The 1,153,433-nt window shown below is 45.3% G+C and overlaps 4 protein-coding genes and 2 long non-coding RNA genes across 11 annotated transcripts in view; 3 read left to right on the top strand and 3 right to left on the bottom strand.

The window, feature by feature from the left end:
• ZFYVE27 (zinc finger FYVE-type containing 27) overlaps positions 1-8,791 on the bottom strand; it is an 89,773-nt gene extending 80,982 nt beyond the window's left edge. The window contains exons 1-2 of one of the 3 annotated variants that reach the window (XM_073684984.1): positions 8,655-8,791; positions 692-904 (exon numbers count right to left, since the gene is read on the bottom strand). In XM_073684984.1, the coding sequence (XP_073541085.1) occupies positions 692-903 (212 nt within the window). In that variant the 5' untranslated portion in view covers position 904; positions 8,655-8,791. Of the gene's footprint in view, positions 1-691; positions 905-992; positions 1,151-8,654 lie in introns of those variants that run through there. The other 2 variants (XM_073684983.1, XM_073684985.1) reach the window with 2 other exon arrangements.
• Positions 316-6,102, top strand: LOC141273326 (uncharacterized). The gene is made up of 2 exons (XR_012322087.1): positions 316-1,435; positions 5,696-6,102. It is a non-coding gene; the product is annotated as an uncharacterized lncRNA (long non-coding RNA).
• Positions 8,792-297,612: 288,821 nt separating the features above from the next.
• On the bottom strand, positions 297,613-872,633 carry ZMAT4 (zinc finger matrin-type 4). Of its 4 annotated transcripts, none has more exons than XM_073684978.1 (8): positions 872,190-872,633; positions 799,805-799,909; positions 755,627-755,719; positions 706,332-706,500; positions 612,239-612,472; positions 428,020-428,116; positions 313,887-314,017; positions 297,613-298,931 (listed from the first exon to the last, which is right to left on the bottom strand). In XM_073684978.1, the coding sequence occupies exons 1-8, from the start codon at positions 872,256-872,258 to the stop codon at positions 298,804-298,806; spliced, it is 1,026 nt and encodes a 341-aa protein (XP_073541079.1). In that variant the 5' UTR covers positions 872,259-872,633; the 3' UTR covers positions 297,613-298,803. The 4 variants fall into 4 exon arrangements, with proteins under 4 accessions (XP_073541079.1, XP_073541080.1, XP_073541081.1 ...); XM_073684979.1 differs by having other exon boundaries at positions 706,332-706,491; positions 872,190-872,631; XM_073684980.1 differs by lacking the exons at positions 799,805-799,909; positions 872,190-872,633 and adding an exon at positions 774,118-774,221.
• Positions 872,634-1,091,851: 219,218 nt separating this feature from the next.
• Positions 1,091,852-1,104,475, top strand: LOC141271217 (uncharacterized). Its single transcript, XR_012321864.1, has 4 exons — positions 1,091,852-1,092,082; positions 1,099,754-1,099,911; positions 1,102,951-1,103,051; positions 1,104,269-1,104,475. It is a non-coding gene; the product is annotated as an uncharacterized lncRNA (long non-coding RNA).
• A 3,604-nt stretch (positions 1,104,476-1,108,079) lies between these two features.
• Positions 1,108,080-1,109,109, bottom strand: MARVELD1 (MARVEL domain containing 1). Its single transcript, XM_073681335.1, has one exon. The coding sequence runs from the start codon at positions 1,108,823-1,108,825 to the stop codon at positions 1,108,331-1,108,333; it is 495 nt and encodes a 164-aa protein (XP_073537436.1). The 5' UTR covers positions 1,108,826-1,109,109; the 3' UTR covers positions 1,108,080-1,108,330.
• Positions 1,109,110-1,135,777: 26,668 nt separating this feature from the next.
• On the top strand, positions 1,135,778-1,146,447 carry AVPI1 (arginine vasopressin induced 1). The gene is made up of 3 exons (XM_073684977.1): positions 1,135,778-1,135,928; positions 1,144,004-1,144,344; positions 1,145,721-1,146,447. The coding sequence occupies exons 1-3, from the start codon at positions 1,135,917-1,135,919 to the stop codon at positions 1,145,896-1,145,898; spliced, it is 531 nt and encodes a 176-aa protein (XP_073541078.1). The 5' UTR covers positions 1,135,778-1,135,916; the 3' UTR covers positions 1,145,899-1,146,447.
• The last annotated feature ends 6,986 nt before the right edge of the window (positions 1,146,448-1,153,433 follow it).

Raw genomic sequence — 1,153,433 nt, 5'->3', positions numbered from 1 at the left:
AGGAAAAAAAGATCGGTTTTATGCATTTTTTACAGCGATTTTTGCACTTACTTAGGGTGAAAAAAAGCTGCAAACCGCTAAAAAAAAAAAAAAAGGATTTAAAAAGCTCTGCATTGCTCAAATTCAGTCAGGAAAATAAAAGCAAGCGTGTGCAGGAGATCTCTGACCTCTCAGATTCTGCTGGTGCTGTAAAAGGCAGCTTTTAAAGTGCAAAAAAAAAAAATATATGCAAAAACGCAACGTGTGAACATAGCCTAGGTCTGCTCTAGGTTATTACCACTCAGTGAGATCTTGCAATACCAATTATTTTAGAAAGCTGCAGAAATTCTGCACACAATTATTAGTTTTATTTTACATGACACGTGGAAAATGTGCCGGAATTTATGCCGATTTGGGCACATTTGGTTCAAATTATATATGCACTGGAGAAAAAAATTTAGTGCAGAAAAAAAAAAAAAATAGTATAAGGAAAATGCTGGCTGGATAACCCCATTGGATGGCGCTAATTTTTATGCGAATCCGCAATGCGGTAAAGTGCACATTTGCGCGATTTCTGATGAAGATTTTGCAGTAAAATAAGCGTCAGGTTTGCAAAATGCAAAGTTATCGCATGGAATAAAGAAAAATGCATCTCAAAGAGTTAAATGGCAAACTCAGCTCTGCTACATGCAGTACAAGGAGTGAAGCTCACCTCAGCAGGTATCTGATCGTGTCCCAGCCGTCTCGGACCGGCTCCAGGTAGATCTCGATCCTCTTGTAGGAGATGACCAGGTTGAAGAGATCAAAGGCTTGAGACTTGCTGGCGACTTGAGGAGACCCCGGCTGGGACTCCGCCATGGACGCAATGCCCTCCGACCAACCCATGTCCCCGGGAGAAGCTGCATCTCGCTCTGCCGCCTGCATGCTGCAACAAGGAAGAAAGTTACCGGATGACACAGCGGCCGAGATAAAACTTCCTGGAAATGAAGAACAGAGGAAGAAAGAGTTTAGACCTCTTCTTCCCTGCCCAGCGTCTCAGGAGCCTCGAGCGCATGGCTGTGATCGATGCCAGGAGGACCATAGGGGACTGGCATCAATCTCCAGGAAGTACAGCACTGATATCAGAAAAATATGTTCAAAGGTCAGAAGAAAACTGAAGAGGATATGAACCTCAGGCACCAGATAAACAGGTTACACGCTGATTAGTACTGCAGCCTGTATGTGGGACGGGCCGCAGGGTAATTGCTTTGTGTCACCGGTGCCAGACTGTAACGTCCCAGCTGTCACCTCCCGCACCTGCCTCTTCTACACGGAGGGTTCATATACTTATACGCTCTCGTGTAATGGAGCTTTTCAATTTTAGGTAACTTTTAGCTCAATGTGAATTATCCCTTTAAATGTCAAGATCACCATTTGCTGTCAGCAGGTGAAATATTCTCATCTGGATCTTTATATGGTAAATATAATTGTTTAAATAGGTCTGCTTCTGGTTTTATGTAATCTGTAATATCCCTTTAAATGTTTGCAGTCGGTGGATGAAATATTATCGTCCACATCTTTCTATGTTAGATAGAATTGTCCCACTTTCTTTGGAGGAGCAGTTCATATTTTATCTAATCTGTAATAATCCTTTAATTGTCGAGATCTCTGTTTGCTGTCAGTAGATTAAATGTTCCGATCTGAAAATTAATGTTAGATTTAATCGTGTTTCCATATTTAAAAGGGGAAAATGTCTGGTTTTGTCCAACTTAACCTCAATCTGTATTGGAATATTTCATCCTCAAACAGCAATCTGGAATATTTCATATAATTGTAAACCTGTTTTATGTCATGTAGAATATACCTGTAAATATAAATATCATGGCTTGCCGTCAGTGAATGGAATATTCTTTCCAGGGTTTTATGTCAGATATAATTGTATTTCTTTGTTCTTTAGGGGGATGTTCCTGCAACTTGATCTCATTCTGTAATATATTACACTGTCAACGAACGTAATATTCTTGTCTGCATCTTAACATTTTAAATGTAATTGTATCAACTTGTTTTAAAAGGGTCTTGGGGGGGGGGGGGGGGTCTGGTTTTATTTAACTCAAGCTCAATATTTAAAACACTTTCAAATGTTAAGATCTCTGTTTGCTGTCAGTGGATGACACGTCCTCTGGTGTTCTATAAATCAAGCCGTTTGCTTTGGGATGATGATATCAATATGGAGCTAAATTTGCTTTGTACAAAAATTAAAGGGGTTTTCTGAGTTATTCCCAATGGGCCCAGCATGGGGTAAAAAAATAAAATAAAAAAAAAAATCCCACACTTACTACCGGGCCCGGCACCACTCTTACCCACTCACTACCTGGTCTGGCGCTACTCTTACCTACTCACTACTGTAATCCCACACTCACTACCTGGCCTGGCGTCACCCTTACCCACTCACTACTGTAATCCCACACTCACTACCTGCCCTGGCGTCACCCTTACCCACTCACTACTGTAATCCCACACTCACTACCTGGCCTGGCGTCACCCTTACCCACTCACTACTGTAATCCCACACTCACTACCTGGCCTGGCGTCACCCTTACCTACTCACTACTGTAATCCCACACTCACTACCTGGCCTGGCGCCACTCTTTCCTACTCACTATTGTAATCCCACACTCACTACCTGGCCTGGCGCCACTCTTTCCTACTCACTACTGTAATCCCACACTCACTACCTGGCCTGGCGCCACTCTTTCCTACTCACTACTGTAATCCCACACTCACTACCTGGCCTGGCGTCACCCTTACCCACTCACTACTGTAATCCCACACTCACTACCTGGCCTGGCGTCACCCTTACCCACTCACTACTGTAATCCCACACTCACTACCTGGCCTGGCGTCACCCTTACCCACTCACTACTGTAATCCCACACTCACTACCTGGCCTGGCGTCACCCTTACCCACTCACTACTGTAATCCCACACTCACTACCTGGCCTGGCGTCACCCTTACCTACTCACTACTGTAATCCCACACTCACTACCTGGCCTGGCGCCACTCTTTCCTACTCACTACTGTAATCCCACACTCACTACCTGGCCTGGCGCCACTCTTTCCTACTCACTACTGTAATCCCACACTCGCTACCTAGCCTGGCGCCACTCTTTCCTACTCACTACTGTAATCCCACACTCACTACCTGGCCTGGCGTCACCCTTACCCACTCACTACTGTAATCCCACACTCACTACCTGGCCTGGCGTCACCCTTACCCACTCACTACTGTAATCCCTCACTCGCTACCTAGCCTGGCGTCACTCTTACCCACTCACTACTGTAATCCCACACTCACTACCTGGCCTGGCGTCACTCTTACCTACTCACTACTGTAATCCCTCACTCGCTACCTAGCCTGGCGTCACCCTTACCCACTCACTACTGTAATCCCACACTCACTACCTGGCCTGGTGTCACCCTTACCCACTCACTACTGTAATCCCACAATCACTACCTGCCCTGGCGCCACTCTTACCTACTCACTACTGTAATCCCACACTCACTACATGGCCTGGCGTCACCCTTACCCACTCACTACTGTAATCCCACACTCACTACCTGGTCCGGCACCACTCTTACCTACTCACTACTGTAGTCCCACCCTCACCCACTCACTATTGTAATCCCACACTCACTACCTGGCCTGGCGCCACTCTTTCCTACTCACTACTGTAATCCCACACTCACTACCTGGCCTGGCGCCACTCTTTCCTACTCACTACTGTAATCCCACACTCACTACCTGGCCTGGCGTCACCCTTACCCACTCACTACTGTAATCCCACACTCACTACCTGGCCTGGCGTCACCCTTACCCACTCACTACTGTAATCCCACACTCACTACCTGGCCTGGCGTCACCCTTACCCACTCACTACTGTAATCCCACACTCACTACCTGGCCTGGCGTCACCCTTACCCACTCACTACTGTAATCCCACACTCACTACCTGGCCTGGCGTCACCCTTACCTACTCACTACTGTAATCCCACACTCACTACCTGGCCTGGCGCCACTCTTTCCTACTCACTACTGTAATCCCACACTCACTACCTGGCCTGGCGCCACTCTTTCCTACTCACTACTGTAATCCCACACTCGCTACCTAGCCTGGCGCCACTCTTTCCTACTCACTACTGTAATCCCACACTCACTACCTGGCCTGGCGTCACCCTTACCCACTCACTACTGTAATCCCACACTCACTACCTGGCCTGGCGTCACCCTTACCCACTCACTACTGTAATCCCTCACTCGCTACCTAGCCTGGCGTCACTCTTACCCACTCACTACTGTAATCCCACACTCACTACCTGGCCTGGCGTCACTCTTACCTACTCACTACTGTAATCCCTCACTCGCTACCTAGCCTGGCGTCACCCTTACCCACTCACTACTGTAATCCCACACTCACTACCTGGCCTGGTGTCACCCTTACCCACTCACTACTGTAATCCCACAATCACTACCTGCCCTGGCGCCACTCTTACCTACTCACTACTGTAATCCCACACTCACTACATGGCCTGGCGTCACCCTTACCCACTCACTACTGTAATCCCACACTCACTACCTGGTCCGGCACCACTCTTACCTACTCACTACTGTAGTCCCACCCTCACCCACTCACTATTGTAATCCCACACTCACTACCTGGCCTGGCGCCACTCTTACCCACTCACTACTGTAATCCCACACTCACTACATGGCCTGGCGTCACCCTTACCCACTCACTACTGTAATCCCACACTCACTACCTGGTCCGGCACCACTCTTACCTACTCACTACTGTAGTCCCACCCTCACCCACTCACTATTGTAATCCCACACTCACTACCTGGCCTGGCGCCACTCTTACCCACTCACTACTGTAATCCCACACTCACTACCTGGCCTGGCGTCACCCTTACCCACTCACTACTGTAATCCCACACTCACTACCTGGCCTGGCGCCACTCTTACCCACTCATTACTGTAATCCCAAAGGAAAAAAAAAGGAAAAGACCCTTTAAATCAGCCGATCATTTTGGTGACTTTAAAGATAATCGGCCGGACAATAAACTATCACTTGTAGATGATGCACCATCTTCATCTGATCGCTCTGAACAAGTCTACATTGCGCTTGTACTAGGGAGACATAAACACGGAAATCCAGAATGTCTGATAATCCGACTCCCGCAAGTTTTAATTAAAACCCTGATTATAGGAATATTCACCCCAAAAATAAACTATCACCTATCCACAGGACAGTACGATAGGGGGATAATTTTCTGATCGCTGAACACAGCGATTTTGAGAAAGAATCAATAATAATGCATCCAAACTCCATGATCTGTATGCACGCTCACCACACAAGACTCCATTGCTGAACAAAAAGCATGTTCAAGCGCGTTTACAGTTTGCTCAACAACATTTAGACAAGCCTGTGAAATACTGGGAGAATATAGTCTGGTCAGATAAGATCAAAATTGAACTCTTTGGATGCCATAATACACACCATGTTTGGAGACCAAAAGGCACTGCATATCACCTCAAAAACACCATACCAACAGTGACGTTTGGCAGTGGGAACATCATGGTGTGGGGTTGTTGCTCAGCATAAGGCACTGGCAAACTTCATATGATTGAAGGAAGGATGAATGGACAAATAATAATAATAATTTTTATTTTTATAGCGCCAACATATTCCGCCGCACTTTACAATTTGTACCGAGACATTCTAGATAAAACTCTGCTGCCATCTACCAGGATGATGAAGATGAAAAGAGGGAGGACATTTCAGCAAGACTTATTCCAGACACACAGCCAAGAAAAACTCTCAATTGGTTTCAGAGAAAGAAAATAAAGCTACTAGAATGACAGAGCCGATCACCGAACCTGAATCCAATAGAAAATGTATGGAAGGAACTAAAGTTCATAGAAGGAGCTCATGGTAGCTTCAGGATGTGAAGAGTGTTTGGGCCAAAATCACACCTGAGCAATGCCTGCGACTAGTTTCTCCATGCAGGAGACATATTGAAACTTCATCTCCAACAAAGGCTTTTGTAAGAAATATTAATTAAATTTCAGTAAGAGTGTTCAATACTTTGTCCCTGTGTCATTTCTCATTATTGCACATAACTAAATTTTTGGACATCTATGGCTTGATTCCTCGGCCTGTGTGGATTGGATGGGTTGTTACCGACATCTGGTGAGCATTTCGTGTCAATAGCACCTTTAGAAATATACTTAGAAAATTGGTGACGTGTTCAATACTTATTTCTCTTGATGTATGTATGCATGTGTATATACACACACACACATTAGTGTTACACTTTAAGGGAGCTGAGAAGATACAATCAGCTGAGCTTGTTGTCACACTGTGGTCATTAAAACAGAATAAACAGAATCTGGGACAATGGGTGGTTAATTCCTGGCATTCCTCTCTAGGACAAACATTACCTTCTTGACCTTATTATTTAGGATGACAATGCTCAAATATTTACAGATCTCGTAAATGTGGGAGGGAAGTGACCCACAATCCACAGTCAGCAGTAAAACCTGCACAGCTGTACTGTTTCTCTATCAGCTCTGCTACATATCGCCTACATAGATTGTAGAGCAGCAGATTCCATATGAGGGGTGGCAGGCTATGCGTAAAAGAAAGTTTTTAAGGTGTTCAGAAACTAGTTTTTCAAGTGGAAACAGCTATAAAAAACGCTCCTTTTTGGTGGAGTTTGAAGCCTTTTTTGCAGTCTAGTGATGGCCAGAGCTTAGTATGGAGCAGATTACATCAGGATCCACTTTAAAGAATTGACATGCACTTTATTTTTTTTTTTCCTCTGGGCGTTATTCAAAACGTGAAGTGGAAATGATAATGTCTGTAAAGCGCTGTGGAATTAATGGCGATATATAAGTGAGTGAAAGAAAGAAATAAACGCACGGAATATATGAACAGCAAAGTGGTTTAACAATGAAATTAATAAGATTTTCAGGTGGTTTTTAGCTGATTTTTGTGACTTTTTGGTCGCAAATTAAACGTAAAAGAAACTTCATCTGTACAAAATCATACATGACAAAAGTAGGCAAAATCTGGCCGGAAGATTACACTGGATCAGAACCACATGACTGCGAGCAGAAGAGGGCTTTATGTAGCAGCTGTATATTTCAAAAACAGGAACAGAGGCGTCAGGAGGAGAAGTGGGGGAAATTCTGTAATGTAGATGGTGCAATAGTTTTGGGAATAGTGATGTGACAATATCTGGTTGAAGAAACAAAGTTCTCACATGCAGGCACAAAATATTCAATGTATTGTGGCAGAGATAAACTGACGTCTGCCAGTATACAGCCGAGCAGGCGTGCGATGATACAATGTAGGAGTCAATGTGATAAGAGTGCGATGATACAATGTGACTACTATGCTTATTTATTGATGTGATAATTATGAAAAATTTGTGTAAATTGGCCAAAAAAATTCAATCTGGACTGAATTGATTCTTTAAGAAAAAAAAAGTGTCCCAAAAAGATGATTATTACCCTCTGAGATCTCTCCAGACCCCGTAATAAGCAGAGGGGAGAGAAGGAATTAAAAAAGGGATTATACTTGTGTGTCCTGGCACCGCAGTTCTCTGCTCTCTCGGTCACACAGGGACAAAAATGTGAGTCGCGCCCGGTGATATGAGGCCTGGTCAGCGCTGGAAGATCCGAAGCCGGAGGATCGGTGGCCAGGAAAAGTAGAAATAATATTTTAGCATTTTTTTTGTATCTGGTGTGTTATATACAATGTATGTGTGATCAGTGTATGATGAGTGATCAGTGTATGATGAGTGGTATACAGAGTATAATGTGTAATACACAATGTATGATGAGTGATCAGTGTGAGACATGTGATCTACAGTGGATAGTCAGTGTATGAGATGTGTGATCAATGTGTGATATACAGTGTATGATGGGTGATATACAGTGTATGATGTGCGATATACAGTGTATGATGTGCGATATCCAATGTATGATGTGCGATATCCAATGTATGATATACAGTGTGTAATGTGGGATATAGTGTGTGATATACAGTGTATGATTTGTGATCAGTGTGTGATATACGATGTGTCATATACAGTGTGTGATATACAGTATGATGGGTGATATACAGTGTGTGATGGGTGATATACAGTGTGTGATGGGTGATATACAGTGTATGATGTGTGATATAGTGTATGATGTGTGATATACAGTGTATGATGTGTGATATACAGTGTGTGATGGGTGATATACAGTGTGTGATGGGTGATATACAGTGTGTGATGGGTGATATACAGTGTGTGATGGGTGATATACAGTGTATGATGTGTGATATAGTGTATGATGTGTGATATACAGTGTATGATGTGTGATATACAGTGTGTGATGGGTGATATACAGTGTGTGATGGGTGATATACAGTGTGTGATGGGTGATAAACTGTGTGATGGGTGATATACAGTGTGTGATGGGTGATATACAGTGTGTGATGTGTGATATACAGTGTGTGATGGGTGATATACAGTGTGTGATATACGATGTGTGATGACACTACAGGAGCTGTACACACAGCAGTGCACACAGTGCGGTCACACAGGGTGCAGGCAGCAGATGCATGGAGGAGGCAGCTCTTACCTTCCTCACGAGCACATTTTTCTCCCTCCTCCAGTGTTTCCTCTGTTGTGCAGATTCTTCAGCATTTCCTGTTTGGAGTCATTGTGACGTCACGGAGGGAGGATTCACGGAGGGAGGATTCATGAGTGACTTGCTGTGACGTCACAGGAGGCCGGTCCTGCAGGAAGGCTGCTGCTCCACAGCACACGGGTCTGTGCCCCGCTCCAGTATAGGGAGGAGATATAGCAGAGCTAGGTCCGACCTGTGCAGCAGCATAGTGTGAACGGACACACTCAGCTCTGCGGCATCTGGAGCTGTCACGTGTTCTGCTGCGCGGCCGCTCGTGCACTGCACAGTTTGAACCACAAATGTGAGCGGCTCCTTCCTGATGGAAGTGGCATTGTGAAAATAAAAAAAATTGGGTCTAAAGTAACATTTTTGTGAAAAAAAGTTAAATGTTCATTGTTTTCTTCAACATTCTAAAAATTCCTGTGAAGCACCTGAAGGGTTAATAAACTTCTTGAATGTTGTTTTGAGCACCTTGAGGGGTGACATTTTCAGAATGGTGTCACTTTTGAGTATTTTCTGTCATAAAGGCCCCTCAGTCCCTTAAAAAATGTTGTTGGAAAAATGAGAAATCGCTGGTCAACTTTTAACCCTTATAACTTTCTAAGAAAATAAAATTTTGGTTCCAAAATTGTGCTGATGTGAAGTAGACATGTGGGAAATGTTATTTATTATCTATTTTATATGACATACAGTACAGACCAAAAGTTTGGACACACCTCATTTAAAGATTTTTCTGTATTTTCATGAGCTGGACCGCAGAGTGAAGGCAAAAGGGCCAACAAGTGCTAAGCATCTCTGGGAACTCCTTCAAGATTGTTGGAAGACTATTTCCGGTTACTACCTCTTGAAGCTCATCAAGAGAATGCCAAGAGTGTGCAAAGCAGTCATCAAAGCAAAAGGTGGCTACTTTGAAGAACCTAGAATATAAGACATATTTTCAGATGTTTCACACTTTTTTGCTAAGTATATAATTCCACATGTGGTAATTCATAGTTTTGATGCCTTCAGAGTGAATGTACAATTTTCATAGTCATGAAAATACAGAAAAATCTTTAAATGAGAAGGTGTGTCCAAACTTTTGGTCTGTACTGTATCTCTCTGATTTAAGGGCATGAAAATTAAAATTTAGAAAATTGCAAAATATTCAAAATTTTTCCCAAATTTCCAATTTTTTCACAAATAAACGCAAGTCATATCGAATAAATTGTACCACTATCATGAAGTACAATATGTCACGCAAAAACAGTCTCAGAATCAGGGGGATCCGTTGAAGCGTTCCAGAGTAATTACCTCATAAAGTGACAGTGGTCAGAATTGTAAATATTGGCCCGGTCATTAACATGCAAACCATCTTTCAGTGTAAAGGGGTTTTACCATGAACAAAGTTGATTTTAATCAATAGATCTTGGAATGATCAGAACTTCCACAATTGGATGTGTTTAAATAAAATGTTCCTGTGCTGAGATAATCTTATAAATGTGCCCCTGCTGTGTACTGTGTAATGGCTGTGTCTGACCGTACAGGAACATGGTCTGATCATACCACAGCTCCTGGACAGGGGAGGAAGCAAACGAGTATACAGACATTACAGCATGAGATCGCAAAAAAAATATTTCTTTGAGGTAAATCATTTTTTAAATGCTTTATCTCACAAAAAGAATCAGCTGTGATCCCCTGCTGTAATGTCTGTATACTATTTTGCTTCCTCCCCTGCCCAGGAGATGTGGTATTGTGGCACCCCAGGGGTCTGGTTTCCCACAGTAATGTAATGTTATGTCTGAGAGCAGGTGGGAGGTCCTTTGGTCAGGGATCCTGTGCATGCCACACCTCCTGCCCAGTCTTGGGAGGGGAAGACCTTCCCCAATATAAACCCGGGGCTGAAGCAGGGTTAGCTAGTCAAGGAGAGTAGAGACAAGAAACAGTCACAGGAAGAAACAGCAGAAGCTCAGTGGGAGCAATACTACTACAAGTCAGGGGCTGGCAGCTGCAGAGCTCGCCCTGACTGAGAAGCTTTCTTACCGGACCCGGCGTCCGAGGCTGTGGGGACTAACTCTTACCCAGCAGCAGAAGCCGACCGGCAGGGGATTTCAGGTCCTCAGGCCCAGAAACCCGAAGGCACGGTCACACGCGTGGTACCAGCACCGCCATCGTGGAGCGGAAGCCATTAGAAGGCCCCGAGTCACCGGCCATACGGGTGAGCACCACACGGTACACTCAGGGACGTGGGCTACTTATATCCGCTTCTAGCAAGGTAGCCAGAAGAGTACAGTCAGTTTGGGAGGCCTACAACTCCGCCTGGCCAGGGGAGATCCCATCTGCTCAAGGACTGACCAGGCCCCGTTCACTAGCAAGTACTCCGGGAGGGTCTATCGTTGTTACCAGTAAAGACCCTGAATTACACCGCACCGTCTCTGAGTGGTTCCTGCTACCCCCATCATCCACATCTGCTGCCCTGAGGCCATACCCCTCCCGTTGGGGGTTATACCATCTACGCTGCACCATCCATCCACCGGCCTCAGCGGACTGTCCTGCAGCGGCAGCTCCATAGCTGCATTCAACGGGTGGCGTAGTCGTCCTGCATCTACCGCTGTTACATCGCCGCTCAGTTTGACTCCCTGGGCACGGACCGGGTCACCGCCACGAGACTACAACCCTCAAGAGATCCGGCTCCGGGTAAGCTCCCGCGTGCGCAACGCAGCGCGACACAGGCCCAGGGGCGCGTCAACTTTGGCGTAGTCGGCAGGATTTCGTGCCCGCAACCACCGGGTACTGCGTGCCTGAAAAAGAGACTTTTCAAACTTACCTGTGGTGAAGATTCCCGCCATCCGGCGCCATCTTCAGCCTTCTTCCCGCCATCGGTGAAGTTTCCCGCCATCCGGCGCCATCTTCTGCCTTCTTCCCGCCATCCGTGGAGTTTTCCCGCCATTGGACGCCATCTTGAGGACGCCGCGCGGGAAGAAGAGGGGCGTGGACTCCGAAAGCGCGCGAGAACTGAAGCCCCGCCTCACGTCCAGACGTTGCGTAAGGTCCTGGAAGGAGCCCAGCAGACGCCGACGTCACAGGAGCGCGACGGAAGGTCCTCAACCCTGACGATCCACTGCGGAGCCGCGGCCTACGGAACAGGATCATCGCAAGGTAGGCCACGGTCCACTAGGGGGGAGGAAGATGTCGGATACGGAGGAGAGCTTCACTGCCTCAACCCCCGCCAGCGCTACCGCTGCTGCAGTTATGCCCTTCACCATGCCCTATATCCCGGGAGCAGCTTGGCTACCCCAGTACTCAGGGGAGTCACATACCCTGCATGACTTTAGAGAAAAGCTGGATAGCCTCTTCCAGGTGTACCCCCTCACAGAAGAGCAAAAAGTGAGCATCCTGGTGGCCCAACTAACCCGGGCAGCCAAAAGGGAAGTAAAATCCTGGCCACCTGGGAGGAAGACTGTCGCAGGGATACTAACCCGGCTGAAGGACACCTTTGATACCCGCACCTCAGCCGAGATTAAGCTTAGATTCTACGGGTGCAAGCAGCGAGCGCATGAGAGTATAAGGGACTATGCACTAAACCTACAAGAGGCCCTGAGGGCCATTAAGCAGACCGACCCTGATGGAGTGGGAAACGAGGACAGGCTGTTGACCGAACAGTTTATAGAGGGACTGTATTGTAATACCCACCGAACCCAGTTGCGGGCAATGGCCTTACAGGATCCCCATCTGGGCTTTGCACAGTTCAAGGACAGAGCCATCCGGGTGCTCCGAGAACCGGCACCGGGTGGCGTTGTGACCCACAAGCGCCCTGCTATCACTTACCACCAGGAGGCGGCGCCCTTGTCGGCAGGGCCTGTGGGAGCTGATGCGCAGGCTTTGGACAATGACCCGGCTCCAGACCTACACCATCAGGTCCAAGAGCTAGCTAAGAGCGTTGCTGCGCTAACCCGAACTGTGCAGTCTTTACAGGCTTCCACCCCAGGGAAGATCCAGCTGGCATCCGGACCGGAGGACATCCCGTGGCGTCGACCAAGGAGGACCCCACCGGCCAGAGGAAGACCCAGTGACCGATACAGCGAGGACGGACGACCCATCTGCCGCCGCTGCAATCAACCTGGACATATGGCAAGGTACTGTTCTTTAAACGGGCACAACCTGGGGTAGAGGGCCAACCCCCAGGAAAAAGATCACCAGGCCCATCGAACTGGCGCGACAGATATGTGGGAGGACGTCCAGTCTTGCCTGTGGTACTGGATGGCATTCCCATGAGTGCCCTACTGGACACCGGGTCACAGGTCACCACCATCCCGTACGTGCTCTTTAAGCAGTACTGGAATGACTCGGATATTACCCGCTACCCTGACGACGACTTGAGTATCATCGCCAGCAATGGCCAGCCCGTGCCACAGATCGGATTTAAAGAGGTGACCATCAAAATCGGTAGAGTTGAACTGGCAGCACAGGGACTGATCATTGTAGATATTGACAAACATGAGAGTCACCCAAAAATAACTCTAGGAACTAATGTAATTGAAAATTGTCTTGCAGAGGTGATTTTCCTTTTACAGCAGGTTGCCAAGAACGCCAGCTCCGGCGAGCAGCGGGTGCTCCAGAAAGAGATCCGGGCACTGATGCGACGGCAACAGGTGGAACTCTCCGGCGGTGAGATTGGTAGCGTAAGAATGTGTGACCCTTTTCCTATTGCCATGCCCCCAAAAAGTGAAATGATGATTTGGTGCCGGGCAGCTATTGGTCTGAGAGGTAGAGATTACCAGGCAATGGTAGAACCAGTTTACTCGGACAGTAGGCCCACCATTTTGACAGCACGGGGGGTGGTTGATGTACGCCATGGGAGGGTGCCCGTTCGCATAATAAATATCGGGGAGAGGGAAGTGTACCTGCCCCGGTATGCCACGCTAGCCAAATTATATACCATTAACCAAAATTCTATACAATCTGTGGAACCCTTGCCTCCATCTCACCCGGAGGAAGGTAACGGCTCTAAGAAAAACATGGAGGACTGGTGTCAGCAACTACATCTGGGTACTGACTCCACTCCCGCACACCAGAAACAAGGAGTCTATCGGGTGGTTCAGGAGTACGAGAGAGTGTTCAGTAAACACCCGTTAGACTTCGGGCGAGTCAAGGGGGTAGAACACCACATCCCCACGGGAGACCATCCTCCTATAAAAGAGAGGTATCGACCCGTACCCCCTGCCCACTACCAACACGCCAAGGGGATGCTTAGAGACATGAAGGAGGCTGGGGTGATCAGGGATAGCTGTAGCCCCTGGGCAGCTCCACTAGTCTTAGTCCGAAAGAAAGACAACACCATGAGGATGTGTGTAGATTACCGGAAAATCAATCGTATCACACACAAGGATGCGTACCCCTTACCAAGGATAGAGGAGTCATTGGCTGCTTTAAGATCTGCTAACTTCTTCTCTACCTTGGATCTCACTAGCGGGTACTGGCAGGTTCCTGTAGCAGAGGCGGACCGGGAGAAGACCGCATTCACCACCCCGATGGGACTTAGCGAGTTCACCTGCATGCCGTTCGGACTCTGCAACGCACCGGGAACCTTCCAACGACTAATGGAGTGTTGTCTGGGCCACAGAAACTTCGAGACGGTCCTGTTGTACCTGGACGATGTCATCGTATATTCTAAGACGTATGAGGACCACCTGAAACACCTGGCGGAAGTGTTCGAAGCTCTGGCAAGTTACGGCCTAAAGGTGAAACCCTCCAAGTGTCACCTCCTGAAACCAAAGGTGCAGTACCTGGGACACGTGGTGAGCGCTGACGGAGTGGCTCCCGACCCTGATAAGATCACCGCAATTAAGGAATGGCCAAGCCCCTCCAGCGTAAAAGAAGTGCGGCAGTTCCTCGGGTTGGTAGGCTACTACCGAAGGTTTATTCCCGGTTTCACCAAAAAGGCAGCACCTATGCAGGACCTCCTGATAGGCCAGTCCCGGAAGGCCAAGAACCAGAAGCCGCCCTTCAAATGGGAGGAGCTGGAAGAAGAGTCCTTCCGCCAGCTGAAGATGGCCCTCACGGGGGACGAAATCCTGGCGTACCCGGATTATAGCCAGCCCTTTATCCTCTACACCGACGCCAGTAACATCGGGCTAGAAGCCGTACTGTCCCAGATCCAGCAGGGGAAGGAACGAGTAATCGCCTACGCCAGCCGAAAACTGCGACCCACCGAAAGGAACCCCGAGAATTACAGCTCATTTAAGTTAGAGTTCCTGGCCGTAGTATGGGCAGTCACCGAGCGCTTTAAGCATTACCTCGCTTCTTCCCGGTTCACCGTGTACACGGATAACAACCCGTTGACACACCTGGACACGGCAAGACTCGGTGCCCTGGAGCAGAGGTGGATGGCCCGTCTGTCCAACTACGAGTTCACAATCAAATACCGGGCAGGACGCTCCAATACCAACGCGGACGCCCTGTCCAGGATGCCCAACCTGCCGGACGGAGGAGAAGATCCGGAGGGACTGGAAGAAGTTGAACTCCCTGCGTTCCACCGTCATGGGACTATCCAGTATTCCCACCGGGTAAGGAGTAAGCAGGCTGCTACGTTGAACCCCTTACCCCACTACAACTGGGCGGAAACGCAAGACAGCGACCCTGCCGTCCGACTGGTGAAGGAGATGCTGACTCGGCCGGAGGCTCGCCTTGAACCAGACGCTCCGGAGGAAGCCAAACAACTATGGGCAGAGAAGAGTCGACTGTTCCTTTACAAAGGGAAGTTGTGCCGCAGAATGGTTAACTCCCGGACGCATGAATTACTCTGGCAAGTAGTGGTGCCACGAAGAGACGCAGCCATGGTGATGGAGGCATACCACGACGGAGCTGGACACTTCGGGTGGAAGAAGCTGGAGTTCCTGCTGCGCAAGCGGTTCCACTGGGTAGGCATGAGGGGAACCATCGAGAAGTGGTGCAGAGACTGTGGCCCGTGCAAGCTGAGAAGTAAGGACCGTGCCAGCCAGAAGACTCCCCTGCAGTCCATCGTCACCCGGCAACCGTTGGAACTGGTAGCCTTGGATCATGTAAAACTGACCCCAAGCAGAAGTGGCTACGTCTACGCGTTAACCATCGTGGATCATTACTCCCGGTTTCTGGTTGTCGTCCCCGTCAAGGACTTAACGGCTCAAACAGCAGCTAGAGCCTTCCAGCAGCACTTTTGCCGTCCACACGGGTACCCGGACCAAGTGCTGACGGACCAGGGACCTGCCTTTGAAGCGGAGGTCTTCCAGGAATTCTGCAATCTGTATGGCTGCCGGAAGATAAGGACGACACCCTACCATCCGCAAACTAATGGACTTTGTGAGAAAATGAACCAGGTGGTAATGGATCTTCTAAAAACGTTGCCCCTGGAAGAACGCAGTCTGTGGCCTGAGAAGTTGCCCGATCTGGTGGACCTATACAACCACATCCCGGTAGGTTCCACCAACTGTACCCCGGCTTACCTAATGAGGGCAAGACCTGGTAAGTTACCTGTTGACCTGGAAATGGGAGTCCTGACACCCGAGGACACTTCACCAGAAACAGACTGGGACACAGAGAGGCAGCAGCAGTACCGGAGAGTACAGGAGAGCGTGGAGCGAAGTCTCTGTCAGGCTAGGGAAAGACAAGAGAAAACTTACAACCAGTATGCTCCCGCTGTTCCCCTGGTACCCGGAGAGCAGGTCTTGAAGAGGAAGAGACGGCTCCACAAGTTGGATGACCAGTGGGAGAAGGACCCGTACACCGTACTGCCCTCAAGCCACGAGAACCCGAAGGTTTGTACCATCAGTAAAGACGGAGGGGAAACCACAGCCATTGTATCCCGGGACCACCTGAAGAAGTGTCCCGAACAACTGAGGAACCCTGAAGAGGAACAAGAAGACCATCGACCCGTAGAGGAAAGGGAAGATATGGTTAGTACTGTGCTCGGGGACTTCCCTCGGTCTTGGACTCAAGTCAATGGTGCAGTTGTGGTACCCGTACTCACCTTCCTCCAACCAGCATCCCAAGCACCTACGGAGCAACAGATAGAGCTGGAAGAACAGCCGGTCCAGGAGGCAGAAGACTCCACACAAGCAGAACAGGAGGATCAACCCTCTGCTTATAGTGAGCCTGCCGTACCCCTAGTGAGACAAAGAGCCGGTAGACAGCTGCCCAGTTTACCCTTGACAGCTCCTACACCCTGTAGTTCAGGGCCAGACAGTCAGCTCCGTAGGTCCACTAGGGCCACTAGAGGCCAGTTACCCGCACGCTGGAGGATTTGAAGTGTATAAATTGTTTTATTTATGTTTATCTGTGTATTGTTGCTTGTGTATAATTTTGTGTTTCCAGTTATTTTTAGGAATCCTTGGTGGATTTACCGGGAATCCTTGTACATAGTTGGAGCGTAACCCAGGATGGACTAGAGACTGTTAAGGACTTGGGGTAGGACAGACCCCTACCTGGTTACGTCTCCCTGTTTTGGTGAAATGGACACCTTGCTTTTCTTCAAAGACTACACCCGGTTACGGACATGCCGTGACCACCTTTATGTGTTTCTTCTTATTGTACTATTATTGTTGGTATATCTTGTTATGTTTTTCTACAATATGTTTAGTCCCGGAGTACTAAATTTCACTAGGGGGGAATGTGGCACCCCAGGGGTCTGGTTTCCCACAGTAATGTAATGTTATGTCTGAGAGCAGGTGGGAGGTCCTTTGGTCAGGGATCCTGTGCATGCCACACCTCCTGCCCAGTCTTGGGAGGGGAAGACCTTCCCCTATATAAACCCGGGGCTGAAGCAGGGTTAGTTAGTCAAGGAGAGTAGAGACAAGAAACAGTCACAGGAAGAAACAGCAGAAGCTCAGTGGGAGCAATACTACTACAAGTCAGGGGCTGGCAGCTGCAGAGCTCGCCCTGACTGAGAAGCTTTCTTACCGGACCCGGCGTCCGAGGCTGTGGGGACTAACTCTTACCCAGCAGCAGAAGCCGACCGGCAGGGGATTTCAGGTCCTCAGGCCCAGAAACCCGAAGGCACGGTCACACGCGTGGGACCAGCACCGCCATCGTGGAGCGGAAGCCATTAGAAGGCCCCGAGTCACCGGCCATACGGGTGAGCACCACACGGTACACTCAGGGACGTGGGCTACTTATATCCGCTTCTAGCAAGGTAGCCAGAAGAGTACAGTCAGTTTGGGAGGCCTACAACTCCACCTGGCCAGGGGAGATCCCATCTGCTCAAGGACTGACCAGGCCCCGTTCACTAGCAAGTACTCCGGGAGGGTCTATCGTTGTTACCAGTAAAGACCCTGAATTACACCGCACCGTCTCTGAGTGGTTCCTGCTACCCCCATCATCCACATCTGCTGCCCTGAGGCCATACCCCTCCCGTTGGGGGTTATACCATCTACGCTGCACCATCCATCCACCGGCCTCAGCGGACTGTCCTGCAGCGGCAGCTCCATAGCTGCATTCAACGGGTGGCGTAGTCGTCCTGCATCTACCGCTGTTACATCGCCGCTCAGTTTGACTCCCTGGGCACGGACCGGGTCACCGCCACGAGACTACAACCCTCAAGAGATCCGGCTCCGGGTAAGCTCCCGCGTGCGCAACGCAGCGCGACACAGGCCCAGGGGCGCGTCAGTATGATCAGACCATGTTCTGTACAGGGTCAGACACGGCCATTACACAGTACACAGCAGGGGCACATTTATAAGATTATATCAGCACAGGAACATTTTATTTAAACACATCCAATTGTGGAACTTATTATTATTCCAAGATCTATTGATTAAAATAAACTTTAAAATTAACTATGTTTGTGGGAAAACCCCTTTAAGGCTGGGGTCACATCAGCATATAATCTCTCACCCAAGAGAGTCGGATCAATTATGCAAATCAAACTCTGATCAGAGTGTAATCTGATTCTTTCGGATGAGGAAAAGATGGAGAAAAAAATGTCTCCATCTTCTCCATTGTGTTCAGTGCATGGAAATCGGACTGGACTCAGATGTCTTCAGAGTGCAGCCCATTTTTTCCCACGCATTCATTGACTTGTATGGTTGAGTGCGATCTGAATATCAGATCAAACTCAAATATGCTGTCATTTTTTTTTCCCCCAGATCGGCTTGGTCCAAGAAAAAAATCAGACATGTGCACGGCGGCCCCATAGCATAACATTGGTCGGAGTGTGATCCGATGTTACTCGGATCGATATTACGGTCATGTACACAAGCCCTAAGAGTGACACGAACTGGACACATCATATTGGGTGCTGAAGGGACCTATCTAAAGAAAAAGTGGCAATTTTCAATATACATTTTGCAACAATTTCTGGAATCCACCTGTGCAGTCAAAGTTCCCTAAGGATTAAATTCACACATTGCAGATTTTTTTTTTTTTTTACAGTATAACACGTGCAGATGAGGTTTTCAAAACCCTATTCACATGTAGCAGAAAAAAATTAGCGTGGAATTGAGAAGTTGTGCAGATTTTCTAACCCGTATCATGTCCATTCTGTCGTAGGTCTTCACCCTTTGCGATGAAAAAAAAAAGGAAATCGACACTAAAATCAGGAAAGCTGAAAAATCCCAATATTCTGGATCTGTATCCGGTCTGTAGACATAAAGCGCAGATCCGCCCTGGGATCTGTCAGCGCAGATAACCATCTCTATATGTGCCGCCTGCAAGGACACATTCTCCATGTTATCTGGAAATTCCCAGCGCCTGAGGGGCCGATGGGGCAATGGAAGAGAACAGATGACAGACACAAACGTTTCTCGCAGCTCATGCATTTTTCATCAGTGCGGTGAGGATTTTTTTCCAGATAATTGTATTTGCATATTCTCTGAATAATTAAAGATCCCATAAAAAAAGTGCATCAACAATACTAGATTTTATGGCTGTTTTCTTGGTGGAGGCGGGAGCGCAGTTTTTCCAAATACGTTTGACTGAAGTTGATCAAAGTGGATGATTCTAACCAAAAGAATCGTTTTATTTTAGCCGATTAATGAGAATCTGTGCAGCCATATTTAATATTTTCGGCCGATAGTCACTAGTTTAAGAAAGGTCCAAAGGTGAAAGAACTTCCCTAGAGTAACCGTCCAGTGTCACGGAACAAGTACGACCAATATGGACTTCAGTCTGTTACCTCTCACCTGGTGAGGCGGATCCTTGAAGCCGCTGGTCCAGATGAGCAATTCTTGAGCAACATTGGCATTGACTATTGCGCCCAGTCAGCAGGACCATTCATTCAGGGTGAAATGGTTTTGAAGATATAACAGGCTGTAGAGGAGCTACAAAACTGCTATAGAAGAGCTGGAACAGCGGAGACTGATGTATCGGTGGAGGAACGGCGGAGACTAATGTATCAGTGGAGGAACGGCAGAGACTAATGTATCAGTGGAGGAACGACGGAGACTAATGTATCAGTGGAGCAACGGCGGAGATTGATGTAACAGTGCTGGAAAAGCTGAGACTGATGGATCAGTGCTGGAACAGCGAAGACTGATGGATCAGTACTGGAACAGTGGAGACTGATGTAGCAAAGCTAAAACAGCAATTGCCAGAATAGCAGCAATGAAGCAGCGGTACTGGTGTAGCAGTGCTTAACAATAATGACAGATGTAGCAGAGCTGGCCCAGAAATAATTGATGTAGCAGAGTTGGCTCAGCTATGGCTGAAGTAGCAGACATGGTCCAGCGATGCCTTATGTAGCAGACTGTGCCCAGCAGGGTCTGAGTAACAATGCTGGAAAACCACTGAAGCTGATCTGGAACAGTAATGGCTGATGTAACAAACATGGCCCTGCGATGGCAGATGTAGCAGAGCTGGCCAGGCAGTGGCTGATGTAGCAGAGCTCGCCAGGCAGTGGCTGATGATACAGAGCTGGTCCAGCAGGGTCCGAGTAGCAATGCTGGAACAGCGATTTAGCAGAGTGTAGCAGCCTGCAGGACACAAACTACCTTTACACTCAAATGACTTGGGTTGATGACGTCATAGGAGCTTTATATACAAAAAATTCAGGACGAGTTTCTTGAACCGAGACAATGTATGGCTGAATCAGCGAAACAATCAGACTCCGGACGATCATAAAAAATTATGTTTATCAGAAAAGGGTCAGGAAAACTGAATTGCAAAAACAAAAATTGCCCATGTCCTTAAGGGGTTAAATAGCGTTGATAAAATGAAAGCTGCTCTATTAGTTTTCCTGGTACAGTGTTGATAAATTTGACCATTTTTGTGTCCCCTGTTCACAGTTTTGCTGCAAAGAAGAAATAAAGAAGTACAGTAGAGGCGCCCTGCACCTCTATGGGAGCCCTATAGCAATGTCATGAAACATAACATTAATACAGATATAATTGATCATTGGGGGATGATTTTATTTACATTTAGATTTTAGTTGTTGGTCCAAATATAAGAATACTAGATGGTGGCCCGATTCTAACGCATCGGGTATTCTAGAATAGGTATGCGGCCGACCGGGCGCAATCAGCAGAGCGGTATTTAAATTTGGCGCCAAAATCGCTGATTGGTCGAGGCCGGCAACCGCGACCAATTAGCAAAGCGGTGTTAAAATTTGGCGCCTATATCGCAGATTGGTCACGGCCGGCAGTCGCGACTAATCAGCAGAGCGGGGTTTAAATTTGGCGCCAATAATGCTGATTGGTCGTGGCCAGCGAACGCGACCAATCAGCAGAGCGGGGTTTAAATTTGGCGGCAATAATGCTGATTGTTTGCGGCCGGCGGTCGCGACCAATCAGCAGAGCGTTATTTAAATTTGGCGCCAATAATGGTGATTGGTCACGGCTGCGACTAATCAGCAGAGCGGTGTTTAAATTTGTCACCAATAATGCTGGTTATTCGTGACCGGTAACCGCGACCAATGAGCAGAGCGGTGTTTAAATATGGCGCCAATATCGCTGATTGGTCGCGGCCGGCCACCACGACCAATCAGCGAAGCGGTATTTAAATTTGGCGCCAATATCGCTGATTGGTCACGGCCGGTGGTTGCGACTAATCAGCAGAGCGAGGTTTAAATTTGGCGCCAATAATGCTGATTGGTCGAGGCCGGCGACCGCGAACAATCAGCAGAGCGGTGTTTAAATTTGGCGCCAATACTGCTGATTGGTCGCGGCCGGCGACCGCGAGCAATCAGCAGAGCGGTGTTTAAATTTGTCACCAAAATTGCTGATTTGTCGCGGCCGGCCACCGCGACCAATCAGCAGAGCGTTGTTTAAATTTGGCACCAAAATCACTGATTGGTCGAAGCCGGCGGTCGAACCAATCAGCAGAGCGGGGTTTAAATTTGGCGCCAATACTGCTCATTGGTCGCGGCCGGCGACCGCGACCAATCAGCAGAGCGGTGTTTAAATTTGGCGCCAATGTCGCTGATTGGACGCAGTGGCCGGCCGCGATTAATCAGCAGAGTGGCGTTTAAATTTGCCGCCCATCTCGCTGATTGGTCGCGGCCGGCCACCACGACCAATCAGCAGAGCGGCGTTTAAATTTGCCGCCCATCTCGCTGATTGGTCACGGCCAGCCACCGCGACCAATCAGCACTGCGGCGTTTAAATTTGCCGCCCATCTCGCTGATTGGTCACGGCCGGCCACCGCGACCAATCAGCAGAGCGGCGTTTAAATTTGCCGCCTACCTCGCTGATTGGTCACGGCCGGCCACCGCGACCAATCAGCAGAGCGGCGTTTAAATTTGCCGCCCATCTCGCTGATTGGTCGCGGTCGGCCGGCCACCACGACCAATCAGCAGAGCGGCGTTTAAATTTGCCGCCCATCTCGTTCATTGGTCGCGGTGGCCAGCCGCGATTAATCAGCAGAGCGGCGTTTAAATTTCCCGGCCATCTCGCTGATTGGTCGCGGTGGCCACCGCGACCAATCAGCAGAGCGGCGTTTAAATTTGCCGCCCATCTTGCTGATTGGTCGCGGCCGGCCACTGCGACCAATCAGCAGAGCGGCGTTTAAATTTGCCGCCCATCTCGTTCATTGGTCGCGGTGGCCGGCCGCGATTAATCAGCAGAGCGGCGTTTAAATTTGCCGCCCATCTCGCTGATTGGTCGCGGTCGGCCACCGCGACTAATCAGCATTGTATTAGTGTGGGCCCAGGAGCGGCGCTGCTTGTGCGGCTCCGTATTAGCGAGGACCGGGGAGCGGCGCTGCCTGTGCGGCTCCTTCTGCTGCGAGAAGCCGGGAGATGAGCGGCTGCTCGCAGCAGAAGTATCCCGACCGGCGGCGCCGCTCCCCGGTCCTCCGTTCACACTTGCTGTCGGTAGATCAGCGGGCCAAGCCGCTGATCTTCCGACGTTAGCCGCATGGAGGTCAGCGGAGCCGGTCGGGGTAGTTGTGCTGCTAGCGCCGCTCATCTCCCCGCTGCATCGCCGCTGACTTCCGTCTGGCAGATGAGCCGCTAACGGCAGCCATCTTTTTTCAGAAATCCCGCGGCGCTGATTGGCTGCTGCCGGACCAATGAGCGACGCGGGATTTCCTGGACAGACAGACAGAAAGACAGACAGAAAGACAGACGGGATAAGACAATTATATATGTAGATCAGGTTTTTATTTTTCAGGCTTGTTATGACACTTTTGACCAGCAGAGGGCAGTGCAGCCTCACACTTGCCGCTGTTGTCACATTTTCATTACATCCTGGCTCCGCTCCATAAGGCTGCTTTCACATTGCGCTTTTCTCCACGTTCGTGGGTCCATTTGGGACTTGCATCCAAATTTCCTGCAAAAAAGGGATTTGGACATATGCGACGACAGGGCCTTAAACTATAATGTTGCCTACAGAACGAATGTGCGCTCCTCCGTCAATCATTTTCGGGCATATATGCCTTCTGGAGACGGACACCGAGATAACGGAGACTGCGTGACAGAGCGCCAATCAAATGGCATCTAGAGTGGATCGATCAGCTCGTGTTTTTTCATTTTGATGCAGAAGCATCTTTTCTTAGAACTCATCATTGTGCCGTCTCTCTGTTATTCCTCCTGGAAACGTGTGAGTATCTTAAATACTTGCCAAACAGAAAAAGGGGACACATCCAAGACAACAAGAAGAGATGGCAAATCTTCCCGGCACTGCATAAACCTCCCACAATGCAGCGCTCCCCTAACATTTTCCTTTGCCAGGATGCCACATCACCGAGACATCCAAATTCAGGGGCCGGAATGGGGCATGGCATCATAAATAACTAACTTCCCACCCTACAGTCCATATTCTTACAGGAAGGAAGGGATACAAGTTGGTAAATATGATATATAAGCAAATAAGTTACTGACCCTCTGTTATTCTTCCTGGAAATGTATCAGTATATTGCATTAATATGGATTAATTATGATTAATAGTAACAGCTGTCCATTTATTCATACCTTTCCAGGAGGAATAACATTAACATCACGACACAGATTACTAAGAAAAAAAAATCTCCAAAATTTGTATCTCATGGGAAATGGAAACATTCACTACAACAGACATGGCAGACAGCACGGCTCCTGGTTTTTTATTTAGGTGGGCGTCCTCCCCAAATCTCCAAAATTATACTAAAATGTAATTGACTTTCTATGATACCGACTCCAGTGTGTATCTACAATAGGGAAAGTAGATGGTGAGCCCCCGGGGGATAGAGACTGATGTGAATGATGATAGTCTCTGTACAGCGCTGCGGAATTAGTTGGTGCTATATAAGTAATGAGTGCAAAAAAAATAATCTAGTAATTAGGGCGGCACGGTGGCTCAGTGGTTAGCACGGCGGATCAGTGGTTAGCACGGCGGATCAGTGGTTAGCACGGTGGCTCAGTGGTTAGCACAGTGGTTAGCACGGTGGCTCAGTTGTTAGCACTGCAGCCTTGCAGCGCTGGGGTCCTGGGTTCATATCCAACCGAGGACAACATCTGTAAGGAGTTTGTATGTTCTCCCTGTGTTTGCGTGGGTTTCCTCCGGGTTCTCCAGTTTCCTCCCACACTCCAAAGACATAGTGATAGGGAATGTAGATTGTGAGCCCCAATGGGGACAGCAATGATGATGTCTGTAAAGCGCTGCGGAATATAATAGTGCTATACAAGTGAGTGAGGCATAATCAGGGTTGGACTGGGGTGTCTGGGGCCCACAGTGGGAACTGACTCTAGGGGCCCACCTACAGCAATATGCAAATATCTGTTATCCGCTATCCCTGTTATAGTGGAGCATTGACTGGCGGCTCCTGCACATCTACTGGGCGACACTATAACTGGGATGTACATGTTTGCATTAAAGGGGTTCTTTGGTTAAAGCAAGTTATCACTGATCCATGGGCTACACAGGATAGGTGATAACTTATTGATCGTTTGGGTCCGAACATTGGAAAACGCACCTATCGGAAGAATGGGAAAGTTTTATCCCTGACAGGACACTTATCCCCATTTTAAAATGCAGCGACAGGTGGGACGTCTGACCGCAGCTCAATTCATTCTCTTGGGGGCTTCCAAAAAAGAGCAGCGCTCACAGCCACTGAGGGAATGAATGGATCAGTGGTCGCATCTCACATGAGCTCCAGTCTAATGGGGAGAAAAGCTTCACATTCTGCCGATTATGTCCCAGCAGTCAGACCCCCACCAATCAATATCATCACTGATCCTGTGGGGAGGTGATTACTTGTTTTCACCGGAGAACCCCTGTAAGTGCATCTCTGCCGCTCTGCTCCAAGTATTTAATCTCTAAGGCCACGGCCCCACTATCAGTATTTGGTCAGTATTTTTTCTCAGAAGTTGGAGCCAAAACCAGGTGAGGAACAATCAGAGAAAAGGTATAATAGAAACAAGTCACCAATTCTGCATTTATCACCCACTCCTGAGAAAAAATACAGACCAAATACTGATGGTGGGGCTGTGGCCTAATGGAAAAAAATATTTTTCTAGTTAATATCAGCGAGAACAAATAACCGCCATACACAACACAGTCCACTATATCAATAATACCACATACAAAAGGGACAAATATCGCCACACCATGACCAGACCACATATTACCACCACAAAGTGACCGAATAATACCACATACAAGGAATAAATACGGCCACACCATGACCAGACCACATATTACCACCCCAAAGTGACCAAATACTACAATACTGATCATGAATACAAACCACAATACTAACAACACTGTTATTATACACAGGAGCTCTGTATATAGTGTATAGGTAATACAGTGATCACCAGTGACATTATACACAGGAGCTCTGTATATGCTATTTACACACGTGGTGAAAATTGTTGTTATCCCTCGTTTAATGAAAGAAAAACCCACAATAGTCACAGAAAAAACTTGAATCTGACAAAAGTAATAATAAATTAAAAATCTATGAAAATGAACAAATGAAAGTCAGACATTGCTTTTCTGCTTCCACAGGATTTTTAAAAAAAATTATACTCATGAAATAGGCCTGGACAGAAATGATGGTACCCCTGAAAATAATGTGACAAAAGGGACATGTTAAATCAAGTTGTGTCCACTAATTAGCATCACAGGTGTCTACAATCTTGTAATCAGTCAGTGGGCCAGTATATAGGCCTACAGATACTCACTGTGCTGTTTGGTGACATGGTGTGTACCACACTCAAAATGGACCAGAGCAAGCAAAGGAAAGAGTTGTCTCAGGAGATTAGAAAGAAAATTATAGACAAGCATGTTAAAGGTAAAAGGTTATAAGACCATCTCAAAGCAGCTTGATGTTCCTGTGACTACAGTTGCACATATTATTCAGAAATTTAAGATCCATGGGACTGTAGCCAACCTCCCTGAATGTGGCCGCAGGAGGAAAATTGATAACAAATCAAAGAGACGGATAATACGAATGGTATGAAAAGAGCCCAGGAAAACTTCTAAAGAGATTAAAGGTGAACTTCAAGCTCAAGGAACATCAGTGTCAGATCGCACCATCCGTCGTTGTTTGATCCAAAGTGGACTTCATGGGAGACGACCAAGGAGAACACCATTGTTGAAAAAAAATCATAAAAAAGCCAGACTGGAATTTGCCAAACTACATGTTGACAAGCCACAAAGCTTCTGGGAGAATGTCATATGGACAGATGAGACAAAAATGGAAGTTTTTGGCAAGGCACATCAGCTCTATGTTCACAGACAGAAAAATGAAGCATATCAAGAAAAGAACACTGTCCCTACTGTGAAACATGGTGGAGGCTCTGTTATGTTCTGGGGCTTGTCTGCTGCATCTGGCACAGGGTGTCTTGAATCTGTGCAGGGTTCAATGAAATCTCAAGACTATCAAGGGATTCTAGAGAGAAATGTGCTGCCCAGTGTCAGAAAGCGTGGTCTCAGTCGCAGGTCATGGGTCTTGCAACAGGATAATGACCCAAAACACATAGCTAAAAACACCCAAGAATGGCTAAGAGGAAAACATTGGACTATTCTGAAGTGGCTTCTATGAGCCCTGACCTAAATCCTATTGAGCATCTTTGGAAAGAGCTGAAACACGCCGTCCGGAAAAGGCAACCTTCAAACACGAGACAACTGGAGCAGTTTGCTCATGAGGAGTGGGCCAAAATACCTGTGGAGAGGTGCAGAAGTCTCATTGACAGTTACAGGAATCGTTTGATTGCAGTGATTGCCTCAAAAGGTTGTTCAACACAATATTAAGTTAAGAAGAAGAACCATCATTTCTGTCCAGGCCAATTTCATGAGGTTAATTTTTTTTAAAATTCTGTGGAAGCAGAAAAGCAATATCTGACTTTCATTTGTTCATTTTCATAGATTTTTAATTTATTATTACTTTTGTCAGATTCAAGTTATTTTTGTGACCATTGTGGGTTTTTCTTTCATTAAACGAGGGGTACCAACAATTTTGACCACGTGTGTAGTGTAAGCGTACATGTAATACACTGACTCACCAGTGACGTCTCTAAATGAAGTCCTTCATCTTCGCTTTTCTTCTTCATCACTTCTTCCAGCCAGGAATCATCTCTGCAGAAAATAACACACAGTTATCAATAACTGATCTCTTCTAGACCACATTCCCACTCCCCCCCCAACTTCTACACTACACCAGTTGAAGAAAAAAGCGATATAGTGCCGCCCTGCACCGTAACAGGACTCCTCTTTTGTCCCATCCCATGGAAAACAATTTCCTGAAAAGTAAATTATATTACAGAAGTCATAATGTCCCTAATTGGACTCTAAAATAATAATGTTTCCCACTGGCCACCATAAACTAATCTGGTCCCCAAACAGTAATTAAGTCCCTTGTCCAGCCTGGCACCCCCATATATCCATCCTGGCCCCCCTTCCCTGCATATATCCATCCTGACACCCCCCATATATCCCTTCTGGCCCCCATATGTCCAGTGTGACCCCTCCATACACTTATTCTAGCCCACGTGTATCGAGCCTGCCCCCTCCCATATACCCATCCTAGTCCCCCATGTGGCCAGCCTGCCCCCCCCATATCCATCCTGTCCTCCATGATTTCAGCCTACCCCCCATATATCTGTCCTGGCCTCCATGTGTCCAGCCTGCCCCCCCATATATCCATCCTGGCCTCCATGTGTCCAGCCTGCCCCCCCATATATCCGCCCCCCCCATATATCCGCCCCCCATATATCCATCTTGGCCTCCATGTGTCCAGCCTGCCCCCCCATATATCCGTCCTGGCCTCCATGTGTTCAGCCTGCCCCAATATACCCATCCTGCCCCCCCTTCCCATATGTCCAGCCAGGCCCCACCCTAATGTGTCCAGCCAGGCTCCCCCCCCTAATGTGTCCAGCCAGGCTCCCCCCCTGCCCTTCCCCCCTGCATATATCCATCCTGACACCCCCCATATATCCCTTCTGGCCCCCATATGTCCAGCATGGCCCCTCCATATATTTATCCTAGCCCACGTGTATCGAGCCTGCCCCCCTCATATCAATCCTAGCCCCCCATGTGTCCAGCCTGCCCCCCCACATATCCATCCTGGCCTCCATGTGTCCAGCCTGCCCCCACCCCCCATATATCCGCGCCCCCCATATATCCATCCTGGCCTCCATGTGTCCAGCCTGCCCCCCCACATATCCATCCTGGCCTCCATGTGTCCAGCCTGCCCCCACCCCCCATATATCCGCGCCCCCCCATATATCCATCCTGGCCTCCAGTGTCCAGCCTGCCCCCCCACATATCCATCCTGGAATCCATGTGTCCAGCCTGCCCCCACCCCCCATATATTCGCGCCCCCCCATATATCCATCCTGGCCTCCATGTGTCCAGCCTGCCCCCCCACATATCCATCCTGGCCTCCATGTGTCCAGCTTGCCCCCCATATACCCATCCTGCCCCCCCTTCCCATATGTCCATCCAGGCTCCCCCCCTAATGTGTCCATCCTGGCTCCCCCCTAATGTGTCCAGCCAGGCTCCCCCCCTTTAATGTGTCCAGCCAGCCCCCCCTTAATGTGTCCATCCAGCCCCCCCTTAATGTGTCCAGTCGGGCTCCCCCCTCGTGTGTCCAGCCAGGGCCCCCCCTCGTGTGTCCAGCCAGGGCCCCCCTCGTGTGTCCAGCCAGAGCCCCCCCTCGTGTGTCCAGCCAGGGCCCCCCCTCGGGTGTCCAGCCATGGTTCCCCCTTGTGTGTCCAGCCAGGGCCCCCCCTTGTATGTCCATCCAGGGTTCCCCCTTGTGTGTCCATCTGAGTTCCCCCTTTTGTGTCCAGCCAGGGCCCCCCTTATGTGTTCAGCCAGGGTTCCCCCTTTTGTGTCCAGCCAGGGTTCCCCCTTTTGTGTCTAGCCAGGGCCCCCCCTTGTGTGTTCGGCCAGGGCCCCCCCTTGGGTGTTCGGCCAGGGCCCCCCTTGTGTGTCCGGCCAGGGTTCCCCCTTGTGTGTCCGGCCAGGGTCCCCCCTTGTGTGTCCGGCCAGGGTTCCCCCTTGTGTGTCCAGTCAGGGCCCCCCCTTGTGTGTCCAGCCAGAGCTCCCCTTTGTGCATCCAGCCGGGGGCCCCTCACCTTATGTGTCCAGCCAGCGTCCCCCCTTGTGTGTCCAGCCAGGGACCCCCCTTGTGTGTCCAGCCAGGGCTCCCCTTTGTGTGTCCATCCGGGGGCCCCTCCCCTTATGTGTCCAGCCAGGGTTCCCCTTGTGTGTCTGTGGCGCCCCTGAGGGTTCAGTCGCCACAGAGATACTGCACCTCACCCCGAGGTGTGGTGTCTCCCTTCTCTCAGGTAAGATGGACAGAACCCCAACCACCTACATCCAACACTACACCGCTCCAGGCCAGCAGGAGGGGCAAGACGCAATGTAGTTTTCTGCTGAGCCCTGCCCCTGGCTGGAGTAGGGGGGAACCCAAAGGTAGGGGGAACCAGTAGTGGGTGTGGGTGGAGGAAGTAGAAACAGGAAGCACATATACAGTAAGTATATAATAGGGAGCCATAGTTGAGAGTTGAGTTCTTAAGTGAGGGCTGTGCAGAGGAACAGTCAGAGAGCAGAGGCTCAGTCAGAGCTCTGCTCCACAAGTTAGGGCCCAGGATAGAGGCCCGGAGGGGAGCAGGGAGCAGGCTCCATTCTACAAAAAGGATCCCAGGGGGTACGGCGCGTGCAGGACGGCACCTTTACGCCCCGCTCCTGCCAGGAGACAGGAGGGATCGTGCTCGCCGCATTCGAAACCCCAGGGGGTCAGGTTGGTCCCGGATCCGACGTACAGGAAGGACTTCAGCATACCCGACTGAGAGTGGGCAGCGTAGAGCAATGGTGAGAAGGACCAAGTGTGAAGAAGGTCAAGTTAGGCACATCTGAAAGTGGGGTTCTGCCAAGCACCCCTAACATCAGCCTCAGTGGACTGTCGCAGCGCTGGTAACCTCTTACCAGAATCCACAAGTGGCATCACAAACTTTTATTTTCATGTTATTAAACCCCCTTTTTTTGGCGCACTGTCTGCCCTGGGCCAGCCACCGTGATATACATATATACTGCCCCAGACAGTAAGGCCCCACCGGGGGCGAGACATGTCCAGCCAGGGACCCACCTTGTGTGTCCAGCCAGGGACCCCCCTTGTGTGTCCAGCCAGGGTTCCCCCTTGCGTGTCCAGCCAGGGTTCCCTCTTGTGTGTCCATCCGGCTCCCCCCTTGTGTGTCCAGCCAGGGCCCCCCCTTGTGACTCCAGCCGGCTCCCCCTTGTGTGTCCAGTCAGGGCCCCCCCTTGTGTGTCCAGCCAGGATTCCCCTTTGTGTGTCCATCCGGGGGCCTCTCCCCTTATGTGTCCAGCCAGGGTTCCCCCTTGTGTGTCCAGCCAGGGTTCCCCCTTGTGTGTCCAGCCAGGGGCCCATCCCTTTCTGCATCCACTCATATACATACACACACACACAGAGATACACAAAGATTCCTCTTACCTTCCTGCGCTCCCGTGCGGTGTCCTCCTTCTCCGGCGGCAGAGTTGCGCGCCTCCTTCACAGCTGGCGCATGACGATGACGTCATACGCCGGCCGGCGAAGGGAGACGCGCAGCTTCAGCTGCTTCACTGGGATGTGCGCCGCGGCAGTTCAGGTAATGAACGCCGCGTGGGCGCGTCCCTGCATACACTGTGCCTGCGCACAGGTTTTTTTTTTCTTTCTCTTCTCCCCCTCTCCTCTGCAGCAGGGGGCGGGGCCCACCGGGAAAATTACCGGTACCCCGCCTGCCCAGTCCGACCCTGGGCATAATAATAAATAATTGTGGACAAACATCAGCACTGTGCGGGGAAGCAGGAATATGTGTAGGTGGTTCAATGGCTGCTAGATGGCGCTGTCTTCCTACAGAAATGAATATCCTGTATATTGTATTCGCTTCCTATATACTGTCACATAGTCTTGTGCGGACTCACATTTCGTTTCTTCCTCCTTCGGATGTATCAGCAGAAGGCCGTCATGTATGCCGCTGTATAACTAATATAAGGCTTCCTGTTGGCGCACTCTGGGTGAATGGGGCTCTATAGGTACACTCGGTCAAGGGGCCAGGAACTTCCCCACCACAGTCCTCAAAGTAAAAGAAGAATTAATTGATTATTTTTGTATAGCTAAACCAAACAGATTACTATATAGCTTTGTAGGAAAATACTTAATGATTTCGCTTAGGAGTCCAGTGGGCGGTCCTACAAAGTGGTTGACAGTGTTTCCTGTGTGAATGTGAATAGATGGATAACTGGCAGCACCACCCACTGGACTCCTGATTGGCAGCCTTCTCGGTGTGTCTGCTTACTGAAATAGCTGTCAGTCACTAAGTAGGACCGCCCACTGGACTCCTGATGGAGAGCTTTTCAGTCTGTGAGTGTGCATACACTGATAACTGGAAGCTACTAGGTAGCGCTGCCCTCTGGACTCCTAATTGACAGCCATCCGTGATTGCCGTCAATCACTCAGTAGGCCCACCCACTGGACTCCTGTTTGTCAGCCTACCCAATGTGAGTGTGCATAAACTCATAACTGTCAATCACTCAGTAGGACCGCCCACTGGACTCCTGTTTGTCAGCCTACCCAATGTGAGTGTGCATAAACTCATAACTGTCAATCACTCAGTAGGACCGCCCACTGGACTCCTGTTTGTCAGCCTACCCAATGTGAGTGCATAAACTCATAACTGTCAATCACTCTGTAGGACCGCCCACTGGACTCCTGTTTGTCAACCTACCCAATTTGAGTGTGCATAAACTCATAACTGTCAATCACTCTGTAGGACAGCCCACTGGACTCCTAAGCACTCCTAAGCACAGAAAGAGTCAGGATTTTAATCAATACAGTCATATGAAAAAGTTTGGGCACCCCTATTAATCTTAAGCTTAATGTTTTATAAAAATTGGTGTTTTTGCAACAGCTATTTCAGTTTGATATATGTAATAACTGTTGGACACAGTAATGTTTCTGCCTTGAAATGAGGTTTATTGTACTAACAGAAAATGTGCAATCTGCATTCAAACAAAATTTGAAAGGTGCATAAGTATGGGCACCCTTATCATTTTCTTGTTTTAAATACTCCTACCTACTTTTTACTGACTTACTAAAGCACTTTTTTTGGTTTTGTAACCTCATGGAGCTTTGAACTTTATAGCCAGGTGTATGCAATCATGAGAAAAGCTACTTAAAGTGGCCACTTGCAAGTTGTTCTCCTGTTTGAATCTCCTCTGAAGAGTGGCATCATGTGCTCCTCAAAACAACTGTCAAATGATCTGAAAACAAAGATTATTCAACATAGTTGTTCAGGGGAAGCATACAAAAAGCTGTCTCAGAGATTTAACCTGTCAGTTTCCACTGTGAGGAACATAGTAAGGAAATGGAAGAACACAGGGACAGTTCTTGTTAGGGCCAGAAGTGGCAGGCCAAGAAAAACATCAGAAAGGCAGAGAAGAAGAATGGTGAGATCAGTCAAGGACAATCCTCAGACCACCTCCAGAGAGCTGCAGCATCAACTTGCTGCAGATGGTGTCACTGTGCATCGGTCAACTATACAAGGCACTTTGCACAAGGAGAAGCTGTATGGGAGAGTGATGCGAAAGAAGCCGTTTCTGCAAGCACGCCACAAACAGAGTTGGCTGAGGTATGCAAAAGCACATTTGGAGAAGCCAATTTCTTTTTGGAAGAAGGTCCTGTGGACTGATGAAATCAAGATTGAGTTATTTGGTCATACAAAAAGGCGTTATGCATGGTGGCAAAAAAACACAGCATTCCAAGAAAAACACTTGCTACCCACAGTAAAATTTGGTGGAGGTTCCATCATGCTTTGGGGCTGTGTGGTCAATGCTGGCACTGGGAATCTTGTTAAAGTTGAGGGACGCATGGATTCCACTCAGTATCAGCAGATTCTTGACAATAGTGTTCAAGAATCAGTGATAAATATGAAGTTACAAAGTGGATGGATCTTTCAGCAAGACAATGATCCAAAACACCGCTCCAAATCTACTCAGGCATTCATGCAGAGGAACAACTACAATGTTCTGGAATGGCCATCCCAGTCCCCAGACCTGAATATCATTGAACATCTGTGGGATCATTTGAAGAGGGCTGTCCATGCTCGGCGACCATCAAACTTAACTGAACTGGAATTGTTTTGTAAAGAGGAATGGTCAAAAATACCTTCATCCAGGATCCAGGAACTCATTAAAAGCTACAGGAAGCGACTAGAAGCTGTTATTTTTGCAAAAGGAGGATCTACTAACTATTAATGTCACTTTTCTGGTGAGGTGCCCATACTTATGCACCTGTCAAATTTTGTTTGAATGCAGATTGCACATTTTCTGTTAGTACAATGAACCTCATTTCAAGGCAGAAACATTACTGTATCCAACAGTTATTACATATATCAAACTGAAATAGCTGTTGCAAAAACACCAATTTTTATAGAACATTAAGCTTAAGATTAATAGGGGTGCCCAAACTTTTTCATATGACTGTACTTTTGAAGCTATGCTTAATCTCTTCCCATAAATCTATATATTGCATTGCTCAGCTCCTTCTGCTCTAAACCATCATGTTTGAAGTTTAAGCAGAATTTTCTCAGTGACAAGTTTGCTTTAGGTTACGAAGGTGGGTACACTTGCTTTTTATGACTTTACTGGTCCTTGTTGTTTTCCCAAAATTTGATTTGCTGCAAAGCTTTCAATTGGCTTAAAAACATGCGTGTAATGCTCTGAGCTCTCCTAGGACAGTATCCTTTAACATTCTTTAATGCAAACAGCCTTAATAATGTGTAAATGACCTCAACAAACATAGCTAAAGGTAAATGGATAATAACAGCTCTTCACTGCTGAGATGTCACACACTATCTGTAATATTTATTAAGTGTTTTATGGTTTCCTCCCTCTGTCACTATTGTTAAGCTGTGAGCTCTGACGTCTCTCACTATCAAGATTCTCTACAAAGTGGCCGCTGCATTCCCTGCCTTGGCTTTTATACAGGCTGGGATAGTCACTACTGATTGGCTGTGCTATACCATGTGATCTAATAGCTGCAAGCTAATATAGTGATCGCGCCTGATGTCATGTGGTCCTTCCCTGGGTGATGCAATCTACTGCTTTGTGTAAAATAACAATTTATTTGGTGATTTGCATGAATCAAATCCCAAATTTTGAAGGCGCCTGGTCCAGCGAATTTTACTTTGATATCTAATGTTTATGCTTTCAAAAATTTCAAATTCTCCTGTAGGAGAATTTCTAAAAGTTGGCAAGTACAAATTTATTGTCAAGGGTGTATCAAGTGTGACAGACAGTCGCTGTGGATCCGGCTGTAGAAGGTCACTGCGCTTGGCATTGCAGACGCCTTCTTGATCTTATCATCTCTGTAGTGTAGTGATATCCTTCTCCCTTTAGGACCTAGCAGTGACATCCACCTTCTGCTGCTAATTGACACACCCTTGCTTGGTAGTTAAAAGCTCTCAATGTCTCCAGAGAGTTGCCGGTGATAGTTGTATGTTCCTCTGTACATGCCTCGAGTACTAGTAGTCGGCTAATTTCTTCTTGGACTTCCCTTGGAGGACAGTTGGCGTTATCTCTCTGGTGACTTCTCAAGCTAAGTGTATCCCCTTTGTTTGTTTACCGTGTTGTCTTTAGTTTCAGTGTGGCCTGACTAGTGCTCATCCCGTCCCCTCCCTACCTAGGGCCAAGCTCTAGGGACATTCAGGGCTTAGGTTCCTGTATGGCGATAGGTGTGGAACCAATATAGGGACGACAGGGTAGTCAGGGTGATATTAGATCTGCCTAGGGGTCTCCACTCCCCCTTTCCCTAGTTGTTGGGCTCCTTTCCTCCTATTGCCGTCGTTGTACATTTGTTCCTTCCCTCACCTTGCATGACTTTTATTGTCAGTCGAACCTTAGTCATTTCCCTGAACCAACTGTCCTTAAATCTCTGCATCTAAGTAATAGGGAGCGGTATGACATTTCCAGAATGAAGAGTGCAGTTCTCTCTCCGATCCCCGCAATGCAGACGGTATAGGAAATCTGATTATCTTATGAATTATTAAGTAAACTCTAAATCCAAACAACATCAATTACAATAATTATTCAGCCCCGAGCATACTTAATTTCCAAACTCATACCATAACTTCCTGCAATGCATGCTCCGCGTCCCCGCTCCCTCATACAAATGTGCTCTCTGTGACAATCGGCTTCAATACCGGCTGCTTAAAAATGCAGAAAAGCAAATGAGAACTTCCCATTCCAAACCTGACTCTTCTTCAGTTTGATTGGACTGGATGAAACTATTTTTTTTTTGTTTTATGCTAAATTGACTCCATTAATGGTCTCTTATTGTATAATTAATTTGTTTATTCTGCTGCGAAACTTCCTGACTCTCCAAAAAAATGTTGTAAATGAGGCATAGCATCGGCGCTCCACTAATAGAATAATATGCGCTGCCCTAGGAGACGGCTAATGAAGTGCAATGTGGCTCAGTCGAGTCATTACCAGCTCATGGTAAGGATCCCGATAATAAAAAGATGTAAAAGACCTCAAAAATGTATGCCAAGGAAAGAAATGATTCATACCAGATGCTGCACTTGGCATGGGACTGACATTTTTTGCCAAGATAATGAGGGTCTGTAAGGACGGAGCATATGTTTGATGGCGCATATCACAACTCCCATCAATGGGAGTGCAAGGGTGGTTTGCAGTGGGTCACTGAACAGATAGATTATAAGCGATGGAGTCATGAGACAGAGCCCATATATCTTAGATTTTTTACATTTTTGACCAGAAGTTTGATCAGATCTGACACACACGACACACTGCCCATCTTTTGACCGATTCCTGCTTATTTCCACCAATGAGCTCCTCCTTTAATGTGCAAGCTTGTTGCCTCCCAGTCTCTTGACTAGAAAGGTGTGTCTCTTGACTTGCTATTCTTGCTAGAGACCCAAGTAGTTTCCTTACCATGATCTTTTGTCTGCTGCCTGCCCTGACCTTCTGCCTTTTACCCATTTTGCAAGAACTTCTCTTAAGCCCTAACCTCAATCTTGACGCCCTACTGGAGCATCTCGGATAAGAGACTCCTGGAAAAAGGGAAAACTTCCTAAACCATCTGAAGATTCAGAAAACGAAAATGCCCCACCAAAACCTACTGGGCAAAACCTACGGCCAAAAACTTCTGCCAGTGTGTGAAGTGTGCCAAAAAGCTACCCATCTCCAGGATGCCAATCTCAAAAGCCAAGTACTGTTTGACTAACTATTCCGCTTTCTGTCTACGGATGTTGACAAGGGCATAACAATTGCTGTCGCATCGGTCGCCACCAGGCCCGTGCGGGTGAGGAGCCCATTGACGGCAGAGCAAACTTAAACTGGATATTCGTCCTCTGACGCACACTCAGCTGAGGTGTATTCGGCGCTGAGACCCGCCGGGTCTGTGTGCTTCAATACATGCTGCCAGCCAATCAGAGGCCAGCAACTGACGTCAGCATTCACGACATGTGACTGAGGACGCATGGCAGTGATGTTATGCGCTCTCATCGCTTGCTCGCTGAAGTCAGCTGCCGACTTCAGATGAGGATGCCGCGTGGCGGGGGAGTGGAGGGAAGACAAGTATAATCATTTCTTTTTTTAATTTGCATTAAAGAACAGCGGCAGAATGGTAGACATATACCAGGATGGGGAACATATATACCAGCATAAGGGACATATACCAGGATGGGAGATATATATACTAGGATGGGCCCAGGATAAGGGACATATGTACCAGGATGAGGGACATACTATATATACCAGGATAAGGATCATATATACCAGGATGGGGCCAAGATGAGGGACATATACAGTTGAAACCAGAAGTTTATATACACTATATAGAACACACATCTGCATGTTTTTCTCAATATCTGACATGAAATCAGAATAAACCTTTCCCGTGTTAGAACAATTAGGATTACCATGATGTTTAATATTTGCCAAATGCCAGAATAATGAGAGAGAGAGAATGTTTTAAGGCATTTTTATTACTTACTACAAAATCAAAAGTTTCCATACATTTCATTAGTATTTTGTACCATTGTCCTTAAACTGATTGACTTGGGTCAAACGTTTGGGATCTCCTTCCACAAGCTTCTCACAATAGTTAGTCGAAATTTGGGCCCATTCCTCCTGACAAAACTGGTGTAACTGATCCAGGTTTGTAGGTCGCCTTGCTTGCAGCCTTTTCAGCTTTGCCCATAAATTTTCAATAGGATTGAGATCAGGGTTTTGTGATGGCCACTCCAAAACATTGACTTTGTTACCATTTTGGCAGTATGCTTCGGGTCATTGTCCATTTGGAAGACCCATTTCCGCCCAAGCTTTAACTTCCTGGCTGATGTCTTGAGATGTTGCTTCAGTATTGCCACATAATCTTATTTTCTCATGATGCCATCTATTTTGTGAAGTGCACCAGTTCCTCCTGCAGCAAAACAACCCCACAACATGATGCTGCCACCCCCGTGTTTCACAGTTGGGATGGTGTTCTTAGGCTTCCAAGCTTCTCCCTTTTTCCTCTAAACGTAACGATGGTCATTATGCCCAAAAAGTTAAATTTTAGTTTCATCAGACCACAGGACATGTCTCCAGAAATTAAGGTCTTTGTTCCTGTGTGCATTTGCAAACATTAATCTGGCAGAGTGGCCTTTCAGCCCATGTTGATACAGTACTCGTTTCACTGTAGATATTGACACAATCTTACCAGCTTCTGCCATCATCTTCATAAGGTCTTTTGCTTTTGTCCTTGGGTTGATATGCACATCGGACCAAAGCACGTTCATCTCTGGGACACAGAACCCGTCCCCTTCCCGAGCAGTATGATGGCTGGACATTCCCATTTTGTTTCTACTTGCATATAATTGTTTGTACAGATGAACGAGGCACCTTCAGGTATCTTGAAATTGTACCCAAGGATGAGCCAGACTTGTGCAAGTCCACAATTTTCTTCATGATATCTTGTCTGATTTCTTTAGACTTTCCAGGATGCTACACAAAGAAGCAGTGTGTTTCAGGTGTGCATTAAAATACATCTCTAATTAACTTAGACGTTGCCAAAAAACCTATCATAAGCTTCCAGTAAGTAATAAAAATGCATTAAAATATTCTCTCTCTCTCTCATTATTCTGGCATTTGGCAAATATTAAAAATTATGGTAATCCAAATTGACCTAAAACGGGAAAGGTTTATTCTGATTTCATGTCAGATATTGAGAAAAACATGAAGATGTGTCTTTTCATATAGTGTATGTAAACTTCTGGTTTCAACTGTACACCAGGATGGGGGACATATATACCAGGAAGGAGCCCAAGATAGGGAACATTACTAGATAATGGGGGAGAAGGTACAACTCGTATGTCATTGTAGGATTTAGAACTCTACAAGGGCCCATACATCTGACCAACATGCGGGGAGGAAGGCCAGGTCCAAATTTTGCATCGAGGCCCATCGGACTCCAGTTACGCCACTGGATTTAGAACTCTCCGGTGTTGTAGAAATTGGGATTCACTTTGGTAAAGTCCACACGCCCTAGCAGTGATTGACGGTGAATAAAGCACGATATCCACAGCCAAGGGCATGGGAACACAGCAGATCTACAAATGCAGATGGAAAAAAAGTCTCAATGTTTTCTTTTATTTCTGTGCCCATCTACTACTGTTCTTTCTGCTTCTGCCCTTTATACTCAGCAACTGAAGTTTTGGTTTACTATTAAAGTGGGAATTTTCCGTGGAAGACACAATCATTTGTTAAAATGCTTTTTTTTTTTAAATAAAATATTAAAATTCCCTAAACATCCTCCTACCAATAAATCTATCGCATTCATCCACTCCCTGAAGAATTAGAAGCATTTCAATTACCTGCCACAGTCAAGGTTTGCATCGTAATATATTAGACTTTGGTTGAGAAAATGCAGAAAATTAGAAGTTCCCTTATCTTCTGCTTCCTCGGCCCAGGAGCTACCAGACCTGGGTGAATAAGAATTAAGGAACAGACATTTGATTACCTGCAAAAAACACCATTAATATACATGACACACATTGTGGTTTTAATATGTACCTGTTCTGCACTGATGAGGGGCAAATTCCCCCCAAAACAGCTGTGTGTAGATGGCTATTTGTATTGGCTAATATTCCTAGTCAAGGTGTAAGGGTTATTCCCCCAAAAAGGTGGCTACTATTTAAGTCAATGTCCAAACTTTAAAGGGTTATTCTCAAGAAAAAAAACAGGGGATATAGGATAATTGATCATTGGAGATCCGACCATTGGGAAACCCGGTGATCTAGAGATCAGAGCTCTGGATACCTGAGAACAGGACTCTGCAACCTTGTCATAAATGGAACGGAGGGGCGCATGCCCGCTGTTCTGATCTGTATATTTTTGGGAATAACCCTTTCATGAGCCTTCCAACATGACTAGGAATATTATCCATACACATACCCATCTGCACATAGCTATTTAGAGGGAACTTGCCCCTCATCAGTGCAGATCAAGGTTTCGCTGGATAAAGGCATGTTGAATCCTCTAGACAGGGGATAAATTGCATTTTTGGGACTAACCCTTGGACATTGACTTACAGGGTTCCGTAGTTACCTCCATAGGTAACTTTCTTTCCAGGAGAGATTATTTGCATGTTGCATTGCTAATTAAATGCCTTAACGAGAGCCAGCCCTTCTGCAAAACTAAAATTCATGGAATTAATATAGATAAACGAAAAATACCTATAACTTGCAGCTAAAATGATGTGTGTTGCCCATTGCCAGCTCATTGCTTTTATGCGGCAGATCTCCCACGGTAATTAGATGGTGCTATGGGTCATAATCCCACAGCTGCAGCTCCATTATTACAGTACTTTCAAGGATCCAGATGTCCAAATATTTTTAGAAAAAAAAAATGTAGTTTGAGATTCACGGCTTGAAATGGAGGATATTTGCTGAGCAAGCCCGCAGTCAGCCAAAGGTAGTCATAGGAAACAGTAATGACTTTTTGATCTATAGGCTGCAGGAAAATTGTACAAGAGAGGGGAGTGGGGTTTCTGCCATGGTCTTGTCTACTATCCTAGGTCAGTCGTTCCTCATCTGTTGGAAAATAACTCCATCAAGCACTGACGGACAAGCTCAAGGATTGCTGCCGGATTGCTCAGGGCACCTTCATACTCAATGGTTTCACACTACTGGATCCCATGATGATGGTGATGGGATAATGAAGGAATTTGTAACCAGTATATAAATTATCCCCTATCTATAAAGAGAATAAATTGGGGATCCAACCACTGTGACCCTAACCGATCCTGAGAACGGAGGTCTTCAGAACTTGCCTGAATGGAATGAAGGTCGAGCGTGCTTAGGAAGGTCATAGAAAAGGACGATCGAGACTGGGACTGTCTCCTATCGAATCTGTTGTTTTCTATCCGGGAGGTTCCACAAGCATCTAACGGATTCTCTTCATTTGAACTTCTGTATGGCCGACATCCGCAGGGTCTCCTTGATGTAGAGAAGGAAACCTGAGAAGCTAAAGTCAAGTCACCGAAGTGTCATCGAGCACATCGCCCATATGCAGGAGAGGATCGCAAAGGTGATGCCCATCATAAAAGGGCATCTCCTCCGGGCACAAGAGACTTAAGCTAGGGTCTACAACTGGTCATCCAGGGTGAGGCAATTCAGCCCCGGGGACCGAGTCCTCGTACTAATTCCCACAGTGACGAGTACTTTTTTGGCCACATGGCAAGGCCCCTATGAGGTGGTGGAGAAGCTTGGTGAGTTGAACTACAAGGTTCATCAACCAGGAAGACAAAAACTGTATCAAGTGTACCACATCAATCTTATCAAGCAGTGGCAAGACAGAGAGCCCGTTAAAACTCCATGTTTACTGATCAAGCCAGAAGCAGATGTTGAAGGAGTCACAATAGCAGAGATGGAGTCAAAGGCCCAAAAACAGCAGTATCGGGAGTTGCTGCAGCAGAACAGGGACCTGTTCTCAGATTTACTGGGGTATACAAAGGTCATAGAACACGAGGTTCTGACATGTTCACCCATGTGCGGGTGAACTTGAAGCAATATCGAATTCCCGAGGCCCACCAAGAGCAGATCTCCAAGGAAGTAAAGCGTATGCTGAATCTCGGAGTCATTGAGGAATCCAAGAGCTGGTGGTCTAGCTGCGAATGCAGGTTCTTTAACAATTATAGGGAGCTGAATGAAGTCTCCAAGTTCGCAAATCTGATGCCACATGTCGATGAGCAGATCGAGAGACTTGGGTCAGCAAGGTACATAACCACCTTGGATTTAACAAAGGGATATTGGAAAATCCCCATGTCATAAGAAGCCAAGGAGAAGACCGCTTTCTCAATGCCCAACCGATGCTTTCAAGCGTATGCCGTTTGGACTGCAGGGAGCCCCAGCCACCTTCCAGAGGATCATGGACCGGATCCTCGCACCCCATAAGAACTACACCTCAGCATGCCTGGATGATATTGTAATCTTCAGCCTCGATTGGGGAAGACATCTGCAAAAGGTCCAGGTGGTGTTTGATGCTCTCAGGAAGGTGAGTTTTCTATAAACCCAAAAAAATGTGCCATGGAGAAAGAAGAGGCCAAATACCTAGGATACAGGGAAAGGCGAGATCAAACCCCTCTCATAGAAGTAAGTTAGAGCCTTTCTGGGAATCGTGGAGTACTACAGGAGGTTCCTTCCAAACTTTGCCATGATGGCCGCACCCCTGACCGACCACCTTAAGGGGACAAAATCATCTATGGCCAAATGGACTGAGGAGGCGGTGATGGCCTTTCAAGAACTAAAATAGCTCTGTTTAAGCAACCAGTTCTGGTGGCCCCCGACTTTAAGAAGGAATTTGTACTCCAGACGGATGCCTCAGAAGTTTAGGAGCAGTCCTTTCTCAGGAGATACACGGGGAGGAGCACCCCATTCTCTACCTGAGTAGGAAGCTGTCGGCATATGAGAAAAATTATTCCATCGTAGAAAAGGAATGCTTGGCCATAAAGTGGGCGATGACACATTACAATACTATCTGTTAGTGTGAAAATTTAAATAAGTTTCAGACCATGGCCCACTCAGGTGGATGAGGGAGAAAAATGGGAAAAATGCTTGAGTTACCCGCTGGACTCTAGCCCTTCAGGATTTCAGCTTCCATGTTGAACATAGAGCCGGGCAGCTACATGGTAATGCCGATGAACTCTCGAGAATCCCTTGTCTAGTGGTCGAAGGTGCCAAGTGCCAAGGTTTTAGGCAGATGGGGAAGGTATGTAAGGTGGCTACTGGACACATAGTTGATGGGAGGTATGTATCACAGTGGTGGTTGTCCTCTGTGATGTAAATCTGGAGTATTGCTCTAGTGCACATACTATTAAGAGGCTTGTTTCGTGCATCTGGGCCAGGTTTTATGGGTGGCCTGAGAGATGGGCATGTCTGGCTGCTCACATACGAAGTGAGTAGCATTCCCACACTACCTATATTGATTCAGTTGATGACACCCCGGGTGCCATCACTTATATAGCAGAATAGGACAAGTGATATTTTCGCACACGTCCCCCCAACATGTTTCACCGCATCTGCGGCGTCATCAGGGGATTGGACACTGGGATGCTTCATGCTAGTGTCCCATCTCTGATGACGCCGCACATGCTGTGAAAGATGTTGGGGGGACGTGTGCTTTAATATCACTTGACCTATTCTGCTGTATAAGTGATGGCACCCGGGGTGTCATCAACTAAATCAATGTAGGTAACTACTATAAAATCAATTTATCATTGGCAGATTAGGGACAATATACTAATGGAGATATTCATTGGCTTTTATTGGAGAGTATTGTGGGGATACCCTGTGATCTATGCAGAGAGGAGGAGGAGGTGAGCTGCGACATCACCTATTGTGAAGTATGGATCCTGTGTTATCTACTGTATATAGAGGTATTATCAGTCATTGTACAGGAGGAGGCGGTGAGCTGTGACATCACCTATTGTGAATGCTGGATCCTGCGTTATCTACTGTATATAGAGATGTTATCAATAATAGTACAGGAAGAGGAGGAGGTGAGCTGTGACATCACCTATTGTGAATAGTGGATCCTGTGTTATCTACTGTATATAGAGGTGTTATCAGTCATTGTACAGGAGGGGGAGGAGGTGAGCTGTGACATCACCTATTGTGAATGCTGGATCCTGCGTTATCTACTGTATATAGAGATGTTATCAATAATTGTACAGGAAGAGGAGGAGGTGAGCTGTGACATCACCTATTGTGAATAGTGGATCCTGTGTTATCTACTGTATATAGAGGTGTTATCAGTAATTGTACAGGAGAAGGAAGTGAGCTGTGACATCACCTATTGTGAATGGTGGATCCTGTGTTATCGACTGTATATAGAGGTGTTATCAGTCATAGTACAGGAGGAGGTGAGCTGTGATATCACCTATTGTGAATGGTGGATCCTGTGTTATCTACTATATAGAGGTGTTATCAGTAATTGTACAGGAAGAGGAGGAGATGAACTGTGACATAACCTATTGTGAATGGTCGATCCTGTGTTATCTACTGTATATAGAGGTGTTATCTGTCATTGTACAGTAGGAGGAGGTGAGCTGTGATATCATCTATTGTGAATGGTGGATCTGTGTTATCTACTGTATATAGATATGTTATCAATCATTGTACAGGAGGAGGAGGAGGTGAGCTGGTGGTAATAGAAATTAACTAATCTTTTGAAATTCAGATTCATCAGCTAAGGCAAATTTTCCTAGGAAATTTGATTTCAAGTCAAGCTAAAAATACTCTAAAGCTTCCAATTGCTCTGAAAGACATTTATGACACTATTACGCCCCTATCTTTCTCTCCCTATCATCAACTAAATCTGTGTTATTTTCTTTTCCTTAAACACTAATTGTCTTCAGTATGGTCACACACTATAGGGAGAGAATGCCATAAAATACTGATGACACTATACCGTACTTTCTTCAGTTCTTATGGCATTCTCTCCCGTTTGTCTAAGTTCCTAGCTGTGACGTCATTTCACTATCTAGATTCACCACAAAATGTCTGCTGCAATGATAGTCTCCACTTACTGGCTGAGCCATACCATGTGATGAGATAATTGCAAGGCATTATGGGCAGGCCCACATGGCTGCGTCCAAGGTCATTTTATCCTTCTCTGGCCGGTGCAATCTTCTGCAGTGTGTAAAATGTGGATAAGCTTTTAACACAAAGTGGATTACAAATTGTCTGAATTCACCAGATTTGGAGAATTAGTAAAAATGACAAAAAAAATTTACAGATTTGAATCACATCGAATCGTTTCGCTCATCTCTAGGTGTTACTTTCATTGTAGCCCTGTCTGTGATGATAATGAGATTGCTGAAAAGTGATATCTACAGAAGAGCAAGTGCCAGACTAACACTAGGCTTAGTGGCCAGAATGAAAGTTGCATAATTTTAGCACAGTTTATTAACTTTTTTAATGATATGACATGTCTACACAAGTGTGATGTCATTTAGGACCTTCAGAAATGTTTCCTATGGTGGACACACAAGACGCACGTCTGATGCTAGAAAACCCAAAAGTTTCTTCTTTCTTCAGTTCTCCCACTGGACACAGGATATTTTTAAACTAAAAGCAAAGAATGGAACATTTACTTATTAATTTATCCTCTACTATTATCATAAAATATCAGACTTAAAAGGTTGCAAGACTCAAACACGAGAATCTCATTTTGGGAAACATTGCAGTAGTAATGCAGTAATGCTGTACTCCGTGGAGCGTCGTCTGAAATTGGATGTAACAATGGCTTTTAAGGCACTTACAAAACTGGTGAGTACTTCATAGCGGCATCTTGGGATAGTAATGAGGAACGTACTCCCAGAAAAAGGGAACAGAATAAAATCTTATATTTATAGCAGACCATTTCCATTATGGTAATAAGGTTTTCTGAGTCCTTAAATAAGAGAAAACTTTCCTAAAGATGATTCCCATGCACCAAGCATGCAATAAAGTTCACTTCTTCTTCATGTTGAGAGTCGTTACTGTAGTTTCAGCATGATACAAAGTACCTGACGCGCCCCTAGGGCCGTGGGGTACTCGGCAGCCGGGCCTCTGGTTGCCGGGGGATATCACGGTGGCTGGCCCGGTCCGTGACCCAGGGCGGTCAGTGAAATGGGGAAACTTCTATTATTTGGGGTTTTTGGAATTATTCGTGACGCCACCTGTGGAATGCGGCTAAGGGGTGCCGCCGCTGCGGGGCAGTCCTCTGAGGCAGATGGTAGGGCAGCTTGTGATGGAATGGCTCCCCACAGATGGAGCGAGCCTCAGGGCAGTGTGGGGGATGTACTGGACGGTGGTGCAGGGGAGAGACGGCAGGACGGTCCCGGAGGAAGGATGGACACTCACACAGGGGTAAGCTTCAGTACCTTTACTGGTGATGCTGCAGGCACGGTCCAGGGTACTCCAGGTGAAGTGCGCACTTCTGGACTCTCCCCAGTGAGCGGGTATAGGGCATCCTGATCCGTTGCTTTACTCGCTAAGCTTCTGACCTGCCTGGAGCTAGGCCTAGCTTGGTTACTGTCTCTCTGCACCTGCTGACCTGGTGGTAGGGCCTTCTCTTTGGAGATCACTCTCCCTGGACGCTGGGACCTCTGTGACTCCTAGCCCTGGTACTTTAGTCAGTGCTTGGTGAACCTGGGACCTGTAGTCCTCCAGGGTTTCCGGTAGTTCCTACTGGGTATAAATAGTCCCTGTAGGCGGGGACCCGGTGTCCGGTATATATATCGGGGTGAGCCTGGTATGCTCCTCTGCCCTCTTGTTACTTCTTCCTTCTCCTCTCGCCTTCGGCCCACTCAAGGCCCTCACTAGGCTTCCACACGTGCTGTAGGCCTTGGTTCGCCTAAGCACAGCAGCCAGATTGCTGCTTTCTTCACTGCTCTCTGAGCTTACTCTGAGCTCTGTCCCTCTCTGTGTCTCAGCAGGAACTAATCTCTAACTGCCTAGCTCCACCCTCCCTATATATGTCCCTAACGGGCTCCCTCTGCTGGTCTGAGGTGGTAGGGTGGAGGTGTGTGAATGTGTGAGGGCCTCTTGTGGAGAAGTCCATCCATGCACCCTTCTGGGTTCTGTGGCACCAATGCGTAGCACATACCCGATTCGTCAAAGTAATTTCATCAAAATTCTGGCGTAAATTGATTTGAAAAGTTGCAAAGTTTTTGGTGCTCCTCTACTTTCAGGATCCAGATCTTCGTTCTCATGATTGCCAAGGTTTAGTCCTAGAGACTAGTATAGAGAGATGGCGTGCATGCTGAGCCACGGCTTCATTCCAAAGGGGAATTTAAGACTTAGCGGAGGGACCCCCAGAAATCAGCAAGGTATTCAGGGGCGTAATAATCGGGGCCGACTGTGTAGTGAGCACGGGAGTAACAATGGGCGGCTTCTGCCTTGAGGCAAGATTAGCATCTCCTGTTATCGATTATACTTGCAGAAAAGCTCTGATCACCGGCACTTCTGGGGTCACTGGGACGTTCAGTAGCGTGATGAGGTCACCTGAACAGGTTGCTGATGTCACTGCTGTTCCGCAGAGGAGGAGAAGACAGCGGGAAGGTAAGCACTAAAATGGAGCTGAAGAAACAATGAAGTATTTTGGGTGGGATATTATGAGGAGACAGTATGGGAGGAGTAAGTATGATAAGGGGCCACAGTATAGAGACTGGGCCGTGTGGGGGGGCACACAATGTAAGGGGGCAGTATGGGAGACAGTTTACAGAGAGGATAGCAGGGAGAGACAGTGTGAGGGCACGGTAAGGAGGGGACAGTATGCAGAGATGAGGAAAAATGTGAGGAGAGGGCATGGTATAGCGACTGGGAAGCATGGAGCAACACTATGTGAGGAGAGGGCATGGTATAGCGACTGGGAAGCATGGTGCAACACTATGTGAGGAGAGGGCATGGTATAGCGACTGGGAAGCATGGGGCAACACTATGTGAGGAGAGGGCATGGTATAGCGACTGGGAAGCATGGGGCAACACTATGTGAGGAGAGGGCATGGTATAGCGACTGGGAAGCATGGGGCAACACTATGTGAGGAGTCAGTGTAAAGTGGGGACCCAGTATGGAAAAGGGGCAGCATGTGGTGGGGGCACTGAAGATAGGGACAGTATGGTGGCTATAGCTAATAAGGGAGGACAGTGTGGGGATTATAGCTCATAAGAGCGGATAGTGTGGCAGTTAATAGCAGCAGACAGTGTGGTGGTTATAATAAAGAAGGCCAATTAGTGTGGCAGTTACAGTGGGGCAAAAAAGTATTTAGTCCTGGAGAACTTCCCTAATGGAGAATAACAGGTAGGGGGAGTAATAATAATAATAATAATATTTTTATTTTTATAGCGCCAACATATTCCGCAGCACTTTACAATTTTAGGAGTAGGCAACCCCTGTCTTGGCCATCCTTTTCTACAACCTTCTTTAGCATGGATTTTAGGGTCTTGTTAAACCTCTCCATGAGGCCATCCATCTGCGGATGGTACACGGACATCCTGAGGTGTGTAATATGGAGAGCCTTACACAACTCCCTCATCACTTTGGACATGAAAGGAGTTCCTTGATCTGTCAGGATTTCCTTTGGCAGGCCCGTCCGGAAGAAAATATGCACTAGCTCTCGGGCTATACTCCTGGCAGAGGAGTTTCTCAGGGGTACCGCCTCAGGGGTACTTAACCAGTGGTCCGACAAGGTCCATGGCAATCTGGTCGAATGGGACCTCTATAATGAGCAACAGCACTAGGGGACTGCGGAAGTGGGATACTGGAGCAATTAGCTGACAGGTAGGGCTGGACCGGCAGAAATTAACAATCTCTCTGTGACATTCAGACCAGTAGAACCTCTGCAAGACCCACTCTCCAGTTTTCTCTAATCCCAGATGCTAACCCAAGACATGAGAATGGGCCAAATCTAATACCCTACGCCTATAGGGATACAGCACCAACAACTGCTCAATCACTTCTTCTCTTAGTTTAGTGACCCAATATAGCAGCTCCTCATGTAAAGCAAAATGTGGAAACCTGGTGTCAGCCCCCGGCTCTTTATCTCAGACACATTGTCAGATGCCCCTTTTAAAGTAAGATCTTGCATTTATTTGAGCAGTCCCAAAATTCCCCCCAGAATTCACCAATTCAGGAATCTCGGCCTCCGGGGTCACGGTCTCGTCCTTGTCACCAGCAAGGACACACAGGGGGAACTCATCCGCCTCCGACTTCGATGGGAATTCATCATGGTTAACCCGGCTCCTGTCTGAGTTACTTGGCACCCCCCCCTTTAGCCATAAGTCCCAGAACAAGCTAAAGTCCCGCACTATTATCACGGGGTGTAGCAGGTCTGTAACCACTCCAACCTAATGGGGCTCAGTGCTGCAGTTTGCTTTACTCAGGGAACAGGGTAGTCCTTGGCATCCCCGTGAATACAGTGGATGCCCACGTTTTTCCCAGCGATCAACTGGTGGGGGAGGGTGGCCCTTATCATAGTCACTAAACTCCTTGAGTCCAAGAGTCCCGTCACCAGTATCCCATTTCTTATTACAGGACATGCATGTGGCCCCTCACCGGGCTAACAGTCCACACTGCAGGCTGGATAGGCATAATATGAACAGCGCCTCCCCATCAAGCAGTCCATCTGTTCGGAGGACATAGGACAAGGGGCGGCTATGTGTCCAGGACCATGACATCTCCAACAGGTCAAGTCTTTACCAGCAGCTTTTGACAACCCCTCAGCAACCCCTTGGGATCTTGAACTCCCCCAGTTGTGGCTCTACTACCCCTCTTTTTAGATTCGGGCTCCTTCTGGGTATCCCAGTACGGGAATGCAACCACACCGGCTTTCTTAGGGACCTTTCAACCACCTGGTACCTTTCTACTAGGCCAACTAGGTTGTCTGCATTTCGGGGGTATCACTGGGCAACCCAGGTCTGCACCGGCCTAGGAAGGGAGTGGATAAATCTGTCTATAACAACTCGCTCGACCATCTGGGCTGGTGTTGAGGACTCTGGATGCAACCACTTTTGAACTCTTTGGGCTCTGACCGACATAGTCACTGCTGCGCGTCCCGAAATTTCAGTTTTTAATTTGGTATAATCCTGTGCATCCTGTAATGTCAGGTCATAATAAGCCTTTGGGGCTCGCCAGCTAGATAAGGCGCCAGCACATCCGCCCACTGCTCTTGCGGAAGCTTCTCTCATTCTGCTACCCGTTCAAAAACAGTCAAAAATGCCTCCACATCATCCCCTGGGGTCATCTTTTGCATGGCTTGTCTTACCGCTTTCCAGACGTACAAGTCATCACCTGTACTTGGGGGTGGGGCTGCCGGCCTCACATGAACTGCCTCTGCGAGCAACTCAATCTGCTGCTGCTGCTGCTGTTGCCAGTACTGGTCTTGTACTGCTGCTGCTGTTGTCGGTACTGGTCTTGTAGCTGTTGCTGCTGTTGTTGGATCTGTTGCATCAGCAGCTTACTTGTCTCCTGATGTGCCAGCTGCTGCTACTGTTGGGCTACCTGTTACTGCTGCTGAGCTGTCACAAGGTGCTTAATCAGGTCCTCCATGCTGTCTGACTTTGCTACCTGGCTCACTGCCGACTTCACCAAAGACATACAGGTTATCCGCCACCATCACACGTGCTCCTAGAGGATCTTGCCCGCACTTCTAGCACCACCTGTGGTAGATCGGCCCACTCGACAGCACATGTAGGTAGACATGGGAACACTATCTCTTTAAATTCTTCCCAGGTTTATTATACAGGCAGCATAAACCATGGTAAAGTAAAAATAAACATGGCTCTTTGGGCAAAACAGGAAAACAAAACAAAGTGATAGCACAAAGCACAGTCCTTGTGGTAGCGGGGATCCACCCGCTCAGAGTTGAGCAAACAAACGGTTCAGGTTTTCCTTGTCAGGACACAAAGCACTGAAATTCCTCTCTTCAGCCCTACTGAACACTGACTGATTCAAAAGGCTGGCTATTTATAGCCCAGGCCACACCCTGGGGTGAATATATGGTGAACAGCCTCCCACCCACTCTACAGCTGTTCCCATAAAAATGGCCAATTAACCCCTAGACACACAGTGTGCTTGAACAAACTTCTAGGTTTCACATCACTGAAGCGAATAGCCTCAGTGAAACATATCTCCCGTCCAGTACTTTGCCAACGACTTTGTCACAATATATATACAGATGGTAAAATAACTATTGAACATGTCACCAATTTTCTAAGAAAATAAATATGTAAAGGTGCTATTGACATGAAATTCTCACCAAATTTCGGTAACAGCCCATCCAATCCACACAGGCAAAGAAATCAAACCATAGATGTCCATAAATTAAGTTAAGTGTAATAATGAGAAATGACATAGGGAAAAAGTATTGACCACACTTACTGAAATATATTTAATACTTCATACAAAAGTCTTCGTTGGTGATGACATCTTCAATACGCCTCCTGTATGGAGAAACTAGTCGCAGTCATTGCTCTGGAGTGATTTTGGCCCATTCATCCACACAAACACTCTTCACATCCTGAAGCTTCCGTGGCTCCTTCTATGAACTCTGAGCTTTATTTCCTTCCATAACTTTTCTATTGAATTCAGGCAGGGTCATTCTAGCAGCTTTATTTTATTTTTCTGTAGCCAATTGAGAGTTTTTCTTGGCTGTGTGTTTGGGATCAATGTCTTGCTGAAATGTCCACCCTCGTTTCATCTTTATCATCCTGGTAGATGGCAGCAGATTTTTATGAAGGATGTCTCAGTACATTTTTCCATTCACCCTTCCTTCAATCATACAAAGTTTACCAGTGCCGTACGCTGAAAAACAGCCCCACACCATAATGTTCCCAACTCCAAAAGTCACTGTTGGTATGGTGTTCTTGGGGTAATATGCAGTGCCTTTTGGCCTCCAAACATTGTGTGTATTATGTCACCCAAAGAGTTCAATTTTGCTCTCACCTGACCAGACTATATTCTCCCAGAATTTCACAGGTTTGTCTAAATGTTGTTGAGCAAACTTTAAACGCGCTTGAAAATGCTTTTTGTTCAGCCATGGAGTCTTGCGTGGTGAGTGTGCATACAGGCCATGGAGGCTGAGTACATTACTTATAGTTTTCTTTGAAACAATTGTACCTGCTGATTCCAGGTCTTTCTGTAGCTCTCCACAGATAGTCCTAGGCTCTTGGACAACTTTTATGATAATTCTTTTCACTCCTCTGTTTGAAACATTGCTTGGAGCACCTGGTCGGGATCGGTTTATGGTGAAATGATGTTCTTTCTACTTTCGGATTATGGCCCCTACAGTGCTCACTGGAACCTTCAGTAGTTTAGAAATTCTTCTGTAACCAATGCCATAAGTATGTTTTGCAACAATAAGGCTGTGAAGGTCTTGAGACAGCTCACTGGTTTTACCCATCATGAGATGTTTCTTGTGTGGTAATAAAACACCTTTTTATAGGCCATCAGTTGAACCAGATGATATTATTTTTTCATTAAGTGGCAGGATTACTTTGTAATTAGTGATAAATTTCAGCTGGTGTCATGACTTTCCATGGCTTTTTGCACTTCTCATTCTTCATGTGTTCAATACTTTTTCCCTGTGTCATTCATCATTATTACCCCTAATTTATAGTCATCTATGGTTTGATATATTTGCTTGTGTGGATTGGATGGGTTCTTACTGACATCTGCTGAGAATTTCATGTCAATAGCATCTTTACAAATATATTTACTAAATTGCCTATACGCTCAATACTTATTTTACCAGCTGTATATATAGACACACAATGTAAAAGTTTGGGCACCCCTGGTGGCGTGTTCAATACTTACTGTCTTTCACCCGCTGTATTTTATATAGATAATTACATAGAAAAAAAGAAAGAATATGTATATTTTTTTAATTTGATGATTTTTATTATTGACATTTTTCTTTAATAATACATTTCATCTAAATAACATGGGCTAGTCAGTTTAAAAATTATATTGTAATATTGTAGAGATGCTTATGTTCTTTCCCCCTACGATTTAGTATTGGTTTGCTAATGTCTCGCCCAGGGGGATATAGGGAACTCGGTACCCGGGCCTTTTACCTTGTTTAGGATGTCACGGCAGTCGGCTCCCGGGCCCGTACTCTGGGGTCTCTCTTGAAAAGGGGTTTTAGTGTACAGTTTGTCTCGTGATTCCACCTGTGGTTTCCGGTAATGGTTACCGGCGCTGCTGCAGACCATTGGGGGTGATAGGATGGCACCTGGGATGTTTCTGCTCCCCACAGGCGGAGCAGGCCCCCGGGGCAGTGTAGCTGCAGATGGTGATGCTGGGCGTTCTAGCGCAGAAGAGATGGCGCAGCAGGAGTAACTGACAGAGACAGGGGATTCACTTCAGTACCTTTACTGGTGCGGATGTCAGGTACGGTCCAGGGTACTCGGTAGGAAGGTGCACTTCTGGACTCTCCCCAGTGAGCGTGTATAAGGCCTCCTGGTCTGTTTCTCCCTCTCTCTAAGCTCCTGGCCAGCCTGCAACTGGGCCTAGCTTCTGTGTTGTGTCGTTTTCTCACCTGTCGCTTGGTAGTAGGACCTTTCTCTGGCAACCACTATCCCTGGATGCCGGGGCCTTCGTGGTTCCTAGTCCTGTAAAGGGTTTAGCTTCAGGTCGACCAGCGATCTGTAATCCTCCTGGTATGCCGGTAATCCCTACTGGGTATAGAGGACCCTGTAGGCGCGGACCCGGTGTCCGGATTATGTCTTGGGGTGAGCCTGTGATGCTCCTCTGCCCCCTTAACTCCTTTCTCCTTGCCTCAGCCACACTCGGGGCCCTCAGAACACAGCAGTTCACGTGCTGCTTCTTCACTGGTCTAAGCGCCAGCACACTCTCCTCAGACTAAACTCTCTGACTCTGACTGAGCTGCCTGACTCCACCCTCCATATATCCCTAACAGGCATATATATCCCTAACAGGGCTACCTCTGGTGGTATGAGGTGGAAGGGTGGAGGTGTTTGTCTGTAGTGAGGGCCTCTTGTGGAGTAGTCCATCCATGCACCCTTTTGGGTCCTGTGGTACCTGTGGTAGCAGGGTGCCACACTAACATACTGTAGTAAGAGTAAGTACAAAAGTAGTATTTCTACCTGGTTGGCCGCCATTTTTTTTAGAAGTTTAGTACTTGTTTAACTTTTTTTTGGAGCTTGTTGTTGTAAGTCTAAATTCCAGTAGCAAAAAGTCTTTCATAATTCAATAACATGAAGCATCAGCTGAATATGGATTAGTTTTCTCAGCGGCACACTTTCTTGGTTCTTTTTTTCTGACATTTTCAGGATTTCTGCCCAAGGTAGAACAGGAATCAAGCGATTCAGTTCACACCGAGCATATCACTTAAAGAATAATCACTTTTTGATATTTCATCTTCTGTGTTCCTTACATTGCGGCTTTGTTCTCTCACTTTCTTCTGCATTTCTTGAATGTTCTAAAACTTAGCAACGAAGAAGTTTTAATCATCGGCATCAAGATGCCCTAAAAACCACAGAACATTAAATTTAGTAAAAAATCAGCATTGCTATGGAGATGATGGTGGAATGTTCCCTGCATACAATTTATGTATTAACTGTAGCGCTGTTGGGTGTGTATATAATTGAAATAATTAACGCTTCTGTATATTTCAGACTTTTCCGAAGATGAATTTGTGACAGATTTTGCATATCTTCTCCAAAAGAAACACTTCTTTGTTTTACTCAATCATCACCATCTTGGCTATAGGCTCACATACACGTCTTCCTCTTGTAATTGTTGATTTTTCTGAAAAATATAAAAGTAATTTGTATGATACTGGCGGCAAGCTATCCATCACTACAATGGGGCACATAATTTGGATGGTAATATTTATGCCCATTTGAAGAACATACTTGTCAATCTTTTTCTCCTTTGGCTTCAAATCTATGCTAAAAGTTATTCCAAATTATTTTAAAAAAAATATCTCCTGAACCCAATAATACAACTTCTATAATACTGCTCCTATGTACAAGAATATAACTACTATAATAATGCCCCCTATATACAAGAATATAACTTCTATAATACTGCTCCTATGTACAAGAATATAACTACTATAATACTGCTCCTATGTACAAGAATATAACTACTATAATACTGCCCCCTATGTACAAGAATATAACTACTATAATAATGCCCCCTATGTACAAGAATATAACTTCTATAATACTGCTCCTATGTACAAGAATATAACTACTATAATACTGCTCCTATGTACAAGAATATAACTACTATAATACTGCCCCTATGTACAAGAATATAACTACTATAATACTGCCCCCTATGTACAAGAATAGAACTACTATAATACTGCTCCCTATGTACAAGAATATAACTACTATAATACTGCTCCTATATACAAGAATATAACTACTATAATACTGCCCCTATGTACAAGAATATAACTACTATAATACTGCTCCTGTGTACAAGAATATAACTACTATAATACTGCTCCTGTGTACAAGAATATAGCTACTATAATACTGCTCCTGTGTACAAGAATATAACTACTATAATACTGCCTCTATGTACAAGAATATAACTACTATAATACTGCTCATGTGTACAAGAATATAACTACTATAATACTGCTCCTTTGTACAAGAATATAACTACTATAATGATATTTTTATTTAAAACTTACAAACAAATATTACAGAATAATTACATTAAAATCACAAAATAATAAATATTAAAGAAAATAAATACTGTGTTATTACATCACTTACACAATGACATTAGATAACATTGATAAATGCCGATCCATGAATGTTCCTCCAGTTCAAATTACCTGAGTTAATCTTTATATCCTTCTTATACACTGACTTGAGACTTTCCAGGATCTTATACCTGACACTATCACAGGACAGGACCTCCTTATTGATGAGCAGGCAGCACCGTGCACACCACAGATGATAGATGGTCACCACATTTATTACATACAGGAAGCTTCTGTTATACGCCCTGAGCTCAGGCTGGAAGTCTCCGTACAGCAGCTGACCATACGACTGTCCCACCAGGTGCGGTAACTTTAGGGACAAGGACACACACTCCCATACCTGCATACTGAAGGGACACTCTAGCAGCAGATGTTCCATGGTCTCCTGTGTACGGGGACACACTTCTCTAGGACATGATCTGTCTGATACATTCCTGCACTGTAGGTTGTCTCTGACGTACATCTTACCATGGAGCCCCAGCCACGCCACGTCTCTCATATGAGGGGGGACTCTGGGATCTAGGACGTTTTTTGCAGCCTGTTTTACATCTAGACTTGGGGCGCCCCTCAGTTGTACATGGACACTAAAGTGAGATGATAGAACGTTCTTATACAGCTCCTTCCTACTGAGCTGCTTGACGTCCTCATACAGGATCCTCCATCTAACGACCTTACTTATTATATGGACACCATACCAAGAAACATTATTCTTTAGTCGTCCTGAGATTCTCTTGATGGGGTCCCCTACAGACCACACGGACACAAACTGCTGGATCTGGCCCTTAAACAAACAAGACCATGGCGTCTTCTCTGAATTCTTACAAAATGAAAAGTTCTTCATAAGAAACATAAGATTAAAGAAGAGCTCAGGACAGGGCATGGAGAGACCACCCTCCTTATGGGGGAGGTAGACAATGTTTCTCCTGACCACATTCACTCTGTTACCCCACAAGAAGTGAAAGAAGACATTGGTAAGTCTGGGGAGTAACGCATCGGGCACCGGGAACACCACACTGATATAGAGGAAGAGTGGGAGCAGGAAGGTCTTCAGCAGGCGGACCTTCTCCAGATACATCAGCTTCCAGTGTCTCCAGCTCTGCACCTTCTCCTCACACACCACCAGCTTCTCCTCCCAGTTCACCTTCCCATCATCTACAGCTCCAAACACTACTCCCAAAATCTTTATCTGACCCTGAACTGTTCTGAAGGGCACAGAGAAGACATCACTGTCACCCCCCAACCACAACGCCTCGCTCTTCTCCATATTCACAGAGGAGTTAGACACATTGGAGAAGGCTGTGATCTCCTGCTGTAGAGCCGCACAGTCATCTCTAGACGACACCACCACCGACACGTCATCCGCATAGGTGCAGAACTTTACATCCTCCACTGTACTCTGCAGGCAACAACTCAGCCCTGTGAAACCTGTATGATCCTGCACTTTTCTGAGGAAAGGATCCAGACTGAAAACATACAACAATGGGCTGAGAGGACAGCCCTGCCTCACCCCTGACATGATCCTGAAGGGCTCGGGCCAAGTGACCATTAATCAGCGGCAGGCTTACAGCCTCCTTATACACAACCTGCAGCCACTGCACAAACCGCAGCGGGAGGCCATAGTGTAACAACACCTGGTACAGGTAGTCATGATGGACTCTATCAAAGGCTTTACTCTGGTCTAAGCCCACAATATACGCCCCCACATTGTGCTGCTTAATATACGTCACAGCTTCTCTCACCAGCAGCAATGAGTCCTCTATCGTCTGACACTTCACACCACACGTCTGGTTGGCGATGATCAGCTCACCCGCCACCTCACTCAGCCGATAATACAAGATCTTGCCCAGGATTTTATAGTCAGTGTTTAGCAAAGACAGTGGACGCCAGTTCTTTACATCTTTTAGATTTCCCTTCTTTGCTAAGAGAACCAGAACAGATCTATACTGGGACTGTAGGAGCTTCCCTGCAGAGAGGCAATCATTATAAACCTGCACCAGGTCCGGAGCCAACAAGTCCCTGAACTCTTTGTAAAACTCGCTGGTCAGGTCGTCCAGTCCTGGGCTCTTGTTGGCCTTTAAGGAGTCAATGCCCCTCTTCACCTCATCCTCAGTTATGGGATCGGCCATACTATCTGCCTGCACCAGGTCTAACATTGGTTGGGACACCCCCTTCAGATAGGCTTTAATGTCATCCTTATCAATATGAGCCCCTTTATACAGATCTCTATAATAATCCCCAATGATCCTGTGGACTTTCTCCGGCTCTGAACGCTCCACCCCATTCTCATCTAACAAGCCAGTGATCAGCTTCTTACTAACCCTGTTCTTACAAGCAATAAAGGGATCTGGGTTATGGACGCCCCAACTATCAAACTGTCCCTCCGCCTTGAGAGACTTGAGGCGATCGTACTGCAGCTCCCTCATCCGCTGCTTTATATGGCTGACGCTCCGTCCGTCCACCTCCTCACCACCATTCATCCTGCTGTAAAGCCGGCTGAGGTGCAGTCTCAGGGCTGTGTATCTCATATAATCCATATTACTACGTCTCCTGGCTGCTCGTATAATAAACTGCTTGATGTCACTCTTCATGATCTCCCACCACTCGGCTGTGTCATCACACATACACTGGGTGGTCCTACGTTCATTATAGAATGTGGTGAAGGACTCTGTGAACCGAGGATCTTGGACTACAGAGCTGTTCACCTTCCAGTACCCCTTTCCACAGACCACAGCTTGGGCCAGATCCAGCGTCACACTCACCATACAATGGTCCGAACACTCCAGGGGGCTGATCCTGTACTGAGAGCATCTCACCTCCCTCTTTATATACACCCGGTCTATCCTACTGGCATTACCACCCTTATGGTAAGTGTACGTCTTACTGGTATGATGAGACCCGTAGGGGTCTACTAGGTGGGCCTGCTGGACTATATTATTAAGGAACGTCTCATCATATCTTAGTTGCTTATAACTGCTGGATCTGTCCACATTACAGGACACATTATTAAACTCTCCACACAATATAAATACTTTAGATGTAAAGCAATATGGTTTCATGTGGTCAAATAGTTCCCTCCGCTCTTTCCTGGTCTGCGGAGCATAAATGTTTATCGCTCTATAATGGATGGAGTCCAATGTAAAGTCCAGCATCAGACAGCGACCCGGACAGATCTCCAGGACTCTGTCCACCTGGACATTCATGGTATTAAAGAGGACCCCCACACCGTCATTTCCCTCCAGACCGAAGGACCAGTATGACGGCCCAAGTCTCCAGTCTCTCTTGGCTGCATACACATGAGCATTGATCTTCAGATACGTCTCCTGCAAGAAGAAGACGTCAGATCTCTCGTCAGACAAACGCTGGTAAATCGCCTGCCGCCGGCTCGCAGTCCTCACACTGTTCACATTAATGGAGCTTATTCTCAGCCGCATCCTGATCACTTTGACTTTTTGGTCTTCTTCCTCCTTCCACTGCTGTCACCTGCAGTGCCCCAGATCTTTGTGGACACGGGAAGGTCAGGATCCCCCTCATCAGAGACGTTTTCTAGGACGCATGAAGGACTTTGCTCCATTTGTGCCTCTTCTTCTTGGTCGTCTTCTCCCAGCACATTGTAACGTCCAGGACTTATCGCCAGCACTGCAGGCTCAGAGGTTTTCTGTATTGTTGTGACTTTTCTGGTCGGATCCACAGATGCATTTTTTCTTTTTACGGTCACAAAGCCTTCCTCATCCACACTGGACAGTGCAGGCGGACTAACTGCTTCCGCAGATGTACTGGGCTGATGCTTGGATGATTTGGTGACAGGCTTTCTGGACACCTTAGGCCTCTCTTTAACAACTGCCATTTTAGGCCCTACTTTAGTGGCTGATCGAAACTTAGGTCTTATTATATTGACTGATGGCGGTTTAGGTCTTTCTTTAGTGGCTGGTGGGCCTTTAGGTGGTTCTTCAGTGGCTGGTGGTCCTAGTAGTGCAGAATCTGTTAATACATGAGACTCTGGAGCAGGTTCACTGATACTGTGACTTCTGTCCTCATCCATACCAGCTTCTGGGACATCAGAACCTCTGGTGACATCTTCCTGAATAACTTCTGAGGAAGCCTGGCCATTATATTTATTGTGTTCTGCATGCCGGCAATCCCGGAACGTATGCCCTGGTTCTGAGCACAGATTACCGATGACGGGTCCTGTGCATTTGTCCTTTGTATGACCTGACTGTCCACATAATGAGCATGTGATACGAGAGCAGTTTATGGCGAGATGCCGGCCCCCACATCTATGGCACAGACGTGGCTGACCAGGGTAGTAGCATATCCCCCTCTTTGATCCCAGGTAGAAGGAGTGCGGCAGGTGTCTGGTCACACCGCTCTGTTGTATCAGCTGGATTTTCACAGTTTATCCTCCATTCCATATCTGCTCCTCGTCATAGATCTTGTCGGGATGACTTCTCACTATGCACTGCCGGTTCAGCCAGTGCTGCAGATCTGCCACCGCCACCACCTCAGACTGGAACAGGACAGTGGCTGTTATCTCCTGCGGCTTAGACAGCTGGATACAATGGAGGTCATCCCAGATCTTATCTTCTCTGGTGTCATTATAGATGTTCCAGAACAAATCCAGATCGCACTGGAGCTTAAAGCTGATGTCATAGATCCTGCTGGATGGGATATGGATCAGAGCGTAGACCTCAGACGCATTGAACTTCATGAAGTCTTTCAGGAGAACTTTCCCAATGTAAATTCTGGATGGGATGTTCTCCTCTGGTCCTGTGTATTTTATCCTGACTGCGTTTCTCCTCTGAGGTGGGGGGTTCACTGGTCTGGTGACATTAGAGAATAGTCTCCTGAACTGATGGTCAGCAGATTGGTCAGTGTCGGAGCTTTCACCAGCCGCAGATGGGTCAGTGCCGGAGCTTTCACCAGCTGCAGGTGGATCAGTGCTGGAGATCTCCACCGCTGCTGGAGGATTAGTGCTGGAGCTCTCCCTAGCTCCATGATTACTGACACCTGACTGTGCTGCAACAACACCCAGATCTACTACTGATTGTTGCACAGTATTGTCTCTATTCACTGACAAGGAGGGTTGAGAGTCCATTACCACTGCAGTGTGGTCTCCATCCGCTGACATACATGACATTGAGTCCATTACCACTGATTGCTGCACAGTATTGTCTCCATTCACTGACATGGAGGGTTCAGAGTCCATTATAATATTTGTATTATCTGCTGTAGACAAACATTCACTAGCACCAGTGAGCGGGGTCTCACTCACAGCGCTGAGGGGGGTCTCACTCACAGTATCAGTACAGGGTGCACTTTCTTTCTCACTCTCAGCAGCTGAGCTCACTTCATTGCTGCATACAGAGGTCACTGCAGTTAACCCCTCTTTTGCTGGCACACTTTCCTCTGCAGCACTTTCTGGTGTCTCGGACCCCTCACATTGTGCCCCTGATATCAGCACTGCACTTCTCACTGGGTTTCCTTGCTCCACAATGCTGTACACAGTTTTATATTTAATGTCCATATTCCCAATAAAGCGTTTTCTGCTCACAGTCTGGGCTCTGGATTCTTTTTTTTTCTCTTTAGCCCAAGTCTCCTTTCTGGGCACAGAGATTAAACCTTTCTCCAGTTTTTCTTTCCTGATCAGCAGCTCTCGGCTGCAATCATCCAGACACTCGCACTTCATCAGTTTTACCTTAAGATCAGTCTCTTTCTTAATTTCTTCTTTTAGTTTGCTGATTTGCAATTCCAGCTTAAATAAACTTTGCCTTGTAACTTTACCACTTAATCCAGCAACATTACAAGCAGGTTTAGAAGACTCACCAGCCACCATCTCCAACTTTCCATTACCATCAGATACATGCTGCAGGCCAGACTCCAGACCAGGGGCTTTCCCTGGATCATCAGCCCAGCTCCCCTCCCCTCCACCTGGGTCAGAAGCCATGCCTCCGCCTGCTGAGAGCTCTCAAGCACACGTCTATCCTCTCCTATGGACAAGAATATAACTACTATAATACTGCCCCCTATGTACAAGAATATAACTACTATAATACTGCTCCTATGTACAAGAATATAACTACTATAATACTGCTCCTATGTACAAGAATATAACTACTATAATACTGCTCCTATGTACAAGAATATAACTACTATAATACTGCCCCTATGTACAATAGTATAACTATAATAATACTTCCCCTAAGTACAAGAATATAACTACTATAATACTGCCCCCTATGAACGAGAATATAACTACTTTAATACTGCCCCCTATGTACAAGAATATACCTACTATAATACTGCCCCCTATGTACAAGAATATAACTACTATAATACTGCTCCTATGTACAAGAATATAACTACTATAATACTGCTCCTATGTACAAGAATATACCTACTATAATACTGCCCCTATGTACAAGAATATACCTACTATAATACTGCCCCTATGTACAAGAATATAACTACTATAATACTGCTCCTATGTACAAGAATATAACTACTAGAATACTGCTCCTATGTACAACAATATAACTACTATAATACTGCCCCTATGTACAATAGTATAACTACTATAATACTGCCCCTATGTACAAGAATATAACTACTATAATACTGCCCCGTATGAACGAGAATATAACTACTATAATACTGGCCCCTATGTACAAGAATATACCTACTATAATACTGCCCCCTATGTACAAGAATATAACTACTATAATACTGCTCCTATGTACAAGAATATAACTACTATAATACTGCTCCTATGTACAAGAATATAACTACTATAATACTGCTCCTATGTACAAGAATATAACTACTATAATACTGCTCCTATGTACAAGAATATAACTACTATAATACTGCTCCTATGTACAAGAATATAACTACTATAATACTGCCTCTATGTACAAGAATATAACTACTATAATACTGCTCCTACATACAAGAATATAACTACTAAAATACTGCTCCTGTATACAAGAATATAACTACTATAATACTGCTCCTATGTACAAGAATATAACTACAGTAATACTGCTCCTATGTACAAGAATATAACTACTATAATACTATTCCTATGTACAAGAATATAACTACTATAATACTGCTCCTATGTACAAGAATATAACTACTATAATACTGTTCCTATGTACAAGAATATAACTACTATAATACTGCTCCCATGTACAAGAATATAACTACTATAATACTGCTCCTATGTACAAGAATATAACTACTATAATACTGTTCCTATGTACAAGAATATAACTACTATAATACTGCTCCTATGTACAAGAATATAACTACTATAATACTGCCCCTATGTACAATAGTATAACTACTATAATACTTCCCCTAAGTACAAGAATATAACTACTATAATACTGCCCCCTATGAACGAGAATATAACTACTTTAATACTGCCCCCTATGTACAAGAATATACCTACTATAATACTGCCCCCTATGTACAAGAATATAACTACTATAATACTGCTCCTATGTACAAGAATATAACTACTATAATACTGCTCCTATGTACAAGAATATACCTACTATAATACTGCCCCTATGTACAAGAATATACCTACTATAATACTGCCCCTATGTACAAGAATATAACTACTATAATACTGCTCCTATGTACAAGAATATAACTACTAGAATACTGCTCCTATGTACAACAATATAACTACTATAATACTGCCCCTATGTACAACAATATAACTACTATAATACTGCCCCTATGTACAATAGTATAACTACTATAATACTGCCCCGTATGAACGAGAATATAACTACTATAATACTGCCCCGTATGAACGAGAATATAACTACTATAATACTGGCCCCTATGTACAAGAATATACCTACTATAATACTGCCCCCTATGTACAAGAATATAACTACTATAATACTGCTCCTATGTACAAGAATATAACTACTATAATACTGCTCCTATGTACAAGAATATAACTACTATAATACTGCTCCTATGTACAAGAATATAACTACTATAATACTGCTCCTATGTACAAGAATATAACTACTATAATACTGCTCCTATGTACAAGAATATAACTACTATAATACTGCCTCTATGTACAAGAATATAACTACTATAATACTGCCCCTATGTACAAGAATATAACTACTATAATACTGCCCCTATGTACAAGAATATAACTACTATAATACTGCTCCTACATACAAGAATATAACTACTAAAATACTGACCTCTATGTACAAGAATATAACTACTATAATACTGCCCCCTATGTACAAGAATATAACTACTATAATACTGCTCCTGTATACAAGAATATCACTACTATAATACTGCTCCTATGTACAAGAATATAACTACAGTAATACTGCTCCTATGTACAAGAATATAACTACTATAATACTATTCCTATGTACAAGAATATAACTACTATAATACTGCTCCTATGTACAAGAATATAACTACTATAATACTGTTCCTATGTACAAGAATATAACTACTATAATACTGCTCCTATGTACAAGAATATAACTACTATAATACTGCTCCTATGTACAAGAATGTAACTACTATAATACTACCCCTATGTACAAGAATATAACTACTATAATACTGCCCCTATGTACAAGAATATAACTACTATAATACTACCCCTATGTACAAGAATATAACTACTATAATACTGCTCCTATGTACAAGAATATAACTACTATAATACTACCCCTATGTACAAGAATATAACTACTATAATACTGCCCCTATGTACAAGAATATAACTACTATAATACTACCCCTATGTACAAGAATATACCTACTATAATACTGCCCCTATGTACAAGAATATAACTACTATAATACTACCCCTATGTACAAGAATATAACTACTATAATACTGTTCCTATGTACAAGAATATAACTACTATAATACTACCCCTATGTACAAGAATATAACTACTATAATACTGCCCCCTATGTACAAGAATATAACTACTATAATACTACCCCTATGTACAAGAATATAACTACTATAATACTGCTCCTATGTACAAGAATATAACTACTATAATACTGTTCCTATGTACAAGAATATAACTACTATAATACTGCTCCCATGTACAAGAATATAACTACTATAATACTGCTCCTATGTACAAGAATATAACTACTATAATACTGTTCCTATGTACAAGAATATAACTACTATAATACTGCTCCTATGTACAAGAATATAACTACTATAATACTGCCCCTATGTACAATAGTATAACTACTATAATACTTCCCCTAAGTACAAGAATATAACTACTATAATACTGCCCCCTATGAACGAGAATATAACTACTTTAATACTGCCCCCTATGTACAAGAATATACCTACTATAATACTGCCCCCTATGTACAAGAATATAACTACTATAATACTGCTCCTATGTACAAGAATATAACTACTATAATACTGCTCCTATGTACAAGAATATACCTACTATAATACTGCCCCTATGTACAAGAATATACCTACTATAATACTGCCCCTATGTACAAGAATATAACTACTATAATACTGCTCCTATGTACAAGAATATAACTACTAGAATACTGCTCCTATGTACAACAATATAACTACTATAATACTGCCCCTATGTACAATAGTATAACTACTATAATACTGCCCCTATGTACAAGAATATAACTACTATAATACTGCCCCGTATGAACGAGAATATAACTACTATAATACTGGCCCCTATGTACAAGAATATACCTACTATAATACTGCCCCCTATGTACAAGAATATAACTACTATAATACTGCTCCTATGTACAAGAATATAACTACTATAATACTGCTCCTATGTACAAGAATATAACTACTATAATACTGCTCCTATGTACAAGAATATAACTACTATAATACTGCTCCTATGTACAAGAATATAACTACTATAATACTGCTCCTATGTACAAGAATATAACTACTATAATACTGCCTCTATGTACAAGAATATAACTACTATAATACTGCCCCTATGTACAAGAATATAACTACTATAATACTGCCCCTATGTACAAGAATATAACTACTATAATACTGCTCCTACATACAAGAATATAACTACTAAAATACTGACCTCTATGTACAAGAATATAACTACTATAATACTGCCCCCTATGTACAAGAATATAACTACTATAATACTGCTCCTGTATACAAGAATATCACTACTATAATACTGCTCCTATGTACAAGAATATAACTACAGTAATACTGCTCCTATGTACAAGAATATAACTACTATAATACTATTCCTATGTACAAGAATATAACTACTATAATACTGCTCCTATGTACAAGAATATAACTACTATAATACTGTTCCTATGTACAAGAATATAACTACTATAATACTGCTCCTATGTACAAGAATATAACTACTATAATACTGCTCCTATGTACAAGAATGTAACTACTATAATACTACCCCTATGTACAAGAATATAACTACTATAATACTGCCCCTATGTACAAGAATATAACTACTATAATACTACCCCTATGTACAAGAATATAACTACTATAATACTGCTCCTATGTACAAGAATATAACTACTATAATACTACCCCTATGTACAAGAATATAACTACTATAATACTGCCCCTATGTACAAGAATATAACTACTATAATACTACCCCTATGTACAAGAATATACCTACTATAATACTGCCCCTATGTACAAGAATATAACTACTATAATACTACCCCTATGTACAAGAATATAACTACTATAATACTGTTCCTATGTACAAGAATATAACTACTATAATACTACCCCTATGTACAAGAATATAACTACTATAATACTGCCCCCTATGTACAAGAATATAACTACTATAATACTACCCCTATGTACAAGAATATAACTACTATAATACTGCTCCTATGTACAAGAATATAACTACTATAATACTGCCCCCTATGTACAAGAATATAACTACTATAATACTACCCCTATGTACAAGAATATAACTACTATAATACTGCTCCTATGTACAAGAATATAACTACTATAATACTACCCCTATGTACAAGAATATAACTACTATAATACTGCCCCTATGTACAAGAATATAACTACTATAATACTACCCCTATGTACAAGAATATACCTACTATAATACTGCCCCTATGTACAAGAATATAACTACTATAATACTACCCCTATGTACAAGAATATAACTACTATAATACTGTTCCTATGTACAAGAATATAACTACTATAATACTACCCCTATGTACAAGAATATAACTACTATAATACTGCCCCCTATGTACAAGAATATAACTACTATAATACTACCCCTATGTACAAGAATATAACTACTATAATACTGCTCCTATGTACAAGAATATAACTACTATAATACTGCCTCTATGTACAAGAATATAACTACTAAAATGCTGCTGCTGTGTACAATAATAATGATTATTACATACTAGTCATACTGAATGGGGCATGAATGCACAATATAAATTTAGTCATCCTCCTGCTTTCTTGCTTATTTTTTATTGTGATCCGCAGTCTTTGTAGCTTTCATGCACATGTTGTGATAATTACAGATGACATGTTTGTTTGTATAGTTTTTAGCCCATTAGTGTTAGTAGTTTCCAGCCATCGTGAGGTCATTGTAATCCTCAATCTAAAACTTCCCGTGTTTTCAGCAGCAGCACAGATCCTGCAGCGATGCCCTATTAATCCCCCGTTCCCCATGCTGAGGTCTTCCAACATCTACCCTGGAGAGGACTTGGATTGTGTATTGCCTTCTGCCAGTGAGGATCACTGCGCTATAGGGGATTACAGTAATGCTTGGCAGGAATTGCAACCCTTTTTACAGTACGCTCCTTGCTAAATTAAATGCCAGCCAGGGGCGGCACTTTCTACAGATGATGGAACGTGTCATTAACCGCGGCACGTCTCTATTCTCCCCCTTTAACAACATGACATTAAATTAAATTTAAATTAAATAAATGAAAGCTCGGTTTCCATCCATCATGGAGAACACGATAATATTCTGCAGTGCAAGATCTCTATCATTAGATATCAACTGAAATGCTGCTAGACATTCAAACCATAAATGTACACTTTGTCACCAGTTGTACAACTAGGGGTTTAACTACAGTGGGTGCAGGGGTTGCAATCACCTTTGGGTCCTGGGGGCCGAAAAAGTCCCATTGGCCCATATGAGGAGTTGGATACTATTTAAGACCCATGATTATTGGGTGTTCTCCTGATGTTGGGTGCTCTTCTCATGTTGGGAGCTCTACTGTTCTTGGGGGCTCTCCTGTTCTTGGAGGCTCTCCTGTTCTTGGAGGCTCTCCTGTTGTTAGGAGCTCATCTGTTGCTGTGAGCTCTTCTGTTGTTGGTGGCATTCCTCTTGGGAGATCTCCTGTTGTTGGGAGATCTCCTGTTGTTGGGAGCTCTCCTGTTTTTGGAAGCTCTCCTGTTGTTGGAAGCTCTCCTTTTGGGGGGCTCTCCTGTTGTGGGGGGCTCTACTGTTGTTGGGGTCTCTCCTGTTGTTGGGAATTTTCCTGCTGTTGGGAATTCTCCTGTTGCTGGGAATTCTCCTGTTGCTGGGGGCTCTCCTGTTTTTGGGAGCTCCTCTGTTGTTGGGGGCTCTCCTGTTGTTGAGAGCTCTCCTGTTGTTGGACTTTCTCCTGTTTTGGGGAGCTCTCTTGTTGATGGGTCTTCTCCTACTGTTGTGAGCTCTCCTGTTGTTGGGGCTTCACCTGTTGTTGGGGTCTTTCCAGTTGTTGGGAATTTTCCTGTTGTTGGGAATTCTTTTGTTGTTAAGAATTCTCCTGTTGTTGGGGGCTCTCCTGTTGTTGGGGACTCTCCTGTTGTTGGGAGCTCCTCTTTTTGGAGCTCTTCTGTTTTTGACAGTTCTCCTGTTGTTGGACCCTTTCCTGTTGTTGGGAGCTGTCCTGTTGATGGGGCATCTCATACTGTTGTGAAGTCTCCTGTTGTTGGAGCTTCACCGGTTGTTGAGAGCTCTCCTGTTGTTTGGGACTCTCCTGTTGTTGGTATCCCTCCTGTTGTTGGGGGCTTTCTTGTTTTTGGGAGCTCTCCTATTGTTCCAGGCTCTACTGTTATGCCACTGCATTTAAATTCTTTCATTTGTTTAGAGTATTAAAATGCAGTGTAGCTGTAGAAAGAGGATGCATAATGTCATAGAGAAAAATTGTAAAATCCATAAAGACATCACAAGAGAGGAGACATATCACCTTCACATTGAACATATTTTATTAATTATAACTGGGGAAGTGAGAAAGAGCTGACACTTAAATCTCCATTGAAGTAGGACCTCCTGCTGTGAACAGGTAATCACAGCATAAATCTGCTGAGAGACAGTCACCAAGTCTAGGATTCGTGTACTCAGAGGTGGAAAAGTACAATTCCCGGTTCAAAAGATTCCTCTATTTAAAGGAATTATCTTAGACACTCTAGAGCCAGTGGTCAGTGATGCATATTGGGGTTTGCATCAATCCGATATTTATGGGAAATATATTTTTGGCGTCGTGGTGAAGTGACAAACATAACGCATTCACTCACATCACCGTAAGGCTGTCCTAACACCTCTAACTTAGATGGATAATGCTATTCATGCGATGTTTCATCTCTATAGAAAGATAACATTGTGATAGGAAACACGACAACAATATCTCTTATACAATAGTTATTCTTTTTATTCAATGTGATTGCATATACCGTATTGTTTTGTTTCCATTTTGTAACATCTTTGTATATTTTTTTTATAAACACTGCCTACCTTTCCAGATTAAAAATATAAAATTGATAAGCCCTGTTCCTCTTGCTCTATAAACTGCACCCCTGAAGCCATAAACTACCTGTAACGGGTGTCCAATTGGCCTGTATAAGAGATTGGTGGTGGCAGCTAGTAGTTCCTTTTGTTATTGTGGAGTTGGCAGTGATCATATCACAGTATATATATGTATATATATATTCCATGCATTGGAATTGGAGGTGTATATACCATACGCTCACTGTGAGTTCCCCAATGACTGGCCTAGTAGTAAAACAGCAGCAGCCTTGTCCATCACTTGTCAGTCAATTGCATAATTGTCCTGACGATTGGTGACAGTGGTGGGATTTGCATAATCTCTCAGACTGTTATCTCTGACACATAATATTACAGATTACCTATTAAAGAGGTTCTGTTAGGGGCGGACATACTGCCAGTGCAGCTGCACCGGGGCCCGAAGGTGCAGGGGGACCCTTGCAGGGCAACTAATACTGAGGGCAATCTGGCCTGCTTCTCGGGCCCCCAGGCTCTGTGGGGCCCATAGCCAGATTGCCCTCATCATATGCGGCGGGTAGGGAGCGATCCCTGAGCTCTGCTGCTGGCAGGAGGAAAATGGCAGCGGAGCTGAGGGATACGTCCTCTGCTTCCTGCCCGGCGCTTCCTCCCTCATACAGATGCAAGGCTTGATGATGTCATTAAGCAGTGCGGGCCTGTATCAGGGAGGAAGTTGCCGGTGACGACGATGCTACAGGGGAATGTGCAGAGAGGTAAGTGTTTTGTTTTGTTTTTCATATCTAATACACTGGGGAGAGCAATGATGGGGGTGGTGAGGATGAGCAATGATGAGGGTGGTGAGGATGAGCAAGGATGGGGGTGGTGAGGATGAGCAATGATGGGGGTGATGAGGATGAGCAATGATGGGGGTGGTGAGGATGAGCAATGATGGGGGTGGTGAGGATGAGCAATGATGGGGGTGGTGAGGATGAGCAATGATGAGGGTGGTGAGGATGAGCAATGATGGGGGTGGTGGAGTACAATGATGGGGGTGGTGGGGGAGAGCAATGATGAGGGTGGTGGAGGAGAGCAATGATAGAGAAATGATGGAGGTGGTGGGGGAAAGGACACTGAGGTGTGATGTGGGAGAACTATGATGGGGGTGGTAAGGGAGAGCAATGATGGGGGTAAGGTGCATCGGACACTTTATAATGAATTGATAGGTGGGAGAAGACGCTGGCAGGGACTTGTAATGAATTAGGAGGTGGCATGATGCTCTGTACCTGATAATGTCTTCTCCCACCTCCAAATTCATTATGATGCTATCAAGTACTTATAATGAATGGGGGGACACAGGACAGGGACTATGTTCACACATTCAAGATTTTCAGGAGAAAATTCTGCTGCATGTCCCAATGTGTTGGCAGGAAGAACGTAAAATACATTTTTTGCCACCGTTTTTTTACATGCTTTTGTTGCCTATTTCCCCCCACTCGTTTGTAAGGGCGACACACGCTGCAAGAATTGACATTATGCAGATTTTAATCTGCTGCAAATCTGCAAGGAAAAAATAACAACGAGTTCATGAGACTTCAGGGATCGCATTCACTTTGTTTGTCGCGTGTGCACATACCCTTATAGTTAATTGCAGAGCGTCACAAAGACCAAATAATTTATATTATTGGGCTGCGGAAATTATAGTTAATGGGGGCACAGTGCTGCTAATCAATTTATATTTTGATTGCTACGTGGCTAATAGTATATTAATGGTGGGGTACATATCGGTAGCCAGGGGTGCAGTGAGGAGGAGACACATGTATGTATACAATATATGTGACCTTGTTATTTTTAGGGCTGCGGTGATGATTGTGACAAGATGAGTCGTGGCTGGGAGATGTCGACATGAAGGTCTGACCAGATGGAGAAGAAGCAACAGAAACCGGCTCTGATCAGATGAGATGTCAGCGGTAAATTCCTGGATGTAAATATTATTCAGTATCTGCACTGTGCGACTTGGAGTGATAATGTTACATGTAAAATCCCTTAGGCTGCATTCTCACATTTGTGTGAAATGTCCGTGTGCTGCCAGATCTTTTTATCGGATGGTCCATGGACTCGTAGAGTTTTATAGATCCATTCACACATCCATGAAAATCACAGATCTGAGAATGAGATCTAAGAGGGTCAGAGACTGTCCTATTCTGATCCGATTTTGAGGATTAGAATAGGACATGCTCAATGCGTCAGTAAAACAGGGCAGCACACCGACACTGCACACGGATACACGAATGTAGCCTTATTATGTATACCATAGTCCCTTAGTATATACAGTCATATGAAAAAGTTTGGGCACCCCTATTAATCTTAAGCTTAATGTTCTATAAAAATTGGTGTTTTTGCAACAGCTATTTCAGTTTGATATATGTAATAACTGTTGGATACAGTAATGTTTCTGCCTTGAAATGAGGTTCATTGTACTAACAGAAAATGTGCAATCTGCATTCAAACAAAATTTGACAGGTGCATAAGTATGGGCACCTCACCAGAAAAGTGACATTAATAGTTAGTAGATCCTCCTTTTGCAAAAATAACAGCCTCTAGTCGCTTCCTGTAGCTTTTAATGAGTTCCTGGATCCTGGATGAAGGTATTTTTGACCATTCCTCTTTACAAAACAATTCCAGTTCAGTTAAGTTTGATGGTCGCCGAGCATGGACAGCCCTCTTCAAATGATCCCACAGATGTTCAATGATATTCAGGTCTGGGGACTGGGATGGCCATTCCAGAACATTGTAGTTGTTCCTCTGCATGAATGCCTGAGTAGATTTGGAGCGGTGTTTTGGATCATTGTCTTGCTGAAAGATCCATCCACTTTGTAACTTCATATTTATCACTGATTCTTGAACACTATTGTCAAGAATCTGCTGATACTGAGTGGAATCCATGCGTCCCTCAACTTTAACAAGATTCCCAGTGCCAGCATTGACCACACAGCCCCAAAGCATGATGGAACCTCCACCAAATTTTACTGTGGGTAGCAAGTGTTTTTCTTGGAATGCTGTGTTTTTTTGCCACCATGCATAACGCCTTTTTGTATGACCAAATAACTCAATCTTGATTTCATCAGTCCACAGGACCTTCTTCCAAAAAGAAATTGGCTTCTCCAAATGTGCTTTTGCATACCTCAGCCAACTCTGTTTGTGGCGTGCTTGCAGAAACGGCTTCTTTCGCATCACTCTCCCATACAGCTTCTCCTTGTGCAAAGTGCCTTGTATAGTTGACCGATGCACAGTGACACCATCTGCAGCAAGTTGATGCTGCAGCTCTCTGGAGGTGGTCTGAGGATTGTCCTTGACTGATCTCACCATTCTTCTTCTCTGCCTTTCTGATGTTTTTCTTGGCCTGCCACTTCTGGCCCTAACAAGAACTGTCCCTGTGTTCTTCCATTTCCTTACTATGTTCCTCACAGTGGAAACTGACAGGTTAAATCTCTGAGACAGCTTTTTGTATGCTTCCCCTGAACAACTATGTTGAATAATCTTTGTTTTCAGATCATTTGACAGTTGTTTTGAGGAGCACATGATGCCACTCTTCAGAGGAGATTCAAACAGGAGAACAACTTGCAAGTGGCCACTTTAAGTAGCTTTTCTCATGATTGCATACACCTGGCTATAAAGTTCAAAGCTCCATGAGGTTACAAAACCAAAAAAAGTGCTTTAGTAAGTCAGTAAAAAGTAGGTAGGAGTATTTAAAACAAGAAAATGATAAGGGTGCCCATACTTATGCACCTTTCAAATTTTGTTTGAATGTAGATTGCACATTTTCTGTTAGTACAATAAACCTCATTTCAAGGCAGAAACATTACTGTGTCCAACAGTTATTACATATATCAAACTGAAATAGCTGTTGCAAAAACACCAATTTTTATAAAACATTAAGCTTAAGATTAATAGGGGTGCCCAAACTTTTTCATATGACTGTAGTGTACTCACTTATTATGTATAGCGATGTCCTTAATTACATAGTTTTCTCTTTTATTATGTATAACACCCTCTCTTATTACGTACCATCTTCTCTAGTTATATATGGTGCCGTCTCTTATTATATAGCTTCCTCTGCTGTTATCTACAGTGCTGTCTATTACATAGTGTATTCTTGTTATTTTTGTTATTCACAACCCCCTCTTTTATTATATAGTCGTCTCTTGTTAGATATAAAATGACTGCTAATGGAGCAGCCGGTGACCAGAAGACCAGTCCATCAGCTCCTCCATAAGAAAAGAAGCTTTCCCATGCCCCATCAGCCGTTATTACATTATATATCTAACAAGAGAGGATGGTATGTAATAAAGAACAGGGCGCTATATAATCCGATATATAAGGGACGGAGCTGTACATAACAAGAGAGAGCACTGTCTAATAAGGGACCGCAATATACATAATAAAGGACACTAATATATATATATATATATACACTGCTCAAAAAAATAAAGGGAACACTCAAATAACACATCCTAGATCTGAATGAATGAAATATTCTCATTGAATACTTTGTTCTGTACAAAGTTGAATGTGCTGACAACAAAATCACACAAAAATCATCAATGGAAATCAAATTTATTAACCAATGGAGGCCTGGATTTGGAGTCACCCCCAAAATGAAAGTGGAAAAACACACTACAGGCTGATCCAACTTTGATGTAATGTCCTTAAAGCAAGTCAAAATGGGGCTCAGTATTGTGTGTGGCCTCCACGTGCCTGTATGACCTCCCTACAACGCCTGGGCATGCTCCTGATGAGGTTGCGGATGGTCTCCTGTGGGATCTCCTCCCAGACCCGAACTAAAGCATCCGCCAACTCCTGGACAGTCTGTGGTGCAACGTGACGTTGGTGGATGGAGGGAGACATGATGTCCCAGATGTGCTCAATCGGTCTAGGGAACGGGTGGGCCAGACTATAGCTTCAATGCTTTCATCTTGTAGGAACTGCTGACACACTCCAGTCACATGAGGTCTGGCATTGTCCTGCATTAGGAGGAACCCAGGGCCAACCGCACCAGCATATGGTCTCACAAGGGGTCTGAGGATCGCATCTCGGTACCTAATGGCAGTCAGGCTACCTCTGGCGAGCACATGGAGGGCTGTGTTGCCCTCCAAAGAAATGCCACCCCACACCATTACTGACCCACTGCCAAACCGATCATGCTGAAGGATGTTGCAGGAAGGAGATCGCTCTCCATGGCTTCTCCAGACTCTGTCACATCTGTCACATGTGCTCAGTGTGAACCTGCATATTCATCTGTGAAGAGCACAGGGAGCCAGTGGCGACTTTGCCAATCATTGAAGCTATGGACTGGCCCGCCCGTTCCCCAGACCTGAATCCGATTGAGCACATCTGGGACATCACGTCTCGCTCCATCCACCAACGTCACGTTGCACCACAGACTGTCCAGGAGTTGGCGGATGCTTTAGTCCGGGTCTGGGAGGAGATCCCACAGGAGACCATCCGCAACCTCATCAGGAGCATGCCCAGGCGTTGTAGGGAGGTCATACAGGCACGTGGAGGCCACACACAATACTGAGACTCATTTTGACTTGTTTTAAGGACATTACATCAAAGTTGGATCAGCCTGTAGTGTGTTTTTCCACTTTAATTTTGGGGGTGACTCCAAATCCAGGCCTCCATTGGTTAATAAATGTGATTTCCATTGATGATTTTTGTGTGATTTTGTTGTCAGCACATTCAACTTTGTACAGAACAAAGTATTCAATGAGAATATTTCATTCATTCAGATCTAGGATGGGTTATTTGAGTGTTCCCTTTATTTTTTTGAGCAGTGTATATATATATATATATATATATCTGTAGCTTTGTCGCCATAAAAGGAGGGGGTCCCATACACATTTCTTGCACAGCGGCCCCAAGCTATCAGTGTCCGCCCCTGGGTTCTGTTATCAAGATTGCTAACTCTTTGCTTGACAACTTTTAAAGGTGACTCACCGGGAGATTGATGCTTATGGCATATGAAGCAAACTTCTTTAAAAGTTTACCAATATCCACACCCCTTTGGAGGCCATGCCCCAAACCATTCATGCTTCATCCAAACCCCTTTCTTGAAATGCTTGATTTAAGGGACTAATTTAATGATGCGACACTGTGAAGTAGCACACAGGAAACCTTCAGAAAGTTTCCAGGACGTTCCTGGGAGATTTGCTAACTTTTCCAGAATTCCTTGAGGTCTCCCCTGTTCCAGGATGGGTTATTCATCTGACTGAGCTCCACCGTCAGCCTGTTTATCTTCCTTCCCTGCAGCCGGCTTCCTATGCTTCTGTGAGCATCGCGTTACCGTAGTAAGATTGGCTCACACCTCTGAGGTTCCACATTGATGCCTCTGGTGGAAACCCACAGCCTGAGTATTCAGATAATATGTATACTCGCCATTATTAGCACTCTTTTTCGCTCTACCACATCACAAGTGTGCTTTCTAACATGTCAGCTTTTTTGTGCCACTAGGCTCTGCAGCTTTTGAGTCTCTTGACAAACCAAGTTCTGCTACTTCACTTGGCTCTGCTACATCTCCAGAAGTGTGCAGCCTGACGTACCCAGCTATGCTCAACCACTGGGCTCATGATCACATGACTGTCTCATGGCATGCCCAGTTCTGCTGTGCTTCTGAGCACTGCTACATCACCACTAGTGAGTCTCTTGACATCACTTGCTCTGCTGTTCCAGTGGACCCTACTGCAATGATAATTGTCTCCTTACACACCCAAGCCCAGCTGTGCTACATCGCTCAACTCTGCTTCTTTACTCAGTCTCTGGTTTCTTTGTTGTCCACTACATCCTGTGTTGGTCCAGCTGCCATCCAACATCTACTATTTCTATTCCTCCAGTTGAGACCCAGCCTCTGCAACTTCCATTGCTCCAGTACTATACAACTTCATCTGTCGTGCTGTCTTCCATCTGCTTATCCAAACCAAAGTGGGACATAGCACCCAACCACCTTCTCCCCAGCTCATGAGACAACCCCTTTAAAGTGGTTCTCTCCTTTAAATAATCCCATCTTGTTAAAGGGGTCTCTTGAGAATAAATTGATCACGAGGTTTCATCCTAATCGGACTCCCAGCTCTAAACTGTAATCTGTTGGTCCATGATATCTGTCATTGGGGATTTGGGACAGAGCCATGCAAAAGAGATGGTACTGGTCCATCCAAGAGAGCTTCTGGAAGGTTTCTACCATGTAGGGGTTGGGAAAGAGGAGGGGAGCAGTGCGGAATAAACATGGAGGCAATTTCTGGATGGACTTCACCAAAAGTTGAGCATGGCACAAGAAAAAACTCTACGATACTTCTACGGATGCTGCATCCTTTTACAGATCTATTATGCATTTCTGCACGTGAGGTCTAAGACCAGGGTATAACAAAGGGGCGGCATGCGGGAAATGTGCTCTGGGTTCCAGAGGGGATTCCAAAAAGTCACTCTGCCAAGGTGTTCAGCTGCAAGGTTGGAATGTCAAACTGAATCTGCTCCAAGCAAAGTAAAACCTTATCTACGATTGTGCCTTAGGCAAGTAGACGTGGGTGAGAGGAAGTGTGCCAGGTTGTGATTTGCGTTGTTCTGCTGTAGTACACATTGGCACTCCCTGGTGGGCCGCCGGACTAGTCTTGCAGCACACGGCGATTTAGGTTGCTATGAATAAAGTAGGACTAACACAGAACAAGGTGCCTGTTTTTGTTTGTTCTAATTACCTTTTAATTATTTAGCAATGTCTGATGTTGTACGCGGCGCAGGCCTGCCACTCTTCCCGGGGGCTACAAGGAAGCATTTAGATACAGTGAGAGATTTAATGACAAGGATCTGCAGTCATACGCTGATCTGGGAGGCACCGAACACTCAGAAATCTTTGCAGAAATGAGATGCTCTGCGGTTCTCCGATGCAGGAGGAAAATGAAGATCTGCGTAAAACAAATGGCAATTAGGTCGTTCCAGGATAGATATGAAAGACGCGCTCACCAGTCATGTTGTTAACAATCTGATTAAACATCTTGTTGTGGTTTTCGGAGAATAAAAAGGTGCCGCTCCCAATGTAAAGGTCAGATCTGTAGAATGTGACAAGAACGCACAATGCTACTACCCAACTGGTTGTACACCGCCCTCCCCACATCTACCGGCGGCGCACAGATCCGCTCTTATTACTCAGTGCTTTTATTTTTTCTCCTAAGGCCAAGCTCGCTCGCTCAGGCAGCGGTAAATAAGAAAAAATGAGATGTGCTCTTTTTTTTCTTCTAAGGAAGGACAATGATGGGGGTAAGGACTCCATAGTACAGAAGACAGGGAAAAATGCCAACCATAGTGGAAGCCCAGGGAATGACAGAGGGGTAAAGCAGGCAGCACCAAAGGGTAGATTTACCGGGAGTCAAGACTGGGCAACTAGGAAGGAAGGAAAGGAGCAGTGGCAAGATTGCAGGGTAGGGAGCGACAGATACCCGCTATTCTGGCACTTGCCTCGCCAGCCGTGGCCTACCTTGAAGCTCATGGGCCCCAATGCAAAATCTCCAAAAGGGTCCTCAAACAATCACAGGTCATTAATAGTAATAATTTTTTCACATGGGCCAAAAGGACCTTTTGGGCTCCCATAGGCTCCAGGGCCTGGGTGCGATTGCAACCCCTGCACCTACTATAGTTACGCCCCTGCTCACCAGAGACCAGACCGCTTTTCTGCTATATGCATCTGGTGAGGTTATGCCTCAGAAGGCTTCATCTGTCACAGCAGTCAGTAATAAGCAGATTGGGGAATGTATTTATTATTAGAATTTTGCACTCTTCTGAGCCATGGTGACCCCTCCGGGGGTGATAATTGAGTGCCTAATGGTCGGTGCTGTTTTCGGTTAAGTGGTGTTAAAATGAAAGAGGGAGCGCAGTCCCCCTGACATTGAAATGTAAACCAGCAAGATCTTGGGACCTGCTGAGCCCAGTGGCTTGCACAAAGTCTGCCGCTGACCACCTATAGTCATTTGAGTTTATTATATCCTTAGGCAAATTGCCTCTTCAGAGAAAAAGAGGACTTGTACTCTATAGCGCCACCTATTGGAAGTAGCAATCCTACAACAACTGGTCAGTACTGTGGGCAGAGATAGATCCCAAACAATTCTAGGCGCAGGCATGCAGAATGCTGAAAATGCCGAAAATGTCAAATTCTTAAAGGTTATGTGACATCATAAATGTACCTATTTTTTCAGTTGCAATTACAGTTTATTTCTTTCTTTAAATAACATTTTCCAGATTAAAAAATTCTGAACTTTAACATGGGCCTAATATAAGACTTGTACTATCTTTTTATCAGCCATATGGACATGGTAGCAATAAACTGTTCCTGACTTATTAGGTGGCGCCCCTGCTGCGCAGGAGTGCCACAGATCCTAGAGGGGTGCATAGAAGGATTTCTCCACAAGAGGCCCTCATAGCATACACACACCTCCACCATCCATCTCAGACCACCAGAGGGAGCCCGGATAGGGATATAAATAGGGAAGGTGGAGCTAGGCAGTTGAGTTCCTAGCCTGCTAGAGTACAGAGCAGCTAGGGAGTTCCTGCTCAGACACAGAAGGAGTCAGTGCAGTCGAGCCAGAGCCTAGCAGTTCCTGCAGAAAGAGTTCAGTACAGTCTGTAGAGTGAGTCCAGACTAGAACTCACAGAGCTCAGGATAGAGAGCTAGGAGTGTGCCGACACTCTGAGAGCGGCGAAGAAGAGCAGCGTCCCGGCTGCAGTGTGTGTAGCCTAGTGAGGGCCCGAGTGGGGCCGAAGGCAAGTGGAAGAAAGTAACATAGGGGGCAGAGGAGCTTTACAAGCTCATCCCAGAAGAATATACCGGACACCGGGTCAGAGTCTACGTGGACCTTCATGACCAATAGAAAACAACTGGAACCCCTGGCGAACTACATGTCCCAGGATCACCAAAAGCTGATACGTACCAGGGTCAGGAATCACGGAGACCCCAAAGAATAGGGAGAGTGATCTCCAACAGAAGGCCCTATCACCAAGTCAGCCGGTGCAGGACAGAGACAAAGTTAGGCCTAGCTCCAGGCAGGTCAGAAACTTACTACACAAAGGCAAGAAACAGGAGGCCCTACACCCGCTCACTGGGGAGAATCCGGACGTGCACCCCTCACCCTACAGTGCTCCGGGATGTTCCTGAACTAAACACCAGTAAAGGTACAGAAGTGACTTTCGTGTGTGCTCCTATTCTTGCTCTGACTCGGCTGGGTCCCCTCTGTCCTGCATCCCCCCCCTCCTACGCTGCCCTGAGGCCCTGCTCCACCTGTGGGGAGCGATACCATCTAAGCTGCCACAACACCGGCCTCAGTGGACTGCTGCAGCACTGGTGATCCTCACCAGACACCACAGGTGGCGTCACGAACTTTGACATTTCCATTCCCCTTTTTCCTATTCCCTATCCATCTAACTATCCCCCTTTTAGTTGACCGCCCTGGGCCACGGGCCGGGCCAGCCACCGTAATACCCCCCAAGCTTCTGAAGGCCCAGTGCCGAGTACCCCACGGCCCCGGGGGTGCGACAATTAACTTCTACAGTAGAGCTTTCAAAGGCATGCTGTGATCTGGGCAAAAGCCATTATACTGGGAGGGGGAGGATGTGAGCTGTGACATCACCTATTGTGAATGGTGGATCCTGTGTTATCTACTGTATATAGAGGTGTTATCAGTCAGTGTACAGGAGGAGGAGGTGAGCTGTGACATCCCCTATTGTGAATGGTGGATCCTGTGTTATATACTGTATATAGAGGTGTTATCAGTCATTGTACAGGAGGAGGAGGAGGAGGTGAGCTGTGACATCACCTATTGTGAATGGTGGATCCTGTGTTATCTGCTGTATATAGAGGTGTTATTAGTCATTGTACAGCAGGGGGAGAAGGTGAGCTGTGACATCACCTATTGTGAATGGTGGATCCTGTATTATCTACTGTATATAGAGGTGTTATCAGTCATTGTACAGGAGAGGGAGAAGGTGAGCTGTGACATTACCTATTGTGAATGGTGGATCCTGTATTATCTCCTGTGTATAGAGGTGTTACCTGTCATTGTTGCCCTGTCTGATGTTACCATAGACATCTGCCTACCACTTGTCTTCACACTGTTCCCATGTCCATGCAGAGGCGTATCTAGGTGGGGGCAGCCGGGTCATGTGCCCCGGGAGCAGTAGGGCCGCCTACTGTGGTGGTCCGAAGTGCCTCCGCCGCCAGCTGCATTTTGCCGCCCCTCGGATTGGGAGTCGCCTGTTCTCTGAGCCAGCTCACAGAACGAGCAGTGCGCCGGCTTCCAGCGTTCAATTGGATTTGTGTCCGACAGACGTGAGTAAAAATGAAGCTTTGACCGCCGGGTCAGAGCGATGGCAGCAGCGTGATCAGGACATGTAATCACGCTGCTGACATCACTCGCCAGCGCCCTGAAGATTGGGGAAAGTGCTCAATATTAGTGGAGCTGAAGACACTGAAGATTAAATTTAACAGGGGGCTGGGGGGGTATTTACTGTGTGTGGGGGGTATTTACTGTGTGTGGGGGGTATTTACTGTGTGGGGGGGTATTTACTGTGTGTGGTGGGTATTTACTGTGTGTGGGGGGTATTTACTGTGGGTGGTGGGTATTTACTGTGTGGGGGGGGTATTTACTGTGTGGGGGGGTATTTACTGTGTGGGGGGGGTATTTACTGTGTGTGGGGGGTATTTACTGTGTGTGGTGGGTATTTACTGTGTGGGGGGGGTATTTACTGTGTGGGGGGGTATTTACTGTATGTGGGGGGTATTTACTGTGTGTGGGGGGTATTGACTCTGTGTGTGGGGTATTTACTGTGTGTGGAGGGAATATTTACTGTGTGGGGGGTATTTACTGTGTGGGGGGGTATTTACTGTGTGTGTGGGGTATTTACTGTGTGTGGGGGGTATTTACTGTGGGTGGGGGGTATTTACTGTGTGTGGTGGGTATTTACTGTGTGTGTGGGGTATTTACTGTGTGTGTGGGGTATTTACTGTGTGTGGGGGGTATTTACTGTGGGTGGGGGGTATTTACTGTGTGTGGTGGGTATTTACTGTGTGTGTGGGGTATTTACTGTATGTGGGGGGTATTTACTGTGTGTGGGGGGTATTGACTCTGTGTGGGGGGGTATTTACTGTGTGTGGGGGGGTATTTACTGTGTGGGGGGGTATTTACTGTGTGTGGGGGGTATTTACTGTGTGTGGGGGGTATTTACTGTGTGTGGGGGGGTATTTACTGTGGGTGGGGGGTATTTACTGTGTGTGGTGGGTATTTACTGTGTGGGGGGTATTTACTGTGTGTGGGGGGTATTTACTGTGTGTGGAGGGAATATTTACTGTGTGGGGGGTAGTTACTGTGTGGGGGGGTATTTACTGTGTGTGTGGGGTATTTACTATGTGTGGGGGGTATTTACTGTGGGTGGGGGGTATTTACTGTGTGTGGTGGGTATTTACTGTGTGTGTGGGGTATTTACTGTGTGTGGGGGGTATTTACTGTGCGTGGGGGGTATTTACTGTGTGTGGTGGGTATTTACTGTGTGTGGGGGGTATTTACTGTGTGTGGTGGGTATTTACTGTGTGTGTGGGGTATTTACTGTGTGTGGAGGGAATATTTACTGTGTGGGGGGGTATTTACTGTGTGTGGGGGGGTATTTACTGTGTGTGGGGGGTATTTACTGTGTGTGTGGGGTATTTACTGTGTGTGGGGGGTATTTACTGTGCGTGGGGGGTATTTACTGTGTGTGGGGGGTATTTACTGTGGGTGGTGGGTATTTACTGTGTGTGTGGGGTATTTACTGTGTGTGGAGAGAATATTTACTGTGTGGGGGGGTATTTACTGTGTGTGGGGGGTATTTACTGTGTGTGGGGGGGTATTTACTGTGTGTGGGGGGTATTTACTGTGCGTGGGGGGTATTTACTGTGCGTGGGGGGTATTTACTGTGTGTGGGGGGTATTTACTGTGGGTGGGGGGTATTTACTGTGTGTGGTGGGTATTTACTGTGTGTGGGGGGTATTTACTGTGTGGGGGGGTATTTACTGTGTGTGGGGGGGTATTTACTGTGTGGGGGGTATTTACTGTGTGGGGGGGTATTTACTGTGTGTGTGGGGTATTTACTGTGTGTGGGGGGGTATTTACTGTGGGTGGGGGGTATTTACTGTGTGTGGTGGGTATTTACTGTGTGGGGGGTATTTACTGTGTGTGGGGGGTATTTACTGTGTGTGGAGGGAATATTTACTGTGTGGGGGGTAGTTACTGTGTGGGGGGGTATTTACTTTGTGTGGGGTATTTACTATGTATGGGGGGTATTTACTGTGGGTGGGGGGTATTTACTGTGTGTGGTGGGTATTTATTGTGTGTGTGGGGTATTTACTGTGTGTGGGGGGTATTTACTGTACGTGGGGGGTATTTACTGTGTGTGGTGGGTATTTACTGTGGGTGGGGGGTATTTACTGTGGGTGGGGGGTATTTACTGTGTGTGGTGGGTATTTACTGTGTGTGTGGGGTATTTACTGTGTGTGGAGGGAATATTTACTGTGTGGGGGGGTATTTACTGTGTGTGGGGGGGTATTTACTGTGTGTGGGGGGTATTTACTGTGTGTGGGGGGGTATTTACTGTGTGTGGGGGGTATTTACTGTGTGTGGGGGGGTATTTACTGTGTGTGTGGGGTATTTACTGTGTGTGGGGGGTATTTACTGTGCGTGGGGGGTATTTACTGTGTGTGGTGGGTATTTACTGTGTGTGGGGGGTATTTACTGTGGGTGGTGGGTATTTACTGTGTTTGTGGGGTATTTACTGTGTGTGGAGAGAATATTTACTGTGTGGGGGGGTATTTACTGTGTGTGGGGGGGTATTTACTGTGTGTGGGGGGTATTTACTGTGTGTGGGGGGGTATTTACTGTGTGTGGGGGGTATTTACTGTGTGTGGGGGTATTTACTTTGCGTGGGGGGTATTTACTGTGTGTGGTGGGTATTTACTGTGTGTGGGGGGTATTTTCTGTGTGTGTTGGGTATTTACTGTGTGTGGGGGGTATTTACTGTGGGTGGGGGGTATTTACTGTGTGTGGTGGGTATTTACTGTGTGTGGGGGGTATTTACTGTGTGTGGAGGGAATATTTACTGTGTGTGAGGGGTATTTACTGTGTGTGTGGGGGGGTATTTCCTGTGTGTGGGGGGGTATTTACTGTGTGTGGGGGGGGTATTTACTGTGTGTGGGGGGTATTTACTGTGTGTGGAGGGAATATTTACTGTGTGGGGGGGTATTTACTGTGTGTGTGGGGGGGTATTTACTGTGTGTGGGGGGGGTATTTACTGTGTGTGTGTGGGGGGTATTTACTGTGTGTGGGGGGTATTTACTGTGTGTGTGTGGGGGTATTTACTGTGTGTGGGGGGGTATTTACTGTGTGTGTGGGGGGGTATTTACTGTGTGTGTGGGGGGTATTTACTGTGTGTGTGGAGGGAATATTTACTGTGTGTGGGGGGTATTTACTGTGTGTGTGGGGGGGTATTTACTGTGTGTGGGGGGGTATTTACTGTGTGTTTGGGGGGGTATTTACTGTGTGTGGGGGGTATTTACTGTGTGTGGAGGGAATATTTACTGTGTGGGGGGTATTTACTGTGTGTGTGGGGGGGTATTTACTGTGTGTGTGGGGGGTATTTACTGTGTGTGGGGGGGTATTTACTGTGTGTGGGGGTATTTACTGTGTGTGGGGGGCATTTACTGTGTGTGGGGGGTATTTACTGTGTGTGGAGGGAATATTTACTGTGTGGGGGGGTATTTACTGTGTGTGGGGGGTATTTACTGTGGGTGGGAGGTATTTACTGTGTGTGGTGGGTATTTACTGTGTGTGGGGGGTATTTACTGTGTGTGGTGGGTATTTACTGTGTGTGGAGGGAATATTTACTGTGTGTGGGGGGTATTTACTGTGTGTGTGGGGGGTATTTACTGTGTGTGTGGGGGGGTATTTACTGTGGGTGGGGGGTATTTACTGTGTGTGGAGAGAATATTAACTGTGTGTGGGGGGTATTTACTGTGTGTGGGGGGTATTTACTGTGTGTGGAGGGAATATTTACTGTGTGTGGGGGGTATTTACTGTGTGTGTGGGGGGTATTTACTGTGTGTGTGGGGGGGTATTTACTGTGGGTGGGGGGTATTTACTGTGTGTGGGGGGGTATTTACTGTGTGTGTGGGGGGGTATTTACTGTGTGTGTGGGGTATTTACTGTGTGTGGAGGGAATATTTACTGTGTGGGGGGGTATTTACTGTGTGTGGGTGGTATTTACTGTGTGTGGAGGGAATATTTACTGTGTGGGGGGTATTTACTGTGTGTGGGGGGTATTTACTGTGTGTGGAGGGAATATTTACTGTGTGGGGGGGTATTTACTGTGTGTGTGGGGGGTATTTACTGTGTGTGGGGGGGTATTTACTGTGTGTGTGGGGGTATTTACTGTGTATGGGGGCATTTACTGTGTGTGTGGGGGGGTATTTACTGTGTGTGGGGGGGTATTTACTGTGTGTGGGGGGGTATTTACTGTGTGTGGGGGGTATTTACTGTGTGGGGGGGTATTTACTGTGTGTGTGGGGGGGTATTTACTGTGTGTGGGGGGTATTTACTGTGTGTGTGGGGGGGTATTTACTGTGTGTGGGGGGTATTTACTGTGTGTGGGGGGCATTTACTGTGTGTGGGGGGTATTTACTGTGTGTGGAGGGAATATTTACTGTGTGTGGGGGGTATTTACTGTGTGTGGAGGGAATATTTACTGTGTGGGGGGGTATTTACTGTGTGTGGGGGGTATTTACTGTGGGTGGGGGGTATTTACTGTGTGTGGTGGGTATTTACTGTGTGTGGGGGGTATTTACTGTGTGTGGAGAGAATATTAACTGTGTGTGGGGGGTATTTACTGTGGGTGGGGGGTATTTACTGTGGGTGGGGGGTATTTACTGTGTGTGGAGGGTATTTACTGTGTGTGGAGAGAATATTAACTGTGTGTGGGGGGTATTTACTGTGTGTGGGGGGTATTTACTGTGTGTGTGGGGGGGTATTTACTGTGTGTGGGGGGTTTTTACTGTGTGTGGAGAGAATATTAACTGTGTGGGGGGGTATTTACTGTGTGTGGGGGGTATTTACTGTGTGTGGAGAGAATATTAACTGTGTGTGGGGGGTATTTACTGTGTGTGGGGGGTATTTACTGTGTGTGGGGGGTATTTACTGTGTGTGGAGAGAATATTAACTGTGTGTGGGGGGTATTTACTGTGTGTGGGGGGTATTTACTGTGTGTGTGGGGGGGTATTTACTGTGTGTGGAGAGAATATTAACTGTGTGGGGGGGTATTTACTGTGTGTGGGGGGTATTTACTGTGTGTGGAGGGAATATTTACTGTGTGTGGGGGGTATTTACTGTGTGTGGGGGGTATTTACTGTGTGTGGAGGGAATATTTACTGTGTGTGGGGGGTATTTACTGTGTGTGGAGAGAATATTAACTGTGTGTGGGGGTATTTACTGTGTGTGGGGGGTATTTACTGTGTGTGGAGGGAATATTTACTGTGTGTGGGGGGTATTTACTGTGTGTGTGGGGGGGTATTTACTGTGTGTGGGGGTATTTACTGTGTGTGGTGGGTATTTACTGTGTGTGGAGAGAATATTAACTGTGTGTGGGGGGTATTTACTGTGTGTGTGGGGTATTTACTGTGTGTGGAGGGAATATTTACTGTGTGTGGGGGGTATTTACTGTGTGTGTGGGGGGTATTTACTGTGTGTGGAGGGAATATTTACTGTGTGTGGGGGGTATTTACTGTGTGTGGAGAGAATATTAACTGTGTGTGGGGGGTATTTACTGTGTGTGGAGGGAATATTTACTGTGTGGGGGGGTATTTACTGTGTGGGGGGTATTTACTGTGTGGGGGGGTATTTACTGGGTGTGTGGGGGTATTTACTGTGTATGGGGGCATTTACTGTGTGTGTGGGGGGGTATTTACTGTGTGTGGGGGGGTATTTACTGTGTGTGTGGGGTATTTACTGTGTGGGGGGGTATTTACTGTGTGTGTGGGGGGGTATTTACTGTGTGTGGGGGGTATTTACTGTGTGTGTGGGGGGGTATTTACTGTGTGTGGGGGGTATTTACTGTGTGTGGGGGGCATTTACTGTGTGTGGGGGGTATTTACTGTGTGTGGAGGGAATATTTACTGTGTGTGGGGGGTATTTACTGTGTGTGGAGGGAATATTTACTGTGTGGGGGGGTATTTACTGTGTTTGGGGGGTATTTACTGTGGGTGGGGGGTATTTACTGTGTGTGGTGGGTATTTACTGTGTGTGGTGGGTATTTACTGTGTGTGGGGGGTATTTACTGTGTGTGGAGAGAATATTAACTGTGTGTGGGGGGTATTTACTGTGGGTGGGGGGTATTTACTGTGGGTGGGGGGTATTTACTGTGTGTGGAGGGTATTTACTGTGTGTGGAGAGAATATTAACTGTGTGTGGGGGGTATTTACTGTGTGTGGGGGGTATTTACTGTGTGTGTGGGGGGGTATTTACTGTGTGTGGGGGTTTTTTACTGTGTGTGGAGAGAATATTAACTGTGTGGGGGGGGTATTTACTGTGTGTGGGGGGTATTTACTGTGTGTGGAGAGAATATTAACTGTGTGTGGGGGGTATTTACTGTGTGTGGGGGGTATTTACTGTGTGTGGGGGGTATTTACTGTGTGTGGAGAGAATATTAACTGTGTGTGGGGGGTATTTACTGTGTGTGGGGGGTATTTACTGTGTGTGGGGGGGGTATTTACTGTGTGTGGAGAGAATATTAACTGTGTGGGGGGGGTATTTACTGTGTGTGGGGGGTATTTACTGTGTGTGGAGGGAATATTTACTGTGTGTGGGGGGTATTTACTGTGTGTGGGGGGTATTTACTGTGTGTGGAGGGAATATTTACTGTGTGTGGGGGGTATTTACTGTGTGTGGAGAGAATATTAACTGTGTGTGGGGGTATTTACTGTGTGTGGGGGGTATTTACTGTGTGTGGAGGGAATATTTACTGTGTGTGGGGGGTATTTACTGTGTGTGTGGGGGGGTATTTACTGTGTGTGGGGGTATTTACTGTGTGTGGTGGGTATTTACTGTGTGTGGAGAGAATATTAACTGTGTGTGGGGGGTATTTACTGTGTGTGTGGGGGGTATTTACTGTGTGTGGAGGGAATATTTACTGTGTGTGGGGGGTATTTACTGTGTGTGGAGAGAATATTAACTGTGTGTGGGGGGTATTTACTGTGTGTGGAGGGAATATTTACTGTGTGGGGGGGTATTTACTGTGTGGGGGGTATTTACTGTGTGGGGGGGTATTTACTGGGTGTGTGGGGGGGTATTTACTGTGTGTGTGGGGGGGTATTTACTGTGTGTGGGGGGTATTTACTATATGGGGGAGATTTAGTGTAACGGGAAGCGGTGCAGGCAGAATATGGGGAACGGGAGAAACTTGAAGACAGATAGTTTTATTCTGGAGCATTATAATGACACTGCTATCTTTAAGGGCATCGTGTGGAGATGTGCTGCAGAAGACCGGAGAAGATGGAAGTCTGCAGAGATGAGATGTGGATGAGAAAAGTCATCATGGAGTCTGGACAAGATGAAGAAGAAAAGAAAGAGACCGACTCCAGAGACGACGTCATCTATAAGGTACCTGGATGTAAATGTTTTTCAGAGATACTGACTAATTCTCATATTTTATATTATTCTAGGAGCATTAAAGTGGTTGTCCAAGTTTCTGATGAGTCTGCAGTCATTCTATGTGGCTGCAGACTTCTGAATTCTCTCAGTGCACTCTGCTCGCTGTCAGGATACTCTTGCGTTGGCGATTTGCATACAAAGTATACAAATCACATACTTGTGCAAGGAAGAATCCTAAAAGTGTGCAGTGTATGCACTGTGAGAATTCAGAAGCCAGCAGTCAACTAGAGTGACTACAGACTTTCATCTCAAACCTGGACAAGCCCTATAATTATAAAATGAAGCCCTGTAGCCAATCCTAACAGCGTGTAACATCCTTACTATCAGGATTCAGCTTTGCTTGCTGGTTCTAGCTGTCATCACATGGGCATTTCATTCATACTTACCGTCAGGTGACAATAAGCTTCTCTTCTGCTTCTTTCAGTTTTTTACTGAACATTGAGAGAATTAGGAAGAGCGCTTGTCGGCACATGACTAAGTGTGCAAATCTCATATGTGCTTGAGATAGGGGAGGTGGGTGTGCGCCAAAATGAACTCTTGCCCTGGGTGCCAGAAAACCTAGATGCACCTCTGTGTCCATGCATTGCACTTATCATTTATGGTGAGAATTATGTTTGTATCCATACACTGTGTACAGAATTATTAGGCAAGTTGTATTTTAGAGGATTATTTTTATTATTGATCAACAACTATGTTCTCAATCAACCCAAAAGACTCATAAACATCCAAGCTTAATATTTTTGGAAGTTGGAGTGGTTTTTTTTTTAGATTTGGCTATCTTAGGAGGATATCTGTTTGTGCATGTAACTATTACTGTGCATAATTATTAGGTAACTTAATAAAATCCAAATAGAATCCCATCTCACTTGTTTATTTTCACCAGGTAAACCAATATCAGTGCACAAAATTTAGAAATAAACATTTCTGACATGCAAAAACAAAAACAAAAAAAATTAGTGATCAATATAGCCACCTTTCTTTATGATGACGCTCAACAGCCTTCCATCCATAGACTCTGTCAGTTGCTTGATCTGTTTTCCATCAACATTGCGTGCAGCAGCCACCACAGCCTCCCAGACACTGTTCCCCGAGGTGTACTGTTTTCCCTCCCTGTAGATCTCACATTTTATGATGGACCACAGGTTCTCTATGGGGTTCAGATCAGGTGAACAAGGGGGTCATGTCATTATTTTTTCTTCTTTTAGACCTTTACTGGCCAGCCACGCTGTGGAGTAGTTGGATGCATGCGATGGAGCACTGTCCTGCATGAAAATCATGTTTTTCTTGAACGATACCGACTTCTTCCTGTACCACTGCTTGAAGAAGTTGTCTTCCAGAAACTGGCAGGAGGTCTGGGAGTTGAGCTTCACTCCATCCTCAACCCGAAAAGGTCCCACAAGTTCATCTTTGATGATACCAGCCCATACCAGTACCCCACCTCCACCTTGCTGGCGTCTGAGTCGGAGTGGAGCTCTCTGCCCTTTACTGGTCCAGCCTATGGCCCATCCATCTGGCCCATCAAGAGTCACTCTCATTTCATCAGTCCATAAAACCTTTGAAAAATCAGTCTTAAGATATTTCTTGGCCCATTCTTGACGTTTTATCTTATGTTTCTTGTTCAAAGGTGGTCGTTTTTTAGCCTTCCTTACCTTGGCCATGTCCCTGAGTATCGCACACCTTGTGCTTTTTGATACTCCAGTAACGTTGCGCTCTGAAATATGGCAAAACTGGTGGCGAATGGCATCTTGGCAGCTTCACGCTTGATTTTCCTCAATTCATGGACAGTTATTTTGCGCCTTTTTTGGCCAACACGCTTCTTGCGACCCTGTTGGCTATTTGCCATGAAACGCTTGATTGTTTGGTGATCACGCTTCAAAAGTTTGGAAATTTCAAGACTGCTGCCTCCCTCTGCAAGACATCTCACAATTTTGGACTTTTCAGAGCCCGTCAAATCTCTCCTCTGACCCATTTTGGCAAAGGAAAGGAAGTTGCCTAATAATTAAGCACACCTTATATAGGGTGTTGATGTCATTAGTCAACACCCCTCCTCATTACAGAGATGCACATCACCAGATTTACTTAATTGGTAGTTGGCTCTCAAGCCTATGCAGCTTGGAGTAGGACAACATGTATAAAAAGCATCATGTGATCAAAATACGCATTTGCTTAATAATTCTGCACACAGTGTATATAATATAGCATGGTGTCCTTCCTTTCTCCGTGATTCAATATTCATCTATCAGGGCAGTTTAATTCAATTTAATATTGACTGTAACACACTGGAATATTTTCATAGAAGCAAAGATTATAGAAAAGCAGCTATTATACTGCGCCCTCACAGATGTGAAATATTCAACCAAGAGTTTCAGCCAAACATCGGTTTCATCAGCTAAACATCACCTTATTAGATTTTACACGTGAAACTGATATATTGGCAGCCATGCTTAATCTAATGACGCACCTGGATGTAAATGGCACTTTTGATAATGTAACATGATGGCCTCTTTCATTACAATTAAGAAGGCAGATACTTTGGCGTGCAAAATATTGGTCTACAGCGGCGCTCTTGAACCTGTGGCTTCCCAGCTGTTGCGAATCTACAACTTTCATTATGGTTGACAACAAAAGGTTTTTAGGGCTTTTTGGGAATTGTAGATTTACTACAACTGAGACACCAAAGGATGTAGACCACTTCTTTCTTCAAAGCAGTTTTACATGCAGACACTTTAATCTATTTCTGTACATGCAAAAACAACTATTGCTGCGTATTACAGGGCTGTGCAGCGGAGGTTGGCACAGCAATGCCTATTTTGCTGCATTTCTACATTAGAAATTCTCAGTATAGGGCCACGTTCACATGTTCAGTATTTGGTCAGTATTTTACATCAATATTTGTAAACCAAAATCAGGAATGGGTGGAAATTCTGATTGTTCCACTGCTGCTTTTGGCTTACAAATACTGATTATTAAACCTATAAAAAAAAGACTACGCATACAATAAATAATTCAAAGGCTTAATTTTATTATTAACATATAAAAGCTTTCAAAACAAAAACATGGAGACGGTCTTATGTATATCAATAAAAAAATTTGTGGTTTTGTTTATATTAATCCAATAATTCAAAATACACCTAAAAAGTGGCTCCAAAATACAGAAATTGATATATACTGTATAATCTTACAGGAAAGAATTAAAATAGATACAGTATGTGATAGTAGAATGGGGGGAAAATGACTTCCCTAAATATATATAGCACAGTGTCACCACTAACAGAGATAGATATGTAGGGAAAACAGTGCTTAGTGCATAAAATAGTAATTCATAAAAAATTATTTGAATTGATAATGAAAAAAATATATAACGCTATATGTAAATATACAATAAAGTGCAATAATATGTTCCTGCAAAGTGCAAAAAAAGAGTGCTGCATATGCTGCATACTATGACATTGATGACTATGCCTCCTTCATAAGCATGTAATGGATGAGCCTTTCCTGATGCATCCCCCTAAGAGACCACACAGGGACCAAAGATAAAAAAAAGCAGTAAACATAAAAAGACTGGATCAAAAATATCAAATCACATCAGATGTTTGTGCTCGAAGCATGTTTCGCCATAGCTTCATCTGGTGTCAGATGCAAATAGTGATGTAAAATACTGAACGTGGCCCCAAAGGGAAAGTGTCATCTGAAAATAACCTAATAACATATCGTTTAAATATCCATTTAAAAAAAATCAAGATCTCTAGTAAAATTAAAAATATGAAATCTTGCAATTTTTACTCTGGCCACTGGGGCTTTTTTTTTTTTTAGACTTTCACTTTTTGTTGTTACAGGAAATAACACATGTACATTAACCACAATGAACGGACACAGACACTGTCTTTTGTAGTGAAGCATCTAATGCGCATGTGCAAAGGTCATTGAACAGGAGGGAGAGCTGTGACGTCCCCTATTGTGGATCTTGTGTTATCAGTAGCTGTGTTTAGCGTTGTTACATGTCATTGTAATCCTGCCTCTGATGATAATGAGAACTGTTCCTGAAAAGACAGGAAGTTAGAGTCTAAAATAGCCCCAGTGGCCAGTGTAAGAATTGTATGATTACTAATTTTGTTTTTTAAAGAACATTGTGATATGAAATAAAAACTTACCACTTTAAAATAAAAATACATGTATCACAAAAATATGATTTAAACAATAAGTCAATTTTTGATGCCACATCCATTTAACAGCAAGGGCCTGTTCTCATCATGTTATTTTCTAATTATGTGCATGTGACGCGCCCCCTGGGACATATTCCTTTTTGAGGGGAATACCCGGCACCGGATCAGATGGGGGTTTGTAGTCTCTGAGCGGCTGTGACCCGGTCCCGTGCCCAGGGCGTCAAGCTCAGTGTGATGTGGCAGTTCTACAGATGTTACTAAAGTTCTTTTGTGTCGACTACGCCACCCGTTGTGATGCGGTCACTGTGGCCGCCGCTGCAGCAGGGTCCGCTGAGGCTGATGGTGGGTGCGCAGCTTGGTGAAATAACCCCCAACGGGAGGGGTATAGCCTCAGAGGGGACAGGCGCAGAGGATGGGGGTTGTGGTGGTGTAGTGCAGACGGCAGTGAAGACAGAGTCGGGTTGTGCAGTTAAGGGTGTTTACTTACTGCAGATGTTGTACTGGTCACTCCAGCTGCTAGTGACCACCCGAGCCGTGCTGCGTCCACCAGGTCCTGGATCCAGCCAACCCCCAAACAAGTCCGGAGCGTGGCCCTGAGCTCTCCCTCTGTCCTTTCTTCAGCCGTCCCCACCAGTGATCCACCTAGGTCCAGCTCCCTCGGGCCTTCTGTTGGGACACCCTTGGCCCTGGGTTCCCTGACCCTTCATGTGGTGTGCCTTCGGGGTGAATGTGGTGGGTGACCGTGGCAGACACTGCCCACGGTCTCCGGTCTCTGGCTGGGGATTGTTTTTACCCCCACCAGTTTGGGTTCCGGTACCCTTTTGCTGACTCCTCACCCGGTGCTCTGATTTGGGTTCTTGGGTCCCTACTCTTCTGTGCTCTGGGTCTTTCTCTTTTCTCCTCTCTCACTCTGGGTCTTGGTCTTTCTTCTCTCCTCTCCTGACTTGTTCTCTGCAGCTGATCCTCTCTGCATCTGACTCTCTGCGTCTGACCCTGATTCTAGTTGGTGCCCGCCTTATATATCCCTCTATGTGTGAGCTCAGGTGACCAGCACCCAATGAGCTCCTAACTTTACCCAGGCTGCTCCCCCTATCTGCCCCTACACTACTTGGGATGTACCACCCCCCTCCCACTCCAGCCAGGAACAGACTCGGTCGTACCTGCACATTTCTAAGTGGGAGTACCGTCGGCCTGTTCCTCGGAAATGGGATGTATGTAGTGCATGCAGCCTACCGAGCTCAGATCCACTCTCCATCCTTACCCGGGAGTGGAATATCACACCTCTGGGTTGAGGTGCAATACCCCTGTAGCAGCCGAATCCTCAGGGTGCTACATTCCCCCCTGGTAAATCACAGCACGTCCTCGGGCTGTAAAGACAAAAACACCAAAACATACAAAATTTTTCATATAAACATAATAAAACATATAAAACATTATATATATAAAACTTTTCATATAAACATTCTCGTCGTCTCTTGTTTCAGGTTCCTCCTCCGGACACTGTGCAACGTGTGTCCGGGAAAAGTGCGACAGTCTCTTAGAAAAACAGGTTTTCTATAAAACCGGTAGGGGGCGCTTTAGGACGCGCAACTATTTACAGGGGAAGTTGGCCGCTCTCAGTCCTCGGCCAGGTAGAGGGAAGGGAATGGCTGCTCACAGTCCTCAGCCTGTAGGATGAAGGGGTTAACGGGTAAACAGTTCACTGGTCCCAACGGGGACTATTTTAGCAGCAACGGTTCACTGTGCCCCGACGGGCAACTATATACAGTCTCTACTCCCGTCCTCAACGACGGCTCCCTCCTGCTTTTTCTTGGTATGGTGTTGCTTCAGACCCATCCGGGTCCTCTGGCTCCTCCTCCCCGTACCGCAACTCCTCCTCCGTCAAGCGGTGTACGTGGAGGGCGTAAGGTCCTTTGGCACACTTGTGCCGGGTGAAAGTGACCTCGTCTCCGATGTAGAGGTCACGACCTCTGTGCCCCTCCGGCAGATGGGACTCCACGTCTCTGCGCGTGACAAAGACGTCGCCGAGGGTGTTGTTGTCTCTGATAAAGCCCCACCCGTGCTGTTGGTTAAACTTGATTACAGTCCTGGTGGTACGGGGACTGTGCGCTGCACGGGGGTCCCTCCTGGTCCGGCTCTTTTGCTCGGCGCTCCTTATTTGGGCCTGTTGTTCCCGGACCCGCCTCTCTCTCCGCTCCCTCGCGAACTCTTCGAGCTGCTGTCGGCAACACTCAGCGCGCTCTGCTGCAGCTGCCCTAGTTTCCTGAGTGAACCCCATTAGATCTTCTCCGGTGGGGTCCCACTCAAACTGTGCTTCCGCTAGCGGGGGCGAGATCCGTGCCACGGGCTTCGGAGCCGGAATCAGGGGTTCATCCAGGGGTCTTAGTTTCTGCTGCCGTTCCAGCTCATGGTATCCTTCGGGCCAGATGAAGGGCCGCCCGTCCGGCCATGTGAGCTGGCTGAACAAGTCCTCCCCCAGGTGTGGCACCCTTGGTTTTACGGGCGCGGGCGCGGTGGTGGTGGCGCCCGGGTTGCCCAGGCCTTGCGGCCAGGCCTGGGGCACCTGGAAGGTGAAGGGCACCGTTAGGACGGCGGCGCCCTGGGCTACCTGGCCTTGCGGCCAGGCCGGAGGCTCCGCGGAGGTAGGGGGCGCTGTTGGTGATGCGGCGCCCGGGGGTACTAGGCCTTGCGACCAGGCTGGTGGTATTTCCTGCTTTGTCACGCTCCGGGTCGAGGCGCGTGACGTCACAGGGGTCGCTGCGGCGGCTTCCGGTCGGGGCCTAGTCCATAGCGGTGACATGGCGGCTACGGGCACAGCAGGGGGACTTTCGGGCTCTGCGACGGGGAGCTGGGGCAGGCAAGCGGTGTCACGGCTTGGGGTATAGGCGTCCCCTTCGGCTCCCTTCTCGGCGCCGTCTCCGGCCTTGGGTCCTCCCGCGCCATCCTCAGAGGCGGTCTCCTTCCTCTTCCAGGGTAGCGTGCTCCGTTGACTGGTCTCAGCTTGCTGGGTCATCTCCCGGCTCCACTCCGCCAGTATCTCGCGCTGTACCCGGGCCATCCTCCGTGCGAGGCCCTCCAGGGCAGTCTGTGCACACTCCCGGTCTCGGGGGAGCTGCGCTAAGATCTCCGCTAGACCTAGCGGGGTTGTGGACTCTAGCAGGCTCCTGACCATCGGGTCGGTGCTGCTCTGCTCTTCTTCTGGCAGGCTCCTGGCCAGCGGGCCGGTGCTGCTCTGCCCTCCTTCCTCGGTCTCTAGCAGACTCCTGGCCAGCGGGCCGGTGCTGTTCTGCTTTCTCTCCATCTCCGGGTGAGCTCCTTCGCTACTCCTCGTTAGACCTCTTGCCTCCGGGTGCGCTCGCTCCAGACTGCTCCAGGCGACACCCATCTTTTCTCTTCTCTTTCGTCTCCTCCCACTTCGAGGGCGGTCCCGGGGCAACTCGGTGACTGTCAGCTCCAGGGGTAGTTCTTTCACGCTGACAGACACCTCCAGCATCACAGTCTCTGTTGGTGGGGGCGGTTTCCACTTTTGGCGCCATTTCCTGTCCTGGCCCACGATGGGAGGTGGCCTCCTGCCCCCCTTTGGCACGCCCATAATGGCGTCCGCTGCTCTTCCAAGGCGGGAAATCTGCGGTTTTGGCGGGAATCGCTTCCCAGTGGCGGGAAACTCTGCAGATGGCGGGAAAACGCTGTTAATGGCGGACAACCGGCTGGAATCGACTGGTGATGGGGTCCGATGGCGGGGACCCTCCGGAACCGGCAGGAGACTTCTTTCTGAGGTAAACTTGCACTTTTCTTCAGGCACGCAGTACCCGGTTGTTGCGGGCACGTAATCCTGCCGACTACGCCAAAGCTGACGCGCCCCCTGGGACATATTCCTTTTTGAGGGGAATACCCGGCACCGGATCAGATGGGGGTTTGTAGTCTCCGAGCGGCTGTGACCCGGTCCCGTGCCCAGGGCGTCAAGCTCAGTGTGATGTGGCAGTTCTACAGATGTTACTAAAGTTCTTTTGTGTCGACTACGCCACCCGTTGTGATGCGGTCACTGTGGCCGCCGCTGCAGCAGGGTCCGCTGAGGCTGATGGTGGGTGCGCAGCTTGGTGAAATAACCCCCAACGGGAGGGGTATAGCCTTAGAGGGGACAGGCGCAGAGGATGGGGGTTGTGGTGGTGTAGTGCAGACGGCAGTGAAGACAGAGTCGGGTTGTGCAGTTAAGGGTGTTTACTTACTGCAGATGTTGTACTGGTCACTCCAGCTGCTAGTGACCACCCGAGCCGTGCTGCGTCCACCAGGTCCTGGATCCAGCCAACCCCCAAACAAGTCCGGAGCGTGGCCCTGAGCTCTCCCTCTGTCCTTTCTTCAGCCGTCCCCACCAGTGATCCACCTAGGTCCAGCTCCCTCGGGCCTTCTGTTGGGACACCCTTGGCCCTGGGTTCCCTGACCCTTCATGTGGTGTGCCTTCGGGGTGAATGTGGTGGGTGACCGTGGCAGACACTGCCCACGGTCTCCGGTCTCTGGCTGGGGATTGTTTTTACCCCCACCAGTTTGGGTTCCGGTACCCTTTTGCTGACTCCTCACCCGGTGCTCTGATTTGGGTTCTTGGGTCCCTACTCTTCTGTGCTCTGGGTCTTTCTCTTTTCTCCTCTCTCACTCTGGGTCTTGGTCTTTCTTCTCTCCTCTCCTGACTTGTTCTCTGCAGCTGATCCTCTCTGCATCTGACTCTCTGCGTCTGACCCTGATTCTAGTTGGTGCCCGCCTTATATATCCCTCTATGTGTGAGCTCAGGTGACCAGCACCCAATGAGCTCCTAACTTTACCCAGGCTGCTCCCCCTATCTGCCCCTACACTACTTGGGATGTACCACCCCCCTCCCACTCCAGCCAGGAACAGACTCGGTCGTACCTGCACATTTCTAAGTGGGAGTACCGTCGGCCTGTTCCTCGGAAATGGGATGTATGTAGTGCATGCAGCCTACCGAGCTCAGATCCACTCTCCATCCTTACCCGGGAGTGGAATATCACACCTCTGGGTTGAGGTGCAATACCCCTGTAGCAGCCGAATCCTCAGGGTGCTACACATGCACCACCATTAATGTCTATAAAGTATCATTGCTAGAGTCCAAAAAAATTCTCCTTGTTAGCTGCTTCTTTCTACATTTCTTCATTAGAAAGTAGCTGAAAGTGAGAACAAGACTGTGATAAGGGCTTATTCACATCATGCTTCACCTGTCTTTGTGCATGCACCGGGAAAGCTGCTATCATTGTCATTATACAAGTCTATGACCTACTATTGCCAGACAGAGTCTGAACAGTGACTAAGCAATGCCAAGAATCCAGCATTTTAGGGACCAGATTGAAAGAAATTACGCGACTGGTCTGACAATACTATAGCAAATGCCATATAACCATATATACCCCCCAGTCCAGCCCCCATCTATCCTGTTAAAAAACAAACCTGCTAGATCCACTTTAATGAGATAGTGATGGTATGGGAGAATTGTTCTCTGCATTACAGTCAATAACGGCCATTACTGGAAAATTACGTGATTAGCATTTAGCTCCTCATGCTACCAATGAATATCGATTCCACTTGTCAATGGTCATTAGTGAACAGAACACTGAATATATCAATACATATTTATTTTCTGAATGTGTCAGCTTATGGAATGATTACTGAGCTGACTTCTCACCTTGTCAACAATCACCCTTTATGAAAAGATGCTGTTCTAAAAGTAGAGGTGCAGCAACAGGACTGGGGTTCCTTGGACTTGTGGGAATCGGGTTCCCCTGATTCTTAGGGTCCATCTATGCGGAACATTATCAGATCTAGTTTAATTAAATTGTATTCTCTGTTGTTTTCATTGTAGACACAGTACCCATCACTAGAGATGACTGGATCTTCTCAAATTCAAATTCGTCGACTTTGACAAGTTTTCCCAAAAAATTCAATTTGCAGCTAATAAATCTACACAAATTTCAATACTGGAAAGCTTGTAGAGAGGACCCCGCTGACCATAAGATCTTACACTCTACAGGACTGAAAGGACCCCACTGACCATAAGAGCTTACACTTTACAGGAGACAAAGGACCCTGCTGACTGTAAGAGCTTGTACTCTATAGGAGAGAGAGAGGACAACTCTGACCATAAGAGCTTATACTCTATAGGAGAGAGGATCCCGCTGACCATAAGAGCTTACACTCTACAGGTGAGAGCACCCCGCTGACCATAAACGCTTATACTCTATAGAAAAGAGGGGGCCCCACTGACCACTCTACAGGAGAGAGAGAGAGAGAGGACCCTGATGATCATAAGAGCTTACACTCTACAGGAGAGAGAGAGGACCCTGCTGACCATAAAATCTTACACTCTACAGAAGAGAGAGACAGAGAGAGAAGACCCTGCTGACCAAAAGAGCTTTCACTCTACAGGTGTCACGGGTGTGTCAGATGTAGCAGACAGTCACTCTGGATCTGGCTGCAGAAGGTCACTGCGTTTGGCATTGCAGACGCCTTCTTAATCCTTCTGACTTTTGGACCCAGCAGCAACCTCCCTCCTGCTCTGATTGACACACCCTGGTCTGGGTGTTTATAAACTCTCAGTCTGCTTCAGGGAGTTGTCGGTGATATTCTCATTTTCCATTGTGAAGGATTGGAGCAATAGCAGTCGGCTCACTTCCACTCTGGTGCCCTTGGAGGACATTTGGTGTTATCTCTCTGGTGTCTGCTCAAGCTAAGTTTTTCCCCCTTTGTTTGTCTCCCTTGTTGTCTTTAGTTTATAGTAGGGACTGTCCAGTGCTCAGGCCGGTCCAGCTTGATCCCAAGGTTGCCCTCCCGGACAGGTTTTCAGGAGATAGGGGCAAGTTTTTTGTGTTCAAGGAAGCTTGCAAACTGTATTTTAAACTTCGTCCTTACTCCTCTGGAGATAAGGAGCAATGAGTGGGAATTGTGATCTAACTGCTGCAAGGAGATCCTCAATCCTGGGCTTTCTCTTTGCCGCAGGGTTCGGTGTGTCTCCAGTCTGTGGAGGGTGTTTTTGGGGATCTAGCTATCATTTATGATGACCCTGACCGAATCTCCTTGACTGAGTCTAGGTTGCGTTGCCTTCATAAAGGGTATCAGTCAGTGGAGACGTACAACTCTGAATTCCACAGATGGGCAAGTAATACAAAATAGAATGACCCAGCTCTTAGAAGCCAATTTTGTCAGGGCCTTACTGAAAAGTTGATAGATGCTTTGGCAGTGTATGAAACCCCAATTTCCTTGGAGGCTGCCATGTCATTGGCTATACTTGTTGATAGACGCCTTCGGGATAGGTGGGTGAGACCACCTTCTCCGGAGCCTTCTTTTCGGGGTAATGTTCCTTTGCTGGGGGCGCGGTCTAGCAGTGAACCAGTACGGGGGGAGGTGGAAGAACCCATGCATCGTCCATTTCCCCGGAGATTTGCAAAAAAAAGGCGTATTGTTTTTTGTGGGAAAAAGTTACATTTTATTGGGGCCTGTCCTTCGATTCCTAAGCAAAGAGAAACTCTATTAACCCGTGGTAGTCTGGAGTTGGATAAGCAAGGGGTGCATTTATCGTCAACCTGCAGTTCCCGGTTTGTCCTTAGAGCAGAGGTGGTGCTAGAGAGCAAAACCGAAAAAATTTCTGTATTTGTTGACAGTGAAGCTGGAGTCAGCATGGCTGATGCTGAGTTTGTGAGAACTCATCGTCTTGCTTGCTGTACTTTAGCTAAGCCCATTCCCATCTTCGCCATCTACTCAGCGTCACTTGCACAGAAAGCTCTGACTCTGATTGTACATGGTTTAAAACTGAGGGTGGGGCCAGTTTGTGAGACAATTCCCTGCTATGTCCTGGACAGTCTTCCCACCCCAATTGTTTTGGGTCTTCCCTGATTAGTGAAACATAATCCGTTGGTGGATTGGCAATCCAGGGAGATCATTGAGTGGGGAGATTACTGCCCTGAGAACTGCTTAAATATTTCCCTTTCTACAGTCTCTACAGAGACCTTACCTTCATTTTTGTCTGGTTTTGAGGACGTTTTTTCTGAGAAGGGGTGTCAGGATTTGCCTCCTCATCGTGCTTATTACTGTCCTAATAATCTGAACCCCGGAGCTAAACTACCAAAGTCCAGACTGTATAATCTTTCTGGCCCTGAGAGATAAGCCATGAAGGATTTCATTGCGGAAAGTCTGGAGAAGGGACACATTAGGCCCTCATCTTCGCCCGTGGCAGCAAGGTTCTTCTTCGTGAAGAAAAAAGATGGCGGTCTACGTCCCTGTTTAGAATTCCGGGAATTAAATCAAATTACCATATGAGACCCATACCCTCTTCCTCTGATTCCTAATTTGTTCAGCCAGGTTGTGGGAGTTAAGGTATTCTCCAAGTTGGATTTAAGGGGAGCCTACAATCTGGTTAGAATCAGAGAGGGGGATGAATGGAAAACAACGTTCAATACCCCTGAGGGGCATTTTGAGAGTCTGGTTATGCCTTTCGGTTTGACCAACGCACTTGCGGTGTTTCAGGATTTCATAAATTATATTTTCCATCATTTGGTGGGGAGGTTTGTGGTGGTCTATCTGGACTATATTTTGGTTTACTCACCTGATTTTTAGACACATCGGGGGCATGTTATACAGGTGCTACAGATATTAAGGGATAACAAACACATTTCTCTAGTTTGGCATAGAATTTTTGCTGTTCAGGAGGTGCAGTTTTTGGAGTACTTGTTGTCATCTTCAGATGGATACGGAGAAAATCCATGCAGTCCTTGATTTGGACCACCTCGAGAACCTAAAGGCTCTACAACATTTTCTGGGCTTTACTAATTTTTACAGGAAATTCTTCCAAAATTACTTAGTAATTGTGAAACCCCTTACTGACATGACTAAGAAGGGTTCTGATTTTTCCAAATGATCGGAGTTCTCCCTTCATGCTTTTCTTTCTTAAAGAATTGTTTTGCCACGGCACCTATACTCAGCCAACCCGATGTTTCTCAACCCTTTATTGTGGAAGTTGATGCATCTGAGGTGGGGGTTGGGGCTGTGTTGTCTCTTGATCTGTCCCCTGGTAAAAGGCGTCCATGCACTTTCTTTTCTAAAAAATTGTCTTCAGCTGAGAGGAATTATGACGTGGGTGACGCGCCCCCTGGGCTGTGGGGTACCCGGAGCCGGGCCGGTAGATGCTGGGGGTTGTAGTCACAGTGGCGGTGAGCCGGTCCGTGACCCAGGTGGTCAATCCAAGGGTAGTAGATGTATATAGGTTATATAATGTCCGACTACGCCACCTGTGGAGTGCAGTTAATAGAGAGCGCCGCTGCGGAACAGTCCTCTGAAGCCGGTGGTATAGCAGCAAAGGTGGTATAACTCCCCACAGGAAGAGTTAGCTTCAGGGCAGTGTGTGTGGATGATGGTGGTTGTGCAGGGTGTCGCGGTGCAGAAATAACCACAGAGTCCGTATAGTGCAGTCCCAGGGTCTTTACTGGTAGCAATTAGACAGGCCTGGACTGGAGTACTGGCTACTGGCTAGAGATAAGAGTCTGGTCAGTCTGGGAGCAAGCATAGAGTCCCCCTGGACAGGTGGAGTTGTAGGCCTGCCGTTCTCACTATACTCTTTTGGCTATTCTGCTTGTAGCTGTGTTGTAGCCCACGTCCCTGAGTGTAACGTGCTGTGCTCACCTGTATGGCTGGCAGCTCGGGCCTTGTGGATGCCTCACTCCTCCTTGGCGGTACTGGTCCCTCGGTGCTGCTGAGCCTCCGGGGGTCTAATGGGGGCCAGGAGACCTGCAATCTCCTGCCCTACTTTATCCGCTGCTGGTCCTGAAGGGTCCCACAGCCTTGGACTCCGGTGTCCGGTTCTCTGTGATGATCAGCTAGGACGAGCTATCTCCAGCTCCAGTCCCTAGCTCCTCTCTCTTCAATGTCTTGAACTCAACTCCCCGACACTGACTAAACTAACCCCGCCTCCAGATCCAGTTGCCAAGGGGAGGAGCTCCCCTTGCTGGCCTGCAGCCAGGAAGTGTTGCATGTATTATGTTCCTGACCAGGAAACCCCTGCTTGCCTCCAGACATGGTATTACCTCTTTTAAGGGAGGCAATACCACTGTGGCAACCAGACCCTCTGGGGTGCCACATGGGTAATAGGGAACTTTTGGTGATCAAATTGTCATTCGAAGAATGGCGACATTGGTTGGAGGGGGCTGTCCATCCTATTACTGTTATTACTGACCATAGGAACCTGTCATATCTCCAGTCAGCTAAACGTCTCAACCCTAGGCAAGCCAGATGGTCCCTGTTTTTTGCTAGGTTCAATTTTTTTTCTCACTTTTCGTCCAGGGGTTAAAAATGTCAAGGCTGATGCTTTGTCTCGGAGCTTCCGTGGTGGCGATGACCATGAGACCCCTGCCTCAATATTACAGAAAGGGTTAGTCATTTCGGCATTGTTTCCTGAACTGGAGGGTGAGGTGTTGGAGGCTCAGGGGGATGCTCCTGCCTCCTGCCCTTCAGGAAGGTTATTTGTGCCATCTAATCTGTGCCGCAAAGTGATTAAGGAACAAATCAAACTGTGCTTGCTGGTCATCCAGGTGGTAAGGCAACCGCGGACCTCCTCTCTCGTTGTTTTTGGTGGCCGGGGTTGCATCGGGATATGATTGAGCACGTATATGCTTTTAGTATTTGTGTGGTGCCCCAAAGCTGATGTGTATGTACATTTAAGATGTAACAGATCTAGCAGCTACCTCATTATGTTTGCACAATGTTCATTTTCCCCTTTGCAGATAATGTACAGAATGTTTTATATATGCATAGAGTGATGTACCTATTGTGTTCTGCTATCAGATTACTAAAGAGTTAACAATCCAGCCCTGCTTTCCATATATGGCAATAAGGTCACATGGTTAGACCACATGACCAGGTCCTGGGTTTAGCATCCAGAGAGAAGGAGACATGTTATAGTGTAGTGTCTGGTCTTTGCCTGGAAGCTGAAGGAGCAGGTATGGAAACTCAGATCTCCTGTGTATATCAGAGACTACAACAGCCTCAGGTGCAATCAGCTTTGTAATAGACTGTGCACATAAGCAGAAGATAGTACCTAGGAATCACTGCACCATTTATGTATCTGCATTATCATGCTGGAAAGTAACTGTGCTTGCTGCATTGAAATTGAAACTCTACTGAATCGTCTGTCTGGATTTACCTGTGTTTGTATGCAACAAGAAAAGCTTATGAGTAGCCTATTGGCCTCTCTGTTTTCTGAACAATCGGGTGCACTACATACCATCACACCAGGAAACAGAAGTTAATACAGTGCACCCTGGCATCACGAACTACATTTTCTTTTGCTTTTATTCCTGCCTTAGTGTAGTGGTAATACCCGCACACCACATGTGTGTGACCTATGGCAGAGTAGTGCATCACTGGCATTACATTTGCACGCGTGCTAAAGCATCGCATACCCGTCCGTCTGGTACTCTTCTTCCGCTACCTATACCTAGCAGGCCATGAACACACTTGTCCATGGATTTTATTAGTGACCTACCAGTTTCTGCAGGCAAAACGGTGGCTTTTGTGGTAGTAGATAGGTTCAGTAAAATGGTTCACTTCGTCGCTTTACCTCCACTTCCAAATGCCAAGACACTTGCTCAGGTGTTTATAAATGAGATTGTGAAGCTTCACGGGGTTCCCTCCGATGTGGCGTCAGATCGGGGGACCCAGTTTGTTTCCAAGTTCTAGAGAGCGTTCAGTTCTTGACTGGGGGTGCAGCTGTCCTTTTCTTCTGCCTTCCATCCTCAGTCGAATGGACAGACCGAGCGTGTCAATCTGAATTTAGAGACCTACCTCAGGTGTTTCATCTCCAAGAATCAGGAGGAGTGGGCATCCTACTTACCGCTGGCAGAATTTGCCATTAATAATCACCATCAAGAATCCACTGTCAGGTCCATGTTTTTGGTGCATACGGTTACCATCCACAGTTTGGTACTTTTAGTGAGGGAGGAGCTTCGGGAGTTCCTGAGGAGGAACGTTTTGCTTCATCTCTCGGTGTGGCGGGGGGTTCTGATTAATTGAAAGATCATGGGAGACAGGTATAAACACATGGCTGACAGAAAACACTTGCCAGGTCCAGACCTGAATATGAATGACTTTGTGTGGTTGTCTACCAAGAATATAAGGTTGAAAGTTCCTTCTTGTAAGCTGGGACCTAGGTTTATTGGTCCCTATAAAATAACCACCGTCATTAACCCAGCAGCGTTTCATCTTGAGCTTCCTCAGGCCCTTAAGGTCCACAATGTTTTCCACAGGTCCTTCCTCAAGAAATACGTGGAACCTCTTGAACCCGCACCTCTACTGCCGCCCCCAGTAATGTTTGATGGTAATCTGGAGTTTCAGATTTCAAGGATTGTAGACTCTCGTCTACAACATCGTTCCCTACAATACTTGGTGCACTGGAAGGGTTATGGTCCAGAAGAGAGGATGTGGGTTTTCTGCATCAGAGGTGAACGCCCCCAGGTTGGTTCGTTCATTCCACACCTCTTATCCTGAGAAACCTGGTACTGAGCGTCCGGAGGCCACTCGTAGACGGGGGGGTACTGTTACGGGTGTGTCAGATGTGACAGACAGTCGCCCTGCAGTTGGTTGCAGAAGATCTCTCTGTTTTGCATTACAGACACCTTCCTAATCTGTCTCACACTAGGACCCAGCAGCTATCTCCCTCCTGCTCTAATTGGCACCAGATCTGGGTGTATAAGTAGTTTCACTTTACAGCAGAGTTTGCACCGGTTATACTCACATGTTTCCTTGTGAATGCTTGGAGGATGTTTTGAGTTATCTCTCTGAAGTCGGCTAAAGCTAAGTTACTTTCCCCCGTGTTTGTCTTCCTTGTTGTCTTTAGTTAGTGGGGATCGACTAGTGCTCATCCCCTCTTTCCTATCCAGGGCCAAGCACTAGGGAAATACAGGGTCTAGGTTCCTGTGCGGCGATTGGTGAGGAACCAATATAGGGACCGTTAGGGGAGACAGGGTGATATCAGATCAGCCTAGGAGGTCTCCACTTCCCCCTTTCCCTAGAGTCTGGGCTCCCTTCCCCTCTTCCCTTTGTGTTGCACTTAGTCTTTCCCACACCTTGCATGACATGTACAAGGTGTGATAATCTGGTACATGTCATAGCTGCAGGGAATTATGGGGAAGCCTGTGAGCAATCCAAAATGATGTTTGCTCACTCTCTGATGTTTCAGGAGTGTGGGAGATGGTGGTGGGAATTTTTTTTTTGCAAATGTATGTAGCAGTGCTGTGTGTCTGTGTGTTTGTGTATGCGTGTTATATACTGATATGTGTGTACTTACAAAAAACTGCAACGAATCCCTGGTATATATAAGGTGTCCTAGAGGGCATTATTACCTATAAATACATCCAACGAAGAAAAAAAAATGCCAGGACCAAAATACATCCACATTATTTAAAAAGATGTAAATTTTATTGAATAAAATACACAAACAAATATTGTAGGAATCCAACATCAGGTATAATGATGCACAGAAAGGTGAGTGAGCAACAGAGATAGCCCAATACTGTATATACTCGAATTAATTCTGTAGGTATAAAGTGACATAGTGCTCAATAAATCTCTGATCATATAAATAATACATCAAATACATAAATATAAAGAAAATATATATCCGTATACTCAAAGTGAGTATATAATCAACATAATCATAAATCGTTATATTTGTGGATTAAACCTACATACATAATTGGGTACAATCCCTCAACTTTAAGCATATAAGCAATCCATGAATATAGAGTAACATAGTCACTGCTCACTCACCAACAACCCAATGCGCATTTCACAATAGCTTCATCAGGGGTGACTAAAGGAGGCGAAGCAGAATTTAAAAAATCTAAGAACCCACTTATACAGTATTTACTAGACCACTTTAGTGCCAACATAGTGTCATTGTGAAGGTAAAGCTGAAAATGAACTGCAAACTAACTTGTTGTTTATAGGTACCTTGTTTGCCATCCTTTACCATGATGGACTTAAAAGCTATGGACACCATTGAAATGGAAAGTAATAATTATTACATATATGTATTAGTGGTTCTCTTTAGTTAAGGAAATTGTACTAAGTTTCAGTCTTCAATCTTCTTTCTTTCTTCCTGTCTTTTTTCTCTTTCATCTTTAGACACTCTGATATGCAGTTTTCAGCCTAATTCAAATGTCTCTTCTGAGAGTGTCTCTCTCTGTAATATAGGCTGAATGTGCTGTCTGTGTGTATCTGTGTGTATCTACAGTGCTGCTGACTTCACTTGCTTTTATGTATCAGTACAGCTCCAATACTGCATTTGTTTCCCTTCCCTTGCTCTCTGCCTTGTCTATAGTCTGTTTCCTCTGTTCTCAATAAGACTTTAGATGCTTTCTTCTCTCTCCGCTGCAGATCTGTTTCCTACCACGTCCCTCCTGCTATCTCTAACACTGATACAAAAGAGGGTAGGAGTAGAAAGAGCAATCAGAAACAGCAGCAGGAGTTCTGACAGGTTTGTGACATAGCCTTTAAATGGAGTATAATTTATTGGTGTGACCTCTAGTTTCCTACAGCAAGGTGGGAAGGTTTCTGATACAGTATGGTGCCTCCCAGAATATTTTTTTGCATTCACAAGAGAAGGGACATGGAGTATCTATTAGGGCACATAATGAGAAATTTTTGAACCTTTGGATTTTGGGATGGAGGGGAAAAGGATGAAAGAAATTGAAAAATTGATGCTAGTAATTGTATTAATTTTTCTATTGCTGTTTGTGTTGTAGTAGTATTACATATATTACAGCGCCTGCAGAGCTGAGTCATACTCTGATGGTTCAGTCGACGTAAATGAAAAGGAATCAGCCTTGAATTGCAGAATAAGTCTTCATTGTAAGAACAGGGTATTATACTATAATGAATCATAGAGGTGGAATGCTTTATGCCTGGTAACGATACATAATAGCAGCAGGAAACAAAAATAATAAAAAAAAGATTTAATTTCCTTTTGTAATCATGAAACTGCTGTGATTTACTTTTTTATTTCCCCTACTACCTGTGACCTGTCTCTTTTCCAATTTCCTTTACTGATGGTATCCAGTGGTCTGGTGTATCACGCTCCAGTTGTTAACTCGCTATATAAAAAAAATGGAATCAAATGCTAACAACGTGGACCCAGTTATCTGGTGGATTGGCTTGTCTCTAATCTCCCAGATAAAATGGGATGATATGGCTGAAATAGATGAATGCTTTGTATCATTATTAGGTTAGCTTCAAACAATGGCATTACCCATATGTAGCGAAACAACAGCGTTACCCAATGGAGCCAAACAATGGCGTCACTCAATGAAGCCAAACAACCGCATTATCCATATGGGGCCAAACAATGGCGTTACCCAAATGGAGCTAAACAATGGCATTACCCAATGGAGCCAAAAAATGGTATTACCCAATGGAGCCAAACAACGGCGTTACCCATATGGAGCCAAACAACTGCGTTACCCAGTGGAGCCAAATAAGGGAGTTACCCAATGGAGCTAAACAATAGCATTACGCATGGAGCTAAACAACAGCGTTATCCATATGTAGCAAAACAACGTCATTACCCAATGGAGCGAAACAATGACGTTTCCCTAATGGAGCCAAGCAACGACCTTACCCAATGGAGCCAAATAAGGGCGTTACCCATACAGAGTACTGTGCCACCTTTGTTTTTGGTAGCAGTGTGGTTTTGGTTCTTCCCTGGTGCCTATCTATATATGGAGACATTCTATCTTAGAAGTCATGCTTCATGTTACGGATCTGGGTGGTGGAACCTCTGTGCCGCGGTGCAAGGAGGGACCCAGAGGGGCGTAACTAAGTATCAACTCAGACCGACCCTGGTCGTACGGCGGCTAGCGACTCCGTGACCAGGGAGGGACCGAGCAGAGGGACCAGGTGCTACTCTGGGGACGACCTTGTGAGAGAGCAGGTGGCTCCCACGGATCAGCAGACTGGGACTCACCGGTATAGTGGATGGACACAACAGGCAGGCGGAAGTCTCTGGGTAGTTGACAGGTGGTCACGGCACGTGACGGAAAAGCGGGTTGAAGCCTCTAGGTAACAGGCAGGTGGTCACGGCAAATGACAGCAGGAGCCTCCGGGTAGGCAATGGCAAGTGACGGCCAAGCAGGCTGAAGTCTCTAGGTTAGCAGGCGGGTGGTCGGGTGGTCACGGCAAGTGACAGCAGGAGCCTCCAGGTAGGCTAACAGGTAACAGGCGAGTGCTCCCAGGTGAGCGGGCTAGCAGGCACGGCAGGTAGCAGACAGGTAACTGGTAGGTGCTTCCTGGTAAGCAGGTGGACTTGCCCATAGACAGACTGGCGGGTAGAACGGAAGGCAGACTGTCGGGCTGGAGAGTAGTCAGACTGGTGGACTGGAACAGTAGTCAGGCTGGCAACTGGACCTGAGGGCTGAAGCAGAGGTAAGTATGCTGTGCATCAACTTTGCTGGGAGGACCCTCGGCTATTGGCCGGGGACTCCTTAGGACGGCGCACGCGGCCCCTTTAAGAGAGAGGGAGCGTGCGCGCCCTAAGCACAGTGCCCGGGAAGCTGCGCGCGCCGGCAGCAGCAGGAAGAGGAGCGCACGAGGACCCCGCGCGGGGAGCGGGGAGGTGAGAAGGACGGCGTCTGTGCCTGGTAGGGGGCAGAGACGCCGATGCTACACTTCATAGAGGATCTTTCACTAAATTTTTAAATTTAAACTGAATATCTCTTCCAATTGCTGCTGCTCCACTGATTCTGGAACAGTTATTCTTTCTCTTTTGTGCCCCTCCATTCCAAAGTTATGCCCCCTGGTAATAAAGGTGCAAATTTTCCATTCAACCAACTAAGCTTATGCCACAAAACTTCTCTGTGGGTGTGGCTGTGTTTTGATTGGCCAGCGTCAGATAAGAAAAATGCAAATGCCCAGAGAGAAGTTCTGTGGTATTTGCTCAGTTGTTGGAAGGGAACATTTGCATCCTTATTACTATGGGGCATAACTTTGGAACGGAGGGGCTCAGAAGAAAAAGAAAAACTGTTCCCGAATCAGTGGAATAGTGGCAATTGGAGGAGATGCTCAGTTTACATTAAAAAATACAGTGAAAGATCCCCTTTAAGGAGACAATAAAGTGCCTGTGTGAAATCGGAGCTATACAGGGATGTTGTAAGGCTTGTGGATGGCTCCGGCAACTATTTGCACCTCTAGCTCAGGGTAAACGGTACAAATCTGTTAAAATCACAAGGAACCAGAATTTATTTTCCATGATAGTCTGACAATTATTTATTTGGGATAATGAATTATTGTAATGTGCGCTGGTGACAAACCTCCCGTGACCAGCGATATTACTAGATAAATCGGAGCGGAGCTTTTCCTAATCCAGTTCATTAACACGAGATGATTCATGAAATTAAGTCTCATTTGTAGCATTTGGTCATGTAATAATAAATCATGGCCAGGATTTGATAAGGACGAGATGGGACAGGAAGATCGGATGATTTCACGAAAAGAAGAGACAAGAGAATGGTTGCCAAGGAAACCAGAGCTCAAGACTTCCCGGGGCAGCCTTAAAGAAGCCCGTTTTTTACTTAGTGATATAAATGAGGTTAGACAGCAAAGAATAAAAGGAAAAAAATTGAATAAATGAAACGGAGTTTGTACTGTGCCTCAGATAAGTAACTTCATTTTATCCATTTTTTACAATCTCTTCTTCTCCCAGTTCCTCGCTGGAGATTCTTCTCCAAGAGAAAAAGATCAAGCCAAGAATCGTGATATGTAATATACGGTGTTAATAGGACACTACGTCTGAAATGGATAAGAAAAACAAGAAAATAATAAGATTCCCAAAGCTATTATATAACTGTTGGGACAAATGTTACCCCATTCCTTTGGTTATACCTAGTGGGCGATGACGAACAGATTTGTCATGTAGTGCAAAAAAATACAGAATCATTTTTTGATTGATTGAAGAGTACTTTTAAAAAAATAACTTATCCTGGACTAAATTTTTAAAGGCTTATATGGTTACATATGTAAAAAAGCAAGTAATAATTACCTTGTGTTAACTGTTCAAGCTCCACCGCTGGATCCTCCACATGTCTTCTGCTCCGGCCGGCTTCTTTTGTCCCTCTTCTCATGTCGACTGAGTATTCAGGTAGATTGTGTCCACGCCATGCATTTGTACTTTACTACTAACTCAATTCTGCTCCTACACTGAGTCAGCACTGCTGTACTGACCACCTGGCCTGTCAACTCTGCTTCATTACTGGGCTCTGCTACCTTGCTACAATGAATCTCCTGATCCACTCCACTTTTCCACGTTGCTGTACTCTGCTTCATCATTCCAATGAGTCTCCTGATCTACTTAACTCTACTATATTGCTGGACTTTATTACACCACTGCAGAGAGTCTTCTTACCTCAACTCTGCTACATTGTTGGACTCTGCTACATCACTACAGTAAGTCTCTTGATCTTCTAAACTCTGCTACATTGCTGGGATCTGCTACATTACTCCAGTGAGTCTCTTGATCTACTTAACTCTACTATATTGCTGGACTTTGTTGCACTACTCCAGAGAGTTTTCTGACCTACTTAACTCTGCTAGATGAATGGACTCTGCTATATTACTCCAGTAAGTATCCTGATCTTCTTAACTCAGCTGCATTGCTGGGATCTGCTACATCACTATAGTGAGTAGTGTTGAGCCACCCCCGTAGTGTTCGAGTTCGGTTCGGTTCGTCGAACACCCGTGTGTTCGCCGAACTGTTCGTCGAACTGTTCGTCGAACACCTTCGAACACCGTTAAAACCAATGGCAGGCAAACAAAAACACATAGAAACACATAGAAAACACCTTCAAAGATGTCCAAAAGCTGACAAACTGCTCAGAAGACATAACTAACACATGGAAAAGTGACAAGTACATATAGTCATGCGAAAATAAAAGAGGTGGAGGAGTAAAAGGAGGGGGAGACACAGATATAGGCATGTCATGCCCTTCTAAAATCCAAAAAGTGAGAAGCCGACACGGCCAGTCCGCTCCTGCCCGTGCCACCTCCGTGTCGCCGGGTTTGTGCCAGAGCCGCGGTGAACCCTGACGGCCAGCCCCCCTCTCCCAATACTGGTGCCTGTCCGCTGGTGGGTCGAGCGAGCCCCCCTGTGGTGGAGGCAGCTCTAAGCTTTTTAATTTAAATTGTCTCTCTAATTTGAATGAATACACTTTAAATCCATTTACAAGGATCTATTGGAGGGCAAGTCTAATGCCAGCAGCCGCGGTAATTCCAGCTCCAGTAGCGTCCACTAAAGCTGCTGGAGTTAAAAAGCTTTTATAAGGATCGAGCTCGGCTGTCCACCGCAAGGCATCCTACTGCCAGTCCCAGCCCCTATGCCTTGGGGTGCCTCCTGATGCTCTTCACTAAGTATCCCATGGTCCCGAAGCATTTCCTTTGAAAAAATTAAGTGTCTAAACTACAGGTGGTGTAGCTTGCTTAACAGCCGGGATAATCCGCTGACTAGCAGACACTGCTACTAGGCACAAAGTATTTCCTGGGCTAGATGCAGTTAAAAATTTGTAATTAGATACTCTCGTTGGATGCTGAGAAAGCATTCCATAGAGTCTCCTGGCACGCCATATATGATTCTCTTAAAGAGCTTGGGGTAGGGGTCTAGGGGACCCTTTTATAGCCAAAATCACGGCCCTGTATCGCAATACGTCACCTAGGCTGAAGATAAATGGAACTGTAGCACCCTGAGGGCTCGGTTGCTACAGACGTATTGCACCTCACCCAGAGGTGTGATATCTCACTCTCAGGTAAGGATGGAGTGTGGATCAGGACCCGACACCTGCATGCATTACACCACATTGCCGTGGGGCAGGGCGACCAATATGCCCCTGAGATGGGCACGACAGTCCCTGTCCCTGGCTGGAGTGGGGGGAGGGAACACTGAGGAAGGGGAACCCTGTAGTGCAGGAGCAGGGAGGAAGCAGTTCCTGGGTGCATTGAGAAGGGAGTATAAAAGGTGGGCACCATCTTAGTTCAGTGCAGAGAAGTCTGAGCAGAAGTGGCAGGGAGCAGGGGCTCTGCATGAGCTCTGCTCCGGAGGCGGGCCTAGTAACAGAGGCCCAGGCCTGCAAGAGGGAGAAGGAAGGAAGAGGAGCGGAGAAGGCTCCAGGAACGAGGAATGAAGGGATCCCAGGGGTGCGGACGGGCGAGTCGCCACCGCACGCCCGAATCCACCTGCGTGGAGGGGTCAGGCCAAAGGGGGAGATCGGTCCCCGAACTAGTGGAGGCAGGAAACGACCCTCAGCTAGAAACCGGAGGCTCTGACATTTTATGTGGCGCAGCCCCTTGCTCCACCCGCTAGGAAGGCACCACATAGGGTCAGGGAAACTGGCGCCAAGTTTACCAAGAGGAGGCCCGAGGCAGCCGGACAGAAGTGTTGGTAAGAAAGGCCAGACAAAGGACACACAAAGGGGGTCCTGTGAAGCGCTCCAAAGTTATCTGGGAGTTGTCAGAGCCCCTCACCTGGTGAGCACAGTACGACGTGGGCAGCCGTTACCTGCAGACGTGGTCTGGATAATAAGAACTGTGAGTAAAGGCCCTGAACTGCATCACTGACTCCGTGTCGTTACTGCTGCTGCCCTGCACCATCACCCCCATCCTCCGCATACACTGCCCTGAGGCTATACTCCTCCCGTGGGGAGGTATGCTACGCTCTGCTGCACCCACAACACCAGCCTTAGCGGTCTGCCCTGTAGCGGCGGTTCACTCTGACCGCAATCCACGGGTGGCGTAGTCGGACATTTAAACATCAAAACCACATAAATAGTTCCGCCACTGGTTTGACCGCCCTGAGCCACGGAACCGGATCGCCGCCACGAAGACTACAACCACCAGCATCCACCAAAAAGGGTCCGGCTCCGGGTGTCCCAAGGCCCAGGGGGTGCGTCAGAACATTTTCATCACCTTTCACAATCACCAATGGGACAAGGCAGGGATGTCCTCTGTCCCCTCTCTTATACATCCTAGTGACGGAGCACCTGCTCTCATCAATTCGCCATAACCCCAATATTAGGTGGATTGAGGTGGGAGGCACCGAGTACAAGTGCTCTCTATTTGCTGATGATGTCCTAGTATATATCACTCAATCACATATATCCATCCCTGCTGTTATGGCTGAAATAGATCACTTTGTTACATGGTAAAATTTTAAAATCAATGCAGCGAAGTCTGAGGCCCTCGATGTCTCCCTCCCTAAATCCATATAGGATTCCATCCAGTCCAACTTTCCCTTTGCCTGGCCCTCACAGGGTATCAAATACTTAGGAATTCCTATTCATAGAGACCTCTCCCATCTATGTTATCTTAATTTTGGGCCCTTTATTGAACAATTCCATACAGACCACGGTTGGCAAGTTAGAACTGTAAGATTCACTACGTGAACCACTGGTGTTTTGTGGAAAAGCACATGTACACCGCGTTCCAAATTATTATGCAAAAAGTGTTTAGGAGTGATAAGGGAAGAATTTGTTTGTTTGTCAGTTAAACTCATTGATGGTGATGTGTGTCAGGGCTCTTTATATCACTGTAAGCAATTGCAGACACCTGTGCTAATTAGTTTGGCAGGTGTGTCCAATGAAAGGCAAGACTACTTAAGAAGGCTCTCTCACATTATTAAGCAGCCTACATTTTCTGCCAAAATGGGAAAGAAAAAGGATGTGTCGGCTGCTGAGAAGCAACAAATTGTGGAGTGTTTAGGTCAAGGCATGACTACAATCAACATTGTGCGATGATCAGGATGAAGTGTCTTGGCAATCAAGAAGTATGTAGCTGATTCACAGTACACACGTGTGCGTGCTGATAAGGGCAAATTGAGGACTCTTTCCTACAGGCAATTACGTCAGGTTGAAAGAGCAGCGGCAAAAAAGCCTTTTCATAGCAGCAGACAAGTTTTTGAAGCTGCTTGTGCCTCCAACGTCCCCCGAACAACAAGATGCAGGGTCCTTCAGAGGTTTGCAGCTGTGCATACGCCATCCTGTCGACCTCCTCTATCCACTTCACACAAGCAGAAACGGCTCCAGTGGGCCAAACATTACATGAAGACTGATTTCAAAACTGTTTTGTTCACGGATGAGTGCCGTGCAGCGCTCGATGGTCCAGATGAATGGAGTGGAGGATGGCTGGTTGATGGACACCCCACGCAAACACGGCTACAGCGCCAACAAGGAGGAGGTGGAGTAATGTTTTGGGCTGGAATCATGGGGAGAGAGATTGTCGGCCCCTTTAGGATCCCTGAAGGCGCTAAAGATGAACTCCATAATGTATGTGGATTTTCTCAAACAGCACTTCCTGCCATGGTTCAAGAAGAAGAACCGTGTATTTCACAGCAAGATCATTTTTCTGCATGATAATGCACCATCTCATGCTGCACATAAAACATCTGCATCTCTGGCTGATATGGGCATAAAAGGGGACAAACTTATGGTGTGACCCCCATGCTCCCCTGACCTCTACCCCATTCAGAACCTTTGGAGCATCATTAAAAGGAGTGTCTATGATGGCGGGAGGCAGTTCACATCTAAGCAACAGCTCTGGGAGGGTATTCTGTCCTCATGCAAAACAATTGAAGCAGAAACCATCCAAAACCTGACAAATTCAATGGACGAGAGAGTTCAGAAGCTCCTTTCGAACAAGGGGTCCTATGTGAAAATGTAACATCACCTAGAATAAAGTTTTGAGTTGAAAACTGTTTGATTTCAGTTTCTAACAACCTGCTAATGCTTATAATTTCAAAAATGACCATTTTTTTGGTCTTTATTAAAATGAAAAGGTTGATCGAAAAGTTTGGGGGATCTAAGAGTGTGGCAACCCAGTAGTCATGATTACTTCGAATTCTGACAATATGAGGGTCATGCTGCAGGTAGTGCAGCAAGAAGGCACTTATGTGTCTTGCGCATCTCGGAGCCCAAAATTATTTTCCGGGCTAGATGCAGCTAAAAATTATTTTTAATTTTAAATCTGGTGAAGCTTATTATAGATGGCCTAATAGGATCAGTGCTGCACACTGCTACAAAGCCCAAATTATTTTCCAGTCAAGATACAGATAAACATGATTAGTAATTTGAAAGCTTAAAACGGTTGGTAGGGTGATTTTAACCAATCATCAAGCTTTTACTCTCCCCAGGATGACACAGGGTTAGAAAAGTCGTTTCGGATCCATGATTTGTTCATCTTTATGAACGTGAGTCTGTCTACATTATCAGTGGAGAGCCGCGTGCGCTTATCTGTCAGCACACCACCAGCAGCGCTGAACACACGTTCAGACAGAACGCTGGCTGCGGGGCATGACAAGATCTCCAAGGCGTAAGTGGCTAGCTCCGGCCATTTATCCAGATTGGAAGCCCAAAAAGAGCAAGGGTCCAGTGACACAGTCGTGGCTTCAATGTTTACTTGGAGATACTCCTGTACCATCGTCTCTAGGCGTTGACTATGTGTCAGACTTCTTGTCTCCTGTGGCCTTGCAAAGGATGGGCTAAAAAAGTGGTGAAATGATTCCGCAAAATTGATGTTACCAGCAGATACTGTGGTTCTGTTACGGTTTGAGTGCTGAACACTTGACGGTCCCACGGTTGGCAAGTTGGAACTGTGAGATTCACTACGTGCACCACTGGTATTTTGTGGAAAAGCACATGTAAGATTCTGCAACAGTCTCTGCTGATACTCCTGCATGCGTGCATCCCTTTCTATGGCAGGAATAATTTCTGCAAATTTACTTTTGTACCGGGGATCTAACAGTGTGGCAACCCAGTAGTCAGGATTATTTCTAATTCTCACAATTCGAGGGTCATGTTGCAGGTAGTGCAGCAAGAAGGCACTCATGTGTGTTGCGCATCCAGGAGCACCAAGTCCCTGTTGTGTTGGTGGCGAGGTAACAATCATGCTTCCTTCCTCTGTCCTCTCCCCCCAACCTCGCACAACAGAAATGTGATCAAGGTCTCCCTCATCTGATGAGTCTTCCATCAGTTCGTCCTCCACTTCTTCCTGGGCTCCTGCACCTTCCTCACTAGTTTGGCTGCTACCATGCGCCCTGGTAAAATCATCTCCCCCACCCTCACATGCCTGCCGCCTTGGTGCTGCCGACCGTCTGGACCTTGCAGATGTTAGCCCTTCCGCATACAACTCCTCCTCCTCTACTTCCTCCACCTCCTCTTGTGCCACCACCTGACTCCGAATTCTGTTTAACATGTGCTCCAGCATGTAAATCACCGGAATAGTCATGCTGATAATGGCATCGTCAGCACTAAACATCTTCGTCGCCATTTCAAAACTGTGCAGAAGGGTGCATAGGTCCCTGATCTGAGACCACTCCTCCAGCGTGATTTGCCCCACCTCTGAATCTCGTTGGCCCAGGCTATACGTCAGAACGTATTGCACCAGGGCTTGTCGGTGCTGCCACAGTCGCTGCAACATGTGCAGAGTTGAATTCCACCAGGTAGGCACATCGCATTTTAGCCGGTGAAGTGGCAGGCCCAACGACTTCTGTAGAGATGTAAGTCGCTGAGCTGCGGGATGCGAACGGCGGAAGTGAGCACACAGCGACCGTGCCCTCTGCAGAAGGCCATCTAGTCTGGGATAGTGGGCTAAAAATTGCTGAACAACCAGGTTCAACACGTGAGCCATACAAGGCACGTGTGTGACATTGCCCCTGCGAAGGGCCGCACCCAGGTTTGCAGCATTGTCGCACACGGCCTTCCCTGGTTTCAGGTCCAGTGGAGACAACCATTCATGAAATTGGTTCTCCAGAGCTGACCACAACTCCTCAGCTGTGTGACTCACATTTCCCAGACATTTCAATGTAAAAACCGCCTGATGACGTTGAGCCCTACTGCCAGCATAGTAAGGAGGTGTGCAGGATCCCTTCTGCGCAGTTAGAAAGCTTGTGGCATGACCAGACAGGCTTTGGGTGCAGGTGGAAGACCGAGAGGAGGTTGAGGAGGCAGAAGCAGTGGAGGAACTTTGACATAAAGAGGATTGACGCACAACTCGTGGGGACGGCAAGACTTGGACAGCAGCCCCTTGTCCTGCTGTCACCATAGTTACCCAGTGCCCAGTCAGCGACATGTAACGCCCCTGTCCATGCCTACTCGTCCAAGTGTCTGTGGTGAAATGCACCCTGTCACACACAGAGTTTCTCAAAGAAGCGGTGATGTTGTGTGCGACATGCTGGTGGAGCGCAGGCACACCTTTCTTTGAGAAGTAGTGCCGACTGGGCATCTGGTACTGGGGCACTGCGACGGACATAAGGTCTCGAAAATCCTCTGTGTCCACCAGGCGGAAAGGCAGCATTTCTGTAGCCAAGAGCTTGCAGATGGTGAAATTCAACCTCTTAGCTTTCTCATGGCTAGGAGGAAATGGTCTTTTACTTGTCCACATCTGAGGGACCGAGGGCTGGCTATTGTGCTTAGACGGGGTTGATAAGGGTGTCCCCGGCAAACTGCCGGTCTGTGAGGAAGATGCAGGCGGACATGTTAGGTTGCCTTGATCCAAAGGTGGTGCTATCGATGTCGGACAGCGCTCAAGACCAGCTGGTGTTACCACCTCCAAAGAAAATGATGACCTGCCAATCACGCTGGCTGTTGCGGGTAAAGAGGTGGCAGGTCTGCGCCCCAAAACAGGTGTGACTGCTGTCCCCCCAGTCACAGAGGATGAAGAGGCCGCGGATGCACAAGATATGGCAGACGGTGGTTGGCCCGGCCGGCTAGGCCGCATTGTAGCACACTGAGCTTCCCACTGCAACTTATGCTTCATGTCCATGTGCCAGTTCATGCATGAAGTACTCAAACTATGTATTTTTTGGCCTCTACTTAGCTTTTGCTGACAAATGTTACAGATAACACGAGTTGGGTCATCTTTATCGATCTGAAAAAATGCCCAGGCTATGCAAGGCTTAGCACCCATGCGACCTGAAGAGCCACCACGACTTGTGGTGAGAGGCAGAGTTGTGTTTGAGGATGCAGTTGTTGACGTGCTTCCAGTACTACGTCTCTGTCCAGGAAGGCGCAACCTGACCTCGTCGTCACTAGCATCTTCCTCCACCTCCTCTGCTGACCTCATCTCTTGGCTGACTGTGGGTTGACAGTAAGTGGGATCTCCGACCTCATCATCATCACCCTGTGCGTTATCACACCCGTCGTCCTCAGAGCCAACCTGTTCCTGCCCTGACAAAAAACTAAAGTTGTCGCTCCAATCAGGTATTTGAGTCTTATTATCGTCTTCCTCATTGTCTCCACCAACAGGAGTTACAGTTTGGGAATGAGGGTCTACATTATGGTCAGAACCTTCTGTGTCTGGTCCTGGATCCGACTCATAAAGATTCTGGGCATCAGTGCAGATCATTTCCTTGTCTGGATTCACAGAAGCGCTGGAGTCGACCTCTGATTCCCAGGCTATAGTATGAGTAAACAGCTCTGCAGACTCAACCATCTGTTCTACCTCATACTCAGACGGGCAGCTGGAGATTTGGGAGCTGTGAGGAAGCAAGTGCGATTTGGGTGACACCTTTGAGGACTGGAGTATTTGTGATGTTGAAGTTGATGTGGAGGAGAGCCCACTTAAAGGAGCACTTGATATCCGTTGAAGCACCTGCTGTTTTTGTGCCTCATCTGGAATTTGTAGCGATTGGCGTGGCCGTAAGAAAGGGATCTTATCACATTGTCCGCTAAAAGAAGTAGACATTTTAGTTTGGCTGGAAGATGGTCTTTCTTCTGCACCTACCCCACGGACACAACCTTTTTTCCCCTTCCCAACACGCCTATTCCCCTTTCCACCAGCAGCAGGCCTTTTTCCACTCATTTTGGTGGTTAACTAATTCACAACTCTGGAGTTGTTTGCACAAAAAAACAATGGATGGTAACCGAGCAGAGCTGAGTGGCCAAACTGTGGTATTAGGCCAAAACTATTGGCTGGGTTAGATGCAGAAAAAAATTATTTTTAATTTGCAACCTGATGGAGGTCAGTATAGATGGACTAATAGACCAAGTCCCACACACCGCTAGAAGCCCAAATATTTTTTCAGAGCTAGATGCAGAAATTTTTTTTATTCAATTTGCAACCTGATGGAGGTCAGTATAGATGGACTAATAGACCAAGTCCCACACACTGCTAGAAGCCCAAATATTTTTTCAGAGCTAGATGCAGAAAAAAATTATTTTTAATTTGCAACCTGATAGAGGTCAGTATAGATGGACTAATAGACCAAGTCCCACACACCGCTAGAAGCCCAAATATTTTTTCAGAGCTAGATGCAGAAATTTTTTTTATTCAATTTGCAACCTGATGGAGGTCAGTATAGATGGACTAATAGACCAAGTCCCACACACTGCTAGAAGCCCAAATATTTTTTCAGAGCTAGATGCAGAAAAAAAATATTTTTAATTTGCAACCTGATGGAGGTCAGTATAGATGGACTAATAGACCAAGTCCCACACACTGCTAGAAGCCCAAATATTTTTTCAGAGCTAGATGCAGAAAAAAATTATTTTTAATTTGCAACCTGATGGAGGTCAGTATAGATGGACTAATAGACCAAGTCCCTCACACCGCTAGAAGCCCAAATATTTTTTCAGAGCTAGATGCAGAAAAAAATTATATTCAATTTGCAACCTGCTGGAGGTCAGTATAGAAGGACTAATAGAACAAGTCCCACACACTGCTAGAAGCCCAAATATTTTTTCAGAGCTAAATGAAGAAAAAAATTATTTTTAATTTGCAACCTGATGGAGGTCAGTATAGATGGACTAATAGAACAAGTCCCACACGCTGCTAGAAGCCCAAATATTTTTTCAGAGATAAATGAAGAAAAAAATTATTTTTAATTTGCAACCTGATGGAGGTTAGTATAGATGGACTAATAGACCAAGTCCCACACACTGCTAGAAGCCCAAATATTTTTTCAGAGCTAGATGCAGAAAAAAATTATTTTTAATTTGCAACCTGATGGAGGTCAGTATAGATGGACTAATAGACCAAGTCCCACACACTGCTAGAAGCCCAAATATTTTTTCAGAGCTAAATGAAGAAAAAAAATATTTTTAATTTGCAACCTGATGGAGGTCAGTATAGATGGACTAATAGACCAAGTCCCACACACTGCTAGAAGCCCAAATATTTTTTCAGAGCTAGATGCAGAAAAAAATTATATTCAGTTTGCAACCTGATGGAGGTCAGTATAGATGGACTAATAGAATGATGCTATGCCCAAAAGATTTTACTTCACTAGGTGCAGTAAAAAAATTGGTATTCTATACACAGGTGGTATATCTTGCAACACAGATAGGCTACTCCACTGACTAACACACTCTGCAATAGGCCAAAAAGGATTAGCTTTGCTAGATTCAGCCAAATGCTGTGAAAAAAACTTGCACAGCACTGGCACAGACCTGCCTGGCAAAAACTGATAGGAACTGATGTAACCTAGTCCTGAAAAGGACTCCAATTACAATTAGTCTTTACTCCCACAATCTATCTATTTAAGAGCACAGACCTGCTTGATAAAAGTCGTAGGAAATGCTGTAACCTAGTCCTTAAAAGGACTGCAATCACAACTATTCCCTACTCCCAAGCTATCTGTATATTTGTGCGAAAATTGGCTTGAAATTAACAAGGTATAGCGCACACAGCAACAGCGGTGCCGTCTAACACGCAGCTGCAGCAGTGAGAAAATGGTGGCGACGGGGAAAATGGCTTGGTCTTATAGGGCAAGGACATGTGACATACACTGCCAATCACACATGCCCTTGCTTGTGTGAAAAAAAGCACTTCGCTCCGTGTGTGCGCTGCTGATAGGCTGACAGATTGCACCTCCCCACTGCAAATGCGGGAAAGAGAAAAAAAAATGGAGATCTTCATTGTTCCTGCAGAGATCCATCCCCTGCCCCTCCCCCCGCCCCGCTGTACACTCAAACTGCGTATTAACATTAATTTTCATCATTACTGAGAAAAAATCCAGTTATGATTTTGGTGCACGAACAGTTATCGAACATAACCTCGAACAGCCGAATTTTTCTCAAATTGTTCGTGTTCGCCGACCGGCTCGAACACCGCCCAAAACAGCTCGAATTTGAGATTGGCGAACAGTTCGAGTAGAACAACGCTCATCTCTAATAGTGAGTCTCCTGATCTATTTAACTCTGCTACATTGGTGGACTCTGCTACATCACTTCAATGAGCCACAAGATAGACTCATCTCTGCTACATTGCTGGGCTCTGCTATATCACTACAGTGAGACTCCTGACCTACTCAACTTTGCTAAATCACTGAACTCTGCAAGCAAGGGATTGGTGAGAGTGACCTTTAAAAAATGATTTTTCATCACGGTTAAAAAGGATACCCTGGATAAAAATATTTTTACTGAGAGAGAGAGATATTTTCCAGCTCCAAAGTTCGGGTCCTCATTGATTTCTATGGGGTTCAGGTTCAGATTCTGTTCTGGTAACTGAACCGAACTTTGGACGAACTCGAGTAACCTGAACTTCCACGGGTCCGCTCGTCCCTATGTATAACAAATAGAATGGGATCCTATACTCCCTGATTTTTTTCTGCTTGAAATACTTTTTAGGGGTGATCTTATGATCATTGCTTGCAAAAGCAGCTTAATGGGGTTTTCCAATTTCAGAAAAGTGAACTTCAAGTGTTTTAACATTCCTGAGTCAAGAGCTGACTCCTCGCCACTGCTTAAGCCTCGGTTTTTTGGCTGTAGCTGTGACTTCACGTCAACAGCACACATCACCGCTGTTACCAGTCACTGAGCTCAGCGGCTTGTGGTGTCTACCTCGTCCACCACCTCTGGGCTAAGTGGTTGGCTACAGGAGTGATGCGCACTGACAACAAATTGTCGCCACTGCAGCGAAAACACAGAGACTCAATTGGAAAACTGCTGTGTTTTTGAAAACTGCAGCATGTCACTTCTTTCAGCGTTTTTGCAGTTTTTTTCATCCATAGAAAGCAATGAGCAAGTGCAGAATAACAGCAAAAAACGCAGGTATCAGGTTTTGCTGCCTTTTTAGTAAAAAAAAGCAGATACAGCAGGATGTGAAACACATTTATTTGTGTGATTTTTCCCAGTTTAAATCACAATGTTGTGGTGTCCTCACCTGAGATGGCAGTTAGGATTTTTACAGTTTAATTAAATTAGTGATATGTGTAAAGTATTGGCCGACCAAGGTGTGAAATTGAACAATACCTGACCAACTCAAGGACTGACCAAAGTGTGAAAGTAAACAGTGTCCTACAAACTCAATGCTCTTCCAATGTCATAGGTAAACTATTCCCGACCAATTCAACTCCCCCCGCTGTTACATTTGTAATTGTGTATGATTTCATGAACTCGTGAGCTTTTTTGTTCAGAATAGTCACTATTTTTTCCGACATAAAAATCTTTTCCCACTAAATAATTTGATCAAATTGTGCTTTTTTCCAAAATGTTTTTATGGTGTGACATATGCTTTGCATTGGCGACCTAACACCTTGCATTGTTCATGCTTTTGTGGTGGAAGCAAAGCTGAATCCTGAAAAATGCAGCTTCTTTACTGCCAAGAGAGCAGGTTTTACCTGCAGAAATAAACGCAGCAAAAAATGCAACGTGTGAACATAGTTTAAGAATGCCCCTTTTAATAAACTTATTAGATGCGGAAGATAGAAGGGTAGATGAAAAGGATATATACTGTATTTATAAAGACTTGGTTTTTTATTGTTATGTTTATGTTTTTTTTATTTTTGTTGTTTTTTTTCACTGCATTTTCTCTTTCGCATAAGAAGGAAGAATAAGAAGAAATAAGACTGATTCTCCGTAATTCTATATCCTTCTCATTCCACTGACTGGAGAACGTTGATAAAATTTTCGCACAGTAGAATGGATCGTGTTAGTGAGCTTGGTTGGCCGAGAATGTTACTGAGACAGCACTTTCTAATCGAGAGAAAATATTGCTATTCCCATTAAAACAATTGGAATGCAATGTGCGGCACATAATACTCATATTGTCAGCAGATACGTCCAACTATTTATAGCCGTCTCCTTACAATAAGTCATCGCCGCGCTCATCTAAAATACATTTGGCCCTTTTTATGGATTTTTTTAAAATTTATTGTCATTTTTAAACTTTTTTCACATAAGGCGGAAATTCTAAAAAAATCTGAGTGTAGCTATAGGTGGTGAAGAGGTAGCAATAGTTTATGAATCCTGGAGATTGAGGAAGCCCAAAGGCTGCCTGCCACATCAGAAGTCATCAGTATTATAGATAGCGTATGGGTTAAGGACATCTTTGACAGATTTTGCAGACATAAATGAATGGCCTAATGGCCTGTCTCTGTGCCAGGAGCAAAATAATTTACTAAAATGGTCCATGTTGTTTCAACAAACTTTGCATAAATCAATAGTACGAGCAAATTTAAGAACATTTTTAATATATTTTATTGGAGACATCTGCTTCATCCTCCACATGTAATCTTCTTCTTCTCTTCCCCCTTCCTTCCTGAACTTATCATTCACACTGAAAAACTACTAAAATAAGAGAAAACTACCAGCTCACTGAGGGATCAGATTAAGGCTATGTGCCCACGATGCAGAAATGCTCCGGATTTTTCCTGAGCGTTTCTGCATCTCCCTGGCAGAAAAAACACATGCGGATTGTACATGCGGATTGTACATGCGGATTGTACATGCGGATTGTACATGCGTTTTTCCTGCCAGGGACATGCGGAAGTGAAGCGTTCTTCACATGCATTTCCGCATGCGGGTTGACAAGCGCTTTCCAAGCGATTTTAGCATCACTTGGAAAGTGCTTGACAACTTGGTCACACTATATAAATCCATGCAACCGGCAACCAGCAACCGGCATGGATTTATATAGTGTGACCAAGTTAGTTAAAAAGAAGAATAAAAATGGTAAAAAAAAACAAAACATTATACTCACCTTCTGATGACCCCCGGTCTCCTTCTCCAATGCGTCCGGTCTCCCCGGTGTCTCGCGGTAGTGTAAAAGGACCTTCCGTGACGTTATTTAGTCATGTGACAGGTCACGCGACCCCCGACATCAGCGGTTGCGTGACCTGTCACATGACTGAATGATGTCATGGAAGGTCCTTTTACTCCATCGCGAGCCACTGGGGAGCCAAGACGTACCGGGTAGAAAACCACGGGCCAGGTGAGTATAATGTGTTTGTTTTTTTTTTAATCTTTTTTTTTTTACAGGTACTATGGTACCCGGGTCTGGATGAGAGCCTCCTCTTCTCTAGACCCGGGTACCATCCGCACATTGAATCGCTTAATATCCGCATGTGCACATGTAGTCATGCGGATATTAAGCGATTCAATGCAAGTCAATGGTGGCAAAAACGCAGCGATTACACAAAATAATTGGTAGTGCTGCGGATTTTTCCACAATCATAATCCGCTGCGGAAATTTCCGCAGCGTGTGCACAGCACATGCGGATTATCATTGGGGAACATGGCAGACCTTCTACCAAGCGTTTTTTAAGCGTTTCTGCGGCGGAATTGCTGCTGCGGAAACGCTTAAAAAATGCATAGTGGGCACACAGAGCTGCCTATTGAAGTCTATGAAAAATGAGGGGGTGAGGAAGGAGGAGCAGAGTGAGGGAGAGAATGGTACAAACACAAACTAAGAGAGCTGTTGCTTGCTAGTAAGTGTTTTATCTCACCTCCGAGTTGGATTCACAGCTACACTGCTCAGTACTAAGGTGTAATGTCCTATATGCAGCTGCTACTTCTGAGTATGTACTAAATACAGACAAGAGAGCGTGAATCTTTCATGTCCATGTGTTCTGTGTTTGAGAGATACAGTGCTCAGCAAAAATGAGGACATCCCCTTTGGAAAATAAGATTTTAATCAATAACTCACTAAATAAAAGAACAATTTTCAAAATTTTGAGCAGACTTTTTGCCAAGACTGTAGCGCTGCTGCAGGTGATTGACAGGTCTCTTCTTATGGGAAAGACCTGTCAATCACCTGCAGCAGAGCTAGGAAGAGCCGGCTGGGGAGGTTCTGGACTAGTCTAGTCTCCGACTATGGTCCCCGGCCAGTTCTGCAAAGTATTGTCGCGGGTGTGTCAGAAGTGACAGTTGCCCTGCAGTTGGTTGCAGGAGATCTCTACGTTTGGCATTACTGACACGTTCTTAGAGGCTGTCTCTCTAGGACCCAGCGGCTACCTTCCTCTGGCTAATTTACACCCTGGCATGGGTGTATAAGTACCTGCTGTCTACTAGAGGGAGGTGCCGGCGATGCTCACATTACCCTTTGTGAAGGCTCGGAGCAAGTGCATTACTTCATCCTCTCTGGAGCTATGAGGACGGGTGTTCATCTCTCTGAAGTTGACTAAAAGCTAAGCTATCTTCCCTTGTTTGTTCCCCCTTGTTGTCTTTAGTGGTCAGTGAGGATCGACTAGCGCTCGTCCCCCTCCCTTCCCTAGCCAGGACCAAACACCAGGGAAAGACAGGTTCACGTTCGGTGATTGGTGAAGAGACAATATAGGGATATTAGTGGAGACAGAGTGATACTAGATCACCTAGGAGGTCTCCACTTCCCCCTTTCCCTAGAGTCTGGGCTCCCTTTCCCTCTTGCTGCACTAAGTCTTTCCCACACCTGGCGTGACAATTATATACTCTCTGAAACGCTCTGGCATTTCAGAGATTATTATACCTCGTGCCACTAGCTCCCATTCATGCTGCCCATGATTTGGGGTCTGACAGGTTCCCTTTAACCCCTTCACAACATGTGCTGTATAAGTACAACACATGTCTTGTCTCCCTCTTTGGCGTGGGCTCTGGCGATGAGCCCACATCTTTCCCGGCACATGACAGGTGATGTGATCAGCTGTCATGTGCCTCTAACAGCCGCGGGTGGAATCGCGATCCACCCGTGGCTGTGAACATGTTAAATGCCGCTGTCAAACTTTGACAGCAGCATTTAACAGCACCAGAAGCGCGTCACTAATCCCGCCCATCGGTGCCCCCATCACATGATCGCGGGCCGCCGATGGGTTGGCATGACAACTTGGGTTTTGCAGGGTTGGCGCCCAGTGGTCGAGCCCTGCTATGTGTAACACAAGGGATCAGAGGATCACAGCTTCTAGTCTTCCATGGAGACTATTGAAGCAAATAAAAAGTTAAAAAAAAAAACGTTTTTAAAAATACAAAAAATTAGTAAAAATATATAAAAGTTCAAATCACCCCCCTTTTGGCCCATTCAAAATAAAACAATTACAAAAAAATCAAAAATACACATATTTGGTATCTCCGCTTTCAGAATCTCTCGATCTATCAAAATAAAAAAATAATGAATCCGATCGGTAAAACAGCTAGCGAGAAAAAAAATCAAAACTACAGAATTAAGTTTTTTTGGTCGCCACAACATTGCAATAAAATGCAATAACGGGCGATCAAAGCATCATATCTACCCCAAAATGGTATCAATCTCGGAAGTGTCTTGGAAAATGGCTCCATTTTTTTTTTTTAACAGATTTTTTGGCGGATTTTTTTTTCATCACTTAAATAAAAAAGAACCTATACATGTTTGGTGTCTATGAACTCGTAATGACCTGTTGAATTTAGTGAACATGGTAAAAAAAAAAAGAACAATTGTGGAATTGCGCTTTTTTTTGCAATTTCACCGCACTTTAAATTTGTTTCCCATTTTTCAGTACACTATATGGTAAAACCAATAGTGTTGTTCAAAAGTACAACTTGTCCCGCAAAAAAACAAGCCTTTACACAGCCATATAGACCGAAAAAATAAAAAAGTTATGGCTCTGGGAAAAAGGGGAGCAAAAAACGAAAAGCGCAAAAAATGGAAAATGGCTGCGGCATGAAGGGGTTAAATGGCAACCTTCACTGTTTACTTCTAGTGGATGAAAATCTGTTATTAGAGGTGTAGAAGTTCATTTCTGTTGACACGTGATTACAATAGTTTTTCTACTTGTGGAAGTAAATAAGGTAGCCTAGATAATGTTGTGTATTAGAATGCTGAAAAACCTTGTTTTTTTTTATATTTTCAGATCATATGACATATACCAGCGATATACAATAAAATTTGACATCGGAAATACCCATTAAAATGATAAAATTATAGCTGCCGGCAGCCACCACTAGAGGGAGCTCATTGTACTTATATTTATACAGCACATAGAGATTCATAGGCAGTGTGCTCACCCTAGTGGCAACTGCCAGTATTTTCACACAAAAATGTGCCTACTCTACAGTTTAAGTGTCCCCAATTTGTAAGGATCCTTTGCTCGAGGCTTTTTTTTTAAACTTTTCTTTGTTTACCATCTAAATTCCAGATTTCTGTATCTTTATTCCAATTAAGGATGAAATTTGACAAACCGGCGCTGCGACTCCTGAGGCTCTCTGAAATTACACAGTAATGCTTTTGAAAAATTGTTTTGTAGTTGGTTGGAGGGATATTTCCGCTTTTCATCACTGCTTGGATACAGATTGGTTTTGTAATTGTACATAGCGTTCAACATCCGGAAAGGAAGGTTTTGTCGCTGCTGAAACTTTGATGTAATTATAATGTAACTATCTCATTCACTCATGTGCTGCTAAACCAATGTGAATATCAGCCCATCATGTGCCTGGACACTAAGAACTGATCGCCGGTGATTGAAGTTAATTTTCTTTTTTTTAATGCATCATATAATAATAAAGCTTTTTTTATTATTATTTTTATGCTAAATGCTCATTTTTCCACAAATTCTTCATAAATCAATAGTAGAAGCAAAAAATACAATACATTTTATCATAGACAAAAATGTAAATCCACAAATACATCTCCAGACATATCACCCTCACATTGAACATATGGGATTAATTATAACTGGGGAATTGAGAAACTAATTATGACTGGGGAAGTGAGAAAGAGCTGATACATCAAACTCCATTAAAGTAGGACCTTACATTAAACATATGGGATTAATTATAACTGGGGAAGTGAGAGAGCTGACCCTTCAACCTCCATTGAAGTAGGGACCTCCTGCCATGATCATGTTATTACAACAGTAGATCTGCTCTGAGAACTATCCACCAAGACGGGGATTTGTTTACTTGGAGGCGGAGAAGTAAGGCAAGAGCTTTCTCTGTTCAAAGCTGTAGCGCCGGCGTCCCTGCCCTCTGCTAGGCAGGGACGCTGTTCCCCTCACCTCTCTGCTCCGTGCCCGGCGTCCTCCTCCCGCTCTGCTGGCAGCGCGCGCTCCTTCCCGGCCACTGTGCTTAGGGCGCACGCGCGCGCTCTCCCTCCCTCTTAAAGGGGCCGCGCGCGCCGTCCTAAGGAGTCCCCGGCAAATGGCCGGAGGACTTCACCATATATAAGGCACCTCCTCCAAAATGGAGGTGCCCGAGCAATGTTGTTGCACTGTTCACTACTCTGCTTCAGCCCTCAGGTCCCGTTGCCAGTTACCTGCCAGATACCTGCCAGATTCCTGTCAGCTTGCTGTCTTATTCCTGCCTGATATTCTGCTACCTGCCTGCTAGCCTGAGGTCCGACGGTCTGCCTTACAACTCCTGTCAGTCTGTCTAAGGACCAGCTTGCCCGCTCACCTGGGAGCGCACATCAGCTACCTGCCTGCTTGCCTGAGGTCCGACGGTCTGCCTTCCAACTCCTGTCAGTCTGTCTATGGACCAGCTTGCCCGCTCACCTGGGAGCGCACATCTGCTACCTGCCTGCTAGCCTACCTGGAGGCTCCGCCGTCACGTGCTGTGACCACCTGCCTGTCCAGTGACTCCTGCCCGCTCACCTGGGAGCGCTCATCTGCTGCCTGTCTCCTAGCCTACCTGGAGGCTCTGCCGTCACGTGCTGTGATCACCCGCCTGTCCAGAGACTTCTGCCCGCTCACCTGGGAGCGCTCATCTGCCGCCTGTCTGTTGGTCTTCCTGGAGGCTCCGCCGTCACATGCCGTGACCACCCGTTTATCCAGAGACTCTCGCCTGCTCACCTGGGAGCTCACGTCTACCATCAGCTGCCACAGGTCGTACCAACCCTTTACCCAGAGACTGCCCCGGTCACTTGCCGTGACCATCTGCCCGTTCATCCAGAGACTGCCCCGGTCACTTGCCGTGACCATCTGCCCGTTCATCCAGAGACTGCCCCGGTCACTTGCCGTGACCATCTGCCCGTTCATCCAGAGACTGCCCCGGTCACTTGCCGTGACCTCCTGCCCGTTCTTCCAGAGACAGTCCCGGTCATCTGCTGTGACTGCCTGCCTGGTCGCCACCCGCTCCCTTACAAGGACCGCCCCCTTGTATAGTAGCTCAGAGGTTCCGCCTCCAGACCCGTTACAGTTTGCTCGGGCCATGGAACCCGGTGGCACCCAAGCTCCCTCGCTCTCGGACCTGTGTCATGAACTGTCCCGTCAGAGGTCCCAACAGGAGTCCATCCTGGGTCACCTGCGGAATGTCAATTCTCGCCTGGACACTCTGACTGCTCCGCCAGCAACCTCCGCCAGTGCCATGACTCGCAATCCGGCAGCTCCACTGCCCACTAATACCATGGTATCCTACCCCGGACCCCGGCTTTCTGCACCTCCTCGCTTCGGAGGCGACACCGCCCAGGCTCGGGGCTTCATAAATCAGTGCACCCTGCACTTTGAAGTATTGTCCCACCAGTTTAACTCCGACCGGGCCAAAATTGCCTTCATCATGTCCCATCTCACCGGGGAGGCCCTGGCCTGGCTAAATCCTCTATGGGAGAGAGGAGACCCCCTGGTGTCCGACTTGCCTGCCTTTCTCACGGCTTTCCGGAAAGTCTTCGACGAACCCGGACGGAAGACCTCATCCGCATCATCACTGCTACGCCTCCGTCAGGGAGGTCTCACCGTGGGCCAATATGCCATACGGTTCCGTACCCTTGCCTCGGAGCTGGCCTGGGATAACGACGCTCTGGTATCCGTCTTCTGGGAGGGTCTGTCAGGCCGTATTAAAGATGAACTTGCCGGTCGGGACATTCCTACCACTCTCGATGACCTAATAACTCTTGCCACCCGGATTGACCTACGGTTCCAGGAGTGTGCCAAAGAGGTCACCCGTGAGAGGAGGTTTCCACGTCTAGCTCCTACTTTTCAGAAACCCGTCACTCCCTCCGTCTGTCCCCAGGTACACTCTCATGAGCCTATGCAGGTCGACCAGACCAAGATGGTCAAAACCCGTCAGGACTTACGCCGTGCCGAGGGGAGCTGCTTCTACTGTGGCAGTAAGGAGCACCGGATCCGTGCCTGCCCGGAGAGGTCGGGAAACGCCTGTGTCTAGGTTCGCTCAGAGAGGTCGACCTAGACAAGAATAAATCCTCTCCATCTCTGCTGCTGTCAGTCTCAATCGTCTGCGAGGAGAACCGTTATTTCGAACTAGCCCAACTTGACTCTGGAGCAGCCGGGAATCTTATTTCACAGTCCCTGCTAGAGAAATACCGCATCCCCACCAAACCTCTGGCTGTACCCTTGTCTGTTGCTGCCGTGGATGGGGGTCTCTTACCACGCCCCATCCAACTCATCACCGAATCTATTACTCTGCAGGTGGGAATGCTGCATTCTGAGAGTATCTCCTTTCATGTTCTGCCTGGACTCTCTCACGCCCTCTTGCTAGGTCTACCTTGGCTCCAGAGACATGCACCCGTGCTTGACTGGCAGACTGGAGAGGTCCTTCGCTGGGGACAGGACTGCCATAAGACCTGTCTGGTTCCCGTCCATCCCGTCCGTCCTTCTCCTACCCCAGCTAATCTACCTGGACTTCCGATTCCTTATTGGTCTTATGCTGATGTCTTTAATAAAAAGGAGGCAGAGACACTACCCCCTCATAGACCATACGACTGCCCTATCGACCTGTTACCCGGTACTACTCCTCCCCTGGGCGTATTTATCCATTATCCACTGCTGAGACCCGGTCGATGTCCGAATATATTGAGGAGAATCTGGCCAGGGGATTCATCCGGAACTCTACCTCCCCGGCGGGAGCAGGCTTTTTTTTCGTCAAAAAGAAGGACGGTTCTCTCCATCCCTGTATAGACTATAGAGGCCTTAACCAGATCACGGTGAAGAATAAGTACCCCCTTCCGCTCATTCCGGAGTTATTTGATCGTCTGAGGGGGGCTAGAATCTTCACCAAACTGGACCTCCGTGGGGCGTACAACCTGGTTCGTATCCGTCAGGGGGATGAATGGAAGACGGCATTCAACACCCGGGACGGCCACTATGAATATCTGGTAATGCCCTTTGGTCTCTGTAACGCTCCTGCCGTCTTTCAAGAGTTGGTCAATGACATCTTCCGGGACCTTCTCTACTCCTGCGTAGTGGTGTACCTGGACGACATCTTGGTCTTCTCTCCGGATCTCCAGACTCACCGGAGGGACGTTCGTCAGGTCCTGCTCAGGCTCAGGCAGAATCACCTCTTCGCTAAATACGAGAAGTGCCTCTTTGAGCAGACCTCGCTTCCGTTTTTGGGCTACATTATTTCTCAGACCGGCCTACGAATGGATCCAGAGAAACTGTCTGCCATCGAGAAATGGCCTCGACCGGAGGGGTTGAAGGCCATTCAGCGGTTCCTGCGCTTCGCCAACTACTACCGCCTCTTCATACCACACTTCTCTTCCCGGACTGCCCCAATTTCCGCGCTCACCCGTAAGGGTACTAATCCCAAAGAGTGGCCGCCCGAAGCAGAGGAGGCCTTTCTTTCCTTAAAACAGGCCTTCTCTTCCGCCCCGGTGCTGCATCGCCCGGACGGCAACAAGCAGTTCTTCCTGGAAGTTGACGCCTCCTCCTCTGGAGCCGGAGCGGTACTTACTCAAAAATCATCTTCCGGGAGGATGGTAACTTGCGGCTTCCTCTCTAAACTCTTCTCCTCCTCAGAGCGCAATTATTCCATAGGAGACCGAGAGTTATTGGCCATCAAACTGGCATTGGAGGAGTGGCGTTACCTGCTCGAGGGGGCTCTTCACCCGGTAATAATTTACACTGACCACAAGAACTTGGCTTACCTCCAGCATGCCCAGAGACTTAACCCGCGCCAAGCCTGGTGGTCCTTGTTTTTTGCTCGCTTTGATTTTGTTCTTCATTTTCGCCCGGCTGACAAAAACGTCAAGGCGGACGCCTTGTCTCGATCCTTTCTGGTGTCTGATCTCGAGGAAGATCCGAAACACATCATCGATCCCGCCAGAGTAATGCAGGTGGCTCCCGTGAGTCTAAATCGTCTCCCTCCCGGAAAGACGTTGGTATCAGTACCTGATCGGGAGAAGATCCTTCACTGGGGTCACTCGTCTAAACTGGCTGGCCATGCCTGTCAGAAAAAGACCCTCCAGCTTATTACCCGGCACTACTGGTGGCCTACCCTGCACAAGGACGTAATAGACTTTGTTTCTGCCTGTGTGTCCTGCGCCCGCAACAAGGTTCCGAGACATCTGCCAGCCGGTCGCCTCCTTCCGCTTTCTCTACCTGCTGCCCCCAGGCAGCATATAGCAATGGACTTTATAACTGACCTCCCAGTCTCTGCCGGTTGTACGGTCATTTGGGTGGTCGCTGACCGCTTCTCCAAGATGGCTCATTTCGTTCCCCTGCCAGGCCTCCCTTCTGCACCCGAGCTAGCTAAAGACTTTATTCGTCACATCTTTCGTCTTCATGGCCTGCCCCTCCACATCGTGTCGGATCGTGGGGTACAGTTCACCTCACACTTCTGGAGAGCCACTTGTAAACTGCTAGACGTCACCCTGGACTTCTCTTCCGCTTACCACCCACAGTCCAATGGTCAAGTGGAGCGGATCAATCAGAACCTGACCAGTTACCTCCGGCACTTCGTTAATGCCCATCATTCAGACTGGGTGGATCTCCTACCATGGGCCGAGTTCTCTTATAACAATCACGAGAGCGAATCCTCCTCCAAATCCCCGTTTTTTGTAGTCTTCGGTCAGCATCCTCGGATTCCTTTTCCTGTCTCCACCTCTGTGGACAACCCGGCTGCGGAATCTCTCGTTAGCAAATTTTCCTCCATTTGGGAGAGTACCCGATCCGCACTCCTTCAGTCGTCCGAACGGATGAAAAGACACGCTGACAAAAAACGCCTGGATCCTCCACAATTTCGTCCTGGAGATAAAGTCTGGCTCTCATCTAAATATGTCCGACTCAAGATACCTTCTTACAAGTTAGGGCCTCGGTTCATCGGTCCTCTGGAGGTCATCAGTCAGATCAACCCGGTGGCCTATAAATTGAAACTCCCGGCCAACTTACGGATCCCTAACTCCTTCCATGTATCTCTCCTCAAACCTGTGGTACTTAACTCTTTTTCCAAGTCTACAGGTACGCCTCCTGCTCCGGTTTCTGCTGAGGACGAGTTTGAGGTAGAGAACATTCTTGCCACCAAAAGGGTAAGAGGAAAGACCTTTTTTCTAGTAGATTGGAAGGGGTTTGGTCCTGAGGAGAGAACGTGGGAGCCCCGGGAGAACATCCATGCCCCTCTTATCCTTGCTAAATTTCTGTCTGGCCTAAAAAAGGGGGGGCCTAAAGGGGGGGGTACTGTAGCGCCGGCGTCCCTGCCCTCTGCTAGGCAGGGACGCTGTTCCCCTCACCTCTCTGCTCCGTGCCCGGCGTCCTCCTCCTGCTCCGGCCACTGTGCTTAGGGCGCGCGCTCTCCCTCCCTCTTAAAGGGGCCGCGCGCGCCGTCCTAAGGAGTCCCCGGCCAATGGCCGGAGGACTTCACCATATATAAGGCACCTCCTCCAAAATGGAGGTGCCCGAGCAATGTTGTTGCACTGTTCACTACTCTGCTTCAGCCCTCAGGTCCCGTTGCCAGTTACCTGCCAGATACCTGCCAGATTCCTGTCAGCTTGCTGTCTTATTCCTGCCTGATATTCTGCTACCTGCCTGCTAGCCTGAGGTCCGACGGTCTGCCTTAGAACTCCTGTCAGTCTGTCTAAGGACCAGCTTGCCCTCTCACCTGGGAGCGCACATCAGCTACCTGCCTGCTTGCCTGAGGTCCGACGGTCTGTCTTCCAACTCCTGTCAGTCTGTCTATGGACCAGCTTGCCCGCTCACCTGGGAGCGCACATCTGCTACCTGCCTGCTAGTCTACCTGGAGGCTCCGCCGTCACGTGCTGTGACCACCTGCCTGTCCAGTGACTCCTGCCCGCTCACCTGGGAGCGCTCATCTGCTGCCTGTCTCCTAGCCTACCTGGAGGCTCTGCCGTCACGTGCTGTGACCACCCGCCTGTCCAGAGACTTCTGCCCGCTCACCTGGGAGCGCTCATCTGCCACCTGTCTGTTGGTCTTCCTGGAGGCTCCACCGTCACATGCCGTGACCACCCGTTTATCCAGAGACTCTCGCCTGCTCACCTGGGAGCTCACGTCTACCATCAGCCGCCACAGGTCGTACCAACCCTTTACCCAGAGACTGCCCCGGTCACTTGCCGTGACCATCTGCCCGTTCATCCAGAGACTGCCCCGGTCACTTGCCGTGACCATCTGCCCGTTCATCCAGAGACTGCCCCGGTCACTTGCCGTGACCATCTGCCCGTTCATCCAGAGACTGCCCCGGTCACTTGCCGTGACCTCCTGCCCGTTCTTCCAGAGACAGTCCCGGTCATCTGCTGTGACTGCCTGCCTGGTCGCCACCCGCTCCCTTACAAGGACCGCCCCCTTGTATAGTAGCTCAGAGGTTCCGCCTCCCAGACCCGTTACAAAAGCACTAGTGGTCAGTGATGAATATTGGGGTTTGCATCAATCCGATATTTATGGGAGATATATTTTCGGTGTCGTAGCAAAGGGACAAACATAATGCATTCACTCACGTCACCGTAAGACCATTCTAACCCCTCCAACTTGATATCGGACAGATGGATGATGCTATCCATGCCATGTTTCATCTCTATAGAAAGATAAAATTGCGATTGGAAACATGGCGACAATATCTACCTGTTAAGATCTGCTTCATGTACTAAGGAAAGATAGGGTAAAGCTTTCCCTACAGTAAGACTAAGCTGAATCCCTACGATGTAGCGGGCTGCCTGTTCCTAGCGAACAGACCCGCCTTAGTCCTCGGCTAGTCTGAACGAAGACCTATAGCATTAAGGGAGAGGTCCCTAAAAGAACTAAGGACTGGTACAAAAATGGGACACCTCCTAAACAGAGAAGTTTTTGCAGAACACAAAAAGACTAACTGAAAAAAGGTACTAGAGGTCCCAGAAGGACCAGGCGAACTGACAGAGAAAGGCACCGAAGCACCAGGCTAGAGAAACAGTCAAACACTGAAGTCCAGCACAGCCAGAAGGGCTGAGCTGGAATATAAAGGCAGATGGTTACGTGACCGCAAAACACAAGATGGAAAAAACAAACAGGAGGGTTCTAACAGTACCCCCACTTTTATGAGGATCCTCCGGATCCTCCAGGCCCAGGCCTATCCGGAAACCTCTTGTGGAAAGCTTTAACAAGCCTAGGAGCAGAGACATCATCCATCCTTACCCAGGAGTTGTCTTCGGGACCGAAACCCTTCCAGGAGACAAGATACTGTAATCTCCCTCTATGTCATCTAGAATTCAAGATACGAGAAATTTCATATTCGCCGTCTTCCACCACAAAAGGAACTGTGACAGTGGCGTCCCTATCAGATACATCAGCCTTTTTCAACAAGGAAACATGTAACATGTAACACAGGATTAATCTTCCAGGAAGTAGGGAACCTCCAACCTAACAGCAGACGGGTTAACAACCTAAAGCACTTTAAATGGACCCAAAACCTCCTTACGTTTCCTGTCAAAATACTTCTTGGACTTCTTGTTAGCCTCTTGAAGGTTGCAACGTATATTAGTCCAAACTTTCTCCAAATCACCGGAAAAATTCTCCTCCTCCGGCACCGCCGACCCCAATTTGGAGAACAAACCAAAAGACGGATGTCTCCCAGTACAACAAAAAAAAGGAGAACACCCAGCAGAGGAGGATGTATGATTGTTAAGAGCAACTTCTGCGAGAGGCAGAAATTCAGACCACCCCTCTTGATTGTCCGCCACAAAACAACACAAAAACTGCTCAACATCCTGGTTCTTTCTTTCAGTCTGTCCATTAGACTCAGGATGAGAACCAGACGAAAATGACAAATGGACTCCCAACCTGTCACAAAAAGCACGCCAAAAGCGAGCCACAAACTGAGGTCCTCTATCAGAAACAATATCCGTGGGAACGCCATGAAGCTTGACAATCTCCTTAACAAACGCCTTAGCGAGTGTCTTGGCGCAGGGCAACTTAATGAATGGAACCAAATGACACATCTTACTAAAACGGTCCACGACCACCCAGATGACAGTAAAACCCTCAGACACAGGAAGATCAGTAATAAAATCCATTGTGAGATGCGTCCAAGGGCCACTAGGAACCTCCAGAGGGCAAAGCGGCCCCGCAGCAGGAGTATGTGAAGCCTTTGATCTAGCACACACAGTACACTGACGCACCCACTTGATGACTTCCTTCTGCCATCCAGGCCACCAAAAACTGTGACTGATAAGTCTCTTAGTCTCCGAAATTCCTGAATGATCTGCCAACCGAGACTCATGACACTCCACAAACAAATCTCTCCTAAAGGCTCTAGGCACGAACAACCTCCCATGGGGAGTGTTAGATGGAGCATCATCTTGAGCTTTCAGAATCCCATTCTCCAAAACGGAGTCCAATGCCGCCACCACAACTCCTTTCTGTATAATGCTCTCCTAGTCTCGGCACCGACCGTAGGAGAGAAGCTGCGAGATAAATCATTGGCTTTAACATTCTTAGTACCAGGGATATAGATAACAGAAAAATGAAACCGAGAAAAAAAAAGTGCCCACCTAGCTTGACGGGCATTCAAGCGCTTGGCAGCATCCAGATAGATCAGATTCTTATGATCAGTGAAAACCTGAATAGGAAATCTAGCGCCTTCCAAAAAATGACGCCATTGTTCAAACGCAAGTTTAATAGCCAGCGACTCCCGATTTCCAACATCATAATTCAGCTCAGTTTCCAAAAAAAATTTCGAAAAGAAGGCACAAGGATGTACTCCACCCTTGTTCTCCTGAGACAAAAGTGCTCCGACCCCCACCGATGAAGCATCGACCTCGACCAAAAAAGGCTTGGTCTCATCAGGCTGCATAAGGATAGGGGCAGAACTGAACCTCTCTTTGAGATGCTCAAATGCTTCAAAGGCCTCAGTAGTACACTGGGCCGTATTCGCACCTTTCCTGGTGAGATTGGTTAGAGGTTTCACAATTACAGAAAAATTCTTAATGAATTTCTTGTAATAATTGGCGAAACCCAAAAATCTCTGTATAGATTTCAAACCAATAGGCCTAGGCCATTCCTGCACAGCCTGAACCTTCACCGGGTCCATCTCAAAGCCCTCGCTGGAGACAATGTAGCCCAAAAAACTAATTTTCTGCACAGCGAACTCGCATTTCTCCAGCTTAGCAAAGAGTGAATTATCACTCAATAACTGCAAAACTTCACGTACACTCTGTCAATGGGACTCTAGATCTGGTGAATAAATCAAAATGTCAAATACACAATCACATTCTTACCAATCAGAGGTCTCAGGATGTCATTAATAAGGTTCTGAAAAAATGCAGGTGCATTGGTAAGACCAAAAGGCATCACCAGATTCTCAAAATGACCTACCGGAGTGTTAAAAGCAGTTTTCCATTCATCACCCTCCTTCACTCGTAACAAATTGTATGCCCCCCGGAGATCAATTTTAGAGAACCACTTGGCCCCCACTAACTGGTTAAACAAGTCAGGAATTAATGGTAATGGCTAGGAATTGCGTACGGTAATCTTATTAATTTCACAAAAATCCAGACATGAACGTAAACCGCCGTCCTTTTTTTTAACAAAGAAAAATCTAAATGCCACAGGCGACTTAGAAGGTCTAATGTAACCAGCAGCCAGGCTAGTCTCTATGTACTCCTCCAAGGCCTTTCTTTCAGGGATAGTCAGATTAAACAAGCGACTCTTGGGAAGAGTAGCTCCAGGAACAAACTCAATGGCGCAATCATAGTCCCTATGAGGAGGTAAAACTTGCGACTCCTCCTCCAAAAAAACCCTCCAAAAATCCTGAATAGGTACCGGTAATTCCCCTTTTTCCACAGTCGCAATGCGACCATTACAACATTTATCATAGCACTTTGGACTCCAAGACTTAATCACATTAGTAGACCAGTCCAGCAAATGATTGTGCAGTTTTAACCAAGGCAATCCTAGAACAACCGGAGAGGGTAAATTATCTAAAACAACCAAGTCCAAAATTTCTTGGTGAACTCCATTGATAGTGAGGGGAAATGCAGCAACCTTGTGAGTAATACATTTCAAGGGAGTGTTATCAATTGCAAACACAGAAATAGGTGATGACAAAGGTTTGGATTTCAATTTAAGGTTTTCCAAAAACCCTTCATCAATCACAATTAAGTGTTGAACCACAATCCACAAATACCTGAAATTCAATCAAATCTCCCTGCAAAGTAGTACTCCCAGAAAGAAATACTCCTGCAGAGCGTAAACAAGCTATACGGGCGTAACTGACCATTTATTCTTTTATTTTTTCTTTACTTAAACGACGCTCACAATACTTAATCAAATGGTCAGCTTTACCACAATAAAGACACAATCCCTCGGCGAACCTCCTCATGGAGTCAGTTTCTTACCGTTTGTGCAGACACATGAACATTTGTGGCCTGCTGGAGGTCATTTTGCAGGGCTCTGGCAGTGCTCCTCCTGTTCCTCCTTGCACAAAGGCAGAGGTAGCGGTCCTGCTGCTGGGTTGTTGCCCTCCTACGGCCCCCTCCACATCTCCTGGTGTACTGGCCTGTCTCCTCGTAGCGCCTCCAGCCTCTGGACACTACGCTGACAGACACAGCCAACCTTCTTGCCACAGCTCACATTGATGTGCCATCCTGGATGAGCTGCACTACCTGAGCAACTTCTGTGAGTTGTAGAGTCCGTCTCATGCTACCACGAGTGTGAAAGAACAACCAACATTCAAAAGTGACCAAAACATCAGCCAGAAAGCATTGGTACTGAGATGTGGTCAGTGGTCCCCACCTGCAGAACCACTCCTTTATTGAGGGTGTCTTGATAATTGCCAATAATTTCCATCTATTGTCTATTCCATTTGCACAACAGCATGTGAAATTGATTGTCAATCAGTGTTGCTTCCTAAGTGGACAGTTTGATGTCACAGAAGTTTGATTTACTTGGAGTTATATTCTTTTGTTTAAGTATTCCCTTTATTTTTTTGAGCAGTGTATATTGGACAGGAGAAGTCGTACTCGGAGTAGAACCAAATCTTCAGCAGTGGACTCTATTAGTTGTAGCGCCGGCGTCCCTGCCCTCTGCTAGGCAGGGACGCTGTTCCCCTCACCTCTCTGCTCCGTGCCCGGCGTCCTCCTCCCGCTCTGCTGGCCGGAGGACTTCACCATATATAAGGCACCTCCTCCAAAATGGAGGTGCCCGAGCAATGTTGTTGCACTGTTCACTACTCTGCTTCAGCCCTCAGGTCCCGTTGCCAGTTACCTGCCAGATACCTGCCAGATTCCTGCCAGCTTGCTGTCTTATTCCTGCCTGATTATCTGCTACCTGCCTGCTAGCCTGAGGTCCGACGGTCTGCCTTACTACTCCTGTCAGTCTGTCTAAGGACCAGCCTGTCCGCTCACCTGGGAGCGCACTTCAGCCACCTGCCTGCTTGCCTGAGGTCCGACGGTCTGCCTTCCAACTCCTGTCAGTCTGTCTATGGACCAGCTTGCCTGCTCACCTGGGAGCACACATGAGCTACCTGCCTGCTAGCCTACCTGGAGGCTCTGCCGTCACGTGCTGTGACCACCCGCCTGTCCAGAGACTTCTGCCCGCTCACCTGGGAGCGCTCATCTGCCACCTGTCTGTTGGTCTTCCTGGAGGCTCCGCCGTCACATGCTGTGACCACCCGTTCATCCAGAGACTCTCGCCTGCTCACCTGGGAGCTCACGTCTATCATCAGCCGCCACAGGTCGTACCAACCCTTTACCCAGAGACTGCCCCGGTCACTTGCCGTGACCATCTGCCCGTTCATTCAGAGACTGCCCCGGTCACTTGCCGTGACCATCTGCCCGTTCATTCAGAGACTGCCCCGGTCACTTGCCGTGACCATCTGCCCGTTCATCCAGAGACTGCCCCGGTCACTTGCCGTGACCTCCAGCCCGTTCACTCAGAGACTGTCCCGGTCACCTGCTGTGACTTCCTGCCCGTCTTCCCTGGTCGCCACCCGCTCCCTTACAAGGACCGCCCCCTTGTATAGTAGCTCAGAGGTTCCGCCTCCCAGACCCGTTACAGTTTGCTCGGGCCATGGAACCCGGTGGCACCCAAGCTCCCTCGCTCTCGGACCTGTGTCATGAACTGTCCCGTCAAAGGTCCCAACAGGAGTCCATCCTGGGTCACCTGCGGAATGTCAATACTCGCCTGGACACTCTGACTGCTCCACCAGCAACCTCCGCCAGTGCCATGTCTCGCAATCCGGCAGCTCCACTGCCCACTAATACCATGGTATCCTACCCCGGACCCCGGCTTTCTGCACCTCCTCGCTTCGGAGGCGACTCCGCCCAGGCTCGGGGCTTCATAAATCAGTGCACCCTGCACTTTGAACTATTGTCCCACCAGTTTAACTCTGACCGAGCCAAAATTGCATTCATCATGTCCCATCTCACCGGGGAGGCCCTGGCCTGGCTAAATCCTCTATGGGAGAGAGGAGACCCCCTGGTGTCCAACTTGTCTGCTTTTCTCATGGCTTTCCGGAAAGTCTTCGACGAACCCGGACGGAAGACCTCATCCGCATCATCACTGCTACGCCTCCGTCAGGGAAGTCTCACCGTGGGCCAATATGCCATACGGTTCCGTACCCTTGCCTCGGAGCTGGCCTGGGATAACGACGCTCTGGTATCCGTCTTCTGGGAGGGTCTGTCCGGCCGTATTAAAGATGAACTTGCCGGTCGGGACATCCCTACCACTCTCGATGACCTAATAACTCTTGCCACCCGGATTGACCTACGGTTCCAGGAGCGTGCCAAAGAGGTCACCCGTGAGAGGAGGTTACCACGTCTAGCTCCTACTTTTCAGAAACCCGTCACTCCCTCCGTCTCTACCCAGGTACACTCTCCTGAGCCTATGCAGGTCGACCAGACCAAGATGGTCAAAACCCGTCAGGACTTACGCCGTGCCGAGGGGAGCTGCTTCTACTGTGGCAGTAAGGAGCACCGGATCCGTACCTGCCCGGAGAGGTCGGGAAACGCCTGTGTCTAGGTTCGCTCAGAGAGGTCGACCTAGACAAGAATAAATCCTCTCCATCTCTGCTGTTGTCAGTCTCAATTATCTGCGGGGAGAACCGTTTTTTCGAACTAGCCCAACTTGACTCTGGAGCAGCCGGGAATCTTATTTCACAGTCCCTGGTAGAGAAATACCGCATCCCCACCAAACCTCTGGCTGTACCCTTGTCTGTTGCTGCCGTGGATGGGGGTCTCTTACCACGCCCCATCCAACTCATCACCGAATCCGTAACTCTGCAGGTGGGAATGCTGCATTCTGAGAGTATCTCCTTTCATGTTCTGCCTGGACTCTCCCACGCCCTCTTGCTAGGCCTACCTTGGCTCCAGAGACATGCACCCGTGCTTGACTGGCAGACCGGAGAAGTCCTTCGCTGGGGACAGGACTGCCATAAGACCTGTCTGGTTCCCGTCCATCCCGTCCGTCCTTCTCCTACCCCAGCTAATCTACCTGGACTTCCGATTCCTTATTGGTCTTATGCTGATGTCTTTAATAAAAAGGAAGCAGAGACACTACCCCCTCATAGACCATACAACTGCCCTATCGACCTGTTACCTGGTACTACTCCTCCCCGTGGGCGTATTTATCCATTATCCGCTGCTGAGACCCGGTCGATGTCCGAATATATTGAGGAGAATCTGGCCAGGGGATTCATCCGGAAATCTACCTCCCCGGCGGGAGCAGGCTTCTTTTTCGTCAAAAAGAAGGACGGCTCTCTCCGTCCCTGTATAGACTATAGAGGCCTTAACCAGATCACGGTGAAGAATAAGTACCCCCTTCCGCTCATTCCGGAGTTATTTGATCGTCTGAGGGGGGCTAGAATCTTCACCAAACTGGACCTCCGTGGGGCGTACAACCTGGTTCGTATCCGTCAGGGGGATGAATGGAAGACGGCATTCAACACCCAGGACGGCCACTATGAATATCTGGTAATGCCCTTTGGTCTCTGTAACGCTCCTGCCGTCTTTCAAGAGTTGGTCAATGACATCTTCCGGGACCTTCTCTACTCCTGCGTAGTGGTGTACCTGGACGACATCTTGGTCTTCTCTCCGGATCTCCAGACTCACCGGAGGGACGTTCGTCAGGTCCTGCTCAGGCTTAGGCAGAATCACCTCTTCGCTAAGTACGAGAAGTGCCTCTTTGAGCAGACCTCGCTTCCGTTTTTGGGCTACATTATTTCTCAGACCGGCCTACGAATGGATCCAGAGAAACTGTCTGCCATCGAGAAATGGCCTCGACCGGAGGGGTTGAAGGCCATTCAGCGATTCCTGGGCTTCGCTAACTACTACCGCCTCTTCATACCACACTTCTCTTCCCGGACTGCCCCAATTTCCGCGCTCACCCGTAAGGGTACTAATCCCAAAGAGTGGCCGCCCGAAGCAGAGGAGGCCTTTCTTTCCCTAAAACAGGCCTTCTCTTCCGCCCCGGTGCTGCATCGCCCGGACGGCAACAAGCAGTTCTTCCTGGAAGTTGACGCCTCCTCCTCTGGAGCCGGGGCGGTACTTACTCAAAAATCATCTTCCGGGAGAATGGTAACTTGTGGCTTCTTCTCCAAACTCTTCTCCTCTTCTGAGCGCAACTATTCCATAGGAGACCGAGAGTTATTGGCCATCAAGCTGGCGTTGGAGGAGTGGCGTTACCTACTCGAGGGGGCTCTTCACCCGGTAATAATTTACACTGACCACAAGAACTTGGCTTACCTCCAGCATGCCCAGAGACTTAACCCGCGCCAAGCCCGGTGGTCCTTGTTTTTTGCTCGCTTTGATTTTGTTCTTCATTTTCGCCCGGCTGACAAAAACGTCAAAGCAGACGCCTTGTCCCGATCCTTTCTGGTGTCTGATCTCGAGGAGGAACCGAAACACATCATCGATCCCGCCAGAGTAATGCAGGTGGCTCCCGTGAGTCTAAATCGTCTCCCTCCCGGTAAGACGTTTGTTTCAGTACCTGATCGGAAGAAGATCCTACACTGGGGCCATTCGTCTAAACTAGCTGGCCACGCCGGTCAGAAAAAGACCCTCCAGCTTATTGCCCGGCACTACTGGTGGCCTACCCTGCACAAGGACGTAATAGACTTTGTTTCTGCCTGTGTGTCCTGCGCCCGCAACAAAGTCCCGAGACACCTGCCAGCCGGTCGCCTCCTTCCGCTTCCTGTGCCTGCTGCCCCTGGCAGCATATTGCTATGGACTTCATAACTGATCTCCCCGTCTCCGCCGGTTGTACGGTCATTTGGGTGGTCGCTAATCGCTTTTCCAAGATGGCTCACTTTATTCCCCTGCCAGCCCTCCCGTCTGCACCTGAGCTGGCTAAAGACTTTATCCGCCACATCTTTCGTCTTCATGGCCTGCCCCTCCACATCGTGTCGGATCGTGGGGTACAGTTCACCTCACGTTTCTGGAGAGCCACTTGTAAACTGCTAGACGTCACCCTGGACTTCTCTTCCGCTTTCCACCCACAGTCCAATGGTCAAGTGGAGCGGATCAATCAGAACCTGACCAGTTACCTCCGGCACTTCGTTAATGCCCATCATTCAGACTGGGTGGATCTCCTACCATGGGCCGAGTTCTCTTATAACAATCACGAGAGCGAATCCTCCTCCAAATCCCCGTTTTTTGTAGTCTTCGGTCAGCATCCTCGGATTCCTTTTCCTGTCTCCACCTCTGTGGACAACCCGGCTGCGGAATCTCTCGTTAGCAAATTTTCCTCCATTTGGGAGAGTACCCGATCCGCACTCCTTCAGTCGTCCGAACGGATGAAAAGACACGCTGACAAAAAACGCCTGGATCCTCCACAATTTCGTCCTGGAGATAAAGTCTGGCTCTCATCTAAATATGTCCGACTCAAGATACCTTCTTACAAGTTAGGGCCTCGGTTCATCGGTCCTCTGGAGGTCATCAGTCAGATCAACCCGGTGGCCTATAAATTGAAACTCCCGGCCAACTTACGGATCCCTAACTCCTTCCATGTATCTCTCCTCAAACCTGTGGTACTTAACTCTTTATCCAAGTCTACAGGTACGCCTCCTGCTCCGGTTTCTGCTGAGGACGAGTTTGAGGTAGAGAACATTCTTGCCACCAAAAGGGTAAGAGGAAAGACCTTTTTTCTAGTAGATTGGAAGGGGTTTGGTCCTGAGGAGAGAACGTGGGAGCCCCGGGAGAACATCCATGCCCCTCTTATCCTAGCTAAATTTCTGTCTGGCCTAAAAAAGGGGGGGCCTAAAGGGGGGGTACTGTAGCGCCGGCGTCCCTGCCCTCTGCTAGGCAGGGACGCTGTTCCCCTCACCTCTCTGCTCCGTGCCCGGCGTCCTCCTCCCGCTCTGCTGGCAGCGTGCGCTCCTTCCCGGCCACTGTGCTTAGGGCGCGCGCGCGCTCCCTCCCTCTTAAAGGGGCCGCGCGCGCCGTCCTAAGGAGTCCCCGGCCAATGGCCAGAGGACTTCACCATATATAAGGCACCTCCTCCAAAATGGAGGTGCCCGAGCAATGTTGTTGCACTGTTCACTACTCTGCTTCAGCCCTCAGGTCCCGTTGCCAGTTACCTGCCAGATACCTGCCAGATTCCTGCCAGCTTGCTGTCTTATTCCTGCCTGATTATCTGCTACCTGCCTGCTAGCCTGAGGTCCGACGGTCTGCCTTACTACTCCTGTCAGTCTGTCTAAGGACCAGCCTGTCCGCTCACCTGGGAGCGCACTTCAGCCACCTGCCTGCTTGCCTGAGGTCCGACGGTCTGCCTTCCAACTCCTGTCAGTCTGTCTATGGACCAGCTTGCCCGCTCACCTGGGAGCACACATCAGCTACCTGCCTGCTAGCCTACCTGGAGGCTCTGCCGTCACGTGCTGTGACCACCCGCCTGTCCAGAGACTTCTGCCCGCTCACCTGGGAGCGCTCATCTGCCGCCTGTCTGTTGGTCTTCCTGGAGGCTCCGCCGTCACATGCTGTGACCACCCGTTCATCCAGAGACTCTCGCCTGCTCACCTGGGAGCTCACGTCTATCATCAGCCGCCACAGGTCGTACCAACCCTTTACCCAGAGACTGCCCCGGTCACTTGCCGTGACCATCTGCCCGTTCATTCAGAGACTGCCCCGGTCACTTGCCGTGACCATCTGTCCGTTCATTCAGAGACTGTCCCGGTCACTTGCCGTGACCATCTGCCCGTTCATCCAGAGACTGCCCCGGTCACTTGCCGTGACCTCCAGCCCGTCTTCCCTGGTCGCCACCCGCTCCCTTACAAGGACCGCCCCCTTGTATAGTAGCTCAGAGGTTCCGCCTCCCAGACCCGTTACATTAGTCAACCCACATGAAGACATTTCAGTTCCATAACAGAGAAATGTTCTGTTGTGGATCCGAAACATTATCACATGGGCTAATAAGGAGTCCTCCACTTTTTTGACAATTAGGCTGTGTGCCCACGATGCGTTTTTAATGCGTTTCCGCAGCGTTTTTACAGCTGCGAAAACGCATTAAAAACGCATTAAAAACGCATGGTAGAAGGGCAGCAATGTTCCCCAATGATAATCCGCATGTGACGAGTCACAAGCAAATATATCAAAATTTGTGATAGTCAAGAGTGTAAATGTGTCTAATTTTAAATCAACCTACATATGTGACACAAGAACTAGAAGAATATAGCAATATAAAATATATAATTTTATTATTATCAATTAAAAAAGACTCATGATATATAAAGTGCAAATGGAGGGATACACAACTAAAGTGAGGGGGTACCTGGGCAAATCAGTATATTAGTACATTATACAATTTATGTGCCTGGTCTGAACATAGTGAATTTTAAGTACATGCCATATACTGGTTACATAATAATGGTTACATAAAGTGCATACCATATAGTGGTTACCCCATATTAAAGTGCAGTGTGCCCAAATTCATTATATAAATCAAACTCAATATACATAAAATTCCATGAATATAGATTAAATAAATAAATAGGTACCATAAAGATGAAAAAATAATAATAAATAAAGTAAACCAAGCAATTAAAGAACACAGAATTAAGATGTGTACTGACCCAGGTGACCCCAATCCAACGCGCGTTTCGCCGGAGCTTTGTCGAGGATAAAGACAGAAAGAGGGGAGAAGATATTTATTGGGAGCCGAGCCAATCAACTGCTATCTTGTAGATATGCACACCTGTGTGTGCTTTGAACCATGGTGCCATGGGAGTGACACTCTGTTCCACCCCACTGAACCGCGACTCAAGTAGAGCGCAGGACAGGGGGATGGAGTCGATCGTCAGCGTGCGTTCCACAGTGGAGCGCACAAACCGGAAGAGATGGGATAGTCGTCATAGTGGGTGTCGCATCCGGAAATGCGTTCCACCGTGGAACGCACCGTCACCAAAGGGGAAGTGAAGTGTCATCGTGCGCTCCACAGCGGAACGCACAGACCGGCAGCGACGCACCAACGACTATCCCATCTCTTCCGGTTTGTGCGCTCCACTGTGGAACCCACGCTGACGATCGACTCCACATGCGGAATTAACTTGGCATTGTGACATTTGTACTGTAGATCAGCCTGGAAGTGGGAAATGCACTGCAGCAAATTTTTTTTTTTTTTTTTTTAAAAACGTTAAAAGTTAATTCAGAGTGTCATTTATTATTCAACCCCTCAAACCACAAGAATTCTGTTTGGTCCCCCTAAAGTATTAAGAAGTAGTTCAGACACCAAGAATAATGAGCTTCACATGTGTGGATTAAAGATCTCTTTTGCCAGCCTTTTCTGACTATTTAAGACCCTCCCCAAACTTGTGAACAGCACTCAGACATGGTCAACATGGGAAAGACAAAGGAGCATTCCAAGGCCATCAGAGACAAGATCGTGGAGGGTCACAAGGCTGGCAAGGGGTACAAAACCCTTTCCAAGGAGTTGGGCCTACCTGTCTCCACTGTTGGGTGCATCATCCGTAAGTGGAAGGCTTATGGAACTACTGTTAGCCTTCCACGGCCAGGACAGCCTTTGAAAGTGTCCTCCCGTGCCGAGGCCAGGCTTGTCCGAAGAGTCAAGGCTAACCCAAGGACAACAAGGAAGGAGCTCCGGGAAGATCTCATGGCAGTGGGGACATTGGTTTCAGTCAATACCATAAGTAACGTACTCCACCGCAATGGTCTCCGTTCCAGACGAGCCTGTATGGTACCTTTACTTTCAAAGTTTGCTCATGATCACTTGGAGGACTCTGAGACAGACTGGTTCAAGTTTCTATGGTCTGATGAGACCAAGATCGAGATCTTTGGTGCCAACCACACACGTGACGTTTGGAGACTGGATGGCACTGCATACGACCCCAAGAATACCATCCCTACAGTCAAGCATGGTGGTGGCAGCATCATGCTGTGGGGCTGTTTCTCAGCCAAGGGGCCTGGCCATCTGGTCCGCATCCATGGGAAGATGGATAGCACGGCCTACCTGGAGATTTTGGCCAAGAACCTCCGCTCCTCCATCAAGGATCTTAAGATGGGTCGTAATTTCATCTTCCAACAAGACAACGACCCAAAGCACACAGCCAAGAAAACCAAGGCCTGGTTCAAGAGGGAAAAAGTCAAGGTGTTGGAGTGGCCTAGTCAGTCTCCTGACCTTAACCCAATTGAAAACTTGTGGAAGGAGCTCAAGAATAAAGTCCACATGAGACACCCAAAGAACCTAGATAACTTGGAGAAGATCTGCATGGAGGAGTGGGCCAAGATAACTCCACAGACCTGTGCCGGCCTGATCAGGTCTTATAAAAGATGATTATTAGCTGTAATTGCAAACAAGGGTTATTCCACAAAATATTAAACATAGGGGTTGAATAATAATTGACCCACACTTTTATGTTTAAAATTTAATAAAATTCAACTGAGCAACATAACTTTTTGGTTTGTAAGATTTATGCTTCTGTTCATAAAACCTACTTTCGTTTGCAGTTTGAAGGCTCTAACTTATTTGCATCTTATCAAACCAGCTAAATCTGCAGGGGGTTGAATACTACTTGTAGGCACTGTATATAGTGTGACCTAGTTGTCACAAGCACTTTCCAAGTGATGCTAATCGCTTGGAAAGCGCTTGTCAATCCACATGCGGAAATGTCAGTGAATAACGCTCCATTTCCTCATGTCCCTGGCAGGAATCCGCATGTACAATCCGCATGTACAATCCGCATGTGTTTTTTTCTGCCAGGGAGATGCAGAAACGCTCAGGAAAAAATCCTGAGCATCATCCGCCTTAATCAGAGTGCTTATATATATATCTACATACATAAGAGCAGATACTGAGAATTACCCCAAATATACAGGACAGGAGAAGTATACACAGCTCCACAGTATATACTACAATCAATTATATACATATAAATATATACTGTACAAAAGAATATAGAGTGGAGCTGTGTGTATACTACATAGTATATAGTGTAGAGATGTGCCAGTATACATAGTGGGGATTCCACACTGTATACTACAGTATATACACAGCATCATACTATATAAACTTCTCTACACTATATATATAGAACTCTACGTTATAATTAAGACTGCATTATACTATATACTATACATCACGTAGGAGACACCGCGACTGCTAAATATATATCACAGAGACTGCTGCATATATATTATATAGGTAATACTGCAGCTATACACAGTTGCAGTATCACTTATATATTGTGTGTATATATAGCAGTCGAAGTATCACCAATATAATGTATATACTGTTGTATATACATTATATAGGTGACACTGTGACTGCTGTGTATACACTGTATATACTGCAGTCTCACTATCACCTATATAATATATAAGTGATACTGTGTTAGCTGTGTATAATTGCACCATCACCTTTGTAACACATAAACAGCAGTATCACTTATATAATGTATACACAGCAGTCACATTATCATCTATATATTGTATGCAGACTGCTGTATATAGATTATGTATGTGATAGTGCTACTGCTGTGAATACATTATATAGGTGATAACATAGGCGGATTATAATGAGGGCAATCTGGGCTACCGCCCGGGGCCCCGAACCTCCAAGGGGCTCAGGGCTCCAGCGTGTCTATGGCCAGATTGCCCTCATTATATGTGTGGCGCCGCGGCACATACCGGCAGACAGTGGCGGGGGGCCCCCGGAACGATCCCCCAGCAGTGGCGCACGGCCGCTGCTTCTTCTTCGGGCGGGCCACCACTGCAGCAGTTAACTTCCCTGTGCTGGCCCGGCCGTGTCACTGCTAGGAGACACGGCCCTGTGCGCGGCCATGTCTCCTAGCTGTGACGTCACACAGTGCGCACCCGGCCTGCAGTGCTGCACCGGAAAAGAGCAGGAGGACTGGAGCTGAGCTGGGGGATGGTGAGTGTGTGTGTGTCTGTGTGTGTGAGTGAGTGTGTGTGTATGTATGTGTGTGTGTGTGTGCAGGCAGATATCATTGCGTGATGTCTGTTTATATGTATTTTTGGCTACGTGTGGCCTCCTGCTGTGTATAGATGGCTACGTGCGGCCTCCTGCTGTGTATAGATGGCTACGTGCGGCCTCCTGCTGTGTATAGATGGCACCGTGCGGCCTCCTGCTGTGTATAGATGGCGCCGTGCGGCCTCCTGCTGTGTATAGATGGCGCCGTGCGGCCTCCCACTGTGTATAGATGGCGCCGTGCGGCCTCCCGCTGTGTATAGATGCCACCGTGCGGCCTCCCGCTGTGTATAGATGGCTACGTGCGGCCTCCCGCTGTGTATAGATGGCTACGTGCGGCCTCCTGCTGTGTATAGATGGCTACGTGTGCTCAATATTGAGTCATACAATTAATGTAAGGCTATGTGCCCACGATGCAGAAATGCTCCTGATTTTTTTTGAGCGTTTCTGCATCTCCCTGGCAGAAAAAACGCATGCGGATTGTACATGCGGATTGTACATGCGGATTGTACATGCGTTTTTCCTGCCAGGGACATGCGGATGTGAAGCGTTCTTCACTTGCAATTCCGCATGTGGGTTGACAAACGCTTTCCAAGCGATTTTAGCATCACTTGGAAAGTGCTTGACAACTTGGTCACACTATATAAATCCATGCAACCGGTATGGATTTATATAGTGTGACCGTAAAAGAATGGTAAAAAATAAATATATAATTACCTTCTGATGGCCTGCCGACGTCAGCGGTCGCGTGACCCGTCACATGACTAAATGACGTCACGGCAGGTCCTTTTCAGACCATCGCGAGCTGTCGGCAAGCCAGGACGCATCAGATAAAGACACCGGGGGCCATCAGAAGGTAATAAATAATATTTATTTATTAATTTAAGTAATAAATAAATAAATAATATTTATTTTTTATTTTATTCTTTTTTTTTACAGGTTCTATGGTACCCGGGTCCGGAGGAGAGTCTCCTCTTCTCCAAACCCGGGTACCATCCGCACATTGAAACGCATGGATTCTGCATGTACAGATTCAGTGATGCGGATTCCATGCGTTCCAATGCAAGTCAATGGCGGCGAAAGCGTCGCGCTTCCGCAAAATAATTGGTAGTGCTGCGTATTTTTCCGCAATGATAATCCGCAGCGGAAATTTCCGCAGCATGTGCAAAGCACATGCAGATTATCATTGGGGAACATGGCAGACCTTCTACCATGCGTTATTTAAGCATTTCTGAGGCAGAATTGCCGCTGCGGAAACGCTTAAAAAATGCATAGTGGGCACACAGCCTAAAAAAAATGATTATAATTAATATTGTGCCAAATTAATTTCACGTGAACTATCACATGATCTATCACAGGCGATCATGTGACATGTCACGTGATGCATCAGGTGTGTGTGTGGGGGGGGGGGGCCCGCGCCTTCTAAACTGCCCAGGGCCCTTGCTACTCTTATTCCACCCTTGGGTGATATTACAATTATACACAGCAATCACAGTATCACCTATGTAACATATATACAGCAGTATCAACTACGTAATACACTGTGTGCAGAATTATTAGGCAAGTTGTATTTTAGAGGATTATTTTTATTATTGATCAACAACTATGTTCTCAATCAACCCAAAAGACTCAAAAATATCCAAGCTTAATATTTTTGGAAGTTGGAGTGGGCTTTATTTCGATTTGGCTATCTTAGGAGGATATCTGTTTGTGCTGGTAACTATTACTGTGCAGAAATATTAGGCAACTTAATAAAAAACAAATATAATCCCATCTCACTTGTTTATTTTCACCAGGTAAACCAATATCAGTGCACAAAATTTAGAAATAAACATTTCTGACATGCAAAAACAAAAGCAAAAAAAAATAGTGATCAGTATAGCCACCTTTCTTTATGATGACACTCAACAGCCTTCCATCCATAGATTCTGTCAGTTGCTTGATCTGTTTTTGATCAACATTGCGTGCAGCAGCCACCACAGCCTCCTAGACACTGTTCCGAGAGGTGTACTGTTTTCCCTCCCTGTAGATCCCACATTTTATGATGGACCACAGGTTCTCTATGGGGTTCAGATCAGGTGAACAAGGGGGCATGTCATTATTTTTTCTTCTTTTAGACCTTTACTGGCCAGCCACGCTGTGGAGTAGTTGGATGCATGTGATGGAGCATTGTCCTGCATGAAAATCATGTTTTTCTTGAACAATACCGACTTCTTCCTGTACCACTGCTTGAAGAATTTGTCTTCCAGAAACGGGCAGTAGGTCTGGAAGTTGAGCTTCACTCCATCCTCAACCCGAAAAGGTCCCACAAGTTCATCTTTGATGTTACCAGCCCAAAACAGTACCCCACCTCCACCTTGCTGGCGTCTGAGTCGGAGTGGAGCTCTCTGCCCTTTACTGATCCAGCCTCGGGCCCATCCATCTGGCCCATCAAGAGTCACTCTCATTTCATCAGTCCATAAAACCTTTGAAAAATCAGTCTTAAGATATTTCTTGTCCCATTCTTGATGTTTTATCTTATGTTTCTTGTTCAAAGGTGGTCGTTTTTCAGCCTTCCTTACCTTGGCCATGTCCCTGAGTATCGCACACCTTGTGCTTTTTGATACTCCAGTAACATTGCAGCTCTGAAATATGGCAAAACTGGTGGCGAATGGCATCTTGGCAGCTTCACGCTTGATTTTCCTCAATTCATGGGCAGTTATTTTGCGCCTTTTTTGGCCAACACGCTTTTTGCGACCCTGTTGGCTATTTGCCATGAAACGCTTGATTGTTCGGTGATCACGCTTCAAAACTTTGGAAATTTCAAGACTGCTGCATCCCTCTACAAGACATCTCACAATTTTGGACTTTTCAGAGCCCGTCAAATCTCTCTTCTGACCCATTTTGCCAAAGGAAAGGAAGTTGCCTAATAATTAAGCACACCTTATATAGGGTGTTGATGTCATTAGTCAACACCCCCTCCTCATTACAGAGATGCACATCACCAGATTTACTTAATTGGTAGTTGGCTCTCAAGCCTATGCAGCTTGGAGTAGGACGACATGTATAAAAAGTATCATGTGATCAAAATACGCATTTGCCTAATAATTCTGCACGCGGTGTATATATATAGCAATCACAGTATCACCAATATAATGTATATAGACTGCTGTATATACAATATATAGGTGATACTGTGATTATATACAGCCGTTGCAGTATCACATACATAATATATATAAAGCAGTATCATCTATATATTGAATATACAGCAACTGCTGTATATACACATTAAAAAAGTTTCCATGTTGGGACTCAGTCACCAGATCCCTGAGATGGAGAAGGATGAAGAGTAGTGTTGAGCCACCCCCGTAGTGTTCGGGTTCGGTTCGGTTCGTCGAACACCGGGATGTTCGAGGAACTGTTCGTCGAACTGTTCGTCAAACACCTTAGAACACCGTCGAACACCGTTAAAACCAATGGCAGGCAAACAAAAACACATAGAAACACATAGAAAGCACCTTCAAAGGTGTCCAAAAGCTGACAAACTGCTCAGAAGACGCTCTCTTTAAAAAAGCCGGCCGGCAATTCAGCAGCGGCATACACCGGTACCCGACAATTTAGACAAGAAGGAATAGAGCATCACACATAGATTAGATAGATAGAAACATGTCAGTCACACATATAAGAAGCACAGTGACAGTGTTGCTTACTGTACTTGTCATTTAGTGTAAAGGATTTATTTAAAAAAATAATAGTGTTTTCGTGCACCGTCTCTTTAAAAAAGCCGGCCGGCAATTCAGCAGCGGTACCCGACAATTTATAACAGAAAGAATAGAGCTTCACACATAGATAGATATAAACATGCCAATCACATATATAATAAGTACAGTGATAGTGTTGGTTACTGTACTTGTCATTTAGTGTAAAGGATTTATTAAAAAAAATAATAGTGTTTTCATGCACCATCTCTTTAAAAAAGCTGGCCGGCAATTCAGCAGCGGTACCCGACAATTTATAACAGAAAGAATAGAGCTTCACACATAGATAGATATAAACATGCCAATCACATATATAATAAGTACAGTGATAGTGTTGGTTACTGTACTTGTCATTTAGTGTAAAGGATTTATTAAAAAAAATAATAGTGTTTTCATGCACCATCTCTTTAAAAAAGCCGGCCGGCAATTCAGTACCTGACAATTTAGAATATAAAGAATAAAGAATCACACATAGATTAGATAGATAGAAACATGTCAGTCACATATATATGAAGTACAGTGAAAGTGTTGCTTACTGTACTTGTCATTTAGTGTAAAGGATTTATTAGAAAAAATAATAGTGTTTTCATGCACCGTCTCTTTAAAAAAGCCGGCCGGCAATTCAGCATCTGTACCCGACAATTTAGAACAGAAAGATAGAGCATCACACATAGATTAGATAGATAGAAACATGTCAGTCACATATATAAGAAGTACAGTGACAGTGTTGATTACTGTACTTGTCATTTAGTGTTAAAATAAAGGATTTACTAAAAAAAAAATTGGCGGGGGGGTCCCCGTAATTTTAGGCTCTAGCGGAGGTTAAGCAGACGGCTGGGGCAGATGTTTGAAGCCTGGGAAGGGGGTAATACCCACGGAGCTTACCAGGCTACTAATATCAGCCCCCAGCTGAATGCCTAGCCTTTACTAGCTATTGAAATGGGGGACCCCCCCAAAAAAATGACGTGGGGTCCCCCCTATTTTAATAGCTAGCAAAGGCTAGGCAGACAGCTGGGGGCTGATAATAATAGCTCAGGAAGGGTGCCATGAATATTGGCCCCCTCCCAGGCTAGAAACACCAGCCGTCAGCCGCCCCAGAAATGGCGCATCCATAGGATGCGCCAATTCTGGCACTTAGCCTCGCTTTTCCCACTGCCCTGTAGCGGTGGCAGTGGGGTAATAGGGCTGGGGTTGATATCAGCTTATAATGCCAGCTGACATCAAGCCCAGGTTAGTAATGGAGAGGCGTCTATAAGACACCCCCATTACTAACCCCATAGTCAAAGTTACAAAAAAACACAAACACCCAGAATAAAATCCTTTAATTGAAATAAACACACAATTCTTTATTGTTCTAAATTAAACCATACTTACCATCACGCCCATTCCAGCTGAAGCCAACGATCTCCTGCAATAAAAGAAAAATAATAAAGCAACCTCATCCTTACCTTTCCATGGTTCCCAGGACAGCTTCAGCTCTGCTACATTCACATGACAGGCTGGACCGCAGCAGAACGCTGCCATCCAGCCTGTCATCCCGCAGACACTGAGAAGCGCAGGCTTGCTTGCGCTCCTCAGTGTCTCGCTGTGACGGCATAAAGATGAGCCGAGGTCATGTCCAATGAACTCGGCTCACCTCATGCACGTCACTGACAGCGTGGGAGAATTCTCCTGCACTCAGCGCTTCAGCGTGAGAATTTTCCCATGCTGTCAGTGACGTGCATGAGGTGAGGTCATGTCCAATGAACTCAGCTCACCTCATGTACGTCACTGACAGCGTGGGAGAATTCTCACGCTGAAGCGCTGAGTGCAGGAGAATTTTCCCACGCTGTCAGTGACGTGCATGAGGCTGATATTTAAATTTGGCGCACAAATCGGTGATTGGTCGCGGGCTGCGTCCGCGACCAATCAGCACGATAGTGTTTAACTTTGGCGGCAAGATCAGTGATTGGTCGCGCGCCAAGACCGCGACCAATCACCGATTTGGGCGCCACATTTAAATATCGGCCGCGACCAATCAGCACAGCGTTGTTTAAATGTGGATCCAAGATCGGTGATTGGTCGCGGCCGATATTTAAATTTGGCGCACAAATCTGTGATTGGTCGCGGGCAGCGTCCGCGACCAATCAGCACAGTAGTGTTTAACTTTGGCGGCAAGATCAGTGATTGGTCACAGTCAAGACGGCGACCAATCACCGATTTGTGCGGCACATTTAAATAGCGGCCGCGACCAATTGGATGTCAGCGCCTCTCCCCGGTCCTCCCTTCACACCCTAGCCGCATGGATGTCAGCGGCGCTGCCTGTGCGGATACTTCCGCTGCGAGAACCCGGGACATGAGCGGGCGCTCGCAGCTGAAGTATCCCGACCCGCAGCGCCGCTCCCCGGTCCTCCCTTCACACCCTAGCCGCTGATGTCCCCACAGTATCCGCATAGTGTTACAAAGGTCCGGACATTTGTGTTAAAAATCGCTGATTGGTCGCTGGCGCTGCCCGCGACCAATCACCGGTTTGGGCGCCAAATTTAAATATCAGCGATTTTTAACACAAATGTCCGGATCTTTGTAACTCCAGCCGCGACCAATCAGCGAGATTGGCGCCAAATTTAAACCCCGCTCTGCTAATTGGTCACGGATGCCGGCCGCGACTAATCAGCATTATTGGCGCCAAATTTAAACACCGCTCTGCTGATTGATCGCGGTCGCCGTCCGCGACCAATCAGTAGTATTGGCGCCAAATTTAAACCCTGCTCGGCTGATTGGTCACAGTTGCCTTCCGCGACCAATCAGCGATTTTGACGCCAAATTTAAACACCGCTCTGCTGATTGGTCGCGGCTGGCGATTGCGACCAATCAGCATTATTGGCGCCAAATTTAAACCCCGCTCTGCTGATTGGTCGCGACCGCCGGCCGCGACTAATCAACATTGTTGCCGCCAAATTTAAACACCGCTCTGCTGAATGGTCGAGGTCGTGACCAATCACCATTATTGACGCCAAATTTAAACACCGCTTTGCTGATTGGTCGCGACCACAACCTATCAGCATTATTGGCGTAAAATTTAAACCCCCGCTCTGCTGATTAGTCGCGACCGCTGGCCGTGACCAATCAGTGATATAGTCGCCAAATTTCAACACCGCTTTGCTGATTGGTCGCGGTTGCTGGCCGCGACCAGTCAGCGATTTTGGCGCCAAATTTAAACACCGCTCTGCTGATTGCGCCGGGTCTGCCGCATACATATTCTAGAATACCCGATGCGTTAGAATCGGGCCACCATCTAGTTTCATGAAATAATTTAAAAAAAAAATGACGTGGGGCTTCGCACTATATTTGTGTCCAGCCAGGTACAGCAGGCAGGAACGGGCTGCCCCCAACCACCAGCTGCCTATTTGTACCTGGCCGGACACAACAATATAGGGAAGCCCTTTTTTCCTTAATTATTTCATGAATTTCATGAAATAATTAAAAAAAAAAATATGTGGAGCTTCGCCCTATTTTTGTGTCCAGCCAGGTACAACTAGGCAGCTGGGGGCTGGAATCTGCAGCGCAGGGAGGCCCAAGCTTTCTGGGCCCCACCCGCTGCAAATTGCAGTCCGCAGCCACCCCGGAAAATGGCGCGTTCATAGAAGCGCCATCTTCTGGCGCTGTACCCAACTCATCCAGGGCCCTGGTGCGGTGGCTCAATGGACATGAATGAGCTCACCTCATGCACGTCACTGACAGCGTGGGAAATTTCTCCTGCACTCAGCGCTTCAGCGTGAGAATTTTCCCACGCTGTCAGTGACGTGCATGAGGTGACCTCATTCATGTCCATTGAACTCAGCTGACCTCATGTACGTCACTGACAGCGTGGGAGAATTCTCACGCTGAAGCGCTGAGTGCAGGAGAATTCTCCCACGCTGTCAGTGACGTGCATGAGGTGAGCCGAGTTCATTGTCGGCTCATCTGGATGCCGTCACAGCGAGACACTGAGGAGCGCAAGCATGCCTGCGCTTCTCAGTGTCTGCGGGATGACAGGCTGGATGGCAGCCTTCTGCTGCGGTCCAGTCTGTCATCTCGATGTAGCAGAGCTGAAGCTGTCGTGGGAACCATGGAAAGGTAAGGATGAGGTTGCTTTATTATTTTACTTTTATTGCAGGAGATCGTTGGCTTCAGCTGGAATGGGCGTGGTGGTAAGTATGGTTTAATTTAGAACAATAAAGGATTGTGTCTTTATTTCAATTAAAGGACTTTATTCTGGGTGTTTGTGTTTTCTTTTAACTTTGACTATGGGGTTAGTAATGGAGGTGTCTTATAGACGCCTCTCCATTACTAACCTGGGTTTGATGTCAGCTGGTATTATAAGCTGACATCAACCCCACCACTATTACCCCACTGCCACCGCTACAGGGCAGTGGGTAGAGCGAGGCTAAGTGCCAGAATTGGCGCATCCTATGGATGCGCCATTTCTGGGGCGGCTGACGGCTGGTGTTTCTAGCCTGGGAGGGGGCCAATATTCATGGCACCCTTCCTGGGCTATTAATATCAGCCCCCAGCTGTCTGCCTAGCCTTTGCTAGCTATTAAAATAGGGGGGACCCCACGTCATTTTTTTTGGGGGGGGGTCCCCCATTTTAATAGCTAGTAAAGGCTAGGTATTCCGCTGGGGGCTGATATTAGTAGCCTGGGAAGCTCCGTGGGTATTACCCCCTTCCCAGGCTTCAAACATCTGCCCCAGCCGTCTGCTTAACCTCCGCTAGAGCCTAAAATTACGGGGAACCCCACGCCAATTTTTTTTTAAATAAATCCTTTATTTTAACACTAAATGACAAGTACAGTAATCAACACTATCACTGTACTTCTTATATATGTGACTGACATGTTTCTCTCTATCTAATCTATGTGTGATGCTCTATTCCTTCTATTCTAAATTGTCGGGTACCGCTGCTGAAATGCCGGCCGGCTTTTTTAAAGAGACAGTGCATGAAAACACTATTATTTTTTTTAATAAATCCTTTACACTAAATGACAAGTACAGTAAGCAACACTGTCACTGTACTTCATATATATGTGACTGACATGTTTCTATCTATCTAATCTATGTGTGATTCTCTATTCTTTCTATTCCAAATTGTCGGGTACCGCTGCTGAATTGCAGGCCGGCTTTTTTAAAGAGACGGTGCATGAAAACACTATTATTTTTTTTGATAAATCCTTTACGCTAAATGACAAGTACAGTAAGCAGCACTTTCACTGTACTTCGTATATATGTGGCTGACATGTTTATATCTATCTAATCTATGTGTGAAGCTCTATTCTTTCGGTTCTAAATTGTTGGGTACAGGTGTATGCCGCTGCTGAATTGCCGGCTTTTCATGTTTCACTGTTGGCACTGTTCCCATCGATTTGGGCAATCACTGTAATGCCACAACCACCATGGCTGTGGCATTACAGTGAGTGGCAGACAATCCCTGCATGATTGGTGCTCTAAATAGCGCCAGACATGCAGGACACGCTTTTGGTGCACGAACAGTTATCGAACATAACCTCGAACAGCCGAATTTTTTGCAAATCGTTCGGGTTCGTCGAACAACTCGAACACCGCCCAAAACAGCTCGAATTTGAGATTGGCGAACAGTTCTAGTCGAACACCGCTCATCTCTAATGAAGAGCTCCAGGTGTGCATTAGTGGATCCCTGGGATTGTTCAGGACTCAGGTGAGTAGAATTTAATGCAAGGCCCGCCACAGCACTGCAGACAGGGCCCCCCACCGCCCTGGACACAGCGCCACAGATAGGGCACTCCACCACCCGGGTCACAGCGCCACAGACAGGGTCCTCCGTCGCCGGGACACAGCACCGCAGACAGGGCTCTCCGTCGCCCGGGACACAGCGCCGCAGACAGGGCCCTCTGCCACCCGGGACACAGCGCCGCAGACAGGACCCTCCACCACCCGGGACACAGCACCGCAGATAGGGTCCTCCGCCACCCGGGACACAGCACCGCAGACAGGGCCCTCTGCCACCTGGGACACAGCGCCGCACACAGGGCCCTCTGCCACCTGGGACACAGCGCCGCAGACAGGGCCCTCCGCTGCCCGGGACACAGCACCGCAGACAGGGCCCTCTGCCACCCGGGACACAGCGCCGCACACAGGGCCCTCTGCCACCTGGGACACAGCGCCGCAGACAGGGCCCTCCGCTGCCCGGGACACAGCACCGCAGACAGGGCCCTCTGCCACCCGGGACACAGCGCCGCAGACAGGGCCCTCCGCCGTCCGGGACACAGCGCCACAGACAGGGCCCTCCGCCGCCGGGGACAAAGCGCTGCAGACAGGGCCCTCTGCCACCCAGAACACAGCGACGCAGACAGGGCCCTCCGCCACCCAGGACCCAGCACCGCAGATAGGGCCCTCAGCTTCCCAGGACACAGCGCCGCAGACAGGGCCCTCCGTCGCCCGCCACAGCGCCGCAGACAGGGCCCTTCTTTGGATCTCCCACGCTCTGTGTCATGAAGGCTGGTGGCTGCGCATAGCGTGGTGCGTGACGTAGCGTGTCTGCTATACAGTGATGCCGCTGGCAGGGCACAGCAGCACGCAGGAGTACAGTGCCGACCGGCGGCTACAAAGACTGCAGGCTCCTCAACAGCTGATCGGGGACCGGCGCAGGAGATCCGGGGCTGAGGCGCGACACCACTTGCACCATCAGTGATGCTGCACAAAACATTATAGTGAGGGCTATCTGGCCATGGGCCCCCCCCGGGGCCTCGGGCCCCGGGCGGTAGCCCAGATTGCCCTCATTATAATCCGCCTATGGTCTGCTCTTATCGGCAGGCTCTTCTCTTCTGTAGAGTTTCGACTCTTATGAACACAAATTTTCTCGTGTAGAGTGCCATTTCAGAGACCTCTTTCCTGCTACAAATAAAATACCTTATTTTGAGGAATGCACAGATCGATAGGCAGATAGATTTGTCTTCATATAAGTAGAGTGTCCCGAGAGCTTCAACCTATTTCATCAATGGGAAAGTTTATGGCAAAGTAGTTCAAAATTGTGCAAAACATCATATGTGAATGGTTGATACTAAAAAATAAAATCCAAAAATGGAATGAACGAGATGCCCTCAATCCATCAGCTTTGCTCTCCATCATTATTTTGCTGCATTGTATCTCCTGTCATTCCATCAGTCAAGACTGAAATAATATTCATCAATCTGTCACATATGTACATAGAGCAGAAAAGCAGCAGCCGGATGAACCCAGGATGGAATCCTATTATATTGGGGGCTGAAAGTCACACACGATATACGCACAAAAGGTATCCAAAAAATGCATATGGCGGTGTATATTTATGAGTTTCCTAGATTTTTACAAATATAGATTCACTTCTGTTCATATTCTTACACCTTACTTATCATATATGAATTGCTGCATATCTTATGCCCCAGTGGCTTCATGTCTTCTGGCATCCCCTGTTTGCTCAGTGTCTGTACACAGCTGTTTTGCATTTTGCATTCTGGGAAGAGCAGTACATCACAAAGGTTCCAAATTTGCCACATCTGGACCAATGTTTCAAGGAAATTTTTCTTCAAAATATAAATTATTGTTTTAATAAGGGTTGTATAATAAATGCATTTTTTTAAAATTTTGGATAACTTTTTTTTAAATTTTCCATGTCACTAGGTGGTGTTTGTAAGATGCCCAGGGCGGTAGCCAAGGGTGAAGGGCTGCTGTCTTCCCACACCCTGGCACCCTACAATTAAACAGTGTCTCGATTCCCTTATGCTGTGTGTGTACTGCATAATATTCACGGGCCTCCTCTGTCTTCACGATCCCGGATCCAGAAACAGCTGAACATTCAATAGGGGACAGCCAGTTCTTTTCAAACAGATTAACATTACTGAGTAGTCCAAGTTAAATTTTTGTTACAGCAGAGTACGTTGTCATATTCACTGTTTCTTCAGCCTGAGCTATCCCTTTCCTCTCTGTCATCTCTGGCCCCTGGAATACTCCATCCGGCTCTGCAGCTTCCATGAGTCCCGTCTCAACTCCCTTAGGTGATTCCCCATCGGGCTTTCCCTTGTGGAAAGAGATTAAGGCACGCTTCTCAATGCCTAATTCGTGCCACAGGCCCCAGATGTTCGAAGAAGGTCCACTGAAGTTTGTTGCGGCCTTTCTCATGCTGCCCAGACAGTCCGTAATCATTTGTGCCCCCCAGCCCTCTGGCTTTGAACTTCTGCTATCACTTCTATCTAATCTCATCTAAATCTAATCAGGAGGTTCTACCCTTTTTATCTAACCATGCCCAAGGGCTGTTACCGATCGTTTAACTGTTCCTAACCTGTGCAATTTACTTCCTGTATCTAATGTGCCCTCAACTGCACCTTTCCCATTCCTAACCTACATCTGATACTCTAGCTATACCTATATTTTAAACTTAACCCTAGACTTTCCCTATATGTTACGCATAAAATACATTATACATTCATCACTTTACAGTATATTAACTACGCACATTAGTGTCCGTAAGATTCTATGGAGTTTTCACTTTTTACATCACTCATAACAGTACAATAAAACATGTCATAATGTATACGTAAATACAGTTCCTGAAGACGTTGTCTTTTAGGGGGAGAGGCGTATGACAGCTCCTGTCACACCCTTACAGCGGTCAATAATATTTAATTGTCCTTACTCCCTTTTCCACCTTTTCGTCAGGACATTGTGGTACCCGAAACCAAAGAAGACTGTGAGCAGAGCTCCAGTGATTTCCTCCAGAGCTCAGGGAGCTACTACTCTTGTGCAGCAATGAGGGCTGTGGAGCAGCTATGTATTGACAGGGGCACATCCAGAAATGTAATTTATGGGGGTTCAAGAAATTGAGGCAAGTGATATGTACAATTATTCCATTATTGAACTGCTTCCATTGCTTTTAGCACTTTTTCTTCTTTTATTCACCGTCTCTTCCTGACATTTATGACAACTTCTCCCAGCCACAACTTGTCATTGCAAGGTTTGCCGCTTAGATGTCTTTAGTTTCTCACATCTGCCACAGATTCACATACTGTATCCCAAAAATAACAATGTCAAGTTATGTATATGAAAAAAAAATAACCCAACACTGTGCCTCTAAATATCAATATGTCCCTCGATGTGTCGCTAAAAATGAAAACGTGCCCTACAATAACCCTCCCTGTGCCCCCAGAGCATTAGTACATCCCACAATGTGCCCATCAGTAAAGATTGCCCGATATTGTGTCCCCTCCATAAATAATTAAGCAGTGTGCTTGCTAAATATATTACCCCTTGTGCCCCTGAATGTAATGTAATATTAATATAATATAAGGCACCCTTATGATAATATAAGGAATCACTGCGATGCCCCCTGAAAAAAGCCCTAATCAGGGGATCCCACCTTGTGTTGTTTTCTCTCCATTCTGAAGCCGGTGAAGAAATAATGTTGTATCATTGCATCAGTGGTGTCATAGAGAAGGCGCCGAGTGCCAAGGCATGGAGCCAATCAGGTTTTTTTGCAGCACCTCTAGTATACCCAATTATATTCACATCTATCCGCTCCATTCCTTGGCGCCCAGAGATGCTTAAAAAATTAAAGGAAAAAAACAGTATGATGTCTGGGAGGTGGGGGTTCAAACTTGTCGGACCCACCCTACACAAAGCTGGTCTGGTCCGAATCTAAATTTTTTTAGGGGTCTGGTCTGGGGTAGGACTTGTTTTTAGGATTCTGGTCTGGGGTCTAAATATAGTTGGGGGCTGGATTAGGGTGATATTAATTTAGAGGTCTGATCAGTGATCTTTATTTATTTAGGGATCTGGTCTGGGGTCGGAATTTTTTTAGGGACCTGGTTTGGGGTGGGAATTGAGTTACGGGTCTGGTCTGGGGTCGGAATTGTTTTTATTGGTCTGGTGTCTGAATTTTTTTAGGGGTCTGTTCTTGGGTCTGAATTTTTTTTAAAGGGTCTGGTCTTGGGTCTGAATTTAGTTAGGGGTCTGGTATGGGGTCGGATTTTTTTTAGGGGCCTGGTTTGGGGTTGGAATTTAATTAGGGGTCTGCGCTGGGTTTGGAATTGTTTTTAGGAGTCTGGTCTGGGGTCAGAATTGTTTTTAGGGGCCTGGTCTGGGGTCGGAATTGTTTTAGGGGCCTGGTTTGGGGTTGGAATTTAGTTAGGGGGTCTGGTCTGGGGTTGGAATTTTTTTATGAGTTTGATCTTGGGTCTGAATTTAATTAGGGATCTGGTCTGGGGTCTGAATTTTTTTTAGGGGTCTAGTCTTTGGTCTGAATTTAGTTAGGGTTCTGGTCCGTCATGAAAATTGTTTTTAGGAGTCTGATCTGGGGTCGGAATTGTTTTTAAGAGTCTGGTCGGGGGTCTGAATTTAGTCAGGGGTCTGATTTAGTGGTCTGTGATCTTTATTGAAGGGTCTGGTTTGGGGTCTGATTTTTTTTATGGATCTGGTCTAGGGTCTAAGTTTATTCTTTATTATAGTAGCACATACAGAGAACAATTCTCTGCACCATGCAGGTGGGGAATGTATATAGACACTATGTGAAACTTGTATCCTAATTTTTGACTGAAGTTTGTTTCTAACCCAAGTCATAAAATTTAAGAAGTATTTTCTGAAATTTGGAAAAATCCCTCCCCAAAAAAAAGACATTTCGGCTTTGACTTTTGCAATGATATATTATGAATTTATGATATTAATCAGCACAGAATTTCAGACCTAAAATTGAAATGATGATAAAAGTTAGCAATTCACTTTAAAAACAGCCGAAAGAGCTTTTCTTTTTGTGAAGGGCCAATTTCAATTTCATGTTTCATTTTTCTGGTACATAGTGACTGGGCACTTCAATATAATTGTCACAAAAGATAATGTTCTCCTTAAAGTTGACCTTTTTCATTCCACCAAATGCCCAGTAAAAGCTTTCAGGTAATTTCTGGAATAGATGCTCAGAAATAACAAAATACAGGGACCTTATAAATAAAGGAAATAGCTCAGTCGTAAATGCTGTCCAAAAAAAAAAACAGGTTATGTAAGTCGTCCTCAAGGACACTTTGTGACTAAAGCTGTAAGGACCTTCCAAAAAAAATTATAAAGAAAAAGGAGAATATAATTTATAGTCACAAACTTTATATGTCAGATTTATTTTACTAAATGGTTTTATTTTTCAAAAATTTTCTGGTTTTTGCTTTTCAAAAATTTTCAGGGTGTTTTCTCGTGTTTTGTGCCTTTATAGAATATTGTCACCAAAAATCCATCACCAGAAAATAATAACCTTAGAGTCATCAGGAAGTAAATATGATAATGCAAGCAGGAGGAGGAGGATCCACAGGAGGAAGGACCAAAGGGGCAGTCCAAGGAGGAGGAGCAGTTTTCTGTGTGTCGAAACACCAAGGAATACTCAACTTACGGACAAGGACAGAAAATAAAAGTAGCCTTGAAAATTTGCAATGACTGCATAGTAGTGAAATATATATTTTTTTTATTTTTGTAAATTCTTCAAAGTAGACAATCACTCTAAATGAAAGAAAAACATTTCTCAATGTTTTAAAGGTGTACAATTTAGGGTAAGGCTGATGGCGCGGTTGTGACGTGGTCATGTTGGTGAAGTTAGGTCGCCAAAAACTACCCCAAGAATCCCATCAGTGCTGTTTGGCCTTACCCTTAGGGTGTTCCGAAAAATTCAATAAAAAAATAACATTGATCATTTTTTGGTGCTAAAAAGAAGTGCAAATAAAAACCCTCAAAATTGAAAAAAATGCAAAAATTATTATGATTGTAATGCTGCAAGGCTTAAACAGGAAAAAAAGGAACTGCATGCTAAAGGCAATCGGTCAGCAGAATCTCACGACTTAAACTATTTATATGTGTATGTAGCTCTTTCAAAGACAAATCCAGCATTTCCTTTACATGGCCAGTCTGTTCCTCCGTTACTGAGAAATCAATGTCTGAATTGATATACAAATGTCTATGATAAATCTGAAGCCTCTGTCACTCCAACTCTATTCCCCGCCTATAGGCCGCATCCTCGTGCTTGACTGATAGTCTCTATGCTGTGTGAATTCAAGCAAAGGAGCTGTCAGTCAGGCAGGAAGAGGAGGAGGCGGTGCTATGTGGGGAATAGAGCTGGAGTGACAGAGGCTTCGGATCTACCATAGGCATTTGCATATCAGTTCAGACACTGATTTCTCAGTAACAGAGGAATGGACTGGCCATGAAAAGGTATTGCTGGACTTGTCTTTCAAAGCTCTACATACGCACATAAATAGTTTGGGCTGAAATTCTGCTGACAGATTCCCTTTAAAGACGAAAATTTCTCACGTCCGTGAAGGGGTTGTCCACCAAATTTATTTTTGGTGGTCTTGGGATTTAAAAAACACCTGTAGGAACCCTGCCACACCTCCACACCAATGTCCGTGTTCTTCACCGGGCAGTCGGCTGCAGTAGTCACATGTCACCTGAGCTGGAAGAGAGACCTAGGAGACTGTTAACTCCAAATGACCGCTGCAGTCAATCAGTGACAGCTAATTGGCTATTGTGGTCATCTGAGGCAGGAAGGAGACATAAAGGTAGCGGAGTGTAGGTAGTTTGTTTAAAAAATGAGGCTATGGTGGTCTTAAAATACAATAAAAAACACATACCTGCTGGACCCTCGCCATTCATCAATACCGGTTATACAGCTCCATCTTCCTGGTTGCTGTCTGGACTGTAAACCACCATTCTGTATGGAATGGGTTAAATGGATAATAATGTACTATGACCCATAAGGTGGAAATGTAAGACTACATGGGGTCCTGTCATGGTTGACGGCATGAGAAGCCTTCCGACATCTTTATCTCTGCTGCCCACCAGTATATGTAGCTGCAGATCCCTGATAACAGCGAAACCCTACATTGTGCAGAGAGGTAAAGCAGCGTTTGATTACACAGGACTTGGATTGAATTTCCGCCAGAATCTGTGATTTTCTTGTAGAATGCTTTTCATTTTAAGGTACATTGGGTTCCAGATTAATGAGAAAGCTCAGAGTGTGCAAATAGTGCTTTTTTCCGACACTTTTTTTTTTTTTTTTTTTACCTAATGCCTCAGGTCCCAAGTTTAATCTTTTGCAAAATACCAGGTTGTTGGAAAAGTTTCCCGAGCCTTAGGGGAATCTTTAAAGATTCAACCCTTGGGTGCCCTTTCTAAATGTGTTATTAGCAATACAATGTAGCTTATGGGCTGGTTGCATTGTAGCAGATGAGTTTACTGCCGGAATATACTGAAATGGGATGGGAAAATGACAGCACATTGGTTATATTGTCTCCGGAGAATATCCATCAACAGGCAATAAGATGCTAGGCTGCAGAGCCACTTTCCTCCATGCAGCGGTTTACACTGAGATTATGTTCACTCTTTTATGGGAAAATTTTCATAAGACTTTGTCATCATTTACCAAAAGTTACGTAACAGTAATATTAACTGTATTGTATTAAGAAATATCAAAACCAGTGCTGCCATTACTGAATAGTCAGATTACAGTTGGCAATCTTTTAGTTGGAAATTTTAAAGGGGTTGTACAGGATTCTAAAATGTGGCTGTTTCCTTCCAGAAAAAGTGCCAAACCTGTTGTTTTGTTGATATTGCCAGTAAGCTCCATTGAAGTGAATGTGGCCGAGCTGCAATACCACATATGTACGTCATCTGCGGGTGGTAGAGTATAATGGTATATATACACATATACGTCATTGTGATTGCAGGAGCTCTACCTGTGTGACTGCTGCAGGAGCCCAACTGTAACCAACAGCTGCACCATCGGCAGTGGTGTAACTAGCGTCCCATGGGCCCCGGTGCAAAATTTGTATCTGGGCCCTCACCTGCCTGTTGGTCAGATGTAACGGTCGTTGTAGAGTTCTAGATCCTATAAAGATATATTTGTAATAGTGTCCCCATCATGGCACCTTCTTGTAATGTCCCTGGTCCCAGCCCTTTTCTGTAATAATGTCCCCCATCCTGTTCTGTTCCTTTAATAATGTCCTATGTCCTGTCCCCTTTCTTTAATAATATCCCACGTCCTGTCCCCTTCCTGTAATAATGTACCTATTTCTGGCCTGTTTCTGTAATAATGTCCCCAGTCCTGTCAGCTTTCTGTAATAATGTCCCCCGTCTTGTCCACTTCCTGTATAATGTACCCATTCCTGGCCTGTTTCTGTAATAATGTCCCCCGTCCTGTTCCCTTTCTGTAATAATGTCCCCCGTCTTGGCCCCTTCCTGTATAATGTACCCATTGCTGGCCTGTTTCTGTAATAATGTCCCCCGTCCTGTTCCCTTTCTCTAATAATGTCCCCCATCCTGGCCCCTTTCTGTAATAATGTCCCCAGTCCTGGCCTTTTTTTTAAAAGAATGTCCTCCGTCCTGGCCCCTTTCTGTAATAATGTTCCACATCCTGGCTCCCATCCTATAATAATGTCTCTCATCCTAGGCCCCTTCCTGTTATGATATTCCCCGCCCTGAGCTCCTTCTTGGTATAATGACCCCCATCCTGGACCCCATTCTGTTGTAATGACCTCCATCCTGGACCCCATTCTGTTGCTATGACCTCCTCCTGGATCCCATTCTGTTATAATGACCTCCATCCTGGACCTCATTCTGTTGTAATGACCTCCATCCTGGACCCCATTCTGTTGCTATGACCTCCATCCTGGACCCCATTCTGTTGCTATGACCTCCATCCTGGACCCAATTCTGTTATAATGACCTCCATCCAGGACCGCATTCTGTTGCAATGATCTCCATCCTGGACCCCATTATGTTGTAATAACCTCCATCCTGGACCCCATTCTGTTGTAATGACCTCCATCCTGGACCCCATTCTGTTGCAATGACCTCCATCCTGAACCCCATTCTGTTGCTATCACCTCCATCCTGGACCCCATTCTGTTGTAATGACCTCCATGCTGGACCCCATTCTGTTGTAATGACCTCCATCCTGGACCTCATTCTGTTGCTATGACCTCCATCCTGGACCCCATTCTGTTGTAATGACCTCCATCCTGGACCCCATTCTGTTGCTATCACCTCCATCCTGGACCCCATTATGTTGTAATGACCTCCTTCCTGGACCCCATTCTGTTGTAATGACCTCCATCCTGGACCCCATTCTGTTATAATGACCTCCATCCTGGACCCCATTCTGTTGTAATGACCTCCATCCTGGACCCCATTCTGTTGCTATCACCTCCATCCTGGACCCCATTATGTTGTAATGACCTCCATCCTGGACCCCATTCTGTTGTAATGACCTCCATCCTGGACCCCATTCTGTTGCTATGGCCTCCTCCTGGATCCCATTCTGTTATAATGACCTCGATCCTGGATCCCATTCTGTTATAATGACCTCCATCCTGGACCCCATTCTGTTGCTATGACCTCCATCCTGGACCCCATTCTGTTATAATGACCTCCATCCAGGACCCCATTCTGTTGCAATGATCTCCATCCTGGACCCCATTATGTTGTAATGACCTCCATCCTGGATCCCATTCTGTTGTAATGACCTCCATCCTAGACCCCATTCTGTTGCAATGACCTCCATCCTGGACCCCATTCTGTTGTAATGACCTCCATCCTGGACCCCATTCTGTTGCTATGACCTCCATCCTGGACCCCATTCTGTTATAATGACCTCCATCCAGGACCCCATTCTGTTATAATGACCTCCATCCTGAACCCCATTCTGTTGCTATGACCTCCATCCTGGACCCCATTCTGTTGTAATGACCTCCATCCTGGACCCCATTCTGTTGCAATGACCTCCATCCTGGACCCCATTCTGTTGTAATGACCTCCATCCTGGACCCCATTCTGTTGCTATGACCTCCATCCTGGACCCCATACTGTTATAATGACCTCCATCCTGGACCCCATTCTGTTAAAATGACCTCCATCCTGGACCCCATTCTGTTGCAATGACATCCATCCTGGACCCCATTCTGTTGTAATGACCTCCATCCTGGACCCCATTCTGTTGCAATGACATCCATCCTGGACCCCATTCTGTTGTAATGACCTCCATCCTGGACCCCATTCTGTTAAAATGACCTCCATCCTGGACCCCATTCTGTTGCAATGAACTCCATCCTGGACCCCATTCTGTTGTAATGACCTCCATCCTGGACCCCATTCTGTTGTACTGACCTCCATCCTGGACCCCATTCTGTTGTAATGACCTCTATCCTGGACCCCATTCTGTTATAATGACCTCCATCCTGGACCCCATTCTGTTGTAATGACATCCACCCTGGACCCCATTCTGTTGCTATGACCTGCTCCTGAACCCCATTCTGTTATAATAACCTCCATCCTAGACCCCAATCTGTTGCTATCACCTCCATCCTGGACCCCATTATGTTGTAATGACCTCCATCATGGACCCCATTCTGTTGTAATGACCTCCATCCTGGACCCCATTCTGTTATATTGACCTCCATCCTGGACCCCATTCTGTTGTAATGACCTCCATCCTGGACCCCATTCTGTTGCTATGACCTCCTCCTGGACCCAATTCTGTTGTAATGACCTCCATCCTGGACCCCATTCTGTTGCTATTACCTCCATCCTGGACCCCATTATGTTGTAATGACCTCCATCCTGGACCCCATTCTGCTAAGATGACCTCCATCCTGGACCCCATTCTGTTGCTATGACCTCCATCCTGGACTCCATTATGTTGTAATGACCTCCATCCTGGACCCCATTCAGTTGTAATGACCTCCATCCTGGACCCCATTCTGTTGCTATGACCTCCATCCTGGACCCCATTCTCTTATAATGACCTCCATCCTGGACCCCATTCTGTTGTAATGACCTCCATATTGGACCCCATTCTGTTGTAATGACCTCCATCCTGAACCCCATTCTGTTGCTATCACCTCCATCCTGGACCCCATTCTGTTGCTATGACATCCATCCTGGACCCTATTATGTTGTAATGACCTCCATCCTGGACCCCATTCTGTTGCTATGACCTCCATCCTGGACCCCATTCTGTTGTAAGGACCTCCATCCTGGACCCCATTCTATTGCTATCACCTGCATCCTGGACCCCATTATGTTGTAATCACCTCCATCCTGGACCGCATTCTGTTGCTTTGACCTCCATCCTGGACCCCATTCTGTTGTAATGACCTCCATCCTGGACCCCATTCTGTTGCTATGATCTCCATCCTCGACCCCATTATGTTGTAATGACCTCCATCCTGGACCCCATTATGTTGTAATGACCTCCATCCTGGACCCCATTTTGTTGTAATGACCTCCATTCTGGACCCCATTCTGTTGTAATGACCTCCATCCTGGACCCCATTCTCTTGCTATCACCTCCATCCTGGACCCCATTCTGTTGTAATGACCTCCATCCTGGACCCCATTCTGTTGCTATCACCTCCATCCTGGACCCCATTCTGTTGCAATGATCTCCATCCTGGACCCCATTATGTTGTAATGACCTCCATCCTGTACACCATTATGTTGTAATGACCTCCATCCTGGACCCCATTCTGTTGTAATGACCTCCATTCTGGACCCCATTCTGTTGTAATGACCTCCATCCTGGACCCCATTCTGCTGCTATCACCTCCATCCTGGACCCCATTGTGTTGTAATGACCTCCATCCTGGACCCCATTCTGTTGTAATGACCTCCATCCTGGACCCCTTCTGTTGCTATGACCTCCATCCTGGACCCCATTCTGTTGTAATGACCTCCATCCTGGGCCCCATTCTGTTGTAATGACCTCCATCCTGGACCCCATTCTGTTGCTATGACCTCCATCCTGGACCCAATTCTGTTGCTATCACCTCCATCCTGGACCCCATTATGTTGTAATGACCTCCATCCTGGACCCCATTCTGTTGTAATGACCTCCATCCTGGACCCCATTCTGTTGCTATGACCTCCATCCTGGACCCCATTCTGTTATAATGACCTCCATCCTGGACCCCATTATGTTGTAATGACCTCCATCCTGGACCCCATTCTGTTGCTATGACCTCCATCCTGGACCCCATTATGTTGTAATGACCTTTATCCTGGGCCCCATTATGTTGTAATGAACTCCACCCTGGACCCCATTATGTTGTAATGACCTCCATCCTGGACCCCATTCTGTTGCTATGACCTCCATCCCGGACCCCATTCTGTTGCTATCAATTTCATCCTGGACCGCATTCTGTTGTAATGACCTCCATCCTGGACCCCATTCTGTTGCTATGACCTCCATCCTGGTCCCCATTCTGTTGTAATGACCTCCATCCTGGACCCCATTCTGTTGCTATCACCTCCATCCTGGACTCCATTCTGTTGTAATGACCTCCATCCTGGACCTCATTCTGTTGCTATCACCTCCATCCTGGACCCCATTATGTTGTAATGACCTCCATCCTGGTCCCCATTATATTGTAATGACCTCGATCCTGGACCCCATTCTGTTGCTATCACCTCCATCCTGGACCCCATTCTGTTGTAATGACCTCCATCCTGGACCCCATTCTGTTGCTATCACCTCCATCCTGGACCCCATTCTGTTGCTATCACCTCCATCCTGGTCCCCATTCTGTTGCTATGACTTCCATCCTGGACCCCATTTTGTTGTAATGACCTCCATCCTGGAACCCATTCTGTTGCTATCACCTCCATCCTGGACCCCATTCTGTTGTAATGACCTCCATCATGGACCCCATTCTGTTGCTATCATCTCCATCCTGGACCCCATTATGTTGTAATGACCTCCATGCTGGACCCCATTCTGTTGTAATGACCTCCATCTTGGACCCTCTTCTGTTGTAATAACCTCCATCCTGGACCCCATTCTGTTGTAATGACCTCCATCCTGGACCCCATTCTGTTGCTATGACCTCCATCCTGGACCTCATTCTGTTGTAATGACCTCCATCCTGGACCCCATTCTGTTGTAATGACCTCCATCCTGGACCCCTTCTGTTGCTATGACCTCCATCCTGGACCCCATTCTGTTGTAATGACCTCCATCCTGGACCCCATTCTGCTGCTATTACCTCCATCCTGGACCCCATTCTGTTGCTATCACCTCCATCCTGGACCCCATTATGTTGTAATGACCTCCATCCTGGACCCCATTCTGTTGTAATGACCTCCATCCTGGACCCCATTCTGTTGCTATGACCTTCATCCTGGACCCCATTCTGTTATAATGACCTCCATCCTGGACCCCATTATGTTGTAATGACCTCCATCCTGGACCCCATTCTGTTGCTATGACCTCCAGACTGGACCCCATTATGTTGTAATGACCTTTATCCTGGACCCCATTATGTTGTAATGAACTCCATCCTGAACCCCATTATGTTGTAATGACCTCCATCCTGGACCCCATTCTGTTGCTATGACCTCCATCCTGGACCCCATTCTGTTGTAATGACCTCCATCCTGGACCCCATTCTGTTGCTTTCACCTCCATCCTGGACCCCATTATGTTGTAATGACCTCCATCCTGGACCCCATTCTGTTGCTATGACCTCCATCCTGGACCCCATTCTGTTGCTATGACCTCCATCCTGGACCCCATTCTGTTGCTATGATCTCCATCCTGGACCCCATTATGTTGTAATGACGTCCATCCCGGACCCCATTATGTTGTAATGACCTCCATCCTGGACCCCATTCTGTTGTAATGACCTCCATCCTGGACCCCATTCTGTTGTAGTGACCTCCATCCTGGACCCCATTCTGTTGCTATCACCTCCATCCTGGACCCCATTCTGTTGTAATGACCTCCATCCTGGACCCCATTCTGTTGCTATCATCTCCATCCTGGACCCCATTATGTTGTAATGACCTCCATCCTGGTCCCCATTATATTGTAATGACCTCAATCCTGGACCCCATTCTGTTGCTATTACCTCCATCCTGGACCCCATTCTGTTGTAATGACTTCCATCCTGGACCCCATTCTGTTGCTATCACCTCCATCCTGGACCTCATTCTGTTGCTATCACCTCCATCCTGGTCCCCATTTTGTTGCTATGACTTCCATCCTGGACCCCATTCTGTTGTAATGACCTCCATCCTGGAACCCATTCTGTTGCTATCACCTCCATCCTGGACCCCATTATGTTGTAATGACCTCCATCCTGGACCCCATTCTTTTGCTATGACCTCCATCCTGGACCCCATTCTGTTGCTATGACCTCCATCCTGGACCCCATTCTGTTGCTATGATCTCCATCCTGGACCCCATTATGTTGTAATGACCTCCATCCTGGACCCCATTATGTTGTAATGACCTCCATCCTGGACCCCATTCTGTTGTAATGACCTCCATCCTGGACCCCATTCTGTTGTAATGACCTCCATCCTGGACCCCATTCTGTTGCTATCACCTCCATCCTGGACCCCATTCTGTTGTAATGACCTCCATCCTGGACCCCATTCTGTTGTAATGACCTCCATCCTGGACCCCATTCTGTTGTAATGACCTCCATCCTGGACCCCATTCTGTTGCTATCACCTCCATCCTGGACCCCATTCTGTTGTAATGACCTCCATCCTGGACCCCATTCTGTTGCTATCACCTCCATCCTGGACCCCATTATGTTGTAATGACCTCCATCCTGGTCCCCATTATATTGTAATGACCCCGATCCTGGACCCCATTCTGTTGCTATCACCTCCATCCTGGACCCCATTCTGTTGTAATGACCTCCATCCTGGACCCCATTCTGTTGCTATCACCTCCATGCTGGACCCCATTCTGTTGCTATCACCTCCATCCTGGTCCCCATTCTGTTGCTATGACTTCCATCCTGGACCCCATTCTGTTGTAATGACCTCCATCCTGGACCCCATTCTGTTGCTATCACCTGCATCATGGACCCCATTCTGTTGCTATCACCTCCATCCTGGACCCCATTATGTTGTAATGACCTCCATCCTGGACCCCATTCTGTTGCTATGACCTCCATCCTGGACCCCATTATGTTGTAATGACCTTTATACTGGACCCCATTATGTTATAATGAACTCCATCCTGAACCCCATTATGTTGTAATGACCTCCATCCTGGACCCCATTCTGTTGCTATGACCTCCATCCTGGACCCCATTCTGTTGTAATGACCTCCATCCTGGACCCCATTCTGTTGCTATCACCTCCATCCTGGACCCTATTATGTTGTAATGACCTCCTTCCTGGACCCCATTCTGTTGCTATGACCTCCATCCTGGACCCCATTCTGTTGCTATGACCTCCATCCTGGACCCCATTCTGTTGCTATGATCTCCATCCTGGACCCCATTATGTTGTAATGACCTCCATCCTGGACCCCATTCTGTTGCTATCACCTCCATCCTGGACCCTATTATGTTGTAATGACCTCCTTCCTGGACCCCATTCTGTTGCTATGACCTCCATCCTGGACCCCATTCTGTTGCTATGACCTCCATCCTGGACCCCATTCTGTTGCTATGATCTCCATCCTGGACCCCATTATGTTGTAATGACCTCCATCCTGGACCCCATTATGTTGTAATGACCTCCATCCTGGAACCCATTCTGTTGTAATGACCTCCATCCTGGACCCCATTCTGTTGTAATGACCTCCATCCTGGACCCCATTCTGTTGCTATCACCTCCATCCTGGACCCCATTCTGTTGTAATGACCTCCATCCTGGACCCCATTCTGTTGCTATCACCTCCATCCTGGACCCCATTATGTTGTAATGACCTCCATCCTGGTCCCCATTATATTGTAATGACCTCGATCCTGGACCCCATTCTGTTGCTATTATCTCCATCCTGGACCCCATTCTGTTGTAATGACTTCCATCCTGGACCCATTCTGTTGCTATCACCTCCATCCTGGACCTCATTCTGTTGCTATCACCTCCATCCTGGTCCCCATTTTGTTGCTATGACTTCCATCCTGGACCCCATTCTGTTGTAATGACCTCCATCCTGGACCCCATTCTGTTGCTATCACCTCCATCCTGGACCCCATTATGTTGTAATGACCTCCATCCTGGACCCCATTCTGTTGCTATGACCTCCATCCTGGACCCCATTCTGTTGCTATGACCTCCATCCTGGACCCCATTCTGTTGCTATGATCTCCATCCTGGACCCCATTATGTTGCTATGACTTCCATCCTGGACCCCATTCTGTTGTAATGACCTCCATCCTGGACCCCATTCTGTTGCTATCACCTCCATCCTGGACCCCATTATGTTGTAATGACCTCCATCCTGGACCCCATTCTTTTGCTATGACCTCCATCCTGGACCCCATTCTGTTGCTATGACCTCCATCCTGGACCCCATTCTGTTGCTATGATCTTCATCCTGGACCCCATTATGTTGTAATGACCTCCATCCTGGACCCCATTATGTTGTAATGACCTCCATCCTGGACCCCATTCTGTTGTAATGACCTCCATCCTGGACCCCATTCTGTTGTAATGACCTCCATCCTGGACCCCATTCTGTTGCTATCACCTCCATCCTGGACCCCATTCTGTTGTAATGACCTCCATCCTGGACCCCATTCTGTTGTAATGACCTCCATCCTGGACCCCATTCTGTTGTAATGACCTCCATCCTGGACCCCATTCTGTTGCTATCACCTCCATCCTGGACCCCATTCTGTTGTAATGACCTCCATCCTGGACCCCATTCTGTTTCTATCACCTCCATCCTGGACCCCATTATGTTGTAATGACCTCCATCCTGGTCCCCATTATATTGTAATGACCCCGATCCTGGACCCCATTCTGTTGCTATCACCTCCATCCTGGACCCCATTCTGTTGTAATGACCTCCATCCTGGACCCCATTCTGTTGCTATCACCTCCATCCTGGACCCCATTCTGTTGCTATCACCTCCATCCTGGTCCCCATTCTGTTGCTATGACTTCCATCCTGGACCCCATTCTGTTGTAATGACCTCCATCCTGGACCCCATTCTGTTGCTATCACCTCCATCATGGACCCCATTCTGTTGCTATCACCTCCATCCTGGACCCCATTATGTTGTAATGACCTCCATCCTGGACCCCATTCTGTTGCTATGACCTCCATCCTGGACCCCATTATGTTGTAATGACCTTTATACTGGACCCCATTATGTTATAATGAACTCCATCCTGAACCCCATTATGTTGTAATGACCTCCATCCTGGACCCCATTCTGTTGCTATGACCTCCATCCTGGACCCCATTCTGTTGTAATGACCTCCATCCTGGACCCCATTCTGTTGCTATCACCTCCATCCTGGACCCTATTATGTTGTAATGACCTCCATCCTGGACCCCATTCTGTTGCTATGACCTCCATCCTGGACCCCATTCTGTTGCTATGACCTCCATCCTGGACCCCATTCTGTTGCTATGATCTCCATCCTGGACCCCATTATGTTGTAATGACCTCCATCCTGGACCCCATTATGTTGTAATGACCTCCATCCTGGACCCCATTCTGTTGTAATGACCTCCATCCTGGACCCCATTCTGTTGTAATGACCTCCATCCTGGACCCCATTCTGTTGCTATCACCTCCATCCTGGACCCCATTCTGTTGTAATGACCTCCATCCTGGACCCCATTCTGTTGCTATCACCTCCATCCTGGACCCCATTATGTTGTAATGACCTCCATCCTGGTCCCCATTATATTGTAATGACCTCGATCCTGGACCCCATTCTGTTGCTATTACCTCCATCCTGGACCCCATTCTGTTGTAATGACTTCCATCCTGGACCCCATTCTGTTGCTATCACCTCCATCCTGGACCTCATTCTGTTGCTATCACCTCCATCCTGGTCCCCATTTTGTTGCTATGACTTCCATCCTGGACCCCATTCTGTTGTAATGACCTCCATCCTGGACCCCATTCTGTTGCTATCACCTCCATCCTGGACCCCATTATGTTGTAATGACCTCCATCCTGGACCCCATTCTGTTGCTATGACCTCCATCCTGGACCCCATTCTGTTGCTATGACCTCCATCCTGGACCCCATTCTGTTGCTATGATCTCCATCCTGGTCCCCATTATGTTGTAATGACCTCCATCCTGGACCCCATTCTGTTGTAATGACCTCCATCCTGGACCCCATTCTGTTGTAATGACCTCCATCCTGGACCCCATTCTGTTGCTATCACCTCCATCCTGGACCCCATTCTGTTGTAATGACCTCCATCCTGGACCCCATTCTGTTGTAATGACCTCCATCCTGGACCCCATTCTGTTGTAATGACCTCCATCCTGGACCCCATTCTGTTGCTACCACCTCCATCCTGGACCCCATTCTGTTGTAATGACCTCCATCCTGGACCCCATTCTGTTGCTATCACCTCCATCCTGGACCCCATTATGTTGTAATGACCTCCATCCTGGTCCCCATTATATTGTAATGACCCCGATCCTGGACCCCATTCTGTTGCTATCACCTCCATCCTGGACCCCATTCTGTTGTAATGACCTCCATCCTGGACCCCATTCTGTTGCTATCACCTCCATCCTGGACCCTATTCTGTTGCTATCACCTCCATCCTGGTCCCCATTCTGTTGCTATGACTTCCATCCTGGACCCCATTCTGTTGTAATGACCTCCATCCTTTACCCCATTCTGTTGTAATGACCTCCATCCTGGACCCCATTCTGTTGTAATGACCTCCATCCTGGACCCCATTCTGTTGCTACCACCTCCATCCTGGACCCCATTCTGTTGTAATGACCTCCATCCTGGACCCCATTCTGTTGCTATCACCTCCATCCTGGACCCCATTATGTTGTAATGACCTCCATCCTGGTCCCCATTATATTGTAATGACCCCGATCCTGGACCCCATTCTGTTGCTATCACCTCCATCCTGGACCCCATTCTGTTGTAATGACCTCCATCCTGGACCCCATTCTGTTGCTATCACCTCCATCCTGGACCCTATTCTGTTGCTATCACCTCCATCCTGGTCCCCATTCTGTTGCTATGACTTCCATCCTGGACCCCATTCTGTTGTAATGACCTCCATCCTGGACCCCATTCTGTTGCTATCACCTCCATCATGGACCCCATTCTGTTGCTATCACCTCCATCCTGGACCCCATTATGTTGTAATGACCTCCATCCTGGACCCCATTCTGTTGTAATGACCTCCATCCTGGACCCTATTCTGTTGTAATGACCTCCATCCTGGATCCCATTCTGTTGTAATGACCTCCATCCTGGAACCCATTCTGTTTCTATGACCTCCATCCTGGACCCCATTCTGTTGTAATGACCTCCTTCCTGGACCCTATTCTGTTGTAATGACCTCCTTCTTGGACCCCTTCTGTTGCTATGACCTCCATCCTGGACCCCATTCTGTTGTAATGACATCCTTCCTGGACCCCATTCTTTTGTAATGACCTCCATCCTGGACCCTATTCTGTTGTAATGACCTCCTTCCTGGACCCCTTCTGTTGCTATGACCTCCATCCTGGACCCCATTCTGTTGTAATGACATCCATCCTGGACCCAATTCTGTTGTAATGACCTCCATCCTCCACCCCATTCTGTTGTAATGACCTCCATCCTGGACCCCATTCTGTTATAATGACCTTCATCTTGGACCCCATTTTGTTGTAATAACCTCCATCCTGGACCCCATTCTGTTATAATGACCTTCATCTTGGACCCCATTTTGTTGTAATGACCTCCATCCTGGACCCCATTCTGTTGCTACCACCTCCATCTTGGACCCCATTCTGTTGCTATCACCTCCATCTTGGACCCCATTATGTTGTAATGACCTCCATCCTGGACCCTATTCTGTTGTAATTATGACGTGCCCCCTGGGCCGTGGGGACACCCGGAGCCGGGCCTTGTAGACGCTGGGGGTTGTAGTCACCATGGCGGCGACCCGGTCCGTGACCCAGGGCGGTCAAACCAAGGGGGTAGTCTATGTGTACAAATATCAATGTCCGAGTATGCCACCTGTGGATTGCGGTTATTGGTAACCGCCGCTGTGGAGCAGTCCACTGAAGCCGATGGTGTGTGCAGCAAGATGATGTGACTCCCCACAGGAAGAGTGTAGCTTCAGGGCAGCGTGTATGGATGATGGTGGTTATGGTGCAGGGAGTCAGTAGTGACACGGAGTCAGATAGTGCAGTCCCAGGTCTTTACTCACGATTGTAGCAGTTCCAGATACAGGGCCAGTGTAGGAGCCCACGGTGTCCTGTGTTCATGCAGTGAGGGGCTCGGTCGACCCTCAGGTATCTCTGGAGCATTTATCAGTACCCCCTTTCTGTGTGTCCTCTCTGGCCTCTCTCCTTGTATCCCACACCTAGCGGCACCTCTGTCCAGTGTCCTCGGGCCTTGGCGGGCAACGTGTGTTCCGTCCCCTACTTTCCTAGTGGCTGGTGTGGACGGCCTGCTGTACTTGAAGTGCTGCAGCCTCCGGTTCCCAGTTGAGTGCTGTAGTCTCTGCTGGTTGAGGGACCCAGTTCCCCTTCTTGGCCTGACCCCCCTACCTCCTGGCAGCGGCGGGCGTACGGGAGGCTTGCTGCACGGCCCGTACCCCTGAGGTTCCCTTTGGTTCCTTGTTCCTGGAGCCGTCCTGCTCCCTCTTCTCTCTCTCCCAGGCTCAGGCCTTCTGGCTGGGCCTGCCTGTGAAGCAGAGCTCATACAGAGCCTCTGCTCCCTGTCAGCACCTCAGTCTGACTGACTGGTACTGAACTCTCCCACTGACTCTTCTACTCCCGACTGATGAACCAAGATGGTTCCTACCTATTATACCTCTTACTACTGTGCTCCGAGGATCTACGTCCTCCACCCACCCACTACATAGTTCCCCTTCTCTAGGTGGTTCCTCCCCACTCCAGCCAGGGATCAGGGACACTTGTGCTCTCTCATGGGAGCATTATCGCCCTGTCCCCCGGAAATGTGGTGTAGTGGATGTAGTGCTAGGGTCCTGAGCCATACTCCTTCCTTACCTGAGAGTGAGGTACTACATCCCTGGATGAGATGCAATAACTCTGTGGCGACCGAACCCTCAGGGGCGCCACAATGACCTCTATCCAGGAACCCATTCTGTTGTAATGACCTCCATCCTGGACCCCATTCTGTTGTAATGACCTATATCCAGGAACCCATTATGTTGTAATGACCTCCATCCTGGACCCCATTCTGTTGTAATGACCTCCATCCTGGACCCGTTCCTTGTATAATATAATATACGTTCTGTTTTCAAAAACATAAAAGAATGAAATGATTCTTCATACCTTCCTCTGCTCACACGACGTGCGGTGTCCTCTTCTGTAGTCAGCAGCTGACATCATTGTGTTGGCACGGGCAGCACATGACGTCACTGCCGTGCTATTCTCGTGACTGGCACGCCAACGGCAGCTGAAGTCCTGTGATTGATCGGCATTGGCCTCTGATTGGACACACGTCGAGCTGAAGTAGGCGCTGGCGTTGGTGGGTCCCCCTCCTGTACAAACCCACATTCTGCAACCGTGATCATTACGCATCTCGCCATAGGCTGGGATTGGAGATAACTACACCCTTGTCTATTGAACCCCTTTGATGCTACAGTCCATAGCAATAGCAGCATCTAAGTGGTAACAGAAGGAGGAAGCTTCCTCATCTCTTGCAGAGTGTTGAAGGATTACTCTGTCAGATGGGGTCTTGTATCTGGGTCCATAACCTGTGAATCCACCTCCTTTATGCATCACTTCTCTCTGGTAATCCTTCATGTTGCGATGATGAATATAACAGTTGCTTTATGTCCCAAGTAAAACAATTTGTTGTCCCACAATATCCGAGTGTTCCAGATGATTCTGCTGAAAGCTAAAGTCTGCAATAGACATAACATTTAATTTAATAAAAAATGGTGACATTTAGGCAATAAGATTACCTCCGAAATTCCTACTTTTGGTGAAAAATTTCCTAAATCCAAACCCTTTTGCAACCCTGTTCATAGAATTGTCCTACCAAAATCATGACTGTTGTCATCTCTCCTTTTGAGGACCCTGACCATATAACATGTCTGGTATAACATAGCCCACCTACTGTGCTTTTCCCAGAAAAAAAAACACCCATAAGGATGTGCACAGACTGGATTTTTGGTGCTGGGACTAAATACAAGAACCGGGCACCCAAAGTCCATTGTGTGAATGGAGCTGAGGGCTCATGCTTGCTTTACTTCTATGGGACTGACTATGTCAGAATGGTTGTATAATTCTGATATTAAAATGAGCATTTTATGAGTCTAACTATAGAATGAAATAGCTTGAGTGTACTTAATCTCTGCCAACATACCCTGACCGACAGCTGCAGCTTGTACTAAGCCGTGTGAAGAGCTATCAGGCTAGGTGGGCCAGAGAATCAGCTGTAGAAGGGAGGAGGGACACTGAGGAGATATTAATGAGGCTAGGTAGGTGGGATTGAGCAACAGCTGAAAAAAGGACACTGAGAAGCTATCAGTCATCCTAGGTAGGTAAGATTCAGCATCATCAGGGAGGAGGATCACTGAGGTACTGTGTATCAGGCTAGGTAGGTGGGATTTAGAATCAGCAAGGAGGAGGGACACTGAAGAGCTGTCAATCAGCCTAAGTAGGTAGGATTCAGCATCAGCTGAAAGAAAAGACACTGAGAAGCTGTCAGTCAGCCTAGGTAGGTGGGATTCAGCATCAGCAGTGAGGAGGTTCACTGAGGAGTTGTCTATTAGGCGAGGTAGGTGGGATTCAACATCAGCAGGGAGGAGGGACACTGAGGAGCTGTTAATTAGGCTAGGTGGGCGGAGATTGAGTTTACATTTTTAAAAGGATTATACATCCAATCTGACAAGGATTTTCATGGTAAATACTCCATCCACTTCAAGTCGACATATCTATTTAATAAGATTTGTAGTTTATGTTGTGAAATCTGTTCACAGATCTGCTTTAACTCATGAGTCAAGGTTGGCCCTATTGGTTACTGGGCCACATAACAGATGTAAAGTCTGCAAACCTGGTACTAACACCCATGTAAAAGATGATGTGTTTATTAGTGATGAGCGAATATGTTCTGTTAACCCTTTCGGCGAGCATGCTTAGGTGTTCGCCGAGTATCTTCAGCGTGCCCGGGTGTTTTGTTTCAGTCACTCCGTGCTCATGATTTGCGACTGTTTGACAGCTTTAATACATGTGAGGAATACCTAAGAAACAGGCATTCTTCACATGTATTAAAGCTGTCAAACAGTTGCAAATCATGAGCACGGAGCGACTGAAACATAACACCCTGAAGATACTCGAAAAACACCCGAGCATGCTCGCTCATCACTAGTCTTTATTCTTACCATTTTTGCACCTAGCCTTGATGATATTTAAACGCATCTGTCAGGGCAACAATGGTAGAATTCCAGTAGCCTTTGCTAATATTATCTTTCTTTTTAGTGAAGTCTCAGTCCAGTATGTAATTAGTGTGGGCTGATTATCTATAGCCGATACTTGGCTAGGTTTTTATGCTCCGTAGACCTGCCCGCACTGCTGCTCTGCACATTTACATGACATTATGTGCTTTTTTCTTTGGATTTATAGTCCCATTTTACTCGAAAGATCAATACGTAATCCCTTGCAAATCATCATCTATTATGACCATTCTGAATCTCATTTTGCACATAGAGCCTGATGGATCGTCCTCTTGACATTTGTAATCTTTTAAGAACAAGGAACTAATAGAGCCTCTGCCCCGGCCGGTATAAGTAAATCACTTTGCTTTGTATAAATATTACTTTTTACCAATCAAATGAGGGGTAAAGTGCACCTGCATGAATAATGTGCCCGTAACATATGTTTCCTCCCATTAAAGCCGCTTTAACATCTTATTATGTTCAGCCGTAATGTGGCGGCGTGCAATAAGATTTATTATGTTCTCTTAATCCTAATTACTCCCACACATGGCTTCATAAACATTCAGACCCGCGCTACTGTGGGCTTACCAAACATAAGCATTTTATTCGTTCACTGTCTAGCTGCATACGATAAAATGTATATGATGCTAATGATATTAAATGCATGGAAAATGTTATATGGCACCTGCCTGATTTTATTTTCGCATTACAAGTCCGCCTCGAGCACTTTATAATTGCACTAGGGAAGGACACAGAATTAAACCTCTGCCCTTATAATGATCCATTGGAACTTTCACAGAATCATCCTGCCGAAAATGGGGCAATTTCAGGCGTACGCATTCATAAAGGAATGCCATAAAAAGTGTCAGTTTTTTTCACGTACAAGAAAAAGTGACGGAGTTTCATCAGTGATTTTGGTCAGAGTTTCATCCAAGTTTCATCATTTTCTGTCTTACGTGAAAAAAAAAAAAGTTTCTCTATTCACTTCCGAAAATCGAGTGCTGCCTGATTTTTTCACGGACCCATAGACTTGCATTGCCAATTTTGATCCCATATTGGACATGTCTCGTCAATTTTGCGCGGACCACTCGGAAAACCACATAGACCCCATTCACTATTATAGGTATGAGTGCTATCATCCATGAAAAACATGGATAGCATCCGTACGCAGAAAAAGGATGTGGGAATGAGGCCTTGGGGTATGTGCACACAACATTTTTTACAAGAGGCCTTCAAGTGGAAACCACTTCAGGAAACACCTACAATTTTTTTTTATGCGACTTTTTACACTTTTTTTGGGCCTTTTCTTGAAGTGGTTCTTAAAAGTTTTCTGTTGGCGTTTTTTAAGCATTTTATTGGAGCGTCTTTGAAAAGTTTTTGTAGCATTTTTTGGGGCGATTGGTGGGCTTTTTTTTAAAGTCCATAAGCAATGAGTAAAACATGAGACTGTTTTTCAGGAAGAAACGCTCACAAAATGCTCTAAAAGATGCCCAGGCTTTTTTTTAACTTCCCATTGAATTCTATTGTAAAGTATTGAACATCTTCCAAGCGGAAAAAGCCTGAAGAATGGTAAAATCATTTCCTTTAACCGTTTGCTGTTTTTGGAAACCTGAAGTGGTTAAAAGGCACTTAAAAGCCTGAATACATGCGAGTCGTTTTTATGCAGAAATAAATAGAAAGATTCTTTCGAGCGTTTTCTGAGCACTTTTTCACTCCAAATTCGTCTTAAAAAAAAAAGTTGTGTGAACATACCCTTAGACTGCCCTCAGAAAGATTTATTCCCCAGTGAAACAGAGGATTGGGCAGTGGAGATGTGCGAATATATTCCGAAATTTGTTTTGGGCAGATTCACTCAAATTGGTCAGTAGAATTGGCTTGGTCTGATGAAAAATTGGCCTGAATCAAATCTGCTCCAAAAAAGATCCCAACATAAAATAAACAGAGAGTTAGGAAGGGGATAATAAATATTAAAATGTTATTCTCACCTGTCCTAGACTGATCCTCATCATAGTACTAAACCATGGACGGACATGCCATTGGTGCAACCTGTCAAGTTGCACAGGGGCCCTAGAGGTTAGAGGGCCACTAATACCCCCAAAGGAGGTGTATTATGAGGAGCTATTGGACTGCAAAGGCCCTATATATTGTTCTTGCATAGGGGCCTCTTCTGCCTGTGTCCGCTGCTGTACAGAATGTATGATCCGAACTAATGAGTCCGAATAAAAATCTAAAATTATCTTGTTGGGTATTACCTTCTTCTGTTTAATCACTACGAGAGGTCCTAACACATTTTTTCATTGATGTGTTAATTTTCCAGGTTCGAAAAAATCTTCAGATGCTTCTCTAAGAACCAACCCAAAGAAAAGAGTTCATGGGAGTCATATTGTTCCCTCTCTAACACGGGGGCATATAAGAAAAAAATAATAAAATGAGCTTTATGCTTTCTGATGATCAAGTTATCCCGACACAGTCCTTCAGATGCCCACCCAATGTACTGTATATTATGAGCTAAACGATTGAATTTTAGATATAGAAGTGTGGCACCCCAGGGGTCTGGTCTCCACAGTAATAGAGATATTATGTCTGAGAGCAGGTGGGAGGTCTCTTGGTCAGGAATCCTATGCATGCCACACCTCCTGCCCAGTCCTGGGAGGGGAAGAACTTCCCCTATATAAAGCTGGGGCTGAGGCAAGGTTAGTGAGTAGAGAAGAGTAGAGAGAAGAAGAGGATCAGCTTAGGAAAGAAAGATCAGGAGCTCAGTGGGAGCAGTGCTAAAAGGAATCAGGGGCTGGCAGCTGAAGAGCTCACCCTGATTGAAGAGTTACCACCGGACCCGGAGTCCGAGGCTGTGGGGATTAACCCAGACCCAGCAGCAGAAACCGCCCGGCAGGGGATTTCAGGTCCTCTGGCCAAGAAACCCGAAGGCACGGTCACACGCGTGGGACCAGCACCGCCGTCGTGGAGCGGAAGCCACTAGAAGGCCCCGAGTCACCGGCCATACGGGTGAGCACCACACGGTACACTCAGGGACGTGGGCTACCTTTACCCGCCTCTAGCAAGGAAGCCAGAAGAGTACAATTAGTTGGGGAGGCCTACAACTCCGCCTGGCCAAGGGGGATCCCATCTGCTCAAGGACTGACCAGGCCCCGGCCGCTAGCCAGTACTCCGGGAGGGTCTATCTTTGTCACCAGTAAAGACCCTGAACTACACCGCATCGTCTCTGAGTGGTTCCTACTACCCCCATCATCCACGTCGGCTGCCCTGAGGCCATACCCCTCCCGTTGGGGGTTATACCATCCACGCTGCACCATCCTTCCACCGGCCTCAGCGGTCTGCCCTGCAGCGGCAGCTCCATAGCTGCATTCAACGGGTGGCGTAGTCGTCCTACATCTACTGCTAATACTCAGCCACACAGTTTGACTCCCTGGGCACGGACCGGGTCACCGCCACGAAACTACTACCCCCAACAGGCCCGGCTCCGGGTAGTCCCCGCGTGCGCAACGCTACACTAAGTAGGCCCAGGGGCGCGTCAGCTTTTGGCGTAGTCGGCAGAATACCGTGCCCGCAACCACCGGGTACTGCGTGCCTGAAGAAAGAGACTTTTAAACTTACCTGTGGCGAAGATTCCCGCCATCCGGCGCCATCTTCAGCCTTCTTCCCGCCATCGGTGAAGATTCCCGCCATCCGGCGCCATTTTCAGCCTTCTTCCCGCCTTCCGTGGAGTTTTCCCGCCGTTGGACGCCATCTTGAAGACGCCGCGCGGGAAGAAGAGGGGCGTGGACTCCAAAAGCGCGCGAGAACTGAAGCCCCGCCTCACGTCCAGACGTCGCGTAAGGTCCTGGAAGGAGCCCAGCAGACGCTGACGTCACAGGAGCGCGACGGAAGGTCCTCAACCCTGACGATCCACTGCGGAGCCGCGGCCTACGGAAGAGGATCATCGCAAGGTAGGCCACGGTCCACTAGGGGGGAGGAAGATGTCGGATACGGAGGAGAGCTTCACTGCCTCAACCCCCGCCAGCGCCAGCGCTGCTGCAGTCATGCCTTTTACCATGCCCTATATCCCGGGAGCAGCCTGGCTACCCCAATACTCAGGGGAGTCACATACCCTGAATGACTTTAGAGAAAAGCTGGATAGCCTCTTCCAGGTGTACCCCCTCACAGAAGAGCAAAAAGTGAGCATCCTGGTGGCCCAACTAACCGGGGCAGCCCAAAGGGAGGTAAAGTCCTGGCCACCTGGGAGGAGGACTGTCGCGGGGATACTAACCCGGCTGAGGGACACCTTTGATACCCGCACCTCAGCCGAGATTAAGCTTAAATTCTATGGGTGCAAGCAGCGAGCACATGAGAGTATAAGGGACTATGCACTAAACCTACAAGAGGCCCTGAGAGCCATTAAGCAGACCGACCCCGACAGCATGGGAAACGAGGACAGGCTGTTGACCGAACAATTTATAGAGGGACTATATTGCAATGTCCACCGAACCCAGTTGCGGGCCATAGCCTTACAGGATCCTCATCTGGACTTTGCACAGTTCAAGGACAGAGCCATCCGGGTGCACCGAGAACCGGCACCGGGTGGTGTTGTGACCCACAGGCGCCCAGCTATCACTTACCACCAGGAGGTGGCGCCCTTGTCGGCAGGGCCTGTGGGGGCTGATGCGCAGGCTTTGAACAATGACCCGGCTCCAGACCTGCACCATCAGGTCCAAGAGCTAGCTAAAAGCGTTGCTGCGCTAACCCGAACTGTGCAGTCTTTACAGGTTTCCACTCCAGGGAAGATCCAGCTGGCATCCGGACCGGAGGACATCCCGTGGCGTCGACCAAGGAGGACCCCACCGGCCAGAGGAAGACCCAGCGACCGATACAACGAGGACGGACAACCCATCTGCCGCCGCTGCAATCAACCCGGACATATGGCAAGGTACTGTCCTTTAAACTGGCACAACCTGGGGTAGAGGGCCAACCCCCAGGAAAAAGATCACCAGGCCCATCGAGCTGGCGCGACAAATATGTGGGAGGACGTCCAGTCTTGCCTGTGGTACTGGATGGCATTCCTATGAGTGCCCTACTGGACACCGGGTCACAGGTCACCACCATCCCGTACGTGCTCTTCAAGCAGTACTGGAATGACTCGGATATAACCCGCTACCCTGACGACGACTTGAGTATCATTGCCAGCAATGGTCAACCCGTGCCGCAGATCGGATTTAAAGAAATGACCATTAAAATCGGTAGAGTCGAACTGGCAGCACAGGGACTGATCATTGTGGACATTGACAAGCGCGAGAGTCACCCAAAGATAACTCTAGGAACTAATGTGATTGAAAATTGTCTTGCAGAGGTGATTTTCATTTTACAGCAGGTTGCCAAGAACGCCAGCTACGGCCAACAGCGAGTGCTCCAGAAAGAGATCCGGGCACTGATGCGACGGCAACAGGTGGAACTCTCCGGTGGTGAGATTGGTAGCGTAAGAATGTGTGACCCTTTCCCTATTGCCATGCCCCCGAAAAGTGAAATGATGATTTGGTGCCGGGCAGCTATTGGTCTGAGAGGTAGAGATTACCAGGCCATGGTAGAACCAGTCTACTCAGACAGTAGGCCCACCATTTTGACAGCACGGGGGGTAGTTGATGTACGGCATGGGAGGGTACCCGTTCGCATAATAAATATTCGGAAAAGGGAAGTATACCTGCCCCGGTATGCTACGCTAGCCAAATTATATACTATCAACCAAAATTCTATACAGTCTGTGGAACCCTTGCCTCCATCTCACCCGGAGGAAGGTAACGGCTCTACGAAAATAATGGAGGATTGGTGTCAGCAACTACATTTGGGTACTGACTCCACTCCCTCCCACCAGAAACAGGGAGTCTACCGGGTGGTTCAAGAGTACGAGAGAGTGTTTAGTAAACACCCGTTAGACTTCGGGCGAGTCAAGGGGGTAGAACACCACATCCCCACGGGAGACCATCCTCCCATAAAAGAGAGGTATCGACCCGTACCCCCTGCACACTACCAACACGCCAAGGGGATGCTTAGAGACATGAAGGAGGCTGGGGTAATCAGGGATAGCTGTAGCCCCTGGGCAGCTCCACTAGTCTTGGTCAAAAAGAAAGACAACACCATGAGAATGTGTGTAGATTACCGGAAAATTAACCGTATCACACACAAAGATGCGTACCCCTTACCAAGAATAGAGGAGTCTTTGGCTGCTTTAAAATCTGCTAACTTCTTCTCCACCTTGGATCTCACTAGCGGGTACTGGCAGGTTCCTGTAGCAGAGGCGGACCGGGAGAAGACCGCATTCACCACCCCGATGGGACTTAGCGAGTTTACCTGCATGCCGTTCGGACTCTGCAACGCACCAGGAACCTTCCAGCGATTGATGGAATGCTATCTGGGACACCGAAACTTTGAGACGGTCCTGTTATACCTGGACGATGTCATCGTCTATTCCAAGACCTACGAGGACCACCTGAAACACCTGGCGGAAGTGTTCGAAGCTCTGGCAAGTTACGGCCTAAAGGTGAAACCCTCCAAGTGTCACCTCCTGAAGCCAAAGGTGCAGTACCTGGGACACGTGGTGAGTGCTGACGGAGTGGCTCCCGACCCTGATAAGATCACCGCAATTAAGGAATGGCCAAGCCCCTCCAGCGTAAAGGAAGTGAGGCAGTTCCTCGGGTTGGTAGGCTACTACCGAAGGTTCATTCCCGGTTTCACCAAAAAGGCAGCTCCTATGCAGGACCTCCTGATAGGCCAGTCCAGGAAGGCCAAGAACCAGAAGCCACCCTTCAGATGGGAGAAGCTGGAAGAAGAGTCCTTCCGCCAGCTGAAGATGGCCCTCACGGGGGATGAAATCCTGGCGTACCCTGATTATAGCCAGCCCTTTATCCTCTACACCGACGCCAGTAACATCGGGCTAGGAGCCGTACTATCCCAGATCCAGCAGGGGAAAGAACGGGTAATTGCTTACGCCAGCCGAAAACTGCGACCCACCGAAAGAAACCCTGAGAATTACAGCTCATTTAAGCTAGAGTTCCTGGCAGTGGTGTGGGCAGTCACCGAACGCTTTAAGCACTACCTCGCTTCTTCCCGGTTCACCGTGTACACGGATAACAACCCGTTGACACACCTGGACACTGCAAGACTCGGTGCCCTAGAGCAGAGATGGATGGCCCGCTTGTCCAACTATGAGTTTACAATCAAATACCAGGCAGGACGCTCCAATACCAACGCAGACGCCCTGTCCAGGATGCCAAACCTACCGGACGTAGGGGAAGATTCAGAGGAACTGGAAGAAGTTGAGCTCCCCGCGTTCCACCGTCATGGGACTATCCAGTATTCCCACCGTGTAAGAAGTAAGCAAACCGCTACGTTCAACCCCTTACCTCATTACAACTGGGTGGAGACGCAAGACAGTGAACCTGCCGTCCGTCTGGTAAAGGAGATGCTGACTCGGCCAGATGCACGCCTTGACCCAGACGCTCCGGAGGAAGCCAAGCAACTGTGGGCTGAGAAGAGTCGACTGTTCCTTTACAAGGGAAAGTTGTGCCGCAGAATGGTTAACTCCCGGACGCATGAACTAATCTGGCAAGTAGTAGTGCCAAGAAGAGACGCAGCTATGGTGATGGAGGCATACCACGACGGAGCTGGGCATTTCGGATGGAAGAAGCTGGAGTTTCTGCTGCGCGGGCGGTTCCATTGGGTAGGCATGAGAGGAACCATCGAGAGGTGGTGCAGAGATTGTGGCCCATGCAACTTAAGAAGGAGGGACCGTGCCAGCCAGAAGACTCCCCTGCGGTCCATCATCACCAGACAGCCGTTGGAACTGGTAGCCTTGGATCATGTAAAACTGACCCCAAGCAGAAGTGGCTACGTCTACGCGTTAACCATCGTGGATCACTACTCCCGGTTCTTGGTTGTCGTCCCCGTCAAGGACTTAACGGCTCACACAGCAGCTAGAGCCTTCCAGCAGCACTTCTGCCGTCCGCATGGATACCCAGAGCAGGTGCTGACGGACCAGGGGCCTGCCTTTGAAGCGGAGGTCTTCCAGGAGTTCTGCACCCTGTATGGCTGCCGGAAGATTAGAACAACACCCTATCACCCGCAAACTAATGGACTTTGTGAGAAAATGAACCAGGTGGTGATAGATCTCCTGAAAACATTGCCCCTGGAGGAACGCAGTCTGTGGCCTGAGAAGCTGCCCGACCTGGTGGACCTATACAACCACATCCCTGTAGGTTCCACCAACTGTACCCCGGCTTACCTAATGAGGGCAAGACCTGGTAAGCTTCCTGTTGATCTGGAGATGGGAGTCCTGACACCCGAGGACACTTCACCAGAAGCCAACTGGGACACAGAGAGGCAGCAGCAATACCGAAAAGTACAGGAGAGCGTGGAGCGTAGTCTCTGTCAAGCTAGGGAAAGACAAGAGAAAACTTACAACCAGTATGCTCCCGCTGTTCCCCTGGTGCCCGGAGAGCAGGTCTTGAAGAGGAAAAGACGGCTCCACAAGTTGGACGACCAATGGGAGAAGGACCCGTACACCGTACTGCCCTCAAGCCACGACAACCCAAAGATCTGTACAATCAGTAAAGACGGAGGGGAAACCACAGCCATTGTATCCCGGGATCACCTAAAGAAGTGTCCCGAACAGCTACGGAACCCTGAAGAGGAACAAGAGGACCCTCGACCCGTAGAGGAAAGGGAAGATATGGTTAGTACTGTGCTCGGAGACTTCCCTCGGTCTTGGACTCAAGTCAATGGTGCTGTTGTGGTACCCGTCCTCACGTTCCTCCAACCAGCATCCCAAGTGCCTACGGAGACGCAGGTAGAACTGGAAGAACAGCCGGTCCAGGAGGCAGAAGGCCCCACACAAGCAGACCAGGAAAATCAACCCTCTGCTTATAGTGAGCCTGCCATACCCCTAGTGAGCCAAAGAGTCCGTAGACGGCTGCCCAGTTTACCCTTGACAGCTCCTATACCCTGTAGCTCAGGACCAATCAACCAGCTCCGTAGGTCCACTAGGGTCACTAGAGGCCAGCTGCCCATACGGTGGAGGATCTAAAATGTTCAAGCTATTTTATTAATGTTTACCTGTTTATTGTTGCTTGTGTATAATTATGTGTTTCTAGTTATTTATAGGAGTCTTTGGTGGATTTACCGGGAATCCTTTGTGTATATAGTTGGAGCGTAACCCAGGACGGACTGAAAGACTGTTAAGGACTCGGGGCAGGACAGACCCCTACCTGGTTACGTCTCCCTGTGTTGGTGAAATGGACACCCTTGTTTTCCTCAAAAGTTACACCCGGTTGCGGACACGCCGTGACCACCTTATGTGTTGTCTATATTAGAATGTTATTGTTTGCACCTTGTTATGTTTACAAAAGTATGTTTAGTCCCGGAGTACTAACTTTCACTAGGGGGGAATGTGGCACCCCAGGGGTCTGGTCTCCACAGTAATAGAGATATTATGTCTGAGAGCAGGTGGGAGGTCTCTTGGTCAGGAATCCTATGCATGCCACACCTCCTGCCCAGTCCTGGGAGGGGAAGAACTTCCCCTATATAAAGCTGGGGCTGAGGCAGGGTTAGTGAGTAGAGAAGAGTAGAGAGAAGAAGAGGAGCAGCTTAGGAAAGAAAGATCAGGAGCTCAGTGGGAGCAGTGCTAAAAGGAATCAGGGGCTGGCAGCTGAAGAGCTCGCCCTGATTGAAGAGTTACCACCGGACCCGGAGTCCGAGGCTGTGGGGATTAACCCAGACCCAGCAGCAGAAACCGCCCGGCAGGGGATTTCAGGTCCTCTGGCCAAGAAACCCGAAGGCACGGTCACACGCGTGGGACCAGCACCGCCGTCGTGGAGCGGAAGCCACTAGAAGGCCCCGAGTCACCGGCCATACGGGTGAGCACCACACGGTACACTCAGGGACGTGGGCTACCTTTACCCGCCTCTAGCAAGGAAGCCAGAAGAGTACAATTAGTTGGGGAGGCCTACAACTCCGCCTGGCCAAGGGGGATCCCATCTGCTCAAGGACTGACCAGGCCCCGACCGCTAGCCAGTACTCCGGGAGGGTCTATCTTTGTCACCAGTAAAGACCCTGAACTACACCGCATCGTCTCTGAGTGGTTCCTACTACCCCCATCATCCACGTCGGCTGCCCTGAGGCCATACCCCTCCCGTTGGGGGTTATACCATCCACGCTGCACCATCCTTCCACCGGCCTCAGCGGTCTGCCCTGCAGCGGCAGCTCCATAGCTGCATTCAACGGGTGGCGTAGTCATCCTACATCTACTGCTAATACTCAGCCACACAGTTTGACTCCCTGGGCACGGACCGGGTCACCGCCACGAAACTACTACCCCCAACAGGCCCGGCTCCGGGTAGTCCCCGCGTGCGCAACGCTACACTAAGTAGGCCCAGGGGCGCGTCAGAAGTATCTCAAAATTCAGGGAGCACTTTGACATTATGGAGCCCAGATATGTTAATTGGGGACTATGAATGACCACCACTAATCTGATAATGAGGACTTAGTCTAAGGATGCAATACAAGGAAAACAAAGATATTGACTACTGCAATTTACGATTGGGACACATTTGAGATGGATGGTGACGAACTGGAAGTTCTAAAGAACTTTAACCTACTCAGGTCAATTATCATTCAAGATGCAGCGACGACACCGGAAGTCAATAGGAGAATAGCTAAGGGCAAATCCACAATGGAATCACTGGACAAGGTCTTCAAATCGAGGAACATTTCACTGGCGATGAAGACACGACTCGTACAAGGTTTGGTCTTTTCTGTAGTAACATACGGATGTGACACCTGGACGATAAAGAAACAAGACAGCAGAATCAACGCCTTCGAAATGTGGTGCCGGAGAAGGATGTTATCAATACCAAGGATGGCAAGATGAACAAACACATCAATTTTGTAATAAATCAAGCCAGATATGTCACTGGAAGCAAGAATCACCAAGCTACGACTTGCCTACTGTGGACACATCATACGAAGAGAGTAATCACTGGAGAAGGACATCATGGCTGAAAGAATAGAAGGAAGAAGGAGAAGAGGAAGACCATCAACCCTATAGCTATGTTCACAAGTTGCGTTTTGGTGCGTTTTTTTATGCCTTTTTTTATGCAAATTTTCAACTGCGTTTTACTGCACCAGCAAAGTCTATGATATTTCAGAAATCTCATGCACACAGGTTGTTTTTTTTTCTCCTCAGTATTTTGTGCAAAATCTTGAGTTTTGCAAAATGCAGCATGTCACTTTTTTCAGTGAAAAATGGGTAGTGGAAAAAACGCTCAAAAAATGCAGCTATCAGGTTTTGCTGGGTTTTTGATGCCAAAACCTGAGGAAGTGGAATTAGGTAATTTTCTTAGTCACTAATCTCTATCAGCATGCACAAGAGACAATTGGACCGTGACAAAAACGCTGTAAAAAAACACAGCAAAAACCAAGAAAAACCTGCTTTTTGAGACAGTAACTTTACTGCCAAGAGAGCAGATTTTGGTGTACAAAAAAAAACGCACCAAAAGCGCAATGTGTGAACATAGCTTATGTCTTGATACTATCAAGATAACGGTGGAGAAGACCCTGGTGGACCGAACTAGGCTTGCACAAGATCGATCTTCCTACAAATCTTTCATCAATCAAGTCACCATGGCTCGAGATCGAGCCAAAGGCTGCTAAAAAAAAAAATCCTAAAGAATAGGCCATCAATATCAGAGTCCTGGAAACCCCTTTATGAGGTGTGATAATACATCACTCGAGACATGCTGGTGTAAAACTTCAAGTCTCAATGCCATGAGTAATGAAACTGTCCGCGGAATGGAAATCGACAGCCTAAGGGTTAATCCATGTAGTCTAAGGCTTGACAGAAGGTCCATTGGTGAGTATCATTTGTGGCTATGACATCATTTCCACAGCTCCAAACAAAGGGAGATAATAGAAAATAAATGACACAAAACATATACCAAAGACAACATTAGAATTTATGTCAGAAGCCTCCGCTAATCTCCTCTAAAAGCAATTTCCGCCAAGACTAAAGGTTATTATCTTGTGATTTTCTGCTCCGTTCTGCGCTGCTCGTATTGGCATCGCTCTGTCAGTTCAATATAATTTTCCAACAGTAATGAAAACTGAGGAAAGATTAGTGTGCAATGTCATCTGACACAGCGGCAGCTTGTGTGCAAACGGTTAACACCGATTTTTTTTTTTGGCGGTGTATTGTGACAAGTGTTTCAGCGTGGAGCAGGGCAGATCTTCTCCTCGCTGACGATAATATGTAAAATTGCTGTCAAAGCAGATCAAGATGTTGACATGCAATCTCTCGGGTCAATCCTTCTTACAATTCGGGCTGCGTCTTGAGAATCATTCTTGAGTGGCATTTGCAGCAAATCTACGTGGAGCAGAATAAGGATGAGCAATCCATTTGGCACTAATCATAGTATTTAACTGATAAGCCCCCCAACTTGGTATTTCTCGGTTTTAGGCCATGCATATGCTTAATAGCTGAGCAAACCTGGGAGACTATTTAACATCCATTTATAGAATTCATTTTTAATCTGTTCTCTGCGGCGGAAAAATTAATATGGAAGTAGGAGAATGCTAAGAAGATGAGTAATGGAAGGATGATGGGTTAGAGGGACTCTCTGAAGAATGCCAAGTACAGCATTAGTATCACTGCCTTACATGCTCTACAAGAAAGCGAAATGATCTTTCCTGTATATGTTCCCAGTGGTATCAATTGAAATTTATATTCTTTGGTACAAATGCCCAATGGGATCACTAGGGTCAGACCGGACCATCAGTAAGGTCAATGTCAGCACCTGGGCTGATGCTGGCACCTACTGTTTCCCCCAGCTAAAGAAGATCTTTATTTCATTTTCACGGCAGGATAGAATAGACATGGTGGACCATCACTGGAGGTAGTCAAAACACTAGGCGGGTCTAAACTTATGATTTCTACTGTTACCCCTAGTTAACTCCAAAAATGTGTCCTGAGTCATGTTGGATGCACTATTTGGCCAGTACAAAATACGAAAGTTGACCGGAGGCCGACTAAACCTCTATTGCAACTTCCGCTAATCAAAAATGTAGGCTAGTGTTTCTCAATGTGTATAAGTTTTATTACATCAAAGTACCCCTAAGGATATGATTATTCACAGTGGGCACCCTCAATACACACGTGCCCCCACTTATACACCTCTTAAATGGTAGTCGTTATGTCACTGCTCCTATGACATACATATTTACAGTCATGTGTCAACTAGCTACTCTTCCAAACTCTCACAATGTCCCGGAAAAATTATAACTCCTGCTTCACTGAGAGAAGCAGAGGAGAAGCTAATCGTCATGTCATTGTAAGCATGAGATTCGCCTATGAGTAGTTGCTGGAACCGACAATTAGAGCCGAAAACCTAACAGTGAGTATATTATACGCTGTTAGGGTTTGGCATACTACAGTGCTTAATTTTATAGTTAATGCTGCTTTCATAAATACAGATGTAGTAACCCTTAACTTGTCAGATGGCACAACTTTATTAACATAGCTATGTATTACATTATCTGGTAAGTTATAGATTGCTACATGTGTACAGAATAAGAATCAATAACTACATAAATAAAGCACAGTAACCCACCAATAGTACATGAAGACATAACCAGAAGCACCAACAGTACATGAATACATCACAGAACACCGTTAGTACAAAAAAAATCACTAGAATGACCAACAGTACAGAAATACATCACGAGATTCATCAGTAAAAGAACACATGACCAGAACCGCCATCAGTACATGAATACATCATCAGAGCCACTAACATTACAGAAATACATCACCAGAACCATCATCAATACATGACTACATCATTAGAGCCACCAATATTACAGAAATAGAGCATCAAAATCACTTTCAGTACAAGATTACATTACCAGAACCTCCAACATTACAGAAATACAGCATCACAACCACCATCAGTACAGAAATACATCACTATAACTACCTCCAGCACATAAATACATCACCAGAACCACCATCAGTACATGAATACATCACCAGAACCACCAACAGTAGAGAAATACATCACCAGAACCACCATCAGTACATGGATATATCACCAGAACCATCATCAGTACAGGAATACATCACCAAGCATAGTACAGTCATCAATTGTAATGTCAGGTCAGACACATGCTCAATTGTATCTCATGAACTTACAACTCCCAATATGTCCTTAATATGTCCAGCCATCGTCAGACTGTGGACCATACAGGAACCACAGTACTGATAAGACATAGTCAATATCACAAATAAACATTTACACCCAGGTACCTACACCCAGGTATATATACCCCCAGTATGGTCACTGTCAACTTCACAATAACCAAAGGAACTACTAGCTGCCACCACCAATCATTTATACAGGCCGATTGGACACCCATTGCAGGGAGCGTATGGCTTCAGGGGTGCGGTTTACAGAACTAGAGGAACGAAGCGATTAAATGTTATATATCTAATCCAGAAAGGTGATACAAAATGGGAACAAAACAATACAGTATACCCAATTACATAAAGTAAAAGGGTTAACAAAAAAAAAGTACTAAACCTGTGTCGCGGAAATGCCTCAGAGCTTAGCTTAGCGGAGAGAGGTACTCCTTAGGAAACCAGACAGAACCACAGCAAGCTGTACCTTCCAGGACTGAAAAATGACAGAAACCCAAACTCTGATTTTTATTAGATGAAGGTTACAAACTCTGATTTTTATTAGATCAAGGTTACGTTCACATACCTCCACTTGGTGAGCTCATATGGGGGCTGGTTGTGGGATGTGCTAGGTCTTTTAGAAGTTTATGATATCCTTAACTTTCAGAGTATCTTTGCCCCTGGAGGTCCCAAGCATAGACGGATTATAATGAGGGCAATCTGGGCTACCGCCTGGGGCCCGAGGCTCCGTGGGGGCCCATGAATTGCTCCCATTATAATGTGCATTCTTTTTTTTTTTCGTCACCGCCACGCTGGCCAAAGGTTCATCACCGATGCGGGCCCGCAGCCACAAACGGCTTGAATCATATCGTGCCCGCCCTGCCAGTGCCATATGACGTCAGGTAGGGCAGGACCCAAAGTTCGAAGTAGCCACTGACAGACAGGCTGGCTGTATCATGCAGCCGCTCCCATACGGCCGCCGTGGCTGTATATTCACTAGCGCGGCCAGTTTAAATGATGCTGGGACCGCCCTGCCTGACGTCACGTAGCAACCATTGGCCGCATCATGATCATACGGACTGGCGCTTGGGAATCAGTGCTACAGTTAGCGCTGTTCCCAAGCGCGGGTGCTGAACGCTACCCTCATCACGGTTCTCTGCCAGTGCTGCAAGGGACAATGATGAGGGTAGTAGTAGTCTGCTTCCGCAGTGTCCCTGTGTAAAAATAAGATTAAAATAATAAAATCCATATACTCACCTTTCCTAAGTGTCCCATGCTGTAATCCTTTGACCGCTGACAGAGGAGCCGGGGAAAATTAGCCACACCAGCAAGCGGCTCCAGAGCTGCCCTCAGGAGCAGTGTCCTGTCACTCACTGAGCGCAGCTACGGAGCGGCTAATTCTCCCCGGCTCCTCGGCAACAGTGGTTGCATGGATTACAGCAGGGGACACCTAGGAGAGGTGAGTACATGGATTTTATTAATTTAATCTTATTCTTGCAGGTGGACCCTGCGGGAGCAGACTACTATTCTCACTATTGTCCCTGCTCGTGCTGATTGCAGCGCCAGCAGAGATCCATGATGAAGGTAAATTTTAGATTAATGGATTTTTTTTAGATTATAGTTTCACTCAGCAGTTATTTTTTTCAGAAATAATGTTTCAGGTATATGGTGACCCCTGACCTGTCACGTGGGGCAGTGGGGGGCCCATGCAGTCTCAACTGTCTGGGGCCCTGGCTATCCTTAATTCACCCCTGGTCCCAAGGCAGGAGATATTGTCGTCATGTCTTCTATCATGATTTTACCTTTCCAGAGAGATGAAACATAGCATCATCCATCTGACCGATATTGCGTGGGAGGCTTTAGAATGGCCGTACGGTGATGTGGGTGAATGCGTTATATTCGTCCCTTCGCAATGACACAGAAAATATATCTACCATAAATATCGGATTGATGCAATCCCCAATATTCATCACTGACCACTGGCTCAAGAAGGTCCAAGATCAGTGCTTTGAACAGAAGAAGCTCTAGCCTCGGAAATGTATTTCTCTGCCTCTGAAAATACGAATCCTAGGCTTAGTGTCTGGTTCCCAGAGAAGATCTCTGCTGTACTTACATGTTCACAGCAGGGGGTCCTATTTCAATGGAGGTTGAAGTGTCAGCTCTTTCTCACTTCCCCAGTTATAATTAATCCCATATGTTCAATGTGAGGGTGATATGTCCCCTCACCGGAGATGTCTTTATGGATTTTACAATTTTTCTCTATGTCACTCCTGAATAAAAAATATCTGCTGTTCACTAGAGATGAGCGTTGTTCGACTCGAACTGTTCGCCAATCTCAAATTCGAGCTGTTTTGGGCGGTGTTCGAGCCGTTCGGCGAACACGAACGATTTGAGAAAAATTCGGCTGTTCGAGGTTATGTTCGATAACTGTTCGTGCACCAAAATCATAACTGGATTTTTTCTCAGTAATGATGAAAATTAATGTTAATACGCAGTTTGAGTGTACAGCGGAGTGGGGGGAGGGGCAGGGGATGGATCTCTGCATAAATAATGAAGATCTCCATTTTTTTTTCTCTTTCCCGCATTTGCAGTGGGGAGGTGCAATCTGTCAGCCTATCAGCAGTGCACACACGGAGCGAAGTGCTTTTTTTCACACAAGCAAGGGCATGTGTCATTGGCAGTGTATGTCACATGTCCTTGCCCTATAAGACCAAGCCATTTTCCCCGTCGCCACCATTTTCTCACTGCTGCAGCTGCGTGTTAGACGGCACCGCTGTTGCTGTGTGCGCTATACCTTGTTAATTTCAAGCCAATTTTCGCACAAATCTACAGATAGCTTGGGAGTAGGGAATAGTTGTGATTGCAGTCCTTTTAAGGACTAGGTTACAGCATTTCCTACGACTTTTATCAGGCAGGTCTGTGCTCTTAAATAGATAGATTGTGGGAGTAAAGACTAATTGTAATTGCAGTCCTTTTCAGGACTAGGTTACATCAGTTCCTATCAGTTTTTGCCAGGCAGGTCTGTGCCAGTGCTGTGCAAGTTTTTTTCACAGCATTTGGCTGAATCTAGCAAAGCTAATCATTTTTGGCCTATTGCAGAGTGTGTTAGTGAGTGGAGTAGCCTATCTGTGTTGCAAGCTACACCACCTGTGTATAGAATACCAATTTTTTACTGCACCTAGTGAAGTAAAACCTTTTGGGCATAGCATCATTCTATTAGTCCATCTATACTGACCTCCATAAGGTTGCAAATTGAATATAATTTTTTTCTGCATCTAGCTCTGAAAAAATATTTGTCCTTCTAGCAGTGTGTGGGACTTGTTCTACTAGTCCATCTATACTGACCTCCATCAGGTTGCAAATTAAAAATAATTTTTTGTCTGCATCTAGCTCTGAAAAAATATTTGGGCTTCTAGCAGTGTGTGGGACTTGTTCTATTAGTCCATCTATACTGACCTCCATCAGGTTGCAAATTAAAAATTATTTTTATCTGCATCTAGCTCTGAAAAAATATTTGGGCTTCTAGCAGTGTGTGGGACTTGTTCTATTAGTCCATCTATACTGACCTCCATCAGGTTGCAAATTAAAAATATTTTTTTGTCTGCATCTAGCTCTGAAAAAATATTTGGGCTTCTAGCAGTGTGTGGGACTTGTTCTATTAGTCCATCTATACTGACCTCCATCAGGTTGCAAATTAAAAATTATTTTTATCTGCATCTAGCTCTGAAAAAATATTTGGCCTTCTAGCAGTGTGTGGGACTTGTTCTACTAGTCCATCTATACTGACCTCCATCAGGTTGCAAATTAAAAATAATTTTTTGTCTGCATCTAGCTCTGAAAAATATTTGGCCTTCTAGCAGTGTGTGGGACTTGTTCTATTAGTCCATCTATACTGACCTCCATCAGGTTGCAAATTAAAAATAATTTTTATCTGCATCTAGCTCTGAAAAAATATTTGTCCTTCTAGCAGTGTGTGGGACTTGTTCTATTAGTCCATCTATACTGACCTCCATCAGGTTGCAAATTGAATATAATTTTTTTCTGCATCTAACCCAGCCAATAGTTTTGGCCTAATACCACAGTTTGGCCACTCAGCTCTGCTCGGTTCCCATCCATTGTTTTTTTGTGCAAACAACTCCAGAGTTGTGAATTAGTTAACCACCAAAATGAGTGGAAAAAGGCCTGCTGCTGGTGGAAAGGGGAATAGGCGTGTTGGGAAGGGGAAAAAAGGTTGTGTCCGTGGGGTAGGTGTTAAAGCAACAGTAACATCTGCAGAAGAAAGACCATCTTCCAGCCAAACTAAAATGTCTACTTCTTTTAGCGGACAATGTGATAAGATCCCTTTCTTACGGCCACGCCAATCGCTACAAATTCCAGATGAGGCACAAAAACAGCAGGTGCTTCAACGGATATCAAGTGTTCCTTTAAGTGGGCTCTCCTCCACATCAATTTCAACATCACAAATACTCCAGTCCTCAAAGGTGTCACCCCAATCACACTTGCTTACTCACAGCTCTCAAATCTCCAGCTGCCCGTCTGAGTATGAGGTAGAACAGATGGTTGAGTCTGCAGAGCTGTTTACTCATACTATAGCCTGGGAATCAGAGGTCGACTCCAGCGCTTCTGTGAATCCAGACGAGGAAATGATCTGCACTGATGCCCAGAATCTTTATGAGTCGGATCCAGGACCAGACGCTGAAGGTTCTGACCATAATGTAGACCCTCATTCCCAAACTGTAACTCCTGTTGGTGGAGACAATGAGGAAGACGATGATGAGACTCAAATACCTGATTGGAGCGACAACTTTAGTTTTTTGTCAGGGCAGGAACAGGTTGGCTCTGAGGACGACGGGTGTGATAACGCACAGGGTGATGATGATGAGGTTGGAGATCCCACTTACTGTCAACCCACAGTCAGCCAAGAGATGAGGTCAGCAGAGGAGGTGGAGGAGAATGCTAGTGACGACGAGGTCAGGTTGCGCCTTCCTGGACAGAGACGTAGTACTGGAAGCACGTCAACAACTGCATCCTCAAACACAACTCTGCCTCTCACCACAAGTCGTGGTGGCTCTTCAGGTCGCATGGGTGCTAAGCCTTGCATAGCCTGGGCATTTTTTCAGATCGATAAAGATGACCCAACTCGTGTTATCTGTAACATTTGTCAGCAAAAGCTAAGTAGAGGCCAAAAAATACATAGTTTGAGTACTTCATGCATGAACCGGCACATGGACATGAAGCATAAGTTGCAGTGGGAAGCTCACTGTGCTACAATGCGGCCTAGCCGGCCGGGCCAACCACCGTCTGCCATATCTTGTGCATCCGCGGCCTCTTCATCCTCTGTGACTGGGGGGACAGCAGTCACACCTGTTTTGGGGCGCAGACCTGCCACCTCTTTACCCGCAACAGCCAGCGTGATTGGCAGGTCATCATTTTTTTTGGAGGTGGTAACACCAGCTGGTGTTGAGCGCTGTCCGACATCGATAGCACCACCTTTGGATCAAGGCAACCTAACATGTCCGCCTGCATCTTCCTCACAGACCGGCAGTTTGCCGGGGACACCCTTATCAACCCCGTCTAAGCACAATAGCCAGCCCTCGGTCCCTCAGATGTGGACAAGTAAAAGACCATTTCCTCCTAGCCATGAGAAAGCTAAGAGGTTGAATTTCACCATCTGCAAGTTCTTGGCTACAGAAATGCTGCCTTTCCGCCTGGTGGACACAGAGGATTTTCGAGACCTTATGTCCGTCGCAGTGCCCCAGTACCAGATGCCCAGTTGGCACTAGTTCTCAAAGAAAGGTGTCCATGCGCTCCACCAGCATGTCGCACACAACATCACCGCTTCTTTGAGAAACTCTGTGTGTGACAGGGTGCATTTCACCACAGACACTTGGACGAGTAGGCATAGACAGGGGCGTTACATGTCGCTGACTGGGCACTGGGTAACTATAGTGACAGCAGGACAAGGGGCTGCTGTCCAAGTCTTGCCGTCCCCACGAGTTGTGCGTCAATCCTCTTTATGTCAAAGTTCCTCCACTGCTTCTGCCTCCTCAACCTCCTCTCGGTCTTCCACCTGCACCCAAAGCCTGTCTGGTCATGCCACAAGCTTTCTAACTGCGCAGAAGGGATCCTGCACACCTCCTTACTATGCTGGCAGTAGGGCTCAACGTCATCAGGCGGTTTTTACTTTGAAATGTCTGGGAAATGTGAGTCACACAGCTGAGGAGTTGTGGTCAGCTCTGGAGAACCAATTTCATGAATGGTTGTCTCCACTGGACCTGAAACCAGGGAAGGCCGTGTGTGACAATGCTGCAAACCTGGGTGCGGCCCTTCGCCGGGGCAATGTCACACACGTGCCTTGTATGGCTCACGTGTTGAACCTGGTTGTCCAGCAATTTTTAGCCCACTATCTAGCCCAGTATCCCGGACTAGATGGCCTTCTGCAGAGGGCACGGTCGCTGTGTGCTCACTTCCGCCGTTCGCATCCCGCTGCTCAGCGACTTACATCTCTACAGAAGTCGTTGGGCCTGCCACTTCACCGGCTAAAATGCGATGTGCCTACCCGGTGGAATTCAACTCTGCACATGTTGCAGCGACTGTGGCAGCACCAACAAGCCCTGGTGCAATACGTTCTGACGTATAGCCTGGGCCAACGAGATCCAGAGGTGGGGCAAATCACGCTGGAGGAGTGTTCTCAGATCAGGGACCTATGCACCCTTCTGCACAGTTTTGAAATGGCGACGAAGATGTTTAGTGCTGACGATGCCATTATCAGCATGACTATTCCGGTGATTTACATGCTGGAGCACATGTTAAACAGAATTCGGAGTCAGGTGGTGGCACAAGAGGATGTGGAGGAAGTAGAGGAGGAGGAGTTGTATGCGGAAGGGTTAACATCTGCAAGGTCCAGACGGTCGGCAGCACCAAGCCGGCAGGCATGTGAGGGTGGGGGAGATGGTTTTACCAGGGCGCATGGTAGCAGCCAAACTAGTGAGGAAGGTGCAGGAGCCCAGGAAGAAGTGGAGGACGAACTGATGGAAGACTCATCAGATGAGGGAGACCTTGATCACATTTCTGTTGTGCGAAGTTGGGGGGAGAGGACAGAGGAAGGAAGCATGATTGTTACCTCGCCACCAACACAACAGGGACTTGGTGCTCCTGGATGCGCAACACACATGAGTGCCTTCTTGCTGCACTACCTGCAACATCACCCTCGAATTGTGAGAATTAGAAATAATCCTGACTACTGGGTTGCCACACTGTTAGATCCCCGGTACAAAAGTAAATTTGCAGAAATTATTCCTGCCATAGAAAGGGATGCACGCATGCAGGAGTATCAGCAGAGACTGTTGCAGAATCTTACATGTGCTTTTCCACAAAACACCAGTGGTGCACGTACTGAATCTTACAGTTCCAACTTGCCAACCGTGGGACCGTCGAGTGTTCAGCACTCAAACCGTAACAGAAACACAGTATCAGCTGGTAACATCAATTTCACCACTTTTTTAGCCCATCCTTTGCAAGGCCACAGGAGACAAGAAGTCAGACACATAGTCAACGCCTAGAGACGATGGTACAGGAGTATCTCCAAGTAAACATTGAAGCCATGACTGTGTCACTGGACCCTTGCTCTTTTTGGGCTTCCAATCTGGATAAATGGCCGGAGCTAGCCACTTACGCCTTGGAGATCTTGTCATGCCCCGCAGCCAGCGTTCTGTCTGAACGTGTGTTCAGCGCTGCTGGTGGTGTGCTGACAGATAAGCGCATGCGGCTCTCCACTGATAATGTAGACAGACTCACGTTTATAAAGATGAACAAATCATGGATCCGAAACGACTTTTCTACCCCTGTGTCATCCTGGGGAGAGTAAAAGCTTGATGATTGGTTAAAATCACCTCACCAACCATTTTAAGCTTTCAAATTACTAATCATGTTTATCTGTATCTTGGCTGGAAAATTATTTGGGCTTTGTAGCAGTGTGCAGTACTGATTCTATTAGGCCATCTATACTAAGCTCCACCAGATTTAAAATTACTAATCATGTTTATCTGTATCTTGGCTGGAAAATAATTTGGGCTTTGTAGCAGTGTGCAGTACTGATTCTATTAGGCCATCTATACTAAGCTCCACCAGATTTAAAATTAATAATAATTTTTAGCTGCATCTAGCCTGGAAAATAATTTTGGGGCTCCGAGATGCGCAAGACACATAAGTGCCTTCTTGCTGCACTACCTGCAACATGACCCTCAGATTGTCAGAATTCGAAGAAATCCTGACTACTGGGTTGCCACACCCTTAGATCCCCCACACTCTTCAATCAACCTTTTCATTTTAATAAAGACCAAAAAAATGGTCATTTTTGAAATTATAAGCATTAGCAGGTTATTATAAACTAAATCAAACAGTTTTCAACTCAAAACTTTATTCTAGGTGATGTTACATTTGCACATAGGACCCCTTGTTCGAAAGGAGCTTCTGAACTCTCTCGTCCATTGAATTTGTCAGGTTTTGGATGGTTTCTGCTTCAATTGTTTTGCATGAGGACAGAATACCCTCCCAGAGCTGTTGCTTAGATGTGAACTGCCTCCCGCCATCATAGACACTCCTTTTGATGATGCCCCAGAGGTTCTGAATGGGGTAGAGGTCAGGGGAGCATGGGGGTCACACCATAAGTTTGTCCCCTTTTATGCCCATATCAGCCAGAGATGCAGATGTGTTATGTGCAGCATGAGACGGTGCATTATCATGCATAAAAATGATCTTGCTGTGGAATCCACGGTTCTTCTTCTTGAAACATGGCAGGAAGTGCTGTTTGAGAAACTCCACATACATTATGGAGTTCATCTTTACCCCTTCAGGGATCCTAAAGGGGCCGACAATCTCTCTCCCCATGATTCCAGCCCAAAACATTACTCCACCTCCTCCTTGTTGGCGCTGTAGCCGTGTTTGCGTGGGGTGTCCATCAACCAGCCATCCTCCACTCCATCCATCTGGACCATCGAGCGTTGCACGGCACTCATCCGTGAACAAAACAGTTTTGAAATCAGTCTTCATGTAATGTTTGGCCCACTGGAGCCGTTTCTGCTTGTGTGAAGTGGATAGAGGAGGTCGACAGGATGGCGTATGCACAGCTACAAACCTCTGAAGGACCCTGTATCTTGTTGTTCGGGGGACGTTGGAGGCACCAGCAGCTTCAAAAACTTGTCAGCTGCTATGACAAGGCTTTTTTGCCGCTGTTCTTTTAACCTGACGTAATTTCCTGTAGTGGGGGTAATCAAAAAAGTTGAAATATAGGGGTAAGAGTGAGCAACAGATGTAATCCCCATAGTAGGACTAAATATCATAAGGACTACCGAAGTGCATCATATAGAAGGAGAAACAAAAAAGGGGGGAAGAGAAACTTCGAAGAACGTCCAATAGATTAAAAAGATTTTATGTATACTTTATTAGAAAAGAGAATGAAACAAATGGATCACAAATGCAAATATAAAAACACAAGAGGAGGGAGATACATGTAAGTACAAGCTACTAAGGATAAAAACAATCTCATAAATATACATATACAAAAAATATATATGGATAAATACACATAGTGGGGTCAATAACAAAAGGTCCCAAAGCTTTGGATAGAGATCACAGTGTATTCTGGACAAGTATATAGCCAAGGGGACTACCCCAACCAAAGGAAACATAAATGGAGATAAGTATAGTTAGAGATCTATAGCAGACTTGGTAGTGTGAACACTGAAGAGATATCATACAATAATAATATGGTAGTCATTATATCAAATGGGAAAGCTGCAGGTGTGCCCACCCTGATCTACAACCTTTGGGGGACGTTGGAGGCACCAGCAGCTTCAAAAACTTGTCAGCTGCTATGACAAGGCTTTTTTGCCGCTGCTCTTTTAACCTGACTTAATTTCCTGTAGGAAAGAGTCCTCAATTTGCCCTTATCAGCACGCACACGTGTGTACTGTGAATCAGCTACATACTTCTTGATTGCCAAGACACTTCATCCTGATCATCGCACAATGTTGATTGTAGTCATGCCTTGACCTAAACACTCCACAATTTGTTGCTTCTCAGCAGCCGACACATCCTTTTTCTTTCCCATTTTGGCAGAAAATGTAGGCTGCTTAATAATGTGGGACAGCCTTCTTAAGTAGTCTTGCCTTTCATTGGACACACCTGCCAAACTAATTAGCACAGGTGTCTGCAATTGCTTACAGTGATATAAAGAGCCCTGACACACATCACCATCAATGAGTTTAACTGACAAACAAACAAATTCTTCCCTTATCACTCCTAAACACTTTTTGCATAATAATTTGGAACACAGTGTACATGTGCTTTTCCACAAAACACCAGTGGTTCACGTAGTGAATCTTACAGTTCTAACTTGCCAACCGTGGTCTGCATGGAGTTGTTCAATAAAGGGCCCAAAATTAAGATAACATAGATGGGAGAGGTCTCTATGAATAGGAATTCCTAAGTATTTGATACCCTGTGAGGGCCAGGCAAAGGGAAAGTTGGACTGGATGGAATCCTGTATGGATTTGGGGAGGTAGACATCGAGGGCCTCAGACTTCGCTGCATTGATTTTAAAATTTGACCATGTAACAAAGTGATCTATTTCAGCCATAACAGCAGGGATGGATATATGTGATTGAGTGATATATACTAGGACATCATCAGCAAATAGAGAGCACTTGTACTCGGTGCCTCCCACCTCAATCCACCTAATATTGGGGTTATGGCGAATTGATGAGAGCAGGTGCTCCGTCACTAGGATGTATAAGAGAGGGGACAGAGGACATCCCTGCCTTGTCCCATTGGTGATTATGAAAGGTGATGAAAATGTTCTGACGCGCCCCCTGGGCCTTGGGACACCCGGAGCCGGACCCTTTTTGGTGGATGTAGTCTCCGTGGCGACGACCCGGTTCCGTGGCTCAGGGCGGTCAAACCAGTGGCGGAACTATTTATGTGGTTTTGATGTTTAAATGTTCGACTACGCCACCCGTGGATTGCGGTCAGAGTGAACCGCCGCTGCAGGGCAGACCGCTGAGGCTGGTGTTGTGGGTGCAGCAGAGGGTAGCATAACTCCCCACGGGAGGAGTATAGCCTCAGGGCAGTGTATGCGGAGGATGGGGGTGATGGTGCAGGGCAGCAGCAGTAACGACACGGAGTCAGTGATGCAGTCCAGGGCCTTTACTCACAGTTCTTATTATCCAGACCACGTCTGCAGGTAACGGCTGCCCACGTCGTACTGTGCTCACCAGGTGAGGGGCTCAGACAACTCCCAGATAACTTTGGAGCACTTCACAGGACCCCCTTTGTGTGTCCTTTGTCTGGCCTTTCTTACCAACCCTTCTGTCCGGCTGCCTCGGGCCTCCTCTTGGTAAACTTGGCGCCAGTTTCCCTGACCCTATGTGGTGCCTTCCTAGCGGGTGTAGCGAGGGGCTGCGCCACATAAAATGTCACAGCCTCCGGTTTCTAGCTGAGGGTCGTTTCCCGCCTCCACTAGTTTCGGGGACCGGTCTCCCCCTTTGGCCTGACCCCTCCACGCAGGTGGATTCGGGCGTGCGGTGGCGACTCGCCCGTCCGCACCCCTGGGGTCCCTTCGTTCCTCGTTCCTGGAGCCTTCTCCGCTCCTCTTCCTTCCTTCTCCCTCTTCCAGGCCTGGGCCTCTGTTACTAGGCCCGCCTCCGGAGCAGAGCTCATGCAGAGCCCCTGCTCCCTGTCACTTCTGCTCAGACTTCTCTGCACTGAACTAAGATGGTGCCCACCTTTTATACTCCCTTCTCAATGCACCCAGGAACTGCTTCCTCCCTGCTCCTGCACTACAGGGTTCCCCTTCCTCAGTGTTCCCTCCCCCCACTCCAGCCAGGGACAGGGACTGTCGTGCCCATCTCAGGGGCATTTTGGTCGCCCTGCCCCACGGCAATGTGGTGTAATGCATGCAGGTGTCGGGTCCTGATCCACACTCCATCCTTACCTGAGAGTGAGATATCACACCTCTGGGTGAGGTGCAATACCTCTGTAGCAACCGAGCCCACAGGGTGCTACAGTTCCATTTATCTTCAGCCTAGGTGACGTATTGCGATACAGGGCCGTGATTTTGGCTATAAAAGGGTCCCCTAGACCCCTACCCCAAACTTTTTAAGAGAATAATATATGGGGTGCCAGGAGACTCTATGGAATGCTTTCTCAGCATCCAACGAGAGTATCTAATTACAAATTTTTAACTGCATCTAGCCCAGGAAATACTTTGTGCCTAGTAGCAGTGTCTGCTAGTCAGCGGATTATCCCGGCTGTTAAGCAAGCTACACCACCTGTAGTTTGGACACTTAATTTTTTCAAAGGAAATGCTTTGGGACCACGGGATACTCAGTGAAGAGCATCAGGAGGCACCCCAAGGCATAGGGGCTGGGACTGGCAGTAGGATGCCTTGCGGTGGACAGCCGAGCTCGATCCTTATAAAAGCTTTTTAACTGCAGCAGCTTTAGTGGACGCTACTGGAGCTGGAATTACGCGGCTGCTGGCATGAGACTTTCCCTCCAATAGATCCTTGTAAATGGATTTAAAGTGTATTCATTCAAATTTGAGAGACAATTTAAATTAAAAAGCTTAGAGCTGCCTCCACCACAGGGGGCTCGCTTGACCCACCAGCAGACAGGCACCAGTATTGGGAGAGGGGGGCTGGCCGTCAGGGTTCACCGCGGCTCTGGCACAAACCCGGCGACACAGAGGTGGCACGGGCAGGAGCGGACTGGCCGTGTCGGCTTCTCACTTTTTGGATTTTAGAAGGGCATGACATGCCTATATCTGTGTCTCCCCCTCCTTTTACTCCTCCACCTCTTTTCTTTTCGCATGACTATATGTACTTGTCACTTTTCCATGTGTTAGTTATGTCTTCTGAGCAGTTTGTCAGCTTTTGGACACCTTTGAAGGTGTTTTCTATGTGTTTCTATGTGTTTTTGTTTGCCTGCCATTGGTTTTAACGGTGTTCGAAGGTGTTCGACGAACAGTTCGACGAACAGTTCGGCGAACACACGGGTGTTCGACGAACCGAACTGAACTCGAACACTACGGGGGTGGCTCAACACTACTGTTCACTGTGCCCCTGAATATATAATTGCCCCTCACTGTGTTATGTGCATAAAATATTACCCCCACACTGTCCTTTTTAAGGTACATACTCTCCACACTGTCCTTTTCTATGAAATATTGCCTCCACACACTCCCCTCTTTTGAACTATAACTTACACTGTCTGCCTTTATTAGCTATAACCATCACACTGTACTCCCTTATTAGTTATAACCACCACACTGTCGCTATCTTAAGTGTCCCACACCACTCTTCCTTCTTCCCATACTGGGTCCCCTCTTCACACTGTCCCCTTACACTATGTCATCACTATACTCTCTATACCTTGCCCTTATCCTCACACTCCCCCCTGCATACTTTCCCCTGCTTGCTGTGCCCTCACACTGTCTCTGCACACAGCTCCATCTCTATATTGCCCCCCACACTATCCATTCTCTGTACTGTGACCCCTCACACTTTTCTCCTATACAGTCACCTCACACTTCTCCACCATACAGTTCCCTCACACATTCCTTTCCCCATACTAATCCCTCATGCTTCTATCCCCCATACTGTTCCCTCACACTTTTCTTTTCCATACTGTCACTTCACACTATTTCCCCATACTGTCCCCTCACACTTCTCTGCTATACAGTTCCCTCACACATTTCTATCCATACTGTTTCCTCAAACATTCCGTCTCCTCACACTGTCCACTCACACTTTTCTCCCCTCATACTGTGCCCTCACACTTTTCACTTCCCGTAATGGCCCATCACACATTTTTCCCTTATACTGTCCCCTCACAATAATCCCCTATACTGTCCTCTCACAATTCCTCCCCCATTTAGACCCCTCATACATTTCTCCCCTCACACTTTTATTCCCCCATACTGTCCCATCATAGTTTTTGACCCCATACTATCCCCTCATACATTTCTCCACTTAGTTTTTGACTCCATAATATCCCTTCACATTCCTCCCCACCCTATACTGTCTCCTCAGTTTTCTACCCCCATACTGTTCCCTCACACTCTTCTCCATACTATCACCTCACCCTTTTCTCCCCCATGCTGTTCTCACACTCTGTTTCCTCCACCCAATAAAACTCCTTTGTATCTTTTTCTCTATTGGAGCCCTAACCTTTTCTCAAACTATCCTCCACATCTGACTTTCCAACTTATGTACTACCACTAGTTCCGTACACCGGATGTTAAAAAAAAAACTCTTATGAGGCACAGGTCCTAGCCTATAGTTGAGAGGCCAGAGATACAGTGCGAGAAGATGGAAAAAAGAGGACCACACGGTGAGCAGTGGGGCTCCAAGAGAGGTCAGTATTGGTTTAAAATAAATCAACTAATACTCACCTATCTGGCTTCCCTTCTGCTCGCCTCTGGTCCTTTTCTTTCCGCTGTCGTGTGCTGCATCTTATGGATGGTCACTGCGTTGATGTTTCGACCTCATGACACACAGTAGTTTCTGAGGTCTGGTCACAGTCAGATGTCCTGATTTATGGTTAAGAGGTCAAAGATGCGGCGCTCGATGGTGGAAAAAAGAGAACCAGATGGCAAGTTGTGACCAGCATGGCGGCCTGATGGTCAGTGGTGAGGTATTAGTTTTTGTTTCCCATCCCTGTTCCCATTTACATACATATTCAGGTTACAAGCAAAACTACAGAACTCATCTAGTTCATAACTCGGGGACTGCCCATATTGACTATATAAGGGCAAATATTTGTAGTAGGACTTGCAGGAAACCATAGAGAGAACATGCAAATGTCATTTAGAGTGTCTCAAGTTAGATGAACACTTGGGATTCCAGGATAGGACCACATTGGTTTCCACTATATTTCACTGCAACTCACTGATCCTTCTTAACATCGATGAGTGTATGAGTGGAAAATAGGCTTCATAATTTTGCATCTTACCAATAGAATTGTCTGTTGTTGTCTCAGAATTGCATCCCCTCCTTCTCAGCTGCATTGTCGACCCGGCAGAGACATGCCAAATCGAGAAGTGAAACATCCTTATCTCCGCTCTGCAGTGATCATAGCCCATTGTTCCATCTCAATAATGTACTCCGCTTTAATCATCATTTTCTAAGATCTGACACTTTGTGCTCCACGTGGTGCCGCTTCAATTTATGTCCTGAACAGTTTAATTATTGTTATTATTTTTGATTACAAGGCTAAGGGGAATATGTATTCTTGGAAAGGTAAGATCTCCCCTTCCCTTACATGGTGCTTCATTTCCATGTCTGTTGACCGGCTTGATGCCTTATGCCAAATATTTGCCCACATTTTTCTCTCGCAGCTGTTAATGTGCAGAAAGTGTTCTGCTCAAGACAATAATTTGGGCTTGTAGCTTTATCAAATGTCAGCAGCGTGACAGTGAAGCCTCTTTGGTTTGGATAATTACACAGAGAGGTGTGTGGCGCGATGACATCAGGACTATTTATAGTTGCCTAGCTTGTTTTTAAAGAAATCAGGTTGAAAAGGACAAAGACTGTACAATGACTTGATATTGATGGTGATCACGACCTATTGGGCCGAGAGCAGGAGAGGATCCATCACTAAAGCGACCTGGGGGATGATGTTACTAGCCAGGGAAAGAGGCCATTAGCCCAAAATGTTCCCTGGCTATTAATAACAGCTCACAACTTTTTACTGGCTAGATTACAGGGGGACCCCAGAAAAAAATAGACATAGGGTCCCCCTATAAATTCTAACCAGCAAAGGCTAGGCAGACAGCTGCAGGCTGATATTAATAGCCAGGGAAGGGGCCATGTATCCTGGCTCCCTCTGAAGCTAATAGCAACAGCTCTCAGCGGCCCCAGAAATGGCGCATCAATAAGATGCGCCAAATCTGGCACTTAGCTTTTGCTCTTCCCACTTGCCCTTGTGCAGTAGCAAGTGGTGTAATAGGGTTGGGGTTCATGTCTGCCTTGTATTGGCAGCTGACATGAAGCTCACAGGTTAGTAATGGAGAGGCGCCTATAAGACACCCCCATTACTAACCCCATAGTAAAATTTGTGAAATAAAGACACAGCCAGAAAAAAAATCCTTTATTTGAAATAAAAAAAACACACTTTTACTTTTTTATTTAAAAATAACAAACACAGTTATACTCACCTAACACCTAATCCTCGATGCCCTTGTCCCCTGTTAAAAAAGAAAAATAATAAGCATAATACTCACTCGGCCAACATACTGTCCCACGCTGTAATCCATCATTAGAATGTCACTTATAGAACAATCACATCGGGAGATATGACGCTCTATCCGGCAGCCAGCGATACACTGATCGCTCCCGTAGTGTATAGAGCTGAGCTGCCATTAGAAAGGTCACTGGAGTTCATCAACTGATGAGCCCTGGTAACCTCACTTCTGGCAGTGAGTGCACTCAATAAGGGCATCGAGGAGATTAGGTATAGGTGAGAATAATGTGTTTTTTTATTTGAATATTTATTAATTTTAACTTTTTTTTTTCTTGGAGCAAAGGCACCGGCTGATGAGAGACTACTCCTCACATCAGCGGCACCTGTGCTCGCTGTTTGCAGTGCCAGCAGGTGTAGGCTGATGGGTGTAGTAGTCTCATTAGTCGACGCCTGTGACCTGCGGTAAGCTTTTTATCGTGGGTCACAGTCACAGCTGCAGGATCATGCTGACATCTGACAGCGTGATCCCGCAGCGCTCTGACCAGCGGTACCGCCGATCGGAGCCCCTGTTTACCGCGCTGTCATACAGATGACAGCGTGGGAAACCATTGATGTTCGGGGCCCCGTTCGGGTTTGGGTGCCTGAACACAAACTTTTTTGGCTGTTCGCCAAGAGTCGACAAAACTGAACATCAAAAGGTTCGCTCATCTCTACTCTTGACCTCCATGTTTGGTGTGCTTCACCTTCTGTGTTTTTGTGTTTGTGCTTTCATTCATCCCTGCTAGGCTCCACTTCATCCATCCGGCTGCTCCTGAAGTTCCTGTGTGTGCCAAATCCTTATTGCCCACATGCCTTCCTGCTTGCTGCATCAACACCCAGGGTTCATGTGCCCACCCAGACCTAAGACTTAGAGACTCCAACTCACCAAGTGAGCCTAGCATAAACTTGCATCATGAAGTATAAAACAAGGTTATAAATTATCGCACGTTATATGGTAATTATCTGTGAACAGTCAAGTGGGTGAATCTGAGACTTCTGAGGAGTCATGCAGTCCTACTTTGATTGACATTGCACAGGCTAGGATATGTCATTCATATGCCTTGTCTGGAAGCGTCCAGTGTGTGCACATTGATGCAAAATTTACTGTCCTTACATATGTTGAATGATACCAGAGCCGGTGTGTAATATATACCACCTATGTGATGTCATTGAAGCATGGACTGCCCACATGACTCTTCTTGGGTAATTAGCATATATTTTATACTTTATTCTACAAGGAACTATGAAAATGAAGGTATCTTTAGAAACCTATTACCATCTGGTATAATACCATAACAGAGTTTTAGGGGCAGAAAATGTGGCAATAGCTTTACTTTGAGTTTAATACCTCTAGCTCCCTCTAGTGGTGGATGCAGGCGACCAAAATGCTAATATTTAAATGTGCATTCTTTTATATTTATGGCATATTCATATCTGATAGATTTTGATTCAAACTCCAAGAAACCACACCTATCTCCAGAATGGGGGTCCCCCGACCCTTTTCCCACCTGTTCAAGTGGATGCTGTAATTGAAAATGTGGCCACGCATGCACAGCTGTCTTGATTCATTTCTATGGGAGTTTGAAAAAGCGCCAGGCAGCTGATTTGACAGGGTGGATAGACATGTGGGAACCATATGTATTAGAAATTTATGGTTTGTCCAATTGAGCACTATTTGGACACAAATATGGTCACTGACTCCTGCTTAAATGCATTGTCTACTGGAGTCTGTGGTAGTATGAAAAAAGTCCACATCCTGTCTGATTAAAGACTCATGATTCTGCGTTATCCTCCATACTTTACACTGCAGCAGTGTATGTTATACTGTCTGCTGTGTGAATGTGTCAGGCAATAGATAGCTGATTTCCATTGCTGCTAGAATGAAATGATTAGAAAGCAGGAATAAAGGGATTATTAAATGCCTTCTCATTTTAGGGGTCTGGTGAACATAATCTCGCGGAGGAGACTGAGCATATTGGTCTGCATATCCTCCGTCATTTTGGATTTCGGATATTTTAATAAAGCTGTGATTCATGAGAGTGAGATTTTACAGGACAGCGGATGATAGGTAGATAAATGTATGTGTCTTCGTACCCAATAATGAATGAGCCAAAGGTTTACAATAAGCTGTCACTTCAAGTAATGGGCTTTTATGACATGAACAAGCAACTCATAAATTACTGAACTGATCATAGATGCACGGCCTCTAAAGAGGCACCGTGTTTGCACCTCCGATCCAATAAGGCTTTGTAATAAAGACGAGCAAATATATTTGAGCGGAATAATTGAACTCTACTCTAATTGTGCAAAAATCTGCATTCACCAAAAATCTTGCTTGTTTTTTTTTTTTTATTTGGCCACCATTTTTCTGAATCGTAAAGAGCCATATAAAATGTGATTTTTTTTTATTTATTTATTTTTTTAAAAACGTATACTCACCTGTTCTGGGTCTCCTGACATTTTTCGATCATAGTGAGCAGAAATTATTCCAGCAATGCAATTTGTGCTACAGCCGCTCTTCCGAAGGATTGGATCCCAAGGACTAGTTTTCACTCTCGGGCACAGGAATGAGTCTTGGACAAACATGGTTAACCAGATGTCCTTCCTTGGACCACTGTTGGTAAGTAGTAACCACTTCACATGACCTGTCTATTTGGAGATGCTTTGACCCACTCGTCCAAGCTGCACTTTAGCTTTTTTCAGATCCTTATTGTCACGATTCCTCCTATCAGTTTGTCGGGATGCGATGAATGACAGTTCTGCCATACAATCTAGGACAGGGACGTGCTGAGCTGGCAGTATGGTGATGAACAGCTCAGCCATCGAATCGGACGCTGGGGCGTGCTGAGCTGTCAGTGTCTTGAGTGGCAGTTTAGCCGTCCAATCAGAACCAGGGTTCATCCATGTGTCTCCTGTTCACAGAAATTACCTGGCTAGCTGTTTAACCAACTCTCTGCCTTAGATTGCTGACATTTGTAGCTTTGCTGTGTGTGTGTGTGTGTTCTGTGTTCCTAGTCTTGTCTTCTGATCTTTGCTGCTCCACCTTGGATTTGCTTTGACCATCTGTTTGCCTAGCCCTTTTGTAGTGATTCGCTACCTTCTTGGAATTCTGACCTCGGACTGTTACCTGACTACATCTCACCCCTTTGTCTATGACATACCCTCATGGCTTTTGACCTCAGACCTCTTGACTACCCAACCTCGCGGCTTGTCCATGAATAGTGGGCAGCACGGTGGCTCAGTGGTTAGCACAGTGACTCAGTGGTTAGCACTGCAGCCTTGCAGCGCTGGGGTGCTGGATTTAAAACCCACCAAGGACAACATCTGCAAGGAGTTTGCAGGTTCTCCCCGTGTTTGCGTGGGTTTCCTCCGGGTTCTCCGATTTCCTCCCACACTCCAAAGACATACTGATAGGGAACCTTTATTGTGAGACCCAATGGGGACAGTGCCCATAATGTATGTAAATTGTCTGAATTATAAAGTGACGCGCCCCCTGGGCCGTGGGGTACTCGGTGCCAGGCTGGTCGTTGCTAGGGGAGATGTCACAGTGGCGGTGACCCGGTCCGTGACCCAGGGCGGTCAATAAAAGGGGTTTTAAAGAAAAGGATTATAGTTTTTATGAAATGTTCGTGACGCCACCTGTGGTATGCGGCTATGTGGAGCCGGCGCTGCAGTGCAGGTCCTCTGGAGCTGTTGTTGATGCAGCAGAGTTGGTTTAGCTGTCCACAGGTAGAGCTTAGCTCCAGGGCAGTGTAGATGTATAGATGTTGCTGGGCGTTGTAGTGCAGTGTAGTGCAGGGGGTGATGGCGCAGCAGTAATTCACAGAGACAGTGCGGTGCAGTCTTCAGAATTTACTGACAGTTGTTAAGTTCTTCAGGTTACACTGTACAGATTACAGCCTCCCACGTCGCACTGCGTTCACCAGGCAGGGGTTCAGCAATCCCTCAGGTAGTTCAAGAACGCTTAACGGGACCCCCTTCTGTGTACCTTTCTCAGTCGTCTTCCTGCGCTGGCTCTCACCCTCCTGCCCTGCGCCTCACAATCAGTGTCCCAAGCCGGTAGCCTCGGGTCTTGTCGGGCGACCTGCAGTCCCCTGGACCCTCTGTGGCCACCTTTTCAGCGATGTAATTGTGGCTGTGGCAACTGCACCCTAAAAGTACAGAAGCCTCCGGTATCTAGCTGAGCTTATAGTTCTTCACTCAGGGCCTCTCTGCTAGGCCCTCCTCCTGAGCAGAGCTCCTGCTGAGCTCTTGCTCCACACACTCTCCTCCTCTGACTGACCTGAACTTTCAAGATGGCTTCTCTATTTATATCACTTCTTTTCCTGTGCTCCCCTGAACTACGTCCTCCACCCACACCCACTACATAGTTCCACCCTTCAGCCAGGAACCGGGGACTGTGCTCTCCCTCAGGAGCAATCTCGCCCTGCCCCCACTGAAGTGGAATGTGTTGAATGCAGGTGTTTGGGTCCCGGGCAGCACTCCATCCTTACCTGAGAGTGAGATACCACACCTCTGGGTGAGATGCAGTACCTCTGTGGCGACTGAACCCTTAGGGGCGCCACAAAAGCGCTGCGGAATATGTTGGCGCTATATAAATAAAAAGATTAATATTAATAGTGGCTAGTGTTACCCTTATGCTTGGCTATCAACTTGAAGAATGGAGTGTTTGATTCATCATTTGCATTTTTTTAACTCACATTTTTTTCCTGTGGAATTCATTGATGTTTTTGCACCAAATTTTTGAAAATAGTGCACGTGCTTTATGAATTTTGCACAAAATAAATAATGCTCCTTACTATTGCCTTTGACCTTGCTTTTAACCTTTTTTGTGCAAAAAGCCACATGTTCCACTAAAATGTCAGAACAATTTTGCAAAGATTTCAGGCGTACATGGGTGTAGGGGGGGGGGTTTCACTGCAGTACATTTGCACAAAAATGTTGCAACTTTTTAGCACTATTGATGAATTGGCCTCTGGAAAAGGAAAATCCGGGACACAATGGCGAATATAAAAAATAGACATAGGAGCGCATATGAAATAGGTTTTAAAAAGGGCTCAAATTAAAAGAAAAAAAAAGGAGCAAAAGAAGAAAAAATGGCAAAAAAAAACCCATCCCAAACTAGACTAAATAAATAGCAAATGCAATAATGAATACGGCCCTTAGCGTTTACTTGATGTGCAACTGCTCCGAGATAATGTTCTTCACATCAGCTGTCAGTGGATTCAATATTTCGGCTGATCGATAACCAGTCTGAGATGTAACTTTCTGTCCTACAAGAGGCTTTGTGGTTTAGAAGAAAGACAAACCCTGAAAAAATATCGCAAGGCATTTACTGTACATGAGCGTCTAATAGAGAGCTGGGTCCCATGATAGGAGAGTAGCTGCTCGCGCTCTATACATAGAGATAAGTACATGAATAATAACCCGTGTAAGCGCCTCCTGGCTCAGCCGCAATGATCACTTGACTTGGATATTAAACTAATTTGTTCTGAACTGAATTATGCAATTTTTTTCTTGCTTCGCCGCTCAGAAATATTTTTGTATATTTATTTTTCACATTACTTTTTTTTTTTTTCATAGGGGATAGAATATGAATTCTACAAATCAGATTCCCCGGCCTTCGCTTCTTGACTCCTGTATTTACTGCCTCATTTTTTCTGCCCGTTCTGTGATCGGATAAAAGACCCTAAAGAGAAAAAAAAAAGGATGATGAATCCCCTCTGGAGGCCGATATGTGGGGTGGGGGGCATGGGTCTCCAAGGCCGTATACTCTCTCTTATATTATCTGTGATATCGGGGAGACATGAATCTCGGTTCTCTGCCTTCTCCAAACATTAAACTACATTCCTCCTAATGACTGGCAATACATTGTGCTCTGACATTTCAGCAGGATTATTGACAGTCTAGGGCTCGCGAGTCTCTCATCTTCAATTGCTGCAAAGAGGTTTCTCAAAAAAGACTTGAAAGAACCTGAAAGAGCGGCTAAAGATATCGCTTTCTTTATGACCACATGTGGTATGGAGAACGCTACCTGTGCTGGCTATTGTATGTCCCATCTGTTCTCTTTATTCTATGGGTCTTATTAGTCCCTTGGTCCATTGATGGATAGGACAGAATATGGTTAAAAATACGACACTGCTGAAGCATCTTCATGTGCTGAATGTCATTCTTAGTATTACTATCATTATAGTGTTAATAATGCTCCTTAAAGGGAACCTGTCACCTTGGAAAACACTATTTACCTCCAGATATAGAGTTGATTTAAAGGTAAAAAAGTGTTCCAATGCTGCCCGGCCGCCTTAATGAAAGTGCGGCTACCAGGAAAAAATTAAGATATTTTCTCCCGGGAGCTGCCAGCTTTCAGTCGAAAATGAAGATATTTTCTCCCGGGAGCCACCGACTTTCAGTCATGGGAGTGTGTATGGAGCAACTATAGTCACCGCTCCCAGCACTGCTCACTATACTATGAGTGACGGGCATAAGCACACCTCGGCACTTTAATTGACAGCTTGCTGTTCACAGATTTTCTGCAGAGCAGTGCTGTGAGTGGTGACTGTAGCCACTCCGTGCACTCCTCCATGACTGAAAGCCGGCTGTTACTGGGAGGAAATATCTTCTTTTTCTCCCAGTAGCCGCACTTACAATAAGGCAGTCGGCAGCATATTACCAGTAGATTAACTCCATATCTGCAAGTAAATAGCGTTTTACAATGTGCCAGGTTCCCTTTAAAGGCTTTTTTTCACACAAACATAGCTATCCTCTTACCAAAACAGCACTGTACCCGACCTCAGGTTATGTTTGGTAATGCAGCTTAGTTCTATTAAATGGAGGTGAACTGCAATTCGAGACCCAAGCCATGATCCGCTATGATGCTGTTTTTGAAAGAAAGCAACCATTTTTGCTCAAACCCTGTACAACCTCTTCAAGGTGACCAGGATGAGACTGACACATAAGAGTACCAGAAGATCTGTTGGTAGGCCCAAGCACTAATATGCTAATATGGAAATAAAAAGGTTAAATAATCTTGTTAATGATCTACAGATGGTGTAAAAATGGAAACAACATTTTCAAAACTTTCAATTTATTCACTATGGAGTATGAGCACCGCATGCAGAAATACCGCTCATTTACAGCCTTAGCTTCTATCAATAAAGTTATTAATGGTGAGTAGTGTTGAGCGATACCTTCCGATATCGGGAAATATCGGATTGGATTGGATCGGACCGATACCGAAAAAGTATCGGATATCGCCGATTCCGATACCGGAAACCAATGCAAGTCAATGGGACAGAAATATCGGAATGAAAATAAACCCTTTCTTTCCTTGTAGGTTAATTCTACATGAAGGAAAACAACTAAGAATAATGTAGAATGTATTGGGGGAGGTGGGGGAGACAATAAAGGCATAGAGGTTTAGCCCAATCAAATGGAATAGCAGGAATTAATATTTTTTTTAAGACGTTCTGAGTTACGGAAATATTGACTATGTTAAGTATTTTTATATTTTGTCAGATATTTATGTTTCACTACTTCCATGCTCTTCACCTTCTTTTTTACTTCTCCCACACTTTCTCCTTCATCATCCTCAGCATCAGCATCTTTTTCATCCACTTCTTCTTCATCTTCTTCTTCTTCTTCACCTTCTTCGTATTATTCTTTTTTTTTACATTCTTCATATTCTACTTCTTCATCTTCTTCATCTTCTTCTTCTTCATCATATTCTTATTTGTGGCAGGCATTCCTGTAGTTGTTATCTCTAAAAGGTTAGACATTACACCTTTCGTTCTGCCCGTCACAAAAGATTTACAACAGGATTTGTCCGCGTTCAGTTTGGCAGCAGCAGGTCTTTTCCAGGGGCACCACGAGGAGGAACGGACTCACCCCCATACACTGCTTAGTCTTCTTCTGCTTATAATTTAGATATTATCTTTTGCTCTGATTTTTAGTCTTATGCTTAATGTTTTTCCGCTTTTTGTTCTGCAGCTTCTTGTATTTCTGCTTCTTGGTTTTCTGTCTCTTGTTCTTCTGCATCTTGGTGCTTGTCTTCTCTTCTTTGTCCTCTTGGTCAACTTCTTCAGGGTCATCTTCTTGGTCTTCTTTGGGGTGGTCTTCAGGGTCGTCGTCTTCGGGGGTCCTTGTCTTCGGGGTCCTCGTCTTCTTAGGGTTGGTCTTCAGGGTCCTCGTCTTCAGGGTCCTCGTCAGGGAGATTTAGAGTGATTACCAAGAACCATTTCAAAAAGCTTGAACTTGGAAATGTAGCAGAAGGTACAAGAAAGCTGAGGAACTACCGAGGACCAGCTGACGGTACTGGAACCCGGATGGGTAGCAGAAGGTACAAGAGCCAATGGAACTGCTGAAGACCAGCTGACGGTACTGGAACTCGGTTACTAAGCAGGAGGTACCTGTGCCAGAAAGCACTACCAAGGACCAGCAGACGTTGGTGGAACTTGGATACCGAGAAGGAGGCACCTAATCCAAAGGCACTGCCAAGAACCAGCTGACGGTACTGGAACCCGGATGGGTAGCAGAAGGTACCCATGTAAAAAAAAGTTCAAGGCCGCGAGCCGGCCGCAGTTACCAAAACCCACAGTCCTACAGGGGGTGCTTGTCCTATTGGCACTATGGAACCAGCCTTCATTGCCAGATCCCGCAGCCCACATAGGAGTCACCTAAACTGCAGGCACCATAGAGTCGGCTAACCCGACCGCAACACGACAGGACAACGCATTGGAGGCAAAGTGACGTTGACACTACCCAGAAACAGCTGGCGTGCTGGAACCAGACTGGGCAGGAGGGAGTACCCGTGCCAAAGTCACTGCCGAGAACCAGCTGACGGTACTGGAACCCGGATGGGTAGTAGAAGGTACAAGAGCAAATGGAACTACCGAGGACCAGCTGACGGTACTGGAACCCGGATGGGTAGCAGAAGGTACAAGAGCCAATGGAACTGCCGAAGACCAGCTGACGGTACTGGAACTCGGTTACTAAGCAGGAGGTACCTGTGCCAGAAAGCACTACCAAGGACCAGCAGACGTTGGTGGAACTTGGATACCGAGAAGGAGGCACCTAATCCAAAGGCACTGCCGAGAACCAGCTGACGGTACTGGAACCCAGATGGGTAGCAGAAGGTACCCATGTAAAAAAAAGTTCAAGGCCGCGAGCCGGCCGCAGTTACCAAAACCCACAGTCCTACAGGGGGTGCTTGTCCTATTGGCACTATGGAACCAGCCTTCATTGCCAGATCCCGCAGCCCACATAGGAGTCACCTAAACTGCAGGCACCATAGAGTCGGCTAACCCGACCGCAACACGACAGGACAACGCATTGGAGGCAAAGTGACGTTGACACTACCCGGAAACAGCTGGCGTGCTGGAACCAGGCTGGGCAGGAGGGAGTACCCGTGCCAAAGTCACTGCCGAGAACCAGCTGACGGTACTGGAACCCGGATGGGTAGTAGAAGGTACAAGAGCAAATGGAACTACCAAGGACCAGCTGACGGTACTGGAACCCGGATGGGTAGCAGAAGGTACAAGAGCCAATGGAACTGCCGAAGACCAGCTGACGGTACTGGAACTCGGTTACTAAGCAGGAGGTACCTGTGCCAGAAAGCACTACCAAGGACCAGCAGACGTTGGTGGAACTTGGATACCGAGAAGGAGGCACCTAATCCAAAGGCACTGCCGAGAACCAGCTGACGGTACTGGAACCCGGATGGGTAGTAGAAGGTACAAGAGCAAATGGAACTGCCGAGAACCAGCTGGCGGTGCTGGAACCCAGGGTAAATACTAAAAACGGAGGAGCCAGAGGTGTAATTGGAGCAAGTTTTAAATCCGTAGTACAGTGGATGTGGACAAAGCAGGAGAATTTGCCGGACACACAGCTGGGGATCAGCTGACGTTACTGAACCCCAATAACACTGGAGCAAGCGTTGACTGTGCAGACGGCACTTCTGAGCAGCAACTAGCGGTATTGGAGCCCAGGGTAAATACTAAAAACGGAGGAGCCAGAGGTGTATTTGGAGGAGGTTTTAAATCCGTAGTACAGTGGATGTGGACAAAGCAGGAGAATTTGCTGGACACACAGCTGGGGATCAGCTGACGTTACTGAACCCCAAAAACACTGGAGCAAGCGTTGACTGTGCAGACGGCACTTCTGAGCAGCAACTAGCGGTATTGGAGCCCAGGGTAAATACTAAAAACGGAGGAGCCAGAGGTGTATTTGGAGGAGGTTTTAAATCTGTAGTACAGTGGATGTGGACAAAGCAGGAGAATTTGCCGGACACACAGCTGGGGATCAGCTGACGTTACTGAACCCCAATAACACTGGAGCAAGCGTTGACTGTGCAGACGGCACTTCTGAGCAGCAACTAGCGGTATTGGAGCCCAGGGTAAATACTAAAAACGGAGGAGCCAGAGGTGTATTTGGAGGAGGTTTTAAATCCGTAGTACAGTGGATGTGGACAAAGCAGGAGAATTTGCCGGACACACAGCTGGGGATCAGCTGACGTTACTGAACCCCAATAACACTGAAGCAAGCGTTGACTGTGCAGACGGCACTTCTAAGCAGCAACTAGCGGTATTGGAGCCCAGGGTAAATACTAAAAACGGAGGAGCCAGAGGTGTATTTGGAGGAGGTTTTAAATCCATAGTACAGTGGATGTGGACAAAGCAGGAGAATTTGCCGGACACACAGCTGGGGATCAGCTGACGTTACTGAGCCCCAATAACACGGCAGCAAGTGTTGACTGTGCAGACGGCACTTCCGAGCGCCAACTGGCGGTGTTGGAGCTCAGGGATAATACTGAAAACAGAGGAGCCAGAGGTGTAATTGGAAAAATCTTTCAAATCTGTAGTAGTGAGAATGTGGACAGAGCAGGAGAAATTGCCGTCCGCACAGCAGGGGAACAGCTGACGTTACTGAACCCCAATAACACGGCAGCAAGTGTTGACTGTGCAGACGGCACTTCCGAGCGCCAACTGGCGGTGTTGGAGCTCAGGGATAATACTGAAAACAGAGGAGCCAGAGGTGTAATTGGAGAAACTTTCAAATCTGTAGTAGTGAGAATGTGGACAGAGCAGGAGAAATTGCCGTCCGCACAGCAGGGGAACAGCTGACGTTACTGAACCCCAATAACACGGCAGCAAGTGTTGACTGTGCAGACGGCACTTCCGAGCGCCAACTGGCGGTGTTGGAGCTCAGGGATAATACTGAAAACAGAGGAGCCAGAGGTGTAATTGGAGAAACTTTCAAGTCTGTAGTAGTGAGAATGTGGACAGAGCAGGAGAAATTGCCGTCCGCACAGCAGGGGAACAGCTGACGTTACTGAACCCTAATAACATGGCAGCAAGTGTTGACTGTGCAGACGGCACTTCCGAGCGCCAACTGGCGGTGTTGGAGCTCAGGGATAATACTGAAAACAGAGGAGCAGAGGTGTAATTGGAGAAACTTTCAAATCTGTAGTAGTGAGAATGTGGACAGAGCAGGAGAAATTGCCGTCCGCACAGCAGGGGAACAGCTGACGTTACTGAACTCCAATAACACGGCAGCAAGTGTTGACTGTGCAGACGGCACTTCCAAGCGCCAACTGGCGGTGTTGGAGCTCAGGGATAACACTGAAAACAGAGGAGCCAGAGGTGTAATTGGAGAAACTTTCAAATCTGTAGTAGTGAGAATGTGGACAGAGCAGGAGAAATTGCCGTCCGCACAGCAGGGGAACAGCTGACGTTACTGAACCCCAATAACACGGCAGCAAGTGTTGACTGTGCAGACGGCACTTCCGAGCGCCAACTGGTGGTGTTGGAGCTCAGGGATAATACTGAAAACAGAGGAGCCAGAGGTGTAATTGGAGAAACTTTCAAATCTGTAGTAGTGAGAATGTGGACAGAGCAGGAGAAATTGCCGTCCGCACAGCAGGGGAACAGCTGACGTTACTGAACCCCAATAACACGGCAGCAAGTGTTGACTGTGCAGACGGCACTTCCGAGCGCCAACTGGCGGTGTTGGAGCTCAGGGATAATACTGAAAACAGAGGAGCCAGAGGTGTAATTGGAGAAACTTTCAAATCTGTAGTAGTGAGAATGTGGACAGAGCAGGAGAAATTGCCGTCCGCACAGCAGGGGAACAGCTGACGTTACTGAACCCCAATAACACGGCAGCAAGTGTTGACTGTGCAGACGGCACTTCCGAGCGCCAACTGGCGGTGTTGGAGCTCAGGGATAATACTGAAAACAGAGGAGCCAGAGGTGTAATTGGAGAAACTTTCAAATCTGTAGTAGTGAGAATGTGGACAGAGCAGGAGAAATTGCCGTCCGCACAGCAGGGGAACAGCTGACGTTACTGAACCCCAATAACACGGCAGCAAGTGTTGACTGTGCAGACGGCACTTCCGAGCGCCAACTGGCGGTGTTGGAGCTCAGGGATTATAGTTCAGGTGGTAGAAACATGAACAGAACAGGAGACCTGGATACTGTTGCCAACCAATTATTTATTCTGGAAGAGAACTGGCAAATTCATGAGAGATCCAGGCCTTGTTCATTTTGAGAAAAGTAAGCCGGTCAACGTTATCGGAGGATAGTCGCATGCGACGGTCTGTTAGTACACCACCTGCGGCACTAAAGACGCGTTCCGATATTACACTAGTAGCAGGGCAAGCTAGCACCTCCAATGCATACTGACTAAGCTCTGGCCATGTATCCAGCTTACAGACCCAAAACTTGAAGGGAGAAGAGCCGTCTGGGAGTACACTAAGAGGGCAAGACATGTAGTCTGTCACCATCTGACGGAAACGTTGCCTCCTGCTGACTGGAGCCGTCTGTGATGGTGTAGACATTTGTGGCGGCGGGGACACAAAACTTTGCCACATTTCGGCCATACTGGTCTTGCCTTGTGCTGAGGCGCTGCTTCTGCTCCCTCTTTGTGCAGAGCTTCCTCCACTGCCTCGACGCACTGAGCTGCTTTGTAAAGCACTAGCAGCACTGCTCTCGGTTGGAATGGAGAACATGATGGAATGCACCAGTGCGTCTTGGTACTCCCGCATTTTACGCTCCCGGTTCAACGGTGTTATGAGGCTTTGTAAGTTGTCCCGTTAGCGAGGATCTAGGAGGGTGGATACCCAATAATCAGCCGTGTTGAGAATGTGGGCGATGCGGCGGTCGTTTCTCAGGCACTGCAGCATGAAATCAACCATGTGCTGCAGACTGCCAACTGGCCAAGAAACACTGTCCCCTGCTTGAGGCGTGATCTCTGCCTGCTCTGCATCACCCCACCCTCGCTCTAGATACTGACTACTAGAGCATTGTGTACCTCCCTCCTCTGGACAGATGTCTTCCTCATCCATTGACTCCTCCTCATCCTCCTCACAAAGTGTCCCCTGCCTAGGCCTTTGTGAGGAACCACGTTGCGCAGACTGTAGAGAAGCAGATGGCATTTGTGACTCCTCATCCTCCACCTCTTCCAAAACCTTGTCCCTTAGTGCTTGCAGTGTTTTTTCAAGCAGCCAGATAAGGGGGATAGTCATGCTGACTAGTGCATCATCTGCACTCGCCATCCGCGTGGAATAATCGAAGGCACGCAAAACGTGGCAAATGTCCTTCATAGAGGCCCACTCAGTGGTGGTGAAGTGTGAACGGCGCGCACTGCGACTTGTTTGCGCCTGCTGCAGCTGGTACTCCATTACTGCTGCCTGCTGCTCACACAACCTCTCCAACATATGTAACGTTGAATTCCACCTGGTGGGTAGGTCACATATGATGCGATGTTCCGGAAGACGTAATCGGCGCTGCAGAGCTGCAATGCGTGATCTTGCATTGCTGGAACGCCGCAAGTGAGCGCACTCTATGCGGACCTTGTGAAGCAGTGCATCAAGATCCGGATAGTCCCTCAAAAAACTCTGCACGACCAAGTTGAGCACATGTGCCAGACATGGGATGTGAGTGAGGTTGCCTAGGCCCAGAGCTGCCACCAGATTTCGGCCATTGTCACACACTACCATGCCTGGCTGGAGATTCGCTGGCACAAACCACACGTCGCTCTGCTGCTTGATGGCATTCCAGAGCTCCTGCGCTGTGTGGCTTCGATTCCCCAAAGAAATAAATTTTAATACAGCCTGTTGACGTTTGGCCACGGCTGTGCTCATATCGGTCATCATAACAGGTAACCGTTCACGGGTCGATGTGGAGGTAGACCGTGACGGCTCCTGCAGCGCTGATTCAGAGGAACTGGAGTATGAGGAGGAGTCAATGTGTACAGACTGGATTCCTGCAATCCTTGGAGTTGGCAGAACACGTACAGCGTCACTCTCAAGATTTGTACCCGGCTCCACAACATTTACCCAATGGGCAGTGAGGGAAAGGTATCGTCCCTGCCCATGCTTACTGGTCCACGCATCGGTGGTCAGGTGGACCTTGCTACTGACGGCGTTTTGTAGCGCATGTTTAATTTTTCCCTCCACATGATGTTGCAGGGCAGGGACGGCTTGCCTGCTGAAATAAAAGCGGCTGGGCACGTTGTATTGTGGGACTGCCAATGTCATAAAGTTACGGAATGTGTCAGTCTCCACCAGCCTGAATGATAGCATTTCAAGGGCCAGTAGTTTAGCAATGCCAGCATTCAGAGCCTGTGCTCGGGGGTGGTTTGCCGAGTATGGGCGCCTTTTCTCCCATGCCTGTGCTAACGATGGCTGTAGACTGGCCTGGGAGTGTGAGGATGACTGGGAAAGTGGTGCTGTGGGTGGAATTACACTGTGTCTCTGTACAACAGTGCCAGAGATTCTTCCATGGCGATCCTGTGAGGAAGCCGAACCAGCTGTGTGTGAGCTGGAGGAAGAGGCTACAACACGAGCTGAAGAGGTGGTAGGTGGCGCTGTACGTTGGCCTAGGTCTTCAGTGTGTTTTTGTAACTCCACCACGTGCTTAGTCCGCACATGTTTCCACATATTTGTGGTATTGAGGTTGCTGACACTTTTCCCTCTTTTCACCTTCTGATTACACAGCTTGCATTTGACAAAGCAAATGTCATCTGCAACTGTGTCAAAAAAGGACCAGGCACTGCAAGTCTTGGGAGCGCCCGCTTTGGATTTTGGAAGAGCCATGCTCCTAATGGGTGCCGAAGTGGAGGCTACAGGCAACCAAGTCTGCCCCCTCCCTCTCCCTCCTTTTTGGGCCGTTCGGGGAATCTCTTCCTCAGAGCTGCTCCCACCACCTTCCTGTCCCTCACGCCATGATGGGTCAAGGACCTCATCATCTACACCACCCTCTTCAAACAACTGCTTCTCCTGGGTAGTCTCGACAGCACAGTACGCACCAGAAAGTGGCACCTGAGTCTCATCATCAGATGCGTACTGAGGTGTGCTGCTGACCATAGGCACTGGCCCACCTGCCTCTTCAGATTCAGAGTGACAAAACGGTTGCGCATCACTGCATACTACCTCTTCTTCAAATTCTCGAATTCTGCTTGGCTGGCCCCCTCTTTCCAAGCCAAGAGATTCAGAGAACAGAAGTAGAGATGGCTCCTGTCCAGGGCTCTCTGACTGCCTGGGCAATTTGGCAGGTGGTGAAGAGACAGATGGGTGCTCTTCAGTGCTCAGGACCTGAGAGGATCTGGAACTAATTGAAGTCGATGCGTTAGCTGCCATCCATCCGACAACGGCTTCAATTTGGTCCTCGCGCAGCAGTGGGGTACGGCTAGCTCCTACAAAGCTGAGCATAAAGGACTGTTCCCTGGTAAAACTGGGGGATGCTGAGTCACTGGTGACCACAGCAGGCACAGAATCCCCACGTCCTCTCCCTGCAGGCACAGAATCCTCACGTCCTCTCCCTGCAGAAACTCCATGCCCACGCCCACGACCACATGCCTTACTCCCTGCCTTCTTCATCTTGGTAGACTGATAAAGATAGGCAGAAAAGTACTAAGGGCTTAGTGTGCTTATTCTTGAACAGCTGCTAACAGGTATAAGAAACACTAATTTTATAAAGTGTGGACTAGACTTTAATATGAGCTAATGTGGCCTACACAACTGTAAAGTGGAGTGTTTGGTGAACTTTATTTAGGTTTTTTTTGTCACAAAAAGACACTGGATGTGCCTAAAGATGTAATAACGATAGTATCACAAACTTTTTGTAGCTATTACAATGTAGGAAGGTAACCTACAATGCAATAGATGAGGCTACAAAAAATAGGCTAATACTAATCTGGCTGGGGCTGCAGGGCCCAATGCTGCAGAAAGGCTCCTCTAACTACTCCTATATAGTGTGTTTGGAACCAATTTAGCTGAATACGGATGGAACCACCACACTAATAGGAGATATCAGGAAAAATTATGAATTGGCAATAAAGGACAATGTATGAGGCAGTGACACACACTGAGTGCACTACAACCAGACGTGGCTGAAGCACACACTACAGGGTGAGCTGCACTCACACACCAGACCTTGCAGACAGCGGTGAACAGTACAGATGCAGAGCACTGTGCACTAGCGCTGCAAGACCAAAAAAATTTCTCTATCTACTCCTATATAGTGTGTTTGGAACCAATTTAGCTGAATACGGATGGAACCACCACACTAATAGGAGAGATCAGGAAAAATTATGAATTGGCAATAAAGGACAATGTATGAGGCAGTGACACACACTGAGTGCACTACAACCAGACGGGGTTGAAGCACACACTACAGGGTGAGCTGCACTCACACACCAGACCTTGCAGACAGCGGTGAACAGTACAGATGCAGAGCACTGTGCACTAGCGCTGCAAGACCAAAAAAAATTCTCTATCTACTCCTATATAGTGTTTTGGAACCAATTTAGCTGAATACGGATGGAACCACCACACTAGTAGGAGATATCAGGAAAAATTATGAATTGGCAAAAAAGGACAATGTATGAGGCAGTGACATACACTGAGTGCACTACAACCAGACGGGGTTGAAGCACACACTACAGGGTGAGCTGCACTCACACACCAGACCTTGCAGACAGCGGTGAACAGCACAGAGAACTGTGCACTAGCGCTGCAAGGCACAGCGGTTTATAAAGTAGCTTGGGTAAAGCAGAATAGACCAAATAGGTAGCTAAAACTGTCCCTCAGAACAACAGCGTCCTATCCCTAACTGAATTCACAGCAGAGTGAGCTCAAAATGGCGGCGGCGGCTTTTATAGTGCATCATGACATCATTTCAGCAGCCAATCACAGCCATGCCATTAGTTAAGATGCCTACATGCCTAACAGGATGTGCCCACACTTCTTAGGATCCTCATTGGCTGAATAAAATGAAAATGGCTCATTGCATTATGGGAACTTCCGATTCCGGTATACGATATTGCAAAAGTATCGGAATTAAGTATCGGAATTCCGATACTGCGAATATCGGCCGATACCCGATATTTCAGTATCGGAATGCTCAACACTAATGGTGAGGAATGTTCTGCTGTTCTGAATGCACAAAATTCACCAAGATCCGCTGTGGGCAGCTGCCTGTGTAATTGCTGACCAATGATGTCCCAGATGTGCTCGATGGGAGACAAGTCTGGAGACACTGCAGGCCATGGTAGCACTTTCAGGCCATGCATGCTGCTAACAGTAGGACAAGCAACATGCGGCCTGGTGTTGTCATGTTGAAAAATGGATCATTGGACACTTTGGAGAAATGGCCGTATCACTGGATCCACGATTGATCTACACTGTACTGCAGGTGAAATTGAACATCACAAAGCCTAAGGGGTCAAACATCTATACAAATCATCAGAAGGTGTTTACACTACATTGGGATATGAGCCAGACATCTGGCTACAGGTTCCATTGACCTCATACCACCGTTCTCGAAGGCCATCATGGTGCAGAGCTAGATGGCAATGGAGGCTGGAATGAAGTTCTGTCCTCTTCAGCAAAGATAAGTCTCGAGACCAAGTGGACAAAACCATGAAGAGGCTTTCAAGAGGTAACGTCACACCAGTCCATCTACTCGAATTATGGTGTGGGGTGGCATAATGTACGGTTGCTGAATCCCTCTTGTCTTCATTTCAGTTACACTAACAACTCGGAATTACATTGATTTGGTCGTGTCTGGTGTAAAATTTATACAAAGAAAACTCAAGAGCAATCTCTGTGCAGGCAGCAAAACAGCACGGGATGGTGAGAGATTTCAGCTCTGAAGCTTGTAGAATTGTGAATTCCACTCTGAATTTCAATGATATCTGTACTAAAGTATCAATACAGTATCAATGCAAGACAAATAATTTAATGTATTTGCAAAGTTTCTCAACTTTTTTTATCTTTTCAGTACTTTTTAGTTTGCAATGGTGTGTTGCAAATGGATTTGATTTGCTCGTTAGAGAGGTTGTCCAGCAAATGAATATCACTGGGCGTGACGGATCATCAGTGTGGCCAGTGTTTAAAGGGGGTTTTCACTTTCCAGGAAAGTGGATCTCAAATGCTGTAAAATACATGAAATAAGAATCACAGCAGGTATTTACCCTCCCTGAGCCCAGCAACATTTACCCGCCGCTGCTCCTGTCTTGGTGTTTTGGCTGCAGCGGTGTCATTACATCGGCAGCACACATCACCTCTGTCACGACTCTGTTATCGGGTATCCCGGGGCCAGGGGCTCCTTCCCTGTCCCTAGTGCTAGGGGGCACCCTAGCTATCCCTGCTCCCCGGATTACTTCTAATGGTGAAGACGCTGGGGGCCACGTAAATTGCTGAGCTCCTGAATCTGCCCTTAGTCTGTTCCCTCTCTCCACCCAGGAAAGAGGGGAGTAGTAGTGTATGGCAATACACCAACCAGACTAACAAGGTAATATGTACAGAGATAAAGGAAAATACCAATAATGCAAATATGCACACATAAACAACAGAGGAAAACACCGGGGAGTGAAGGAAGGGAAAAATCACAGTAGGAGAAGAAGAGGATTTGCACACAACCAAAACCAAGCAACAGTCATTAGATAAATCCACCAAACACCTCCTCAAACAACAAAACTCCTCCAACTCCTGAACCATGCAGCATGAAGATAACTCTGGCAATGCCTGCTTGCCAGAGTCCAGTATATATAGCAAAGGGGAGTTGTTAACACTGAACAGCTGAGAGCATCACCCTGTGAAGCTTCCAAAAGCTCTCAGCTGAGCAGATTAACCCCTGCACTGCTAGAAAAAGAACTGCACTATTTAATATGAAGGTGAAAGGCTTCTAATCAGTGCAGGAGTACGTGAAATCAGCAGGAGCGCAGGAGTACGTGAATCTTCCGACTCCTCTCTGTTGCAGTAAACCTGTGACAACCTCTGTAGCTAATCACTGAGCTCAGCGGCTGTGGTGAGGTAGATGGTACAAGCTGCCGAGCTTAGTGATTGGCTGCAGCAGTGATGCATGCTGTGTGCTGCGGTGGAGACTGAGAGATTGTGAGGTTGAGTAATATTTTTATTGTTTACTCTATGGCGGTAGTATATTTTACTTGAAAATAGCGTAGACGGTTTCTAGTATAGGTTACGCCCTAAGAGCTCCACAGATGTTGAGGAATACTCGGTTCTGTACAGTAATTTAGCATCTTGGCTGATTAACCATCGAGAAGGCTGACAAGACGACTGATGAATATCATGAATCATAAGGTCTGATTATGCCGATATTACAAGACTTGGCAATGAATGTAAGTGTAAACACATGTGCAGATTGGCAGATATTCCATCATGTTCTCTGCTGATCTGAGACAGAAAAGCGGAGTACAGAGACTGCTGATGATGTACAGTACAAGGGATTAAATGTCAGCTCAGGATTTACTGTGGAAGACGGCGGGATCGGCACAAGGAAGGCTTGGAATTAACCAACAATCGGCAGAATAATGAGGCTGCAGGGACCACTCGTGATTTCAAAAGGTGCATAGATAAACTGAGACCTTTATACAGTGTCCAATAATACCTTAATGTGGACACTATACTCTAGTATTGTTTAGACACTAAATGGTAGTTTTATTTTGAGCACTGAGGGGCAGTATTGTGTGGCCAAATCCCATTTAATCCCATTTCTGTAACAAATCTCCTACAAATATACAGTGCCTACAAGTAGTATTCAACCCCCTGCAGATTTAGCTGTTTTGATAAGATGCAAATAAGGTAGAGCCTTCAAACTGCAAACGAGAGTAGGTTTTATGAACAGAAGCATAAATCTTACAAACCAAAAAGTTATGTTGCTTAGTTGAATTTTATTAAATTTTAAACATAAAAGTGTGGGTCAATTATTATACAACCCCTATGTTTAATATTTTGTGGAATAACCCTTGTTTGCAATTACAGCTAATAATCGTCTTTTATAAGACCTGATCAGGCCGGCACAGGTCTGTGGAGTTATCTTGGCCCACTCCTCCATGCAGATCTTCTCCAAGTTATCTAGGTTCTTTGGGTGTCTCATGTGGACTTTATTCTTGAGCTCCTTCCACAAGTTTCCAATTGGGTTAAGGTCAGGAGACTGACTAGGCCACTCCAACACCTTGACTTTTTCCCTCTTGAACCAGGCCTTGGTTTTCTTGGCTGTGTGCTTTGGGTCGTTGTCTTGTTGGAAGATGAAATTACGACCCATCTTAAGATCCTTGATGGAGGAGCGGAGGTTCTTGGCCAAAATCTCCAGGTAGGCCGTGCTATCCATCTTCCCATGGATGCGGACCAGATGGCCAGGCCCCTTGGCTGAGAAACAGCCCCACAGCATGATGCTGCCACCACCATGCTTGACTGTAGGGATGGTATTCTTGGGGTCGTATGCAGTGCCATCCAGTCTCCAAACGTCACGTGTGTGGTTGGCACCAAAGATCTCGATCTTGGACTCATCAGACCATAGAACCTTGAACCAGTCTGTCTCAGAGTATTCCAAGTGATCATGAGCAAACTGTAGACGAGCCTTGACATGACGCTTTGAAAGTAAAGGTACCATACAGGCTCGTCTGGAACGGAGACCATTGCGGTGGAGTACGTTACTTATGGTATTGACTGAAACCAATGTCCCCACTGCCATGAGATCTTCCCGGAGCTCCTTCCTTGTTGTCCTTGGGTTAGCCTCTTCGGACAAGCCTGGCCTCGGCACGGGAGGACACTTTCAAAGGCTGTCCTGGCCGTGGAAGGCTAACAGTAGTTCCATAAGCCTTCCACTTACGGATGATGCTCCCAACAGTGGAGACAGGTAGGCTCAACTCCTTGGAAAGGATTTTGTACCCCTTGCCAGCCTTGTGACCCTCCACGATCTTGTCTCTGATGGCCTTGGAATGCTCCTTTGTCTTTCCCATGTTGACCATGTCTGAGTGCTGTTCACAAGTTTGGGGAGGGTCTTAAATAGTCAGAAAAGGCTGGCAAAAGAGATCTTTAATCCACACATGTGAAGCTCATTATTCTTGGTGCCTGAACTACTTCTTAATACTTTAGGGGGACCAAACAGAATTCTTGTGGTTTGAGGGGTTGAATAATAAATGACACTCTGAATTAACTTTTAACGTTTAAAAAAAAAAAAAAAAATTTGCTGCAGTGCATTTCCCACTTCCAGGCTGATCTACAGTACAAATGTCACAATGCCAAGTTAATTCCGCATGTGTCAACCAGCTAAATCTGCAGGGGGTTGAATACTACTTGTAGGCACTGTACAATAATACAGCAATTCCTAAATAATACTCTACGCTGTCTAGTCCATATAATATTGCTTGTACAGCCCATATAATACTGCAAAATAATGACAAATGCTACTGCTATGTAACTGCAAGTTTATCCCCAAGTAATATCATCACACAGAGTTAAATAATACTAATTCATTTCAGGGTTAATAGTAGTAAAAGGTTTTAAGGTGACAATACCTGGTAGTCTATGGTGGTAAATTACAGGAGTTGTCCCCTGGCTGTCTAGGGTAGCCAAGAGGTTGATAGAGACATAGCTGTTGATCTAGAGTAGTAAAGAAGGTTATCACTGGTATAGGCTAAGAGAGGGTTTAATTTTAATAACCCTGCAGGTCTTAGATAGTAAAACCTATATAACAAAAAAAAAGGAGCAAAACAAAGCCAAAATAGTACTAAAATCAATTCTTTATTGTTAGAAATAATTTAAAATGAGTCAAACATAGAGTTAATAAAAGGAGAAAATCAGACATAGGCTGACCATACAGACAATATCCAGACAATATAACCAACTCATATATACTGTTATGGGTATATAGAAAGAAATGACATACAACCATAGGGTGGAATGAATCCTACACACTAAAAAAAATACCCACTGAGATATATAAATAAATACCCCAGTCTAATAGGTTAGTATATATTAAAGCCCCAATATCAGGTACTCAGAGATCAAGAGTACACATCAAAAATTTATGTACTCCTTGGTTAGGCATAGTGTATATGTGAGAAATTGACCATGGAGAGAAACACTGTAAAAAGATCAAAGTAAATGCATGCTGAAAACAATACAGAACCTGCGGCCACAGGAATCTGCGGCCATAGGAACCCCTGACGCGCGTTTCACTATTTGCTTCCTCTGAGGGGTCTAAGATAGTGTATGGTTAAAAGCAACATCCCTGGTGGTTTGAGGCAGTGATGGGTGAATGGTTAATTTAGGCAATAAATATGTTGATATGTAAATCATTGATGTTCTACGAGGTTGATGGTTAAGTCCCTGGTGATCTACTGTTTTAAAAGGGGTTAATGGTAAAGTTCCTGGTGGTCTAGTGCAGTAAAAGGATTAATAGTAAAGTAACTGGTGATCTAGTGCAGTAAAGAGGTTAATTTTAAAGTCCCTGGTGATCTAGGTCAGTAAAGGGGTTAATAGTAAACTCCCCAGTGATCTAGTGCAGTAAAGAAAATAATGTTAAAGTCCCTGGTGGTTCAGTGCAGTGAAGGAGTTTATGGTAAAGTCACTGGGGATCTACTGCATTAAAGGGGTGAATGGTAAATTTTCTGGTGGTCTAAATAACTGAAGTGGTTAAAGGTAATGGCTATATATTTGGGATATGCCCACTACATTGTATAGAGCTTGAGAGGGTTCAAAGAGTAGCAAGTAAAGTAACAAATGAAATAGTTTGACTGTAGTGACTACAAAAAATTTCCAAAATGCTGGTTGTATGGTTCAGAAAATAGCTGACTAAGAAAGTGTGGCAAGCATGCTCTGTGTCCTGTGCAGAGGTCGTTGTGCAGGGAGGGGGAGGAAGTGAGCTGTGATGGATCAAATGCTATGTATATACAGAAGCAATCCTGCCTTAGTGCCTTTGATAATGAAATAACTGCTGTGAAGTGGTCTCTACGGGACAGGAGGTGTCCGCCTATGAATAGGCTTTGAGGACTATTTTTAATATAAAATAGTGACAGCCACAATAACCAAAATATGTGAAAAAATAACAAAGACAATTTTTGAAAATGTGTTTTAAATTTCATTTAAACAAGCGGTCATTTTCTAATAACACATTCCCTCTAAGAGCATTATTAAATATAAGACTCTGGAAATAAACTTTGCAGGATTTTGTAAATGAATGTAAACCGCGGAACAGATGTGCAGCCAGATGAAAGAGCGGTAATGACAGTGTACATATGTGAAAGCTTCATTATCATCTGGTTCAATGATGTCTAATGCTACTACTTATTACTCAGGAACATCTTTAGACTGTAGTGATACATTATAGCTGAAACATAAGCCTTGATCTAAACATCTTTTCATACAGGATGAGATTAAAGGGTTGGAGCTCTGGTTTATTAGTTTGGGTGGGAATCTACACGTTTGAAGGGTAATTGCACCATCCAGCATTTTTTATTGCTCCAATTCATCTAAAATATAAAATGAAGCAACTTTGATTGGCGCTACAACTAGTTTTGGACTTAATGACAAACAATTTTTTTTTTCATTTTCAATTGTCACATTTCAGGATCCATTTTTTTTTTTTTTTTGGCGAGATGGTCATATGAGGGCTTGTTTTTCTTTGGGATGACTTTCTAATTATCCGTGTCATCATTTTGGGGTCAAATAACTTAATAACAAACTTTTATTAACTCTTTATTGGTAGGGATATAAAAAAAAGTAGCATTTATGCCAATTTATTTTTGTGTTCTAAATTTTTCTCTATTTTCTGTGCTTCTCAAATACAGTGTTAACTTGATTTTATAGGTCAGCATGATTATGGCAATTTCAATAGTTTTATCTACGTTTACGATGTTACCCAATTAGTACTTTTTTATGTTTCACTAGTTTTGTGCAAGAAAATAACTTTCTTTTTTTTTTTTTTTTACAAAAAAGTCTTAACTTTTTTTTTCTGTTTACAGAGCTGTATGAGGGCTTGATTTTGGGAAATGACCTGTTGTTTTTATTGGCATCACAATGACAGATATACCACATTTTTATCACCGTTGATTTCATTTTTTTGGGGAGGTGAGCAAATGCAAAAATTATGGCATAATTATTTATATATTTTTTTAGCGGCAATTATGTCGTGCAACAAATATTAATATAGTTTTATAGAACAAGTCGTTACAATAACTATCGATATCAAATATGTGTCGGCAGGGGTTTTGTTTTTTTCACAAATAAACAATTTTTTATTCTTAAAGCAGTGATTATGTGGTTATCAGTGTTAATTTTTTTTTCTTACATTAAAACATTTTTTTTTATTTCACAGTGTTTACTAGTCCTACAAGGAGACTTAAACTTCTGATACTTTCATCGCATTGATAATACACGGTACTACCATGACGTACAGTGCATTACCTAGTTTATCAGTGTTTGACTTATGTGCAGCCTATTAGATCCTTAAGGCCACGGCCCCACTATCAGTATTTGGTCAGTATTCGGTCAGTATTTTTTCTCAGGAGTGGGAGCCAAAACCAGGTGAGGAACAATCAGAGAAAAGGTATAATAGAAACAAGTCACAAATTCTGCATTTATCACCCACTCCTGGTTTGGGCTCCCACTCCTGAGAAAAATACTGACCGAATACTGACCAAATACTGATAGTGGGGCTGTGGCCTAAGTTGAAATACATGGCAGACATGGAGGCCATTTATAAGAGTCACAACAGCCCATTGGCACCCCGCAATTGTTTTGCGTGGGTGACAATGGGCTGACAGAGGAAGTGGAATTTTTGGTCCAGTAGCAGTCTTGTCCATGATTGACAGCTTTCTTTGGGCAAGTATGACTAGATAGTAAGCTGTCAGTCACTGATAGGACCACCCACTGGACTGAAAATCCCAGAAAGACTCGAGGTTTAAATTATTAAAAGTCAGGTTATACTGAATTTTTTCTCATAAAACTAAGTATCAATCTGCTCTGCTCCTCATGCTCTATAACATGATGCCTACAGATGGGAGTGCATTTTAATGTCAACAGGGGGTTAAGCAATGGGTTAAGGGATTGCAAGCTAACCTACACCAGTACTTGTCACTGGCTTTTGACTATGAAAAAATCCCATGTAGCCTGACCTTGCATGGCCTATAGGTCTCCATATAATCTGTGTGCAAATAAAACATGTCCGATTGTGTTAAAATAAAACTATTTGCAGAATTTTAGCAACTCCCTTAAATATATCTTTACCAGTCACGTGAACCCTCTTCACAGAGCATGTACTGTACAATTCATATTATTGGTGCCTACTGATCTGATAGATGTCTTTGGGCCTCCTTAAATGTCCAGAAATGGTTGCTACTTTTGCACAACTTATATTTACACTCCTGCTCTGGATTTCCAAACCAGATACTATTGTTAAAGTTGTATTTTGCAAATGCAATAGTTGATTTTATATTCCTGTTTCGTACTTTGATTCTTCAGAATACCCTCCTGGGCATTGGCACCATCACCTTTTCCCCTAATACAGTAGTTTGTCCTATCAGATTGCTGCAGATTCGTTTCATGAGTTATTCATGAATTGATCCAGAAGGTTGTGTTTATACAGTGCATATGATATATAGGACAAGGTCATACATTGTTTTTCATGAACTTGAAATCCATTGACGTTATACATACAGAAGCGGAATGAAAAGCAGTGAAATGCATGGGGAGAATCAGAAGCGACTGATTTATTTATTATCCTTGCTTATGTGGTGCCATCATATTATGCGATGCTTTACAGATACTATCATAACCAGAGCCAGATTGGGACTGAAAAGCAAACCTGGCACAAAAACCCCTGTAGTCCACATACAATATTCCCCGCTATTATTGAAATATCTCAGAGCACAATGCATATTTCAGTGAATTTGCTTTATTTGTTACACCCAATTACCTTTTCCTTAAAGAGGTATTCTCAAAAAAAAAGTTATCTCCTACTCAGTGGATAAAGGATAACTTGCAAATCCCAAGATCAAGGCGCTTGGACCCTGAGAAGTGGAATTCTGCGCCCCGTCCTGAGTGGAGCAGACGTGCGTATGCTCAGTCTCTGCTTAATCATTGTCTACGGGCTGCTGGAAATAGTCAAGTGCTGCACTCGGCATGACCATAGACACAGAATGGTGCAGAGGCCAAGCATGTGCACCTCTGCTCCATTCAGGACAGGGCTACAATACAAGCGCATTCTCGGAGTTCCAAAGCTCCTACCTCTGAATCAGTGGGAGTCTCAGCAGTCGGACCCCCAAGTGATCAGAAAGTTTTTTTGGTGAATAACTCTTTAAACTTGTAACTAGTGATGAGCGAGCATGCTCGTCACTTGAGATTTGCCATGCTCGGACGAACACCTAGTATCTTCAGCATGATTGGCGACTGTTTGACAGCTTTAATACATGTGAGGAATGCCTAAGAAATAGACATTCCTCTCATGTATTAAAGCTGTCAAACAGTCGCAAATCATGCACATGGGAGTGATTCAAGCATAACATCGAGCACGCTGAAGATACTCGGTGTTCGCCCGAGCATGCTCGTTGAAAGGGTCAACAGAACACACTCGCTCATCACTTCTTGTAACCACATCACGAACACAAGAAAGTAAAAGAAAATGGACATAGAAATACCTAATCACATAGTCAAGGACAATGTGCATTCGGTCTGCAAAAATTCATGGGGACATGTCAGCCTTTGACTTGACCCAAAGGTCAAAATTACCCATAAAGGTCAATGAAAAGGTCTATGAAAATCACAGACAGCATGGGAATGGCATCAGTGTTTCAGTCCTAGTGCTCTCCGTGATCAACAATGAATAGAAAAAGCTTTTCAGTTTATTTATTGATGTTTTCATGAAAATCAATAATGAAACACTGACAGTAAAAACTGACCCATAGTCCAAACACTGATGAAACTCTGATCCATAACACTGATGAAGAATGGTCCGTGTTTTGCATATAAATACAATCAAAGATGTCTAAATGAAGTCTTAGTACGTACTTGTGTAGCTTATGAAATAACAATTCTGCAGCATCTTCAGTGTCCATAAAAAATGCCACTGACTATAAAATTCACCACACAAAAAATACATTTAAAGGGGTTTTCCACATGTTAAATGTTTTTAGTGTATAGGTATCCTATACAGAAAACCCAGGCATTGGCTGAGTCTTCCAGCTGTGACCAAGTCTGGGACGTCCCTGCACATGCAGGTTGTAAGGTCGCAGTGCTTGTCATAAGGAGCAAATTACAGAAATTCTGTATTCTGGAGAATACAGTTTTTTGTAAAATTTGAGTAAAATTCAATCATTCGTTTAAGAACAACACTTACCAGGACATAATCCTTGATATCCACCTTTGGAAACTGAATAAAATAAATTTTCAATCTTTGGAATGGGTATGATGGCTTAAGAGTACATTTCTATGGTATCCTTACTGTTTTTCCAGCATTGTCACAAGTGCAAACAAAGCAGCCATGTACAAATTTGGCAGCAGCATTGTTGAATCCCAGGGCAACCAAATCTTGTTTTAATAAACTTTCCACTGCTTCTTTCGACTGAGTAGGACCATGTGAGAAAGCGTACATTATATGGTACATAACACCCCTAGTAAACACCACTTACTATCCACTCTCCACAGTTCAGCATTATCTTTCACAGCTACTTTTCTTTTCCAATCTTCTTTTTCTTGAACTGAAACTTGCTCCTGCCGTCTCTGCAATAAATTCAAATCCACCTCTCCAACCTTTATCACCCAACAGTGTAGGCTTTCATGGGAAGGGGAAGCAACACAGCATCCATAGCTGCAGCATCTGCTCTACGATTTCCAACAGCTTCCCTTGTTTGTTCCTTAGTGCTTATACTTTTACAATAGCAACATGTTTGTGTAGCTCTAGAGTTCTAAAGAGTTGCCCTACCAATTATGCATTTTTTTTTGTTTATTATTGTTAAAGATGCAACAAAGTTTTGCTATGCCAGAAAGAACCATAATCATGCGCTATACCAAATGCATACCTAGAATCTGTGGAGATGTTTTCAGTTTTACTGTCAGCCACAGTACATGCCTCAATAATTGCAGTCAATTCAGCTTCCTGTGCCGACAAGCCATGCAGTAATGCTCCACGTTTGATGATTTAATTGAGGCTCACTGCTGCATATCCTGTATATGGTTTTTACTCTCGATAATGAATGGATCCATCTACTTAGAGTTCTAAATCTGCATCAGGAATTGTAATCTCAAAAACATTGACCAATGTTTTAGTCTCTACCTTCATTAACTCAAAACAATCATGTTCTTCCTGTTCTTCAGTCACTTCAGGGAGCAAGGCGGCTGGATTTAGTGTCACAAATCTTTTGATTTCTACATTGGGGGAATTAACATTGCAACTTCATACATTGTCTAGCCAAAGACAAATGTTTTTTTTTGCCTTAAGTAGTTCATTAACTGAGTTCATTAACTTAATGAGGAACCTGAATTACAAGGGTGTGATCTAAAACAATGTCAGTGACCTTATCCTTTAACACAGTAAGGCATTTACAACTATAATGCAGGATGTAGCAACTCTGACTACACTTAAAATTCAGCTGAATTGTATCACAGAGGACAATGTTTTCCTCCATTGATCCTAGTCAGTGCTCGTCTTTTCTATGTCCATGTCTCCTGTAGCCAATATCATCATCTTCCTGATCACTGTGATTATTAAGGGGATCATGTCTCAGTATTCTAAATCCATGCAGCTACCTGTGCCCTATAGGTATGCTTTTCTATCCCTTTATCATTCTATTGGCTAAAATTCTTCCATCTTTCTGCATGTAAACAACCATTCCTTGGCATTCCTGCTTTCTTTAGCAGCTGAATCCCTAATTGACAATTTTCTGTGTTCTGTTTTTACAAAATCTAATATATAAAGCTGAATGTGTGTGTGTGTGTGTGTGTGTGTGTGTGTGTATGTGTGTGTGTGTGTGTGTGTGTGTGTGTGTGTGTGTGTATGTATGTGTGTAGGTCCGGGATTGGCATCTGCACCGTCGCAGCTACAGCCACAAAATTTTGCACAGTCACACGTCTGGACCCCGAGAGCGTCATAGGCTATGTTGTGAGGTGAAATTTTAACCCCGCGCGTTCCAATTCACCAAACAATTTTGCCCCTATCTACATAATGGGGAAAAAGTGAAAGAAAAAGTGTTGGAGGCAAATTGACAGCTGCCACATGTGAACAAGGGAGAATTAAAAATTGAGAGTGATGGCGCCAAAGAGTATATACCGTACAGTTGCTAAGGTGGGGCCCCGACATGGGATACTCATACTCACCACACACGGGGATATGAACACACACACACAAAATGCGCCACACACTACCACATGCTTGAACACATATACCACCCTCAGCACACACAAAACTCATCTCACAAAGATTTATCAGGCTGCCAATAGCAACCAATCACAGCTCAGCTTCTATTTTGCTACTTAATTAATCTGAGCTGTGATTGGTTAATATAGGCAACAAAGGACATTCTCAGTATAACAAAGCTTGTGTAAGGTAATAAGATGTCAGTTAGGGAGTGTTGGTGGAAAGGCTGATGTCAGTCACATTACTTCTATGTGAGAGGATATAGAAACTGCCAGTTACAGACTATTTTTACCACAATAATGCCTCATAAGAAAAGGAATTTCATGGCACGAATGTCAGCTGATTCGAAAAGAAAATCTGCATTATGGGCCAATGAAAAATGTGAAGACCGAGAAGCAAGGCTGACACACATGAGAACAGCAGCTGCTTCCTCAAGAGCCAATGAACTTTCTGAGCAGAAGGAAGCGAGACTTGCAGACAAGAGAACAAGAGCTGCTTCCTTAAGGGCCAATGAACTTTCTGAGGAAAGGGAAGCGAGGCTTGCAGACATGAAAACAAGAGCTGCTTCCTGAAGAGCCAATGATCCTTCTGAGGAGAGGGAAGCGAGGCTTGCAGACATGAAAACCAGAGCTGCTTCCTCAAGGGCCAATGAACTTTCTGAGGAGAGGGAAGCGAGGCTTGCAGACAAGAGAACAATAATTGCTTCCTCAAGAGCCAATGAACTTTCTATCTATTTGTTTTGTCGTTTTTGTGTGGAGAATAAATTTTTGTTAACACATTCTATTTTGCTAACAGCAGTTATTAACCCGGGCAAAGCTGGGTAGTACAGCTAGTACTTAATATTAATCTTGGGATTCAAGTCATGCAGCATGGTGGCTCAGTGGTTAGCACTGCTGCTTTGCAGGGCTGGGGTTCTGCTTTCAAATCCTACCAACAACAACATTTGCAAGGAGTTTGTATGTTTGTGTGAGTTTCCTCATTTTACTCCGGTTTCCTCCCACACTCCAAAGACATACTGATAGAAAATTTAGATTGTGAGCCCCATTGGGACAGAATTGATAATGTATGTAAAGCGTGGCACAATATGATAGCACTATACAAGCAATGCATAATAAATAAATAAATATCTGTCTTGATATAGTGAAAACCGTTCTAATAGCAAACTGTCATGTGTAGCAATCCCTATCTTCAATTATACCATTATGTAACTTCTAGAATTCTGTAGAATGCTGATTATATATCAACAGTTGTTTTTTCCTGGGTTATAAGTTACAATTCTGCACTTCATGCAGCTTTAACTCTATTATATTCTTTATAGCAGAGATAAAGACACAAATAAACACAAAACACCCCAAGTTTACACCCCAAATGTCTACTTACTCCTCATACATTTAAACTTCTGTGCTGGAGTCTTCCAATAAAAACAACAATGAACATGTTTGATGTGGGTTACCCACTGTGGCATGTACCATTTAGTGAGCACAATTGATTGCCACTGTTTATTCAATGCGTGAGGATGAGGAACAGCATGACAAGGGAACTCAAAAGTATGTGGGGTTTAGGAGTTAATGTACTTTTGAAGAAAATATGAAATAGTCCCCCTCTTTCTTACAATATTGACAGAGCACATGTCATCAGGTCAAACTCTAAGGACAATCTTGGCAAAACTCAGTGTGAAGACACGGGGTCTTCCGTGGGCGTAATACTACTCAGACAACACAGGGTGAGGGTAAAGCAGTGTGGCAATATTTTTTTGAACCACCAAATGGGCAATAAACATATAGAACAGTCCCAGCAAATACCAAAGATTGTACAACATTACACAGTCTCACCCTTCCGCTGGCCCGCCTGGGAATAGAGCAGCTGCAACTTTGGAAGTTCCAGGGCCAACTACCTCAACCAGTGGCCCCCCGCTTCTGGCGGAACCCCACTGAGAGGAGGTAGCGGCAAGCTTAGGAAGCCAACAGTCCATTGAGGTACAAGGCCAGGAGACCCGAGGGTCCCACCCTGGCCTCTCCGAGAGTTTCCATGGGGCCAGATGACCGGCTGGTCCCAATCTGGCGTTTCCGAATGTCTCCATGGGTTCCAGGTGACCGGAGGGTCCAACCTGGCAACCCAAAACAACATATCCATGGGGCCATTTGACTTCATCATCCCAAGCTGGTCTCCCCAAAATGTATCCATGAGCACTCTGATGGTCATAGGAGCAGATCCGTATCTTTCCAGTCAGGGCCATATACCCTTAGGTCGGAATCATGTAGAATCCAAATCTGTGTCTCTTTGGTTAAAGTCATGCTTCCAAGCTGATGGTCTGAAGAGAGTCTGATCTTTGATTCTCCTTGTCAAGTCTCTCTGATCCTCCTTGCAGCACTACAGACATACCTGTTTACAATTACATCTGTGTAAGGTCATCATTCACAGGTTAAGGGTCAGGGATGAAGGTGGAAGTGGTTCATGACTCATTGTTTGAGCATTTAATCAAATAGTCTAGTTTGTATCCATGCTGCTCTTTAAATCAACATCTAGCTGGCTTAGTACAATATGTCATTAGCATATTAACAAACATCATTGTTTCCAAAAGAAGAGAAGTCAACATTCATTTTTATACATATAATAGTATGTCCTTCTTGACCAGCCTCAGAAATACACATACATTCACATGTCAACACAAACACAATAGGGTATTTCTCTTGGCTTAACAAATCTAGACGTCTGGCTGAATAAGATTATAAACTGTATCATCACATTCAGGCTCGCTACTGTATCCAGGATCTGAGGGATTACTACAGACAATGCTATGTCCCACATATCTATCACAAGGCATAAGACACCTATTATGAGCAATACATGACCAAGTGTATCCTATAAATACATGATGTGGAACTATAAGACTACAAAGAGTAATATAAAGGCTGCCATCTTGTATATATGCTTTCCAAGATACAGGCAGGATATGTACAGCATATCATAAAAACACAGAATTCCGTTTTCTCCTACCAAGGTCACTGAACAAATACAGTCTGAACAACACATCTATCCGTTTCACTGTTATCAACCGCTGTGTAGAGTGATGTCTCCACTCCCCACTACAGATAAACCATAAAAAGCAATAAAAATGTTAAGAAATAATAATAAAAATCCTTGTAATCACCTTTCCGGCCCATCCGCTCCCCACCACCATGAATTCGGCAAACGTCACATCTTCAGATCGGCATCAGCAACAGTGAAATTCCCTAGCTTTAGTCGCTGTGCCGATGCTTCCTGGTTTATTAGACCCGGGAGGGTTCTGTGAACTCGCCCGCAAAGTTCATAGCTCACGTTGAGACGCATGTCATCATCGCGTGCACCGGGATCTTTGCTGGTGAATCTTAAGATTGTGTCTTCAGTCATCGCTGTGCCAGCTATGCTATGCTGTGCTACCATTGCACACTCAGCTCTGCTGCATTTGTTCCACGCCGCTGTGTCAACTCTGCTGCAACATAATGCCTACTCTGCTTCATTGTAGATTCAAGCTCAGCTACTCCAGTTGCCGATGTTCCTTTGCCACATTTGCCACCATTTTTCCACTTGACTACCCTGCTGCGCCAGCACCACCCCTCAGTGCTGCATTAAATTAGCTCATCCAAACCAAGGGCTTCGAGGATCTACCTCACCAGATGAGACTTAACACCTATCAAGGCTCCAGTGAAGACGTGAACATACTTTTTGCTTAAGAACTCAAAATTCATTACTATATTGCGACATACTAGCCACATCCCCAAGCAATGTGCATCGCAAACACTGGGTGGCCACATGGAGACACAAATACCATAAACATCTCCAGGCAGAGTGGTAACTATACATTTTTTGAAAGACCAGTCTGTATCCTAAAAGATAAATAATACGAAAAAAAAATATTTTAACTTTAGTTGTTTGCTCCCATCGGTAATATTCTAGATGTCCTAAAAATATGATCTGATTTTGACCATAATGACCTACATTCTGGTAGCATTTAGCCGAAGGACATGGCATGTGCCTCCATACCCAGCAACTTTTATTTCTTACTTTCTGTAGCCCTAAAATAAGAAATGCATATTTAACTGGAACTGCTTTCTATTCTCGTCCTTCCATAAGTCATTCATTACCATAACTCTGTGTTATTCCTTCCATCGTCCTTACTACTGTATCATAATTATGCTGAAAAGACAAAATAGCAACAGCGAAGACTGCACAGAGCCAGACATAAATAGCCAAAATGTGACATGAATTCTTAGTTATATTTACTTCTTCAGAGGAGGCCATGAGATACAATGTGAGGACTGAAAGACTTAGAATTCTGGAGCCTGTTACATATGCTGGAAAATATTAAAGGAACACTCACCAAAAGTGATCCACTGTGTTACGCAGGACCTAAATACATGACACATAGATTCAAAAAGCACCATGCGTCATGTTCAGCCCTTTCAGGCCATGTGTTACCATACTTGCCTATAGTCCCGATTTTGCCAGGGCAATCCTTGGTATCGGCTTACAGAATGGGCATGGTAAAGAAAACCACAACCGAATGAGGCTATTTTAGGGGTCATTCCTGGTAGTGGGTCTCAAATATCACAAATGAAGGGGGGCTCAGGACCGGAGCTGTGGGCCGGTATTGACTTCTCTTCACCTTGAAACCCCTATTGTAAACAGATATTTTTCCTATGTGTGCTGTGATGTTGTGCTCATTCTGTGCTTACTTGTGGGCCAGAAGCCTCTGCTACATCTCTGTCCTTGGGACCAGGATTAGTAACACACACACGAGGAGACCTTGAGTCCGGTTCACCAGGTTCGGTTTTAATATACAGTTCAGGTACATTCGGCTGTGGCATACAGTATGGGGCAGAGCCTCCTCCGGTTGATGTTCTCATAAAACAGTACACGTCAAGGTCCTGCCTCCGGTCTGCCTGAACTTTCCCCACCTCAACAGCTCCTGTTGGCACTAGGGACTCCCTGTCCGGCAACCCAGCTTTGCTGATGACCTCCACCTTTTCCTCTTGCTCTTCCCAACCGGCTTCTTCCTCTCAGGAGAGAATGAGACATGGACTCCAGTGCCCCTTCCGGGCCATAGGCCTCAGGCCATCCAGTGATCTACGCTAGACTCATGGCGTGCCCTCCTGCTGTTTGGAAGATTGATACTATTAGGGCTCATAGCAGATTGGATGTGAACTTGAACCTAGCACTTTCACTGTCTGAAACTCCCACCTTCACTAGGAAATGCTTCTCCTTTTTATCTGATCTAACCCCTCCCAATATGTGGGCTATTCCCAAGCAATTAACTGTATCTTCCCATAAGTGCTGCTAACTGTATCCCTGTAGCCTTCCAATGATTCCCCTATTGGGCCTTGAGGTTAAACCTTCAGGAAACCGAGACACAAACCGGCCATAAGGATAAAATGCAGATTTATACAGTACAGACCAAAAGTTTGGACACGCCTTCTCATTTAAAGATTTTTCTGTATTTTCTTGACTATGAAAATTGTACATTCACACTGAAGGCATCAAAACTATGAATTACCACATGTGGAATTATATACTTAACAAAAAAGTGTGAAACAGCTGAAAATATGTCTTATATTCTAGGTTCTTCAAAGTAGCCACCTTTTGCTTTGATGACTGCTTTGCACACTCTTGGCATTCTCTTGATGAGCTTCAAGAGCCAAAACCAGGAGTGGGTGATAAATGCAGAATTGGTGACTTGTTTCTATTATACCTTTTCTCTGATTGTTCCTCACCTGGTTTTGGCTCCCACACCTGAGAAAAATACTGACCGAATACTGATAGCGAAAGTAGTTCTGTATTTAAAATAAGGGACAAGTTAAAAGACAAACTCCTTAAATAGGTTGTCCACTACTTTTTTATTGATGATCTATCTTGAGGGTAGGTCATCAATGTCTGATCAGCCACGGTCTGACACTCGGCACCCCTACCGATCAGCTGTTATCGGGGTTGGCGCCAGCGGTCGCCGACTGGAAATACTCATTTGCGGAGTCAGGGTCGGCATTAGGGGCAGGCAAACTAAGCATTTTCCTAGGGCCCACACTCCCCCAGGGGCCCTCAGGCCCAGTGACCACTATGGGGCCCGTGAGTCAGGGGGCTCGGTGTCAGAGCTGGCTCTAGCCCCTCCCTGCATTGCGCTTTCAACTGTATCAGCATCATAGATGCCGATACAGTTGAAAGCAATGATGGAGGAGAGAGCGTCAGATACATAGAATTGTACTCTATGAGGCTGCATTATACTCTATGGAGGCTGCATTATACTCTATGGGGGCTGCATTATACTCTATGGGGCTGCATTATACTCTATGGAGGCTGCATTATACTCTATGGGGCTGCATTATACTCTATGGGGGCTGCATTATACTCTATGGGGGCTGCATTATACTCTATGGGGGCTGCATTATACACTATGGGGCTGCATTATACTCTATCGAGGACTATGGGAAGTGCATTATACTATATGTACTATATGGGGGCTGCATTATACTCTATCGAGGACTATGGGGAGTGCATTGAACTGTATAAATTATATGGAGGCTCCATTATACTTTATCAAGTACTATAGGCTGTGTATTATACTGTATGTACTATATGCATTATACTGTATCAAGGACTATGGGGAGTGTATTAAACTATATGAGGACTATGGGACCCATTATACTATGGGGAGTGCATTATATTGTATGCAGGACTATGGGGTGCATTATACTATGGGGAGTGCATTGTACTATATGAAGGACTGTGGGGATGTATTATACAATATGGAGGACTATGGGATGTATTATACTATATGGAGGACTATGGGGAGTTCATTATACTATATGGAGGACTATGGGGTGTGCATTATACTATATGGAGGACTATGGGGGGCATTATACTATATGGAGGACTATGGAAAGTGTATTATACTATATGGAGGACTATGGAGAGTGTATTATACTATATGGAGGACTATGGGGAGTGCATTATACTATATGGAGGACTATGGGGAGTGCATTATACTATTTGGAGGACAATGGAAAGTGTATTATACTATATGGAGGACTATAGGCTGTGCATTACACTATATGAAGGACTATGGGGAGTGCATTATACTATAGGGAGAACTATGAGGAATGTATTATACTATATGAAGGACTATGGAAAGTGTATTATACTATAGGGAGAACTATGGGGAGTGCATTATACTATATGAAGGACTATGGGGGTGCATTATACTATATGAAGGACTATTGGGAGTGCATTATACTATAGGGAGAACTATGAGGAGTGTATTATATTATAGGGAGAACTATGAGGAGTGTATTATACTATATGAAGGACTATGGGGAGTGCATTATACTATAGGGAGAACAATGAGGAGTGTATTATACTATATGAAGGACTATGGGGAGTGCATTATACTATAGGGAGAACTATGTGGAATGCATTATACTATATGAAGGACTATGGGGAGTGCATTATACTATATGGATGACTATGGGGAGTGCATTATACTATATGAAGGACTATGGGGAGTGTATTATACTATATGAAGGACTATGGGGGGTGCATTATATTATAGGGAGAACTATGAGGAGTGTATTATACTATATGAAGGACAATGGGGAGTGAATTATACTATATGAATGTATTAGAACCGTCCTGTTTGTTTTTTCCATCTTGTGTTTTGCGGTCACGTGACCATCTGCCTTTATATTCCAGCTCCGCCTTTTTGGCTGTGCTGGACTTCAGTGTTGTTTGACTGTTTTGCTAGCCAGGTGCTTCTGTGCCTATCTCTCAGTTTGCTTGGTCCTTTAGGGATCTCTAGTACCTTTTTGTCAGTTTATCTTTTGTGTTTTGTAACAACTTTCTCTGTTCAGGAGGTGTCCCATTTTTATCCCATTCCTTAGTTCTTTTAGGGACTCCTTCCTTTATTCTATAGGTCTTCATTCAGACTAGCCGAGGACTAAGGCGAGTCTGTTCGCTAGGAGCAGGCAGCCCGCTACATCGTAGGGATTCAGCTTAGTCTTACTGTAGGGACAGCTTTCCCCTTCTTTCCTTAGTACTTGTTTGCAGATCATAACAGTAAGGCCAGCCCAAAAAATAAATAAATTTTTATACGGGGATCAGTATGGCTTCCGTCCAGGATTTGGCTCAACGCTTGCAGGGGTTGACTCTGGAGGTGGCCAAGCTCCAGCAACACGTGGTAGCTGTTCCGGAGAGCATTTTGTGGAACCTAAGGTAGGACTGCCAGATGTTTTTTATGGTAGACAGCAAGATTTTTTTCCTTTAAAAATGCTTGTTTGTTATATTTTCGTTTGAGACCAAGGTCCTCTGGGAATGAATCACAGTGCATTGGTTTTATTATGTCACTTTTGTGCAATGAACCACAAGTGTGGGCCTTTTCTCTTCAACCTAATGATCCATGTTTGAGGTCGGTAGAAGAGTTTTTTCTGCTATGGGTCTATTATATGACGATCCTGATCGAATCTCATCTGCTGAGGCAGAACTCAGGCGTTTGAATCAGGGGTCTGATGATGCTGAGATTTATTGCACATACTTTAGAAGGTGAGCTTCTGAAGTCAGATGGAATGATCCTTCTCTGAAATGTCTATTTCTTGCTGGTCTGAGTGAAAGGGTTAAGGATTTGCTAATTGCATTCCCTGCACCTTAGACTCTGCAGGATGCCATGCAATTAGCTGCTCGTGTGGCTAGGAGGCTGAGATATAGGCAGAATGAGGTAAAGACTCCTGTAATGCCAGGTCCTAGTCCCCAGAAAATCTGCTCAGACAGCGGAGAACCGATAGGGGTTGGGGCGATGTCGCTCCGCTCTCAGGAAAGAGACCGGAGGTTCGCCGAGGGATTGTGTCTTTATTGTGGTAAAGCTGACCATTTGATTAAGTATTGTGAGCTTCGCTTAAGTAAAGAAAAAAAATGTCAGGTACGCCCGTATAGCTTGTTTACGCTCTGCGGGAGTATTTCTTTCAGGGAGCACTACTTTGCAGGAAAATGTTATTGAATTTCAGGTATTTCTGGATTGTGGTTCAACACAATGTGATTGATAAAGGGTTTTTGGAAAAACTTAAATTGAAATCCAAACCTTTGTCGTCACCTATTTCTGTGATTGCAATTGATAACACTCCCTTGAAATGTATTACTCACAAGGTTGCTGCATTTCCCCTCACTATCAATGGACTTCACCAAGAAATTTTGGACTTGGTTGTATTAGATAATTTACCCTCTCCAGTCGTTCTAGGATTGCCTTGGTTAAAACTGCACAATCCTTTGCTGGACTGGTCTACTAATATGATAAAGTCTTGGAGTCCGAAATGCTATGATAAATGTTGTAATGGTCGAATTGCGGCTGTGGGAAAAGCCGAATTACCTGTACCTATTCAAGATTTTTGGAGGGTTTTTTCGGAGGAAGAGTCACAAGTTTTACCTCATCATAGGGATTATGATTGCGCCATTGAGTTTGTTCCGGGTGCTACTCTTCCCAAGAGTCGCTTGTTTAATCTGACTATTCCTGAAAGAAAGGCCTTGGAGGAGTACATACAGACTAGCCTGGCTGCTGGTCACATTAGACCTTCTAAGTCGCCTGTGGCAGTTGGATTTTTCTTTGTTAAAAAAAAGGACGGGGGTTTACGTCCATGTGTGGATTTTCGTGAAATTAATAAGATTACGGTACGCAATTCCCACCCATTGCCGTTAATTCCTGACTTGTTTAACCAGTTAGTGGGGGCCAAGTGGTTCTCTAAGATTGATCCCCGTGGGGCATACAATTTGTTACGAGTGAAGGAGGGTGATGAATGGAAGACTGCTTTTAACACTCCGGTAGGTCATTCTGAGAATCTGGTGATGCCTTTTGGTCTTACCAATGCACCTGCATTTTTTCAGAACCTTATTAATGACATCTTGAGACCTTTGATTGGTAAGAATGTGGCTGTGTATTTGGATAACATTTTGATTTATTCACCAGATCTGGAGTCCCATTGGCAGAGTGTACGTGAAGTTATGCAGTTATTGAGTGATAATTCACTCTTTGCTAAGCTGGAGAAATGTGAGTTCGCTGTGCAGAAAATTTGTTTTTTGGGCTACATTGTCTCCAGCGAGGGCTTTGAGATGGACCTGGTGAAGGTTCAGGCTGTGCAGGAATGGCCTAGGCCTATTGGTTTGAAATCTATACAGAGATTTTTGTTTTTTGCCAATTATTACAGGAAATTCATTAAGAATTTTTCTGTAATTGTTAAGCCTCTGACCGATCTCACCAGGAAAGGTGCGAATATGGTCCAGTGGACTACTGAGGCCATTGAAGCGTTTAAGTATCTCAAAGAGAGGTTCAGTTCTGCCCCTATCCTTATGCAGCCTGATGAGACCAAGCCTTTTTTGGTCGAGGTCGATGCTTCATCGGTAGGGGTCGGAGCAGTTTTGTCTCAGGAGAACAAGGATGGAGTACATCTTTGTACCTTCTTTTCGAAAAATTTTTCGGAAACCGAATTTAATTATGATGTTGGAAATCGGGAGTTGCTGGCTATTAAACTCGCGTTTGAACATTGGCGTCATTTTTGGAAGGCGCTAGATTTCCTATTCAGGTTTTCACAGATCATAACAATTTGATCTATCTGGATGCTGCCAAGCGCTTGAATGCCCATCAAGCTAGGTGGGCACTTTTTTTTTCTCGATTTCACTTTTCTGTTACCTATATCCCTGGTACTAAGAAAGTTAAAGCCGATGCTTTATCTCGCAGCTTCTCTCTTGCGGTCGGTGCCAAGGAGGAGGAGAACAGGTTACAGAAAGGAGTTGTGGTTGCGGCATTGGACTCCGTTTTGGAGAATGAGATTCTGAAAGCTCAAGATGATGCTCCATCTAACACTCCCCATGGGAGGTTGTTCGTGCCTAGAGCCTTTAGGAGAGATTTGTTTGTGGAGTGTCATGAGTCTCAGTTGGCAGGTCATCCAGGAATTTCTGAGACTAAGAGACTTATTAGTCACAGTTTTTCGTGGCCTGGGTGTCAGAAAGAAGTCATCAAGTGGGTGCGTCAGTGTACTGTGTGTGCTAGGTCAAAGGCTTCACATACTCCTGCTGCGGGGTTACTTTGCCCTCTGGAGGTTCCTAGTGCGCCTTGGATGCATCTCACAATGGATTTTATTACTGATCTGCCCATGTCCAAGGGTTTTACTGTCATCTGGGTGGTCGTGGACTGTTTTAGTAAGATGTGTCATTTGGTTCCATTCATTAAGTTGCCCTGTGCCAAGACACTTGCTAAGGCGTTTGTTAAGGAGATTGTCAAGCTCCATGGCGTTCCCACGGATATTGTTTCTGATAGAGGACCTCAGTTTGTGGCTCGCTTTTGGCGTGCTTTTTGTGACAGGTTGGGAGTCCATTTGTCATTTTCGTCTAGTTATCATCCTGAGTCTAATGGACAGACTGAAAGAAAGAACCAGGATGTAGAACAGTTTTTGCGATGTTTTGTGGCGGACAATCAAGAGGTGTGGTCTAAGTTTCTGCCTCTCGCAGAATTTTCTCTTAACAATCATACATCCCACTCAGCTGGGCGTTCTCCTTTTTTTGTTGTACTGGGAGACATCCGTTTTTTGGTTCGTTCTCCAAATTGGGGTCGGCGGTGCTGGAGGAGGAGAATTTTTCCGGTGATTTGGAGAGAGTTTGGACTAATGTACATTGCAACCTTCAAGAGGCTAACAAGAAGTCCAAGAAGTATTTTGACAGGAAACGAAAGGAGGTTTTGTTTACTGTGGGTGACATGGTTTGGTTGTCCTCCAGGAACTTGCGGTTGAGGATTCCCTCTAAAAAATTGGGTCCTAAGTTTGTGGGTCCATTTAAAGTGCTTCAGGTTGTTAACACGTCTGCGGTTAGGTTGGATGTTCCTACTTCCAGGAAGATTAATCCAGTGTTTCATGTTTCCTTGTTGAAAAAGGCGGATGTATCTGATAGGGATTCTGTTATGCACACGCCCGGGCTGAGCGGCGTGTGCGTGTGATTGTAGTGATTCCACTGGACCGTGCCGGAGAGTGAATGCCTGGAGGGGCTTAACTAGGTATTCACCCGATCCGACCAGGGTCGCACGACGGCATACGACGCCAGTGCACCAAGGGGGAACCGAGCAAAGGGACCAGGTGCTACTCCAGGACAGACCCCGGACACGGCTGTTGACCCACACAGGGGAATACAGGAACAGACTGGTAGGCTGGCACACAGACTGGTGGGTATAGGCAGGCACGACTGGTATGCAGGCAGGCAGGTAAGCAGGCAGGGGGGTACAGGCAAGCACAGCTAGAGTGCAGACAGGGAGGCACTAGCAGGTAGGAACACAGGCGGGATAGGACCCAGTACACACTGGGACTCAGGAACAATACAGGCAGAGGGGTACAGGCAAGCACAGCTAGAGTGCAGACAGGGAGGCACTAGCAGGTAGGGACACTGGCGGGATAGGACCCAGTACACACTGGGACTCAGGAACAGAGCCACAGATGTGGCGGACAAACACAGCAGAGTGAGGCCGCCCAGAGAGGTGAGCGAGAACAGGGCAGGACAAGGCCGCCTGGAGCGGTGAGCAAGAGTAGAGCAGGACAAGGCCGCCAGGAGCGGTGAACAAAGGATCAAAGCTGAGCGAGACTGCTGGAGCAGTGAGCAAGAGTAAAGCAGGACGAGGCCGCCTGGAGCGGTGAGCAAGAGTGGAGCGAGACTGCCGGAGCAGCGAGCAAAAGGGTCAGAGCGGAGCAAGGCTGCCGGAGCAGCGAGCAAAGGAGTCAGAGCAGGCTAGAACCGCCGGAGCGGTAAGCAAAGGAGTCAGAGCAGACTAGAACCGCCGGAGCGGTGAGCAAAGGAGTCAGAGCAGGCTAGAACCGCCGGAGCGGTGAGCAAAGGAGTCAGAGCAGGCTAGAACCGCCGGAGCAGTGAGCAAAGGAGTCAGAGCAGGCAAGGCTGAGTAGGGGGGACAGGGCTCTGTTCACACAGAACAGACAGGAAGGGAAAGGCAGAGCCAGACACCCACAGGGTACTTGCAGTGCAGTAGCGAGTGGACCACAAACTCACAAACGGGAGTACAGAGACAACAGGCAGGAGTTAGGTACGAGTTCAGACTCTGCAGAAAAAGGAAAGGAACGGACATAGAGAAAAGACAGATGAAAGATAGGAGAGAGTACAGACTGGAACTGAGTGTACGGACGAGACCGACACAGGAGCGGGACACAGGAGCGGGTCTGGGAATACGGCCCCCAGAGAGGCGGGACGAACAGGCAAGGAGCGTGTTCAGACAGAACAGACAAGATACAGGAGCAGGTCTGGGTAATCGGCCCCCAGAGAGGCGGGACAAACAGGCAAGGAGCGTGTTCAGACAGGACAGACAAGATACAGGAACGGATCTAGGTAATCGGCCCCTAGAAGGCGGGAGGAACAGGCTAGGAGCGTGTTCAGACAGGACAGACAAGATACAGGAACGGATCTAGGTAATCGGCCCCTAGAAGGCGGGAGGAACAGGCTAGGAGCGTGTTCAGACAGGCCTGGAAATACAGCCTCCAGGAAAGGCAGCAGGCAAGAGACTCAGTTCAGACACGGGAACTGATACTGCAAGGCAGGAGACATAGACAGGACTCAGTTCAGACACGGGAACTGATACCGCAAGACAGGAGACAAAGAACGGGACCTGGCATCTTCAGAGTGCAGGCACACACTGAATGAAACACTATGCTCAGGCAGGGATAGATGGGAGCAGCTGAGCTATATACCAGGTGACAGACAGCAATAGGCTGAGGACGCACAAGGGGTGTGACCCACAGCAGGTACAAAAAGCAGGAAGTGATCGGGCGCCGCCCTTAAGCAGCAGAAACAGACACAAACAGACAGCATGGAGGGAAGCCAGAGAGACATTCTGGACTGGAGATCAAGTGCGCGCTCTTGCACAGTGGGAGATGGACCACCATGCAAGGACGCCGCCAGGTATGTTACAGATTCCACTGTCTCAGTTCCTCCTGTGGTGGATGTCGGCGAATATGAAATTTCATGTATCTTGAATTCTAGATGGCATAGAGGGAGAGTACAGTATCTCGTCTCCTGGAAGGGTTTCGGTCCCGAAGATAACTCCTGGGTAAGGGCGGATGATGTCTCTGCTCCTAGGCTTGCTAGAGCTTTCCACAAGAGGTTTCCGGATAGGCCTGGTCCGGGAGGATCCGGAGGATCCTCTTAAAAGAGGGGGTACTGTTAGAACCCTCCTGTTTGTTTTTTCCATCTTGTGTTTTGCGGTCACGTGACCATCTGCCTTTATATTCCAGCTCCGCCTTTTTGGCTGTGCTGGACTTCAGTGTTGTTTGACTGTTTTGCTAGCCAGGTGCTTCTGTGCCTATCTTTCAGTTCGCTTGGTCCTTTAGGGATCTCTAGTACCTTTTTGTCAGTTTATCTTTTGTGTTTTGCAACAACTTTCTCTGTTCAGGAGGTGTCCCATTTTTGTTCCAGTCCTTAATTCTTTTAGGGACTCCTTCCCTTTATTCTATAGGTCTTCGTTCAGACTAGCCGAGGACTAAGGCGGGTCTGTTTGCTAGAAACAGGCAGCCTGCTACATCGTAGGGATTCAGCTTAGTCTTACTGTAGGGAAAGCTTTCCCCTTCTTTCCTTAGTACTTGTTTGCAGATCATAACAGAATGACTATGGGGAGTGCATTATACTATAGGGAGAACTATGAGGAGTATATTATACTATATGGAGGACTATGGGGGTGCATTATACTATATGGAGGACTATGGGGAGTGCATTATGCTATATGGAGGACTATGTGGCACATTATACTATGTGGAGGACTACTGGGTGCATTATACTATGTGGAGAATTATGGGGCACATTATACTATATGGAGTACTATGTGGTGCATTATACTAAACGAGCAAAATGCTGCCTATACATCGAGTGATTGGATTGTTTATGCCGGAACAGAAATCATTGTTCTCAGCAGCACATCGCCTGGTGAAAACTGCAGATATGCTGCTGATAACATGATACTGTATGGGGACAGATTGATCTATTAACCGGTTCCCGACCGCCCACTGTAGATAAACGTCGGCGCTTGCCGGGCTCTGTGCAGCGCCGACGTTTAATAACGGTGGGTGGTCTCGCAGCGCTCAGGACCCCCAGGGTCCTGCAAGCGCTGCGATTCCGGTGCAGAGCGTTAGCTCTGACAGGGAACATCATCGGGACCTGATTAGATCAGGTCCCAGTGATGTTAACCCCTTGCTGTCTTCTATATGCTGCGATCTATAGTGATCGCGGCATATAGGAGACAGCAGGAGGAGATTGTGTCGTCTTACCTCTCCGAGGACCTCCGTTTCCTTCCAGGACCTGGGGTTGCTATGGCAGCTGGAGGTCACATGACCGCCTCCAGCTCTGCCATATATGGTGTCCTGTCTGGCTCAGCCTGCAAGCTGAGCCAGACAGGAGACTGACTGAAACAGTCAGGGAAGATCTCATGTAATGTAATATATGTCTATTACATTACATGAGATCAGTGATCAGAAAAATAAAAATTAATGTCCCATACAGGGACTAAGTAAAAATGTAAAAAAAAGTAAAAAAAAAGTTTTTAAACTATTAAAAAAAAATCACAAAATAAATAAAAATAAATAAATAAAATATTAAACCAATAAATCCGTATATTTTTACAAAACCAAAAAAAGTACACATATTTGGTATCGCCGCGTCCGAAACAACCCGAGCTATAAAACTGTCACACTAATTAACTCCTTCTGTGCACACCGTAATAAAAATAAATAAAAAACGGAGCAAAAAAATATGCTTTTTCATCATATCGCCAAACAAAAAGTGGAAAAAAATGCGATCAAAAAATAAAATAGAAATAAAAATGGTACCGCTGAAAACGTCATCTTGTTCCGCAAAAAAAAAGCTGCCATACAGCTCCATCAGCCGAAAAATAAAAAAGTTATAGCGCTCAGAATAAAGCAATGCAAAAAAAATATTTTTTTCTATAAAATAGTTTTATTGTGTAAAAGCGCCAAAACATAAAAAAAATACAGTAAGTGTAGTATCGCTGTAAATGTACTGACCCCAAGAATAACGCTGCCTGATCACTTTTACCACACGCAGAACGGCATAAAAAAAACCTCAAAAAACAATTCCTGAATTGTTTGTTTTTGTTAATTTTACCTCCCAAAAAACGGAATAGAAAGCGATTAAAAAATGCTACATTCCCAAAAATGGTACCAATAAAAATGTCAACTCGTCCCGCAAAAAACAAGCCATCACATGACTCTGTCGGCCGAAATATGGAAAAATTATAGCTCTCAAAATATGGTGATGCAAAAACTAGATTTTGCAAAAAAAGCGTATTTTAGTGTGTGACAGCTGTCAGTCATAAAAACCCGATATAAATCTGGTATCTCTGTAATCGCACCGACCCGAAGAATAAAGTAATCTAATCAGTTATATCACACTAGGAACGGCGTAAAAAATAAATAAAACCAATTCTTCACCTGCTACTGATTTGTTTATTATGTCTCCCAAAGATCCCAGTAAGACTCACATTTATCCTGCGCTCTGTGCTGAGCACTTACACCAGAGTTTCCGTGTAAATCTCTGAAATACGTGATTCAGCCGGAACCCATGACGGAAGATTCCCTGTAATGAGGCAGATATAGGCCACTGTGGATGCCGTCTAGCCTGGGATCCCACGGTGTCATTTGTTTTAGGCGTGCATAAAAGTGCGGTTGGCCACAGTTTTGTGCACTTCTGAAAAAAAGGACACCGCTAAACAGAGGCCAGACGGAGTCCAGAGTAACTCTGCTGCCTCATTATAGTGAATGGATCCTGCAGGGGTTTCATCTGAATTACATCACTTGGAAATTTAGATGGAAACCCCGATGTAAGTGCTCAGCCTAGAGCGCCGGATAAATGTTACGTAAAATGTTCCCAATAAAAGCTTCAACTCAGTCCTCAAATAAAGCAAGTCCCCACTCAGGTCCGTCATCTGTTAAAAATATAAGGGACTTCCAAGTTACTGGTAGCAGAAAGGCTCTGGAAAAGCAAAATGGCCCTTGCCCCCCAAAAGAAATTCAGAAAATTTTGTGCTCCCAAATCCAAATGCCTATTCTACAATAATTTGTTCTCCAATTGTCAAATAGCACTCCGTCCCCCCCAGATCTCGCCGTATGGCTGAGCGGTACGATACAGCCACATATGGGGTATTGCCACGTTTAGAAGAAATTGTGTGACACATTTCGGCACCATTTTTACCCATTGCCCTGTGTGAAAATGTAAAATCTGAGGGTAAAACATTTTTTTGTGGTAAAAATATAATTATGCTTTTTTCACTGCCCAATGGTATAAATTTAAAAATTAAAAAATACTCACTACTTCCCTAGATGAATTCCTTGAGAGGTGTAGTTTACAAAATGGGGTCATTTGTGGAGGTTTCTGCTGTTTTGGCATGTCAGCGACTCTTCAAATGTGACATGGCGTCTGCTGCCTATCCCAGCCAACATAGCGCTCCTTTTTCTTCTGAACCCTGCCGTACACCAAAGCAGTGGTTTTCCCCCACATATGGGGTATCGGCGTACTCAGGAGAAATTGCACAACAAATTTCATGGTGCAATTTATCCTGTTACCCTTATGATCATACAAAATTAGGGAATGAAAAACATTTTTTATGGGAAAAATGTGAAAATTTTATTTTTACGGCTCAATATTATAAACTTCTGTGAAGCAGCTAGGGGTGCAAGGTGCTCACCACACATCTAGATAAGTTCCCTATGGGGTCTAGTTTCCAAAATGGTGGCACTTGTGGGGGGTTTCCACTGTTTAGGCACATTAGGGGCTCCCCAAATGCGACATGGCGTCTGCTAATTATTCAAACAAATTTTACATTCAAAAAGTCAAATGGCGCTCCTTCCCTTTCAAACCCTGCCATGTGCCCAAACAGTAATTTGCCTCCACATATGGGGTATCAGCGTGTTCAGGAGAAATTGCACAACAAATTTCATGGTGCAATTTATCCTATTACCCTTATGATAATGCAAAATGAAGGGATGAAAAACGGTTTTGTGGGAAAAATGTGAAAATTTTATTTTTACGGCTCAATATTATAAACTTCTGTAAAGCAGCTGGGGGTGCAAGGTGCTCACCACACATCTAGATAAGTTCCCTAAGGGGTCTAGTTTCCAAAATGGTGGCACTTGTGGGGGGTTTCCACTGTTTAGGCACATTAGGGGCTCCCCAAATATGACATGGCGTCCGCTAATTATTCAAACAAATTTTACATTCAAAAAGTCAAATGGCGCTCCTTCCCTTTCAAACCCTGCCATGTGCCCAAACAGTAATTTGCCTCCACATATGGGGTATCAGCGTGTTCAGGAGAAATTGAACAACAAATTTCATGGTGCAATTTATCCTATTACCCTTATGATAATGCAAAATTAAGGGATGAAAAACGGTTTTGTGGGAAAAATGTGAAAATTTTATTTTTACAGTTCAATTTTATAAACTTCTGTGAAGCACCTTGGGGTTCAAGGTGCTCACCACACATCTAGATAAGTTCCCTAAGGGGTCTAGTTTCCAAAATGGGGTCACTTGTGGGGGGTTTCCACTGTTTAGGCACATCAGGAGCTCTCCAAACGCAACATGGCGTCTGCTAATTTTTCAGACAAATTTTACATTCAAAAAGTCTAATGGCGCTCCTTCCCTTCCGAACCCTGCAGTGCGCCCAAACAGTGGTTTTCCCTCACATATGGGGTATCAGCACGCTCAATTGAAATTGCACAAAAAAATTTGGGGTCCATTTTTTCCTGTTACCCCTGTGAAAATAAAAAAAATTGGGTCTAAAGTAACATTTTTGTGAAAAAAGTTAAATGTTAATTTTTTTCTTCCACATTCCAAAAATTCCTGTGAAGCCCCTGAAGGGTTAATAAAGTTCTTGAATGTGGTTTTGAGCACCTTGAGGGGTGCAGTTTTTAGAATGGTGTCACTTTTGGGTATTTTCTGTCATAAAGACCCCTCTAAGTGACTTCAAATATGATGTGGTCCCTAAAAAAATGGTTTTGTAAATTTTGTTTGAAAAATGAGAAATCGCTGGTCAACTTTTAGCCCTTATAGCTCCCTAACAAAAAAAAATTTTGGTTCCAAAATTGTGCTGATGTAAAGTAGACATGTGGGAAATGTTATTTATTAACTATTTTGTGTGACATATCTCTCTGATTTAAGGGCATGAAAATTCAAAGTTTGAAAATTGCAAAATTTTCAAAATTTTCACCAAATTTCCGATTTTTTCACAAATAAACGCAAGTTATATCGAAGAAATTTTACCACTATCATGAAGTACAATATGTCATGAAAAAATAATCTCAGAATCAGGGGAATACGTTGAAGCGTTCCAGAGTAATTACTTCATAAACTGACAGTGGTCAGAATTGAAAAAATTGGCCCGGTCACGAAGGCAAAAACAGGCTCTGGCGCGAAGTGGTTAATGATTGTTCTGTCCCCATCATTTTTCCTCAGCCGGTGTAAAGAGGCCGGGAAACAAGTACTGAATGACTTCAATATTGTCAATCACACTCGTTTAACGGCCTGAACTCAGCGCATGTAAATGCAACTGAAATGTTTCTGTGTGATGGTGCAATATGTTAGCATTTGAGGCCCCACTTTATATTTTTGCCCAGGGCCCCACTTTGTCTAAACCGACCGTGCATGGACTTGGGCGTCTTCTGATAGTGGCCACCGCAAGGTACTACACATCCACCTCCTATTGATTTCAATAGGAGGCAGATGTGTGGTACTCCACCTCGCCCACTACCAGAAGATGGAGCAGCTCCGCAAGTGAGTATGTCTGGCCACCGCCGCCGCCACTGATAACAGCTGATCAGTGGGGGTACCGGGTGTCAGACCCCAGCCGATCAGACATTGATGACCTATCCCAAGGATAGCTCATGAATGAAAAAGTAATGGACGACCTCTTTAATGAAACAGACAGTTTTTGTTTCTGCACTTTAATTTATTTCCTCTTCTTCTTCCAAGAACTATAACTTATTTTTCCATCAACACAGTCATATGAGAGCTTGTTTTTCTTCTGAATGAGTTGGACTTTTGAATGATACCATTCACTTTGCCATATAATGTAATGAAAAATAGGAAAAAATTGTAATGGAGGGAAAATGGTGAAAAAAAATGCAATTCTGCCATTGTTTTCTGGATTTCATTTTTATGGCACTCAATGTGTGTTACAAATGACTCAACAATGCGATTCACCAGGTCTGTATGATTACGGCGATTAGAGATGAAAAAAATTTGAATTCGCCTGATCGCTTGGTTTTTCCTGGGAAATTTGATTTGCAGAGAAGTTATTCTCAGTAAATTTAATGTCTCTTATTATATGCTCTGGTGTTTCTCCAGACCCCAGAGCAGAATAAATGTAATATGTAAAAAACTTTTTAATCACTTCACCGCTCACCTCTCCAGCCCCTGCCCTTCTCACCGTCACCTGTCTGGTCCTCGTCACATCTTCTCATTTCCACCACCAGTGCTCACGTCCCTGGAGTTTTCATTGAGCAAGTACTTACGGGTCTGAGATGGCTCGGGAAGTTTCTGTGCAAAAGTTCAGAGTGTCAATGGCCCCCATGTATGATGGCCGCCAGTCATCATTATTAACATATTTGACAGAGGCATTTAAGAGATTAAACTTATCAGATTGATATCAGCTCTAATTGCAACAGTTACTGTCTGATGCCGGCTATGTAAGGCTGTGTGCCCACGTAGCGTTTTTCAAGCGTATATGCTGCGGAATTTCCGCAGCGTAAACGCTTGAAAAACGCATGTATATCCGCACCCCATGGTCCCCAATGGCATTCCGCAATGTCAATGCCCATGCTGCGGATTTTTCCGCAGCGTATATGCTGCGGTCAAAAATCCGCAGCATGTTCATTAATTTTGCGGAAGCGCAGCGGAATCAATGTGCGGATGGTACCCAAGTCTGGATGAGAGGAGACTCTCATCCAGACCTGGGTACCAAAGAACCTGTAAAAAAAAGAATAAAATAAAGTTTATACTTATCTTCTGATGTTTTCCCTCCGTCGCGCTGTTGTCTGAAGGACCTGCCACGTCATTGAGTCATGTGACCCACCACATGACTCAATGACGTCACCGCAGGTCCTGCACACAACAGCGTGAGCCGCTCAAGACTCCGGACGGGGCAGAGAATGCATCGGAAGGTGAGTATAAAGTTTATTTTTTTATTTTTTACCATTCTGAACAAGTTGTCAAGCACTTTTCCAAGTGATGCTTGGAGAAGTGCTTGATAACCCGCATGCGGAAATGCATGCAAAGACGCCTCACAAACGCTTCTACCTGGCGGGAAAACCGCATTTAATATCCGCATGCGATTTTCCCGCCAGGGAGAAGCGTAAAAAATATGCTTCAGGTCCGCAACGTGGGCACATAGCCTAACACAGCAGATAACCTGTGCTACATAACGCCATATGGAACTCAAAATTTTACCCATAAAAACCAAAGCTTTCCCTGCAAAAATCATGCCTTAATACATCTCCTTCAAGTAAAAAAAAAAAAAAAGTGGGTCTTAGAAAAAAAGGTAGCTTTTTTTTGTAATTTTTTTTATTTTTAAAAAATAAGTAAAACATCTAAAAATGATTTACACCTAGTATCGCTGTAGGTGGGCTGAGCCGTAGAAAAATATAACATCAAGCTGTAAAAGTAAAACATGACCAAAAATGGGAGGATGTGTCTTAATTCAATTTCACCCCAAAAAATTAAATTTTTTTTTGGTTTTGGTACAATCCATCATTTAAATGAACTGATGGTCACATTTGGACACCATTAGTCCATGGATTTTCTACAGGGCTCATTCTTGGCTTTATTGAAACAGCGCTGTTCTCTGTGCTCCACATGTGTCCTTCCGATAGTCGATCTCATGCCAGATTTTTAGATTTCATGTCCCCGGTCAATGTATTATCCTTACTATAATTGGGAAGAAAAAGTCATTAAGGAGGCGAGGGCCCAGCTGCGAAGGTCGACAGCCACTTTCCTCTGATTTATCCACAGGAGGAGGAGAAGAAGGGCTGGTGATGCTGAAGGAATAGAAGGCTTGAAACGCGTTAATGATAGCCCTGTGAAGGATGGTAATCTGCAACATGAGGGACCAGAGCAAAACTATTTTTGGCAGCAGAAGTCACTTTATTTACATTAAAACAATCTCCTCTGCGGAAGTTACAGCCATGTTCTCACCCGCACGGAAATCACAGCTGTCATCATGCACAGAGCATATCTGGAAATGCATCATAAATCAGTATTAAATGTAGGGAGTGCACTTGTATGTTTGCAAATATCATTAACAGGTATTTGCATACACTTTCATTCAAAGAAATTTTCAGAAATATTGGCATCCTCAGGCAGAATCTGGTCTGGTATGGCAGCATTTAGGTGAATTGAGTTGATTTGTAATACCAGACACAGCCTGTAGACAAGAGAGGCGCTGTCTCTTAAATAAATCAAAGCCTTTGTTATAGTGTCAGAAAACATCTTTAAAAAGTAATTATAAGGCAGTGTTCCCAAAACAAGTAAAGTAAAAACTGCAACTTTTCCATTGCCTTTTTTTATGTGCGGAAAACTTGATGGCTTTAAGGCTCTGTGAACACTGAGTATTTTGAAGCATTCAAAAAGTTTTTCACGCAGAAACATCTTAGAAAAAATGATTTTTGGGGAAATTTTCAAGGCGTTTTCTTTTACTAAAAAAGTTTTGAAGAGTTCTGGAAAAGTTTTTTTTCTTGAAGTGTTCTTTGCGGACTTGTGATTGAACAGTGGCTAGTTTGGAGAGGTTTCCTTTAAAATCTGCTTCAAGATATGACAAGCACTTTCTATTTTCCACCAGGTGTTTTTCAACATCTCTTCAGAAAAAATAAAAAGCTAAAAATCCTCCATTTTTGGATTTCCTATAGAAATTAAATGGAAGAGTTTTCTAAGAGTTTTTGAAGCCATTTTTGGAGAGGATCTGCTCCAAAAAAAACTCTTAAAAAACTCAGGCTATGGCTATGTTCACACATTGCGTTTTTGCTGCTTTTTTTTCTACAACAAAACCTGATCTCTTGCCAGGAGGTTTGTTCAGGATTTTTCTTGCTTTTTTTGTTTGTTTCTTGGTGCGCTTTTTCAGTGTTTTTTTTTCGCTGTCCTTTTGTCTCTTTTATGCATGCTCATAAAGTTCAGTGAAAAAAAAAATCTCATTCTGGTTTTGGCACAAAAAACGCTGAAAAACCTGACACCTGCGTTTTTGGTGCGCTTTTTCAGTTTTTTCAACACCCATTACTTCCAATGGGTGAAAAAACACTGAAAAAACGCTGAAAGAATTGACCTGCTCTATTTTGCAAAAAAACATGCAAAGCACAAAATACTGATAAAAAAACCCATGATGTGTGCATAAGATTTCAGGAATCTCATAGACTTTGCTGATACTGTAAAATGCAGTTGAAAATTTGCTTAAAAAAATGCATCAAAAAAGAAGAAAAAAACCAAGATGTGTGAATATAGCCTTACAGTTCAAGTTTTTTGAAAACTGATACCAAAGGTGCATTTTTGGTGCTTTTTTTCCCCATAGCCATGTTCCCACATACTGAAATGATGTGCTTTCTCCACTATTCAATTCTGATTGTTTACTTTTGTCATCTGCACCAAAATACACAATAGTTATCGCTGTTTATGTGTCTTTGGGGCATCATTTTAATTTTTTTTATTTTAATGCAAAATCACGATACCGAACTTAAAGGGGTATTCCCATCTCCAAGATCCTATCCCAATATGTAGTAGGTGTAAAAATAATAATATTACCAAATACCTCCATTTAGAAATGTAGTATAGTTTTTCTGATTCGCTATGTCTCTTTCCTCATGTGCAGGCATTGCAGGACCTTATGTATCCATGGCTTCGACCTCTATTAACTAACTGTCACTATATCAGTGGTCGTAACCATAGATACCTAAGTTCCTGCAAAGCCTGTACTTGAGGAAAGAGACATAGCTAATTAGAAGAACTATACTACATTTCTAATTGGAGGTATTTGGTAATATTAATAAAAACTAATTAAAAAAGATGCATCAAATATGCACCAAATATGCTTAAAAAAGGTGGGGAAAACATAAAAAAGCAAAAGGATCACAACAATCAGAGTAGGGCACATGGCCTGAGCGTGTAACTTGGCTAAATCCTCACAGGGGAAGAAGTTATGTAATGAAAGCGTTATCGTCTGCATGACAGTCCACACACACCCCGAGAGCGCCATATACAGTACAGACCAAAAGTTTGGACACACCTTCTCATTTAAAGATTTTTCTGTATTTTCATGACTATGAAAATTGTACATTCATACTGAAGGCATCAAAACTATGAATTAACACATGTGGAATTATATACTTAACAAAAAAGTGTGAAACAACTGAAAATATGTCTTATATTTTAGGTTCTTCAAAGTAGCCACCTTTTGCTTTGATGACTGCTTTGCACACTCTTGGCATTCTCTTGATGAGCTTCAAGAGGTAGTCACCGGAAATGGTCTTCCAACAATCTTGAAGTAGTTCCCAGAGATGCTTAGCACTTGTTGGCCCTTTTGTCTTCACTCTGCGGTCCAGCTCACCCCAAACCATCTCGATTGGGTTCAGGTCTGGTGACTGTGGAGGATAGGTCATCTAGTGTAGCACCCCATCACTCTCCTTCTTGGTCAAATAGCCCTTACACAGCCTGGAGGTGTGTTTGGGGTCATTGTCCTGTTGAAAAATAAATGATGGTCCAACTAAACGCAAACCGGATGGAATAGCATGCCGCTGCAAGATGCTGTGGTAGCCATGCTGGTTCAGTATGCCTTCAATTTTGAATAAATCCCCAACAGTGTCACCAGCAAAGCACCCCCACACCATCACACCTCCTCCTCCATGCTTCACGGTGGGAACCAGGCATGTAGAGTCCATCCGTTCACCTTTTCTGCGTCGCACAAAGACACGGTGGTTGGAACCAAAGATCTCAAATTTGGACTCATCAGACCAAAGCACAGATTTCCACTGGTCTAATGTCCACTCCTTGTGTTCTTTAGCCCAAACAAATCTCTTCTGCTTGTTGCCTGTCCTTAGCAGTGGTTTCCTAGCAGCTATTTGACCATGAAGGCCTGCTGCACAAAGTCTCCTCTTAGCAGTTGTTGTAGAGATGTGTCTGCTGCTAGAACTCTGTGTGGCATTGACCTGGTCTCTAATCTGAGCTGCTATTAACCTGTGATTTCTGAGGCTGGTGACTCGGATAAACTTATCCTCAGAAGCAGAGGTGACTCTTGGTCTTCCTTTCCTGGAGCGGTCTTCATGTGAGCCAGTTTCTTTGTAGCGCTTGATGGTTTTTGCAACTGCACTTGGGGACACTTTCAAAGTTTTCCCAATTTTTCGGACTGACTGACCTTCATTTCTTAAAGTAATGATGGCCACTCGTTTTTCTTTACTTAGCTGTTTTTTTCTTGCCATAATACAAATTCTAACAGTCTATTCAGTAGGACTATCAGCTGTATATCCACCAGACTTCTGCACAACACAACTGATGGTCCCAACCCCATTTATAAGGCAAGAAATCCCACTTATTAAACCTGACAGGGCACACCTGTGAAGTGAAAGCCATTTACGGTGACTACCTCTTGAAGCTCATCAAGAGAATGCCAAGAGTGTGCAAAGTAGTCATCAAAGCAAAAGGTGGCTACTTTGAAGAACCTAGAATATAAGACATATTTTCAGTTGTTTCACACTTTTTTGTTAAGTATATAATTCCACATGTGTTAATTCATAGTTTTGATGCCTTCAGTGTAAATGTACAATTTTCATAGTCATGAAAATACAGAAAAATCTTTAAATGAGAAGGTGTGTCCAAACTTTTGGTCTGTACTGTATGTGTGTGCGTGACATTTCTGGTGTAAAATATGTGCAAATTCATCAAATCTGTTTAAAAGAAAATCGAACCGTGTTGCCTATAGCAACCAATCACAGTGCGGCTTTCATTTTCAAACCCCAGAATATGAAATGAAAGCTGCGCTCTGGTTGGTTGCTATGGGCAACCACAGTAGTTCTTCTTTGTTTTAGACTGTTTTCATAAATCTCCCGCTCATGTTTTCAAGATGACTTATTACTTTTCCATATATCAAATCAATTCATAAATAATCAAATTATTCGCACATTTTTGTTTGCTGTTTTGCTATATTATGAGGGAAGGAGTTAAAAAAACAATAAAAAATTATACTCACCATCTGTCCTACTGTAGGCCCACCATGTCATCTGTCCTGCCCCTGCCTGGTATTTCTGTCTTTACTTGAATATTTTGGCACTATCTAGGCCTCACACGATCAAGCGCGGTGTTGTGAATGTCATGGACATGTGTCGCCCCTCAATGTAAGGCCTAGTCATCGGTGAATAGGCCTCACGCGGTCACGTGGGGTGGAAAGATTAGATTATGAAAGAGCCAAAGCAAAGACTACAATAGGTGCGGGGGTTGCAATCACAACCGGGCCCTGGAGCCTGGGGGACCCCAAAAAGTCCCTTTGACCAGCATGAGAAGACCATTACTAGGACTTGCAATAATTGGGGGCCCAGTTAGAGCTTTTGCATCGGGCCCATGGGCTTCTAGGTCACCATTGACTGGAAGACTGGGGAGGGAAGCTGCGGTGGCAGGACAGATAAGGGGCAGACATCATATTACATATCATATTACATCCGGATATAATGCTTTGGGGCCTGAAAAGACCTAATAATAAACCTAGTTTTGGGGCACTTTCGGTTCATGACTAATTATATTTTTTTAGGTTAATTTGGACCAATCAAACCCAAAAAATGTTTCATTTTTAAAATGTACTTGTCTCTCTTTATCATATATCGTACATCTCAGGACTTCTCTGTTTATTAATGTGCATCGTACATCACAGTTTTTACGCCAATGTGTAAATCTCAGAGCCGGCGCGGGATGATTTCCTTTTTGTAATGTGGTGACACTCCCATGTTGTTAATCTTGCTTGCCTTTATTATCTATGCATAGAGAGAAGAAGTCAGAAAGGCCACACTCAATTACACTACCCTCCACCCCTCCGTAATTAAATAAATATTTAAGACCGACGTCCGTCCGCAGCACCGCTCTGAATGCAGAAAGCACCGGCTCTGCAGATCTGATGTGCTTTGCTTCTTAAACACACATTTTTTCAAGTCTTTTTTATTTTTCTTGTTGCCTCCATGACCTGCACAATAATGATGTAGCAATAAAACGAGCATGCGCCTCCACATGGTGTGTGCTGCCCCTATGTGCTGGGGTTAATTGGCAGCTTTGGCGCAGGTCGTGTCATTGTATCAGGGGACGTAGGAAGGTTAAGACTCTCGGTGGGGTAAATCAGAAGCAGTATACTCCACAGACAACGTACTGACGGTGACAGCCATGGCAGAACATGCTGCTCATGTGGAAACCAGTATTTTAGCAATATGTATGTCTGACTGGTGGACACAGATTGAAGAGGTCCCCTTGTCAAGAACAGTATATGGGACCTTTGTAGTCCAATAACTTGTTATAATGCACAATTCCACCAGCTTTGGAGGTGGAAATGGGCCTCCTTAATTCTTTGGCCTTTGTGTGGTTGCACAGGTTGCACAAATGTCCAATGTCACCAATACATCTCTGGTATGTCTCCTATCCTACAAAGTCCTGAAAAATTCATATTCGACAGAATCCAAATTTTTCAGCATTTCACTTGCTCAAATTCACCTAAATGGCTGCATTTACTCACTTGTTCTAGGCCCGGACTCTCACCTGTCCTGCCAGGTATCTGACTCGCCCCCTTGGCCGTGGGGCACTCGGATCCGGGCAACAGGGCAATAATGGGGGTAGTAGTGGCAACCCAGTCCGTGGCTCAGGGTGGTCAGACCAGTGGCAGTCTTCTATATGTTTTGCAATGTCCGACTACGCCACCCGTGGATTGCAGTCAGGGCTAACCGCCGCTGCAGTGCAGACCGCTGGGGCAGATGTAAATGTGCAGCGCTGAATAGTACAACTCCCCACGGGAGGAGTATGGCCCCAGGGCAGTATATAATGGATGATGGAGGGGATGATTCCGACAGCAATAGCCAGGAAACGGAGGCATCTTAAACAGTTCAGGGTCTTTATTGGAACAGGTGAAACGACCCAAAAACAGGCCCGGCTAGGAGGGGGCCTGGATGTCTGAGAACAAGTGGGAAGCTGACCCTGATCAGGGTGAGGGTGTAGGCCTACCGTGCTCTCTGCGCTCTCTCTGGCTATTTCCCTCCTCGTGGTGTAATAGCCCACGTTCCTGAGCTCACTGTGTCTTCTCGCCCGTATGGCTGGCAACTTGGGTCCCTTTTTACTCTTGGCCTGGTGCGGCTTCACCGGTCCCTTCTGCTGTGGCGGAACCTCCGGGCTTCTTAGGCCAAAAGACATATAGTCCCCTGCGGACTGGTTATTTGCTGTAGGACTTGGAATCCTAACAGCCTCGGACACCAAAGTCCGGTAGATTAGCTTCTCTATCTGCCAGGACATGCTTGCTTCGCCTCTTGTCCCTGGCTCGTGGATCTCCTACTGCCACACGGCCTCTTAGGCTGCAACACAACTGTCTGTCCCTGCTCTGGGACACCTCTCAATCCAGAGACAGGTTGTCCAGTTCTCCTCTAACCCAGCCCCAGTTCCAGTTTTTATAGGGGCAGCCTGCTCCCCCTACCGGCCTGGGACAGGAGGTATTGCATGCTAATGGTCCTTGACCAGAGAACCTCCCCCTTGCTCTCAGACACAGCTTTATTATACATTTGTGGCATCCAGGCCAGGGTGACACATTCCCCCCTAGTAAAATTTAGTACTCCGGGACTAAACAAGAAACAAGAATACTTATGCATGAACATAAAACATGACAAGGCAAGTAGAAAACAAACGACGCACAGGTTGAGTTCTTAAGGTCACAGTGTGGTCTGTGACCGGGTGTCCATATCACCAACACAATGGGGAGCCTTAAACAGGTGGGGGTCTGTCCTAGCCCCGAGTCCTTTACAGTCTTAGTTCATTCCTTGGTTAGGCTCCGAACGCAGTCCATACAAAGTCCCGGTTATTAAAAGTTCATAACCTTTGAGTCCGTACGGGAACTGTAAGAAACTGAAATACACAATTACTAATCATGCAGGTAACTTTGCAAACATTTCAACACTTGGCAACAGGGTTATTTACAGTTTTAGTGCACCCTATATTTTCCAGCAAGCGGGTATCTGCCCCTTTGTGCTCCTGGTTGACCTGCGTAACCCACTGTCTGGTGGTGGTCTAACCTGGTTTTCTTCATTACCATTTAGGGTACAGTCACTGGCTAGACTTACAGGCAGGGCAGGCTGCTGTCTGCGGGTCCTCAGGCTTACCGCAGGCATGGCAGGCTCACTGTCAGCAGAGGGTTGATTCTCCTGGGCTGCTGGTACAGGCTCTTCTGCCTCTGAAACTGCTTGCTCTTCTTCACCTTCCTGCTCTGGTGTAGGTTGTTGCTGCATTGGTTGCAGGAAATGCAGGACGGGTACCACTATGGCATCGTTTATTCGAGTCCAGGACTGAGGGAACTCTCCGAGAACGGTGCTGATCATTTCTTCCTTGTCCTCTGCAGGTTCAAGGTCTCTTTGATCCTCTTCTGCATTCCGTAGTTGCTCGGGGCACCTTTTAGGTGGTCTCTGGAGATGGTACTAGTGGTTTCTCCTCCGTCCTTGGTGATCACGCACACCTTTGGGTTGTTGTGATCAGACTGCAGTACGGTGTAGGGTTCCCTTTCCCACTGGTCGTCCAACTTGTGTAGCCTTCTCTTTCGCTTCAGGACCTGCTCACCAGGTTCTAGGGGACCTGCAGGGGCGTGTTGGTTGAAGAGTCTCTCTTGCCTTTCCCTCACCTGGGCCAGGCTCCTCTCCACACTCTCCTGCACCTTCTTGTACTGCAGTCGCCTTTCCGTATCCCAGTCCGCGTCTGGGGAGGTGTCCTCGGGTGTCAGGACCCCCATCTCCAGGTCTATGGGCAGCTTACCTGGTCTGGCTCGCATCAGGTAAGCTGGGGTGCTGTTTGTAGCATTCACCGGGATATGGTTGTATAAGTCTATCAGGTCCGGTAGTTTTTCTGGCCACAGGCTGCGTTCCTCCAGGGGCAACTTCTTCAGGAGATCAATGACTATATTGTTCATTTTCTCACACATCCCGTTGGTTTGTGGGTGGTAAGGCGTTGTCCGAATCTTCTTACAGCCATAGAGGTTGCAGAACTCTTGGAAGATTTCAGCCTCGAACGCTGGACCCTGGTCTGTCAGGACTTGTTCCGGATACCCGTGTGGGCGGCAGAAGTATTGCTGGAAGGCTCTGGCCGCCGTTTGAGCTGTCAAGTCTTTTACAGGGACCACCACTAGAAATCGGGAATAGTGGTCCACGATTGTCAGGGCATAAACGTATCCTGACCGGCTTGGAGCCAATTTGACGTGGTCCAGAGCTACCAGCTCAAGAGGCTGCGTGGTGACGATGGGCCTCAAGGGTGTCTTCTGGCTGGTGCGGTCCTTCCTCCTTAGGTTACAAGGGCCACAGTCTCTGCACCACTTCTCTACAGCCCCTCTCATGCTGACCCAAAAGAACCATCCTCTTAGCAGGAACTCCAGTTTCTTCCAGCCGAAGTGCCCCGCTCTGTCATGGTAAGCCCCCAGGACCATAGCTGCATCCCGCCTTGGGACCACGACTTGCCAGGTCAGCTCGTGTGTCCGGTGGTTGACAAGTCTTCTGCACAGCTTGCCTTCATAGAGGAACAGCTTGCTCTTCTCTTTCCATAGCTGCTTGGCTTCCTCTGGAGCATCCGGATCTAAGCAGGCGTCTTCCTTCGTCAGCAGGTCTTTCACCATGCGGATTGCAGGGTCACTATCTTGGGTCTCGGCCCAGCTGTGGTGCGGTAGGGGATTGATAATAACGGTTGTCAAATCTTCCTCCTTCACACGGTGGGAGTATTGAGCGGTTCCATACCGGTGAAACGCGGGGAGTTCTACCTCCTCCAGCTCTTTTGGGTCTTCGTCACCTTCAGGTAAGTGAGGCATTCTCGATAGAGCATCAGCGTTGGCATTGGTTTTGCCTGCCCGGTACTTGATCACGAAGTCATAATTCGAGAGTCGCACAATCCACGGCTGTTCTAGGGCTCCTAGTCTTGCATTGTCCAGGTGTGTCAACGTGTTGTTGTCCGTGTACACGGTGAACTTTGCGGAGGCCAGGTAATGCTTAAACCGTTCTGTGACGGCCCACACCACTGCCAAGAATTCTAGCTTAAAGGAGCTGTAATTCTCCGGGTTCCTTTCAGTGGGCCTCAGCTTCCGGCTGGCATATGTGATCACCCTTTCTTTGCCCTGTTGGTTTTGCGACATTACTGGCGTCTGTGTGGAGAATAAAAGGCTGGCCATAATCTGGGTAGGCCAGGATCTCATCCCCTGTGAGGGCCATCTTCAACTGGCGGAAGGACTCCTCTTCCGGCTTGTCCCACTTGAAGGGTGGCTTTTGGCTTCTGGACTTAGACTGTCCTATCAGGAGGTCCTGCATAGGGGCTGCCATCTTAGTGAACCCGGGGATGAACCTTCGGTAGTAGCCTACAAATCCGAGAAACTGCCTCACTTCTTTGATGTTTGAGGGGCTTGGCCAGCTCTTGATTACTGTGACCTTGTCAGAGTCGGGGGCTACTCCTTCTGCACTTACCACGTGCCCTAGGTACTGGACCTTCGGTTTCAACAGGTGACACTTTGATGGTTTCACCTTCAGGCAATAGCCTGCCAGGGCTTCGAACACCTCTGCCAGGTGTTTTAGATGGTCCTCGTATGTCTTCGAATAGACGATCACGTCGTCCAGGTAAAGTAGGACCGTCTCGAAGTTTCGGTGCCCTAGACAGCATTCCATCAGCCTCTGGAAGGGCATACAGTTGAACTCGCTCAGTCCCATCGGGGTGGTGAAGGCGGTCTTCTCCTTGTCAGCCTCTGCCACAGGAACCTGCCAGTACCCGCTAGTAATGTCCAAAGTAGAAAAGAAGTTAGCTGATTTTAGTGCGGCTAAAGACTCCTCTATTCTAGGCAGCGGATATGCGTCTTTGTGGGTGATACGGTTGATTTGTCTATAGTCCACGCACATTCTCATGGTGCCGTCTTTCTTTTTTACCAGAACCAAGGGGGATGCCCAGGGGCTACAGCTATCTCTAATGACCCCGGCTTCTTTAATTTCTCTCAGCATGCCCTTTGCGTTCTGATAGTGTGCAGGGGGTACAGGCCTGTGTCTCTCTTTTATTGGTGGGTGGCTCCCCGTGGGGATGTGGTGTTCTACCCCTTTCACTCTGCCGAACTCCAGCGGGTGCTTACTAAAGATTCTCTCGTACTCCTGAACCACCCAGTAGACTCCTTGTTTTTGGTGCAGGGGAGTGGAGTCAGCACCCACATGGAGTTTCTGGCACCAGTCCTCCTTTTGTTTCTGGGAGCCATTACCCTCCGCCTGTGGAGATGGAGGCAAAGGCTCCACGGCCCTGATAGCTTTGTGTTCGACAGCAAACAGTTTGGCAAATGTAGCGTACCTGGGTAAGTGTACCTCCCTCTCTCCAATGTTGAGAATGCGGACGGGCACCCTCCCATGACGGACATCAACCACCCCCTGGGCTGTCAAAATGGTGGGCCTGCTGTCTGAGTACACGGGTTCTACCATGGCTTGGTAGTCTCTGCCTCTCAACCCGATTGCAGTCCGACACCAGATCATCATTTCACTTTTGGGAGGCATGGAAATGGGGAATGGGTCACTCATTCTTACGCTGCCGATCTCACCACCAGACAGTTCTACCTGCTGCCGTCTCATCAGGGCTTTTATCTCTTTGTTGAGGACTCTCTGTTGGCTGGAACTAGCATTCACTGCCACCTGTTGTAGAATTACAATTACCTCTGAAAGACAATTTTCAATCACGTTAGTACCCACAGTTATTTTAGGGTGACTTTCACGACGGTCAATGTCTACAATAATCACTCCCTGTGTCGGCAGTTCAACTTTACCAATCTTAATGGTCATCTCCTTGAACCCCATCTGCGGCACGGGCAAGCCATTACTGGCGATGATGCTCAAGTCACTGTCTGGATACCGTGTTATATCAGCATCAGTCCAATACTGCTTAAAAAGTACATAAGGGATAGTAGTTACTTGCGACCCGGTATCCAGCAAGGCGCTCATGGGGATACCGTCCAGCACCACGGGTAAAACCGGGCGCCCCCCAACGTACTTATTACGCCAATTGTAAGAGCCTGGTGATCTTATGCCTGGGGGTTGGCCCTCTGCCCCAGGTTGGACCCGTTTAAATTACAGTACCTGGAAATGTGTCCGGGCTGGTTGCATCGACGGCAAATGGGCTGTCCATCCTTCGCGTAGCGGTCTGTGGGCCTCCCTCGGAACGACGGGGTCCTCCTCTGTCGACGCCACGGGACATCCTCCGGACTTGAAGCCAACTCGATGGGTCTTGACGGGTCCACTTGCAACACCTGGACGGTCCTGGTCAACGCCGCGACGCTCCTGGTCAGCTCCTGGACTTGGTGGTGCCGATCTTTCAACGGGGCTTGGTTCAGGGCCTGTGCATCGGCCCCCACAGAGTCCATAGAAGAGGGCGCTGCCTCCTGGAGATAGGTGAGAGCAGGGCGCCGGGGGTTTATAGCGCCACTTGTAGCGGGTTCACGGAGCACCCTTATGGCCCTGTCCTTGAATTGGGCAAAGGTCAGATCAGGGTTCTGAAAGAACATGAGGCGCAGCTGGGTCCTGTGGGCGCTAGACAGCAGACCTTCTATGAACTGTTCTGCTAGTAGCTTATCCGTATCCTGCACGCTGCCAGGGTCAGCTTGTTTGATGGCTCTCAAGGCTTCCTGCAAATTTAGGGCATAGTCTCTGATGCTGTCCTGTGCCTGCTGCTTACATCCGTAGAACCACATTTTAATTTCAGCGGAGGTACGTGTATCAAAGGTACCCCGCAGCCGGGCCAGAATGTCCTTTACAGTCCTTTTCTCCTCAGCGGGCCATGACTTTACCTCCCGCTGGGCTGCGCCAGTTAACTGCCCTGTCAGTATGCTAATCTTCTGTTCCTCTGTCAGGGGGTAAACTGTACAGCCTTTCCTTAAAGTCAGTTAGTGCATGGGGCTCCCCTGAATACTTGGGCAGCCAGGCCGCTCCAGGAATGTAAAGCAGGGAGAATGGCTTCACCGCTGCTGCAGCTGCGCTGGTGGTAGTGGGCACCTCCGTGTCCGACATCTTCCTCCCCCCTAGTTAAGCGTGGCCTACCTTCCGACGATCCTCTTCTGTAGGCCGCGGCTCCGCTGGTGCTGCTCCGGACGAGGACCTTGCGTCGCGTCCTGGTGACGTCAGCGTCGCTCTCTCTCCCTTCCAGGACCTTGCGCAGTGTCGGTGTGTAGGGCGGAGCTTCGGGTCTCGTGCGGTTTGGACGTCCACGCCCCTCTTCTTCCTGCAGATGGCGTCCGATGGCGGGAAAACAGCTGAAGATGGCGTGAAGCTGCTGAAGATGGCGGGAGACGGCTGAAAATGGCGGGAAACGGCTCCGGATGGCGGGAAACCTCTTTTTAAGGTACGTGTACAGTCTTTTTCAGGCGCGTAATACCCGTTTGTGGCGGGTTGGTCACAATCCTGCCGACTACGCCAAAGCTGACTCGCCCCCTGGGCCGTGGGGCACTCGGATCTGGGCAACAGGGCAATAATGGGGGTAGTAGTGGCAACCCGGTCCGTGGCTCAGTGTGGTCAGACCAGTGGTAGTCTACTATGTGTTTTGCAATGTCCGACTACGCCACCCGTGGATTGCGGTCAGGGTTAACCGCTGCTGCAGTGCAGACCGCTGGGCAGATGTAAATGTGCAGCGCTGAATAGTACAACTCCCCACGGGAGGAGTATGGCCCCAGGGCAGTATATAATGGATGATGGAGGGGATGATTCCGACAGCAATAGCCAGGAAATGGAGGCCTCTTAAACAGTTCATGGTCTTTATTGGAACAGGTGAACCGACCCATAAACAGGCCCGGCTAGGAGGGGGCCTGGATGTCTGAGAACAAGTGGGAAGCTGGCCCTGATCAGGGTGAGGGTGTAGGCCTACCGTGCTCTCTGCGCTCTCTCTGGCTATTTCCCTCCTCGTGGTGTAATAGCCCACGTTCCTGAGCTCACCGTGTCTTCTCGCCTGTATGGCTGGCGACTTGGGTCCCTTTTTACTCTTGGCCTGGTGCGGCTTCACCGGTCCCTTCTGCTGTGGCGGAACCTCCGGGCTTCTTAGGCCAAAGGACATACAGTCCCCTGTGGACTGGTGATTTGCTGTAGGACTTGGAATCCTAACAGCCTCGGACACCAAAGCCCGATAGATTAGCTTCTCTATCTGCCAGGACAGGCTTGCTTCGCCTCTTGTCCCTGGCTCGTGGCTCTCCTACTGCCACACAGCCTCTTAGGCTGCAACACAACTGTCTGTCCCTGCTCTGGGACACCTCTCAATCCAGAGACAGGTTGTCCAGTTCTCCACTAACCCTGCCCCCAGTTCCAGTTTTTATAGGGGCAGCCTGCTCCCCCTACTGGCCTGGGACAGGAGGTACTGCATGCTAATGGTCCTTGACCAGAGAACCTCCCCCTTGCTCTCAGACACAGCTTTATTATACATTTGTGGCATCCAGGCCAGGGTGACACATATCCATCCGGTCTTCTGCTTGGTCTTCTCATCTTCGGTCTTCTGTCTGTGATCTTTCGACATTGACTACGCCTCATGACTTTTTTGGGGCGACAAATATTATGAGGCGCCTCGCACCCCACATGGACAAACCGTGAGAGCTAATCAGCAACAGAAGATACAAAACATAATACCAAAGTCCCGAAATGAGCGGAGGACCAGGCGGAAAGCTGCTGTGGAAGGACCGGTGAATATAATCATTTATTACGTTTTTAACCCTTTACTGGCACTGTGATATTACTGGCACTGTGATATACATGTCTTTTCGGGCAGATTCGATTTGGAAGGAATTATACGTTTCCAAATTGAATCTGCTGGTTAATTTCAGCAAATTTACCTGAAAGGATTTTTGGAAAATTTGTTCATCTCTAATCGTATGATATTGTCCTACGGTAAATCCAGTTATATACTTTAAATGGCCGAACCCTCTCAACAAACATACATGCTGTAATTGACTGAGAATGCATATTTATTACAACAGCTAGAGTAATAAGTGGCCGCCAATCACCTCTGCTACCAGCTATCTAACAGAAATCAAAGGATGGGGCAGGTCAAAATTTAACATGCTCAATCCTTGTTAGCCCCGATAGCAGAAGTGGCTACAATGTCATATGCCCCGATAGCCACCTTGAAAAAGTTGTCCCATCAGAACAGAAATACCCAGTCCTGCTAACAGAGCATAGACTTTTGTCGACACTTCAGTGCCACAAACGTGACATTCAAGCCCCAATAGCTGGAATGCCTATTTTTTTGTGGAGTTTTAATAAACCCCACTCTTTTTCTAGCTTGCTTAGTGGAATTGTACTAGAAAAATCTAAATTATTGACAAATATATTGTCAGCTTTCAGGGCAAGAAAGGGAGGAGATTTCATTTTTCGGCCTAGATTTATACATTGTAACAAACTTATAGTAGTAAGCAGGGCTAGGTGGTCCCTTATCTACATAGGAAGGTTCCAATATTATAAGCAATACATGGTAGGTGAGGCAGTATTTCAGATCTTATATCGGGGCTTAGTAATTATATAACACCTCTGAAAGTTTCCAACAACTCTTATTGGGGTTGTCCATTTTGGTTAATCCCTTTTTCTCAGCAGGGTCTCCTGAAAGGTAAGCAGAACACACAGAATCCAGTTACTGCCACCAACAATGGTTTGCTTTATTCACTGGAATAGCCTGGAAGTGTTTATTTTCTCTGCAGCTCCCCCACAGGTGAAATGGAGCATTACATGATGATCAGTAGAAATTAAAGATTATTTTTGTAGCTTCTGTCCATTAAAGCTGGCGGTCCTATATCATCCATTTATATAGCTGTCTGGAGACCACCAATATTTGTCACCATTACACCTTCTACAGAGGCTTTCACTTCACAGTATCTCAATTTTTCTTAGTGGTACCATAGTATGGGACAATCAATGTATCCTCTAGACAGATATGCCATTTAAGAGGTCAAAGAAAGTTAGGACATATGCCCCATGGTAAGTGCAATGATGATCCGCACTAGAGAGAATTTTATTTACCGGTGATTTATTTTCTGCTTTCCGCTCTGTAGTCTGCTAGTAATGTCTTGTTTATTATAATGATATTTTTCTGAGTTAATAAAGACTAAATCTTTCTCCGTTCTCTCTGGCAGGAAATTAATTATAATATCTCACGTATAAATTCTGGAGTTCTTCTTCTTTGTTTGGACGGTAATTCAGGAGGAGCTGTCACTGTAAGTTAAATGCCTGTGTACTTTCCTATACTCACCTAGCAGGCAGAACTACGTTTAATTTATTTTTTACTTGCCGTCATCCAGAGTTTTCCGTCTTGGAATTTATTGCTTCGGTGTCCTCACGGTGCAATAATAGAAGTCATTAAACTGGTGCATATCAGGGTCGTGTCATAGATCATAGATCAGGAAGTTTTGATCCCAAGCCATCGGCAAAGATGTAAAAACTCTATTGAAATGGATGGGAGATCAAATCTGGTGTATTCTTGGAATTTTGGAACCTCCATGTTTTATGTCATGTGTCATTAATATATTCCAAATAGAGATTAGACAATTTCCTGAAAATCCTTTGGGGCTGATTCCCTCGAATCGGTAGTCATATATTTGCTTCGGAAAAAAAAAATTGTCAGAAAGGAACAATTTCCCCGATTTCCTTTCCTAGACCCTCAGCTGTCCTTTCCTAGACCCTAGACCTTTAGCTGTCCTGCCGATGCAAGCCTCCCGTCAGGTCCTCCACTCACTCCCTCCGGTCTCTCTTCTCTCTTAGTATTTGCCAGCACTAAGCCACACTTGGTCATGAAAGGCATAACTCTTATTGTCCCACAGTCAATTGGGGCAAGACACCCATCATTGACATGTTCCGCTCCGCTTATGACCACTGGACAGAAGATGGGAAGAGTGACCGGAGGGAGCAAATGGATGACCTTGGACAGAGCTGCAATGACAGGACTGGTGAGGGACAAGCCTCGGAAAGGTGAATATAAGATTTTATTATTTTTTAACTCCTCCTCAGCACTATAAAGAGTCCAACAAATGGCAGCCAACTTATTGCTAGATTTGTGCGAATTGAATCCTAAGACATTTGAATTCTGGCAAATCCAAATTTTTTAAGGGAAATTGGTAATTAATTAGCTTCATTATGAATCAATTCGCTCATCTCTATTCACAAACCCTCTGCTCTCCCTCTGCACTCCGCTACCAAATTTTAATATTTTTACAGTTCCTGGTGTAGAAATATCTATTTCTCATTTATCTGAACTGGGTTTGCAGAGATCCAAGCATATGCTACAGAAACAACTGTAGAAATCTCGGAATCATATATGTCTCATGTGAACGTATCCTTACAGAGAAGAACCTTACAGTGTTATTAAATATTCTGGATTTTCGAGTGATCATTGACTTGTACATTAAAAAGCTGTAGGCTGCACTACTCCTGAACTTCAGGAAGAAAGCCCAAAATAAAAAGTTCAAACAATTGACTGAAAGGATGGATAATGCTGCGCTGCTTGTAAAGAATTCCAGGATTCTTGATGTTTAAAAGATATGCAGTTTATTCTCAAAGCGTTTCGAACTCAATCTGACTTCTTCCTCAGGAGAAGCACAGAAAAGTTCGCACAAAACACAAATCATTTTTTTTAAATCAGAAAAATTGTCTGATTAGTTTTTGGAATTTTTTAAATTGCATATTGAAGATTATGGGTAATGGTTTATTACTGGTCATCCCTTTCTTAAATTCTATAGTGCCCAATTAAAATAAAAACAACACATTTTCATTAGAGAGGAGTGAAACGAACTGTAAAGTTTGGGGTTCGTACCAGACACCTAGTCTCCTGTGCTAAACTCCGAGCATGGACTTCTCTTGGAAGGTTATTTTAGCGTTCGGAGATCGGATGCAAAGGAGAGAGAGACTTTGGCAGCCCTCTAGCCCTTACTACGACCATTTGACAGTACCAAAGTTCAGGTCCCTATTGACTTCTATGTGATTCGGGTTCTGGTTCAAGTTCGGGTAGAGTTCTGGTACCTGAAGCAAACTTTAGACTAAAGTTCGCTCAAACTGGATGAACCCGAATATACACAGGTCCACTCACCCCTAATTCTCAACGAATTGACAGGCGCCGTTCCAGTGATGCCAGCACATTGTCTCTGTGAAGCCATGTCACATTGTTCTGTTACATGAACACTGGCCTTTTTGCAATATGACAACTCCAGTCTCCAGGCCATGTTGCTTGTGCTACTGTAAGAAGCCTATGAGGTCCAGTGTCTCTGGGCTTGTTTCTGATCGAGCACATCAGGGACTTCATTGGTCGGCAATTGCAAATGGAGCTGCCAGCAGCGGATCTTGATGATTTGCCTGAGTGCATTTAGCCCGGCAGAACATTCCTCAGACGACCATTTATAACCTCATTGATAGCAGCCAAGACTGTAAGTGTGGGGATTTCTTCATGTGGCGCTCATAATGGATACTGAATAAATTTAAATGTTTTGAAAATTATGTGTCCATTTTCTTATCATTTGCATATCATGAAAGTATCTATGCAGCCTTTGATTTCCATAATTCCATGACTTTTTCCTTCTTGGTGTTGCAATTTCAATGTTGAGGCGTTCATATAGCGCAAATATACATTATACAACTGTCCTGTATTATTTGCATGACCCCACATTGTATACGCACAGTCCATTAGCGAGGAAATGAGAAGAGTTTTATTTCCACATTCTCGCTATGGCAATTATCATATAAAATCTGACATGAATGTGTCCTTGGGCATGACGAATATGATATTAGGTCCAGAACCTTACAGACGATATCAGTCATTGCCTTTTATCCGTTATAAGGTTTTTCCTTTTTTTTTGGGCTCAAGATATGAAGGAAAGACAGGGTCACTGTTCCATCTCTCTGTACTCTCCACTGCAGTGATTTTTTTTTGTGGAACATTAGACTATATGATCCCAACAGAGAAAGCGGTGATGAGATACAGTTTATTGGAATGAGGACTTTATTGGGAGAACTGTATGCATATTCCCCTGCTTAAATTTTAATTCAGTTCTGACAAACCTACTCTACGGTAACCTGTGCCGAGCGACATTAAGATGATCGAGTCAGATTGCAACATCACATCCGATGGTTATCCATGATATCCAATTGCAAAAGAATGACCTAATTGACTGAGACACAAAGTTGCAATTATTTACAAATGTGTTTGATTTTCTGTCACTTGCCATAGGCGTCCGTGCAAACCCCATGCGACTGCAACTTGCATGCAACTTTTCTGCAGTTTGGCTGTTTTTTTAAGCAAAATTTCAACTCTAAAATAATTTTGAGTTGCACAAATGTTTTTGGTGCTGCAACCTGTCTGAGAATTGCTGTGGAGTGACGCATGTCGCCACAACCTAAGTCAAGCAAACAGCAATGTAATCTCCATAGGTAAAAATTGGCAGTAGTATACGAGCCTTGGCATTTTCATTGTGGGTTTAATAATAATAATAATAATAATAATATTTTTTTATTTCTATAGAGCCAACATATTCCGCAGCACTTTACATTTTAGAGGGGACTTGTACAGACAATAAAAGAAATTACAGAATAACAAAAATCACATAAATCAACAGATGCCAGGATTGAGAGAGGGCCCTGCTCACAAGCTTACAATCTATGAGGAAATGGGGGAGACACGAAAGATGGATGGTAACAATTGCTTGTGTTGTACTGTCAAGCATCAATGTAATAAATAGGGTAATCACATAATGCTAAATGAACCAGTCACCAACCAGTATGTGAACATGGGAGTGGGTGAACAGATGATACGAGGGTCCTGATTTGGAAGGAAGTGTTGTATGGAAAAAAAAAAAGGGGGATAGTTAGATAAGTGAGGTCATTAGCAGAACGGAGGGCACGGGTAGGGTGGTAGACTGAGACGAGGGAGGAGATGTAAGGCGGTGCTGAAGCATGGAGCGCTTTGTGTGTAAAGGTGATGAGTTTATATTGAACTCTATAGCGGATGGGTAACCACTGCAACGACTGGCACAGGGTGGAGGCATCGGTGTAGCGGTTGGCGAGGAATATGATCCTGGCTGCCACATTCAGGACAGATTGGAGAGGGAGGAGTTTAGTAAGATGGAGACCGATTAGTAGAGAGTTGCAGTAGTTTAGACGAGAATGAATCAGAGCGACAGTAAGAGTTTTTGCAGAGTCAAAGGTAAGAAAAGGTCGAATTCTAGAAATGTTTTTGAGGTGGAGATGACATAAACGGGTGAGTGATTGGAACTCGGGAGAGAAGGAAAGATCTGAATCAAGTATGACCCCGAGACAGTGGGCTTGTTGCTGTGGAGTAATGGTGGAGCCACACATGGAGATGGCAATATTGGGCATAGGTAGGTTAGTGGAGAGAGGAAACACAAGAAGTTCAGTTTTTGACGGGTTCAGTTTCAGATAGAGGGAGGACATAATGTTAGAGATGGCGGAAAGACAATCACTGGTGTTTTCTAATAATTCAGGGGTGAGGTCAGGAGACGATGTGCATAATTGGGTGTCATCAGCATAGAGATGGTACTGAAAACCAAATCTACTGATTGTTTGTCCAATAGGGGTGGTGTATAAGAACAAGAGGAGGGGGTGTAGGACTGATCCTTGAGGAGTCCCGACAGTAAGGGGAAAAGGGGAGGAAGAGGAGCCAGCAAAAGATACAGTGAAGGAGCGGTCAGATAGGTAGGAGGAGAACCAGGATAGAACAGTGTCCTTGAGCCCGATAGAGTGGAGCATTGTGAAGAGGAGCTGGTGATCCACAGTGTCAAATGCTGCAGAGAGATCCAGGAGGATCAGCAGGGAGTAGTGACCATTAGATTTAGCTGTTAGTAGATCATTAGAGACTTTAGTGAGGGCAGTTTCAGTGGAGTGTAAAGAGCGGAAATCGGATTGTAGAGGGTCAAGAAGAGAGTTGTCTGAGAGATAGCAAATTAGACAAGAGTAGCTTGGGTGTAGCTACATAAGGGCATACCTCCATATTAATGTTTCTGGCATTGGAATGAGATCTCCAACGTGTTTATTTATATAGATACCATTTTCATGGTCAGGTATTTAAACCTTCATCCACCAGGTACATCTTGAGTAACTTTGCAATTTATTGTATCATTTAACTTGTATTGATCCAGAGCTGCATTCACAATTCTGCAAGCTTCAAAGCTGAAGTCTTCCTGCATTGCTGCCTCCATGTGAGCACCGATCTTTCTTACACTAATGTTACGTCCTCATTCTCGAAAGAGCCCCTTTTGAGTTTACCCTGGGTGATGGGGGGACTTGGTGTCGGGTCCTGAGATGAAGAGATGTAGTGCAGCCGTGGCCCGGACCCGACCCGTGCTCAGGGCCGTCACATGAAAAGGAAGATGTTGTGGGCTCATCCGGGTTGAGTGGCTTATTTAACGACTACGCCACCTGTGGTGCCTGGTGAAGGGTCACCAGCGCCGCTGCAGTCCGCCGAGGCCTGGTGTCATGGCGGCCTAAGTTCTCACTGCTCCTCACAGGCGGAGCAAGGCCTCGGGGCAGAGGGACATGAGGAAGGGGGGGCAGTAGTAGAGGAAGAATGGACGCCGCGTTGTGCGGTGTGGCGCAGGAATAACAGTCCGGAGGCCATAGGGGTGAACTTCCAAGGCTTTACTCACGTAGCTGGCAAAGGAAAGCGACTCCCTGCTCCTCGCGAGTCCTGCGGTCACCAGGGACGGGGGTCCGACAACCTCCAAGTAAGTCCAGCATTCAGTCGGGACCCTACACCAGAGTGTTCCTGAACTACAGACCAAATCCTTTCCTGTTCGTGTGTGTGCAAATAGGCCGGGTCTCCCTCTGAGCTCCTCTCAGAACAAGGGTACGGGTGGCAGCTCCGCTCCGTCCGATACCCGGTGGGATCCTCTGGGCCTAACCGGGCTTTCCCGTCCAGGACGTAGAGTGGCAAGGTCGGGTGTCGGGGGCCGGTACCCCTCTTGCAGCCGCAGTCCCTCTGAATATATCAGCATGGCGAGGACAGGTGGCGTACACCGCTCCGTCTGCATCCTGCCTGGGATCCATTTGCTGTGGAGCCACACTCTTAAGCTCCGGGCCTTCTTGATCCAGGTCCTTGGCCGGGTTGAGACATTCCTCGTCTACAACCTACCTCTCATCCCAAGGCCAGGGTACGAGGGCTGTGTCCCTTGCCGGTGCAGGCCCACACAGGATCTGCGCTACTGGTGGGAGGTCACATTACACACAGTAGTCTGACAGCACAGTACGACTACTAAAAGACAGACTAACAAGGACCAGAAAAAGACTAAAAGACCAAGATCAAAGATGGCTTTGAATTAAATATGAAATCTAAAGTGTAACTAACTTGTAAGTCCTCCACCCTCACCCACTAACTGGTTCCCCTAACTCTTGGTTCCCCAGTCTCCCTGTAACCAGGGGAGCAGCACCTAGTGCATACTAGCTCCCTCTGGTGGAATGTGGTGTTGGATGCAAAAGGTTTGGTCCCGACTAGCACACTGTCCTCACCTCAGAGGAGGAACACCATACTCCATTAGAGAAGTGCAGCATCCCTGTGGCGGTCGAACCCTCAGGGGCGCCACACTAACATAACCTCACCAGCAATGATTGTTGTCTTTTTGACTTATGTAAGAAAATTAAGATGTAAAAGAGCTGGAACAGAATGTCCATCGGAAAATCCTTAATGAGATCTACTGATTGTACCCTGCCAAGATTTGTTGGTGCTACCTTAGGGTCAAAGTCATAATAACAATTACTCCATATTTCTTCCCAACCACAAGTTATATGAAATGTTGTCCCCTGAGGACCGTAATAGATTGGGAAGTTTGTGATCCCTCTGTGACAGCATAATGCAGGATTTCAATATTTATTCGGTTCGCTCTGACTTCAGTAATTCTAATAAGTGCACTCGCCTCCAGTACAGGCAATGTAATGTTACACTGGGAACAGAGCGTGCTCGCTGGAAGCAGTGGGAACACATCATTCTCATTGCTTCATCTGTTGGCCGGTAGGCTCTTCATTATTTCTTCTGATGTCCTGATTGTCACTGAGGAGATAATGTAAGCTCCTCTGCAATTTACCATGAATTATTTAATATATTTGTAGACATTAGTCCTGATAATAAAATCTCTTTACTGACAACATCAAGTGGTGAATGAGTGAATAGAGGATTATTAGCAGCATAATTGTTCTGAGTACACTGGGAGCAGAGGCAGCAGTGAGGCGAAAGATAGCTTGGCCGATCATTCAGCCGTCAGTAATCTCTCCTGACTATTATATACACAGGGGCACTGTCTCTGCTATGTGTTTTTATCTAGGAGAGAGGAAAAAAACACTGCCAGGGACCTTCTGTCCCCTGAATACAAAAGGATCAGGAGAGGAGAAAGCTACTCCGAGGTGCTTCTGTCCCCTGAATACAAAAGGATCAGTAGAGGAGAAAGCCACTCCCAGGCGTCTTCTGTCCCCTGAATACAAAAAGATAAGGAGAGGAGAAAGCCACTGCCAGGCGCCTTCTGTCCCCTCAGTACAAAATGATCAGGAGAGGTGAAAGCCACTGCCAAGACTCGTTCTGTCCCATGAATACAAAAGGATAGGTAGAGGAGAAAGCCACTGCAAGGTGCCTTCTGTCCCCTGAATACAAAAGGATCTGGAGAGGAGAAAGCCACTCCCAGGTGCCTTCTGTCCCCTGAATACAAAAGGATCAGGAAAGGAGAAAGCCACTGCCAGGCGCCTTCTGTCCCCTGAATACAAAAGGATCAGGAGAGGAGAAAGCCACTGCCAGGCGACTTCTGTCCCCTGAATACAAAAGGATTAGGTAGGGAGAAAGCCACTCCCAGGTGCCTTCTGTCCCCTGAATACAAAATGATCAGGAGAGGAGGAAGCCACTGCCATGCACCTTCTGTCATCTGAATCCAAAAGGATCAGGAGAGGAGAAAGCCACTGCCAGGTGCCTTCTGTACCCTGAATACAAAAGGATCTGGAGAGGAGAAAGCCACTGACAGGCGCCTTCTGTCCCCTGAATACAAAAGGATCAGGAGAGTAGAAAGCCACTGCCAGGTGCCTTCTGTCCCCTGAATACAAAAGGATCTGGAGAGGAGAAAGCCACTGCCAGGCGCCTTCTGTCCCCTGAATACAAAAGGATTACGGGGGGAGAAAGCCACTCCCAGGTGCCTTCTGTCCCCTGAATACAAGAGGATCAGGAGAGGAGGAAGCCACTGCCAGGCGCCTTCTGTCACCTGAATCCAAAAGGATCAGGAGAGGAGAAAGCCACTGCCAGGTGCCTTCTGTCCCCTGAATACAAAAGGATCAGGACAGGAGGAAGCCACTGCCAGGTGACTTCTGTCATCTGAATCCAAAAGGATCAGGAGAGGAGAAAGCCACTGCCAGGTGTCTTCTGTCGCCTGAATACAAAAGGATCTGGAGAGGAGAAAGCCACTGCCAGGCGCCTTCTGTCACCTGAATCCAAAAGGATCAGGAGAGGAGAAAGCCACTGCCAGGTGCCTTCTGTCCCCTGAATACAAAAGGATCTGGAGAGGAGAAAGCCACTGCTAGGCGCCTTCTGTCCCCTCAATACAAAAGGATTAGGGAGGGAGAAAGCCACTCCCAGGTGCCTTCTGTCCCCTGAATACAAGAGGATCAGGTGAGGAGGAAGCCACTGCCAGGCGCCTTCTGTCACCTGAATCCAAAAAGATCAGGAGAGGAGAAAGCCACTGCCAGGTGCCTTCTGTCCCCTGAATACAAAAGGATCTGGAGAGGAGAAAGCCACTGCCAGGCGCCTTCTGTCACCTGAATCCAAAAGGATCAGGAGAGGAGAAAGCCACTCCCAGGTGCCTTCTGTCCCCTGAATACAAAAGGATCTGGAGAGGAGAAAGCCACTGCCAGGCGCCTTCTGTCCTCTGAATCCAAAAGGACCGAGTATAGAAATTTCAACTGCCTAATCCTTATTTCTACTGATTTTACTGGTCGGGAGAAAGATGCAAGACTCCAATACATATCTGAGGGTTGGCCAATCCCGACAAAATCAGGTGGTTTAGCCTATATTCCTTTAAGGTGAATTTGGCCCTTACCTTAAAGGCAACCTGTCTCCATGTTTTTCCCATAAAACTTACGGTCACCACCTTTCAGCCCTGTGTTACAGCATTCTGGAATGCTGTATATAAGTCTCCAAACTGCCCTGAAAAACAAAAAAACTACCTTTTAAAATACTCACCTATGGGGCTGTCCGGTCCAATGGGCGTTGCTGTTCTAGGTCCAGTGTCCTCCTTTTCTGCATCGTGTGGATGACGCATCCTACGTCATCCACAATGTGTAGCCATTGTGCTCCTGCACAAGAATACTCCTGTCTGCTCTGCTGAGGGCAGAGCAAAGTACTGCAGTTCACATGCACGGGGAAAGGCCATAGAGAGCCAGAACATCTGTACTACAGCGCTTTGCTCTGCCCTCAGCAGGGCAGAATGGAGTATGCCTGTGCAGGAGCGCAATGGGGAACACTATGCGGATGACCTAGGATGCATCATCCAAACGAAGCAGAGAAGGAGGACGACGATCGCAAGAAGAGAGGATGCGCCGGACCAAGACCTGTGACGCCCATCGGACTGGAACGCCCCGTAGATGAGTATAATAAAAGCTCTTTTTTTTTGTTTTGTAGGGAGGCTTGGAGACTTATATACAGCATCCTAGAATGCTGTAACACAGGGCTGAAAGGTGGTGGCTTTAGGTTATATGGGGGAAAAGCTGGTAACAGGTTCCCTTTAAGATCCTCAGAATATTCAGAAGTAAATTAGGTGGATCCAAGTACATGTTGTCTTTGAATATATACCAATGACTTCAGAATTTGTTTTAGACCTCATTCAGACATCTGACTTTCGCGTATGAATGATATCCATGTTTTTCACAGATAGCTCTCGTACCTTTCATAGTTTATGGGGCCCTTCATTTGTCCGATATTTTTCCTTGGACCAAGTGGTCAGCAGAAAATATTGGAGACATTTCCGATGTTAATCCAAGGGCCGGATAAAATTCTGCAATGCAAGTCAATGTGTTTGTGAAAATATCAGACCGCACTTTGATGGTGAACTATTTTTTTTTAAGTTCTTCTTGTATGAGAGAATCGGATGGCACTTGAACCACACTCTGATTAAACTCTCATCAGAGTCTGATCAGAATAATCAGTCCGATTTTCTTATACGTTAAAAAATTGGACGGCTGAATGAGGCTTTATGGTGGATTTACCATATAATTCATCTTACCTAAACCCTTTTTTTTCTGGATATCTGAATCTTAATTGTTCTACAATATGATTGCAAAATACCAAACTATATAAGCAAACTGAAGATGTGATCGCTATCCTCCATAAACCTTACTACAATCAGCATTGCCAAAATCCTAAGCAGCTCTATTGAGGCAAGTTCTTCCAGTGCTGTGGGATACGAGGATGCAATTTAGTGACTTCCAATCCCTTATTAGGATAGTGCTAGACATTTGGGACCTGTTTCATCAAGGCTGATGTCTGGAGTAAGATGCGCCAAATACATTAAGAGATGTGCGCTACTGCAAGAAGTATACTCCAGTCAGAGACTAGCATACATATGTGTTGTAATTTATGCCACTTTGTGGACTAAATTATAAAGCTTGGACACGCGGTGCTTGGCATTGCCTCCTTTGGCTGTTCTCTGCCCACTTTTCAAAAAGTTGTCAGAGTTGGCCAGAACTGGGATCAAAAAAGCAAAGATGCTAAACTTTTGACCAATAAGATTTGCACAAAAATGTTATCATCAGAAGTGTCATCATTTATTCTTTATTGTTTGGAAGTACTGTACTTTGGGATTCATAGTGGCTGATTCAATGAGAGTATATTAGGGGAGCACAGAATTTTCTTAATAGATTAGCTTAAAGGCTATTTCCATCTTTGCAACCTTATTGCTACAGTGAATTCAAAAGAAAAAATATGGACCAACTCTGCAAATAGTATTGAATAAAACTGTCCTACAGTTTTGCGTACACAGCTCCTATGCAGCACTACATGTATATTTTTCAAAATTGCCCACAATCACTGTTACCACTAGGTGGTGCTGTGTGTATTCATTGACTCCCACTCACATTGGAAATGGATTTTACCTCTCCAACGGCTGTGACTTGAAAAATAAATGATTTTCACATGTTTTCAGTTACCTTTAGTTAGAAACATTGCACTTATTTTCAATATCCAATCCTTATTTCATTTTCAGACCCCATAATATAGTTTGCAACCTGATCCAAATTTCCCATTTTTGTCTTCTGTGTGTTGACTGATGTGGTAAAATGCATTTATTGCTTTGAATGAATTATGGCACTCTATGGCTTTTTAAAACTTAAATGTAAGTATTTGTGGCTAAAATAATTTTTCCAATTAAGTTTCGTAAAAAAAAAAAAAATATTGCACAGTTTGGCTTTTGTGGACTCTTTTTTTCCCCTGCCCATTAACCCTAGAACACATACCTGGGGCCTCGCAGGCCCGCCCTGTTGTTTTCTATTTTCTGCAAGATTTCTTTAGTTAGAATTTTGAAACTCTAGGTATTCCTCAGGTATATAGTTGTTTGTCATTTCCAGTTGGTCATTTGGCCCCAGGTATGTGAAAGTGTAGATTTTTATGGTCATGCGTTCTAGGGTTAAACTTTGATGTGGTCTGGGAGCATTAATCAGATGAGAGGCACCCATAAAAATACAGAGAAAAAATCGACAAACTCTCCCATAAGACTGCCAGAATGAGATCACTGATGGATTGCCAGTTAACTCATTCTACAGCCATAAATAGAGTACAACGCTAAGGCTATAGAAGGCAAACCATGCAAAATTTTTAATAGAACTCAATAGCAAAAATCATTTTTAACTCCAAATACATGCAATTAAGTAAAAAAAATGTCCCTAAAGGTGGACAGCCCCTTTATCTCATCTACCTTGTTATTTCTATAAGTAAAAGAAATTACGATGACTTCGTGATATGCTACTTTGAAAGCATTACTATCTGTCTCTTGTCAAACTCAAACTACAATAAGGCCACGGCCCCACTATCAGTATTTGGTCAGTATTCGATCAGTATTTTTTCTCAAGAGTGGGAGCCAAAACCAGGAGTGGGTGATAAATGCAGAATTGTTGCACTTGTTTCTATTATACCTCTTATCTGATCCTCATCTGGTTTTGGCTCCCACTCCTGCGAAAAAATACTAACTGAATACTGACCAAATACTGATAGTGGGGCCGTGGCCTAAGGATAAGCTCCTTAGCTCCTTATATGTTTATACTCAAATTAGTCACAATCCCTACCAGTAATTCATGCTGGATGTGAGGGCTGTACAGTGGTGGCCAAAAGTATTGGCACCCCTGCAATTCTGTCACATAATACTCAGTTTCTTCCTGAAAATGATTGCCATCACAAATTCTTTGGTATTATTATCTTCATTTAATTTGTCTTCAATGAAAAAACACAAAAAGAATTATCCTAAAGCCAAATTGGATATAATTCCACACCAAACCTAAAAAAGGGGGTGGACAAAAGTATTGGCACTGTTTGAAAAATCATGTGATGCTTCTCTAATTCGTGTAATTAACAGCACCTGTAACTTACCTGTGGCACCTAACAGGTGTTGGCAATAACTAAATCACACTTGCAGCCAGTTAACATGGAGTAAAGTTGACTCAACCTCTGTCCTGTGTCCTTGTGTGTACCACATTGAGCATGGAGAAAAGAAAGAAGACCAAAGAACTGTCTGAGGACTTGAGAAACCAAATTGTGAGGAAGCATGAGCAATCTCAAGGCTACAAGTCCATCTCCAAAGACCTGAATGTTCCTGTGTCTTCCGTGCACAGTGTCATCAAGAAGTTTAAAGCCCATGGCACTGTGGCTAACCTCCCTAGATGTGGACGGAAAAGAAAAATTGACGAGAGATTTCAATGCAAGATTGTGCGGATGGTGGATAAAGAACCTCGACTAACATCCAAACAAGTTCAAGCTGCCCTGCAGTCCGAGGGTACAACAGTGTCAACCCGTACTATCCGTCGACGTCTGAATGAAAAGGGACTGTATGGTAGGATACCCAGGAAGACCCCACTTCTTACCCCGAGACATAAAAAAGCCAGGCTGGAGTTTGCCAAAACTTACCTGAGAAAGCCTAAAATGTTTTGGAAGAATGTTCTCTGGTCAGATGAGACAAAAGTAGAGCTTTTTGGGAAAAAGCATCAACATAGAGAGTACAGGAAAAAAAAGAGGCATTCAAAGAAAAGAACACGGTTCCTACAGTCAAACATGGCGGAGGTTCCCTGATGTTTTGGGGTTGCTTTGCAGCCTCTGGCACTGGACTGCTTGACCATGTGCATGGCATTATGAAGTCTGAAGACTACTAACAAATTTTGCAGCATAATGTAGGGCCCAGTGTGAGAAAGCTGGGTCTCCCTCAGAGGTCACGGGTCTTCCAGCAGGACAATGACCCAAAACACACTTCCAAAAGCACTATAAATTGGTTTGAGAGAAAGCACTGGAGACTTCTAAGGTGGCCAGCAATGAGTCCAGACCTGAATCCCATAGAACACCTGTGGAGAGATCTCAAAATGGCAGTTTGGAGAAGGCACCCTTCAAATATCAGGGACCTGGAGCAGTTTGCCAAAGAAGAATGGTCTACAATTCCAGCAGAGCATTGTAAGAAACTCATTGATGGTTACCGGAAGCGGTTGTTCGCAGTTATTTTGGCTAAAGGTTGTGCAACCAAGTATTAGGCTGAGGGTGCCAATACTTTTGTCTGGCCCATTTTTGGAGTTTTGTGTGAAATGATCAATGATTTGATTTTTGCTTCATTCTCTTTTGTGTTTTTTCCTTGCAAGCAAATTAAATGAAGATAATAATACCAAAGAATTTGTGATTGCAATCATTTTCAGGAAGAAACTGAATATTATCTGACAGAATTGCAGGGGTGCCAATACTTTTGGCCACCACTGTATATTTGGATTCCTGCTATTTTCGCTAGCTCTCGTGTATCAGCACAGCTTCATTCCTAGAATGATTTCCCCTTATTTAGCCCATGAGTCATATTGTGCTTTCCTCACTATATACGAGCCTGAAAGGGCTGCCCTCTAAAATAACTTAAATGCTTATTCCCCTCACTTCTATATTTTTAGACCTTTCCCTCCTGCTATCTCTAACACTGAAAGAAAGAAGAGGTAGAGCAGAGACAGCAGTCAGAGCTAGCTAGGTGAAGGACTCCTTAAGTGTCACACGGGTACGGCTACTAAGAAGGTTAGTCAAGTTTGCATTTAGGAAACCAATTTACAATAAAAAAAAAACTGCAAGTGTGAATGCAGTCTTTAAAAAAGGAAAAAATTAAACAATGACTAAAAGTTACTTGAAGGATCTAAAAGTACTACACAACCAAATGTTATACAGAATTTACACATGACACACACAGAACATATATTCATATTTCAGTTTTATTGTTCTTTCTTTAGCACATACATTTGTTTCACAGAAGCATGAGGGTGGGTAAACCACACAGAGTATTACACAACCTGTTTCCGTAGTGTAACACACAACGTGCCCTACACAACTCACCACAACACTATTATGTCATGCTTTCAGTAATGTCATGTGCTCAACAATGACATGAAAAGCTGGAGGATGCAACGAAACCACAAGTGGAAACAAATAATGCTAGACATCGAGGAATGTCAGAGGAAAGACTCAGGACTTTATTTCCTCTAGGACCGCCATCATGATCCATATACCAATATAACTTGATATCTTGTTAGAACTAGCTATAAATGAGAGGAAGCCGCATAATAAGAATAAAAAATGGTGCCCCCCAAGCAACAGTTCACAACTTGTCTCTAGCAATAGGGATTGGAACATTTTTGCCACATCCCCCATGTATCCTTATTGTTGACTTGAGTGATGATTTATAACAGAATCCTAGTCTAGGAAGGGCAGCATCTATTTTCTTTGAAAGAAAAAGGCTCCCAGAAGATTACACTGTATGTGAAAGAGCAGGAATTGTGTAGACAGAGAAGAGGGTAAAGGCCAAACAAAGTTGAGCCCCTATTTTCATAGTTTCCATAGCAGCTGCAGGGTTTACCTCTATAATTTATATGCCCTTGTAGAATAGCAGCATGACCCTACTGCCTATTCACTCTAGCCTGATATATCACATCTGTACCTCCTCGGGGGAGGAGTCTGGTTGATACCGCCTATGAGGAACTATCATAAGGGACATTCTTTCTTCCTCTTTCTATGGATGTCATAAAAACCTCATGGGCCCCCTGTATGTTTGCATGCCCTTGCTACTGTGATCCAACTAAAAAAGTAACACTCTATTGTCATTACATTAGATTACAAACGATAATTTCCAAGAGCAGCAATATTTTTTTTTATTTCTGTCACAATAGGACATTTGACATCTGATCTGCTTGCCTACACATATAGCTCAGTGGCATGTTAGAATACCGTTGATGGATAGGTGGATATGACTTTTCTTTACATAGGGTGAAGCAATGGATATGCTACTACTCAGTATATACTTAAGCACATTAATAAAATTACCATATAAATTACACACATTTATTTATTTATTTTTTAAATGCTGGATTTTTGACACCTTTTCCTTGAGACATTTTCATAGGGTCCTCAGGGTAAAGAGCCCCCTCTAAAGGGCTGTAAAAGGCATATTGATCATGCTTGCATTTATAGACTCTCTGTACCCACCACCCATAATACCTGTCTATTGCTATTTGATAAGGCAACGTTCTGTAAATATCAATAATTTCTTCTTTTCTCTATGGCTCTGTACAGCATAGACAAGTACACCGAAAAATATACAGTTCTGGAAAGGAAAATTGTGGTAATCCTTACATTACCCACTTATCCTTGAAGGGGTGGTCCTTACAATCACATTTATGACTAGTCTATCCCCCATTTATGATCCAGCTGTTGGCATTACCAGTATTCCCAAGAAAGGACTCGTGTTAGTTTTTACTTTATTGGGAGATTCCTGAACCTCCAACTCCGGAAATTTTTTAAACCCGTTCTAAGTATATTTCACATGAATGGCATATTATAGTTTCCCTGACTGTTGCCCCATAGAAGATCCATCTACTGGTCATATCTCCAACATGAAACCTTATATTAGCCATAATTGTGTAAACTTTTGCAATTTCCTAAATTCCTGGCTTAGTCTTCTAATTTGCCGCTGCAATATAAAACCCTGTGGTTGTATAGTATAGGCTGAGATCTAGTACCAATCAGGTACTGGCAAAGTCTGAAAATGACATTGACATTCGTGTTATTCCTTAGATGGTTGGGGTTTTGGACAAACCCTACTTGCTTGAAAGGTTGTAAAATTGAATGATCACAGGAGATCTTAGTTCCATGGAGCACCACCACAGATAAAATGAAACATTACACAGTTCATATTGAAATCCATGGGTTGTCCATGTAATGCCCAAAGCTGGTTACCGGTGGTGTAATTTGGCCACGATTTGTCCATAGACCCAATATCCGGACACTAGTCAGTGGAGAGAAGTAATTCCACAAAATATCTGGAATGAAAAAATTATTCTTCATTTGGAAAACTGTTCCCACCTTGCAAAAATTGTTCACATGCAACAGCCAATTAATCATTATTCTGACCGATTGAACCAATTTGCATTGCCTAGTCTCTTCAATAGGAGCTAAGCTGCAGTATCCTGCAGCGGCCATTAAACAGTATATGGAGATGTGGTTCTGCTCCATGCACTGTCTACAATCAGCCATCATCGGGGGTGATAATAGCTAATCGGTGGGGGGTGATGGATGTCTGACACTCACCAATCTTGTATTCATAATCTATCCTTAGCATAGATTTTGGATATAAAAGCAGTGGACCACCCCCTTTAAAGAAGTTGTTTATCACCAAAATTTACACCTAACCACAGGATAGGAGATAAATGTATGATCAATGGAGGTCAGACTGCTGGCAACCCACCGATACTGAGAGTAGGGGGTCTCATGTCCCTCATGTGTACGAAGCAGTGGTTCATGTGTAGCCATTGCTCAATTCACTTCTATGGTTCTACGAGAGGGGTATTTCTCATGCGAGACCACCGATCCTTTACACAGTGGTCAAGCATGTTCTCTACCACTCCATTCGCTCACTGGGCACTGGACACCCATTCTTGTGGATACTGTGTAAATTTTGGAGGATCCCTTCACTAAAAATCCTTTAAAAACCAAATGACGATCAAGTGGGAAAATTTAAGTGACATATTTATATTAAGTCCTAAAAACGCTTCGAAATCTTAATCGTAAATTCTGAAAATCACACTAAAAAGCCAAAACATTCCATGTTCGGAAGGAATTTCCAGAGTCGTCTTCCCAGCACAGAATTACTCGTCGTCGGAAGGAGTGTGTGATGATACAAAAACACAAGACAAGTGTGCGCTAGATAATCCGGCACTGACCATAAACTTGTTCTTATTTGTAGCTCCCATATTAGTCCAGACAGCACTAATAGTCCAGACGAGGGTAGTAATGAGAAGACCACGCACATTTTGGAGATGATGAAAACTAAAATCTAATATATTTTTTTTTTAATTATTTGCAGGCATAATTATACCAGTAAAGGGTATAATGTGAAATATGCTTGATCCTTAAAGTTCTCCTTAAAAACTTGAAGCCATCATTTGCACTCATTACACTGTTAAAATTGAACAAAAGACATAAATCCCTCTGGTTCTTTGTATACCCATCGTCTCCTGGTTTATTGAAGCTTATCAGTCCTTAGACCATACTACCAGTATGGCATAGCAGCAGGTCATACTTCATTTCGAGCAACGGTTCAATTGGAGGAGGACTCATGTTGAGTCTAAGTAACTTCCAAGAAACCCCATTTAATCAAGAGAATCTTGCGCAGCCTGTGGGATCTCTGCACTCGAGTGAAATCACATTTTCTTTTGACCTTTCAGCAATGATTTATTGGAAGTGTTAAAAAGGAATTTGAAGCTAAAAGGTCAAACGAGACACGTATTGAGGAGCTGTCCAGACATCTTTATTCCATCGTCTTTGGGCAATATCAGCTTTCGATGTGAACTTTTCAAATGACTCATTCAGGTCTCATAGACGTATTGAGAAATCACGTTTTTCTATAAGGTCCTTACTTAGGGAACCAATTTAAAGTTCTATTGAATTGAGATGGTTCTATGTAGTAAATGCCTTCCTGTATACTTGTAATTTCCAAAGGAGCTGGAAGATATAGTTGGAAGCTACAAAATCCCCCAATAATCTGCCATTGGATCCCATCCACTTTGATTGTGGCAGGAACGGGTAAAGTTCTTGAGGTCAATCCATGCTCGTTTCTCAGTCTCTTTAAGAAAAAAAACCAAAGCCCTTTCTTGTGCTGTGTACTAGATAAGAGAAAGTTTGAGTAGTGCCTGTGATTACTCAGCACAGAATGTGAGTTTCTTCTGTGACCATAATTGAGAAGAAGGTATTCTCTGGAGAACATTCCCCTGTGTCTTCTGTGACTTGTGGAGGACTAAGAGAGCTTCTCCCGCTGTCATTGTCCTTTCCTGCCAAGTAGAATGAAAGATGTTTAGTAAAATGTTCGTGTTCATCCAGCTCATACTCAAAGATATTATATACTACAACCTTAGATATAATGAAAAAATGTCGTTGTTCCCCAATAGTAATTGGGGCCCTATGGACACAGTCAGGATATGCACTTTTTCGATGCAGACACTGAACCTAATGTGATAATACATTTAGAACATTATCTTACTTAGGCTCCATACTTGTCAACTCTTCCAGAATAACCGAGAGGCCCCTGGTAAAAGGGGAGACCTCTTAGACGCCCATATAAATAATCTCAGGAGCTGCAGAACCTCCTGGAACCACTCAGTATGTGGCACTCCCCGAAGACGTCCCTGTGCATGATGCCACAATACTATGTAGACCAATTGCTGGCAACCAGAGGTACATTCAGGTAAGGAAACAGGGTATGTAAAGGGGGCATGGTCTGTAAAAAGGGTGATTGCTCAATGCTATCTCCTATATATTATGGTGCCTCTCGTATTCAATTAAAAAAAACCATGGCTACTTAATTTTAGAAGAAGAGTCACTCTTGTCCATGGGTTGTGTCCGGTATTAAAGCCTATTCACATTAAACGGAATGTGACTATGTTGTAATGCCAATCAGAGCCTGTAGACAAGAGAGGTGCCATTTTTGGAGAAAAGGAATGGTCCCTGATCTCCACAACTACGCGCTCGCTGTAGCTCATCCTATCATGTTTTATACTAAATTCCATGCAGTATTTAATGTGCTGCAATCATAAAGGGAATAGCTAGAAATATCCATTGCAGTGTTAGTTTTACAACTAAACCATAGTGTCTTAATTAGGTTTCTTCCAGGGGGCACATCTCCAGGGTCCTAAAGACAGGGTAACAATGGTAGCGGTTGTTCTCAGGTCATCTTCATTTGGGGTCAAAATTAAAGCTCATGGCGCCAAATGTTTAATATGTGATGGGACTCCCACCTATCTTGTGCCATTTAGAATACTGCCATCTTCTTACATGGCTGATAGGCTTTTGGGCACTCTAAGGCTTCGTTCAGACGCGTGTATTATACGCCAGTGCACATGGCTGATTTTCCACATGGACCAATGGTCTTCATGGAATAAAATCAAATGAGCTACTTTGGTTTATTTATGGATCAGACTAGTGCATGTAAATGACAGGCATCTCCTGCATTCATCCGATAAGCGGACAATCAAAAGGAGGGGAGCACGGAGTAGGTAACGTCTGCAATTTGCGGACGTGACTGACCCGAATTTTCGTACAACTGGCTGAACCCGGCTTTATGAACCAGGATTCGAGTGTGATCTCTATCTCTGCACCGTCAATAAACACAACCTCTGGTGACCACATAGGAGGACAGAAGTATTATAAATGATACATGGAAGTCTCTTGTCCCTGTGTAAGGTGCCCCAGCGAGGTAGTCGTGGGCGAGCTGTAGCACCTGCTCACTCTGGCACCCTACAGACAGTACGTGTCCTCCCTCTGATGTGTGGCTGTGTATGTGGTGCTCTCCATTTACTTCAGACCATCTGATCGCGGCTGTCTCCAGGCATTTCTGTTCTGGGACCAGGGCAGCAATAAATTCAGAGGACACGAGGTTCTTAATCATAACTTGGACTTTACTTGGGGAAGAGGAATATGTACAATATTTACAGGCAGATATAATGGATAAGGCCCGACAGGTTATCATCTCCCTCACAGGCGCTGGCAACATCTTCAGCTCTGGTTCCCTCTTTAAGTGAAGCATCTCTGTGACTCTAATCTCTAGCCCAAGAGAATCTTTCTCACTATCGACAGTGTATCCGGATCCTATATCTCCCCCACGTCTTAGCCTGGAGTCCTATCTTCCTCTGATACCTGCAGATTAGAAGTGCCCCGGGTCCTCAATACCTCCGTTGAGTTTCTCCGGCCGGCTAACAGGACTCTTGCGTAGGGAGATCTTCACACTGGTGATCCCACTGTCTGAGCGTCTACCCTAGCAGCCACCATATACTCAGGCTGCCCGTACGGTTCAGTGTCCTAACTCTACTGACTTGTTCTGGGAAACTCACCACAGATTTCTTCGAGTGCCCACCCTCTGTGGGCTGTCATCACAATCATTAACCCCGTCTCTGTCTGCAATACTGCTGGCAGACCCAACCTGGCATCTGCACCCAGGACAGTGGCATCTTGTGGCTGGTTACAAGTACTGCAGCCCACAAGGAATTATGTCAGGAACAAGCTCTATAAACACTCGAGGCTTGGTCAAGGCACTATGTTCCCCCTCTACTCTACTGACTTGACCACTGCAGCTAACCCCTTAGCTTGGCCTAACAACAGTCCAGAGAGGTCTAACTCCGGGAACATTCTCTTTTAACTACATCAGTGCCGAAGGAAGGCTACGTCCTTCCCCACTATTACACCTGCATTTATCATTCCCCTCCAACTCCTGACCTAGCTGCTCCCTCCTCCCCCTGACCTTTGCAGTGACTCATGCAGGGAAAATTGACCTCCTGTTTCTACATAGAGCTTACTATGATTCAGCTAGTTGGTTTTTAATCACATTGTGTCATAGACCTAATGGAAAGAGAAGAATTTGCTGGGTAGAAAGGCAAAATGAGCAATTGTAAGTACACAGTGCTGTATAATATGATGACTGCAATATATTAAGAGGATAAAAGTTTTGATGGGAGGAGGAGTGCTTCTTTAAAAGGGGTTGTCCAAGGTTAAAAAAACATGGCTGTCTTCTTCCAAAAACATCTCCACATTTGTCTACAAATTGCATGTTGTATCCAGCCCTGAGTGCCGATCAATGTCAGACACAACCTGGAGATGAGGGTGGCGCTGATTTTAGAAGAAGGCAGCCATGTTTTTTAATCCTGAACAAGCCTTACATAGGGTTATCATCTTCCAGAGAACACTGCTCTTCTGCCTCATTGCTTTCCGAGGATGGCAGTGCACTCCTGCAATAAACAGATTGGGCCAGTGGAATGGCTAAGCCGCTCGCCTGAACTTTGCGCTCTCCGATGCTGCGAGCAGAAGCAGATTAGCTTTGCCTCTGCAGCATCAAAGAAAAGCCGGCGCACGGAAACTAGCTTTACTGCCAGGGTCAGAGCAGCGATTACAAGTTCTAAAGCAAAGAGCTTGGACGAGCACGCTCCTTGCCTAGGAAACCGGCCACTTCTGATCGACTGCTGCACTGGCAGGTGACTTAGGCAATGAGCAGTAAACTATACAATTAACCCCTCAATGACCAGGCCAAATTTTTGAAATCTGACATGTGTCACTTTATGTAGTAATAACTCTGGAATGCTTCAATATGTCCCATTGATTTTTAGATTTTTTTTTTTGTACTTTATGACAGTGTTAAATTTAAGTCGATATGTTTTGTGTTTATTTATAAAAAATATCAGAAATGTGATGCAAATTTCAAAAAATTAGCAATTTTCAAGCTTGGAATGATTATCCTTTTAATCCAGATAGTCATACCACACAAAAACATTAATAAATAACATTTCCCTCATGTCTGCTTTACATCAGCACCATTGGTAAAATGTTGTTTTATTTTTTTTACATTTTACAAGGTTTAAAATTGTAGCTGCAATTTTTAATTTTTTTCAAGTAAGTTTACAAAACTTATTTTTTTTAGATACCTGTTCAGTTTTGAAATGACTTTGGGCATCCTATATGTTGGAAATCCCTAAAAGTGATATCATTTTAAATACAGCACTCCTCAACGTATTCAAAATGGCTTTAAGGTAGTTCATTAACCCTTCTGGTGCTTTTCAGGAATTAATGCAAAGTGGAAAAAAATGTATTTTTACCACCTAAATGTTTCTAACTTTTGAACATGCCGCTATAGGCGACAGACTCTAAGGCCGTTATTTGACCATTACCTGCCATGGCAAACATCAGGACCACACAATCAAGATCTCAGAGTGCTGATGGGGTTAAAGAGGGAAACCTTACACTCCTTCTGTAACCATGTTAACCATCTAGCTTCTGTAGTCACTATTGCCAGCAGTATGTAAGGGGTTAAACGGCCATGGTCGGTGCCAACACTGATCGTGGCTGATGCAGCGAGTTGTCAGCTATAGTGTACAGGTGATAGCTGCTGGATGGTCACCCGTCAGAGGATGCTAGTCTCTTATATCGCAGGTCACTTATAAGTCGTATTGGGGCTCATTAAGAGGTTTTAAAGGAGTTGGCCAGTCCAAATAGATAAGTCTGCAGTCGCTCTGTGTGACTGCAGACTTATGAATCCCACCAGCATGAGCTGCAGGGATGCGCCAGTTTCTGACTCGGGACCGGAGGGTATGTATGAGTTATACATACTGCAGGCCAAAGCGTGAGTGTGACTGCAGACCGGACAACCCCTTTAAAAATTTGGATCGGACAACCCCTTCAAATGTGATTACATCATTCTTGGGAACAGTGAGGATTTTTAATAAGAGCTAAATTGTAAAGTTGCTTGTTTTTAGAAGAACTTTGCAATTTTACCCATTTATGACTTAAATTTCATCTATGCATGAAATTTTTTTTAGCAATATCTGGAGATCTGCTGTAATCAACTTCATCACCATTTACAAATTAATTGAAATTCTTAAAAACCGATCAGCGTTCTGGGCGTTGCTGAATCTTCCTTTTTACTTTGTGAATTGTTGTGCACAGCATAATATCTACTAAATTTATGCATTTTCATATTCTGCATTTCGTTTGAGCACCATATTGGGGATTGTATCTAAATATTAATGGTCGGATCGAGAGATAGAAATCTACATTTACAGTAGTAGTGCAGAGGCAGCACCTTGTGACGGGCTGGCAGTCATTCCGCTGCTGCTGGCTCAGTGGTTTCTTGCGTTACTTGCTGGTGGTAAGTTTAATTACTATGTCGCTATACTAGATCAGCACAATGGTTTTATATTACTGTGAGCGTTAGCCTATTTCAGTGCCAACCTTGCCACCTGTCCTTTAGGAATGAGATTTGCTGCCAACCAAACACTCAAAACAGCTTTATACCCGAAATGCAAACAGTTTCCAGATAAGTGTTGGATGTGTGCCTGGGAGGAAAGAAGATCCCGATTTTTTTTTTCTTGCAGTAGAGTTTCCATCATAATAAGAGTCGTTCCAGAATAGAAAAAAAAATTCCCAAAACAGCGCCATTCTTGTTGATGGGCTGGGTTACAATACCAAACATGGCCTAAGGGGTCATGCACACAACCAATTATCTCGGACGAGTGCTATACGTGGATTTAATGGATAGCACTTGTACCTATGATATTTTATCGGGCTGTGCACATGTCTAATTTTTATCTCGGACACTTGGAGATATATCCGATTTCGATCCGAAAGTTGGATCAAAATCGGCAATACAAGCCTATGAATCCGTGAAAAACATCGGACCGAACTCAATTGTCATCCAAATGCAGTCTGAATTTCATAGACTGACAGAATGGAGAAGGCGGAGAAGTTTATTTTTTTCTCCACGTCCGAGAAAACCTGATCCCACTCTGATCCCACTCAGAATAAGAACAAACTCTGATCAAACTTTAATCAAACTCTGACCCACTCTGATCACACTCTAATCAAACTCTAATCAAACTCTGATCCCACTCTAATCAAACTCTGATCAAACTCTGATTCCAACTCTGATCCAACTCTGATCCAACTGTGATCCAACTCTGATCCAACTTTGATCCAACTCTGATCCAACTCTGATCCAATTGTGATCCAACTCTGATCCAACTCTGATCAGGATAAGCGGTCCATTTTTCTCGGATGGTGCAAAAACTGGTCTTGTGACCCTACCCTTTAGCACTGTATATACTGACCCTCTTTATACTAGTTACTAGAGAGGAGCTTATTGATTTGTAAAAAAATAGGATTTGTTATGAATTTCCCCAAAAAATCATAATTTTTGTATGCTCTGATTTGTGCAAATCCCAGCTAAATGGTGGCTAATCAGGTGCCCTTTTCTGGATTCTGAGGCCAGAAAGGGGTTTCAAAAATAAAAATCTCATACTCAGTTCCTCACCTCTCCTTGGCTCTCCTGATACCTTTTCCACCGCAGCAGGTCCTCCAATCAGCTCCTTTGTCTGCTATCTTCTTCTCTCACGGGGCCTCTGGTGCAGCTTTTCTTCATTAGGCCCAGTGCCGTACAATGGGCATGACACATGTTAGTGACATATGTGGCACCGAATGCGGACACCTTGGGCGTAGTGTAGAGCTCCAGTGCCAGAGGTCCAGTAATAGCTGATCAAGGGAGCTACAGGAGTGAGAAAGTTATGAGGCAGACTGAGAAGTATGAGTTTTTCGTAACCCTCTCTCAGTTGATTCGAGTCACACCGAATTTATGGAATGCAAATCGAATTTCCCAGTCGAATTCAGGCCAATCTTCCAAATTTGAATTTTGTCAGATTTCCTCACCTCCACTAATAATCATATGAATAAATATACATGCAGGGATGATGTTATGGTGGGTGCAGAGGAAGCAGCTATAATCATGGCCCAAAGGCTTCACTGCCACATAACTGGCACATAATAGCATTGGGGTCCATATGTGTCTTTTTCTAGAGATTGATGAACAATACAGCCGCTATCGTAGGGGATAATGAAAACCAATATGGTCACCATTAGAGTGCTCAAAAGGATCATCACAGGGTTTTGTCTATAATTGTAATGGTAAGTAAGCCATCTTATGTTGTAATACATTCCCAAAAGCAGAGCTTAGGGGAAGAGGAAGCAGTTACATCCAAGCCATGGTGTCTAAAAAAGCCAAAAGACCCTTCTGACACATAAGAAGATACCACTGTTCTACATGGCAATTAGTAGGTGCAGGGCTTTTTTTTGCATTGCGAACCAGGAGTGTTGGTCAACCCATATGAACGCTGTTAGTTGGGGGTAACAAATTTGCATTGGGACCCAGGAGCTTCACCTCTGTACTTCTCCCATATCACTATATTATCCTTGCACTACTTTGATTTATCCCCCCAATTAACCGATATTTGCCAGGGTGTTTCATATATGTGTTCTGTGCAATGTTCTGAAAAAGATTCCTGAAAAAGATTAGTTGCTTGATTTACCGCTTTTCTCATGTTGACCAACAAGCCAGTCATGTTCGGCATTCGGAAGAAAATGTGATATTTTGGTTCTTAATTTATACTCATCCCTATAGTAAATAAGGCTGGAAACTAATCAAGTCTAATCCCGGATTAGTTTCCAAATAGGATGAAATCATGAAGCAAAGTCAGGTCATCAAACTAAACTGCAGTGATGTCTTGGGGATTAGCGGAGGAGGCGGCACGGCACAGTATACGTTATCCTTTATGTCTATAGTAGTCATTTCTCTTCCACACGTTGTAGGTTGTTTAATGTCACAAATTAGTTTTAAGCAGAAATGTACAAAGTTTCACCTTATGATCAAGACATATCAGATAATGCAATGGTTTCCAAAAAGTCTTCAAGCTAAGGAACCCTGAACCAGCTACAGACACCATGAGGAACCCCTTAAGGGGTACTTTTCAAGGTGTAATCTAATGTTGAAAACAGCAGTCATCTGAATGGTACTGTGATGCTTTCATAATTTTGGGTACAGGATTCACATAAAAAAATCTGAGTATCATAGAATTACAGAATGTTAGAGTTGGAGGGGACCTCCAGGGTCTCCAAGTCCAACCCCCTTCTCAATGCAGGATTCACTAAACCATCTCAGACAGATGTCTGTCCAGCCTCTGTTTGAAGACTTCCATTGAAGGAGAACTCACCACCTCTCGTGGCCGCCTGTTCCACTCATTGATCACCCTCACTGTCAAAAAGTTTTTTCTAATATCTAATCTGTATCTTCTCCTATTCAGTTTCATTCCATTGCTTCTCGTGTTTCCATGTGCAAATGAGAATAAGGATGATCCCTCTACAGTGTGACAGCCCTTCAGATATTTGTAGACAGCTATTAAGTCTCCGCTTAGGCTTCTTTTTTGCAAGCGAAACATTCCCAGATCCTTTAACCGTTCCTCGTAGGACATAGTTTGCAGTCCGCTCACCATCCTGGTTGCTCTTCTCTGAACTTGCTCTAATTTTTCTATGTCTTTTTTTAAAATGTGCCCAGAACTGGACACAGTATTCCAGATGAGGTCTGACCAAGGAGGAGAAGAGGGGGATAATGACTTCACGTGATCTAGACTGTATTCTTTTCTTAATACATCCCAGAACTGTGTTTGCCTTTTCTGAGTAGTATAGGCTTAGTCTTAGGATCAATGTTATCTCTGATGCCAAGCGTTCCACCAGGATGGCACCTATATGTTACTAACTCCTGCCTGTATGGTGCAAAAAAATATAAAAAATGTCCGATAGTCATTGAGTAGCGTTTAGTTGCACCAGCCAATAAGATGCCAGCAGCTGAAGTCGGCATGCACGTGACTGGGGGTGCATGGCAGTGACATCATTCGCTCCAGTCGCTTTCACCCTGAAGTCATCTGCCAGCTTCAGAAGAGAACACTGCGTGGTGGGGCGAGCAAATGGGAGGTGAGTATAATGGTTTATTTTTTCCTATGCATTAAAAAACAGAAACAGAATGGGAGACCTATACCAGGATGGGGGATATTTATACCAGGATGGGGCAGAGGATGGGGGTGAGGCCCCAAATCTTGCACTGGGGCCCATCAGACTCTAGAAAAGTCAAAGATGCTATAGGATTTTTACAGGATGAAAATGGAGAAATGGTAAGAGAGGATGTTGAGAAGGCCGAACTTTTTAACTCCTATTTTGCATCTGTTTTCTCTCAGAAAGAAAATGTAACATCAACTGATCTTCACTGTCCTTTTAAAGGAATAGAGGAATCCAAGTTATCTGTAAACAGAAAGATTGTGAGGGAATATTTAGCTAACATAAATGAGTTCAAGTCTCCAGGTCCAGATGAATTACACCCCAGAGTACTGAAGGAGATCGTAGAAGAAATTTTAGAACCACTCTCCATAATCTTTGAAAATTCTTGGAGAACAGGAGAAGTCCCAGAAGACTGGAGAAGAACAAATGTTGTTCCTATCTTCAAAAAGGGGAAGAAGGTGGACCCAGGGAACTATAGGCCGGTGAGTCTGACTTCTATACCAGGAAAGATCTTTAAACAACATGTATGTAAGTACATGGATAAGAATGAAGTGATTAACCAGAGTCAGCATGGGTTTGTAACTAACAAGTTATGTCAGACTAACTTAATTTCCTTCTATGACAGAATCACTGACTGGGTGGATCAGGGAAATGCTGTAGATATAGTATATCTTGACTTCAGCAAAGCATTTGACAAAGTATCTCACACCATCCTTATTGAAAAAATGACCAAGTATGCAATGGACCAGGCAACTGTTAGGTGGATTCATAACTGGCTTAGTGATCGGACTCAAAGGGTGGTTGTAAATGGCTTCACATCCAGCTGGATGAATGTCTCAAGTGGGGTACCACAGGGCTCCGTCCTGGGACCTGTATTGTTCAACATCTTTATCAATGATTTAGATGAAGGAATTGAGGGTAAACTGATTAAATTTGCTGATGACACAAAGCTAGGAGGGATAGCTAATACTAGAGAAGAGAGAGAGAGAGGATTCAAAAAGACCTAAATAAACTGGAGCAGTGGGCAGCAACCAACAGAATGGTTTTTAACAGGGAAAAATGCAAAGTACTACATCTGGGCAATAAAAATGAAAAAAGCATATACAGAATGGGAGGAATAGAGCTAAGCAACAGTACATGTGAAAAAGACTTAGGTATACTAATAGATCATAGACTGAACATGAGTCAACAGTGTGATGCAGCAGCAAAAAAGGCAAATACAATTCTGGGATGTATTAACAGAAGCATACAGTCTAGATCACATGAAGTCATTATCGGTCTTTACTCCTCTTTGGTCAGACCTCATCTGGAATACTGTGTACAGTTTTGGGCACCACATTTTAAAAAAGACATAGACAAACTGGAGCAAGTTCAGAGAAGAGCGACCAGAATGGTGACTGGTCTGCAAACCATGTCCTATGAGGAACGGTTGCAGGATTTGGGAATGTTTAGCTTGCAAAAAAGAAGACTGAGAAGAGACTTAATAGCTGTCTACAAATATGTCAAGGGCTGTCACATTGTAGAAGGATCATCTTTATTCTCATTTGCACAAGGAAAGACTAGAAGCAATGGGATGAAACTAAATGGGAGGAGACACAGATTAGATATTAGAAAAAACTTTTTGACAGTTAGGGTGATTAATGAGTGGAACAGGCGGCCACGAGAGGTGGTGAGTTCCCCTTCAATGGACGTCTTCAAACAGAGGCTGGACAGACATCTGTCTGAGATGATTTAGTGAATCCTGCTTTGAGCAGGGGGTTGGACCAGATGACCCAGGAGGTCCCTTCCAACTCTACCATTCTATGATTCTATGATTCTAGTTACGCCACTGGTAGAGAGTGACAATTTAGTTTAGAAGTGCTAGTTGATAACCAGTGCAGGCTTAGTGGGGACTCATTTAAAAATATCTTGTAAGAAAAAGAATGGCAATGATTCAAAAAGAAACACCCATGCCACGTCATCTGCCAGTAAGAATGTGGGCGGACATAGCGCAAGTAGCAGCAGCAGCAGCACTCTCGGTGACTAGCCGTCCTGCCATCTGGGAGCACTCAATGCACTTTGGCAAATCATCAAGAGCCGCTGTTGGCAGCCCCACTAGTAATTGCAGAACAATGACATTCCAGATGTGCTTGATGGGAGGAAAGTCTGGAGACAGTGAAGGTCATGGTAACACGTTTAGACCATGCAGGCTGCTCACAGTAGGACAAGCAACATGTGGCCTGGTATTATCATGTTGAAAAATGGTTCCTGGAACACTTTGGAGAAATGTTCAAACTGCTGGTTTCATGGCCAAATCAATGTAACGCTGAACAGTTAGTGTATCTTGAATGAAGACTAGAGGGGTCTGGCTACTGTTCAATATGCCACCCTACACCAAAATCCTGGGTGTAGGATCTTTATGATGTTTACTCGTGAAGACCTCTTCCCTATGTTGCCCACGTGGTCTGATCAGATTAGAAGAATGGCGCCTAGTGATCCATTCTATATTGAAAATGAGATTAGACGTCACATACCAAGTCTAAGGCTTCAAACAGTGGCTAAACAAACCATCACAATACATTTGCACGACATTGGGCTACGAGATGGACGTCTGGTTACAGGTGTCCATTGACCACATACCACCACTTCCAAAGACCATCATGGAGGCTGGAATGGAGGTCTATCCTCTTCAGCGACCATTACCGCTTTTGTATTATAAACAATAACAGCTGGAGATCAGTCTGGAGATCACATGGGTAACGCCATGAAGAGGTCTTCATAAGGAAACGTGAAAGTATCTTTTTCAATAAGACAACGCTAGGCCGCATGTTACTCTTCCTACCTTGAGCAGCCTGCGTGCCCTAAACGTGCTACCATGGCCTGCAGCATCTCCGGACTTGTCATCGAGAACATCTGGGACATCATTAGTTGGTGATTACACAGTAGCTGCCAGCAGCGGACCTTGATGATATGCCCAAGTGAATACAGAGGCAGAACGTTCCTTAGACGACCATTAGTAACCTCACTGATAGCAACCGAGGGTGTAAGTGTAGAGATTTCGGCGAGTAGTGCTCATACTTAATACTGAATAAATCGACATGTCTTGAAAAGTTTGTTTCCATTTTTTCATCATTTGCAGATCATTAGCATGTCTATCCATCCTGTGATTTTCATAACTCCATGACTTTTCCATCTTAGTGATGCAATATCAAAATCGCGGAGTGTTATTTTATTTTTAGAAATAAATATTAATTTTTACAATTTATTTGTAATTTTTAAAAAGAAATTGGCATCTTTGGAGAACTTTCGTTTTTGTCCAAATTGAATATTTCAGCAGAATCAGACAAATCGATCCAAAATCAAATTTTGGGAAATACTTTATGCTCACCTCCATTAGTAATCTAACAAACATAGTATTTTTTTTTCTAGCTGACATTTTCCTTTAATTAGGCTTTCATGTTGGGTTTATACCGACATGGCTTTTCCATAAGACGTGAAGAGGAGGAAGATTAATGACTATTACATTACTCTGATGTTCCAGCAATGATAGACTGATACATATTCATCTCGCCGTATTCCTTTGTTCACAGTCATTTGAACACATCTAGAGTTATTTACCTGCGCCTTGACAGCCCATAGTAATAAAATACAGGTACATTCGCTCTCCTGCTCAGCGAAATGAAAATAATGCTTTCAAGTAACCAGATCGTAACAGAGATAATTCAGCCATGAAGCCAGGCAAGATGTTTCATCCAGACCCCCATATGCACTGATGGGCGGACGTTGGGAGCTGTCTCCCTTTGTAAATGCACTTAGGTGTCACAGTCAATACTGACCGCGGCATCTATCGAGTTACTGCCAGGATCAAGGTTATCTCTGATCCCAGCTGTTGCAGTGGATGACAGCGGTATATTACCACCTTCCATCTGTACCGTACTTGTGCAGTAAAGGAAAGAGTTAAAGGGAACCTGTCACATCTGTGTGCACTATTTGCCAAGTTCAGCATAGGAAAGATTGTTGCACCTTAAATGAATTGTGCCCTTTACATGCCGCATAGTTGCTTGCTAACTTTTTCCTTCCCATGAATTAAAAGGAAGTGTTGGGAGTCCAATTTTTGTAAAAGTCTGGAACATTCAGCAACTGCTACCTTCCTGGACTTGATTGACACCAGAACGTGCCTACTGAAATCCTGCACATGGGCAGTAGCTTTGATGGAGCCAAGCAAAAAGCTGTGCAAAGTCTTTTGTTTTACCATGTAGGAGCAAGATTTGCAAAAAAAAAACATTTGCAAAGCTCAAAATTTGCAATGCAAAGGACCCAAGGGGTAACGTTTCTTGTTGCAGAGAGTGACATGTCAAGCCTGACATGCCATGGTGAGGAGACTTTTAAGCCGTAATGCTCCTCTGGGAAATATACAGATTGTCTCTTCAGAGAGGAAGAGGACTAGAAATCTAGCGCCACCTATAGGAAGTAGCAATCGTAAAAGTCAATATCAACTCTCTAACGAGCCTTGTCACATGACTTAGGATAAAAATTAAAACCAAAAACTCAATTTGCGGACACTGTGTTTTGGAATACTGCCCTTCGTCACTGCAAAGCGTGAGCTCTTATTTGGCTGGATGAGAAGCGTATGACCGTAATCCAAGGTGTAATGTTTCTCCTTGTGGAGAGTAACATGTCAAGCATGCAGAGGTGAGGAGACTTTTAAGCCGCAATGCTCCTCTGGGAAATATGCAAATTGTCTCTTCACAGAGGAATAGGGCTAGAACTCTAGTGCCACCTATAGGAAGCAGCGATCCTAAAAGTCAATATCGACTCTCTAACGAGTATTGTCACATGATTTAGTATAAAATCCAAAAGTTCTGGTCCTCTTCTTCTTTGAAGAGACAATTTGCATATTTCCCAGAGGAGCACTGCGGCTTAAAAGTCTCCTCACCTCAGCATATCAGGCTTGACATGTCATTCTCCACAAAGAGAAATGTTACCCCTTGGATCCCGGTCATACGCCTCTCACCTAGCCAAACCAGATCTCACACTTTGCACTGATGAGGGGCAGTACCCTGAAACACAGTGTCTGCAAATTGAGATTTTGGTTTTAGCTGTTATCCATTATGAAATTCTGCAGCACATATTGCTGTGAGAACAGCCTCTGTAATGTAGAACCCATACTGTAACAGTGAATACATCCCAGCCAAAGCAGCATAACAGGTGGGGAAGACATTTCTGTTTTTTAACTCTTTGTGCTCCTTTGACATTGATAAATAAAGGGCAGGAGAGTGAGCGCCCTCAGGAAGCACTACATGACACAAGAGTTATTACACGGCATCCCACCTACTCTCTGTAGTTAAGAAGTGATTGGCCCGGCTGCATAAGCTCCATCTCATCCATAGAAATATTGGAGAGTTTCCGGAGATGACAGTGAATGATTAGAAGAAAGATTCCAGCGGGAATCAGAATTGGATTTTCCAATCTATCCTACAGAATCGTTTTCAGCCTGCGCTAAATTGTAAATGACTTTTTTTTTTTGCAATCTATGCAGATGTGTTCTGTAATAAGCATGAAGCTCAATCGGAAATAAATGGCGGAACACGACAAAACCTTTAGATGGGCGCAGGAGGCGGAAAAAATCAGCATGGAATTCAAAGCGCGCAGAGGATTTGGAGATTTGTTGGATTTTCACTGCGGATTTCACGCTCTGCAATGCAAAGGATGAAATTGTGGAAAATCCATATGTAATAAATTGCAGCATGTTCACTGCAGATTGGTGCAAAAATGGTGCAAACGATTAGCCGCTTACTCTTCAAATTTCTCAGTTCCTTCTATCCAAACCTAACAGAAATCCAAGAAAAGTAGTCTTATGTAAATTTAGAAGGAATTTCTCAGCACTTGAGTTCCTCGTCCCCGTAGCAGCAGGGGGACTTACTCCAGATTTATGGGGTGTCACTCTTTTTCTTGTCATTGTAGGATAGCCAATGCACTCTCGGTATGGCCTCCGCCCTGCGTACAGGTTGCACCAATGATATGTCGCACCCTATATCTGCACGGGGTGGAGGCCACACTTAGAGTGTATTGGCTATCCTACAAAGACAAGAAAAAGAGTGACACCCCAGAACCTGCAGCAAGTCAGATTTTTCCCAGATATTTCCATAAAATTACCTTTCCTAATTGATTATTGTAAACATGTGATTTTAATATAATACTATGTCATCATTTCGAATTTTGCTTGGGTGCGAGGGTCCATCCTATATCCAAAAGTGAAGAGTATTGGCGCTGAGTCCACAGTATCACCCTGTAGAATTCTGTTGTACTGCCGATCCTAGATAGGCAAGCTATGCACAGTAGATATGCTGCCGATCCTAGATAGGCAAGCTATGCACAGTAGATATGCTTACCCTCCTTAGCCAGCATTTTCTGCATGTTGTTCCTTGAGTGGAAGGTGATCCTTGGCTGATTTTGTCTCTCGGCAGAATTCTGTAGATCCCTTTGCCCATTTAATTTGGTTCCATCTGAAATGCTATTTGCACTGAAAAAGAGTAAAAAAGGGAAAAATTTTATTTTTATTAGAAAGATCCCATGTAACTATAGATTGAATTAACTAAACCAAGTGATAATATTAATATATGATCCAGTCCTGTAACTACATATTGAATAGACAGTAGGCCAAGCATGTGTGGCCCTATAGTGATCAACACAGATAGCGGAAGGCTCCTTACTCTCAGATACCTCTCGACAGAGCACCCCTTTATAATACATTATCTTAGTCCCTTACATCATACTTACTAAATTTTAGAAAATCTCCCCTTAGAGAATTTGCAAACTCGCCCCTTTTGCAGTCCACACCATTTCATACCTATGAATGTACATGTCACACCCTTTTCCAAACCCAATTCCTGCCCCTTCATATTTTTTTCTGGACTGGGTCTGATGATGCAGCACTCTGGGACCATACACAGAAAATAATTCCGGATGTTTTAGTTCCGAGGAGACTTCTGTGATAACAAGGTGATTTACCAACTCCTCTAGGAGTCCAGGACTCCTCCGTTTGTCTCCGCCCCTGAGGATCCATCAATTTAAATAATTGAAACTTGAAAAAAATGAGACAAATGTTACATCTCCTGGTGGAACAAGGGTCACCTTACAGTTATCAGACCCCTTGTGCCATAAATGTCTGTGCTAGAAAAGTCCCTTTTATATTCAATGAGATAGGAATGAGCACATGGCAGCCACATGCACCCAGGTAGCTGGTATTAGAGATGCATCCTCTTAATAATTCCATTAGTTTCAAAAAGGGCACAGCCTTTCCGAAAAGTGCTATAAATATTGTAAAACCTGTAATTTTAAGGAAAAATGTTAAACAGCGGCCTGGAGACAAGAAATCGTGAATAAGTAAACAGCAATCCACTTCATTAAGCATACATGGAAGATTGGGCACACCTGAAGCTGCGGTACAATGTCACAATGTCATTAAGTCTATTGGGGTTCCTGGTAATTGCAGGGTGTGTAATTTTTTCCTTCCTGGCACAGCAATCAATACCGGCACTGTAATATATTTACACATTGCATGAGCAGCGAGTGACAGCCGTATTTGCGCATTAATGTGGCAGCATGCTTTATGGCTGCACTCACTTAGCTAATCTTTTCTCAATTTTCACCTCAAAGGTAATTTTTTTGAGATCACTCAGCCGTCAGTGTTCATGAATACAAATTAATGCGTATTTTTAGAAAAATAAATTACTCAGAGACGGCGGCATTTCAAGTCTGCGATCAGCGGGAAAATTAATCTGTTGACGTCGAAGTTTAGAATTACACATATGACAGAGCAGAGGAGGAAACCATTAAGAAATATATATATATAGTGGCGTAACTAGAGTCCAATGGGCCCCAGTGCAGAATTTAGACCTGGGCCCCTCCCTGCATATTGGTCAGATGTGTGGGCACTTGTAGAGTTCTAAATCCTATAAAAACATAAGTGTTGCCCCCCCCCTTCATTATGTAGTAATGTTCCCCATCCTGTACCAATGTCCCCCATCCTGTACTAATGTCCCCCATCCTGTACTAATGTCCCCCATCCTGGGTCCCTTCCTGGTATATATGTCAGTCAGTCCTGGACCCCTTCCAGGTATGTCCCCCATCCTGGCTCCTTTCCTGGTATATATCCCCATCCTGGGCCCCTTTCTGGTATATATGTCCCCCTTCCAGTATATATGTCCCGCATCCTGGACCCCTTTCTGGTATATATGTCCCGCATCCTGGACCCCTTTCTGGTATATATGTCCCGCATCCTGGACCCCTTTCTGGTATATATGTCCCGCATCCTGGACCCCTTTCTGGTATATATGTCCCCCATCCTGGGCCCCTTTCTGGTATATACAGTACAGACCAAAAGTTTGGACACACCTTCTCATTTAAAGATTTTTCTGTATTTTGACGACTATGAAAATTGTACATTCACGCTGAAGGCATCAAAACTATGAGTTAACACATGTGGAATTATATACTTAACAAAAAAGTGTGAAACAACTGAAAATATGTCTTATATTCTAGGTTCTTCAAAGTAGCCACCTTTTGCTTTGATGACTGCTTTGCACACTCTTGGCATTCTCTTGATGAGTGACCTGACGACTGCTCAGAAGTATGGGGTACTGATTATCTTCAGGTCACTGCCACCATCATATTTTAATCACATTTTTATGGGTGCCTTAAAGGGTTTGTACCAAGTCAATAAGTCATCCTCTATAGATGGGATTGAGCAGTGTTCCCCAACTCTGGTCTTCAAGGGCCACCAACAGGTCATGTTTTCAGGATTTCCTTAGTATTGCTCAGGTGATGGAATTCTTGCCTGTCCAGGTACTGCCATTATCACCTGGGCAATACTAGGGAAATCCTGAAAACATGTCCTGTTGGTGGCTCTTGAGGACCAGAGCTGGATAGAGGATAACTTATTAATCTCTGGGGGTTGAATCGATGATAACTTAGTAACTTGTACCATTTGCCCCTATTTTGGCTCTGTGCATAAACCCTATATATTAAAGATGACCTGTCGTCTCCATTGACCTATATGATCTTATAAATTCTTATATTCCCAAAGACGTAACAATTCCGGAGCACCTTTCCATAATATTCAGCACTGAGCCGTTTTTCTTATTATTCTTCCAACAATTTATTTTTAGAATTTGACAACTGGGCGTTACCATTCTCTTTATCAACATATTCTGGCACTGACAGCACTGATTGGACACTATAAGTGGGTGCAGGGATACACCCCCTTACTGATAACACCCACCTGTCAAACTTTTTTTTAAAACATTTCTAAGAGGTATAACAGGGGAATGAAACAATGCAGAGTTTCAAGAAAAGCTAATCCATAAATATATTATGAGGAGTACAAGTATTTACTACATTAGACTTTCATGAGAGATGTCTAGTCCTCTTAATGGATTGGATCTAGAGAGGAGCGATCATTTCGCAGGACCTTTGACTAGTAGATCAGTAGACCGTGGCTGCAGAACGGGAGCCCTGCGAGACGCGTCCTACCTGCTAGCGTCCCGGCTCCACTTTTCACTTCTAGTCCCGTTGCGGCATGATTCGCGAATGATGTCAAGCCAGAACTAAAATGAAGAGCAGTTGTGTTGCAGGTACGGGGTGTTTCTTAGGGCTCCCATCTGGTGGCCACAGACAACTAACTCGGCCGGTGGATCAAGGTCCTGCAAATTAATTTGCTCATCTTTAATCGGATCCTGTCCTTATAATATCATTTGTCCTGACATTTATTTTTTAAAATTAAGAGTACATATCATAAAGAAATACATGAACGCATGTGCTGTATGCTAAATACATTATGATATATAACCTTTTCATCAGGTTAAACTGAGATCTAATCCTCTAAAATCCCTGGTTTCATCTTTTATAATGGATTTCTCCCTTTCCATTTCCGATCAATATCAATAACCTATTAAATCACTTCCGTCACTGCAGGCAGCTTATCCAATTGCCATACATAAGGTATTCCCTTCTGGGTTGTACATAAACTCTGCTAACTGCCCATCTAGTATTGCTAGGAATTACCTTTAATCTTAGATTTAGCAGGACAAGCTCCGGAGCCGGGGTTAATACACTCTTCACTCACGCTTGTTATTACAGCAAACACTTCCATCCACAAATGTCTGACAGTGGCACAATTCCACTAACGATTGATCAAATCACCAAGATCTCCATGTACTTTCCAGAAAAACTTAGAATAATTTTGTCATAAACTTGCTGTGTAACAATGCGATTTCCAAGATATCTCAATATAATCAATATCATTGATATCTTAACCAATGCATCTGTCTTTTGCCATAAAAATTACAACTTCGGGTCCTGTTTCCCATTTTTCAATACAGGCACTTTACCCATGTCCGAACTTTTAAGGTGCATTTCCACCTGTCGACCTCGGACACTAAAATAAAATAATGATATTCAACTTTGTATAATCTCTACAAGATCATTGCTAAATATATTAAAAAGAAGAGGGCCCAATACTGACTCTTGTGGTAACCCACTATAAAGGTGTCACAATCAGATTGTGTTCCATTAATAACCACCCTCTGTTTTCTAACACTGAGTCAGTCGTTAACCCAATTTACAATTATTGGCTCACTCTTAAATGGGTAATTAGTCTGAAAATATTATCCAGTAGACTCTTAGTAGTAGAGACCACTGCTCCATTAAATCTACTCCTGTGAGGGGACTCTGGTGATCACATATTTATCACCTATTCTATGTATAGGGCTGAAAGCCTTTTCTAGGAAAATCCCTGTGTAATACACCAAAGTCTCAAGTCCTGCACTGGGCTTAACACAGTGTCAGTGTTGCTTTATTATATCTTCCTTGATGGCAGGAGTCGTTGGAAGCATATGTGACATACAGAAGTAGTGCTGTTGCAGAGTGTGACATGCAGAAGTAGTGCTGTTGCTTTAAAAGCATCCAGCAACTATTAGAAGTAACACAAGCACAGGAGACAGGAAGTGTTGTGCTCCAGAAGCATCCAGCAACTAGAGGGGTTAACACAGTCACAGGAGACAGTGTTTTAGCAGAGCCCCAGGGAAATTGTGGGGAAGTTGCTTACTGTCTGGCTAGAGCCGAAGAGAAAGGTGGTGGTGTGTGTTCTGTACCTCCAGAAGCGCAAGTGAACAGATTTCAGGTCAGGAGGGAAGCTAAACACAGGTCAGATAGACTTCCTGAGCAAACAGTGCGGAGTATTATCGGGCAGGAAGATAAGGACTGGAAGGAACCTGTCATAGAGATCATCTCCCTCATCACACCCCCCCCCCCACTCCATGCAGGATAAAGAATGCTGTGTACTATTGTGTCCTTGTGAAGGAAAAGCCTGTGGTTGTGTATGCATTAAAACTGTGCTGTACTGTGCTACTGGATAGACTGTGTACTACTGTGCTGCGAAGGAAATTGTACTGTTGTTACTGGAGCCTGTTGCTCAAGGAGACACTTAAATTGCACTGGCCGTGCCTCATTAAATATTACTGTTCTACTGTTTCTGAGGACTCTTGTTAGATGTATCTGGTCAGCAATTAAATCTACCGTGTGCCTGAGAGAAGCTGCAGCCTATGCCTGGGTAACGGTTCCCCCAGGATTCCAACGAATTCATGTAACCGGTCTCGCCCCTATCTGAACTTAGGCGGTGTACGTGTAACACATATCTGATCTTTTTCTGCTGCTGATAGAAGTATCTTACTAAAACAGACTGTTTACAAATAGAAGATGCTGCAACACTTGGCTAATTTGGGGTCCAGCTTCTCACATTCAGACCTGAATTTGTTTGGTGAAGTTGCTTTTAGCTGCTGGAAGGGAAATTTAATATTACATAACGACCATATAATAGCGGATCTTCGTTGTAGATTATAGAGGGAAGTCATAAGTGGAGGACCACCTTCTACGATGTCCCTAAAAGCGTGTCTCCCTAAGCATTTAAAGAGGTTTTTTATTCACATTAATGCATATGGGGCCAAAAAGTATTGGGTTTTATTAAAAATGTTGGACAATTTGGGTTTTACAGGCTTTTTGTTTCCCGGCACATTCAACTTTCGTGTGGTCTGTGTTCATAAATCATCTGAGAGGAGCTCAGAAAAAGACAGATAAAAGAGCTACAAACTCAGACTCAGACTGTTATGTTATGGCAGGCTGACTGATGAATTCTTAGTTAACTCGTTTTGCAGACAGAAATACAAATTGGGAGCGAGAAGCTATAGAAAGCAACATTTTTAATGAAACCCAATTACAAATGTGATTTTTATCCCAAAATACATCCATTTATGCAAGAAAACAAAAGTTTTCCTCTAAAGGTGAACAACCCATTTAAGGCTATGTATTAACTTTATAGAATGTCTTGTCTTAAAGCTGTACACCATTCATGTATGTTATACGGTTGCACAGAGCCCGACAGTGATTGGCAAGTAGGCTCTTACTGTTATAGTCAGGATCACAGAAACCTTTGATCTCAGACATTTAATTCCTTCCATGTTATGTTCGTGACTATAGCATAGAGCTTGAGAGAAAGAAGGGGGATGGCGCCATCCTCCCATCGTTCCACAGCAATGTGATCCCATGGCACCAATGGGCCATCATGGCAGCCTAACAAAGGCCCCCGGTCCGCCACAAACATCTGTTCCTGACATGGCCTAACTGTTTTCCCTTACAGGCAATAATGCTTTGGAATACTAATTACTCCAAGGCAATAAATAAGCAAAGAAATTATCACAACTTCACTTTTCCAAGCAGGCCAAAAAAAAAAAGTAAAATTAAGTTTACTAAATGTAAATAAAATAATTCCCAAATCCCAAAATTAAAAAGTTTCATTTTTATTTTTAAATTAGTCCCCCTTCAATAGTAATGACTACTAAAGTAAAGGTGAATGGTGTTAAAAATGTTGGGATTGCTGTTTTTTTTTTCAAAGCCCCTACATTTTTTTTTGAAAACTAGTCATTAATGTATATGTGCCCTTCAATGATTCAAAAGAAAATTACAACTCAAGTGTCACAGAAGAGGTGTTGGAAAGACTAAGTGCAACACGAAGGGAAGAGGGGAAGGAGGCCCAAACACTAGGGAACGGGGGAGTGGAGACACCTAGGCAGATCTAATATCACCCTGCCTACCCTACAGTCCCTATATAGGTTCCACACCTATCGCCGAGCAGGACCATAAACCCTGGATGACCCTAGAGCTTGGCACTAGATAGGGGGAGGGGTGAGCACTAGTCAGGCCCCACTACAAGCTAAAGAAAACAAGGGAGAAAAACAAAGGAAATTAACTTATCTTGAGCAGACACCAGAGGAGTAACGCCAACTGTCCTCCAAGAGCACCAGAGAAGACACTAACCGACTGCTAGTGCTTCAAGCCTGTGCATAGAAGTATCAACGGCAATTGCCTGGAGCAAACTGAGAGTTTTTAACTCCCATACAAGGGTGTGTCAATCAGCAGCAGGAGGGAGGTTGCCGCTGGGTCTTAAAGGAAGAAGGATTAAGAAGGTGTCTGCAATGCCAAATGCAGTGACCTTCTACAGCCAGATCCAGAGCGACTGTCTATTACACCTGACACACCCGTGACATCAAGCCATCGAAATAACAAGCTATATGGATGGGAAAACATGGTCTTGCAACGCGGTGACATAATTTTTGGGGAATTTTTTACCTCCTCATTCACTTCAAAGAAATTGAAACGGTGTTCCAACGCACTCATTTTTTTGCATCTGGAGGTGATCGGAGATGATAATGTCAAGTCTACTGATTGGCAGGTATTGAGCACCCGTCCTATAGTCTTGTGATACCGGTTGGAAAGCATGTGCGAATGTCAGGTATTGTGTACCTGTGCCATTCTAATAGTGTCAGTATATACACATCTATTTGTTACTCTCCACAAGGAGAAACCTTACCCTTTAGATCCCAGTCTTAAGCCTCTCACCTAGCCAAATCAGATCTCATACTTTGCACTGATGAGGAGCAGCAAACCAGAAACACCGTGTCTGCAAACTGAGATTCTGGTTTGGCTTTTATCCTAAATCTTATTACAAGGCTCGATGAGGGGTCGATATTGACTTTTAGGATTGCTACTTCCAAATTTTGGCACTTTAGTTCAAGTCCTCTTCCTCTCTGAAGAGACAATTTGCATATATAATTTCCCAGAGGAACATGCATGGCTTATAAGTCTCCTTACTCTCATATGCCAGGCTTGGCTTGTCACTCTCCACAAGGAAACATCTTACCCCTTAGATCCTAGACACACATCCTAACTGGTATCAGTAGGCAATAGGACAGGTGCATGATATGTGAAAATCAGGCATCAGTAGACATGACGTACGACAGTTAGATTGGGACTCCTTTGGCTTCGGCTATTTGTCCCTGGCCTTCTGGTTCGGAGGGACGGTGAATGGTTTGAGGGACCCTTCTCCTTTTGGAGAGAGTTTTAAGAGACCAGCATCCTAGAGCAACTTTTTTTTGTGGCACTTTGTCACTTTTTAAGCGCACTTGGGTATAGATCACGAATTCGGGCTTTCAAAAAAAAAATAAAAAATCAGTAGACATGACACCACTGGCCTCTAGCTCACCTCCTGTTGCGGAAGTGATCAAAGCTGGAATAACCCTTTAATAAAAGCTCAAGTAATATTTACGCCAAAATTTTGACATGAAAGAATACAACTCGTTCTTCAAAAAGCATGGGAAAAATAAAAAAGTTTTGTCTCTCGAAATGTGATAATGCAAAAATAATTGCTTGAAATAGGCGCTGTCCTTAAGGTGATACGCTAACCAATAGTTGAAAATGTGGAAGCTTTTTTTATCCATTTAGTAAAAAACTGTTTTGGATGGTTAGTTTTAGGGGTCCTTTAGTTGAGTGGTGGTCTTCTTCCTGATAAATAAACCCGGACTTGCCACTGCTCCTCCTCGGATGCGCAGAGCTCTGAGAATAATGGATAACAGATATGTTCAAGGTTAAAAAGAAGTCAAGTTATAACGCGCTGCCGGATGAGGAGCTGTGCATATAAATGTATCCCCGTGGAGCCGGGCTCTGTTTGAGGGGTTTATGTTTATCTCAAGTCAGCTTCCTTAACAGAGCCTAAAGGCGTCAAAGGAAGAACACAAATTCCAAAATGAAGCCGTCGACTAAATTCCAATCAGACGGCGTTATTAGAAGCACTTCACATTTATCTCACTAATAAAAGAACTGGCGCGTTTCCAATCCAATTCACAGCAATTACAACAGAACAGGTCTTATAAAAAAGAAGGGAAAAAAAAAAATTACAGTTTGGAAATTTAATTTATTTAACAAGGGATTAACAAAACTTCATAATTAAGCAGTCGCTCAGAAATGGCAGCCGCTGCTGCTCGATCATGTTTCGTAGAGCAGATTAGCCGGATAGGAGGAATATTTTTCTTTTTTTTTTTTTTCCCCCCGATTCAGACGAGCGCATTATATGTAAGATCAGATACGGCACGGATCAATGTTACACTCGCACGAGAGGTGTTTATTTCACACGAATCACGTGTCTGGGTGAAAAAAAATCGCTTTGACTCAAGTCTATCGGTGCACAAAAATACGGATCCCGTGCAGATCATCCATATTGCATCCTTTTCGTATGGGTATAATATCATACTTAGCATAGCAAGCAGCATTTGGTCTTATACATTATTTTAACTATTGATATAAAAAAAAAAAAGATGTCATACAAATGTAAAAAAAAAGGGACACACGGATGACACCAAGAGGGAATATAGATGACAATCCTTTTTTTTCTGGATGGAAAATGGACGATTTTTCGAACACTTGCCTAAACCTGGCCTTATAACGAGCATCGGCCGAAAAATGTCATAACGGGTAAGATGTGGTCTAGCTGGTGAGGTCTGTGTACAGTCGTCAAACCATAATGGCAAAATAATGAACAGGACGCCGCCGCCTGCAATGTGAAAGTCTATGTGGGCAATTTATTAAGATTGGCATTTTTTAACGTCAGTCTTAATAAAAAGCCCGGTGGAGTTAGAGGCGGCTAATTACGCACGTGCCTCTTAAATTAGGCGCATCTCTTGCTGTGCACAAGATAATGAGTTGTAGATTTGATCTACAATTTGTAAGACCACACATCAACCCCATCCCCTTCCAGTAAGCCAAACCAGCTTTTTAGAAAAGTACTGTGAGTAGTGTAAAAGTTATTGCGCATATGTGGCATGTGCCATAATGTGTAGTTTTTTCACACCTGTTTTTGGCGTAGAGGGAATGATAAATTGCGCCTGTGATGTCCTATGTGACAGAGGGACCTTTGGGCCCAAGTACAACTGCTGGCTCTGTACCCCCTATAGCTATGGTCCTGTCTATCCTAATCATAGTGAAAACTAGTACCAGATATTTAATTGACTGAGCATCTATCAATCAAAAGCACATCTTCCCTTCGAAGGGCAGAATTGTCCTATTCGGCAATAATACACAGCCATTACCGTAACCTATAACTGTATTATTGCACATACAGAATATTTAAAGGAGTAAAAAAACCTAACAGGCAAGCAGTTGTTAACAGTGGCAGCTTCATGACTGTTTTATTTGACGCCGACTTACCAACCATTTATTCCAGTGGTTCAGCTGCTCCACATCAACAGAGCAGCTCTTCTTCTTTCGGGCTGCTTTGGGGGATGACTGCTGACCTCATTCTGATTGACCGCTGGCTTCCCGCAGTTAGGCAGCGGGGAGCCGACTGTCAATCAGCAGGACATCAGGAGTCATACCCTGTTCAACAGAGCAGAGTGGTCGAGAAGTCGCTTCTCTGTCTATGTGATGTCAGCAGAAGCTGGTAAATCACCAGCAGGAGTGCTCTGTGTCCGTTTTGTGCCGACAGAGATCAGCACTAGGCACAACAGGCAGGGTGTTAGTTCTTAAACTGGTAGTAAAAAAATTAAATAGTCCTGGATAACCCCTTTAAGGTCTAATTGGTTTTGAAATTGATTCTATAAGAAATAAACTTTAGCGTCAAGTAACTTGCTTCAAAGTCGATATGATTGGGTCCTCTGCTGTTCATCCTTTGGACTCCATTATCGCAGCAGAGCACAATCTTCTTTGACTAATCCAACCCACAGTTACTAAGTTTATACTTAAACGTTTAGTACCAAGCAAATAGGTTATACCCTATCAGTAGGCTAGAGGATAACATTGATCATTGGTGGTCTGACCACTTGAACCTACACCGATCCCAAGGATGGGCTCTACGGCAGTCTCATAATGAACGAATGGAATGGAGATGCGTATGGTTGACCTCTTCTGAGCCCAGTTTTTGGAACCTGTCAACTTATTAACTTGGTACAAACCCTTTAAAGTCACGCTGTGACTAATTTCTGGGAATGACAACTGTACATGATCAATGAGTGTCAGTGTTTTAGGCATTGCACTCAATTCTGGGACTCAATGGCCACTCCGAGACATAAAAGTATAAAAGTATCACACATGATGGTTTGGTGGCCCTCCAAGTCACCGCTCTGTGAACCTAATAGTAAGGAGTTTTCTCCAAGATATCAATTTGTACATAACAAGATAAAGGACACCTATTTAAGACTTTTTTTTTTTAGAGGAAATCACTTAACAGGTGAATTTTTATTGAATTAACTTTATAATCAACATCTGGGGGTGGGATGGTACAGTGGGAATGATATACAATAGTGATGACCTAATATAAGGCTAGATCTCGGAGTTAAAGCAGAAGGCTTTCATTTTTGGGGTTAGCACTGGTAGAGCATGTGTCACACACAGTGTAGGAAAGACAAAGTGCGACACGAAGGAACGAGGGGAAGGGAGCCCTGACACTTGGGAAAGGGGGAAGTGGAGACCTCCTAGGCTGATCTGCAATCACCCTGTCTACCTCTACCGTTCCTATATGGGTTCCTCACCAATCGCCACACAGGAACCTATCTCTGTATTTCCTTAGCGCTTGACCCTAGATAGAGAAGGGGGGGTGAGCACTAGTCGATCCCCACTGACAACTAAAGACAGCAAGGGGAGACAGACGCGGGAGAAGTAGCTTAGCTTGAGTCGACTTCAGAGAGATGGCACACACGTCCTCTTAGTAAGAACTGCACTTGCTCCAAGTCTTAACAAGGGGTCATGTGAATATCGCCGGCGCCTCCCTATTGCAAAGTGAAAGTATTTATACACCCAGGCCAGGGTGTTAATTAGCAAGAGGAAGGTAGCTGTTGAGTGAGACAGCTAAGTTGGTGTCCGTAATGCCAAACAAAGAAATCTTCTGCAACCAACTGCAGGGCGACTGTCTGTCACATCTGACACACCTGTGACAGCATGTGATCTCGTTAATTATGAACAGATGAAACTGATCCAAAAAATGTGGCTACCAAATGATCAGTTAGTGTTCGCGATCATGTCCCTTTATGTACAGTACAGACCAAAAGTTTGGACACACCTTCTCATTTAAAGATTTTTTTGTATTTTCATGACTATGAAAATTGTACATTCACACTGAAGGCATCAAAACTATGAATTAACACATGTGGAATTATATACTTAACAAAAAAGTGTGAAACAACTGAAAATATGTCTTATATTCTAGGTTCTTCAAAGTAGCCACCTTTTACTTCGATGACTGCTTTGCACACTTTTGGCATTTTACTTGATGAGCTTCAAGAGGTAGTCACCCGAAATGGTTTTCACTTCACAAGTGTGCCCTGTCAGGTTTAATAAGTGGGATTTCTTGCCTTATAAATGGGGTTGGGACTATCAGTTGTGTTGTGCAGAAGTCTGGTGGATACACAGCTGATGGTCCTACTGAATAGACTGTTAGCTGCTTTTTTATTGCCATAATACAAATTCTAAGTAAAGAAAAACAAGTGAACATCATTACTTTAAAAAATGAAGGTCAGTCAGTCCGAAAAATTGGGCAAACTTTGAAAGTGTCCCCAAGTGCAGTTGCAAAAACCATCAAGCGCTACAAAGAAACTGGCTCACATGAGGACTGCCCCAGGAAAGGAAGACTAAGAGTCACGTCTGCTTCTGAGGATAAGTTTATCCGAGTCACCAGCCTCAGAAATCGCAGGTTAACAGCAGCTCAGATTAGAGACCAGGTCAATGCCACACAGAGTTCTAGCAGCAGACACATCTCTACAACAACTGTTAAGAGGAGACTTTGTGCAGCGGGCCTGGTAGGAATCCAATGCTAAGGACAGGCAACAAGCAGAAGAGACTTGTTTGGGCTAAAGAACACAAGGAATGGACATTAGACCAGTGGAAATCTGTGCTTTGGTCTGATGAGTTCAAATTTGAGATCTTTGGTTCCAACCACCGTGTCTTTGTGCGACGCAGAAAAGGTGAACGGATGGACTCTACATGCCTGGTTCCCACCGTGAAGCATGGAGGAGGAGGTGTGATGGTGTGGGGGTGCTTTGCTGGTGACACTGTTGGGGATTTATTCAAAATTGAAGGCATACTGAACCTGCATGGCTACCACAGCATCTTGCAGTGGCATGCTATTCCATCCGGTTTGCGTTTAGTTGGACCATCATTTATTTTTCAACAGGACAATGACCACAAACACACCTCCAGGCTGTGTAAGGGCTATTTGACCAAGAAGGAGAGTGATGGGGTGCTACACCAGATGACCTGGCCTCCACAGTCACCAGACCTGAACCCAATCGAGATGGTTTGGGGTGAGCTGGACCGCAGAGTGAAGGCAAAAGGGCCAACAAGTGCTAAGCACCTCTGGGAGCTCCTTCAAGATTGTTGGAAGACCATTTCCGGTGACTACCTCTTGAAGTTCATCAAGAGAATACCAAGGGTGTGCAAAGCAGTCATCAAAGCAAAAGGTGGCTACTTTGAAGAACCTAGAATATAAGACATATTTTCAGTTGTTTCACACTTTTTTGTTAAGTATATAATTCCACATGTGTTAATTCATAGTTTTGATGCCTTCAGTGTGAATGTACAATTTTCATAGTCATGAAAATACAGAAAAATCTTTAAATGAGAAGGTGTGTCCAAACTTTTGGTCTGTACTGTAGTTATTCGAAAACAACTGTTTGCTTAGTTCTGAAATATTGCAGTAATTTATTTACAGTCATCAGCCGAACTCATTTGGTTATCAAGCACCCAGCAGTCGTCAGAGGGTGCGAGTAATTGATTATGCATTGAGAGACATTAGACAAGCTCTGAAAATATCGTTCGAGGTTCGCTGCGCCTCGCCTCCTAATGACTGTAAGCAAAAACAGATGGAGATATTTCTTCACACGCCATCTTCCTAAAAAGATGTTACAAATGCATTTTTCATCTATGTTCCTCGGCGGAGAACAATATCGAGATGTCCACCCTCCGATCAACTTTTTCAATTCAAATGGGTCTTCGTAGTCTGATTTATTGCAAAAATTATCAGTTTTATGAGGAGCACTAAACCTAAGAAGTGCAGAAAGTTTCTGCATGGAAAATCAAGATATATTTCTATAACTTTCCCTTAGGAACTCATTAAAACTAACAATTCAAAAAATACATGTTATTGATATCATAAAATGGTTAAATGATGTTCTACATTTTCGTTGGAAATATCAGGGGTGTATTGTGGTTTATGGATTCCTGGTCATAAAACAATGCATTATTTTTCTGCCCAAACAATAGACAATAGAGCGCTTGGAAATGAAGGACATTTTGATTTGGTAGAGGAGAAAAAAAAACACAAAAACTGTGAATTTAAAACTTTATATTAGGAAATAAAGGCAATAACCGACCAAACATCTCCGACTTGAGCAAATATGGACCTATTATATACTGGGTACAGTAAGTGGAGAAGCTATAGGATGTGTAGTAGTCAAAATCATAGGTGAGCCCCCTATGTCTAAAGAATATATATATACCCGGGTCTTGATAGGTAAACCTGTATTGGTAGTAGCCAAATGCAAAAGAGAAGGAAACCCTGTGACCACCAAGCTACAGCAAGATCAAGACCAACTCAAGAATATAGAGCTGGTCTAAGCAAGGAAGAGAAGGTAGAAGTTCTCGCTCTCGAGAGCACACGTTTTACCTACGGCTTGTCATCTTTTATAGCATTTTACCATGTTAAGCTTTTGAAAATGTCTTGCATTGTCCAATATCTTATTTTCTTGGGTGATCGCTACAATCTATCGTAACTTGGAACCAATGTTAGATTGATAGACACACTGGTAGGGTTAGGTTCATGTCTTCATTTGGGAATTCTGTTTTTCTGTTTCCTTACAGAAAAGAGCAATTTGTACAGTGAGTGGATCCTTTAAACGATGGACACAAATCAAGCCAGACATACACTATTTAATATAATGGGGTCAGTTGGGTTTCCACCATGGTGTTGTCACATCTTCACCAAGACCTACTCCTGCAATAACTGCATCTGTCGCCAGGCGCTGCCACGTTCATTCCTCGGGAGGCGCTGAAGACATTGGAACCCGGAAGCTCAGGACCGCACCGGCTCTGTCCTGCCACTTAGATTAGGGTGGCTGGGACCTGTCATGTCGTCCAGTCTGGCAGTGTGGGGGTATGCGCTGTCCAGCTGGAGCTGTCAGTTCCCTGCCCTGCTCCAGCCAATTAGAGTGCACCACACTCTACTTTTGTTATGTTCTGCTACCAGAGCTAAGGAAAGAGAGGAGATCTGTCCCTACGATAGAACTCAGCTTAATCCCTACGATGTAACAGGGAACCTGATCCTGCGATCAGACCTGCTAAAGTCCTAAGCTAGTCTGTACGGAGACCTATAGATGTGGGGAAGGAATCCCTACAAGTACTAAGGACTGGGAGGAATATGGGACACCTCCTAACAGAAATAGTAGCAGACAGACGAACAAACAAAATATATAGAACATAGAGGTCAGTAGACCAAGCAAACTAACAGAGCAAGACACAGAGCACAGGCTAGCTAGAAAGTAGATATACAATGAAGTCCAGCAAAGCCAGAAGGGCGGAGCAGGATTAAATAGGCCAACAAGGTCATGTGACCAGCAAAGGAAAAAAAAACTAAGAGCAAGGTTCTAACAGTACCCCCCCTTCTAAGAGGATCCTCCGGATCCCCTAGGACCAGGCTTATCAGGAAATCTCCTGTGAAACGCTCTGATAAGTCTGGACGCGGAAACATCATCCGACCTCACCCAAAAGTTATCCTCGGGACCGAAACCTTTCCAGGCCACAAGATACTGCAAACTACCTCTATACCGTCTAGAGTTAAGGATGCGAGAAATTTCATATTCCCCGTCCTCCACCACCGGAGGAACAGAGATCTGTCCCTACGATAGAACTCAGCTTAATCCCTACGATGTAACAGGGAACCTGATCCTGCGATCAGACCTGCTAAAGTCCTAAGCTAGTCTGTACGGAGACCTATAGATGTGGGGAAGGAATCCCTACAAGTACTAAGGACTGGGAGGAATATGGGACACCTCCTAACAGAAATAGTAGCAGACAGACGAACAAACAAAATATATAGAACATAGAGGTCAGTAGACCAAGCAAACTAACAGAGCAAGACACAGAGCACAGGCTAGCTAGAAAGTAGATATACAATGAAGTCCAGCAAAGCCAGAAGGGCGGAGCAGGATTAAATAGGCCAACAAGGTCATGTGACCAGCAAAGGAAAAAAAAACTAAGAGCAAGGTTCTAACAGTACCCCCCCTTCTAAGAGGATCCTCCGGATCCCCTAGGACCAGGCTTATCAGGAAATCTCCTGTGAAACGCTCTGATAAGTCTGGACGCGGAAACATCATCCGACCTCACCCAAAAGTTATCCTCGGGACCGAAACCTTTCCAGGCCACAAGATACTGCAAACTACCTCTATACCGTCTAGAGTTAAGGATGCGAGAAATTTCATATTCCCCGTCCTCCACCACCGGAGGAACAGAGGAGATCTGTCCCTACGATAGAACTCAGCTTAATCCCTACGATGTAACAGGGAACCTGATCCTGCGATCAGACCTGCTAAAGTCCTAAGCTAGTCTGTACGGAGACCTATAGATGTGGGGAAGGAATCCCTACAAGTACTAAGGACTGGGAGGAATATGGGACACCTCCTAACAGAAATAGTAGCAGACAGACGAACAAACAAAATATATAGAACATAGAGGTCAGTAGACCAAGCAAACTAACAGAGCAAGACACAGAGCACAGGCTAGCTAGAAAGTAGATATACAATGAAGTCCAGCAAAGCCAGAAGGGCGGAGCAGGATTAAATAGGCCAACAAGGTCATGTGACCAGCAAAGGAAAAAAAAACTAAGAGCAAGGTTCTAACAACTTTAGCTTCCAGCTTACTGCTGGAAGCTGCCAGATATAGTTTTGAGTTTGTCTGGTTCAGTCCTGTCTGTTAGTTCCTTGTTGTTTCATTGATCCTTGTTTTGACCTCAGCTTATGTTTTCTGACCTTTTCTTACAGATCCTAAATTTGTGTTTTACGCAACTTTGGCTTTGACCCTGTTTGGTGACCATTCCTGCCTCTGGTTCGCACATCCAGACAACAGCCCTTCCATAGGTAGCAATCTACTGGATCCTGTTGGAAGTCCAGATCCCGGTATAGGGGTTAATGGGTGTTGGGGTTACTCTGGAATCTGCCTGTCGGAGCAGCTTGTGCCAAGTCTGTCCGTGGTAGACTTTTTGAATCTGTGGCCTCAGACAGACGTTACAGATGTCCTTCAAAACAGGGCTGTGGAGTCGGTAAGCCAAACCTCTGACTCCGACTACTCAATTTTTCACGACACCGACTCAAACTCAAACTCCCTCATACATACATCTCAGCTAAAAGTCTAGACTCTTAGATCAGGAATAGGACAGACATTTATAGGACATTTCATACTTTCCCAAATGAAAAAATATTCCCCACAAACTGCATTGAACTACTGTATCCAATTTATTATATATTTTAGGAGTCGGAGTTGGTCCATTTTATACTGACTCCGACTCCACCAAAATGGGCTCTGACTCTGACTCCACGACTCCGACTCCACAGCCCTGCTTCAAAAATTCTGGAATTTTCAATGGAGGCCTCTAATGAGGGATCCAATGTGGATGTTGAAAGAGCCTAGAGAAGAAGTACTAGTACAAATGCTTCCCTTGACAAATGTGTTGGCCATCCCTCTATATATCAAGTTTGCAGATATTATACGCTGCTCAGATATGAGTCCATTCAAGAGGCTCTCAAAGTAGATGTGCCAATTAATTGTCGTGGTGGTATCTACTTTACAAGATGGACTCGAATAGACTAATATGTTTCTTTACACTTCATTTTATTAAACTGGTACACGTTTTTGGCCACAGTCTTGACACTTGGTGTTGAACTACAAATAATATATATGATGCAATTACTTAAAGGGATATTTCGACCTCTGATCACCAGAACAGTAGACCTCTTTTGATACGTGATAATTTTTTTCCATCCATTTTGTGAACTTTTGATCAGGGTCATTTGGATGTTTTTGGTTGTCATTAAGATTTAAAAATAGAAAACACAGTAGTTTGACAATAAATGGCTTCACCCAACCATTAACCATGAGTGGAGAAAAAGGTTTTTTTGTTATCATTCATATTCTATGAAACAAGGCCAAGAAAGGAAAAATTCTACCAGGATATGTAAACTTTTGAGCACAATTGTACGTTAGAAAATCTTCCTGTGTGTTAATAAATATCCTTTTTTGTCCTGGATCGCTGAGGGCTCATTCACACGTCCGCTTTTTCACATAAAAGAACGGATAAATTTTTATGCTCTAACACAGGAAGACCCAGCAAGACTGGCACCAAACCAGCAAAGGCGCAGCCAGAGATGCACTTGGCGCAAGCTGCCCAGCTAGACGAGCCCTTGAGGGCCGGAAATACTCATCATCCAGCTCCCAGCAATGGAAGGGATGACTTTGGCAAAACCCTTCTCAGGCCCACTGTCGCCGGTCAGCTGGTGTTTGGTGACACAGCCAGTGCCTAGTCAAAAAACAGGTGGGTACTACTGCAAGAATTCCCTAGAAAGAATGAAGTGGGAAGGAGAAGACCCCTAAAGAAATACTCTAAAAAGATAACAACGAATAATGCTAGCACCACTCATCACCACAGCACATAGGAACTGCAATAAACAGCAAAGGACTGAGCAGGGAGCAGGGTTAAATAGCCCACCTAATGCTGAAGGAAATGATTAGGTGTTAAATACCTCCCAATCATCCCCAGACAGCCACTCTCTGCTAACTTGCACAACAGAATGGACACAATCCCACCATTGCCTAGTGCCAGACATAGCAGTGTCCGGTGTTGCCTGGCAACTGGGAAACACAGCATCCCATGTTCCCCGTCAGAGAAATCCGTGAGAAAAGCGGCGTCCCACGTCTTCACACATCCTACAACACCAGAATGCGATGCTCCATAAGATTGAGATGGTTTCCCTTCACGAATAGTAGCTCTGCCACCATGGTCAGGACAATGGAGGCGCCTGCAACCGGAGAAGCGTAGCACCAGACCTGCTCCATTCCCAGGTGGGAACACAGATCCACGATTCCGAGCACAGATTCTGATCAGACTTTGATCTGAGTGTCATCTGCTTTTCTCGTACGTGGAGAAATAACAAAAACTTTCTCTACCTTCTCCTTTCTGACAGTCCATGAAAACCGGATGTCATCCAAGTGCACGAGGTCCAATTTTTTTACGGACCCATTGACTTGCATTACAGATTTTGATCCGACCCTCGGATGTGTCTCCGATATTTTCCGCGCACCTCTTGCTCCACGAAAAGTCACAAACTTATTAATGGCCCCATAGACTATCAGAGGTATGAGTGCTATCCGTGATAACCATGGATAGCACTCGTACATGAAAATTCGATATGTGAATGAGCCTGACTTTTATTTTTAGGCATCGTTTCTTGACAAGTCAGAGGCTATAACAACAAAAGAAATTAAAGGATTAGAAAAGCATGGCTACTAGTGATGAGCGAGTATATTCTGTTAACCCTTTCGGCGAGCAAGCTTGGGTGCTCGCCGAGTATCTTCAGCGTGCTCGGGTGTTATGTTTCAGTCACTCCATGCTCATGATTTGCGACTGTTTGACAGCTTTAATACATGTGAGGAATGCCTAAGAAAGAGGCATTCCTCACATGTATTAAAGCTGTCAAACAGTCGCAAATCATGAGCATGGAGTGACTGAAACATAACACCCGAGCACACTGAAGATACTCGGAAAACACCCAAGCATGCTCGTAAATCTCGAATAACGAGCAAGCTTGCTCATCACTAATGGCTACTTCTTTCCAAAAACAGTGCCACATTTCACCACAGGTTGTGTCTCGTACTGCAACTCCTCAGTCCAATTCCTCAGAGCTATAATACCATCTAACCACCTGCAGACGTGGGAGCAGCTGGTTTTAGAGTAAAGGAGCCATGCTTTCCTAATCCTGCATAATTTCTTTAAGAGGATGATTGCCGTTTCTGGGCATCGCTTATCATAGGTCCACATGAATTTTTATGTTCATGGTCCAGTTTAATTGTGATAATTAATATTAATTGGCCAATTGTGGAGTCGTTACAACTAGTGGACATCACAATTGTCTTCCTATATCAAAGAATAGATGACAGGCAAAGAGAAAAAAAACTCCTTCCCGGCATTTCTGCGGCTTTATTAAAGAACTCAGATCTTAATTAGTTATAGAACGAGTTTCTATTTGGTGAGAAAAGCGAGAAAGATGATTCACTGCCTAATGAGCATTCAACGTCGTCCCGATGCCAATGGCAGCAACATGGAGTCTTTCTGGCCACAGGTTCTCTAAACTGTCCTGACAGCTCAGTGTGTTATGGCGGCATCTAGTGTATTAAAATTAATCACGGAGATCATTATCACATCAGTGTAACTTTCTTCTTATTCAATTTTGCCGTCGTACCTTCCATGATGGGTCTCGCAGTCAAAATAACGGAGAAAGATTATTGCACTCTCTTCCAAGTTATTGAATTTTGGTTCACTCAAGGGCACAGGCGCCAGAGGGGGACTATCAATCGCCCACCTTTCTTCCTCAAGGGATGCCCTCTCTGGGCTTGTAATGAGCTGTCAGCCGTAGTGACAGATCTCTCAGCCTTGGGTCACGATCGCTCTCCAAGCTCGCTCTCCGCTATGTGAAATAGATCAAACATGTATTACTCTTACGGCCTGGGAGTAGACATTTACAATGAAATTGCAGGCCATATTTGTTCTGGTGAAGGATGATAAAACAGATCATCAAGGCGGCCTGTATGGAGCTGGAAGATAAGAGAGATCTCAACGCTAGGAGCCGGAGAATGTGGAAAGTTCTATTTAGAATCCGCTGTCAAGAGACCTCGGAAGAGAAATACCCGGCCGGAGAACGTGTGCACCACAGAGTCTACGGGGAGGCAGAGCTGTTGACTTTATGTCCTACAATCGAGGGCTGAGCAAGTAAAATTGCTAAAAATCCTCTTTCCAAAACGAAAAAGCTTTCCTTTATGAAGACTTTTCATTCCTGAGATGCAAATATTCCTGGTGGAAAGAGGTGTTATTTCGTACGTACTTCAATGGACAAAGGATACTTCTATGCAGAATTGGTTAATGCATCTAAGAGTTGTGTCAAGTTACATTCTTAGCTATCCTACAATGACTGCGTTAAAAAATAAATAAATAAAAAATAAAGCGACTTTGACCATCTCTGTTATCAAGAGGAGCAACAAAAGGATAAAGATTGGCAATTTGTGTAATAAAGACTGATTTTCTCTACTCCCTTATTATAGAGAGTGGCAGCATTCTCGTGGTCAGACGTTAATGATTTTTCTCGCATGCAAAAAAATGGTCGTCAATGTATTTGCTCAGGGTTTGGTCAGGGTCAGTTTTTTACCATTAGGCCACATTCACATATTCAGTATTTAGTCAGTATTCTACATCAGTATTTGTAAGCCAAAACCAGGAGTGGGCGAAAAATGGAGGTGGTGCACATTTTTCTATTATATGTTTCCTCTGATTGTTCCAATCCTGGTTTTGGCTTATGAATACGGATGTAAAATACTGACCAAATACTGAATGTCTGAACATGGCCTTAGGAATTTTGTCAGAGTTTCAAAAATTTTTCTCGAATGGAAAAAAAAAAATGTTGAAGGTTTTTCAATCTTCTCATATCAGTCCATGAAATTCCAACAGCAGATGATTGGCATTCGATTTTTTCACAGATGAATAAACTTTCATTGGTGAGATTAATCCAAGATCAGTATTGGACATGTCTCCATAATTTTGTGTGGACCACTGAGTCCAGGAAAATACACTAACATGTGAACAACTCCATAGAGCATAATACGTACAAGCTCTATCCATGAAAAACATGGAAACGTACTAGAAAAACTTACGTCTGAATGAGCCATTAGAATGAGAATTTGGCACCAGTTGTGATCTCAGATGTCAGACCACCATCGACCACTGTGAACTTAACCTATTAGAACTTGGTGAAAACATAGTTTAATAGAAAGTGGTCATTGCTGGATTTCAAAGTAGCGATTGCTGAATTATGTAAACTGGCCATAAAATTTTTTTTTTATTATTTTATGTAATATTTATTGAATTTTATGTAATAACAAAAAAAAAATCTACCGTTGGTTTCAATAATAATTTGTACCTGTTTTGCTTCTGCAGCTGGTAAGTATAATATTACAATACACTACAAGCTGCTTAAAGGGGTTTTCCCACGAACAAAAGTTGATTTTAATCAATAGATCTTGGAATAATAATAATTTCCACAATTGGATGTGTTTGAATAAAATGTTCCTGTGCTGAGATAATCTTATAAATGCGCCCCTGCTGTGTACTGTGTAATGGCTGTGTCTCACCGTACAGGGACATAGTCTGATCATACCACATCTCCTGGGCAGGGGAGGAAGAAAAAGAGAATACAGACAGGACAGCATAGGATCGCAGCTGATTCTTTTTGTGAGGTAAAACATTTCACTGCCTGTTTTTAAACAATGTTATACTTCAAATAAAGAATAATTTGTGATCCGTGCTGTAATATCTGTATATCCACCCCCCCTCTGCCCAGGAGCTGTGGTATGATCAGACCATGTTCCTGCACGGTCAGACACAGCCATTACACAGTACACAGCAGGGGCACATTTATAAGATTATCTCAGCACAGGAACATTTTATTTAAACACATCCAATTGTGGAAATTATTATTATTCCAAGATCGATTGATTAAAATTAACTTTGTTCACGGAAAAACCCCTTTAAGGCTATTTAGTGTCTATCCTGACAGTCAGGCTTCCTGTCAGCCCAGTCTCCAACCCCTCCTGTCTTTTACTACAGGGTGGGCCATTTATATGGATACACCTAAATTAAATGGGAATGGTTGGTGATTAGTGTTGAGCATTCCGATACTGTAATATCGGGTATCGGCCGATATTCGCGGTATCGGAGTTTTGATACTGAGTTCCGATATTTTTACAATATCGGATACCGGAATCGGAAGTTCCCATAATGCCTGCGCTCTGCAGTGTCTCTGAAGGATGACAAGCTGGATGACAGCGCTCAGCTGCGATCCAGCCTGTCATCAGAATGCCATCCCAGCGTGGGAGAATTCTCCTGATTGTTTAAAAGCCGGCGGCTTTTTACCGCCCGCCGGCTTTTAAACAATCACTCAGCCCCATACTCGCTTCCCCGCAGCCTCCCACCCCGATCCTCCGCTCCCCTCGCCACCTCTCATCCCGATCGTAAGTTAGGACCGGGCGGGGAGCACAGCACCAAGGAGCGGGAAGCGAAGGACCCGGGCGGGGAAGCCGGCAGTGAAAAGACTTCACCATGGCTTTCCCGTTCTGTGCTGCGCTTTCCTGCCGGTTATTTCAAATGAACAGCTGAGGTATCAGGTGATGCTGATCAACTGTTCATTTGAAGTCGCCGCGGTGCCCTCAGAGGGTTCATGTGAGTTCATGCTTCATTGCATTGCATGAACTCACATGAACTTTCCCACGGCCGCACAGGTCAGCCCACCTCCCAGACCATCAGCCCGTCATGATTGGTGTGTGCGTGCAGGCAGACATAGGCCGATGTGACACTACTACTCCCATTGGCCTATGTCTGTCCCCCGTCCACTTGTGCCAGCAGGATCAGCTCGATGGGAGCAGTAGTTCCCATCAGCCTGATCCTGCTATTTAAATTGCCCTACTGTGTCCCCAATACATTTTAAATACATGTCATTGGTGGCCAGTGGTTACCTAAAATAAATTAGTTTATACATTACCTGTCCCCGCCGATCGCCACCTAAAATAAAGTAAAAAATAAAAAAATACACCTATACTCACCTAGACACCTAATTCCCCGAAGCCACCGATCTCCTGTAATAAAATATAAAATAATAAACCACAACCTTACCCTTACCCCTCCGTAGTAGTCCACGAGTGTCCCACGATGATCTCCAGTTCAGAGCACCCACATAGAATGCAACCGCTCTGAAAAGCTGCCGCCGCTAGAATGACGGGGCCGTAAAGCAGCCCCGTCATTGCATAAGCGGGTTCGCCGGAGTTCAGGCAGCGCTGCTCCGGTCAGCTCCTTTACGGCCCTGCTGTACCGTGAGAAATTCCCACGGTACAGCAGTGCCGTAAAGGAGGTCTCCGGAGCTGCGCTGCCTGAATGCACTCCGGTGACCTCAGTCAGGGGCTCACGCTGCCGGGAGCGGACGTGTTCCCGGCAGTGTGAGCTTACAGCAGCCATGCACAGCTGTCACCATCTCCAGATGTGACAGCTGTGCATGGGAGATCAGCGCAGGAACGTGGACAGGTTACTATTTTTTTTTAGTAAACTAAGAATTAAATAAAATGGTGTGTTTTATTTCAAATTAATTATTTTTTTCTGGGTGTAGTGTGTGTTTTCTTTTTAACACTTTGTAGGTTAGTAATGGGGGTGTCTTATAGACGCCCATCATTACTAACCTGGGCTTCATGGCAGCTGGCGCTGACATGAACCCCAACCCTATTACCCCCTGCCACCGCACCAGGGCAGCGTGGAAGAGCGAGGCTAAGTGCCAGAATTGGCGCATCCTATGGATGCGCCATTTCTGGGGCGGCTGACGGCTGGTGTTTCTAGCCTGGGAGGGGGCCAATATTCATGGCACCCTTCCTGGGCTATTAATATCAGCCCCAAGCTGTCTGCCTAGTCTTTGCTAGCTATTAAAATAGGGGGGACCCCACGTCATTTATTTTGGGGTCCCCCATTTTAATAGCTAGTAAAGGCTAGGTATTCAGCTGGGGGCTGATATTAGTAGCCTGGGAAGCTCCGTGGGCATTACCCCCTTCCCAGGCTTCAAACATCTGCCCCAGCTGTCTGCTTAACCTCCGCTAGAGACTAAAATTATGGGGGATCCCACGCCAATTTTTTTTTTAATAAATCCTTTATTTTAACACTAAATGACACTTGAGGGGTTAATAAAGATGCAGTCCCTAAATTATTATTTATTTTTGTAATTAATTTTTCCCAAAAATTTTGACGTGGGCTTCGCCATATTTTTGTATGCCAGCCAGGTACAGAATCCAGGAGCGGGCTGCCCCCAACTCGCAGCTGCCTATTTGTACCTGGCCGGACACAACAATATAGGGAAGCCCTTTTTTTTTTATTATTTCATGAATTTCATGAAATAAGTTTAAAAAAAAAAAATACGTGGGGCTTCGCCCTATTTTTGTGTCCAGCCAGGTACAACTAAGCAGCTGGGGGCTGGAATCCACAGCGCAGGGTGGCCCAAGCTTTGTGGGCCCCCCCTGCTGTGAACTGCAGTCCGCAGCCACCCCAGAAAATGTTGCGTTCATAGAAGCGCCATCTTCACCGTCAATTTTTTTTTAAATTATTTCAGGAAATTCATGAAATAATTAAAATAAAATTGATGTGGGGCTTCGCACTATATTTGTGTCCAGCCAGGTACAGCAGGCAGGAACGGGCTGCCCCCAACCACCAGCTGCCTATTTGTACCTGACCGGACGCAACAATATAGGGAAGCCCTTTTTTTCTTAATTATTTAATGAATTTCATGAAATAATTAAAAAAAAAAAAATACGTGGAGCTTCGCCCTATTTTTGTGTCCAGCCAGGTACAACTAGGCAGCTGGGGGATGGAATCTGCAGCGCAGGGAGGCCCAAGCTTTCTGCCCCCCCCCCACCCCCGCTGCAAATTGCAGTCCGCAGCCACCCCGGAAAATGGCGCGTTCATAGAAGCGCCATCTTCTGGCGCTGTACCCAACTCATCCAGGGCCCTGGTGCGGTGGCTCACTGGGTAATAAAGGGGTTAGGGCCAGCTTGGCATTATCAGCTGGCCCTAAGCCCGAAATTCATGGGGTCACACCAATATTAGACATGACCGCCATGAATTTCTAGTAAAGTATTTAAAAAAAACACAACACCCAGAATAAAGTCCTTTAATTGAAATAAAGACACAATCCTTTATTGTTCTAAATTAAACCATACTTACCATCACGCCCATTCCAGCTGAAGCCAACGATCTCCTGCAATAAAAGAAAAATAATAAAGCAACCTCATCCTTACCTTTCCATGGTTCCCACGACAGCTTCAGCTCTGCTACATCGAGATGACAGGCTGGACCGCAGCAGAACGCTGCCATCCAGCCTATCATCCCGCAGACACTGAGAAGCGTAGGCATGCTTACGCTCCTCAGTGTCAGGCTGTGACGGCATCCCAATGAGCCGAGTCTCTCACGCTCACGGCATGTGACTCGCCCCCTGGGCCGTGGGGCACTCGGAACCGGGCGATAGGGGAACGCTGGGAGCAGTAGTGGCGGCCCGGTCCTGCAGCTCAGGGTGGTCAGACCAATGGTAGTCTGCTGTTGTACTTTAGATATTGTCCGACTACGCCACCCGTGGATTGCGGTTATTAGGAACCGCCGCTGCAAGGCAGTAGGCTGGGGCTGATGATGTATGCAGCTGAGATGGCGTGACTCCCCACGGGAAGAGTGCGGCCCCAGGGCAGTGTAGTAGATGGTGGGAGTGATGGTGGTGAGAGTCCCAGTACCGGTAGTGCCAGAGGAGCGAAAAAGCACACAGACAACGTACTGCAGCCCAGGGTCTTTACTCACGGTTAATATCCAAGTCACTTCTGCAGGGAATGACTGCCCGAGCCGTGCTGCGTCCACCAGGTGAGGGGCTCGGTCAACTCCCAGGCAGTTCAGGAGCATGGCACAGGACCCCCTTTAATCCTTTCTCTGGCCTGCCTCACCAGTGACCCACTTTTGTCCAGCTGCCGCGGACTTGTGCGGTTAAACGTGGACCCCGTCTTCCGCTGTCCTATATGGTGCCTTCCTAGCAGGTTTGATGAGGCGTCGCACCAATAGATGATCACGACGACCGGTCTTTGGCTGAGGGTAGTTTCTCCTCCACCAACTTGGGATCCTGTACCCTTAATCTGCCTGACCCTGCACCCTGTATTCTCGTGGGTTCTTAGGGTCCCTTCCACCTTCTTGTTCCTGAGCCCTTCTGTTTCTCTGTCTCTCCTTCTCTTTCTCTGTTCCTTTCTGTTCCTTTCTCGTGGAGCTGGGATGAGACTTAATCTCAGCTCCCTTTCACCTCCTCTCTCTCTCTTCTCCGGCCTCTTCTCTAGGCCCGCTCCTGAGTGGAGCTCCTACAGAGCCTCCACTCCCGGTCTTCTCCTTTGACTGAACGAACCTAGATCTAAGATGGTGCCCACCTTTTATACCTCCCTCTGACCATGAGCCCAGGTGACCAGCAACCAATGGGCTCCAACCTACGCTCAGGAACCAACCCCTATCTGCCCCTACAGCACTGGGTGTTCCACCCCCCTCCCCACTCCAGGCAGGGACATAGTCGGTCGTGCCTGCACTTCTGTCTAGTGGGAGCACCGTTGAGCTGTCCCTCAGAAATGGGGTGTGTGTGCTGTATGCAGCTAACTGAGCCCTGGTCCATACTCCATCCTTACCTGGGAGTGGAATATCACACCTCTGGTTTGAGGTGCAATACCCCTGTAGCGGCCGAACCCTCGGGGCGCTACACATGCGCAGGAGAATTCTCCCACGCTGTCAGTGACATGCATGAGGTGAGCTGAGTTCATTGTCGGCTCATCTGGATGCAGTCACAGCCAGACACTGAGGAGCGCAAGCATGCCTGCGCTTCTCAGTGTCTGCGGGATGACAGGCTGGATGGCAGCGTTCTGCTGCGATCCAGCCTGTCATCTCGATGTAGCAGAGCTGGAGCTATCCTGGGAACCATGGAAAGGTAAGGATGATGTTGCTTTATTATTTTTCTTTTATTGCAGGAGATCGTTGGCTTCAGCTGGAATGGGCGTGATGGTAAGTATGGTTTAATTTAGAACAATAAAAAATTGTGTCTTTATTTCAATTAAAGTACTTTATTCTGGGTGTTTTTGTTTTTTTGTAACTTTGACTATGGGGTTAGTAATGGGGGTGTCTTATAGACGCCTCTCCATTACTAACCTGGGCTTGATGTCAGCTGGCATTATAAGCTGACATCAACCCCAGCCCTATTACCCCACTGCCACCGCTACAGGGCAGTGGGAAGAGCGAGGCTAAGTGCCAGAATTGGCGCATCCTATGGATGCGCCATTTCTGGGGCGGCTGACGGCTGGTGTTTCTAGCCTGGGAGGGGGCCAATATTCATGGCACCCTTCCTAGGCTATTAATATCAGCCCCCAGCTGTCTGCCTAGCCTTCGCTAGCTATTAAAATAGGGGGGACCCCACGTCATTTTTTTGGGGGGGTCCCCCATTTTAATAGCTAGTAAAGGCTAGGTATTCAGCAGGGGGCTGATATTAGTAGCCTGGGAAGCTCCGTGGGTATTACCCTCTTCCCAGGCTTCAAACATCTGCCCCAGCTGTCTGCTTAACCTCCGCTAGAGACTAAAATTACGGGGAACCCCACGCCAATTTTTTTTTTAATAAATCCTTTATTTTAACACTAAATGACAAGTACAGTAATCAACACTGTCACTGTACTTATTATATATGTGACTGACATGTTTCTATCTATCTAATCTATGTGTGATGCTCTATTATTTCTGTTGTAAATTGTCGGGTACAGATGCTGAATTGCCGGCCGGCTTTTTTAAAGAGACGGTGCATGAAAACACCAATATTTTTCTAAATAAATCCTTTACACTAAATGACAAGTACAGTAAGCAACACTGTCACTGTACTTCATATATATGTGACTGACATGTTTCTATCTATCTAATCTATGTGTGAAGCTCTATTGTTTCTGTTCTAAATTGTCGGGTACCGGCGTATGCCGCTGCTGAATTGCCGGCTTTTCATGTTTCACTGTGAGCACTGTTCCCATCGATTTGGGCAACCACCTCCCCCAATACATTCTACATTATTGTTAGTTGTTTTCCTTCATGTAGAATTAACCTACAAGGAAAGAAAGGGTTTATTTTCATTCCGATATTTGTGTCCCATTGACTTGCATTGGTTTCCGGTATCGGAATCGGCGATATCCGATACTTTTTGGGTATCGGCCCGATCCAATCCGATCCGATATTTCCTGATATCGGAAGGTATTGCTCAACACTATTGGTGATATCAACTTCTTGTTTGTGACACATTAGTATATGGGAGGGGGAAAACTTTTCCAGATTGGTGGTGACCATGGTGGCCATTTTGAAGTCGGCCATTTTGGATCCAACTTTATTTTTTTCAATGGGAAGAGTGTCCTGTGACACGTCAAACTTATTGATAACTTCATAAGAAAAACAATGGTGTGCTTGGTTTTAACGTAACTTTATTCTTTCATGAGTTTTTTACAAGTTTATGACCACTTATAAAATGTGTTCAAAGTGCTGCCCATTGTGTTGGATTGTCAATGAAACCCTCTTCTCCCACTCTGGACACACTGATAACAACACCGCAGAAGAAATGCTAGCACAGGCTTCTAGTATCCATTGTTTCAGATGCTGCACATCTCGTATCTTCACAGCATAGACAATTGCCTTCAGATGACCCCAAAGATAAAAGTCTAAGGGGGTCAGATCGGGAGACCTTGGTGGCCATTCAACTGGCCCACGATGACCAATCCACTTTCCAGGAAACTGTTCATGTAGGAATGCTCGGACCTGACACCCATAATGTGGTGGTGCACCATCTTGTTGGAAAAACTCAACTTCAGTGCATAAAGAGGGCAACACATCATCATGCAGCAATTTCAGATCTCCAGTGGTGTTGAGGTTTCCATTGATGAAGAATGGCCACACTATCTTTGTACCCCATATACCACACCATACCATCAAGATACAAGATGTGCAGCATCTGAAACAACGGATACTGGAAGCCTGTGCTAGCATTTCTTCTGGAGTGTTGCTATCAGTGTGTCAAGAGTGGGAGAAGAGGGTTGCATTGACAATCCAACACAATGGGCAGCACTTTAACACATTTTATAAGTGGTCATAAACTTGTAAAAAACTCATGAAAGAATAAAGGTACGTTAAAACCAAGCACACCATTGTTTTTCTTATATGCAAATGCAAGCTTGAGTCTCATTTGATTGGATAGATCTCATAATTAGGCTTAGATTTGCATTCAGGGGAAAAGAGGAGTGACATGAGACAGATACGACAGAAAACTGAGTATTGAGATTGACACTGAATGGTATTGAGCAGCTTGCAGTGTAGTGTTACACGTGCAAGCTGAAATTGTCATTTAAAACCAACTATAGAAAAGTGTTTTAGTTACATAATACATACAATACAATGAAAAAAGGATGCAAATGTGTCCTTTATGTTTTCAGAAATCAGTATGAAAATCATACTTAGTGTTTTCATATAGAAAAAAGACTTATAATGCCAAAGTTGAGCCAATCCACTAACATAGCACCCGGAGGCCAAGGTTTTGGCATATTAATGTGTCTTAAAGGTTCAGGTGAAGACCCAATTTGTAGGTGACTTTGCAGACAATCACTTACCATTAGGGTCTGTTTCGCATGGTCTGATAACCCCTACTTGCCAATCTGTGCTTGCTGGTGTTCAGTAGAGAGAGTCATTTTCTTCTGTAGCCCCTCTGCATACCCATCCTTCCCTATTCTCTGTCTCCTCCATATCTCAGTACCTGCCTCCCACCTGAGTCCTTATCAACAATATGTCCTGTGTGTGCAATAAGCAAACAGCAAAGACAGCAATACATTTAAAAGTGCATGCCAAATATGCTGTATAAAATATTGGTGGGTCCTCAAGATCAGATCCTCTAGTGGGTCAAAGAAACTCCAATCTGTGTGTTCCAGTACCTATTGCACTAGTGCAATTCACATCATTGTGTTAAAGTCACATGATGGCGCCATTGGCATGTAATATGTACATAGTAATGTTTACAATAGAGACCATTATTTACTAGGTTTCTATTCTACTTTGCAACATAATACAATTTGACCCCTGGACGAAGCATTCCTTGCGAAACGAGCGTCGAGAGCATCTCTCTCCTTTCCTATTCTCATTTTGCAGGAGTATTGTTCCTCCGCTGTTTGCTTTAGGATATGGCTATATCATTATTTCTTTCCCACTGTGGCATTAATTTTGTTAATTTTACTGATAATTCTATCATCCAGCTTCATGCTATCACATGTCATATATTTGATATATTATATATTCATTGGGACTGTGGGGTTACATACCATGATGTTCAGGTGTCCTCACCTTTTGCTGCCTCAATTTTATATGTTTTTATGTATATCATAATTTTTCAATAAAGCTTTTCTAATTGTTTATTTGGTCTTTTGTTCTGTTCTATTGGTGGTATAAAGCATAATACTATGATTATATAAGATAAAAGCCAGTATATGAATTTAATTTTGCAGCATAATATGTAATATTCTAGTCATTGGAATTAATTCTCCCCCATTGACGCCGCCATTGGGTGTCCAACGAAACTAAGCAAAACTTTTTTTCTTGCACTCAGATTCCTCCGACTGCTGTTTAATTCACATCAGCTCAAGTTAATTCACTTATTTATCCACTCTTCCGTCAAACAGCGATAAGAGGAAATAATAAAATCCATCCTTCATACAGTAGCACAATGTGCAGAATCTCTTTTAGGTTCTTATCGGGATGGCCCAGGAGTCGGAGACAGCGCCAGCTGAGTGATTATATCCCTTCTTCCCTTCTTCAGGGGGTTAGGTCTTTTACATCAAGTAAGTCATCTGTACAGCTCTATTACCTCCTCCTGAACCGCTCAGACAAAACGGGGGCTGTAATCTTTAAATAGTCTCCAAGCAGAGGAACTAGGTCAAAAAAAAAAAAACATAAAAGGGTCTAACAAAAAGTTAAAAGTAGAGTCAGCATTGGATAAAATAGGTGTTACTATATATAAAGAGCATTGTACAGTTCTGGCTGTCACATACACAAAGTGATGAACTCTTTTATCAGGGGTTATAAAGGTGAACTGGACTCTGGCAGTGTAGAGCGCTTGATATACTATACTATTATCTATGTCTTCCTTTATTAGGATGACTTTAATTTTGTTCTGATTTAACCAAGAGAGTCAAAATTCTGTCCTGATTCATTTTTTAGCCCTTTTTAAACCAGATAATTTTTGGACTCCAAGACAACACAATATTTTTGGATTTTTCCCCATTTCAGAGCCAATAACAGTTTTATTTCGTATCAAAGCAATATTACGGAACCTTGTTTTTTTTGTTGTATCATTATATGCACCATTTCAAACCACAAACATATTACTGTTTAATTTCTATTAATGTAATTTTTTGGAGGATGGAAGGCAAAAAACCCCCCACATTATTCTGACTTCTTTTTTTTTCATTTTTTTGTTCTTTATTGTATGTATCATTTTTAAAGTCATGCTGTGAAGTTTTTGGGATACCAACCGTGTGGGGTTTATGTAAATAAATATATATATATATATATATATATATATATATATATATATATATATGTATATATATACACAGTTGTGCTCAAAAGTTTACATACCCCGGCAGAATTTTTCCTTTCTTGGCCTTGTTTCAGAGAATATGAATGATAACAAAAAAATCTTTTTTTCTAATCATGGTTATTGGTTGGGTGAAGCCATTTATTATCAAACTATTGTGTTTTCTCTTTTTAAATCTTAATGACAACCAAAAACATCCAAATGACCCTGATCAAAAGTTCACATACCCCAGTTCTTAATACCGTGTACTGCCCCCTCTAACATCAATGACAGCTTGAAGTCTTTTGTGGTAGTTGTGGATGAGGTTCTTTATTTTCTCAGATGGTAAAGCTGCCCATTCTTCTCGGAAAAAAGCCTCCAGTTCCTGTAAATTCCTGGGCTGTCTAGCATGAACTGCGCGCTTGAGATCTCCCCAGAGTGGCTCAATGATATTGAGGTCAGGAGACTGAGATGGCCACTCCAGAACCTTCAGTTTGCTCTGCTGTAGCCAATGACAGGTCAACTTGGCCCTGTGTTTTGGATCATTGTCATGTTGGCTCGTCCAATTACGTCCCATGTGCAGCTTCCAGCTGATGAGTGCAAATTTGCCTCCAGTATTTGCTGATAACGTGCAACATTCATCTTTCCTTCAACTTTTAAGTTTCCTGTGCCTTTGTTGCTCACACATCCCCAAAACATCAGCTATCCACCTCCATGCTTTGCAGTAGGAATGGTGTTCCTTTCATCATAGGCCTTGTTAACCTCTCTCCAAATGTAACTGTAGCGCCCCGAGGGTTCGGCCGCTACAGGGGTATTGCACCTCAGACTAGAGGTGTGATATTCCACTCCCGGGTAAGGATGGAGTATGGACCAGGGCTCAGTTAGCTGCATGCACCACACACACCCCATTTCCGAGGGACAGCTCAACGGTGCTCCCACTAGACAGAAGTGCAGGCACGACCGACTATGTCCCTGTCTGGAGTGGGGAGGGGGGTGGAACACCCAGTGCTGTAGGGGCAGATAGGGGTTGGTTCCTGAGCGTAGGTAGGAGCTCATTGGTTGCTGGTCACCTGGGCTCATGGTCAGAGGGAGGTATAAAAGGTGGGCACCATCTTAGAACAGTGTTCAGTCTGTGAGGAGAGGAGAGGTGACAGGGAGCAGCAGCTCAGGCTGAGTGCTGCTCCAGAGGCAGGCCTAGAGAAGAGGCCGGAGCCTGAGAGGAGAAGGAGAAGTGGGCCTGGAGAAGAGGCCAAGGGAAGGAGGAGAAGACAGAACAAGAAAGAAGGAGAATAGAGAGAGAAACAGAAGGGCTCAGGAACAAGAAGGTGGAAGGGACCCTAAGAACCCACGAGAATCCAGGGTGAAGGGTCAGGCAGATTAAGGGTACCGGATCCCAAGTTGGTGGAGGAGAAACTACCCTCAGCCAAAGACCGGTCGTCGTGATCGTTTATTGGTGCGACACCTCATCAAACCTGCTAGGAAGGCACCATATAGGACAGCGGAGGACGGGGCCCACGTTTACCCGCACAAGTCCGCGGCAGCTGGACAAAAGTGGGTCACTGGTGAGGCAGGCCAGAGAAAGGATTAAAGGGGGTCCTGTGCCATGCTCCTGAACTGTCTGGGAGTTGACCGAGCCCCTCACCTGGTGGACGCAGCACGGCTCGGGCAGTCATTCCCTGCAGAAGTGACTTGGATATTAACCGTGAGTAAAGACCCTGGACTGCAGTACGTTGTCTGTGTGCTCTTTCGCTCCTCCAGCACTACCGGTACTGGGACTCTCATCACCATCACTCCCACCATCCACTACACTGCCCTGGGGCCGCACTCTTCCCGTGGGGAGTCACACTACCCCAGCTGCACACCTCATCAGCCCCAGCGGTCTGCATGCAGCGGCGGTTCCTAATAACCGCAATCCACGGGTGGCGTAGTCGGACATTATCTAAAGTACAGTAGCAGACTACCATTGGTCTGACCACCCTGAGCCGCGGGACCGGGCCGCCACTACTACTCCCAGCGTCTCCCTATTGCCCGGTTCCGCGTGCCCCACGGCCCAGGGGGCGAGTCAGCTTTGGCGTAGTCGGCAGGATCGTTACCCATCCGCCACAAGCGGGTATTGCGCGCCTGAAAAAAGACTGTTTTATTGTACGAAAGATGGCGCCCGCCCCAGAAGAACGAGCGCCATAATGTGCACGCCAAAAGACAACAGGAAGCCACCTCCCATCGTGGGCCAGGTCCCAGAAGGGCGCCAAAGAAAGAGCCCGCCCCCAACAGCCCTGAGCACGGCTGTGGAGATGTCCATCAAGGTGGGGGCGCTGCCCCTGAAAGTGATTGTCACCAAGTTGCCCCGGGACCACCCCCAATGGGGGTGGGAAGAGAAGAAAACTGTGGGGCAGGGTGCGGTCTGGATCAGTCTGGCCAGGCCACACCCAAAGATAGAGACAGGAACCAGCTCCAGCGCCCTGACGCGTGGCCTGCTGCAGGCCAAATCCCCATGCAGCTTCACGGAGCTGCTAGCACACCTCCCCAAGGAAGACCCCGAGTATGTGCGGGATGTGCTGGAGGAGCTGGACGGAGGATGGTCCGGGCGCAGCGGGACGTGATTGCCGGGTGGAAAGAAGAAATGGCCCGGCGGGCCGCGATCCTGCAGCAGGAGGCGCCATCGACATCCAGCGGCACACCAGCCACCGAGGGCAGTGAAAGCAGAGCGGAGGCCGAGGACGACGCCGCGGAGGAGGCCGCGACAGCAGAGGCAGGTAACGGAGACGCCCCTACACCGAACCCTGGGGCCGCCGACCTGCCCCTGCACCCTGTTACGGAGCCCAACGTACCTGAACCCGCCATCGACACCGTGCCTCCACTGCTACCAACCGGTTCCCAGGCCATCGACACCACCAGCGAGCCCCGCCCCACGCCGTGCCCTCTGACCCCGGGCGTGATCAGCAGACCACAATCGCAGGCCCGGTCGCAAGGCCTAGCGCCCCCGTATGCCGCCCCTCAACGGGAGTACTGCCGCCAACAGCTGGAGGTGTCCGAGAGGGAGCAGCGGGAGCGGCGCATGAAACAGGAGAAGCTGCAGGCCCAAAGTGCGGAACAGAAGATGAAGGCCCGACGAGATCCCCGAGCTGCCCGTGGTCCCCGAGTCACCGGGACTGTCGTGAAATTTCACATGGAACATGGCTGCGGTTTCATCCGAGACCCTGAGACCATCAGCGATGTGTTCGTGACGAGGAGAGATGTGGAGAGCCACCTGCCGGAGGGTCATCGAGGGCGAGATCTGTTTCCAGGGGATGTGGTGTCTTACACCCGACACCAAGGCGTGAAGGGATGGTACGCCCTCCACGTCCACAGAGTAGTAGAGGAGGAGGAACAGCACTACTCGGACGTTGAGTACCAAGAGGACCCGGATGGGCCTGAAGATTATGAGGAGCAAGGAGCAGCTGGAGGGTATCGCTACCAGTGAACAGTAGCATACCAGTGTAAATAGTTACCCGTCAGGGTACAAAGGAACTGTGTGGGACTGTTTCAAATTGAGTGTGGTCCCCGTTGGGACTGATATAGGACTGTGTGAAAGTTATCCCCTACATCCCCTACCAGGCTGAGGACTGTGAGCAGCCATTTCCCTTCCCAAAACTGGCCGAGGACTGAGAGCGGCCACCCCTTTGTATATAGTTGCGCTTCTTAAAGCGCCCCCTACTGGTTTTATAAAAATAACTGCAACGTCTACCTCAAGACAAGTTTACTGGACTGTTGCACCTTTGAGAAGAAAGAACACCTGGTCGCAAATTGCACCGCGGCCATGATCCAAGGATATAAGAATGTGTCTTATTTAAAAAAATGTTTTATATGAAGAGTTTAATATGCTGCTAGAAAATGTTTTACATAATTTTGAGACCGTTTTATATGATAAGTGACAAAAGAGTTCCAGAAGTATTAGTATGTGTTTTATAATAGTGTGACAAGAAAAGAAAAGTGTGTCCCATAAAGGGAGTTGAACAATGTCGTCCGTTTCTAAATGTAAAAAGTTTTAAAAAGTTTTGCATGTACTGTAATCGACTGTTTTTGCTCTTTTCCAGCCTGAGGACGTGCTGTGCTTTACCAGGGGGGAATGTAGCGCCCCGAGGGTTCGGCCGCTACAGGGGTATTGCACCTCAGTCCAGAGGTGTGATATTCCACTCCCGGGTAAAGATGGAGTATGGACCAGGGCTCAGTTAGCTGCATACAGCACACACACCCCATTTCCAAGGGACAGCTCAACGGTGCTCCCACTAGACAGAAGTGCAGGCACGACCGACTATGTCCCTGCCTGGAGTGGGGAGGGGAGTGGATCACCCAGTGCTGTAGGGGCAGATAGGGGTTGGTTCCTGAGCGTAGGTAGGAGCTCATTGGTTGCTGGTCACCTGGGCTCATGGTCAGAGGGAGGTATAAAAGGTGGGCACCATCTTAGAACAGTGTTCAGTCTGTGAGGAGAGGAGAGCTGACATGGAGCAGCAGCTCAGGCTGAGTGCTGCTCCAGAGGCAGGCCTAGAGAAGAGGCCGGAGCCTGAGAGGAGAAGGAGAAGTGGGCCTGGAGAAGAGGCCAAGGGAAGGAGGAGAAGACAGAACAGGAAAGAAGGAGAATAGAGAAACAGAAGGGCTCAGGAACAAGAAGGTGGAAGGGACCCTAAGAACCCACGAGAATCCAGGGTGAAGGGTCAGGCAGATTAAGGGTACCGGATCCCAAGTTGGTGGAGGAGAAACTACCCTCAGCCAAAGACCATTCGTCGTGATCATTTATTGGTGCGACACCTCATCAAACCTGCTAGGAAGGCACCATATAGGACAGCGGAGGACGGGGCCCATGTTTACCCGCACAAGTCCGCGGCAGCTGGACAAAAGTGGGTCACTGGTGAGGCAGGCCAGAGAAGGGATTAAAGGGGGTCCTGTGCCATGCTCCTGAACTGCCTGGGAGTTGACCGAGCCCCTCACCTGGTGGACGCAGCACGGCTCGGGCAGTCATTCCCTGCAGAAGTGACTTGGATATTAACCGTGAGTAAAGACCCTGGACTGCAGTACGTTGTCTGTGTGCTCTTTCGCTCCTCCAGCACTACCGGTACTGGGACTCTCATCACCATCACTCCCACCATCCACTACACTGCCCTGGGGCCGCACTCTTCCCGTGGGGAGTCACACTACCCCAGCTGCACACCTCATCAGCCCCAGCGGTCTGCATGCAGCGGCGGTTCCTAATAACCGCAATGCACGGGTGGCGTAGTCGGACATTATCTAAAGTACAGTAGCAGACTACCATTGGTCTGACCACCCTGAGCCACGGGACCGGGCCGCCACTACTACTCCCAGCGTCTCCCTATTGCCCGGTTCCGCGTGCCCCACGGCCCAGGGGGCGAGTCATAACATTTATGGTTGTGGCCAAAAAGTTCAATTTTGGTCTCATCAGTCCAAATTACCTTGTTCCAGAAGTTTTGAGGCTTGTGCTGTTTGGCGTATTGTAGGTGAGATACTTTGTGGCATTTGCACAGTAATGGCTTTCTTCTGGCGACTCAACCATGCAGCCCATTTTTCTTCAAGTGCCTCCTTATTGTGCATCTTGTAACAGCCACAAAACTAGTTTTCAGAGAGTCCTGAATTTCTGCTGATGTTATTTGTGGGTTTTTCTTTGCATCCCAAACAATTTTCCGGGCAGTTGTGGCCGAAATTTTTGTTGGTCTACCTGACCGTGGTTTGGTTTTTACAGAGCCCCTGATTTCCCATTTGTTAATCACAGTTTAAACGCTGCTGACTGGCATTATCAGTTCCTTGAATATTTTTTTGTATCCCTTTCCTGTATTATACGCAAATCTTTTGCTTTCCCTATGACTCACAATCCAGAAACATCAGTGGCTGGATGAAAGATGCAAGAGTCTGTCTGGATCCCAGAAACTCACTCAGCTTTTATGCACACACACTGATTACAAGCAAACAGGTCACAGGTGAGGATGTTACCTTTAGTAGCCATTCAAACCCATTTGTGTCAAATTCTGTCCATGTTCTCAGCCCAAAATCACCAGGGCATGTGAACTTTTGATCATGGTCATTTGGATGTTTTTGGTTGTCATTAAGATTTAAAAAGAGAAAACACAGTAGTTTGACAATAAATGGCTTCACCCAACAAATAACCATGAGTGGAGAAAAACTTTTTTTGTTATAATTCATATTCCCTGAAACAAGGCCAAGAAAGGAAAAATTCTGCCGGGCATGTAAACTTTTGAGCACAACTGTGTGTGTATATATATATATATATATATATATATATATATATACATACATACATAATACATATATCATGTTCTGCTTAAAATAAATAAAATAAATAAGTAAAAATACTTTTTTACTTTTTTATAAAACAGATTTTTGTACTCTTAATTTTGTATAGGAGACTTTCATTTAGTGTGACTAGCATGGTATAGGATATATTAAAATATAACTTTTAATGATAGTGTAATAAAAAAGGCCACAGGCTCAATAAAACCAGACAATTAGACATAAAAAGACCAACAAACGACACACATACATAGAAGTCACAATAACCGCGGGGGGTAAGGGTAAAATTGCCCAATATTGCAACCTCCCGGCTGTAAGGCAGTGACAAATAAATATTTGAGAAAGGAACAGTCTCACCAGAGGTTGGAGTATGGTCCTACTCAAAAGGAGGATCCCCACTTATCTGGCTACTTCATCCAGAGAGGCGCTATCCAGGAGGAGAGATATAAACAGATGGGGGGGGAAGAACTACCCACACATTACCCATAAACAATATCTCATATATAAAGTGGATGGGTCAGGGGTCTATTGCACATATCCCAAAATATTTCCCATTCCCTACGCGTTTCGTAAATCACTCATCAGTATAAAACAGCATAATAAAGTTTCCCAGAAAAAGATATATAGGGAAGTTACATGTGCTAAATGCTCAAATAATCGGTGGCGTTTTATATGCTCACTTTTGGCGCCAAATACCCAAACAAACAGTCACTTCCGGTGAGCAATATGACGCACCGGGGCGTTCATGTGATCAAACAGGAGACGCAGGTAATAGCCAAAAGAAGCGCTCCAAGCTGGAACGCATTGCTGGTCAAAGCGGAACCGGAAGGGGCGGAGCCAACTTTTCACATCCGGTCTACTGCGCTCCAGCGTGGAACGCATATGTGAAATGTCGCACAGCAGACAAAAGCGCCGCGTCACTTCCGGAGCGCCTTGTGGCACGCTCCGTACCAAAACATCAGCAAAGCAATGCGTTATCAAGGTGGAAACCAGAACACTAAAGCCGGCCCACCGCACTCTAGAGTGGGGCCGCACCCACACAATTCCCCCACAATGTGCCCCCGCAACGCCAATGGGGGAAGGCGCAGACAATATGAACCTGCGCTCTATAACATTTATTCATATATTCACTTAAATGAGGCGCCATTACCATAGTAACCACCGCTAGGGGTGGTAAAAGAAAAAAGAGAGCATAAAATAAATCCAATAACGATATCAATTCATGTCCATGAATATGGTTATTATATCAATCAGTAAAATGCAAAATTGATCATCAATAGGATATAAAAAAGTTTATAGGTGAAAATAGCGATGCTACTGTATATCGTTACAAAAGCACCCTAGTCATTTAGATCAATAGAGTCCTGCACCCCAAGATATATCACTTACAGGGGAGGACAAAGTATTTCATTTAACAAAAATATTTTTAATTGCAATAGACAGATATAAAACCAATATTCTATATATAGAAAGAGAGACAGATAGCTACCTGTTTAAAGGTAATCTATAAGTAGGATCAACTCTCCTAAGCCGTTTATATGGGCATGTAGGTCATAGGAAGCTGAATAAATATATTACTATATGCGATCAGATGACTTATTTTCAAGAAATCCATGTTTTTCTTAATATGTAAATGAACGGTTAAGATCTATGGGCTGGGCATAGATCTCCCTGAGAATCTGCCATCAGAGATTATTTTAAATGAAAGGGAGATTACCAGTATGAGACATGTAGATCAGGAGAGCAGACTGTCAGTCATTACATGTCTCAGCATTCCCTTTCATTTACAACAAGTTCTGAAGGCAGATTCTCGGGGAGATCTACAGTACAGACCAAAAGTTTGGACACACCTTCTCATTTAAAGATTTTTCTGTATTTTCATGTATCCACCAGACTTCTGCACAACACAACTGATGGTCCCAACCCCATTTATAAGGCAAGAAATCCCACTTATTAAACCTGACAGGGCACACCTGTGAAGTGAAAACCATTTCCGGAGACTACCCCTTGAAGCTCATCAAGAGAATGCCAAGAGTGTGCAAAGCAGTCATCAAAGCAAAAGGTGGCTACTTTGAAGAACCTAGAATATAAGACATATTTTCAGTTGTTTCACACTTTTTTGTTAAGTATATAATTCCACATGTGTTAATTCATAGTTTTGATGCCTTCAGTGTGAATGTACAATTTTCAAAGTCATGAAAATACAGAAAAATCTTTAAATGAGAAGGTGTGTCCAAACTTTTGGTCTGTACTGTATGTCCGGCCCATGATAGCTTTGATAAGCTAGCATGACTAAAAAAATAGGACTACATGGCCCCTTTGACCGTGACATCTATCACAAGACCAAAGTTTGGTAGGTGTCGCTGCTAGTTCCCAGCGCAAAACAAGTGAACTGCGATGAGATGTAACAACGACACCTAGCGAACTAGCCTAAGCATGCACCCCCTCTAGTGACAAGCTGTGAGACTATAGAATATCTGGTATTTGTATTTCTTGGCAGATATCATATTGTCCTTATTATTGCCCTTAGGTATATACATAAATATATTAGAAGGAAAAGTACCACCATGGTGGCAGTATATTTGTGTATATGTAATCACTGTGACAGTACACCCTCTTCACACAGTATAACTTCTCTAACCTCTCCGCCATCCAGATTGACCTTCAAAAAAAATGTTTTCCTGATTTATAATGCTCCAAAACCCCATAGGCTTTAATGAGAATGTCATTATAGGATATATATGGCTCGGTGTCTACGCTCCACCACGACTGTGAGTGTGTGATAAACACAACTAGAGGAGAGAGTTGCAGATTTTTCCCGTTACGTCGCTTGCTTCTCAGCTTATTTTTGTATATCATCCTTCACCACATTTCAGCGCTTTATCGTTTCTCTAGATTAACCCGCTGGGTCAATGGTAAGAGAAATATCAACTCTGTCATGCTGAAAATTTGGAGTCAACTGCACCGATCACTGAACTGCAGCACAATCTGCTGACCTTCTACATTACTGCTGTGTTCCTCAAGTGAGCAAAGACGCCTTCAGCCAAAAGTTTTTGAATTAACTAGTAAGTAGCCAGCTGGGTTCACTTATATTGACATAAAAATAAGTAAATTTCGACATTTTAATCCGGCAGGGAAAAAAGGACGAGTGGATAGATCCGTAACTAATCAAAAGAGTCAGAAACTTCTCACCAATCCAAAAAAATGGTAGCCAGCCGACTGACATTTGGCTGAATTCTTTTGAGGGTTGGAAAAGGGTTAAAATAATAAAACTTGTGTTTTACGTCAATGGCTTTTACCTCATTGTCCATGTAACAGCATGAGGCCAATCACTGGCCTCAGCGCCTAAAGAACTGAAGTGGAGGATCGTGGACCGGCGGCGATAGCAGCGATGGTGTCACAACTCTGTTGTCGGATATCCCAGGGCCAGGGGCGCCTTCCCTGTCCCTAGCGCTAGAGGTGCCCTAGCTATTCCTGCTCCTTGAATTACTTCTAATGGTGAAGACGCCGGGGCCACATAGCTTGCTGAGCTCATGAATCTGCTATTAATCTGTTCCCTCCCCCACCCAGTGAAGAGGGTAGTAGTAGTGTATGAAAATACACAAACCAGACTTACAAAGGAATATGTACAGGGATAACAGAAAATACCAATCACACAAATATGCACTCATAAACAACAGAGTGGAACACCGGGGAGTGAAGGAAGGAAAAAAACCAAGCACCGGTCCTTGGATAAACACTCCAAAAGCCTCCTCAAACAACCAACTCCTCCAGCTCCAGAACCAAGCAACATGAAACTAACACTGGCATACATGATAGCCAGAGGCAAGTATATATAGGAGAGGGGAGTGGCCAACACTTAACAGCTCAGACTATCAAAGCTGGAAAGCTCTAGAAGCTCTCAACTGAACAGTTTAATCCAGGGGTACGATAAATCAGACGCTGCGGTCTTCTAGCACATCTGTCTCGGTAAACCCGTGACAGATGGGACAGGTAAGAATAGTGAGTTTTATTATCTTTTAACCTGTTCCCTCTCCTCTGATTATAATCTGGGGAGACCTCAAAGGACAATAAAAGGCAAAGGGGGAATTTTCGCTTTGGACCAATTTCATTCAGACCAAATTCAATCTGATGGATAAATCAAACAAGCACATTTTTGGACATTTTCCCATCTCCATACAACACTTTACAAGGCGCTTTACAAGTTTTAAAAGGAGTTGCTTGATATAGAAAACTCCATAATAAAAACCCTACTGGAGAATTTGGAGTTAATAGAGGGGGTTGCAGTTCCTCATTCTGGACCTCCATCATTTAGATGGAGCCAAAAGTGGCTACAAATAGTGTCTCTCACTCTTAACACATCCACAGACAGCCCTCTCAGGTCAATGTGAATGAAACAATCGATCTTTACTCATGTGGAGGGGATATAAATAAGCATTGCAACGTGTATTTTATTCATTCAGAGCTCTGTTCTTTGATCAGGAGTCCAGTAGGCGGTCCTAATCAGTGATTGTATCATATAGGCATAGACATAATTTACTGAGTAGGACCGCCCACTGGACACCTATACTTAAAGAACAATGAATTGAATTAATAAAATACAAGTTGTATTAATTATTTCACACGAAACTATATATCTTTCTGCTCGGTTCCTCCTACTTTATATCAAGCGACCTGTAGATACAACAGGAATTTATATGACTTTGGAGTCCAGCGGGTGGTCCTACTTACCGATTGACGACTAACTCTGTTTCCACACTGATACCGGCTAGGCTGTTTATTACTAAGTAGTGCTGCTCTGCTGTTTCTATGCTTAGAAGTCCAATGGTCGGTTCCACTTTTTGACTGAAAACATTTTATCTCAGTAACTTAATAATTGTCATTTAAATTCTTGCTCCTTCTAAGTTCAGGAGTCCGGTGGGAGGTCCTACTGTGACAGTCAGCCTTCCCTGAATCAGTTTTGATAAAGAAACAGCTGTCAATCACTACATAGGACCGCCCACTGGACTCCTAAGTTTAAAAAAGAAGAGATTTAAAGAAATAAAACTAGTTAAAGTGTTAAAGGGATATTTTTTCTTCTTTGTTCTCTTTAAGAGGTTTACTGTATATATGTATGGTATGTGATAATTGCAACTTTACATCTAAATGAAGTGAACCTTGAAGCCATTGATGATTGTTTCAGATAAGAGCTGAGTTAATTACTAACCATCGTAGACAGCGCAGATGAGGAAGCAGAGATGTAACTGTGCTTCCAGCTGCCTGCCAGGATGTGATGGCTGTGCCGTTTATGGGCACAAAGTATGTGGGCAGTGGCAGAAGTATCCATCAGTGTCAGAGAAGACAAGAAAAATGGGCCAGTACTGAAAAAGATAGAACACAAAATGAAAAAAGTTTGTAGCTCGTGGAAAAAATGCAATTTATAGTAGGGGAACAGATGTGTCTGCACCGAGTAATTGTGACCTCTACAGTGTCTTGTTTTCTTCCCTACTGCTTCTTCTCTGTAGCTCTCTAGTGTATGACCCTGAAATACCCGATATACTAAGAAGATATCAATGAATCTAAAATGTACCACCGTAATAGAGCAGTGCCTCCCCAGAGCCTAATGTTTGCGGCACAGAGTACAGAACTTAAAGAGGTTCTGTCAATTTCCATAAATATATATAAGTTTTTACCTGGTGTAAACGCCGCTGTTCTCCTGAATCCGACGTTGTTTTTCTTTTGTTCCTACGATTCTCCATTCCTGAGATATGGACCCCTTTTCCCTGTATATAAATCTGGTCTTATTAGCCATGTGGGTATGGTCTTGAGGATCACGCCCACCTGACTAACAATAATAAATTTATATACAGAGAAGAGGAGGCCATATCTTGGGCATGGAGAGGCGCAGAAAAAAAAAGAAAAACCGCCAGATTCAGGAGAACTGCGGCGTTTACATCTGGTTAAAAAAACACACATTTATAGATTTCGACGGGTCTCTTTTAATGAATATTTCTCATCTCCATATCATCCTTTTCATACACCCTATTGTCACACATAGACTATAAAGAGGGGAGAGAACAAGCAGCAGCCTTTGTTCTGGAGGCCCCAGACAAACAGTGAAACTAGTGGTGACCCAATCAAAGCAGCAATCACAGAGCCCAAAAGCCTGCATTGGAGGATAGTCAGATTCCAGCTGGTAAAGGGATTGTCAGGTTTCTTGTTTGCTTTTTTTTTATTTTTTTATTCATTTTAATGTTATTATTACTTTAAAATTACAATATCAGCATTACTTACCTGTTGAAGTCCCTGTCACTCCTTGTCTCCATGTTGAAGTTCTGGTCACTCCTTCTTGTCTCCATGTTGAAATCCTTTTCACTACTTCTTGTCTCCACGTTGAAGTCCCTCGTTCCTTCTTGTCTCCATGTTGAAATCCTTTTCACTCCTTCTTGTCTCCATGTTGAAGTCCCTCATTCCTTCTTGTCTCCATGTTGAAGTCCTTCGCTCCTTCTTGTCTCCATGTTGAAGTCCCTGACTGTCGCTCCTTCTTGTCTCCATGTTGAAGTTCCTCTTGCTCCTTCTTCTCCCCATGTTGAAGTCCTTTTCACTCTTTCTTGTCTCCATGTTGAAGTCCCTGGCTGTCACTTCTTCTTGTCTCCATGTTGAAGTTCGTCTTGCTCCTTCTTCTCCCCATGTTGAAGTCCTTTTCACTCCTTCTTGTCTCCATGATGAAGTCCCTGTCACTCCTTGTTTCCATGTTGAAGTCACTGTCAATCCTTCTTGTATCCATGTTGATGTCCCTATCGCTCCTTCTTGTCTCCATATTGAAGTCCCTGGCTGTCCTGGAAGTCCCTCGTTCCTTCTTGTCTCCATGTTGAAGTCCCTCGTTCCTTCTTGTCTCCATGTTGAAGTCCCTGGCTGTCACTCCTTCTTGTCTCCATGTTGAAGTTCCTCTTGCTCCTACTTCTCCCCATGTTGAAGTCCTTTTCAATCCTTCTTGTCTCCATGTTGAAGACCCTGGCTGTCACTTCTTGTCTCCATGTTGAAGTTCCTCTTGCTCCTTCTTCTCCCCATGTTGAAGTCCTTTTCACTCCTTCTTGTCTTCATGATGAAGTCCCTATCACTCCTTGTTTCTATGTTGAAGTCACTGTCAATCCTTCTTGTCTCCATATTGAAGTCACTGTCAATCCTTCTTGTATCCATATTGAAGTCCCTGGCTGTCGCTCCTTCTTGTCTCCATGTTGAAGTTCTTCTTGCTCCTTCTTCTCCGCATGTTGAAGTCCTTTTCACTCTTTCTTGTCTCCATGTTGGAGTCCCTTGCTGTCACTCCTTCTTGTCTCCATGTTGAAGTTCCTCTTGCTCCTTCTTCTCCCCATGTTGAAGTCCTCTTCACTATTTCTTGTCTCCATGTTGAAGTCCCTGGCTGTCGCTCCTTCTTGTCTCCATGTTGAAGTTCCTCTTGCTCCTTCTTCTCCCCATGTTGAAGTCCTTTTCACTCTTTCTTGTCTCCATGTTGAAGTCCCTGGCTGTCACTCCTTCTTGTCTCCATGTTGAAATTCCTCTTGCGCCTTCTACTCCCCATGTTGAAGTCCTTTTTACTCTTTCTTGTCTCCATGTTGAAGTCCCTGGCTGTCACTCCTTCTTGTCTCCATGTTGAAGTTCCTCTTGCTCCTTCTTCTCCCCATGTTGAAGTCCTTTTCACTCCTTCTTGTCTCCATGATGAAGTCCCTGTCACTCCTTGTTTCCATGTTGAAGTCACTATCAATCCTTCTTGTATCCATGTTGATGTCCCTATCGCTCCTTCTTTTCTGCATGTTGAAGTCCCTGGCTGTCCTGGAAGTCCCTCGTTCCTTCTTGTCTCCATGTTGAAGTCCCTCGTTCCTTCTTGTCTCCATGTTGAAGTCCCTGGCTGTCGCTCCTTCTTGTCTCCATGTTGAAGTTCCTCTTGCTCCTTCTTCTCCCCATGTTGAAGTCCTTTTCACTCTTTCTTGTCTCCATGTTGAAGTCCCTGGCTGTCACTTCTTGTCTCCATGTTGAAGTTCCTCTTGCTCCTTCTTCTCCCCATGTTGAAGTCCTTTTCACTCCTTCTTGTCTTCATGATGAAGTCCCTATCACTCCTTGTTTCCATGTTGAAGTCACTGTCAATCCTTCTTGTCTCCATATTGAAGTCACTGTCAATCCTTCTTGTATCCATATTGAAGTCCCTGGCTGTCGCTCCTTCTTGTCTCCATGTTGAAGTTCTTCTTGCTCCTTCTTCTCCCCATGTTGAAGTCCTTTTCACTCTTTCTTGTCTCTGTTAGAACCTTGCTGTTAGGTTTTTTTTCCTTTGCTGGTCACATGACCTTGTTGGCCTATTTAATCCTGCTCCGCCCTTCTGGCTTTGCTGGACTTCATTGTATATCTACTTTCTAGCTAGCCTGTGCTCTGTATCTAGCTCTGTTAGTTTGCTTGGTCTACGGACCTCTATGTTCTATCTATTTTGTTTGTTCGTCTGTCTGCTACTATTTCTGTTAGGAGGTGTCCCATATTCCTCCCAGTCCTTAGTACTTGTAGGGATTCCCTCCCCACATCTATAGGTCTCCGTACAGACTAGATTAGGACTTTAGCAGGTCTGATCGCAGGATCAGGTTCCCTGTTACATCGTAGGGATTCAGCTGAGTCCTATAGTAGGGACAGATCTCCTCTCTTTCCTTAGCTTTGGTAGCAGAACATAACAGTAAGTCCAGCCTGCAAATTCTCTAAGGAAAGATTTTTTTTTTTTTTTTTTTTTGTTCCATCATGGTGTCGGTTCAGGATTTGGCTAAACACCTGCAGGGACTCTCTCTGGAAGTGGCCGAGCTCCGTCAGCACGTGAGTAACTGTCCTGGAGCATATTTCTTGGAGCCTAAGGTATGTTTGCCGGATTTATTTTTTGGTGAACATCGAGAATTTTTTTCATTTAAAAATGCTTGCTTATTGTATTTTCGTTTGAGACCCAAGTCCTCTGGGGATGAATCCCAGCGCGTAGGGTTCATAATGTCACTTTTGCGCAAAGAGCCTCAGGAGTGGGCCTTTTCTTTGCAACCTAGTGATACATGCTTCAGATCAGTGGATAGTTTTTTTTCTGCTTTAGGACTATTATATGATGATCCTGACCGTGTGGCATCAGCTGAGACTGAGTTGAGACGTTTAAAACAAGGATCAGGTAATGTCGAAAAATATTGTACTCATTTTCGTCGTTGGTCCACTCAAACAGGGTGGAACGATTCTGCTCTGAAAAGTCTATTTCTTGCTGGGCTCAGTGAAAGGGTTAAAGACCTGCTAATTGCTTATCCTACACCTGAGGATTTGCAACAGGCTATGCAATTAGCTATACGGGTGGATAGAAGACTGCGTGCTAGGGTTAATGAGAGCAAATCCTCTGCTATGTCAGTTTCTGGTTATGATAATGTGTGTACTAACAGTGGTGAACCGATGGAGATTGGATCGGTGGCACCTCGCTCTCAAGAAAAAGACCGTCGTTTTTCGGAAGGCTTGTGTTTCTATTGCGGAAAATCTGGTCATTTGATTAAAGGCTGTGAGCTTCGTATGAAGAAAGAAAAAAAAATGGTCAGTCACGCCCGTATTGCCTGTTTAAATTCCAAGGGTAAATTTTTAGCTGCTTCCACGATTGCTCAGGAAAAATTAATGGAATTTCGGGTGTTTGTTGATTGCGGGTCTACACTGAATGTAATTGATGGGGGATTCGTGGAAAAACTCAATTTAAAACCTGAACCTTTATCATCCCCCATTGCTGTGGTTTCTGTGGATGGCTCCCCTTTGAAGAATATTACTCTCAAGGTCAGTGAATTTCCTCTCACTATTAATGGTGTTCACCATGAGAAATTGGATTTGGTAGTGTTGAATAACTTGCCTTCTCCAGTAATATTGGGTTTGCCCTGGTTAAAATTTCACAATCCTGTACTGGATTGGTCTACCAGTGAAATTAAATCCTGGAGCCATAAATGTTATGACAAGTGTTGTAACGGGCGTATTGCAGCTTTGGATAGGGGAGAATTGCCTGTTCCTATTCAGGATTTTTGGAGAGTTTTTTCTGAGAAGGAATCGCAGGTTTTGCCTCCCCATAGAGACTATGATTGTTCTATTGAATTTGTCCCTGGAGCGACTCTTCCTAAAAGTCGTTTATTTAACCTTACTATTCCTGAGAGGAAGGCTTTGGAGGAATACATACAGACAAGTTTGGCCGCCGGTCACATTAGGCCCTCTAAGTCTCCTGTGGCGGTTGGATTTTTTTTTGTAAAAAAAAAGGACGGCGGTTTACGTCCTTGTCTGGATTTTCGTGAGATTAACAAAATTACGGTACGCAATCCTTACCCACTGCCATTGATTCCTGATCTGTTTAACCAGTTATTGGGGGCCAAGTGGTTCTCTAAAATTGACCTTAAGGGGGCATACAATCTGTTGCGCATGAAGGAGGGTGATGAATGGAAGACTGCTTTTAACACTCCTGTGGGTCATTTTGAGAATCTGGTTATGCCTTTTGGTCTTACTAATGCTCCTGCATTTTTTCAGAATCTGATTAATGACATCCTTAGACCATTGATCGGTAAAAATGTGGTTGTGTATTTGGATGACATTTTGATTTATTCGCCGGATCTGGAGTCTCATTGGCGGAGCGTGCGTGAGGTATTACAGTTATTAATGGACAATTCGCTTTTTGCTAAGCTGGAGAAATGTGAGTTCGCTGTACAGAGAATTAGTTTTTTGGGCTACATTATCTCCAGCAAAGGTTTTGAGATGGATCCGGTTAAGGTTCAGGCTGTGCAGGAATGGCCTAGGCCTATTGGTTTGAAATCGATACAGAGGTTTTTGGGTTTCGCCAATTACTACAGAAAATTCATAAAAAATTTTTCTAGTATTGTCAAACCTCTGACTGATCTCACCAGGAAAGGTGCTGATGCGGTTCAGTGGTCTTCTGAGGCCATTGAAGCTTTTGTGTATCTCAAGGAGAGGTTCACCTCTGCTCCCATCCTTATGCAGCCTGATGTTACTAGGCCGTTTTTGGTTGAGGTTGATGCTTCCTCTGTGGGGGTTGGCGCAGTATTGTCTCAGGATAACGGGGATGGATTACATCCCTGTGCCTTTTTTTCAAAAAAATTTTCGGAGACTGAACTGAATTACGATATTGGTAATCGGGAATTATTGGCTATTAAACTCGCATTTGAACACTGGCGCCACTTCTTGGAAGGTGCGGAATTTCCCGTTCAGGTTCTTACGGATCATAAAAATCTGATATATCTTGATGCTGCCAAGCGCCTGAATGCCCGTCAGGCTAGGTGGGCACTGTTTTTCTCGCGGTTTAATTTCTCCGTTACTTACATCCCTGGTACTAAGAATGTTAAGGCGGATGCCTTGTCTCGCAGTTTTTCTCCCATAGTCGGTGCTGAGAAAGAGGAAAAGATTTTACAAGAAGGTGTTGTGATAGCTGCTTTAGACTCCGTTTTGGAAGATGAGATTCTTAAAGCTCAGGAGAATGCCCCATCTAACATTCCTCATGGGAGGTTGTTTGTGCCTGGGACCTTTAGGAGAGATTTGTTTGTTGAGTGTCACGAATCTCGGTTGGCAGGTCATCCCGGAATCTCTGAGACCAAGAGACTGGTGGGTCGCAGTTTTTGGTGGCCTGGATGGCAGAAGGAAGTCATTAAGTGGGTGCGCCAATGTACTATATGTGCTAGATCTAAGTCCTCACATACTCCTGCTGCGGGGTTGCTTTGTCCTTTGGAGGTCCCCAGTGCTCCTTGGACACATTTGGCTATGGACTTTATAACTGACCTTCCCCCCTCTGAGGGTTTTACTGTCATCTGGGTGGTCGTGGACCGTTTTAGCAAGATGTGTCACTTGGTTCCCTTCGTCAAACTGCCCTGCGCTAAAACTCTCGCTAAGGCCTTTGTCAAGGAAATTGTCAGACTTCATGGCGTTCCTACTGACATTGTTTCTGATAGGGGTCCTCAGTTCGTGGCTCGTTTTTGGCGTGCCTTTTGTGACAGGTTGGGAATTCATTTGTCGTTTTCGTCCGGATATCATCCTGAATCTAATGGCCAGACAGAAAGGAAAAACCAGGATGTTGAGCAGTTCTTGCGTTGTTTTGTGGCAGACAATCAAGAGGGGTGGTCTGAGTTTCTGCCACTTGCCGAATTTGCTCTGAACAATCATACATCTTCTTCTGCTGGTTGTTCGCCTTTTTTTTGTTGTTCTGGGAGACATCCGTCGTTTGGGTCGTTCTCCAAGTTGGGATCTGCCGTGCCTGAGGAGGAGAATTTTTCCGGTGATTTGGAAAGAGTTTGGACGGATGTGCGTGGTAATCTTCAGGAGGCCAACAGAAAATCTAAAGACTACTTTGATAGGAAACGACAGGAGGTTTTGTTCGCTGTTGGTGACATGGTTTGGTTGTCCTCTAGGAATCTGCGGTTGAGGATTCCTTCTAAGAAATTGGGTCCCAAGTTTGTAGGGCCCTTTAAGGTGCTTCAGGTTGTCAACCAATCTGCTGTTAGGTTGGAGGTTCCTACCTCCTGGAGAATTAATCCGGTCTTTCATGTCTCTCTGTTAAAAAAAGCTGTTGTGTCGGATGGTGACGCCTCTGCCTCTGTTCCTCCGGTGGTGGAGGACGGGGAATATGAAATTTCTCGCATCCTTGATTCTAGACGGTATAGAGGTAGTTTGCAGTATCTTGTGGCCTGGAAAGGTTTCGGACCCGAGGATAACTCTTGGGTGAGGTCAGATGATGTTTCCGCGTCCAGACTTATCAGAGCGTTTCACAGGAGATTTCCTGATAAGCCTGGTCCTAGGGGATCCGGAGGATCCTCTTAGAAGGGGGGGTACTGTTAGAACCTTGCTGTTAGGTTTTTTTTCCTTTGCTGGTCACATGACCTTGTTGGCCTATTTAATCCTGCTCCGCCCTTCTGGCTTTGCTGGACTTCATTGTATATCTACTTTCTAGCTAGCCTGTGCTCTGTATCTAGCTCTGTTAGTTTGCTTGGTCTACGGACCTCTATGTTCTATCTATTTTGTTTGTTCGTCTGTCTGCTACTATTTCTGTTAGGAGGTGTCCCATATTCCTCCCAGTCCTTAGTACTTGTAGGGATTCCCTCCCCACATCTATAGGTCTCCGTACAGACTAGATTAGGACTTTAGCAGGTCTGATCGCAGGATCAGGTTCCCTGTTACATCGTAGGGATTCAGCTGAGTCCTATAGTAGGGACAGATCTCCTCTCTTTCCTTAGCTTTGGTAGCAGAACATAACAGTCTCCATGTTGGAGTCCCTTGCTGTCACTCCTTCTTGTCTCCATGTTGAAGTTCCTCTTGCTCCTTCTTCTCCCCATGTTGAAGTCCTCTTCACTATTTCTTGTCTCCATGTTGAAGTCCCTGGCTGTCGCTCCTTCTTGTCTCCATGTTGAAGTTCCTCTTGCTCCTTCTTCTCCCCATGTTGAAGTCCTTTTCACTCTTTCTTGTCTCCATGTTGAAGTCCCTGGCTGTCACTCCTTCTTGTCTCCATGTTGAAATTCCTCTTGCGCCTTCTACTCCCCATGTTGAAGTCCTTTTTACTCTTACTTGTCTCCATGTTGAAGTCCCTGGCTGTCACTCCTTCTTGTCTCCATGTTGAAGTTCCTCTTGCTCCTTCTTCTCCCCATGTTGAAGTCCTTTTCACTCCTTCTTGTCTCCATGATGAAGTCCCTGTCACTCCTTGTTTACATGTTGAAGTCACTGTCAATCCTTCTTGTATCCATGTTGATGTCCCTATCGCTCCTTCTTTTCTCCATGTTGAAGTCCCTGGCTGTCCTGGAAGTCCCTCGTTCCTTCTTGTCTCCATGTTGAAGTCCCTCGTTCCTTCTTGTCTCCATGTTGAAGTCCCTGGCTGTCGCTCCTTCTTGTCTCCATGTTGAAGTTCTTCTTGCTCCTTCTTCTCCCCATGTTGAAGTCCTTTTCACTCTTTCTTGTCTCCATGTTGAAGTCCCTGGCTGTCACTGCTTCTTGTCTCCATGCTGAAGTTCCTCTTGCTCCGTCTTCTGCCCATGTTGAAGTTCTTTTCACTCTTTCTTGTTTCCATGTTGAAGTCCCTGGCTGTCACTCCTTCTTGTCTCCATGTTGAAGTCCCTCGTTCCTTCTTGTCTCCATGTTGAAGTCCCTGGCTGTCGCTCCTTCTTGTCTCCATGTTGAAGTTCCTCTTGCTCCTTCTTCTCCCCATGTTGAAGTCCTTTTCACTCTTTCTTGTCTCCATGTTGAAGTCCCTGGCTGTCACTCCTTCTTGTCTCCATGTTGAAGTTCCTCTTGCTCCTTCTTCTCCCCATGTTGAAGTCCTTTTCACTCTTTCTTGTCTCCATGTTGAAGTCCCTGGCTGTCACTCCTTCTTGTCTCCATGTTGAAGTTCCTCTTGCTCCTTCTTCTCCCCATGTTGAAGTCCTTTTCACTCTTTCTTGTCTCCATGTTGAAGTGTCTGGCTGTCACTCCTTCTTGTCTACATGTTGAAGATCCTCTAGCTCCTTCTTCTCCCCATGTTGAAGTCCTTTTCACTCTTTCTTGTCTCCATGTTGAAGTTCCTCTTGCTCCTTCTTCTCCCTATGTTGAAGTCCTTTTCACTCTTTCTTGTCTCCATGATGAAGTCCCTGTCACTCCTTGTTTCCATGTTGAAGTCACTGTCAATCCTTCCTGTATCCATGTTGATGTCCCTATCGCTCCTTCTTGTCTCCATGTTGAAGTCCGTGGCTGTCACTCCTTCTTGTCTCCATGTTGAAGTTCCTCTTGCTCCTACTTCTCCCCATGTTGAAGTCCTTTTCAATCCTTCTTGTCTCCATGTTGAAGACCCTGGCTGTCACTTCTTGTCTCCATGTTGAAGTTCCTCTTGCTCCTTCTTCTCCCCATGTTGAAGTCCTTTTCACTCCTTCTTGTCTTTATGATGAAGTCCCTATCACTCCTTGTTTCCATGTTGAAGTCACTGTCAATCCTTCTTGTCTCCATATTGAAGTCACTGTCAATCCTTCTTGTATCCATATTGAAGTCCCTGGCTGTCGCTCCTTCTTGTCTCCATGTTGAAGTTCTTCTTGCTCCTTCTTCTCCCCATGTTGAAGTCCTTTTCACTCTTTCTTGTCTCCATGTTGGAGTCCCTTGCTGTCGCTCCTTCTTGTCTCCATGTTGAAGTTCCTCTTGCTCCTTCTTCTCCCCATGTTGAAGTCCTCTTCACTATTTCTTGTCTCCATGTTGAAGTCCCTGGCTGTCGCTCCTTCTTGTCTCCATGTTGAAGTTCCTCTTGCTCCTTCTTCTCCCCATGTTGAAGTCCTTTTCACTCTTTCTTGTCTCCATGTTGAAGTCCCTGGCTGTCACTCCTTCTTGTCTCCATGTTGAAATTCCTCTTGCGCCTTCTACTCCCCATGTTGAAGTCCTTTTTACTCTTTCTTGTCTCCATGTTGAAGTCCCTGGCTGTCACTCCTTCTTGTCTCCATGTTGAAGTTCCTCTTGCTCCTTCTTCTCCCCATGTTGAAGTCCTTTTCACTCCTTCTTGTCTCCATGATGAAGTCCCTGTCACTCCTTGTTTCCATGTTGAAGTCACTGTCAATCCTTCTTGTATCCATGTTGATGTCCCTATCGCTCCTTCTTTTCTCCATGTTGAAGTCCCTGGCTGTCCTGGAAGTCCCTCGTTCCTTCTTGTCTCCATGTTGAAGTCCCTCGTTCCTTCTTGTCTCCATGTTGAAGTCCCTGGCTGTCGCTCCTTCTTGTCTCCATGTTGAAGTTCTTCTTGCTCCTTCTTCTCCCCATGTTGAAGTCCTTTTCACTCTTTCTTGTCTCCATGTTGAAGTCCCTGGCTGTCACTCCTTCTTGTCTCCATGCTGAAGTTCCTCTTGCTCCGTCTTCTCCCCATGTTGAAGTTCTTTTCACTCTTTCTTGTTTCCATGTTGAAGTCCCTGGCTGTCACTCCTTCTTGTCTCCATGTTGAAGTCCCTCGTTCCTTCTTGTCTCCATGTTGAAGTCCCTGGCTGTCACTCCTTCTTGTCTCCATGTTGAAATTCCTCTTGCGCCTTCTACTCCCCATGTTGAAGTCCTTTTTACTCTTTCTTGTCTCCATGTTGAAGTCCCTGGCTGTCACTCCTTCTTGTCTCCATGTTGAAGTTCCTCTTGCTCCTTCTTCTCCCCATGTTGAAGTCCTTTTCACTCCTTCTTGTCTCCATGATGAAGTCCCTGTCACTCCTTGTTTCCATGTTGAAGTCACTGTCAATCCTTCTTGTATCCATGTTGATGTCCCTATCGCTCCTTCTTTTCTCCATGTTGAAGTCCCTGGCTGTCCTGGAAGTCCCTCGTTCCTTCTTGTCTCCATGTTGAAGTCCCTCGTTCCTTCTTGTCTCCATGTTGAAGTCCCTGGCTGTCGCTCCTTCTTGTCTCCATGTTGAAGTTCCTCTTGCTCCTTCTTCTCCCCATGTTGAAGTCCTTTTCACTCTTTCTTGTCTCCATGTTGAAGTCCCTGGCTGTCACTTCTTGTCTCCATGTTGAAGTTCCTCTTGCTCCTTCTTCTCCCCATGTTGAAGTCCTTTTCACTCCTTCTTGTCTTCATGATGAAGTCCCTATCACTCCTTGTTTCCATGTTGAAGTCACTGTCAATCCTTCTTGTATCCATATTGAAGTCCCTGGCTGTCGCTCCTTCTTGTCTCCATGTTGAAGTTCTTCTTGCTCCTTCTTCTCCCCATGTTGAAGTCCTTTTCACTCTTTCTTGTCTCCATGTTGGAGTCCCTTGCTGTCACTCCTTCTTGTCTCCATGTTGAAGTTCCTCTTGCTCCTTCTTCTCCCCATGTTGAAGTCCTCTTCACTATTTCTTGTCTCCATGTTGAAGTCCCTGGCTGTCGCTCCTTCTTGTCTCCATGTTGAAGTTCCTCTTGATCCTTCTTCTCCCCATGTTGAAGTCCTTTTCACTCTTTCTTGTCTCCATGTTGAAGTCCCTGGCTGTCACTCCTTCTTGTCTCCATGTTGAAATTCCTCTTGCGCCTTCTACTCCCCATGTTGAAGTCCTTTTCACTCCTTCTTGTCTCCATGATGAAGTCCCTGTCTCTCCTTGTTTCCATGTTGAAGTCACTGTCAATCCTTCTTGTATCCATGTTGATGTCCCTATCGCTCCTTCTTTTCTCCATGTTGAAGTCCCTGGCTGTCCTGGAAGTCCCTCGTTCCTTCTTGTCTCCATGTTGAAGTCCCTCGTTCCTTCTTGTCTCCATGTTGAAGTCCCTGGCTGTCGCTCCTTCTTGTCTCCATGTTGAAGTTCTTCTTGCTCCTTCTTCTCCCCATGTTGAAGTCCTTTTCACTCTATCTTGTCTCCAAGTTGAAGTTCCTGGCTGTCACTCCTTCTTGTCTCCATGCTGAAGTTCCTCTTGCTCCGTCTTCTCCCCATGTTGAAGTTCTTTTCACTCTTTCTTGTTTCCATGTTGAAGTCCCTGGCTGTCACTCCTTCTTGTCTCCATGTTGAAGTCCCTCGTTCCTTCTTGTCTCCATGTTGAAGTCCCTGGCTGTCGCTCCTTCTTGTCTCCATGTTGAAGTTCCTCTTGCTCCTTCTTCTCCCCATGTTGAAGTCCTTTTCACTCTTTCTTGTCTCCATGTTGAAGTCCCTGGCTGTCACTCCTTCTTGTCTCCATGTTGAAGTTCCTCTTGCTCCTTCTTCTCCCCATGTTGAAGTCCTTTTCACTCTTTCTTGTCTCCATGTTGAAGTCCCTGGCTGTCACTCCTTCTTGTCTCCATGTTGAAGTTCCTCTTGCTCCTTCTTCTCCCCATGTTGAAGTCCTTTTCACTCTTTCTTGTCTCCATGTTGAAGTGTCTGGCTGTCACTCCTTCTTGTCTCCATGTTGAAGATCCTCTAGCTCCTTCTTCTCCCCATGTTGAAGTCCTTTTCACTCTTTCTTGTCTCCATGTTGAAGTGTCTGGCTGTCACTCCTTCTTGTCTCCATGTTGAAGTTCCTCTTGCTCCTTCTTCTCCCTATGTTGAAGTCCTTTTCACTCTTTCTTGTCTCCATGATGAAGTCCCTGTCACTCCTTGTTTCCATGTTGAAGTCACTGTCAATCCTTCCTGTATCCATGTTGATGTCCCTATCGCTCCTTCTTGTCTCCATGTTGAAGTCCCTGGCTGTCACTCCTTCTTGTCTCCATGTTGAAGTTCCTCTTGCTCCTACTTCTCCCCATGTTGAAGTCCCTTTCAATCCTTCTTGTCTCCATGTTGAAGACCCTGGCTGTCACTTCTTGTCTCCATGTTGAAGTTCCTCTTGCTTGTTCTTCTCCCCATGTTGAAGTCCTTTTCACTCCTTCTTGTCTTCATGATGAAGTCCCTATCACTCCTTGTTTCCATGTTGAAGTCACTGTCAATCCTTCTTGTCTCCATATTGAAGTCACTGTCAATCCTTCTTGTATCCATTTTGAAGTCCCTGGCTGTCGCTCCTCCTTGTCTCCATGTTGAAGTTCTTCTTGCTCCTTCTTCTCCCCATGTTGAAGTCCTTTTCACTCTTTCTTGTCTCCATGTTGGAGTCCCTTGCTGTCGTTCCTTCTTGTCTCCATGTTGAAGTTCCTCTTGCTCCTTCTTCTCCCCATGTTGAAGTCCTCTTCACTATTTCTTGTCTCCATGTTGAAGTCCCTGGCTGTCGCTCCTTCTTGTCTCCATGTTGAAGTTCCTCTTGCTCCTTCTTCTCCCCATGTTGAAGTCCTTTTCACTCTTTCTTGTCTCCATGTTGAAGTCCCTGGCTGTCACTCCTTCTTGTCTCCATGTTGAAATTCCTCTTGCGCCTTCTACTCCCCATGTTGAAGTCCTTTTTACTCTTTCTTGTCTCCATGTTGAAGTCCCTGGCTGTCACTCCTTCTTGTCTCCATGTTGAAGTTCCTCTTGCTCCTTCTTCTCCCCATGTTGAAGTCCTTTTCACTCCTTCTTGTCTCCATGATGAAGTCCCTGTCACTCCTTGTTTCCATGTTGAAGTCACTGTCAATCCTTCTTGTATCCATGTTGATGTCCCTATCGCTCCTTCTTTTCTCCATGTTGAAGTCCCTGGCTGTCCTGGAAGTCCCTCGTTCCTTCTTGTCTCCATGTTGAAGTCCCTCGTTCCTTCTTGTCTCCATGTTGAAGTCCCTGGCTGTCGCTCCTTCTTGTCTCCATGTTGAAGTTCTTCTTGCTCCTTCTTCTCCCCATGTTGAAGTCCTTTTCACTCTTTCTTGTCTCCATGTTGAAGTCCCTGGCTGTCACTCCTTCTTGTCTCCATGCTGAAGTTCCTCTTGCTCCGTCTTCTCCCCATGTTGAAGTTCTTTTCACTCTTTCTTGTTTCCATGTTGAAGTCCCTGGCTGTCACTCCTTCTTGTCTCCATGTTGAAGTCCCTCGTTCCTTCTTGTCTCCATGTTGAAGTCCCTGGCTGTCGCTCCTTCTTGTCTCCATGTTGAAGTTCCTCTTGCTCCTTCTTCTCCCCATGTTGAAGTTCTTTTCACTCTTTCTTGTTTCCATGTTGAAGTCCCTGGCTGTCACTCCTTCTTGTCTCCATGTTGAAGTCCCTCGTTCCTTCTTGTCTCCATGTTGAAGTCCCTGGCTGTCGCTCCTTCTTGTCTCCATGTTGAAATTCCTCTTGCTCCTTCTTCTCCCCATGTTGAAGTCCTTTTCACTCTTTCTTGTCTCCATGTTGAAGTCCCTGGCTGTCACTCCTTCTTGTCTCCATGTTGAAGTTCCTCTTGCTCCTTCTTCTCCCCATGTTGAAGTCCTTTTCACTCTTTCTTGTCTCCATGTTGAAGTGTCTGGCTGTCACTCCTTCTTGTCTCCATGTTGAAGATCCTCTAGCTCCTTCTTCTCCCCATGTTGAAGTCCTTTTCACTCTTTCTTGTCTCCATGTTGAAGTGTCTGGCTGTCACTCCTTCTTGTCTCCATGTTGAAGTTCCTCTTGCTCCTTCTTCTCCCTATGTTGAAGTCCTTTTCACTCTTTCTTGTCTCCATGATGAAGTCCCTGTCACTCCTTGTTTCCATGTTGAAGTCACTGTCAATCCTTCCTGTATCCATGTTGATGTCCCTATCGCTCCTTCTTGTCTCCATGTTGAAGTCCCTGGCTGTCACTCCTTCTTGTCTCCATGTTGAAGTTCCTCTTGCTCCTACTTCTCCCCATGTTGAAGTCCCTTTCAATCCTTCTTGTCTCCATGTTGAAGACCCTGGCTGTCACTTCTTGTCTCCATGTTGAAGTTCCTCTTGCTCGTTCTTCTCCCCATGTTGAAGTCCTTTTCACTCCTTCTTGTCTTCATGATGAAGTCCCTATCACTCCTTGTTTCCATGTTGAAGTCACTGTCAATCCTTCTTGTCTCCATATTGAAGTCACTGTCAATCCTTCTTGTATCCATTTTGAAGTCCCTGGCTGTCGCTCCTTCTTGTCTCCATGTTGAAGTTCTTCTTGCTCCTTCTTCTCCCCATGTTGAAGTCCTTTTCACTCTTTCTTGTCTCCATGTTGGAGTCCCTTGCTGTCGTTCCTTCTTGTCTCCATGTTGAAGTTCCTCTTGCTCCTTCTTCTCCCCATGTTGAAGTCCTCTTCACTATTTCTTGTCTCCATGTTGAAGTCCCTGGCTGTCGCTCCTTCTTGTCTCCATGTTGAAGTTCCTCTTGCTCCTTCTTCTCCCCATGTTGAAGTCCTTTTCACTCTTTCTTGTCTCCATGTTGAAGTCCCTGGCTGTCACTCCTTCTTGTCTCCATGTTGAAATTCCTCTTGCGCCTTCTACTCCCCATGTTGAAGTCCTTTTTACTCTTTCTTGTCTCCATGTTGAAGTCCCTGGCTGTCACTCCTTCTTGTCTCCATGTTGAAGTTCCTCTTGCTCCTTCTTCTCCCCATGTTGAAGTCCTTTTCACTCCTTCTTGTCTCCATGATGAAGTCCCTGTCACTCCTTGTTTCCATGTTGAAGTCACTGTCAATCCTTCTTGTATCCATGTTGATGTCCCTATCGCTCCTTCTTTTCTCCATGTTGAAGTCCCTGGCTGTCCTGGAAGTCCCTCGTTCCTTCTTGTCTCCATGTTGAAGTCCCTCGTTCCTTCTTGTCTCCATGTTGAAGTCCCTGGCTGTCGCTCCTTCTTGTCTCCATGTTGAAGTTCTTCTTGCTCCTTCTTCTCCCCATGTTGAAGTCCTTTTCACTCTTTCTTGTCTCCATGTTGAAGTCCCTGGCTGTCACTCCTTCTTGTCTCCATGCTGAAGTTCCTCTTGCTCCGTCTTCTCCCCATGTTGAAGTTCTTTTCACTCTTTCTTGTTTCCATGTTGAAGTCCCTGGCTGTCACTCCTTCTTGTCTCCATGTTGAAGTCCCTCGTTCCTTCTTGTCTCCATGTTGAAGTCCCTGGCTGTCGCTCCTTCTTGTCTCCATGTTGAAGTTCCTCTTGCTCCTTCTTCTCCCCATGTTGAAGTTCTTTTCACTCTTTCTTGTTTCCATGTTGAAGTCCCTGGCTGTCACTCCTTCTTGTCTCCATGTTGAAGTTCCTCTTGCTCCTTCTTCTCCCCATGTTGAAGTCCTTTTCACTCTTTCTTGTCTCCATGTTGAAGTGTCTGGCTGTCACTCCTTCTTGTCTCCATGTTGAAGATCCTCTAGCTCCTTCTTCTCCCCATGTTGAAGTCCTTTTCACTCTTTCTTGTCTCCATGTTGAAGTGTCTGGCTGTCACTCCTTCTTGTCTCCATGTTGAAGTTCCTCTTGCTCTACCATCTCCCCATGTTGAAGTCCTTTTCACTCTTTCTTGTCTCCATGTTGAAGTCCCTGGCTGTCACTCCTTCTTGTCTGCATGTTGAAGTTCCTCTTGCTCCTTCTTCTCCCTATGTTGAAGTCCTTTTCAATCCTTCTTGTCTCCATGTTGAAGACTCTGGCTGTCACTCCTTATTGTCTCCATGTTGAAGTTCCTCTTGCTCCTTCTTCTCCCCATGTTGAAGTCCTTTTCACTCCTTCTTGTCTTCATGATGAAGTCCCTATCACTCCTTGTTTCCATGTTGAAGTCACTGTCAATCCTTCTTGTCTCCATATTGAAGTCACTGTCAATCCTTCTTGTATCCATGTTGATGTCCCTATCGCTCCTTCTTGACTCCATGTTGAAGTTCTTGTCACTCCTTCTTGTCTCCCTGATATTCTTTGCTTACAGGGCCGAAACAGTCTCATTCTACATACCACAGTATCACCAAAGATCCCCCATTAATAAGCCGCAATGCTCATTTGTTGTAGATGGGATTGGGCATGTTAAGTTTCAATGTTGAAGCTGCCTAGCATTGGCTTACTCATTACTCCCCATTGAAAACACATATGTTAACAGTGCACACAAGAAGCTACCAATCAGGGGTGTGGGCGGGGTTATTCACAGATAAAACAGTGATTCTATCAAAACTGAACCGAGCAGTCCAGTAAGTGACACATTCTTGGATTCAGGCTCTCTTGCCTTATATCATGCTGCTCTCAGGTTATGAAGCAAAAACCTACTAACTAATTTCCTTTAACAAGCACTTGTCAATTTTACCCTTTTAATAAAATCCCTTTAATGACCACCATAAAGGAGTATTGTCAGTCATTAAGGGGTTAAGATGAGACCCAATGAGAATTCTGTATACTACACTCACAGTATAAAACAGAGACATAATAACAATACCAGATCAGTCAAAAGCAGCTTCTTCACGGTTGCAACAAAAAAATCTGTAAAATGGGAAACAAAAAGTTGGGGAAGAAATATTACAAAGAAGCTGGATTTGTGATGTGGGAATGTGGAAAATGATTCAATCCATGAAAATCTCTGTATTTGCGGTGTGTCTGATGCTTGTGCTACGTAACCCGAGGACCCTGTAACCATATATATGACTGTTACCAGGGAAAGCTTGTGACAACAGCCATATAGATTTCATTCATTAGTAGGGCCACAGCTGGGAATAGAAGACCCTAAACTAATTACTATTGTGATCGCCATACTTCTCACTTCAGCACCAGGGAGTTATAATTCAATAGTTACTGCTATGATTGATGGGGAATTTATTGCTGCACTTCACGGATGTAATAATAATATAACAGATTGTCTTGTGTGCGCCTCCCAGGAGGATTCTGCTCTTTTTACTATTTTTATTTGTGATGAATATCATTTCTATGTCAATTTTCACTCGTTATTGTTTATATGGGTAAAAATAAGGAAACTAATCTGCCAGACAAACCTTGTACAACCCCTGGCAAAAATTATGGAATCACCGGGCTCGGAGGATGTTCATTCAGTTGTTTAATGTTGTTGAAAAAAAGCAGATCATAGACATGGCACAAAACTAAAGTCATTTCAAATGGCAACTTTAGGGCTTTAAGAAACACTAAAAGAAATCAAGATTAAAAAATGTGGTACTTAGTAAGGGTATTTTTTTTCAGACCAAGCAGAGGGAAAAAATTATGGAATAACTAAATTCTGAGGAAAAAATTATGGAATCACCCTGTAAATTTTCATTTCCAAAACTAACACCTGAATTAAATTAGATCTGCTCATTAGTCTGCATCTAAAAAGGAGTGATCACACCTTGGAGAGCTGTTGCACTAAGTGGACTGTCATGAATCATGGCTCCAACACGAGAAATGTCAATTGAAACAAAGGAGAGGATTATCAAACTCTTAAAAGAAGGTAAATCATCACGTAATGTTGCAAAAGATGTTGGTTGTTCACAGACAGCTGAGTCTAAAATCTGGACCAAATACAAACAACATGGGAAGGTTGTTAAAGGTAAACATACTGGTAGACCAAGGAAGACATCAAAGCGTCAAGACCGGAAACTTAAAGCAATATGTCTCCAAAACAGGAAATGCACAACAAAACAAATGAGGAACGAATGGGAGGAAACTGGAGTCAATGTCTGTGACCGAACTGTAAAAAACCGCCTAAAGGAAATGGGATTTACATACAGAAAAGCTAAACATAAGCCATCGTTAATACCTAAACAGAAAAAAACAAGGTTACAATGGGCTAAGGAAAAGCAATCGTGGACTGTGGATGACTGGATGAAAGTCATATTCAGTGATGAATCGAGAATCTGCATTGGGCAAGGTAATGATGCTGGAACTTTTGTTTGGTGCCATTCCAATGAGATTTATAAAGATGACCGCATGAAGAGAACATGCAAATTTCCACAGTCATTGATGATATGGGGCTGCATGTCAGGTAAAGGCACTGGGGAGATGGCTGTCATTACATCTTCAATAAATGCCCAAGTTTACATTGATATTTTGGACAGTTTTCTTATCCCATCAATTGAAAGGATGTTTGGGGATGATTACATCATTTTTCAAGATGATAATGCATCCTGCCACAGAGCAAAAAGTGTGAAAACATTCCTTGAAAGAAGACACATAAGGTCAATGTCATGGCCTGAAAATAGTCCGGATCTCAATCCAATTGAAAATCTTTGGTGGAAGTTGAAGATAATAGTCCATGACAAGGCTCCAACCTGCAAAGCTGATCTGGCAACAGCAATCAGAGAAAGTTGGAGCCAGATTGATGAAGAGTACTGTTTGTCACTCATTAAGTCCATGCCTCAGAGACTGCAAGCTGTTATTAAAGCCAGAGGTGGTGCAACAAAATACTAGTGATGTATTGGAGTGTTCTTTTGTGTGTTTGTTTTTCATGATTCCATAATTTTTTCCTCAGAATTGAGTGATTCCATAATTTTTTCCCTCTGCTTGGTCTGAAAAAAATCTTTTAGTGTTTCTTAAAGCCCTAAAGTTGCTGTAATGTACACGCCCGGGCTGAGCGGCGTGTGCGTGTGATTGTAGTGATTCCACTGGACCGTGCCGGAGAGTGAATGCCTGGAGGGGCGTAACTAGGTATTCACCCGATCCGACCAGGGTCGCACGACGGCATACGACGCCAGTGCACCAAGGAGGAACCGAGCAGAGGGACCAGGTGCTACTCCAGGACAGACCCCGGACACGGCTGTTGACCCACACAGGGGAATACAGGAACAGACTGGTTAGGCTGGCGCACAGACTGGTGGGTATAGGCAGGCACGACTGGTATGCAGGCAGGCGGGTATGCAGGCAGGGGGGTACAGGCAAGCACAGCTAGAGTGCAGACAGGGAGGCACTAGCAGGTAGGAACACAGGCGGGATAAGACCCAGTACACACTGGGACTCAGGAACAGAACCACAGATGTGGCGGACAAACACAGCAGAGTGAGGCCGCCCAGAGAGGTGAGCGAGAACAGGGCAGGACAAGATCGCCTGGAGCGGTGAGCATGAGTAGAGCAGGACAAGGCCGCCAGGAGCGGTGAGCAAAGGGTCAGAGCTGAGCGAGACTGCCGGAGCAGTGAGCAAGAGTAAAGCAGGACGAGGCCGCCTGGAGCGGTGAGCAAGAGTGGAGCAAGACTGCCGGAGCAGTGAGCAAAAGGATAAGAGCGGAGCGAGACTGCCGGAGCAGTGAGCAAAAGGGTCAGAGCGGAGCAAGGCTGCCGGAGCAGCGAGCAAAGGAGTCAGAGCAGGCTAGAACCGCTGGAGCGGTGAGCAAAGGAGTCAGAGCAGGCAAGAACTGCCGGAGCGGTGAGCAAAGGAGTCAGAGCAGGCTAGAACCGCCGGAGCGGTGAGCAAAGGAGTCAGAGCAGGCTAGAACCACCGGAGCAGTGGGCAAAGGAGTCAGAGTAGGCTAGAACCGCCGGAGCGGTGAGCAAGGCAGAGCAGGGGGGACAGGGCTCTGTTCACACGGAACAGACAGGAAGAGAAAGGCAGAGCCAGATACCCACAGGGTACTTGCAGTGAAGTAGCGAGTGGACCACAAACTCACAAACGGGAGTACAGAGACAACAAGCAGGAGTTAGGTACGAGTTCAGACTCTGCAGAAAAAGGAAGGGAACGGACATCGGACATAGAGGCAAAACAGGTAAAGGATAGGAGAGAGTTCAGACTGGAACTGAGTGTACGGAGGAGACCGACACTGCAGAGGGATACAGGAGCGGGTCTGCGAATACGGCCCCCAGAGAGGCGGGACGAACAGGCAAGGAGCGTGTTCAGACAGGACAGACAAGATACAGGAGCGGGTCTAGGTAATCGGCCGCTAGAAGGCGGGAGGAACAGGCTAGGAGCGTGTTCAGACAGGCCTGGAAATACAGCCTCCAGGATAGGCAGACAAGAGAAACACAGAACGGGACCTGGCACCTTCAGAGTGCAAGCACACACTGAATGAAACACAATGCTCAGGCAGGGATAGATGGGAGCAGCTGAGCTATATACCAGGTGACAGACAGCAATAGGCTGAGGACGCACAAGGGGTGTGACCCACAACAGGTACAAAAAGCAGGAAGTGATCGGGCGCCGCCCTTAAGCAGCAGAAACAGACACAAACAGACAGCATGGAGGGAAGCCAGAGAGACATTGTGGACTGGAGATCAAGTGCGCGCTCTTGCACAGTGGGAGATGGACCACCATGCAAGGACGCCGCCAGGTATGTTACAGTTGCCATTTGAAATGACTTTAGTTTTGTGCCATGTCTATGATCTGCTTTTTTTCAACAACATTAAACAACTGAATGAACATCCTCCGAGCCCGGTGATTCCATAATTTTTGTCAGGGGTTGTAGATGCAGGTAAAGCAACACAATCCTGCTAAATATCCTACCCGTCTCTGATATATCTGTGCACCAATGATTAGAGATGATTATGATGAAAAACTGGAAAGATAATGAGGGCAATACAGTCTTATCCGGGTTAAAAAATTAAATGAAAGAAAAGAATATGCTCACCGTCCAAAGTGAAAGGCACAATCCCTGTGAAAGCTGAAAAGACTGGCTGACTTTTCTCCTCCTGATTTCTTTTTTTCCCTTTTCTATTTTTCTTCGCTGCTCATTTACTCTGTTTATTCTTCTGCCTCCTTCTTCAATCATTAAATACCTAGTGGCTCACACAGCTAGACCGCTTTTCCTTCATTGTATCGCATTTTAATAAGCTCTATTCCATGTCCTTTTTTTTATTACATTTTTGTTTATACACTGCTCAAAGAAATAAATGGAACACTTAAACAACAGAATATAACTCCAAGTGAATCAAACTTCTGTGAAACCAAACTGTCCACTTAGGAAGCAACACTGATTGACAATCAATTTCACATGCTGTTGTGCAAATGGAATAGACAATAGATGGAAATTATTGGCAATTATCAAGACACCCTCAATAAAGGAGTGGTTCTGCAGGTGGGAACCACAGACCACATCTCAGTACCAATGCTCTCTGGCTGATGTTTTGGTCACTTTTGAATGTTGGTTGTGCTTTCACACTCATGGTAGCATGACATGGACTCTACAACCCACAGAAGTTGCTCAGGTAGTGCAGCTCATCCAGGATGGCACATCAATGCAAGCTGTGGCAAGAAGGTTTGCTGTGTATGTCAGCATAGTGTCCAGAGGCTGGAGGTGCCACCAGGAGACAGGCCAGTACACCAGGAGATGTGGAGGGAGCGGTAGGAGGGCAACAACCCAGCAGCAGGACCACTACCTCCGTCTTTGTGCAAGGAGGAACAGGAGGAGCACTGCCAGAGCCCTGCAAAATTACCTCCAGCAGGCCACAAATGTGCAAGTGTCTGCACAAACGATTAGAAACGGACTCCATGAGGGTGGTATGAGGGTCCGACGCCCACAGATGGGGGTTGTGCTCACAGCCCAACACCGTGCAGGACGCTTGGCGTTTGCCACAGAACACCAGGATTGGCAAAGTCGCCAGTGGCGCCCTGTGCTCTTCACAGATGAAAGCAGGTTCACATTGAGCACATGTGACAGACGTGACAGAGTCTGGAGATGCTGTGGAGAGCGATCTGCTGCCTGCAACATCCTTCAGCATGACCGGTTTGGCAGTGGGTCAGTAATGGTGTGGGGTGGAATTTCTTTGGAGGGCCGCACAGCCCTCCATGTGCTCGCCAGAGGTTGCCATTAGGTACCGGGATAAGATCCTCAGACCCCTTGTGAGACCATATGCTGGTGCGGTTGGCCCTGGGTTCCTCCTAATGCAGGACAATGCCAGACCTCATGTGGCTGGAGTGTGTCAGTGTGGCACCCTGCTGTGCACAGGTACCACAGGACCCAGGGTGCATAGACGGACTTCTCCACAAGAGGCCCTCATTACATACAAACACCTCCACCCTTCCACCTCATACCACCAGAGGGAGCCCTGATAGGGATATATATATATGGAGGGTGGAGCCAGGCAGTCAGTCAGTTTTAGAGTTTAGTCAGACTGAGAGAGAGTCTGAGAGCGTGCTGACGCTGAGAGCAGCGAAGACGCAGTTCGTCTGCTGCTGAGTTCTGAGGGCCCCGAGTGTGGCCGAAGGCAAGAGGAGGAGGAAGAGAGGAGTTGAGGGGGCAGAGGAGCATCATAGGCTCACCCTGATATACAAACCGGACACCGGGTCTGCGCCTACAGGGTCCCTTTATACCCAGTAGGAATCACCAGCCTTCCAGGAGGACTACAAGTCCCTGGCCGACCAGAAGCTAGACCCATTACAGTACCAGGAACCACAAGGCCCCAGCGTCCAGGGAGAGTGGTTACCAGCAGAAGGTCCTACTACCGAGCGACAGGTGAAGGAACGTCACGACACATAAGCTAGGCCCAGTTGCAGGCTGACCAGGAGCATACAGAGAGGCAGACAAGGACCAGGAGGCCTTATACCAGCTCACTGGGGAAAAGTCCAGAAGTGCACCCATCCTACTGAGTACTCTGGACCGTACCTGACATCCGCACCAGTAAAGGTATTGAAGCGAATCCCCTGTCTCTGTCAATTACTCCTGCTGCGCCATCCCACCCGACCTACAGGTCCCAGCATCACCACCCACCATCAAACTCCATACTGCCCCGGGGGCCCGCTCCACCTGTGGGGAGCAGAAACACCTCAGCTGCCATCCCATCACTCCCCGGAGGTCTGCAGCAGCGCTGGTAAACCTTACTAGGTACCACAGGTGGCGTCACGAACTATTTACTTTATTTTTATTTTTCCTATCCAAGTTACAATCCCCTTTTTGGTTGACCACCCTGGGCCACGGACCGGGCCAGCCACTGTGACCTATCCCCCACCAGCATCCATAGGCCCGGCTGCCGAGTACCCCATTGCCCCGGGGGTGCGTCATCAGCAGTTCCTGCAAGATGAAGCCATTGAAGCTATGGACTGGCCCACCCATTCCCCAGACCTGAATTTGATTGAGCACATCTGGGACATCATGTCTCGCTCCATCCACCAACATCACGTTGCACCACAGACTGTCCAGGAGTTGGCGGATGCTTTAGTCCAGGTCTGGGAGGAGATCCCGCAGGAGACCATCCACAACCTCATCAGGAGCATGCCCAGGCGTTGTAGGGAGGTCATACAGGCACGTGGAGGCCACACACAATACTGAGACTCATCAGGAGCATGCCCAGGCGTTGTAGGGAGGTCATACAGGCACGTGGAGGCCACACACAATACTGAGCCTCATTTTGACTTGTTTTAAGGACATTACATCAAAGTTGGATCAGCCTGTAGTGTGTTTTTCCACTTTAATTTTGGGGGTGACTCCAAATCCAGGCCTCCATTGGTTAATAAATTTGATTTGATTTGCATTGATGATTTTTGTGTGATTTTGTTGTCAGTACATTCAGCTTTGTACAGAACAAAGTATCCAATGAGAATATTTCATTCATTCAGATCTAGGATGTGTTATTTGAGCGTTCCCTTTATTTTTTTGAGCAGTGTAATAAAAGTTACTTCTTCCCCCTTTTGCTCCCTTTGCCTGTCCAAACACTTCTGTAATTTTGCAATCATTGGTCATATGATTTCAGAGGGTCGTTGTTGCGCGCCCTTTTACAAATAAGTTGTCTATTTATACTCACAACTTGTGAGCTGTACTTTTACTTCTTTGGTTTATCCTGATGAAGAAGCAGGTGTGCTTTGAAATGTGTTGCTAAATAAACACATTTAGGTTATGTTCACACGTTGCGTTTTTGCTTAGTTTTTAATGCAAATTTATGTAAATTGAAAGCTGCTTTTACAGTACCAGCAAAAGTTATGAGACACACTGTTTTTTATTTCCTGACTGAATTGGAAAACTGCTGCATTTTTGAAAACTGCAACATGTCAGTACTTTCAGTGTTTTTTCAGTGTTTTTTCACCCATAGAAATCAATGAGCAAGTGCAAAAATGCAGTCATCAGGTTTTGCTGCGTTTTTAGTGAAGAAAAGCAGGTACAGCTGTGAAACACATTTATTTTTGTGATTTTCCCAAGTTTAAACCATAATGTCTTGGTATCGTCACCTGAGATGGCAGTTAGGATTAGTACAGTTTAATTAAAGGGGTTGTCCACTACTTTATATGATCCCCCAATGTATTCCCCCAGGGCCCATAAGTGTTTCTCTAAATACCTTGTGGTGCCTTTTCTGCCTGTGAGCGGCGCTATCACTGGCTGCTCACAGGCATCACTTGACCCCCGGCTGCAGCCGGCTCTGAAATCCGCTGATGACACGTCAAGTTCCAGCTGCAGCAGGGGGTACTCACTACTGCGTTCCACGGTGGACGGTGGGTTGTGGGCGGGGTTACTCAGCACGTCACACCTGGCATCCACCACGCGGCTCTCCCTCTCCTCATTCATTGGGAAAGCGCACGGTGGATGCTGGGTGTGATGCATGGGGTAACCCCGCCCACAGCCCAGCATCCACCGCGGGTAGCGCGACACTGATGTCACGCCTCACTTGACGTGACATCAGTGACGGGTAACGTGATGCCTCTGAGCGGCCAGCGATAGCGACGCTCAGAGGCAGAAAAGGCACTGCAAGGTATTTACAAAAACACTTCTGGGCCCCAGGAAGATACATTGGGGGGGTTCATATAAAGTAGTGGACAACTTCTTTAAACTAGTAATGTGTGATAAGTAAACATTGGCAGACCAAGGTGTGAAATTCAACAATGCCTGAGCAACTCCATGGCAGACCAAAGTAAACAGTGTCCTATAAACTCAATGCTCTGCCAAGGTCGTAGGTAAAGTATTCCTGACCAATTCAACTCGCTGTTACATTTGTAATGTGTATTTTTTCATAAACATATGTGTCACGCAAGGTGTGGGAAAGACTTAGTACAACACAAAGGGAAGAGGGAAAGAGGGAAAGGAAGCCCAGACTCTAGGGATAGGGGGAGCGGAGACCTCCTGGCTGATAGAATATCACCCTGTCTCCCCTAACGTCCCTATATTGGCTCTTCACCAATCGCCGAACGCGTTCCTTGCCCTGTCTTTCCCTGGCACTTGGCCCTGGCTAGGGAAGGAAGAGCATGAGAACTAGTCGATACCCACTGAACACTAAAGACAACAAGGGAGGACAAAGAAGGGAAAATTGCTTAGCTTTAGATGACTCCAGACAAATGTGCGCAAGTCCTCAAGCTCCAGAGAGGATGAAGTGGTGCTCACAAGGAGTAATGAATATCACCAGCACCTCCCTCTGACACACAGCAGGTATTTATACACCCAGGCCAGGGTGTTAATTAGCATGAGGAAGGTAGCCGCTGGGTCCTAGAGACAGCCTCTAAGAAGGTGTCTGTAATGCCAAACACAACGTGTGAACATTATCTTATACTTTCAGAATTTTTTCCACTGCATCTTTACTACTACTTTCATCTCCACTTTCTCCATTTGTAAATAATTAGGAATGAGCAAATCTTTTAAACTTTGAAATCACCGGATTTCACTGACATTTTTACATTTTTGCAAAAAAAAAAAAACTGATTTGCTGCAAACCAGAAGTGCTCCAATTGTATCCTACAACGATACTAAACACTTTTCAAGCTTTTGTAAAGCAAACAGATCCATGGTAATGTCAAAATGACCTCACAACATATAGATATGGGTAAAAGGATGGCAACTGTTTATGTGCTGTCACACGCTATCTGTACTGTTTATTCAGTTTCTTATAGCTTTCTTCCCTTACCTCAATTGTTAACCTGTATCTGAGATGTCCTCTCACGATGCTATTACAAATGTTTCTACCAGAGATGAGCGAGTCTCTTAAAATTTGAATTTGCCAGATTCTATGAATTTTCCAAGGAAGTTCAATCTACTGCGAATCGAAAAAATCTCAAAGACTCCAAGTTCCCTAAAAAACCATGTATGACCCTATTATCTTTTCCTCACATACTAAACTTCTTCACAGCTGTTGCATTGACATGCTTCATTTTTGCCAGGGACACAGTACAACCGCAACGCAGGACCTCAGCTCTACAGTTTCTTCAGTGTTTTATTTAGGGATTTCTCTCCCTATCTCAATGGCTAAGCTGCGAGCTGTGATGTCCTCTCTCTGTCAAGGTTCACCATAAAATTGCTGCCACATTCCCTGCCTTAGCTTTTATACAGGCTACCATAATCCTTCATGATCAGCTTTGCTATACGATGTGATGTGATAGTGGCAAGGCATTATGGGCAGGCGCGGACATTCCTCTGGTACAACCTGTGCAGCCACACAGAGGCCCAAAAGGTAAGGGGTCCCCCAGCTCCAAAGCAGGTGAAATTGAGCATTTTGATGATTTATTGGACTGCAAAGGGCCCATATACAATGGGTACGGAAAGTATTCAAACCCCTTTCAATTTTTCACTCTTTGTTTCATTGCAGCCATTAGGTAAATTCTAAAAAGTTCATTTTTTTTTCTCATTAAAGTACACTCTGCACCCCATCTTCACTGAAAAAAAACAGAAATGTCGAAATTTGTGCAAATTTTTAAAAAAGAAAAACTGAAATATCACATTGTCATAAGTATTCAGACCCTTTGCTCAGTATTGAATAGAAGCCCCCTTTTGAGCTAGTACAGCCATGAGTCTTCTTGGGAATGATGCAACAAGTTTTTCACACTTGGATTTCGGGATCCTCTGCCATTCTTCCTTGCCGATCCTCTCCAGTTGCATCAGGTTGGATGGTGAATGTTGGTGGACAGCCATTTTCAGGTCTCTCCAGAGATGCTCAATTGGGTTTAGGTCAGGGCTCTGGCTGTTCCAGTCAAGAATGGTCACAGAGTTGTTCTGAAGCCACTCCTTTGTTATTTTAGCTGTGTGCTTAGGGTCATTGTCTTGTTGGAAGGTGAACCTTCGGCCAAGTCTGAGGTCCAGAGCACTCTGGAAGAGGTTTTCATCCAGGATATCTCTGTACTTGGCCGCATTCATGTTTCCTTCAATTGCAAGCAGTCGTCCTGTCCCTGCAGCTGAAAAACACCCCCATGGCATGATGCTGCCACCACCATGTTTCACTGTTGGGATTGTATTGGAAGGTGATGAGCAGTGCCTCGTTTTCTCCACACATACCGCATAGAATTATCACCAAAAAGTTCTATCTTCATCTCATCAGACCAGAGAATCTTATTTCTCATAGTCTGGGAGTCCTTCATGTGTTTCTGAGAAAACTCTATGCGGGCTTTCATATCTCTTGCACTGAGGAGAGGCTTCCGTCGGGCCACTCTGCCATAAAGGCCCGACTGGTGGAGGGCTGCAGTGATAGTTGATTTTGTGGAACTTTCTTCCATCTCCCTACTGCATCTCTAGAGCTCAGCCACAGTGATCTTGGGGTTCTTCTTTACCTCTCTCACCAAGGCTCTTCTCCCACGATTGCTCAGTTTGGCTGGACAGCCAGGTCTAGGAAGACTTCTGGTGGTCCCAAACTTCTTCCATTTAAAGATTATTGAGGCCACTGTGCTCTTAGGAACCTTGAGTACTGCAGAAATTCTTTTGTAACCTTGGCCAGATCTATACCTTGCCACAATTCTGTCTCTGAGCTCCTTGGGCAGTTCCATTAAGCTCATGATTCTCATTTGGTCTGACATGCACTGTGAGCTGTGAGGTCTTATATAGACAGGTGTGTGCCTTTCCAAATCAAGTCCTATCAATTTAATTAAACACAGCTGGACTCCAATGAAGGAGTAGAACCATCTCAAGGAGGATCACAAGGAATGGACAGCATGTGACTTAAATATGAGTGTCTAAGCAATGGGTCTGAATACTTATGACCATGTGATATTTTAGTTTTTCTTATTTAATAAATTTGCAAAAAATTCTACATTTCTGGGGTTTTTTTCAGCCAAGATTGGGTGCACAGTGTACTTTAATGAGAAAAAAAATGTACTTTTTAGAATTTACCAAATGGCTGCAATGAAACAAAGAGTGAAAAATTTAAAGGGGTCTGAATACTTTCCATACCCACGGTATTGTTCTTCTGGCTGTGTCCGCACCTGATGATGGGGTAGCCTGCCCAGCCGCACCCAACATCCTTCTCTTTCTGATACAATCTTCTGCAATGTGTAAAATGGCACCCAAAGCGAACTGCAATTTATTCTAGTTCACTGGCTTCAGCGAATTCCTAAAAATTCAACATAAATACTTTTATGTCTAAAAATAACAAAATTATTCTAGGAGTGATACCTTTAGTAGCTAACCAGAAGAATTGTGTTTGCAAGATTTCAGAGCACAGAGGCTCCTTCTTCAGGCAGGTTTACAAAAAGTTATTGTAGAGGAAAGGAGAAATGGATTATTCCCCGGTCCTGGCCCAGCGCCACTGCAACCATTTATGTTCCTAGGTAGAAGATTGGTGTAGTTTCGGTGCAGTGTTCCATTAGCGCTCTCTGATAGAAATCTACTAGGACTAGGAGGATAATTGACATCATCTTCATGTTGGTTTAGAGCAATTCTCAAGGAGTTTGAAGTATCTTCTTGGAAATCAAGATTTTATGCTAAGTCACGGTGCTTGAAATTCCAGATGGGCTCTGCAGGACCTCCACTAAAAATGACATTTTAAGACAGCCGCGTGTGTAATTGGGGAAAATTTCAGGACAAGGGCAAGATGCACTCGTTCTCGTATTTCTGAAAACAGCTTGATATGCCACCAAAAAGAAAACTTATTTAAAAGTTACTTTTTTTCTGTTTGTATTGTATCTCATTACTAAAATAAGGCTGAAATCACTTGCGTTTAAAAAATAAAAAAAACTCCCAAGTTTTTTCTGCAATTTTTGAAGGAGATGCACCGTAGCCACAATGTGTGAACACAGAAGTTGCATGCGTCCAATGTGGGGATGAATGAGTGCACAAGTTTGGAATGTCTCAGTGTTACCTTCATTCACCTCCACATTTAGATGTGACTTTCAACCAGAAGTGACGGCCGCCCTGAGGACCCTAACCTTAGAACAAATAACTGTTGAAAAAAGCGGACTTTAGCATAATTTCATGATTGTCCATAACGAGGCTGCAACATTTCCTACAGCAAAGGCAATTAATTGTCAAATTCGCTTTGATTTTCATAAAAAAATTCGGATTTGAAATTTTTTGCCATTCGGTTCGTTCAACTCAAGCAAAATGGCAGCCAATTCTTCTTGATATTATGTAGGGCCAGGAAGGTGTTAACATTTTTTAAAAAAAGACATTATTCTCACGTCGACCCTCGTCTGTCCTGTTCTTCTCCGGCTCTGGTCTTCTCTTCTGTCCTCAATCTCCGGCGCCACTGGTGTGTCTAGGACTCAACTGACGTCATGACGTTGCGTGAGACCAGGTCAACACCGGAGGTACAGAAGAGAAGACCAGTGCCGGAGGAAGGAAGCAAGCCGGCGGAGGACCGGAAGGGGACCACAACTGAATAGGTGAGAGTGAGGATAATATTTTTTTATTTTTGAACCCCTCTGATTATTACGGTCTGGGATCTGGAAAGACTTCAGAGCAGAATAAATGGCTTTTATCAACATTTGTGTCCATTTTTGTCTCATACATTCAAAGCAAATTGAATTTTCCAGTTGAATTCAAGCAAATCTGGTGAATTGAATTTGGTCAAATCTTTCATTCCTGGAGGTTTCAGCAGCCAGACCCGTGACAGTCGACGACTGTTCAGTCCAGCAGCATAGAATATAGACTGTATGTCCTAGATATTACACATATGTCCCACCTTCTTACTATTGTGCATTGTTCCCATGCATTTAAAGGGAATCTGTCAGCAGGTTTGTGCTTTGTAATTTAACAGCAGCATGATGTAGAGCCAGAGACCTTGATTCCAGCAATGTATCACTTAGTTTGCTGGGTGCCTCAGTCCTGATAGAACCACAGTTTTCTCTGCTGTAGATCTAGCAGAGCTCGGGAATGCTGAGCTGTATATAACCCCGCCCTCACCACTGATTGGCTGCTTCCTCTGTACACTGTGCATTGTCAGCAAGCTGCCAATCAGCGGTGGAGGCGGGGTTACACAGATTTGCCTGACTGCTGTGCACCTGAGATCTAGTCCAGCAGTGATAATTTCCTGCTGATAAAACACTGATTGCATTAAAACTACAGCAACCAGCCTAATAAGTGACACATCCCTGGAATCATGCGCTTCACCCCTATATTATGCCGCTCATAGCAAAAACTGCATGACAGATTCACTTTAAAAACTTAAAAATGATTTTGTGTCTGCAGCTCCCATGCAAAGTTATTCACCTCCATGGTAATAGACAGCAAAGAAAGCCTGTGTAGTCTGATTCTGCAGTCAGTTAAAGTCCCATCAATTTGTCTCCTACTTCTTACCAACCTACTAAATCTACATTTGCAAGGCATAGATGGATGTGGAAATATGACTGCAGAATCGGGGTTTTGGTTATCTGTGACCTCTGGGACACACAGGTTTGCATAGGAGCTGTACACACAAAACATTAAGAACTTTTATTAACTAAGTCCTACTGAAAAGTTGTTTTTTAATTTTAGATCCACTGGGACGGTAAAAAAATTAGTGAATGTGGATATAGCCTTAAAGGGGTATTCCCATCTCCTAGATCCTATCCCAATATGTAGTAGGTATAATAATAATATTAGCAATTACCTCCAATTAGAAAAGTAGTACAGTTCTTCTGATTAGCTATGCTTCTTCCCTCAAGTGCAGGCTTTGCAAGACCTTAGGTATCCATGGTTACGACCAATGATATTGCGACAGTTAGTTGGCTAGTTGCAAGTGGTCGTAACCATGGATACCTAAGGTCTTGCAATGCCCTGCACATGAGGAAAGAGACATAGCGAATCAGAAGAACTATACTACATTTCTAATTTGGAGATATTTTCTAATATTATTATTATTACACCTACTACATATTGGAATAGGATCTTGGAGATGGGAATACTACTTTAAAACAAGGTGTATAAGGATAGATTAAAGTGGGATTTTATAAATGCATTTTTATGGCTAAAAATATTTTATTTTTATTAACAATTTTGCATCATATGGCTTTTACAGGCAGCTTGATTCCCTGCGCCTTCAACTTTGATGTGGTCCGTGGTTATAAATCAGCTGAGAGGAGCTCAGAAAAAGACAGATAAAAGAGCTACAAACTCCCTGACAAACCATCATAGCTGGCTCACTGATGGATCCTCAGTTAACTCATTCTGCAGCCAGCAATTGACAGTGCAAGTCAGAAAAATAAATTTCCCCCAAAGGTGGACATTACAACCCTTTTAATTTAAGGCTGAATATTCTGTGTAGATTGGATCCCAAGTCTGTAAAATGTTGATGTTAAATCTCGCCAGCATTAAATTTGTGACCAGGATGTTTCCTGAATTATGATGACGAGCAGATATCCCTGACCTGCGTTACATTACTTTGCACTGTACATCACCTCCGTTTTTTTCACTAGAATTAAATCCTTTACTCGTTTTTTAATCCTCGAGACCAAACAAAGGAAGACGTAGATGAAGAGAAAGCAGCGATTCCCTGCGGCTTACACGTTAAAAGAGGCCACAGCGGCGATCGCTTCCTAATAAAATAACCTTTTATATAACAGCTGCTTAGGATAAAGGTTTCAATAATTAAATCCTAACCCAAGCCTCCCTGGTGGAACCATTAATTATAAGTACCCGGCATGGCTGACGATGAAGAAGAAAAGCCATCACGTCCTGGGAAACATTACATCGCTCTGTAGAATGCAATGAATTTGTCATTCCTAATGCAAGTAATTCAGCCTGAACATGGCTAATTTGGGGCGAGGTCAAGGCAAAGGTCAAGATCATGGGTTCCCACCAGTGGCAGCCAGAGGTGGACCTATAGAAAATGGGGTCTTGGGCAACAAACTAAGAAGAACGCATAAACTTTCCAGTTTTAGAAGCGTTTCTTGTTGTTTCAAGGTATGTACATAAATAATGTCGCAATACAAAATATTATATACTACCATATAGTGACCACATAACACATCTCTAAATATTTCCTACACAACACCCTCATTCAATACCAAAATTAAACTATCATTCACACCAAAATATAAATAATACCGCCATAAAATGTCTATTGTTTACAAACTAATGTATACTACCATGCAGTGTCCACATAACACATCTCTAAATATAATATTTCCTACACAACACTGCTATTAGATTCCCAAATGAAACTAAACTTCACACCAAAATATAAATAATATCGCCATACAATGCCTATTGTTTACAAACTAATGTATACTACCATGCAGTGTCCACATAACACATCTCTAAATACATTTCCTACACAACACTGCTATTAGATTTCCACATGAAACTATACTTCACACCAAAATATAAATACCGCCATACAATGCCTATTGTTTACAAACTAATGTATACTACCATACAGTGTCCACATAACACATTTCTAAATATATTTCTTACACAACACTGCTACTAGATTTCCAAATAAAACTATACTTCACACCAAAATATAAATAATACCGCCATACAATGCCTAAATAAAACTTCCACTCAAGTCACCCTCCAATTTTACAACTACATAGCATTTCCATATATTTTCCACACAATTCTACCATTCCATGCCCAAATAGAGCCGCAATTCAGTATACAAATAATACTGTTATATATATCTAACTAAAACTCCCATACACTGTCATATAATACCTAAATAACACTTTCATATGTTGCTCACACAATGCTGCCATCTAACGTAATATATAACTTCTAAATGAAACTCCCAAATAAAACTCCCACATAAATTATATTACCATATAATACCGTCAAAACACTACTATTTATTTACAATACAATAGTGCCATGTAATACCCAAGTAAAATTACTTTTCCGTGTACAATAATACCACCATACAATGCCTAAATTATCCTCTTTGACAAATTATACTATCATATAATACCTGATTAACACGTTCTTATAGTTCCCACATATTACTGCCATTCAATGCCCAAATAAAACTCAGCATACAAATACTGCCATATAATGCCTTCATAAAACTTCCACACACGTTATACTGTCAAACAATATGTCATATAGTGCTCATGTAGTTCTGCCATATAATGTCCAAATAAATACAAAAACTACAATTCAATGTACAATTAATACCACCATACAAAGCCTGAATAAAACTCCAATACAAATTACACTACCATATAATGCCAACATAACACTATGGTATATCTCTGACACAATACTGTTATTCGATTCCCAAATAAAATTACTATTCAGTATATAAATAACACCGCCATATACTGCGTAGATAAAACTCTGATTACATTATCATATAATACCTACATAACACATTCTAGCATTTCTCACATTCAATGCCAATACACAATACCGACATTCAAAAAACTATAATTCAGTGTGCAAATAATATTGCCTTAAAATGCCTCCCAAACTATCTATACTGCCATATATAATGGGCACATAACACTGCCTTATATTTCTTGTATAATACTGCCATTCAATGCCCACATAAAACTAGCATTCATACCACTGTATAAATAATACCGCCGCACAATGCCTAAATAAAAATCCATACAAATTACACTATCATATAATTCTTATGCTTCAGACACAATACTGCCATTTAATGCCCAATTAAAGCTACAGTTCAGCAAACTAATAATACCGCCATACTCTGCCTGAAGAACACTCGCATATGGAGCATGGAACAGCTACCCAGTCAGCCATTCCCTTTAACTGACCACCAGTTGTCAGCCTTAACTATATGGTCTGCTCTAGATAGTTTTATTAATAGCGCCATATGGTGCCACGTACAGTTAGAGAAGGGAACGGGAAGGGATCACAGCAGCGGTTACCATATTTATAGCTCCTCCAACTTTCATCATGAATACTGATGGACCTACCCTTTAAGAAGAGCTGAACGCTGTGTTATTCTGTATGAATATATATTAATATCCCTCAGTGACAGACGTGGTGCGCGGGAACATCTGGGGGATGTGGAAATATTTGTGCAGATGCAGCGCTCTGTGTCTCCCGGGATAACCTGGAAAAATGCTTCATTATGATCACATCTGTCTGCGGGATCTCAGATTAGGGTCATAAAAAAATGATCAACACGGGGTTAACAGAGAAAAATCCACTTCAATATTTAACCACTTCATAATATTGAGAGTGAATGGCGGTTTTACTTGTGTGCTGGATGACAGCATTGTGTGGTAAATATATGGAAGTATTATATGAGCACTGTATAGCAGTTTTATTTGAATATCCTATGGAGAATAATTTAGGCATTGTATAGCGGCATTATTTGAACAGTTGTCAGTATTATGTGAGAGCTAAGGATGTGTCCTTCCTTTGTCCATGGCTCAAGATTTTCCAAGATGACTTGCTTTGAAAAAAACATATGAGCCACTCTTTTTGAGTGCTATAAAGCAAATACTTTTATTTCCAACAGGCGCTGTTTGGCGGTATTATTAGGACACTGAATGGCAGTTTCCTTAGGTACTAAATTTCAATGTTATATGGACAAAGATATATTTGCATACTGCATAGTTATTATTTAGGTATTGTGTGGCGGTCATAGTGGGACATTGAATGGCAGATTTTTTTAGCCATTAAATTGCAGTATTACAGTATTATGTGGACACAGTTTTATTTATATACTGTATGGAGCTATTTAGGTACTGTGTGGTGATAATATAGGGACATTGATGTTTTAGGCCTGAATTTGCAGTATTATACAGATACAGATTTATTTGGAAACCATATGCAGTCATTATTTAGGTGTTGTATAGTGGCAGTATTATTTCATTACTGATTGGCAGGTTTTTTTAGGCACTGAATGGCATTAATATGTGACAAACTGCAGCCATACTATACCAAATAATACATCTCCAAATAATACCATCATACAAAGCTAAATAATGACTCCATACAGCAGTGCTTCTGAATCAGAGAGGAGCCCTTTAGCTGTTGGTGATGTGACCACATGCTGCACAAAGCTTCTTATGGCTGCACTGCTTTAAAAATATAATTTACTAATTGAGCTTTTTTTATTATTTAAAAAAAAAGTACAAAATACCGGATTCATATTTTTAATTCCAGCATGAAGTTCTACTACAGATGATGAGGCCCAACAGAGAAAACATTGAGAAGCCCGGCCATATAGTATCCAAATAAACCTGTCATATCATGCCCACCTAATATTGCCATTCAATGTCCAAATAAAGCTGCCAATTACAGTCTAAATAATACCGCCACACAGTGCACATATAATAACTTCATACAGTATCCAAATAAAACATTCACAGATGTGTCTTTCCGAGCCTTAAATAAATAAACAAATGGCGCTATATGACCGTCTTTAGAAATAAATAAAATATCTGCGTTACAGCAGTCAACAGAGTAACTCAAAATGTTTTTCTTTTTCAAAGTCGGACTCATCCCAGGAAATTTTTAGCCAAAAGCAAAGTTAAAGAAAGGCACATCTGACAGTTCCATTTGGATGCTGTATGACGTTATTATATATGCACTGTGTGGAGGTATTATTTGGACACTGAATGGCAGCTTTGTTTAGGTATTGAACGGTAGTATAATGTGGGCACTATATGTGGATTCTGTATGAAGTCATCATTATTTCACTTTATATGAAAGTATTATTTGGGAAGTTTAGTATTTTTATGGTTAATATTTTATACTTTGCTTTGATTATTATTTAGACAATTAAATATATGTAGATCTTTGATAATCTTGTATTTTAATATTAGCTTTATAAGTGTTATTTATAAATCTATTAAATCTATAACACAGGGCACTGTGTCTGATATAGAGATGTCTTTGTATTAAATCTTTCCTTTGTTTCTGAAAGTATAGTAAACTAGATATAACCAGTTTCGAAGGAATTCAGAAGAATACATAATTTACGACTTTGTTATTCCCAACTTAAATATCTTCCTTTTTAGGTAATTTAATGTATTAAGCCATTCCCAGTTCCCTTATATAATAAAAATTTGTGATTGGGCATCTGAGAGCAGACAAGCCTTGTACACAGACAGACACTGGTTGTGTGCTCTTGTCTCCGATCGATCGAAACTGGCAAACGTGTGAAACCTCTTGAGTTTCTTCTAAAAAACTTTTCATACAGGTTTCCACATCAGTATAGAAGTATTATTTGGCACAATATGGCTGTATTCAGGTATAAACATCCAGGACAAAAAGTCCATCTGTATCCATATTTTACATTTTGTACTCCAGGAGTCCTATGTTAGGTTTGTAATGACGCCCCCATTGGTCATCACCCAGTTTCCCCAGACACAAGGACGTCTATTAAAACACATATATTAGGAAGCCACGGAGAAATACAAGACACGACACAGCGCAGACGGAAGAATATGAAGCTGAAATATGCACATAGCCAGGACAGTAGATTTTCTGGCCGCAGCTCAGATTATAGAATCAATATGAGACGAAAATGTGATCCTGTGTCTCTCTCTGTATCATCAATTTACACCATTACAAAGAAAAATCAATGCAAAGTCTTTTACCTTTAGTATCTAACCCTAATAAAACTGTGGAATATTATATTTCCTCCGCCACCCCCCTGCCATGTTAGAAAGCGCACTGCAGTTACTTTGCAAATAAACGCCAGCTATTCGAAGAATTGTATCACCTGCAAAACATAAACTAGTTCTAAGCTACCGCAAAAAGCAGACAGACTTGTAAATGACTTGTGACGGGAACGTTATAGCACAAGCAGGTCTTGCCACTTCCTGCAATACTGCACCTCGACCAACAAAGGGCAGCGAAGAGCTTGTTAAAATGCTCTGCTAAGACTCCTGTTTAGGGCGGGTATCGTAAATATGTAATATTTTTTCAGCGGTATAAATGCCGCTGTTTTCAGGAATACAGCGTTGTTTTTCTTTTGTTCCTGCGCCTCTCCTATCCTGAGATATTGTCCCTTCTTTCGTGTATATACAGTAAATCTAGTCTTGCAAGCCAAGTGGGGATGGTCTGAAGATCTTCTGGAGGACCATGCCCGGTTGGCTAACAAGACTAGATTTTTATACAGGATATATCTTGGGAACGGAGAGGCGCAGGAGCAAAAGAAAAACAACGCCGGATTCAGGAGAGCAGCGGCATTTATACTAGGCAACTTAAAAAATACATATTTATGGCAAATGACAGGATCTCTTTAAACTCTGCCACCCCTTGGATATGACTATGGTAAAAAAAAAAAAAAAAGCATACCATCTGCAGCAGTCAAGGCATGCTGGGAGTTGTCGTTTTGGAATGAAAACCAGTTTATGGGATGTAGATACAGGTGTACTAATTAACCATTCATTTTTCATTGTTTGGAATTAGTGGTTTATGGAGGTAGCAATCCTGCAAGTCAATATCGACCCTTTATCGAGCCTTGACATATGACTTAGGATAAAAGCCAAATCAGACTCTCAATTTGGAGACTATGCGATCTGCTTTGACTAGGTGAGAGGCTTAGACTGGGCTCTAAAGGGTAATGTTTCTTCTTGTGGAGAGTGGCATGCCAGGTCTGGCATGCCAGTATGAGGAGACTTTAACGCCTTGCATGCACCTGGAAATGAATGAAGGAAACATCTCATGCACGTCCATCACTCCAATCCTGAAAACTGCAAAAGGGATTTATACCGGACCCCCAACCTGTCGGTAAGCCATAAATGTGTCAGATAGGACAATCTATGAGGGGTATGAATTACTGTCATAGGATACATCAATTTATGTGACTTTCACAAATTTATCACACGTGGCACAACGTGACAGACACCTTAGACACACTTCAGAGAATGAAGTCAGTCAAGGCCGGTGAACGCCTCGCTCTATAAATATTTGTCCCTGCTCTTCCAGGATTATCTGCTGCTTGCACAAGACAGATCTGAGATGACACAACATGAGATTTCCCGTGTTCCTCTCTTAAATAATATCTTGCTGGCATCCATCACATAGGCGCCCGCCCCTGGTTATTTCCCCGGTATTGACAAAGCTATCAATCACTGCAATTTAAATATCATGTTCCTGGCAGTGTTTTACTCCAGACCCAGGAGGTAATGCACCTGCCAGTAGACGAGTCATAGCCAACATGACAAATGGCGCCCTCCTATCTGAATGTATTATCTGTGCAAGCATGCACCGTGCAATGCCGCACTGTAAGGATCTACACGAATATCCATGCCCAGGGGAGAGGGGGGACGCAGGCATTTCTTGAAGAATAAATATAGCTAAACTGTTTTTCAGTAAGAGAATGCACCTAGTGGAAGTAACGTGTCCCACTATGGGTGCTGTGCCACTTTATTGTATTCTGACTGCATACCAGGGGCATAATACAAGCTGGCAAAAAAGGGTTGCCCCGTGGCCAGCTGTAATTTATAGTGTGACTTTCCGCTCCTCACTCCAAGGTCCACTTCACCTCACGGCACCTCACACATGATCCTGGCACTGGTTGGCATCAGGATCCTATGTGTGATGGCAACCAAAATTGACAAGTACCCTGCAGGGAGTAAGGTAATGAAGGGGTCTGGTTGGAGTCTTATGGGCATCATTTGGATATGCCACGGATGTCTCATCAGTGGTATTCATCTAACTTTTCTGATCCCCAACAATTACTAGAATGAAGCCCCAGGGGCGGGCTAGGCCGGGGGGGCAGAGGGGCAAATGCCCCCCAGGCAGGTCCTCCAGCAGAGATTTTGGGCCATCCGGCCATCGCCTCAATACTGCCGCAGCCACTTTCCTCTGGACATGCCCTTCCATCAGGGCGCACGGCCGGATGGGAGAGCGCGTGGCCCAATGGGAGAGCGCGCGACCTGATGGGAGGGCGCGCGCATAGGAGAGTGGCCGCAGCGCTAGTGAAAGGGGGAGGGCGCGCGCACTGACAAGAGTGAAGGGATGGCCCGTGGGCACACAGGTAGGTAGTGATCAGCGTTGCAATGGCAGAGGTGAGTATTTATTTATTTATTTTAATCTGGGGCCATTATACTGTGAGGAGAACCATGTGGGGCCATGTATACAGTGTGGAGCACCATGTGGAGCCATGTATACATTGTGGAGCACCATGTGGGGCCATGTATACTGTATGGAGGACTATGTGGGTCCATTATACTGTATGGAGGACTATGTGGAGCCATTATACTGTATGGAGGACTATGTGGGGTCATTATACTGTATGGAGGACTATGTGGAGCCATTATACTGTATTTAGGACTATGTGGGACCCATTATACTGTATGGAGGACTATGTGGGACCTATTATACTGTATGGAGGACTATGTGGGGCCATTATACTGTATGGAGCACTATGTGGGGCCATTATACTGTATGGAGGATTATGTGGGGCCATTATACTGCATGGAGGACTATGTGGGGCCCATTACAGTGTATGGAGGTCTATGTGGGGCCATTATACTGTATGGAGGACTATGTGGTGCCCATTATACTGTATGGAGGACTATGTGGGACCATTATACTGTATGGAGGACTATGTGGGACCTATTATACTGTATGGAGGACAATGTGGGGCCATTATACTGTATGGAGGACTATGTAGGGCTCATTATACTGTATGGAGGACTACGTGGGGCCATTTTACTCTATGGAGGACTTTGTGGAGCCCATTATACTGTATGGAGGATTATGTGGGGCCATTCTACTGTATGGAGGACTATATGGGGCCATTATACTGTATGGAGAACTATGTGAGGCCATTATACTGTATGAAGAACTATGTGGGGCCATTATACTATATGGAGGATTATGTAGGGCCATTATACTGTATGGAGGACTATGTGGGGCCATTATACTGTATGGAGGACTATATGGGACCATTATACCCATTATACTGTATTGAAAACTATGTGAGGCCATTATACTGTATGGAGAACTATGTGGGGCCATTATACTGTATGGAGAACTATGTGGGACCATTATAATGTATGGAAGATTATGTGGGGCCCATTTTACTGTATGAAGGACTATGTGAGGCCCATTATTCTGTATGGAGGGCTATGTGGGGCCCATTATACTGTATGGAGGACTATGTGGGGCCCATTATACTGTATGGAGGACTATGTGGGGCCCATTATACTGTATGGAGGACTATGTGGAGCCCATTATACTGTATGGAGGACTATGTGGGGCCATTATACTGTATGGAAGACTATGTGGGGCCCATTTTACTGCATGAAGGACTGTGTGGGGCCCATTATTCTGTATGGAGGGCTATGTGGGCCCATTATTCTGTATGGAGGATTATGTGGGGCCATTATTCTGCGTGGCGGACTATGTGGCTAATATACTGTATGGAGGACTATGTGAGACCATTATACTGCATGGAGGACTATGTGGGGCCATTATACTGTATGGAGGATTATGTGGGGTCATTATACTGTATGGAGGACTATGTGGGGCCCATTATACTGTATGGAGGACTATGTGGGGCCCATTATACTGTATGGAGGACTATGTGGGGCCAATTATACTGTATGGAGGACTATGTGGGACCTATTATACTGTATGGAGGACTATGTGGGGCCATTATACTGTATGGAGCACTATGTGGGGCCATTATACTGTATGGAGGATTATGTGGGGCCATTATACTGTATGGAGGACTATGTGGGGCCCATTATAGTGTATGGCGGACTATGTGGGGCCCATTATACTGTATGGAGGACTATGTGGGGCCCATTATACTGTATGGAGGACTATGTGGGACCTATTATACTGTATGTAGGACAATGTGGGGCCATTATACTGTATGGAACACTATGTGGGGGCCATTATACTCTATGGAGGACTATGTGGGGCCCATTATACTGTATGGAGGACTACGTGGGGCCATTTTACTCTATGGAGGACTATGTGGAGCCCATTATACTGTATGGAGGATTATGTGGGACCATTATACTGTATGGAGGACTATATGGGGCCATTATACTGTATGGAGAACTATGTGAGGCCATTATACTGTATGAAGAACTATGTGGGGCCATTATACTATATGGAGGACTATATGGGACCATTATACCCATTATACTGTATGGAAAACTATGTGAGGCCATTATACTGTATGGAGAACTATGTGGGGCCATTATACTGTATGGAGGATTATGTGGGGCCATTATACTGTATGGAGCACTATGTGGGGCCATTATACTGTATGGAGGACTATGTGGGGCCATTATCCTGTATGGAGGACCATGTGGTGCCCATTATACAGTATGGAGAACTATGTGGGACCATTATAATGTATGGAAGATTATGTGGGGCCTATTTTACTGTATGAAGGACTATGTGGGGCCCATTATTCTGTATGGAGGGCTATGTGGGCCCATTATTCTGTATGGAGGATTATGTGGGGCCATTATTCTGTATGGAGGACTACGTGGCTATTATACTGTATGGGGGACTATGTGAGGCCATTATACTGTATGGAGGACTATGTGGGGACCATTATTCTGTATGGAGGACTCTTTGTGGCCATTATACTGTATGGAGGACCATGTGGGGCCATTATACTGTATGGAGGACTATGAGGGGCCCAATATTATGAATGGAGGACTATGTGGAGCCATTATACAGTATGGAGGACTATGTGGGGCCATTATACTGTATGGAGGACTATGTGGGTCCATTATTCTGTATGGAGGATTATGTGGGGCCCATTATACTGTATGGAGGACTATGTAAAACCATTATACTGTATGGAGGACTATGTGGGGCCATTATACTGTGTGGAGGACTATGTGGGGCCATTATTCTGTATGCAGGACTATGTGAGGCCATTATACTGTATGGAGGACTATGTGAGGCCATTATACTGTATGGAGGGCTATGTGGACCCATTATTCTGTATGGAGGACTATGTGAGGCCATTATACTGTATGGAGAACTATGTGAGGCCATTATAGACTTTTTATGGCCATTATACTGTATGGAGGGCTGTGTGGAGGTCACAGTTGGGGAATCATCCTGTGATGGAGTCACCATACTTTGCCTTGGGAGTTGAGGTGGGGGACAGTAGGGTCATTATACTGTGCATGTGGAGGCTAATGCGGAGGAATTCACTGTGGGGGTATCATACTGTGTTTGGAGGCACTTTTGTTTGCATTATACATTATTATTAGTGGTGAGCGAACATGCTCGACACTGCTCGGTACTCGCCCGAGCATCACGCTACTCGAGATGTTCGGCGAGCACCGAGCATTTCCGGGTTACTCGGGCGGGAGCTCGGGTCTCCGCCCTGCATGTTTGGCGCTCTTTACAGAGCCAATGAACATGCAGGGATTGCCAGCCTGTCACTGTAATGCTGCAGCCATGTTGGTTGTGGGCATTACAGTGATTGGCTGGCCGCACAGCATCACCTCGAGTATTTAAAACGGGGCGCCGCCATCTTGGACACAGTCGCTCCGGATTAGACAGTGTAGGGACAGCGCTGCTGATTTAGGGAGAGATATAAACTGCGAAATAGTTAGTGTAGGGTCTGTAAAGGCTGCCAGAACAAACAAACAGTCCCTTTCAGGACTAATATCCATCCCAGATACCAGGCAGGCAGGCTGTATAGGAGACACAGTGGTTATACCAGCAAACGCTGCTTACAGTCCTCTGTGCTCCTGTTGCTGAAATTGCTGGACTTAGCACCAGGTGTCAGGGGCCAAGAAAAATCCTTTTTTTTTCATCTAAATCCTCCTTCTTTTTTCCTCCTTCACACTGTACAAATACCCGTCTTATTAACCTTTTGGTGTGTCCCCCCCCCCCCCCCAAAAAAAAAGCGTGTCTCTGATTTTTCAGACACAAATATAACTGTTGAAAATAGTCTGGTGTAGGCTAGAGAAACAGAAGTGTAGTTTTGCACTTCCACGGTTCAAACCTCTGTATTATCCATTTTGGGCCATTTGTATCTAAAAAAAAAAACAGTTTGAGTGTGTCGCTCACTGTTCAGCCGCAAATATCTCTATTTAAAAAAGTGTGGTATACCCCAGTAAACAATAACTGTGGTTTTGCCATCCCACGGTAAAAAATCTCTATTATTCAGGTTGTGGTAGTTTTTTCCGTAAAGAAAAACAGTAGTGTCTCCTGACTGTTGTGACACAAAAATATATCTGTTGAAAATAGTCTTGTGTAGGCCCGACATCCCAGTGTGGTTTCGCAGTTTGACGAGTCAAATCGCTGTACTATCCAGTTTTGGGCCTTTGGTATCTAAAAAAAAAGCAGTTTGAGTGTGTCGCTCACTGTTCAGCCACAAATATCTCTATTTAAAAAAGTGTGGTATACCCCAGTAAACAATAACTGTGGTTTTGCTATCCCACGGTAAAAAATCTCTATTATTCAGGTTTTGGTAGTTTTTTCCGTAAAGAAAAACAGTAGTGTCTCCTGACTGTTGTGACACAAAAATATATCTGTTGAAAATAGTCTTGTGTAGGCCCGACATCCCAGTGTGGTTTCGCAGTTCCACGGGTCAAATCGCTGTACTATCCAGTTTTGGGCCTTTGGTATCTAAAAAAAAAGCAGTCTGAGTGTGTCGCTCACTGTTCAGCCGCAAATATCTCTATTTAAAAAAGTGTGGTATACCCCAGTAAACAATAACTGTGGTTTTGCCATCCCACGGTAAAAAATCTCTATTATTCAGGTTTTGGTAGTTTTTTCCGAAAAGAAAAACAGTAGTGTCTCCTGACTGTTGTGACACAAAAATATATCTGTTGAAAATAGTCTTGTGTACGCCCGACATCCCAGTGTGGTTTCGCAGTTCCATGGGTCAAAGGGCTGTACTATCCAGTTTTGGGCCTTTGGTATCTAAAAAAAAAGCAGTTTGAGTGTGTCGATCACTGTTCAGCCGCAAATATCTCTATTTAAAAAAGTGTGGTATACCCCAGTAAACAATAACTGTGGTTTTGCCATCCCACGGTAAAAAATTACTATTATTCAGGTTTTGGTAGTTTTTTCCGTAAAGAAAAACAGTAATGTCTCCTGACTGTTGTGACACAAAAATATATCTGTTGAAAATAGTCTTGTGTAGGCCCGACATCCCAGTGTGGTTTCGCAGTTCGACGGGTCAAATCGCTGTACTATCCAGTTTTGGGCCTTTGGTATCTAAAAAAAAAAGCAGTTTGAGTGTGTCGCTCACTGTTCAGCCGCAAATATCTCTATTTAAAAAAGTGTGGTATACCCCAGTAAACAATAACTGTGGTTTTGCCATCCCACGGTAAAAAATCTCTATTATTCAGCTTTTGGTAGTTTTTTCCGTAAAGAAAAACAGTAGTGTCTCCTGACTGTTGTAACACAAAAATATATCTGTTGAAAATAGTCTTGTGTAGGCCCGACATCCCAGTGTGGTTTCGCAGTTCCACGGGTCAAATCGCTGTACTATCCAGTTTTGGGCCTTTAGTATCTAAAAAAAAAGCAGTTTGAGTGTGTCGCTCACTGTTCAGCCGCAAATATCTCTATTTAAAAAAGTGTGGTATGCCCCAGTAAACAATAATTGTGGTTTTGCCATCCCATGGTAAAAAATCTCTATTATTCAGGTTTTGGTAGTTTTTTCCGTAAAGAAAAACAGTAGAGTCTCCTGACTGTTGTGACACAAAAATATATCTGTTGAAAATAGTCTTGTGTAGGCCCGACATCCCAGTGTGGTTTCGCAGTTCCACGGGTCAAATCGCTGTACTATCCAGTTTTGGGCCTTTGGTATCTAAAAAAAAAGCAGTTTGAGTGTGTCGCTCACTGTTCAGCCGCAAATATCTCTATTTAAAAAGTGTGGTATACCCCAGTAAACAATAACTGTGGTTTTGACATCCCACGGTAAAAAATCTCTATTATTCAGCTTTTGGTAGTTTTTTCCGTAAAGAAAAACAGTAGTGTCTCCTGACTGTTGTGACACAAAAATATATCTGTTGAAAATAGTCTTGTGTAGGCCCGACATCCCAGTGTGGTTTCGCAGTTCCACGGGTCAAATCGCTGTACTATCCAGTTTTGGGCCTTTGGTATCTAAAAAAAAAGCAGTTTGAGTGTGTCGCTCATTGTTCAGCCGCAGATATCTCTATTTAAAAAAGTGTGGTATACCCCAGTAAACAATAACTGTGGTTTTGCCATCCCACGGTAAAAAATCTCTATTATTCAGGTTTTGGTAGTTTTTTCCGTAAAGAAAAACAGTAGTGTCTCCTGACTGTTGTGACACAAAAATATATCTGTTGAAAATAGTCTTGTGTAGGCCCGACATCCCAGTGTGGTTTCGCAGTTCCACGGGTCAAATTGCTGTACTATCCAGTTTTGGGCCTTTGGTATCTAAAAAAAAAGCAGTTTGAGTGTGTCGCTCACTGTTCAGCCGCAAATATCTCTATTTAAAAAAGTGTGGTATACCCCAGTAAACAATAACTGTGGTTTTGCCATCCCACGGTAAAAAATTACTATTATTCAGGTTTTGGTAGTTTTTTCCGTAAAGAAAAACAGTAATGTCTCCTGACTGTTGTGACACAAAAATATATCTGTTGAAAATAGTCTTGTGTAGGCCCGACATCCCAGTGTGGTTTCGCAGTTCGACGGGTCAAATCGCTGTACTATCCAGTTTTGGGCCTTTGGTATCTAAAAAAAAAAGCAGTTTGAGTGTGTCGCTCACTGTTCAGCCGCAAATATCTCTATTTAAAAAAGTGTGGTATACCCCAGTAAACAATAACTGTGGTTTTGCCATCCCACGGTAAAAAATCTCTATTATTCAGCTTTTGGTAGTTTTTTCCGTAAAGAAAAACAGTAGTGTCTCCTGACTGTTGTGACACAAAAATATATCTGTTGAAAATAGTCTTGTGTAGGCCCGACATCCCAGTGTGGTTTCGCAGTTCCACGGGTCAAATCGCTGTACTATCCAGTTTTGGGCCTTTAGTATCTAAAAAAAAAGCAGTTTGAGTGTGTCGCTCACTGTTCAGCCGCAAATATCTCTATTTAAAAAAGTGTGGTATACCCCAGTAAACAATAATTGTGGTTTTGCCATCCCATGGTAAAAAATCTCTATTATTCAGGTTTTGGTAGTTTTTTCCGTAAAGAAAAACAGTAGAGTCTCCTGACTGTTGTGACACAAAAATATATCTGTTGAAAATAGTCTTGTGTAGGCCCGACATCCCAGTGTGGTTTCGCAGTTCCACGGGTCAAATCGCTGTACTATCCAGTTTTGGGCCTTTGGTATCTAAAAAAAAAAGCAGTTTGAGTGTGTCGCTCACTGTTCAGCCGCAAATATCTCTATTTAAAAAGTGTGGTATACCCCAGTAAACAATAACTGTGGTTTTGCCATCCCACGGTAAAAAATCTCTATTATTCAGGTTTTGGTAGTTTTTTCCGTAAAGAAAAACAGTAGTGTCTCCTGACTGTTGTGACACAAAAATATATCTGTTGAAAATAGTCTTGTGTAGGCCCGACATCCCAGTGTGGTTTCGCAGTTCCACGGGTCAAATCGCTGTACTATCCAGCTTTGGGCCTTTGGTATCTAAAAAAAAAAGCAGTCTGAGTGTGTCGCTCACTGTTCAGCCGCAAATATCTCTATTTAAAAAAGTGTGGTATACCCCAGTATACAATAACTGTGGTTTTGCCATCCCACGGTAAAAAATCTCTATTATTCAGGTTTTGGTAGTTTTTTCCGTAAAGAAAAACAGTAGTGTCTCCTGACTGTTGTGACACAAAAATATATCTGTTGAAAATAGTCTTGTGTAGGCCCGACATCCCAGTGTGGTTTCGCAGTTCCACGGGTCAAATCGCTGTACTATCCAGTTTTGGGCCTTTGGTATCTAAAAAAAAAGCAGTTTGAGTGTGTCGCTCACTGTTCACCCGCCAATTTCTCTATTTAAAAAAGTGTGGTATACCCCAGTAAACAATAACTGTGGTTTTCCTCTTCCACGGTTCTAATCTACTCTTTATTACCCTTTTTCCATTGATAGTGTAAGTGTAAGCTATTTTACTTCATTTACAATGGGCAAGGCGCGTGGCAAGGGACGTGGAAGTGGACGTTCTGGTGATGGTTCGTGCAGAGGACGGGGCCGTGGCCTAGGTGAAAATGTGCCACAACCAACAGCCACATCTTCTCGCTCCCACTTCTTGACCGAATTACTAGGGAAGCACAGAACAACACCAGTATTGAGAACTGATCAGTGTGAACAGGTTATTAATTGGATAGCAGATAATACTTCCAGTTACCTGGGCACCACCACCTCCGGTCTGTCTTTCACACGGTCAACTCTTAGTAGCCGTGAGTCTCGACCGCATACTCCTCCTCACCCTGATTCTCCTTCCTCCCACCATGCCGAGTGTCGTCAGACAGCAAGTGATCCCACACTTGGACTCTGAAGAGCTGTTCACTGGTCCATTTCCATATTTGGGCCCCTCGCCTGATACGCTTGAAGTGGTGGAAGAGGAGATCCCATGTTGCGATGCCCAAATATTTGAACAGCCACGGCCACAGGAAGTCGACGTTGGCAATCTGTCACAAGAGGTGGACGATGACGAGACACAATTGCCAAGAAGTGAGGAGGAGGATCGTGGTGCGCAAGTGGAAGAGGAGGAGGTGGTGGATGATCTAGTAACTGACCCAAAGTGGAAGGAGGACATGCAGACTGAGGCCAGCAGCACACAGGGGGAGGGAGGCAGAGTACCCCAACAGGCAGGAAGAAGCAGTGTGGTGGCCGCAGACAGAAGGCAGGCAACCGTTCCCCGTAACACCAACACGAGGGACGTTGCCAGTACAAGAGGTAGGTCTTCCAGAGTCTGGAATTTTTTTAAAGACTCTGCTGATAACCCCAAAAAGGCCATATGTTCCACCTGCCATGCCAGCATCAGCAGGGGTGACAAAACTACCAGCCTGACCACCACCAGCATGATCAGGCACATGGCAGCAAAGCACCCGACTTTGTGGGGCGAAACCCAGGGTCCACGACCAGTGTCAGCGGGTGTCACCACTGCTTCTTCCACTGTTGTGCGTGCAATAGAACCCCCTGTTGTGTGTGCAAGGCAATCCCCTGTCCATACTGCATGTAAAGATGCCCCCTCCTCTCAGTCTTCACTTGTTAAGGCAGTTTCTCAAGAAACAGCATCAACGTCCACGTCCACGTCCCACCGCAGCGTTCAATTGTCCATATCCCAGACCTTTGAACGAAAGCGGAAATTCGCAGCTAACGCCCCACAGGCCACAGTCCTAAATTCGCACATTTCACGACTGCTTGCGTTGGAAATGCTGCCTTTTAGGCTGGTGGAGACGGAATCCTTCCGCAATCTTATGGCGGTGGCCGTCCCTCGGTACTCGGTCCCCAGCCGACACTATTTTGCCCGGTGTGCCATCCCCGCACTACACAAGCACATGTCCCAAAGCATCTGCCGTGCCCTCAACAACGCAGTTACTGGGAGAGTCCACCTGACAACGGACACGTGGACAAGTGCTTGTGGCCAGGGACGGTACATCTCTCTGACGGCGCACTGGGTAAACATAGTGGAAGCCGGGACCCAGTCGGACCTTGGGACGGAACACATCCTCCCCACACCGAGGATTGCGGGCCCTATGTCAGTCAGAGTTGCCCCCACAGTGTACAGCTCCTGCGCATCCTCCTCCTCCTCCTCATGTTCAGCCTCCATCTCAGATATTACATCAGTTACAAGCTGGAAGCATTGCAGTACTGCCTCCGCCAAGCGGCAACAGGCTGTGCTGAAACTCATAAGCTTAGGTGATAAACCTCACACTGCTTGTGAATTGTGGACAGCTGTGAAAGAGCAGGCAGATCTGTGGCTGAGAACGCTGAACCTACATCCCGGCATGGTCGTGTGTGACAATGACCGTAACCTGGTGGCGGCTCTGAGGCGAGGTGAGATCACACACGTACCATGCCTGGCTCATGTGCTTAACCTCGTGGTTCAGCGGTTTCTTAAATCGTACCCCGAGTTGCCAGATCTGCTCGTGAAAGTACGCCGCCAGTCAGCGCATTTTCGCAAGACGGTTACAGCTTACGCCGCCCTTGCTGTGTTGCAGCAGCGTTTGCAGCTTCCGGCACACCGACTGGTGTGTGATGTCCCCACACGTTGGAACTCTACCCTCCACATGTTGCAAAGGATTTGTGAGCAGAAGAGAGCAGTTGTGGAGTACCAGCTGCAACAAGGCCGTCGATATTCAGGTCAGACTCCACACATAAGACCTCAGGAGTGGACCTGGATGTCTGACATATGTACCATCCTGACAAACTTTGAGGAGGCCACCAAGATGGTGAGTGGCGATGACGCCATCATTAGTGTCAGCATCCCACTTGTCTGTCTTTTGCAACGCTCTCTGCAGAGAATTAAAGAGGAGCCATTGCAGCCAGAGTATGATGAGATGGATCAAGAAGCCGTAGCGGGTGATTACACACAGCCCAGCCTCATCTCATCCCAACATGCATTGGGGGATAATGAGGGAGAGGAGGAGGAGGAGGAGGAGGAGGAAGAACAGGAGCTGCTATCATGCGTTGTAGACGGTAGTACCTGTACAAGTGTCATACCGTCGGTTCAGCGTAGGTGGCCTGAGGACAGGGGGGAGGAGGAAGAGGAGGAGGAGGAGGAGAGCATGGTCAGTCGTCATCTTGGTGAGGACACGGAAATCTTGCCCGTTACCAGTCTGGCACGCATGGCTGACTTTATGTTACGCTGCCTTAACCGTGACCCTCGCGTTGTCAAAATGTTGGGTGACAGTCATTACTGGTTGGTGACACTTGTAGACCCCCGCTACAAGGAGAACTTTCACTCTCTTATTCCTGAGGTGGAGAGGTCTACAAAAATGGGGCAATACCAGAAGGCCCTTGCTGCAGAACTCTTAAAAAAATTCCCATCTGAACACGCTAGCGGCAGAGGTCACAGTTCGTTGCCCAACCAAGGCGTACAGGCGAGAGAGATGCAACTCCAATCCAGCAGAGGCAGGGGAACACTGTCAACGTTCTGGGACAGTTTTCTGACACCCGCCCAGCTTACAGGCCCTGAGGCGCGGGGTACTCTCACAAGGAGTGGAAAGTTTCAAAAGATGGTGAGGGAGTACCTTGCCGATCGTACCAGCGTCCTCCGTGATTCCTCTGTGCCTTTTAATTATTGGGTATCCAAGCTGGACACTTGGAATGAACTTGCTCTGTACGCCTTGGAGGTCCTGGCCTGCCCTGCCGCTAGCGTGTTATCGGAGCGTGTTTTTAGTGCCGCTGGGGGAATTATAACTGATAAGCGCACTCGCCTGTCAACTGACAATGCTGACAAGCTGACCCTTATCAAAATGAACAAGGGCTGGATTGGGCCAGACTTCTCATCACCACCAAATGACAGCAGAGTAACATAAAGTCAAATCCACTGTGTTATTTCGGGAGGTGTATTCACATGCACCGCTTCACACCCACACATGGGTATACACTTCCTCGTTTCGGCTGTTTAATCTTCTTCTCCTTATCCTCAGCCTCCACCACCACTATACCACCAGGGTGCCAGCATTGCAAGTTCCTCCATCCTTATTTTTGGCAGCTTTTGCTTGCAAGGCATAAGCAAATACTATGGGACACCCACTCCCCAATAATGGGACTTATGTTTGCAATATGCTGTACTGCATGGCTCTTGTAAGGGGAATTGCAAGTTGCTCCGTCCTAATTTTTGGCAGCTTTTGCTGGGAAAGCATAAGCAAATACTATGGGACACCCACTCCCCAATAATGGGACTTATGTTTGTAATATGCTGTACTGCATGGCTCTTGTAAGGGGCATTGCAAGTTGCTCCGTCCTAATTTTTGGCAGCTTTTGCTGGGAAAGCATAAGCAAATACTATGGGACACCCACTCCCCAATAATGGGACTTATGTTTGTAATATGCTGTACTGCATGGCTCTTGTAAGGGGCATTGCAAGTTGCTCCGTCCTAATTTTTGGCAGCTTTTGCTGGGAAAGCATAAGCAAATACTATGGGACACCCACTCCCCAATAATGGGACTTATGTTTGTAATATGCTGTACTGCATGGCTCTTGTAAGGGGCATTGCAAGTTGCTCCGTCCTAATTTTTGGCAGCTTTTGCTGGGAAAGCATAAGCAAATACTATGGGACACCCACTCCCCAATAATGGGACTTATGTTTGCAATATGCTGTACTGCATGGCTCTTGTAAGGGGAATTGCAAGTTGCTCCGTCCTAATTTTTGGCAGCTTTTGCTTGGAAAGCATAAGCAAATACTATGGGACACCCACTCCCCAATAATGGGACTTATGTTTGTAATATGCTGTACTGCATGGCTCTTGTAAGGGGCATTGCAAGTTGCTCCGTCCTAATTTTTGGCAGCTTTTGCTGGGAAAGCATAAGCAAATACTATGGGACACCCACTCCCCAATAATGGGACTTATGTTTGTAATATGCTGTACTGCATGGCTCTTGTAAGGGGCATTGCAAGTTGCTCCGTCCTAATTTTTGGCAGCTTTTGCTTGGAAAGCATAAGCAAATACTATGGGAGACCCACTCCCCAATAATGGGACTTATGTTTGTAATATGCTGTACTGCATGGCTCTTGTAAGGGGCATTGCAAGTTGCTCCGTCCTAATTTTTGGCAGCTTTTGCTTGGAAAGCATAAGCAAATACCATGGGACACCCACTCCCCAATAATGGGACTTATGTTTGTAATATGCTGTACTGCATGTGACGCGCCCCCTGGGCCGTGTGTACACGTGTGTGGGATACCCGGTGCCGGGTCTCTGGGGTCTGTAGGCTCCGTGGCGGTGACCCGGTCCCGTGGCTCAGGCTGGTCAAACCAGTGGCAGTCTTTCTTAGGCTTTGAGGTTAATTGTCCGACTGCGCCACCCGTGGATTGCGGTCAGGGAGTACCACCGCTGCGAGGCAGACCGCTGAGGCTGGTGTTGTGTGCGCAGCATAGAATGGGATAACTCCCCTCGGGAGGAATATAGCCTCAGGGCAGTGAGTGTGGATGATGGGGGTGATGGTGCACGAGCGCAGCAGGAATGACTCAGAGTCTTTGCAGTGCAGTTCAGGGTCTTTACTGATGATTATAAGGTAGACCCTCCCGGGAGTACTGGCTAGCATAAGAGGCCTGGTCAGTCTGTGAGCAAGCAGGAGTTCCCCTGGCCAGGTGGAGTTGTAGGCCTCCCCGTCTGTCTGCACTCTTCCTGGCTACCTTGCTGTAAGCGGGTAGAAGTAGCCCACGTCCCCGAGTGTACCGTGTAGTGCTCACCCGTATGGCTGGTGACTTGGGGCCTTCTGTTAGCCTCCGCTCCACGACGGAGGTGCTGGTCCCTTGCTTGTGACTGAGCCTCCGGGCTTCTATGGCCAGAGGACCTGAAATCCCCTGCCGGCTGGTTTCTGCTGCTGGATATATAAGTCCTCACAGCTTCGGACTCCTGTGTCCGGTTCCTATTGTCTTCTGCCAGGGCGAGCTCTGCTCAGCTTCCAGCCCCTGGTCTTTAGCTCCTAGCTCCTACAGAGCTCCTTGCTGTTACTTTCCCTTGCTCTCACTCTGACTCTGACTGTTCTCTGACTCACTCAACCCCGCCCCAGATCCAGTTTATAAGGGCAGAATTCTCCCCTCCCAGGATTGGGGCAGGAGGATGTTGCATGTTTAAGGGATCCTGACCAGGAAACCTCCCACTTGCTCTCCGACGTAATATCTCTATTACTGTGGTGACCAGACCCCTGGGGTGCCACACATGGCTCTTGTAAGGGGCATTGCAGTTCCTCATAATTTTTGGAAAGCCTTCCATTCACTGCTTAGGCCAACAGTGCACGGGAGACCCAGTTGCTATAAATGGAAAAAAAAGGTTTAGTTAACGCACTCTGACCTCCATGTCATTTCCAAGGGGCATTGGAGTGGCTCGAAATTTTTGGTAGGCATTGCACTCACTGTATGCCCTATAACTGTGTAGCCGAACCGCTCCTTTTGTTACAGAAACATATCCTACAAGACATATCTGGTTGACTGGCCTGATATTGATGTGAATGGTCCCTGTTCCTCCTGCTCTTTCTCCTTTGCCACTACCTCATCCATCATTTATCACCTGAAGCTTTGTTTTAACGGGAGTCATAGAACTTGGATAGTAGCAGGAAAACATCCAGCAATCCTCGGAGGAGGTAGGATATGCGCCAAAACGCTGACCACCTCAGGCCTAGTCGCTACTACATACATGCGCTTGCATTACAACAAAACAAAGCAGTTGCTAACTTCTATCATCCTCATCATGCTCCTCACCTTGGCACTCTCAACTCCCCTGATGAAGAAGCCAGGGCCCACCGGAGGAGTCTGATAGTCCGGTGGGCTCGGCCAATGCTGCCCTAAAGCAGGCCAGGCTAAGAAAAGTGTGGGAAAGGTTACCGGGACAAATAGGGGTGGCTGGGGACCGAGTATGGACACCCGGCCACCCCCTGGAGGCTGGGGAGCAAGCGGGGACACCCGGCCACCAGGCGGCTGGGGACTGAGTATGGATACCAGGCCGCCGACACAGCCATGGCGTGGTGGCCAGATTCCGCCTCCACATGCCTAAAAGGCCCAATTTAAAGTGCAAGCAAGCAAGCAGTATGGTATTGCAGCCTGGGGGTGGGTGGGTGGCAGGCTGCATACTTGCGCTTGCATTGCAAGGAATGGGAGAGGTACAATTAAACACTGCCCTGGGACAAGGACTTGAATGGGGATAGTTGCAAGTCTGCAACGACAGGTGCAAGGTGGGAGGCATCTTCGCATGTACCATGAACAGGGGTTTGGCATGCACACACTACAGCGGAATAGGCTCTCCTTCCCACTAAATGCACTGGGGAGGGCACAGGTAATGTTTTGGTATACGCGCTTAATCTTATGTATAAGGCACACCAGGACAAATATGTGCGGCTGGGGACTGAGTATGGATACCTCGCTGCCGAAGCAGCCATGAGGTAGTGGCCAGCTTCGGCCTCCTCCAAACTAAAAGGCCCCATTTCAAGTGCAAGCTAGCAGTATAGAATTGCAGTCTGGGGGTGGGTGGGTGGCAGGCTGCACACTTACACTTGCATTAAAAGAAAACATAGCAGATGCTAACTTCTGTCATCATCATCATGCTCCTCACCTTGGCACTCTCAACTCCACCGATGGAGAAGTCAGGGCTCACTGGAGGAGTCTAGTTCTCTGGTGGGCTCGTCCAATGCTGCCTAAAGCAGGCCGGGCTAAGAAAAGTGTGTGGGGGGATGTTCCAAGGAGAAATAGGGGCGGCTGGGGACCGTTTATGGACACCCGGCTGCCCCCAGGCGGCTGGGGACCGTGTGTGGACACCCGGCCACGGGGCGGCTGGGGACCGAGTATGGACACCCGGCCGCCGGGCGGCTGGGGACTGAGTATGGATTCCAGGCCGCCAACACAGCCATGATGTGGTGGCCAGATTCCGCCTCCAAATGCCTAAAAGGCCCAATTTCAAGTTCAAGCAAGCAAGCAGTATGGTATTGCAGCCTGGGGGTGGGTGGGTGGCAGGCTGCATACTTGCGCTTGTATTGCAAGGAATGGGGGAGGTACAATTGAACACTGCCCTGGGACTAGAACTTGCATGGGGATAGTTGCAAGTCTGCATCTTCTGATGCGGTAAGGATCACTTATGATGGGCACACTTTTAGACAGTGACCTGGGAGTCAGAGATGCTTCCAGGGGTCTTCCCCATGCTGTTCCCTTGTCTTTTCAGCACTTTATGTATGTGTCACACAGCACATGGCCAGATAAGGTTGTAAAATGTTAAAATGACATTTCACGGTGAATGCATTTGTCATAGTTGAAAGCAATACAAAAGTGCAAAAACGCATAAAAAATGCTACTTGTGAACATAGCCGAAGGTGTGGAGGAGTATTTTTGTTTTTGGTCATTTATTTTAACTTATACACAAGTCTTTACCCTGGAAAGGAAGTTCCTTAACATATTTCACAGGAAAAAAGTTTCACTTTCGTTTTTGAACGTTTTATTGTGAGCCTGTAAAAGTGGCTTAATACCTCTGACCACGTTGTTGACAGCAGTGACCTGGGGGTCAGAAATGCTTCCTGGGGCGATCCCCATGCTGCCCCCATGTCTTTTGAGCACTGTCACTATCGTTTTGGGCACTTTTTAAGCTTTCTACAGACTGCCGGGGGTGCCGCCGCAAAAATGCTCGGGTCTCCCATAGACTAAAATTGAGCTCGTTGCTTGGGTCGAGCACCCGAGTATCACGGCGAGCTCGGCCCGAGCTTCGAGCACCCGAGCATTTTAGTGCTCGCTCAACACTAATTATTATCTGTTTCATTCAAGGATTTTTATCCTGTGTTAAATTACATATTTAAATTAGGCCATTGGTTCATGTGCTTTTTACTGCTTTTACATAACATATTATAATATTCCACTATCATTTTTAAATGAATCGTTATATTTGATAAAGAAAAACTTCCTCAATTGTAGACATATTTTTTAATAAATATCAAGGTTGGTCGGCGACTTTGTCCAAGCTTTGAACTTTGGCCTCTGTGTATTTGAATTTGACATCTCTGGCTTTAAAGGGAACCTGTCACGTCCTATCTACTATCTACACTGCCCCCATTGCTTTGTTAGTGATACAATGTGCAATGTGCATCACTAACAAGCTTTTTTCATTAAAATCGGTGGTATTATAATAATTTTATTACATTATATACACTTTGTCCTACCTGCTCATTTTCACTCATAGGGGTGTGATCCTGCTATTCAGTCACTCCTCCCATGTATTTGAATATTGCTCCCAGCATGCGCTATTATTGTGGGGCGCATGTGACGCGCCCCTGGGCCTGTGTCGCGCTGCGGTGCGCACGCGGGAGCTTACCCGGAGCCGGATCCGTGGAGGGTTGTAATCTCGTGGCGGTGACCCGGTCCGTGCCCAGGGAGTCAAACTAGACGGCAGTCTATTAGTAGTAAATAGTTGATGACTACGCCACCCGTTGAGTGCAGCCAGGAAGCTGCTGCTGCAGGGCAGACCGCTGAGGCCGGTGGTAGGATTGTGCAGCGTGATAGTATAACCCCCAACGGGAGGGGTATGGCCTCAGGGCAGCCGACGTGGATGATGGGGGTAGCAGGAACCACTCAGAGACGGTACGGTGTAGTTCAGGGTCTTTACTGGTAACAACGACAGACCCTCCCGGAGTACTTGCTAGCAAACGGGGCCTGGTCAGTCTTTGAGCAGATGGGATCTCCCCTGGCCAGGCGTAGTTGTAGGCCTCCCAAACTGACTGTACTCTTCTGGCTACCTTGCTAGAAGCTGATGTAAGTAGCCCACGTCCCTGAGTGTACCGTGTGGTGCTCACCCGTATGGCCGGTGACTCGGGGCCTTCTAATGGCTTCCGCTCCACGATGGCGGTGCTGGTCCCACGCGTGTGACCGTGCCTTCAGGCTTCTGGGCCAGAGGACCTGAAATCCCCTGCCCGACGGATTCTGCTGCTGGGGAGGATTTAGTCCCCACAGCCTCGGACTCCGGGTCCGGTAAAGAATCTTCTTAGTCAGGGTGAGCTCTGTAGCTGCCAGCCCCTGACTCCTTGTAACTCTGCTGTTTCCTATGCTGCTTCTCTTCTCCACTCTCCTTGTCTGACTCACCCTGCCTCAGCCCCGGGTTTATACAGGGGAAGTTCTTCCCCTCCCAAGACTGGGCAGGAGGTGTGGCATGCACAGGATCCCTGACCAAAGGACCTCCCACCTGCTCTCAGACATAATATCTCTATCACTGTGGCAACCAGACCCCTGGGGTGTCACATTCCCCCCTAGTGAAATTTAGTACTCCGGGACTAAACACATTTAGAAAAACATAACAAAGTATAACAATAACAATACTATAAGAAAAACACATAAGATGGTTACGGCGTGTCCGCAACCGGATGCAGTCTTTGAAGAAAAGCAAAGGTGTCCATTTCACCAACACAGGGAGACGTAACCAGGTAGGGGTCTGTCCTACCCCGAGTCCTTAACAGTCTCTAGTCCATCCTGGGTTACGCTCCAACTATATACAAGGATTCCCGGTAAATCCACCAAGGTTTCCTAAAAATAACTAGAAACACAAAATTATACACAAGCAACAAGACACAGAAAAACATAGATAAAACAATTTATACACTTTAAATTCTCCAGCGTGCGGGTAACTGGCCTCTAGTGGCCCGAGTGGACCTACGGAGCTGACTGTCTGGCCCTGAACTACAGGGTGTAGGAGCTGTCAAGGGTAAACTGGGCAGCTGTCTACCGGCTCTTTGTCTCACTAGGGGTACGGCAGGCTCACTATAAGCAGAGGGTTGATTCTCCTGTTCTGCTTGTGTGGAGTCTTCTGCCTCCTGGACCGGCTGTTCTTCCAGCTCTACCCGTTGCTCCGTAGGTTCTTGGGATGATGGTTGGAGGAAGGTGAGTACGGGTACCACAACTGCACCATTGACTTGAGTCCAAGACTGAGGGAAGTCCCCGAGCACGGTACTAACCATATCTTCCCTTTCTTCCACGGGTCGATGGTCTTCTTGTTCCTCTTCAGGGTTCCTCAGTTGTTCGGGACACTTCTTCAGGTGGTCCCGGGATACAATGGCTGTGGTTTCCCCTCCGTCTTTACTGATGGTACAGACCTTCGGGTTCTCGTGGCTTGAGGGCAGTATGGTGTACAGGTCCTTCTCCCACTGGTCGTCCAACTTGTGGAGCCGTCTCTTCCTCTTCAAGACCTGCTCTCCGGGTACCAGGGGAACAGCGGGAGCATACTGGTTGTAAGTTTTCTCTTGTCTTTCCCTAGCCTGACAGAGACTTCGCTCCACGCTCTCCTGTACTCTCCGGTACTGCTGCTGCCTCTCTGTGTCCCAGTCTGTTTCTGGTGAAGTGTCCTCGGGGGTCAGGACTCCCATTTCCAGGTCAACAGGTAACTTACCAGGTCTTGCCCTCATTGGGTACAGTTGGTGGAACCTACCGGGATGTGGTTGTATAGGTCCACCAGATCGGGCAACTTTTCAGGCCACAGACTGCGTTCTTCCAGGGGCAACGTTTTTAGAAGATCCATTACCACCTGGTTCATTTTTTCACAAAGTCCATTAGTCTGCGGATGGTAGGGTGTCGTCCTTATCTTCCGGCAGCCATACAGATTGCAGAATTCCTGAAAGACCTCCGCTTCAAAGGCAGGTCCCTGGTCCGTCAGCACTTGGTCCGGGTACCCGTGTGGAAGGCAGAAGTGCTGCTGGAAGGCTCTAGCTGCTGTTTGAGCCGTTAAGTCCTTGACGGGGACGACAACCAAGAACCGGGAGTAATGATCCACGATGGTTAACGCGTAGACGTAGCCACTTCTGCTTGGGGTCAGTTTTACATGATCCAAGGCTACCAGTTCCAACGGTTGCCGGGTGACGATGGACTGCAGGGGAGTCTTCTGGCTGGCTCGGTCCTTCCTTCTCAGGTTGCACGGGCCACAATCTCTGCACCACTTCTCGATGGTTCCCCTCATGCCTACCCAGTGGAACCGCTCGCGCAGCAGGAACTCCAGCTTTTTCCACCCAAAGTGTCCAGCTCCGTCGTGGTATGCCTCCATCACCATGGCTGCGTCTCTTCGTGGCACCACTACTTGCCAGAGTAATTCATGCGTCCGGGAGTTAACCATTCTGCGGCACAACTTCCCTTTGTAAAGGAACAGTCGACTCTTCTCTGCCCATAGTTGTTTGGCTTCCTCCGGAGCGTCTGGTTCAAGGCGAGCCTCCGGCCGAGTCAGCATCTCCTTCACCAGTCGGACGGCAGGGTCGCTGTCTTGCGTTTCCGCCCAGTTGTAGTGGGGTAAGGGGTTCAACGTAGCAGCCTGCTTACTCCTTACCCGGTGGGAATACTGAATAGTCCCATGACGGTGGAACGCAGGGAGTTCAACTTCTTCCAGTCCCTCCGGATCTTCTCCTCCGTCCGGCAGGTTGGGCATCCTGGACAGGGCGTCCGCGTTGGTATTGGAGCGTCCTGCCCGGTATTTAATTGTGAACTCGTAGTTGGACAGACGGGCCATCCACCTCTGCTCCAGGGCACCGAGTCTTGCCGTGTCCAGGTGTGTCAGCGGGTTGTTATCCGTGTACACGGTGAACCGGGAAGAAGCGAGGTAATGCTTAAAGCGCTCAGTGATTGCCCATACTACGGCCAGGAACTCTAACTTAAATGAGCTGTAATTCTCGGGGTTCCTTTCGGTGGGTCGCAGTTTTCGGCTGGCGTAGGCGATTACTCGTTCCTTCCCCTGCTGGATCTGGGACAGTACGGCTCCTAGCCCGATGTTACTGGCGTCGGTGTAGAGGATAAAGGGCTGGCTATAATCCGGGTACGCCAGGATTTCGTCCCCCGTGAGGGCCATCTTCAGCTGGCGGAAGGACTCTTCTTCCAGCTCTTCCCATTTGAAGGGCGGCTTCTGGTTCTTGGCCTTCCGGGACTGGCCTATCAGGAGGTCCTGCATAGGTGCTGCCTTTTTGGTGAAACCGGGAATAAACCTTCGGTAGTAGCCTACCAACCCGAGGAACTGCCGCACTTCTTTTACGCTGGAGGGGCTTGGCCATCCCTTAATTGCGGTGATCTTATCGGGGTCGGGAGCCACTCCGTCAGCGCTCACCACGTGTCCCAGGTACTGCACCTTTGGTTTCAGGAGGTGACACTTGGAGGGTTTCACCTTTAGGCCGTAACTCGCCAGAGCCTCGAACACTTCCGCCAGGTGTTTCAGGTGGTCCTCATACGTCTTGGAATATACGATGACATCGTCCAGGTACAACAGGACCGTCTCGAAGTTTCTGTGGCCCAGACAACACTCCATTAGGCGTTGGAAGGTTCCTGGTGCGTTGCAGAGTCCGAACGGCATGCAGGTGAACTCGCTAAGTCCCATCGGGGTGGTGAATGCGGTCTTCTCCCGGTCCGCCTCTGCTACAGGAACCTGCCAGTACCCGCTAGTGAGATCCAAGGTAGAGAAGAAGTTAGCAGATCTTAAAGCAGCCAATGACTCCTCTATCCTTGGTAAGGGGTACGCATCCTTGTGTGTGATACGGTTGATTTTCCGGTAATCTACACACATCCTCATGGTGTTGTCTTTCTTTTTGACTAAAACTAATGGGGCTGCCCAGGGGCTACAACTATCCCGGATTACCCCAGCCTCCTTCATATCTCTAAGCATCCCCTTGGCGTGTTGGTAATGTGCAGGGGGTACGGGTCGATACCTCTCTTTTATGGGAGGATGATCTCCCGTGGGGATGCGATGTTCTACCCCCTTGACTCACCCGAAGTCTAACGGGTGTTTACTAAACACTCTCTCATACTCTTGAACCACCCGATAGACTCCTTGTTTCTGATGTGAGGGAGTGGAGTCAGTACCCAAATGTAGTTGCTGACACCAGTCCTCCATGTCTTTCTTAGAGCTGTTACCTTCCTCCGGGTGAGATGGAGGCAAGGGTTCCACAGATTGTATAGAACTTTGATTAGTGGTATATAATTTGGCTAGCGTGGCATACCGGGGCAGGTACACTTCCCTCTCCCCGATATTTATTATGCGAATGGGCACCCTCCCATGGCGTACATTGACCACCCCCCGTGCTGTCAAAATGGTGGGCCTACTGTCTGAGTAAACTGGTTCTACCATTGCCTGGTAATCTCTACCTCTCAGACCAATAGCTGCCCGGCACCAAATCATCATTTCACTTTTTGGGGGCATGGCAATAGGAAAAGGGTCACACATTCTTACGCTACCAATCTCACCGCCGGAGAGTTCCACTTGTTGCCGTTGCATCAGTGCCCGGATCTCTTTCTGGAGCACCCGCTGCTCGCCGGAGCTGGCATTCTTGGCAACCTGCTGTAAAAGGAAAATCACCTCTGCAAGACAATTTTCAATTACATTAGTTCCTAGAGTTATTTTTGGGTGACTCTCATGTTTATCGATATCTACAATGATCAGTCCCTGTGCGGCCAGTTCGACTCTACCAATTTTGATGGTCACCTCTTTAAATCCGATCTGTGGCACGGGCTGACCATTGCTGGCGATGATACTCAAGTCGTCGTCGGGGTAGCGGGTAATATCCGAGTCATTCCAGTACTGCTTGAAGAGCACGTACGGGATGGTGGTGACCTGTGACCCGGTGTCCAGTAGGGCACTCATGGGAATGCCATCCAGTACCACAGGCAAGACTGGACGTCCTCCCACATATCTGTCGCGCCAGTTCGATGGGCCTGGTGATCTTTTTCCTGGGGGTTGGCCCTCTACCTCAGGTTGTGCCCGTTTAAAGAACAGTACCTTGCCATATGTCCGGGTTGATTGCAGCGGCGGCAGATGGGTCGTCCGTCCTCACTGTATCGGTCACTGGGTCTTCCTCTGGCCGGTGGGGTCCTCCTTGGTCGACGCCACGGGATGTCCTCCGGTCCGGATGCCAGCTGGATCTTCCCTGGGGTGGAAACCTGTAAAGACTGCACAGTTCGGGTTAGCGCAGCAACGCTCTTAGCTAGCTCTTGGACCTGATGGTGTAGGTCTGGAGCCGGGTCATTGTCCAAAGCCTGCGCATCAGCTCCCACAGGCCCTGCTGACAAGGGCGCCGCCTCCTGGTAGTAAGTGGTAGTGGGGCGTCTGTGGGTCACAACGCCACCTGGTGCCGGTTCTCGGAGCACCCGGATGGCTCTGTCCTTGAACTGTGCAAAGTCCAGATGGGGATCCTGTAAGGCCATTGCCCGCAACTGGGTTCGGTGGGCATTGCAATATAAACCCTCTATAAATTGTTCAGTCAACAGCCTGTCCTCGTTTCCCACCCCATCAGGGTCGGTCTGCTTTATGGCCCTCAGGGCCTCTTGTAGGTTTAGTGCATAGTCCCTTATACTCTCATGCGCTCGCTGCTTGCACCCGTAGAATCTAAGCTTAATCTCGGCTGAGGTGCGGGTATCAAAGGTGTCCTTCAGCCGGGTTAGTATCCCTGCGACAGTCTTCCTCCCAGGTGGCCAGGATTTTACTTCCCTTTTGGCTGCCCCGGTTAGTTGGGCCACCAGGATGCTCACTTTTTGCTCTTCTGTGAGGGGGTACACCTGGAAGAGGCTATCCAGCTTTTCTCTAAAGTCATGCAGGGTATGTGACTCCCCTGAGTACTGGGGTAGCCAAGCTGCTCCCGGGATATAGGGCATGGTGAAGGGCATAACTGCAGCAGCGGTAGCGCTGGCGGGGGTTGAGGCAGTGAAGCTCTCCTCCGTATCCGACATCTTCCTCCCCCCTAGTGGACCGTGGCCTACCTTGCGATGATCCTCTTCCGTAGGCCGCGGCTCCGCAGTGGATCGTCAGGGTTGAGGACCTTCCGTCGCGCTCCTGTGACGTCGGCGTCTGCTGGGCTCCTTCCAGGACCTTACGCAACGTCCGGACGTGAGGCGGGGCTTCAGTTCTCGCGCGCTTTCGGAGTCCACGCCCCTCTTCTTCCCGCGCGGCGTCCTCAAGATGGCGTCCAATGGCGGGAAAACTCCACGGATGGCGGGAAGAAGGTCGAAGATGGCGCCGGATGGCGGGAAAACTTCGCGGATGGCGGGAAGAAGGTAGAAGATGGCGCCAGATGGCGGGAAACCTTCACCACTGGTAAGTTTGAACAGTCTTTGCTTTTCAGGCACGCAGTACCCGGTGGTTGCGGGCACGAAATCCTGCCGACTACGCCAAAGTTGACGCGCCCCTGGGCCTGTGTCGCGCTGCGGTGCGCACGCGGGAGCTTACCCGGAGCCGGATCCGTGGAGGGTTGTAATCTCGTGGCGGTGACCCGGTCCGTGCCCAGGGAGTCAAACTAGACGGCAGTCTATTAGTAGTAAATAGTTGATGACTACGCCACCCGTTGAGTGCAGCCAGGAAGCTGCTGCTGCAGGGCAGACCGCTGAGGCCGGTGGTAGGATTGTGCAGCGTGATAGTATAACCCCCAACGGGAGGGGTATGGCCTCAGGGCAGCCGACGTGGATGATGGGGGTAGCAGGAACCACTCAGAGACGGTACGGTGTAGTTCAGGGTCTTTACTGGTAACAACGACAGACCCTCCCGGAGTACTTGCTAGCAAACGGGGCCTGGTCAGTCTTTGAGCAGATGGGATCTCCCCTGGCCAGGCGTAGTTGTAGGCCTCCCAAACTGACTGTACTCTTCTGGCTACCTTGCTAGAAGCTGATGTAAGTAGCCCACGTCCCTGAGTGTACCGTGTGGTGCTCACCCGTATGGCCGGTGACTCGGGGCCTTCTAATGGCTTCCGCTCCACGATGGCGGTGCTGGTCCCACGCGTGTGACCGTGCCTTCAGGCTTCTGGGCCAGAGGACCTGAAATCCCCTGCCCGACGGATTCTGCTGCTGGGGAGGATTTAGTCCCCACAGCCTCGGACTCCGGGTCCGGTAAAGAATCTTCTTAGTCAGGGCGAGCTCTGCAGCTGCCAGCCCCTGACTCCTTGTAACTCTGCTGTTTCCTATGCTGCTTCTCTTCTCCACTCTCCTTGTCTGACTCACCCTGCCTCAGCCCCGGGTTTATACAGGGGAAGTTCTTCCCCTCCCAAGACTGGGCAGGAGGTGTGGCATGCACAGGATCCCTGACCAAAGGACCTCCCACCTGCTCTCAGACATAATATCTCTATCACTGTGGCAACCAGACCCCTGGGGTGTCACACATGCGCATTTCTACATGTCCGGCCGCTGGTCCCACGCCTGCGCAGTGATGCTGTGCCGCTGCTCATGACCCAATCATGAAGCCTTTGAAAAAGGCGGAGAAGAGCAGATAGAGTGGAACTTTGATCACTAGTACGGTGTCATCAACATGCCACCGATGCTTGTCCTGAAACAACCCCTTTAAGAGGTTCTCTAATACCAAACCACTGGTCCACGTCTTTCACTAAATGGGAATTTTTCATACATACATATGTGGCACGTCCCGTTTTCTCCTAGACTGTGACTTGGCCATTGGGCACTTTGGTTTGAAGACTTGATGGGCTCTCTCCACTCACCCGCTACTGCGCAAGTTGACAATATTGCTGGTCTCTTGTTTTTGCCACTCAACCAGACATTTTTTAAACTGTTCTACAAATGCTGATCTGGGGGTGTTGGCAGGGAATGCTCTCTGTGTCACTGACATCAAAATATACAATAAAATAGAGCCAGAGGCATCCTGACCATGTCATGTCATCTGGTCATTTAAACCTGTATCAGGTGTTGGGATGATGCATGAGTATTTAAGTAGATGGCATCCCTGCTGGATCTCCACTACTACAGTACTCCGCTTATCAGCTTTGCTACATGTGTCAATACTCCTAGTCTGCTGCTCAGCTCTGCTACATCCATGCATCACTACTCCTAGTCTGCTGCTCAGCTCTGCTACATCCATGCATCACTAATCCTAGTCTGCTGCTCAGCTCTGCTATATTCAAGTCTCACTACTCCTAGTCTGCTGCTCAGCTCTGCTACATCCATGCATCACTACTCCTAGTCTGCTGCTCAGCTCTGCTATATTCAAGTCTCACTACTCCTAGTCTGCTGCTCAGCTCTGCTACATCCATGCATCACTACTCCTAGTCTGTTGCTCAGCTCTGCTATATTCAAGTCTCACTACTCCTAGTCTGCTGCTCAGCTCTGCTACATCCATGCATCACTACTCCTAGTCTGCTGCTCAGCTCTGTTATATTTAAGTCTCACTACTCCTAGTCTGCTGCTCAGCTCTGCTACATCCATGCATCACTACTCCTAGTCTGTTGCTCAGCTCTGCTATATTCAAGTCTCACTACTCCTAGTCTGCTGCTCAGCTCTGCTACATCCATGCATCACTACTCCTAGTCTGCTGCTCAGCTCTGCTATATTCAAGTCTCACTACTCCTAGTCTGCTGCTCAGCTCTGCTATATTCAAGTCTCACTACTCCTAGTCTGCTGCTCAGCTCTGCTACATCCATGCATCACTACTCCTAGTCTGCTGCTCAGCTCTGCTATATTCAAGTCTCACTACTCCTAGTCTGCTGCTCAGCTCTGCTACATTCAAGTCTCACTACTCCTAGTCTGCTGCTCAGCTCAGCTACATTCAAGTCTCACTACTCCTAGTCTGCTGCTCAGCTTTGCTACATCCATGTATCACTACTCCTAGTCTGCTGCTCAGCTCTGCTACATCCATGTGTCACTAGTTTTAGTCTACAGCTCAGCTCTGCTACATCCATGTGTCACTACTCCTAATTCACTCCTCAGCTCTCATACATCCCTGTGTCTCTACTTCTAGTACACTTCTCAGCTCTCATACATCCAAGTGTCACTACTCATAGTATGTTGCTCAGCTCTGATACATCCATGTGTCACTACTCCTAGTCCCCTTCTCAGCTCTACTACATCCATGTGTCACTACATCAGTATCACTTCTCAGCTCTGCTATACCCAAGTTTCCACTACTCTAGCACTGATGCTCAGCTTTGCTACATCCAAGTCTCCATTGTGCTGCTCAGCTTTGCTATAGCCAAACTTCCACTACTCCGGTACCATTGCTCAGATCTGCTGTATCCAAGTCTCCACTACTTCAGTTTCACGTCTCAGTTCTAGCACCTCACTCCAGCTTCACTACACCAGCTCAGCTACACCTTCAGTAACAGTAACACTGCAATACCGACTCATCCGTGCTACTGTACCAGCACCACCTTTCCGTGCTGCTTAAGACCTTCTCATCGGAACCAGAGGTTTCATGGATCCAGGTCACCAGGTGAGACTTAACTTCCTGATGGAACTCCAATGGAGGTCATTACAAGTCGGACACTATTGAGATTGGTTGGATTGGTTGTTTGATGGAACAAACATGGTATTGTAAATGCGTTCAGATGGAAACAAAGCCTAATAATGTGGTTGGTCTGGAAGAAATACTGGATCCATTGCCATTTTATTTCTGCCCAGTTATACTGAGCCTCTAGAAAGGGAGACATTCCTGGATAATTTATTCATCTCGGACCTACTGAGACTTGTGGAGTAGCATAATGCGAGAGGGAATGTTCAGAGAAGAGCGTCACAGCAATATTATAATTTACGGTGGTGGGGTAGACCATGAATCCTGTGAATATATCGGCCTAGATTTGCAGAAGTGTTAACTTCACTGTGAAATAAAAATGAAGAAGTGTGAGGAAGGGCGCAGAGATTCACCGGAGAGACCCTATCCTTTGTGTAAAATCTGGGACATTGTGTTATTAATGCTGAAACCAACTGTGCGGAGGCCTATTAACACCAGAAAGTCAATGTGTGCAGCAAGGGTGTCAGATATGGGGAGACTGGGAAGATAATTACTAGATATCTGCTTTCTCTATACATATTTGTCTTAAAGGGGCTGTAAAGACGTTTTCCGATTTGTAGAGAAACAGAACTTGTTGAAGTGACCAAGCAACACCCAAAAATGATAGTGCACCATACAGACTAATATAGTAAACCCCGTCCCAGGTAAAGTGCCACAGACATCTGGGTATCTCACAAAATGCCCCAATTGTTTGCATAAACTCATAATTGCCAACGCATTTTGGGTCCAGATTCCAAGAATCTGCCACCAAATCGGGACTGTTGTCAAGTTTGTAATGGGTCGTATTAACTGGAATAGTGACCGTGCATGAACAATGGACAATTACCTCTGTAACTGTCCCCCCGATGTACACTAGGGTTTATCTACGCCAAGCAGTAGAGCACCTACACAACTCCTTTAAGAGTGTGTTTCCAACCAATGCAGCTGCTTCAATGTATCTAAAATATCAGGTGAAGCAACTTTGAAAACAATCAATATGTCTCCATGGTAACAGACTACAAAACAAACATTCTGTAGTCTGATCCTGGAGTGGTGTTCTCTTCTATGTCCTTCACCTTTTGTCTTAGGTTACTAGCAAAAAAGAGGGAGACAAGGAGTAAAAAATGGCTGAATTAAACTAAAAAATGATTTTTTTGCCACCTGCTACCATGGAGACACATAAGTCAGCATAGGAGCTGTAAACAGAAAACGGTAGATTCTTAGTTAAGACTTTTTGTAGATGTATTTGGAGCAGTACAAGAAATACTTTGCAAAAGTTTACATACCTTTAAAGGGAATCTGTCAGTAGGATCAACCCTCCTAAGTCGTCTATATGAGCATGTAAATCAGGGGAGCAGACGGTCAGTCATTACATGTCTCACACTGGTAACGCCCACTTTCATTTAAAATCAGCTCTGGAGGCAGATTCTCGGGGAGATCTATGTCCCACCCATAGATCTTAACAGCTCATTTACATATTAAGAAAAACGTGGATTTCTCTGGAATAAGACATCGGATCGCAGATATCAAGGTATCATTTTATTCAGCTTCCTATGACCTACATGACAATATAGACGGCTCTTTAGGGTTGATCCTATCGACAGATTCCCTTTAATATCATCCCATTAAAGTCAATGGCCAACCACGTGGCTTCCAGTGAAAAGTCGAGCGGAACCAACAGCAGGTGACATGTCATGTCGTTTCCCTAGAGACACTATCCAATCCTATAGATTAGCAGGGATCACATCAGTCAGATCCCACTGATCAGATGATCAGATCACTGATAAGTCATCATTGTATTAATAACGTCTAGGGTAAGGGATCGTATGAGGATGATCCTTCACATTCACGAATATCGTGCACCTGTTCAAATGTAATTTCCTGAGTTTACTGCCTCTTTTTGCGAAAGTAGATTAGTATTTAGGACGACATCAAGTTATAAGAAATCCCATTATTGTTTTTATCTCTTTAAATAAAACTCTATACGGTGAGCTATATTAGGCTTTGTGATGAACACTTTATATTTGGATTATGAGTTTTCCTAATACTTTGCTGGGTTTTGTAGATCTTTATGGTTTGTTTTAATTCTATGCTTAGGCTGAGGGTTCTCGTTCATTATGATGGGAAAAATGATAATCGATTAATAGGGTCATTACAGAATAGGGAATATTTGTCTTATATTCTAAACACTATAAGCAAATTGCAAATAGTCAACATGTCATAATAATTAGAAACGAGGATATACTTCTGTTTAGGACCAAAATCTCAGAGGTAAAATCCACCATTGGGCTACATCGACCATCCAGAAGCATCTGTGTAACTTTCTCTTACCAAACAAATTACCATTCACAATATGTGATGTCACAGCTCACCTCCTCCTCCTGTGCAATGACTGATGACATCTATATACAGTAAATAACACAGGATCCACCATTCACAATAGGTAATGTCACAGCTCACCTCCTCCTCCTATACAGTGACTGATAGCACCTCTATATACAGTAGGTAACACAGGATCCACCATTCACAATAGGTGATGTCACAGCTCACCTCCTCCTGTACAATGACGGATAACACCTCTATATACAGTAGGTAACACAGGATCCACCATTCACAATAGGTGATGTCACAGCTCACCTCCTCCTCCTGTACAATGACTGATAACTCCTCTATATACAGTAGATAACACAGGATCCACCATTCACAATAGGTGATGTCACAGCTCACCTCCTCCTCCTGTACAATGACTGATAACACCACTATATACAGTAGATAACACAGGATCCACCATTCACAATAGGTGATGTCACAGCTCACCTCCTCCTCCTGTACAATGACTGATAACTCCTCTATATACAGTAGATAACACAGGATCCACCATTCACAATAGGTGATGTCACAGCTCACCTCCTCCTCCTGTACAATGACTGATAACACCTCTATATACAGTAGATAACACAGGATCCACCATTCACAAAAGGTGATGTCACAGCTCACCTCCTGCCCATTCCTTCACTATGACCATTGCACAGATTATAGAATTCCCAGTTTATACTTCTGTACAAACAGTGCATGTAGGATTGTAGTCATAATGATGACTCATGCAGGGAAAAGAGACCACCTGTTTCTACTCTAAGCTTAAAAGGATTCAGCTCGTCAGTTTTTAATCACGTTGATATCACAGACCTAATGGAAAAGAGAAGAATTAACTGGGTAGAAAGACAAAATGAGCAATTGTAAGAACACAGTGCTATACAATATTATGACTGCAATATGTTAAAAGAATACAAACATTGATAGGAGTGCTTCTTCTGATGAGACAGTGTAACAGTTGCCTCCAGCCCCTCATATCGGCCCTGCAGGGTAGATTCTGATTCTTGTCTCATTTCTCCATGACCATTTTGAGCAATGATTATTTGCTATGAAGATTTCCTCTCATTTCCCCCTTTGCACCAGTTTTGTTGAATCTCCCATGAAGCGCATTATCTGGATATGACAGCATATACAGTACGGGGTTGTCACTTACTTGTTCTGGTGCCGCGCTCCCTTCAGGTGTGCATGATACTGTTCCACAGAGTTTAGCACCATGTTGCAGGTGTTACAGGAGTAGCTGCTCCGCAATGCTGGGAAGACACAAGAAAATGGAAAGACTGAGAACAGAGACCCTGAGCCAGGAAGGTGTAAAACTGACGTAAAACTCAACCTAGGAGATGGATTGTCTACTGTCATATCATTTTGCATGGTTTCTAACATGCCGCAATTATTAGAAACAATCCCAAGTCTGAAAAGGGACTGGCCAAAACTCGGGCCGTCCCAAATATCCCTATTTCATAACCAAGATATTGATAAGAATTAATTTTGTAATATTACTAATAGTGATAAGTTGTATATTATGCAATAAAAAATAATAAAATTGCCTATTTACATTTTATTCTATATTTTTTCCCCCATGAGATCAATACTTAAAGGAAACCTGTGACAAACACACAGCCCTTTCCGAAGGTGATATGTTATAGCGCAGGAGGAGCTGAGCAGATTGATATATTGGTTTGTGGGGAAAGAGTCACTGTAATAATTCATGTTCATTTCAGCACTTTCTGGCCTTTGGAGTCCAGTGGGCGGTCCTAATCAGTGTCAATCATTGAATAGTACCGCCCACAGGACTCCTGAGCATAAAATGAATAAACCAATAAATTACCAATTAAACTAATTCCTTTCCCACAAACTTATATATCAATTTGCTCAGCTCTTCCTCCTCTATATCCCTCTGTTTGCAGATCAGACATCAAACATTTTTAATAAGGAAACTTAGTAAAAGGAATAGTAAATTTCTGATTTTTCTTAAGATTCCAAAATGGGTTTTCCATTGGATAGATCGCCAGTGTTTGATCTTTAGGCAACGACTCTGAAGACCCCTGCGGATCATCATTGATGGTTAAGGACCCGCAGGACATCAGTATTTACTTTAAGAGCAATTTTACAATAGAATTATACATAAGATGTACATTTTTAAAAGGTTGAAAACTTATCAAAATTTATGCTGTTTTTTTTTTTTTGCCTCCAGTTTTTGAGATTTGTTCCCTGTTTAACAGGAATTTGCTCTTAACATTATCATTTATATTGCATTTGCTCGTTTTTTGCAGGTTATAAATATTTAAATTACAAATCCCAGTGTAGACGCGGTCCGAGCATTAAATGTGCAGATAATTGTAGAACATGCCTGGGCACCTTAATCCACAATTCTCTGGATAGTTAATATTGGACTTGTATTTGAAGCCCTAATGTAACGTGTGCAAATATAACAAATATAGTCAGTAAAAAAGATCGACTTAAAGAGGCTGTCATCTCTGCTGACTTCCCTGTTTTAGTAAATACTTTGTTAATTCCCCATGAAATAACCCTGGAGCATCTTATCTTAGAACCTCGTGCTATGCTACACCTCTGTTATTCCTCCTGGGAATATATGACAATATATGGACAACTGGGTGTTACTCTTCTGACATGTCAAAGAGGCGTGTCCCTAAGCAGTCACCTCTGATTGGACAATATCAGACAGTGTAGACACACCCCCAGCTTATAACACCCAGTTATCGTTTTATTTATACATTTCTATTAAGAATAACCGAGGAGCCGCACGGAGCCGAGATAAGAAAAGATGCTCCAGAATTTTTATGTTATGGGGAATTATTAAAATTGACATGTCAGTGGAGCTGGAATGCTTTTTAATTAACATATTTGTTATAAATGTATTTGTTTTTTTTGGGCTAAGTTTTCTCTTTTACTATACAGGTTTAGCAGAGCTGCACTTGACAACTCAAGGACTAGCTGCCGCTGAACGTACCTATTTTAATTTTTGCACCCAGTCCTATGGAAAAAAAAGAAACACGGATAAACTGATGAGCTATGGCAAACACAGCTCTGCTACATCGACAAACACAGCTCTGCTACATCGACAAACACAGCTCTGCTGCATCGACAAACAACATCTCTTCTGCACTGACAAAGACAGCTCTTCTGCATTGACAAACACAGCTCTGCTGCAATGACAAACACAGCTCTGCTGCAATGACAAACACAGCTCTGCTGCAATGACAAACACAGCTCTGCTGCACTGACAAACAGCTCTACTGCATTGATAAACACAGCTCAGCTACATTGACAAAAACAGTTCTGCTGCATTGACAAACACAGTTCTGCTTCCCTGATAAACACAGCCTGCCACACTGACAAACACAGCTCTGTTGCAATTACAAACACAGCCTGTCACACTGACAAACACAGCTCTGTTGCATTGACAAACACAGCCTGCCACACTGACAAACACAGCTCTGTTGCATTGACAAACACAGCCTGCCACAATGAGATTCACAGCTCTGCTTCACTGACAAACACAGCCTACCGCAATGAGAATCACAGCTCTGCTGCACTGGCAAACACAGCCTGCCACAATGAGATTCACAGCTCTGCTTCACTGACAAACACAGCCTACCGCAATGAGAATCACAGCTCTGCTGCATTGACAAACACAGCCTGCCACAATGAGATTCACAGCTCTGCTTCACTGACAAACACAGCCTACCGCAATGAGAATCACAGCTCTGCTGCACTGGCAAACACAGCCTGCCACAATGAGATTCACAGCTCTGCTTCACTGACAAACACAGTCTGCCACAATGAGAATCACAGCTCTGCTTCACTGACAAACACAGCCTGCCACAATGAGAATCACAGCTCTGCTGCACTGACAAACACAGCCTACCGCAATGAGAATCACAGCTCTGCTTCACTGACAAACACAGCCTACCGCAATGAGAATCACAGCTCTGCTTCACTGACAAACACAGCCTACCGCAATGAGAATCACAGCTCTGCTGCACTGGCAAACACAGCCTGCCGCAATGAGAATCACAGTTCTGCTTCACTGACAAACACAGCCTGCCACAATGAGAATCACAGCTCTGCTTCACTGACAAACACAGCCTGCCACAATGAGAATCACAGCTCTGCTGCACTGACAAACACAGCCTACCGCAATGAGAATCACAGCTCTGCTTCACTGACAAACACAGCCTGCCACAATGAGAATCACAGCTCTGCTTCACTGACAAACACAGCCTGCCACAATGAGAATCACAGCTCTGCTGCACTGACAAACACAGCCTCCCACAATGAGAATCACAGCTCTGCTGCACTGACAAACACAGCCTGCCACAATGAGAATCACAGCTCTGCTGCACTGACAAACACAGCCTGCCACAATGAGAATCATAGCTCTGCTTCACTGACAAACACAGCCTACCGCAATGAGAATCACAGCTCTGCTTCACTGACAAACACAGCCTACCGCAATGAGAATCACAGCTCTGCTTCACTGACAAACACAGCCTACCGCATTGAGAATCACAGCTCTGCTGCACTGACAAACACAGCCTGCCACAATGAGAATCACAGCTCTGCTTCACTGACAAACACAGCCTACCGCAATGAGAATCACAGCTCTGCTTCACTGACAAACACAGCCTGCCACAATGAGAATCACAGCTCTGCTTCACTGACAAACACAGCCTGCCACAATGAGAATCACAGCTCTGCTTCACTGACAAACACAGCCTACCGCAATGAGAATCACAGCTCTACTTAACTGACAAACACAGCTCTGCTGCACTGACAAACACAGCTCTGTTGCATTTACAAACACAGCCTGCCACAATGAGAATCACATCTCTACTTCACTGACAAACACAGCTCTGCTGCACTGACAAACACAGCTCTACTGCATTTACAAACATAGCTCTGCTGCACTGATGAACACAGCTCTGCTGCATTGACAAACACAGCTCTATCACATTACTTTTCTATTTTAATCTGTTTGGCTTTGATACATTAAATTGTATTTTCTTTATCATACTGAATAATGCTGCTGCTGATGATGGTTGGTGCTATAGGTCTGGGATCAATTATGGAAATATAATTACAATTTTAACAGTAGCGACATAGAAATTGTATAAATGAATGGAGTTGTCCATGATTAGAAAAAAAGGATCTGCTTATATTCCAGGAACAGCGCCCCCATTAATCCACAGGATGTGGTTGTATTTGCAGCTTTCAAGTCAATGGAACTGAGATGCAATACCAGTCACAACCCATATGCAAAAGTGGTGCTGTTTTATGGCATATAAAATGACTTTAAATTACTTATCATACAAGTAATTAATAGTAAAAGATATAACTAAATCCCCAGTAATTAAATGTTCTGAAGCATCCCCTGCTATTTTGATGAACTAGCAGATTTTCCATTCTGGACTCTTGGAAAGCTTAGGCTCACCCATGCAGAAGGTTTAACAACAGCTGGGCTCACACAGGGTGAGGAACGGTTGTATTCGCCACAGCGAGCCCTCAGTATAGCCCATCCTTGGCTTAAAGGGAACCCGTCATGACAATTTTATTGCTGAAATTAATAGTATGACTGTATAGGTCATAGAACAACAATAAAAATGATACCAGTCTCGTAGTAATCGGATGTGCCAGCGCTGAGAAATCAAGCTGTGAAGTGACACACAAAATAGCCTGGAAGTGCATTGTGGGCTGTGTTAGCGCACTCACTTGACACACCCTCTATGCACTTCCATGTTAATTTGCATGTGTCTTCAAAGCTTGATTTCTCAGCGCTGGCACATCGGATTACTACAAGACAGGTATCATTTTTATTGTTGCACTACGATCTACTCACCCATGCCACTAGTTTCAGCAATTTAATCGACCTGACGGATTCCTTTAAATGAGCCTGGAACTAATAATTTAATGAGGCTTTGAAGGTGCCAACACTTTGCCATATCAAGCCTGAGGAAGAGACTTAAGTTGTCTTGAAAACTTGCCTTGTAACATCATTTATCTTATTTTTGTTAGTCATTAAAAGGTATCATACAAGATTATCTTGTTTTTCCCACTGAGAACAATCTTTTTTTCAACTGGCTAACACGGTACCAAACCCCTTTTCTTTCTTTCAACACCTTTTTATTATTTTTTTTCCCAAAAAAGATTATAAATCCCTTAATCGGTGAGAGATAAATTAAATATGGGAGTCAAAATAGACCTGTGTGAGCGACCCCTTGTGGTGGTGACGGTAAGTACACGCAGAACGGACTGACAGGAGGCAATTATTCCAACATCCATGACATGGCCGGCGGTGGGAGAATATAATCCTATCTCCTCTGGATATAATAAAGGAGCACCTAATGAACATGGCAGTGTCATCTACACTATAGGCAGAGACAGAAGAATAAATAAATGCCAGCCATCAACTATGGTCCAAGATTGATTGCATTCTGCGGGTCTCCTCCCTCCATTTCTCAGAGCTGTCATCTTGTCTTCCAATAATAAGTGACGTGCAGCCATCGCTGGCATCGCGCCGCCGTATAACTCACAGAACATGTCAAGGACATTACTTTTCTTGTCACTCTCCGGCTGCCTACTGCACGGAAAGAGATGTTGAAGGGTCCGAGCGGCTGCCGATACTGAACACTAAGCAAGTCTATTGTGGGTGACAGCGAGATACAGGATCCATATTTTTTGGCAACCCAATAGATAAGTAGTATAGTTTTGGGTCAAACAACAGAACATTTTTTAAAAAAATTGACATACAGAAATTTGTGGTCTCATTTATATAGGGCAGCCCCCAACTTACAAAAAAATAAAGCTCTGGGTTGATATAAAACAATTACTAGAAAGTAGCAGCATGGAGGACATTAAAGTGTAATACTGATACTACTGAACAGTGCAGCTGTGAATCCAGCTCTGGGTTTTTCAGGGTGGATTATGCGTTTGAGAGGCAGAAGTGAGGAAAAGAATAAAGCAGATGTCTCTGACAAGATTTATCATAAAGTTTCTTATATTCACTTATACTACTGATTAGTACAAAGTTGGTTTAAACAATAATGTCTGAGCAGTGTAGCTGTGAATCAAGCTCAGGGTTGATATAAATCAGTTACTAGAAATTAGCAGCATGGAGGACATTATACAGTAGTACTGAGCAGTGTAGCTAAGCTCTCGGTGTATAAAAAACAATTACTGGAAAGTAGCAGCATGGAGAACATTATACAGTAGTACTGAGCAGTGTAGATGTGAATCAAGCTCTGGGTTGATATAAAACAATTACTAGAAAGCAGCAGCATGGATGACAGTATGCAGTAGTACTGAGCAGTGTAGCTGTGAATCAAGTTCTGGGTTGATATAAAACAATTACTAGAAAGTAGCAGTATGGAGGACATTAAAGTGTAGTACTGATACTACTGAACAGTGCAGCTGTGAATCCAGCTCTGGGTATTTCAGGGTGGATTATGCGTTTGAGAGGCAGAAGTGAGGAAAAGCATAAAGCAGATGTCTCTGATAAGCTTTATCATAGTGTTTCTTATATTCGCTTATACTACTGATTTATACAAAGTTGGTTTAAACAACAATGGCCATTTACCTGTATTTATCCCAGAAAAATGATTTACCTCTGTAATGTGACATGTGATGAAGCGTGCGCCCTCTGTGTGGCCTATATGAGAAGGCAAGGCATATAGTAAAAGGAGATTTAGGGTGGCTCGGTGGGCGATTCATCCATCTTTTCTCGGACTCCCCGCCGTCACGTCTCACGACTGTATTATGTGAGGATATAATAACATCAAAAACATTGTATTTTTTTCCTGAGTGCATCAGCTCGGAGCAGGAACGATCCTAATGAAGGTGGAGAGTGAGGAGATGGCAGCGGATCTGTCAGTGCAGTTGTAATTCAATTAACAAGCACCAAACGACATGCTCTGGTTAATAAATGTATTCAATATTCCCTAAAGCGCGGGATTGTTTGGAGCCGTTTGACCACACTAATGTAGATTAGAAATCTGAACGCCATCAGCTATTCCCACGTGCGAGATGGGGGTTTATGGCGCAGTGTCAGCGAGCGCGTTATAATATGTGATCTGCCGCGTCTCCGTACAACACAATTATTTCGGTCTTATTAGCAATGTCTTCAAGGCATCAGTGCAGTCTCTCATTAACCCCTCACTGACACATCACTAGGTGCATGAACACAATGGCAGGTTGCACAAAAAGCCCGGAATTTTAAGACCAGATTTTAAAGGGGTTTTCTAGTTTTGGAAAACCCTTACTCTATTTAAAAGGAAATAAAACAAAGATGTGCTTTACTCCTCTCCCTGGGGTCCAGAGCTAAGTCTCCCCGTGTTTTGGGCTGCAACGCAGAGGTCACGTCGACTGCGTTGCAGCCAGTCAGTGAGCTCAGTAGCTCTGGGCAGCTTGTGCTATCAACTCGGGATGAGCTGCTGAGCTCACTGATTGGCTGCAGCGCTGTTGATGTGTTGTCGGCGGTGCAGATAATGACAAACATGGATGGAACATATAAGAGAAAATCACACTGATTGCAAAACAGGTGCAAAAAAGCCCACACACAACCATATAGTCTACGTGGACAAACATTGTTAGTAGTATCAATAGCATTTATATTGGCACCCCTACTTACCATACTTACCAATATTAGAGTTGATAGCATAGGCATACTACTGTCACGGGTGTGTCAGGTGTAAATAGACAGTCACCCTGGATCTGGCTGTAAAAGGTCACTGCGCTTGGCATTATAGACGCCTTCTTAATCCTTCTTCCTTTAGGACCCAGTGGCGACCTCCCTCCTGATGCTGATTAACACACCCTTGCCTGGGAGTTAAAACACTCAGTTTGCTCCAGAGAATTGCCGGTGATAGTTCTATGTACCTTTGTGCAGGCTTGGAGCACTAGCAGTTGGCTAGCTTCTTCTCTGGTGCCCTTGGAGGACAGTTGGTGTTACTCCTCTGCTGTCTGCTCAAGCTAAGTTTATCCCCTTTGTTTGTCTGCCTTGTTGTCTTTAGTTTGTAGTGGGGCCTGACCAGTGCTCACCCCTCCCACTCCCTATCTAGGGCCAAGCTCTAGGGACATTCAGGGCTTAGGTTCCTGCTCGGCGATAGGGGTGGAATAAATATAGGGATGGTAGGGTAGGCAGGGTGATATTAGATCTGTCTGGGGGTCTCCACTCGCCTTTCCCTAGTGTTTGGGCTTCCTCTTCCCTTCGTGTTGCACTTAGTCATTCCCTCACCTTTCGTGCAACTACTCCCACCCATGAGTGACCCTGATCTGCCCATGAACAGCCTTGACCCGCCTAAGAACTCCAACTATCGACCAGGGAATCTACTAAAACCATGTTTTCTTTTTTATCCGATATGGTCCTGTAGCACCCTGAGGATTCGGCTGCTACAGGGGTATTGCACCTCAACCCAGAGGTGTGATATTCCACTCCCGGGTAAGGATGGAGTGTGGAACTGAGCTCAGTTAGCTGCATGCACTACACACATCCCATTTCCGAGGGACAGACCGATGGTACTCCCACTAGAGAAATGTGCAGGTACGACAGTGTCTGTTCCTGGCTGGAGTGGGAGGGGGGTGGAACATCCCAGTAGTGTAGGGGCAGATAGGGGGAGCAGCCTGGGTAAAGCTAGGAGCTCATTGGGTGCTGGTCACCTGAGCTCACACATAGAGGGAGTATATAAGGTGGGAACCATCTTAGATCAGGGTCAGTCTGTGAGACGTCAGTCTTTTGTAGAGGTTTGGTCAGTCTGAGAGAGCCTGAGAAGCAGAGAGAGAGGAGAAAGAAGGACCCAGAAGGGGGAGAAGAGGGAACTCCAAGAACCCAAAATTAGATCAGAGGGTGAAGAGTTGGCAACAGGGTACCGGATCCCAAGCTGGTGGAGGCTACAGCACACCTTAGCCAGAGACCGGAGGTCGTGGGCAGGATCTGCCACGACCACCCACTAAATCCACCCGGAAGGCAAACCAAGAATAGGGTCAGGGAACCCAGAGACAAGGGTTTACCAACAAGAGGCCCGAGGGAGCCGGACTTAGGTGGATCCCTGGTGGGGAAGGCCAGAGAGAAGGACAAGTCAGAAAGGGAGCTCAGGACCACGCTCCAGAATCACCTGGGGGTTGGCCGAGTCCAAGACCTGGTGGACGCAGCACGGCTCGGGCGGTCACTTAAGGCCAGAGTGACCACAAGAACAGCAGTAAGTAAAAACCCTGAACTGCACAGCCCGATTCTGAGTCTTTTTACCATCCACACTGCACCTCCACCACAACCACCATCCTCTACACCTGACCCCCTGAGGCTATACCCCTCCCGTTGGGGTTATACTACCCGAAGCTGCACACATACCACCAGCCTCAGCGGACCCTGCTGCAGCGGCGGCCATATTGACCGCAAATCAACGGGTGGCGTAGTCGACACAAAGAACAACTAATAACATCTGTAAAGACTGCCACACACTGAGCTTGACACCCTGGGCACGGACCGGGTCACCGCCACTCGGAGACTACAACCCCCATCTGATCCGGCTCCGGGTATCCCCCAAACAACACTGGCCCAGGGGGCGCGTCAGTCCCAAATTTGAAAAATCAGGACAAATCCTGGCAAATTTGGTTGGTTGTTTGCCATGGCCAACAAAGACATGTTTTTCCTTAAGATAGTTTTGATAAATCTGCCTCCTGGTGTTTGGTACAGAAGATCTGAAGTGGTCGCTCAAAGCTTTGACCTCTACAACCCAATAGGTGCCGAATACCCAGGTATTGTATGTTCATAGACATGTGTATACAGTATGTGACAGGCGTATACATAGTGGCATTGCGGACCGAAAAGCAGTGTGTACGGTATTTGCAGGGTCCCCTCATTTGTATTTCCCCCACGTTGCACTGCATACAGAACATGACATTTACATTGACTGTTTGTGCAGTAATTGGACCATATTACAATTACTCAGCTTCCCCACGTGGCTCGACAGCAATCACAGCGAGCATCCATCTTCTCCCTATATCACAGTAATAACACACATGCCGAGCATGGAGCGTCTTATGGTGGAGACGACATAGAAAATTAGCTGGAACGGACTCAAATAGCATCTGTCACTAAATAAAACACGTATAATAAACATTATATAACACAGCCCATGGCGACACTCTTCAGTATCGTCATTACTCACATTTATTGCCTCCGATGCCTGATATTTTATATAAATCTAATTTTGCACCTAAAACAAATATCTAACATATAATTTATACAATATATACAAAATACATGATGTGACGTGCTATGTCACCATATGGCACTAAAGGGTCAAAAATAAAGGGGCTTTCTGTGTTGAACCCACTAACCTACTCTACTGAAAAATAAAAGAGGCTCACAGAAAAAGGAGAGACCTCCTGGATGAGTTGGTAAAACTCCTGAGGGATACCAAACCTTGGGGAAACCTCCTAGAAAAAACGCTTTCCTGTGCCTGACACCAGTGATAAAGTCCAGCATCCAAGAATGAATTTGGAGGATGGGGCTTGTAGGAGGCGTAATGGCCATGGAGGGGATGTGGAGCCTTAAAATGGGGGCATGAACATTTGCAAAAATTTTCAAAAATGTGCAAATTTTTTTATTTTTTTTTTAAAGTAGGCAAGTATGTGTTAGGGGGGTCTCACAACAATAAGTAAATCACAGCATGTCCCTCATGTCCCTACTATCCACCTAGGTTTGAAGTATTGGGTCTGGGGGATGCTTCTTTTGGGAATCTGAGAACTGGCCCCAGTGATCCCCACCTTCTATTTATTACCAAAGATTCACAAAAATCCACTGACTCCACCGGGTCGTCCGATTGTCTCTGGCATTGGGGGGCTGTGCGACATGACATGTAAATTTATTGAATACTATTTGCATCCACTTGTTGAGACGCTGCCCTCCTATGTCAGGGACACCTCGGACGTCCTGCGGTTGGTGGATGGACTCACATTGGAGGGTGGGGTATCGCTGGTTGCCATTGACGTGGAGGCCCTCTACACTAGTATTGAACACCATCACGGATTGAGGGCGGTAAAGTACTTTTTGGAGATGAGTAGCCTGGAGGCATCGCTCTGCTCTCTGATTTTTACCCTATTAGAGTTTGTGTTCAAACACAACTTCTTCCTGTTCGGGGACCGGTTCTACTTACAGAGGTACGGCACTGCGATGGGCACGGCCTGTGCTCCGTCGTACGCAAACCTCTTCCTCGGTTTCTGGGAGAGGGAGGTTTTCGGTGGCGGGGCTCCGGCCGCGGCCCATGCGCAGTGTTGGCTCCGTTACATTGATTACATTCTTATAATTTGGGATGGATCGGTCCCCGAGCTGGAGGGGTTTATCTTCTCCCTGAATATGAATGATTATAATATCAACCTCACCTTTAAACATCATCTGAAGAGTATTGATTTCCAGGATATCAGGATTTCAATTCATGAGGATGGTGGGGTGGGTACGACCATATTCAGGAAGGAGACCTCGGTCAACTCTCTCCTGCATGCTTCATCTGCGCACAGAAGATCCACAATTAACGCAGTACCTACAGGACAGTTTTTACATCTTAGACGTATCTGTTCTGATGATGTGGATTTTAATGAGTGTGCGGTGGACATGCGGGAGAGATTTGTCTCTAGAGGCTACAGTATTCGTAGCATTAAGAGGGGCTATCAGAGGGCGAAGCAAGCCTCCAGACAAGAGCTACTTGCACCTAAGCCGCCTTCGGGGTCTACCGGCCAACCCGTGGTGAGGTTCATATCTACATTTAATAATCAGTGGCATGCTATTAGGGGCATCCTTGATAGACACTGGCGGATCTTAAAAACTGACCCAAGTCTCCGGGAGTTTTTGCCGGATCATCCTCTCATGACGGCAAAGAGGGGCAGGAGTCTCAGGGATACTCTGGTGCATAGTCATTATGTACGCCAGAGCGCCCTGCCCTTTAATGTTGGTAATCCTAAATGGGGCTGCTATCCTTGTGGCTCTTGCCTCTCCTGCAGAAACACAGTCAGGAATAAAACATTTTCCAATGCAGATGGAACGAGAGTTTTTGACATCAGGCAATGTATTTCCTGCAGCAGTGTTGGTGTCATTTATCATGCCACCTGTGGATGTGGACTCACGTCTAGGGAATTGAGGAGACGCGTGAGGGAGCACGTTTTGGATATTTTGGGCGCTGGGGAGGTGGAGGATGTATCATCACTTCGGACCCTGCCAAGACATTTTAAGCAATATCATCATTGCGACCCTAAGAGTCTACAGATCTGAGGCATTGATCAGGTCCATTTGGGCCTAAGAGGAGGTGATGTAAAGAAGGCATTGGCCAAATTAGAATGCCGTTGGATCTATAGACTGGGAACTATGTCACCAGCAGGCCTAAATGAACGATTGAGTTTTCCCCCCTTTCTCTAGCCATTGGTGTTCGTCTGCCCCCTCCTCCTTGGTACGCGGGCGCCCTCCGGGCATGACCCATACTTTCTTGGCTACTTTATTATCTATGGGATTCATCCATTAGATTTAGTATGTTTTTTGACTTCTCTTGTGACTGTTTTTGACATGATTTTTATAAGTCCTCCTACCTGGATGCCTCGCCCTGGTGTACTTTGAGGGGGGGTAACAATAAATCCCCCCCCACCCCCTATATATACTGTTTTAATATTATTTTAAAAATATATATATATATTTTTTACTTTTTTATTTAATTTATTTATTTATTTATTTTTAATTTATTTTTAATTAAATTTTATTTTTATCGATTTATCTCTGCGTTTCTGCCCCATATATCTCTCTTTTTTCAGTCTGTCTTTTAGTAAGTATGTGTTTTTATTTTTATTTTCAGCTCACTTTTATCTCCCCCGGCCTCTCTCTATATCTGGAACCCTATCTGACCATTGGAAGAGAACCTGATTGTTTTTGGATGACAAATTGGTTGAATCTAAATAGAACTCTTTCCCTTTAAGGATAAGGAGCGGACATGGACACCTATTTAGTATGGATATTTATTGCAACATCATCTGCTATGTACTATATGCATGACCTTTTGGTGCAGGGCGAATGGGGTGACACTTGTCACTCCACCAATATGATGTATCTCCTTCTCCGTTGTTGAGTAGTCTGTCCTGCTCCATATTTATTCCTTATATGCTCATGATCGATTCCTGTGGTCCGACCATGTGCACATGAGCCGGATGTCGCGGTCATGTGACCGCGACGCGGTCTCGGGTGGGCGGCGTCCCGGAACATGTGATGTCAGTGGGGGAGTTCCCCTCTTCCTGGACGCCGCCTGAGACCGCGCCGCTGCCACCAATGTCTGCTGTTATGCGGCGACATGCGCCGCTATTGGTCAGTAGCTAATTGCTTTACATGGGACCCACATGTATATAAGAGGCCCTGTATCCACACACACCCCACCACTGCCCCCTGAGGAAGTACGGAAACACGTGTCAGGGCCTCCCCTGGCACTGCTGGTCACCTGTTTACTTTCACTAAGTATGCCTTACTTAACCTTTTCCATGTGATGCTTGTACTTTTTATGTGCTGCTGAAAAAACCTCTGATGGTTGTTTATACTGTGACTTGTTACAGGTCACTTGATCTATGTTATTTAACTTTTTGTGCACACATTGTCTGTGACTTATGGATTGTATGGGTTGGACTATGTGACATATTATAGATCCAATGTGAATTTGATACCAGCTGTGTCTCTATCTATCACCTGCTGCCTCACATGTCCATGTTATGTCTTTTCACACATGTTATTTATACCTATGTGTTATTTCTTAAAAAATACATAAATAAAGCATTTATCTCTTTTAGTCAACATATGGTGTTTTAATTATGTTATTTTGGGGTTTTGAAAATACCTATGGTCTCTTTGGTTTATAATCTGAGAACTGAGTTTGAGCCCGGAGTTTGCAATAATTTATTTTAGCGTTTTAACTCTTCGGTTTGCATCGATTCATTTTGGGGTCTGTATGAGAGACAAGAAAACCAAATTGATGCAAATCAAATTCGTGTCAAATTTTATAAAATTCCCAGGTCCTGGTGAATTTGAATAATTTATGATTAAATTTTGTGAATTGCCAAAACAAATACTCAACACCATTTTATACATTGCAGAAGACTGCATGAGCCACAGAAGGTTTTCATGACCTCAGGCGCAACCTCACGGGCTGCCCATAATGCCTTGCAGCTATCATATGATATACAGTAATGTAGGCAATTAGGAAGGGCTATCATATCCTGTATAAAAGCTAAGGCAGGGTATGCAGCAGCCATTTTAGGGTAATTTAGAATAGTGAGAGGAGGTCAGAGCTTACAGCTCAGCAATAGAGATAGGAAGAGAAAACTCTAAAACGTTGAATAAATATTCCATTAATGTGTTATTCAACTGCTGCAGTAAAGATGATGAGAGTAGTAGTCTGCGGATAATACTGAGATTTTAATGATAGGGGGATAAAGAGTGATAGGGGAGGTGCCAGCAGCAATGCCGGACTCAGTATTTTTGATCTGTCATATGGTGTAACTGCCATCTGTTCTTCTGCATTTGAGTTGCAATTATACTTTTTTCTTAATGCACTAGAAAGCACTCTCTTTCTTGGTCAAATAGCCCTTACACCGCCTGGAGGTGTGTTTGGGGTCATTGTCCTGTTGAAAAATAAATGATGGTCCAATTAAACGCAAACCGGATGGAATAGCATGCCGCTGCAAGATGCTGTGGTAGCCATGCTGGTTCAGTATGCCTTCAATTTTGAATAAATCCACAACAGTGTCACCAGCAAAGCACCCCCACACCATCACACCTCCTCCTCCATGCTTCATGGTGGGAACCAGGCATGTAGAGTCCATCCGTTCACCTTTCCTGCGTCGCACAAAAACACGGTGGTTGGAACCAAAGATCTCAAATTTGGACTCATCAGACCAAAGCACAGATTTCCACTGGTCTAATGTCCATTCCTTGTGTTCTTTAGCCCAAACAAGTCTCTTCTGCTTGTTGCCTGTCCTTAGCAGTGGTTTCCTAGCAGCTATTTTACCATGAAGGCCTGCTGCACAAAGTCTCCTCTTAACAGTTGTTGAAGAGATGTGTCTGCTGCTAGAACTCTGTGTGGCATTGACCTGGCCTCTAATCTGAGCTGCTGTTAACCTGCGATTTCTGAGGCTGGTGACTCGGATAAACTTATCCTCAGAAGCAGAGGTGACTCTTGGTCTTCCTTTCCTGGGGCGGTCCTCATGTGAGCCAGTTTCTTTGTAGCGCTTGATGGTTTTTGCAACTGCACTTGGGACACATTCAAAGTGTCCCAATTTTTCGCACTGACTGACCTTCATTTCTTAAAGTAATGATGGCCACTCATTTTTCTTTACTTAGCGGCTTTTTTCTTGCCATAATATAAATTCTAACAGTCTATTCAGTAGGACTATCAGCTGTATATCCACCAGACTTCTGCACAACACAACTGATGGTCCCAACCCCATTTATAAGGCAAGAAATCCCACTTATTAAACCAGACAGGGCACACCTGTGAAGTGAAAACCATTTCCAGTGACTACCTCTTGAAGCTCATCAAGAGAATGCCAAGAGTGTGCAAAGCAGTCATCAAAGCAAAAGGTGGCTACTTTGAAGAACCTAGAATATAAGACATATTTTCAGTTGTTTCACACTTTTGTTTTAAGTATATAATTCCACATGTGTTAATTCATAGTTTTGATGCCTTCAGTGTGAATGTACAATTTTCATAGTCATGAAAATACAGAAAAATCTTTAAATGAGGTGTGTCCAAACTTTTGGTCTGCACTGTACGTCACATCACTTGTCTCAGTCACAGCAGGATTGTGTTACCTCTGACAGTGACACCGTCAGTTTAAGTTAATGTTCTGCAAAGAGCAGTCGGGCCAATATGAAATTACTAAGAGGGATACTTTTTGGACTGTTTTTTTTTAAGTTTAAAAAACATGAAAAGTTTGTCAGTACGCTGTCTCATGAAATGGGCCGCTGGTTACCATTAGGTTTCCATCCATTTCTATGGTGAAGTCACTTTGACATTATTAAGGCTGTGTTTGTGTTAAGGAGCTTGAACGATGTTGGATACATTACAGACCTAGACCTCTGAGTGTTACAAATATCTTTTTCAGGCTAAGTTGTTAAGAATCAATTTTTTGGGGAAAACATTGTAGAACTTGGCAAATTCAAAATTTTAATGATAAGATTGGGGTAAATGGGGAACATTCGATTTAGGGGTGAATTTTATCTAAGCCCCAACCCTTTTTTTTGGCCGGGATACCACAAGTTTGCCAGATTTGTTACTGAATAGTCAGGACAGTCCCAGAAAATTCAGGGAACTTTGCATATATATGTTAAGTACACTGCTGTACTCATGTTTCAGGGGCATTTGACTGAGGGTTTCTTTTTTTGGGGCTAGTCCCTAAATAAAGGGATGGACATCAGTCTGTAAACATTTTCATCGTTCCTTCATTTGTGCTATTGTATTGTAAGGAGCTACAAAACATCCATTAATGAGGATGGCAACAAGTAGGGGACTGATCGATGAAAAAATGACTATAGTATAACACTATACAGTAGAAAAATACGCCTGCATATGGGCTGTATACACAAAACGGTAGGATATTTTTAATCAAGACTATTTGAAGATTTGCTTCATTTTTAATTATATATGCATCAAAGCAAAAATGTAAAAAAAATGTTTGCAGAGGTAAACTTAGAAGTCATGTGCTATTCGTTAGAAATTTGTCAAGCACCACCATATAAAGAAACATTGATATTATATAAGCGCAATTCTCCTCATTATTGACGCCGTACCAAAACCCGCCCTTCACTTCTTCCCTACATTGATTAGGACTTTCTAATTAACATCCATCTGCTTTCTCCATTATATATAATGTAATGGCGCTATTAGCATTTATCTGCTGATTAGGAAGAAAACATAGAATGCTGCCGGAGAGTCATAACTCACAGAAGTTGTCAGTGCCGCCTCGTGCCCCCCAGTCCTGTCCTGGAAGAAAGCAGTTAATGAAAAGTAATAATGTAATTCTATGCAGTGAGGGCGAATATATGAAAAGTGTTAAAGGGAATCTGTCACCCCACTGGGAGATATCAGACCGCTACTATGGCCATATAAGTTATAGAAAAGTAATTCTATACATACCTGTATGGCCTATGGTAGAGGTCTGATTGCAGAGAAAAGTATTTTTTTCTTTTTTTTTTTCAACAGGCTTGGCGTCCGGGGGACGCCAAGCAATGCCCACCTGTCTGATTATTCCCCCTAAATCGCCTCCTATCAGCCTAGTTACCATTTTCCGTTCCTCCCCCGAACATCACAGGACGCCTAAACAAATACAGACCAGACCTCCAAACATATACAGACTCTAGACCACCTAAATAAATACAGACCACAAACGAGACCCCTAAACTAATGCAAACTCCAAACCAGACTATCTAAAAGAGATACCCCACGCCAGACCCACATTAAAATATATACCGAATCCAGACCACCTAAACAAATACAGACCCCGAACCAGGCCAGAACCCAAAACACATACAGAATTCAGACTACCTAAACAAATACAGACCAGAACCCAAGATATATACAGAATCCAGACCACCTAAACAAATACAGACCCCAAACCAGACCAGAACCCAAAACATATACAGAATGCAGACCACCTAAACAAATACAAACCCCACACCGGACCCCATAAACTAATACAGACCAGACCTCCAAACATATACAGACTCTAGACTACCTAAATAAATACAGACCACAAACGAGAGCCCTAAGCTAATGCAAACTCCAAACCAGATCATCTAAAAGAAATACCCCAAGCCAGACCCACATTAACTAATACAGACAAGACCCCTAAACATAATCAGACTCCAGACCACCTAAACAAATACAAACCACACACCAGACGCTGCAAAAGCAATGTAGACCCTCTAAACAAATACAGACCAGATCTCAAAACATATGCCGAATCCAGACCGCCTAAACAAATACAGACCCAACACCAGACCATGTGAAAGAAATCCAAACCCCTAAACAAATACAGACCAGAACCCAAGATATATACAGAATCTAGACCACCTAAACAAATACAGACTCCAAACCAAACCAGAACCCAAAACCTATACAGAATGCAGACCACCTAAACAAATACAAACCCCACACCGGACCCCATAAACTAATACAGACCAGACCTCCAAACATATACAGGCTCTAGGCCACCTAAATAAATACAGACCACAAACGAGACCCCTAAACTAATGCAAACTCCAAACCAGATCATCTAAAAGAAATACTCCAAGCCAGACCCACATTAACTAATACAGACAAGACCCCTAAACATAATCAGACTCCAGACCACCTAAACAAATACAAACCACACACCAGACGCTGCAAAAGCAATGTAGACCCTCTAAACAAATACAGACCAGATCTCAAAACATATGCCGAATTCAGACCGCCTAAACAAATACAGACCCCGAACCAGACCAGAACCCAAAACACATACAGAATCTAGACTACCTAAACAAATACAGACCCAACACCAGACCATGTGAAAGAAATCCAAACCCCCTAAACAAATACAGACCAGAACCCAAGATATATACAGAATCTAGACCACCTAAACAAATACAGACTCCAAACCAGACCAGAACCCAAAACCTATACAGAATGCAGACCACCTAAACAAATACAAACCCCACACCGGACCCCATAAACTAATACAGACCAGACCTCCAAAACACATTCAGACTCCAGACCACTGAAACAAATACTGACCCCACACTAGATTCATAAAGTAATACAAACCATACACTTGTCTTCTTAGACAAATACAGATATCACCAGTGCACCATTTACCCCCCAAAGTAAGGGAAGGAGAGCAGCAGTGATAGCAAGAAATAACCTCTAGATGAACAGTGGCAGATTGGATTTGAGGATAGGGACAACTATGGTGCCCTAAAATAGCAAAAAGAAGGGAGATAAGTTCAGCTGTGTACGGAGTCGGGTGTCCAGACAGGCACCACTGAGAATTGGAAGGGGGACCCTGAGACAGCTAGGGAATTGAGAGTGGGGCAAGTATAGACAGTCACCAGGAACCAAAGTTGCAAAAGGAACCTTTCTGGTTCCAAAGGAATACTGGCCTGACCAGACAGGAGCAAGTAGCTGAAGCCGGGCCAGCAAGAAAGTTATAAGAAGAATGAAGGGACCAAATATGTTGAGTCATGCAACATCTCAGGTATTAAGCCGCCACTAAAAAACTCAAACTTCTGTTGTTGACAGACGCTATATACATTAAGCATTGTGCCGCTATCCTTTGCATGTACTGTTCATTAAGTTCAACCATAAAATAAAGTTTAATTTTCTAAACTCTACAAAAACTTATGAAACTCTCTTGAAGTCTCTCTAGTTCTAATATTAGAAAAGGTTCCCTAGCTCACTGTCAACTAGAAGTATACGGCCACCTGGGAAAGGGAGAGGGAATATCATACACATACAGTGCCTACAAGTAGTATTCAACCCCCTGCAGATTTAGCTGGTTGACACATGCGGAATTAACTTGGCATTGTGACATTTGTACTGTAGATCAGCCTGGAAGTGGGAAATGCACTGCAGCAATTTTTTTTTTTTTTTTTTTAAACGTAAAAAGTTAATTCAGAGTGTCATTTATTATTCAACCCCTCAAACCACAAGAATTCTGTTTGGTCCCCCTAAAGTATTAAGAAGTAGTTCAGGCACCAAGAATAATGAACTTCACATGTGTGGATTAAAGATCTCTTTTGCCAGCCTTTTCTGACTATTTAAGACCCTCCCCAAACTTGTGAACAACACTCACACATGGTCAACATGGGAAAGACAAAGGAGCATTCCAAGGCCATCAGAGACAAGATCGTGGAGGGTCACAAGGCTGGCAAGGGGTACAAAACCCTTTCCAAGGAGTTGGGCCTACCTGTCTCCACTGTTGGGAGCATCATCCGTAAGTGGAAGGCTTATGGAACTACTGTTAGCCTTCCACGGCCAGGACAGCCTTTGAAAGTGTCCTCCCGTGCCGAGGCCAGGCTTCTCCGAAGAGTCAAGGCTAACCCAAGGACAACAAGGAAGGAGCTCCGGGAAGATCTCATGGCAGTGGGGACATTGGTTTCAGTCAATACCATAAGTAACGTACTCCACCGCAATGGTCTCCGTTGCAGACGAGCCCGTAAGGTACCTTTACTTTCAGAGCGTCATGTCAAGGCTCGTCTACAGTTTGCTCATGATCACTTGGAGGACTCTGAGACAGACTGGTTCAAGGTTCTATGGTCTGATGAGACCAAGATCGAGATCTTTGGTGCCAACCACACACGTGACGTTTGGAGACTGGATGGCACTGCATACGACCCCAAGAATACCATCCCTACAGTCAAACATGGTGGTGGCAGCATCATGCTGTGGGGCTGTTTCTCTGCCAAGGGGCCTGGCCATCTGGTCCGCATCCATGGGAAGATGGATAGCACGGCCTACCTGGAGATTTTGGCCAAGAACCTCCGCTCCTCCATCAAGGATCTTAAGATGGGTCGTAATTTCATCTTCCAACAAGACAACGACCCAAAGCACACAGCCAAGAAAACCAAGGCCTGGTTCAATAGGGAAAAAGTCAAGGTGTTGGAGTGGCCTAGTCAGTCTCCTGACCTTAACCCAATTGAAAACTTGTGGAAGGAGCTCAAGAATAAAGTCCACATGAGACACCCAAAGAACCTAGATAACTTGGAGAAGATCTGCATGGAGGAGTGGGCCAAGATAACTCCACAGACCTGTGCCGGCCTGATCAGGTCTTATAAAAGACGATTATTAGCTGTAATTGCAAACAAGGGTTATTCTACAAAATATTAAACATAGGGGTTGTATAATAATTGACCCACACTTTTATGTTTAAAATTTAATAAAATTCAACTGAGCAACATAACTTTTTGGTTTGTAAGATTTATGCTTCTGTTCATAAAACCTACTCTCGTTTGCAGTTTGAAGGCTCTAACTTAATTGCATCTTATCAAACCAGCTAAATCTGCAGGGGGTTGAATACTACTTGTAGGCACTGTACAAGGAAACTGTATTCACTGGAATTTAGGGACGCTCATGTGATCCTTGCCCTGCGAGCCCCTTACAAATTCATTAGTACACAGCCCTTCTAATGCAAACTCATAATAGGAAAAGTGATCTTAAGACAAAAACCTCAAGTATGAAGGTAAATGAAGAATTCGGAGATGTTGCTTAGGGGCTCCATCTGGCACAGAAAATCAAAATTCACACTCAGGCGTCCACTGCTGCCATCTGCTACTGACGTGTTAGTAGCCACCAAGATCTAAACCTAAAAATATAACTATATAGTAGAGACAGGAGCAAAACACTGGAGACACTAGTGCTAACGTGGCGCTATACACTGCATGTACTTACCTTCCATCTCCCATTCCTGGAATCGTCGCCTTGATTTAGTGTTTGCATTACGCTAACGCGTTCTGCGTGAATCATTGGTCCCTTGCTGACTCTACAGTCCCATTTTTAGATAGTACAATACTGAATCATTGCACAATCTCTCGGCACAGATGGGTATAACACCTGTGGTTATATTTTTAGTTTTGCCTTCAGTAAATTTACGTTTTTTGTATCGGCTTTATGTCATGTTTTCATGAAATGTTGATGTTGAGCTATTGACTATATGCAAAATTCGGACTCGATAAAATTAAATTTGGAGGAAGCCCAGAAAACAAGTATCTTGTATAGTAACTGCTCAGAGATACACGGACATTTTACCTTAAATACAGTGCGAATTGTATCAGAACGATGCTGGAGTAAGAAATATACAGTATATATATATATATATATATATATATACAGTACAGACCAAAAGTTTGGACACACCTTCTCATTTAAAGATTTTTCTGTATTTTCATGACTTTGAAAATTGTACATTCACTCTGAAGGCATCAAAACTATGAATTAACACATGTGGAATTATATACTTAACAAAAAAGTGTGAAACAACTGAAAATATGTCTTATATTCTAGGTTCTTCACAGTAGCCACCTTTTGCTTTGATGACTGCTTTGCACACTCTTGGCATTCTCTTGATGAGCTACAAGAGGTAGTCACCGGAAATGGTTTTCACTTCACAGGTGTGCCCTGTCAGGTTTAATAAGTGGGATTTCTTGCCTTATAAATGGGGTTGGGACCATCAGTTGTATTGTGCAGAAGTCAGGTGGATACACAGCTGATAGTCCTACTGAATAGACTGTTAGAATTTGTATTATGGCAAGAAAAAAGCAGCTAAGTAAAGAAAAACAAGTGGCCATCATTACTTTAAGAAATGAAGGTCAGTCAGTCCGAAAAATTGGGCAAACTTTTGGTCTGCACTGTATATATATATTGTATATATACTTTATATATACTGTATATATATATATATATATATATATATATATATATATATATATATATTCCTTTCATCTCTCCTTTCCTTTCAGTATTCCTTTCATCTCTAAACTCCTGGAACGCTTGGTCCACTCCCGTCTAATCCGCTATCTCTCAGATAACTCTCTCCTCGATCCTCTACAATCTGGTTTCCACTACTTACACTCCACTGAAACTGCCCTCACTAAAGTCTCTAATGATCTACTAACAGCCAAATCCAAAGGTCACTGCTCCCTGCTGATTCTCCTGGATCTCTCTGCAGCATTTGACACTGTGGATCACCAGCTCCTCCTCACTATGCTCCGCTCTATAGGCCTCAAGGACACCGTTCTCTCCTGGTTCTCCTCCTACCTCTCTGACCGCTCCTTCACTGTATCTTTTGCCGGCTCCTCTTCCTCTCCTCATCCTCTTACTATCGGGGTCCCGCAGGGCTCAGTCCTAGGCCCCCTCCTCTTCTCTCTATAAACTGCCCCTATTGGACAAACAATCAGTAGATTTGAGTTCCAGTACCATCTCTATGCTGACGACACCCAATTATACACTTCTTCCCCTGACATCACCCCTACCCTAATACAAAATACCAAGGATTGTTTGTCTGCTGTGTCTAACATCATGTCCTCCCTCTATCTTAAACTGAATCTCTCCAAAACTGAACTTCTTGTGTTTCCCCCCTCTACTAACCTAACTCTACCTAACATCGAAATTACCTTGGAGGGTTCAACCATAACTCCCAAGCAGCACGCCCGCTGCCTTGGGGTCATATTCGACACTAATCTTTCTTTTACTCCCTATATCCGATCACTCACTCGCTCTTGTCACCTGCACCTTAAAAACATCTCCAGAATCCGATCTTTTCTCACTTTTGAAAATGCTAAAACTCTTACTGTCGCTCTTATTCACTCTCGTCTAGACTACTGCAACTCTCTTCTGATCGGTCTCCCTCTTACCAAAATTTCCCCTCTCCAATCCGTCTTGAATGCGGCAGCCAGGGTAGTAATTCTGTCCAGCCGCTTCACCGATGCCTCCACCTTGTGCCAGTCATTACACTGGTTACCCATTCGCTACAGGGTCCAATATAAACTCATTGCTCTCACCCACAAAGCTCTCCACAGTTCTGCACCACCTTATATCTCCTCTCTCATCTCAGTCTATCGTCCTACACGTGCCCTCCGTTCCACAAATGACCTAAGACTAACATCCCCCATAATCCGAACCTCGCACCTCCGTCTCCAAGACTTCTCTCGTGCTGCGCCAGTTCTCTGGAATGCTCTACCCCAGACGATCCGATTGATACCTAGCCCCGATGTCTTCAAGCACGCTTTAAAAACCCATCTCTTTAAACAAGCCTACCACCTCAAATACCCAGTAAACTAACTTTCCCCTGTTCCCTCCTAAATACTATTCAGAATCTGCTCCCTACGGTTCATCTGTTTCTACACCCTCCATGCACACGATAACTGCACTTGGTAATTGAGTATTGCACTTGAACATACAGGCTGATGACCGGATCATACAGCTTTATATGACAATCCCGACTTATTATAATTGCCAGACCTGAAATAACAAGCACTTTCCACCTATTGTGTCCCCCCATTTCCTTGTAGAATGTAAGCTTGCGAGCAGGGACCTCACTCCTAATGTAACTGTTTAAACTGTCTCACCTTGTATTGAATTTATTGTTTGTACATGTCCCTGCTTAATTGTAAAGTGCTGCGGAATATGTTGGCGCTATATAATTAAAAATTATTATTATTATTATTATATATATATAGCAAGTGAAAGCACTTTCTTATTGATGAAGGTCCATTATGACACCTACCAGTGGCTAGAATTAAGGGGCTTTGTGAAGTAAAGAGTGCAGCTCTGGAGTATAATACAGGATATAAGTCAGGATTAGTGATGAGCGAGCACTAAATTGCTCGGGTACTCGTTGCTCGGGTCGAGCAAATTGGAATACTCGGGTGCTCGACCCGAGCAACGAGCCCAATGTAAGTCTATGGGAAACGCGAGGATTTTTCAGGTGGCTCCCCCCGGCGGTCTGCAGAGGGCCTAACAATTGCCCAAATCGATGGGAACAGTGCTCAAATGACATGGGAACAGCATGGGGAAGACCCCTGGAAGCATTTCTGACTCCCAGGTCACTGCTGTCAACAATGTTGTCAGAGTATTACGCCAATTTTAAGGACTCACAATAAAACATACAAAAACAAAACCAAAATGGATTTTCCTGAGAAATATGTTAAGGAACATCCTTTCCAGGGTAATGACTTGTATATAAGGCAAAATAAATAACCAAAACCAAAAATACTCCTCAACACCTTGGACTATGTTCACACGTAGTGTTTTTGATGCATTTTTGCACTTTTGCATTGCTTTCAACAAAGACAAATGCATTCACTGGGAAATGTCATTTTAACATTTTACAACCTTATCTGACCATGTGGTGTGTGACACATCATCAGACACATGCATACATGGTTGAAAAGACATGGGAACAGCATGAGGAAGGTCACAGCCTAAAAGTGTGCCCATTATAAGTGCTCCTTGGCGCATGCGAAGATGCTTCCCGCCATGCACCTGTCTTTGCAGACTTGCAACAATCACCGTCCACATCCTTGTCCCAGTACAGCGTTCAGTTGTCCCTAACCCATTCCTTGGAATGCAAGCGCAAGTATGCAGCCAGCCACCCACCCACAGGCTGCAATACTATACTGCCAATTTTTTGACAACTGCTTGCACTTGAAATGTGGCCTTTTAGGCTCGTGGAGGCAGAAGCTTTTCATAACCTCATGGCGGCGGCGTCCGGGTGTCCATACTCGGTCCCCAGCCGCCACTGTTTCTCCCGGTGTTGTCCCCGCCTTCCACAAGCACGGGTCCCACAATATTACCCGTGCCCTCCTCAGTGCACATACTGGGAAGGACCGCCTAACCACAAATACGTGGACAGGTGAATGTGGCCAGGGACGGTATGGAGCCAGTCCACAGCTTTTTTTGATGAGAGTTGTATTTAAATCGGTGAAAGGACTGGCATAGAGGGAAACCGTATCTACCCTGCGTGTCATTTCTCCCAGGAAGTCCTCTAATGCAGCTTGTTGCAGAAGCAATGGCAGCCCGTCCAACATCAACTCGCACTTGTCGGTGGTGCTTTGACACACAAACATCTTTCTTTGCGCATTTAATTTCATGAATACAGAATTGGACAATGGCCTGATCTGCAATGCGGTTTAAGAAATAACATGCATAAGCATGTCCGATCCACATTAAAAAAGCAGCCATAGAGTGTCCGGGAACCTTCCCCCACACTTTTCTTAGCCAGGGCTGCTTCTCGGCAGGGTTGGACGGGCCCACCAGAGAACCGGAGACTCCTCCGGTGGGCGCTGGCTTCTCCTTCAGGAGTGTTCATAGTGCCGAGGTAAGGCCATGATGATGATAGAGGCCACCATCTGCTTAGTTTTCTGTTACTTGGAATGCAAGCGCAAGTATGCAGCCAGCCACCCACTTACAGGCCGCAACACTAAACTGCCAGATTTCTGGTCAGCTGATTGCACTTGAAATATGGCCTTTTAGGCTCATGGAGGCGGAAGCTTTCCACAACCTCATGCCTGCGGCGGTCGGGTGTCCATACACGGTACCCAGCCGACACTGTTTCTCCCGGTGTCGTCTCCGCCTTCCACAAGCACAGGTCCCACAACATTACCCATGCCCTCCCCAGTGCACTTACTGGGAAGGACCGCCTAACCACAAACACGTGGACAGGTGAATGTGGCCAGGGATGGTACGGAGCCAGTCCACAGCCTTTTTGATGAGAGTTGTATTTAGCTCGGTGAAAGGACTGGCATAGAGGGAAACCGTATCTACCCTGCATGTCATTTCTCCCAGGAAGTCCTCTAATGCAGCTTGTTGCAGAAGCAATGGCAGCCCATCCAACATCAACTCGCACTTGTCGGTGGTGCTTTGACACACAAACATCTTTCTTTGCGCATTTAATTTCATGAATACAGAGTTGGACAATGGCCTGATCTGCAATGCGGTTTAAGAAATAACTTGCATAAGCATGTCCGATCCACATTAAAAAAGCAGCCATAGAGTGTCCGGGAACCTTCCCCCACACTTTTCTTAGCCAGGGCCGCTTCTCGGCAAGGTTGGACGGGCCCACCAGAGAACCGGATACTCCTCCAGTGGGCCCTGGCTTCTCCTTCAGGAGAGTTCATAGTGCCGACGTGAGGCCATGATGATAATAAGAGGCCACAATCTGCTTAGTTTTCTGTTACTTGGAATACAAGCGCAAGTTTGCAGCCAGCCATCAACCCACCCATAGGCCATAACACTAAACTGCCAGATTTCTGGGCAGCTGCATGCACTTGAAATATGGCCTTTTAGGCTTGTGGAGGCGGAAGCTTTTCACAACCTCATGTCGGTGGCGGTCGGGTGTCTATACTCGGTCCCCAGCTGCCACTATTTCTCCCGGTATCGTCTCCGCCTTCCAGAAACACGGGTCCCACAACATTACCCGTGCCCTCCCCAGTGCACTTACTGGGAAGGACCGCCTATCCACAAAAACGTGGACAGGTGAATGTCGCCAGGGATGGTACGGAGCCAGTCCACAGCTTTTTTTGATGAGAGTTGTATTTAGCTCGGTGAAAGGACTGGCATAGAGGGAAACCGTATCTACTCTGGGTGTCATTTCTCCGTCACCAGGTTCCACCCATTGTCACACACGACCATGCCTGGCTGTATGTTCAGCGGTGAGAGCCACAGATCAGGCTGCTGTGTTACAGCTTTCAACAACCCTGCAGCGCTGGGCGGTTTGTCAATTAAGCATTAAGCATATTATCTTCAGCACAGCCTGTTGCCACTTGGCCAGGGCAGTGCTGCAGTGCTGTCAGCTTGTGACTGATGTGGTCATTTCGGAGATGGAGGAGGAGGTGCTGGAGCTGAACAATGTGATTACATTGAGGTTAAATTGGTGACGCTGTTTTATATACTAAAGAAAGATCCTATTGTTTTGGTTTTTTTATGCTATTTTTTAAGACAAATGCATTCACCGGGAAATGTCATTTTAACATTTTACAACCTTATCTGGCAATGTGGCGTGTGATACATCATCAGACACATCCTGTTTTATTTATGATAGAGGGACTCTGAAAGACAGGGCCATCAGAAGGCCCTTACTATTCTTAAAAGGCCAGCAGTCGGCCCTCGCTATTGCTAGAAAGCCATCATCCGGCTATGCTTTGTTGTTCCCATTATTAACAAGTGGGTCGCCTATACTGTTATTGCGTATCGAGTGACTGCAAGGGCTGCCAAAAATTTGAATGCAACCCAATATCTCTTTGAAGAGACATAGAGGAGGGTCTCAGTAAAAAAAATGTTCCCATTATAAAGGAGAGGGTCTCCTATAGTGGTAATGCCCATGCTGTGACTGCAAGGGCTGCCAAAATTTGGGAAAAACCCCACTAAGAATTTAAAGACACATAGAGCAGGGCCACAGTAACGACAAATTCCCATTAGAAAGGAGAGAGTCTGCTATAAAGTTTAGGGTTTTGCAGTGAGTCCAACGGCTGACCAAATTTAGGAAAGACCCCACTAAGAATTTAAAGACACATAGAGCAGGGCCACAGTAACAAGGTACGACATGTTCCCATTAGAAAGGAGAGAGTCTGCTATACAGTTATAGGGTATATTGTGAGTCCAACGGCTGACCAAATTTAGGAAAAACCCCACTAAGAAATTAAAAACACATAGAGCAGGGCCACAGTAATGACAAATTCCCATTAGAAAGGAGAGAGTCTCCCATAGTGTTGGCCTATGCAGTGAATGCAAGGGCTGCCAAAAATTTGGAGGCACTTCAATGCCCCTTGGAAGGGACGTGGAGGAGGGCCTCATAAAAAATGTTCCCATTAGAAAGGAGCGGGCCTCCTGTACTTGTAATGCCCATGCACTAAGTGTATGGGCTGACAAACATTTACCCATGGGGGGTATACATGACCATACTGTATAAAAAAAAATTTTTACGGGCATCATACAAACCCTTTAAAAAATTATGTGGGTGTTGCATCACGGACCACGGTCACCCTGGTGATATGGTGGTGGAGGATGAAGAGAAGGAGGAGGACAAGAGCAAATAGCCAAAATCAGGAAGCGTATACCCATGTGTGGGTGTGAAAAGGTGCATGGGAATACACCTCCCAAGAAAAGACACTGGATTTGAGTTTATGTTACGCTGCTATCATTCGGTGGTGTTGAGAAGTCTGGCCCAATCCAGCCCTTATTCATTTTTATAAGAGTCAGCCTGTCAGCATTTTCAGTTAACAGGCGGATGCGCTTATCAGTTATAATTCCACCAGCGGCACTAAAAACACGCTCTGATAAAACACTGGCGGCAGGGCAGGCCAAGGCATAGAGAGCCAGTTCATTCCACGTATCCAGCTTGGATACCCAAAAATTATAAGGCACAGAGGATTCATGGAGGACGTTGGTACGGTCAGCAAGGTACTCCCTCAGCATCTTCCAAAACTTTGCACTCCTTGTGAGAGTACCCCGCGTCTCAGGGCCTGTGCGATGGGAGGGTCTGAGAAAACTCTCCCAGAACTTTGACAGTGTTCCCCTGCCTCTGCTGGATTGAAGATCTGTCTCTCTCACCTGTACTCCTTGGTAGTCCAACGAAGTGTGCCCTCTGCCGCCAGCGTTTTCAGATGGGAATTTTTTTAATAGTTCCGCAACAAGGGCCTTCTGGTACAGCCCCATTTTTGTAGACCTGTCCACCTCAGGAATAAGATATATAAAGTTCTCCTTGTTGTGTGGGTCTAGAAGTGTCACCAACCAGTAACGACTGTCACCCAAAATTTTGAGAACACGAGGGTCATGGGAAAGGCAGCGTAACATAAACTCAGCCATGCGTGCCAGATTACTAAAAGGCAAGACTTCCGTGTCCTCACCAAGAGGATGACTGACCATGCTCTCCTTCTCCTCCTCCTCCTCTCTGCCCTCTGGCCATCCACGCTGAACAGACGGTATGACAGCTGTGCAGGTAGTACCGTCTATACTGCATGAAACTAGCTCCTGTCCTTCCTCCTCCTCTTCCTCATTGTCACCCAATCCACGTTGGGATGAGATGAGGATTGGCTGTGTGTAATCACCCTGTATGGTTCCTTGCTCCATCTCATCGTGCTCCGCCTGCAATGCATGCTCTTTGATTGTGAGCAGAAAGCGTTTCAGAAGACAGAGAAGCGGGATGGTGACTCTAATTATGGCGTCATCACCGCTCACCATCTTGGTGGAGTCGTCAAAGCTTTGGAGGATGGTACATATGTCTGACATCCATGTCCACTCCTGAAGTCTTATGTGTGGAGTCTGAACTGAATACCGACGGCCTTGTTGATGCTGGTACTTAACAACTCCCTCTTCTGCTCACAAATCCTTCCCAACATCGGCAGTGTAGAATTCCAATGCGTGGGGACATCACACACCAGTCTGTGAGCCGGAAGCTGCAAACGCTACTGAAACATGGCAAGGGCGGCGGAAGCTGTAGCTGACTTTCTAAAATGGGCACACAGGCGGCGTAGTTTAACAAGCAGATCTGGCAGCTCCTGGTAGGATTTGAGAAACAGCTGAACCACAAGGTTAAGCACATGGGCCAGGCATGGTACGTGTGTGAGCTCGCCTCGCCTCAGAGCCGCCACCAGGTTCCGGTCATTGTCACACACGACCATGACTGGCTGTAGGTTCAGCGGTGTGAGCCACAGATCTACCTGCTCTTTCAGAGCTGTCCACAACTCTTCAGCATTGTGCGGTTTGTCACCTACGCATATTAGCTTCAGCACAGCCTGTTGCCGCTTGGCCGAGGCAGTGCTGCAGTGCTTCCAGCTTGCGACTGATGTGGTCATTTCAGAGATGTAGGCTGAAGAGGAGGGGGAGGCTGAGGAGGATGAGGTGCAGGAGCTGTAGGCCGTGGGGGCAACCCTGATTGACCTAGGGCCCGCAATCCTTGGCGTCGGGAGGACGTGTTCCATCCCAAGGTCCGACTGGGTCCCGGCTTCCACTATGTTAACCCAGTGTACCGTCAGTGAGATGTACCAGCCCTGTCCACAAGCACTTGTCCACGTGTCCGTGGTTAGGTGGACTTTCCCGGTAACTGCGTTGTTGAGGGCACGGCTAATGTTTTGGGACAAGTGCTTTTGTAATGCGGGGACGGCACACCAGGAGAAATAGTGGCAGCTGGGGACCAAGTACCGAGGGACGGCCGCCGCCATCAGGTTGCGGAATGCTTCCGTCTCCATGAGCCTAAAAGTCAACATTTCGAGTGCAAGGAGTCGTGAGAAATGTGAGAATTTAGTAGTGTGGCCTGTGGGACGTTGGGTGCATATTTGCGCTTGCGTTCCAAGGACTGGGGTATGGACAACTGAACGCTGCACTGGGACAAGGACATGGATGTGCTTCCTGATGCTGCTACTTGAGAGTGTGCAACGACAGGTGCAGGGCAGGAGGCATCTTCGCATGCACCATGGACAGGGGATTGGCTTGCATGCACAACAGCGGAAGAAGCAATGGTGCCACCTGCAGACACTGTTCCTGGACCCTGGGGTTCGGCCCACAAAGTCGGGTGTTTTGCTACCATGTGCTTGATCATGCTGGTGGTGGTCAGGCTGGTCGTTTTGCCACCCCTGCTGATGCTGTCCTGGCAGGTGGTGCAAATGGCCTTTTTGGGGTTATCGGAAGAGTCTTTAAAAAACGAACAGACTCGGGAAGACCTAACAGTTGTACTGGCAACTTCCTTCGTGTTGGTGTTACGGGGAACGGTTGCCTGCCCTCTGCCTGCGGCCACCACACTGCTTCTTCCTGCCTGTTGGGGTGCTCAACCTCCCTCCCCCTGTGTGCTGGGTACTCGGCATGGTGGGAAGAAGGAGGATCAGGGTGAGGAATATGCGGTCCAGACTCACAGCTACTGAGACTTGGCCGTGTGGAAGACAGGGTGGTGGTGGCTAAGTGACTGGAAGCATTCAACGAACAACCTTTTGACACTGCTCTGGGGTTAATAGTGGTGTGCTGCGGTCCCCTAGAAATTGGGACAGGAAGGTCAGGCAAGAAGATGCGGGTGTTTGTTGTGGCACAATTTCAGCTTGCCCACAGCCTTATCCTCGGCCTCTGCATTCACCATTACCATCACGTCCAGTTCCCCATCCCTTGGCACGTGCCTTGCCCATTTTAAATGGAGGACAGTATCTTCCATGCTCACTACAAATGACTGAGTTTGGAGCGAACTTATATGTGATCCGTGTGACGGAGAAAACAGAGTTTTAAATACCTGGTCTGTAGGTAAGCTGCTGTGAATTGCTTCACTGACACACTGAAAGAAATTTTTAATGGAGGCCAGAAATGGCAGTATTTTCTGACAACGCATATGTGATCCGTGTGACGGAGAAAACAGAGTTTTAAATACCTGGCCTGTAGGTAATACAGGATGTAACTCAGGATCAGTACAGGATCAGTAATGTAATATATGTACACAGTGACTGCACCAGCAGAACAGAATAGTGAGTGCAGCTCTGGAGTATAATACAGGATGTAACTTAGGATCAGTACAGGATAAGTAATGTAATGTATGTACACAGTGACTGCACCAGCAGAATAGTGAGTGCAGCTCTGGAGTATAATACAGGATGTAACTTAGGATCAGTACAGGATCAGTAATGTAATGTATGTACACAGTGACTGCACCTGCAGAACAGTGAGTGCAGCTCTGATCAGCTGTTCCTCACTGTGCTGATTGTGGGTGTGGTGGCTGCAGATCCTGCTGTGTGCTCCTGATCTCTGAGAACCAACACCTCTCCACCTGGGGATCTGCTCTCTCTTCTACCCAGGGAGGGAGTGGGATTCCTGGGATGAGTGATGGAGCCAAGTCCCAGGCTTCTGCTTCCCGAACCAGGCCGGCGGAGGGCAGGAGAAACCAGCAACCGGCCTGCACATCGGAGGACTCGGGGGTGAGACGCTCCACCAGGAGTCGCAGCAATGTGGCTCCTACTCCCTCCGGGACTGTGGAGACTCCAGCATGGAGGGTAAGCCTGACAACGTGTGACGAGCCCCCGGGGCAATGGGGTACTCGGCAGCTGGGCCTCTGGATGCTGATGGGGGATAGGCCACAGTGGCTGGCCCGGTCCATGGCCCAGGGCGGTCAACCAAAAAGGGGGATTGTAACTTGGATAGGAAAAAATAAAATAAATAGTTCATGACGCCACCTGTAGTACCTGGTAAGGTTTACTAGCGCTGTTGCAGACCTCCGGGGGGTGATGGGATGGCAGCTGAGGTGTTTCTACTCCCCACAGGTGGAGAAGGCTCCCGGGGTAGTATGGAGTTTGATGGTGGGTGGTGATGCTGGGACTTGTAGTGCATGTGGTAGTGGTGGCGCAGTTGAAATAATGGATGGAGGCAATGCGGTGTAGTCATCCAAGTCTTTACTCACAGTTCTCATGTACGTTCCACTGATACACTGCGCGGGTGGCAGCCTCCCACGTCGCGCTGTGTTCACCAGACCAGGGATTCAGCTCTTCCTCAGGCAGGTTAGGAGCACCTGACGGAACCCCACTTTCTTATGTTCCTCTCTAGACCGACTTCATGCTGGGTCTTCTCACTGCTGCCCTGCGCTTCCCCACTCACAGTCCCGCTCGGGTGCTCTGAAGTCCCTCTGGCCAATTTGAAGTTCCCGGACCTGCTTGACCCTCACTAAGATGAGGCTGTGGCAACTGCACTACAAAAGCCAGAAGCCTCCGGTTTTTCCAGCCGAGACCTGGAGTAACACGGCTGGTCCAGGGACCGGTCCCCTTCTTGCGGCCTGATCCCTCTGTCTTCTGACAGATTCAGGGAGTACGGGTGCCGTCCTGCACTCGCCGTACCCCCTGGGATCCCTTTAATAGAACGGAGCCTTCCTCCTCTGCTCCCCTCCTGGGCCTCTAGCACTAGGCCCCACTTGTGGGGCAGAGCTATTGAAGAAACTCTGCTCCCCACCTCTCCTTGCTGACTGAACCACTGACTGACTTCTCTGCCACCCTAAGATGGCTTCCCTTTATATACCTCCTTCTATGGTGCTCCCCTACTCTACTTCCTCCACCCACACCCACTACTGGTTCCCCCTACCTTTGGTTCCCCCCACTCCAGCCAGGGACAGGGCTCAGCAGGAAACACATTGCATCTTGCCCTTCCAGCCGGCCTGGAGCAGTGTAGTGTTGGATGCAGGTGTTGGGGATCCGGGTAGCACTCCCTCCTTACCTGAAAGAAGGAGATACCACACCTCTGGGTGAGGTGCAGTACCTCTGTGGCGACTGAACCCTCAGGGGCGCCACACGTGCATGATGGCGCTCCTTCCGGAGGAAAGCTGAGTGCTCACGGAGGTGAGGCCGACCTCAGTGAGGAAGGTTGGGGACTGCAAAGTCCCCGGGAGTCTGTGTCCACCTATGTCTCCCGGGTCATGATCCACCTCCGTGAGTATGAAGATGTAAGTAAGCTCGTCAGGAGGCTTCAGGAGGAGCTGCGCTGCACAAGCGCCAAAGCTGCAGGTGCCTCCAAATCGAGGAAGGCTAAACTCCAGGCGGAGGTATAGAGGCTCACCAGTGAGATTCATGTGCTGGAACTAAGGAAAGCTACCATCAGAGAGCAGAGTGATCCGTTTAAGGAAAAACTAATTAATGAAGACCGCTTCAGAGAAATGGCTGAAAACAGAGAACAAAGGCAGATGGGGCTGCAGCCTGAGAGCCAGGTGGATGATGAGAGTGATGATGACCAGCAAAAAGCCCCACCTGACAGCCTGCAAAGTCACCCGCAGGCCACGTGCAGCGAACTCCCTGCAGGACAGGCGACAATGACATCCGGTCGCAGTTCTGCCGGCTCTGGGGAGGACAGTGACAGCAGCGGCCATGGAGGGGCGCTAATGGCCGAGATAAAGCTCCTGGAGTCCCCAGTGTGCCTCCAAAACTTCCATCTTGGTGACGATCTACCAGAAGAGGCACCTGGGGGCCACAAAAAGGCTAAGAAGACCAAGACAAACCTGCAGGAAGCAGTAAGATACGTATATGCCCCCCTCCCAGTACCCCCTGAGTCGGCGGCAGGCTCAGCTCGCTGTATAAGTCCCGTTGCCCAGCCCAGCCCGGGTTCTGCTGTGGATCCAGTGCAAAGGCGCGGGGAGATTACAGAGCGTGGTAGTGAGGCGCAGAGCTCCGTCTCTGCTTGTAGTAGCGGGGACGCAGCAGAAGGTGCATCAGCCGAGAGGCTGGACAGTGAGGGAGCCCGGCGGCGGGCGTTCGGTCCGGCCACGATGCTGTGGTGCGCTCCTCAGTGGGAGGGGGGAGCAGTGTTGGGGCCAGCTCCGGTAGCCTCGGCGCCTCTGAATGCTGTTGCCGCTGATCACTTAGTTGAGTAGCGGCGGTAGTGTGAAGGGGCTGCTGGGGCTGAGAGTTCCAGTCCTCCCACGAAAGTGCTATTTTGTGTTGGCGTCGCTGGTCCGAAGGATCCTGATGCTAAAGATCAGCGGCACCTCACAGCGGCTAAAGATCAGCGGCGCATTATACCGAATGCCAAACAGAAATTACCGACTGATGATGTAGAGGGCACACATAAGACCAGGGGTGAGGTCACCTCCAGTTCTATGGAGGTGACTGAGCCCCTTGTGCCTGATGATGCTGAGGTCAAAATGTCATCCACCATTGTTACTGGTCCAGCAGGAATGAATGTGGTGGTGGGTGTGAATGAGGCAAATTCATTGTCTAGTGGTGTGGTTTCTGGTTTGGTGGAGGGTGAGATGGAGGTGGGTAATGGTGATGCTGTTGAGGCTGATGTAGTCACTGGTCCAGTTGCCCCCCCGGTGGTGGCAACGCCTGTCCAGAGTTATGCCAGTGTCACCTCCGTGGTAAATAGGGCATCCTCCTCCTCCTCGGCTCCGGGCTTTGGGGACGGCATGTTGCAACGGCGCCTTCTGGAGGCTCTAAAGAAGGGGGAGAGATCACTAATGGTAGAGGGTCGAGAGGTTGATCTATCCTTCCGGATAGAGAGGCATGGCCTCGGGGCCTTCCGAGAGCAAAAATGGGGGATACAGTGTGGTCCCTCCCAACAGCCGTGCCAGGCAGTGTGGGTAGGAATGTGGTCCGTGTTCGGTGGAGGGGCAGTGATGCATGTCCTCCAAGGTCTAAAGTTGTGGAGCTCCTGCTGAGGATGGGCTTCAAGGTGATTGACATCTACGCCTTGATACATCCCTATTCGACTCCTGAGTTTGATGTCAGCTTTGTTCGGCCGGAGGGGCTTGAGCTCTTCTGGACGAATTATGAGTTGGCAAAAAATGAGCCCGTTTGGCGAGACTTTGCCGTTCAGGCAGTGTCTCGCCAAAACCAGATCAAGAAAGTGACCGTGATGACTCGTAACAAGTAGCTTTCTTGTTATGACATCATGATGTGCCTTGGTGGGTATGGAGAGGTGGTGGAGATGCCAAAAAAAAAAAAACGCGACGAGTTTGGTATCTGGTCAGGGGCCTGGACGTTTATGGTAAAACTTAAGCGTTCAGGTGGTACGGTTGCCCACATTCCATCATCTGCCGTCCTGGGTAGGGATCGTATCCTGGTCTTCTACTAGGGGCAACCGAAGCTCTGTCACAGGTGCGGGGACCCCACACATTTCAGTGCAAACTGCACTGTGCAGAAATGTGCATCGGCCATCTTGCTGCCTCTTGTGTGGAGATTAGGTGCCACCTGTGTGGTGAGTTAGGTCACCCATTCAGCCGTTGCACTCGCTCCTTCGCTAATGCAGTCGAGACCCCGGTGGGAGAAAGCCGTAAGGCCGATTCTGCTGGGGAGGGGACTAGCAGGGGTGGGGGAGCTGAGGGGCCAGGGAAGAAATGCAAAAAAAAGATGCCTGCCCAGCTGAGGCGTCTAGACAAGCGCAGACAGGAGAGGGAGCGGGGCGAGCCCCGGGCTACTGGGGCAGTCACTGTCCTGGATGCCAGTCTTGCTGCTGAGGCCCCGAGGGATGATGAGTTGGATGAGGAGGTCAGAAGGATCCACAGGGAGGAAACTGCCTCTGCCTCAGAATCCTCCCATTATGAAAGTATGGATGAGGATAATAAGCGGTGGCTAGAGGACAAGTGTAAGCTCGGCACCAAAAAGAAGAGAAAGAAGGGAGATAAAACATCTTCTCCCACTCTGACCAAGGTACCTAAGGAAGGTAAAACTGACTCCCCTCTAGTTGGTCTTTCTAAGCCTTTGATAACATCTATTCCTCTGAATAGGAGGCTGAGGGTGAGGTTCCGGCTTCGGCAGAGCTTACAGGGGGCGCCGAGTCTCCTTCTCCTGGGAATGCAAGGTCCTTGGGGGTGGGACTGGCCCAGAGCCCGGAGACGAGGACGAAAAAAGAAGGAAAATGTGGGAATGGACACCTCTGTGTCACTAAAGAGGGGGAAGGATTCTTCGTCTGAGGCAGAGGATAAGGGGAGTGGGAAGAAGAAAGCCATCTAACTCAATCACCAATGATGGCGGTACCCACTCCGTTGACACTGGCGTCCATTAATGTCGCCAGCATTAAGTCAAATATGGCTAGATTTGTGGCCTTTGATTTTCTCAGCCGGGTTGAAGCTGACATTTTCTTTTTGCAAGAGACCAGGCTGCCAAATTTGGCAGAGGTGTTTATCGCTAAGAGGGAGTGGAGACTGGGGCCCTATTATTGGTCTCTTGTGGCCGAGCCGTATAGCGGAGTGGCGGTCCTTTTTACCGCATCGGTAGAATGCCGACGGGTTATTGAGTTAGAAATGGGGAGGTGCCTGATATTAGATGTCCTCATGAAGGGACAAGAGCTCCGGCTCATTAACATCTATGGTCCCCAATCTAAGTGGGACCGGAAGTGTCTCTTTAATGAGGATCAAGCCCTACCTTTTTACGAGTTGGCAGGTCGTTTTTGGAGGGGACTTTAACACTGTCACGAGGCCCCGGGATAGAGGAGGTTCCAGAGACAAGCTGACTTATGATAGCGTCGCCCTTAATAGAATAGCTAGTGAAGCTCGCCTGGTGGATGTCCACATCCGGCACACCGCAGGCCACGAGGGGTTCACCTATCATAGAGGTAACTGTAGGTCCAGGATAGACAAGTTTTATTTAAAGGAGGAAGCCGTCTCTTCAGCAGTATCTGTTGTTGAGGTGGAGTTCTCCGATCACTGTTTGATTTTGTTTTTCCTGAATGTTACAGAGACCCCCCGGATGGGAAGAGGCTTTTGGAGGCTCAATTCGTCTCTCTTGGAAGAAGCGGAGATAAGACAGTCCTTTGAGGATTTTCTTCAGAGCCAGGTACCCTTACTGGATCTTTGTAGTAGTAAGTCAGAGTGGTGGGAGATGTTCAAGAAAAGGGTGGCGAGATTCTTCCGCCAGCTCTCGAGCCTCAGGAGCCTGGACAGGTACCGCCTGTATCAGGGCCTGAGGAGGAAACTCGAGGATCTTGTCTCAACTGGAGGTAGTTGCGTGGAGGTCTCCAGAGTGAAATCTTTGCTAATGAGGTGTCAGTATGATAGACACGCATCTTTGGTTTTTGAGAGGGATTATGGTAAGTACCGCTCGCCCGACCCTTACAGAAACTGCAAGATGTCAGTGAATAGTAAAGTTGTTACAGGACTGGTTGACACCGCGGGGTCCCTGAAAAGATCCAGATCAGGGATCCTGGAGGTCGTCAGATCCTTCTACTCGCACCTCTTGGGGAAGAGGGATCTGGATTGGGATGAGATGTCGGCTTTTCTGGCTGAAGCCGTCCCCGAACCAGGGGTAGACCCCTCTTTTGGCGTTTTGACAGAGATGATCAGGGAAAGGAAGAGGAAGTTAAGTTGGCGATTGAAGGGCTTGCCCTAAAGAAATCTCCCGGTCCAGATGGCTTAACATCTGAATTCTATAAGACCTTTAAGGACGCCTTGGTTCCCCTCTTGACTGAGGTATTCAATGAGTGTCTTTCCTCGGGCACTCTGCCAAAGTCAATGAGGAGGTCTGCCCTGATCATCATGTCAAAGGGTAAGGACCCATCTTGCATTGAGAATTGGCGTCCCATAGCGCTTCTCAATGCAGACAGGAAAGTTTTGGCAAAAGTGCTGTTTAATCGGCTGGTGAAATTTGTGCCCCAACTCCTTTCGGGAGCCCAGCATTGCTCTGTTCCGGGCCGCAGTACAATTAGTGCTGTACTCTGTGTCCGAGAGGCGGTGGAGCAGGGTAGGGCTGGCCACTGGAACGGGTACATGCTGTCATTGGACCAGGCAAAAGCATTTGATCGGGTTAATCATGAGTACCTCTGGTCTGTCCTTCTGAGGTATGGCCTGCTGGGGGGGGGGGTTTGCTGATTGGCTTAAGACCTTGTACGCTGGGGTAGAGTGTTTCCCGCTTGTGAAAGGTTGGATTGGCAGCTCTTTTGAGGTTGGATGTGGTGTTCGCCAGGGTTGTTCCTTGAGCCCGCTGCTGTACGTGTTTGCGATTGACCCACTTCTTAGGAGGGTGGAGCGTGGACCGTTGGCTGGGATCAGGATGGACCGGGCAGCACCGGAAGCCACTCTGAGAGTGGTGGCGTATGCCGATGACGTCACCCTTTTTGTTTCCTCTGATGGGGAGGTTGAATGGCTGATGTCAGAGGTACATCACTATTCGGAGGCATCTGGGTCTAAGATCAACCGGGATAAATGTGAGAGTCTCTGGTTGGGAGGAGGAGATCCTGGTTTTGATCTCCCGGACACCCTTCCAGGACCCAAAGTCTCTGCAAAAGTTCTTGACATCGAATTTGGTCAGGGGGATTACCCCAAACAAAATTGGGACAGCAGGCTAGAGATTGCCACTCAGAAGGTGAACCAATGGAAGGGTTGGTCTTTGACTCTAAGGGAAAGGGTAAACCTGATCAAAACTTACCTGCTCCCTTTGCTGATCTATCTGGGCAGTGTGTGCATCTTGCTGGAGCCTCTCTGGACTCGGGTCTACAGTTTGTTACTGTTATGGGGGAATAGACTGAACCTGGTCAAGAGGGAGGATACTTACCGTACGAGGAGACTAGGAGAGTTGGGTATGGTCAACCCTGTGGTATTCCTTGTGAATACCTTCATTAAGATCAATATTGCAAACCTCTGGAAAGAGAGGGCTCCTCCGTGGGTATTCTCCTTTAGGGGATGGTTTCAGCCTTTCTTCCAGGAATGGGAGACAGGAGGGCAAGTGAAAGATCTACGCACACCGCATGGACATCTCCCGGCTTACGCTACCGTGGTTCTGAAGGTAATTCGCCGGTGGGGACTGGGAATGTGGGAGGTCAGGCCTCTGCCAATGAAGCTCCTTGACAAAAGGGTTCTGTTGACCCATTTTCAGAGGCCTCTGGCGCTCAGGGATTGCCCAAGTCGGGATCTTGGGGTGGGTCAGCATCTTTTGAATTCTATCAGGATCCCCTCAAAGTTTTGGGACTTGGCTTGGCGCTGCTTCCATGGGAAACTGTGTGTGAGGGACAATCTGAAGTGTAGGAGCTCTGAGGACAGGAACTGTCCTCGGGATTATTGTGGTACCATGCTGGAAAGCATGGACCACTTCCTGCTTCGTTGTCCCTTTAACACAGAGGTGTACAACAGGGTGGGCACCTCCAATGGCTGGCCCCAGCTGGCCGGTCTCTCTTATGCGGAATGGGCCTATGGAGCATTCGGGGACATGGGTGGTCGGGACCGTTGCACCTTATTTCTAGTTAGCACAGTGGTTAGGTATCACACGTGGAACGCACGGTGCTTAGTATCGACACAACGGAAAATCCTCCCAGTGGACAATGTGTTTAGGACCATACTCGGTGACCTGGTGAAGGTGCGTTCTCTGGAGTATGAGAGACTGGGTACACGGAGGGCCGCTCTCCTCTGGAGGGGCTTTTCTTTTAGTGTGCCCTAGTCTGGTCATCTCCTCTCCTGGTGGTGGGCTGCTGCTGACACCATAGATTTTTGTTTTTGATCAGTAAACAGTGATGTAGGGCTGGAGGCACTGAACTTGGGCTTTGTCAGTTGTGGTTATTGTATTGTTTGTTATTGTATTGTTTGTTTCTGTATATATTGTATATAAGGATATGGATTTCGGTGTAGGTGTTAGGTTGGGTGGTGGGAAAAGGGGGGAGGTGGGTTCATCTTGTGGGGCTTTGGGACACTGGGTATTTGGGTGAAAAACTGGCACTGCCTGATCTGGCCTATGGACGTTGGACATGGACTGAGGCATGAGACCCAGGACCAGCTCTCAGGTCAGTGCCGGGGTTGGGACTGGTGAGCTTGAGTGTGGGGAGTTTTGTTTAGTCTTGTATATATTTGTCAGCTATTGTTTATTTTGTTTATGTTTATTTTATTTCTTGTTTGTGGTTATTATTTTCTTTGGTAACTGGACCAGAAGTCTGTAATATGAGTAGTTATTATTGTGTATATATGTATAATATGTTTGTGAGGGGAGAGTGAGCGGCTGGACCAGTTGCATTACATTGTTTATTTTGTGGTTGTTAATTTTGTTATGTTTCTGTTATTATTGTTATGTTTTTCATTTTTATAATAAAAGATCTACAGGATGTAACTCAGGATCAGTACAGGATAAGTAATGTAATGTATGTACACAGTGACTGCACCAGCAGAATAGTGAGTGCAGCTCTGGAGTATAATACAGGATGTAACTCAGGATCAGTACAGGATCAGTAATGTAATGTATGTACACAGTGACTGCACCAGCAGAATAGTGAGTGCAGCTCTGGAGTATAATACAGGATGTAACTCAGGATCAGTACAGGATCAGTAATGTATGTACACAGTGACTGCAGCAGCAGAATAGTGAGTGCAGCTCTGGAGTATAATACAGGATGTAACTCAGGATCAGTACAGGATCAGTAATGTATGTACACAGTGACTGCAGCAGCAGAATAGTGAGTGCAGCTCTGGAGTATAATACAGAATGTAACTCAGGATCAGTACAGGATCAGTAATGTAATGTATGTACACAGTGACTGCATCAGCAGAATAGTGAGTGCAGCTCTGGAGTATAATACAGGATGTAACTCAGGATCAGTACAGGATCAGTAATGTAATGTATGTACACAGTGACTGCACCAGCAGAATAGTGAGTGCAGCTCTGGAGTATAATACAGGATGTAACTCGGGGTCAGTACAGGAGATGTAATGTAATGTATGTACACAGTGACTGCACCAGCAGAATAGTGAGTGCAGCTCTGGAGTATAATACAGGATATAACTCAGGATCAGTACATGATCAGTAATATAATGTATATGCACAGTGACTGCACCAGCAGAATAGTGAGTGCAGCTCTGGAGAATAATACAGGAGGTAACACAGGATCAGTAATGTAATGTATGTACGCAGTGACTGCACCAGCAGAATAGTGAGTGCAGCTCTGGAGAATAATACAGGAGGTAACTCAGGATCAGTAATGTAATGTATGTACACAGTGACTGCACCAGCAGAATAGTGAGTGCAGCTCTGGAGAATAATACAGGATGTAACTCAGGATCAGTATAGGATCAGTAATGTAATGTATGTACACAGTGACTGCACCAACAGAATAGTGAGTGCAGCTCTGGAGTATAATACAGGATGTAACTTAGGATCAGTACAGGATCAGTAATGTAATGTATGTACACAGTGACTGCACAAGCAGAATAGTGAGTGCAGCTCTGGAGTATAATACAGGATGTAACTCAGGATCAGTACAGGATCAGTAATGTAATGTATGTACATGGTGACTGTGTAGCGCCCCGAGGGTTTGGCCGCTACAGGGCTATTGCACCTCTGCCAGAGGTGTGATATTCCACTCCCGGGTAAGGATGGAGTGTGGACCAGGGCTCGGGTAGCTGCATACATCACACACACCCCATTTCCGGGGGACAGTTCAACGGTGCTCCCATTAGACAGTAATGCAGGCACGACAGACCATGTCCCTGGCTGGAGTGGGGAGGGGGGAAGAAAACCCGGTGATGTAGGAGCAAGAGGGGACGGTTCCAGAGCGTAGATAGGAGCTCATTGGTTGCTGGTCACCTGAGCTAACACACTATGGGAAGTATAAAAGGTGGGCACCATCTTAGATCAGGGTCAGTCGTTCGGTCAGTCTGTTCAGTCAGAGAAGAAGACAGGGAGCAGAGGCTGTGTAGGAGCTCTGCTCAGGAGTGGGCCTAGAGAAGAGGCCGAGAAAGGAGGAAGAGAAGGAACAGGAAAGAAGGAGAAGAGAGAAAGAGGAACAGAAGGGCTCAGGAACAAGAAGGTGGAAGGGACCCTAAGAACCCATGAGAATACCGGGTGAAGGGTCAGGCAGATTAAGGGTACCGGATCCCAAGTTGGTGGAGGAGAAACTACCCTCAGCCAAAGACCGGAGGTCGAGACTATTTATTGGTGCGACACTTCAACAAACCTACTAGGAAGGCACCATATAGGACAGCGGGAAACGGGGCCCACGTTTACCCGCGCAGATCCGCGGCAGCTGGACAAAAGTGGGTCACTGGTGAGGCAGGCCAGAGAAAGGATAGAAGGGAGCCCTGTGCCCTACTCCGGAATTGCCTGGGGGTTGACCGAGCCCCTCACCTGGTGGACGCAGCACAGTTTGGGCTGTCATTGCCTGTACAGAAGTGACCCGGAGCATATGAACTGTGAGTAAAAGGCATCGGACTGCAGTTCGCTGTTTGTGTGTTCCTTGCTCCTCCAACACTAACGGTACCGGGACTCTCTTCACCATCATCCTCACCATCCCCTGCACTGCCCTAGGGCTCCACTCTTCCCGTGGGGAGTTATACAATCTCAGCTGCACACACCACCAGCCTCAGGGGATTACCTTGCTGCGGCGGTTCATAATCACTGCAATCCACGGGTGGCGTAGTCAGACATCACTTAAAACTTATAAAGGGACTACCACTGGTCTGACCACCCTAAGCCATGGACCGGGTTGCCACTACTACCCCCATCGTCTCCCCTATTGCCCGGCTCCGAGTGCCCCGCGGCCAAGGGGGCGAGTCAACTGCGCAAGCAGAATAGTGAGTGCAGCTCTGGAGTATAATACAGAATGTAACTCAGGATCAGTACAGTATAAGTAAAGTAATGTATGTACATAGTGACAGCAACAGCAGAATAGTGAGTGCAGCTCTGGAGTATAATACAGGAGGTAACTCACGATCAGTACAGGATCAGTAATGTAATGTATGTGCACAGTGATTGCACCAGCAGAATAGTGAGTGCAGCTCTGGAGAATAATACAGGAGGTAACTCAGGATCAGTATAGGATAAGTAATGTAATGTATGTACACAGTGACTGCACCAGCAGAATAGTGAGTGCAGCTCTGGGGTATAATACAGGATGTAACTCAGGATCAGTAATGTAATTTATGTACACAGTGACTGCACCAGCAGAATAGTGAGTGCAGCTCTGGAGTATAATACAGGATGTAACCCAGGATCAGTAATGTAATGTATGTACACAGTGACTGCACTAGCAGAATAGTGAGTGCAGCTCTGGAGTATAATACAGGATGTAACTCAGGATCAGTACAGGATCAGTAATGTAATGTATGTACACAGTGACTGCACCAGCAGAATAGTGAGTGCAGCTCTGGAGAATAATACAGGAGGTAACTCAGGATCAGTATAGGATAAGTAATGTAATGTATGTACACAGTGACTGCACCAGCAGAATAGTGAGTGCAGCTCTGGGGTATAATACAGGATGTAACTCAGGATCAGTAATGTAATTTATGTACACAGTGACTGCACCAGCAGAATAGTGAGTGCAGCTCTGGAGTATAATACAGGATGTAACCCAGGATCAGTAATGTAATGTATGTACACAGTGACTGCACTAGCAGAATAGTGAGTGCAGCTCTGGAGTATAATACAGGATGTAACTCAGGATCTGTTATGATCTGCTACAAGCACTAAGGAAAGAAAGGAGATCTGTCCCTACAATAGAACTAAGCTAGATCCCTACGATGTAACGGGGAACCTGATCCTGCGATCAGACCCGCTAAAGTCCTCAGCTAGTCTGTACGAAGACCTATAGATGCAAGGGAGGGATCCCTACAAGAACTAGGGACTGGGATAAAGTTGGGCACCTCCTAGCAGAAATTGTAGCAGTAAAAGACAAACACACAACATAGAACATAAAGGTCCGAAGACCTAGCTAAACTGACTGAGAAAGGTAACTAAGCACCAGGCTAACTTAAGAGTAGAAATTAGAATGAAGTCCAGCAAGGCCAGGAGGGCGGAGCAGGATTAAATAGGCAAAAAAGGTCATGTGACCAGCAAGATAGAAAAAACCTAACAGGAGAGTTCTAACAGTACCCCCTCTTCTATGAGGATCCTCCGGATCCCCTAGGCCCAGGCTTATCAGGAAACCTCTTGTGAAACGCTCTGACAAGTCTGGAAGCAGAAACATCATCCGCCCTCACCCATGAGTTATCCTTGGGTCCGAAATCCTTCCAAGCGACGAGATACTGCAAACTCCCTCTATACCATCTAGAATTTAAGATGCGGGAAATTTCGTATTCCCCGTCCTCCACCACCGGAGGAACAGTGGCAGAGGCGTCTCCATCCGACACATAAGCTCTTTTCAACAGAGAAACATGAAACACCGGATTAATCTTCCAGGAGGTAGGAACCTCCAACCTAACAGCAGATTGCTGAAGCACCTTAAAGGGCCCTACAAACTTGGGACCCAATTTTTTCGAAGGAATCCTCAATCGCAGATTCTTAGAGGACAACCAAACCATGTCACCAATAGCAAACAAAACCTCTTGCCGTTTCCTATCAAAGTACCTCTTAGTTTTTTGTCAGCCTCCTGAAGATTATCACGCACATCCGTCCAAACTCTCTCCAAATCACCGGAAAAACTTTCCTCCTCAGGCACAGCCGATACCAATTTGGAGAATGACCCTAAAGACAGATGTCTCCCAGAACAACAAAAAAAAGGCGAACAACCAGCAGAAGAAGATGTATGGTTGTTAAGAGCAAACTCAGCAAGTGGCAGAAACTCAGACCACCCCTCCTGATTGTCTGCCACAAAACAACGCAAGAACTGCTCAACATCCTGATTCTTCCTTTCTGTCTGGCCATTCGACTCAGGATGATATCCAGATGAAAACGACAAATGAACTCCCAACCTGTCACAAAAAGCACGCCAAAAACGAGCCACGAACTGAGGTCCCCTATCCGAAACAATGTCAGTAGGAACGCCATGTAGTCTGACAATTTCCTTGACAAAGGCCTTAGCGAGTGTCTTAGCGCAGGGCAGTTTGATGAAAGGAACCAAGTGACACTGTAATGCACACGCCCGGACTGACTGGCGTGTGCGTGTTTATGTAGTGATTCCACTGTGCCATGAACCGGAGAGTGCCTGGAGGGGCGTAACTAAGTATCTGCCCGATCCGACCAAGGTCGCACGACGGCATACGACGCCAGTGCACCAGGGAGGAACCGAGCAGAGGAACCAGGGTCTACTCCAGGTCAGACTCCGGACACGGCTGTTGACCCACACCGGGGAATACAGAGACAGGCAGACTAGAGCGCAGGCTGGGTAGGGTCCAGTACAGACTGGGAGACAAATTCGAAACCGCAGACGCGGTGGACAGGGCCTAGCAAAGCGAAACCGCAGACGCGGTGGACAGGGCCGAGCAAAGCGAAACCGCAGACGCGGTGGACAGAGCTGAGCAAAGCGAAAACCGCAGACGCGGTGGACAGAGCAGAGCAAAGCGAAAACCGCAGACGCGGCGGGCAGAGCTGAGCAAAGCGAAAACCGCAGACGCGGCGGACAGAGCTGAGCAAAGTGAAAACCGCAGACGCGGCGGACAGAGCTGAGCAAAGCGAAAACCGCAGACGCGGCGGACAGAGCTGAGCAAAGCGAAAACCGCAGACGCGGCGGACAGAGCTGAGCAAAGCGAAAACCGCAGACGCGGTGGACAGAGCTGAGCAAAGCGAAAACCGCAGACGCGGTGGACAGAGCTGAGCAAAGCGAAAACCGCAGACGCGGTGGACAGAGCTGAGCAAAGCGAAAACCGCAGACGCGGTGGACAGAGCTGGGCAAAGCAAAAACAGCAGACGCGGTGGACAGAGCTGAGCAAAGCGAAAACCGCAGACGCGGTGGACAGAGCTGAGCAAAGCGAAAACCGCAGACGCGGTGGACAAGGCTCTGTTCACACAGAACAGACTAGAAGAGAAAGGCAGAACCAGATACCCACAGGGTACTTGCAGAGAAGTAGCGAGTGGACCACAAACTCACAAACGGAATTACAGTGACAATGAGCAGGAGTTAGGTACGAGTACAGACTCTGCAGAAAAAGGAAATGAACGGACATAGAGAAAAAACAGGTAAAAGATAGGAGAGAGTTCAGACTGGAACTGAGTGTACGGAGGAGACCGACACTACAGCGGGATACAGGAGCGGGTCTGGGAATACGGCCCCCAGAGAGGCGGGACGAACACTCAAGGAGAGTGTTCAGACTGGCCTGGAAATACAGCCTCCAGGAAGGCGGAACGAACAGGCAAGGAACGAGTACAGACTGCAGGTTAAGGTACACAGATAGGACACAGTACAGACATGGAAACAGATACTGCAAGACTGGTAACATAGACAGGACCTGGCATGTCAGAGACAAAAGCCAACAGACAGGGCAAGATGCTCAGGCATAAGTTAATTGGGGCAGCTGGTTTAAATACCAGGTGATAGACAGCAATAGGCTGAGGACGCACAAGGGGTGTGCCTGCAGCAGGTACAAAAAGCAGGAAGTGATCGGGCGCCGCCCTTAAGCAGCAGACACAGAAGCAAACAGACAGCATGGAGGGAAGCCAGAGAGACACCCTGGACTGGAGATCAAGTGCGCGCTCTTGCACAGTGGGAGATGGACCACTATGCAAGGACGCCGCCAGGTATGTTACAGTACCCCCCCCCCTTACGCCCCCTCTTCTTCAGGCCTGCCAGAATGTTCCGCAGGGAATTCGAGGGCCAATCCTTTACTTCAAGGAGATCACTTCCACTGTCCACTGGAGAAACTGGTCTCATCTGGGTAGCTAGGATGCTACCTCCTATCCAGCCATCCTCAGCAACAGACGAAACGGGTGGAGTACCAGGAACAGCACACAAGGAAGTCTCTCTTCACTTATTATCAGGTAGCACCCCAGAGGGTTCAGGAGACAACTGGAAGTCCTCCGCCGGGTTGGAGGAGTGCAGAGACTCGGGGGTAACCTCTGCTTCGGGGTACATCTTGTCAAACTCACAGGATGAAATGGGCGAGGTATCAGGTACAAGGTGTAGAAAAGTCCCTGTTACCTTGTTATCTGGTAGTACCCAGGAGGATTCAGAAAACAACTGGGGGTCCTCCGCCGGGTCGGAATAGTGCAGAGACTCGGGGGTAACCTCTTCTTCGGAGTACACTAGGTCGGACTCGCTGGATGAAGCGGGCGAGGTATCAGGTACCGAATATAGAAGAGTATCTGTCCATTCGTTATCAGGTAGCACCCCGAAGGGTTCAAGAGACAACTGGAGGTCCTCCGCCTGGTCGGAGGGGTGTAGAGACTCGGGGGTAACCTCTGCTTCAGAGTACACTAGGTCGGACTCGCTGGATGAAGCGGGCGAGGTATCAGGTACTGAGTATAGGAGAGTACCTGTCCATTCGTTATCAGGTAGCACCCCGAAGGGTTCAGGAGACAACTGGAGCTCCTCCGCCTGGACGGAGAGGTATAGAGACTCGGGGATAACCTCTGCTTCGGAGTACACTAGGTCGGACTCACTAGAAGAAGCGGCCGAGGTATCAGGTACCGAGTATAGGAGAGTCTCTGTCCATTCGCTATCAGGTAGCACCCCGAAGGGTTCAGGAGACAACTGGAGGTCCTCCGCCTGGTCGGAGGGGTGTAGAGACTCGGGGATAACCTCTGCTTCGGAGTATACTAGGTCGGACTCACTGGACGAGGTATCAGGTACAGAGTATAAGGAAGGATCTGTCCATTCGCTACCAAGTAGCACCCCAAAGGGTTCTGGAGACAACTGGAGGTCCTCCGCCCGATCGGAGAGGTGTAGAGACTCGGGAGTAACCTCTGCTTCGGAGTACACTAGGTTGGACTCACTGGACGAAGCGACCGAGGTATCAGGTACCGAGTATAGGAGAGTCTCTGTCCATTCGCTATTAGGTAGCACCCGAAGGGTTCAGGAGACAACTGGAGGTCCTCCGCCTGGTCAGAGGGGTGTAGAGACTCGGGGATAACCTCTGCTTCGGAGTACACTAGGTCGGACTCACTGGACGAAGTATCAGGTACAGAGTATAGGGAAGGCTCTGTCCATTCGCTACCAGATAGCACCCCGAAGGGCTCTGGAGACAACTGGAGGTCCTCCGCCTGGTCGGAGGGGTATAGAGACTCGGGATTAACTACCGCTTTGAGGTACCCATTGTCAGGCTCACAGGACGGAGCGGACGAAGTATTGGGTACCGGGTGTAGGGAAGTCTCTCTCCATTTGTCATCAGGTGGTATCCCGGAGGATTCAGGAGGCAACAGGGGGTCCTCCGCCAGGTAGCAGAGATGCACAGACTCGGAGATAATCACTGCTTCAGAGTACCCTTGGACAGGCTCACCGGTTAAAGTGGGTGAAGCATCAGATACCGGATGCAGGAAGTCCTCCTGTGTTGATTCTGGGTAGGCAGTAGTCTCTTCAGGCAGGAGAACAGGTGCGCTACCCACGCACATTACCCGTCGGGGCTGCTCCGGGTTACCGGGAAATGAAGCTTCAGCAGGAACCTCAAGGTTGGAATCAGGAGGTCTTTGGGAGAACAGACCCTGGCGTGACGGCTTGCCTCTACGCCTAACACGTCTGGACTGCCTCTTGAGATCGTGAGAAGTATTCCGGAGAGCGTAGTCATCCTGTCTGGATTCTGGGTGGGCAGTAGTCTCTTCGGGCAGGAGGACTAGTGCGCTACCCACACACATTACCCGTCGGGGCTGCTCCGGGATATTGGGAAGTGAAGCTTCAGCAGGGGCTTCAGGGTTAGGGTCCTCGAAGACCATACGAAAGGCCACCAGGAAGGCCTGCAGGTCAAGGACGACAGGATCCCATGCTTCCCATAGGGGGGTGACCCATTTCAAGGCATCACCCGCTAGGTAGTCAATCATAAAGGCCACTTTAGCCCAATTGGAAGGAAAATAGAGAGGGTAAGCCTTGAAGTGTAGCATGCATTGCTCTACAAAAGCACGACTCTGTCTTGGATCCCCATAGTAACGTGGCAGATCCGCAGGAACGAGAGCTGATAGATCCATCTGGACGGGTGCGTAATTCGCCTGGAACTCAGCTAGAGAAAAAAAAATTTTTTTATTTATTTTTAATGCACGTATTCGGTGAAAAAAAGTCTCAGAGAGCGAAGGCCGTGGGGCTCAACGGGAACCATGGCCTGAGCATGCTGTAATGCACACGCCCGGACTGACTGGCGTGTGCGTGTTTATGTAGTGATTCCACTGTGCCATGAACCGGAGAGTGCCTGGAGGGGCGTAACTAAGTATCTGCCCGATCTGACCAAGGTCGCACGACGGCATACGACGCCAGTGCACCAGGGAGGAACCGAGCAGAGGAACCAGGGTCTACTCCAGGTCAGACTCCGGACACGGCTGTTGACCCACACCGGGGAATACAGAGACAGGCAGACTAGAGCGCAGGCTGGGTAGGGTCCAGTACAGACTGGGAGACAAATTCGAAACCGCAGACGCGGTGGACAGGGCCGAGCAAAGCGAAACCGCAGATGCGGTGGACAGGGCTGAGCAAAGCGAAACCGCAGACGAGGTGGACAGAGCTGAGCAAAGCGAAAACCGCAGACGCGGTGGACAGAGCTGAGCAAAGCGAAAACCGCAGACGCGGTGGACAAGGCTCTGTTCACACAGAACAGACTAGAAGAGAAAGGCAGAACCAGATACCCACAGGGTACTTGCAGAGAAGTAGCGAGTGGACCACAAACTCACAAACGGAAGTACAGTGACAATGAGCAGGAGTTAGGTACGAGTACAGACTCTGCAGAAAAAGGAAAGGAACGGACATAGAGAAAAAACAGGTAAAAGATAGGAGAGAGTTCAGACTGGAACTGAGTGTACGGAGGAGACCGACACTGCAGCGGGATACAGGAGCGGGTCTGGGAATACGGCCCCCAGAGAGGCGGGACGAACAGGCAAGGAGCGTGTTCAGACTGGCCTGGAAATACAGCCTCCAGGAAGGCGGAACGAACAGGCAAGGAACGAGTACAGACTGCAGGTTAAGGTACACAGATAGGACACAGTACAGACATGGAAACAGATACTGCAAGACTGGTAACATAGACAGGACCTGGCATGTCAGAGACAAAAGCCAACAGACAGGGCAAGATGCTCAGGCATAAGTTAATTGGGGCAGCTGGTTTAAATACCAGGTGATAGACAGCAATAGGCTGAGGACGCACAAGGGGTGTGCCTGCAGCAGGTACAAAAAGCAGGAAGTGATCGGGCGCCGCCCTTAAGCAGCAGACACAGAAGCAAACAGACAGCATGGAGGGAAGCCAGAGAGACACCCTGGACTGGAGATCAAGTGCGCGCTCTTGCACAGTGGGAGATGGACCACTATGCAAGGACGCCGCCAGGTATGTTACAGACACATCTTGCTAAAACGGTCCACGACCACCCAGATGACTGTGAAACCCTCAGAGGGGGGAAGGTCAGTAATAAAGTCCATAGCCAGATGTGTCCAAGGTGCCCTAGGAACCTCCAGAGGGCAAAGCAACCCCGCTGCAGGAGTATGTGAAGACTTAGATCTAGCACACACCGTACATTGACGCACCCACTTAATGACTTCCTTCTGCCATCCAGGCCACCAAAATCTGCGACCCACAAGTCTCTTGGTCTCAGAAATTCCTGGATGACCTGCCAACCGAGACTCATGACACTCAACAAACAAATCTCTCCTAAAGGTCCTAGGCACAAACAACCTCCCATGGGGAGTGTTAGATGGGGCATTCTCCTGTGCTTTAAGAATCTCATCTTCCAAAACGGAGTCCAATGCAGCAATCACAACACCTTCTTGTAAAATGCTCCCCTCCTCCTCAGCACCGACCATGGGAGAAAAGCTGCGAGACAAAGCATCAGCTTTTACATTCTTGGTACCCGGGATGTAAGTAACAGAAAAATTAAACCGCGAGAAAAAAAGTGCCCACCTAGCCTGACGGGCATTCAAGCGCTTGGCAGCATCAAGATAGATCAGATTTTTGTGATCAGTGAAAACCTGAATGGGAAATTCAGCACCTTTCAAGAGATGACGCCAGTGTTCAAATGCGAGTTTAATAGCCAGCAATTCCCGGTTACCAATATCGTAATTAAGTTCAGTCTTAGAAAATTTTTTTGAAAAAAAAGCACAGGGATGTACTCCATCCTTGTTTTTCTGAGACAACACCGCACCGACAGCTACCGAAGAAGCATCAACCTCAACCAAAAACGGCTTAGTCACATCAGGCTGCATAAGGATGGGAGCAGAGCTGAACCTCTCCTTTAGAAACACAAAAGCTTCAATGGCCTCAGTAGTCCACTGAACCGCATTAGCACCTTTCCTGGTGAGATCGGTCAGTGGTTTGACAATAATAGAAAATTTTTTAATGAATTTTCTGTAATAATTGGCGAAACCCAAAAACCTCTGTATCGATTTCAAACCAATAGGCCTAGGCCATTCCTGAACCGCCTGAACCTTCACAGGGTCCATCTCAAAGCCCTCGCTGGAGATAATGTAGCCCAAAAAACTAATTCTCTGTACAGCGAACTCACATTTCTCCAGCTTAGCAAAAAGCGAATTGTCAATTAATAACTGTAATACCTCACGTACGCTCCGCCAATGAGACTCCAGATCCGGTGAATAAATCAAAATGTTATCCAAATACACCACCACATTTTTGCCGATCAAAGGTCTAAGGATGTCATTAATAAGATTCTGAAAAAATGCTGGTGCATTGGTAAGACCAAAAGGCATAACCAGATTCTCAAAATGACCCACAGGAGCGTTAAAAGCAGTCTTCCATTCATCACCCTCCTTCATGCGCAATAAATTGTATGCCCCCCGGAGATCAATTTTAGAGAACCACTTGGCCCCCACTAACTGGTTAAACAAATCAGGAATCAATGGCAGTGGGTAAGGATTGAATACAGTAATTTTATTAATCTCACGAAAATCCAGACAAGGACGTAAACCGCCGTCCTTTTTTTTAACAAAAAAAATCCAACAGCCACAGGAGACTTGGAAGGCCTAATGTGACCGGCGGCCAAGCTTGTCTGTATGTATTCCTCCAAAGCCTTTCTCTCAGGAATAGTAAGATTAAATAAACGACTTTTAGGAATAGTCGCTCCAGGGACAAATTCAATGGTACAATCATAGTCTCTATGGGGAGGCAAAATTTGTGACTCCTCCTCAGAAAAAACTCTCCAAAAATCCTGAATAGGTACAGGTAATTCCCCTTTATCCACAGCAGCAATACGTCCGTTACAACACTTGTCATAACACTTAGGGCTCCAGGACTTAATTTCATTGGTAGACCAATCCAGTACAGGATTGTGCAATTTTAACCAGGGTAACACCAAAATTACTGGAGAAGGTAAATTATTTAATACCACCAAATCCAAATTTTCTTGGTGAATACCATTAATAGTGAGGGGAAATTCCCAGACCTTGTGAGTAACACTCTTCAAGGGGGAGCCATAGACAGAAACCACAGCAATAGGGGATGACAAAGGTTTGGGTTTTAATTTAAGTTTTTCCAAGAATCCCCCATCAATCACATTCAGAGTAGAACCACAATCCACAAATATCCGAAATTCAATTAATTCTTCCTGAGCAGCAGTAGTAGCAGAAAGAAATACCCCCTTAGTATTTAAACAGGCAATACGGGCGTAACTGACCTTTTTTTTTTCTTTGTTCATACGAAGCACACAGTTCTTAATGAAATGGTCAGATTTCCCGCAATAAAAGCACAAACCTTCAGAAGATCTGCGGTCTTTTTCCTGAGAGCGGGGTGCCATCGCCCCAATCTCCATCGGCTCTCCAATGTCAGTACAGACCCTCTCAAAACTCAGAACTGACATGGCAGAGGATTTACTCTCATTAACCCTTGCACGCAGTCTCCTGTCCACCCGTATAGCTAATTGCATTGCCTCCTGCAAGTTTCCAGGTGTGGGATAAGCAATCAGCAAATCCTTAACCCTTTCACCTAGCCCCGCAAGAAACAAACTTTTCAAAGCTGAATCGTTCCACCCCACCTGGGCAGACCACCGACGGAAGTGAGAACAATATTTTTCCACATTACCTGATCCCTGCCTCAAACGTCTCAATTCAGTCTCAGCTGATGAGACACGATCAGGATCATCATACAACAAACCCAAAGCAGAAAAAAAACTATCCACTGATCTAAAGCATGGATCACTAGGTTGGAGAGAAAAGGCCCATCCCTGAGGTTCTTTGCGCAAAAGTGACATTATGAACCCTATGCGCTGTGATTCATCACCAGAGGATCTGGGTCTCAAACGAAAATACAACAAACAAGCATTTTTAAAAGGAAAAAAATTCTTGATGATCGCCAAAAAATAAATCAGGCAAACGTACCTTTGGCTCCACAAAATGTGCTCCAGAACAGCTACTCACGTGTTGTTGGAGCTCGGCCACCTCCAGAGAGAGTCCCTGCAGGCGTTGAGCCAAATCCTGAACCGACACCATGATGGAAACTGGAGGTCTTTCCTTAGAGATATTTTTGGGCTGGATTTACTGTTATGATCTGCTACAAGCAGAAAGAAAGGAGATCTGTCCCTACAATAGAACTAAGCTAGATCCCTACGATGTAACGGGGAACCTGATCCTGCGATCAGACCCGCTAAAGTCCTCGGCTAGTCTGTACGAAGACCTATAGATGCAAGGGAGGGATCCCTACAAGAACTAGGGACTGGGATAAAGTTGGACACCTCCTAGCAGAAATTGTAGCAGTAAAAGACAAACACACAACATAGAACATAAAGGTCCGAAGACCTAGCTAAACTGACTGAGAAAGGTAACTAAGCACCAGGCTAACTTAAGAGTAGAAATTACAATGAAGTCCAGCAAGGCCAGGAGGGCGGAGCAGGATTAAATAGGCAAAAAAGGTCATGTGACCAGCAAGATAGAAAAAACCTAACAGGAGAGTTCTAACAGGATCAGTACAGGATCAGTAATGTAATGTATGTACACAGTGACTGCACCAGCAGAATAGTGAGTGCAGCTCTGGAGTATAATACAGGATGTAACTCAGGATCAGTACAGGATCAGTAATGTAATGTATGTACACAGTGACTGCACCAGCAGAAGAGTGAGTGCAGCGCTGGAGAATAATACAGGAGGTAACTCAGGATCAGTATAGGATAAGTAATGTAACGTATGTGACTCGCCCCCTGGGCCGCATGGGGAACCCGGAAGCGGGCCCTTTTGTGGGATGCTGGGGGTTGTAGTCACCGTGGCGGCGACCCGGTCCCGTGGCTCAGGGTGGTCAAACCAGTGGCAGTATATCTATGTGGTTTTTATGGTTTAATGTCCGACTACTCCACCCGTGGATTGCGGTCAGGATGAACCGCCGCTACAAGGCAGACCGCTGAGGCTGGTGTTGTGGGTGCAGCAGAGTGTAGTACAACTCCCCACGGGAGGAGTATAGCCTCAGGGCAGTAGGTGTAGATGATGGTGGTGGTGGTGCGCGGGCGTCCCAATACTAGTAGTGCTGACACGGTGAGAAAGTACAGAGACAAGGTGTTGCAGTTCAGGTTCTTTACTCAAAGTTCTCATCCAGGTCACTTGTGCACAGATAGGACCGTCCGAGCCATGCTGCGTCCACCAGGCAGGGGGCTCGATCAACCCCCAGGCAATTCCGGAGTGTGGCACAGGACTCCCTTCTATCCTTTCGTCAGCCGTGTCCCACCAGTGACACTACTTCTGTCCAGCTGCCTTGGGTCTTCTCCTGGGAGGACTGGGTGTCCACTTCCCTGACCCTATGTGGTGTGCCTTTCTTGTAGGTGTAGTGAGGGGTCGCACCAGTAAATGATCACGACCTCCGGTTCTTGGTTAAGGATTAGTCACCTCCACCAACTTGGGATCCGGTACCCTGTTCTGCCAACCCGTCACCCGCAATCTCCTGGGTCCTTAGGGTTCCTTCCGCCTTCGTGTCTCTGGGCCCTTTTACACTTTGGGTACTTCTCTTTCTTTGCTGCTCCTTTCTGTTTCTGTTCCTTTCTGCTGGCTCTGGCCTTCCTCCTAGGCCTGCCTCATGGAGCTGGGCCCAGACTGAGCCACAGCTCCCTGTCAGCCCTCTCTGGCTGAATTCCTTCTCTCTCTTCTCCTCCTGTCTGAACTCACCCAGAACTAAGATGGTGCCCACCTTATATACCCTCCCCTAGTGTATGAGCCCATGTGACTTGCAACCAATGGGCTCCTACCTATGCCCAGAAACCGTCCCCTCCTGCTCCTACATCACTGGGTTTTCCTCCCCCCTCCCCACTCCAGCCAGGGACATGATCTGTCGTGTCTGCATTACTGTACTAATGGGAGCACCGTTGAGTTGTCCCCCGGAAATGGGGTGTGTGTGATGCATGCAGCTAACTGAGTCCCGGTCCACACACCATCCTTACCCGGGAGTGGGATATCACACCTCTGGGTGAGGTGCAATACCTCTGTAGCGACCGAACCCTCGGGGCGCTACATTCCCCCTGGTAAACCACAGCACGTCCTAGGGCTGGAAAAGAGCAAAGACAATTCAAAAACATACAAAATTTTTAGAATGCATTCGCATATAAGACATTAACCATTTAACCCCTCCCTTTATGGGAGGCACTTTTCTCCTTCAACGTTACCGGTACATTTTTTTTTTCTTTTAACAAGTATTACACATATAAAATACCATAAAACTCTTTTAGCAGCATATAAAACTTTTCAGTATAAAACATTCTCAAGTAAAACACATTCTTGGGTACTGGCCGCCGTGCAACTTGCGACCAGGTGTCCTTTCTTCTTAAAGGTGCAACAGTCCAGTAAATATGTCTTGAGGTAGACGTTGCAGTCTTTTTATAAAACCAGTAGGGGGAACTTTAGGAAGCGCAACTATTTACAGGGGCAGCCGCTCTCAGTCCTCGGCCAGTTAGGGAAGGGGATGGCTGTTCTCAGTCCCCAGCCAGATTAGGGAAAAGGGATGGCTGTTCTCAGTCCCCAGCCAGATAACTTAGGGGAGCACTTAAAACGGGCAACAGTCAAATAACAGTTCCACAACAGTTCTTATACCCTGACGGGTAACTATATACATATGTGCGCTTCCACTTTTCAGTAGCGGTGTCCTCCTTGCGCACCTTCTTCCGGGTAGTCTTCAGGCCCGTCCTGGCCCTCTTGGTACTCGGGGTCCGAGTGGTACTGCTCCTCCTCTCCTACCACTCTATGGACACGGAGGGCATACAGGTCCGCGCCCAGGGGTGGTGGTTCCGAGACCGGGGGAGCACGCGGTTGGGAGGCGCCTGGGGAGATCAGGCCTTGCGACCGGGCCTGGAGAGGGCCGCTGTTGATGACGCTCGGGATCGGCGGCTCCACCACGCTGGCAGCGTCCGGGACAGGGAGACTCCTCTTACCTGCTCCCGCGACCGCTCCTGCATCACGCGTCTTCTCCTGGCGCTGGTCGGGACCCGCGACGGCTGGGGCACTGCCGATGCTGGGCAGCTTAGTTTGCTGCCGGTCCGCCATCTTGCTCTCCGTTCCTGATGTCTTCCTCCCCCCTGGTTAACCGTGGCCTACCTTCCGGCGATCCTCTTCTGTAGGCCGCGGCGCCGCTGACGATGGTCTGCGTTGAGGACCTGGCGTCGCGCGCTGCTGACGTCAGCGCTCGCTGGGCTCCTTCCAGGACCTTGCGCGGCGTCAGGGCGTGAGGCGGGGCTTCGGACTTCGCGCGGACTAGTGGACCTACGTAGCTCACTAACTGGTCCTGCACTACAGGGTGTAGGAGGTGTTATGGGTAAGCTGGGCAGCTGTCTGCGCACTCTTTGGCTCACTAGGGGCACGGCAGGCTCACTACTAGCAGAGGGTTGATTCTCCTGTGCTGCTGGTGTGGACTCTTCTGCCTCCTGGGCCGGCTGCTCTTCCAGCTCTACCTGGTCTTCTGTAGGCACTTGAGGGGCTGGCTGGAGAAAGGTGAGGACGGGCACCACGATAGCGTTGTTTACTTGTGTCCAGGACCGGGGAAAGTCTCCGAGTACGGTGCTGATCATTTCCTCCTTTTCCTCTACGGGTTGAGGGTCTTCCTGATCTTCATCCGTGCTTTGCAACTTCTCGGGGCACTTTTTCAGGTGGTCTCTGGAGACAGTGGCTGTGGTCTCTCCTCCATCCTTGCTGATGACGTACACCTTTGGATTATTGTGGCTTGAGGGCAGTACGGTGTACGGGTCCTTTTCCCACTGGTCGTCCAACTTATGGAGCCGCCTTTTTCTTTTCAAGACCTGCTCTCCAGGTACCAGGGGAACAGCGGGAGCATGTTGGTTATAAGTCCTCTCCTGCCTTTCTCTTGATTGACAGAGACTTCGCTCGACGCTCTCCTGTACTTTCCGGTACTGCTGCTGCCGTTCTGTATCCCAGTCTGCCTCTGGCGAGGTGTCCTCGGGTATCAGGACTCCCATATCCAGGTCAACAGGCAGCTTACCAGGTCTTGCTCGCATTAGGTAAGCCTGGGTACAGTTGGTGGAACCTACCGGGATGTGGTTATACAGGTCCACCAGATCGGGCAGTTTCTCAGGCCACAGGCTGCGTTCTTCCAGGGGCAATGTTTTTAGCAGATCTATCACCACCTGGTTCATCTTCTCGCAGAGTCCATTGGTTTGGGGGTGATAGGGCGTTGTTCTTATCTTCTTGCAGCCATACAGGTTGCAGAACTCCTGGAAGACCTCCGCTTCGAAGGCTGGTCCTTGGTCCGTCAGCACTTGGTCCGGGTACCCGTGTGGGCAGCAGAAGTGCTGCTGGAAGGCTCTGGCTGCTGTCTGAGCCGTCAGGTCTTTGACAGGGACCACCACCAGGAACCGGGAGTAGTGATCCACGATGGTTAGGGCGTAGACATACCCGCTTCTGCTTGGAGCCAGTTTAACATGGCCCGATGTTGCTTGCGTCCGTGTGGAGGATAAAGGGCTGGCTGTAATCAGGGTACGCCAGGATTTCATCCCCTGTGAGGGCCATCTTCAGCTGGCGGAAGGACTCCTCTTCCAGCTTTTCCCATTTGAAGGGTGGCTTCTGGTTTTTGGCCTTCCTGGACTGGCCTATCAGGAGGTCCTGCATAGGAGCTGCCTTCTTGGTAAAACCGGGAATGAATCTTCGGTAGTAGCCTACCAACCCAAGGAACTGCCGCACTTCCTTTATGCTGGATGGTCTTGGCCAGTCCTTAACCACGGTGATCTTGTCAGGGTCGGGGCTACTCCGTCAGCACTCACCACGTGTCCCAGGTACTGTACCTTCGGCTTCAGTAGATGACACTTTGAGGGCTTTACCTTTAGGCCATAGTTTGCCAGGGCTTCAAACACTTCTGCCAGGTGTTCCAGATGGTCCTCATAGGTCTTGGAATAAACGATGACGTCGTCCAGGTATAATAGGACCGTCTCGAAGTTCCGGTGTCCCAGACAGCATTCCATCAACCGTTGGAAGGTTCCTGGTGCGTTGCAGAGCCCGAACGGCATACAGTTAAATTCGCTGAGTCCCATCGGGGTGGTGAATGCGGTCTTCTCCCGGTCCGCCTCTGCTACAGGAACCTGCCAGTACCCGCTAGTGAGATCCAAAGTAGAGAAGAAGTTAGCAGATTTTAATGCAGCTAAGGACTCTTCTATCCTTGGTAACGGGTACGCATCTTTGTGTGTGATACGGTTGACCTTCCTGTAGTCTACACACATTCTCATGGTATTGTCTTTCTTTTTCACTAAGACTAGTGGAGCTGCCCAGGGGCTACAGCTGTCCCTAATTACCCCAGCCTCCTTCATGTCTTTTAACATCCCCTTGGCGTGTTGATAGCGTGCAGGGGGTAGGGGTCAGTATCTCTCCTTTATGGGAGGATGGTTTCCCGTTGGGATGTGATGTTCTACCCCCTTTACTCGCCCGAAGTCCAGCGGCTGTTTACTAAACACTCTCTCATACTCTTGAACCACCCGGTAGACTCCCTGTTTTTGGTGTGAGGAAGTGGAGTCAGTACCCAAATGCAGTTGCTGACACCAGTCCTCCAGTGGTTTCTTAGAGCCGTTACCTTCCTCTGGTTGAGATGGAGGCAAGGGTTCCACGACCTGTACAGAGTTCTGGTTGATGGTGAACAATTTGGCTAGCGTGGCATACCGGGGCAGGTATACTTCTCTCTCCCCGATATTTATGATGCGGACGGGCACCCTCCCATGGCGTACATCGACCACCCCCCGTGCTGTCAAAATGGTGGGCCTACTGTCTGAGTAGACGGGTTCTACCATTGCTTGGTAGTCTCTACCTCTTAGACCAATAGCTGCCCGGCACCAAATCATCATCTCACTTTTTGGGGGCATGGCAATAGGGAACGGGTCACACATTCTCACGCTACCTATCTCACCACCAGATAGTTCCACCTGTTGCTGTTTCATCAGTGCCCGGATCTCTTTTTGGAGGACACGCTGCTGGCTGGAACTGGCGTTCTTGGCAACCTGTTGCAAAATAAGAATCACCTCTGCAAGACAGTTTTCAATTACGTTAGTACCTAGGGTTATTTTTGGGTGACTCTCGCGACGGTCAATGTCCACAATGATAAGTCCTTGTGCTGGCAGTTCAACTTTACCGACCTTGATGGTCACTTCCTTAAATCCTATCTGTGGCACGGGCTGACCATTGCTGGCGATAATGCTCAGGTCGTCATCTGGGTAGCGGGTTATGTCCGAGTCATTCCAGTACCGCTTGAAGAGCATGTACGGGATGGTGGTGACCTGTGACCCGGTGTCTAGTAGGAATGCCATCCAGTACCACAGGCAAGACCGGACGTCCCCCTACGTATTTGTCACGCCAGTTCGATGGGCCTGATGATCTTATGCCTGGGGGTTGGCCCTCTACCCCAGGTTGTGCCCGTTTAAATGACAGTACCTTGCCATATGTCCGGGTTGATTGCAGCGGCGGCAGATGGGTCGTCCGTCCTCGTTGTATCTGTCGCTGGGTCTTCCTCTGGCCGGTGGGGTCCTCCTCAGTCGGCGCCATGGGACATCCTCCGGTCCGGATGCCAGCTGGATTTTTCCTGGAGAAGAGACCTGTAAAGACTGCACAGTTCTGGTTAGCCCAGCAACGCTCTTAGTCAGCTCTTGGACCTGATGGTGCAGGTCTGTTGCCGGGTCATTGTTCAAAGCCTGCGCATCAGCTCCCACAGGCCCTGCAGACAAGGGCGCCGCGTCCTGGTGATAAGTGATAGCGGGGCGCCTGTGGGTCACAGCGCCACCTGTTGCCGGTTCTCGGAGCACCCGGATGGCTCTTTCCTTGAACTGTGCAAAGTCCAGGTCAGGGTCCTGTAAGGCCATTGCCCGCAACTGGGTTCGGTGGGCATTGCACAGTAGACCCTCAATAAATTGTTCGGTCAACAGCTTGTCTTCATTTCCCACGCTGTCAGGGTCTGCCTGCTTAATGGCTCTCAGGGCCTCTTGTAGGTTTAGGGCATAGTCTCTTATACTTTCATGTGCCCAATGTTTGCACCCGTAAAATCTGAGTTTTATTTCGGCTGAGGTTCGGGTATCAAATGTGTCTTTCAGCCGGGCTAGTATTTCTCTGACAGTCCTCTTCTTCCCAGGTGACCAGGACTTTACCTCCCTTTGTGCTGCCCCGATTAACTGGGCCACCAGGATGCTCACTTTTTGCTCTTCTGTGAGGGGGTATACCTGGAAGAGGCTATCCAGTCTTTCCCTAAAGTCACTTAGAGTATGTGACTCCCCTGAGTACTGGGGTAGCCAGGTTTCCCCCGGGATATAGGGCATGGTGAATGGCATGACCGCTGCAGCGGTTGCGCTGGCGGCCGGTGTGGCGGTGGAGCTCCCCTCGGTGTCCGATATCCTCCTTCCCCCCTAGTGGACCGTGGCCTACCTTGCGATGCTCTTCTTCCGTAGGCCGCGGCTCCGCAGCCGATCGTCGGGGTTGAGGACCTTGCATCGCGCTCCTGTGACGTCAGCGTCGCTCTTCCTCCCTTCCAGGACCTTACGCAGCGTCGGAGCGTGGGGCGGAGCTTCGGATCTCGCGCGCTTTCGGCGTCCACGCCCCTCTTCTTCCCGCGCGGCGTCCTGAAGATGGCGTCCGAAGGCGGGAAGCAGCTGCGGATAGTGGGAAGACGGCGGGAAACGGTCCAAGATGGCGTCCGATGGCGGGAAACGACTCCGGACGGCGGGAAACTTCGCCACAGGTAAGTTCAAAAGTCTTTTTCAGGCACGCAGTACCCGGTGGTTGCGGGCACGAAATCCTGCCGACTACGCAAAAGTTGACACGCCCCCTGGGCCTGTGCTGTGCAGGGGGATACCCGGAGCCGGATCGCTGGGGGTTGTAGTTCTCCTTGGCGGTTACCCGGTACGTGCCCAGGGCGGTCAAACCAGTGGCAGTCTTAAGTAATAACAATGTCCGACTACGCCACCCGTGGATTGCGGTCAGTGGGGACCGCCGCTGCGCTGCCGACCGCTGAGGCTGATGTTGTTTGCGCAGCTGAGTATGGGATAACTCCCCACGGGAGAAGTATTGCCTCAGGGCAGCTAGCGTGGATGATGGGAGTGATGGTGTGAGCGTCCCAGTAGTAATGGTGCTGGTGCGGCGATGAAACACAGAGATGTGTGGTGCAGTTCAGGGTCTTTACTGATGGTATAAAGCAGACCCTCCCGGGAGTACTGGTTAGCAGTAGGGGCCTGGTCAGTCTGTGAGCAAGCAGGATCTCCCCTGGCCAGGTGGAGTTGTAGGCCTCCCGACTGTCTGCACTCTTTCCAGGCTACCTTGCTCTATGCGGGTAGAAGTAGCCCACGTCCCTGAGTATACCGTGTGGTGCTCACCCGTATGGCCGGTGACTTGGGGCCTTCCGTTAGCCTCCGCTTCACGATGGCGGTGCTGGTCCCTTGCTTGTGACTGTGCCTCTGGGCTTCTAAGGCCAGAGGACATGGAATCCCCTGCCGGTTGGATTCTGCAGCTGGACCTGGATGTCCCCACAGCCTCGGACTCCGTGTCCGGGTTTAGTGTCTTCAGCCAAGGCGAGCTTTCTAGCTTCCAGCCTCTGGCACTCGCTCCTGCTCCTACAGAGCTCCTGTTGTCACTTTCCCTGTGTCTGGAACTACTCTACTTAATCCCGCCCCAGACCCAGTTTATAAGGGCAGATTCCTCCCCTCCCAGGTCTGGGTGGGCCGTGTTGCATGCTTAGGGCTCCTGACCAGAGAAACCTCCCACTTGCTCTCAGACATAATATTTCTATTACTGTGGCAACCAGACCCCTGGGGTGCCACACCTACATCACTGGGTTTTCCTCCCCCCTCCAGCCAGGGACATGATCTGTCGAGCCTGCATTACTGTACTAATGGGAGCACCATTGAGTTGTCCCCCGGAAATGGGGTGTGTGTGATGCATGCAGCTAACTGAGTCCCGGTCCACACACCATCCTTACCCGGGAGTGGGATATCACACCTCTGGGTGAGGTGCAATACCTCTGTAGCGACCGAACCCTCGGGGCGCTACACATGTACACAGTGACTGCACCAGCAGAATAGTGAGTGCAGCTCTGGAGTATAATACAGGATGTAACTCAGGATCAGTACAGTATAAGTAAAGTAATGTATGTACATAATGACTGCACCAGCAGAATAGTGAGTGCAGCTCTGGAGTATAATACAGGATGTAACTCAGGATCAGTACAGGATCAGTAATGTAATGTATGTACACAGTGACTCCACCAGCAGAATAGTGAGTGCAGCTCTGGAGTATAATACAGAATGTAACTCAGGATCAGTACAGTATAAGTAAAGTAATGTATGTACATAGTGACTGCACCAGCAGAATAGTGAGTGCAGCTCTGGAGTATAATACAGGATATATCTCAGGATCAGTACAGGATCAGTAATGTAATGTATGTACACAGTGACTGCACCAGCAGAATAGTGAGTGCAGCTCTGGAGTATAATGCAGGATGTAACTCAGGATCAGTACAGGATCAATAATGTAATGCATGTACACAGTGACTACACCAGCAGAATAGTGAGTGCAGCTCTGGAGAATAATACAGGAGGTAACTCAGGATCAGTATAAGATAAGCAATGTAGTGCATGTAGACAGTGACTGCACCAGCAGAATAGTGAGTGCAGCTCTGGAGTATAATACAGGATGTAACTCAGGGTCAGTACAGGATAAGTAATGTAATGTATGTAGACAGTGACTGCACCCAGAATAGTGAGTGCAGCTCTGGAGTATAATACAGGATGTAACTCAGGATCAGTACAGTATAAGTAAAGTAAAGTATGTACATAGTGACTGCACCAGCAGAATAGTGAGTGCAGCTCTGGAGTATAATAGTACAGGATGTAATTCAGAATCAGTATTTAATAATAACTAATGTATTATTCAATGTAAAAGCTAATTTTATTCTGAAAATCAATTCTTATCATGATCATCTGCCTGATTTTCCCATCTTTCCATAATTATACTCAATTGTTTGTTTAACATCGAAAAATATAAATTAATCTACTTATTCCACTGACAACAATGTAATGATAATGGATTTATTTCCAATGAGCAACCAAATGTTTATCTTCTAATTGTTTTTTAAAAATATACATGAACATATATTATAAAAATCCTGGTGCTTAACAAACCATCGATGTCACTGGCACGAGCAGAGGAGGGGTTTGGGCACAAAAATATTCCTACCTTGACTGGCAAAATGATGACAGCAGGAGGCGTATATGACCAGAGATCACAGCGGGGAGAATATCTCAATAATTATCATGTGTGAATTATAATGTTTTTCTGCTCTAGTATTAAAAAGAGAAAAAGTGACATAACGCGCCGTTACCTTCGGAATATTTACAGGGAGTCCGTCACCCCTAAAATGCATTTTAAATGGTCTATACAGTGTTGCAGAGGACTTAGCCCCTATAATAACCGCATCTGCACTGTACCTGCTAATTCACATCCAAATGAGGAGACTAAATCTTGTGATTTTCACACTAACAACTGGGGCTCCACTTTCTGTTCTTTCAGGAAATCCAAAAGTACATTACCAGCAATAGAGTGATCCTACATTTCGTATTGAGGCATCTAATGAGGAGGAGGAGGTGAGCTGTGACATCACCTATTGTGAATGGTGGATCCTGTGTTATTTACTGTATATAGAGGTGTTATCAGTCACTGTACAGGAGGAGGAGGTGAGCTGTGACATCACCTATTGTGAATGATGGATCCTGTGTTATCTACTGTATATAGAGATGTTATCAGTCATTGTACAGGAGAGGGAGGAGGTGAGCTGTGACATCACCTATTGTGAATGGTGGATCCTGTGTTATTTACTGTATATAGAGGTGTTATCAGTCACTGTACAGGAGGAGGAGGTGAGATGTGACATCACCTATTGTGAATGGTGGATCCTGTGTTATCTACTGTATATAGAGGTGTTATCAGTCATTGTACAGGAGAGGGAGGAGGTGAGCTGTGACATCACCTATTGTGAATGGTGGATCTTGTGTTATCTACTATATATAGAGGTGTTACCAGTCATTGTACAGGAGGGGGAGGAGGTGAGCTGTGACATCACCTATTGTGAATGGTGGATCCTGTGTTATCTACTGTATATAGAGGTGTTACCAGTCATTGTACAGGAGGGAGAGGAGGTGAGCTGTGACATCACCTATTGTGAATGGTGGATCCTGTGTTATCTACTGTATATAGAGGTGTAATCAGTCATTGTATAGGAGGAGGAGGTGACCTGTGACATCACCTATTGTGAATGGTGGATCCTGTGTTATCTACTGTATATAGAGGTGTTACCAGTCATTGTACAGGAGGGGGAGGAGGTGAGCTGTCACATCACCTATTGTGAATGGTGGATCCTGTGTTATCTACTGTATATAGAGGTGTTATCAGTCATTGTACAGGAGGGGGAGGAGCTGTGATGATAATGAGACTGCTGAAAAATCTTATGTATAGAACAGGAAGTACGAGTCTAAAATGCCGTCACCGACCAGTCTAAAAATTGCAAGACGTTTATTTTTTAAATACAGATTATGATATGAGATAAAAAATAATTACCAATGATTTTTAATACATTTAACACAAGAACAATAGTTCACGTTCTGATGATATATTCGCTTTAATGCCCCCCTGTAATATGGGGAGATTCTGAATGTAGTAAAGTGACTCTGGACGATACTGATGTTACATCCATCGATAAAACTGTAGCGGTGACCACACGTTCACTACTGAAGCCACTGACTGGCTATAGCGGATACATGAGGTCGCAGGATAGGCTTGGGACCTGTTAGCGGTACAAAGGGGGATCGGTAGGTACGTTTTTGGGTTTTTTTGCTTTACTTTTCGCTCACGCTGAAGCCTTTTTTTAGTTTAAAAAAAAAGTATAGGAAAACCCTGCACCCCTTTAATTAAGCAGTATGGTATATGATCATAGCCTTGGAGATACTTTAATAAGTGAACCAGGCACAGGGTGGCCATACACATTAGATGAACGTTGACTGAAGTGGACGACCACCTTATGGGTATAAATGGAAGATGTTGGAGGAAGAAGGGCGGGCATGCTGGATTCAACATGCCCTATCCTTTTGCTCCCAAGGATATAGGCCTCCGCCAACTGAGTCTAGCAGCTGCTTTTTCTCCTCTTCCCATTGAGAACACATGCACGCTCAGCCAAGAGCAGCATGCATATGTATGTCCCCTAGAAAATGGACTTCGTCCTCTACCCATTGTGATCTCCACTAGATATAGGGGAATAGTAATAAATCTCCAGTCACAATAATGGACATAGTAGAATTTCTATGAATTTTGGATTACATTTCTAGACATACAGTAGATACAAGTTGCACTTTCGCCTCATCTGTGATGGGTGAGACAATGACGAATGGCTGCTAAGCAGACATTACTACGCGATGGCTCCATCATGTCGGCCGGTGAAGATTTATTACATAGATTTACATAGTGCGGGCCCTCATAAGAAAGCATAAATTTAATGTCGTGACGTTTTACACTGCTCTTTTTCATAGTAAAATGTCATTTTATTGCACATTTTTGGCCTAAGCATCAGAATAATGCAAGATCGGTTCTGCCGTAAAGCCGACACCACGAAAAAACATTCTCATTGTATATATTCCTGTATCATTTCAGGTGTAATATTGAAGGACTTGGGAGGAAATATGGTATAATAATAGCAGAATAATGTCAGAATGGACCCACATGGGATGTAACAGGAGACATAGACGTCATAATAATAGATAATCAACAAAAAAACTGTTATCTGAGTATTCATTTTCTAATTTGATGATTGTTGAAGATTTTAGTCCTAATCATTTGTTATTGTGCCCTCCAGGGGCATCCTGGGTTTCAAATGAATATGATTATTCAGGCCCCCAATAATAAAGTTTAATTTATACTATTAGATCCACCTTCCACTCGACCGGCCCCTGAGCACTTTAAGTCCACCAATAATATGAGTTTTTAATAGTAATAGCTCCACCTACCACTAGATCGGCCCCTGAGCTCTCTAAGTCCACCAATAATATAGCATTATTTTTAGTACTATCTCCACCTGCCACTCAACCTGCCCCTGAGCACTCTCAGGCCCCCCAATAAAAAAATGTAATACATAGCAATAGCTCCACCTACAACTTGACTGGTCCCTAAGCACTCTCAGGCCCCCCAAAATATAGTATAATTTTATCATTTATAGTACGAGCACCATCTACCATTTGTCCGGCCCCTGAGCAATCTTAGACCACCAATAATATAGTGTTATTTTTAATACTAGCTCCACCTACCTCTAGACCTACCCCTGAGCACTCTTAGTCCACCAATAAAATAGTGTTATCTTTAGTACTAGCTCCTTCTAACACTTTTCCAGCTTCTAAGCACTCTTGGGCCCCCAATAATATAGTGGTATTTATAGCACTAGCTCCACCTACCACTTTTCTGGCCCCTAAGCACTCTCAGGCCCCTTATCATAAAGTGTAATTTATAATAATAATAGCTACATCTACCACTCGACCCGCCCTGAGCACTCTCAGGCCCCCAAAAACAAAGTTTCATTTATAGTTAAAGCTCCACCTACTACTGGTCCAGCCCATGAGCACTCTCAGGCCCCCAATAAAAAAGTGTAATTTATAGCAATGGCTCCCCCTAAAACTTGACTGGCCCCTAAGAACTCTCAGAGCCCCCAAAATAAAGTATAACTTTATAATTTATAGTAGTATTTCCATCTACCATTTATCCAGACCATTGCACTTTCTGGCCTTCAAAAGTAAAGTGTAATTTATAGTAATGGCTCCACCAATTACTTGTCCGGCCCATGAGCACCCTCAGGCCACACAATAATATAATGCAATTTATAATATTAGCTTTGTCTACTTCTTGTCCGAATCCTGCGCAATTTCCGGCCCTCAAATAAAAAGTTAATTTAGAGCAATAATCCTCCTACCACTTGACTGGCCCCTACGCAGTCTCACACCCCCAATAATAAAGTGTAATTTATACTATTTCCTCTGCTTACCACTAGTGATGAGCGAGCATACTCGCTACTGCTCGGTGCTCGCCCGAGCATCTCACTGCTCGAGATGCTCGGAGCTTGCCGAGTATTTCCCGGTTGCTTGGGCGGGAACTCGGCTCCCCTCCCTGCATGTTTGGCGCTCTTTAGAGAGCCAATGAACAGGCAGGGATTGCCTGCCATGCACTGTAATGCCGTAGCCACGTTGGTTGTGGGCATTACAGTGATTGGCTGGCCGCACAGCGTCATCAGGTCTAAATCAGACCTGGCGCCGCCATGCTCGTCACAGTCACTCCGGATCAGACAGTGTAGGGAGAGCTGCTGCTGTGTCAGGGAGAGATTTGGTTGCGTATTAGGTAGTGTAGGGAAAAAAAACGTGCATTACACATATCCATCTTAACAAACAGTCCTTCTGAGGACTAATCCATCTGCAGAGATATCAGGCAGGCAGTGTATATAGGCAGGCAGGGTATATAGCAGACTGCAGTGTATATAGCACAAGAGGCTCCATTCCAATTCTGCCTTCTGCTGCTGTTAGATATATCTATACAAAGGCCCAGGTCTCAAGGGCCAGGAACACTTTTCTTTGGATCTTAATCCTCATTATTTGCTTAAAAAGCAATCCAGAGAACACCATTTTTTCTGCGCCATTTGCTTGTTGGCACTGCAGAATACAGCCAGGTCCTTTCCATATTAGAGCGCTAGAAATCTAGCTATGTAAAACTGTGTTTTCTCCGTCAAACGGATCACATATACGTTGTCAGAAAATACTGCCATTTCTGGCCTCCATTAAAAATTTCCTTTAGTGTGTCAGTGAAGCAATTCACAGCAGTTTGCTGTTCAAACTACTTACCTACAGGCCAGGTATTTAAAACCCTGTTTTACCATCACATGGATCACATATAAGTTCGCTCCAAACTCAGTCATTTGTAGTGAGCGTGGAAGATACTGTCCTCCATTTAAAATGGGCAAGGCATGTGGCAAGGGACGGGGAACTGGACGACATGGTAATGGTGCATGCAGAGGCCGAGGACAAGGCCGTGTGCAAGCCGCAATTGTGCCACAACAAACACCTACATCTTCTCGCCTGACCTTCCTGTTCCAATTCCTAGGGGACCACAGCACACCACCATTGAACCCAGAGCAGTGTCAAAAGGTTGTTGGTTGGATAGCGGATAATGGTTCCAGTCACTTAGCCACCACCACCACCCTGTCTTCCACACGGTCAAGTCTCAGTAGCCGTGATTCTGGACCGCATATTCCTCACCCTGATCCTCCTTCTTCCCACCATGCCGAGTACCCAGAGACAACCGATCCCACACTTGGACACTCTGAAGAGCTGTTCATTTTTCCATTTATAGATTCGGGCCTCTCGCCCAGTCCACTTGAAGCGGGGCAAGAGGAGATCGCGTGTAGCGATGCCCAAATATTTGAGCAGCCACGGTCACATGAAGGCGACAGTGGGAAAGTGTCACAAGAGGTGGACAATGATGAGACACAATTGCCAAAAAGTCAGGAGGAGGACCAGGGTGAGGAAGTGGAAGACGAGGTGGTGGATGACATAGTAACTGACCCAACCTGACAGGAGAACATGCAGAGCGAGGATAGCAGCACACAGGGGGAGGGAGGCAGAGCACCCCAACAGGCAGGAAGAAGCAGTGTGGTGGCCGCAGACAGAAGGCAGGCAACCGTTCCCCGTAACACCAACACAAAGGAAATTGCCAGTACAACTATTAGGTCTTCCTGAGTCTGGTTGTTTTTTAAAGACTCTGCCGATAACCCCAAAAAGGTTATTTGCACCACCTGCCAGGCCAGCATCAGCAGGGGTGGCAAAACGACCAACCTGACCACCCCCAGTATGATCAGGCACATGGCAGCAAAGCACCTGACTATGTGGGCCGAACCCCAGGGTCCAGGAACAGTGTCTGCGGGTGGCACCATTGCTTCTTCCGCTGTTGTGCATGCAAGCCAATCCCCTGTCCATGGTGAATGCGAAGACGCCTCCTGCCCTGCACCTGTCGTTGCACACTCTCAAGTAGCAGCATCAGGAAGCATGTCCATGTCCTTGTCCCAGCGCAGCGTTCAGTTGTCCATACCCCAGTCCTTGGAACGCAGCGCAAATATGCAGCCAACGCCCCACAGGCCACACTACTAAATTCTCACATTTCACGACTGCTTGCGCTCAAAATGTTGCCTTTTAGGCTTGTGGAAATGGAAGCATTTCACAACCTGATGGCGGCGGCCGTCCCTCGGTACTCGGTCCCCAGCCGCCACTGGCCCCGCATTACACAAGCACGTGTCCCAAAACATTAGCCGTGCTCTCAACAATGCAGTTACCGGTAAAGTCCACCTAACCATGGACACGTGGACAAGTGCTTGTGAGCAGGGACGGTACATCTCGCTGACGGCACACTAGGTTAACATAGTGGAAGCCGGGACCCAGTCGGACCTTGGGACGGAACACGTCCTCCTGACGCCAAGGATTGCGGGCCCTAGGTCAATCAGAGTTGACCCCATGGTCTATAGCTCCTGCACCTCACCTTCATCAGCCTCCTCCTCCTCTTCAGCCTCCATCGCCGAAATAAACACATCAGTCACAAGCTGGAAGCCTGCAGCACTGCCTCACCCAAGCGGCAACAGGCTGTGCTGAAGCTAATATGCTTAGCTGAAAAACCGCACAATGCTGAAGAGTTGTGGACAGCTCTGAAAGAGCAGGCAGATCTGTGGCTCACACCGCTAAACCTACAGCCAGGCATGGTCGTGTGTGACAATGGCCGGAACCTGGTGGCGGCTCTGAGGCGAGGCAAGCTCACACACGTACCATGCCTGGCCCATGTGCTTAACCTCGTGGTTCAGCGGTTTCTCAAATCCTACCCGGAGCTGCCGGATCTGCTTGTTAAAGTACTCCGCCTGTGTGCCCATTTTAGAAAGTCAGCTACAGCTTCCGCCGTCCTTGCCGTGCTTCAGCAGCGTTTGCACCTTCCGGCTCACAGACTTGTGTGTAATGTCCCCACGTGTTGGAACTCTACACTGCAGATGTTGGGAAGGATTTGTGAGCAGAAGAGGGCAGTTGTTGAGTACTAGCATCAACAAGACCGTCGGTATTCAGTTCAGACTCCACACATAAGACCTCAGGAGTGAACATGGATGTCAGACATATGTACCATCCTCCAAAACTTTGAGGACTCCACCAAGATGGTGAGCGGCGATGACGCCATAATTAGTGTCACCATCCCGCTTCTCTGTCTTCCTCTTGGTGAGAACACGGAAGTCTTGCCTGTTAGTAGTCTGGTACGCATGGCTGAGTTTATGTTATGCTGCCTTTCCCATGACCCTCGCGTTCTCAAAATTTTGGGTGACAGTCATTACTGGTTGGTGACACTTCTAGACCCACACAACAAGGAGAACTTTATATCTCTTATTCCTGAGGCGGACAGGTCTACAAAAATGGGGCTGTACCAGAAGGCTCTTGTTGCGGAACTATTAAAGAAATTCCCATCTGAAAATGCTGGCGGCAGAGGGCACACTTCGTTGGACAACCAAGGAGTACAGGTGAGAGAGACACAACTTCAATCCAGCAGAGGCAGGGGAACACTGTCAAAGTTCTGGGAGAGTTTTCTCAGACCCTCCCATCGCACAGGCCCTGAGGTGCGGGGTATTCTCACAAGGAGTGCAAAGTTTTGGAAGATGCTGAGGGAGTACCTTGCCGACCGTACCAACGTCCTCCGTGATTCCGCTGTGCTTTATAATTATTGGGTATCCAAGCTGGATACGTGGAATGAACTGGCTCTCTATGCCTTGGAGGTCCTGGCCTGCACCTTTTCACACCCACACATGGGTATATGCTTCCTCATTTGACTATTTGCTCTTGTCCTCCTCCTCCTCATCCTCCACCACCATATCACTAGGGTGACCGTGGTCCGTGATGCAACACCCACATAATTTTTTTAAAGGGTGTTTATGATGCCTGTAAAAAAAAAATTTTATACAGTATGTTCATGTATACCCCCCAGGGGTAAATGTTTGTCAGCCCATACACTTAGTGCATGGACATTACAAGTATAGGAGGCTCCTTTCTAATGGGAACATTTTTTTTATGAGGCCCTCATCCACGTCTCTTCCAAGGGGCATTGAAGTGCCTCCAAATTTTAGGAAGCCTTGCATTCACTGCATAGGCCAACACTATGGGAGACTCTCTCCTTTCTAATGGGAATTTGTCATTACTGTGGCCCTGCTCTATGTGTCTTTAAATTCTTAGTGGGGGTTTTCCTAACATTGGTCAGCCATCATACCCTATAACTGTATAGCAGACCCTCTCCTTTTGTAATGGGAACATGTCGTACCTTGTTACTGTGGCCCTGCTCTATGTGTCTTTAAATTCTTAGTGGTGTTTTTCCTAAAATTGGTCAGCCGTTGGACTCACTGCATACCCTATAACTGTAAAGCAGACTCTCTCCTTTCTAATGGGAACATGTCGTACTTGTTACTGTGGCCCTGCTCTGTGTGTCTTTAAATTCTTAGTGGGGTTTTTCCTAAACTTGGTCAGCAGTTGGACTCACTGCATACCCTATAACTGTATAGCAGATCCTCTCCTTTCTAATAGGAACATGTCGTACCTTGTTACGGTGGCCCTGCTCTATGTGTCTTTAAATTCTCAGTGGGATTTTTCCCAAATTTTGGCAGCCCTTGCAGTCACAGCATGGGCATTACCACTATAGGAGACCCACCCCTTTATAATGGGAAAAAATTTTTTACTGAGACCCTCCTCTATGTCTCTTCAAAGGGGTATTGGGTTGCATCCAAATTTTTGGCCGCCCTTGCGGTCACTGGATACGCAATAACAGTATAGGAGACCCACTTGTTAATAATGGGAACAACAAAGCATAGCCGGCTGATGGCTCTCTAACAATAGCTAGGGCCGATGGCTGGCCTTTTAAGAATAGTAAGGGCCGTCTAATGTCCCTACAAAAATAGGCTTTATGACTTTCAGAGTCCCTCCATCATAAATAAAACAGGATGTGTCTGATGATGTGTCACACACCACATTGCCAGATAAGGTTGTAAAATGTTAAAATGAATGCATTTGTTTTAAAAAATAACGTAAAAAAAACAAAAACAATAGGATCTTTCTTTAGTATAAAAACAGCGTCACCAATTTAACCTCAATGTAATCACATTGTTCAGCTCATGCACCTCCTCCTCCATCTCCGAAATGACCACATCAGGCACAAGCTGACAGCACTGCAGCACTGCCTTGGCCAAGCGGCAACAGGCTGTGCTGAAGATAACATGCTTAATGCTTAATTGACAAACCGCCCACCGCTGCAGAGTTGTAGAAAGCTGTAACACAGCAGCCTGATCTGTGCTCTCACCGCTGAACATACAGCCAGGCATGGTCGTGTGTGACAATGGGCGGAACCTGGTGACGGAGAAATGACAGCCGGGGTAGATACGGTTTCCCTCTATGCCAGTCCTTTCACCGAGTTAAAGAATATGGCTGTGGTGAAATACAACTCCCACTGAGAAGCTGTTTCAGATTGAAAAACATTGTGCCCACCAGAGGATTTGACTCTGAGGGCTAACCTTTCTTACCCGCTCAAGAGCCCCATAGCAGCTGCAAAGTTAGCGCTATCATGAATTCTCCTGAGGTAGAAGCCAAGGCACACAAGAGGTTTCTCTGGTGGGACCGTCCAACCCAGCAGAGAAGCAGTCCTGGCTACAAAAAGTGTGTGGGAAGGTTCCCAGACACTCTATGGCTGCTTTTGTACTGAGGTGGAAACACACACAAACACGGGGAGAACATACAAAGTCCTTGCAGATGTTGTCCTTGCTGGGATTTGAACCCAGGATCCCAGCACTGCAAGGCTTCAGTGCTAACCACTGATCCAATGTGCTGCTGTTCACCCTCTAATATCTAACAGGCTGGAGAAACTTGCACCTACTGCCACTCTATCTTCAGCTCCTTTGTGAGAAAATGTATTTGGGCAGCCACTCAGTCTACCAAATAAAATTCCTGAGAAGGAAATTGGGGATGGCTTCGCTACTGTTACTGGGGGCAGTGCTAATACCATGGCGTCGTACCATAGTTTGCTGGAAATATTCCAGGCTGGTAGGAGGCAAGCAAATTCACACAGAAAAGTACCAGCAGTAATGTTCAGGCCACATTTCAAGTGCAAACTGCTTTAGAGGACTTCTTGGGAGAAATGATACGCAGAGTAGATACAGTTTAGTGTTGCGGCCTGTGGGTGGGTGGCTGGCTGCATACTTGCACTTGCATTCCAAATAACAGAAAAACTAAGCAGATGGTGGTCTCTATCATCATCATGGCCTCACCTCGGCACTATGAACTCTCCTGAAGGAGAAGCCAGGGCCCGCCGGAGGAGTCTCCGGTTCTCTAGTGGGCCCGTCCAACCCTGCCGAAAAGCAGCCCTGGCTAAGAAAAGTGTGGGGGAAGGTTCCCGGACACTCTGTGGCTGCTTTTTTTTAATGTGGATCGGCCATGCTTATGCATGTTATTTCTCAAAAGCGTTACAGATCAGGCCATTGTCCAACTCTGTATTCAAGAAATTAAATGCGCAAAGATGTGTGTGTGTCAAAGCACCACCGACAAGTGCGAGTTGATGTTGGACGGGCTGCCATTGCTTCTTCAACAAGCTCAATTACAGGACTTCCTGGGAGAAATGACACGCAGGGTAGATAAGGTTTCCCTCTATGCCAGTGCTTTCACCGAGCTAAATACAACTCTTAGCAAAAAAAGTTGTGGACTGGCTACGTACCATCCCTGGCCACATTCACCTGTCCACGTGTTTGTGGTTAGGCGGTCCTTCCCAGTAAGTGCACTGGGGAGGGCACGGGTAATGTTGTGGGACCTGTGCTTGTGGAAGGCGGAGGCGATACCGGGAAATATAGCGGCGGCTGGGGACCGAGTATGGACACCCGGTCGCCCCCGGAATGAGGTTATGAAAAGATTCCGCCTCCACGAGCCTAAAAGGCCACATTTCAAGTGCAAGCAGCTGTCAAAAAATTGGCAGTACAGTATTGCAGCCTGTGGGTGGGTGGGTGGCTGGCTGCATACTTGTGCTTGCATTCCAAGGAATGGGGTAGAGACAACTGAACGCTGCACTGGGACAAGGACGTGGATGGTGATTGTTGCAAGTCTGCAACGACAGGTGCATGGCGGGAGGCATCTTCGTATGCACCAAGGATCACTTATGATGGGCACACTTTTAGGCAGTGACCTGGGAGTCAGAGATGCTTCCAGAGGTCTTCCCCATGCTGTTCCCATGCCTTTTCAGCACTGTATGCATGTGTCTGATGATGTGTCACACACCACATGGCCAGATAAGGTTGTAAAATGTTAAAATGACATTTCCTGGTGAATGCATTTGTCTTGGTTGAAAGCAATGCAAAAGAGCAAAAAAGCATCAAAAACGCTACGTGTGAACATAGCCCAAGTTGTGGAGGAGTATTTTTGTTTTTGGTTATTTATTTTGCCTTATATACAAGTCATTATCCTGGAAAGGATGCTCCTTAACATATTTCCCAGGAAAATCCATTTTGGTTTCGTTTTTGTATGTTTTATTGTGAGACCATAAAAGTGGTGTAATACTCTGACCACGTTGCTGACAGCAGTGATCTGGTAGTCAGAGATGCTTCCAGGGGTATTCCCCATGCCGTTCCCATGTCATTTGAGCACTGTTCCCATCGATTTGGGCAATTTTTAGGCCCTCTGCAGACCGCCGGGGGGAATGCTCGAGTTTCCCATAGACTTACATTGGGCTCGTTGCTCGGGTCGAGCACCCGAGTATTCCAATGTGCTCGACCCCAGCATTTTAGTGCTCGCTCATCACTACTTACCACTAATCCAGCCCCTGAGCACTAATCTAAGAATAATAATATTATTGTGACCACATTTTCTGTACCCCCTACAATTTTGCCTCGCAAGACATACAAAAATTATTTCTACTAAAACATATTTGCTGATGATTAAAGTGATATTCTTAGCTTGATGATTGGTTGGGGTCTGATCACTGGGACCCCAGAACAGGAGTGTGAAATGCCCCTTTGAATGGAGGAAAAGTTGTCACTACTCCTTTCATTCTGAGTATTTATCAATGATCCCATAAAAAATAGAGCGGTTGTTGCACCCCAAGTTACAGGATCCCCAACAATCCAAAAGTTATCACCTCTTCTTTGGATAAGTAATAATTTTTAAGGGTGAGAATAACCCATTAACTTGGATTTAAGTGGTTTCCTTAATTTCTAACTGTCTTAATTTTTCTAATACATTCAGGCAAATTTGGGGTTGTCTTAGGGAAAAAGGGAAGTGGTTTATATAATCTTTATCCAAAAATGGGTTGTCATGGATGGTTTGGGGGGCATTCCTTTGGTTGGAGAGTGGTATTCCTGGGTGGTACTAGGACGGGACTAATGTGGATAACTATTATTTTCCAATTGAAAAAAAAAAAAACTTTTAGGGTTCAAATCACCTACTGTTTTGTATGCCGTTCTGATGAAGATACAGTTACGTCCAAATTCGTTAAAAAGTACAGTATGTACTTTTTAATGAATTTAGCACATATTTCAGCTGCTATTCAGTACCGCAAGAAATGTCAGGAATCCTAGAACTTTTTTTAATATATTTTACGTTAATTGGAGTCAATTATTATTAATTTGTCTGCTGAACTTTGTCAAGCCCCTCTCCGCTAAGTTCTGCTTACTTTACAAGAAATTGTCAGACTTGGTCAGAACAGGCATAAAAACGCTAAACGTGAGAAAACTTTACAGCATATTAAAATTAGGCAAAATTTTTGCAACATTTTAAGCAGTTTTATGCCTGAAAACTGGCAACTTCTTTTACAGTCATGAATCTTATTTCTTCTTTGAAGCACTACATCAAAAGTATGGAACATGTTAGCGATTAGCGACATTGATTTTTTTTTTTTCTTCTGCATTTTTTTTTTGTCTCGGAAATATAGTAAAACTCAAAAAAAAAAAAAAAAAACCCCGACGCCTTCTACAACAAACAGAAAACATAAATAAGTTAAAAAGGCAAAAAAGTCAAATAAAAAATTGTGACCTCAAAGGGTTAATTCTATGGTAACACACAATATCTATTATATATATTTTTACAGAATTGATCCGCACAACTTTTTTTTTTTTTAGACTTAAAGAAAAATAACTGCAGTTCAAGTTACATTTTTGACGATACAAATTTTCAATGTTTTCTCTTTTTCTTACTACTGGGCTGTGCTGTATATTCCGGATTCTCGATGAGGAGTAGGTAGATGTTACCGTAACAGTGTAATTTAAATTCAGTACATAGAAGATTACTCGGGCGTTACTAGATGAGCTTTAATTTACCCTCCCCCGCTGTGTATGACCCATGGATTGACCCGATGCAAAATGCTGAGTTGTCCAATGAACACTAAAACACCAAGCGCAGCAAAAAAAATACACAAATTACATTATCACTCAACCAATCGGTGATTGCTTTTTCTGTCTTGCAGTTTCATAAAGCGTAATATATGGAAACATTCATTCTACTATGGAGTGTTTGTATTTTTCGGCACAATTTATATATATATATATATATATATATATATATATACAGTATGTGCAGATTACAGCATCAGCAAAAATGAGAATTTCCCCAGGCATCCGCCATCTGTGGGCATCTAACTTCTGCAAAGCGTGTCATAGGCTTACGTAGTGGTACACAGCTAGTGGTGGAAATGACAAGATCTGTCCCTACCCCTCCACTTTTATTTAAAAAGATTCTGTCATCAGGTCAAAAGTAGCCAGTTTTTGCTCTTACTTTATTCTTGCTGCTCCCGAGTAATTTTTTTTTAATCCGCCGTACAGTTCCAGGGATATAGGCCTTTTTATGTGGTGCTAATTTGGAGGGGGGGGTGTCTCACAGGATCCTCTAGGGTGTGTCTTTAGGCTTCCCTGCATAATTACCCTGTGAGTCACGCCCCTTAGGTAAGTAGCACTAAATAAAAAGGCCCAATTCTCCAAAACCGTATGGCAGATTTAAAAAAATAAAAATACAGCATACTCTGCGGGAACAGGAGAATAAAATAAGAGCAAAAATTGGAAACTTTTTTTCTTGGTGACAGGATTCTCTTTAAAGGGGTTATTCCCATCTCTGAAAGTCATTAGCTAATATGGGACCCCAACCGATCCCAAAAACAGGGCGCCTAAATGCCCCATTTGAATGCAAATGCTACATTCATTCTTTATGGGAGTGTTGAAGATAGTCTAGAATAATGTTCAGCGTACCCATAGAGATTGAATGGAGTGGGGTTTCACATGCATGACCACCACTACATTTTTCAGGATGAGTGTTATGAGAGCATAAAAAACATAATTTGGTGATACTCTGTTTGGAGATGTCTATGCTATAAGTGTCTATATTTGGCCATCAAATGGTAATGATGTGAATTGAAGCCTTTCAAAGGTTTCTCTAGAATGTTGCGATAAAGTAATAAAGAATGAATTGAATGGTGCTTCACATGCATGACCACCGCTACATTTTGATAGGGCATTTTAGAGCACCTTTTTTAGGATGGTCGGTATGAAAGCATAAAAAAAACATAGCTTGGTGATATTCTGTTGGGAGATGTCTATGCTTTATGTGTGTCACGCACTGTGTGGGAAAGGGAGCCCAGACGCTAGGGAAAAGGGGGAGTGGAGACCTCCTAGTCTAGTCTAGTGTCACCCTGTCTCAACTAACGTCCCTGTATTGTCTCTTCACCAATCTCCACACGCGTGCCTCGCCCTGACTTTCCCTGGCGTATGGCTAAGGCTAGGGAAAGGAGGAGATGAGCACTAATCGATCTCCACTAATCTCTACAAGGGTAGAGAAACAGGGGGAGATGGCTTAGCTTTAGACGACACCAGACAAATGTGCACATGGCCTCAAGCTCCAGAGAGGACGAAGTACTGCTCTTGCTAAGCCTCACAAGTAGTAATGAATACCGCCGGCACCTCCCTCTCAGACACACCAGGTATTTATACACCCAGGCCAGGGAGCTAATTAGCCAGAGGGAGGTAGTCGCTGGGTCCTAGAGACAGCCAGCCTCTAGGAAGATGTCTATAATGCCAAACGTAGAGATCTCCTGCAACCAACTGCAAGGTGACTGTCTGTAACCTCTGACACACCCGTGACAATGTGTCTATATATCACTACCTAATGGTTGTGATGTGAATTGGAGTCTTTCAAATGTTTCTCTAGAATATTGTGATAATATATTAAATTATTATAGAGGAAAAACATGCAATAAGAAAGAATGGAGTAAACTTATTCTCACCAAGAAGGAGATAGAGCAGGGGTCTCAAACACGCGGCCCGCGGGCCGCATGCGGCCCCTGAGGCTGCTTTATGCGGCCCGCAGGCACAGACCCCTTGACGATCCCGACCTGGTCCAGGAGGAGCCGCCGACAGCAGCGCTGAATTGCCACACAGAGACTGTTTCCCAGCACTGTATTTCCAATGCCAGCCGCTGGCCAATCAGAGGCCAGCAGCTGATATCTGCGTGTCGGCGCAGCGAGTATGACGTCATTGCCATATGCAGATGTCAGCTGCTGGCCTCTGATTGGCCGGCGGCTGACATTGAAAATGCAGTGCTGGGAGACAGTCTCTGTGTGGCAATTCAGCGCTGCTGTCGGCGGCTCCTCCTGGACCAGGTCGGGATCGTCAAGGGGTCGGACTCTGTGGTGCCTGCGGGCCACATCTGCAGGAAGGCCGCCGAGGGAACGGAGGACAGGTGAGAATCATCTTTTTTTTTTTCTATTTTATGTGTGTGAAGAACAACACAGGGGGCACAGAGCCACAACATGGGGACCGGGATGGGGCACAGAGCCACAAGAGGGGACCTGGATGGGACACATAGCTACAGGATGGGGACCTGGATGGGGCACATAGCCACAGGATGGGGACCTGGATGGGACACATAGCCACAAGAGGGGACCTGGATGGGGCACATAGCCACAAGATTGGGACCTGGATGGGGAACATTGCCACAGGATGGGGACCTGGATGGGGCACATAGCCACAGGATGGGGACCTGGATGGGGCACATAGCCACAGGATGGGGACCTGGATGGGGCACATAGCCACAAGAGGGGACCTGGATGGGGAACATTGCCACAGGATGGGGACCTGGATGGGGCACATAGCCACAGGATGGGGACCTGGATGGGGCACATAGCCACAAGAGGGGACCTGGATGGGGAACATTGCCACAGGATGGGGACCTGGATGGGGCACATAGCCACAGGATGGGGACCTGGATGGGGCACATAGCCACAGGATGGGGACCTGGATGGGGCACATAGCCACAAGAGGGGACCTGGATGGGGCACATAGCCACAGGATGGGGACCTGGATGGGGCACATAGCCACAAGAGGGGACCTGGATGGGGCACATAGCCACAAGATGGGTACCTGGATGGGGCACATAGCCACAGGATGGGGACCTGGATGGGGCACAGAGCCTCAAGATGTGGACCTGGATGGGGCACATAGCCACAAGATGGGGACCTGGATGGGGCACAGAGCCACAAGATGGGGACCAGAGCCACAACATGGGGACCTGGATGGGGCACATAGCCACAAGATGGGGACCTGGATGGGGCACATAGCCACAGGATGGGGACCTGGATGGGGCACATAGCCACAAGAGGGGACCTGGATGGGGCACATAGCCACAAGATGGGGACCTGGATGGGGCACATAGCCACAAGATGGGGACCTGGATGGGGCACATAGCCACAAGATGGGGACCTGGATGGGGCACATAGCCACAGGATGGGGACCTGGATGGGGCACAGAGCCTCAAGATGTGGACCTGGATGGGGCACAGAGCCTCAAGATGTGGACCTGGATGGGGCACAGAGCCACAAGATGGGGACCAGAGCCACAACATGGGGACCTGGATGGGGCACATAGCCACAGGATGGGGACCTGGATGGGGCACATAGCCACAGGATGGGGACCTGGATGGGGCACATAGCCACAAGAGGGGACCTGGATGGGGAACATTGCCACAGGATGGGGACCTGGATGGGGCACATAGCCACAGGATGGGGACCTGGATGGGGCACATAGCCACAAGAGGGGACCTGGATGGGGAACATTGCCACAGGATGGGGACCTGGATGGGGCACATAGCCACAGGATGGGGACCTGGATGGGGCACATAGCCACAGGATGGGGACCTGGATGGGGCACATAGCCACAAGAGGGGACCTGGATGGGGCACATAGCCACAGGATGGGGACCTGGATGGGGCACATAGCCACAAGAGGGGACCTGGATGGGGCACATAGCCACAAGATGGGTACCTGGATGGGGCACATAGCCACAGGATGGGGACCTGGATGGGGCACAGAGCCTCAAGATGTGGACCTGGATGGGGCACATAGCCACAAGATGGGGACCTGGATGGGGCACAGAGCCACAAGATGGGGACCAGAGCCACAACATGGGGACCTGGATGGGGCACATAGCCACAAGATGGGGACCTGGATGGGGCACATAGCCACAGGATGGGGACCTGGATGGGGCACATAGCCACAAGAGGGGACCTGGATGGGGCACATAGCCACAAGATGGGGACCTGGATGGGGCACATAGCCACAAGATGGGGACCTGGATGGGGCACATAGCCACAAGATGGGGACCTGGATGGGGCACATAGCCACAGGATGGGGACCTGGATGGGGCACAGAGCCTCAAGATGTGGACCTGGATGGGGCACAGAGCCTCAAGATGTGGACCTGGATGGGGCACAGAGCCACAAGATGGGGACCAGAGCCACAACATGGGGACCTGGATGGGGCACATAGCCACAAGATGGGGACCTGGATGGGGCACATAGCCACAGGATGGGGACCTGGATGGGGCACAGAGCCACAAGATGGGGACCAGAGCCACAACATGGGGACCTGGATGGGGCACATAGCCACAAGATGGGGACCTGGATGGGGCACATAGCCACAGGATGGGGACCTGGATGGGGCACATAGCCACAAGAGGGGACCTGGATGGGGCACATAGCCACAAGATGGGGACCTGGATGGGGCACATAGCCACAAGATGGGGACCTGGATGGGGCACATAGCCACAGGATGGGGACCTGGATGGGGCACATAGCCACAAGAGGGGACCTGGATGGGGCACATAGCCACAAGATGGGGACCTGGATGGGGCACATAGCCACAAGATGGGGACCTGGATGGGGCACATAGCCACAGGATGGGGACCTGGATGGGGCACATAGCCACAAGAGGGGACCTGGATGGGGCACATAGCCACAAGATGGGGACCTGGATGGGGCACATAGCCACAAGATGGGGACCTGGATGGGGCACAGAGCCACAAGATGGGGACCTGGATGGGGCACAAAGCCACAAGATGGGGACCTGGATGGGGCACAGAGCCACAAGATGGGGACCTGGATGGGGCACAGAGCCACAAGATGGGGACCAGAGCCACAAGATGGGGACCTGGATGGGGAACATTGCCACAGGATGGGGACCTGGATGGGGCACATAGCCCCAAGATGGGGACCTGGATGAGGCACATTAGTACAAGATGGGCGCCAGGATGGGGAACGTTGCTACAGGATGGGGACCTGGATGGGGCACATAGCCACAGGATGGGGACCTGGATGGGGCACATTAGTACAAGATGGGGACTTGGATGGGGAACATTACTACAAGATGTTTTCCATTATTACTATATGATGCTAATTGTAAGACAATATTACTGTATGTGGCCAATTGGGGGAAATAAAATTGTAAAAAAAATAAAAAATAAAATAAAGCATGAAAAAATATTGGGCACTAAAAATGCTGTTTTATATGTAAACTAAAGTAAACACAAAAAAGTGCACGTTTATTATCGCCACATCCATAACGACCCAAGCCATAAAAAAATAAACACGGCAAAAATGTTCAAAAGGTGTATACAAAAAAAATGGTATCACTAAAAATGTCACATTGAACAAAGAATGCGGCCCCCCAAATTCAAATTTTTTCCATGTGCGGCCCATATACCCAGCCGAGTTTGAGACCCCTGAGATAGAGAATAGTGTATAAAACCAGAATACTTTATTATCACATAAAAAAATATTACAAATGTACAAGAATAGTATATCATGAGGTCAGTCAGAATGAAACAAGAAAAACACTGGAGCAGGATGATCCCCACATCGATTTGGGAAAAGCACAATATAATGTAAGAAATGAACATCCAAAGCCAAAGCAGGATGAATTAAGCAAGAAATATACCTCTAGAAAAAAGTGCAAGTGCAGAAAAACATAATCATAAGTCACATCATTTAGCCCATTTGATGTATAGGAATATACAGTTATATCCAAAATCAATAATGTAAAAAGTGACAAATGCAAAGAGGTTATATAATCAAAAAGTATGTCTATAGGAGAGTTGAATAAGTATCAACAATCTAATGGTCAAAGAATTAGGCAAATAGATGTAAAATGAATGCTCATAAATCCAAAGAAGGTAAAGTGTCAAGTGCAAATTGGGATAGGTCGGTAGAAAGTAATCACAGAGCACTAATGTGCGTGGAGTATTCACAGAGGGTGCCTACAAGGCTCAGATATGAAGCAGCTTCAGAGAAGTGAACAGGATTGCTTACCCATTTAGATGAGAAGAGTGGAATCACCTGCCCATGACCCGACGCGCGTTTTGCCTGCTGCTTTCCCGAGGGGTAAATTCAAGAAAAAGTAAAGGTGGATACATCTTTATTGTTATCAGGATCAGTGCTTTACTGCTGCAAGGGAAACTGTACCACAGGGATGAGATTTTTGCCGTAATTATAGTGGCAATTCCTTTAAGAAGGTGACGCTGATCACCTGGCAATTGCCTGTTCCCTATAGGAATGTCTAATTGTACATATTCCCTGCAGTGGCCACTACTGGGGAAACGTAGTATTACATGCTGCTGGCTATTCAATTTTATGGCTGTGCATGTAATGTGCGGACACAACGGGTCAGCCAAAGCTGGCACATAGAGGGGGTTTTAAGCAGTGGAACCTCTTCTTTAAGGTATGCCCTAATAAGTCATATGGATAGGGGTTGACCTTATAAAACCCTTGATTTCACTGTATAACCTTAACAGTAAAAAAGCATTTTTTAGACTATTTAGTTGCTTATGAACAGATTTTACATATTTCACTAGGAATATATTATCATTTACTCTTCACAGTTAAAACACAAAGTAAATGCCACCCATCTCTCCCGACTGAGGAGGCAGCTATATAAATATATGGTGCGCGGACAGTGTGGGTGGATTTCGTTTACAAGTGTGTACACTTGAATAATTTTGATATTTTTGAAAGGGAAATAAATTTTCACAAAATACTCATTAACAGCCTTTTAGGAACGTGTGGTTGGGATAATTTCCAAACCTCTGTAAATTATGAATTACCAAAGAGGCAAACGGGAAAGGACGTAAGTGTTAAAATTTTAATTGCACGAGTTGAATAATAAACAACACCAATTAAATCAGAAGACGTTACAAAGAGAAAGCAACTCGTAACTTTCTTTGGCGGTCTACGGAACAACCGATATGGCCAGAGTGACAGCGCCTATAGGGTATTCACCCAACGTGTCTAATTGTACAGAGGGCAGGAAAGATACTGTCGTATAAATAGGTACGTCGGCCGTTCTTGAGTTGGAAAAAGCAGGGAAGTGATAGAGGTCATCAGCAAGTAAAGCAAAAATATGAGGCCCTGTTACCTGGATTACTTCTGATGGTGAAGACGCCGGGGCCATGTACCTTGTCTGAGCTCCTCAATCCGCCCTCAGTCTGTTCCCTTCTCCCACCCAGGGAAAAGGGGAGTAGTAGTGTATGGCAGGACACCAACCAGACTAACAAGGTAATACAAACAGGGCTAAAGGAAAATACCAATCATACAAATATATGCACAAACATTAGAGGTTACCACTGGGGAGTGGAGGATAGGGAAAAAAACAAAATAGGAGAAGAGGATTACACACAACCTAAACCACGCAACAGTCTTAGCTTAAATCCACCAAACGACTTCTCAAACAACAACTCTCCACCACACTTCTAGAACCATGCCGCATAAGCTAGCTCTGGCAATGACTTCAAGCCAAAGCCCAGAATATATAGGAGCGGGGAGTGGCTAACACTGGACAGCTGAGAGCCTTAAAGCAGGTAAGCTTCTAGGAGATCACAACTGAGCAGATTAACCCCTGCACTGCTGAAAGAAATCTACACCATTTAATATGAAGGTGAAAGACTTCTAGTGAGTGCAGGAGTGGGAGGAATCATACGCTGCGATCTTCTGGCCCCTCTCTCTCACAGTAAACTCGAGACAAGTGCCTTACATTTTGCATGCATGTTGCAAAAGCAAGTGATGAAGCCATTGACGAAGACACGCTCAGAAGAGGGAAAATAAACTGTGCATGCTCAATTTTATAGTTCAAGTTCCAGGTCATCGGCTTCACCGTACACCATAACTTCTCTTCAAAGAAGTGCCCTCCATTAGCTGCAGAGGAGAGCGATGAAGACATTGGCCATAAAGTGACATCTCATTGACACCCACACACAAGAACATTAATTCCTAAGCTGAGAACAGACAAAAGTAAACTGCACATGCGCTGGTTTTATGCCAAAATGCTCAAGTGGTAGATAGTTGGCTTCATCATTTGTCACTGAAATATCTATACCCTTCAAAGAAGTGCCCTCCTTTTTTGCAAATTGTCTCTTCAGAGAGGAAAAGAATTTGAATTCTAGTGCCTCCTATTGGAAGTATCAATCCTAAAAGTCAATATCTACCCTTTAACGAGCCTTGCCATATGATTTAGGATAAAAGCCAAACCAGAATCTCAATTTGCAGACAGGGTGTTTTGTGTTTGCAAATTGAGATTCTGGTTTAGCTTTTATCCTAAGACATATGGCAAGGGTTGATATTGACTTTTAGGATTGCTACTTCCAATAGGTGGCACTAGAGTTCAAGTCATCTTCCTCTCTAAAGAGACAATTTGCATATTTAATTTCCAGGAGTAGCATTGCATGGCCTATAAGTCTCCTTACACTGGCATGCCAGGCATGTCACTCTCCACAAGGAGAAATGTTACCTCTTAGCTCCGTTTTGCATGCATGCTGCAGTGATGAGTGACCATTGGCCTGGAAGTGACATCAGGCTGGTGCCCACAGACAAGAAAGTTGACTTCTCAGTTCATAATAGAATAAAACATACTGTGCATGAGCTGGTTTTATGCCTAAAGGCTCAGGTGGGGCATACGAAAGACAAAGGGGACACCATCCACAGGCAATCAGACTGGCTTATCAAGGATTAAGATGGCAGCTTGCATAGTCCGGACGTGTCCATTGGACGGAGCCTGACTAACATACAGACTGGGAGTTATACAAACTAATTTTCCTAATGAATGCCGGGCTGCAGTATAATAGATGAATGTTTGCAAAGGGATTTTCAAGGCATACAGCGTGATGGGAGAGTGAAGCCTGGTGGAGACAGGTTCCCTTTCATTATGTCTTTGTAGCTCTGTCTTGGAAAAACAAAGCTGTAACCTCTGATAAGAAAGTCTAAAAAAATGAATCATTACAAAATAATGGAGCTAAAAAATCAACTTATGCTACAAAGGTGGCGATTCGCATTAAAGCCTTTAGAAGGAAAGGCGCTCTTGTAGAGCACGTGGTGCTATTCTTTCCAGGTGTTATTCTTTGGTTGTTTCAGTCCGGTATATGCTCCAAATATAAGCTCAGAAAGTAGAAAAAAGACCAAAAACATCAATATACATAACATCAAAATCAGCTGCATAAAAGTAAGGGACTCCCGAAAATAACTAATTCCGGTAAGGACACTCTGGTTGACGGCTGCAATCTATGGGGCCCCCCTGCTGTAATAGATTTTTACTTTTTATCAAAATGGGCATGACTTTTCCTTGTTAATTGTCCTTTTATTAGTGCCACTATCTGATTACCGGCTGTATTTCCCGGACCATCACTTCGCCACCCTGCGGGCAGCTCCTACGTCTCCGGCAGCAGCACTGGGGTCAGTTCCATTTGTGACGATTTCTATCCTATTCCAGTATCTTTCTTTATTCCTCGCCTCTGGGGAATATACTGTGTAATGTACAGCCTATTTGTACAATTATCCTGTGCATTACAGCAGAGTACTCCCAGTATAATGTGAGATTATCAACCTCATTGAAATGAGAAGGGGCAGGAAAGCAGGAACGCCACTTATGATGATGATGGTGGTGATGGCGGCTCAGACATTTTAGGTTGAATCTTAACATAATTACAGTAGACTTCTCGTTACATACAAAGCTAATTTAACATATGCATCATAGCTCAGTTTTTAAATTAACTATATGAATATTCACTTTTGCTTAAAGGAACACTAAATGCAGAAAATATCCCAGCAATTTTCCCCTTTTAATCTGTTCCATGTTCTCTGTGTGTCTCAGGGGTTCAGCCACGTCCCCCTCCTCCATAAATTCCTGTTTGTAGCTATGAGACAACTGGCTTCAGCAGCAGTCTCTTTCCATTGCCCAGTCTCTAGTAGGACAGATCACTAAGCTCCTCCCCCTTGACTAAGAGGGAAGGACTTAAAGGGGTTGTCCACTACTAGGACAACCTCTACTCATACCCCACGCTTGGCCTAGATAAAATAAGAAAGCTTATACTCACCTCCCGTGCTGGCACCGTTCCTGCGGTGTCAGCACTCGCTCTCCCCGGGGCTCTCGTGCATTGTTGTGACACGTGAGCCCGGCGCCCAATCAACACCGGCGTCAGTGTCCCTGTCTTCTGTCGAAATGAACATGAAGAGGAAGTCCGGGCTGCTGCTGATCTCTGACTTCATCTTCATGTTCAATTCGTATGAAGACGGGGACCGTGACGCCGGCGTTGATTGGGCGCCGGGCATCACGTGTCATTCCATCACATCACAGCCCCAGGGAGAGCGAGTGCAGAGACCGCGGGAACGGCGTAGACACGGGAGGTAAGTATAAGCTTTTTTATTTTATTGGGGCCAAGCATGGAGTATGAGAAGGGGTTGTCCAAGTAGTAGAGAACGTCTTTAAGTGAAAGATGGAACTGATCAGTCGAAGATTAATCTCTGTGGTGTCTGACTGTTTCGGTATTGGACAGAATCCAGAATCCTGATTGCTCATATAATGCACTGCAATACCTCTGTATTGCAGTGCATAATGCATGTCAGATTAATGGCCAGGCAAGGTATGATTGGTTTTGAAAAATGGCAGACCCGGGAGCCTTGACAAGCAATTGGATGCCCACAATCCCAATGCAGGAGTGGTGATGAGGAGACAAAAGGAGTCCCACACTCCAACTAACCGCTCAGATGCTGTAGACACTTTTGACTGTGGCATGTAAGGGTTTATACGACCAAGATTGGAGTTATCTCTTGCAATTTCAAGTTGATTTAATAAAATGAGATAATATTTCCTTACGCCAAATGCAAAACTGGATCATGCTACAACTTTGGGAAGTAGGTGAGGTCGGTATGCTTTAATATTAAGGCAATAGTTGAGCGGTAATCGAACGATGCTGCAATTTGAGCCCATTGCTTCACTCCTGAGTGGATATAAGAAGAAGCAATAACCATCACTTCTGAGTGTTTATTTTTTTTAGTTTATTAGACCTGAAGATTGATTCACTCCACTCTTAAAATATTATTCCATAAATCCAGCGCTTACCGACAATTTTCAATGTTTCGCTAATGCACTTTCCAGCTTTGCAGCACGGTCATTAATCTGGATATTTATTTTTTCTCTAAACTCCAGGGCTGTGCTCTGTGTGACAGTACTTATGCCCTAGAGGTGTTTAAAGGTTACTTCTATCATTTTTATATGATTGGAAAATAAGTAGGCGTACTCTTCCAATGCTGGGCTTAAGTCCCACGACAACAGTCTCAATATTTCTTCATTTAAAGTGACACATAAGTTCAATTCGGGAGCAGGTGACAATTTAACGCCAATCACGTCATAGATGTCCCGCTGTCTGAAGAGCACGAAGAGATAGCAGGAAAAATTACATGGGGGAATAACGTACACATAGCAATAATATAGAAGTCAAGAAATATCAAGATTTAACGTAGGTAGCTGCGCGCACCAGTGATGGATTCCATCTGGATCGCGGCAATCTAAAGTGTGTACTGAATGACCCGAGATCTCCAGACATCTGCAGGAGCAGACACGGGGTGGATGAAGGGATCATGGTCTTTTGCCAATGCTGATCCTATAACTTGATCGTAATAGATTTATGCTTTGGACTAGGACTCATAAAATATGTAGGACAGATTGTGGTCTAGTGACTGGGGTACAGCTGCAACAATGCAATATTATTCTTAATGGGGTTGTCTAGGCTTGGAGCTCAAGTCTGCAGTCGTTTTATGTGCAGTGTGCACACTGTCAGGATTCGATGGTGCCGATTGTCGGCGGCCATGCTTCTAAGTATGCAATTTGCATACTTCCGGCCACATTCCAACTAGACGCGTCTGTCCTGCGCATGTTTAGTCAGAACGTGACCATATATATGTCAATTATATACTTGTGGTCACGTGTCTGCTTGCTCCCCATGACGGCACCGGATAATTCAGACAGTTCGCACATTGCGCGCTGTGAGAATTTACAAGTCTGCAGTCAATTGGAGTGACCACAGACTTGAGCCCCAAACCTGGACAATCCCTTTAAGGCTGGGGTCACATGAGCATATGTCATGGTCCATATATGGACCGAAATGACTGGAGTGACTGCAAGTTTCTCCGCACCAATTATACAGCATTATATGTGCCTATGTTATATCTTCTTTCAGGACCTGCACTACAACTCTGCCCTGTGGTGCAGGGAGCCCGAATTGTTATAAAGTTGCACCCAGTTCTGAATGGAGAAAATTCAGGAGCCTTTTAAGAAAGAACAGATTCTTCATCTTACCTCTATTATCTCAATTTTACTAGTGACATGTTTGTTCCTCTTCCTTTTTATAAAATGATCCCGAGTCACTGGAGCGTCTTTATCATACGCGTAAATGTCCCCGAAATATCATTACGTACAATGAATGGGTCAAGCATCCCGATAATGTGATGAACCCTCCATTGACCTCAATCTACAATCTGCCCGAGCTGGGCACGGAGAACGCCTTTCTGATTGCCTGTCTATAAGCGAGAACAATAAAAATACAAAGACAGATGAAACAATAGCGAGCAGTGTCACCATCTGCTGAAAAAGCCTCTTCTCCAGCCCGGCGCGCGGTGCCAGGGTTAAGAGGCCAGTAGTTTAGTCTTCTGTACAGATTGTATACAAGGGGATTACGCCAATAGTGGATTTTATTTTGTCTCTAGATCTTGCTCATTTCGGAATGTTCTGTACCCAAGAAAACAGAATAATGAAAAGTAATCACCGGAGCAACAAAGAATCGCCACTATTATTTACAATCATTAAAATTGTAAATGCTAACGAGAAAGCGATGAAATATGGTGATTACAAGTTAAGGATCGGGATGGCAGGTAGAAGTAAACAGCAGATAAGTCCTATATCGGAGTGACAACTCATGTTATTGAAATTACTTACATAATTAAGCATTTTTTTCAAATTTGGAAAGGTGGGGGTGTTAAAAATTTTTGCACTTTTCTGCTACAACGCATCCAACTTAATGACTTATTCCATTTACTGCTGCACTCCCTTACATACTTACCAACATTTCTGTTGGGAAAATAGGGATTCTCCACACTGGGAATGCCCAAAACCATTGAAAACACCCATTTTTATAAAAAAAAATGACCCCTTTAAACCCAGGACATGCCTAAATTAAATGGGATTGTTTGTAAATATTCAGGACATTCTCAGTTCTTCTAGAAACTATTTATGCTCATCCTATTCCTACCAGGAGGTCAAAGCAGAACTACTTAAGGTCCATTTACACTGGTCGGTAATTGGGAAATGTGCGTTTTTAGGAAAGCTCGTTACCAATCACCCTACGAATGAGCAAAATTTTTGGTCGTGAAATGATTTTTAAGCAAGTTTAAAAATCATCATTCTCGGCAGCACATCACCCTGTGTAATTGGGAACATGCACAGAATGCGCACAGGATGTAGTGTCCATTTACACTGGCTGATAATTTGGAAAAGAGCATGTTTAGGAAAGCTCGTTACCAATCAGCTGACGAATGAGCAAAATTTTTGTTCGTCAGGTGAAATGAGTTTTAAGCAAGCTAAAAAAATCATCGCTCTCGGCAGCACATTAGTCTGTGTAAATGGGTCCTGTGCTGCCGAGAACATGATGTTCTACATGCACAGAACGCACGCAGGGTTCATTTACAGTGCCAGATAATTTGGAAACAAGCATTTTTAGGAAAGCTCGTTACCAAACGAGCAAAGTTTTTGTTCATCAAGCTTAAAAATCATCGTTGTTGGCAGCACATTGCCCTGTGAAAATGATCATATTAATGAACGCTCTGTGCACATCTGAGTGTGGTTGGCCTTTCTAAACATGACATTAAGGCGGCATCATAGATGCATATAGGGTTGGCACAATAACCCAACACGCAGGAGAGGAGACCAGAACTGGCTAATGAGGAGAAGTGAATCAGTGGTCTAGAAACGGGACAGGTAAAACAGGGAAGGGGACTGGCTTAGCTATTGAAATCAGAGGTCAGCCAGCCCCCTTCACACCAACCATTGATGACGTGCCGGCATCGAAGACTCTTTCCTGTGTCTAAAAAAGAGCAACAGAGGAACTTTTTGAGAATAAAAGTATATTAATTAGTTCATTATAATATTCTGAACAAATCCAAAAGGTTTTTTTTTTTGCAAGTGGAGACCTTTAATTCCGACCAAATGTCAGAAGACTTTAGTAATAAAACTAATTCAGCCAAACACATTTTATTCAACGTGACAAACTGTAACTTATTTTCCTTCTGCTCAGCAGCGAAAGACCTTCCCTACGTTAATATATATAATTCCATCCTAATGCCCCTTAACGTCACCTCCAGCAGTCACCAGTAATGAATTTTACCCCTTTAAATGTCAACGTTACCAAGTGATAATTATCAGTAGTTAATCCCCTCGGTGACATCAAAAGATATATATTTTTCTATTTTCTTTCAAGCGTGAAGCTCCAAATTACAATCCTTTATTACACCCCCTCAATATTCGGGCTTTTAACGCAAACACAATGTCTACTGAGCTCATTATTATGAGTTAAAACTTAAAAACAACTAAGGTTTTAATTTAGCACAGCTTTCGCATTTCTATATAAAAAAAAAAAGGAATAAAATAGAACCGGGTCTCTGCAAGCGCAGGTTTAATTATATAGGAAGCGCCTACAAAGTGGTCAACAGGCGCTGCCTCTTCATTAAGTGAATAATTGGGCATGTTCTCATCCAGACACCTATTATTTCATGGCACTTTGAAATCAGAGACTCGCTGGTGCTAGCGAATGGGGACCATGTAATTGTCATGCGAACCACGTAAAAATAATAAGTATATAATTACCATTACAAGAACTTACTGTCATTATATTGTCACCGAAAATTGTAAGGGAGCTGGATCTGGAATAAATGAATGTTTCTGTCTGGGAAATATCAGAGATTGGAGATGGATTTGACTTGTTAACGTGCCAATTGACTTATGTGGTGGATAGGTATAAGTAAAGAGGTAATAAAGTAACAGACTGATGAAGAAATATAGGTATTGTAAAGCTATGCCACGTAGATGCCAACATACATCAGAAAAAGAGCAACAGATTGCAGTGCCTTGGTGAAATCTGCTGGTATTCTACTGGTGTGGTCTTCTTCGGTAGACCACCGTCCAATCTCATAACAGGTTCCCGTGTGGGGCTTCTCTGGAACCTCGAGTTGTGTCATCGCACACATCATGTCATGCAAGGTGAGGGGAGGAACAAGTGTACAACAACGGGAAGAGGGGGAAGGGAGCCCAACAACTATGGAAAGGGGGAGTGGAGACCCCTAGGCAGATCTAATATCATCATGACTACCCTAACGTCCCTAAATAGGTTCCGCACCTATCGCCGAGCAGGAAACCTTATCCCTCAATGTCCCTAGAGCTTGGCCCTAGGTAGGGAGGGGGAGGGGTGAGCACTAGTCAGGCCCCACTGTAACTAAAGACAACAAGGTAAATAAACAAAGGGGGTACACTTAGCTTGAGAAGACACCAGAGAGATAACGCAAACTGTAGTCCAAGGGAAGTCCAAGAAGAAACTAGCCGACTACTAGAACTACCACACTGGGCACTCTTTTTGTCTGGCATTCCCTGCTCTGGTTTGTCCCATTGCCTCTTCGGTTTGCGAACTTTGGACCATCCCGCTAGGCCTCCTGCCCCAGATCCCGTCTGTGGAGAATCACTCATTCCTTCTATCACTTTTTCCTCATCTCTACCCTGGATCAGGCTATCCGTAGCCTCGGTCTCCTCCAGCTTAAGGTGCACCCACTTCACACAGCTCTTCTTGCTGGTCAGACCATAGGTCTGCTACTGCTGCACGACTTCTGACAGAAAGCTCCCTCTATCACTTCACCTTAGCCCCTCCCACTCTAGGCTAGTCCCAACCATTAACTATGTTCCTCCCTATCAGCTATCTAATGCTGGAGAGAACACAACTCCATTGCTAATAACGTACGTCACTAAACACATTGCACATAACAATACATTTGTAACAATACACGTGTCTTCAAGGGGAAACGTGGGCAACACCTCCACCTTCTTAGGCGAAAATATTAAACTGACCAGCAGATTACTTCTTGCTAAGATTTATAAAGCAACTTGACCTTAGTTCGGCCACGTACCTTCTAAATCAGAGAGACGTTTTATCCAAGAAGTAGAACACAAAAAATGTAGGCTGTGGTGCTTGATTGATATTCTGCTGATACTGCGCTACCTTACTTAGAGCCTTGACAAGGAGATGATTTCTGGGCGACATGAAATTGGAAAAGTCTGAGGTGTGGTGCAGAATAATTTCCATTTGCTTCCAAAAAAATTCTACCTTTTATATAATGATATCATCACAGGCACCACCTATATTATTCTATTGCAAGGGAAGGAATATTTCCAATTAAGTTTTCGATTTTACCTTCCCATTTGCATGCTGGTTTCAGAAGAACTATACATCTCCAGGGTTCCTCTGATGGATAATGGTCAGGAATTCGTAATGGGCTTGATGCTACTGAACACAATGTTCTTATAGTCTGTGCCGCTGAGGTTCACGTTGAACATTTTCTCTTACAAAACTATCTTTTCTTTCCTCTTCTCATCATGATCACATAATCCATTGTGAAACCAGCCATATGTTACCTGCGCAAGGACGACTTAATAATTATGTAAAAATATTGCCAGAGCTCTGGCGGGTGAAAATCTGCTTTTTATATAGTTTTAAGCACCGTTAAAGACGATATTAATACATCACTTTTACACTGGCTTCTAGTCGCAGTTCCCTCTTAATATTTTAGTATGTTTACTGTAACTGTATCTCATGCAGTATTAATGGCCGAATTGGCAGAATACCAGTACACTTATATTATTTGATGTTTCCTGGTGTTTCCTACACATAAAACTTGTTATCATTTGATTTTTTGGAGTATTTTAGGAGTTTTGTCTACAGGCTGAAGAGATAGGGCAGGGTTGCATCCAAAATCACTGCGAAAAGTATGAAGTTGCATTCAAGAAAGGGTCTAAGATGGATGTGTCGGTGCACCTGTCTATAGAATGGCTCGCCAACATGAACTGTCATAGAAAATATTAAAATCTCTATACCACACGAGATTGCAGAGGCAAAAATGGCTGACAGTCAGAGTCAGACTGATGCCAGGCCACATTCACTCACCTCCCCTCCCCTTCTCTCTGTTGCAGTAAGAGACAAGAGCTAGCAATCTAAGCTGCCTTTATGTGCAATGGACATAGGGAAGTGAACCTTAATAAAATGCAGAAAGTCCTTTTGAAGATCAGGTGACTGAAAGAAGATGCCTTTTGTGAGAAAGACTGAGTTTTAGAATGGATAGGTAATTAGACAAAAGGTCTTTTCAGATAATAATAGGGTCCATGTATTTACACATAAACAATGCAGTGGAAGCCCTTTTGTCCCCAAGAAATGCATTTTGAATTAAAGTGACACTGTGCTTTACTGCAGGGGAAATGTTATAACAGCCAGCCTAGAGTCGATGTTTCCGAAAGAAAATATTGAATATCGAAGTTTGTATAAATCCGATTGTGATGGGACATACCTTTTCAGCTTCAAGGCTAATAGGGGAAGAATATGCATGCTTTTTCAAAACTTTAGCCCCTGCCTATAAGCCTCAAATCCATAGTGACCAGATAACTGACAACAGCCATGTCATGTTCGATCTCTTGGGAAAGGTAAAGTCCCATAAGTGGGATTTTCATAAAATCCTGGAGGGCTGAGGAAAGCCCACAACCCGGCCCACGTGAGGGTGTAACTCAGTTGCTAACAAAAGATCAAGAAAAATTATGATCTGGGTTCCTGTAGAGAGATACACATCGTGTATGCATGATCCTGTTCCCTGAATGTCCCCAAGCAAAGTTCTCTCCTTCAGCTAAACTGAATCGTCTCTGCGATCGGTGTAGTAAGTTCTTCTTTTAATCCCTTTTATTATCTGTAACTGTATATGCTGTGTTTTCTTGTCCCCTTAGTAAAATCTTTTGTATACTTTTTATAAACACTATGAAAAACCACGAAAGTGAGTAATAATGGCATAAAACAGCAAAGTTTATTAGTTAATTAGAAAGGGTATACAGAAGTGATACAAAAATTGTATAAATACATATAAACATTAAGACAATGGGTAGATATTGGATCAAGACAGGAAAAACTCCCATAAAAACTTCAGAGCCCCTTAGATATATGTGTACCAGGGTACAGTATGTCCCAATGAAATCCACAAGAGGAAGAGTAAAGAGGGAGAGAAAAGAAAGGGGGAGAAGACAAACAAAAGTAAACACTGCCTCCTTTTGGATTAAATATAAAATTTAATAGTTCTGTTCCTTTTGTTCTGTAAACCGGGCATCGAGGCCATACACTACCTACAGGCCTCCAGTCAGCCTGATTAAAAAACGACTGGTGGTGGCAGTGAGTAGTACCTGGGTTATCGTGGAATTCGCAGTGACCGTATCGGAGGTATATACACATATTCCATGCATTGGAATTGGAGGTGTATATACCATACACTCACTGTTAGTTGCCCGATAACTGGCCTATTAGTGCAAACAACCTGCGGCCTCTTCCGCTGATCGTTGATCAATCATGTGATTGTCCGGACGATAGGGGGCGGCAGAGAGCTGTTCACTCCAAAGATCATAGCGGGTGGTTCTGAATGACCTGCCCGGGCTGTGATATCCTTGATATGAACCAATCCTTACTCCGAAGTAAGAGCTTTCATCCTTGGCACACATAGAGGTTAAGGGGTGTTGTAGCAGAGATAAAAATTAGGCTTCTTTTTTGAGCTGCTTGACATCACCGCACTCCTAAACACTTGGAACAGAAAGTCCTGGTGCCCCATGCCATATTTATGACTTTTCTGGCTCTTATAACTCATGAACCCCATTAAAATGAGAAACAATCCAAAATTCGAATGGACCCTACAGCGGCATAGTGAATTTAGACTGGTGCCCTTATGCCATTTTATTTTATCTCTAGTTCATTTTTCACATCTTTCTTAAGGCTCTCACCACCCATTAAAATGGGGACAAGACAAACTTGAAATGGATCTCCTTAATATCCTAATGAATTTCCATTATGGTGGTTTCTGCCCCCATCACCTTTTTATGACCCTAGTACATTTTTAGACATCATTTTAAAGACTATCACCATCATGAAAATGGAGACAAGCCCAACTTTGGTGGGTCACATAGTAGCCACATGAGTTGCCACTATGGTACTTATTCCCTTGGTTTTTTATGTTTTTTTTTACAAAAGCTTTGAGTTTTGCTAAATGTCGTGGGCTAGGAGTCCATCTAGTGAAGAAACTTCGACACTTGTGGTTGTATTTTTCAGGGTGTTGCGTCGTCACAGAGACAACGTTCCTTAAACTGCCCGTCTCCTGATCATCAACATATTATTCACCTGCAATGTCCGTGTTATGTTCCTCTACAGATTCGTCTTTCTGCAACTCTTCACAACAGAATATATAAGAAAATATCAAAGTACGTATCCATAAAACAAAAGTTAATTTACGTTACATTTAGTTGGAGTGCACCTATACTACCTCCTCCCCACTGGCATCACTTATTCCACCAGACACGTTATGGACGTCCAAGTCTTTATAGGTAACGTGAATTCTCATCCATTATTTTATTTGGAGCAGTTTTCGCCTAGGAGAGGTACTTAAACCATTGTGAAGTGCATCTTTACGTATCATAAGCTTCAAAGAGTAAAGAGCTACAAATATTTAGGAAGAGAGAATTTGAAAAGACTTTACAATTATTAATGACTTCCGAGCCGATGAGAGTATGTGCTGCAGAAGTTGGAGAAAATTGTTGGAATAAGTGCTCTTCCATCAACAGGCTTAAAAATGTGTCTAATCTCCTGGGTATGTGAAAAACAGAGGCTTCCATGAATAATACAATGCGGAGTGAGAACTTCTAGGTAAAATAAATGTGACTTTAGAGATTTGTTTACCTCTTGGATGATGGGATGTTGGCAAGTGCTTAGACTAAATGGATATATTGAGTGGAAGAAGTCGGTGCTTTGGAGAACCAACTTCTCTGTTCCCGATGACTTAAATTCATCTGTGTGCCTATCTTTCCCGGACAATAAATTACAAGGATGGGATAACTTATATATTAATTCTGGCTATGAAATACACTTTGGACGTTTTCTTACAAGGAACCTGTCACCAGGAGAGGTCTTTTTTTTTATATGATATCCTATTGTTCGCACAAACGTATTCACTAGATGGACTCCTAGCCCACGACATTTAGCAAAACTCAAAGCTTTTGTAAAAAAAAACATAAAAAACCAAGGGAATAAGTACCATAGTGGCAACTCATGTGGCTACTATGTGACCCACCAAAGTTGGGCTTGTCTCCATTTTCATGATGGTGATAGTCTTTAAAATGATGTCTAAAAATGTACTAGGGTCATAAAAAGGTGATGGGGGCACAAACCACCATAATGGAAATTCATTAGGATATTAAGGGGATCCATTTCAAGTTTGTCTTGTCCCCATTTTAATGGGTGGTGAGAGCCTTAAGAAAGATGTGAAAAATGAACTAGAGATAAAATAAAATGGCATAAGGGCACCAGTCTAAATTCACTATGCCGCTGTAGGGTCCATTCGAATTTTGGATTGTTTCTCATTTTAATGGGGTTCATGAGTTATAAGAGCCAGAAAAGTCATAAAAATGGCATGGGGCACCAGGACTTTCTGTTCCAAGTGTTTAGGAGTGCGGTGATGTCAAGCAGCTCAAAAAAGAAGCCTAATTTTTATCTCTGCTACAACACCCCTTAACCTCTGAGGTGGGGCCTGAAATTTCAAAAATGTGACATTTTCTGCTTATTCTCCAAGGTCCAATAATCTATATAATCTATAAAGTCTACTAGCCTTGCATTAATCTTTCTCCATATGGTATGTTATGCTTTTTGCGTTCTTGTCAGCTCAGACCAGTTGGTGCCTTCCAACCAATTATAATGACATCAGCTACATTACTATCCTCCAGTAGCGAAGGCAACTAATTAATTTTCACCTTTTTATACAAAGTCGTTATACCTCTCATTGAGAAACTTTTCATTCCGCAGTTTATACAGGCTGCCCCCCCATCTATGGCGCCTTTCATTTCTCGAAACAATAAGGTCGGGATGGATTCTAATCCTTTGATTAAAACGTGCTTACCCTCGAAGGCACCTTTACGTAAAGATGAAGTATAAAGCGCTCGTCATCAGGACTCCTCTAGGCAGATATGGGTTTAATTCCAGTCATTTCATTTAGATTTCAGAACATGTACCAGGAACGGATCATCCTCCCGGGACCAACCATAACGTCTTATTGATATGGAACTAATGAAATGGGGAAACCTAATTTTCCATCTTTAATATGAGTGTTAAGACGTCATCTATGCCACGTTCCAGGATCAGGATATTAGATGGGGACATAGGTTGGAGAATCAGCTTCACCTTGAGAAATCTAAACGGTGTCATGGGATTCATTCGCCCGGCGGGTGTCAGGAGTTGGGTGACGCCAACGTTCCCTACAGTCACATTATAATTGCTTGCGTGAGCTATAAAAATCCTCGATTTCAGAGCATCATTAAGGGAAGTAGTAAAGCAGTACGAGGAAAACTGTATGCAAATAAAATTGTGATGTTTTAAGAAGTCTCCACGAGAAGAGTCAATTATCCGAAAATCAGATGTGCCCGAGGTGCTGCCCTATTAAGAACAGCGATGATGAGAAAAAGTTCCTTGCACCCTGGTCTGGTGTTCCTAAGTGTTCATTAGCAATAGTTTACAAGAATAAGGAATTACTGCAGCTTAAGTGACAAGGAAGAAGTTAAAATTGCTATAATCGATGGGGCATGCAAGGTGTCAGATTACCAAATAACGCACGTTCAGCGACTATGCTCCACATAATGTCTTGACGTTGGGGTGACGCACGTTCAGCGACTATGTTCCACATAATGTCTTGACGTTGGGGTGACGCAGGTTCAGCGACTATGCTCCACATAATGTCTTGACGTTGGGGTGACGCACGTTCAGCGACTATGCTCCACATAATGTCTTGACGTTGGGGTGACGCACGTTCAGCGACTATGTTCCACATAATGTCTTGACGTTGGGGTGACGCAGGTTCAGCGACTATGCTCCACATAATGTCTTGACGTTGGGGTGACGCACGTTCAGCGACTATGCTCCACATAATGTCTTGACGTTGGGGTGACGCAGGTTCAGCGACTATGCTTCACATAATGTCTTGACGTTGGGTTGACGCACGTTATAAAGTCGCAGGGTGACGTTTTGAGACTTAGTCAGCCTGGAAGGGCTGAAGATGCTAGGACGATGCAGGAGAAGACACCTGAAGACCGGACCGTACTGGGGGGGGGGGGGCTGCACGGCTGGAGAATACTGGGGCAAGGTGAGACATCGGAGCATAATAATACACATTCGATTTGCAGCGAATGATTACGATGTGTTATTTCCTGACCAAAGTCGAGGAGATCTGATACCTATATCCTTCAATCCAGCAGATCTGCTCGAATTTGGCTAGAAAATGGCACATCGTAATATATATACAGTATATATATTATTGATTTTTTTGCTTACATACATGTGTTTTGGACTAAAAATCATTTTTTTACTTGAGTTTCATTAAAATTTCTGCATCGTTTGCCTTCCATACCCTCTATGTTGTCCTGTCTATTGCTGGCTGCAGAATGAGTAAACTGAAACTCCATCAGTCAGCCCATTCTCACCGGGAGGTTCTTAAACTTTTATCTATTTATAGACTATGTAAAGGTTTAACATAAATCAGCTAATAGGAGCTTAGAAAAAGACAGATAAAAAAGTTACAAACTCCGGAAGGCGCAGAATTCAATATCACAGAGAAGGAGCGATGACAATGGTGGCCACAGCTTCTGTTCTGCTTGGACAAGTGCAGCGTTTCCTTTCATCCATCACCAATGTCTTCTTGTGCCTTAAATCCCAATGCACCTTGTAAAGGAAAAGGACGATGAGTGAGTAAAAGTCAGGAAGAATTAAGGCAGGAGAAGTGCTCTGAGAAGCAGAAGAAGTTGTGTCTTCCTCTGTGCACAGATTACTTAGCAAACTGTGGGAGAATTATATTGCTGCTCCCCTCCTATCCTTAATGAATGGTGACAAGTCCAGCAGGACGGTGCGCCTCCTGTAGAGATCTCCCATCTGGTAACCTGTGAGTCAAGCAATTGACGAGGACAAAAGGAAGACGACAAACCAAAAAGAAAAAACTCCTTTGCTGTTCGGCTGTCACATCGAGGCGACCGCCAGCTCCTCCGCCCTCCGCAGTGACAGCTTTTACTGTATGGTGACATTTTAAAAAGACTTCAGAGACAAGAATAAAAAAAGTCTCTGCTTTGTTAGTGCCAGATCTACCTGTCCCAATTAGCATGCAGCAAAATATTGTAAGATCTGAGGATTGCGAGGCCGACGATCACCCTGGGAATATTTACCTCCACATATTGCAGTAATAAAAACCGCTACACTTCTCGCCTTTTGTGTCCAAATCTGCGCCATTAAGGGAGGAAACAAAGAGTCTTTACTCTGCCGGTATTGTTACCTTATGTTTTATTGTCGGGGGAGTAAATAAAATGTAGCAGATGAAGAGAAGAAGACGGGACAAAGGTTTCTTGTGCTCGGGTGGCACGGGGCGGTGGGTGGTTGTATATTTAATAGCAATGGGTGCAGGTGTCATTACTTTTGCAAGATGTTACACAGGAGAGCGGTACTGTCACTGGTGTGTCAGGTGTGACAGACAGTCGCTCTGGATCTGGCTGTAGAAGGTCACGGCGCTTGGCATTACAGACGCCTTCTTAATCCTTCTGCCTTTAGGACCCAGCAGAGACTTCCCTCCAGCTGCTGATTGAAACACCCTTGCCTGGGGGTTTAAAACACTCAGTTTGCTCCAGGGAATCGCCGATGATACTTCTATGTACAGGCTTGGAGCACTAGCAGTCGGCTAGCGTCTTCTCTGGTGCCCTTGGAGGACAGTTGGTGTTAATCCTCTGGTGTCTGCTCAAGCTAAGTTAATCCCCTTTGTTTGTCTTCCTTGTCTTTAGTTTGTAGTGGGGCCTGACCAGTGCTCACCCCTCCTCCTCCCTATCTAGGGCCAAGCTCTAGGGTCATCCAGGGTTTAGGGTCCTGCTTGGCGGTAGATGTGGAACCTATATAGGGACAGTAGGCAGGGTGATATTAGATCTGCCTAGGGGTCTCCACTCCCCCTTTCCCTAGTGTTTGGGCTTCCTCCCCCTCTTCCCTTCGTGTTGCACTTAGTCTTTCCCACACCTTGTGTGACAGGTACGGACCATGATTAGGAACCTGGGTGGCCAAACGTCCAGAAATTCCTGAACAGTCCGTAAAATTAGGGCACCTTTTTGCTCTGTCCGTAAAGAAAAATTATGGCTTCTGTGATTTTTTTCTTTAAAGCTGTAGAAACTTGTACAGATTATTATGACTGTAATTATAATTTTACAGTGACTACAGCTGTATGATGGGCTGTAGACATGGATTACTGATAATCATAATGATTTATTATGGTTTTCCAATGTTCCCGTAAAATTATTGTCAGTCCGTGATTTTTCAATAAGCTGTCCAGAAAAAGTATAAAATTAAGCTGACAACCCCTTTCTCTCATGTAACTTATATGCATAGAAAAATTGTAGGATTTGTGGGGGTACGACTGCGAGAATCCTCACCAATCATTAGAACGAGGATCCCCTATTCCCCGTCTGGGTGGTGGTCACACTGGGTGGTGGTCACATATGCACTATCCCTGCCAAGGACACATGGAAGTGAATGAAGTGGTGGTCATTACATGCGTGTGCACCACTGCATTCACACAGGACCCCCCATTATCATGATCAATGGTGGTCCCAAGGTTTGGAACCCCGCCAATTCTTTGTTTATTGCCTACAATGTGTACAGGTGATGAATGTTATTGGTGAAATGCCCCCTTTAATTGGCTGGGAGCACAACTATAATTTCAGATGACTCTTCAATATAAGCTGTGATGTGTTTGGACATGAGGATTACTGTGGTTTGTCCTGACAAAGAAGTTTGGAAAATCGAAACGCGTTGAATAATGATCCTCATTCCTGGATACCATCCTCTTTTACATCATTATTACCGGCAGCGCAGAATTAACTCATTTATTCCAGCTCTTATGTTACATGAGGAATAACATTATTTCTGGCCATTATATGATTTATATCCTGCATTTTTCTCCTCTACATGCTCTATTTCTAATTTTCAGTTGCCTCTAAGCTAGTGGGTTGAGACTAGCTGCTATGATGTCTCCCGTAAACAGCACACACAGAGATGAGGAATTTTTGCTGTCCTGTCTCTATGTAGAAGCAGCAGCAGTATGAAGGATATTGCACTGCAGGCAGTGCTGAGCAACGTAGCTGTGAATCCAGCTCTGGGATGAGGTAAAGCAATTACCAGAAAGCAGCAGCTCAGTCTGTGCTTGTCTCTCTGCCTGTTCTCTCACACTGTCTCCTCACCTGTCATACACCTCCATACTCAATAAGCAACTTGTGTTGACCAATTTGGATTCTAGCAGCGTTTAGATTGAATGATGAGTTCAGAAGGCAGTGAGGAGAAGAAGAAGTGTCTCACAAGTGGAGAAAGAAGCATATTTCTGTGATAAGGTATATTACAAAGATTGCAGTCATGCTCCTTTCCAACTTCCTCTACTTTTTGCTAACGTATACTCATAACATTAAAGGGGTTGTCCAGGACTATTATATATTTTTTTACTACGGGCCTGAAAAATAACAGGCAGGTAGGTGGCTAACAGAGGTAAGTCTCTGCCTGTTCTACCCGGCACCGGGTTAGAGTGGTCACCAACTGCTTCTGTTGATGATTCAGCTGCTCCACGACAACAGAGCAGCTCATCCTCTTCCGCTCTGCTCTGTCAATGGGGCATGACTTCCAAAGTCATGCTGATTAACTGCTGGCTCCCTGCAATTAGGCAGAGGGGAGCCAACTGTCAATCAACAGTCACACTGCGTCAACAGAGCAAAGCGAATGAGAAGACACTGCTCTGTCGAAGTGACATCAGCTGGAAGTGTGACCACTCTGTGCCGGCAGAGATTGGCGCCGGGCACAACAGGCAGCAACTACCGGCCTGTTAGTTCTTGGGCCCGCAGTAAAAAAAAATGACATAGTCTTGGATAGCCCGTTTTTGAATGTCCTCCTCTTGCTACTAAATAACAAATGACATTAGGAGTATAAACAGAGCAGAAAGGGCAAAAACTAAAATGTGGCCCTCTAGTATCCTGACTGGTGGCCGCTCAAAACAGTCTGTGGCACTTAGAAGGCAGAAGACATCCAGCAACCGCAATGGAAAGGACTATGAAAACAAATATTAACTATTAAAATATCAACAGGAGAAAATAAAAACAAACACACTAGGACTACGCGTTTCAAGCCTTAGTGTTCGAAAAGCGTAGACCTAGTGTGTTAATTTTTATTTTTTTTGTTATTTTTAAAGTTCCTTATAAATAACTAGCTATTGAACCACCCGTTCTACGCCCGGGTGGCGAGCATTTATATTGGTATATGGCCTCCATCCTGTCATGTGCTACTCCCATCCTGCGCCCCCATCCAGTCATGTGCTACTCCCATCCTGCGCCCCCATCCTGTCATGTGCTACTCCCATCCTGCGCCCCCATCCTGGTATGTGCTGCTCCCATCCTGCGCCCCCATCCTGTCATGTGGTGCTCCCATCCTGCGCCCCCATCCAGTCATGTGCTCCTCCCATCCTGCGCCCCCATCCTGTCATGTGCTCCTCCCATCCTGCGCCCCCATCCTGTCATGTGGTGCTCCCATCCTGCGCCCCCATCCTGTCATGTGGTGCTCCCATCCTGCGCCCCCATCCTGTCATGTGGTGCTCCCATCCTGCGCCCCCATCCCGCTGACGTATTTTGTGCGGGATTACTCCGCTGACATATTTTGTGCGGGATTACTCCGCTAACGTTTTTTGTGCGGGATTACTCTGCTGACGTATTTTGTGCGGGATTACTCCGCTAACATATTTTGTGCGGGATTACTCCGCTGACGTATTTTGTGCGTGATTACTCCGCTGACGTTTTTTGTGCGGGATTGCTCCGTTGACGTATTTTGTGCGGGATTACTCCGCTGACGTATTTTATGCGGGATTGCTCCGCTGACGTATTTTGTGCGGGATTACTCCGCTGACGTATTTTGTGCGGGATTGCTCCGCTGACGTTTTTTGTGCGGGATTGCTCCGCTGCCATTTCTTGTGCGGGATTGCTCCGCTGCCGTTTTTTTGTGCGGGATTGCTCCGCTGACGTTTTTTGTGCGGGATTGCTCCGCTAACGTTTTTTTGTGCGGGATTGCTCCGCTGACGTTTTTTTGTGCGGGATTGCTCCGCTGACGTTTTTTGTGCGGGATTGCTCCGCTGACGTTTTTTGTGCGGAATTGCTCTGCTGACGTTTTTTTGTGCGGGATTACTCTGCTGACGTTTTTTGTGCGGGATTGCTCTGCTGACGTGTTTTGTGCGGGATTACTCTGCTGACGTTTTTTGTGCGGGATTGCTCTGCTGACGTGTTTTGTGCGGGATTACTCTGCTGACGTTTTTTGTGCGGGATTGCTCCGCTGACGTTTTTTGTGTGGGATTGCTCCGCTCACGTATTTTGTGCGGGATTACTCTGCTGACGTATTTTGTGCGGGATTACTCCGCTGACGTATTTTGTGCGGGATTGCTCCGCTGACGTATTTTGTGCGGGATTGCTCCACTGACGTTTTTTGTGCGGGATTGCTCCGCTGATGTATTTTGTGCGGGATTACTCCGCTGACGTTTTTTGTGCGGGATTGCTCCGCTGACGTTTTTTGTGCGGGATTGCTCCGCTGACTTTTTTTGTGCGGGATTGCTCCGCTGCCCTTTTTCTGTGCGGGATTGCTCCGCTGACGTTTTTTGTGCGGGATTGCTCCGCTGACGTTTTTTTGTGCGGGATTGCTCCGCTGACGTTTTTTGTGCGGGATTACTCCGCTGACGTTTTTTGTGCGGGATTGCTCCGCTGATGTATTTTGTGCGGGATTGCTCCGCTGACGTTTTTTGTGCGGGATTGCTCCGCTGACGTTTTTTGTGCGGGATTGCTCCGCTGACGTTTTTTTGTGCGGGATTGCTCCGCTGCCCTTTTTCTGTGCGGGATTGCTCCGCCGACGTTTTTTTGTGCGGGATTGCTCCGCTGACGTTTTTTGTGCGGGATTGCTCCGCTGACGTTTTTTTGCGCGGGATTGCTCCGCTGACGTTTTTTTGTGCGGGATTGCCTCGCTGACGGTTTTTTGTGCGGGATTGCTCCGCTGACGGTTTTTTGTGCGGGATTGCTCCGCTGACGGTTTTTTGTGCGGGATTGCTCCGCTGACGGTTTTTGTGCGGGATTGCTCCGCTGACGTATTTTGTGCGGGATTGCTCCACTGACTGTGTTGGAGTACTCTGATAACTATTCTATATAGTATATATAGATATATATATTTGTATATAGTATCTTCTTTATATATATATAGATATATGTGTAATATATATATATATCTATATATACTACAAATTTTGTTTTAAGCTAGAGACTGGAGGCGCTGTGTGACGCAGAAATCTTCTGTCTTTAAAATGGCGGCGAAGTGTGGGGGTACGTTACATATTTAAATGATTAGTGATGTCAGAAGAGGGCGGGGGAGAACACTGACGCCGCATCAGCGCCTGCGCAGACCGCGCTTTCCGGCGCCATCTTGTTGAAGACACTGCAAGTGTGTCTTCAATGTGTCTGTTGAAGACACACTTGCAATGTGTCTTCAATAAAACGGCGCCGGAAGCGCGCTATGCGCATGCGCCGGTACCGACGATGGATCCCGGCCTTCTGCCTGAAGAGACGCCGTGTCAACTGACCTCCCAGATAGGTAAGTTGTTATGGTGCCGGAGATCGCGGTATGTGTTCAGTTCTTACGCGTACCGCGATTTCCGGCACCACAATCCACATCCTCGTTTAGGATGGGGATGCGTGCCTCTGTGGGGGGTCTAGACTCTGCAGGCGCGTCACGCATGCGCAGTCTATCGAGGCTTCGGACAGAGACACGCATCCCCGGTTATATTATAGATGTATATATATTCCTTTCCATTTCGCTTGGTGGATGTCTTCCTTTCTTCTACCTGATCTTTTTCACCCTGGCGCCGGCCCGTGGTCCCTGTTCGTGCACCGCACACTTATTAGATTGAGCGATACCTGGACAGGGTGAGCTGATGTGATATTTTTCTTTGCCCTTGTTCAAGCACGAAGCAGCCGGGCATGCCTCCTAGGCAATGTAGAGTAGGATCTTTAACAATAGCATTACATGCCAAGTAAGATTATAAGATGCCATATTAGAGACAGACAGTATAAGAAGCATGCACTAAGCATGTATAATTGCTAAGCACGAGGCTTCGGAGGACAGCTGGTGGTGAAGTGAATTACACGATTACATCCTCCCAATGTGTGCGATACAATGTGTACGATCCAGGGACATGTATCCGAACTGCTGCTTCTTCAAGGATCAGCGGCTGATTCCAGTGACTCACATAGTAAATGGATCATTTGTATCTCTGAATGTTACATCTGTCGCTGCAGACATTCGATGACAGGAGCAATCTAAGCATGATCATCCTCCAAAAAAAAAAAAAAAGCATTTATACGACAAATACTTTCCAGAAAGCAAAGCGTCATTTCTGCCTCCAAACAGCATGTCTTGGGAGGAAAAGTGCGGGATACGTGCCAGTGATGGAAGTCTCATTTCACAGAGCAATAGCTTTAAGAATATGTGTTGCACGACATACGTCGGCGGAGTGTCAGTCAGGAGTCTGTATCTCAAAGGCGCTGTAATAAAATATATTTATTGCACCATTGTTAAAGGGGTTGTAAAGTTTTTATTGAAGTCGAGCTCAATTTCTTGGTGCCAGCGTAAACATTGTGTTAGAGAACTGGATTCTCAGCAATTCCCTAAAGTGTTTGTTACTGGAATCGTAAGTGGATGGGGTTTCGGGAATAAATCAAAGGAGTCACAGGGAAATCAAATTCATCTCCCAAAGCTGTGGACAGAATTCAGGAGTCTTCCACAGTCCTGAAAGCATACAGTGGCTTGTGAAACACCTTGGCTTTTTACCTGTTTTGTTACATTATAACCTGTGTGGTGTAAATATTTTTGTAATCCGATTTGTGTGTGATGCATCAGCACTAAATAGTCTACGTTGGTGAAGTGAGAAAATATAGGCATAAATTACATTTATGGGATCAAATAACTAAAAATTGGCATGTCCATATGTATTCACCTCTTTTGTTATGAAGCCCCTAAAAAATTCTGGTGCAAGCAATTCCCTTTTATAAGTCCCATGCTTAGTGACAGGACGTCCCCCTATGTGCAATCTAAGTGTCTCATGTCTATCAGTATATACACTTTACCTTTTCTGAAAGGCAACGGAGGCTGCAACACCATTAAGCAAGAGGCACCACTAACCAAACAACACCATGAAGACCAAGGAGATCTCCAAACAACACCATGAAGACCAAGGAGATGTCCAAACAACACCATGAAGACCAAGGAGATCTCCAAACAACACCATGAAGACCAAGGAGATCTCCAAACAACACCATGAAGACCAAGGAGATCTCCAAACAACACCATGAAGACCAAGGAGATCTCCAAACAACACCATGAAGACCAAGAAGATCTCCAAACAACACCATGGAGACCAAGGAGATCTCCAAACAACACCATGAAGACCAAGGAGATCTTCAAACAACACCATGGAGACCAAGGAGATCTCCAAACAACACCATGAAGACCAAGGAGATCTCCGAACAACACCATGAAGAACAAGGAGATCTCCAAAAAACACCATGAAGACCAAGGAGATCTCCAAACAACACCATGAAGACCAAGGAGATCTCCAAACAACACCATGAAGACCAAGGAGATCTAAAAACAAGTCAGGGACAAAGTTGTTGAGAAGTACAAGTCAGGGTTGGGTTATAAAAATATATCCCAATCTCTGATGATCCCCCGGAGAACCATCAAATCCATTATCATAAAATGGAAAGAACATGGTACCACAGCAAACCTGCCAAGGGAGGTTCGTCCACAAAAACACTCAGCTCAGGCAAGGAGGGCATTAATCAGAGAGGCAGCACAGAGACCAAAGGTAACCCTGAAGGAGCTGCAGAGTTGCCGAGCAGAGACTGGAGCATCAGTCCATATGACCACAATAAGCCATACACTCAATAGAGGTGGCCTTTATGGAAGCATGGGAAGAAAAAAGCCTCTACTTATGCAAAAAAATTGTAAGGCTTGTTTTGAGTTTGTCAAAAGACATGTTGGAGACTCCCCAAATATATGGAGAAAGGTGCTGTGGTCAGAGGAGACCAAAATTTAACTTTTTGGCCACAAAGGTAAATGCTATGTCTGCCAAACCAACACAGCTCATCACCACAAGAACACCGTCCTCACAGTGAAACATGGTGGTGGCACCTTCATGCTGTGGGGATGGTTTTCGGCAGCAGGAACAGGGAAAATGGTCCGAGTTGAGGAAAAGATGGATGGTGCGAAATACAGAGATATTCTTGAGCAAAGCCTGTTTCAGTCTGATGGTGATTTGAGACTGGGACGTAGGTTCACCTTCCAACAAGTCAATGACTCAAAGCAAACTGCTAAAGCAATGCTTGAGTGGTTTAAGGGAAAACGTGTAAATGTTTTGGAGTGGCCTAGTCAAAATTCAGACCTTAATCCAATGGAGAATCTGTGGTCAGACTTGAAGATTGCTGGTCACCAGGGGAAACCATCTAACTTTAAGAAGCTGGAGCAGTTTTGCCTTGAGGAATGGTGGCAACATGTGGAAAGCTCATAGAGGCTTGTCCAAAGCGACTTGCAGCTGTATTTGCCACAGAAGGAGGCTCTATAAAGTACTGACTTTAGGGGGGTAAATAGTTATGCATACTGAAATTTTCAGTTATTTTATCCTGTTTGTTGTTTACTTCACAATAAAAAGAAAACCAAATGTTCACAGTTGTCGGCATGTTCTTTACATGAACGGAAGCAAACCCTAAAAAATACAGTGAAATTCCAGGTTGTGAGGTAGCAAAACATGAAAAAATGCCAAGGCAGCTTGGCCACGGCAAGGGTGCACCATGCACTTGTGCTTGGTTTGAACAGTCATTTTATGTCCTGACACGCTCCCTTGAAAAGGTTATTGCCGTCTCAGCCATTCATAGCTTATCTAGGATTATTGGCCACAAAATGAGGGGCTCCGGAAATTGCAGAGGACAACTCAGCTATGCTGGCTCCATAACTCCCATAGAAGTGAATTGAAGTTACAGAGACAACATAGCCCTGCAATCCACAATATTTCCAAAACTCCCATTAACTCTCACGGGCTGTTTCCAGAGCCAAACATTCGGCGGCTAAACGAGAACATCCCTTTAAATCAGACTAAAAAAATCAGCAGATTCAAAGCCTCCAACTAATCCGCAAATCTGCCGCTAATCGACATTCCTTCACTTATTGGTTTATTTCCACGCCATGCAGTGAAATCACACTTTATCACAGCAGCTTTTCCAAAATTGCTGCAAAATCGTGTGAATATCTCGTGCCCTTTGTCTGACTCTGGATCTGATTTCTTCCTTGCAGAAGACATAAGTATTGAGCAAAGACATCTGTGCAGAAAAGACAAAGCATTGATCAATGAGCGCCCTGAAAGACTTATTACATAAAGCGCACGGCACTTTACAAACTAGTATGACACTTACAGGAGCGGACAGGATCGAAGCGCAAAGAAATGTCTGACCCGCGTACTTAAAGACATATTGCTAGACGAGCGTCTCGCTTCATAAGTGTATGGGCACCATATCAGCACAGATCTGAGGCTGTCCTTTGCTATATCACTGCCAGCAGCAGTGGTCACGCACATGCAATGTATACTAGCGTGCCAAGATCGCCATTAATTACAGAACCAGCCCACCAGGGCATACAGACGTTACAGAGAGGGGTCCAAAATGGATCAGTGGGACTTACAGAAATCTACAACATTTAAAACGATACTGTCACCAGATTTCACAGTACAAACTGTATACATTCTGAAATAGATCTTAGACCTGACTGATGATGCTGCTGTACTTACTTTGAAAAATCCATATCAGAATGGCTGTATAATCCTAAAATCTAGCATGAGAATTTTATGAATCAAGCTAACCAGTGCCCACCCAGTCTGAAAGTTGCAGCTTGTATTGAGTAGTGTGAGATTTCAGCAGCAGGGAGAAGGGACAATGAGGAGCTGAAAATCAGGCTAGATGAGGGCGATCAGCAGCAGCACAGAGAAGGGACACTGAGGAGCTGTCAATCAGGCTTGGTGAGGGCAGTCCAGCAGCAGCATGGAGGAGGGACACTGAGGAGCTCTCAGTCAGGTTTGGTCTGAAGGGAATCAGCAGCAGGGACACTGAGAAGTTGTCAATCAGTCTTGGTGAGGGCGATCCAGAAGCAGCATGGAGGAGGGACACTGAAGAAGGGACACTGAGAAGCTTAATCAGGTTTGGTGGAAAGAAGGGACACTGAGGAGCTGTCAATCAAGCTAGATGAAGGGTATTGAGCGGTAGAGTTGAGGAGAGAAACTGAGGAGCTCTCAGTCAAGTTTGGTGGGAACAGAATCAGCAGGCTCAGAGAGGAGGGACACTGAGGAGCTTTCAGTCAGGCTTAGTGGGAAGAGAATCAGCAGGATCAGGGAGGAGGACCACTGAGGAGCTATCAATAAGGCTAGGTGAGGGCGACACAGCAACATGGAGGAGGGACACTCAGGAGCTCTTGGTCAGGCTTGGTGGGAAGAGAATCAGCAGGATCAGGGAGGAGGGACGCTGAGGGGGCTCTCAATCAGGCTAAGTGAGGAAGACCCAGCAGCAGCAGGGACTTTTGATTAACTGTCAATCAAGCTAAGTTGGCAGACAGTCAGAAGCAGAAGGGAGGAGGGACAATTTGGAGGCTTTAATTAAGCTAGGTGGGCAGAACTTATACAAGTAAGTAGAGCAGTCCAATCAGGTCTACGAGACTGATTTAACGATATATGCAGTATTGTGAAATCTGGTGACAGATCTAATGTAATTCCTATGTCGGTCGGCTGCCCTGTCACATTGCACGCTGCTGTGAAGGTTGCAGTGCTGCTCCATAGCGGAAGCTTCTGTCACATGCAACAACTCAGCTCTGAAAGGGTAAAACCAAGAGCAACATGATGAAAGTCAAAGTCAGCAGAGTCTGGACAAAAATCCCAATAGTAAAGCGAGCAATCCCAGCACAGCTGCTGCAGCTAATCAAGTGTGATTGCAGCGAGAGAACATTCTGTGTGTGCTCCATGTAATGAGCGGGTCACGTCAGCAGCAGGGCGGACGCCGAATACACTCAATTGTATGTTATACTATTGGGAAATGGAGGGGTGACCCTCAGGACTCCAACATGAGCTCTACACATATACACACAGAGGTTTGGGAGGAGCTGGGGGGACTGGTTGTAGGTACGTTCCTTCTCTAACAGTGAATTTAGGCTGAAATATTTTTTTTTCTATATGAAGCACCTTTACAAAAATTCTTAAACAATTCCTACTATTTTGTCCATACAGCTCCTATGCAGATCTATCTGTCTCCATGACTACAGACTACAAACCCTGTGTAGTCTGATCCATTGAGAATTAAGGATCACAGATGAAAAGGGAGTAAGAATCAGACTCCTGAGGTTTTGTAGCCTCCAAAACACAACAGACTATTGGTGTCTATTCCTTGTTTCTCACCCCCCAAATGAGCGATTAAATGCCCCAGCTATGATAGAGAATCCTGGCATCATACAGAAGTCCAGGACGCTTAGGTATAAAGAAGTGTTTGATAGACTCCGGCCCGTCGTCGGCGTTCATAGCAGATTGTGACTTCTGCTATACATAGCAGTGCTGAAGCTCCGTTATGTATAGCACAAGCAATCAAGATTATTGCAGCTTCAAGTCCCCTAAGGGGACTATTAAATACTGTAAAAAGTGGGGGAAAAAACAATTGTGGAATTGCACTTTTTTTTGCAATTTCACCACACTTGGAATTTTTTTCCCATTGTCCAGTACACTATATGGTAAAATGAATGGTGTCCTTCAAAAGTACAACTCGGCCAGCAAAAAAACAAGCCCTCACACGGCCATATTGAAGGAAAAATAAAAAAAGTTCTAGCTCTTCGAAGAAGTGGAAGAAAAAACATAAATGAAAAAATGGAAAATGGCCCTGGGGTTTGCCTGCCTCTATGTATGCAAGTGATATGGAAGGAAAGATGCGGCCATCTTTGATTTCTTTAAAGGGACAGTTGCTTATGGACTAAAATACTAAAAATAGTTTTATAGGGAACCTTTCATCAGATTCATGCTGTCCATAGTTTGGCAGCTATATTGCAGCTCTGAAACGTGGCAGTGTTTCAGAAAAAGCAGACGGCGACTCTCCTCCTTGATCTGATAGATTGACGGGCCTGTCTATAAGTGTGTATACAGAGAGAGACCTGTCAGTCAAAGGGATCAGGATGGAGAGACGCTGCGGGGACTGGTTTTGGACTATTCATCCGAGATTCAGGGTACCAGAAAAGGAATCTTTTCTCTGAAACTCTGCTGCGTTTCAGAGTAAAACATGCATGGCTGTAATAATGCCATCGGGCTCAAATTCATCCTACCTGAGGTTCGAGCAGCATGAAACAGATGACAAGTTCCCTTTAAATCCAAACAGGTGTAGTCCAGCTATTTTCAAAATACTGACGTGTGAACGCGGCCTAATTCTCCGCATGGAAATACCACCTCTGACCCTTGTGGCCAAAGACTGCATAACAAATAGAAGATTTTCCAGACAATTCTTGATTGGCAATTTTTGCAAAATAAAAGTTTTCGAAATATTTTACTCACAATAAATCTGAGCATAAGGAAGTTTCTTACGCATTTCACACTACAAAAAAGTTCTTTCAATGCCCGGCATCTCCAAGCTTTAAATACGAATATTTGTTATTTTAGCCCATTAACACACAGCAGAGAATCCAAAGTAACCCCCTAATTTATAACTTAATAGTCTATGGGGGTCCAATTAAAGAACAGGCATTTTGAATGAAGCAGAGATGTGCATGCTCCATTTATTGTCTATGGGATTGCTGGATATAGTGGATATACTGGACGCTGTACTTGGCTTTTTCCGGCAACCCCATAGGCAATGAATATAGTAGAGGTCAAGCTCGAATCCATTCCACTGAGCCCCATTCTCGGGATCCAGATCCCTCGTTCTAGGATTGATAGGGATTCCAATGATCAGTAATTTAACCCTCATTAAATATTCCATTATGACTCAAAAACCCTGCAAAATAGTTGGAAAAAAATTATTTCTGATTACTTTACCAAAAATAATAAGGGGTCACTAAACAGGTAGCGGGGTCTACCGTATAAGGAGGACCCCATCGATCCCAGCTTCCTTGACCTCTAAACATATGACCTGAGAGTGGTGGCATATTTTAAGTGCAGTCATTAAATTTTGCAATTATTATTGACCTCAACTTCATTTCATTGTGCAAATCTTTAGGTCTCTAAGTAATGAACATACACAAGAGAAATGTCCCCCACCCCCATTACTGCAATATTACCGCACAGAACAATCCAAGGTCACATGAAGAACCAGAAGATCGCTCGCTCACAAGTACAGGAATGATTTTTCATTACATAAGACAGCGGCGTACAAGGATGCAGGAGGACAGGATAAACGCCTGAACCCAATGTCAGCATTCATCCCTTACAATAACATGTCCAACATAAATGTCCTTCCTATTCACTGGAAATACAAACCTAAAGCCGAAGCTACAATTGTGAATATATATAAAGCAAAGGCATAAAGAAAAGAACAATAAATCAACCTAATTGTGATTTTACTGGTTCTTGATTTTACTTGACCTGGTCTATTGATCTATCAAGATAATCCTTTATTGTTCCAATGCATCTAAAATAGAAAATGAAGCAATTTTGGCAAATAGCCTTGTTTAAAGATTAAATTCTCTTGTTTTATGTATACAGGTCCTATGCAGAATGTTGTGTCCCTATGGTGTCACGCTAGGTTTGGGAAGAACCCAGTTTTTGACGATGGGAAAAGGGGTCGAGCCCAGCAACTAGGGACAGGGGGAGTGGAGACCCCAAAGCAGATCTAACAACATCCTGACTCCCCCTAGCTTCCCGAAATAGGTTCCGCACCTATCGCTGAGCAGGATACCTTAGCCCTGGCGGTCCCTAGAGCTAGGCCCTAGGAAGGGAGGGGTGAGAACCAGTCAGCCTCATTGCAACTAAAGACAAACAAGGGAAACAGACAAGGGAATACACTTAGCTTTGCGAAGACACCAGAGATATTACGACAACAATCACAAAGGAACTCCAAAAAGAAACTAGCCGACTGCTAGAACTCCAGACCTAAATAGAGGAATTAACTCTATTACCAGCGACTCTCTGAGAAACTGAGTGAATTTAAGGATCCAGCAAGGGTGTGTTAATTTGCAGCAGAAGGTGGGGATCACTGCTGGGTCTTAAAGGGAGAGAGATAATGAAAGCATCAAGAAGGTGTTTGCAAGGCCAAACGCAGCAACCTTCTGCAGCCGGATCCAAAGTGACTGTCTGCATAGGCGGATTATAATGAGGGCAATCCGGGCGACCGCCCGGGGCCCCGAGCCTGCAGAGGGCCCGCGGCTCCGGGCGGGGTGTCTAATGCCAGATTGCCCTCATTATATGTGCGGGCCGCCACGGCACATACCGGTAGCAGTGGCGGGAGGGGGGGGCCCGGACTGCTCCCCCAGTAGCGGCCGCCGCTACTTCTTCATCAGCCGGGCCAGCAGTGCAGCAGTTAACTTCCCTGTGCTGGCCCGGCCGCGTCACTGCTAGGAGACACGGCCCTGTGCGCGGCCGTGTCTCCTAGCTGTGACGTCACGCAGTGCGCACCCGGCCTGTACTGCTACTTACCACCGGAGAGGAGAGAGAGCAGGCAGGAGGAATGGAGTCGGGGGATGGTGAGTGTGTGTGTGTGGCTAGATGTGTGTGTGTGGGCAGGTGTGTCTGTGTGGGCAGGTGTGTGTGTGTGGGCAGATGTCTGTGTGGGCAGGTGTGTGTGTGTGTGTGGGCAGGTGTGTGTGTGTGTGGGCAGATGTCTGTGTGGGCAGGTATGTGTGTGTGTGTGGGCAGGTGTGTGTGTGTGGGCAGGTGTGTGTGTGGGCAGGTGTGTGTGTGTGTGTGTGGGCAGGTGTGTGTGTGTGTGGGCAGATGTCTGTGTGGGCAGGTATGTGTGTGTGTGTGGGCAGGTGTGTGTGTGTGGGCAGGTGTGTGTGTGGGCAGGTGTGTGTGTGTGTGGGCAGGTGTGTGTAGGGGTGTGTGTGTGTGTGTGTGTGTGTGGGCAGGTGTGTGTGTGTGTGTCTGTGTGGGCAGGTGTGTGTGTGTGTGTCTGTGTGGGCAGGTGTGTGTGTGTGTGTCTGTGTGGGCAGGTATGTGTGTGTGTGTCTGTGTGGGCAGGTGTGTGTGTCTGTGTGGGCAGGTGTGTGTGTGTGTGTCTGTGTGGGCAGGTGTGTGTGTGTGTGTGTGGGCAGGTGTGTGTGTGGGCAGGTGTGTGTGTGTGTGGGCAGGTGTGTGTGTGTGTGTGGGCAGGTGTGTGTGTGTGTGGGCAGGTGTGTGTTTGTGTGTGTGGGCAGGTGTGTGTGTGTGTGGGCAGGTGTGTGTGTGTGTGGGCAGGTGTGTGTGTGTGTGTGTGGGGGCAGGTGTGTGTGTGTGTGTGTGTGTGTGTGGGCAGGTGTGTGTGTGTGGGCAGGTGTGTGGGCAGGTGTGTGTCTGTGTGGGCAGGTGTGTGTCTGTGTGTGTGTGTGTGTGTGTGGGCAGGTTAGAAAGTCTTGCCCTGTTGAACACTACACCTGACTTGAGGCCACCACCTCTTGGTTGTCCAATGTTCTTGCTTCTCTAGGGCTCTTCTCAGATATTCATTATACCAGCTCCCCAGAATACCAAAGCTAGGGTGGGTGACCGCGAGCCCTGGTGGTGGTCATAACTGCGGCCACCCAGCGGCAATACTCCATAACAACAATACCCTGAGGTGGTGTAGGATGTAAGGACCTATTCATACTACATTCAGCGCTGCTTTCAGGTCTTTACACAAGGCTTACAACTGAATCCCTGAAATTCAGGATTGTGCTGTCTGAAATTAGACATCTGAAAGCAGAGAAAATGGAGCCTAAAGATTCAGACTTTAGCCTCGGTTTGCCTTTGTTCAAATCAATGGCTATGTCAAGGCCCATCTGAATGCCATTTTTCAGGGATTTAGATAGAAGCCTGGAAAGAGGAGATGAATGCATTGCAAAATTCAGTGTGAATATGCCCTTATATCTGGAGTCTTGATATTGATGCCACATGCATTTTACTTGTTTTTAACTTAAAAAAAAAATACACACACACACACACACAATACATACACACACACAGATGTGTGTGTGTGTGTGATGTCTGTCTGTGTATGTGTGTGTGTGTGAGCAGATGTCATTGTGTGATGTCTGTTTGTATGTATTTTTGTGTTTCAAATGTGTTTATGCGTGTCTGTATATGTTTGTGAGTGTGCATGACTGCATGCGGCCTCCTGCTGAGTATAGTTGGCGCCGTGCGGCCTCCTGATGTCTCTAGGGGGGGCGCCGTGCGGCCCCCCGCTGTGTATAGATGGCTACGTGCGGCCCCCCGCTGTGTATAGATGGCTACGTGCGGCCCCCCGCTGTGTATAGATGGCTACATGCGGCCCCCCGCTGTGTATAGATGTCACCGTGCGGCCTCCTGCTGTGTATAGATGGCGCTGTGCGGCCTCCTGCTGTCTCTGGGGGGAGCACCGTGCGGCATCTATACTCAGCAGGAGGCCGCACGTAGCCATCTATACACGTATACTCAGCAGGAGGCCGCACATAGCCATCTATACGGCGCCATCTATACACAGCGGGAGGCCGCACGGCGCCATCTATACACAGTGGGAGGCCGCACGGCGCCATCTATACACAGCGGGAGTCTCAGTGCTTTGCAAGGGCAGTCAATAAATTCTGCTTGACTAATTCTGAGCACCAAAAAGTCTGGTTCCCTTCTAACCTGCTGTCTTCATTTTCAGCTTGCTGAATTCTAACTCATTTACTGTCATTCGAGACGATGCCTTTGCTGGTCTCTTTCACCTTGAATACCTGTAAGTGCTCCACTTAATGTCATATTTTTGATTCTGTTCTTCTTCATCTTTTGGCATGTGCAATTGTATGAGCAAGTATTCATATGAATTTATGACCTACTTAAACCTTCGAGGTCTTTAAATTTTATTCAATCAAATTTTTTTCCAGTTTAACACTATGGGACATATATGTGCCTTGGTCCTCAAAGGGTTTTTAAAGGGGCTGCAAACATAAATACGAAAAAAATAATTCAATTAGTGCTTTTTGTGTTCATTTAATTTTTATTTGAAGTCCATTTTTTTTATATACCTTGAAATTAAGCCCTACCCCATGGAATGAAGCCCTACCTACGTGACATCTGAGAGCTACATGGATCCCGCTTGTGAGGTGCCTGTCCGTCACTACTATTCAGTTATAGGGTCCACTCACTAAGCCATATATTCTCTCATGCAAGAGAATAGGGCCAATTATGCTAATGACTGCACTTGGATGACATCCGAGTGCAGTCCAATGTTTTACGTGCACCCATAGACTTGTATGGGTGCACATGGTCCGAATATCGAATGAGATTATTTTCTCATGCCAATAATAGCAGATCTGCACTGTCCCATTGTATAACATAGGGCCGAGTCCTATCCGATAAAACATCACATAGCATTTGGCCGTGTTATACGACAGTGTGAGCGAGCCCGTAGAGTCAAGGAATATTTACATGCAGATGATGATATTACTCTCCAAGTGTATATTTTTTTAGGCGAGTTCATCATAGTAAACGCTTTGCCTTTTTGACATGTGATCAACTAAAGAACAAGAAAGATTTAGGACCTCCCCTATAGAGAAACGGAAAATAGTTTGGAGGACTTGCATGTCCTTTTTTATTTATTATGAGAAAATCATAAAAGATCCCGTTTTTTAACCATGCTGTGACTTTCTACTGAGGGAGAGGGAGAGAGCTGCCCTATTCAGAGTCAGTAATAAGACCTGCTGACAAAAGTGTTGAAGATACAGTCTAATGTGAATTAACAATGAAAAAAAGTTAATTTCACAAATGGCTTGTATTTTTTTAATACAAACTTTTTTTGTGTTTACAGCTCCTTTAAAGGGAATCTGTCATCAGGTTTTTGCCACCTAATCTGAGAGCAGCATAATGTAGGGTTAGAGGCACTGATTCCAGTAATGTGTCACTTTCTGGGCTGTTTAGTGTTGATTTGATAAAATCATTGATTTGTCAGAAGGTAATTATCACTAGATGACTAGTAAGTTCTGTAGGACCCCACCCCCATCACTGATCAGTAGATTTCTGTGTACACTGAGCATGGGCAGAAACCTGCCAATCAGTGGTGTGGGCGGGGCTATACAGAGCGCAGCATTCAGAGAGCTGCTAGATCTGCAGCAGATAAAACGGTGATTTTCTCAAAATGACAACAAGCAGCTGAAAAAGTGACACATCGCTGGAATCAGGGTATCTGCCCCAATATTGTGCCAAATTAATTTCTCGTGAACTATCACATGATCTATCACAGGGGATCATGTGACATGTCACGTGATAAATCAGGTGGGGTGGGGGGCCTTCTAAACTGCCCGGGGCCCTTGCTACTCTTAATCCACCCCTGACTGTCTGTCAAACCTGACACACCCATGACACTGGTTACAGAAGACAAAAGAACCCTGCATAGTCCGACACTGTAGTCATTTGTTACTCCCTCTGCCCCATCTTCTTTCTAACTTACAGACCAAAGGAGAGGAGGCAGAGAAAAAGTAGCAACCCATGACTGAAGGATTAGACAACACAGAGTTAACCACAGAAAGAAACACATAAGTCTATACAGGAGCTGTATACATAAAACAGTACAGTATTGTTTAATCAAGAATATTTGCAAAATTGCTTCTTCTTGTATTTTAAATGCAAACATGGACAAGTCATAAAGACATCTTGAGAACTGGTACCTCTAAGCTGGACTGGGGCATAGACGCCCATTAAAGGAATTTACCTCTCATTAAAAATCCTCACCGTCCTCAAGATTTTTTAATTTTAACCTTTTCAACTCGTTACCTAGGTTGCCAGCCACTGCTGCAGTCCATCAGGCACGGAGTCCGTGCTTGCAAGCTCTTTGCTATACAGCTTTCACACTCTGCTCTTCTAATGCGGCCTCTGCTTGTGTAGGATCGGGCATAGTTTGGACCAGTGGCTCAGCCCGTGGCAGAGTTGTGGTGCACACCTGAAGATATAATGAGACTAACCCTTTAAACTCTCTGCCTGATTATAGACAGAACTGACTTTTCAGCTGTACCGTCCTCTCTATCCCTTCTATTTCTAACTCTCTATCCCTAACCTCTTCTCTGCTCTAGACCACCAGGGATGGTGATAGTACCCCCTTCACTGCTAAAGTTAGACATACCGTATAAAATGCTTGATTTACTGTCTGGCAGTAAAAAACATTCTGAAAGGATTCTGAAAGCAAGTACACCAACCTCATCAGGTCCAAGAGATCAATTTAATAATATATGCAGTTTGTTTTCTGAATTCTGTCAACATATCCACTTTAAAGTGAGTGTCCACCCTTGAATACCAAGGGAGTGTGTATTTAATACACTGAACTCAATAACACAGTGTCTTGGATTCCTTTAAGAAGACAGCATTTTCCAATTAAAAGGGAACCTATGTAAGATCAAAAATCTGCACCCACTTCCTGTAGAGAGACAAAACCCATACCCACTTCCTGTAAAGAGACAAAGACCCACCCTCAATTCCTGTAGAGCAACTAAAACCCATCCCTACTTCCTGTAGAGAGACCAAGACCCGTCCCTACTTCCTTTAGAGAGACAAACACTCACACCACTTCCTGTAGAGAGACTAAGACCTGTCCCTACTTCCTGTAGAGAGACAAAGACCCGCCCCCACTTCCTATAGAGAGACAAAGACCTGCTCTCACTTCCTGTAGAGAGACAAAGACCTGCCCCCACTTACTCTAGAGCAGTGGTTCTCAACTCCAGTCCTCAAGACCCACCAACACATCATGTTTTCAGGATTTCCTTAGTATTGCACAGGTGTTGGAATTATCACCTGTGCAACACTAAGGAAATCCTGAAAACATGATCTGTTGGTGGGTCTTGAGGACTGGAGTTGAGAACTACTGCTCTAGAGAGTCTAAGACCCGTCCCTACTTCCTGTAGAGAGACAAAGACGAGCCTCTACCCTCACTTCCTCTAGAGCGACTAAGACCCGCCCCCACTTCCTGTAGAGAGACAAAGACCTGTCCCTACTTCATGTAGAGAGACAAAGACCTGCCCACACTTCCTCTAGTGAGACTAAGACCCGTCCCTACTTCCTGTAAAGAAACAAAGAGCTGCCCTCACTTCCTCTAGAGCGACAAAGACCCACCCCCACTTCCTGAAGAGAGACAAAGACCTGTCCCTATTTCCTGTAGAGAGACAAAGACCTGCCCTCACTTCCTCTAGAGAGACTAAGACCCGTCCCTACTTCCTGTAGAGAAACAAAGACCTGCCCTCACTTTCTCTAGAGAAACTAAGACCCGTCCCTACTTCCTCTAGAGAGACAAAGACCCGCCCTCACTTCCTCTAGAGAGACTAAGACCCGTCCCTACTTTCTGTAGAGAAACAAAGACCTGCCCTCACTTTCTCTAGAGAAACTAAGACCCGTCCCTACTTCCTCTAGAGAGACAAAGACCCGCTCTCACTTCCTCTAGAGCCACTAAGACCCGCCCTCACTTCCTATAGCGAGACAAAGACATGCCCTCACTTCCTCTAGAGAGACAAAGACCAGCCCTCACTTCCTCTAGAGCCACTAAGACCCGCCCCACTTCCTCTAGGGAGACAATGACCTGTCCCTATTTCCTGAAGAGAGACAAAGACCTGTCCCTACTTCCTGTAGAGAAACAAAGACCTGCACTCTCTTCCTCTAGAGCGACAAAGACCCGTCCCTACTTCCTGTAGAGAAACAAAGATCTGTCCTCACTTCCTCTAGAGCGACTAAGACCCGTTCCTACTTCCTGTAGAGAAACAAAGACCTGCCCTCACTTTCTCTAGAGAAACTAAGACCCATCCCTACTTCCTCTAGAGAGACAAAGACCCGCCCTCACTTCCTCTAGAGACAAAGACCCGCTCTCACTTCCTCTAGAGCCACTAAGACCCGCCCTCACTTCCTCTAGCGAGACAAAGACATGCCCTCACTTCCTCTAGAAAGACAAAGACCCGCTCTCACTTCCTCTAGAGCCACTAAGACCCACCCCACTTCCTCTAGCAAGACAAAGACCTGCCCTCACTTCCTCTAGCGAGACAAAGACCTGCCTTCACTTCCTCTAGAGCCACTAAGACCCGCCCTCACTTCCTCTAGCGAGACAAAGACCTGTCCTCACTTCCTCTAGCGAGACAAAGACCTGCCCTCACTTCCTCTAGCGAGACAAAGACCCGCCTTCACTTCCTCTAGAGCCACTAAGACCCACCCTCACTTCCTCTAGCGAGACAAAGACCTGCCCTCACTTCCTCTATAAAGACAAAGACCCGCCCTCACTTCCTCTAGAGCCACTAAGACTGACCCCACTTCCTGTAGAGAGACAAAGACCCGCCCTCACTTCCTCTAGAGTCACTAAGACCCACCCCCACTTCCTGTAGAGAGACAAAGACCTGCTCCCACTTCCTGTAAAGAGACAAATACCTGCCCTCACTTCCTCTAGAGAGACAAAGACCCGTCCTCACTTCCTCTAAAGCCACTAAGACCCACCCCACTTCCTGTAGAGAGACAAAGACCCGCAGCCACTATGGACAAACACTAAATTGGCTCCTCTTTACAAGGATAAATCTCCTATGTGACCATGTAAAAGTTGGTTCTAGCATGAAATAAATCATTTTCATGAAAATATACCTTCCATTTGATCTGACCTTTTTGATCCCGATTCCTATGGAATAAATAGATTTATCAAAGAACTTTCAAGGATTGATAGAAGTGTAGAGACACCGCTGCGGATGCAGACATCCATTACCATCTCAGCAGTACAATTTCATTAGAAGTTTCCCTTACTCCGTTACGGACTGCCCCCCTGCTGCTCTGCCATTGATAAGCACATTAATAAATTTCGGACTCTAAATAAGTTTTCTTGTGTGTGCTCATTGTATATTACATCATCTCAGCCATATACCTCATCAATAACCTTGTATCTGTCAAATGTCCCACAGCCCCCGGAGTCCAGATTTAATTAAAAAAACAGCTGGGATCTAAGCAGAATGGAAAGCGAGATGACGAAAATTAAAGCAATCTCTCACTCTGAAGGAGAAAAATTAAATGAAAAGGGGAAACGAGAGAGAAAGAAATCTATTGTTATATTGTTGTGCTGCTTACATCTATTCAATGGCATTTTCATTTGCTTTATGCTTAATCAATACTGCGGCTCGGAACAATACGTCATGTTTTATGAGCTTCTAATGGACACGTCAGTCTGTTTGCCCGGATTGGCTGGGAGAGGCATTGTGCAAAATTATTAAGTGGCGAATACAGAGTAGAGACGTTATCAACCTATTGTGTCATGTCTGGATCGGTGTGAACTTTATCTCCTTTATCTATCAAGTCTGTTCTCATATATAATGACACGCAGGTTTATTAGATGTTTTTGGTGCTACAACCCTACTATCAAGCGGGATCATACATACAGTTGAAACCAGTAGTTTCCATACACTATATAAAAAGACACATATGCATGTTTTTCTCAATATCTGACATGAAATCAGAATAAACCTTTCCCGTTTTAGGTCAATTAGGATTACCATCATTTTTAATATTTGCCAAATGCCAGAATAATGAGAGAGAGAGAATGTTTTAAGGCATTTTTATTACTTACTGCAAAGTCAAAAGTTTCCATACATTTCATTAGCATTTGGTACCATTGCCCTTAAACTGAATGACTTGGGTCACACGTTTGGGATATCCTTCCACATGCTTCTCACAATAGTTGGTCAGAATTTGGGCTCATTCCTCCTGACAAAACTGGTGTAACTGATCCAGGTTTGTAGGTCGTCTTGCTCGCAGCCTTTTCAGCTTTGCCCATAAATTTTCAATAGGACTGAGATCAGGGCTTTGTGATGGCCACTACAAAACATTGACTTTGTTATCCTTAAGTCACTTTGTTACTATTTTGTCAGTATGCTTCGGGTCATTGTCCATTTGGAAGACCCATTTCCGCCCAAGCTTTAATTTCCTGGCTGATGTCTTGAGATGTTGCTTCAGTATTGCCACATAATCTTCTTTTCTCATCATGCCATCTATTTTGTGTAGTGCTCCTGCAGAAAAACAACCCCATAACATGATTCTGCCACCACCATGTTTCACATTTGGGAGAGTGTTCTTAGGCTTACAACCTTATACCCTTTTTCCTCCAAATGTAACGATGGTCATTATGCAGAAAAAGTAAAATTTTAGTTTCATCAGACCACAGGACATTTCTCCAAAACTAAGGTCTTTGTTCCTGTGTGCATTTGCAAACATTAATCTGGCTTTTTTATGTTTCTTTTGGAGTAATGGCTTCTTCCTGGCAAAGTCGCCTTTCAGCCCATGTTGATATAGTACTCGTTTCACTGTGGATATTGACACAATCTTACCAGCTTCCGCCATCATCTTCACAAGGTCTTTTGCTTTTGTCCTTGGGTTAATATGCACATGTTGGACCAAAGCACGTTCATCTCTGCGACACAGAACCTGTCTCCTTCCTGAGCGGTATGATGGCTGGACATTCCCATCTTGTTTGTACTTGCGTATACAGTACAGACCAAAAGTTTGGACACACCTTCTCATTTAAAGATTTTTCTGTATTTTCATGACTTTGAAAATTGTACATTCACACTGAAGGCATCAAAACTATGAATTAACACGTGGAATTATATACTTAACAAAAAAGTGTGAAACAACTGAAAATATGTCTTATATTCTAGGTTCTTCAAAGTAGCCACCTTTTGCTTTGATGACTGCTTTGCACACTCTTGGCATTCTCTTGATGAGCTTCAAGAGGTAGTCACCGGAAATGGTTTTCCAACAATCTTGAAGGAATTCCCAGAGATGCTTACCACTTGTTGACCCTTTTGCCTTCACTCTGCGGTCCAGCTCACCCCAAACCATCTCGATTGGGCTCAGGTCTGGTGACTGTGGAGGCCAGGTCATCTGGCGTCACACAAAGACACGGTGGTTGGAACCAAAGATCTAAAATTTGGACTCATCAGACCAAAGCACAGATTTCCACTGGTCTAATGTCCATTCCTTGTGTTCTTTAGCCCAAACAAGTCTCTTCTGCTTGTTGCCCATCCTTAGCAGTGGTTTCCTAGCAGCTATTTTACCATGAAGGCCTGCTGCACAAAGTCTCCTCTTAACAGTTGTTGTAGAGATGTGTCTGCTGCTAGAACTCTGTGTGGCATTGACCTGGTCTCTAATCTGAGCTGCTGTTAACCTGCGATTTCTGAGGCTGGTGACTTGGATAAACTTATCCTCAGAAGCAGAGGTGACTCTTGGTCTTCCTTTCCTGGGGCGGTCCTCATGTGAGCCAGTTTCTTTGTAGCACTTGATGGTTTTTGCAACTGCACTTGGGGACACATTCAAAGTTTGCCCAATTCTTCGGACTGACTGACCTTCATTTCTTAAAGTATTGATGGCCACTCGTTTTTCTTTACTTAGCTGCTTTATTCTTGCCATAATACAAATTCTAACAGTCTAGTTAGTAGGACTATCAGCTGTGTATCCACCAGACTTCTGCACAACACAACTGATGGTCCAAACCCCATTTATAAGGCAAGAAATCCCACTTATTAAACCTGACAGGGTACACCTGTGAAGTGAAAACCATTTTCGGTGACTACCTCTTGAAGCTCATCAAGAGAATGCCAAGAGTGTGCAAAGCAGTTGACGCACCCCCTGGGCCGCGTGGGGAACCCGGAACCGGGCCTTTTAGGGTGAATGCTGGGGGTTGTAGTCTCCGTGGCGGCGACCCGGTCCCGTGGCTCAGGGTGGTCAAACCAGTGGCAGTCTATTTATGGGGTTTTTATGGTTTAATGTCCGACTACGCCACCCGTGGATTGCGGTCAGGATGAACCGCCGCTGCAGGGCAGACCGCTGAGGCTGGTGTTGTGGGTGCAGCAGAGTGTAGTACAACTCCCCACGGGAGGAGTATAGCCTCAGGGCAGTGTAGAGTGATGATGGTGGTTGTGGTGCGGGGCGTCCCAGTACTAGTAGTGCTGACGCGGTGAGAAAGCACAGAGACAAGGTGTTGCATTTCAGGTTCTTTACTCACAGTTCTCATCCAGGTCACTTGTGCACAGATAGGACCGCCTGAGCCGTGCTGCGTCCACCATGCAGGGGGCTCGATCAACCCCCAGGCAATTCCGGAGTGTGGCACAGGACTCCCTTCTATCCTTTCGTCAGCCGTGCCCCACCAGTGACACTACTTCTGTCCAGCTGCCTCGGGTCTTCTCCTGGGAGGACTGGGTGTCCACTTCCCTGACCCTATGTGGTGTGCCTTCCTAGTAGGTGTAGTGAGGGGTCGCACCAGTAAATGATCACGACCACCGGTTCTTGGTTAAGGATTAGTCACCTCCACCAACTTGGGATCCGGTACCCTGTTCTGCCAACCCGTCACCCGAAATCTCCTGGGTCCTTAGGGTTCCTTCGGCCTTCGTGTCTCTGGGCCTTTCTACACTTTGGGTACTTCTCTTTCTTTGCTGTTCCTTTCTGTTTCTGTTCCTTTCTGTTTCTGTTCCTTTCTTCTGGCTCCGGCCTTCACCCTAGGCCTGCCTCGTGGAGCTGGGCCCAGACTGAGCCACAGCTCCCTGTCAGCCCTCTCTGGCTGAACTCCTTCTCTCACTCCACTGACTGAACTGACTGAACTCAGATGGTGCCCACCTTATATACCTTCCCCTAGTGTATGAGCCCAGGTGATTTGCAACCAATGGGCTCCTACCTATGCCCAGAAACCGTCCCCTCCTGCTCCTACATCAGTGGGTTTTCCTCCCCCTCCCCACTCCAGCCAGGGACATGATCTGTCGTGCCTGCATTACTGTCATTACTGTACTAATGGGAGCACCGTTGAACTGTCCCCCGGAAATGGGGTGTGTGTGATGCATGCAGCTAACTGAGTCCCGGTCCACACTCCATCCTTACCCGGGAGTGGGATATCACACCTCTGGTTGAGGTGCAATACCTCTGTAGCGACCGAACCCTCGGGGCGCTACACAGTCATCAAAGCAAAAGGTGGCTACTTTGAAGAACCTAGAATATAAGACATATTTTCCGCTGTTTCACACTTTTTTGTTAAGTATATAATTCCACATGTGTTAATTCATAGTTTTGATGCCTTCAGTGTGAATGTACAATTTTCAAAGTAATGAAAATACAGAAAAATCTTTAAATGAGAAGGTGTGTCCAAACTTTTGGTCTGTACTGTAAATATTTGTACAGATGAATGAGGCACCTTCAGGTATCTTGAAATTGTACCCAAGGATGAGCCAGACTTGTGCAAGTCCATAATTCTCTTCCTGATATCTTGGCTGATTTATTTAGACTTTCCCATGATGCTACACAAAGAAGCAATGTGTTTCAGGTGTGCATTCAAATACATCCACAGGTGTGTCTCTAATTAACTCAAATGTTGCCAAAAAACCTATCAGAAGCTTCCAAACACATGACATCATCATATGGGCAGTCCAGAATTCTTTAAAAGCATAGTAATCTTAGTGTATGTAAACTTTTGACTTTGCTGTAAGTAATAAAAATGCCTTAAAACATTCTCTCCCTCTCATTATTTTGGCATTTGGCAAATATTAAAAATTATTGCAATCCTAATTGACCTAAAACGGGAAAGGTTTATTCTGATTTCATGTCAGATATTGAGAAAAACATGCAGATGTGTCTTTTTATATAGTGTATGGAAACTTCTGGTTTGAACTGTAGATTTCAGTGGGAAAGGCCAACTGTCCACCTCTCCCCTACCACATTACGCTGGAGGAGATAAGGATCATCCAGGTTGAATTTCTATGCCTGATTCTTTAGTTCCCACAGAAGAAAAAACACCACCAGAGGTATCTGTTTAATCCTGCTCTCCCCATTGAAAACATATGCATGCTCGGCCAAGAGTTAAGAGACTTAGCCTTCTGATGGCCAACTTCAGTCTTCAGGCGGAGCAGTTAGTCTTCATCACCACCAGTTAGTATCTCTTAACACCAGTAAGTCTCTCTCAGCTATCTCCTCCAACTTTCCACCATATACGTGGACACTCACCTTGATTGAGCATACATGTATTCTCAGTGACAAAAAAGAAGCAAGACAAAAATATATCTCATACCCTACCATAATTATATATAAATGTAAAGCAAAATTGCATAATAAATATAGGGTACTTAGTGAACTATTTTTGATCAAAAAAAGTATACAAGCCGTCCCACCAGCGGCAAGGTGACCCTAAATTGGGACGGTACCTATACTGCCTATATTAAAAACCTTACTGTATATCAAAGTTGAAGTAATGCATATAAAAGGGTAGACAAATAGGACCGGGTCCCAACTCCAGACCACCTAGGCCCGTGGTAAGCTACATATATACCAATCAGCACAACAAAGGGCATGCCACACCCTTAAATTGCACACCAGTAAGTCTCTCTCAGCTATCTCCTCCAACTTTCCACCATATACGTGGACACTCACCTTGATTGAGCATACATGTATTCTCAGTGGGAAGAAGTGGGCAAGCCATTGCAACACTCCTAGTAAGACGACTTATCTCTCTAAAAACACAAAGTTCAGGCATTTGAAGTCTAACTACATGATGCTTTTCTCCACTGACTTCTGCCATAGCGAGGATCCATTTTAGACGGTTGAACAGTCCCGTTAAAATAAGAAAGTTCTGGTCATATACATCTTATGTATACTGTATAGCAAGGTTTAAAGGGAATGTGTCTTCAGAAAATGACCTATTGTTTTGAATCAAGTTTTAGGGGGTTAAATGTATTCTTTTACAATGTCTTTTTTTCCAAATCACAAAATGTATTAAAAATAAAAATATACATTTTTAAATTTTCACACTGGCCACTTTGGCTTTTTCAGACTAACTTCCGGTTGTTACAGGAAATAATACATGTACATTAGCAACAATGCACAGACTCTGACCCTATCGCTCATCTAATGAGCGTGTGCAAATATCATTATAAAGGGAAGGATGATAAGGAGCCTGCTGAAAACTCTTTCTGAAAGGACAGGAAGTAAGACTTGGAAATAGCCCAGTGACCCCTGTGAAAATTTGAAGATCGCCATTTTTTTCCTCTTTTCTCTCAACCTGAGAAAATTATTTTGCAAGGCCAGTGTCAGATCCCAAGTGAAATATTCTGCATGACCAGTGTCACTATCAAGCCACGTTCTGACAGACGTTCAGTATTTGGTCAGTATTTCAGATCAGTATGTATAAGCCAAAACCAGGAGAGGAACAATCAGAGGAAAAGTATAACAGAAACACGTCACCACTTCTGCATTTTCAGCCACAAAAGGTTTTGGCTTACAAATACTGATGTAAAATACTGACCAAATACTGAACGTCTGAACGTGACTTCAGAGAGAATTATTCTGAAAGACCAGTGTTAGAACCAGAGAGAATAATTCTAGAAGAACAATGTCAGAACCAGAGGGAATAATTCTAGAAGAACAATGTCAGAACCAGAGGGAATAATTCTAGAAGACCAGTGTCAGAACCAGAGGGAATAATTATAGAAGAACAATGTCAGAACCAGAGGGAATAATTCTAGAAGACCAGTGTCAGAACCACAGGGAATAATTCTAGAAGACCAATGTCAGAACCAGAGGGAATAATTCTAGAAGACCAGTGTCAGAACCAGAGGGAATAATTCTAGAAGATCAATGTCAGAACCAGAGGGAATAATTCTAGAAGACCAGTGTCAGAACCACAGGGAATAATTCTAGAAGACCAGTGTCAGAACCACAGGGAATAATTCTAGAAGACCAGTGTCAGAACCAGAGGGAGTTATACTGAAAGACCAGTGTCAGAACCAGAGGGAATAATTCCAGAAGACCAGTGTCAGAACCAGAGGGAGTTATACTGAAAGACCAGTGTCAGAACCAGAGGGAATAATTCTAGAAGACCAATGTCAGAACCAGAGGGAATAATTCTAGAAGACCAGTGTCAGAACCACAGGGAATAATTCTAGAAGACCAGTGTCAGAACCAGAGGGAATAATTCTAGAAGACCAGTGTCAGAACCAGAGGGAGTTATACTGAAAGACCAGTGTCAGAACCAGAGGGAATAATTCTAGAAGACCAATGTCAGAACCAGAGGGAATTATACTGAAAGACCAGTGTCAGAACCAGAGGGAATAATTCTAGAAGATCAATGTCAGAACCAGAGGTAATAATTCTAGAAGACCAGTGTCAGAACCAGAGGGAATAATTCTAGAAGACCAATGTCAGAACCAGAGGGGATAATTCTAGAAGACCAGTGTCAGAACCAGAGGGAATAATTCTAGAAGAACAATGTCAGAACCAGAGGGAATAATTCTAGAAGACCAGTGTCAGAACCAGAGGGAATAATTCTAGAAGACCAATGTCAGGACCAGAGGGAATGATTCTAGAAGACCAGTGTCAGAGCCAGAGGGGATAATTCTAGAAGATCAATGTCAGAACCAGAGGGAATAATTCTAGAAGACCAGTGTCAGAATCACAGGGAATAATTCTAGAAGACCAGTGTCAGAACCACAGGGAATAATTCTAGAAGACGAGTGTCAGAACCAGAGGGAGTTATACTGAAAGACCAGTGTCAGAACCAGAGGGAATAATTCTAGAAGACCAGTGTCAGAACCAGAGGGAGTTATACTGAAAGACCAGTGTCAGAACCAGAGGGAATAATTCTAGAAGACCAATGTCAGAACCAGAGGGGATAATTCTAGAAGACCAGTGTCAGAACCAGAGGGAATAATTCTAGAAGAACAATGTCAGAACCAGAGGGAATAATTCTAGAAGACCAGTGTCAGAACCACAGGGAATAATTCTAGAAGACCAATGTCAGAACCAGAGGGAATAATTCTAGAAGACCAATGTCAGAACCAGAGGGAATAATTCTAGAAGATCAATGTCAGAACCAGAGGGAATAATTCTAGAAGACCAGTGTCAGAACCACAGGGAATAATTCTAGAAGACCAGTGTCAGAACCACAGGGAATAATTCTAGAAGACCAGTGTCAGAACCAGAGGGAGTTATACTGAAAGACCAGTGCCAGAACCAGAGGGAATAATTCTAGAAGACCAGTGTCAGAACCAGAGGGAGTTATACTGAAAGACCAGTGTCAGAACCAGAGGGAATAATTCTAGAAGACCAATGTCAGAACCAGAGGGAATAATTCTAGAAGACCAGTGTCAGAACCACAGGGAATAATTCTAGAAGACCAGTGTCAGAACCAGAGGGAATAATTCTAGAATAACCAGTGTCAGAATCACAGGGAATAATTCTAGAAGACCAGTGTCAGAACCACAGGGAATAATTCTAGAAGACGAGTGTCAGAACCAGAGGGAGTTATACTGAAAGACCAGTGTCAGAACCAGAGGGAATAATTCTAGAAGACCAGTGTCAGAACCAGAGGGAGTTATACTGAAAGACCAGTGTCAGAACCAGAGGGAATAATTCTAGAAGACCAATGTCAGAACCAGAGGGGATAATTCTAGAAGACCAGTGTCAGAACCAGAGGGAATAATTCTAGAAGAACAATGTCAGAACCAGAGGGAATAATTCTAGAAGACCAGTGTCAGAACCACAGGGAATAATTCTAGAAGACCAATGTCAGAACCAGAGGGAATAATTCTAGAAGACCAATGTCAGAACCAGAGGGAATAATTCTAGAAGATCAATGTCAGAACCAGAGGAAATAATTCTAGAAGACCAGTGTCAGAACCACAGGGAATAATTCTAGAAGACCAGTGTCAGAACCACAGGGAATAATTCTAGAAGACCAGTGTCAGAACCAGAGGGAGTTATACTGAAAGACCAGTGCCAGAACCAGAGGGAATAATTCTAGAAGACCAGTGTCAGAACCAGAGGGAGTTATACTGAAAGACCAGTGTCAGAACCAGAGGGAATAATTCTAGAAGACCAATGTCAGAACCAGAGGGAATAATTCTAGAAGACCAGTGTCAGAACCACAGGGAATAATTCTAGAAGACCAGTGTCAGAACCAGAGGGAATAATTCTAGAAGACCAGTGTCAGAACCAGAGGGAGTTATACTGAAAGACCAGTGTCAGAACCAGAGGGAATAATTCTAGAAGACCAATGTCAGAACCAGAGGGAGTTATACTGAAAGACCAGTGTCAGAACCAGAGGGAATAATTCTAGAAGATCAATGTCAGAACCAGAGGTAATAATTCTAGAAGACCAGTGTCAGAACCAGAGGGAATAATTCTAGAAGACCAATGTCAGAACCAGAGGGGATAATTCTAGAAGACCAGTGTCAGAACCAGAGGGAATAATTCTAGAAGAACAATGTCAGAACCAGAGGGAATAATTCTAGAAGACCAGTGTCAGAACCAGAGGGAATAATTCTAGAAGACCAATGTCAGGACCAGAGGGAATAATTCTAGAAGACCAGTGTCAGAACCAGAGGGAATAATTCTAGAAGATCAATGTCAGAACCAGAGGGAATAATTCTAGAAGACCAGTGTCAGAATCACAGGGAATAATTCTAGAAGACCAGTGTCAGAACCACAGGGAATAATTCTAGAAGACGAGTGTCAGAACCAGAGGGAGTTATACTGAAAGACCAGTGTCAGAACCAGAGGGAATAATTCTAGAAGACCAGTGTCAGAACCAGAGGGAGTTATACTGAAAGACCAGTGTCAGAACCAGAGGGAATAATTCTAGAAGACCAATGTCAGAACCAGAGGGGATAATTCTAGAAGACCAGTGTCAGAACCAGAGGGAATAATTCTAGAAGAACAATGTCAGAACCAGAGGGAATAATTCTAGAAGACCAGTGTCAGAACCACAGGGAATAATTCTAGAAGACCAATGTCAGAACCAGAGGGAATAATTCTAGAAGACCAATGTCAGAACCAGAGGGAATAATTCTAGAAGATCAATGTCAGAACCAGAGGGAATAATTCTAGAAGACCAGTGTCAGAACCACAGGGAATAATTCTAGAAGACCAGTGTCAGAACCACAGGGAATAATTCTAGAAGACCAGTGTCAGAACCAGAGGGAGTTATACTGAAAGACCAGTGCCAGAACCAGAGGGAATAATTCTAGAAGACCAGTGTCAGAACCAGAGGGAGTTATACTGAAAGACCAGTGTCAGAACCAGAGGGAATAATTCTAGAAGACCAATGTCAGAACCAGAGGGAATAATTCTAGAAGACCAGTGTCAGAACCACAGGGAATAATTCTAGAAGACCAGTGTCAGAACCAGAGGGAATAATTCTAGAAGACCAGTGTCAGAACCAGAGGGAATAATTCTAGAAGACCAGTGTCAGAACCAGAGGGAATAATTCTAGAAGACCAATGTCAGAACCAGAGGGAATAATTCTAGAAGACCAGTGTCAGAACCAGAGGGAATAATTCTAGAAGACCAGTGTCAGAACCACAGGGAATAATTCTAGAAGACCAGTGTCAGAACCACAGGGAATAATTCTAGAAGACCATTGTCAGAACCACAGGGAATAATTCTAGAAGACGAGTGTCAGAACCAGAGGGAGTTATACTGAAAGACCAGTGTCAGAACCAGAGGGAATAATTCTAGAAGACCAGTGTCAGAACCAGAAGGAGTTATACTGAAAGACCAGTGTCAGAACCAGAGGGAATAATTCTAGAAGACCAATGTCAGAACCAGAGGGGATAATTCTAGAAGACCAGTGTCAGAACCAGAGGGAGTTATACTGAAAGACCAGTGTCAGAACCAGAGGGAATAATTCTAGAAGACCAATGTCAGAACCAGAGGGAATAATTCTAGAAGACCAGTGTCAGAACCACAGGGAATAATTCTAGAAGACCAGTGTCAGAACCAGAGGGAATAATTCTAGAAGACCAGTGTCAGAACCAGAGGGAGTTATACTGAAAGACCAGTGTCAGAACCAGAGGGAATAATTCTAGAAGACCAATGTCAGAACCAGAGGGAGTTATACTGAAAGACCAGTGTCAGAACCAGAGGGAATAATTCTAGAAGATCAATGTCAGAACCAGAGGTAATAATTCTAGAAGACCAGTGTCAGAACCAGAGGGAATAATTCTAGAAAATCAGTGTCAGAACCAGAGGGAATAATTCTAGAAGACCAATGTCAGAACCAGAGGGAATAATTCTAGAAGACAATGTCAGAACCAGAGGGAATAATTCTAGAAGACCAGTGTCAGAACCACAGGGAATAATTCTAGAAGACCAATGTCAGAACCAGAGGGGATAATTCTAGAAGACCAGTGTCAGAACCAGAGGGAATAATTCTAGAAGACCAATGTCAGAACCAGAGGGAATAATTCTAGAAGACCAGTGTCAGAACCAGAGGGAATAATTCTAGAAGAACAATGTCAGAACCAGAGGGAATAATTCTAGAAGACCAGTGTCAGAACCAGAGGGAATAATTCTAGAAGACCAATGTCAGAACCACAGGGAATAATTCTAGAAGACCAGTGTCAGAACCAGAGAGAATAATTCTAGAAGACCAGTGTCAGAACCAGAGGGAGTTATACTGAAAGACCAGTGTCAGAACCAGAGGGAATAATTCTAGAAGACCAATGTCAGAACCAGAGGGAATAATTCTAGAAGACCAGTGTCAGAACCACAGGGAATAATTCTAGAAGACCAGTGTCAGAACCAGAGGGAATAATTCTAGAAGACCAGTGTCAGAACCAGAGTGAGTTATACTGAAAGACCAGTGTCAGAACCAGAGGGAATAATTCTAGAAGATCAATGTCAGAACCAGAGGGAATAATTCTAGAAGACCAGTGACAGAACCAGAGGGAATAATTCTAGAAGATCAATGTCAGAACCAGAGGGAATAATTCTAGAAGACCAGTGTCAGAACCAGAGGGAATAATTCTAGAAAATCAGTGTCAGAACCAGAGGGAATAATTCTAGAAGACCAATGTCAGAACCAGAGGGAATAATTCTAGAAGACCAATGTCAGAACCAGAAGGAATCATTCTAGAAGATCAATGTCAGGACCACAGGGAATAATTCTAGAAGACCAGTGTCAGAACCAGAGGGAATAATTCTAGAAGACCAGTGTAAGTGTGACACCCCAGGGGTCTGGTTGCCACAGTGATAGAGATATTACGTCTGAGAGCAGGTGGGAGGTCCTTTGGTCAGGGATCCTGTGCATGCCACACCTCCTGCCCAGTCTTGGGAGGGGAAGGACTTCCCCTATATAAACCTGGGGCTGAGGCAGGGTAGGGAGTTCTGAGAGGAGAAGACAGGGAGCAGAGCTGCTCTATGGGCTCTGCTCCACAGGCAGGCCCTGTCCAGGGGCCTGAGCCTGGAGTCAAGGAGAGTAGAGACAAGAAACAGCAGAAGCAATACTACTACGAGTCAGGGGCTGGCAGCTGCAGAGCTCGCCCTGACTGAGAAGCTTTCTTACCGGACCCGGCGTCCGAGGCTGTGGGGACTAACTCTTACCCAGCAGCAGAAGCCGACCGGCAGGGGATTTCAGGTCCTCAGGCCCAGAAACCCGAAGGCACGGTCACACGCGTGGGACCAGCACCGCCATCGTGGAGCGGAAGCCATTAGAAGGCCCCGAGTCACCGGCCATACGGGTGAGCACCACACGGTACACTCAGGGACGTGGGCTACTTATATCCGCTTCTAGCAAGGTAGCCAGAAGAGTACAGTCAGTTTGGGAGGCCTACAACTCCGCCTGGCCAGGGGAGATCCCATCTGCTCAAGGACTGACCAGGCCCCGTTCACTAGCAAGTACTCCGGGAGGGTCTATCGTTGTTACCAGTAAAGACCCTGAATTACACCGCACCATCTCTGAGTGGTTCCTGCTACCCCCATCATCCACATCTGCTGCCCTGAGGCCATACCCCTCCCGTTGGGGGTTATACCATCTACGCTGCACCATCCATCCACCGGCCTCAGCGGACTGTCCTGCAGCGGCAGCTCCATAGCTGCATTCAACGGGTGGCGTAGTCGTCCTACATCTACCGCTGTTACATCGCCGCTCAGTTTGACTCCCTGGGCACGGACCGGGTCACCGCCACGAGACTACAACCCTCAAGAGATCCGGCTCCGGGTAAGCTCCCGCGTGCGCAACGCAGCACGACACAGGCCCAGGGGCGCGTCAACTTTGGCGTAGTCGGCAGGATCTCGTGCCCGCAACCACCGGGTACTCCGTGCCTGAAAAGCAAAGACTGTTCAAACTTACCAGTGGTGAGGTTTCCCGCCATCCGGCGCCACCTTCTGCCTTCTTCCCGCCATCCGCGAGGTTTTCCCGCCATCCGGCGCCATCTTCGGCCTTCTTCCCGCCATCCGTGGAGTTTTCCCGCCATTGGACGCCATCTTGAGGACGCCGCGCGGGAAGAAGAGGGGCGTGGACTCCGAAAGCGCGCGAGAACTGAAGCCCCGCCTCACGTCCGGACGTTGCGTAAGGTCCTGGAAGGAGCCCAGCAGACGCCGACGTCACAGGAGCGCGACGGAAGGTCCTCAACCCTGACGATCCACTGCGGAGCCGCGGCCTACGGAAGAGGATCATCGCAAGGTAGGCCACGGTCCACTAGGGGGGAGGAGGACACCAGGAACGGACAGCAAGATGGCGAACCGGCAGCAGACTAAGCTGCCCAGCATCGGCAGCGCCCCAGCCGTCGCGGGCCCCGACCAGCACCAGGAGAAGACGCGTGACGAAGGAGCGGTCGCGGGAGCAGGTAAGAGGAGTCTCCCTGTCCCGGACGCTGCCAGCGTCTGCCTGCTCCCGGGCCCCCTGGTGGAGCCGCTGACCCCGGGCGCTGCGAACACCGACCTGCTCCAGCCCCCGCAACAAGCCCTGCGGCTGAGCCCTCCAGCCCTGGGCACCGCCACCACCAGCCCGCGCCCAGGCCCAAAGTCGCACTCTCTGACCCCGGGCGTCATCAACGGCGACCCTCTCCAGGCCCGGTCGCAAGGCCTAGTGAACCAGGGCGCCGCTGTTCCAACAGCGCCCTCTACTTCCAAAGCACCCCCGGCCTGGTCGCAAGGCCGAGTACCCCCGGGCGCTGCCGCCCCTACGGCGCCCTCAACCTCCACAGTGCCACCCCTGGGCGCAGATCTTTTCGCACAACATGCCAGCCCGGACGGGCACCGCGGACGTGATCTCTATCCGGGTGATGTGGTTACCTTCACCCGGCATAAGGGTGCCAAAGGACTGTACGCCCTCCATGTACACCGTCTGACTGAGGAGGAGCTGCAGTACTACCAATACGAGGAAGGCCAAGAGGACCCGGACGGGTCTGAAGCCTACACACAAGAAGGAGCAGGAGGATGCCGTTACTGAAGTACGGTAAAGTGGAACTGTACATAGTTACCCGTAGGGGTACTTGTGTTGCTAATTAAAATATGGTCCCCGTTGGGACAAGTGTGAACTATTCCCGTGTGTCCCCTATCCTTAACCAGGCTGAGGACTGTGAGCAGCCATCCCATCTCCCCACAGGCTGAGGACTGTGAGCAGCCAATCCTTATCCCCACTGGCCGAGGACTGAGAGCGGCCATATCTTGTAAATATTATGTGTTTCCAGTTATTTATAGGAGTCCTTGGTGGATTTACCGGGAATCCTTTGTACAGTTAGTGGAGCGTAACCCAGGATGGACTAAAAGACTGTTAAGGACTCGGGGTAGGACAGACCCCTACCTGGTTACGTGTCCCTGTTTTGGTGAAATGGACACCTTGCTTTTCAAAACTGCACCCGGTTGCGGACACGCCGTAACCATCTTATGTGTTTTTCTTATTGTATTGTTATTGTTATACCTTGTTATGTTTTTCTAAAAAAATATGTTTAGTCCCGGAGTACTAAATTTCACTAGGGGGGAATGTGACACCCCAGGGGTCTGGTTGCCACAGTGATAGAGATATTACGTCTGAGAGCAGGTGGGAGGTCCTTTGGTCAGGGATCCTGTGCATGCCACACCTCCTGCCCAGTCTTGGGAGGGGAAGGACTTCCCCTATATAAACCTGGGGCTGAGGCAGGGTAGGGAGTTCTGAGAGGAGAAGACAGGGAGCAGAGCTGCTCTATGGGCTCTGCTCCACAGGCAGGCCCTGTCCAGGGGCCTGAGCCTGGAGTCAAGGAGAGTAGAGACAAGAAACAGCAGAAGCAATACTACTACGAGTCAGGGGCTGGCAGCTGCAGAGCTCGCCCTGACTGAGAAGCTTTCTTACCGGACCCGGCGTCCGAGGCTGTGGGGACTAACTCTTACCCAGCAGCAGAAGCCGACCGGCAGGGGATTTCAGGTCCTCAGGCCCAGAAACCCGAAGGCACGGTCACACGCGTGGGACCAGCACCGCCATCGTGGAGCGGAAGCCATTAGAAGGCCCCGAGTCACCGGCCATACGGGTGAGCACCACACGGTACACTCAGGGACGTGGGCTACTTATATCCGCTTCTAGCAAGGTAGCCAGAAGAGTACAGTCAGTTTGGGAGGCCTACAACTCTGCCTGGCCAGGGGAGATCCCATCTGCTCAAGGACTGACCAGGCCCCGTTCACTAGCAAGTACTCCGGGAGGGTCTATCGTTGTTACCAGTAAAGACCCTGAATTACACCGCACCATCTCTGAGTGGTTCCTGCTACCCCCATCATCCACATCTGCTGCCCTGAGGCCATACCCCTCCCGTTGGGGGTTATACCATCTACGCTGCACCATCCATCCACCGGCCTCAGCGGACTGTCCTGCAGCGGCAGCTCCATAGCTGCATTCAACGGGTGGCGTAGTCGTCCTACATCTACCGCTGTTACATCGCCGCTCAGTTTGACTCCCTGGGCACGGACCGGGTCACCGCCACGAGACTACAACCCTCAAGAGATCCGGCTCCGGGTAAGCTCCCGCGTGCGCAACGCAGCGCGACACAGGCCCAGGGGCGCGTCATAAGAACCACAGGGAATAATTCTAGAAGACCAATGTCAGAACCAGAGGGGATAATTCTAGAAGACCAGTGTCAGAACCAGAGGGAATAATTCTAGAAGACCAATGTCAGAGCCAGAGGGAATAATTCTAGAAGGCCAGTGTCAGAACCAGAGGGAATAATTCTAGAAGACCAATGTCAGAACCACAGGGAATAATTCTAGAAGACCAGTGTCAGAACCAGGGGGAATAATTCTAGAAGACCAGTGTCAGAACCAGAGGGAGTTATACTGAAAGACCAGTGTCAGAACCAGAGGGAATAATTCTAGAAGACCAATGTCAGAACCAGAGGGAATAATTCTAGAAGACCAATGTCAGAACCAGAGGGAATAATTCTAGAATATCAATGTCAGAACCACAGGGAATAATTCTAGAAGGCCAGTGTCAGAACCACAGGGAATAATTCTAGAAGACCAGTGTCAGAACCAGAGGGAATAATTCTAGAAGACCAGTGTCAGAACCAGAGGGAGTTATACTGAAAGACCAGTGTCACAACCAGAGGGAATAATTCTAGAAGAACAGTGTCAGAACCAGAGGGAATAATTCTAGAAGACCAGTGTCAGAACCAGAGGGGATAATTCTAGAAAATCAGTGTCAGAACCAGAGGGAATAATTCTAGAAGACCAATGTCAGAACCAGAGGGAATAATTCTAGAAGACCAATGTCAGAACCAGAGGGAATAATTCTAGAAGATCAATGTCAGAACCACAGGGAATAATTCTAGAAGACCAGTGTCAGAACCAGAGGGAACAATTCTAGAAGACCAGTGTCAGAACCACAGGGAATAATTCTAGAAGACCAGTGTCAGAACCAGAGGGGATAATTCTAGAAGACCAGTGTCAGAACCAGAGGGAATAATTTTAGAAGACCAGTGTCAGAACCAGAGTGAATAATTCTAGAAGACCAATGTCAGAACCACAGGGAATAATTCTAGAAGACCAGTGGCAGAACCAGAGGGAATAATTCTAGAAGACCAGTGTCAGAACCAGAGGGAATAATTCTAGAAGACCAATGTCAGAACCAGAAGGAATAATTCTAGAATACCAGTGTCAGAACCAGAGGGAATAATTCTAGAAGACCAATGTCAGAACCAGAGGGAATAATTCTAGAAGACCAGTGTCAGAACCAGAGGGAATTATTCTGCACCCTCCAGACACACTATACATTGCACACACTGGATATATCATCAATTAGGATATTAGCTTTCTTGCATAGCTGCTATGTATTCCATCTCTAGTTCTTGTCTCCACTACTATTCAAACATAAGAATCTATATTTAGGATTTTTGGCTTCATGTTTCATCCTGGAACCTTCTTCCTATACAACGTAATGTAGATATTGACTGACTGCATTGATTCTTCTCAATCTCCTAAATACAGCGGAAACCAACCTGAATGTCAGGATCCGTGACTGACAAATGAATTTCCTCCGCTGCTGTCATGTTTGCTGCTCGCAGTAATGATTGGGGTATGATAATATTTGTGATATTAATTTTCGGTGTCATATTCACAAAGACATGTAATGGGATTTGCACGGTATTAAAGGGATTTCACGGGGGCACAACATTGATGGCCTATACTAAGACCAATAATCGTAACGGAGTGCTCCTAAGGGTTCGCTCACACTAGCGGATGTTATAGTCTAATTTTTTCATTGCAGTCCCTAATACAGGTGTGGACCAGAGAGCACCATAATGGAGTGTGTACATGGATCAAATACACGCTGGAAAAAGCCCTCACATATCTGCTCCGGGATCAGCTGCAGAAATACGAGGCAGACAAGTGGGTTTTTGCTGCAGATTTGCAGTTTCACAGGTTGGCACGCGGACCTGTCCCGTGCAATGAAGCGAACGAGCCTGCAGATATCCTAACTGGAATCCACGTAAAAAATGTATGATAAGACAAGTAAAAAATGCAGCTCTATGAACGGCCACAGAGTTGCAATGAGATGCATTTTGTAGGTGTTTTTCATGCAGATTTTGTCACAGAATAAATTCCAATATTCTATTCCATAAAAAAAAATCAACATTCACTTCAATGGGACAAAATTGCAATGCTTTATACTGCCGCTACTATACGTAAAGATCGTGTAGTTACAAAGAGCATTAGAAGAGGCAGCAGTGGTCACCCACAGCTGATCAGTGGGGTTCCTGAGTGTCGTACTCCCACTGACCTGATCAGCACAGGCCATCAATATTCCAAACCTAGAAATCCCCTTTAATAATCATCTGGCTGCTTGATCGACTTAATTGACTCCAAAAATACACAGTGCAACTTTATATTTCCTTCTCCAATAGAGAGTGCAGCTCCGGAGCACAAACTGCAACTTTAAAAAATTTAAATATTCTGCAGAGAAAGAACAACTCAGAACACTTCCTTTTTTTGCTTTTTTGAGTGACGAGGAAAACTGCATTAACCAAAAAAAAGCTCAAGTTGGAACTTAATATCAGCTCTATTAAAGGGACTCACTCGACGAACAGCTAATGGTCTGTAATAAATGAGGCTGCACTCAGGAGGCAGAAAACGGACTCCATCCTTGCGCTGTTCATCGGCAAAATTGGGACAGTTATGACGCGCCCCCTGGGCCATGGTGTTAGGGATACCTGGAGCCGGATCAGATGGGGGTTGTAGTCTCCGAGTGGCTGTGACCCGGTCCGTGCCCAGGGTGTCAAGCTCAGAGTGTGGCAGTCCTACAGATGTTATTAGTTCTTTGTGTCGACTACGCCACCCGTTGATTTGCGGTCAAAAGGCCGCCGCTGCAGCAGGGTCCGCTGAGGCTGTTGGTATGTGTGCAGCTTTGGTAGTATAACCCCCAACGGGAGGGGTTTAGCCTCAGGGGGTCAGCCGTGGAGGATGGTGGTTGTGAAGGTGCAGCAAAGAGACTCAGAGGCATAAAATGCAGTTCCAGGGTTTTACTTACTGGTGTTGCTCGGGTCACTGTGTACAGCAGTGACCACCCGAGCCGTGCTGCGTCCACCAGGTCCTGGACTCGGTCAACTCCCAGGCAACTCCGGAGTGTGGTCCTGAGCTCCTTTCTGACTCTCCCTTCTTCTGGCCGTTCCCACCAGGGATCCACCTAAGTCCGGCTCCCTCGGGCCTCTTGTTGGTCAAGCCTCCTCTGGGCTCCCTGACCCTATTCTTGGTCTGCCTTCCGGGTGGATTTAGTGGGTGGTCGTGGCAGATCCTGCCCACGACCTCCGGTCTCTGGCTGAGGATTAGTGCTGTAGCCTCCACCAGCTTGGGATCCGGTACCCTGTTGCCGACCCTTCACCCTATTAGCTCTCTTATGGGCTCTTGAGGTCCCCTCTTCCTGCGCCTCTGGGTCCCTCTTCCTTCTCCTCTGCTCTGCTTCTCAGGCTCTCAGACAGACTGACTGACCGACATCTCACAGACTGACCCTGATCTAAGATGGTGCCCACCTTAAATACTCCCTCTATGTGTGAGCTCAGGTGACCAGCACCCAATGAGCTCCTAACTTTACCCAGGCTGCTCCCCCTATCTGCCCCTACACTACTGGGATGTTCCACCCCCCTCCCACTCCAGCCAGGAACAGACACTGTCGTACCTGCACATTTCTCTAGTGGGAGTACCATCGGTCTGTTCCCCGGAAATGGGATGTGTGTAGTGCATGCAGCTAACTGAGCTCAGTTCCACACTCCACCCTTACCCGGGAGTGGAATATCACACCTCTGGCTGAGGTGCAATACCCCTGTAGCAGCCGAATCCTCAGGGTGCTACATTCCCCCCTGGTAAATCACAGCACGTCCTCGGGCTGTAAGATATAAACATCCAAAACATACAATTTTTTTCATAAACATAAACATAGAAAACATCATATATATATATCAGCAATAAACTTTTCATATAAATAACATTCTTGTTTCTGGTTCCTCCGGTCACGGTGCAACTTGTGACCGGGTAAAGTGCGACAGTCTCTCTTAGAATAAAACAGTTCCCTATAAAACCGGTAGGGGGCGCTTTAGGAAGCGCAACTATATACAAGGGAAATATGGCCGCTCTCAGTCCTCGGCCAGGTATTAGGGAGGAATGACCGCTCTCAGTCCTCGGTCAGTGGGAATAGGGACACACGGGTTTCAGTTCAATCTGCTGGTCCCAACGGGGACTATATTTTAACTAGAACAGTTCTTATACCCTGACGGGTAACTATGTACAGTCTCTCTCTACCGTACTTCAACGACGGCGTCCTCCTGCTCCTTCTTTAGATTCTTCAGACCCGTCCGGGTCCTCTTGCTCCTCCTCACACCGCAGCTCCTCCTCCGTCAGGCGATGCACATGGAGGGCGTAGGTCCTTTGGCACACTTGTGCCGGGTGAAGGTGACCTCGTCCCCTACATACAGGTCACGACCTCTGTGTCCCTCCGGCAGATGGCTTTCTACGTCTCTGCGAGTTACAAAGACGTCGCCGGGGGTCTGATGGTCTCTGATAAAGCCCCATCCGTGCTGCATATTGAATTTTATCACAGTCCCGGTGGCACGGGGACCATGAGCTGCACGGGGTTTCCTCCTGGTCCGGCTCTTCTGCTCCGCGCTCCTTATCTGCATTTGCTGTTCCCGGACCCGCCTCTCTCTCCGCTCCCTCTCGAAGACCTCGAGCTGCTGGCGGCAGCACTCTGCACGCTCCGCTGCGGCCGCCCGAGTCTCCTGAGTGAACCCCATGAGGTCTTCTCCAGTGGGGTCCCACTCGAACTGTGCCTCCTCCAGCGGGGGCGAGGTCCTCCTTGCGGGCTTCGGAACCGGAATCAGGGGTTCATCTAGGGGTCTCTCTTTCCGGAGTCGGGGATGGTGAAACTCCGGTGGCCATATGAAGGGCTGCCCATCCGGGCACGTATGCTGGGCGAACAGGTCCTCACCCAGGTGCGGTACTTTAGGTGCTATGGGCGCTGTGGTGGTAGCGGCGCCCGGGTTGACCAGGCCTTGCGACCAGGCTTGGGGCACGCTAAAGGAAAAGGGCACCGTAAGAACGGCGGCGCCCGTGGTTACTCGGCCCTGCGACCAGGCCGGTGGCTCCGCGGAGGTAGGGGGCGCTGTTGGAATTGCGGCGCCCGGGTGTACTAGGCCTTGCGACCAGGCCGGTGGGGGCGCTGTTGGAATAGCGGCGCCCGGGGGTACTAGGCCTTGCGACCAGGCCGGTGGTATTTCCTGCTTGGCCACGCTCGAGGTCGAGGCGTGTGACGTCACAGGGGTCGCGGCCGCGGTTTCCGGTTGAGGCCTAGTCGGCGGCGGTGACGATGCAGCGACGGGCACGGTAGGGGGAATTTCGGGCTCTGCGACGGGGAGCTGGGGCAGGCACGCGGTTTCCCGGCTCGGGGTAGAGACGTCCCCTTTACCTGCCTCCGTCCGTTCAGCTCCCTTCTCGGCGCCGTCTCCTGCCTTCATTCCTCCTGCGCCATCCTCAGAGGCGGTCTGTCTCCTCGTCTCAGGTGGCGTGCTCCGCTGACGGGTGCCGGTCTGCTGGGCCATCTCTCGGCTCCACTCCGCCAACGTCTCTCGCTGCACCCGGGCCATCCTCCGTGCGAGGCCCTCCAACGCGGTCTGTGCACACTCCCGGTCTCGGGGGAGCTGTGTTAGGATCTCCAGCAGGCCTTCTGGAGTGGCGACCTGCAACAGGCTCCTGACCACTGGGTCGGTGCTGCCTGACTCTCCCTCCATCTCCGGGTAGGCTCTCTCTGGACTCCTCTCCAGACTTCTTGTCTCCGGGTGCGCTCTCTCCAGACTGCTCCAGGCTGCACCCATCTTCGTTCTCTTGTTCTGTCTCCGCCCACATTGAGGGTGGTCCCGGGGCAACTTAGTGATTGTCAGTTCCAGGGGCAGTTCTCTTACGCTGATGGACACTTCCAGCATCACAGTCTCTGTTGATGGGCGCGGTTTCCGCTTTTGGCGCCATTCTTCGACCTGGCCCACGATGGGAGGTGGCCTCTTGCCATCCTTTGGCACGCCCATAATGGCGTCCGCTCTTCCAAGGCGGGAAATCTTTGGAAATGGCGGGAATCGTCTCCCAGTGGCGGGAAACTCCATGGATGGCGGGAAAAAGCTGCAAATGGCGGACAACCGGCGGGAAACGACCTGTGATGGGGTCCGTTGGCGGGGACCCTCCGGAACCGGCGGGAGACTTCTTGTTAAGGTAACGGTGAACTTTTCTTCAGGCACGCAGTACCCGGTTGTTGCGGGCACGAGATCCTGCCGACTACGCCAAAGTTGACGCGCCCCCTGGGCCATGGTGTTAGGGATACCCGGAGCCGGATCAGATGGGGGTTGTAGTCTCCGAGTGGCTGTGACCCGGTCCGTGCCCAGGGTGTCAAGCTCAGAGTGTGGCAGTCCTACAGATGTTATTAGTTCTTTGTGTCGACTACGCCACCCGTTGATTTGCGGTCAAAAGGCCGCCGCTGCAGCAGGGTCCGCTGAGGCTGTTGGTATGTGTGCAGCTTTGGTAGTATAACCCCCAACGGGAGGGGTATAGCCTCAGGGGGTCAGCCGTGGAGGATGGTGGTTGTGAAGGTGCAGCAAAGAGACTCAGAGGCATAAAATGCAGTTCCAGGGTTTTACTTACTGGTGTTGCTCGGGTCACTGTGTACAGCAGTGACCACCCGAGCCGTGCTGCGTCCACCAGGTCCTGGACTCGGTCAACTCCCAGGCAACTCCGGAGTGTGGTCCTGAGCTCCTTTCTGACTCTCCCTTCTTCTGGCCGTTCCCACCAGGGATTCACCTAAGTCCGGCTCCCTCGGGCCTCTTGTTGGTCAAGCCTCCTCTGGGCTCCCTGACCCTATTCTTGGTCTGCCTTCCGGGTGGATTTAGTGGGTGGTCGTGGCAGATCCTGCCCACGACCTCCGGTCTCTGGCTGAGGATTAGTGCTGTAGCCTCCACCAGCTTGGGATCCGGTACCCTGTTGCTGACCCTTCACCCTATTAGCTCTCTTATGGGCTCTTGGGGTCCCCTCTTCCTGCGCCTCTGGGTCCCTCTTCCTTCTCCTCTGCTCTGCTTCTCAGGCTCTCAGACAGACTGACTGACCGACGTCTCACAGACTGACCCTGATCTAAGATGGTGCCCACCTTAAATACTCCCTCTATGTGTGAGCTCAGGTGACCAGCACCCAATGAGCTCCTAACTTTACCCAGGCTGCTCCCCCTATCTGCCCCTACACTACTGGGATGTTCCACCCCCCTCCCACTCCAGCCAGGAACAGACACTGTCGTACCTGCACATTTCTCTAGTGGGAGTACCATCGGTCTGTTCCCCGGAAATGGGATGTGTGTAGTGCATGCAGCTAACTGAGCTCAGTTCCACACTCCACCCTTACCCGGGAGTGGAATATCACACCTCTGGCTGAGGTGCAATACCCCTGTAGCAGCCGAATCCTCAGGGTGCTACAGTTAGTAAACCGCATATCCAGAATAATGTTTGTGCATAATTTTGTGTATTTAGAGATATAAACCAGATATAAATCCTAATTTTTCAGGGACTGTTATATAAAATATGATTTTCTTTTTTTTTTTAATACGCAGCAATTTCTTCTCAATTTTACCGGCTGAGAAATGCAACCCTCCAACACTGTAACAGGATTCTCCATGTGCTCAGCTAAATTCCCACTGAAGTAGCTCTTACGGTATCGTATCCGCTTACAATGGCAGCCGTTACAGGTAATCTCTAAAAACTATTTTATGATACTGCTGATAGTTACAAACCCTTCTCATTGCTAAGTCCTCCCGCATTTCTTACTGCAGCCACTTAGTGGAACGTGATTTTGTTAGACGCGTTCACGTAGGACAACTTATCTAGTGGCGTTTGCGAGAATTTATGGAGAAAAAAATGTCTGCATATTGTAGGGTTCCCTATAGGACAGAAATAATGATAAATGGAACCAGTGTTCTAATCCAGATACATAGTGTCACACAGCATTGAGATAAATCGTGCATAAAGAGTAAGCAGATCGATATGACAAGCACATAAATAGTGTCATACCAGGTCCTGAAATATACTGCCTATAGCTTCTAGATAAGGAGTATATAGTATACAGCATAAAATAAATAGTGTGTACAGCATCCAAAAAAAAACAGAATGCACAGTATTCATATAAGAACAGCATTGAACATCCAGTTAAATTGTGCACAGAGTCCTGAAAAATAATGTCCGTGAAGTATGCAGAAAATTACATCTACAGAATGGGAGGAATCGGATCTATAGAATGGGAGGAATCGGATCTACAGAATGGGAGGAATAGAACTAAGCAACAGCAAGTGTGAAAAAAAACGGGTATACTAATAGATCACAGACTGCACATGAGTCAACAGTGTGATGCAGCAGCAAAAAAGGCAAATACAATTCTGGGATGTATTAAGAGAAGCATACAGTCTAGATCACGTGAAGTCATTATCGCACTTTACTCCTCCTTAGTCAGACCTCATCTGGAATATTCTGTCCAGTTCTGGGCACCACATTTTCAAAAAGACATTGAAAAACTGGAGCAAGTTCAGAGAAGAGCAACCAAAACGGTGAGCGGAGTGCAAATTATGACCTACGAGGAACGGTTGAAGGATCTGGGAATGTTTCGCTTGCAAAAAAGAAGACTGAGAGGAGACTTAATAGCTGTCTACAAATATCTGAAGGGATGTCACAGTGTAGAGGGATCATCCTTATTCTCATTTGCACACAGAAACACGAGAAGCAATGGAATGAAACTGAAAGGGAGAAGATACAGATTAGATATTAGAAAAAACTTTTTGACAGTGAGGGTGATCAATGAGTGGAACAGGCGGCCACGAGAGGTGGTGAGTTCTACTTCAATGGAAGTCTTCAAACAGAGGCTGGACAGATATCTGTCTGAGTTGGTTTAGTGAATCCAGCATTGAGGGTTATACAGGGCTCAGCATTCTGAGCTCTGCTAGATCTGCAGCAGAGAAAACAATGATTGTATCTAAATGATAGCAAGCAGACCAACAATTGACACATGGCTAGAATCAGAGTCTCAGCCCCTACATCATGCTGTTCTTAGATTACACAGCAAAACCTGCTGACAGATTCCCTTTTAAACATCCATCAAATGGATCTTTTTAAAAAAAAAAAAAAAAATGAAAAAGTGACCCATTTTTAAATATTTACACTTTTTATTCATTTTTGTTCCATTTTAAATAGATAACATAACAGACCATCCTTTATGATCCTGAGACTTTAATGTTTTTTTTTTTAAAGGAAATGGATGTTCTGTTTGTTATTTTATGGAAGGAAAAAAGTTGTCTGTCAAAAAGAAAACAGCAAATGTAACGGATACAAACGGAGGACGTTTTAGGACAATTCATGACTCATGGAAATACAACATGACTTCTGTTTTTATGATCCAAAAAAAAGAACTAAAAGCAGAAAACAAAATGAACATGTGAATACAGCATAAAAATAATATAAAGTATTCAGGTACATAGTGTCGTGCAGAATCTAAATAGGGTTCTGTTCACACGTCCAGCCAGGTCTCATTTATTTGTAATGGAACCAGTATTAAAAAAGAACCAGACACATGCAACAATGGACACCAACTGTAAACCGAAGCTTCACTGCCAGCATCTGTGCTCCATAGGAGTACGAGCTGATATCCATAGACTGGAGAAAAGCCGGAGTTTGGAAGCCACTGATAGGCTTTTTTTTTCTACAGGAATGAAGCAATGTGATTTGCAAAGCTTCATAAAAAAATAAAGTTACTCTTCAATTTTTTTTTTTTCTGAGAAACTTTATTGCAGGAGCTTCATGGCATTTTACAAAAAGTAAATTAGTGAGAAATGGAATGTATAATATTGTCTTATTTGTCAAATAAATATCCTATGTGTATTCTGCTCTGACCGGCACAGCACAGCAGTGCTACTTTATTTAGTGCTGTGCATGTTACGTTTGTCCTTTTGATGCCATGCCCTGTATCTCAATGATGGATTTATGGAGGATGCACAGCACTTTAAGCCATTATTGTGAGTCCGCTGTTTATAAATATGCCACAATGTATCGAGTTTTTTTTTCCCATAAAGAGCAATGAAATGATTAGTATTCACTAGTGTTGAGCATTCCGATACTGAAATATCGGGTATCGGCCGATATTCACTGTATCGGAATTCCGATACTTAATTCCGATACTTTTATAATATCGAATACCGGAATCGGAAGTTCCCATAATGCCTGCGCTCTGCAGTGTCTGTGAAGGATGACAAGCTGGATGGCAGCGCTCAGCTGAGATCCAGCCTCTCATCAGAATGCCATCCCAGCGGGGGAGAATTCTCCTGATTGTTTAAAAGCCGGCGCGCGGTAAAAAGCCGCCGGCTTTTAAACAATCACGCAGCCCCATACTGCTTCCCCGCAGCCTCCCACCCCGATCCTCCGCTCCCCTCGCCACCTCCAATCCCAATCGTAAATTAGGACCGGGCGGGGAGCGCAGCACCAAGGAGCGAAGGACCCGGGCGGGGAAGCCGGCAGTGAAAAGACTTCACCGCCGGCTTTCCCGTTCTGTGCTGCGCTTTCCCGCCGGTTATTTCAAATGAACAGCTGAGGTATCAGGTGATGCCGATCAGCTGTTCATTTGAAGTCGCCGCGGTGCCCTCAGAGGGTTCATGTGAGTTCATGCTTGACTGCATGAACTCACATCAACTTTCCCACGGCCGCACAGGTCAGCCTCACCTCCCAGACCCGTCATGATTAGTGTGTGTGCGGGGTGTGTGTGTGTGCGGGGTGTGTGTGTGCGCGGGGTGTGTGTGTGTGCGGGGTGTGTGTGTGCGGGTGTGTGTGCGGGGTGTGTGTGCGTGCAGGCAGACATAGGCCGATGTGACACTACTACTCCCATCGGCCTATGTCTGTCCCCCGTCCACTCCTGCCAGCAGGATCAGCTCGATGGGAGCAGTAGTTCCCATCAGCCTGATCCTGCTATTTAAATTGCCCTACTGTGTCCCCAATAAATTTTAAATACATGTCATTGGTGGCCAGTGGTTACCTAAAAGAAATTCGTTCATACATTACCTGTCCCCGCCGATCGCCACCTAAAATAAAGTAAAAAATAAAAAACTACACCTATACTCACCAAGACACCTAATTCCCCGAAGCCATCGATCTCCTGTAATAAAATATAAAATAATAAACCACAACCTTATCCTTACCCCTCCGTAGCAGTCCACGAGTGTCCCACGAAGATCTCCAGTTTAGAGCAGCCACATAGAATGTGACCGCTCTGAACCGCTGCCGCCGCTAGAATGACTGGGCCGTAAGGGTTCACCGGAGTTCAGGCAGCGCTGCTCCGGTTAGCTCCTTTACGGCACTGCTGTATCGTGAGAAATTCCCACGGTACAGCACTGCCGTAAAGGAGGTCTCCGGAGCTGCGCTGCCTGAATGCACTCCGGTGACCTCAGTCAGTGGCTCCCGCTGCCGGGAGCGGACGTGTTCCCGGCAGCGTGAGCTTACAGCAGCCAGGCACAGCTGTCACCATCTCCAGATGTGACAGCTGTGCATGGGAAATCAGCGCAGGAACGTGGACAGGTAACTATTTTTTTTTTAGTAAACTAAGAATTAAATAAAATGGTGTTTTATTTCAAATAAATTATTTTTTTCTGGGTGTAGTGTGTTTTTTCTTTTTAACACTTTGTAGGTTAGTAATGGGGGTGTCATATAGACGGCCATCATTACTAACCTGGGCTTCATGGCAGCTGGCGCTGACATGAACCCCACCACTATTACCCCCTGCCACCGCACCAGGGCAGCGTGGAAGAGCGAGGCTAAGTGCCAGAATTGGCGCATCCTATGGATGCGCCATTTCTGGGGCGGCTGACGGCTGGTGTTTCTAGCCTGGGAGGGGGCCAATATTCATGGCACCCTTCCTGGGCTATTAATATCAGCCCCCAGCTGTCTGCCTAGCCTTTGCTAGCTATTAAAATAGGGGGGACCCCACGTCATTTTTTTGGGGGGGGGTCCCCCATTTTAATAGCTAGTAAAGGCTAGGTATTCAGCTGGGGGCTGATATTAGTAGCCTGGGAAGCTCCGTGGGTTTTACCCCCTTCCCAGGCTTCAAACATCTGCCCCAGCCGTCTGCTTAACCTCCGCTAGAGACTAAAATTAGGGGGGATCCCACGCCATTTTTTTTTTAAATAAATCCTTTATTTTAACACTAAATGACATTTGAGGACTTAATAAAGATGCAGTCCCTAAATTATTATTTATTTTTTAATAAATTTTTCCCAAAACTTTTGACGTGGGCTTCGCCATATTTTTGTATGCCAGCCAGGTACAGCATCCAGCTTCTATGAACGCGCCATTTTCCGGGGTGGCTGCGGACTGCAATTTTCAGCGGGGGGGGGGGGGGGCAGAAAGCTTGGGCCTCCCTGCGCTGCAGATTCCATCCTCCAGCTGCCTAGTTGTACCTGGCTGGACACAAAAATAGGGAGAAGCTCCACGTTTTTTTTTTTTTAATTATTTCATGAAATTCATGAAATAATAAAGAAAAAAAGGGCTTCCCTATATTGTTGTGTCTGGCCAGTTACAAATAGGCAGCTGGTGGTTGGGGGCAGCCCGTTCCTGCCTGCTGTACCTGGCTGGACACAAATATAGTGTGAAGCCCCACGTCAATTTTTTTTTAATTATTTCAGGAAATTCATGAAATAATTAAAAAAAAATTATGTGGGGCTTCGCCCTATATTTGTGTCCAGCCAGGTACAGCAGGCAGGAACGGGCTGCCCCCAACCACCAGCTGCCTATTTGTACCTAGCCGGACACAACAATATAGGGAAGCCCTTTTTTTCTTAATTATTCCATGAATTTCATGAAATAATTAAAAAAAAAAATGTGTGGCGCTTCGCCCTATTTTTGTGTCCAGCCAGGTACAACTAGGCAGCTGGGGGATGGAATCTGCAGCACAGGGAGGCCCAAGCTTTCTGGGCCCCACCCGCTGCAAATTGCAGTCCGCAGCCGCCCCGGAAAATGGCGCGTTCATAGAAGCGCCATCTTCTGGCGCTGTACCCAACTTATCCAGGGCCCTGGTGCGGTGGCTCACTGGGTAATAAAGGGGTTAAGGCCAGCTTGGCATTATCAGCTGGCCCTAAGCCCGAAATTCATGGGGTCACGCCAATATTAGACATGACCACCATGAATTTCTAGTAAAGTATTTAAAAAAAACACAAACACCCAGAAAAAAGTCCTTTAATTGAAATAAAGACACAATTCTTTATTGTTCTAAATTAAACCATACTTACCGCCACGACCATTCCAGCTGAAGCCAACGATCTCCTGCAATAAAAGTAAAATAATAAAGCAACCTCATCCTTACCTTTCCATGGTTCCCAGGACAGCTTCAGCTCTGCTACATCGAGATGACAGGCTGGACCGCAGCAGAACGCTGCCATCCAGCCTGTCATCCCGCGGACACTGAGAAGCGCAGGCATGCTTGCGCTCCTCAGTGTCTCTCTGTGACGTCATCCAGATGAGCCGAGGTCATGTCCAATGAACTCAGCTCACCTCATGCACGTCACTGACAGCGTGGGAAAATTCTCCTGCACTCAGCGCTTCAGCGTGAGAATTCTCCCACGCTGTCAGTGACGTGCATGAGGTGCGCCGAGTTCATTGGACATGACCTCACCTCATGCACGTCACTGACAGCGTGGGAAAATTCTCACGCTGAAGCGCTGAGTGCAGGAGAATTCTCCCACGCTGTCAGTGACGTACATGAGGTGAGCCGAGTTCATTGTCGGCTCATCTGGATGCCGTCACAGCCAGACACTGAGGAGTGGAAGTATGCCTGCGCTTCTCAGTGTCTGCGGGATGACAGGCTGGATGGCAGCGTTCTGCTGCGGTCCAGCCTGTCATCTCGATGTAGCAGAGCTGGAGCCGTCGTGGGAACCATGGAAAGGTAAGGATGAGGTTGCTTTATTATTTTTCTTTTATTGCAGGAGATCGTTGGCTTCAGCTGGAATGGGCGTGATGGTAAGTATGGTTTAATTTAGAACAATAAAGAATTGTGTGTTTATTTCAATTAAAGGACTTTTTTCTGGGTGTTTGTGTTTTTTTTAAATACTTTACTAGAAATTCATGGTGGTCATGTCTAATATTGGCGTGACCCCATGAATTTCGGGCTTAGGGCCAGCTGATAATGCCAAGCTGGCCTTAACCCCTTTATTACCCAGTGAGCCACCGCACCAGGGCCCTGGATGAGTTGGGTACAGCGCCAGAAGATGGCGCTTCTATGAACGCGCCATTTTCCGGGGCGGCTGCGGACTGCAATTTGCAGCGGGTGGGGCCCAGAAAGCTTGGGCCTCCCTGCGCTGCAGATTCCAGCCCCCAGCTGCCTAGTTGTACCTGGCTGGACACAAAAATAGGGCGAAGCTCCACGTTTTTTTTTTTTAAATTCATGAAATTCATGGAATAATTAAGAAAAAAAGGGCTTCCCTATATTGTTGTGTCCGGCTAGGTACAAATAGGCAGCTGGTGGTTGGGGGCAGCCCGTTCCTGCCTGCTGTACCTGACTGGACACAAATATAGGGCGAAGCCCCACATCAATTTTTTTTAATTATTTCATGAATTTCCTGAAATGATTTAAAAAAAATTGACGTGGGGCTTCGCCCTATATTTGTGTCCAGCCAGGTACAGCAGGCAGGAACGGGCTGCCCCCAACCACCAGCTGCCTATTTGTACCTGGTTGGACACAACAATATAGGGAAGCCCTTTTTTTCTTAATTATTTCATGAATTTCATGAAATAATTAAAAAAAAAATACGTGGGGCTTCGCACTATATTTGTGTCCAGCCAGGTACAGCAGGCAGGAACGGGCTGTCCCCAACCACCAGCTGCCTATTTGTACCTGGTTGGACACAACAATATAGGGAAGCCCTTTTTTTCTTAATTATTTCATGAATTTCATGAAATAATTAAAAAAAAAATACGTGGGGCTTCGCACTATATTTGTGTCCAGCCAGGTACAGCAGGCAGGAACGGGCTGTCCCCAACCACCAGCTGCCTATTTGTACCTGGTTGGACACAACAATATAGGGAAGCCCTTTTTTTCTTAATTATTCCATGAATTTCATGAAATAATTTTAAAAAAAAATGCGTGGGGCTTCGCCCTATTTTTGTGCCCAGCCAGATACAACGAGGCAGCTGGGGGCTGGAATCCGCAGCGCAGGGAGACCCAAGCTTTCTGGGCCCCACCCGCTGCAAATTGCAGTCCGCAGCCGCCCCAGAAAATGGCGCGTTCATAGAAGCGCCATCTTCTGGCGCTGTACCCAACTCATCCAGGGCCCTGGTGCGGTGGCTCACTGGGTAATAAAGGGGTTAAGGCCAGCTTGGCATTATCAGCTGGCCCTAAGCCCAAAATTCATGGGGTCACGCCAATATTAGACATGACCACCATGAATTTCTAGTAAAGTATTTAAAAAAACACAACACCCAGAAAAAAGTCCTTTAATTGAAATAAACACACAATTCTTTATTGTTCTAAATTAAACCATACTTACCGTCACACCCATTCCAGCTGAAGCCAACGATCTCCTGCAATAAAAGTAAAATAATAAAGCAACATCATCCTTACCTTTCCATGGCTCCCACGACAGCTTCAGCTCTGCTACATCGAGATGACAGGCTGGACCGCAGCAGAACGCTGCCATCCATCCTGTCATCCCGCAGACACTGAGAAGCGCAGGCATACTTCCACTCCTCAGTGTCTGGCTGTGACGGCATCCAGATGAGCCGAGGTCATGTCCAATGAACTCAGCTCACCTCATGTACGTCACTGACAGCGTGGGAAAATTCTCCTGCACTCAGCACTTCAGCGTGAGAATTTTCCCACGCTGTCAGTGACGTGCATGAGGTGAGCTGAGTTCATTGGACATGACCTCACCTCATGTATGTCACTGACAGCGTGGGAGAATTCTCACGCTGAAGCGCTGAGTGCAGGAGAATTTTCCCACGCTGTCAGTGACGTGCATGAGGTGAGCTGAGTTCATTGGACATGAACTCGGCTCATCTGGATGACGTCACAGAGAGACACTGAGGAGCGCAAGCATGCCTGCGCTTCTCAGTGTCTGCGGGATGACAGGCTGGATGGCAGCTTTCTGCTGCGGTCCAGCCTGTCATCTCGATGTAGCAGAGCTGGAGCTGTCCTGGGAACCATCGAAAGGTAAGGATGAGGTTGCTTTATTATTTTTCTTTTATTGCAGGAGATCGTTGGCTTCAGCTGGAATGGGCGTGATGGTAAGTATGGTTTAATTTAGAACAATAAAGAATTGTGTCTTTATTTCAATTAAAGGACTTTACTCTGGGTGTTTGTGTTTTCTTTTAACTTTGACTATGGGGTTAGTAATGGGGGTGTCTTATAGACGCCTCTCCATTACTAACCTGGGCTTGATGTCAGCTGGCATTATAAGCTGACATCAACCCCAACCCTATTACCCCCTGCCACCGCACCAGGGCAGCATGGAAGAGCGAGGCTAAGTGCCAGAATTGGCGCATCCTATGGATGCGCCATTTCTGGGGCGGCTGACGGCTGGTGTTTCTAGCCTGGGAGGGGGCCAATATTCATGGCACCCTTCCTGGGCTATTAATATCAGCCCCCAGCTGTCTGCCTAGCCTGTGCTAGCTATTAAATTAGGGGGGACCCCACGTTATTTTTTTGGGGGGGTTCCCCCATTTTAATAGCTAGTAAAGGCTAGGTATTCAGCTGGGGGCTGATATTAGTAGCCTGGGAAGCTCCGTGGGTATTACCCCCTTCCCAGGCTTCAAACATTTGCCCCAGCTGTCTGCTTAACCTCCGCTAGAGCCTAAAATTAAGGGGAACCCCACGCCAATTTTTTTTTAAATAAATCCTTTATTTTAACACTAAATGACAAGTACAGTAATCAACACTGTCACTGTACTTCATATATATGTGACTGACATGTTTCTATCTATCTAATCTATGTGTGATTCTCTATTCCTTCTATTCTAAATTGTCGGGTACAGATGCTGAATTGCCGGCCGGCTTTCTTAAAGAGACGGTGCATGAAAACACTATTATTTTTTTAAATAAATCCTTTACACTAAATGACAAGTACAGTAAGCAACACTGTCACTGTACTTCATATATATGTGACTGACATGTTTCTATCTATCTAATCTATGTGTGAAGCTCTATTCTTTCTGTTATAAATTGTAGGGTACCGCTGCTGAATTGCCGGCCGGCTTTTTTAAAGAGACGGTGCACGAAAACACTAATATTTTTTTTAATAAATCCTTTACACTAAATGACAAGTACAGTAAGCAACACTGTCACTGTACTTCATATATATGTGACTGACATGTTTCTATCTATCTAATCTATGTGTGAAGCTCTATTCTTTCTGTTGTAAATTGTCGGGTACCGGTGTATGCCGCTGATGAATTGCCGGCTTTTCATGTCATTCTACATTATTCTTAGTTGTTTTACTTCATGTAGAATTAACCTACAAGGAAAGAAAGGGTTTATTTTCATTCCGATATTAGTGTCCCATTGACTTGCATTGGTTTCCGGTATCGGAATCGGCGATATCCGATACTTTTTGGGTATCGGCCCGATCCAATCCGATACGATATTTCCTGATATCGGAAGGTATCGCTCAACACTAGTATTCACTTCCAGGCACCAGTCATTGCATAGACAGAGAAATATTCACAACATATTACCCCGAGCACATCCCGGAGGACAGAGCGATAGCTCAGAAATGTATAGCTAATTCCAATAGTCCCGTCCGGAGTATATCCCGCAGTTTACTCCTACAGTCCATAGCACATTAGTGGCTCTAAGCTGATGTACGACCTCCTGGAGGAGCCACAAACATCTCAGAATCAACCAGGTAAAAACTGAATTCATTACATTCCCGTCTATCACTCCCAGAAACTGCGAATTTCTCAATCTCTGATGGTGAAATGTCTATTAACTCAAAAGACCCCGCGGCACCTAAGGGCAATAATTAATATGGGCATCTGGTAAACTTCACTTCTCTGCTTAGTCATGAATGCAAGATCCCATTCTTGTGCTGCTACTAGATGGTCTGCAGGGAAATATGGCCACTTAGAAGGTAAAACATTCACTTCATCCCATAATATCTATCAGAAGGAAAGCATATAGGGGGAATCCTAAGCATGTGCACTGGATAAAACCTCACGCGTGCCAAAAACAGACATGGAGCTGGCTACAGTGTTATGTAGGTACGGCATGGCTGTATTATTTAGGTACGGCATGGCTGTATTATTTAGGTACGGCATGGCTGTATTATTTAGGTAAGGCATGGCTGTATTATTTAGGTAAGGCATGGCTGTATTATTTAGGTACGGCATGGCTGTATTATTTAGGTAAGGCATGGCTGTATTATTTAGGTACGGCATGGCTGTATTATTTAGGTAAGGCATGGCTGTATTATTTAGGTACGGCATGGCTGTATTATTTAGGTAAGGCATGGCTGTATTATTTAGGTACGGCATGGCTGTATTATTTAGGTAAGGCATGGCTGTATTATTTAGGTAAGGCATGGCTGTATTATTTAGGTACGGCACAGCTGTATTATTTAGGTACGGCACAGCTGTATTATTTAGGTACGGCATGGCTGTATTATTTAGGTACGGCATGGCTGTATTATTTAGGTAAGGCATGGCTGTATTATTTAGGTACGGCACAGCTGTATTATTTAGGTACGGCACAGCTGTATTATTTAGGTACTGCACGGCTGTATTATTTAGGTACGGCATGGCTGTATTATTTAGGTAAGGCATAATGGCATTATTTAGGTACTGCATGGCGGTATTATTTAGGTAAGGCATCGCTGTATTATTTAGGTACGGCATGGCTGTATTATTTAGGTACGGCATGGCTGTATTATTTAGGTACGGCACAGCTGTATTATTTAGGTACGGCACAGCTGTATTATTTAGGTACTGCATGGCTGTATTATTTAGGTACGGCACAGCTGTATTATTTAGGTACGGCACAGCTGTATTATTTAGGTACGGCATGGCTGTATTATTTAGGTACGGCACAGCTGTATTATTTAGGTACGGCACAGCTGTATTATTTAGGTACTGCATGGCTGTATTATTTAGGTACGGCACAGCTGTATTATTTAGGTACGGCACAGCTGTATTATTTAGGTACGGCATGGCTGTATTATTTAGGTAAGGCATGGCTGTATTATTTAGGTACGGCACAGCTGTATTATTTAGGTACTGCATGGCTGTATTATTTAGGTACGGCACAGCTGTATTATTTAGGTACGGCATGGCTGTATTATTTAGGTAAGGCATGGCTGTATTATTTAGGTACGGCACGGCTGTATTATTTAGGTACGGCACAGCTGTATTATTTAGGTAAGGCATGGCTGTATTATTTAGGTAAGGCATGGCTGTATTATTTAGGTACTGCATGGCTGTATTATTTAGGTACGGCACAGCTGTATTATTTAGGTAAGGCATGGCTGTATTATTTAGGTACGGCACAGCTGTATTATTTAGGTACGGCACAGCTGTATTATTTAGGTACGGCACAGCTGTATTATTTAGGTACTGCATGGCTGTATTATTTAGGTACGGCACAGCTGTATTATTTAGGTACGGCATGGCTGTATTATTTAGGTAAGGCATGGCTGTATTATTTAGGTACGGCATGGCTGTATTATTTAGGTAAGGCATGGCTGTATTATTTAGGTACGGCATGGCTGTATTATTTAGGTACGGCATGGCTGTATTATTTAGGTAAGGCATGGTTGTATTATTTAGGTACGGCATGGCTGAATTATTTAGGTACGGCACAGCTGTATTATTTAGGTACTGCATGGCTGTATTATTTAGGTACGGCATGGCTGTATTATTTAGGTAAGGCATAATGGCATTATTTAGGTACTGCATGGCGGTATTATTTAGGTAAGGCATGACAATATTATTTACGTACAGCATGGCAGTATTATTTGCACAAGGCATGGCTGTATTATTTGCACAAGGCATGGCTGTATTATTTGCACAAGGCATGGCTGTATTATTTAGGTACGGCAAAAAGATATTATTTAGGTACTGCATGGCTGTATTATTTAGGTACTGCATGGCTGTATTATTTAGGTAAGGCATAATGGCATTATTTAGGTACTGCATGGCGGTATTATTTAGGTAAGGCATGACAATATTATTTACGTACAGCATGGCTGTATTATTTGCACAAGGCATGGCTGTATTATTTGCACAAGGCATGGCTGTATTATTTAGGTAAGGCATGGCTGTATTATTTAGGTACGGCAAAAAGATATTATTTAGGTACGGCATGGCTGTATTATTTAGGTACTGCATGGCTGTATTATTTAGGTACTGCATGGCGGTATTATTTAGGTAAGGCATGACAGTATTATTTACGTACAGCATGGCAGTATTATTTGCACAAGGCATGGCTGTATTATTTGCACAAGGCATGGCTGTATTATTTAGATACGGCATGGCTGTATTATTTAGGTAAGGCATAATGATATTATTTAGGTACGGCTTGACGGCATTATTTAGGTATTGCATGGCGGTATTATTTAGGTAAGGCATGACAGTATTATTTACGTACAGCATGGCAGTATTATTTGCACAAGGCATGGCGGTATTATTTAGGTGCGGCACAGCTGTATTATTTAGGTAAGGCATGGCTGTATTATTTAGGTAAGGCATGGCTGTATTATTTAGGTACGGCATGGCTGTATTATTTAGGTACTGCATGGTTGTATTATTTAGGTACGGCACGGCTGTATTATTTAGGTACGGCACAGCTGTATTATTTAGGTACGGCATGGCTGTATTATTTAGGTAAGGCATGGCTGTATTATTTAGGTACGGCATGGCTGTATTATTTAGGTACTGCATGGTTGTATTATTTAGGTAAGGCATGGCTGTATTATTTAGGTACGGCATGGCTGTATTATTTAGGTACGGCATGGCTGTATTATTTAGGTAAGGCATGGCTGTATTATTTAGGTACGGTATGGCTGTATTATTTAGGTACGGCATGGCTGTATTATTTAGGTACTGCATGGCTGTATTATTTAGGTACGGCAAAAAGATATTATTTAGGTACGGCAACACAATATTATTTAGGTACGGCATGGCTGTATTATTTAGGTAAGGCAAAAAGATATTATTTAGGTACGGCATGGCTGTATTATTTAGGTACTGCATGGCTGTATTATTTAGGTACAGCATGGCTGTATTATTTAGGTACGGCACAGCTGTATTATTTAGGTACTGCATGGCTGTATTATTTAGGTACTGCATGGCTGTATTATTTAGGTAAGGCATAATGGCATTATTTAGGTACTGCATGGCGGTATTATTTAGGTAAGGCATGACAGTATTATTTACGTACAGCATGGCAGTATTATTTTCACAAGGCATGGCTGTATTATTTGCACAAGGCATGGCTGTATTATTTAGATACGGCATGGCTGTATTATTTAGGTAAGGCATAATGATATTATTTAGGTACGGCTTGACGGCATTATTTAGGTATTGCATGGCGGTATTATTTAGGTAAGGCATGACAGTATTATTTACGTACAGCATGGCAGTATTATTTGCACAAGGCATGGCGGTATTATTTAGGTACGGCATGGCTGTATTATTTAGGTACGGCATGGCTGTATTATTTAGGTAAGGCATGGCTGTATTATTTAGGTACGGCATGGCTGTATTATTTAGGTACGGCATGGCTGTATTATTTAGGTAAGGCATAAGGATATTATTTAGGTACGGCATGACGGCATTATTTAGGTACTGCATGCCGGTATTATTTAGGTAAGGCATGACAGTATTATTTACGTACAGCATGGCAGTATTATTTGCACTAGGCATGGCAGTATTATTTAGGCACGGAATTATGGTATTATTTAGACACAGCATGGCGGTATTATTTCGGCACAGCATGGCAGTATTTTTTTGGTACAGCATGGCGTTATTATTTGTCCACAGCATGGCAGTATTATTTGTCCACAGCATGGCAGTATTATTTGTCCACAGCATGGCAGTATTATTTGTCCACAGCATGGCAGTATTATTTGGGCAAGACATGGCAGTGTTATTTAGGTAAGGCATGGTGGCATTATTGAGCATAGCGGTATTATTTAGGCACAGCATGGCACTATTATTTGGGTACGGCATGGCAGTGTTATTTAGGTAAGGCATGGTGGCATTATTGAGCATAGCGGTATTATTTAGGTACAGCATGGCACTATTATTTGGGCACGGCATGGCAGTGTTATTTAGGTTTGACATGGCGGTATTACTTAGGTACAGCATGGCGGTATTATTATGCACAGCATGGCAGTATTATTTAGGTATGACATGGCAGTATTATTTAGGTACGGCATGGCAGTATTACTTGGGCAAGGCATGGTGGTATTATTTAGGTATGTCATGGCGGTATTATTTAGGCACGGAATGGTGGTATTATTTAGGTACAGCATGGCAGTATTACTTGGGCACGGCATGGTGGCATTATTTAGGTACGGCACGGCAGCATTATTTAGGCATGGCATGGCGGTATTATGTGGGCATGGTGTGGCAGTATTATTCAGGCACTGCATGACTCCTATGTGCTTACACTAACTATAAAAGGACCATATGGTAGTATAATGGTAATGTGTTATTATGCACCAATATAAAGTAGTATAATTTAGGAACCGCATGACAGAATTGTCTAGAAGATATTATAGCAGTCTTATATACTTTCCCCAAAAAAATAAGTTCTGGACACTGTGGGACACTGAGGTCTGCGGGTTCTGGACACACAAACCTCGGCAAAAATTCGCACACATTTCTTTCAACATGTGATGGATGTCTTGTTGGATGCTTTCATGGTGGATTATCATTAGGACCAGCGCTGTTGTAGCACCCTGAGGGTTCGGCTGCTACAGGGGTATTGCACCTCAACCCAGAGGTGTGATATTCCACTCCCGGGTAAGGATGGAGTGTGGAACTGAGCTCAGTAGGCTGCATGCACTACACACATCCCATTTCCGAGGAACAGGCCGACGGTACTCCCACTTAGAAATGTGCAGGTACGACAGTGTCTGTTCCTGGCTGGAGTGGGAGGGGGGTGGTACATCCCAAGTAGTGTAGGGGCAGATAGGGGGAGCAGCCTGGGTAAAGATAGGAGCTCATTGGGTGCTGGTCACCTGAGCTCACACATAGAGGGTGTATATAAGGTGGGCACCATCAAAGAACAGGGTCAGATGCAGAGAACAAGTCAGTTGGAGACAGCAAGACAGCTGCAGAGGAGCAGACAGCAAGCAGAGAGGAAGTCAGCCTGCAGCTTGAAGAGACCCTGAGTGAGAGAGGAGCAGAGAAGGAGTACCCAGAGGGGAAAACAGAGAGGACCCAAGAACCCAAATTAAAGCACCGGGTGAGGAGTCGGCACAGGGTACCGGAACCCAAGCTGGTGGGGGCAGAAAACACACCCTAGCCAGAGACCGGAAGCCGTGGGCAGCATCTGCCACGGCCACCCATCACATCCACCCTGAAGGCACACCACATGAAGGGTCAGGGAACCCAAGGCCAAGGGTGTCCCAACAGAAGGCCCGAGGGAGCTGGACTTAGGTGGATCACTGGTGGGGACGGCCAGAGAACGGGACAGAAGGAGAGCTCAGGGCCACGCTCCGGACTTGTTTGGGGGTTGGCTGGATCCAGGACCTGGTGCACGCAGCACGGCTCGGGTGGTCACTCGAAGCTGGAGTGACCAGTACAACATCTGCAGTAAGTAAACACCCTTAACTGCACAACCCGACTCTGTCTTCATTGCCGTCTGCACTGCACCACCACAACCCCCATCCTCTGCACCTGTCCCCCCTGAGGCTATACCCCTCCCGTTGGGGGTTATTCCACCAAGCTGCGCACCCACCATCAGCCTCAGCGGACCCTGCTGCAGCGGCGGCCACAGTGACCGCATCACAACGGGTGGCGTAGTCGACACAAAAGAACTCTTAATAACATCTGTAGGACTGCCACATAACACTGAGCTTGACGCCCTGGGCACGGACCGGGTCACAGCCACTCGGAAGACTACAACCCCCCATCTGATCCGGTGCCGGGTATTCCCCTCAAAAAGGAATATGTCCCAGGGGGCGCGTCAACTTTGGCGTAGTCGGCAGGATACCGTGCCCGCAACACCCGGGTACTGCGTGCCTGAAGAAAAGTGCAAGTTTACCTCAGAAAGAAGTCTCCTGCCGGTTCCGGAGGGTCCACGCCATCGGACCCCATCACAGGTCGTTTCCCGCCGATTGTCCGCCATTTCCAGCTTGTTCCCGCCATCTGCAGAGTTTCCCGCCACTGGGCGACGCTTCCCGCCAAATCCGAAGATTTCCCGCCTTGGAAGAGCAGCGGACGCCATTATGGGCGTGCCAAAGGAGGGCGAGAGGCCACCTCCCATCGTGGGCCAGGACAGAAAATGGCGCCAAAAGTGGAAACCGCCCCCACCAACGGAGACTGTGATGCTGGAGGTGTCTGTCAGCGTGAAAGAACTACCCCTGGAGCTGACAGTCACCGAGTTGCCCCGGGACCGCCCTCGAAGTGGGAGGAGACGAAAGAAAAGAACGAAGATGGGTGTCGCTTGGAGCAGTCTGGAGCGAGCGCACCCGGAGGCAAGAAGTCTAACGAAGAGTATCGGAGGAGTTTACCCGGATATGGAGAGAAAGCAGAACAGCACCGGCCCGCTGGCCAGGAGTCTGCTAAAGACCGAGGAAGGAGAGCAGAGCAGCACCGGCCCGCTGGCCAGGAGCCTGCTGGAAGAAGAGCAGAGCAGCACCGACCCGTTGGTCAGGAGCCTGCTAGACACCACGACCCCACTAGGCCTAGTGGAGGTCCTTGCACAGCTCCCCCGAGACCGGGAGTGTGCACACACTGCCCTGGAGGGCCTCGCAAGGAGGATGGCCCGGGTACAGCGCGAGATATTGGCGGAATGGAGCCGGGAGATGGCCCAGCAAGCTGAGACCAGTCAACGGAGCACGCTACCCTGGAAGAGGAAACAGACCGCCTCTGAGGATGGCGCGGGAGGACCAAAGGCCGAAGACGGCGCCGAGAAGGGAGCCGAACGCATGGAGGCAGGTAAAGGGGACGCCTATACCCCAAGCCGGGAAACCGCCCACCTGCCCCAGCTCCCCGTTGCAGAGCCCGAAAGTTTCCCTGCTGTGCCCGTAGCCGCCATGTCACCGCTATGGACTAGGCCCCGACCGGAAGCCGCCGCAGCGACCCCTGTGACGTCACGCGCCTCGACCCGGAGCGTGACAAAGCAGGAAATACCACCAGCCTGGTCGCAAGGCCTAGTACCCCCGGGCGCCGCATCACCAACAGCGCCCCCTACCTCCGCGGAGCCTCCGGCCTGGCCGCAAGGCCAGGTAGCCCAGGGCGCCGCCGTCCTAACGGTGCCCTTCACCTTCCAGGTGCCCCAGGCCTGGCCGCAAGGCCTGGGCAACCCGGGCGCCACCACCACCGCGCCCGCGCCCGTAAAACCAAGGGTGCCACACCTGGGGGAGGACTTGTTCAGCCAGCTCACATGGCCGGACGGGCGGCCCTTCATCTGGCCCGAAGAATATCATGAGCTGGAACGGCAGCAGAGACTAAGACCCCTGGATGAACCCCTGATTCCGGCTCCGAAGCCCGTGGCACGGATCTCGCCCCCGCTAGCGGAAGCACAGTTTGAGTGGGACCCCACCGGAGAAGACCTAATGGGGTTCACTCAGGAAACCAGGGCAGCTGCAGCAGAGCGTGCTGAATGTTGCCGACAGCAGCTCGAAGAGTTCGCAAGGGGGCGGAGAGAGAGGCGGGTCCGAGAACAACAGGCCCAAATAAGGAGCGCCGAGCAGAAGAGCCGGACCAGGAGGGACCCCCGTGCAGCGCATTGTCCCCGCACCATCGGGACAGTGATCAAGTTCAACCAGCAGCATGGGTGGGGCTTCATCCGAGACAACAACACCCCCGGCGACGTCTTTGTCACGCGCAGAGATGTGGAGTCCCATCTGCCGGAGGGGCACAGAGGTCGTGACCTCTACATCGGAGATGAGGTCACCTTTACCCGGCACAAGTGTGCCAAAGGACCTTATGCCCTCCACGTACACCGCCTGACGGAGGAGGAGTTGCAGTGCGAGGAGGAGGAGCAAGAGGACCCGGACGGGTCTGAAGTTACAACCAGCTACAAGCAAAGAGCAGGAGGACGACGCCGTTGAGTGCGGCAGAGCAGTAGATGTAAATAGTTACCCGACCGGGGTACAAAGAAACTGTTGCTACATATATATAGTCCCCGTTGGGACCAGCTGAGTGAACTGTTACCCGTTATTCCGTATCCATACCAGGCTGAGGGCTGTGAGCAGCCATTCCCTTCCCTTTACCTGGCCGAGGACTGAGAGCGGCCAACTTTCCCTGTATATAGTTGCGCTTCCTAAAGCGCCCCCTACTGGTTTTATAGGAAAACCATGTTTTCTAGAAAGACTGTCGCACTGTACCCGGTCACACGTTGCACAGTGACCGGAGGAGGAGCCAGAGGCGACGAGAAAGTTCTATATATATAATGTTTTATATATTTTATATGTTTATGAAAAATTTTGTATGTTTGGTGTTTATGTCTTACAGCCCGAGGACGTGCTGTGATTTACCAGGGGGGAATGTAGCACCCTGAGGGTTCGGCTGCTACAGGGGTATTGCACCTCAACCCAGAGGTGTGATATTCCACTCCCGGGTAAGGATGGAGTGTGGAACTGAGCTCAGTAGGCTGCATGCACTACACACATCCCATTTCCGAGGAACAGGCCGACGGTACTCCCACTTAGAAATGTGCAGGTACGACCGAGTCTGTTCCTGGCTGGAGTGGGAGGGGGGTGGTACATCCCAAGTAGTGTAGGGGCAGATAGGGGGAGCAGCCTGGGTAAAGATAGGAGCTCATTGGGTGCTGGTCACCTGAGCTCACACATAGAGGGTGTATATAAGGTGGGCACCATCAAAGAACAGGGTCAGATGCAGAGAACAAGTCAGTTGGAGACAGCAAGACAGCTGCAGAGGAGCAGACAGCAAGCAGAGAGGAAGTCAGCCTGCAGCAAGAGAGAGACCCTGAGTGAGAGAGGAGCAGAGAAGGAGTACCCAGAGGGGAAAACAGAGAGGACCCAAGAACCCAAATTAAAGCACCGGGTGAGGAGTCGGCACAGGGTACCGGAACCCAAGCTGGTGGGGGCAGAAAACACACCCTAGCCAGAGACCGGAAGCCGTGGGCAGCATCTGCCACGGCCACCCATCACATCCACCCTGAAGGCACACCACATGAAGGGTCAGGGAACCCAAGGCCAAGGGTGTCCCAACAGAAGGCCCGAGGGAGCTGGACTTAGGTGGATCACTGGTGGGGACGGCCAGAGAACGGGACAGAAGGAGAGCTCAGGGCCACGCTCCGGACTTGTTTGGGGGTTGGCTGGATCCAGGACCTGGTGGACGCAGCACGGCTCGGGTGGTCACTCGAAGCTGGAGTGACCAGTACAACATCTGCAGTAAGTAAACACCCTTAACTGCACAACCCGACTCTGTCTTCATTGCCGTCTGCACTGCACCACCACAACCCCCATCCTCTGCACCTGTCCCCCCTGAGGCTATACCCCTCCCGTTGGGGGTTATTCCACCAAGCTGCGCACCCACCATCAGCCTCAGCGGACCCTGCTGCAGCGGCGGCCACAGTGACCGCATCACAACGGGTGGCGTAGTCGACACAAAAGAACTCTTAATAACATCTGTAGGACTGCCACATAACACTGAGCTTGACGCCCTGGGCACGGACCGGGTCACAGCCACTCGGAAGACTACAACCCCCCATCTGATCCGGTGCCGGGTATTCCCCTCAAAAAGGAATATGTCCCAGGGGGCGCGTCACTGTAGTCTGGGATTTTAAGAAAGTGATTGATACTCACATAATCAAGCCTCCACCGCTCTAGCCCTGCTGCTTTGGTAATCTTCTGCAGTTCTGATGTCACATCCATCATTCACACGACCGCTGCTGCCAATTAGTGGCCTCAAAGATGATGCTTATATGTATTTCAAACAACCACTGAGTGATTAGCTGCAGCGGTCACATGAATGATGGATGTGATATCATCGTTGCAGGATTAGTGAGTACCAATACTGGACTGGACGGAGATTAAATAGATGAGTTTAGCTTTTTTTTTTTGCTACATGTCCTGCTTCCCTTTAATGGACTCTGAAGACTTCCTCGGAAGGTAGATAGGCAACAACATTTACCAGACTGTCCAGGGCAGATCTTTAGATGCAAGTAAAATAAAAAGTTGCCTGTAGCTTGCTCCAAAAGGTGGTCCTGGTGACAAAGTTTTCTTTAGGGTAGAGAGCTAATTCGCATACTTTTCCTATGGAGCATTGCCAGTAAGACTCCATTAAAGAGAATCCGTCACTTGCCATAAATATGTAGTTTTTTTTACCTGGTGTGAATGCCGATGTTCTCCTGAATCCGGGGATGTTTTTCTCTTGTTCCTGCGCCTCTCCGTTCCTGAGATATGACCCCTCCTCCCTGTAGATAAATCTAGTCTTGGTAGCCAACTGGGCGTGGCCGTCAAGAAGAAAACCACAGAGAATAGATGAGGACCATGCCCACTTTAAACTAAGAAGACTCGATTTATATTTTTCTCTGCATGTAAATCTTGCCTTCCAAGACAAGTGGGCGTGGGCAATCACTTTCCTTTCTGGGTGTCTTTTTGAGGTCCACACCCAGTTGGCTAAAAAAATTATATTATACATTTATACATAAGGAGGAGGGCCAATATCTCAGGATTGGAAAGGGACAGAAACAAAAGAAAAACAACGCCTGATTCAGGAAAATGGCGACTTTTACACCAAGTTAAAAAAAATGATGTTTATGGGTTCTTCTTAAGGAGATTTAGCAAAGAAAAAAAGGCTTTTAGAAGGTCAACCAATGACATTGAATTAGAAAGTCTGACTTGAAATCACTCGTTCGTAATTGATAAAACACCCCCAAAACCTATTATTAGGAGAAATGTCATACGGTCTAGATTTAACATTTTTATGTAAAGTGACCTAAAGAAGAATTTCAATTAAAAAAAATAATTTTAGCTCCTTTCTTTTCGGGCTTTTATATTGGAAAGGTCATTATTATCAGAGTTTATTCCAAAGCTCGTTGCCAAAAACAGTGGGATTCAAAGATAAAAAAGAGTTCAAGAGAAGCTTCTTCGCAGATGAAGTAAAGGGCATCGCGTGGATCAGAGGGCGGCCGAAAAGTGACCCAACGTAGAAGCACCTGGATCAAAAGTCTTAGCCCTTCTTCATGAGGCCCGGCAGGTCCTTCACTAACAGACTCTTTTCTTCCCGCACTTCTTGACTGATTGAGAGAACTTTCTTTGATTCACCCACTGACATCTGTGCAGTTCTTGTCTCAACGCTTTGATCTTCTGCCCTGATTGAACCATTGGCTGGATGCTATTTCCAGTATTTTGGCAGCAATGTCTCAGAGAACCCACTCGCTTATCGGGCTGCAAAGTTTTCCGCTGACAAGAAATCTTTCGGGCTGAATGAGCAGCCAAAGAAATGTCTATAGAAATGATTAACTGAGATGTCTGGGACTATCTGTGGAGAAATACAACCCTGAACTGGAGAATAATGATAGCGAGTGTAAGTCACCGGAGCTGCAAGTCTAGAAATGTCCATCACTGTCCAAGTGAGGGACTAAAGAAGGACCATGACTAACATAGACACCAGCTGAAAAGTGTCCAGTTTTGCTTTTATCTTATTTCCTCTGCTCCCTCAATTTTTTTATTTTTTTTTTAAATCCGCCATACAGTTCCAGAGATATGGACTTTATTATTTAGTGCTAATTTTTAGGATCTTTTCCAAGGGGGTGTTTCTTACAGGATATTTATGCAGAGCAGCCTAAAGACACGCCCTAGAGGATCTTCATCAGTAGGAAAAAAAACAATTTCATGATAGGCTACGTGACTGGATAAACAGTTCTTGCAACTTTTGTAGTAGTAGATGAAAAGGTTTTTATTTAACTACACGTTTCTGATGACTGTGCAGCAACTCACTTGGGAAAATAGAAAACACACTAAAAACTGCAACTGACCCTGCTGGTTCCTATACAGACTAGAGATTCTGACCCCGCAGTCCCTAGTGGTTCCTGCGTGAGCTGACATAGCCCTAACCACAGACTAGACGATGGCAACTCGGACCTATGCTTCCTGAAAGGCCGTCGAGCGCTTCACGTTCCTCCTAAAGATCCGGAGGGCAGAGCAGAGTGCAAATTACCTACAGAAGGAAAAGTGTGCTGAAATAGAAAGAGATCCCAGAGTGAGTAAAACAAACCACAAAATACAAATAAAGGATTAAGTAAGTACTGTTAAGAGACTGGGAGTTCTGTGGAAACTGTTTGGGTAAGAATACAAGGAGAGAACAACGGAAAGGACACCATTGTAGGCATTTACTACAGGCCACCTGGGCAAGCTGAAGATATGGATGAACTTTTTATGTATCAAATGACCAAGTTCTCCAAAAAATATGACGTAGTGGTCATGGGAGATTTCAACTATCCAGACATTTGTTGGGAATCTCTCTCAAGTAAAACTAACAGGTCAAGCAAATTCTTATCCTCTCTTGCTGACAACTTTATCTTCCAAAAGGTAGGGGAGAAAACAAGGGGATCTGCTACTTTGGATCTAATCCTTATAAACAGGGAGGAAATGGTTGAGGAGGTAAAGGTGGCTGGGACCCTAGGAGGCAGCGATCATGCTATTATAGAATTTTGGATAACTAGAGGAGGAAGACATGTGAAGACTCAAACTTCAAGGTTAGATTTTAGAAAGGCAGATTTTAAGAGACTCAGAAAGAGAATAGGAGGGATCCAATGGCTGGATGTCCTTAAGGACAAAAATGTCCAGGAAGGATGGGAAATTTTTAAAAATGAGATTCTCAAAGCACAATCGTTAACAATCCCGAAAAGTAGGAAGAATGGGAAGCTTTTAAGGAAACCAGGATGGATGAACACAGAACTTAAACACATGCTAAAACGAAAGAAAGAAATGTTTATTAAATGGAAAGAGGGAGGCATATCTAAAGAAGATTATAATGCAGTCTGCAGATCCTGCAGGGCACGTATCAGGTTAGCTAAAGCTGACAATGAATTAAGGCTTGCAAGAGATGTCAAAAGCAATAAAAAAGGATTTTGGGGGTATGTCAAAAGTAAAAGAAAAGTCAAAGATGCTATAGGATTTTTACAGGATGAAAATGGAGAACTGGTAAGAGAGGATGTTGAGAAGGCCAAACTTTTTAATTCCTATTTTGCATCTGTTTTCTCTCAGAAAGAAAATGTAACATCAACTGATCTTCACTGTCCTTTTAAAGGAATAGAGGAATCCAAGTTATCTGTAAACAGAAAGATTGTGAGGGAATATTTAGCTAACATAAATGAGTTCAAGTCTCCAGGTCCAGATGAATTACACCCCAGAGTACTGAAGGAGATCGTAGAAGAAATTTTAGAACCACTCTCCATAATCTTTGAAAATTCTTGGAGAACAGGAGAAGTCCCAGAAGACTGGAGAAGAGCAAATGTTGTTCCTATCTTCAAAAAGGGGAAGAAGGTGGACCCAGGGAACTATAGGCCGGTGAGTCTGACTTCTATACCAGGAAAGATCTTTGAACAAATTATTAAACAACATGTATGTAAGTACATGGATAAGAATGAAGTGATTAACCAGAGTCAGCATGGGTTTGTAACTAACAAGTCATGTCAGACTAACTTAATTTCCTTCTATGACAGAATCACTGACTGGGTGGATCAGGGAAATGCTGTAGATATAGTATATCTTGACTTCAGCAAAGCATTTGACAAAGTATCTCACACCATCCTTATTGAAAAAATGACCAAGTATGCAATGGACCAGGCAACTGTTAGGTGGATTCATAACTGGCTTAGTGATCGGACTCAAAGGGTGGTTGTAAATGGCTTCACATCCAGCTGGATGAATGTCTCAAGTGGGGTACCACAGGGCTCCGTCCTGGGACCTGTATTGTTCAACATCTTTATCAATGATTTAGATGAAGGAATTGAGGGTAAGCTGATTAAATTTGCTGATGACACAAAGCTAGGAGGGATAGCTAATACTAGAGAAGAGAGAGAGAGGATTCAAAAAGACCTAAATAAACTGGAGCAGTGGGCAGCAACCAACAGAATGGTTTTTAACAGGGAAAAATGCAAAGTACTACATCTGGGCAATAAAAATGAAAAAAGCATATACAGAATGGGAGGAATAGAGCTAAGCAACAGTACATGTGAAAAAGACTTAGGTATACTAATAGATCATAGACTGAACATGAGTCAACAGTGTGATGCAGCAGCAAAAAAGGCAAATACAATTCTGGGATGTATTAGCAGAAGCATACAGTCTAGATCACGTGAAGTCATTATCGGTCTTTACTCCTCTTTGGTCAGACCTCATCTGGAATACTGTGTACAGTTTTGGGCACCACATTTTAAAAAAGACATAGACAAACTGGAGCAAGTTCAGAGAAGAGCGACCAGAATGGTGACTGGTCTGCAAACCATGTCCTATGAGGAACGGTTGCAGGATTTGGGAATGTTTAGCTTGCAAAAAAGAAGACTGAGAGGAGACTTAATAGCTGTCTACAAATATGTCAAGGGCTGTCACATTGTAGAAGGATCATCTTTATTCTCATTTGCACAAGGAAAGACTAGAAGCAATGGGATGAAACTAAATGGGAGGAGACACAGATTAGATATTAGAAAAAACTTTTTGACAGTTAGGGTGATTAATGAGTGGAACAGGCTGCCACGAGAGGTGGTGAGTTCCCCTTCAATGGACGTCTTCAAACAGAGGCTGGACAGACATCTGTCTGAGATGATCTAGTGAATCCTGCTTTGAGCAGGGGGTTGGACCAGATGACCCAGGAGGTCCCTTCCAACTTTACCATTCTATGATTCTATGATTCTATGATTCTATGACTTCCTAAAAAGAAACAGAAGATAGGTGTATGGTAAAGAACATAAACAGCAGAGAGATAAACCCTAGCTGATCTTTCACTGACTGGCTTAAACTACTGCAGTATGGCTGGATATCCAAATGAGACTATCACCAGCAGGAAATACCAGCAAGGGGAAAGTATATAAAGCCGCACTCGAAAGGTGATAGGGCAGACAAATGAGTAAATGAAAACACCTGTCACCCTAAAGACTGAAGGAAAAATAACAGAAACTAAACACCAGGAAAAAAAGATGTATCTGCTGTGGCTCAGCGGACAGAGAAGCCGACCACAAAGCACAGGCTCAGGGGTTCGACCCCAGACGCATCACAGTTTCAAGGCCGAACTGTTGTCTTTTTCAAGTTAAAAAAACAGCGGGAATAAAATAAGAGCAAAAACAGGCCACTTTTGACCAAGTAACAGGTCCTCTTTAAAAATATATAGTTCAGATTGATGTTTTTGTTTTTTAGAGGAGTTGTTCCATTATCAAAGTACATTTTTTTCTTACAGGTCACAATTATTCTAAAAAAAATTCAACTAGAATATTGCTTTAAAAATACCTTTTGGTTTAGATATTGCTTTTGGACACTGTGTTATGGCTCCCCCTGGTGGTTATTTGTCTCTCCTTCAGAATGTCCAGGCTGGTATCACACTTCAAGTACGGACCTTGATATCCAGACTGGTCACAGATCTCGTAACCTGAACTTAAAAGCCTCACAGGCATATATGTGACGGTTTAGTTCAAGGTCAGATACCGGTCCATATATCACCGTCAGTTTTCGTGAAGGCCATGAGAGTCCAGTGCCGACAAGAAGAAGCCATTTTGAGTGTCTTGATTAATATTGGCTGTATGCACAATAGCAGGAATAACTCAACCACCCAAATCTAAGAGGCGGATCTGAGTGATGTGACTGAGCTACTGAGCATGTGCGACCACCGGCACTGGATATATGTGGTGGACGTTCTGAGAGTAGCAGGAGGGATCATAACAAGAATAAAACAATAATATCTACGCACAAGACTTTTTAGAAATGATTTCTACTGGAAAATCTGTTATTTTCTGTATGACTTAACTGAGAAAAATAAGAAAATAAAATAGACAACAAGTATAAAGTATATAAAAAAGTATAAATAATCAAAATAATAAAATAAATAATAAAAAAAATATTAAAAAAATAAATAAATAATATATAATTTACTGTACATTAGAAGAAAAAAAAAAAACGGGAAGCTGATTACTATAGGGCTAGTATTTAAAGCTTTATCCAGCCACATATTACCACTGAAGAAGAAAGGCAGAATTACAAATACATAGCTGATAATGTAATGTCAAAAAGATTGCGAGACGCTCATTTTTAATAGGTGGTCCCTAGCAGGTACAGCCCCTACCCTTTATGACGCCCTTATGTCATAATACAACATGTAGAATGGGATGGTCTTATTTAGACAACCCCTTTAAGTTACTCACTCATTCCAAAATTGTAACAAATCTATTTCAATGTTTCTCTGCTGTATCGGTCTATTGGAAATACGGGTGACATTCAATGTGGTATACAATATCTAATATCAGTGCAGTTATCATTAAAGGGGATGTCAGGGACATGGATATTGATGACCTACCTTTTTGGAGAGGTCTTAATTAACAGATCGGTGGGGGTCATTTATCTGGCAACCCCACCAATCAGCTGCTGCAATGGTTAGTGCACTATACAGTGACACCCACTGTGTGGTGGCGGTATTCAGGTACTGCAGCTCAGTTCTCATGTACATGGTTTGGGGGATGTTGCAAAACTCTTTCTATAACTTTGGAGGGAGTAAGGTGGCTAATGGTCACATAGTTGATGGGAGGTATGTGTCACAGAGATGGCTGTCCTCAGTGATGTAACCCGGAGTGTTTCTCTAGTGCACGTAAGCACTTAGAGGCTGTTTGATGCACCTGGGACCAGGTTATGGGTAGCTTAGAGAGATGGGCGGGTCCAGCTACCAACATACCTCACCTCTGGGTGTGGTTGACAACCTATAAAATGGTGGCCGTTGTTTGGCACATGGTCTGTGTGTTTGGAGGGAGAAGGCCTCCAGTCTGTGGTTTTCTCCAGACCGGGCCAGGATACTGGATGCTACCCAGCCATGTGTGCCCACAGGACTGGCTCAGCGGAGACTTGCTTAACGGACACTTTACTTTGTTTGCCTGAACTAAAGGCTGCTTTGTTTTTCCTTTTTGCTGGTTGGTTTATGAAGCAATAAACCGACATGGACTTTTAAGGGAACATGCTTGTTTTCCTCCCGTCGCACCCAAGTGAGTAAAACCCCTACAAGGGAAACTATATTTCTCCCAAGCGATGCTTCCTAGGAGAAAGAAAACAGAGCTTATTTGGATACATTAAGTCTCCCGTCATTCAGCACTCACAATGTATTAGTTGTGCTCGTATTTCTCCTTTAATCCATTAGCATATAAAATAAATGAGTAACTTCTATTACTTTCCGTGGCAGCGCCCAGCTCATCCGCCACTTTACAATTCTGACATTCGACAGGAGCAGAACGCCTTCCCAGAGCCGATACAATAATAACCCCTGACCCCGTCTCGTTAAGTAACACAGCGCCGCCATCACACATCCTACCCTGACTGCGGTGACATTGGCCAAGTACAAATAAAGAACTGGATGATTGTGAAATACCGGGGGAAGGCAATAAATCAAAGTGGCAGAGTTCAAGACCCCAACCTTCCAGCTTCCTAATGTTCAGTTTATTCAAGGGTAAAATCATTGTTTTAATCCACGGTCAGTATATTTAGTGTACGGAGACTGCAAAAATGGTGACATTATTCAAAAGAAATAGGGGGGGGGGGGAGCAGGGGGCATTAAAAGATACGGGAGTGATTTAGAGCATTAAGGCCAAATGCCTCGCAAAAGTCACATGTAATTAGCGTCACCGGTGCCAAACTAGAACTACGGCGCCCCAACATGGCCAGAGGTGATTTCACCCCAATGAACCAATCGTTACTGAGATTTTCAGGCTATGCTGAGAATAATACTCCACTTTTATTTCATCCCTTTTTTCCAAATTTTTTCAATCCCAATGAAAAATGTACCATAAGTAATAATGTCTGTAAATTGTCTGAATTGTAAAGCGCTGCGGAATATATTGGCGCTATATAAATAAAAAGATTATTATTAAGTTAAATTTTGATTAAAAAAAGTGCCCTTAATATACTACAAGCCTCTCCAATGATGCCACTTACCAATCTTTCCCCTTACACTTGAATTGAAAAAGACCATGTTTTTCCAGCTGTCAGCTTTACCTGTGCTGGTTATCAAGAATAGAAGAAACCCCACCTCTTTTTTCTTTTTTTTATTATTATTTTTTTTTTTATACAGTGTGCCGGCCAATCACAACCATGCCAATACTTGACATGGCTGTGATTGAGCTGGAAGTGCCCACGCCGGAAAAGCTTGTTGATTGGACCCATGTTTGGGGTCCGTGCACAGACACTAGGTGTCCGGTACGGACCCCAAATTTTACCATTCCGGTTCGCACATCCCTAGTCATGAGGAATAACACTATTTCTGGTCATTACATGACTTGTATCCTGCATTTTCCCACTTGCAGACTGTGTCTCTCATTTTCATTTGTCGCTAAGCTAGTGGATATAGACTGGCTGCTATGATATCTCACCTACACAGGACACACAGAAAAGAGGAGATCCAGCTCATCTTTTACTTTGTAGCACTTCTTCAGAAGCAGCATGGAAGATATTATAAGGCAGTACTGAGCAGGGTAGATGTGAATTCAGCTCTGGGGTGAGATAAAACACTTACTAGAAAGCAGGTGCAACTTTTAGGCTATGTTCACATGCAGCGTTATTTGCAGCATTTTTTCTGCAAATAAGAAATTACACTTTACAGTACCAGCAAAAGCTATAAGAGTTCAGAAATCTCATGCACAAGCGTATTTTTGTTTTACTGACTGAATTTTAGAACTTCAGCAATTTTTGAATCTGCAGCGTGTCAATTCAGTTTTTGCAGCGTTTTTTCACTCTTAGAACACAATGAGGAAGGGCAGGTTTTGCTGCCTTTTTTTGCTGCGTTTTTGGAGAATAAAACTAACTTTATTAAACATGTACTGTAGATAAATTACACAAGTAATCTGCTCCAAAAAACGCTGCTAAAAAGAAAAGCTTTTTGAACGTAGCATTTTACTGCCAAGAAAGCAGGTTTTGGCTGCAGGAAAAAAAATGCTGCATGTGAATGTAGTCTTATGTGTGTATCTGCTCTCTTTATAGCACCCTTCTTCCCTGCTATTGGCAGCATGTAACCTGATCGCTCAGTGAACTGATAATCTGTCTTCTTTCTCAGATTTTAGCAGTGTTTCTGAGTGAATAATGAGTTCAGTAGGGAGGGAGGAGGAGTGGAAGTATCTCATAAATGTAGCAAGTGGCATTATTTATTATGCATTGTTCATATAGAGCCCTCATATTCTGCATTTTTACAGACATTATGGGCACTGTCCCCATTGGGGCTCACAATCTAGATTCCCTATCTGTATGTCTTCGGAGTTTGGGAGGAAACCGGAGGAAACCCACACAAACACAGGGAGAACATACAAACTCCTTGCAGATGTTGTCCTTGGTGGGATTTGAACCCAGGACCCCAGTGCTGCAAAACGACAGTGCTAACTACTGAGCCACCGTGCTGCTCTAAAAATATATATTATAACATTTCTTGATTGGTGCAAGGTTTATTCAAACTTCAGTGATCATTTAAAAATAAAAAAAAAAGTATGCAAAAAGTTTATGACACCAATGAAACTAAGGTGGTGGCTCCACGTATCAAAGAAAACTTAACCCTTTACATTCATATGTATACAGGGGATTTGGAGTTTTGAATCAACGGTTGTGGTTTCCATATTTTGCCCCTTGGATGACAGATATTAATGGCACTTAAAGGACCTGGGATGAGGAGGGCTGTGTGTTGGGAAGCAAGGGAGGGAAAGTTTGGGGATGTTTTCTACTGGTCTCGATTGTTCCTTCTGGCAGAATAGCAGATCTTTTATTAAAAGTGTCTTAGATAATATCTACCTTGATACCAGGATCTTTGAGGAGCAAAAAAGTAATTTTTATTAACAATATTATGATACAAAATTCCTTTATACAAAATTTCATTCTTCATATTTTTTCATACTAAATAAGAATCAAATATCATTGTCTTTCGTCTGCCAACAAAACTGATCCCGAAAAACCTGATTAGTGCGACTGCGGCTCTTTCCATCATGAAGATTAACAATCTCCCATCTTATGTCACCGTACACACTTAATAAAGTGCAGCCTCAGCCGGGGATTGAAATTTCTTGCAAGACTGTATTAGATAACGAGGAACAGAGAAGATGTAGAGGAATAGTCAGTTAATTCGGTATCATTTGTCACTGCTTAACCACGCTGTAATTCGAGGATGATATCGCCATTTCTTATTTAATATATTTACTTGAGATGACGAATGCGAATTTTTGCATTTTTCTGCTGCGCAAGAAAGTGAGTGTTATTGGAGATAGCTGGCGACATAAAATATTAAATTCTATTTATTTCTATGTTATATTCATACTGTCACATAAATGTAATATTCCGTAATGGATAAAGCCGTTCTGTGAAAGCATTTAGTCTTTCCAGGCAAAATATGGAAGTTTCTTTAATGTGTAAGTTACTTTTTTGACTTATTTTTTCATCTAAGTCTAAAGGTTTTCTCTTGTGCTGCACCACGTCAGTGCAATTTTCACCAAGGGACAAAACTTAACCATAAGTAAATTATCTCTTCAATCATCAGATTTTGCACTTAGAAACCTGCCGCCGGCACATAAAGAAAATGCCAAATGGTCCACAATAGGATTATGATGCTGACAACGGTGGGTAATAATCAGAGATGAGTGAATTAGTTCAAGGCAAATCGAAAACGCCATGAGTTTTACAAGAAATTGGATTTGCCCAAATTACAATTTTATTAGGTTCTCGAATCAAGGAAAATGGTAACTGGCATTTTGCTTGATTTGTCCAAAGAGAATCTAATAAAATTTTAACTTGTTATTTGTAGAATTTAAGGCAAATTTGATTCGCATTGAACTGATTTGCTCATCTCTGATTATTAAAATATGAATTAAAATTTTATTGGGTTCTCTTTGGAGAAATTAAAAAATTAAAAATGTATTAGGTTCTCTTCGGATGAATCAGGCAAAATCGCAACTGTCATTTTGCTGGATTATGGAGAGGCTAGAAGGGGTTGAAAAACAAATTACAGTCGTCGGTCATCCACCTGTCTTGCAGTACAGCCTAGCTCCGGGCCAGCCGTCTTCTTCTGCCGCTCACAGGTGTGGTCTCTTCAAAGGTATTTTCACTAGGCCTCATGCAACGTCATGATGTCGTGGGGTCCTGTCAGTGCTCAAGGTGTCAAAGATGCGTTTGGAGAGTCCACGTTGACCAGACTGAAGAAGGACTAGAGCGGGGGCAGTGCAGCAGGGCAGGTGGGAGCCGATGCGAGGTGAGTATAATTTTTTTATTACTTATGTTTCTTATACTCTGGGGTCTGGAGAGATATCAGAGCATAATAATGCATTTTTGATTTGCATCGATTAAATTCGATACAAATAAAATTTCTCGCCTTAATTCTAGAAAATCTGCCGAATTCAAATTTTGGCAGATATCCTCATCCTTAATAATAATAATTATGCAGCCAAAAATTGCCTGTGCTTATGACACATTTTTTTATTATGTCGGAGATCTATGGATGTTCCCTTTTAAGGTGGGGATGGGTGGAATTACTGCTTCTCCATCAAGAGACCAACGTATGGAGTCCTACAGGCAGTGATTCATGTAAGAAAAGTATGTAAATTAGCTCTTCAAAAATTGAAAGGTAGCACCAAGTAGATATGGCCACCCCATAAGTCAATGTCTAACCCTTTAATGAACCGTGTGACATGAGCATCCAGAAACTCCTCTACAGAAAGCCTCTCTTGGGGTTTTTACCCCTCATCAGTATAGAGCAGATTTTGGCTCAGCTGATGCAACATGCACCCCAAAACCCCAGATGAGTTCCTGACTTGGTATTTATCTCTGGTTATGTTTCAAGTGTTGAACATTGACTTGAAAGGTCAATGTGAGGATGTTTCTTTCGTTGTGTGAGAGGGCTAATTTGCATTACCTTAAGGTTGGTTTACACATCCAGATTTCTGAACAAAAGTGAATCAGTGCTCCATTATGGCCCTTTTACATAGGCCAACGCAAATTGTATGGGGACAAGCAAGCATTGCTATGATCTGCGGTCTCCATGCAGTTTGCATATTGTCGGTGTCACTTCCCCTGTTGATCCAATCAACCGGTGAATCAGTTGATCGCTCAATGATTGGGAATGATTTTTACGAATGCTTGTTTGGCTGATCATTAGCCTGTGAAAAGTGACTAGTAAAAGTCATATTCTGACCCTGGTCTGTCCCTACCTGATTGCAGAGGTTGGCACCCTAAGATAACGCAATGGTGCCCCCAATCGACGGCGGCTCACCCTGAATGTCCCCAACAGCTCCGAGTATTGCTATGCCTGTGTAGCAACTCACTCGGGAAAATAGGTTATACACTAAAAACTGCAACTGACCCTGCTGGTTCCTGTACAGACTAGATATCCTGACTCCGTAGTCCCTGGTGATGCCTGTGGGTGCAGAGATAGACCAAACCACAGACTAGGGGATGGCAACACAGACCTAACGTGCCTAAAAGGCTGACAAATTGCTTCCTAAAGACCCGGAGGGCATGGCAGAGTGTAAATTATCTTCAAGAGGAGAAGTGTGCTGAACAAAGAAAAGATCCCAGAGTGAGTAAAGTAAATAACGAAATACCAAGCAAAGAATAAAACAATTACATTTAACAAATATAATGCCTACTTCCTAAAGATAAAAAAAAGATAGGCGTAAAGTATAGCAAAGAAACAGCAAAGCAAAAACCCTTTTGCTGGAATCTCACAGACTGGCTTCAGAATGTCAGAACATCCAAATGAATCTATCAGAAGCAAGAAACACCAGCAGACGTACAGAATATAAAGCTGCACCCAAAAGGTGATAGGCAGACAAATGAAAACACCTGTGTTAACTTAAGCAGACTGCAGCCAGAATAGCAGAACCCAAACACCCAGAGAAAAGGTGTGTCTCCTGTGGTTCGGCAGAAAGTGAAGCCGACCACAGATCACAAACTCAAGGGATCAAATCCAGGCCATATATCTCAGCTATCCTATTATCCAGCAAGACATCATTCACAAAGACAAACTGCATTTCCCTGTGAGTATTTCTGGGATCTTTCGGATAAAGTCTTTGGATCTTTCCTTGTATACTTAGTTTGGTTCCAAACTTTCTTTATTGGAAATAATGGCTCATAATGGTTTTGTTATCCTTTCAAGGCTATGATAGTTAGCCAGCCCCCTTCCTACACCACACCAGTCCCATTACAGAACAGGAAACGCTGTCACATGGAACCAAGGACAGAGCAGTTACCTGAAAAATGGGGGCACCTGGGCTAAGTGAATGATATTACTAAGTTACATTCTCTAATTTACTACATTATAATAAGAGGAAGACTCCTATATTTGTGTATATATATATATATATATATATATATATATATATATATATATATACTGTCTATATGCAGTAATCTTGCCACCATATAATATGGGTTTTCCTCAAATTCCCTTGGCATTATAATATCACATTTTGCTTTAAGATCAGAAAAGGGACATTTCTAAAGGAACAAATACTTTTTCCAAAGAACAAAAGTTAATACTTTATCAGTGTTGACATCAGTCATGCTTTTTCTTGAGAATATTGTTCTTGTAAAAATAGAAAAAGGAACCGCACACATAATAACGTTGGCAGAACGCATTATTTTAACTAAACATGGACTTTTTGTCCCTAGTAAATCAGATCCATAAAATTGGATGGATGGATGCATATGCTGAGGGACAAGTGCCGCTCTCGCCTCTTTAATATTTTAATAAGACCGAGCTCATGAGCACAACATTATCGCATTCACTCACTTACCGGGGGACCCGCTGCACACGACGGGGCTTTAAACTTTAAATACCATCATAACTGGACAACATTTACCAATCTGGTTATGAATCGTAGAAGAGGATGACAGCACGACCATTAATTATAGATGCACGAACTGTATACACAATGGGGCACGTTTATCACGACTGTCTAAAAGTAAAACTGTTCTTACTGGCAATAGCAATGAGAGTAAAACAAATAGGCTAAAAATGAAAATAAAAAGTTTAACAAATGTAAAGAAAGTTTCAATCACCCCCTTTTCTCCATTCAAAAATAAAGAAATAAAAACATATCTGCTGTCGTATTTGTAAAAGTCGGATCTATCAAAATCTAAAATTATTTATATCAGATGTTAAACATAGAAGAGAAAAAAAATATTGAAACATCAGAATTGCCTTTTTTTCAGTTGCCCCCCAAAAATGTAATAAAATGCAACTAAAACATTGTAAAAATAAAAACAAACTATTTTTTTTTTAAGTTTTGGATTTTATTTTAACCAGTAAAATATAAAAAGAACTATACCACTAGTTTGGTATTGTACCGACCTGGAGAATTATAATGCCATGTCATTTTTACAGGACTATGAACAAACTCATATAGCAATGACAAAATTGTTTTTTTTTTGTTTTTCATTATTTCACCCCTTCCTTGGTAATGTCATTCCTGTTTTTCAGTACATTACATTGCAAAATAAATGGTGTCATTCTAAACTGCAACTTGTCCGACAAAAACAAGCCATGTCGATGGAAAAATATATAAATTCAATCTCTTAGAAAAAAAGGAGGAAAAAATAAAAGCGCAAAAAAATAAGTCTATGACGTCTCTGTATAATTCCACGTGCATTGAGTATCTGAAAGTAAAACTTTAAGGGACATAATGAAGACTCTAGAATAATAGAGACAAAGTTTCTCTAAGATTAATGGCCACCCGAGAACACAATCTTGTTTTGTTGTTTTCATCTAAAAATTCCAAAATCCAGTGCTGAGTAATTCCCTACTATATTTTTAGAGCTTTTGGAGCTTATTGTTACTGTAATATAGCTCCAAATCCCCAGCACAGTTAGAGGTCAATGTCCCGGGTTTGCCGGCAGCCACCACTGGAGGAAGCACAGTAGTATGACACATGTTTCGCTATATCAATGTATAACTACATACAGTAGGCTCCTCTAGTGGCAGTTGTATGTTATCTTAACTCTAGGTTTTATTATCTCGCAAAACCTATAGGAAAGCATAACCTTGCTGCCATCATCCTGCCCAAACTTGTTGAAGCATTTGGTGCACATTATAACAGTCTAATATGTCCAGGAACTACCTGTTTCTTATGCTCTATAACTTGCCATTCACTGTTTTTGAGTGTTTATGATCATGCTGCCAGCATTACAGGTGCTAGAACTTTCTTTCCCTTGTTGCTTATCATGCATTTCCTCTTCCATTCCCTAATAGCTTGCCTGCCATAAACTAAAAGCCCACCTATCCATTATGACTGTGAAAGACAAAACAACAGATGCAAACACACACCCATCACTTCCTGAAGAGAGACAAAGACCCACCCCCACTTCCTGTAGATAAAGATCCACCCCCACTTCCTGTAGATAAAGATTCACCCCCACTTCCTGTAGATAAAGACCCACCCCACTTCATGTAGATAAAGATCCACCCCCACTTCCTGTAGATAAAGACCCACCCCCACTTCCTGTAGATAAAGACCCACACCCACTTCCTGTAGATAAAGACCCACCCCCACTTCCTGTAGATAAAGATCCACCCCCATTTCCTGTAGATAAAGACCCACCCCCACTTCCTGCAGATAAAGACCCACCCCCACTTCCTGTAGATAAAGACCCACCCCCACTTCCTGCAGATAAAGACCCACCCCCACTTCCTGTAGATAAAGACCCACCCCCACTTCCTGTAGATAAAGATCCACCCCCACTTCCTGTAGATAAAGACCCACCCCCATTTCCTGTAGATAAAGATCCACCTCCACTTCCTTTAGCAAGAGACAAAGACCTGCTCATTTCCTGTAGAGACAAAGACCAGTCACGATCTCCTGTAGAGATAAAAACTCATCACCACTTCCTGTAGAGAGTCAAAGACCTGCCTCCACTTCATATAGAGACAAAGACTCGCCCCCACTTCATGTAGCAAGAAAAATATCTGAAATAACTTATTGCAGAGAGAAAAACATATGCTCCTACTTCTTGTAAAGAGACCAAAACCCACCCCCACTTCCTGTAGCGAGAGAAACACTCAACTCAACTTCCTGTCGAGTCAAAGACCCGTCTCCACTTCTTGTAGCAAGACAAAGATCTGCTCCCTCTTCCTGTAGAGACGAACCTCCACTTCCTGCTGAGAGACAAACATCCACCCCCACTTCCTGTAGCGAGAGAAACACTCAACTCAACTTCCTGTCGAGTCAAAGACCCGTCTCCACTTCTTGTAGCAAGACAAAGATCTGCTCCCTCTTCCTGTAGAGACGAACCTTCACTTCCTGCTGAGAGACAAACATCCACCCCCACTTCCTAGCAATAGACAAAGACCCGCCGCCACTTTCTGTAGAGACAAAGCCCCGCCCCCACTTCCTGTATAGATACAAAGCTCCACCCCCACTTCCTGTATAAAGCTCCACCCCCACTTCCAGTGGAGAGACAACGGCTTGCAACACTTCCTGCATAAAGACAAAGACCCTTCACCCATTTCTTGTAATATGTCTTGATATCGCTGCTGCTTTAAACAGGCAATGGACAGCAAGTTACACAGAAGTGAGACAACCAAAACCAAAAGGTTGGATACCTTTCCAACTATCATGGCACACTGTAAAGAAGCCTGACGTTCCAGCGAGAGATCAAGAAACTCAGGAGAAACTTCATCCACATGGTTCTTCTACATATGGAGCTAACGCTAACCAGTATTACCAGTAACATCCATTAATGAAAACCTTTATCACTATTTAGTAGAATATTACACACAAGGAATGGACTCACCTTCCAGCGCCTCAGAATCCAAGGTTTCACCCAGTCTTTGTAGGAGCTTCGCCCGTGCCGCGTTCTTCTTGTGTTTTTTCCCTTCGTAATGTTGCTGAGCCATCATTGGGTTGTTAAACCAAGCTCGACAGAGGTCGCAGAATTTCCGAGACTCGCTCCCAATGTGGATGCTCCATAAAGTGTCTTCTTCCTGGATGTTGACTTCCGTGGGTTCTGGGTTTTCTTGCACAGGTTCTGCAACAGAAATTAACATTAGAAATTGGAACAAGGATCACTAGTGGTCCGATATGGACTTGACAAAACCAAAATCTTCAATTTTACCATGATTTAGATGGGCATAATTAAAGGGATTTTGCGTACAACAAAATGACATATCTATACCAGATCTACGACTAATCTACACCCTCCTAATCCAGCTCAAAATTTTCTGACTGTTTCGTTGACAGTGGTTGGAATGGTTGGGATTAGTGATGAGCAAGTATGTACTGTTATCCCTTTCGGCGAGCATGCTCAGGCGAACACCGAGTATCTTCAGCGTGCTCGGGTGTTATGTTTCAGTCTCCCTGTGTTCATGATTTGCGACTGTTTGACAGCTTTAATACATGTGAGGAATGTCTCTTTCGTAGGCATTCTTCACATGTCGCAAATCACACAGAGACCACCACACAGAGACCATCCAATCCTGTGGATAGTTGACGGCTTCCAACATTAGGAATAATCCTTTATATGCACCAAAGTCTCCCGTGTCGATCTAGTCTAGCAGCTGAATTTAATCCATTGTTCCCTGTTGTCAGCTGAGGACAGGATGAATATCAAATTGTGTGATTACCATCACAGGTGCAAAAAAAAAAGAAAGAAATGACCTCTATTCTATGCCGCCCTATCTCCAACACTGAGAAACATTTCCATACCGATACGTGAATAATATTCGCCGCTCTTTGCCAACTTTCTGCAAATGCCTTTTTAAGCACTGTACCTATTCTGCAGCCAACTCATTAATTTCCGTTTGAAGTTTATGATAATTTACATAGTAAACGTCCCGTTCTCTGCTCGAAAGGTTTGTCCAAAATTTAGCATTTTAACAAAAGCTCCCGTAATACAACAGATCCGCTTGACGCACATGACGATACCCGTCCTACGACGTGCCGCACTGCGGAGCAGCCACATCCATCCCGTGTGATGGAATACTTTGTGTGACAATGTACGTCACGATGCCAAAGCCTTTGACTTTGAAGGAAAATAGGCCAATTGGTTACAGCAGAAAGAATATCCACCAGTAAATACGTCTCGGACGTGGAAGCATTTATCTTTCTGGGAAATTAATGATTTCCTTTTTTTCAGAAAGATTCCTAGATAAATGTGTTATTAATGCACTTGGGTCTGGAAATCTTAGAAAACCTCTCATCTCCAGTTCAGAGATTTCCATTAAGTAAATCTCTTTCATCTGACTCTCGGAGGATAGCCTTGATTATTTATGATTTGATGCCTAGTCACCGAGCAGAACGTGAAGCTGCCAAGAGCGGATCCCGAAAAACAGACTGACTACAGAAAAAGTGCCACTCTCTTCTCTCTGGTAGAGACGTCCCCTGATGTCCTGGATACCTTGATGCCTTTAAATATGCAGGGTATTATTTCTTTTTTAGAACTTCTTTAAGTATTAAAATTGTAATGTAAAAGTTCCTCGGTTGATCTGACTAACACACCGGACATTGTCCGTGGAGAACCACCTGATATGTAGTAATAACAAGGCTCAGTCTCTGCAGAAACCTTTTGCCTCTACCACCAATACCGATGACAAGAGATATTCAAAACTTTTGGACCTTTTACAGAGTTACAAACAAACAATATGTTCCTTAATCTATTACAGACTATGGACTCATTTGACATAAAAATATATATATTTTTACGCATGTTACACTAGTCTGCAATCTTCATCCCTTCATTCATTTTCAGACCTCTTAATATGCATATTGAGGCCTGATCCAAGTTTCAGATTTTTCTCTTGCGAGAGTGTCTCTGCCTGTAATAAAGGCTGGAAGTGATCTCTGTATGCATCCAGGATGCTGCTGCCTTCATTTGTTTTCATGTATTAGCACAGGTCCAGTATTGCACTTTTCTCACCATGTGCTTTCCTCCTTGTGTAGATTCTGTTTTCTCTGCCCTCCCAGAGACTGTATATGCTTTCTTTCCTATCCACGAGAACCTATGTACAACCCCTCACCTTTCCCTCCTGCTACCTTTAACACAAAGAGAAAGGAGAGGTGAGCAGAAATTGCCATCAGGAACAGGAGTTCTGATGGATTTGTATCAATTTTGAAAAATCAATGAGCTAGATAAAAGATTTATAGACACACTTCAGCAAGAGAATGGTAAAAAATGCTTAAATAAGTTGCTTAAAGGGGTTGTCCGTATTTAGGCTACAAGTATGCAGTCACTATGTGCGTGCACTGTGCTGAGGATTTTCCGGTGCCGGGAGTGGGTGTTCATGTGACTACGATTTGCAAACATCTGGCCACATTCCAACTAGACTTGCCTGGCCTTTCTTAATACACTTACATTGAGCAAGGCTGCGCCCATCTAGTCGGCATATGACTGGATTTATGCATATGACATACTTGCAGCCACGCGCATCGGAGAATCCTCACAGCGTGCAGTCCGCAATGTGAGGATTCACAAGTCTGCGGTCAGTAATAGTGACTGCAGACTTGTACCCTAAGGCCAGAAACCCCCTTTAACTTTGCATTTAGGAAGCACATAGACAATAAAATTCTGCATGAAGATGCATAGTCTTTAAGGGTAAATCCATTTTGCGGGTTTCCATCTCATATAGTGATGGCATATTTTTAGGTTTCGCTGTCTCTTTTTGATTTGTAGGGGTCCGGCTAATCCTGAGAATTACTGTAAGTGCTGGTCTAGAGCTGTGTCTCCTTTTAACGTTCACCTCTGCTGTGCAGGGAACTGCAGCCAACACCATTCACTTCGGTGTTATTTATGAGGCATATATGTAATTAGCATGGAGGTAGGTCGCAGGCGTGGTGCACCACAAGGTGACAATGATTGATTATGACCTTGGGCCACACGACCACAATTACTGATGATAATGCATCATATGTACGACTTGTCATGTATAAAAGAGCGACGTTATTTCGGTTTTACTTATTCTTTGGTTTTGCAGGAAAGAAATGAAATGAAGTAATTCCAATGGACAATGATCAGGGTCTCCTGCCGCTGCAATCACTGGATCTGATTGTCTGTCACATGGCTTCATATGGACAGATGAGAAAATTGTTAATATGAAACTCCAGGTGGAAATATCTGAGTGACCCTGAGTGTGGTGGGATTTTTGATATGAGCTTGTCATCCTGACCTGACCTCAATCTCAGAATGCCAATCCCAGGGTTTCTGAGATGAGAGAATACAAGTACATTCATATCATCGATGGAAGCAGATGTCATCATCATCATCGCAGCATCAGAAAACATTCAAGGGTAACAGGTCTGAAAATTGGTGGTGGCTCTTCTTTGTTCTCTCCCTCTTTCTCATTTTTGCAGTCATGTTCCACAACTTGGGAATCATACACTATTGTATTATCATTGTATTGTTGCTGTTGCGTCGCTATACAATAAGGTTTGACTTTTAGAAGTTTGTCCTCTCTCTCTCCATGTCGGTCTCCCTAGCTCTGATGCCAGTAACCTCTCCCTTCTTCCTCATTCTGGATATGTCAGCTATGTTAAGAGGCTCATGTCTTTGCATCTCTGGTCCAGACTAGTCTTTGTTACCTACTGTAATTGTGAATAACTACAAGAATTCAGCCTGAGAATAAATCTTCTGGAATCTTCGCATGTGCCTCCTGCAGTCGAATTAAGCTATTTGATGAAATCTCTTCGTGTGAGTACTGGTACATAGAGACAACCATAGAAACAGTGTCCCAAGAGCTCCACCCTTGCAGCCTAGTGATGGAGTCAGAATATGCACCTCCATTAGACTGTACTTTCTTCCTGTTGACATAAGGCCTCAGAACTTTATTACACCATGTGCCTTCTGATGGCTTTTAAATACAATGCGGCATCTAATGATTTTTTTTACACCATGCGGTCTCTCTGATAATGTCAGAGGTAGTAATCACTGCACACGTTTTTTTTTCTATATGCAGACGTCAATGGTTGGGACACGTCTATGATAAATTAAATAAGACATACTATTTTAAACCTCCTATCACGTAGTTCTGCATGAACCATATACTTGATACCCAGGACAAGGAGCGACCCACAATACACAAGGCTTACCTGGCACAGGGGTATGGCTCATTTTCTATAGCATTAGATTAGGTCATTTAGACCTTTTAATCCATGCTGTTATAATTGAACAGGAACCCATTCTGCCATAACGAACCATAGGTTAAACCTGGGACCCATCTTCTCCTCTTTGGGGTTCTTATACTACCTTGCAGTTATAGGGAGGTGTCTATGACCACCAGGATGCAAAACCCGACATGTACAAACGCTTACTTTAAACAAATTGTTCACACAACAACCCACATGCAGTTTCTTTCCTCCTTTGAACTATTCTCATTTAGATCACAGTACGATAGTTGACCTGATGAACATCTACATCTATAAATCTCTCTATTTGAATGATCATCTGACATACAGTACAGACCAAAAGTTTGGACACACCTTCTCATTTAAAGATTTTTCTGTATTTTCATGACTATGAAAATTGTACATTCACACTGAAGGCATCAAAACTATGAATTAACACATGTGGAATTATATACTTAACAAAAAAGTGTGAAACAACTGAAAATATGTCTTATATTCTAGGTTCTTCAAAGTAGCCACCTTCTGCTTTGATGACTGCTTTGCACACTCTTGGCATTCTCTTGATGAGCTTCAAGAGGTAGTCACCGGAAATGGTCTTCCAACAATCTTGAAGGAGTTCCCAGAGATGCTTACCACTTGTTGGCCCTTTTGCCTTCACTCTGCGGTCCAGTTCACCCCAAACCATCTCGATTGGGTTCAGGTCTGGTGACTGTGGAGGCCAGGTCATCTGGCGTAGCACCCCATCACTCTCCTTCTTGGTCAAATAGCCCTTACACAGCCTGGAGGTGTGTTTGGGGTCATTGTCCTGTTGAAAAATAAATGATGGTCCAACTAAACGCAAACCGGATGGAATAGCATGCCGCTGCAAGATGCTGTGGTAGCCATGCGGGTTCAGTATGCCTTCAATTTTGAATAAATCCCCAACAGTGTCACCAGCAAAGCACCCCCACACCATCACACCTCCTCCTCCATACTTCACGGTGGGAACCAGGCATGTAGAGTCCATCCGTTCACCTTTTCTGCGTCGCACAAAGACACGGTAGTTGGAACCAAAGATCTCAAATTTGGACTCATCAGACCAAAGCACAGATTTCCACTGGTCTAATGTCCATTCCTTGTGTTCTTTAGCCCAAACAAGTCTCTTCTGCTTGTTGCCTGTCCTTAGCAGTGGTTTCCTAGCAGCTATTTTACCATGAAGGCCTGCTGCACAAAGTCTCCTCTTAACAGTTGTTGTAGAGATGTGTCTGCTGCTAGAACTCTGTGTGGCATTGACCTGGTCTCTAATCTGAGCTGCTGTTAGCCTGCGATTTCTGAGGCTGGTGACTTGGATAAACTTATCCTCAGAAGCAGAGGTGACTCTTGGTCTTCCTTTCCTGGGGCGGTCCTCATGTGAGCCAGTTTCTTTGTAGCGCTTGATGGTTTTTGCAACTGCACTTGGGGACACTTTCAAAGTTTTCCCAATTTTTCGCACTGACTGACCTTCATTTCTTAAAGTAATGATGGCCACTCGTTTTTCTTTACTTAGCTGCTTTTTCTTGCCATAATACAAATTCTAACAGTCTATTCAGTAGGACTATCAGCTGTGTATCCACCAGACTTCTGCACAACACAACTGATGGTCCCAACCCCATTTATAAGGCAAGAAATCCCACTTATTAGACCTGACAGGGCACACCTGTGAAGTGAAAACCATTTCCGGTGACTACCTCTTGAAGCTCATCAAGAGAATGCCAAGAGTGTGCAAAGCAGTCATCAAAGCAAAAGGTGGCTACTTTGAAGAACCAAGAATATAAGACATATTTTCAGTTGTTTCACACTTTTTTGTTAAGTATATAATTCCACGTGTTAATTCATAGTTTTGATGCCTTCAGTGTGAATGTACAATTTTCATAGTCAAGAAAATACAGAAAAATCTTTAAATGAGAAGGTGTGTCCAAACTTTTGACTGTACTGTAGGTTCACAAAATATTTGTATATATTGTAAATAGCAAAAAATGGATTCTTTGTATTTATTTTTATTTTTTTCCATTCATTCCTAGCGACACAGTGATCAAGGCCACTTGGTGGCCGAAACGTCAGCTTCTACCTTGTAGTTTATTTTACGTTTTGACTATATTGTATTGGAATAAATTACTTTCACTTGGAATAAAACTATTCAGTACCGTGTACACTGATTGCTACCTCTGACGTATAAGAGGATCCTAGGATCCGTTCACGAGCACCGGAATAGACATTGTTGAGTGATAGCCATTTATCTTATTACTCTGTCTCTCTGATAATGTCATACAACATGCTCTCTCTGATCATTGCTATACACCATGCTATACACTGATGACTTTTATACACTATGGTCCCTCTGATAATGTTATACTCCATGCTCCCTCTGATCTTATACACTGTGCTTCCACTAATAAATTTATGCCCCATGCTCCCTCTGATCTTATACACCATGCTCTCTCTGATAATCTTATACACTATGCTCCCGCTGATAATTTTATACAACATGCACCCTCTGATATAATTTTATACTCCATGCTCCCCCTGATCTTATACATTATGCTCCCACTAATAATTTTATACTCCATGCTCCCTCTGATCTTATACACTATGCTCCCACTAATAATTTTATACTCCATGCTCCCTCTGATCTTATACACTATGCTCCCACTAATAATTTTATACTCCATGCTCCCTCTGATCTTATACACTATGCTCCCACTAATAATTTTATACTCCATGCTCCCTCTGATCTTATACACTATGCTCCCACTAATAATTTTATACTCCATGCTCCCTCTGATCTTATACACTATGCTCCCACTAATAATTTTATACTCCATGCTGCCTCTGATCTTATACACTATGCTCCCACTAATAATTTTATACTCCATGCTCCCTCTGATCTTATACACTATGCTCCCACTAATAATTTTATACTCCATGCTCCCTCTGATCTTATACACTATGCTCCCACTAATAATTTTATACTCCATGCTCCCTCTGATCTTATACACTATGCTCCCACTAATAATTTTATACTCCATGCTCCCTCTGATCTTATACACTATGCTCCCACTAATAATTTTATACACCAAATTCCCTCTGATCTTATACACTATGCTCCCACTAATAATTTTATACACCAAACTCCCTCTGATCTTATACACTATGCTTCCACTAATAATTTTATACTCCATGCTCTCTCTGATCTTATACACTATGCTCCCACTAATAATTTTATACTCCATGCTCCCTCTGCTCTTATACACTACGCTTCCACTAATAATTTTATACTCCATGCTCCCTCTGATCTTATACACTATGCTCCCACTAATAATTTTATACTCCATGCTCCCTCTGATCTTATACACTATGCTCCCACTAATAATCTTATACTCCATGCTCCCTATTGATCTTACACACTATGCTCCCACTAATAATTTTATACTCCATGCTCCCTCTGATCTTATACACTATGCTCCCACTAATAATTTTATACTCCATGCTCCCTCTGCTCTTAAACACTATGCTCCCACTAATAATTTTATACTCCATGCTCCCTCTGATCTTATACACTATGCTCCCACTAATAATTTTATACACCAAACTCCCTCTGATCTTACACTATGCTCCCACTAATAATTTTATACTCCATGCTCCCTCTGATCTTATACACTATGCTCCCACTAATAATTTTATACTCCATGCTCCCTCTGCTCTTAAACACTATGCTCCCACTAATAATTTTATACTCCATGCTCCCTCTGATCTTATACACTATGCTCCCACTAATAATTTTATACACCAAACTCCCTCTGATCTTATACACTATGCTCCCACTAATAATCTTATACTCCATGCTCCCTCTGATCTTATACACTATGCTCCCACTAATAATTTTATACACCAAACTCCCTCTGATCTTATACACTATGCTCCCACTAATAATTTTATACTCCATGCTCCCTCTGATCTTATACACTATGCTCCCACTAATAATTTTATACTCTATGCTCCCTCTGATCTTATACACTATGCTCCCACTAATAATTTTATACTCCATGCTCCCTCTGCTCTTATACACTATGCTCCCACTAATAATTTTATACTCCATGCTCTCTCTGATCTTATACACTATGCTCCCACTAATAATTTTATACTCCATGCTCCCTCTGATCTTATACACTATGCTCCCACTAATAATTTTATACACCAAACTCCCTCTGATCTTATACACTATGCTCCCACTAATAATCTTATACTCCATGCTCCCTCTGATCTTATACACTATGCTCCCACTAATAATTTTATACACCAAACTCCCTCTGATCTTATACACTATGCTCCCACTAATAATTTTATACTCCATGCTCCCTCTGATCTTATACACTATGCTCCCACTAATAATTTTATACTCTATGCTCCCTCTGATCTTATACACTATGCTCCCACTAATAATTTTATACTCCATGCTCCCTCTGCTCTTATACACTATGCTCCCACTAATAATTTTATACTCCATGCTCTCTCTGATCTTATACACTATGCTCCCACTAATAATTTTATACTCCATGCTCCTTCTGCTCTTATACACTACGCTCCCACTAATAATTTTATACTCCATGCTCCTTCTGATCTTATACACTATGCTCCCACTAATAATTTTATACTCCATGCTCCCTCTGATCTTATACACTATGCTCCCACTAATAATTTTATACTCCATGCTCCCTCTGCTCTTAAACACTATGCTCCCACTAATAATTTTATACTCCATGCTCCCTCTGATCTTATACACTATGCTCCCACTAATAATTTTATACACCAAACTCCCTCTGATCTTATACACTATGCTCCCACTAATAATCATATACTCCATGCTCCCTATTGATCTTATACACTATGCTCCCACTAATAATTTTATACACCAAACGCCCTCTGATCTTATACACTATGCTCCCACTAATAATTTTATACTCCATGCTCCCTCTGATCTTATACACTATGCTCCAACTAATAATTTTATACTCCATGCTCCCTCTGATCTTATACACTATGCTCCAACTAATAATTTTATACTCTATGCTCCCTCTGATCTTATACACTATGCTCCCACTAATAATTTTATACACCAAACTCCCTCTGATCTTATACACTATGCTCCCACTAATAATTTTATACTCCATGCTCCCTCTGATCTTATGCACTATGCGCCCACTAATAATTTTATACTCCATGCTCCCTCTGTTCTTATACACTATGCTCCCACTAATAATTTTATACTCCATGCTCCCTCTGATCTTATACACTATGCTCCCACTAATAATCTTATACTCCATGCTCCCTCTGATCTTATACACTATGCTCCAACTAATAATTTTATACTCCATGCTCCCTCTGATCTTATACACTATGCTCCCACTAATAATTTTATACTCCATGCTCCCTCTGCTCTTATACACTATGCTCCCACTAATAATTTTATACTCCATGCTGCCTCTGATCTTATACACTATGCTCCCACTAATAATTTTATACTCTATGCTGCCTCTGATCTTATACACTATGCTCCCACTAATAATTTTATACTCCATGCTCCCTCTGATCTTATACACTATGCTCCCACTAATAATTTTATACTCCATGCTCCCTCTGCTCTTATACACTATGCTCCCACTAATAATTTTATACTCCATGCTGCCTCTGATCTTATACACTATGCTCCCACTAATAATTTTATACTCCATGCTGCCTCTGATCTTATACACTATGCTCCCACTAATAATTTTATACACCAAACTCCCTCTGATCTTATACACTATGCTCCCACTAATAATTTTATACTCCATGCTCCCTCTGATCTTATACACTATGCTCCCAATAATAATTTTATACAACATGCTCCCGCTGATCTTATACACTATGCTCCCACTAATAATTTTATACAACATGCTCCCTCTGATCTTATACACTATGCTCCCACTAATAATTTTATACTCCATGCTCTCTCTGATCTTATACACTATGCTCCCACTAATAATTTTATACTCCATGCTAACTCTGCTCTTATACACTACGTTTCCACTAATAATTTTATACTCCATGCTCCCTCTGATCTTATACACTATGCTCCCACTAATAATTTTATACTCCATGCTCCCTCTGATCTTATACACTATGCTCCCACTAATAATCTTATACTCCATGCTCCCTATTGATCTTATACACTATGCTCCCACTAATAATTTTATACTCCATGCTCCCTCTGATCTTATACACTATGCTCCCACTAATAATTTTATACTCCATGCTCCCTCTGCTCTTAAACACTATGCTCCCACTAATAATTTTATACTCCATGCTCCCTCTGATCTTATACACTATGCTCCCACTAATAATTTTAAACACCAAACTCCCTCTGATCTTACACTATGCTCCCACTAATAATTTTATACTCCATGCTCCCTCTGATCTTATACACTATGCTCCCACTAATAATTTTATACTCCATGCTCCCTCTGCTCTTAAACACTATGCTCCCACTAATAATTTTATACTCCATGCTCCCTCTGATCTTATACACTATGCTCCCACTAATAATTTTATACACCAAACTCCCTCTGATCTTATACACTATGCTCCCACTACTAATCTTATACTCCATGCTCCCTCTGATCTTATACACTATGCTCCCACTAATAATTTTATACAACAAACTCCCTCTGATCTTATACACTATGCTCCCACTAATAATTTTATACTCCATGCTCCCTCTGATCTTATACACTATGCTCCCACTAATAATTTTATACTCCATGCTCCCTCTGATCTTATACACTATGCTCCAACTAATAATTTTATACTCCATGCTCCCTCTGATCTTATACACTATACTCCCACTAATAATTTTATACTCTATGCTCCCTCTGATCTTATACACTATGCTCCCACTAATAATTTTATACTCCATGCTCCCTCTGCTCTTATACACTATGCTCCCACTAATAATTTTATACTCCATGCTCTCTCTGATCTTATACACTATGCTCCCACTAATAATTTTATACTCCATGCTCCCTCTGCTCTTATACACTACGCTCCCACTAATAATTTTATACTCCATGCTCCCTCTGATCTTATACACTATGCTCCCACTAATAATTTTATACTCCATGCTCCCACTAATAATTTTATACTCCATGCTCCCTCTGCTCTTAAACACTATGCTCCCACTAATAATTTTATACTCCATGCTCCCTCTGATCTTATACACTATGCTCCCACTAATAATTTTATACACCAAACTCCCTCTGATCTTATACACTATGCTCCCACTAATAATCTTATACTCCATGCTCCCTATTGATCTTATACACTATACTCCCACTAATAATTTTATACACCAAACGCCCTCTGATCTTATACACTATGCTCCCACTAATAATTTTATACTCCATGCTCCCTCTGATCTTATACACTATGCTCCAACTAATAATTTTATACTCCATACTCCCTCTGATCTTATACACTATGCTCCAACTAATAATTTTATACTCTATGCTCCCTCTGATCTTATACACTATGCTCCCACTAATAATTTTATACACCAAACTCCCTCTGATCTTATACACTATGCTCCCACTAATAATTTTATACTCCATGCTCCCTCTGATCTTATACACTATGCTCCCACTAATAATTTTATACTCCATGCTCCCTCTGTTCTTATACACTATGCTCCCACTAATAATTTTATACTCCATGCTCCCTCTGATCTTATACACTATGCTCCCACTAATAATCTTATACTCCATGCTCCCTCTGATCTTATACACTATGCTCCAACTAATAATTTTATACTCCATGCTCCCTCTGATCTTATACACTATGCTCCCACTAATAATTTTATATTCCATGCTCCCTCTGCTCTTATACACTATGCTCCCACTAATAATTTTATACTCCATGCTGCCTCTGATCTTATACACTATGCTCCCACTAATAATTTTATACTCTATGCTGCCTCTGATCTTATACACTATGCTCCCACTAATAATTTTATACTCCATGCTCCCTCTGATCTTATACACTATGCTCCCACTAATAATTTTATACTCCATGCTCCCTCTGCTCTTATACACTATGCTCCCACTAATAATTTTATACTCCATGCTGCCTCTGATCTTATACACTATGCTCCCACTAATAATTTTATACTCCATGCTGCCTCTGATCTTATACACTATGCTCCCACTAATAATTTTATACACCAAACTCCCTCTGATCTTATACACTATGCTCCCACTAATAATTTTATACTCCATGCTCCCTCTGATCTTATACACTATGCTCCCAATAATAATTTTATACAACATGCTCCCTCTAATCTTATACACTATGCTCCCACTAATAATTTTATACAACATGCTCCCTCTGATCTTATACACTATGCTCCCACTAATAATTTTATACTCCATGCTCTCTCTGATCTTATACACTATGCTCCCACTAATAATTTTATACTCCATGCTCCCTCTGCTCTTATACACTACGCTTCCACTAATAATTTTATACTCCATGCTCCCTCTGATCTTATACACTATGCTCCCACTAATACTTTTATACTCCATGCTCCCTCTGATCTTATACACTATGCTCCCACTGATAATCTTATACTCCATGCTCCCTATTGATCTTATACACTATGCTCCCACTAATAATTTTATACTCCATGCTCCCTCTGATCTTATACACTATGCTCCCACTAATAATTTTATACTCCATGCTCCCTCTGCTCTTAAACACTATGCTCCCACTAATAATTTTATACTCCATGCTCCCTCTGATCTTATACACTATGCTCCCACTAATAATTTTATACACCAAACTCCCTCTGATCTTACACTATGCTCCCACTAATAATTTTATACTCCATGCTCCCTCTGATCTTATACACTATGCTCCCACTAGTAATTTTATACTCCATGCTGCCTCTGCTCTTAAACACTATGCTCCCACTAATAATTTTATACTCTATGCTCCCTCTGATCTTATACACTATGCTCCCACTAATAATTTTATACACCAAACTCCCTCTGATCTTATACACTATGCTCCCACTAATAATCTTATACTCCATGCTCCCTCTGATCTTATACACTATGCTCCCACTAATAATTTTATACACCAAACTCCCTCTGATCTTATACACTATGCTCCCACTAATAATTTTATACTCCATGCTCCCTCTGATCTTATAGACTATGCTCCCACTAATAATTTTATACTCCATGCTCCCTCTGATCTTATACACTATGCTCCAACTAATAATTTTATACTCCATGCTCCCTCTGATCTTATACACTATGCTCCCACTAATAATTTTATACTCTATGCTCCCTCTGATCTTATACACTATGCTCCCACTAATAATTTTATACTCCATGCTCCCGCTGCTCTTATACACTATGCTCCCACTAATAATTTTATACTCCATGCTCTCTCTGATCTTATACACTATGCTCCCACTAATAATTTTATACTCCATGCTCCCTCTGCTCTTATACACTACGCTCCCACTAATAATTTTATACTCCATGCTCCCTCTGATCTTATACACTATGCTCCCACTAATAATTTTATACTCCATGCTCCCTCTGATCTTATACACTATGCTCCCACTAATAATTTTATACTCCATGCTCCCTCTGCTCTTAAACACTATGCTCCCACTAATAATTTTATACTCCATGCTCCCTCTGATCTTATACACTATGCTCCCACTAATAATTTTATACACCAAACTCCCTCTGATCTTATACACTATGCTCCCACTAATAATCTTATACTCCATGCTCCCTATTGATCTTACACACTATGCTCCCACTAATAATTTTATACACCAAACTCCCTCTGATCTTATACACTATGCTCCCACTAATAATTTTATACTCCATGCTCCCTCTGATCTTATACACTATGCTCCAACTAATAATTTTATACTCCATGCTCCCTCTGATCTTATACACTATGCTCCAACTAATAATTTTAAACTCTATGCTCCCTCTGATCTTATACACTATGTTCCCACTAATAATTTTATACACCAAACACCCTCTGATCTTATACACTATGCTCCCACTAATAATTTTATACTCCATGCTCCCTCTGATCTTATACACTATGCTCCCACTAATAATTTTATACTCCATGCTCCCTCTGTTCTTATACACTATGCTCCCACTAATAATTTTATACTCCATGCTCCCTCTGATCTTATACACTATGCTCCCACTAATAATCTTATACTCCATGCTCCCTCTGATCTTATACACTATGCTGCAACTAATAACTTTATACTCCATGCTCCCTCTGCTCTTATACACTATGCTCCCACTAATAATTTTATACTCCATGCTGCCTCTGATCTTATACACTATGCTCCCACTAATAATTTTATACTCCATGCTGCCTCTGATCTTATACACTATGCTCCCACTAATAATTTTATACACCAAACTCCCTCTGATCTTATACACTATGCTCCCACTAATAATTTTATACACCAAACTCCCTCTGATCTTGTACACTATGCTCCCACTAATAATTTTATACTCCATGCTCCCTCTGATCTTATACACTATCCTCCCACTAATAATCTTATACTCCATGCTCCCTATTGATCTTATACACTATGCTCCCACTAATAATTTTATACTCCATGCTCCCTCTGATCTTATACACTATGCTCCCACTAATAATTTTATACTCCATGCTCCCTCTGCTCTTAAACACTATGCTCCCACTAATAATTTTATACTCCATGCTCCCTCTGATCTTATACACTATGCTCCCACTAATAATTTTATACACCAAACTCCCTCTGATCTTACACTATGCTCCCACTAATAATTTTATACTCCATGCTGCCTCTGCTCTTAAACACTGTGCTCCCACTAATAATTTTATACTCCATGCTCCCTCTGATCTTATACACTATGCTCCCACTAATAATTTTATACACCAAACTCCCTCTGATCTTATACACTATGCTCCCACTAATAATCTTATACTCCATGCTCCCTCTGATCTTATACACTATGCTCCCACTAATAATTTTATACTCCATGCTGCCTCTGCTCTTAAACACTATGCTCCCACTAATAATTTTATACTCCATGCTCCCTCTGATCTTATACACTATGCTCCCACTAATAATTTTATACACCAAACTCCCTCTGATCTTATACACTATGCTCCCACTAATAATCTTATACTCCATGCTCCCTCTGATCTTATACACTATGCTCCCACTAATAATTTTATACACCAAACTCCCTCTGATCTTATACACTATGCTCCCACTAATAATTTTATACTCCATGCTCCCTCTGATCTTATAGACTATGCTCCCACTAATAATTTTATACTCCATGCTCCCTCTGATCTTATACACTATGCTCCAACTAATAATTTTATACTCCATGCTCCCTCTGATCTTATACACTATGCTCCCACTAATAATTTTATACTCTATGCTCCCTCTGATCTTATACACTATGCTCCCACTAATAATTTTATACTCCATGCTCCCTCTGCTCTTATACACTATGCTCCCACTAATAATTTTATACTCCATGCTCTCTCTGATCTTATACACTATGCTCCCACTAATAATTTTATACTCCATGCTCCCTCTGCTCTTATACACTACGCTCCCACTAATAATTTTATACTCCATGCTCCCTCTGATCTTATACACTATGCTCCCACTAATAATTTTATACTCCATGCTCCCTCTGATCTTATACACTATGCTCCCACTAATAATTTTATACTCCATGCTCCCTCTGCTCTTAAACACTATGCTCCCACTAATAATTTTATACTCCATGCTCCCTCTGATCTTATACACTATGCTCCCACTAATAATTTTATACACCAAACTCCCTCTGATCTTATACACTATGCTCCCACTAATAATCTTATACTCCATGCTCCCTATTGATCTTACACACTATGCTCCCACTAATAATTTTATACTCCATGCTGCCTCTGCTCTTAAACACTATGCTCCCACTAATAATTTTATACTCCATGCTCCCTCTGATCTTATACACTATGCTCCCACTAATAATTTTATACACCAAACTCCCTCTGATCTTATACACTATGCTCCCACTAATAATCTTATACTCCATGCTCCCTCTGATCTTATACACTATGCTCCCACTAATAATTTTATACTCCATGCTGCCTCTGCTCTTAAACACTATGCTCCCACTAATAATTTTATACTCCATGCTCCCTCTGATCTTATACACTATGCTCCCACTAATAATTTTATACACCAAACTCCCTCTGATCTTATACACTATGCTCCCACTAATAATCTTATACTCCATGCTCCCTCTGATCTTATACACTATGCTCCCACTAATAATTTTATACACCAAACTCCCTCTGATCTTATACACTATGCTCCCACTAATAATTTTATACTCCATGCTCCCTCTGATCTTATAGACTATGCTCCCACTAATAATTTTATACTCCATGCTCCCTCTGATCTTATACACTATGCTCCAACTAATAATTTTATACTCCATGCTCCCTCTGATCTTATACACTATGCTCCCACTAATAATTTTATACTCTATGCTCCCTCTGATCTTATACACTATGCTCCCACTAATAATTTTATACTCCATGCTCCCTCTGCTCTTATACACTATGCTCCCACTAATAATTTTATACTCCATGCTCTCTCTGATCTTATACACTATGCTCCCACTAATAATTTTATACTCCATGCTCCCTCTGCTCTTATACACTACGCTCCCACTAATAATTTTATACTCCATGCTCCCTCTGATCTTATACACTATGCTCCCACTAATAATTTTATACTCCATGCTCCCTCTGATCTTATACACTATGCTCCCACTAATAATTTTATACTCCATGCTCCCTCTGCTCTTAAACACTATGCTCCCACTAATAATTTTATACTCCATGCTCCCTCTGATCTTATACACTATGCTCCCACTAATAATTTTATACACCAAACTCCCTCTGATCTTATACACTATGCTCCCACTAATAATCTTATACTCCATGCTCCCTATTGATCTTACACACTATGCTCCCACTAATAATTTTATACACCAAACTCCCTCTGATCTTATACACTATGCTCCCACTAATAATTTTATACTCCATGCTCCCTCTGATCTTATACACTATGCTCCAACTAATAATTTTATACTCCATGCTCCCTCTGATCTTATACACTATGCTCCAACTAATCATTTTATACTCTATGCTCCCTCTGATCTTATACACTATGTTCCCACTAATAATTTTATACACCAAACACCCTCTGATCTTATACACTATGCTCCCACTAATAATTTTATACTCCATGCTCCCTCTGATCTTATACACTATGCTCCCACTAATAATTTTATACTCCATGCTCCCTCTGTTCTTATACACTATGCTCCCACTAATAATTTTATACTCCATGCTCCCTCTGATCTTATACACTATGCTCCCACTAATAATCTTATACTCCATGCTCCCTCTGATCTTATACACTATGCTCCAACTAATAACTTTATACTCCATGCTCCCTCTGCTCTTATACACTATGCTCCCACTAATAATTTTATACTCCATGCTGCCTCTGATCTTATACACTATGCTCCCACTAATAATTTTATACTCTATGCTGCCTCTGATCTTATACACTATGCTCCCACTAATAATTTTATACTCCATGCTCCCTCTGATATTATACACAATGCTCCCACTAATAATTTTATACTCCATGCTCCCTCTGCTCTTATACACTATGCTCCCACTAATAATTTTATACTCCATGCTGCCTCTGATCTTATACACTATGCTCCAACTAATAATTTTATACTCTATGCTCCCTCTGATCTTATACACTATGTTCCCACTAATAATTTTATACACCAAACACCCTCTGATCTTATACACTATGCTCCCACTAATAATTTTATACTCCATGCTCCCTCTGATCTTATACACTATGCTCCCACTAATAATTTTATACTCCATGCTCCCTCTGTTCTTATACACTATGCTCCCACTAATAATTTTATACTCCATGCTCCCTCTGATCTTATACACTATGCTCCCACTAATAATCTTATACTCCATGCTCCCTCTGATCTTATACACTATGCTCCAACTAATAACTTTATACTCCATGCTCCCTCTGCTCTTATACACTATGCTCCCACTAATAATTTTATACTCCATGCTGCCTCTGATCTTATACACTATGCTCCCACTAATAATTTTATACTCTATGCTGCCTCTGATCTTATACACTATGCTCCCACTAATAATTTTATACTCCATGCTCCCTCTGATCTTATACACAATGCTCCCACTAATAATTTTATACTCCATGCTCCCTCTGCTCTTATACACTATGCTCCCACTAATAATTTTATACTCCATGCTGCCTCTGATCTTATACACTATGCTCCCACTAATAATTTTATACTCCATGCTGCCTCTGATCTTATACACTATGCTCCCACTAATAATTTTATACACCAAACTCCCTCTGATCTTATACACTATGCTCCCACTAATAATTTTATACACCAAACTCCCTCTGATCTTGTACACTATGCTCCCACTAATAATTTTATACTCCATGCTCCCTCTGATCTTATACACTATCCTCCCACTAATAATCTTATACTCCATGCTCCCTATTGATCTTATACACTATGCTCCCACTAATAATTTTATACTCCATGCTCCCTCTGATCTTATACACTATGCTCCCACTAATAATTTTATACTCCATGCTCCCTCTGCTCTTAAACACTATGCTCCCACTAATAATTTTATACTCCATGCTCCCTCTGATCTTATACACTATGCTCCCACTAATAATTTTATACACCAAACTCCCTCTGATCTTATACACTATGCTCCCACTAATAATCTTATACTCCATGCTCCCTCTGATCTTATACACTCTGCTCCCACTAATAATTTTATACACCAAACTCCCTCTGATCTTATACACTATGCTCCCACTAATAATTTTATACTCCATGCTCCCTCTGATCTTATACACTATGCTCCCTCTAATAATTTTATACTCCATGCTCCCTCTGATCTTATACACTATGCTCCAACTAATAATTTTATACTCCATGCTCCCTCTGATCTTATACACTATGCTCCCACTAATAATTTTATACTCTATGCTCCCTCTGATCTTATACACTATGCTCCCACTAATAATTTTATACTCCATGCTCCCTCTGCTCTTATACACTATGCTCCCACTAATAATTTTAAACTCCATACTCTCTCTGATCTTATACACTATGCTCCCACTAATAATTTTATACTCCATGCTCCCTCTGCTCTTATACACTACGCTCCCACTAATAATTTTATACTCCATGCTCCCACTAATAATTTTATACTCCATGCTCCCTCTGATCTTATACACTATGCTCCCACTAATAATTTTATACTCCATGCTCCCTCTGCTCTTAAACACTATGCTCCTACTAATAATTTTATACTCCATGCTCCCTCTGATCTTATACACTATGCTCCCACTAATAATTTTATACACCAAACTCCCTCTGATCTTATACACTATGCTCCCACTAATAATCTTATACTCCATGCTCCCTATTGATCTTATACACTATGCTCCCACTAATAATTTTATACACCAAACTCCCTCTGATCTTATACACTATGCTCCCACTAATAATTTTATACTCCATGCTCCCTCTGATCTTATACACTATGCTCCAACTAATAATTTTATACTCCATGCTCCCTCTGATCTTATACACTATGCTCCAACTAATAATTTTATACTCTATGCTCCCTCTGATCTTATACACTATGTTCCCACTAATAATTTTATACACCAAACACCCTCTGATCTTATACACTATGCTCCCACTAATAATTTTATACTCCATGCTCCCTCTGATCTTATACACTATGCTCCCACTAATAATTTTATACTCCATGCTCCCTCTGTTCTTATACACTATGCTCCCACTAATAATTTTATACTCCATGCTCCCTCTGATCTTATACACTATGCTCCCACTAATAATCTTATACTCCATGCTCCCTCTGATCTTATACACTATGCTCCAACTAATAATTTTATACTCCATGCTCCCTCTGATCTTATACACTATGCTCCCACTAATAATTTTATACTCCATGCTCCCTCTGCTCTTATACACTATGCTCCCACTAATAATTTTATACACCAAACTCCCTCTGATCTTATACACTATGCTCCCACTAATAATCTTATACTCCATGCTCCCTATTGATCTTATACACTATGCTCCCACTAATAATTTTATACACCAAACTCCCTCTGATCTTATACACTATGCTCCCACTAATAATTTTATACTCCATGCTGCCTCTGATCTTATACACTATGCTCCCACTAATAATTTTATACTCTATGCTGCCTCTGATCTTATACACTATGCTCCCACTAATAATTTTATACTCCATGCTCCCTCTGATCTTATACACTATGCTCCCACTAATAATTTTATACTCCATACTCCCTCTGCTCTTATACACTATGCTCCCACTAATAATTTTATACTCCATGCTGCCTCTGATCTTATACACTATGCTCCCACTAATAATTTTATACTCCATGCTGCCTCTGATCTTATACACTATGCTCCCACTAATAATTTTATACACCAAACTCCCTCTGATCTTATACACTATGCTCCCACTAATAATTTTATACACCAAACTCCCTCTGATCTTGTACACTATGCTCCCACTAATAACTTTATACTCCATGCTCCCTCTGATCTTATACACTATGCTCCCACTAATAATTTTATACTCCATGCTCCCTCTGATCTTATACACTATGCTCCCACTAATAATTTTATACTCCATGCTCCCTTTGCTCTTATACACTATGCTTCCACTAATAATTTTATACTCCATGCTCCCTTTGCTCTTATACACTATGCTCCCACTAATAATTTTATACACCAAACTCCCTCTGATCTTATACACTATGCTCCCACTAATAATCTTATACTCCATGCTCCCTATTGATCTTATACACTATGCTCCCACTAATAATTTTATACACCAAACTCCCTCTGATCTTATACACTATGCTCCCACTAATAATTTTATACTCCATGCTCCCTCTGATCTTATACACTATGCTCCAACTAATAATTTTATACTCCATGCTCCCTCTGATCTTATACACTATGCTCCAACTAATAATTTTATACTCTATGCTCCCTCTGATCTTATACACTATGTTCCCACTAATAATTTTATACACCAAACACCCTCTGATCTTATACACTATGCTCCCACTAATAATTTTATACTCCATGCTCCCTCTGAACTTATACACTATCCTCCCACTAATAATTTTATACTCCATGCTCCCTCTGTTCTTATACACTATGCTCCCACTAATAATTTTATACTCCATGCTCCCTCTGATCTTATACACTATGCTCCCACTAATAATCTTATACTCCATGCTCCCTCTGATCTTATACACTATGCTCCAACTAATAATTTTATACTCCATGCTCCCTCTGATCTTATACACTATGCTCCCACTAATAATTTTATACTCCATGCTCCCTCTGCTCTTATACACTATGCTCCCACTAATAATTTTATACACCAAACTCCCTCTGATCTTATACACTATGCTCCCACTAATAATTTTATACTCCATGCTGCCTCTGATCTTATACACTATGCTCCCACTAATAATTTTATACACCAAACTCCCTCTGATCTTATACACTATGCTCCCACTAATAATTTTATACACCAAACTCCCTCTGATCTTGTACACTATGCTCCCACTAATAACTTTATACTCCATGCTCCCTCTGATCTTATACACTATGCTCCCACTAATAATTTTATACTCCATGCTCCCTCTGATCTTATACACTATGCTCCCACTAATAATTTTATACTCCATGCTCCCTTTGCTCTTATACACTATGCTTCCACTAATAATTTTATACTCCATGCTCCCTCTGATCTTATACACTATGCTCCCACTAATAATTTTATACACCAAACTCCCTCTGATCTTATACACTATGCTCCCACTAATAATTTTATGCTCCATGCTCCCTCTGTTCTTATACAATATGCTCCCACTAATAATTTTATACTCCATGCTCCCTCTGATCTTATACACTATGCTCCCACTAATAATTTTATACACCATGCTCCCACTAATAATTTTATACAACATGCTCCCTCTGATCTTATACACTATGCTCCCACTAATAATTTTATACTCCATGCTCCCTCTGATCTTATACACTATGCTCCAACTAATAATTTTATACTCCATGCTCCCTCTGATCTTATACACTATGCTCCAACTAATAATTTTATACTCTATGCTCCCTCTGATCTTATACACTATGCTCCCACTAATAATTTTATACTCTATGCTCCCTCTGATCTTATACACTATGCTCCCACTAATAATTTTATACTCCATGCTCCATCTGTTCTTATACAATATGCTCCCACTAATAATTTTATACTCCATGCTCCCTCTGATCTTATACACTATGCTCCCACTAATAATTTTATACACCAAACTCCCTCTGATATTATACACTATGCTCCCACTAATAATTTTATACTCCATACTCCCTCTGATCTTATACACTATGCTCCCACTAATAATTTTATACTTTATGCTCCCTCTGATCTTATACACTATGCTCCCACTAATAATTTTATACACCAAACTCCCTCTGATCTTATACACTATGCTACCACTAATAATTTTATACTCCATGCTCCCTCTGATCTTATACACTATGCTCCAACTAATAATTTTATACTCCATGCTCCCTCTGATCTTATACACTATGCTCCAACTAATAATTTTATACTCCATGCTCCCTCTGATCTTATACACTATGCTTCCACTAATAATTTTATACTCTATGCTCCCTCTGATCTTATACACTATGCTCCCACTAATAATTTTATACAACATGCTCCCTCTGATCTTATACACTATGCTCCCACTAATAATTTTATACAACATGCTCCCTCTGATCTTATACACTATGCTCCCACTAATAATTTTATACTCTATGCTCCCTCTGATCTTATACACTATGCTCCCACTAATAATTTTATACTCTATGCTCCCTCTGATCTTATACACTATGCTCCCACTAATAATTTTATACTGCATGCTCCCTCTGATCTTATACACTATGCTTCCACTAATAATTTTATACTCTATGCTCCCTCTGATCTTATACACTATGCTCCCACTAATAATTTTATACACCAAACTCCCTCTGATCTTATACACTATGCTCCCACTAATAATTTTATACTACATGCTCCCTCTGTTCTTATACACTATGCTCCCACTAATAATTTTATACTCCATGCTCCCTCTGATCTTATACACTATGCTCCCACTAATAATTGTATACTCCATGCTGCCTCTGATCTGATACACTATGCTCCCACTAATAATTTTATACTCCATGCTCCCTCTGATCTTATACACTATGCTCCCACTAATAATTTTATACACCAAACTCCCTCTGATCTTATACACTATGCACCAACGAATAATTTTATACTCTATGCTCCCTCTGATCTTATACACTATGCTCCCTCTAATAATTTTATACTCCATGCTCCCTCTGATCTTATACACTATGCTCCAACTAATAATTTTATACTCCATGCTCCCTCTGATCTTATACACTATGCTCCCACTAATAATTTTATACTCTATGCTCCCTCTGATCTTATACACTATGCTCCCACTAATAATTTTATACTCCATGCTCCCTCTGCTCTTATACACTATGCTCCCACTAATAATTTTATACTCCATACTCTCTCTGATCTTATACACTATGCTCCCACTAATAATTTTATACTCCATGCTCCCTCTGCTCTTATACACTACGCTCCCACTAATAATTTTATACTCCATGCTCCCTCTGATCTTATACACTATGCTCCCACTAATAATTTTATACTCCATGCTCCCTCTGATCTTATACACTATGCTCCCACTAATAATTTTATACTCCATGCTCCCTCTGCTCTTAAACACTATGCTCCTACTAATAATTTTATACTCCATGCTCCCTCTGATCTTATACACTATGCTCCCACTAATAATTTTATACACCAAACTCCCTCTGATCTTATACACTATGCTCCCACTAATAATCTTATACTCCATGCTCCCTATTGATCTTATACACTATGCTCCCACTAATAATTTTATACACCAAACTCCCTCTGATCTTATACACTATGCTCCCACTAATAATTTTATACTCCATGCTCCCTCTGATCTTATACACTATGCTCCAACTAATAATTTTATACTCCATGCTCCCTCTGATCTTATACACTATGCTCCAACTAATAATTTTATACTCTATGCTCCCTCTGATCTTATACACTATGTTCCCACTAATAATTTTATACACCAAACACCCTCTGATCTTATACACTATGCTCCCACTAATAATTTTATACTCCATGCTCCCTCTGATCTTATACACTATGCTCCCACTAATAATTTTATACTCCATGCTCCCTCTGTTCTTATACACTATGCTCCCACTAATAATTTTATACTCCATGCTCCCTCTGATCTTATACACTATGCTCCCACTAATAATCTTATACTCCATGCTCCCTCTGATCTTATACACTATGCTCCAACTAATAATTTTATACTCCATGCTCCCTCTGCTCTTATACACTATGCTCCCACTAATAATTTTATACACCAAACTCCCTCTGATCTTATACACTATGCTCCCACTAATAATCTTATACTCCATGCTCCCTATTGATCTTATACACTATGCTCCCACTAATAATTTTATACTCCATGCTGCCTCTGATCTTATACACTATGCTCCCACTAATAATTTTATACTCTATGCTGCCTCTGATCTTATACACTATGCTCCCACTAATAATTTTATACTCCATGCTCCCTCTGATCTTATACACTATGCTCCCACTAATAATTTTATACTCCATACTCCCTCTGCTCTTATACACTATGCTCCCACTAATAATTTTATACTCCATGCTGCCTCTGATCTTATACACTATGCTCCCACTAATAATTTTATACTCCATGCTGCCTCTGATCTTATACACTATGCTCCCACTAATAATTTTATACACCAAACTCCCTCTGATCTTATACACTATGCTCCCACTAATAATTTTATACACCAAACTCCCTCTGATCTTGTACACTATGCTCCCACTAATAACTTTATACTCCATGCTCCCTCTGATCTTATACACTATGCTCCCACTAATAATTTTATACTCCATGCTCCCTCTGATCTTATACACTATGCTCCCACTAATAATTTTATACTCCATACTCCGTCTGCTCTTATACACTATGCTTCCACTAATAATTTTATACTCCATGCTGCCTCTGATCTTATACACTATGCTCCCACTAATAATTTTATACTCTATGCTCCCTCTGATCTTATACACTATGCTCCCACTAATAATTTTATACACCAAACTCCCTCTGATCTTATACACTATGCTCCCACTAATAATTTTATACTCCATGCTCCCTCTGTTCTTATACAATATGCTCCCACTAATAATTTTATACTCCATGCTCCCTCTGATCTTATACACTATGCTCCCACTAATAATTTTATACACCATGCTCCCACTAATAATTTTATACAACATGCTCCCTCTGATCTTATACACTATGCTCCCACTAATAATTTTATACTCCATGCTCCCTCTGATCTTATACACTATGCTCCAACTAATAATTTTATACTCCATGCTCCCTCTGATCTTATACACTATGCTCCAACTAATAATTTTATACTCTATGCTCCCTCTGATCTTATACACTATGCTCCCACTAATAATTTTATACTCTATGCTCCCTCTGATCTTATACACTATGCTCCCACTAATAATTTTATACTCCATGCTCCATCTGTTCTTATACAATATGCTCCCACTAATAATTTTATACTCCATGCTCCCTCTGATCTTATACACTATGCTCCCACTAATAATTTTATACACCAAACTCCCTCTGATCTTATACACTATGCTCCCACTAATAATTTTATACTCCATACTCCCTCTGATCTTATACACTATGCTCCCACTAATAATTTTATACTTTATGCTCCCTCTGATCTTATACACTATGCTCCCACTAATAATTTTATACACCAAACTCCCTCTGATCTTATACACTATGCTACCACTAATAATTTTATACTCTATGCTCCCTCTGATCTTATACACTATGCTCCAACTAATAATTTTATACTCCATGCTCCCGCTGATCTTATACACTATGCTCCCACTAATAATTTTATACTCCATGCTCCCTCTGATCTTATACACTATGCTTCCACTAATAATTTTATACTCTATGCTCCCTCTGATCTTATACACTATGCTCCCACTAATAATTTTATACAACATGCTCCCTCTGATCTTATACACTATGCTCCCACTAATAATTTTATACAACATGCTCCCTCTGATCTTATACACTATGCTCCCACTAATAATTTTATACTCTATGCTCCCTCTGATCTTATACACTATGCTCCCACTAATAATTTTATACTCTATGCTCCCTCTGATCTTATACACTATGCTCCCACTAATAATTTTATACTGCATGCTCCCTCTGATCTTATACACTATGCTTCCACTAATAATTTTATACTCTATGCTCCCTCTGATCTTATACACTATGCTCCCACTAATAATTTTATACACCAATCTCCCTCTGATCTTATACACTATGCTCCCACTAATAATTTTATACTACATGCTCCCTCTGTTCTTATACACTATGCTCCCACTAATAATTTTATACTCCATGCTCCCTCTGATCTTATACACTATGCTCCCACTAATAATTGTATACTCCATGCTGCCTCTGATCTGATACACTATGCTCCCACTAATAATTTTATACTCCATGCTCCCTCTGATCTTATACACTATGCTCCCACTAATAATTTTATACACCAAACTCCCTCTGATCTTATACACTATGCTCCAACTAATAATTTTATACTCTATGCTCCCTCTGATCTTATACACTATGCTCCCACTAATAATTTTATACACCAAACTCCGTCTGATCTTATACACTATGCTCCCACTAATAATTTTATACACCAAACTCCCTCTGATCTTGTACACTATGCTCCCACTAATAATTTTATACTCCATGCTCCCTCTGATCTTATACACTATGCTCCCACTAATAATTTTGTACTCCATGCTCCCTCTGATCTTATACACTATGCTCCCACTAATAATTTTATACTCCATGCTCCCTCTGCTCTTATACACTATGCTCCCACTAATAATTTTATACTCCATGCTGCCTCTGATCTTATACACTATGCTCCCACTAATAATTTTATACTCTATGCTCCCTCTGATCTTATACACTATGCTCCCACTAATAATTTTATACACCAAACTCCCTCTGATCTTATACACTATGCTCCCATTAATAATTTTATACTCCATGCTCCCTCTGTTCTTATACAATATGCTCCCACTAATAATTTTATACTCCATGCTCCCTCTGATCTTATACACTATGCTCCCACTAATAATTTTATACACCATGCTCCCACTAATAATTTTATACAACATGCTCCCTCTGATCTTATACACTATGCTCCCACTAATAATTTTATACTCCATGCTCCCTCTGATCTTATACACTATTCTCCAACTAATAATTTTATACTCCATGCTCCCTCTGATCTTATACACTATGCTCCAACTAATAATTTTATACTCTATGCTCCCTCTGATCTTATACACTATGCTCCAACTAATAACTTTATACTCCATGCTCCCTCTGCTCTTATACACTATGCTCCCACTAATAATTTTATACTCCATGCTGCCTCTGATCTTATACACTATGCTCCCACTAATAATTTTATACTCCATGCTCCCTCTGATATTATACACAATGCTCCCACTAATAATTTTATACTCCATGCTCCCTCTGCTCTTATACACTATGCTCCCACTAACAATTTTATACTCCATGCTCCCTCTGATCTTATACACTATGCTTCCACTAATAATTTTATACTCTATGCTCCCTCTGATATTATACACTATGCTCCCACTAATAATTTTATACAACATGCTCCCTCTGATCTTATACACTATGCTCCCACTAATAATTTTATACTCCATGCTCCCTCTGATCTTATACACTATGCTCCCACTAATAATTTTATACTCCATGCTCCCTCTGTTCTTATACACTATGCTCCCACTAATAATTTTATACTCCATGCTCCCTCTGATCTTATACACTATGCTCCCACTAATAATCTTATACTCCATGCTCCCTCTGATCTTATACACTATGCTCCAACTAATAACTTTATACTCCATGCTCCCTCTGCTCTTATACACTATGCTCCCACTAATAATTTTATACTCTATCCTGCCTCTGATCTTATACACTATGCTCCCACTAATAATTTTATACTCCATGCTCCCTCTGATCTTATACACAATGCTCCCACTAATAATTTTATACTCCATGCTCCCTCTGCTCTTATACACTATGCTCCCACTAATAATTTTATACTCCATGCTGCCTCTGATCTTATACACTATGCTCCCACTAATAATTTTATACTCCATGCTGCCTCTGATCTTATACACTATGCTCCCACTAATAATTTTATACACCAAACTCCCTCTGATCTTATACACTATGCTCCCACTAATAATTTTATACACCAAACTCCCTCTGATCTTGTACACTATGCTCCCACTAATAATTTTATACTCCATGCTCCCTCTGATCTTATACACTATCCTCCCACTAATAATCTTATACTCCATGCTCCCTATTGATCTTACACACTATGCTCCCACTAATAATTTTATACTCCATGCTCCCTCTGATCTTATACACTATGCTCCCACTAATAATTTTATACTCCATGCTCCCTCTGCTCTTAAACACTATGCTCCCACTAATAATTTTATACTCCATGCTCCCTCTGATCTTATACACTATGCTCCCACTAATAATTTTATACACCAAACTCCCTCTGATCTTATACACTATGCTCCCACTAATAATCTTATACTCCATGCTCCCTCTGATCTTATACACTATGCTCCCACTAATAATTTTATACACCAAACTCCCTCTGATCTTATACACTATGCTCCCACTAATAATTTTATACTCCATGCTCCCTCTGATCTTATACACTATGCTCCCTCTAACAATTTTATACTCCATGCTCCCTCTGATCTTATACACTATGCTCCAACTAATAATTTTATACTCCATGCTCCCTCTGATCTTATACACTATGCTCCCACTAATAATTTTATACTCTATGCTCCCTCTGATCTTATACACTATGCTCCCACTAATAATTTTATACTCCATGCTCCCTCTGCTCTTATACACTATGCTCCCACTAATAATTTTATACTCCATACTCTCTCTGATCTTATACACTATGCTCCCACTAATAATTTTATACTCCATGCTCCCTCTGCTCTTATACACTACGCTCCCACTAATAATTTTATACTCCATGCTCCCTCTGATCTTATACACTATGCTCCCACTAATAATTTTATACTCCATGCTCCCTCTGATCTTATACACTATGTTCCCACTAATAATTTTATACACCAAACACCCTCTGATCTTATACACTATGCTCCCACTAATAATTTTATACTCCATGCTCCCTCTGATCTTATACACTATGCTCCCACTAATAATTTTATACTCCATGCTCCCTCTGTTCTTATACACTATGCTCCCACTAATAATTTTATACTCCATGCTCCCTCTGATCTTATACACTATGCTCCCACTAATAATCTTATACTCCATGCTCCCTCTGATCTTATACACTATGCTCCAACTAATAATTTTATACTCCATGCTCCCTCTGATCTTATACACTATGCTCCCACTAATAATTTTATACTCCATGCTCCCTCTGCTCTTATACACTATGCTCCCACTAATAATTTTATACACCAAACTCCCTCTGATCTTATACACTATGCTCCCACTAATAATCTTATACTCCATGCTCCCTATTGATCTTATACACTATGCTCCCACTAATAATTTTATACACCAAACTCCCTCTGATCTTATACACTATGCTCCCACTAATAATTTTATACTCCATGCTGCCTCTGATCTTATACACTATGCTCCCACTAATAATTTTATACTCTATGCTGCCTCTGATCTTATACACTATGCTCCCACTAATAATTTTATACTCCATGCTCCCTCTGATCTTATACACTATGCTCCCACTAATAATTTTATACTCCATACTCCCTCTGCTCTTATACACTATGCTCCCACTAATAATTTTATACTCCATGCTGCCTCTGATCTTATACACTATGCTCCCACTAATAATTTTATACTCCATGCTGCCTCTGATCTTATACACTATGCTCCCACTAATAATTTTATACACCAAACTCCCTCTGACCTTATACACTATGCTCCCACTAATAATTTTATACACCAAACTCCCTCTGATCTTGTACACTATGCTCCCACTAATAACTTTATACTCCATGCTCCCTCTGATCTTATACACTATGCTCCCACTAATAATTTTATACTCCATGCTCCCTCTGATCTTATACACTATGCTCCCACTAATAATTTTATACTCCATGCTCCCTTTGCTCTTATACACTATGCTTCCACTAATAATTTTATACTCCATGCTGCCTCTGATCTTATACACTATGCTCCCACTAATAATTTTATACACCAAACTCCCTCTGATCTTATACACTATGCTCCCACTAATAATTTTATACTCCATGCTCCCTCTGTTCTTATACAATATGCTCCCACTAATAATTTTATACTCCATGCTCCCTCTGATCTTATACACTATGCTCCCACTAATAATTTTATACACCATGCTCCCACTAATAATTTTATACAACATGCTCCCTCTGATCTTATACACTATGCTCCCACTAATAATTTTATACTCCATGCTCCCTCTGATCTTATACACTATGCTCCAACTAATAATTTTATACTCCATGCTCCCTCTGATCTTATACACTATGCTCCAACTAAGAATTTTATACTCTATGCTCCCTCTGATCTTATACACTATGCTCCCACTAATAATTTTATACTCTATGCTCCCTCTGATCTTATACACTATGCTCCCACTAATAATTTTATACTCCATGCTCCATCTGTTCTTATACAATATGCTCCCACTAATAATTTTATACTCCATGCTCCCTCTGATCTTATACACTATGCTCCCACTAATAATTTTATACACCAAACTCCCTCTGATCTTATACACTATGCTCCCACTAATAATTTTATACTCCATACTCCCTCTGATCTTATACACTATGCTCCCACTAATAATTTTATACTTTATGCTCCCTCTGATCTTATACACTATGCTCCCACTAATAATTTTATACACCAAACTCCCTCTGATCTTATACACTATGCTACCACTAATAATTTTATACTCCATGCTCCCTCTGATCTTATACACTATGCTCCAACTAATAATTTTATACTCCATGCTCCCTCTGATCTTATACACTATGCTCCCACTAATAATTTTATACTCCATGCTCCCTCTGATCTTATACACTATGCTTCCACTAATAATTTTATACTCTATGCTCCCTCTGATCTTATACACTATGCTCCCACTAATAATTTTATACAACATGCTCCCTCTGATCTTATACACTATGCTCCCACTAATAATTTTATACAACATGCTCCCTCTGATCTTATACACTATGCTCCCACTAATAATTTTATACTCTATGCTCCCTCTGATCTTATACACTATGCTCCCACTAATAATTTTATACTCTATGCTCCCTCTGATCTTATACACTATGCTCCCACTAATAATTTTATACTGCATGCTCCCTCTGATCTTATACACTATGCTTCCACTAATAATTTTATACTCTATGCTCCCTCTGATCTTATACACTATGCTCCCACTAATAATTTTATACACCAAACTCCCTCTGATCTTATACACTATGCTCCCACTAATAATTTTATACTACATGCTCCCTCTGTTCTTATACACTATGCTCCCACTAATAATTTTATACTCCATGCTCCCTCTGATCTTATACACTATGCTCCCACTAATAATTGTATACTCCATGCTGCCTCTGATCTGATACACTATGCTCCAACTAATAATTTTATACTCCATGCTCCCTCTGATCTTATACACTATGCTCCCACTAATAATTTTATACACCAAACTCCCTCTGATCTTATACACTATGCTCCAACTAATAATTTTATACTCTATGCTCCCTCTGATCTTATACACTATGCTCCCACTAATAATTTTATACACCAAACTCCGTCTGATCTTATACACTATGCTCCCACTAATAATTTTATACACCAAACTCCCTCTGATCTTATACACTATGCTCCCACTAATAATTTTATACTCCATGCTCCCTCTGATCTTATACACTATGCTCCCTCTAATAATTTTATACTCCATGCTCCCTCTGATCTTATACACTATGCTCCAACTAATAATTTTATACTCCATGCTCCCTCTGATCTTATACACTATGCTCCCACTAATAATTTTATACTCTATGCTCCCTCTGATCTTATACACTATGCTCCCACTAATAATTTTATACTCCATGCTCCCTCTGCTCTTATACACTATGCTCCCACTAATAATTTTATACTCCATACTCTCTCTGATCTTATACACTATGCTCCCACTAATAATTTTATACTCCATGCTCCCTCTGCTCTTATACACTACGCTCCCACTAATAATTTTATACTCCATGCTCCCTCTGATCTTATACACTATGCTCCCACTAATAATTTTATACTCCATGCTCCCTCTGATCTTATACACTATGCTCCCACTAATAATTTTATACTCCATGCTCCCTCTGCTCTTAAACACTATGCTCCTACTAATAATTTTATACTCCATGCTCCCTCTGATCTTATACACTATGCTCCCACTAATAATTTTATACACCAAACTCCCTCTGATCTTATACACTATGCTCCCACTAATAATCTTATACTCCATGCTCCCTATTGATCTTATACACTATGCTCCCACTAATAATTTTATACACCAAACTCCCTCTGATCTTATACACTATGCTCCCACTAATAATTTTATACTCCATACTCCCTCTGATCTTATACACTATGCTCCAACTAATAATTTTATACTCCATGCTCCCTCTGATCTTATACACTATGCTCCAACTAATAATTTTATACTCTATGCTCCCTCTGATCTTATACACTATGTTCCCACTAATAATTTTATACACCAAACACCCTCTGATCTTATACACTATGCTCCCACTAATAATTTTATACTCCATGCTCCCTCTGATCTTATACACTATGCTCCCACTAATAATTTTATACTCCATGCTCCCTCTGTTCTTATACACTATGCTCCCACTAATAATTTTATACTCCATGCTCCCTCTGATCTTATACATTATGCTCCCACTAATAATCTTATACTCCATGCTCCCTCTGATCTTATACACTATGCTCCAACTAATAATTTTATACTCCATGCTCCCTCTGATCTTATACACTATGCTCCCACTAATAATTTTATACTCCATGCTCCCTCTGCTCTTATACACTATGCTCCCACTAATAATTTTATACACCAAACTCCCTCTGATCTTATACACTATGCTCCCACTAATAATCTTATACTCCATGCTCCCTATTGATCTTATACACTATGCTCCCACTAATAATTTTATACTCCATGCTGCCTCTGATCTTATACACTATGCTCCCACTAATAATTTTATACTCTATGCTGCCTCTGATCTTATACACTATGCTCCCACTAATAATTTTATACTCCATGCTCCCTCTGATCTTATACACTATGCTCCCACTAATAATTTTATACTCCATACTCCCTCTGCTCTTATACACTATGCTCCCACTAATAATTTTATACTCCATGCTGCCTCTGATCTTATACACTATGCTCCCACTAATAATTTTATACTCCATGCTGCCTCTGATCTTATACACTATGCTCCCACTAATAATTTTATACACCAAACTCCCTCTGATCTTATACACTATGCTCCCACTAATAATTTTATACACCAAACTCCCTCTGATCTTGTACACTATGCTCCCACTAATAACTTTATACTCCATGCTCCCTCTGATCTTATACACTATGCTCCCACTAATAATTTTATACTCCATGCTCCCTCTGATCTTATACACTATGCTCCCACTAATAATTTTATACTCCATGCTCCCTCTGCTCTTATACACTATGCTTCCACTAATAATTTTATACTCCATGCTGCCTCTGATCTTATACACTATGCTCCCACTAATAATTTTATACTCTATGCTCCCTCTGATCTTATACACTATGCTCCCACTAATAATTTTATACACCAAACTCCCTCTGATCTTATACACTATGCTCCCACTAATAATTTTATACTCCATGCTCCCTCTGTTCTTATACAATATGCTCCCACTAATAATTTTATACTCCATGCTCCCTCTGATCTTATACACTATGCTCCCACTAATAATTTTATACACCATGCTCCCACTAATAATTTTATACAACATGCTCCCTCTGATCTTATACACTATGCTCCCACTAATAATTTTATACTCCATGCTCCCTCTGATCTTATACACTATGCTCCAACTGATAATTTTATACTCCATGCTCCCTCTGATCTTATACACTATGCTCCAACTAATAATTTTATACTCTATGCTCCCTCTGATCTTATACACTATGCTCCCACTAATAATTTTATACTCTATGCTCCCTCTGATCTTATACACTATGCTCCCACTAATAATTTTATACTCCATGCTCCATCTGTTCTTATACAATATGCTCCCACTAATAATTTTATACTCCTTGCTCCCTCTGATCTTATACACTATGCTCTCACTAATAATTTTATACACCAAACTCCCTCTGATCTTTTACACTTTGCTCCCACTAATAATTTTATACTCCATACTCCCTCTGATCTTATACACTATGCTCCCACTAATAATTTTATACTTTATGCTCCCTCTGATCTTATACACTATGCTCCCACTAATAATTTTATACACCAAACTCCCTCTGATCTTATACACTATGCTACCACTAATAATTTTATACTCCATGCTCCCTCTGATCTTATACACTATGCTCCAACTAATAATTTTATACTCCATGCTCCCTCTGATCTTATACACTATGCTCCCACTAATAATTTTATACTCCATGCTCCCTCTGATCTTATACACTATGCTTCCACTAATAATTTTATACTCTATGCTCCCTCTGATCTTATACACTATGCTCCCACTAATAATTTTATACAACATGCTCCCTCTGATCTTATACACTATGCTCCCACTAATAATTTTATACAACATGCTCCCTCTGATCTTATACACTATGCTCCCACTAATAATTTTATACTCTATGCTCCCTCTGATCTTATACACTATGCTCCCACTAATAATTTTATACTCTATGCTCCCTCTGATCTTATACACTATGCTCCCACTAATAATTTTATACTGCATGCTCCCTCTGATCTTATACACTATGCTTCCACTAATAATTTTATACTCTATGCTCCCTCTGATCTTATACACTATGCTCCCACTAATAATTTTATACAACAAACTCCCTCTGATCTTATACACTATGCTCCCACTAATAATTTTATACTACATGCTCCCTCTGTTCTTATACACTATGCTCCCACTAATAATTTTATACTCCATGCTCCCTCTGATCTTATACACTATGCTCCCACTAATAATTGTATACTCCATGCTGCCTCTGATCTGATACACTATGCTCCCACTAATAATTTTATACTCCATGCTCCCTCTGATCTTATACACTATGCTCCCACTAATAATTTTATACACCAAACTCCCTCTGATCTTATACACTATGCTCCAACTAATAATTTTATACTCTATGCTCCCTCTGATCTTATACACTATGCTCCCACTAATAATTTTATACACCAAACTCCGTCTGATCTTATACACTATGCTCCCACTAATAATTTTATACACCAAACTCCCTCTGATCTTGTACACTATGCTCCCACTAATAATTTTATACTCCATGCTCCCTCTGATCTTATACACTATGCTCCCACTAATAATTTTATACTCCATGCTCCCTCTGATCTTATACACTATGCTCCCACTAATAATTTTATACTCCATGCTCCCTCTGCTCTTATACACTATGCTCCCACTAATAATTTTATACTCCATGCTGCCTCTGATCTTATACACTATGCTCCCACTAATAATTTTATACTCTATGCTCCCTCTGATCTTATACACTATGCTCCCACTAATAATTTTATACACCAAACTCCCTCTGATCTTATACACTATGCTCCCACTAATAATTTTATACTCCATGCTCCCTCTGTTCTTATACAATATGCTCCCACTAATAATTTTATACTCCATGCTCCCTCTGATCTTATACACTATGCTCTCACTAATAATTTTATACACCATGCTCCCACTAATAATTTTATACAACATGCTCCCTCTGATCTTATACACTATGCTCCCACTAATAATTTTATACTCCATGCTCCCTCTGATCTTATACACTATTCTCCAACTAATAATTTTATACTCCATGCTCCCTCTGATCTTATACACTATGCTCCAACTAATAATTTTATACTCTATGCTCCCTCTGATCTTATACACTATGCTCCCACTAATAATTTTATACTCTATGCTCCCACTAATAATTTTATACACCAATCTCCCTCTGATCTTATACACTATGCTCCCACTAATAATTTTATGCTCCATGCTCCATCTGTTCTTATACAATATGCTCCCACTAATAATTTTATACTCCATGCTCCCTCTGATCTTATACACTATGCTCCCACTAATAATTTTATACACCAAACTCCCTCTGATCTTATACACTATGCTCCCACTAATAATTTTATACTCCATACTCCCTCTGATCTTATACACTATGCTCCCTCTAATCATTTTATACTCTATGCTCCCTCTGATCTTATACACTGTGCTCCCACTAATAATTTTATACACCAAACTCCCTCTGATCTTATACACTATGCTCCCACTAATAATTTTATACTCCATGCTCCCTCTGATCTTATACACTATGCTCCAACTAATAATTTTATACTCCATGCTCCCTCTGATCTTATACACTATGCTCCCACTAATAATTTTATACTCCATGCTCCCTCTGATCTTATACACTATGCTTCCACTAATAATTTTATACTCTATGCTCCCTCTGATCTTATACACTATGCTCCCACTAATAATTTTATACAACATGCTCCCTCTGATCTTATACACTATGCTCCCACTAATAATTTTATACAACATGCTCCCTCTGATCTTATACACTATGCTCCCACTAATAATTTTATACTCTATGCTCCCTCTGATCTTATACACTATGCTCCCACTAATAATTTTATACTCTATGCTCCCTCTGATCTTATACACTATGCTCCCACTAATAATTTTATACTGCATGCTCCCTCTGATCTTATACACTATGCTTCCACTAATAATTTTATACTCTATGCTCCCTCTGATCTTATACACTATGCTTCCACTAATAATTTTATACAACATGCTCCCTCTGATCTTATACACTATGCTCCCACTAATAATTTTATACAACATGCTCCCTCTGATCTTATACACTATGCTCCCACTAATAATTTTATACACCAAACTCCCTCTGATCTTATACACTATGCTCCCACTAATAATTTTATACTACATGCTCCCTCTGTTCTTATACACTATGCTCTCACTAATAATTTTATACTCCATGCTCCCTCTGATCTTATACACTATGCTCCCACTAACAATTGTATACTCCATGCTGCCTCTGATCTTATACACTATGCTCCCACTAATAATTTTATACTCCATGCTCCCTCTGATCTTATACACTATGCTCCCACTAATAATTTTATACACCAAACTCCCTCTGATCTTATACACTATGCTCCAACTAATAATTTTATACTCTATGCTCCCTCTGATCTTATACACTATGCTCCCACTAATAATTTTATACACCAAACTCCCTCTGATCTTATACACTATGCTCCCACTAATAATTTTATACTCCATGCTCCCTCTGATCTTATACACAATGCTCCAACTAATAATTTTATACTCCATGCTCCCTCTGATCTTATACACTATGCTCCCACTAATAATTTTATACTCCATGCTCCCTCTGATCTTATACACTATGCTTCCACTAATAATTTTATACTCCATGCTCCCTCTGTTCTTATACACTATGCTCCAACTAATAATTTTATACTCTATGCTCCCTCTGATCTTATACACTATGCTCCCACTAATAATTTTATACACCAAACTCCCTCTGATCTTATACACTATGCTCCCACTAATAATTTTATACTACATGCTCCCTCTGATCTTATACACTATGCTCCCACTAATAATTTTATACACCAAACTCCCTCTGATCTTATACACTATGCTCCCACTAATAATTTTATACTACATGCTCCCTCTGTTCTTATACACTATGCTCTCACTAATAATTTTATACTCCATGCTCCCTCTGATCTTATACACTATGCTCCCACTAACAATTGTATACTCCATGCTGCCTCTGATCTTATACACTATGCTCCCACTAATAATTTTATACTCCATGCTCCCTCTGATCTTATACACTATGCTCCCACTAATAATTTTATACACCAAACTCCCTCTGATCTTATACACTATGCTCCAACTAATAATTTTATACTCTATGCTCCCTCTGATCTTATACACTATGCTCCCACTAATAATTTTATACACCAAACTCCCTCTGATCTTATACACTATGCTCCCACTAATAATTTTATACTCCATGCTCCCTCTGATCTTATACACAATGCTCCAACTAATAATTTTATACTCCATGCTCCCTCTGATCTTATACACTATGCTCCCACTAATAATTTTATACTCCATGCTCCCTCTGATCTTATACACTATGCTTCCACTAATAATTTTATACTCCATGCTCCCTCTGTTCTTATACACTATGCTCCAACTAATAATTTTATACTCTATGCTCCCTCTGATCTTATACACTATGCTCCCACTAATAATTTTATACACCAAACTCCCTCTGATCTTATACACTATGCTCCCACTAATAATTTTATACTCTATGCTCCCTCTGATCTTATACACTATGCTCCCACTAATAATTTTATACTCCATGCTCCCTCTGATCTTATACACTATGCTCCAACTAATAATTTTATACTCCATGCTCCCTCTGATCTTATACACTATGCTCCCACTAATAATTTTATACAACATGCTCCCTCTGATCTTATACACTATGCTCCCACTAATAATTTTATACTCTATGCTCCCTCTGATCTTATACACTATGCTCCCACTAATAATTTTATACTCCATGCTGCCTCTGATCTTATACACTATGCTCCCACTAATAATTTTATACACCAAACTCCCTCTGATCTTATACACTATGCTCCCACTAATAATTTTATACTCCATGCTCCCTCTGATATTATACACTATGCTCCAACTAATAATTTTATACTCTATGCTCCCTCTGATCTTATACACTATGCTCCCACTAATAATTTTATACTCCATGCTCCCTCTGATCTTATACACTATGCTCACACTAATAATTTTATACTCCATGCTCCCTCTGATCTTATACACTATGCTCCCACTAATAATTTTATACACCAAACTCCCTCTGATCTTATACACTATGCTCCAACTAATAATTTTATACTCCATGCTCCCTCTGATCTTATACACTATGCTCCCACTAATAATTTTATACACCAAACTCCCACTGATCTTATACACTATGCTCCCACTAATAATTTTATACTCCATGCTCCCTCTGATCTTATACACTATGCTCCCACTAATAATTTTATACTCCATGCTCCCTCTGCTCTTATACACTATGCTCCCACTAATAATTTTATACTCCATGCTCCCTCTGCTCTTATACACTATGCTCCCACTAATAATTTTATACTCCATGCTGCCTCTGATCTTATACACTATGCTCCCACTAATAATTTTATACAACATGCTCCCTCTGATCTTATACACTATGCTCCCACTAATAATTTTATATACCAAACTCCCTCTGATCTTATACACTATGCTCCCACTAATAATCTTATACTCCATGCTCCCTCTGATCTTATACACTATGCTCCCACTAATAATTTTATACACCAAACTCCCTCTGATCTTATACACTATGCTCCCACTAATAATTTTATACTCCATGCTCCCTCTGATCTTATACACTATGCTCCCACTAATAATTTTATACTCCATGCTCCCCCTGATCTTATACACTAGGCTCCCACTAATAATTTTATACAACATGCTCCCTCTGATCTTATACACTATGCTCCCACTAATAATTTTATACAACATGCTCCCTCTGATCTTATACACTATGCTCCCACTAATAATTTTATATACCAAACTCCCTCTGATCTTATACACTATGCTCCCACTAATAATCTTATACTCCATGCTCCCTCTGATCTTATACACTATGCTCCCACTAATAAATTTATACACCAAACTCCCTCTGATCTTATACACTATGCTCACACTAATAATTTTATACTCCATGCTCCCTCTGATCTTATACACTATGCTCCCACTAATAATTTTATACTCCATGCTCCCCCTGATCTTATACACTAGGCTCCCACTAATAATTTTATACAACATGCTCCCTCTGATCTTATACACTATGCTCCCACTAATAATTTTATACAACATGCTCCCTCTGATCTTATACACTATGCTCCCACTAATAATTTTATACAACATGCTCCCTCTGATCTTATACACTATGTTCCCACTAATAATTTTATACTCCTTGCTCCCTCTGCTCTTATACACTATGCTCCCACTAATAATTTTATACTCCTTGCTCCCTCTGCTCTTATACACTATGCTTCCACTAATAATTTTATACTCCATGCTCCCCCTGATCTTATACACTAGGCTCCCACTAATAATTTTATACAACATGCTCTCTCTGATCTTATACACTATGCTCCCACTAATAATTTTATACAACATGCTCCCTCTGATCTTATACACTATGCTCCCACTAATAATTTTATACACCAAACTCCCTCTGATCTTATACACTATGTTCCCACTAATAATTTTATACTCCATGCTCCCTCTGCTCTTATACACTATGCTTCCACTAATAATTTTATACTCCATGCTCCCTCTGATCTTATACACTATGCTCCCACTAATAATTTTATACTCCATGCTCCCTCTGCTCTTATACACTATGCTCCCACTAATAATTTTATACTCCATGCTCCCTCTGACCTTATACACTATGCTCCCACTAATAATTTTATACTCCATGCTGCCTCTGATCTTATACACTATGCTCCCACTAATAATTTTATACTCCATGCTGCCTCTGATCTTATACACTATGCTCCAAGTAATAATTTTATACTCCATGCTCCCTCTGATCTTATACACTATGCTCCCACTAATAATCTTATACATCAAACTCCCTCTGATCTTATACACTATGCTCCCACTAATAATTTTATACTCCATGCTCCCTCTGATCTTATACACTATGCTCCCACTAATAATTTTATACTCCATGCTCCCTCTGATCTTATACACTATGCTCCAACTAATAATTTTATACTCCATGCTGCCTCTGATCTTATACATTATGCTCCCACTAATAATTTTATACTCCATGCTCCCTCTGATCTTATACACTATGCTCCAACTAATAATTTTATACTCCATGCTCCCTCTGATCTTACACACTATGCTCCCACTAATAATTTTATACTCCATGCTCCATGCTGATCTTATACACTATGCTCCCACTAATAATTTTATACTCCATGCTCCCTCTGATCTTATACACTATGCTCCCACTAATAATTTTCTACACCAAACTCCCTCTGATCTTATACACTATGCTCCCACTAATAATTTTATACTCCATGCTCCCTCTGCTCTTATACACTATGCTCCCACTAATAATTTTATACTCCATGCTGCCTCTGATCTTATACACTATGCTCCCACTAATAATTTTATACTCCATGCTCCCTCTGATCTTATACACTATGCTCCCACTAATAATTTTATACAACATGCTCCCTCTGATCTTATACACTATGCTCCCACTAATACTTTTATACTCCATGCTCCCACTGCTCTTATACACTATGCTCCCACTAATAATTTTCTACACCAAACTCCCTCTGATCTTATACACTATGCTCCCACTAATAATTTTATACTCCATGCTCCCTCTGATCTTATACACTATGCTCCCACTAATAATTTTATACAACATGCTCCCTCTGATCTTATACACTATGCTCCCACTAATAATTTTATACAACATGCTCCCTCTGATCTTATACACTATGCTCCCACTAATACTTTTATACTCCATGCTCCCTCTGATCTTAAACACTATGCTCCCACTAATAATTTTCTACACCAAACTCCCTCTGATCTTATACACTATGCTCCCACTAATAATTTTATACTCTATGCTCCCTCTGATCTTATACACTATGCTCCCACTAATAATTTTATACTCCATGCTCCCTCTGTTCTTATACACTATGCTCCAACTAATAATTTTATACTCCATACTGCCTCTGATCTTATACACTATGCTCCCACTAATAATTTTATACTCCATGCTCCCTCTGATCTTATACACTATGCTCCCACTAATAATTTTATACTCCATGCTCCATGCTGATCTTATACACTATGCTCCCACTAATAATTTTATACTCCATGCTCCCTCTGATCTTATACACTATGCTCCCACTAATAATTTTATACTCCATCTGATCTTATACACTATGCTCCCACTAATAATTTTATACTCCAAGCTCCCACTAATAATTTTATACTCCATGCTCCATGCTGATAATTTTATACCTCATGCGACCTCTGATAACTTTTATGTACGAGGGTCATGACCCTTTATACATTATGACATACATTGTCCTTTATAATCTAGGCCATTTCATGGCTCATGAATTTCAGGATAATCTATTGCCCTGAAATGAAAATGGATAAATCAATACATGAATTACAACCAGAGTCATTCCCAAATAGAATGGATGAATCCTTATAATCCTTATACTCCTGACCAAATCAGTAGTAAATACCTTGGGATAACGTATTACAATATTGATGGTGATGTGTAAAAGTATTAGCAGTCGTGTAAGAGTCCCTAGATTACATCATTTCATAAATGCAGCAAAAATTAAAGTTTCCTTAAAGGGACACTACAAAAAAAGAAGAATAAAAATAAACAGGGAATGGAGAGCCAGCAAGTATAAGCAACACAGAGTGCACTCAGGGAATGCTGCCCGCTGGGAGGGATAACAACAGCTGCAGGCTTATGCCAGTGGACTGTGTTGAGCAGACAGTAGATGGTGCAGGGTTGACTGGTACAGCTTGCTGATATTTGTGGTCCCTCTTTAGACTGTACTGAATGACCTCTCTGCTTTTGTTTGTATTAGTTCTTCTTTGTAGCAGCCATATGTTCGATGAAGAAAATAATGGTGGCAGTATGCTCAAAGTAAAAGTTTATTCTCCAACAATGTCTGACTGTGGATTATTCTGCTGAAAGCTGAAATCTGCAACATGGCCAACTCTTCCTGGAGGTCTCATCTTTTTTGTCCATGAGACTCCTGGATGTCTCAAGAGAGTTGGCAAGTATGAATGCACAGAGCGAGACCTTGGGGCACCCTCAGGCATCTAGGGTCAGGTCCGAGCGCTGCCTCCTCCACCCCGGTAGGTGAGCCCCTGGTGTTCTAGTAACATCACCCATGTATTATAAGGGCATATTTCACCTTGGAGGGAAGTAAAAATGACAGATCAAGAATAAGGAGACGCCAAGATTTCCAACACACAGACCCTATATCTGTGCGAAACCCTCAGTAAAACACAGCTTTGTTTCATGGGCCGTAGCTTGCTTACATCGATACTGAAGGCATCTTTTACAAGGCGGTACAGTCCCGATCCTGGAGATTGATGGCTCATCAGACCAGTTTGGGAGACGCGCACCACTTGATATAATGACTGCAATGCACACCTGTCAACTATAAGGCTGCAAACATCTTAAATTATATATCCGGAGTATTTAGGCCGCTCGTATAACTGGGCATATGCTACATAGTCTCAGCTGGAAATAGAACGGGCTCAGGTCTGGCAGCAGATAAATCAACAAAACTGCTCTCCGGTGAAGCCCAAGTAGCCGCTGCTTGCTGTTTAGCTCAGGCTGAGAGCGAGGAAACAGCTCCTATTTGTGTCCGAAAGGTTAAAACTTTAGGAAGAAGACAATTTTCACAAACATATTTCGCTTAAAAAAAAAAGCTAAGGCTGATGTAAAATTTGCAGGAACCCGGAAAGTACTGCAACTTGTCACAAAACAAATGCAATACCTTACTGCAACATTCTAACAAAACCCTTTACAGGATGCAACTCTCATCACAGCCACTGGGTGGCCACATAGAGACACATATATCATAAACATCTCCTGATAGAGTATAACAAAATTTTTTATTTTTTTTCCAACACTTCTCATCTGCCAGATTGCATCTGCAGGGTCTGTCCTGGAGGTCTGCATAATTTTAGCAGATATCGTGAGGGGTCTGTGTTAATTTAGGTGGTCTGGGATCTGTATTCATTGAAGGGGGTCTGCTATGGGAGTTACTGTATAATTATTTAGGGGCTCTGGTCTGGGGTTGTAATTATTTAAGGGGTTTGGTCTGGGATCTGTAAATATTTAGGGGTCTGCTCTGGGGTACGTATATGTTTATGGGGGTCTGGTCTTGGGTCTGTATTTAGGAGGTCTGCTCTGAGGTCTGTATATATTTAGGGGTTTGGTAATTATTTAAGGGGTTTGGTATGGGGGTCTTTATTTAGGGTGGCAGGTCTGGGTGCTGTAGTGGTATGGGGGTCTCATCTGGGGTCTGGAATTATTTAGGGGTCTGGTCTGTGGTCTGTATTTATTTAGGGGATTTGTTCTGGGGTCTGTATTTAAGGAGTCTGGTTTGAGATCTTTCATTATTTAGGGGTCTGGTCTGAGGTGTGTATCCATTTAGGGGATCTGGTTCAGGTTCTGTATTTATTTAGGGGATCTGGTTCAGGTTCCGTATTTATATAGAGGATCTGGTTCAGGTTCTGTATTTATATAGAGGATCTGGTTCAGGTTCTGTATTTATATAGAGGATCTGGTTCAGGTTCTGTATTTATATAGAGGATCTGGTTCAGGTTCTGTATTTATATAGAGGATCTGGTTCAGGTTCTGTATTTATATAGAGGATCTGGTTCAGGTTCTGTATTTATATAGAGGATCTGGTTCAGGTTCTGTATTTATATAGAGGACCTGGTTCAGGTTCTGTATTTATATAGAGGATCTGCTTCAGGTTCTGTATTTATATAGAGGATCTGGTTCAGGTTCTGTATTTATATAGAGGATCTGGTTCAGGTTCTGTATTTATTTAGCGGATCTTGATCGGGTTCTGTATTTATTTAGGGGGTCTGGTCTGAGGTGTGCAATTATTTAGGTGTCAAGTCTGTGGTCTAATTGTGTAAATGTCTGGTCTGGGGTCTATATTTATTGAGGGCTTTATTCTGTGGTCTGTATTTATTTAGGGGCTTTAATTTAGGGTCTGCAGGGTCTGGTCTGATGTCTGTAATTATTTAGGGGTCTGGTATGAGGCGTATATTTATTTAGGGGATCTGGTTCGTGTTCTGTATTTATTTAGGGGATCTGGTTCGGGTTCTGTATTTATTTAGGGGATCTGGTTCGGGTTCTGTATTTCTTTAGGGGATCTGGTTCGGGTTCTGTATTTATTTAGGGGATCTGCTTTGGGTTCTGTGTTTATTTACGGGATCTAGTTCGGGTTCTGTATTTATTTAGGGGATCTGGTTTGGGTTATGTATTTATTTAGGGGATCTGGTTCGGGTTCTGTATTTATTTAGGGGATCTGCTTTGGGTTCTGTGTTTATTTACGGGATCTAGTTCGGGTTCTGTATTTATTTAGGGGATCTGGTTTGGGTTCTGTATTTATTTAGGGGATCTGCTTTGGGTTCTGTGTTTATTTAGGGGATCTGGTTCAGGTTCTGTATTTATTTAGGGGATCTGTTTTAGGTTCTGTATTTATTTAGGGGATCTGCTTTGGGTTCTGTGTTTATTTAGGGGATCTGGTTCGGGTTCTGTATTTATTTAGGGGATCTGGTTTGGGTTCTGTATTTATTTAGGGGATCTGGTTCGGGTTCTGTATTTATTTAGGGAATCTGGTTCGGGTTCTGTATTTATTTAGGGGATCTGGTTCGGGTTCTGTATTTATTTAGGGGATCAGGTTCGGGTTCTGTATTTATTTAGGGAATCTGGTTCGGGTTCTGTATTTATTTAGGGAATCTGGTTCGGGTTCTGTATTTTTTTAGTGGATCTGGTTCGGGTTCTGTATTTATTTAGGGAATCTGGTTCGGGTTCTGTATTTATTTAGGGAATCTGGTTCGGGTTTTGAATTTATTTAGTGGATCTGGTTCGGGTTATGTATTTATTTAGGGGATCAGGTTCGGGTTCTGTATTTATTTAGGGAATCTGGTTCGGGTTCTGTATTTATTTAGGGAATCTGGTTCGGGTTTTGTATTTATTTAGGGGATCTGGTTCGGGTTCTGTATTTATTTAGGGGATCTGGTTCGGGTTCTGTATTTATTTGTTCTGTATTTATTTAGGGGATCTGGTTCGTGTTCTGTATTTATTTAGGGGATCAGGTTCGGGTTCTGTATTTATTTAGGGGATCTGGTTCGGGTTCTGTATTTATTTAGGGAATCTGGTTCGGGTTTTGTATTTATTTAGTGGATCTGGTTCGGTTTCTGTATTTATTTAGGGGATCAGGTTCGGGTTCTGTATTTATTTAGGAGCTCTGGTTCGGGTTCTGTATTTATTTAGGGGATCTGCTTCGGGTTCTGCATTTATTTAGGGGAACTGGTTCAGGTTCTGTACTTATTTAGGGGATCTGCTTCGGGTTATGAGGTTATTTAGGGGATCTGCTTCGCGTTCTGTATTTATTTAGTGGATCTGGTTCGGGTTCTGTATTTATTTAGGGAATCTGGTTCGGGTTTTGTATTTATTTAGTGGATCTGGTTTCGGTTCTGTATTTATTTAGGGGATCAGGTTTGGGTTCTGTATTTAGGGGATCTGCTTTGGGCTCTATATTTATTTAGGGGATCTGGTTCGGGTTTTGTATTTATTTAGTGGATCTGGTTTCGGTTCTGTATTTATTTAGGGGATCAGGTTTGGGTTCTGTATTTAGGGGATCTGCTTTGGGCTCTATATTTATTTAGGGGATCTGGTTTGGGTTCTGTATTTATTTAGGGGATCTGGTTAGGGTTCTGTATTTATTTAGGGGATCTGGTTAGGGTTCTGTATTTATTTAGGGGATCTACTTCGGGTTCTGTATTTATTTAGCGGATCTGGTTCGGGTTCTGTATTTATTTAGGGAATCTGGTTCTGGTTTTGTATTTATTTAGTGGATCTGGTTCGGGTTCTGTATTTATTTAGGGGATCAGGTTTGGGTTCTGTATTTATTTAGAAGATCTGGTTTGGGTTCTGTATTTATTTAGGGGATCTAGTTAGGGTTCTGTATTTATTTAGGGGATCTGGTTCGGGTTCTGTATTTATTTAGGGGATCAGGTTCGGGTTCTGTATTTAGAGGATCTGGTTCGGGTTCTGTATTTATTTAAGGGATCTGGTTTGGGTTCTGTATTTATTTAGGGGATCTGGTTAGGGTTCTGTATTTATTTAGGAAATCTGGTTTGGGTTCTGTATTTATTTAGCAGATCTGGCTCGGGTTCCGTATTTATTTAGGTCATCTGGTCTGGGGGTCTGGATTAATTAAGGGGATCTGGGATCTATATTTTTAGGCGGTCTGCTTTTGGTTTTGTATTCATTGAGGGAGGTGTGTAAACTGTAATTATTTGGGGGGGTGAAGAAGGGGCACGTGCACTACTTTTAGCTTGGGGTTGTGTCCTATACAAATGAGCGGGACATATTATATACATGGCATTTCCTGAAGTAACTTTGATCGTCTTACATTTTATAGATAAGTCGTATCCTGAATTCCTCCTGGATTTACACTATTACGGCCCAGAAGCCGGTGCATGTCTGCGGTGAGCGCGGCCCAGTCATTGCCTAGGATCTCCATTAATCAGATTTGATTTCACTTGGTCGCCCGCCGCACTGCATCAGCCTCAGACTTTAAAAGGTAATCAAATGTGAAGTTACATTTTGCCCTTCCTAAGGAAACACTAGAAAAAGCCCTCCGCGGCCTTTAGGGGATTTACCCTGTCACTTTGATTTGCTTCTTTGGAGCAGACAAGGCCACCCTAGAAGAATATCAGAATCCAGGCCGGGCGAGCCCCGTGTGATGAGGTTAGTCCTACATGCAATGTCATGGATCAGTTACGGCTCTGCTCCTGAGAATATCACACAGTTACATCATGCAGGAGGAGCGTCTTCGCAGTATCCTCAGCTCACATCTCAGTAGTAGAACAGCAATGTCCTCCACAGAAATTGTGACAGGCATAGAAAATTAGGATTGCAGAGACTGGCACAATCCAGCCCTCACCGGGAGTCACCGGGAGTAATCCAATTCAGCCCTTACATAAGGGAAGCGTAGCGGGCTGCATACAAAGCACAGGCCATTTCCCATAACAGTTTGTGTCATTGAAAGCCCAAGAACATGAATTTCTCCATCCAAGTGCAACGTTCCACACAAAAAAAAAGCAAAACGATCCGGTCAACTGTGAGATCCCTCCGAAAGAAAAAGAGCCCCAAACAACCTCATGCTGCCAACTCAAATATTAGTCCTACCCCCAGACTGGAAACACCTTTGACCAGCGCCAAAATGCACCCCCCCTACCCCAACCAGTCTGGAAATGCCTTTAGTCCTCCCTTTAAAACCCTTCTTCAATCCTTGGACTACGAAGAACTTGCCAGGATTGCATCTGAAAAATTAGGACAGCCTCAGCTAATTCTTAATTGTTAGCCTTCCGGCTTTTTTTTTTTTTTACTGTGCCACGGCAAGGGTCAGGAATAGGTGGCCTCTCTCATGGAACTTAGGTTGAGCCCATCTTATCCCATTGGGTCTGTGAGCTGCAACACACGCTGCCGGCCAATCAGAGGCCAGCAGATGATGTCGGCATGCACGTAACTGGGGGCGCATGGCAGTGATGTCATGTGCTCTCATTGATTGCACAAAGAAGTCAGCTGCCGGCTTCAGAAGAGAATGCCGTGCGGCGGGGGAGCGGAGGGAAGGTGAGTATAATAAGTTTTTTCTATGCATTAAAGAACAGCAGCAGAATGGGGGACATATACCAGGATGGGGAACATATATACCAGGATAAGGGACATATCTACCAGGATGGGGAACATATATACCAGGATGGTGTATGACCGTACAAACAAGCGAAGGGGGGGTGTGTGTTTATATGTAAAATCATCCTTAAAACCTGTCTTTCGGGAGGATATATGTGAATCTAATGAAAATGTAGAGTCCCCGTGGGTGGCGATAAGGGGAGGGAGAAAAAATAATAAATTACTGATAGGGGTTTGTTATAAGTCTCCAAAAATAATGGAAGTAGCGGAGAATATCCTCGTAAAGCAAATAGGTGAAGCAGCGACTCAAGGAGAAGTCATTATTATGGGAGACTTCAACTACCCTGAAATACAATGGGGGACAGAAACATGTAGTTCAAGCAAAGGTAATAGGTTTTTGACTACTATGAGAGACAATTACCTTTCACAACTGGTTCAGGACCCAACAACAAGTGGGGCACTGCTAGACCTAATATTAACCAATAGGCCAGACCGCATATCAAATATACGAGTTGCGGGTCACTTGGGTAATAGTGATCACAAAATAATACGTTTTCATGTAACCTTTAATAAGATGTGTAGTAGAGGGGTGACAAGGACACTAAACTTCAGGAAGGCAAATTTCCAACAGTTAAGAGATGATCTTCGTGCATTAAACTGGGACGATATCCTGAGACATAAAGCTACACAAAGCAAATGGGAGACATTTATTAACATCCTGAATAGGACCTGTGCACAATATATACCCCTTGGGAATAAACATGCTAGAAATAGGAGGAAACCACTATGGCTAAATAGAGCTGTAAGGGGCGCAATAAGTGACAAAAAGAAAGCATTTAGAGAACTAAAGCAAGTAGGTAGTGATGAGGCATTAAATAAATATAGAAAATTAAATAAATTATGTAAAAAACAAATGAAGGCAGCAAAGATTGAGGCAGAGAGACTCATGACCAGAGAAAGTAAAAATAACCCCAAAATATTCTTTAACTACATAAATAGTAAAAAACTAAAAAATGATAGTGTTGGCCCCCTTAAAAATAGTCTGGGTGAAATGGTGGATGAGGACGAGGAAAAAGCAAATATGCTAAATGATTTTTTTTCAACCGTATTTACATAAGAAAATCGCATGACAGAAAACATGATTAGTGATAACAAAAATTCTCCAGTAAATGTCACTTGCTTAACCCAGCAGGAAGTACGGCGACGTCTAAAAATCACTAAAGTTGACAAAACCCCGGGCCCGGATGGGATACACCCGCGAGTACTGCAGGAATTAAGTAATGTCATAGATAGACCATTATTTTTAATCTTTAAAGATTCCATAATAACAGGGTCTGTACCACACGACTGGCGTATAGCAAATGTGGTGCCAATATTCAAAAAGGGGACAAAAACTGAACTTGGAAATTATAGGCCGGTAAGCTTAACCTCTACTGTGGGTAAAATCCTGGAGGGTTTCCTAAGAGATGCTATGATAGAGTATCTGAAGAAGAATAACCTCATAACCCAATATCAACATGGGTTTACGAGGGACCGTTCCTGTCAAACTAATCTGATCAGTTTTTATGAGGAGGCAAGTTCTGGACTGGACCAAGGAAATGCAGTGGATGTTGTGTATATGGACTTTTCAAAAGCTTTTGATACGATCTCACACAAAAGGTTGATACATAAAATGAGAACATTGGGGATAGGGGAAAATATATGTATGTGGGTTAAGAATTGGCACAGTGATAGGAAACAAAGGGTGGTTATTAATGGAAAACACTCAGACTGGGTCTCAGTTAACAGTGGGGTACCACAGGGGTCAGTATTGGGCCCCCTTCTTTTTAACATATTTATTAATGACCTTGTAGGGGGCATACAGAGTAATATTTCAATATTTGCAGATGACACTAAACTCTGCAGGGTAATCAATACAGAGGAGGACAATTTTATATTACAGGAGGATCTATGTAAACTAGAACCTTGGGCTGATAAATGGCAAATGAGCTTTAATGGGGATAAATGTAAGGTAATGCACTTGGGCAGAGGAAATAAAATGTATAATTATATGCTTAATTGTAAAACACTGGGCAAAACTTTAACTGAAAAAGACCTGGGTGTATTGGTGGACGACAAGCTCATGTTTAGCGGCCAGTGTCAGGCGGCTGCTGCAAAGGCAAATAAAATAATGGGATGCATTAAAAGAGGCATAGATGCTCATGAGGAGAACATAATTTTACCTCTATACAAGTCACTAGTGCGACCACACTTAGAATACTGTGTACAGTTCTGGTCTCCGGTGTATAGGAAAGACATAGCTGAACTAGAGCAGGTGCAGAGAAGAGCGACCAAGGTTATTAGAGGACTGGGGGGTCTGCAATACCAAGACAGGTTATTACACTTGGGGTTATTTACTGTGGAAAAAAGAAGGCTTAGGGGTGATCTTATTACTATGTACAAGTATATGAGGGGACAGTACAAAGACCTTTCTACTGATCTTTTTACTCTGAGGCCTGAGACGGGGACAAGGGGGCATCTTCTACGTCTGGAGGAAAGAAGGTTTAATCATAATCACAGACGGGGATTCTTTACTGTAAGAGCAGTGAGACTATGGAACTCTCTGCCGCATGATGTTGTAATGAGTGATTCACTATTAAAATTTAAGAAGGGCATGGATGCCTTTCTTGAAAAGTATAATATTACAGGTTATAAATACTAGATTCCTTGATAGGGCGTTGATCCAGGGAACTAGTTTGATTGTCGTATGGAGTCGGGAAGGAATTTTTTTCCCCAATGTGGAGCTTAGTGTTTGCCACATGGGTTTTTTTGCCTTCCTCTGGATCAACAAGTTAGGCTATGGGTTGAACTAGATGGACTTAGTCTTCCTTCAACCTTAAAAACTATGTTATGTTACTATATATACCTGGGTGGGGGATATATATGACGCGCCCCTGGGCCTGTGTCGCGCTGCGTTGCGCACGCGGGAGCTTACCCGGAGCCGGATCTCTTGAGGGTTGTAGTCTCGTGGCGGTGATCCGGTCCGTGCCCAGGGAGTCAGACTAAGTGGCGCTGTTTTAGCGGTAGATGTTGGACGACTACGCCACCCGTTGAATGCAGCTATGAAGCTGCCGCTGCAGGACAGTCCGCTGAGGCCGGTGGATGGATGGTGCAGCGTAGATGGTATAACCCCCAACGGGAGGGGTATGGCCTCAGGGCAGCAGATGTGGATGATGGGGGTAGCAGGAACCACTCAGAGACGGTGCGGTGTAATTCAGGGTCTTTACTGGTAACAACGATAGACCCTCCCGGAGTACTTGCTAGTGAACGGGGCCTGGTCAGTCCTTGAGCAGATGGGATCTCCCCTGGCCAGGCGGAGTTGTAGGCCTCCCAAACTGACTGTACTCTTCTGGCTACCTTGCTAGAAGCGGATATAAGTAGCCCACGTCCCTGAGTGTACCGTGTGGTGCTCACCCATATGGCCGGTGACTCGGGGCCTTCTAATGGCTTCCGCTCCACGATGGCGGTGCTGGTCCCACGCGTGTGACCGTGCCTTCGGGTTTCTGGGCCTGAGGACCTGAAATCCCCTGCCGGTCGGCTTCTGCTGCTGGGTAAGAGTTAGTCCCCACAGCCTCGGACGCCGGGTCCAGTAAGAAAGCTTCTCAGTCAGGGCGAGCTCTGCAGCTGCCAGCCCCTGACTCGTAGTAATATTGCTCCCACTGAGCTTCTGCTGTTTCTTCCTATGCTGCTTCTCTGTCTCTACTCTCCTTGACTGACTAACCCTGCCTCAGCCCAGGGTTTATACAGGGGAAGTTCTTCCCCTCCCAAGACTGGGCAGGAGGTGTGGCATGCACAGGATCCCTGACCAAAGGACCTCCCACCTGCTCTCAGACATAACATTACATTACTGTGGAAAACCAGACCCCTGGGGTGCCACATTCCCCCCTAGTGAAATTTAGTACTCCGGGACTAAACATATTTTTGTAACATAACAAAGTATAAACAATAACATTACAATAAGGAAACACATAAAGCTGGTCACGGCGTGTCCGTAACCGGGTGCAGTCTTTGAAGAAAGCAAGGTGTCCATTTCACCAAAACAGGGAGACGTAACCAGGTAGGGGTCTGTCCTACCCCGAGTCCTTAACAGTCTCTAGTCCATCCTGGGTTACGCTCCAACTATGTACAAGGATTCCCGGTAAATCCACCAAGGATTCCTAAAAATAACTGGAAACACAAAATTATACACAAGCAACAATACACAGATAAACATAAATAAAACAATTTATACACTTCAAATCCTCCAGCGTGCGGGTAACTGGCCTCTAGTGGCCCTAGTGGACCCGGTGGGAATACTGGATAGTCCCATGACGGTGGAACGCAGGGAGTTCAACTTCTTCCAGTCCCTCCGGATCTTCTCCTCCGTCCGGCAGGTTGGGCATCCTGGACAGGGCGTCCGCGTTGGTATTGGAGCGTCCTGCCCGGTATTTGATTGTGAACTCGTAGTTGGACAGACGGGCCATCCACCTCTGCTCCAGGGCACCGAGTCTTGCCGTGTCCAGGTGTGTCAACGGGTTGTTATCCGTGTACACGGTGAACCGGGAAGAAGCGAGGTAATGCTTAAAGCGCTCGGTGACTGCCCATACTACGGCCAGGAACTCTAACTTAAATGAGCTGTAATTCTCGGGGTTCCTTTCGGTGGGTCGCAGTTTTCGGCTGGCGTAGGCGATTACTCGTTCCTTCCCCTGCTGGATCTGGGACAGTACGGCTCCTAGCCCGATGTTACTGGCGTCGGTGTAGAGGATAAAGGGCTGGCTATAATCCGGGTACGCCAGGATTTCGTCCCCCGTGAGGGCCATCTTCAGCTGGCGGAAGGACTCTTCTTCCAGCTCCTCCCATTTGAAGGGCGGCTTCTGGTTCTTGGCCTTCCGGGACTGGCCTATCAGGAGGTCCTGCATAGGTGCTGCCTTTTTGGTGAAACCGGGAATAAACCTTCGGTAGTAGCCTACCAACCCGAGGAACTGCCGCACTTCTTTTACGCTGGAGGGGCTTGGCCATTCCTTAATTGCGGTGATCTTATCAGGGTCGGGAGCCACTCCGTCAGCGCTCACCACGTGTCCCAGGTACTGCACCTTTGGTTTCAGGAGGTGACACTTGGAGGGTTTCACCTTTAGGCCGTAACTTGCCAGAGCTTCGAACACTTCCGCCAGGTGTTTCAGGTGGTCCTCATACGTCTTGGAATATACGATGACATCGTCCAGGTACAACAAGACCGTCTCGAAGTTTCTGTGGCCCAGACAACACTCCATTAGTCGTTGGAAGGTTCCTGGTGCGTTGCAGAGTCCGAACGGCATGCAGGTGAACTCGCTAAGTCCCATCGGGGTGGTGAATGCGGTCTTCTCCCGGTCCGCCTCTGCTACAGGAACCTGCCAGTACCCGCTAGTGAGATCCAAGGTAGAGAAGAAGTTAGCAGATCTTAAAGCAGCCAATGACTCCTCTATCCTTGGTAAGGGGTACGCATCCTTGTGTGTGATACGATTGATTTTCCGGTAATCTACACACATCCTCATGGTGTTGTCTTTCTTTCGGACTAAGACTAGTGGAGCTGCCCAGGGGCTACAGCTATCCCTGATCACCCCAGCCTCCTTCATGTCTCTAAGCATCCCCTTGGCATGTTGGTAGTGGGCAGGGGGTACGGGTCGATACCTCTCTTTTATAGGAGGATGGTCTCCCGTGGGGATGTGGTGTTCTACCCCCTTGACTCGCCCGAAGTCTAACGGGTGTTTACTGAACACTCTCTCGTACTCCTGAACCACCCGATAGACTCCTTGTTTCTGGTGTGCGGGAGTGGAGTCAGTACCCAGATGTAGTTGCTGACACCAGTCCTCCATGTTTTTCTTAGAGCCGTTACCTTCCTCCGGGTGAGATGGGGGCAAGGGTTCCACAGATTGTATAGAATTTTGGTTAATGGTATATAATTTGGCTAGCGTGGCATACCGGGGCAGGTACACTTCCCTCTCCCCGATATTTATTATGCGAATGGGCACCCTCCCATGGCGTACATCAACCACCCCCCGTGCTGTCAAAATGGTGGGCCTACTGTCCGAGTAAACTGGTTCTACCATTGCCTGGTAATCTCTACCTCTCAGACCAATAGCTGCCCGGCACCAAATCATCATTTCACTTTTTGGGGGCATGGCAATAGGAAAAGGGTCACACATTCTTACGCTACCAATCTCACCGCCGGAGAGTTCCACCTGTTGCCGTCGCATCAGTGCCCGGATCTCTTTCTGGAGCACCCGCTGCTCGCCGGAGCTGGCGTTCTTGGCAACCTGCTGTAAAAGGAAAATCACCTCTGCAAGACAATTTTCAATTACATTAGTTCCTAGAGTTATTTTTGGGTGACTCTCATGTTTGTCAATATCTACAATGATCAGTCCCTGTGCTGCCAGTTCGACTCTACCGATTTTGATGGTCACCTCTTTAAATCCGATCTGTGGCACGGGCTGGCCATTGCTGGCGATGATACTCAAGTCGTCGTCAGGGTAGCGGGTAATATCCGAGTCATTCCAGTACTGCTTAAAGAGCACGTACGGGATGGTGGTGACCTGTGACCCGGTGTCCAGTAGGGCACTCATGGGAATGCCATCCAGTACCACAGGCAAGAGGCAAGACTGGACGTCCTCCCACATATCTGTCGCGCCAGTTCGATGGGCCTGGTGATCTTTTTCCTGGGGGTTGGCCCTCTACCCCAGGTTGTGCCCGTTTAAAGAACAGTACCTTGCCATATGTCCAGGTTGATTGCAGCGGCGGCAGATGGGTCGTCCGTCCTCGCTGTATCGGTCACTGGGTCTTCCTCTGGCCGGTGGGGTCCTCCTTGGTCGACGCCACGGGATGTCCTCCGGTCCGGATGCCAGCTGGATCTTCCCTGGGGTGGAAACCTGTAAAGACTGCACAGTTCGGGTTAGCGCAGCAACGCTCTTAGCTAGCTCTTGGACCTGATGGTGTAGGTCTGGAGCCGGGTCATTGTCCAAAGCCTGCGCATCAGCTCCCACAGGCCCTGCCGACAAGGGCGCCGCCTCCTGGTGGTAAGTGCTAGCTGGGCGCCTGTGGGTCACAACGCCACCCGGTGCCGGTTCTCGGAGCACCCGGATGGCTCTGTCCTTGAACTGTGCAAAGCCCAGATGGGGATCCTGTAAGGCCATTGCCCGCAACTGGGTTCGGTGGGTATTACAATACAGTCCCTCTATAAACTGTTCGGTCAACAGCCTGTCCTCGTTTCCCACTCCATCAGGGTCGGTCTGCTTAATGGCCCTCAGGGCCTCTTGTAGGTTTAGTGCATAGTCCCTTATACTCTCATGCGCTCGCTGCTTGCACCCGTAGAATCTAAGCTTAATCTCGGCTGAGGTGCGGGTATCAAAGGTGTCCTTCAGCCGGGTTAGTATCCCTGCGACAGTCTTCCTCCCAGGTGGCCAGGATTTTACTTCCCTTTTGGCTGCCCCGGTTAGTTGGGTCACCAGGATGCTCACTTTTTGCTCTTCTGTGAGGGGGTACACCTGGAAGAGGCTATCCAGCTTTTCTCTAAAGTCATGCAGGGTATGTGACTCCCCTGAGTACTGGGGTAGCCAAGCTGCTCCCGGGATATAGGGCATGGTGAAGGGCATAACTGCAGCAGCGGTAGCGCTGGCGGGGGTTGAGGCAGTGAAGCTCTCCTCCGTATCCGACATCTTCCTCCCCCCTAGTGGACCGTGGCCTACCTTGCGATGATCCTGTTCCGTAGGCCGCGGCTCCGCAGTGGATCGTCAGGGTTGAGGACCTTCCGTCGCGCTCCTGTGACGTCGGCGTCTGCTGGGCTCCTTCCAGGACCTTACGCAACGTCCGGACGTGAGGCGGGGCTTCAGTTCTCGCGCGCTTTCGGAGTCCACGCCCCTCTTCTTCCCGCGCGGCGTCCTCAAGATGGCGTCCAATGGCGGGAAAACTCCACGGATGGCGGGAAGAAGGCAGAAGATGGCGCCGGATGGCGGGAAACTTCACCGATGGCGGGAAGAAGGCTGAAGATGGCGGGAATCTTCACCACAGGTAAGTTTGAAAAGTCTCTTTTTCAGGCACGCAGTACCCGGTGGTTGCGGGCACGAAATCCTGCCGACTACGCCAAAGTTGACGCGCCCCTGGGCCTGTGTCGCGCTGCGTTGCGCACGCGGGAGCTTACCCGGAGCCGGATCTCTTGAGGGTTGTAGTCTCGTGGCGGTGATCCGGTCCGTGCCCAGGGAGTCAGACTAAGTGGCGCTGTTTTAGCGGTAGATGTTGGACGACTACGCCACCCGTTGAATGCAGCTATGGAGCTGCCGCTGCAGGACAGTCCGCTGAGGCCGGTGGATGGATGGTGCAGCGTAGATGGTATAACCCCCAACGGGAGGGGTATGGCCTCAGGGCAGCAGATGTGGATGATGGGGGTAGCAGGAACCACTCAGAGACGGTGCGGTGTAATTCAGGGTCTTTACTGGTAACAACGATAGACCCTCCCGGAGTACTTGCTAGTGAACGGGGCCTGGTCAGTCCTTGAGCAGATGGGATCTCCCCTGGCCAGGCGGAGTTGTAGGCCTCCCAAACTGACTGTACTCTTCTGGCTACCTTGCTAGAAGCGGATATAAGTAGCCCACGTCCCTGAGTGTACCGTGTGGTGCTCACCCGTATGGCCGGTGACTCGGGGCCTTCTAATGGCTTCCGCTCCACGATGGCGGTGCTGGTCCCACGCGTGTGACCGTGCCTTCGGGTTTCTGGGCCTGAGGACCTGAAATCCCCTGCCGGTCGGCTTCTGCTGCTGGGTAAGAGTTAGTCCCCACAGCCTCGGACGCCGGGTCCGGTAAGAAAGCTTCTCAGTCAGGGCGAGCTCTGCAGCTGCCAGCCCCTGACTCGTAGTAATATTGCTCCCACTGAGCTTCTGCTGTTTCTTCCTATGCTGCTTCTCTGTCTCTACTCTCCTTGACTGACTAACCCTGCCTCAGCCCAGGGTTTATACAGGGGAAGTTCTTCCCCTCCCAAGACTGGGCAGGAGGTGTGGCATGCACAGGATCCCTGACCAAAGGACCTCCCACCTGCTCTCAGACATAACATTACATTACTGTGGAAAACCAGACCCCTGGGGTGACACATATATACCAGGATGGAGAATATATATACCAGGATAAGGGACATATCTACCAGGATGGGGGATATATATACCAGGATGGGGGATATATATACCAGGATGGGGAACATACATACCAGGATGGGGGATATATATACCAGGATGGGGGATATACAGTGGGTACGGAAAGTATTCAGACCCCTTTAAATTTTTCAGTCTTTGTTTCATTGCAGCTATTTGGTAAATTCTAAAAAGTTAATTTTTTTCTTATTAAAGTACACTCTGCACCCCATCTTGACTGAAAAAAAAACAAATGTAGAAATTTTTGCAAATTTATTAAGAAAAACTGAAATATCACATGGTTAAAGTATTCAGACCCTTTGCTCAGTATTGAATAGAAGCCCCCTTTTGAGCTAGTACAGCCATGAGTCTTCTTGGGAATGATGCAACAAGTTTTTCACACCTGGATTTGGGGATCCTCTGCCATTCTTCCTTGCAGATCCTCTCCAGTTCCATCAGGTTGGATGGTGAACGTTGGTGGACAGCCATTTTCAGGTCTCTCCAGAGATGCTCAATTGGGTTTAGGTCAGGGCTCTGGCTGGGCCAGTCAAAAATGGTCACAGAGTTGTTCTGAAACCACTCCTTTGTTATCTTAGCTGTGTGCTTAGGGTCATTGTCTTGTTGGAAAGTGAACCTTCGGCCAAGTCTGAGGTCCAGAGCACTCTGGAAGAGGTTTTCATCAAGGATATCTCTGTACTTGTTTCCTTCAATTACAAGCAGTCATCCTGTCCTTGCAGCTGAAAAACACCTCTATAGCATGATGCTGCCACCACGTTTCACTGTTGGGATTGTATTGCTCATCACCTGGTTTTCTCCACACATATTGCTTAGAATTATCACAAAAAAATTCAATCTTCGTCTCATCAGACCAGAGAATCTTACTTCTCATAGTCTGGGAGTCCTTCATGTGTTTTTGAGCAAACTCTATGCGGGCTTTCATATGATTTGCACTGACGAGAGGCTTCCATTGGGCCACTCTGCCATAAAGGCCAGACTGGTGGAGGGCTGCAGGAATAGTTGACTTTGTGGGATGTTCTCCCATCTCCCTACTGCATCTCTGGAGCTCAGCCACAGTGATCTTGAGGTTTTTCTTTACCTCTCTCACCAAGGCTCTTCTCCCACGATTGCTCAGTTTGGCTGGACGGCAAGGTCTAGGAAGACTTCTGGTGGTCCCAAACTTCTTCCATTTAAGGATTATGGAGGCCACTGTGCTCTTAGGAACCTTGAGTAATGCACAAATTCTTTTGTAACCTTGGCCAGATCGGTGCCTTGCCACAATTCTGTCTCTGAGCTCCTTGGGCAGTACCTTTGAGCTCATGATTCTCATTTGGTCTGACATGCACTGTGAGCTGTGAGGTCTTATATAGACAGGTGTGTGTCTTTCCAAATCAAGTCCTATCAGTTTAATTAAACACAGCTGGACTCCAATGAAGGAGTAGAACCATCTCAAGGAGGATCACAAGGAAATGGACAGCATGTGACTTAAATATGAGTGTCTGAGCAAAAGGTCTGAATACTTATGACCATGTGATATTTCAGTTTTTCTTTTTTAATACATTTGCAAAAATTTCTGCATTTCTGTTTTTTTTTTTCAGACAAGATGGGGTGCAGAGTGTACTTTAATGAGAAAAAAATGAACTTTTTAGAATTTACCAAATGGCTGCAATAAAACAAAGAGTGAAACATTTAAAAGGGTCTAAATACTTTCCGTACCCACTGTATCTACCAGGATGGGGAATATATATATACCAGGCTGGGGGATATATATACCAGGATGGGGCACATACATACCAGAATGGGGAACATCCAAACCAGGATTGGGGATATATATACCAGGATGGGGAACATACATACCAGGATGGGGGATATATATACCAGGATGGGAAACATGCCAGGATGGGGGATATATATACTAGGATGGGGAACATTCATACCAAGAGGGGGATATATATACGAGGATAGGAAACATACATACCAGGATGGGGGATATATATACGTCCTTACAGGATTTAGAACGCCACAAGTGCCCATACATCTGACCAACATGCGGGGACCCAGTTCCAAATCTTGCACAGGGGCCCATTGGACTCTAGTTACACCACGGTCCAGATGTGTTTTCAACATTTGGCTGAGAACAGAAATTTTCCATTCAATGGCAGCAAACAAATGTTTAAAGTGGTAAAGAATCAAAACACAAAATATATTGCAGAGTTACAAAACAAAAATCGAAATTTCTGTTTAAGTGCGGAGTTTTCCTTTAAGTGCCTATCATCTGCCATGCGATATTGCATTGTGTGGCTGACAGTAATAATCTGTCCCTGACCTCCCATTATACAGTATGAAAGGCTGTGCACTGACCTCAGTGGGTTTTTCTTTTATTTGTAAGGACTTGCAGCCAAGCAAATCTGTTTTGGAGATCTTGGCTTGGAGGCACATTTCTTTTGCTGCCGCAATGATTGTCTCACTATCTCTTTGTACCATGCTAAGCTGCCAAGCACAGGGAAAAAAAAAATGAGAAAAGACATTTCTTCTTCGGTCTCAAAGTTCCCATATCTTACAAAGACAGAACATTGGAAAGCTTTGTGATCCTGGCACGTCAGTCCTTAAAGTGCACACGCGGCCAAGTTACAGCCAGTTTTAATGGGAAAAGATTCTTTTCTTCGAGGCGCATTTATCAGCTCGTGTGAACAGGTCTCGAAACACAGCCATATATTAAATGTTTTACAATTTAATGAGCAACGCAGAATGGGCTTTTATTTGACCCCTTAAAAAAAAGTAATACTTTATCAAAAGCTTTCACATTTTACAAATCAAAATTAAGTAATTTCCTGGAAAGTATTAAAACTAAGAAATGTGTGTCAAGCTCTGGGCTTCAGTTTGGACTGGTAGTCGATTTTCTCAAATCACAAGTATGTATGACCACATTGGCATATTCCCATGGTGCTTTTCTCTCTGCATGTTCCTGTTTGTCAGTATGACATTGTTAAACTCTTTTATTTCCTGTGGCAACAACAATGGAGAAGAGGTCAAACTGAAAATTCATGGACAAGCTCCTCGGGGGTGGGGTTATAATATATTGCATGCTAGCAGTTGCATCCAGTTCCTAATACCTTGAGCAGCTCCATGAGAAGACTCTAGTATTCTAAGCAGTACAATGTTTTTGAGGTCCTGTTATGAATCTTGCTTTGGGTTCCTCAAGCTTAAAGTTACACTTCTGATACCTACTACTATTGGCATAACTATAAGTCACTATAGACCTTAAGTTATGCAAAAGTACAAGCATGCCAGATTGAGGGATTTACCTCTAGAAGCAAAAGCAAAAAAATCCTTTTTGGCCCTTTTGTCTTGTTATGTGGTTATACTGTTGTTTCTCTTATTATTATGCTTCCATAACTAAATCAAAGAATTGCGAAGATTTATAACTTTATGGTGATGCTATTAGGGTGTAACTTCCTAGATGGATATTTATTGGAATAATTGTGGCAGAAACCATCCTAAAAATATATAAAAAAAAGATTAAAAAGTTTGCCCACTTAGAACAATCCCTTTTGAGACAATAAATTGTCGCAGCATTGCATAGACCTCTGGTAATCAACTGCTATCCGAATTCAGCACCAACTATTCAATTTCCATACAAATACTGTATGTGGTAGATCGGCATAGAGGTAGACACAGGAACGCTGTCTCTTTAGATTTTCCACTGGTTTATTAAAGATACTGCATTAACCAGTGCTGAGTTAGAAAAAATAAACACGGCCTTTCTGTCCTACTGAGAAAACAAAAATATAACATATGGCACAGTCCGTGTTGCTGCGGGGATCCGCCCGCTCAGGATCCAACATATAAACGTTCATCTTATCCTAACATAAACATCCAGTTTTGGAGTTTCCAACTCCAGACCCATCCGATAATGAATGAGCCGGAAGGCTGTATATTTATCCTCTGGACTTCACCCAGGGGTGGAGATATGATGAACAGCCTCCCACCCGCTCTATAGCTGTTCAATCAACCTAGCCCTAAACATGGCCGATTAACCCCTCTCAGCACTTAGTGTGCTGGAGCATTTTTCAAGGGTCATATCACTGAAGCTAACAATCTCAGTGATACCTATCTCCCCTCCAGTATTTTTCCAGTGAATTTGTCACAATACATACAATTTCAGTATGTATTCACCCTTCATGTCCGTATCTTGATACACAGAAGCTTTGCTCAGTTTGCTGCATTTTGTAAAAGTCCGTTAATAATGTTCTGCAGTGCACCAGAAATCACTTTATCCTTTAGTTTCTTGAAAAGAGATGCAGCGGAGCAAAATCTGTAATATAGGGTCTGTTCACACCAGTTTAGACCTTACATCTACCTATGCATGGAAAAAGTATATAAACTTGCACTGTACATATATCGTCTGGAGTCAGTAAGAAACATGAATCCCTTTGGTCTCTGAATATAAAACAAGTATATACAAGGTGATACATTTTTTGCAGTATATGTAAATAAAGCTATAAGTAAGCAATAGCATAATGCTGATCCTGAGAATGAACGGCCCACCAGGGGCCACTGAATTAACTTGGAAGGAACCACACAGCAGCCGTCCCCTCTGCAGAGGAAAAACCGCAAAGAAGATGCAGCAAAGAATCAGCGCTGTGGTATCATTATTCACAGAATCAATGAGGGTCTTAGAGGTCAGACCCCCCAGCGATCATGAACTCCTTCAGAACATTGCAAATTTTTCATTTTTGAACTTACTATTCACTTTTAATGTAATGAAAAACAGGATAGAAATTCCAAGTGCAGTTAAATGGTGAAAAATAAATTCCGCCATTGTTTTCTTTTTGCATTTTATTCTTATGACGTTCATGTTGCTGTAATAATGACCAGGTAAAATGATTCCCCAGGTCAGTATGAAGATTGTGCACCCCAAACTAGGTTCTTTTTATATTTTAGTGGTTAAAAAAATTGAGAACTTTGCAAAAAAAATTTTTGATCTGTATCATCCTCTTCTCAAACCCCAAAACTTTTTTATAATTCCGGTGAGGGAGCTGTGCTAGGGCTCGTTTTTCAGCATCGGAAGCTGACGTTTTTATTCGTACCGTTTTTGAGATTTTGATCAGTGGAACGAATACCTCACTGGAACTGCGTCACTTAAATGGCACTTTTGGTGACTGACAGCAATTTAAGGTTTTAAACAGCAGTGATCGCAGCTCTGATCACAGCCATTAAAGGCAGGTGCCAGCTGTATAACACAGACGGCACTTGCCTCTTAGCACTCATCCGAGAAAATCGAGCCCTATCTTTGGTTTTATCGCACTCGTACCCATGTTATGCTATGGGGCTGTGCCACCATTTGTCAAGGATAAGAGCCGGTTGGTCACACAGGTCCCACCGCTGCCACCAGTTGTCAAGAATAACAGCCGGGTGGTCACACAGATCCCACCGCTGCCACCAGTTGTCAAGGAATCACAACTCCGTTGCCTTCAGTCTTCAGGATAGTTACGCAATTGAGTGACGTGTGATGGAGGAGCCCGTGGCTGCTTCCACTATTAGGCCATTTATTGGGGAACTCACAGTGAGTGTATGGTATATACACCTCCGTTCGGTCACTGCCAACTCCACAATAACAAAAAAAAAATTACTAGCTACCACCACCAATCATTTATACAGGCTGATTGGACACCCGTTACAGGTAGCGTATGGCTTCAGGGGTGCGGTTTGCAGAGCATGAGGGACAGAGCTATTAAATTTTATATATTTAACAAAAATGTTACAAAATATGAACAAAACAATACAATACAGTGCCTACAAGTAGTATTCAACCCCCTGCAAATTTAGCTGGTTGACACATGCGGAATTAACTTGGCATTGTGACATTTGTACTGTAGATCAGCCTGGAAGTGGGAAATGCACTGCAGCAAATTTTTTTTTTTTTTTTTTAAACGTAAAAAGTTAATTCAGAGTGTCATTTATTATTCAACCCCTCAAACCACAAGAATTCTGTTTGGTCCCCCTAAAGTATTAAGAAGTAGTTCAGGCACCAAGAATAATGAACTTCACATGTGTGGATTAAAGATCTCTTTTGCCAGCCTTTTCTGACTATTTAAGACCCTCCCCAAACTTGTGAACAGCACTCAGACATGGTCAACATGGGAAAGACAAAGGAGCATTCCAAGGCCATCAGAGACAAGATCGTGGAGGGTCACAAGGCTGACAAGGGGTACAAAACCCTTTCCAAGGAGTTGGGCCTACCTGTCTCCACTGTTGGGAGCATCATCCGTAAGTGGAAGGCTTATGGAACTACTGTTAGCCTTCCACGGCCAGGACAGCCTTTGAAAGTGTCCTCCCGTGCCGAGGCCAGGCTTGTCCGAAGAGTCAAGGCTAACCCAAGGACAACAAGGAAGGAGCTCCGGGAAGATCACATGGCAGTGGGGACATTGGTTTCAGTCAATACCATAAGTAACGTACTCCACCGCAATGGTCTCCATTCCAGACGAGCCTGTAAGGTACCTTTACTTTCAAAGCGTCATGTCAAGGCTCGTCTACAGTTTGCTCATGATCACTTGGAGGACTCTGAGACAGACTGGTTCAAGGTTCTATGGTCTGATGAGACCAAGATCGAGATCTTTGGTGCCAACCACACACGTGACGTTTGGAGACTGGATGGCACTGCATACGACCCCAAGAATACCATCCCTACAGTCAAGCATGGTGGTGGCAGCATCATGCTGTGGGGCTGTTTCTCTGCCAAGGGGCCTGGCCATCTGGTCCGCATCCATGGGAAGATGGATAGCACGGCCTACCTGGAGATTTTGGCCAAGAACCTCCGCTCCTCCATCAAGGATCTTAAGATGGGTCGTAATTTCATCTTCCAACAAGACAATGACCCAAAGCACACAGCCAAGAAAACCAAGGCCTGGTTCAATAGGGAAAAAGTCAAGGTGTTGGAGTGGCCTAGTCAGTCTCCTGACCTTAACCCAATTGAAAACTTGTGGAAGGGGCTCAAGAATAAAGTCCACATGAGACACCCAAAGAACCTAGATAACTTGGAGAAGATCTGCATGGAGGAGTGGGCCAAGATAACTCCACAGACCTGTGCCGGCCTGATCAGGTCTTATAAAAGACGATTATTAGCTGTAATTGCAAACAAGGGTTATTCCACAAAATATTAAACATAGGGGTTGTATAATAATTGACCCACACTTTTATGTTTAAAATTTTATAAAATTCAACTGAGCAACATAACTTTTTGGTTTGTAAGATTTATGCTTCTGTTCATAAAACCTACTCTCGTTTGCAGTTTGAAGGCTCTAACTTATTTGTATCTTATCAAACCAGCTAAATCTGCAGGGGGTTGAATACTACTTGTAGGCACTGTATATACAATTACATGTAATAAAAAGGAATAGCTAAATAACTAAACCTGATGTCACAGAAATGGCTCAGAGCTTAGCAGTGAGAGGTACTCCATAGGAAATGGACAGAACCCACAGCAAGCTGTACCTTCCAAGGACTGACAAAGGACCAAACCCAATTTTGACTTTTCGTTATACCCGCAAACCTCCCCTTAATGAGCTCATGTGGGGGCTGTTTGTGGGAGGTGCTCGGCCCTTCAGAATTTTATGAGATTCCCAACTTACAGGATATCTTTGCCCCTGAAAGTCCCAGGTGATAGATATCATTATCACTTCACCTTTCAATAGAGATTAAATATGACATAGAAAGCACCATCCTTCGGATTAAGTTGGAGTCGTTCTAATGGTCATACAGTGGTGTGTTCTGTTCGTCCCTTCGCTATGACGCTGAAAATCGATATCCCATAAATATTGGATCGATGCAAAGCCCAATATTCTTATCTGGTCACCGGAGACAAAAAGTCTAAAAAGATTCTTTGATGAGAAGAAGCACTATCACTGGGAAAGATACTTCCCAGCCTCTGCGTAAACAGATCTCAGGCTTGGTGTCTCCTCCTCAGCAGATTTCCCTGCTGTAATTATCTGGTCACCGCAGGAGGTCTCTGCTTCAAATGAGATGATGTTAGTTCTATTTCCCTCTTCCTCTGTTTCAATTAGTTTTCCTCACGTCCCCATATGTTCAATGTTAGGATATGTTCCCTTCTTTGGAGATGTCTGTATGGATTTTAATTTTCTCTATGACGATGTCCGATTTTGATCCGAGTGTTGGATTAAAATCAACGGTTCTTAATTTTTCACAAAATTCATGAAACGTGCGCAATTTTGAACACGTTGATGCAAAAGCCGTCAGCAGTTATGACGCAAATGATGAATCGGACCCTATATGTCTTGAAGGGTTTCATGGTTAAACAACCTCTTTAAGGAGATTTTGTGTAAGCAAAAAATGCTAAAGGGATTGAGAAGGATATAATAATATATGATCTCAGGCTCACTGATTGGTATAATGAAGAAGTTTGTAGCTTTCTTGGAATTTTAGTACAAAAAAATTTGCGGAAGATCTATTACTAGACAAGCAGAATCACGATCACTCTCATCATTAGGGTCAATGCCGGCAGAGGATATTGGCAACCGCAATCTTATCATTAGAGTCAATTGACTAAGTAGCCCCTTAATCCTGGAAACTAGGGCATTGCTGTTTTTCTAAACATCTAGAAGATGCCATGCAACTTCCCCACACTATGAACACTTAAGAAAATAGGTCAATGCTAACACTTCAAAGAGAGCGAGGATTAGAAATTATTAGGATTTGATTAAGATTCCAATTATTTTCAGTTACATATAAGTGTATTTCTTACCACATGGTTTTGCAGAGGTGGCCAAGGGTGAACTGTACTGTTTCTTTTCTTTGCTTTCAGAGATGTAACTTCCTAAACTCCACATCTTTACATGCAATTATATCGTGGTAAGAGACAGAAATCACTTCTCAAATGCACCTCATATATTTACACCCCAGAAAATGCACAAAGTGTCACAATAAAACAATGATGTTCAGAGCTATGCCACAGAACATGGAAAGTCCACACGATCATGTCATAGTACAGGGATAATAAATAGAGTGATGTCACAGTACAGGGATAATAAACACAGTGATGTCACAGTACAGGGATAATACACACGGTGATGTCACAGTACAGGGATAATACGCACAGTGATGTCACAGTACAGGGATAATAAACAGAGTGATGTCACAGCACAGGGATAATACACACAGTGATGTCACAGTACAGGGATAATACACACGGTGATGTCACAGTACAGGGATAATACACACGGTGATGTCACAGTACAGGGATAATACACACAGTGATGTCACAGTACTGGGATAATAATCAGAGTGATGTCACAGTACAGAGATAATACACACCGTGATGTCACAGTACAGGGATAATACACACAGTGATGTCACAGTACTGGGATAATAATCAGAGTGATGTCACAGTACAGAGATAATACACACCGTGATGTCACAGTACAGAGATAATACACACGGTGATCTCACAGTACAGGGATAATACACACAGTGATGTCACAGTACTGGGATAATAAACAGAGTGATGTCACAGTACAGAGATAATACACACAGTGATGTCACAGTACATATATTACACACAGTGATGTCACAGTACAGAGATAATAAACACAGTGATGTCACAGTACAGGCATAATAAACAGAGTGATGTCACAGTGCAGGGATAATAAATAGAGTGATGTCACAGTACAGGGATAATAAACAGAGTGATGTCACAGTACAGGAATAATAAACACAGTGATGTCACAGTACAGGGATAATACACACGGTGATGTCACAGTACAGGGATAATACACATGGTGATGTCACAGTACAGAGATAATACACACGGTGATGTCACAGTACAGGGATAATACACACAGTGATGTCACAGTACTGGGATAATAATCAGAGTGATGTCACAGTACAGAGATAATACACACAGTGATGTCACAGTACTGGGATAATAAACAGAGTGATGTCACAGTACAGGGATAATAAATACAGTGAAGTCACAGTACAGGGATAATACAAACGGTGATGTCACAGTACAGAGATAATACACACGGTGATCTCACAGTACAGGGATAATACACACAGTGATGTCACAGTACTGGGATAATAAACAGAGTGATGTCACAGTACAGAGATAATACACACAGTGATGTCACAGTACATATATTACACACAGTGATGTCACAGTACAGGGATAATACACACAGTGATGTCACAGTACTGGGATAATAAACAGAGTGATGTCACAGTACAGAGATAATACACACAGTGATGTCACAGTACAGGAATAATACACACAGTGATGTCACAGTACAGGAATAATACACACAGTGATGTCACAGTACAGGAATAATACACACATTGAAATCACAGTACAGGGATAATACACACAGGGATGTCACAGTACAGAGATAATAAATACAGTGATGTCACAGTACAGGGATAATAAACACAGTGATGTCACAGTACAGAGATAATGCATACAGTGATGATACACACTGTGATGTCACAGTACAGGGATAATACACACAGTGATGTCACAGTACAGGGATAATACACACAGTGATGTCACAGAATAGTGATAATACACACAGTGATGTCACAGTACAGGGATAATACGCACAGTAATGTCACAGTACAGAGATAATACGCACAGTGATGTCACAGTACAGGGATAATAAACACAGTGATGTCACAGTACAGGGATAATACACACAGTGATGTCATAGTATAGGGATAATACACACAGTGATGTCACAGTACAGGGATAATAAACACAGTGATGTCACAGTACAGGGATAATAAACACAGTGATGTCACAGTACAGGAATAATACACACAGTGAGGTCACAGTACAGAGATAATACATACAGTGATGTCACAGTACAGAGATAATACATACAGTGATGTCACAGTACAGGGATAATAAACACAGTGATGTCACAGTACAGGGATAATACACATAGTGATGTCACAGTACAGAGATAATAAACACAGTGATGTCACAGTACTGGGATAATACACACAGTGATGTCACAGTACAGAGATAATAAACACAGTGATGTCACAGTACAGGGATAATAGACACAGTGATGTCACAGTACAGGGATAATACATACAGTGATGTCACAGTACAGGGATAATAAACACAGTGATGTCTGAGTACAGGGATAATACACACAGTGATGTCACAGTGCAGGGATATTAAACACAGTGATGTCACAGTACAGAGATAATAAGCACAGTGATGTCACAGAACAGGGATAATAAACACAGTGATGTCACAGTACAGGGATAATGCACACAGTGATGTCACAGTACAGGGATAATGCACACAGTGATGTCACAGTACAGAGATAATACACACAGTGATGTCACAGTACAGGAATAATAAACACAGTGAGGTCACAGTACAGAGATGATACACACAGTGAGGTCACAGTACAGAGATGATACACACAGTGATGTCACAGTACAGGGATAATAAACACAGTGATGTCACAGTACAGAGATAATAAACACAGTGATGTCATAGTACAGAGATAATAAACACAGTGATGTCATAGTACAGAGATAATAAACAGTGATGTCACAGTACAGAGATAATAAACACAGTGATGTCACAGTACAGAGATAATAAACACAGTGATGTCACAGTACAGAGATAATACACACAGTGATGTCACAGTACAGGATAATACACACAGTGATGTCACAGTACAGGGATAATAAACACAGTGATGTCACAGTACATAGATAATAAATACAGTGATGTCACAGTACAGGGATAATAAACACAGTGATGTCATAGTACAGAGATAATAAACAGTGATGTCACAGTACAGAGATAATTAACACAGTGATGTCACAGTACAGGGATAATAAACACAGTGATGTCACAGTACAGAGATAATAAACACAGTGATGTCACAGTACAGGATAATACACACAGTGATGTCACAGTACAGGGATAATAAACACAGTGATGTCACAGTACAGGGATAATAAACACAGTGATGTCACAGTACAGAGATAATGCATACAGTGATGATACACACAGTGATGTCACAGTACAAGGATAATAAACAGTGATGTCACAGTACAGGGATAATACACACAGTGATGTCACAGAACAGGGATAATACACACAGTGATGTCACAGTACAGGGATAATACACACAGTGATGTCACAGTACAGAGATAATACACAGTGATGTCACAGTACAGAGATAATACACAGTGATGTCACAGAACAGGGATAATAAACACAGTGATGTCACAGTACAGGGATAATGCACAAAGCAATGTCACAGTACAGGGATAATAAACACAGTGATGTCACAGTACTGGGATAATACACACAGTGATGTTACAGTACAGGGATAATACACACAGTGATGTCACAGTACAGAGATAATAAACACAGTTATGTCACAGTACAGGGATAATAAACACAGTGATGTTACAGTACAGGGATAATACACACAGTGATGTCACAGTACAGGGATAATACACACAGTGATGTCACAATACAGGGATATTAAACACAGTGATGTTACAGTACAGAGATAATAAACACAGTGATGTCACAGAACAGGGATAATAAACACAGTGATGTCACAGTACAGGGATAATGCACGCAGTGATGTCACAGTACAGGGATAATGCACACAGTGATGTCACAGTACAGAGATAATACACACAGTGATGTCACAGAACAGGGATAATAAACACAGTGATTTCACAGTACAGGAATAATAAACACAGTGAAGTCACAGTACAGGGATAATAAACACAGTGATGTCACAGTACAGAGATAATAAACAGTGATGTCACAGTACAGAGATAATAAACACAGTGGTGTCACAGTACAGGGATAATAAACACAGTGATGTCACAGTACAGAGATAATAAACACAGTGATGTCACAGTACAGGGATAATAAACACAGTGATGTCACAGTACATATATAATAAACACAGTGATGTCACAGTACAGGGATAATGCATACAGTGATGATACACACAGTGATGTCACAGTACAGGGATAATACACAGTGATGTCACAGTACAGGGATAATAAACGCAGTGATGTCAGTACAGAGATAATACACACAGTGATGTCACAGTACAGGGATAATACACACAGTGATGTCACAGTACAGGGATAATAAACACAGTGATCTCATAGTACAGGGATAATGCACAAGATGATTTCGCAGTACAGAAATATTAAAGCGGTTTTTATAGTCAACATACATTTCTGCAGTCAATTCGTCAATCTGCTCTCATATAGAGTGACTGCTGAGATTTATGTTGAACCTGGAAAACCCTTTTATCAGTGACATTTCTGTACAGGGAACCTAAAAGCTATAATGTCAAACTTTGATTAGTAAGACTGATGTCACAGTGCAAAGTGGCTGTTGTAGTCCTGGATGTAACAACTACATCTTTATTTCCAATTGACTAGGAACAGGTTGTGCTCAACCCAATCCATAGAATTGGGACCCAATTCATCCAACAGTTTTTGCAAGTTTTCTGGATTATAACTGTTTGAAATCTTGCAAACAAAATGTAAAAATGGCGTAAAAAATGGCAAAAAGTCACAATACTTTTGTACAATTAAGACTTTTTCTAAAAATGTGAAAAACAACATTTCAGGCAGCTTTACTCCAGAAAACTAGGAACATGTTCTTGATGAATTGGGGCCAAAATTTTAACTTTAGTAATACTAATCGCCATATGTCTTAAAGAGGAACCGTCACTTGTTAAAAAAACTGAATTAAATACCTTGTAAAAATCCCTGAGCAACCTTGATTCTTCTGCTCTTTTTCCGTTTTGAGCTCTATCGCTGTTTTGCAGAGATATTTACATTTGTTCTTTTTGGAGTACAGTATGTGAAATCTCTGTTTTGCAGTCCAACTGGGCGTTTCTTAAGTCTTCTGTGGTGGGCATAGACATTAATCCCTCCTTCCCAAATGCTGCCAATCACAGCTCGGCAGCATCTGAGACTGTTAGACTGCTAGATCAGTTGCCAAGCTGTGATTGGCAGCGTCTGGGAGGAAGGGGAAAGTGCACGCACCCAAGAAGACTGTGATGAAATGCCTAGTTGGGCAAAGCGGAGATTTCACATACTGCGCTCCAAAATAAATAAATGAGACTATCTCTGCAATGGAGCAATGCAGCGAAAAAGTGAAAAGAGCAGCAAAATCAGGGAAGCTCAGGTATTTAACTCAATTTTTTAAGCAAGCGATAGGTCTTCTTTAAGTAATCATTCTTCAGATACATTGAGATTTTCAGGAATTGGAATGAAACCAAATCTTACTACCAGAGATCAAAGCATCCATTATATAAAAAAATATTGACCCCCCCTTCTACATGCTTCCAGCTATTGCTCTGGGGAGGAACTTGTATAATTTTTTTTATATACGTTAAGTTTAATGAAGAACAAACTTTGCTTGCCTATGTCTAGCCAAATTTTAGTTTTCCACTTTGTGGTTCATCTAGATTTGGCATTTTGTTCCCTCGTCTGCCTTTATTGCTTGGACTAACTGAATTTCTTGACTGCCTCGGCCACATTAAGTGGAGTTTATTATAATTCACTGGGGAGATCTCAGAGATACACACATAAAGATTGTCAGAAAGAAAATCAATATTTTCTTTGTTAGTCTAAACTGTAGAAAACTGCAAAACCGTGGGTCAAAGTTGTTGGCCCTGTAATTGCTCAAGTGCTGACTTATTTGTCATGAGTTAATCAAGTTCCTGTCCTGTAAGTTTCAACAGCTTAAAATACAAGCACTAGTGTTAGGGATACAACATTTCTGACTTGTAAGATCTCGCACTGTCACTTGCACAGGAAGTATAATTGGTGGCCGGTGTACTGTATATTTACTTAAAGGGGTTTTCCTAAGAACAATAGTACATTTTAATCAACAGATCTTGGAACAATAATAACTTCCACAATTGGATGTGTTTACATAAAATGTTCCTGTGCTGAGATAATCTTATAAATGTGCCCCTGCTGTGTACTGTGTAATGGCTGTGTCTGACCGTGCAGGAACATGGTCTGATCATACCACATCTCCTGGGCAGGGGAGGAAGCAAAAGAGTATACAGACATTACAGCACGGGATTGCAGATGATTCTTTCTTTGAGGTAAAACATTGTTTAAAACCAAGCAAGTAAATGTTTTATCTCACAGAAAGAATCAGCTGTGATCCGGTGCTGTAATGTCTGTATACTCTTTTCCTTCCTCCTCTGCCCAGGAGCTGTGGTATGATCAGACCATGTTCCTGTACGGTCAGACACAGCCATTACACAGTACACAGCAGGGGCACATTTATAAGATTATCTCAGCACAGGAACATTTTATTTAATCACATCCAATTGTGGAAATTATTATTATTCAAAGATCTATTAATTAAAATTAACTTTTGCTCATGGGAAAACCCATTTAAAGCGCACCTGTCTTTTAAGGAAAACCTGTAGAAACATGTGGTCACGTTTTTGGTGGACATACCAGTCAAATATATCCAGGATCTGTCACAAATCTCATCTTCTATAACCGGCCATCCACTCTTTATGAGTGGGCAGTTGCTCTTTATTAGCATGTTCCCAGTACTATAAGTGCTGGAACTTTTTTCCCTCACTTTCCAGCATGCTTACTATTGTCCAATAGTTTGCCTGCCCTGAACTGAAACCTTGCCTTTTTGTTATTCCTCTTTGCAAATTGAAAAAAAAGGATTCCAGGAGCAGAGAAGCAAAAACCCAGTCCCAATTCCTGTAATTAGTCTCTGCTACTAGAAACAGATTATACTTTTTCTCAGTGGGTTGGAGGACTCACATATTTTCTTTCTGAGTGGGTGAAGAATTCACAATTATAAGATTCTCTATAATTGATTGGAGAAAGCAGGACTCACATGCTTTCTCTATAAGTGGGTGTAGAAGTCATAGGCTTTCTCTATAAGTGAGTTGAGAAGTAGGTCTTATGGCCTTTCTCTATTAGTGGGTGGGCAGAGCAGGACTTACAGGCTTTCTCTGAAAGTGGGTGGAGGAATCAGGACTCACAGGCTTTCTCTATTAGTGGGTGGAGGGAGCAGGACTCACAGGCTTTCTCTATTAGTGGGTGGAGAGAGCAGGACTCACAAGCTTTCTTCATGAGAGGGTGGAGGAAGCAGGACTCACAGGCTTCTCTATGAGTGGGTGGAGAAGCAGAACTCACAGGCTTTCTCTAAAAGTGGGAGGAAGCAGGACTCACAGCCTTTCTCTATGAGTGGGTGGGGGAAGCAGGACTTACAGGCTTTCTCTATGAGTGAGCAGAGGAAGCAGGACTTACAGGCTTTCTCTATTAGTGGGTCGAGGGAGCAGGACTCACAGGCTTTCTCTATTAGTGGGTGAGGGGGAGCAGGACTCACAGGCTTTCTCTAAAATGGGTGGAGGAACCAGGACTCACAGGCTTTCTCTATTAGTGGGTGGAGGGAGCAGGACTCATAGGCTTTCTTTAAAAGTGGGTGGAGGAACCAGGACTTACAGGCTTTCTCTATTAGTGGGTTGGGGGAGCAGGACTCACAGGCATTCTCTAAAAGTGGGTGGAGGAACCAGGACTCACAGGCTTTATCTATTAGTGGGTGGAGGGAGCAGAACTCACAGGCTTTCTCTATGAGTGGGTGGAGGAAGCAGGACTCACAGCCTTTCTCTATGAGAGGGTGGAGGAAGCAGGACTTACAGGCTTTCTCTATGAGTGGGCAGAGGAAGCAGGACTTACAGGCTTTCTCTATGAGTGAGTGGAGGAAGCAGGACTTATAGGCTTTCTCTATGAGTGGACAGAGGAAGCAGGACTCACAGGTTTCCTCTATGAGTGGGTGGAGGGAGCAGGACTCACAGGCTTTCTCTATGAGTGGTTGGAGGAAGCAGGACTCACAGCTTTTCTCTATGAGTGGTTGGAGTGAGAAGGACTCACAGGCTTTCTCTATAAGTGGGTGGAGGAAGCAGGACTCACAGCCTTTCTCTATGAGTGGGTGGGGGAAGCTGGACTTACAGGCTTTCTCTATGAGTGGGCAGAGGAAGCAGGACTTACAGGCTTCCTCTGTGAGTGGGTGGAGGAAGCAGGACTCATAGGCTTTCTTTAAAAGTGGGTGGAGGAACCAGGACTTACAGGCTTTCTCTATTAGTGGGTTGGGGGAGCAGGACTCACAGGCATTCTCTAAAAGTGGGTGGAGGAACCAGGACTCACAGGCTTTCTCTATTAGTGGGTGGGGGGAGCAGGACTCACAGGCTTTCTGTATAAGTGGGTGGGGAAAGCAGGTTTAACAGGTTTTCTCTATAAGTGAGTTGAGAATTAGGACTCATGGGCTTTCTCTGTGAGTGGGTGAGGGAAGCAGGACTCAAACAACTTTTTAAATTAATTGGTGGGGAAGCGGTACTCACAGACTCTCTAAAAATTGGGAGGGGGAGTAGGACTCACAGAACTTTTCTATAAGTGGGAGGGGTATTCGCAAAGGAAGCAGGTCTCACATGCTTTCTCTATGAGAGGGCTGGGGAAGGAGGACTCACAATTTTTCTCTATAAGTGGGTGGGTGAAACAAGACTCATAGGCTTTCTCTATGTGTTGGCGGAGGAAGAAGGACTCACAGGCTTTCTTAATGAGTGGGTGGTGGAAGCAAGACTCACAGACTTTCTGTATGAGTAGGCGGGAACCAGGACTCACAGGCTTTCTTGATGAATAGGCAAGGAAATCAGGTATCACAAGATTTTTCTATGAGATGGCAGGAAAGCACGACTCACAGGCTTTCTCTAGGAGTTGGTGGGTAAGAAGGACTCACAGGCTTTCTCTACGAGTTGGTGGGTAAGAAGGACTCACAGGCTTTCTCTATGAGTTGATGGGTAAGAAGGACTCACAGGCTTTCTCTGTGAATTGGTGGGTAAGAAGGACTCACATGCTTTTGTAGCACCCTGAGGACTCGGCTGCTACAGGGGTATTACACCTCAAGCCAGAGGTGTGGTATTCCACTCCCGGGTAAGGATGGAGTGTGGAACTGAGCTCAGTAGGCTGCATGCACTACATACATCCCATTTCCGGGGGACAGAACTATGGTACTCCAACCAGTATATGTGCAGGTACGACAGCGTCTGTCCCTGGCTGGAGTGGGAGGGGGGTGGAACATCCCAGTAGTGTAGGGGCAGATAGGGGGAGTAGTCTGGGTAAATGTAGGAGCTCATTGGGTGCTGGTCACCTGAGCTCACACATAGAGGGAGTATATAAGGTGGGCACCATCTTAGGACAGAGTCAGTCAGTCAGTCAGTCAGTCAGTGAGTCAGCAGTAACTCCAGGAGAGGAGAAGGAAGAGGGACCCAGAGGCGCAGGACGAGAGGGGACCCCAAGATCCCAGAATAAGGACAAAAGGGTGAAGGGTCGGCAAAAGGGTACCGGATCCCAAGCTGGCGGAGGCCAAAGCAAACCTTAGCCAGGAACCGGAGGTCGTGGGCAAGATTTGCCACGACCCTCACCAAATCCACCAGAATGGCACACCGAGCATAGGGTCAGGGAAGCCAGAGAAGGTTCAACCACCAAGAGACCCGAGGGAGCCGGACATAGGTGGATCCCTGGTGAGAACGGCCAGAGAGAGAGAAAAGAAGGGAGCTCAGGACCATACTCAGGAATTGCCCCGGAGTTGACCGAGTTCCGCACCTGGTGGACGCAGCACGGCTTGGGTGGTCACTGCTGTACAGAGTGACCCGAGCAACACCAGTGAGTAAAAACCCTGAAACTGCATTTCATGCCTCTGAGTCTCCTTGCTGCACCTTCACAACCACCATCCTCCACGTCTGACCCCCTGAGGCTATACCCCTCCCGTTGGGGGTTATACTACCACAGCTGCACACACACCACCAGCCTCAGCGGACCATCCTGCAGCGGCGGCCTTTTGACCGCAAATCAACGGGTGGCGTAGTCGACACTAAGAACATCTGCAAGGACTGCCGCACACTGAGTTTGACACCCTGGGCACGGACCGGGTCACAGCCACTCGGAGACTACAACCCCCATCTGATCCGGCTCCGGGTATCCCTAACAACATGGCCCAGGGGGCGCGTCACTTTCTGTTTGAGTCCTGGCAGTACTTACACAATGAAGAAACAGAATCAAATAATAGATACCTCTAAATCCCCAATTTAAGCGCCTCCCACTGTCCTGACCTTTTGCCGTACGAGACCTGACAGAGCGACTTCAAACAAAGCAAGCTATAACCAATCACTAACATCTTGTGTCCATTTTGTTACAATAGTAATACAATACAATAGCTCTATCACATCTGCCAAGTAACATCCAATGAAATAAGAAGAGAATTATTACAACTAAAGCCAATAAATCCCGTTCTGCATAAATTCATACCAGACTGTTAGTCGTGTGTGCGCCGCGAAAGCAGCGGTCTCAGAATGACCCTCATTATCACATTGCCCAGCATGCCCAGCTCACCGCTCGACACTAAAACTTTTTCAGAACAGAAATCCAGCACATTTTAATGCCAGCTTTGTCAGCAGTTCCAGAAGGAGATTAAGAAGGGAGGTGACAAAGAGCAAATGAAATACTAAAAAGCTCTAAAAAAAAAAAAAAAAAAGCCAATAAGCAAAATGAAATGGAGATGCCGATGAGCAATTTTAGAACAAACTGGAGGACGGAGGAGAAAAAAGAAAGGGATGAAATGTGCGGATGTGAGATACAGCCTTCAAACAGTACTAGAGGGAAGGATAAAGTTTGTCATTTCGTGTTACAACCTATATATTTCACTCATTTCCACCTGTCTTCGGCATGTAATGTGATGCACAACTGGCTGATCCTCTAGAATAGCAGAGGCGGGTGTGTGATTACAGAAGCCAGCTCTGCAGAACATCCTGGGAGATGACGTTCAACAGCGCCGAAGAGCTTTACGCTGCCCATCACTGTTGTAAAGGGATTGGCACTATGTGTCAGCACAGTGCAAAGCTGCAGGTGTTATAAAGCAGCCGAGGCAAAATTAATTCATGTAAAATGATGTTCAAAAGGAAAAAAGGGAAAATACGCACTTCATCTTCACAGTCCCCACATTCTGCAAAACAGGCTTTTATTTTACCTGGTGAAATACAGCACTTTTGTAACAAAAGAAGAACTAAGATTGCTACAGATTTTTTTGGACGACATTTCTATTCCCAGTAAGGTGTTGTAAAGATTTTTCCAATTACTTTATACCCATTATATGTGCTCTGCGTAGCGGAACTTCATCTCTACAAACTCTCACGTCCAAGATTTTTTTTTCTCTGGATGTGAACGACATTTCAGCTATTAAAGCAACATTATAAATGTAACATCCGCCGTTAGTGTTTCTGCGACTTAACTCGGGATAACGTTTGCATATTTTCTATTTATTCCACAAATGGGTTGCATTTTTCCGCCAAAACTAACTTGATGCCTTGGAAAGATGCAGACAAGGTTCACATGGGGGCACTTGGCCAGAAATTCACCAACTATGATGATACCATAACATATTTAGGTACCTGTACCCGCATGTAGATTTTGGTGTCAATGAAAGTTAAAGAAATAAAAATGCTGTATTTTCATTTATTTTCCTCTTAACGCGGTATGTAACTTCTCCCACAAAAGAAGTGACAAATTTAAAATAAAATAACCTACTACCATTTCTTTGCAAGCAATCGGCATGTGACCGCTGCAGCCAATCAATGGCTTAAAGGGGTTCTGCGTTGTAATAAAATAGCCCCCGTCACATAATTCAAACGGCAGCCCGTCTGAGTAATGTGTCAGGATGGGCTGCAGTCTGAAGAAACACAGATTGCTGTATCATAATCACACATACCGGAACTGCCGGAGAAGGGCTGTGACAGGAGAATAAATAAATCTTCTCCACTGCTGCCTGATCATGGAGCAAAAAAATGCTTTGTTCTCATTCAGCCAAGGAGACTGAATGATTTATTTCTTCTTCTCTCACACAGAAGCTTTGTTTAATGTGCTTATGAAACGGCTCCTCTGTCAGTTGAGACACTGGTCTCAGAAGCTATGTTCCTTCAGACTGTAGCTCATCCAGATCCAAGATTAGGATGAGGCTGCAGTTTGAATTATGAGACGGTGGTTACTTTATTCTTTGCAAACCAGTTTAACTGCTTACGTGCCATATTTTACTGACATCACCAATCAATGTTGCGTCATAATGCTATTAGCCAGAGTAATAAAAAGCTGGAATACTTGTATCTTGCTCTGGAGGATCCAGAACTTGCCATGCATTACGTGGACAGTCTATTGATTTTAATGCTTGATCATGCCGTTAACGTTCTTAAAAAAACTTCAGCCCGATGCTGTGAGCCTAATGCATCCATCCATCCAAACTATCCATTATTCCTTAAGTCTTCCTATAGGCTCAGGCACAAAACTCCGTACAGAATCAAAAAACAGGGCCTCCATAGAGGTTCCTCTACCATATATCTGCATGCCTATAACTTCATACAGTACGTGGTATGCTCCCTTGGACAATTTTTGAGAAATGATCTGGGTGGATACAGTATGAAGGAGAATTATAAAGTAATAAGTATAAAGTAAGTTAAGTAAAGTAAAATAAGTATAAAGAATAAAGATTGATAAATCTCCTCTCCTCTTTTGCTTTAATCCTGTGTCAGCCACAAAAACTCCATGGCTTCGAGTCCTCATTTGCATTTTTTTTAATTACTTTTCTTTCTGTTGTCTTTTGGTATTTGTAGACTTTTTTTGTGCTAAATTCTTCAAAATACGGTATTTGGTATATGAATTTTGCACTAAAAAAGATGTTCTTTTTTGTAAACCTTTAACCATTTTTTAGGACTTTTTTAGAACAAAATCGTTGCAACATTTGAGTAAAAATTCCAATCATACAAAAGAATCACTTTAAGGGGGGGGTTTGAGTTTGCACAAAAATTTTGGGACTTTTTTTTAAAAAAAATTTAAGTATAGTCCACAAACATCTGGAAACCGCAAATCCTTCCCATAATGAAGAACATAAAAAAGAACAGAAAAACATATAAATACACTTTAGAAAAACAAATTAACTTTAGAAACAAATTAAAAACAGGTGAAAAACACCAAAAGCTGGACAAAAAAAAAAGAGCAAATGCAAAAAGGAATTGGGGTTTTCCATGCTAGATAAGAACCAACCCTCATATCAACAGCATGAGCAGGTGCAGACTATGCATTCTCAAAGGCTAAAGAAAACTCCATCCTAGGTAGAACATTTGAGCTGTCCCACATGGTCTTTGCCCAAAACAATCTGACAGAGGGATTTTCTTGCTCAGGTGGAAGGACTGACTGGTCTAGTATCATGATCTATAATAAGGAACCAATCTTGAAGGATAAAAAGCCAAATTAAAAAAGTAAAAAAATCTGGATGCCTTTGTTTTTTAATGTGGTTTGGCAAGATGTTTAAAGAGCTGTTGATAGCCACCAATAAGTAAGTACATAAGTAATCGATGCTTTCACATTTACTCCTTGCCGATCCAGCGTAGGGAATAAATGGGTAAGTGTCATGTCTCATCTGATGAGATGGAACCTCCAAGCCACTGGTACTAATTAGCAGTTGTTGTGTAGCACAGATAGATGACGTCGCAATAAGAAGGTCCAGATGGAGCAGTGTAAGCTATTGTATAATAACAGCAAGAGGAGGAGCAAACTGGAACCATGGGATCCGGTGAAGCAGAGCTGAGATTATGGCAACAGGGGTAACAGAGTAGTAATCCACAAGTAAGCAGAAGATACTCAGTGATGAGGAACCGGTGGAGCAGAGCTTGGTTGCCCAACAATTTGGCAGGGATATGGCAGAGCTGAGTTTGTCACAGAGTCCAATGTAGAACTGGCTGTGGAACGGCAGAGTTGACTCCATGATATAGGAACAATCAGAGTCCATTACAGAGCTGTCAACGAAATAGGAGACTTATACAGCAAAGTAGCAGAGCAGGGTTTGTCACAGAGTCCAAGGCACAATTGGTCAGCAGTATGGTATCTGAGCAGGTTTGTCATAAGGTACAATGTAGAACTGACCAGTGGAATAGCAGAATTTCCCAACGTTATAGCAGACATGGGTTTATCAAGAGGTTCTAGGAAGGGAAGCAGTTCACAGTAGAAGTGTCAATGCCAACTGTGGACCGCTTCCTCAATGTCCAAGAGGAACGGAAAGATCATGTGGAAGGTGCAGGACATAGTACCGGACCCTGGATCCAGGAGTGGTGAGTAACTGCGAGTAAATGGTTTTTCCTTATTTTGGATATTTTTAATGTTTTTTCAGGGTACGGACACTGGTCGCAGTCTTGGCATAAGGGTGTGGTTTTGGCTACATGAGGAATGTGGAATTGATATAAATTGCTATTTTTCCAGCATCGGTCTAATCATCATCTCTAAACAGTAAGAAAATCAGAGACTGGATGGAGAATAATGTACAGAGATTATTTTAAATCAATTACAGAATTCCTACTAAAAAGCATCAGAAATGGCTGGCCTGATACGTGGGTGACTGGCAGTTTATAACTGACTAAAAGTTCCTCACCCCAAGTTTAGGTTAATTAATGTAAGTAATGTGGATCCGTGCATCAGTGAGCTAGAAAGCCTCGGCTGCCTCCCAGTCAAACACCATAGCTTGTTGTCCAAAAATACTTCTTCTATAATACATCACTGCAAAGAAGCTGCAAGCCGAGGTGCACAACTATTAATATCTGTAGCAGTGATGAATAGTGACTGCCAAAGCAAGTGGTGACATTTATAAACCCATTACAGTCGCATGGAATCCATATGTGCCAACCGTGTGTAAGTGACACATTGTGACCACAGAAAACCGCTTTTCTGTTATCATTGGATGACCTTTAAAGGGGCGGTCTCATCTTCTTAAATAGTTAAAATTGCAAACTGCTTACAAAAATAAGCAATTTTGCAATTTACCTCTTATTAAAAAAATACTCTTTGTTCTCTAGAACGGAGGAATTTTTCATTCTATAGTTTACAGCTCGTTGCCTAGCTTACCGGCCACTTGTGATGTCTATCACAGTTGTCCGGTTTCCTAGGCAAAAAGTTCAGACTAGCAAGCTAATTACTATACAGCTTGCAAGCGCTGCTCTGAAGCTGACAAGATCTCTGGATCCGGCAAACTTCAGTGTCCCTGCGCTCCTCCGATGATGCAGAGGCAAAGCTGTCCCTGCTACCTGAATCTGACAAAGCACAGTTCAGTCCGGTGGCAGGACCATGCCGCTGATCAGAACTATCATTCTGCAGGAGCGCAAGCAGAAAGCCATGAGGCAGAAGAGCGATGTGCTCCTGAAGATAGGCAATTACAACGTTTTAAGAGAATTTTTTTTACTTGGATTTTGGAACAGTTTGTGCTCTAAAATTTACATCAAAATGATCTAAATACTAATTTACCTTTAGTGCACATGATGCTGTATATTTCCATGTGCTTTATTTACCATATAAAAAGAAGTAACATGGCAATTTTTAAAGTGTTTCTGCTAGAGAAAAATAAAAGCTCCATACTTTACTGTTGAAATGTGGACTTCTGGCTGGACCACAGAATTAGCACAAAGGATTTAGATGTTGAAATATGGACTGATGTCTGGACCACACAATTAGCACAAAGGATTTAGATGGTGAAATATGGACTGGTGTCTGAACTACACAATTAGCACAAATGATTTAGATGCTAAAATATGGACTGGTGTCTGGACTACACAATTAGCACAAATGATTTAGCTGGTGAAATATGGACTGGTGTCTGAACTACACAATTAGCACAAAGGATTTAGATGGTGAAATATGGACTGGTGTCTGAACTACACAATTAGCACAAATGATTTAGATGGTGAAATATGGACTGGTGTCTGAACTACACAATTAGCACAAATGATTTAGATGCTGAAATATGGACTGGTGTCTGGACCATACAATTAGCACAAAGGATTTAGATGCTGAAATGTGGACTGGTGTCTGGACCACACAATTAGCACAAAAGATTTAGATGCTGAAATGTGGACTGGTGCCTGGACCACACCATTAGCACAAAGGATTTAGATGCAGAAAAAAGATCCATACACAAAAATACAGAATCAAAAAATTACTTAAAGCCCTAAAAAAACAATCAGTGTGAACATACCCTCATAGGAATAAAAGTCTTAGGAAACTGTGGCATCTGATAATTTTTAGCATTAATTAAAAATCTTGTGGTTTCTTATGCGGCACAGTCTGGAGATGATGGTGTAGAGTTGACTTTGCCACTTCTTCATATAAAAATCTTAGACTTCCTAAATCCCTAATAGATTACAGTGCAACTACATTTTAAAAAAATTTTTTTTGCTGTAGTTCTGTTGATTGGTGGAGATTTGTATCCTGAGATCGCTACAATCGCTCAAGCTGAGTCGCAGAACAGAGCTTGGCTCATATATAAGTAGACTCAAAGCGATGTATGGGCTCAATAGAAAGTTTATGTTTCCAGTCTATGGTCCCTTCCACCTCTCGCATTAAAAAACCTCTGCCCTTTGGCTTGAGTGGTCGTGGGGTTTTCAGGACCTGGTCCACCACTGATCAGGAGTATGTAACACCAGATATTAAGGAATTGATTAATCAAAGTGTTTACACCATTTTTCTGGCAGAAAATACTTTGAAAAGTTGCAAATTGTCTGTGCAACGCAAAGGTTTGCTACATTTTTTAAACTTTCAGCATTTTCACACCACTTCTGGCCATCTCCTCCAAAATGGGTGGAGAATGGGCTAGATGGGGTATGGCGATGTCGAACTAAATTCATCATAAGTTACGCCGTAGCATAACTTATGCCAGGGATGTTACTCCAGGATTGAAGCAGCATTTTTGGTGAGGTGCACGGAGGCGCACACCACTGAGAAGCTGAACCAAATGAATTAATTTGGCGCATTTTAGCCCACCATCCCCCTTCATGAAGACTGATGTGTACAATGCCAACCTTAATGAATCGGCCCCTTAAAGTTTAGTAACAATTATTGGGGAAGAAGTAGTAATGTCTTAAAATGCCAGGGAGTGCACAGTTTCACCTCTCATTGGCATATTTGGATCCATTTAACACTCACGTATTACTTTGGATGCTTCCAAAATATATCCCCATATGTTCTCTTAAATTTAAAGGGGTTGTACATGAGTTGATATTGATGGTCTATTCATAAGTTCATTCATCAATTCCAGATTGGTGGAGGTCCAGTAGATGATGGGGTGCTGGGTGTCAATCCCTAACCGATTTGACACGGATGACCTGTCCAATCAACCATCAATATCAAAGTCTTGGACAAAACTCTTTAACATTGCTGGGCAGTACTCTGTCGAACAACAAAATGAAGCCGCATGTCCCCTGCAGACACAGTGGCTTGCCCATAGGGACCTCCGATATCTGGAGATCATCCTATTCAAGAAGTTAAAGATGCAGCAACCCAAATGGAAGAGCCGCTGTGTAAAGAAGGTGTCCTTCATTGTGAAGGGTTTCAGGAGGTCAGACCCCCACGATTAAAAACTGGTAGACCACTGTTGTTAATAGGGGTTGTCCCATCTTGTATAATTATGAAATATCCACAAGATCTCGAGAACAGGGCACCATCAGAATATCAAAACTCCTATCTAAACCAATGGAGACATGGGTCCCGCTCCATTTCTGGTGGCGTATGATGGGGTCTTGTTCTTAAGGCAGATGCCGGTTTCAGCAGTAGGACTCACATCTATCTGGAATTTATGGCATATTCCATGAAGATGTCAAAAATGTATGAGATAGGTCAACCCCCTAAAAGTCCAGAAGAACCCTATTAAAGGGTGGTTTCCACTCAAAGCATACAATTAGTCATATATTAGTAAATCAGAATAATATGACAAATGATTATTACTTGGTGAAAAAAATAACTCACAGGTAACAAATAATACGGCTGCATTTGTTGTCACCTTGGTAAAATGGCTGCCGAAATACATCAAAGTAATGCCGATATCTCTGTAAGTACAGAATATAAACTTACCAAACTTTGGGAATTTGTCTAACTTTTAATGTACTAACATATGGCTATTTTTATTTTCGAGGTAAAAATTCACCTTGAAATGACCTTGTCCTACTACTTTACCACTTTAAAATCTCCTTTAGGATTTTTTTTTTCAAAGTGCCATACAGACGGTACATTTCCTATTCTCTCCCGCCATCCTTCTCACCCTGCCTGGTATTTTACACTGTGTGAAGAATGAATAACTAATGAGAACCTCAATTGGAATAACAGAACAAAGACTCAGAACGGGAGCGGGAGCCAAAAAAGCTTCAGAGCAAAGTCTAAGAAAAGTCCTTATTATTTAAGAAGGTTTGAGGGTTCTTGACCCCTTAGAACATGCGGTGGGACGTTTAGCAAATTAACAAGTCGTTTCCTATAAAATATACAATAGCGCCTCAGCCAAGGACGTGAACGCCATTAACCGGCGCTGTCATTTAAGTTGACCTCAAAAAATAAAAATTGTTTGAAAAATATAACTTTATGGATATTAAGCACCAGAGATGAGAAAATGTCTGCAGTTTCCCACATTAGCATAGAACTTTCTAGAAATAATTGTGAACTATGATCCATCGCTGGAACAATGTTTAATATTTTAGTCATTTTAATGAAGTACAAGTAGACTTTATGTTCCAATGTCGTTAACATGTATCAAAGGCCGCGTACTACAGAGCTAAGCAGTACATCTAAAGTAATTGAAGGACCGTTGAGGGACCCTCACGATAATCCAAATAACATGGCTTTCAGATTGAGAGTCCTTTATTTTTTTCTATCTTTGAAAAGTACAAGAATACTGTTCTCAACCTGCAAAGTGAATTACCAAATACTAATAAAACAAACCATCAATAACGGCAAAAAATATATATATTTTTAACAAAAGAAAATATCACAAAAAAAAAAAAATTTGAAATTTCAAAAATTGATTTTGATATGCATGGTGTAATAATTAATCCCTCCTGCGGAGGCACTGCAGGGAGATTGAACACTGGATTCACTCACAAATTAGCGTATAAGTGACATTCTGAATATGTTCACGCCCAATAAAATGTGGCAAACTCATGATGTGTTGATGTTCAAACACCCCAAAAATTGAAAGAAATCACAAAGCAAATGACATGAATAACCTTTCGGCAGCGTTCACATATTATGTTGTATTTTTTTGCCTTGTGCACAGAACCACAGCGTTTGTGCTGAACTTTGAAAAAACAATATATTTTTTTTGCAGTGTTTCTGGCCAAATGTGGCCCAAAATGTGTATTTATACTGGTCACTAATTAATATGTTAATAAAAAAGAGCACAATGGCCAAAAACCAAGCATGATGGTCCAAAAACATGCCTATAAACCCCTATAAAAGTCGCACCTCTAGTGATCTAACCGCTGTTCTGCAGAAACTTATGTTTAATCAAATATACTAATTAGGGTGCTTGGTGCACCCGGGGTGTGGCCAAGAGGCTCAGTGCACTGTTCCACCCACTGGTTTTGCATACTCCTCCTCCTTCGCTGGTGATTGGCAGCGCTGAAATTCCAGCAGCAAGCACTGTCTGCAGAGAAAGCTATGACCAGCTCTGTCAATCACCAATGAGGGAGGTGGGGTATGCAAAACCAGTGGGCGGTACTGTACACTGAGCCTATAGATCACACCCAGGGTGCACAGAGCACCCTAATTAGCATATTTGATTAAAAATCAGTTTCCGCAGAATGGAGGCAGCAGTTAGATTGCTAAAGGTGTGACTTTTATATGGGTTTTACCCCCTAAAAGGTTATGTGCTTAGTTTCTCCTATCAGTTTGGGCTGACAGACCCCCTTTAAGTAGAAGGTACCGAGCTACAAAGTCAGAAAGGTTATGTTATAGATGAGGTCATAAGAACCTGATTCAGCAGAACTCATCTATTGTACTTTATTATTATATACAATTTCAACTTTTTCTTCTATTTTCCCGGTTACGTAACGGGCAGAAGAGAATATTGTTTAGTAGCACAAGAACAAATTGGCTAAGTGCGGTCCATATGCTGTTAATTCCCGGTGGAACATTTTGATTCATTGTGTTCCTATGAAGCGCAGCTGATGCTTTGGCTTTATTCGAAGTTGCGTATTTTCGAAAGAATGAGGGATATTACGGGTACGTTCACGAGGAACTGATATGCAAAAAACTTACTGGCCATGTTCACACAGCGTACAAAAAATGTCCATCCAGAAAAAACGGGCGCTATTTTCATTTGTATTGTCATCCGTATGGCATGTAATCCGTATGTCTGTTTTTCACATCCATGTTTATAAATCAGCCATTAATCAAATTTACAAGACCACATTAAAGGGGTGGTCCGTAGTCCAAAGTAATTTTCATTCTAAACCCCTATTTATTTAGTGCCGTAAGCTAAACTATTTTCTAATATACTTGAATCAAACATCTTCTATCCTTCCCTAACTGCACTATCTAACTGCTCTTCTTTTTTTCCCGCTTCCTTTTCCTCAGTGCATGCTGGGATTCTCAAATGCAATGTCATCAGGGGGCAGAGGATGTGGTCAATGCCGCAGCTCCTGCCCTCTCCCTGAAACGAAGCATCATCAGTGACTGGGTTAGTGGCTGGGCTAGTCCCTGCGCCATGTGCACTGTGCGATGTACACACTGACAGCGCGCTCTCTATTACCAGCTCAAATCAGCACTAACGAGCCGTCAGCAGAGCACAGCGCCATCCCTGCAAGTGACGTCACTGGCCTCTGCACACAGGGTATTCTGACAACGCGCTCTGGTGCCGACTCTTTAATACTGATCTGAGCTGGCAAGAGTGTGTACTGTCATTGTGCACAGTGCACAGGGACTAGACCAGTCACTGATGACGCTTCGTTTCTGGGAAGGGGCAGGAGCTGCGGCAGAGACCACAGCCTCTGCCCCATGATAATGCTTTACTTGAGTATCCCAGCATGCACTTGTCACGGGTTTATCAAGTGTGACAGACAGTCGTTCTGGATACGGCTGTAGAAGGTCACTGCGCTTGGCATTGCAGACGCTTTCTTGATCCTCTCATCTCTGTAGTGTAGTGATATCCTGGTTTCTTAAGGAACCAGCAGTGACCTCCACTTCCTACTGCTAATTTACACACCCTTGCTTGGTAGTTAAAAACTCTCAGTGTCTCCAGAGAGTCGACGGTGATAGTTCTATGTTCCTCTGTCCATGACTGAAGTACTAGTAGTCGGCTAGTTTCTTCTTGGACTTCCCTTGGAGGACAGTTAGTGTTAGCTCTCTGATGTCTTCTCAAGCTAAGTGTACCCCCTGTGTTTGTTTACCTTGTTGTCTTTAGTTACAGTGGGGCCTGACTAGTGCTCACTCGTCCCCCCATTATCTAGGACCAAGCTCTAGGGACATTCAGGGATTAGGTTTCCTGCTCGGCGATAGGTGTGGAACCAATATAGGGACGGTAGGGTAGTCAGGGTGTTATTAGATCTGCCTAGGGGTCTCCACTTCCCCTTTCCCTAGTTGTTGGGCTCCCTTCCCCTCTTCCCATCGTTGTACACTTGTTCCTTCCCTCACCTTGCGTGACAGTGATTTAGGATGAAAATTATTTTGGACTTCAGACCACCCCTTTAAGTTTCTTACATTAATATTGGCAATGTATCCAAAACAAAGGGACGTTACAAGGAAGATCTGCAATGGATTTGGGGGTTTTTTGCACACCCTTAGGCTAGTCTCCTCTGAAATGACTTGTGCATGCCGCTATTATTTTCACACAGACATTCAGCTCATGTAAGAAAAACCTGAACAGCCCTCGGTCATATGAACGTACCCAAATCATGCGTCTTTGTTTTTTTTATTTGCGCTTTTCATTGCAAAAATGCATGAAATTTCTAGAATGTTTTACAGATTTTACCCAGTGAAATATAGGTTTAATATCGTGTGAAAAATCAAAAGTGACCACAGATGGAGGGGAAAAAAAAAGTAAAATCTATGATTAGCATCAGTAATCAAAGCAGCATCGGTGGCTGCGATCCGTGCGGCCTCCTGAGAGAGCTCCTTAATGAGAGTAATAGGATCGCGGTGACGTTTCTTTTATGCTGCGAGAAATATAAATGATCGATGGAGCAAAACGCTGCACTCAAGTTCTGTAGAATTACTATTGATAAGTAACTTGATTGAGCACCAGGTATCCACCGAAGTAAAGAGTCCAGGCCAAATGCCCTACTTGGCAAGCGGCAGCATCTTTCATCTCGGCAGCCTGGATAGCTTTGGGCAATCAAGAGTCATATGCAATCTTGGCGTTCTTGCAGTAGCAGTCCTATTAAATTTAAGGCCGGTAGACAAATCTGCACAGTTCTCCCTGCCAAACCTGAACAAGTAAGTTGTACCCATCTGTAGTATACTCCGGAGGTAAGACGTGGCCGCGATACAGAACAACTTAAAGTAATATTACAAGGAAGTAAATAATACTCTTTAGAGGAGAATATGAAACGGAATTGACAGCACAAATATATATTTATTGGCCATATAATAATTTTAATAATATTTTTCCAACTCTCCCAGAACTTCTACGAGGACCCCCGAAAAAAGGGGAAACCTCCCGGATTCCGGGAAGAGGTGGCAGTGACCTTCAAGGCTTCTGAAGTCTCCCGATTCCAGGAGGTTTGCACATTAAGATGATGTTTAATTGGGGTTTGGATGGGGCATGACCTATAAATGGGGGGGGGATACAGGTAAAAATGTTCAACTCTGTTTTTCCACTGCAACATAATTGTTCCTTAAATTAAAGGAGTATTCACATCTCACATAGGGATGACATATGGTAGATATACTATCACTAGAAATGAGCAAATCGTTTCGAAGGTAATGGAATTCGTCACAAACTTCATTAAAAAGAAATAGTTTTCACCAGAATCTGATTTTTTTTTTTTGCGATTGGATTTGAATGAATCCACTGAAATGGCCGCCATTTTGCTAAATTCAAAAGGACCGGGATGGGGTTAAAAAAATGTATACTCACCAGGTCTTTACTTGACTTTACTTTGGAGTCTTACAGCAACCAGCAAATTTGGAGTTTCTAGAGCTAAAAGACTTTGTGGCCAAGTCAGTGCAGGAGAGGCCAAAGATGCCTGGTGCCGAAGACCAGACTGAAGAAGAAGACCGGAGTAGGACTGCACAGCGGGATAGGTGAGTGCCTGCTCAGTATAATTTTTTTAATTTTTTTTTACATCTGTTTTTTTGTTCTGGAGTCTTCACAGACCTCTCAGAATAATAATGTAAGTTGGATTTGCACCTAAAAAAATTTAAGTAAATCGAATTTCCTTTACAAATTCGAGCAAAAAGTAGAATTTGAATTTCAGCAGATTCACTCATATCGCCACGGCTGGGGTCACACCAATGTGTCTTATCTCATCTGAGAAAAGAGGTCCGATTACGCTAATCACACTCTGATCAGAGTTTGATCGGAGTGTGATCATAGTGTGATCCTTTTTCTTGTCGGAGAAGAGGAAAAAAAAAAGTTTATCCATCTTCTCCATTCTGTCAGTCTGTGAAAATCGAGTCACACTTGGATGTCATCAGAGTGAAGTCTGATGGTTTCCACAGACTCACTGACTTGTGTTACCGAGTGCGATCCAAATATCGGATGCAAAACATGCATTCTGCAATTTTTTTCCTTGGACAGACTAGGTCCAGGAAAATAATCAGAGATGCACAGACTTATATGATAGCATCCGTCCGAGCGTGATCCGATGTTTTGTCGGATCACGCTCAGACCAAAAATACGGTCGTCTGCACAATCCTTTAGTCGAGCCCCGAGTCAGAGAAAAAAGTTGCATCCGTAAATCAGATCACACCCGGCCAAGCAAGTCAATGAGACCAAGGAAAAAATCGGACCACACTTGGATGACATCCAAGTGTGGTTCGATTTTCACGGACTGACAGAAAAGAGAATATGAAGAATTTTTTTTTACATCTTCTCATCTGTGAAAATCGATCATACTATGATCATGGATTGCTCAGAGTGTGATTTGTATAATCTAACCGATTTTCTCAGATGACAGAAAGCATGGTCGTGTGATCCTAACCTATTACATAACATGGTCGTGTGACCCTAACGTATTACATAACATGGTCATGTGACCCTAACCTATTACATAACATGGTCATGTGACCCTAACGTATTACATAACATGGTCGTGTGACCCTAACCTAATACATAACATGGTCGTGTGACTCTGACCTATTACATAACATGGTCGTGTGACCCTAACCTATTACATAACATGGCCGTGTGACCCTAACCTATTACATAACATGGTCGTGTGACCCTAACCTATTACATAACATGGTCATGTGACCCTAACCTATTACATAACATGGTTGTGTGACCCTAACCTATTACACAACATGGTCGTGTGACCCTAACCTATTACATAACATGGTCGTGTGACCCTAACCTATTACATAACATGGTCGTGTGACCCTAACCTATTACATAACATGGTTGTGTGACCCTAACCTATTACATAACATAGTCGTGTGACCCTATCCTATTACATAACATAGTCGTGTGACCCTAACCTATTACATAATATGGTCATGTGACCCTAACCTATTACATAACATGGTCGTGTGACCCTAACCTAATACATAACATGGTCGTGTAACCCTGACCTATTACATAACATGGTCGTTTGACCCTAACCTATTACATAACATGGTTGTGTGACCCTAACCTATTACACAACATGGTCGTGTGACCCTAACCTATTACATAACATGGTCGTGTGACCCTAACCTATTACATAACATGGTCGTGTGACCCTAACCTATTACATAACATGGTCGTGTGACCCTAACCTATTACACAACATGGTCGTGTGACCCTAACCTAATACATAACATGGTCGTGTGACCCTGACCTATTACATAACATGGTCCTGTGATCCTAACCTATTACACAACATGGTCGTGTGACCCTAACCTAATACATAACATGGTCGTGTGACCCTGACCTATTACATAACATGGTCGTGTGACCCTGACCTATTACATAACATGGTCGTGTGACCCTAACCTATTACATATCATGGTTGTGTGACCCTAACCTATTACATAACATGGTCGTGTGACCCTATCCTATTACATAACATAGTCGTGTGACCCTAACCTATTACATAATATGGTCATGTGACCGTAACCTATTACATAACATGGTCATGTGACCCTAACCTATTACATAACATGGTCGTGTGACCCTAACCTATTACATAACATGGCCGTGTGACCCTAACCTATTACATAACATGGTCATGTGACCCTAACCTATTACATAACATGGTCATGTGACCCTAACCTATTACATAACATGGTCGTGTGATCCTAACCTATTACATAACATGGTTGAGTGACCCTAACCTATTACATAACATGGTCGTGTGACCCTAACCTAATACATAACATGGTCGTGTGACCCTAACCTATTACATAACATGGTCGTGTGACCCTAACCTAATACATAACATGGTCGTGTGACCCTAACCTAATACATAACATGGTCGTGTGACCCTAACCTACTACATATTGATTGGGTGGGTCCGCCGATCACCAGAATGAAGGGGCGCTGATTCAGCACTGACGTCCTTGCATGGCCTTCCCTGCACAGTCGCACCCTGACCAGGGACCTGCAGCTATCCTCGTTCTCATGATTGGAGCAGCTCTCTGCACTGTCAGGTAACATTAGCCTTCAGCCATTGTGAAAAATATTTGCAGACCTTCAGACGGTGCAGTCTAATGTTCTGCTGTCTTTAGTAAATCTGCCCTATTGTGCATTATATACAGTAAATATTGTATTATTTGCTATTTCTTACCTGCTCGGGCAGGAATATCCGCTGATTCTCCAAGCACCAGTTTCACCCTTTTTGCGTGAGTCTTCCCCTGATAGTGGGATTCGGCTACGATTGCGGAGGTGAAGAACATGTTGCAGAGGGTGCAGCACTTATTTTTGTCCACTTCTGTCTCATCACTTTCCTGTGCAATCAATAGAAAGAAAATATCTGTCATTACTTTATACAGTAATAGAGACAAGCAAAGGAACGTGGGGTGACGCGGGTTGCGAGCTTGCACATTTTGGACAAGTTATCGACCAATACCTTATGAATTTTATACATAATTTTTCATCTTTTTACTGCACATTTTACCATTTTTTATGCAGGATGCAGCCAGGCCCTTAAGTGTTGGTTGGGTGAATTGAGGTGCCAGCCCCTTTGGGGTGCAGTTATATAGTGCTGGGCATCCCGCCTGATCTAATAGTATGGGCGTTATTAATAGGCGGTAAGCCACACACTGTGCATCACACATATCTGTGTGACTGGCGCCCTATACAAGCCCCATCTGTGTGCCTTTTTAATACTATGCGTCCACCCCTTCCATGAATTGGTAGGTTTGTGAGTGGTTGCTCCATCAGTATTTTGCACCGGTGTTGCCCCACGCCTTTATCATGGGGATCTGCTGCATCCTGCTAGTGCATTGGTAATCTGACCTGGCGTTTCTTTCTTTGATACAAGCAAAGGAAACGTCATCAATATCACTTCCATGATGAGTATTCAGATGGCACAATAACTGCAGTGGAAAAACTTTTATACTTTTAAGTATTGACGGGAGGAGGGAGGACATTGCAATCAATATCGGCACTGATTTGTTTGGCATCCAGTGGATTTTCCCATTTGCTAAAAGAATGAGTTCAATAAGAAGTGACATAGCCATTGTTTTTGTAGACGAGATCTTTAGAAATTTGCCTTTTAGTTTTTATTTGTAAGGACCGGACTGGGACATTAAAAATAGACTTAAAATCTTCAGAATACTTTCTGTGCTTTTCTAAGTAATATACGGAATGCCAACGTAATACTTTCTAAAATCATCAAACTTTGCAGAAATTATCATTATAAAATAAATATTTGTAATATATTTCATCAGCAAAATATGCTTGTTTCTCCATTTATGACCCTCTTCTTTTCCACCTTCCACCTAATCTCATCATTCGCTTTGAAATACTGGTAAAATCTTTATTGGTTAAAGCAAGACAGGGCTATCAGCTCACTGAGGGGTCAGATTACAGCTGAGGATATATAGGGATAGAGAGGTACAGACACAGAGATTCATGCTGCTGCTTTCTAGTAAAGTGTTTTATCTCAACCCCAGAGCTGGAATTACAGCAACACTGCTCAGTAGTGCTGCATACTGTACTCTAAACTGCTTCTGAACATGGGCTACATAGAGACAAGAGAGCAGGAATCCGTCATGTTTGTGTGTGTTGTGTATGGGAGACTTCATTTTAATTATTTTCCACCCACTAGCTCAGAGACATGGGCCAAAATCCCACCTGAGCAATGCCTGCGACAAGTTTCTCCATACAGGAGGCGTCTTGAAGCTGCATCACCAACAAAGGCTTTTGTATGAAGTAAATGAATAAATTTTAGTAAGCGTGTTCAATACTTTTTCCCTGTGTCATTTCTCATTATTACACAAAATTTATGTACATCTATGGATAATTTTTTTTGACTGTGTAGATTGGATGGGTTGTTACCGACATCTGGTGAGAATTTCATGTCAATAGAACTTTTAAAAATACAGTACAGACCAAAAGTTTGGACACACCTTCTCATTTAAAGATTTTTCTGTATTTTCATGACTTTGAAAATTGTACATTCACGCTGAAGGCATCAAAACTATGAATTAACACATGTGGAATTATATACTTAACAATAAAGTGTGAAACAACTGAAAATATGTCTTGTATTCTAGGTTCTTCAAAGTAGCCACCTTTTGCTTTGATGACTGCTTTGCACACTCTTGGCATTCTCTTGATGAGCTTCAAGAGGTAGTCACCGGAAATGGTTTTCACTTCACAGGTGTGCCCTGTCAGGTTTAATAAGTGGGATTTCTTGCCTTATAAATGGGGTTGGGACCATCAGTTGTGTTGTGCAGAAGTCAGGTGGATACACAGCTGATAGTCCTACTGAATAGAATGTTAGCTGTTTTTTTCTTGCCATAATACAAATTCTAAGTAAAGAAAAATGAGTGGCCATCATTACTTTAAGAAATGAAGGTCAGTCAGTCCGAAAAATTGGGCAAACTTTGAAATTGTTCCCAAGTGCAGTTGCAAAAAACATCAAGAGCTACCAAGAAACTGGCTCACATGAGGACTTCCCCAGGAAAGGAAGACCAAGAGTCACCTCTGTTTCTGAGGATAAGTTTATCTAAGTCATCAGCCTCAGAAATCGCAGGTTAACAGCAGCTCAGATTAGAGACCAGGTCAATGCCACACAGAGTTCTAGCAGCAGACACATCTCTACAACAACTGTTAAGAGGAGACTGTGCAGCAGGCCTTCATGGTAAAATAGCTGCTAGGAAACCACTGCTAAGGACAGGCAACAAGCAGAAGAGACTTGTTTGGCCTAAAGAACACAAAGAATGGACATTAGACCAGTGGAAATCTGTGCTTTGGTCTGATGAGTCAAAATTTGAGATCTTTGGTTCCAACCACCGTGTCTTTGTGCGATGCAGAAAAGGTGAACGGATGGACTCTACATGCCTGGTTCCCACCGTGAAGCATGGAGGAGGAGGTGTGATGGTGTGGGGGTGCTTTTCTGGTGACACTGTTGGGGATTTATTCAAAATTGAAGGCATACTGAACCAGCAAGGCTACCGCAGCATCTTGCAGCGGCATGCTATTCCATCCGGTTTGCGTTTAGTTAGACCATCATTTATTTTTCAACAGGACAATAACCCCAAACACACCTCCAGGCTGTGTAAGGGCTATTTGACCAAGAGGGAGAGTGATGGGGTGCTACGCTAGATGACAAGGCCTCCACAGTCACCAGACCTGAACCCAATCAAGATGGTTTGGGGTGAGCTGGACCGCAGAGTGAAGGCAAAAGGGCGAACAAGTGCTAAGCATCTCTGGGAACTCCTTCAAGATTGTTGGAAGACCATTTCCGGTGACTACCTCTTGAAGCTCATCAAGAGAATGCCAAGAGTGTGCAAAGCAGTCATCAAAGCAAAAGGTGGCTACTTTGAAGAGCCTAGAATATAAGACATATTTTCATTTGTTTCACACTTTTTGGTTAAGCATATAATTCCACATGTGTTAATTCATAGTTTTGATGTCTTCAGTGTGAATGTACAATTTTCATAGTCATGAAAATACAGAAAAATCTTTAAATGAAAAGGTGTGTCCAAACTTTTGGTCTGTACTGTATATTTACTTAAAAAAATGGTAACGTGTTAAATACTTTTTCCCCCCGCTTTGAATAGATTGATAGATAGTGTCACGTAGTGACAAGGGACTGTAAGCACCTTCCCGAACCCTCGAATTAGGGGTGCATTAGACTATACCTGTCCCCCAGATTACCCCAGATGGTGGAGATGCCGGGGTCTCGAACCTTACTATGCTTCTGTCTTACCCTTATCTGTTTCCTACCCAACCCAGGGAGGTGTGAGGCAGAAGTGTATAGCCAAACACTAACCAGACAGGGATAAAAGAAAACTATAATCATACTAATACACTCACAAAACAACACAGTGGGAAACAGGGGAATCATAGGAAGGGGAAACCAAATGGGAGAGGATGAGGATAAACATGCAAACCAACTCCCTGCAGAATACTCCTGATAAACTCTCTAACCTCCTACTACAAATACTCAACTCTCTCCTTTAACTCCAAACCAGGTAGTGGTAACTATCACTGGCAAGATCAAAAGCAAGGAAGAGTATAATAAGAATAACAAACTCAGAACAGCTGATACAACGCAAGACAGAGAACTCCATAAGTCCAACTAAGCAGTTTAACCCTTTCAGCACCAGAGCAAAGAAAGCCAGAACTGCTAATAGGACGGTGAAGCCGTTCTAACTACTGCAGGTGTATGTGTCACCAGACAATGCGATCGTCTGACCACACTCTGTCGCGGTATCCCCGTGACAGACAGATAAATAGATAGATAAATGGGATAATAAAACATTCCACCTGTTGCTCGCAATTAGTAAAAAATGTGATTACCACCACCGCTAAAGAAAATATTCATCATGACAAAATGTTGGTGTAAAAATGTCTCTATAACTTACCGGAGGAAGGCATAAAGCAGTTATGTGCAGCTATAAACCTGCCAGTGCAATTGATCCCAATCATCTAATGAATAATTCACAATCAGCGGGGGAATCATTACAGTGTGATAAACTAGTCAGTGATAGTAAGGGGAGACGCATGGGTGCAGCGCACAACGGCCGGGAAAGTCACCACCTGTATGTGACCTCACAGGAGTAGACGACCGCGGCTACAAAGTTACGCGATGCCAGAATACACAACAGGCAGAGCGGCGAATTGATAGGAAAGCTATGGGAGATTAAGAGGAAACTATCCAGAAACAACGGCAGACTGTGCAGGTGCGATACACTGGCGAAATCCGCAGCGCCTTCACATCGCACCGACACAGCAGCTTCACATCAGGAGAAAGACTCCTCACTCCGAGAACATATCACAGGTAAGAAACGAGCAGCACGACTACAGAGGTGTCCACGCTTAACGTTCCACAAATTTTATTAAAGGGGTTCTCTCAAGAACAAAGTACATTTTAATCAAGAGATCCTGGAATAAAAATAAATTCCATAATTGGATGTTAAAAAACCCTCCAATTTCTCATTATCCAAATTCAATACATTATAGCGACATGCAGGCTGAAATGAACATCACAACCGCTGGGTGGCCACATATAGATACATACATTATAAACATCTCCTGACAGAGTATCACTAAATCATGTATCATGTAAAATCTTGTACCACTCATGTCAGGATATTTCCAGATAAGAGTAAAGTTTAAGGGGTTGTCTACTACTTGGACCACCCTTTCTCAATTACTATATTACCCCATGTAAAATAAAAACAGCTTGTACTCACCGCCGATGCCGGTGCCATTCCAGCAATGTCAGCGCCGGGTTTCCTGATGCCGTTATGTCACATATACCCAATGAGCGTCCGTTTATGGGTCTCTTCAGTCTCACTTCTTTCGGATGTAACTGATATCCGGAGGAAGTCAAAAGCAGCAGTTCAGCCTTCAACTGAAGGAAGTGAGAGGGAAGTGGCCCATTAGCGGCTGATTGGCTGCAGGGCTCACTTGACATAACAATGTCACGCGAGCCCCGGGAGATCCGGCACAGACATCATTGAAACGGCACTGGCACCGGAGGTGAGTACAGGTGTGTTTATTTTACATGGCAGAATAAAGTAATTAAGAAGGGGCTGTCCGAATAGTGGACAACCCCTTTAAGGAAGGACACATCTGTATAGAGAAAATTATTCTGCACGTATATATCTGTGTGCGTGTGCTTATGTATTTGTGCATGTAGGCATCAGAGGGTGTAGACGTGTTCCCATGTGGAGAAGTATCAGAGAATATAAAGTGCATTTGGTGGCATTTTCTTTTGTGCACGTTTTTGGGGCAAATGAGTAGGCACGAGTCTAGACTTCTGTGCAAATCTGTAAAATAGTTTTTCTCCTTTGTGGAGATCCAGATCCAGAGAGAATAACAGGCAAATCTCAATGGGAATGGTATGCAAATAACCTCTCCTCCAGAAGGAAGCAAGGTCCTTCTTGTGCCACCAATTAGTTGCAATCTGGTAGGTCAATGTTTGACCCATTAAAAGTCATGCCTCAAGACTCTTCAAGGGCACGTGCTTCTAAATAAATGTATCACCTATCAACAGGACAGGTGATAAATGTATGAACAGTGTCCGCCTGACTACTGGAGTCTCAAAGTCCTGAGTGAATGGAGTGGACGTGCGCATGTATGACCATCGCTCCATTCACTTCTGTAGGCCTGTTGGAGCAATAGAGCACACGAGAAGTGAGCGGCCTCATGCGTGCACATTAAGGTGTGGGATCGTTATATGGACTGCATGGTTTAGATCTAGTCATGGATTTAACTCTATGTATTGCAAAAGGTGAAATCCATGGTGAAAATCTGCACCATAAATTGATGTTTCTCCGCAGTATATGGAATTGGTAAAATCTCACATGACGGATTAAAATGACTCTTGAAAAGCAAAATCGTGGTTTCAAGGCTAAAATAGTTGCATCCCTCAAATCCTGAACACCCAATAAAAAAAATATATCAACAGCCAAGGCCTATTGTGTGACCGTGACATAGTCTTTATATGCGAAATTGTGAATTCCTGATACAGTGAAGCATAAATGTGTTTCTATCGAGAGAAATATAGATATTTTTAACAAATGATGAAGCCAAGGATGGGTCATTATTAATCCTAGTCCATGCATCTTTTAGATAATCCTTTTGATAATTGGTGATTATCTTCTGTCTTCGTTTTTCCCCCCTCGATTTCTTGCAAATCTTCTAAAAAGATTCTGCATCAAAAGCAATCAGCCATCTTACTGGCCAAAGAGAGTCCATCATTTCCAGCCCGCTGCTCAAACCACCACCACAGGCCTTTCATTTCTTCGCTTTTCTATCTTCTATTCCTCCGGCACAAAGCTCGAATCTCAGCAAACTCGAATGTATCAAGATTTAATTTATTCCACATTTCAATCATTTATTACGTAGATGGAAAAAGCTATTTGCATCAATACTCAGCCGCCGCGCATCGCATTAAAATACGTCTTTGATGACTGTTCTGCTTAATTACCACTCCAGTCCGTGCATAATTCACAACAAGGCTATAAAACTGCAAAAATAAATGAATGGATGGGCGCAGTGAATGCACCGACTACTGTATCCATTGCGTCCTGTACCGTCTCCGTTATTCCCATGTCAAACACATTAATCAAGGCCCCGTTGCTCTTTCATGTTTGTACTGGTCAGATTTATACGGGAGGTGTACCTACAAATTACACAACGGACTGTCCTTGTATATGTCACCAGGACAGAACCAGCAGTAATTACTAAGAAGCAACGGTCTCACTTGTAAATGCTTATTAAATGTCACAGTCTCTAAAGGAATTGTGTCAATAAAACCTAACAGGGGATGATAATGCCAAGTAACACCAGCAGAATGTTTTAAGAAAAATGTCAAAAGTTTCAAAGATTCTACAAAAAACATTCTTCATTCCTATGCAACAAGGTGTATTAATGTGACAAAAAATGATAAAGAAAAAGCAAAAATGCACACTTTACAACTTTTATAGTCAATTGTTCTGGAAGCTAAACATTTGAGGAGCAAAAAGTGTGATTTCATGAACATGGCCTTCTCTCGCTTCCAACACATCCTACAATGCAATGCTATTGGACTTTAGGGTTCCATCTAATGATGGAGGATCCTGGAGTAAACGCATTTGAGACCTGGTTTCCAGGAAGTTTTAGGCTTGGCAATACCTAGGAGATTTGCCAACTATTTTGGGAGTGCAGAAGGTCTCCACTTTTTTTCTGGAGATTCCAGGACATTTTGGGAGAGTTGGCAAGTATGCAAATAGGCATAGACTTCAGATGGGGTCAGACGCAGAGGCACATATAAAATGGAGGTGATCAAAAAGGAGGATCTTGGTATAAATGCATTTGAGACCTAGTTTCTAGGACGTTTTAGGAGGGTTGGCAGTACCTAGCGGATTTGCCAACTATTTTGGGAGTGCAGAAGGTCTCCACTTTTTTTCTGGAGATTCCAGGACATTTTGGGAGAGTTGGCAAGTATGCAAATAGGCATAGACTTCAGATGGGGTCAGACGCAGAGGCACATATAAAATGGAGGTGATCAAAAAGGAGGATCTTGGTATAAATGCATTTGAGACCTAGTTTCTAGGACGTTTTAGGAGGGTTGGCAGTACCTAGCGGATTTGCCAACTATTTTGGGAGTGCAGAAGGTCTCCACTTTTTTTCTGGAGATTTCAGGACATTTCGGGAGAGTTGGCAAGAATGCAAATAGGTATAGACCACAGATGGGGTCAGATGCAGTGGCACATATGAAATGGAGGGGGTTAAATAGGAGGATCTTGGTGTGAACGCATTTGAGACCTGGTTTTCAGGAAGTTTTAGGCGGTTTGGCAGTGTCTAAGAGATTTGGCAGGAGTGCAGAAGTCTCCACTTTTTTCGAGAGAGTCCAGGACATTTCGGGAGAATTGGCAAGTGTGCAAAAAGGTATAGACCACAGATGGGGTCAGACGCAGTAGCACATATAAATTGGAAGGGGTGAAATAGAAAAAAAAAGAACTATTCTTCCATTATGGTACTGGCTTTTGCCACCCAAAACAGAAATGTCTGGTATTTGTCCTCCTTTCCATGGCCTTTCCAAAATCATTGCTAGCAAAAATGCGGCAAAAATTACTGCCACCCAAAGATTAAATGGACATTATCAATCTGTACTTAAATGATGCAGCATGTCATGGGAACTACATGTGACTACAACATACAGACTTGCTGAAAATTTTAGACATGATTTTCCTTGGGCAACTAGTTGACAGAATCCGTGCTGAATTACAGATTTGCAAGAAGTCAAAGGGCAGCCGCTAGGTCATATAGCATGGTCATAGGTGAGGAAGCCCTTATATTACCAATCAGAATAAAGTTGGAATGAATACAAAGAGGGTCAGAAAAAGAGAGTTTGGGGAATATTTGGATCCATCAAAGGAAATGATTCTGAAGATCCACTCTCCAATCATACAGAACATGCGAAGAAACACTATTACTTGTATCATAAGAAATATACCCTAACGGTAAGTGACTGGCTCTAAAGTCACCTCCACATGTGGATATAGTTCTACCAACTACACTTCAGTAAGTTCTTCTCTTACGGTTGCAAGGTCTATCTAGGGTCAGCAAGGCCTACCAGTGTGCCAGCCGATCCTCCGATGGGCCGATCCTTCGATGGGCCAGTACAATGCTGAACAGGTTTTGGAATCCAGTCCAAAGAGTTAACACAATAATAACAGATTTACTTTAATTGACCATGAAAATAAGTTGATGATGTGTAGCCTAACCTTCAGCTCATTACCAGCAGATAAACTTATGTCATGCAATATGAGTTAAGGCAGAAGTGTAAAAAACTTTTAATGGAGCATTTTATCTGGTGACTATTTGACCTAACGTATGTGACTTTACTTTTCTTCTGAAATGTGTTTCGAAAATTAAAATAAATCAATAAAATCTATGATTCTGAGCTTTATAGAAAATGTTCCCACTTTGATACATGCACATGAACATTGCGTGGCTTCGCTTTGATACACAATTTCCCAGGAGGCAGTTAATTGAAGTGGTTACTTTGTATATTGGAATATATTAAATGCAGAACACTTGATAATTCCGTGATGCAGAAACGCTAATTACAGAGATCAAAATGGAATTTGTCTGTTCATATACAGTATAAACGGCATAGGCACGGATCGGCGTCTACTCCTTGAAACATAGATAATATATTCAGATATCTATAGTAAAATATTGCTACTCTTTCTGGCCCCTTATTGATTAAACCCTTAGTGAGGGAACCAATTTTGACCTGAATGACAAAGCCAAATTTTACAATTCTGACCACAGTCACTTTATGAGGTAATATCTCTGGAACGCTTCAACAGATTCCACTGATTCTGAAATAGTTTTTTCGTGACATATTGTACTTCATGAGAGTTTTGCATCAATGGATCCCAGTACGATTCAATGGATCCCAGTGATTCTGAGATAGTTTTTTTGTAACATATTGTACTTCATGATAGGTTGTATTTATTTGTGAAAAAATCTGAAATTTGGTGAAAATGTGGAAATTTTGACAATTTTCAAACTTTTAATTTTTATGCCCTTAAACCAAAGTGTTATGTCACACAGAATAGTTAATAAATAAGATTTCCCACATGTCTACTTTACATTAGCACAATTTTTTAAACATTTTTTTTTTTTCGTTAGGAAGTTATAACAAAATGTACAAAACCATTTTTTAGGGACCACATTACATCTGAAGTGACTATGAGTAGCCTATATGTCAGAAAATACCTAAAAGTGACACAATTCTAAAAAACTGTAACCCCCAAGGTGCTCATAACCACATTTAAGAAGTTTATTAACCCTCCAGGTGCTTCACAGGAACTGAAGTAATGTGGAAAGAAATAATGAACATTTAACTTTTTTTTCACAAAAATTTTACTTTAGACCCAATTTTTTTTATTTTCACAAGGTTAACAGAAGAAAATGGCCCCCAACATTTGTTGTGCAATTTCTCCTGAGCATGCCGATATCCCATACGTGGAGGAAAACTACTGTTTAGGCGCACAGCAGTGCTCAAAAGAGAAGGAGCACTGTTCGACTTTTTGAACGCAACATTGTCTGGAATTGAGAGCGGATACGCTATGTCGCGTTTGGAGAGCCCCTGATGTGCCTAAACAGTGGAAACCCCCCACAAGTGACCCCATTTTGGAAACTACACCCCTCAAGGATTTTATCCAGGGATATAGTGAACATTTTGAACCCACAGGCACAACACAGAATTTGACAACATTAGATCATCATATTGAAAAAGTTCATTTTTTTTTACAAAAAGCTTGCTTTAGCCCCAAATTTCTCACTTTTGCAAGAGGTAACACTGAAAAGTGGTCCCCCCAGTTTGTTGCCCACTTTCTTACAAAAGCGGCAATACCCCACGTGTAGTCAAAAAGGTCTGTTTGGACAAATAGCAGGGCTCGAAATGGAAGGAACAATATTTGAATTTTGAAACTCCCCATAACCGATTCCATTTTGGAAACTAGGCCCCTCAAGGATTTTATCCAGGGGTATAGTGAGTATTTTGAACCCAAAGGTTCAAAGGGAGTCAGAATAGTAAGAACAAACAAGAATTTTTTTTCCACAAGAAAGGGTAATATTTTCTGCAACAGATTTGCAGATTATGTCCTTCATCAGAATATTGACTTCACAGCAGGTAGAACATGAGACTCAATAGTAGATGGTGGAAGTCAAGTGTACGAAATCACATCAAGGCCTTGTGCAAACTGCAGCCAAGGTCACCCGTACAGAAGCAAGATCCGGCAGAAGGTTATAGTCACTGAAGCTGAGCAGAATCAAGGTGAAGAGCAGGAAAGCAATAAATCTTTACCGAAGCTTGTGTATGCAGGAATATGGAAGGTGCGGAAAATCAAGAGAATAAGGAGCCTGGGAGGAAATAAATCAATATTTCTCAGATTACCTACTTTTTATAGTATATGGTCCAATACTTACCATTCTAAAGTGCTATGTTAAATCAGATCTATCACTAGATTTCACAATACAAACTGCTCTCTTAGACACGACTGGTGTACTTACTGTGAAAATCCACATCGGAGTGACCGTCTAATCCTGATATTATATTGAGCATTTTATGAGTCCAGCTAAAGAATGAGAGAGCTCCTTATCCCAAGTGGGTTCAGTCTGTGACCACCAAGCCTGACTGACAGCTGCAAATTGTTCTGAGCAGTGTGAGATCTCAGCAGGAAGGAGGTATATTGAGGAGATGCCAATCAGGCTACATGGATTATCAAAGTGAGCACACCAGACTCATCAGATCTAAGAGATCAATTTAATAATGTATTGTGAAATCTGGTGACATATCTGCTTTAAGAGTTTCATAAAATATCCAAACTGGTCCAAAAGTATTTTCATGGATAGCATAACATCCAAAGTGCTCACTATTACACTGTGGCACGTGTAATTGAATCAGGACAATTTTTGTTACCAAACATTTTTTTAAAAGTTTTGAACCTTTTTTTGTACTCTTTAAAATGCAAAGAGATAATTATGGTTATGGTTCCTGAATACTGTAGTATATTCCATGACAAAAGCTTAAAGCACCACTCCGGCATTTTTTCTATTTCACCGCCGGAGTGGTATCACTAATGATGTTCCCTACCCATAGCATTATACTTACCAGCCACCATCTTCTTCTGTTCTTGGTGCCACTCTGGTCGTCTTCTGCTAGTTGTGACCAGCTGGATTGCTCCAGTGTTTGCTGGACGGACTGGAGGTCAATGTAAGTCTATGAGAGCCCGATCATGGGCTCATGACCTTTACCTCTGATTTCAGGTCAGCTGGAAGTTGCAGTTACAAGATGGCAGAACGGAACCGGAGCGGCACTGGGAAGTGTTAAACACGGTAAGTATGGTATAGTATGGTATGGTATTAAACATGATAAGTATAAGAATAGGGGCAGGGAATAACGTTAATGACACCACTCCGGCAGTGAAATAAAAGACGCGTCAGTGGTGCTCTAAGCCGTGGCTTACCAATCTACTCAGTCCCCTAAATGCCGAATTTAGCAGGTGGCCAGTACCCAAGAACCAAATAACAAAGAAAGTTATAACATATGTCGTACGACCGACTTAAGCCATACACATTAGATGGTTGCCGGTAGAACAATACTTCAGCCGATCGTTCTGCCAGCAGAAATCTCGGCCGTCTTTCCCATACATAGGCCAAGACCTCCTGTGTTCTCTACAAGAAAGCCCCTGACAGACATCTCTGCTGGCGACTTATCTCCGGGAGAACTAAGCAATTGGCAGTCTAAAATTAGACATGTCCGATCAACATCTTCCATGACGATCAGTTGGCAGGCGCCCCCATCCACATTAGAATTTCAGCCGAACCCATCGATATTACTGACATTAGTCTAAAGTTTATGGGGGGGCTTTACAATGAAGACCATTCCATCAAGGTTATCATTGTTATGGTGGGGGCAACAGAGCTGCATGGCGAAACCACCAACAGAAGCCCCAGCGGAGGTCGCAATCAAAAATGCTAACAAATCCTTAGTGACATCCATACACTTATCTCAGACCCGAAACCCAGACCACACAGTCCTGGACCTGGGGCAATCGCACTAGTCATCAGCATTGCATTGGTCGCCATCACATCCAGATCGGAGTAGGGGCCAAATACTTTGGAAAAGAAAGCCGAAAATAAAAAAAGCAGTTGAATGATCCTTTGAAGAGTCGTGTCACAAAACCTTAGGAATCACAGTAATTATTACATTTCATCTGATCCTGGTTACAAATGAAGGGACTGAAGCAACCCCCCGCGTGGCACTTATTGATCTGACGGCTGCCATCTTTCCTTATAACCATTCCCTGCTTCTTTCATGAAGGTCAGGGCACCCCACGCCTCCCCGGTAAATGATGGCATCATACACGACTCTTTTGCTAATGAAGAAATCCTTTTCATCTCTGCCCTTCACCCACAGTCGTCTTTTCTCCAATATAACAGTAGGATGCCATTTTATGTAACAGGCACTAAAAATATTTAGACAGCAGCATTTGGTGCCCAGCGGGAAACCTGCAGACAGATAAACAGATAAAATATTCTGAGCGCTCAGTGTGGAAGGAAATGTGCGGTGCTTAAGTATTGGGGGGGGGAATACAGATCTGCGCAATGTGAAACCGAGCCAGCATCACCATTATTATGGACGTGGATGAGAGGAGGAGGCGTGTAGTTTTATTGAAGGAAAGCTTTAAATAAAACAACGGCTAAAAAGATATCAAAGATGGCACAAAGTGGAGCAAAAACTGCCTTGGCCATAGCGCTAGTCATATACTACTCATGGTATATTACATTTAAAGACGGAAGAGCCAAGATGGAACCCAGTCTGTTGGGTGACGTCAATGGTCCAATGCAGAATTATCGGCATTCTTCTAGACACTTGGGGAAAAAAAGACTCCATTACTGCCCTTGACCTCTCGCTACTTCTCTACTTGGTTTCTTGTGCACCATTTTTTCAAGCAGACGGGGACCAAGGCACAAAGGAGGCACGAAATAGTCACGGAAGGCAGAGAACATACATTATTGAGAGACAGTCTCAAAGTGGGGCTGACGTTTCCACTAGTGCGCTTTGTGCCAACCACCTGAGATTATCAAACTTTCAGACGCCAACCTCCAAAAGTCAGCAATTATGTTTATATGACTGGTGTCATCTTATGTGGCACAAAGGTCTTTCAGAGGTAGCGGTTGCACCAAGGTACAAGTGCAACCGCTACTTCTGCACATCCTATAGCTTCTACTCAGCCTCCAAAGTCTGGCTGCTATGGGGGTCTAACATCTCGGGGGGTCTAAATGGCATCACTCCTGCAGGCTCAATGGCTCATAAATGTGTGAAAGATAAAGGTCCAATTTCTGGAAATCACACCTGTCTCACAAAAGGGGACCCTGTCTAGGGCCCATTAACATCTTTAAGAGGACTGAAAATCGCGATGGCAGCATGTCCTCATGGGAATCCCTTTTTACGAATACTAAGAGGGAATTTTTATGTTGCTGTAAAAACTTAGTGCATATAGAGGCAGAAATGTAAGATCCTTTGGGATTCATGTCATAAGAGACAGGTATGGACCAACACTGATTAGGAAAAAGGCATTGAGCAGTCTTGTGGTCATGGCCTCGGAATTGCAGTTTGGTGGAATTTTGTGTTTATTCAGATTTTAAAAATCCACTTTCAAGTGTCTAAAGAAACTTTTTTGTTCCACAAAAGAAGCCTTTTCTTACAACAAACCACAAAATCCATACAGAAAAGGTTGCAAGAACACAAAATCAGCATCTCCAGTGGCCAGATCAGCACAGGTAAACACTAAAGCATAATTACCAATATCTTGGTTTAGGTTCCACCCACAGGGCAACCAGCCCCAGAAACAGTAAAAAAAGGACAGGACCAACCACTTTTGCACTTTGGATTTTTACCAAAAATTTGAGACAGTCCTAGCAAATTTGGGTTTGTTGGGAAACTTGGGTTGTGCAACAAAGAAAAAAATTACAAATGGCTCAGATTGGTTTAAAAAAAGTGTCACTCGCCCTCCGATCCCCCACAGATACTATTTGGACACTTAACCGGTCTTCGCTGGTCTCCACTTACCGGTTGCAACACAGAAAATGGCAATAAATCTTACAGCCAATCACGTAAAGTGTTATTCCCCACATTTATAGTTATCACCTATCCACTGGATGGATTGGTGGTGGTCCGACTACTGTGACCTCCACTGATTCCGAGAACGGGGCTCTGAAATGTCCCGTCAGAATGGAGTGGTGGCCACGCATGTGCACCTTCCCTCCATTCATTCTCTATAGGACGCCTGAAATAAGCAAAGAAACAAATATCAAACCTTAATTTTAAAAATATTTTAAAGATTTAGTAAACATTTCTGTTTTTTCAGTCAAGATATTGTGACCAGATTGACTTTGGATTTTACTTTAGAGCTAAAGAGATTCACGAAGCAGAAGGAACACCACTGGAAATACAATGAGACCATGTTCTTCTCATAAATCCAAGTATCATAGCAAATTTATAGCCAATATATCGCTAGACATGAAAATCTACGATCTTGAAACAGCTTCCTTTAAATATCACTTTTACATCCAGAAAAGGGAAAATAAAAATAATGAAATGCAGTAGTAAAAAGATACCCACAATTTATTTACATGGAAAGTGACTGAAGGCCCAAATCTTACCACCGGTTACATGGAGTAAGTGCCAGGAGGAGGTTTATTATACAAGACAGCTCACAAATTATATCCAAACAAGCCAGCTGAAAGCTTCTAATTAAATGTGACTTGAATCACGGCCAAAGCCCTTAACCCAGGTCTGGATAATACCCGATGATGGTTTCGCTACAGCATCAGGAGGGGACTTATAATGCAGGCTCCTATTATAATATCATTGATAGGACGCTACATTCCCGAAGGATCCATATGTTCTTATGAAAATTTGAGCAATGGTTTTAATATGGCCCTGTAAATGGTGTAATATAACATATGCTGTGCTTTCGACTTGTACATGAATTTTATATATTAATCACATAATGATAATGTTACAATCTTGTACCGGAATGAGGATTCTCTAAGCTGTTAACAATTTGGCAATGGCTATATATTGGGAAGCCGATAATAAGGGACGCCTGGTCTTCCCCGTTAAGTCCCGTAAGGAGGTGCAGACGCAAGGAAGTGTGGACACAAGAAGGTTCAGAAACAAGGAATATGGAGGTGCAGACATAAGGAGGGAGGGACACTAGGAGGTGCGGACACAAGAAGGTTCAGAAAAAAGGAATGTGGAGGTGCAGACATAAGGAGGTAGGGACGCTAGGAGGTGCTGACATAAGAAGGTTCAGAAACAAGGAATGTGGAGGTGCAGACATAAGAAGGTAGGGACACTAGGAGGTGCGGACACAAGAAGGTTCAGAAACAAGGAATGTGGAGGTGCAGACATAAGAAGGTAGGGACACTAGGAGGTGCGGACACAAGAAGGTTCAGAAACAAGGAATGTGGAGGTGCAGACATAAGAAGGTAGGGACACTAGGAGGTGCGGACACAAGAAGGTTCAGAAACAAGGAATGCTAAGCTGCAGACATAAGGAGGTAGGGACACTAGGAGGTGCGGACACAAGATGGTTCAGAAACAAGGAATATGGAGGTGCAGACATAAGGAGGTAGAGACACTAGGAGGTGCGGACACAAGAAGGTTCAGAAACAAGGAATGGAGGTGCAGACATAACATAGTAACATAGTTTTTAAGGTTGAAGGAAGACTAAGTCCATCTAGTTCAACCCATAGCCTAACATGTTGATCCAGAGGAAGGCAAAAAACCCATGTGGCAAACACTAAGCTCCACATTGGGGAAAAAAATTCCTTCCCGACTCCATACGACAATCAGACTAGCTCCCTGGATCAACGCCCTATCAAGGAATCTAGTATATATCACCTGTAATATTATACTTTTCAAGAAAGGCATCCAAGCCCTTCTTAAATTTTAATAGTGAATCACTCATTACAACATCATGCGGCTGAGAGCTCCATAGTCTCACTGCTCTTACAGTAAAGAATCCCCGTCTGTGATTATGATCAAACCTTCTTTCCTCCAGACGTAGAAGATGCCCCTTTGTCCCCGTCTCAGGCCTCAGAGTAAAAAGATCAGTAGAAAGGTCTTCGTACTGTCCCCTCATATACTTGTACATAGTAATAAGATCACCCCTAAGCCTTCTTTTTTCCACAGTAAATAACCCCAAGTGTAATAACCTGTCTTGGTATTGCAGACCCCCCAGTCCTCTAATAACCTTGGTCGCTCTTCTCTGCACCCGCTCTAGTTCAGCTATGTCTTTCTTATACACCGGAGACCAGAACTGTACACAGTATTCTAAGTGTGGTCGCACTAGTGAGTTGTATAGAGGTAAAATTATGTTCTCCTCATGAGCATCTATGCCTCTTTTAATGCATCCCATTATTTTATTTGCCTTTGCAGCAGCTGCTAGACACTGGCCACCAAACGTGAGCTTGTCGTCCACCCATACACCCAGGTCTTTTTCAGTGACAGTTTTGCCCAGTGTTTTACAATTAAGCATATAATTATACATTTTATTTCCTCTGCCCAAGTGCATTACCTTACATTTATCCTCATTACAGCTCACTAGGTAGAGACACTAGGAGGTGCGGACATAAGAAGGTTCAGAAACAAGGAATGTGGAAGTGCAGACATAAGGAGGTGGGGGCACAAGGAGGTGAGGACATAAAGAGATGCGTATACAAGGTGGTGCAGACACAAAATGTTATGGGCGCAAGGAGGTGCGGACATATAGAGATGTGGATACAAGGCGGTGTGGACATAAAGAGATTCAGAAAGAAGATGGTGTGGACACAATTTATTCATTTATTTTACTCACTTATATAGCGCCATTAATTCCACAGCGCTTTACAGACATCACCACAATGAGGTGCAGACATAAAATGTTGTGGGTGCAAAAAGGTGCAGACATGAGGGGGTGCGGACACAAGGAAGGTGGAATTGTGAGGAACTCCTGGTCTTTCTGACTCGCCCCCTGGGCCGTGGGGCACTCGGATCCGGGCAGTAGGGGAACGATGGGAGTAGTAGTGGCAACCCGGTTCCGTGGCTCAGGGTGGTCAGGCCAGTGGTAGTCCGTTATGTGCTGATGTTTATGTCCGACTACGCCACCCGTGGATTTGCGGTTATTAGGAACCGCCGCTGCATGCAGACCGCTGGGGCTGATGAGGTGTGCAGCTAGGGTAGTGTGACTCCCCACGGGAAGAGTGCGGCCCCAGGGCAGTATAGTGGATGGTGGGAGTGATGGTAGTGAGGGTCCCAGTGCTGATAGTGCTGGAGAAGCAAGGAGCACACAGACAACAGGTTGCAGTCCAGGGTCTTTACTAGAACAGGTAAATTGACCCATAAACAGTCCCGGCTAGGAGGGGACCTGGATGTCTGAGAGCAACGGGGAAATTGGCCCTGGTCAGGGTGAGGGTGTAGGCCTACCGTGCTTTCTGCGCTCCTTCTGGCTATCTCCTCCTGATAGGGTAACAGCCCACGTTTCCGAGCTTTCCGTGTATTCTCGCCTGTATGGCCTGCGACGTGGGTTCCTTTCTGGTCCCAGCCTTGTACGGCTTTACTGGTCCCTTCGGTTGTGGCAGGGCCTCCAGGCTTCTTAGGCCAAGGAATATACAGTCTCTTGCGGACTGGTTCTCTGCTGGGGGATGTGGAATCCTTCCAGCCTCAGACACCAAAGTCTGGTAAGGTCAGTCTCTGATTTGCCAAGACAGGCTCTCTTCGCCTCTCGTCTCTGGCTGGTGGCTCTCCTACTGCCACACTTCCTCTTAGGTGCAATCAACTTTCTGTCCCTGCTCCACTCTGGGACACGTCTCAGTGCTGAGACAGGCCATCCAGTTCTCTCTAACCCTGCCCCCAGTACCAGCTTTTATAGGGGCAGCCAGCTCCCCCTACTGGCCTGAGACAGGAGGCATTGCATGCTAATGTTCCCCTGACTAGAGAACCTCCCCCTTGCTCTCAGACACAGCTTTAATTACACTTGTGGCATCCAGGCCAGGGTGACACATTCCCCCCTAGTGAAATTTAGTACTCCGGGACTAAACAATAAACAAGGATAATATACATGACTATAAAACATTAACAGACAGAAGACGCACAGATTGAATTCTTTAGGTCACAGTGTGGCCTGTGACCGGGTGTCCATATCACCAACACAACGGGGAGCCTTAACCAGGTGGGGGTCTGTCCTACCCCAAGTTCTTCACAGTCTTAGTTCATTCCTTGGTCAGGCTCCGAACGCAGTCCATACAAGGTCCCGGTTATAAAAAGTCCATAACCTTTGAGTCCTTACGGTAACTGCAAGAAACTGAAACACAGAATTACCAAACATGCACGTAACTTGGCAAACAATTCAACATTTGGCAGCAGGGTTATTTACAATCTTAGTACACTCTATATTCTCCAGCGAGCGGGTATCTGCCCCTTTGTCATCCTGGTTGACCTCCTTAACCCACTGTCTGGTGGTGGACTGACTTGGCTTTCCCCACTAGCGTTAGGGGTACAGCTACCAGCTGGGTGTACAGGTAGGGCAGGCAGCTGTCTGCGGGTCCTTTGGCTTACCGCAGGCATGGCAGGCTCACTGTCAGCAGAGGGTTGACTCTCCTGGGCTGCTGGTACAGGCTCTTCTGCCTCTGGAACCGCTTGCTCCTCTTCACCTTCCGGCTCTGGTGTTGGTTGTTGCTGTGCCGGTTGCAGGAAATGCAGGACAGGTACCACTATGGCATCATTTATGCGAGTCCAGGACTGAGGGAACTCTCCGAGAACGGTGCTGATCATTTCTTCCTTGTCCTCTGCGGGTTCAAGGTCACTCTGATCCTCTTCTGCACTACGGAGTTGCTCGGGGCACCTTTTGAGGTGGTCTCTGGAGACGACACTAGTGGTTTCTCCTCCGTCCTTGGTGATTACGCACACCTTTGGGTTGTCGTGGTCAGACTGCAGTACGGTGTAGGGTTCCCTTTCCCACTGGTCGTCCAACTTATGTAGCCTTCTCTTCCGCTTCAGGACTTGCTCACCAGGTTCTAGGGGACCAGCAGGGGCGTGTTGGTTGAAGAGTTTTTCTTGCCTCTCTCTCACTTGGGCCAGGCTCTTCTCCACACTCTCCTGTACCTTCTTGTACTGCAGTTGCCTTTCCGTATCCCAGTCCGCATCCGGGGAGGTGTCCTCAGGTATTAGGACTCCCATCTCCAGGTCTACGGGCAGCTTACCTGGTCTAGCTCGCATCAGGTAAGCCGGGGTGCAGTTTGTAGCATTCACCGGGATATTGTTGTATAGGTCTATCAGGTCCGGCAGTTTTTCTGGCCACAGGCTGCGTTCCTCCAGGGGCAACGTCTTCAGGAGATCAATGACTATATTGTTCATCTTCTCACACATCCGGTTGGTTTGTGGATGGTAAGGCGTTGTCCGAATCTTCTTACAGCCATAGAGGTTGCAGAACTCCTGGAAGATTTCAGCCTCGAACGCTGGACCCTGGTCTGTCAGGACCTGTTCCGGATACCCGTGTGGACGGCAGAAATATTGCTGGAAGGCTCTAGCCGCTGTTTGAGCTGTCAAGTCTTTTACCGGGACCACCACTAGAAAACGGGAATAGTGGTCCACGATTGTCAGGGCATAGATGTATCCAGACCGGCTTGGAGCCAATTTGACGTGGTCCAGAGCTACCAGCTCAAGAGGCTGCGTGGTGACGATGGGCCTCAAGGGTGTCTTCTGGCTGGTGCGGTCCTTCCTCCTCAGGTGACAAGGGCCACAGTCTCTGCACCACTTTTCTACAGCTCCTCTCATGCCGACCCAAAAGAACCTTCCTCTTAGCAGGAACTCCAGTTTCTTCCAACCGAAGTGCCCCGCTCTGTCATGGTAAGCCCCCAGGACCATAGCTGCATCCCGCCTTGGGACCACGACTTGCCAGGTCAGCTCGTGCGTCCGGTGGTTGACAATCCTTCTGCACAACTTGCCTTCGTAGAGGAACAGCTTGCTCTTCTCTTTCCATAGCTGCTTGGCTTCCTCTGGGGCATCCGGATCCATGCGGGCGTCTTCCTGGGTCAGCAGATCTTTCACCAGACGGATGGCAGGGTCACATAGTTTGCGAGTGTGAACGAGCTGCGTGTGTCCGGAGCGTAAGTGCGAACGAAAGTAAGTGTGTGACTTGTTTTTCAGTGACTTTGGATTCAGGGAGTTTGGAAGGGAGGACTTAGGACTGAATTGCTGACTGTATTTCATTCTTTCTTTACTTTACTTTTTACTTAATTAATCCACCTGACCTACTTATCTGATTCCCCCGTCCATACTTGATACTTAACTGATCCCCCGCCGATATCTAATTGATACACTTGCACATCCCTAATTGATCCCCGTCCATACACCTATATATAAATAATTGTGTTTTGTACTTGTATATATATACTGACTGTATCCCCATATTTAGAATGACGTCCATGTTGGCCGGAGCCATGCAGTGTACATCTTGCGCAATGTATGCATTCCGTGAGCAACCGCTCGAGGATCCATACTGCTGCGAGAGATGTGAGCATATCGTGCACTTGGAAGCCCAAATTCTGGATCTAAGTGCTCAGATAGCGATACTGAGGAGCATCGACAACATGGAACGGAGTTTGCTGCTCACCGAGCAGACACTCAATGGGTCAATACTGGGGGTGGAGCATAGAGGGGAAGTGCAGGCTGAACAGGCAGGGAGCTGGATAACAGTTAGGAGGGATAGAGGGAAGAAGTATAGGAAGGCTGGTTCAGAACCGGCATTATTGGAGCACGACAGATCCTCTGACCGCCGGGGGAGTGTATGCTCCAGTAATGAGGGGGAGGGGGGAAGTGTAGGGCAGGCAAGACAGGTTCTGGTAGTGGGTGACTCTATTATTAGGGGGACAGACAGGGCATTCTGTCACAAAGACCGGGATCGCCGAACGGTGCTGCCTCCCTGGCGCTCGAGTCCGGCACATCGCGGATCGGGTTGACAGGTTACTGGGTGGGGCTGGCGAAGACCCAGTGGTCATGGTCCACATCGGCACCAATGACAAAGTGAGTGGTAGATGGAGGGTCCTTAAAAATGATTTCAGGGACCTAGGTAGGAAGCTTAGGGCAAGGACCTCCAAGGTAGTTTTCTCAGAAATACTACCAATCCCGCGAGCCACACAGGAGCGCCAACGGGAAGTTAGGGAGGTGAATAAGTGGCTAAAGAGTTGGTGCAAGGCAGAAGGGTTTGGGTTCATGGAGAACTGGGCCGACTTCGCGGTTGGCTACAGGCTCTACCGTAGGGACGGGCTGCACCTCAATGGGGAGGGTGCAGCGGTGCTGGGGAAGAAGATGGCTAACAGGTTGGAGGAGTTTTTAAACTAGAGACGGGGGGGGGAAACCAAGGAAATAGGTGGGATGTGAGGCAAGCAAGGGGGAAGGGGAGAAGTGAATATAATGAGGGTGGAGAGGGGGGTGGGGATAGTACAGTTAGATCGTTAGAGAAGAATAGGATGCTAAATAACCCCAAAGTTTTATCTTGCATGCTGACCAACGCAAGAAGCCTGACCAATAAGGCGGATGAGCTGCAGGCGCTTATATCGTAGGAGAGGTATGACATCGTAGGTATAACAGAGACTTGGCTAGACGATAGCTACGACTGGGCGGTAAATTTATTAGATTATAGTTTATTTAGAAGGGACCGGAAACAGGGGAAAGGCGGAGGAGTCTGCTTATATGTAAAGTCATGTCTAAAACCCAGACTAAGGGAAGATATAGGAGAGGGAGAAGAGGGGGTCGAGTCCATGTGGGTAGAGATAGAGGGAACTAAAAATAATAATAAAATATTACTGGGGGTCTGCTATAAGCCACCAAATATAACAGAGGAGAATGAGAATCTGCTATTAGGACAAATAGACAAAGTAGCAAAACATAATGAAGTGCTTGTAATGGGGGATTTCAACTACCCGGATATTGACTGGGAAACAGAAACCTGTAGATCTCAGAAAGTAAAAAGGTTCTTGACAAATATTAAGGATAATTATCTCTCCCAACTAGTGCAGGAACCAACGAGAGGGAAGGCCGTGTTGGACTTAATATTGACTAATAGGCCTGATAGAATAACTGAGGTACAGATAGGGGGGCACCTAGGTAATAGCGACCATAATATTATCGACTTCAAAATGCCCTTCAGTAGGGTTATCAATAAGGGAACAACAAAAACATTAAACTTTAGGAGGGCGAAGTTTGATCAGCTGAAAGAAAGCCTTCAACTTATTGACTGGGACAAAGTTCTTAATCAAAGGAATACGAATAGTAAATGGGAAACCTTCAAAAGAATTCTGAATACTCAGTGCGAGAGATATATACCGTATGGGAATAAAAGGGCCAGAAATAAGAGGAAACCAATATGGTTGAACAAGAACGTAAAAGGGGCGTTAAATAGCAAAAAAGAGGCATTCAAGAGATTAAAACAGGAAAACAGTAAGGAAGCACTAATGTGTTACAAGGAAAAAACGAGAACCTGTAAAAAACAAATAAAAATAGCGAAGGAGGAAACAGAGAGACGTATTGCTAGGGAAAGTAGATCAAATCCCAAACTGTTCTTTACGTATATAAATAGTAAAAGGATTAAATCGGATAATATTGGACCGATAAAAAGTGAGGAAGGCAAAATCATAGAGAAAGATGAGGATAAAGCTAATCTATTAAATAATTTTTTTTCGACAACTTTCACTAAGGAAATCGAAATAACAGGAGAAATGAGAAGTGACAAGCTTAATCCTCCACTAAGTATGACAAATCTAACCCAAGCTGGGGTACAGCAACGCCTCAGTAACATTAAAATAAACAAATCACCAGGACCTGATGGCATACACCCACGGGTACTGAGGGAACTAAGTAATGTGATAGACAGACCGTTATATCTTATATTTAAGGACTCTGTTGAGACTGGGTCTGTGCCACTTGATTGGCGACAGGCGAATGTAGTGCCAATATTCAAAAAGGGAGCAAAAAGTGACGCCGGAAACTATCGGCCGGTGAGTCTGACGTCCGTTGTGGGCAAAATTTTTGAAAGCTTCATTAAAGAGGCAATTACGGAGCATCTTGATGCTAATAATCTTTTAATCCCGAACCAACATGGATTCATGAGGAATCGCTCCTGCCAAACAAACCTGATTGACTTCTACGAGGAGGTTAGCTCTCGAGTAGATCAGGGGGAACCAGTGGATGTCGTGTATCTCGACTTCTCAAAAGCGTTCGATAGCGTGCCACATAATAGGTTGGTATACAAAATGAGAATGATGGGGCTGGGGGAAAATGTCTGCAAGTGGGTAGCTAACTGGCTAAAGGATAGAAGGTGGTTATAAATGGAATATACTCAGATTGGGTAAGCGTCACTAGTGGGGTACCACAGGGGTCTGTACTAGGCCCAATGTTATTTAATATCTTTATTAACGACATAGTCAACGGGATAAATAGTAAAATATCAATATTTGCAGATGACACAAAGTTATGTAAAACAATTAATACAAAAGAGGACAGTGCAGACCTTCAGAGGGATTTGGATAAGCTGGGTAGGTGGAGCATTAAATGGCAAATGAGGTTTAACGAGGAGAAATGTAAGGTCATACATATGGGAAGGAAAAATGGAAGTCACCAGTACTCACTGAATGGGAAATCATTGGGGAATTCAGAGATGGAGAAGGACTTGGGCATCTTGATTGACAGCAAACTAAATTGGAGTGCCCAAAGTCAGGCCGCTGCTGTAAGGGCAAAGAGGGTAATGGGATGTATCAGAAGAGGTATAGCTGCAAAGGATGAGAACATTGTTCTTCCACTGTACAAAGCACTGGTCAGACCACACTTGGAATACTGTGCTCTGTTATGGGCCCCAATATATAGAAAGGATATAAATGAGCTTGAAAAGGTACAAAGGAGGGCAACAAAATTAATAAAGGGAATGGAGGGACTGCAATACCCAGAGAGGTTGGCAAAACTAGGACTATTCAGCCTGGAAAAGAGAAGGTTGAGGGGGGACATAATAAATGTGTACAAATATGTTAGGGGACAGTATAGAGATCTTGCCCGGGATTTGTTCAAAAGGAGGGATATTACGGTAACAAGAGGGCACTCACTAAGACTGGAAGAGAAAAGGTTTCAGCACCAGCATAGGAAGGGGTTCTTTACGGTAAGAGCAGTGAGAATATGGAATTCACTGAGTGAGGAGACGGTAATGTCGGATTCACTACACCAGTTCAAGCGAGGACTGGATGCATTTCTAGATACCAGGCAGATTTCAGCATATACTTAAAAATAAAACAAAATAGTAGGTTGATACAGGGATTTATTCTGACTGCTGGTTTCAGAGTCGGGAGGGAATTTTTCCTCAGGTGAAGATTGGCCAAATCATTTGGGGTTTTTGCCCTCCTCTGGATCAACTTTAGCAATTACAGAACTAACAGGTCGAACTTGATGGACGCAAGTCTTTATTCGGCTTTACAAACTATGTTACTATGTTACTATGTTACTATCTTGGGTCTCGGCCCAGCTGTGGTGAGGTAGGGGATTGATCATCACGGTTGTTAGATCCTCCTCCTTCACACGGTGGGAGTATTGAGCGGCTCCATACCGGTGAAACGCGGGGAGTTCTACCTCCTCCAGCTATTCTGGGTCTTCGTCACCTTCAGGTAAGTGAGGCATCCTCGATAGGGCGTCAGCGTTGGCATTGGTTTTGCCGGCCCGGTACTTGATCACGAAGTCATAGTTAGAGAGACGGGCCATCCACCGCTGTTCTAGGGCACCCAGTCTTGCATTGTCCAGGTGTGTCAACGGGTTATTGTCCGTGTACACGGTGAACTTTGCGGAGGCCAGGTAATGCTTGAAGCGTTCCGTCACGGCCCACACCACTGCCAAGAATTCTAGCTTGAAGGAGCTGTAATTCTCCGGGTTCCTCTCGGTGGGCCTCAGCTTCCGACTGGCGTATGCGATCACCCGTTCTCTGCCCTGTTGGTTTTGGGACAGTACGGCTCCCAGTCCCACATTACTGGCGTCTGTGTGGAGAATGAAAGGCTGGCCGTAATCAGGGTAGGTCAGGATCTCATCCCCCGTGAGGGCCATCTTTAGCTGGCGGAAGGACTCCTCTTCCGGTTTATCCCACTTGAAGGGTGGCTTTTGACTTCGGGACTTAGACTGTCCGATCAGGAGGTCCTGCATAGGAGCTGCCATCTTAGTGAACCCGGGGATGAACCTTCGGTAGTAGCCTACCAACCCGAGAAACTGTCTCACCTCTTTGATGTTCGAGGGGCTTGGCCAGCTCTTGATTGCCGTGACCTTGTCAGGGTCGGGGGCCACGCCTTCCGCGCTTACCACGTGCCCTAGGTACTGGACCTTTGGTTTCAGCAGGTGACACTTCGATGGTTTCACCTTCAGGCCATAGCCTGCCAGGGCTTCGAACACCTCTGCCAGGTGCTTTAGGTGGTCCTCGTAGGTCTTCGAATAGACGATCACGTCGTCCAGGTAAAGGAGGACCGTCTCGAAGTTTCGGTGCCCTAGACAGCATTCCATCAGCCTCTGGAAGGTCCCTGGTGCGTTGCAGAGCCCGAAGGGCATACAGTTGAACTCACTCAGTCCCATCGGGGTGGTGAAGGCGGTCTTCTCCTTGTCAGCCTCTGCCACAGGAACCTGCCAGTACCCGCTAGTAAGGTCCAAAGTAGAAAAGAAGTTAGCTGATTTTAGTGCGGCTAAAGACTCCTCTATTCTAGGCAGCGGATATGCGTCTTTGTGGGTGATACGGTTGATTTGTCTATAGTCCACGCACATTCTCATGGTGCCGTCTTTCTTTTTGACCAGAACCAAGGGGGCTGCCCAGGGGCTACAGCTGTCTCTAATGACCCCAGCTTCTTTCATCTCTCTTAGCATGCCCTTTGCATTCTGGTAGTGTGCAGGGGGTACAGGTCTGTGTCTTTCTTTTATCGGTGGGTGGCTCCCTGTGGGGATGTGGTGTTCTATCCCCTTTACTCTGCCGAAGTCTAGCGGGTGCTTACTAAAGACTCTCTCGTACTCCTGTACCACCCGGTAGACTCCTTGTTTTTGGTGCAGGGGAGTGGAGTCAGCACCCACGTGGAGTTTCTGGCACCAGTCCTCCTTTTGTTTCTGGGAGCCATTACCCTCCGCCTGTGGAGATGGAGGCAAGGGTTCCACGGCCCTGATAGCTTTGTGTTCGACAACAAACAGTTTGGCGAGTGTAGCGTACCTGGGTAAGTGTACTTCCCTCTCCCCAATGTTGAGGATGCGGACGGGCACCCTCCCATGACGGACATCAACCACCCCCCGGGCTGTCAAAATGGTGGGCCTGCTGTCTGAGTACACGGGTTCTACCATGGCTTGGTAGTCTCTACCTCTCAACCCGATTGCAGTCCGACACCAGATCATCATTTCACTTTTGGGAGGCATGGAAATGGGGAATGGGTCACTCAGTCTTACGCTACCGATCTCACCACCAGACAGTTCTACCTGCTGCCGTCTCATCAGGGCTTTTATCTCCTTGTTGAGGACTCTCTGTTGGCTGGAACTAGCATTCACCGCCACCTGTTGTAAGATTACAATTACCTCTGAAAGACAATTTTCAATTACGTTAGTACCCACAGTTATTTTAGGGTGACTTTCACGACGGTCAATGTCCACAATAATCACTCCCGGTGCCGGCAGTTCAACTTTACCAATTTTAATGGTCATCTCCTTGAACCCCATCTGCGGCACGGGTAAGCCATTACTGGCGATGATGCTCAAGTTACTGTCTGGATACCGTGTGATATCAGCATCAGTCCAATACTGCTTAAAAAGTACATAAGGGATAGTGGTTACTTGCGACCCAGTATCCAGCAAGGCGCTCATGGGGATACCGTCCAGCACCACGGGTACAACCGGGCGCCCCCCCAACGTACTTATCACGCCAATTATAAGGGCCTGGTGATCTTATGCCTGGGGGTTGGCCCTCTGCCCCAGGTTGGACCCGTTTAAATTACAGTACCTGGAAATGTGTCCGGGCTGGTTGTATCGACGGCAAATGGGCTGTCCATCCTCTGCGTAGCGGTCTGTGGGCCTCCCTCGGAACGACGGGATCCTCCTCTGTCGACGCCACGGGACATCCTCCGGACTTGAAGCCAGCTCGATGGGTCTTGACGGGTCCACTTGCAACGCCTGGACGGTCCTGGTCAACGCCGCGACGCTCCTGGTCAGCTCCTGGACTTGGTGGTGCAGGTCTTTCGACGGGGCTTGGTTCAGGGCCTGTGCATCAGCCCCCACGGGGTCCATAGAGGAGGGCGCCGCCTCCTGGTGGTAGGTGAGAGCAGGGCGCCGGGGGTTTATAGCGCCACTGGTTGCAGATTCACGGAGCACCCTTATGGCCCTGTCCTTAAATTGGGCAAAGGTCAGGTCGGGGTTCTGAAAGAACATGAGGCGCAGTTGGGCCCTGTGGGCGCTAGACAGCAGACCTTCTATGAATTGTTCTGTTAGCAGCTTATCCGTATCCTGCACGCTGCCAGGGTCAGTTTGTTGAATAGCCCTCAAGGCTTCCTGCAGATTTAGGGCATAGTCTCTAATGCTGTCCTGTGCCCGCTGCTTACATCCATAGAACCTCATTTTAATTTCAGCAGAGGTACGTGTGTCAAAGGTACCCCGCAGCCGGGCCAGAATACCCTTCACAGTCCTTTTCTCCTCAGTGGGCCATGATTTTACCTCCCTTTGGGCTGTGCCAGTTAACTGCCCTGTTAGTATGCTGACCTTCTGTTCCTCTGTCAGGGGGTAGACTTGGAACAAACTGTACAGCCTTTCCTTAAAGTCAGTTAGGGCATGGGGCTCCCCTGAGTACTTGGGCAGCCATGCCGCTCCAGGGATGTAGGGCAGGGAAAATGGCATCACCGCAGCTGCAGCTGCGTTGGTGGTAGTGGGCGCCTCTGTGTCCGACATCTTCCTCCCCCCTAGTTAAGTGTGGCCTACCTTCCGACGATCCTCTTCTGTAGGCCGCGGCTCCGCTGCTGCTGCTCTGGACGAGGACCTTGCGTCGCGTCCTGATGACGTCAGCGTCGCTCTCTCTCCCTTCCAGGACCTTGCGCAGCGTCGGTGCATGGGGCGGAGCTTCGGCTCTCGCGCGGTTTTGACGTCCACGCCCCTCTTCATCCCGCGCGGCGTCCTGAAGATGGCGTCCGATGGCGGGAAGCAGCTGCGGATGGCGGGAAGATGGCAGAAGACGGCGGGAAACGGTCCAAGATGGCGTCTGATGGCGGGAAACGTCTCCGGACGGCGGGAAACTTCGCCACAGGTAAGTTACAAAAGTCTTTTTCAGGCACGCAGTACCCGGTGGTTGCGGGCACGAAATCCTGCCGACTACGCCAAAGCTGACTCGCCCCCTGGGCCGTGGGGCACTCGGATCCGGGCAGTAGGGAAACGATGGGAGTAGTAGTGGCAACCCGGTTCCGTGGCTCAGGGTGGTCAGGCCAGTGGTAGTCCGTTATGTGCTGATGTTTATGTCCAACTACGCCACCCGTGGATTTGCGGTTATTAGGAACCGCCGCAGCATGCAGACCGCTGGGGCTGATGAGGTGTGCAGCTAGGGTAGTGTGACTCCCCACGGGAAGAGTGTGGCCCCAGGGCAGTATAGTGGATGGTGGGAGTGATGGTAGTGAGGGTTCCAGTGCTGATAGTGCTGGAGAAGCAAGGAGCACACAGACAACAGGTTGCAGTCCAGAGTCTTTACTAGAACAGGTAAATTGACCCATAAACAGTCCCGGCTAGGAGGGGACCTGGATGTCTGAGAGCAACGGGGAAATTGGCCCTGGTCAGGGTGAGGGTGTAGGCCTACCGTGCTTTCTGCGCTCCTTCTGGCTATCTCCTCCTGATAGGGTAACAGCCCACGTTTCCGAGCTTTCCGTGTATTCTCGCCTGTATGGCCTGCGACGTGGGTTCCTTTCTGCTCCCAGCCTTGTGCGGCTTTACTGGTCCCTTCGGTTGTGGCAGGGCCTCCAGGCTTCTTAGGCCAAGGAATATACAGTCCCTTGCGGACTGGTTCTCTGTGGGGGATGTGGAATCCTTCCAGCCTCAGACACCAAAGTCTGGTAAGGTCAGTCTCTGATTTGCCGAGACAGGCTCTCTTCGCCTCTCGTCTCTGGCTGGTGGCTCTCCTACTGCCACACTTCCTCTTAGGTGCAATCAACTTTCTGTCCCTGCTCCACTCTGGGACACGTCTCAGTGCTGAGACAGGCCATCCAGTTCTTTCTAACCCTGCCCCCAGTACCAGCTTTTATAGGGGCAGCCAGCTCCCCCTACTGGCCTGAGACAGGAGGCATTGCATGCTAATGTTCCCCTGACTAGAGAACCTCCCCCTTGCTCTCAGACACAGCTTTAATTACACTTGTGGCATCCAGGCCAGGGTGACACATTTCCAGTTAGTACCATTAAAGAGGTGCAGACACAAGGAAGGGAACTGTGGACACAAGAACATACGGATGAAAGGAGGTGCGGAAATAAAGAGATGCGGACACAAAAAGGTGCGGACACATGGAGGTGCAGATGCAAAAAGGTTTGGGTACAAGGAGGTGAAGAAATAAGAAAGTGTGAACACAAGGAGGTGCAGATGAAAAGAGATGCAGAAATAACGAAATGCAGACACAAAAAGGTGGGGGCACAAGGAGGTGAGGACACAAGGGAAACACAATGAGGTGCAGACACAAGGAGGTGAAGAAACAAGGAGGTGCGGATACAAGAAGGTGCAGATGCAATATGGTGTGGTCACAAAAAGTGCAAACACAAGGCGATGTGGATGAAAGTAGGTGACACAACAGGGTGTAGATGCAAGGAAGTGTGGAAACAAGGAGGTTGGATACAAGGGAGTGTCGGCTCACTGAGGTGTGGACGTAAGAAGGTGCGTACACAAGAGATGCAGCCACAAGAGGCGAGGACACAAGAGGTGTAGACTGCTGCAGGTGAAATCCAAAGTCAGGTTCCCAAAGAATTGTCACAGTTTTGTAGCGGCAGCACTGAAGGAACAGCGGCATGGTCATAGATGGAGAACTGAGTTGATCAGTCTAAATGCGACAGGCCAGAGGAAAAGAGGGGAGGACAGGAATGGAGTCAGGGTTTAGAGACGGAAGTAGAATGAGGGAAGATTAGGAATCACACAAAGTTGCAATGGCATGTGACAAGCTTAAAAAAAAAAATCAAACACCAGGCAAGGCATGGCTGAGGGATCTATACATAGGCCAGCAGGCCCAACATCACATTCAGGTACGGGTTTCTTTAGCAGCACAACACCACATACCATCAGGGCCCTAGAAAACAAAGCAGTAAAGCAGAAAGCATCTGGCTGTCTAGCAACAATATGGAGCCATCGGCAGAAGCCAATGTGGCCTTCCTGAAGGTGGCGTACCAAACAGTCCCTATTTTACTAGGAAACTGATGACAACTGGACTGCAAAAGGGGTAGTGGTTTGCAAAGCCATACCCAAAGTGGGCATTCTGCGGAAGTTCCTGGGTATTCCTGGAGACAGGCGCATAAAAGTCCCAAATTTCGCATTCAGTCTTGCAAACTTAGTAGATGCATGTAATATAAAAATAAAAGGATTGAAAAAGAAAACAACCATCATGACTGGTGATCACGTGAGCCGCACTTATTACTGTAGTCTGTCATTGATTAGCGTCACAACACAAGCGTCTAACACAATGAGAAGAAATTACACGCCATTACTTGTGTTCAGACTCAGCAAGGTGTTAGCTCCGGGATGATGCATTAGGGATTTTTTTATTCTGTACCAAACGCAGAACTATTGATGATATCACCTTAATTTAATCACTGTCTCTGAAATGCATCGGCTTCGGTTACTGCTCATTAGTCAATCCAATGGATTTAAATTAGTCAAACTGATAAAAGGAGCCTCGCTGTTCCTTTACTTACTGCAATCTATTAGCAATTGCAATTGTGACAAATGTGTCTGAACAGCAGCTTAATCCTAATGGCGAAAACAAATGGACCCGGACTAGTAACATCCCAGGAGCTTGATGCAAATTACAGATGTATAGATCACGCTGACCCCTTCTATACAGTAGCTTACAAAATTATTCACCCCCTTTGGCGTTTTACCTATTTTGTTACATTACAAGCTGTGTTTAAATATTTTTGTAATCCGATTTGTTTGTGATGCATCAGCCCTAAATAGTCTACGTTGGTGAAGTGAGAGAAATATAGGCAGAAATTAAATTTATGGGATCAAATAATTAAGAATTGGCATGTGCATATGTATTCACGCCCTTTGCGATGAAGCCCCTAAAAATTTCTGGTGCAAGCAATTACCTTCATAAGTCACATAGTTAGTGACAGGACGTCCCCCTGTGTGCAATCTAAGTGTCACATGTCTGTCAGTATATACACTTTACCTTTTTTGAAAGGCCACAGAGACTGCAACACCATTAAATAAGAGGAACCACTAACCAAACAACACCATGAAGACCAAGGAGATCTCCAAAGAACACCATGAATACCAAGGAGATCTCCAAACAACACCATGAAGACCAAGGAGATCTCCAAAGAACACCATGAATACCAAGGAGATCTCCAAACAACACCATGAAGACCAAGGAGATCTCCAAACAACACTATGAAGACCAAGGAGATCTCCAAACAACACCATGAAGACCAAGGAGATCTCCAAACAACACCATGAAGAGCAAGCAGATCTCCAAACAACACTATGAAGACCAAGGAGATCTCCAAACAATGCCATGAAGACCAAGGAGATCTCCAAACAAATCAGGGACAAAGTTGTTGAGAAGTACAAGTCAGGGTTGGGTTATAAAAAAATATCCCAATCTCTGATGATCCCTCGGAGCACCATCAAATCCATTATCATCAAATGGAAAGAACATGGTACCGCAAGAAACCTGACAAGAAAGGGCCGCCCACCAAAACGGACAGCTTGGGCAAGGAGGGCATTAACCAGAGGCAGCATAGAGACCAAAGGTGACACTGAGGGAGATGCAGAGTTCCCAAGCAGAGACTGGAGTATCTGTCCATACGACCACAATAACCCGTATACTCCATAGAGGTGGCCTTTATGGAAGCCTTTACTTACACACAAAAATTGTAAGGCTCGTTTTGAGTCAGCCAAAGGAGATGCAGGAGACTCCCCAAATTTATGGAGGAAAGTGCTGTGGTCAGATGAGACCAAAATTGATCTTTATGGCCACCAAGGTAAATGCAGTGTCTGGCGCCAAACCAACACAGCTCAGAAACCCAACAACACCATTCTCACAGTGATACATGGTGGTGGCAGCATCAAGCTGTGGGGATGTTTTTAGGCAGCAGGGACAGGGAAAATGGTCTGAATTAAGGGGAAGGTGAATGGTGCCAAATACAGGGATATTCTTGCGTAAAACCAGTTTCAGTCGGTCAGTGATTTGAGACTGAGACGGAGGTTCACCTTCCAATAAGACAATGACCAAAAGCATACTGCTAAAGCAACACTCGAGTGGTTTAATGGGAAACGTGTAAATGTTTTGGAGTGGCCCAGTCAAAGCCCAGATCTTAATCCAATGGAGAATCTGTGGTCAGACTTGAAGATTGCTGTTCATTAGAGGAAACCATCTAACTTGCAGGAGCTGAAGCAGTTTTGCCTTGAGAAATGGGCAAAAATCCCAGTAGTAAGATGTTGAAAGGCCATTGTGACTTATTCAAAAAGACTTGCAGCTGTAATTGCAGCAAAGGGAGGCTCTACAAAGTACTGACTTTAGGGGGGTGAATAGTTATGCACCATGATGTTTTCAGTTATTTTGTCCTATTTGTTGTTTGCTTCACGATAAAAAAAGAAAACCAAATGTTCACAGTTGTAGGCATGTTCCTTACATGAACTGATGCAAACCCTCAAAAAAAACAAACAGTGAAATTCCAGGTTGTGAGGTAGCAAAACACGAAAAATGCCAAGGGGGTGAATACTTTTACAAGCCACTGTAGATACTAGTACCTATGTCATCTTCTAACATGCGGGCTGCTGCACATTGCTGCCTATTCTGCCATGCGCACCATTGCTGGTATCACTGGACACAAGCGATGGATGCCATGAAGATCTAATAGCTTATTTATAAATCACCTAAATGAGAAAAATATTGATAATGTTCTAGGTTTCCCACTGGCTACTAGATCAGTCACAGATGAGTAAACCAATTCATTATGAATTTTCTGAAAACTTCACCAAATTCAACATTTTTCAGGATTCATTTCACTCAACTTCAGCCAGCCGCCATTTTGTTAGATTCTTTTGAGGTCCGGAAAGCGGTTAAAAAAGGAATAAATATGATAGACGCCTGTCCTAGGCTTGCCCCTCACCCATCCAGTCACCGTAACTCTACGCCCGGTGTTCCGCTTTCGGTCTTTTTGGTCCAGATCTTCCATTCTTTTATCTGTTTTTTTTGGTCCAGATCTTCCATTCTTTTATCTGTTTTTTTGGTCCAGATCTTCCATTCTTTTATCGTTTTTTTTGGTCCAGATCTTCCATTCTTTTATCGTTTTTTTTGGTCCAGATCTTCCATTCTTTTATCGTTTTTTTTGGTCCAGATCTTCCATTCTTTTATCGTTTTTTTTGGTCCAGATCTTCCATTCTTTTATCTTTTTTTTTGGTTCAGATCTTCCATTCTTTTATCGTTTTTTTTCGGTCCAGATCTTCTGGTGCAGACAAGAACTCATGGTCAGGTTAATTGTCTCAGCCTCTCCTCCACATTTTGTTTTTTTTAGCTCCTTCTCGTCCCTCCGTTTATTATGTTTTGGAGGTCTAAACCACAGAACATAATAAATATATTTATTAAGATTCGATTCAGACTGAATTTTATACGGACCAAATTGAATCTGCCCAAAACAAATTTTAGGAGATTCACTCTTCTCAAGTCATAATACTTCCTTTTTCCTGTAACTGACCAGTCTGCTTTACTGTGTAGACTGGGACAGAATTAGCAAAGATGCTGGATTTAATGTCAACTCTATTGTAGAGCCGGAGGCTTAGATAATGCAGGATAGTAACCAGAGCTGTAACTTGAATCTTAAACAGTGCACCCAACCATTGGAGATCTTTAATAGTAATCTTTTTATATGGGCCAAAGGGGCCACCATAGGCTCTAGGGCAAAATAAAAAATTCATATGGTTTTGGCTAGAGATTGAAAAAATTGTTTTGCTTGAATAGGTCAGAAGATTTGCTTCCGTGCAAATAGAATTCAGTCTGAAGCAAAATTGCCATAAAATAAGTTTATTATGCTTTAGACCCCAAAGTATAATAAACAGAGGGGAACAAAGGGCTTAACATAAAAACAACAGCAACAACAAAAAACAATATTATTCTTACCTGTCCTAGGCAGTCAACTGAGTCTTTACGCTGCCTACATTTCTTCTGCAGCTTCCCTGGTCCACCACATTGGTCTACTGAGTCCCACAAAGCCATGTGGAAGAACCAAAGACCTGCACATAGAATCCGGGAAGATGCTCCAGTGGTGGAAGTAGCAGGTGAAGCCCTCAAAAAATACTGTAAAATGTCTGGTCAACATTTTGTGGAATTTCTGCAAATGGATTCCCCAAAATGTTGGATTTGCCAGTCCTATTGCTGTAAATAGGACTGAGTTGCAGTACCAAGCACAGCCACAACTATATGCATGGTGCTTTGCCTGGATAAAATACAAAGGGGAAGCAGGGTGCGCTAGCCCATCTTTCAGCTGAACGACAGAGGTGGTGGTAGTTGGACCCCTTATAATCAAATAAAGAGATAAGCCATTATTAGTAAAGTCTTGAAAAATCCCTTTAAAAAGGTTAGTCGCGCTCGACCACCCATTATCCTTCTATTACCAGCGTGGATTATTATTATGAGTATGCACTTTATATTTGGAGCCGATGCGCAGTTCAGATCAGCCATTAATGATAATGCACATAACGTCTGGTCTCAGCCATCTGTAACTTCATAATGAAAAATCAATGATCAATATATATTTTGTATGGGGCGTCCATTCACATTCTCAAACACATTTACACTCAATTAAATCAGAATGACTCTTGACTGCAAAATTCATTGACCGTGACGAGAAAAGCTTCTTTATTATAATATCAGACCTTTCCAAAGGGCGGAGGGTGGGGGGAGGGAAGCATTATCAAATCCTCATTATCACTTCTATAGAGCGAAGAAAATAAAAATAGAGAGCAACAAGACTCATAAAACATGATGCCCAGGAGGAAAAGACAACACAAGGCGTAATGAGAAGCTGCTTAAAGAAAGTCTATATCATCATTATCAGAGACCTTCTTGCTGTAAGCATGATCGTTAGAGCGCAGACACCCTGGAGGATGGTGGCATTATATCATGTTTCCTCAACCTTTTTTGTTGCTTTCTTCGAGGTTAAAAAAAGAAAAGAAAAATATCCCCAAGAAGAACCGTTTTACGTATGTCAATTCCCTGAAACATTATAGACATCAGATAATGGACATAAAGGATATTGCAGCAGAAGAAGAGTATGTTGATTTTACAGGAGACAGTGACCTGTCCAGCACTCAGAATGATACATTTTGCTCATGAAAGGACAGTCTTATGATGTGTGGAGGGGGCAAGTGAAAGCCCGTTTTGTGTATGTTCTTACAAGGCGCATAATTAGGGGATTTTCCCTCCACAGAAACAAAGCTGTGCATGAAATTTTAAGAAATCTCTTGGACACACTCCAGTGAATATCCATAGTCTGATGCTGCACGTTGGCAATCCATAGCATGTCAATTTTATGCTGCAGATGTGACCCTTTCCAATGCATTAAGGTCTCACTGTAAGGCTCAAGGCTTGATGGTTACACATCAAAGTTACAGTAATGCACAGAACTTCCAGGTTACAAACAGCAGCAGGAATAATCTTTTTGCACAGTTCGCACCGTAACTCACAACTCAGAAGGCTGGCTCGAGAACTCTCAGGTCACTCTCTTAATCCAGGGCACTCAAGTCTCTAGGCCATACATGTCAAACTCTGGCACGTCGGCCAAATCTGGCCTGCAGGGTGGTTTTATTTGGCTCACGACACCAGAACGGTCACCCCTATATGGGGCCATTATTCTGTATGGAGGACTATGTGGGGCCCATTATTCTGTATGGAGGACTATGTGGGACCCATTATACTGTATGGAGGACTATGTGGGGCCCATTATTCTGTGTGGAGGACTATGTGGAGTTCATTATACTGTATGGAGGACTATGGGGGGCCATTATACTGTATGGAGCACTATGTGGGGCCCATTATTCTGTATGGAGGACTATGAGGGGCCATTATACAGTATGGAGGACTATGCGGGGCTCATTATACTGTATGGAGGACTATGTGGGGCCCATTATTCTGTATGGAGGACTATGTGGAGCCCATTATACTGTATGGAGGACTATGCGGGGCTCATTATACTGTATGGAGGACTATGTGGAGCCCATTATACTGTATGGAGGACTATGTGGGCCCCATTAAACTGTATGGAGGACTATGTGGGGCCATTATACTGTATGGAGGACTATGTGGGCCCATTATACTGTATGCAGGACTATGTGGGGCCCATTATTCTGTATGGAGGACTATATGGGATCCATCATTCTGTATGGAGGACAATGTGGGGCCACTATACTGTATGGAGGACTATGTGGGCCCATTATTCTGTATGGAGGACTATGTGGAGGCATTATACTGTATGGAGGACTATGTGGGGTCCATTATTCTGTATGGAGGACTATGTGGGTCCATTATTCTGTATGGAGGAATATGTGGGGCCATTATACCGTATGGAGGACTATGTGGGATCCATTATACTGTATGGAGGACTATGTGAGGCCATTATACTGTATGGAGGACTATGTGAGGCCATTATACTGTATGGAGGACTATGTGGGGCTCATTATACTGTATGGAGGACTATGTGGGCCCCATTAAACTGTATGGAGGACTATGTGGGGCCATTATACTGTATGGAGGACTATGTGGGCCCATTATACTGTATGCAGGACTATGTGGGGCCCATTATTCTGTATGGAGGACTATATAGGATCCATCATTCTGTATGGAGGACAATGTGGGGCCATTATACTGTATGGAGGACTATGTGGGCCCATTATTCTGTATGGAGGACTATGTGGAGCCATTATACTGTATGGAGGACTATGTGGGGTCCATTATTCTGTATGGAGGACTATGTGGGTCCATTATTCTGTATGGAGGAATATGTGGGGCCATTATACCGTATGGAGGACTATGTGGGATCCATTATACTGTATGGAGGACTATGTGAGGCCATTATACTGTATGGAGGACTATGTGGGGCTCATTATACTGTATGGAGGACTATGTGGGATCCATTATTCTGTATGGAGGACTATGGGGGCCCATTATTCTGTATGGAGGACTATGCGGGGCCATTATTATGTATGGAGGACTATGTGGGGCCCATTACACTGTATGGAGGACTATGTGGGGCCATTATATTGTATGGAGGACTATGTGAGGCCATTATACTGTATAGAGGACTATGTGGGGCCCATTATACTGTATGGAGGACTATGTGGGGCCCATTATTCTGTATGGAGGACAATGTGGGGCCCATTATTCGGTATGGAGGACTATGGGGGGCCATTATAATGTATTTAGGACTATGTGGGGTCCATTATTCTGTATGAAGGACTATGAGGGGCCATTATACAGTATGGAGGACTATGCGGGGCTCATTATACTGTATGGAGGACTATGTGGAGCCATTATACTGTATGGAGGACTATGTGGGCTCCATTATACTGTATGGAAGACTATGTGGGCCCATTATACTGTATGCAGGACTATGTGGGGCCCATTATACTGTATGGAGGACTATATGGGATCCATCATTCTGTATGGAGGACTATGTGGGGCCATTATACTGTATGGAGGACTATGTGGGCCCATTATTCTGTATGGAGGACTATGTGGAGCCATTATACTGTATGGAGGACTATGTGGGGTCCATTATTCTGTATGGAGGACTATGTGGGTCCATTATTCTGTATGGAGGACTATGTGGGGCCATTATACCATACGGAGGACTATGTGGGGTCCATTATACTGTATGGAGGACTATGTGAGGCCATTATACTGTATGGAGGACTATGTGAGGTCATTATACTGTATGGAGGACTATGTGGGGCTCATTATACTGTATGGAGGACTATGTAGGATCCATTATTCTGTATGGAGGACTATGGGGGCCCATTATTTTGTATGGAGGACTATGCGGGGCCATTATTCTGTATGGAGGACTATGTGGGGCCCATTATACTGTATGGAGGACTATGTGGGGCCATTATACTGTATGAAGGACTATGTGGGGCCCAATACACTGTATGGAGGACTATGTGGGGCCATTATACTGTATGGAGGACAATGTGAGGCCATTATACTGTATGGAGGACTATGTGGGGCTCATTATACTGTATGGAGGACTATGTGGGATCCATTATTCTGTATGGAGGACTATGGGGGCCCATTATTCTGTATGGAGGACTATGCGGGGCCATTATTCTGCATGGAGGACTATGTGGGGCCCATTATACTGTATGGAGGACTATGTGGGGCCATTATACTGTATGAAGGACTATGTGGGGCCCATTACACTGTATGGAGGACTATGTGGGGCCATTATACAGTATGGAGGACTATGTGGGGCCCATTAGACTGTATGGAGGACTATGTGGGGCCCATTATTCTGTATGGAGGACTATGTGGGGCCCATTATTCTGTATGGAGGACTATGTGGGGCCATTATTCTGTATGGAGGACTATGTGGGATCCATTATTCTGTATGGACGACTGTGTGGGATCCATTATTTTGTATAGAGGACTATGTGGGGCCTATTACACTGTATGGAGGACTATGTGGGATCCATTATTCTGAATGGACAACTATGTGAGATCCTTTTTTCTGTATGGAGGACTATGTGGGACCCATTATTCTGTATGGAGGACCATGGGGGCCCATTATTCTGTATGGAGGACTATACAGGACCCATTATTCTGTATGGAGGACCATGGGGGCCCATTATTCTGTATGAAGGACTATATGGGACCCATTATTCTGTATGGAGGACTATGTGGAGACAATTATACTGTATGGAGGATTATGTGGAGCCCATTATTCTGTATTTAGGACTATGTGGGGCCTACATACAGGTTGGCCCATGACTTTGTCCACGTTTTTCATTTTGGCCCTCTGTGTGTTTGAATTTGACATCCCTGCTCTAGGCTGTAAGCAAAAAACAATGCAGAACAGGTACCTGTCCACAGCATAGATGAGGGTCCGAAACAACATTTTCAGAACTCATGGTTGCTACTGTTATCAGCCAGCCGAACTATGTGGGCCCATTATTCTGTATGGAGGACTATGTGGACCCATTATACTGTATGGAGGACTATGTGGGATCCATTATTCTGTATGGAGGACTATGTGGGGCCCATTATACTGTATGGAGGCCTATGTGGGGCCATTATTCTGTATGGAGGACTATGTGGGGCCATTATACTGTATGTAGGACTATGCGGGGCCCATTATACTGTATGAAGGACCATGTGGGATCCATTATTCTGTATGGAGTACTATGTGGGGCCCATTATACTGTATGGATGACTATTTGGGGCCCATTATTCTGTATGGAGGACTATGTGGGGCCCATTATACTGTATGGATGACAATGTGGGGCCCATTATTCTGTATGGAGGACTATGTGGGGCCCATTATACTGTATGGAGGACTATGTGGGGCCCATTATTCTGTATGGAGGACTATGTGGGGCCCATTATACTGTATGGATGACAATGTGGGATCCATTATTCTGTATGGTGGAATATGTGGGATCCATTATTCTGTATGGAGGACTATGAGGGCCATTATTCTGTATGGAGGACTATGTGGGGCCATTATACTGTATGGAGGACTATGTGGGGCCATTATACTGTATAGAGGACTATGTGGGGTCCATTATTCTGTATGGAGCACTATGTGGGGCCCATTATTTTGTGGGGCCCATTATACTGTATGAAGGACTATGTGGGGTCCTTTATTCTGTATGGAAGACTATGTGGGGCCCATTATACTGTATGGAGGACTATGTGGGATCCATTATTCTGTATGGAGGACTATGTGGGGCCCATTATACTGTATGGAGGACTATGTGGGGTCCATTATTCTATATGGAGGACTATGTGGGGCCCACTATACTGTATGAAGGACTATGTGGGGCCATTATACTGTATGAAGGACTATGTGGGGCCCATTATACTGTATGGAGGACTATGTGGGATCCATTATTCTGTATGGAGGACTATGTGGGATCCATTATTCGGTATGGACGACTATGTGGGGCCTACATACAGGCTGGTCCGTGACTTTGTCTACGTTTTTCATTTTGGCCCTCTGTGTGTTTGAATTTGACATTCCTGCTCTTGGCTGTAAGCAAAAAACGATGAAGAACAGGTACCTGTCCACAGCATAGATGAGGGTCCGAAACAACCTTTTCAGAACTCATGGTTGCTACTGTTATCAGCCAGCCGAACTATGTGGGCCCATTATTCTGTATGGAGGACTATGTGGGCCCATTATACTGTATGGAGGACTATGTGGGATCCATTATTCTGTATGGAGGACTATGTGGGGTCCATTATTCTGTATGGAGGACTATGTGGGGCCCATTATACTGTATGAAGGACTATGTGGTCCCATTATACTGTATGCAGGACTATGTGGGGCCCATTATATTGTATGGAAGACTATGTGGGGTCATTATACTGCATGGAGGACTATATGGGGCCCATTACACTATATGGAGGACTATGTGGGGCCCATTATTCTGTATAGTGGACTATGTGGGACCCATTATTCTGTATGGAGGACTATGTGGGGCCATTACACTGTATGAAGGACTATGTGGGGCCCATTATACTGTATGGAGGACTATGTGGGATCCATTATTCTGTATGGAGGACTATGTGGGATCCATTATACTGTATGGAGGACTATGTGGGGCCTATTATACTGTATGGAGCACTATGTGGGGCCCATTATACTGTATGAAGGACTATGTGGGGCCCATTTTACTGTATGGAGGACTAGGTGGGATTCATTATTCTGTATGGAGGACTATGTGGGATCCATTATTCGGTATGGACGACTATGTGGGATCCATTATTCGGTATGGACGACTATGTGGGGCCTACATACAGGTTGGTCCGTGACTTTGTCCACGTTTTTCATTTTGGCCCTCTGTGTGTTTGAATTTGACATTCCTGCTCTTGGCTGTAAGCAAAAAATAATGCAGAACAGGTACCTGTCCACAGCATAGATGAGGGTCCGAAACAACCTTTTCAGAACTCATGGTTGCTACTGTTATCAGCCAGCCGAACTTCTACAATGGATCTTCCACATTGATCCTGACTCAGGACAGGAGTAAGTTAGGTTGCAACGCTCTGCCCAATACATCACTAATTCACCCTATCACTCTTTAGCTCCCTGACCATGAGGAATGCTAAGCTGCCTCTTTGTGTTGCCTGAGTCAGCATTAAGCCTGGGCAGCAGAACTCTACTGCAATTACATACAGTACAGACCAAAAGTTTGGACATACTTTCTCATTTAAAGATTTTTCTGTATTTTCATGACTATGAAAATTGTACATTCACACTGAAGGCATCAAAACTATGAATTAACACATGTGGAATTATATACTTAACAAAAAAGTGTGAAACAACTGAAAATATGTCTTATATTCTAGGTTTTTCAAAGTAGCCACCTTTTGCTTTGATGACTGCTTTGCACACTCTTGGCATTCTCTTGATGAGCTTAAAGAGGTAGTCACCGGAAATGGTCTTCCAACAATCTTGGAAGTCATTGTCCTGTTGAAAAATAAATGGTGGTCCAAGTAAACGCAAACCGGATGGAATAGCATGCCACTGCAAGATGCTGTGGTAGCCATGCTGGTTCAGTATGCCTTCAGTTTTGAATAAATCTCCAACAGTGTCACCAGCAAAGCACCCCCACACCATCACACCTCCTCCTCCATGCTTCACGGTGGGAACCAGGCATGTAGAGTCCATCCGTTCACCTTTTCTGCGTCGCACAAAGACACGGTGGTTGGAACCAAAGATCTCAAATTTGGACTCATCAGACCAAAGCACAGATTTCCACTGGTCTAATGTCCATTCCTTGTGTTCTTTAGCCCAAACAAGTCTCTTCTGCTTGTTGCCTGTCCTTAGCAGTGGTTTCCTAGCAGCTATTTTACCATGAAGGCCTGCTGCACAAAGTCTCCTCTTAACAGTTGTTGAAGAGATGTGTCTGCTGCTAGAACTCTGTGTGGCATTGACCTGGTCTCTAATCTGAGCTGCTGCTAACCTGCAAATTCTGAGGCTGGTGACTCGGATAAACTTATCCTCAGAAGCAGAGGTGACTCTTGGTCTTCCTTTCCTGGGGCGGTCCACATGTGAGCCAGTTTCTTTGTAGCGCTTGATGGTTTTTGCAACTGCACTTGGGGACACTTTCAAAGTTTGCCCAATTTTTCGGACTGACTGAGCTTCATTTCTTAAAGTAATGATGGCCACTCGTTTTTCTTTACTTTGAATTTGTATTATGGCAAGAAAAAAGCAGCTAACAGTCTATTCAATAGGACTATCAGCAGTGTATCCACCTTACTTCTGCACAACACAACTGATGGTCCCAACCCCATTTATAAGGCAAGAAATCTCACTTATTAACCCTGACAGGGCACACCTGTGAAGTTTAAACCATTTCCAGTGACTACCTCTTGAAGCTCATCAAGAGAATGCCAAGAGTGTGCAAAGCAGTCATCAAAGCAAAAGGTGGCTACTTTGAAGAACCTAGAATATAAGACATATTTTCAGTTGTTTCACACTTTTTTGTTAAGTATATAATTCCACATGTGTTAATTCATAGTTTTGATGCCTTCAGTGTGAATGTACAATTTTCAAAATTCATGAAAATACAGAAAAATCTTTAAATGAGCAGGTGTGTCCAAACTTTTGGTCTGTACTGTATGTATTAGTACATAGCAAACAAAAGTAATCAAAATGACGTGTAACCATCAATATGGAATAAACCTAGAAATCAGATACAAAACTAAATAATAAAGTTAGTCAAACTCTTTATTGAAACAAAATATAACTAAAAAAACAGGGGAACAGGGGCAGAACCTCACAGGTGGAAAAAATGCATGGGGTGTGGGCTACAGCAAGTATCTGACAATGGTCACCTGGATACATATAAGTTAAATAGCACTAAATAAAAACATGGTTGCAAAAATTAATGAATAAATAAATCCATCCAGAAGACAACTGGTACTGTCACGCAAGGTGAGAGAAGGGACAAGCGTAAAATGACAATAAGAGGGGAATGGAGCCCAAGAACTAGGGAAAGGGGGAGTGGAGACCCCTAGGCAGATCTAATATCATCCTAACTACCCTGTCGTCCGTATATAGATTCCACACCTATCGCTGAGCAGGAAACCTAATCCCTGAATGTCCCTAGAGCTTGGCCCTAGGTAGAGAGGGGACGGGGTGAGCACTAGTCAGGCCCCACTGAAACTAAAGACAACAAGGTAAACAAACAAAGGGGATAAACTTAGCTTGAGAAGACACCAGAGAGATAACATCAACTGTCCTCCAAGGGAAGTCCAAGAAGAATCTAGCCTAGTACTCCAGGCATGGAATGAGGAACATAGAATTATCACAGGCGACTCTCTGGAGACACTGAGAGTTTTTAACTATCAAGCAAGGGTGTGTCAATTAGCAGCAGAAGTGGAGGTCACTGCTGGGTCCTAAAGAAAGAAGGATATCACTACACTACAGAGATGAGAGGATCAAGAAAGCATCTGCAATGCCAAGCGCAGTGACCTTCTACAGCAGGATCCAGAGCGACTGTCTGTCACACTTGATACACCCGTGACAGGTAAGTAGACAAAATGTCAAGTATGGAATAAAGTAAATATAATAAGTAACTGTGCTAGATAATCACTTGAAGCTATATGCATATGAGTGCAACCTATCTCAAGGCAAGTTCAGTAAGAGAATAAAGTGACAGTGCATAATTGGGAAATAACCTGACCTACCAGAACCAGCACAAATAAGTGATATGCATAATAAAGAAGTAAATGCAACAAGTAGATAGTAAAGATAAAGTGCTAGTGCATATAGCCAGAAAAATCAACGTACCGACATGTAGTGAAGCCTCACACACACACGCTGCAGCTCCCAACGCGCGTTTCGCCGTCTGAGCTTTGACGGGGGACCCATTTAGCGAGCTGGCAGCTGTGCATGTATCACAGCTATAAAGACACTGTACATGCAACAAAACATAGATACGTGCAAAAGATGTAGGGCCTCATGCTTAAAGGGAATCCGTCAGGCGATTTATTCTGCCTAAACCACAGGCAGCATGAATTGCAGCTTGGCTGCACAATTGCAGTCAGGTATATTATTCTCCAAAAAGTTCCAGTGTTTGAGTACGCAATAGACTTTGATGATCCAGCCGGGGACCATAGTCAGAGACCAAATAAGTCCGGCACCGCCGTAGGCCGGCTCTTCCCAGCACTGCTGCAGGTGATTGACAGGCCTGTCCCTTTGTACACACGAGGAGCGCTGGGAGAAGTCAATTTCTGGTTATGGTCTTAGAATATGTTTTCAAAGTATACTCCACTAAAGGAGCATCTGAGAGAATAAGTTACCAGGCTGCAAATCATGATTCATGCTGCCGTGGTTTAGGCAGAATAAACCTTCAACATACCATGGCATGACATGGCGAACTAAAGGGAAGGCCATCAGTTTCTTCACTGGAGCACATAGTTAAAGGATACATTAGGAACGTAGTAGTTAAGTCCCCATCAGAGAACCACGTAATGGCTAGTTAACATCACATTTGACCCACATGTCTGTGACTTCATCGGGGCTGAACCTACAAAAATCTGGATTTGGACATGTCTCCAATGGAGCCCTGAATGAGTCCTTCACTATAATGATACACATGGAGTCACAATGGACTCTATCTGGACTCCGTACCGGCAGTGATGTCCGTCTTTTTAGAAAGACACACTAGCGCGATAGACTACACTTTTGTGCAAAACTGGACACCACCAAAATAGAGTACAACGTGGCTCCAAAGGGGGCACCTCCAAATCCTAGTTTTTGGAGAGGGTCATACAGAATCCACAGCAGTCAAGAACATGTGGCCAAACATGATATGAACAGACCCTAGCTAAGAAGGTGGCTAGTAAATAAGGAATCCCCCAGCGATAACATTGACTCCACCTAAGTTTGCTTCAATCGAGTCCTTGCTGTTTGCCGAATTCCTTTCAATAAATACATTATCATGCATGGAAGCTCTGATCTTCAGATCCCCTGTTACAAACAAGTCAAGAAAATCCAATTTTACCAATTTTATCAGAGTTTTCATTGCTCGAGTATTGATAAATCCCCCATATTGCTTCAGGTCTCACTCTAGTAGGATTGGCAATGCTTGAGCAGAGCGAGAGACGCTCTGGAGAAGACTGGTTGAAGACGCTGCAAACTCTTGTTTGTAGGATCTAACATTGACTTAACAACTTCGAAGTCCATCCATCCCTCCCCGGGGGACACTCACTAGATGTTATTATAAGATGTATCCTTAGTGCATTATCAACTGGACAGCAGAGAGCGTGGATAGGCCGCCGCCAGGGCTCCAGCCGGCTAGCTAAGAGAGATGCTCCGTATCTCATGTAGCTAAAAGCACTCTACGCACAAACACAATTTCACAGAGAAAAGGCGAAACACCTTAAGTCACTCATTCATTTCACACCAAGAATTGTCTTGTTATTCTCAGATTGACACCTTTGTAGATTCAGTCATTTTTAATTTTTTCACTTTGTTTTTTTCTTACTGCCTTTTCTACCAAGAGCCATAACTTTTTGATTTCTTTTATGACATAGCTCTATGAGGTCTCGTTTTTTTTTAACAAGATGAGTTGTAGTTTTTGAATTACGTAATTTATTGTTCACTATAATGTACTGAAAAATGGGAAAAACGTTCCAGGTAGGGTGAAGTTGAAAAATATTTTTAAAACACAGCAATTCTTCCATAGTTTTTTTGTGGCTTGTTTTTAACATGTCTTTTAAGGTAAAAATGATCTTGTGTTTTACGTCTACCTGAGACCTGCTTCACAACATCTTCACTTATCACCACGAGTCGCCATATTTGCCATCCGGGGGACGCTAGTGATGGAGGAGATATCATGGCCAATATTGCTGGACTCTGCCCATCCAGGAATACTGGTGTGGTTAGGACTGGTGGTGCTACGCAGTCAGGCAGCACCACACCCTACTTAAACTCTGAGCATACCCTAGGAGTTGCCAGATATTGCTTGGTCTTGTCCTTGTACTCTGGTGTCACTCTCGTTGCTCTGATATTTCAATTTTGTTTTACATTTTTTAATATTTTCGTTTATGGGCTTCACCCTGTGGTAGAATGTACAATACACTGCAATACATAGTAAAAATAAACCCTAAACGAGAACAGCAGAATTGCTGGGCTTTTTTTTTCAATTCTTCCCCACTTGGAACGTTTTTCCCATTTTTCAATACTAATAATAATTTACAATATATGATATAACTCAAAAGTACAAATTGTAAAAAAAACTGGCCCTCAAATCAACCTTCTCAGATGTACCAACATGGCAGACACAGAGGCCTTCAACACCATGAGATCATTATCAGCAACAAGGGGAACAGGTGATGAGTGATGGAAGGGATCCCCCCATTTCCAACAGGGGATCACTAGTGAGAGCAAGCAGAGGACCGGCGAAGAGCTGCGGCACCAGGACAGGTGAGGGGCAAGGTGATTTAAATGTTTTTTTATATTTTAACCTCTTCTTGGTCCTAAAAAGAGTCCGTCCAGTGATGCAGGAGAATCGGATTTTTAGGTGAAATTCAAAGCAAATTTAATTAACTTCAAATTGACTGAATTTTTCTAAAGAATGTGACTTGCGGCAAAACAATATTTCGGTGAATCGCAAGGACTCAAAATGCCCTCAAAAGATGTGTATCACACCGTGGGGCCTCCTAGGACTGAAGGGGTTCACTCACTTTCAGGAAGCTGGTAGCATTCACACAGGTAAAAAGTCTCTTGGCGCAACAGGAAGATTTATTAAACAACATAAACTTCCATAGGACTCCAAACAAAACAGCCTTTCCGGGCCAAGGATAGATAGGAAATAAACAGTCCATGCAGTAGGCTCATGCATGTCAGTGAGGGTCTCAACCGAACAGAATAAAGTCCAGCTCTAAACCTCTGTCAGAGATTAAGCAATATTCATAGTACTCCTCAACTCCACACACAGGCCTAAGTCCCAGAGGTGTTTCCATGTCACGGAATGAGGCAGCTGAACTGCCTAAAATAAGCCATTCCAAGGCCTGGCACTGGAGGTATGAGAACAGCCAGTCCCTCCCAGCTCTATAGCCGTTCCTAAAACCCGGACCCAAAATCCGAGCCCATTAAAAACACCTTTCAGCACTATACGTGCTTGAGACAGTTTTTCTGGGTTCTACATTACCTAGGCTTGGCACCTTAGTCACACATACCTCCCGTCCACCACCTGTCCAGCTGCCACCTTACACCCCATTAATGCTCTTAAATGCAAACACAGCTTTAGTAATGTCAAAGTGACCTCAACATATCTGGCAATGGGTACACAGATGGAAAATATTTTTTCATTGCTGTGCTGTCACACTCACTAGCTGTAATGTTGATTCAGTGTTTTATGGCATTCAGTCTGTATTGCTAAACTGTCACCTCCTCTCACAGTCCCTATTCACCCCAAAATGGCTGCTGCATTCCCTGCTTCTGCTTTTATACAGGCTATGATAGGCTATAATTGGTTATGCGACACCATGTGATGTGATAGCTGTGAGGCATCATGGGGAAACCCACCCGCCCACGCCAACTACAAGTGACCTTTCTCTGGCTGTTGCAATTTTCTGCGTTGTGTAAAATAAGAGTCCAGCGAATTCCTAAAAATTCTACTTTGAATTTAATTTGCATCAACACTCTTTTCTTATCTCTAGTAGTCAAAAGTCAAGCCGCCCACTGGTCAGCTCAGTGCAGTAAACCTCTATACTGGTATTAAATAAGCAACTATCAAATAAAAAACTCAACACTGCTATATCTGTGTAATTCTGATTTGCAATAAGCATTTTGAAAAACTGTCCGCGAGTACGTGTGAGAACTGCATTTTCCAGACAGTGTAATAAAGCATTAATAACTGTATAATAAATGTAGGATTCTATGTGACGTTTATGCACTTACTGGGTCATCTGGGCGAAGTTTCTTCGATGGTGGTCCTCCATCCTCAGGGTGTAACATGTAATAAAGTCGGACCTTGTTGGCATGTTTCTTGCTCTAAAACAAAAAAAATGGAAGGATCACTTAAGATATATGTAAAGTGGTCGCAAAGCTCGCAAAGCAAGAGGCGATACCACGAAAGCAATTAATCTTACCTACAAATTAAATAGAGTAAATCGGACATTTATGGTGGAAACCTTGTACATCATCGACTTTAATACCCTTATAGACATTATGCCAATGGCGGCCGAACTCGATAATATTGTTAGTAAAGTGTATGGGGGTCTCCTGACCTTTCTATTCCGATTGATGATGTTGAGGGAGATAAGGATAAGGCATGTACAATTTTGGACTGCCGATCCTTTTGTTCTCAGTGAGATAGGTATCCGCTAGAGGAGTTTGGCAACTGCTCTCACGATCTCTCGTAGAGAACACAAGAGTGCTCGGAACAGGAGTTGGGAGAGATAGCCACCGGGCGAATGATCAGCCAAACCATCCTTCGGCGTCAGCTATCTATTGTGTATGGGGTCCCTTAGGTCTAACATGCTTAGTTGGATTGCGTCCTAACCACCAAAGTCAAAGTGAATGGTGTCCTCACTGGAATTTGAAAAGGTTGCCCCTATCCTCCTTGATTTTTATTACTACTTTACATACTTTTATTCATCATATACGGGCACAAGCAGACAATTTATTATTTTTTCATAAGCAACCCAACCTTATTTCTGCCCAATCTTATACGAGAATTACACACCTTTTTGCAGCTTTCCAACTTTAAAATTAACTTTTCTAAATCGTAAACAACAAAACTTAATCTACCAAAAACAGAAGTGAACAATCTCAGGTAGTCATTTAATTTTAAGTGGACTTTTCCCCAAATGGACTTTTCACCAAAGACTCGTCATCTTCCATTTTCCAATATAACTCAATTGCCCCCAACTTAAATCTCAGCAAAAAAATGTGGAAAGGAAGTGTCACGGGTGTGTCAGGTTTGACAGACAGTCGTTCTGGGTCCAGCTGTAGAAGGTCGCTGCGCTTGGCTTTGCAGACACCTTCTTGACCATTTCATCTCTGTAGTGTAGTGGTATCCTTCTCTATCCTCTATCTGTCTATCCTTGACACACCCTTGCTTGATATTTAAAAACCCTCAGTGTCTCCAGAGAGTCGCCGGTGATAGATCTATTTACCTCTGCTCTGACCTGGAGTTCAAGCAGTCAGCTAGCTTCTTCTAGGAGTTTCTTGGTGGATTGTTGGCGTGTTCTCTCTGGTGTCTTCTCAAATCTAAGTGTATCCCCTTGTCTGTTTTTCCTTATTTGTCTATAGTTGAAATAGAAGTTGACTAGTGCTCTCCCCTTCCCTTCCTTATCTAGGGCCTAGCTCTAGGGTCAGTTAGGGATTAGGTATCCTGCTCGGTGATAGGTGCGGAACATATTAAGGGATGCTAGGGGAGTCAGGGTGTTTTTAGATCTGCCTAGGGGTCTCAACTCTCCCTTTCCCTAGTTGTTGGGCTTCCCCCCCCCCTTTTCCCATGTCTTACAGTTGATCCTTCCCTTACCTAGCATGACAGGAACTTTCAATTGGTTTGGACATTGTAATATATTCAAAACAAACATTTTACTCCGGATCTTGTCATTATCAAACTTTACATATTATAATCCTCATCCTCACTTTAGTAGAGTTATTGACTGGTGTCATCACTTCTTTGCACTTCACTAAAATCCCTCTGGCCACAAATCCATGGTTGGAATGAAATCTCCTTCTATCATTTAAGAGCCACCCAATGATATATCCAACCTTCCCACTATGTCAGAGGACACATCTTCCCCTTGTCGTCCCACTCTACACAATTTTAGGAAACCCCATTGATTGGTCTTGTCCTTGTACTCAGGTGTCAAACCTCTTGTTCTTATACTGATATATTTTACATTTTTATTATTAATTTCCCTAGTAGGCTTCAACTTATGGTAGATTAAACAATACACCGCAATACATGGTAAAAACAGACCCTAACAGGAAAGTTCCTGTTTTTTTTTTCAACTCTACCCCACTTGGAGTGTTTTTCCCATATTTCAATAGATTATAATATACAATAATTGATATCATCCAAAACTAAAATTTGCCTCGTAAAAATGACCCCTCATAGGACAAAGTCATGGGAGAAATAAAAAAGTTATGGCTCTTGGTTGACACGGAGGATAAAAAAAGCAAAGTGAAAAAAATTTAAATTGCTGTCTACATGCCTGACCCGACATACCCATAATAATAATAATCTTTATTTATATAGCGCCAACATATTCCACAGCGCTTTACAATTCAAAGGTTCATATATAACAGTCATAAGTAACATAGCTAAAGATAATACAATAATTAAAGCAAAAATAATGACGACCCTGCTCATAAGAACTTACAATCTACAATGAGGTGGGGGTGACACAAAGTACAGGGGCTTATTTACAAGGATGGTCCAGCCATCTTGAGGGGATGAGGGATAGATAAAGGCTGCATGAGCTCATTACCAGCCAATATTTGTAGTGGTTTTGGGTGCGGTGGCGTTTGATGGAGAATTATGTTCAGAGAACTAGTGAATGGGCTATATATAAAGGAACTTCTATTAGGGAACATGATAGGCCGCCCTAAACAGATGTGTTTTCAGGTAGCGCCTAAAACTGTGTAAGTTGTGGTTTGTCCTAATTTCTTGAGGTAGAGCATTCCAAAGAATAGGTGCAGCTCGGGAGAAGTCTTGGAGCCGGGAGTGGGAGGTACAGATTATTGCTGCTGTTAGTCAAAAGTCGCTTGCGGAGTGCAAAGAACAGGTAGGCTGATAAACAGAGATGAGGGAAGAAAAAGTAGAGGGGTGTCGCACCGTGGAGAGCTTTGTGGGTGAAAACAAGCAATTTAAATTGTATCCTATAATGTATGGGCAGCCAGTGCAATGACTGGCACAGAGCGGAAGCGTCTGAGTAACGATTAGCCAGATAGATGACACTGGCTGCTGCATTAAGGATGGACTGGAGAGGGGAAAGTAGAGAGAGGGGGAGTCCAATTAATAGAGAGTTACAGTAGTCAAGGCGGGAGTGGATCAGGGCAACAATGAGGGTTTTTGTTGTTTCCAAGGAGAGAAAGGGGCGGATTCTAGAGATGTTCTTCAGGTGCAAGTGACAAGAGCGGGCAAGAGATTGTATATGGGAGGTGAAGAAAAGATTGGTGTCAAACACAATGTCCAGACAGCGAGCCTGCTGGCTTGGCGTTATTGTGGTGCCACACATGGAGAGGGAGATGTCGGATTTAGAGAGGTGAGTAGACGGCGGGAGCAGAAGAAGCTCAGTTTTGGAAAGGATGAGTTTCAGCTAAAGAGCGGACATGATGTTGGAAACTGCGGCCAGACAGTCACTGGTGTTCTGTAGCACAGCGGGGGTGAGGTCAGGGGATGAAGTGTATAGTTATGTGTCATCAGCATAAAGACGCTACTGAAAACCAAATTTGCTGATGGTGTGTCCAATTGGGGCTGTGTAGAGAGAGAAGAGAAAAGGGCCAAGGACTGAACTCTGAGGACCCCAATAGTGAGAGAGGAAGGGGGAAAGAAGTAGAGACAGCGAACGATACACTGAAGGAGCAGTCAAAAAGTTAGGAAGAGAACCAGAAGAGAGCTGTGACTTTTATGCCGATTGAGTGGAGCATAGAGAGTAGGAGGTGGTGGTCAACGGTGTCAAATGCTGCAGAGAGGTCAAGAAGAATGGGCAGAGAGTAGTCATCATTACGTTTTGCTGTCAGAAGGTCATTGGTCACTTTGAGAAGTGCAGTTTCTGTAGAATGTAGGGGGCGGAAGCCGGACTGTGATGAGTCTAGAAGGGAGTAAGTGGAGAGGTAAAGGGTAAAGCAGGTGTAGACCAGACGCTCTAAGAGCTTAGAGATGTAGTTATTTGTGCAGGATGGGTCATGAGAGGGGTTTTTTTAATAATGGAGTAATGATAGAGTGTTTGAGGAAGGAGGGGAAGATACCGGAAGAGAGGGAGAGATTGAAGATTTTAGTTAGGTAAGTAGTGATGACTGGAGAGAGAGACTGGAGTAGGTGTGAGGGAATGGGGTCAGTGGTGCATGTGGTAGGACGAGAAGAAGAGAGGAGCCTGGAGATTTCTTCTTCTGTGACTAGGTCAAATGTGGAGAGTGAGCCAGAGGAGATGTGGGGAGGGATGGTAGTTACGGCACTTGGTGGCTGGGAGCTGATTTCCTGACGGATATTCTCTATTTTTTCTGTGAAGTAGGAGGCCAGATCCTCAGCACAAATGTCCGTGATAGGGGCCTGCACTTTAGGAATGAGGAGGGAGTGAAAGGTGTCGAAGAGGTTTTTTTGGGGTTGTTGGATAGTGAGGAGATCAGGGTGGTGAAGTAGGACTGTTTGGCAAGGTGAAGGGCAAAGTTATAGGTTCTTAACATAAATTTATAGTGGATAAAGTTTTCTGGTGTGCGAGTTTTCCTGTATAGGTGTTCGGCACTCCTGGAGCATCGCTGAAGAAATCGGGTTTGTGGTGTGAGCCAGGGCTGCTTTACTCTGTGTTTGAAGGTTCTGAGGGTGAGGGGCGCTACTTGGTCCAGGGTGCTTCTGAGAGTGTTATTGTAGTGATATACAGCCAGATCAGGACAGGAGAAAGAGGAGATTGGGGACAGTGATGAGTGTAGGGAGTCTGTAAGTGTATGAGGGTTAATGGCTTGTAGATTTCTGAATGTGTAATAGGTAGAAGAGGTAGGAGTATGCTGGGATGGGCAAGGATTTGTGAGTGCGAAAGAGAGAATGTTGTGGTGAGAGAGGGGTAGATGTGAGTTATCTAGGTAGGAGATTGAATAGAGCTGGAAAAAGACCAGATCAAGGGTGTTACCGTCTTTGCGTGTCTCAGAGGTTGAAAGCTGTGAGAGGCCAAGAGAAGTGGTTAGAGATAGAAGCTGGGATGCAGATGAGGAGGTGGGGCTGTTTATGGGGATGTTGAAGTCTCCCAGGAAAAGGATTGATTATTCTAAGGACATGAAGTGCGTAAGCCAGGCAGAAAAATGTTCAAGGAACTGGGTGGGTGAGCCTGGGGGACGGTATACGACCGCTACTCTGAGGGAAAGGGGATGGAAGAGCCTGATGGTGTGGACCTCAAAAAAAGGGAATGAGAGTGATGGAACTGGGGGAATGACCTGTAAAGAGCATTGTGGGGACAGCAGTAAGCCGACTCCACCACCTAGGCTGTTTGCAGGTCTCGGGGAATGGGAAAAATGTATGCCGCCATGAGAAATAGTGGCAGGGGAAAGAGTGTCAGAATCCTGAATCCAGGTTTCAGTGAAGGCCAGCAGATTAAGAGAGTTGGTCAGAAAGTAGTTGTGCAGGAAAGGAAGCTTGTTACATACAGACGGTGCATTCCAGAGTACACAATTAAAAGAGGGAGATGAAGGAGTACAACTAATGTTAATAAGGTTAGCAGGGTTTTCGATGTGAGGTGGGGGAGGGGTTGAAGTTGGCGGAGGGCGGACCGGGGTTAGGAGAGACATCCCCTGAAATAAGTAGTAGCAGTAAAAAGAGAAATAACAAATAGTTCTTGGATTTGTGACATGGTTTATTGTGCAGTATCTTTGGACAAGATGGGCTGAGATTTTTCAGGAAGTTGAAAAGAGCATAGGAGCTGTACATGGGAGAGGGAAGGAGAGGGGCTGATGTGAATGAGTGGTGATGGAAAGGGATGGGGTGGTGAATGTGGATAACAAAAGCACACAGGAAGATGGACTTAGAAATAAAGTACATAGTTAGAAGAGAGTATAAAGTGTGGGTGACCTGACTCCTGCCCTGACTGCCATTGAAATGACTGCCAAACACTTGGCTCTGAGGACACTTTGCATAAGAGGACACGTGCATGCAACCCACACACGTGCACCCCTTATGATGCTTCTAGATTTATAGGGCAGACTATAGCATCAGGTGAGAGGGATTGTGAGAGCTGGTTTGGATAAATTAACAGCTAGTCAACACACCAGGGAATGACAAAGACAGACAGAGCAAACATTATGCCTAGCTCCAGTTACACAGTATAACACCTTTCACCATCAGATAAAGTCTACAATGAGGGAAGGATGGACAATTGGACATATATCAGTGAGTATTGAATAAAATGCAACAGATAACATATAGCAGAGATACAGCAAGCAGAGATGTTATACCATTAAATGATTTCAGGATGATGATACCCATTACTACAAATTGTGACGGATTAACCTCCCCAGAAATACAGCTCAGAATAGGAAAAGTAAATGAATAAATTAAAATTACAGTATACCCAGAGCAGAAGACATGTATTTATACTCTGACACATAAAATCTGCGTCAGCTCAAGATGGCGTTCTTTCTGGTCATGTAAGGTCCATGAACCTTTTTGGTTCCCCAGCTGTTGAACAATTCCAACTCTTAACATGGAGGACAGATCATGCTAGGAGATGTGGTTTAGCAACAGCCAGAAAGCCAAAGAACTCAGAAATCCAGTCACCATTTGCCCGCCATGTAATATACAGTGGAAAAAATAAGTATTGAATATGTCACATATTTTCTAAGTAAATATATTTCTAAAGGTGCTATTGATATGAAATTCTCACCAGATGTCGGTAATAACGCACATTTCTAATTATTGCACAAAACTTAATTTATGGACATCTATGGTGTGATTCTTTACCTGTGGAGATTGGATGGGTTGATAAATTCATGTCAATAGCACTTTTAGAAATATACTTACTTTGAAAATTGGGGACGTGATCAATAATTATTTCACCTACTGTACCTGTCTCATCTTTAAGTCCAAGCTCCACTCTCTTCTTCTATAAGCACTTATCTTTTTTGTGCTCCATGTCAGGTCTTACAAGTGGCCAGATGATCCTCAGAAACATAATCTCCCAAAGCTTTTTAAGGGCCACTTGAACAAACCCCTTTTTCTGAGTAATGAGAATGTAATGTGTTCAGTTGCTGCTTGGTTGGTCCTGCCTGGCAGAGACACCGATCCACTCGCCGCCGTGGCCCCGGTCCGGCGTCCCCCGCTCCTCCCTCCGGCTTTCCTGCAGTGCCTGCCCTGGGTGCAAGCACTGGCGCAAATCCCCGGGTACTGTACTTAGGGCGCGCGCGCTCCCTCCCTCTTAAAGGGGCCGCGCGCGCCGTTCTAAAAAGTCCCCGGCCAATGGCCGGAGGACTGCCCCTATTTAAGGCACCTCCTCCAAAACGGAGGTTCCTGTGCAAAGTTGTTGATTTGTGTACTAAACACTTCTCCAGCCCTCAGGTCCCAGTGCTGTCCGCCAGCCTGTCTATCTGCCGTGCCCGCCAGCCTGTCTATCTGCCGTGCCTGCCAGCCTGTCTATCAGCCGTGCCCGCTAGCCTGTCTATCAGCCGTGCCCGCCAGCCTGTCTATCAGCCGTGCCCGCCAGCCTATCTGCCATGCCCGCCAGCCTGTCTATCAGTCGTTCCCGCCAGTCTGTCTATCTGCCGTGACTGCCAGCCTGTCTACCAGCCGTGTCCACTTGTCAGACTGTCAGCCAAGCCTGCCTGCCTACCTGCATCACCTGCCCGTCTACCTGCTGTGCCTGTCGGCTTCGGCCATCAGTCCCGTGGCAGTTGCCTGCTCTCACACGAGGTCAGTACCAGAGTGGCACCTGGTCCAACCTTCCCAGTCCCTCCTTGGTTCACGGAGACGATTAAGCCGCCGTGTAACCAGGGTCGATCCGGGTAGGCACTTAGTTAAGCCCCTCTGGTCCCTCCTTGTATCACAGCACAGAGGTTTCACCACTCGGACTCGTAACAGTTTGCACAGGCTATGGAATCCGGTGGCTCCCATGCTCCTTCGCTCTCTGACCTGTACAAAGAGGTCTCCCACCAGAGATCTCAACAGGATACGATCCTGTCCTATCTGTGGACTGTTAACTCCCACCTGGATGCACTGTCCACCGAGGCTGTGTCCGCCTCTAACCAAGCAGTATCCGCTTCGGCGGCACCTCAACCCAGTCTCACTGTGGGACCTTCGCATCTGAACTGGCCTGGAATAAGGAGGCCCTGGTGTCTACCTTTTGGGAGGGCCTTTCTGGATGGATCAAGGACGAACTAGCCGGTCGTGACATACCCTCCTCTCTGGATGACCTGGTGTCTTTGACACGGATCGACATCCGGTTCCAGGAGCATTCTAAGGAGGTGATCTGTGAGAGGAAATCTCAGCGCCTTGCACCAACCTTCCAAAGGCCAGTCTCCCTACAAGCCTCTACCTTGGCATCCTCCCCTGAAGCTATGCAGATAGAACAGGTTAAGATGGGCAAGTCTTCCCAGGAGGCACGACGCGCTGAGGGCAGATGTTTTTAGCGTGGCAGCCCGGAACATCTTTTCCGCTCTTGTCCGCAGAGACCGGGAAACTCCAGTGCCTAGGATCGCTTGGCGAGGTCGTCCTGGGCAAAAATTCTTCCTCTCCATCCCTGACTCTGTCGGTGTCGATAACCTGCGGGAAGATACACTTCTTCGAGACTGCCCATCTGGATTCCGGTGCCGCCGGGAATCTGGGAATCTCATCCAACAGGCCATTGTGGAGCAGTACCAGTTCCCTATTCAACATTTTTTGGATCCATTAGCAGTTTCCTTCATGGATGGGAAGCTTCTTTCAGAGTACATCTTGTTCATCACCGAGCCTATAGCTCTTCAGGTGGGAATGCTACACTCGGAGAAAATCTCCTTCTATGTGCTGTCAGGCCTCTCTCATCTTTTGCAGCTAGGACTGCCTTGGCTTCAGAGACATGAGCCAGTCTTGAATTGGAGCTCGGGTGAGGTGCTCCACTGGGGTCAGGAATGTCATAAGACCTGCTTGGTTCCTGTCCGTCCTGCTTGACCTCATCCACTCCAGCTAACCTACCTGGCTTGCCGGCACCTTACTGGTCATATGCGGACGTCTTTGACAAAAAGGAGGCTGAGACACTACCTCCTCATAGTGCTTCACCTCCTTGTAGTCGTATCTACCCCCTGTCGCTGGCTGAGACCCGTGCCATGTCTGAGTACATTGAAGAGAATCTTGCTAGGGGATTTATCCAGAAATCCACCTTTCTGGCTGGAGCAGGATTCTTCTTCATCAAGAAGAAGGACGGCTCTCTTCGCCCTCGTATCGACTATAGGGGCCTAAATCAGATTACGATCAAAAATAAGTATCCCTTGCCTCTCATCTCGGAGTTGTTTGACCGCCTAAAAGGCGGGAAGATCTTCACTAAACTCGATCTTCGCGGTGCGTACAATCTGATCCAGATTCGCCAGGAAGACGAGTGGAAGACGGCATTCAACACTCGAGATGGCCACTACGAGTACCGTGTGATGTCCTTCGATCTGTGCAACGCGACAGATGTCATCCAGGAGCTGGTGAACAACATCTTCCAAGATCTCCTTTACTCATGCGTGGTAGTGTACCTGGACGATATTCTGGTGTTCTCTCCTGATTTGCCTTCACATCGGAGGGACATTCGACAGGTATTGCAGAGGCTCAGGAAGAATCGTCTGTATGCCAAGTTTGAGAAATGCGTATTTGAACAGACTTCTCTTCCATTTTTGGGATACATAATCTCGGAGACCGGACTTAGGATGGGTCCCGAAAAAGTGTCTGCCGTCCTAAAATGGCCCCGACCAGAGGGGCTGAAGGCTATTCAGCGGTTTCTGGGATTCGCTAACTATTACCACCTCTTCATTCCTCATTTCTCTTCCCGGACTGCTTCCATCTCTGCCCCGACTCGCAAAGGGGCTAATCCAGGAGCGGACCTACTGCCCGTGCAGCCCATTCATTGAACAGGGGCCCCGAGGGAGAGGGGGCCCCTCCAGCATCCAGCAGGGCCGTCATCAGGGCATGACTGTCCTGACTCCAGTATGGGGCCCAGCCGGTCGGGGCCCCCTCAGAGCCCCGTTGGGGCCCCCCTCTTGTGCGTCTCCTCATGGGGCCCCCGCAGGGCCGGCGTCAGCACCCGGGCAAATGCCGGGGCCCTGAGCAGGCGGGGGGCCTCACTGTCGGGCACCCCGCGCACTATGGGACCCGTGAGCGGAGGAGAGCGGTGTCAGCGCCCGCTCCCCCCCGCTTCCTCAGGGCCCCGGCACCCGGCACAATACTTACCTCTCACCGTGCCTCCGCAGCAGCTCCGGCATCCTCCGCGGCTGCTGCACTGTGACGTCTCAGGTCAGAGGGCGCGATGACGTCTTTACACCGCGCTCTCTCCTGAGCAGTCACAGCGCAGAGCAGGATGAAGCCGGCGAAGCTGGAGCCTGGAGCAGCGACAGCAGGTGAGACGTGAGGTGAGTATTTGATTTTTTTTTTATTGTATGGAGGCCTGTGGCAGTATAAGGGAGAGGGGTGAGGTGGGGGTGTGTGACATCCTGCATGGGGCATTATAAGGGAGGGGGGTGAGGTGGGGGTGTGTGACATCCTGCATGGGGCATTATAAGGGGGGGTGACATCCTGCATGGGGCATTATAAGGGGGGGGTGACATCCTGCATGGGGCATTATAAGGGAGGGGGGGTGACATCCTGCATGGGTCATTATAAGGGAGGGGGGTGAGGTGGGGGGGTGACATCCTGCATGGGGCATTATAAGGGGGGGTGACATCCTGCATGGGGCATTATAAGGGGGGATGACATCCTGCATGGGGCATTATAAGGGAGGGGGGTATGTGACATCCTGCATGGGGCATTATAAGGAAGGGGGGGTGTCATCCTTCATGGGGCATTATAAGGGGGGGTGACATCCTATATGGGGGGGAACAGCCTGCATGGGGCATTATGTGGGGGGAACAGCCTGCGCGGGGCATTATGTGGGGGGAACAGCCTGCGTGGGGCATTATGTGGGGGGAACAGCCTGCGTGGGGCATTATGTGTGGGGAACAGCCTGCATGGAGCGTTATATGGGGCCAGTATTCTGTATGGAGCGTTATATGGGGGCCAGTATCCTGCATGGAGCGTTATAGGGGGGCCAGTATCCAGCATGAAGCGTTATATGGGTGCCAGTATTCTGTATGGAGCGTTATATGGGGGCCACTATCCTGTATGGAGAGTTATATGGGGGCAAGTATTCCGTATGGAGCATTATATGGGGGCCAGTATCCTGTATGGAGCATTTTATGAGAGCCAGTATTCTGTATGGAGCATTTTATGGGGGCCAGTATCCTGTATGGAGCATTATATGGGGGCCAGTATCATGTATGGAGCGTTACATGGGAGCCAGTATTCTGTATGGAGCGTTATATGGGGGCCAGTATCCTGTATGGAGCGTTATATGGGGACCAGTATCCTGCATGGAGCATTTTATGGGGGCCAGTATACTGTGTGGAGCGATTCGCTGGTTTCTGAGCTATTGTGGAATTTACAATAGATATCACTCATGTAATGTAAGAAGTGAAATCTTTGGCATTGTACTATATATATATATATATATATATATATATATATATACATATATATATTTCTCTTCAGTATCTGTGCATCATGAATTGTGGTATGTGTTAAAGGGGCCCACTGAGACTCTTTCGCCCGGGGCCCACAAAAACCTGGAGCCGGCCCCATGCTGAGCGCTAAGCGCCGGGACATCTCAGCGCTGCTTTCCTCTGTGTAGCAGTGCAGCGCTGCCGCGGCAGCGCCTTCATGATTCCCCTGACTTCCGGTCATGTGACGGCGCCGTCACATGGCCGGAAGTCAGGAGAACCTGGTGGCAGCGACGTGGACGAGCGCCAGGATTCTGCAGGGATCGCATGGGGGTAAGTATAACAAGTTTTATTTTTTTTAAATACAATTAATTAACTAGGAGTGGGGGGAATCAGAGATACACGGGGGGATGAGAGATGCATGGGGGGGGTGAGATGCACATGGTGGGGATGAGAGATGCACGGGGGGGATGAGATGCAGGGAGGGGATGAGATGCACGGGGGATGAGATGCACGGGGGGGATGAGATGCATGGGGGAGGGGAAGAGATGCACGGGGGGGTGAGAGCTGCACATGGGGGGGGATGAGAGCTGCACATGGGGGGATGAGAGCTGCACATGGGGGGGATGAGAGATGCACGGGGGGGATGAGAGATGCACGGGGGGGATGAGATGCACATGGGGGGATGAGAGATGCACGGGGGGGTGAGAGCTGCACATGGGGGGGTGAGAGCTGCACATGGGGGGGTGAGAGCTGCACATGGGGGGTTAGGTTTACATAACTTTGTTGCCCAAAAATTTCTTGCACAGGGGCCCACTACAGTCTGTGTCCGCCCCTGGGCTAATCCCAAGGAATGGACTTCGGAAGCAGAGTGTGCCTTTGTGTCCTTGAAGCAAGCTTTCTCGTCTGCTCCGGTGCTACACCATCAGATTGTAACAAACAGTTCTTCCTGGAAGTCGATGCCTCTTCCTCTGGGGACAGAGCAGTACTCACCCAGAAATCATGCTGCACATAACACATCTGCATCTCTGGCTGCTATGAGCATAAAAGGGGACAAACTTATGGTGTGGCACCCATGCTCCCCTGACCTCAACCCCATTGAGAACCTCTGGAGCATCATTAAAAGGAGTGTCTATGATGGCGGGAGGCAGTTCACATCTAAGCAACAGCTCTGGGAGGGTATTCTGTCCTCATGCAAAACAATTGAAGCAGAAACCATCCAAAACCTGACAAATTCAATGGACGAGAGAGTTCAGAAGCTCCTTTCGAACAAGCGGTCCTATGTGCAAATGTAACATCACCTAGAATAAAGTTTTGAGTTGAAAACTGTTTGATTTCAGCTTGTAATAACCTGCTAATGCTTATAATTTAAAAAATGACCATTTTTTTGTTCTTTATTATGATGAAAAGGTTGAAAACTCTGCTGTGCATAATAATTTGGAACATGCATTTTGAGTGCAGTTTGAGTTTTTAATTTTTTAAATATACTGTTATCATAGGCAGTTTGTACAAAATCCTTTCAATTGTACTCTAATAGTTATTTGACTGGAAAATTACAATGACTGCAATTCATATAGGTAATTTGGGAAAATCTGAGAAAATATTATTTGCATAATAATTTGGAACACAGTGTATAGTAGAGCAGCGGTGGGAGATTAATTTCCTTGAGGGGCCACATGAGAGACCATGACTGTTGTGGAAGCCAAACCAATAGGCTGAAATTAATTCTGCTCAATATTAATAATATTAACAAAATAATAAACTAAATATATTAACTGTATGACTTAATATTGAGCAGAATTAAGTATACTGACATCCCACGATATACAGTATGAGCCCCCACATAGCTCCCTAGATACAGTATAAGCCCGCACATAGCTCCCTAGATACAGTATGAGCCCCCACTTAGCTCCCTAGATACAGTATGAGCCCCCACTTAGCTCCCTAGATACAGTATGAGCCCCACACATAGCTCCTTAGATACAGTATGAGCCCCACACATAGCTCCCTAGGTACAGTATGAGCCACCGCATAGCTCCCTAGATACAGTATGAACCCACACATAGCTCCCTAGATACAGTATGAGCCCGCACATAGCTCCCTAGATACGGTATGAGCCCCCACATAGCTCCCTAGATACAGTATGAGCCCCACGCATAGCTCCCTAGATACAGTATGAGCCCCCGCATAGCTCCCTACACACAGTATGAGCCCCACACATAGCTCCCTAGATATAGTATGAGCCCACACATAGCTCCCTAGATACAGTATGAGCCCCACACATAGCTCCCTAGATACAGTATAAGCCCGCACATAGCTCCCTAGATACAGTATGAGCCCCCACTTAGCTCCCTAGATACAGTATGAGCCCCCACTTAGCTCCCTAGATACAGTATGAGCCCCACACATAGCTCCTTAGATACAGTATGAGCCCCACACATAGCTCCCTAGGTACAGTATGAGCCACCGCATAGCTCCCTAGATACAGTATGAACCCACACATAGCTCCCTAGATACAGTATGAGCCCGCACATAGCTCCCTAGATAGGGTATGAGCCCCCACATAGCTCCCTAGATATGGTATGAGCCCCACACATAGCTCCCTAGGATGGGGGAGCAAGATGGGGGGGAAGCATGGACCAGGATGGGGTAGCATATACCAAGATGGGGGAGCATATAACAGGATGGGGGGAAGCATGGACCAGGATAGGGGAGCATATACTAAGATGGGGGGAAGCATGGACCAGGATGACGGAGCATATACCAGGATGGGGGAGCATATACCAGGACGGGGGTGCATATACCAGGATGGGGGACCAAGATGGGGGGGAAGCACATAGCTCCCTAGATACGGTATGAGCCCCCACATAGCTCCCTAGATATGGTATGAGCCCCACACATAGCTCCCTAGATACAGTATGAGCCCCACACATAGCTCCCTAGATACAGTATGAGCCCCCGCATAGCTCCCTACACACAGTATGAGCCCTACACATAGCTCCCTAGATATAGTATGAGCCCACACATAGCTCCCTAGATACAGTATGAGCCCCACACATAGCTCCCTAGATACAGTATGAGCCCCCGCATAGCTCCCTACACACAGTATGAGCCCCGCACATAGCTCCCTAGATACAGTATGAGCCCCCGCATAGCTCCCTAGATACAGTATGAGCCCTCACATAGCTCCCTAGATATGGTATGAGCCCCACACATAGCTCCCTAGATACAGTATGAGCCCCACACATAGCTCCCTAGATACAGTATGAGCCCCCGCATAGCTCCCTACACACAGTATGAGCCCCACACATAGCTCCCTAGATATAGTATGAGCCCACACATAGCTCCCTAGATACAGTATGAGCCCCACACATAGCTCCCTAGATACAGTATGAGCCCCCCGCATAGCTCCCTAGATACAGTATGAGCCCCCGCATAGCTCCCTACACACAGTATGAGCCCCACACATAGCTCCCTAGATACAGTATGAGCCCCACACATAGCTCCCTAGATACAGTATGAGCCCCACACATAGCTCCCTAGATACAGTATGAGCCCCCCGCATAGCTCCCTAGATACAGTATGAGCCCCCGCATAGCTCCCTACACACAGTATGAGCCCCACACATAGCTCCCTAGATATAGTATGAGCCCACACATAGTCCCCTATATACAATATGGCCCGCACATAGCCTCCTATATATAGTATGTGCCACCACATAGCTCCCTATATACAGTATGCGCCCCCACATAGCTCCCTATATACAGTATGAGCCCCGCACATAGCTCCCTAGATACAGTATGAGCCCCCGCATACCTCCCTAGATACAGTATGAGCCCCACACATAGCTCCCTAGATATAGTATGAGCCCCCTCATAGTCCCCTATATACAATATGAGCCCGTACATAGCTGCCTATATATAATATGAGCCCGTACATAGCTCCCTATATACAATATGAGCCCGTACATAGCTCCCTGTATACATTATGAGCCCGCACATAGCTCCCTGTATACATTATGAGCCCGTACATAGCTCCCTATATACAATATGAGCCCGTACATAGCTCCCTGTATATATTATGAGCCCGCACATAGCTCCCTATATACAATATGAGCCCGTACATAGCTCCCTGTATATATTATGAGCCCGCACATAGCTCCCTGTATACATTATGAGCCCGTACATAGCTCCCTATATACAATATGAGCCCGTACATAGCTCCCTGTATATATTATGAGCCCGCACATAGCTCCCTGTATACATTATGAGCCCGTACATAGCTCCCTATATACAATATGAGCCCGTACATAGCTCCCTGTATATATTATGAGCCCGTACATAACTCCCTTCTCTGATCGATTGTCGGTTCCACAGCCAGCTCAGAGAATGGTCGAATGCAAAATGCAGCTGCCTGGGAGACACCTCTGACCACTGCATGAGGTGGCCCGGAGGCACCCCCCTGACGGCTGTACCCAGGTCACATGCCCCCCCTGATTCCTCTAGGTACAGCCCTGTACAGTTTATATGACAATACATGACTGGTATCTAGAGTATAATCAGGGATGTGTCCTTCTGTCAGAAGCCTCTATAGACTGCGCAAGCGCAATACCTGCGCAGTCTGGCCGCAGACAGAAAGACACATCCACATCCCAGACAAGGATGAGGAGTGTGGCGCCGGAGATCGCAGTATGCAAAGGCACCATAAACCCATACCTGTTCGGTCCTGTCATCTCTGGAGAGGCTGGAGGAGGAGTGTGGCGCTGGAATCAGAGCCTGCGCATACTGCGATTTCCGGCGCTATTTTAGTGAATACAAATATGAACAGTGTCTTCGACAAAATGGACAGCGTGGTAAGCGCATGCGCGTACTTTGGCGCCATTTTGTTGAATACACTCTGCACATTTGTATTCATTCAAATTAAACCGGATATCGCGCTATGCGGATATGAGGAGCATGGACCAGGGTGAGGGGGGAGCATATACCAGGATGGGGGAGCATATACCAGGATGGGGAAACATATACCAGGATGGGGGGGGAGCATAGACCAGGATGGGGGAGCATATACCAGGATGGGGGGAAGCATGGACCAGGATAGGGGAGCATATACTAAGATGGGGGGAAGCATGGACCAGGATGACGGAGCATATACCAGGATGGGGGAGCATATACCAGGACGGGGGTGCATATACCAGGATGGGGGAGCAAGATGGGGGGGAAGCATGGACCAGGATGGGGTAGCATATACCAAGATGGGGGAGCATATACCAGGATGGGGGGAAGCATGGACCAGGATAGGGGAGCATATACTAAGATGGGGGGAAGCATGGACCAGGATGACGGAGCATATACCAGGATGGAGGAGCATATACCAGGATGGGGGAGCATATACCAGGAAGGGGGTGCATATACCAGGATGGGGGACCAAGATGGGGGGGAAGCATGGACCAGGATGGGGTAGCATATACCAAGATGGGGGGGAGCATGGACCAGGATGGGGGAGCATATACCAGGATGGGGGAGCATATACTAGGATTGGGAACCAGGATGGGAGAGCATATACCAGAACGGGGGCGCATATACCAGGATGGCGGAGCATATAACAGGATGAAAAAGAAAGGGAAAAATCAGCTCACCCACCTAGAAGATCAACAGCACGGAGCCAGGAGTGCTACCAGACGAACAATGAGGAACCAGGAAGATCCAGCTGAACAAATCTTCTAAAATCCATATTTTATTGGGTCATGCAAAAAATATTAAAAGTCCACCTTGGAGAGGAACAGCAAACGCGTTTCGAACTATAAGTTCTTAATCATTGCATAGCCAGTGCAATGATTAAGAACTTATAGTTCGAAACGCATTTGCTGTTCCTCTCCAAGGTGGACTTTTAATATTTTTTGCATGACCCAATAAAATATGGATTTTAGAAGATTTGTTCAGCTGGATCTTCCTGGTTCCTCATATATCAGGATGGGGGACCAGGATGGGGGGAAGCATGGACCAGGATGGGGGAGCATATACCAGGATGGGGGGGGAAGCATGGACCAGGATGGGGGAGCATATATCAGGATGGGGGAGCATATACCAGGATGGGGGACCAGGATGGGGGACAATATACCAGGATAGGGGGGGGGAGCATGGACCAGGATGGGTGAGCATATACCAGGATGGGGGAGCATATACCAGGATGGGGTTGGAGCATGGACCAGGATGGGTGAGCATATACCAGGATGGGTGAACATATACCAGGATGGGTGAGCATATACCAGGATAGGGGGGGGGGGGAAGCATGGACCAGGATGGGTGAGCATATACCAGGATGAGGGAGCATATACCAGGATGGGGGACCAGGATGGGCGAGCATATACCAGGATGGGGGGGGGGAGCATGGACCAGGATGGGTGAGCATATACCAGGATGGGGAAGCATATACCAGGATGGGGGAGCATATACCAATAAAAAAGCTCACCACCCGGGCGTACAACGGGTTCAATAGCTAGTACGATATACTGTGATACAGACATCAGATGTTATATACTATACACATTGTTATATCCCATCTGATGTCTGTACCACAGTATACCATACACTAATCAGTATACTGGATGACATTTTTTGTACAGGGATATACACTGTACTGATCACACCTGGACCTGCCTACAGGACCTCACATATCATATATGGAGCAGTATAGTATGTGACGTCCAGTAGGTTCAGGGTTGATCAGTCAGCGTATGATCTGGTCTGCTGATGCCTGTGGTCGCTCTGCTGGGGCTCAGTGTGATTTATTGCAGGACATTTTCCTGCAGATCTGGTGACGCTGGAGCCGATGACCTGGCACTGACAGCACGACATGATCTGCAGCAAAGGTCAGACTCTGGAAATAATTCATACAGAGCCCCAGCAGAGCGGCCACCGACCTGACACTAAGGGATCCATGTGAACTCATCAGGAGGGGAGCAGCATCCTGCAGCCCCCTCCTTACTCCAGACATCCTGCCCTGGGCCCGACCTCGCATTTGCTATTTACCGCCATCCACTGCTGCACGAGCTCCGGCAGGCTGAAGAGAAGCAGCTCCAGGCGCCGCTGTGTGACGTCAGTCCTGGAGACGCAGCACACAGCGTGCAGTGCAGGGGGCGTGTCTGCCTCCCTGTGATGTAGCCGGCCGGCGTCTAAAAGGTACAGTGCAGTCCCCCTGTCTCTTCAGAAAACATTATAATGAGGGCGATCTGGCCATGGACCCCAAGGAGCCACGGGCCCCGGGCGGTAGCCCAGATCGTCCTCATTATAATCCGCCTATGCTGTCATCCTTAATCTTTTCTCTGACGATCTAGATACCACTCCAGCTCCAGTCTCCGCTGAAGACGTCTTTGATGTAGAGAACATTTTGGCCATCAAGAGGGTAAGAGGAAAGACTTTCTTTCTTGTGGATTGGAAGGGGTTTGGTCCTGAGGAGAGGTCATGGGAGCCCAGGGAGAACATACATGCTCCTCTTCTCCTAAAAAAATTTCTTGCGGGCTTGATGAAGAGGGGGCGTAAAGGGAGGGAGTACTGTAGCGTCATCATCTCTGCCTCCTGCCCGGCAGAGACGCCTATCCACTAGCCGCCATGGCCCTGGTCCGGCGTCCCCCTGCTCCTCCCTCTGGCTTTCCTGCGGTGCCTGCCCTGGGTGCGCGCACTGGGCACAGATCCCCGGGCACTTTACTGCCCCTATTTAAGGCACCTCCTCCAAAATGGAGGTGCCTATGCAAAGTTGTTGTTTTGTGTACTAAACACTTCTCCAGCCCTTAGGACCCAGTGTTGTCCGCCAGCCTGTCTATCTGCCGTGCCCGCCAGCCTGTCTATCTGCTGTGCTCGGCAGCCTGTCTATCTGCCGTGCCCACCAGCCTATCTGCCGTGCCCACCAGCCTGTCTATCAGCCATGCCCGCCAGTCTGTGTATCTGCCGTGCCCGACAGCCCGTCTACCAGCCGTGTCCACTTGTCAGTCTGCCAGCCAAGCCAGCCTGCATCACCTGCCTGTCTACCTGCGATGCTCATCTGCCGTGCCTGTCGGCTTTGGCCATCAGTCCCGTGGGAGTCGCTTGCTCTCACACGAGGTTGGTCCCAGAGTGGCACCTGGTCCACCTTCCCGATCCCTCCTTGGTTCACGGAGACGATTAAGCCGCCGTGTAACCAGGGTCGATCCGGGTAGGCATTTAGTTACGCCCCTCTGGTCCCTCCTTGTATCACAGCACAGAGGTTCACCACCTGGACCTGTAACACTGGCTAACCTATCATTTGCTATAAGCATCACAAACTATTATTAGAGGTTTTTTGCGTTACATTGCAATCTTCTGTGGATTTGATAACTTGCATTTGCTGCTTCTATGGCCTGCTGGTTAAGCTATCATTTGCGGTAAGCACCACAAAACTGATATTAGAGTTTGTTCATGTTACATTGCAATCTGCTATCTATTTTATAACTTGCATCTGCTGCTTCTCTGACCTGTTTGTTAACCCATTATTTGCTATAAGCATCATTAACTTTCATTAGAGACTGTTCATATTACATTACAATCTGTTGTGGATTCTGCTACCTAAATTTTGTTTTAGACCTGTCAATTTCCTCTTCATCTTCTATACGGATCCTGTGGCTTCCGGTGTGTAATGCCTCACTTGTTTGCTTACTGTCCAGCATAGTCTCTTGTTTGGGTCCCTACTGTGCCACGTCCCTTCCAGCCTACTTTGCCAACATTCTGGGTCTGTGTGTCCACCTAGACCTGCGGCTTCTTGAATCAACCTCAACAGGTGAGTTTAACAGCTTCTAGCTAAAAAATCGGAACAGTCCTGTCAAATTCAGGACTTTTGACAACTAAGTACTAAAGACTTTGTATGCACTAGAGGCACTCAAATTATGGACTAAAATTCTACAAAAAGTAAGGCGACATGTTAGAAGTGTTTTTCTGAGTTGTAATGCTACGTATAAGGATTGTATGAGATTAGAAAAACAAGCTTGTTATCCTCCAAAAACAGCGCCAACCCTGCCCAGTGGCTGCATCTGGTACTGCACGTCTATACATGAACACTGTACTATCAGACACATCTTATGGAGCCACGCCGTTGCTGAAGGAGAACTGCCATGTTTTTCTAATCCTATAAACCCATTTTCAGGGGAAGTGTTCTTTAAAAACTCTTGAATCAATGCTGCAAAATATCTGTAATTCACAAGATTATCAAGAGCAAGAAGAAACATCTGTTCCGGGGCGTCTCAAGGTTGCCTTGTCATCCAGGCTATGCGGCTGATTAATCATGTCATTTCGTTCCTCCCCATGACTACAAGGGGATGACACTTGCTATGTCGTGCTTTGAGCATTTTATTTTGGTGTCACCAGATGGAAGCAAGCAGTCCTAGTATACGGAAGATAATAAATACCGATCTGTGAGGGGGGATGAAATATAAAAACAGCAGCAGGAATAACACTGTGGTATGAGCACATCTAAGCATGTCCTCTGAGCTCACTACACAAGTCTGATCAGTGCTCGCTCAGAGCATCCTGCAAGCGCAAGTGGCAGATATAAATGAATAAGCAAATGCAAATGTGCCGGAGATAAAACAAGAGGCTTGAAATAAAGACAAATATCAAAGAGCGGACGAGTCTTAAAGTGAACAGCAAAAACTGCAAAACGGAGGAGGAAGAAGCAAAGAGCAACCAAGGTTTATTCTGTCTGTAAAGGGAATGTGTCATCAGAAAATGAGCTACTGTTCAAATCAGGTTTTTATGATAAATGTATTTAAAAAAAAAAGTGTGTTTTTTAACTTCCTGTTCACACTATCAATACTCACTAAAACAAGACTCACACTTCATGTTCACACTACCAAGACTCACACATCCTGTGCACATGACCAAGACTCACACATCCTGTTCACACTACCAAGACTCACACATCCTGTTCACACTATCAAGACTCACACATCCTGTGCACATGACCAAGACTCACACATCCTGTTCACACTATCAAGACTCAGACGTCCTGTTCACACTACCAAGACTCACACATCCTGTGCACATGACCAAGACTCACACATCCTGTTCACACTATCAAGACTCAGACGTCCTGTTCACACTACCAAGACTCACACATCCTGTTCACACTATCAAGACTCACACGTCCTGTTCACAGGACCAAGACTCACACATCCTGTTCACACTATCAAGACTCACACATCCTGTGCACATGACCAAGATTCACACATCCTGTTCACACTACCAAGACTCACACGTCCTGTTCACACTAACAAGACTCACAACTCACACATCCTGTGCACACTACCAAGACTCACACATCCTGTTCACACGACCAAGACTCACACGTCCTGTTCACACGACCAAGACTCACATGTCCTGTTCACACTATCAAGACTCACACATCCTGTGCACACTACCAAGACTCACACGTCCTGTTCACACTACCAAGACTCACACGTCCTGTTCACACTATCAAGACTCACACATCCTGTGCACACTACCAAGACTCACACATCCTGTTCACCCTACCAAGACTCACACATCCTGTTCACACTACCAAGACTCACACATCCTGTGCACATGACCAAGACTCACACATCCTGTTCACACTACCAAGACTCACACATCCTGTTCACACTATCAAGACTCACACATCCTGTGCACATGACCAAGACTCACACATCCTGTTCACACTACCAAGATTCACACATCCTGTTCACACTACCAAGACTCACACGTCCTGTTCACACTATCAAGACTCACACATCCTGTGCACACTACCAAGACTCACACATCCTGTTCACACTATCAAGATTCACACATCCTGTTCACACGACCAAGACTCACATGTCCTGTTCACGCTATCAAGACTCACAGATCCTGTGCACATGACCAAGACTCACACATTCTGTTCACACTGCCAAGACTCACACATCCTGTTCACACTACCAAGACTCACATGTCCTGTTCACACTATCAAGACTCACACATCCTGTGCACATGACCAAGACTCACACATTCTGTTCACACTACCAAGACTCACACATCCTGTTCACACTACCAAGACTCACACGTCCTGTTCACACTATCAAGACTCACACATCCTGTGCACATGACCAAGACTCACACATCCTGTTCACACTACCAAGACTCACACGTCCTGTTCACACTATCAAGACTCACACATCCTGTGCACACTATCAACTCACACATCCTGTGCACACTATCAACTCACACATCCTGTTCACACTACCAAGACTCACACGTCCTGTTCACATTATCAAGACTCACACGTCATGTTCACATTATCAAGACTCACACATCCTGTTCACACTATCAAGACTCACACATCCTTTGCACACTATCAAGACTCACACATCCTGTTCACACTACCAAGACTCACACGTCCTGTTCACATTATCAAGAATCACACATCCTGTGCACACACACATCCAGGAGGGGGCTGGAGTCGGGCGTAGCTAGAAGGAAGCCCCCAATGACTGGTATTGGCCAGGAGGATTTGAGTTTGGAAGATGCAGGGGTTTAGGATTGGGTATGGAAGTATAGGGGCGGGCACCATAAGGATTGAGGGGTGGATATGGGGAATAGTGTGGGAAGGGCTGGTCTTCTGTAGGACTTGGACAGAGAAGAGGAAATCCCTACCTCTATGGAGTCCATGGAAGCATTGTTGGCAGAACTCGGCTCGTTATAGAGATCCAGGCTAGCTGGCGTCCCAGCTGTCATCCTTGCTGGGGGCAGCACATGCGGAGGAAGAGGCACCGGGTCCCAGCGGGAGATCCAGAAGATCGCGGCCTCCGGAGTGGCTGTCGCCCGATGTATTTGCGGGCAGCAGGCGACGGCTGCGGAGACCCTCACGGGACCCTGCGGTGCCACGCTGCCGTGCTCGCACCGGCAGGAATCTGCACAGCTGACCTGCCGGCCCTGGACGGCGGGGAGCGGGGACTGGTGCTGAAGCACAGGCTGCACAGGAAGTGCGGGCCGCACAAAAAGTGCGGCCGGCGTCAGCAGCGCTGCCGGACCAGAAGTCAGGGCAGCTCCTACCAGGGACATCCCTGCATCAGGCGGATCTGCCTGCACACGGCGGAACATTGGCAATGAGGCGCGCAGCAGTGGAGCTGGCCGGACGGACATCCGGAACGGCAGGTATCCCTGGCGATGCTCCTGTCGGGGTTCCTGCCAGACGGAGCGGGAGACTCAACATACGGCAGCGATCGGAGGATAGGCAGCAGCAGGGAGAAGCAGCACTGTCAAGCCCAGCTCTTCAGTCCGCGGCGGGCGGCAGAGTGGAGCTGCCTGGCAGGCACATCCCATCCAGCACGGGCCTTGCCGGTCGGTCCGGGTCTGGGGGCGGTTGGCGTCACAGGCCTACGAAGCGGAGCGAAGACAAGTGGGAGGCGAACTCCAGGCGTGGGAGCACCAGCTGCTGCGGCAGGCGCTCAAGTCCCCCCCGGTGACGAGGAGGCCGGGGGCGCGGGCCTGAAGCATGGCCGCCAATCGGAAGGATTGGATTTCGAACAAGGAACCGACAACTCACGGGATCGGCAGGACTCAGGATTGTCGGCTGGCGGGGACACAGCACCTGCGCAGCTACGTGAGTATGATTATATGTCTGGTTTGTTGCCTGCAGGGGCTGTATCGCAAGGGGTAGCGAGTAGTCAATTAGTGAGGAACGATGCGAGGAATGTGGGTGTGCCGAGTGGGGTACAGGTACCAGGGCTTAGTGATATTTTATGCACTATGTCGCAAGTCTTGTTGAGGTTAGAAGGTGGGACAGCAGGCGAGACAGGCGTCTTGCCCGTGAGAGCTTGGTTGCCTGGGCAGGCGGCGGCGCAGCGGGCTGGGCCTGAAGGGGTCAAGTCAATGGTTGCTAGCGAGGAAGTGTCATCTGGGATTTTGGTATCGGTGCAGACCGACAAAGAAAAAGGAAATACGGTAAAGCTTGATGATAAGGCAAGGGGTGAGGTGTACGCAGGGTCGGCTCCAGGTTTTTCTGGGCCCCGGGCGAAAGAGTCTCAGTGGGCCCCTTTAACACATACCACGATTCATGATGCAGAGATACGGCGGAGAAATATATATATAGTACAATGCAAAGATTTCACTTCTTACATTACATGAGTGATATCTATTGTAAATTCTACAATAGCTCAGAAACCGGCGAATCCCTCCACACAGAATACTGGCCCCCATATAAGGCTCCATACGGAATACTGGCCCCCATATAAGGCTCCATACGGAATACTGGCTCCCATATAACGCTTCATACGGAATACTGGCCCCCATATAAGGCCCCATACGGAATACTGGCCCCCATATAAGGCCCCATAAGGAATACTGGCCCCCATATAAGGCCCCATAAGGAATACTGGCCCCCATATAAGGCTCCATACGGAATACTGGCCCCCATATAAGGCTCCATGCGGAATACTGACCCCCATATAAGGCTCCATACGGAATACTGGCCCCCATATAAGGCTCCATACGGAATACTGGCCCCCATATAAGGCTCCATACGGAATACTGGCCCCCATATAAGGCTCCATACGGCATACTGGCCCCCATATAAGGCTCCATACGGAATACTGGCCCCCATATAAGGCTCCATACTGAATACTGGCCCCCATATAAGGCTCCATACGGAATACTGGCCCCCATATAAGGCTCCATATGGAATACTGGCCCCCATATAAGGCCCCATACGGAATACTGGCCCCCATATAAGGCTCCATACGGAATACTGGCCCCCATATAAGGCTCCATACTGAATACTGGCCCCCATATAAGGCTCCATACTGAATACTGGCCCCCATATAAGGCTCCATACGGAATACTGGCCCCCATATAAGGCTCCATACGGAATACTGGCCCCCATATAAGGCTCCATACGGAATACTGGCCCCCATATAAGGCCCCATACGGAATACTGGCCCCCATATAAGGCTCCATACGGAATACTGGCCCCCATATAAGGCTCCATACGGAATACTGGCCCCCATATAAGGCCCCATACGGAATACTGGCCCCCATATAAGGCCCCATACGGAATACTGGCCCCCATATAAGGCTCCATGCGGAATACTGACCCCCATATAAGGCTCCATACGGAATACTGGCCCCCATATAAGGCTCCATACGGAATACTGGCCCCCATATAAGGCCCCATACGGAATACTGGCCCCCATATAAGGCCCCATACGGAATACTGGCCCCCATATAAGGCTCCATGCGGAATACTGACCCCCATATAAGGCTCCATACGGAATACTGGCCCCCATATAAGGCTCCATACGGAATACTGGCCCCCATATAAGGCTCCATACGGAATACTGGCCCCCATATAAGGCTCCATACGGAATACTGGCCCCCATATAAGGCTCCATACGGAATACTGGCCCCCATATAAGGCTCCATACGGAATACTGGCCCCCATATAAGGCTCCATACGGAATACTGGCCCCCATATAAGGCCCCATACGGAATACTGGCCCCCATATAAGGCTCCATGCGGAATACTGACCCCCATATAAGGCTCCATACGGAATACTGGCCCCCATATAAGGCTCCATACGGAATACTGGCCCCCATATAAGGCCCCATACGGAATACTGGCCCCCATATAAGGCCCCATACGGAATACTGGCCCCCATATAAGGCTCCATGCGGAATACTGACCCCCATATAAGGCTCCATACGGAATACTGGCCCCCATATAAGGCTCCATACGGAATACTGGCCCCCATATAAGGCTCCATACGGAATACTGGCCCCCATATAAGGCTCCATACGGAATACTGGCCCCCATATAAGGCTCCATACGGAATACTGGCCCCCATATAAGGCTCCATACGGAATACTGGCCCCCATATAAGGCTCCATACGGAATACTGGCCCCCATATAAGGCCCCATACGGAATACTGGCCCCCATATAAGGCCCCATACGGAATACTGGCCCCCATATAAGGCTCCATACGGAATACTGGCCCCCATATAAGGCCCCATACGGAATACTGGCCCCCATATAAGGCCCCATACGGAATACTGGCCCCCATATAAGGCCCCATACGGAATACTGGCCCCCATATAAGGCTCCATACGGAATACTGGCCCCCATATAAGGCTCCATACGGAATACTGGCCCCCATATAAGGCCCCATACGGAATACTGGCCCCCATATAAGGCCCCATACGGAATACTGGCCCCCATATAAGGCCCCATACGGAATACTGGCCCCCATATAAGGCTCCATACGGAATACTGGCCCCCATATAAGGCTCCATACGGAATACTGGCCCCCATATAAGGCCCCATACGGAATACTGGCCCCCATATAAGGCCCCATACGGAATACTGGTCCCCATATAAGGCTCCATGCGGAATACTGACCCCCATATAAGGCTCCATACGGAATACTGGCCCCCATATAAGGCTCCATACGGAATACTGGCCCCCATATAAGGCCCCATACGGAATACTGGCCCCCATATAAGGCCCCATACGGAATACTGGCCCCCATATAAGGCTCCATGCGGAATACTGACCCCCATATAAGGCTCCATACGGAATACTGGCCCCCATATAAGGCTCCATACGGAATACTGGCCCCCATATAAGGCTCCATACGGAATACTGGCCCCCATATAAGGCTCCATACGGAATACTGGCCCCCATATAAGGCTCCATACGGAATACTGGCCCCCATATAAGGCTCCATACGGAATACTGGCCCCCATATAAGGCTCCATACGGAATACTAGCCCCCATATAAGGCCCCATACGGAATACTGGCCCCCATATAAGGCCCCATACGGAATACTGGCCCCCATATAAGGCTCCATACGGAATACTGGCCCCCATATAAGGCCCCATACGGAATACTGGCCCCCATATAAGGCTCCATACGGAATACTGGCCCCCATATAAGGCTCCATACGGAATACTGGCTCCCATATAACGCTTCATACGGAATACTGGCCCCCATATAAGGCCCCATACGGAATACTGGCCCCCATATAAGGCCCCATAAGGAATACTGGCCCCCATATAAGGCCCCATAAGGAATACTGGCCCCCATATAAGGCTCCATACGGAATACTGGCCCCCATATAAGGCTCCATGCGGAATACTGACCCCCATATAAGGCTCCATACGGAATACTGGCCCCCATATAAGGCTCCATACGGAATACTGGCCCCCATATAAGGCCCCATACGGAATACTGGCCCCCATATAAGGCTCCATACGGAATACTGGCCCCCATATAACGCTCCATACAGGATACTGGTCCCCTTATAAAGCTCCATACAGGATACTGGCCCCCATATAACGCTCCATACAGGATACTGGTCCCCTTATAAAACTCCATACAGGATACCGGCCCCCATATAACGCTCCATACAGGATACCGGTCCCCTTATAATGCTCCATACAGGATACTGGCCCCCATATAATGCTGCATGCAGGCTGTTACCCCCCACATAATGCCCCATACAGGCTGTCCCCCCTTATAATGCTCCATGCAGGCTGTTACCCCCCACATAATGCCCCATACAGCCCCCCCCCTTTAAATGCTCCATGCAGGCTGTTACCCACCTTATAATGCCCCATGCAGGATGTCACCCCCCCTCTTTATAATGCCCCATGCAGGATGTCCCCCCCTCTCTTTATAATGCCCCATGCAGGATGTCCCCCCCTCTTTATAATGCCCCATGCTGGATGTCCCCCCCTCTCTTTATAATGCCCCATGCTGGATGTCCCCCCCTCTTTATAATGCCCCATGCTGGATGTCCCCCCCTCTCTTTATAATGCCCCATGCTGGATGTCCCCCCCTCTTTATAATGCCCCATGCTGGATGTCCCCCCCTCTCTTTATAATGCCCCATGCTGGATGCCCCCCCCCCTCTCTTTATAATGCCCCATGCAGGATGCCCCCCCCCCTTCTCTTTATACTGCCCCATGCCTCCATACATTAAAAAAAAAAATCAAATACTCACCTCCCTTCTCCTCACCTGCTACCTGCTGCCCGCTGCTCGGGTCCGAACTCCAGCGTTGTCGGTGTCTTCCCGCTCAGCGCTCCCTGTGACGGCTCAGGGGAGGACGCGGTGTAAAGACGTCACCGCGCCCTCTGACCTGAGACGTCACAGGGAGCGCTGAGCAGGAAGACAGCTGATCTGCGGAGGCACGGGGAGAGGTAAGTATCCGGCTGCCGGGGCCCTGAGCAAGCGGCGGAGAAGGGCGGGCGCTGACACCGCTCTCCTCCGCCCATAGCCCAGCGGGGTGCGCGACCGCCAGTGGGCCCCTCTGCCTGCTCAGGGCCCCGGCATTTGCCCGGGTGTGCCGGGTGCTGACGCCGGCCTTGGGTGTACGTGTGTTTTGAGGGGCCTTTGGGGGCACATTTAAAAAAAGAGGTAAGGGAAAAAATTTGGCGGGACGAGTATGTCGAAATCTTCTCCCTCCTCCCCTTGGAAAAGTTCAATTTAGATAAGGGAAAGAAAGACGATAGCAAGAAGGAGGAAGAAAAGTGGAGGTGGCGTTTGATTCCCCAGACGTTTGTAAATTGGTTACAAGCATTTGCAATATTGGCTAGCGTTATCGGGGAGAAGTTTCAGGAAAATTGCTCCGGTTTATTTTGTTATTTGGATTCTATAGGGGAGGCCCACTGTACATACGGGAGGCAGACACGGTTGCGTTACGACGAGCAGTTCAGGCAGAGGAAGGTGGAGAGGCCAGAAATTAAGTGGGATCAGAAGGACATAGGGTTGTGGTAACACGGGGGCGCAGGGTGGAAAAGAAAAATCGGGAACGTGTTGGCTGTTTAATGATGGTCAATACAAGTACGGGAACAGTTGTAAGTTCAAACACGTGTGTTCCCATTGTAACAGGAGTTCCCAGGGGGCCTCTAAATGTTTTAAGAAAGGAAAAGGGAAGCCTTCAGTGGGTCCCGGTCAAGGGGGAGACTCCAGTGAAACTTCCCGGGATGGCCCTCTTTCTAAGTAGAAATCCAGATTGGGAAAAAGCGGATGTTATTAGTTACGGTTTTTTAGAAGGTTTTAGGATTCCTCCACCCGCACATAAAGTTCCTTTTTCACTTAAAAATTTGAGGTCGGCCCAGTTGCATCCGGATGTGGTCAGTGCAAAGTTGTCTAAAGAGGTGGAGTTGGGCCGTATGGCTGGTCCTTTTCGACGTTTTCCGGGTGAGGGTGTGATTATTTCTCCTTAGGGAGTTGTGCCAAAGAAGGAACTTAATAAATTTTGCCTGATCCTGCACTTGTCATATCCAAAAGGGCTTTTGGTGAATGATGGTATTGATCAGGAACTATGTTCGGTGGAGTATACATCATTTGATGCGGCAGTAAAATGGGTGCGCAGGTATGGGCCTGGGTCGTTGTTGGATAAGACCGACATTGAGTCGGCGTTCAGATTGCTTCGGGTGCACCCTGATAGCATTCCGTTGTTAGGGTGTTTTTGGTGCGAGGAGTACTACCTAGATAGATGTTTGCCCATGGGTTGTGCAAATTCTTGTTCGTTGTTTGAAACTTTTAGCACTTTCTTGGAATGGGCGGTACAGGACGTTGCAGGTGTACAGTCGGTCATTCATTATTTGGATAATTTTTTGTTTATACGTCCTCCAGAATCGTTAGTTTGTGGAAACTTGTTAGCATCTATGTTTTGGGTGGCTAAGCGTTTTGGCGTTCCGCTGGCTGAACAGAAAACAGAAGGGCCTTGTACTGTGCTGAGTTTCTTAGGTATTCTGATTGATTCAGAGAAGATGGAATGTCGTTTACCAGAGGATAAATTGCTCATGCTAAGGCAGGAGGTGGACAAGGTGGGGAGCTTGCGTAAGGTAACGTTGAAGGAGTTGCAATCCCTGTTGGGGAGGTTGAATTTCACGTGCAGAATTATGGCTATGGGCAGGATTTTTTGTCGCAGGTTGTCCAGGGCGACTGCAGGTGTGAGGGCACCGCATCATTTCATTTGGTTGAATAGGGACCACAGAGATGACTTGGAAGTGTGGAAACATTTTTTGGAGAATTACAATGGGAGGTCGTTAATTCAGCGGGATTTCGTTGACAGTTTTGTTTGCGCAATCTATATGGATGCAGTCGGCGGTGCAGGTTTCGGAGCTAACTGTAAGGGGAGGTGGAGTGTTGGAGCGTGGCCAACATCGTGGAAACAGTTGGGTTACACAAAAAACTTGGTCTTGTTGCAGTTGTTCCCTATGGTGGTGGCGGTTTCTATTTGGGGGTCATTTTTCTTGAATAGGAGAATACGCTTTCATTGTGACAATATGGCAGTGGTGCCGGTGATTAACAGTTTGTCGGCCTCATCCCCTCCGGTCATTAAGCTGCTCAGGTAACTCGTGCTCAGGTGTCTTGAATTGAATGCTTGGATTTCGGCTGTACATGTTCCGGATGTTCAGAATTCTATAGCGGATGCATTGTCTCGTTTTCAGTGGGACCGTTTCCGGGCTCTGGCACCAGAGGCGGAGGACGTGGGAGACGAATGCCCTTCGCACTTGTGGCGACTGATTACTGAGGAGCAGGAAGGCTAATTCGGGAATCTATAGCGAGTAATACCTGGTCAGCTTACGAGGCATCATGGCGAGTATGGCAATCTTGGGTGGCTGAATGGGGGCCAGTTGTAACTGACGAGGACAAAAGTTTGGCGGTTTTGTTTCTGATTGGTAAGGCGGCAGAGATTGGGTGGTCCGGGTCAAGGGTTAGTAAGTTCATGGCTGGGCTGGAATTCGGTTTTAAATTGCAGGGAGTAGGGGACGCTACAAAATCTTTTTTAGTCAGGCAAGCTTTAAAGGGTTTCAGGAGGGGCAGACACATGCCGGACAAACAGAGACCTGTGTCGTTTACTACGTTAGAGGTTTTGGGTGCAATATTAAGGACGATTTGTAGTTCTAGTTTTGAGTTGGCATTGTTTAGGCTGGCTTTTTCGTTAGCTTTCTTAGGCGCAATGCGTGTTGGGGAGTTGGTGGCTCCAAGTAAAATCAGGGCAGGGGGACTTCGGGCCGAGGATGTGGGATATTGGGTTGGGGGCATTGATTTTTGGTTAAGACACTCTAACACGGATCAAGCGGGAAAAGGCAGGCGTGTGGTGTTGGGCAAGGTGAACGGGGCAATGATGTGCCCAAGGAGATGTTTGGAAGAATATTGGCAAGTATGGTCGGGTAGAGTTGGCCCGCTTCTATGCCATGAAGACGGAACGTTTTTGTCCCGTTTTCAGTTTACTGCAGTACTTAAAAAAGGGATTCTCAAGTTGGGGCTTAGCCCCGAATTATATGGCTCACATTCGTTTAGGATTGGCGCAGGGTCAGATGAAGATAGGTGCGGTCTGGGTGCTGAGGTGATAAAGCGCATCGGCAGGTGGAATTCTGACCGCTTTCTTACGTATGTGAGGTATTAATTATGATAAGGCAATGGCAAAAGTAGTTTGTCAAGTTGGTTAATATGTTTTTTCGTTAATCATTTTAGGTGCGGGTCCATTGTTAGCCTGGATTTTCGGACATTCGTTCGTGCACTGTGGGGCACTGCGGGCCGATGTAAGGCCGGACGGTAGGCAACTGGGTTTTGGTAGGGAGCAGATTGTTGTCGGCTGGCTGGGTTTTAGAGGGATGGTGGGGAGTCGGTTTTTGTCCGAATTCCACAAGGCTGCCCGGTTTGATACAGCACCTGATGTCTTGGTGGTTCATATAGGTGGGAACGATTTGGGAACAAGGCCTATTAGGGAGTTAATTTGCGACATTCGGTTCGATCTTTTGAGGTTATGGACAACTTTTCCAGGGTTGCTAACGGTGTGGTCAGACATTGTGCCTAGACAGAAGTGGAGGGCGGCGAGATCTTTAAAAGGGATCAGTAGAGCGAGGGTGAAGTTGAATAGGGCCGTAGGGCCTTTGTATCCAGGAATGGAGGTGTCAGGCTTAGTGCCCACGATGTAGAAATGAAGCAGAAATTTTCCTGAGCATTTCTGCATCTCCTTGGCAGAAAAACGCATGTGTTTTTTACATGCGTTTTTGACACGTACTTGACGCGTATTTGCCATGCGTTTTTCCAATGCATTGTATAGGCAAATACGCACGCAGAAACGCACAAGAATTGGTCATGTCCGTATTTTTTCTGCAAGGAAAATCTGCGCAGAAAAAATACGGACCATGTGCACAGAACTTGCAGAATGTCATAGGAAGTCATGGGATAAGGTATGCAATGCGTTTCTGGAGCGTTTACGCACTGCAAATATGCACCAAAAACGCATCGTGGGCACACAGTCTAAGTATTAGACATTTAGATTTAGAGTCCGAAACGGGTAACTTTTGGATGGCGGATGGTGTTCATTTGAATGCCATCGGAATTGATCTCTGGGCTTTGGCAATACAGGATGGGATCAAAAGGGCATTGTTGGGGTTGGGGCACTCACGAGCCTGAGGTATCAGGGCTGTGCGTGGTTGGCGGAGGGTGGGGTTCTTGGACTTGGTACGGATTTGTTGATACAAGGAATTTGGGAGAATTCCGGGTAATTTGAAGTTACATGGGGGGTGGTCTGGCAATTTTTGGTCAGGGCTCTAGACGGGGTTTTTACTCTGGGAGCTCTTAGGTGATTAATCTTTCACCTATTGTGGAAGTCTGGTGCCCTCGAGCTGGTGGTGCACGGCTGAGGGTAAGATGGCGGTTGGATTTCTTTCGTGTTATAAAAGCCAGATCTATTAGCTCCAAGAACCCTCCCCTCTTAATTTATCTGGTATTATTATTATTGTTAATATGTTAATGTTTGTTTGTTAATAAAATGGCCGCTGTGGCCAAATTTATCCAAAGAATCCTGTATTGAAGTGTTATTATTCGTGGGGGTAAGGTGTAGCGTTGGAGAAGGTGGAACCAGTTAAATACGGTAAGAAAGCCGTACTGGCCGTACCCGGTCATGTTCACACTACCAAGACTCACACATCCTGTGCACACTATCAACTCACACATTCTGTGCACACTACCAAGACTCACACATCCTGTGCACACCATCAACTCACACATTCTGTGCACACTACCAAGACTCACACATCCTGTGCACACCATCAACTCACACATTCTGTGCACACTACCAAGACTCACACGTCCTGTTCACACTACCAAGACTCACACATCTTGTGCACACTATCAAGACTCACACATCCTGTTCACACTATCAAGACTCACACATCTTGTGCAGACTACCAAGACTCACACGTCCTGTTCACACTATCAAGACTCACACATCCTGTTCACACTACGAAGACTCACACTTCCTGTTCACACTATCAAGACTCACACATCCTGTGCACACTACCAAGACTCACACATCCTGTGCACACTACCAAGACTCACACATCCTGTGCACACTATCAACTCACACATTCTGTGCACACTACCAAGACTCACACGTCCTGTTCACACTACCAAAACTCACACATCTTGTGCACACTATCAAGACTCACACATCCTGTTCACACTATCAAGACTCACACATCTTGTGCAGACTACCAAGATTCACACGTCCTGTTCACACTACCAAGACTCACACATCCTGTGCACACTATCAAGACTCACACATCCTGTTCACACTACCAAGACTCACACATCCTGTGCACACTATCAAGACTCACACATCCTGTGCACACTATCAAGACTCACACATCCTGTGCACACTACCAAGACTCACACATCCTGTGCACACTATCAAAACTCACACATCCTGTTCACACTACCAAGACTCACACATCCTGTTCACACTTTCAAGACTCACACATCCTGTTCACACTATCAAGACTCATACATCTTGTGCACACTACCAAGACTCACACATCCTGTTCACACTACCAAGACTCACACATCCTGTTCACACTATCAACTCACATATCCTGTGCACACTACCAAGACTCACACATCCTGTTCACACTATCAAGACTCACACATCCTGTGCAGACTACCAAGACTCACACGTCCTGTTCACACTATCAAGACTCACACATCCTGTTCACCCTACCAAGACTTACACATCCTGAGCACACTATCAACTCTCACATCCTGTGCACACTATCAAGACTCACACATCCTGTGCACACTATCAAGACTCACACATCCTGTTCACACTACCAAGACTCACACATCCTGTGCACACTATCAAGACTCACACATCCTGTTCACACTACCAAGACTATAACATCCTGTTCACACTATCAAGACTCACACGTCCTGTTCACACTACCAAGACTCACACATCCTGTTCACACTATCAAGACTCACACATCCTGTGCACACTAACAAGACTCACATGTCCTGTTCACACTATCAAGACTCACACATCCTGTTCACACTATCAAGACTCACACATCCTGTTCACACTACCAAGAATATAATATCCTGTTCACACTACCAAGACTCACATGTCCTGTTCACACTTCCAAGACTCACACATCCTGTTCACACTATCAAGACTCACACATCTTGTGCACACTACCAAGACTCACACATCCTGTTCACACTATCAAGAGTCACACATCCTGTTCACACTACCAAGACTCACACATCCTGTTCACACTACCAAGACTCACACATCCTGTTCACACTATCAAGACTCACACATCCTGTTCACACTATCAAGACTCACACATCCTGTACACACTACTAAGACTCACACATCCTGTTCACACTATCAAGACTCACACATCCTGTGCAGACTACCGAGACTCACACGTCTTGTTCACACTATCAAGACTCACACATCCTGTTCACCCTACCAAGACTTACACATCCTGAGCACACTATCAACTCACACATCCTGTGCACACTATCAAGACTCACACATCCTGTGCACACTATCAAGACTCACACATCCTGTTCACACTACCAAGACTCACACATCCTGTGCACACTATCAAGACTCACATATCCTGTTCACACTACCAAGACTCACACATGCTGTGCACACTATCAAGACTCACACATCCTGTTCACACTACCAAGACTATAACATCCTGTTCACACTACCAAGACTCACATGTCCTATTCACACTACCAAGACTCACACATCCTGTTCACACTATCAAGACTCACACATCCAGTGCACACTAACAAGACTCACATGTCCTGTTCACACTATCAAGACTCACACATCCTGTTCACACTACCAAGACTCACACGTCCTGTTCACGCTATCAAGACTCACTAAAACAAGACTCACACTTCCTGTTCTTTTTCAGCATAGACACGAAGAGTAAAAAGCTGTTTCACACTCATTTCCTTCTGAAGGAGATCTTTCTAGGCACGCTCTAATCTGGGTAAAGGTGGAGGAGGTGAGCTGTGACATCCCCTATTATGAATAGTGGATCCTGCATTATCTACTGTATATAGAGGTGTTATTAGTCATTGTACAGGAGGAGGAGGTGAGCTGTGACATCACCTATTGTGAATGGTGGATCCTGTGTTATCTATTGTATATAGAGATGTTATCAGTCATTATACAGGAGGAGGAGAAGGTGAGCTGTGACATCACCTATTGTGAATGGTGGATCCTGTGTAATCTACTGTATACATAGTTCCTGTATATACGTTTCCTTCAAAGAAGTCTGTTCATATGTTTTTCACAAGCTTTAAAGGGGTATTTTTCTCTTGTTAAAGGAATTTTCTATGATTAAAATGAAGAGTCTGATTTTTTTTCTTTTAGAAACAGCACCACCCTTGTCCATGGACTGTGTCTGGCATAGCAACATCAATATATTTGAGTTGGCTAAGCTGAAATATTCAATAAATATGCAGGATGCAAAATCTTCTGTATCTGCACATGTTATGAACCCATTACGTACTCGTCCAGAGTGGGACAAAATAAATGAAGGCTGCATGGGTCCAGAAGAGGGTGGGGATAGCACAAGTCACAATACTATGACTGACACACCATAGCATGTTACGACATGTTAGTACATTTTTTTCTATAAAGAGGAGAACCCCTTTAAATATATTTCTATGCAGAGGATTTGGAGCTATAAAAGAGTCCAAGAACTTCTTGGATTACAAACCATACGCCATAGCTTATTTGCCCATGTCATATTAAAATTGTAAAATGCGCCCCAAAAAGTGTAACTTTTATATTGTAGCAATTGAACTTATATCTAATAAAAATATAGTTGGTGCAAAATTCTGGTCCCATTAATGCAGAGCTTCTCAAGCTTTTCCTCCACACGGCTCACCAACCTATCCATGGTGATGTTGGCAAATACTACCATGCAGCGCTCATATCACTCCTAGGAAGCAACTACCAAAAACCACCATGCAACAAACATAACGCCCCCAAGGAGCAGCAAACTTCACAGTGCAGCAAAACATACCTCCCCAACAGCGGCAAACACCAAAGTGTTGCACAAAATAACTCCATTCAAATGGCAGATACTGCAATGCAGCACAACATACCTCCCAGCAGAAAACAAATTGCACAGTGGTGCTCAAAATAACTGCCCAGAAGCACCGAAAAAGCACAACTGGTAGCAGAATTGTCCTTCATCCTATGTTTTTCCCTCTGGTAGCAGAATACCTCTCACAAAGGTGTTAGCAATTCTTACCCCATCCCATTCTTCCCCACTGATGGCAGCATTGTGCACCTTTCCCACGCCTCCCCCATTAGCAACAATAATGTTCCCCTTTCTAATCCTTTGCCACTGGCATCAGCAATGTTCCCCTTTCCAATCCTTTGCCACTGGCATTAGCAATGTTCCGCTTTCAAATCCTTTGCCACTGGCATCAGCAATGTTCCCCTTTCCAATCATTTGCCACTGGCATCAGCAATGTTCCCCTTTCCAATCCTTTGCCACTGGCAGCAGCAATGTTCCCCTATCCAATCCTTTGCCACTGGCATCAGCAATGTTCCCCTTTCCAATCATTTGCCACTGGCATCAGCAATGTTCCCCTTTCCAATCCTTTGCCACTGGCATCAGCAATGTTCCCCTATCCAATCCTTTGCCACTGACATCAGCAATGTCCTTCTTTCCACGCCTTCTCTGCTGAAGCACATGACTTGTAATGCTAAAATTGCTATAAAAAATGGACAGCCCAACAGTCAATGTAATTCAATTTACAAAAAAATCGCAACATGCACTTTTCTTCTATATCTTTGCAGATGGGACAGTGCTAATAACATAGCTCGGGTGCAAGGGGAATAAGCACATGGAGTTGTAAATGAACGTGGAAAGACATGACTGATCAATAAGTTAACATGTCCTCCAGTACTAATTTTGAGAAACCCTACACTGAACAGACTGCAGCACCATCGTAGGATGTGCCAATATTAATAAATCTTCTCTATGCCGTGCCGCCCTCCCAAGCGCCATTACATGTGATCTTATTACATGTAACCTACAGAATCAAAAGTTATCCAAATGGAAAGCAGGTCAAAACAATGTCTACTTCTCTGCTCGTAAAATGAATCATAATGGTGATAATACAAAGCCGATTGTTTATGAACAGGAATAAAGAACACGCTGGGAGTCGAGGACTGCAGACCTCCACGGTGACTAATCTCAGATGACTAATAATGCAAATTTAATACCGCAATGTGTTAACTCCGAGACGCAAAGGTAATAACAATGACTGGAGGTTGGAGCTCCGACTGCGTGGCAGCCAGGAAACTTCACATAGCCTCGGCTTATGGCAGTGCTCACGCGTTTCCATTACTCAGTTTTCCCTCCATTGTCATCAGAAGACTATGATGTTCAGCTCGGTCAGGTTCGCTTCATGTCTGTGTTCTGGTTCGGAGCTTCAATCCCCAAAATATTGGATTCAGACAAATCCTGAAAAGTCAAATGGAGTTCGAAATATGAAACTTTTGACTCCTTAAGATCTTTTTTTCCAGTGGTGTTTATCTTTTTTAGCTGGACACATCATCGTAATAGTTGAGGGATACCACCAAAAAGGAGGTCAAGTGGAGTCCAAAGTTTCATATTTCAGACAGCATTTGCCCGACTGAAGTCAATGGCTCCATTGATGCTAATGATGCATCTAGCACCTGAAACGCGTCAGTACAAGTGTTCTCTGAAGTACAATGTTTCTCTGTGGAGAGGTTTTTTTTTATTGAATATGGAAATTAAGGTTGAAAGTTTCAGCCCCTTACTCTGCATTATCCTTGACTTCTTTTTCATCAAAAGTGTATCTGAATCTCATTTTTTGGGAATTAAAACAAAAGCCCTAGGTGGAGTTATGAACAGGGACAAAGATGTAGTGTGAACCCGTCCTAATTCACTTCACTCCTTCATCAACTGTTTAATTTCACATATTTCGATCTATTCCAAATTTTATACTAATGATCTATCCTTTGAAAGAGTGATTAAAATTGGTCCGATAAGCGGGGTCCAACTGCCGCCACCGATCACCTGACTGAAAGGACTGCAGCGCTCCATAGCATCACCTTGATTCAAGCATAGCGCCATATGTTATATAGTGGCTGTGCCTGGTATTGCACCTCATGCAGCTTATGGGACTGGGCAGCAAAATCTCAGATGGCACAACAACTACAAAATATACAACATCTGTGCCTGGTGAACAATATAGGGGACACAATGAAAGGCAACCGTTGCATGTTCTTGATACAGTAGTGGTTGTCAAAACTTAACCTTTATGCTACTGAGCACTGATGACACTACTGCTCACCTGCTGTGGGGTACACATGCTTTGCATGATGTTATGGCGGTCAATGTTTTCGTGCACTGGCTTCCTCATGTGTTTAGGTGATAATCTCTCATATGAGCACTCCTATGCAACCTTTCCTGTTGTAAAGGCTCACCCGATGAGGTGGATTCTCAAAACCGTAGGTGTGGGTGAGCAACACAGACCAAAGACAATGGTGCAGTAGAGTGAGTTTGATGGGCGACACATGGATCAATGACAACAGAAAAAGAAGCTGAGCAGGTAGCACAGATATAGCAGAGGCAGTATTGTGGACACCGAAGCAGCAGCAATAACATAGAAAAAGCTGCAGTAGAGGAAACTGGAATCTTCCAGCAGGTAAGGGGTTAAACACAGTAATACAGTCTGGTAACATCAAGCAAGGCAATGGTTAAACACTGGAGAAACTGAGAAGTAAATGCAATCTGGTATTTTCCAGCAGGGTAAAGGTTGATAGCAGCAATGTAACAGAAAATTAAATGCAGTATGGTATCTTCCAGCAGTGCAATGACCAATAGCGGCAATGTAACAAGAGAAATAAATGCAGTCTTGTACCCTGCAGCAGGGCAATGGCCAAAGGCAGCGATGTAAAAGTGAATTAAATATTGTCTGGTATCTTCGAACAAACCAATGATTAATCGCAAGAATGCAATACAGGCAAACTGGAGATGTGCTTGAAGTGATGTACAACCTTGATTGCAGAGGCCAGGTGTGAACATTTGTGAGAATTTGGCAACTAAGGGCAGAGACAGACTGCCGTATTTCTCGTGCGAGTATTGCATGGTAAACCTCGAACTGGCCGGCACCTCTCCTGACCTGAGCTTGACAGCTGCATAGAAATACATCATGCTGTCACGCTCAGCTCATGAGAGGTGCCGGCCAGTCCGTTCAGTGTGAGGTAATCATCGCACGAGTTATACGGCAGTCTGTCTCTGCCCTTACTGAGAGATTGATGTGGACAATTCCAAAGTAAACTGGACTGAGATTGGAAATATTTCTGGTTGTAGCTTGGAAGTCAAGAGAAAAGGGAAGATGACAAACTCCTTCCTGGCTGGAGCTGGACCAAGTGGTGTAGCAGTAAATGTTTGACAAACTTGAAGCAACTGAAGCAAAGCTACTTAATACTTAAGCATCTGGCTTCTATCAAAGTTGACCCTAAAAGGCTGAAAAAACTGGTGTGGTCTTCTGCAAAGGAAGGTGGCTATAGGAAAAGAGGACACAGGCCTGGTGTTTGTGTCGGGACAATTGAGTAACACTAGTTTTTACTAATCCAGGATAATGCGTCTTCCCTTGATTATGGGACACAGCAATCTGGATTAAAAATGTCTACTCTACTATGCAAAAAAAAATCAAAGTTCAGATGCAAAATTCTGTGATATATATAAAAAAACAAGGTCACAAATCAAGTTAAATGATAAAATGTTGACTCCCTGCAGTAGCCACCACTAGGGGGTGCTCTGGAGCTTACTATATACTTTTCATGACTTCTTAAGTTTCTATAGATATATCATACAATGAATCAGAATAGCTGACACAGATTTAAAAATAATTGTGTTCGGTGATGGAAATTCACTTTAAACTTTGCAGAAACTTACCTGGAGAGACCGACAGTAATAAAAAGGGAAAATGGATTGTGCCAATTGAAGTTGAAACGTATTTATAGTCCCGGGACATGTCTTGTGCTCTGTGGGCAGCGGGGCTGCATTAGGTGCGATGTGTGAAGGCTTTATAACACATTTCCTAGAAGGTGTTACTCTACATGTAGCATTTAGTGCCGGCATTCAGAGAAGTGATTAGTCTGAAGTCAAACAGAGGTGAGAAAAATACATTTACACTGTCACTTTGGAGGAATATATTCCCTTTGAAGGTAGTTTCTCAAATGTAATGGCTTAAAGAAACGTCGGAAGTTCAAGGTCTTTGTGACTAAGTGATCCTCAGCTTCCTCTCGGGTGTGACATTAACAAAAAGTCTTCTGCTCCTGCTCCTGAAAGACCCCTGATGGGCAATGTGCCGGGGAAAGGTCACTACACATCAGCAATGTGATCAAATATTTACAGGGCATAGATGCGTCCGCCTTTCATCATGGTCAATCAGTTGTGGCAGAGAAATAGTCACTATTGAGGGGAGGACGGTCCGCAGGGGGATAACCTCCCTCTCCCATCAGAGTGGGGGGCACGGTATTTGAATCACCTGACCTCGCGCCGGTCATTGAGGCAGATGTGACTAGTTTTGTGCCGTTCTTAGGGGTTAGGTACATCTTGACTTTTAAGCCAAATACCTAACCTCACCTGGTCATTTTTTTTGCCCCCAAACAAAAATATTGCCTCTACTTTAGCTCTTCAGTGTTCGCACCCACTATCCCTTTCATGGCACCCATACAGTAGGATGCACCAAAAATGCCTCCTACAGAAACACAGTATGATGCCCCACAATGCCTCCCCACACAGTATAGTGCCCCCACATAGCATAATACTCCTCATAGTGACCTTATACACAGTGTGATGACCCCACAGTGCACCCCAGAGTATAATGTCCCCCATAGTGTCCCATCACAATAAATGGTTCCCACCACAGTGCCACCCCCCATACATTATGATGGTCCACAGTGCCTCCCCACACAGCATAGTGCCCCCACATAGTATAATACGCCCCATAGTGACCTTATACACAGTGTGATGACCCCACAGTGCACCCCCAGAATATAATGCCCCCCATAGTGTCCCATCACAATAAATGGTTACCACCACAGTGCCACCCCCCATACATTATGATGGTCCACAGTGCCTCCCCACACAGCATAGTGCCCCCACATAGTATAATATGCCCCATAGTGACCTTATACACAGTGTGATGACCCCACAGTGCACCCCAAAGTATAATGCCCCCCATAGTGTCCCATCACAATAAATGGTTCCCACCACAGTGCCACCCCCCATACATTATGATGCTCCACAGTGCCTCCCCACACAGTATAGTGTCCCCACAAAGTATAATACTCACTATAGTGACCATATACACAATGTGATGACCCCACAGTGCACCCCCAGATTATAATGCCCCCCATAGTGTCCCATCACAATAAATGGTTCTTAGCTAACTGAAAACAAAAAAGTCAAGACTTTGGGCATTTTTATGTTTTGGACAAATTTTGGAAACTGGGTAGAGCTTCCTTGAACAGTGGTTGCCTTGCCCGGACCAACAGATCTGCTATAATTTTCCATAAATTATAGTAGAAATGTCATGGACTGGAGAACGCTTTCTATCGAGGGCTCACAAGCAGAAAATTCATTAAGTGCTGGCGCCTATTGATGAATTTAGGGCATCTTACTACAGTAAACTCTGGATCAGGACTGGTGAACAAAACGCCAGTACTGATCAATTCCCCCTTTATCTTTGCAATCTTTGCTGTCGTTGTTTGCAAACTCCGCTCAGTATATACGGTAAATCCAATCCCCTCTAGGGATCGGGATTTGTTGCTGAGCCAGACCATAACAAAGGTATTTGTATCCACTAATAGGTCATATATGAGGGTATGTGGACATCATAGAAAGTAGTGGAACAATATTCCTACTATCTACTATATGCACAACCAATTATTTGAATGGTCACATGCAATACTACATTTTTCCAATAGTGGCCGCTGTAAGAAAAATGAGTGGTCCACGGCAACTTTCTTCAGCTCTGTATTGGGGCGGTCGGACTAAGACAGCCTCTTTAATGAGTAGTTGTGAACACATATAGGATTGTTGCTTACCCCCATGACCAATAATGCAATGAGAAATATAAACACAACAATCATCTATAAACATTGTTTAATTTTTTTCTAATGTTTATTAATCCAAATTTCTTTGGTGCCTAAATTCTCCCTATATTATTTTAGCATTTTGAGATGTATTTCTCAAATACAGAGATCACAATGACATTTTGACTGCCTTCAGCCACCACTAGGGGGAGCAAAGGAACCTACCGCATATAGATAATTAAGCCATAAAAAAGTTAATAAAAAGTAGAAATGCACATTGAAATGTAATGCCCCATACATATTTCACTATAAGATATTAAGTCATAACCATATTGACTTCCTGGGTCTTAATGTATAACAATAAATGGAATTATAATATGCGAATTGTTGAAATTCTTGCACTTCTTTCCACAATGCGTTATATATGACTTTACATAGGACTGCAGGTAAAGCTTATTCAAACTGAAAAAGTCATCATTATATAGAAAAGAGGCAGTCTTAAAGAGTTAAACTAAAAATTCAATTCCTCTACATCGAATTATCATGCAAGTAAAGTTTGCAAAATGGGAACTGTACTTTCCACAAGCTTTAATCAATAGTACAGTCCAATAAGAGAAACTTTGTGAGAAATCGAAACCTGATTCTTTCTCCACTTATGAGCCACTTCTCCAGCCTCGTGAACTCACCATTCACTTTGAAAAAATAGTCCAACTCTGTCTTCCTCAAGACAAGAGGGACTGCCAACTCAGTGAGGGGTCAGGTTACACTTCCTATTACATTATATGGAGAAGGGAGGCTTGAGGACTTGTTAGAAGCAGTATGAGACACAAGAGAGCTCATGCTGAGCTTTCTAGCAAGTCTTTTACCTCCCAATAGGGCTGGAGTCACATCTACACTGCTCAGTACTACTGTGTAATTTACTCCATGTTAGTGCTGCTTCTGTCTGTGTGCTGAATAAGAAATGAAGAGCAGGAATTCCTCTCTATGCGTTGTGTATAGAAGACATCTTAGCAGTTAGTCACCACCCACCAGCTCAGAGTCAATTGCAAATTAAGAGATAAGAGTCTGCAGAGGAGAAAACTGGTGAAAAATTCAGGATACAAGTCAAATAATTGGCAGAAATATTATTAATCCTCATGCACATACACAGGACAATGTATTATGAAAAGTTTCTTGTAAGTACAGTTCTCCTTTAAACCTTCTACAATCTTCATTTTTCAAGCCTCCACCGGTTACTCTGTATTGTTAAACACAAGTGTTGGATGCGCTCACCTCGTAATGTGCAACCCTCTGAGACTCAGATATTAACTGCGCATTGCAGATTTTGCAGTAAGTCTCTGTAAACAGCGCTCTGTCCTCAACTTCTGCAGACTTCATCTGAAAATGCAAAAACAAAGTGCAATTTAGAATAAAAAATAACAACAGAAATATATTTATAAAGAGAAAATACCATAAAAAAGTTTATTTTTAAGTTTATAACTAAAAAGAAGCAGGGGGGAATAAGACAGAGGAGATGAATTCATCACTGACAGCTGGATTGGCAGCGCTTTTCAGACTGTCAGTTCCATAATAACTCAAACCAACTATTGCCATTCTTCATAACCCGCTCCTAGAATGAAGGCTGAATGCGGACCTCTCACAAAACAACCACAACTTGTTCAGAATTTTAATTTGCTACAAAGTTTGAAGCGAAGTCTAAGATGATCAACATTACTGAGAAAAGGCTTATCCCAAGTCAACGCAAAAAAAACAAAGTAAAAACTGCAACAAAATTACTATACAATGAGGAAGTATTATAATACATTTTTATGGATTGAGTTATGGATCAGATAAATCAAAATTCAAAATCATCATCATCCTCTGTGTGTAGGTAAAATAATTAGCGAGTAGCTGAATTTTGCTTTTGGAAGAGATAACTTTAATTATGTAATTAGTAGTTATATTCTTGTTTATAGGGGCAGTATTATAGTAGTTAAATTCCTGTACATAGGGGGCAGTATTATAGTAGTTATATTGTTGTACATAGGGGGCAGTATTATAGTAGTTATATTCTTGTACATAGGAGCAGTATTATAGTAGTTATATTCTTGTACATAGGAGCAGTATTATAGTAGTTATATTCTTGTACATAGGGGGCAATATTATAGTAGTTATATTCTTGTACATAGGGGTCAGTATTATAGTAGGTATATTCTTGTACATAGGAGCAGTATTATAGTAGTTATATTCTTGTACATAGGGACAGTATTATAGTAGTTATATTCTTGTACATAGGGAGCAGTATTATAGTAGTTTTATTCTTGTACATAGGAGCAGTATTATAGTAGTTATATTCTTGTACATAGGAGCAGTATTATAGTAGTTATATTCTTGTACATAGGGGGCAGTATTATAGTAGTTATATTCTTGTACATAGGGGGCAGTATTATAGTAGTTATATTCTTGTACATAGGAGCAGTATTATAGTAGATATATTCTTGTAGATAGGAGCAGTATTATAGTAGTTATATTCTTGTACATAGGGAGCAGTATGATAGTAGTTATATTCTTGTACATAGGGGCAGTATTATAGTAGTTATATTCTTGTACATAGGGGGCAGTATTATAGTAGTTATATTCTTGTACATAGGGAGCAGTATTATAGTAGTTTTATTCTTGTACATAGGAGCAGTATTATAGTAGTTATATTCTTGTACATAGGGAGCAGTATTATAGTAGTTATATTCTTGTACATAGGGGGCAGTATTATAGTAGTTATATTCTTGTACATAGGGGGCAGTATTATAGTAGTTATATTCTTGTACATAGGAGCAGTATTATAGTAGATATATTCTTGTAGATAGGAGCAGTATTATAGTAGTTATATTCTTGTACATAGGGAGCAGTATGATAGTAGTTATATTCTTGTACATAGGGGCAGTATTATAGTAGTTATATTCTTGTACATAGGGGGCAGTATTATAGTAGTTATATTCTTGTACATAGGGAGCAGTATTATAGTAGTTTTATTCTTGTACATAGGAGCAGTATTATAGTAGTTATATTCTTGTACATAGGAGCAGTATTATAGTAGTTATATTCTTGTACATAGGGGGCAGTATTATAGTAGTTATATTCTTGTACATAGGGGACAGTATTATAGTAGCTATATTCTTGTACATAGGGGCAGTATTATAATAGTTATATTCTTGTACACAGGAGCAGTATTATAGTAGTTATATTCTTTTACATAGGGGCAGTATTATAGTAGTTATATTCTTGTACATAGGAGCAGTATTATAGTAGTTATATTCTTGTACATAGGGGGCAGTATTATAGTAGCTATATTCTTGTACATAGGGAGCAGTATTAAAGTAGTTATATTCTTCTACATAGGGGCAGTATTATAGTAGTTATATTCTTGTACATAGGGGGCAGTATTATAGTAGTTATATTCTTGTACATAGGAGCAGTATTATAGTAGTTATATTATTGTACATAGGGGGCAGTATTATAGTAGTTATATTCTTGTACATAGGGGGCAGTATTATAGTAGTTATATTCTTGTACATAGGAGCAGTATTATAGTAGTTATATTCTTGTACATAGGGGGCAGTATTATAGTAGTTATATTCTTGTACATAGGGGCAGTATTATAGTAGTTATATTCTTGTACATAGGGGGCAGTATTATAGTAGTTATATTCTTGTATATAGGGACAGTATTATAGTAGTTATATTCTTGTACATAGAAGCAGTATTATAGTAGTTATAATCTTGTACACAGGAGCAGTATTATAGTAGTTATATTCTTGTACATAGGAGCAGTATTATAGTAGTTATATTCATGTACATAGGGGGCAGTATTATAGTAGTTATATTCTTGTACATAGGAGCAGTATTATAGTAGTTATATTCTTGTACATAGGGGGCAGTATTATAGTAGTTATATTCTTGTACATAGGGGGCAGTATTATAGTAGTTATATTCTTCTACATAGGAGCAGTATTATAGTAGTTATATTCTTGTACAAAGGGGGCAGTATTATAGTAGTTATATTCTTGTACATAGGAGCAGTATTATAGTAGTTATATTCTTGTACATAGGGGGCAGTATTATAGTAGTTATATTCTTGTACATAGGGGGCAGTATTATAGTAGTTATATTCTTGTACATAGGAGCAGTATTATAGTAGTTATATTCTTGTACATAGGGGGCAGTATTATAGTAGTTATATTCTTGTACATAGGGGCAGTATTATAATAGTTATATTCTTGTACATAGGGGGCAGTATTATAGTAGTTATATTCTTGTATATAGGGACAGTATTATAGTAGTTATATTCTTGTACATAGAAGCAGTATTATAGTAGTTATATTCTTGTACACAGGAGCAGTATTATACTAGTTATATTCTTGTACATAGGGGCAGTATTATAGTAGTTATATTCTTGTACATAGGAGCAGTATTATAGTAGTTATATTCTTGTACATAGGGGGCAGTATTATAGTAGCTATATTCTTGTACATAGGGGGCAGTATTATAGTAGTTATATTCTTGTACATAGGGGCAGTATTATAGTAGTTATATTCTTGTACATAGGGGGCAGTATTATAGTAGTTATATTCTTGTACATAGGGGGCAGTATTATAGTAGTTATATTCTTGTACATAGGGGCAGTATTATAGTAGTTATATTCTTGTACATAGGGGGCAGTATTATAGTAGTTATATTCTTGTACATAGAGGTCAGTATTATAGTAGTTATATTCTTGTACATAGGGGGCAGTATTATAGTAGTTATATTCTTGTACATAGGGGTCAGTATTATAGTAGTTATATTCTTGTACATAGGGGTCAGTATTATAGTAGTTATATTCTTGCACATAGGGGGCAGTTTTATAGTAGTTATATTCTTGTACATAGGGGGCAGTATTATAGTAGTTATATTCTTGTACATAGGGAGCAGTATTATAGTAGTTATATTCTTGTACATAGGAGCAGTATTATAGTAGTTATATTCTTGTACATAGGGGGCAGTATTATAGTAGTTATATTCTTGTACATAGGGGCAGTATTATAGTAGTTATATTCTTGTACATAGGGGGCAGTATTATAGTAGTTATATTCTTGTATATAGGGACAGTATTATAGTAGTTATATTCTTGTACATAGGGGCAGTATTATAGTAGCTATATTCTTGTACATAGGGGCAGTATTATAGTAGTTATATTCTTGTACATGGGAGCAGTATTATAGTAGTTATATTCTTGTACATAGGGGTCAGTATTATAGTAGTTATATTCTTGTACATAGGGGCAGTATTATAGTAGTTATATTCTTGTACATAGGGAGCAGTATTATAGTAGTTTTATTCTTGTACATAGGGGCAGTATTATAGTAGTTATATTCTTGTACATAGGGAGCAGTATTATAGTAGTTATATTCTTGTACATAGGAGCAGTATTATAGTAGTTATATTCTTGTACATAGGGGCAGTATTATAGTAGTTATATTCTTATACATAGGGGCAGTATTATAATAGTTATATTCTTGTACATAGGAGCAGTATTATAGTAGCTATATTCTTGTACATAGGGGGCAGTATTATAGTAGCTATATTCTTGTACATAGGGGGCAGTATTATAGTAGGTATATTCTTGTACATAGGAGCAGTATTATAGTAGTTATATTCTTGTACATAGGAGCAGTATTATAGTAGTTATATTCTTGTACATAGGGGGCAGTATTTTAGTAGTTATATTCTTGTTCATAGGGGCAGTATTATAGTAGTTATATTCTTGTACATAGGAGCAATATTATAGTAGTTATAGTCTTGTACATAGGGGCAGTATTATAGTAGTTATATTCTTGTACATAGGAGCAGTATTATAGTAGTTATATTCTTGTACATAGGGGCAGTATTATAGTAGTTATATTCTTGTACATAGGGGGCACTATTATAATAGTTATATTCTTGTACATAGGGGGCAGTATTATAGTAGTTATATTCTTGTACATAGGAGCAGTATTATAGTAGTTATATTCTTGTACATAGGGGCAGTATAATAGTAGTTATATTCTTGTACATAGGGGCAGTATTATAGTAGTTATATTCTTGTACATAGGGGGCACTATTATAATAGTTATATTCTTGTACATAGGGGGCAGTATTATAGTAGTTATATTCTTGTACATAGGAGCAGTATTATAGTAGTTATATTCTTGTACATAGGGGCAGTATTATAGTAGTTATATTCTTGTACATAGGGAGCAGTATTATAGTAGTTATATTCTTGTACATAGGGGGCAGTATTATAGTAGTTATATTCTTGTACATAGGGGCAGTATTATAGTAGTTATATTCTTGTACATAGGGGGCAGTATTATAGTAGTTATATTCTTGTACATAGAGGTCAGTATTATAGTAGTTATATTCTTGTACATAGGGGGCAGTATTATAGTAGTTATATTCTTGTACATAGGGGTCAGTATTATAGTAGTTATATTCTTGTACATAGGGGTCAGTATTATAGTAGTTATATTCTTGCACATAGGGGGCAGTATTATAGTAGTTATATTCTTGTACATAGGGGGCAGTATTATAGTAGTTATATTCTTGTACATAGGGAGCAGTATTATAGTAGTTATATTCTTGTACATAGGAGCAGTATTATAGTAGTTATATTCTTGTACATAGGGGGCAGTATTATAGTAGTTATATTCTTGTACATAGGGGCAGTATTATAGTAGTTATATTCTTGTACATAGGGGGCAGTATTATAGTAGTTATATTCTTGTATATAGGGACAGTATTATAGTAGTTATATTCTTGTACATAGGGGCAGTATTATAGTAGCTATATTCTTGTACATAGGGGCAGTATTATAGTAGTTATATTCTTGTACATGGGAGCAGTATTATAGTAGTTATATTCTTGTACATAGGGGTCAGTATTATAGTAGTTATATTCTTGTACATAGGGGCAGTATTATAGTAGTTATATTCTTGTACATAGGGAGCAGTATTATAGTAGTTTTATTCTTGTACATAGGGGCAGTATTATAGTAGTTATATTCTTGTACATAGGGAGCAGTATTATAGTAGTTATATTCTTATACATAGGGGCAGTATTATAAGTTATATTCTTGTACATAGGAGCAGTATTATAGTAGCTATATTCTTGTACATAGGGGGCAGTATTATAGTAGCTATATTCTTGTACATAGGGGGCAGTATTATAGTAGGTATATTCTTGTACATAGGAGCAGTATTATAGTAGTTATATTCTTGTACATAGGAGCAGTATTATAGTAGTTATATTCTTGTACATAGGGGGCAGTATTTTAGTAGTTATATTCTTGTTCATAGGGGCAGTATTATAGTAGTTATATTCTTGTACATAGGAGCAATATTATAGTAGTTATAGTCTTGTACATAGGGGCAGTATTATAGTAGTTATATTCTTGTACATAGGAGCAGTATTATAGTAGTTATATTCTTGTACATAGGGGCAGTATTATAGTAGTTATATTCTTGTACATAGGGGGCACTATTATAATAGTTATATTCTTGTACATAGGGGGCAGTATTATAGTAGTTATATTCTTGTACATAGGAGCAGTATTATAGTAGTTATATTCTTGTACATAGGGGCAGTATAATAGTAGTTATATTCTTGTACATAGGGGCAGTATTATAGTAGTTATATTCTTGTACATAGGGGGCACTATTATAATAGTTATATTCTTGTACATAGGGGGCAGTATTATAGTAGTTATATTCTTGTACATAGGAGCAGTATTATAGTAGTTATATTCTTGTACATAGGGGCAGTATTATAGTAGTTATATTCTTGTACATAGGGAGCAGTATTATAGTAGTTATATTCTTGTATATAGAGGCAGTATTATAGTAGTTATATTCTTGTACATAGGGGGCAGTATTATAGTAGTTATATTCTTGTACATAGGGAGCAGTATTATAGTAGTTATATTCTTGTACATAGGGGGCAGTATTATAGTAGTTATATTCTTGTACATAGGAGCAGTATTATAGTAGTTATATTCTTGTACATAGGGGCAGTATAATAGTAGTTATATTCCTGTACATAGGGGACAGTATTATAGTAGTTATATTCTTGTACATAGGGGCAGTATTATAGTAGTTATATTCTTGTACATAGGGGCAGTATTATAGTAGTTATATTCTTGTACATAGGGGCAGTATAATAGTAGTTATATTCCTGTACATAGGGGACAGTATTATAGTAGTTATATTCTTGTACATAGGGGCAGTATTATAGTAGTTATATTCTTGTACATAGGGGCAGTATTATAGTAGTTATATTCTTGTACATAGGGGCAGTATTATAGCAGTTATATTCTTGTACATAGGGAGCAGTATTATAGTAGTTATATTCTTGTATATAGAGGCAGTATTATAGTAGTTATATTCTTGTACATAGGGGGCAGTATTATAGTAGTTATATTCTTGTACATAGGGAGCAGTATTATAGTAGTTATATTCTTGTACATAGGGGGCAGTATTATAGTAGTTATATTCTTGTACATAGGAGCAGTATTATAGTAGTTATATTCTTGTACATAGGGGCAGTATAATAGTAGTTATATTCCTGTACATAGGGGACAGTATTATAGTAGTTATATTCTTGTACATAGGGGCAGTATTATAGTAGTTATATTCTTATACATAGGAGCAGTATTATAGTAGTTATATTCTTGTACATAGGGGCAGTATAATAGTAGTTATATTCCTGTACATAGGGGCAGTATTATAGTATTTATATTCTTGTACATAGGGGTAGTATTATAGTAGTTATATTCTTGTACATAGGAGCAGTATTATAGTAGTTATATTCTTGTACATAGGGGCAGTATTATAGTAGTTATATTCTTGTACATAGGGGCAGTATTATAGCAGTTATATTCTTGTACATAGGGAGCAGTATTATAGTAGTTATATGCTTGTACATAGGGGGCAGTATTATATTAGTTATATTCTTGTACATAGGGGCAGTGTTATAATAGTGTAGTAAAGCGGCTTGCTCGGCTGTACACAGAGGTAGACACGGAACACTGTTTCTTTAAATTTCGGGTTGGTTTATTAAATTAAAACATGTCATAAACCACCCTGGAGTCCATAAATTAGACACAGCGCATTCGGCATAACGGCAAAACAAAAAAATATACAGCACAGTCCGTATATCGGCCACTTTCCAGCCACTCAGGGTTAGTCACACATGGTTCAGCAAAACACATGCAAGCTCCTCTCTGGAGCAAGTCTCTCCAGATAATGACCCCCACCTGAGTCACAAGGCTGGCTATTTACAGCCCAGACCAAACCCTGAGGTGGAGATATAGAGAACAACCTCCAGCCCGCTCTATAGTTGTTCTCATAGGCAACTATTGATCATGGTGTCTAAAGGTTAATGATGTTATAATGCTCCAATAATGTTTTACGCACTGCACAGTGATCCCTGCAGTATATTACCAGCGCTATTACAGTGATCTGACAGTAACAAGTGCTTCTCACTAAATTAGAATATCATCAAAAAGTTAATTTATTTCAGTTCTTCAATACAAAAAGTGAAACTTATAAATTATATAGAGTCATTACAAATAGAGTGATCTATTTCAAGTGTTTATTTCTGTTAATGTTGATGATTATGGCTTACAGCCAATGACAACACAAAAGTCATTATCTCAGTATATTAGAATAATCAACAAAAAACACCTGCAAAGGCTTCCAATGCATTTAAAAAGGTCCATTAGTCTGTTTCAGTAGGCTCCACAATCATGGGGAAGACTGCTGACTTGACAGATGTCCAGAAGGCAGTCACTGACACACTCCACAAGGAGGGTAAGCCACAAAAGGTCATTGCTAAAGAAGCTGGCTGTTCACAGAGTGCTGTATCCAAGCATATTAATGGAAAGTTGAGTGGAAAGAAAAAGTGTGGTAGAAAAAGGTGCACAAGCAACCGGGATAACCGCAGCCTTGAAAGGATTGTTAAGAAAAGGCCATTCAAACATTTGGGGGAGATTGACAAGGAGTGGACTGCTGCTGGAGTCATTGCTTCAAGAGCCACCACACACAGACGTATCCAGGACATGGGCTACAAGTGTCACATTCCTTGTGTCAAGCCACTCATGACCAATAGACAAGAAGCGTCTTACCTGGGCCAAGGAGAAAAAGACCTGGACTATCGCTCAGAGGCCAAAGGTGTTGTTTTCAGATGAAAGTAAATTTTGCATCTCATTTGGAAATCAAGGTCCCAGAGTCTGGAGGAAGAGTGGAGAGGCCACAATCCAAGCTGCTGGAGGTCTAGTGTGAAGTCTCCACAATCAGTGATGGTTTGGGGAGCCATGTCATCTGCTGGTGGAGGTCCACTGTGTTTTATCAAGACCAAAGTCAGCGCAGCCGTCTACCAGGACATTTTAGAGCACTTCATGCTTCCCTCTGCCGACAAGCTTTATGGAGATGGAAATGTCATTCTCCAGCAGGACTTGGCCCCTGTCCACACTGCCAAAAGTACCAATACCTGGTTTACACACAACAGTATCACTGTGCTTGATTGGTAGCAAACTCACCTGACCTTAACCCCATAGAGAATCTATTATAGAGAATCTATGGGGTATTGTCAAGAGGAAGATGAGAGACCCCAGACCCAACAATGCAGACGAGCTGAAGGCTGCTATCAAAGCCACCTGGGCTTCCATAACACCTCAGCAGTGCCACAGGCTGATCGCCTCCATGCCACGCCGCATTGATGCAGTAATTGATGCAAAAGGAGCCCGACCAAGTATTGAGGGCATTTACTGAGCATACATTTCAGTAGGCCAACATTTCAGATTATAAAAACATTTTTCAAGCTGTTATAAATTATTCTAATTTACTGAGATAATGACTTTTGTGTTGTCATTGGCTGTAAGCCATAATCATCAACATTAACAGAAATAAACACTTGAAATAGATCACTCTGTGTGTAATGACTCTATATAATATAGGAGTTTCACTTTTTGTATTGAAGAACTGAAATAAATTAACTTTTTGATGATAATCTAGTTTAGTGAGATGCACTTGTATATAAAGTTGACACAATCCTGCCACTGCTATGTATGTAGTCATGCGACAGTAGGCAAGTGTAATATAGCCAACTTATGAGCATGACGCTGTTTCTGGAAGAAGAAGCAGATCACGTTTCCTTATTTTAGCACAACCCCCATAACATCCTATAGGACCAAAGTATTGAGACCTTCAAGCTAAAAGTTTTAAAGCTTGGCACAGAGGGGAGCTCTACGGACCAATTTTGGTGATTGATGGGGGTCTTGGCCCTACGACCCTTCCAATGCAAACTTCTCACACATCTCTATGGCACATCATACATTCGGCAAACTAGGGGATCAGCCTAAGTCAATTCATCTCATCTTTGCATTAAACTGGTTTCCGGCCAATGTAAGAAAAAATGAGGAGTCACAAGACGATATCTGAAATAATACATACATAAAGCCTTAATTCCTGTCTGCAGAAATATTTCGCAGTCTTGGATGGCATTAGTCATCCTCGGATCCCTTGGGTTATTTTTCCCATTAGGTGCGGTATGAAACTCTTTATTGAATGTCCATTCCGGAATGTTGAGGCTTTTTTTCCTGTTACTTTTCTATTGTCCTCTGATATTTTTTACTGCCACATTGACAAGAGCACGGTGCACGTCTCTGCTGCGCGGAGGAGCCGGCGTGCTATTCTGCTACCTGCGTCTGGCTGATAAGTCAGCATTATTGCTTTGAAATTCAATTACATTTCGCCAAGTCTTCGAAAGAGAACATTGGGCGAAGAAGACGCTGAAATAAAAATGTCTATAATATCCCCGGCTATCTGCAAACCCCGATGTCGAGACTTGGACTGTATATACTCAGCAGCTATTCATCTTACAGGGGCAATTCAATGGTTAAAAATCACGCCATTTTTTTCTATTATAAGCTGTTTTTTCTTATCACTGGACGCTCATAAAAACTCATTCACCGGCTCTGCTATATCATGATGCAGAAGCCTCGCATTCAAGAGGTCGCAGGTTAAAAGCACAACAAGCCCGAATTACCAGACTTGTTTTCACTGCGGTTTCTTCAGTTAGATTGTTGGCAAAATATATCTCTATGTTGGTCGTATGGCTTCTATGTGCGCTATATGGGATCACAAGCTCTGTTTTAGAAATATATGGTAATCTCAAAGGAAATGGTTAAAGTTTTATACACAGGGGCGTAGAAGAAAATATGGGCTCCATAGCGAACTTCAGAATACCCCTCCATAGAAACTTTTCTGCCAAGTCACATTACAAGCGAAAAAAACAGAATAGTGTTACCCTATGTGCAACACACCGCAATAGTGGCCCTTCAGTGCCCCACACTGTATAATAATGCCCCTACACAGGGTCATGGTCTCCCATCACAGTTAATAAAGTATTATTAATTGAAATATCTTTAGTGCTTCGTAGTGGTGCACTCTGTTACCTACCCACACAGTATGATGTCCACTCATTTCCCCACAAACAGTATGCAGGAAGATGCCCCATTCATGCCTCCCACATAATATAATGCCCCCCCTAGTACTCCCAGTGAGTATTATCTAAGAGTGCCCCCACACAGTATGATTCCCCCCTTTGTGCTTCCCGCATAGTATAATGCCTCCTTGGTACTCCAACAGAGTATTATGCACTATTAGTGCCCAGACACAGTATAATTCCCCCTTAGGACCCCCACACTGCATTATGCACTATTAGTGCCCTGACACAGTATAATCCCCCCTTAGGACCACCACGCTGCATTATGTACTATTAGTGCCCAGACACAGTTTAATTCCCCCATAGTGCCTCCCGTACAGTACAATGCTGACTCAGTACACCCACACAGTATTATGCACTATTTGTGCCCCCACATAGTATAATGCCCCCTTAGAACCACCACACAATATTATACACTATTTGTGCCCCCCACACAGTAAAATGCCCCCTTTAGTACACCCATACAGTATGATGCACTATCGCTGCATCCACAGAGTATAATGGCCCCTTAGTACTCCCACACAGTATTATGCACTATTAGTTTCCTCACACATAAAAATGCACCCTTAGTACTTCCCCACACTATTATGCACTATTATTGAGCCCACACTGTATAATGCCCTTTATACAACACACATATAGTATATTACACCATTTGAACCCCTTGCACAGTATAATGCTCAGAATTCTGTCCACACACAGCAAAATACCCCTTCTAGTGCTCCCACAGAAAATGTTGTCCCCTGAGTCCCCACCACATGAACACACACAGAAATAGTGCATCTCAATAATAAAAATAATACTTTACTCACCTAACCCCATTCCTAGGACAAGCCAAGGAGCTTGCAGCAAACTTCTTTTGACCTGTACATTTGGGGGTTCAGAGCAGCCAACATCACTGTAACCCATCAGACTGAACTGGAACAGTTACTGAGTGAATGGTAGAGCAGGGAATTGGGGCTTTCACTTGCAAATACAGTTGTTAGTGGTGCCTGATGACCTCTGACACCCCATGTATCACAGCAGCTGCATGGTCTAGCTCCATTGGAAGTATGTCACTGCATGTACACCACTGAACTGAATATATTGCTCAATGCACAATGCAAATTTAAGCAATTTTCTACAAAGTCTTCATTGCAAATTGTCAACCTCTTCGCTGCTGCATTACCACTAGCTAACTGGTCTGCAAACTCTAAGCTCTGATCCTGGCTCTGAAGGCTCTCCCTGCTCTTCTCACTCTCTTCTCTATGTGTTAGTAAATGTAGCAGTGGAGTGTGGGGGAAAGTGTCACTGCAGTTAAAGAGGAAAGGGGAAGGCAGCTCAATCAGGCTGTGGAAGGTATATGAACCTTCATGAGCTCTAGAAGGCAAAATTAGTCCAGGAATGAAGCTGTGCTGATACATGAGAGCTAGTGAAGACAATAATACACTGGACACACAGACTTCAAGAGAAATGTCTGTTATTAGGATCAGGTTGTAAACTACATATTAGGTGGACTAAATATTAATGGAGACATGAAGACTTGAAAGTTAGTGCAATTTTTGAAAACTGAAGGGAACGACTATCAAATGTAAAAACTTCTATGAAGATAAAGGAACTGAACAGGAAAACCTCTCCCATCTTAATATCATAGTTGGGCAGCTAAGAGCCCAGAAAAGTTAGGTCAGTAGTGTATCACTTGGTTGCCCATTTATTTGAATGGGGATCATGTCAAGGTATTTTGGCTACCTCTAGATTAAACACATTGTGCCTTTCATATAAACCCTTCTAATGACCATGCCAGAAAATGACCACATATATAATGGCAAATAGTATCTCCAAGCACAATTCTTCAGCAATAGTGTCCTCATACACAGTGCACCAGCCAGAGAGCACCCCATATATTATTCCCAGCCTCGCCTGGTCAGGCCGAGAGTGGTGAGGAATAATGGGGGACAGTTTCAGTCACTACATTCCCATCAGGAAGTCATTGATACAATGGGAGCAATCAATACAATGGATCATTCTCAGTGATAGCCCAGACCCTCTGCTGACCTTGCTCACTGTGCTGTGATCTTCTCATTAACTTGTACTGATCGGCAGAGCTATTATTGGGGAGACTGAAAGAAGATCAATCACAGTTTATTTTATAACTAGGTCCGGAAATATCTCTATGGAATGAAAACTATTGACTGCTTCCCGGGAAGGAAGGAAAAGACACGATTAGATACTGTAATTGAATTAAGGGGATTTCAAAGCCGAGTGTCGCTGGTTGGAAAAAACCTTATATATGTCCAGTACAGAGGTGTGAGATAGATAGACAGATAGATAGATAGACAGATAGATAGATAGATAATAGATAGATAGAAAGATAATTAGAGATGAGCAAACCAATATGTTGCAACTCGAATTTGTATCGAATTCTTATAAATTTCCTGTATTTAACAATTTGCAATTTGCTTCATGTGAATCGCTTAAAAAGGCTAAATTTGCTGCATCATACTCCAGCAGCCACTGGGGCGCGCAACGCCCCAGTCTTAATGCATCAGCCCTAAGGTGTATGACAGCATAGAAGTGAATTTTTTTTACCACTGATTAACATCCACTTACCCATAGTCATATATGTGGAGATCACCTTGACATTATTAAGGCTGTGTTTGCATTAAAGATGTTGTCCAGTATTCTTGTATTGATGGTCTGTCTTTGGATAGGCCATTAACATCAGATTGGAGGGGGACTCAAAACCCTGTCAATCATCTGTTCCTGGTGTCAGTGGCGGGCTGGGTGTGATCAGAGAGGAAAAGCACAGCTCCATTAACAGCGTAGGGGCCACAGCAGGTTACTGCAGATCCACCCCCATTTAGGCTATGTTCATACATGTTGGGTTTTTCAGCGTCACAAGTCTATAGCAAAACCTAATCTCTGACAGGAAATCAGCTGCGTCAAAAACAGGTTTTGCTACGTTTTTTGATGCAATTTTTTCATTGTCTTTCTGTCTCTGTTTATGCTTGTACATAAAGTTCTGTGGAAAAAAAAGAACCCCATTCTATTTTGCTATCAAAAACGCTGAAAAAATGCTGATGCTAATTTTGGTGCGTTTTTACTTCCTATGGGTGAAAAAAAAGCTGAAAAAAAGATTAAAAAACGCTAAAAGAAGTGACATGCTCTATTTTCCAAAAACCCAACCAAGTCACAAAATACACAACAACAAAAAACAAGGTGTGGGAACAGAGAATTCTGGTTTCTCGTAGACTTTGCTGGTACTGCAAAATGCAGCTGAAAATTTTCTATAAAAATCTGCAGCAAAAAACGCTGAAAAACCCAAAGTGTGTGAACATAGCCTTATTGTAATACAGGCAGATGTGGCGTAACAATCTGCGGCCACTATACAGTTTTTGCTTGGCTAAAAGGATCTACTTTATGTTTATCTAACAATCTAATGACGCTGAGAAATAATCTCTACAGAACAGGAAGTGACTGCAGAGAGGTGATCTCTACAGAACAGGAAGTGACTACTGAGAAGTGATCTCTACAGAACAGGAAGTGACTGCTGAGAAGTGATCTCTACAGAACAGGAAGTGACTGCTGAGAGGTGATCTCTACAGGACAGGAAGTGACTACTGAGAAGTGATCTCTACAGAACAGGAAGTGACTACTGAGAAGTGATCTCTACAGGACAGGAAGTGACTACTGAGAAGTGATCTCTACAGAACAGGAAGTGAATGCTGAGAAGTGATCTCTACAGAACAGGAAGTGACTACTGAGAAGTGATCTCTACAAAACAGGAAGTGACTGCTGAGAAGTGATCTCTACAGAACAGGAAGTGACTGCTGAGAAGTGATCTCTACAGAACAGGAAGTGACTGCTGAGAGGTGATCTCTACAGAACAGGAAGTGACTGCTGAGAGGTGATCTCTACAGAACAGGAAGTGACTGCTGAGAAGTGATCTCTACAGGACAGGAAGTGACTACTGAGAAGTGATCTCTACAAAACAGGAAGTGACTACTGAGAAGTGATCTCTACAGGACAGGAAGTGACTACTGAGAAGTGATCTCTACAGAACAGGAAGTGACTGCTGAGAAGTGATCTCTACAGAACAGGAAGTGACTACTGAGAAGTGATCTCTACAGAACAGGAAGTGATTGCTGAGAAGTGATCTCTACAGAACAGGAAGTGACTGCTGAGAGGTGATCTCTACAGGACAGGAAGTGACTACTGAGAAGTGATCTCTACAGGACAGGAAGTGACTACTGAGAAGTGATCTCTACAGAACAGGAAGTGACTGCTGAGTAGTGATCTCTACAGGACAGGAAGTGACTACTGAGAAGTGATCTCTACAAAACAGGAAGTGACTGCTGAGAAGTGATCTCTACAGAACAGGAAGTGACTGCAGAGAGGTGATCTCTACAGAACAGGAAGTGACTACTGAGAAGTGATCTCTACAGAACAGGAAGTGACTGCTGAGAAGTGATTTCTACAGAACATGAAGTGACTGCTGAGAGGTGATCTCTACAGAACAGGAAGTGACTGCTGAGAAGTGATCTCTACAGAACAAGAAGTGACTGCTGAGAAGTGATCTCTACAGAACAGGAAGTGACTGCAGAGAGGTGATCTCTACAGAACAGGAAGTGACTGCTGAGAAGTGATCTCTACAGGATAGGAAGTGACTACTGAGAAATGATCTCTATAGAACAGGAAGTTATTAATGAGAAGTGATCTCTACAGAACAGGCAGCAACTGTTGAGAAGAGATCTCTACAGAAAAGGTAGAGATTGCCTGCAGAGAAGTGATCTCTGCAGATCAGGAAGTGACTACTGAGAAGTGATCTCTGCAGATCAGGAAGTGACTATTGAGAAGTGATCTCTGCAGATCAGGAAGTGACTATTGAGAAGTGATCTTTACAGAGCAGGAAGTGACTACTGACTGAGAAGTGACTACTGATCTCTACAGGACAGAAAGTGACTGGTGAGAAATGATCTCTAGTGAACAGGAAGAGACACCATATAAGTGATCTTTACAGAACAGGAAGAGACTGCATATAAGTGATCTCTACAGAATAGGAAGTGACTGAAAATCAGTGATCTCTACAGAACAGGAAGTGACTGCAGACAAGTGATCTCTACAGAACAGGAAGTGACTGCTGAGAAGTGACCTGTACAGGGCAGGAAGTGACTGCTGAGAAGTGATCTCTACAAAACAGGAAGTGACGGCTGAGATGTGATCTCTACAGAACAGGAAGCAACTGTTGAGAAGAGAGCTCTACAGAAAAGGTAGAGACTGCCTGCAGAGAAGTGATCTCTGCAGATCAGGAAGTGACTACTGAGAAGTGATTTCTGCAGATCAGGAAGTGACTACTGAGAAGTGATTTCTGCAGATCAGGAAGTGACTATTGAGAAGTGATCTTTACAGAGCAGGAAGTGACTACTGACTGAGAAGTGACTACTGATCTCTACAGGACAGAAAGTGACTGGTGAGAAATGATCTCTAGTGAACAGGAAGAGACACCATATAAGTGATCTCTACAGAACAGGAAGAGACTGCATATAAGTGATCTCTACAGAATAGGAAGTGACTGAAAATCAGTGATCTCTACAGAACAGGAAGTGACTGCTGAGAAGTGATCTGTACAGGGCAGGAAGTGACTGCTGAGAAGTGATCTCTACAAGACAGAAAGTGACTGCTGAGAAGTGATCTCTACAGAACTGGAAGTGACTTCAGAGAAGTGATCTCTACAGAACAGGAAGTGACTGCTGAGAAGTGATCTCTACAGAACAGGAAGAGACTGCTGAGAAGTGATCTCTACAGGGCAGGAAGTGACTGCTGAGAAGTGATCTCTACAGAACAGGAAGTGACTGCTGAGAAGTGATCTCTACAGGGCAGGAAGTGACTGCTGAGAAGTGATCACTACACGGCAGGAAGTGACTGCTGAGAAGTGATCTCTACAGATCAGGAAGTGACTGCTGTGAAGTGACCTCTACAGAACAGGAAGTGACAGCAGAGAAGTGATCTCTACAGAACAGGAAGTGACTGGTGACAAATGATCTCTACAGAACAGAAAGGTGACTGAAGATAAGTAATCTGTACAAAACAGGTAGTGATTGCAGAGAAGTGATCTCTACAGAACAGGAAGAGACTGCAGAGAAGTGATCTCCACAGATCAGGAAGTGAATGCTGAGAATGACCTCTACAGAACAGGAAGTGACTGCTGAGAAGTGACCTCTACAGAACAGGAAGTGACTGCAGAGAAGTGATCTTTACAGATCAGGAAGTGTCTGCTGAGAAGTGATCTCTACAAAACAGGAAGTGACTGAAGAAAAGTGATCTCTACAGATCAGGAAATGACTGCTGAGAAGTGATCTCTACAGAAAAGGAAGTGACTATTGAGAAGTGATCTCTACAGAACAGGAAGTGACTGCTGAGAAGTGATCTCTACAGAACAGGAAGCGACTGATGAGAAGTGATCTCTACAGATCAGGGAGTGACTACTGAGAAGTGATCTCTACAGAACAGGAAGTGACTGCTGAGAAGTGATCTCTACAGATCAGGAATCGACTGCTGAGAAGTGATCTCTACAGATCAGGAAGTGACTGCTGAGAAGTGATCTCTACAGATCAGGAAGTGACTGCTCAGAAGTGATCTCTACAGAACAGGAAGTGACTGCAGAGAAGTGACCTCTACAGATCAGGAAGTGACTGCTGAGAAGTGATCTCTACAAAACAGGAAGTGACTGCAGAGAAGTGATCTCTACAGTTCAGGAAATGACTACTGAGAAGTGATCTCTACAGAACAGGAAGTGACTGCTGAGAAGTGATCTCTACAGAACAGGAATTGACTGATGAGAAGTGATCTCTACAGATCAGGGAGTGACTACTGAGAAGTGATCTCTACAGAACAGGAAGTGACTGCTGAGAAGTGATCTCTACAGATCAGGAAGTGACTGCTGAGAAGTGATCTCTACAGAACAGGAAGTGACTGCTGAGAAGTGATTTCTACAGATCAGGAAGTGACTGCTGAGAAGTGATCTCTACAGAACAGGAAGTGACTGCTGAGAAGTGATCTCTACAGAACAGGAAGTGACTGCTGAGAAGTGATTTCTACAGATCAGGAAGTGACTGCTGAAAAGTGATCTCTACAGAACAGGAAGTGACTGCTGAGAAGTGATCTCTACAGAACAGGACATTATTAATGAGAAGTGATCTCTATAGAACAGGAAGTTATTAATGAGAAGTGATCTCTACAGAATAGGAAGTGACTGCTGAGAAGTGATTTCTACAGAACAGGAAGTGACTGCTGAAAAGTGATCTCTACAGAACAGGAAGTGACTGCTGAGAAGTGATCTCTACAGAACAGGAAGTGACTGCTGAGAAGTGATCTCTACAGAACAGGAAGTGACTGCTGAGAAGTGATTTCTACAGATCAGGAAGTGACTGCTGAAAAGTGATTTCTACAGATCAGGAAGTGACTGCTGAGAAGGTCTTTTTTTCTGATGACACAATACCTTTAGGATACCACACAAAAAATATATTATGAATTAAAGGCAGTTGCTTGGTGATAATCACTATTGTCTGCTATATTGGTACGCACATGACTTGTCACCCCCTTCTTTCCACAGACCCTAAATCCAGATTAACGGTAGAGTTCTCACGTTCTATCCAGGATGACCAATGTTATGCATCCACTCTACATAACAGGATATTGTACTGATCGGAAATGGGGCTTTTAATAATGGAAAGATGAGTATTTTTTTTCTAAGCAATTCGGCATCTGTCCCTGTCTATGGGGAAAGAAAGCAAGTATTGGAAAAACACTGATTTGTAATCTGCAGTACACAGTTAAGTGATGGCGATGATGTTGATCGCACTTCACACTGACACTCTCTCCGTGCTGCACCTTTAATTTCGCAATCAATTCAGCTTTGAAGTGACAACTCTCCAGCTTGGAGTAGACGGATGGAGGGTATTTGGGTCACTGCCGTGTTTCTATGTTGAGTAGTAATTATATGAGCGCTGCCTCTGATTACTGCGAGAACAATAATCATGTTCCCGGATATTAGGCAACTAATTGCTACGTAATTTTGTGTGATTGAATAGTAATGAGTGAAATTTACCATGAGTATCAGCGCTTCATTTTCTTCTTTCCAGTCCTAAAGTTTCTATTTTCGTGGGTTTTGAGGTGTGAGATTATTTTGATCGGTCGCTAAAACGGGGTCTATTTCAATTCTGCTTATTCATTAAAATCTTTGTGTCGCTCATCTCCGGCGTTTTTACTGCAATGCGGGGATACAGAATACACATACGAGGCCTAAGATTTAGTTTACTGTCCTAGATCTGTATCAAAATAGCAAAAAAATTATCTGTTTTGTAATAAAACTACATTCTGCGAGTTTGTTTCTACGTTACCAGTGCAGCACGATCGACCGGTGACAGTAACGAGCGATTCTTCTGAACCAGGGATGGCTTCATGGACCGGTCTTCTCTTAGTAAATACTTTAATTTCCCATAAAAAAAACAATCTCACCATTCGTTTTACCGTATAATGTACTGGAAAACAGGGAAAAAAAATTCCAACTGCAATGCAATTGTAAAAAAAAAAACAAAACTAAATTCCGACATTGTTTTTTTTAGGAATTTTGATTTTATGGTGTTTTTTTTTGTATGGTAAGAATTACCCAACATTATTTTGTAGGTCAATGCCATTGTTTTTGCATGCTGAACTGCAGATTTTTTTTAGGTACAATTTTCGGGGTACACACAATGTTTTGATCATTTTATATTTCATTTTTTTTTAGGGGGGGGAGGTGTACAGACAAAAAAATGGTAATTTTGGCATTATGATTTTTTTTTACAGCGTTTATCTTAAGGGTTAAATTATTTTATATTTTAATGATTCAAACTTTTATGGGGTTTTATTATTAATTTTATTAATATTTTTAAAAAATGTTATGTTATTTTTCACATTGTTTTTTAGTTTTTCAAGGGGTCTTGAACCTGCTATCTCAGACTGCTCATGTTAGAGATAAAAGTCTACCCTGTGTGTAGCAGACTCAGCTTCAAAGCCTGCCCCAAACACCCACATCCTCCATTAGAAGAATGGGGTCCCTTTGACCTCTGATGGGCCTTCAGAAAGGTGTATATTAGTTAAAAGGTGCTCTCTATGCATGGGGGCTCTCTCTTCTGTACTTTACAAAGGAGAGTGCTACTGGGGCAGAAGTGGATGCCTATTTTTCATTGTCATAAATGGAATTATACAGATCTCTGTCTGCATCCCCCGTTGTGAACAGTTAATTAAAGCAAGTTATCTGATGGAGAGCAGACATGGAGTGTGTATACAGAGTAATTAAGAAAGGGCTGACAATTGTTGAAGGTCAAACTTTGACTGTACATCCTCGTTACTAAAGAGGTGCTAATCAATGCAAGGTGACAAATCGGTGGTGGTGGTAGTTGTTGTTCCTGACAAATTGGTGGCAGTGGTGGGATCAGTAGTGTTTGTTGCCTGGCATCCATATAGGTGCAGGTTCTACTTTCAATGACTATCGGTCATTTGCTAGAAATATCTCAGATTATAATACACCTTTAAGTTTTATTGCAGCCCTTGAATGAGATGCAGTATGATAATGGATCCCACCAACCAGAAAAGCTGGTGCATCCTAGTTTTAAAGGGATTTCCAAGGAGTAGTAAGTAAGTAGTAGTAGTAAGGAGTAGTAGTAAGGAGTAGGAGTAGTATTGCAGCTCTTCACTACTGAAGGGAATTGATCTGAGCTGCAATCCCACACAAAGCCTGTGGACAGGTGAGGCGCTGTTTCTGGAGGAAATCTTTCTTAGTCTAATTCCCTTTAAGTATGCAAGAAATGATGGTAATGTGGACACAGTCTAAGAAATAAATAAACAGTATCTAAGTTTAGCTGTAGGCTGCAAGAATTTTTTTTTATGCCTTTATTGATTTAAATTCTTTTTTGAATTTTTTAATACTTTTCACTCTTTAATAGTTTTTTAAAATCTCCAGAGATTGAGAAGCGGTGTCATTTCCAATAACATTATTGAAATATTTAACAATGCGTTTCACGCTTTCACGCTGTGAGCTCCAGCAATGGAGAGGGGGGGCACTGACCTTTTGTATTATTCATGATGTTTTGTGTATTCCTCCATATTAATCTCGGACTGCCGAGCTGCACAGAAAGGGATATTTGGACTGAGGTTGAAGCTCTACAGGCTGATACCTCAGATTGACCACTGCTTATCCACTATCTACTGGTGGGGTTGAGATGATGGGCACTAAAAGCGCCCATACACATGGGAATAAAGTCATCGGAACCAACTCAGTGGGATCAGATGACAATCTAATGTGTATGGGTATGGGTGGTTGCTGACTCTCCTCTTACAGATGATTAAAGTATTGTACAGTCATGGCCAAAAGTATTGAGAATGAGACAAACAGTAATTTTTCCAAAGTTTACTGCTTCATTTTTTGTAATGGCAATTTGCATATACTCCTGAATGTCAAAGAGTGATCAGCTTAACAGCAATTACTGTACTTGCAAAGTCAATATTTGCCCAGAAAATGAACTTTAACCCCCAAAACACATTTCAACATCATTGCAGTCCTATCATAGAATCATAGAATCATAGAATGGTAGAGTTGGAAGGGACCTCCTGGGTCATCTGGTCCAACCCCCTGCTCAAAGCAGGATTCACTAAATCATCTCAGACAGATGTCTGTCCAGCCTCTGTTTGAAGACGTCCATTGAAGGGGAACTCACCACCTCTCGTGGCAGCCTGTTCCACTCATTAATCACCCTAACTGTCAAAAAGTTTTTTCTAATATCTATCTATCCTGCCTTAAAAGAAGCAGCTAACATCGTTTTAGTGATTGATCCATTAACACAGGTGTGGGTGTTGATGAGGACAGGGCTGGCGATCAATCAGTCATCATTAAGTAAGAATGACATCACTGGACACTTTAAAAGGAGGCTGGTTCTTGGTATCATTGTTTCTCTTCAGTTAACCATGGTTATCTCTAAAGAAACACGTGCAGCCATCATTGCACTGCACAAAAATGGCCTAACAGGGAAGAGTATCGCAGCTACAAAGATTGCACCTCAGTCAACAATCTATCGCATCATCAAGAACTTCAAGGAGAGAGCTTCCATTGTTGTCAAAAAGGCTCCAGGGCGCCCAAGAAAGACCAGCAAGCGACAGGACCGTATCTTAAAACTGTTTCAGCTGCGGGATCGGACTACCAGCAGTGCCGAGCTTGCTCAGGAATGGCAGCAGGCTGGTGTGAGTGCTTCTGCACGCACTGTGAGGCGGAGACTCTTTGAGCAAGGGCTGGTTTCAAGGAGGGCAGCAAAGAAGCCACTTCTCTCCAGAAAAAACATCAGGGACCGACTGATATTCTGCAAAAGGTACAGGGAGTGGACTGCTGAGGACTGGGGCAAAGTCATTTTCTCTGATGAATCCCCTTTTCGATTGTTTGGGACATCTGGAAAACAGCTTATTCGGAGAAGAAGAGGTGAGCGCTACCACCAGTCTTGTCTCATGCCAACTGTAAAGCATCCTGAAACCATTCATGTGTGGGGTTGCTTCTCAGCTAAGGGAATCGGCTCACTCACAGTCTTGCCTAAAAACACAGCCATGAATAAAGAATGGTACCAGAATGTCCTCCAAGAGCAACTTCTCCCAACCGTCCAAGAGCAGTTTGGCGCCCAACAATGCCTTTTCTAGCATGATGGAGCACCTTGCCATAAAGCAAAGGTGATAACTAAATGGCTCATGGAACAAAACAGAGATTTTGGGTCCATGGCCTGGAAACTCCCCAGATCTTAATCCCATTGAGAACTTGTGGTCAGTCATCAAGAGACGGGTGGACAAACAAAATCCAACAAATTCTGGCAAAATGCAAGCATTGATTATGCAAGAATGGACTGCTATCAGTCAGGATTTGGTCCAAAAGTTGATTGAGAGCGTGCCAGGGAGAATTACAGAGGTCTTGAAGAAGAAGGGGCAACACTGCAAATATTGACTTGCTGCATTAACTCATTCTGTCAATATAACCTATTGGTACTCATAATATGATTGCAATTATATTTCTGTATGTGATATAAACATCAGACAAACACTAATAAAAACCAGAGGCCAGCAGATCATGTGAAAATATAATTTTGGTGTCATTCTCAAAACTTTTGGCCATGACTGTATGTACTCCAAAATGTTACTAATAAAAAAAAATTAGCAAAAAAAAATCAATATAAAAAAAAGTTACATTTTTCAAGCAAAATAAGAAAAAAAAAGAAAGTTCAACATTTTTTAAAAGCAGTAAAAAAACTATTCAAGTTTGGTATCTTTATAATCGCATTGACCCGAAGAATCACGTTACCTGGCTATTTTTTATCGCACAGTGAACAATGAAAAAACGAAGACCGAAAACTATTAAAGAATTGCGTATTTTTACCAATTCAGTACATTCAGGATTTTTTCACACTTTTCAGTATATTACTTGGTAAAATGAATGGTGTTAATCAAAGTTACAACTTGTCCTGCAAAAAACAAGCCCTCATATATCTGTCGATGCAAAAGAAGGGGATGAAAAATCGAACTTGCAAAAAGAAAAATGGTTGCAGCATTAAGTGGTTAATAGAGTCAGATATTAAGTGGTTAATAGAGTCAGATATTACCCATGCAATCGGGTAATAATTGTGGGGAAATATGTGTTGAATTTCCCTGCAGCGCCTCTGCAGGGCAAATTAAGTACAACATATTAGATCAGATCTGATTTTCATTTATTTGCACTTAGAAAATTATCTTGAAAAAGAAATAAATTCTCTACGGAATTTGATCAGCTCCTACATAAAACAATTATTCGCCTCCTAGACATTTCGCCGTCTCCTCTGACAGAACAGAAATAATTTTGAAGGAGCCATTCCACTTGTCCTTCGCAGCAAAGGAGATAAGTCTAATTAATTTTTTGGTGGCGTTCTCATTTAATATAGCCATCTGCTGCGCGATAACAATGTTAGTAACGTGTTAATTGAACCAAAGTTTTAGTTTGCATACAAAATGTACGTGTTTCCGCAATCATGTCCCTATTTATGGAGAATACAGAAGAGAAGAATTGAAGAGGAAACAAAAGGATGTGTGCACCTTCACACAGAATTATTTTTTTTTATTGTTCACTTAGTCTTTATTTATAGTCTTTATTTAAAAAAAAAACAAACATTTTTCTACTGTGGAGTGTAAGTCCTTTTTATAGCTGAGTGCGCTGCAAAAATGTTACACATCAGTCAGAGCTATTGCTCCTGGTTCTGGTGATACTCTCTGATCTCATCCTCCCTTCTCTCAGAGTTAAAGATAGCAGGAGAGAGGAGAAGGGGGTTGTACACACAGATCTGCAGTGGAGAGGGGGGAAAGTATCTCTGAGAGGGCAGAGAAATCAGGCTACAGAAAAGAATGAAAGTACTTATGGAAGAAATATAGAGGGGAAGCTATGCTGATATATGACACATCCAGCCTATATTACTGAGAGACACACACAGAGCTCACATCCAACGTGTATTACTGGGAAAGACACAACATACATATCACATCCAATCTATATTACTGTGAGAGATCACACACATCACATTAAGCCAATATTATGGGAAGAGATGACACTCATCACACAAAGCCTATATTACTGGGAGAGACACACAGAGCTCACATCCTGCCTATATTACTGGTAGAGACACAGACCTCACATCCAGCCTATATTACTGGGAGAGACACACAGACCTCACATCCAGCCTATATTACTGGGAGAGACACACAGAGATCACATCCAGCCTATATTACTGAGAGACACACACAGAGCTCACATCCAGCCTGTATTACTGCTAGAGACACAAATATCTCACATAAGGCCTATATTACTGGGAAAGACACATACATATCACATCCAGCTTATATTACTGTGAGAGATCACACACACATCACATTAAGCCTATAATATGGGAAGAGATCACACTCATCACACAAAGCCTATATTACTTGGAGAGACACACAGACCTCACATCCAGCCTATATTACTGGGAGAGACACACAGAGCTCACATTCAGCTTATATTACTGGGAGAGACACACAGACCTCACATCCAGCCTATATTACTGGGAGAGACACACAGAGCTCACATCCAGCCTATATTACTGGGAGAGACACAGACCTCATATCCAACCTATATTACTGGGAGAGACACACAGAGCTCACATCCAGCCTATATTACTGGGAGAGACACACAGACCTCACATCCAGCCTATATTACTTGGAGAGACACACAGAGCTCACATCCAGCCTATATTACTGGGAGAGACACACAGACCTTACATGCAACCTATATTACTGGGAGAGACACACAGACCTCATATCCAGCTTATATTACTGGGAGACACATCCAGCTTACATTACTGGGAGAGACACAGATCTCACATCCAGCCTATATTACTGGGAGAGACACAGACCTCACATCCAGCCTATATTACTGGGAGAGACACACAGACCTCACATCCAGCCTATATTACTGGGAGAGACACACAGAGCTCACATCAGCCTATATTACTGGGAGAAACACAGACCTCACATCCAGCCTATATTACTGGAAGAGACACACACACCTCACATCCAGCCTATATTACCTGTAGAGACACACAGACCTCACATCCAGCCTATATTACTGGGAGAGACACAGACCTCACATCCAGCCTACATTACTGGGAGAGACACAGACCTCACATCCAGCCTATATTACTTGGAGAGACACACAGACCTCACATCCAGCTTATATTACTGAGAGCGAAACACAGAGCTCACATCCTGCCTATATTACTGGTAGAGACACAGACCTCACATCCAGCCTATATTACTGGGAGAGACACACAGACCTCACATCCAGCCTATATTACTGGGAGAGACACACAGAGATCACATCCAGCCTATATTACTGAGAGACACACACAGAGCTCACATCCAGCCTGTATTACTGCTAGAGACACAAATATCTCACATAAGGCCTATATTACTGGGAAAGACACATACATATCACATCCAGCTTATATTACTGTGAGAGACACAGACCTCACATCCAGCCTATATTACTGGGAGAGACACACAGACCTCACATCCAGCCTATATTACTGGGAGAGACACACAGAGCTCACATCAGCCTATATTACTGGGAGAAACACAGACCTCACATCCAGCCTATATTACTGGAAGAGACACACACACCTCACATCCAGCCTATATTACCTGTAGAGACACACAGACCTCACATCCAGCCTATATTACTGGGAGAGACACAGACCTCACATCCAGCCTACATTACTGGGAGAGACACAGACCTCACATCCAGCCTATATTACTTGGAGAGACACACAGACCTCACATCCAGCTTATATTACTGAGAGCGAAACACAGAGCTCACATCCTGCCTATATTACTGGTAGAGACACAGACCTCACATCCAGCCTATATTACTGGGAGAGACACACAGACCTCACATCCAGCCTATATTACTGGGAGAGACACACAGAGATCACATCCAGCCTATATTACTGAGAGACACACACAGAGCTCACATCCAGCCTGTATTACTGCTAGAGACACAAATATCTCACATAAGGCCTATATTACTGGGAAAGACACATACATATCACATCCAGCTTATATTACTGTGAGAGATCACACACACATCACATTAAGCCTATATGATGGGAAGAGATCACACTCATCACACAAAGCCTATATTACTTGGAGAGACACACAGACCTCACATCCAGCCTATATTACTGGGAGAGACACACAGAGCTCACATTCAGCTTATATTACTGGGAGAGACACACAGACCTCACATCCAGCCTATATTACTGGGAGAGACACACAGAGCTCACATCCAGCCTATATTACTGGGAGAGACACAGACCTCACATCCAGCCTATATTACTGGGAGAGACACACAGAGCTCACATCCAGCCTATATTACTGGGAGAGACACACAGACCTCACATCCAGCCTATATTACTGGGAGAGACACACAGAGCTCACATCCAGCCTATATTACTGGGAGAGACACAGACCTCACATCCAACCTATATTACTGGAAGAGACACATACACCTCACATCCAGCCTATATTACTTGTAGAGACACACAGACCTCACATCCAGCCTATATTACTGGGAGAGACCCACAGACCTCACATCTAGCCTATATTACTGGGAGAGACACACAGACCTTACATGCAACCTATATTACTGGGAGAGACACACAGACCTCATATCCAGCTTATATTACTGGGAGACACATCCAGCTTACATTACTGGGAGAGACACAGATCTCACATCCAGCCTATATTACTGGGAGAGACACAGACCTCACATCCAGCCTATATTACTGGGAGATACACACAGACCTCACATCCAGCCTATATTACTGGGAGAGACACACAGAGCTCACATCAGCCTATATTACTGGGAGAAACACAGACCTCACATCCAGCCTATATTACTGGAAGAGACACACACACCTCACATCCAGCCTATATTACCTGTAGAGACACACAGACCTCACATCCAGCCTATATTACTGGGAGAGACACAGACCTCACATCCAGCCTACATTACTGGGAGAGACACAGACCTCACATCCAGCCTATATTACTGGGAGAGACACACAGACCTCACATCCAGCCTACATTACTGGGAGAGACACAGACCTCACATCCAGCCTATATTACTGGGAGAGACACACAGAGCTCACATCTAGCCTATATTACTGGGAGAGACACACAGACCTCACATCCAGCCTATATTACTGGGAGAGACACACAGAGCTCACATCCAGCCTATATTACTGGCAGAGACACAGACCTCACATCCAGCCTATATTACTGGAAGAGACACACACACCTCACATCCAGCCTATATTACTTGTAGAGACACACAGACCTCACATCCAGCCTATATTACTGGGAGAGACACACAGACCTCACATCTAGCCTATATTACTGGGAGAGACACACAGACCTTACATGCAACCTATATTACTGGGAGAGACACACAGACCTCATATCGAGCTTATATTACTGGGAGACACATCCAGCTTACATTACTGGGAGAGACACCGATCTCACATCCAGCCTATATTACTGGGAGAGACACAGAGCTCACATCCAGCCTATATTACTGGGAGAGACACACACACCTCACATCCAGCCTATATTACTGGGAGAGACACACAGAGCTCACATCAGCCTATATTACTGGAAGAGACACACACACCTCACATCCAGCCTATATTACCAGTAGAGACACACAGACCTGACATCCAGCCTATATTACTGGGAGAGACACACAGACCTCACATCCAGCCTATATTACTGGGAGAGACACAGACCTCACATCCAGCCTACATTACTGGGAGAGACACAGACCTCACATCCAGCCTCCATTACTGGGAGAGACACACAGACCTCACACACAGCCTATATTACTGACACACACAGATCTCACGTCCAGCCTATATTACTGAGAGACACACACAGAGCTCACATACAGCCTATATTACTGAGAGACACACACAGATCTCACATCCAGCCTATATTACTGAGAGACACACACAGAGCTCACACACAGCCTATATTACTGAGAGACACACACAGAGCTCACATACAGCCTTTATTACTGAGAGACACACACAGAGCTCACATCCAGCCTGTATTACTGCTAGAGACACAAATATCTCACATAAGGCCTATATTACTGGGAAAGACACATACATATCACATCCAGCTTATATTACTGTGAGAGATCACACACACGTCACATTGAGCCTATATTATGGGGATAGATCAAACTCATCACATAAAGCCTATATTACTGGGAGAGGCACACAGACCTCACATCCAGCCTATATTACTGGGAGAGACACACAGACCTCACATCTAGCCTATATTACTGGGAGAGACACACAGACCTTACATGCAACCTATATTACTGGGAGAGACACACAGACCTCATATCCAGCTTATATTACTGGGAGACACATCCAGCCTCCATTACTGGGAAAGACACAAATCTCACATACAGCCTATATTACTGAGAGACACACACACAGAGCTCACATCCTTCCTGTATTACTGCTAGAGACACAAATATCTCCCATAAGGCCTATATTATTGGGAAAGACACATACATATCACATCCAGCCTATATTACTGGGAGAGACACACAGACCTCACATCCAGCCTATATCACTGGGAGAGATACACACAGACCTCACATCCAGCCTATATTACTTGGATAGAAACACCTACAAGAGAAAAATCTAAAACTTGGATCAGGCTGCAACGCTCGCACACTATAACATTGGGCTGACTGTATGCTATGCAGTTTTAACATCGACAGCACACATACTGTACGTAAACTATGCTCGCCTGAACCTTACCTAAAACACAAACTGGCATTTATCCAAACTGTGTCTGGCATGTCCCCAGAGTTATGGTGCAAGTTGGTAACAGTCCATCATCACCCATAGGCTCCCATGTTAAATGTACAGAATAATATATGTACCTTTTTGCACTAGATTGCATGAAATATTAATACTAGATCAGAGGGTCTGACTTATATACTCACAACTAATTGAAATCACTGTGGCACACTAGAAGCGGCCCAGACACTGCAAACTGTCTTCCAGAGTACCATTCATGGCCACTACACAATGTGTGGCGCTATAGCACTTCCTCTGCACTGCGACACCTTCAGTCCGCAGATCGATGGAGGTGCTGTAAATCAACCCAATACTAATCTGATTTTGAAGACTAGAGTTGGTGCAAATCGATTCGCAAGGACCTGGTCCAGAGACCAGACCACTAATCTCTGATTGTTGGATGGGAGCCCTGAGAACCTCCTCTTACCTCCTGGAATATGCGGCCTTACGTGATGTCACTTTAGCATCACGTCGCAACAAAGACGCCATTCCAGGCTGGGTAATCAAAAGAGGAGTCGCGGATGGACTGGGTCCATGATCCAGTGAAGCATGGTGGAGGCTTTATTAAATATCCCACGGAGATAGAACAAGACAAAGTACAGAAAATGCAATACGTTTCGGATCACTTCTGATCCTTCTTCATTGTGAAGCCAGAGTTACAATTTTGATGTAATTTTTTTTCACCAATATTTGCAAAGAGACTCGTTGTGGCTATAAAAACAATTAGAGACTCTGCACTAGTAGAAAGCTCTGCGGATACCGAGCAGTTTAGGCTTGCACCGCTGAGCCGAGCTGATGGATGACTGGTAAGACGGAGTTGCACTTTAGCCGACATTACTAACTCCAGATCCGATAATGTCTTCCAATGTCCCCGGCTGGGTTATAAAATCCAACACGTCCCTGTAAATGGATTCCTGTTAACTTTCTTTTTTTTTGGGGGGGGGGGGGAGATATAATTTGTCCTTAACACAATTGGTCTCCGAGGTGCATTCAAGGCAACAATTAGAGGCTGCGGCTTCTTAATAGCACTCCATTGTGGAGGAGCACAAGTTACATTATTTCCAAGCACAAATCAGGAGGCAATTACTGTTCTGTGTTTATGAAAGTCGGGCCGCACGTCGGCAATCATGCCGTTACTCCGCTCTATTACAGCGGCATTATTTGTATTATTTAGAGGGTGCAATAATTATGGCAGAGAATTATGGGGATGTAACAGGAGATGGGGTGGCGACTCAGAACATAGAACACCGCGTTCTCAGGGGTTTAGCATTTTGAAGGATCTAACCTTAAAGGGGATGTGCACCTTTTGGGACATTTTTTTTTTTTTTACTTAAATGCATGTATATGGGTCTAAAAATAATTTTTGTAATAGTTTTTTTTATTAAATATGTTGCATTGTTTGGCTTTTACAGGCTCTTTGTTTCCCTGTAGATTCCACTTTGATGTGGTCTATGGTCAAACATCAGCCAAGAGGAGCTCAGAAAAAAAAAAACAAATAAAAGAGTTACAAACTTCAAGAATGTCATAACGTGCTGACTGGTGGATTCTCAGTTGACTCATTCTGCAGCCAGCAATAGACAGTGTAACACAGAAGAAATCGGTGGAAAATTTTTAAAGAGACTCAATTGTAAAAAAAACTATTTTTAGCTGCAGTTAAAAGCATTTCATTAAAAAAAATATTCCCATAAGGACTCCAAACTGATCACCAATCAATGTTTAAGGAAGCACTCCTCCTCCTCCTCCCATCAAAGTTTTTATCCTTTTAATATATTACAATCATATTATATAGCACTGTGTACTTACAATTGCTCATTTTCCCTTTCTACCCAGATAATTCTTCTCTTTTCTCTGCTCTATGTAGAAACAGGAAGTCTCTTGTCCCACATTTATCATCCCCCTCTTCACCTCCTGACCTAGCTGCTCCCTCCTCCTCCTGCCAGGGACTTTTGCAGTTACTCATGAGTCATGCAGGGAAAATTGATCTCCTGTTTCTACTGAGGATTCAGCTAGTCACGTTGATATCATAGACCTAATGGAAAAGAGAAGAATTCGCTGGGTAGAAAGGAAAAATGAGCAATTGTAAGTACACAGTGCTGTATAATATGATGACTGCAATATATTAAGAGGATAAAAACTTTGATGGGGGGAGAAGGAGGAGAGTTTCTTTAATAAATAAATACCGTATTTTCTGGCATATAAGACGATTTTTTAACCCCTGAAAATCTTCTCAAAAGTCAGGAGTCGTCTTAGACGCCGGGTGTCATCTTATAGGGCGTATACCCTTATAGTCCGAATGTTGGGGGAGGAGGGGGTATATATATATGATGTGTGGGGTGTAGGGGGAGCGGTAGCCGCGGAGGAGCGGGGCACAGGAGGCAGCAGCCGCCTGCTGCAGCTTACACTGTCCCTGCTGCTAAAGAAAATGCATATTCACTGCTCCCCATGCCCATAGGGCGTGGGGAGCACTGAATATTCATGCTCCTTAATAGCGGCACACAGTGTAGCCGCGCTGCGGCTCCTGCTGCTGCTGGAATCGCCTGTGCCCGCTGTTAAAGGGCATGAATATTCAACCTCTCTCCACGTCCATGGGCGTGGGGAGGGGTGAATATTCATGCCCTTTAATAGCGGGCACACGCAATCGCCCGGCAGGAGCCGCGCTGCGGCTACGCTGTGTGCCGCTATTAAGGACCATGAAGTCACTGCTCCCCGCGCACACAGTCCCGGCGTGGGGAGCAGTGACTTCCGGCAGCTGATCTCTCCTTGTGAGCCGCGCATGGCAGTGACGCCATGTGACCCGCGCATGGCGTCACTACCATGCGCAGGCTCACAAGGAGATCAGTGAGGGCAGACAGGACGAAGCACTGGAGGAGAGAAGAAAGGTGAGTAGGAGTGTTTATTTTTTTATGTGCAGCATGATGGGGATTAGGGGGGCCATGCATACCAAAATAAGGATGAGGGGGCATACATCACAGGATAAAGGTGAGGGGGCCATACATACCAGGATAAGGCTGAGGGGGGCATACATAACAGGATAAAGATGAGGGGGCCATACATACCAGGATAAGGATGAGGGGCCATACATATAAGGATGAGGGGTGCCATGCATACCAGTATAGGGATTAGGGGTGCCATGCATACCAGGACAGGGATGAGGGATGCCATGCATACCAGGCCAGGGATGAGGGGTGCCATGCATACCAGGACAGGGATGAGGGGTGCCATGCATACAAGGATGGGGATTGCTGTGCCATGCATACCAGGATAGGGATTAGGGGTGCCATGCATACCAGGATAGGGATGAGGGGTGCCATGCATACCAGGATAGGGATGAGGGGTGCCATGCATACCAGGATAGGGATGAGGGGTGCCATGCATACCAAGATAAGGATGAGGGGTGCCATGCATACCAGGATGGAGGGGTTCCATGCATACCAGGATAGGGATGAGGGGTGCCATGCATACCAGGACAGGGATGAGGGGTGCCATGCATATCAGGATAGGGATGAGGGGTGCCATGCATACCAGGATATGGATGAGGGGTGCCATGCATACCAGGATAGGGATGAGGGGTGCCATGCATACCAGGATAGGGATGAGGGGTGCCATGCATACCAGGATAGGGATGAGGGGTGCCATGCATACCAGGATAGGGATGAGGGGTGCCATGTATACCAGGATAGGGATAAGGGGTGCCATGCAAACCAGGATAGGGATGAGTGGTGCCATACATACCAGGATAGGGATGAGGGGTGCCATGCATACCAGGATAGGGATGAGGGGTGCCATGCATACCAGGATAGGGATGAGGGGTGCCATGCATACCAGGATAGGGATGAGGGGCGCCATGCATACCAGGATAGGGATGAGGGGTGCCATGCATATCAGGATGGAGGGATTCCATGCATACCAGGATGCCTGGCATACCAGGAAGGGGGCCATGTATAAAAGGAAGGGGGGGCATATATATACCAGGATGGGGGATATTGTCAGAATTGGGGGACATTACCCCTATACCAGTGTCAGCAGAAGACCCCTCTCCCCCTTAAAAGTGCATCGTGAACACATTTTTTGCTTACATTTTTTTTTCTATTTTCCTCCTCTAAAACCTAGGTGTGTCTTATAGTCCGAAAAATACGGTATTTATAGTAATTTATAAGCCCTTCCTGTCTCCAAGACTATCAGAGCGGTAGCACATCCCTCTGGCCCGCCCTTGTATCCTATTACTGGTACCTCCTTCTCTGCCTCTCTGATCTCGCTCCTGAGGACTGCAGTGACGAGATGAGGGGGCACCTCACCGGGAAGGTGTAAGTGAAGCAAGCTGCAGGCATCCGGGACGCCCGGGGTATGGAACAAGGAGAGAGAGGGGTGCTGTGCCCAGAAAAACATGCCTCTTTCACTCGTCTGGCCCGCCCTTGTATTACCTCCTTCTCCGCCTCTCAGATCTCGCTCCTGAGGACTGCAGTGAAGCGGTGCAGGCGCGCATGTGCGAGATCTGAGAGGCAGAGGAGGAGGTACTGGTAATAGGATACAAGGGCGGGCCAGAGGGATGCGCTACCGCTCTGATAGTCTTGGAGACAGGGAGAGCTGGGCAGGCAGGGAGAGCTGACCAATCCAAGCAGGGTTTGTATACAACAACCAGCCAATCGCCGGTAAGGTTCATCACTTTAAAATTACCATATTGAAATCAATACTGATTTTTTTTACATTTTTTACCTTATGTGCGTTAGAAGAGGGGTAGTCTTATACGGAGAGTATATCCATCCCAAACTCGATATTTTAACTGGAAAAGTTGGGTGTCGTCTTATACACCCATACTCCGGAAAATACCGTAAGTACAATCTAGAATTATCCATTACGGAATACAGACTATATTTATGGCAGCCTGCAGGACATTTGGGCCCCTCCTAGGCTTTTGGGGATGCGACTGCAACCTCTTCACCCAGTATAGTTACACTCCTGGCTACCCTGTAAGTCAACGTCTGACTCTTCAACAAGTTTTCCAACAAGTATATTGAATATTTTAGCCAAACCACCTTGGCGGCCCCCACCAGAAGATAAAATACCATATTAAACCCCCATCAATGGTCAACCAGCACACTACTCCATTTTACTCTGATTAACCCCGAAAAAGCCCCCTGTGCATGGGTGTATTTTTGTTTCGGAGGTGACTATCATTTGTACTATATCTTTAGTCATGGCCAAAAGCTTGTTAAAGGGAATCTGTCAGCAGGTTTTTGCTACCCCACCAGAGAGCAGCATAATGTAAGGACAGAGACCTTGATTGTAGTGAAATATCAATTACTGGGCTGCTTGCTGTAGTTTTGATAAAATTATTGTTTTTCTGCTACAGATCTAGAAGTGCTTTGAATGCTGAGCTCTGTATAACCAAGCCCACATCACTGATTGGGAGATTTCTGTGTACACTGTGCATAGGCAGAAAGCTGAAAATCAGTGCTGGGTGTGAGGTTGGACTACATGGCAGCAGGTTTACTATTACTCTAGTGATCATCTCCTGCTGATAAACCACTGATTTTAACAAAATTACAGCAAGCAGCCCAGTAAGGGACACAGTGCTGGAATCAGGGTCTATGTCTCAGATTAGGAGGCAAAAACCTGGTGACAGATTTCCTTTGAAGGATTGGTCATTGACTTATAGCATGGCTATTTCCAAAAGGTGGCACTGCAGATTCAGCTTTCTTCTTCCTGGAGGAGGTCTAATTTGCATATCCTTTTTCCCAGGAAGCATTGCTTGGTCAACACCGCGTTCCAAATTATTATGCAAATTGGATATGTGTCATAAATATGTAATTTTTTTGTTTTTCACATAAACTCATGGATAGTATTGTGTCTAAGGGTCTTTGGATCGCTGAAAACAATCTCAAACCCCTGTCATAATTAGTTTGTCAGGTGCCCAATTAAAGGAAAAATACTTAAGGACAACCTTCCACATTATTAATGTAGCCACAGTTTTCAAGCAATATGGGAAAGAAAAAGGATCTTTCTGCTGCCGAAAACGTCAAATAGTGCAATGCCTTGGACAAGGTATGAAAACATTAGATATTTCACGAAAACGTAAGCATGATTATTGTACTGTAAAGAGATTTGTGGCTGATACAGAGCATAGATGGGGTCGTGCAGATAAAGGCATAATGAGGAAGGTTTCTGCCAGATAAATTAATCGGATTAAGAAAGCAGCCGCTAATACCATTACATAGAAGCAAACAGATAAATGAAGCTGCTGGTGCCTCTGGAGTCCAGCAAACCTCAAGGTGCAGTTGTGCATAAAAATACTATTTGGCAGCCCCTAAACAGCGTTCACAAGCAGATACGGTTGCAGTGGGCCCAGACATACATGAAGACTGATTGTAAAACAGTCTTGTTTACTGATGAGAGCCGGGCAACCCTGGATGGTTCAGATGGATGGATGGAGGAGTGGATGGTTGGTGGATGGCCACCATGTCCCAACAATGCTGTTACGTCAGCAAGGAGGAGGCTGAGTCATGTTTTGGGCTGGAATCATGGGGAGAGGGCTGATTCCATGATACAAAAAGAAGAACCGCGTCGTCCATAGCAAAATCATCTTTATCCAGGCTAATGCCCAATCTCATGCTGCAAAGAACCTACGAGTCATTGACTGCTATGGGCATAAAAAGGAGAGAAACTCATGGTGCGGCCACCATCCTCCCCTGACCTCAGCCCTGTGGAGAACCTTTGGAGTATCCTCAAGCAAAAGATCTATGAGGTTGGGAGGCCGATCACATCAAAACCGCAAATTGGGGCGATTCTGACATCCTGCAAAGAAATTCAAGCAGAAACTATCCAAAAACTCACAAGTTTAGTGGATGAAAGAATTGTGAAGGTGACATCAAAGAAGGGTCCAAGGTTACATGGAACTTGGCCTGTGAAGAGGTTTTTGATTTCAGTAAATGTGACCTCCTAATGCTGCAAATTCAATAAATGACCATTTTCAGTTCTTTACAAACTGTATAATGTTGTTGTGCAGAAGAATTTGGTGCAATTTGAATTTTTTTTCAGTTTGAAAAAAGATCCTGTTCTCACTAAGAGGCTTGGTCGATAAAATGTGGTTGATGATTTGAACATTATACTGACTCATCTGCATCGATCATTTAGGAAAATCAGAGAAAAATAGCATTTGTGTAATAATTTGGAACGCGGTGTGTAAGTCTCACTCTGTCAGTTTGATAAGTATATAAAAGCAGAATCTTAACACCCCATTGTGCACCCTGATGTATGGCAGATGCGGGTGCATGGAGCAGGCTCAGGGACTGAGCCGGGCAGGTGACGGATGTGTTATACAGAAGTTTAGAACAGGGGTGATTGTCATTGAGTACCGGCGCTTTTGCTATTTTTGCAACCTCCACTCTGGCAGGGGGGTATCGAATTTTTTTTAGATATCAGACTATTATAATATCATTAGTGTAGTTCTCTACTGCCCGGCAGGACACAGCGGAGGATAACAGGATAATAGCAATTTAAATACTGTAAGTCCCCTGAGCCGAGTAGATGGAAAGCAGCTTACAGCACACGTAGCACGACACAAGCGCACGACATGAGAATCCAGACTGACGGACATGCGGATTCTTCCTCGCCGCTGCTGCAGTTTTCTGCTGTTTTTCACATAAGCAAAAAAAAAAAAAAAAACACTACCTGACTCAAATATCCTCCAACATCCCGGGAGCGCTCGAAACACCGTGCAGCCATGTGTATAATGAGAAAACATACAGAGGTGTAAATAAGGAACGTCACATCTGTTATTTCCCAGATATAATACTTTTGGAACATTCACCCAAAGAAATGAATCATTTGCGCCATATTATTCGTAGGTTCTAACATTGGTTTTACTGTGACTGGATCCCAAAATCCAGGCAGATACTTATCCATCATGTAATATCATCAGGAGGCGTCTGATTGGCTCCAAATTTATTCTGCAGCCGGACAACAACCTCAAACACACAGCCAATGTCACTAAGAATGAGAAGTCCTGGAAGTGATGATCCGGCCCCCACAGAACCCTGATCTCCTGTCATCCAGCCTGTCTGGGATCACATGAAGAGACAAAAGAATCTGCACAAGTCTCATACACAAAAGATCTGGGGTCGGTTCTGCAAGATGTTTGGAACAACCTCCTGCCGAGTTCCTCCAAAAACTGTGGGGTGAGCGGTGTCAGCTCCCCTGTGTGCCCGCGCCCCGACCATCACTCTGCTGAATGCCTGCGGCCGGAGGAAGGTGACGAGCAGCTACAGGCATTCAGCGATATCAGGGGTTTATCTCCGAAATGTGCCCAACTTGGGTAGGCAGCAATTATCGTCTACCCTGCTTATTATACCTTGTCCTGGCCCTGGTCACAAAATATTGATGTGATTTAGATTTCTCTTTTTTCTCTCTCACTTTGCATTTTGTTAATTGATAAAAAAAATGTAACTATTTTTTAAACATTTTTACTTTGCAGCATTTTTTCCACCCCTGCATACTAAAACTTTTGCATAGCATTATATATATATATATATATATATATATATATATATATATATATATACATATACAGATACATTCCACAGACTGCAGACGTGCAAACTTACCCGAAACAGCAGCCAGCATGCAAACATTACACATGAACTGCTACATGAATTCATCTCGATAGATACAAAGTTGCCACTTGCAGGAACTCGTAGACACCTGTTCATACATACATATATACACACCACACACAGAAATACCCTGTGTAGAAAATGCCATTCCACATCACGGAGTGAAGGGTGATTAGCAAATTAACCTGAATTTGTCCCTCCTCAAGAGTAAGAACATAAGGAGAACAAATAAAAGCAGAGGTTTCGCTTCCTATAGCCGATTTAAAATTGAGCCCCAAGGACCCTTCCTGTACGGCAGCCCGTACTGCTGAACTCAATGTTAAATGAACCAAAACTGGAGAAGCTGGCTTGCTGAAAAAGCAAAATGGGCCAAGAATAAAAGAAACATCCAGCAGCTCCCACTAGTCCTCTTTGCTGCCATTGAGCGTCCACTTTGCAGAATTTTTGTAATCTTTGCCCCCAGATCTGCTACACTATATACAGACGATTTCCATTCTAAAAGTCAGGAGCCGTCAGCCCAGCACATTTCCATTAGGTTTGAGTGGCGAGTACTAGCTTTTAGCAGCTGCCCTCTGCCCCGCGTGATGCATTGTCGGCTAAAATGGCCCAAAAACCTAATAACTATAATCTGATTTGTAGCCGACTATACTTTATTTAATGAAAGCAGCGACGGATTGTTTTCTGCAAGTCTTTTCCTTCGGACGGAACGTGCGCTGGCGAGATAACGTCCGTGCATCTCACATCACCGATTGTGTCTCTTATCAAAACCTTAATGGATTTTAAATGCTCATCTGGTATAATGAAGTGAACAGTCTCTGCGCGGTGACAATACATAATGGAAAACTTGGCCTTAGGTCTCTTGATTTTTTACACCTTGAATCCTTCGTGCACTTATGCGTCCTCAATGTACCATTTTTGCTATTACCACTGCTCCAATGTTTCTAAAATAAAGAATAAAACAACTTTGTAAATAGTTATGGTATAAAAAAAATAAATAAATTCTACCGTTTGGCGAATACAGCTCCTATGCAGATCTCTGTGTCCCCAAGGTTACTGACATCAAACAAGCACTTTATGTAATCCGGCAGTCATGTCTTACGCCCTTTCATCTGTCCCATTTTTTTACTCTCTTTATAAAAATACACAGATTTTTTTTTTCTGTCTTTAACTATGGAAATATGGAAACACATAGCTCCGCATAGGAGATGTATGCAGTAGATGGTGGTGGAATATGCATTTTATTTGTAATGAAGAATATCTAGGAAGTTATTCCATATTTTAATATATTCATTGGAACTATATATAATTGTTGCAATACTGTACGGATCCTTTAATTATATGCACAACAGGTTGTACAGACAACCCCTATTCACACTTAAAAAGGGGAAGATACTGAATCATTTACATGCAAAACGTACTGAAAGAATGTTCACAGATGTATTATTGCTGTTTCTAGCATAAAAAGAACACTTTTTTATGTTGGCTTTTCTACCTTGTGCTCCAAGGGGTAGACTTGGGATAAAATCAGTCTCCTTCCTCCTCTGAACTTGGGATAAAATTAGTCTTCTTCCCCCTCTGGCAGCTGACAATAACAGTCCCTTATTAATTCCCCTGTGTTCTTAGCTATGCTGCCATGCTACTGCGTCTTTGTATTTGTGGTGTTCTGTCTTTTATCTGCCTTCTGTTTCCCAACCTATTGTGACCGGCCGTACCTTTGTTTTGTCCACATGGCTTGTGTTTCTATTGTTTTGTTCGGAGAGTTTCCAAATGATAGGAAATGGTGCCTAAATTAGTTGAGAAAAAAGAATCACAGGACCCTAGTTTAGTGGCCACATCAGTAGTCTATGGCTACATGACCAAAGTCCTGTGAACCTCCTCCTACCTACAGGTATCCTTAGAACCTTTTCTAACATGTAGATCTGGCATGACGTTAGGCATGCATTGCAATGATGAAGTTGCACCATTCATACCATCTGGCATGCCGGCAGGAAGAAGGTCCTGGTCTGACGGCCACAAACATCCCATGTGGACAAGGGTCCGGCGAATCTTTTTGCTCAACTCTAGTGTTTAGCGTTAGCAAAAGGCCAGGCAAAGCCTAAATCTGCCTCGGGGTAATCGCTCTGGCACTGTGAATTGTGGTAGCATCAGCAGCAGGAGGGGAATATAGAATCGAGCTGCAGGATGACCAAAATATTCAACTTGAACTCGATGCCGGACTCACCACTTGTGAGGCTGGAACCATTTTTTTGGTATCGCCACATCTACGATCACACCATTGTTGGGATCCATAAAAGGTAGTGGCATCAGGAAGCACAGAGGGATTCCCCTACAAAGTGACCAGGTTACCCATGTGGCATGTGTCTTCTAGGGTGCGTAAGGGAGTGATAGAGTGGAACTTCTCAGAGATCCATAGCAATTATCCTGAGTATCCCAGACTTGGCTTCCTTCACCACGATCCACTGCCCTCTGTTGTGCTCCACATTGGGTTTTGCATGTTGGCCGGCGTGGCTCAGTGATGTCATCTTCATGAGCCTATTTAAGCTCCATTAGGATACACACTTGTGTTTTAGGATTGAGATGCAAGACTTTAGTTTGGTGCACACTGTGCTTAACCTGCTTCTAATCCTGCTGACTTCACTTCATCCATCCTGCTGCTCCCTAGTCTCCTATGTGTGCCAGATCTTGCCAGCTGCACCAATGGCCGGGGTCTGTGTACCCACGCAGATTTAGGGCTTAGCAGGTCCACGTCACTAGGTGAGCCTAATATCGACATGGCAGGACAGATTGCAAAGCCTGCAGTCACTTTGGAACAGCCTAGACTTCACTGGCTACGTGTCACGGGTGTGTCAGATGTAACAGACAGTCGCTCTGGATCTGGCTGCAGAAGGTCTCTGCGTTTGGCATTGCAGACGCCTTCTTAATCCTTCTGACTTTTGGACCAAGCGGCAACCTCCCTCCTGCTCTGATTGACACACCCTGGTCTGGGTATTTATAAACTCTCAGTCTACTTCAGGGAGTCGCCGGTGATATCCTCATTTTCCCTTGTGAAGGCTTGGAGCTATAGCAGTCGGCTAGCTTCCTCTCTGGTGCCGTTGGAAGACGTTTGGTGTTTTCTCTCTGGTGTCTGCTCAAGCTAAGTTTTCCCCCCTTTTTTTGTCTCCCTTGTTGTCTTTAGTTTATAGTGGGGACTGACCAGTGCTCACCCCCCTTCCCTATCTAGGGCCTAGCTCTAAGGATATACAGGGATTAGGTTTCCTGCTCGACGATTGGTGTGGAACCAATATAGGGACGGTAGGGTAGGCAGGGTGATATTAGATCTGCCTAGGGGTCTCCACTCCCCCTTGCCCTAGTGTTTGGGCCTCCTTCCCCTCATCCCTTTGTGTTGCACTTAGTCTTTCCCCCGCTGTGTATGACACTATGGAGCAATGGTCACACACGCGCCCTATTGCTCCCATAGAAGTCAACGAAGCATTGGTCATGTATGTGCACTACCAGCCCATTCACACAAAGGACACTAAACCCTTGTTCCACTAATCCTGGCAATAGGTGATAAAATTTATTGCTGGGATAACCCCTTAAAAGATGGACAATCACACCCCGATGCTCAAAAAGTTACATATCGGTCAATTATGGTAAAAAAATGAACGTCCCCTTTAAAAAAAAGGAGCCCGGAGTTTTCTTCCGTCAGTGGTTGCCCTCCGCTCATTCATCATTCAACCTTCAATTTAAATCAACAAACCGCCCCTTAAAATCCATAAACATCCTGGTGATGGGCGCGTTCCAGTACACCGCCGAAACTGCTCAATTATTGATACCGCGAATATTGACTTCAACTGCAATTTCCTCCAGGTGGAAGTTATATGGAAGAAAGTGATCTACATTGCTTCAATTTCATTTCTTTTATACAAAATCATACGCTGCTCGAGATCACGGCGACTTTTCTATATTCCGGCTCTCAAGGCAAGAACTGAGCAGAGAGACAGCTTTCCATTTGATCATTTTATGCATTTCCAGTGAACGGGCTCCTTTCTTCCTCTGTATTAGATTAAAGCTCTTTATACGCAGCGTTGTGTACTTCAGCTTCAAAAATCATCACTTCAAATGAGAAAAAAGGATAGAAAAAAGGAAAGCTTAATGCATCTAATAAGAAACCGGGGAATGGCTCAGAATTCCCCCTTACTGACACCATGGGGAGCACAATAAGTAAGGAACTGCCTACAGAAAACAAATCTGACCAGCGCCTCCTAACAGAATGAAGCAAGTGTGAACAGGTACAAGCCGCTGTGACTGCAATATACATACCAAAAAGCGCAGCAGCCACTATCTTTCCAAGATATAAGCAAACACTGAATACATCAACCTCGCTGCTTCTAGTCCTCTTCTTCAATTAAGACACAATTTGCATATTTAATTTCCCAGAGGAGCATGCATGGCTTATAAGTCTCCTCACTCTCAGGCTTAGCATGTCACTATCCACAAGGAGAAACATTACCCTTTAGACCCCAGTCCAGAGCCTTTCACCCAACCAAATCAGATCTCATACTTTGCACTGATGAGGGGGAAAAACACCGAAACACAGTGTCTGCAAATTGAGATTCTGGTTTAGCTTTTTATCTTAAGTTATATTGCAAGGCTTGTTAAAGAGTCAATATTGACTTTTAGTATCGCCGCTTCCAATAGGTGGCGCTAAAGTTCTAGTCCGCTTCCTCTCCGAAGAGATAATTTGCATATTTCCTTTCCCAGAGGAGCATGCATGGCCTATAAGTCTCCTCACTCTGAGATGCCAGGCTTGAGAAATGTTATCCCTTAGACCCCAATATATGAACCTTGAACTGCATTACTGGCATGTAGACTAGACATATGAAATGAAGTCTAGTCTTCATTAAACAAATGGCCAATTCATGTGAGCCCAGCACTGACAAAGTGAGTTTTCTTTGATGGGACTCTTAGGCCTCGTTTAGATGTCTGATTTTCGCATACGAGAGCTATTTGTGGTTTTCACGGAACGCTTTCGCACCTATGATATTTTATGGAGCCATTCACATGTTCGACTTTTTCCTCGGACCAAGTGGTCTGCAGAGAATATCACAGACATGTTTAATTTTGACCAGAGGGTCAAATCAAAATCAGCAATGCAAGTCTATGGGTCCGTGAAAAAAAATCACACTGCACTTGGATGACATCCGATTTTTATGATCTGTCAGAACGGAGAAGATGGAGAAACTTTCTACAAAAATTTCTCCACATATGAGCAAATCGGATGACACTCGGACCAGACTCTGATTAAAGTCTGATCAGAATAATCAGTCCGATTTTCTCATACGAGAAAAAAATCTGACGTGTGAATGAGGACTTAGATTACATTCCCATGAAGAGTATTTGGGGCGGTTTTGATGTTGCAGATTTTTTGCACCTATTAACTAAATGATGTTACTTCTGTTTTCTTTAGTTTTTTTTACATTAATTTTTATCTCTCTTCTTGCTATGTGATGTTTTATCTATCTATCTATCTATCTATCTATCTATCTATCTATCTATCTATCGATGTATCTGTCTATCTTATTAAGGCTTCTGGGTTAATAGTACAATGAAAGAATTGATGGTCACTTTACAGAGTCCAAAATATTCCCCATGCACTTTTAATGTCCATCTTATTAGATGGGTTCTTGATTGGGTCATTCGTGCGCGGACGCTGTTCTCCCTCCATCACTGGATATAATAATGCTAAAACAACTGGGATCAGAAATAATTCCAATAGTCCCTCTTGATTGAACATGTTTGGAGCTGTGCGGTGCGAGATGAGCAGCTTTTAAAAAACAAAAAACAAAACATGATTTCCTGATACTCTGTGGAGAGATGTTTATGTCATATGTGACTCTATATGTTTCCTCCCTCCAGTGGTTTTGATGTGAATTGCAGCCGCTTATGAGTTTTTACTAGGATGTCGTAATAATGTATTAAATCTGTATAGTCAAAAATTGGAGCCAAGAACAAAATGAGTGGAAATGTACGTAAGGGTGGACCCATCTCTCACCCCGCAGACACAGTGTGCAGCACTTCTGCAGTGTCTGGTGTGTGACTATGGAGCAGAATTGTTTGTCTGTGCAGCAGATGAAGATGTCATGTAGCAACGGCTGTGACGGAAATGTGATTTAAGGCGAGAGCCAAAGACATTTGGAGCGGCTGAGAGCAGCGCACGCGGCAGATCAAGGTTCTCTTCATTTGACTTCAATAGAAATGTCTTTTCTACTTGAAATTTCAAAGGAAGGTGAGATACTTTCCGGCATATTAACAAAACATACCTGTGTGCGCATCAGCAGAGAATGTGTCGCTGTGGACGCTGTGCAGCGCTCTGCTGACATATTCCGCTTTTGGCATGCAGAGCGCAGCAAATTAGGATTTGGGAAATATTCATTCTGCTGCAGAGGACACGGAGCGCAATAACAGCAAAAAGGAATTGTATCACAGCTCAGCCCTGAGAGTCACAGAGCCCAGATTTAGGGCAAGTTCTTTCTTTTTTTCATGCACCATGTACAGTCATGGATGGAAGTGTTGGCACCTTTGAAATTGTTTCAGTATTTCTCCCCGAAAATTATTGCAATTAAACAAATTTTGTTATACACATGTTTATTTCCTTTGTTTGCATTCAAACAACACAAAAAAGGAGAAAAAAAGCAAATTGGACATAAATTCACAAAAAAAAACAAAAATGCGCCAGACAAAATTGTTGGCACCCTCAACTTAATATTTGGTTGCACAGTCTTTGGAATAAATAATTGCAATCAATCGCTTCCTATAACCATTAACAAGCTTCTTACACCTCTCAACTGGAATTTTGGACGACTCTTCAGGTCTCTCATATAGGAAGGCGTCTTCTCCCAACAGCAATTTTAAGATCTCTCCACAGGCGTCAATGGGATTTAGATCCGGACTCATTGCTGCCACTTCAGACCTCTCCAGTACTTTGTTTCCATACATTTCTTTGGGCTTCTTTGGTTGGGGTCTTTGTTCTGCTGGAAGACCCATGACCTAGGACGCAAACCCAGCTTTCTGACTCTGGGCACTACATTGCAACCCAAAATCCTTTGGTAATCTTCAGATTTCATGATGCATTGCACATAGTCAAGGCACCCAGTGCCAAAAGCAGCAAAGCAACCCCAAAACATCTTGTAACCTCCACCATATTTGACTGTTGGTACTGTGTTATTTTTATTGTAGGCCTCATTCCATTATCAATAAACACTAGAATGATGTGCTTTACCAAAAAGCTCTGTCCACAAGATGCTTTCCCAGAAGGATTTTGGCTTACTGAGGTACATTTTGGCAAACTGCCGTCTAGCTTTTTATGTCTTAGCAGTGCGGTCTTCCTTGGTCTCCTGCCATAGTGTTTCATTTCATTCAAATGTTGACGGATAGTTCACGCTGACACTGATGCATCCTGAGTCTGCAGGACAGCTTTAATTTCTTTGGAACTTGATTGGGGCTGTTTATCCACCATCCGGACTATCACAACCTTTCATAAATTTTTCTCTGCCGTTCACGTCTAGGGAGATTGAGTACAATGCCATGGGTTGTAAACTTCTTGATTATGTTGCGCATCGTGGACAAAGGAACATCAACATCTCTGGAGATGGACTTGCAACCTTGAGATTGTCAATATTTTTCAACAATTTTGGTTCTCAAGTCCTCAGACAGTTCTCTTCTCCTCTTTCTGTTCTCCATGCTTAGTGTGGCACACACAGACACACAAAGCAACAACTGAGTCAACTTCTCTTTTTATCTGGTTTCAGATGTGATTTTCATATTGCCCACACCTGTTACTTGCCACAGGTGAGTTTGAAAGAGCATCACATGCTTGAAACAAAGTTGTTTGCCCACAATTTTGGAAAGGTGCCAACAATTTCGTCCGGCCTATTTTTTGGGTTTTGTGTGAAATTATGTGCAATTTGCCTTTTTTTTTCTCTGTTTTTTTTTGAGTAGTTGCAATTCACACAAAGGAAATAAACCTGTGTATAACAAAACATGTGTAATTGCAATAATTTTCTGGGAGAAATACTTCATTTTCTGGAAGAATTTGAAGGGTGGCAACACTTTTGGCCATGACTGCATATTTTATTGCACTCCGCTTTATTGTCAAAGAATTATGGTACGTTCACCTGTAGCATTTTGGATGCTGTTTTTTCACAAAAAATCAGAGCAGAAATTACACTAGTTTTTGGTGAATTTCTTCATACAGTTTTTTACTTCTTTTTTTGTGCTAAGCCATTTTGGGGGAAAAACTGCAGCAGCAAAAATGCTGAAAGTATTGACATGTCGCATTTAAAAATAAAATGGAAAAAAATAGAAATTTTTACAAATCTCATTCATTTGCATAGCCATCACTTAATACTATATCTCTCCGGTAGCGGATGATGTATTGTTGTGGGTCCATCTTTAAAACTCTCTCGATAACACTTGTTCGGCAGGGATTTTTTTTTAAGCAAGACACATGGCGGTCAGTTTAACAGTCTAGTTTTGTGTAACTCCGGTGTGAAAAGGGTCCACGACATCCACTGCTTGCCCCCCCCCTAAGAAAGATGGTGCATAGGGTAACATTAGAGAGGGCAGAGATCATTGTACAGGACTCATAGGGCTAAACAATGCAAATTCTAATTAACTTTTTTTTTTTAAATTAACTTTTTTTGGGGAGGGTGAACCATCTGATTAAAGGGGATTATAAAAAAAAAAAAAGTAACCATCCCTTTAAAGTTTCACGCATCTCAATAAAATGTGAGAATTATGTATCTGAGACTTCCTACAATCTGATTGATGGCTGTGGACGGGTTTTCTTGCTGGGACAGGATGATGTATGGTGGGAACCTCCCCAACAATATCATCGTATAATATAAATAGCTACTGAGTCTATTAATACCGATGGTGCCCAGGAGAAAGATATCCTCAGCGGTGAAGGTATATAGTGTGTACAGGGGCTAGTTCATGATCATAATGCACAACAATTATTATATTTGTGCAATTATTGCACTTTCCCAGTAAAAGGCATGTCAGTATTGGGTCCTATTGTATCGGGGTCATATTTTCACGATTGCAAAAATGTAATTGATGACCTTCCTCTTACTTCTCAGCATTGCAGCTAGTGTAACGATTGCAATGTTGCACTGAGAATTTTCACATTCAGATAGTACAATGGGACCCAGGAGCCATTAAAAGAAAATATTTATTGTTGTTGTTTTTTTTTACATAAATACATATATTAAAATTCATTTTTGCAAAAAAAAATTACCATTTGGCTTTTGTTTCCCTGCACATTGCTGGCTGCAGAAAGAGTTAACTGAGAATCTGTCAGTGAGTTAGTTATGATCTGTTGGTTCTATACACTTGAGAAAGATGCTGTGCTGGTAGGGCACTTAAATGTGTAGTGGTTAATAGAGAATATTCTAGGAATATCGTAGCAAAAGATTTCTTTTCCAGCAGTGAAGGTGATTTTAAATGTGATTTTTATCCCAGTTCGGAAAGTAAGTTAGTTCCAACAGAGTTTGTAATTCTTTTAGATCTGTTCATAAATCAGCTCAGAAAACAGACTAATTAAAAGAGTTATAAACTCTGGCAGGAATGAGCTCACTGATGGATTCTCAGTTAACTCATTCTGCAGCCAGTAAGAGAATACAGAGAGCAAATAGTGCAAAAACCCAACTATAAAACTGTTCATTAGCTCAAAATACATGCATTTAAGTAAAAACAAGAAATACCCCAGAAAGTGTTCGTATTCTTTAAAGCAACATTTATGTAATTTCTGTAGGGCTGTGATCAGTGAACCACTAACATCTGTTTCAACAGGGAACATGACAATATTGCAATGATATAAAGTGTTCATTTTATAGCAGAGAAGCCTAAAAAAAACCTCTTATCCTAATATGTAGCAGATCTAGAGCTGGTGATACACATTGGATTATAATAATGCAAGGAGTTCTCTGCTTTGTAAAATCCTGTTAATAGAAACCCCTGAAAATCAGCTGTTAATAGGGTGATCCCCAGCTGTAATCTGCAGAGGAACCTGACAACATTGCTACAATTTTCCTGCAGCGCCTCTAGAGGAGTAATGCAGCATTACACCTTTCCCATTAAAATCAATGGCATGCTGTAATGCATATATATGTTGGGTCCTCCAGAGAGGAAGAAGAGATGTACCTTTCCCTTAGAATTCCTAAATAGGATTCCCACTGATCCTGAGTATGGCCTGAAACGTCCTAATGGAAAGCAGCATCAATGCCTACATGACTGCAGGAGATAACCAAGTAAAGCGCTCAACTCTCCAACATCCCCAAAAACTATGAATACAGCGGTCATTGCTCCATTCAAACATGGCATATCGAGGTCTCATTCTCAGGATCCAGGGGCAAAACCCTCAGAGATCAGCAAATTATCACCTACAGGTGCTTCTCACAAAATTAGAATATCATCAAAAAGTTAATTTATTTCAGTTCTTCAATACAAAAAGTGAAACTCCTATATTATATAGAGTCATTACACACAGAGTGATCTATTATATACAGTCATTACTAACAGAGTGATCTATTTCTAGTGTTTATTTCTGTTAATGTTGATGATTACGGCTTACAGCCAATGAAAACACAAAAGACATTATCTCAGTAAATTAGAATAATTAACAAAAAACACCTGCAAAGGCTTCCTAAGCATTAAAAAAGGTCATTTAGTCTGTTTCAGTAGGCTCCACAATGATGGGGAAGACTGCTGACTTGACAGATGTCCAGAAGGCAGTCATTGACACACTCCACTAGGAGGGTAAGCCACAAAAGGCCATTGCTAAAGACGCTGGCTGTTCACAGTGCTGTATGCAAGCAAAATAAATGAAGATAATAATACCAAAGAATTTGTGATTGCAATCATTTTCAGGAAGAAACTGAGTATTATCTGACAGAATTGCAGGGGTGCCAATACTTTTGGCAACCACTGTATTAATGGAAAGTTGAGTGGAAGGAAAAAGTGTGGTAGGAAAAGGTGCACAAGCAACCGGGATAACCGCAGCCTTGAAAGGATTGTTATGAAAAGGCCATTCAAACATTTGGGGGAGATTCACAAGGAGTGGACTGCTGCTGGAGTCATTGCTTCAAGAGCCACCACACACAGATGTATCCAGGACATGGGCTACAAGTGTCACATTCCTTGTGTCAAGCCACTCATGACCAATAGACAAGAAGCGTCTTACCTGGGCCAAGGAGAAAAAGACCTGGACTATCGCTCAGAGGCCAAAGGTGTTGTTTTCAGATGAAAGTAAATTTTGCATCTCATTTGGAAATCAAGGTCCCAGAGTCTGGAGGAAGAGCGGAGAGGCCACAATCCAAGCTGCTGGAGGTCTAGTGTGAAGTCTCCACAATCAGTGATGGTTTGGGGGGCCATGTCATCTGCTGGTGTAGGTCCACTGTGTTTTATCAAGACCAAAGTCAGCGCAGCCGTCTACCAGGACATTTTAGAGCACTTCATGCTTCCCTCTGCCGACAAGCTTTTTGGAGATGGAAATGTCATTCTCCAGCAGGACTTGGCCCCTGTCCACACGGCCAAAAGTACCAATACCTGGTTTACACACAACGGTATCACTGTGCTTGATTGGCAGCAAACTCGCCTGACCTTAACCCCATAGAGAATCTATTATAGAGAATATATGGGGTATTGTCAAGAGGAAGATGAGAGACACCAGACCCAACAATGCAGACGAGCTGAAGGCTGCTATCAAAGCCACCTGGGCTTCCATAACACCTCAGCAGTGCCACAGGCTGATCGCCTCCATGACACATTGCCGCATTGATGCAGTAATTGATGCAAAAGGAGCCCGACCAAGTATTGAGGGCATTTACTGAACAGACATTTCAGTAGGACATTTCAGATTTTAAAAACATTTTTCAAGCTGTTGTTATGAAGTATTCTAATTTACTGAGATAATGAGTTTTGTGTTTTCATTGGCTGTAAGCCATAATCATCAACATTAACAGAAATAAACACTTGAAATATATATTATATAGAGTCATTACAGAGTGATCTGAGTTTCACTTTTTGTCTTGAAGAACTGAAATAAATTATCTTTTTGATGATATTCTAATTTTGTGAGAAGCACCTGTATCATGGATATAGGTGATTACTTGCCAGGTTGGGAATGACCATTTAAAGGGGTTATCTGTACACAGGCTACAAGTCTGCAGTCACTCTATGATTCTCCGGTACTGGCGTTGGGGGTATAATTGCAAATACGTGATTTTCATACATGCAGTCACATGCCAACTAGACGTGCAACTAGACACATCTAGTTGGAATGTAGCCAGAAGCATGCAAATTGCATACTTGTGGTCACCAGAGAATCCTGACAGTACGCAGTGCGTGCAATGTGAGGATTCACAAGTCTCCAGTCACATAAAGGCAGGAAACCCCCTTTAAGACAAGCTCTGTCTATCCCTTTATGTGCTCCATTACTGCACAGAGAGAACAGTAGAGAAGGGCAGCGGCGGACAATCCTCTACAATTCTCCGCTTCCTTTATCCAGCACTACTTTGCTCCAATCTGACCTGCTGGACCGAGGCTAGGCAGAAGCGCTTTGCATCGCGTGTAGATAACTCCGGCACAAACCGCCGGCACTATGAATATAAAATGACATTTTGCAACCACGATTGGTTTGCAAATTAACTTTTGCTGCTCCACCCCTCCCCCATTCCGCCTTTTGCCGGAGAAATGCTGGAACATTAAGACTGAGCGACTACAGGTGGGAAGAGCAGAAAATTTCAAGACGTTACAATTCCTTTTATTTAATCCCGCAGCGCTCCTTTATTTACTACTTGTCTAAACCATATTTCACATTCAGCTTCCGGGGAGTAAATGTGCGTAAAACGAGACCGCAAGAATTGGAAGGGGAGTTTGGATTGAGAAATAAAACAGACTGAGAGATGCGATGATTTTATAACCCTCGTATCCATCTGTCCTGCTCATTTTGCTCCAATGCACAGTCTGGTTTTCCAAGAGGACGTTGCTGTGCAAATCTAGATTGACATTTAGCAGATCTGCATGCAATGCGAGTCTCCTGGAAATTACTTGCGCGATTGTATTTGCATTCTAAGGATAGGAAATTACACAATAAATCCATTTTAACCCTTTTTTTTTACGAGGCAATATTTAAAGTGTATGTACCAAGATTAGAAATGACCCCTTATCCATAGGATAAAGAATAACTTCCCTATCACTGGGGGGGTCCAACTTTCTCCATCTTCTCCATTCTGTCAGTCTGTGAAAATCGGACCACACTCAGATGTCATCTGTATAAGGTGCGATGTTTTTTCAGAGCCATAGATTTATATTGTCGATTTTGATCCGACACTCGGACATGTCTAAAAGTGCAATCCTCTAGTTTTCATTTTTTTGTGAACTTTATATATTAGAGGGATTGGACTAACCTCATTCCAAAATACAAAGTGAAGCAAATTTCTAAAAGGTTTTTGTTATTTATTTCCTAGCACTTAGTGGCAGCAGAATGTTTATAAGTTCTTCAGATAGCTAGTTGGTCAGTAAAATCTAAAATACCATATCTGAAGCCATAATCATCAACATTAACAGAAATAAACACCTGAAATAGATCACTCTGTGTGTAATGACTCTATATAATATAGGAGTTTCACTTTTTTGTATTGAAGAACTGAAATAAATTAACTTTTTGATGATATTCTAATTTAGTGAGATGCACCTGTATGTCTGCTCCTGGCTCTGACGGCTCTTTCTCTTCTCTCCCTCTCTTCTCTCTGTGTTAGAGATATCAGCAGGGAGGGGGAAGAGGCTGAATATGGCAGATGAGAGAGGGGGGAAAGCATTCAAGGAATTAGGGAGGGCATCTCACTCAGGATGTAGATAGGGAGGAAAGCACAAAAAGGTAATATCACTCCATGAATGAAACCCATACTTGAGAGCTAGTGAAGACAGCAGAATTCTGGGCACATTAGTGGGAGGGACAAAACAACATGGGAAAAGGCTGAAATTTGGAGAAGAATTCAGGGAGTCTGAAAATGAATGGGTGCAGGCTGAAACTTAGTGCAACTTTTTTAACTAAAGAAAACTACTAACATATGTAAAATTTATGCTTCTATGTCAATGGTATCCATTTTCTATAGGCGTAACTTAGCCCATCCGGGTTACATATTTAACAAAAGGTTCACATTCCACATTACTTTGGGGCCATATTGCCTTCTTCATCCTACTGAACCCAGTAGAGGTTGTTAAAGACTAGGGACGTTCAGCGTGCCCACCCTTGACTACTGTAGCATTCCATGAAACACCACTAGATCACCAGGGACACCATTGATATAGCTCATGGGATTACAACATTGCATTGTATTGCTACATTGGGGTTTTTAAACCACTGGTAATTAGAAGCATCCCCTGACCATCTCTACTGTTTTATCACTTGGGACACCACCCGATCTCTAGGACCGTCCATTCCATGCACAAGCTTCCAAAACCTCTGGGTTTTTGACCGTTTTGGGGAACATTTAGCTTTCCTAAGGTTCCCCAATTTTTTCCATACTCCAAAAATTACTGATAGCTTTGCATATCCTAATAAATGTTGACATTAATGTCATGGCTTCCATTTACAACAGCAGTCTGCAGTCTCAGATGCTCAGTAACCATTGACTTGAATGGCTTTCGTTAGATTTTGTATCATTTTTTACAACACATTTTTCGTAGACGTCCCTATGGAAAGCCAACAACGCCAGTAGCTTGGGGGCAAGCAGATTACTGTGAAATGTTAAGTAAAGGCTGAATGTTAGAATTGTTCATATTCTTCATTTTATGTATTTTGTTATTTTTTTATATTACATGTAGAATTTACATTTTATTTATAATTGATGTAACAAATAAGTAACAAAGGTTCATTTCTTGAATACATAAGAAAACCACCACGGGCTGCAAAGAGCACAGACAGCAATACGGATTATTTACAGAACCGAAAGACCTTCTGCGTCTCAATGACAAAGTAGCTGGAGGGAAGTCTCGGAATATCAGCAATATCTGCCGGGCGTCTACAGCTTTCATCACGTGAAATGAGATAGAGAATAACATCTGGAGCTGTCGGAGTCGCAGGTGCTACAATTCTACTATTCCAGATACTGTCAAATAGAGAAATGAGAGACAACACCTGAAGCCGCTCCATCTGCCCAGCGCAGGCCGCTCGCAAAGCTTCACCGCGTGGACCGAGGGGCGACAAGAATTACACCGCTGTCACCCTGCACCGAAAGGAAACGCAGAATTCACAGCAAAATACTAACATGGCTTTCCCCATTTTCTCTCTATTTAGTAAACATATTGTTTAGCAGAAAGTATCATTATTCCATTATTCATCCAGAAAGTAAAATCATTAAAGGGCTTTTCCCAAGAATTACATTTATCACTTATCCACTCAATAGATGATAAATGTATGATCTGTGGAGATCCAACCGCTGGGACTCCCGACAATCACAAGAAAGGGCATCCATTGTCCTCCATGTGAACAGAGTAGTAGTGCACATGCATGACTATTGCTCCATTCAGTTCTACGGGATTGTGGGAGCAGTAGTGCGCATGTGTGACCACCACTCCATTCACTTCTATGGGGCAGTAATGCACATGTGTGACCACCACTCCATTCACTTCTAAGGAGGCAGTACTGCTCATATGTGACCACCACTCCATTCACTTCCTTGGGAGCAGTAGTGCGCATATCGGTCCAGTGGTGCACATATGTGACCACCACTCCATTCTCTTCTATGGGATAAGTAGTGTGCATGTGTGACCTCCACTCCATTCACTTCTATAGGTCCAGTGGTGCATATATGTGACCACCACTCCATGCACTTCTATGGGAGCAGTAGTGTGCATGTGACAATCACTCCATTCACTTCTATGGGAGCAGTAGTGTGCATGTGACCATCACTCCATTCACTTCTATGTTAGCTGTAGTGCGCATTTGTGACCTCCACTCCATTCACTTCTTTGGGATCAGTAGTGCGCATTTGTGACCTCCACCACTTCTATGGGATCAGTAGTGTGCATGTGTGACCTCCACTCCATTCACTTCTATGGGAGCAGTAGTGTGCATGTGTGACTTCCACTCCATTCACTTCTATGTGAGCAGTAGTGCACATTTGTGACCTCCACTCCATTCACTTCTATGGGATCAGTAGTGTGCATGTGTGACCTCCACTCCATTCACTTCTATGGGATCAGTAGTGTGCATGTGTGACCTCCACTCCATTCACTTCTATGGGAGCAGTAGTGTGCATGTGTGACCTCCACTCCATTCACTTCTATGGGATCAGTAGTGCGCATTTGTGACCTCCACTCCATTCACTTCTATGGGAGCAGTAGTGTGCATTTGTGACTTCCACTCCATTCACTTCTATGGGATCAGTAGTGCGCATTTGTGACTTCCACTCCATTCACTTCGATGGGATCAGTAGTGTGCATGTGTGACCTCCACTCAATTCACTTCTATGGGAGCAGTAGTGTGCATGTGTGACTTCCACTCCATTCACTTCTATGTGAGCAGTAGTGTGCATTTGTGACCTCCACTCCATTCACTTCTATGGGAGCAGTAGTGTGCATGTGTGACCTCCACTCCATTCAATTCTATGGGATCAGTAGTGCGCATGTGTGACCTCCACTCCATTCACTTCTTTGGGATCAGTAGTGCGCATTTGTGACCTCCACCACTTCTATGGGATCAGTAGTGTGCATGTGTGACCTCCACTCCATTCACTTCTATGGGAGCAGTAGTGTGCATGTGTGACCTCCACTCCATTCACTTCTATGTGAGCAGTAGTGCGCATTTGTGACCTCCACTCCATTCACTTCTATGGGAGCAGTAGTGTGCATGTGTGACCTTCACTCCATTCACTTCTATGGGATCAGTAGTGTGCATGTGTGACCTCCACTCCATTCACTTCTATGGGAGCAGTAGTGTGCATGTGTGACCTCCACTCCATTCACTTCTATGGGATCAGTAGTGCACATTTGTGACCTCCACTCCATTCACTTCTATGGGAGCAGTAGTGTGCATTTGTGACTTCCACTCCATTCACTTCTATGGGATCAGTAGTGTGCATGTGTGACCTCCACTCAATTCACTTCTATGGGAGCAGTAGTGTGCATGTGTGACCTCCACTCCATTCACTTCTATGTGAGAAGTAGTGTGCATTTGTGACCTCCACTCCATTCACTTCTATGGGAGCAGTAGTGTGCATGTGTGACCTCCACTCCATTCACTTCTATGGGATCAGCAGTGCGCATGTGTGACCTCCACTCCATTCACTTCTATGGGAGCAGTAGTGTGCGTTTGTGACCTCCACTCCATTCACTTCTATGGGATCAGTAGTGTGCATGTGTGACCTCCACTCCATTCACTTCTATGGGAGCAGTAGTGTGCATGTGTGACCTCCACTCCATTCACTTCTATGTGAGCAGTAGTGTGCATTTGTGACCTCCACTCCATTCACTTCTATGTGAGCAGTAGTGTGTATGTGTGACCTCCACTCCATTCACTTCTATGTGAGCAGTAGTGCGCATTTGTGACCTCCACTCCATTCACTTCTATGGGATCAGTAGTGTGCATGTGCGACCTCCACTTCATTCACTTCTATGGGAGCAGTAGTGTGTATGTGTGACCTCCACTCCATTCACTTCTATGTGAGCAGTAGTGCGCATTTGTGACCTCCACTTCATTCACTTCTTTGGGATCAGTAGTGCGCATTTGTGACCTCCACCACTTCTATGGGATCAGTAGTGTGCATGTGTGACCTCCACTCCATTCACTTCTATGGGAGCAGTAGTGTGCATGTGTGACCTCCACTCCATTCACTTCTATGTGAGCAGTAGTGCACATTTGTGACTTCCACTCCATTCACTTCTATGGGAGCAGTAGTGTGCATGTGTGACCTCCACTCCATTCACTTCTATGGGATCAGTAGTGTGCATGTGTGACCTCCACTCCATTCACTTCTATGGGATCAGTAGTGTGCATGTGTGACCTCCACTCCATTCACTTCTATGGGAGCAGTAGTGTGCATGTGTGACCTCCACTCCATTCACTTCTATGGGATCAGTAGTGCGCATTTGTGACCACTCCATTCGCTTCTATGGGAGCAGTAGTGCACATTTGTGACCTCCACTCCATTCACTTCTATGGGATCAGTAGTGTACATGTGTGACCTCCACTCTATTCACTTCTATAGGAGCAGTAGTGTGCATGTGTGACCTCCACTCCATTCACTTCTATGGGAGCAGTAGTGCGCATTTGTGACCTCCACTCCATTCACTCCTATGTTAGCAGTAGTGCGCATTTGTGACCTCCACTCCATTCACTTCTATGGGAACAGTAGTGTGCATGTGTGACCTCCACTCCATTCACTTCTATGGGAGCAGTAGTGTGCATTTGTGACCTCCACTCCATTCACTTCTATGGGAGCAGTAGTGTGCATGTGTGACCTCCACTCCATTCACTTCTATGGGAGCAGTAGTGCGCATTTGTGACCTCCACTCCATTCACTCCTATGTTAGCAGTAGTGCGCATTTGTGACCTCCACTCCATTCACTTCTATGGGAGCAGTAGTGTGCATGTGTGACCTCCACTCCATTCACTTCTATGGGAGCAGTAGTGCGCATTTGTGACCTCCACTCCATTCACTCCTATGTTAGCAGTAGTGCGCATTTGTGACCTCCACTCCATTCACTTCTATGGGAGCAGTAGTGTGCATGTGTGACCTCCACTCAATTCACTTCTATGGGAGCAGTAGTGTGCATGTGTGACCTCCACTCCATTCACTTCTATGTGAGAAGTAGTGTGCATTTGTGACCTCCACTCCATTCACTTCTATGGGAGCAGTAGTGTGCATGTGTGACCTCCACTCCATTCACTTCTATGGGATCAGTAGTGCGCATGTGTGACCTCCACTCCATTCACTTCTATGGGAGCAGTAGTGTGCGTTTGTGACCTCCACTCCATTCACTTCTATGGGATCAGTAGTGTGCATGTGTGACCTCCACTCCATTCACTTCTATGGGAGCAGTAGTGTGCATGTGTGACCTCCACTCCATTCACTTCTATGTGAGCAGTAGTGCGCATTTGTGACCTCCACTCCATTCACTTCTATGTGAGCAGTAGTGTGTATGTGTGACCTCCACTCCATTCACTTCTATGGGATCAGTAGTGTGCATGTGCGACCTCCACTTCATTCACTTCTATGGGAGCAGTAGTGTGTATGTGTGACCTCCACTCCATTCACTTCTATGTGAGCAGTAGTGCGCATTTGTGACCTCCACTTCATTCACTTCTTTGGGATCAGTAGTGCGCATTTGTGACCTCCACCACTTCTATGGGATCAGTAGTGTGCATGTGTGACCTCCACTCCATTCACTTCTATGGGAGCAGTAGTGTGCATGTGTGACCTCCACTCCATTCACTTCTATGGGAGCAGTAGTGTGCATGTGTGACCTCCACTCCATTCACTTCTATGTGAGCAGTAGTGCACATTTGTGACTTCCACTCCATTCACTTCTCTGGGAGCAGTAGTGTGCATGTGTGACCTCCACTCCATTCACTTCTATGGGATCAGTAGTGTGCATGTGTGACCTCCACTCCATTCACTTCTATGGGATCAGTAGTGTGCATGTGTGACCTCCACTCCATTCACTTCTATGGGAGCAGTAGTGTGCATGTGTGACCTCCACTCCATTCACTTCTATGGGATCAGTAGTGCGCATTTGTGACCACTCCATTCACTTCTATGGGAGCAGTAGTGCACATTTGTGACCTCCACTCCATTCACTTCTATGGGATCAGTAGTGTACATGTGTGACCTCCACTCTATTCACTTCTATAGGAGCAGTAGTGTGCATGTGTGACCTCCACTCCATTCACTTCTATGGGAGCAGTAGTGCGCATTTGTGACCTCCACTCCATTCACTCCTATGTTAGCAGTAGTGCGCATTTGTGACCTCCACTCCATTCACTTCTATGGGAGCAGTAGTGTGCATGTGTGACCTCCACTCCATTTACTTCTATGGGAGCAGTAGTGTGCATTTGTGACCTCCACTCCATTCACTTCTGTGGGAGCAGTAGTGTGCATGTGTGACCTCCACTCCATTCACTTCTATGGGAGCAGTAGTGTGTGACCACTGCAACCCCTTTAATTTGCACCCAACACACAAAATAAAATCATCCACTTCTTTAAGACGTGTGAGATCACAGTGAACTTCCCCTGCTATTCCTGGTGGGGGCGCCATGGGCCTGATGACCTGCTCTTTTCACTCTGAAGTCACAGACTAGTTATTAATGGAAGGCGATGAAGCGCATGTGCAGGAGAGTGAACCCAGACCGGTACCAGGGAACGTACAGATCCATCACCTTCGATGCTAACTTCAATTATTTTACTTTTTCTGGACAGTTTATCAAAAATTCACAGACAGACAATATTTTTACAGACACATTGGAAAACTGTAACAAATCATTGTGATCATAAGTGACGCACGTCTACAGCCCATAAATCTGATATGAAGACACCAGCTGCATTCACTGGAAACTGATCACTCGTAATATTCTAGAAACGTTTTTTCAGCTTCAAAAAAAAATCACGGACGCCTTATATATATTTTTTTACGGACAGGAACAAAAAGGTGCCGTATTTTTACACACTGTCCTGGAATTTCTGGACGGTCGGCAATCCTAAGGCTAGCCTAATTTTTTATAAATCCCGGACAGTCCTTTGGGATTTTTTAATCATCTATTTGTACAGAACATGATTTCTTTATATTAATGACTGTAGGAGCTTAGTCATGGCAGCGCCTTATGCACAGAGCCCAGAACAGACCATGTTTTGCAATAAAGGTCCATATCTAGATATATGGAGATATTCCGCCCCAGAAGCAATGCTTCCTTATTCCTCCGCAGACTCCAATATAACATGGCCCCATCGGAGGCAGCTCTATAGTGCGGATGTATGAATGAGCCCTTAGACGGAGCCCAACAATTGTCTCCATTCATTGCCTGCCCATTCATTACACTGGGAGGCAATGCCTTCTTTTATGGGGTTTCCCGGAAGATAAAAGCTGTAATCTTAAAGGATCTGCAATCTGAAAATGCTCTGATCGCTGCGGACATCCGCTTGGAGCATCCAGTCCTATGCTGTGGTTGTGGGTTCTATAGCTAATACTTCTGCACCCCTGTATTTCTTTTCAGCTACAGGGTGAGCGTGGTCCCATTAAGGGTAGGATCAATCGACTGCATAAAAAATTGTAAAAGTTTCATCCAGAAAAGTAAAACAAATTTTTTTTTTCTCGTTATCTGCATACAATCCGTTTTTTTTTTTTACAGCAGCAGCTATCAATCATTTACAGGGCCGGTTACAGTTTACTATGTGACAATTACAATGTGTCCGTAACAATCAGGTGCTGCACTGGGGCTCCGGATTTGTTTGTGCACCCATAGAATTGAATGGTCAAGTCTCATCCAATCTACAGAAGAAACTAGGGCATGTTGCAATTTTTTCCAGGTGTAAATTCAGTCGTTGAAAAACATTGTTCATCTGCACTGCCCCATGAATAACATTGATCCGTTTTTTTTTTAATGGGACAACAAGGACCATGATTGCAAGCTCTGAAGTCCCCATTGGTTCAGGGGATACAGAAATCATGGATGAAACACTCAATATTTCCCAGTGCATCTGATGAATTTCAGCACTGATGTTATATTTGACACTGGTACTTACGTATAAAGAGAAATCCTCCGGATGGGTCATGAAAGAAGATGGACTATCGAATTGGGCACCGCCAGCTGTCACTTAGCAGCACACAACTTTTGATCACTTTCTGCACTTTTGCAGCATCACATTTATCCGTCTTCGCGAGCTGAGATGTGATCACACCGGGGAGTGACGGCACACTGACACCTCTGAAACGAAGTACTGGCGTCTCACAACAAAGCCAAGCAGTACAATCAGTCTGCAAAACCGTGCGGAGAATCACATCAGTCTAAAAAGGAAAAGTTCAACTTCACACTTGTGAAAACAACAAGGAGAAAAGGTATAAAGGATCTGCAGGAGAAAACGGGGAAGGCCGAGACGGCAAAGCTAGAATTCATCTAGGGTTATCCCAAAAGAACATCAATCACCCCTCCGTAGGGTAGGGGGCAAATTTATAATTGGTGGGGTCAGACGGCCGGGACTCCCAGTGATAAAGAAAATAGGGGTCCGTATTTGCCATGTGAAGTGTCAGTCTATGATAGTAGAGGTCATGCATATGCACTAGTGGTCCCATAGCAATGAATGGAGCAATGGTTGAGCATGCGCACTAGTGGTCCCATAGCAATGAATGGAGCAGTGGTTGAGCATGTGCACTAGTGGTCCCATAGCAATGAATGGAGCAGTGGTTGAGCATGTGCACTAGTGGTCCCATAGCAATGAATGGAGCAGTGGTTGAGCATGTGCACTAGTGGTCCCATAGCATTGAATGGAGCAGTGGCTGAGCATGAGCACTAGTGGTCCCATAGCATTGAATGGAACAGTGGTTGAGCATGAGCACTAGTGGTCCCAAAAGAATGAATAAAGCAGTGGTTGAGCATGCGCAATAGTGGTCTCCTAGCAATGAATGGACCAGTGGTTGAGCTTGCGCACTAGTGGTCTCCTAGCAATGAATGGAGCAGTGGTTGTGCATGCGCACTAGTGGTCCCATAGCAATGAATGGAACAGTGATTGAACATGCGCACTAGTGGTCCCATAGAAATGAATGGAACAGTGATTGAGCATGCGCACTACTGGTCCCATAGCAATGAATGGAGCATTGGTTGAGCATGCGCACTAGTGGTCCCATAGCATTGAATGGAGCAGTGGTTGAGCATGAGCACTAGTGGTCCCAAAATAATGAATGAAGCAGTGGTTGAGCATGCGCAATAGTGGTCTCCTAGCAATGAATGGACCAGTGGTTGAGCATGCGCACTAGTGGTCTCCTAGCAATGAATTGACCAGTGGTTGAGCATGCGCACTAGTGGTCCCATAGCAATGAATGGAACAGTGATTGAACATGCGCACTAGTGGTCCCATAGCAATGAATGGAACAGTGATTGAGCATGCGCACTAGTGGTACCATAGCAATGAATGGAGCATTGGTTGAGCATGTGCATTAGAAGTACCATAGCAATGAATGGAGCAGTGGTTGAGCATGTGCAATAGTGGTCCCATGGCAATGAATGGAACAGTGATTGAACATGTGCAATAGTGGTCCCATAGCAATGAATGGAGCAGTGGTTGAGCATGCGCACTAGTGGTCCCATAGCAATGAATGGAACAGTGATTGAACATGCTCACTAGTGGTCCCATAGCAATGAATGGAACAGTGATTGAGCATGCGCACTAGTGGTACCATAGCAATGAATGGAGCATTGGTTGAGCATGTGCATTAGAAGTACCATAGCAATGAATGGATCATTGGTTGAGCATGCGCAATAGTGGTTTCATGGCAATGAATGGAGCAGTGGTTGAGCATGTGCAATAGTGGTCCCATGGCAATGAATGGAGCAGTTTTTGAGCATGTGCAATAGTGGTCTCATAGCAATGAATGGGGCCGTGGTTGAGCATGCGCACTAGTGGTCCCATAGCAATGAATGGAACAGTGATTGAACATGCACACTAGTTGTCCCATAGCAATGAATGGAGCAGTGGTTGAGCATGTGCACTAGTGGTACCATAGCAATGAATGGAGCATTGGTTGAGCATGCACACTAGTGGTACCATAGCAATGAATGGAGCATTGGTTGAGCATGTGAAATAGTGGTCCCATAGCAATGAATGGAGCATTGGTTGAGCATGCGCACTAGTGGTACCATAGCAATGAATGGAGCATTGGTTGAGCATGCACACTAGTGGTACCATAGCAATGAATGGAGCATTGGTTGAGCATGCGCACTAGTGGTCTCATAGCAATGAATGGAGCAGTGGTTGAGCATGTGCAATAGTGGTCCCATGGCAATGAATGGAGCAGTTTTTGAGCATGTGCAATAGTGGTCTCATAGCAATGAATGAAGCAGTGGTTGAGCATGCGCACTAGTGGTCCCATAGCAATGAATGGAACAGTGATTGAACATGCGCACTAGTGGTCCCATAGCAATGAATGGAGCAGTGGTGGAGCATGCACACTAGTGGTACCATAGCAATGAATGGAGCATTGGTTGAGCATGTGAAATAGTGGTCCCATAGCAATGAATGTAGCAGTGGTTGAGCATGCACACTAGTGGTACCATAGCAATGAATGGAGCATTGGTTGAGCATGCACACTAGTGGTACCATAGCAATGAATGGAGCATTGGTTGAGCATGTGAAATAGTGGTCCCATAGCAATGAATGGAGCAGTGGTTGAGCATGGGCAATAGTGGTCCCATGGCAATGAATGGAGCAGTTTTTGAGCATACGCACTAGTGGTCTCATAGCAATGAATGGAGCAGTGGTTGAACATGCGCACTAGTGGTCCCATAGCAATGAATGGAGCAGTGGTTGAGCATGCGCACTAGTGGTCCCATAGAAATGAATGGAGCATTGGTTGAGCATGCGCACTAGTGGTACTATAGCAATGAATGGAGCATTGGTTGAGCATGCGCACTAGTGGTACCATAGCAATGAATGGAGCATTGGTTGAGCATGCGCACTAGTGGTCTCATAGCAATGAATGGAGCAGTGGTTGAGCATGTGCAATAGTGGTACCATGGCAATGAATGGAGCAGTTTTTGAGCATGTGCAATAGTGGTCCCATAGCAATGAATGGAGCATTGGTTGAGCATGCGCACTAGTGGTACCATAGCAATGAATGGAGCATTGGTTGAGCATGTGCAATAGTGGTCCCATAGCAATGAATGAAGCATTGGTTGAGCATGCGCACTAGTGGTACCATAGCAATGAATGGAGCATTGGTTAAGCATGCGCACTAGTGGTCTCATAGCAATGAATGGAGCATTGGTTGAGCATGTGCAATAGTGGTCCCGTAGCAATGAATGGAGCAGTGGTTGAGCATGTGCAATAGTGGTCCCATGGCAATGAATGGAGCAGTGGTTGAGCATGTGCACTAGTAGTCTAATAGAAAGGAATGGAGCAGTGGTTGAGCATGTGCACTAGTGCTCCATTCATGTGGGATTTTGGGACTCCTATTTTCAGGATCTGTGGGAGTCCCAGTAATCTTCAATGTATGAATGCATAGATAGCATAGGTACTACTAAAACTTTCATGCCTATCATATGTCCCCCCGCCCCCCCAATATGTCTACTCCTCTGTACATGGTATTATACTCTGTGTTGGCTGCCATAATCCTAAGCCGCTCTGTTGCACCATGATTATATATTTAGGCTGTCAGGAAGTAGTGAAAGTGTGTGGCTGATACCACATGGAGGGTTTGGGGGCTGGGCATGGCTGAGATAGCAGACTTTAGTCCACAGCGGCCAACTCAAGCAAGTCAAAGACTGATGAATGAGCAATGAAGCAGAGGGAAGTTGCAGAGAAAGCTGCAGAGAGAACCAACTAACTTAACCTCTTCACCCACAAGCCTCTTTCCACCTTCCTGAGCAGGCCAATTTTTCAATTCTGACCAGTGTCCTTTTATGTGGAAATAAGTCTGGAACGCTTCAACCTATCCCAGTGACTCTGAAACTGTTTTTTCATGACATGTTGTACTTCATATTAGTGGTAAATTTAGGTCGATATGATTTGTGTTTATTTATGAAAATATTGAAAATTTGACAAAAAAATTAAAAAATGTTGCACTTTTCAAACTTTGAATTTTTATGCCCTTAAACCAGATATTATACAACACAATATACTTAATTAATAACATTTACCACATGTCTACTTTACATCTGCATCATTCTTGAAACTTATTTTTTTTGTTAGGATGTCAGAAGAGTTAAAATTTTTACAGCAATTTCTCATTTTTCAACAGAATTTACAAAATCAATTTTTTTAAGGGACTACAACCCTTTTGAAGTGACATTGAGGGCCCTATGTGACAGAAAAAAAAAACAAAAGTGACACCTTTTTAAAAACTACACCCCTCAAAGTGCTCAAAATCACATTCAAAACATTTATTAACCCTTTGGGGGCTTCACCAGAATTAAAGCAATGTCGAAGGAAAAAATGAAAATTTTCCTTTTTTCCCACCAAAATATTGATTTGGCACCAAATTTTGCATTTTCAAAAGAAAATGTAACAGGAGAAAATGGACCACACAATTTGTTGTGCAATTTCTCTTCAGTACGCCAATATCCCATACGTGGGGGGAAACTACTGTTTGGGCGCACGGCAGGACTCGGTAGGAAAGAAACGCAAAATTTGCTGGAATAGACAGCAGATGCCATGCCGCAAGCCCCTGAGGTGTCTAAACAGTGGAAACCCCCCACAAGTGACCCAATTTTGGAAACTACAAACCTCAAGGAACTTATCTAGACGTGTGGTGAACACCATGAACCCCCAGGTGCTTCACAGAATTTTATAATGGAGAGCCGTGAATATAAAAAATCACATTATTCCCACAAAAATGTTGATTTAGCCCCACATTTTTCATTTTCACAAGGGTAACTGGAGAAAATGGACCAGACAATTTCTCCTGAGTAAGTCGATACCCCATAAGTGGTGGAAAACTACTGTTTGGGTGCACGGCAGGGCTTGGAAGGGAAGCAGCCCCAATTGAATTCCGGAGCGCCAAAAGATCTTAACAAGTCATTTACATATTAAGAAAAACGTGGATTTCTCTGGAGCAAACATTGGTTCACAGATATCAAGGTATCATTTTATTCAGCTTCCTATGGCCTCTATGCCCATATAGACGGGTTAGGAGAATCAATCCAACTGACAGATTCCCTTTAACAAAACCTGATTTTATAAAGCTGGTATATAGCTGGCATATAACAAGTAATATAACATATTGCCAAATTATTGATTATTTTCCTTATCCATAGTTTACTGCTCGTTGCCTAGGTTACCAACCACCTCTGCAGCCTATCAGCAAGTTCCTGTTGGGGTTCATACACTCTGTGTCATTGATTTACCAGATCTGACTTATATGAAGAAGCCAAAAGCTACTTCCCTGGTATCATATTACTAATTGGCCCAGGAAAGTGAAAAGTATATATAAAAAATTGATAATCACCTTCTGGATCAGCGTCACTGCTGTGCTCTGTACTTAGTAATATTCTGCTAAGGTGTAATGTGAACGCCTATCACAGGATTCACCATTCACAATAGGTAATGTCACAGCTCACCTCCTCCTCCTGTATAATGGCTGATTACACCTCTATATACAGTATGAAGCACAGGATCCGCCATTCATAGTAGGTAATGTCACAGCTCACCTCCTCCTCCTGTACAATGACTGATAACACCTCTATATACAGTAGAAAACACAGAATTCGCCATTCACAATAGGTGATGTCACAGCTCACCCCCTCCTCCTGTACAATGACTGATAACACCTCTATAAACAGTAGATAACACTGGATCCACCATTCACAATAGGTGATGTCACAGCTCACCTCCTCCTCCTGTACAATGACTGATAACACCTCTGTATACAGTAAATAACACAGGATCCACCATTCACAATAGGTGATATCACAGCTCACCTCCTCCTCCTCTTGTACAATGACTGATAACACCTCTATATACAGTAGATAACACAGGATTCACCATTCACAATAGGTGATGTCACAGCTCACCTCCTCCTGATAACACCTTTATATACAGTAGATAACACAGGATCCACCATTCACAATAGGTGATGTCACAGCTCACCTCCTCCTGATAACACCTTTATATACAGTAGATAACACAGGACCCACTATTCACAATAGGTGATGTCACAGCTCACCTCCTCCTGTACAATGACTGATAACACCTCTATATACAGTAAATAACACAGGATCCACCATTCACAATAGGTGATATCACAGCTCACCTCCTCCTCCTCCTGTACAATGACTGATGACACCTCTATATACAGTAGATAACATAGGAACCACCATTCACAATAGGTGATGTCACAGCTCACCTCCTGCCCTTTCTTCACAATAAACTTTTACCAAGATGAGAGCGTGCTTTAGATAAAGCTTCTATAGAAACAAACAGGGTCTTAGTCAGCCTAAGGCTATGTTCACACGTTACGTTTTTGCTCCGTTTTTTCCGCAGGCAAAACCTGCTCTTTTGGCAGCAAAGAAGCTGCTTACAAAAGCAAGTTTCTGTGCTTTTGTCAGGTACATTTGTCTCTTGTGCCTGCTGATAAAGTTTAGTGCCCCAAAAAAACATAATGCAACTTTCTGCATTTTCTGCACCAAAAATGTGGGGGTTTTTTGCTGTGTTTTTGCACTTAAATATTGCTTTCTATGGGTGAAAAAACACTGAAAAAACACTGAAAGAAGTGACATGTTGCAGTTTGCAATTAAGTCAGGAAAAAAAAAAACAAGGTGTGTGCATGAGATTTCTGAAACATCATAGCTTTTGCTGGTACTGTAAAACGCAGCATAAAATTTGCATAAAAAAAAAGCAAAAACGCAACGTGTGAACATGGCCTAATGCGGCTAATGTCCGTGTGGAGTCTAATATTAAACCTAGTGGGCAAAGAAAAATTGCAAGTTTTTTTTTTTTAATTATTAGTACATTTAACGTAAAATCCTGATTTAATGTTACTATGTGATTACACAATCGTTGTTATACGAAGTAATGTATAAATATTTACATATATATATGTGTTTGTACACATTAGGAAATACAACAAGGCATCTAATATGCAGCCAACAATACATAGACACCATCCCCCAGCCCATACATCTCGCATTGTGCGGGGATGGACATGCTCCATTTAGTACAGAAATGCTGTGGGAATCTGTATGTCACGACCTCCTGTACGAGAATGGAGGCTGGTAAATGGCGCTGGTCCTATACACCGGTCACACTCAGCACTTATATAATCCCAATGGGATGGAAGGAAAGAAAAATATTCCCAAATGTTTGGATTCCACTCTAATATATTACTACAGGATCTTTTTTTTTTCGTATAGATACAATATATAAATAAAGAGAGAGAGAAATAAAAAGATGCAATTAATGTAACAGAAATATCCGTCTGTACAGTAAGTCACGGCCAAATAGAATCATAGGAAAAAAGTAAGTAAATAGGTGCAGACAGGAGAATTTTTCTTTTGAAACAGAAATTCTATAACGCTGAGCTAATTTAAACAAATTACATGTTGGATTAAGCAATTTCCATTTTATTTCTTCTCGAGGTGTCACGTTTTTGACCTTTTCAAAAACTGGTTATAGATTAATTGTTCTGGGAACGCTGCATGCTAATTGAACAATTAGAGTGCGAGTGTGAACGAGGAGTCAGGGGAGAAAAACCATCATGTCATCGCTCCCATCATCCCGCTTATTATAAAGGATAGATAGATAGATAGATAGATAGATAGATAGATAGATAGATAGATAGATAGATAGATAGATAGATAGATAGATATGGATGATAGATAGATGGATAGATAGAGAGTGATAGATAGATAGATAGATAGATAGATAGATAGATAGATAGATAGATATGGATGATAGATAGATGGATAGATAGATAGATAGATAGATAGATAGATAGATAGATAGATAGATAGATAGATAGATAGATAGATAACTGGATGGAAAGATAGATAGATAGATAGATAGATAGATAGATAGATAGATAGATAGATAGATAGATAGATAGATAGATATGGATGATAGCTAGATAGATAGATAGATATGGATGATAGATAGATATATAGATAGCTAGATAGATAGATATGGATGATAGATATGGATGATAGATAGATAGATAGATAGATAGATAGATAGATAGATAGATAGATAGATAGACAGATGATATATAGTAGCTGACATCAATGGATGGATAGATAGATACTGTAGGTAGATATTAGACATCACTTCTCAGAGCCCAGGAAGTCTAAGCAGAACCTTTAAACACCAGCTAGTATAATACTGCCCCCTATAGACACAATATGGAGAATATCAGAATTAGTATCTGCAGAGAATTACAGTGATGAAGCAGCTGAGCCTTGTAAACTTCCTCCTCATGTGCTGTCATACACAATGTAATCTCTGTGTTTCTTTCTTTTGCCTGCAGTGAGTACATTTTCCTTCTTACATAGGAGCTGTCTGGAGACATATCTGCCGGCTGCTGACATCCTTATATATCTGGCTACATCCAGAAATGATTGTTGCATGCAATATGCTGAAAAACATGTCCCTGTGGTGGTCTCCAACCTGTGGCTGTATAGCGGTTGCAAAACTACAACTCCCAGCAGGCGTCAAAGGCGTTGTAGTTTTGCATCTGACAGGTTGAAAATCTCAGATACAAGTTTCATCATAAAGGAAATGTACTTTTCTCAAACAAGTTCAAATTGTTCATCAGCCCATTATAACAATCCGATACAAAGCACCAAACAGCAATAAATACACTGGAATTCCTTTAATCCAGAACCTAATAATTCAGACAGTCTGATAATATCACAAATACAATATGGTTTCTATCTAATATGAAGTGTTTCTGCATGTATGTAGGTCTGTCCGGTAATCCACATGTAAAATGTATCTGTCCCTTCAGCCAATGTGAATGTTTTCTAGGCAGAAGGGATGATGAGAGTAGTTATACCTGGATCTTCACTACTCACAATACCCGAAACTCAACATCTTCAATCAAAGTATATGAGGCCGGATTCATTATTGTATTTGTGCTTTTTTTGTCCACTTTTTAGTACTTTTCCCCTAATTCTTCTCATTTACACCTTTTTTAACGTCTATTTCATTTGTTCGCCAGTTTATGTAATTTTTGTCATTACAGACGTCATTTTTATTTCCAGATGTTTTCAGCCAATTCATCAATTGCAACTTTTTAAAAAGTGGCAACATTTTTCCCCAAATGTAACCCCCTGCCCCTATAGAGTCATTTTACTTTTGCCTACATTTTTGTGACATTTTTAGTGGACCCTTGCAACCTTCTGTGCTAAAAAGTTACAAAAATGCTAAAGAGCATTTTAGATTTTGCACAAAATTCAAGAACCACGTGCGACATTCTGAAGAATTTGCAGCAAAAATGTCAATGAAGATAAAAAAGAAAAATTGCTTTAAAAATAAAGAAAAAAAAAAACAACGCGCAAATGATGAATCAGGCCCTATGTGTGGATAAACTGCATAAAAATGTATATTAAAGTGAACCTGTCAGGAGTTTCTGATTTGGCTGTATAACTGGTCTCACGCTGAGTAAATCGATACCTTCGGTGTAGAAATCCGCCTTGCCATTGCTGAGAAATCCAACGTTGAAGTTATATGTAAATGAGGGGTAAGTGCATTGGGGCGTGACAAAGCACTTCCAGCTCTCACTCTTTATTCCCTGCCTCCTGATTGACAGGTCACTCCTGCACCTGTCATCCGGACTAACCTGTCAATCAAACACAGGAGGCAGGCGCCAGACGGGAAATAAGAAGCGAGGGCCGGAGATGGAATTACTTGTCACGCCCCAATGCACTTGCAGCTCATTTACATATAACTTCAACATTGGATTTCTCAGCAATGGCAAGGCGGATTTCTACAAACTAGGTATCGATTTACTCAGCAAAAGATCAGCTACACAGCCAAACCATTAGTTTATGCAGAAACTCCACGTGAGAGGTATCTTTTAACTCAATTGATATTTCAAGTGGGGGAGTGGGCAAAACTATTTACAAATATCCCATTCACTTTAGTGGAGTGTGGTCAGGAAGATTCTGTAGGGTCTGACTGGTTGGACCACCACCAATCTGGTGTATACAGTATATATATATATATTGCAAGCTACAACCCCCTACCTCTTACACAACATGTTATGCCAGGTGATATCAGTGGTTCCTTATACTTCTGGACACTTATCTCAAGTAGAAAATATCACCTAGTGCTATATAAGAAGCTGTACGTTTCATAGCCAGCTGAGTGATCACACCGAATAGTAATGACCAACTCTTCAAATAAATTAAAATTAAATTATATGTTCAATAACCTATGCTGATTCATTTCTTAATATTTATTTATATCATTCATTATTTCTATCTCCCAATACAGAATCTCCTGCATAGACTAGTTGTATAATAAAGACGTGTCCCTGCTGCCGCCACTAGAGGGAGCTTAGAATCTCACTGCATACTGAGATACAATGGAGTTCAAAGCATAATCTGTATGCAATCAGCTCCCCCTAGTGAATGCTGGAGGCAACCAGAATGTTATTATAGATCTGTTTCTATGCAGAGGAATCTGTAACCAGAAAAGTGAAATATCAGTTTGCTATGAAGATGCATTAAGATATTAATTGGCAAAGTATTTGGAGTGGGGGAAAAAAAAAGCAAAATAGTGTTTACAAGCGTACATTCGCTTTAGGATGCATGTGTTGTGGTTTATGCAATCTGTTTAAATAGTGTGATGAGCACGGTCTGAGCTGTTGCAGATTTTAGATTTTCGACTTGATAACTTTATAAGCCATATTGGATTTAAAATGAAGTCAGCAAAGTAAAAAAAATAAAAAGAAACAAAGAAAAAATAATCTGATAATATATACATAAAAATAAAAAATAAAATCTATCATAATGTATTTAAAAATAATAATAACTCATATATATATACACACAGTATATAAGAATATATATATTATAAATTATATTATATATAATTATATTATATAATATATATTATATAATATATATACATATAGATATATGTATATATATATATATATATATATATATATATATATGCATATATATACATATGTATATATATATATATATATATATATATATATATGTATATATTAAAAATCTGAAGACCTAGTAGCTGGCACTATGACCATAAACAGTATATTCTATATGTATTACATGTGCACTGTATGTTACATGGGCACTGCCATAGTCAGTATGATCTATTGTGAAAGCATTAAGCATTACACAGAATGATAATTATATGTCCAAGAACATTTACATAGTGCCTATGCCCATGACTTGCTACAAGAAGCTAGGGCTGCCATGTAGGCATATGAACTGTTTACATGACTGGAGGGATGCCATACACCCCCGTAAAGCACACAGAAGATAATACACCCCCACCTGCAGTATACATATATCCAGTATACATGCACATATTTATGGGATCACATTACTGATGAGAGGTGCAGCAGAACAGTCTCTACTTTCTACCTTGGCATCATGCTGCTGACAATCACTGGCACTGTTGGATTAAATTCAGATGCTAGAATCCTCCCTGGAGTTTAGTAACATCCACTGGTGTAAAGTTTCCCTTCCCAGATGCCCACATGCCCCCATATACAGTGCAATGCTATGGATTCTCACCTGTCTACAGAATAAATAGACACCTGTTCCCCAGTAAACATTTCAGCTCCTGGGGAACATCAATGGTGTGATTGAGAGAGGGGAGGAAAAGAAAAGTTGTGCATCTAGCCGGGCATGGGTCAGTGCCAGCACTTGGCACAGGAGAGGTTCCCAGGCACATTGGTGAATGCACAGGATTTCTTCCAGGAGCTGTCCAGCACTAACAGTGCTGAATGTCCCCTTGTCCCATCTGGAACAATCCCTGCTCTGGCCAGACAGCACTGAGGGTCTTGTAGGCAGCAGCCCCTCACCCAGTGCCCAGATTGATTATTAGGGGGCTGGTTTGCAGTCAGGGTCATTTCTAGGAGATCTGTCACTATTTCAATCCTGGGTCTGTGTGGCAGCAGGCTGGGCTGTATGGGCAAGCTGGGCACAAGCCACAAGCAGAGGGATATGTTACATAGAGGGGGGGTGACACACTGTGCCGGGGCTGCTCCAGTTCTGGACTTTGTGTTCCTGCTGCCATGTGATCGAGGCACATCCCAAACAAAGGAGCTGCAGGAAACTTACCTCTGCCGTGTGCGCCCCTCCAGTGAGGGTCTCTGTGCCGCGACCCCCAGCACAGGCTGCTGGATACATCCAGGCTCCTCTGCTGCCGCCGCTGTGTCCTCCGTGCAGGTCAGGGCTGATCTGATTGATTCCCGGGGATGAGGCTGATGGCTGAGCTGTGTGCTGTCTGCAGGACTCCCCTGCTCTGGCTGCTGTGCACACACACACAGCAACTCACACACAGCAACTCACACAGCAACTCACAGCCCCGCACACACAGTGCACACAGTGCACACAGCCCCTCACTGCCGCCTTCCCCTCACTGTCCCCATTGGGGGCTCCAGCAGCTCAGTGCAGGGTCCGCGGCCACTTCTTCAGCACTGACAGCAAATGAGAAGCATCCGGAAGCTGCGGCTGCTGCCCACCCTGCTGAGTGGGGCGATCACCACTGACACGAGTGTGGGGCTCCCGCTATACACTTGCTATACAGTCCTGCTAAAAATACAATGTACAATGCACATCCAGGGAGTCAGTGTAATAATTACTGGGAGCTCTGTCCTGGGGTCCTGATCATAGGGATGGAAAACACAATGGATATATATATATACACATACTTAGACACATATACAGGTGCATCTCACTAAATTAGAATATCATAAAAAAGTTAATTTATTTCATTTCTTCAATACAAAATGTGAAACTCCTATATTATATAGAGCAGGGGCGGACACAGACTGTAGTGGGCCCCTGTGCAAGAAATGTTTGCCCCCCCCCCCCCCCTGCGCTTCATAAGGCAACAAAGTTATGTAAACATAACCCCCCCATGTGCATCTCTCGCCCCCCCATGTGCATCTCATCCCCCCCGTGCATCTCTCATCCCCCCCATGTGCATCTCTCACTCCCCCCATGTGCATCTCTCACCCCCCCATGTGCATCTCTCACCCCCCCATGTGCATCTCTCACCCCCCCATGTGCATCTCTCACCCCCCCATGTGCATCTCTCATCCCCCCCATGTGCATCTCTCACCCCCCCATGTGCAGCTCACCCCCCCGATGCATCTCTCACCCCCCCCGTGCATCTCTCATCCCCCCATGTGCATCTCTCACCCCCCCATGTGCATCTCTCACCCCCCCATGTGCATCTCTCACCCCCTCGTGCATCTCTCACCCTCCCATGTGCATCTCTCACCCCCCCGTGCATCTCTCACCCCCCCATGTGCATCTCTCACCCCCCCGTGCATCTCTCACCCCCCCGTGCATCTCTCATCCCCCCCATGTGCATCTCTCATCCCCCCCATGTGCATCTCTCATCCCCCCCATGTGCATCTCTCATCCCCCCCATGTGCATCTCTCATCCCCCCATGTGCATCTCTCATCCCCCCCATGTGCATCTCTCATCCCCCCCATGTGCATCTCTCATCCCCCCCCATGTGCATCTCTCACCCCCCCATGTGCATCTCTCACCCCCCCATGTGCATCTCTCATCCCCCCCATGTGCATCTCTCACCCCCCCATGTGCAGCTCTCATCCCCCCCATGTGCATCTCTCACCCCCCCATGTGCATCTCTCATCCCCCCATGTGCATCTCTCACCCCCCCATGTGCAGCTCACCCCCCCAATGCATCTCTCATCCCCCCCGTGCATCTCTCATCCCCCCATGTGCATCTCTCACCCCCCCATGTGCATCTCTCACCCCCCCATGTGCATCTCTCACCCCCCCATGTGCATCTCTCACCCCCCCATGTGCATCTCTCACCCCCTCGTGCATCTCTCACCCCCCCATGTGCATCTCTCACCCCCCCGTGCATCTCTCACCCCCCCATGTGCATCTCTCACCCCCCATGTGCATCTCTCACCCCCCCGTGCATCTCTCATCCCCCCCATGTACATCTCTCATCCCCCCCATGTGCATCTCTCATCCCCCCCATGTGCATCTCTCATCCCCCCCATGTGCATCTCTCATCCCTCCATGTGCATCTCTCATCCCCCCCATGTGCATCTCTCACCCCCCCATGTGCATCTCTCACCCCCCCGTGCATCTCTCACCCCCCCGTGCATCTCTCACCCCCCCATGTGCATCTCTCATCCCCCCCATGTGCATCTCTCATCCCCCCATGTGCATCTCTCACCCCCCCCGTGCATCTCTCACCCCCCCGTGCATCTCTCACCCCCCCATGTGCATCTCTCATCCCCCCCATGTGCATCTCTCACCCCCCCATGTGCATCTCTCATCCCCCCCATGTGCATCTCTCATCCCCCCCATGTGCATCTCTCATCCCCCCCCATGTGCATCTCTCATCCCCCCCATGTGCATCTCTCATCCCCCCCATGTGCATCTCTCATCCCCCCCATGTGCATCTCTCACCCCCCCCCATGTGCATCTCTCATCCCCCCCCATGTGCATCTCTCATCCCCCCCACTCCTAGTTAATTAATTGTATTTAAGAAAAATAAAACTTGTTATACTTACCCCCATGCGATCCCTGCAGAATCCTGGCGCTCGTCCACGTCGCTGCCACCAGGTTCTCCTGACGTTCGGCCATGTGACGGTGCCACATACATAGCCAACAGCATTTGTTTTGGCCAAAAGATTTTTAAAGCCGCCACCACGATAAGGTAGACTCTTCTGGCCGGGCCCTACTCTAACCTATTAAAATTTTCTTAAAATATCCAATACTCTTTTTAGATATATTTTTATTTAGTTTTCTTTAAGGGAATGTGTCATATACATTTTTTTTTAAAATGACCAATAATACCACATACAGGGAATACCGCCACACCATCACCAGACCACATATTACCACAACATAGTGACCGAATAATACCACACAGAAGGGAGAAAAACTGCCACACCATGACCAGACCACATATTACCACCACATTACTAATATTACCACCACATTACTAATATTACCATAAGTGTCATTATACACGGGAGCTCTATACATGGTATGTATAATGTAAGTGTCCAGGTAATCTAGTGATCACCAGTGACATTATACACAGGAGCTCTGTATATAGTGTCAGTGTACAGGTAATACAGTGATCACCAGTGACATTATACACAGGAGCTCTGTATATAGTGTCAGTGTACAGGTAATACAGTGATCACCAGTGACATTATACACAGGAGCTCTGTATATAGTGTACAGGTAATACAGGGATCACCAGTGACATTATACACAGGAGCTCTGTATATAGTGTACAGGTAATACAGGGATCACCAGTGACATTATACACAGGAGCTCTGTATATATTGTCAGTGTACAGGTAATACAGTGATCACCAGTGACATTATACACAGGAGCTCTGTATATAGTGTCAGTGTACAGGTAATACAGTGATCACCAGTGACATTATACACAGGAGCTCTGTATATAGTGTACAGGTAATACAGTGATCACCAGTGACATTATACACAGGAGCCCGGTACATAGTATATAGTGTAAGTGTACATATAATGCACTGACTCACCAGTGCCGTCTCTAGGTGAAGTCCTTCAGCTACGCTTTTCTCCTTCATCCAGCACAGTCCGCCATCACGTCTTCCAGCCAGGACTCGTCTCTGCATAAAATAACACAGTTATCTAGAGCACATTCCCCAACTTCTACATTACGCAGCTGAATACAGACGTGCACCCACCATTAATATATGGTTAGTTATTATGCAACCTACCATTCCAAATATAAATTGTAATCCACCACGGTGCCCCCATTAACTGTAAATAGGCACTTAATATATAATTTAATTAGAACCTCTACTCTATACTTCCTGCTCCCCGCATTCATTATTTACATGCACCCCCTGCCCCAATTCATTATATCATGTCCGTGCTCTCCCCACCCCATCGTCATTTATCATTTACTCTCCCCCACCCCACATTCATTATGTGCAGCTCATTATCCCCCTACTCCTAATTCCCCCATGTGCAGCTCTCACCCCCCCATGAGCAGCTCTCACCACCCCCCCATGTGCACATCTCTCATCCCTTCCCCCACATGTGCCCCTCTCTCACCCCCCCCACATGTGCCCCTCCCACCACCCCCCCCATGTGCACCTCTCTCACCCCCCCATGTTCCCCTCTCTCATCCCCCTCCCCCACATGTGCCCCTCTCTCATCCCCCTCCCCCACATGTGCCCCTCTCTCATCCCCCCCATGTGCACCTCTCTCACCCCCCCATGTGCACCTCTCTCACTCCCCCACATGTGCCCCTCTCTCATCCCCCTCCCCCCCATGTGCATCTCTCATCCCCCCACATGTGCAGCTCTCAGCACCCCCTCCATGTGCACCTCTCTCATCCCCCCCACATATGCACCTCTCTCACCCCCCCCACATGTGCACATCTCTCATCCCCCTCCCCCCCATGTGCACCTCTCTCATCCCCCCCATGTGCATCTCTTATCTCCCCCCATGTGCATCTCTTATCCCCCTCCCACATGTGCATCTCTTATCCCCCTCCCCCCATGTGCATCTCTTATCCCCCTCCCCCATGTGCATCTCTTATCTCCCTCCCCCATGTGCATCTCTTATCTCCCTCCCCCATGTGCATCTCTTATCTCCCCCCCATGTGCATCTCTTATCTCCCCCCACATGTGCACCTCTCACCCCCCTCCCCCCACATGTGCACCTCTCTCATCCCCCTCCCCCCACATGTGCACCTCTCTCATTCCCCCCACCCCATGTGCACCTCCCTCACCCCCCCACCCCATGTGCACCTCTCTCATCCCCCCCCACCCCATGTGCATCTTTTATCATCTCCCCCCATGTGCATCTCTTATCTCCCCCCCACACACACACACACACACACATGTGCATCTCCCATTCCCCCCACTCCTAGTAAATTGTATTTTGAAAAAAACAAAACTTGTTATACTTACCCCCATGCGATCCCTGCAGAATCCTGGCGCTCGTCCAAATCGCTGACACCAGGTTCTCCTGACTTCCGGTCATGTGACGGCGCCGTCACATGACCGGAAGTCAGGGGAATCATGAAGGCGCTGCCGCAGCAGCGCAGCGCAGCGCTGAGATGTCCCGGACCCGGCGCTTAGCATGGGGCCGGGGGCCCCATGAGGAGAGAGACTCACAAGAGGAGGGCCCCTATCGGCTGGGCCCCATACTGGAGTCAGGGCAGACATGTCCTGATGGCGGCCCTGCTTGAGGCTGGAGGGGCCCCCTCTCCCTCGGGGCCCCCGTTCAATGAACCGGCTGCACGGGCGGTAGTTCCGCCCCTGATATAGAGTCATTACACACAGAGTGATCTATTTCACATGTTTATTTCTGTTAATGTTGATGATTATGGCTTACAGCCAATGAAAACACAAAAGTCATTATCTCAGTAAATTAGAATACTTTATAACAACAGCTTGAAAAATGCTTTTAAAAATCCGAAATGTTGTCCTACTGAAATGTATGTTTAGTAAATGCCCTCAATACTTGGTCGGGCTCCTTTTGCATCAATTACTGCATCAATGCGGCAATGTGGCATGGAGGGATCAGCCTGTGGCACTGCTGAGGGGTTATGGAAGCCCAGGTGGCTTTGATAGCAGCCTTCAGCTCGTCTGCATTGTTGGGTCTGGGGTCTCTCATCTTCCTCTTGACAATACCCCATAGATTCTCTATAATAGATTCTCTATGGGGTTAAGGTCAGGCGAGTTTGCTGCCAATCAAGCACAGTGATACTGTTGTGTGTAAACCAGGTATTGGTACTTTTGGCAGTGTGGACAGGGGCCAAGTCCTGCTGGAGAATGACATTTCCATCTCCAAAAAGCTTGTCGTCAGAGGGAAGCATGAAGTGCTCTAAAATGTCCTGGTAGACGGCGGCGCTGACTTTGGTGTTGATAAAACACAGTGGACCTCCACCAGCAGATGACATGGCCCCCAAACCATCACTGATTGTGGAGACTTCACACTAGACCTCAAGCAGCTTGGATTGTGACCTCTCCACTCTTCCTCCAGACTCCGGGACCTTGATTTCCAAAAGAAATGCAAAATTTACTTTCATCTGAAAACAACACCTTGGACCACTGAGAACAGTCCAGGTGTTTTTCTCCTTGGCCCAGGTAAGACGCTTCTGGCGTTGTCTATTGGTCATGAGTGGCTTGACACAAGGAATGTGACACTTGTAGCCCATGTCCTGGATATGTCTGTGTGTGGTGGCTCTTGAAGCAATGACTCCAGCAGCAGTCCACTCCTTGTAAATTTCCCCCAAATTTTTGAATCGTCTTTTCATAACAATCCTTTCAAGGCTGCGGTTATCCCGGTTTCTTGTGCACCTTTTTCTACCACACTTTTTCCTTCCACTCAACTTTCCATTAATATGCTTGGATACAGCACTCTGTGAACAGTCAGCTTCTTTAGCAATGACCTTTTGTGGCTTACCCTCCTAGTGGAGTGTGTCAATGACTGCCTTCTGGACATCTGTCAAGTCAGCAGTCTTCCCCATGATTGTGGAGCCTACTGAAACAGACTAAGGGACCTTTTTAAACACGTAGGAAGCCTTTGCAGGTGTTTTTTGTTAATTATTCTAATTTACTGAGATAATGACTTTTGTGATTTCATTGGCTGTAAGCCATAATCATCAACATTAACAGAAATAAACACTTGAAATAGATCACTCTGTAATGACTCTATATAATATATGAGTTACACTTTTTGTATTGAAGAACTGAAATAAATTAACTTTTTGATGATATTCTAATTTTGTGAGAAGCACCTGTATATACTATAGTAATAGCAGAATAGCAGGCTACTGCATGAGCAGTGTTATATCTATACAGATAGATAATAGATAGATGATTGGATGGATAGATAGATAGTTAGATAGTAGGGGAGTACATAGAAATCATGGAGCCCCATAGCAGAAGTTCTAATAACTCCCCCCCTCCACACACACATATACACAAAGAATAAAAATAATATTCGGTGGGGCACAAAAAAGCATAGCTCACAACTTTGCAGCCCTTACAGAGTAATTTTCCTCCTATTGAAGATCTATTCACTTTTCTTTGCCCCCATAAAGTATGATGTCAACAAAAGTGCCCCCCCAATCACAGTATGATACCCCCACAGTGACTAACCCACAGTAACCTCCACACCTACATTATGATGACCTAACTGTACCAATCTGACAAAGTATGTTGACACCAACACAGCCCAAACTGTGACCCCAACACAGCCCTCTACACAATATAATGGCCCCCACACAGCCCTCCATACAGTATATTGACCTCCACACAGTATGATGGACCCCACACAAACCTCCACACTGTATAATGGCCCACACTAGTCCTCCAAACAGTATAATGGCCGCCACATAGCCCTCCAAACAGTATAATGGCCTTCACATAGCCCTCCAAACAGTATAATGGCCTTCACATAGCCCTCCAAACAGTATATTGGCCCCCACATAGCCCCCTAAACAGTATAATGGCCCCCACATAGCCCTCCAAACAGTATAATGGCCCCCAAATAGCCCTCCAAACAGTATAATGGCCCCCATATAGCCCTCCAAACAGTATAATGACCCCCATACAGTATGATGGACCCCACACAAATCTCACTGTATAATGGCCCCCACTTGTCCTCCAAACAGTATAACGGCCCCCACATAGCCCTCCAAACAATATAACGGCTCTCAGATAGCCCTCCAAACAGTATAACGGCCCCCACATAGCCCTCCAAACAGTATAGCGGCCCTCACATAGCCCTCCAAACAGTATAACGGCCCCCACATAGCCCTCCAAACAGTATAACGGCCCTCACATAGCCCTCCAAACAGAATAATGACCCCCACACAGTATGATGGACCCCACACAAACCTGCACACTGTATAACGCCCCCCACTAGTCCTCCAAGCAGTATAACAATCCCACACAAAATAGCCCTCCAAACTATAATGGCCCCCACATACCCCTCTAAACAGTATAATGGCTCCCACATAGCCCTCCAAACAGTATAATGACCCCCACACAGTATGATGGACCCCACACAAACCTGCACACTGTATAATGGCCCCCACTAGTCCTCCAAACAGTATAACAATCCCCCACAACATAGTCCTCCAAACTATAATGGCCCCCACATAGCCCCCTAAACAGTATAATGGCCCCCACATAGCCCTCCAAACAGTATAATGGCCCCCACTTAGTCCCCTAAACAGTTTAATGGTCCCACATAGCCCTCCAAACAGTATAACGCCCCCACATAGCCCTCCAAACAGTATAACGGCCCCCACATAGCCCTCCAAACAGTATAATGGCCCTCACATAGCCCTCCAAACAGTATAACGGCCCCCCTCATAGCCCTCCAGATAGTATAATGGGTCCCACATAGTCTTCCATATAATATAATGGGCACCACATAGCCTTTGATACAGTATACAGGCCCCACAATGTACTCATTAATTAAAAAAAAAATGAAACAGAATACTTACCTCTCCTCCTCGTTCCCCGCTGCTCCTGTCTCCTCAGCGTGTCTTGTGCAGCTACGCACTGCTCGGCACCGTGGGTGCGTTGTAGTGACATCATCGAGCCAGTTGCGCTGAGGCGTCAGAGGGAGAATGATGGAGGAGGGAGCGTCAGCTGATGGCTCCCTCCTCCATCATTGCTTTCAACTGTATCAGCATCCATGATTCTTATACAGTTGAAAGAGCGATGCTGGGCGAAGGGGGGCCCGGTGCCAGTGCTGGCACAGCCCCCCGATGCACAGGCCCCATATCGCCCGCTCGGTTTTCCGCCATTGGCAGTATGCCACTGAAAGATAGATAATTAGAAAGATGTGAGGTAGATATTAAAAAGATAGCCAGACAATGACAGATAAATATTAGCTGATAGATAGATATTAGATACAGTAGATAGACAGATGACAGTTTTTATATAAAGATATAGGTGTATTTCGGTTAACCCCTGCACTCCCTGAAAATCTTACAGAATGGAGTTAACGCTGCAGAGAGAATGAAAGCCGCTGCCATTTCTGCCCAATATAAGGATTATTTCTCTAATACAAAACTTTGCTTTGATTTCATTCCAAGTTCCTGCGCTGCGTGTTCTGCGCGTTCTCCTGTGGTTATCGATGCTTCTCAGCCTCCAGATTTACTGTCCGTATTAAGCCGCCATTGGTGGATGCTGGGAGTGTGCACAGAATATTCCACAGACTTCGCGCTGTCACTTGTGGTTTGCAGCGGAGAATAGCAGATTTGTTTTTCATTGCTATTTAAGAACATTAAAAAATATCCTGTTTACAGTGGATGCACCAGTCATCACACCATTCACACCAGTCCCAGAGCGAGCAGCGAGACCCTTCACGACACATTATATTACTAGTGTTGTGCCTGTTGGGGCCCCTCTGTCTAATGCTAATGTTATACAGGGGCCCTCATAGGCTGATCCAGTGGCACATGCAAAAACAACCCTCTGGCCCTTGGAGACATCAGCTGATCATCCCAGTCACGCTCCCAGGACCTCGATTTTCCTTGAAGAAGCTGGGACCAGCCAGGCATTTGGACATCATAGAGTAGGGCCCCCTGCTTTGGACCCCAATCTATGAGCCAGATTGAAGGCTTCAGGAGAAAATCAACCATTTCTGGTGGTCTTGAGTCAAATTTTTATAAAATGGACAGATGTTTATCTGAACGGCCACCATACCATGTGTTACACAAAGCGGGCTCACTAGGTGAGGTGGATCCAAGGTCCGGGTGGTCACATAGGCAACAGGTGTCGGTGCAGCAGCTAGATGAAGCATGCAGAATACGCACAGCTAAGCGACTGGAAACCTCAGGCAAGCAGGAGACGTCCAGGAGATCATAGGCAAGCAGGCGGACATGTAGAAGGCAAACTAAAGTTTTAATTAAGTTCTAGAAACCACAAGTGGGCAGGAGAGATCATGGAATCCGCTCGCGGACATGTAGAAGGCAAGATAAAAGTCTTAAACAAAGTCCTGGAATCCACAGACAAACAGGCAGGATGCTAGAAACCGAAAGCCGGCTGGAAACATCTAGGAGACTGCAGGCAAGCAGGTGGTATGCTGGAAACTGCAGGTAAGCAGGAAATGTCCTGGAGACCAGAAGGCAAGCAGGCGGGATGCTTGAAATGGCAGGTAAGCAGGAAATGTCCAAGAGACCAGAAAGCAAGAAGGCGGGATGCTGGAAATGGCAGGTAAGCAGGAAGTGTCCAGCTTCCGTGAACTGAAACCATGAAGTTTGCTCTTATTTGTTAAGAGGGTTAAACCTCCATTTTAAAAGGGAGTGGTTTATGTGAAAGACCATTGTGAAGGGTGGGAGGTCATTCACCATATCTCCACCTCAGGGTGTGGTCTGGAGTTTAAATACTCAGCCTGCTGAGGTATTCAGTGTTTGGTGAGTATGGAGAGAGTAAATCCAGACATCTTTGTGTTGAGTTGACCTGAACCATGTGGAGTTGCTAAACTCTGAGCAGGCGGATCCCTGCTACCACAAGGACTGGGCTTTGTGTTGCCATTTTGTTTTGGTTTTCCTGTTTTGCCCAGCGGGCTGTGTTTTCTGTTATGGACTTAAATGTTGGTTTATGCCGCACTTTAAAAATCCAAAACGAAATTTAAGGAGACAGCGTACCTGTGTCTACCTCCGTGTGTAGCTGAGTGAGCGATCTACCACACAGTACAGAAAAGTGTCAGAGATCTGATATGTGTGTCTTTTTTATATTAGAACCCAAATGGGCACATTTTTAAATTAAATAAATGCAGTGGATAACCCCTTTATATCATAGATCCTTTAATTATGAGATGACTCGGCAGATGCTGTCCCAATCTGTACAGCAAAGCTGACACTTGTGCAAAAAAAAAACAGAAATGCCAGCCTGTAGCGCCTGCTCTAGTGTGAGAAGTGGAAGATTTCTTGAGATGTTTTTTTATCTGACTACTTCCAAAAAAAAAAGAAAAATATTCCAGATTTACTGTAAATAATAGATCAGCTTCTAATGATAGATTCCCTCATATTTAATAATTTTTGACTAATTACTGAGGATCTCCCTATTTTTTTTTCCATCACTTCTTGAAAAAAATAAAATCAGCCATCGATCACTGTCTATATATAAATCGTTGTTCGCCGGCGCCGGCCGTTTTATCGGCTGCTATGATGTGACAGGTGCTTTAAATTTGGTCATAAAATATAGATGCAGCGCTGCAGCCGGACCGGTGCGTACAGTAAGCGTCGGGTTATCTGACATTCTTCCTGTACATCACACCGCAGTGCTGCTAATAATAAAACGGCTAATTATAGTAGAGCTCAGTAAGAGAAGAAAGAGGTGATAATAGAGGGGAGATGTCAGAAACGGGCAAGTTCATTAATTAACCTCTGAGCATTGCAAGCCTGCACGGTAGAGCCCTCCCCTGTCCGGCAATGTCTATTCATTTATCTTGGTTTTGTTTTTTTTTTGCATATCAGCAATTATTTATTTAGTGTCGTTGCTATTCATTATGTATGTATTTCTGATATATTCTACAGCACAGACAGAATGCATTCTCTCCTGCTGGTTTCTGGCCTCAGTGGGGTGCAAAAATCTAAATTTCCTCTTACACAGTGGGGCTGTGAAACATGCAGCAAGGTGTGAGCGTAACCGGATATTGGCGATGGGCGAATCTGCCGAAATTCAAAATTAGATTTGCATTGAAGTCATGCTGTGCGGTGAAAAAAAAAGAAAGAAAAATACTTCGCCGCCCACGAGTCCGGTCACCGGAGCCCCTCATCAGGTTCTCCATGGAGCTCCATCCAGACTACTTCTTTCGGTGCATGACCTTTGGCTTTTTCACCCTTCGGCAGGGTTTCTGTTCACCAGTCAGTGTCACGCTGAGAGAGGGAAGGAACAAGTGTACAACGATGGGAAGAGGGGGAAGGGAGCCCAACAACTAGGGAAAGGGGGAGTGGAGACCCCTAGGCAGATCTAATGTCACCCTGACTGCCCTATCTTCCCTAAATAGGTTCCACACCTATCGTCGAGAAGGAAACCTAAGCCCTGACTGCCCCTAGAGCTAGTCCCTAGGTAGGGAGGGGACAGGGTGAACACTAGTCAGGCCCCACTGTAACTAAAGACAAAACAAATAAAGGGGATACATTTAGTTTGTGAAGACACCAGAGAGATAACGCCAACTATCCTTCAAGGGAACTCCAAGAAGATACTAGCCGACTACTAGTACTCCAGGCATGGACAGAGGAAAATAGAGCTATCACCGGCAATTCTCTGGATTTATTTAAACAACCAGCAAGGGTGTGTCAATTAGCAGCAAAAGGTGGGGTTCACTGCTGGGTCCTAGAAGGATCAAGATATCACTACACTACAGAGATGAAAGGATCAGGAGGGCGTCTGCAAAGTCAAGTGCAGTGATCTTCTAAAGCCAGATCCAGAACGACTGCCTGTCACACTTGATACACCCATGGCAGTAAGTCTCTGTCATCACGACGCACATTGTGACATCACAACGTGCTTCACCAAAGTCATAGAGTGACATCTGAGGTCTACTCAGCCCTAGCACAGAGTGAAGATGCCGGTCATATGCCAAAAGAAAGAAGAAGCTGAACGGAGCTTGATGGAGCACCAGAAAGTGAAGGAGGGTTGCAGTGGAGGTACAAGTGAGGAGTAGGGATGAGCGGACCTGTGGAAGTTCGGGTTCTGGTACCCTTACCGAACTTTAATTCAGCGGACCTGAGCTGGAAAATATTCTCTCTCTCTGTCTCTCTCTCATCTCCCGAACTTCCCCCAGAACACACAGAACCTAACAATGTCCCTCACTCCAAGCAGAGAAGAATGGCGGCGGCACTCGTGATTTATACAGGCCCGGTCACGTGGTGAGCCAGCCAATCACAGCCATGCCAATACTTGACATGTCTGTGATGGCTCCGGAAGTGCCCACAGCCTAAAAGCTGAATCCGAATCCGAATTTTCTCTGAAATTAAACACAAATTAAATTCACTCATCTGTCGAGGACATAAAGTGTATTTTCCACTCTCGTACGTGTAACAGTGGTGGGAACTCTGGTTCTACTGGTTGGGTTGAATCCAGCTTTATGTGGGTCATTGGGTGACATAGTCTCAGCCTATAGAGCTTGTTTATTACGGGACGAGTTGTAGTTTTAAAGGAAACTATTCATTTTAACGTAAAATCTTTTGAAAAATACCAAAAATTGTTTAAGACAAAAATGACATTAACTATGATTTATGGTGATACCCTCTGGAACCGTATAATGTATCTAAAAAAACAAACAACGGAGCACTCAGGGGAACAGTGGAAATAAAATAAGAGCGAAAACTGGCCACATATGATCTGGTGACAGGTCCCCTTTAAATATCCTTATGAGGTGGTCATCCAGTTCCGTTGAATTTGGCTGATTCGGTCGACATTAACCTAATGTGTTTGGTCATTTTTAGTTTTTTACTCTTGTGATCGTCAGATTCTAATTTATTTTCTAAGAAAGACTATCGGCATTTCCAGATTATTAAAGGAAGTCTCAATTTGTTTCCTTTGTAATTTACTGTGAGCATTTAATTTCAGCTTTACCAGAATGCCAAAGGGATCAATGGCAGAAAAAAAAAAAGGCCTGGCCTAAAGCGATGAGTATCTCTAGGGGAAGTGTAAGAGAAAATCATCATACGGCTTAGGGCTCGCACGTATTGCCAAGATCTTATTTCCTCAATGTATCTATCCAGTGAACTAGATGAATGTAGAAGTGCGCACCCTCAATGAGCCTGTAGGAAAACACATGTATACTGTAGAGAGAAATTAATTCTGGAGATGGAGGACTGATAAGTAAAACGCTGTAACATTTCGTTCCGGAGAAAGGCGCTGGATAATCATGTGGCAGCCGCAGGGCCTTGTAGTGTACTAGTCACTGCCGATATGAAAGGTTAAGTGTATCCAGCAAGTGACATTTTAATATACTGGAGAAGTTCAGTTTACTGAGATGTGCGCTTATTCCAATCACACAATTCTGGGACAAAAAAAATATTGCATTTTGCTTGTAATAAGCATTAAAGGGGTATTCCGCCTTCATTTTTCCAGTATAGTTTTTGTATCAGTTTCTCATGTTCATGATCTCTTCTCACTGTCAGTCAATAGTAAACCTTGTTGCCTATTTCTGACCTGATCGAGTGATGGACACCAAGCTCGAATAAATGGAATGGAAATAACAAAACAGTTACATTGTTCATCACTAGGGGTGAACAGACCCGTGGAAGTTCAGGTTCGGACGAACTTTACTCCAAAGTTCAGTTTGGATATCAGAACTTGCCCCCAAACCCCATATAAGTGAGTGGGGACTCAAACTTTGATGCTGTAAAATGGCTGAAAATGGTCATAGTAAGGGCTAGGGAGCTGCAAAAGGAAGCAAAATGGGGGTAAGAGTAGGACAATTGCCCGGAAAACAAATGTGGATGGGGAAATTACTTAAAATAACATAGAATAAAAAAATAATAAACTTGAACCAGGAGGCGGAGGTCCAATTGGTGGGGTCCCCCCTATTTTTAATAACCAGCTAAGGGAAAGCAGACAGCTGTGAGTTGGTCTTATTATGCTAGGAAGGGGCCAATATCCATGGACCTTCCCAGCCTATTAGTATGAGCCCCCAGCTGTCTGCTTTGCCTTTGCTGGTTATTAAATATGGGGGAGACAAAAAAAAATGACGTGGAGTCCCCCCTGTTTTTAATCACCAGCTGAAGCAAAGCAGACAGCTAGGGCCTGATATTAATAGGCTGGGAAGGTCATAGATATTGGTCCCTCTAACCTTCCCAGCCCTCAGTCGCCCCAGAAATGGCACATCCGTTAGATGGGGCCAGTTCTGGTGCTTTGCCTCGGCTGCTTCCTGATTGCCCTGATGCGGTGTAATTATTTTTGGGGTTAATATCAGCTGTGTAATGTCAGCTAGCATCAAACCCAGGTATTAGTAATGGAGAGGCATCTATCAGACACCCCCATTACTAACCCCGTATTTAAAAAGAAACACATACAAGAAAAAATATTTATTTGAATAAAGACTCTGACACATTCAATAGTTTATCCATTTATTATTAAAAAATAATCCCAGCAGGTCTGATGTAATCCATTGTGGTTCCCACGACGTCCAGCGATTCTCTTCTGCAACTTATGGAGCGTTGTCTTGAGAACGCTGAGAATGAGGCTCCATAGGTCACTCATACTCATGTCTCGTGGGCGATGATGTTACTGACGTCATCCGGTTATAGATAAAGCCTGTTAGTCCTGCTTCTCCATCCGGTTATAGATAAAGCCTGTTAGTCCTGCTTCTCCATCCGGTTATAGATAAAGCCTGTGAGTCCTGCTTCTCCATCCGGTTATAGATAATGCCTGTGAGTCCTGCTTCTCCATCCGGTTATAGATAAAGCCTGTGAGTCCTGCTTCTCCCACCCACTAATAGAGGAAGTCTGTGAGTCCTGCTTCTCCATCCAGTTATAGATAAAGGCTGTGAGTCCTGCTTCTCCATCCAGTTATAGATAATGCCTGTGAGTCCTGCTTCTCCATCCACTTATGAATAAAGCCTGTGAGTGCTGCTTCACCCACCTACTAATAGAGGAAGTCTGTGAGTCCTGCTTCTCCATCCAGTTATAGATAAAGGCTGTGAGTCCTGCTTCTCCATCCGGTTATAGATAATGCCTGTGAGCTCTGCTTCTCCATCCACTTATGGATAAATCCTGTGAGTCCTGCTTCCCCATCCAGTTATGGATAAAGCCTGTGAGTGCTGCTTCACCCACCCACTAATAGAGGAAGTCTGTGAGTCCTGCTTCTCCATCCGGTTATAGATGAATCCTGTGTGTCCTGCTTCTCCATCCAGTTATAGATAAGTCCTGTGAGTCCTGCTTCTTTATTCGGTTACAGATAAAGCCTGTGAGTCCTGCTTCTCCATCCGGTTTTAGATAAATCCTGTGAGTCTTGCTTCTCCATTCAGTTATATATAAAGCCTGTGAGTCCTGCTTCTCCATCCAGTTATAGATAATGCCTGTGAGTCCTGCTTCTCCATCCACTTATGAATAAAGCCTGTGAGTGCTGCTTCACCCACCTACTAATAGAGGAAGTCTGTGAGTCCTGCTTCTCCATCCAGTTATAGATAAAGGCTGTGAGTCCTGCTTCTCCATCCGGTTATAGATAATGCCTGTGAGTTCTGCTTCTCCATCCACTTATGGATAAATCCTGTGAGTCCTGCTTCTCCATCCAGTTATAGATAAAGGTTGTGAGTCCTGCTTCTCCATCCGGTTATAGATAATGCCTGTGAGTTCTGCTTCTCCATCCACTTATGGATAAATCCTGTGAGTCCTGCTTCCCCATCCAGTTATGGATAAAGCCTGTGAGTGCTGCTTCACCCACCCACTAATAGAGGAAGTCTGTGAGTCCTGCTTCTCCATCCAGTTATAGATAAAGGCTGTGAGTCCTGCTTCTCCATCCGGTTATAGATAATGCCTGTGAGTTCTGCTTCTCCATCCACTTATGGATAAATCCTGTGAGTCCTGCTTCTCCATCCAGTTATAGATAAAGGTTGTGAGTCCTGCTTCTCCATCCGGTTATAGATAATGCCTGTGAGTTCTGCTTCTCCATCCACTTATGGATAAATCCTGTGAGTCCTGCTTCCCCATCCAGTTATGGATAAAGCCTGTGAGTGCTGCTTCACCCACCCACTAATAGAGGAAGTCTGTGAGTCCTGCTTCTCCATCCGGTTATAGATGAATCCTGTGTGTCCTGCCTCTCCATCCAGTTATAGATAAGTCCTGTGAGTCCTGCTTCTTTATTCGGTTACAGATAAAGCCTGTGAGTCCTGCTTCTCCATCCGGTTTTAGATAAATCCTGTGAGTCTTGCTTCTCCATTCGGTTATATATAAAGCCTGTGAGTCCTGCTTCTCCACCGGTTACAGGTAAGGCCTGCGATTCCTGCTTCTCTATCCACTTGCGAATAAAGCCTGTGAGTCTTGCTTACCCCACCCACTAATAGAGGAAGTCTGTGAGTCCTGCCTCCCCATACTTAAACATAAAGCCTGTGAGTCCTGCTTCCCCATCCACTAATAGATAAAGCCTGTGAGTCCTACTTCTCCATCCACTCATAGAGAAAGCCAGTGAGTCCTGCTTACTCCATCCACTCATAGAGAAAGACTGTGAGTCCTGCTTCCCCCACCCACTCATAAAGAAAGCCTGTGAGTCCTGCTTACTCCACCAACTAATAGGGAAAGCCTGTGAGTCCTGCTTACTCCACCAACTAATAGCGAAAGCCTGTGAGTCCTGCTTACTCCACCCACTATTTCCTAATTAACAGCTTTACACTCATAAGTCTGTAAGCAGAGCTGTCAATCAGCAGTGGCAGCAGGAGTGGTATTTTCTATACATGAGTACAAGTAGGACTCACAAGCTTTCCCCATAAATCCTAGCACAGTTTTTGAACAGCTCTTTACATGACATGAGAAATAACAGAAAACAATATACTCCGCTAATCAATATCTCCACCTTTATCCTATGCTGTCCTCATAGCATAGGAGACCTGACAGATGCTCTTTATTGTTGGTCCTTTCTGACGATTCAGTGCAGAAATGTATTGGAATAACTGTCAATCACTATCATTGTATAATTTCACAAAAATCAGCAATGAATTTCCCTTCTGGATATAATCCAGAGACAATCTTCTGCAGCTGATCAATTGGTCATAGTAAAGAAGTTGATAATCATAAGTTATTCTCATCTGAATAATATTCAATGAATATCTTCTTGTTTGATTAATTGCTGAAAAATCTTACCTGAAAGTTAATCTCCAATCATTTAACATTTAACTATGACATTTATAAATCCAGCATTTGGTTCTAATGAATTTCTTACTGTATCACTATAATGATCAGAGCTACATTTATCTTGAGACAAAGCTCCAAATCCTCTGTACGAGTAGAGCGGCAGCTACCACTAGAGGGAGCTCACATTTTACTGTATTATATAGAGTTCAATGTAGAACTGTATGCAGTAAGCGCCTGAGCTCCCTCTAGTGTCATCTACAAGCAGTAAGAATGGTATCATTTACTTTTCCTCTATGCAGTGGATTTGGAGCCCTGAATCATATAAAGTAAGGTTCAACCGATATGAAGATATATTAAGACATAGATGAGTACAGAAACCTTGAACCCTTTCTGTGTTACACATCCGTACCGAGCCTGGGCTCTGCCGGTCTGCTAAAATTTATTGTGCTCCACATCAGGCTTTGCAAGTAGCCCGGCATGCTCCTATTTCATCATCTATCTATAAGGCCTTCCAAGACACACGCCTGTGTCTTGGTATTAGGATTTTCAGCTTGTCTGTACACAGCTCCCTGTCTGCGGTCTCCAGGACATCTTCTGGCAGCCTGCAACTTCCAGTACCTCTGTTACCTGCCTGCAGCTTTCAATACCTCTGCAACCTGTGTTTTGTCTTCAGGACGTCTCCTGTCTACCTGAGGTTTCCAGTGCCTCTGTTATGCATCAGCTTGTGGCTTCCGGGATGTCTGCTGTTTGCCTGTGACTTCCAGTACTTTTGCTACCTGTTCCCAGTCTCCCAGGATCTCTGTTACATGTCTGCCTGTGGCTTCCAGAACATCTCCTGTCCACCTGCGGCTTCAAGTCATCCCCCCACCTGTTCTTGGTCATCCAGGACCTTGTCTACCTGTCTGTGGTCTCCCAGATGTCTTTAATCTGTCTGAGACTTCCAGGAGCTCTGCTACCTGTCTGCGGTTTCCCTGACGTCACTTGTCTGCCTGCGGCTTCAAGTACTTCTACTACCTGGTAGCCGTCTTCCAGGACCTCTGCTACCTGTCTGCAGTCACCAGGGCAATTCCAATCTGACTGGGGCTTAGAGGATCTCTGCTACCTGTTTTCGGTCTCCTGACGTCTCCGGTCTGCCTGTGGCTTCCATTACCTCTTCTGCCTGTTTGCGGTCTCCAGGACATCTCCAGTCTGCCTGCGACTTCTAGTATCTCTGTTACCTGTCTCTTGTGCCTCACCTGCCTGCTGCACTGATGACTCCTCACGCAGTGAGCCTAATATTCTGGAATAGGGGTCAAAGGGTGGATATCAGATGTTGGATGATCCCCTACTTATTGACGCTCAGAGTATATGTGGGCAATAACCTGATACTGTTTTCTTCATTGCTTGTTCACTTATCATTCTGATCCTGATGTAATGTAAATGAGTTCTTCATGTACTGACTCCCCGGTGAGCTTGCCATAGGCTTGCGCTTTACACATTTCAGTTGCGTTATTTTATTTAATTCATACCTTTTTAATAATTCCTTTTTCAAACATATTTTCTTATTTATTAAATCTACAATTATTCCAAATGGTTACATTCGTAGCAAACCGAGCCTCTTCACACTCCTCTGAAGACCAGGGGAAAGCTTGAGAAAGGGGGTGTAATATGTGTTATATGAAAAAGATGAAGGTCTCAAGCTCAGTCTTCTATAAATGTAACCATTTATTTGCTAAAATGAGAAACGTTTCCATAAAATAAGCAACTGTGTTTCAAAAGGAACTATAAAGTACATTGTGTTTCAAAAGAAAATAATGCAGCTTGGATGCACTTGTAGCAAGAATTCAGGACTGATTAATGAGCTTGTCTTTTCTTTTTTTTTAAATTGTTGGCTTGTGCTAATACGCAGCATCCAATCTGAACAAGCACGGTTGCAGTGTAAAGTAAAGGGGAGGAAAAGAGCTGATAACTGGCTATTGAAGAATATGGATAGAGGAATGGGAGGAGGAACAGGGTAAGAGAGGCAGAGACACACAGATAAGATGCTGCTTACTAGTAAATGTTTTATCTCACCCAGTGCTGGATTCACAGCTACACTGCTCAGTACTGCTGTATAATGTCCACTATGTTGCTTTTGCTGCTTCATGAATACCTCATGTCTGTGTGTGCTGTGTATGTGTATAGCAGATAGTAAATGTTTTGTCTTACCCAGTGCTGGATTCACAGCTATACTGCTCAGTACTGCTGTATAATGTCCTCTATTCTGCTGCTTCTGAACATGTGCTACATAAAGACAGGAGAGCAGGAATACCTCATGTCTGTGTGTGCTGTGTATGTGTATAAAAGAGTAAATGTTTTGTCTCATCCGGTACTGGATTCACAGCTACACTGCTCAGTACTGCTGTATAATGTTCTCTTTTCTGCTGCTGCTCCTGCACATGTGCAACATAGAGACGGTGGAGCAGGAATATCTCATGTCTTTGTGTGCTGTGTATGTGTATAGCAGATAGTAAATGTTTTGTCTCACCCAGTGCTGGATTCACAGCTACACTGCTCAGTACTCCTGTATAATGTCCTCTATTCTGCTGCTGCTTCGGCACATGTGCTTCATAGAGACGGGGAAGCAGGAATATCTCATGTCTGTGTGTGCTGTGTATGTGTATAGCAAATAGTCTCTTCTCACTAGCTTAGAGACAACTGAAAATTAAAGAAGGAAAACCAGATGAAAAATGTAGGATAGATCTAAATAGTGTTATTCCTCATGTACACGCACAAAAAAAAGAAAATGACATTTATGCATTAAGTGATCATTCCGCAATACACTTATACTACATGCACAAACAACTACAGTATACATAAATCTGATGTCGCCCTTAGACACAATACAAGACAGCCAGTCTGCGCTACTTAACCCCTTCACGACCTTTGACGTATAGGTACATCAAAGGTCGTGTCCCTGCCTTTGATGCAGGCTCAGATGCTGAGCCTGCATATTTCCCTGCATATGACAGCTGATGTGTAGTACCGGCGATCGCATGATCGCAGCTTCAAGTCTCCTAAGGAGACTATTGAAGCCAGTAAAAAGTTTAAAAAAAAAAGTTAAATTTTTTTTTTAAAAAAAGCACAAACGTTCAAATCACCCCCTCCTTTGCCCTATTGAAAATACACCAATTAAAAAAAAATAAAAAATACACATATTTGGTATCGGAGCATTCAGAAATGTCCGATCTATCAAAATATAAAGTAAATAATCAGATCGATATACAGCGTAACGAGACAAAAAATCAAAACGCAAGAATTAAGTATTTTTTGGCTGCCACAACATTGCAATAAAATGGAATAACAAGCGATCAAAACATCATGCTTACTCCAAAATGCTAACAATAAAAACTTCAGCTTAGGGCACAAAAATAAGCCCTCACTCAGCTCCATATCATGAAAAATGAAGACGCTACGGGGCTCGGAAAATGGCGACATAAGCAAAAAATTTTTCCTCACAAATTTCGTTGTTTTTTTCATCACTTAAATAAAAAAATAACCCACACATGTTTGGTATCTACGAACTCGTACTGACCTGGAGAATCATAATGCCAGGTCAGTTTTAGCATTTAGTTAACTTGGTAAATAAAAAACACAAAAAAAAATATTGTGGAATTGCACTTTTTTTGCAATTTCACAGCACTTGTAATTTTTTTCCCGTTTTCCAGTACACTATATGGCAAAATAAATAGTGTCGTTCAAAAGTACAACTCGTCCCGAAAAAAAAAAACAAGCCCTCATATGGCCATATTGATGGAAAAATAAAAAAGGTCATGGCTCTGGGAAGAAGGGGAACAAAAAAACAAAAGCGCAAAAATGGAAAATCGCAAGGTCATGAAAGATTTAAAATACATCCTAAGGTTTACATCTGTCCCCGATAGGTAAAAGCTGTGTATACATTATGCAATAGGTCACTGTCTTCACCCTATATACTGACTCTTCCATGCAGGACACAGTGATTAATAGAAGAACGGAAGGAGCGTTCAGCCTCCTCCATCCCCGGTAACGAGAGGCAGGAGAAGAGCTATGATCGCCTTTGCTTTGTTTGCTCTCAGGATTTTGCCATATTAAACGTTTCGGGATAATTCTAGTAGAAGGATTGCAGGCAGGGTTTCCATCATCGCCGCAAATTAAAAACACTATCCTTCCGTGGAACAAACAATGCATAGAAGCCTGACTATATTCTGAGGACTTGAGATCTATAGGAGGTCATGTTTATCAGATGCACAGGGGCATAAATAGAGTCCTATGGGTCTGGGACAAGTTTTGACCATAACCACCAGGTTTTTGCTTTGATGATTGGGCCCCTTGTGACTCTGCTAAAATCTATAAGGATATGACGCGCCCCCTGGGCCTGTGTGTGCGGGGAATACCCGGAGCCGGATCGCTGGGGGTTGTAGTCTCCGTGGCGTTGACCCGGTCCGTGCCCAGGGTGGTCAATTCAGTGGCAGTCTTATTAGTGTGATAATAGTCCGACTACGCCACCCGTGGATTGCGGTCAGTGGGGACCGCCGCTGCAAGGCAGACCGCTGAGGCCGGTGTTATGTGTGCAGCTAAGAATGGGATGACTCCCCACGGGAGGAGTATAGCCTCAGGGCAGTTAGTGTGGATGATGGGAGTGATGGTGCACGAGCGTACCAGCACTGGTAGTGCTGGTGCGGCGAAGAAGCACAGAGACGTGTGGTTGCAGTTTCCAATGCTTTACTCACAGTTCTTTACTGGTCCTAGTCACCTCGGTACCGGCGGTGACTGCCCAAGCCGTGCTGCGTCCACCAGGCAAGGGGCTCGACCAACTCCCAGGCAATTCCAGAGCGTGGCACAGGGCTCCCTTCTATTCCTTTCTCTGGCCGTGCCCCACCAGTGACTCTACGTTTGTCCGGCTGCCTCGGGCCTTCTCTTGGTACGCTGATCTCTGCGTCCCTGACCCTATGTGGTGTGCCTTCCTGGTAGGTGTAGTGAGGGGTCGCACCGAGATATAGTCACGATCGCCGGTCTTTGGCTAAGGATTAGTCGCCTCCACCAACTTGGGACCGGTACCCTGTTCTGCCAACCCGTCACCCGCAATCTCCTGGGTCCTTAGGGTTCCTTCTGCCTTCGTGTCACTGGGCTTCTCTTGGTGTTCTGTTCCTTCTTACTTTCCTTTCTGTTCCTTTCTGTTTCTGTTCCTCTCTGCTGGCTCTGTCCTTCCTCCTAGGCCTGCCTCTGGAGCTGGGCCCAGACTGAGCCACAGCTCCCTGTCAGCCCTCTCTGGCTGAATTCCTCTCTGAACAGACTCCCCGGACTCAACACTGTTCTAAGATGGTGCCCACCTTATATACCTCCCTCTATGTGTGAGCCCAGGTGACTAGCAACCAATGGGCTCCTACCTATGCCCAGAAACCCACCGCTATCTGCTCCTACACCACTGGGTTTTCCTCCCCCCCTCCCCACTCCAGCCAGAGACAGATTCTGTCGTGCCTGCATTACTGTCTAATGGGAGCACCGTTGAGCTGTCCCTCGGAAATGGGGTGTGTGTGGTGCATGCAGCCTACCGAGTCCTGGTCCACACTCCATCCTTACCCGGGAGTGGAATATCACACCTCTGGTTTGAGGTGCAATACCTCTGTAGCAGCCGAGCCCTCGGGGTGCTACAGATATATGTTTCCCCCCTCTAAAAAACATAAATATATATACATATATATATATATAAACAACATAGTCTAAGAGTTAGCAAATAGTATCACTGTGCAAGTAAATGTATCACCACACTGTTACTGATCACTATACCAACACCAATACTACCAACAGTGCCGCGATATAGATAACAGTAATACCGCCACACCATGATCCCATATTACCTTCCCGTGGCAACCAAAAAATACTACCATGCTCATTGTTAACAAAAACAACTAAGATGAATATTACCGCCGCCATCCAGTGACCATATAGCGGTGGATACCTGTAGTATACCGTACAGGTGCATCTCACTAAATTAGAATATCATCAAAAAGTTTATTTATTTCAGTTCTTCAATACAAAATGTGAAACTCCTATATTATATAGAGTCATTACACACAGAGTGATCTATTTCAAGTGTTTATTTCTGTTAATGTTGATGATTATGGCTTACAGCCAATAAAAACACAAAAGTCATTATCTCAGTATATTAGAATACTTTAGAACAACAGCTTGAAAAATAATTTTAAAAATCTGAAATGTCTGTTCAGTAAATGCCCTCAATACTTGGTCGGGCTCCTTTTGCATCAATTACTGCATCAATGCGGCAATGTGGCATGGAGGCGATCAGCCTGTGGCACTGCTGAGGTGTTATGGAAGCCCAGGTGGCTTTGATAGCAGCCTTCAGCTCGTCTGCATTGTTGGGTCTGGGGTCTCTCATCTTCCTCTTGACAATACCCCATAGATTCTCTATAATAGATTCTCTATGGGGTTAAGGTCAGGCGAGTTTGCTGCCAATCAACCACAGTGATACTGTTGTGTGTAAACCAGGTATTGGTTCTTTTGGCAGTGTGGACAGGTGCCAAGTCCTGCTGGAGAATGACATTTCCATCTCCAAAAAGCTTGTTGGCAGAGGGAAGCATGAAGTGCTCTAAAATGTCCTAGTAGACGGCTGCGCTGACTTTGGTGTTGATAAAACACAGTGGACCTACACCAGCAGATGACATGGCCCCCCAAACCATCACTGATTGTGGAAACTTCACACTAGACCTCAAGCAGCTTGGATTGTGGCCTCTCCACTCTTCCTCCAGACTCTGTGACCTTGTGGAGTGTGTCAGTGACTGCCTTCTGGACATCTGTCAAGTCAGCAGTCTTCTCCATGATTGTGGAGCCTACTGAAACAGACTAAGGGACCTTTTTAAAAGCTTAGGAAGCCTTTGCACATGTTTTTTTTTATTAATTATTCTAATTTACTGAGATAATGTCTTTTGTGTTTTCATTGGCTGTAAGCCATAATCATCAACATTAGCAGAAATAAAACACATGAAATAGATCACTCTGGTTGTAATGACTCTATATAATATACAGTACAGACCAAAAGTTTGGACACACCTTCTCATTTAAAGATTTTTCTGTATTTTCATGACTTTGAAAATTGTACATTCACACTGAAGGCATCAAAACTATGAATTAACACGTGTGGAATTATATACTTAACAAAAAAGTGTGAAACAACTGAAAATATGTCTTATATTCTAGGTTCTTCAAAGTAGACACCTTTTGCTTTGATGACTGCTTTGCACACTCTTGGCATTCTCTTGATGAGCTTCAAGAGGTAGTCACCGGAAATGGTCTTCCAACAATCTTGAAGGAGTTCCCAGAGATGCTTAGCACTTGTTGGCCCTTTTGCCTTCACTCTGCGGTCCAGCTCACCCCAAACCATCTCGATTGGGTTCAGGTCTGGTGACTGTGGAGGCCAGGTCATCTGGCGTAGCACCCCATCACTCTCCTTCTTGGTCAAATAGCCCTTACACAGCCTGGAGGTGTGTTTGGGGTCATTGTCTTGTTGAAAAATAAATGATGGTCCAACTAAACGCAAACCGGATGGAATAGCATGCCGCTGCAAGATGCTGTGGTAGCCATGCTGGTTCAGTATGCCTTCAATTTTGAATAAATCCCCAACAGTGTCACCAGCAAAGCACCCCCACACCATCACACCTCCTCCTCCATGCTTCACGATGGGAACCAGGCATGTAGAGTCCATCCGTTCACCTTTTCTCTTTTCGCACAAAGACACGGTGGTTGGAACCAAAGATCTCAAATTTGGACTCATCAAACCAAACCACAGATTTCCACTGGTCTAATGTCCATTCCTTGTGTTCTTTAGCCCAAACAAGTCTCTTCTGCTTGTTGCCTGTCCTTAGCAGTGGTTTCCTAGCAGCTATTTTACCATGAAGGCCTGCTGCACAAAGTCTCCTCTTAACAGTTGTTGTAGAGATGTGTCTGCTGCTAGAACTCTGTGTGGCATTGACCTGGTCTCTAATCTGAGCTGCTGTTAACCTGCGATTTCTGAGGCTGGTGACTCAGATAAACTTATCCTCAGAAGCAGAGGTGACTCTTGGTCTTCCTTTCCTGGGGCAGTCCTCACGTGAGCCAGTTTCTTTGTAGCACTTGATGGTTTTTGCAACTGCACTTGAGGACACTTTCAAAGTTTTCCCAATTTTTCGCACTGACTGATCTTCATTTCTTAAAGTAATGATGGCCACTCGTTTTTCTTTACTTAGCTGCTTTTTTCTTGCCATAATACAAATTCTAACAGTCTATTCAGTAGGACTATCAGCTGTGTATCCACCAGACTTCTGCACAACACAACTGATGGTCCCAACCCCATTTATAAGGCAAGAAATCCCACTTATTAAACCTGACAGGGCACACCTGTGAAGTGAAAACCATTTCCGGTGACTACCTCTTGAAGCTCATCAAGAGAATGCCAAGAGTGTGCAAAGCAGTCATCAAAGCAAAAGGTGGCTACTTTGAAGAACCTAGAATATAAGACATATTTTCAGTTGTTTCACACTTTTTTTGTTAAGTATATAATTCCACGTGTGTTAATTCATAGTTTTGATGCCTTCAGTGTGAATGTACAATGTCTATAGTCATGAAAATACAGAAAAATCTTTAAATGAGAAGGTGTGTCCAAACTTTTGGTCTGTACTGTACATCTATGGATCCGTGAAAATATCGGATGACATCCGAGTGCAGTCCAATTTTCACGGAAGCATAGATGTGCATTGCCAATTTTGATCCAACCCTCGGATCAAAATTGAGCATGTCTCCGCAATTTTTTGTGGACCGCTTGGAACATGCAACTCATGCATACAGTGCGAAAAGTCCACCCTCGTTAGCTTTGTGGGATGGGCAGAAGATGGCCCACAACATTATATACTATAAGGAACCACTGAAGGGTTTCCTGCAATTTTTCCAGCTCTCAAACTACCAGAAGTTGACACGTAGTCCAAAAATTTTCATTAAAAGTCATGCAATATTTTGGACAATACTGATGCAAGATGCAAAAAAACACCATAAAAAACTAACTAATCTATATATATAATCGTCTTATCCCGTCTGTCTGTCTTTCTGTCTGTCTGTCTTTCTGTCTGTCTGTCTGTCTGTCCAGGAAATCCCGCGTCGCTGATTGGTCCGGCAGCGGCTAATCAGCGACGCGGGATTTCAGAAAAAAGATGGCGGCCGTTAGCGGCTCATCTGCGGGACGGAGGTCAGCGGCAATGCAGCAGGGAGATGACCAGCGCGAGGCGCTCATCTCCCGGCCGCTAGCAGCAGAAGGACCCCGACCGCCGGCGCCGCTGACCTCCATGCGGCTAGGCTGTCAAGGGAGGACCGGGGAGCGGCGCTGCGGGTCGGGATACTTCTGCTGCGAGCAGCCGCTCATCTCCCGGCTTCTCGCAGCGGAAGTAGCAGCACAGGCAGCGGCGCTGACCTCCATGCGGCTCGGGTGTCAAGGGAGGACCGGGGAGCGGCGCTGCGGGTCGGGATACTTCTGCTGCGAGAAGCGGCTCATCTACCGGTTTCTCGCAGCGGAAGTAGCCGCACAGGCAGCGGCGCTCCCCGATCCTCACTAATACGATTCCGCTCCCCGGTCCTCACCAATTAGTGATCTTGGCGCAAAAGTTAAACACCGCTGTGCTGATTGGTCGCGGCCGCTGCCCGCGACCAATCACCGATTTGGGCACCACATTTAAATAGCCGCCGCGACCAATCACCGATCTTGGCGCCACATTTAAACACTGCTGTGCTGATTGGTCGCGGACGCTGCCGCGACCAATCAGCGATCTTGCCGACACATTTAAACACTGCTGTGCTGATTGGTCGCGGACGCCAGCCGCGACCAATCAGCGATTTTGGCGCCAAATTTAAACAACTCTTTGCTGATTGGTGGTGGCTGGCAGCCGCGACCAATCTGCGAGATTAGCGCCAAATTTAAACAACGCTCTGCTGATTGGTCGCGGACTCCAGCCACGACCAATCAGCGAGATTGGCGCCAAATTTAAACAACGCTCTGCTGATTGGTTGCGGCCGCCAGCCGACCGCGACCAATCAGCGAGATTGCCGCCAAATGTAAACAACGCTCTGCTGATTGGTCGTGGATGCCAGCCGCGACCAATCAGCGAGATTGGTGCTAAATTTAAACAACGCTCTGATCTCCCGACGGCAAGTGTGAGCAGCCGCTCATCTCCCAGCTGCTCGCAGCGGAAGTACCCGCACAGGCAGCGCCGCTCCCCGGTCCTCACTAATACGACGCTGATTGGTTGTGGCCGCCGGCCGCGGCCAATCAGCGATATGGGTGGCAAATTTAAACCCCGCTCTGCTGATTGGTCGCATGGCCGGCCGCGACCAATCAACGATTTTGGTGCCAAATTGAAACACCGCTCTGCTGATCGGTCGCGGTCCCCGGCCGCGACCAATCAGCATTATTGGCGCCAAATTTAAACCCCGCTCTGCTGATTGATCGCGGTGGCCGGCCGCGACCAATCAGCGATTTTGGCGCCAAATGTAAACCCCGCTCTGCTGATTGGTCGCGGTCGCCGGCCGCGACCAATCAGCATTATTGGCGCCAAATTTAAACCCCGCTCTACTGATTGGTCGCAGTGGCCGGCCGCGACCAATCAGCGATTTTGGTGCCAAATTTAAACAACGCTCTGCTGATTGGTCGCGGTGGCCGGCCGTGACCAATCAGCGATATTTGCGCCAAATTTAAACCCCGCTCTGCTGATTGGTCGCGACCGCCGAGCGCGACCAATCAGCGATTTTGGCGCCAAACATAAACCCCGCTCTGCTGATTGGTCGCGGTCGCGACCAATCAGCAGTATTGGCACCAAATTTAAATACCGCTCTGCTGATTGTTCGCGTTAGCTGGCCGCGACCAATCAGCATTATTGGCGCCAAATTTAAACCCCGCTCTGCTGATTAATCACGACCGCCGGCCGTGACCAATCTGCGATATAGGCGCCAAATTTTAACACCGCTTTGCTGATTGGTCACGGTTGCCGACCTCGACCAATCAGCGATTTTGGCGCCAAATTTAAACAACGCTTTGCTGATTGGTGGTGGCTGGCAGCCGCGACCAATCAGCGAGATTAGCGCCAAATTTAAACAACGCTCTGCTGATTGGTCGCGGACTCCAGCCCCGACCAATCAGCGAGATTGGTGCCAAATTTAAACAACGCTCTGCTGATTGGTTGCGGCCGCCAGCCGACCGCGACCAATCAGCGAGATTGCCGCCAAATGTAAACAACGCTCTGCTGATTGGTCGCGGATGCCAGCCGCGACCAATCAGCGAGATTGGCGCCAAATTTAAACAACGCTCTGATCTCCCGACGGCAAGTGTGAGCAGCCGCTCATCTCCCAGCTGCTCGCAGTGGAAGTACCCGCACAGGCAGCGCCGCTCCCCGGTCCTCACTAATACGACGCTGATTGGTTGTGGCCGCCGGCCGCGACCAATCAGCGATATGGGTGGCAAATTTAAACCCCGCTCTGCTGATTGGTCGCGGTGGCCGGCCGCGACCAATCAACGATTTTGGTGCCAAATTGAAACACCGCTCTGCTGATTGGTCGCGGTCCCCGGCCCCGACCAATCAGCAATATTGGCGCCAAATTTAAACACCGCTCTGTTGATTGGTCGTGGTCGCCGGCCGCGACCAATCAGCAGTATTGGCGCCAAATTTAAACACTGCTCTGCTGATTAGTCGCAACCACCGGCCGCGACCAGTCACCGATATTGGCGCCAAATTTAAACACCGCTTCGCTGATTGGTCGCGGTGGCCGGCCGCGACCAAGCAGCGATATTGGCTCAAAATTTAAACACCGCTCTGCTGATTGGTCGCGGTTGCCGGTCGCGAATAATCAGCATTATTGGCGCCAAAGTTAAACACCGCTTTACTGATTTGTCGCGGTGGCCGGCCGCGACCAATCAGCGATATTGGCGCCAAATTTAAACACAGCTCTGCTGATTGGTCGCGGTTACCGGTCGCGAATAATCAGCATTATTGGCGCCAAATTTAAACACCGCTCTGCTGATTGGTCACGTCCGTGACCAATCACCATTATTGGCGCCAAATTTAAATACCGCTCGGCTGATTGGTCGCGTTCGCTGGCCGCGACCAATCAGCATTATTGGCGCCAAATTTAAACCCCGCTCTGCTGATTAGTCGCGACCGCCGGCCGTGACCAATCTGCGATATAGGCGCCAAATTTTAACACCGCTTTGCTGATTGGTCACGGTCGGCCACATACATATTCTAGAATACCCGATGCGTTAGAATCGGGCCACCATCTAGTTTCTAATAAAAGCTGCACTTGGTGATGTGCGTAGGTTTCCTTATTTCTTATGAATGATGGCACAGCAGTATAAAGTCTTGTATGGGTGAAGTTTAATCGGCCCATGCTAATTGGCCAATAAGTCTTGCTTCCATATATCTACATTACTCTATAGTCATCCAGATACAACCTGACAAATTCATCCAGACAGTTCATCTGCGCTAAGCCATAAAATGCCAACTGCTCTGCGCCAAGGAAACCAACGGCACCAACAAAGCATAAAAGGTGTAAAGTAATTGTTTTCTATGGAAATGAAGCAGCTTTCTCTGCATTGCATGCAACACAGCTGAAATAAAACAAATGCTAGAATTCTTTATTTGTAAACATAATGTAACACTGGGATTATTATTAAAGGGGATGTCTGCTTTATATGTAATTTTTTTTTCTGTGAGTCTCACCAGGTGTTGAACCCACACTCTTAACATTGCAGACCAGGCACTTAAGCTACAAGCTCTGATTTTTTTTTCTCTGTAAGTCTCCCAGTCTCAAACCCACAACCTTAACATTACAGGCAGGAGCATAAGCTACTGAGCTACAAGCTCTGATGATGTCTGCTTTATAGAGAGGGAAAGTGGAATAACCCACTGGCAGTGGCTTTTCTTCTTTAGGAACAAAAGATCAGTCATGTTGAAACCAATATGCCCAATCCTTCTTTGTAAAGTTTGCCAGCAAGGGACTGTGTTCCTCTGTAACTGGGATTCCCCAATTACAGTAAAAAACTGCACAATAATAAATGTGATCGTGTAACAAATATTCTGTAAATATAGATCAAAAATAATAAGAAAAAAAATATAATAAAAATGCTATGACTCTCCCCCCAAAAAATAATGAATAACTTAACAAATTAAAGGGATTTTTAAAATGAAAAAAAACTTGTCCCCGAACGATTACCGTACATACATATAAAATAATAAACACAACTAATGCTCACCTTCCCTGGGTCCAGCACTGCTCCGATCTCTGTGTACTGGCTGCTGCAGACAATCACAAGTCATGTAGACGGCAAAAGCCACTAAGCTCAATGATTGGCTGCAGCGCCGGTCATGACATCACCACTTCAGCCAGTACACAGAGATTGGGGCAGCAGTGGATGGAGAGCCGGTGTTGGACCTGGGAATTTTGAGAATCTGATGTGTTTACTATTTTTTTATGTATAAAAGTGCTCGCGGACATGTTTTTTTTTTTTTAAAGTAGAAAACCCCTTTAATTTATCAGGTCACCAAGTGTAAAACTTTAATAAAAAAACAAGCAAGCAATAAACATTTTTAAAAAATTTATTTGAATAATTTTTTTTTCCCAATATTCACATAGGTAAAAAAAAAAAATGAATGAATTACACGGTAAATTTTTACATTTTAATGTACCGGCCAAACGGCTCCAAAAAAAATGTTGCGTAGAGGCAAAAAATGTGGGAAAAAAAATTGCCTGGTCATTAAGGGGTTAAACAATCCGCTACTCTCAAGCGTTACAATTTATGTTTTTGAGCATTTAGAGGAAACTATTATGTATCAGAACAACGTACCGTAATCGGGTCACATTTGCCATGCAAATATTAACCACGCATTTAATTGTTTCCATTCCGATGGTTTAGCGCATTTCTAATATGACAGAACATTTGCATTTTTTTTTTTTGCATTTTTGCATTTTCATTAAAAAAAAAATTACCCTTAATGATTTCATAAGGCGAATGAATAAATGTAAATGCGAGAGATGCTGTCAATAATAAATCACAAAAGAAAGAAACCTGCAGAGGTCATGGGAGAATTGTAATCCATTAGCGGGAGAGGGCACTCGCCAAGCGATCGTTTTATTCGTAGCTTATTGTGTCCAGACTTTATTATCTGCTTTTTTTAATTCAAACCAGGAAATAATGAATTTAAAGGGCCACAGCAAATAATATCTCGGACACTGATGAATATACCTTCTTACCAGAAACATTTTTCCTGGTTGCATTTTCGTTTTTTGTCTCCTTTTGTTCCAAGAGCCATAACTATTATTTTTCAGGCAACATAATGCACTGTACATATGAGGGGCTTATTTTTCGCTCGACGAGTCATAGTTTTGAATCCCACCATTCCTTTTACCATATGGTGTATCAAAAACGAAAAAATAAATGTGACCAATTTTTGTGAAAATTGTAAAAAAAAATGCTATTTTTCCATTGTTTTTCGAGTTTTTTATTTTATGACGTCCTGTTGTAAAAATGTCCTGGCAATATAGTATAAATACAGTTTTTCCCCAAACTTTCCCTTGTTTTTTCCTCCCTGTTAAATATTAGAAAAATTTTCAATAAAAACATTTGAACAAGAAAAAAATGACCTGGTGGTAATATGATTCTCCAGGTCACTACAATTACGGCGATACCAAACACGGAGGAGTGTATATTGTGACAGAGTCACTGGTGTCATATGTGAGGGGAGGTATGTGTCACTACGGCTGCTTGCCTGTGTGAACTGAACCTACAACTTTTCCCCAGCATTTTATATGTTGGGGTGTAATCACCATGGTTAAGGGAGTGGTTTTGTGTGAATGGCATAGAGATCGGGTGGGAAGTCATTCACCATACCTCCCCTTCCCCTCACGGTGTGGCTGAGCAAGGTTAAATGCTCAATCACTATTTTTTTTTCTCTGGTGTGATCTGGAGAGTGAAGTCTCCAGGCTGTGGAGTGTACTATATGTTGTTGACTGTTGGTAATGTTGGTATACTTACCCTATGTTGTCTGAGTATTATTCTGCCCACGGGAAAGGAGTGTGGGTGTTCAGTGGAATGAGCCCTGGTCCATGCGGTCTTTCTAAAGATAGAGTTACCAGTGAGTCTGTCAGTGAGCTCATTCTGCCAGCATCATTTATGTCTCTTATTTCTCTTCTCCTGAACCATCTTCTATGCTCATTTTTGGTCATATATCAAACTAAAAAATTGTTCAGAAAAAACATTCACTAAAGAAAAAAAATTGGGTGAATTGTGTAAAATTGATAAAAATGGTGCACACTAAGTAACATATTAGGTACACCTTTGTCATCTGATAGCTGTCACACATGGACTGCAAGAACCTACACACATGATTTATATGACGGGAGTTTTTGGCGTCCTACAGATTCTCTTATAGACACCATTTTGAACATTTTGGTAAACTTCCAGACTGAAAATCAATTGTCTACAGTCTCACAGGTCTCATAAGTATTCTGTTCTATTTATTGGATGTGGGAGTTATGATGCACTAAGATAGTCTTTCCTCCAAAAGATTAATCATAATCATTTCTGAAGATACTTATTACCTTTTCCAAAAGCAATTTTAGTAAAAAAGATAGATAGATAATAGATAGATAGATAATAGATAGATAATAGATAGATAGATAGATAATAGATAGATAGATAGATGATAGATAGATATGAGATAGATAGATAGAATAGATAGATAGATAGATAGATAGATAATAGATAGATAGATAGATATGAGATAGATAGATAGATATTAGATAGATCATAGATAGATAGATGATAGATACATAATAGATAAATAGATTAATAGATAGATAATGATAGGTAGACAGATAGATAGATAGATAGATAGATAGATAGATAGATAGATAGATAGATAGATAGAGTAGATGGATTTCAGATACCGATTTGCATATTCTTCCATCTAGAGTCCAATGAGCAAAATTTGGAATTAGGCCCCCACCTACATGTTGGTCAGATGTATTAGGCCTTGTAGTGTTCTAAATTCTATAAAGACATATGTGTTGCCCCCTCCCCCCCATAATATAATAATGTCCATCCTGTACTAATGTCCTCAATCCTAGGCCCCTTCCGGTAATATTGTCTCCCATCCTGTGCCTCTTATCCTGAGCCCCTTACGGTAATAATGTCCAACATGCTGGCCCACTTCTTGGCATAATGCCCCCCATCCTGGCCTTCTTCTTGGCATAATGCCCCCCATCCTAGCCTCCTTCTTGCTATAATACCCCCATCCTGAGCCCCGTCCTGGTATTATGTCCCCCATACTCGGCCCCTTCCAGTAATAATGTCCAACATCCTGTGCCTCTTCCAGCAATTGTGTCCCTTATCCTGAGCCCCTTACAGTAATAATGTCCAACATGCTGGCCCAGTTCTTGGCATATTGCCCCCCATCCTGGCCTCCTTCTTGCTATAATACCCCAATCCTGAGCCTCTTCCTGGTATTATGTCCCCCATGCTGGGCCCCTTCCAGTAATAATGTCCAAAATCCTGGGCCCCTTCCAGTAATAATGTCCAACATCCTGGGCCTCTTCCAGTAATAATGTCCAACATCCTGGGCCTCTTCCACTAATAATGTCCAACATCCTGGGCCTCTTCCACTAATAATGTCCAACGTCCTGGGTCTCTTCCTGGCATAATGTCTCTTATTCAGGGCCCAATCCAGTAATAATGTCCCCCATCCTGAGCTCCTTCTGTGTCACCCAGGGGGAATATAGGGGACTCGGTACCCGGGCCTTTTACCTTGTTTAGGAGGTCACGGCAGTCGGCTCCCAGGCCAGTACTCTGGGTCTCTCTTTAAAAAGGGGTTTTAGTGTATGGTTTGTCTCGTGACACCACCTGTGGTTTCCGGTAATGGTTACCGGCGCTGCTGCAGACCTCCAGGGGTGATGGGATGGCAGCTGGGATGTTTCTGCTCCCAACAGGCGGAGCGAGCCCCCGGGCAGTGTAGGTGCAAATGGTGGTGATGCTGGGGCTTGCAGTGCAGGAGAGATGGCGCAGCAGGAGTAACTGACAGAGACAGGGGATTCACTTCAGTACCTTTACTGGTGCGAATGTCAGGTACGGTCCAGGGTACTCAGTAGGATGGGTGCACTTCAGGACTTCTCCCCAGTGAGTGGGTATAAGGCCTCCTGGTCCGTGTATCCCTCTCTTTAAGCTCCTAGCCAGCCTGCAACTGGGCCTAGCTTATGTGTCGTGCTGTTCCTTCACCTGTCGCTTGGTAGTAGGACCTTTTTCTGGCAACCACTATCCCTGGACGCCGGGGCCTTCGTGGTTCCTAGTCCTTTCAAGGGTTTAGCTTCAGGTCGACCAGGGACTTGTAGTCCTCCTGGTATACCGGTGATCCCTACTGGGTATAAAGGACCCTGTAGGCGCGGACCCAGTATCCGTTTTGTGTCTTGGGGTGAGCCTATGATGCTCCTCTGCCCCCTCAACTCCTCTCTCCTCCCCTGTTTGCCTCCGGCCACACTCGGGGCCCTCACTTCAGCAGCAGACGTGCTGCGTCTTTACTGTTCTCAGTGGCAGCACACTCTCTTCAGACTAAACAACTAACTGACTGCCTAACTCCACCCTTCATATACAGTACAGACCAAAAGTTTGGACACACCTTCTCATTTAAAGATTTTTCTGTATTTTCATGACTATGAAAATTGTACATTCACACTGAAGACATCAAAACTATGAATTAACACATGTGGAATTATATACTTAACAAAAAAGTGTGAAACAACTGAAAATATGTCTTATATTCTAGGTTCTTCAAAGTAGCCACCTTTTGCTTTGATGACGGCTTTGCACACTCTTGACATTCTCTTGATGAGCTTCAAGAGGTAGTCACCGGAAATGGTTTTCACTTCACAGGTGTGCCCTGTCAGGTTTAATAAGTGGGATTTCTTGCCTTATAAATGGAGTTGAGACCATCAGTTGTGTTGTGCAGAAGTCTGGTGGATATACAGCTGATAGTCCTACTGAATAGACTGTTAGAATTTGTATTATGGCAAGAAAAAAGCAGCTAAGTAAAGAAAAACAAGTGGCCATCATTACTTTAAGAAATGAAGGTCAGTCAGTGCAAAAATTTGGGAAAACTTTGAAAGTGTCCCCAAGTGCAGTTGCAAAAACCATCAAGCGCTAGAAAGAAACTGGCTCACATGAGGACCGCCCCAGGAAAGGAAGACCAAGAGTCACCTTTGCTTCTGAGGATAAACTTATCCGAGTCACCAGCCTCAGAAATCGCAGGTTAACAGCAGCTCAGATTAGAGACCAGGTCAATGCCACACAGAGTTCTAGCAGCAGACACATCTCTTCAACAACTGTTAAGAGGAGACTTTGTGCAGCAGGCCTTCATGGTAAAATAGCTGCTACGAAACCACTGCTAAGGACAGGCAACAAGCAGAAGAGACTTGTTTGGGCTAAAGAACACAAGGAATGGACATTAGACCAGAGGAAATCTGTGCTTTGGTCTGATGAGTCCAAATTTGAGATCTTTGGTTCCAACCACCGTGTCTTTTTGCGACGCAGAAAAGGTGAACGGATGGACTCTACATGCCTGGTTCCCACCGTGAAGCATGGAGGAGGAGGTGTGATGGTGTGGGGGTGCTTTGCTGGTGACACTGTTGGGGATTTATTCAAAATTGAAGGCATACTGAACCAACATGGCTACCACAGCATCTTGCAGCGGCATGCTATTCCATCCGGTTTGCGTTTAGTTGGACCATCATTTATTTTTCAACAGGACAATGACCCCAAACACACCTCCAGGCTGTGTAAGGGCTATTTGACCAAGAAGGAGAGTGATGGGGTGCTACGCCAGATGACCTGGCCTCCACAGTCACCAGACCTGAACCCAATCAAGATGGTTTGGGGTGAGCTGGACCGCAGAGTGAAGGCAAAGGGGCCAACAAGTGCTAATTTTCTCTGGGAACTCCTTCAAGATTGTTGGAAGACCATTTCCGGTGACTACCTCTTGAAGCTCATCAAGAGAATGCCAAGAGTGTGCAAAGCAGTCATCAAAGCAAAAGGTGGCTACTATGAAGAACCTAGAATATAAGACATATTTTCAGTTGTTTCACACTTTTTTGTTAAGTATATAATTCCACATGTGTTAATTCATAGTTTTGATGCCTTCAGTGTGCATGTACAATTTTCATAGTCATGAAAATACAGAAAAATCTTTAAATGAGAAGGTGTGTCCAAACTTTTGGTCTGTACTGTATATATCCCTAACAGGGCTCCCTCTGGTGGTATGAGGTGGAAGGGTGGAGGTGTTTGTTTGTAATAAGGGCCTCTTGTGGAGAAGTCCATCCATGCACACTTTTGGGTCCTGGGGCACCTGTGAACAGCAGGGTGCCACACTTCCTGGTATTACATCTCCCATCCTGGGCCTCTTCCAGTAGTAATGTCCAACATCCTGGGCTTCTTCCTGGCATAATGTGTCCCATCCTGGCCCCTTCCAGTAATACTTTATATGTTCCCCATCGGGGCCCCTTCGTAGTGTAATGTCCCAGCTCCTGCTCCCATCTTGTGATGCTCCATGTTCTGCTGCTGTTCTCTAAGACATGTGAAAAAAAAAAGATTCTTCTCACATTCCCGCTATCACAACATCCTCTTCTATATTCGACACAGAAGCCAGCATCTTGTCTTCGACATGCCTGCTATGGGCGATGCATGACGTTACTATTATGTTCTACCCGTGACTGGCACACTGACGTCAGCTGCCGGCCTCTGATTGGCTGGAGGCTTGCTTTGCAGTGCAGGGACCCGGCAGGTCTCTGAGCCACATTACATTTTAGCTGAATGTGCATTGAAAGCAAATCCAGTTGAAATAGTTGCCGGCATCAGTGGGCCCTCCACCCACACGGGCGATGATTACACCCATGTCATGCATGTCACCTGTTTTTAGGTCTAAGCATCCTGCTGGTCTCAGGACTATATAGAGTAAACTTGTATTTTTTTTTATTGTTCATTTGTTTCCTAATTGCAAAAAAAAATCACGCAACTTTCTAAATATTCTTTTTTTAGTTTCCAGCAATTTTGCACCTGCAGTGCATGTACGTCTGTCATCTATCTAGCTGGTCTTCAAAACTGCCATCCAAGGAAGTTCTTCTCGTGGTTCTGATTGTTCTCTCTCTACCTCCCCCCTTCCCTTCTCTTGGTGTTAGAGATAGCAGCAGGAAGGTGAGGAGTGGTACTGGGCAGATCAGAGAGGAGAGTTGAAGCATCCAAGTGATTAGAGGGGGCACATTACTCAAACTGTAGACAGGAAGGAAAGCATATCAACTTTTATGAGCTGAAGATGGAGAGATCAGTCCAGGAATGAAGCTGTGCTGATACATGAGAACTGGTAAAGACAGAAGCATCCTGACATATAGACTTCACATCCAGCCTGTATTCCTGGGAGAGACACTCCCACTATAGAAAGTCAGAAACTAAAAGCTGCATATTAAGGAGTCTGATGTAGTACTGCGCCTCTTTTCACTGTTTTTCCTTGCACAGTGGCATCCCAGCGCCATTCATATTAGCACCACCCTGCTGCGAAACCTTGGACGGGGACAGCAACGCTAAATCAGTGGTGAGATCCAGACTGATAGACAGGAAATGATGATGGTAATCACATTATTTACATGTTACTTGTGTTTTTCTCTTTAGTGCCGTCATGAATAGAAAACTCACATTTCCAGCTGCTGTGTTGAGTGTTCGTGGTATTATCTGCCTGCCCTTGGAAAGGGAATATCAGAAACACGAGATCTCGGCATATAGCAGAAACCCGAGACAGTTGTCACACGGCGCGGAAAAAAAGTGCAATAATGTTCTGGAGGTCATTAAAGTTGATTAAAACGTAAAATGTGATGACGCCCATAACACCCATCTGACTTCAGAAGCTCACCTGGACTGGTTTATTATGTCACATAATATATGCAAAAGTAAACTCTGGAATGGCCTTATAAAAGGAGTTAGAAAAACAGGGCTCCACAAACAGCGCCCCCTCTGTCCAAAATTTATTTGTGTGTAGCATTACAGAACTTCTCCCCCAGGTCCGGCTTCCCTTCTCTAGACATACGGTTCACAGTTTTTATCATACGCTGGTCTTATTCCTTTGGTCACTTTTTGTACAACCACATTTGGATGTCTTCAATGTGCTTAATAAAATTGCAAAAAAAAGCAGAATTACCTCCCAGCTGCCACTCCACCCCAGTTTATACCATGTGAACACTGCAGCCTATCATTGGACTCTGATGGGCTGCAGCCTTCACAGTTCCATCAGTAGAGGAGTGATGCAGTCCAGGTGGTAAATATGCTTTTTTTCTTATTTTATTAAGCACCCTAGGGGCGTTCAGTAGTAGACAACTCCTTTAAAAAGTGCCATCTTTTTAAGAAGTGCACCCCTCTTAATACATTTTTCTCTTCCTGGGGTGTTCATTGAAAACACGCTTCCTCCAGCAATTGTGGAATAAAACTTTTTTAAGCTTGACTCAGTGAGTGCCATTTTTAGGTACATTGTATCTAATTGCAGAATTTCAGCGACAAAATCCACTGTGGATTTCATTGCAATAATTCAAAGAACTGGATCAGAACGGCGGGTGGTGCAGAGCTCACTGATACCAGCGCGGTCCTGTAATAGGACCCACCGGGGTAACAAGTCTGTCCATGACATTTCTTCCCCCATCACCTGTGAGTGATATCATTGAGAAGTGTAAGGAACCTCAGCAACTCAGCCACGAAGTGGAGACTCCGTAACGTTACAGAGCGGGGGGCCGAGTGCTGAGGAGCAGAGGGCAGAAAGTCACCACCGCTCTGCTGACCACATAATTGCAGAGTCCATCAGTACAATCACTGCGCCCCCGCCAGGAGCTTCACGGCCGAGCAGCTGCATGCAGCCGTACATCACCAAGCACAATGCCGAGCGTCGGATGGAGTGGTGTAAAGCTTCCTCTTACCCAGAAAGAATAAAAAGCAGACCCTAATTTCATTCAACCCGCTAGGTATATATAGAATGACTAACAAGAGCCGAAGTCTACGTGTTACCTCATTCTATGTTGGACTACTTCCAGCCGAGCCGTCGTCTGGCGGGCTGTCACAAAGGAAAAATAACAAATCCCATGAAGAAACAGAACATGACAAGACGGTTTTCCTGTAACGACGCACCGGACAATCCAGCTGCAACACTCGCTCAATTGGGTCTGTAAACCCCTCATGGGAAATCCAGTTTACTCTTCCTACTTTTCTCTCTTCATAAAAAAAAAAGACAAAGAAATTTCCATAAAGACAAAAGCACCAATTAAATAGAAACAATCGCGCCAACTCCAGATAATCCATCATGCCAGATAGACCGCACAGAGCAGGAGGTGCGGAGCAGACAGGAGCGGTGCCGGAGATTAATACTACATGTCAGGAGGAGAGTGCACGCAGCCGCTGACCCTCTAACACCATGAACATTTCCTTAATTAAAGTGATGGCAATGACTTTTTAATTGTTGGAAGGTGATGGCCGGAAAGACTGGAGTTTTCATAATTCTTTTTAGGAGAAATGTTACTTTTTTTTCCCCTTAGTTTTGACTCCAAAACTGATTTATTGTCATCTTATACAGTGTTCATTATTGACTAAACAGACCTCTAAGACCTCCGCCGATCATCAGAATAAAGGGTCTGCACCGCTGCATCTCCATCATAGTCTCCACCTGCTGCACCATGGCTCTACATAAGTGAATGGAGTCAGCTGCAATTCCCTGCACAGCCTTGTGGGCCAGGAGGCGCTGTGGTGTAAGGGATGTAGCTCGAAAGCATCACTCTCAGGATCAAGTGGGGGTCCTAGAGGTTGGGCCCCCTGTCAATAAGTGACAGTATATCCTAGCCATCATTTGCTATCACAGGAATACCATTTTTTTGGGCGAGGCGGTTGCATTTAATGCCATTTGAAATATAGAAAGAATTTCAGACTTTATATTTTACATATATGATATTATAAAGAGGTTGGGAAAAAAACAGTCTAAAAGGTACAAAATGGCATAAAACCATAAAAGAGCCATTACTTACCTGGTAAATCACCCAAAAGACCAGCACCACCATTCTGGTGCTCCCGGCCAGTCTCTGTTTGCCTCTGTGCCTTTTAAGTAAGGACCTGTGGAACACATTGTGGACCTTAAGGGCCCGAGGAAGTTCAAGACGAAATGCTGCTGAGTTAATGACGGCGGTAATTTTGTAGGGACCAATAATCCTAGGTCCCAGCTTCCAAGAACTTTCAATCTTATATTCCTGGTAGACAACCACAGAAAGTCATTCACATTCAGGTCCGGACCTGGCAAGTGTTTTCTGTCAGCTATACTTTTATACCTGTCTCCCATGGTCTTTAAATTACACAGAACACCCCGCTACACCGAGGAGAGCAGCAAAGCAAACCGTTCCTCCCCCGGAACTCCTGAAGCTCCTCCCTCACTAAAGGTACAAAACTGTGGGTGATAACCATATGGACCGAAGAACGGTGGTGACCTGCCAGTGGATTCTTGATGATGATTATTAATGGCAAATTCTGCCAGCGGTAAGTAGGATGCCCAATCCTCCTGATTTTCGGAGACGAAACACCTGAGGTAGGTCTCCAAGTTCTGATTGACACGCTCGGTCTGACCATTCGACTGAGGGTGGAAGGCAGAGGAAAAGGACAGCTGCACCCCCAGTCGAGAACAGAATGCCTTCCAGAACTTGGAAACAAACTGTGTCCCCCGATCTGACACCACATCGGAGGGAACCCCGTGAAGCTTCACAATCTTTTATGAACACCTGAGCAAGTGTCTTAGCATTTGGAAATGCAGGTAAAGCGACGAAGTGAACCATTTTACTGAACCTATCTACAACCACCAAAGCCACTGTTTTGCCTGCAGAAACCGGTAGGTCAGTAATAAAATCCATGGACAAGTGTGTCCATGGCCCGCTAGGTATAGGTAGCGGAAGAAGAGTACCAGATGGACGGATGTGCGAAACCTTAAAACGTGCACAAATACTACAAGCAGCTACGTGTTCAATTACATCCCGATGCAACCTCGGCCACCAAAAACGACGAGAGAGGAGGTCCGTGGTTGCCTTACCACCTGGATGCCCAGCAAGCACAGAGAGTCACGCCAGGTGTGAGTGCAACACAAAGGGGAAAGGGAAAGGGAACCCAGACACTAGGGAAAGGGGGAAGAGGTGACCTTCTAATCTGAACTAGGCTCACTCTGTCTCCCCATAACGTCCCTATACAGCCTCTACAGCTGTCGCCGATCACGTGCCTCGCCCTACTATCCCTGGCGTAAGGCTAAAGCTGGGGGTGGAAGGAGATGAGCACTAGTCAACCTCCGCTAGCACTCTAAAGACAAAAGGGAAAGACAACACAGGGGAACAGCAGCTCAGCTTTAGAAGAACGCCAACAGGGCACACGGCCTCAAGACTCCAGAGAGGACGTGACGCTGCTTCAGCCAAGTTCCATGTAGAAATGAGTATAACCGGCGATGCCCACCTAGATACACCAGGTATATATACACCCAGGCTAAAGGGAGATAGTCTCTGGGTCAAAATTACTTTTTACTATTATTTTTACACAGTTTGAAAAACAAAATCTTACATGAAGTCTACCAATGAATATGCAGCTGTGACGCTGACTAGTCACTTCTCAAGAACAAGCCGTGAAACAGGGGAGTAAAGGAGTCCGAGGTCAAATACCAGGAGTGTATGTCAAAGGCAAAAGGGGCTAGACAAACGAATAGTCAAAAGGCAAATTCCAAGGTGAGGCAACAAAGATCAGAACAGCAGAACACAGAGCACAAGGAACACACACCACTGAGAACAGCTACAACTGGCAATGGTCTGATCATCTAGCTAAATAGCCAGGCAATCACCCAGAAAGGGTGACACCAGGAGGAAACTCAGCAGGCCCGGATTGATTGGGCTGCTGGGCAATCTTTAATTTGCAGGGTTATAGCCTGGGACGCCCCAGCCCTTGATTGGGTGGCTGGGCTCTCCTATTCACAAAACTGACAGCCCAGCATGACCCTGAATCCATAGAGCAGCTGAGCTGTCACTCATTGCATCCTCAGGACACAGAGAGTGGCGCAATCGTGACAGCTGCAGTCATTTTCCAAAGGGGCTTAGAAAAACTTTAATTTATATTATTAACTCTGGGTAATTTCTCCACTATTGCGTACAAAGCTGTTATAAGTAGTGGGCAAAAGCTGGGCAGATGCTATAAGGCCCACTGACACCCTGAAAGTTTTATAGGTCCAGATGATAAAAGATCTATAAAATGTCCATTGGCATTGCTTGTTACTAATTGTTCATAATATTTCACATTTGTATCATCTGTGCAACTTCTGACTTTCTACGATTCTCTGGAGAGGCTTTATGTCTTCCCCGTGGTCTTCTATAAAAACGCATCCGATCAGTAGAGAAGATGACATAGATCATGTCTTAAGCACAATGTGCACTCGCTCCCGGCCCTGGAGATGTTTATGGCTCCATTTTAATCTGTAATTTTAGGAATTAGGAGGTTTCTAGGTTACCCATAAAATGAATCGATATGTACAATAATAGCACCTTGCAGGCTGCAGGGTCGTTTCCAGCGCAGATCAATGCTGTCACGTTCCTCGTCTCACAGGGGTATTGCTGGTTTTAAATAGTAGAAAGAATAAAACTCCTTCCCACAACTGTACCAGGGTCAAGTCTTTACGGAGTAATCATCATCACAACATTCTCCCACTCTTATAAGACCACCCTCCATCAGTTGGGTAGCATGGGGTTGGGGGCACAGGGGCGTATATATGCCTTGGGTATCAAATCATATGGGGGATCAAAATTGCCTCCCCCATCTGTGAAATCATCCAAGAGCCACTCTTTCTTGGAGCAGCATCCCGGTGAAGTGAGTGTCCTCCCTGCTCCCTGCGGCCAGCGATATGACAAAGCTCTCAGAGTAATGAAGTCGGCTTTGTCATCTCGGTCACGGCCTAGGCAGCGCACAGCGGATGATGACAAACCCATTTCGGCTGCTGTACTCTGCATTGGTAATGACAGTGTTGGATCATTGCATTGCATTGTGCTCTCCTGCAGCTCCTGCCTCTTCTCTTGCTTGTAATTTTGTAAGAAGAGAGACAATGACCTCCTCAAAGAGCTTTCCCAAATTTAAAAAAAGTGTCCCCTGTAAAATGAAACACTAGCATTTTGATGAATTTTAGGTTTTAGGGCAACTACAAGGGTTAAGGCAAGGGCTAGTGATAAGGGTAGGGTTAGGACAAGGGTTAGGGCTAGTGATAAGGGTAGGGTTAGGACAAGGGTTAGGGCAAGGGTAAGGGCTAATGGTAAGGGTAGGGTTAGGACAAGGGTTAGGGCTAGTGATAAGGGTAGGGCAAGGACTAGGATTAGGACAAGGGTTAGGGCTAGTGATAAGGGTAGGGCTAGGACTAGCATTATGGCAAGGGTTAGGGCTAGTGTTAAGGGTAGGGCAAGGACTAGGGTTAGGGCAAGAATAAGGGCTAACCGTAAGGGTAGGGATGGGACTAGGGTTTGGGCAAGGTTTAGGGCTAGTGATAAGGGTAGGGATGGGACTAGGGTTTGGGCAAGGATTAGGGCTAGTGATAAGGGTAGGGCAAGGACAAGGGTTAGGGCGAGGGTAAGGGTAAGGGCTAATCATAAGGGTAGAGATGGGACTAGGGTTTGGGCAAGGGTTAGGGCTAGTGATAAGGGTATGGCTAGGACTAGGGTTTGGACAAGGGTTAGGGCTAGTGATAAAGGTAGGGCTAGGACTAGCATTACGGCAAGGGTTAGGGCTAGTGATAAGGGTAGGGCAAGGACTAGGGTTAGGGTGAGGGTAAGGGCTAATCATAAGGGTAGGGATGGGACTAGGGTTTGGGCAAGGGTTAGGGCTAGTGATAAGGGTAGGGCAAGGACTAGGGTTAGGGTTAGGGCAAGGGATAATAGTAAAGGTAGGGATGGGACTAGGGTTTGAGCAAGGGTTAAGGCTAGTGATAAGGGTAGGGATATGGTTAGGGCAAGGGTTAGGGCTAGTGCTAATGGTAGGACTGGGTTAGGCCGAGGTTAAGGTTTAATGATAAGGAAGGGGTTAGAACTATGGTTAGGGATAGTGATAAGGGTAGGGCTAGGACTAAGGTTTGGGTGAGGGTAAGGGCTATTGATACGGATGGGGCTAGGACTAAGGGTTAGGGCAATGGTTAGAGCTTTTTATAAGGGTAGGGCTAAGACTAGGGTTAGGGCTAGTGATAAGGACTAGGGTTGGGGCAAGGGCTATGACAATGTACAAATTTTTATTTTTAAAATTTTAGATCAGATTTCAGCAAACAACAGTAAAAACTAGATGGTCTAAGGGCAAAATATAGGGCTTTTAAACTGCTGGTAGGAACTCAAGGAGTGCTAATAGTCCACAGATTAGGAGCCACTGCTGTTCATGTGTATTAGTACAGAGAGACGGGTTTTCAATTCAGAGTAAGCAAACTACTGGACAGTGGCAGAAGCAATACATACTGGGGTGTGATGGAAAGGACATTCCAGCTCCTATAGTGCTGATAGATTACTGATGAATAGATCCTCCACTGGCTTCCTCGGCCCCACCAGTCTCCTCTTCACTCTGTACCTTAATGCATATTGTAATGTCATGATATGATGACGTACACCACCCGTCGTGATCAAGAATATACACGTGAAGAGGATATCAGCGCCAGAGCAGGGACCTAGGGCGCCAGCAGAGATTGCCAGAAAGGGGCGAGGTGAGTAGAACTTTTTATTATTTTTAACCCCTTCATAACCCATTCATCAGGAGACCTCAGAGCGTAATTAACAGTTTTATTTTTGTGCACGCCTTGCGTCATTTTATTTTCCGCCACTCTCGTCAGTTCTTTTACTGGGACTTAGCGGATGAACGTGGGACACATTTAGAATAATTTACACCAGAAATTAGCATAAATTACAATGCAAATTACAAAGTTCTATTATTTTTTGGGTGAAATATTACTTGACAGGGAGGAGGATACACTGCTACTCGTACCCATTACCGGCGCACACACACACACCAGATATGAAGGAGCTGCTGATATGATAGCCAGGATGTTCTGTAGTCATTTTTTATTCTTTTCCCAAGTTGCTTGTTCACTCACTTATTTATCATCATTCACGAACAAGGTATGTCAGTAGATAAAGCAGAAAGCATTGCTTCCTCCCAGAGGTGATGTTCAGCGCTTGTTTAATATGACGACTTTATGATTATTCAGTCATTCCTGCATTTCGCTTTTATATCTCTGTAATTACCATTACATTCTGATAAGTTCTATTAACAAAAAGTTTCTTGATTATTCCTGTTTTTAAGGTAGAAGTTATGTGATACTTTGCTTAGCTGCAAAATTGTAATTAAAACAGTTTCTCAAGATAAAAAGTTATCGCCAAACTATGGGTGACCGACCGCTGTACTCTGCTATCTGCAACAGTCCCATAGACAATGAATGGAGCTAAGCTCCATTCATTCTCAAGATTATTTGGGGTCTTAGTAGTCAGACTTTCAAGCTTGGTAAAAACCCCTTTAATAGTGTTGAGCGAGCACTAAAATGCTCGGGTGCTCGAAGCTCGGGCCGAACTCACCGTGATACTCGGGTGCTTGACCCGAGCAACGAGCCCAATGTTAGTCTATGGGAGACCCGAGCATTTTTGCGGCGGCACCCCCGGCAGTCTGTAGAAAGCCTAAAAAGTGCCCAAAACGATAGTGACAGTGCTCAAATGACATGGGGACAGCATGGGGATCGCCCCAGGAAGCATTTCTGACCCCCAGGTCACTGCTGTCAACAACGTGGTCAGAGGTATTAAGCCACTTTTACGGGCTCACAATAAAACGTTCAAAAACGAAACTGAAACGGTTTTCCTGTGAAATATGTAAAGGAACTTCCTTTCCAGGGTAAAGACTTGTGTATAAGGTAAAATAAATAACCAAAAACAAAAATACTCCTCCACACTGTGGGCTATGTTCACAAGTAGCATTTTTTATGCGTTTTTGCACTTTTGTATTGCTTTCAACCATGACAAATGCATTCACCGGGAAATGTCATTTTAACATTTTACAACCTTATCTGGCCATGTGCTGTGTGACACATGCATAAAGTGCTGAAAAGACATGGGAACAGCATGGGGAAGACCCCTGGAAGCATCTCTGACTCCCAGGTCACTGCCTAAAAGTGTGCCCATCAGAAGTGATCCTTGCCGCATCAGAAGATGCAGACTTGCAACTATCCCCGTGCAAGTCCTTGTCCCAGGGCAGTGTTCAATTGTACCTCCCCCATTCCTTGCAATGCAAGCGCAAATATGCAGCCAACCACCCACCCACCCGCAGGCTGCAATACTATACTGCTAGCTTGCACTTGAAATGGGGCCTTTTAGTTTGGAGGAGGCCGAGGCTGGCCACTACCTCATGGCTGCGTCGGCGGCGAGGTCTCTATACTCAGTCCCCAGCCGCCACTATTTGTCCCGGGAACCTTCCCCACACTGTTCTTAGCCTTGTCTGCTTTAGGGCAGCATTGGACGAGCCCACCAGACAACCAGACTCCTCCGGTGGGCCCTGGCTTCTCCATCAGGGGAGTTGAGAGTGCCAAGGTGAGGAGCATGATGATGATGATAGAAGTTAGCATCTGCTTTGTTTTCTTGGAATGCAAGCGTAAGTGTGCAGCCTGCCACCCACCCACCCCCAGGCTGCAATACCATACTGCTAGCTTGCACTTGAAATGGGGCCTTTTAGGCTTGTGGAGGCAGACGCCGGCCACCATGTCATGGCTGCGTCAGCAGCCTGGTATCCATACTCAGTTCCCAGCCGCCCGGCGGCCGGGTGTCCACACTCGGTCCCCAGCCGCCAGGGGGCGGCCGAGTGTCCGTACTCGGTCCCCAGCTGCACCTATTTGTCCCGGTGCGCCTTATACACAAGCGCGCATACCAAAACATTACCTGTGCCCTCCCCAGTGCATTTAGTGCGAAGGACAGCCTAACCACAAACACGTGGACAAGTGAATGTGGCCAGGGATGGTCCATCTCATGCCTTCACACTGGGTTAATATTGTGGAAGCCGGGACACAGTTGGACACTGGGATGCAACACGTCCTCCAGACATAGAGGATTGCGGGTCCTGGGTCAATCAGGTTTCAACACAAAGTTCAGAAGGTAGACAGCAGCAGTGGTCGGCCTCCTACACAATGAGTAAATTATTCATGATCATGAGGCCATCCATCTCCTTAGTTTTCTGTTCCTTGAAATGCAAGTGCATGTATGTAGTAGCGGCTAGGCCTGAGGTGGTCAGCGTTTTGGCGCATATCCTACCTCCTCCGAGGATTGCTGAATGTTTTCCTGCTACTATCCCAGTTTTATGACTCCCGTTAAAACAAAGCTTCAGGTGATGAATGATGGATGAGGTGGTGGCAAAGGAGAAAGAGCAGGAGGAACAGGGACCATTCACATCAATATCAGGCCAGTCAACCACACATGTCTAGTAGGATATGTTTCTGTACCAAAAGGAGATGTTCGGCTACACAGTTATAGGGCATACAGTGAGTGCAATGCCTACCAAAAATTTCGAGGCACTCCAATGCCCCTAGGAAGTGACATGGAGGGCAGAGGGCCTTAACTAAACCATTTTTTCCATTTATAGCAACTGGGTCTCCTGTACACTGTTGGCCTAAGCAGTGAATGGAAGGCTTTCTAAAAGTTATGAGTAAATGCAATGCCCCTTGAAACAGACGTGGATTACAGCGTACTAAAAACCTTCTACCCATTATTGGGGAGTGGGTCTCCCTTAGTGTCCACCTATGCATTGAAAAGCAAAAGCTGACTAAAATTAGGAGGAAATGCAATGCCCGTTATAAGAGTCGTGGAGGTTAGAGGTAATTAAAAACAACATTTCAATGCCCTTTGGAAGAGCTGTGGAGTTCAGAGTGGTTTAACAAGATGGTTTTAATGCCCCTTGGAAGAGACGTGGAGGTCACAGTAGCTTAACAAGACAGTTTTAATGCCCCTTGGAAGAGACGTGGAGTTTAGAGTAGATTAACAAGATGGTTTTAATGCCCCTTGGAAGAGACGTGGAGGTCACAGTAGCTTAACAAGACGGTTTTAATGCCCCTTGGAAGAGACGTGGAGTTCAGAGTGGTTTAACAAGACAGTTTTAATGCCCCTTGGAAGAGACGTAGAGGTCACAATAGCTTAACAAGACAGTTTTAATGCCCCTTGGAAGAGACGTGGAGTTCAGAGTGGTTTAACAAGACAGTTTTAATGCCCCTTGGAAGAGATGTGGAGGTCACAGTAGCTTAACAACACGGTTTTAATGCCCCCTGGAAGAGACGTGGAGTTCAGAGTGATTTAACAAGACGGTTTTAATGCCCCTTGGAAGAGACGTGGTGGTCCCAGTGGAATAAAAAGACAATATCAATGCCCCTTGGAAGAGTGGTGGAGGTCCCAGTGGAATAAAAAGACAATATCAATGCCCCTTGGAAGAGTGGTGGAGGTCCCAGTGGAATAAAAAGACAATATCAGTGACCCTTGGAAGAGAGGTGGAGGTCACAGTAGCTTAACAAGACGATTTTAATGCCCCTTGGAAGAGACGTGGAGTTCAGAGTGGTTTAACAAGACGGTTTTAATACCACTTGGAAGAGACGTGGAGGTCACATTAGCTTAACAAGATGGTTTTAATGCCCCTTGGAAGAGACGTGGAGTTCAGAGTGGTTTAACAAGACGGTTTTAATGCCCCTTGGAAGAGACGTGGAGGTCACAGTAGCTTAACAAGACGGTTTTAATGCCCCTTGGAAGAGACGTGGAGGTCACAGTAGCTTAACAAGACGGTTTTAATGCCCCTTGGAAGAGACGTGGAATTCAGAGTGGTTTAACAAGACAGTTTTAATGCCCCTTGGAAGAGACGTAGAGGTCACAGTAGCTTAACAAGACGGTTTTAATGCCCCTTGGAAGAGACGTGGAGTTCAGAGTGGTTTAACAAGACGGTTTTAATGACCCTTGGAAGAGACGTGGAGGTCGCAGTAGCTTAAAAAGACGGTTTTAATACCCCCTGGAAGAGACGTGGAGTTCAGAGTGATTTAACAAGACGGTTTTAATGCCCCTTGGAAGAGACGTGGAGTTCAGAGTGGTTTAACAAGATGGTTTTAATGCCCCTTGGAAGAGACGTGGAGGTCACAGTAGCTTAACAAGACGGTTTTAATGCCCCTTGGAAGAGACGTGGAGTTCAGAGTGGTTTAACAAGATGGTTTTAATGCCCCTTGGAAGAGACGTGGAGGTCCCAGTGAAATAAAAAGACAATATCAATGCCCCTTGGAAGAGTGGTGGTGGTCCCAGTGGAATAAAAAGACATTCTCAATGCCCCTTGGAAGAGTGGTGGAGGTCCCAGTGGAATAAAAGACAATATCAATGACCCTTGGAAGAGACATGGAGGTCACAGTAGCTTAACAAGAAGGTTTTAATGCCCCTTGGAAGACATGTGGAGGTCACAGTAGCTTAACAAGACGGTTTTAATGCCCCTTGGAAGAGACGTGGAGTTCAGAGTGGTTTAACAAGACGGTTTTAATGCCCCTTGGAAGAGAAGTGGAGGTCCCAGTGGAATAAAAAGACAATATCAATGACCCTTGGAAGAGACGTGGAGGTCACAGTAGCTTAACAAGACGGTTTTAATGCGCCTTGGAAGAGACGTGGAGTTCAGAGTGGTTTATCAAGACGGTTTTAATGCCCCTTGGAAGAGACGTGGAGGTCACAGTAGCTTAACAAGACGGTTTTAATGCCCCTTGGAAGAGATGTGGAGTTCAGAGTGGTTTAACAAGACGGTTTTAATGCCCCTTGGAAGAGACGTGGAGTTCAGAGTGGTTTAACAAGACGGTTTTAATGCCCCTTGGAAGAGACGTGGAGTTCAGAGTGGTTTAACAAGACGGTTTTAATGCCCCTTGGAAGAGATGTGGAGGTCACAGTAGCTTAACAACACGGTTTTAATGCCCCCTGGAAGAGACGTGGAGTTCAGAGTGATTTAACAAGACGGTTTTAATGCCCCTTGGAAGAGACGTGGTGGTCCCAGTGGAATAAAAAGACAATATCAATGCCCCTTGGAAGAGTGGTGGAGGTCCCAGTGGAATAAAAAGACAATATCAATGCCCCTTGGAAGAGTGGTGGAGGTCCCAGTGGAATAAAAAGACAATATCAGTGACCCTTGGAAGAGAGGTGGAGGTCACAGTAGCTTAACAAGACGATTTTAATGCTCCTTGGAAGAGACGTGGAGTTCAGAGTGGTTTAACAAGACGGTTTTAATACCACTTCGAAGAGACATGGAGGTCACATTAGCTTAACAAGACGGTTTTAATGCCCCTTGGAAGAGACGTGGAGTTCAGAGTGGTTTAACAAGACGGTTTTAATGCCCCTTGGAAGAGACGTGGAATTCAGAGTGGTTTAACAAGACTGTTTTAATGCCCCTTGGAAGAGACGTAGAGGTCACAGTAGCTTAACAAGATGGTTTTAATGCCCCTTGGAAGAGACATGGAGTTCAGAGTGGTTTAACAAGACGGTTTTAATGCCCCTTGGAAGAGACGTGGAGGTCACAGTAGCTTAAAAAGACGGGTTTAATGCCCCTTGGAAGAGACGTGGAGTTCAGAGTGGTTTAACAAGACGGTTTTAATGCCCCTTGGAAGAGACATGGAGGTCACAGTAGCTTAACAACACGGTTTTAATACCCCCTGGAAGAGATGTGGAGTTCAGAGTGATTTAACAAGACGGTTTTAATGCCCCTTGGAAGAGACGTGGAGGTCACATTAGCTTAACAAGACGGTTTTAATGCCCCTTGGAAGAGACGTGGAGTTCAGAGTGGTTTAACAAGATGGTTTTAATGCCCCTTGGAAGAAACGTGGAGGTCACAGTAGCTTAACAAGACGGTTTTAATGCCCCTTGGAAGAGACGTGGAGTTCAGAGTGGTTTAACAAGATGGTTTTAATGCCCCTTGGAAGAGACGTGGAGGTCCCAGTGAAATAAAAAGACAATATCAATGCCCCTTGGAAGAGTGGTGGTGGTCCCAGTGGAAAAAAAAGACATTATCAATTCCCCTTGGAAGAGTGGTGGAGGTCCCAGTGGAATAAAAAGACAATATCAATGACCCTTGGAAGAGACATGGAGGTCACAGTAGCTTAACAAGACGGTTTTAATGCCCCTTGGAAGACACGTGGAGGTCACAGTAGCTTAACAGGACGGTTTTAATGCCCCTTGGAAGAGACGTGGAGTTCAGAGTGGTTTAACAAGACGGTTTAATGCCCCTTGGAAGAGAAGTGGAGGTCCCAGTGGAATAAAAAGACAATATCAATGACCCTTGGAAGAGACGTGGAGGTCACAGTAGCTTAACAAGACGGTTTTAATGCGCCTTGGAAGAGACGTGGAGGTCACAGTAGCTTAACAAGACGGTTTTAATGCCCCTTGGAAGAGACGTGGAGTTCAGAGTGGTTTAACAAGACGGTTTTAATGCCCCTTGGAAGAGACGTGGAGGTCACAGTAACTTAAAAAGACGGTTTTAATGCCCCTTGGAAGAGACGTGGAGTTCAGAGTGGTTTAACAAGACGGTTTTAATGCCCCTTGGAAGAGATGTGGAGGTCACAGTAGCTTAAAAACACGGTTTTAATGCCCCCTGGAAGAGACGTGGAGTTCAGAGTGATTTAACAAGACGGTTTTAATGCCCCTTGGAAGAGACGTGGTGGTCCCAGTGGAATAAAAAGACAATATCAATGCCCCTTGGAAGAGTGGTAGACGTCCCAGTGGAATAAAAAGACAATATTAATGCCCCTTGGAAGAGTGGTGGCGGTCCCAGTGGAATAAAAAGACAATATCAGTGACCCTTGGAAGAGAGGTGGAGGTCACAGTAGCTTAACAAGACGATTTTAATGCCCCTTGGAAGAGACGTGGAGTTCAGAGTGGTTTAACAAGACGGTTTTAATACCACTTGGAAGAGACATGGAGGTCACATTAGCTTAACAAGACGGTTTTAATGCCCCTTGGAAGAGACGTGGAGTTCAGAGTGGTTTAACAAGATGGTTTTAATGCCCCTTGGAAGAGACGTGGAGGTCACAGTAGCTTAACAAGACGGTTTTAATGCCCCTTGGAAGAGACGTGGAGTTTAGAGTAGTTTAACAAGACGGTTTTAATGCCCCTTGGAAGAGACGTGGAGGTCACAGTAGCTTAACAAGACGGTTTTAATGCCCCTTGGAAGAGACGTGGAATTCAGAGTGGTTTAACAAGACAGTTTTAATGCCGCTTGGAAGAGACGTAGAGGTCACAGTAGCTTAACAAGACGGTTTTAATGCCCCTTGGAAGAGACGTGGAGTTCAGAGTGGTTTAACAAGACGGTTTTAATGCCCCTTGGAAGAGACGTGGAGGTCACAGTAGCTTAAAAAGACGGTTTTAATGCCCCCTTGGAAGAGACGTGGAGTTCAGAGTGGTTTAACAAGACGGTTTTAATGCCCCTTGGAAGAGACATGGAGGTCACAGTAGCTTAACAACACGGTTTTAATACCCCCTGGAAGAGACGTGGAGTTCAGAGTGATTTAACAAGACGGTTTTAATGCCCCTTGGAAGAGAAGTGGAGGTCACATCAGCTTAACAAGACGGTTTTAATGCCCCTTGGAAGAGACGTGGAGTTCAGAGTGGTTTAACAAGATGGTTTTAATGCCCCTTGGAAGAGACGTGGAGGTCACAGTAGCTTAACAAGACGGTTTTAATGCCCCTTGGAAGAGACGTGGAGTTCAGAGTGGTTTAACAAGATGGTTTTAATGCCCCTTGGAAGAGACGTGGAGGTCCCAGTGAAATAAAAAGACAATATCAATGCCCCTTGGAAGAGTGGTGGTGGTCCCAGTGGAATAAAAAGACATTATCAATGCCCCTTGGAAGAGTGGTGGAGGTCCCAGTGGAATAAAAAGACAATATCAATGACCCTTGGAAGAGACATGGAGGTCACAGTAGCTTAACAAGACGGTTTTAATGCCCCTTGGAAGACACGTGGAGGTCACAGTAGCTTAACAAGACGGTTTTAATACCCCTTGGAAGAGACGTGGAGTTCAGAGTGGTTTAACAAGACGGTTTTAATGCCCCTTGGAAGAGAAGTGGAGGTCCCAGTGGAATAAAAAGACAATATCAGTGACCCTTGGAAGAGACGTGGAGGTCACAGTAGCTTAACAAGACGGTTTTAATGCGCCTTGGAAGAGACGTGGAGTTTAGAGTGCTTTATCAAGACGGTTTTAATGCCCCTTGGAAGAGACGTGGAGGTCACAGTAGCTTAACAAGACGGTTTTAATGCCCCTTGGAAGAGACGTGGAGTTCAGAGTGGTTTAACAAGACGGTTTTAATGCCCCTTGGAAGAGACGTGGAGGTCCCAGTGAAATAAAAAGACAATATCAATGACGCTTGGAAGAGACGTGGAGGTCACAGTAGCTTAACAAAACGATTTTAATGCCCCTTGGAAGAGACGTGGAGTTCAGAGTGGTTTAACAAGACGGTTTTAATGCCCCTTGGAAGAGACGTGGAGGTCACAGTAGCTTAACAAGACGGTTTTAATGCCCCTTGTAAGAGACGTGGAGGTCCCAGTGGAATAAAAAGACAATATCAATGCCCCTTGGAAGAGTGGTGGAGGTCCCAGTGGAATAAAAAGACAATATCAATGACCCTTGGAAGAGACGTGGAGGTCACAGTAGCTTAAAAAGACGATTTTAATGCCCTTTGGAAGAGACGTGGAGTTCAGAGTGGTTTAATAAGACGGTTTTAATGCCCCTTGGAAGAGACGTGGAGGTCACAGTAGCTTAACAAGACGGTTTTAATGCCCCTTGGAAGAGACGTGGAGGTCCCAGTGAAATAAAAAGACAATATCAATGCCCCTTGGAAGAGTGGTGGTGGTCCCAGTGGAAAAAAAAGACATTATCAATTCCCCTTGGAAGAGTGGTGGAGGTCCCAGTGGAATAAAAAGACAATATCAATGACCCTTGGAAGAGACATGGAGGTCACAGTAGCTTAACAAGACGGTTTTAATGCCCCTTGGAAGACACGTGGAGGTCACAGTAGCTTAACAGGACGGTTTTAATGCCCCTTGGAAGAGACGTGGAGTTCAGAGTGGTTTAACAAGACGGTTTAATGCCCCTTGGAAGAGAAGTGGAGGTCCCAGTGGAATAAAAAGACAATATCAATGACCCTTGGAAGAGACGTGGAGGTCACAGTAGCTTAACAAGACGGTTTTAATGCGCCTTGGAAGAGACGTGGAGGTCACAGTAGCTTAACAAGACGGTTTTAATGCCCCTTGGAAGAGACGTGGAGTTCAGAGTGGTTTAACAAGACGGTTTTAATGCCCCTTGGAAGAGACGTGGAGGTCACAGTAACTTAAAAAGACGGTTTTAATGCCCCTTGGAAGAGACGTGGAGTTCAGAGTGGTTTAACAAGACGGTTTTAATGCCCCTTGGAAGAGATGTGGAGGTCACAGTAGCTTAAAAACACGGTTTTAATGCCCCCTGGAAGAGACGTGGAGTTCAGAGTGATTTAACAAGACGGTTTTAATGCCCCTTGGAAGAGACGTGGTGGTCCCAGTGGAATAAAAAGACAATATCAATGCCCCTTGGAAGAGTGGTAGACGTCCCAGTGGAATAAAAAGACAATATTAATGCCCCTTGGAAGAGTGGTGGCGGTCCCAGTGGAATAAAAAGACAATATCAGTGACCCTTGGAAGAGAGGTGGAGGTCACAGTAGCTTAACAAGACGATTTTAATGCCCCTTGGAAGAGACGTGGAGTTCAGAGTGGTTTAACAAGACGGTTTTAATACCACTTGGAAGAGACATGGAGGTCACATTAGCTTAACAAGACGGTTTTAATGCCCCTTGGAAGAGACGTGGAGTTCAGAGTGGTTTAACAAGATGGTTTTAATGCCCCTTGGAAGAGACGTGGAGGTCACAGTAGCTTAACAAGACGGTTTTAATGCCCCTTGGAAGAGACGTGGAGTTTAGAGTAGTTTAACAAGACGGTTTTAATGCCCCTTGGAAGAGACGTGGAGGTCACAGTAGCTTAACAAGACGGTTTTAATGCCCCTTGGAAGAGACGTGGAATTCAGAGTGGTTTAACAAGACAGTTTTAATGCCGCTTGGAAGAGACGTAGAGGTCACAGTAGCTTAACAAGACGGTTTTAATGCCCCTTGGAAGAGACGTGGAGTTCAGAGTGGTTTAACAAGACGGTTTTAATGCCCCTTGGAAGAGACGTGGAGGTCACAGTAGCTTAAAAAGACGGTTTTAATGCCCCCTTGGAAGAGACGTGGAGTTCAGAGTGGTTTAACAAGACGGTTTTAATGCCCCTTGGAAGAGACATGGAGGTCACAGTAGCTTAACAACACGGTTTTAATACCCCCTGGAAGAGACGTGGAGTTCAGAGTGATTTAACAAGACGGTTTTAATGCCCCTTGGAAGAGAAGTGGAGGTCACATCAGCTTAACAAGACGGTTTTAATGCCCCTTGGAAGAGACGTGGAGTTCAGAGTGGTTTAACAAGATGGTTTTAATGCCCCTTGGAAGAGACGTGGAGGTCACAGTAGCTTAACAAGACGGTTTTAATGCCCCTTGGAAGAGACGTGGAGTTCAGAGTGGTTTAACAAGATGGTTTTAATGCCCCTTGGAAGAGACGTGGAGGTCCCAGTGAAATAAAAAGACAATATCAATGCCCCTTGGAAGAGTGGTGGTGGTCCCAGTGGAATAAAAAGACATTATCAATGCCCCTTGGAAGAGTGGTGGAGGTCCCAGTGGAATAAAAAGACAATATCAATGACCCTTGGAAGAGACATGGAGGTCACAGTAGCTTAACAAGACGGTTTTAATGCCCCTTGGAAGACACGTGGAGGTCACAGTAGCTTAACAAGACGGTTTTAATACCCCTTGGAAGAGACGTGGAGTTCAGAGTGGTTTAACAAGACGGTTTTAATGCCCCTTGGAAGAGAAGTGGAGGTCCCAGTGGAATAAAAAGACAATATCAGTGACCCTTGGAAGAGACGTGGAGGTCACAGTAGCTTAACAAGACGGTTTTAATGCGCCTTGGAAGAGACGTGGAGTTTAGAGTGCTTTATCAAGACGGTTTTAATGCCCCTTGGAAGAGACGTGGAGGTCACAGTAGCTTAACAAGACGGTTTTAATGCCCCTTGGAAGAGACGTGGAGTTCAGAGTGGTTTAACAAGACGGTTTTAATGCCCCTTGGAAGAGACGTGGAGGTCCCAGTGAAATAAAAAGACAATATCAATGACGCTTGGAAGAGACGTGGAGGTCACAGTAGCTTAACAAAACGATTTTAATGCCCCTTGGAAGAGACGTGGAGTTCAGAGTGGTTTAACAAGACGGTTTTAATGCCCCTTGGAAGAGACGTGGAGGTCACAGTAGCTTAACAAGACGGTTTTAATGCCCCTTGTAAGAGACGTGGAGGTCCCAGTGGAATAAAAAGACAATATCAATGCCCCTTGGAAGAGTGGTGGAGGTCCCAGTGGAATAAAAAGACAATATCAATGACCCTTGGAAGAGACGTGGAGGTCACAGTAGCTTAAAAAGACGATTTTAATGCCCTTTGGAAGAGACGTGGAGTTCAGAGTGGTTTAATAAGACGGTTTTAATGCCCCTTGGAAGAGACGTGGAGGTCACAGTAGCTTAACAAGACGGTTTTAATGCCCCTTGGAAGAGACGTGGAGTTCAGAGTGGTTTAACAAGACGGTTTTAATGCCCCTTGGAAGAGACGTGGAGTTCAGAGTGGTTTAACAAGACGGTTTTAATGCCCCTTGGAAGAGACGTGGAGGTCACAGTAGCTTAACAAGACGGTTTTAATGCCCCTTGGATGAGACGTGGAGTTCAGAGTGGTTTAACTAGACGTTTTTAATGCCCCTTGGAAGAGACGTGGAGGTCCCAGTGGAATAAAAAGACAATATCAATGACCCTTGGAAGAGACGTGGAGGTCACAGTAGCTTAACAAGACGATTTTAATACCCCTTGGAAGAGACGTGGAGTTCAGAGTGGTTTAACAAGACGGTTTTAATGCCCCTTGGAAGAGACGTGGAGGTCACAGTAGCTTAACAAGACGGTTTTAATGCCCCTTGGAAGAGACGTGGAGGTCCCAGTGGAATAAAAAGACAATATCAATGCCCCTTGGAAGAGTGGTGGAGGTCCCAGTGGAATAAAAAGACAATATCAATGACCCTTGGAAGAGACGTGGAGGTCACAGTAGCTTAACAAGACGATTTTAATGCCCCTTGGAAGAGACGTGGAGTTCAGAGTGGTTTAATAAGACGGTTTTAATGCCCCTTGGAAGAGACGTGGAGGTCACAGTAGCTTAACAAGACGATTTTAATGCCCCTTGCAAGATCCATGCAGTACAGCATATTAAAAACATTATTCCCATTATTGGGGAGTGGGTCTCCCATATTCTTTGCCTATGCCTTCCAAGCAAAAGATGCCAAAAATTAGGATGGAGGAACTTGCAATGCCCCTTACAAGAGCCATGCAGTACAGCATATTAAAAACATTATTCCCATTATTGGGAATGGGTCTCCCATAGTCTTTGCCTATGCCTTCCATGGAAAAGCTGCCAAAAATTAGGACGGAGGAACTTGCAATGCTCCTTACAAGAGCCATGCAGTACAGCATATTAAAAACATTATTCCCATTATTGGGGAGTGGGTCTCCCATAGTCTTTGCCTATGCCTTCCAAGCAAAAGCTGCCAAAAATTAGGACGGAGGAACTTGCAATGCCCCTTACAAGAGCCATGCAGTACAGCATATTAAAAACATTATTCCCATTATTGGGGAGTGAGTCTCCCATAGTCTTTGCCTATGCCTTCAAAGCAAAAGCTGCCAAAAATTAGGACAGAGGAACTTGCAATGCCCCTTACAAGAGCCATGCAGTACAGCATATTAAAAACATTATTCCCATTATTGGGGAGTGAGTCTCCCATAGTCTTTGCCTATGCCTTCAAAGCAAAAGCTGCCAAAAATTAGGACAGAGGAACTTGCAATGCCCCTTACAAGAGCCATGCAGTACAGCATATTAAAAACATTATTCCCATTATTGGGTAGTGAGTCTCCCATAGTCTTTGCCTATGCCTTCCAGGCAAAAGCTGCCAAAAATTAGGACGGAGGAACTTGCAATGCCCCTTACAAGAGCCATGCAGTACAGCATATTAAAAACATTATTCCCATTATTGGAGAGTGAGTCTCCCATAGTCTTTGCCTATGCCTTCAAAGCAAAAGCTGCCAAAAATTAGGACGGATGAACTTGCAACGCCCCTTACAAGAGCCATGCAGTACAGCATATTAAAAACATTATTCCCATTATTGGGGAATGGGTCTCCCATAGTCTTTGCCTATGCCTTCGAAGCAAAAGCTGCCAAAAATTAGGACGGAGAAACTTGCAATGCTGGCAACACGGACCACGGTCACCCTGGTGGTATAGTGATGGTGGAGGCTGAGGATAAGGAGAAGAGCAAAAAACAGCCAAAATGAGGAAGCGTATACACATGTTTCTGTGTGAAGCGGTCCCTGGCCACAAGCACTTGTCCACGTGTCCGTTGTCAGGTGGACTCTCCCAGTAACTGCATTGTTGAGGGCACGGCAGATGTTTTGGGACATGTGCTTGTGTAGTGCAGGGATGGCACACCGGGCAAAATAGTGTCGGCTGGGGACCGAGTACCGAGGGACGGCCACCGCCATAAGATTGCAGAAGGATTCCGTCTCCACCAGCCTAAAAGGCAGCATTTCCAACGCAAGCAGTCGTGAAATGTGCGAATTTAGGACTGTGGCCTGTGGGGCGTTGGTTGCGAATTTGCGCTTTCGTTCAAAGGTCTGGGATATGGACAAATGAACGCTGCAGTGGACGTGGACGTTGATGCTGTTTCTTGAGAAACTGCCATAACAAGTGAAGACTGAGAGGAGGGGGCATCTTTGCATGCAGTATGGACAGGGGATTGCCTTGTACGCACAACAGGGGGTTCTCTTACACGCACAACAGCGGAAGAAGCAGTGGTGACACCCACTGACGCTGGTCGTGGACCCTAGGGTTCGCCCCACAAAGTCGGGTGCTTTGCTGACATGTGCCTGATCATGCTGGTGGTGGTCAGGTTGGTAGTTTTGTCACCCCTGCTGATGCTGGCCTGGCAGGTGGTACAAATGGCCTGTTTGGGGTTATCAGCAGAGTCTTTAAAAAACATCCAGACTCTGGAAGACCTACCGGTTGTACTGGCAACGTCCCTCGTGTTGGTGTTACGGGGAACGGTTGCCCGCCTTCTGTCTGCGGCCACCACACTGCTTCTTCCTGCCTGTTGGGGTACTCTGCCTTCCTCCCCCTGTGTGCTGCTGGCCTCGCTCTGCGTGTCCTGCTGCCACGTTGGGTCAGTTACTAGATCATCCACCACCTCATCCTCTTCCACTTCCGCACCACGGTCCTCCTCCTCACTTCATGGCAATTGTGTCTCATCATCGTCCACCTTTTGTGACAAATTGCCAAGGTCGACTTCCTCTGGCCGTGGCTGTTCAAATATTTGGCCATCGCTACATGGGATCTCCTCTTCCACCACTTCAAGCGGAGCAGGCGAGGGGCCCAAATTTGGAAATGGACCAGTGAACAGCTCTTCAGAGTGTCCAACTGTGGGATCAGTTGCTGTCTGATGACACTCGGCATAGTGGAAGGAAGGAGCATCAGGGTGAGGAGGAGTATGTGGTCGAGACTCACGGCTACTAAGACTTGACCGTGTGGAAGACAGACCGGAGGTGGTGGTGCCCAGGTGACTGGAAGTATTATCTGCTATCCAATTAATAACCTGTTCACACTGATCAGTTCGCAATAGTGGTGTTGTTGTGTGATTCCATAGTAATTCGGTCAAGAACTGGGAGCGAGAAGATGTGGCTGTTGGTTGTGGCACATTTTCACCTTGGCCACGGCCCCGTCCTTTGCACGCACCATCACCAGAACGTCCAGTTCCACGTCCCTTGCTACGCGCCTTGCCCATTGTAAATGAAGTAAAATAGCTTACACTCGCACTATCAATGGCAAAAGGGTAATAAGAAGGAGATTTGAACCGTGGAAGAGGAAAACCACAGTTCTAGTTCTCTGGCCTACACCAGAATCTTTTAAACAGATATATTTGTGTCTGAACAGTCAGCGAGACACTGAAACTGTTTTTTTTAAGTAAAAAAGGCAAAAAGGTGGATTACACCCAGATTTGAACCGTGGAAGAGGAAAACCACAGTTCTAGTTCTCTGGCCTACACCAGAATCTTTTCAACAGATATATTTGTGTCTGAACAGTCAGCGAGACACTGAAACTGTTTTTTTTTATGCAAAAAAGGCAAAAAGGTGGATTACACCCAGATTTGAACCGTGGAAGAGGAAAACCACAGTTCTAGTTCTCTGCCCTACACCAGAATCTTTTAAACATATATATTTGTGTCTGAACAGTCAGCGAGACACTGAAACTGTTTTTTTTTTATGCAAAAAGGTGGATTACACACAGATTTGAACCGTGGAAGAGGAAAACCACAGTTCTAGTTCTCTGGCCTACACCAGAATCTTTTAAACAGATATATTTGTGTCTGAACAGTCAGCGAGACACTGAAACTGTTTTTTTTTATGCAAAAAGGTGGATTACACCCAGATTTGAACCGTGGAAGAGGAAAACCACAGTTCTAGTTCTCTGGCCTACACCAGAATCTTTTCAACAGATATATTTGTGTCTGAACAGTCAGCGAGACACTGAAACTGTTTTTTTTATGTAAAAAAGGCAAAAAGGTGGATTACACCCAGATTTGAACCGTGGAAGAGGAAAACCACAGTTCTAGTTCTCTGGCCTACACCAGACTCTTTTCAACAGATATATTTGTGTCTGAACAGTCAGTGAGACACTGAAACTGTTTTTTTTTTATGCAAAAAGGTGGATTACACCCAGATTTGAACCGTGGAAGAGTAAAACCACAGTTCTAGTTCTCTGGCCTACACCAGAATCTTTTCAACAGATATATTTGTGTCTGAACAGTCAGCGATACTCTGAAACTGTTTTTTTTTATGCAAAAAGGTGGATTACACCCAGATTTGAACCGTGGAAGAGGAAAACCACAGTTCTAGTTCTCTGGCCTACACCAGAATCTTTTAAACAGATATATTTGTGTCTGAACAGTCAGCGAGAAACTGAAACTGTTTTTTTATGCAAAAAGGTGGATTACACCCAGATTTGAACCGTGGAAGAGGAAAACCACAGTTCTAGTTCTCTGGCCTACACCAGAATCTTTTAAACAGATATATTTGTGCCTGAACAGTCAGCGAGACACTGAAACTGTTTTTTTATGCAAAAAGGTGGATTACACCCAGATTTGAACCGTGGAAGAGGAAAACCACAGTTCTAGTTCTCTGGCCTACACCAGAATCTTTTCAACAGATATATTTGTGTCTGAACAGTCAGCGAGAAACTGAAACTGTTTTTTTATGCAAAAAGGTGGATTACACCCAGATTTGAACCGTGGAAGAGGAAAACCACAGTTCTAGTTCTCTGGCCTACACCAGAATCTTTTAAACAGATATATTTGTGCCTGAACAGTCAGCGAGACACTGAAACTGTTTTTTTATGCAAAAAGGTGGATTATACCCAGATTTGAACCGTGGAAGAGGAAAACCACAGTTCTAGTTCTCTGGCCTACACCAGAATCTTTTAAACAGATATATTTGTGTCTTAACAGTCAGCGAGACACTCAAACTGTTTTTTTTGTGTAAAAAATGCAAAAAGGTGGATAACACCCAGATTTGAACCGTGGAAGAGGAAAACCACAGTTCTAATTTCCTGGCGTATACCAGACTTTTTTAAATAGATATATTTGTGTCTGAACAGTCAACGAGACACTCAAACAGTTTTTTTTATGGAAAAAAGGCAAAAAGTGGATAATACAGAGATTTGAACCGTGGAACTGCAAAACCACAGTTCTAGTTATCTGGCCGAAACCGGACTCTTTTAAACAGATATATTTGTGTCTGAACACTCACAGACACACTCAATTTTTTTTTTTTTGGGGGGGGGGAAATACCCAAAGGTTTATAAGACGGGTATTTGTACAGTCTGACTGAGGAAAAAAAAAAAAAAAAGAGGATTTAGATGAAAAAAAAAGGATTTTTCCTGGCCCCTGAGACCTGGGGCTAAGTCTAGCAATTTGAGCAGCGGTAGCACACAGGACTGTAATGCAGTGTTTGTTGGTATAACCACTGCGTCTCCTATACAGCCTGCCTGCCTGATATCTGGGATGGATATTAGTCCTCAGAAGGACTGTTTGTTTGATTTTGCAGGCTTTAGAGACCCTACACTACCTATTTCGCAGTATAAATCTCTCCCTAGCTCAGCAGCACTGACCCTACACTGTCTGATCCGAAGCGACTGTGTCCAAGATGGCGGCGCCCGGTTTTAAATACTCGAGGTGATGCTGTGCGGCCAGCCAATCACTGTAATGCCCACAAACAACATGGCTGCGGCATTACAGTGACTGGCTGGCAATCCCTGCATGTTCATTGGCTCTGTAAAGAGTGCCAAACATGCAGGGCGGAGACCCGAGCTCCCGCCCGAGTAACCTGAAAATGCTCGGTGCTCGCCGAACATCCCGAGTAGTGAGATGCTCGGGCGAATACCGAGCAGTGTCGAGCATGCTCTCTCAACACTACCCTTTAACAATTAAACCAGGCTGAGATAGGTGAGTGAGATACCAACATAATGAGGTACCTAACTGAAACATGACTGATATCTACATCTGGTACCTGGATTGAATATCTGTCTAGTTACTGGGTTTATTAAAGGGAATCTGGCAGCATATAATCTGAGATCAACATAATATAGGGCAAGAAAGCCTGATTCCATCGATGTATCACTTACTGGGCTGCTTGGTGCAGTTTTGATAGAATATCTATTTTCTCTGCTGTAGATGTAGCAGTGGTCAGAATACTGAGCTGTGTATAACCCAGCCCACACCCCTGATTGGCAGCTTCCTGTGTACACTGTACATTGTCAGCCAATCAGTAGTGGGGGCGGAGTTAAAAAGATTAGCCTGACTGGTCTGCATGTGAGATCTAGTCTTGCAGTAATCTCCTTCTAATAAAATACTGATTGTATTGAAACTACAACACACAGCCTAGTAAGTGACACATCCCAGGAATCAGGCTTTCTTGCTGTATATTATGTTGCTCTCAGATTAAATAGCAAAAATATACTGACAGATTCCCTTTAATTTTGTAATGTTGAAATAATATACCCCCATGTCTTAATTTAGCTTCAAACTAGGGTTTCTTGACCCATTAGAAGAGATGAGTTTAAGGTCCCACCTTTAAGACAATACAGGACAGGAAATATCATCAATGTAAGGCCACGTTCACATGTTCAGTATTTGGTCAGTATTTTACATCAGTATTTGTAAGCCAAAACCTGGAGTGAAATAAGCAGAGGAAAAGTATAATGGAAACACGTCACCACTTCTGTACTGTATTTATCCTCCTGGTTTTGGCTTTCAAATACTGATGTAAAATACTGACCAAATACTGATAATGTGAACATGGCCGAATGTTAATGACTCACCCCCTGGGCCTGTGTTGTGCAGGGGATACCCGGAGCCGGATCGCTGGTGAGATGCTGGGGGTGGTAGTCTCAGTGTGGCGGCGACCCGGTCCGTGGCTCAGGGTGGTCAAACCAGTGGCAGTCTTAGTGTAATAACAAATGTCCGACTACGCCACCCGTGGATTGCGGTCAGTGGGGACCGCCGCTGCGCTGCAGACCGCTGAGGCTGATGTTGTAAGCGCAGCCAAGTATGGGATAACTCCCCACGGGAGAAGTATTGCCTCAGGGCAGCTAGTGTGGATGATGGGAGTGATGGTGTGAGCGTCCCAGTACTAATGGTGCTGGTGCGGCGATGAAACACAGAGACGTGTGGTGCAGTTCAGGGTCTTTACTGATGGTATAAAGCAGACCCTCCCGGGAGTACTGGTTAGCAGTAGAGGCCTGGTCAGTCTGTGAGCAAGCAGGATCTCCCCCTGGCCAGGTGGAGTTGTAGGCCTCCCCGTCTATCTGCACTCTTTCCTGGCTACCTTGCTCTATGCGGGTAGAAGTAGCCCACGTCCCTGAGTATACCGTGTGGTGCTCACCCGTATGGCCGGTGACTTGGGGCCTTCTCTTAGCCTCCGCTCCACGACGGCGGTGCTGGTCCCTTGCTTGTGACCGTGCCTCCGGGCTTCTAAGGCCAGAGGACCTGGAATCCCCTGCCGGTTGGATTCTGCTGCTGGACCTGGATGTCCCCACAGCCTCGGACTCCGTGTCCGGGTTTAGTGTCTTCAGCCAAGGTGAGCTATCTAGCTTCCAGCCTCTGGCACTCTCTCCTGCTCCTACAGAGCTCCTGCTGTATCTTTCCCTCTCCAAGCTCTGACTCACCTAATCCCGCCCAGACCCAGTTTATAAGGGCAGATTCCTCCCCTCCCAGGTCTGGGCGGGCAGTGTTGCATGCTTAGGGCTCCTGACCAGAGAAACCTCCCACTTGCTCTCAGACATAATATTTCTATTGCTGTAGCAACCAGACCCCTGGGGTGCCACATTAATACTAATGAAACTTCTCCCCTGCCTTGAGAAGCTCCTCACTTATTATCCAGAAAAGATTGTCTGCATATTGCTGGGAGTTATATTTCTCTTTTGTTCATTCACTTTGGATTTTGTTCATTGATAATAATTAAAAATACACTATTTACACTTCTATTTTTGAAGGCTTCTTTGCAGCGTTTTTTACACCCCTGAATTTTTGGTATAGTACTGTGTATATATTTTTTTTAAATATATATTATATACAGTACAGACCAAAAGTTTGGACACACCTTCTAATTTAAAGATTTTTCTGTATTTTCATGACTTTGAAAATTGTACATTCACACTGAAGGCATCAAAACTATGAGCATGAAGTGCTCTAAAACGTCCTGGTAGACGGCTGCGCTGACTTTGGTCTTGATAAAACACAGTGGACCTACACCAGCAGATGACATGGCTCCCCAAACCATCACTGATTGTGGAGACTTCACACTAGACCTCGAGCAGCTTGCATTGTTGCCTCTCCACTCGTCCTCCAGACTCTGGGACCTTGTGGAGTGTGTCAATGACTGCCTTCTGGACATCTGTCAAGTCAGCAGTCTTCCCCATGACTGTGGAGCCTACTGAAACAGACTAAGGGACCTTTTTAAACGCTTAGGAAGCCTTTGCAGGTGTTTTTTGTTAATTATTTTAATTTACTGAGATAATGACTTTTGTGTTTTCATTGGCTGTAAGCCATAATCATCAACATTAACAGAAATAAACACTTGAAATAGATCACTCTGTTTGTAATGACTCTATATGAGTTTCACTTTTTGTATTGAAGAACTGAAATAAATTAACTTTTTGATGATATTCTAATTTTGTGAGATGCACTTGTATATTATGACCACGATGAGCCAATTTTTAAACTCATTGGACGTGGAGGACAATCCCTTTAAAAGGGTTGTATGTGATTAGAAAAATGTACCTATTTTCTTACAAAAATAGTGCAACTCCTGCCTGATTATGGTTTGGGTGTGGAATTGCAGTTCAGCTCCATACACTTCAGTGGGACTAAGCTGCAGTACCAGACACAACCTGCACTAAGGGGTGGCAGAAAGCAGCCATGTCAACCCCTTTAAGCACTGTATGTCTGTCCACCACAATGGGGAAAGGGTAGAAGCAGAATGGGTGCCAGGCCGGCCAATATAAATCCTCCTCTGGTTAATTGTAAAGAAAGAAAAGAAGAAAAAGCAAAGGGACAAATAGAAGCCACTTACATGCATCTATTCCCCGTCATGGTCGCTGCACTTTGGCATCTGAAATGTCCTGGAAATTGCTTTCAGGTATTGACAACTCTGCCGATGTTAAGACGTAATAATCTCCTAGCGGTCAGTGCCATCAAAATCAATTACATGCTGCTTACATCGATTGCATGCATCATGCGAAAAACACTTTATTGATTTCATTGCATTTGTCTCTCGGTGCATCACTGATGTTGGGTTGTTGAAAGCCCCCAGAGCTGCGGTGTGCTTCACTGTGTCATTTATGTAACAGTCACTGTTCATACAAGCCAGACGAGTATCAAACCTGCGCCCCAAAAAAGTATGGAATATATTGCAAACTGATATTACTCCAGTGCCTGATAATCCACGAAGTCTGATAATCTGCAAAGATTTTGTGGAATTTCACCAGACTAAAGAGCAGAAGACTGGGCAGTGAAAAAGCGAGAAATGTTTCTGGTTTATTCTCCTTTGTCAAACGAGCTGTGATCACACTAATGCTTCTTTAACACAAGCAACTTTGGAAGCCAGGAAACTAACATAAATATACAGTACAGACCAAAAGTTTGGACACACCTTCTCATTTAAAGATTTTTATGTATTTTCATGACTATGAAAATTGGACATTCACACTGAAGGCATCAAAAACTATGAATTAACACATGTGGAATTATATACTTAACAAAAAAGTGTGAAACAACTGAAAATATGTCTTATATTCTAGGTTCTTCAAAGTAGCCACCTTTTGCTTTGATGACTGCTTTGCACACTCTTGGCATTCTCTTGATGAGCTTCAACTAAATCGTGGGATGTCGGTTCAGGTGTGTTGTGTATGCACAGTCTGCGCGGCCGACAGAAAGATAGTATAGTTCTTTTAGTTTAGCATTAAGATATGCGGGGAGTTCATGGCTGTGCGCCGAGCTCCATGAAAGCATGCCCTTCTCATAGGTCCGTGCCACATAGCACCACGGTAAGTCTGTTCATCTTTAAAATGAATGCTAAACATTTAAAACAGTATGAAAAAGAGAGAGTAAAGGAAAGTAGAAGAAGAAGAAGGGGGAGAAAGTAGAGATCAAAAGATTAGAAACTAGAAAGGGGAAGGTACAGAACAGTTCTCCTAATCACAGCTCTCACTGTCCAGAGCTCTGCGCTTGTTTAAATGCCCTGTTATCACTGTATTTCTATTTACATATGTACAGTCATGGCCAAAAGTTTTGAGAAAGACACCAAAATTATATTTTCACATGATCTGCTGGCCTCTGGTTTTTATTAGTGTTTGTCTGATGTTTATATCACATACAGAAATATAATTGCAATCATATTATGAGTACCAATAGGTTATATTGACAGTTAGAATGAGTTAATGCAGCAAGTCAATATTTCCAGTGTTGCCCCTTCTTCTTCAAGACCTCTGTAATTCTCCCTGGCATGCTCTCAATCAACTTTTGGACCAAATCCTGACTGATAGCAGTCCATTCTTGCATAATCAATGCTTGCATTTTGCCAGAATTTGTTGGTTTTTGTTTGTCCACCCGTCTCTTGATGATTGACCACAAGTTCTCAATGGGATTAAGATCTGGGGAGTTTCCAGGCCATGGACCCAAAATCTCTATGTTTTGTTCCATGAGCCATTTAGTTATCACCTTTGCTTTATGGCAAGGTGCTCCATCATGCTGGAAAAGGCATTGTTGGGCGCCAAACTGCTCTTGGACGGTTGGGAGAAGTTGCTCTTGGAGGACATTCTGGTACCATTCTTTATTCATGGCTGTGTTTTTAGGCAAGACTGTGAGTGAGCCGATTCCCTTGGCTGAGAAGCAACCCCACACATGAATGGTTTCAGGATGCTTTACAGTTGGCATGAGACAAGACTGGTGGTAGCACTCACCTCTTCTTCTCCGAATAAACTGTTTTCCAGATGCCCCAAACAATCGAAAAGGGGATTCATCAGAGAAAATGACTTTGCCCCAGTCCTCAGCAGTCCACTCCCTGTACCTTTTGCAGAATATCAGTCGGTCCCTGATGTTTTTTCTGGAGAGAAGTGGCTTCTTTGCTGCCCTCCTTGCTCAAAGAGTCTCCGCCTCACAGTGCGTGCAGAAGCACTCACACCAGCCTGCTGCCATTCCTGAGCAAGCTCGGCACTGCTGGTAGTCCGATCCCGCAGCTGAAACAGTTTTAAGATACGGTCCTGGCGCTTGCTGGTCTTTCTTGGGCGCCCTGGAACCTTTTTGACAACAATGGAAGCTCTCTCCTTGAAGTTCTTGATGATGCGATAGATTGTTGACTGAGGTGCAATCTTTGTAGCTGCGATACTCTTCCCTGTTAGGCCATTTTTGTGCAGTGCAATGATGGCTGCACGTGTTTCTTTAGAGATAACCATGGTTAACTGAAGAGAAACAATGATACCAAGAACCAGCCTCCTTTTAAAGTGTCCAGTGATGTCATTCTTACTTAATCATGACTGATTGATCGCCAGCCCTGTCCTCATCAATACCCACACCTGTGTTAATGGATCAATCACTAAAACGATGTTAGCTGCTCCTTTTAAGGCAGGACTGCAATGATGTTGAAATGTGCTTTGGGGGTTAAAGTTCTTTTTCTGGGCAAATATTGACTTTGCAAGTACAGTAATTGCTGTTAAGCTGATCACTCTTTGACATTCAGGAGTATATGCAAATTGCCATTACAAATAATGAAGCAGTAAACTTTAGAAAAATTACTATTTGTCTCATTCTCAATACTTTTGGCCATGACTGTAGATATCCGTGCACACTCGAGAACAAGCCACTCATATTCATATGTGTTATAGTAGAACTTTTGCTGAGCTTTATAGTTCTACTAATATTACAGTTATATTCACCAGAGCTGTCACTCAAGGAGGAAGAGGAGAGCCCGCCCTGCCTAAAACCAGGAAGTGAAAGACTGGAGAGCTGTGTGATGCTCAAAAGACTACTTGAGAATACCCTTTTAAAGCTTTTTTTTTGTTTGTTTTATTTTTTTTTTTTCATTTTTTAATCACTGTGTTACAAGAGCCCGAGCTGTTAGTTAACATAGCCATATTAGGGCTTGATTTTCCTGGACAAGTAGTGTTTTTTTAATAATATTAATTTGGGATACATCTGATTTGTTCTAAAACTAATATTTTTTTCGAGTGGGGGGGGCAGAAAAAAGCACCAATTCTGCACATTTTTGGGATTCTTTTATTTTCCTTTTTCTTACAGTGTACCATACATAATGCAGTAATAAAGACATTATACCACGGATCAGCACAATGATAGTGACACCAAATTTATATATTTTTTCTTTTAATGTTTTCCTGCAATACAACCATTATTAGTTTAAAAAAAATAATCCGTTTTTGTGCTGCCATATTTTGACAGCTTTACCTTTTCTATTTTAGCATCAATCTAGCTGTACGAGTTGTCATTGATGCCATATTGTTTTTTTTTTTTTTATTGCTTTTTATTCCACTTTTTGGGATATTGATAAATGAAAAACAGTACTTCAAGCATTGTTACTTTTATATATTTTTTCGTTTTACTTTTTATTTTTAGTCCCAATAGGGGACTTGAATTTAAATGAGTTTGCTCACTTTGGGGGAGGCCGGTGGGCTGACAGAGGGAGCTCCTACCCTTTCTCTATCCACTTAACAGCAGCATGTAACAGGTTTAACAGTTGGTTTGGTGTTATCGCTGGTTCCTGCAGATTTAGCAAGAACCCGACTAGTTATGGTAAAACTTTGGAGGGTGGGCGTCTCCAGTCTACACACAAGCAGGTTTATATTAAAGAGGACCTGTCACTTTCCATAAATATGCAATGGTTTTACTTGGTGTAAATGCCGCTGTTCTCCTGAATCCGGCGCTGTTTTTCTTTTCTTCCTGCGCCTCTCCTATCCTGAGATATGGCCTCCTTTACATTTTATATCAATCTAGCCTTGTTAGCCAAGTGGGTGTGGTCTTCAACTTTTCTCTGTGGGTGTCACCCCCAGTTGGTTAAAAGATTAGATTCACATACAGGGAAGAAGGGGCCATATCTCAGGAATGGAGAGGCGCAGGAAGAAAAGAAAAACATCGCCGGATTCAGAACAGCGGCATTTACACTAGATAAAGAAAATTACACATTTATGGCAAGTAACACATCCTCTTCAAAGCACAAATTCAGAACTGCCTCCTCTGTATATAAACGTTTTGAGGTTTTAACGTTCTACCTAGGTGAAATCATCCAAACCGCAAGTCAATATTTGTCTAGTATTTATAATAACTGTGTAAATGTTAATATTAATTAGAAAAGCAAATGATGAGTCAAAACTCGAAATAATCGTGTTACTTATTAATTCACTGCAGATCTCAATCTTGGAGGAATAATTGATTTTGCTCAAACAAGACAGAGACCGCTGTAATCGCCTGGCAGGAGGGAAAAGGTTAATACAGTGTTTCCTGAGAGGAGGTCACTGTAACCTTTCCATCCTTCACCCCGTAGCATCATCTTCATCGTTCATCAATCAATGTCTCGTTTTCTGAATGAGCAGCACAGGACTGAAGTCTCCTTCACCTTTGCTCTTTTCTGCAGCGCTTCTCCTCGCTCTCATGCTGCAATTTACTCCAATCTCTAGTGCATCTGTCATTCTTGTCTGACTTTATCACTTCCACTCATCTAGCACAAAGAAGCGCCCCTAAAGGTCGCGTGTAAGCTATGGAAATGTATGTATCCATAATTGTCATCCCCATAGAAGCACAGTAACCCCCTGGGCAGATGTGACAATGGTGCCTGATGGTGCATGAATTCACAAGAACACGCTTATCATTCCTTTTAATCTACCTTTTTGGTCTCATTTGCACTTTTTTTTTGGCTCATGTTTCCTAACATGCTAAAAATTTAATATTTTTCTGTGCCATTTTTTATCTAATTTGTGCCTAAAGAGTTGAAGTTTCTGTCAGTAAAATAAAGTTGAAGTTTATAATGACTTTTTCAGATTGTTTTTTACATTTTTTTATCCATTTAATAGCCATATTTTATGTTTTTGCAATATATGTATTTATTTGTATATAAATTTGTATATAGATTTGGCAAAACATCAAGATCCTCTGCTGGCAGCTCCTGTATAATCACCGGCCAATGACATCCCAGATGGGCTCGATGGGAGACGAGGTTGGAGACTATGTAGGCCATGGTAGCATGTTTAGGCCATGCAGGCTGCTCACAGTAGCACAAGCAACATGTGACCTGGTATCATGTTCAAAATGGCTCCTAGGACACTTTGATGAAATGGCCGCACCATTGGATCCATCTAACTAATGTAATGCCAAGTTGTTAGTGTACCGGGAATGAGGATTAGAGGGGTCTGGTACCATACATTATGCCACCGCACACCATAATCCTGGGAGTAGGACCGGTGTGACGTTCCCTCGTGAAGGATTCTTCATGGCGTTGCCCATGTGGTCTCCAGACTAATCTCTCACTAGACAAAAGCGAGACTCATCGCTGAAGAGGACAGACTTCCATTCCAGCCTCCATTGCCGTCTTGCTCTGCACCATGATGACCTTTGAGAGCGGTGGTGCGAGGTCATTCGGAAGTCTGTCTCGTAGCCCAATGTGGTGCAAATGACGCGCCCCCCTGGGCCGTGTGTGTAGGGGAAATACCCGGAGCCGAGTCTCTGTAATGCTGGGGGTTGTAGTTTCCCTAGCGGCGATCCGGTCCCGTGGCTCAGGGTGGTCAAACCAGTGGTGGATCTGTTTACTTGGGTTTTGTAATGCTTAAATGTCTGACGGGCAGACCGCTGAGGCTGATGTCGTGTGCGCAGCAGGGGGGTAGTATAACTCCCCACGGGAGGAGTATAGCCTCAGGGCAGTGAGTGCAGATGGTGGGGGTGATGGTGCGCGGGAGCAGCAGTAATGACTCAGAGTCCAGTGATGCAGTCCAGGGTCTTTACTCACAGTTTTACACTCCAAGCCACTTCTGCAGATGATGGCTGCCCACGTCGTGCTGTGCTCACCAGGTGAGGGGCTCGGCCAACTCCCAGGTACTTTTGGAGTGCTTTTCAGGACCCCCTTCGTGTGTCCTTTCTCTGGCCTGTCAAACCCCACAATTGACCACGTTTCTGTCCAGCTGCCTCGGGCCTTGGCGGGCAAACGTATGTTCCGTTTCCCTGGGTCCTATGTGGTGCCTTCCTAACGGGTGTAGTGAGGGGCCGTAACACATGCAACGCCACAGCCTCCGGTTACTAGCTGAGGGTAGTTGCTCTCCTCCACTAGATGAGGGATCCAGTTCCCTTTCTTGGCCTGACCCCCCCCACTCTGGTAGTGGCGGGCGTGCGGTGGCGGCTGGCCGGTCCGCACCCCTGGGGTCCCTTCAGTCTTCTCCTAGAGCTTCCTCCATTCTTCTCCCTTCCTTCCTTCTCCTCCAGACCCAGGCCTTAAGACTTGGCCTGCCTGCGGAGCAGAGCCCATGCAGAGCCTCTGCTCCCAGCCTCCTTCTCTCTCTCTGCTCTCTCTCACTTTCTACTCCTTTCTTTTTGACTCTAAGATGGTGCCCACCATATATACTCCTCTATACAGTGCACCCGGGATCTACTCTCCCCACCCACACACTACCGGGTTCCCCCTTTCTAGGTGTTCCCTCCCCCCACTCCAGCCAGGGACAGGGACAGTTGTGCTCACACCCGGGAGCATTGTCGCCCTGTCCCCTGGAAATGTGGTGTAGTGCATGTGGGTGTTAGGGTCCCGAGCCATACTCCATCCTTACCTGGAAATGAGATATCACACCTCTGGGTGAGATGCAATACCTCTGTAGTGACCGAACCCTCGGGGCGCTACATTCCCCCCTGGTAAATCACAGCACGTCCGCGGGCTGGAACAGAGCAAAAGACATGCAAAAACATTTTAAATGGAACCATATAAAAGCAATTCAACATTTTCTTTTTCCCTTTATGGGAGACAACTTTTCCTGTTACTTTCAGCATTATTAAACTTTACTTTCTAATATACATGAAATTTTCTTTTTAAATATATAACTCTTGGCAGATATATGTATATAAAACATTTCTTCCAGTAGAAAACACAAACTATTCTCAGCAGCATTCTTGCGACGAAGTCTCTTTAGCAGGTCACAGTCCTTGCCGCGACCAGGTGCCCATGTCACCCAACAAGGTGCAATTTTACTAAGTGCAACAAACACCTTTAGGTATCTTTTGAGGTAGGTGTATATAAAACCAATAGGGGGCACTTAAGAAGTGCAACTATTTACAAAATTTGGCTGCTCCCAGTCCTCAGCCGGATAGAAAAGGGTTGGCTGCTCCCAGTCCTCAGCCGGATAGTTCACAGACCCTTTTCGGGTAACTTGAACAAACAAATGGACAACAACCCCTAACCGGGTAAACTTTTTGTAATCCGCAAACGGCGTGCCACAAAACTTCTTCACCCTGGCGGGTAACTATATACAAGTCCTGCTGTTGTTCTTTAATAGCGGTCTCCCTGCGCCTCATCCTCCTCAGGCTCGTCCAGGTCCTCCGCGTAGCAGGGTTCAGGGTAGCGGTGCTCCTCCACCCTCCGGACGTTAAGAGCGTACCACCCTCACAGACCTCGGTGTCGGGTGTATGATACCCGATCCCCAGGGAACAGATCCCGTTTCGGGTGACCCACGGGCAGACGATTCTCCACATCCCCTTGGTCAACATAGAGGTCTGTGTCGGTTGTCGGGTCCCGAATAAACCCCCACCCCTTCTCCTGGTGGAACTTGACCACGATCCCGGTAACTGTGGGACCGTGTGCAGCCTGGGGGTCTCGGCGGGTCCGGGTCTTTTCTTCCGCGCTCCGGGCCTGCAGCTGTTCCTGCCTCTGGCGCCGCGCCCGCTTCTCCTTCTCCAGTTGCTCTATTTCACGGCGGCAGAATTCCCGCCTGCGAGCTGCGTCCGTCCGCGTCTCCTGTGAAAACCCCATTGGGTCCTCCCCGGTCTGGTCCCACTCTATCTGGACCTCTTCATCCGGGAGCTGGGGGATGGTGCCTGGCTGTGGAGCGGGCAGGAGCGGAGCAAGCGGGGCTTCGGCCCCTGCGGACAGGTCCCTCCGGTGGCAAGGGTGAACCCATCCGCGTGGCAGGGGGACCGGCTCTCCATCAGGCCCGGCGAGCTGACTGTATAGGTCGGTCCCTAGGGATGGTAGTGTTTTGACCGGGGGCGCTCGCTGTTGGAAGGCGCCTGGGGACATCAGGCCTTGCGACCGGGCCTGGAGCAGGCTGCTTCCGGCCGTACCCGGGATCAAGGGGCACGGCGTGGGACGTGGTCCGGCGGCTGCGTTTGGGGCTTTGGGCCTAGGTGCAGGCGGCAGGAGTGGAGGAGGAGGTGCAGCGACTTCCAGGGCGATCGGCTCCGCGACGGGGTCCAGGGGTTGGTTAGTGGCGTCCTGGCTGGTATCAGGGGCGTCCACCTTACCTGCTCCCTTTGCAGCGCTGCTCTCAGCCTCCAGTGGCCCTCCTCTGTCCTCCAGGGCAGGCACGCCGTCGGGTGGTTGCAGCGCCACTTGCTGCCGGGCCGCGACCCGCCGGCCCATCTCTTCTCTCCACCCCGCGATGGCCTCCCGCTGCGCCCGGACTATCCTCCGGTCCAACTCCTCCAGTCCAGCCCGGAGGAATTCAGGGTCCTCTCCAGGGAGCTGGGCCATCAGCTCCGTGAGGCTGCATGGAGCTGCTTCAGCCTGCAGTAGGCCACTTGTCAGGGCACTGGGACTGGCGCTCCCCGCCATCTCCGGGTGTGGTCTGCCAAGACTGATCTAAACCACACCCTGCCCCTCGGTTTTCTTTCCCCTCCGTCCCTGTTGGGGGTGGTCCCGGGTCAATCTGCTGACAATTACTCTGAGGGGCAGCCCCCCCACATTGATGGACATCTCTACAGCCGCACTCATGGCTATTGGGGGTGGGCTCTGTCTTTGGCGCCATTCTGGGACATGGCCCACGATGGGAGGTGGCTTCTTGTTGTCTTTTGGCGTGCACATAATGGCGTCCGTTCTTCTGGGGCGGGCGCCACATTCAATACAGTGAAACAGTCTCTAGGCGCACAATACCCGATGATAACGGGTTGGTTTCGATCCTGCCGACTACGCCAAAGTTGACGCGCCCCCTGGGCCGTGTGTGTAGGGGAAATACCCGGAGCCGAGTCTCTGTAACGCTGGGGGTTGTAGTCTCCGTGGCGGCGATCCGGTCTCGTGGCTCAGGGTGGTCAAACCAGTGGCGGATCTGTTTATTTGGGTTTTGTAATGCTTAAATGTCCGACTATGCCACCCGTGGATTGCGGTCACTGAGAACCGCCGCTGCGGGCAGACCGCTGAGGCTGATGTTGTGTGTGCAGCAGGGGGGTAGTATAACTACCCACGGGAGGAGTATAGCCTCAGGGCAGTGAGTGCAGATGGTGGGGGTGATGGTGCGCGGGAGCAGCAGTAATGACTCAGAGTCCAGTGATGCAGTCCAGGGTCTTTACTCACAGTTTTACACTCCAAGCCACTTCTGCAGATGATGGCTGCCCACGTCGTGCTGTGCTCACCAGGTGAGGGGCTCAGCCAACTCCCAGGTACCTTTGGAGTGCTTTTCAGGACCCCCTTCGTGTGTCTTCTCTCTGGCCTGTCGTACCCCACAATTGACCACGTTTCTGTCCAGCTCCCTCGGGCCTTGGCGGGCAAACGTATGTTCCGTTTCCCTGGGTCCTATGTGGTGCCTTCCTAACGGGTGTAGTGAGGGGCCGTAACACATGCAATGCCATGGCCTCCGGTTACTAGCTGAGGGTAGTTGCTCTCCTTCACTAGATGAGGGATCCGGTTCCCTTTCTTGGCCTGACCCCCCTACTCTGGTAGCGGCGGGCGTGCGGTGGCGGCTAGCGAGTCCGCACCCCTGGGGTCCCTTCAGTCTTCTCCTAGAGCTTCCTCCATTCTTCTCCCTTCCTTCCTTCTCCTCCAGGCCCAGGCCTTAAGACTTGGCCTGCCTGCGGAGCAGAGCCCATGCAGAGCCTCTGCTCACAGCCTCCTTCTCTCTCTCTGCTCTCTCTCACTTTCTACTCCTTTCTTTTTGACTCTAAGATGGTGCCCACTATATATACTCCTCTATACAGTGCACCCGGGATCTACTCTCCCCACCCACACACTACCGGGTTCCTCCTTTCTAGGTTTTCCCTCCCCCCACTCCAGTCAGGGACAGGGACAGTTGTGCTCACACCCGGAGCATTGTCGCCCTGTCCCCCGGAAATGTGGTGTAGTGCATGTGGGTGTTAGGGTCCTGAGCCACACTCCATCCTTACCTGGAAGTGAGATATCACACCTCTGGGTGAGATGTAATACCTCTGTAGCGACCGAACCCTCGGAGCGCTACACAAACGCTTCCTAATGGTTTGTGCAGACAAGGTGTGATGCTTTAAGATCGAAATGTGATGTCCGATTTCATTTGCAGGACAGAAGGGAATAATCTTGGAACCAGTGGTGCGTCCATTTCTCCAATGTGCCCCAGGACCTGTTTTTCAACACGACAATGCCAGGCCGCTTGTTAGTCATGCTACTGTGAGCAACCTGCATGTCCTAAATGGGCAACCATGTCTTGCAGAGTCTCCGGACTTGTCTCGCATTGAGCACATCTATGACATCATTGATCGCTTATTACACAGGAGCTGCCAGTAGAGGATCTTGATGATTTGCCCAAGTGCTTGGACCAGCAGAACATTCCTCAGAGGACCATTAATAACCTCAGAGATATCAGCCATGATTGTAAGTGCTCATACTCCATACTGAATAATCGAGATGGTTCGAAAATTTTGGTTCAATTTTTTGTATCATTTGCATATTATTAACATGTCTATCCATCCTGTGATTTCAATAATTTCACAAATATTCATTCTTAGTGTTGCTATTTCAATGTTGAGGAGTGTTTATGAAGTTTTCTCTTTGACCTACAAACAGTAATTTTTTTTCTTTTCGTTTATGATGCCCAATATATTGTGTAGAATAATGTGCCATTTTATTAGTCTACGAAGAATTGAAAATATCTTTTTTTCTGACATCTGATATTGACTATCCTTCTCTTTAGCCATAATAAACCTATTAGGAAGCCTGGTGACCATTAACAGATAGGTGGGTCATTCTAGTTACAAATTCTGGTGCTGCTGTGAAGGTGCGTCAAAGCAGACACCGTGTGACACTTTCCCAAATTTGGTGCAAACTGAGTATGTTGGCTTGGAAAAAAAGAACAACAACAACAACAACAACAGAAAGCGACTTCAAAAATTCCCCTGATCCTAATATGATCAATATGGATCCGCTCACCAGGCAGCAAAACGATGATATTTGTAAACATACCATTTACTAATACACAGAAGTAAATGTGATCCTTCAAAATCTTTTTTATGGGTTGCAACATGTGATCACTGCATATTTTCCATTGCAGAAAAATGCAGTAAATAGTAAAAAAAAAAGAAAATGCAAAATACTGCAAGATGTGAATGAGATCTGGTAACTACCATCGCCTGTCTTCTGTTCTTCAGAAGAGAGCAGTAATGTTAGAGCTCGTGCAGACGACCGTATTTTCTGTCCGATTGCGATCCGACAAAACTTCGGATCGCACTCGAATCAGTATCATTCTGTGAGGATGTGCACATGTCTGAGTTATTCCTCAGACTGAGTCCGCCAAGGAAAAAAAAATCACAGCATTCACAGTTAGCATCCGTAAATTGAATTGCTCTCGGCCATGCAAGTCAATGGGTCCGTTAAAAAAAATCGGACTGCACTCGGATGACATCTGAGTGTGGTCCGATTTTCACAGAATGGAGAAATTGTAGAAATGTTTTATTCAATATACTCCGCATCTGAAAAATTCAGATCCCACTCTGATCAAACCTTGAGTGTGATTAGCATAATTGGACCGATTTTCTCAGATGAGAGAAAATACGGTCATGTGACCCTAGCTTTCGGGTAAGTTTTACTTGGTCAGATATGCAGCTGAAATTTTGCGCAGATTTTCTACCCAAAAAATCCACTGCATATTTCACTGCTAGTGTTGTGGATGAGATTTTACGAAATTATGAAATTTCTCTTACATACTGTAGGGAGAAAACTGGCAGTGTAAACGGACCAATGCAATGGGTTTGACCTGTTCATATATTCACCACGGATTTCACCCTTTTGCATTGCAAAGGATGAAGTTTGTGGTCTATCTGCAGCATTTGTACAGTGGAAACCGCAGAGATAACTGCACAAAATAGTGTGGATATTACAGCTGCAACATTCTTGCAGATTTTCACTATCAAATTTGTTCTATATCACATTATTGCTCTACCTGCGTCTTTACTACTGCTACAATTGGGGCTGGGGGAGTTCAGTATGGGTGTACTTACATAAACTACTATTTGGCACACTTGTCTCAAAATCATCGTAAAATGTTGTAAGTTTGTAATTTCTTCCACAATTTTGTAATAACTACATGTAACGATACATAGCTAGTTAGATAGATAGATAGATAGATAGATAGATAGATAGATAGATAGATAGATAGATAGATAGATAGATAAGAAAACTGACCAGCACAACCTAAGTGTGAACAGGTGCCAGCTGCAGAAACTACAAAATATATATAAAGAAAGCGCAGCTGCACTCCGTATGGCCAAGATACATAAAGACAATAAAAACATTTGATCTAAACTGTGTTATTACTCAGTAAGCTTTACTTACAAAAAATGGAGGTTCTTAGCGCATAAATTGGCCAATTCATGTGTGCCCATCAACCGCTGCAAGGTGACCTCTCATCTGATGGGTATTACTCTGCCTACATGCCTCTCTTGGGCTACAAACCTATAACTCTGGACAAACATGTCACTTCTGGGCTAAAACACCTACAATTTAAATGGGCAGGTAGAATAGAATATACATCACCTGCTGGTTAAATGGGAGGAGTTACAACCTCCTATAGTAATATACAACCCCTGGCAAAAATTATGGAATCACCGGGCTCGGAGGATGTTCATTCAGTTGTTTAATGTTGTTGAAAAAAAGCAGATCACAGACATGGCACAAAACTAAACTCATTTCAAACGGCAACTTTATGGCTTTAAGAAACACTAAAAGAAATCAAGAAAAAAAAAGTGGTACTCAGTAAGGGTAATTTTTTTCAGACCAAGCAGAGGGAAAAAATTATGGAATCATGAAAAATAAACACACAAAAGAACACTCCAATACATCACTAGTATTTTGTTGCACCACCTCTGGCTTTAATATCAGCTTGCAGTCTCTGAGGCATGGACTTAATGAGTGACAAACAGTACTCTTCATCAATCTGGCTCCAACTTTCTCTGATTGCTGTTGCCAGATCAGCTTTGCAGGTTGGAGCCTTGTCATGGACCATTTTCTTCAACTTCCACCAAAGATTTTCAATTGGATTGAGATCCGGACTATTTGCAGGCCATGACATTGACCTTATGTATCTTCTATCAAGGAAAGTTTTCACAGTTTTTGCTCTATGGCAGGATGCATTATCATCTTGGAAAATGATGTCATCATCCCCAAACATCCTTTCAATTGATGGGATAAGAAAACTGTCCAAAATATCAATGTAAACTTGAGCATTTATTGAAGACTAGATGGTGGCCCGATTCTAACGCATCGGGTATTCTAGAACAGTGGTCCCCAACCTTTTTTGCACCAGGGACCGGCTTGAAGCAAGATCATTTTTCCATGGCCCAGCAAGGAGGGGGTGGGGTGGGCGCGGCTTTGGTCATATGTGGGCGGGGTAATGGAGGGATTTGGAGTTTAGTGCATACTTATCATATAGTGTAGACCAGTTCCCCGCCAGGAGCTATGCCAGGAGCCCCACATAATGTGCTGTGCCAGGAGCCGCATCACTGAGGCCCCATCACGCCCTGCAGCAGGACAGGGCAGCTGTCCTGACAGCTGCTGTTCAGCTGCATTTACTTCATCCCAGGGGCGGACACAGACTGTAGTGGGCCCCTGTGCAAGAAATTTTTGGGGGCCCCCCCGCCCTTCATAAGGCAACAAAGTTATGTAAACATAACCCCCCCATGTGCATCTCTCACCCCCCCATGTGCAGCTCACCCCCGTGCATCTCTCATCTCCCTCCGTGCATCTCTCATCCCCCTCCGTGCATCTCTCATCCACCCCCCGTGCATCTCTCATCCACCCCCCGTGCATCTCTCACCCCCCCCGTGCATCTCTCATCTCTCCCCTCCCTCCCATGTGCATCTCTCATCTCTCCCCTCCCCCCATGTGCATCTCTCATCTCTCCCCTCCCCCCATGTGCATCTCTCATCTCTCCCCTCCCCCCATGTGGATCTCTCATCTCTCCCCTCCCCCATGTGCATCTCTCATCTCTCCCCTCCCCCCCATGTGGATCTCTCATCTCTCCCCTCCCCCATGTGCATCTCTCATCTCTCCCCTCCCCCCCATGTGGATCTCTCATCTCTCCCCTCCCCCATGTGCATCTCTCATCTCTCCCCTCCCCCCCATGTGGATCTCTCATCTCTCCCCTCCCCCATGTGCATCTCTCATCTCTCCCCTCCCCCCATGTGCATCTCCCATTCCCCCCACTCCTAGTTAATTGTATTTAAAAAAAAATAAAACTTGTTATACTTACCCCCATGCGATCCCTGCAGAATCCTGGCGCTCGTCCAAATCGCTGACACCAGGTTCTCCTGACTTCCGGCCATGTGACGGCGCCGTCACATGACCGGAAGTCAGGGGAATCATGAAGGTGCTGCCGCAGCAGCGCAGCGCTAAGATGTCCCGGACCCGGCGCTTAGCATGCGGCCGGGGGCCCCATGAGGAGAGAGACGCACAAGAGGGGGGCTCCGAGGGGGCTCCTACCGGCCGGGCCCCATACTGGAGTCAGGGCAGTCATGCCCTGATGGCGGCCCTGCTGGAGGCTGGAGGGGCCCCCTCTCCCCGCGGACCGGCTGAAAAACCCCAACGGCCCGGTCCTGGTCCGCGGACCGGCGGTTGGGGACCTCTGTTCTAGAATATGTATGCGACCGACCGGGCGCAATTAGCAGAGCGGTGTTTAAATTTGGCGCCAAAATCGCTGATTGGTCGCGGCCGGCAACCGCGACCAATCAGCAAAGCGGTGTTTAAATTTGGCGGCAATATCGGTGATTGGTCGCGGGCGGCGGCCGCGACCAATCAGGGAACCGTGTTAGTGAGGACTGGAGAGCGTATTTAAATTTGGCGCCAAAATCGCTGATTAGTCACAACCGCGACCAATCAGCAAAGCGGTGTTTAAATTTGGCGGCAATAATGCTGATTGGTCGCGTTTGCAGGCCGCGACCAATCAGCAGAGCGTTGTTTAAATTTGGCGCTAATCTCGCTGATTGGTCGCGGCCGGCGGCCACGACTGATCAGCAGAGCATTGTTTAAATTTGGCGCCAATCTCGCTGATTGGTCGCGGCTGGCGGCCGCGACCAATCAACAGAGCGGTGTTTAAATTTGGCGCCAAAAACGCTGATTGCTCGCGGTCGGCTGGCGGCCGCAACCAATCAGCAGAGCGTTGTTTAAATCTGGTGCCAATCTCGCTGACCTCCATCCAGCAGATGAGCTGCTAACGGCCGCCATCTTTTTCTGAAATCCCGCATCGCTGATTGGCCGCCGCCGGACCAATCAGCGACGCGGGATTTCCTGGACAGACAGACAGACGGGATAAGATGATTATATATATAGATGTAATGACAGCCATCTCCCCAGTGCCTTGCCTGACATGCAGCCCCATATCATCAATGACTGTGGAAATTTGCATGTTCTCTTCATGCAGTCATCTTTATAAATCTCATTGGAACGGCACCAAACAAAAGTTCCAGCATCATCACCTTGCCCAATGCAGATTCGTGATTCATCACTGAATATGACTTTCATCCAGTCATCCACAGTCCACGATTGCTTTTCCTTAGCCCATTGTAACCTTGCTTTTTTTCTGTTTTAGGTGTTAATGATGGCTTAGGCTGTGTGCCCACGATGCGTTTTTTAAGCGTTTCCGCAGCGGCAGAAACGCTGCAGAAACGCTTAAAAAACGCATGGTAGAAGGCCTGCCATGTTCCCCAATGATAATCCACATACGAAAATTTCCGCTGCGGATTATCATTGCGGAAAAAATGCAGCACTACCAATTATTTTGCGGAAGCGCTGCGTTTTTCCCGCCATTGACTTGCATTGGAACGCATGGAATCCGCACCACTGTGTATGTAGATGCGAATTCCATGCGTTCCAATGTGCGGATGGTACCCACGTGTGGAGGAGAGGAGACTCTTCTCCGGACCTGGGTACCATAGAACCTGTGAGAAAAAGAATAAAATAAAAAATAAATGTTATATTTACCTTCTGGCGGCCCCAGCTGCGCTCGTTCTCCCATGCCGGCAGATCGCGATGGACTGAAAGACCTGCGCTGACGTCATAGTCATGTGACGGGTCACGCGACGCTGACGTCGGCAGGTCCTTCAGTGTACCGCGATCTGCCGGCAGCCAGGTCGGAGCGAAGCAAGACTGCGGGGGCCATCGGAAGGTAAGTATAGATTTATTTTTTTATTTTTAACCATTCTTTCGGTCACACTATATAAATCCATACCGGTTGCATGGATTTATATAATGTGACCAAGTTGTCAAGCACTTTCCAAGTGATGCTAAAATCGCTTGGAAAGTGCTTGTCAACCCGCATGCGGAAATGCAAGTGAAGAACGCTTCACATCCGCATGTCCCTGGCAGGAAAAACGCATGTACAATCCGCATGTACAATCCGCATGTACAATCCGCATGTACAATCCGCATGTGTTTTCTCTGCCAGGGGAGATGCAGAAACGCTCAGCAAAAATCCGGAGCATTTCTGCATCGTGGGCACATAGCCTTATGTTTAGCTTTTCTGTATGTAAATCCCATTTCCTTTAGGCGGTTTCTTACAGTTCGGTCACAGACATTGACTCCAGTTTCCTCCCATTCGTTCCTCATTTGTTTTGTTGTTCATTTCCTGTTTTGGAGACATATTGCTTTAAGTTTCCGGTCTTGACGCTTTGATGTCTTCCTTGGTTTACCAGTATGTTTGCCTTTAACAACCTTCCCATGTTGTTTGTATTTGGTCCAGATTTTAGACACAGCTGACTGTGAACTACCAACATCTTTTGCTACCTTGCATGAGGATTTACCTTCTTTTAAGAGTTTGATAATCCTCTTGTTTGTTTCAATTGACATCTCTGGTGTTGGAGCCATGATTCATGTCAGTCCACTTGGTGCAACAGCTCTCCAATGTGTGATCACTCCTTTTTAGATGCAGACTAACGAACAGATCTAATTTGATGCAGGTGTAAGTTTTGAAATGAAAATTTACAGGGTGATTCCATAATTTTTTCCTCAGAATAGAGTGATTCCACAATTTTTTCCCTCTGCTTGGTCTGAAAAAAATTACCCTTACTGAGTACCACATTTTTAATCTTGATTTCTTTTAGTGTTTCTTAAAGCCATAAAGTTGCCATTTGAAATTACTTTAGTTTTGTGCCATATCTGTGATCTCTTTTTTTTCAATAACATTAAACAACTGAATGAACATCCTCTGAGCCCGGTGATTCCATAATTTTTGCCAGGGGTTGTATTACAAATGTTTTTATTGTCTTTATGTATCTTGGCCATAATGGAGTGCTGCTGCGCTTTCTTTCTATATATTGTACAGTTTCTGCAACTAGCATATGTTAACACTTAGGATGTGCTGGTCAGTTTTCTTATTATATATTACTATGGGAGGCCAATATGGCCAATTTATGCACTAAGAACCTCCATTTTTTGTAAGTAAAGCTTACTGAGTAATAACACAGTTTAGATCACATGTTTTTATTGTCTTTGTGTATCTTGGCTATAATGGAGTGCTGCTGCGCTTTCTTGATGGATAGATAGATAGATAGATAGATAGATAGATAGATAGATAGATAGATAGATAGATAGATAGATAATAGATAGATAGATAGATAGATAGATAGATAGAGAAGGCTCCAAGGGATGATGGAATTCATTAAAAGTGTTTCCGTCGTCAGTACCGGCTCCAGGTTTTCGTGGGCCCCTATAACACATACCATGATTCATGATGCACTGATAAGGTAGAGGAATATAGGTATAGTACAATGCCAAAGATTTCACTTATTTCTTACATTACATGAATGATATCTATTCTACAATACCATACATATAGTATAATGCATCCCACAGTCCTCCATATAGTATAATGCACAGCCCATAGTCTTCATCCATGTAGTATAATGCACAGCCTATAGTCATCCATACAGTATACTGCACAGCCCATAGTCGTCCATGTAGTATAATGCACAGCCCATAGTCCTCCATACAGTATAATGCACAGCCCATAGTCATCCATACAGTATACTGCACAGCCCATAGTCATCCATACAGTATACTGCACAGCCCATTGTCGTCCATGTAGTATAATGCACAGCCCATAGTCATCCACACAGTATAATGCACAGTCTATAGTCATCCATAAAGTATACTGCACAGCCCATAGTCATCCATACAGTATACTGCACAGCCCATAGTCGTCCATGTAGTATAATGCACAGCCCATAGTCATCCACACAGTATAATGCACAGCCTATAGTCATCCATACAGTATACTGCACAGCCCATAGTCCTCCATACAGTATACTGCACAGCCCATAGTCATCCATGTAGTATAATGCACAGCCCATAGTCATCCACACAGTATAATGCACAGGCCATAGTCATCCATACAGTATACTGCACAGCCCATAGTCGTCCATGTAGTATAATGCACAGCCCATAGTCATCCACACAGTATAATGCACAGCCCATAGTCATCCACACAGTATAATGCACAGCCCATAGTCATCCACACAGTATAATGCACAGCCCATAGTCATCCATACAGTATACTGCACAGCCCATAGTCGTCCATGTAGTATAATGCACAGCCCATAGTCATCCACACAGTATAATGCACAGCCCATAGTCATCCATACAGTATACTGCACAGCCCATAGTCATCCATACAGTATACTGCACAGCCCATAGTCATCCATACAGTATACTGCACAGCCCATAGTCATCCATACAGTATACTGCACAGCCCATAGTCGTCCATGTAGTATAATGCACAGCCCATAGTCATCCACACAGTATAATGCACAGCCCATAGTCATCCACACAGTATAATGCACAGCCCATAGTCATCCATACAGTATACTGGACAGCCCATAGTCATCCATTTAGTAGTATGGCCACCGTGTACTCACTGATTTAAAAAATAAATAAATAAATACTCACCTCCCATTCACTCCTCCGCCATGCGGCCTCCTCTTCTGAAGCCGGCAGCTGACTTCAGCTTACAAGCGACTGGAGTGCATGACATCACTTCAGTGCGCTCCCGGTCATGTGCACGCTGACGTCATCTGCTGGCCTCTGATTGGCCTGCAGTATATAATACCTCACACGGATCCGAGGGGTCTGCTGTGCGCTGCAATACACTTCAGCTGAATGTACATCCGAGGACGCACATCCAGCTGAAGTATTTGCTGACATCGGTGGCCCGGGCGGTCGTAGCGGCGACTGCGGTAGTTACGCCTCTGCCGACGGCGAGTGGGCTCCTGCCCGTTTGTCCAGGGCCCCAGCACTTGCCCGGGTGGCGACACTGGCCCTGTCCATCATGATCCATTTTAAGAAGATAAAAACTGGTCTGTGAAGTAGATTGCATTTTTACATGTTTATTCCAATCCCAATGGAAAAGAGAAATCTTTCTGGAGGTCAAGCCTCTTGATCATGCATCTTTATCTAAAAACCTGCCTTATCTCTGAGATTACAGTAAACATGTGCGGCTCATTCATCATTTCAGATGAGCTGCCATTTATTGTACTTATTAACGCCACTCTACTTTACAAGCTGCTGGGGAAAGTTGACTTTGATGTACAGTATATACGTATAAAGTGAGCAATAACCGGAATTACAGGCAGATGTTCAATGACACCACACTGACTGCAGCATGTATGTATGGACCAAGCAAGATTCTCAAATTATACAGATGCACAACAAAGTCACTCAAAACGTCAATGTTTCCCAAAGGGCATGAGCAAAAATTTGCAACAAAACTTTTAAAGGCTAAAATTATTTCAATTTAATTAGGAAAATTATTTATTATTTTTTCATGTTAATGTACAGAGGCATTACATTTTTTGCACATAGAAGCTTTATTATAGTAGTAATATTCTTGTGCATAGGAGCAGTGTTATAGTAGTTATATTATTGTACAGAGGGGGCAGTATTATAGTAGTTATATTCTTGTACAGAGGGGGCAGTATTATAGTAGTTATATTCTTGTACATAGGGGCAGTATTATAGTAGTTATATTCTTGTACATAGGGGGCAGTATTATAGTAGTTATATTCTTGTACATAGGGGTCAGTATTATAGTAGTTATATTCTTGTACATAGGAGCAGTATTATAGTAGTTATATTCTTGTACATAGGGGCAGTATTATAGTAGTTATATTCTTGTACATAGGAGCAGTATTATAGTAGTTCTATTCTTGTACATAGGGGGCAGTATTATAGTAGTTATATTCTTGTACATAGCAGCAGTAATATAGTAGTTATATTCTTGTACATAGGGGGCAGTATTATAGTAGTTATATTCTTGTACATAGGGAGCAGTATTATAGTAGTTATATTCTTGTATATAGAGGCAGTATTATAGTAGTTATATTCCTGTACATAGGAGCAGTATTATAGTAGTTATATTCTTGTACATAGGGAGCAGTATTACAGTAGTTATATTCTTGTACATAGGAGCAGTATTATAGTAGTTATATTCTTGTACATAGGAGCAGTACTATAGTACTTATATTCTTGTACATAGGGGGCAGTATTATAGTAGTTATATTCTTGTACATAGGGGACAGTATTATAGTAGTTATATTCTTGTACATAGGGAGCAGTATTATGGTAGTTATATTCTTGTACATAGGGAGCAGTATTATAGTAGTTATATTCTTGTACATAGGAGCAGTACTATAGTACTTATATTCTTGTACATAGGGGGCAGTATTATAGTAGTTATATTCTTGTACATAGGGGACAGTATTATAGTAGTTATATTCTTGTACATAGGGAGCAGTATTATGGTAGTTATATTCTTGTACATAGGGAGCAGTATTATAGTAGTTATATTCTTGTACATAGGAGCAGTATTATAGTAGTTATATTCTTGTACATAGGAGCAGTACTATAGTACTTATATTCTTGTACATAGGGAGCAGTATTATAGTAGTTATATTCTTGTACATAGGGGGCAGTATTATAATAGTTATATTCTTGTACATATGGGCAGTATTATAGTAGTTATATTCTTGTACATAGGGGGCAGTATTATAGTAGTTATATTCTTGTACATAGGGGGCAGTATTATAATAGTTATATTCTTGTACATATGGGCAGTATTATAGTTGTTATATTCTTGTACATAGGGGCAGTATTATAGTAGTTATATTCTTGGACATGGGAGCAGTATTATAGTAGTTATATTCTTGTATATAGGGGCAGTATTATAGTAGTTATATTCTTGTCCATAGGGGCATTATTATAGTAGTTATATTCTTGTACGTAGGGGGCAGTATTATAGTAGTTATATTTTTGTACATAGGGGGAAGTATTATAGTAATTATATTCTTGTACATAGGGAGCAGTATTATTATACATATTAATATTATTAATATTATTATACACTCATTACCTGTAGTACTGTCCCCTGTTTGAACTTGTTATTAGTATAAAAGACACCTGTCTGCAACCTCAAACAGTCACACTCCAAACTCCACTATGGTGAAGACCAAAGACCAGGCTGGGAAGACTGAATCTGCAATAGGCAAGTAGCTTGGTGTGAAGAAATCAACTGTGGGAGCAATAATTAGAAAATAGAAGACATACAAGACCACTGATAATCTCCCTCGATCTGGGGCTCCACACAAGATCTCACCCCGTGGGGTCAAAATGATCTCTAGAATGGTGAGCAAAAATCCCAGAACCACACGGGGGGACCTAGTGAATGACCTGCAGAGAGCTGGGACAAACGTTACACAGGCTACCATCAGTAACACACTACGCCGCCAGGGACTCAGATCCTGCTGTGGCAGACGTGTCCCCCTGCTTAAGTCATTACATGTTCGGGCCCGTCTGAAGTTTGCTAGAGAGCATTTGGATGATCCAGAAGAGTGTTGGGAGAATGTCATATAGTCAGATGAAACCAAAGTAAAACTGTTTGGTAGAAACACAACTCGTCATGTTTGGAGGAGAAAGAATGCTGAGTTGCATCCAAAGAACACCATACCTACTGTGAAGCATGGGGGTGGTAACATCATGCTTTGGGGCTGTTTCTCTGCCAAGGGACCAGGACGAATGATCCGTGTACATGAAAGAATGAATGGGGCCATGTATCGTGAGATTTTGAGAGCAAACCTCCTTCCATCAGCAAGGGCATTGAAGATGAAACGTGGCTGGGTCTTTCAGCATGACAATGATGGCAAGCACACCGCCAGGGCAATGAAGGAGTGGCTTCATAAGAAGCATTTCAAGGTCCTGGAGGGAGTTGAAAGTCCGTGTTGCCCAGCGACAGCCCCAAAACATCACTGCTCTAGAGGAGTTCTGCATGGAGGAATGGGCCAACATACCAGCAACAGTGTGTGCCAACCTTGTGAAGACTTACAGAAAACATTTGACCTCTGTCATTGCCAACAAAGGATATATAACAAATAGTGATGAGCAAGCATACTCGCTACTGCTCGGTGCTCGCCCGAGCATCTCACTGCTCGAGATGCTCGGCGCTTGCCGAGTATTTCCGGGTTGCTCGGGCAGGAACTCGGGTCCCCTCCCTGCATGTTTGGCGCTCTTTAGAGAGCCAATGTGTGGCGCCCAGCTGCGCTTGGTACCACAGATCCTAGGGGGGTGCATTAAAGGATTCCTCCACAAGATGCCCCATAAGCATTCACGCACCTCGACCTACCACCTCAGACCACCAGAGGGAGACCGTTAGGGATATAAATAGGGAAGGTGGAGCTAGGCAGTTAGTCTAGAGTCTAGCAGTCAGTCTGGAGTGCACAGAGAGTGAAGAGCTGTGTGTGCGGAGAAGCACATGGGTAGCTGTGAAGGCAGGCTAGGCCTCCAGCGGTCCTGAAGCCCAGTCTAGACTCAGGAACTCAAGTAAGTGAGCCCAAGGCGTGCCGACACCTGTAAGAGCGGTGAAGAGCGGCAAGCTGCCATTAGTGTGAGTAGCCTAGTGAGGGCCCGAGCGCGGCCGAAGGCGAGTGGAAAGTGAGTAGCAGTGGGGGCAGAGGAGCTTACCCAGCTCACCCCGAAACGTATACCGGACACCGGGTCCGAGCTTACCGGGATCTCTACGACCCAGTAAGGCATAGCCAGAATCCCTGGAGAACTACAGGTCCCAGGATCACCAGAGAGCTGATACGTAACAGAGCCAGGAGACACATAGGCCCCGTAAGCTGGGAGCGTGCACTCCAAGAGAAGGCCCTACCACAACGTCAGCCGGTGCAGGATAGAGATAAAGTTAGGCTTAGCTACAGGCGGGTCAGAAACTTACTACGCAGAGGCAAGAAACAGGAGGCCCTACACCCGTTCATTGGGGAGGATCCTGATATGCACCCTTCACCCTACAGTGCTCCGGGATGTGCCTGAATTACCACCAGTAAAAGGTACTGAAGTGACTATCGTGTCTGTCCCTGTTCTTGCTCTGACCCGGCTGGGTCTCGCCTGTCTTGCATCCCCCTCTCCATACACTGCCCTGAGGCCTAGCTCCACCTGTGGGGAGCTATACCATCGAGCTGCCTTATCACCAGCCTCAGCGGACTGCCGCAGCGCTGGTGATTCTCACCAGAAACCACAGGTGGCGTCATGAACTTCCATAAAATTAACAAACCAAACCACCCTTTTAAAAGCTGACCCCAGGGTACGGGCCTGGGAGCCGACCACCGCGACATCCCCAAGGTCAGGCAAAAGGCCCGGGTACCGAGTCGTCCCCATCCCCCTGGGCTAGTCATCCTTTCCTGGCGTCACGAACAGGATTCCGTGCCCGCTGCAACGATGGAGTGTTATGCCCGTTGCCACCGGGTACTGTGCGCCTTTAATAAAAACTGTGTATTAAACTGTGGTGAAGATGGCCACCATTGTCGCGCAGTAGTGCGGGAAACCGAGGGGCGTACCTGCAAAAGCGCGCGAAGCCCCGGACACGCCCTACGCCTTGACGTCAAACCAGGAAGCGCCAGGTCCTGGAAGGAGCCGGGGTGAGCGCTCTGACGTAGGACGCAAGCGACGCAAGGTCATGAAGAAGACCGTCATCTGCGGAGCTGCGGCCTACCGGAAGAAAAAGAAAAGAAGGTAGGCCACGGTTCGCTAGGGGGGCGCCAGAATGTCCGAGGTACAGCAACTAGCCGGAGCCCCGGTTAACGTCCCTGATAATGAACCGGTACCCGATGCCACGCAGAGCGGAGCCGCCGCCCCAACAGCAAGCCCCGTCACTCCTGTCATCCCCATAACTGTACCGTATATTCCTGGAGCAAAGTGGCTCCCCCTGTACAGTGGCAAACCAGATACCCTGTCTGGGTTCAAGCGGAAGATATGCGGTATCCTGGACATGTACTCTATGACAGGCAAGCAGAGGGCCGCTGTTGTATTGGGACAATTGACTGGTGCTGCGGAGCGGGAAGTGGAAACATGGTCAGCAGCAGACCAGGAGTCAGTGTCCGCAATCTTTAAAAAGCTACAGACTGTTTTTGAGGATCTTACCGAGGCGGACCTCAGGACGAGGTTCTACAACAGTTCTCAACAGCCGGAGGACAATGTTCGGGACTATGCCTGGCGTCTACAGGGGGCCCTGCGAGCTCTGAAGCAGGTTAGTCCAACCAGCATCGACAATGAAAACAAAATGCTGAAGGAACAGTTTGTCCGGGGACTGAAGTCTCCTGAGGAGAGCAGGACTGTGCGTTTGTGGTCCCTGGATCATCCAGATGCCACCTTTGACAATCTTAAGGACATGGCTATAAAAGGAGTGCAGCCTCTGGAAACAAATTCCATCCAATGTTACCAGGGTGGAGCCACCCCAGTGCCTGCAACACCCACCTTTTCCCCGGTGGCTGCTGAAGCCAAGGTTCCAGCAACGTCCCCTAGGGAGCTGGACAGCCTGCGCTCTGAAGTGCGTCAGTTGAGCAAAACCCTGACCACTGTGCTGAGTGCCCTGCAGCTGCGGACGGAGCTTGAGGAAGAAGGGAAAATCCTGCTAGCCGATAGCCCTGAGGATGTCCCCTGGATGCGAAGGAGGAGGCGAACAACACCACCCTCTACGAGGATCAGCGACCAGCGCCGTCCACAGAGGGACCGCCCAGAATTGTCCTTTAAACGAGAAAGCCCTGGGGCCGAGGGCCGACACCCAGGAGTAGATTTCCCAGGCCCATCAGACTGGTACAACAGGTTCGTGGGAGGAAGACCTTTCCTGTCCATTGTGCTGGACGGCATCCCGACGCACGCCCTGCTGGACACAGGGTCTCAGGTAACTATAATGCCTGAAGTCCTCTACAAAAGGTTCTGGTCCATGGACGACCTAAGTCCGCCAGCTCCAAATCTTTCTGTTTATGCCTCAAATGGACTCCCCCTTAACCTAATTGGGGTTAAGAATGTGACAGTAACAGTGGGGAGAGTGGAGCTGAAGGACCAGGGGCTAATTGTAGTAGAGACTAATCCTGATGATACCAATCCGTATATGGTAATTGGCACTAACATTGTTGGTAACTGTTTGGGAGAAGTTGTGTTCTTGCTCCAACAGATAGCTGACACTGCCAGACCAGGACAGAGAAGGGCGTTGCAGAAGGAGATCCGAGTCCTGATGTACCAACAGCGAGTAAGGTTAACAGATGGTGAAATCGGTAATGTGCGGGTGACAGACCCCATACCCATTGTGATCCCCCCTATGAGTGAAATGCTTATCTGGTGTAGAGCAGCCATAGGTCTTAGAGGACAAAGCTACCAGGCAGTGGTAGAACCCCTTTGCTCCGAGCACAGACCCACGCTCTTAACCGCCAGAGGAGTGGTGGATGTATGCAATGGGAGGGTGCCCGTTCGTCTTCTCAACATTGGGGAAGATGAGGTTAGATTACCACGTTATGCCACTGTTGCCAAATTACATGCTGTAAATAATAACTCCATTCATAAGGCGGAGTCCTTAACCTCACCAGACGAAGTGGAGGATAATGACCCTGCAACCCAGGTGGAGGATTGGTGTCAACAGCTCCTTGTTGGGACGGACATCCACTCCTGCCCATCAGAAAAAGGGTGTACACCGGGTGGTTCAAGAATACGCGCAGGTGTTCAGTAAGCACCCACTTGACTTTGGGAGGATTAAGGGGGTTCAACACCATATCCCCACAGGTGACCATCCACCCATCAAAGAAAGTTACAGGCCTATACCACCAGCTCACTACCAGAAGGCAAAGGAGATGCTGCGGGACATGAGAAAGGCGGGGGTGGTAAGGGATAGTTGTAGTCCCTGGGCAGCTCCCCTAGTGTTAGTCAGGAAAAAGGACGAGAGCATGAGAATGTGTGTAGATTACCGACAAGTAAATCGCATTACACATAAAGATGCATACTCTTTACCACGCATAGAGGAGTCCCTGGCTGCCTTAAAGTCTGCAAATTACTTTTCCACCCTTGACCTCACTAGTGGGTACTGGCAAGTAGCTGTGGCTGAGGAGGATCGGGAGAAGACGGCCTTTACCACCCCGATGGGACTCTGCGCGTTCAACAGTATGCCGTTTGGACTCTGCAATGCCCCCGGGACGTTCCAGAGATTGATGGAGTGCTGCCTGGGACACCGCAACTTCGAGACTGTGTTACTTTACCTGGATGATGTGATAGTGTACTCCAAGACATACGGGGACCACTTGAAGCACCTGGCGGAGGTATTTGAGTCATTGTCCCAGTACGGGATGAAGTTGAAGCCCTCAAAGTGCCACCGGCTCAAGAGAAAGGTACAGTGCCTGGGGCACATTGTCAGTCCGGAAGGGGTAGCACCAGACCCGGAGAAGGTCACTCCCATCCAGAAGTGGCCGGAGCCGAAGAACCTCAAGGAGGTGCGTCAGTTTCTGGGACTAGTAGGATACTACCGGAGGTTCGTAAAAGATTACACTAAGAAAGCAGCCCCTCTGCAAGACCTCTTGGTAGGACAGTCCCCCAAAGGCAGAAATCCCCCATTCCACTGGGGTAAGGAGCAAGCCGAGTCATTTCAGGAGATGAAGGAGATCCTGACAGGCGACGAGATCCTGGCCTACCCTGACTACAGCCAACCGTTCCTGCTGTATACAGATGCCAGCAATGAAGGGCTGGGCGCTGTCCTAAGTCAGAAGCAGAATGGCCAAGAGAAGGTAATCACATACGCAAGCAGGAAGCTCCGCCCGACCGAGAGGAACCCAGAGAACTACAGCAGCTTTAAGTTGGAGTTCCTGGCCTTGGTCTGGGCCATCACTGAGAGGTTCAAGCACACCCTAGCCTCCAGCAAGTTCACTGCCTACACTGACAATAACCCCTTGACCCATCTTGAAACAGCCAAGCTAGGAGCACTGGAACAACGATGGATGGCTCGGCTGTCAAACTATCAATTCACAATTAAATATCGGGCCGCAAGAACGCCAACGCCGATGCCCTGTTCAGGATGCCTCACCAGTCAGACACAGAAGAAGTGGATGACCTGGAGGAGATTGAGCTACCTACCTTCCACCGGAATGGGATGATCCACGAGCAACGAGCCTCCAGGAGGCAGCGTGGGAAGACGTTAAACCCTCTGCCACACCACAGCTGGAAAGAGACCCAGGACAGTGACCCGGTTGTCAGCCGTATTAAAGAACTGATAACCCAAGAAGGTTCCTCCCTGGAGAAGGAAGCGTCTCTCCAAGCAAAGCAGCTGTGGAACGAGAGGAGCCGGCTGTTTATCTACCGTGAGAAGCTATGCCGGAGGTAAGTCAATCCAAAAACCCATGAGATGGTATGGCAGATAGTGGTCCCGAAGACAGACATCCAAATGGTGTTGGAGGCCTACCACGATAAGGCGGGACACTTTGGCTGGAAAAAGCTAGAGACCCTGCTGAAGTGTCGATTCTACTGGGTAGGAATGCGCAGCTCCATTAAGCGGTGGTGCCGAGACTGTGGACCCTGTAGCCTCAGAAGAAAAGACTACTGCAGCCAGAAGGCACCCCTGCAACCCATCAAGACGACTTGACCCCTGGAGATCGTGGCCCTGGACCATGTCAAGTTGTCACCCATCAGGTCAGGGTACTCCTATGCCCTGAACATGGTGGATCACTACTCTAGGTTCCTGGTGTTCGCCCCCGTCAAGGGCCTGACGGCGAAGAGAGCAGCAAAAGCCTTCCAGGCGTGTTTCTGCAGACCCCATGGATACCCTGAGCAGGTGCTGATGGACCAAGGTCCAGCCTTTGAGGCTGAGCTGTTCAAGGAGTTCTGCCATTTGTACGGGTGTACAAAGATAAGAACTACACCGTTCCACCCACAAACCAATGGTCTCTGTGAAAAGATGAACAACATCATCATTGACCTGCTGAAGACCATACCACTTGAGGAGAGAAATCAATGGCCAGACCTACTACCTGACCTAGTGGATCTGTACAACCACATACCCGTGAGTTCCACCAATTGTACCCCGGCATATCTCATGCGTGCAAGACCTGGGAAGTTGCCCATGGACCTGGAGCTTGGTGTAGTAGAACCAGAAGTGGATGTGACCACTGAGGACTGGGACACGACCAGACAAGAGCAGTACAGAAGGGTACAAGCCTGTGTTGAGGACAGTCTCACTCGGGTGAGGGATAAGCAGGAGGCCCACTACAACAAAAGTGCGCCCGCAGAGCCTTTCACACCTGGTGAAATAGTATTGAAAAGGAAGAGAAGGAATCACAAACTTGATGACCAGTGGGAGAAAGAACCCTACACTGTGCTGAAGTCAAGATTTGATAATAAGAAGATCTGCTTAATCAGTAGGGATGGAGGAAGAACGTCCGCGACAGTATGCAGGGACCATCTAAAGTTGTGTCCAAATCTACTGAAGCCCCAGCAAGGAGTGCCTCTCACAGTACCGGAGGAGCCTAAAGAAGCAGTGATACACACTGACTTAGGAGATTTCCCGGCAGATTGGCCCCAACTAGGAGGAGCAGTAATCATCCCTGTACGCACCTTCTACCCACAGCAAGAAGAACCTGTAAGTGCTGCAGAAGAGCCTGCTCAAGAAGAGTCCCCGGTTGGAGCAGAGCCAGAAGGCCCAGCCAATGGTATACTTGCTAGTCCAGTAGAGAGGTCAATGCAGTCTTGCAGCCCTTCCACACCTAGTCTTAACACATTGGGAGGTAGTGCACCTACTAGCGCTTCACGCATCCCAGGCCTACGCAGATCAACACGTAGCACGCGAGGTCAACCCCATGTCAGATACACTGAGTAAAATAGGTAAAACTCTGACAATGTAGTTACCCCTGGGGTATTGTATATTATTGTACTGTATTTATCATGCATATGTATATTATTTTGTGCTTTGCTTTGTTACTGAACAGTTCAAGTGATATGGACACTTTGCCTAAGGACTTCCTTATTTATCTAAGAACTCAGTGGCTGAGGACTGTGTGCAGCCCAAAAACTATTTATTGTATATAATTGCGCTCCCTGGAGTGCCCCTTTAGGTGACCTCAGAAGAAAAACCTGTCGGGAGTGGCTCTACCGGAGGTCCAACACGGGATTTCCATGCCCTGCAGCCACCCCAGGGCCTATGTTGAGGGTTTGGGACAGGTCCCTGAAACTACCAAGTACTCTACCCTGTGAGATGGACATCCTGTCTGGGAACCTTACCACAAGAGACTTGAATTCTGAGGACGCTTTGTACCTGTTTATGTTGTTATGCAACGTTTAAGAATGTGCCTCCCATAAAGGGAAGATTGTTATTGTTCATGTTTACTATTGTTGTTTTAAAAATGTACTTCAGACGGGAGTGCTGAGCTTTGCTAGGTGGGAATGTGGCGCCCAGCTGCGCTTGGTACCACAGATCCTAGGGGGGTGCATTAAAGGATTCCTCCACAAGAGGCCCCCATAAGCATTCACACAACTCCACCTACCACCTCAGACCATCAGAGGGAGCCCGTTAGGGATATAAATAGGGAAGGTGGAGCTAGGCAGTTAGTCTAGAGTCTAGCAGTCAGTCTGGAGTGCACAGAGAGTGAAGACCTGTGTGTGCGGAGAAGCACACGGGTAGCTGTGAAGGCAAGCTAGGCCTCCAGCGGTCCTGAAGCCCAGTCTAGACTCAGGAGGTCAAGTAAGTGAGTCCAAGGCATGCCAACGCCTGTAAGAGCGGTGAAGAGCGGCAAACTGTCGTTAGTGTGAGTAGCCTAGTGAGGGCGAGTGGAAAGTGAGTAGCAGTGGGGGCAGAGGAGCTTACCCATCTCACCCCGAAACATATACCGGACACCGGGTCCAAGCTTACCAGGATCTCTACAACCCAGTAAGGCATAGCCAGAATCCCTGGAGAACTACAGGTCCCAGGATCACCAGAGAGCTGATACGTAACAGAGCCAGGAGACACATAGGCCCCTAAGCTGGGAGCGTGCACTCCAAGAGAAGGCCCTACCACAACGTCAGCCGGTGCAGGATAGAGATAAAGTTAGGCTTAGCTACAGGCGGGTCAGAAACTTACTACGCAGAGGCAAGAAACAGGAGGCCCTACACCCGCTCATTGGGGAGGATCCTGATATGCACCCTTCACCCTACAGTGCTCCGGGATGTGCCTGAATTACCACCAGTAAAAGGTACTGAAGTGACTATCGTGTCTGTCTCTGTTCTTGCTCTGACCCGGCTGGGTCTCGTCTGTCCTGCATCCCCCTCTCCATACACTGCCCTGAGGCCTAGCTCCACCTGTGGGGAGCTATACCATCGAGCTGCCTTATCACTGGTCTCAGCGGACTGCCGCATCGCTGGTGATTCTCACCAGAAACCACAGGTGGCGTCACGAACTTCCACAAAATTAACAAACCAAACCACCCTTTTAAAAGCTGACCCCAGGGTACGGGCCCGGGAGCCGACCACCGCGACATCCCCAAGGTAAGGCAAAAGGCCCGGGTACCGAGTCGTCCCCATCCCCCTGGGCTAGTCAAATGAACATGCGGGGATTCCCTGCCATGCACTGTAATACCGTAGCCATGTTGTTTGTGGGCATTACAGTGATTGGCTGGCCGCACAGCGTCATCAGGTCTATATCAGACCTGGCGCCGCCATGCTCGTCACAGTCACTCCGCATCAGACAGTGTAGGGAGAGCTGCTGCTGCATTAGGGAGAGATTTGATCGTGTATTAGGTAGTGTAGGGAGAAAAACCGTACATTACACATATCCATCTTAACAAACAGTCCTTCTGAGGACTAATCCATCTGCAGAGATATCAGGCAGGAAGGGTGTATAGGTAGGCAGTGTATATAGCAGACTGCAGTGCATATAGCACAAGAGGCTCCATTCCAATTCTGCCTTCTGCTGCTGTTAGATATTTTTATACAAATGCCCAGGTCTCAGGGGCCAGGAATACTTTTCTTTGGATCTTAATCCTCATTATTTGCTTAAAAAGCAATCCAGAGAACACCATTTTTTCTGCGCCATTTGCTTGTTGGCACTGCAGAATACAGCCCGGTCCTTTCCATATTAGAGCGCTAGAAATCCAGCTATTTAAATCTGTGTTTTCTCCGTCAAAAGAATCACATATACGTTGTCAGAAAATACTGCCATTTCTGGCCTCCATTAAAAATTTCCTTTAGTGTGTCAGTGAAGCAATTCACAGCAGTTTGCTGTTCAAACTACTTACCTACAGGCCAGGTATTTAAAACTCTGTTTTCTCCATCACACGGATCACATATAAGTTCGCTCCAAGCTCAGTCATTTGTAGTGAGCGTGGAAGATACTGTCCTCCATTTAAAATGGGCAAGGCACGTGGCAAGGGACGGGTAACTGGACGTGATGGTAATGGTGCATGCAGAGTCCGAGGACAAGGCCCTGGGCAAGCCAAAATTGTGCCACAACAAACACCCACATCTTCTCGCCTGACCTTCCTGTCCCAATTTCTAGGGGACCGCAGCACACCACTATTGAACCCAGAGCAGTGTCAAAAGGTTGTTGGTTGGATAGCGGATAATGCTTCCAGTCACTTAGCCACCACCCTGTCTTCCACACGGTCAAGTCACAGTAGCCGTGAGTCTGGACCGCATATTCCTCACCCTGATCCTCCTTCCTCCCACCATGCCGAGTGCCCGGAGACAACTGATCCCACACTTGGACACTCTGAAGAGCTGTTTACTTTTCCATTTATAGATTAAGGCCTCTCGCCCAGTCCACTTGAAGCGGGGCAAGAGGAGATCGATTGTAGCTATGCCCAAATATTTGAGCAGCCACGGTCACACGAAGGCGACAATGGGAAAGTGTCACAAGAGGTGGACAATGATGAGACACAATTGCCAGAAAGTCAGGAGGAGGACCAGGGTGCGGAAGTGGAAGATGAGGTGGTGGATGATATAGTAACTGACCCAACCTGGCAGGAGGACATGCAGAGCAAGGACAGCAGCACACAGTGGGAGGGAGGCAGAGCACCCCAACAGGCAGGAAGAAGCAGTGTGGTGGCAGCAGAGAGAAGGAAGGCAACCATTCCCCGTAACACCAACACGAAGAAAGTTGCCAGTACAACTGTTAGGTCTTCCCGAGTCTGTTTGTTTTTAAAAGACTCTGCCGATAACCCCAAAAAAGCCATTTGCACCACCTGCCAGGCCAGATCAGCAGGGGTGGCAAAACGACCAGCCTGACCACCACCAACATGATCAGGCACATGGAGCAAAGCACCCGACTTTGTGGGCCGAACCCCAAGGTCCAGGAACAGTGTCTGCAGGTGGCACCATTGCTTTTTCCGCTGTTGTGCATGCCAGCCAATCCCCTGTCCATGGTGAATGCGAAGATGCCTCCTGCCCCTGTCGTTGCACACTCTCAAGTAGCAGCATCAGGAAGCACGTCCATGTTCTTGTCCCAACACAGCGTTCAGTTGTCCATACCCCAGTCCTTGGAACGCAAGCGCAAATATGCAGCCAACGCCCCACAGGCCACACTACTAAATTCTCACATTTCACGACTGCTTGCACTCGAAATGTTGCCTTTTAGGCTCGTGGAGACGGAAGCATTCCGCAACCTGATGGCGGCGGCCGTCCCTCGGTACTTGGTCCCCAGCCGTCACTATTTCTCCCGGTGTGCCATCCCCGCATTACACAAGCACGTGTCCCAAAACATTAGCAGTGCCCTCAACAACGCAGTTACCGGGAAAGTCCCCCTAACCATGGACACGTGGACAAGTGCTTGTGGGCAGGGACGGTACATCTCGCTGACGGCACATTGGGTTAACATAGTGGAAGCCAGGACCCAGTTGGACCTTGGGACGGAACACGTCCTCCCGACGCCAAGGATTGCGGGCCCTAGGTCAATCAGGGTTCCCCCCACGGTCTACAGCTCCTGCACCTCATCCTCATCAGCCTCTATCTCCGAAATGACCACATCAGTCACAAGCTGGAAGCACTGCAGCACTGCCTCGGCTAAGCGGCAACAGGCTGTGCTGAAGCTAATATGCTTAGGTGACAAACCGCACAATGCTGAAGAGTTGTGGACAGCTCTGAAAGAGCAGTCAGATCTGTGGCTCACACCGCTGAACCTACAGCCAGGCATGGTCGTGTGTGACAATGGCCGGAACCTGGTGGTGGCTCTGAGGCGAGGCGAGCTCACACATGTACCTTGCCTGGCCCATGTGCTTAACCTCGTTGTTCAGCGGTTTCTCAAATCCTACCCGGAGCTGCCGGATCTGCTTGTTAAAGTACGCCGCCTGTGTGCCCTTTTTAGAAAGTCACCTACAGCTTCCGCCGTGTTTCAGCACCGTTTGCAGCTTCCAGCTCACAGACTGGTGTGTGATGTCCCCACGAGTTGGAACTCTACACTGCAGATGTTGGGAAGGATTTGTGAGCAGAAGAGGGCAGTTGTTGAGTACCAGCATCAACAAGGCCGTCGGTATTCAGTTCAGACTCCACACATAAGACCTCAGGAATGGACATGGATGTCAGACATATGTACCATCCTCCAAAAGTTTGAGGACTCCACCAAGATGGTGAGCGGCGATGACGCCATAATTAGAGTCACCATCCCGCTTCTCTGTCTTCTGAAATGCTCTCTGCTCACAATCAAAGAGGATGCATTGCAGGCAGAGCACGATGAGATGGAACAAGGAACCATACAGGGTGATTACACACAGCCAAGCCTCATCTCATCCCAACGTGGATTGGGTGACAATGAGGAAGAGGAGGAGGAGGAGGAAGGACAGGAGCTAGTTTCATGCACTATAGACGGTACTACTTGCACAGTTGTCATACCGTCTGTTCAGCGTGGATGGCCAGAGGACAGAGAGGAGGAGGAGGAGGAGAGCATGGTCAGTCATCCTCTTGGTGAGGACAGGAAGTCTTGCCTGTTAGTAGTCTGGCACGCATGGCTGAGTTTATGTTACGCTGCCTTTCCCATGACCCTCGCGTTCTCAAAATTTTGGGTGACAGTCATTACTGGTTGGTGACACTTCTAGAACCACGCTACAAGGAGAACTTTATATCTCTTATTCCTGAGGCGGACAGGTCTACAAAAATGGGGCTGTACCAGAAGGCCCTTGTTGCCGAACTATTAAAAAAATTCCCATCTAAAAACGCTGGCGGCAGAGGGCACACTTCGTTGGACAACCAAGGAGTACAGGCGAGAGAGACACAACTTCAATCCAGCAAAGGCAGGGAACACCGTCAAAGTTCTGGGAGAGTTTTCTCAGCCCCTCCCATCGCACAGGCCCTGAGGCGTGGGGTACTCTCACAAGGAGTGCAAAGTTTGGGAAGATGCTGAGGGAGTACCTTGCCGACCGTACCAACGTCCTCCGTGATTCCACTGTGCCTTATAATTATTGGGTATCCAAGCTGGATACGTGGAATGAACTGGCTCTCTATGCCTTGGAGGTCCTGGCCTGCCCTGCCGTCAGCGTTTTATCAGAGCGGGTTTTTAGTGCCGATGGTGGAATTATAACTGATAAGCGCATCCGCCTGTCAACTGAAAATGCTGATAGGCTGACTCTTATAAAAATGAACAAGGGCTGGATTGGGCCAGACTTTTTAACACCACAGAATGATAGCAGAGTAACATAAACTCAAATCCAGTGTCTTTTCTTGGGAGGTGTATTCCCATGCACTTTTTCACACCCATACATGGGTATACGCTTCCTAATTTTGGCTATTTGCTCTTGTCCTCCTCCTTCTCCTCATCCTCCACCACCATATCACCAGGGTGACCGTGGTCCGTGATGCAACACCCACATAATTTTTTTAAAGGGTGTTTATGATGCCCGTAAAAAATGTTTTTATACACTGTGTTCATGTATACCCCCCAGGGGTAAATGTTTGTCAGCCCATACACTTAGTGCATGGACATTACAAGTATAGGAGGCTCCTTTCTAATGGGAACATTTTTTTTATGAGGCCCTCCTCCACGTCTCTTCCAAGGGTCATTGAAGTGCCTCCAAATTTTTGGCAGCCCTTGCATTCACTGCATAGGCCAACACTATGGGAAACTCTCTCCTTTCTAATGGGAATTTGTCGTTACTGTGGCCCTGCTCTGTGCGTCTTTAAATTCTTAGTGGGGGTTTTCCTAAAATTGGTCAGCCGTTGGACTCAATGTAATCACATTGTTCAGCTTATGCACCTCGTCCTCCATCTCCGAAATTACCACATCAGTCACAAGCTGACAGCACTGCAGCACTGCCTTGGCCAAGCGGCAACAAGCTGTGCTGAAGAAAACATGCTTAATGCTTAATTGACAAACCGCCCAGCGCTGCAGAGTTGTTGAAAGCTGTAACACAGCAGCCTCATCTGTGGCTCTCAACGTTGAACATACAGCCAGGCATGGTCGTGTGTGACAATGGGCGGAACCTGGTGACGGAGAAATGACAGCCGGAGTAGATACAGTTTCCCCCATGCAAGTCCTTTCACCGAGCTAAAGAATATGGCTGTGGTGAAATACAACTCCCACTGAGAAGCTGTTTCAGATTGAAAAACATTGTGCCCACCAGAGGATTTGATTCTGAGGGCTAACCTTTCTCCCCCGCTCAAGAGCCCCATAGCAGCTGCAAAGTTAGCGCTATCATGTATTCTCCTGAGGTAGAAACCAAGGCACAACAGAGGATTCTCTGGTGGGACCGTCCAACCCTGCCGGGAAGCAGTCATGGCTAAGAAAAGTGTGTGGAAAGGTTCCCGGACACTCTATGGCTGCTTTTTTACTGAGGTGGAAACCCACGTGAAATGGGGAGAACATACAAAGTCCTTGCAGATGTTGTCCTTGCTGGGATTTGAACCCAGGATCCCAGCGCTGCAAGGCTTCAGTGCTAACCACTGATCCAATGTGCTGCCGTTCACCCTCTAATATCTAACAGGCTGGAGAAACTTGCACCTACTGCCACTCTATCTTCAGCTCCTTTGTGAGAAAATGTATTTTGGCAGCCACTCAGTCTACCAAATAAAATTTCTGAGAAGGAAATTGTGGATGGCTTCGCTACTGGTACTGGGTGCAGTACTAATACCATGGCGTCGTACCATAGTTTGCTGGAAATATTCCAGGCTGGTAGGAGGCAAGCAAATTCCCACAGAAAAGTACCAGCAGTAATGTTCAGGCCACATTTCAAGTGCAAGCAGCTTTAGAGGACTTCCTGGAAGAAATGACAGGCAGGGTAGATACGGTTTCCCTCTATGCTAGTCCTTTCACCGAGCTAAATACAAGTCTCAGCAAAAAAAGTTGTGGACTAGCTCCGTATTGTCCCTGGCCGCATTCACCTGTCCACGTGTTTGTGGTTAGGTTAGGCGGTCCTTCCCAGTAAGTGCACTGAGGAGGGCACAGGTAATGTTGTGGGATCCGTGCTTTGTGGAAGGCGGAGGCGATACTGGGAAATATAGTGGCGGCTGGGGACCGAGTATGGACACATGAGGTTGTGAAAAGCTTCCGCCTCCACGAGCTTAAAAGGCCACATTTCAAGTGCAAAGAGCTGCCCAGAAATCTGGCAGTTTAGTGTTGCGGCCTGTGGGTGGGTGGGTGGCTGGCTGCATACTTGCACTTGCATTCCAAGTAACAGAAAACTAAGCAGATGGTGGTCTCTATCATCATCATGGCCTCATCTCGGCACTATGAACTCTCCTGAAGGAGAAGCCAGGGCCCGCCAGAGGAGTCTCCGGTTCTCTGGTGGGCCCGTTCAACCCTGCCGAAAAGCAGCACTGGCTAAGAAAAGTGTGGGGGAAGGTTCCCAGACACTCTATGGCTGCTTTTTTAATGTGGATCGGCCATGCTTATGTAGCACCCTGAGGATTCGGCTGCTACAGTGGTATTGCACCTCAAACCAGAGGTGTGATATTCCACTCCCGGGTAAGGATGGAGTGTGGAGCTGAGCTCAGAAAGCTGCATGCACTACACACATCCCATTTCCGAGGAGCAGACCAACGGTACTCCCACTTAGAAATGTGCAGGTACGACCGAGTCTGTTCCTGGCTGGAGTGGGAGGGGGGTGGTACATCCCAGTAGTGTAGGGGCAGATAGGGGGAGCAGCCTGGGTAAAGATAGGAGCTCATTGGGTGCTGGTCACCTGAGCTCACACATAGAGGGAGTATATAAGGTGGGCACCATCTAAGATCAGGGTCAGTCAGTCAGCCTGTTGTAGTGAAGACTTTGCAGAGCAGTGGAAGAAAGCAGAGGAGCAGAGCAGCCCCAGGCCCAGAGAGAGTGAGAGAGGAGAACAAGAAAGACCCAGAGAGGGGGAGACAGAAGGAACTCTGAGAACCCAAGTACAACCCTAGGGTGAAGAGTTGGCAATAGGGTACCGGATCCCAAACTGGTGGGGGCTAAAGCATACCTCAGCCAGAGACCGGAGGCCGTGGGCAGGATCTGCCACGGCCACCCACCACATCCACCCTGAAGGCAAACCACGTGTAGGGTCAGGGAACCCAAGGCCAAGGGTCTCCCAACAGAAGGCCCGAGGGAGCTGGACCTAGGTGGATCCCTGGTGGGGACGGCCAGAAGAAAGGACAAGAAGGAGGGCTCAGGGACACGCTCCGGACTTGCTTGGGGGTTGGCTGAATCCAGGACCTGGTGGACGCAGCACGGCTCGGGTGGTCACTCAAGGCCGGAGTGACCGGAATATCTGCAGTAAGTAAACACCCTGAACTGCACAACCCGACTCTGTCTTTAATTATCATCTACGCTGCACCACCACAACCCCCATCCTCTGCACCTGACCCCCTGAGGCCATACCCCTCCCGTTGGGGGTTATACTATCTAAAGCTGCACCAACACCATCAGCCTCAGCGGACCCTGCTGCAGCGGCGGCCGTAGTGACCGCAATCCAACGGGTGGCGTAGTCGACATAAAGAACTTTAGTAACATCAGTAAGGACTGCCACATACACTGAGCTTGACACCCTGGGCACGGACCGGGTCACAGCCACTCGGAGACTACAACCCCCATCTGATCCGGCTCCGGGTATTCCCCTAAAGAATATGGCCCAGGGGGTGCGTCAACTTTGGCGTAGTCGGCAGGATCTCGTGCCCGCAACACCCGGGTACTGCGTGCCTGAAGAAAAGAACAAGTTTACCTCAAAAAGAAGTCTCCTGCCGGTTCCGGAGGGTCCCCGCCATCGGACCCCATCACAGGTCGTTTCCCGCCGGTTGTCCGCCATTAACAGCTTTTTCCCGCCATCTGCAGAGTTTCCCGCCACTGGGAGACGATTCCCGCCATTTCCAAAGGTTTCCCGCCTTGGAAGAGCGGACGCCATTATGGGCGTGCCAGAGGGTGGCAAGAGGCCACCTCCCATCGTGGGCCAGGACCGAAAATGGCGCCAAAAGTGGAAACCGCCCCCACCAACAGAGACTGTGATGCTAGAGGTGTCTGTCAGCGTGAAAGAACTGCCCCTGGAGCTGACAATCACCAAGTGGCCCCGGAACCGCCCTCGAAGTGGGAGGACTGAGAAGAAGAGAGCAAAGATGGGTGTCGCCTGGAGCAGTCTGGAGAGAGCGCACCCGGAGACAAGAAGCCTGGAGCAGAGTCCAGAAAGAGCCTACCCGGAGATGGAGGGAGAGCCAGGCAGCACCGACCCAGTGGTCAGGAGCCTGATGCGGGCCGCCACTCCAGGCAGCACCGACCCAGTGGTCAGGAGCCTGTTGCCGGTCGCCACTCCAGAAGGCCTGCTGGAGACAACGAGAGGAGAGCAGAGCAGCACCGACCCGTTGGTCAGGAGCCTGCTAGAAGCAACGACCCCACTAGGCTTAGTCAAGGTCTTGGCACAGCTCCCCCGAGATCGGGAGTGTGCACAGACCGCGCTGGAGGGCCTCGCACGGAGGATGGCCCGGGTGCAACGAGAGACGTTGGCGGAGTGGAGCCGAGAGATGGCCCAGCGGACCGAGACTCGTCAGCGGAGCACGCCACCCGAGATGAGGAGACAGACCGCCTCTGAGGATGGCGCAGGAGGACTGAAGGCCGGAGACGGCGCCGAGAAGGGAGCCGAACGAAAGGAGGCAGGTAAAGGGGACGTCTCTACCCCAAACCGGGAAACCGCGTACCTGCCCCAGCTCCCCGTCGCAGAGCCCGAAGTACCCCCTGCCGTGCCCGTAACCGCAACGTCACCGCCACAGACTAGGCCTCAACCGGAAGCCGCAGCCGCGACCCCTGTGACGTCACACGCCTCGACCCCGAGCGTGACCAAGCAGGAAGTACCACCAGCCTGGTCGCAAGGCCTAGTACCCCCGGGCGCCGCAATACCAACAGCGCCCCCTACCTCCGCGGAGCCACCGGCCTGGTCGCAGGGCCAAGTAGCCCAGGGCGCCGCCGTCCTTACGGTGCCCTTCACTTTCCAGGTGCCCCAGGCCTGGCCGCAAGGCCTGGGCAACCCGGGTGCCACCACCACCGCGCCCATAAAACCAAGAGTGCCGCATCTGGGAGAAGATCTGTTCGCCCAACATACGTGCCCAGATGGGCAGCCCTTTATATGGCCACCGGAGTTTCACCATCCTCGACTCCGGAAAGAGAGACCCCTAGACGAACCCCTGATTCCGGTTCCAAAGCCCGTAAAAAGGACCTCGCCCCCGCTAGAGGAGGCACAGTTTGAGTGGGACCCCACCGGAGAAGATCTCATGGGGTTCACTCAGGAGACCCGGGCAGCTGCAGCGGAGCGTGCAGAGTGCTGCCGGCAGCAGCTCGAGGTCTTTGAGAGGGAGCGGAGAGAGAGGCGGGTCCGGGAACAACAAGCCCAAATAAAGAGCACGGAGCAGAAGAGCCGGGCCAGGAGGAGTCCCCGTGCAGCCCATGGTCCCCCTTCCACCGGGACTGTGATCAAGTTCAATATGCAGCACGGGTGGGGCTTCATCCGAGATCACCGCACCCCAGGCGACGTCTTCGTGACAAGAAGAGACGTTGAGTCCCACCTACCGGAGGGACACAGAGGACGTGACCTGTATATAGGGGACGAGGTCACCTTCACCCGGCACAAGTGTGCCAAAGGACCCTACGCCCTCCATGTGCATCGCCTGACGGAGGAGGAGCTGCAGTGTGAAGAGGAGCAAGAGGACCCGGACGGGTCTGAAGCTAAAGTTAATCACAAAGAAAGAGCAGGAGGACGTCGTCGTTGAGTACAGCAGAGTAGAAGCTGTATATAGTTGCCCGTCGGGGCACAGTGAACTGTTGCTGCTATTATAGTCCCCGTTGGGACCAGCGAATTGAACTGTTACCCGTATTTCCCTTAATCCCTCTGACCGAGGACTGAGAGCGGTCATCCCTTTCCTAAATACCTGGCCGAGGACTGAGAGCGGCCATATCCCCTTGTATATAGTTGCGCTTCCTAAAGCGCCCCCTACCGGTTTTATAGGAAAACCATTTTTCTAGAGAAACTGTTGCACTTTTCCCGGGCACACATTGCACAGTGTCCGGAGGAGGAGCTAGAAGCAAGAGAAGTCTACGAGAATGTTATTTATGAAAAAAAAAAAAAAAAAAAAAGTTTTATTGCTGATATATATGTTTTATATGTTTTTATTATGTTGTTTATGCAAAAATTGTATGTTTTGGTGTTTTTATCTCTTACAGCCCGAGGACGTGCTGTGATTTACCAGGGGGGAATGTAGCACCCTGAGGATTCGGCTGCTACAGGGGTATTGCACCTCAAACCAGAGGTGTGATATTCCACTCCCGGGTAAGGATGGAGTGTGGAGCTGAGCTCAGAAAGCTGCATGCACTACACACATCCCATTTCCGAGGAGCAGACCAACGGTACTCCCACTTAGAAATGTGCAGGTACGACCGAGTCTGTTCCTGGCTGGAGTGGGAGGGGGGTGGTACATCCCAGTAGTGTAGGGGCAGATAGGGGGAGCAGCCTGGGTAAAGATAGGAGCTCATTGGGTGCTGGTCACCTGAGCTCACACATAGAGGGAGTATATAAGGTGGGCACCATCTAAGATCAGGGTCAGTCAGTCAGCCTGTTGTAGTGAAGACTTTGCAGAGCAGTGGAAGAAAGCAGAGGAGCAGAGCAGCCCCAGGCCCAGAGAGAGTGAGAGAGGAGAACAAGAAAGACCCAGAGAGGGGGAGACAGAAGGAACTCTGAGAACCCAAGTACAACCCTAGGGTGAAGAGTTGGCAATAGGGTACCGGATCCCAAACTGGTGGGGGCTAAAGCATACCTCAGCCAGAGACCGGAGGCCGTGGGCAGGATCTGCCACGGCCACCCACCACATCCACCCTGAAGGCAAACCACGTGTAGGGTCAGGGAACCCAAGGCCAAGGGTCTCCCAACAGAAGGCCCGAGGGAGCTGGACCTAGGTGGATCCCTGGTGGGGACGGCCAGAAGAAAGGACAAGAAGGAGGGCTCAGGGACACGCTCCGGACTTGCTTGGGGGTTGGCTGAATCCAGGACCTGGTGGACGCAGCACGGCTCGGGTGGTCACTCAAGGCCGGAGTGACCGGAATATCTGCAGTAAGTAAACACCCTGAACTGCACAACCCGACTCTGTCTTTAATTATCATCTACGCTGCACCACCACAACCCCCATCCTCTGCACCTGACCCCCTGAGGCCATACCCCTCCCGTTGGGGGTTATACTATCTAAAGCTGCACCAACACCATCAGCCTCAGCGGACCCTGCTGCAGCGGCGGCCGTAGTGACCGCAATCCAACGGGTGGCGTAGTCGACATAAAGAACTTTAGTAACATCAGTAAGGACTGCCACATACACTGAGCTTGACACCCTGGGCACGGACCGGGTCACAGCCACTCGGGGACTACAACCCCCATCTGATCCGGCTCCGGGTATTCCCCTAAAGAATATGGCCCAGGGGGTGCGTCACTTATGCATGTTATTTCTCAAAACGCATTACAGATCAGACCATTGTCCAACTCTGTATTCTAGAAATTAAATGCGCAAAGAGAGATGTGTGTGTGTGTTAAAGCACCACCGACAAGTGCGAGTTGATGTTGGACGGGCTGCCATTGCCTCTGCAACAAGCTCAATTACATTTCAAGTGCAAGCAGCTGTCAAAAATTTGGCAGTATAGTATTGCAGCCTGTGGGTTGGTGGGTGGCTGGCTGCATACTTGCGCTTGCATTCCAAGGAATGGGGTAGAGAAAACTGAACGCTACAGTGGGACAAGGACATGGACGGTGATTGTTGCAAGTCTGCAACGACAGGTTCATGGTGGGAGGCATCTTCGCATGCGCCAAGGATCACTTATGATGGGCACACTTTTAGGCAGTGATCTGGGAGTCAGAGATGCTTCCAGAGGTCTTCCCCATGCTGTTGCCATGTCTTTTCAGCACTGTATGCATGTGTCTGATAATGTGTCACACACCACATGGCCAGATAAGGTTGTAAAATGTTAAAATGACATTTCCCAGTGAATGCATTTGTCTAGGTTGAAAGCAATGCAAAAGTGCAAAAACGCATCAAAAAAGCTACGTGTGAGCATAGCCCAAGGTGTGGAGGAGTATTTTTGTTTTTGGTTATTTATTTTGCCTTATATACAAGTCATTACCCTGGAAAGGATGTTCCTTAACATATTTCCCAGGAAAATCCATTTTGGTTTTGTTTTTGTATGTTTTATTGTGAGTCAGTAAAAGTGGTGTAATACTCTGACAACGTTGTTGACAGCAGTGATCTGGGAGTCAGAAATGCTTCCAGGGGTCTTCCTCATGCTGTTCCCATGTCATTTGAGCACTGTTCCCATCGTTTTGGGCAATTTTTAGGCCCTCTGCAGACCGCCGGGGGGAGCCGCCTGAAAAATGCTTGAGTTTCCCATAGACTTACATTGGGCTCGTTGCTCGGGTCGAGCACCCGAGTATTCCAATTTGCTCGACCCGAGCAACGAGTACCCGAGCATTTTAGTGCTTGCTCATCACTAATAACAAAGTATTGAGATAAACTTTTGTAATTGACCAAATACTTATTTTCCACCAAAATTTGAATAAAAATTGTTTCCAAATCAGACATTTTGTCTCTCATAGTTGAGTTCGACCTATGATGTCAATTACAGGCCTCTCTCATCTTTTTAAGTGGGAGAACTTGCACAATTGGTGGCTGACTAAATACTTTTTTTCCCCATTGTATGATAAAAATTACAGACCTTTTATTGTAGGTGGGAAAACTTGCAAAATTGGCTGTGTATCAAATACTTATTTTCCCCACTGTATATTCTTGTGCATATGGGGCACACTAGAGATCCTACCTTGTAAATCTTACCAGCAAAAGTTAGATCATTAGTAATTGGAATCCCTCTTCATAGAAGACATACAATGGAATTTATTAAGGTGCTTTTTACACAGTTTAAAAACAATGAAGAGTTGGGTCCTCTAAACCAGAGGTCCCCAACCGCCGGTCCGCGGACCAGGACCGGGCCGTTGGGGTTTTTCAGCCGGTCCGCAGCGCCGCTGACAGTTGTAGAGGATCAGCAGAGAGAAAGCCAGCATGTGATCAGTAGCCTATAAGAAAAGAGGAGGAGGGACTGGCAGTGAATAGATAATTAGCCATGCGGCCCTACTCGCAGAATGTGCTCAGGCAGGAGCAGGGACAAGCAGGTCATGTGTGTCCAGCGCTCCTTCCCCTCCTGCTAGCTGCGAGTTGGAGGGGGAGGGGCTCTGGATGCTAATGGGCAGCTAGATATGACGTCAGGTGTCCCACCCTTATGACGCGCCCCCTGGGCCATGTTGTTAGGGATACCCGGAGCCGGATCAGATGGGGGTTGTAGTCTCCGAGTGGCTGTGACCCGGTCCGTGCCCAGGGTGTCAAACTCAGTGTGCGGCAGTCCTTGCAGATGTTCTTAGTGTCGACTACGCCACCCGTTGATTTGCGGTCAAAAGGCCGCCGCTGCAGGATGGTCCGCTGAGGCTGGTGGTGTGTGTGCAGCTGTGGTAGTATAACCCCCAACGGGAGGGGTATAACCTCAGGGGGTCAGACGTGGAGGATGGTGGTTGTGAAGGTGCAGCAAGGAGACTCAGAGTCAGGAGATGCAGTTCAGGGCTTTTACTTACTGATGTTCTTTTGGTCACTCTGGCCTTGAGTGACCACCCGAGCCGTGCTGCGTCCACCAGGTCCTGGACTCGGCCAACCCCCAGGCAATTCTGGAGCGTGGTCCTGAGCTCCTTTCTGACTCTCCCTTCCTCTGGCCGTTCCCACCAGGGATCCACTTTTGGCCGGCTCCCTCGGTGGTCAAGCCTCCTCTGGGCTCCCTGACCCTATGCTCGGTGTGCCTTTCTAGTGGATTTGGTGAGGGTCGTGGCAGATCCTGCCCACAACCTCCGGTTCCTGGTTAAGGTTCGTTTTGGCCTCTGCCAGCTTGGGTTCCGGTACCCTTGTTCGCCAACCCCTCACCCTCCTGTCCTTATTCTGGGATCTTGGGGTTCCTTCTTGTTTCCTCTCTGGGTCCTTCTCACTCCTCTCTCTCTTCAATGCAGGCTTGGCCCTGGAGCTGGGCCCAGCCGGAGCCACAGCTCCCTGTCAGCCCTCCTGGCTGAGCTCCTCTGCTCTGCTCCTCAGGCTAAACTCTCACTGACTGACCCTGTTCTAAGATGGTGCCCACCTTATATACTCCCTCTATGTGTGAGCTCAGGTGACCAGCACCCAATGAGCTCCTATCTTTACCCAGACTACTCCCCCTATCTGCCCCTACACTACTGGGATGTTCCACCCCCCTCCCACTCCAGCCAGGGACAGACGCTGTCGTACCTGCACATAAACTGGTGGGAGTACCGTCGTTCTGTCCCCCGGAAATGGGATGTATGTAGTGCATGCAGCCTACTAGCTCAGTTCCACACTCCATCCTTACCCGGGAGTGGAATACCACACCTCTGGCTTGAGGTGTAATACCCCTGTAGCAGCCGAGTCCTCAGGGTGCTACATTCCCCCCTGGTAAATCACAGCACGTCCTCGGGCTGTAAAAGAATAAAAACATCACAAACATACAAATTTTTTTCAAAAACATCATAAACATATAAAACATTATATATATCATCAGCATAAAACTTTTCATAGTAAACATTCTTGTTCCTCCGGCCACGGTGCAACTTGTGACCGGGTAAAGTGCAACAGTCTCTTCAAGAAAAAACAGTTTCCTATAAAACCGGTAGGGGGCGCTTTAAGAAGCGCAACTATATACAAGGGGAGGTATGGCCGCTCTCAGTCCTCGGCCAGTGGGGAAAAGGGATGGCTGCTCACAGTCCTCAGCCTGTGGGGAGATGGGACACACTGGAACAGTTCACTGGTCCCAACGGGGACTACACTTTTGTAGCAACAGTTTTTGTACCCACACGGGTAACTATTTACATATTCTATTTACAGTTCATCAGTGGCGGTGCGCTCTTGGCTGAGGGTAATCTTTAGACCCGTCCGGGTCCTCTTGATCCTCCTCACCCCGTAGCTCCTTCTCAGTAAGTTTATGCACGTGCAGGGCATACGGGCCCTTGGCGCACTGATGCCGGGTGAAGGTGACCTCATCACCCAGGTATAGGTCACGACCTCTGTGTCCCTCCGGCAGATGACTTTCAACGTCTCTGCGGGTGACAAAGACGTCGCCGGGGGTCTTGTGGTCCCGGATGAAACCCCACCCGTGCTCCAACTGGAATTTTATTACAGTCCCGCTGGCACGGGGACCGTGGGCAGCACGGGGGTTTCTGCAGGCTCGGCTCTTCTGCTCGGCGCTCTTCACTTGGAGCCGCTCCTCGCGGACCCGCCTCTCTCGTCGCTCTCTAGCAAAAACCTCCAATTGTTGCTGGCAGCACTCCGCACGCTGGGCTGCGGCTGCCCGGGTCTCCTCGGTGAACCCGATGAGGTCTTCTCCGGTGGGGTCCCACGCAAACTGCGCTTCCTCCAACGAGAGTGGGGTGATCTTGGCGGGTGCCGGAGCCGGGATCAGGGGCTCATCCAGGGGTCTTTCCTTCCGGAGTCGGGGATGGTAATACTCCGGTGGCCACACAAAGGGCTGCCCATCCGGGCATGTGTGCTGGGCAAACAGGTCTTCACCCAGGTGTGGCGCTGTGGACGTTGAGGGCGCTGTTGTGGTGGCGGCGCCCGGGATCACCAGGCCTTGCGACCAGGCCTGGGGCACCCTGAATGTAAAGGGCACCGTGAAGACGGCGGCGCCCGGGGTTACCTGGCCCAGTGACCAGGCCGGTGGCTCAGTGGAGGTAGAGGGCGCTGTTGGCACTGCGGCGCCCGGGGGCACTCGGCCTTGCGACCAGGCCGGTGGCGTCTCCTGCTTGGCCGTGCTCTGGATCGAGGCGCGTGACGTCACAGGGGGCGTGGCCGCGGCTCCGGCCGCTTGAGGCCTAGCTTGGAGCGATGACGCAGCGGCTACGGGAACGGTGAGTGGGGCTTCGGGCTCTGCGACGGGGAGCTGCGGCAGGTTTACGGCTTCTGGGCACGGGATATTGTCGTCCCCATTACCTGCCTTCATCTCTTCGGCTCCCTCCGCGGCGTCGTCTCCGGCCGTCGTCCCTCCTTCGCCGTCCTCAGAGGTGGACTTGCTCCTCGCTGCGGGTGGCATGCTTCGCTGGCAGGCTCCAGCCTGCAGGGCCATCTCTCGGGTCCACTCCGCCAGTGTTTCTCGCTGCACCCGGGCCATCCTTCGTGCGAGGCCCTCCAGCGCGGCCTGTGCACGCTCCCGATCTCCGGGGAGCTGCGCCAGGATCTCCAGCAGGCCTTCTGGAGTTGTCGCTTGCAACAGGCTCCTGACCACTGGGTCGGTGCTGCCTGCCTCTCCCTCCATCTCCGGGTACGGCTCCTCCAGACTCCTCCAAGCTGCTCCCATCTTCTTCCTTTTGTTCTGTCTACGCCCATACTGAGGGCGGTCCTGGGGTAACTTGGTGATTGTCAGTTCCAGGGGCAGTTCCCTCACGCTGATGGACATATCAATCATCACAGTCTCTGCTGGTGGGGGCGGTTTCCACTTTTGGCGCCATTTCCGATCCTGGCCCACGATGGGAGGTGGCCTCTTGCCATCCTCTGGCACGCCCATAATGGCGTCCGCTCTGCCAAGGCGGGAAATCTTCTCAGATGGCGGGAACCGCTTCCCAGTGGCGGGAAACACTGCAGATGGCGGGAGAAGACTGCAGATGACGGGCAAATGGCGGGAACTGATCCGAGATGGCGTCCGATGGCGGGGACCCTCTGGAATTGGCGGGAGACTTCGTTTTGAGGTAAATGCGAATTTTTCTTCAGGCACGCAGTACCCGGTTGTTGCGGGCACGTGATCCTGCCGACTACGCCAAAGTTGACGCGCCCCCTGGGCCATGTTGTTAGGGATACCCGGAGCCGGATCAGATGGGGGTTGTAGTCTCCGAGTGGCTGTGACCCGGTCCGTGCCCAGGGTGTCAAACTCAGTGTGCGGCAGTCCTTGCAGATGTTCTTAGTGTCGACTACGCCACCCGTTGATTTGCGGTCAAAAGGCCGCCGCTGCAGGATGGTCCGCTGAGGCTGGTGGTGTGTGTGCAGCTGTGGTAGTATAACCCCCAACGGGAGGGGTATAACCTCAGGGGGTCAGACGTGGAGGATGGTGGTTGTGAAGGTGCAGCAAGGAGACTCAGAGTCAGGAGATGCAGTTCAGGGCTTTTACTTACTGATGTTCTTTTGGTCACTCTGGCCTTGAGTGACCACCCGAGCCGTGCTGCGTCCACCAGGTCCTGGACTCGGCCAACCCCCAGGCAATTCTGGAGCGTGGTCCTGAGCTCCTTTCTGACTCTCCCTTCCTCTGGTCGTTCCCACCAGGGATCCACTTTTGGCCGGCTCCCTCGGGTCTCTTGGTGGTCAAGCCTCCTCTGGGCTCCCTGACCCTATGCTCGGTGTGCCTTTCTAGTGGATTTGGTGAGGGTCGTGGCAGATCCTGCCCACAACCTCCGGTTCCTGGTTAAGGTTCGTTTTGGCCTCTGCCAGCTTGGGTTCCGGTACCCTTGTTCGCCAACCCCTCACCCTCCTGTCCTTATTCTGGGATCTTGGGGTTCCTTCTTGTTTCCTCTCTGGGTCCTTCTCACTCCTCTCTCTCTTCAATGCAGGCTTGGCCCTGGAGCTGGGCCCAGCCGGAGCCACAGCTCCCTGTCAGCCCTCCTGGCTGAGCTCCTCTGCTCTGCTCCTCAGGCTAAACTCTCACTGACTGACCCTGTTCTAAGATGGTGCCCACCTTATATACTCCCTCTATGTGTGAGCTCAGGTGACCAGCACCCAATGAGCTCCTATCTTTACCCAGACTACTCCCCCTATCTGCCCCTACACTACTGGGATGTTCCACCCCCCTCCCACTCCAGCCAGGGACAGACGCTGTCGTACCTGCACATAAACTGGTGGGAGTACCGTCGTTCTGTCCCCCGGAAATGGGATATATGTAGTGCATGCAGCCTACTAGCTCAGTTCCACACTCCATCCTTACCCGGGAGTGGAATACCACACCTCTGGCTTGAGGTGTAATACCCCTGTAGCAGCCGAGTCCTCAGGGTGCTACACTTATGACTCCTGTAGCTGTGTTCTGGTGTCGTGCGGCCCAGCAGCAGATTTTCTGGTTAAAGTGAAAAAAGCAAATAACAGTGAAAATTCATAGCAGCAGTGGCTGTGTCCAGTAGCAGTAGTAGTGGTCATCATCATCAGATGGGACCTAGATGGGATCGTCTTGTTGCAGGAAAATAAGCCCAGTGCTCCCACTGATCCAGGGAAACAAGCCTGGTGCTCCCACTCATTCTGAACCTATGGTAAGTTGAATCACATTCTCATTATAAATGTCATAATTATATGATAAGTATGCACTAAGCTCCACCCCTCCATAACCCCACCCACATATGACCAAAGCCCCGCCCCCGCCCCCACCGGGCCATTGAAAACTGGTCTTGCTTAAAGCGGGTCCCTGGTGCAAAAAAGTTTGCCGACCACTGCTCTAAACCCATCTCTGTAAGAAAAAATTCACCTCTTATTTTTCTGCTGTACATCAATACCTTTCATTTTAAGAAGAGACAATTTAGTAGCGAGTCTTTACAGTCGAAGTGTCCTTGGGTGTGGATTGTACCTACATGCGCGTCCTTCCCAAGAATACAAAGCATGTAAGCAATTTATTAAATGTCTGGCAGGGTCGCAGCTTCTTGTTGACACAAAAGATATGTTATATTAGAAATATAAATCCTGCAAACTGCTGAAATAAGCAAATGTTCATCAAACAATGGCCTGTTCTGATTAACTGTTTCCCACACACAAGGTAAAAGAGGTCTTCAGGATGACTGAAGCCGATCATGTACAAATGGATCTTCCAAATTATTCCAGGATACTGTAACAAGATAATTTCTGACCAGAACCAGAAAACTCCTTTAAGTGGTTAAACAGCATGTGAGCATCCCCAGACTCCAAAATCACACATCTGACAGGTTATGCAGTGCTACAGATGGATGATTTACACCTAGTCTTCTGAAGGGACACCTTCTAAATCAGTTCTAAATTTTCTTTGTTCAGTTCCCGCCAACTCCAGTACAGGAGAAAGAAGGTGTTACACAATTCTTATTTCAAATCTATAGGCTGTTTTTTTTATAAAGTCCCAGTAAGAAGCGAGGTAAAACGCGCGTCAGGGTGAAGGGACACAACACCCGGTTTTCCACGTGCCTTGGTAATCACTGCCGCATTAGGTAATTTGTATCAACTGTAAGGCAGCGCTAGTCATCATCCTGGGGGATACTCACTGCGCCGGGTCAATTAACGCACACCAGCCATATTTTCCGGTATTTCACCAACCAGCAGTTTATTCATCTTCATAAACTGCTGATCACACAGTCCATCTTAGTGGTTCACCGGCATATTACACATATAATATCCAGGAGCCCTGCAACTAGCAGACAGGCCCTCTTGGCTCCAGTTACATCCCTCAACAAATTCACTTATATCAATGTCCACATCAATGTCCATATCAAGCAGTGTTTTACCTTTGAGGGGTTGTAGCTGCTTCAGTCCGCTTTGGTCCACCACCACTGTGGCTCTAGGGCTTACCAAGTGTGGTCTCCAGCCCTTATCCCGTCCAAGGCCACTGGCATCTCTCATATGCACAGATCCAGGCTCTGCCTTCCAGGACGCTTATTTTAGTAAGCCTCTGGCCCTCCAAGGCTTACTGGCATCGGTTCCACACAAGGATCCAGGCTTCACCCTCCAGGAGTCCACCAGGCTTCACCAGGCCTCACCAGGCCTCTCACTCACACACGGTGTCCGCACGGGAACAGGCCTCATGCCTTTCACGCCGGAGCAGGCCTCATGCCTTTGACACCGGAGCAGGCCTCATGCCTTTGACACCGGAGCAGGCCTCATGCCTTATACAACACCCCCCACCTGTCTCAAATCACCCAGGGTTTATATATCCTGTAGCACACACACAGACAGGACCTTGCTGATGTCACAGTCATGTGATCAGACTGACATTCTGTGCGCACAGGACCTGAGCTATGTCACAGTCATGTGACCAGTCACCTGAGGGAAAGGTACATGTTCAGCCAAAATACACACTGGATCATTACAGTAATGCCGCTGCATTACACAACCTATATTTTAGTTACACCTTGGGCATGGTGGCGGAGGGTGATCCACAGTCTAGGAAGGCATCTTAAAGAGGATTCACAGAATTTTTAAATAGACTTTTGTCTGTAATAGTATTGTTTCCTTTTATTCTGACACTATACTATGTACCTAATTGTACCTTATGTTCTATGCCAGATGTATTGTGTTCATTTTTTGAGGCATTCCCTTATACACTTTAATGTTTTTTTTTATATTTTTGATTAATAAATCATTTGTATTTTAACTATTATGAATCTCTTCTGTTCTTGGGTAAAAATAGGATACCTTGGAAAAAAGGTTGTTATGTTTTTTATAAAGCCTAAATATTGGAGGTCCTCCAGAATGAGAAACGCTCTTTGGACCTACACCGAGCGATCCTCTGTAATCTAGGATCGTGGTAGGAAGTGTTCAGTTTCCCTGCAGTGCTCCTGCAGGATAAAAGAAGCATTACATGGTGTCTATTGAAATGTTCAAACATTTTCATCGACAAGGATGTGTCAAGGTCAAAGCTATACAGATCTGTAAAGATGACATATAAATGAATGCATACATTGCTTTATAAATGGCCCATTAGACTCTACTACCCATGGAATAGTAATTCATCTCGTTTACATACTAGGTCATTGCATCAATTATTTACACCCAGGGTACTGATCTGGGACGGAGCACAAGCTCCATGTATCAAGCTAATGACTATAATAATATTGCAGAAGACAAGAAACTGGTAAGAAAGTGTCTCTGTGCTCAGACCTCGAGCAATCAGCTGTGACCTGTTGGGAAATCTGGCAATAAAGGTTTAGTTTCCCCTACAGGAAAAATGAAGCATTGCACAGTGTCCATTCCCATCAGTAGGTCGCCTGTGTAACGTAGGAGGGGTCCTCCAGAGAGAAATGTCGTGTGCAAGTGATCTCCAATCTGACCAAGAGATGAGGATCGTAAAAACAGAACTCAGAATGATCTACTAGGATCTCTGAAATATGTTTATTAATTGAGACAAGGAGTTGTTGTCTTAGAGATTAGCTATTGTTTTAATTTTAATATGTCTTATCAGAGAAATCGTGTTTCTTTTTCCTCCTGGACGGATCGTTCACTCTCAATTCACGGGTAAAATTTGTATTAAGTGAAGACAGATTTTCCTATTACTGAAATAGGAGATGGCAGTGTTGGTGCTTATGACGCGCCCCCTGGGACATATTCCTTTTTGAGGGGAATACCCGGCACCGGATCAGATGGGGGGTTGTAGTCTCCGAGCGGCTGTGACCCGGCCCGTGCCCAGGGCGTCAAACTCAGTGTTATGTGGCAGTCCTACAGATGTTATTAAGAGTTCTTTTGTGTCGACTACGCCACCCGTTGTGATGCGGTCACTGTGGCCGCCGCTGCAGCAGGGTCCGCTGAGGCTGATGGTGGGTGCGCAGCTTGGTGGAATAACCCCCAACGGGTGGGGTATAGCCTCAGGGGGGACAGGTGCAGAGGATGGGGGTTGTGGTGGTGCAGTGCAGACGGCAGTGAAGACAGAGTCGGGTTGTGCAGTTAAGGGTGTTTACTTACTGCAGATGTTGTACTGGTCACTCCAGCTTCGAGTGACCACCCGAGCCGTGCTGCGTCCACCAGGTCCTGGATCCAGCCAACCCCCAAATAAGTCCGGAGCGTGGCCCTGAGCTCTCCTTCTGTCCCGTTCTCTGGCCGTCCCCACCAGTGATCCACCTAGGTCCAGCTCCCTCGGGCCTTCTGTTGGGACACCCTTGGCCTTGGGTTCCCTGACCCTTCATGTGGTGTGCCTTCGGGGTGGATGTGGTGGGTGACCGTGGCAAACGCTGCCCACGGTCTCCGGTCTCTGGCTGGGGAATGTTTTTACCCCCACCAGCTTGGGTTCCGGTACCCTGATGCCGACTCTTCACCCGGGGATTTAATTTGGGTTCTTGGAGTCCTTTTCTGCTGTTTCCCCCTCTGGGTCTCTCTCTTCTCCTCTCTCACTCTGGGTCTTTCTTCTCCTCTGCTCCTGACTTTCTCTCTGCATCTGACCCTGTTCTTAGTTGGTGCCCACCTTATATACACCCTCTATGTGTGAGCTCAGGTGACCAGCACCCAATGAGCTCCTAACTTTACCCAGGCTGCTCCCCCTATCTGCCCCTACACTACTTGGGATGTACCACCCCCCTCCCACTCCAGCCAGGAACAGACTCGGTCGTACCTGCACATTTCTAAGTGGGAGTACCGTCGGTCTGCTCCTCGGAAATGGGATGTGTGTAGTGCATGCAGCCTACCGAGCTCAGTTCCACACTCCATCCTTACCCGGGAGTGGAATATCACACCTCTGGGTTGAGGTGCAATACCCCTGTAGCAGCCGAATCCTCAGGGTGCTACATTCCCCCCTGGTAAATCACAGCACGTCCTCGGGCTGTAAGACATAACACCAAAAACATACAAATTTTTCATAAACATATAAAACATATAAAACAACATATATATATATATCAATATAAAACATTCTCGTCGCCTCTGGCTCCTCCTCCGGTCACTGTGCAACGTGTGACCGGGTAAAGTGCGACAGTCTCTCTGGAAAACTGGTTTTCCTATAAAACCGGTAGGGGGCGCTTTAGGAAGCGCAACTATATACAGGGGAAGTTGGCCGCTCTCAGTCCTCGGCCAGGTAAAGGGAAGGGAATGGCTGCTCACAGTCCTCAGCCTGGTATGGATACGGAATAATGGGTAAACAGTTCACTCATGCTGGTCCCAACGGGGACTATATATATGTAGCAACAGTTTCTTTGGTACCCGATCGGGTAACTATTTACAGCACCTACTCCGCTGTACTCAACAACGTCTTCCTCCTGCTCTTTCTTTGGGGATCTCAGCTTCAGACCCGTCCGGATCCTCTTGCTCTTCCTCCTCACATCGCAGCTCCTCCTCTGTCAGGCGATGCACATGGAGGGCGTAAGGTCCTTTGGCACACTTGTGCCGGGTAAAGGTGACCTCGTCCCCGATATAAAGGTCACGACCTCTGTGCCCCTCCGGCAGATGGGACTCCACATCTCTGCGCGTGACAAAGACGTCGCCGGGGGTGTTGTTGTCTCTGATGAAGCCCCACCCATGCTGCAGGTTAAACTTTATTACAGTCCCGGTGGTACGGGGACTGTGCGCTGCACGGGGGTCCCTCCTGGTTCGGCTCTTCTGCTCGGCGCTCCGTACTTGGGCCTGTTGCTCCCGGACCCGCCTCTCTCTCCGCTCCCTCGCAAACTCTTCGAGCTGCTGTCGGCAACACTCAGCACGCTCCGCTGCAGCTGCCCTGGTTTCCTGAGTGAACCCCATTAGGTCTTCTCCGGTGGGGTCCCACTCAAATTGGGCTTCTTCCAGAGGAGGCGAGACCCGTGCCACGGGCTTCGGAGCCGGAATCAGGGGCTCACACAAGGGCCCTAGTCTCTGCTGCCGTTCCAGCTCATGGAATTCTTCGGGCCAGATGAAGGGCCGCCCGTCCGGCCATGTGAGCTGGCTGAACAAGTCCTCCCCCAGGTGTGGCACCCTTGGTTTTACGGGCGCGGGCGCGGTGGTGGTGGCGCCCGGATTGCCCAGGCCCTGCGGCCAGGCCTGGGGCACCTGGAAGGTGAAGGGCACCGTTAATACGGCGGCGCCCTGGGCTACCTGGCCTTGCGACCAGGCCGGAGGCTCCGCGGAGGTAGGGGGCGCTGTTGGTGATGCGGCGCCCGGGGGTACTAGGCCTTGCGACCAGGCTGGTGGTATTTCTTGCTTTGTCACGCTCCGGGTCGAGGCGCGTGACGTCACAGGGGTCGCTGCGGCGGCTTCCGGTCGGGGCCTAGTCCATAGCGGTGACATGGCGGCTACGGGCACAGCAGGGGGACTTTCGGGCTCTGCGACGGGGAGCTGGGGCAGGTGGGCGGTTTCCCGGCTTGGGGTATAGGCGTCCCCTTTACCTGCCTCCTTGCGTCCGGCTCCCTTCTCGGCGCCGTCTCCGGCCTTTGGTCCTCCCGCGCCATCCTCAGAGGCGGTCTGTTTCCTCTTCCAGGGTAGCGTGCTCCGTTGACTGGTCTCAGCTTGCTGGGCCATCTCCCGGCTCCATTCCGCCAATATCTCGCGCTGTACCCGGGCCATCCTCCGTGCGAGGCCCTCCAGGGCAGTCTGTGCACACTCCCGGTCTTGGGGGAGCTGTGCAAGGACCTCCACTAGGCCTAGTGGGGTCGTGGTGTCTAGCAGGCTCCTGACCAACGGGTCGGTGCTGCTCTGCTCTTCTTCCAGCAGGCTCCTGGCCAGCGGGCCGGTGCTGCTCCGCTCTCCTTCCTCGGTCTCTAGCAGACTCCTGGCCAGCGGGCCGGTGCTGTTCTGCTTTCTCTCCATCTCCGGGTAAGCTCCTCCGCTACTCCTCTCCAGGCTTCTTGCCTCCGGGTGCGCTCGCTCCAGACTACTCCAGGCGGCACCCATCTTTGTTCTCTTCTTTCGTCTCCTCCCACTTCGAGGGCGGTCCCGGGGCAACTCGGTGACTGTCAGCTCCAGGGGTAGTTCTTTCACGCTGACAGACACCTCCAGCATCACAGTCTCTGTTGGTGGGGGCGGTTTCCACTTTTGGCGCCATTTTCTGTCCCGGCCCACGATGGGAGGCGGCCTCTTGCCCTCCTTTGGCACGCCCATAATGGCGTCCGCTGCTCTTCCAAGGCGGGAAATCTTCGGATTTGGCGGGAAGCGTCGCCCAGTGGCGGGAAACTCTGCAGATGGCGGGAACAAGCTGGAAATGGCGGACAATCGGCGGGAAACGACCTGTGATGGGGTCCGATGGCGTGGACCCTCCGGAACCGGCGGGAGACTTCTTTCTGAGGTAAACTTGCACTTTTCTTCAGGCACGCAGTACCCGGGTGTTGAGGGCACGTAATCCTGCCGACTACGCCAAAGTTGACGCGCCCCCTGGGACATATTCCTTTTTGAGGGGAATACCCGGCACCGGATCAGATGGGGGGTTGTAGTCTCCGAGCGGCTGTGACCCGGCCCGTGCCCAGGGCGTCAAACTCAGTGTTATGTGGCAGTCCTACAGATGTTATTAAGAGTTCTTTTGTGTCGACTACGCCACCCGTTGTGATGCGGTCACTGTGGCCGCCGCTGCAGCAGGGTCCGCTGAGGCTGATGGTGGGTGCGCAGCTTGGTGGAATAACCCCCAACGGGTGGGGTATAGCCTCAGGGGGGACAGGTGCAGAGGATGGGGGTTGTGGTGGTGCAGTGCAGACGGCAGTGAAGACAGAGTCGGGTTGTGCAGTTAAGGGTGTTTACTTACTGCAGATGTTGTACTGGTCACTCCAGCTTCGAGTGACCACCCGAGCCGTGCTGCGTCCACCAGGTCCTGGATCCAGCCAACCCCCAAATAAGTCCGGAGCGTGGCCCTGAGCTCTCCTTCTGTCCCGTTCTCTGGCCGTCCCCACCAGTGATCCACCTAGGTCCAGCTCCCTCGGGCCTTCTGTTGGGACACCCTTGGCCTTGGGTTCCCTGACCCTTCATGTGGTGTGCCTTCGGGGTGGATGTGGTGGGTGACCGTGGCAAACGCTGCCCACGGTCTCCGGTCTCTGGCTGGGGAATGTTTTTACCCCCACCAGCTTGGGTTCCGGTACCCTGATGCCGACTCTTCACCCGGGGATTTAATTTGGGTTCTTGGAGTCCTTTTCTGCTGTTTCCCCCTCTGGGTCTCTCTCTTCTCCTCTCTCACTCTGGGTCTTTCTTCTCCTCTGCTCCTGACTTTCTCTCTGCATCTGACCCTGTTCTTAGTTGGTGCCCACCTTATATACACCCTCTATGTGTGAGCTCAGGTGACCAGCACCCAATGAGCTCCTAACTTTACCCAGGCTGCTCCCCCTATCTGCCCCTACACTACTTGGGATGTACCACCCCCCTCCCACTCCAGCCAGGAACAGACTCGGTCGTACCTGCACATTTCTAAGTGGGAGTACCGTCGGTCTGCTCCTCGGAAATGGGATGTGTGTAGTGCATGCAGCCTACCGAGCTCAGTTCCACACTCCATCCTTACCCGGGAGTGGAATATCACACCTCTGGGTTGAGGTGCAATACCCCTGTAGCAGCCGAATCCTCAGGGTGCTACACTTATAAAGTTCTATAGAAAGGGAGAAGTTAGACAGACATTCTGCTGCAAGTTCTCCATAGAAGTTTATGAGCATCAACTGCCATCTCCTATCTCAGTAATAGGAAAGTCTGTAATCACTGAAGACACATTTTGAGATTGTTATCAGTCCAGAAGAGAAAAGAAACAGATTTCTCTGATAAGATATATTACAAAGTTTCTTATTCTCTCGTGCACTATTCATTTATCCAAGAAAAAAATGAAAGCGACGAATATTCTTTAAGGGAATCTTATTTTGTTAAAGGAGTCCCAAATTAAAAGCTGATCATAAGCTGTCCCATTTTTAGAGCCATCAACAGCGATCTGGCTCAGACTGGTCCACAGAAATCATGGAATCCTAGAATGTTAGAGTTGGGAGGGACCTCCAGGGTCCTCGTGTCCAACCCCCCGCTCAATGCAGGATTCACAAAACCATCTCAGAAAGATGTCTGTCCAGCCTCTGCTTGAAGACTTCCATTGAAGAAGAACTCACCACCTCTCGTGGCCGCCTGTTCCACTCATTGATCACCCTCACTGACAAAAAGTTTTTTCTAATATCTAATCTGTATCTTCTCCCTTTCAGTTTCATCCCATTGCTTCTCGTGGTTCCATGTGCAAATGAGAATAAGGATGATCCTTCTACAATGTGACAGCCCTTCAGATATTTGTAGACAGCTATTAAGTCTCCTTTCATTCTTCTCTTTTACAAGCTAAACATTCCCAAATCTTCTAACCGTTCCTCGTAGGACATAGTTTGCTGTCCGCTCACCATCCTGGTAGCTCTTCCCTGAACTTGCTCCAGTTTTTCGATGGACTCATAGGAGAACAAGAGAATCCTCCGGTGGGCCCCCATGCAGGAATGGACTCTCCACTCCACTTATATGAGAAGTGGTTGGCACAATACAATCCCTATGTACAGAAAAGGGCATCATCTCAACATTCATTTACAAAACTAACCATATATTATTATATACAAGCATAGGCACATTTATAAATGAGGGTAATGTGATATTTGCATATAACTGAACAGTGTCATTCTAGGTATGGGAAGGACCCAGTGTACAACGATGGGAAGAGGGGGGAAGCCCAGCAACTAGGGAAAGGGAGAGTCAAGACCCCTAGGTAGATCTTATAACACCCTGGCTCCCCTATCGTCCCTAAATAGGTTCCTCACCTATCGCTGAACATGATACCTAATCCTTGACTGACCCTAGAGCTAGGCCCTAGGTAGGGAGGGGTGAACACTAGTCAGCCTCACTGCAACTAAAGACAAATAAGGTAAACAGACAAGGGGATACACTTAGCTTTGGGAAGATACCAGAGCGATCATGACAACAATCACAAAGGAACTTCAAGAAGAAACTAGCCGACTGCTAGAACTCCAGGCCTGAACAAAGGAATAAACTTCTATCACCAGCAATTCTCTGGAGAGACTGGGTGTTATTTAAAGGTTCAGCAAGGGTGTGTTAATTAGCAGCAGAAAGTGGAGCTCACCACTGGGTCCTAGAGAGGGAGGGATGGTGAAAGGATCAAGAAGGTGCCTGCAAGGCCAGGAGCAGCAACCTTCTACAGCCGGATCCAGAATGACTGTCTGTCACACCCGACACACCCGTGACAAAAAGTGGGCCACCAGAGTGTATGTTACTGGTGGGCCCTTGGCACCTCAGTCTGGCACTGCCAGCGACCATCTCTAATCAGGGAACCTGCCCGGGAGTGTTATGTCTCCCTATAACACCACTGCAGACCACTGCAGGAGCACAGAAACATTACATGAAGCCCACAAAATTGTGAAGCAAATTTTCACGCACAAGGACGATTGAAAGACAAACCTATAGAGCAGTCGTTGAGAAGATCTGTGAAGACGACATATAAATGAATGCATACATTGCTTTCTAAATGGCCCATTAGACTCTACTACCCATGGATAGTAATTCATCTCGCTTACATACTAGGTCATTGAATCAATTATTTACACCCAGGGTACTGATCTGGGACGGAGCACAAGCTCCATGCATAAATCTAATGACTATTAATGTTGCAGAAGAATTATTGTTGCTACAATTTGCATGTAACAATATATTGACATTCTTTAGGTGTCACGATGTAAAACTATCCAAATGTAACATCTTTTACAGGAATATTGATCGGTGCACATACAGTACATATATACATATGTGACAGTTACTTTGTTCCCCAGGGCTAAAATAAAGGGGCCCGACACATCATTTACATTTTTTTTAAGTCACAATAGGAGTATTCGTTGAGGTTTTTTTGTGCCAAATTCTTCAAAATGGTTCACGTTCTTTTATTGTTGACACATTTTGCAATTCTTCAGCACAAAACGTTACACGTTTCGCCAAATGGCACAAGAACTTTATCCAAAATGACTCGCGTACATAAATATCAAACCAGAAGTGGGCACCAGAGGATATTTGTATTAAATTTTGTGACTTTTTAGAAAGTCGCAATTAATGATTAAGGGGAAAAACCTCTTGAAAACTAAAACCATCCCCACAATGGCAAAAAAAAGAAAAAGGTAAACAAAAATAAACAGGCAAACACATAAAAAATAGGTTTGAAAAAAAAGAATAAATTAAAAGAAGAATTAAGTGCAAACTAGAAACTAATAGGCACAAACACAATAATGAATTGCACCCGAAGTGTATGCGTTTCCCCCAGAATCACTACCATTTTTTCCATAGGCTGCATATGATATTGTAGTTGAGTTACATTCACTTTATTTTGCTGAGCTGCAGTACCAGACACCGCCTGTGGACAAAAATGGCGCTGTTTCTGAAAAAAAGAAAGCCACTTTCTTGTAATTTCATTCAACTTCTAAGCCATTCTTTATCTTTTGATACTTCCATGTACAACTCAACAGTGTGTGCTATTTTATTTATACATAGCTGGTTTTATATATCAGCATCATTATTGCTTCCTTTCGCTACAAAGTTCTGTACCTTGACCTCAAATTCTACAAAGAGATTGGATTTCATCAAAAAAAAATTTTTTTGCAATTCGATTTGGCCGAAAATTGTAGCCTCCTGCATTACAGAGGGTTGGGATGGTGTTGAGAAAAAATGTTTTTTTTATATACTTACCACCAGTCCTCTGATCATCTCATCTATCGTTTCTCTTCTATATTCAATCTGTCGTCTTCCCGGGTCCCCCCCCCCCCCAAATCATTATACCCCCAGTCTGTCACAGAGGGCTCAACGCACGTTTGGGAATGTCGTATTCCACATGACAGCATACATCAATACCGTGCATCATGCCCCACCTAATGACATGGGGCATTGTGAACAGAAGACCAAGTCAGAAGGAAGAAAGAAAGCAGGAGATAGAAGAGCTAATGGCAGGACCAGCAGCAGTGGGACAGGTACGAGAAGAGGTAAGTATCAGATTTCTTTTTAGCCCCTCTCCAGTCAATTAAGTTTGCATCTAATTTATTTGAATAATTTTTTTTTGCTGAATTTGCCAAATTCTGAGAGATTCACTCAACTCAAGTGATTACCAGTAATAAAGCCAGCGATTGGCTGCAGGGGTCTGGCTGGGTCTTGCATTAGCTGGGAGTTCTGGGATGTTCTGGGGTGTTGGAACAGGAGGGGCCAGGCATCAGTAAGGTGAGTGTTACTTACTTTTTCATTGTACTGTTTTCCAGCATTCTGAGGGTTTCTTTTTGCGTTTTCACTTGCTTGTCAACCCCCTTTATCCCTTCACCCCAAATCCTGTTTTCACCTTCCTGACCAGGCCAATTTTTACAATTCTGACCACTGTCACTTTATGAGATAATAACTGCGGAACACTTCAACGGATCCTGGTGATTCTGAGAATGTTTTTTCATGACATATTGTACTTCATGATAGTGGAAACATTTCTTTGATATGACTTACGTTTATTTGTGAAAAAATCGGAAATTTGGCAAAAATTGTTAAAATTTAGCAATTTTCAAAATTTTAATCTTTATGCCCTTAAATCAGGGAATCATGTCATAAAAATAGTTAATAAATAACATTTCCCACATGTCTACTTTACATCAGCACAATTTTGAAACCTAATTTTTTTTCGTTAGGAAGTTATATGGGTTAAAAGTTGACCAGCGATTTCTCATTTTTCCAACAAAATTTACAAAACCATTTTTTAAGGGACCACATTTAAAGTGACTTTGAGGGGCATTTGTGACAGAAAATACCCAAAAGTGACCCCATTCTAAAAACTGCACCCCTCAAGGTGCTCAAAACCAAATTCAAGAAGTTTATTAACTCTTCAGGTGCTTCACAGGAATTAATGGAATGTGGAAGGAAAAAATAAACATTTAACTTTTTTTCACAAAAATTTTACTTTAGACCTAATTGTTTTTACTTTCACAAGGGTAACAGGAGAAAATGGACCCCAGAATTTGTTGCGCAACTTCTCCTGAGCACACCGATACCCAATATGGGAAAAACCATTGTTTGGGCGCACTGCAGGGTTCGGAAGGGAAGGAGCATCATTTGACTTTTTGAATGTAAAATTTGCTGCGATAATTACCGGACACCGTGTCGCCTTTGGAGGGCCGCTGATGTGCCTAAACAGTGGAAACCCCTTACAAGTGACGCTATTTTGGAAACTAGACCCCTCAGAGAACTTATCTAGATGTGTGGTGAGCACCTAGAACCCCCAAGTGCTTCACAGAAGTTTATAACGTTGAGCTATGAAAATAAAAAAATCACATTTTTTCAACAAAAGAAATTTTAACCCAAATTTTGCATTTTCACAAGGGTAACAGGAAAAATTGCACCATACAATTTATTTGGCAATTTCTTTTGAGTATGCAGATACTCAATATGTGGAGGAAGACTATTGTTTGGGCGCATGGCAGGGTTCGTAAGGGAAGGAGCACCATTTGACTTTTTGAATGTAAAATTTGCTGGAATAATTAGCAGACGCCATGTCGCATTTGAAGAGCCCCTGATGTGCCTAAACAGTGGAAACCCCCCACAAGTGACACCATTTTGGAAACTAGAACCATCATTGAACTTATATAGATGTGTGGTAAGCACTTTGAACCCCCAGGTGCTTCACAGAAGTTTATAACATTGAGCGCTGAAAATGTAAAAAAACACATTTTTCCAGCAAGAATGTTTTTTAGCACAACATTTTGAATTTTCACAAGGGTAAGAGGAGAAAATGGACCCCAAAATTTGTTGTGCAATTTCTTTTCAGTGTGCAGATACCCCATATCTGGTCAAAAACTACTTCTGAGGCAGGGTGCAAAGCTCAGAAGGGAAGAAGCGCGATATTGGAGTTCAGATTTTGCTGGACTGGTTTGAGGGTGTCATGTCACATTAGTAGAGCCGCTGAGGTGCCAAATCAGCTGAACCCCCCATAAGTGACCCCATTTTACAAACTACACCTCTCAATTAATTCATCTAGGGGTGCCGTGATCATATTGACACCACAGGTGTGTCACAGAATTTTATACCATTGGGCAGTGAAGAAAAAATAACTACATTTTTTACCATGAAAATATTGTTTTAGTCTAAGATTTTACATTTTTCACACTGGGAAATGGGAAAAGATGGCACCAAAATTTGTCCCACAATCTCTGCTGAATGTAGAAATACCCCATATGTGGCTGTACAGTACTGCTTAGCCACACGGCGAGACTCGGGAGGGACGGAGCACTATTTGCCTCCTGGAGTGCAGATTTTCCTAGAATAGTTTGCGGACTCCATATACAGAGCCCGTACGTGCTAGAAGAGCAGAATCCCCCTCAAGTGACCCCATTTTGGAAATTATACCCCTTTGTGAATTTATCTACAGGTGTAGTGAAGATTTTGACTCCATAGGTGTTTTATAGAAACAAGCAGCAGTGGATGTTGCTAAGTGAAGATTTCAAACTGCTGTTGTAGTGACAACTACATTGTAGTGACCAGTACATTATGCCCAGCTCGTTCTTCTGGAGACATGTGACGCACCCCCAGGGCCGTGGGGTACTCGGCAGCCGGGCCTTATGGCTACTTGCTGGGGATATCACGGTGGCTGGCCCGGTCCGTGGCCCAGGGTGGTCACTTAAAAGGGGGATTATCTATAGGGGATTTGTCGTGACGCCACCTGTGGTGTCTGGTGGTGTCCTCTGAGGCAGATGATAGGGGGCAGCTATGATGGGACAGCTCCCCACAGGTGGAACTGGCCTCAGGGCAGTGTAGAGGTGTAGAAAGATGGTGGAAGCAGGAGGGAGACGGCAGGACTGTCCCAGAGGAAGTACAGGCACACACGCAAGGGTAAACTTCAATACCTTTACTGGTGGTGATGCAGGTACGGTCCAGGGCACTCAGGGCGAAGGGTACATTTCTGGACTCTCCCCAGTGAGCGGGTGTAAGGCCTCCTGATCTGTGTCTTTTACTCTCTAAGCTTCGGGCCTGCCTGGAACTAGGCCTGGCTTGCTTACTGCTTCCTTCTTGTACCTACTGTCCCGGCAGTAGGGTTTTCTCCTGGTTCCCACTATTCCTGGTCGCTGGAGCCTTAGTGGTACCTAACCCTGTTGCTGTGGTCAGTGGTTGGTTAATCTGGGACTTGTAGTTCTCCAGGGATTCCGGTTGTTCCTACTGGTCATAAAGATCCCTGTAGGCGCGGACCCGGTGTCCGGTATATGGTTCGGGGTGAGCCTGTTATGCTCCTCTGCCCCCTATGCGTTTCTCCTTCTTCTCCTCAGTCTGCAGACTCTCTCGTGCAGACTCCCTGAGCAGACTCTCTGAGTTCTGTCCCTGTCTGTGCCTGACAGGAACTCTCACTTGCCTTCTAGCCCGCTCCAGGCTCTCACTGGCCAGACTAGCCCACAGCTTGGGCCTAGCCTGGCCTTCAGCCACACAGACTTCAGCTTGCCTGGAGCTGCAGCATGGTGTCACACTGCTTCCCACTGACTGACTTCCTGAACTCAACCCCCCAGTATTTATATACCTGACAGGGCTCCATCTAGTGGACTTGGGTAGAGGTGTCTGTATGTATTGAGGCCACTGGGGAGAATTCCATCCATGCACCCCTCTGGGATCTGTGGCACCAATGCGCAGAAGGGCGCCACACATGCACCCGTAAATTAGGCGGGCTCTCATCGCTACAGAAATGCCAAACATGTGGACACTAACTGCAGTTTAGACACACACTGGAGCTCAGAAGGGAGAGGAGCATTAAGATTTGGGAGCGCAGAATTCGCTGGATTTCTTTTGGAGGGCGAGGAGCCATTTTGTTTTTCCAGAGCCTTTATGCTACCAGTAATGTGGAAGCCCCTATATTTTTGTTAACAGATGATGGACATGAGTGGGGACTTGCTTTTTTTGTGAATGGAGTTGAAGCTTTTATTGGGAACATTTTATATAACATTTTGGATCACATTTATCCTGCGCTCTATGCTGAGCACTGATATCGGGATTTCTATCTAAATCTCCAAGTGACGTGATTCAGATGAAATCCGTTCACTATAATGAGGCAGCAAAGTTACGCTGGACTCCATCTGGCCTCTGTTCAGTGGTGTCCTTCTTTTCAGAAGTGCTCAAAACTGTAGCCGACTGCACTTTTATGCACGTCTAATAAAAAGATGGACACCGCCAGATCATAGGCCAGACGGCGTCCACAGTGTCTCCATCTGCCTCATTATAGGGAATCTTAGGTGAGCTATGACATCACCTCTTAGGAGGAGCAGGAGGTGAGCTGTGACATCACCTATTGTGAATGGAGGATCCTGTATAATCTACTGTGTATAGAGGTGTTATCAATCATTGCACAGGAGGAGGTGAAGGTAAGCTGTGAGATCACCTATTGTGAATGATGGATCCTGTGTTATCTATTGTATATAGAGGTGTTATCAGTCATTGTACAGGAGGAGGAGGTGAGCTGTGACTTCACCTATTGTGAATGGTGGATCCTGTGTTATCTATTGTATATAAAGGTGTTATCAGTCATTGTACAGGAGGAGGATGAGGTGAGCTGTGACATCACCTATTGTGAATGGTGGATCCTGTGTTATCTACTGTATATAGAGGTGTTATCAGTCATTGTACAGGAGGAGGTGAGCTGTGACATCACCTATTGTGAATGGTGGATCCTGTATAATCTACTGTGTATAGAGGTGTTATCAATCATTGTACAGGAGGAGGTTAAGGTGAGCTGTGAGATCACCTATTGTGAATGGTGGATCCTGTGTTATCTGCTGTATATTGAGGTGTTATCAGTCATTGTACAGGAGGAGGAGGTGAGCTGTAACATCACCTATTGTGAATGGTGGATCCCGTGTTATCTACTGTATATAGAGGTGTTATCAGTCATTGTACAGGAGGAGGTGAGCTGTGACTTCACCTATTGTGAATGGTGGATTCTGTGTTATCTACTGTATATAGAGGTGTCATCAGTCATTGTACAGGAGGAGGAGGTGAGCTGTGACATCACCTATTGTGAATGGCGGATCCAGTGTTATTTACTGTATATAGAGGTGTTATCAGTCATTGTACAGGAGGAGGAGGAGGTGAGCTGTGACATCACCTATTGTGAATGGTGGATCCCGTGTTATCTACTGTATATAGAGGTGTCATCAGTCATTGTACAGGAGGGGGAGGAGGTGAGCTGTGACATCACCTATTGTGAATGGTGGATCCTGTGTTATTTACTGTATATAGAGGTGTTATCAGTCATTGTACAGGAGGAGGAGGAGGTGAGCTGTGACATCACCTACTGTGAATGGTGGATCCAGTGTTATTTACTGTATATAGAGGTGTTATCTGTCATTGTACAGGAGGAGGAGGTGAGCTGTGACATCACCTATTGTGAATGGTGGATCCTGTGTCATCTACTGTATATAGAGGTGTTATCAGTCATTGTAATTGTGTCTCTGATGATAAGAAGCCTACTGCCAACTCTTTCTAAAAGGACAGGAAGAGTAGTCCAAAATATTCCATGCGGCTAGTGTGAAAACTGCAAGATTACTCATTTTGTTTTCAATAAAGATCGTGAAGTTAAAAAAAAAAACATTGCCAAATTTAAAAAAATATATATGTAACAAAAAACCTGATTTTAAAGTCATTTTAAGTCATACTGAAGAATTCCTTCCTTTGGAGACTTCTTTATTTAATAAAAAAGTATTTTGATTATTAACCGATAATATGGCTGGACTCTGGACCATAGAGACCCCCAATGATCAGCAGTAATCTGTGAGGAAACCCAACAGCAAGTTTTTGCTTCCACTACGGCACCACAACAGGAGAAATGAAACATTACACAATCATCATTTAAATCCAAGTTGTGAATGAACATGTTGGGTGGTCCCCAGCAGAAGACTCTTTGTAACTGCTCTCTGCTGTGGTCATGGATGAGGCTCCTAAACGGGGCTCCCCTACTTTTACTTCTCTAATAAAAAGGTATTTCATAAACTTTTTTATTCCCTTTAAAAAAAAAAAAAAACGCTTAAAAACTATACACGTCTTAACTCATTGCCTTGGATTAACAGAAGCAACAGTTCCTCACTTTTAGGAGTGATTTTCCAGTTTCTCACGTCTCATGTTACTGAGGTGATAGCTATTTTTTATGCCGATGTACCCGATGAAATTTCAATGTGTGATTGCAGTTTTTTTTTTCTATCCTCAAATATAGAGTAGAAGCTGCCAAATGATCTTTTAGTTACATTTTTTTTATGTAGACTTTCTTTCCAATGTCAGCGCACAATGCCAAGTACCAGCAACATCACTTCTCAGATCCAATGCTAAGCAGCTGCAATCAGAGCAGAGTTTAGGAATCTTTCTCAATCAGTAAAATGGATATGTAGAGGATTTTCTTGCATTTCAACAGAGTTTTCATGAAATATGTAACGCCATCATTATCTGGATTTACTTGTACAGCATATAAAATGTAGTTCTTCCAGTCAACAAGTCAGAACTGTCCTCGATAGAGCACATTTTCTAGCAGTTCATGGCTGTCCGTCTTCTTCCATTTCCTTACTATGTTCCTCACAGTGGAAACTGACAGGTTAAATCTCTGAGACAGCTTTTTGTGTCCTTCCCCTGAATAATCTTTGTTTTCAGATCATTTGACAGTTGTTTTGAGGAGCCCATGATGCCACTCTTCAGAGGAGATTCAAACAGGAGAACAACTTGCAAGTGGCCACTTTAAGTAGCTTTTCTCATGATTGCATACACCTGGCTATGAAGTTCAAAGCTCAATGAGGTTACAAAACCAAAAAAAGTGCTTTAGTAAGTCAGTAAAAAGTAGGTAGGAGTATTTAAAACAAGAAAATGATAAGGGTGCCCATACTTATGCGCCTGTCAAATTTTGTTTGAATGCAGATTGCACATTTTCTGTTAGTACAATAAACCTCATTTCAAGGCAGAAACATTACTGTGTCCAACAGTTATTACATATATCAAACTGAAATAGCTGTTGCAAAAACACCAATTTTTATAAAACATTAAGCTTAAGATTAATAGGGGTGCCCAAACTTTTTCATATAACTGTATAAGAAATGAAGAAACAGCTAAAGGAATGTGGGAAGAATTAAGAAAACTGTATGAAAGACCTAGCTTGAATCACAAGTTATTTTTATTAAGAAAGCTTTACAGTATGAGATTGAGTGCAAATGACGATATGCAGAAGCACATATTCTCAATGATGGAAGTGATATCACAGCTAAGATCTATTGGTGAAGACATTAAAGGAAGTCATGTAGCAACTATATTATTGTGCAGTTTACCAGATTCGTATACAGCCTTGATAAATGCCCTTGAGACGAGACCAGAAACTGACATTACATTAGATTTTGTAAAAACAAGACTAATAGATGAATATCAGAGAAGAAAAGAACAAAGAAATGATTCTTCTACTGAAAAGGACAGTGAAAACGCTCTTAAAGCTACAGAATTTAAAAAACCCTATAATAAAGAGACAAGATAATGCTTCAGATGTAAGAAAAAAGGTCATTTAAAGAAAGACTGTACCATATGGAAAGCAGAACAACAAAAATGACAACATAAGCATACACAGAAAGTAAAAAACACAATTTCCGATTCATGTGAGAATAATTGGAATGGCACATTTAAAGTAACAGACTAGAAATCATCACTTGGTTGGTTTATTGATTCAGGAGCAACGAGTCATATGACAAGTGACAAGAAATTCTTTACTGATCTTGATTTAGATAAGAAAGAAGCCATTTATCTTGCAGATGGAAGCAAAATAACCGCAGAAGGTATCGGACAAGGTATGCTAAATTGTTCAAACAAGTTAGGACAAGATTCAAAGATACTTGTACAGGATGTGTTGTATGTTCCAAAATTGGAAGGCAGATTATTATCTGTGAAACGTTAAACAGCAAAAGGACTTACAGTAAAATTCAAAGACAATGAGTGTGCAATTATTGCAGGAAACAAGGTGATCACCAAAGTCAAGGCAGATGAACAATTATATTATTTTGACACACCAAAGGAACAGATGAAGGTATGTACACATGATCACAAAAACTGTATTCACATGTTGCATAGACGTCTAGGACATAGACACCCTGACAGTATAAGGGAACTACAGAGAAAAGAATTGACAAAAGATTTAAAGATATCAGATTGCTCAATTACCGTAAGATGTGAATGTTGTATAAAATCCAAAGCCACAAGGATATCTATTCCAAAAGAAAGTGAGATGAAAAGCGAAAGACCACTTGATTTGGTGCATACTAACGTATGTGGACCCATGAAAGTGACTACATCAGGAGGCAATAGATACATGTTGATTTTTATAGACGACTACTCAAGATACACAGTCACATACTTAATTAAGAACAAAAGTGAAGTTTTTGATAAACTTGTAGACTATGTAACACGATCAAGTAACAAATTTCAAAGGAAGCCAATTGTCATCAGAAGTGATAATGGAGGTGAATTTACATGTCACAGAATAGAAGACTACTTAAGACAAAATGGAATAGAACACCAGAAAACTGTTCCATACACACCTGAACAAAATGGAGTAGCAGAAAGGAAAAACAGAACTCTAACAGAAATGATAAGAGGTATGCTGACGGATTCCAAACTACCAGAGAAATATTGGGGTGAGGCAGCAATGACAGCTACATATCTACAGAACCGACTTTTTTCCAGAAAACTGACGAAAACTCCATATGAACTGTGGCAAGGTATGAAACCAAGTGTCAATCATTTAAAAGTTTTTGGATGTAAAGTTTTTATATTCATTCCAACAGAAAAACGTTCCAAACTTCACAACAGATCGGAATATTCGTTGGATATAGTGAAAATTGCAAAGGATATAGAATCCTAGATCCCAAAACAGACAGAGTTACGGTGAGTAACAGTGTGACATTCATTGAAGATTTAAATGAAGACATTATGATTTCAGATGAAACAAAAAATGAGAAAAACAATAGTGACATAATTGAAGAAATATCTGATGAGAAAGAAGTAGAAATCAATTAAGAACAAAATACTGAAAGTGAAGAATCACAACTACAAACAGACACAGAACCAAGACGTTCAATGAGAGAGAACAAAGGAAAACCACCAAAACGTCTCTCATACGAGACAAGCATAAGAAAAATCTATGAGCCTACCTCTTGGGAAGACATATCTAAATTTCCTGAAGAAGAAGCTAATAAATGGATAGAAGCAACAGGAACAGAAATTAAATTCGTGCATGATTCAAATACATGGACACTAACAGATTTACCAGAAGGAAGAAAAGCCATAGGATGTAAAAGGATTTTTAAAGTAAAATACCAAACAGATGGCACAGCTGAAAGATACCGAGCAAGACTCGTAGCTAAAGGGTTTTCTCAAAAATATGGAGAAGACTATGATGAGACATTTGCTCCAGTTGTCAAACACACTACAATAAGAATTTTACTTACAGTTGCAGCAATGAAACAGATAGAACTGAGACATCTGGATATAAAGACAGCTTTTTTGAATGGAGATTTAACAGAAGACATTTACATGGAACAACCTCCAGGATTCAAAGATGAAAGAAATCCAAACAAAGTTTGCAAACTACAGAAAAGCATATATGGTTTAAAGCAAGCAGCTAAAACGTGGAATGACAAAATCACGGAAGTACTTATAAATGAAAAATTTCAAAGAAGCAAAGCTGATCCATGCTTGTACACAAAAAGGTTGATGAATAGATGGATTTATGTACTCATATATGTAGACGACATTTTGATTTGTTTTAAACAAGAAAGGGATAAAGAAAACATTCTAAAAATCCTGAAGCAACATTTCGAAATCAAAGACTTGGGAAATGTAAAACAGTACCTAGGAATACAGGTAGAAAGAGAAGAAGACGGAAGTTTCCTACTGAATCAAAATCACATGATTCAAGACATAACAGAAAAATTTGGATTAAAGGATGGAAAAGCAGTAAAGTCTCCAATGGAAACTAATTATCTCAAAGAGATGAACAGTGAAAAAAATATGCTACCAAATAATGAAGAATACAGAACAGCAATAGGAAAACTACTGTATCTAGCGACCGTTACAAGACCAGACATAGCAGCAGCAGTAGGAATCCTGAGTAGAAAGGTATCAAAACCAAATAAAGCTGATTGGAATGCCGTGAAGAGAGTAATGTGTTATTTGAAAGGAACTAGCAATGTTAAGCTGAAATTACCCACAAGTGATAATTGCATTTTAACAGGATATGTTGATGCAGATTGGGCTGGAGATCCAACTGACAGAAGATCTACCAATGGACATATTTTTTTTCTCTCAGGTGGACCAATAAGTTGGACAAGTAAGAAACAGTCAATTGTGACACTGTCTTCAACAGAAGCAACCACAGTTGGAACCAACAAAACTGAAAGAGGACAATCAAGGATGTCTTGTTCTTGCTCAGATGGAAAGAGTCAATCCAAGAACCAAGCATATTGGTGTGAAATATAATTTCTTGAGAGATCATCAGGAACAAGGAGTCTTGAAGTTAGAGTATTGTCCTACTGAAGAAATGACAGCAGGTATCTTCACGAAAACGTTGAATGCTGATAATCACCAGAGACTAATAAAAAAGTTGGGTTTGATTGAATAAGTCCTTATTGTTGAGAAAGGGTGTTGGCATATACAACAGATTAGGACTTATTATAAGTGAAAGGAGGATTTTATACTAACCAGACAGCAGATGGCGATAGTGTATAAAGTTATATGCTTGCTGTAATGAGGGGAGAAAAGCTCTCAATTGTTGGTTGTTTTTACTTCCTGTGTTTTCCTTTCTTTCCTGAATGTGTTATGTCAGCAGCACACGGACTGTGTGACACTGAATTGTATCTCATGTTTAACCAGTATGAAGTAAATACTGTTTACTCATGATATCTTGCTGATTGAAGCTCTCGTAAGTACAGTGGTGACTGTAAGAAGATGCATTCTGTGACACGATGTTCCCAAGAGAATTGGAGTCTCACATTCATAGGGCTCTCCCATTTGGAGGTTTCCATGGCTGGACCTATTCAGCAAGTGATGTGGTTCACATAGTGGATATTGTAGGTGGACCCTCAAAGCCAAAAAGCCAATTGGCATTTGCTAAACTGGGACTTGAAATCTAAAGCATTGCTTGATTTTAACTCATAAACTCTTTGTGCAAGGACCCGAACTTATCTGTCAACAATCTGCAGGACAAAAATCCTGGAAAATTCTAAAGCCCCCGTCACACTAAGCGAGATCGCTAGCGAGATTGCTGCTGAGTCACAAGTTTTGTGACGCAACAGCGACCTCAGCAGCGATCTCACTACGTTTGACACTTAGCAGCGACCAGGCCCCGCTGTGAGATCGCTGGTCGTGTCGGAATGGTCTGGACATTTCTTTGATCATTGAAGTCCCATTGGGTAGCATGCATCGGTGTTTTTGACACCTTACCAATGACCTTGTTAACGACCCAGACACAGAAACACAAAGGCGTGCATCGTTATACAGATCATTACTGGTTGCCGCATCGTTGCTGCGTCGTTGGGAAGATCTGACTGTTTGACAGCTCACCAGCGACCACATAGCGACGCAGCAACGATCCCTGACAGGTCGTATCGTTGACGCGATCGCAGTAGCGTCGCTTAGTGTGACGGGGCCTTAAGGGTGGTGGCTATGGTGCTCAGATAGTATCAAGGTCATGAAGAATCAGGGATTTGTATGCAGAAATCAAGCCAAGAGATAATCCAGAAATGTAGTCACAGGTGAGTCAGAAGTCAGGACCAGAGGAAGATGATGGACCAAGGTGAGGTATCCGAGGTATCAGACAGGAGCGAATTCGGGGACTAGACCAACGTCAGAATCCAGGGAGCAAAACTAGTACCTGTTAGACTTGTCAGAGAGACTTGATAAGGACATAGTCAGGAATTTAAAAAAACACAAATGGACGGGAGCCAGATTTTACTTGGAAATTCTGAATTTTGAGAATGAATGTTCAGTTCTGGAGGGGAAAGATGCGGAGTTCTTTGATAAGATATACTACAAAGTTTCTTATATTCACATGTATTATTGATTTATTAAGTAAAAATTAATAAACGACAGTTATACTTTTCTCATAGCAAGCACATTGAATTACAAGACCACTTTTATTATTCTACTACCTAGGTAGCCACACTACTAGTTTCAGTAGTTAAATTATCCTGACAGGTTCCCTTTTTAACTGAGAATAACCTCGGCACTCAATAATTCATATGGAAAGATTTTTTTATTGCAGTCCAAAAACAAAAGTATAAACGGTTCGGTCGATCTGACCTTCGTCAGTAACTGTTGGAGATAGCGCAGAAAACAAAAATAAAAAATCAATCAAGAAATAGGACAGTAAATGAAAGACAAAAGCTATATAATTGGATCATAGTACAGTACAATAATATGATGATATCTTTAATTAAACCTGAACAATAAACAGGCTGTCAAACAGTGTATAATACGTTAGATCCTAAACGTGCGGATATAACATCCTAGTGCAAAGCAAATACATACAAATCCATTAAAGGTGGCACCTACTAGATGGCTGGATGGTGTGTCAAAGGTAGAAATTCAATAGCAGGGAGATACGGTGACACTGGTGGCATGGGTCTGCAGAAGAGAGCAGAAAGTAGCAGCCTCGGTATAGACAGCAGAGAAGGATAATTGAGGTAGAACCCAACAATGTAAAGCTGAAGACAGCATACCTGTGACCCCAAGTTCCTGGATATAAAGTGGTGCTGCACGCAATGGCTTGGAGGAACGCGGTATCCACCGCTAGTTCCTGGCGCTGTGCGTGTAGTCAGGGGCAGAGTTGAATCTAAGGGCGGGGGGTGGGAATACTGAGGGCCGCTGACCAATCGTGGCTAGTCCCACAGTACTGTGCAGTGCAGACTCCGGAAGTGCGTGTGTGACTTCACCGGAAGTGACGCGCCGCTCGAGAGAAGCTGTGCGTTCCACAAGGCGGTAGTGATGCGTTCCAGAGAGCCGGAAGTCTGCGTGCCAAGAAGGGAGAACGTGCGTTCTACCAGTACAGAGTATCTGGCTCCAGGGAAATGAGCCAGAGCCTCTGTTGGAAGCAGAGAAGGATCCAGGAGAGGGGACTCTCCCCCTAAAATCTACGCTGATATTCTCTTAGGAACTATTCTAAAATAGCATCCCCCCAAAAAAATAAAAGGAGAAAACATCTTGAGAGCACTTCAGAAAAATTAATAAAAATCAAAATAACAACCTGAAAGTTTACGGAATTGTACATTTGTATCGGTTGAGCAATCTGAAACATGTAAGTAGTATATACATTAGGCTCTTGCATCCAAGTTTCTGACCGATCCATGATTTTAATTGGATCCATCAGTTACCTAGCATGTAAGGCTCCATTGTGTTTCCTGGCAATGGTTCCAAAACCTTGAGAAGTAATTAGGCTTTCATTAAACTATCTGACCAAGTCCCTTATCTATGTACCGTAGCATCCGTATGGCATCCAGTATGTTCCCAATTATTCCCCCCCCCCGCCATAGTTATGCCCTTGTGTGATGGTCTCATGAATCAATGGGTTCATTACAGATCCATCCAATTATTCATGGCTTCTGTAAAAAACAGCAGAAGTCATGACACCAGTTTGCATTTCCAAATTGGTCCCTCAACTATCTCCATTTTCTTTCCGTTCCTCATGTCCATAACTCTAAATCTCAGATTATGTTCTGTCGGCTAGCATCCTCATGTAGGATCTCGGTACATGACTTTTCTGACAGTATCAAATGTTACAACCAATTTTCTCGGTAGCTGCAATGATTTATAAGACCAAGAAGACTGTCTAAACAAACCGTAAATTAATTATTGTCTCCATGTCAGAATTGAAGATCTACGATGATATCAACCCAAGCCGGATGTTACTTGACAAAAAGAAAAGGACATGTGGACCTTCGCATGACCCAAATACGTCACTTTTCATATGTGGAAAGTGAGTCTAAATCAATGTGCTGAGCAGAAGAGAAAAATATCGAATGGTCTTCATAGATTGTTAACCCCATTGGGGATAGGGACTGACATGAGTAATGGTCTCCTTTGTATTGTGTTGCAGGATGTGAATAATGACTAATATAATACTCACCCTATACTCCATTTTCACTCTTAGCATACTGTTTATGGGCTTAAACCTTGCAATTTATTTAATCCCAAGAGGAAAAAAATATTAACCTAGGTGTTACGTGTCCCGGTTGTCTTTCTTGTCCTATTTTCCTGTCTCCTCTCCTGCACGTTGGGTTTCTGCAGCAAGCCAATGTTGCAGATGTCATCTTCCTGGGTAACTTAAACCCAGCTCAGGCAGCGAGAGGACACCTGAGTATTTAGGTAGTTGGCATACAGCCACAATATTGTACCATCACTTCTACATAGCCTTGCTGCAATAACTCTGCTACATCAGTAAACCAGTACTGCTACATCAGTCCAAAGGAAAACTCTGCTACACCAGTAAACGAGTACTGCTACATCAGTCCAAAAACAAACTCTGCTACACCAGTAAACGAGTACTGCTACATCAGTCCAAAAGAAAACTTTGCTACACCAGTAAACCAGTACTGCTACATCAGTCCAAAGGAAAACACTGCTACATCAGTAAACCAGTACTGCTACATCAGTCCAAAGGAAAACTCTGCTACACCAGTAAACGAGTACTGCTACATCAGTCCAAAAGAAAACTCTGCTACACCAGTAAACGAGTACTGCTACATCAGTCCAAAAGAAAACTCTGCTACACCAGTAAACGAGTACTGCTAGATAAGTCCAAAGGAAAGCTCTGCTACATCAGCGAACAAGTACTGCTACATCACTCCAAAGGAAAACTCTGCTATATCAGCGAATGAGTACTGCTACATCAGTGTGAAGACATGAGGTCTTCCGTGGGCGTAATACTACTCAGACAACACAGAGTGAGGGTAACACACTGCGGCAATACTTTATTGAACCACCAAACAGACAATAATATATAGAACTGTCCCAGCAAATACGCAAGATTGTGCAAAATTACATAGTCTCATCCTTTTGCTGGCCCGTTGGGAATAGAGCAACTGCGACTTTGGGACTTCTAGTGCCAACTACCTCAACCAGTGGCCCCCTGCCTTTGGCTGGCACCCAGACAGAGGGGGTAGCGGCAAGCTAAGGAAGCTGATAGTCCACTGAGGTACGAGGCCAGGAAACCAGATCCCACCCTGGCTTTCTCCGAACATATACATGGATCCAGAGGACCGGATGGTCCCAACCTGGATTTCTCTGAGTATATTCATGGATTCCAGGTGACCGGATGGACCTAACCTGGCTAACCCAAACATATCCATGGGACCAGGTGACCAAAGGGTCACAATCCTGACTTTTCCCAAACGTCTCCATGGGACCAGGCGACCGGATGGTTCCAACCTGGCGTCTCAGAACATATCCATGGGACCAGGTGACCGAAAGGTCACAATCATGGTTTCTCCAAACATCTCCATAGAGCCAATGATGGTCAATGGAGCAGATCTGTATCCTTCCAGCCAGGGCAGTGTTCCCTTAGGCTGGCATCCTGTAGAATACAAATCTGTGTCCCTCGGGATGGAGTCATGCTACCAAGCTGCTGTCTTGAGGAGTCATCTCTTTGATTCTCTTAGCAGCACTATAGAAATCCATTTTTATATATATCGATCTGCGGCTTAGGTCATCATTCACAGGTCAGGGGGGAGGGTGCAGAGCTCATGTCTCATTGTTTGAGAATTTAATCAATTTGCATAGTTTGTATCCCTCTGTTCTGTAAATGAATAAACTAGCTGGCCTAGTACAATATATAATTAACATATTAACAAACATCATTGTTCTACAACCCTGAGTCGCTGTCCTCCATATAATAAGTTGGACAAAATATCAACTCAAATGTCAACATTCAGGGTTATACAAATGGTAGTCTGTCCTTTTCGACCCACCAAAGAAAAACACATAAATTCCAAAGTCAACACAAAGATAACAGTCTATTGCTCCTGGTTTAACAAATCTAGACTTTTGGGTAATTAAGATTACAAGCTGTGTCGTCACAATCAGTCCAAAGGAAAACTCTGCTACTTCAACGAACGAGTACTGCTACATCAGTCCAAAGGAAAACTCTGCAACATCATCGAACAAGTACTGCTACATCAGTCCAAAGGAAAACTCTGCTACATCAATCCAAAGGAAAACTCTGCTACATCAGCGAACAAGTACTGCTACGTCAGTCCAAAGGAAAACTCTGCTACATCAGCGAACGAGTACTGCTACATCAGTCCAAAGGAAAACGCTGCTACATCAGCGAACGAGCACTGCTACATAAGTCCAAAGAAAAACTCTGCACCATCAATAAACGAGTACTGCTACATCAGTCCAAAGGAAAACTCTGCTACATTAGCGATCCAGTACTGGTGCATTTGTAGCCACCGCTACCATGTCTCTGTGGTTCCAGTCAACATTGTTCCAATATTGCTACAACTGCCTCCGCTACTACTCCAACTATCATAGTTCCGGTCCTGTAACAGTCTCCTCCATTACAACTTTGCTACATCTATCCTCAGCACTACCAGTACCACCATGCTACACCATTATCTGCTGTACCAGCACTGCTGTTCCAGTAATCACTATTCCACCTCTGTTGCGTTTCAACTTTAAAACCTTTGTGCACCTTCTTGCTCTGTGCTCTATTAGCATTAGCACAACTTGTCTGTGTTGCTTCAAAGAGGTTTTATGTTTTAAGAAAAGCCCTGTTCACAGGCGCAGTTAGTTTTAAAAAAAAAGCTGTACATTGGTCCAGCGTTGAGTCTTTCCCGCTGCTGTGTGTCTGTCATTGTCTGCAGCGCTGACATCACATCAATAGCGCTACAGCAAGTTAGTAGATAACACAACCGCAGAGCTCACTGATAAAAAAAAAAACATGAAAATATTGCATTTCAGCTCTTTCTTTTTCCATAGGTCAAGGATGATCTAAAGCATACATTATGGAGAAAATAGAGAAAAGTGACCTGTTAGCTTTGAGGCTTCCAGAGATTCATTCTACATGGGGGAAATTTCTGAAAACCCCTCCAAGCACCCCCTCATCCTGCTTAACTGACGGCTCCTTTGCCGGATGTCACACAGCATAGAGATTGCCAGAGGCTTCAGATCTACCATAACCCTTCGGCCTCATTTGTATATCAATTCAGATGCTGTTTTTTTTCAGTAGCAGCAGAATGGACTGGTGATTTAATGATAATGTTGGACTTGTCTTAGAAAGAGCTCCATGCACATATGAATAGTTTGGAGGTGAAATTCTGCTGAGAAATTCTCCTTAAATTGTTGATACATTTCCTTTAAGCGAGTCGCTTTTGCTGTGTTAATCTATCATTTGCTGCATGTGTATCATGTTTTCTTGAATGTTTCACTGTTTGAATAATGATGGTGGCTAGTGATGGGCGAACCTGAACACTAAAGTTCGGGGTCCGTATCGAACACCTACTGTTTGGGCACGGACCCCCGAAAACGGATTTCCTCAGGAAGTCCGTGTTAATGTTCGGGTTCGGGTGTTTCCCGTGCGGTCACTTATGTGACAGCGCAGGAAACACCGGCTCTGATCGGCGATAATAGGTGTCAGAATGATGCCACAGCTGTGACAGTGACCTGCGGTAAATAGCTTACTGCGGGTCATAAGCGTCGGCTGACGGTACTACTACCACCATCAGCCGGCGCCTACTGCTATAAGAAACAGCGAGCGCAGACGCCGCTGGATGGGAGCAGTAGTCTCTCATCCGTCTGCGCCTTTGCTGTGCTGAAAATTTTAAAAAATGTTACAATTATTTACAAAAATTCAAATAAAAATAAAACACATTATGCTCACCTACACCTTGTCCCCAATGTTCTCCGCCCCTGCAAAAAAATAAAAAACACCATATACTCACCTTACAGCTAATCCCTGAAGCTCATGATCACCTGTAATAAAGGTAAAATAATAAAGCAACCTCATCCTCACCTGTCCACCGCAGTCCAAATATCGAGGGTCCCACGATGATCCCATGAACAGAACGGCCACATTGTAAAATGTGACCGCTCTGTTCATTTGCTGGCAATACACTGACATTTGTTTTTTTAATTTTTTCTTCTACATACTTTTTTCCTCTTTCTCTTGTAAGCTCAGTCTTTCTCTTGTCATCTATTTTGGGCACTGGCAGACATAGACAGAAAGGGGCCCCTGTGGAAGAACAATATATGGGCCCTTTGTTGCCCAAGAGCTTCTAAAAATGCAAAATTGCATCTGCTTTGGAGGTAGAAATGGACCCCCTTACCTCTTGGGTTACTGTGCGGCTACACAGGTGTAACACGGGTACTTTAGATGCAGTGACACAGAAACACAGAGCAGCCAATACAGGGTTAATAAACAGGGGAGGTTTATAATAACAGGGTAAATCTCCACGCAGGGAGTATCAGGGGAAAATATGGGGGAAAGACAAGGGAAAAGCAGGTCAAAGTCTATCACTGACAGTTCACAGTTTAACTAGATGTAGCAGAGTCGAACCAGTTATAATCAACAGTTTTTTTTCACTTAGCTGACTCTCGCTCCTCACAAGGCAGATGAACGCTGAAGCCGGTGTTGATTTTTCAGCCGTCACCCGCCCAAACAATGCTTTGTCTTCTGGCGGCAGCAGGCGGTCTCCGGTTTTACCCGCTGAACCCCTAGTCCATAACACTCCGGCTCCACCGACCCCGCGTCTCTTCTCTAGTCGGCTTGACTCCTCCAGTCCACTGCACTCGGCTCTTGCTCCCAGTCCTGGAGCCAGGAGCCTGGGCCCTCTCACGCTGCTCTGCTGAGCCGGATCCAGCTCCGCTTTCCCGCGCAAAACGTACTCGTCTCTTCCTCTCTCTAGTCACACCAGGAGTCTGTCACCTGACCTCCCAGCTCCCTCTCTCGACACACCCCCTGCTTCCCTGTCACATGACTCCTCTGCTTGCAGTCTGTCTTCCCCCTGCAACAAGAGGTACGGCCCCGGCAGTTCTGGATCCCTTGCTCTGAAAGCACTTACACCCTGGTCTTCCCCCTTACACTCCCGCTCTCCTTTCACTCGCCATTCCACGGGCGAGAGTTCCTTCATCAAATGTTCACATTCTTGGACTTCCTGAACGATACGGTACCATATGAATTGATCTTGTTCGTAACGGTGAGGAGGCCCTATTTCCTTGAGGGTGGTAAGGAGTAGTCCGTGACTTCTCAATCTTGTACAACCGATGCAGCTCTTCCATCACCCGGCCTTGGAAGCAGGCGCCTTGATCGGAATGAATCCTCTTTGGGCAGCCGTACACCCGAATGAAGTCTCGGCAGATGGCCTGCGCAGCTGACTCGGCGGTCGGGTCTCTGGTCGGGGTCACTACCGCAAACTTGGTGAAGTGGTCTGTCATTACCAGGCAATGTTCATACCTGAGATGCGCCGGTCCAACAGTCAAATAGTCGATCATCAGCACCTCCAAGGAGGCAGAAGTCACAATAGTTTGTATGGGGACCCGCTGCTCCGGGGGCTTTACCAGCTAACAGCTCCGACATCTTCAACAAGTGTCTTCTATTGTTGCTCGCAGTCGGGGATGATACACCAGACTCTGCAACCACTGAAACGTCTTCTCTGGTCCAAAGTGAGCCCCTCGTTCATGAGCCTCCTTAGCCACTACTCCGACCAACTTCTCTGGGATCACCACTTGCCAGGTGGTCCCGAACTCTCGCAGTAGCTGCACCCGTCGGTACAGCAGCCCGTCTCACAAACACAGTCTCTCCCATTGTCCCAGCATTTACAGTGCTCCCGAGGACAGGGTACGCCTCTCTTCTCGACTGGGGACTTGCCGCAAAGCCACCCATTGACGTAATTGAGCAACTTCTCTGTCAGTCTGTTGAAGTCGGATGCAGTCATCTCTTGGCCGCCCTAGCACTTGTTCTTCCGACGTCTCTCCGATCTGTCCCTGCGCTGCGGCCAGCAGTCCCACGAAACTTCGGAAGCTAGGGGTCTCATCCGCTTCCAAATCTTCATCGCGGTCATGATCAGGCCGTTCATATGTCACTCTGGAGAGGGCGTCGGCGTGAGTATTCTCTGCCTTAGGCCAGTAGGCGATCTTATACCGGTACCTGGCCATGCGGGCCACCCACCGCTGCTCCAGGGCCCCCAATTTCGCATTCTCCAGGTGGGCCAGCGGGTTGTTATCTGTTCTCACCAGTACTTCGGACCCGGACAAATACTCTGCAAACTTCTCGGTCATTGCCCAAACCAGAGCCAGCAACTCTAATTTGAAAGAGCTATAATTATCTGGGTTCCTCTCGGAGTCGTGAAGGAATCGGCTGGCGTACGCAATCACGCGCTCTTTCCCCTCTTGTACTTGGGATAACACGGCTCCCAGACCATGTAGGCTCCCATCAGTGTGGAGTATGAAGGGTTGGGAGAAATCTGCATAGGCAAGTATTGGGGCCTCGGTCAGGGCCATTTTTAGGGCATGTAAGGCCTCTTCCTGGCTGCTTCCCCACTGAATCGCCTGATTCTTGGAGCCCGCTGGCACTCCCTTAAGTAGCTCCAGCAATGGGTTGGCTATGCGGGTGAAGTTCTTCGCGAATCTTCGGTAGTACCCGGCAAGTCCCAGGAAGGCCCGAACGTCCTTCACTGTCTTCGGGGTAGGCCACTCCTGTACGGCGGCCACCTTTTCCTGGGTGGGCCTGACTCCTTCACCGGACACAGTATGACCGAGATATTCGATCTGTTTGCGGAACAGGTGGCACTTCTGGGGCTTCACCTTTAGGCCATGACTCTGTAGGCGACTCAGTACTTGGTCCAGTCGCTGGAGGTGCTCCTCGAAGGTGGCGGCATAGACAATTATGTCGTCAAGGTAAATCAGTGTTGCCTCGAAGTTCAAATCGCCCAGGCACCTCTCCATCAGACGCTGGAACGTCCCGGGGGCGTTAGTCAGGCCGAAGGGCATCCGATTGAACTCGAACAGTCCCATGGGTAATATGAACGCGGCCTTTGCACGGTCATGTTCGGCCACGCGCACCTGCCAGTACCCACTGGCCAGATCCCAAGAGTAGAAGTATCTTGCCTTCCCTAAGGCCGACAGGGACTCTTCGATTCGGGGTAGTGTCTAAGAGTCCCATACTGTACAGGCATTTAGTCGTCTATAGTTCACACAGAACCGCAGGGTCCCATCTTTCTTCCGGACCAGGACAATTGGGGCTGCCCACGGACTCTGACTCTCCCGTATCACACCATTCTGTAACATATGGGCTAGCATCTCCTTAACTTCTTTATACATCTGGGGAGGTATCTGTCGGTATCTCTCCCGCACTGGTTCAGCGCTCCCCGTGGGAATCTCGTGGGTAATGGCTTCGGTGCAACCAAAATCATCCTCATGGCGAGCAAAGACTTCCTGGTACCGCTCCAGTACCACTTCAACCTGCTGCACCTGTCGAGGTGTAAGTCCCGTCAATTCAGCTGGCATTCGTTCTAGGATTCTTCTTCCACCCTTCGCACTAGCCCGGTGGGATTCTGGCGGTACGGTGACCGCCAGAGTCCAGGGGTCTCCTCGTACAGCGGACAGCTGTACCACATCAGGTCGCACCAACTTCTCTGGCATTCCCAGAATCTGGGCTATTTCCACCCTGGGAGGGAGTGTGAGATCATCTTCGCCCAGATTAACACACCGCACTATAACATTGCCACCCTGGACGGTGGCCAGTGTTCGAGCCACCAAGAGTCCGGGCGGTACTTTGTCCATCGATGTTGGTTCTATCTGAACTTCGACCCCCTCAAGAGGTGTGCAGGCCCGTGCGGGTAACGCGAGTACAGTTTGCCCGGGCGGTAAGGTGAGCGCCGCAGCTGCTGGCACTATTATTTTCCCCAGGATCTTCCCTTCACTTGACGTCTCCTGAGCTTGGGCAGCTCGGATTAGTTGTTGAAAGATCCTCCTTTGGGGAGATCGCGGGTCCCACTGGTCTAGAGGCATCTCCTTCGGCTCACTAAGCAGGATTTGCCCGATCTCTTTCAGCATATTCATTCTGAGGGTCACCGGGGGTCCACTTCCGGTTCCCCCTGCGACCAGGACGACTCCTTTTTTTCCCACATCTTTTCCACACACTCGTATCTTCATCCACACCACCCCTGCGACCGGGATGGGTAATTGATTAGCTGCCGTGAGTCTAATTACTGGTCCCCATTCAGGCCGCGCTATCTCTGGAAATCGCTGTTGGAAGTAGGCTTCTGTCATCGTAGTCACCTGGGATCCCGTGTCAGCCAGGCAGTGAACAGCCCGACCGCTTATTTCGGCCCAGACAGTCGGGCTGCTGGAAACTAGGTCCTTGGGACTTCCTCTTTTTCTTTCCCCTTCCTTAGGCTCCGCGCTGTGTCCCCTGAACACGGAGCCCGCTAGTTTAACGGCTGCCGCGACAGAGGCCGCCCTCGGCTAGCACAGCCCCTGGCGTAATGTCCTGCGCCTCCACACTTCCAGCAGGTCGTGTCTCTGTCTGTGTAGGGCTGCCTCACTCCCCTACGGAACTCTCCTGCAGGGCTGGGCCTGAATTCAATTCTTTCCATAACTGGAGCAATCGATCCGGGTATCTCTGGTGTCGGGGCAGGGGTCTTCTTGAGACTGGACCATTCATCCCGCATCTCCTGTATCTCCTTTCGCATCTCTCGAGCCCATTCCGGTTCAGCTGCAAGCGGGGTGGGTACCTCGTTACTCCGGACCATCCCTGCCAAGGCTGTCACCCCCATCTCCTGCTCTCTCACACGTGCCTCCGCCCCCACTTCTAGAAAAGTCATACGTGGGTTGGCGCACAGGCGCTCCCGCAAGGCCTGCTTCAACTGCACATCCCTGAGGCCTGCCACAAACTGGTCCCTTAAGATCACGTCAGGGGGGCCCATTCCCAAATTCCCCATGTCGTCTTTTCTAGTGATATAGGCATGCACCCTCTGTAATGCATTAACATACTGCGTGACAGTCTCCCCCTCCTGCTGCACTTGGTGAAACAGCCGTATCCTCAGCTCTCCCACATTGGTGGGATCCCCATGCATCTCCTCCAGTATCCGCACCACTTTTTCTACAGTATCCCTGTCATGGGGAGGGCGGTACATCACGGATTGTCGGGCCTCGCCGTCCAGGGCCAGTAAGGCTATTTCGGCTTGCATGGCTGGGGTCATCGGGTGCATACGTAACATACTCCTAACTCTCTCAATCCAGTCCCACAGCATCATATTGTCCCCGGTGAACTTTGGGAGATTGCTGAGCATGGCCCCCAGCGGCAAGCTAGATTTAGGAGCACCCAGGATGGGCTGCTCTGCAGTGTCTGTGTCTAACTGCATCCTGCCGACTACACCAAATGTAACACGGGTACTTTAGATGCAGTGACACAGAAACACAGAGCAGCCAATACAGGGTTAATAAACAGAGAAAGTTTATAATAACAAGATGAATCTCCACGCCGGGAGTAACAGGGGAAAATATGGGGGAAAGACAAGGGAAGTAGCAGGTAAAAGTCTATTATTGACAGTTCACAGTTTAACTGGATGTAGCAGAGTCAAACCGGTTATAATCAACAGTTTTTTTTTCACTTAGCTGACTCTCGCTCCTCACAAGGCAGATGCACGCTGAAGCCGGTGTTGATTTTTCAGGCTTCCCCGCCCAAACAATGCTCCGTCTTCTGGCGGCAGCGGGCGGTCTCCGGTTTTACCCGCTGAGCCCCTAGTCCATAACACGCCACCTCACGTGCCCGGCTCCACCGACCCTGCGTCTCTTCTCTAGTCGGCTTGACTCCTCCGTTCCACTGCACTCGGCTCTTGCTCCCAGTCCTGGAGCCAGGAGCCTGTACCCTCTCACGCTGCTCTGCTGAGGCGGATCTAGCTCCGCTTTCCCGCGCAAAACGTACTCGTCTCTCCCTCTCTCTAGTCACACCAGGAGTCTTTCTGTCACCTGACCTCCCAGCTCCCTCTCTCGACACACCCCCTGCTTCCCTGTCACATGACTCCTCTGCTTGCAGTCTGTCTTCCCCCTGCAACAAGAGGTATGGCCCCGGCAGTTCCGGATCCCTTGCTCTGAAAGCACTTACACCCCGGTCTTCCCCCTTACACAGGTTTCACCTGATTTTGGGTCCTTCTCTTAAATGTGCTGTTCTTTTACATAATTTGGCCAGGATTGAAAAAAGTGACATGTATAATGCATGCTGAGAAGAAAGGAGGAAAGGAAGTTCCAGCACTTATAGTGCTGGCAGGATGCCTATGAGGAGGAATTGCATATTGAAAACAAGTGAATGGCAAGTTGTAGGGCATGAGAATTGGAACAGGTTCAACTAGTATGTGCACCAAAATAATTTTACCTTGTTGTGGGGGATGGCAGCTTTGCTTTTCTATGGGTTTTGTGTGAAAGGACAGTTGCACTTTAAGTATCTCCCTCTGCTGTAGTTTGGCCACAGTTCGCTTTCATTTACAGACAGTTTTACTTGGCTTTTTTTCTGGGAAGCCTACCAGGGTTTTTAATGTCATTGATCTGTGACTCCATATTGGAAATTGATTCATTGCATTTTATCCCTCGCTGTAAACTTTGTGATCCGAAGCCATTAATCCTGCTGCCGTCCGTGAATGGTAAAGTCCATAACTGTAAGATATACAGGAATTACAAATCTCTACCATAAAGTTACCTCCACCGGTGACATTTCACTGTGTAAATCTACAGTAAATGTTCAGGAGCTGCAAACACTTTGCTCATTTTGTGCTAATTAAGTTACATAATGTTTTCTTTACTATTCGCATCCAAAAATTATATCCTGTTTCCATAATGTGAGTTATTAGGGGAGGCTGTAGATAAACCGCAGTCCGATTACAAGATGAAAGGAAGGTAAGGCCCTTTAAGACTCAAACAATCATGGTCCCCTTAAAGGGAATCAGTCAGCAGGATGTCACCCCCGAACCATTAATATGGACATGTTGCTCTTGCAAAAACAATTTGGCCAGTCCGCTCCTCCGTTACCGAGAAATCAGCATTTGAAACAATATGCACATAAGGCTGAAGTGCTTTTAACGTACAGAAGCTCTTCTCAAGCCTCTGCCACTCCAGCTCTACTGTATTCCCCGCTCGGCGACATCTCCTCCTACTTGATTGACAGCTACTTTGCATAAAGTGACACATTATGTACATTAATTCAAATGCAGATTTCTCTGTAACTGAGGAATAGACTGTGTAGTTAAAGGTATGGCCGGACTTGTCTTTGCAAGAGCAACATGTGCATAAAAATAGTTTGCCCTGCAGACAGATTTCCTTTAGGTTTATCGCCACTCTATGGTGCTTTAATTTAAAGGGAATTGTTCAGGACTATCATATTAATGAACTAATCGTTAGGAAAGGTCATCAAGATCAGATTGGTGGAGGTCCAAAAATTGGCACCCCCACCGATCAGTCATTTTCAGCTTTGATGGCGTCAGATGTACAGCCAGAATACCACAGCGCCATACACTGTCTGCTGGCCATTCTCAGGTACTGCAGCTTAGCTCCTACTAAGCTTAAACTACTCCTACTTCTATAAGTGATCAAGAAACAGCCACTACACAGTATATGGAGGTATGCTGTCTACTGAGTACATCCGCCATCCAAAGCTAATAGTAGCTGACCATAGGAGGTGATGGTTATTGGGCCTCGACTAATATGATATTGATCACCTATTTGAGGACCTGTCCACCTCCCAAAAAAACAAACTATGGTTTACTCAGTGCAAGTAACCTATTATCCTTAATGGGTGTAGAAATGGTCAAAAACTCACCAAAAAAGAGGGATTGTAGCCTTATACTTCCAATCATTTTGCAAAGCCCTTCCGGGAGGAGATATAGTGCAATGTGCTGAAATTTTTAGCAATCCCTACTTAATCAGGCCACGCTCCCGGCAAACCTATTCCGCACCCCTCCAAGCCTCTTTCATGCACCGTTCACAGATGATGGTTTTAAGAAGATTTGGTGCATACCTGGGAGGTTTGCCAACTCTTCCAGGAGCCAACAGACCGTTTGAGGTGTTGGCAAGCATGTAGCCAAGTCCGGTTCTTCTCATTTACCATATCCTTATGGAGAAACCCTAAACATACTAGACATTAGGTAGGTCATCAGGTCTCCAGGGTTGGAGGAGGTGGTAGAAGCCTGGGGAATCGTTCTTTACTGTTCTTTGTATCCCTGTGTCGTGCCCCGCTCCCTCACATCCTGCACTAGACATGACAGTATCATAGCATTATAGGACTCCGAGCACCGATCCTCTGTGGCTCCTCTGGTTATGAAATGGTCTTTTAACATTTTATAAGCCTGGAGCACTTTCCAATGTCATTAGTAGCTTCTGTGATATTTTAGGAAGCTGCACATCTCAGTAGCATCATTACCATCACAGACATGGTAAATCAGAAAGCACACTCTTTTCCATTGAAATTTTAAGCTGTCAGAAGCGGTTCAATCAATCAGTCTAATATTCAGCGGCTTACGGATACTAGAGTGGTTCCTGACTTTTGATTTATCCTCTGTAATCAAAAGAAGAAAAACTGTTCATACATCATCTATAAACGGGCTTCTCTGCAATATCAAGCATATTTGTGATGAAAGAGAAATCCAGAACACTGGTAGCGAGCACCTACATATGGGCACGCTCCGCTTAATATTTACTTTATTATATGTATTGTAACGATACTTGAAAGACTAAAGACCCGATTCATAATTTGGGGTATTTTTTTAAGTCACTTTTCTTTTATCACTTTGTGGTATTCATTGATGGGGTTTTTTGCACCAAATTCTTCAAAATGGTGCACACGGCTCATGAATTTTACAAAAAAAATCGAAAATACTCTTCGTCTCTGTCTTTGAATTTAATTTTGAAAGTTTTAAGTCCAAAAAGTCGCAAGTTCCGTTAAAATGTTGTAAAATTTGTGCCAAAATTTTAGACATACATAAAAATCACGCCAGGGGGTAGATTTGCGCAAAAATGTTAACATTTTTAAAAAGTCGCCATTGATGAATCAGATGAAACCATCTGGAAAAACCAATGACAATGGAGAACATGAAAAACACTAAAATTAAAAAAGGCGCAAATTAAAAGGAAAAAAGAGGCGTAAATAAAACATGAAAAAAAGCAAAAACTAGACAAAAAAGGCAAATGCAATATTGTTTTGAGCTCTGACTTTACCCCTTAGATCCCAGTCTGAAGCCTCTCATACAGCCAAATCAGATCTCTTGTTTTTGCACTGAAGAGGAGTAACATCCTGAAACATGTGTCTGCAAATTGAGATTCTGGTTTGACTTTTATCCTACGTCACATGGCAAGGCTCATTAAATGGTCGATATTGAATTTTAGGATTTTTACTTTCAATGAGTGGCATAAGAGTTTCTGTCCTCTTTCTCTCTGAAGAGGCAATATTTAATTTCCCAGAGAAGCATTGCATGGCCTACAAGTCTGCTTACACTGGCATGTCAGACATGTCACTCTACACTAGGAGAAACACTACCCCTTAGAGCTTTACAGGCCAAATTCATCACGGATCTTGCGCAAAGCAAAAATTGTCTTTTTTCTGTCTTTAAACATTTTTTGAGACTTTTTCGAAAAAAAATTCACGTCTTTCAAAATAACGCAAGCATTTTGTCGTGTACGTAAAAATCACATGGGGGGGTCTGAAGTGCATTTAGACAAATTTTTAAACTTTCTGAAAAGTCACAAATGATGAATCAGGCAAAAACATCGGGAAATCCTAAATCACGCCCATAGTGGCGGCCCATAAAACAAAACAGGCAAACGCATGAAATAGGCTTCAAAGTCACTTTGCTGAAAGTACTAATCATGGGGGCGTCTTCTGGCACTGTTATTGAGGTCACTCTGTTGGGAATTTTGTTCATGGAGGAATCTGCTGGCACTGTATTGAGGTCAATCTGATGACACTAAGCTACATTCCCTCATCCGTGTGACACGTCCTAGTGCTGTCCGTTTTTTCGAAGAGCGCACACGGATCCATAGCGTTTCATTGATCCATACACAAATCAGTTTTAAAATCGGGTCTGTGTCTCCGGTCCCAGAATCGGAGCAGGTCTTATTCACATCCGCCATTAATATGTTGTTGATCCATTGTACTTCAGAATTCCATCCGTTTTTAGCTGATACATTGTAAAGTCAATGGATAAAAAAAGTTCTGACAGTCTACCCCTTCTTCAGTGAAAAAGGTTGAGCAAAAAAAAAAAGTGAACTAGAAATGCAACTAATGTGACACCTAAGAAAAAACTTGTCCTGCTTCTCTCGGAGGGTAACACTCAGACGGACGTGTGAATTTAGCCTAAGATGGAAGAAGCAGTGATGAGGCAGCAAGACGTGAACAATGTTACCTCTGCTATCTAGAATAGTCTTCTAAAATCAAATCCTACAAATGTTTTTCTAGCAGAATTCTGCAGGCACTTCATTGAGAGCCATAGAACACTAAAAACTTCTGCCTGTGTACTATAATTGCTGACAAATGAAGAAAAACATCACTATTCTATGACTTTTAAGAACTCCAGCATATTGATTATCAGCAGGGTGCATTTAGGATGTTGTGAAAAGAATGGGAGGTATTTAAGGAGCAGTTGTTAGCACTGTACGCTGGATACAAAGAAAAGCATCGTACAAATTGCATCTTAAGTGCTCTTGTCAGTGTTTAGTTCCTCGGCGATGTCAAAGTGTCATAGTTTTCTGTGTAAAGTGTTTTTTTCTGTAGTATGAATGATGACATGGGCTGGAGGGGACTCAGAAAAGCTCAAAACATATCCTATTAGATGACATAAGACCCCAAAAACAATAGAGAAACTTTGTACATACTTTATAGGACTTATCCAGTACTATACTCCAGAGCTGCACTCACTATTCTGCTGGTGCAGTCACTGTGTACATACATTACTGATCCTGTACTGATCCTGAGTTACATCCTGTATTATACTCCAGAGCTGCACTCACTATTCTGCTGGTCCAGTCACTGTGTACATACATTACATTACTGATCCTGTACTGATCCTGAGTTACATCCTGTATTATACTCCAGAGCTGCGCTCACTATTCTGCTGGTGCAGTCACTGTGTACATACATTACATTACTTATCCTGTACTGATCCTGAGTTACATCCTGTATTATACTCCAGAGCTGCACTCACTATTCTGCTGGTGCAGTCACTGTGTACATACATTACATTACTTATCCTGTACTGATCCTGAGTTACATCCTGTATTATACTCCAGAGCTGCACTCACTATTCTACTGGTGCAGTCACTGTGTACATACATTACATTACTGATCCTGTACTGATCCTGAGTTACATCCTGTATTATACTCCAGAGCTACACTCACTATTCTGCTGGTGCAGTCACTGTGTACATACATTACATTACTGATCCTATACTGATCCTGAGTTACATCCTGTATTATACTCCAGAGCTGCACTCACTATTCTGCTGGTGCAGTCACTGTGTACATGCATTACATTACTTATCCTGTACTGATCCTGAGTTACATCCTGTATTATACTCCAGAACTGCACTCACTATTCTGCTGGTGCAGTCACTGTGTACATACATTACATTACTTATCCTGTACTGATCCTGAGTTACATCCTGTATTATACTCCAGAGCTGCACTCACTATTCTGCTGGTGCAGTCACTGTGTACATACATTACATTACTTATCCTGTACTGATCCTGAGTTACATCCTGTATTATACTCCAGAGCTGCACTCACTATTCTGCTGGTGCAGTCACTGTGTATATACATTACATTACTTATCCTGTACTGATCCTGAGTTACATCCTGTATTATACTCCAGAGCTGTACTCACTATTCAGCTGGTGCAGTCACTGTGTACATACATTACATTACTTATCCTGTACTGATCCTGAGTTACATCCTGTATTATACTCCAGAGCTGCACTCACTATTCTGCTGGTGCAGTCACTGTGTACATACATTACATTACTGATCCTATACTGATCCTGAGTTACTTCTTGTATTATATTCCAGAGCTGCACTCACTATTTTGCTGGTGTAGTCACAGTGTACATACATTACATTACTGATCCTGAGTTACATCCTGTATTATACTCCAGAGCTGCACTCACTATTCTGCTGGTGCAGTCACTGTGCACATACATTACATTACTGATCCTGTACTGATCCTGAGTTACATCCTGTATTATACTCCAGAGCTACACTCACTATTCTGCTGGTGCAGTCACTGTGTACATACATTACATTACTGATCCTGTACTGATCCTGAGTTACATCCTGTATTATACTCCAGAGCTGCACTCACTATTCTGCTGGTGGAGTCACTGTGTACATACATTACATTACTGATCCTATACTGATCCTGAGTTACATCCTGTATTATACTCCAGAGCTGCACTCACTATTCTGCTGGTGCAGTCACTGTGTACATACATTACATTACTGATTCTGTACTGATCCTGAGTTACATCGTGTATTATACTCCAGAGCTGCACTCACTATTCTGCTGGTGCAGTCACTGTGTACATACATTACACTACTAATCCTGTACTGATCCTAAGTTACATCCTGTATTATACTCCAGAGCTGCACTCACTATTCTGTTGGTGGAGTCACTGTGTACATACATTACATTACTGATTCTGTACTGATCCTGAGTTACATTCAGTATTAAACTCCAGAGCTGCACTCACTGCAAGTATAGAAAAGTATATAAAGCTGCACCCAAAAGATGATAGGGCAGACAAATGTGTAAATGAAAACACCTGTTACTCTCAAAAGACTAAAGCAAGGGTAACAAACTAAACATCCAGAGAAAAGATGTATCTGTGGTGGCTCGGCAGAAAGAGAAGCCGACCACAAAGCACAGGCTCAAGGGTTCAAACCCAGACGTCTGACAATGACTGATGCATTGAGTAGTCACAAATACAGTTGGAACTGGAGACAAATGATTGCCTATTAGAGTGTGTGTGATGACTGGTTGCAGCGTGAGCTCAAGCACACCAATATAGGTGGAGGCACGAGACACTGCATATATTTTTAGAAACCTTTTGCTATTATGCAGTGTTAAAAGTGTAATTTCCTCATACCTTCCTATTGTTTGGTGCCTTGTCCAGGAGCCAAAGAATGCAAGGTACACCCTTCACAGGATGCAGTGACTTCCGGTCTGCCTGTGCCCTTCTTTACACATGGACCAATAGCGGTGTCAACCACAGCATCCCATAAAAAGTGATGCTCAGTACCCCTATGACAGTGCCAGCCATGGTGCCCCTGTAATACTGCCAGCTATAAGGGCTTCTTACTTCTATGGATCCAGTTTTTGACATGGAATAAGCAGATAAAACATGGAGCAAAGTTGCAATAATGAACTGCACGACATATTGCAACACACTTTTTGCAAGCCGAGAACGTTCTAGGATTTTTTTTGTTTGTTTCTCCGTGTTTTCCTTCTAATTGTTTTGCATTGTCCCACGTAGATAATTATGCTGGTAGTTTGTAGTGTTTAATCACCGTCCAAAACATCACGTCAGTGTTATTTATACATACCAGAAAAATAGCATCTGTTTCATCTGAAAGTCTTTACCAGGGAGCCAGGCATTGTGCAGACTTTTCTAAGTGGCAGCTCCCCTTGTCCGCCTCCCATTCACGTCAGCTTGGATTGAACGAGACGCCGCAGGAGAACAAACGAGTTCCTTTAGATACCTATAAATGAGTCCTCCTGTGTATGTGATGCAGCTGATCAACAATACAGGGGTATTCTAAGAACATCCAACATTGTATCTGCAATCACCGCCCCGACATCGCAGCTTTTTCTGGTTGAAATGTTTCCTTTCCTTCCATCCAGTCGTCCTAAATTACCCAGGCACAATGCGAAGCAACGATTTCTATTCCGGCTTTGTTTGTTGGATAGCGTGATTACCGTGTTATTAAGACTGTGCCATTTCAATCCCCTGTATACTCGCCATCTGTCGTTACGAAATATCAGTTTTTGTAAGTGCACCTGTTAAGAGAAACAATTACGTATCCTCCGGGCGAAAATAAATTTACGAGTGACGCCTGTCAATCGCTACTAATAGATGGAAGAAGAAGAAAGGATTTTTGTATTTACAAATGAAAATGAAATAAGAAAATGTAGCGCAAAAAGAAATGTTTCTTTTTGATTCTATACTCTATGAATTTTGGGTATGTGGAATAAAGATACTTTTGGTAAATCCTCATCATTGTGAATGACTGTTTAGTTCTGTTACACTGTATCTAGATGATGCCAAATGCTTGGTATAGAGATGAGAGTAATGGAATAGATCTATGGTCAGCAAACATACTTTGTCTGATCCGATCTCTGATAAAAGTGCTACTAGCTATGAAATAAAGATGTCAGAATACGTGGAGCGTCGCAGCTTGCTGGATATGTAGCTGTTGTCACGCACGCCGGTGGTGCACGTGGTTCGTGGACCCATTGTGCCACGGGGCCAGGCTTATCTAGGAGGGGTGTAACTAAGCGACTACCAGGTGTTCACTGGAGCTCCTGATGGTGGAGCCAGGCTTGGCAACAGGAAGTCGCCAGGTGCCACTCCTAGGCAGTCCCCGGCACTGCAGCTGCTGACCTCAGGGGTAAGGTACATAGACACGGAAAGGCCTATAGCACTGTTCAGACTAATAGGTTCTGGGTCCTCTGCAGAATGGTTATAGAAATGAACACGGACTCTGGCTTCATTCAAACTACTGACATGGAGTCTCAGACTGGGCTGATTCGGAGACTGTTAAGACAGTCCGGATACACGGAATACTCAGACACACAGGTCTCAGATACTGATTCAGGGACTGGCCGCACACGGACCAGGGGATGAGGAACAGGACTGGCCACACAAGGACCAGGGACTACAGATTAAGGACACTGGCCGCACCTGTGTAATGCAGGTGTGGCACCCTGCTGTTCACAGGTACCACAGGACCCAAAAGGGTGCATGGATGGACTTCTCAACAAGAGGCTCTCATTACAAACAAACGCCTCCACCCTTCCACCTCATACCACAAGAGGGAGCCCTGTTAGGACTATATATATGGAGGGTGGAGCCAGGTAGTTCAGTTAGAAGTCAGTCAGAGAGTGTGCTGCCACTGAGAGCAGTGAAGACACAGCACGTCTGCTGCTGTATTGAGGGCCCCGAATGTGGCCGGAGGCAAGGAGGAGAGGAGAGAGGAGTTGAGGGGGCAGAGGAGCATCATAGGCTCACCCCAAGACACAAACCAGACACCGGGTCCGCGCCGACAGGGTCCTTTATATCCAGTAGGGATCACCGGCATATCAGGAGGACTAGGGATATATATATGAAGGGTGGAGCCAGGCAGCTCAGTTTTTAGACAGAGAGTCTGAGAGCGTGCTGACGCTGAGAGCAGCGAAGACGCAGCTCGTCTGCAGCTGAGTTCTGAGGGCCCCGAGTGGGGCCGAAGGCAAGAGGAGAAAGGAGAGAGGAGTTGAGGGGGCAGAGGAGCATCATAGGCTCACCCCAGTATACAAACCGTACACCGGGTCCGCGCCTACAGGGTCCCTTTATACCCAGTAGGGACCACCGGCATTCCAGGAGGACTACAAATCCCTGGCAGACCTGAAGCTAGACCCACACAGGACCAGGAACCACGAAGGCCCCAGCATTACCAGGTATAGTGGTTGCCAGCAGAAGGTAATACTACCGAGCGACAGGTGAAGGAACAGCACGACACATAAGCTAGGCCCAGTTGCAGGCTGGCCAGGAGCATACAGAGAGGCAGACACGGACCAGGAGGCCTTATACCCGCTCACTGGGGAGAAGTCCTGAAGTGCACCCATCCCACTGAGTACCGTGGACCGTACCTGACATCCGCACCAGTAAAGGTATTGAAGCGAATCCCCTGTATCTGTCAGTTACTCCTGCTGCGCCATCCGCCTGCACTACAAGTCCCAGCATCACCACCCACCAAACTCCACACTGCCCCGGTGGCCCGGTCCACCTGTGGGGAGCAGAAACACCTCAGCTGCCATCCCATCACCCCCTGCAGGTCTGCAGCAGCACTGGTAAACTTTACCAGGTACCACAGGTGGCGTCACAAACTATTTATTTTATTTTTCATATTCAAGCTACAATTCCCCTTTTTGGTTGACCGCCCTGGGCCACGGGCCGGGCCAGCCACTGTGACATACCCCCCCAGCATCCATAGGCCCGGCCGCTGAGTACCCCATTGCCCTGGGGGCGTGTCAACTTCTGGCATCACGAACAGGATTTCGTGCCCGTTGCAACGAACAGGATTGCGTGCCCGTTGCCACCGAGTACTGTGCGCCTTTGAAGACTGTAACACTTACTGTGGTGAAGATTTCCTGCCATTCCCGAGGTTTCCCGCCATTATCCGCCATTTTCCTGTCGCCGCGCGGGAAGAAGAGGGGCATAACCGTGGGAATAGGAGAGGCGTAACCGTTGGAAGCGCGCGAAGCTCAGGCCCCGCCTCACGCCTTGACGCCGAACCAGGAAGCGTCAAGTCCTAGAAGTAGACCGTTGTCAAGCACACGCTCTGAAGTCAGCCGCAAGGGAGGCGCAAGGTCCTGGAAGGAGACCGTCGCCTGCGGAGCTGCGGCCTACCCGATCCAAGTAAAGAAGGTAGGCTACGGTTTACTAGGGGGGCACAAGCATGGCCGACGACCAGCAAGCCGCCGGAGCACCAGTTAACGCTCCTGATGCTCAACTCGCGCCCGGCGCTGCACAGGTAGGGGTCGTGACTCCGTTGATACCCATGGCCCTGCCGTATATCCCTGGAGTGAAATGGCTTCCCCAGTATGATGGCAAACCAGACACCCTGTCTGGATTCAAAAGGAAAATATGCGGTGTACTGGACATGTATTCTATGACTGGTAAACAGAGAGCCGCTGTTGTGCTGGGACAATTGACTGGTGCCGCAGAGCGGGAAGTTGAAACCTGGCCAGCCGCAGACCAGGAATCAGTATCCATCATCTTTAAGAGACTGCAAACTGTCTTTGAAAACCGCGCTGAGACAAATCTCCGGATGAGGTTCTACCACTGTACCCAGAAACCTGAGGACAGTATCCGGGACTATGCCTGGCGCTTACAGGAAGCCCTGCGGGCCCTGAAACAGGTTAGTCCAGCCAGCATACAAGATAAAATGCTGACAGAACAGTTCATCCGGGGGTTGAGGTCCCAGGAGGAGAGCAGAACTGTACGGTGGTGGGCTTTATATCATCCAGACGCCACCTTTGACACCCTGAAGGACATGGCTATTAAGGGTCTACAGCCCCTGGAAACATCAGGGACTGCTATCCAGCGTTACCAGGGTGGGGCCACCCCAGTGGCCGCAGCACCCACTACTCCTTCATTGACGGTTGAAACAAAAACACAAACAGTGCCCCCTAGCGAGCTGGACAGCCTGCGCTCTGAAGTGCGCCAGCTAAGTAAAACCTTGGCCACTGTCCTGAGCACCCTGCAGCTGCAGACGGAGCCCGAGCCGGAAGGAAGGATCCTACTCGCCGATAGCCCTGAGGATGTCCCCTGGATGAGGAGAAGAAGGAGGACAACGCCACCCCGTAGGAGGACAACGCCACCGTGGAGGAAGACAACGCCACCCCGTGGGAGGACCAACGACCAACGTCGCCCTCCAGGAGACTTCATCTGCTACCGTTGCCACAAGGCAGGCCACACATCGCGGAACTGTCCTTTAAATGGGCAAACCCTGGGGCTGAGGGCCGACACCCAGGAGTAAATCAACCAGGCCCATCAAGCTGGTACCATCGGTTTGTAGGAGGAAGGCCTTTCCTGTCCATCGTGCTGGATGGTATAGCCACACCTGCTTTACTGGACACCGGCTCACAGGTAACCATCATACTTGATGTCCTCTACAAAAGGTACTGGTCCATAGATGAACTCCACCTGCCAGCCCCGAACCTCTCTGCGTATGCCTCTAACAGCCTTCCTCTTAACCTAGTAGGGGTTAAGGACGTGTCAGTGAAGGTGGGGAGAGCGGAACTAAAGGACCAAGGACTGATTGTAGTGGAATCTAACCCTGGTGATACAGACTTGTATATGATACATGGTACAAATATTGTTGGTACCTGTTTGGGAGAAGTGTTGTTTTTACTCCAACAGATTGCTGACACTGCCAAACCAGGGCAGAGGAAGGTGCTCCACAGAGAGATTCGAGCCCTCCTGTACCAGCGACAGGTAAAGCTAACAGGTGGTGAGATTGGTAATGTACGGGTGACAAACCCAATACCCACTGTGATTCCCCCGATGAGTGAAATGCTGATTTGGTGTAGGGCAGCAATAGGTCTCAAGGGACAGAACTACCAGGCGGTAGTGGAGCCCATTAGCTCGGAGCACAGACCTACACTCTTAACTGCTAGAGGGGTAGTTGACGTACGCAATGGGAGGGTACCCATACGTCTCCTAAATTGTGGGGAGGAGGAAGTCAAATTGCTAAGGTATGCCACTGTTGCTAGATTGTATACTGTGAGGCTGAGTTCACACGATGCGTATTTAATGCGTTTCCGCGGCGTTTTTGCAGTTGCGTAAACGCCACGGAAATGCACTAAAAACGCATGGTAGAAGGGCAGCAATGTTCCCCAATTGAAATCAGCATGTGCTGTGCCCATGATGTGGATTTTTCCGCAGCGTAAACGCTGCGCTCAAAAATCCGCAGCATGTCAATTAATTTTGCGTAAACGCGGCGTTTTCGCCGCCATTGACTTGCATTAGAACGTGCCAATTCCGCAAGACTGCATCTGTGCTTGCATAATTGGTGCGTTCTAATGTGCGGATGGTACCCGGGTGTGGAGGAGAGGAGAGTCTCCTCCACACCCAGGTACCATTAAAAAAGCTGTAAAACAAGAATAAAATAAAATATATATATATACTTACCATCTGTCGGCCCGCGCAGCGCTCCTGATTGGTTCCCGGCACTTGCAGTGAGTTGAAGGACCTGCGCTGACGGGTCACGTGACGCTGACGTCGGCAGGTCTTTCAATTCAAAGTTGCCGGGAGAACGGAGTGAGCAGGACAGCGCGGGCCATCAGAAGGTAAAGTATACATGTATTTTTTATTTTTACCATTCTCTCGGGTCACACTATATAAATCCATGCCGGTTGCATGGATTTATATAGTGTGACCTAGTTGTCAAGCACTTTCCAGGTGATGCTAAAATCGCCTGGAAAGCGCTTGTCAATCCACATGCGGAAACGCATGTGGAAACGCATGTGAATCCGCATGTATTCCACAGGAAAAACGCATGCACAATCTGCATGCGTTTTTTCTGCCAGGGAGATGCAGATGATGATGTCTCTGTTGCTGAGGAAGACCGGTATAAGACAGCCTTCACCACCCCGATGGGACTGTGCGAGTTCAACAGTATGCCGTTTGGACTCTGCAATGCCCCCGGAACGTTCCAGATTCTGATGGAGTGTTGCTTGGGACATCGGAACTTCGAGACAGTGCTGCTGTACCTGGATGATGTTATCGTGTACTCGAGGACGTATGGGGACCATCTGAAGCACCTGGCGGAGGTATTTGAAGCATTGTCCCGGTATGGGATGAAACTAAAGCCTTCTAAATGCCACTTACTCAAGAAGAAGGTTCAGTACCTGGGGCACGTAGTCAGCTCAGAAGGAATAGCACAAGACCCGGAGAAGGTCACTGCCATCCAGAAGTGGCCTGAGCCGAGAAGTATCAAAGAAGTACGGCAATTCCTGGGACTGGTCGGGTACTACAGGAGGTTCATAAAGGACTATACCAAAAAGGTAGCACCTCTACAAGACCTCCTGGTAGAACAGTCCAAAAGAGGAAAGAGTCCCCCATTCCAGTGGGGCAAAGAACAGGGTGAATCCTTTGCAGTAATGAAGGAAATCCTGACTGGTGAAGAAATCCTGGCTTACCCTGACTACAGCCAGCCTTTCCTGCTGTACACCGACGCCAGAAAGGAGGGACTGGGAGCTGTGTTGTCCCAGAAACAAAATTGAAGAGAGAAGGTAATTGCGTATGCCAGCAGGAAGCTACGCCCTACCGAGAGGAACCCGGAGAACTACAGTTCCTTCAAGCTGGAGTTCCTGGCCTTGGTCTGGGCTATCACTGAAAGGTTCAAGCATTACCTAGCCTCAACTAAGTTTACAGCTTTTACTGACACCAATCCCTTGACACACCTGGAGACAGCCAGGTTGGGAGCCATGGAACAGCGTTGGGTGGCCAGACTGTCAAATTATCAGTTCACCATCAAGTATCGGGCAGGTCACAAGAACACCAATGCCGATGCCCTATCAAGGATGCCCCACCAGTCAGACACAGAGGATGAAGTGGATGATTTAGAGGAAGTTGAATTACCTGCTTTCCACCGAAGCGGAGTGGTCCATGAGCAACACGTCACCAGAAGACGTCTGGGAAGGTCGCTGAATCCTCTACCCCACCACAGTTGGAAGGAGACCCAGGACAGTGATCCGGTTGTCTGCCTTATCAAAAGACTGATCACCCAGGAAGGTTCTCACCTGGAGAAGGATGCTCCTCCACAAGCCCAGCAACTGTGGAATGAGAGAAGCCGGCTGCTCATCTATAGAGAGAAGCTGTGCAGAAGATATATCAACCCCAAGACCCATGAAATGGTGTGGCAGATTGTTGTACCCAGAACGGATATCCAGATGGTGCTGGAGGCCTACCACGATCAAGCAGGTCACTTTGGCTGGAAGAAGCTGGAAACCCTGCTGAAGGACCGGTTCTATTGGGTTGGAATGCGGTTCCATAGAAAGGTGGTGCCAGAATTGTGGGCCCTGTAGCCTCAGAAAGAAAGACTACGGCAGCCAGAAAGCACCCTTGCAGTCCATCAAGACAACCCAGCCCCTGGAGATCGTCGCTCTGGATCACGTCAAGCTGGCACCCAGCAGGTCAGGCTACTCCTATGCCCTGACCATGGTGGATCACTATTCCCGGTTTCTGGTGGTAGCCCCTCTCAAGGATCTGACAGCAGAGACTGCATCAAGAACGTTCCAAGCATACTTCTGCAGACCCCATGGATACCCGGACAAAGTGCTGACGGATCAAGGCCCTGCCTTTGAAGCCGAGCTGTTTAAAGAGTTCTGCCACCTGTACGGATGCAAAAAGATCCGGACTATGCCGTATCACCCTCAGACCAATGGGTTGTGTGAGAAAATGAACAACATCGTCATAGACCTGCTGAAAACCTTACCCTTGGAAGAAAGAAATCAGTGGCCAGACAAACTACCTGACCTGGTAGATCTGTACAATCACATACCTGTGAGTTCTACTAATTGTACTCCAGCGTACCTCATGAGAGCAAGACCCGGAAAGTTGCCCATGGACCTGGAACTCGGAGTGGTAGAACCTGAAGCAAATATGTCCACTGAAGACTGGGATACAAATCGGCAAGAGCAGTACAGGAGAGTACAGGCCTGTGTCGAAGACAGTCTGAACAGAGTAAGGGAAAAACAAGAAGAACAGTACAATAAACGTGCACCAGCAGAACCCTTGGCACCTGGAGAGATAGTGCTAAAGCGGAAGAGAAGAAGTCACAAGCTTGATGACCAGTGGGAAAGAGAGCCCTACACAGTGTTGAACTCCAAGTTTGACAACAGTAAAACCTGCCTGATTAGCAAAGATGGAGGTAAAACAACTGCAACAGTCTCAAGAGACCATCTGAAGGTGTGCCCAGGTCTACTGAAGACAACAGAGCAAGAAGTACCTCCTATAGCACCGGAAGAACCCAAGGAAGACGTGCTTCACACAGTTCTAGGAGATTTCCCTGCGGACTGGCCCCAACTTGATGGAGCAGTTATAGTACCGGTGATACACTTCTATCAACAACCAGAAGAACCTGTAAGCGCCCTGGAAGAGCCTGCTCAGGAGCAGGAAGAGTTCCCAGTAAGAGGAGAATCACCCGTTGAAGCAGAGCCTGAAGGCCCAGTAATCAGTGCACTTGCCAGTCCCATAGAGAGATTAAGGCAGTTCTATAATCTACCAGCACGTACACCTGCTAGATTAACAGAAAGGGTACGCACAGACACTAGTGACACCCCAGTGCTACGAAGGTCCACATGCAGCACACAAGGACAAACCCCTGCCCGGTTTAGGGAATAAGAATGAAGTGCCTACCATTGTAAATAGTTACCCAGTGGGTATTGCTACTGTTATTGTTTATTATGTAAACGGAAAATATATGTGCCTTTAGTCACCCGTCAGGGTACAGAGACTTGTAGGCTGAGGACTGTGAGCAGCCAAAAACTTTATTTGTAAATAGTTGCACTTGTCAAAAGTGCCCCCCCCCCCCCCTTATAGGACCACTGAACAAAAACCCGTTTGGCATGGCCGAAGACGTGGTCCAGCACCTGGATCACTTATGCCCTGTAGCCACACCCAGGGCCTACGTTGAGGGTTTTCAGGCGGGTCCCTCATGTTCTTTCACCAGTGAAATGGACACCTGATTACGGGACTTACTGTAACTTAATTAATGTTATTATAATTGTTATGATTGTTGTTAACCTGTTTTACAAAATGTTTCAGTCCAGGAGTACTGAATTGTATTAGGGGGGAATGTGGCACCCTGCTGTGCACGGGTACCACAGGACCCAGGGTGCATGGACTTACTTCTCCACAAGAGGCCCTCATTACATACAAACACCTCCACCCTTCCACCTCACACCACCAGAGGGAGCCTGTTAGGGATATATATATGGAGGGTGGAGCCAGGCAGCTCAGTTTTTTGCCAGAGAGCCTGAGAGCGTGCTGACGCTGAGAGCAGCGAAGATGCAGCGCATCTGCTGCTGAGTTCTGAGGGCCCCGAGTGGGGCCGAAGGCAAGAGGAGAAAGGAGAGAGGAGTTGAGGGGGCAGAGGAGCATAATAGGCTCACCCCAGTATACAAACCGTACACCGGGTCCGCGCCTACAGGGTCCCTTTATACCCAGTAGGGACCACCGGCATTCCAGGAGGACTACAAGTCCCTGGCAGACCTGAAGCTAGACCCACACAGGACTAGGAACCACGAAGGCCCCAGCGTTACCAGGGATAGTGGTTGCCAGCAGAAGGTCCTACTACCGAGCGACAGGTGAAGGAACAGCACGACACATAAGCTAGGCCCAGTTGCAGGCTGGCCAGGAGCATACAGAGAGGCAGATGTGGCACCCCAGGGGTCTGGTTGCCACAGTAATAAAAATATTACGTCTGAGAGCAAGTGGGAGGTTTCTCTGGTCAGGAGCCCTTAAGCATGCAACACTTCCTGCCCAGACCTGGGAGGGGAGGAATCTGCCCTTATAAACTGGGTCTGGGGCGGGATTAGTCAGTCAGAGTCGAGGAGTCAGAGCCTGGAGACAGTTCCAGACACAGGGAAAGAAACAGCAGGAGCTCTGTAGGAGCAGTAGCTGAAGACCAGGGGCTGGAAGCTAAGCAGAGATATAGCTCGCCCTGGCAGAAGAATCTAGGAATCGGACACAGGAGTTCGAGGCTGTGGGGACTGATATTCACCCAGCAGCAGAAACCAGCCGGCAGGGGATTCCAGGTCCTCTGGCCATAGAAGCCCGGAGGCTCAGTCACAAGGAAGGGACCAGCACTGCCATCCAGGAGCGGAGGCTAACAGAAGGCCCCAAGTCACCAGCCATACGGGTGAGCACCACACGGTATACTCAGGGACGTGGGCTACTTCTACCCGCTTACAGAAAGGTAGCCAGAAAGAGTGCTGATAGACGGGGAGGCCTACAACTCCACCTGGCCAGGGGAACTCCTGTTTGCTTGCAGACTGACCAGGCCCCTTATGTTAGCCAGTACTCCCGGGAGGGTCTGCCTTAATATCACCAGTAAAGACCCTGAACTGCACTGCAAAGACTCTGAGTCGTTCCTGCTTCATTGCCGCACCAGCACTACTAGTGCTGGGACTCCCGTGCACTATCACCCTCACCATCAACTACACTGCCCTGGGGCTCCACTCTTCCCGTGGGGAGTCACACTACCTCAGCTGCACACACCATCAGCCCCAGCGGTCTGCCTTGCAGCGGCGGTCCGCGCTGACCGCAATCCACGGGTGGCGTAGTCGGACAATTAACCTAAAACCCCCACAAAATACCGCCATCGGCCTGACCACCCTGAGCCACGGGACCGGGTCACCGCCACGGATTCTACAACCCCCAGAGACCCGGCTCCGGGTATCCCACACACGTCCACACTAGGCCCAGGGGTCGAGTCAGCTTTGGCGTAGTCGGCAGGATTTCGTGCCCGCAACCACCGGGTACTGCGCGCCTTCAAAAGACTGTCATACCTGCCGTGGTGAAGGTCCCCGCCATCCGGAGCCGTTTCCCGCCATCTTCAAAAGTTTCCCGCCATCCGCAGTCGTTTTCCCGCCATCGGACGCCATCTTCAGGACGCCGCGCGGGAAGAAGAGGGGCGTGGACGCCGAAAGCGCGCGAGACCCGAAGCTCCGCCTCACGCATCGACGCTGCGCAAGGTCCTGGAAGGGAGAGAGAGCGACGCTGACGTCACCAGAGCGCGACGCAAGGTCCTCCACCCTGACGATCGTCTGCGGAGCTGCGGCCTACGGAGAAGAAACCACAGAAGGTAGGCCACACTTAACTAGGGGGGAGGAAGATGACGGACACGGAGGGACCCTCTACCACCAGCGCGGCCGCTGCCGCAGTAATGCCATTTACAATGCCCTATATCCCCGGAGCGGCCTGGCTGCCCCAGTACTCAGGGGAGTCGCATACCCTAAGCGACTTTAAAGAGAGACTGTACAGCCTGTTTAAGGTATACCCCCTGACAGAAGGACAAAAAGTGAGCATATTGGTAGGCCAGCTAACCGGGGCAGCCCAACGTGAAGTAAAGTCCTGGTCAGTCAGGGACAAGGAGACTGTAAAGGAAATCTTAACCCGTCTGAGAGACACTTTTGATACCCGTACCTCAGCAGAGATCAAAATGAAATTCTATGGGTGCAAGCAGCGGGCCCAAGACAGTATAAGAGACTATGCTTTGAATTTGCAAGAGGCCCTGGGAGCCATTAAACAGGCAGACCCTGACAGTGTGCGGAATGCAGATGAACTGTTAACTGAGTAATTCATTGAGGGTCTGCTGTCCAGTGCCCACAGAACCCAGTTGCGTGCAATGGCCTTGCAGAACCCTGGTTTAGACTTTGCAAAGTTCAAAGACAGGGCCATCCTGGTGCTCCGAGAACCGGCACCGGGTAGCGCTGTAACCCACCGACGTCCTGCTATTACCTATCACCAGGATGCGGCGCCCTTGTATACAGAATCTGTAGGAGCTGGTGCGCAGGCTTTGGATAACAACCCGGCTAAAGACCTGCACCATCAGGTCCAAGAGTTAACCAAAAGAGTAGCCGCGCTAGCCAGAACTGTGAAGTCTTTACAGGTTTCCCCTCCAGGGAAGATCCAGCTGGCATCCGGACCGGAGGACGTCCCGTGGCGCCAACAGAGGAGGATCCCAACGTCCAGAGGAAGACCCAGCGACAGATACAACGAGGACGGACAACCCATCTGCCGCCGCTGCAATCAACCCGGACACATGGTAAGGTACTGTCATTTAAACGGGCACAACCTGGGGTAGAGGGCCAACCCCCAGGCATAAGATCATCAGGCCCATCGAACTGGCGTGATAAATACGTAGGGGGACGTCCGGTCTTGCCTGTGGTACTGGATGGCATTCCTATGAGTGCCCTACTGGACACTGGGTCACAAGTGACTACCATCCCGTACGTGCTCTTTAAGCGGTACTGGAATGACTCGGACATAACCCGCTACCCAGATGATGACCTGAGTATCATCGCCAGCAATGGTCAGCCCGTGCCGCAGGTGGGATTCAAGGAGGTGACCATTAAGGTCGGTAAAGTCGAACTGGCGCACAAGGACTGATTATTGTGGACATAGACCATCATGAGAGCCACCCTAGAATAACCTTGGGAACTAACATGATTGAAAATTGTCTTGCAGAGGTGATTCTCATTTTACAGCAGGTTGCCAAGAACGCCAGTTCCAGCCAGCAGCGCGTGCTCCAAAAAGAGATCCGGCCACTGATGAAGCGGCAACAAGTGGAACTATCTGGTGGTGAGATAGGTAGCGTGAGAATGTGTGACCCGTTCCCTATTGCCATGCCCCCGAAAAGTGAGATGATGATCTGGTGCCGGGCAGCTATTGGTCTAAGAGGTAGAGACTACCAAGCAATGGTAGAACCCGTCTACTCAGACAGTAGGCCCACCATTTTGACAGCACGGGGGGTGGTCGATGTACGCCATGGGAGGGTGCCCGTCCGCATCATAAATATCGGGGAGAGAGAAGTATACCTGCCCCGGTATGCCACGCTAGCCAAATTGTTCACCATAAACCAAAATTCTGTAAGGGCCGTGGAACCCTTGCCTCCATCTCAACCAGAGGAAGGTAACGGCTCTAAGAAACAAATGGAGGACTGGTGTCAGCAACTGCATTTGGGTACTGACTCCACTCCCTCACACCAAAAACAGGGAGTCTACCGGGTGGTTCAGGAGTACGAAAGAGTCTTTAGTAAAAACCCGCTAGACTTCGGGCGAGTAAAGGGGGTAGAACATCACATCCCCAAAGGAGACCATCCGCCCATAAAGGAAAGATACCGACCTGTACCCCCTGCACACTATTAGCATGCAAAAGGGATGTTGCGGGACATGAAGGAGGCTGGGGTAATCAGGGACAGCTGTAGCCCCTGGGCAGCTCCACTAGTTCTAGTGAAAAAGAAGGACAACACCATGAGAATGTGTGTAGACTACAGAAAGGTCAACCGTATCACACACAAAGATGCGTACCCGTTACCTAGGATAGAAGAATCTTTAGCTGCATTAAAATCTGCTAACTTCTTCTCCACTTTGGATCTTACTAGCGGGTACTGGCAGGTTCCTGTAGCAGAGGCAGACAAGGAGAAGACTGCATTCACCACCCCGATGGGCCTCAGCGAATTCAACTGTATGCCGTTCGGGCTCTGCAACGCACCAGGAACCTTCCAACGGTTGATGGAATGCTGTCTGGGACACCGGAATTTCGAGACGGTCCTGTTATACCTGGACGATGTCATCGTCTATTCCAAAACCTACGAGGACCATCTGAAACACCTGGCAGAAGTGTTTGACGCCCTGGCAAGCTACGGCCTCAAGGTGAAACCCTCCAAGTGTCACCTGCTGAAACCAAAGGTGCAGTACCTGGGACACGTGGTGAGTGCTGACGGAGTGGCTCCCGACCCCGATAAGATCACCGTGATTAAAGACTGGCCAAGACCCTCCAGCATAAAGGAAGTGCGGCAGTTTCTCGGGTTGGTAGGCTACTACCGAAGATTCATTCCCGGTTTCACCAAAATGGCAGCTCCTATGCACGACCTCCTGATAGGTCAATCCAGGAAGGCCAAAAACCAGAAGCCGCCCTTCAGGTGGGAAAAGCTGGAAGAGGAGTCCTTCCGCCAGCTGAAGATGGCCCTCACGGGGGATGAAATCCTGGCGTACCCTGACTACAGCCAGCCCTTTATCCTCCACACGGACGCGAGCAACATCGGGCTAGGAGCCGTACTGTCCCAGATCCAGCAGGGGAAAGAACGGGTAATCGCTTACGCCAGCCGAAAACTACGGCCCACAGAGAGAAACCCTGAGAATTATAGCTCATTCAAGCTAGAGTTCCTGGCAATGGTGTGGGCAGTGACCGAACGTTTCAAGCATTACCTTGCCTCTTCCAAGATCACCGTGTACACGGATAACAACCCGTTGACACACCTGGACACTGCAAGACTTGGTGCCCTGGAGCAGAGATGGATGGCTCGCCTGTCCAACTATGAATTCACCATCAAATACCGGGCGGGACGCTCAAATGCCAACGCGGATGCCCTGTCCAGTATGCCAAACTTACCGGACGTAGGGGAAGATCCAGAAGAACTGGAAGAAGTCGAACTCCCTGCGTTCCACCGTCATGGGATTACTCTGTATTCCCACCGTGTAAGGGACAGGCGCTCTGCCACATTCAATCCCTTACCCCACTACAGCTGGGCAGAGACTCAAGACAGTGATCCCGCAGTCCGTCTGGTGAAGGAAATGCTGACACAGGCTGATGCCCGTCTTGACCCAGACGCTCCGGAGGAGACCAAGCAACTGTGGAAGGAGAAAAGCAGGCTGTTTCTTTACAAGGAGAAGCTGTGCCGGAGAATGGTCAACTCTAGAACACATGAGCTGACCTGAGCTCCCAAGACGAGACGCGGCTATGGTTCTGGAGGCGTACCACGACGGAGCAGGACACTTCGGATGGAAAAAGTTGGAGTTCTACAGGGTAGGCATGAGAGGAGCCATCGAGAGGTGGTGCAGAGACTGTGGCCCGTGCAACCTAAGAAGAAAGGACCGTGCCAGCCAGAAGAGTCCCCTGCAGCCCATCATCACCAGATAGCAACTGGAACTGGTAGCCCTGGACCATGTGAAACTGCTCCAAGCAAATCTGGGTACGTCTACGCCCTCACCATCGTAGATCACTACCCCCGGTTCCTGGTGGTGGTCCCTGTCAAGGACTTAACGGCTCAAACAGCAGCTAGAGCCTTCCAGCAGCACTTCTGCCGTCCACATGGGTATCCGGAGCAAGTGTTGACTGACCAAGGGCCAGCCTTCGAAGCGGAGGTCTTCCAAGAGTTCTGCAATCTGTATGGCTGCAGGAAGATAAGAACAACGCCCTATCACCCTCAGACCAACGGACTATGTGAGAAAATGAACCAGGTGGTGATAGACTTGCTAAAAACATTGCCCCTGGAAGAACGCAGTCTCTGGCCTGAAAAACTGCCTGATTTGGTGGACTTGTACAATCACATCCCCGTGGGCTCCACCAACTGTACCTCGGCTTACCTAATGAGAGCAAGACCTGGTAATCTGCCTATTGACCTGGATATGGGAGTCCTGACACTTGAGGACACCTCGCCAGAGGCAGACTGGGATACAGAACGGCAGCAGCAGTATCGGAAAGTACAGGAAAGCGTCGAGTGAAGTCTGTCTCAAGCAAGAGAAAGGCAAGAGAAGGCTTATAACCAGTATGCTCCCGCTGTTCCCCTGGTACCTGGAGAGCAGGTCTTGAAGAGAAAGAGGCGGCTCCACAAGTTGGACGACCAGTGGGAGAAGGACCCGTACACAGTACTGCCCTCAAGCCATGAGAACCCAAAAGTATGTATCATCAGTAAGGATGGAGGAGAGACCACAGCCATTGTCTCCAGAGACCACCTGAAAAAGTGTCCCGAGCAGCTGTAAAGCCCTGACGAAGATCAAGAAAACCCTCAACCCGCAGAGGAAAGGGAAGAAATGATCAGTACCGTCAGTACCGTACTCGGAGACTTTCCCCGGTCCTGGACTCAGATCAACAACGCAGTCGTGGTACCGGTCCTCACCTTTCTCCAGCCAGCCCCTCAAGGACCTACAGAAGAACAGGTAGTGTCAGAAGAGCAGCCGGCCCAGGAGGCAGAAGAATCCATACCAGCAGCCCAGGAGAATCAACCCTCTGCTAGTAGTGAGCCTGCTGTGCCCCTAGTAAGCCAAAGAGTGCGCAGAAAGCTGCCAGGCCTGCCCGTAACACCTTCTACACCCTGTAGTGCAGAACCAGATAGTGGGTTACGTAGGTCCACCAGGAGCACTAGAGGACAGATGCCCGCTCGCTAGAGAATCTAAAATGTAATCTGTAAATTGCAAATGTTGAAAAAGGTTTATGTTTTTGTCACCTGGTTACTAATTATGTTTCTCTAGTTGCCCTTCAGGTTTATTTGGACTGACAGGTTATGGACGCTGAATAACCGGAACTACATGTAGATAGTTGCACCTTGGTGCCTCTTGCGAAGATGGCCGCGGAAGATAAAACCTGTCTGGCGTGGCCTCCTTGTGGCCCAAAGTAGCTAGCCTCAGCCTTGCAGCCACGCCCAGGGCCAACGCTTGGGGTTTGCTTTGGACAGGTCCCCTACTCTGTGCCAAGACTTCACCTTGTTGGGTGATATGGACACCCGGTTACGGACACGCCGTGACCTCTAAAGACTAAAGCTTCTTGTATATATGTTATTGTATTATTGTAAATACCCAGTATTTGTGTTTTCTTAAAAATGTGTTTAGTCCCGGAGTACTAAAATTTACTAGGGGGGAATGTGGCACCCCAGGGGTCTGGTTGCCACAGTAATAGAAATATTACGTCTGAGAGCAAGTGGGAGGTTTCTCTGGTCAGGAGCCCTTAAGCATGCAACACTTCCTGCCCAGACCTGGGAGGGGAGGAATCTGCCCTTATAAACTGGGTCTGGGGCGGGATTAGTCAGTCAGAGTCGAGGAGTCAGAGCCTGGAGACAGTTCCAGACACAGGGAAAGAAACAGCAGGAGCTCTGTAGGAGCAGTAGCTGAAGACCAGGGGCTGGAAGCTAAGCAGAGATATAGCTTGCCCTGGCAGAAGAATCTAGGAATCGGACACAGGAGTCAGAGGCTGTGGGGACTGATATTCACCCAGCAGCAGAAACCAGCCGGCAGGGGATTCCAGGTCCTCTGGCCATAGAAGCCTGGAGGCTCAGTCACAAGGAAGGGACCAGCACCGCCATCCAGGAGCGGAGGCTAACAGAAGGCCCCAAGTCACCAGCCATACGGGTGAGCACCACACGGTATACTCAGGGACGTGGGCTACTTCTACCCGCTTACAGCAAGGTAGCCAGAAAGAGTGCTGATAGACGGGGAGGTCTACAACTCCACCTGGCCAGGGGAACTCCTGTTTGCTCGCAGACTGACCAAGCCCCTTATGTTAGCCAATACTCCCGGGAGGGTCTGCCTTAATATCACCAGTAAAGACCCTGAACTGCACTGCAAAGACTCTGAGTCGTTCCTGCTTCATTGCCGCACCAGCACTACTAGTGCTGGGACTCCCGCGCACTATCACCCTCACCATCAACTACACTGCCCTGGGGCTCCACTCTTCCCGTGGGGAGTCACACTACCTCAGCTGCACACACCATCAGCCCCAGCGGTCTGCCTTGCAGCGGCGGTCCGCGCTGACCGCAATCCACGGGTGGCGTAGTCGGACAATTAACCTAAAACCCCCACAAAATACCGCCATCGGCCTGACCACCCTGAGCCACGGGACCGGGTCACCGCCACGGATTCTACAACCCCCAGAGACCCGGCTCCGGGTATCCCACACACGTCCACACTAGGCCAAGGGGACGAGTCACAGACACGGACCAGGAGGCCTTATACCCGCTCACTGGGGAGAAGTCCTGAAGTGCACCCATCCTACTGAGTACCCTGGACCATACCTGACATCCGCACCAGTAAAGGTATTGAAGCGAATCCCCTGTCTCTGTCAGTTACTCCTGCTGCGCCATCCGCCTGCACTACAAGTCCCAGCATCACCACCCACCAAACTCCACACTGCCCCGGGGGCCCGCTCCACCTGTGGGGAGCAGAAATACCTCAGCTGCCATTCCATCACCCTCCGGAGGTTTACAACAGCGCTGGTAAACCTTACCAGGTACCACAGGTGGCGTCACGAACTATTTATTTTATTTTTCCTATCCAAGTTACAATTCCCCTTTTTGGTTGACCGCCCTGGGCCACGGTCCGGGCCAGCCACTGTGACGTACCTGGACAGCATCCATAGGTCCGGCTGCCGAGTACCCCATCGCCCAGGGGGCGCGTCAGCGGTGGAACCTGTAGCTGACTTTCTAAAATGGGCACACAGGCGGCGTACTTTACAAGCAGATCCGGCAGCTCCGGGTAGGATTTGAGAAACCGCTGAACAACGAGGTTAAGCACATGTGCCAGACATTGTACGTGTGTGAGCTCAACTCTCCTCAGAGCCGCCACCAGGTTCTGGCCATTGTCACACACGACCATGCCTGGCTGTAGGTTCAGCAGTGTGAGCCACAGATCTGCCTGCTCTTTCAGAGCTGTCCACAACTCTTCAGCATTGTGCGGTTTATCACCAAAGCATATTAGCTTCAGCACAGCCTGTTGCCGCTTGGACGAGGCAGTGCTGCAGTGCTTCCAGCTTGTGACTGATGTGGTCATTTTGGAGACGGAGGCTGAAGAGGAGGAGGAGGCTGAGGCGGATGAGGTGCAGGACCTGTAGACCATGGGGGCAACCTTGATTGACCTAGGGCCCTCAATCCTTGGCGTTGGGAGGACGTGTTCCGTCCCAAGGTCCGACTGGGTCCCGGCTTCCACTATGTTAACCCAGTGTGCTGTCAGCGAGATGTACCGCCCCTGCCCACAAGCACTTGTCCACGTGTCCGTGGTTATGTGGACTTTCCCGGTAACTGCGTTGTTGAGGGCACGGCTAATGTTTTGGGACACATGCTTGTGTAATGCGGGGACGGCAGACAGGGAGAAATAGTGGCGGCTGGATACCGAGTAGCGAGGGACAGCTGCCGCCATCAGGTTGCGGAATGCTTCCGTCTCCACGAGCCTAAAAGATAACATTTCGAGCACAAGCAGTCGTGAAATGTGAGAATTTAGTAGTGTGGCCTGTGGGGCATTGGCTGCATATTTGCGCTTGTATTCCAAGGACTGGGGTATGGACAACTGAACGCTGAGCTGGGACAAGGACATGGACGTGCTTCCTGATGCTGCTACTTGAGAGTGCACAACGACAGGTGCAGGGCAGGAGGCATCTTCGCATGCACCATGGACAGGGGATTGGCTTGCATGCACAACAGCGGAAGAAGCAATGGTGCCACCTGCTGACACTGTTCCTGGACCCTGGGGTTCGGCCCACAAAGTCGGGTGCTTTGCTACCATGTGCCTGATCATGCTGGTGGTGGTCACCTTCCACTTCCGCACCCTGGTCCTCCTCCTGACTTTCTGGCAATTGTGTCTCATCATCGTCCACCTCTTGTGAAACTTTCCCACCGTCACCTTCATGTGACCGCGGCTGCTCAAATATTTGGGCACCGCTACACGCGATCTCCTCTTGCCCCGCTTCAAGTGGACCGGGCGAGAGGCCCGAATCTATAAATGGAAAAGTGAACAGCTCTTCAGAGTGTCCAAGTGTGGGATCAGTTGTCTCCGGGCACTCGGCATGGTGGGAGGAAGGAGGATCAGGGTGAGGAATATGCGGTCCAGACTCACGGCTTCTGAGACTTGACCGTGTGGAAGACAGGGTGGTGGTGGTGGCTAAGTGACTGGAAGCATTATCCGCTATACAACCAACAACCTTTGACACTGCTCTGGGTTCAATAGTGGTGTGCTGCGGTCCCCTTGGAATTGGGACAGCAAGGTCGGCGAGAAGATGTGGGTGTTTGTTGTGGCACAATTTCTGTTAGTACAATAAACCTCATTTCAAGGCAGAAACTGTGTCCAACAGTTATTACATATATCAAACTGAAATAGCTGTTGCAAAAACACCAATTTTTATAAAACATTAAGCTTAAGATTAATAGGGGTGCCCAAACTTTAACTGTGTGTGATCTGTTTAAAACCACAGTTTTAAATAGCTGGATTTCTAGCGCTGTAATATGGACCTGGCTGTATTCTGTAGTGCCAACAAGCAAATGACGCAGAAAAACGGTGTTCTCTGGATTGCTTTTTAAGCAAATAATGAGGATTAAGATCCAAAAAAAGTATTCCTGGCCCCTGAGACCTGGGCCTTTGTATAGAAATATCTAACAGCAGCAGAAGGCAGAACTGGAATGGAACCTCTTGTGCTATATGCACTGCAGTCTGCTATATACACCGCCTGCCTATATACCTTGCCTGCCTGATATCTCTGCAGATGGATTAGTCCTCAGAAGGACTGTTTGTTAAGATGGATATGTGTAATGTACGGTTTTTCTCCCTACACTACCTAATTCACAAGCAAATCTCTCCCTGACGCAGCAGCACCTCTCCCTACACTGTCTGATTCCGGAGTGACTGTGATGAGCATGGCGGCGCCAGGTCTGATATAGACCTCATAATGATGTGCGGCCAGCCAATCACTGTAATGCCCACAACCACCATGGCTACAGCATTACAGTGTGTGGCAGGCAATCCCTGCATGTTCATTGGCTCTCTAAGAGCGCCAAACATGCAGGGAGGGGACCCGAGTTCCCGCTGAGCAACCCCGGAAATACTCGGCGAGCGCCGAGCATCTCGAGCAGTGAGATGCTTGGGCGAGCACCGAGCAGTAGCTAGCATGCTCGCTCATCACTACTAATGACACATTTCCATTTAAGAGTAACTATTTTTGGTTTCATATTTCAATGCCCTTGTAATCATAAGCAGATCGGTGATGTCTGGATCCTATGACCCCCACTGGTCACTCAGACCCCACCCCCATACACCCTAAGGTCTGAGCATGCTCACAGAGCGGGATATGATGCCTATGTTTTCTATGAATCCTTACTCCAGTCTGTGTGTGCTCAGACCTGAGCTGTGTGCTCCTGTCTCCTGAGCAGGGCACCTTGGGGGAAGGGGGAGTGGAAAGGTGGTCTCGGGACACAGATCTTCTCCAATCTACTTAAAATTCTAAGGGTACTGAAATATGAAAAAAAAATCTTATAAAGGTTTATTTAATCTTTAAGCTCTCAGAAGTCAGAATAAATTGCGGGTGTAAAATGATGAAGTCATGATGAGAAGTGGAGATGCGATCTCTCGAGGTGTTACAATTACTGCAGAATATCTCACAATCCAGGCTCGCACTGTACAGTATATCACACCTCACCCCTGTGAATTTTTATATTTTCTTTTCCAACATTGGATTTCTCCCTTCCTCACTAAGGAACGACCCCACAGCATGTCCTGTAGGCAGAGTGTAGATAATGTATTTTACCGCTATCACAAGTTTCCAGGTGTTTCTTCGCCGTATAATCCCTGCAGACAACAAAGTCTTTTACAAGTAAAAAGAATTTACTAGTACAAAAACTGTGACATTTTGGAAGCTTTACAGTTATTTATTATAAATTGGTGACGTGAAATAACGTTTCCAATCTCCATATTATTCATGGAGAGAACTTATTGAAAATATATTATTTTGTACATGATATCTTTAAGTGGTTTCTGACTAATTGATCTCACATGATTATGAGCTTAACAATCAATTGGCAAATCAAATCAATCTTGTATGCAGACCTATGACAAGCCGAAAGTTGAGCTTTGATGTGGTCATAAATCAACACAATAAGGCCGGTTTCACACATCCGTATGTTTCCGGTACCGGAAAAAACGATCCGGAGATATCCGTGTCCCGTGTGTCCGTGTGTGTTTTACGTGTTGCATCCGTGTGCGGCCCATGTGCCGCATCAGGATTAAATGGACTGGCGTCTGGGAATCAGTGCTACAGTTAGCGCTGTTCCCAACCGCCGGTGCTGAACACCGCCCTCATCATGGTTCCCTGCTGGTGCTGCGATCAGCACCAGCAGGGACAATGATGAGGGCAGAAATATTCTGCTCCCGCTGTTTCCCTGTGTAAAAATAAGAACAAAATAATAAAATCCATATACTCACTTGTCCTATGTGTCCCTCACTGTAATCCATGCGACCGCAGACAAAGAGGAGCTGGGGAGAATGAGTTGCTCCAGCGAGCGACCCCGCAGCTGTGCCCCGGCTTCAGCGGTCGCATGGATACAGCAGGGGACACTTAGGACAGGTGAGTATATGGATTTTATTATTTTATTCTTATTTTTACACAGAGATACTGCTGGAGCAGACACTACTACCTTCATCATTGTCCCTGCTGGTGCTGATCACAGCACCAGCAGGGAACCATGATGAAGGCAGTGTTCAGCACTGGCACTTGGGAACAGCGCTAGCTGTAGAGCTGATTCCCAGGTGCTGATATGTGTCACACGGATGACACAGGGATGTCATCTATGTGGTACATTTTGCGGACCATGCATCTGTAAAAAAACGAACATGTCAGTGTGTGGAGCACACGGACATGTGCACAGACCCATTGATTTTAATGAGTCTGCGTGGGTCAGTGTCTTCAGTACGTGTGGAAACTGTCACCACACGTACTGAAGACACGGACGTGTGAAAGAGCCCTAAGAGTTATAGACCCTGCCGTCAGAACGAGATCAGTGACGGATGTACTATTCATTCCGTAATCTCTTATGTTCAGTGATACACAAAGGATATAGAAGCCAATCGGTCCAACACTTTTTAATATAACCCTATGACAAAAATTATTTTTAGCCAAAAACAAAATGCATTTAATTAAAAAAAATTCCCCCAGAAGTGTCTATATTATTTAAAGGGAACTCAGCAAGTAAATTATGCTGCTCGAACCAGGGATAGCATGAATATGAGAATGGCTCTGTTATTGCACCTGTGTATGTTTTACTCTGAAATGTTGCAGAATAGCCGGCCGGGGTGTATGTGTCTCAATTGACTATTCCGAGGCAGATGCCTGGCGTCCTCTCGCTGACACGCTTCCCTAGACTGACAGCTCTCTCCCTATACACACATAGCAATAGACCCATCAGTCAGGTGGAGGAGAGTCGAGAGAAGCCGTCAAAGGAGCTGTGTCGGCATTGGCTCTCCCGTGGCTTGCGTGGCATTATGTTACACGATCCCTGTGACCAATCACTCCCCTACTTTGGACGTAACTGACATCTGGAGAAGGTGAGAGATCAGCCACAGCTCTGACTTCCTCCCAATGTCTGATTTATCTGAATAAAGAAGGGCAGACACCAAGCGCAACAGGGTCTTATCTGGTGGAGAAATTGGTCTAGGTGAGAGGTTTAAGAATTTGCTGATCTTTTGGGCTTGTTTAACCCACAACTAAGGAATCAAGGTGTGACAGCTACTTCGATACCCTCAGGTCAGGAGATCCCGCCATGTAGAACAATTGGTGGAGGATAGGAGTAATAGTCTACATGGCTGTGCTAGATTCAAGAAATCTGGAAGATGCGATGAGAGATTAGATCATGCCATTTATTCTCAATGCATTTCGAAGTTGAACATTGTGGAACACCAATTGATTTATCTGAAGGATGGTAGAGTGAAGCAGGCGCTGCTAAATGGCCACAGTGATTGCGTGACATAATGTCACGCGAGCCCTGGAAGGGCCGCTGCCGACACCGCTGGAACGACGCCATCGATGAGAATAGTTGTTATCATTCTATAAGGAGGTAACATATTGATTGAGAGGCCAGCAGCCTCCATTTTATCGAATCCGCACGAAAGCTGATTACGAAAAAAAAAATTCCGCATTTTTTTTTTTGTATGCAGATTTTTGTAAAATTCGAGTAGAATTCAATTCCACTTAGCTCATCTCTAGTTTAGATTCTCATAAAGCAAAATATTCTTGTGTTAGACATCAGGATTATAATATCCAAAAATTGAGACTAAAGGAATAAAAAAAAAGAATAATAAAATCCTGAAAACCACACATTCGCACACTTGATTCCACTTTTCTAAAAATAAAAGTATGTATTTGTGTCCCAGTCATAACAGTAAGAATAAAGAGAGATTAAATACCCGCCATTGTCTGCCTCCTACAGGGCTCAAAGAGGAACAAGATGAATAAAACTTGAAGGCTAAATCCAATATGAAGAACATCTAAGACCCCAGAGGCTTTTTTTTTTTTTTATAGAATTTTATAGAATTTTTTATAGAAGGACGGCTGCTAGCTCAGCTCCAGGCTCCTCTCCTCGTAAAGATGGCCCTGCATGGAAGAGAAGTACAGAAATAGCCATTTTTTGCTACAGATTATTATGTGTTTTTCCCTCTGCTGCTAGTCATTATCATATTTATTTCAAGATTCATGAAATTGTTATTTTTTCCTAAAATGTAAAAAGTCCTGAAATCATAGTAATGGGTTTAGACAGATATTAAAAGAAATTAGTGATTGAAGCTCAAGAATAGATTGAGTAAAATTACTAAAAAGTACTCAAAAAAGTGGAAGGATAATAAATGCCTTAACCAGAAAGAAGAGTTATTATACAGTATAGTGCTACAATTGAGGGTGTTGTCTCATCTGGCACAATTCCTGCAAAAAGTAGTCAATGAGGCAATCAGCTGATTAACAACTGAACTTTTTTCCTACAGCGGCCACTGCAGGAGAAATGTGGTATTACATGGTGAACATTCAGGTAAATGACCGATCATGTTATAAGGATGGCTCAGCTTCAAAATTATTTTATTTTGCATGCTTTAATATAATGCAAAATGGCCAAAATTTTGGACACAATATGTACAATAGTGTGATTACCAAAATCGTGTTCTGCATTCATTTGTGCCTAGATCAAAAGTGATCTAATCCCATTAAAGCAGATCTGTCACCACTCCCGACTCATCTGTTTTAGTAAATACTTGCATTACCCCATGAAATTACAATTCTAGGGCATCTTTTATTCTAACGTTGCATTTTGTGGCTCCTCTGATATTCTTCCTGGAAATGTATAAATAAGCCTGGGGCTTACAGAGCAACATGTGCCATGTAGCAGTCATTCTCAGACACATCGCGTGACCAACTAGATCTGTCAGTCAATCTTGCTGTTGCACAAGCTGCGATTTTTCCACTAAAAAAAAAGACTTCAATCAAAGTCAAATCGCATCCAATCTGCAGTCACACGCAACTTTTTTTGAAGTCTATGGCATGTGTGTCGCGATAAACATATTTGGAAACATTTGTGAATCTGTGTCGCAGTGGCAGTGGGTTGCGAGTCGCAATTCGAACTATAACAAAAAATTAGATACAATGTTGCAATCCCACACTATGATTTCAGTGCTGCGCGACACATCGCTAAACGGCCAATATCTTTAAACAGTATAGCACTGGCGGTACTAATTGGACAAAGTCATAATGTGCACACCCTCAACTAATAATGGCCAGGAGGAGGAGGTGAGCTGTGACATCACTTATTGTGAATGGTGGATCCTGTGTTATCTACTGTATATAGAGATGTTATCAGTCATTGTACAGGAGGAGGAGGTGAGCTGTGACATCACTTATTGTGAATGGTGGATCCTGTGTTATCTACTGTATATAGAGATGTTATCAGTCATTGTACAGGAGGAGGAGGTGAGCTGTGACATCACTTATTGTGAATGGTGAATCCTGTGTTATCTACTGTATATAGAGTTATCAGTCATTGTACAGGAGGAGGAGGTGAGCTGTGACATCACCTATTGTGAATGGTGGATCCTGTGTTATCTACTGTATATAGAGGTGTTATCAGTCATTGTACAGGAGGAGGAGGTGAGCTGTGACATCACTTATTGTGAATGGTGAATCCTGTGTTATCTACTGTATATAGAGGTGTTATCAGTCATTGTACTGGGGGGGAGGAGGTGAGCTGTGACATCACCTATTGTGAATGGTGGATCCTGTGTTATTTACTGTATATAGAGATGTTATTGTAGCGTCGGCGTCCCTGCCTCCTGCTAGGCAGAGACGCTGTTCCTCTCACCTCCCTGCTCCGTCCTCGGCGTCCTCTTACCGCGCTGCTGGCAGCGCTCGCCGCTTCCCGGGCACTGTGCTTAGGGCGCGCGCGCGCTCCCTCCCTCTTAAAGGGGCCGCGCGCGCCGTCCTATAGAGTCCCTGGCCAATTGCCGGTGGAGCTCCCATATATAAGGCACCTCCTCCAAAATGGAGGTGCCCGAGCAAAGTTGTTGCAAAGCCTTTCACCTCTGCTTCAGCCCTCAGGTTCCGTTGCCAGTCTGCTTTCCAGCTCTGTCTACCTGCTTGCATTCCTGCATCCGCCAGTCTGTCTATGGACCAGTCCGTCGGCGGATCAGGAAGCACCTGCCTGATAGCTGCCTGATACCTGCCTGATACCTGTCTGAGACCACCTGCCAGCCAGCCGAGAGACTCTTACCCGCTCACCTGGGAGCGCTCACCTGCTACCCGCCTGCTAGCCTACCTGGAGGCTCTGCCGTCACTTGCCGTGACCACCTGCCAGCCAGCCGAGAGACTCTTGCCCGCTCACCTGGGAGCGCTCACCTGCTACCTGCCTGCTAGCCTACCTGGAGGCTCTGCCGTCACTTGCCGTGACCACCTGCCTGTCTAGAGACTCTTACCCTGCTGTCACTTGCCGTGGCCACTCGCCTGTCAAGAGACTGTTCCCGTCACTTGCCGTGACCTCCTGCCCTTCTACCCAGAGACTGTTCCTGTCACTTGCCGTGACTACCCACCCGCTTCCTTACAAGGACTGCCCCTTTGTATAGTAGCTCAGAGGTTCCACCTCCCAGACCCGTTACAGTTATCAGTCATTGTACTGGGGAGAGGAGGTCAGCTGTGACATCACCTGTTGTGAATGGTGAATCCTGTGTTATCTACTGTATATAGACGTGTTATCAGTCATTGTACTGGGGGGAGGAGGTGAGCTGTGACATCACCTGTTGTGAATGGTGAATCCTGTGTTATCTACTGTATATACAGGTGTTATCAGTCATTGTACTGGGGGGAGGAGGTGAACTGTGACATCACCTGTTGTGAATGATGGATCCTGTGTTATCTACTGTATATAGAGCTGTTATCAGTCTTTGTACAGGAGGAGGAGAAAGTGAGCTGTGACATCACCTATTGTGAATGATGGATCCTATGTTATCTACTGTATATAGAGGTGTTATCAGTCATTGTACAGGAGGGGGAGGAGGTGAGCTGTGACATCACCTGTTGTGAATGGTGGATCCTGTGTTATCTACTGTGTATAGAGGTGTAGTCAGTTATTGTACAGGAGGAGGAGGAGGTGAGCTGTGACATCACCTATTGTGAATGGTGGATCCTGTGTTATGTACTGTATATAGAGGTGTTACCTGTAATTGTAATCCTGTTTGTAATGAGACTGCTGAAAAGTCTTCAGTAGAAAACAGGAAGTCTCGGTTTTATGTAAGGCTCAAAGGTTAAAACTACAAGATTTTAGGGAAGAAAATAATATTGATAATGATATGGAAAATTAAAGCAAACGGTTTACATAAAACATTTAAACAATAAATACATTTCTAATGACAAATTCTTTTTCATGTGTTAATTTAAGAGTTTGTTTATTTAAAAATAATTTTTGGATTAATTTTTTTTAAACATATTATTAGGCACTGTTTAGATAACATAACATAAGAGATTTGTTATTTAGGTCTCTCACTCTACAGTAAGTGGGGGCGGGCTTTTGTCTCTTTACAGGAAGTGGGGGGAGGGCCTTTGTCTCTTTACAGGAAGTGGGGGTTGGGCCTTCGTCTCTTTACAGGAAGTGGGGGGGTGGGCCTTTGTCTTTTTACAGGAAGTCGGGGGTGGGCCTTTGTCTCTACAGGAAGTGGGGTGGATTTTTATCTTCCTTCAGTGGGGGTGTATATTGGTCTCTCTACAGGAAGTGGAATCAAGCCTTTGTTTCTGTACAGGAAGTGGGGGTGGACATTTGTCTCTGTACAAGATGAGGGGGCAGGTCTTTGTACCCTCTACAGAAAGTGGGGGTGGGCATTTGTCTCTCTACAGGAAGTGGGGACGGGCTTTTGTCTCTCTACAGGAAGTGGGGTGGATTTTTATCTTTCTCCAGGAAGTGGGGGTGTATATTGGTCTCTCCACAGGAAGTGAAATCAAGCCTTTGTTTCTCTACAGGAAGTGAGGGAGGGCCTTTGTCTCTGTACAGGAAGTGGGGACAGGCCTTTATTTCTCTACAGGTAGTGGGGTGACTCTTTATCTCTCTACAGGAAGTGAAGGCGAGCCTTTCTCTCTCTGGAGGAAGAGGGGGCGGGCATTTGTCTCTATACAAGAAGTGGGGGTAGGCCTTTGTCTTTTTACAGGCAGTGGGGTGGATCTCTATCTCCACAGGAAGTGGGGAGAGCCTTTGTTTCTCTACAGGTAGTGAGATGGATCTTTATTTTCCTCCAGGAAGTGAGGGTGTATATTGGTCGCTCTACAGGAAGTGAGGACGGATCTTTGTCTCTCTACAGGAAGTGGGGGTGGGTATTTGTCTCTCTACAGGAAGTGGGGGTGGGTCTTTGTCTCTCTACAGGAAGTGGGGGTGGGTCTTTGTCTCTCTACAGGAAGTGGGGGTGGGTCTTTGTCTCTCTACAGAAAGAAGTGGGGGTGGGTCTTTGTCTCTACAGGAAGTGGGCGTGGGTCTTTGTCTCTACAGGAAGTGGGGGTTGGTCTTTGTCTCTACAGGAAGTGGGGGTGGGTCTTTGTCTCTACAGGAAGTGGGGGTGTATATTGGTCGCTCTACAGGAAGTGAGGACGGATCTTTGTCTCTCTACAGGAAGTGGGGGTGGGTATTTGTCTCTCTACAGGAAGTGGGGGTGGGTCTTTGTCTCTCTACAGGAAGTGGGGGTGGGTCTTTGTCTCTACAGGAAGTGGGGGTGGGTCTTTGTCTCTACAGGAAGTGGGGGTGGGTCTTTGTCTCTCCAGGAAGTGAGGGTGTATATTGGTCGCTCTACAGGAAGTGAGGACGGATCTTTGTCTCTCTACAGGAAGTGGGGGTGGGTATTTGTCTCTCTACAGGAAGTGGGGGTGGGTCTTTGTCTCTCTACAGGAAGTGGGGGTGGGTCTTTGTCTCTCTACAGGAAGTGGGGGTGGGTCTTTGTCTCTCTACAGAAAGAAGTGGGGGTGGGTCTTTGTCTCTACAGGAAGTGGGCGTGGGTCTTTGTCTCTACAGGAAGTGGGGGTTGGTCTTTGTCTCTACAGGAAGTGGGGGTGGGTCTTTGTCTCTACAGGAAGTGGGGGTGGGTCTTTGTCTCTCTACAGGAAGTGGGGGTGGGTCTTTGTCTTTCATCTCCTTTTGTCTTGTCTGTCACACTGCATAATAGAGAAGCAGGCTTTTAGTTCAGGACAAGCAAAGCACTGGACAGTAGAAGGTGCAATGTATGCTGGAAGTTAGAGGAAAGTAAGTTCCGGCACCTGTAGTCCTGGAAGATTGCTGATGAAGAGAAAAAAAATATTGCAAAAGAGTGGATGGAACATTATAGAGCATGAAAATCAAAACTGTTTCTGGACATATTAGACTGTAGTTTTACCCAGTTGTGAGGGATGAGAGCATTAACACCTTGCTGTTCTACAGGTTTTGTGTGAAAGCAGAGATATGCTTTAACATGCATTATGTAATGATTAATTTCCTCTGTTTGGTGCTGATGAGGAATTGAACACTCCTTCCTTATACCGGTGATCATTGGGGGTCCCTGGAGCTGGAGAGCCTATAATCTACCTATTACCTCTAATGTTCACTAATAACACTGAAATCTTCATCTAATCATATCAAAATGAAATATAGAAAATCACATCCCCATTCATTGCAATAGAAGAATAAAAATGCTAGTCATTAACCAGCCGGTGCTAAAAGAAGCATAAAAGGGGTCAGACCATTAATGCAAAAGAATAAGATATCCATTAACAGATGAAGGTACAATAAGACCTTTAACCCTTTGTTTATATGATTTTATACCCTAAGCTATATGCATTTTCTTTTATCTTGCACCTTTATTATTACCCGATATTATATGAGGTCATATTTCTCTTTTTAACAATGTCTGCTCCAATCTGCAGACTCCGGTCTTTGCGACCTTCTGATTAGAAAATGCAAGTGAAGCGACAGCTTTATAAAGTGCATAAATCGCCGCCATTAAACCGACATTTATAATTTCAACAGTTTTTTTTTTTCCATCCGCTTTTTAGCATCACTGCCTTTATTTGTTTTCAACGGCAACACATTACTTATTGTGTTTCCCTGAGCACAAATGGGAAAATGAAAAAAAAGAAAAATAAGTGCAAACTAATCTTTTACAGGTCACTTGTGAAATGAACAGCGGACATTTGTGCAAATACCTATTCATGGTAACTGGCACAATGCTGCCACCTGCTGTTCATGTGACAGAACTGCAAGTATGATGGACATGGTCATAAGCTAAAAGGTTTTTGTTGATGGATGTGTCCTCTTAAAGGGAATCTGTCAGTAGGATCAAGTCTTCAAAGGCATGCAGGTCATAGGAAGCTGAATAAAATGATACATTGATATCTGTGATCCGATGCTTCCTATGACCTACATGTCCATATAGACGGCTTAGAAAGGTTGATCCTGCTGACAGATTCTCTTTAATGAGCGAAGGATCTCAGTGTGAAATCTATGCCAGCTCTATTATAGTGTTGCTGCCCTCCATTGTGGTGAAGAGAAACTTTGGGCTTCCTCAGGTGCTATTGAGTAAATGTAACTAACTGTGAAACAAAAAGTTTTTATAAGTTGCAGTCAAATTGTAGATTTATGGAAGTCGGAAAAAAAATTATTTTTTTTATCCCCAATGTGTAAATTTAGCTGAATGACATCATGATAATCCTTAGTACGTTTCCACCAGTTCTCATACACTTATGGTGCAGATGATATGTAGTTATTATCAATTCATTGTGCCCAAGTTCATCACAGCTGACTTTGCCATAAAAGCCAGGAGGAGATAACTCTGATCCCGGCGATTCAACCTCTCAAATGCTATGGTCAATAGTTACAGCAACGTCAAAGGAGTTAGGCTTCCCACAGGTTCCGAAGGGTCTCCCTGACAGCCGGGGGTCAAAAAAAAGACCACCATATCTGCCATATGTTTTACACAATACAGACATATTGCAGGGCATTATTAAAGACATCAAATGACAAGGTTGCCAAATTGATTTTCTTTGTTATTTTTCTGGACAACTTATCCAAAAATAATAGCCATATTTTACAGACAAAGTGAATAATCATATTGAATCAAATACATCAAAATGACAGTGGGAAGGAGTTCCCCATTGGTACGGACTGTCAAAAAAATTTCTAGAGGGTTGGCCATGGTCATGTTCCCTAGTGGGTCTAAAATAAGTGTAAAAATATAAAATAAGCTAAATGAAGAGTTCACAAATCTAAAAATAATTCCAAAAGAAAGCAGAAAAAAACATTTTCCCCTACAAAATGCTGTGTAAAAAAAATACGAAAAAAAAGTACACATAATTACTATTGCCAACCTATGCTATTAAACAAATGCGTTATTCATGCCACATGGTAAACCCTGTAAGAGAGGATAATGGAAGAAAAATTTGTGATTCCAAAAAAGGGAAAAAGTTACTCAATAAGTTCTATCCACTCCAAAATGGTAGTAGTAATAAAATCTACAGCTAGCCCTTAAAAAGGTCATTCATAGCTCTCAGAATATGGCAAAAGAAAAATAAATGAGGGTTTTTATTTTTCCAAAAACTATTTTTATTGTAGAAAAGTAGCAAAACATGACACTGTATAAATGTGGCATTATCATAACCATGCTGACCAGCAAAACATGTCATTTACCCAAACAGTGGATACTGTAAAAACAAAACCCATAAAAATCAACGGAACTATTGTTACAGTTTTTACCACTTTATCCTCCAATAGTTAATAGAGTTTTTCAATATATTATGTTTACCCCAAGATGATGCCCATTAAAAAGTACAACTTGTCCCACAAGAAAAAAAGTACTGATGTGGTTAAGTCAAAGGAAAAATTAAAAAGTTATGGCTCTTGGAGCACAGTAATAAAGAAACAAAAACAATTGCTGGGGTTGTCCTGGACTTTAACATTGATGGCCTATCCTTATGAAAAGTCATTTTACTAGCAAGCATAGTAACTTCTCTTAAACGGGTTTGAAAGTTATCTCCTATCTGCGGAATAGGCGATAATGTCCCGATCGCTGGGGGGTCCGACCACGGGATCTGAAGAGCAGCGCTCAGCAATCTCCGTCAGTCCCATTAAGAATGAATGGAGCTGTGATGCTCATGATCGACATTCAGCCGGGGGTCTTCAGAGCTCCAGTTCTCAGAATCAGTAGGAGCCCCCGCGGTAGGACCCCCAGCGATCGGAAGAGCACTGGCTGACTAGAGTGGAGAACGACCATGTGCACTGCTGCTCCGGTCATTCTAATGAAAGTGCTGAAACTCAGCCCTGCAAAGCGCTCTGCAATATTCAGCGCTCCCATAAAGATTGAATGGAGAGGCAGTGTGCATGATCAACCACCGCTGACCAGAGGGCCTGATGATTCGTCCCACCCAATGGACAGATAACTTGCAAACTTGAGAATATCCCTTTATCCTATGCCTAGAACACAAAGCTATTTTCTACATGGAAAAAAATTGTAACATTTAATTAGCAGGGCTCCTGCGCCTATCAACTCTGCAGACAGAGCACACAGATGCACACAGAGTCCGTCACGTCTGCAATTTGCAAACATCACTGGTCCGATAAATTGAGTGATCGTGTGAACTCAGCCTTACTGATTATTTGTCAGTGAGCTCAATTTGATGGGAGTTTGTAACTCTTTTATCTCTCTTAGGCCATGGCCCCACTATCAGTATTATTTCTTAGGAGTGGGAGCCAAAACCAGGAGTGGGTGATAAATGCAGAATTGGTGACTTGTTTCTATTATACCTTTTCTCTGATTGTTCCTCACCTGGTTTTGGCTTCCACTCCTGAGAAAAAATACTGACTGAATACTGACTAAATACTGATAGTGGGGCCGTGGCCTTATTCTGAGCTCCTGTGTACTGATTCAGGAAGAATGGGACTGATCAGTAAACTCATTCTGTAGCCACCAATGTGCTGGGAGACAAAGAGCCGGTAAACTGCACAATTTTTTTGTGAAACCCAATTGCAATTTTTTAGCTCTAAACACATGCATTGAGGTGACTAAAAATTTGTCCCTGAATGTTGCATATTGAAAGTGAAGGAAAATATGAGTGGAACCAAAAGGGTAGAACAAGGGGTAATGCTTCTAGTCAGTGGCTTACTGCCAATAGCGGCAGACCAAGCAGCTGCCATCGGGCCTGTGAGCCGGTGGGGCCCGGTGCTTGCATGCTGATACAGTTGAAAGCAATGATGGAGGAGGGAGCGTCAGCTGATGCTCCCTCTCCCATCATTCCCCCTCTGCGTCTGACGTCTCAGCGAGATGACGTCACTACATGGCGCCCGCTGTGCTGAGATGTATGGGTGCTTCAGAGCGCTCGCTGCAAAGGCTGGAGCAGTGGGGGAATGAGGAGGAGATGAGAGTATTGTACTTTTTTTTTTTTTTTTAAATCAATGAGTAAATTGTGGTAGTAATAATACTGTATGGAGAACTATTGGGAGTGCATTTTACTGTATGGAGGACTATGCGGAGTGCATTATACTGTATGGAGGACTATGGGGAGTGCATTATTCTGCATGGAGAACTATGGGGAGCACATTACACTGTATGGAGAACTATGGGGACTGCATTATACTGTATGGAGGACTATGGGGAGTGCATTATACTGTATGGAGAACTATGGGGAGCACATTACACTGTATGGAGAACTATGGGGACTGCATTATACTGTATGGAGGACTATGAGGAGTGCATTATACTGTATGGAGAACTATGGGGAGCACATTACACTGTATGGAGAACTATGGGGACTGCATTATACTGTATGGAGGACTATCGGGAGTGCATTATACTATATGGAGGACTATGGGGAGTGCATTATGCTATATGGAGGACTATGAGGAGTTCATTATACTAGGTGTAGGACAAAGGGAAGCACATTATACTATATGGAGACTTATGGGGAGTGCATTATACTATATGAGAACTATGGGGAGCGCATTATACTATATGGAGAACTATGGGGAGTGTATTATACTATATGGAGGACTATGGGGAGTGCATTATACTATATGGAGGACTATGGGGAGTGCAGTATACTATACTGAGGACTATAGGGAGAGCATTATACTATATGGAGGACTATAGGGAGTGCATTAAACTATATGGAAGTCAATGGGGAGTGCATTATGCTATATGGAGGAGTATAGGGAGTGCATTAAACTATATGGAAGTCAATGGGGAGTGCATTATACTATATGAAGGGCTATGGGGAGTGCATTATTGTAACATACCTGGCGGCGTCCTTGCATAGTGGTCCATCTCCCACTGTGCAAGAGCGCGCACTTGATCTCCAGTCCAGGGTGTCTCTCTGGCTTCCCTCCATGCTGTCTGTTTGCTTCTGTGTGTGCTGCTTAAGGGCGGTGCCCGATCACTTCCTGCTTTTTGTACCTGCTGCAGGCACACCCCTTGTGCGTCCTCAGCCTATTGCTGTCTGTCACCTGGTATTTAAACCAGCTGCCCCAATTAACCCAGGCCTGAGCATCTTGCCCTGTCAGTTGGCTTTTGTCTCTGACATGCCAGGTCCTGTCTATGTTACCTGTCTTGCAGTATCTGTTCCCATGTCTGTACTGTGTCCTATCTGTGTACCTTAACCTGCAGTCTGTACTCGTTCCTTGCCTGTTCGTTCCGCCTTCCTGGAGGCTGTATTTCCAGGCCAGTCTGAACACGCTCCTTGCCTGTTCGTCCTGCCTCTCTGGGGGCCGTATTCCCAGACCCGCTCCTGTATCCCGCTGCAGTGTCGGTCTCCTCCGTACACTCAGTTCCAGTCTGAACTCTGTCCTATCTTTTACCTGTTTTTTCTCTATGTCCGTTCCTTTCCTTTTTCTGCAGAGTCTGAACTCGTACCTAACTCCTGCTCGTTGTCACTGTACTTCCGTTTGTGAGTTTGTGGTCCACTCGCTACTTCTCTGCAAGTACCCTGTGGGTATCTGGTTCTGCCTTTCCCTTCTAGTCTGTTCCGTGTGAACAGAGCCCTGTTCCCACCGAGTCTGCGGTTTTCGCTTTGCTCAGCTCTGTCCACCGCGTCTGCGGTATTCGCTTTGCTCAGCTCTGTCCGCCGCGTCTGCGGTTTTCGCTTTCCTCAGCTCTGTCCGCCGCGTCTGCGGTTCTCGCTTTGCTCAGCTCTGTCCGCCGCGTCTGCGGTTTTCGCTTTGCTCGGCTCTGTCCGCCGCGTCTGCGGTTTTCGCTTTGCTCGGCTCTGTCCGCCGCGTCTGCGGTTTTCGCTTTGCTCGGCTCTGTCCGCCGCATCTGCGGTTTTCGCTTTGCTCGGCTCTGTCCGCCGCATCTGCGGTTTTCGCTTTGCTCGGCTCTGTCCGCCGCGTCTGCGGTTTTCGCTTTGCTCGGCTCTGTCCGCCGCGTCTGCGGTTTTCGCTTTGCTCGGCTCTGTCCGCCGCGTCTGCGGTTTTCGCTTTGCTCGGCTCTGTCCGCCGCGTCTGCGGTTTTCGCTTTGCTCGGCTCTGTCCGCCGCGTCTGCGGTTTTCGCTTTGCTCGGCCCTGTCCGCCGCGTCTGCGGTTTCGAATTTGTCTCCCAGTCTGTACTGGACCCTACCCAGCCTGCGCTCTAGTCTGCCTGTTCCTGTATTCTCCGGTGTGGGTCAACAGCCGTGTCCGGAGTCTGACCTGGAGTAGACCCTGGTTCCTCTGCTCGGTTCCTCCCTGGTGCACTGGCGTCGTATGCCGTCGTGCGACCTTGGTCGGATCAGGCAGATACTTAGTTACGCCCCTCCAGGCACTCTCCGGTTCATGGCACAGTGGAATCACTACATAAACACGCACACGCCAGTCAGTCCGGGCGTGTGCATTACAATTATACTGTATGGAGGACCCTAAGGAGCACATTATACTATATAGAGAACTATGGGGAGTGCATTATACTGTATGGAGGACCCTGGGGAGTGCATTATACTATAATGAGAACTACGGGATGTAGTATACTATATAGAGAGCTATGGGTGCAATATACTATATGGAGAACTATGAGGAGTGAATTATACTGTATAGAGCACTATGGGGAGCGCATTATACTGTATAGAGGACCCTGGTGAGTGCATTATACTACATGGAGAACTATGGGGAGTGCATTATACTTTATAGAGGACCTTGGTGAGTGCATTATACTACATGTAGAACTATGGGGAGCGCACTATACTGTATGGAAAACTATAGGGACTGCATTATACTGTATGAAGGACTATGGGGAGTGCATTATACTTTATGGAGAACTATGGGGAGTGCATTATATTGTATGGAGGACTATAGGGAGTGCATTATACTGTATGGAGGACTATAGGGAGTGCATTATACTGTATGGAGAACTATGGGGAGTGCATTATACTATATTTAGGACTATGGGGAGTGCACTATACTGCATGGAGAACTATGGGGAGTGCATAATGCTGTATGGAGAAGTATGGGGAGTGCATTATACTGTATGGAGAACTATGGGGAGTGCATTATACTGTATGGAGGACTATGGGGAGTGTATTATACTGTATGGAGAACTATGGGGAGTGCATTATACTGTATGGAGTACTATGGGGAGTGCATTATGCTATATGGAGAACTATCGGGAGTGCATTATACTATATGGAGAACTATGGGGAGTGCATTATACTATATGGAGGACTATGGGGAGTGTGCATTATACTGTATGGAAGACTATGGGGAGTGTATTATACTATATGGAGGACTAAGGGGAGTGCATTATACTATATGGAGGACTATGGGGAGTGCATTATACTGTATGGAGGACTATAGGGAATGCATTTTACTATATGGAGAGCTATGGGGAGTGCATTATACAGTATGGAGAACTATGGGGAATGCATTATACTATATTGAGGACTATGGGGAGTGCATTATACTATATGGAGGACTATGGGGAGTGTATTATACTATATGGAGGACTATGGGGAGTGTATTATACTATATGGAGGACTAAAGGGAGTGCATTATACTATATGGAGGACTATGGGGAGTGCATTATACTGTATGGAGGACTATAGGAAGTGCATTATACTATATGGAGAGCTATGGGGAGTGCATTATACTATATGGAGGACTATGGGCAGTTCATTATACTATATGGAGGACTATGGGGAGTGCATTATACTATATGGAGGACTATGGGGAGTGTGCATTATACTGTATGGAGGACTATGGGGAGTGCATTATGCTATATGGAGAACTATCGGGAGTGCATTACACTATATGGAGAACTATGAGGAGTTCATTATACTAGGTGGAGGACTATGGGAAACACATTATCCTATATGGAGGATTATGGGGAGTGCATTAAACTATATGGAGGACTATGGGGAGTGCATTAAACGATATGGAAGACTATGGGGAGTGCATTATACTATATGGAGGGCTATGGTAAGTGCATTATACTGTATGGAGGACCCTGTGGAGTACATTATACTATATGGAGAACTATGGGGAGTGCATTATACTGTATGGAGGAACCTGGGGAGTGCATTATACTATATTGAGAACTACGGGGTGTAGTATACTATATCGAGAACTATGGGGTACAATATACTATATGGAGAACTATGGGGAGTGCATTATACTGTTTAGAGGACTCTGGGGAGCGCATTATACTATATGGAGAACTATGGGGAATGCATCATACTGTATAGAGGACCCTGGGGAGTGCATTATACTATATGGAGAACTATGGGGAGTGCATTATACTGTATTTAGGACTATGGGGAGTGCATTATACTGCATGGAGAACTATGGGGAGTGCATTATACTGTATGGAGAAGTATGGGGAGTGCATTATACTGTATGGAGAACTATGGGGAGTGCATTATACTGTATGGAGGACTATGGGGAGTGTATTATACTGTATGGAGGACTATGGGGAGTGCATTATACTGTATGGAGGACTATGGGGAGTGCATTATACTGTATGGAGGACTATGGTGAGTGCATTATACTGCATGGAGAACTATGGGGAGTGCATTATACTGTATGGAGGACTATGGGGAGTGCATTATACTGTATGGAGAACAATGGGGAGTGCATTATATTGCATGGAGGACTATGGGTAGGTCATTATACTGTATGAAAAACTATGAGGAGTGCATTATACTATATGGAGGACTATGGGGAGTGCATTATACTGTATGGAGGACTATGGGGAGCACATTATGCTGCATGGAGGAACTATGAGGAATGCATCATACTGTATAGAGGACCCTGGGGAGTGCATTATACTATATGGAGAACTATGGGGAGTGCATTATACTGTATTTAGGACTATGGGGAGTGCATTATACTGTATGGAGAACTATGGGGAGTGCATTATGCTGTATGGAGAAATATGGGGAGTGCATTATACTGTATGGAGAACTATGGGGAGTGCATTATACTGTATGGAGAACTATGGGGAGTGCATTATACTGTATGGAGGACTATGGGGAGTGCATTATACTGTATGGAGGACTATGGGGAGTGCATTATACTGTATGGAGGACTATGGGGAGTGCATTATACTGCATGGAGAACTATGGGGAGTGCATTATACTGTATGGAGGACTATGGGGAGTGCATTATACTGTATGGAGAACTATGGGGAGTGCATTATACTGCATGGAGGACTATGGGTAGGTCATTATACTGTATGGAGAACTATAAGGAGTGCATTATACTATATGGAGGACTATGGGGAGTGCATTATACTGTATGGAGGACTATGGGGAGCACATTATGCTGCATGGAGGACTATGGGGAGTGCATTATACTGTATGGAGGACTTTGGGGAGTGCAGTATACTATATGGAGGACTATGGGGAGTGCATTATACTGTATGGAGAACTATGGGGAGTGCATTATACTATATGGAGGACTATGGTGGGTGCATTACACTGTATGGAGGACTATGGGGAGTGCATTATGCTATATGGAGGACTATGGGGAGTGCATTATACTATATTGAGGACTATGGGGAGTGCATTATACTATATGGAGGACTATGGGGAGTGCATTATGCTGCATGGACGACCATGGGGAGTGCATTATACTGTATGGAGAACTATGGTGAGTACATTATACTGTATGGAGGACTATGGGGAGTGCATTATACTATATTGAGGACTATGGGGAGTGCATTATACTATATTGAGGACTATGGGGAGTGCATTATACTATATGGAGGACCATGGGGAGTGCATTATGCTGCATGGAAGACTATGGGGAGTGCATTATACTGTATGGAGAACTATTGTGAGTGCATTATACTATATGGAGGACTATGGGGAGTGTATTACACTGTATGGAGGACTATGGGGAGTGCATTATACTATATGGAGGACTATGGGGAGTGCATTATACTATATGGAGGACTATGGGGGGTGTGCATTATACTGTATGGAGGACTATGGGGAGTGCATTATGCTATATGGAGAACTATGGGGAGTGCATTATACTATATGGAGGACTATGAGGAGTTCATTATACTGGGTGGAGGACTACGGGACATATATTATACTATATGGAGAACTATGGGGAGTGTATTATACTATATGGAGGACTATGGGGAGTGCATTATACTATATGGAGGACTATGCGGAGTGCAGTATACTATATGGAGGACTATGGGGAGAGCATTATACTATATGGAGGACTATGGGGAGTGTATTAAACTGTATGGAAGACTAGGGGGAGCGCATTATACTATATGGAGGGCTATGGGGAGTGCATTATACTGTATGGAGGACCCTGGGGAGCACATTATACTGTATTGAGAACTACGGGGTGTAGTATACTATATTGAGAACTATGGGGTGCAATATACTATATGGAGAACTATGGGGAGTGCATTATACTGTATAGAGGACCCTGGGGAGTGCATTATACTATTTGGAGAACTATGGGGAGCGCATTATACTATATGGAGGACTATTGGGAGTGCATTATATTATATGGAGGACTATGGGGAGTGCATAATACTATATGGAGGACTATGGGGAGTGTGCATTATACTGTATAGAGGACTATGGGGAGTGCATTATACTATATGAAGAATTATAACTATAGGGAGTGCATTATACTATATGGAGGACTATGGGGAGTGCATTATACTATATGGAGGACTATGGGGAGTGCATTATACTATATGGAGGACTATGCGGAGTGCAGTATACTATATGGAGGACTATGGGGAGAGCATTATACTATATGGAGGACTATGGGGAGTGTATTAAACTGTATGGAAGACTAGGGGGAGCGCATTATACTATATGGAGGGCTATGGGGAGTGCATTATACTGTATGGAGGACCCTGGGGAGCACATTATACTGTATTGAGAACTACGGGGTGTAGTATACTATATTGAGAACTATGGGGTGCAATATACTATATGGAGAACTATGGGGAGTGCATTATACTGTATAGAGGACCCTGGGGAGTGCATTATACTATTTGGAGAACTATGGGGAGCGCATTATACTATATGGAGGACTATGGGGAGTGCATTATATTATATGGAGGACTATGGGGAGTGCATAATACTATATGGAGGACTATGGGGAGTGTGCATTATACTGTATAAAGGACTATGGGGAGTGCATTATACTATATGAAGAATTATAACTATAGGGAGTGCATTATACTATATGGAGGACTATGGGGAGTGCATTATACTATATGGAGGACTATGGGGAGTGTATTAAACTGTATGGAGGACTATGGGGAGCGCATTATACTATATGGAGGGCTATGGGGAGTGCATTATACTGTATGGAGGACCCTGGGGAGCACATTATACTGTATTGAGAACTACGGGGTGTAGTATACTATATTGAGAACTATGGGGTGCAATATACTATGTGGAGAACTATGGGGAGTGCATTATACTGTATAGAGGACCCTGGGGAGTGCATCATACTATTTGGAGAACTATGGGGAGCGCATTATACTATATGGAGGACTATGGGGAGTGCATTATATTATATGGAGGACTATGGGGAGTGCATAATACTATATGGAGGACTATGGGGAGTGTGCATTATACTGTATAGAGGACTATGGGGAGTGCATTATACTATATGAAGAATTATAACTATAGGGAGTGCATTATACTATATGGAGGACTATGGGGAGTGCATTATACTAAATGGAGGACTATGTGGAGTGTATTATACTATATGGAGGACTATGGGGAGTGCATTATACTGTATGGAGGACTATGGGGAGTGCATTCTACTGTATGGAGAGCTATGGGGAGAGCATTATACTATATGGAGGACTATGGGGAGTGCATTATACTATATGGAGGACTATGGGGAGTGCATTATACTATACGGAGGACTATGGGTAGTGCATTATACTATATGGAGGACTGTGGGAAGTGTATTATACTATATGGAGGACTACAGGGAGTGCATTATACTGTATGGAGGACTATGGGGAGTGCATTATAGTGTGTGGAGAGCTATGGGGACTGCATTTTACTATATGGAGGACTATGAAGAGTGCATTATACTATATGGAGGACTATGGGGAGTGTGCATTATACTGTATGGAGGACTATGGGGAGTGCATTATACTATATGGAGAACTATCGGGAGTCCATTAAACTATATGGAGGACTATGGAGAGTGCATTATACTATATGGAGATCTATGGGGAGTGCATTATACTGTATATTGGACCCTGGGGAGCGCATTATACTATATGGAGGACTATGGGGAGTGCATTATACTGTATAGAGGACTCTTGGAGTGCATTATACTATATGGAGAACTATGGCGAGTACATTACACAGTATGGAGGACTATGGAGAGCGCATTATACTATATTGAGGACTCTGGGGAGTGCTTTATACTATATGGAGTACTATGGGGAGCACATTATACTGTATAGAGGACCCTGGAGAGTGCATTATACTACATGGAGGACTATGGGGAGTGTATTATGCAATATGGAGGACTATGGGGAGTGCATTACACAGTATGGAGGACTATTGGGAGCGCATTATACTATATGGAGGACTATGGGGAGTGCATTATACTATATGGAGTACTATGGGGAGCACATTATACTGTATAGAGGACCCTGGGGAGTGCATTATACTATATGGAGGACTATGGGGGGTGTATTATGCAATATGGAGGACTATGCGGAGTGCATTACACAGTATGGAGGACTATTGGGAGCGCATTATACAGTATGGAGGACTATTGGGGACACATTATACTATATGGAGGACTATGGGGAGTGCATTATACTAAATGGAGGGCTATGTATGAGCTATTATAATATTTGGAAGGCTATGTGGGAGCCATTGCACTGTATGCAAGCAATTTTACAGTGTGAAGGTTTTTTGGGGTCCATCATACTGTGTGGAGGCCATTACACTGTATGTAGGCCCATTATACAGTACTACATGAAGGGCTGTGTGGGGGTCACTGTTGGAGGATCATACTGTATTGGGGTCACCATACTTTGCTGGGGGAGTTGAGATGGGGTACAGTAGGGTCATCCTACTGGTGTGTGGAGGGTACTGTGGAGGAATGCACTGTGGGGGTATCATGCAGTGTTTGGGGCACTTTTGTTGGCATCATACTTTATGATTCAATGAACGGGTAATCTAGGGCTTCAATAGGAGGAAAACTATTTTGCAAAGGCTGCAAAGTTGTAAGATGTGCTCTTCTGTGACCCCACTAAATATTTGTTTTCTGTTGGGGGGGGGGATTAGAACTTATGCTATGGGGCACCATGATTTCTATGTACGCCCCTGCTTCTAGTGGCTCAGCTACCAAAGATCACCTATCTCTGCTAGATATTATAGGGCATATAAGGGGCTTCTCTGTTTTGGGTCTAGACTAGGGATGATTAGAAAGACTTCCAGAAGTAGTAGAGTGTAGAAAATGTGGGATGGGTTACTAGAATATTTATATATTTATGTTACTGTTATGAGACCTTTGTAGGTATTTTTTAACACAAAAGGAATACTCTTTGAGAACTGTTTGGCAGTATTATTTAGTTACATAACTCTTGATTGGATGGAATGGAAACGACTACTGTCTATTGTGTTATCACTCTAATAATCAATCCCTGGAAAAAAAATCATATTTATATAAACTCCGTAATCAAGTGTCCACATCTTTGTTTGAGAATCGGTTTTAATCCATGTTGTAAGAATGCATTTTACACCCTACCTTTATCCTTAAAATGTAACATTGTGGGCCTTAATCATCATTGAAATTTCCCCATATATTTGGCTTGAATACTTATTAATTAGTGACTTTTTTATTTGCAACAACTTCATCAAATGATTTTCGCATTTTTTTCAAGTTGTGATTTAGTTTTCCTATTTTTACGTCAACGTGGCTCCTCCAGATGTTTGAGAAAGATTTATGAAATACAAATGTATTTATTTTTTTTGCAAAATTTGGCGCAATTCTACTTCATTGTGATTTTATGGACGCTAGTTATTTTGGTGCATTTTTGCAACATTTTGCAAAACGTGCAACTTTTCCAGCTAGGGTGTCGAGAAACCAGTAAAAGACAGATAAAAAGGCAATTTGGGCTTCGCACAGAATTCATGAATCGCGTGCGCCGTTTTGATGAATTTGGCGTAAAAAAATGTCAGCAAAAACTACAAGTCAAAAAAAAAAAGGACTGCAAAAGAATTATGAATGTGCCCTGTTTTTTCAGTTTCTCAGTTATTTTCACTTTTACGCATTCCTATAATATATCATATGGAAGTTCGCAGCTGGACTGATCACATGACTGGTCCTTATCATATATGATCCAACATTCCATTGTAGCAAAAATATCTAAACCAGGTATGCAATTATGCATTTCAAGCATTCCATGCTCTATACATTTTCCAAGACCTTATTATTATAGGCTTGTTTCCATGATGACTGTTCAGAAGCGCACCGCTCCTCTGCCTCCCGACTTCCTGCTTGCCTGGAATCAATGCGCTCTTGAATGATTGACAGTTCGGACCAGCAAGCATTCGATGCTGCGGGCAGAGGCCACTTTGTCTCTGCAGCATTGGAGGAGAGCAGAGGCTTTATAGCTGGCTGGATTCAGAGATCTGGCCAGCTTCAGAGCAGCGCCTGCAAGCTGTGTAGCAAAGAGCTTGCAAACTCAAGCTTTTGCTTAGGAGAACACACCGCTGATTCTGTAGAGGTATCTGGGCATTGGGAAATATTTGATAGAATTAAAAATCAGTCAGTTTGTGAGAACGGAGAGGATTTTAAATAAGCGGTCAATTTTAGCAGCAGCTTCCTGTGTAAAATCAGTTGACATTCACGGTACACGTGATCAATCTGGGCTTTAAACAGATGTTTTCTTTGCACTTTGCATATTGAGAACTTGGTGAATGCCCAGAAAAATGCCAAGAAGCCAGAAACCTCTAAAGTGTAAGGCACAGGCACAACGGCTGAGTGTATTTTAATATTTTGGTGTAGGATTTTTCCATTAGTGGTTTTCCTGGTCTGCCTCCAGCATCCACAATAACACAGTGAACATGTCAGGAATTCACAATCTTCTCAACACAGACTCCTTGTATCATTGCCAAGATCCATATATAAATGCCGAGCCACACCCGGCCAGAAGAGAGCGAAAAAAGGGGCATTTGTGGGAACTGCAGAATGCATTACACACAGAGCTACACACCACTTCTATATTTAGGCACAAGTGCTTTCAGATGCTGGCGACTTAAAAACAGAATGAAACCACTGGGAAACGTTCAGCTACATCCACTGCAAACTCCTGATTTACATGCAAAACTGACAGATTGCAATTAGTTTCTGCCCATCTTTTTGCTAATACTTGGATAGATGATATATGTCAGTGTCTGCTTCTTGTGCTGGTTAGCGGGTCTCCACTCTGGCTTACACAGGGGGGTCCCAACTGGAGTTACCCCCTCTATGACACCCAATATGTCCTAATAGTCTGTATTGACAGGAGTTGTCCTGATGAAGCAGCCACTTTACGGACTTTTATAATTATTGCACAGTGTGAACTCCGGAAAAGATCAACTGTGCCATTAACAAAAGTAATCATTACTACTGCAGCACAATCAGTAAATGCCGCTCATAGAGACAAGTACAGAGAGTATTGCAGCCCAGCACTAAGAGCCATTGCTAAGTGCCAATCATGATGTCCTCCCACTGGTGCACACAGACAGAAAAGGGCCCCTGTGCAAGGGCAATATATGGGCCCTTTGCAGCCCAAGAGCTCCTAAAAGTGCAAAATTGCTTCTGCTTTGGAAGTAGAAATGGGTCCCCTTACCTCTTGGGCCCCTGTGCAGCCGCGCAGGTTGCACCAATGATGTGTCCACCCCTGTGTCCTCCATAGTTTTTTTCTCCTCCAGCCTTGAAGATTGTACTGTGCATCACATCCTTAGGCACAAGTTTACAAACCATTGATTTTTCTGTGCTTTCATACAGCGCCGGTACACTAGGACCCCATAGAAGTATCAAACTGTCAGGCTTGCCCAAGAAGAACTTTTTCTTATGGACCTCTTTTATATTGATCCACCAGCAGGTTTCCTAGGCATCTCCAAATGACACCAGTCCCACATTAAGGCCTCTTTCACATGTCCTGATATTTCCGGTACTGGAAAAAGCAGTACCAGAGATATATGTGTCTGTGTGTACTTGTGTGGCGACTGTGTGTCACCCGTGTGCCACATCAGTATCACACGTACCGGCGCCTGGGAATCAGCGGTACAATTTGCGCTGTTCCCAAGTGCCAGGTGCTGCAAACTTCTATCATCATTGTCCCCTCCTTGTGCTGCGATCAGCATGAACAAGGGACAATGTTGAGAGTTGTATTCTTCCCCTGCTGTCTACAACAAGTGTAAAATTAAGAATACAATAAAAAACACATTATACTCACCTTTATACCTAATTCCCTGAAGCCATTGTCCCCTGTAAACAAACCTAAAATAAAAAGCACAATATCCCTCACCTGTCCGAAGTGTAAATAATCCAGTGTCCTACACTGTAATCCATCTGTGCGACATTTCTTCATCAGTGTGAGCAGTGGCTTGAGGCGACTACACACGCTGAGGAGCAGAGAAGAATGAGTCAATGCAGCAAGCCCCTGAACTGCGCTGAGCTCAACAAGCGGTGTCCTGTCACTCAGTGAACTCAGCGCAGTTCAGGTGCCCGCTCGCTGCAGTGAGTCATTCTCCCCGGCTCCTCAGTGTGTGCGATCACCTCAAGCCATCACGCATGCTGATGAAGAAATGTCGCACAGATGGATTGCGGAGTGGAGCAGTGAATGATTTACACTTCGGACAGGTGAGGGATCTTGTTTTTTTTTAATTTTTGTTTTGTTTACAGGGGACAATGTCTTCAGGGAATTAGGTGTACAGGTGAGTATAATGTGTTTTTTATTTTATTCTTATTTTTACACACAACGGGGGCGGAATACTACTCTCAACATTGTCCCCTGCTGGCGCTGATCGCAGAACAAGCGCAGGGGACAATGATGGCAGATGCCTGCAGCACCCGGCGCTAGGGAACAACGCAAAATGTACTGCTGATTCTCAGGCATCGGTACGTGTGATACTGATGACACACAGATGTCATCAGTGTGCATGTGTGCTGGATGTTTTGTGGCCCGTGCTGCTGATAAAAACCGAACATGTTTTGCCCACGTACACACGGTCCATGGAAACACACTGAGATTTCTATACATCCCAGTCACTTTGCTGGAAATGTGAGGCCATGTTCAGTATTTGTCAGCATTTGGTCAGTATTTCAAATCAGTATTTGTGTTTCAATATTTTTTATTGAATTTTTAACAATTTACAAATATAGGGGGACGGAAAAATAGCATAGAGAGAAAAAAAAAATAGTTTATTTAAGTACCGGTAGATTAGATGGGGAAAAAAGTGTGGTAAGGGAAAGGGGAAAAGGAGAACTTAAAGTTCTCATTAAAGTTTCTTAATTTCTTAAGTCTCTTTCTTAAGTCTCTTAAAGTTTACATGTAGTTATAGTTACATCAAAATTTACATATAGGCCACGGCCCCACTATCAGTATTTGGTCAGTATTTTTTCTCAGGAGTGGGAGCCAAAACCCGGAGTCGTGATAAATGCAAAATCGGTGACTTGTTTCTGTTATACCTTTTCTCTGATTGTTCCTCACCTGGTTTTGGTTCCCACACCTGAAAAAAAAATACTGACTGAATACTGACTAAATACTGATAGTTGGGCCGTGGCCTCAGAGGAAAAGTGTGAATGTGGCCTTAGATGCTGTGTTTTTGACATAATAGAAAATAGTGTGAGCGTCACAAACTCACCAAAAGCTCATCGTGGGAGCACAGCCTAAGACAGATGGATTGTGTAAAAGGTAAATAGCCTGGTTGGCGTATATGGGGAGAAAATGGTTGACACTTATTAACCAATGCATTATAAAAACAGTCTGGTTGGCATTTAAGGGCATTATGGCTGGCATTTGCAGGAGCAGTAAAGCTTATACCTATGGAGAAATATTAATTGCACTTACATGGGCAATTTGTCTGGCTTCTGTGGCTAGCAATGTGGCTGGCATGCATGGGGACACATTTATAAGGCAAAGTAGATGACACTGCTGGGGTGTACTCTTGGTTCCATTTGCACCATTGTGGTACAGTGCCTTGTAAAAGTATTTGGCCCCCTTGAACTTTTCTACTTTTTGCCACATTTCTGGCTTCAAACATAAAGATATAAAATTCTAATTTTTTGGGGGAAGAATCAACAACAAGTGGGACACAATCGTGAAGTGGAACGAAATTTATTGGATATTTTAAACTTTTTAAAAAAATTAAAAACTGAAAAGTGGGGCGTGCAATATTATTCGGCCCCTTTACTTTCAGTGCAGAAGTTCAGTGAGGATCTCTGAATGATCCAATGTTGTCCTAAATGACTGGTAATGATAAATAGAATCCACCTGTGTGTAATCAAGTCTCCGTATAAATGCACCTGCTCTGTGATAGTCTCAGGGTTCTGTTTCAAGTGCAGAGAGCATCATGAAGACCAAGGAACACACCAGGCAGGTCCGAGATACTGTTATGGTGAAGTTTAAAGCCGGATTTGGATAGAAAAAGATTTCCTAAGTTTTAAACATCTCAAGGAGCACTGTGCAAGCGATCATATTGAAATTGAAGGCGTATCAGACCACTGCAAATCAACCAAGACCCGGCCGTCCCTCTAAACTTTCATCTCGAGCAAGGAGAAGACTGATCAGAGATGCAGCCAAAAGGCCCATGATCACTCTGGATGAACTGCAGAGATCTACAGCTGAGGTGGGAGAGTCTGTCCATAGGACAACAATCAGTCGTACACTGCACAAATCTGGCCTTTATGGAAGAGTGGCAAGAAGAAAGCCATTTCTCAAAGATATGCATAAAAAGTCTCGTTTGAAGTTTGCCACAACGGGAGACACACCAAACTTGTGGAATAAGGTGCTCTGGTCAGATGAAACCAAAATCGAACTTTTTGGCCACAATGCAAAAAGATATGTTTGGCGTAAAAGCAACACAGCTCATCGCCCTCAAAACACCATCCCCACTGTCAAACATGGTGGTGGCAGAATCATGGTTTGGGCCTGCTTTTCTTCAGCAGGGACAGGGAAGATGGTTAAAATTGATGGGAAGATGGACGGAGCCAAATACAGGACCATTCTGGAAGAAAACCTGTTAGAGTCTGCAAAAGACCTGAGACTGGGACGGAGATTTATCTTCCAACAAGACAATGATCCCAAACATAAAGCAAAATCTACAATGAAATGGTTCAAAAATAAATGTATCCAGGTGTTAGAATGGCCAAGTCAAAGTCCAGAACTGAATCCAGTCAAGAATCTGTGGAAAGAGCAGAAAGCTGCTGTTCACAAACCCCCTCCATCCAACCTCAATGAGCTTGAGCTGTTTTGAAAGAAAGAATGGGCAAGAATTTGAGCCTCTCGCTGTGCAAAACTGATAGAGACATACCCCAAGCGACTTGCAGCTGTAATCGCAGCAAAAGGTGGCGCTACAAAGTATTAACTCAAGGGGGCCGAATAATATTGCACGCCCCGCTTTTCAGTTTTTAATTTTTTTAAAAAGTTTAAAATATCCAATAAATTTTGTTCCACTTCACAATTGTGTCCCACTTGTTGTTGATTCTTCCCCAAAAAATTACAATTTTGTATCTTCATGTTTGAAGCCAGAAATGTGGCAAAAGGTAGAAAAGTTCAAGGGGGCCAAATACTTTCACAAGGCACTGTATGTGGTACTGTTAGGGAGATATTTTGCTCTGCAATTTGGCATTGGTGCTGCTGGGGGATCTTTTACATGATATTGTTCTATTGATTGGCGGCACTTATGGCGGTATTAATGGCTGTATTGTGATATTTGACACCAGTAGAAATATTTTGTGTGTTGTACAAATCTCTCGACACATCTGGGGAGGTATATTGTGCTGCATTGTGGATTTGGCGCTGCTGGTAAGGTGTTTTGTGCTGCGCTGCAGTATATGGCGCGGCTGGGGAGGTATGTTGTGCTGCATTGTGGATTTGGCGCTGCTGGGAAGGTGTTTTGTGCTGCGCTGCAGTATATGGCGCGGCTGGGGAGGTATGTTGTGCTGCATTGTGGATTTGGCGCTGCTGGGAAGGTGTTTTGTGCTGCGCTGCGGTATATGGTGCGGCTGGGGAGGTATGTTGTGCTGCATTGTGGATTTGGCGCTGCTGGGAAGGTGTTTTGTGCTGCGCTGCAGTATATGGCGCGGCTGGGGAGGTATGTTGTGCTGCATTGTGGATTTGGCGCTGCTGGGAAGGTGTTTTGTGCTGCGCTGTAGTATATGACGCGGCTGGGGAGGTATGTTGTTCTGCATTGTGGATTTGGCGCTGCTGGGAAGGTGTTTTGTGCTGCGCTGCGGTATATGGCGCGGCTGGGGAGGTATGTTGTGCTGCATTGTGGATTTGGCGCTGCTGGGAAGGTGTTTTGTGCTGCGCTGCAGTATATGGCGCAGCTGGGGAGGCATGTTGTGCTGCATTGTGGATTTGGCGCTGCTGGGAAGGTGTTTTGTGCTGCGCTGCAGTATATGGCGCGGCTGGGGAGGTATGTTGTGCTGCATTGTGGATTTGGCGCTGCTGGGAAGGTGTTTTGTGCTGCGCTGCGGTATATGGCGCGGCTGGGGAGGTATGTTGTGCTGCATTGTGGATTTAGCGCTGCTGGGAAGGTGTTTTGTGCTGCGCTGCAGTATATGGCGCGGCTGGGGAGGCATGTTGTGCTGCATTGTGGATTTGGCGCTGCTGGGAAGGTGTTTTGTGCTGCGCTGCAGTATATGGCGCGGCTGGGGAGGTATGTTGTGCTGCATTGTGGATTTGGCGCTGCTGGGAAGGTGTTTTGTGCTGCGCTGCGGTATATGGCGCGGCTGGGGAGGTATGTTATGCTGCATTGTGGATTTGGCGCTGCTGGGAAGGTGTTTTGTGCTGCGCTGCAGTATATGGCACGGCTGGGGAGGTATGTTGTGCTGCATTGTGGATTTGGCGCTGCTGGGAAGGTGTTTTGTGCTGCGCTGCAGTATATGGCGCGGCTGGGGAGGCATGTTGTGCTGCATTGTGGATTTGGCGCTGCTGGGAAGGTGTTTTGTGCTGCTCTGCAGTATATGGCGTGGCTGGGGAGGTATGTTGTGCTGCAGTGTGGATTTGGCGCTGCTGGGAAGGTGTTTTGTGCTGCGCTGTAGTATATGGCGCGGCTGGGGAGGTATGTTGTGCTGCATTGTGGATTTGGCGCTGCTGGGAAGGTGTTTTGTGCTGCGCTGCGGTATATGGCGCGGCTGGGGAGGTATGTTGTGCTGCATTGTGGATTTGGCGCTGCTGGGAAGGTGTTTTGTGCTGCGCTGCAGTATATGGCGCGGCTGGGGAGGTATGTTGTGCTGCATTGTGGATTTGGCGCTGCTGGGAAGGTGTTTTGTGCTGCGCTGCGGTATATGGCACGGCTGGGGAGGTATGTTGTGCTGCATTGTGGATTTGGCGCTGCTGGGAAGGTGTTTTGTGCTGCGCTGCAGTATATGGCGCGGCTGGGGAGGTATGTTGTGCTGCATTGTGGATTTGGCGCTGCTGGGAAGGTGTTTTGTGCTGCGCTGCAGTATATGGCGCGGCTGGGGAGGCATGTTGTGCTGCATTGTGGATTTGGCGCTGCTGGGAAGGTGTTTTGTGCTGCGCTGCAGTATATGGCGCGGCTGGGGAGGTATGTTGTGCTGCATTGTGGATTTGGCTCTGCTGGGAAGGTGTTTTGTGCTACGCTGCAGTATATGGCGCGGCTGGGGAGGTATGTTGTGCTGCATTGTGGATTTGGCGCTGCTGGGAAGGTGTTTTGTGCTGCTCTGCAGTATATGGCGCGGCTGGGGAGGCATGTTGTGCTGCATTGTGGATTTGGCGCTGCTGGGAAGGTGTTTTGTGCTGCGCTGCAGTATATGGCGCGGCTGGGGAGGTATGTTGTGCTGCATTGTGGATTTGGCTCTGCTGGGAAGGTGTTTTGTGCTACGCTGCAGTATATGGCGCGGCTGGGGAGGTATGTTGTGCTGCATTGTGGATTTGGCGCTGCTGGGAAGGTGTTTTGTGCTGCGCTGCAGTATATGGCGCGGCTGGGGAGGCATGTTGTGCTGCATTGTGGATTTGGCGCTGCTGGGAAGGTGTTTTGTGCTGCGCTGCAGTATATGGCGCGGCTGGGGAGGTATGTTGTGCTGCATTGTGGATTTGGCGCTGCTGGGAAGGTGTTTTGTGCTGTGCTGCAGTATATGGCGCGGCTGGGGAGGTATGTTGTGCTGCATTGTGGATTTGGCTCTGCTTGGAAGGTGTTTTGTGCTACGCTGCAGTATATGGCGCGGCTGGGGAGGTATGTTGTGCTGCATTGTGGATTTGGCGTTGCTGGGAAGGTGTTTTGTGCTGCGCTGCAGTATATGGCGCGGCTGGGGAGGCATGTTGTGCTGCATTGTGGATTTGGCGCTGCTGGGAAGGTGTTTTGTGCTGCGCTGCAGTATATGGCGCGGCTGGGGAGGTATGTTGTGCTGCATTGTGGATTTGGCGCTGCTGGGAAGGTGTTTTGTGCTGCGCTGCAGTATATGGCGCGGCTGGGGAGGCATGTTGTGCTGCATTGTGGATTTGGCGCTGCTGGGAAGGTGTTTTGTGCTGCGCTGCAGTATATGGCGCGGCTGGGGAGGTATGTTGTGCTGCATTGTGGATTTGGCTCTGCTGGGAAGGTGTTTTGTGCTACGCTGCAGTATATGGCGCGGCTGGGGAGGTATGTTGTGTTGCATTGTGGATTTGGCGCTGCTGGGAAGGTGTTTTGTGCTGCGCTTCAGTATATGGCGCGGCTGGGGAGGCATGTTGTGCTGCATTGTGGATTTGGCGCTGCTGGGAAGGTGTTTTGTGCTGCGCTGCAGTATATGGCGCGGCTGGGGAGGTATGTTGTGCTGCATTGTGGATTTGGCGCTGCTGGGAAGGTGTTTTGTGCTACGCTGCAGTATATGGCGCAGCTGGGGAGGTATGTTGTGCTGCATTGTGGATTTGGCGCTGCTGGGAAGGTGTTTTGTGCTGCGCTGCAGTATATGGCGCGGCTGGGGAGGCATGTTGTGCTGCATTGTGGATTTGGCGCTGCTGGGAAGGTGTTTTGTGCTGCGCTGCAGTATATGGCGCGGCTGGGGAGATATGTTGTGCTGCATTGTGGATTTGGCGCTGCTGGGAAGGTGTTTTGTGCTGCGCTGCAGTATATGGCGCGGCTGGGGAGGTATGTTGTGCTGCATTGTGGATTTGGCGCTGCTGGGAAGGTGTTTTGTGCTGCGCTGCAGTATATGGCGCAGCTGGGGAGGTATGTTGTGCTGCATTGTGGATTTGGCGCTGCTGTGAAGGTGTTTTGTGCTGCGCTGCAGTATTTGGCGTTTCCAGGGGATATTTTGATTTTCCTGCTCCCTGGACGCTTGCTGGTGTCGGCTCTGCATGGTAGTATTTGTTGATTGGTAATATAGTATTATATATGAATTTCTAGATTTTCATTTAGAAAGACAAAAACCTGAATTATCTCATTGTGTGTACTGACAATGAATGCAGATTTCGGTAGTGTGGATAACTGGTGGGGAGCACAGCGGGGTCTCGTATAATTACTATTGCTCGCTACTCTATAAACTCTTCCTGTTAGGTATATTTTCCGGCTGTTTTTCATGTTTTAGCAGAATGAAACATAACTAAGAAACACAAACTGGAGATTAAAACCAGAGCAGTGTTTAAAATGATATTACAGACAATTAATGGCCTGTTCCGGAGTCGTGGGTTCGGTAGCTGCCTCAGCATGATCGCTCCATGTATCGCTTACAGGCAGAATTTAAGTATAAATTCAATTTGTGACAGAGGAGCCTATCCCTTCTAAAATACAAGTCTGGATGGATATAATTCCATTTACCTGAACAGAATTAACTTAATAAGCCTTAGAAATACAATTTTCATTATGGTAACTGAGCGGCCCTCCATCAGCAGAATATTAGATGGGAGGTGTGGGTCTAATGCATCAGGGAGGCTGAAAAAACTATCAACCCGCTATTTTTTTTTTCAATATTCCTTTAATCAAGAAATAAACTAACTTAAATAAATTATTGTAGAATGTAAAACTGTTATAGAAAAAACTAGAACGTTTTCTGATGAAGAGTAGGCAATGGTTCAAGCCTTAAAGTGTGCCTGCTATTTAAGGTGACTGTTCAGAATACCCACTACATGAGGAGTAAACCTATTTCTGGCCATTATAAGACTTACAGTATATCCTTTATTCTTCACTGTTTTCCCCTCTGCAGACTGTTATCTCAAATTTTTAGCTGACTCTGAGCTAGTGGGTGGAGAACATCTGCTATGATGCCTCTCAGCACAAACAGACAAGAGATATGCCTGCCCTCGTGTCACTATGCTGCACATGTGCAGAAGCAGCAGTTGCATGGAGGACATCATACAGCAGAACTGAGCAGTGTAGCTGCAAATCCAGCACTGGGTGAGATAAATGTAGCGCCCCGAGGGTTCGGTCGCTACAGAGGCATTGCACCTCAACCAGAGGTGTAATGTCCCACTCCCGGGTAAGGATGGTGTGTGGACCGGGACTCAGTTAGCTGCATGCATCACACACACCCCATTTCCGGGGGACAGCTCAACGGTGCTCCCATTAGTACAGTAATGCAGGCACGACAGATCATGTCCCTGGCTGGAGTGGGGAGGGGGGAGGAAAACCCAGTGATGTAGGAGCAGGAGGGGACGGTTTCTGGGCATAGGTAGGAGCTCATTGGTTGCAAGTCACCTGGGCTCATACACAGAGAGGGAGGTATAAGAGGTGGGCACCATCTTAGTTCTGGGTTCAGTTCAGGTCAGTTCAGTCAGGAGGAGAAGAGAAGAGGAGTTCAGCCAGAGAGGGCTGACAGGGAGCTGTGGCTCAGTCTGGGCCCAGCTCCACGAGGCAGGCCTAGGAGGAAGGACAGAGCCAGCAGAAAGGAACAGAAACAGAAAGGAACAGAAACGGAAAGGAACAGCAAAGAAAGAGAAGTACCCAAAGTGTAGAAGGGCCCAGAGACACGAAAGCAGAAGGAACCCTAAGGACCCAGGAGATTGCGGGTGACGGGTTGGCAGAACAGGGTACCGGATCCCAAGTTGGTGGAGGTGACTAATCCTTAACCAAGAACCGGCGGTCGTGACCATTTACTGCTGCGACCCCTCACTACACCTACTAGAAAGGCACACCACATAGGGTCAGGAGAAGACCCGAGGCAGCTGGACAGAAGTAGTGTCACTGGTGGGGCACGGCTGACGAAAGGATAGAAGGGAGTCCTGTGCCACACTCCGGAATTGCCTGGGGGTTGATCGAGCACCCTGCCTGGTGGACGCAGCACGGCTCGGGCGGTCCTATCTGTGCACAAGTGACCTGGATGAGAACTGTGAGTAAAGAACCTGAACTGCAACACCTTGTCTCTGTGCTTTCTCACCGCGTCAGCACTACTAGTACTGGGACGCCCCGCACCACCACCACCATCATCACTCTACATTGCCCTGAGGCTATACTCCTCCCGTGGGGAGTTGTACTACAGTCTGCTGCACCCACAACACCAGCCTCAGCGGTCTGCCCTGCAGCGGCGGTTCATCCTGACCGCAATCCACGGGTGGCATAGTCGGACATTAAATCATAAAAACCCCATAAATAGACTGCCACTGGTTTGACCACCCTGAGCCACGGGACCGGGTCGCTGCCACGGTGACTACAACCCCCAGCATCCCACAAAGAGGCCCGGTTCCGGGTTCCCCATGTAGCCAAGGGGGCGCGTCAACTTTTGGCGTAGTCGGCAGGATCGTAACCAACCCGCCATAAACGAGTATTGCACGCCTGAAGAGAAAGAGACTGTTTTATTGAAAGTTGACTGTGTTGAAAATGGCGCCCGCCCCAGCAGAACGGGCGCCATAATGTGCGCGTCAAAAGACAGCAGGAAGCCACCTCCCATCGTGGGCCAGGTCCCAGAATGGCGCCAAAGAAGGAGCCCGCCCGCAACAGCCATGAGTGCTGCTGTAGAGATGTCCATCAACGTGGGGGGGCTGCCCCTGAAAGTGATTGTCAGCAGATGGTCCCAGGACCACCCCCAATGGGGGCGGACAGGAAATAAAACTGTGGGGCAGGGTGCGGTCTGGATCAGTCTGGACAGACCGCACCCGGGAATGGAAGGAACACCAAACACCACCAGCACCTTGGCCCGTAGCCTGTTGCAGGCTGAACCACCATGCAGCCTAACAGAGTTGCTGGCACAGCTCAACAGAGACCCGGAGCATGCGCAAGCCGCGCTAGAAGACCTGGATCGGAGGATGGTCCGGGCAAAGCAGGATGTGATCGCCGGGTGGAGGGAGGAGTTGGCCCAGCAAGCTGTGACCCGACCGCAGGAGGCGCTACCACCGCTCAACCGCACGCCTGCCTCTGAGGGCGGTGAAGGTGGACCGGAGTCCGGGGACGCCGCCGCGGAGGAGGCCACAGAGACCGAGGCAGGTAACGGGGACATCATCACCCCAAGCCCTGAGGCCGCAAGCCTGCCCCCGCCTCCCGTTGCAGGACCCGAAGCCCTGGGAACCGTACCTGACATCACGCCTCCGCCGCTACCAGCTAGGCCTCAGGCTGCAAGCGCTGCTGTCACGCCCCGCCCCGCGCCGTGCCCTTTAACCCCGGGCGCAATAAAGAAACAGGTGCCACAGGCCGGGTCACAAGGCCTAGTGCACCCGGGCGTTACTGCCTCACGAGCGCCCCCTTCCTTGACGGTGCCCCTCTCGGGCACAACCGGAGACGCCCACCGGCCTGGTCGCCAGGACGAGTGCCCTCGGGCGCTGCTCCCCAACCGAGGCCCCCTGCCATACTGCCCCTGGGCGCGGATCTATTCGCCCAGCACACCGGCCCGGATGGACTGCCCCTGGTATGGCCGGCCGACCTGATCAGCAGCCGCCAATGGAAAGACCAGCCCCCGCGCGAACCCCTGATACCAGCTCCGGAGCCCAGAGAGATAAGCCATCCCTCACTGGAGGACGCCCAGTTCGAGTGGGACCCCACTGGAGAAAACCTGATGGGGTTCACCCAGGAAACCCGGGTGGACGCAGCCCGTCGACTGGAGTCCTGCCGCCAGCAGCTGGCGACATTTGAGAGGGAGCGGCGGGAGCGATGTGTCAGGGAGGAGCGGCTCCAAGCACGAAGTGCGGAGCAGAAAAGAAGAGCCCAACAGAAACCCCGAGCTGCCAGCAGTCCAAGAGTCACCGGAACCGTGGTGAAATTCCAGATGGAGCGAGGCTGGGGCTTCATCAAGGACCCTGAAACCACCGACGACGTCTTTGTGACCCGCAGGGACGTCGAGAGCCACCTGCCAGAGGGACATCGCGGACGAGATTTATACCCTGGCGACGTGGTCACCTATACCCGGCACAAGGGTGCAAAAGGACTGTATGCCCTCCACGTCCATAGAGTGGTAGGAGAGGAGGAGCAGTACCACTCGGACCCCGAGTACCAAGAGGGCCAGGACGGGCCTGAAGACTACCCGGAGGAAGGTGCGCAAGGAGGACACCGCTACTGAAAAGTGGCAGTGCACAAATGTAAATAGTTACCCGTCAGGGTACAAAGAACTGTTGTGGGACTGTTTCCACTGAGAGTGTGGGACTGATATAGAACTGATAAAAATTGCCCCATCCCCTAAGTTACCTGGATGGGGACTGAGAACAGCCATCCCTTTTCCCTACCTGGCCGAGGACTGAGAGCGGCCGACCCTGTAAATAGTTGCGCTTCCTAAAGCGCCCCCTACTGGTTTTATAAAAAGACTGCAACGTCTACCTCGGGACAGAGAGTCCCTCACGTTTAAAAGTTTGCTGAAGTTTTTGCACTTAAAAGAAGAAAGGACACCTGGTCGCAAGATGCACGGCGGCCAGTACCCAAGAATGTGTTTTACTTGAGAATGTTTTATACTGAAAAGTTTTATATGCTGCTAAAAGAGTATTATGGTATTTTATATGTGTAATACTTGTTAAAAGAGAAAAGTGTACCGGTAACGTTAAAGGAGAAAAGTGCCTCCCATAAAGGGATGGGTTAAATGGTTATTGTCTTATATGCGAATGCATTCTAAAAATTTTGTATGTTTTTGAATTGTCTTTGCTCTTTTCCAGCCTGAGGACGTGCTGTGGTTTACCGGGGGGGGAATGTAGCGCCCCGAGGGTTCGGTCACTACAGAGGCATTGCACCTCAACCAGAGGTGTGATGTCCCACTCCCGGGTAAGGATGGTGTGTGGACCGGGAATCAGTTAGCTGCATGCATCACACACACCCCATTTCCAGGGGACAGCTCAACGGTGCTCCCATTAGTACAGTAATGCAGGCACGACAGAACATGTCCCTGGCTGGAGTGGGGAGGGGGGAGGAAAACCCAGTGATGTAGGAGCAGGAGGGGACGGTTTCTGGGCATAGGTAGGAGCTCATTGGTTGCAAGTCACCTGGGCTCATACACAGAGAGGGAGGTATAAGAGGTGGCCACCATCTTAGTTCTGGGTTCAGTTCAGGTCAGTTCAGTCAGGAGGAGAAGAGAAGAGGAGTTCAGCCAGAGAGGGCTGACAGGGAGCTGTGGCTCAGTCTGGGCCCAGCTCCACGAGGCAGGCCTAGGAGGAAGGCCAGAGCCAGCAGAAAGGAACAGAAACAGAAAGGAACAGAAATGGAAAGGAACAGCAAAGAAAGAGAAGTGCCCAAAGTGTAGAAGGGCCCAGAGACACGAAAGCAGAAGGAACCCTAAGGACCCAGGAGATTTCGGGTGACGGGTTGGCAGAACAGGGTACCGGATCCCAAGTTGGTGGAGGTGACTAATCCTTAACCAAGAACCGGCGGTCGCGACCATTTACTGCTGCGACCCCTCACTACACCTACTAGAAAGGCACACCACATAGGGTCAGGGAAATGGACACCCAGTCCTCCCAGGAGAAGACCCGAGGCAGCTGGACAGAAGTAGTGTCACTGGTGGGGCATGGCTGACGAAAGGATAGAAGGGAGTCCTGTGCCACACTCCGGAATTGCCTGGGGGATGATCGAGCCCCCTGCCTGGTGGACGCAGCACGGCTCGGGCGGTCCTATCTGTGCACAAGTGACCTGGATGAGAACTGTGAGTAAAGAACCTGAACTGCAACACCTTGTCTCTGTGCTTTCTCATCGCGTCAGCACTACTAGTACTGGGACGCAAAAAAGGAGAACAAAGAGAGCAATATGGCAAAACAGACAGCAATTCAAAATACAGTACATTAACAAAATGTTAAGTCATATAGAGATAACACAGCAATGAGGTAAAAAGAGGTGCCAGAACTAAGGCATCTCCTGGAGATCATACAGTGGGATATCCGACCCTGGCAGGTACATCTAAAAAGAGGACAAGGAGTCCAGAAATGGGTGCATAGATAGATCAGTCAAAAAACCCTCTATTGAGAGGGAAACAGCCCCCTTGTGGGGCAGAAAGTCCAATACAGTCAATAAAACAGTATATCAAGTCTAGTACAATAATTAGTGACTGACAAGGACTTAAAGCAATGAAAAAATGCACCCATCTCAGGCACCAATATATAGTAGATTACAGTGTCCAGGATGCACCTAGAGTCTAGTACATGGCACTCACCCAAGCAAGCAGAAGGGGAGAGACCTGAGTATAGAGCAGTCGGCCAGATCCCAGGGGAGCCACAGAAAGTGCAGGTAGTAAGGGACGCTCCCCGACGCGCGTTTCGCTTCTTCTTTCTCAAGAGGCGCCGTGTGGTACACCAGAAAGGACCTAACTATATACGCCCCCAATCCAGTCACATGATCGACTGGGCGCGGAGCTCATTGGTGCACAGCGGCGCGGGCGTCCGGAGCCCCGCCCCCCGCCGCGCGCGTCACAGCCGTCAGGTCCCGGACAGGCGTCAGGGGGCGCGCCTAGGAACGCCCCCAGAGGCGTGCCAGGAACGGAGAGACAGACGGACACGCGCGCAGGACAGCGAGGGACCAGGAGGCACGCGCACCACCAATGATAAAGATAGAGGTAAGGTATACTAAAGTGACTAGCGATAGGACTCAATCATAGAAGGAGTTAGGCAGAACATTCTCATGATCCACGGTTAGTAACTTCGTGATGCATCAGTACAATTCTCCATGGGTACACAGAGGCAAATAGATATAATTCCAGGGGATCACCCCCAAGGTGTGCAAGTCCATAAAGATGATGCAACTCAAAGTGGGTTGATTTCACTCCAAGATGGAGGGGTGCACATTTGAGGAAGGGATCGTAAACGATGTTCCATCTTATCAGCTATCAGAAATGTCTTGAGCTTCAATTTGAGAAGGTCCACCAAGACAGTAAAGTAGTAGCCCGAAATCTAAAGCAAGAGTTGAGAACAAACACAATTAAAAACAATGAAAAAAACAGACTAAAAACTGAGGCACAGACTGAGAGATCAGAGATGTACATAAAACTGGGGGAGAGCATAACCAAGCAATAGGACCAAATCATAAGAAGGAGGAGAAACTCAAGTTTTCATTAGGGCCACGCGGCACCAGGGTATCAAGGGTATTGATCCATCCGGCTTCCTTTTGCGCAAGGCAAAGTTTATAGTCGCCACCCCGAGAGCCCAGATGCACAGCATCTATACCACGTACCAAAAGGCTACGTGAGTCACAATCATGACATTTTTTAAAATGTCGAGGTAACGTTCTGAGCTCCCGGGGGTCTGAGATGGATTTGGCTGGGCCAATGTCCCGCACATGTTCCCGCACCCGAATCCTTAGTTCTCTCGTAGTAAGTCCTACGTAGATTTTCTGACAGCTACACGTGGCATAGTACACCACGTGTGTAGCGCTGCAGGAAATATATTTCAGGATTTGATAGGTGCGGGATCCATCCGAGTTGGTAAAGGATGAGCAGCGAAGGACATTGGCGCAAGCCATACAGTCGCCACATGGGAACGACCCAACCCTGGGGCCGCGCGACCCAAATGGGTTAGGGACCGGAGGAACATAGTGGCTAGAAGTAACCAAATCACCCAAATTCTTGGCTCTTCTAGCAGTCATAAGTGGGACTGGTCTCACCGTGTCCCTAAGGGAGGGCTCCGCGCCAAGAACATTCCAATGTTTCGAGAGGACCCACCTCATCGCCCCCCACTCATGGTTGTAGGTAGAGATGAAGCGGGTCCTCTCCGGAAACCTAGAGGTGGGTTCTCTGTTTTCCATTTTTTTTATCTGCGGGAGCGCCTACCACCTGGCTCTTTTTCCCTTAATTAACTCTTTGTCGGAACTTTTTTTGGAAAATATTCCTGCAGCATACCAGATTGACTACACCCATTTGAAACGCTTCTACGTGTTACACAGAGTTGTGCCCTATATTGCACAATACACAGGTGAGAAGTTTTCCTTTTATTTCTTGGTTACAATACTTTTAATTCTTACTACACGCAGATAGTGCTGCTTTCTCTCCTCTTTCCGCAAGAGAATTCCATATATGATTAAAGAAAGATGTATTGCCGTGTGTCTTCATTTCTATATGATGAGAAGGAGTGTGAGACTGCTCTGACCCATTATACCAGGTGTGCTGCAATAGTTTCATTTTATTATATAGACTCGTTTCCTCCTTGTGAGTTGTTACAACTGTCCCACGTGAGACAATAAGTTGACTTGAAGGAAGGAAAAACAGTTGAAACTTGCAACAATTCGCTAACACTTGTGATATCTGCAGGCATTTTCTTTTCAGCATCTTCATCATCTGTGAACACCTCCTTCCACCATCCCTGCTTAGAGAACAATTCTACCACCAATAGTCACTACATTCTCACTATAGGGTGCTCCAGCCTATACTATATTTCATGAAGGAATATGAATAAATAGAATAATACCCCACGCTATAGCTGGACTTTATAAAATTCTACTTCATTAACTGTGCTGTAAGGCGAAGTGCAAATAATGGCATAGGTGCCTTGCTTCTGTCGCCAGGAACGCCACCGGCCGGCGCCCCATGTCTGCTACATCGCACTTGTGCATGCTCTCCACTTCGGGTTCTGGCATTCCTCAGACGTCCAACCACCTGAACTTCACTCCTTGTATGCACAACCTCAGCCTAGACCTTGTAATTTCCCATAGGGTAAGTGGGACTCTGTCACACCATGCATTTGGAAAATTATTGTTTTCTATCAGAATATGTTCCAATAAACGTTTAAATCTGACAGGCAGTTGAAGTAGTTAATCAGACTACTACTTTTATGTATATACTCATGCTCTATGGTTGTACCATTTAAAGAGGTCATCCACTACTTTTTAGGTCATCAATGTCTGATCGGTCGGGATCTGACACCCGGCACCACCGCCGATCAGCTGTTATCGGTGTCGGCAGCCGCTGGCCGGAATTCCTCAGTTGTGGAGCTGTTCCGTGTTCTGATAGTGGCCACAGCAGGGTACTACACATCTGTCTCCTATTGATTTTAATAGGAGGCGTGTGTGTAGTACCCTGCCGCAGCCACTATCAGAAGATGGAGCAGCTCCACAATCAAGCAGTTTCGGCACCGAGAACGACTGATTGTCGGGGTTGCCGGGAGTTGGACCCCAACCGATCAAACATTGATGACCTATCCTAATGATAGATAATCAATGAAGAAGTAGTGGATCAGCACTTCCCTTGTGCATGCAATTTCATTATTCCAAATCGCCCACTGTACTATTGGGCTCATATTGATTCTATTTGAGTTTGCCATCACTGCTTGGTTACTTACTGTTTAACACAGTTTTATCTGTTTGTTTGATCAGTTTTAGCACATCGCCTTCTAGCACAGCTAATGAAGTAGAATTTATAGGGCCCTGCTATAGTGCGGGGGTTTTATTCTATTTAATCATATTCCTCTTGTAGTACCCAATTGACCGGTGTGTATCGTACCTTCTGCAGCTTTGCAATCAGTTGGATATCCCCTTCCCCCACCTCCCACCTACACACGTGGTCAAAATTGTTGGTACCCCTCGCTTAATGAAAGAAAAACACACAATGGTCACAGAAATAACTTGAATCTGACAAAAGTAATAATAAATTAAAAATCTATGAAAATGAACAAATGAAAGTCAGTCATTACTTTTCAACCCTGCTTCCATAGAATTTAAAAAAAAATTAAACTGATGAAATAGATCTTGTGAGGCAGTGACCGGGATCTTATACGAGGGAGGTTATATCTCCCCCAGAATGTGTCACAGGAGGCAGTGGGGCGGCCTCCTCCCTCCAACCCGGGTTTTCCAGTGGCTCTTGCCACAGGTCCTTTAAAACCTCTGCACTAAGGATTAGTGATGTTCTATGTTGGAACCTGCTAGGAGCATAGCAGGGAAGCTCAGCAGGATTGAGGGTGGCTGAACCCACGCAGCCATTGCCCCCGGCAACCGTTGTTTTATGGACTCATGTTAACCCGGCTGCGAACCGGAGGACTTTCTGTTTACCCGTGAGTTGCTGAATAAAAGCTGTTTTTGTTGGACTTTCTTGGGTCACTGCCTCAGTTACTGCACGGTGTGAACACCACCGCCTTACAGCCTGAACAGAAATGATGGTTCTTCTTAACTTAATATTTTGTTGAACAACCTTTTGAGGCAATCACTGCAATCAAACGATTCCTGTAACTGTCAATGAGACTTCTGCACCTCTCGACAGGTATTTTGGCTGACTCCTCATGAGCAAACTGCTCCAGTTGTCTCGTAGTTGAAGGTTGCCTTTTCCAGACGACATGTTTCAGCTCTTTCCAAAGATGCTCAATAGGATTTAGGTCAGGGCTCATAGAAGCCACTTCAGAATAGTCCAATGTTTTCCTCTTAGCCATTCTTGAGTGTTTTTAGCTGTGTGTTTTGGGTCATTATCCTGTTGCAAGACCCATGACCTGCGACTGAGACCAAGCTTTCTGACACTGGGCAGAACATTTCTCTCTAGAATCCCTTGATAGTCTTGAGATTACACTGTACCCTGCACAGATTCAAGACACCCTGTGCCAGATGCAGCAAAGCAGCCCCAGAACATAACAGAGCCTCCACCATGTTTCACAGTAGGGACAGTGTTCTTTTCTTGATATGCTTCATTTTTCTGTCTGTGAACATAGAGCTGATGTGCCTTGCCAAAAACTTCCATTTTTGTCTCTTCTGTCCATAGGACATTCTCCCAGAAGCTTTGTGGATTGTCAACATGTAGTTTGGCAAATTCCAGTCTGGCTTTTTTATGATTTTTTTCAACAATGGTGTTCTCCTTGGTCGTCTCCCATGAAGTCCACTTTGGATCAAACAACGATGGATGGTGCGATCTGACACTGATGTTCCTTGAGCTTGAAGTTCACCTTTAATCTCTTTAGAAGTTATCCTGGGCTCTTTTGATACCATTCGTATTATCCGTCTCTTTGATTTGTTATCAATTTTCCTCCTGCGGCCAGGTCCAGGGAGGTTGGCTACAGTCCCATGGATCTTAAATTTCTGAATAATATGTGCAACTGTAGTCACAGGAACATCAAGCTTCTTGGAGATGGTCTTATAACCTTTAGCGTTAACATGCTTGTCTATAATTTTCTTTCTAATCTCCTGAGACAACTCTTTCCTTTGCTTCCTCTGGTCCATGTTGAGTGTGGTACACACCATGTCACCAAACAGCACAGTGAGTATCTGTAGCCCTATATACAGGCCCATTGACTGATCACAAGATTGTAGACACTTGTGATGCTAATTAGTGGACACAACTTGATTTAACATGTCCCTTTTGTCACATTATTTTCAGGGGTACCATCATTTCTGTCCAGGCCTATTTCATGAGTTAAATTTTTTTTTAAATCCTGTGGAAGCAGAAAAGCAATGTCTGACTATCATTTGTTCATTTTCATAGATTTTTAATGTTTTATTACTTTTGTCAGATTCAAGTTATTTCTGTGACCATTGTGGGTTTTTCTTTCATTAAATGAGGGGTAACAACAATTTTGACCTCGTGTGTATACCCCTATTTAGAGACACGGTTGTCTATTCATACTATAATAATATTTGTCCCCACTCACGTCTGCATGTTTTACATACAGATTTTGGCTAAAATTCTGTTGAAGATTTCACCCGATGCACCGCAAAGGGTGAAATCTAAGGTAATGATTCCCAGAAAATAACTGGCAAGATGCAAAGTAAAATCTTTTTCAATTTCCATACTGATTTTTGCATATTGTCACTGTGTTACATATGACAGCATCATAAAGGGGCAGGATATGTAATATAAGTAATATAGAAATATCATTTAAAATGTTAAAACCATAGAATTCCGCGCCTCTCCGTGGCAGCCATCCATCCCTATGGCAATTGCAATCTCAATTTGCTCAGACTCTTTTCTAAGCCACAGCTAGCGAAATAATCACCCCCCACATGAGCAACGCACTCATTTCCCCATCTCATAAATTACGGATGGCTTTTCACTCATACATTAAAAATCCATTTTCTGCAAGTCCATCTCGCATAAAGCGAGTCACAAGGGAGGAAGCGTTACTGGAGAGAATGTGAAGGTAGCCGTCCAAGTCCGCTGCACTCCATTAAACACCAGTCACCATCTTACATTATCAAAGTGAATTAGCTGCGTACAGGCGATCAGTGCAAGAGTCGTCAATAAGAGTGACTGCAGAGCAGAACCTCAATGGTAGAGAGCAATTGGCACAGACCCATAACTAAGTGCCAAGCCATTATCATGCCACCCAATCTCATTCCATATACCTACCTAACTAACAAACCATTGCATCTACTCAATCTCTCGTTACATTAGAGAAAGGAGAAAAGATGAAGCGTTGCAGGATGTAAAAGAGTAAATGTATATATCCAGCAAGAAGGGAGGAAAATGTACAAATGCAACTGAACTGGGATGAAACAAATTATGTTATATGGTTTACACAGGGCCTAGTATGGAGTTACAACTATGTATATCAGGGGTCAGTTCAATGATAAACCCCTCTCTGCTAAATCTGAATGTGTACTATATAATATTAACCCCTTTGCACAACCTGGCATAACTGTACTTCACAATCAGTGTGAGCTTTTACAGAACAGGCTCAAGAGCTGAGCCTGCTTCCAATTAAGCAGACACTGGCTGTGTTGCCCAGTCGGCATCTGCCTGTAACAGCAGTGACCAGAACCTGCGTCTGAACTTTATAGAGTAATGTCGATTTAACTTTATACTGCAGTACTGTTGTATTGCACTATATGCAATCAAATGATCACAGGTTCAAGTCCCCTAATGTCAGGAATTCTGTTGCCTTCTACAGTGGCCGCTATTGTTCACTTTAATAATTGTGCTGCAGTTTCACTCCTTACCACTGGAGGCTGCTCTTGTGTTCTACAATTGCCCTTTTCAAAGATGAATCTATGGAATCCATCTTGTTTCCTGTTTGGGCCTACTTAAAGCCGCATGGATCTCTCACTCACTGCTTGAGTATTGTGTCTAGCTGTTAGCTTAGCGTCAGTCTCCAGCTCCTGAACATTCTTACCCAGTCTATTCTAATTTATCTACGGATTGTTTCCTACAACTCCTTGCTATCTCCAAAAACTTCTACTACCGCTTGCTTTTCCTGCTTGTGCTCCTTCGGCCACTGATTTCCAGCAGTACTACGCCAGTATTGTAACAACTAAAGGGACTAAAAAATTAAGTTAAAATAAAAAAAATATAGTATTAAAGAAAATGAAAATTAAATGTTTGAATCACCCAACTTTTCCTACTCCAAAAAGGAATAAATAAATAATAAAAAAAATATATATATATATCTGTTATCGCGTCAATAAAAGTCCAATCTATCAAAATAAATAATTATTGAAACCATGCGTTTTTCATCAAAAGAAAAAAAAAATGAAAAAACAGAATTGCTGTTTCTTACAGTGACACAAATGAAAAATTCTTTTCCAAAGTTCAGAATATTTTTTAACTAATAAAATATAAAAAATGTCATAAGTTTAGTATCACTGTAATAGAACTAACCTAAAAAAAAAAAAAAATAACATTATTATTTTTTTTTTATTTCACCTCAACTTGGCCCACAAAAGTTGACGGAAAGTTTTAAAAACAATTATGATACCTGAAAGAGGGAGAGAAAAAAAAAACGAATGCACAAAAATGAAAAATTGCATGGTTGTGAAGACGTTAAAAGTCAACCTAGACTGAAGGTGGTAATACCTTTTGGTGAACTACTATGATGTGCAGAGTAGAGTACTTCCAAAAAATGTTACCAGTCCCAGCAACTTTGAAAAACTAAAGACCCACAGGGGCATTCTCTAAGGAAAGTTTTCTCCGCCCTTGCCTCTCCCATGTTGCCAACCCTTCCCTGGCAGAAAATACAAGAAATAATAAAAATGAGTAATTTCCTGGCACATCACATGAACGTGCTGCACAGATGGCTCCACACCTCTTGGTGTCTCAGCTCTGAATCAGGAAAACATGACATGAAAATAATAGCATTTATCTTCTCCAAACCAATTCACAACACGGCGTTCATCTCATAACAGCACGAGCCAGCACTGTGATTATGATTTCATACACTAATAATGATAATAGCAGCGTCTCGTCATTGAACGCTGCCAGGAAATCATGCTCCAGCCTCCACCACTAAGGCACATTTAGATGAGAATTTTTTTTTGCTTCAAAAACACATTAAAAACGCCCTCAAAAACATAATTATTGCAATTTTGCAATATGATCTTCTAAATATTTTTTAGTAGTAAAAGCCTCATCGTAAAAATGCAACAATCCACGGTAACATGGCATGCAGTTTTTGATGCTTTTCTGAAGATGAGGTTAGTGCAACTTCCCACATCCTTGTTATTTAGGCATTTCCACCAATGTGCACCTTTATTTATAAGTGTCAGCGCTCCTTTCATTGAAACCTAGTGCAAGCACTGATGGTGCGAGTCTGGGCTCTTGCGCAAAATGTAGCAGAGAGAGAAGACTGGAGAAAAGTGTTTCTACACATGTGCTAGTTTTCAATGGCTCCTGCAAAGGAAGACAGGGAAATAGAGATACCGGGGTTGCCAACCTTCCAGAAATTCCAGGACAGTCCGTAAAAATAGGGCACTCTGTAACACTATAGCATGCAAACATGAAATGTATGAAATTGGAATTGCATTACTGCTCTAGAAAATAGAAAAAAAACGAAGATACTTAGAGTATAAATTGGCCAATTCATGTGTGCCCAGCAGCCATGACAAGGCGATCTTCTTTGCTGGGAACCTAACCTAATGTGAATCCTCTCCTAAGGCTGAAGCCTACATGTATATGGGTAGGTAGGATCCTGCTGTGATTAAAACCGCGATAAAATGATGGGTGGAGTGCTCGGTCAGATTGCCTATGTATACAATTATCAAAGACCGTCACTTCCAAACAAAAAACAGGTGCATACTAAGAATAGCCATCTCCACACATAACTAACAAATATAGCTGCACTCTGTAACGCTATAGAATACAAACATGAAAATTGAATAGCATTACTACTCTAGAAAATAGGAAAAAGCAAAGATACTTAGTGCATAATTTGGCTAATTCATGTATGCCCAGTAGCCACGACAAGGCGATCCTCTTTGCTGGGAACCTTACACATCTGAAGAAACTTACACAAATTATTTTGACTGTAATTATCATCATTTTACAGTTTACAATGAATACATACAACTCATGTCTTCATATCAGAATTATGGGCTGAAGACATGCTTCACTTGTAATGATAATGATTTATTGTGGTATTACAATGTGTCCGTAAAAAAATATTGTCCGCAATTTTTTGATAAGTTATCCAGAATTTTTTTTAAAAAAAGTCAAGTTGGCAACCCTGAGAGATACATATAAAACAAGGAGGTGGGAAGGTGCAGTAAATCATTCCGATAAGACAAAGGTGCACCAAGCATCTCAATAGCATAATATCTTCAAAATAAATCAATCGATTTTAATACTAGAGGTTCCATTTTTCTTAGGGCGCAGATCCAGGAGCCTAGAGACAGTGATATTTTTCCTGGTCTTCCATTCTTATGGTTCCTGAATTAGTAATGTTATGACATCCTTTACGCAGGAGCCATCGGTGCCCCCAAAACCATCAGATGAGAAGCATAGCTTTATAAAGCACTGGAGGCTTCTGACACATTTATACTGCTGAAGAATGTGCCTGGAGGAGAGTTTCGGAGGACTTCATAAAGAATGTGCGCAGAGTATAAGAATATAACAAGGCGTGTGAGTGCAGGATTTCTCAGTGTAATCTGCATATGCATATCAACAGAAGTGCTGTGATAAAGTAACCAGTTCAGAAAATACTTTGTAGCCTTTGGGTATCCAAGTCCTCATACAGAATTCACAAGGGAGGGATTGTTTAAGACAGGATGCTCCGGGGTTAGGGGGTAGAAAATATAATATATCCATTATTCCATCCTTTAAACTGTCTAAGACATCATGTGATAACGCTCAATAACCAAGTTTATAGGTTAAACGTTAATAACAGTCAGCTTTTACTGACGAGATTAAGTTATCTATTGGCAGCTATTTTCGGCTGCGGAGAGACAGTCTGTATTAGATAACTTATAGAAAGTTCAAAAAACTCCCGGCCCACAAACACTATTTTATCACAAAACTCCAGATCTATTCTTATTTAAGCTCCACTTTTTTTTTTTATACAGCTCGGATTTCGTTATTATTGTTTTGCATGTTTCCATTAGCAACTATTACTAAATGCTTTGCTTCAGTCTCTGGCATCTCTTGCAAATTTCCACAATGCATTTCTTTCAGACACTTTCCTTTTGCCCAGAATTACACATAGTATCTTAATACACTGTTGCTTCAAAGAGAGATTCCAACCTCATAATTTAATAATCTACTTACCCCCAGTCACTCCACATTGCTGCAGGACACATTTTTTATGGTCATGCTACTGTTGGAGTCTGATAATGGTCACTGCACTCATCATACTTATTCTGCACAGTGAGTAGCTTTCACATAGCTTCCCAGCCTTTTAAAGGTCATCAAAGTTGGCCGAACACGCCAATAACAGGATCAGCCTAACATCTAATGTGTATGGCGGCCTCCCGACTCTCTCCTGACAGATGATGTTGGGGTAGAGAATGATTGGGCAGTTGGAATTAAGTCCAACTCTTTTATCTCCTGGAGATAAGCCACCACCAGAGCTGTCTGTTAGCGACTTTCTACACTCCTCACCATTGAAAGCACATGAACACTCAGTTGAGCTGGACATTCATGTGTATGGGGCAGGGGCAGTTGGGAACAGGGTAAGAGGTGGGGTAAAATGCGCCGTGGAGGCGCACTCTGCCTGCGCGCTATGTATTCATGCACCATTTCTCCAAAGTGTCAAAGGAGCTGTTTTTCAACATGACAATGCAAGGCCACATGTTGCTCCTGCAACTGTGAGAAGCTTGTCTCGTCTAAACATGTTTTCATGGCCTGCATAGTCTCCGGACTTGTCTCCCATCAAGCCAGTAGCATAGCTACCGGGGGAACAGAGGGGGCGGTGTCCCCGGGCCTCGCGTTCTGAGGGGGCCCACCCGGAGCTACGCTAGTGTAACTGTATCGGGGAGACATGTTCCTGCATTGCAACGCGGCCCTTGAGCAGGAGGGCGGGGGGCCCCTGGTGCTAGTATCGGGCCCCCCACCTGCCACCGCAAGTTCAATGATGAGAGAGGGAGCATGACGCTCCCTCTCCCATCAGTCCCCCTCTGCATCTGATGTCGACATTGACCGGGCGCGATGACGTCATCACTTGGTGCTGTCCTGAGATGTTCAAGCGCTCGGAGCAGTGCGGGGAACGAAGAGGAGAGGTGGGTAATGTATTTGGTTTCTTTTTGCTTTGTTTTATGGGGAGTGCATTATACTATAGAGGCATATGGAGATGCATTATATAATATAGAGTCTGCCTATGGGGAGTGCATTATATTGTATGGAGGCCTAAGGGGAGTTCATTATACTATAAAGAGGCCTATGAGGAGTGCATTATACTATGTAAAGGCCTATGGGGAGTGTATTATACTATATAGAGTCTGCCTATGGGGAGTGCATTATACTATATGGAGGCCTATGAAGAGTGCATAATACTATACTAAGGCCTATGGTGAGTGTATTATAATATATAGAGTCTGCCTATGGGGAGCACATTATACTATATAGAGTCTGCCTATGGGGAGTGCATTATATTGTATGGAGGCCTAAGGGGAGTTCATTATACTATAAAGAGGCCTATGAGGAGTGCATTATACTATCTAAAGGCCTATGGGGAGTGTATTATACTATATAGAGTCTGCCTATGGGGAGTGCATTATACTTTAGAGGCCTATGGGGAGTGCATTATACTATATGGAGGCCTATGAAGAGTGCATAATACTATACTAAGGCCTATGGTGAGTGTATTATAATATATAGAGTCTGCCTATGGGGAGCACATTATACTATATAGAGTCTGCCTATGGGGAGAGCATTATATTGTATGGAGGCCTAAGGGGAGTTCATTATACTATAGAGAGGGCTTATGAGGAGTGGATTATACTATTTAAAGGCCTATGCGGAGTGTATTATAATATATGGAGGACTATGGGACGTGTATTATACTATATAGAGTCTGCCTATGGTGAGTGCATTATACTATAGAGGTCTATGGGGAGTTCATTATACCATATTGAGGACTATCTGGTGCATTATACTATATGGAGGCTATTTAGGGGATTACAGTGGGGATTATAGTGAGATCCATCATACAGTGTGAGAGACAATATGGGGTCTTTGTACAGTGTGGGGGCCATCATACAGTTTTGGAGCCATCAGTTTGGGGGCTACTAAGGGGTCAGTATACTGTGTGGGGGCTACTATACAGTGAGGGGACATTATACTATGTATAGGAGAGCATCATACTGTGTAGAGGGGAGCTGTACAGGGGGAAGACTCAGGACATTTTTTAATGTTAAGTGGGCACTCATTGTTATAGGGGAACTCAGGTTATTGTGACTGTCAAATGGGCACACAGAGGGCATTATTACTTTCTAGGGGGCAAAATGTGGGCACTGTTTTCTAGGGCACTTGCATCCGGCATTACTGTATTCTAGAGGGTTGTTTTACCATCTAGAGGGTGCACAGCAGGTGCAGTAATAGGGACACGTCAGTAGCGGCGCAGCATTATTGTATCAGCAGGATGAGGGGTTTGTGCAGGTTGGAAATAGATGGGAATGGGGCCGGAAATGTAAGGAGTCAAATGTGTCTTGGTTGTAATCTCTGCAGACCTGAGACTCTGAGTCCTGGATGGAGACGTTGTTATGTCGATCTGGGCCAGATGGAAAAGATCGGAAAAGTGAAAGATTTCATCAGAAAGAACGTCAGCTGTAAGTTAACTGTACTGTAATCTCTTATGTATTCTGCAGGACTGATATCTACCACAATATGGCCACCATATGACAGTAATATCAGTGCTGGTCTTTGTATAGAGATTATTTTCAGTAACAGCACGGTCATCTGCTGAGGTTCTCCTACATCCACTATTAGAGTGCGCCACCATAGTTGTAATCAGGGTTACCTGGTTAGGGGCCCACCCAGAAGTTTTGCCCCCCCTGAACCAAAACCCTAGCTAGGCCTCTGCATTAAGCACATCTGGGACGTCACTGGTCATCAATTGCAAAGGGAGCTGCCAGCAGCAGATCTTGTTGATTTGCCTAAGTTCATTCAGAGAGGCAGAACATTCCTAAGATGACCAATAATAACATCATTGATAGACTGCCAAGGTGTGTGAGTTAAACTAAAAGAAATGAACTGGAGTCAAGTTGGTATGCATGCAAAATAGAAGCATGTCCAGACTGGCCGAAAAACAGACAAAAACCAAAATAGAAACAAAATAAAATAAATAAATACCCTGCTGTAAATAAATAAGCAACAGCAATAATGCATAGAAATAACAGCCCTTATATTCACACAGAACGCCACAATGAAACAGGGTAAGGATTTAATATTAGAGGTTAGGACCATCCCAAACTTGGGTACACCTTGACGTTGGTGGAATGGCTTCTACGCTTTTTTTTATCAAAAACGGTGTTTACTAAGTACCCAATGTTTTTAATATGCACTATTGGTTTTACTTACTTATTTACAGCAGGATATTTATTTATTTATTTAATTAATTTTGTTCCTGTTTTTTTTTTTTTTCAAGGTGTGTGAGTATGGGATTTTTCCCAATTAAAATGCCCTCACATAGCTCCAATGATGGAAAAACAAAAAAAGTTACTGGTGTCAGACAATGGTGAAACCAAATTTTTCTTATAAAGTTCAGAGTTTGCTTACATCTAGAAAAACAACAACCTACGTGCGTTTGGTATGGGCGTAATCGTACTGACCTGGAGAATTATATTACCGGGTTATTTTTTTTTTTTTACTCTGAAATGAATGCAGTTAAACAAACTGTTTGTTAAAAAAAAAGTTAAGAAAATCAATAATCAATGCCGGAAAAGTGTTTTTTTTTTTTTTTTTACCATGTTAACCCCTGTGATATTTTATCTCCAGCTTTCAGTACATTTTATGGTAAAGTGAATGGTGTCATTCTAATCAACAGCTCATCCCTCAAAAAACAAGCCCTCATATGACTGTGAACTACAACAAAAAAAGCCTGAGTTCTTGGAAGGAAAAAATAAAAGCACAAAAGAATGGCTCTGTCAAGAAGAAGTGTACATGCAGATTTAGGGGGTGTTACAAAATTTCCCATGTAAAAAGGAAAATAACCTTTGTGATGAAGAACATGTCCAAATATATGTTACCACTCTCTACAGTACAATAAAATCTTTCAGACATTAAAAATTATTGTTCTTCTTCTTTAGGTGTGACCTGTAGAACCCCATATATCACACATACTGAATTGACCTATTATACTGAAATTCCCCGGGGATAATACAGGCTGAATAAATTACATTTTATGAGGGTCTACAGATTTGTGAACAGTTGTCCCTCCATCTGCCCAAAGTCCTGGCTGGTTATATATAGAACTCTGTCGTCGACCGATAAGTAGCAAATAGTACATGTCAGATTTTTGCATAGCAGATATGAAGCTGGAATTACGGGAATACTATTTTCCTCCATCCCATCCACTGAGAAAACTTCAGTTTATTAAATGGATTTGTCCAGGATTAAGATATTGATGAGCTATCCAAGGGATAGGTCATTAATAGAGACGAGTGGATCAATTTGTGGAACTCCGGTCCAGCGTCCAGGTCAGTGGTACCTGGCGGTGAATCTATTATCTTGCAGGGTATTTGATTTGTCAGGGCTGGCACCGATCATGTCGCCTGAGCCGTGGCTAATCAAAAGCTGCGCTGGAGACGGCGGAAGGTAAGAGATTCGCAGGCCTGCCACGCAGCCGCCAAGTACCACTGAGTTCCGCAAATTGATCCGCTCATCTCTAGTCATCAATGTCAGATCGATGGGAGTCAAACACAAGACACCCTCCACCAATCAGCTGTTTTTCAGCCACGGAACAGTGAACAGGGGCAGAACAGCACAGCTCCATACACTGTACAGCAGACGGGTACCACAGCTCAGGTCCTATTTACTTCAGTAGGAAATGATCTGCAGCCCATGAAAACAGCCACTAGATAGTGAGCTCAGCCTTTTTTGCAGATGCAAAAAAAAAAATGAATTGTCATTCATATGGGATTTTAACAGGAAACGTCATCCGTTTTGTTTCCAGGTTGCAAAATGAACTATTACTCATACACTTGTCTGAACTCAGCCTTTGGCCTCATACAGACGTCCCTGATTTTTCACATACGCAAAAAAAATGGTCCAAGTTACATCAGCGTTTTGAATCCGAGTTTCATCTGTGTGTCAGTTTTTATCATCAAGTAAATCCCGTAAATCCCAAAGCATCTCCTGTTCATTGCAATGTTTATCACGGACTGTACACTGATGCTATATGTGTGCTGTCCGATTATGCACGGACTCATAGACTTGTATGGGTAATTTTGATCCATGACTACGATCAAAAATGGACATGTCTCTGATTTTTTTGCGGACACAAGGTCCACAAATAAAAAAGGACTTGCGAGCAGCTCCATAGATTATAATGGATCACGTGTTCTAGTCATAAACATCATGGACAGCGCACGCACATGACTCACTGATATCTGAATGAGGCTTAGGTCACTGTCAAACAAGGTTATTTTGGGTACATTTGTGCTCATGTAGAATGGATGCAAGTTTTGACACAACTGCGGATCTAAAAATCTGACCTGACAGCTTCATAGAGCTCTATGGCCGTTAGACCTTCGATCAGCATGGGACATGTATCCATATTACAGTTGCTCTAATCTGCCCTTAATACAATCGTCTGATGCTGACTTTATCCTGTGCAATCGCAATAAAGTACAGTTTGTTTTTTTCCTTTGGTTCATCAAGCGGATACTTAGTTGCATGGATCCCGCTGCCTCCCTGCGGTGTTGGCTGCAGGGAAGTGCATGTGTAATTACAGACATCATGCAGACATTTTTTGATCAATGTCTTGCAAAGTTGCATAACATCAGCATTTAGTAACCTACTTAGAAAAATACAATAAACACCTTATATCATCATCTGCTGACAATAACCTAACTTTCAATAACCTAGCATCTCCATTTGAAAATATTTAGCACAACATTTTTGCAATCATGCAATGGATCCCAATGCTGGGAAACTAAAAACTGGCACTAGGCCTCCCCTGCTTCTTTTATGGTGCTGGTCAAGTTAGAAAAGACAAACAATTATAGTTTAGGATATGTAATCAATGTCCAATAGTTGCATAGCCTGGCCACTGGGTATAATGTGTTGCTTTCTTCATGCTGCAGCTAATTTATTCTAGAAATCAGTAGTTGGAGTTCGACCAGTTGACATTGACTAATAGAAATGCAATCAATGTTTGTATAAGGGTTTGTTGCAAATAATTTGAGGTTTAGGTCTCATGCACATGGTTCTGGTGGGGATCCATATTATATAGATCATCAATATAGCATCCATAGCCTGCTATGAACCTATACCGTACCTCCAGGGGCGGACATATCAGCCGTACAGGGGCCTAAGTGGTAAAGGGGCCCATTTCCACCTATAAAGCAGGTAGAATTGTGCATTATGATGAGCTTTTGGACTGCAAAGGGTCCATATATTGTTATTGCACAGTGGCCCTTTTCTGTCTGTGTCCACCAGTGCGTACCTCCATGTTTAATATGTACATGGAGTTTCTTTCTACACAGATTCCATTGCAAGCTGAATTATGGAGCTATTCTTGGTGTCAATGGTGGCACATAGAGAACCTACAGGTTTAGGGCACAAAGAAATACGCTCAGATTGGGAGAGCCGCCGGTGTCTCATGCACAGTGTACCAATCTCGCTCCAATTTATATGACCGTCTGACAGCGCCCCAAGAATAAGTAATCAGACACTATGAATACCACCGTACAGGGTCCTCAGGGGAGGATATTAACAGTAGGAGACCCTTATGCTAGAATAGTACATTAGGTTGCTTTCTGCTATCTAACTGCTCCTTACTATCACTCTAGTTACTGTAATAAGAATTTATCAGTAAATTTGAGAGCAAGGAAGGTTCATACACTTTTATTAATGTGGTATGGGGCGAAAGGTCTCCCATGCATCTGCACATGCCGCACCCTTAGTATGTCTTCCCTTGTGTGGCAGTGTTGTGTCTCTTTATGGGAATGTTTAGAAAGGAAAGAAGTGGCTGCTGGCAGTGTCTCAAGTCTGAAGCTCAGAATAATTAGGATTGCATTCACACAGAGTACAAATGTGTAAAATTAAAAAAAATCAGGATTTGCAAGAGAAAACTAAGGCTGACCATCAGAATTCTGCTGTGGATTTGCAGTTTGACACATGAATAATGCACATGTAGCAGCTACCTGACATGGTTTCTGAGCAGAATCAGCTTCAATAAGTGAATTATCATTTTTTTACTCTCCATGACACTGGTTTTTAAAATATGTGTAAAATATATTTACAGTGAATCTCCTACTGAAATAAATAGGAGATGGTTTATGGAAGGATGCCACTTTGATTTTGCACAAAATCCCCTTAAAAAAACCTATCCCTCTCTGCTAAAACACAAAGGCTTACCCTCTAAGTCTATGTTCCCACTATGAGCTTTTGATGTTGAGGATTTTCTGCACCATTAAGTAAAATAATTTACTTGCATTTTTTTGAAAATACGCAACGCAAAAAAAAAATACGTGTGAACGTAGCCTAATACACCCTATAAATCTAAAATACATTCACAATTTTGCAATATTTCCTTAAAAGGAAAAAAAAAGTGACAAGTCCCCTTTAATTAAAGCAAAGTGTAACTTCAGTGCAAAAAAAAAAAAAAAGAAGAATTCAACCAAAACAGGAAATTAAGAGTTACTGGATGGTTTGTGCATTTGTTATATTCAAAGTTAAGGCATACAACAGCACAAAGTAACAAGTAAGAATGTAACATTTCCCCCAGTATAAAAGCAAACGTACCTAAAATACAACAAAGAAACAAAACGTAATGGTCAGAACTGATACAAAAGAAGTCATTGATGAAAGGGATTCCTCCAGATACTGTCACTTTCTTTGCATCCTAGGACTTGGTCTAGCTCCAGCAGCAGTCTCCATGCCCCTATATAATGCTTTGCTCTCCTTTGCACTTCTTGTAGCAGAAGCAGACTGTAGTGAGCAGATACAGGAGGCTGCAGAGGCTGGCGAATATGGAGGCCGTTAAATAGGTGTTGTATGGGCATCGGTGCTGGTACTCATCCAACGTGCAATAGGAGTTCTGGTCTGTGTAGCTGGCCATAACGATGGTGGCAGCAACGTGCAAAATTGTGGCCAGGACATCATAGACGAGGTTGGTGAGCAGCCAGCGTTGACCCCCTAGGAGTGGCACTAAATCCTGCTTGTCCAGCAGGGTGAGGAAGTACAAGAGCAGGGTGAGGAGCCAGAAGAAGACAGCCACAAACAGGGCAAAGTGGATCCCACCACTGTAAGAGCTGGAGGCGATGGTAATCCACAGTGCAGCCCCCATGACCAGTTGCAGAACTCTCAGCACCCCAGGGAAACTTTTCAGGAAAGTCTTGTTGGCACTCAAGGAGCCCCTGGTCGCTTGGGCAGACATTGAAACTGTGGACTGGCCACAAACTTGTTAATCCCAGGAGCTGCTATGCAGAATCAGTGCCCCAGTGTGCCAGGGCAGGAGGCTTCAGCTCAGATGGTTTCCTTATATCTCAGAGAAGACCCTTGTCTTGTGTGCAGCTTGTTCGGATGTGGGGTGTGGGCAGTCTCATCATGTAACCTAATGCCTCTTCTTCCTCTGCTGACATCACTGTACATGCAACTTCCCCTGGACTTCAACATCTGGATGTAGTGGTTGTAGAGTGTTACACACCCTTTCCTCACCCTAGTGTGATTCTCACTCTAGAGAATCGAAACAGCAAGCGGTGGTATTCACTGCTGCACAATTTACCAAATATTGATTTTTAGCCTCACACAAAGAGTATCTGCAATGGTTTTTTTTCAGAGACTGGACCTAACCAGTTAATGCAGAATATTTAGTAGATTACATGTAGCAAAAATGCTTTCAAAGTAGGAAAAAAAAATCCACAGCGTTAAATGACCTATCTCTAATATGTACATTTATCCTGCAGATGTCAAGCCACACCAGTTTGTATGCTCTCCCCATGTTTGCGTGGGTTTCCTCCGGGTTCAGTTTACTCCCACCCTCCAAAGACCATACTGATAGGGAATTCAGATTGAGCCCCAATGGGGACAGTGATGATCATGTCTGTAAAGCGCTGCGGAATATGATGGAGCTATATAAATAAGCATAATAATAATGTTTGCAAGAAAATGCACTTCGAATTTCGCTACAGTGTTTACAAAGCTAAAATGCTACATGCTACTTTGCTGTATAACAATACATGTTACAGTATGACAAAATAAATATATATATAGACATACAGTATACAGTATATATATATACGGTCTATATATATATATATATATATATACATATATATAAAGAACATATTATAGGAATTATTCAAAGGATGATTGTACCTTCACAAATCTTTTCATATGTTACAGGGAAGTTTTGATCAGTAGGGGCTCTGAGATCCCCAACCTATTTGTAAGGCCAGATTCACACATCTGTGTTTCGTGGTCCTAGTACAGACTTCGAAGCCCAGATTAACTGTGGGCCTCTTGACGTGAATTCAACAGATTTATAGGTATATGTGAGGCTGTCGAATATAAGTCAGGAGACACCTGGCTTATCCGGGAAACACAGATGTGTGAATTCTGTCTTATTCATAGGTTGGGGGTTTCATCACTGTACAGCATTTACCTTTAGGGTTAAATAATTTAATATTTTGATATATTAGACTTCTATAGACATGGTAATAATATTTATATATATACAGGGGGGGAAATAATTATTTGATCCCTTGCTGTTTTTGTAAGTTTGCCCACTGACAAACACATGAACAGTCTATAATTTTAAGGGTAGGTTAATTTTAACATTGAGAGATAGAATATCCAAAAAAAAATTAAGTAAATCACATTGTATAAATGAGATAATTTATTTTGCAGTGAGAAATAAGTATTTGATCCCCTACAAACCATTCAGTTAGATGCTCCTAATCAATGTGTTACCTGGATTAAAGACAACTGTCTTACATAGTCACCTGTATAAAAGACTCCTGTCCACAGACTCAATTAATCAGTCAGACTCTAACCTCTACAACATGGGCAAGACCAAAGAGCTTTCTAAGGATGTCAGGGACAAGATCATAGACCTGCACAAAGCTGGAATGGGCTACAAAACCATAAGTAAGACGCTGGGTGAGAAGGAGACAACTGTTGGTGCAATAGTAAGAAAATGGAAGAAATACAAAATGACTGTCAATCAACATCGATCTGGGGCACCATGCAAAATCTCACCTCGTGGGGTATCCTTGATCATGAGGAAGGTGAGAGATCAGCCTAAAACTACACGGGGGGAACTTGTTAATGATCTCAAGGCAGCTGGGACCACAGTCACCAAGAAAACCATTGGTAACACATTATGCCTTAAAGGTTTAAAATCCTGCAGTGCCCGCAAGGTCCCCCTGCTAAAGAAGGCACATGTGCAGGCCCGTCTGAAGTTTGCCAATGAACACCTGGATGATTCTGTGAGTTATTGGGAGAAGGTGCTGTGGTCAGATGAGACAAAAATTGATCTCTTTAGCATTAACTCAACTCGCCGTGTTTGGAGGAAGAAGAAAGATGAGTACAACCCTAAGAACATCGTCCCAACCGTGAAGCATGGTGGGGGAAACATTATACTTTGGGGGTGCTTGTTACGGGTCCGGGTGGTGGAACCTCTGTGCTTCGGTGCAAGGAGGGACCAGATGGGCGTGACTAAGTGCCTACTCGGCCTGACCAAGGTCACATGGCGGCTTAGTCGACTCCGTGAACCAGGGAGGGACCGGGCAGGTGAATCAGGTGCCACTCTGGGACCGACCTTGTGTGAGAGCAGGTGACTCCCTTGGGTCACATGACAGGAACTGACCGGTACAGCGGATGAGCACGGCAGAAAGGCAGATGGGTGCTCCGGTTTGGCAGGCTGGTGGACACGACAGGTTACAGGCTGGTGCTCCGGGTAGGCTGGCGGGAACGACAGGTAACAGGCAGGTGCTCCGGGTAGGCTGGCTGGCGGGCACGATCAGGTACCAGGCAGGTGCTCCAGGTAGGCTGGCTGGCGGGCACGACAGGTAACAGGCAGGTGCTCCGGGTAGGCTGGCTGGCGGGCACGACAGGAAACAGGCAGGTGCTCCGGGTAGGCTGGCGGGCACGACAGGTAACAGGCAGGTGCTCCGGGTAGGCAGGCAGGCGGGCACCACAAGTAACAGACAGGTGCTCCAGGTAGGCTGGCTGGTGGGCACGGCAGGTTGCAGGCAGGTAGGCGAGCTGGACTGTTAGACAGACTGGCGGACCAGGACCGCAGCAGTGAGGGGAACGGCGTCTCTGCCCGGCAGAAAGCAGAGACGCCGATGCTACAGTGCTTTTCTGCAAAGGGGACATGACGACTGCACCGTACTGAAGGGAAGATAGATGGGGTCACATATCGTGAGATTTTGGCCAACAGCCTCCTTCCCTCCTGAAGAGCATTGAAGATGGGTCGTGTCTGGGTCTTCCAGCAAGACAATGACCCAAAAACTACAGCCAAGGCAACAAAGGAGTGGCTCAAAAAGAAGCACATTAAGGTCATGGAGCGTCCTAGCCAGTCTCCAGACCTTAATCCCATAGAAAACTTATGGATGGAGTTGAAGCTCCGAGTTGCCAAGAGATAGCCTCAAAATCTGAATGATTCAGACATGATCTGCAAAGAGGAGTGGACCAAAATTCCTCCTGACATGAGCGCAAACCTCATCATCAACTACAAAAAACCTCTGACTGCTGTGCTTGCCAGCAAGGGTTTTGCCGCCACCAAGTATTAAGTGTTGCTTGCCAGAGGGATCAAATACTTATTTCTCACTGCAAAATGCAAAAAAAAAAATCTAATTTATACAATGTGATTTTCTTAATTTTTTTGGGGATACTCTACCTGTCAATGTTAACAATGTTAGCATGAACATACCCTTAAAATTATAGACTGTTCATGTCTTTGTCAGGGGAAAAACTTACAAAAACAGCAAAGGATCAAATACTTATTTCCCCCACTGTGTATATATATATACAGTCATATGAAAAAGTTTGGGCACCCCTATTAATCTTAAGCTTAATGTTTTATAAAAATTGGTGTTTTTGCAACAGCTATTTCAGTTTGATATATGTAATAACTGTTGGACACAGTAATGTTTCTGCCTTGAAATGAGGTTTATTGTACTAACAGAAAATGTGCAATCTGCATTCAAACAAAATTTGACAGGTGCATAAGTATGGGCACCCTTATCATTTTCTTGTTTTAAATACTCCTACCTACTTTTTACTGACTTACTAAAGCACTTTTTTTGGTTTTGTAACCTCATTGAGCTTTGAACTTCATAGCCAGGTGTATGCAATCATGAGAAAAGCTACTTAAAGTGGCCACTTGCAAGTTGTTCTCCTGTTTGAATCTCCTCTGAAGAGTGGCATCATGGGCTCCTCAAAACAACTGTCAAATGATCTGAAAACAAAGATTATTCAACATAGTTGTTCAGGGGAAGGATACAAAAAGCTGTCTCAGAGATTTAATCTGTCAGTTTCCACTGTGAGGAACATAGTAAGGAAATGGAAGAACACAGGGACAGTTCTTGTTAAGGCCAGAAGTGGCAGGCCAAGAAAAACATCAGAAAGGCAGAGAAGAAGAATGGTGAGATCAGTCAAGGACAATCCTCAGACCAGCTCCAGAGAGCTGCAGCATCAATTTGCTGCAGATGGTGTCACTGTGCATCAGTCAACTATACAACGCACTTTGCACAAGGAGAAGCTGTATGGGAGAGTGATGCGAAAGAAGCCGTTTCTGCAAGCACGGCACAAACAGAGTCGGCTGAGGTATGCAAAAGCACATTTGGAGAAGCCAATTTCTTTTTGGAAGAAGGTCCTGTGGACTGATGAAATCAAGATTGAGTTGTTTGGTCATACAAAAAGGCTTTATGCATGGCGGCAAAAAAACACAGCATTCCAAGAAAAACACTTGCTACCCACAGTAAAATTTGGTGGAGGTTCCATCATGCTTTGGGGCTGTGTGGCCAATGCCGGCACCGGGAATCTTGTTAAAGTTGAGGGACGCATGGATTCCACTCAGTATCAGCAGATTCTTGACAATAATGTTCAAGAATCAGTGATAAAGTTGAAGTTACGCAGGGGATGGATCTTTCAGCAAGACAATGATCCAAAACACCGCTCCAAATCTACTCAAGCATTCATGCAGAGGAACAATTACAATGTTCTGGAATGGCCATCCCAGTCCCCTGACCTGAATATCATTGAACATCTGTGGGATCATTTGAAGAGGGCTGTCCATGCTCGGCGACCATCAAACTTAACTGAACTGGAATTGTTTTGTAAAGAGGAATGGTCAAAAATACCTTCATCCAGGATCCAGGAACTCATTAAAAGCTACAGGAAGCGACTAGAGGCTGTTATTTTTGCAAAAAGAGGATCTACTAAATATTAATGTCACTTTTCTGGTGAGGTGCCCATACTTATGCACCTGTCAAATTTTGTTTGAATGCAGATTGCACATTTTCTGTTAGTACAATAAACCTCATTTCAAGGCAGAAACATTACTGTGTCCAACAGTTATTACATATATCAAACTGAAATAGCTGTTGCAAAAACACCAATTTTTATAAAACAATAAGCTTAAGATTAATAGGGGTGCCCAAACTTTTTCATATGACTGTATACACTACCATTCAAAAGTTTGGGGTCACCCAGACAATTTTGTGTTTTCCAGGAAAACTCATACTTTTATTTATCAAATGAGTAGCAAAATGATTAGAAAATATAGTCCAGACATTGACAAGATTAGAAATAATGATTTTTATTTGAAAGAATAATTTTCTCCTTCAAACTTTGCTTTGGTCACAGAATGCTCCTTTGCAGCAATTACAGCATTGCAGACCTTTGGCTTCTAGCTGGTAATTTGCTGAGGTAATCTTGAGACTTTTCCCCCCATGCTTCCTGAAGCCCCTCCACAAGTTGGATTAGCTTGATGGGCACTTTTTGTGCACCATACGGTCAAGCTGCTCCCACAACAGCTCAATGGGGTTGAGATCTGGAGACGGCGCTGGCCACTCCATTACAGATAGAATACCAGCTGCTTGCTTCTTCCCTAAATAGTTCATGCATAATTTGGAGGTGTGCTTTGGGTCATTGTCCTGTTGTAGGATGAAATTGGCTCCAATCAAGCGCTGTCCACGGGGTATGGCATGGCGTTGCAAAATGGAGTGATAGCCTTCCTTATTAAAAATCCCATTTACCTTGTACAAATCTCCCACTTTACCAGCACCAAAGCAACCCCAGACCATCACATTACCTCCACCATGCTTGACAGATGGTGTCAGGCACTCTTCCAGCATCTTTTCAGTTGTTCTGTGTCTCACAAATGTTCTTCTGTGTGATCCAAACACCCCAAACTTTGATTCATCTGTCCATAAAACTTTTTCCCAATCTTCCTCTGTCCAATGTCTGTGTTCTTTTGCCCATATTAATCTTTTCCTTTTATTAGCCAGTCTCAGATATGGCTTTTTCTTTGTGACTTTGCCCTGAAGGTCAGCATCCCGGAGTCGCCTCTTCACTGTAGAGGTTGACACTGGCGTTGCGTGTACTATTTAATGAAGCTGCCAGTTGAGGAGCTGTGAAGCGTCGATTTCTCAAACTAGAGACTCTAATGTACTTGTCTTGTTGCTCAGTTGTGCAGCGCGGCCTCCCACTTCTCTTTCTACTCTGGTTAGAGCCTGTTTGTGCTCTCCTCTGAAGGGAGTAGTACACACCGGTGTAGGAAATCTTCAGTTTCTTGGCAATCTCTCGCATGGAATAGCCTTCATTTCTAAGAACAAGAATAGACTGTCGAGTTTCACATGAAAGTTCTCTTTTTCTGGCCATTTTGAGAGTTTCATAGAACAAACAAATGTAATTGTCCAGATTCTCAACTAGCTCAAAGGAAGGTCAATTTTATAGCTTCTTAAATCAGCCAAACCATTTTCAGCTGGGCTAACATACTTGTGCAAGGGTTTTCTAAGCATCTATTAGCTTCTTACACAGTTAGCAAACACAATGTACCATTAAAACACTGGAGTGGTGGTTGTTGAAAATGGGCCTCTATACACCTATGTAGATATTGCAAAAAAAAAACAAGACGTTTGCAGCTAGAATAGTCATTTACCACATTAACAATATAGAGTATATTCCTAATTCATTTAATGTTAGCTTTATTGAACAAAAAAATTGCTTTTGTTTCAAAAATAATGAAATTTCTAAATGACCCCAAACTTTTGAACGGTAGTGTGTATATATATATATATATATATATATATATATATATATATATATATATATATATATATAATATATATATAGAGAGAGAGAGAGAGAGAGAGAGAGGATTCTCTTGCTTCCTGGTGATTCAGGTATACAAAGTCAATGCGGTCGTGTCCAAATAGGTGAAGTTTATTGTGGTCATAAACGTCAGCAGAATCAAATCAAAAACAGTCTCTTCCAGGCACAAAGGTATAACACAAAAAATAAACTGTTCATGCAGCAGTAAATATCAACTCACCCGCTCAGGTTAAAGTCCACACTCTCAGTCTCTGGCAGAGACTAACAACCATTAGAGTCCTTTCTTCCTCCCACACACAGACCCTACTGAGACAACTCCGCTGCCTTTAAAATGGGCTGCCAAGGCTAGATTGGTGATATTGGAGCAGCCAGTCCCACCCAGTTCTTCTAGATTCTCCTAAAACCCAGACCCAGAAATCTGGTCCATTTTTTAAAACCTGCTTTCTGGGCTCCACATCATCAAGGGTAATCACCTAGGTGACGCATATCTCCCATCCAGGATCTGTTCAGCTGCTTCCTTACAATATATATCTATATAAAATTATTTTTTTAATGGGAAAAAGGGGGTAAATCAAATGTTTGTGTTTGTATTTTTTTAATATGTTAAAGAACAGTTTTTTACTTTTCACTGTATTTTTAGTACACCTATAATCAGGTACAGTGTTGATGAAGAGTCTGATATGATTGGAGCGGTGGTCAACCATGAGCTTTGCTGCTCCATTCATTCTTCATAGGACCACCGGAGATAGCCATGCACTGCGCTCAGCTTGTCTTCAGCACTCACATGGTGAGTTTTTGACGCTGCATTTTTTTTTTTTGCTGCATCACAAACATAGTCCCAGCAAAGTGGATGGGGTTGAAAGAAATCTCATGACCACTATGCTTTTTGTATGCTGCTTAAACTGACCTGTGGTGCATGTTTAAAATCTTTAACATGTTAATTTCTCTTGTGCAGATTCCATGGAATCCACCTGAAAAACCGTTGCAAAAAATGGACATAATGCACAGCAATTGAAAAACGATATTGCTGTGCACATGTTCAGTCCTTTGTTACTTCTTTTAACCGCTTCACGTCACACATACACATAGCTTGTGCAGACTTTGCTTGCAGAATTGCCACAGTCATAGCGTAGAGAAAAGCCAACGCTTTATGAGATCTGAAGAAGCTTTCCAAACAGGTGACCCCCTCTGTAGTCAGTTTCACATGGGATATTCGATTGCTGAATCTGATGCTTTTTGAGCCTTGTTCGTAACTGGGCCTGTGCACTTTTTCCGTCACCATTTCTCTAATGGGTAAATTAGGGTAAATGTTTATTTTGGAATATACATTTCTTTCCTCCCTACTGAACACGCTGCAAATATCCTGTGCACAGACAGCCGAGTTAATGAATAGCTGGTGGAACCCATGCTTCATTAATAAGTGACACTGGGGGGAAGGTGGGAAAATGAAGTCCAGTTTCCACATGTTTCATTTACTCCATATCAATATATAGTCACAATTTTCTACTTTACATTTTACTGCTGAAAATAACAAGTGATTTACTGGTTATTTTGAGGTCAGTTCTGTGGCTCAATGCGAATTGTGTTTATCATAGGCTTTACCATTATGGCTCCGAAAAAGTACAAACCTTGGGTAATAGACAGTCATAGCTGTCAGGCCTTATGCATACAGGCGTATTTCAGATCTGTGTTGTATGGATCCAAAAAACCTTCCCAGATCTAGAAGACATTTCCGGATTTGAAAAGGTGCCCTTCTGTCCTGAGAGGTTGTAGCATTATGTCCTGATTTCAACTGTATCTGCCTCAACAGGACGCTGATACATTTGAATTCAATCATTTGGGTTGTGCCACATGTCCAGTCTGAGGCTCGGAGCAGGAGGCATGATGACGTCCCTATATTGTGTCTGCTGCGCCGAGCCACTGCACAGATTTGTAGATCTGCTCCACTCATTGTGGACTCGTCATAGCCAGTGCACTATTGTGAGTGGGGTGGAGGGCCACATTGGGGCATCATACTGTGTGTGTGGAAGTGGGAAACTGTGGGGGCGGTATACTATGGTGGCAGGCACCATACTTTGTGGTGGAGGACACATTAGGGCATTATAGTGTGTGGGCACATTGGGGCATTATATTGCATGGGCTCATTAGGGCATTATATTGCGTGGACACATTGGGGCATTATATTACGTGGGCACATTGGGGCATTATATTGCATGTGCACATTGGGTCATTATATTGTGTGGGCCCATTGGGGTATTATATTGTGTGGGCACATTGGGGCATTATATTGCATGGGCTCATTAGGGAATTATATTGCGTGGACACATTGGGGCATTATATTACGTGGGCACATTGGGGCATTATATTGCGTGGACACATTAAGGCATTATATTGCATGGGCGCATTGGGGCATTATATTGCTTGAGCACATTAGGGCATTATATTGCGTGGGCACATTGGGGCATTATATTGCATGGGCTCATTAGGGCATTATATTGCGTGGGCACATTGGGCCATTATATTGCGTGGGCATATTGGGGCATTATATTGCGTGGGCACATCAGGGCATTATATTGCGTGGGCACATTGGGGCATTATATTGCGTGGACACATTGGGGCATTATATTGGTTGGGCACATCGGGGCATTATATTGCGTGGACACATCGGGCCATTATATTGCGTGGACACATCGGGCCATTATATTGCGTGGACACATCGGGCCATTATATTGCGTGGACACATCGGGCCATTATATTGCGTGGACACATTGGGGCATTGTATTGGTTGGGCACATTGGGGCATTGTATTGGTTGGGCACATTGGGGCATTGTATTGGTTGGGCACATTGGGGCATTATATTGCGTGGGCACATTGGGGCATTATATTGGTTGGGCACATTGGGGCATTATATTGCGTGGGCACATTGGGGAATTATATTGCGTGGGCACATTGGGGCATTATATTGCGTGGGCACATTGGGGCATTATATTGGTTGGGCACATTGGGGCATTATATTGCGTGGGCACATTGGGGCATTATATTGGTTGGGCACATTGGGGCATTATATTGCGTGGGCACATTGGGGAATTATATTGCGTGGGCACATTGGGGCATTATATTGCGTGGGCACATTGGGGCATTATATTGCGTGGGCAAATTAGGGAACTATATTGCGGGTGTGTGGTTGCACATCGTTATGTGTAGGAAAAATTCTGTGAGGGATGCATTGCAGGTCAGAACACACGTCTCTCTTTCCTGTCTTTCAAAGTTGGGAGGTACAGTATGCTAGTAGAGTCCAATACTGAACCTATGATAATATACTGAAGTTTACTACATGCCACAGTCACCTGACTCTAACAACACGTGCTGGTAAAAAAGAGTGCTTGCTGCTTCATCTATAATATAGAGTCATAGGAATTCCGCGTGGCACCATACAAGCTCAGTCACATGGTTATAATTTTGCCTGAGCCCATAGGAATATGAGGGATGTAACTGATTGCTATAGTGCAACTACGCTGCTTTCCCCATGAACCAGTTTAGATAAATCTCTCTTCCCCCCTTGTTTCGAAGTGTTTCAGGGGACGAAAAACACAAAATAAACAAGTTTTAGCAAATCCACAAACATAGTAACTCTGCGTGTTTTAAGATCTGAAAGCAAAAGGTTTTTTTTTTTGAATGGAGACAAATAGAAAAATTTTTTTCTCACAGATTAATTCTTCACAATTCCTGTAGGGGGAGCTATAGACCAACTTTGAATTGTTTCTTTACTGGGAAAAAAGTTTGTTGAACAAAGATGTACTGTTCTGCACAAGGCAAGAAGCATATCATGGAGAATATTAAAGTTAGGATTTTAGGGTTAAATTATAATAGTGTTCTTAATATGTATACACCTGTCTATAGACTACTGAATAACTTAGTATCTATAACATTCTGTGAAAATCCGGGTGCTGTCCGATCTCTTCACAGACCCATAGACTTGCATTGCCGATCTTGATCCGACACTCGGATCAATATCGAACAAGTCTCTGCAATTTTGCACGGACTGACCAGTCTGCGAAAATTTACAGACATGTGAACAGCCCGATTCATATGTGAGGGTAATATGTCTCCTCTCCTGAGATGTCTTTATGGATTTTAATTTTTCTCTATGACAGGTTTTCAAAGGTTTTTTATTGGCATTTGCATAAGTGTTTTTTTTTCTAGGGAGGGGGTCGTTTTTTCAGAGATTTTTGCAGCATCTCTTGGGACGCATTGCAGGCCTTTTTTTAAGTCCATTATTCAATGTGTAAAACTCTAGCATTTTTAGGCAGAAATGCTCAGAAATCTTCCGGACATTTTTTTTTTTTTGCCTTCCAATTGACTTATATTGCAAAACATGGAGGTTTCTTCCAAGAGGACAACGCCTGAAGAACGGACAGAAGAATCGCTTGGTATATTTAGAAGTGGTTAAAAGACGTTCAAAACACTGAACATAAGCATAGCGAGTTGTTTTTACATACATATGCTCATTCTTTTGAGCCTTTTCTGAGTGCTTTTTCAGGTGGTTTTTGAAGTTAGCAAGGTCTTACTATTACGCAGAATTAGGAAATCTGCCTCATGGTACACATAATTGCGCCATTAACCCTTTGTAGCTTTAACCAAAAGACTACAGCAGATTTAATACGTCTTACTAGTGTGGGCAGCTGCAGAGCTTCTTGTCATAGTCAGTTCTTCATATCCCCACGTCAGGGGTGTTGATCCCCCAGTTATTTGCATGCTCTCTCCGGCTTCACAGCCATATGTGAAAATCTGCCAATGAAGAATGATGTGGTTGAACATCAGGAAAACGACAAGATGGATGGAATTAGAGCGTGACTGAGTGCATAGGGTGGACAGGTTTCCAGTTTCATCTGTGGCGTACTTTCACATGTGGAATATTCATTGTTTCATACTTCTGACTGTAGTTGTCAATCTGACATGTGCATAGGATTTTTACAACCCACATCCAGACATATAAGGCTATGTGCACATGGCGTCTTTTTCAAGCAGATTCCGCCTGAAGAAGCGCCACACGACCGTCATAAAAACTGCAACAAAGATGCTGGAGGCAGAGACGCCACAAAAACGGCGGCAAAACCACCAACGAAGCCGCTTCAGGAAAAAGACCGCTGGCTTCTTCCTAAATCGGCTTCGCCTAGGAAAACCACGACGGGCGTGTAACGTGGCGAGGGGCGGTAGCCGTGGGTGAGGTAATGATCTCTTATGCTCTGGCACGTTGGGCTGGGTGGGCTGGGTGTGTGGATTTGTGCTATGGGGGCGATACGCTCTTACAGGCTGCATGATGCCGGTGACTTTGGCTGGCCAGGACCCGCTGTTGAACAGTTCAATGAGGGAGACCACCACTCAAAAATAAAGTCTTTAACTGAACAGCAACTTGGTGGGAACTATGTACAGGAGATAGCGGGTGCAATACTTACAAACGTTTACTTTAACACTTGGATCATCTTCAATATCTTCACACACATTCTCTCTGTTCTTCTCAGAATGACACGGTTCTATCTCACTCAGTCCTATATCTTCACCACTACTCAGCACAGTACCACAGTCCAGTAAGTGAGAGTCCTATTCTCAACCCGCAGTTCCGCGTCTTCTCTTCCTCTTCAAGGAACTAATTTGCCAATATGGCCGGTACTTACTGTAGCTTCTCTGTTGCTGACGCCTTGGAACTCCCGCCCGGGCCACTCTTATCGTCTCACAGTCTCAGTTCCGTCCCGGTCCGTTACCTCTCTGAGTTGTAAACTCGGGACCATACTGCTGGGCCCAGGACCCGTCTCCTGTTCATCACTCCGTTCTTCTGTCACTTTGTTCTCTCTCTCCTCAGGATCGCGCTATCCACTGCCTCGGTCTACACTCACGTCAGGAACACCCACATCACACAGGACTATGAGGGGCCATGTATACAGTACGGAGGACTATGCGGGGCCATATATACAGTACGGAGGACTATGCAGGGCCATGTATACAGTATGGAGGACTATGGGTGGCTATGTATACAGTACGGAGTACTATGCGGGGCCATATATACAGTACGGAGGACTATGCGGGGTCATGTATACAGTACGGAGGACTATGCGGGGCCATGTATACAGTACGGAGGACTATGGGTGGCTATGTATACAGTACGGAGGACTATGGGTGGCTATGTATACAGTACGGAGGACTATGCGGGGCCATGTATACAGTACGGAGGACTATGGGTGGCTATGTATACAGTACGGAGTACTATGCGGGGCCATATATACAGTACGGAGGACTATGGGTGGCTATGTATACAGTACGGAGGACTATGCAGGGCCATGTATACAGTATGGAGGACTATGCGGGGCCATGTATACAGTACGGAGGACTATGGGTGGCTATGTATACAGTACGGAGGACTATGCGGGGCCATGTATACAGTATGGAGGACTATGCGGGGCCATGTATACAGTACGGAGGACTATGGGTGGCTATGTATACAGTACGGAGGACTATGCGGGGCCATGTATACAGTATGGAGGACTATGCGGGGCCATGTATACAGTATGGAGGACTATGCGGGGCCATGTATACAGTACGGAGGACTATGCGGGGCCATGTATACAGTACGGAGGACTATGGGTGGCTATGTATACAGTACGGAGGACTATGCGGGGCCATGTATACAGTACGGAGGACTATGGGTGGCTATGTATACAGTACGGAGTACTATGCGGGGCCATATATACAGTACGGAGGACTATGGGTGGCTATGTATACAGTACGGAGGACTATGCAGGGCCATGTATACAGTATGGAGGACTATGGGTGGCCATGTATACAGTACGGAGGACTATGCGGGGCCATGTATACAGTACGGAGGACTATGGGTGGCTGTGTATACAGTACAGAGGACTATGCGGGGCCATGTATACAGTACGGAGAACTATGCGGGGCCATGTATACAGTACGGAGGACTATGGGTGGCTGTGTATACAGTACAGAGGACTATGCGGGGCCATGTATACAGTACGGAGGACTATGGGTGGCTATGTATACAGTACGGAGGACTATGGGTGGCTATGTATACAGTACGGAGAACTATGCGGGGCCATGTATACAGTACGGAGGACTATGCGGGGCCATGTATACAGTACGGAGGACTATGGGTGGCTGTGTATACAGTACGGAGGAGTATGCGGGGCCATGTATACAGTACGGAGTACTATGCGGGGCCATATATACAGTACGGAGGACTATGTGGGGCCATGTATACAGTACGGAGGACTATGCGGGGCCATGTATACAGTACGGAGGACTATGCGGGGCCATGTATACAGTACGGAGTACTATGCGGGGCCATATATACAGTACGGAGGACTATGGGTAGCTATGTATACAGTACGGAGGACTATGCGGGGCCATGTATACAGTACGGAGGACTATGGGTGGCTATGTATACAGTACGGAGGACTATGCGGGGCCATGTATACAGTACGGAGGACTATGGGTGGCTATGTATACAGTACGGAGGACTATGCGGGGCCATGTATACAGTACGGAGGACTATGGGTGGCTATGTATACAGTACGGAGGACTATGCGGGGCCATGTATACAGTACGGAGGACTATGCGGGGCCATATATACAGTACGGAGGACTATGGGTAGCTATGTATACAGTACGGAGGACTATGCGGGGCCATGTATACAGTACGGAGGACTATGGGTGGCTATGTATACAGTACGGAGGACTATGCGGGGCCATGTATACAGTACGGAGGACTATGGGTGGCTATGTATACAGTACGGAGGACTATGCGGGGCCATGTATACAGTACGGAGGACTATGGGTGGCTATGTATACAGTACGGAGGACTATGCGGGGCCATGTATACAGTACGGAGGACTATGGGTGGCTGTGTATACAGTACGGAGGAGTATGCGGGGCCATGTATACAGTACGGAGTACTATGCGGGGCCATATATACAGTACGGAGGACTATGGGTGGCTATGTATACAGTACGGAGGACTATGCGGGGCCATGTATACAGTACGGAGGACTATGCGGGGCCATGTATACAGTACGGAGTACTATGCGGGGCCATATATACAGTACGGAGGACTATGGGTAGCTATGTATACAGTACGGAGGACTATGCGGGGCCATGTATACAGTACGGAGGACTATGGGTGGCTATGTATACAGTACGGAGGACTATGCGGGGCCATGTATACAGTACGGAGGACTATGGGTGGCTATGTATACAGTATGGAGGACTATGCGGGGCCATGTATACAGTACGGAGGACTATGGGTGGCTATGTATACAGTACGGAGGACTATGCGGGGCCATGTATACAGTACGGAGTACTATGTGGGGCCATATATACAGTACGGAGGACTATGGGTAGCTATGTATACAGTACGGAGGACTATGCGGGGCCATGTATACAGTACGGAGTACTATGCGGGGCCATATATACAGTACGGAGGACTATGGGTGGCTGTGTATACAGTACGGAGGACTATGCGGGGCCATGTATACAGTACGGAGTACTATGCGGGGCCATATATACAGTACGGAGGACTATGGGTGGCTGTGTATACAGTACGGAGGACTATGCGGGGTCATGTATACAGTACGGAGGACTATGCGGAGCCATATATACATTACGGAGGACTATGGGTGGCTATGTATACAGTACGGAGGACTATGCGGGGCCATATATACAGTACGGAGGACTATGGGTGGCTATGTATACAGTACGGAGGACTATGCGGGGCCATGTATACAGTACGGAGTACTATGCGGGGCCATATATACAGTACGGAGGACTATGGGTGGCTATGTATACAGTACGGAGGACTATGCGGGGCCATGTATACAGTACGGAGGACTATGCGGGGCCATGTATACAGTACGGAGTACTATGCGGGGCCATATATACAGTACGGAGGACTATGGGTGGCTATGTATACAGTACAGAGGACTATGCGGGGTCATGTATACAGTACGGAGGACTATGCGGGGCCATATATACAGTACGGAGGACTATGGGTGGCTATGTATACAGTACGGAGTACTATGCGGGGCCATATATACAGTACGGAGGACTATGGGTGGCTATGTATACAGTACGGAGGACTATGCGGGGCCATGTATACAGTACGGAGTACTATGCGGGGCCATATATACAGTACGGAGGACTATGGGTGGCTGTGTATACAGTACGGAGGACTATGCGGGGCCATATATACAGTACGGAGGACTATGGGTGGCTGTTTATACAGTACAGAGGACTATGCGGGGCCATGTATACAGTACGGAGGACTATGGGTGGCTGTGTATACAGTACGGAGGACTATGCGGGGCCATGTATACAGTACGGAGTACTATGCGGGGCCATATATACAGTACGGAGGACTATGGGTGGCTGTGTATACAGTACGGAGGACTATGCGGGGCCATGTATACAGTACGGAGTACTATGCGGGGCCATATATACAGTACGGAGGACTATGGGTGGCTATGTATACAGTACGGAGGACTATGCGGGGTCATGTATACAGTACGGAGTACTATGCGGGGCCATATATACAGTACGGGGGACTATGGGTGGCTGTGTATACAGTACGGAGGACTATGCGGGGCCATGTATACAGTACGGAGTACTATGCGGGGCCATATATACAGTACGGAGGACTATGGGTGGCTGTGTATACAGTACGGAGGACTATGCGGGGCCATGTATACAGTACGGAGGACTATGCGGGGCCATATATACAGTACGGAGGACTATGGGTGGCTGTGTATACAGTACGGAGGACTATGGGGGCCATATATACAGTACGGAGTACTATGCGGGGCCATATATACAGTACGGAGGACTATGGGTGGCTATGTATACAGTACGGAGGACTATGCGGGGCCATGTATACAGTACGGAGTACTATGCGGGGCCATATATACAGTACGGAGGACTATGGGTGGCTGTGTATACAGTACGGAGGACTATGCGGCGCCATGTATACAGTACGGAGTTGTTACAACTCTCCTGTTAGTTTTTTTTTAGTTTGCTGGTCACATGACCATTTTGCCTATTTAATCCGGCTCCGCCCTCCTGGCTTTGCTGGACTTCATTTGTATTTACTACTGTTGAGCTAGCTTGTTGCTCTGTTGCCGTTCTCTGTTAGTTTTGCTAGGTCTTCTGACCCCTATGCCTTTTTGTTGTGTGTTTGTCTTTGACTGCTACTATTTCTGCTAGGAGGTGTCCAACTTTTCCCAGTCCCTAGATCTTGTAGGGATCCCTCCCTCACATCTATAGGTCTGCGTTCAGACTAGCCGAGGACTTTAGCGGGTCTGATCGCAGGATCAGGTTCCCCGTTACATCGTAGGGATCTAGTTTAGTTCTATTGTAGGGACAGATCTCCTCTCTTTCCTTAGTCTCTGTAGCAGATCATAACAGTAAGTCCAGCCATAAAAAACAAAAATTTTCTCTAAGGAAAGACCTCCAGTTTTCCATCATGGTCTCGGTGCAAGATTTGGCTCAACGCTTTCAGGGACTCTCTCTGGAGGTGACCAAGCTCCAACAACACGTGAGTAGCTGTTCTGGAGCGCATTTTGTGGAACCTAAGGTACGTCTGCCTGATCTATTTTTTGGCGAACAACAAGATTTTTTTTCTTTTAAAAATGCTTGTCTATTATATTTTCGTTTGAGACCCGGATCCTCTGGTGATGAATCACAGCGCATAGGGATCATAATGTCACTTTTGCGCAAAGATCCTCAGGGATGGGCCTTCTCTCTCCAACCTAGTGATCCGTGCTTTAGATCAGTGGATAGTTTTTTTTCTGCTTTGGGTTTGTTGTACGATGATCCTGATCGTGTCTCATCTGCTGAGTCTGAATTAAGACGTTTGAGGCAGGGATCAGGTAATGTGGAAAAATATTGTTCTCACTTCCGTCGGTGGTCTGCCCAGGTGGGGTGGAACGATTCTGCTTTGAAAAGCTTGTTTCTTGCAGGGCTATGTGAAAGGGTAAAGGATTTACTGATTGCTTATCCCACACCTGGAAACTTGCAGGAGGCAATGCAATTAGCTATACGGGTGGACAGGAGACTGCGTGAAAGGGTTAATGAGAGCAAATCCTCTGCTATGTCAGCTTCGAGTCCTGAGAGCTTCTGTGCTGACAATGGAGAGCCGATGGAAATTGGGGCGATGGCACCCCGCTCTCAGGAAAAAGACCGCCGACTTTCTGAAGGCTTGTGTTTCTATTGCGGAAATTCTGGTCATTTTATTAAGAGCTGTGTGCTTCGTAAGAAGAAAGAAAAAAAAATGGTCAGTCATGCTCGTATTGCCTGTTTAAATTCTAAGGGAGTATTCCTATCTTCCACTACTGCTGCTCAGGATGAATTAATTGAATTTCGGGTATTTGTGGATTGTGGATCTACTCTGAATGTGATTGATGGGGGATTCTTGGAAAAACTTAGATTAGAACCTAAAACTTTGTCATCCCCTATTGCTGTGGTTTCTGTCGATGGCTCTCCCTTGAAGAATGTTACTCACAAGGTCTGTGAATTTCCCCTCACTATTAATGGTATTCATCAAGAGAATTTAGATTTGGTGGTATTGGATAATTTGCCTTCTCCAGTAATATTGGGGTTACCCTGGTTAAAATTGCACTGTACTGGATTGGTCTACCAATGAAATTAAGTCCTGGAGCCCTAAGTGTTATGACAAGTGTTGTAACGGGCGCATTGCTGCTGTGGATAGAGGGGAATTGCTTGTACCTATTCAGGATTTTTGGAGAGTTTTTTCTGAGGAGGAGTCGCAGGTTTTGCCTCCCCATAGAGACTATGATTGTACCATTGAATTTGTCACTGGAGCGACCCTTCCTAAGAGTCGTTTATTTAATCTTACTATTCCTGAAAGAAAGGCTTTGGAAGAATACATACAGACAAGCTTGGCCGCCGGTCACATTAGGCCTTCCAAGTCTCCTGTGGCTGTTGGATTTTTTTTTGTAAAAAAAAAAGATGGCGGTTTACGTCCTTGTCTGGACTTTCGTGAGATTAATAAAATTACTGTACGCAATCCTTACCCACTGCCATTGATTCCTGATTTATTTAACCAGTTAGTGGGGGCCAAGTGGTTCTCTAAAATTGATCTCCGGGGGGCATACAATTTGTTGCCCATGAAGGAGGGTGATGAATGGAAGACTGCTTTTAACACTCCTGTGGGTCATTTTGAGAATCTGGTTATGCCTTTTGGTCTCACCAATGCTCCAGCATTTTTTCAGAATCTTATTAATGATATCCTTAGACCTTTAATCGGCAAAAATGTGGTTGTGTATTTGGATGACATTTTGATTTATTCGCCTGATCTGGAGTCTCATTGGCGGAGCGTACGTGAGGTATTACAGTTATTAATGGACAATTCGCTTTTTGCTAAGCTGGAGAAATGTGAGTTCGCTGTACAGAGAATTAGTTTTTTGGGCTACATTATCTCCAGTGAAGGTTTTGAGATGGACCCGGTTAAAGTTCAAGCTGTGCAGGAATGGCCTAGGCCTATTGGTTTGAAATCGATACAGAGGTTTTTGGGTTTCGCCAATTATTACAGAAAATTCATAAAAAAATTTTCTATTATTGTCAAACCGCTGACCGATCTCACCAGGAAAGGTGCTAATGCGGTTCAGTGGACTTCTGAGGCCATTGAAGCTTTTGTGTTTCTAAAGGAGAGGTTCAGCTCTGCTCCCATCCTTATGCAGCCTGATGTGACTAAGCCGTTTTTGGTTGAGGTTGATGCTTCTTCGGTGGGGGTTGGTGCGGTGTTGTCTCAGGAAATCAAGGATGGAGTACATCCCTGTGCCTTTTTTTCAAAAAAATTTTCCGAGACTGAACTTAATTACGATATTGGTAATCGGGAATTGCTGGCGATTAAACTCGCATTTGAACACTGGCGTCATCTATTGGAAGGTGCTGAATTTCCCATTCAGGTTTTCACTGATCATAAAAATCTGATATATCTTGATCCTGCCAAGCGCTTGAATGCCGTCAGGCTAGGTGGGCACTTTTTTTCTCGCGGTTTAATTTTTCCGTTACTTACATCCCGGGTACCAAGAATGTTAAAGCGGATGCTTTGTCTCGCAGCTTTTCTCCCATGGTCGGTGTTGAGGAGGAAGAGGAGACCATTTTACAAGAAGGTGTTGTGATTGCTGCTTTGGACTCCGTTTTGGAGGATGAGATTCTTAAAGCACAGGAGAATGCCCCATCTAACACTCCCCATGGGAGGTTGTTTGTGCCTAGGACCTTTAGGAGAGATTTGTTTGTTGAGTGTCATGAGTCTCGGTTGGCAGGTCATCCAGGAATTTCTGAGACCAAGAGACTTGTGGGTCGCAGTTTTTGGTGGCCTGGATGGCAGAAGGAAGTCATTAAGTGGGTGCGCCAATGTACTGTGTGTGCAAGATCCAAGTCTTCGCATGCTCCTGCTGCGGGGTTGCTTTGCCCTCTGGAGGTTCCTAGTGCACCTTGGACACATCTGGCTATGGACTTTATTACTGACCTTCCTCCCTCTGAAGGTTTCACGGTCATCTGGGTGGTCGTGGACCGTTTTAGCAAGATGTGTCACTTGGTTCCCTTCATCAAACTGCCTTGCGCTAAGACATTCGCCAAGGCCTTTGTCAAGGAAATTGTCAGACTACATGGTGTTCCTACTGAAATTGTTTCTGATAGGGGACCTCAGTTCGTGGCTCGTTTTTGGCGTGCCTTTTGTGACAGGTTGGGAGTTCATTTGTCGTTTTCATCCGGATATCATCCTGAGTCAAATGGCCAGACAGAAAGGAAGAACCAGGATGTTGAGCAGTTCTTGCGTTGTTTTGTGGCAGACAATCAAGAGGGGTGGTCTGAGTTTCTGCCACTTGCTGAATTTGCTCTTAACAACCATACATCCTCTTCTGCTGGGTGTTCGCCTTTTTTTTGTTGTTCTGGGAGACATCCGTCTTTTGGGTCAATTTCCAAATTGGTTTCGGCTGTGCCGGAGGAGGAGAGTTTTTCCGGTGATTTGGAGAGAGTTTGGACGGATGTGCGTGGTAATCTTCAGGAGGCTAACAAGAAATCTAAGAGGTACTTTGATAGGAAACGGCAAGAGGTTTTGTTTGCTGTTGGTGACATGGTTTGGTTGTCCTCTAAGAATCTGCGATTGAGGATTCCTTCTAAAAAATTGGGTCCCAAGTCCGTAGGGCCCTTTAAGGTACTTCAGATAGTTAACCAATCTGCTGATAGGCTGGAGGTTCCTACGTCCTGGAGGATTAATCCGGTGTTTCATGTTTCTCTGTTGAAAAAAGCTGATGTGTCGGATGGTGACGCCTCTGCCACTGTTCCTCCGGTGGTGGAGGACGGGGAATATGAAATTTCCCGCATCCTAAATTCTAGACGGTATAGAGGGAGTTTGCAGTATCTCGTCGCTTGGAAGGGTTTCGGACCTGAGGATAACTCATGGGTGAGGGCGGATGATGTTTCTGCTCCCAGACTTGTCCGAGCGTTTCACAGGAGGTTTCCTGGTAAGCCTGGGCCTAGGGGATCCAGAGGATCCTCTTAGAAGAGGGGGTACTGTTACAACTCTCCTGTTAGGTTTTTTTTAGTTTGCTGGTCACATGACCATTTTGCCTATTTAATCCGGCTCCGCCCTCCTGGCTTTGCTGGACTTCATTTGTATTTACTACTGTTGAGCTAGCTTGTTGCTCTGTTGCCGTTCTCTGTTAGTTTTGCTAGGTCTTCTGACCCCTATGCCTTTTTGTTGTGTGTTTGTCTTTGACTGCTACTATTTCTGCTAGGAGGTGTCCAACTTTTCCCAGTCCCTAGATCTTGTAGGGATCCCTCCCTCACATCTATAGGTCTGCGTTCAGACTAGCCGAGGACTTTAGCGGGTCTGATCGCAGGATCAGGTTCCCCGTTACATCGTAGGGATCTAGTTTAGTTCTATTGTAGGGACAGATCTCCTCTCTTTCCTTAGTCTCTGTAGCAGATCATAACAGGAGTACTATGTGGGGCCATATATACAGTACGGAGGACTATGGGTGGCTGTGTATACAGTACGGAGGACTATGCGGGGCCATGTATACAGTACGGAGTACTATGAGGGGCCATGTATACAGTACGGAGGACTATGGGTGGCTATGTATACAGAACGAAGGACTATGTGGGACCACTATACTGTATGGAGGACTATGTGGGGCCATTATACTGTATGGAGGACTATGTGGGACCCATTATTCTGTATGGAGGACTATGTGGGGACCATTATTCTGTATGGAGGACTATGTGGGGCCCATTATTCCGTATGGAGGACTATGCGGGACCCATTATACTGTATGGAGGACTATGTGGGGCTCATTATACTGAATGGAGGACTATGTGGGACCCATTATACTGTATGGAGGACTATGTGGGGCCCATTGTACTGTATGGAGGACTATGTGGGACCCATTATACTGTATGGAGGACTATGTGGGACCCATTACACTGTATGGAGGACTATGTGGGACCATTATACTGTATGGAGGACTATGTGGGGCCCATTATACTGTATGGAGGACTATATGGGACCCATTATTCTGTATGGAGGACTATGTGGGACCCATTATACCGCATGGAGGACTATGTGGGGCCCATTGTACTGTATGGAGGACTATGTGGGGCCCATTACACTGTATGGACGACTATGTGGGGCCCATTATTCTGTATGGAGGACTATGTGGGGCCATTATACTCTATGGAGGACTATGTGGGGCCCATTATACTGTATACAGCACTATGTGGGACCCATTATTCTGTATAGAGGACTATGTGGAACCCATTATACTGTATGGAGGACTATGTGGGACCCATTACACTGTATGGAGGACTATGTGGGGCCCATTATTCTGTATGGAGAACTATGTGGGGCCCATTACACTGTATAAAGGACTATGTGGGACCATTATACTGTATGGAGGACTATGTGGGGCCCATTATACTGTATGGAGGACTATGTGGGACCCATTATACAGTATGGAGGACTATGAGGGCCCATTACATTGTATGAAGGACTATGTGGGACCATTATACTGTATGGAGGACTATGTGGGACCCATTATACTGCATGGAGGACTACATGGGGCCCATTACACTATATGGAGAACTATGTGGGGCCCATTATTCTGTATGGAGGACTATGTGGGGCCCATTATTCTGTATGGAGGACTATGTCGGGCCCATTATTCTGTATGGGGGACTATGTGGGGCCCATTATTCTGTATGGAGGACTATGTGGGGCCCATTGTTCTGTATGGAGGAGTATGTGGGGCCATTATACTGTATGGAGGACTATGTAGGGCCCATTACACTGTATGGAGGACTATATGGGGCTCATTATACTGTATGGAGGACTATGTGGAACCCATTATACAGTATGGAGGACTATATGGGGCCCATTATACTGTATGGAGGACTATGTGGGGCCCATTATTCTGTATGGAGGACTATGAGGGCCCATTATACTGTATAGAGGACTATGTGGGGCCCTGTATACTGTATGGAGGACTATATGGGGTCCTGTATACTGTATGGAGGACTCTTTGTAGCCATTATACTGTATGGAGGACTATGTGGGGCCAATTATTTTGTATGAAGGACTATGTGGGGCCCATTATACTGCATGGAGGACTATGTGGAACCCCTTATACTGTATGGAGGACTATGTGGGGCACATTATACTGTATGGAGGACTATGTGGGGCCCATTACACTGTATAGATGACTATGTGGGGCCCATTATTCTGTATGGAGGACTATGTGGGGCCCATTATACTGTATGGAGGACTATGTGGGACCCATTATACTGTATGGAGGACTGTGTCGGGCCCATTACACTGTATGGAGGACTATATGGGCACATTATACTGTATAGAGGACTATGTAGGCCGTTATTCTGTATGGAGGACTATGTGGGGCCATTATACTGTATGGAGGACTATGTGGGCCCATAATAGTGTATGAAGGACTATGTGGGACCATTATACTGTATGGAGGACTATGTGGGGCCCATTATACTGTATGGAGGACTATGTGGGGCCCATTATACTGTATGGAGGACTATGTGGGACCCATTATACTGTATGGAAGACTATGTGGGGCCATTATACTCTATGGAGGACTATGTGGGGCCCTGTATACTGTACGGAGGACTCTTTGCAGCCATTATACTGCATGGAGGACTATGCGGAACCCATTATACTGTATGGAGGACTATGTGGGGCACATTATACTGTATGGAGGACTATGTGGGGCCCATTACACTGTATGGAGAACTATGTGGGGCCCATTATCCTGTATAGAGGACTATGTGGGGCCCATTATCCTGTATGGAGGACTATGTGGGGCCCATTATACTGTATGGAGGACTATGTGGGACCCATTATACTGTATGGAGGACTGTGTGGGGCCCATTACACTGTATGGAGGACTATGTGGGCACATTATACTGTATAGAGGACTATGTAGGCCGTTATTCTGTATGGAGGACTATGTGGGGCCATAATAGTGTATGAAGGACTATGTGGGGCCATTATACTGTATGGAGGACTATGTGGGCCCATAATAGTGTATGAAGGACTATGTGGGACCATTATACTGTATGGAGGACTATGTGGGGCCATTATACTGTATGGAGGACTATGTGGGGCCCATTACACTGTATGGAGGACTATGTGGGCTCATTATACTGTATAGAGGACTATGTAGGCCGTTATTCTGTATGGAGGACTATGTGGGGCCATTATACTGTATGGAGGACTATGTGGGGCCATTATACTGTATGGAGGACTATGTGAGGCCATTATTCTGTATGGAGGACTATGGGGGCCCATTATACTGTATGGAGGACTATGTGGGGCCATTATTCTGTATGGAGGACTATGTGGAGCCCATTACACTGTATGGAGGACTATGTGGGCCCATTATACTGTATGGAGGACTATGTAGGCCGTTATTCTGTATGGAGGACTATGTGGGGCCATTATACTGTATGGAGGACTATGTGGGCCCATAATACTGTATGAAGGACTATGTGGGACCATTATACTGTATGGAGGACTATGTGGGGCCCTGTATACTGTATGGAGGACTCTTTGTAGCCATTATACTGTATGGAGGACTATGTAGGCCGTTATTCTGTATGGAGGACTATGTGGGGCCATTATACTGTATGGAGGACTATGTGGGCCCATAATACTGTATGAAGGACTATGTGGGACCATTATACTGTATGGAGGACTATGTGGGGCCCTGTATACTGTATGGAGGACTCTTTGTAGCCATTATACTGTATGGAGGACTCTGTGGGGCCCATTATACTGTATGGAGGACTATGTGGGGCACATTATACTGTATGGAGGACTATGTGGGGCCCATTACACTGTATGGAGAACTATGTGGGGCCCATTATTCTGTATAGAGGACTATGTGGGGCCCATTATTCTGTATGGAGGACTATGTGGGGCCCATTATACTGTATGGAGGACTATGTGGGACCCATTATACTGTATGGAGGACTATGTGGGGCCCATTACACTGTATGGAGGACTATGTGGGCCCATTATACTGTATAAAGGACTATGTAGGCCGTTATTCTGTATGGAGGACTATGTGGGGCCATTATTCTGTATGGAGGACTATGTGGGGCCATTATACTGTATGGAGGACTATGTGAGGCCATTATTCTGTATGGAGGACTATGGGGGCCCATTATACTGTATGGAGGACTATGTGGGGCCATTATTCTGTATGGAGGACTATGGGGGACCATTATACTGTATGGAGGACTATGTGGGGCCATTATTCTGTATGGAGGACTATGTGGGGCCATTATACTGTATGGAGGACTATGTGGGCCCATAATAGTGTATGAAGGACTATGTGGGACCATTATACTGTATGGAGGACTATGTGGGGCCCATTATACTGTATGGAGGACTATGTGGGGCCCATTATACTGTATGGAAGACTATGTGGGGACATTATACTCTATGGAGGACTATGTGGGGCTCTGTATACTGTACGGAGGACTCTTTGTAGCCATTATACTGTATGGAGGACTATGTGGGACCCATTATTCTGTATGGAGGACTATGTGGGTCCCATTACACTGTATGGAGGACTATGTGGGCCCATTATACTGTATAGAGGACCATTTTTACCTCACTTGGATTTTTTCCCGTTTTTCAGTATATTATTTGGTAAAATGAATGGTGTCTTACAAAACCACAGCTCGTCCCGCAGAAAACAAGCCCTCGTATGGCTGCGACGACGACAGAAAAATCAAAACGTTGTGGCTCTTATGGAAGGGAGGAAAAAAAAACAGAAACTGTCCGTGATGGTGAGGGGATGACATTTTTGTTTATCCCCTTATACATAAAAAGCGTTGTTTTGTTGTCGGTCTTTGTTGACAGGACGCATTGGTGACATCACGACTACAGCGCACGTGACCGCTGCAGTCAATCACAGGGCTCAGCGGTTATGCTAATGTAGTGGTGATGTCACCGATGCGTCCTGTCAGCAAAGAGACAACGTTGGGTAACGTTCACTTTATTACCTAGAGCAAGTGAATGAGGATAATAAAAATGTCAGCCATGTTTATTTTTGAGGTAACTATTGCTGTGTGCTGATGATGATGGGAGTGTGTACACTTTATCACTTTCTATGCCTGGCACCGCGCAGTGATTAGCACACAGTACAGACAGCCTGCGGTTATTGTACAGGGAGACCATTCTCCTTACACAGTACCGACAGCCTGCGGTTATTGTACAAGGAGACCATTCTCCTCACACAGTACAGACAGCCTGCGGTTATTGTACAGGGAGACCATTCTTCTCACACAGTACAGACAGCCTGCGGTTATTGTACAGGGAGACCATTCTCCTCACACAATCTCCTCAGCTCTGCCTCATGACGTCATTGGCGCGAAGAAGCCACGTCTCCCGCCATTACCTACACCACGCCCCTAAGAGCGCTGATTGGCTGAGCCCTGTGGTTGCGTCAACCACTTGGAGCGGGGCGTGGTTACGTCAGTAGCCTGGGAGAGAGAGTCGGACGCTGGCGGGGAAGGAGACGGGCCGTTATGACCCGGGCTGCGGCCTCCTGATCCGCGGTCTCCCGTATGTCTGCACAGGTAGGTGCTGTGTTATCGTGCGATAGGCCGCGTCACGTACACTCCATGCAACACACATTTAAAGGGATTGTTTATTTTAATAACTATAAAGTAAAGGGCTTTCTCCAGCTAGAACTACAGCTCCCAGCATGCATTGTGCGTCCTATTTTCCCTGCTGGTGTACTGTATACATTGATTGCAGACCCTACATCCCCTCCCATGTAACCGCTGCAGCCAATCACTAGTCTCTGGATTGGCTGCGGTGGTCATGTGGGTGGAACTGTATACAAGCTGGAGCAAAGGGGAGTATATAATGGAGGGGGGATTTCTGATTCATTATTTTTATCAGTATTGCTGCTTGTGTGTGACTTTTTACATTATTTGGACAGCCCCTTTAAGGACAGGAAAGTGTGTGACTTTGGCGGCAGGGGGTCTTTCGCCTTTCTCCATATTATGAAACGTGTGCATGTGTTTTGGAGGGACGGCTGACTGTAAAACAAGTGTTCGGCAGCTGATAATTTATATGGGCGCCCTTAAAGGGTTATTTTATTTTTTGGCAATCCCATAGATAATGAATAGAGATGAAGTTGAGCATGTGCCACCACTGCTCCATTGATTCCCAGGTTCCAGAGCCCCAAAGTTATGATTGCTAGGGGTGGGGATTCCCCTTTAAGAGCCTCCTAGGGTCTGTAGTCCAGCATTTGTGACACTACAACCCCCAGCATCACCTGACGACAAGCTGCAGTTTGCAGAATGTGGTAGCATAATTTCCCCTGGACGCAGGGATTTCACAGGTGATGTGAATAAAGTCCTAAAGGGTGACTGTTCTTTAATGTAATGTTATGTACTATAGGGGTCCTGAAACACCCCCTGATCAGTCACAACACCTACATGAAGTGCTCGCACAGAGCAGTGTTGGGGCTCAATGGTAAGTCTCAGTTCAGGCAGGAGCTGGAGGGGGTCTCAGGACTCGGACTCCACCAATCAGAAGCCCCTATATTGTCCACTTTTTTTACATTGATGACCTATCCTTAGAACAGGTCATCAATATCTGATCGTCCAGGGTCCAACACCCGGCACCTCGCCGATCAGCAGTTATTAGGGTTAGCGGTGGCTGGAAGTGCTCACTTGCGGAGCTGCTCCATCTACGTATTGTGGCTGCCGCAGGGTACTGCACATCCCCCTCCTATTGATTTGGTTAAGAGGGGGATGTGCAATGACAAGCCCCGGCCACTACAAGTAGACTGAGCAGCTCGACAAATGAGTACACCCGACCTCGGGGGGTGCTGGGTTTTGGACCTCGGCAGGTCATCAATGTCTGATCGATCAATAGGCCATCAATGTCAAAGAAGTGGACAATCACTTTAAATTGATAGTTACCTCTTAAGAGAGGTTACAAGCCAGACATGTCACTTGAAGCAAGAATCACCAAGCTACGACTTGCCTACTGTGGACACATCATACCAAGAGAGCAATCACTGGAGAAGGACATCATGGCTGAAAGAATAGAAGGTACAAGGTGAAGACCTGCAGTCCAATGGCTTGATATGATCAAAATAACAGCAGAGAAGACCCTGATGCACCTATCTAGGCACAAGAGAATTCACTCCTCAAGTCGCCATGGCTGAGCCAATGGTTTATTAAAAAAAATCACTTTAGGGTGCACTTCCCCTTTAAGTCTTTCACAGTTATTCTGCACAGTGTTTAATGTGAGCAAACGCAGCAGGAGCAGAACTAGGTGCAGCCGTATATCTGGTACTGACGTCTGCACACCGGTCACTGGGGATATTATGGCCCCATGAGACTTTCCACTTACACAAATCTGGGAAGTCGCTGCTCAGACAACAGATGGATGCATTATACTAAGGATTTATGCTGCAGGGAACATAAGGGGTTAATTGTATTTAGCTGGATCTGCAGGTAAAGGGAGGTGTCGGTTTTTTTTATTTGCAGCCATTTTTGAACTAAAGTTGGAGACCCCTTTAATACTTTTTGCTGAAGATTTGTTACAGTTGTATCCAGTTCATCCAGTTGGATTGGGCACATTTCATGGGCACTGATACAATGTAGCAAACAGTGTCTGCTGCTGCTGGATTCAGCTCACAGGTGATTGTCCAGGCCAACGCAATTGTAGCGAACCCTCAGTTGTAACAAGTTTAAAGGCCGTGTTCACCCAGTCTGGATTCTGTTTAGCAAAATCCTTGCAGAATAATCTGTGGATTAGCTCCATTTAGGGCTAATCCGCTGGTTTGTCCATGGCCCAGACAGACCGAATGCTTGTCACAGCCAAGGGTTTGCTACAATTGAATCCAGGCTGATACATTATAGCGAAGTATCAGGGTAGGGCTGAGATTGGTGCTGGGGATCTGTGGGACTCTTCCAGGCCTGAATAGTATTTTTCATCCTCTGCTTGCTGTCAAGGAATGGAGACATTGATATCCATATCCAGTGGTGTAATAATTGTTTTTATAATTGAGCAGCAAACGTACAGTGCATAAGTCTTCAGACCCCGGGGTGCACCAGGCACACAGCTGGTTTTGCCAGAGGAAGCTTTAGCTAGCGAAGAATTTCCCCTGGAAAAGCCACTATAAAGGGAAACGTGGTATTAAATGGCAGCCATGCAGAAGAATGCTCATCACTGTGATACACAGGTGGTCTGAGCTGTTCTGACCTGTACAGGGGTGTCCCTATATTTATGATGGGCATGTACCCCAATAGGGCATAGACAGAAGTCGTCTTCATGAGCCCCCCCTGCTTCTCCGCTCCAGCCCTGATATATTTGTCTGCAGAGTGCAATCATTACATGACTCACATGGGCAGAGCTGGGGCTGGCGCAGCGCCAGGGCAGGATGTGCAATGCCAGCTAATGACAGATAAAGCAGGAAGTGTTAGCCGGGATTTGTGCAGCTTGGCATGCGCTGGTGATGCAGCAGTGGTAACGCGGTTATGTGCCACCGTCATATCTGCCCGAGCAGCGTGTGCTATTACGTGGGGCGGGTAACATCCTGTACTGGTGGGAACCACAGATAAGAGATCAGCCTCAAGTCACTTTTTGGTGGTTTTTAGTTACATAAATGAATGTGATTCTTGTTTTTTTTTCTGTTTAACTATTGGCTCCTCTCTAGGACTCGAATGCAAAGAAAATGCATGTACTAAATGTATAAACTAATAAGCACTGTGAAAAATGCTTGAAATCTGGGTTTTTATGAGAATTTATAAATACTTAGTGGTTGTGGTCCACCTCGTATTTTTTCTAAAATAAAACCCAGGTTTGTATGTATGTATATGTATGTGTGTCTACACTCCTGATTGCCTACCTCTCCTCTGTAGATCAACCTAAAATAGGGCCCTCTAATGAAATGGCACTTCAATCAATATTATAAACCTACAAAACTATAGAAGCTTAAGCCATCATATTATCAATCTCTATTGTATCAATCTAAAATATAAAAAGGAACCCTTTTTTGTTTGACACAATAAAGGTTGATAATATGATGACTTAAGCTTCTGTAGTTTTGTAGGTTTACTCTCCTCTGTAGAGCTGCCCGGGGTCCCCTGTTAGTCTTGCAGGGTGGGCACGTTGAGTCCGGCCAACACTACAGGGAAGCTGCAGGTGATTGTAGATGAGTAAGGCTATGTGCCCACGTTGCGGAAATGAAGCAGAAAATTTCTGCTTCATTTCCGCATGTCCTCTCCCGGAAAAACGCGTGTGGAATTCCGCACGCGTTTATCGCGCGTTTTTCACGCGTTTTCGACATGCGGAATTGCCTTGCGTTTTTTATTGCATTGTATAAGGCAATTCCGCTTGCGGAAACGCAAAATTAATGAACATGCTGTGGATTTTTGAACGCAGCATAAACACTGCGGAAAAATCCGCAGCATGGGCATAGCACTTGCGGATTCTCATTGGGGACCATGGGGTGCGGATTACCAAGCGTTTTACAAGCGTTTCCGCTGCGGAAAATCCGCAGCAAATACGCTTGTAATCCGCAACGTGGGCACGCAGCCTATAGATTATTATTATTATTTATTTATTTTTTTTTTTTAAAGACCACACTGGGATTTATTTTGGGGGAAAAAATGGAGTTGATAATCCTATTAGTAATGTGTGTGTGAAGGAAGGGTTTAGGCCAGATTACATGTGGCAGTATTTCATGGTTATAATCTGGGCACAACATTGACCCCTCACAATTCTAGAAGGGTACGTGCACATTGAGTATTTTGCTTGCAGAAATTTCTGCATCTCTTTGCAGGAAAACGCAGCCTCAAAAAATGTTTTTGGTTTTTTTTGGGTGCGGTTTTTGCCTGCGTTTTTATAGACCAATTAAACTGGTTGGGGGGGGGGGTTTCACCCAAAGTAGCAAATGTCCAAGCAAATTTTTGGACCTGCGTTTTTGACTGACTTCATTGAAGTCAATGGGTGAAAAACACTGGCAAAAACATAGAGAATTGACATGCTGCAGATTATTTTCTGCACCAAATCTGCAAGTCAAAAAAACGCAATGTGTGCCTGACACTTCAGGTTTCTCATTCACTTTGCTGGCATCATGTTTTGTTTCAGGTTTGGTTAACAAATCCACGTGGGAAAAATATCAACGTGTGCACATGGCCTAGGTCTTAAGTTTCGGGCTGTCATCCAAAGTTTAAAATGCGTCTGTTTTGCAGCCGTCTGACACTACACTGTGTTCCAAATTATTATGCAAATAATATTTTCTCAGATTTTCCCAAATTACCTATATGAATTGCAGTCATTGTAATTTTCCAGTCAAATAACTATTAGAGTACAACTGAAAGGTTTTTGTACAAACTGCCTATGATAACAGTATATTTTTAAAAAAATAAAACACTCAAAATGCATGTTCCAAATTATTATGCACAGCAGAGTTTTCAACCTTTTCATTTTAATAAAAAACAAAAAAATGGTCATTTTTGAAATTATAAGCATTAGCAGGTTATTACAAGCTGAAATCAAACAGTTTTCAACTCAAAACTTTATTCTAGGTGATGTTACATTTTCACATAGGACGCCTTGTTCGAAAGGAGCTTCTGAACTCTCTCGTCCATTGAATTTGTCAGGTTTTGGATGGTTTCTGCTTCAATTGTTTTGCATGAGGACAGAATACCCTCCCAGAGCTGTTGCTTAGATGTGAACTGCCTCCCGCCATCATAGACACTCCTTTTGATGATGCTCAAGAGGTTCTCAATGGGGTTGAGGTCAGGGGAGCATGGGTGCCACACGATAATGCCCCGTCTCATGCTGCACATAACACATCTGCATCTCTGGCTGCTATGGGCATAAAAGGGGATAAACCTATAGTGTGGCCCCCATGCTCCCCTGACCTCAACCCCATTGAGAACCTCTGGAACATCATCAAAAGGAGTGTCTATGATGGCGGGAGGCAGTTCACATCTAAGCAACAGCTCTGGGAGGGTATTCTGTCCTCATGCAAAACAATTGAAGCAGAAACCATCCAAAACCTGACAAATTCAATGGACGAGAGAGTTCAGAAGCTCCTTTCGAACAAGCGGTCCTATGTGCAAATGTAACATCACCTAGAATAAAGTTTTGAGTTGAAAACTGTTTGATTTCAGTTTGTAATAACCTGCTAATGCTTATAATTTCAAAAATGACCATTTTTTTGTTTTTTATTAAAATGAAAAGGTTGAAAACTCTGCTGTGCATAATAATTTGGAACATGCATTTTGAGTGCAGTTTGAGTTTTTAACAGTATATTTTTAAAAAAAATTATCATAGGCAGTTTGTACAAAAACCTTTCAGTTGTAGTCTAATAGTTATTTGACTGGAACATTGCAATGACTGCAATTCATATAGGTAATTTGGGAAAATCTGAGAAAATATTATTTGCATAATAATTTGGAACACAGTGTAAAAGCCCATGCAGATTTTGAGCCCAAGCCAAAAGTGGATCCAGTAGGAAGAAGTCAGTCCTTTGTTAGCCATTACTGTCTCCTCTTAGCATGTCAGGGTGCCAGCCAATTGTGATTCACAAGTGCTACTGGATCATTAAGAAGATTTATTGTAAACAGGATATTTAGAAGTATGTACCGTATTTTTCAGACTATAAGACGCACCACTTTCCTCCAAAACTTGAGGAAAATAGTGCGTCTTTTAGTCCGAATACTATATTATTGTATGGCCGCATGGTAGTGGGTGTGGGGGAGCGGCAGCGGGGGATCAGTGGTGCTCAGGAGGCAGCAGCCTCTGCTGTGCCCGCTACTAAAGAAAATGAATATTCCCTGCTCCCCACGCCCATGGGCATGGAGAGCAATGAATATTCATTTTTCTTAATCGCCGGCACACTGGAGCCACAGCGCGGCTCCTGCTGCGGTCTGTGTGCTCGCTATTAATGATCATGAATATTCCCTACAGCCCACTCCCATGGGTTGTAGTGAATATACATGATCTTTAATAGCGGGCACACTGACCGCAGAGCGGCAACAGGAGCTGCGCTGCGTTAGTGTGCCGGCTATTGAACAGACTGGTCACTGCTCCCCACGCACAGAGTCCCAGCGTGGGGAGCAGTGACTGTTCCAGCACAGTGTCTCATACTGTGTGAGGGCGCATGGCAGGGATGCCATGCGCGGCTCACACAGTGAGAGTGTCGACAGCAGAGCGGGACAGCGCTGGAGGAGAGAGGAGGTGAGTATAATTGTTTTTTTTTTCTTAGGCAGCGTGATGGGGGCTCAGGGGGTGCCATGCATACCGGGATGGGTGGCTCAAGGGGTGCCATGCATACCGGGATGGGGGATATTAACAGAATTGGGGGACATTACCCCAATACCAGTGTCAGCAGCAGACCCCCTCCCCCATAACAGGGCATCATGAGCATATTTTTTGCTTAAATTTTTTTTCTCGTATTTTCCTCCTTTAAAACCTAGATGTGTCTTATGGTCCGGTGCGTCTTATAGTCCGAAAAATACTGTACATAGGGGGAACCTAACTAAGGACCAGAGCACAAGGAAAGAGAAAAAGCGAAGGAAAGGATATGGATTGGTATCTGGTCTGTGCCCCTCTAGCTCTGCCTGCTACCTATACACATTGGCGAAACACTCAAGCAAAGCCCATACATTGCCCGTTCCTGTAACAGCTCCACATGCACGTTCCTGCTGACGTCGACACTCTCCTGAAGATGGCGCTATTGGGTCAAAAATGGATTAGAGATTCAAGGGTCATTTAAAAACATGGTTGTCATCCTTCTGTGGATTGGGTCCTTATGAGATTGCCTGAAACCAGTTGTCCATTCAAAGCACAGATGTGTCCTCTAATAAAACCATTGAGCAATTAAAAAAGGTATTTATGACAAATTCCTGGGGGCAGTTGTCCCTTACAGACACCCATTGAGAGAAGTGTCACCATTACAATGGAGGCATATGCCTAAATGCCACCGGATCTAGGTCTGTGACCCGTTAATGTGACTCACACTAACTAGTTGGCAATGTCTTAGATGTTCTAGACGCTTGGTCTTTTGGAGTGATGAAATTTGTATGTCCAGAGCTTGATATTCCTGGCATTGCCCACGTCGGCATCCAGGAATGTAGATATAATTGTGTCAGAGGGTGAAGTGCTGAGCTGCAGTACCAGACACCGTGCATGGATGAGAGGGGCGCTGTGTATGGCAAGTGCCATAGCCTATCCATGGTTAGTGAGGGTCTCTGTGGTTGGACATCGCAAATTATGTTTATCCTAAAGCGCATGTCTCCTAGCTATTGTGAAACTACAATTCCCAGCATGCCCACCCTGGAGATGGTTGTGGGTTAGAAACCACTGAATGTCCAGGCCTCTTTAATGCAGGGCTGGACCACTCCAAGAAGCCACGTAACCCATTCACCACATTTAAATGGCTATGTAGCAGAGCTGTGTACGCTGTACGGTGCGGAGATCATCCTTGGTTAGATAAGACGCTCCTGGCCAAAGCAAAAAGCAGAACTAGTCAGAACATAGGTGGAACTTTTATGTGGGCGGTGGATAGATGATATATAGAACAGCTTCCCTTCGTGTCTATTGCCTAACGTCTGGATGCAAATCTTGATTTTTGTGCTACCTTCCTCTTATTTCTCTTGTTTCTCCCTTGCAGTGTTTGCCAGGCTATTCTACCATGGGCACGCCAGCCTCTGTGATCAGTAGCCCTGTATTGGCATGGAAGGCCCCAGAACCACGGAGCAGGAAAAAGGCCTCTGCCAACATATTCAAAGACATTGACCTCCTGCAGATACAGACGCTGCTCCGCACTAGCGGGGACGAGTGTGCCGACGAGCGGGCTCAGATCATCTACAACTATGCCGGCGATAGACACATCGCAGAAGCGCTGATCAAGCTTCAAAGAAAGAAGAGGAACAAGAGCTTTCATTCATCGCATCCGAAACTGAGCGGGGATGGGATCGGAGGACTGTCCGTGCAGAATTTCAGCAAATTGTGGTAAGAGTTCATTGCTGCCCATTGTAGTCTATGGTTGAGAGTGTGACCGTACCACAGCAGCCAGTTATATGCACTGGTGGGGGTTATCACACTAGAACGGCCCCTGCCATAAACCTTTTCAGGGTATGTGGATTTCTCAGATGAGACTCGGTTTGTCCCAGTATTGCATAGATGGCCATTCATGTACGGATGGGCACAATATCTCCGAAATAATAGTTGATCCCATGGAAAGTAAAAAAAAAAAAAAAAAAAAAGTGCATTTTAGAACATGATGCTGCATTGTCTTTACTAAACAAGTCTTTCTAAATGTGAAGTGATTCATTCTGCATTACAATGGCAAAAACAAAAGGTGGAGATAGTCTGTCCTTGTAAACAGTGGCCTTATGACAAGACTTAGAGGCACAGAAGTGTTGTCATGAGGATTTGGGAGATGCACTAAGGGGCACGTTTGTATAATTTAACCTTTTCCCGTCAGAGCCAGCTTTCATTTTTGCACTTCTGTATTTTTTTTGTCCCCCTTCTTTCAACAGTCATTACTCTATTTTACACCCACATACTGCAGCCATACATCGGCTTTTTTTATTTTTTGCAAGATGAGTTGTGTTTAAAAAAAATTGGGGGTTTTGTTTCACCATTTTCTGAGACTTGCAACTTAAATAAATAAGTAAGTAAGTTGCAAGTCTCAGAAAATGGTGAAACAAAACCAAAATGTTTTTATTTTTTCTTTGCAATGCTAGACCTGTGAGGGCTTGTTTTTGTGTGGGGAGTTGTAGCTTTTATTGGTACAATTTTGGGGTATAGGATGTTTTTGATCACTTTTATTTTAATTTTATTTTTTGATGGGAGGTGTGATTGAAAAACAGCAATTCTGAGATTTTTTTTTTTTTCTTTACATAAATTTACTTCATGCGGTGTTCATTTCATGTTTGGATATACTGGACTTTTTTCCCTATGCAGTCATATAGAATACATCAACACTTATTTCAATAAGTTTTGGATTGAGAAAAGGGCAGTGATTACAACTCCATTATTATTATTATTATTATTTTTTATTTTTTTATTTTTTTTAGCCGCTGCCCCTTTGAGGACTTGCACATGTGATTTAGATCTCTTGTACTATATACCGCAATACTTTAGTATTGTAGTCTATAATAAAAACAACTCTCTACCATGAAGCCCAATCACTCCTTCCAACAGGGACCCCCTAGTTCTTGTGATCTATAAGGGTAGGGTCCCCGGGGATCATACATTTTAATCCTGCGGATTAGTGATAAATATTTCTGGACTGACCCCTTTTAAGAAGGATTTATTGAACAGCCAAATTCACAATATGTTTTTTTTTTTTTTTTTTGACTATTTGTTTAATTTCTTGACAGCATTAAGGAAGATGCAGCTTCTAGAGAGGAGGATCCTGCCCAGCCCATCACTGATGCCCAAGACCGGCCGGCCGTCTGCGGGGCCAAGAAAGCGTCCGGTATCCAGAGAGCAAAGAATAAACTAGGACGGCACCAGGAAAGGTCAATCTCCAGCTACTTGCACCAAATAAAACGATGAACAGTGCAATATCTGGGACAATGGATGATATCCGCTGCTCATTCACAATCCAGAAAAATGCAAAAAAAAAAAAAAGCAGCCATCTTTCCCCGGCTGACTCTTGTGAAATTGTGCACTACAGACACTATATTCTCATGTGACACTCCGAAACCTGCATGTGTGTAGAGTAGTGTTACATTCTGGAGATGTGTGACCATCCTGGCCATTATAGATGCCATGTATTACATGCCGCTGTAGAAGAGGAACACTAGAGATCGAGGATAACCTTCATAGTCAGAGTGGCTTCTGGAGGGATCGACCAGGCTGCTGCAGTCTACAGCCCCTGATATAAGGAGATCACTATGGGGGTATGTACTCCCTCTTTAGACTATTAACCGACTTTAGTCATCACCATCGAGGAGATAAGTATACGCCTGGCCCGGCTGAACAATCCGAGGTCCATGCAAGACCTAAAATACGTTGTATAAGAAATGGGTCATATAACTGCATGCAAATAATGTCTGGAGAATCTGATCTTCTGTTCGGTCAATAAAAGCAGTTGTGTGTGAATTACAGGTCACTGCAGAAGTTTTTTTTCTATTACACTTTTTGCTGGCTATCGGGCCACAATGACCCAACGTGTGCCAAAAAAGTGTCTTACTGGCAAATGCCAGACTGGGATGTGGTTGCACATCCATTTTTTTTTTTTTTTTTTTTTTAACCCTTTTATGCAAAGGCATAAAGAAAAAAACCCAGATGTTGCTTATACTATTTCTGTACAGCTGCACAAGTCAGACGTATAAAATTTGCTGTGGATTTAATTCTGTGCGTTGCACACCACTATTTTATTTTATGTAGCCTGTGGATAAAAACCTCATCTATTTTGCTGTGACTTTTCCACACCGTGTCAACACAATTTTTAATTGAATTTTTTTGTTGGAGTACACTGCGTTCCAATCTCGCTCCAATTTGTCTGTCTGACTGCGCCCTTATATCCACCAATAAGGGTAACTGATCCCCTCTACTACTAATAAAGGGGTTTATCTTATTCATCACTAAGGATGTAATGGCGAGGTTACCAAGAATGGGACAGCTGGAAAAGCCAAGGACACAGCTCTGCTTTCTCCGCTAGTCTCATGAACAATGGTCGTCGTCTTCCTCCTCGTGTCGCTGTACATAAATTTTGGTGCTTTTTTTTTTTTTTTTTTTTTACGCTGGACTCTGCTAGCTCTGCCAATCTGTGAAAAGTCAGCAGGCAGATGGCATAGCCAAAGAAGTGAGGGGAAAGGGATTTCCAGCGCACATAGTACTGGCAGAATGCTGGCAAGTTTTACAGAGCATGAGAATTGGGAAAGCCCCTGGACATATCAGACTGGTATGTGCACTCTCGTAGGGGATGAGGTCAAAAGGACCATGCTTTTCTAGTGGTTTTGTTTAAAATGACACTTTAATGGGAGTACAAACTAAGCACAGGCGCTCGGTGCACCCTTGCTGTAGTTGAACAGTTTAGGGTGCCTTCCCACCTTGGTAGCCAAAGTGTGTGTGTAAACATGAAAAAACTCTCGCGCATGCGCCCCACTGTCACTTCCAGAACCGCTATGGTGCTTGCGTTCAAGGTTGAAGCGCAAGAAAAAAAAGATTACCGCGCACGCGTCCCGCTATGATACGTGCGTTCCACATTGAGGCACAAGATAGTAGAGACTACCCGACATGCATCCATTCCAGGCTTGATAGGTACCGTATAACGATAAAATGTCCCTTCATAACCTAATTCTTGTCTATAGCCGGTGAATATAGGAACATAGGCCTCGGCCTATTGCTTTTTAATATTTGCAGACAATACATGCATTTAACAAATATAGTTATATAAACATTCATAACGCCACATGCGGCCCAAGGAAAATGCTAAAGCCTATAGGGACCATGGAGATAAAGGAGGAAGGGAGGAGGTGGGGGGTTTTGAGATCAACTCAAAGAAATTGGAAAAAATAGATGTATGAATTTTAAAGACAATATCTATAGATCATATTCCCCCCAATGGGGAACCTCCAAACTGGAGGTGTAGAGAAGACATCCTCTCAACAATGTCACCTACATAAACAGAACATGGGTGGAAGCAGACCAACCAGGCGCCAGGCCAGGCAGTACATACGAGCAGAGAGAGACCAGCGTGTGGCGAGGCTTCGCTTGGCGGATGCTTTAGTCCAGGTCTGGGAGGAGATCCCACAGGAGACCATCCACAACCTCATCAGGAGCATGCCCAGGCGTTGTAGGGAGGTCATACAGACACGTGGAGGCCACACACAATACTCAACCTCATCAGGAGTATGCCCAGGCGTTGTAGGGAGGTCATACAGGCACGTGGAGGCCACACACAATACTCAACCTCATCAGGAGCATGCCCAGGCGTTGTAGGGAGGTCATACAGGCACGTGGAGGCCACACACAATACTCAACCTCATCAGGAGCATGCCCAGGCGTTGTAGGGAGGTCATACAGGCACGTGGAGGCCACACACAATACTCAACCTCATCAGGAGCATGCCCAGGCGTTGTAGGGAGGTCATACAGGCACGTGGAGGCCACACACAATACTCAACCTCATCAGGAGCATGCCCAGGCGTTGTAGGGAGGTCATACAGGCACGTGGAGGCCACACACAATACTCAACCTCATCAGGAGCATGCCCAGGCGTTGTAGGGAGGTCATACAGGCACGTGGAGGCCACACACAATACTGAGACTCATTTTGACTCGTTTTAAGGACATTACATCATAGTTGGATCAGCCTGTAGTGTGTTTTCCACTTTAATTTTGGGGGTGACTCCAAATCCAGGCCTCCATTGGTTAATACATTTGATTTCCATTGATTTTTGTGTAATTTTGTTGTCAGCACATTCAAATTTTTTTGAGCAGTGTATATGCCTGCTGGGGTTCCTGGCCCTGTGTGAGTCTCATATGTACTTTTAAAGAGTTTGGATGAACAGAAACCATTTCCTTTGCTCTTAAAACACCCTTGCAATGGAAAACCGCTCAGTTTGAATATATTGGTATATAATACCTCTATGGTGGCTGCAATACCAGGCACAGCCATGAACAAGGGTGGTGCTGTGTAATATCACTATTGAAGTAGCACGTATGAACTCTGGCTATGTGCAATTTTAATATTTTCCCATTAAAACACATGAGGAAATAACTAACACTTTTCTGGCATTACAAAGAAAGTTACTCATTTGCCCTAAAATGTGCATTTTTTTTTCACAAGGAGAGAGCTTGGATATAGTACAAAAGTGAGGGTTGCAGATATTTTTTTTTTTTTTAAAGTTAAAGGAGTTCTCCAATTGTTTGGCCTCCAGAATCGCTGCCCATCTGTACAACGAAGGGGCCATGACTGTTCAGCCGTACCACTGACTGTCCCCTGGTCCTGCAGATCAAAGCCATTCAGTTCCTACAGTATAACTCTGGAGCAGTCAGCAACCTGTGGCACTTTAGCAAGCCCTGCGGTGACATGTTAGGCCATGCTGGGGGTTGTAGTTTCACAACAGCTGGTATACCACAGTTTGCTGACTAGATGTATTATATTGTTGCATCAAAACTCCTGCAAAAAAAAAAATTATAGATAGAGAGAGAGAGAGAGTTAAACCTCCTACGCTACCAGACTCCTGCTGAAGTGACCTAGTATAAAGCCCTGACGTAGGGACGTGGATGAGTGAACATGATATGTGACAGCTGGAGCGGTGCACCTGCTTCACTAGTGACGTTGGCACCTTGCGCCATCACTGGACGGACGACATTCCTAGTAATTAGCTTCTCCTGGATATTTCTCCTTTATGAGACTTTCCTACACATATCTGCAAGTAAAATAAACTGCTATGGATGAAGCAGCGGCCAGGACGGGCACTGAACTGCAAAACATCTCAGTAAGGCCTCATTCAGACGGCTGATTTTTTTGCCATACCAAAAAAAAAAAAAAAAAGAGCGAGGTTCATTAGTGACTGATAGATTAGTGGGGGAAAAAAAATGTGGGCAGCACTTGGATTCAGTCTGTTTGCCATCTATGCTGTCGATCAGATTCAAGTAGGTCTCGACCGACATCTGATCCCAGGTCTCTTCTACACGTTCCCACAGTTTGTGCATGCAGGTCGCCTCACTTGGGTACGTATAGTTTTTTTTCTTCAACTCTACCCACAAGTGTTCAATGGGGTTGAGGTCTGGGGACTACGGGGGCCAATCCAGCACCTCTACTTCATTGTCATTGAACCATTTCTTCGCCAATTAACGTATGCTTCGGGTTGTTGTCCGGCTGGAACACTATGTCGTCCTTGTTACACCCATCATACTTGAGTGTACGAAGTCTTGTAGGATACTCACATATACAGTAGTGTTCAAAATAATAGCAGTCCAATATGACTAACCAGATTAATCCCTGTTTTTGGTATAAATTATATTACCACATGTCACACAATTTACCAGTTGGTTCAGTAGATTGTAAGAAAACCACCAGACTCCGCATTTGTGATCTGCAGGTTTTTGAGTCTGTGTATTTGAATAATTAATTGTACGGGAGGTGTTCAAAATAATAGCAGTGTGGAGGTCAATTAGTGAGGTCAATCATTGTGAAGAAAGAGGTGTGAAACGGGTGGCCCTTATTTAAGGGTGAAGCCAGCACATGTTGTACATGCATTTCTCCTTGAAAGCCTGAGAAATATAGATCGTTCGAGACATTGTTCAGAAGAACAGCGTACTTTGATTAAAAAGTTGATTGGAGAGGGTAAAATTTATAAAGAAGTACAGACAATGATCGGCTGTTCAGCTAAAATGATCTCCAGTGCTCCAAAGCAAAACCAGAGAGATGTGGAAGAAAACTGAAGACTACCATTCGAATGGATCAAAGAATAGCCAGAATGGCAAAGGCTCAGCCAATGTTCAGCTCCGGGATGATCAAAGACAGTCTGAAGTTACCTGTGAGGACTATGACAGTTAGAAGACGCCTGTGTGAAGCTAATCTCTTAGTAAGAAGTCCCCGCAAAGTCCCACTGTTAAAAAAAAGAACACATCAACTGGCCTAAAGAGAAATGGAGGAACATTTTGTAGACTGATGAAAGTAAAAATGTTTTTTTGGGGTCCAAGGGCCGCAGACAGTTCTTCAGACGATCCCAAAACTCTGCCTTCAAGCCACAGTACACTCTGAAGACAGTGAAGCATGGTGGTACAAGCTTCATGAGATGGGCATGTTTCTCTTACTATGGTGCTGGACCTATTTACCACATACCAGGGATCATGGACCAGTTTGCATATATTAAAATACTTGAAGAGGTCATATTGGCCTTGAAATGGGTGTTTCAACAAGACAACGACCCTAAACACACCAGTAAACAAGCAAAATCTTGGTTCCAGTCCAACAAAATTGAGGTTATGGAGTGGCCAGCCCAATCCCCGGACCTTAATCCGATAGAGCACTTGTGGGGTGACATCAAAAATGCCGTTTCTGAGGCAAAGCCAACAAATGCCAAAAAATTGTGGGATATAGTCAAAGCATCCTGGGCTGGAATAACAGTTGACAGATGCCAGAAGTTGGTTGATTGGTTGACTCTATGCAACATAGATGTGAAGCAGTTCTAAAAAACTGTGGTTATACAACTAAATATTAGGTTAGTGATTCACAGGAATGTTAAATCCTTTAAAAAAAAAAAGAGAAAACAGATTGCGAGTTTGTAAAGACAAATGCAGACACTGCTATTTTTTTAGAACAGCCAAGTGTTCATTTTTTGTTATTTTCTGTAGAGTAGTTAAAAATTATATACATGTCTCTTCATGTTTTGAATTAGAAGACAGTGTGCAATGTTCCCAACGCATGGAAATAAAACACCAAGGTTACTTAGCAGTAGTCTGTTTTTCCTGAACCCATGGCAGCACACCTTGAGAGAGGGATCGGCCCCTTCAAGGGTAGGAAACCGGCTGAAATAAAAGGGTGGTACCTCTCCCTCGCTTCAGTTGATTACAGGACCTCCCAAAAAAGGTTAGACAAATAACCAACACCTAATAAATTTGGGATCTATCTATCTATATCCCAAACAGTGCACGCCAGGGTGTGAGAAACAGGGAAAACCTACGGGTGCTGTCTTCGGTTCAGGAAAAAACAGCTACCAGTAAGTAACCTGGGTGTTTTCCCCTCACCCATGACAGCACACCTTGAGAGAATTTTGGAGAATTATGAGCACCCTAGGGAGGGACCACCGCCTGAAGTACCCTTCTCCCAAAGGTAAGGTCAGAGGAGGACAGATCCAACCGAAAGTGTTTATAGAAGGTGGATGGTGTAGACCAAGTAGCAGCTCTACATATTTGATCGATTGAGACGTCTGCCTTCTCCACCCAGGAGGCTGCTACGGCTCTGGTGAAATGAGCCTCGACATTGTCCGGGGCTGGAACTCCTGTGGATGTATATGCTAAACAAATGGCCTCCCTAAGCCACCTAGAAATGGTACCCTGGGACACACGTGACATTTTCTACTCCCCTGAAAGGCCAGGAACAAGGAATGGTCCTTCCTCCATTCATTAGTCATGTTAATGTACTGTAGTAGAGATCTTCTAACATCTAGATTATGAAATCCCCGTGGCTAGACCCAGGTCATGCCCCTTTTGCAGAAACTCCAGGATTCCCTTGATTGGAGGCTTGTCTGATAACGGGGCATCTATAAAATCTAGGAACTTCTCCCAGACTCGGTTATAAATTTTAGTCGTTATTGGTTTCCTACTACCCAGTAGGGTAGAGACTAACCCTGGTGAAAACCCCTTGTTACTTCGTAGTGACCTCTCAAATTCCACGCCGCAAGATGGAATCCTCTGGGTTGGACATGGAATACCGGTCCCTGAATGAGAAGGTCCGGCCTCTCTGGTAGAACCCAGGGATCTGACGCAGACATTAGTCGAAGCAGGGAGAACCAAGGCCTATTGGGCCAAAAAAGGGGCTATAAGAATTATCCCTGCCCCATTCTCCTGCATCTTCCTCACCACTGCCGGAACCATTACTAATGGGGGAAAGGCATATGCCTTCCTGAACTTCCAAGGAATCTGGAGGGCATCTACAGCATGGGGATTTTCTGCTGGGTTTAAGGAACAGAATCTGTCTACCTTCCCGTTTGCTCTTGTGGCGAACAGATCCATGTCTGGTTGCCCCCATAACCGGACAATCTGTCGGAAGACCAACGGGTTTAAGCTCCATTCTCGCTGTCTTAGGGTGTGGCGGCTGAGAAAATCTGCCCTCATGTTTTCCACCCCCCTTATGTGTAGGGCACTGAGGGATGGGAGATGTTGCTCTGCCAGATGTAGGATTCTGTCTGCCACAGTCATCAGGGAGCGTGACCTTGTTCCCCCCCTGGTGATTTACATAGCCTACTGTTGTCCGGTTGTCGGACCTGACCTGGACATGGTGACCTTGAATGTGAGGAAGGAAGCCTATCAGGGATTTCTCCACTGCCAAAGTTCTTTTAAGTTTGAGGATGCCCCCATCTCATGGTATGCCCAGTGACCCTGTACTGAGAGCTCTGCTAGATGACCC

This window comes from Phyllobates terribilis, unplaced genomic scaffold, assembly GCF_046119375.1.
Source record: "Phyllobates terribilis strain yellow unplaced genomic scaffold, ASM4611937v1 Scaffold_5__5_contigs__length_657084704, whole genome shotgun sequence".
Taxonomy (NCBI): Eukaryota; Metazoa; Chordata; class Amphibia; order Anura; family Dendrobatidae; genus Phyllobates; species Phyllobates terribilis.
This window is presented reverse-complemented; position numbering and strand designations above follow the sequence as displayed.

Coding starts and splice junctions, on each gene's coding strand:
- ZMAT4 (XM_073684978.1), bottom strand. CDS start 872,258: ATGTATCCAGCAGCCTGTGCTGGGGGTCGCGGCACAGAGACCCTCACT. Junction 799,910..872,189: donor GAGGGGCGCACACGGCAGAG/GTAAGTTTCCTG, acceptor TTGCATTTTCAG/ATGAAGTCTGCAGAAGTTGA. Junction 706,501..755,626: donor AACTTCGCCCAGATGACCCA/GTAAGTGCATAA, acceptor TTCTTTCTATTG/ATTGCACAGGAAAGTGATGA.
- MARVELD1 (XM_073681335.1), bottom strand. CDS start 1,108,825: ATGTCTGCCCAAGCGACCAGGGGCTCCTTGAGTGCCAACAAGACTTTC.
- AVPI1 (XM_073684977.1), top strand. Junction 1,144,345..1,145,720: donor CAGAATTTCAGCAAATTGTG/GTAAGAGTTCAT, acceptor ATTTCTTGACAG/CATTAAGGAAGATGCAGCTT.